A 1,130,455-nucleotide genomic window follows, 5' to 3' on the forward strand; every position below is an offset into this window, starting at 1 on the left:
TTTCACAAGTTTCAAAATTATGATATTCAATATTATTTTTTACCATCTTTTTATCAAAGTATTTGCGAATCCAAAGTAAAAGTTTTACTTGTAACTTTCTCTTTTATCATGTAATAATTATCGTACAGCTTCTTTACAATCTTAAATTCGTCTTTTTACAACTCTTTCGTTATTGTTCGTATAATTTCCAAATTTAGTGAAAGGCTTCAAAGATAATAATATCAGGATAAATGCAAATTCTTTATTTAACAATCGTTTCAATACAGAAAGCACGGAACATCACAGAAAATCGGAACTTCGTCAATATATATGTACACTGGACTAGATCACCTCAGTTATGTGCAATTGTATCTACAATTGCAATAAATTAGCACGATAAACTATGATAATTCTATCAAATTCAACAATTATTTACAGTCAGATTGTCAAGTAACAATAAACATTTGTGTAAATATTTATAAATATATAATAAAATTAACCTATTAACTATGGAATATACTGATAATACTGATCGTATTGTCGCGTTGATTATCTTAATGGAATTAAAACTGTTACGTAACGAAAGATTGGCGTTCGAAAGATACGTGTGATCCTATGAATTATGTACTTTATCTTAAGCATAAAATTTTTGAAATAGAAAGTTAATATCTCTGTGACGATGGTGAACACATGCATTCTTCGTGTAGATGATCATTCACCCATTCCAGATAATTTGTTATTTTTGTATAAACTCCCGGATATTTTGGTCTTCCGCAACCACGACCCCATGAAATAATACCTGAAAAAAATATTAATTAAAAATATCTTCTTACATTAATATCACAAAATAATAATTATCAATAATAACGAAATAGAAAGAATTTAAATAAATGTAATTATAAATTGTAACGAATCCACGAATACCTATTACTTCCATATATCCAAACGTGTTCTTCACATGGAGAGGACCACCACTGTCACCCTAAAAATAATGTAACGTTGTGATTGATTAATTTTTTAATGAAGTAGAATAATAAAATATTTGAATTACAACAATTACAAATTAATATTATTGCAATCAAAAGTTCAAATTCATAATCACATTAAAACAACATTGAGATATTGTTTTATTCTATTAAAAAAAAGATCAAAACATTTATCAAAAAGATAGATATTTTTATACAAGATTGTTCTCTTACGAAGCAAGCATCGAATTCACCCCTCAAATATCCTGCACAGAACATATTTTCGGTGATCATATGTTTGTAGTAACCAGCTTGATCGCACTCCTCCTTGGACAAAATTGGGAGATTGACTATTCTCAATTTATTGCTCACAGGTTCGTATTCCCCCGTTTGACCCCAACCAATTGCTGTAGCTGTCGCTCCAGTATAATCGACAGTTTCTGCAAATTATATTCCATCTTGTACGAATTTTCACGATCCGCTTTTCTTGTTTTAGAACACATGATATTTTTTTAAAGGAAATATTAGGAATTAAATTCGAACAAATAATTCAGAATAAATAATAGAATATTTATAAAATATATAATTTTTATCTGTTATTAAAATTCGAATTATTAAAAAAAAAATTTGATTTAAATAAAGGGAAGAAAGATTAATTATTTTCTATATATTTTTTCTGATTAAAAATTCATTCGTGAATTATGAGATATATTTACTGCACATCATTGACTTATTGCGTTATTTTTCGTAATAACAGCAAAACTGTGTACTCACTGTCTTTGGGCAAACAGGCAGTTCGCACAATCCCATTCACATTCACTGGTCGATCCATTTCGATAATAGCTATATCGTTGTTGTATTTGCTGTATTTATTAAAATTTTCGTGTATAACGACCGACTTGACACGACGAATTATAGCATTCTTGTCTACTTTTGTTCTATCATTGTCCGCTAAGATAAGTTTGATCATTCTTTTGTCGAATCTGAAATTTATCAGAAAACTGTTTTAGAAATATTTTTGTAAAAATCTTTCTGATGAGTTTATATTAAAAACAAATAATTCGTTTAAATGATGTGATTATTTGATTTCAATTTCAGATGGCTTTTATTAAAATTGAAATAATAACAAAAAACGCCATGTAAAGTAATAAACAAAGATAAATAAGCACGTATATTATTTGGATGAATAACTTGTCTAAATTTGTAGATTTATTGTTACAGGCAAAGGAAATTTAAGAAAAGCTTTAAATCTTTTTAGCTTGATTTAATCATAATAAATGGATTAACAAGAATCAAAACGTATGCACAGAACATTGCTCGTTCAGAGCAGAGAAATTAGAAAATTCTTTAAAATTTATGAAAAACAAATAATTATATAATTTGATTATGGAATTGACGAAATTTTATTAAATTTTCTATGAAAAATTTTTATTTCTTCTTTCGAATATTATCAATAACTCACAATAGTTATCATCATTTTCATATGATAAACATGGATCTTCGAGTCGGCATCGAACAATAAATAAAATAAAATGAAAATCGATAAAAGTACGACGAATCATTTATTTCAAAATAATATATTTAATACGTTCAAATTTAAAAAATTCTATTCATTTATACTTTTTATTTTATTACTCGATAAAAAATTGAATAAAGAATTGAATATTCTATTTATAAATAAATAGAATATACGACATTTTATGTGTTGATACTCACCCTTGCAAACAGTGAGCTGCCGTGAGTACATGTTTTCGCGTGATTAAACTGCCAGCGCAATAAAATGCATTTTCCTTAAACATGCTAACAATCCAGGGATACTCGTAAACGCTTGTTACGTTTCCACCTATGATTCTTGTTTTCCGCCCTATGCCACAGACTACAATAGATATGTAAATATTGTTAACACAGATAAAATATTATATTTTTCTCAAAGATTTTTAAAATTTAACTTTCGTTATTTATTATCGTTTATATTTTAAAATAACTTTTTAAGTAAAAATAAATTTTAAGTGATATTTTCTTCGACATAATATGAAAATGAATTGTTTATTACAATTTACGAATATGAATTTAATTTATTGCTGTATATTGCAAAAATTTAAATAATTTTTATAACGATTCCTTTCTATTTTAATTAAATTATGACAAAATTTTATAATAAAAATAAATTTTCATTATATATATTACAATAAATATAGAATTTTTATTAATAATATTGTTTAATTTGTAAATTTGATTAATCAATCTAAAAAAATTCAATCAAAAATTAACAAAAAAATTTATCATTGTATCATTATAATTTATATTATAATTATTATTATTATATATTTCTTATTTAAAAAATTTTCTTATTCATTTTTACTGTTGCACAGTATTATAGTTAATAAAGAGCTTAATGAAAGTAGTTATAGACTCTTTCACTCCTTATTTTCAAGATGACAGTTTTAGAAGAGTGGGAGTAATCATGTTTCATAGTCGATCGTTTTTATTAATTACCACAGTTGTTGCAGACGTTCGGTTTCTTTGATGGAATCGAAGAAATTGGATCGAAATCGATGTAAGAGACTTCATCTATCGATTTCAAATTATCTACCTCGCTGCTCGTAACATTTAACGCTCGTAGATTCTTTTCCTTATCCTTTGATATCTAAATAAAAAGTGAAATAATTATTGTACAATCGAATTGCACAATTGTATTTTATTTAATATTATTGTGATTGTTTCATGTTAAATTCAAGATAAATAGAAAAATTTTAGGTAAATTGTTTCTGAGATATCTAGGAATTAAATCTGGGATAAAAAAGCTATGAATTGAGAATGAACTATTGAAGAGGATGCAGTCATGCGTGTTATAACAAAAATCATAATGTTTTATTATATGCTTAACAAGAAAATTTTTTTTAAATGTTTTTTATATAATAATTTTTGAAATTATTTTTGATTTACTGATACTTATAATTCATTTATTCAATGATTCTTTAATCTATTTCATTTTCAAATATTTATCTATTTTTTTTATTCATATCTAGTTTAAATTTTTTTATCAAAAGTTTATTTTTTATATAGATTGTAAAGAATATTATTTGCTGAAAACAAATATTATGTTGTTGATAAAAATCAGATCAACATAAATATCATTGCAGAAGGCAATCTTAAAAGTCATAAATAGCATGAAAGGAATTTTACCCCTATATTTCGTTCCACCCTTTTATTATAATAATGCCATATAAATTTTATTTCTAATAATATTCTGACCCCAATTTTATGAAACATGTAAATTCAAATAACAATTTTTGGCATTTATTTATCATCGAACATCGATTTAAAATATTAATATCATTACTTTTATCAAAATTCTATTCTCCATTTTTATGTCATCTATAGAGGACATAATTTATCATATTTATGAATAATATAATCAATAAATACTTTTTTGTGCTCAACTTTTAAATATTCAAAAAATATTTAAAATCTGTACGTAACAATAATTGTAATATATTTTTAATATTAATCAAATAATTATTGTATTAACTACGATTTGTATGAATTATAAATAAAATTTCACAAATAACAAAATATTAATATATTAATACGATTCGCTTAGACATCTAATTAATAATTTGAAAAATAAAATCATGAAACTTCGAATATTTACATGCTGAAAATCATTTTTATGAATACGATTAACAAATTAACCGATTATTAATCAATTATAAATTCTAAATATAAAATACTACCTCGACGTTGTTTAAAATTCGTCGTTTAAAATACGCAAAAAAGTAATGTTTATTACTTATACAATCACAACCATTATCCTTAAATAGCTCGTGCACCGTGTTCAGCGATTATTCGAATAATAAATATCGATAATTAACTCCAAATAACTTTATTCTCTCTAACCTAGCTACCTCCGCGTTTCCTACGATCTATTTCACGATCGAAATAAAATTAATTAGACGAGAGAACTCACCACTCGCGGTAACGCGTGGCCGCAACAACTTATCCAGAACAGGATCACGAGTGTTCGTCGCATTGTCACGTGTCAATGCCCGAAATATCGGCGCGTCGTCGATTACAGCCTTGCCGATCCCGATCTCGGATGTCGCACCGTGTATGTATATATAAAGTGTGTACAGGCTACGTCCAGTGCACGTGGCTACGCCAGGCGTGAAAATTCTAAAGGTACCGTGGCCGTTTTGCCGTTTTATAGTAAATTATAACTATTGAAGAAGCCGCGGTTGCCGGTGGGGATCGTCAACCTTGAGTGGTGCGTGTGCATTGGCAGATGTTGCATGTGACAGCTTTTAAATCAGCCCGAGTTGTCCGTGTAAGCGGCACGTTGTCTCACCTGCACAACCGATTCGACACACGGATAAACCACTTGGAAAAAGGTGACAATGTGTCTCATGCGTAACGAGGGATATATAATAGATGTCGTTGAGGCAAGCAACGACCACCAACGACGATCAATGTCAAACAACGGATCCACCACCACTACCTTTCGCTACCTTCGACCTCTCCTCTCCACGTTTCGACCCTTCCTTCCTTCCTTTCTTTCGAACATCCGACGGATTGGATCAATGTCATTCATTTCGTCAGACGGAATTCTTCTTCACGCCTCCTCGCGACCCTCTATTGTATTCGAGAGGAGAGGAGCAATATGGAACGAGTTAATTGGAAGGGTTTCACTTATCGAGTGGAACGAGCTCTTGTAATTGGCTGTGGGCCGTTTCACGAGCGCGGTGATGGGCCGTGGTGGATGGGTTATGGGTGTTGCTGGAATTTTTTAATAAGTTTGAACGAAGTCGTAAGAACGTATTGGGTTTGTTGCAGTTGTTTTTGATGTTGGAATAATTTGTCTTCGATGTCGTAAATTCCTCTCTCTCTCTCTCTCTCTTACGACACGTTCATTAAGTCGTTTACAATTACGCAGAGAGGTAGAGAATAATTTTTCCATTATGTGTGTTCTATTAATGAAAATTTACTTATCCATAATCAAAACAAAAGTTGATCGCAAACAAAGTTTCGAACAGAGATCACGTGTCATATTAAATGCACAATTAGACCATAGATATTCATGCAAATTTTTAATCGACATAACGAGAGCTTCAACTAAATGGAATTTAAATACATATCTATTCCATTTTTTAAACATCAGTGAACAATACATCGTATATTTTTTTCGCCTATTACATATATATATACATACAAACTCAGAATTAACTTTAAGGGCCATGAAACAGTTTCGATAAGTAGTAAAAAAGATTTTACTGGTCGAGATTCTAAGAAGTTTGTGACACTTTAACGATATTACACGGGTTAATGTTGCCGCTCGAAATCGGGTCAATGTAATAGTCGTTTGCCCTTGCCTCCGGATTCGTAAAGCAAACATTTAACGAGCGCGCGCTATCGCCCTGTCTCTCTTTTACACGGGATTCCACCAATGCTCCGCGAGGGTGTTGAAATAATCGTGTTCGGTTAATTGCACGACGCGTGTTAAAATTGGACGCTAAACATCCAGATAATTGCTCGGCTGGAACGCGTTATCTTATGTAAATTTCGGGAAACCGTGTCAGAAATTCGTTTCGTCTCAACGGATGATGGGGTTAAGCTTCGAGTTAATTGCTTCGAGGTAATTATCATTTTTTTTTCGATTATTTATGATTTCTACAGGGTCGTGTTATTTAAACTAGAATTATAATAATAATGGAATATATATTGGGAAAATATGGTATATTTATGTGATATGGTAAGTAAGATTGATATAGATTGAACGTTTATACTTGTGATTTGTTATCGGGAATATTTATAATTGTAACATTATTATGTGAATGTATTTTTTAAATTATTCTGAGTTTGTTTTTTTTAATTATTGAATCCTTGTAAATACGAAATAATTTGCATTCGTTTATTATATTAATTCAAAACAAATTTAATTATTGTTTTTTATCGTATAAATTAACATAAATCGACAAACAGTATATAAATATTTCTAAATAATATTATGTATTCTCATTATTGTTTCAATTTTTTAAATAAAATTTCCCAAGGAGTGGTTGAGAATAATAAAATGTAAATTAAATAGATATCGATAGATATTCTTATCATTAATGTTCTTATCATTGCATTATTGTATTATATGGAATGAAAAACTAGGCCATTGTCATTTCGTATTTTTTTAATGAAACATTTATGAGCATTTAATATTTAGGTAATTTTTAAACTAAACTCTTTTAACTAAAGTTACAACGAGTAATTTTAATTTATAAAAACAACTCAAAGAGAAAGAATAAATTAATTTTTTCCCTCGGGATTTTTTTTTCAAAGAAATTGAATTTGAAAAAGAATTTGTTAGATGAAAATGTAACTGAATCTACCGATTCTCAATTGAATATAAATGGATTATTGATAAAAGGTTTCTCTACATGCGAAAATAAATGAAACAATTTTTAATTTAAATTCTTCTTCTCTAATAATCAGATCCTTGATACTCGATGAATTTTAATAATATTTTTTATAAAAAATATGAAAAAATTGTATCCCATATTTTTTCCTTTTTTCACGTCAAATAACTTTCTATCAATAATTCCAATAACTCCTATCGGAAATTTTCCCGTATCTTTCATCTCTATATGTTTTAACTCGATTTTTTCGAAAACTAAGAGGGAAAGAAAAATTTTCTTTTTCTATATATTTTTCGACACGTGAAATCATCTCTTTAATTTAACTTTCAATTTATTTTTTTTTACTCAAGCTTAAATAAAATTCATCTTAATACAATAAACTTAACGTCTCGATTTTTACATTTCTCTTTGTTTCCACCTCTAAAATCAACCTTCCTAATTCAACACATTTATCATTGTAAACACTTCACGTTATAACATACGTACAGACAAATTATAACGCCAGCAAAGAAATCTAAATCACTTTGAAGTCGCACTTTCTCACTTTCACCTTCGCCAGAAGATGGCTTCAAAAGATGGTGGCTTATCCTTTTGATAATTTACCGATTGATCGCTCGTTCACCGTCACGTTCAATGTCGGACGAGTTTCACCGTGTAACAAGCTTCCTTCGTCCCGACGTTGGAATTCAATTATTCGGGGTAAGAAAACGTCACACGCCCAGTATCCCAGTGGTGTGGGTATAATTCGTGGGACGAATGTGCGACTCGCGGCACAAGGGAGAAAATGTGTACCAAGAGTATCAACGAGACGATCGTCTCGCGTGCATCAAAACCGTGCCCGATAATTTATGCATGCTTCTTTTAATACCACCTTGTCTTGTTCTATCATTCATCGATTAACCTGTCACGTCCCATCGAGCGATATGAACGCGATTATTATCTCGTATCTCGAGCTACGAATGCAGCGAGAATTTTCATATTTCCCAAACTTGTCTCTTTTCATTCGTTATTACGGAAAAGGAGAACGGAATTGGAATTTTTAAACAAATTTTATTTGAACATTATTTTATGCTAACCAAAGATTTTTCTTCTAAATTTTCATTTTTTATATTTTTTTTTTATAACTTGGATGAAATTTAATTATCATCTCTTATTGTAATGGAATTACAATTCGTTTTAATTACAGTTCTAAATATATTTAATGTAAATTATATTTAGTAAAATTTAGTTTCCTTTATAATTAATCGCATAAACAAAATTAACGAGAAATTATGCGATGTATATCATTGAGTTACTATCGATAAGCAAGAGTTAATTCAATCGAAATTATAAGAAAGATAAAATGTATTAATGCATGTCGATAATTATTTCATTCGATTGATCAACTCATATCGAATTATAAAAAAGTTTATCATTATCTCTAATATACGCAAAAGATAAAAATCGAACGTAATCTTGCCCGTGAAAAGTTGAAATCATGGTGACAATCTGACCGTGGCGATAAGTGTAAATAAGGCAAGGCTGGCCGATAAGGTTAGTCATCCAAGAAGACAATGAGGCGATGTCCCACCCGCATGAGGGTGCTGCGACCCATATACCTTGACCCACTGTCCACAGGTGAGCTACAATCCTCCGTCCTACATCATCTTATCTTATTTCTCTCTCGGTCGGCAGACCATTGATAACGGCGAGCATTATATATCACGTGTACGCGAAAATTATTTCGGTACGTTGCGAGTGAAAAACGAGTTGATTACGTGTCGATCATTTCTTCGAGCGTTCTGTGTGCAGTCTCTGGCCAGAAGCCACTTTTTGCAATTTTCAATATTTTTCGTTAAGACGAAACTCAAGAATTTTATTTAATTTATGATAATTCTTGAGAATGTTCTGGAGTTTGTTCAAAAATATTTATATATATATTTGTCGTTATATTACTTTAATGAATAATAAAATTAATAGTTAATAAAAATTACCGTTAAATATGTTGTTTGTTACTATTAAATTTTGATTAAAAATTATTGAAAATTGTTGATAAAATTTTCCACTTAATCGACTTCTTTTACATGAGATTCACGTACGCGATACAAATCGTATTCTTTCATAAAGCAATTTATAAATTACGATTCATGGGCGCACACGCATTATAAGATATTCGATTGTAAAATATTCAAATATTCCGATGCAGCTATATAAAACACATCTACAGCTTTATTTGAAGGATTTGAAGAATGATGGATAGAAGCTAACGAGAACATTATTTGCATGTTATATGCCTTTGAACATTTACAGGATTATCCTGATGATACGCAAATAATTATCTTCAAAATAAATACAATATCTCGTAACGAAGAAAATTTTCCAAAAAAGAGTCCCATATATTACCACCATTTTCATTAACCTCGTCCCTGACAAGTAGCTCAGAAATGCATGCAAACACCAAAAATAAAACCGACGAAAATAAGATTCCACGTCCGCATCTTCGCCGATACCCAATGTCCAATGCCCATTTCGCTCTGGTAAATATGGTCAGCCTAAATTTTCACTTCGACTACCCGCCAGTCCACTATTCCGTATAAATAAAGATGCGACGGCCACGGCTAAGTGTCGTGTGAAAGTGTACGCCGTCCTGGTAGGAAGTGTAGATCCCGAGCAACGATTCAATCGGTTGCTCCCTTTTATTCGACGACCGAGTGCCACGGAATTCACACACCGGTTTCGTGCGCGAGAAAGAAAAGTGCGACGAGGATCATGTGTATCCGCACGGCAATCTGTTTGGCCATCATCGTGGCCGTGGTCGCGTGTACTGTTAATTGCGAGGAAGTAAGTAACGGTGGTGCTCAGATAAGTGATCGGACAATTTCTCTTCGAGTTCGAGAGTTCGACACGGAATGGATGTGGCACGGAAGTGGCAAAACCGATCGATTTCGTTTTTTAAATATTTCCTTTTTTTTTTACTTTGCGATTAGTATTGGTATCGGTTTAGGATGATTTAGGAATTTTTTTTCACGAGATTTTTCTTTATCGATGAAAGAAATACAGGACAAATTATTTGGAATATTTTTTCCCATTGAATATCATTTATTTCTCATTCGCAGAATAAGATTTTGAGATATCAAACAGATTATTCTGTTTGATTTTATTAATGTCTCTAGTAGATATGAAATATATGAAGAAAAAATATTAAATGTAAAATATGTGTATCGATATCCTGTTATGTAAAAATACAATGCAAAAATGTGTATTAAAAAATTAGTATAAATGTATTTGTTGCCTCTGCTCATGAAATAATAAATAATACAAACTTTTATAGGTGCAATCGTCAGTCGTCAAAGAGGGAATAAATTTAAACGCAACGCAATACAATGCAACAATCAACGATGACAAAAATTTTTGGGAATGGATATTGGCCGGGATATTGTCCCCTACTGATTCCTCGACTGAAAACCCGAAACCAGAAACTCCTGAAGAGTGTTTACCTTGCAGTAAGTGATTTTATTGAATACTACCATTCAGAGACAAAAACTATCCTTTCTTATCTTTAAACATTTCTTTAGTGTTTCAAGATATATTTTATAATATTTAAAGTTATATTTTAGAAATTGAGAAAAAGTTTATATTTTAAAAATTGAGAGATAGTTTAATTTATTCGTCCTTTTGTAAAAGGAAAAGATAAAACTTTAAATGTTTCATACTGTTTTATAAACTATAAGTTCTAATCATTCATATTTTATATACGTTTTATTACGAAAATATAACAAATAAAAGCGAGAATATTTATTAAAATTAAATTACCAAAAATGGATACAAAGAAATGATTAAAAATAATCGTGCCAGGATGATTTCTAGTTTTAAGGAATTTCAACTATACATAGAAAGTTAAATTCCGTGGAGAGAGTTCCATACATTTATATACATCTTTAAGTAGATTTTTTCTTAAAGAAAAATGTTAAATATCGTTATTTTTATATTTTCTTTTGATAAAATCGATCGAACACGACACATACATTATATTATATTTCATAGAATGCGGTTTGACGAACGTACAGAGACGTATCGTCGGTGGTGTCGAGACTCAAGTTAATCAATATCCATGGATGGTTTTATTGATGTACAGAGGACGATTCTATTGCGGTGGATCTGTTATAAGCTCTTTTTACGTAGTAACTGCCGCCCATTGTGTCGACAGGTGATTTCGTGCATTAAAATGCATTGCAATAAATAAATTAATTGTCAAAATACGTATAATATATATATACATATTAATATTTTAATTTATTATATCACTTCAATACTTTGTGAAATCGTAGCTCGATATTTTGCTAATGCTTATTACAATGTCTCATCGATTTCAACGATTTTGAAATTTTATGCCTGTAATATTACAATTTTGCGCTTTGCTCTGCTCATAAAAACTAATTTTTAATCGCGCGTATCGTATTCCAACGACAGGTTCGATTCTAACCTCATATCGGTCCGGATATTGGAACACGATCGTAATTCCACTACAGAGGCAAAGACGCAAGAATTTCGTGTCGATAAAGTGATTAAGCATGGCGGTTATTCGACGTATAATTATAACAATGACATCGCGCTCATCAAACTGAAGGACGCCATTCGATTCGAGGGAAAGATGAGACCTGTTTGTCTTCCAGAACGAGGTAAATGTTGCAATATTCGATAGTAATCTATAACATTGTGCAGAATAAATAAATAACGGAATTTTATCAATGATATAAATAATATAAGAATTTTTCTAGAAAATTTGAGTTTAAGCATTAACCTATAATAGATATATTTGAATATATTGATTTTAATCTTTTAGATGAACAATTGACAGGAGATTTCTAAATAAAAATGTAATAAAATTTGTTTATTTAAACTCCTATTCTCAATAAAATCGAGTATGTTTTATTAAATATTGGAACAAATTTCTACATACTTTTCTTTCTCATTTGTTTTCACACAGAACAATCTGTTAATCATCGATGCGCCAATTTTAATTCAATCCATTCATACTAGAAAAATAGAAAGATTCGTATTCAGATTCACGTGTCCTCGAGAAACTTTTTCGAACTTGATTTTTTCAAATCGATTTAATTTTTTTAATCAAAATTATATTTCGAAAAGCTTTGGAAAGAAAAAAAAAGGGAGAAGAAAATGTCTATCGCGTAAAATCACGTAAAAAAACTTTTATTGTTTTTCTCAGCGAAAACTTTTGCCGGATTGAATGGAACAGTGACAGGTTGGGGAGCGACAGCAGAGTCTGGCGCCATATCACAAACTCTACAGGAAGTCACGGTTCCGATTCTCTCGAACGCCGAGTGTCGCGCCTCTAAATATCCATCGCAAAGGATTACAGACAACATGCTGTGCGCCGGTTACCAAGAGGGAAGCAAGGATTCGTGTCAGGTAATTAACAACAAATTCTTCTTGTCCGTTATCGTTACTATTAACACTTCTCCGCTTTTAACAACACGTACAAACGGGAATCGTTACATCTTTGTATGATTTGCATCTACCTTGTGTGTATCATCTGATTTACACGTGATTTACACGTCCGTTTTTCTTTTTTTTATCACTTAATGTATCATGCAGAGAAAAGTGCTATTTAAATTTGTGACTTTTTTTTTTGTTTTTTCTTTTCGTTAGGGAGACAGTGGTGGTCCCCTGCATGTCGTCAACATGGATACATATCAAATAGTCGGTAAGATTTGTGCTATATTGCTTGGCTATAAATAGAATTATCATTGGAAGGGACGTAAAGTCGTGTTTGTCAAAGCGAAAAATGGAAAAATAACGATGTGATCTTGGGAATATATTAAAAAGTTAATACAAAGTTTTCGTAATTATAAAAGAGAACTTCATTTATTCCAAAATTTGACAAAATTTTTAGGACACGTAATAAAAAAAACCTCGTCTAATTTTTCACATTTTTATAATTTGATTAAATTAAATAATAACTGTAACGATCTATCGAGCAGATATTTATCAGAGTTATCTTTTGCTCTTCTAAAAAAAAAAAAAATAATAAAATACTTACTTTAAATATAATATTACAATTTGAATCGAATGCTTCAACGTTTATTTTCTTCTTAAAATAAATAAGCAATAATTAATTGTTTGAAATTAATTCTTATTATCTAAATTCAAATTATCAATATTGAAGACAAGTCTCTTAAAATTCAAAAGACACATTCGAATCGAACCTCCTTTATATCTCATCCAATGACTGCTCTATACTTATATCTACGATCTGTTCTATCTTGTAATTCACAGGAGTTGTATCTTGGGGCGAAGGATGCGCAAGGCCTGGCTACCCCGGTGTTTACACCAGGGTGAATCGTTACCTCTCGTGGATAAGTCGCAACACCGAGGACTCTTGTTACTGTTGATTTAAACGATGAATAATAATTCAAGGTAATCCACGCGTGGATACAACAAGACTCGTGTTTTCGTGATTATTTTTAAATTTATCGCCTTGATCTTAATATCTATGATCTTAAGTAGATTTAAAAAAAAAATTCGAGTAAAATTCATCCTCGTGGAATATCTTTTCTCGGGCATTTTAGAATCTTTGCGAATTTTTTTATTTTATAATTCGGCCACGAAACGACAAGCTCGGTGTGTTTAGTCTTTCATCGTGTGTTCATATAAATTAACCCTCTATAATCGCTCAAAAATCGAACCACCTGTACATATTTATATTTTATAAACGTGTAATTACAGTTTTAATTTATTTTGCTGTTACATCATTGCCTCGTGAGGCGCAATCTGCACGTAACAATTATTAATTTCTATTCTGTACAATTATGGGGGAAGGCAGAATTCCTGGATTTCCTGGAAGTTGATATAAACTTCCAAGGCTTCTAACTTAAAGTGCAGTTATTAAAGTTTTAAAACAATAGTTTGTATAGAATGTTAATATATTCGTGGGACATCTTTGAGGTTAATTCTACATACTAAAAACAAACCAAACAAAAATTGGTATATAAAAGTATCTTGTTTGTTTTGCAATTAGAAGCAATTTAATTTTTTGAATTAGAGCCAAAACGAAACGAAGCATACGATTCTCCCTCCATTTTACTTTATTTAACTTCGATCTTTTATAACGATATTTATGCAAGTTAAAAAGAAAAATTATAAATGCAATTACAGAAATAAAATTGAAGCATCACAGACATTTTATATTTCTTTAGATTTTTCTATATTTGGATTTTTCATAAATGTTCCACGATGTACTTATAATTTCTCTTATAACTATAATATCTTATCTAACATCTTCTACAGCGCTTTTTCGTGAGCACAATCGAAGCAAAATATTCAACTGAACCAGTTACTGCCTTCCTCCACAATTTGACAACAATTTTCCTAATTAAAACGAACGAGCTTCTTACCATTTATTCTTCCTCTCAAAATGAAAAATTTATAGAGGGTTAAAGCGATTTTCTACGTGTTCCACGAGAAGTTAAAAATAATGGGTGGCCACGCGATCCGTTATCCCACATCGATGGAGGCGAGAGACAATTGAAAATTAAGGCACGTATCGCGCGTTCTCCACGCGACTCGTAATATTGAACGTACGAGAAAGAAAGTCACCCGGACTTTCTCTGTTTCTTCGAACTGGAATTTCGGTGAAAACTCACGGGTATGTGTATATATATATATACCCATTGCCCACGGAGCTTTGATTCTTCGTGTATCCGTTTCCATCAATTTCGTGGGCGACAGTGAAACGTCGATTGTCATTGACCTGACAAAATTTTTTGTCGTAGTCGAATTGTTCGAAGAAATTCGAAAGTGTTTAGTTTTAAATATTTATGGTAGCTCGAATATATTTATGTATAAAATACTCAAATGATACTCAAGTTTGTAAGTTAATTTTAATTTTGTAATATTTATATATTAATTTTTTATTTTTTTTTACTATTATTATTGAATTCATTTGTATTAGAATTGCGTGGAATTTTTTATTTTATTATTTTTATAATAAAATAAATGATACAAAGTTAAAAGTGAGTTTTGGAAATCAAATTTTCCAGAAGAATAATAAATTTGTTTATATTTTTCAAAATAATAAATCTTTTTTGTAATTTTAATCGTTACGTTTAATTTCATTGATAAGTTAGAAAAGAATTTTTACAAGGATTTTTCATCGATTTTTCTTTTATAATAAATAAGAGATGATAATAAAAAAAGTTATGTTAGAAAGATAGTTAATATTTTAATAGAAAACCTTTATTTTGTACAACTTTTTCTGACTGATGTTCATCAGAATTTTTTTCAAATACCGAATATTCGACTGGAAAAGAAAAGTCAACATTTTTTTGAATCACTTCCAACTTTCAATAGAGAACAAAAGTTGTTTCCCATAAATGTATTTCAACTTTTAAAGACTAAAATTCATTCAGAGAAAAAAAAATATAAAATAAAGACAAGAATGGAAAAAAAAGGAAATATGTTTCAAGGAAAAAGAAATTTTAATTTCGAAACTCTTGCGGTATATAAAAAATTCATTTGACTGAAACTAATTTTCACAAGCTTAATTTAGAACGTTAAAAACTAGTTTCTTTTTTCAATATTAGTTATACAACTTCAACCTCCATATTATAAATCTTTAAAAATCTTTCTGAACTTTTATTTCTATTATCCTGTTCACAAATTTTCAAATTTTGAATACATATTCAATTATTTAATTGAAATTTGTTTACAATATTTCCACGAATAATTATATTTTTTCATTTTCGTTTATATGCATTGAATCGTAATTAATACTGAAATTACCAAACCAGATTTAAATAAAAAATTAAAGTAAATTAATTTCACAGCTTCTTTGTTTCCCAATTAAAAATTTGTAAACACTTTTAACAAAATTTAATATCGATTTTATGCGTTTATTTCGCCTCTTTAAAAAGCGATATTTTGAAAAAAAGAAAAGAATAGTTTTAAAAAATTTAATAACCAGAAGAACAAGTTACAAAAAAGTTGTATCAGGGATAAAATTGATATACGAACCAAGGAAATAAAAGTGAAAGAGTTATCATAAAGAAAGGATGTGGAGAATTGAAGAAGCTCAACTCGACAAACAGTCTCTAAAACCTGCACAATATACAACGAAACAGCAAAGTAAATAAGAAGGGATAAACGGGGGGAGGAAGTAAGGAAAACGGAAGAGAAATTCATTTACTGTAACTTGCTTCAACCAAGAGCTTTAGTTCCTTTTAGTAATTGTTTTTTGTCAATCGACGTATCATTGTACTCCATACATACATGATCTATCGTTATTTTGTATAAATAATTCGTTAAAATTCTATAAACATTAAAAGAATATTAAATTAAACACATATGTCGATTATTCAACTATGATATGTCTACAACATGGTTTCATCGTAAAAATATAGGTAACTCTCATATAATAACTCTCATAATAACTTACACTTGTATATAGAGTTATTCAATTTCAATAAAATCAATTTTATAATTTCATTAAATATAACTATTTAATAAAAAATTCACTCTTTTGCAATATATAATACGAATATAAATTATACATAAATTTTTTTAAAGATTTTCTCTATATAAAAATGAAGGATCATTATTTTCATCATAATCTCGTCTAGGAAATTTAAAAGAAATTATTCTACAGTAAACGGTACGATTTTATTCATCGAAAAATTCGCTTTGGCATTAAAAATAAAATTTACTTTTATACACAGTTCTTTAAATTTTAACAAACTCTCTGTTTAATTCGATTCGAAATTTTCTTAAACAAAACTGTTTTTCCTTGATACAATAATGGATAATAAAATTGTTCGGACGAAACATTTTACGCGTGTAACGCGAGTCTTGCATAATAATTTTTATGTAACTCAAATACCGTGTCGTACGAGAGTTACCTCGATGAGAGTTACTCCTAATGATAACCTATTTCAATATGTCTAAAATTGTACGTCGAGAGAGCGAATTTTTTTGATCGTTTTTTTAACATCGAAACGAACATCCACAAGACAATCACAAACAAGTAAATTGATTGGTTAAAATTAAAATCGGCAATACTTCATATATATTTTCCGCGTATTAAATATCAGTGACTAGGAGTCCTTCCGGTCTTACGGCTTGTTCCTCCATCAACTTAACGTTTGCTTCTACTTTGTCGGACAACCAATATGTTTCCATGTTACCTTTACCCTGCACGGAAACGGTAAACTAACGAATTACACGACCGGGCGGGGAGGAGAGATAACCTAAATTAAAAACTTTTTGTGTATACGAACCTTGACCCAGACCAAACCGCGTGATTCAACGTGATAGCGATCCAGTGATAACAAGGCTTTGGCATCGGACGAGATGTGCACTCTTCCCGGCTGCATCGTGGAAATTTCGAAAGAAAATTTATTTAAAATTGAAATTATAGTAAAGAAGATGGAAGAATAATGATAACTTGTTGATTAATAATCGGATGAGAATCTGAGAGGCAGTTGATTCGTACATCATAGAACGAATGAAAAGATTTTTTTAAAATAATTTTTAAATATTTTAAAGCGAAATGAAGAGTATTAAAAATGAGTATGAATAAATTTTGTTCCATATGTTATTTTGAGAAAATCAAGTTTGAAAATTTATTCAATTTAGATAAAAAATTCACTGTGCAAACAAAGATATTATTGTATATTTTTAATTCATTTTATATTTTTTAATATTTTTAATTCATTTTTTAAAATCAAAAGTCTTGTTTTCTTTTCCAATATTTCATAATTTTTGAGATATACGTTATATCATAAGGAATTGTGTAAAAAATCTGGAAGAATTTGTGTACAGAACTTAGAAAACAAATCGAGAATATTTTCTTAAGTAAAAATACTTTGATCTCGCAAAAGAAATTAATAGATCCAGATTAATGGAATTTCAAAGTTTAAATTTCAATTTATACTTAAATCTTCAGCAAAGAACAAAGAGTTTCGGTTTTTTTAAAAATTTACTCTCTATCTTTTTTATTTTTTTCCAATCTCTCCATTGAGATTTAACTTGAATAAATCAACTTACCAGACTAGTCGTTTGCATCCTAGAAGCAGTATTCACAGTGTCACCGAAGAAGCAATATCTAGGTACTTTGATGCCAACCACACCTGCCACAGCTGGTCCAGAATGGATTCCTAGTTGAAAGTGGAACACACTTGTATGCTATTGCGTTCATTCTCTGATTATTCTCTCGGGAAAAAAATACAGTTTGTTTTCGATAGAAAGACAAATTTAATCTCGTGAAGACAAAAGAAAGAAGCGATAAAAAAAAATAAAGAACAAAAAGGAAGAAGGAACAAAAGAAATTAGAACAGAATATATAACAGAGCATCGATTACTCAAAAATTGGATAAGTATTATTGTATCTTTTGCATATTACATCTTATGACTGTATCGAAAAACGTTTAATTGACTTTTTGTCGTGTATTTTTTTAATAAATAACAACATCGTTGAAAATTAATTTAATTTTCACTTCAATTTAACTCTTCTCGAAAAATTCGAATTGATATTTAAAAAAAAAAAAATAGAAAACAACTTTTCTTTTGTTCCTTCCAGCTAATATATAAAAATTGTATGTGCATTATTTCAATTTTTGGAAGAAAGACAAAAAAAAAGAACTTTGATTTCTCAATTGCTTTCAATATTTTTCACATGAAAGTTTTGAACAACGCGAACAATCGATCGTTATTTTAAATGAATCTTATCCTAATTTACCTATACGAATTTGTATATCTAAACCGGAGGGTAACTTAAGGGATCGAACGTGTTTTAGCAGCTGCAACGAGACATCTGCGATGTTCTGCGCATGATTTTCCGTTCTATCCGGTGCTCCACTGGCTGCCATATAAATTCGACCGACAGTTTCTACCTGTTGAAAGTCGTAAAGATGCTGGGATTATCTGGAGATATTAATCTCGCATTTCACTCTTATTTTATTCCATTCGATGTTTCCTAACGGTAATTGATAACGTTTGCGTTTTGTTTGCTTACTTTGTACACGTTAAACTCGTCCATCAGCGAGTCGAAACAGGAGAAAACAGCGTTCATCGACGAAACAATATCCATTGCACCCTCGATCGTCGAATAATCGAAGTCGCACAGCTCGCAAAATAACACGGAAATAGACTCGAATGACTAGACGAGAAGAAAAGAATATTAAAACAGACTTATCACTGAAAAGTTTATCACGATCTTTTAAAAGCGTTTTCAATTTTAGAAGAAAAAAGAAAAAATATTCTAACTTTCGTTACGATATTTTTATATATATATATATATGTATTTATATATTCCCTTTCAATTCATTCGACTGTGGCATAAAAGTGAAATCCCAGAGTCGAGATCGATAAATCAAATTTCATATCCATATATGAGTGAATATCAGATTGAAACTCGATATAATATAAAGGGCGTGACGTGGCATAAATTTTGCATATAAAGTTTGAACAAATATATATATTTTCTGATTTTGATACATTCGTTTACAAGTGATAAAAAAATTTATGTCACGTAAAACTTATTATTATAAAAGATGAAACTACATGTTAGCTATAGAACTAATTCGATGCAAAACACAATTTTTTAGGTTAAAGTGTGCGGTCTATTTCTGTAAAATTATTGCTTGTATCTCATATGAGTCACCAGAAAATTAAATGTCAGATATTGCAGTGCAACGTATGCGAAATGAAAATAAGATATTCTTATCGAGAAATAACAGATAATAATGCTTATTCAATATATAATAAGCAAAAATTTGTATGCAAAATGTTTAGTACAACCTATACGAAAAAAAAAAGAAAAATAATAATTTTACTATAAATCGAAGACAAGATAGAATACAGGATATGTATTATTTTATTACATTCATATTGGAGAATTAATCCTCGATGAAGGACGCGCTTTATATTTAGAATAAATTACATAATTCCATTTCTACGATATCTACAATTATTACGAAAAAAGAAAAAATAATAAAATTATATATAATTTAAGAGATTCTCAAATACCTCACAAGTACTTAAAGGACTGGCGCCAGCACGCAATCGATCTGCGACAGTCTGAGGGATCATAGAATACAAAAGCTCGTCGCTCTTGTTTTTCCAACGATCCAATAACGCGTAGCTGTTCTCCAATTCCGTGGATCTTTGTTCCGCTCTCTCGAACATCATCTCCAATCTGTCCAGACATGCATATACATGCACAGTAATAACCTTCCCCCCGTAGAAAATTCTTTGCGTTTTTGAGTGTGTGATAAAATAACTTATCCATACATGTATACGTACAAAATGCAATTTAAAATTTTTTCTTAAAGATGAATGCTTAATAATGAAAAGTTTCAGAATAGTTTATGAATAATAATTTACATGAGTAATAATATATGGTAAAAAATTTTCGTCCAAAATTTCATATTCTTAATTTGCATGTATTTCGTGTGGTTCATATAAACTAGAACTAGATATTGAAGGAATATACTTGGACCAATTTAAAGCCAAATGAACGATAAACCTGTTATATATGACATATTTATAATTACAACTCATGCAACAAGTGACAATCTATATAAATGACGTATTGCCAAAACTTTCCATTCTATTAAAACCTTTCATCTTTAATGTGTTATGAATAATTGAAGCAAAACAGAATATAAATAACAAATCACTTTAAAATTAAATCTATTTATGTACAGTTATTTGTACAATAAAGTGAAATATCCAAATATGAAACGAATAAATCAAAGAAAATGTCAGAATTTCCTTCACGAAAGCTAAAATGGATCAATAAATCTCACTCATAGTTAAAAAATAATATTTTACCTTCCGCAATGCTGCCATCCAGCGAGTACTAACTCACGGCTCAAACCGTGGGGATTCAGATCGTTCAGGTACAGGCCCATGTTAAGCAATTCGTCTAAACTGTTAATTCTGTCAAAGTACGATTTTATTAAATTTATCCCCTTTTCGCTCCCTCTCCTCTATTTTTTTAACGAATACATTTTTATGAAACTTACAAGGGGCTACATAAGAAAATGATCGCTTTGAGATCCTCGATATATCTCATCTGGCCCTTCAGCAATATGCTCCTAGCTCCTTGACTACCTCGTCTATCCAATCCCGTGCTCGTACTCGGAGTATTGACTGTGTTCGACGAAGCATTTTGATCGTTTAATCTGATCATCTCCAATTCGAACATCACCGAATGTAGATATATCACCTGTACATGTACACGTTATTTTATAAAGAATTATATGAATATATTGGTTAAATTATTGATATACTTTGCAAAAAATAAAATAATATTCGTAAATTCATTTCAAATAATTATATCTAATAATTATTAAATTATCATTCTTCGATTAATAATAATCATCTATTCTACAATTTCCAATACTTTTGCTTGAAATACATCCTGAATTTCATTGAATTTCTCTGAACGATGAATTATAAATATAAAAAAGAAAAAAAGGAAAGAAATATAGAAATATTGTAGATAATAAAAAAAAATCTTACTCAAAGTGTATATTTCATACAAATATAAATGTCACTTTAATGCAACATCGTTTTTATATCGGGGAAATAAAAGGAAATGATGCCAGGAAATACGACACTCTCTCACTTATTTTTCACATAAAATGCTCCCTTACATTTCCCCATGTGAAGGATATTCCTTTAGGCCTACGAAGTTTAAAAACATCCGTGACGTGCTTATTCAGGATGGAGGAAGAGCTGCCACCCCATGCTTGCAGCAATTTATCACCAGCCCCTAATATCCTCATATCTTTGTCGATTATCGCTCCAAATGGGAAAAGCCGTAAGAGAAATGAAATTGACACTGGCGCTAATTCACGGCTAAGTGGAGTTTTCATTCTATTGTTCTTCGCGATCTATAATTTTTTTAAATTTTAAATAATTGGATGCAGATATTATATAGAATTATATATATATATATATATATCGTATAATATTTCTATTCATGGTATCCTTTTCCTTTATAAATTTCAATATAAATTTAATATAAAATACATAAAAGTCTTTTTTGAGGAAATTCTTAAAACAATTCTAACAATAATTCTTCATGCTTTGTAAAAAAAATTTTTCGTTGTTTTAATTATTTGTTTTGTTTGTTTTAATCGTTCGATTGTAATTTCATCGATTGAATTATTTATGATTGATTACTTACGTATTCACGATTGTCAAAATCGATTCTAAATTTAACCATCACGCTTCTGGACCCAGGTATATTATTCGAACTTCCTAATACACGTATGACCAAATCTGTCTCGTAAAGTTCTTTCGCTATTTGAAATAATTGACCTACGAAAATTATATTAGGAGTAGAAATGAAACGTTTGATAATTATTTTACAAATGTTAAGATATTATAATTTTCTCTAAATACAAATTTTCAATAATTTTTACTCGAATATTTGAATTAAAATTAATACACCTTACCCATAAGATAATGCGTAAATCCTTTCCTGGTGCTTCGATAGACTAATTCTACGCCTTGTGGGTCGATGTGGGTCGTGTACATCGAGGGACTTTTCATTTTAGGATACGTGAATCTCATCTGCATGTGAATATTGTCGACATTTTGTAGAAAGTCGCAAAAATAACGGCCAGTAGCTTTTATCATACAAGCATATCTGTTACAAAGGCAAATGATTATAATTCGTTGAATTTCGATTGAGAGACATATCAATTTTACTTTCTGGAAATTTAAATTCCAAACGGCACAAACCGCTGAAACAAAATCGCTTTCAGTTGGGAAATATAATTTCACTGGTATTTCCATTTTTACTTTATATTTTTAATTAATCTCTTATGACTTATAACCTTTATCGACAATTCTTTGTTAAAAAATCGATTAATCGTTAATATCTTCAAAATCACATTATTAAAATAATATAAACTTTGTTCATTTTGTATTAATGAAAGATAAAATCTATAATAGTTTCATATTCCGAAGTGATACTAAATTTTCATTTTAATAAGAAGAAACGTTAAAGAAGATAAAGTATTCCCCATAAGAGAAAATGGAATCTGATTTCATTCAACAACAATTTATGAGTTATAACGATCTAACGTTTCAAATTTACAATCGGTATAAAACCACGTCTGCCTCGATAATCATCCCTCTCGAGACACGGAAAATTGATAAGAGGAAATTGATATACGTACAATTGACATAACAGCCTAGCAAATCATTTGCAAATCATTTTGTTCTCAGATTTATTTTTATTTATTAAGCCACGGTGAAAGTATTCAAGTAGTAATTGAAAAAGATAATATGATTTGATTTTCCATTGTTCAATGAACAGTTTGCTAACGATTCCAAGTAGAGTATCGATTCAAATGCAATAAAATATTAATTGAGGCTTTTAATATGACTTCGTCCCCAGGTAATAATTAATTTTCACATCACGTAGTTCTCGATGTATAATGGTAATTGAACCGTTTAATTAGCAGGAACCTAAATCCAATATCAGCATGAGCTCAATCTAATCATGCACGTGTTTAAACTCTTACGATTAAAGGAATACTTTCTTTTTTCTTTTTTTCATATTTAATCGCGATTATGCTCGTTCAATTTTCTTAATTTAAGCGTTTTTCTTGTTCTTGATACGTTGTAATTTTACTTAAGTGTATAATTTGAAATTTTTTTAAAGTTTTTTAATTATACTGTAGCAGATTGCAAAAAAATAAATACAAGTAAAATACGAGGTAAAATAAACAGATTTGAATGTAATGCAAGCCTGTGGCGACATCTGCAATGGCGTCTATATAAGCTCAGTTTTAATTTAACTAATAATTACTGTACCATGAAAAGTTTAATTTTTATTTTCTTATACATGGTATTAATTCATAGAAAATTAGAGGTATTAATTCTTTGAAAAATCGATTCTAATTCTAATTTTAAAACAAATAATAAATATTGATGTACAATAATTTTGATTATTAAAACTTATTTATTAACCTACAAGCAATCAAAGTTTAGATGAAACGAAAATACTGGGCACAAATTTAAATTGCTTATAACTTAATCAACAGTTTTGCATATCAACTTTTGTTTTCTAGAATCGACCCTTCAAAGGATATTCTATGACATTATATCGACATTCTGTAATAATATAAAATTGAAATGCATCATACATATTTATTTATCCGAAAATATAAACAGTCTTATATCTTTTATATCGATTCAAAACTTTTCTTATTTAAAATCTCTACTACTGTATATAACCCAAATATTGTTATAATCCAAAACCGAAATTACGAAAGTTCACTTACCCTAAATTGCTAAAAAATCTAACGAAACACTTTCCAAAGAATTGCATCACATTCTCCACGGATTCGCCATTAAATTCGGCCAATGCAGCAGCTAAATTGGTCATAAGCTCGTCCGGATACGTTTGTCGCGTGTTGAAGACCATATGCTTGCAATCGGCTCTTTCCAGTAGCTGTAGCCACATATCCTCCCCGTATTCTAACTGTAACGAGAATTTTATTGTCCCCTCAATGTTAGTAGTTTTTCCTGCAAAAACTTTTTCATTTCGTGTTTGTCACTTCTCTCGATACTTTTTAAAATTACAGTTTTCTTTTTTTTGAAAGTTTGCATCACGTTCGCGTAATATTATATTGAACGACTTGGTGGTATTTAAGGATCAAATATTTCATTTCTGTAGAATTTTCATGGCTACGAAATGTAATATTGTACTTACTATGGCAAAGGAATAAGAGGTGAAATTCAATCTTGGATATTTGAAATAATTGTTTCGTTTCTGTGATAAGTAAAATTAAATATTTAAATATTTATTTAAATATTCGATTTTATAAATATGTTATCCCGAGTATGCATTTTTTAATATGATCTTGAATTGATTAATTAAAATAAATATTTAAAATATAAATATTTTGACGAAACCTTGTCCACAATAAAATTGCAATTATATTGCAATTATATACATATCGTAAAAGTGAGTGATTGATTGATATTCATTTAAAAGTTTCAATCATTAATCAAACAATACAAGAAATTTATTTTTTATATTTATTTCCATTATTAAATAATAATCACAAAAAAATAATAATTTCAAATAATCAATTCAACTTTAATTATATAAAGTATTATATCAAATAAATATTTTCTATATGTTTATTTATCACTATGATAAGTAAAATTTTCAAATGATATTTTGATAATAATTTTTACGTGAAATTTATCATTTGTGAAATTAAGATTTTATTTTTTCGAAGAAATACTTTTTCAACGAAAATGCTTAAAAGATTTGTTATTTTAAGGGAAAGGATTATTACTCGATTCCATTGATGTTATACTTTATACAGATTTTACTTTCCGCCAAATGATTGATTTCCGATAAAAGTAGCTTAGACACAGTGACAAAAGACGATGTAAAAGAATAGAACGTGTAACCGTTTCTATTATGCTCCGGGGAATATTTCTCCCTTCATATTTCCTATTGTTCCTCCATCACGAAAAACAAAGACAAATGTTTTATATTGTGCAGCTCGTAGCGTCATTCATAAGTTATAATTATGAACCGAAAAAAAAAAATATTCACTGTAAAATTTAATGCCACATAGATTTTTATTGCAAAAAAAAAGAAAATTGCAAGTAAAAATTTCTTGATTCATTTTTAATATTTATTAAATTATATTAATTATATTAGTATTTCTAATTCATTACAATAATGATAGATAAAAATGTATGATGGAATTCTATACTGAAATATAGTTTATTATAACATATTATTTTTTTTTGTATAATGAAAAATATTATTTAAGTTCTAAGCTGTTAAATATTAAATTAATAATTATTTAATAAGATATTTAATTATTTTATATGTAAAAACTAATATCTTTTAATAGATAATAAAATTCTAAATTTGAAATCAATGTCAAATAACGAAAGTTCAATTCAATTTAAAAATGTGTTAAGAAGCGGATAAAAAATCTGTATTATTTTTAGTAGATAAAAAGTCATGTTAAACAAAATAATCTTTAAATATTCAATTATTAATGTAATAGTTAAAAAAAATTTTTTGAAAAAATCTATCGAAATAAATTAAATTATCAAATATACAATTAATTTTTAATTAATTTTTAATCAACAAAATTTGCAGAAAATTTGCAAATATATTTATTTAAATGATTATAACAGTGATTTTTTTTTTTTATAGATAAAAATGATTTCAATTTAATTCCTTTTAAGATAAAACGCGAAGAAACCATAATATTAAATAAATACTTTATCAACTACCATTACCTTTATATTTTTTGAATTATGTTGCATAAAATATAATAAATGATTTTTTAAAATGTCAGCAATAAAATCCTTGAGTTTGAATTTCAAATTATAAAATTAAAAGTAATGAATTTTTCATATTATATCTACATATTTATAAAAAAATTCTAAAATATTATATGTATATTAATAGATGAATTTTAGATGAAATTGTAAAATTTTCAAATTGTAAAATTAAAAGCAAAAAATTCTTTTTGATAATCTAACTTGATATTAATCACATTTACAAAAGTAAAACTTTTTATTATACGTGTATCAATACGAATCATTGATTTACAAAATTAAATTGTTATATCTTCTTATCTTGATTTCGTTTAATTTATTTTTAATCTCTTCCCTTCTTTTCTATGATTAATTTGATGGCCATAAAATGACGATACAATTGATACGTTCGATATTAAAAATTCACGGAACGAATCACTTAATATGATACCAAAGTGAACACAAAACTATTCATTCCACATATTTACAAGGAATTGATTCGCACAATCAAGCCAATTTCTGGTTCCCTATAGAATAATCAATGCTCCTTCCACAATAATGACTCTGGTCACGAAAATTAATAGGAACCCCATTTAATGAAATCCCTTAAGGTTTAATATGTCAAGTGGACACGCACAAATTTCTCGATTCGAACGAATTATCAATTTTTAATAATTCGAATTCTTTCACAATTATTTATTGAATTGTAAAACATAAAAGCGTAGCTCGGATCAAGATACATTGAAATATTACTTCGAATGACATGTCATATCATTTCGTAATTTTTTCAGACACAGATAGACATTTATGAAATGACAAATAAAAAATTTAATTTAATTTATAATTATTTCGTGTAATTATACACATTAATTACTAAAATAATAAAAAAATTAATAAAATAATATTTCATTTTTAAAAATACAAATTTCTAAAATTTCTTACTTCTAACATCTCTAAATTAATTGATATTTCTAAAATGTTAATTAAAGACCTTAATTTATGTTTGTGTATTTGTACAATATTTGCACGATGTAATATTACTTCTTTTTGAATTGATTACATATCTCGCCAAATTTAAAGTAAAAAATAATATTACGATAAGTTTATCATTCGAGATTATTGTCATCTTTAATTTTATCCAACTTGTTGTATCCCTGTTTCGTAAAATTATGAATAAATGATTTTCTGAAAGCAATAATTTTGGTATATACACCTGTACACGATACTTTGCAAGATCTATTCAAAGGAACTAATCAAGACTACGTATAAGTACATACTAATGAACATAACACGGTCACGTTTCCATTCCCATGTAAGAGATTTACATGTTGCATTTAGTTCGCTGGTTTCAGAAACTCTAATCGTATTATTACATTAAACGAAGAGCTGAAAATTTTCTGAATAGATATGAATCTCGCGTGTGTATTCCATTATTATTTCTCTTCATTTGTGAAGATATATATACACAATGAACAGCATGACACAAAATGATCGCTGACGAAACGTCATTGATACATAAAATGTTACATTAGAAAAACAAATTAACGTCCTTTAAATGACGGAATAACGATGCTATTTTTAAAAGGTTCGTACAATTAAGGAGTTGCACCGAAAGGAAGTATGAATCCATCCATATTCAGATACATTCGTTCGTTGCGTACCTTCAGACCATTTCCTTCGTCCACTACGTGATTCTTTTCGCAACGACCGATTATTTTTGGACGATACGATAAATCAACTTGCACACTCGCTTTATATACACATTTATACACGCCAAGTTTTATCTGGTTCCTGTTTTCTACGTATTAAAAGTAAAAGCTTGATGCATTTTTCTATAAAGCAAATTTTCGAATCTCAAAAAGAATTTTATTCTGTTTTTGTTTGTACAAAATGGCAAACAAAATTTGTTTGAACAAAAGTAAAGGGGTTTTGTCTCGTTCCTTATTTTGCGTACACAAAATTCAGAAGAATTTAATATAACTAGAAAAATATTTTGAACGATATTAAAGAATTTCATTTATTATTTTTTGTTCATACGTACAAAATACAAAAAACAAAGATTCGTATAATACGTAGAAAAAAGCTGTTGAATAACGTCAAAGAATTTTATCTTGCTCTTTTTTTTGCACATAAAATTCGATATACGTAGTATATAAGCAAAAAAAAAAAAAAAAAGAATTTTCGAACGAGTCAGCGTTTTCGTGTCAAAGAAATTTATGAGGCAAAGATTTAGTGCATCTAATATGGGGAAAAAAATTTTTCGAATAATATCAAATCAATCTTTACTGGAAGTATGATTTTTACGATCACGTGATCGCTCGAGCAAAAGCGTGGGTGAGTTTGAAAATGCGCGAAAGATGAAGGAAATTTATTTCACTTGTCAATACTTAAACAACTTGGGATACTTAATCAAGAAGATTAAGAACGGACGTGAATCTTTAAAGCTGAGAAATGGAGGATATTGGAGAAAGCTATCACATTGCAGATCGGATCATGTTCTTTTATGGTTTCTATTCGCAGAAAAAAGTTCTTTTCGATTAATTTCTTTTATATTCGTTCAATGCATCTTCTTGGATGATTTTTATTTGTTAATTACGTATTTCATTAAATGTAATTAAAATGGAATTTTTCAAGTAAATACACATTGAATATATAATACTATTAATAGGATAGTATAATGCTATTTTGAATTATATATCATTGTATAGATATTGATAAATTTTATTAAATTAAATTACGCAAATTAGAAATATGAAATGATTTTTAAAAATTTTTCTGCTATAAATTTTTTAAAAAAATATTATACGATTTTAGAATAGTTTTAATATATTTATCGATAATAAATTTTTAAAAATATTTTGTGTAAAAAAAAAGTACATGTTATAATAATTAATATTATATGGATGTTCAAGTAAAATATAATCATTTAACAAAATATTTTATTTTTATCATTATTCAAATTTTTTAAATTTTGTAATATGAACAATTTTTTAGTTAAAAGAAAAAAATTAAAATAAACAAAAAATATTAAATGAATTTTTTAAATTCCTTTTTATAATATACAAAGAATTATAATGGAATTATGTGCATATATGTGTAAGAATGAAATTTGAATCACGTGCAATGTTGGATTTTATGAAATAAAGAATAAAAGAAACTTGAATATTACTGGCATACTATTAAATATTAATGATGTAATTGTTTAATATATTGTTTAACAATAAAGAATAAAATTAATTGATAATCTTTGAATTATAAATTATCGATATTTAAAAGACTAAAGAAATCAAAGATATTATACACACAATAATTATATATATAATATATAATATATATAAAATAATACACTAATTAAATAAATTGTCAGGTAATTGTCTTGAATAAATAATCATATATACAAAAATTACGTTATTCTATTTCTTGAGATTTAATGGATTAAACATAGCAATAAAAAATAATTTATTTTTAATTAAATTCCTAAGCACATTATTCTTGTACTTATTACAGAGATATATTACTTTGAACATTATAAATATTTTTATATTTAATAATGTATTATATAATAATAACAAATTAATAACGTATTAATAGATACATAATATACTAAGTGAAAAAGAACTTATCATATGCATAAAAAACATTACTTATAAAATGAAAAGATGAAAATGCTTTTTCTTTTATAGATAATCAATATAATTTTTCATAGTCCAGATTTATATTATATCATACATATTTTTTAATAACTGTATAAATTATAATAGCTGCAAAAACTTCAAAAATTTATTCACAATCTGCAATAATATTCTTTTATAAGAATAAAATCAAAAAATGTTATGTTTCTTTTGTACGATATATGTACTCGCGTCAAGGAATAATAATACCGCAATAAAAAAAGAAGTAATAAAATTCAACGAGAGAAAATATCAGAGAAATTTTCATTACCAGTTCAATTGATACGAATTAGATCGACGAAGGTCAAGTATACAGGGTGATTCTGAAAATTAACAATAAGACAAGTCACAAATCAAATCATATTAATTTTTAAATGAAAACAAAATGCTTTAAAAGATTTTTATTATCTTCGATTCAAGACATTTTATTCTGTTCGTTTTTTTAATCTTGTCATATATACTTTGTACTCTTTTATCTTTTATGTAGATTGAAATCGTTTTGTATATTTTATACAGATTTAATGGTTATTTTCTCTACAGATACGATTATATTTAATTACATCTTTGCATCTTAAGTTATTCATCAAATCAGGAAATCTATATATACTGAAAATGAACCTATATGTATACAGCATGCGTTATCAAATATTTACATATATATTCATAATAGGAAATCGTATTTAAACAGTAAAATTTTGAGTATGAGCTATTTTTATGATTTAAAAAAAAATTCTACAATTTCATTAATAAAGAAAAATGCAATTTAAATAAAGAAAAATGTAATTTATAATACTTTCATTAATGTATTATATTTGCACCAATATTTTCTTTCATTTAACGAGTTATCAGAATCACCTTGAACACAAGCTGTTTTCAAATATTTTCATCCCTCTTTATTGCTATTTTCTTTTTTCTTCGCCTAAATAATTATCTCGAATCAAAAAACATCCATTTTTGTTCATAAATTGTTCATAAATTCTCTTCGAATTCTATCTATTACTTATATAACAACCTTATCCTAAACGAAACTTGAAATTATAATGGATATCATTTAAAATTATGCAACTTTATGCATACATACTTTACAACATTTTCGAAAAAATTGCTATACACGGATTATTAAAATTTCCTAAAATTCTTTTTCCTACCGAACAAACTATTACTTATTCTCCTTTGCACCACCTTATCGTTATCGTTATCGTTATACCTTTAAACACAATCCTACTAAACCTAAAACCTACGACAGAATATCGTAATAACGGATCAGATTTAGCTTCGAAACGAGCAACAAACAAAAACACTCACTCAACGAGCAATCATGCCTCTTTCCTCCTTCACCCCAATCACGTTTACCTGCACGAAGTGCTGCACACTCTCCAACAGCATGCCGTACATTGTGCTTCCGCGATGTGTTTTTAATTCACTACCAAGTTGCGTACGCATTCATAAAGGGATAGGATCTTTTCGCGGATACGATTTTGTAAACGATAAAAATCGCATCGTCGCGGAGGCCGCATCGCCCCGGTCAAGTGTTTCGCGCCATTCTACCTCGCCTCATGACATCCTCGGCTGTTGCGCTCCTCTCCTCTTCTCGCTTTGCCTTGTGAGAGCGCGGAGAGGACTGTCCGCCTCGGCGGCGCGGTCAACTTTGAGTTTCAAGCCGCGAGGGTTACTCCGGGAAGGGTGGTTGAGAGATACGCGCCGACTGCGTGCGCACCACGCATCTTGCTTCCTAGATCCTTTTCAAACGTGGTTGTTCCAAATACGAAGGGGGGAGAGAGCTCCCCCCTCCCTTTTTTCCGCGAGGAAACCCGCGCGGAATGCGATGAGGAGACTGTATCCAAGCATGCTGGTCCAATTTTTTTCATTCCCACAAAAGAATTTCGATTTTTTTTAAATTTATGAGAGGATATCGTGAAATCATCCCGATAATCTGTTGTATAATATTATTTTCGTGTAAAAATATTGGAATTGAATGTGATTCAGTGTGTGTGTGTATATTTACAGTATACTTGGCATTTTTTTTTAAATAAGAGAGAGAGAGAGAGAGAGAGAGAGAGAGAGAGAGAGAGAGAGAGAGAGAGAGAGAGAGAGAGAGAGAGAGAGAGAGAGAGAGAGAGAGAGAGTTATAATATTTTTGAAATAATTCTTTTGTTCAATTTAACTTGTTTATCATAGAATTTTTATAAAATTCTCCTCTGTTTAAAAGTTATTGAACAATTATCTATATATTTTAGTATATAATTTAGGTAATTAAAAAAATCATAGACATTAAAAATTAAAATAGAGTAATTTAAGTATTATTGTATCAAGTTTATTATACGATATTAATTTATACTAAATTTAAAAGAAAAATCTATGTTCTTATATTATTCTTTTTTCAAATTTTATAGATCATATAATTTAAATGAAAAAACATGAGATGAGAAATTGGGAGAATATATTTCGTATTTTGTATTCCACCGACAAAGTCTATTAAGTAGGAATGGGACTTGGAATCTCAAAACCTTTGAAATTTCAAATATTTCATGTTATGTGAAGTTTAACAGCTTTTAATGTTTTTATGAATTAAAATAAATTCAGATAAACAATAATCTGTATAATTTACAAAATTGTAATGATATGAATTTATTTAATTTTTTTTTTATTTTTATATATACGAATTAATGATAATATTAATAAGTCTGCTTAGATTTCAGACTTATTCTAATTGATGAGCTTTATAATTTCAACAAATTTCAACAATTCATTAAAATGATTTGAATAAAACGATGAAAAAATTATATTTTTAAATCAAAAGAATAGTTATTATTATTATTGTTTAATCTGAATATTTCAGATAAATTAAAATTTGTTATAATTTTAGATTAAGATAAAATAAATATTTCTTAAAAAAGAAAATAAGGGAAGAGAGTAAGAATTGAGATTCGAAAGTTTCACGATCTTATAAAGTTTCAAATTTAAGTTTCACAAATGTAAAAGTCCAATGTCTATCATTAACGATATATTTTACATTTTATATTGCAATTCAAAAACGAATTCGAAAAGTTAAACGATATTTACAATTATGAGTGAAGAATTTTTTAAATAATTTATATAGATACTTAGTTGTAAATAATAATATATTAAAGTTATTAATATGAATTGGCTTGTTTATTAGGCATTTTGTCCTTTGCTCTTTCATGAAACGATTCGTGATATGTATATAAGATCTTCCTATTTCGATAAGTAGAACTTAATTTATGTTTCGTGTAAACGCAACATTACCCTACGATTAAAATTTAATCGAAATTACTGCTTAAAATAATTTGACATGTTAGATAAATAATATTTAACTCATCATACATTGACTAGTATGAATCTATATTAGTTAACTATAAAATGTACAATAAAGAATAAAGGAGATATATATTACATTTATCCAACTTCATTAAGTCAACTTTATTAAAATTAATATTGAATCAAAATCAACATTTTTTTTTTAGTATACTTTAAGCTTTAGCGTATTTTAAAAACTAAATTTATTTTGTACTTTATGTATTAATCTAGATTTATTTTTTTTAATCTAAAAACGCAAATTTATTATGCAGAATTTAAATTTAATGTAATTTAATCTGTTAATCTGATTTAATTATTTAAGAATTAAAAAATTATTTTTTAAAATTACTTAAGTAATAAATTACTTAACTAATTAATTATTTTGATGAAGATTAAGTATGTCAAAATATGAACTTTATCTAAGAACTATTAAGAACTTTATTTAATGTAATTTTTTTCTCATAATCATATATTTTTTTAAACGAATTAGTTATATAAAAAATACGTATGTGCTAGAGAACGAAATCGTGTATATGATAATGTATGTCACAAACAAGATGTACAAGTCATGGAAGATGTACTGTTATCTTTTGCCACACACGCGCCAACACATTTTATCGTAACTGGTTAGTGGAGACGTACATGGCATTACAATTCCTTTTTGAAAGTGGGAATTAAACGTGCTAAGGTGATAATATCTTTTCTTTTCTTTACAAGAAATTACAAATTTAGTACAAACAATATATATATTTTGTATAATATAGTATAATATAAATTGTTATATTGTTAAATATAATTATAATTACTATTATTTTATATTCATAATATATTTATTTTATAAATGTAGTAGAAAATGACTTGGAATTGACATAAATATGACAAATCCTGTATAAAAATTAATATATTCAAAAAATTAATATATTTTATTTGATAGATTTTGTCTAATATTTTTATAAAAAAAGAAATTTAATCAAATTAATCCATAATTATCGTATTTGTAAAGTTAGTTACACTCGTTACCATTTCATTTATATTGTCAATTTATCAATTTTTTTCAACAAGATGATTCATATTTCCCGCATTTTATTGTTTATGTTTCGCCATTGATTATACCATTAACGATCAACAAATAATATTATCATTGAAACGAATATTCTATTCGAAATAAAGATATCAAGTAGTGATGGGATTAATTCAATTAATATTTAAATTTTTTAAGGATACATCAATTTTTTGGAGGAATGTAAAAGATAATAGAATCCTATTGTGAAATAGAGATTAAAATAGAAATATATTTGCAATAAAAATACATACATATATTTATAATACAGTAAAATAAAATAAATATATATTAAATAATATATAACAATAATATATAGCAATAATATATAACAATAATAATGATAAAGAAACACGAAATAAAATACATGATATCATTGATGTTAATAATTTTTTTCACGATACCAAAACAATCAATATTTCCTAAATACAATCCTTTGATGATCGCCATTCATAGAATTTAAAATTTGAAACTTATATTGAAAACGAAAATTAAATATTTTAAATAAATTTTAGTTTTATATTGAAAATTAAACGAAAAATTATAATTTATATTATAATTTAGTTATAATATTATAATATAAATTAATATTAGTAAATATTGACATTTCTAATTCTCATTTCTGTATTTAAAATCGATATTAATATCTATTTATATTTTTATTTATTATACACACATGTATTAGCACACATACTTATATATACACATCGATAATACGAAAATAATACGATAATAAACACAATAACTGATTGTAGTATGACAGGTTAGAATACACAAACCGACGAAATTTCTACGTAATCTCGAGCATCAATTGAACTTAACAAATATGACTATCAACACTATCAATAACACTAACGTTCATATCCAGAACAATAAACTATCTTACAAAACTTGAAAGAGTGTCGTTCCCATCGCTAACTGCGAGCGCACGCGAGAACGCATGAACGCAGGCCAGCCATTCGGTAGCAAGCGCGCGCGCGAGCGTACAGTGAAAACGTAAACATGGCTGCGGAGAGTAGCGAAGGTTTGCCAATATCTCCGTCCGAGAAATCGTTAACCGGTAGCTTAGTGTCCGAGGAGAATGAGAAAAGTGTATCGCGATCGCCGTCGACTTACTCGATACGGGAGGACAAGTGGCCGGATCTAGTGGTATCGAGGCCTAGAAAACTGGACGCTTGGTGGTTACCGAGACGTAAGTACTACATAGCACGATACACAGGTGCATGTTTTCGATCCGCTTTCGGCGCGCGTTTTAAAGTCGGCAGTTTCGGCTACGTCGATGCAAAGTGCGCGTGATTCAACGTCGCTCAACCATGTGTAGAGATATATATATACGTGTATAGCGTAGTATACACGCACATTAGCGCTCACACGCCGGTATTCTCGTTTCTTTATCGAGATACGCCTACTTCACTAGGGTTAACTAGTATGTCACGTGACCGTCAATGGTAACGTTACACGTGTTGAGATATGGCTCGAGAAATGAGAAATTATATTTTTGTTATGATCGTGCAACATTACGGTAATTATTGGTTATATGATTTCGATTGGTGAAATGGTAACGATAAAAAAAATTAATTAAAAATTAATTAGAGAAAAGAAGAAAAGAGATAAATGCTCGTTATTTTAACTCGTCATGGATTTAAGATATTAATTCCAGTTTTCGTGAAAATATATAATATATGAGATTTATTCAAGTTTTATATTTACATTTTGGAAATTTGAGTCAAATAACCTCAGAAAGTGAGATATTAAAATTAAAAATAACATTTAATTTATATATATATAATTTTAGTGTTTTTAATACTACGATAATGATATAAAGTATCGAATATAATGTAAAGAAACGATTAAATGATTTTATTTTTTTCAAAATACATTAATGCAATAGAACATTTACAGATAATACATATTTATCTTGTATTATTATTTGCATGAAATGATCTTTGACATTGAACAAATAAATATTTTAAATCTTGAATTTATATCATAATAAAAAATCTTAAAAATCGTTCATGAAGATAAAATTAACTCCAAATAATCATTATTATATTTAATCACCCTAAATATAATTATATAATTTTTATGAACAAATAATTTGTTCAATTTGATAAAATTAAAAATATCTTTAAAAAGTTATTTTATTTTAATTAAGGTGTACTATATAAAATTTCAATTTAATTTCCGTTATATATTTTTTTTTATCAAATACTGTTTTATCGACACAGTAGAAAACGAAGCAAAATAGATGGCAGCACCTCCCGGCCAGCTGCTCGACTATGCGTATTGATTATCGTAGGTGGAGGTAAAGTCGGCGGGAAAATCAATATTACTTTACGCCGGCGATACACCATTTTCGTCGTAAAAATTTTCGCGAGCAATCGACACACGTCATACGCGATTTTCCTCGACAGTGAATCAGTCTCTTCCACGTTAAACTCTTAAGAAGCCAATTGACACGAAGTTACAACAGCTACAATGTAGCTCTAAAACCGAAACGCGAACGCGATTGTTTTTTCCGCTTCAGCAAAGATTTCTTTTCACCGCTTTTACCGCAGTGTCTATATTTCATTTTCTCCATAACACGGACTTAACACTTAACAATATAACGATACCCGTATCGAACAAACATCGCGAATTCTTCTTAAAACTATCTTCTTAAAACTACTTAAAACCATTGCTATTCGTGTAAATATAATACAGTGATCAATAATTAAATACATAATCACCATTATTCGATACACCAACCAAAATTACCAATGAAACGTCGAGTCAGCTGATTAAAATTCTCAAGAGCAAACCAACAATCTCTAGCAAGAAACGATCGAATTGGGACATCGGAGTGGCAAGAAAGATCATCGAGATAATAGTAAAGTAATCAAACAACTCTGATCACAGAACTCGAATCAAAATAATTATTCCTTCTCGGGAGAAATCGAATATTTTTTGGAAAGTTACATATAAAAAGGAAGAAAAGAAACGTTCGATACTGGGAAGCGATCGATAACGAGAAGAGAGACCAGTTCCAGTTAACCCAAACACAAGTACTCCGTGTGCGGAGCGGCTTAAAGGGATCCATTGTTACGATTTCTTCTATGCGGCAAGAATCCCAGAACGGTCTGAAGATCAGACCAGCGGGTGACCACGGTGTGCATCACGGTGGTGTCATGCTTGAGGAAGACATGGCTGGCGCCCAGGATACTATATACCTGTGCAACTTCCGTGTGTCGGTGGACGGCGAGTGGCTGTGCCTGAAAGAGCTTCAGGATGTCGAGTTCTCGTTGCACGACTCGATCCAACGATCCCCCTCACCACCGCTTGCGCTAAGTGGTATTAACCATCATCATCATCATCATCATCATCATAACGATCATCACCGCCAGCAACAGCTTCCCGAACAGCGAGAGCTTCGCGATATAATGCCGTCAAGCCCACCGCCATTGCAGCACGTTTCCAGCTTGTGTCTGTACTCGATGTTCTTGCACTACTCGCTTCATTTCACTTCTTCCTCGATTATTTTTTTTTTGAAACAACGGTTTATCATTGCACCAGTCTGTGTGTATATCGACACGGACGAGTTTTGAAGCTTTGATCGTTCTCTTTTCTTTTTTTGGTTGTGGTTGGTTTCGTTTCGCACGAGATCAAGTTTTTTCTTTTTCGAGGGAAATTTATTCCGGCTCGATTATTTATCGTATTTAATAAAATGTGGGATTTAATTCAAATTAAATTCAATAATTTCTAAATTATTCGACGTTTTATATGCGCAAAAAGATCATGATTATGGATAGCAGATGTTTATGGATAATAGAAAATTTCTTTTATTCATTCAAGTTCCACTTTTTCCAATTTAATAATCTTCAGTAGAAAGAAATTGTGAGATTGAGAATTTATAGGATACTTATTAAGAAGAGTTTTGTTCTTTAATTTTATTATATTATAAACTGGAATCAATTTCCTTCGATGTAAGATCATTATCTTATCTTATCTATTCTTTTTTCTTTTCTTCTCTTTCACTTCGCGATTTCTAAAATCCATAATTCTAATCTCTAACTAAACTATTTCTATATCTTTTAATGGAAAATCTTTTTTTTTTATTAGCGCAACTTTTTCTTAATTAATATTTTTTCGTTGCGCTTCGCCGATACTCGCATTCATATCATCATCTTCATCAGCTTTCGAGAAGAATAATTTGTTTTATTTATTTATTTTTTTCTCTATTTAAATTTTCATCGACGAAAATACGGATGAAATCAACGATTATTACCAATGAATACGAAGACATATATACATATATACATATTCTTTGCCGATTCGAATTGGAACAAGAACATGTTGTTTTTGCAGCACGAGATCCAGTGATCATCGAGAGGAGTAACCTCGTTAATATCTCGAAATTAATCGTGAAGGAGCTGATCGAAACGTCTTTGAAGTATGGTCGAATGCTCGACTCTGATCATATGCCATTGCAACATTTCTTCATCGTTCTTGAACACGTGCTTAGGCACGGTTTGCGACCAAAGAAGGTAAACATTACCTTCGAATTATAATAAAAATTCATTAGGAGAGGGAAATTGGCGCTAATTGCCTTCGATTTCAGGGTCTCCTTGGACCCAAGAAGGAGCTTTGGGATATACTACAGCTCGTTGAGAAATATTGCCCCGAAGCGCAGGACATTACGTCCAGTATTCGTGATCTACCTACTGTTAGGTATAATACGGTTTCTGTCTTTATTCATTTCTTTCTCTCCATCCAAAAAATTACCAATTTGTGAATGTATCCTTTCCCAACTTAAAAATCTTACCTAAAAACGAAAAATAACGCATCATTTCTTGCAGAGATTTTTCAATGATGGAATAACTTTGAAATTAATTTTCTTCCATGTAAAAGTCTTCTTAAAATAAAATTCTTAATTTTTTTTTTGAAAAGAAGAATAAATCAAGTGCAATTGCACGGGTCTTGTTGACCGAATTGACCGAATTTCCAGGACCGCCATGGGTAGGGCGAGAGCATGGTTGCGTATGGCGTTAATGCAGAAAAAGTTGGCGGATTACTTAAAAGTTTTGATCGATCACAAAGAGGACATACTGTCCGAGTATTTCGAGCCTGATGCTCTGATGATGAGCGAGGAGGCGATCGTTATAATGGGCCTGTTGGTGGGTTTGAACGTGATCGATTGCAATTTCTGCGTAAAGGTCAGTCCTCCAATCCTCTGCAAACTGTTCGTGACAAACAAGAACGGTATAGAATTGAATGTTGCGACAGGAGGAAGACCTCGATTGTCAACAAGGGGTGATCGATTTTTCATTGTATCTGCGGAACAGCAATCATATACCTGGTGAATCCCCAGACGACGAGCTGGAAAATGACAACATGACCACCGTGCTCGATCAGAAAAATTACATCGAGGAGCTGAACCGACATTTGAAGTAACTATATATACACACACATGCACACACACGCGCATACACACACGACATACACGCCGATGATTCGAAGCCTTTGTATCATCATCGATTTCAGCGCGACTGTGACCAACCTTCAAGCTAAAGTGGAATCATTGACAACGACGAACGCTCTTATGAAGGAGGATCTCTCTATCGCTAAAAATAATATACTGTCCCTTCACGAGGAGAATAGACAATTGAAGAAAGAGTTAGGAATCGAGATCAAAGACACGAACGAGGTACGACCGTTTGGTTTTGATCCTCTCTCGTTTCTATCACGTTCTTTTTTTTTTTTGCCTTTTCTTTTCTTTTCTTCTTTTTTTTTTTAATAAACGATCAGATTGACAATTGGTCAAAAGGGTTTCTCTGGTTTCAGAATGGGAAACCACCGATCAAAATCACTGAAACGACCACGGAAATCGAGGAGTTGAGAAGTAGATTAGAGGCTGAAAAGAAAATGCGGCAGGATGTAGAGAAGGAATTAGAGTTGCAGGTGGGATGGGGCCATATCTTTATTTTTACGTAACATAGAAACGGATCCTTGTTATCATCCTTATCATCCCTTATCGTTGGAGATTATTATTAATAATTTTATCAGCGAGGAAGGAAATGACTTAAGGTTTTAATTCTTTTCTGAGCAGATGAGCATGAAGTCGGAAATGGAAGTGGCTATGAAACTGTTGGAGAAAGATATTCACGAGAAACAAGACACGATTATATCGTTGCGACGACAACTCGATGAGATCAAATTAATTAACTTGGAAATGTATAAAAAGCTACAGGTGATCATTAGTATACCTTTTCACCCGTTAATCGCGACGAAGGATGCTTCATAGTGGTATCGACATACCTCTCTTCGTTTCGATTATCACATACGTTCAATGTCTTCTTTTTCTTCTCCCTTACACAAAAGAAGAGCTGTATATTTTGTCGACGATCACGAGGCATGTCCTCGTCGCGATTATTAACTTACATTTTCTAACTTGTGTTTCTTCTAATTTATGTGTTCTTCCAATCGCACTTGGATTTTGCGCTCCTCCCCTTCCACTTGTGCTTTTAATATCCAGCTTTTCAGATTTTAGCCAAGTTTGATATACCACTCAGACAGTTTATGCTTCCCCTTTGTCAAGCTGGGGGTCGGGGGTGGCTTTCGAAATTCCTTGTTTCTGGGAATATTTCCATTATAGGAATGTGAGCACGAACTAACGCAGAAAGGGGAAATGGTGAGCCGGCTCCACGCCAAGACGAATCAAATAGGGAAGATCCTGAATAATCTCGAGAAGTGCAACCACATGAAAAAGGAGGTGGAGAATATTCGTAGCCCGACGACACCGAGCAGTGTATCGAAATCGATTCTAAATAAGACCAGTCCCACCTCGCCCAGGTGTTACACGTCCGCTGACAATGCGGTTGATTATCAACAACATCCCCAGTCCAATAATCAGCAACAATCGGCTAACAATCTGCAAAAGTCGACTAATAACCAGCAGCAAATATCATCCATTAATCATAATCACCAACAGTCCAATAACGTTCAACAAAAGTCTGTCGTTAAGCAGTTAGATTCTCCTAATAATAACAAACAAACGAGGGTAGACGCTACGCAACAAAATGGCGCTAAGTGCAAGGCGAAGCCTGACAAGAGAGAGCAGAGTAACGGCGAGGTTTCCATGGGGGAATCCGGAGAGGAACGATCAACCGCATAAAATAAACATTGTCTTTCTAGAGAAATGGTTTTTATACTACGCATCTTCTATCACTACGTTTAATATTTCGAGCAATCGAAAGCGTAATCGAAAGACGGTTAATTCTTTATACGAAGGGTGTTGCTGATATGACCAATGACATTTTGAAAAATGTCCACGTGTATAAATTTTTCTTTCTAAGATGTTTATCATAATTTTATATTATTAGTTATATATATAGCAGCTTTTTAAACAAGTTGAGTTAACAGAAAGAGCTTAAATGTTATTTAAAGTCGGTGGATATATATATATAACTGTATAGTGTAAATGCAATCGAAGCCTAAATGCATAACTGTTAACATGATGCATGGAGAAAAAAAAATTAACGTTTATGGACTCTATGGTTGTTATCGATTAATCGTTAAAATGTTGTTGGATCATTCAGAAGCACTGCTATTATATACATTTAACACTATATCAAAATACCATTTAGACCTTTCACAGGACAGAACTTTATATATATATATATCTAAAACGCGTAGAATATTTAACGAGGACTTAAAATGAAATATCCGATAATTAATTATTTAGCATTATTCATGCATCAATAGACTTTCAATACAGCATTCATCGTGGTGTGTTTCGATCGAGACACTCTATGGAATTAACTGTGCTCTGTTACGGCATAGTTACGCTGTTTAATAATAAAATTGCTATTATCTGCATGGAACTACTACCAAGGACAATAATATTAATAGACGTGTATTTCTTTTTCCATTATCTTGTCGCAATTGGTTTCCGTTTTACCTTCCATTATATTTTGATTACGATTATTATTACTCATTGTAGAGTGTCTCGCGCATGTGTTTTCAATCTAAAGGGGACGTATATTGATTGAAATTATCTTGTCACATTGGTAGCATTGTATCTTCCTAATAGACAATTTATTCTTGAATATTTGAACAGAAGAGATTTAATTTTTCGAGAGAAACAAAGCAGTGCCCGTTTTAGTATTATCCAAACTTTAACAAATCCCATCTCCACCAATTCTTTGAGGTGTGATCTTGGAGATTTAAATCGTGCCGGATGAAACTTAACTTGGATTCTTCCTCACATTCAATTTCCTTCACTTCCAAATTTCTAAAGCTGGCACTGCTGCGAATGATCTACCACCCGACAAATGATTAATAATATTACGTTCAACGAGATTGAAAATTCATTTTCCAATGCATGATTTTATCGTACGGAATTTCTTTCTTTTTTTTCTTTCTTTTCAAACGAATTCTCTTCTTTCTTTGAATCGCGAGTCTGCAAAATATTTACGTCTCTATAGAATTGTGTGCGAATTTCAGGGTTGTTCCTTTAAGTAGTGAGATAGAACGAAACGATTCTTTTACTGAAACATAGTTTATTTCAGGAGTGCGAAGGCTCGCTTAAGCATAAAACAGAACTGATCACTAAATTGGAGGCTAAGACGCTATCGATGACTGAGACCATCCAGAAAATGGATGAGAAGTATGTTTAATTTTGTCTTTCATTAGTGTTAATTAATTTGTAAGCACTTGACTGATTCGGTATTCTAGATTATAATTCGAGCTAATTTATCAAAGTCAATAATAACGTTCTATCGCGTAGAATTTATGTCGCTTTCCAGTTATACTCGTCAATTTCGCCGCTTCACGTCATCGTTGTAAAATTTTCTTTTTCTCACGTTGAAACGTTCGCGCAGCTTCGAATCATCAGCGCGACTAACTAACGAGAAGGCTTTGGTATTACTGGAATCGATAATTTGATGAAAATTAACCGATTAAAATATCAGACAAATTTGTTCCAAGTGTTGAAACAGATATATTAATATCGTTGAAGTATTAACCCTTAAATACCCTTTTAAATATAATAATTTTTAAATTGCAAATTTATAAAGATACAGAAGATACTAATTCGAAAAGTTCATATTATTTTTGAATTGTTTATTATATATTATATATAATTATATATAATATTATATTATATAATTATATATATAATATTATATTATATATATAATTGTTTATTATATATTATATAAACTTGTACTGTGTTAAAATGATCTCGATATTACTTGTAATATATTATAATATTTAAAGGTTAATATTATAGCGTAGAAAGTTAAAAACTTTTATTGTTTAACAACGGAAAAAAGATTATCGTCTAATATCGAAAAAGAAAAAATTTCTCCACGATCCAGTAAAAACATTTCAAAATACCAAAGTCTTTCTTACATCGTTCCATCTTCTAATGCTTCTAATTTGACAAAAAAATCTCACTGTTCCTCATCTATCCCGGAGGAGAAACATTATTGATAACAAACGACGAAAAAAAAAAAAGAAAAAGAACGAAAGAAATAAAAAAAGAGAAGAGGAACTTAGATATTATCTTTATTATCGTTAATCGTTTTTAACGATTTACGTATAAAAAAAAAAAAAAAGAAACCTAGTCGTTGTGATAACAAATTTTCTATAAGTCGTCGATTTGTTCGACGATTATTGTGTGACAACGTCGAGAAACGATGAATAATATACGCTCGAGGGCTGTAGAGTTAGAGGTGATTTATTTTTTACGTAGGCGTCTCGCGAACGCGATCTGACTTAGAGTAGATTAGCCAAGGCAAACATAGTACAGATTATCGTTAACGGGGATGTTGGCAAACCTTCACTCAAAGGCTACTCGATTTAAGATTATTAATTCTATATATATATATACATATATTATTTATATACAAGGCAATTTCAGAAATGGATAGCCAAACTTTCTGTATTATCATTATTCCTAAGGATTTTACTACAAGATATTACAAAAATTATTCTACTTTTTAGAAGAATAAATATATCTATCTGATCAAGATATTCAAATCTTTGATTCAAGTACGAATTTTCGTACCTTTTTTTCGTATCAAACAAAAATTTGGTTGCTTATTTCTGAAGCAGCCTGTATATAGTACACATTATATATAAATATTAATGTTATACGATTCATGTTTCCCGCAATAATTGGTAGATTTATACCTCGAGTAAAGTAATATCGATAATGCTAATATCGAAGAAAAGATAGTGCATAGAGACGTGTTGATCTTTCGTATCGTTGATCTTGCCTTGCTCGTGCGCGAAGTTAATAACTTCTTTTCTCTTAATTACGCTCGAATATTTGATGAAGTCTGATGGTATCTGGTCAATTAGAGCAACGTGTCAGGATGATAACACCAAAGGATGAATTTACAGGGATACTGGCTTGCGATCATTTTTACTCGTCATCTTTTACTCTAAGCATTCATATCTGCTTATTATTTCTCCTGAACGATTATATTTGCTTTTATATTCGATCAAATTGTTTCTCGATCGTGTATATGTATATAATATATATCCTTCGTCGTTATATACACAGACACGCAATGTATGTACACGTGTTTGTGTCGTGTCGTTCACGTTCATCGAGACACATACGAGAAGCAAACGTGCCATATACCCAACACTAATCTTTATATAAATATAATTATGTATAAGCATCGAGCAATGGTCTTTATAATGCACCGAGACACTTGTGTGCTTGTATCAATTCAGCGGAAAATAAATTCATGACAGAAGATAGTTTTTTCTTACCATTTAATTACCCTCAAGATCATGGTCGGATATAACAAAGCTGTGTACGTAAGGATGCTGAAACATGCGGATGGCTCGACTCGATCGATGGCTTGTATCAATTGCTTGTTATATTTAATATATTCAGTTGGAATACTTTTACAAAAGAAATAATATATAATGTCTTAAATTAATATACTTGAATCATAATTATCGATCTTTTTTTTAATTTCTAGATCTTTCAAAAATGTTTAATTATATATTAATTATATATATATATATATATTTCTTCCACAACGATTGAAATTGTATTTCTCGAATTGATATTAGATTTTTATTGTTAGAATATTATCATTAATAGTTGGATCTCTTGTATGCGATAACGTTCCAATTTAATTTAGAGACTTATTAGTTTAAATCCATCGCTCGAGTCGAAAGTGTAACGTGTTTTCTTTGTGCTCCTAGTTGTAGAAAGTTGGTTGCAAACTTACGAAGGATGTGTATACGTAGATAGTTCAAATTGTTTTTTTTTATTTTCTTTTTTGTTCAATCTCGTTATCGCAAGTTTTGTTGCATAGATACGAAAGAATAGAGATTATTATTATTCTTTTTCGAGATATCGAGAAAAAGGTAAGTCGGATGAAGATTGAATTGGAGGGGAAAAATATATAGTACTAGTAGAATAGTAGCAGTAGAGATCCCGTGCATTTCGTTAAATTTGCTCGGGGATAGCAGCGTAAAGCCGTTAAAAAAACAACCTGCCTGTTTCTTCGGCCGGATGAAGGTATTCGGTCATGAATAATCATGACTTGAAAGTTTCAACGAGAAGACCTCGAACTAAGTTACAGATCTTTGCTTTTGTAACTTCCTTTCCGCCTCGGGGCTTATCATTTCTGTAAACTCGAACCTGTTCACCCCGGTTGGGAACAGTCAAACGAATTTTGTTTAATTTTGTGGATGGTTGCTGACCTGTATCGGTTATTGTAATAATAATTTATCGCATTTTGCATCGATTCCTGTATAATCTCTCGAAATAACATAACGGAGAATTCTGCGAGGCTTTCGTTATTCTCGTAGCCGAATCATATTCCCTTATCGTTTAATTAACAATTGGGTTACGTAAATAATGTCGCCATGTAAATGATCGCAAGGCAGTTCCTTCAATATGGATTCCTTAATAAAAACAGATCGTTTCTTCCATTAAAAATAATTCGTTATTTTACAACCTCTACGTTTCCATTATTTCATCATCGAATCAGATTTATCTCTTAAACATTTCATATCACGTCTATATATATTATTTTTTAATTACACAAACGTCGATCAAATTTAAACTTACTTTCAAAGATCAATATCTTCCTTTTTTTAAACTATCGTTTTAAAACATTTTTCCTTTTATTTTTTTTTGTTCTTTATTAAATCTTTCGAAACGAGATTAATCTGTCTCATTCTGTCGAATAATTTCAAATTTATATCTCGCTCGGTACATTTTTAATTATCACTAAGATAGCAGCATCTCTGAACATCAGCCCTCGTAAATTTTCGCGTTTCTCGAAAATTGTCTTTTGCATCTCGTACGAAGAGAGGGCGAGTGCACGGCACACTGATGTTTTGAGTGTCAGCTATTTGACTTAATCAGGTGCAAGGAAATCGACGACGTGAAATCAGGAGCGGTGGAGAGGGTGAAGATTTTGGGCGCCGAGGCTGCAGAGAGGGAGGCGAGGGCGAATGGGGTCGAGAGGGAATTGCGACTCGAACGTGAATGGCGGACCTCCTTACAGGAAGCATCGATCTCTAACGCGGAGAAGATCTCTCAATTACATCAGGAAATCGATCAGTTGAGGCGGGTGTCCGAGGTACGTTGCATGTATCAACTTCGCCAAATATCGACATTCAAATTTGACGGCCAAAATCGAAAAGAACGTCAATCTCATCCCAAATACATTTTTCAGTTTCCTTTTGTCTGAATTTTCGTCAGAACTGTGAATGTACCAAATTAATATTATATGTGCGTGATTAGAATTAACGTGGTATTACGGAATTACTAGAATTATGAAATTATGAAAGTATGGTTTCTGTTTTGAAATAGAGAAAAATTGATAACAATAACAAGTTTTTGTTTTTTTTTTTTTTTTTGCCAAGGAATTTAAATTTTCTTCGATATCGAGATGAGGTCAACATGAAATATACTCATTTTTAGATTTCTTTTTGATTGATTTGATTTGAAGTTCAATATCTGATGTATCTCAATGTCCAAGTTGAATTAAAATGGGATATAATCACGTTCCTGAAAAAAATCAATATTAGTTTTTTGAAAAGTAGCACAAAATCAGTATATTTTTTGGCAATTGTAGAAATGAAAAAATCTAAAATCAATTAACTTGATTGGTTTGATAGTTTTAGTGTTAAAAAAAATATGAAAAAAATTGATTTCTAATATTAAAAGAATTAAAAGTAATTTTGCAAGTTCTCTCTGATCGATATTTTATCAAGATGAAAACAGAATTATTTTTTTAAAACATTAACGATTAACACAATTGACACAATCTTTTTTATTTTAGAGCAAATGCAATACTGTTGCTAGCTTTTTAAAGGAATTGACTTCTATTTTTTTTTCAATAAAATAACATATAAATGATATAATATTTTATATTGCTACTTTTATCGCGAAAGTAATGTTTTACCATCGAATCATATTTTAATATATTTGAAAGATTATTTATATTAATAAATTTCATATACTTTTCTTTTAAATTCATTGATATATCATTCTCTTTAAAAATCTCAAGTTTTAAATCTCTACATGGAATATGCATGGAACTTCAAATATTGCAAGATATCTTAAGATTATTGGTCATCCATAGAATATTTTCAATTTTCTTCTAAAATGTTACATTATCTAAACATCTTTCTACTTTCAAATTTTTCTTCAAATCCAAAAGAACACACAATATCGCACATAATATAAAACATTCATAAATCTATTATTCTCATTTATAGGAGAATATTTTCAAGCATCTACTTTCCTATTTTTCTACTTAATTAATTTATTTAACATCCAAAAAAAAAAAACAGAGAATATCACAATACAAAATAAAAAACACTCATTATTGTCTTTGGTTCCTCATAAAAATTTTATATTTTAAATATTTTCAAACACATTTTAAGCGTCCATTTTCTTCCAGAATACTACTACATTACTCACCTTTCCCGATCGATTTTTCGCCCCTCTCCCCTCTTCTCCCTTACCTCCCCACGTCTCTATCAATCTCCCCAAACTTCTCCACTCCCTGCAATCGAATCTTTCTCCTAACAGCCGGCGACAGCTCGACTAACAATCGGTGTCCAGGCTCAGAGAGAGGCGTCTGGAGGCAAAGTTTCCAAGAACGCGTGTGTTACAGAAATACCTGGCCCTGCAGGAGGAGCATTACGCGTTGAGGGAGATCTGCACCGAGCAGGAGAGAACTCTGGAGGAACTTGGGGGACAATTGAGCGTCGCGAAATTGGCGGCCGTCGAATTAAGGGAGGCCGCTGACAACGCTCAACAGCATCACCAGCACCACCAGCAGCAGGAGGGCGCGGCGACCTGGGCGAACGATCGGCTGGTCACCCACTGCAAGAGCTGCAACCGTGAGTTCAACATCACTCGTCGCAAGGTAATCAAACTTTTTAATTGGCCGAGGATCCTCTTTCGTTCTTGTCCTCGTTCCTTCCCCCTCCCCTCTCCTGGCGAGGTCACGGATCGCTCGAAAGGGTTAACTTGCTTCCCTTAATCGTTCAATTATCCCGGATTATCGGCAAAGTCACCACGGTTCCAGATTTCCACCACATGTGGATTCCAATGCAAAGCAGCATTTGGCACTAAGCGTTCTGAACGTCTCTGAACCACATTGATGGCCGCTCAGTTTTATGGCTTTATGTATATATATACAGATACGCTTGTTTCTCGAAGATCGGAATCGCGTGCGCCAGGTGGAGAAGTTTGATGCATGACAGTTCTGTTATTAGAGATAACACGGGTTGTATCGGGTCGTGTTAGGGTTTGCAATTACAAGCGGCCCCGATCCTCGTTTGTTGGTAGTCCGTGCCTAGTCCTTCCTTCCTGCTACCCAGCAAGGGTAATTGAAGAGATCTCGACTCGTGGATTTTTGATTAGATCGTATCGTGCCGCGGGGGTGGATATTCACCACCAGTTTTGGTATATTTCTCTTCTCCTCGATGTTTATGCTGCATTTCGAATGCTGAATTCGCCTCGTCGATCGAAGGTCTTGGAAATATATTATTGATTCGCGAGGAGAGTGTTCAGAATTTATGAAATTTGAATTAATCAACGAGCTAATAGGTGAATATATTTATCGATTATTATATATTTTTTGACACTATTCTGCGTTGATCTTGAATCGACCCTATATTGATCGAAGGATATATGTTAGTATTTGCATAAATTTTTCTGCTCCCAATTTTGTTTATCGTTTTTATTATTCGCATAAATAAGTATTAACACTGTAACCCCTCAAAATTGTGCACCATTTTTTACGTTATCTACGGGACAATTCGTTTTATCTGTGAATGGTCCAATGAATATAAACATTTTTTGTCATTTTCCCAGAGATTTGAAAAGATTGAAAATCCGCATTGGCGATAACGGCCAACCACTTTTAATGTTTCCACTCTAACTGTTATTCATTGAATAGGAATAACGTTTTATTTTGCAAATCCATTTAAGTAACAAAACAATTACTTTGGGCCACCGATTTTCAAGATTTTATGTAACGGAATCATTTTATTTTTTATTTCGAAATGGAAATTTATGGCACGTGGAATCTAAACTAATTTTGCATAATAATAGAAATATTCTTTTCATAATGATTTGTTTTACATTTGTCGTACATAAAAATTTTGGGACATTGTATTCTATTTATTCCATGCATTCCATTCGTAAAATGTTAAATGAAAAATGTTTAAAATTCATTTTACTTTTTTTTTTTGCTTTTATATTATTATTCAATTCTATCGAAGTATACGTACAATTAATGAACTGAAAATTAATAAATAGTTTTCTCTTTTATAATATTCGGATTAAATAAGTAGTATAAATTTTAATTTACATCAAATAACACGAATTTTATCTTTTTGCAAGAATAAAAGGACGACTTTGGAGACTTTGGCATTTTTAATGTACCTTCTCTGTACCTTTGCAACATTGGATTCATTTCCTGTTTTAAAATTCGCTTAATAAAAAATTATCTGCGAATAAGAAATAGAGCAACAACAATCGTACATTTGAATATTTCCCGAGATAAAAGTGAATATTGTAACTCTAATGGAATTTGTAAGTAACTAGAAGATATAATAAGAAGCATAAAGTGTAAAATGGAATAACAAGAAGTGGCATCTTTATCGAAATGAGAGACTAGAGAAGATATTTTACTGAGAAAGTTGAATTACCTTCAAGGGATTAATTTCTTTTAAAACATTTATACAACTGGATTCAGCAAGATGACGTGGCTTTTTCAAATTCGTAATATTGATACGTAAAATTGTCATTTAATTTTATCCATTAAAGATTTTCACTCGATTATTCATTGCGTTTATTCATTTTTTACAATCTCAAATGCAAAAACGTTCGCGACGAATAAAAATTCCTTATCAATAATTCCAATAATTCACAAATTATTCGTATTTTCTTCGAGTATTAACATTGCTCGCAAAAAAATAATCGAATTAATTTTCCATTCAAAAAAGAAAACCCCGTTGAAAGATATTCTAACTTGCAACACTTCGAATAGATTTCTTTTTCTCTTTAATAAAATTCAAACTCAGTATCAACTACTTTCTCAATAAAAAAAGATATTCCGTGCACGGGATATTAAAAATAAAAGTACTCACAAATCGATATATCAAATAAATTATATCCAAGATAAAAAAAAATACCCCTTACATATCCATATAATGTATTAACTTTTTAATTCACCATTTTCTCGAATTACACGCGAGTTCAACAATAAAAATCTTATCCAAAACAAGCATCAATCGATAATAGCGAGCGCGAGTAAAAGTAACTCCTTCTCACATTTAAAGTATTCCGTCAGATTGTGATTTCGAGTTGCATGCATCGATAAGGAATGCAATTATCGAAATTTCGTGGTAGAAATTCAGCTTCTCCGAGGATTTCTCGCGCTATGGAGTAGAAAGGGAAAGAGTTGGGATCGTTAAACGTGCGACATTTCTTTGTCCAATCTGAGAGATTCGATTTTTATTTTTGAAAAAAAAAGAAAAGAAAGACTCTGATAATCGTTCATTCGATCGATTTTCTTTCGAAAGGAATTGGAAGAGAGACGTTTCTTCAATCGTAGAAATTAAGAAATTTTTATAAATAAAATATATATCTTTTAATAAAATATATCTTTTATAAATAAAAGATCAAATGAATATGATTGAAAAAAAGGAGTTGTTTCGGGAAGAAATAAAGATTTGCTTTATCTTTCAAATGTATCGTTTGTTTTGGATATTTTTGCATATCGTATGCATCTTGTAGATTTTTCTATATTCAAAGTTTCTATATGTAAAATCATGAAAAATGGGCTAGTTAACGTTTCAGAAGCAGAATTTTAAAATGTAACAAATTAGTTTCAAAGATTGAAATGTGCTTTTGCAAAATAATTTTGTTCGTGTAAAATAATTTAACTATATAATTCCATTGTTTGTACACGTGGATGCTAATTATTGCACACATGATAGCAACATATCATTTAAATAAATAAACACATATTTAATATTCAATTTTTATTAACACAAATATTAATTACAGTTACACAAACATTAATTCAGTTAATTATTTCGATGCTAATGACTCGCATTTGATTACCAAAATTATATTTGAAAAATAATTATGAATTAGAAAACGTTATACTAAAATAACAAACGAAATAACAAACCTCCTCCTATGCACAAACAATCCAACCAACAGTTCTATATAAGTTCTCACCGAAATCAAAACTTTCCAAATAATCATAAACCCCCCGCCCCACCGAAAACATTCACCCTCGCTTATCCTCGGTGCAATCATTTTACTGCACCATCACTTTTGTCTCCACCCATTCATACGCAACCACCCACGCAACCGTCTCGCACGCACGCACCGAATATATGCATATTCAGATATTCGCCTCTCGATAGAGACGTTCGCTTGGCTCCGCCTTTTTTTCTTTCCGCCCTCTTGTACGAAGAGAGACATTCGAAGGGGCATTCGAAGGGGGATGGCTCGCAAGTTATTGCATAATAAACCAGACCAGAGATATCCTCGTTACTCATTTTTAACGGCGCGATAAGTAGCGATGGGATCAAGCTCAACTGTGTATCAACTTTTGTGAATCGAACGCGAATAATCCTTTGTAATATTCACCGAATATTTGAATCCTTATAGGCTGATTTTCAGAATCTCAGAATGAGTAATTATGACGAAAATTTATTTATTCGAGGCTAAGATTCGAGGCATTGGCGAGAAAAAAAAAATCGATTGACAATTCTTCGAAATACAATTCATCGAGAAGCTTATTTTCAGCATTCGTTTAGATAACAAGAGTTTACCCAGAGTTCACACTTGACCGGATATCGATGAAAGTTTCGTTTCAATTAATGGAGTTTTACGCAAAGTTCGGTTTTACTTATTGGAAATTTCGGTTGTTAATGCCTGAACCTATTCGCGATGTATTTAGTCCCATCGCTAGAACACGTGTATTACCATATTGTTACCATACTGTTTAATATAGAATAGAATAGCCGAGCGTGTTGCCGTGTCGGTGGACAAGAGGTGTCGGTCGGTGGCCGATGTGTTTCGTGGCTCGTTCAGAAGAGGGTTTTGCTAGAAAAACCGAAGTGAACGCAAGCAAGCGGCTTGGCACATGCAAACCCCTGCAAAACAATAACCCTCCGCCGCAGATTCGCCCTCGTTGTCGTTAAGATAGCAGAGTATTGTTGCTCGGCCCTGATTCTATTGTTACCTTAAACCGGTTAAGTTGTTCGAGATTGTTGGAAACTTGTAATTTAGGCATCTAAAATATGTATTAATATTTAACGAGTTTTAAGGAATTTTGAGAGTTATAAAGAGGGTGGATGAAGTTTAAAGAAATCTATATTATTATATATATATATTTTATTATTGACGAAAATATAATCGAAATTATTAAATACGAATCACTCGATTAAATAAAGAGCAAAATTGTTTGAATCAATTTGGAGTTTCAAAATTTTATTCCAGAATTAAATATATTTAACGTAAGTTATTTTAAAAACTCGATTAAAATCTATCAAAATTTAAACTGTTATAACTTCAAAAATAATGTTCCGTAGGCAATGGATGAAGGATCATTAGAAATGCGAAACTTTATCCTTTGAGACGCCTTTTCATTTATCTCGATACGACTTCCGGTTTCCGAGATATCGTCGTGTAAAAAGAAAAGTAATTTTTAATCGTTTAGCTTAAATCCGATTAAATCCTATTAAAATTGGGAAAAATTTGAACTGTTACAACTCCGAAGATAATGATTTCGAATCAATGAATGAACGATCATTAGAAGCGCTGAATCTTCCCTTTTGAAACGCTTTTTTATTTATTTCGATACGACTTCCGGTTCCGGAGATATCGTCGTGTAAAGAAAAAGGTAATTTTTAATCGTTTACTATCTTCGTCCTTTTCGGTTATTCGGACCTTTCGCTCGCACCTCGTCTCACTGACCTATCCCAAACTCCAGACAAGCGACAGACGCGATTCCTAGGAAAACGTAGTACGCATTTCCAAGAAAAATATGTAGGCCATTGAGTCGTGGATCCATTCATAAATCGCGCGCTATCTTAAACGCTATGAATACTTTGAATCGTTATATCTCGGCAACCGATCGAGATATCGGGATAAAACAAAAAGGGATTTCTCTATTTTCCCGAGCGTATATTCGATAACAACATTTGTAATCGTTTCTCAAGTTCTTTTGTGCGAAACATCAAAATTTCATTCACGTGACTTTGCACGAATGCAATAATTTATGATTACGAACGTGGATAATAATAATAATAATATATTAATAATATATGTTTTATATGATACGTTTTAATTGTATAAAACTCCGTAGATTAATTAACGAGGAATGCTATACATAAGAGGGCGAGAGAAGGAAAGAATTTGTGTCATGTATTTTCTGTGATGTAAATTCCTTTCTTGGTATATTTTTATTTAGAATATTCTTAGCTAAAACTCGTTTTAATATTGGAATCGAGAATTCACAGGATTTTCACAAAGGAAAAAATTAATATGTTTTTCTATTTAAAAAGAATGAAAAAAAGAGAATTTTTTTTAAGTTTAGAGAATAAATAATTTATAATATTTCGTGCTGTGCATTATAATTTATCATTACTATTAATAAAAGTTTAATTTTCTAAAGTAATTCTTTATACATTTTTAAATATTTTATTTCAATTATATTTTTATTAACATCTTCTTAATTTATATATCAAAACTCAAATATTCTTTTATTTATTAACAAAAAATCTCAAGTAAAAATATTTAATTATTTTTAATCATCATTTTCATCAAATATTAATACCAAAAAATGAAATATTCTTTTTCTTATAAGAAAACTTTCGTGATTAGAAATTTATTATTAATCTTTTTTAAACATTTCGCAAAGTTTTAACTTTTTCACGCGTTTCACGATCTTTATAGAGAAAATTTCATCGTGTAATCCCTACTGATAATCGACTGGGAAATAACCATCGTCGATGCATGCATATGTTGCAGCAACGAAATGTTATAACGCATAAATTGTAAATTGGAATAAGAAGCCAGCATCGTTTCGATACCAAAATGGCGTCATAACGTTGCATAATCGCCGATATCGATCCGTACACAGATGTTAATAAGTGAAACACATTGAACGTCTTACGTATCGTAACAAAATGGTAACGATATCTCTTCCTTTTCTTTTCTTTTTTTAACGCGAATGGATACAGAAATTGCACGATTTTCTTAATCAAGTTTTACCCATAGACGCAGTAAATCATGCAAATTTCTTTTCTCACTGTGGTATCGTTTAAAAAGAATGAAACGAGCTCTTAAAAGATCCAAAGCTTTTCATTCTATAAATATAACTTTAAAATACGATATAAGAAAATTGGAAAAATTGGAAAACACGAATGCGACATGTTACGTTTATGATTTTCTTAACCTAATTTTCTCTTAATTGCTCAATATATCACGCGAATTCCTTTTCTTAAAGGAAAACGACGAGGTGAATTTCATTTCTGAGAGGGTGAAATTAATCCTTTAAAGTTTCCGTATTTTTCTTTTTTCTTCTTTTCTCAACAGTTTCGAAATGTTGCTAATCTAAGAAACACGGAAAACATCGCTGCGGATAATTACACGGACAATAACGCGAAATAAACTTTTCTTTCTCGAATCTGGGAATAAAACACACACACACACAAGCAACTATACCGGCGCCAGGATGATTATTAAGATTTACCATAAACTTCGTAACGAATGCTCGTTCCCTGTTTCTCGATGCACGAATATTTCCGTTTCGAACCTGGAAATGGCTGCAAGCAATAAGATACCTTCAATTAGGTTAACGATCCTCCATGTGAAAAAATCGTTTTGTTCGTTCACGCGATCGCGCGGAAAATGGCTGGAATAGCTTTCGCGGTGGGAAGTTGAAATAACTGGAGAGAGTGGGAGAGGATTGTTTTCACCATTTCGTGTTGCCATTTTGATTCATCCTGTTCCTCCGTTTTAATATTATACAGTGACACCGTGTTGATTCAATTTATAATACCACGAATATATTTAACCTGCATTAGATTGAATAAATCAAAAATTAAAATCGAAAATCTTTCTATTTCTGCTTTATGCGTATAAAAAAAAATAAAGTACGGAAAATATTTTGAAATCGTGGAAGACTTTGCGAATTGGTTAATTTTAAAAAGAACAATTCATTGAATTTGAGATATTTTGAAAAGTGATAGAATATAGAAAGTTAATAAGTTAATTATTAATTGGCATATCTCTTTATTTCTGTTTCTTATTTCTGTATAATAATAATAATAATTATTAGCAATGTATTGTTTTATAAAATTGGAACTCCAAATTTTATTCGACATTGTAAAAAAAAAAAACAATTTATAATCCAAAATCTCTTATTTATTAATTAGGACAGCCATCAAGTTGAATTTCTAGCCCAATGAAATTTATCGATTGTAGAATTGCATTATCACTGTGTGTAGTAACCACGTATGTTCTAAATATTAGAAGCAAATACTCACAGCGCTCATAATCAGCCGGGACGTCTCGCTATTGGAATTGCGGTGATCCCTCTACACTTGCGACTACTGGGACTCGGCACCCGCATAGTATTCTCACGAGTCCTCGCCTAATCATTTCGTTCGCGCAAACATTATCTCTGACTTCTCGTGTTCGAGAAACGATAACCGCTACTATATATTTTCTCCTTAAAAACCGTTTACTCACACGAGCAGTTCATATTTATTCAAAGCTAAAAAAAAAAAAAAATAATTTCAGATCTCTATTCGTGCATTTATCAAAGTAGGACGAGATACGAGATCTTTTTACTCTTCTTATTTTCTCCCTTACTCTTACTTTTTTCTTTAAAAAATCGTGGAAAATTGTTCTCGGCAATTTATGTATTTAAACGAGTGAAAAAGAGAAAACGTTTTCAGATCTCTTGCACTACTCGTTATATTATATTTAATCATTGTTCACGTTTTAAAGCGGGTTGAAATATCATCTTTTCAATTTATTTTTATTGAGGCGAATATTTTAAAATTTCTTCTTACAACATACATCTAGTTATCTATTTCTTTTTTTTTTCCTTTTAACATTTAAGTAGCTGGTTTAACAACTAATTATTTCGAGATTGAATCTTTTACGACTTTTATTTCTATCCTGTATAACAAGTTTTAAATTGAGCTATGGGGGTTACTAATCTCGGAATATCATCAGGTCGTTACATGTTAATATCAACGTTCAGCTGGTTGGAAAGCAGTGTTGAGAATAGGTTAGGACATTTAATTTCAAGCCATTTAATCCTGTTCGTTATTCTCACATTTTAACTCAATAGTTATAAATAACTATTATTAACGATATCGTGGTAAAAATAACGAAAGAATAAATATGGATTATTAAATAAAATTGAACGTTTAAGAGTAAATTTTCTAGGTTAACTATACCAATAACGATACGAATTGATTCGATTATTAATTCAACGCTATTTGTTTAATGAAAATTGCAAATAATTTTGTTTCTTCAAATAATGAACATCCAATATCCAGATTAACTTTTCAACTTTTAAAAAAGAACATTTCGTGTCATATTTCGCCATAAATTTTCACATATAGTGCGTGTTTTGTGATTTATGCGTACTTAAATAGTCATAAGTGAAAAAAAGAAAAAAAATATCCGCGCGCAATTTATTCAAATCTCTTGTGCCGACGTTATGCGATTGCAAGATTTTAATTGCAAAATTTATCTAAAATGTTAATATCCTATTTATAACCCTACTTGACTATTTATTAATTCGACACTAATAAATCCTTTCGAGCAAGGTTTCAACCTCCAACAACTTCACACGTTATAAATACGTCACGTACATCTCGATCATTATATCTTCCACAATTCTATATCTGCAAACCGATTTATTCCTGTTGTAAAAGCGTTCCTATAAGTCTCTATCATCTATCAAGGCTCAAATCAGATGAATCGGTTGCAACGTCGTGGTCCAAGCTGAACGTCCCCCCTCCACCTCCCCCTCCCCTCCCCCCTCGTAAGTCACGATTGATAGGGACGGTTCAATAATTAACCCGGCGTGGAAATCGGTTATCGAGATGATATTATTCGACCTCTTGCCACCTCTCGCCTCGATAATACCCCGAACTCGAACCGAAACGCTCGAACGAACGAGCCGAGCCGCCATTTCGCCTCGGCCGGATTCAATTTAGATGTAAAATTTAGAGTGGTGGTCGCGCCACCCTCCCCTTCGGCCGACGAATTCCGCATTATTATAATAGACCGTTGGTAATGGCTCGAAAATAAAGAGGCAAGGGGTAATGGAGAAACCGGATAGTGGAAGGAGTGGCATACCTTTGGATCGAGGATGTACGTATATAGGGGCCATAAACTTCCCTCCTCGTCGCGTTCCACCCTCGCCCATCCCCCCGTTTAAATCCTCGTGTGTTTCTTATTCCACGATGAGCGTGGTTATAACTTCGAGACGATGTTCGCTCTCCCGCTTGGAAATGAAATTGACGAAGCGACGTTCATTATTCCTCGGCCGAGTTATTACCGTTCTTTTGATGTATTTTATGAGATGTGTAAGACACGGAGGTATTAACATGATTATTTTTGGATTATTAAGATTGGATGTTAATTAATCCTTAAAGGGAATTTTTATATTTATTTCGTTCTGAATGGTTATTATATATAATTCGTATAATCCTACGATTCCTAGGTTTTTAAATTTTATTAGATGTAGAAAAATGTTTGCTTTTATAGATAGATATAAAGTTTGAAAATTTGTTGAATAAATTTGAATACGCTTTGAAATTATTTATAATAAGAAATTTTTATGAAAAAATAATATGCGATATAGAATACTATAAATTAAGAAAGTAATTTTTATACGAATATTGCAATGTTTCAAAATGTTTTAAAAATATTTTGCTTACTACTTAATGTATTTTAAACGAAGAAAAATATTCGATGTTAAATTCGATATAGCTTCGACATTATTTTATTATTTTATTTTAATTTAATTTTTGAAACAAATTTTGCTCTTTTTTTTTTATAAATTAATATCTATATTCAACGAATAATTTATATCTCACGTACTTTAGCAATACTTTTCCTATTTTAAATATCGTTTTCCATTTAAAATTTCCCCGTTATTATTTAACAAAGTTACAATCAAGAGTCAAAATGCAGAAATGTAATTAATTATTCTCAGAAATGTGCGAATATGAACGATAATTTCAATAATAATGATTATTAAATAATACAAAATTGAACATAATTAATATAATATCCTTGGTAATATTAATAATTGTCATTATCATATGGTAATCATTCACTGTGAGAGAAAGAGAGAGGAAGGAAGAAATAAAAACTTTGCAATTATATTAATATAATAATGATTAATAAAATGTATCATATATCGGATTTAAAAAGTGAATTTGGAAAATAAAAATTATACTTAGAAAAATGCATAAGAAACTTCTATCTATAAACAAAAAATTTTTCAATAATTATTGCCGAATAATATTATTAAAAATAAAATAATGTTGAAAAATTTAACTGAATAAATTTCACTTGAATAATTACGTAAATAACAATTAATTTCGACCTCGATCAACTCTATTCTGTCCTAAATAACATAATTACAATAACATTAAATTGTACATTAATACTCTCCTCTCATTATTTATTTTATTCCAACATTTCTCAATTCTAAAAATACGATTCTCCACAATTCTCATACCCAAAGTTATATTCTTCGACTTTATACACTCACACACACATACACACAATAATAATAATAATAATAATCATAAAAAATAGGCAACGAATAACAAAATAAGATTTTCTACAATTTTCTCACCTGTCCTTAACATTCTCCAACACTCCCAACACAATGTAACAGGAAGAATAAAGGGATATTTTACAAGATTAAACGTTCTCTTCCCTGAAATTGACGGAGGGACAATAGAGTCGCCAGGCGAAAAAAGCTCTGTTGTCCGTGTGCCAGCTTCAGGTGCAACCTCGTAAACTTTTTTCGACTTTTGCGAACGTAATCCGCAACCACGAGCCGTATTGCCGCGCCACTTTTGCCTCGACGCGTTAAAAAATTTCCAGCATACTCGTGTACATTGTCGCCGATCTAAGGAACTGGATGGGAGAATCGTGGATACGTTTTGCTTTCATTTTGGTTACATACGAAAGAAACGAACAATTTTTCTACTCTTTTCTTCTTTTATTATTGTTATTATTGTATTATTATTATTGTATTTCTTGAATATTGATTTTGAAATTTCGAGACGACATCTTTGAAACTTCTTCGAAATTTTGGATTAACAAGAAATGATTTATTTTATTCGTTATCGTTAGCCATTTTTGAAGGAATATTCGAAATTTCGGAACGCGATTAAAGTCATTTTGATTTGATGGAGTTTCGATTTGGATTATCATACGCGTCCATTAGGCGCACAATGACATTTCATTCGGTTAATATATTTACGAAAATGTATTTGATCGTAGGGACGCAATGAGCGGCAAAAATGTGATTAAATGGCGTAATTTTATTTCCATGGTGTTTCGACATTTTCGATTTGAACACAAGTTCTTGTGATGTTGCCATTAACTCTGATTATTGCTTTACGAAATGGACGTGTTGTTATACAGCTCGAGTGATGGGATTAAAATTTGTTTCATTTTCTTTTCTTTTTAATATAAATATATGTATTTATATGTAATAACGTTTGCAGGAGAAATTTATTATATAAATGAAAATTAATTGATTTCATTTTGATTTCATTTTTTCTTATACGTATAAATTATATTTAGCGAATAAAACAAAAATGAAGGATTCGTTTAATAAAGGAAATCAGCAATTGTTATCAATTATGAGATATACAATTTTATGGTTTTATTAAATATTTACAACGAATATTTTGTTATAGAAAATTGTAAATCTATTTAATAAAAATTGAAGATACTAGAATCTTTTCTCTTAGAAATAGAAAAAAATGATTTTTTAATTTTTCAATTATAATTTTTTGCTTATTTTAATTTTTTTGAAAGAAACTTTTTAAAGATAGGACAATTTATAAATTATTTTAATGAAAACATATTTTTCGCGATATTTTTGTAAAGAAAATGATAATGTATTAAAATTTGAGATCTGCAAATTTCATTGAAGAAGTTTTATTGGAAAAACATTTTATTTATTTTTTAGCTATTTTATAACTAACAATCAAATTACAAGGCATGAGATATGAGATGTCGATGATGATAAATGATAAAGATGGATGATTGCTTAATATGATTTCATGTAACAATACATGATTCGTTTTTAATCCTTTATTTTTATTTTCATTTTGAAATAATCTTTGTTTTTTGAAACATTGATTTCATAAAATTATATTTTTTCCCATATCTTTTTATCAAGGATATAAAGTAAAAAAAATTACTTTTTAATTCTAATAATCTTTCTAAAACAAAATGAAACATTATAATGAAACATACCCGAAAAGTATTAAATTCTAATAAAAGATATTAATGTTAAAAAAAATAATATGATTTATCAGAGCAGTGTTTTGGAAGAATCGAGATTTTTTTTATTTCTTAGCAAACGAATTAACGAATTTATCTTAATGAGAAATTCGATGATAAACTGGAAGCAGTGGTACATACCGTGCATTAATTGGAACAAACAAATTATACGTAATTTGAAGCATTATTGTATTAAGCAATTAATGCATGAATCTGATTTTCAATTACTTTTGCATGTTCTTTTTCTTTTCCTTCTTTACTTTAATAATTATGTACAATTGGAGGATTGGTATTGATTGGAGAAATTTCCTAGATTTTTCTTTTTTTTACTTTTATCTTTATGCACAATCTAAATATACTATTCGACAGAATATTTATATTCTCCTTTAATCTTACGATACGTTTTAATTAATTAATACTTTTACGAGATTAATTTTCAAATTTAAATCCGGATGGAAAAATGAAATGGTATCAAAATGAAAATTTTTAATATTAATAATATTTTAATTTCAAGTGATTTTTATACTGAATATTTTTTACAATTAATATTAATTTACAATTTAAATTATTTTAAATTATAACCTATTATTCTTTAAATTTAATTTTTAAAGAATTGACATAAGAATTGAGAGAGTCAAAAGTAAAATGAATTTCTCTGAAATAAAATAAATACTTTTTATAAAATGACAACTTTGACTTAAACAAAACGTATATTTTTTCCAATACAATATATAATAATCATCGAGTCAAAATGTTTAACTTTCAAACGAATAATGAACCACAAAGACAAACATAATCACTGTATGCTAAACATATCAAAGAGATAACGAAAGATGATATCGAAATAGAGAAACATAAAAAAAAACCTCTCTTCCTCCACATTCCCTCACCCACATCAGAGACGACATCCAACAACTTTTCTTTATTTTAATTACCACATCAATCACTTCTGTGTTCCAGCACCATTGTAGAAACTGCGGCAAGATCTTCTGCAACGCTTGCAGCGACAACACCACGTCCCTGCCGAATTCATCGAAACCTGTACGCGTGTGCGACGAGTGTTACGTGTTCCTGGTCGGTCGTTACACGTGTGCACGCTAACGTCCCATGACCGGTTGTCCATCGGCTCGACGTGGCCGATTTACCCGAGAACGAGAACGGGCAAACAATGGAAGAAAGAATCTATCCTGCGCATATACTCTCTCTTTCTCTCTCTCTCACACACGCATACACACGTAAACACGTAAGATGTTTCCGCTGTCCTCGAAGATCGCTTCCTTCTTCGACGCCGCTCATTTTCGATTCGGCGCACGAGGTTTGTTGTTCGAAAAGGTGTCGACCGGCGAACCTGCATCGCCTCGAGTCCAATTCCTTTCATCGCAATATCATCGTGCGACGTTTTGTAAAAGATTCGGGAAATATAAAGACGACGAGAGGGATGGCCGGCCGCCATTTTGTCGCGCGACGAAAGCCTCCAGACTTTCCGTCGAGATGGAAAAAGTGTTTGCATTTTATATTTTGACGAGGTAATTTTGGGTATATTCGGTTGGGTGGCCTGTTTTTTCGTGACTGCAGTGTGTATCTTGACGTATAAGGGAGAATGTGATTGGGACGAAAGGAAACGTTTTGGAAAGTGATCGTATTGAGAAAATTGTTGTTATTATTATTATTATTATTATTATTATTATTATTATTATTATATTAAGATTAGAATTTTTGTAAGTAGGGGACATTTGAAGGTCGGAGTTGTTTTTTAAAAGTAGAATTATAATATTCGCTTTTATCGTATTGTTATAAATATTATATATGTTATTTTAATTATAAATATAAATTTTTTAATGCATGAATTAATTTCGTTATATTTCGTGGAAAAGTGAAGATTATATTTTATAAATGGAATGTTAAAAGCAAGAAAAATACTTGACAAAAAGTGTTATCAGATTTACTGAAAAAAAGTATTAAATATATAGTATGTATGAATACGTGGTATCAACATGATGGATGTCCTGCTCGTTGTGCTAGGATATCGAGAGAAACGTCAAATAATAGTTTTCTGTTATCGTTTTACCATTATTATTCTGCAAAGAAATAACGTGTAAGAAAAAGAAATATGTATATTTTAAATAGTTACGTGAGCTGTATTTTTCAATATTTTAATTAATGCATTATTTTTGACGATTTGATAATCGAAAATTAAATAAGTTTGAATTCTTTTGATATGTGTCACTTTTCACCCAATCATCGAATCCGAGAATTGAAATACTTTTCAAAGCAATAGTTTTTCGATTTAAATTAAATTTAGTATTTCATTTTATGAAGAATGATGAACTGAATTGATTCATGTATTGAAAAATGTAAAATTTTATTTAGAAAAAAATTTGACTTTGAAATGTCTTCTATCGAATGTTTATTTATAAAAATTTAACTCTTGTCTGAAACATTTTTATGCAATCAAAATTTTTGATATTTCAAATTTCAATCTTAAGTGTCTTATTCTATAGAGTTCAGAATTAGCTAATTAAAAAAGTTTTATCTGTGATTTTTTATGATAGAAAAATATTCTATGAGTAATTGAAAATAAAATAAAATTATTTTTTTTGTATTAATTAATAAAATATTAAAATAATATAAAGATAAATAAAAATAATGAATATACAGTTCATATGAATTATTAATATTTTAGCAATGAGCAAAGTTGTAGAACATTGAAGATTTTATTTCATCTTTCAAAAATAGTGATTTTTATAAAAGTATTATAATGATACCACTGAGAAGAAGGTATTTTGTGTGTATTGTTAAAAATATTTTTTTTTTATATTTTACTATATTTACTTTCTATCATAAAGAAACAACAGAAATTTTTTAATTATCTGATCGTTTCCGTATTAAAATTGTATTTTATTATATCATTATATGAATTGTTAACAAAACTTATATTATAGCAAAATATTTATAAAGAAAAAAAATAAAAGAAATATTTATAAAGAAAAAGAATTAAAAAATATGTATGATTCAGTCCAACTTCAATTTGGATAAAATTTTGTAAATTTGAAAAACATTTAAAAGTATCCAAGTATGAATTTCTTTTAATTGAAATCGTCTTTCAAATTTCCAAATTTTTAAAATTTTTAAAATCATGTATTATACAATTTTCGTTAAAAGAATTTTTTCATTCCTTCTTACAATTTTTACTTGTTCTTCAAGCCTACAAAATTTTACCGAAAAGCTGGACCGTTTGCGATATCTCCTTGTCAATGTTGACTATCCAATGATTAATAAAGACATTTTTTTATTAAAAACTTAATTAATTCTGGCACAAAGGACAACAAGTTCGATTGTGAATTCCAAAAAAGAAATGTTTTATCAATGAATAAATAAAAGTGCAAATACTTTTCACATCCGCTCCACTGAAAGTAATCTTCATTCCTTTCCGTTCTGAAAGCACGAACGAGAAAAAAATTTCAATCATCGAATTTTCGCTGTTAATCGTATGTAAGCAATATACAAATAATGTAATATATACGTTGCTATATACGTTTTTCCGTTTCTCGAATTTTAGATGTTCGTTAGTTCCTTTTTCGCGGTGGACTGTTATCGAGAGACGCTTTGACAAATGTTAATATAACGAGTATTTTATATTCAGATTATTATACGAGTATCCGCCCTTGGATTGGAGTTGTGAAAGAATTTCGAAATGTGTGCCTGTACAATGATATTTTTCAAATGTTCTGTAGCGTCGTGGAAATATTTTATGCGAATAAAAGGCTGGTTTTATATTTTTCATCTTGTCATTTACTTCCCTGTGTATTCATGTGCAGATTCTTCAGTAGTACAGATCGATGATATTTCAGACTTGAAAAAGAAATCACAAATCGTGAATGAAAATTTGTGTTTAAATTAGAAACGTGCTAATAAACGTGACGTAGATCATGAGCTTTGAATTATGTGAATTTTTAAATAAAATTATTATGAAGAAAAGTTAACATATTAAAAATCGTATTAAATTTTTCTTTAAAAATTTATTTTTTCATTAATTCGTAGTTGTTGTAACAATTATATTAGATTAATAATTAAAATTGTATAAAATTAAGTAACAGTTCTATTCTTATTTACAAAATATATTTTTTTGTTTCATATTTAATCATTTTGAAAAGAGATAATCAAAATTGTTTCGTTTTATATTTCTTTACATTACATTTATTCTGAATAACTCGAATCTCAGAAAAAAAAGGATCAAATCTTTGAATTATGAATGAATTATAGAACTAATATTCATAAATATATCACATTCACCATATTTTTCTAATCAAATGTTAAGAATCACCATGTTCCCTCTAACTTTCAATCTTTTTAAATTCAAATATTTAAAAATACAGATCACAAACACTTTTAACTTCTTAGTTGAAAAGAAGAATTTTTTAAAATGGAATAAAAAATATTATTTATAAAATAAGTTCATATTTTCACGTATAATATCCATTAATAACTACCTTAATAAGTATCTCCCTTAATAATCAAACTACGACAAACTAATTTGATAAATGCGAGATACTTTACCAACGAGTAGGTAGTAAATTTGCTCGATATAATCGATTCTTCCCCGGTCAACACACACAATCCCCTTTGTGCGTCAGATATTGCGTGAAGGCTGGCCAAGAATCATTGTTCTCCAGGTATCGCAACGAGCTTTTTGAAGCGAAGACAATGGTATACGGTACGATTCCTATGATTGAACGTTTGCCCGGAACGAAAGGCACGTTGCAATAGTGTGAAAGGAATAGGTCGAGTCGGATGTCAGGTTATATTAGAAACTTTTCCTCCCTTTCTTTCCCGATTTAGAATTATTTATGGACTTTTTACTCGTTCGTACATCCCATTTGATTTGGTGTCGATATCGTTAAAATATTATTACTTTTTCCTATCATTGTATCATTACAATAATAAAGATAAGGTTAAATTAAATCAGATTTTTATTCGTGGGAATGAAAAATTGTTGAAAAGATAAACGTTTTAAAGGAACATGAGAATTTTTTTAATTAAAATTGCTTATAGATTTTTCGTTAGATCTAAATCTATTCGTTATATAAATTCGTTATATAATCTTGATTTCGAATCTCAGAATAATCATATAATTTAACTAAAAATATATTATTTATACAAACATGTATAAATTTCAATTTTAATTCATTAAAAATCCCCCTTTCAAATTTCCCCAACCCCATCTCTGATCCGAACGAATTCTGCGCACAACAATGATACGTACGAAGAACACGACCGTCATCCAAGCAGATAGAATAGAAATGCGGGAAAATTTAAGAGAGTGCACCAATCGCAGTAATATCTCATTCAACGATATTAAAGAAGAAATCTCGAAATTCGTTCGAGAGGAGTGCCCGTGGAAGGGGACGAGGTTCGAGGAAACCGTGCCCGTAGAAAATGTCGACCGTAATGTGCAATCTACCTGCCGAACGTAAATCTGTTCCTCAGCCGCATAACGCTTCTCTCTAATCTTCGCGGGGGGTGTACAATCGACTCGCCACTCGAAAAGCAGTAAAGCAGTAAACCTGGCCACCTTCCATCGGTGCACTTATTCCTTTCCGTCGCGCCAACAGCGCCCTCCTTCGAGGGATCGTGCACGAGATGTGACGTTATTTATACAGGGTGTCTTACGTTGTCTCATTGTTTAGGAAGCGAAGTTCATACGTGTTAATTGTGGTTAATTGATTTTCAAGAGGACAACGCTTGGCATTGATTCTTCAAGGAGAAAGTGGACATTCTTTCTTCTCATGTGGAATATCTTTCAATTAAAACGCAACTGTTTAGAATTTATAAAATCTTTTTGTAAATTTTCCTTCTATATGTTTAGGTAAATTTTTGCTGGACTAATTTAATGGTCGTTTGATTGAGATAAGTATGACGCGATTATACATGTAGGTTAATTACACGAGTAAAGGAACAAGTAGTATATCTCGGTCATTAATCCGACAAATAAGATATAAGTATATCATATTCTATTTTAAGAATCTTTTGCAATTTATAATATACGACAATGAAATACTTTTTCATAATATCTACAACTAAGATGTAATATATTCAAATAAAAACAAAATGTATAATATATTCTCTAATTTTACATACAAGTTATTTACATAGATGTCTTAAAATATCAAGAAAGAAAGAAGAAATTACATAATCTTTCGACTAAAACTAAAACACACTTCTCCTCAATCTTCGAAAATCTCCTTCAATGCTATTCCCTTCCCACAATTCCCACACCCTGTATACCGATCCACCTATCCGCAGAGATACGCGAGGGGGTGGAGGGAGTTATCGGTGTCGTGTTACACGTGCGCTTGCTGCGGTAAGTTCCGAGGGGTGGTTCCGTGTAGGCCAACTTGTCGGCTATCTACGACTTTCGAAAGCTCGTTAGCCACGAGCGTGCACGCTTAAACGGCCGCTAAATTGAAATCGATCCTCGCAGCTTTTGGCGTCGATCACCTACTACACCTACCACCGTCTCGAGGAACCGCGGCAGCACACGTTCCTTCGTACCGCGCCACGTGCCTTGCACCAATGTGCACGCGACACAATCTTGTTAAACTCGGATCGCAACCTCGTTGTTTTCGGGAAGAGGATCGTTAGAGATTCGAAGTTCGACTAACCAAGTTTTGGACCGGCGCTTTTTAAAATTAATATTCGAGTATGAGTATTTCTTTTTTCATTGAAAACGAAAATGGCACGAGAAAGGGAAGAATTGTTTTAAGGGAAACATGATAAAGAGTGAGCGTTGTTGAATATTATTTGATAAAATGAAACTTAGGCGAAACAGAAATTACGTTGAAAATGAATTCTCATGTGGTGTATGTTGAAATAACGTAGTTTATTTTTTTTTATATAAATGCAAAATTAAAGCATTTCGAGAATATGATATATCATTTATCCGGAAGAATGCCAAAAGCAGAGATTTTTCGCACCACGAGTTCTCTGTAAACGAATTAAGGAGTCTAGAATACCGTGACCGCGATATACATTCATTTTTTCCAATTCGTGCTATTCGAATATTGCTTGCAAATCAATGGGAGGGAATGGATTACGATTTTATGGTCTATCCGTGTCCGGAATGAGGAGTCGGTGTACGTAAGATCATGCAAATAAAATAATGTATAACAACATTAACGATAGTATGGCGTGTTTGGCAACTCGTGGAACACTGTGCCTAGATCATGGATGCAATACCTTATACATCTGCACGACTGACACGCGAAATGTTTAAAATTCACGTTATTATTTCACGAGAGTGTGTTTATAAATATTATAAGAAATGTATGCGAATTGTGTTTAAGTATAAATCATAGACATACTCTGTGAATTATAATAAATAAACTTTGTTTATAAATCATGGACAAGAGAAATATTTTTGGATATGATGATGCACTGTACGCAGGAAATAAATAAAATAAATTTTTTTTCTTTCGCGATTTATTTATTTATTTTTAGTTCGATTTGAATATCTTTAAATGATTGATGCAAAAATTAGTCAAGTATAAGTCGAGTATGTTTGATGAATCTTCAAGTGGAAAAAAATATGTAATTCTTGTAAACAAATATGTTTTCTTGCTGATATGTCGAATAAATTTAAAATGTTAAAAATAAGCGAATATGATTACGAATGATTTAACTCTTATCAAGATTAAAATAATATTGAATGAAGTTTTGATTATAACTTTTTAAACTTTCTCTTAAATAGATATTAAATTAACAAATTTTGTACGTACATTTTTTAAAAATATTGAATATATCATGTTAATAATAATAATAAAAGACAAAGCTCTTAGAATTAAGAAAAATTTATTTGAAAATATGAAAGATTCGTGCATGTATTACTTTAATATTTGTATGCAGAAGTAGTTCCATATGCATTTCCAGTTAGAAAAATAAATATTTTTTACACGTAGTCTGCAATTGTTCCTTATTTAAACAAAAATAACTTTTTAACTCAAATAAATGCGATCCTTACATCAAATAATTCTTCATATATAAACATTCAAATATTCTTCAATCCAAAGATACTTTTTGCAATGAATGAAATGAATTCTGAAATGTTTAAACATCTTGACTCATTAAAAGAAGCATATGAGATTGAAATCTTCTTCAAATAAAACGAATCCTCATTTTGAAATATTTAGATCCTATATATAGAATTTTAGAATGTGTGCCACGATAAAATAATTAAAAATACTGAATTGGCACGTGGAATCGTGGTTTCGAAAACAGGTTACAAGTCAAAAAATATTTACGGCATTTTTCTATTTAAAAGGAAACCATATGCCTGTAATAAGCGAGAGCAATCGAACGTAATAGCATCTGGCCAGAAGCGCGATTTCATCTAGCATACTCGTTGTATGGCATTCGTGGAGAGACTAAATTATCACGCGAACTATATTATTATTATGAACGTTTAAAAATCAACACTAGATCGAACGGTTGACGATATAATACGATCAGAATTATTTACCAAGATCGATCTGATACACCTACACGTTCGTCACTTTAATCACATTAACGTGCAACATGTCTTTATCGATACCTTCTTAAAAATTTCATGCTCTATTCAAATTATTCAACGAGAAACATTTAGACGTTCCATTTAAAAGGATCAAACTGATTTATTATTTCGATAAAACTCGAAACAACTTTTTTTTGGAACTGGTTCTTTTTTTCTTGTGATCAATTATTCGAAATTGATTCGTGTTAACTCTAAATTCTAATTAGTTTAACACAACATGGAACGAATTATTTGCCTGTATGTGATATACAGATCGACGCAACACCTGCAGAACTTCCATTCTTTCATATTTATTCTTCCGAAACAAAGATTTATTTTTAATAATGCATGCATTGTAATAGGGGATATATACACGGTGTTATATCCGTGAGATAGTTTCGAAGTCGCATTAATTATAGTCCATGTACCTTTGTTGTACATATATAATTATAATAAAACATTTATATTTCAATACGTACATTTCGTTTAAATATTATATTTCAGTATATAAGTATAATCGTGTGCCTCAACAATTGTGTATATTAAATATCATATATTAAAAATGTGTATATTAAATATATTATATAATATTAAATAATATCAACAATTGTGTATATTAAATATCATATATTAAAAATGGATTAAAACACAGTGGATTAATTACATACGTACACAACAGTATTCTAATTATTCCTGCTTGCTTATCAAAACAGCTTGGTTACTTTGGTATTTCAACGTTTTCGTAGTATTATTAATTAAACTTATCAATTCATTTCTACGACAAAAAAAAAGAAATCCTCTCCATATAGTTATATGTAATAAAACTTGTTAATTATTAGCGTTTTGACGCTTTTCTGACACTTTTTATTTTCCTTCCCCACGAAAAAGCTCTTCTCGAGAGAGTTTATTCTTCGAGATGCAAAGCGAGTTACAAAACTTTTCGAAGAATCCCTCCATCAAACGCGATCCCTTTCAATAGATGTGAAGCAATTTTTACTTTTACCTCGTTACCCCTTTAAAAACACTAACGAGGCTAATTGTAAGTGAATTTTCCGCGCGGCAGCGTAAATTCGGTTACAAACTGCACGGTTACAAACCAGGTTGTTGCCAACCTCCCGTGTAAAATCTGCATTTTCTGGCAAACTGAAATTCACAACTTGTTTGTTGTTACTCCCGATCCTCGAATCGCGCATTAACGACCCAACGGGTGTAGCAATGACGCATAACATTGGAGAGGTGACGAAAGGAAGATGAGAGAAAAAGGAAAAAAGGAAAAAGAGAATTCGGATTGGAAAAATTTCGCGATGCATCGAAACGCGAAAAGTGATGTGGAACGCGGAGAAAACAAAATAATCGTTTTTCCGTGACAATGCCCACGGCAAGCTGCTACGTGTATTTTATTGTTGAATTCTCACGAATTTCGGGTTTATAGAAACAAATGGATTTACGATCGCTAGGATTCTATGGAAAATGGATTCGCGTCTTCGAGCATAGTCCCATTTGGAAGAATGAGTAATTCATCGCGAAAAATTTGAAACGAATTTTTCTTTTCTTTTTTTGGAAACTGATAATCGATAACTGTTTCGATTGTGCCCGATTTTGGAAATTCGAATATTACAGTTTTTCATATGTTGTTCAATTGTTGTTACATGTAATTTATCGGTCTAATTTGGTTTCGATTGAAGTTGTATGTTCAAGAGAGTTTTTAGTAGGAGGTATTATGAAAAGCAATTATGAAAATCGTTGCAATATTTCTAATGGGGGCAATCATTGAACTTGTTTTTCGGTAATTTTGCTGTAAATTATTCGATACGAGTAAATTGTTTGAATGAATATTAATTCAAGCTTAAAGCACTGAATTTGAAATTAAAAGTAAGATAATAGTCGAAATTGCGATTCTTTGATTAAAATATTGGAAATAAAATTGATTTTATCATATGTATATAAAATCGAAGTAATAAAAGTGTGAATCTTAATCGTGGCTATGTTTGAGTATTCTCAAAAAATTCATCTTTTTTAAAAATCTAAATTAAAAATTTTCTTTTTAAATTTCTAATAAATACGAATCTTTTTCATTTTTCATAATTATTATATATAATAATTTAAGCATTAAGAAATATTTAAATAATATTTCGTACACAAGTAATTATAATTAATAATGAAAATAAATAAAGGTACATATAATTATGGATTTGGTAGCTCTAATGTTAATTTTTACTCCTTAGTGAATGTAAAGTTATCTTTACTGATTAAAGAGTTTGTAAGAATAAATTCCACATTTTATCTTATTGAAAAAAATATAATCTTTCATTTCATATAAAAAAAAAAAAAATACTCAACTTCGAATAATAATACAATATCTGTTGCAATGTAACAGAAATTTTTCATATCAATAGAAAAATAAAAGTATTAAATATAAAATTGAAAGTATTCGTTACAATTATAATAATTTTCAGCCTTTTCAATTTACTTCAAAATTTACTATACAAAAATTCTTTACATTGAAAGTTGCAAAATTTAAAGATGTATTAGATGTGTAATATGATGCTTCCATAAATTAAAAACTTGTTGTCAAATAACTCAGATAATATATAGAATGAAGATGATTTCTCTTTATAAAATCAAATTTTCATGAATATAATTAAAGAGAGATTTCATTATTCATTCTTTAATTTCTAAATTGAATTTAATTATTAAATTCTCTCTCTAAACAGCCAAATATTTCTGCATTATCGTTATTATATCGAAAATAAAAAATCAAATTTTATTATATTTTCTCGTAGACGAAACGAGATAACGAGATAAAAGATGATGAGTCGACGAAACAATTTCGATTATGAAATGACCCAGTTGACGAATTAAGCTGGGAAACTTGGCTTGGACAAAACTATTCGTGCTCACGTTTGGTGTTTCAAATTCTTCGAGATCGACCGTAATAATGATCGCGTGAAAAGCTTCTCTCGTAGTTTGATTAAACTTCTCGATGCACGATGTAATTTATATTCATCAATGCGCGAGAGCAATTCTTAAAGCTTGTTATAATAACTTTTGCCGGTAAAAGTGAGAGAGATGGTGTTGGAAAGTTGAATTCGGGCTATTGCAGTTTTCAACTTGATAATTAATTATTACGAAACGACAAAAAGGTTGATCCTGCAGAAATTGAAGGGATATCTCGTTATCTATGCATGGAAGAATAAAGCAAACGGGAAATTGAATAAAACTTTATATTTTCGTCGAATAGTTTTTGAAAAAGTAAATAAACGATGATAAAAAAAAAGGAAGAAAAAGTGAGAAGAAGCAATAATATTAAAAATTGTGTAAAAAAATTGGAATTTTTATCGTATAAAAGTATTAAATGAGAATTAAGGAAAAGTAAATCGTTGTAATCACGTATTTTAAAATTTATTTCATTCACAGAAATAATTTTAATATTACAGAATTAATAATTTTTTAAAAGTTTAATAAAAAAAATTATAAAAATCGATAAAGGTATATTTCAACTATTCTATTATTTTTAATATATCACTTTATATATTTTTATATCAAAATGTAAGCAAATTTTTCAAAATTTCCCTGCCTCTTTGACATTAATTGAATTAATTAAAAAAATCTCTCGATTCGTGGAAAAATTGTATCGCTCGACATTTACAAAAGGCTCCAAATCAAATCAAATTTTATTCCTTTGATCTAGAAAATCATATATAAAATGCTCGTAAACGCGAAGTTATACCACTCGCGATTAAAGTATTTCAATTCTCGCGTTTCGATCTCGCGGAAAGAAGAATCCGTGACTCTCGATCCGGGTCACCGATGCAATTAACCAGCTTTTAAGACTTCAGAAAGGGCCGATGAGATAGAGAGGGAAATCTTAAAGCAATTAAGATTAATGTAATTAGCGTGAAAAGTGACTCGGGCGAGAGAACGAGAGAAATAGAGAGCCCTCTGTTCACCCGCTGTAGTATTTCTGAAGAGGCACTCGTGTCGGCATGCCTGGTCCCCGATTGTAAACAGATATTTTCGCGTTATTTTCATAGTGGTGGGTCGGTGGTTCTGCGCATGCGCCGTTCCGTTGGCGGCAAAGCCGTATGGTCGACCGGCGTACACCAGTCAGTTGACGTAGCCGCGTCGTCCACGTAACAATATGCTCCCAGTTCTCGCGATCACGGTTCTCTGCATCGCGACATGGGCATCCGCGTTGAACGATCCGCTCTCAGGTAAATCAATCACTTGGCCAATTAAAATACTCTGCATCCGGTCGTTATCATTCCCAGTGAGAACGGTATCTCGAAACATTTTTTTTCTTTTTTTTTTTTTTTTTGGTTATCTTCTTCCATTTTCTTTCGTCGCGTTCTAACCTCGTTAGCCTGACGTTTATAAGGCTGAGTAGCGCAAGTGGTTCACGAACGTTTGCAAATCACTCGAAGCGGTTAACGGAGACGTGCAACTAGGATGAGCGTAAACGCTCGTTTATGTTTGCCAGTGTTCCCGAGAAATGTTGGTATATATATATATATGTATATATATTTACGGAAGATAAACGTCTTTCGTGCACGTTTGTACGAGAAGGCGAAGAAATGTAGGCTTTTGTCTATGGATCAAGGAAGAAATGGTTACAGAAGTCAAGTTCTTTGCTGAAGTTTGGCAAAGATGCTCGATAAAGATCAGGAATGCTTGACAAACATCTTCGAGTGTTTACGTGTAGTTTGATAATACCTCGATTGTACTTGTCGAGTGTATTTGGTAGTTTCTTCAGAAATTTTATTAAAATTGGGACTTTCGAGTGTGAATTTTTGACCATGAATTTTGTTGGAAGACGTAATTCGATGGTTTAGCAGATAAGGATTTAATAACACGTACGTGATAGGATTATTAGATTGTGGATTTTTATGCAATTGTAATCAATATATATATATATATATACTATTTATGGATAATATTTATTAAAGATATTAATGATTTTTAATTTTTCATAATTTTTTCAAAGTTTTTTTCATTTAAAAAATTAATTGATACCGTTTCTTTAAAAAATTCCAAATTAAAAGTTTACGATTCACTTATTTAATAAAAAATACAAAGATCTTTTTCTCACAAATTCTAATTTTTATTATAATATTTATTTACATTATATTTTCACACATAATAATCTATTCATACCAAATTTAACGTCACATATTATCGTTCGAAAGAGCCAAAAATTTACAATTACGAAATTGCGTAATACCAAATCACAAAAGCTTCTTTAAAACTGTCGATTTACATATACGCATCTGCATATTGAATCTAATACAATATGGTTGTATTCACGTTAAAATTTCGAAGATCGTAAAAAGGGATTCATAAATCGTGACAGAATCAGAGTGTTTTAGTGTTTTACGTCAAATTCAACTGTGCAAAGTTTCAGTTTTATGTGTTAAAGTTCTTGGAAAGATATGTGTCAAGTCATTTCACGTTCTCCAAAGAGAACGTATTTCGAACAATTTCAATGTGACAACGATCGTAAACTGACTGTTTGCTGGTCTGATTGCCGCGTAACAGGCGCAACTGTTAAGGTTTCTCTAAACGAAGGATACAGCAAAATATTGGTTATTGCTATACGCCTTGTAGAATATACGTGTGATATAATATTATTATATTTTGCCAATTAATTAATGTTAATTAGTGATAAACGAGAGTGTTATTATATACCGTGTTTATTAAATTAGCGATGGAATTGTAAGGCTTCTCGAAGTTGTGAGAAAGTTTTTGTGATTTAATTAATTGGTTATAATTCTGATTTGTTATTGTCACCACAGTATTGAATGAAATACTGATGAAATTGATAACTGTTATCTGTTAGAGGAGTGAAAGATTTTGCTATTGTTAATTACTCTCTGCTATGTTTGAATTTATTCAAGTTTCGAAATATTTTTGCACATTTGAAGTTTTATACGGTGTTTATTATTGAAGTTAAATTAGAAATTATGTATTCAGTAAAGATTTAAAAATAATTTAATTTATTTGTTTTAATGAAAGTGATGGAAAATGATAGAACTTCAATTTTTTTTCTAATGTTTTAAAATACTAAATATTTTAATTGAAATTTTGTCAAATTTGAATACGAATTTTTGAATTCGACATTTTTTGCAAAAATTGAGTTTCTTTTACTCAAACATGATTTTAAAATATTTCTTTTAAATAAAAATTAATAAAAATTTCTGACAATTTTTTCTTTTATGTTATTTCCTTCAAAACGAATTCGCGTTTATAAACAATTTACAAGTCAGTTGCTTAACGTAAAGTTCAGTTTTAATGAAAAATATTATATCAAATCAGTGCAATAATTTACACTTTAATTGATATTAATATCATCAATATAACAAAATAGAACGTATTATATCGACTTAACAATTTTCAGATAATATAATTCAAGTTTAGAAAAAGTTAAGGAATTAAGAATCTTTAAGAAAACAATTGGAATCGATAAAAAATTTTTTAATTTTACTACAATACAATTTTTATCACTTTTGTAAATGATAATGTAACATTTATTAAGAATCATTAGAAAAATTATAATTAGTAAAAGAACAAAAGAAATTAATAAAATTTCATTCGTGGAAAGTTTGATTCAAAATTAAATAATTTATATCGAACCATGCCATTATGAAATGAAATTATCTTTCAAAATTTCCTGTTTTCTTCTTCTATGCAATTTCTTGGCTTGCCTGCAGTATTTGCGAGCATTTCTCTATCTTCTCACTTCTGCAGATGATTAAACATGGGATTTAATCCTGGTCCCTTCATCTTTGGCGTGTAGTTCGTTACGTTTGCGAATCATCCATTCACGTAGAGAACGACATCTTAGTGTTAGTTGCTAGACTTCATGTCAATTTGTTTAGCATCATTCCATATTTATGCGTCTGGTCAGGCATTCACGTTTTAAAGCATTTCAGTTTATACTTTCCAATTTAATGCCACAAATCCATTTTCAAAAATAATTAAAATAATTAAAGATGCTCTTTTTGAAAATATAATATGATACGATGAAAATAAACTTTTTTTTTACTTATAAATTTAAACTTTCGATAAGATCAATAGATTCACTGTTGATCGAATTCTTGTTGCGTGATTTATTCCAAAAAAATATATATTTCACGTGAAATTTAATTTTTATACATCTGAATTATTATGAAAAATTTTTCGAAATTTTGCAATTGTCAAAATTCAAAATTGATAAAACTGAGATGGGGATAAAATATTGATCCTTTAATAGAATGAAAATGATGAATGTTTTTTACTAAGTTTCATAAGATGATATTATTGTACGTATATATATAATAAAATACATATCAATTTAAACGATAAACATACACAAAAAACTCAATTAATTATAAACCTTAACTATTATATCACGTTTACATTTGCCTTCATTTGTTAGATTATCTTTGTATTATTATTATCTACTATCGCGTTCTTGTTCGTTTTAATGAAACATACACATCATCCACATTTCTCAAAATCGATATTCTGAAGTACTATTACTTATACATCAGGTTTCTGTGTTATTTTAATTTCTTAGTGTGTTCACAGTATATGTTATTTCAAATTTGAATAATTTTGACGCGATGTTGATTCAGATGCAAATAAGAAAATAAAAAAATTACAAAATTTTGAGAAGGAAATGATGTATAATAAAGCAATAGTGCGAAATGAATTAAATTTTGCAATATATGTGATAAAATAGATTTTGTGTGAAAATTTATTCGTAGTATATTTAAATAGATAATAGGAATTCGTTTAAAAACGAATCGAATATTCTATTTAAGGGAATGTTAAAATAGTTGCAAATATATATATATATAAAAAAAAACAATCAATTCTCAGCTAAAAATAATTCTTTCCATTCATTATTATTTTAGTAACAGAAATTTTATTTTTGATAAACTAATTTCACTCTAAAATTAATAGATATATATATATTTTCCAATCTCATATTTGAAGAAATGTTATTACTTTGTTTTTACATGTATTATAATAGAAATTTTATTTATTCCTTAAATTTCAAATTCTATTCCAATTTTTTTTTATAAAAATAATTACTACTAGTTATTTACGAAAAACGATCGCTTCTTCTTCTCATTCAAAAAATTTTAATTCTTCGTTTCATTCCAATTTTTTCCCCCATTAACTATTTCCATCATATTCATTCAAAATAAATACTTTTGACACGTTTAATGTTATCATGTTGAAAAACCTATGTCAAAATAATTTATTCATCTTTAAAAATAAAAAATTCTTAGCTTCTTAGAAATATCGCTATAATTCACACACGATTTCTTCAAATTATCGTTATAATCACGCATTGTTCATCGTTCAAGAAATTAACTAATCGTCTTCGTCTTCCAAATCGGATCCAAACCGCCACCCTCTTAAATACGTAAGGAGGTTTCCAGGAAAAAGAAAGACTCGGCCGTGACACGTGCGATAGAGCAGGAGAGAGGGCGATCGAAATCTTATCACCACGCTGGATCTCTTTAATCACCACCCCCGTTTTACTGCTTCGTGTATAGTTGCATAAAATGCGCGTCAGTGGCTCGCTACGTCAACGCCGTTGGATCGTGTTGTAAATTTAGCCCCTCCATCGATCGTGGAAACGATCGTGCCACGCTCTCTAAATTATCTCTCGTTTTCCATTTTCGTCCCTCGTATTTCATTTAACGACCGGACAATCTAAGGAAATTCGAATGCTTCGGATAAACAATGCCGTTAAACTGGAACGACCTCGTGCTAAAAGATTTCATTGGATTAAATTTTTTGAACGAAATGCTTGGAATTCGGAATTCATCGAATCGTTTGGTCGTTGATGATCGATTTTTGAATATCCGTGGGGATAAATTATGAATTGGTACACGTTGAATGTAGGTTGTTGTAGATGATAAATGTATAGAAATTTTGTTGTCGTTCCCTGACTCAGAAATTTTGAAAGATATCGATATTTTTACTTGGCACTCATAACAGGGTACAATACAGAAGGAATTGGATTAAGAGATCAATATATATATTAATTTCTAAATCAATCTATCATCTAGAATACTCTTATTTGGCAAAGTTTACATTTTTTTCAAAATTGGCAAAAATTATAATGAAATATACATGTAATGATAATAAATATAAAGTAATGTTATTTAATCTGATATTTTGTACGATAAGGATATTAAAAATGATATATACTAGAATATGTAAAAGAAATATATACAGTTTAAAGTTTATAAAGAGAGACTACATATTCAAAAATAAACTATTTAATCAATAAAACATTTCAATCATATTCAAATGTATAATAAAAGAGTTAAATAATAAATTAAGAAAACATATATATATATAAAACGAATAATAAATTATACTTAAAGAAATTCGCGATATTGAATGATATTTGATGATGTATATCTAAATAACAGTTTATTATAATGGATTCTATTGTAAAGAGGGGGATTTGAATACTATTCGTGTACTAATGGCATATTCCACGAAAATATATACATACATATATGATATTCATGTATTGTTTCAATCATGTATTGTTTTCTGACAAGAATCTCTATATCAATACCAGCTTTCTTTGAATTATGGAGATCCTCATAAAATAAACATATTCTCTTTGATTCTATAATATGCATATATATATATATATATATATAATTATTTTAAAATTTATGACATTATGCTTTAAAATAATGCACAATAAATTAATTTGCATACTGTAGAATTAAAATTGCATGTAACCTCGCAAAATAGCCTCCATAACTCGTTGAAATCATTATCATGATTAATGTTGTTCTATATAGGATATACTGACTCACATATTAGAAAATTAATTAATTTTTTAGAAATAAAAAAAAACATAAAGTAATTAAATTATTAATTATAATTTTAAGATTTAAGTCAGATAGAGTTCATAGTGAAGATTTTATTTTATATATTGTTTAATATTTATTTTATTCTTTGATAATTTTTTCAGAAAAAAAGTAATTGACAATCAATTTTTCATAAAGTATATTACGAAAAAACTTGAATTATTCACGAACTTTCAAATCGCTATTAAATATTTATTATTTATTTCTGTGAAAAAGTGAAATAGTAGAATGAATAGTCAGGAATCGAGATAGTAAATCGTATTTGCAAATGGTTTAGACAATAAAGCCAATAAATCTATTTTTTATGCTGTCTAGAGACTAATTTTATTTATTTTATATATAACCATTAATAAGCTTTCTCAAGGATTTTGAATTTTAAAATTATGAAACAAAGACATGGAATTTATTCTTGTAATTCTATTAATTAGTAGATCATTTAACATATTTTCGTTTATATATCAAAGGCTAACGTGTCTATTTCTCACTTCATAAAATAACAAATCAAACAAGATAAATTGCACTATCAACTTTTAATAAGTTAATTTGATTCAAATATATCAGGATATTAATTCTTTTCTTTTTTTAACTATAATAGTATAAATAATATAGTAATTACTAAAAATAGTTTTATTCTTGATCACATTCTTGTTTATCAATTTGGCTAAGGTACATCTGACATAGTCTTTATTTCTTTTATCACAAGAAATTTTAATCTTGATCATATTTTCGTTAATATATAGCACGGAGTATTCACACTATATAGCTGAGAGGCTAGCAATTGGTCATCAAACAAGTTTGTTGTGGTGGAAGGAAGCTCTGATGACTTCCTCGTCTTTATGGATGCACCTCATAGCTGTGTACTATCCTTCAGCTTGCAATTACCAGGGGTGACGAGCTGGATAAATTGCCCCGTCATCTTTTAATCAGTTCATTTAGCTAAAATACGGAAAGCACGATCTTGACATTTCAAGGAGCAAGAAAATTTATTCTCGGACATCCTGTCATCGGTATAGGTTAATGAACAGAATGAGTTCATTGAAAATGTCATTCAATGGTAGAACTCTAGTTGACCACTGCCTTTGAATACTTGAAATGCTTGTAAGCTCAAAGGATTAAAACGTACAATGGAATTCAAAGTGATGAGTTGGATAAATTATTCTCCTATTTTTTAATTTTTATATTTATACTCAAAATTTTTGTTATCATTTAAGTTTTGAATTGAAAAATGTAATTCAAATTAATAATAAATGTATTAAATAATTCAGATAAATTTGAAAATTGGATTTGACATAAAGATAACAAATTTTAATTTTAATTTTAAAAATATCTTCAGAGATATTAATATAAGAGTTAATTAGTTCATTTTACCATCAATCTCATTATATAGGAAATTTGGTTACAAGTAATATAAAAAATTACAATTAAAATTTTGATAAATCTTATATAATTATTTATTTTTTAATTAATTCTATTATATACTAACTGATTATTATTAAATTTATTTTTATAATTACTTAAATTACTTTTATAATATTATATGCAACATTTATTACAATAAAAATTTTATAGATCTTAACTTATTACTTACTTATAAAATGTCAATTTCAATTTTTAAATTAAATACAAACCGCAGAAATAAAAATTGGAAATACAAGAACCGAGTAAATCTTCTTGCTTTCTAACAATTCTAAAAGCATTGCACTTCAGATGCATTAATAAGATGGAGTTAAAGCGACATCCCCTCGCTCGATCTAATAGTTATACTAGACAGAATTGATAATATTAACGAGAATCGAAGTGCTGCTTCGGTCGTAGCAGGTACTATGGATCGGCGTACGGGCCGATCATAGTGATTGATCATGATCGTGGCCATCTAACAGTAATAGAGGATACTAACGGTTGAACTGACGAAGCGTAACAATTTAATTGAAACAAGAAAAACATTTCAGAGAAAGAGAGAAATTTTTCAGTTTTCCTGTTATTAACACTAATGAATTATCATTCTACGTTGAATTATGAATAAAATCATCTCTTTTGAACACATGATCACGATATCCTCGCGAATTTACGTATTGATATTTATTAATAGGATTAAAGTATACGATAAAGCTCGATGTCAATAATATCGAAGCATTTAATACTTGACGTGGACAAATTCATCGTTAACCATCAAGGTTTGTTTCGATTTATCGGTTTATTACGTTCGTTCGCGAGAGTCAATTGTACCACTTGCGCTTTTTCTTTTCCTCCTCGACACTATGCCCCATCATCCTCCACCATCTCACGCTTAACCGCGCTCGCCATGGCAAGTATAAATTATCACGGGCGGAAGTTAGTCCAACGAACTCTTCTTATCCTCTCGCGTGATAATAATTACTCTCTCTTTCTCGGCCGGTCGGGTGGAAATAGGTTCTTTAGTCCTCTGACGGGACACTTCGTAGATCGTGCTAGAGATCCCTCGTTTATTCGCGCCGAAACGATTATTCTTTACGTCCATTGGCCGCAGGGGGGAAGATACACGTGTCTGGTCATGATTTAAACACCAGGTTCGAAGGTGACGATCGGTTCCGTAGGCAAGTGTCGAGAATTTTGAGTTTGAATCGAGATAGATTTCGGTTTTTAACGTGGAAGATTATAATTTGTGTTATGCGATGATCGAATAAAATAAAAGTATTTGTCTCAATATTGGTTTTAATGTGTTAAAAAGTATAATTTTTATTAGGCTATTAGTATAATGGCTATTATTATAACGTAAGTTGAAATAGGAGACGTCTTTTTAATATTATTTTAATTTCAATTTGAATCTTAGATTTTGGTTTTTAATAGAAAGCTTCTTCAAATTTGTTTGAATTTGGCACAATTCAAATTTCTTCTTTCTAATATAGATAAAAAGTGAAGTATTTTAATTATATAATTAAACATAAATTTCTATTTATGACATTATGTTGTAATATAATAAGTGAAATTTTTGCATACAATATTGTAATGTTATAATCTTTTAATATTGTAGTTTTAAATTTTTCATGATATAGATTTTTAGTTTGATTATTAATATTATTATGTTCCATTCAGATTTATATTTAATTTATATATTCATTTTATATAATTTAACAGAATTAATAATCAACGAGATATTTTGTAAATGTAAAATGTAAATTGTCTGTTAAAATAAATATACAAATACAGTCCATCAATTAGTAAAAATGATACACGTTTGAATGTGTATCTCTTTTAATTATTATTATATTACTTTTCCATTTATTCTAATAGTATATAAAAATATTACAAAATTTAAAAGATATTTCAATAAAAAGTCAAAATATTAGAAAATTAAAATTCTCTTGATGATATTTTATTTTACTTCTGACACTTTATTTCTCATATAAATTATAGATGTGTATCTTCTACATTTATATTTTAAAAGAAATCGGTATATTTAATCGGATTTATCGATTATACAAAATTATTATTTATTTGTGTAAAATAATATTATTGCGGTATTATTAAATTTTCCAGCGGCTTTATTTATCCGCGTGGACAATGAAATAAAAAAACTGCAGTGGTTGATTGGAAAATTTTTAAATGAAGACGTATCAGTTTTAGAAAACAAATATAAAATATAATAACAGGATCGAAGCGAAACGTAAATAAAGAACATTGAAAACGGTTCAAATAATTATAAAAGTCATGAAAATTTATTTTCTTATTAACAATTTATTAAAACGTTATGAAATGGACTTCAAAATTATAAAGTATAAAATTATATAATAAAAAGTTTCCAAAGAAAAATGGTGTGCACTACATTTTATAATACTGAATAATAATCTTAATAGCCAAAGAATAATCTCTAAAACATGCCAAATTTTGTCTATTTTTATATCATTGACTCTCTAATATCTCTCTAATTTTAATAATCATTCGATGATTAAAATACTTTTAGAAAAATTATCTAAATTCCAAAAAACAATATTCCCCTAACGAACACACCGAAATGCTCTTTTCACTCGAACCACAAACAACAAAGATTATTCACCAACATTCATAGATTTAAGACCAATAATAACAGCAGAATTCCATGGGAAGATATCAGCATTAAGATTAAACCGAGTCTCGTTAAGCCGGCATCGAGTTGCGAGGAAAGTTTGTTATTCCGGTTTAGAGCATCGTAGACATAAAATTGAAAGGATAATTGGAACAACGGCGGGATGGGCGCTCGCGAATTAGGAGATACGGTGCCGCTATTATGCGCATCTTGCGGTGTAATCGGCCAGGCTAATAACTTAGCGCCGAATTATCGCGCGTCGCTCCACGTCCTCGTAAATCTACCGTCCTCTCTTCTCCCTAATTGCGCGGACGTTATTACCCGGAATTAGTTACGAATTTACCCCCGCGGAAGAAGAAAAAGAAGGAAATACGAATTTAACCCATTTGTGGTGAATGATATATTCGCCGTGTCAGAGATTGTTGGAAACTTTTTGGTTGGACAAGTATAAATATCCGTGGTCGAGTTTTAGAATTTTGTTGAACGTTGATTAGAAAGTTTTCTTGCGTAACCGGGTTCTTTTCACGAACATTTCCTATTTTCCAACCCTTTTTTTTTATTTTAAAGTATATAGCGCGTTATAGGTTGTGTACATAAGTATTAAATGAATAAAATTTCAAAAATTTGAAGTTTAGAAAAATCGAATTCGCTTAGAGATGAAGTTTGTAATTGTAACTTCTCCTTTAAATTATTTTGATTCTTAATATATGATTCTTCATTATGATTGAAGACGCGACACTAGCGCCACGCAACTATTAACTACGAACACTTAATATATACTTATGTAGTTATTCATTAGTCCCTTTTTTAAATTATTCGTTACTTCAAATTATTATATCTTTTTATTAAATGAGATTTATTGTAGACAAAAAAAGTTTCATTAACTTTGGCACAAAAAAATAATTAAATCAAGAACGAATAAGTATCATAAGTGAAAGATACTCTTTTGTACCACGAGATGGCTCCAAACCACGAAGAAAATTATAACTCTTTATCAGCCGATATTACGCCAGAAAATGGCGATGAATCAGATCGATGATTCTTGTTTTTTTCGCGATTTTAAATTAAAAAGAAAAAAAAAAGAGAGACATAAGAAGAACGAATGAAAAAAGGTGAATCACAATGCGAATATTTTTATTAGACAGATATGACGGATAATCCGAACGTAGGATTATGCATTATTCAACCGCCAGATTTCCCTTCGGTGTCTATAATTTACATCCCCGTATCTGTCTCGCGGTCTTTGTAAAATTTAAATCTTCATTTCTCGGCAGCCAAGCCAGTTGTTTTCCTTCATTTCGTCTGATACGGCGCATGATTTGGCTCCAAGCAAATATAACGCGTTTTTGCAGAATAATATCAGGATTCTCCATTCAGACGCCTTTAATCTCGATGTGTAAACAGTTAAACTACACTGTTCGAGTTGGTGCTTGATTTCCTGTTTACACCCCCTCTTCCCACATTTCATAGGTAGCATGTAAATTGTGGATGGAAATAAAGATGATGAGGATACAGTTTTTGTCCGATCTGAGAACGAATAAATAATATTTAATCAATAAATACGATATTGTGATATACCACTATATATATATAAATTTGTTGTTTATTTTAATTTAATAAAGCTGAGTTAAAATGACAATTATAGTGATTATTATTTATTCATATATATATTCTTTGGATAATGAATTATTAATTGAAATTTTCTTTTCTTAATTTCAACCATTCACGAAATTAAATAATTAAAATTTTGCTCTATTTCATTATAATACGGGAATAAATAAAATCGAGATATTCAATTGAATACGGGGATATCATTGCATTTCAACAATTATTTCACACCTAACCACGACGTGTCATCGAATGATAGACGTCGTACGCGTTATCCGTCATGCTTTTCCAATCCTTCAAATGACGCGGGTGAAAGGCAAGGACGAAGCGTTTAAATTAATTGCATCATCAATTTCAACGAGCGTAGGGCACCTGATTTAATTCGTTGATTACACAATCTGACTGATGTTTGATTTACCGCGTTATTTCGAGTTATTAGACAATGGTCGATCGAAATTGAGGCTGCATATTTCATTGGCGAGGTTTTATTACACTTTATCAATTTTTTCTTTTCTCTTTTCTGTCTAAGCTTCATTTTTTCTTAAGTCACGAATACGACGTGTATTCTTCTATTCTTGTTTTTTTTAATGATTCTTTAAATGGAATCGTTTTTTAATAATAAAAAGAATTTTCGTGTAGATTTAATATATGAAAAATATATTTGATATACATATCGCTAGATATCGTTTCTGTTTTTAAACGTATCTTTCGATTTTCTTGTTAGTTTAATATTATTGAATTTATAAGAATTTTAAAACGAACGTACAATTATTTTTATAATATAAACGAATTAACAATGATTTTTAATTCAAATTCTTAAATTTATAAGTAAATATATATAAGTCGTATTTGTTTTTGTTCAAAATTATTTAGTAGATCTATAATGAGAATCATTAAAAATATAACTATTGTTGAGTTTAATAGGACAAATTCCTTTTGTGATTTATTAGTAGATTTTAATGCATTAGATTAATCAAGAATTAATTTTATGGAAGAAGATAATGTTTTTATTTATATCTATCTGCATCAAATTTCCAATAATCATTTGAAACAGAAAAATCTTGATTATTTGGATTTAAATTGGAAATCATATCAATCCAAAATATCGAAATGGATTAAGAATAAGTAGAATATTAATCAATTATTTTATTATTTTCAGCGATTTTACTTCTTCTCTAATTGTAGTTAATTTTTTTGATTTGATATTTTCTCTTTCAATATTATAATGATATTTTAAACATTTTTATTCAATGAATGAAATAATCTGAATTTAGATATTCTATTTTTCGATTTAGATTTCACGATGAAATTTGATTAATAATCTCGAATTAAATTTCTAGTCTATATATATTATTTGATTTTATAAAATAAGACTTATATTATCTTTCAGATAAGATAGAATTTCAAGGAATGTAATATTATTTTTGTAATTTTTGAATTATCATTTTTTCATTGTTCGAAATTGCGAACGAGATCATAATTAATTAATATTTATTAATTAATATTTATACAGTGGCATCATTGTCAATTAGGTTGACGTTTTGGTCTCGCAAAAGTCATTTTATACCAGCAGCTTGTTAAATTTGCAGTGAATTATGCACACGTTATAATTGAAACCACGAATGATATTTCTGTTTCGATAAATTATAATAATAACGATACAGAGGCATTCGAATATTGTTATAAGAAATCCTGTGAATCGTATAACACAATTTCCATTATTATTTTAGTTGAATATATTTATTTTCGAATATACTTGTACAATTATTTGCAAAGTAATATTTTATATTAGATCAGTAAATAATTATGAGTTTCGCATACTCTTTATAAATTATATAATATATTTATTAATTCCATTATAATATTTTTCTTAATTTAAGTAATTTCTGTCAATTCAACAGATTTCCATTAAATATTACTTTAATTAAGGTTGAATCTCATTTATAATTAAAGCAGTTGTTTAATCGGATTTCTCATTTCATTGTGATTCTTGAAACGAACCTTTTGGTTCATGTTGCATTGGAAGAAATAATAATACTCGAAAATGCATTAAAAAGTCAAAAATAAAGTTTTTATTTCAATATTTTTTCAAACAACGTCTTAAGATTTATTTATATAAGGTTGAAAAATATGATTCATAAACACAATTGATCAATTGAAAATCGTAATTAATCGCACAGTATTATCTCTATTAATATTATCTAGATCAAAATTTTTTCTAATACTATATTTTTATATTTAATGAAACATTTTTGTAATATTTCATTTTGTATTATTTCAAGTTTAAGAAGCTATTTATTCCAAACGTAAGAAAAAAAAATATGAAATGATAAATATTTTTAATAAAAATTATTAGATTATTTTAAATATAAATTTATAATTAAATTTCGTTTAATAAAATTTAAATTAAATTTGCGAGTTTGATAGAAATGAACTTCGATGATATAAAATGATCCAAATGAATTGAAAAAAAATGTAATTTTAGAAATATTATATATTTATCCAAGAATTCACGTTATTAATTTCAAGTTTTTTGAATATACGTTTTAATGAGAGATCACGAAGCTCATAGGTAATTTAACAAAATGTAGTTTAATGTAATTAAACAAAACTGGGGCTCATTTAATACGGAGTTTGTAACTGTGAACGTGTTATGTACTCTCTCATAGTTTGCCTGACTTTAGAACTCCAACTGCTTTCCACACTACTACTTGTTTTTGTATGAACAACATAACACGAAATATTATTAATATTGTTATAAAGAAAGAATCAAATTGTCTAATATATTATACATTTCACAGTTTTCTACATTTTAAGATACAATTATTGTACTTTTAAATTTATTTCAATAATTGTAAATATTTTTTGAAATTGTATATTTGAATTTATGAATTTTTAAACACCATGCTATATTATTAAATTTATTATATATTATACAAAGTACAATATTAGTACAATATTTTTGTATTCTATGATTTCCATTTTCCATTTTCAATTAAAAATATTTTGTACATGTTTTATCATTTTGTCTGATCAATTTTCTACATAAATAGATATAAAATATTAATCACGATTAAAATTCTTTTATATTATCAAGAATGGAACAGTTATGTCTATAAAATTTGTCTATAAATTTGCATCAATCTTAAAAAACATTGAAAATTGTATAGTATCTTATTATTTTGTCCAGCAACATAGAATTTATACAATCTAAAATTTGAATTATGAATTTTTGATTTTTCAATTCAATTCTCTCTTTTTAATTTTGACATTTTGAGCATTCTTTTATTAATCTATCTACAAAATGTTACTACGTATTAAAAAATAAAATTTAATCATTTTCCAATAAAAAAGTAAAAGGAAAAAAAAATTGAACAATAATAATAAAAATAAAGAAAAACTTTCCACGAAATTTTTCACCTTCTATCACGCATCTGCACAACTCCATCGCGCCCTCTACGCGATCTATTACTTTCCAACGACATTCTTTCGCCTTTAAACGTTTAACTTCGCTCGTGACAATAATTATCACGTGGCACATCTATGATTGGCAAATAGAGCGATATTTGCCGGTACGATTTTGCGTTTGATTGCATCTAATTCGCAAACAAGGAACCACTGACAGTCGATGCATCCCTATTTGCACGAGCACTCGGTATTAAACCGGCAATTCGCCACTTCGCACCCCCAAAATCTACGCGCGAGAGGATAGTGCGTGGGCAAACACGCATGGTGGTTGTCGACTTTTCACCTCGAAACTTTCACTTTTCGAGTTTGTTTTTTTTTTTTTATGTAATGGAAATCTGATAAGACGTTAAGAAATTATGTACGTATATCAATACTCAACTTCTTACTAATCTCTTGTAAAAAATTTAGTTTCGAAGTCATTAACGACTATACCATTGCACAGTTCGGGAAAGTTTGGTTGAAAAGTTGAAAGTTTCGATTGAGATAACTTTAATTTTAAATAACGAAACGTTTCGTGATTAAAAAAGAGTAATTAAAAAATTACATTTTACTTGTATTTTTAACTTTTAATTATAATTTGCATTATAACAATTTTTCACAATTTTCTATATATAAATTGGTATTGTTTCTTTGTAAATAATTACAGGCTGAAAGAAATCGTTTTCTATCATAATATTTTTTTGTTTATTAACCATACTGAATTTTTTCAACTTTTAATATCTCGTCGATGCTTAAGAATTTTCCTCGGAATACGCTTAAAGTTTGAAATCATAATATTTGATTACGATAGAAAAAAAAAGAAAAATGTGAGAGGAAAAATATTAAACATATTTGTTCATGCAAAAGTTCAAAACATATAAAATATGAAAAATATGTTTATAAAAGTTTGCGTTGCATATTTAAGTAGTAGTAGTACGATAATATTTAATAAAACGATATTTAATATTTAATAAAATGATATTATCACTAAAGACTCGTGAAATGAACAAACGAAATTTGTTTTCCACTAGATCTCTTGGATCTTTTTAATCTTCTTAAAAAAAAAAAAAAAAGCAAAAAGGAAATATTTTGAATTAAATGTGCAACGATATAAAGAGATTTAAATGGAAAATTATATAACGGGAAATTCTTGAAAAATATAATCTTTTTCAATCACGTTAGTTTCTTTAAATTTTCGGTACGTTTAAAGCGAATATAATCTCGTAAAAATTTTTATGTGAACGTTAGAGGAATGAATTACAAAACGGCTAGAACGTTACAACTTCTCAAAGTGTTTAAAATTTCTGAAACCCTTGAAAAAAGAATGGAAATTGACTTTTTTTTCTCTTTTCTCCTAAATTTAATATTTTATCGAGGAGAACAATGCACCTCGATGCAGAAAGAACAATAAATGTACTTTTTAGTGGTGAATGAAATTCGTTCTATGTCAAGTAGACCGGTGACGGAAACAGTGGAAGAGGTGTGTAATTTTCAATGCTATAAAGAGTAACATAGAAAGCTTGAAAGTTTTACAAACAATCCATCAGTACCGTTTTAAATGAAAAAGATACAATTATTAAATCGGAGAAAAAAAAGACAATGAATATAAAAAATAAGGCAAATTCATTTTATAAATATTAAAGAAAATGATTTTTAATTAAAGAAAATAATTACTTGATTGTTAATATATTTACGTGTAAAAAATTCACTCGTAATAACAGTAATAATTATTTTCATCGAAATTTTATGAATATATAAAAAAATTGCGTAGAATTCGAAATATTATTACAAATAAGATATTTATTTTTTTATATTAAAAACTTAATTCAATATTATAAAATTCTTGAATCCACTTCCGATCTATCTTCCTGTTTACATATGCATTTTCATCAAAAAAAAAAAAATTCATTGCTTTTTAATGCACCGAAAAATTTTCGAGAAAAAAGAGAAACGCGAAAGAATAGATATACATGTTGATCGAACAAGTGGAATAACTCGTTTTCCAGGAACCAATATGATGGGCTGAATACAAAGGCTACAAAGAAATCCAAACAGACCACCGAATCATTATACTATAAAAAAAAAAAAACATTTCAGTTTAATATATTTCCCTCCCCCTTTTACTTTCATCGCGGTAAAACTTGTTTCCACGTTTTTTTTTTTTTTTTTCTCTTTCACCCGTCTCAAAGCATCCCGTTCAACGGCAAAACCTTTTCCATTCTGACGAATCAAACCGGTTTTTTTCAATCAACACGAGGATAAACACGTAAATGTGTTTAACTTGTTCGAAAAAAAATGAAATAAAATACCATTACTCCTTTTCCGTTCATTCGACGACAGCAAAGGCGCGCCTCATCCCCAACTAGAAAATGGAAGAAAAATTTCAATTACTTCGTCGAGACTACCAAGGTTTCTTTCCGAGGTTGAGCCTCTATGTCCGAATAATTAAAAGCGGTTTTGCGCTTTCATTCCGCGAAGAAAAGTGCGCACGGTTGATGTCGTGTTACCGAATCGTAGTCTCTCATTTAACTTTCAAACTTCTCCACGGGGAGGGAAAAAATCAGATAAACCAGGCGAAACGGCGAGGGAACCCGATACACTCTCGCGTTTATCGCGAGACATCTCGAACCGTGATTAACAATTACCGGGTAAAACGTGTAAAATGAATTTCCTCTGATCGTTGCAAACCGCGTTCAACCACTTCGAATTTATCGAGAAAGATAGCTTGGAAACTAATTTTAGTTTATAACAATATAGTGGGGTGCAAGATACATGCAACAAGAAGAATGAAGAATGATAATTTTTGATTTGGAATTTTTTTTTTTTTATCAGTGAAAATTTAGTCAACTCCATTTTCGTAAATTATTTTAACTAAATTACTTATTTGTAGAGAAAATGGAGAATGATGATGAATTCAAGAAAAAATATGATAAAAGAGATGTTTTCAAATCTGTAACTCATTAGTAAATTTTAAAAATTTGAGAAGTCTTTTTTCAAACATTTTTTAATTTATTTATTTATTTTTTTTTTAGAAACTTATTAACACGGTCAATTTAAAGTAGAAGGTTCAAGTTTTAACTCGCACTTTTTATCCCTCGTGTTTTCAACGAATAGATGCAAAGTTATGGAATTTCGAAGTTTTTTAACGATTAAAGACTAAAAAGTGTCATCGCATAAAATTCAGTCATCAAAAATTATGTATAAAAATTAATGCAAATATTCTATGCGAGGAGGGAAAATGCAGTGATAGTTGAAATGGTCTATATCCGTGGTTGAATAAATTTTCAAAGCCAAAGTTATACACGTTCCGCCGGATAAAAAGGAATTTACCTCTATCTATTTTTCCTTCTTTATCTTCTCCTGGTTGTTTTGTTTCGTCGGGAAGCTTATCAATCTCAGCTTGGTCCACGACACGTGATCGAGCAATGTCGATGGTTACCGGAAGACGAGTGGCCTCAGTGGTTCTCCGAAAGCCGATCAATGTTCTGTACAACTCACAAGCGTGGAATACGATAGAACTTCCATTATTCGAACTAATGAATAAATTTCCAAACAATGATACACAGATTTTTCTTGAACGAATTATTCTATATTTCAAGGAAAATAATGTATCTATTTACGATATAATTATATGTAATAATACGAGAAAATAGTTTATTGTAAAATTAGAAATTCTATATGTTTTTCAACTATCAAATTGTTATATAAAGAAATATCCAAATAATTTTTCGTGGACTCTTCAATTCTTTTCCATAATATTCTTACTAGCAATTTTTTGAATATTTTCGATATTTAATATCATGTATTTAGTTAATATATGTTAGCACATGTGAAGATCAATTTCACGTTAAATTTCCATTGTTATGGTAAGAAGAGACATTTTTACATCGTTGGGATATATAATACATTTCAAATAACAGGATATCAGGGTATTCGGATACTGGATAATGGAGATTCTACTGTTTGCGAACTTGGTACGATCTTTGGCACGATTTAGTCCAGATGAAAGCTTTCATTTTAATCGGTCCAATCGAATTAAAAGCTTTTATCGTAGCCATGCTAAACGAGTGAGGGACATTAATCCTGGTTAGTTTGGCTAGATCAGAAGAATTTATTCAAGTTTGCTGGATTGAATTACAGACGATCGAAGGATTTTGCATTTTCAGCTGGTTTTTTCGAACGATAATGGCTGCTTTTTTCTCTTAATCTTTTCTTTTTTCTTGATTTGTAATAGCTAATATCGAGTAATATTTTTCTTATTTTATAATTAAGCATTTTTTTCAACGTGTTTTTAACGTTTTATTAATGCTATCAGATTTTTATAATTACATGATCAAATATGAAATTAAAGTTTATTTCAATATACTCTATTCATTATTGATTCGAATCTTGTAAAATAATTTTTAAAGATATACACGAATATACACTTATATGATAGACTTTTTCTATTTTTCTATATTAATGTGTATACAATACTTTTTTAAATATTATATTTATGTTGATTAAAAATCACAATTATTTAATCAAATATTATTATTTCTGTCCGTTATCTTTTTTGCGTAAATATCCGACATATCATATTCATTGCTCATTTTCGAAAATAAAGTTAAATAATAATTTTAAAAATAATAAAATTCGCACAATATAAAGATAAATACATAATTAAAAATAATGTATATATATATATATCACACAAAATTCTAATACTTTCTCGTCCATTTTGTCCATTTTGTCAAATCTTCTTGAATTTATTCCGTCCCTGTCAAAGCGTTCCGTATAATATACACGTGAAACTATCTGACATGCAATCGTTACACTATGACATTTTATGACGGATAATAAAAGCAAGAATACATATTAGCTTTGCGAGACGGATGATTAACCCTTTAAATATTGCACCCGCTCCCAACCGCGAGAACAGAAAGCGTTCGTGATTAAATCTTTCGAGGAGATCTGGTCTCGTGATATCGTGGCACATCGATAAAAATATCCCTAGTCTTTTACTGTTGTCGCGACAATATAATTCACATTTGTCGAAAATTACTCCTTTTGCGTGGTACGACCGATGAATATTTTCCTTGAAAAAGGAACGATTTGCAAACAATCTTTCTTATTTAATAATATTAAATAAAAAAGAAATGCTCAATGCGAAGATCACGAGAACGCATCGTGTATCGATCGTTCCACAATTGTTTTTAATCAACCGATTCGAACGAACACCCTTTCCATACTCTATTTCTAACCTGAGATACAAGCTAACCGGGAGGCGAAAGTCGAAGGGTTCATCGCATTGTGCAAAGTTTCGTGGAAATTTCACTCCAACTCGACGAACCAGTTGGGCGAGCCATTTTCGCGCGGGCGAAACGGAATTGTTAAACTGCGTTTCCGTGGTTGTTGGGGTAGTTGTTGTGTACACGTACACACCCTCGCGTGTCTGGGTGAGTACAGAGTCAGACACCTACCGAAACGATACGATCTCGCGACGGGGTCGAGTAGGACACACGTAGGTAAACGTAAATTATGGCCACGCTTTGACTCTCTCTCCCTCTTTCTCTGCGAAATTCCGCTAACGACCATTTAACCTTTCCTTCTTTCTCGGCGAGCTCCACTCGATTCCTCATCCCCCTCTTCTTCTTTCGAAGTTTGTTCGATCGTGTCGTTAACAGTGGTATCGCTCGATGCCATTGGCTCGAAGGAACAATTGGCTCGTTGTAAGATATAAAATGCGATGGTTTTATTCCTGCGAGAGTACGGTGATTCGTCAGTTTCAGAGATTTGAGAAAAGGGCATTTTTTTGGATGTTTGGCTAACGATTATTCCATTTTTCGATCGTTCGTGTCTTTTATATATTTTTTTTTTTTTGGCTAATCGAGAGGATTTCAGCCAATAATGGTATATTATTGACTGATCAGGAGATTGAGTCTGAGGGGAAATTGGAAATTGAAATTTATGATGATTTTATCTGCTGTTAATATCGCAGATATTCATTTAATTTCAGATTTAGGATTGTATTATATAATTTATTCTAATTTGAATTTAATTATAACATCCTTTGTATATTTGATTAAAGATTTGTTTCGTGTTATTCATATATAACAATTTATGGTACAATGTTAAAAACCTTGATTTTTATCATTCATCGATTTTAGAAACGTGAAACAATGCGTAAAAGTTAGCTCGAAAAATTAAGACTGTATTTATTGTGCTGGAAGTAATTTGAATGGAATGTTAATGGCGTGATGGAATATCTCGATGAATAATCCTGTAACAGTTTGTAGTTTGAATAACTCAAACGATGGGCAATATAAATATTGAGGATATTATTAAGGCTTGTATTTTTCAAGATCGAAAACAATTTACGATAACTTTTCAATGAGAATAATAAATAAAACGAAAGATACTGCAGACGGTGTTCTATTTCGAAGCTATCCTATTACACAATATTCAATAATTGTTCAAATTTATATCAACGTCATATTTCAAAGTGTCAATAAACTGAATTTAATCTCGGTACCGAAATACATTTGTCTAACGGAGACATCATTTAGTATAATATGACACAGCTAGTACGAAACAAGCGAAAATTGTGAAGTAAATTTTTCTTTTTCATTTTACGTTTTGTTTTTTTGAGAAAAAAAATCGAGTTTGAAAATGCATTAATTACGTATGCAGTTGAATGTTTTTCAACTTTATTATCCAAATTTATTATATTCGATAATTGAAAGTAGAATAAAAAAAGAGAACGTTTTAAACAATTTGTTTAATTTATAAATCATTAATGTAAAATTTATAATAAATAGAGATAACATAACATCTTGCACATATGATTTAACAAGTGGAATTAAATTTAATTAATTCTCGGAAATATTTCATTGTGTATGTTTCATTAGCTTTATTTAAATAAAATAAATCCGTTATTGTTAAAATTATTATATAAACGGTACCAGGCATATTGTGATATTAAATGTTATTAAAATTTAAATTTTATTCATCCTTTCATTACGATGACTTGGTTGGATGTCACAATTTTGTTGCAAAAATAGAATTTTATCATATCAGAGAACAAAAAAAAGTTACTGTTCTTATTTCAAAGTGTAAATTCAATTTATTAATCCTTTATATCATGCAATTTTTAAATTATCCCTCTATATTTAAAAAATTTTATTTTATCAATCTGATATTATTATATTGCGATTAGATAATTTATTTATAATATTTATCAGTATCCAAGTCACTGTTGTAAAAAATAAAAAGTGCTCAATATCATTTATCATTTATTATTATTTATCATCATTTATATGAGATATATGAGAATTATTAGAATTTCAAATTTTCAGACTAGAGTCTTAAATCGATAACCATTCTTCTTACAAAAATTTCATTTAATCCTTCATTCGAATAAAATTCTGTTCATAAACTTGTGCATCTAAAATTTTATTTTACTTATCCATCATTCTTTCGAAATCTCCTCCCAACGATGATTCTTGACTCAATCCATTAAATTTATCGAATCAATCAAATATTATAAACACCACGGTCGATGCACAGTTTTTACAACATACAACGTTTCACGCGTCAGTGTCACGCAGCGGAGGGTGCAGCACAAATAAAGGGTGTATTTTGATTTTACCAACGTCGACGAGTGTTGTTTCACACAACGCAACGTCACCGTCGTTGTTCCTCGCAATATTCCATGCCTCGTCCAACGTTAGACGGACGGCTGCTCGTCATGTTTCTCTTTTTTTTTTTCTTTCTTTTTTTTAATTGTCACGAAAGACGAGCGGTCGACGCACGCGTGGAAACACGTGCTTTGTCTCACGGTCGCCTCGTGAAATGAAATTGAATCTTTCTCTCATAAGCGAAAAAATAGCGATGGATATAAGATCAATCTTTCTCACGATTTCCAAGCAATTCTGTACTTATTTAAAAGTTCAGAGAAAGAAGAGAGATTTGAAATTACTACGTAAATCGTATATCGTAAAAAAAAATAATGAAATTATTCGAGTCTTCGATTATTTAGTGGATGCAGATATTGTCACCATAGTTATTTCTTCGATATTTTCTATTATTAGTTCAAATTTCAATATTATATAAATTCTTGTAATTCTGTAATTGCACAAATTTTACGAGTTAATATTTTTCTTTTAAATGTCATATTTTGAAACACTATCAGAATCAATACAAAATTGATATTTTGGATATCATTGAAATAGATGTATTATACAGAGTGTTATATTTGTGAAACATCTTTAAAGGATTCTACAAAGGTATACAGAAAGAAACGGTAGGTATGAATTTGTTAAATTATAAACAATGAAAGTATGCGTTAGACGGAATGGAAAATCGAAAAGAATAAGAAGGAATAGGAGAGAATCGAATCTCAGAACCACAAGTTATATTTACTTTTACCAAATGTAAAAATACTACATCGAAATGGCAACATATACGAATTGCAAATGCACCAATACCAATTTCTTCCGATAGATGTACACAAAGATTCGAAGAACGAGCGATTCATTTACGTTTCGATTCCTTTTGATAGCCAAAGAATCACGTCGCGACTATTTCTCACTAAGAATCGATACTGCTGGAGGGTGACCCATCACAAAACCCAGACCAGACCCAGACGCAACAAAACGCTTATTCCGCGTCGCACCACTTCTTGTTTGCACCACGCACCATCGAAACAAATTACGTTTTATTCCGCGCGAATTTCCGCAGAATATTCTATTTCCAACCCCTCTCGAACAACCCCTGCGACGCTCTTTACGTGACTCGATAATTGCGCGCTGAGTACACCCGGGGTTTATCCGCGACACGCGATTTCTAATCGCCCTTCTGAATGTAAATGACGGGAGGTAAAGTAATCGATCAGTCGGCCAGTGAATGAAGAATTTCTTTGCTACGAATTGGCATTGTTATTAATTTGGTGATTGGATTCAATCGGGAAAGGTCAATCGAGTCAATCGAGGGTGTGAATTTATTGCTTGACGATTCAAATTGTTATTTATTGTCGTTGAAATTATTATTGTGGTTTTTGGTATGTCAAATTTTATTTTTTTTTAAATAGAATATTTTAATTTTAATTATTTTGTGTTATAATGTTAATTGTGATTATTTAACAAAATCTTAACTTCGCTTTGAAATTAAAAAAGGAAATGATATATTCATTAATTATTATATACGTCAGATTTTAAAATCTCTTTCTGATTCTTTGACCTTTTCTGATTAGATATTCTTTTCATTTCATTTAAATTATTCTTAAAGCATCCAGTTATAAATACCCGGATGGAGTACGCCGTTGTCCCAATTATTGAATTGTACTACTGCACAGGTAAAACGATAACTGAAATAATATTGTTGGAGACATCAATTCCAATCGAGTGAATATATAATCGATAATTTATCGAACTTAGAAATTAATATAAAATACTGATAATATACTTGGTGATCGGTTATTATGTTTTTATTTTAACGATAATCAGATTATCAATGTAACTAATTGTAAGATTATACCTCTCTATGCTAATTATGTTATCACACACAAGATTCTCTGTATGAAGCATAGTTTATCTTTATCACTTTACGCTAGAATAGCGAGTTAATCGAATTAATAAGTTTATTTTGTAAATGTAACAATCATGTACATCTATTGTGGGTATTATAATATTAAATAATTGTATTAGATATTAGATTATTTATAGTATTATAAATAATGATAATTTATCATATCAATATTAAAGAATCATCACTATTATTACTAGTTTATATAGTAATTATTCGTTTCATTTATAATGTTAATAATTTATTTCAAATAAGTTGTACAAAATATTATATGTTACGATATATTAATATTCAATACTTTTTTCAATTTTCATTAAAATTTGTGTGTTACGCGATTAAAAATAAATTATTGTATGTTTATTATATGTACATTTTATATAATTAAAAAAAGAAATCATAAATTATCTTGTTATTAAAAGCAGACATTCAACGAATTTCTTTATGAAAAGTATCTCAAATATTTTCTCAAATCGCTGTAAATAATCTGGGAATTTTATGATTCAACGTTTATTCGTACATCATAACTCGAATACTTTCATCATGCATTTATCGAATAATCTTTTCGCTTTTAATCATCCACCATTACAAACTCAGTTTCAACAAGCATAAACGCGCGCATACCGATCTATCAACAAGGCATCCCACTTCAAGTACTTCGAGTACTGTTTCGTTTCGCCGAGATCTTCTTCATGGGCATAATAGCGAATCGACAACCGCATGAAAGCACTGAAAAGCAGGAGAATATTCAAAGCATCATCCCGTGTATTTCTATCGATTTTCTTCGTGCACGCACAGAAACTGTTTATACGTTCAACGGTGGGGCTAATGTGTTCCAGATTTCTTCCTCCCTTACCATTGTAGGGTGCTTCCCCTCTTTTCTTCGTTATTTTTCTTCTCTTCTGTTTTTCACCTTCAATCTCGAGAATTTATATCAAAAAAACGAGCAATTTTTATATTTTCTATTTTCTTTCTTTCTTTTTTTTTTCTAGAAATTTTTCATTTTTCCTCGAGAAAGAGAAATTTTCTTTAATGAAAAATATTTATTGTATATCGTTGTACGAATATTGTTGTAGTTATACCACAGAAGGATTATAATTATTATTTAATCGAATAATTTATGGATCTTAAAATTGAACAAAATTTTTTATAATAAACAATGTGATTTTTTTCCATTTCTTTGAATATGTTAGCAGTTGTCTTCGAGATCCTAAAGCATTCTTAAAGAATGAGTTTCAATATTGAAGATTAATACATGTGTCTTAAACGTAATCAAATATTTTTATTCATTTTAATGTACATACATGTATAAAAAGATTGTGATATAATTGAAAATTACAAATATTATTTACTTTTAATGCCAATAAAAGATTTTATTTTTTGACAAAAGTATATTTATCCTAATTTATTTATTTTCACTCTTAAATATTATTTCCTTTTTACTATGATTATTATTATTATACTTGCATCGTTTAAAACTTCCACAGATAGTTTGTTTACTAAACACACACGTTTCTATGTTTCACTATTCAAATATTTAATTAATCTATGGAATATATTGTATTATCATATTATTTCCAATATATTCCCAATTATGTAAAATATATATACGTGAAATATCAATAATATAATTATACATGTACATATACATTTATCATAATTTGCATTGAAATGTAACATTAATTATTCTTTCCAATAAATTAGTATTATTCATCTGCAAAATCACAATTTTCAATAAAATTCACTCTATTTCCTTTTCACTTTTAATACATTTTCAATATTCAATTACTGTCATGAAACCAACATGTATATGTACATTTTACACAAAAAATCTATCTACTTATCCTCAAACTTGCTATTATTTTCAACTTTCACCATTTTGCGTGAATGATCGAATTTAGGCAAATTGCAACAGTTCCTCTCCGAGGAAAAAATACCGATAGTTCCATCTTCCTCCTCGCGATGCACACGCGTGTGTGCGTGCAAGTTTCACGGTTAATTACCGATGATGAATCGCGCGTTCAACCAAACAACTAACGGGGGAAAAGCAACATTTATCATCGGCCCATTTTCATCGCGCGACTCTTACATTGTGTTCCATTCCTTTCCCACCCACTTTTTCCGATATCAATTTGCTTTTTCTGCCGGCTGACTGCTTAGCATCGCAACCTATTTGCACCGTTTACGTTTCATCGTGGCTCGTTCGAGCGGGACGGGAGCGTGTCGTTGCCTGGAAGAATTTGACGTTGATAAGGAGATTTATAAACTTCTTGTCGATTTTCTGCAGCGGATAAATTTATCATATCCTCCTCGAAAATAAGGAAATGTGACGAGATAAGTATTTTTCTATTAATATCGATGAAGATTATGTACACACGTTGATTACGATAGACAATTAATTAAAAAAGGTCAATTGGGTTACGAAGATTTTATTTCCTAGGATGTTCCGAGAATAGTTATTGATAAATGATTGGAATAGTTAGATTTCATTTTGTTTAAATTATGTATTTAATGAAAAAATGCATATATTTTTTAAATTACGATTATTGCAAGATCGATCATTCATTTAACGAACGAGAGATATTTTAAATGTGAAGGAAAAATATAAAATGTAATACATATGCAAATACGCGTCAGAAACATGAATAAAGTATTAAACAAGATATTAATTATTAATTTATTGTATTGTATTTTATCTCTTTATTTATTCTGCAAAAAAATTACTCTCCTTAACTAATTATACTTCCAAATTTTTGTAATATTTATTTTATTTAACATCACATTCATGATATATTAAAATTCCTTTATGATATATCTTTCAAATTTTCCGCAACTGATAATTATTAAATCGAAAACACGAATAATTCTATTTGTCTCCACCAATGTTACATTAAAATATACATTTTTAAATTCCTTCAATCACAACGAAGCAACGTTCCATCGAAGTTTCATTATTTTACCATTATTTCCCTCTATATATATGCAAAATTGTTATATTCGCATCAACTTCGCAAACACTCTCCTGATAAAATTTTTCAAAACGGGAAGAAAAACGATGATGAAACCTCAAACTGTTGGATTCCTCGCAACGATCAAACTCTCGTCAAATGATCGATTCCCGTCGACGAGTACAAACACCATTACAAAAATTTCCAAAGGCTAGCCAACAAACTAAATGCCGATATCAAATCGAGCGTGCGGTAAACAAATACGTAAATTGTCCGATCGGATCGGCACACATTGGTTTTGTTCTTTCGTCTATGCGGAGGCGGCGGTGATAAATAAAAATTCCCTATTCGACGGTGTTCCTTCGCGGCCTCGATCAATCACTTCATTCCACTAGATTCTCGGATGAAAAATCACCGGTCGCGCAATAAATCACCGAGCTCAACTTATAAAATATCCACACGTGGCTCATTCAGGATGATGCGTGACCGCGATCGCTTTCGAATACGTGCCACCACCTGTGTAATTCGCGACACATTCTTCTGTTCCACGTTTCGAGCGGAATATAATCTGCTATTATCGATCGAGATCTTTTTTTTTCTTTTTTAAAGGATAATTGTATCGAATATGGTAAAAATTGAAAATTTTCGCCTGCTTGATTTAGTTGGGTTAGTTAATTCTTTTCAATTGTAAATTGTGTATTTATTACAAGGGATTGTCTAAACAGATTTTAATTGAAAAACGTTTGTTTCGTAAAGTGATGGAAAGGTTAATTGCTTTGAGCGGGAACTTAATTGGAAAGTGTATAATTAATTAGAAGAGAAATTAATTCCTTTGATTTTTGGCTTTTCAACTTATTTTTTTTTTCATTAGTTAAATTTTCCATAAATATCTTGAACGAAGAGAGGATAAATTAAGAAATCGTATGAAAATTTGTACTAGTCGTTGAATTTTATCGACAATTTGGCACGTGTTATGTCAAAATTAAAGATATAAATTTTTGACGCGTAATCGAATGGATCCAAGTTTTTCCTCAATTTCTAGATTGCTCTCTTGCTTATCAGTTTATCCTTAGTCATCGCTGCAACAACGAAAGGCTTTCAAGACACCTCGAGACTCGGGTGAGAATTTTTAACCTCGTTATCAACGAAAAGGATTGCGACGTGATATAACCGCGTCATAAGTCAGACCTGAATAATGATATCGCGGTTGATTCTTCTGACTTGCTGACGTTGAATTCGAACCATGGTAAATTCCACGAATAGGATACCTATTGATTATACGTTTATCAAGCCTGCTCTCTCGTCACTTTTACACGCCTCCGTGGAATGAATGAGAAGCAAACAAATCTTTGTTCGGTTAAGCAAACAATGTTTCTCGGCGCTTGCGGTTAGTTATTATTCATTCGAATCGTACTCAGCTTTATTATTCCGGTGGATGGAGACAAACATCTTGTAACAGCTGGATTTTTGAACGAGCAATTCCATTGTTTCTTCTCGTCGAGATATATATGACGATGAATTTTTTTTGTTTGGAAACTGGGCAAATTCAACAATTGTTGTTGTTGTTATTTAAGAAAATCGTTGTTACTGAGGAAAAAGGTCGAAGGTATTTCTTCTTTAAAGATATTTACTCTTCGTTGGGAATATAGGTATTTCAAGACACGTAGTTATTGTTATTTTCTTCAGAATTCTTCAAGGAATGAACTCGAAATGATTCGAAAAAGAACATTTAACGATTAAAAAGTATTATTTTAGATCTTTTAACAGAGAATTTTGTAGAATCAAAAATATCTGGTAAATTTAGATAACACAAATTATTAACATCGTTAAGATGACGATTAAACATTTATCATTGAATGAAAAAATGAAATTTTAAGATTTTGAGTTTTTTTAGAAAGAGAAAAATATAATGAGAATAAGATTTTTCGAAATTGTCAAAATGGCTTATTTAATTTCATAAAATAAAATTGGATTCTTATTTTAAAATGTTTAAAAATTTTCTCTATACAATATAAATCTTTCTCATTGAAATATTAATTAATGTTATATTTATAATAAATAATTTTAATTAAAAAAGTTGTACACAAAGATATTCTTCTGACTTATGTTCACAAAGTTCTTGGTGAATTTATCCTTTTCTCTATAATATAATGTTATATTTATTATCAAATTGACGTTTCTATTCATATTATTGGCTTTAATAAATGGAAATATTAATTAATGACTCGATTAATTCGGATATTGTTACAATATATATACTGAGAACTTTTAATCGTTCTCTGTATTAATGGGGATTATATTGGTCAATGATGCATGTCCTGAATGTACGAAATGTGTAATAGTTGTAAAACGTGTTCTGTTAATATACTCAGTGTTATCTGATATTGATATCGATTATCTGATATTGTAGTTCATATATAATGTTATTTATATATTGATACGCAGCAAGATTATTATAAATTATGAGATATACTAAATGAATAATTATTATTATACAAGATTTAATAATAAAAATTGAAAATATTAAATCATAATGGAAAAATTGTTTTAACAGGAATCTAATTTTATTATATTGATGCATATAAAATATGTTTTTCGAATAAAAAAAAACTATATCTATAATTAAAATATAAATATTATAAGAATTGTCTTATATGCTCTTAAAATTTCGTGATTTTCAGATTATTTTCATAATTTATTTCAAATTGAAATAATATGAATATTATTCATGAAACACACACAATGAGACTTTATTATAAATTTTGTTTAATATTTATGTATTGGAAGCACAAAATTTATTATGTTAATATATAACTTATATAATTATATAAATTGCTAAATTTAAAGACATAAATTTAATAGTTAATTTGATAGTAATTACAATGGTTATCTAATAATCGTTAAAATATTTCGTACGATTTATAAATGACAAGTTGTCGTTGTTTAGCACGTTTTATTATCGATTCCGAAAAAAGTTCTAAAAATAAACTTCTTAAATAAATATACTGTGAGATACGCTCATTCAACTTCACAGGTCAATTGACTTATCGAAGTTCATGAATCGATTAAGTGTAATCGTAACAAGACCATACCCTACTTTTATCTTATCGACTTTCTCCTTTCTTGTTTGCAATGAATATTAATGAATTATTCTAGCTAACTAACCTTGCAAATTAGTTGCAAATTTGTCCTCGAATATGCGTTGATTGTTATCGAATTTAATTAAATTTCTTATCTATTATTTCGAATAGAATCGAGTTTGTCTTATTTAATCCTATTTAATTAAAAGATATAATTATATATTCTTATATGCTTTTTTTATCTACGTTATAATATTATTGTTGTTATTATAAGTATTGATCATTCTTCTATCATTTTTGTAATGTTATTATTACAATATTTATGTTGATCTTTCGAAGATGGATTTCTTTTTTAATGCAATGAATGTAATAATAATTTTACATATGATGTGCTTGAATTTGAAAGAAATTAAAATACCTCGAATCGATAATTTCTTGACATCAATAGTCAATAATCAATATTTTTGTAAAAAATAAATAGAAACAAGATAAAGATAACTAAATTTATATTTTTAACTTTATTAATTAACTTTTTTATTCTAATAAAATTATATAAACAATACTTTTTTACGATTTTTGGGAATTGAAAATTATAATGCATCGGATGGAAATTATTTCGAGCAATTGATTTATTTATAAATTTAAAAAAAGATTAGCCTCTTTCGTATATTTTTATTATTCAATATTCGTTTCAATATTGGCTTGGTTTCAATTTGATAATTATAGTACATTGAGATATCAGATAACTTAAAATAATATGAGATCGTAACACAGTTCCATTTTTCATCTTGGACTTAGCCCTCCAATTATACAATCATCTTCCACATAACTCTTTCTACATACTACGTTTCTCATTTCCTTTTATATACGTATTTCTAAAAATAGCAATTGTATGACAACAAACAATTTGTCAAAAAGAAATTTCAACCCTTTCCAAAACCATTGTCCCAATTATCATTATAATAAAAACTATTCTAAACTCCGCTCAACCATCCCCGAATAACCGAACGATCGCCTCCATTCGAAAATTCCCCAACACAAATTGTCTCATCCTGCAAGATGTCAAAGCGACAATTAAACGTAGAAACTCTCGAAACGGAACCACCCTCGGCGGCGTGCATTTCCTCGCTCAACCTGTTCGACCCAGTTTTATTATCCGCGCGCTTTTTGTTCGATGGGATCAGAAATAGACTTAGGTCGGTGACTCGGCACAAATGAATTCTATACCCGAGGCGAATTAACCCATCATCGCCACCTATATCGGTTGACGGCTTGATTCTCAAAAGCTCAGACGTTTTTGGTCCCCCCGTCAACTTTGAATTCCTCTTCTCCCTTCCCTCCTCCCAAAAAAAAGAAAAAAGGAGACAAAAAAAAAAAATTCACGTAAATTTAAAACGAAGCCAATTAACTCGGCGCTTTTTTTTCTCGAGCAAGAATGTTTTAAATTTAAACGAGCGTAGTGGAGAGTGTAGATTCGGTTGAAATACCGAAATCGTGGAGCCTCGATTAACCTCGCGTTTACGTGAAATCAATGAGCGGTGGAGAAAACGGTGGAGTGAACATAAGGGACGAAAGGCTATCGGGAAACAGGAGGACTATATAACCAGCACCATTATCAAGCTCATTAAAGGTGGCTCTCTCTACTCCTTGGCCAACCCTTGCCTCCGTAACCCCTGCTTGAACTCTTAACGGGGTTCTCGATTCTCGAACCGCGTGCCCGCCACCTCGACACGCCAACTATTTTATAGTCGGTTACTTAAGCCCAATTAATTAAAGACCCGAACTCGTGAGGTTCTTTCATCTTCTTTGCATGCGAGGGCAATTTTCTTTTTTCTTTTTTCTTTTGCTATTTCTTTTTTATGAATTCTTTTTGTTTGTTGATCGGATTCTCGTAAATTTTTTTGAAGGCAATTTATCGTGGATTCATTTTGAAATTTAGGTTGATATTAGGTTTATTCTCGAGAGATAAGATTTTTAAAATTTAATTTAGTCTACGATTGAATTGAATATGAATGTAGTTTTGATAGAAATAGGATAGAATAGTTTGCACTTTTTTTGAGAATTGTTTTTGTTAATTGAACTCGTGTAATCAAAATACAATTTATCATTCTATATATAGAGAAACAGTGTGTTTATTTTGTAGATATATTTATATTCAGTCAAATAATTGCTTAAATTATTTTTAAAGTATGCACTTGTAAATGTATATATTATATACACGTGATCCAATTATTGAGTTGTACTACTGAATGCAAGCAAATCAGTAACTGTAAAGATCGATATATAAATTTTTATTTTAATGAATTAATGAATAAGAATTCCTTTATGTTAATTATATCATCATATATCAAAAATTCTTTATACGAAGCACTTTATCTTCATTACTTTATACTAATGAAGAATAATCAATCGAATTATTTTGTAATGAAACTAATAAAACTATTGATTAAATTCTTTTTTCTTTCCTTCAAAATCGTTTCTGCTAATTCTCTTCAAACTTTGTCAAACGATGTTGTATGAAAATCTTTGACAATCTAGGAACTGGTTTCAAGAGGTTTGTAGTAAAGGCTTTAGCCAATAGTTTATTAGCGAAATCAAAGTTATTCTCGCATCAACCAGAATCAACCAACTGGTTGGTTGGTTTAACGAACCGTATTCTGAACAGACACTTGATAGATTATCAAAGTGTTCTAAATATATTCTCTTGGAACGAATGATCCACGTGTCAGGTTAATCTTTCGTGATTGATGGTGACTCAACTGGTGTGATCTGGGATAACAAGGGAATTTTGCTGTAACATGATTACGGATTGTGGAGTTTTTTTTTTTTTGCGCTCTCTGACTGCTTATCAAATTGAAATTCATTGTAATGACGTTTGATTGATCGTGGAGGAATTCGTGCTTTGGCAAGTGGAGTAGAACCTCTAAACTTGTGTTATTCGAATCCATTATCCCGATCCTCTATTATTTGAACAGAGTATTGTGAGGGAAATTGTGCTTTCGTAGTTTGGTGTACCTGTGTAGAACCTCTAAACCATTATTATCCGAATCCATTATTCGAATTATTTGAACCTATACTTATCTGAACGCTTGATTGCCCCATATTCTGCATGTAAACAGTTCTAAGACGATTCGTATATGGTACGTATGTGTTGGACAGATCAATAAAAGATTTTTAATCCATTGTATCGAGAAACAAGAAGTAATTAAGGGAGTGGAAAATTAAAATTATTTCAATAAATTGATAAAATATTTTTAATTTAGTTTTAGATCGTTGTACTAATGTTAGTTGAATAATATATAATTTTTTATAGATATATGGATCATTAATTCTTACAAAAATGTATCAATTTATTTTTATTAAAAATATCGTTGGTTTGGAGAAATGAAAATGGACGAGAAAAATCCTCCTTATACGATGTTTAAGAAAATTAAAGTTACAATATTTCTTTAATTCAAAAGAGTTTTATCGAAGAGTTTTATTTTAACTTTTTTTTCAAAAGACTTTTCTTTATTTTAAATTCTTAACTAAAGTTTAAATTTTGAATCAAAGTATTCGCGTTATAATAAAAACAAGTTAATTTTCTACTTAATGCGAAAACGAAAGAATGAAAATTATCTTCTTTGCTACTCTGCAAATAAATAAAAATAAAACATTAATTACTTCATATCTTTTTTAATTTTCAAATACTTCTTCCTTTTGTAAGATGATAAACGACTAATTGCAAGCAGAAACTTTATTGAAACTTTATTGATATTAACTTTTTCTTAATTTCGTAAATTTGTCCACATTCAATTGTTCAACGATCCAGAGAATATTTATCGCAAATTGTCACGTTAGATCGAAATTCAATCAACGATCGTAAATAAATAAATAAAAAAAATCATCGTCCATAAAAACCTCCTGTAATTTATTTTTCTTGAACAGTATAATAATTTTTCGAAATCGTAACAAATTATAGCGGTCTGCAATTTCGTGTCTCGCGAATGTTAAATCGTCTGCGTAACGATTCCGCCCCGTTTTGATCGTTTTTCTTTCCGCAAATAGTCCAAGCACGATCCCACCACCACCGCTCTAATTAAATTGTCCTCCGTTGCTTTTTTGGAAACTTGCGACTCGTTTCTTACTTATCCACTTTTTTCTCGTCGATTATTAATTTCGGGGAAAAACGGGACGGATATTAACGAGAATTTCGCAAAAGAATTTCGCCCTCGTTTCTTGTCGCCAGAATCCTAGTTTAGAATCGATTTTATCCTTCATTTGACACGTTCGATGTCACTGAAACGTTACAAATCGGTGCAAATTTTTTTTCTTCTACGAATTTTCAACCCTTTTTATTAACTTTGTGCTCCATTGGTCGCAATTAATCCTTAGATTTTTTTATTGGAAATGGAGCTTAATCCTTTATTTATCATCGTCAAATGATGTTTTCGAGACGAGTGATTAATTTTTAAAACGAAAATTTTAAACTAGAAATTAAATAATATTTCTTGCTTAAATTATAAGACGAGTAAAAATTTACAAATATCGTAATTATTTGCTACTGTTATTGCATTGAATTTGAAATAAAAAATACGTTTAAAATAAAAAAAATTGTGAAGAAAATTTTACTTAGGAGATAATTGAGAAGTATCGATAATGATCTTACTTTTATAATGATCCTGATTGAATTAATAAAATGAGAACAATAATAATTTTGATAATAAATAATTATCAGGAATAAATTTATTCCCAAGAATATCTGATCTGTCATTATATTTATAACTGATTTTCAAAACGGACTAATATTTCCATTTCGCAAAAAAAGAATATAAAATGAAATCCAATGAAATAATCCAAATTTATCCTATATGTATTTATAATCGGTAAAATTTAATATATATATATACACATTTTCCCCTTTAATCGTAAATTCAAAGGATGAAATAAGCCTACGTAGATTAAAAATTATTATTTCACGGATGATAAGCTCTGCGTTCATAAATTTCAGAAATATCTCGTGGATGAAGTTTTAAGGGAAACATGAATTACGCAATGATGAGAATCAATTATTATTAATTTCACGAATAATGTGAAAAAAAGATGGACGAAAGAAAGGGGAAGGGTGAAAATATTATTTGAAATCGATGAAAATTCTTATTTCGTGAAAACGTTGCAATTTTTTTTCGTGTGTATATATTTTTTGAATATTGTTTACAATTATCGGTAAATATCGGTGAAGTGGATTAAAATACACTTTATTCGAACGTTTAATAATAAATTAAAACGTAACAATTTTATTACGTGGAAAAATTATTAATAATATACCGCAGTTATTGGATTGTGATTAATTATTATTTTAATATGATCGAATATTTGTTGAATTAAACGTTGCATCAGGTATTATATCGTGTGAAAGAATGTTTTGAAATAATTTCTCAAGATTTTGGAATTTATTTGCAATAGCTTGATAATTTTTTAATGATGAAAAAGTAATAATTTCATTTTTTTAAATGTAATATATATTAAAATTACGTATCTTATGCATATTATAAAACGATTCTTTTGTCAGAAGACACTTGTCTTTCTCATTCTATAACTTAGGTTTACTATATCATTATACATGTATTATTCACTATTCAGTATAATAATAGTTGTAAAGATAACATTAGTATGGAATTAGGATTGACCCAATTGACAGATAATGCAAACAGTATGCAAACAATCTACATTGTCTCAGGTTAATACTATGTTTGTGTATAACACATAAGATTATCAAATTAAACAAAATATTATACATACATCATAAAAAGTAAATTTTTCTTCAAAATCGATGTGGCTATAATAAAAATGAAATAACTGAAAATGAATGAAAAATGAAAACAATAAAGGAAAACAAAGTACTGTAACATATTATTTGTAGCCAATGAGAATAATACTTTTTTAATTTTGGGAGGATATTTTTATGTATTTAAATTTTTTAAATTTTGATATGATGTATCACTATAAAAATATTCTAAAGCTGTTATCTCTACATTATCTATCTAGTACATTAAGTTTTAAATTCGAGCGAATGAATTTTAATTTGTTCAAAAAAAAAAAAAAATAATAATAAATTAAGAAGAATAATTTTAAAAATATGGATTTATATAAAAAAATATTATGTATCAGACTCGTGAATTTTAAATGGAACGGAATGAGAATAGAGAAAGTAGAACGAGAATATTAATGAAATTTTATTAGCGGGAATAACAGCTTTCATTTTACCAAAATGGAAATATACATGTATCACGTATTCTGATTCAAACGATTAATATCCACCGGGCATATTGATGATGATGTGTATTAAATTTACGACTCGGCTTTATTATCAACTTAAATGGCAATCTCGTCAAATGTCACGTATGTATGCACTGTTAGACACTGTAAGTTTCACCGAAATATTGATTCCATTCCCCTCCCTGCCATTTTCGTTAAATAATTCAATTAATCAAATTTAATTGTGTCTCAATGGTATAATTTTCTTGAAATTCGATAATATGACACACGATATTAAATTTGAAAATCAAATAATTACAACGAATAATTTTTCACTTGAATCGATCTATTTAAATTATAGGGAACGATTATAACGATTATTATGAATTAATAAAAATATTATAGTTTTTTGATTATATAACTCAATGTCGTAAATATGGACGATTTAACGATTTAACGATGCCATCATAACCAAAAGATCTCATAAGAATTATTACCAACGACATATTTTATCCTCAACTTTATCAAGAAAACACAGTAAAATATTCAAATTTCTAATTTTTTCCCGTCATTATTTATTTGATTTTTTTCTATATCCATCCCGAAAACATAATTTACAAAACAATCGATATAAGAATTATCGAGTTGACTCAACATTCCGAAATTACTATTAAATGTATATATCATTCTTACAATTGGTACTTTAATGGTATATATTTGCTGGAATACTTTCGAAAGAATTTCAAAGAATAATTTATTTCCTTACAAATATCTTTTCACTTTTTTTTCTGCAACTTTCAAATGAAATGACCCAGACGATGGTATTTTTACCAACAAACAACGATGTTAAACATAATAATTCTTAATCTTAATCGTATCGTATTGTAAAACAAAAAATTATGGAATCTATTTAAAAAAACAATCGATATAAGAATTGTCGAATTGGCTCAATTTCCAACATTCTTCCCGACCTCCTCATAATTCATAAAATATCCTCCTAATGTTGCACCCTCTGTATAAATTCCATCCCTCCCCTCTGTCGTTTAAGAATCACTTCGCAGGGAAGGTTGAAACTCGTTCTCAAGACCACGATCGTTAACAAGGAACTGCAACAAGTTTATGCGGCGAGATTTCTCCCATTTGGTCGGAAAGTAATAAGCATGGAACAGGCAGGGATCTTACATTCGACCGTTACTTTTTATAGAGACCGCATAACTCGACGTAACGTGTCGTGAACGCTCGAGTTATTTCGTATACCAAGATAGACGAAATCGTGGAAAAGAAGAAGATGTCTTGTTTGTGAAGGATCGAGAATATTTATTGTTGGAAAAATACCGATTAAGGATGTTTGCGAAATAATCGAACGAGTAATGTTTTCTTACCAGTTTGTTGATCGTGTATTGTAATTGTAATTTTTTTTAAATTTTAGTTTAAGATGTAGTGTAAGATGTGTATTTTCGTTATGATTGGGTGTTATAGTTGAATAATTATTTTATAATTTTATGATTCATTTTTGGGGAAAGTTTGTGATAATTTGTGAAGATATTTAAGATTATCTTTCTGTTAAAAGAATTCATATTATATTGTTTTTATCACATTGTAATTTTATTAATCGTTATTTTCAAATCAGAAATTGAAAAATGTCAAAAATTTTTTGATTTTTGGAAGATATATTGATGGTTAATATTGATTAATAATTGATTAACAATTAATTATTATATTATAGAAAATATACATATATATTAAATTAATATTATAATATGTATTTAATTTACAATGTATAATATTACATATTATAATTTATTATTAATTTAATAATAATATTAAATGTATATAATTAATCAAATCCATAATGGTTGATATATTGATGCATTTATTCATCAAATTTTTAAAAAAGATATAAAATAAAAATGTACAAAATGATTCATGACATGTTATATCAATAGTATCGGTACAATTAATTTTCTAATTTATTATACATAAATAGTTGTCTTCACGCGAATTTTCACGAATGTCACGATCAAATGAATTAATGTAAATTGCGCGTAAATTTACTAATAATTTCACAAGCATAATAAACGAGATAATAATCGTAAATAAATCATAGATAAAGATTCATATTTTACAGAAAGTTAATAATAATTTTAGTTTTAAGGTATTATTTCATTTTTAAATATTTTAATTATTTTTAGTTTAAAGATGCACAGGTGTACTATTTACCGGATATTTATTATGAATCAGGACTAGAACTTGAATATCTGAAAAGAATTTTCTGAAATGAATTCATTGAATTTTCGTATTGAATTCTCGTACCATTGAATTCTAAGAAGAGAAAGAATCGGGTTATCAGTGAATGCAGATCAAACTAAGATCTTTCGTATAGTGAACGAATTCTTTAATCAATTAAATTATTCAATAAATTTTTTTTCTTTTTAAATTTTATAATTAAAGTGGCTTGTTAACTTAATTTTAAATGCCACTACATTGTATTTTTAGGTATTATAATCTTTTCATAATTTATCTTGATATTTAGAATCATAAGATTTCTTTGTAATTATTTTATTTCTTAAAAAAATTAAGAAATTTTTTTAAAACTTTTCGTCATCTTCAATATATATAAATCGTGATAATTAACTATTTATAAAGAGAATTTATAAAGAGAACAATCTTGTATAATAATATTGAAAAAAAAAAAATATTTTTTATATTAAAATAAATATTTTCTTCATTACGTGCAATAAAATATCATTTCGATGAAACTTTGTTCACCATGTAATTTGCGATTGTATCTTAAAATTCAGTGTTTATACAGTGTCGTGAAGTAAATGATTGATTAACATTCATCTAAAACTTAATTCATTAATCAAAAAATATAAGAAATTTATTCTTCGAATAATAAACTCCTCTTCCTTCCTTATTTATTCCTCTTACTAAATAACAATCGCGAGGAATTACTTTTATTTAAAAAAAAAATTATTAACTCCAATCAACTAATCAACTAAATATTTCATTCCAACACACCATCTACTTCCAATAACTATTCCCAATACTTTCCAAGATACAAACAATTATTCCTATCTCTCCCTAAAAATCGTCAAACGTACGTTAATTAATCAAAACTAACCGAATCTCATCTCGATGTACATCTGTTTTAATGTAAATCTCATTTACACACAAAAAAAGGAGAATCACAGAAACGGGCGACCCAAGAACACCGAGAAGAAGATTCCATTCCAAAATGCCAGGAAGAACCCAAGTCTTCACCCTCCCTTCAAAGGAGCGCAAAAGAATGGTAATGAAGGTTTCTTTAACAATCGGGTTCACCGTTGCGAACGTTTAATATCCCAGCTTAATAATACAGAAGCTCTTTGTTCTTCTTTCACCCCGATTGATCCACCAACGTGGCCCTTTCCCTCGGTGTGGCCCATCGTCCGAACGATAGAAATCCCATTTTCCACTGTCGCAGACCCCTCTCCCTCCCCTTCTCTCGCCCCATCAACCGAGATTTCCGCGAGATGGCGGGAGAAGCGTCGAGGCATTCCTCGTTGTTTCTCGTGATCGTCTAATTTCCCTCTCTCCGAATAAAGTGATAAATTACAGAGGACGGAGAGGAGGCGAATTTCGCGGGTTGTCGTTCCCGTAATTCGAGACGCGACGGATCGTCCAAGTCGGCGTGGGCTGGGAACAGAGAACGGAAAGTTTCGCGAGCCTCCCACCTATCCTGATTAATTCCTGGTAATTAGGCTGACTGCTCCAGATACGAAAATTGTGGACTCCCTCTAGGAGAGACAGAAGGCACGATTTAATGGGAAAAGTTAAATATTTTTGCGAATTTGTTTGAAAATAAGCAGAATGGGAAGGAGTAATGGAGGAAAGGATAAATAGAAAATGTTATTAGATTAGAAGGTTAGATTAGTTCTATAAAAGGCTGAGTAAAGGAGAATGTATACATGTATGAAAAGAGCGAGATTAAATGATTCGTCGTAAATGTTTTGTCATATTTTGCTTCGCAAATTTGGTTAGAAATGTCAAAATTACCGTTCATTCACAGATCCCATTGGTTAATACATTTACTCTTATTATTTATGGTTATATATTAAATAATATTTCGAATATTCCAAATTACCAATAATAATATCCCAAATATATTGCGTCTCTCTTTTCAAAATAACCAGAATAATTTTAATCAAAGTTTCCGCAATTTTGAAAATATATTTCACTAGAAAAATAAAAAAAATGGAATCAGAACATAAGCAATAATATACAGAATATCATTTTACCAAATCAAAATTTCCACAATTTCGTGAAAATGTTTCACCAACGAAAAATTCGCAAAGGAGGGGAAGAAAGAAAAGGGAAGAGCAGAGCAATTATAATCACAATCTGTATTTAAGCAATTATACAGAGTGTCTCAAAAATTGGATACCTTAGTTGTGGGGGACAAACAAAAATATTCGAAAAATTCGTGAAAATATTTTCTCTGCGAGCGGAAAAGGAAACAAAAGAGGAGAGTGGAATGAGACGAACCGGGTAACCAGAACAATTTCGCGCGTTAATTAAATTCGTCATCCATTAAGAGGTCGGGTTGCTCACAGTTTCGTGGGTGACGGCGTAGCGTTTCCCGGGTCGGTTGGTCCGCGATTGAAAAGCCATTTCCTCGTGTCACGGGCCATCCCCCTTCGCGGAGGGAAAGACGAGCGTCGTGAAACATGCGTCGCGGACGCCTTGATGTGCTCGAGAAGTCCGGCCCCCAGGACTCGACACATATACTTGTCACTGATTCGCGTGCGTTCAAAGGGAACTGCGTACCCGTGTCGTCTAATGGGACGCCCTTTGTGCGCCGTCATACACGACTGTCGACCGCAATGCGCGCTCGCCCGTGTTCACCCTCTTGCGAAACTATCTGCGAATTGACACTGTGTTTTCGAAAAGACAATTGAAACTTTATAAATATCACACGTTTACCGAAGATATTTATGAATATATTTTGGAATCGAAAATGAACGATATAATGATAAAAATTAGGTAAATTAACTATCATTAGGATATCTGCAGATTGATGATATTTTAGACTTGAAACTTTATATAAATCATACGTTTATTAAAGATATTTTGGAATCGAAAATAAATGATAAAAATGATAAAAATTAGATGAATTAGTTATCATTAGAATATCTGCAGATTGATGATATTTTAGAATTGAAACTTTATATAAATCGCACTTTTATGAAAATATTTTGGAATATTTTGGAAAATGAACGATATAATGATAAAAATTAGATGAATTAGTTATCATTAGAATATCTGCAGATTGATGATATTTTAGAATTGAAACTTTATGAATCATATTTTTATTGAAGATGTTTATGAATATATTTTTGAATCGAAAATGAGTGACGAGTATACGTTTATTGAAGATATTTATGAAATTTTATGAAATTTTTATGGAATTGATGATAAACGAATATAATGATAGAAATTAGGTGAATTCGTTGCAGATTGATGATATTTTAGAATTGAAACTTTATGAATCATATTTTTATTGAAGATATTTATGAATATATTTTGGAATCGAAAATAAACGATAAAAATGATAAAAATTAGGCGAATTAGTTACCATTAGGATATCTGTAAATTGATGATATTTTAGAGTTGAAACTTTATAAATGTCATACGTTTACCGAAGATGTTTATGAATATATTTTGGAATCGAAAATAAACGAGTATAATGAGTGACGAGTATACGTTTATTGAAGATATTTATGAAATTTTATGAAATTTTTATGGAATTGATGATAAACGAATATAATGATAGAAATTAGGTGAATTCGTTGCAGATTGATGATATTTTAGAATTGAAACTTTATGAATCATATTTTTATTGAAGATGTTTATGAATATATTTTGGAATCGAAAATAAACGATATAATGATAAAAATTAGATGAATTAGTTATCATTAGAATATCTGCAGATTGATGATATTTTAGAATTGAAACTTTATATAAATCATACGTTTAATGAAGATATTTTGGAATCGAAAATGAACGATAAAAATGATAAAAATTAGGCGAATTAGTTACCATTAGGATATCTGTAAATTGATGATATTTTAGAGTTGAAACTTTATATAAATCACACTTTTATTGAAGATATTTTGGAATCGAAAATAAATGATAAAAATGATAAAAATTAGTTGAATTAGTTACCATTAGAATATCTGCAGATTGATGATATTTTAGACTTGAAACTTTATATAAATCATACGTTTATTGAAGATGTTTATGAAAATATTTTGGAATCGAAAATGAACGAGTATGAGTAACGAATATACGTTTATTGAAGATATTTTTGAAGTTTTGAAATTGACGATGAAGGAGTACAATGATAGAAATTAGATGAATTGCTATTATTTGCAGATTGATGATATTTTAGAATTGAAACTTTACGAATCGTACGTTTATTGAAAATATTTATGAAATTTTGGAATTGAAGGAGTATAATGAAATTGGGTGAATTGGTTGCAATTAACCGAAACTATGTGTAGATTAGCGATATTTTAGAAAAGGGCAATTGAAACTTTCTGTACGTTTATGTAATTTTGGAATTGACAATGAAACGAATCGTGGAATAATGGAAATTGGATTAATTCCTTGCTTGGCTATTCAGCCACGAAACTATCTGCAGATTGACCGATGATGTTTTAGAAAGGACGTTTCAAACTTTGCGATATGTTTGTCGAGGATGTGGAAAGTTTAGAATGAACGAAGCGTCGTAACGGTAAGGGAGGTTATTTTGGTATTTATTATTAAAGTAGGAGAAACTATCTGCATCTGAATGAATGTTTTAGAAAAGACACTTGGAACTTTGCCATATATTGTGTGTGTAGACATTTTGAAATGGATGACGATTGTAGAATAAGGCGGGGGCTATCTCGTGATATGTTCCAAAAAGGGAACTTGGAATTTTGAGATATGTTTATCGAGAATGTGAGAAAGAAAATTAGGTCAATTCATTTCTGTTATTAAAATAGACAGAATTATCTGCAGATTGCTTATTTTAATGAACATTATAAAAAAAAAACTTGAAATTGTAGAATAAAGAAAATTATTTTGAAATTGGTGTTGAGAAATTTTTACATTAATAATAATTTTAGAATTGTAGAGATTTCTTTTAATTCGTTTAATAATTTAAACGATACATCTGTACATTCTAAAAAGAGACAGAATTTTAATAATCGTAATAAAAGAAATATCAATAAAATCCAAGAAAATTTATGATATACGCCAAATTTAATAAAGTTATTGATTTAATCTGTACAATAATCTAACATAATTTAATATAACGATTCTCGGTAAGTAAAATTTATTTAATAAAATTATAAAATATCGAGAAGTTGATTCAATTATAAAATAACATGTGATGAAAGATTCTATATATTCAATAACGTATTGTTAATTCGAACGAAAACGGAAATCCATTTAAAAAGATCATATCGCCGAGTTAAAACAAGGATTGAAAAATAAATTCTAATAACTACCGAATCGAAAGAATGTTCCCCTCAATCAAGATAATGCATACTCGCACAATGATCGCTTAAATTAAAATTGGAAATTCTATTTGGTAACGTTCTCCATAAACTTTACTTTTCCGTAATTGCCCGATTCAATTTTCATTCGCGTAAATTTCGCAGAAATGATTTTCAGCGAGGATCATATTGAAAATTCGGATACCGTGAAAATAATATTACAGGAGGTTACATTATCTGAAAATCCGCTTGCATTTCATGAATACGGAAACACACGCGTAATTTTTGTTATTAAAAACGAAAAAGATTGCTCTTTTATTTTTCAATTTGTTTTTTTTTCTTTTAATTCGATTAAGAGAATTTTTTGAAAAATTTTTTTTTAATTTATTAAAATAACCGAAGGATATTTACGTAAATCACGAGTGTTGTGCGATGTGATGCGGGAGATTATATTTAATTTTAATAATTAAAAAGAAAAATATATATATGGATTGAAGAATCATTTGATAAAAGGTCTTTTTGGGAACTCTTTTTTCATAACGAATTCCACATGGCTAGGGATCACTAGAAATTTGCCGGAGCGAAACAAAAAGTTTTTGAAGTGAAAGGGAATTGGATTTTTTCGTAAAAGCTTAAACCCTCAAATGAAATTTCGTTGATTGGAACTGTTTCAGTGCATCTGAAAAGTCTGTGACAAAAAAAAAAAAAGAAAAAAAGGGTGAGAAAGGACAAAACAATCGGATCGCTTTTTTTTGTCGTGAAAGATTTAAACTTTGTACAAGATTAATTAATAGGTCCGATGCTGGGAAAAATAATTGCTTCAATCGTTTGATTTATAAGATTTTAATTGATTTTTTTTTCATTAGATTTGTTGATCCTTTTTTTCATATATTTTATTTTTCACGAAAAGAAATGTGCGAAATATGAAAAAGTGTAATAAAATAATAAAATTTTTTTTATACTAATAAATGTAAAAAATCTATCAGTCTCGAAAAAAGTTAACCAACGATAAAATTAAAACGCTAAATAGTTGAAAATAAGTTATCATTCAATTATATTTTCTCGATATTTTTTCGTCTCTCTCTCAAATAAATATCAGCTTATTAAAAATTACACTTACATATAATATTACGATATATATCTGTACAACATCTATCTATTTTAGAAACGAAAACAAACATAAAAGTCGATATACAAGAATTTCGATTCTTGTCTGACCTTTTTACAAAGAGACTATTTTTACAAATAACTCGAAACTTATATCTTTAATACCAAACTGAGAAATGTCCCAATCATTGAAATCCTCTTGCACGAAACATTTGCATGGATTATCACGACCTCGCCCAATCCATGATTCGACAACGAACGCGCCGTCCAAGTCTCGTTCCCAGACGTAGAGGGTAGCAAGACAAATTTGAACGAAGGAAGAAGGCGGATAGTGTAGGCGGATAAAATAAGCGAAACGTCTGCACGGCGCCAGGCCGATCCACGTGACGGCATCAAGTTTTCATTCGGTGAGAGATCGCGTGTCACAAATTATAGGTATCCATCCCTTCCTTCCCTCGACGACTCGTCAAATCGATTTTCCCTACGATGATGCCCGGATTTTCCTCGCTCGAAACCGCGATTCGTCCCTCGTCCCTCCCCTCTCCTCCCCCGTATAATTGTAACTCAAACAGCGGATGCAACGAGCGATGATACGATAGAAATTTCCTGAGGTTTCGAGCCGAGAAATGTAAATTATAGGCGGATTACGCGGGGGTGCAGTGGGACTGATCATTAGAGACCGGATCAAATTCACGCTCGTGTGCACGTATTAGGTTGCTCGTTTACTTTCCAAACAGAAAACGAGTCGGAGTTCGAAGAATGACGACGGTTCATTTCGTTCATTTCGTCGGTTTTAGGCGTTTCGGTTTTAGACTGGTGTGTCTCGAATGAGAAAAAGTATTATATTTGTATAATTTGGTATTTTATCGATTAATAATTTTATACGTTGCGCAAAATTTTTTGATATTTTTTCTTTTTTATAATTTCTATGAGGAGATTGAATTTTTCTAGTCGATCGTTTTATATTTTGATTTTATATGCAAGTGATCGATACAATAATGGATCTGATCTAATAGTTCAAAGAAATTGTCCCCTATTGACAGTGTTGTCAAATCTTTGTGAGAATTTGTGAAATTGTGTTGAGATTTTTTTATTAAATTTGCTTGCACGTTTAATATTGAAATATTCTTCTCGTACCGTACATGACATGAAAAATGAAATATTTTCGTTCCATATTTTGATTGCGACGCGTATTTGTTACACGATGATAAGAATTTTATTCGAATATTTTCGATATATTATTTTACCTCGATGCGAATCGACGAGTGTGTTGAACGAATTTATTCTATTAATAAAATAAATATTACTTTCCATGTTTATTATCTCAATATCATCCAATACATCCATCTCTCTGCATTCTTAATCGCAAAATTTCGAATATTCAAATTTTTATTTCTCCATGTCTAAATACCATTGTTCGAAAGAATATCTCTTATCTTGGTAATCATTTAAGAGAAGAAGAAAAATGCAGTTCGTAAAGCTTTTTCACCGCCAGAGCGCGCCACACCCTTCGCTCGTTCTTAATCAAAGTTGCATGCACCTGCATCGAAGCTGGCTACTTCCGGTGCGGTACGAGTCGCGGTTTTCTCTGCTCGCCCGTTGAATATTGCACGCACACGTATCGCGTATCGATCAAGCTTTTTGCCAGTCCATTGTTTCGTAAAAACGTCTCCTCCCCTTCGCGGCCAATGATTCCCAATAATTGCTAAAGTGTAACGGAACACCGTGAAAAATCTGCGACATATGGTAAAAATTCGAGTTTCAACGTTTCAATGAACGTTTCAATTGTAAAAGGTAAGAGTAAAAAAGGTTCTACTAAACGTATAAATTTCCATGAATTAGACTCAATTTCAGGCGTTATTAAAATATTTAAAAATTAACGATTACTTATTAAACAGAAGCGATAAATATATTGTTATGTGAACAATTTTAGTAGAAATTATCTTCTCTGTATCTGTGTATTAAAATCTCTGTGAATGATTGTAAATGATTCTCTTTTGGAATATATAACAAGGGTAGTAAAGTAAAAGAATCGTACTCTCAAGAGTATGGATAATATTTCATCATATTTCGTCATAATCCGAGTACGAATCTTCTTTATTCGTATTTAATTTTATATTTTAATAAAAAGTACAACTTGCTTCATTCTTCAATAATAACTTTACTTTTTACTTAACTTATTTTTCGATAAAAAATACACGCTTGATTCAGAGTACAGTGTTTCTGAGATATGAATTATTTCATAAATTTAAGAGAGGATATAATTTTAAGTCAAATATTGATTTTTAAAAACTATATAATATCATATCATAAATCATTTCTCCTGTCCAATTGATGAAGTACTGCAAGCTCTTGAAGTTTCGGTATCAATGAAGTTTCCTATTTCCTAAAAAATGATCTTGAAACGTGAGCACAGAGTTTCATCAATATACCCTTTCATAAATCCAGCCAAATTGTAAACAGCAGCGATACATTATTAATCGAGCCGAAGATCGCCATTCATTCGCGATTCATTAATTTTCAAATGGAAAATTTGTAATAATCCGCAAAAAGGGCGAAATTAGAACTGTTGTTTTAATCAGTTTCACAAAGACGATTCACAAAGGCCTCTTCCCTTTTTAAGGTTAAACACGGACGATGCGGGATATAAATATTAACGAGGCAGGATAAAGGAATAGGGGAACTGTTTCGTGAAAGTGAATCCCCTTGAGAAAAAATGAGAGAACGATTTTCCTTCGAGGCCATCCTTCGTTATCCTATCCGTTCTATCTTACCAACCGAGTGCGAATATAGAAGACACGCTGTTCCTAAATTGTGTTTTAAGCGGGAACTTTACCTTCCTACCTTGTGTCCCGCGGCACTGTTATCCTTGTTAAGCGTCCCACCAGATTGTTCCGTTTCAGAAATTTGAAATATATAGAAATATATAGAACATTTTTTAAATTGTAAAATTGTAAACAATAAAACGAATCTAAACTTTTAAGAGTAAATTATATTTTGTCTCATATTTTTACGAGAGATTTAAGAAAAAGATGATATTAATTATTGTTCATATTTTTTCGCTATCTACAGGGCTTACGGAGATTGTAATATTTAGATGCGAACACGTTGGATTTTCAATGTTCACGTGCGCGCTGATATGATACATTTAAATGTACTTTTTTATTACTCTCTTCTCCATTAGATTCAAGAACCAATTACGGTAATTTATATGCGTATAAAATATGTAAAATATGATAAAGTATCTGAATAACAGGGTGCATTTTCTTATATATATTTTTATTAGAGAAGCTGTGAATAATTATCTTTATCGATATACTTTCTTACTTGTTCGTAATCAATTCATTGTGAAATAATTTTAACGAGCACTTTAGTTATTTAAACGTGATATGTTATAAATTTTTAAAAATCTCAACACTTCGTTATTTTTTTATTCACGTTAAGAATAATTAAAGTCATTGTAGAATAAACTTCATTCTCCATCACTTATTACATGCTCATATAAAATATATAAATTTTCCTCTATTTAAAACAAAAACAATCGTTCGAATTCTGATCCATCTGTTCAAACTAATAATAAAAATTACAACAACCACAGGCGAAACATTAAAAAATCCACCATCAAATCGAATTATAAGCAATATAAATCCTGTAATCGAATAAAATCCACGGAAGCAAGGAACGTAATTACGAAATTTCTTGTTGAAAACTTGCGCATCACGGTTATAACCGTCACGATATGACAGTTCCGTCGCACAACGATAACGTCGTATTCAAATTTAAGTGATACACTCGCTGCGGTCTGAATTGTTGCGAGGCTAAATCCCCTACGACTCCGCGTAATCAGATTCAGGTAGTAATAAACTCTCCATCTACGAACTCACCCTCTCCCCGTCGAAGCGGACAGTTTCGTTGTTCGCGCTTTCCTCTTACCCTCCCTGTCGCGTACTTTTCCTTGCCCAGGACAATTACCACGAATTTTAATTAAAAATTCTATCAATTTGACGCCGTCTCGCGCGAAAGGCTCCCATGGGAGAGACGCCGCCGTTTCGAGGTATTAAACGATAATTTCAGAGACTGTTCTTCTGTGCGATTCACGGAGAAGTGCTCGTTAATCTATTTGATTGTCGAAATGGAACCCTTATTTTTCCTTTGATTTTTTTTTTCTTAATTGTATTTCTTTCCTTTTGTTCGTATTTTTTTTTTTTTTTGGATTCTTTTGGTTGGATTGGATACGATTTGATCTTAGCAAATGAAAAACGAATGATATTTGGAAACGAAGATTGGAAGAAGATATGAGAATTGGAAGAAGAATTTTGATAATATATTTGGAAAAAAACAGTAAATGTTATAATATATATATATATATATGTCAAGGATGATCAATTTTTATTTTTGAGACATGGAAAGTGAATTTACAAATGAAAATGGATCTTGTCTTTAACATTTTGCTGTGTGATTTAAAAATTTAAAATTCAAAATTAAAATAATATCTATTTGTCATAACGTTATATTTTACACAAAACTATAAAAATAAACAAAATTATTGTTTTCTTTCTTTTTTATATGTTAATACATGTTAAAAGTGCAATATCAGCATATTATATAAATAAGTAAAATCTTAAAAAAAGTTAAATTAATATTTATTTTATGTGATAATTTTATGTGAAATACAAAATGAGACAGTTTTATGGAAAAATAAAGAATGACAAGTCAATAATTTAAACACAAATTTTTCAAAAGTGGCATTAAAATTAAATAAATAATTTATATTTTTCGAAAGAGAATTATAACAAAACTTCTAATATTTTTGTTGCGATTTAAAAGAGACACTTTAAACAATATATATATATGGTATATCTATTTAATTTATCAGGAAGTTAAATTAATTAGGAAGCATTTTGTAAACAGGGTCTTTGCCGATCCACCGATTTTCAAAGTGGAAACTTAATTAAAACATTGACCGAACCCTTGCACAATTTGAATGAAGTTTTCAACCAGAATTTCTCACTTTCTCATATTAAATTCTCAGCAATGTTCTTTTTAATCGTCTTGTATTTTTAATTTTTATTTTCGGTTGTGAATTTTTAACGTTTCTTCCCACGAAAACTCGTCGAAGCATGAAATCCACTATAATTAGAGATCAAACGCGAATTAACAAAGTGGCTCTACTATAAAGGGGAATACGCTCAAAGATATCAATTAACAAAGAAAACGTGTTACACGTGAATGTAAAATATTATCGCGTTAATGATATCAGCAAATTGTTTCTTTATAATTTATAATTATAAAAATTAATATTGAAGCTCATGTATCATTCAATTTATACACGGTTAAATGTATGTACATTTTCAATATTCGTTTTAAAATATCATCTATTAATAATAATTGAAAAAAATATATAAATATTTTGGATTTATTTTCTTCGTAGATATTACACATTAAAACGGCAATATGCGGCATATTAAAATTTCAATTTCGCATCGTTATATTGAATAAACGGCAAAAAATAAAACTGCATGCGCAAAAAAATTTACAAAGTAAAAAATAAAAATCCCTACCATTCTTGATAATCGATATTAAGTTTTCTTGTATATTTGTCGAGATTGAAAAAAAATTATTATTTATTGTAAAAGAAGCAGTGTTAAAAAAAAAAAAATTTCTTGAATTTCTGCGAATTTTTTTGAAATAATTTCGTAAGAAATGAATCAGTAAAATATTATTAAAATACATATATATATTATTGTAAAAGGAGATACATTTTATTTTAACGAAAGAAGAATTAATGTAATATTTAAAATATTATCGATTGTCAATTAATTATTAATTATTGATATTAATTCATTATCTTTCGTACGTTTTCTTTTAAATTTCATTATGAAATTCATTATTCTAGATAATTAAATGGATTATTAACCATTGATCTATTTTTATATCTTTAACAAAATTTATTTTAAATAGAATAAGAAAGGAATTTTTTTTTGTTATTAAATTACAAATTTATTTATGAGTTATTATTATTTTATTGACTATTATATTGATAAATATTATGTAATTTGTTTACATGTACTTAGAAAATGTACATATGTACATAGCAATGCAAATGCAATTTGTTTTAATAAATCGTAACTCATTTAATTATATATTACATGATCGACTAATTTTAATGATCGGATACCAATATGATTAATGCAATTTAACATCAAAGTACTTAATGAGAGGAATATTATTATAAATGATCTACCAATTTTGTCAATGTTAAATTTCACAAATTTCGATCCAGTGACGATACACGTCAAACACATCAAACAGAATACATTTATTCAAAACTATAGATTTATACTACTAAATATCTTCCTATCTCTTCAATAATTTAAAAAAACAAAAAAATATGAAATCCATCCAGTTTAACGAGTTTATATATTCGTGAAACTTTAGAGAATCAATTCTAGAATCAGAACAAACAAAAACAATAAACATCGGTTGAGATTTACTTATTAAGTTGCAAACGATAATAACTCAATAAATACATCTAAATATAATATCATGTATCTTGTTGCTCTCAATTCGAGAAACAAAAAAAGTCGAAATTTATTTTTTATATCGAAACAATACAAACATCTGTACTTGTTTCAATCAATTCAAAGCTACTCTCACCATAATATTAACACTCTGTACAACAAAATTAAAAAAATATATATATTCTCTTCTCTCTGCATCTCGTACAAATAAAGAAAAAGAAAGGAGGACCAATTGTCGGAACTAGTGCAGAGGGGGCAAGGATCCAATAATGGGTTGAATCGGTGCAAGGGGAGAAAAGAAACTCAGCCCACAAATCCGTACTATTTTTCGACGTAATAAGATCGGGATAAGCCGTGACTCGGGATTGACCCATCACGATCCCAGGCTTAATTGTTCGTAAAATGAATTAACAGCTCGCATGCGATGCACTTTAACTTATTCGCCGACAGCGTTCACCTATCTTGCTGGCTGCAGACCCGCGTAAAATATGTTGCTTCAGCATGAACGATACAACTTCTCATCAATGCGGTGGCAGCACACCCAGCTTGCTTTTGCCCAGCCCTGTCTCGCGGCTCCGCCTGTTCTTCACCGTGCAATTTACTAATGAATGTCGAACGCGTTCATTGTCGTCTATTTGCGGATCCGACAAATCCGTTTTGGCCGATCGCACCTTGAAATATCATCGCTACGATGATATTTGAACGAATAAAAAAGGATCGTTTCATTTGGTCGAACGTGTCATTTTCTTGAATGAAGAAAAAAGATGGAAACTGGGATGAAAGAATTAGTAAATTCGATTTTGAGAATTGTGTCATTTTGGAAAGCTATGATGATAATAATTACTTTTATTGAGATAATTTTGTCATCATGATTCATTTTTATTTTGAAAATATTAAATAAATTTCGTTAAATAAATAAATAATTATAGTAACTGTTTGACTCGATTATTATAAATTATTATTGAATGTATACGTTATTTTGACAATTGATAATAATTTAAGTAAGTTTTATGAGTTTGTATACACTTGGTGGAATATTTTTGAAAAAATTTCTAATAATAATTTGTTTCACTTTCTCTTTTTGCAATTTTCGAATGAATCTTGTTGATCCAGACGATGGTTTTTTTGGAATCAATAAACAACGATGTTAAATAATTGTTAATTTTAATCATCGTGTTGTTAAAAAAAAAATTATGCGAATTAGAATCTATCAAAATAGTATTTTTTCATATCAATATTTTATTCACGAAAAATTTATTGATTTTTTAAAATAAATTCTTTACTTGTTCACCTCTACTATATATAAAACGAATAATAAAAGTATCACAAAAGTAAAATAAATTCTTAATAACTTCATTTCAACTTTTATCTAAAATTAGAGAGAGTTATTAATAAAGTTATGAGCTCAATTATAGTACAATTAGCAACGTGTAAAAAAGAGTTGATTATAAAGGAAAGATTAGAGTGAAGTATACCACAGTTACTTCTGATGGCAAGAAAATTATGTATTTAATAGATCTGCACGAAACGTTCATAAATGAACCGGATAGTTATCAAATCCTTAAATTACATGAAAGCTCTTATCACATGAAGCTTGCGACCAAAAGTGCTTAGTTATCTCGATCGATTTTTTCCATGATATATGTATCATCGATCTATGAAAGAATGTCTGACCGGTTATTTCATACTCTACTGTAATAACTGTTGATTAATTGTATTTCATTATTCCTTTGATTATTTCATCAAACACAAAAACAATATGTCACTGTTCTTTGTAATACTTCTGTATGTAATATCTCTTTAGAATTATATGCATTATTATTATTATTGTAAAAAAAAAACTTAAAATATAAATGTGTATATTATTTTGGAAAATAATGTATACAAATTATGACATATATATTAAAATATGTTGAAATTTATCGAAGTTCTGCATATTTTTTGAACACTTTGGATCAAGTTAGAAAATTATATTTACTTCATATAATAGAGAATTAATTGTTTTGATTAAAATTGAAAGTAGACTTTATAGAATCTAGTTTATTTGTTTAGTTCTAACAAAATTAATTTAGACAAAGTTTTGTTGAAACTATATATTTTATAACTATATATACTTCCATCATTTGCAAAATTTATTTACCTAATTCAATCTACCCTAACTTAAAATTTCATAATACATCTAACATAATCTCTTTGATGATAAATATTAAATAAACTAGCTGCAAAGATAAAATTTAAAATTTCATTAATTCCTTCTTCTTTTGCAAAAACAAATAAAAATATACTTTTCATTACTCCAATTAATTCCTTTTTAATAATAAATTGTAAAAAAAGAAAAGCACAGATTAAAAAATAAGAAAAAGAAAGCAGAACAAATCATTGTGAAACGATACAATAGAGTCATAAATATTGCGTAAAGAATTTTTTACCACTCTGCGCGTAGATTCTTTTTTCTCAACTCCACAAACACCGATGTATCGACAAGTTGACAAACGGACTAAACGGTATTTTTACTCAAGATCGTTTATATTTTATACAATTAAACGGAAATACAGAATTATCCAACATATTTGAATATCGTTTTTCACTTATCCATATTCCTCTTATATCTTTTTCCTTTTTTTTTTTAATAACCAATTCGAGGTTACGTTCTTCAAACGTGTTATGAAGAGCAAATAAACGTTCATCGCGCGTTCGAAAACATCTCAATTCGTGGAATTTTATCGCAAACATTTATGCCGCGATACAAATTTTTATACACGCGGTTTCTTGAAATTTTACCCTCCTTTCTTTTTTTCCCTGCATTTGCAGCCACGATGGATCTCTTCACACTTGGCATCTCGTAAAACCAGAACGATATTTTATTTACGACTGTTGAAACCGTTTCGTGTGCGACCGATCAAGTTTTTTCGATAAAAGGAGCACAAGACATCAGAATTTAGTTGTAAAATAAATAGGAAAGGAGTTCGATGTCGGTGACGCGAAGACATACCGCGAAGAAAATGGAAAGTTCAATACAACGTGCCGTATTCCAGAACGTGTTGCTGGAAAGAAAGTGAAACGTGTTTCACTGTTTTTTCTTTTCAATTATTTATGTACAATTTTGAAGGAATGATAAATATAATAGATATAAATAATTATATTTGCGATATGTCATTCTATAAAATCTTCTATTTTGGAATTTTAGTTTTAGATGGAAACCTGTCCAATTGTGTCAAATTCATCCCCAAACGAATATTTTATTTTTAATTAAAATTAATCGTACATAACTTCTTTTAACGAAATATGAATTAACATTTATATTAAGACTTTTGACAATTTTAGTTTATATCATCTTCCAGGGTAAGTTTATACGAGAAGGCAGCAGACCAAATTGCTCAACTCCAGTTTACTTTTATGTTTACTTAATTCAAATAGAATTTAGTTTACACGAATAACTCTGAATAATTTATAATCGAATAATTTGCTCGAAAGATCAAAAATTGCTTAATGCAAACGCGATTTCTCAACGTAATATGCTAATGTAACTTGATGCTAATGTGTATTAGAGTACGTACGGTAATGCTAATGTAATGTGCTAATGCAAACAATAGATATTGTATCTAGAGGCCACATACGATAAATAATTTATAGATTGGCCTAAGGCAAAATGGACTCCTCAAATTTTAACGTTTCCTTCGTTTTCTGAAATACGATACGAAACCAATAACACGATCAAAATTAATTTCCAAACAAAATCGAATATTCGAAATACGAAACAAACTTTCGTCCTCTCCAAGATATTTCTTGTTAAAAAAAAAATTGTACTCACCAATTTTCATTGAGATCAAAACTTTCCAAAAATTGAACAAATCTCCGCAAACATTCATTTATTATCGTATTAATTAATTCTAAGCCCAACCTGTCGTCATATCGCATTGAAGACGCGTCGAATCGATCATCCACTCCGACTCATTCCATTCGAGACCCGTCGTAAGACGCGTTGAATCAATCATCCCTTATCGATTGGCGAGTTTTTAAATAAACCTGGACAGTCGGTGGTGGTGATCGGTTACCAGTTATGCGTGCCCATAAGCATCGACGTCCCGTTGCAAATTGACGTTTTTCACACACCGCCCAGTTTTCGATCCCCCATCGATCCACGACATTGTGAACAGGCTGATCGATGAGCCATCTGTCACTGGCCACACATCCACTACCACCACCCCTTCCCCCTGGCTCTGGTGTTGCGTTGGCCCGACCCGGTCGAGGATAGGGAAAACGTTCCTCCTGCGGATAGGTGGTGGCGAAAGACCGCGATAACGCTTATCTGCTTCCTGGATTTATTGCCGGCGCAATGAAAACGCATCCGCTCTTCCCATTCCGATGTTAATTAGACACGGTTCACGGTTTCGATCCGTATTCTTACGATCTTATAGATTGCCGTTACGCCATCTGTCGAGGGCTCGTTCTTTCCACGTTTCCATTGTAATTTTCACCCTCGAATGGCCTCTGTCGAGCGAGGTACGTGGCGGGGATGTCGTCCGGTTTAGTAGGGTAACTGGAAACTTGGTTTTACTGCTGATCCTTATCTCGATGTTTGCAACGATTGGGGTGAATTTTTTTTTGAGAAATGTAGAAGAAGAACGATTTTTCGTTTTAACGTGTATGTTTGTATGAATGATGGAGAATTTAGAAGTGGATCAAGGATTGTTTGAGCGAAGAAGGTTTTTTTAGGAATGAGAATTTTTAATTATTAATGCGGTATGTGAAAGTATCTGTTATATCCAGCTGAATTGAATCAATTAAAAGTTAAAAATTTAATTTATACTTTGACATCGGATGATACAATAAGAGCAGATTGAAATTCGCTCGAGTGCTGTTTGTTTAACTTCTATTGGATCCTGAATATTCATTTTATCTTTTGAAATTTCATCAATTTATGATATAATTTCGAAATTAAAATTTCTGATCAATCTTGCTATTTCATTTTGCCACAATATTATCTTCTATCGTCGAATATTTTTCGATATCGTTTAATAATTCTATTCAATCTGTTAATTATTTCTTTAAGGCATATAAATTTTCTGTATATAAAAATTCTATTTAAAATTTTTTCAAAAATTTTATAGAATGAGAATAATTTAATTTATAATATCGTGATTGAAATTTCCAAAATATTTAATAATATTTTAACAATAATTATATCAAATGTAAATTTTATTTTCTAAAAGAAATGTTATCTAGATTTATGGATAATCATCTACCAGAAAATTTAGAAATTATTGGATACTATTATATTTGGATATCTGAATATGGACATTGTTATATTTTCGAATTTTATTGTTTGAATTGGACTGGTATTTATTTTATATCACGAATTCCTCGAGCTTTTAAGTTAAAGTTAAGTTTAAAAAGCTGATAGCTTTTTAAACTTTCCTTCTGTTCGAGTTTGCAACGAAAAGTTATTACCGAAACTTTTTAATCGGATTTCAAAAAATAAACTACACTCTGAAATGTACTACTCTCATCGACCTGAAAAATATTTCTAATCCTAATGTTCCCATCTAGTCTGTAGATGATAGAAATGTATCATTTCTTTCTAATATAAAATAAATCATTTAGAGAACATTTAAAATATAGATATAAGAAAGAAATAATACGTAATCATATTTCAAATATTGCAAAAGTAAAATATCATTAAATGTTTTATTTCCTTTATAATTTAACAATAATAACATTTATTAATATCATATATTTTTATATATAAAATCTGAATTTCTTTCTAATTAATTCTCTATAATTATTTCTGTTACTTCAATCGTTAATACTTTAATGTCAAATAAAATATTATTAGAATTGAATTTAAGAACATTGTATTCTTCTTTCATCGTTGAATCTCGCTTCTTACATTATCTATAAGCTTACATCAAAGAGATATTATCATTATTCGAAAGAACGAAAGGGACTCTAATGCTTCTTTGATGATTTTCCACGAAGAAGAGCATTTTCATTGCGTGTATTGCTGATATTTCGTTGAAAGAAAAATCGTTAAATTTGTACCTTTTTTTTGCAATAATTAAACTAAGAAATCCTATTGCGTTATTTTTTTTTAAATTTAATTTTGTTTTCAAAGTTTAATTATTTTCTTATTCATTTTCATATCAAAGAATTATTTAAAATTATCGATAGCAAATATTTTTTAAAATTATTATCATATTTATTATACTATAGTGATAAAAATCAAAGTGAAAAAAAAATTAAAAATTAATTAAAAATAAAAAAAATTATTTTCAATTTTTTATGATATTTATGTCACAATAATTCTTTTTTTTTAATTTATTTTATTTTATATTCAAAGAGAGTTTTATAATTTCTATTTTTTCCCTGTCTATTTTGATAGTTCAGAGCTAATAATTGATTTAATTTACCTTTTCACAAAAAATAAGTTCTGATAAAATGCAACTGATTCTCTCAAATTTATAAAATAGAAATAATATTTTACATTATTTGTCTTGCATCCTTTCAAGCATTTCAAATGAAAAAATCTAAAAAATAAAAATATTAACGTTAATCACGCGTAGTGTAGTTTTTACAAAATTAGATCTAGACTTTATTTTTACTATTACCACAACTCAAGCAAAATATTCAAATATTCCAAAATTCATTATTTTCACTAATTTAAATACTGAAAGGAAAAATGTAATTACAAATTTCTCAAAAAACATTCATTTCACCAAAACGAGAGAAAGAACAAATAAAATGATATTAATTTCAAACGTTTCGAAATTTTGGAAGCCATAAATTATAAAACGTAATCACGATCGCAGCGACACGCAGCGGTCATCGATTATCCTACCTCAATCGTTCAAAAATCTATCGATATGAATATCGAGGCGTGGACACGCGAGGAATCCTCTATCGATTGAACTCGATTAGGTCGACGACAGCTTAGAAGTTTCTCTGGATTACGATCAAAGCTTCTACTACCACCACCACCACCAACCCCTCCCCTCTCATGGGCGCGAGCCGGTTAGTTTAATGCCATCAGATTCGTGAATTGTTCGACCTGTCTGGCGTAGCCTTTCCCAACCCCAGTGTCGCAATCATTCAAGGAGCGACACTTAACCTCTCGACACGAGGAGCTTATCAAAGAGGGCCTTCGTGCCCTCGCCTGACGTTCGTCGCATGGCCACGTTATTCCCTAATTAATCTGATTTGCCTGGACGATATACACATTGTCACCGGCCACGCTCACGCATTTCCAGCCTTCTGTCCCTGCCAACTTATGCCCGATCAACCGTTTCTCTGTTATCTCCTCTTCATCCGTCAATCTTCCTCCCCTCTACTCTCCTCCCCTCCCTCTTCCTACCTTCAAGCAACGTGGAGATTAGAATTCGTCAATCTGTAGCGGAGTCGATTTATGCGGATTGTGAGACAATCCGGAATGAGAATTTCGTCGAGTTGTGTATTAGTATCGAGTTGTTGTTTGATGATGTTTGAATTGCAATTTGAATTTCAATGTAATGATAGAGGAGAAATTGCGTGGTGAATTTCTCCTCGATTCTTGGATTTAAGGATTTGAAAGGATTGGAAAGAAATGTTTCAGATAGATGGATTTTTCTTGAATGTTTGTAATTATGATTCTTGCCAATTGTTTAATGAAAAAAGGAAAAGAAGAAACTGTGACGAATATATTCATTATGAAGAATAATTTCTTTATGAGTAGTAGAATTAGATTTTTCAAGTGATTTATTTTATTTTTGTTATAATTTGATCCAATTTTGCAACAATATATATTTTATGTTTGATGATTTGATATTTAGATTTGCAGGTTTGAAAACTTTATAATTTTGGAAATTATTTGTTGAATATACTGCGTTTCGTGGTCCATATAAAAGCACTCTGAATTTTCCATATTTTATGTGACATGGAATTTTATGGAAAAATTCAAATTTTTAACAAGAACTTTCTGAACGATGACAGTATCTATATTTTGTATGGAATTCTAGTGATTATTAAAGTCAAAAAGATACATTAATTTTGATTTTAATGTTTGTAGAAGTCAAATTAAGTATATATTGTATGATTGATGTGCAATTGTAGCATTGTCTTACTATCATCATTGTTTTTCTCCAGAAATTTCTACAAGATTAATGCACTGCCTAAATATTCATCTCTGTTAACAAAAATAACTAATAACAATATATCATTATCACAAAATGCTTTTCAAATTATTAAACTACTGTTATCAAAATTGCTTTTTGAAAAGCAACTCTTGAAAAGAAGAAAAGCCTTTCTTTTTCAAATGCATTCACAGATATTATATTTGATTCAATATAAATTTATTGAAAATTAAAATTTCTTGACTAACTTTATAGTTATGATACGCAGTTTATATAAAGTACAATGACGTTAAAGTAATTTTGTAATTACATTGTAAAATATATAAGATTTTTCCAAACAAATTGTGATAGCACAATTTAAACTAGAGAAACTAAGAAAAAAATGATTATACAAAAGTTTTGTACGAAAATTTATCTTGTATATGTAAATCAAATGTTGTTTCATGGGTAGATTCGATTAGATGATATACTTAGATGCAGTGCAGAGCTTTAATCTACATCTAATAATTATCCTACGCTTCTAATCTAGTCTTAATGATCTAACCTAAACCTGATTTTCTGCTAGCTAATAAGGCCACCATATATGACACAGCTAATGCGAAATTAATTATATATTCTACGTAGATCTAACATCTTACACTTTACTATTTCTTGATTTAATCTTGGAAGGAAACCAATAATTTTCTTTTTCTATTGCGTGAATAAAGAAATAATTAATGCGAATAAATTTCAGATTAAACGTTTGTTGCAGTTGTTTCTCCACTTGCTGTTTCTACAATGTATAACAATCGATTTGTAATAATTAATTACCTAAAAACTACTTTTGACGAATATTTATTAATCCACTATACTTTCAATAACAACATTACAATTAGTAAAAAAGAAATATATTAAAAAATAAAACTAAAAAAGACACCACTGTATATTTCAATAACAAGTTTGAAACTTGTTAATGAATTATCTCACTGTCAAGAATCGAAAAGTATATAAAAGCTTTGTTCACTTCTAAATCTTTTCCGACGAAATTTTTCCAACAAATCAATAATTCCAATTTTCAACCAGACGTCGACTTTCGGTCGACGTTCAATCGAACCCCTCCAAAGTCTCCTACCTTAAAAAAAAAAAAAAAAAAAGGAAAAACCGAAAAGACAGACACATAGAGATCGTAAAACGAAAGGTAAAAAAAAAAAAAAAGAAACGCCACACTCCGATCGTTAGTGTATACCCCATTTTTCAAGACTGGCAGCGCCATCGTACGCGCATTTAATCCCGTGATCATGAGAGGGATCAGAGAGATTCGTCGCCGAGTTTCCGGTTCGTCGTCGTTTACCGGTCTCAGCTGAATTTCGACAACGTTCCTCGAGGGGACAATTTTTCGTAGGAGCCGCGGAATCGAGCCCTCCAAGTAATTGAACCGTTAAAATCCCGGATTCACCATCCGGATGCCCATTGTTATTCCGCGAACGAACTCGATGCTTCTTCCGTTTATCGAGGAATTAAGCGGGGGGAGGGGGAGCGGGGGAGAGCATAGAGAAATTGAACAACAGAATTTGGAGAGGGAGACGGCTATAAAATAATTCGGAAGAATCAGCTTTTGCGGAAGGAGGATCGTGGGGCCAACGATAAACGGCCAATTGTCTTAACTCGGTCGAATGGGACCGTTTCCGGTTTAACGAGGTCGATTGTAGAGTTATAGACTCGATCTTATTCTCATTTGATGATTACGATCACCTTTTTTTTTAAGTGTATATATTATTTCTCTTATTTCTGGAGTGATAATGATAATGATAATGATAATCGTGTGTTGTGTGTGTTTTAAGAACATTTTTATTTGTGAATAATTCAAAGAGTACTTTGATGTATTGTATATTAAAATCAATTGATAATTTGAAAATATAACTGCGAATAGTTTTGGATATTATTTTATATAAAATACAAAAATTTTCTACAAAAAAGAATTTTATCCAATTTATATAGACACGGTTTAGAAATTTTATTTTATATTGTAATTAAAAATAAGTTACAGCTTGAATTTAATTATAATTTAATTTAATTTGTAAATTTGAAACTGGAATAGGGAAAAAAGGAATAATGTAATGAGGAGATAGGAGGTTAATTTAATGGGAAAAATATGATGACAATATAATAAGATAATAATGGCGATTTAATGTTTAAGGATTAATGCGTTTATAAACACAACTAAATCCGTTATGGCAACTATATTTAACAATGTGGTACCAACAGGATGATTATGAATTATGCATAAGTGCATCAGATATTATAAGATAATCCACGAATCGATAAATTGGGTGAATATTTTCATAACCGGCTTATTCTCCAGACTTGACGCTATTGGATTATTTTTCAAATATTTATAAAAGAATAAAGTCTTTCGTCAATATCATTGTCGATATTATTTGAAAATATTTGAACATATATTGATGACACTTCATTCACCAATTATTTGTAATAATTATAGACTTTAAAAATGTTATTTATATAAAGGATATTTAATAATTATTAAATTTTTATTGATTAATTGATAAATTTATATATATGATTTCTACTCGACATTAAATATATTATAGAATAAAAAATGATGTAGCAAAAAGAAACTAGTACATCTTTCTTGATATTATATTATACAATTTTATATAAAAAACTTTTTACAAATAAGCTGATGTGGAGAATAACTTTTAAATATTCATCCTACAAAACTATCATATCTATTGTATCTATAATTAAAATATTTCGACTCATACTATTGACTTCATCACGAACTCTCAAACATTTTCAAACAATTCCACGCTTCCAGCTAAAAAGTTCAAAAAAAAAAAAAAAAATCCAAATGAAAACCAAATTTTTAAATAAACGCCAATAGACCACGAATCATTCATCAATCCAATATCAAAACTCGAGAGTACCGTTTCGAAAATATTCTTCAATCCACGAAGGAAGCGAATAATTCATAATTACTAATATCCGTTCCCAAAATCTCGTTTTAAAATCAACGATTTATTCCACCATCATATGGCATCATCTATCGTTACCACGCGTACATGCAAGTGCAAATATCACGTGTTATTACTGGTCAACAGAATATTAAACGATGGTGCGCAATGTTAGCTCAATTATTTGCACGCAACTTCGTCGCCATGACAGACTCGACCGCTAATTATGGCATCGCTTCGGTGCACGCATTCAACTCGAACGCTTCAGAACTCGAAATTATAATATTCCTTCATCAACGAGGGTAATTATCGACGATTTAAAATTCTAACCGCGGTTATTCCATCTTGTCGGCCCCTGATTCTTCGTATATTTCCCTGGACACCGAATTCGAACCATTCCCCGCACGTAAACCTGACAGGATACTTCATCTTGCTCGACTTCGATCTTGTTGTGACTCCTCGAAGTGACAATGGAACTGAATAGCAAACAGTTCGTAAATTGCGTTTGATCTCTCTAAACTTTTTTTTTAAGTTGGAACGATTTTGTTAAAATTTATTACGATGTGCGAATAAAAATTTTTTAATATTTTTCATTTATAATTTCGTTTTTAATTTTGTGATGTGTAGTATCGAGTTAGTTAAATATAAAAAAAATTATGAGATCTTATCATCAATTGAATGGTATTTTTTATGAGATAATGTTATAATTTTCAAATATTTTTTTTTTAAATTTGAATATTCAATATAATAATATATATAACAATATATATTGGTTTATGTTTTTATAATGAAATTAATTTTGTGTAATTATCTAAATGATTTTTTGTACGTGCATATTTGCAATAGATAAATAAATAAAGTTAAAATATTTACAATAAACTTTTTTCCTAATTTTATATTCTTGACTTAATTAAATTTTCTTCATCGTTCTTTGTCTAGTTCTTTTTTGCGAAAAAAATCCGTGAATTGGAAAATTCATTGAAAATTTCGTCCAGTTTCCATTTTGTCATAATTTGAAAATCTTGTTTCCTTCAAATAGCGTTGCAGAGATTGGAACAGACAATAATCAGAGAATGGCATATCTGATGAATACAGCGGATTTCCTATGCTATTTCATTTTTCTTTGAAAGAAGAAAAATAAGACATCATAAATTTCCTATTGCGTCATATGATTGTAATATGATCTATTTTTTTTTTTTTATTATAAGTTAAATCAAAATATTTTGAAGTATACAGATTTTTTAAATTTATTAATTCTTTAGTAATAGAATTTAATATTCAAAATATAAAAATCATAAATTTATCATAAAATATTATATACTTTAGTCCAAAAAATCATATGATCATCTTCAAAATATATTTCCCTTAGAAATTAACTTAAAAATTATATATACTTTAAAATAATTTTGAAAACAGTTTTGAATAATCTTCACATAAATTTTGATATTAATAATTTTATGAAAATACCTTCCTTCCAATATTTTTTTTGTCTTTAAATACTGAAAAGAGTTATTCCTTGGAAAAGAAATTTCTTTCATGCAATATGCATATACCATACATTATTTATATTTTTCACAATAAAAAAAAGTTTCGCTTTACAGATAATAAATGACCATAGAAAAATAGGGAAGAAAAAAATTTTAATGATTAATATAAAAATTTAATGTCGAAATTTTAATATCGAAATTTGCAATAAAAATTAATAAGCAGAAAAACATTATCTCCAGATGCATCTGATTATTTGCACATATTATACACTTCTTATCTCGAGAACATACTCGATCCATAATGTATATAAAATTTTTTGCTTAGAACGATTTGCCAAAGTTTTTTATTTTCAATGGAAACACTTTATCTTCTGTTCTTCTATAACTATTTCTTATTTCTTGCTTCAAAGTTTAATATTTTCTGATTATTTGCACTGAGATTTATTAAGATTTTTTCAATGACTGACAAAATTATTTTTAAATTATTTTTTAATGTTATTTTATTTTTAAATGTTGCTTTATCTTCGAGTTAACCTATAATCAATTTTGAAGACATAGTTTTCTTTACGCTGATTGAGATTGTTTTTCCATTTAATGGGATATTATTTATATAACTAGCAATAATCGAGATGTTTCTCCTTATGTTTCTACGAATAACATGGATTTCTATTGAATTTCGCCACTCCCGCAAGCTATGATTCAAACATGTTATGTTTCTTCTATTCGAATCGAAGAAATACCAAGTATCTTCATCTTGGTTTTTCATTGTGTAAATTTTTTAACATAATATCGATGATGTTATATTTGAAAATAAAATAAAAAAAATAAGAATTACATAATAAATTGTAATATCGAATTCTATTTTAATTTATAATAAGATCTTATATTGAAGTATAGTTTGATCAAATGAAATATCTGGAAAAAATATTAATAAAAATTCGGATATACATACAGCACTTTAATTTTTAAAGTGTGATATTCAAATACAGTTGAAGGTTAGTGCAGATTTTCACTGTAATCCATGTGTCGTTAAAATTTATTTCCTCGAAGCTCGTCAATCACTTTCTATACATTTGATGGATTATTTTTATTACGTATAATCCGTTTTTGTTTAAAAAAATTAAAAAATAAATAGAATATATACAATTTTTCAACTATGAACGAGCTAAAGAAAAAAATTAAATTAATAAATTAATAAAATAAGGAAATAATTTATCAACATTAACTAATAGTTATCCAATGATTTTGAAATAATTTTCCCTATATTTACATTTATTATTCTCAAAGATCCATTATAGATTTAAAAGAAATTTCTCCATTTTTTTGCCATTTTATATATTATTAATATATCGTTATAAAACAAATAAAGCTTACTCCGAATGAATATATTTCTTTTTTCTTATTTTTCTAAGTCAGCTCAATAGTTTCGAAAATTTGACATATCTAATTGAAATAATAATCGGTTAAATTTTGAGAAGGTTTACAAAATTGTAACTTCAAGAGTTCTGGTGCAATGAAGTACACGAATAGTTCTAAAGTGTGAAAGCACAAGAGCTCAAGAAGTTTGGTCACTAGAGTTCAAAACTCGTCTAACTCTAAGGATAGATCTAAGCAATTTCTAAGTAAGTTCTTTCAAGCTATTGTCAGTTGCCACTTTAAATTTATTTTGTACACATGGTATATTGCAGCAGTTGTGCAAGAAAGGAATTTATCAAGGAATTATAAAATATTTAATTAAGCAAAATAGAATTTTTTTAAAATTTTTTAAAATATACATGAACATTTATAAAAATTTTTAATAATTGTATGAACAAATACACGTAATTTTCAAAAGATAATAAAGTAAAGAAGTATATACAAATTTTTAATTAGAAAGTAAATTGAAAAAGAATTTTTTAATATAAATATTTTCAATTAAAAATATTTTTTAATCGAAAACAAAGTAGTTTGTTTTTTAATCTACTCCTTTGTTAAAAAATGTCTAACATGTTAGAAATGTTTAATCTTAAAGAAAAAATTTAAAAGAATATTTGAAGTAACAAAGTTTCTAACAATAAATTTATAATAACAATAATTATTTTCCCAATTTTATTATTTTATAAGATCTTGTTAAATGATAAATAAAGGAAAGATTTAAATTTAACGAGCAAAATTGAAAATTATTGTGTAATAACGATAATAGCAATGATAAATTTCAATCAAATGCAAATATAATTTATATAACTTAAATATTATATAGCTAAAAATATTCATTGTACATTGTAAATATATCGATTATATCGTTAATATACTCTTCGTTCAAAAATTTGAATTTCTAAGGTAATTTAGGTATCCAACAGTTTGTAATTAATCAAACGTAATGTAATAAAACTCTATAACGTAACAACAAGGAACATTTCATTTCCAATTATTTCGAACATCGACGTAGAAATTAAAAGTGTTATTGATTATATTGACAACAACATCTGGCGTATTACACCCGACAATTTGAAAACTAATTTAAACAGAGAGTAATAGATATTGGAAGATGCATTGAGAAACGCTTGTGACGTGAAATAATGTGTCGCTAGACGAATTTTCAATTACTCCTGACAATCCATTAGTTCAATGTTTTGTCGTTCTTTTAACGTTGTCAAAAAATTCTTGTTATATTAAAAAAAGAGAGAGACAGAGAGAAAGAAAAAAGTGAGAATAAAAATACATTGGAATTTAATAAATATATAACTATTTTTAAAGCCCACAAAAATATGTTGACTTTTTGAAGTTTGATAGATGCTGCAATAAGAGCATGGAAAAAATATTGAGTTTTGAACTTATATATATTAATTCTTTAATCTCTTAAAAAATTCAGAAACTTTAATAATATTTTGAAGAGTATAAATATATAATTTCTTTTCTGTTTAAATTCTTAATTAATTCTTTTTTGAAATTACAGGAAATTTTAATTTTTAAGAAAATTTTGGAGAACATTAAACTTACTTAATGTTATTAAAATTAAAATACAGAAATACATATACAAGAATATATATTCTGATTAATAATCTTTACTGATTAATGACAAATAATAATAAGAACATTTTTTTATTAAAAATTGATTGAAAATCGCTGATCTAAGAAGTTAATCTTTGAAAATATAATTCTATTTTATTTTATAAATCGCAAACTCTGAGAAAAAGAGAAATATATTTTATTACATTTTATGACAAACATCTTCAAAATTTTCTATTACAAATTTTATATATCTGAAATTTTACATCTGAAATAAATATTCGTTTTTCCTCCCTTTTTTTATTAAAATAAATATGATAAGATCGATCGAATATTTTAATCATAAATTTAATTAAATTCAATCATTATTCTCTGTTAAATCACATTAAGTGTTGAAAAGAATTTCAATTTAGCATTTGACGTACACTTGTTCATTTTCTTTCTTTCCCTGACTTGTTTACAACCGTCAGACGAGTCGGTGACAGCTAACAAAGCATTCATATTGGACCCGTCACAGTTTGGACAGCTTGTAACAATATTATTTATTACTAATGTCGAGATATACAATATATTGATTGTATCTGTATCCATCGGTGACACGTTACCATTTTCACGTTATTCGGGTTATTCGTATTTATATTATTCACGCTTTGTAAACAATTTTTAAACTAGACTTCATCTTTAATTTATGGTAACTATATACCAGTAACGTTTTTTACCACAATATAATTATAAATCAATTTCATCAGAATTAAAAAATGTGTTGTCGAAGTAAAAATTGAATATTATATTGAAATATTACATGAAAAAGTACGAATACAATGATTTTTCTTATTACACGCGTAAAATACAAGTTTTTATATCGAGTTAAAAATTAATCTTCGACGCAAATTAAACACTGTGAAGGCAATTCTTTTTAAAATGTTAAGCTTTGAAGATTCGTATAATGGAATTTTCTGTCGTACGAAAATAATTCTTTTCAAAGTTTGAAATTTTCGGAATGTTCGAATTTCTCGTTATATAATTTGGAAATTAAAGCTTTTCAATTAAAAATTCTGCTCTATATTTTAATTTAAGTGAGTTTTCTTTTTGAAAAAAAATATTGCTATTTAAAATTCTTTTATTAAATAAAATACGTGATTATTTCGTTGATATTACATTAGAAAGAATATATTTTATAATAATAATAATTATAATAGTTATATTCAATATTTCTTACAATACTTTTGCTAGATATGATCAGTTGTTGTAGCAAAAAAATTATTCTTGCAATTTGCTGAATATTTGTTTATTAAAGTTGAATAATAAAATCTATTTTAATTTAATTCTTTATTATAAATTGCAATAGTGATAATTTAATTTAAAAAATTTGAATAAAAATTTTACAATTTAAACCTAATTTCTAAAATAATATTAAAATGTGGATTATATATGAATGTATGACTTAATAAGTTAATTAAATTTAATAAAATATTACTACATTATTAATATATGACCATAATTGTCAATATATTAACGTAATTAAATTATAATCACAAAAGCTGTTTCAATCATTAATTTCATCCAAATGATCAAAATACGTCCAACTCGAAAATGAAAATAATTATTTGAAATAATCAAAAATGACGATCAATCGTTACCATTTTTTAAATACTCATAACTATAAGTTCTATAAAGATTCTTTATAAAAAAAACATTATAAAAGTTAAATTTTTCAGTAAAAAGAAGAAATTATTTCTTGACTTTTAAATTATTTAAAAAGTTTGATAAAATATAAATATATATACAATAAAAATATATCACAAAATTTTTACATTTATATTTTAATTAATATTTTATCAGTTCTATAAATAATTATCTATATTTCTCTAATCAATGAAAACAATGATACTTTTCGTTCACGATCAATATTATAAAAATATTACAAATCTCGTGAATTCTTTTATATATTCGACAAAAAAAGAAGAAAAACTGAATTCTTCCTTAAACAATACCGACTTCCAAATCTCTCCTAGTTAGAAAGCATGAAACTAACACTCGAAGTTTGTGTACGCATTTCCTTGAGGTAGTTCGAAGATAAAGCTGCAATTGTCACAGCGCAAAGAACGGTCAGGTAAGCAGGATCGAAACGAAGATCTCGTTAATTCCGATGCTAATACGCGGTGGTCAGATTAGATTCAAACTCGTGGACACCAAAATCCGGTATCCTTTTTGCAGGGAGGGGGAAAGAAAGAGACAGATAACATCAGAGGGTTTAGAGTCACCAGTCGTCCACTTTCTATCACGCGACGATAATTCGTGTGCTGTGACGACAAAAATCGATGAGGAACACGTCTCCTCGAATATTTCGCCATCACCTTCCGTTGGAAAAATGCTGTGGCCAGTATAGCATTTGATCGATTGCGTTGCTCTATTCTATGCTTTCCAAATTCTTTCGTGGAAATGTTTGAAAAGTTATAAAAGTTTAAAAGCTTCCTAGCAATTTCTCAGGATCGAGATATCTTGTGTTCGAGAATTTCCTTTTGTGATATGATGCAATGATGCAAAATACAGATATTTGCAAGAGATATTTATTTTACAAAAGTTTATTAGTTGTTAAAGTGAAACGAAAAAATTAAAATTATATGATTATTTTTTAACTGTGAAAAAGGAAATTTTGATTTTTTAATTCTTCTTATTTTTTTTCGATTGATATTTATTATATTTATATTTCATAATTTATTCCATATTAAATTCATATTTTGTTTGATTATCCATATTTTATTCTGAATTAATGCATATCGCGTCACGAAAGAAACAAATTCGTTAAAGAACCAATTTTATCAAATCAATGATTTATCTACGAAATAGAAAAGAATCTCTATTCTAATATTCCATTTCATATCATATACATTTGCACATTTGACGAACATCCTATCACATTTTTTCCTAAAAAAAAATCAATATCACGTAATCGATGATCTATCCAAAATCAAAAAATCTCTAAGTCCGGTATCGCCATCTGGTCAATCTCTATTCTAATTAATCACAATTCCAACTATCCCTAGCACGTATATTAATACACTAGCAAACATTCTATTCCACATTTTTCCTCAGAGCATAGCGAAAGAAACAAACTCATTTCCCAGAACTTTTTGTCCTTCTCGCCAAATATCGTTCCACCAAAGAAACCAATAATCCGATTACGTATTCTCCGGAAACAGAGTATTATCCCAACGCATCCTCCCCGAAAAAAGAGACACGAACTTCCAAAACAAGCCACGTATCCTTCCCATTTTCAATCTCCCGTTCTTTTCTTTTCTTTTTTTTTTAAATTCGTATTAGAAACTTGCATTGTGCACGGGTATAATTTCAGAAATGGCCAACTCTCTCGCATATAGGATACGTCGTTTCACGATTCGTCGATCTCCCGTGTATGGATCTCCCGATCTTAGATAAAATCGTTACGTTTATTTTCGAAGACTCGGATGCCTTCATCGATGGTAATACGCGGACGTGACGAGACTCGAAAATCCTTTCCATTCTTCCGCGTTTCTGTTATTTTTTTTTCCAATTTCTTTTTTTTTTTTTTCCTTTTCTGTTCACTCTGACCATTCAACCGTCTACACCACTCGGCTGAATTTACATAGAAGCCGAGTCAAGCTGCAGATTACAAATCTAGATATCATCCATTGGATCCGTTTGGCTTACACGCGAGAAATATTCGATTACCGTTTCAACAATGCCTGGCTGATATTAATTTTTTTCGTGTTTCAATTAATAAGAGTTCGAAATTTCACGCTTTCTGGCTTTCACCCCTGTGCTAAAGAATCGTGTATTCTTTCAAAAATTTTACGTTTTTGTTCAATATTTTATACACTTCGACGTAATTTGTTTATGTTATTAATTATTGAAATGTATATAGTTTGGAAAAATTGACAGGAAGAAATTGAAATGATTCGAGTCATGAGATTGAGGAGATTCATAATGCTGTTTTCTTTTGTTTAATCTACTTAAAAAAAGAAAGAAAGCAAGAAGAGAAATTATTCATAATCTTGAAAAATTATAATTCTAAACTATCTTTGATGATAAAATTATTTTTGGTAGTTGAGAATATCATAATAAGAGCCTCGAAGAAATCTTGTTTCTGATCAAGTTTTGTAAAGATATATATATTTTTGAAGCTAAAGACTGTATTTCAAACCCATCTACAGCTAGTTTATCATAGAAATTTATTGTACAAGTTTAATTATAGCATAGTCATTAGTTACATTACTATAATTATAATGATAAAAACTATTATATAATATTTATTTATTATCTGAGCATTAGAAATAAAATTTCTGAACAATCTTTTTTTCTTTATTATTATTCTTTATTAATTAACACAAATATTTCTTTATATTAATTCAACATTACAAAAAATAAAAAATAAAAACAATTTTATAATCATTTCTCTTAGAGAAATTTGTATTTGTATTGTTTTAATATTTGAATATTTTTTTCCATTATAGTATGAGATATGTAAGCAATATTTATTATGATAATTTAAGCAATATTGAAATAGAAATGCCTTTTCTATGTTTTTCTTAAAACATTCAATGTTATCAATACTATCTTTTTATACAGACTATGTGCTCACTATTATTCCCTCTACATTATATCTACCACAGCTTCTATTTAGTTTTCACGAGCTAAAGTAGCACACCTTTGATGCATTATTACATCCTGCTATATCTATCAGAACTTTGGCTGCTTTTCATCGGTTAAAGCCATTATCCTATGACGTATTATGTCTTTTATTATATTCTACGTATCTCGTACCAGGAATAAATTAACACAAAGATCTTTTAATACACGAATCTTTTTATCAATTCATTAATTAGATTTTTTTAATCCATTTCATTGTGAGAACTAATGATACAAGTACTACGCATTTCTTCTATCTTTATAATACCAGTAATAAAAGAAATTAGAAGAGAAACGAACTACTTTTACTGAGATGATAATAATAATAGTAAAGAAAAAAAAATGGAATGTAAAAAGGGATTATTCAAGAAATCTAATTGAAAAGGAATCCCTGCAGCAGTGGTCTATTTAATAAACTGGAGAATTAATTCCACGTTCGTTTCAGTAAAACAATTAACGTTGTTTCAAGTAAGGGGTTGTTATCGATTCGTTTCATCCTTGCGTGCTGATTTTTGTTTCCCATTTTCCCGTTCCTATATCCATCAGATTAGTAGTACTCTTGAAGAACCGTAAAGGAAATGAGTCTTTAATTTTTCACGTTACCTTTTTAAAAACTTCACTGAATTTCTATTTCATGACCGGATATAACTTGTTAAACTTTTATACCATGAATTACTATTCTTGTTGCTATTCTTTTTACTCATCACGATTTTTATTTCAGATACTTCAACATTGATTGTTATAAGATTGTCTTAAGAGTGCATTTATATTAGAAAATATAGTGATAGAAAATATAAAAATAATTATTTTTATCTCATTTGTACAGAAAACTCTAGAAAAATTATAATAACAATAATTTTGAAATTATAAAAATAATTAAATGTATATTATTATATTGTTGATTGAAAGCAGTATTAAAAAAATATGACGTTAATAAATAAATAATATATATGATATTAAAAAATAAAATGTCCAAGTATAATTACCGATCAATTAATTCATCTTCAAAGATAAATTTCGCCAAAAATTATGAACTTTCAGTTGATTGTTTTATAAAAACGATCGTATTTGAGATAATTTCATCCGCATCGATGGATCTTCCCTTTCACGTGAAATATTAAACATTCGTGTTTGCAAAAACATGAGCGTGAATTTCCTCTTCATATGTATGCGTTCGACTGTTTTCCTAACGTCACTTTTCGAATTTGAGATTATCATAACGTGTCATTATCGTATCCGCAAATTGTTGATTAAATATCCTCCTCAAATTCAAACTGAGAGGATAGAAATGTGTATCTAAAAATTTAAAAAAGGATTCATAAAGCATTATAAAATAAAATAGAATGATAAAATATTATTTGTAGTATAGAGTGTGAAATTAAATAAATTTAAATCTCTGTATATACACTTTGTATCGAGCTAACAAATCACTGTATCCATGCAAATGAAATTTCAATATAAAAAATGTAAAAAGAAACAAAAAAATTAAAATCCAATATAAGAAATAGAGGAAATCATGCAATTGAAACCACTTTTTGTTTCATCCCGATATTTTAAAGATTCAAAGTTGTACTTAAAATAGTACAGAGATTATGAATAGATTCGATGACGTATATTTTCTTTGGAAATGTTTATTAGTTTTTTCAGGAATCGCGTTCGTCGCTTTTCTGGAGTTAGATTAGTGAGACGAGGTGCGAGCAAGAGGTCCGAATTAGCAACAAGGACAGAAATGATAAACGATTAAAAAATGATCCTTTTCTTTGTTCGACGATTTAATTTTTTATTAACTTTAATTTTACTTTATACTATTCGTTCATTAGAAAGATACTAATATCAATTGTAATTATAATCAATGCAAAGAATGCACTTTTTAAAGTAAAATTAACCAATTTCTCTTTTTACAATTGAACAAATTTTTTTCAAAATCTTTCTCATTCATATTATACATGAAAAAGAAAATATCCATGAAAAAGTTAATATCCAAAAATATTTGACTTTTTAAATATTACACATATTATTTGTAATTAATTTTTTAATAATTCTTAAAATGATATAAAACGATTAATTCTTTTATTAATAATATAAATTAATCTTAATATAAAATCTTTTTTTTAAATTTCACGTACTTTTATCTTTACACAAATATTGTATTTTTGAGAAAATCGAAATTGAACATGTAATCAAAATGTGGTCAAATATTTATGCACTCGACGAATTTTTCAATTTTTTCGAAAAAGTGTATATAAATGAAAAATTTCGTTCTTCTATCAACAATTCATTCATATTATTCCCTTTTGCATTTCAAAAGTTTTCAAATCTGATTTAAAAACGAAATCTTTAATGAAACGACTGTATTATTTTTTCATTTCGACTCATTTTTGCATGTAGAATCACTGTTCACACATTTCTCGAAATATGTAAAAAGATTAATATGGAATATCGTATAAAGTATTGTTACATAATACGAAATACTATACTTGAACTTAATTAATTAATTAATAATAGCGTGCAAATATTTTTTATTAGCCACTATATGTTTCGCCGTATTATACTTCGTTTGTATATTTTTTTTTTCCACAAATTTTTCAACGATGAGAATCCGGAACACGAAAAGATGAGATAGGAATAGGATCGGTTCTTTGCCACGGATTTACGTTATAAAAAAAAGAAAAAAAACGGCGAAATTACGCGATGAGTTTTACTTTGGACCCCCTGCTGCGACCCCATTAAAATACAATTCATTAAAATCGCGAAAGCGCGGTGACTCCTCTAGTCAGGGAAGTAGGTTAAAAACTAGTTTAAACGTTCCTTTTTTCTCGTTGTAACAGCGGAATCCGATTTTCCGCAATTAAATGCCGCGGGTTCTTTGCATTAAATAACGCTCGGCCCGCTTTCAACCAGCCCTCCCATTCACCTCCAAGGATTTCTCTCGATATTATATCTAAGGGTATCGGGAGGGGGAGAGATCCGTATCCGGCGAATCTCGACGTCCCTTTCATCGGATAAATCATCAAGCTTGCGAGGACATTAATGCATTTTATATTTTTTTCCTTTACGTGCCACTAGGTGGCATCCTCGAATTCAGGCTACGCGAAGAAACGAGAATAACTGCGCTGTTTTCGTCTTACCGTTGAAACATTGATAGCTTTCAAAGAAACGTGGTAAATTTCATCAACTGACTTTAATACAGGATATCTGGTTTTATCTAAATATAGCGAGGTAAGTTTTAAGGAGAGGAAAAATTACGAAAGAAATGTTTGCAAAAGTTGTTTTAATATCGGTATAAGGGGACGGTTAATGGTATTTCTCTACAGAGGTTATGTGAATCTTTTTTCAAAATGGATTAATTTTGATATCAACGCAAGATTAATTTAAAAAATGTTAGAAATTTGAGAAAATTCCAGCACGTGAAAGAATAATAACACTTTGTCAATTATGAGAATATTGTTAATATGAATTCATTTTTATTATTCACAATTATAAGGTATAAGATGTAATATAATATTACATAATGTATATATTAACTTACGACTATACTACAAATTCATCCAAATTTAATGAATTAATTTAATTACAAATTTTTCTAAAGAAACGAATATTTCTTGGAAACTTTAAAAAAATAAATAAACTATAAACGATTGACAGAAAGAAAGGAAATTTTATCTATATTATTTTCATATTTAATTCTTTAACATATTTGCAAGATGTATTATAAGAATACATAACAATATTCATTAGTGAATGTAACTCTTTAGTTTTTTTTTAAATCTTACGCTAATTTCATAATGTTCAAAGACGAGCATTGGACATTATTGAAACATGTTTCCTCGTGTAAATAAATTGAACAGCCACTAGGTATCGAGAAATTAATTCGTATTGGCTTGGCGTCTGAGATCGTCTTGATCTCATCTGCGAAGGAATATTTCCTCAGAATTTGATTAACGTTTAATTATCGTTTATTCGATAAACAATATTACAATTATTATTGAATATAAATTCGACATGTAAATATCTCAGATAAATATAATTTATGTGATATGAAATATTTTGATACGCGATTGTTATTGTATTTATTTCTAATTTCATCGTACCTGCATTGTAAAAAAAAGAAATATATACATCAATCAAATTTGTTGAGAGCTTTTACGTTTTATATCGATTTAAGATCGATTTCGAGATAAAATATAATCATTGTAGCCATATTATGGAAATATTTGTCAGGAAAGATGAATGGCCGAATGTATCGAAATCAATATCTAACGATTTAGAAATTTGTACGAGTGAAAAATTCGGTAAAAAATCGTGAGATAACGGAAGTGCCAGATGTCACAATATAATCAATTTTACATGACACCGTTAGTCACGTTTATTGAAGCTTTCCTAGATTTATCATATCACCTTCGTATTTTTGTTTGGAGATTTTGAAGCAAATTAATTTTTATACTCTTATACTCTTTCAATATCGTATTTTCTTGATATGTTCATAAATGCAGTCGAATAAATATAATTACAATTCTTCTTTCTTATCTTTTATTATATTTCTTTCCTTTTTTTTTTAGATATATTTATTAAATATGACTGAGATTGGAAAACGTTTGAATGAAAATCCGATGAATTATTAACAGAAATTTATACCTTTAGAGAAACTTTATGATATATTGATGGAAATATAACATAGATTTTTAATTATTCTTTTCATATTCAAGAACTTTTAAGTTTTTATTCGAAATGTTCATCTTTAGAGTCTTGCACTTTCCTTCTACTAGCAATGACGATCGATGTGCTATAAATTCTCAACGTGGCATGTGTAACCAATGGTCTTACGAGAATTGAAATTTTCGTGTCCAACGAACTTCCGCATGTTACATCTCTGAATCGTTTACGATATGGATCAAATATATTTCGATGATATATACATATATATACACATATATATATAGTTCCATTTATTTTGAATATATACTAAATTTCTTTCTGGAAATATAATAAATTTCGAAATTACCCATACAATTGTATATATATATAACCATAAAATCGTGCAAATAATTAAAAAAAAAACAATTAAACAAATCTATTTCATTATTATCACTTCACTATTAAAACTATATATAAATTTTCCTATTTCGAACATACACTCTATTTATTATTTTTCAATTATTCGCACAAAAATAAAAATATTTTCATACGTTCAAAACTCGAGTTAAATACTCGTCGTTGCAATTACCATCCCGGTAAACTCTTTTCGAACCTTCAAACAAAAATATATCCGTCCCAGTATTATAACAATAAACCCCCTTCGACATCTCTCTTTCTCTTCCCTTCCCTTTATTTTCATGGGATATTCCCTGGGATTCCCTGCTTCCTGTCCCCACCTTCCCTTCCTTGATCGAACGAACGAGCTTCAGCTGAAATCAGGAGAACGAGAATTTCTCGAAGAGAAATATAAAGAGGCTGGCTTAGGTCCCAGGTTGACCCGCTTACGTTAACTCGCCCCATTCACCGGTCGAGTTTCTCGAGTACTTTGCAAACTTTACCGCGCTCCTCCAAGAGGGGAGGGAGAGGGGGGTTTATAAGTATAAGTAGCAGCGAGTAAGGGAGCGTGTATACCACGGTTATGCAAATCGTTCACCGTTGACGGGATACTTAAGACGAGGATCTTTCGTGTTGCAGATTTACCCAGGTTCGGCACACCGCTCAACAACCTGACGGTATCCGTGGGCCGAGAGGCCGTTTTCACCTGCATCGTGGAAAATCTTGGTCCGTACAAGGTGAGCCACCCCTCTATCCTCCTTCCTCTACACCTGTCTCCGTATTCACGTACCGTTTCAAACGTCTTTGCAATTATTCACGCCATATTATGCGCGAGCATACCGCCTCGAATAAATTAGAGGCGAGCGTTTCTTGAATGGAGCAGATATCTTTCGTCGTTTCGCCAGCTTCCCTTCTCCGTTACGCGTGGCATGAAACGGATGTTGGAAGTACCGGAAGTAGTTGTTGTACCGTCCTTTCTTTGTATGCTTGTTTCTTGGTATAAGGGAAAAAGGAGAGGGATATTTAAAAAGGAAAAAATGATACGTAAAAGTTTGTGCAGCGAAGATTCAGACTGATCTTTGGTTATTTAATATTTAAAGAGGATTATATCGAGTAAATTTCTCTCGTGCTTTTGTGAATTCATTATTTTGAATAAGAGGAAAGAAATTCTCCTCTCAACAGTTTCTCGAATAATTTTTTATCCTTCTTATAAATCGTCGTGTAATTTATGTATCAATCGGTAAATTATATAATCTGAATTTCATACAAAACTAACTGATGCTTTAATACACGGTTAATATATTCGTGAAATACCCCGAAGGCTTGATTCCAAAGTTGCTTATTTACTAACTTAAAATAAGACTTACAATATAAACAAGCATCGAACAATAATTAATTAACATCTTACCGCTTCGATTTCTCGAAACCTATCCTCCTCCTAAAAAAAGAAAAGAAACGAATATAAAGAAAGAACGGGATACTTTCGACCGGGAGGCGAAAGAAATTTTATAAGACTCGTGGAGAAAGGCGGATGTACGATCGAAGCCGAGGATAAAAGAGTCCTTCTTATAAATCGTCGTGTTATTTATGTATCAATCGGTAAATTATATTACGATTAATATTAATTTCCTTTATATAATCTGAATTTCATACAAAACTAACTGATGCTTTAATACACGGTTGATATATTCGTGAAATACCCCGAAGGCTTGATTCCACAGGCCAAAACAAACCCGCAAATTTGCTTATTTACTAACTTAAAATAAGACTTACAATATAAACAAGCATCGAACAATAATTAATCAACATCTTACCGCTTCGATCCTCCTAAAAAAAGAAAAGAAACGAATATAAAGAAAGAACGGGATACTTTCGAGCGGGAGGCGAAAGAAATTTTATAAGACTCGTGGAGAAAGGCGGATGTACGATCGAAGCCGAGGATAAAAGAGTGTCTATAACAAACGGTACAGATAAATTCGTAGCCCGAGATCCGGCAAAGAATCCAATGCGTATCTGGGCGCTCTCCATTTAAGTAGAAATAAAATCCCGCGGGGTGTGAGTTCAGCAGTTTGTTAAGTGGTTCCTCCAACCCCTTCCTCGCTCCATTCACCGTCCGACACTTTTATCCCCTCCCCTCTCACCCTCTACTAACCCTCTTAGCCGACCACCAGCCGCTATATACGAGTTATAAATTCTACTATATGGGCATCCTTCGCGATCGGGGCCGTGTTTCGCCAATAAAAAATGCATGCGGGAGTTGTTTTATGGGGTACGTATGGTGGAATGGGGTCGACGCATTATCTTTGCGGTGGACAAGGACGTCTAGGACGGAAATGAAAATGCCAGGGTTCCTTTTACTCCAGCTGGAATGAAGGAAAGAAGAGAGGTGGCTGAATGATGGAGAGAAAAGGGACGTGGATCGACGAGAAAGAAAGGGGGAAAAATGGGAAGGGATAAATGGGTAAATGGGAGGTGTAATCGATAATGGAAGATGCGCTTCCGGTTAAGTTAACTTTTGTTTCTTCCGTGAATGATTTATCTCGACGAACTTTCTTTGAAATTCGGCGCAACAATTTTATCTTCGAAATCTGTGTTCAATGCAATTATCTATTTATATAATTAAGGAAGTTTAAAGTTGTTGTAAAAGTGGGAGAGATTTTTTTTTTTTTAGAGAGAGATAGTTGAAAAGAATTATTGTATGTTATATTTATTTTTGTAAGTAATGGAATGAATTCAGAGGCTATTTAGTAAATACTTTTATATTAGAACGTTTGTTATTAGTCGATTGATGTTATAAATATCCTGATTTACCGTTGACTTAAGCTAAATTTTTTCTGCTTCGAGCATTAATAATTCTTTTTGATTAATTAGTACAATTAGTACTTCGTTATTCGATATCATGAAGAATATGTTATATTTAGACTGAGATTATCCAATTGCATACACGATACAAGTTGATCTTCCACTTCAAGATAATAATTAGTATGCTCATGAGCAAGGAAGCAAGTTTACAGTGACATTATCAGGTATTCAACGTGTACGTGTCACCGCTAATTCCTTCGAAAATGATGAGGTTATCTTGCTACTTCGTCTATGGCAATTTCTAAAGTAATCAAAATCTGTGATACTTTGGGTGATGTATTATTTGCAATAGGATCTTATCGAGAAAGTAACTATCAATGGTTAATTTTCACGAGAAAATTTTGTTTGTATAAAATATATCTCTTCAATCTTTATAAGTTAGATTATTAGAATGATAAAATTCTTTTTAATTTAAAATAATTTCTATTACTCTTTTTTTCTCTCTATTTTGTTTCCTTTTAAAAAAATTTCTTTTATCTTTATGAAATTCTTTTAGAAACTTATAGAGAAGATTGAGGTGAGACCGGGACTTAAAGATAAAATCTTTTGTAACTTTGAATGTAATAAAGTTGAAAGAAAGAAAACCAAGATTATGATTTATTGGAATAATCTTTCCATTAAAAACGCGTACAACTTCTTTTTATTCAACATTTTAAAAAGAATAACTAATAACCTGTTGAATATACTTCACTCCCGAAACAGTACATTCCACCAATTATATTTAAATAATATCGAATCTCAGAAATTTATCAAGTTATATAAATTAAGTAATTTGATAAAATAATTAAATAATGAAATTATAAATATTATATATATAACAAAACAAAATATCGTAGACATTAAATTAAAAATTCCATTTTCTACGAACAATAATTTTCTTTTTCCGTTTGTAGAAAACGAACTAATATTAATTGAAAGTTTTGATTCCGCCACAGAGGAAAAACGGTTAATATTAACATTCTCTCTGTGCAATCCGGATGAAATTTGCGAAAATTAAAGAACATTGGTCCGCGAGGCGAATACAGTTTGCACATTATCCAAAGTCGGCGGGAAATTTTAAAATTTCATTAAAGAGTCGAAATTACTTCCTGCGGAAACGGCACTGAAGTGGAAGCGACCCTAACCCCCCGTATTTTTACGGTGCTAAACCTAATTGAAGTTGGAACCCTCGAAATTTGTCGGAGTTGGCGAGATTAGCATCAAGAGAATTTCTTTTTCGTCCCGTTAAAATAATCGTTCCTCGAATTACTTGTTTTCCACTGCTCAAAGATTTAATCGGATTGGATTTTTTTTTTTTAATAATTTAATTCACGATGTTGAAACATAGAAACTGAGATGAATGGAATATGGAAAAAATAATTTTTTAGAATTAAAGTGGAAATCGACTTTTTAATCTTCAAAATTTAATAATCCCTCAAAATTTGTTAAATTAGAAAAAATTTTTAGTAAAATTGTATTTGTTTGAAATAAATCTTATTTACTAATATAAGATGCTACTGAAATATACAAGATTAAGCAAACAGTATTTTGAAAATGGTAATAAATATGATTAAATTATTTTAAGAAATTAATTTTTTAATTTCAAAAAGCTATCTTTCAAATTATAATATTTATTTAAAATAAAATCTAGTATTAGAATGATTACGTATAATTATTATAATTATATTATATATAATATATTATTAGATGTACTGTATTATTGCATTTAAGAAAATTGAAGAAAGAAGACACTTCAATAATAACTCATCACTTGATCAATATTTCTTAGTATCAGCAATATTTATAATGATATATAATTGAGAAATATAATATTTTTTATTTTTATATATATTTTATTAAACAGGTATTTATTATTTATATTTTTCTGTTTATCCTATCCCAACTTTGATATTAAGATATTCCGATTATTATTCAATAATTAGATAATATTTGAAAGCTATAAAAGTTATGAACTAATTTAAATACATATTAAATAATTTCATTCGGTGCATGAATGAATTTAAAGGGAGGATAAAATTTGTGTATTTACGCCGTCAGCGAATTTCGGTTCACTTAAAGCGGAATAAATTTCACTCTAATAGAATTGTTACGTGATTTTCGTCCTTGTTGAATGCAATGAGGATCAAGTTCTACTTCGTGGGACAAAGTGATAAATATGTAGTAATGTAAAACGCGGTAAACATAGAAAAATTTCAATGTTAATTTATTAATAGATACATGCAGTTATTAAATTGTTACATATGAAATAGTCGTTTTCACAAATGTGTTCAGAATTTAATGACTAAATATATATCCACTGTTAATTAATTATTTGCACGTTAATTTTAAGCTTGAAATTAGCTGACTATAATTTGAATTATAATTTGAACAATTTTATTAATTTCTTTATTATTAAAGGAAGCAAATTGTGCGTTATAACGAACTATATTTCAACATCCAATTCAAATGCTTTTCTTATCCAACTTTAAAATTCTGTATAAAACATCGTTCTTCTTCTTCTGCGAAAAATTTTGATTGACAAATATATAAAGTTATTAATGATCGAAAAAATATTTTAATTACGAAAATCTTAAAAAATCTTTTTAAAAGACATATGGAATTCGTTCGAATCGATCGAAATCATTTTCAATGAAGATATAAATCAAAAGTCCGCATACGGATTAAAAGTTGAATTAAAAATTTTATTAAAAATTCAACCATTCATCACAACCTAATAATTTATCCGATGGAAAATTTTAGTAGATAGTGGCGTGAGATAAAAATTATAAACGAAAGAAATATTATATGCATCTATATTTTATGCGACAAAATATTGTTATAGTTTATCATTTGTTTAAATTTTTTTGCACTATCTTCAGCATCGGCTACGATATTTTTCCTTTTATTTTATTCTACTGTATCGTTAAATTGAATAAATCGTGTATTTAAATTGTATACTGTTTTACATATACTTTGGCATTTGCGTGAGAAATCTTTTATTTATAGCATCAAGAAAGAAAAGAGCTCTTCTCTTTCCGTTTTGTTTGCCGCATTTCAACGTGTAAATAGCGATATCGAGTTTCGTTTCTTCGTCTCAACCCAATGTTTCAACAAAACATTGTTTACATTGTTTATTCTCATAGTTCCCGAAGCTGAATCGCTTTTCTTATAAAAGTTAACCGACGATTCGAACTCTTGCTTGAATAAAAACTAGAAATGATATTTGAAAATTTGAGATCAGAGTTAGAAAATTGAAGCACAACACAAAACTAAAAAAATAATAGAAAATAACACGATCCATCTTATCCCTTCCTTCGTCTCTTTCACGAAGATTAATTAAAACAAGATCTAAATCCTAATTTCCCCTAAATCCCGATCCATCGTTGCTCTCCATCAAGATGAAATTAAGACTTCGAACACTTGCTCGCCCGCAAACTTTCCCGACGACATTTCATTCGTACTCGTCCATACGTTCCGGCGGATTACCGGTTTGATTTCGCAACCGGAGCCAGCCAAGTTTGCCAAATGGTCGCACGCCATTCCAGCTTGGACGAATATGAGCCCCTCCTAATGCAGTTTTCGCGATCGCAACTTTATCGAACCGTGGATCGGGTGCCAAGTGTATAATATATATATGCCTTCCCTCGCTCGAAGGAGGAACGTAAAAATCAGGGGAGTCAATGGTAGAGATTTCGTCGCGGGTGAATAAAGACGAACTCGGAAACTGCGATTCTCATGCGCGATGTTGCGGCTAATACGTAATATTACGTCGGAGAATGGCGTGCAAGCACGAATACCGGTTACATATTCAATGAGCAACACAATGCGGATGCAACGAACGGCGTGTGAGTTGGTTAGAGAAATACGAATAAATTAATCGGAGAAATAAACGGGGATGGGATTTTCGCGCGCGATTCTTGTGTCCTCGCAGGACTGTAGGGTGATTTGAATTTGGAAATAATTTAAATTAGGATGATTTTTCTTTTTGGATGAGACGAAATTCAAGAGCAATATATTCAAATGTGTACAAATAAAATGTTGATCAAAATGTACAAAATTTTTAAATTAATTAAAGTAATTGAGTTTAGATTAAAATGAAGATTCAATTCATCTTCAAGGTATTGGGTAACTTTAAGTATTATTTAAATTTCTTTTATTTTTTACTTAATGATGGAGTTTTTTTATTTTATATATATATTTTAGGTGAAAAGTTTCATTTGTAAAAATGTCCTAACGTTATTGATAAATCGTGTTATTTTCTGTTCGAAAATTAATTATTCCAATTAATTGGTTTCACTTATTTATAGATAAATAAATAATAAGTAATATAATAAGAAAATGTGATGAATATATGTACAAGATGAAAATGATAGGAAAGAGGAGTAAAGGAAAAAGTTCGGGGAAAGAAAAAGGATAAATCTAAACCGCATTTTATCACAGGGGAGTACGGGAGGTCAGATTCTGGTTATTTTTCTCTAATATCGTACTTTTTCTTTCTTCTAAATTTGGCGCTTACCCTAGATTCTTGAAACTTATACCGCGTGGCGCCACGTATTATTTTCTCTTCCATTTATCTCATTCTCTTGGGCAAAATGATCTCCCAAAATAACTTTTTTTCATCGTATTACGATATTCTAAGTTTACATATCAGTTTACATTTTATAACTCGAGACATCTGTGAATGTTGCAAATTCATTAAAAAGTTCTCGAAGAAAGTTTCGAAGGAAATGAAATTGTTTTTGAACGCATCGTATAAATTGTAAAATATATTCCCTCTTTTAAAAGGTGTGGTTGTATCATATTAAATTATATTTAAATTACATTGTAAATTTGACAATATTCTCGTTATATATCTGTATAAATTTATTTCACGTTTCATCTATGCTTTGTTATATTATTTTGATTAATATTTACATAATAATGAAAATATTTTACTGCTAACAACGCCAATATTATAGACAACGATTGCATTCATACAACTCCTGGTAAAAATAATTAGAATAATTTTTTTAAAATTGGACGAAACAAATTAAAATTTCTGAAAAATTAAAAATAAAAAATTATTAAATGATGCAATTTTGGAAAATTTAAGCAACTAGAATCAGAATCTTAAAAAGAAGGGCTAGATATCGCTCTTTAAAACTTTTTACCTGAGCCTGCAAAAAACAATGAAAGAATAAAACTCTATGCATTTTAAAAATCGAATATTTGCCAGCAATTCTAATACTTAATACAAAAGATATTTCAATTCTCTACGCATAACCATTACAAATATCCAATAAACATAATAAAACAATATTTCAATTCCAATTACTTTCCACAGTACACCATCCATCTTGAAATCACCCTAACTCCACCATCCTAAAAACCACCCGTCAAAGGGCACCCTATTTCATCCCATTTCCTCGAATCTAATAACACCCTTTCGCACTATCCTCCTCCTCCTTTCTTTCTTTCTTTCCTTCTTTTTTTTTTACACCTCTATAATTTGCCCCAAGGGATGGGTCCCCGTGCATCGAGGATCATTTATTAGAGCGCGCTTCCTGCTAAATGGCCGGCCCTATTAAGAATCCGTAATTACGCCAAGATCTCGAGGCAGCTAGACGCACGATTTCCGACGCGTGTCTGCCGTCAGCTCTAATGCGGGGTTATTCCAAAGTAAGGAGGTTAAACCCGGCAGAATGCGAATCCCGCGTCTCGAAGTCAATAGCCGAAGTGGAGGAGCGAGGGAGGGAGGGAGGGGAACTTGTGTGCACGAGCTGCCCTGTGATTGCCCATGCAAACAAACCACCGTATTAATTATTCGTAATGTCGATGGTTACGATGAAGCAGGCATTCAAAGGAACCCCCCATGGGATTGGAAACTATGCGAACGATTCTACGAACCAGGAGGTGTCCAAGTAAAAAGTTTACTTTTGAATTTTTTTCGAATAATTTTATTCCCATATTTAATAATTATCGATAAGGGAAATTTGTAAGTTTTTGGGTGTCGATATTTGACAGGATCGGTTTTTCTTTTTGTATCGATTAAGATTGAACAATTTTATTTGCTGGAATTTCAATCCGTTTCTTTGCTGAATAATTCTCCGCAAATGGATTAGCCGAGAGATGAGAATTTGTAATGTAATTTGTGTTAACGATTTCTAATGTTAAATTTAGATAGAGAGGATATATGTGAGATAAAAGGAAATTTGTATCGATTATGCTATGTAATTTGTATTAATAATTCTTAATGTAAATAATGTTCGTTTGAATCACTTTTCGGTATTAATTTCTAAGGATTCCTTATCCAAATTTCGAGTAATTATATTTGCTGAAATCTCTTACAGAATAATCTAATAATAATGTAGGATTGAGCAAGTCGGGAATTTGTAGCGTAATTTGTGTTAATGATTTCTAACGTTCAACTCAGATATCTTAAGTGCTTCTGAGATATCTAATATTAGCAAATTTGTATAGAGATATAATAAATTGGGAATTTATATTAATATATAACTAGATCTATGATAAGAATTTTTAAACCCAAATTTTGAATTATCTTATTTGCTGAAACAATATAATAATTAATCATTTCCAACGTTCAATCAACGTAAATTTAAATGCTTTTGCAACAAATCTTGTTAATAAAATTTATTGGATATTTTAATTTGAATAAGTTATAAATTAAAAAAAAAATCTATTCGATGTTCTAATTAAGTTTCTAATTTATTTTTAAATTATTTTTTTCGTACGACAGTTCCAATGAAAAAATGGATCCATCCTTAATTGGACTTTGAATAAATTATTTTCGATTCAATCTACTAGTTGTGAAATTTAGCCGCGTCTATTGGATTCGAAATTACGAATTAATTTCGGGATAAAGAAAGTTTTCTGGACGCGGAAAATAGATTTGATCTATTTTGAATCATTTTATTCAGAAAGTATTGAATTTTTCTGATAGAATCTTGAAACATTTCCATTAGATATTTCATTATAAAAAAGTAATTACTCAACATCTTACATAACATCATTGAAAAAGTATTAATTATTAATTTACAATATTTATTATCTGTATATTTAATAAAACAATATATTCATTATTTTATGCAATAACTGCAAATTTTCACGCAACTAAAACATTGAACCAATACCATAAACAAACACATTGTATCCGCAAAATATCAATAATTTTGTTCCATAAATTCTACTACAATCTCTTCCTATTATCAAAACCAAACTTGCCTACTCGAATTCTCTTCTCTTTCTAAGAAAAAGTACACGTGAAGGATATAAACTGCGTTCAAAGTTACGGAACAACAAAAGTGCAAGAAGGAAAGTCTATGGAAACGAAAAAGAAAGAAGACGAGAGCGCGGAAGGAACAAGAAAAAGAACCTGGAATCGCATGTTTCGCACGATTTCCTCGCTCCATCCCGGATCGATATTAATACCGCGATAACGCTAATTGCTTCTTAGGTTAGGAACAATTCAGAGGTGGCTGAGAAGATAGAAGCTTGAGATGCGGCACCCGAGTCCTTTGCAAGGGGCTATTGGATGGGAACAATTATTAGGTCGACCTGTGGCGGTCGTAAAGTGAAGCGCGCGTTACGTTTCTCGAATGGAATTGCGATACCGTTGAATTTGCATACAGTATCCCTTCTCTGTCCTAAAGACTTCCCCGCCTTTGTGCGCGGTTTCCAACTTGCATTCGCTGCTTATTAAATTTACGCAATACCACCGTGAAATCGACGAACGAAAGCCCCCCACGGACTCGCGATAAGCGGTAATAATTCCGGATAATTACGGCGTGTGCTGCCGTATGTGGACGTTTTTCGAAGGAAGAGCGAAAAGTAGGGTAGATTGATTAACCGTAGCAAGGAGATTGCGCCTATTCGAGATAATATTGGAATTTTTTTTTCTTTTTTTTCTCTAAGTGGATACGATGGAAGGACATTTCTTAATTGAATTATATATATATATAAGAGAGGGAGATTTAAATATATCTAAAATTATCCTCTTGTAAAAAGTATTTTTATCGTACTGAGAGATGAGAAGATGAAGGATTTCGAGGATTAATTTTTTCGTGCTCAAAGAGACTTCTCATTAAATGTATAATCCATATTATGTTTTACACAAAAATTTCATCAAAATCGGAATTTCCTTTTTTGTGATTACACTGCGATTAATTTATATTTACTTTTGAATAAATAATTATATTCCCAAAGGAATAGCTTTTTTTAATTTACTCGATCTACGTATTTCTAAATTTTAAAAAATAATATAAATAAGTTGTAAAAATATTCGACAATTTTCCTCGACCTCGCATTTACAAATCTTCGACGATCTTTCGCAAAAATGGAGACGCCAGCTCGTCTAGTCTACGTATGTAATTTGATCGTACGAGGAGCTCCAAACTGGAGATTTATCATCGATACTGTGGAGGATGGCACAAGATGCAGCTCCACTTCCACTTATCGACGCAAAATATTTGCCAGAAGTCGGCGCCCTTTTCCTTCTGGATATACGATAGAATTTCCGCTTGAACCTTCATTCGCTCTCTCACGTGTATTACGAGAGGGGGAGCCGTTGAAATACTCTGGCAACAAGGAAGAGGCACCTTGTAATCTAGCTGCCGAGAACCGTGAGAATCGAAAGGTGAAGATGAAGCTCCAAGTAGTCAAGGAGAGTGAAGTGGCAACGTTTTCAACGATCTATATGTCTATATATATATATGTGCGTTGCTATGCACTTTCGTGAAAAAAAAAAATGAAAGAGAAACGATGAGAAAGCTTTTGTCGGGAAAATAATGCAGGTGACAGTTCGTTTATGCGAATCTGGCAAGCAGGGGACAAGCATGTTGTATGTAGGTGACTAAATTATTCGTGTAATCTCTCAAGTTGATGACTTTTTCAAGGATTTAAAATAACGATATTTTATAATATCATTATATTTTTAATTTATTAATTTATTTCTTGGGATTAAGGATTCTTTAAGTTAATTAATTTTCAAATTTTTAACATTATTATTTAAAAAGTTTTATTTAAGAAAAATAATCGTTGAAGAGACAATATTTGTGTATCAAAACTGAATATTTAATCGATTTAATTTTTCACTATAGTTATATGTAGTTAGAATTAAAAATTACAAATTTAGAAACAATTTTGCATAATAATTGTTTCGTATAAATAGTGTTTTATTATGTATTATGACGGTATTCGAATATTAATGTTTCATTTAATAATTGTGGATTATTTTTGTGATTATCTAAGTAAAATATTAATTTGCAAAAAAACTCTCATCACGTAGCTTAGAAAAACGATCGAGAAAAGATTTTTCAAAGATGAATTAATTTTAAAATCAATTTTATCGTAAGATTAGAAAAATATAACACGTATTAAATATCTAGCCGCAGATTTAAGATTTTATTATCCGAAGATCGGCTATGCAGTACAATCTGGATTATCAGCATTCCGTTTATACGTACCGTTGTAATGCTCAGTTTAAATTATTCATAGCTGAATCTCTATTATCCGAGCCGCGGTCAAACGCGGTCATTAATTATTCCCACAACAGATGCATGACAAAGGAAGAAACGCATTTTTTTAATTTACGAATATTCAAAAACACGTTATAAATTTAATTTGCGACAAATTGCGATAAAACATCGAACGAATAAATAATTCGAGCGCTGTCTTGTTTGAAATTTAAAAATTTAAAAATCTCCAAATTAAGATCCAATAAATGCTCAATGAACAGCTGTACTCGAAGAATGCAATCTTATCCAACTATAAAATCCCAATAGAAGAAAATAAATACCCACTCTTACTCTTAATTCGGATTCCATTTTATCTCTTTCCCAAACGAATCTACCGTAAACCTCGAAATAGCGAAGAACAGAAACTCCGTAGTCTCGAAAACAACGAAGAAATCACGTTCGTCATAATCCAACGTACGTGTCGTTGTTCTCAACAGGTAGCGTGCACAGGAAGTAAGTACGACCAATCGGAATAACATCGAATCATTTCCTTTTCCCTCTCTTATCTCCTTTCCCTCTTCCTTTTTTCCTTCTCCCTTCCCCTCCTCTCTTTCTCCTCTTTTAATCCCCTGTATTTAATCCACTCGAACGCGTTTCGACGTTCCAACGTTACGATATCGCGACGAGGCCTCGTGTTCGTGGCAATTGCCGGGAATTAATTGGACTTTATCACGTCAAACGATTCAGTTCGGTCAAATTACTTCACGGTTGTTTAGTTTCTGTTTGCGTGAATAGCAGGAGAGGGAGAGAGAGAGAGAGAGATGATTTGGAGAACGAGAGGCGGCAACGCGCATTCATGCCACGTTTTTCCTTTATTTTTCCTCTCAACCCTGAACCATAAAACATTTTGGCCTTTTCGTTCTCTCCTTCGCGTGCTATGACAGTGAAAATATTGCGTTGATTTTCCACCCTCTCTTTTTCTCCCTCGCATCTCTTCCTCCTCTTCTCCCATCGTCATCCGTCTGTATCCGTTTATCCCTGTTTCTACGTTGTCTGTTTATGTTGCGTTCATTTATTGAATTTATATCGATATATGTTCCAAGGTGTGATGGTGGCGATGATCGAGACGAGCGATTGAAGAGCGATGAAATACATAAAGGATTTTATGTCAGACGGTGTGAGATGTGCATGAATGGTTATATGGTTTTTTTCTTTATTATTAATATATTTTTGTCGTTTCTTTCTCTCGGGGATCGTGTTTGGGACGGGATAAAAATAAAATGTACGGAATGGATAGATAAATAGGGGATGATTTTATTTAAATTAAAGTTTTTTCATTGGCAAAAAATATTCAATCAAATTTTTAATTGATATAGTTTCTTTTCGAGAAAAGTTATGAGCGTGCTTTCTAAAATAGTTCAAGTTTCGAAAGTTCGCATTGAAGTTTAGGGATTCCTATGTATTTTAGCTTCGAATAAGGTAGATTCTCCTGGATTCTTTTAATCCTTTAATTTTGCAGATGAATTAAAAAGAAGAAAACTCTGAATTCGTACAGAAATTGCTTTGCCTTCGAAGTTTATCTTCGGTTCAAAGCGTGTTTTCGATTAAATTTTTATTGGAAAATTTATTAAATTTGGTAAAAAAAATTGTATACAGATCCGTTTCTATGATAAATATTTTTTCTATGTAAAAAAATACATAAAATATTTTAATTTTACAGCTATTTTCAAGAAAATCGTGTCATCGTGAATCAAAATTTTTAAAATAATAGAAATTTCCTATCAATCTAAACGGGTCAAAGATTTTCAAGATAAATCTATAATAAATTTGATATCGATCCTTTATACCACTCGCATTCATTCTCCCTCTTTTTCTCGCGATCAATTGAATTTCCACAAGTTATTTGCTCAGACAGATAACTGTCTGGATTCGTTTCGTGAAATTTAATATAAAAATTTAATTCGGAGAAAGCAATTATGCATGCATAACGATGGATAATATTTTCAATAATTTCTACATTAATAAATTCTATTTAATTAAGACGTAATTAAATACTTGAAAAATTTTCAAACTTCTCGAAATCAAAGCAAATTGTACCATCAACACAGGAACATCTTATTTATTACGATAATCATGATAAACAATTTTCTATCATCGCGTGAAAAAATAAATTTTCACGCTATAACTCACGTCATTCTAAATATATCACGTCGCAAAAAACTCTTTTCCTATATTTTATAGAATATTTAAAAGATACTCGTTTCTTACTTTTGAATATCCTTAAAGATCCTCCAAAGCTTTCGAGAAAATCGTCCTTGAACATTTCTCGAATGGATACAACGATAACGATTGTTTTAGTTCCAACATTGTTTTCGGGTAATCTCAACATCGTTTAAGAATAGATAAAATTTTTTCACTTAAAAAAAAAAAAAAAAGAAAAACGATGAATCGTGATAACGAAAACGACATTGATCGTGCAGCTTACTAACGTCACTTTTTCTGTTAAAATTGAAAATTTTCAAGCTCGCTCGTGCACAAAAGAAAATGGTGCAGATATTGAGAATGTGGGGCGCGCCACGAACACCCTTCACGGCATGAAGTTTTCTTGCGAGCTCAGACACGGGCGATGCATAAGGATGTTTCGTGTGTGGAACGGCGAGTCAAATGGTAGAACTCTAATGAAATTCCGTTCAGACGCGCTATTTGCGATCGTATGAAAGTCATAAACGAATATCGAAAACTTGGCCAATATTATTAAGTTTGCGGAGTGGAATTGCGTCGTTTTCGTTCGAAAAGCAATGATCTACTCGCGGATAGGAGACACTTAAATTTTTAACGTTCGAACGGAAATAATAACTACATGATTAATATTTCATAGACGCAATATTATTTATGTTAAATGTAATATATTATTTGTTTTCGTTAAATATTGATCGTGACAAACGTTACGAATCGGTTTGAATTTGAAGTGTTATGTATCATAAAAGAAGAAAGTTAAAAATTTTTAGATAGTCTCGATTCTAGAATTTTGTGTGTGGAAAATTTTGAGAAATGTTCAATAACTGAAATATTCTATTTTACAGGATTATTTTAGATGTTGCATTTAGAAATACTATTTCTCAGAAAATGAAACGAAAATTTTTGTAAAATTCTAGAAAAGATTTGTTTCCTAACAAAATGTACTCGCAACGCATTGTTCACGTGGTAAATTTTATATGAACGATAAAATGAAAACGGTTGTTAAGAAAGATATATAACGCACGACTAAAAGAGAAGGAATCTATGTATATATAATATATGCGTAAAAAGAAAAGGAATGGTAAGGAAAAATGCATTCGAGAAACATGTATCGTTACTGCAAAATTGTTGTACATCATTGCGATGCGATATTTTATTTAAACATGAAATTGATATTTCCTCTCGACTTTCTACAATTACTTTTATTAATACTTTTATTAACAATGATATCTATATTTTATTTTATATATATTATATATATATATATAAAATAAGAATTATAATTTAATTCTCAATCTTTGATGCGATATAATTTTAAACATAACACAGTCTTTTAAAATCTCTGACATTTTAATTAATTTTAATTAACCACTCCCTCTTTTAAATTTCAATCGACATTATTTTAAACTTCAAATATTGAAAATTTCTTCCCTTTTTAAAATTTAGATTAAACAATTTTATAAGTAGTTTTTAAAGTATATTAGAATTCATATTTAACATTATTCGAGAAATATTGTAGATTCAATGTAATCGTCCGGAAGATTTTTCCATTAAAATTGTTTCGATTTCAAACGGCGGCGGGAAATTCTTTTGATATTGCTTTTCTCGCGTTCTCGCAAGCAAAAATGACGAGAAATGGAGAATTGATGAGAAACAGAAACACACAGGAGAGGGGATAAGGAATGATCGCGCGGCTATTTCCACGGAAAACGACGTTACAAGGTAAAAGAAAATAGTTTTGGTGTCTCTTCCTTTTAGGATGTGATCATTTATTATAGATGGCATTATATTTGAGAACACAAAAATTTGTTATATTATACAGAATTTAAAATTAATCTCGTTATTTTAAATAAAATAAACTTAATTTTAAATCAATTAATAGAATATATGAGAAATTGACAAATATATTCATTCGGACTATTTTCTTTTAAAAAGTTAATTATATATTAATTATATATATAAAATTAAGAATTTTTTAGAAAGAGATTCAGAACTTGATCTGTTTGAATTTTGAATATGTGATATCATAATATAATAAATCGTTTAATATCATTTCAAACAAAAGATTCGCAGGATTAAATGACTTCTATTATAATTTATTTTTCTTAGGAATAAAAATATTTTGAATTTAAATTTTCTTGATGGAAAATATTATTTGTAGAAATCCTCATTTCACGTGTAATAAATTTAAAATATGTATATATACATAGTTAATGTAATTTATTAATATTTATTTCACCATTAATAATGAATAAATAATATGTTTCTTAATCCTATTTTTAATCCTAAAATAATTTTGAAATGAATTTTCGTAATAAGGATAATCTTTCGAAAGTCAGAAGCATTAAAACATTATCTATTCTCTATGAAACTTAGAAGAAAGAACAGAAACAGTATTCTCTTTGAATACTTTTTGGAATTTATTCAACTCGCGTTGCACGACTGTAACGCCATTGTTTTAATGGAATGGTATATCAAGCTTTACATTCTTACACAGCTTGTTTAAAAATTAAGTTAGATTTATTTGAAATAGCTTGAAATAGCTCCCAGTTATTTTTTTTTTATGATACTTTTTTAATTACACGAAACAACAAAAGTAAATATGGATAATAACTATTGTTTAAAAGAATTACACGTGAATCCATATTGTTTTTATCTAAACAATTAATCTATCTCTTATTGAATATTATTTTTTTTAATGTATTTTTTTTTTAAATTAATTAGATATAAGAATTTCATGGCTCATATAAATGTTAAAATAAAATTTTACCTCTATTTTTCGTGTTAAAAAAAAAATGTCGCATAGTAGGGATGCGACAGGCACGTGATGAAATAAATTATTTTGATGTTGCAGTTTTACGATAGTATACAAGTAGTACAATTCTATCATACATATGTAAAACAGATTTTATGAGCTTATAAGAAACGTTTTGCTACACGAAAAAATTGTTGGAAAATTAAAAATTGTTTAAACAAGACTGTGAAAAAAATGTTACATTTTATAGTATTAATTTAAATGAAATTTGAAATTAATTCTTTTTACCATTTTACAAGCAAAAAAGTGTTTCAGATTTTTATGAAATTTAATTAAATTACTATTAATTTGATTTCATTATTTTTCGCTTATTTTAGTTTTTATTCGTAATTAATATTAATTCTCTTTTGTGCATCCTCTACTGTATTCATCAATTCAATTTTCACGTCATAATTTCTTTTCAATATGCAAATTAATGCTTTTACGTGTAAATTAATATCTTCCGTTTCAACAATATATTTTCTAACAAAAACATCACAATTAAAACCATTCCAATTTCTCGAGATTTTCAAAATTTTAAATAACACACTTTAATCAAATATATATATATATATATATATATATATATATATATATATATATATAATAAAATAAATTATCCTCAAAACAATATAAATTTTCCATTTACAAACAGAATGTATTATTAGCAAATTAACAAAATAAAGAAATAAAGAAAAAATTTCAAAAAATAACGTTTCATACATTATTATTTAAGCAAATGGCCATCTTTCAAGGTATATATGTATATATATATATATCATTATATCCTGGTTCTGCGGGAACATTATTACTGATGTGATACGTATTTTTTTCTCTCAGAACGATTTAAATCCCTATAATTTATTCGACGTTTCCAAAGGAGTGCATTCTCCAATTTCATTTTAAGGAGGATTAACGGTACCATTTGGGATTGCGGCGCGATAATTTACGTTCTATAACGAGGGACGACTTGTCGAGAGGGAGGGGGAGGGGGAGAGGGAGACACTCGATCGATACCACGGAGTAAAATGACAGTGGCGTTCTGTTTACCATTTAAGATGGAAATTGGAATAAAATAACGCTATAGTTTCCTTGGGCATTAAAGTAGTTTCGTCATGAATATGTAAATAACGTCGAATCTTATTTGCGGGGGTGGGTATATCACGTAAAGGGAATGAGGTAATAACGTATTCGTTACGCAAAGGATGCTTATGTAAAAAAGCGTTTGTAAAGAACAATGAATTGGTAATGGGTCGAAATAACGAAGATGGCGGAATGTTTCGTTTATGAATTGGGAAAAAAAAACATGTGGCGTAAAGAACGAGAAAACCAGTGTGTCCCTTTATGAAGAATATTTCTATGCTCAATTTAGTGCTTAGTTTCAGTAGTTATAGTCGATGAATTACGTTATCTGTGGAATGGTGATGAATACGTGGTTCTCTAGTTATGAGCTAGACAGGTATTGAAAAATATTCGAGTAAAAAGGGAAATTCTTTTTTTAAAAAGATATTTATATCTAAGAGCTTAGAATTATATTGATGTTGAAGTAATGATAAATAAATAATCCTCCAATTATAAGTTTGAGAATATCTTGTGTTGATATAACGTGCAGTGATTTATGAAAATTCGAACATTATTTGAAAGAAAAATTTAATCAGATGCGATGATGAGATATATTTGACAGAAATTAATATTGTAAATACTTGTAATAAATTTATTTATTAGTAATTTTATAATGAAATTGTAAACCCTTTCTTTTTAAAAATAAATAGGGTTGGATATAAAATGTATAAGTATGTTATTTATATTATTGTGTTTTTATATTTAATTAATACCTAATTTCATTCTGATTTTAAAGTGACGTGAAAGTTCATTTGCATGTCATGGTATAATGGATTACAAATGAAACAAACTTTTTTCAACAGGAATAATATTTCATATACAATTTCCCTTGGGAAATTGTATTTTTTACAATAGTATGATAAAAAAAGTATTATAACTTAAAATTTTTATCCCACTAACGAATTATATTTTTAAAAAACCAAAATTAAAATTTTAAAGCTTGATATCACTCTATCATGTTATTTTTCTTATATAAAAAATTCATATATACTCTTGATATAATTCTTGATATTCGTGTTTTATAATAATTGCAACTATTCTTTTAATAATTTAATATATATATTTTTTTTATTAACAGTTTTATTTGGAATAAGTATTTGAATAATTTTATGGATCATTCTATGTTATTGTACAAGGTTATTTCAATAAATCGATTCTAAAAATAATGAATTATTAATATCTTGAAATAATATTGGGGCTAAGATGGTTGTTATTTGTCAAAATTGATATCCAATTGATAATCACTGCATAATTTAATATTATTCTAAAATTATTTACATTACTGCGAGGTGTTATTGCAGTATTAATTTGCGAAAATTGATTGCGTATCCATTGAACTCTATTTAGAAAATTTTACGTGAATTATTTATATAATCCAATTGAAAATTCTAATATTATTAATATTTAATGTTCAATTAATTAACATTAATTAATTAATCGTGAACGGAATTGTTTACATATCTATTAATTATAGAAAATTTTACATGAATTATTTATACAGTATAATCCGATTGAAAGTTCTAATATTAATAATATTTTAATGTTTAATTAATTAACATTTATTAAATCGATTTCAAACGAAATTGTTTACGTTATTATATTATTTAAGTTTAATTATTCTCTTTTATTTATTCGGAATTTTCGAAAATAATTCTGACATATTTTCATAATTTTTTTAAAGTTTGTTTTCAACGAAAATAAATTTTTTTCGCAATTTCATAAAAGAATTGCTATAATGTTTAAAAAAAATAAATATTGATTTACTTTTTCTATTATCTCAATTTATTATTTTCTATATATTATATCTCGATCTATTTGTCATCACACATAATACTTCTTTATTTCACTTCTATCATGAATTTCATTCAGGCCAAATATATAATGATCTCAATGACTCGATATCAAGAAATCATAACAACAATAGTAATAATAATAATAGTTGCGTTGAAGAGAGAAATAGCCTAGCCTGTCCTAAGAAATGTGACATTTTGGTGAATTTTTCGCTTGATCGCAACGCGACGTAGCTTGACGGCCATATGAACGACATTTCGCGAGTGAAATGGCAAGATGACAAGCCGCTGGGTAATGCAAAATGTCATTGTTGCGACTCGTTCTCCTATTCCCCTCCGAGAAAACAATCGCGTGTTGTGAAACCAAGAAACTCACGAAGGTTCGTTTTAGATTGATCTTTCAACCGAAACGGTGTTTACTCTTTGAAATTGTAATATTACCGAAAAAATTTTGTACTTTTTCCGTCTTAGAAATCAGAAAAATAACTATAAGCATAAAAAATTATTCTTATTTTATTCATTATTATTATTGTGAAAAAATAAATAAATAAATAAATAAAAAGATATAAGATCATTTTTTTAAATTATTAAATATTAGAAAGTTGAAAAGTTAAATTTATCGAAATCCTTTTTATTTTTGGTTCTGGAGATGATTATTTAGCTTTAAAAAACTCATAAAATTGTGGTGCAAAACTCGAAGATGATTCTTGCAAAATAAATCAAAAATATAGAAATGACAATTTTTTATACAAGCCTTCGTTTTCAAATGAAGTTTTATGAAATATGCGCTTAAAACCAAATTAATTATTTATATTTCTATAAAATAAGAAAGACAATATTGCATACACAAATATTATTATAGTGAAAACATCACTGATGTATCTACAAACCGTAACAAACATAATAAATAATTCTTTTGTATATCAAATAACAAATTCAGAACATAATGTTCAAATATTAATGGAAATACGTACATATTTCATTTCATTATATTCATATTTCACTTATTTCTATTATATTTATATTATTTATGCATAACAAATGGAAAATATTCCATTATTTTTTGATATTATATTTACAAAGATGGAATTGTTATTAAAAGTTAATATTTGCATCATGAAAACAGATATTTAAATTAAACTATTAAAATTTCGAATAATATAAAACCAAAAACTCTTAAAAATCATATAAACGATTAAACAATCAATCATTTCTTCTTTTAATTTTTGTTATTCGAATATTCTTTATGTAAATTCAACTGTATCTGTGAATTTATCTGTTTCATAAAATGGTTCTATCATTTTTTACTTCAGTTTTGAAAGGAATTAACAAAGTCGTACGTTGAATAAAGCTTTAAAATCAACTATTTCAATCGCTTCTGGTATTAATATGTTCATAAATCTGTATAGAAAAATCTGTGTTTCGATGAATAAGATTTGTATGATATTTTTATCCTAATATATATAATTAACGTAAATAATAATTCTATAATTAATAACAGTTCTATCATTAATTATAATATTTTCTAAATAATATTTGTATCAGCATAGAAATTCATTAATTTTTATTTAATTTTATCATATGCCAATTTCACTATAAATGTTTCATATCCAATTCAATCTCTCTATTGCACCTCAATAAACGTTCCCTAAAATTTCTAATGCAAAAAAAAAGAAAAATTAAAAAATTTCCAAAATAAAAGTATTTTTGTTAGAAAAAATACTAAACAATTTAATTTTTACAAAAATATAATGCAAATTTCGTTCGAAAAGAAACAAAAGTCTGTTCAAATATCAATAAATTTTTAAAGTGAAAAGGTTTTCCTCTAAAAACAAAAGACATATATAATTAATCTCATAATCAATATAATAAATATTTTATATAAAAATCTCGGATTCAGTTTCATTTATATCATAATTAATCATGGTTACAACATTTATATCTATCCGTTGATCCAAGATAAATACTGTATGAGGAAGATTAATTATAGAAAATGTTCCTCCTGTTTTGTTTGTCGTGGAAACAGAAACAACAATCGAAATTGCAATGACAAGCGGATATTCTCCGTTCTTTTCGAGGGGACTCGTTTCAATTTCTTAATTGCAACAGCTGGAACGATGGACGTAGCTAGAGATAAATTACTTATGTATAAATGGAACGCAATTTCGTTCTTGAGGGAACGAGAATCCCAACTTATTTAATATCAAATTCGTATGGATACACTACACAATTTTCTTCCCACGAAATTTATTTAATTGCACAAGAAAACCTTCATTATGAGAATTAATAGGAAGATTCAGATTCAATCGAATAAGAAAATTTTCGGGATAATGAAACACAAATTTTCATTGAAGTTGAATTGTTTTATGTGTATCGAGGAAAATATTATTTCTTGTTTACGATAAAATTGAGATAATGAAACGTAAGGAATGAAAATTAGAGATTCTATTTCTTTTTCAATAACCAAATTTCATAAAATATTTCACGTATAATGAAATGCATTTAGTTCAAATAATTTTTTATCTCGTTCCTCTGGTTTTTAACGCCAATGATTGTGCCAATGATTTTCCAATATTACAAGAAAATTTTTCCAATTCCGTAACATTCTCGCTGCTTTTTAATATAATTTCACTTCAATAGTTACAAGTAATGTAACACTGGATACTTGTTTACATTTTGATAATATTACGTAAACTCAAATTTTATATTATAATTTTATAATTTTTGAGATAATATAAAATTGAGAAAAAAATAGCAACGATTGTTAAAGATTTCTTATTCTTGCAAAAAATAATTATATTCAATTTAATAAAAATTTTATACGATTCTTCGAATATTCATTTTAATCATTCGATTCTAATGATTGTTATTCCTTTTCGATTTCCTTTTTGTTATTCCGTTTCCAATCAATCATAGACAAATTTATCTTTTGTAACGAATGATATAAAGATCATGTATAGTCTTAACTTTCCATATTCGCCAATTTAATTACGTATACTCTTATTATATACTATAATTATATTATGTACTATAACATCACTATACACACTATACACCCCATTGATTATACAACAGTAGTTAATAATGAAATTCCTATTTATAAATCAAAATTGAATTACAAACTGTGCAAGTTTCTTGAAGTATAAAACCACAACATAGCATGTATATTATAAAATCTTGTCAAAATAATGTTGATAACAGAGGAACAAAAATACAATATACATACGTTCATTAATCTTTAAATAAAATTAAAATTTAAATTAAATTTAAATTCATAAAACAAAATATATATTGTTATTACCTAATAATATTTTATAATCATAAATAATTGTCAATTATTATAATTAAAACTTAATGGCAAACAGTATTAATTTACCAATTTCAAATTTTATGGAAATAACATATCAACGATAGATCAAATTAAATTCTAAAGCAACGTTGAAATATAAAATAAACGTCTTGATTCTTTGCCTATTTTTTCGAAAATATTTTCTACGTGAAAAAAGAAATTATAAAAAAGAATATGTATCGTTTCATAAAAAATTGATTACTAATAATCGTTAAAATTTAATTAAACTCAATTTAACTTTGATATCGCAGGAGAAAATCGAATTAACACATCATTTGCCATTGAAATTTCTTTTTCTAAAAAGAAGATTTCCAGCAGATTTCGTACCCACGATTAATACAATTTTTATCTTAATCGTAAAATACAGTTTCAATCTTAAACAGAATTGATAAGATCAAGCTAACGAGTTTAATTTCAAAAAAAAAAAAAAAGAAGAACTGAGAAAAATTGTGAAAGATTGTGAAGAAACATTAACTAAATTTGCTATGGCGATGATGAAACGTAGCCCCTTAAAACAACGCGAATGATAATTGCGTTGCTTTGTGGAAATTGCGAGCTACCGTCTTTCTAAGTCCTCTCTTCTCTGCGGTTCAAATTAACAGAGATGAAATTGCGCGAAGGGCGGATATTTTTCTCTTTCTTTTTCTTTTTTCTTTTTTCTTTTTTTTTTTCCCCCCTCTTTTTGCCATTCATACTTCATTAGACGAGAGATAGCTAGAAGATTTCGAGAATATAGACAACACACGCTCAACTTGTTGAAGGATAATTAAACGAGTTTGTTTAACGTTTCGTTGTTCGTTTTTTAATAGTGTATGGGATGAATCGTGCGAGGGAAAACAGTTGTTGAAACATGCATTCTCCAGTTTTCGCATTTGTAGGAAATTAGTTTCCGCTCTTATGCAAGTTTTCACAAATAATAAATAAATAATCGGTGATACAATTATGAAGATGTGTTTTCTTTGTACTAGTTAAAATATTTTTCGTTGGTAAAAATCTTTCACGTTTTTTTTAGCGTGATAGATATTAAGTTTTATATATATGATGTAATATAACATTCAAATTTAAATATAGTTTGATTTTCAATCGGTATATTCGTTGATTTGACTTTTCCAGATTTTGTAATTAATTTAAAAGATCGAAGATTCTTTTTGATAAACTTTCGAATATTAGGTATTCTACTTTTTCAAAATTATAAGTATATTTTATGCAAATTCGTATTTTTATAGGCATAGATAATAAAATGGAACGTCAAGAAGAATGTGTCTTATCTATTAAATATCTATAAATAATTTTTTATATAAATATATGTACATAAAGATGTATTAAAGTCAGATGAAAATCAGAAAATTCCATTTCTTCAAGAAAATGCACGATTAGTCTTATTTTGCATGCAAAAAATAACTAACAATTATTATAGAATAAAATTTTTCTCTTTAAAGCTTTCATTTGTTTGTTGTATCTCATGTATCTGATTAATTATTACACACGTGTTTGATTAATTCTTGATTATTCTGTGTGTTCATTCAATAGCTTCTAGTTTGATAGCTGTCCACTAATTATTCATTCTCCAATCCTATAATTCCCGAAACTAGCCAAGTTTACATGTATCCGATGAATTGTCATGTTTATATTTCATTTTATATTTTTTATTTGTAGACATAAATTTTTTATCGATGCATGCACGCATATTCTATAATAATTCTCGATGGAATTTAAAAAAAATGAAATATATCTGTATTAAAACAGCCACGAAATATGATAGTTTCAAAGGCAGAACTAAACTTCCTCTGATTATATTTCAAAAAGGAAGAGAGGCTATAGGAAAATGAACTCCATTATATCATTAAACTTTTGTCTCTACTATTTTCCCCTATCTCTTGAAACAGAAAGAACCCCTATACCGTTCCAATTATACGATTCATCTTTCGTACAAAGAAATTCCATTTTATTTATACAAATATGAATTAAATATATTTATACGGAGATATGAAAAAATATACTTATTGTAAACTTATCACTTATAATAAGTGATTGAATATACATTTTATTATAATTTTACAATCTTGAAAAGAAATTAATAATACTCTTCGCAATAATAATTTATAAATATTTTAACTTATCAATGAATATTTTTTCAATTTTATCCATCGATTCTAAGGTAGCATAAATCGTACCAATGTTTAACGAGGATGTCGAAGATGAAACATTGTGTTGAAATATGAGGAGACATAAATACACTGATGCTCATCAGGTAATGTTGACAAATTCAATATTTGTAATCCATGAGTCAACAACAACGTATGTATAACGTATTCTTAGATTTCTTACTTATTTCTCCTGTATTTTCTGTATCAGATACAGGATTATCTAGAGAGAGAGAGAGAGAGAGAGGGAGAGAGAGAGAGAGAGGGAGAGAGGGAGAGAGTTTTATTTATCTCAAAACATCTCAGACGTAAAACAATCGTTAACTCACCATGTAATTTGTTCCAGAATATATTTTATCCGTAGATCGTTCTCCGTTTCACAATGTTAATTTTCAACGACGCGTGCCACTTTTCATTCATTCGTGAAATGAAACGATAAACGTATATTCAGGATACATATTTAATAATATTTATTCAATGTTACATTTCTTCTGTTTTAATGATTACAAATCGGCCAAAAAGATTTAAAATTCAATAAATAGATTCCATTTGTAAATATTCATTTGAAAAATTAGCATGTATGTAATATTATTGTAATATATTTCATCAGAACGTTAAAATTTACAATTTTACAATTTTTAATTTCAATAAAAATTTTTGAAAGGTGATCGAAGATTGATCGTTATAATTAACGTTTTCTTTCTTATATTTGTTATTTTTAGTTTTATTTATATAATAAATAAAGCTGCATTTTTTGCACTTGATCTTTTCGCAAGACAATAAAATTATTGGCTAATTTATTATATATACGAAGAGTAACATTTTTTAAAAATTTTAAATAATTTTTTTTAAATAAAATATGTGATAAAAAAATAGAAAGATATAAAAATCTTGGCAATGTATATGTATAGTTAATAAACTACGTATATTTCTTCAATTTCTGATTTCATGAATAGCAATTCCTTTCTCCATTTTGAATAAAAGAGAGATACTCGTGACAGCAATTTCAATGTTTGAAAAAATTGAAACGATGTTTCCTGTGGTTTTTTTTTCTTTTTCTTTCTTCGTTTTCTTTTATATTTTTTTCTTAATTAAATTATTTTTAACAACAAGGAAGAAAATTTCTTGATAAAGGTGTTTCTATTGATGTTAAAAGTTCTAAAATTTCCACTTGTATTCTCGTGATAGTAGGATTATAGTTTTAAGCACGAGTATTCAAAACTCAAACAAAATGAAAATTGCATTTAATTGCAGAGAATTATATTATACAATTATATAAAATGAGCATCGTATGTAGATATAAATTAACAATATCTTTTAGCATCCTTTCTTCTCAATTCTCATTCACTGTTCAAAAAATAATATCAATAATATGTTCCTCAAAAGAGCTTCTTCAAAAGTTTTAAGAAAAATTTTATCATGTGTGCGTTTCATCGTACTTAGTAGTATTTCGAAAGTTTCAAAGCTTTCACAATTCAACACTGCTTTTCTATACCGGCTCTGTCTTTTGCAAGACGTTAGAATGCTTTTATACTTAGACACAATTCGTATCAAAAAAAAAAAGAAAAAAAATGAACAAAGCATAAGAAGAGGAAACATGAAACTTTTAACTTTTATTTTAATATTAAAAGTTATTTTATTATTATTCGTATCTACTTATTATTTTTATAACAATTTCAAATTTTTATCGTTGTTGTTCATCAACTCATCGCAATTAATTATTTATTTCTATATTTTCAAAGATTTAATTTTCGATTCTTGAAAAAATTCAAAACTTTCGACAGTGATAAATGATTTTTGCGTAAATTATATTTTTTAAATATTTTCTTTATTTCCTTTAATTATACATTAATAATATTTATGATAAAATCGCAAAATGGGATAAATTAAATAATGTATCTTATTAAAAAACCAAGATCGAAAGGAAAAATCATAAAATTAAATATAAAACCGTCATTAATGATGAGAATACGAAAGAAAGAAATTATAAATCTTTAAATTATTTAAATTAAATTAAATAACAGTGGATGCAATATTTAATTTCTTTCAACCAAGCTGCAGAAGATTGAATTTGGATGAATTTTATACATGACAGAATCATTATCAATTATTCACCAGTGCTTTCTCATTATACAGCTATAAAATTTCGAAATTTGGGAACAGAAAATACATGTGAAAAGTAATTTTTCGAACGCCATCTTTCATTCCTAAAACAAATAGAATATCAAAGTTCGATTATTATTTTCAAAGCATTCTCTATATTTATTTAAATCTAGATAATAACGAATTAAATTATCGACGAATAATACAAAAGCACGATAGATTTCATCACGATCGAATTTTCTATTCGTATTGATGTTTTCTCGGCAAATTCGCGTTTCCACCATGCTATAAAGCATTGTTCCCATTTCACGATTCGTTCGACGTGGATCGAGTACCTTGAAACATTAGTCACTAAATGTCCCTGATGATGTATTTTCTGGGACTATAATCAAGACTCGGCTCATTGTATACGCCTATACTTTGCCAGTGGATCGACGTTGATGGTAATTGTAGTCTGATATCATGACTGGCATGTTTATTATGATAGCGTATCATGTTCCCTCCCGTTTAAGTGGCGATATTGTAATTGCAAGAAATGATCCTTCCAATATTTTGCAAGTTTTATTTTACTTTATAAATACAATCTTTTTAATATCTTTAGATAATTTTTATTGATTTTACCATTAATGATAACTTGAAATTGTTGAATTTTTTATCTGAAATATCAATATATTTTTAATCAATGTATTTAATTAATATAATTAATGTATTTAAATGAATAATGCAATCGTTGTAAAACTTGGATATGGAATGTGGAAATGGATTCTAAGAAGTTATAAAATCTGTCTGATTTAAGCATGAATTAAGAGATATCTTGAAATTAATAAATAATAAATTATGCTTAAATATAAAGTTTACATCAACCATTCGATATGTACTTTTTTGATAAATATAATAAATATGTGCACGTTTCATAATAAATGTATCTAAAAATTAAGCAAATCAGAAAGCAAATGAGTAAATGTTTTATATATTTGAAAAATATCTAATAGTAAATTCTTTTGTTGAAAATTGTAGTAGCTTACTTTACTGAATGACACGGTACTTGGCGTTTCAGTTTCATCGGATTAAGTGACTTTTAGTCCTCATTCTCGGAAACATTATCGTGAGTGGTTCGTATAAGGTTTATACGAAGATATTTGGGATTACGAGATCCCCAAATCCAAGCATTCAACTGCTGGAACATCTCTCGCGAATTAAAGTGACATGGCCTATCACGCAAATTTTCTTGAAAGCAAAAAATCGTATCGTTTATATATCTTATTTCCTTTATATTTTCTTTTTTATTATCCCAGAATTATTGTATTATTCGAATAATAAAATTCAATTTTTGTACATTCGTATCTTTTCTTTCGCTGTATATTAATATCCTACACGTTCTTGCTTTCCATTTTCTTCCCCTTCGCTTTATTCTTGTTTATTCTTTTATTATTGCGGGAGAGTAAAATTTACTCTTTTATTTACACTCTTAAAATTTTTTATGATTTCTTATTGTTAAAAGAAAAAATAATCCTTTCTTAAAAACACATTTTACACGTTTCATTTAATTTAAAACGTATTGCTTTCAAAAAATCAATACACTTTTATGAATTCATACCTTAACACCCTATATATATATTCTTTATCGTATACAAATGAATATAACTTTTAATCGCTCTTGTGAATTTATGAAAAATTCGAGTAAACGAACAATAATTATTCGTTCAAGTCACGTAAAACTCAATCTTTTTAAACCTAACCTCCTATCCGCATTTGAATTTAGACATACCGACGCCACTGAACGGTGGACTACAAGCGCTTAACAATAATCCCCCGAGCGAAGCTGCAAAGCGTTAGACAGGTCGATAGGTGTTGCGCGAGTGCCTCGTGGAATTACCACTCGTGGAATTTCGTTAAGAATCGAGCCTCGGGCTCGAATCTCTCGAAGAAAGGGTATAACCGATAGCTATAGCGTAGAAAGGGACAGGAACACGCGTGAGACGAAGGAAGGAGAAGGAAGGAGGAGGTGTACATAAACGGAAAGAGAAAGGGGCGGGGTACAGGTTGACGTTCGACGATTCAATCAACGTGGCACATTGTTGACGTCAGACAGGGGTGGAAAATGTCAGCCGTCGTGGAGGAGGCTAGGATATTCCTGGCCTCGAGATATGAAAAATGATGTGTGACGGCGGCACAGGGTGAGTAACACAGCGCCGTCGAGGCACACCTTAGGAGAACGGTTTTTACGGGTTGTCGGATGGGAGGAGGGGGCCAGTATGCTCGACAGATATTCTCGTCTGTATTCGTGTTGGAACGGCCACGATCCCGTGCAAAGCGTGTATAAGCAAGTCTGTATTAGTAGTTGGAAGGGTGTCAGTCGGGGAAGACAGTAGGATACCCACCGTCGAAATCGATCCCGAAACCTTTCCTTTCCTTTCCTTTTGTTTATTCCTTTACTTTGGTTGCTTCCCTTTTGATGCGTCTTGGCGAATTCCCACGTGAATGAAATCGTGACTGATCTAGCTTCGATACGAGTGTTGTTGATCGGGGCTCGGTGGAATTCGTTGAGGATTTGAAAATGGATGATGGATGGGCAGATAGAAATTTTGGATAATATTTTTATTTTAATTGTTTCAATAAATAAATTTTATTGTTTGAATAAATAAATAATTTCGAATATCTGTTTATACTCTTGTGTATCGTGTTTTCGATTTTATATTTTCGATATATTCGATGCTTTATACACATATTGAAATGCATATACGTATAATAGAAAAAATATATATATATATAATTTAACAATTTTGTTAAATTAAACTCTTTTATCTAAAACTCTTTCAAATCATGTGGAAACAAGATAAAAATATCTACATATATATCCATTCGAATACAATATTGAAATTTCAGAGTAAAACTTGTATTAAATTTCTATTGGCCGATACAAATATTTTATTTTATCACGTACTTACAATGAAAAACGTATAAGCTCGAAAAAAATTCGATATAAAAATCGGATTTTTAAAAAATCTTTCTCTCTAAAATGTCAACATTCTACGTATCACCGTGTTTTATATATATATATATAAAAAGAGATATATCAATCAGATGAAACTGATTTAAAAGTAAGAAATTAAATCACTTTAATCTATTTAAAAGATTGAATTTTTTCACAAATAAATGATTACAACGTATTACAAACAAAATATAATAAACAAATAAGATAGTCGATGTTAAAATTGAAAATGTATCGAATATCTGTTTATCTTTAATTCGTAAGGGGGATACAGTTAATAATTTATCATCTTTTTCAATCTTTTAATTACGGCCATTGTCAATGGACAATGTAATTTTATAAAACACGGTTATCGTCACGTTTATAAAATACGCTGCGATGCTTGAATCTTTCTCTTTCATTATTATGCATAATTAAAAAACTTTGCGCCAAATTAACTTTCAATGTATGTATATAATAACATTTAATTTATAAAATTATAAATCTCCACCAGGGATCCACAAAGGATCTCCACCTTATCTTCCACCGCCACGAATTCAATCATTAGGAAATTCGAAAAGCGACTCTGCCCATTCACATCTGGCACGCGTCCACGAAAAAGGATTACCCGTACGTGACATTCGTTACGATGATTACCTTTGTAATTAGCCGGGTCCCGTGCTCACGGGCGATTACAATTAACAGTGTATTCCTTGTTTAGGTAAAAGCGGTTCATTGGTTGTCGCTCGTCGGATCATCGACGTGATAGCCCGTGTTTCGATCGTGGCGGGAATGTTTGCCGGATGTAAAACGTTTCCAGGCACCAGGTTGATGCCAGGAGCGAGCGAGGGGAAAAGAGCGAGTTGGACAGAGACGTACCGCGTACGATAATTATGCGGATTGCTCCACCGAGGCTAATTATCCTCTCCCGTACTTGCCTCCATCCTCCCCTCCTCTCCGCGTCTCGCTCTGCCTCTGGTAAACTTTGACGTTGCGGACAGATGCTTATCTCTCCTCTGTCCTCTGATAACCCATCGAATTAACCCGTAACCTGACCGTCGACCCGGTCACGGCTACCGACTTCCCTCTCTCTCTCGTTTGAAATTCGCGCGCTGAATGGGGTTGGGATGTGCACGGGTCACCGGATGTGTTCATTGTCGGTTTTCATTACATTATCGGGGAATCGTTGTTGCCAATCTTTGCCGTTTTAACTGAATTTTTATGAATAAACGAGATGTGTATAAGGATATAGGAGGGTGTTAAGAGTGTTGCTTACGAGGTTGTGTAATATGAGGAAGTTTTTTAAGATGTGTGGGGGAGGATTAGTTTAGAAGATGTTTTTTAGAAGTAAGATTTATTCTTATCGAATGGAGTATGAACGGACTCTTAATTATCTAATATGGGTCGTAGATATGTTATAATACGTTATATTTCAGCTTGGCTATGCAATAGTGCTAGTTCATAGTTTCATATAGTAAATTTTGCAAAATTTAAAATAAAAATTTTATATTATTGATTTTATATTAAGAAAACAATGTTATTAGAAAAATTGGAAAAAGTGGAAACAAGTAATAGTTCGCTAGGCATATTATGAGAGCAGAATTACACGCATTTGTGGTTTTTTCTTATATTCAGAAGCATCTTTGAAACAATATCGTTTGAAACTGCGTCGAAAGGAAATTAACTCAAGTCTCTAATTTAATTAATAATAATAAATAACAGCAATATTTTCATAAAAAGAATCCTACATATACATATACATTAGTTGTAAAATTTTAATTGCAGAATATTTTAATCCCCCATCGATGCTTAAAATCAAAATCCGCGAGAAACGAGTTTGCTATTCGAAAAACTCTTTCTATCTTCTTTTTTTATTCATAGCTTTTGTCATCGAAAAAAAAGAAGAAAAAGGAAGGAAAGAAAGAAAAGGAAAGAATGAAATATTACTATAATTCCCAAAATACTGAGCGCAAACGACACGTCGACTGTCGAACGTTTCATATTTCGTCGTTCGGCCAATCTCGCCTCTGTGGCCATCAGCTTTTCGTTCGTTTCAATACGGACGGAAATAGAGCTGTTGAAAAAATGAATGACGGCGCGTTCGAGATGTTTCGCTCGTAAACGGTTGTGTGGATACGATTACCAATGTACATCGGTTCGGTATACGACGTTTCCGAAGCCTTGTGTTCATACCGCGCTCTGTTCAGAATTTCCAATATTTACACGCCAGAATATTCAATATTTTGCACAGCTGTGCGCCACGCCACAAGAAAATTTGAATAACCCAATATGCCTGTTTCGTTATTGCTTATATATGTATATACACGTACATTGCCGCGTTCGATGATTTTTTTCGGAATGCCTATAGTGACAACCCCTTTGATGTCTGCCCTGTTTCTGCCTTTCTTTACTCGAGAGAGGTATGACGTTCGCTTCATCAATACGATTCTGAGTCCGATTTTCCTTTTTTTGGATGGAAGAATTAACGAGGAAACGAGTTTTAAAATTATTGTTAGCGTAGATTTTAGGGGGGGGGGGATGCAAAGATATCGGATAAATTATCGGGCAATCACTCTTTGTTACTTGATTTGTGTTAAAACTTTTCATTGCATGCTTGCTTTACTTACTTTGCTTCGTACCTCACTTTTTCACTCGTTATCGAATATTTGATAACGGTGTATGTAATAATTGCTATTTATCGGGCTGAATTGTTCCCCAGCTTGTCCGTTAATCGTTTTATTGTTTTTACTGATTTGCAGGTATTGTTCGTGCAAGTGTATAATTTTACGATCGGTTTGTGAATTGTTTGAGATTTTCCAGAACATCGATGGGATTAAGATAATTATAATTTAGTTAATCAATGCGTGTATTTGTCTTTGTAACGTAAATAATACAAGTAAATAGCCTGGATGTGTATGCGAGTAAAATGATACGATACGGAAAAACGAATTAATACGAAACGTATCTATGAATACTGGAAACAATATCACAATTAAATACGATATTCGAGACACGATAAAATGTTTATTTACATTTAAGAATTTTAATAATAAGATATTATTTATTATAAATTTCAACTTTCTTTTCTCTGCAAACTATTTTAAAAGACGTATCAACGTAAGAAAGGAATTTGTATAAAAAGAATAAAAGATGGAAATAAAGCAATCAATTATTTCTCAATCATAATAATATTATTAATCAATATCTATATAAATATGAAAATTTCTCCTGATATTTTAAACATTTTATATACTTTATACGTAAAATTTGTGGAACTTTTACTGACCATCAATTAAAAGTTGACAAGCTATCTATTGATCAATCATTGATCGTTGATTAACAATTGACCGATTAATTGATTATTTCCCTTAACTGACTGACTATTAATCCTCACCATTGATCCTTCATTGACTACCGATTAACAACTAACTCATCAATTATCCGATTGCTAACTGCTTATTAACGATCACATATCGATCCTTAATTAATCACAGACTGACTATTAACTGATCATTGACTGACCATTCATTAACCGCTGATTGACCACTGAATCGATCAGACAGAGTATAACCACTCCAGTGAGCACTGATTGAATCTTTCAAACATCATTTGCTCCGAAGAGCCAGAATTTCCAATCGAAAAAGCACGCGCAACAAAATTTTCAAATAAAAAAGACAATGAAAAAAAAAAGAAAAGAAAGAAAGAAAAAAATTTCCAATAGCCCACTGCCCATTTTCCACTGTTCTCCTCCCAATTCCTTTCCTTTCTTTTTTTTTTTTTTTTCCTTTTAAACGCGAATAGAAAAGAGTGACCACGACTCGGGACAAACATCGACAGCTTTTCGATCATTCGAAATCGCTGGAAACTCGTGAAACCGACGTTCATTCTCTCGTTGATTATCGGCAAACTTGGTTACGGTGCACGCTAGGGTGAAAAGATAGGTAGGAGGGGAGGGGATGAGCGATCATCGCGAGGATACCGCGGGCTATTCTTCCCGCGTGGAAGCAACTTTTCCCAGTCATTTTTCACGTTGGCCGGAGTCGAGGAGAGGTATCTCGAGGTATCTCGAGGTAAATTAAAGAACTACATCATCAGTATCTGGCCGGGAGAGGAAAGCAACTGGAGGAGAAATGAAATGAAACTGCGGAGAAAGAGGAAGGAGAAGAAATGGTATTGACTATCGAATCGAGGGAAATAAATGTCATCGGCAGGTTAATCTTTCTTAATATCGAAAGATTGATCGATTATTCGAACGATTTTCTATTTATTATATCGTTACTTATTGTTTTATATTATGTTATTTTAAGATAATGAGAAAATTTGATAATATATTGGAACATTAAATAGATCGAGATGATATAAAAATTATAAAAAATATTAATTTTAAACTCGATCCTATAAATAATATCACACTTTTAATAATAAGAATTTGATGTTTAATACATTTCCCTTATTACCTAAGTTTTAAATCGAACAATTTCATAAATTTTGTAGGTTTAAATTCTTTAAATTGAAGAAACGTAATAAAATAAAATAGAAAAATAAGTCAAAAATGTCGATTAAAATTTCTTTTATCATTTAACCTTCTAGGTTTGACTAAAAAATAAAATTCAAAAAACATTCGGTTAGGAATGAATCAGATACATGCGTACGTACTCGATGAATATCGAAATTCGATTTTCTGGAAAACGAACCTTTCAAATGAAAAAGTTTTATTCTACACTTTTTTATATCTATTTTGACATGTAGAATAACTTGCTATCGATTATTCACTCGTATTGAATGAAAAATTAGTCAATTTTCAGGTGTGTTTGACAATTCTTCAAACTCTATTTGCTCGAGAAGGAGATTTTTTTGTACGAAAAATTATAATTATATATATATTCTATATATTCTATATAAATTTGATATTGTATTATTCACAAGTTCTTTTATAATTCTCTGTTCAATTCTCGTCTAAATTTTATATTTTACGTCAATTTTCTTTCCTATAAATTATTATTTTATAAAAAAATGAAATAATATATAAAAATTCATTTATTCTGTAAAATAAATACGATTAAAATAGATTATAATCGGTACATACTTTATTTTATTTTCACTTTTCACACACTATCTATATCTTCGACTCATTTCACCCAGTGGAATATGGTCTAAAAGGATAGCACTTTAAAAATCACGATAAAATGAAAAATTGAATCGACTACTTTAGCTCAAAATGGAATCCAACTCTGAAATAATGGCAATAAATCACTCGAGTTGGTATGTATTATTTCAATAAAGAGAATTAGAAATTACAATTTTAACAAGTATTGCAAAGGCAAAAAATTAATATTTATTCTAATAAATATCGTGAACAGAGTACATAGAATTTAATGAACGATTTGATCTACAAATAAGATTATTTTTTACTTCAAAGTATCATGATATCTGCAAATAAAATATATAAACATATAATAATATCAAAGTGATAAGTTTATTCTTTTTTTCTAATGATAATCATTGAAATATAAAATAATTGTATTAAAAAAAATACTATATGTATTAAATTCTTGTATCTTTTATTCAGTCATATATACAGAAAAATACACAATTCACGAAAAGATATTAAATCAACCAAAGCTTTATTCTCTCATTTTTTTTTTTTTTTTTTACGTTCATTTAAAGAAAAAGTTTATCTTTGTAAAAAGTTCAATAAAAATCTCAGAAATCCGTATTCATTCGATCGAACAATGTTTTTATAAGATTTGAAATAAGGATTTTCAACTCGATGATTCTTGAAGAAAATCATCATAATCTTTATCTTCTCAAATCTCGAAAAATTCAACTATACTTTACGCTGATTATTAGAAATTAATTTTTTTTACAATTTTCTTTTAAAATTTTCTTTATCACTAATAAAATTTCATTTTATTTTGTAAGCAAATTAATATCGAACGAATTTCAATTCGATATACCGGATAATGTTTGTACAATTATTAAAGAATATTTTGCTGCATATTTTATTGAAATTACAAACGAGTACTTTGTTATCAACTTTTGTCATCCAATCACATAATTGAATTCGAAAAATATTATATTTAACTTTAAAAAATTATACATTTATAAAAATTTGTTATAAAAAGAAAAACGAAGAAACAAACGCACACCTATCTTCCTTTATTTAATTTTATCTACTATTTCGTATTACACAACTCAACGATATTATACTTTTAATTGTCACTTTCGTATTCCTCTCACTTCTCCTCTCGCAATATTTAAAATTCAATCATCCTTAAATACACAAAAATAATAAAATTATCGTTAAAAATTAATCATTAAACTCATGGTTTCGGTGACGCAAACGCCATCGTATCCTCGAGCTATATTTTTCATCCGCTAAACAATAGACTCGGTAAACTACGTTGAGCTAACATTGGAGGCGGGGCGATTTGCAAGTTTCCTCCGCCACCCTCCTTTTCTTCCTTTTCTTCTCTTCAACCCTCCTCGGTTGTCTTTGGAAAACGTCTTTCTCGGCGTGGCGGTCCGCTTCGCGCCTCTTCCCCTTGTTCTATTAAAGAACCTCGCGAAACCTTCGGAAAACGTTCCTTTCTCACCCCTTTCCACGGATACGGAGGCGTACTCGCGCGTCACGAGATAAAGGCGGATAAAAATCTATTCACGTGTCTTTGTATATAACATGGTCCACACACACACGGTCCATGTACAGGGTGGTTCGCAAAATATTACCATCTCGATTCACTTTTATAATACAAACATTTTTTTCCCCTCTTTTGATCCTATTGATATTCTTCAGAGAACAGTATTAACTTACTTGTGTCCAAAAAATCATTATTAGTTCACCAGGTATTTTAACTCGAACTTCATGAAACTTATTATATAAAAGACAAGGAGAACACGAACATCGTTTCGAGTATATTTTACGAACTTTATAAAATATCTTAAAAATCTCAAAATTTGAAAAAAAGAATCATCCACATATAAAAAAATTAGTAAGAGCTTTCTCAAGTTTTGCTACCTGTGAAATAATTGCGACGAACCACCCTGTACACGCGTGGATGGAACGTGGTTACATTTATATCGCCCACGGGGCCCACGAGGATGCAATGGATGAAGTGGATGTGTCTTCCCGCGGAAGAAGAAATCAAGCGGGAAACAACAAGGCTCTCCCTTGTTATAATACAGGGAGGAGGGGGCGGAAGCGAGGAAATACGCGCTTTAAAACGGCGACGAGTGTATTACGTGTTTGTACGCCGAAGTTTTTCCTTTTTACGTAACGAGTACAGTTTTGTAACACGGAGCACATTGTCGCAGCGCTTGGACAATGAGTCACTGAGAGACGATGGCGAAAGAAAGAAACAAAAAAAAAAAAGGAGTGGAAACCAGAGTTTGCGGCGGCCGAGACAGAGAGAGAGAGAAAGAGAGAGATGATTGGGAAATGTTCCAGAAGGAATAACGAGGAGGAGGAGGGAGGAAAAAAGGCGGAAGTGGTGGAAGGAGGAGCGTTTGTAAATATATAGCCCCGTACGAGGATTTGTTCCGACGAAATTTCTCGCTCTGCTCCTCGGTCTCGTTTACGAAGAATACGCGGTATACTTTTAACGAAATGTCTTGGCCGCCACGGGACAATGCGTGCCCGAGTATTCCAAAGGAATACACGGAACGAAAGTGGTCGAGATTGAATAAAACGAGGGAGGAGAGGAGAACGTATATATTTCTGTAATGCATACACGCGTAGATTGCAAGCGGTGTTGAAGAGGGCGGACGAGATGACGCGTGCGACGAGCGGCATCTAGGTCAGATAAATTGTTATTTCTTTTGATTTGGATTGCGACAATCGCGTGTTGTCGCCGGCTCTACCGGCTTTGAACAGATCCTCGTTGCCACGCGTTTATTTTTTTCATCCGCGCTTCCCTTTCTCCCCTTTCCGTGGAGAAATTCCGTCTATGAATTATTTTCCAACGAAGAGGATTCCGCTTGTGTCTGGATTGGTTGTCGCTCGTTGATGTATTTATAGAGAGCGACATTTATATATGTATTTGTGGCCGAATGTCCATTGGCAGTCGCCGTTCTTTTTTAATTTTCAATCGGACCGTGAAGACGACTGTCTCGATTTATCGACTGGATTCCACGTGTGAAATTGCGAAAATTGGCTTGTATAATGAATATATTAGCTTCGTTGAATTTGTTATCTTGTTCTCTTGGGGAAAAATTATCTGAATATTTTGTTAGTTATTTTAACGCGCAAGAACACAAATCATTTATTGCAGCTTGTAAGTACGAAGGAGTTTTCATTCGATGGATTTCGGAACAAAGGGATGTTGAATGTTTAAAAAATTTAAATGAAGTTATGAAAGAAAAGAGATACGTTGGAAAATATTAAACCCGTACTTCTTCAATTCTAACGAAGATACGTTTGTTATAATGTTCGACTTCTATCTCTTTTGTATCTGTAAAATATAATTTTCCCATTTATTTATAAATAACACAATTGAAAATAAATAGTTACAAATTTCAAACAACGAATCTCACTCGGATATTCATAAATAAATTGATTTCTCCTTTCTTCGACGTCTAAAACTATATCACGTCACGACGAGTGAAATTCTTCGAAGTTAGTAAAATTAGATAACAACATTGCCGACGAATATAACAAGTTTAATTTTGCCCAAGTTCCATGGCGAAACGCGTTTCAAGTTAAATTACCTTTCAAAGAGAGCCCGCTTCCGTTTGTATCGGAGAATACAATGGTCGATGGTACTTAATGTCGCTCGATGTGTCTCGAATCGAATTGAAAATTGAACGAATAAAAATTTGTTTCTTTTGTTTGGCAGGTGGCGTGGCTACGCGTGGACACACAGACAATTCTTACTATAGCAACGCACGTTATTACGAAGAACCATCGGATCGCCGTGACACATAGCGGTCATCGTAGGTGGTGCCTTCACATTCGAGACACCAAAGAGACGGACAGGGGATGGTACATGTGCCAAGTTAACACCGACCCGATGTCCAGCAACACTGGATTCCTCGAAGTAGTCGGTAATCAACTATTTATTTATTTTTTCTTTAATTTTCAATTACCAATAATAAATAATTTTCCAAGTAATTAAATAATTCAGAAAATAAATATATTTATATCGGCTGTTTGCGTTTCCTGGAAGCATTTTTAGAACTTTCGTGAGTTTTAAAATAAATGTTTCGTGTTAAAGAAAAATTTCGCGAGCCCCCGTTAAAAATTCGGATTTAGAATTTGTTAATATTCCATCAAATATATCCTATTCTGCATGATTAGAATTTATTTCTTTATGAAAATTAATTCATTGATTCTATTGTAATTATTGAATTTCTATGGTATATTTTCGAACATGAATAACGGAAAATGTAATACAACTTTCTATATGAAGTTTACCGAAATATCAGGAAATGGTGTAATCAACTTTTTGAAAAGTTCAACTTTTAGACGTCTACTTTCGTACGAAAGGAGAGATGACATTCAATAAGTGAAGTCAACTATCAGATCGTACAACAAATATCTACTGTAAAAATTCCAAATACTATGGAATCGTGATTTTATACTTACATTTAAATTTTTTTAGCAAATGTTATTTAAAATTGAAGTAAAAAACACATTATTGTTATTGTTTATATTTATTTTAAATTTAATAAAAATAATAATTATCAAACATAAAACAGAGTTTGATATTAAAACTATGTTATTTTTATTAAAACTATGAAATTTCATGATATTTTAAATATTACTTCAAATAATTATCTCGTATTATTATTTGAAATAATTATGAAATAAATAAATTATAAAATATAATTTTAATTTCAAACAATGACTGTTTATTAAATCAAATTAAGATGATATTTTATAAATACCAAATGAAAAAGAATAATAACAAACTATGATTTTAATGAATTGTATTTAAAATTTAAAAATTTATAAGTTAAAATTTAATTTTAATGGTTCTTCAAGAATCTTATTCTATTAAATGACATCTTACTATAATTATTGATATTTTTAAAATGAAAATTTTAATAACTGAGAAAATGTATTAACCAATGTGAAAAAGTTTAGGAATTTTTGGAAGCATTATTCGTATCATTTAGTATCATGGTTAGTTGCCTAACAGGTATGGTCCATTTGTCAATTAATTAAAAGTCCAATACATCTATTGTTACTCACAATACATTACCTGCAGAAATATCCATTGCTCTAAATAAAACTCTATTGTTTGAATTTTGTTTGATTGTAAAAGATTATAAAGATTATACCCAATTCGTAAAAATTTCTTAATAATTAAGATTCTTAATTGTATAAGATTCACACTGATGAAAAATTGATTAAATTATTTTGCAATTTTTAAAATTAATCCTACCTTTCATTCATAACATAATCTTTATCATTTTTTTTTCCAATTTTTTCTACCATGACGAAATGAAATTACACTCCAACATAAACCTTCTCAAGACAACAGTGATTCTCAACCAACTCTCATAAATGGATACCATTAAACTCAAGTTAATCTATAAACAAACCAAAATATAATATAAAAAACTCTATTTCACTTTCGTATAAATAGTAATCTATTTAATAGAAGAATCAACTCTCATCAAAAATTTAAATAACCATAAGCATTATTAAAATTTCTCTTATGAATAGAATCCATGCGAATGTAATTCCATTCTTCTCCATTCGATGATCATTTGAGAACCGTTGCACTGCAATATCCCCCCACAATCAACCGCTATTTTCACCAAATTCACAATCGACAAAAACCAGCGTGGAATCTCCTTGGTATCAGCCAACGAATACTCCACCGTTTTCGCGAAGTTTAATAAGGATCATTCCGCAACGAGGAAGGAATTCGCAGAACTTACGCTCATTGTTATTCAGATTTCGGTAGTATCGGGCGAATCCACGCTTTGTGCTGTTGCTCTCAAGCTGGATGGACGCGCCATTACAGCAAATATTTGCAGCCGAATCTACGAGATTGAACTTGTATTGCGCCCCGCGTGGAAACCTGCACAAATCTTCCGCGCCATCTTTCCTTGATCCTTTCCTTGGGAAACTCGGCTAAGCACGGGGCGGAATCAGCGTTTTCCGTGTGTTCGTAACTCACCCTAGGCCCCGCGGAACACCTTCCTTTGGCGGCATCCCTCTTCCGTGGCCATGCATCAACCGATCCTTCCCCGGCACAACTTTCTTGGCACTTGGTACCACCGTTCCTGTTACCGCCAACTTGTCAAACTTACCCCAACTACGGTCGCCTTAGAATCCGCACTGGTGTCTCTCCGGTCGCGTGATTGCCACCACGTTGCACCGATATTTAATCCCTGATTATTTCGTTGGTAGTTTGTCTCGCTGTTGGGTGACCAGGGGAATGCACAGCAGTGATGAAATATAGCATAAGGGTATCGTAAGGTTGGTGGTGAAAAGAAAGAAGGATGTGGTGATTATTTTGCGAGAGGAATCACTCGAATCGTGAAAGTAAAATTTTCTTTTTTATGATGGAAAATTTTATCGAGTGTTTGAATAATTTAGATCTTTCGATTCTGTATGCACAAGTTTGGTGTTGTTTTTGGACACGTATTATTTTTGACGAAGAGTTTGATTCGGGTTGAAATTTGGTTTGTATTAAGTTTAGGTTATGTTTAGATTAGATAAAGTTTACAACGTGATGGATATTCTAGTTTTACTTATCCTACTCCTTGCATATTTTGCGAAGCGAAGTAGATCTACGTAGGATTATATTTAATTTAAGTTAGATTGTTTACAATCAATGGCTGCGCTTGTTAAACTAGGTTAGATTTTAAATGGATAAGATTTGGGTGATTTCTTATCTTGAAATAAGGAAAACTATTGGAGTTTGATTTCAACTTTTAATTATCTTCTTCACATTATTTTTATAATGATGTAAGAAAAAGTTTCGTTTGTGAAAATATATTGAAATCAATAAGTAATACTTTTATTGATTTTATAATGAGAATATTTTGATATCTGCATTTCGAATTATTTCTTGATACACATAAAAGAAGCTATGGAAAATTTCGAAATTTTATAACGCGACATTAACAAAAATTTTTGAAAATAACAAATCATTCGTCACGTCATCAATAGTAATTTAAAATTGATTAATTTTTCGATCGAATTATAAAGCAAGTGGATTAATTTTAAACGTAATTAATTTTTAACGAGTGAAATTTGTCTAGATAAAAATAATAGAAATTTGACCATTATATTATTATATATCAATTAAATCACACGTACATCTAACGATTAAACTATAAAATTGCACAATACAAAAAATACTTAATGACATTATATTCTAAGAGAATAGAACTAGATTTTAAACTTTAACTCGTTAAATATATAAGTATAAACTCTTACAAAAAAAAAAAAATAAAAATAAAACAAGACCTTTATTCTCTAACACTCCGTACACAAGGATCAATTAACACTAACCACGATCTTAACGAGATTGCAAATGAGTCTCGGGCTATAAATCCACATAATCACAAATCCACCGTACGTACACACACACACACCTTTCCGTACACTCTCTCAAAGCGTAGTAGACCTGTCTTCGAGCCAAACCCAACACCCATCCCTTGCAAATTTCTCCTGGAACTAAAAAAAAGGGGGAAAAAAGAGCAAGAGAAAGAGGACCACCCGCAGGGATGGAACAAAGGGCACAAAGGAAGCCGTTTAGCGTGGAAACGCGAATTCGAGACAGTGTAATCAAGGGGTGGAAAGAGTCCGGTCGGCCAAGATAGAGACACCTGAGGGCTCGCGCCCCTAGATTGATGTCGAATTTGCCGCGGTGGGATGCAAATATATGTAAAGTGCACACCTTGTACCGAAACCTCCTTGCTCGTGATTGTACTCTTGGTGGGCTATTAAACACCTTCCTGGCTCGACTCGCCCTAATAACTGGCCGGTAATCCCCTCCCCCCTCTCTCTCTCCCCGCAACAAGCCCATTTACCAGTCGCTGAGCACGGCAGAACGTGAGCCAGGGAACAACCCAGCTAACCCCTCGTTAAATTTCTTCTTTATCGGTGTTCGACGATCGGTCGACGAAAGCCGCCATTTCGCGAGGCGTCGGAACACAGAGGTGGAAGGTCGCACACAGGAAACGCGCTATCCCTTAAGCTCTTTCGATGATCGATCGAGCGGAATTTTTGCGGAGGAAAAGAGACCTCCCCCTCCTCCTTCACCATGTGTCGTACGTAGTTTGCATAATTCACCGTTTAGCTGGTGAACAGCTGGACGAGCGAGGGGGCGCTGATGAATTCGTAAACGGGGCAAGATTATATTTGCATGGAAGCAGCATGGAGTTGTTGTTAGTGGCTGGCAGGTGGACAAATAAGTTAGGGGGACCGTTTCTGCGAGTAATTAAATGCTTTCCGCGGGAAGGGGGAAACACGCGATTAACTTTCAAATGGAATTCCCGAAATTCCATTAGTCCAGTGGACAAACTGAAGCGTACCCCCTCACACACTTAAGCGTGCAATAATTTCCAGGCTGCCCCCTCTTCGCAAGCTCTTAAGTTTATCGGGTAACCGACTAAGATGTGAAATCTCACTTTCTGTGTTCGATCGGCTCTGGTGTTCGGGAATTTTGGGATTTAATTGTATTAGGGATAGAGTGGATGATACAAGGATCAAACTCTTCTAGTTTTAATCGATTTAATTATTATTATTATATATGGGGATGGAGCGGATTTATATTTTCAAAGTGAACGAAACTTTGGGTTAATAATGATATTTTATATCCCCGTGTCGGGGAATGTTGGCAGTTTGAATTTTCGCACGTGTTGGGAGAGTTATTATGCGAGGCACGAAATGTTTTTCTACGAGCGTTAAAGAAGCGTGGAGGCGAGATGGACGGGGAAAGTACGACGTCCTTTCGTTTATTTCGTACTTTTCTTTCTCTCTTGATTAGTCTTATTTCTCTAACATAAAGTTTTTATAATATATTTCCTCCCTTGCTCGTCCATATTAATTACTCCTCCGTGAAATTTTTTAATATTTTTTGAATGGAATTTTCCTTTTTTCAGATTACAATGAAATTCTCGTTGTTCGCTATTTTCTTCCATTTTATTAGAAAAGCGAATTTTGATGGTATATAGCATACGATATAACAATATATAATATAATTAGTGAAATATACTATTACTTTTTCTTCATAATTAATTAATAACTATTAATTAGTAATTATTTTCTAACATTCATGTTTAAAAAGGAATTTTTTACTTATCGATTCAGTGAAAAATATTGCTAAACATTGCCCGTTTTAAGGAGTTCCTGTTGTCTTAAAGATTTAAAGTAACCCGTTCATTTTGCAAATGGAACGGATGTTTCGTGCAATCTGCGATGAGAAAGGGGAAAAACTTGCGCGAGAAAAAAGAAAGAGAAGAACCGCAGCACGTTGTCAAGCGAAACACGTGCGAAATAATAAATTCGACGCAATTGTTTCGCAGTATCAATAAATATACTATCTGCGGATACGAGGGTTTTTTGTCGCTCCGTTTGCGCCCGACGTAGCCAGAAATGAATTGCGCTACGCATAGCTTGATATTTTTCTCCAGCCCAATTGCTTTTTTGCTTGATGGACCCGCGTTTACTTGATTTTCCACGGAGAATTTGTTATTCGTTTTATTTCCATTATACGATGCTCTATGTACAAGTTATATTTCCCCGTAAATTGTGAATTGCATCGAGAAAAGTTTAATAATTTAGTTCGTGCATCGATGAAATAATAACTCCTCCTCGATTATGTAGTAGTTTCGATGAGATGGTACAAATGGAAATTCGATATCTCTGTAACAAACTGTTTTTGTGTGTTTTATCAATCGGAGTAAAAAACACTGTTGGTCCAATGTTTTTCTATTCGAAGCGAGGAAAAAAAATTGTAATTCTTTTAAGATAGATAATATTTCTTGAATAAAAAAAAAATAAGGATTCTATTTAGAGTCAAAAAATTAATATGTTTAAAGTTGTAGTGCGATTTACGTTATACGATATGGAAATGAATGCAAATTTTGCATACTAGTTTTATCGTGATATTCTGCGTCCTAATTCTAAAAATAAAGAAACTTTTTAAGTGATATTAATCTAATAGATAACTTAGCTTATGTTTGGAATTTTAATTTTGTAAAGGTATTTCGATTTTCTAAAAAAATAAACAAATAATAAATAAATATTTAATACTAAAAATAATTTAATTAATCCATTATAATAAAGTTAATTAATTAATCGTTTCAGTAATATGTAAAAGTTTGAAATTAAATTAAACAAATAGAATTTTCAATATTAGAAAAAAAAATTTTAATTTCTTAATATTCGAATGTCTCAAATATGAAAATGATCCAACCTGTTATTTAATATCTGATAAAGAAATATATTGTAAGTATAAATCATTAGAAATTTTATCTCGTTTCACTAAATTATGATGTAAAGAAGAAATTATGATATAAAGATTAATGAATGACAAAATATATGTTTAATAGCCTTCCACACTATTTCTTTTTTTATAAGGGACTTATTTAAATTCCTGATCTCTCTGATACGAAATCAAAGAGGAGAAATAAATGAGCTCAAGTTCCGATTCTACGAGCTTTAATAAACAGCACCCACGATTTTTAAATGGTCGCATGAAAGTATACACGATCGCTGCATTTGTCAGGATGAATAATTTTTCTATTAGTACGAATGTATAATTGATTTTTTTTACACATTCGTTATAAATATGAAGATTCGATATAACAATAAATATATTAATTTATAAAACATGATAATTTATTCGATATAATATAAAATATTTTGTATAAAATGTAAGATTTATACAATGACGTATTTCAAAATTTGAATCGTTGTCTGATCTGTATTTAGAAACTTAATTAAAATATAATATTTCGTATACATCGAAAGGATTAATTATTAGAATTATCGGTCAATGGTGATAATATATTATAAACTAAAACCTGTATGACATAGAAATCCTACACAATATATACTAAGTGTATTCTGTGTTATGCAGGCGTAATTAGATTTAAAATAGTATTGTGAGAACACATTAATTGTAAATATATTGTTATATCTCTATCTGAACGAAAACCAATATTAATTTTGTCGCTTTCATATTTTAATAATTATATCGAATGATTGGCAAAAATTAATTTGTTGCATAATGAATAACATTATTCATGATATTTTATTAAACTGAATTGTATTAAGTCTCATTAATTTCAGTTTCACAAAAATCTGATTTTTTTTCTTTTTTTTTTTGTTGTTTCGGAGTAATCTTGTCATATTTATAGCTCCGAAGAAGCATTACTCATAAAGTAAACCATCATTTTTAAAAACGAAAATTATTGCTTTGATAATATTATTAATTTTATGATACCAAGGATAAATCTCTTCACACGAAAGAAGATATAAATAAAAATATAAATAATCATCCATGATTTTAAAATAATTGAAAATAATACCTCAACGTTTATTATAAGCAATATAACCTGATTATCATATTAATTCGATATGAAGTAACTTTAAATATTTACTCACTAATACGCGTTTATATTTTTGATTTGACCAAAATTTCTGTTCATTTTTGTCTGCCTACAACACTGCCCATTATTCCAATCAGAATAACAAGTTGATGAATGGATGAAAAGTTCATGATCGAGGATCTTTTCTTGTGAAAAGTTCATTCTCAAACTGTTTCACCTTCTGAACACGTTTTCGAGAACTCAGTGCATAGGAGAGAAGAGAGAGAAAGAGAGCTTTTTAGAAAAGGGTTATCCTTAATGGTGACTTATAAATATTTTCCCTTTAGTATTTTTATCTTTGGAAGACGATTAATAATTAATGATGATCTATTAACTTGAAATATTCCTTATCTTTAAAAATTTGATCGTTTTAATCGATACAAAGATATTCTTGAAGTGTATATTGAGAGATGTATATTTTGATCCATAAATAGTTAAAGACGCTTATTGATTTGATTATTGGCTGAAAATGTCAGCCATAATGCTTTAGAATAAAAGTTTGAAAAATTATTTGTAAGAATTATGCAATAAAAATTAATAATAATATTATTCTATTTTTATTCGTTTAACTATTCAAAGAATTAGAAATATTAATATATTCCGTAAAAATTATAAATTAATTTCTTTAATTAATTAGAATAATTATTTCGTAAAAAATATATCGAAGGAAATTCAATTAATAAAAAAATGATACTATCAAGTAAATCTATAGCACTAATTTAATAAAAATTTGGATATAAAAAGGAAAACAAAAATGATTCTAAATTTTTAATCGATCTCCTTCAAATTACTTATATTATTCAACTCGAAATATTGGATTCTTTCTTTTTCATTTTCAACTAATTAACGGTTCATTAACTTTAAAAGATATAATCTTTCTTTTAGTGCAAACTCGGTGCAGGTTTTTTAAAAAAGTAGCTGCAATAGCATCTGTGTCTGTGGGAAAGTTTTCTCCAGGCTTTGAATCGTTTGTCAAGTATACGGGTTTCTAAAGATCGTTAAAAACTAATTTCTACCTTGTTCTTAAAAAGCTCTTTGGATATGACACGACTAGTCGAGGATGAAAGAAGTAAAAACTTTAAAATCGAAATTCTAAACTTCAAGCGATATAACTTAGTTTCTTTTACAATACTTTCTTCATTATCTTTTATTCTGGTAATAATTTATTATATTTTATCAAATATTTTAAATAGGATTTCTTATAAGTAGGATTTAGAGTATCTCAAAGTATGTTATTATAAATGATAATATTTTATTTCGATATGCAAAAATATCGAAGCTTGTTGAACTTTGAATTTTGAATTTCGTCGGACTTTGAATTTCAAATTTTTAAATTTGGATTTTAAATTTTAAATTTTGAATATTGAATTGTAAAGCTAGCCAGGTTTCTAAGACAGTCAAGATTTCCGATACTTTTGAATATTTTCAAATTTCACGGTTTTAGAAATGTTTTATTTATATGTATATATTTCTATGATGTAATATTGTTACTAAGAATTTGGAATAAAAATAGTTTTTTTATAAAAATTTGAAAACAATTCTATCCAATTTTTCTTTCTAACGATAATTGAAATTGAAATAATTGAAATATTGTTACTTCTATTAAAATAATAAAGCTTGAGTTATATTTTTATAAGGTACTTTTTTTTAAATAAAATCTTATCAATAAAATGCATAATTATTTTATAAACAATGAAGTTTAATTTCAAATATTTTATAGGAAAGATTTTTATTTTAACAAATTTTACCGAATTTTTTTTATTTTTTGTCATATTTAATATACATTCGATGTATTTAATATTCGCTTTAATATATACACAATAGTTTCATTTATTTAAATTAAAAAATTGGGCAATTTAATTTTATTACTTTTTGAAATGATTTTTCGAAGTTTTTAGCATTTTCCCCTTATTTTTTAATTGTTTCGAACGCATAAAAGAAACACAATGCGTAGAATAGTATACATAGAACGCATAAAAAATTATTAAAAACGAACATAACGTTTCAATTTTAATAACAAACTAAAAGTTTTTTGAAATTATCGATAGCATCTAGTTTCACGTTCCAGTGATTGATATCAATGTACAATTAACAAATGTAAATTGCACTTTGCAAAATCGACATATATATTGATATTCATTTATCAAAACAATATCTATAATGCAACAAAACAATTTAATACAAAAAAAAAAGAAAAAAATCTTTTGAAAATAACAGATACAGGCAGTTTTGATTTTTTTAAGTTCACTTATAAATAAATAGATTCTTCGGTTATAAATAGATTATTTTCGATTAAATTTCTAATAAAATACTATTAAATGTAATTCAAAATTTATAATTCATAAATTAAATTAAATTGATACAGAAAGAAATTGCTATTTTTTAATAGAAAACGAATTTCCAAAACCATAAAATACGATTCGAATCATTTAAAATCGTAATTTTTCTGTATAATTAATTTTCTTGGCAAGTGTGTGATACAATTGATCGAATAACTCATCTTTTGCAAAAATAACACGATTCGTTTCATTTCATAATAAAAATCTATAAAAAAGTTTTCCACGAGCAGTAATAAATTTCTATATTTTCCTCGTTGTTCGAAGTTTCAGTAAATGAGTACACGAATGAAACTGTAAGCTCGAAATGCTTTCAGGATTAAAAAGTGAAATTGCAGGTATATATTGCGACATTAATCGATAAAGTCCCTTTCGCCTTTCTCGTTTAAATTGAAATTATAACCTTCGGTAAATTGAAGAGCTGGTTATCATCTCGCGCCACGATACGCCATTTAATTTCCACCGCGCGCGAAACAAAACACTTTTCCCTTTCCCTTCCTACTACGATCGAAATAACGATTGAAGTAGCGGAATTATCGTGGCCAATTATCACGAATCGATGGCAACGAGACAAAGGCATGCCGCTGCCTCTTTCGCTTCTCTCACATTCGAGAAAGAAAGAAACGAAACCAGAGAGAACCGTGATAAGGACCATTCAATTCTCAGCCTTGGAAATTTAAACGTATAAAATCCCTGATCGTATCAAATATTATGAAACTTTTTTCATTTCTTTGAATTTACAACCTTGTGTAATTTATTTCTTTTCCTCTTTCTCAATTTATGGATTTGGGAAAAGTTTTTAATGTACAACCATCCACAAAAGTTTCGTGTAAAAATAAAATTATGTGAAATTGTACGAAGAATTGATTAGTAGTAATCAGAAGATTGATTAATAACACGTGGATATTGTAATTTTTTTTCTTAATTTAAGAAATTTTTATTTTTTTGTTAGAAATAGTTGTTAATTTGATTTCTCGTTTCGTCATCATTCGTGATTTTTCATTGGAATAAATAAGCAGAGATCTGAAGAATAAACTAATATATCAGATTATTCTAATAAAATAATCCTTGAATGTATGCAAATCATTACAAGATTCAGAATTCCTACGTATTCTGATTAACTCTTGTTGTAGATCATTAAAGAATACTTTATTACTTTTATAAATTTCTTTCTTCTTTAATCTAACTCTACTATAATAGTATAAATTAACAAATGAGCAAGAGTCAATCATCCATTTAAACTTTCTAACTTATCTCAGTAACCTATAACTTAATCAGCAATTAAAAAATCGTTGAGATATAATTAAGTAATTAAATCCATTTCTTCGTTTTTATTCCTCTTCACGAGCAAATATAAAACTAACAATAATCGTACAAATAAAACTGAAGAAGTTTTCACCATTTTTTCTTTCTTTTTTTGTAATTCCAACAAAACACGTACAGCCAAAACTTCTATCTATGTTGTTAACATCCTCCGCTACCACCATATATATTTTTTCTCGACAAGACTTACATAACAATTCTACCCTGTCCATTCAAAACATCAGGCATCCAATATTAAATTTCAATCCAATACGATTGAAAAATAAAAAACTCACGAAAGAAAAATTCGTCGCGTAATTTCAAACATTCCAAACGAAACGAATTACACGCAATGATTCCAAGTGATCGACTTAAACGCGTCACCGCACAATGGAGACACAGATTGGCGAATCAGAGCACGTCGTTTCAACTATTCGCTAGTGATGGGATTAAACGTACCTCGAGTAGATTTGAACATTGACAAAAAAGATTCATATATTTTACAATCGAAATGGATACTTTTTGATAGTAGATTCGAAAGAAAAATTCATTTATGAATATTTCCAGAAGAAAAATGTTTCAAAGTAAAATAGTAGTCTCGTTGATATTATTTTTAGAAATATTTTATATTCTTATTTTTTAGTGAAACCATATTATTAGTCAAGTATTATTTTTCAATATGTGAATCTCGCTATTATTTGAATTCTAAATTTTATTTCATTTGTATGAACATCACTACGAAAAAATACTATTTATCTAAACTCTTGAACTCTTATTTGAACGCCAAATTCATATAAATATATTTCCTTATTCCTTTTTTTTTATTTCCTTTTTCTTCACAGTTCATCATCATAACTCATAAAAGATTCAAACTATCGAACGATAATTAACTTTTGAGATTCAAAACATTTCAACAAATACAAAAAAAAAATAAAACAATTATTTAACTAGTAATAATAATATCCACTCCTTAAGCGAACCTTTATACAATAAATTCGATTTATAAGCGCATACTTGAACTAAATCCTATCGCTAGTAGCCCAGTATTCACGATCATCCCGACGATTCCCGGATTTTACGATCGAATTGTCCCCTCGTGGTGTGAAATATTTGCGAATACACAACGAGACATTGGTAGATCGGTGCCGATTTCGACCAGATAGCCATCTATCCAAGCGAACGGCGCAGCGGTCGAGCGTGCCAGTTGTTACACGAGGTTGCGCTCGGTACACGAGGGAGGCGGGCTAGTCGTTGTCGTTGCAATGTGGTCATTGTTTCAGTACCACCGGATATCCTGGACGACTCCACCAGCACGGATATGGAGGTGCGGGAGGGGAGCAACGTGACGTTGCGATGCGCCGCGACCGGCACCCCGAAGCCGAAGGTCATGTGGCGTCGCGAAGTTGGAGGCACCATCACCCAGGCGAACTCGCACGAAGGTATGTTCTGTTGGATTTGGCCGAAAAATCGTACCGATTATTCCATCTCCTTTCGCGTAAATTGTTACACTTTGGTCTCTTTTGTTACCATGTTGGTATTGGTGATATTGATTTTTCGTTATCCTTTGTGATATGGGGATATGCGTTTCTATATTTCATTCGTGATTCTTGATAAAATTTGAACTCTCTGGATTTTTTTTTCGCGATATTTTGTCAAGAGAAATTATAGAATATGGAGATGCATGTTCATACATAATGTTAGGTTAGGTTTGATCGACTCCTGACTGTATCTTTTCGCAAGGAATTATCCTTCATTCTGTATCACGATTTCAAGTCGTGAAGAACAATTTAGAAGAAAAATCAGTTAGGTTTCTAACAATAAATTAAAGGATTATTCAAATCATCATAAAAATAAAAATGGAAAATTGATATTGCATCGAAAATCTTAATAACAATATTTGCTTTTCATTAAATGTATAATTTCGTTTGAATGTTCAAAATGATTAAATCAATGTATCCGTCATCTTTCCAATTATCACAGAGATAAAAATTGCAAATTAAAAACAATCATCAAACGTCACAATAATATTTCATACTTCTTGTATGGTTTTCATTAAATCAAGATATTCAGAAAATTAGGTCAATGGATCATTCGACCCAATTTACCTTCTCCAATCTCGACGTAGCTTCCACTCTGCACTGACTGACCGTATGTTTTTTACCTATCTTCCTCCATTTATATCCGCTCTCCATCTGCAGCCATTGTTACCCGACAATCGTTCTCACCTTGTTCCGCGTATATTACCACTTTCCTCTTGCAGAGGAGCATACTTTGCCCAACCTTCTTGCAAATAAAGCTGCGACACGACCAGCTCGACCGTTTCATCCTCCTCTCTGATTGTACCAGATCTTTATTAGCGAGGATAGATTGGCTACTGCTACGTTTTGATAGCAATCTGAATGAGACCCTCGTGTTTCTTTGAAATTTTTGCATGGTTACCGATCGTGCAGCAGAGAGTTGATAACATGTATGGCTCAGAAAGATATCAATTCTCTAATATTTCAAAGAAATATAGAAAATTATGTTGTATCAATATTTTAAAAAATTTGAGCAGTGCATGAGTGGACAACGAATAAAATGAATTTTATTATGAATCTTAGTATCTAAATATCAATATAAAATGAGAATATACAGATATTTTTTAATAAATTATTAAATATTAAGAATTGGTATATTTTCAATATATAGCGTTAGATGACGTTTTCAAGAGATTAACAATAAAATTTTCAATTTTAATCTTGAAAATAGGTAATTTTCCATGTTAGCATAATTTAAATCAATGAATCTCTTTTTTTTTATCTTTCGATAACAACTAAATAAATACGAGATTACTTTCTGTCTCAGAAGATTTGAACTTTTGTTTCAGATTCATTAAACTTTGATATTACTTTTATATTTTATTAGACTTTAGGGAAAAAGAGAAAAATGAAAATTTATATCGATTGAAATATAGAAACAATAATTCTATATATATATATAATTATTATAATTAATTTAATTAAAAGGAAATTCATTTTGAAAAATTCAATTTTCATCCAGTTTAAATATAAAATTAATGTAATTAGATTATATAAAGATTCGCAATTTAAATGTAACAAAAAGAGATAATCTAAAATTGAGAATCTAATAAATTAATAGAGTTGATAGAATTAGTGAAAATAAGATAAATTAAATAGGATTCAATTTAATTATCAAAAACCATTTGTTCCTAAGATATAAAAATAAAAAATATTATTTTTATGTGAAATATAATTCATAGAATTATTTATTTCAACTGAAAATAAATATATATACAAATTAAATAAATATTTCACATAGAAATAATCTCCATTTGTTAAATATATATTATATACATATATTATATACATATTTACTTTTCCATTATTATATTATATATGTATAATAATTTTATTTTAATAAAATTCAATAAATGATTTCGATTTTGCAAATTAATTTAAAGATAAATATAATTCAATTTTGCTGATTCAATGTAATAATTGTACTTCTATATAATTCAATTTAATTATTTAAAAAAAAAACTTTACTCTGCAAAATGAATAGAAATATATTAAAGTGATCGAATTTAAAATTTAAAACATACGATTTAATTTGATATAAGGAGAGAATTTTAAAAAGGATGGTGTAGAGAATAATTAAAATTTATTTCGTTAATCTCTTTTTCACATTCGTCTGTTTATTATTTTTTAATTAGTTTACCTCGCAATTTATTTATCTCACAATGCTTAAAAAGTTAATGTAAATAAATTACATTAAATATGTAAATATATCTATTTGCTTTTATATCGCATAATAATTTTGGCTCTCTCCATTTCAGACATCTCATACGTTCGTACTTTTAAACGTAATAAAATTTATTTGTATATCTTTTTAATCTTTTTGCGTGAAAATAAAGTCTCCCTTGATTAATTTTATCGAAAGATATTTTGAATACTAAAATTTGAATACTGAGAAGATTTTTATGAGAAAAATTACTTTTATTAAGAATTAAAATCTATATATCTCTATAAAATAAATTTATATTCATTGTTATTTTTAACAATTTCAATTATATTTATTTTAACGAATATCCAAACGAATTCAAAATTCAATATTGAATAACTTGAGAAACATTCTATTTTCTTTGTCATCACTATCAAAGATTAATATAATTGAGCATTATTCGTATGTTCCATTGTTCATAAAATATAATTGATTTTGTAGTAATATATGTTTATAAATGTCGAGCAGTGTTTTCGATCACCGACTCTGTCTTCTCTGTCGCTAATGTAACAAGAATAAAATTATTTAAAAATAGTCTTATTTCATTTCAACGTAACATTTGACACATTATCCGTATAACTTTGCCATTTATTCATTTAAATCGCTTTCTATCTTAATTACGAACATCCGTCAAGAATTCTTAACGATCTGTCCAACGAGAATTATTTAATAATTTACAATGGAACGAAGTCACGAAAGTGTCCGACAAATCTGTTAAAGGTAAAAATTGCTAATAAATTCCTAATAATAATCAGTCTGTGTCAGAACGAACTGATCGAGATTCGATTAATTTTTCGATCTCGTTATCATTTTTAATCTTCAAACTGTCGTTCTTTTTTTCATTTATTAATCTTTACCAAATAACGATGTGACTAAATCTAATTCTTATAAAGGAAAAATATTTTTAATCAATAATTTATACAATTTTATATTATCAGATTGAACTTTTTATTTTCTATTTTCATTAAAAATTTTCAATACTAATTGTTTTCAAGGGAACTAGAACCTAGAAATTATCAATTAATTATCCAAGTATTAAATAGCAATCGATCAACAATCGAGTGTAAATGGAGGACACGTAACATTCAAACACTTTGAACGTTACACATTTGTAACGTCACTCCCATCAAAGTTACCTTCAGCGCGGATAATTTAATCATCAATTTAACTCACTTCTATTCAAAGGATTAATTACCTCCTCAGAAGCGCGCCAATCAATTAACCTTCTATCCCTCGAATCGTGCAAACGAATGGTATCGATAGATCAAACGATTCATATTCGAGAATTCGAAAATCGATACCCGATTCCTTCTTTGTTTCTGAATTCTCTCAAGTAAAATCTTCTCTGAAAAAATTTCCCAACCATCAAGCCGTCATGGCTCGATCGTTTTACCTCTCCCCCCTCAATTACCATCTGCTCGTTCGAATTACTCCTCCTCTTCTTTGTTTCAATACGCCATCCCTCTTGTCCACTTCTCCCTCTTCTCTCCCTCCCTTCTCCCCTCGAGGCATCCTGCACGACTGTTCAACCGTTTCGTGACTAATTGCACACGGAAGTGCAAGGGACGTTTCGAATTGTGCAGGTGCGTAAAGGAGAAGTCTCTATAACCCTTTCTCGCCTCGTCTCGCGCCCTCTTTTCTCGCCTTTCCTCGCCCTCCTCGTCCTTTCCAGACTCCAGCTTAGAGTTGAGGCTGGGAATAGAGGCGACGACAATTGCAGCGCGTTTGTGGTTTCTCTTTTGAAACGAAAGGAGCCGACAATTTTTGAGCCACTCTCAAGCCAGATAAATGGTCAAGGTTCTCGTTAATTAAGACCCTCCGGTGAATGGATCTCGAAGAGAGGGTTGGATTATTTCTTTTTTTCTTTTTCTTTTTTTTTTCAAGAGGACAGATTCGAGGACGGTCTCCAAGATCAAGAGGTATAAGTATTAAGTAAGAATTGAAACTCTTGAGATTTATTTCTAGTGGCTTTTTTTTTTAAGTGAAAAAGAAAGGCTGTAAACTTGAGCCTCTCGAGCTTGATAAGATTTGATAAATCGGTTAAGATTAATTAATTATTATTTGTTAAATTAATAATTTGGAATTGTAGTGATGCATTATAAGTAAGTATACTATTTTCTTTAAAGCAAGAGAACTTATTTGATATTTCTATCTATCTCATTCTATCCATCTCATTTTTAAAAATTCATATTTTAATCGAGGAAAAAAAGAATCTTACGAAGTTTGAATATCCTCCATCATCATCAGATCCGATTCACATTCGACTTCGAATCGAAATCTATCCAATCCTCTTTCGAATTCTTCGCCTAGAATTCCCAAAAATCGAATCAATCGAGCAAAGGATGGAGCAACAGAATGTATCGGATCCATAGGTTTCGACACAAGAGGTGTGATGGCTCGTCGAACGAAAAGGATGAAATTTCTCTGATTTATTCACCGGATGAACCTTTTTATCGTCCGCCAATAGGTTCTAAGGAATCGTTCCGAGAATTTGTCGCGTTTGTTTCGTTTATTTTTTTTTTTATTCTCCTTATCCGATTCTTCCTCGACACCTGTCATTTCCCAACAATGGCGGGATTCGATTCCATTAGGCGATAAATAGAGGGAAAGGTATAAAATATTCCATTGGCCGTATATATACGATTTCTCTTCTCACCTTTTCCTTTTCTTTTTTTCTTTTTTTTTTATCCCTTCAGGCGTTGATTCTACGACTCCGTGGCTTCGTTCGCGCGACCGACACATACACATGCTTGATGAAAAGCAAAATCTTTTCCCTGATGAAACTTCCTGTCGTTAATTTCAGAACAACTGGATGCTGTTCGTTTAATTAGCTCGAGGACAGCAAAGACAGACACGTGAAATGAATTTTCAACGGAACGAATGCTCTTCTCAACAGGTGTTTAAAGGGATGTGCTTCCCTTTTTCATTCCTCCCTTTCTCTCCCACCGATTCCGATCGAATCAATTACCGGAAATAAGTCTTTTCTTTTCAATAGAATTTTTCGCTGTATTGACGAAACTATGGGATGATTTAAGAAGTTTTCTTTTTTTATGTGATTTCACCCTGGATGATAAATCGTTTTTGCTTTCGATATTTGATATTTTGCGTTTAATATCTTCTTCCTTTGCCTTTTTTTGGAGAAATAAACGTATCGCGCGAAAGTAAGAAATTGGAAATTAGAAATTAGTCATTTCATATCTAATTAACTGGAAATGAATAACGTATTAATTGGAAATTGAGAGACTTGTGATGTAACCAGGCCTTGTCCGATTTCATGATTGAAAGGAATATAATTTTAAAAAATATGAATGATAGGAAGAATTGTTTTTAGTGCGTGCATGGATACGATAAAATATAATAAAATTTAATCAGTTAATTATATTATCCATGAAAATACATTACATTGTATGTATATAATATATGTTAAAATAAACTTGAATTTATTTTATTTCAAATTCGCATTTCTAGAAATTCGAAATCTATTAAGTCAATTTGAAGTCATCAAAATAAAAAATAATAATAATTAATTTGAGATTTTTTACATGAATATTAAAATTCTAACGATTTCTTGGCAGAATATTTTGACTGAATTTTCTAATTTTATAAAAGAGAAAAGGAAGTTAAAATGAGAAGTTGTAAACAGTAAGAAAGTTTCTCCGTAAAAAAAAAGAAAGAAAAAGAAAACTTTTAGATTATATTTCTCTTTAAGCTGTTGGTTGCTTCTTACAGAAATTTTTATTTTCTATGTGAAATCCCTTATGTGAAATTTTCTTGGAATTATTAAACTTTTACAATAAAAGTTTAAAACTTTTAACGACTTAATAATTGAAAAGTTCATAACGAAAATGATTCTCATTAATTCTTTTTCCATGAAAAGCAATAATAGTTTAACCCTCTATTAACAATCTGAATTTTTCAAGGCACATTGTTATTCTCTCAAAAGAAATAAACTTACCTATTGTTTAATTTCATCGTTAAAAATACAATATATATTAACAATGAAAAATGCTCATTATAAATTAAAAATAATAAAACATGTTCGATGAACTTACTAGTCCTCGATGCAATTTACATTTTATTCTTTCGTTCTAATTTCATATAATTACATTTTATTAAAGTAATACTACATCGCTGTAATTATATCATATCTTATTTATTTACTTGAGTATATTGCTATACAGTAATCAAAAAATATTATCGTGCTCTATTTATCGATTTCATCAAGAACATCCCTCACAAGATCACAATCAAAGTAATAAGACGAACAAAATTAAATATCTCGATTACTACATTCAACAATACTTTAACACTTTTATCCTGAATATCCTTCTGTCAAAATCCATCTGTAGAGAAAACATTATACCATATTCAGAGTTCGTATTCAGAGACTAGTATAGAAAGAGCCACTTTATTCGTTAAATTAAAAATCAAGATGGGATTAGAGTTACATGCAAATTTTCCATTATTATTCTCCTTTTCATTCATGTATTATTTACGCATTCTGAAAATTATCTTTTTTTCCTTATCATCCTACATATTCCTGGCATACGCAAACTTCAATACCGTTTCAGATCCGCGAATTATATACGCCATTGAAGTTCATAACGTCATAAAATTAGCATCCCCTTTCACGTGTTCCTGCCAGTACACTCGCTTAATAAATCGTAGACTACGTGAAATTTCACGTGGCACAGAGCAGGTTTCCTTGAACGCGGTTACATCACTTACAAACGCCCTTTCAAACGATCTAATTAAATCCTTTAAGCAGGTTTTTTGTGTGTCACGCTTCAACCAAGCCAAGTGTATCGCATCCTCGTGATTCGAATATTTTCTACCGGATCACAACCGTAATCGTATTTAACCGTTTACCAACTTTTTGGTGCGTGGCAACGATATTACACGCAAGCATGGCCACTGATTAGGCAAAATTGGTGAATTTTTTAACGATTAAACGCGTTTCGTGTATCGAGAGTACATTTGAAAAGTGTTTGAACCCACTAATTTTAATGTAAGTTGAAAATAGAAATAAAAATGGGAAGATCATCGATTTTGATGATTGGCCCTGTAATAATTTTTCTCGTGTACTTTACTATAATTTCAAATTATATGAGAAGGTATATAGAATGAAATACAGTTGGGATAGAATAAAAATTTAAAAGGAGAATATTATCCCTTGCATAAATAATAATTTTTCTATGATTTGTTGAAGCATCAAAAAATTGGTTCTAAGAGCTTGAATATTTTTATTTATTTTTAAGATAAGCATTATTCTCTTTTATCATTTACATTATTTTATATTAATCTCGCATATTTTATTCATGAGAAATTTTCCTTTTGACAATAATAATATTTCTTTCAGTCAATATTCCTTTACACGAAAAATCAACTAGCCCTATCCCCCTCCTCCTTTTTCCAAAAAAAACGTCAACAACAGATATACAAAATCGACTACTTAATGCACTCGGTTTTCATGCGGTCGAATCATTCCCCGATATTCCATTCGAGGGTTGCAAACCTGGTCGAGCGAGATAGCGATTTTTCGAAAGTATCTCAGTTTTAAACGAGACCACCCCCGCTTATATAGCTCCAATAAAATGGAACACGCGCCGCCCTCTGTGTATTATACGTTTCCACACGTTTTGTTGCAGTAGGCCAGGGCTCCGTGTTGAAGCTAACGCGTGTCACGCGTGCCCACATGGGACCGTATCTGTGCATAGCGTCAAACGGTGTGCCGCCAGCAGTGAGCAAGCGGATCGTCCTCAACGTTTACTGTACGTACCTTGAATATGCATATGTATTTTCAGTGACGCGTTTGCTTGTCGAGAACAACGTGTATATACGAATTATAAATGAGGAATTCTTTACTTTCTATGCTAACTCATTGAAAAATTTTGATGACATGTGGTTGGATAGTGAAATCTGATATCTCATGCTCTCTTAAAACTTGTTGTTCGAGTGATAAACGGATGTCATATCTTATGTTAGTTAAGGATTTTTTGGACAGAGTGGGTTACTGAAATCAATGATAATTTCACAATGTTTTATGAAATATTATAGTACGTAGATCGTGATGGATCGTACAGTTTTTTTATTAGAATATCGAGAGGATGAAATCAATCTTTAAAGTATTATTTTCAATTTAACGATATTTTAAGGTATAAAGGAATTTGGTGCTCCATCCTTTTGTAAACAATGTTTTTATCAGATTGTGTTATATGATTATATGACTAAAGAATAACCAAATCATTTATACATATGGAAAACTGAGGAGTCATAAGTCACAGGAAAATTATTTTAAAAAATTCGAATTTAAAATCGTAATACTGTCTAATAACTGATATTCTTCTAATTCTTTCTTCCAACAATAAAAGTTGTGAAAATAACAATTTTACCCTCGCATAAGCCTAAATCTAATAAATTCGCTCAAAATAAAGAGGAACGCTCGTATAATTTCAATAAAGAGGGAGAGAATTTAATCGTTTGTAAATCTTCGACTCGAAGAGCAGTTAATGGGTCACGAGCACGGCACAAAGGCAAACAACCGAAAGCGTTAACAATGCATTGTGCACGCACGTTGGAAAATGCAATTTAAGGTCTCGTTGCAACGTGGTCGTGGTCTCTCCTCCGGGAGAGCGGTACCATAATGACGCCACTTGGGAGGCCGTGAATGGCAGATGCGAAGGACTATTGTTTCCGCCGCTCAAGTAACGCCTTAAATATTTTCCGCCACAGGCGAATCTCTGCTGTCACGAGCCGGCTTGTCGACCATCTTACCGGATTGATTAAAATATGAAACGGCCTTTGAAACGTCCGCTTTGAGCTGAAAATATTCCATCAACCGGATCCGTAGTAAAATTCGCGTGCGTTAATTTCTTTTCGTTTTTCTCTTCTCTCTCTTTTTTTTTTTTTTTTTTTTGATATTGATTTTGTAATTTGATTAATTTCTGCTGGATATAGATATAAATTGTAAATTGACCTTTCGGATTTTTTTTAGTAATGTGTGCGTTAAGTGAAATTATACTATATTAAAAGTCTTCTTTGATAATTGTGATTTTACTTCATTTGTGGAATTTATTAGTTGATGTAAATTCTATCAGGAAAAAATTATTGGATCACGATTTATAAAATTTAATTGTAATCTTTGTAGAAAGAAAATTTGAAATTTTTCTCTCAGTTTTACGGGATATTATTTTTAGAGTAATGATTTGTGAATTTTTTTTAAAAGTTTGCACTATCTTTGAAAAAATATACGGGATGACATAGAAAATGATGAATGAAATTAAAATAATCTATGATCGTATAAAATCTGATGATATGATCATGAAATTTTCGTATAAATAAAAATAAATTTTAAAAAAACATAAAATGTTTAATTGAATAATCTCTGTTCAAGAATCTTAACATAGCTCAAAGAATTAAATATTTTATAAAAAGAAAAAAATATAAAAATCTTAACAATCTTATTAAAAATTGTATGCAATTATATTTTGACCTCTATTATTAAAATTTTAATAGAAATTCACGAGGTTTTTGAGTACTTCTACCATATATTTCTATAATTAATTTTCAGTAAATTTGATGCCAATTCAGAATCACTTTGTACGTTATTAATATTTAAGTACAAATCCATCACCATATAAATTCATTAATACAACTCTCTCGAAATCTATTATATTCTCTATCAAGCGTTTAGTCGAATGTAGAAGCGAAAGAAGCAATTAACGGTAGAAAATTTTGATTTCATATGTAGATACAAGGTGCATGAAATATTAATGGAAATTCTGTTCGCAGTTCAGCCAATGGTATGGATTGAAAACCAGTTAGTTGGCGCTTATGAGGGTCAAACGCTCGTCCTAGAATGTCACAGCGAGGCTTATCCAACAGCAATCACTTATTGGACTAGGCCGTCTAACGAAACGATTACGAATGGTATGCAAATATTGAATTTTTCTTCAGAGAAAACATGCTTTTATTTTCTTTTATTCAAACAACATGAGAAATTAAATTTTTAATATAGATATATATTACGTATATTAATGTAATTCATAATTTTTCGTGAATTTTTCCGATGATTCACCATTTTATAAGAACAATCTATTTTTCTAAGATAAAAATTTTTGAATGCAATTTTTTTTTACAACAATTCATTGATACTCTTTAAATTCAAATTATATTTTTGTCATAAATTTCTTTCTCTCTTAAAAGGCTCATAACAGAAATCTAATTTCAATTACGAGATCTACAATATTATAGAATAATTGTATTTACAATACTATTCGCAACAACGAATATTTTAATGAAGAAAATTTAAACCTGATAATTAAAAGTTCCAAATAATCATATATATGAAATACTTACATCTCTAAATATTTTTCATACTTCAATACAGATTCATCAATTTTTTATTCCATTCTCCAAATTTTCCCAATTTTTACCTCAAATATCTCCAAATAACGGGATGCAAACTTTACGTTGTTAAGTAATGCTTAATTATTTCAATCTAACGTAATTGTCTCGCCTTTAAAGCCTAATATCCTTTCGTGATAATTGGACAGGGAGAGAGGAGGGGTGAAGGGGCACGCACGTGAAACAACGAAGCTCGTGCGTGCCGCTTTATACTCTTCGAGTTAATTGTTAACGCGTTGAAAATTAATAACACGTCTCTCTCGCGTGTATCTTAATTTCCGCCTTTTTGTTACCGAATCACGGCCATCTTTAATCGCGCCGCGGACCGCGCATTTATTTTTGAATTAATTGATACGTCGACTGCGGCCCGTGAGAAAATACGCGTTGCGTGACAGGAACTCGTTAAACGTACGGATTGAGCGGAACGAAACAAAGAAAAAAGGGATTAAAAAAAGAAGAGAGAGAGAGAGAGGAAGGATAAGCGACACAGTGGTAAAATTGTCCTGGATCGATGATCGTTTTCCTTGGTTACGGAAAAGCTTTTGCGGAAACGGTTAATCCTTTGTCAGTTCAGGCGTATTTGGAAGTTGATCGCGGTGTCTGGATTACGTGACATGCAGTAAAAATAACAGAGAGAGAGGGAGAGATTTGTTATTGGGACAAAGGACAATATTTAACAGGTCGAAATATGAGTATTTTCTCGCTGTGTTGTATTCTCTTGATGGAAAAATAACGAATTACTATTCGAATAATTTTCTGTGTGTAAATTCTTTATACACAGGGTGGCCAAAAAATGCGGCAGATAAATATGAGGAATACAGCTTAATAAATTCCTACGGTAATTTCAAGCGATATTTTTCTTTGCAAAAACTTTGTTGACAATAAAAAAAAGAGTTCAAATATCAACCAGAGAGCCATACACGAAAAAACATAGACTGTCATAACGTGGAATATTTTGTGTATCGAAAAAGTTAAAATTTGAATCATTTCCTGTGCAGAATCTATATTAGAAATAGATAATTATAAGAACGAAGAGTCGTTAAGAGAAATTTTTAAATCATTATAATATTTAAAAGTTTAACTTAAATTTTTTTTTTTTTCCTCATTCCAACCACGTATCCCTGCAAAGCATAATAAAACTTCATTTACGTTATGTCTTCGCGCGTCACGTCTGACTAGAAAAAAATATTAATATTGTTCCAAAAAAAAATACGGGGACGAATGCTCGAATATACGCGGAAGAAGTTACACATTAGAATATCAAGCAAGGAAAATATGCTGATAAGCAAATACGTATCCGCATTTTCAGAACATTGAACGAATTTTAACGTAGACGTGAAATTTAGGAAATGGCAGTCATGTAAAAGCACGTAATATTGTAACAACGAGAGATAAAAGTTTTTTGTTCTTTCGTATATTTTTGTCTGTTTAGAACATGTGTGTTTCTATAAAATATAAAATTTGAAGAAACAATTAATTAAATCGACTTCGATTATTTCAAATTAAATCTTTCTGCTTAGTTGAATTATAGCGGATTCTTCAAATATAATGGAGAATAAAAAAATAGAAATTAGGTATTTTTTTATCGATTTTTTAAAATTTTAAAAATTTGATCTGGATTTTATGATAGTCCTTGAGATTGGATTTTAAATGTACACTCGATTTTTTTGTTCCTGTATGGAATTATATTATATCTAATAGAAATTACATACTCAATGCATAAGAAAAAAAAATAAAATAACTTCAAAATTACATATAATATCATGATTTATATCGTTGTGATTTGTAATTATTTTATTTGTCAATTAATAAAATTTCATAATCTTTTTTCGCTTACGGAAAAAGGCGCCATATTCAAATAGTGAAATTGATCGATCACATTTACAACATAATTTCTTACAAGCATTTAATATTCAAAGAAAAATCTCACGAATCAGAAAAAATCCTATTTTGCCTACTTTTTTATTACATAACTTATAATCTTTTACTTTTCCACATATTTCTAGCAACTGTTTCCTAGCCAGATGACATTGATTACATCAGGGAATAAAATAACTAAAATTAATCTAGTCCTTTTTATGTCATTCAGCACTCATTGCTCGAAATAGGCGATCACATTCTTATCGTTGTCATCTCGTAGAAATGAAACGAATTAGGTTTTTAACGGACGAGCAATTACACCACCACGGGATTAATAGCGGAACTCGCGAGTGATGAGTCTTATCAAGCACTTTTTCATTGCATTCTTCGTACGAACAACGTGGGTAGAGATTGAACGAGATTTTCAATTACGAAGAACGATTGTTCGTGAGAATACGTTTTTCTTGGGAAAAAAAATGTTATTAGACTAGTGCACTGGTTTTCTCTATAAAATTTTTATAGTTCTAATAATTTTATACAGGATACTCTGAGGTTATAATGATCATCAAACGATAGAAGGTAGATGAAAATTTTATCCTTCTCTTTTATATACAAGTTGATATTTTTTTGAACGAATTGTTTTCAGATAAAAATGTGTCAATTTGTTTTGTATAAAAGAGAATAGAAATACGTATCGATTTCATTTCAAGAGAAGCTTTTCAAACATCTCGATTTTCAGTGTATATAAACACACATCAAATCAAATGTCAATTTCAAATAATTTAATGTTTCCATTTGAAATGTTTATCTATCCTGAATCGTTTCAGATTTATTATTTGAACACGGTTAAACGTGGATCATCTTGTACACGTATATTCTTTTTATCGTGAAAATACTTTTTGGAGAAAACTTTTTGAATCATACACAAATCGTTTTCATTTCTCATTTCTTTATTTAATTATTTTTTAAATAACGATTCAACAATTAAATAAAATCTCTCGTATTTTTGCTTGTAGATAATTATAAGGTTGAGACAATTCCAAAGGGGTACGAGATCACTATGAAGCTTACTATAAAATCCGTACAACCTCAAGATTTTGGATCGTATCGATGCGTTGCGAGAAACTCATTAGGGGAAATGGACGGGAAAATTAAACTGTACAGTAAGTAAATCGAATTCTATTATTTATTATTCAAGATTCGAAATATCCATTGGAAATATTCTTTTTTTCATTTTTATAAAAAATTCTCTGCAATTTTTATAAATTATTGATATTAATCCTTCGATATCGACAACATTGTATCGAAATTATTAATGACTGATATCGATTAAAATTATTTCCATATTTCTGTTAACAAATTTTTAACGCGACTTTCAGTTATACGATCACTCTCCAATTCTGTCAACATCGATCAACCGTTCCATTAAAATTGCAAGCACATCTCATTTGAATAATAGAATTAGGTTAATGGATACAAAAATAGGATAATACAACTTCATTAACCTAATTTAATTCAATTATAGTCAACACTATTATCAAAAATTTCAATTGTCTAAAATGTTACTAAGCACGCATCGTGTTAACATGATAATAATTAAAGCATCAGAACTGAAAAGAATAAAAGAATTTCAAAAAAATCTCGACTACCGATAATAATATATTTTCCATTTTCTTTACATCCTCTCTTCTTCCTAGACTTCCATTCAAAATATCTTCCACATTCGCGTAACGTGATTTAAAAAACCGACCTCAGCAAAGAACAAAAATCTTCTAAAAATTTTCCACGTACTAATTAATGTTTAATTAGTTATACAGTCGTCGGATATGTAACGTGTAACATTTTCATTTCTATGATAATCTTCTTGTTACATTCAGTCGAAGGAAAGGAGAAAATTTAATGCTCAAGAGGATATCTAAAGAAATTATTTTTGTAATACCGTTCATTCAACGGTACCAATTGCACAGCAATTTCATAACTGCGCAACTTTTCTGCTTATCAGTTCGCGAAATCCTCTCGTTATCGTAACTTTCGTTAATTACGGCTGTAACCACTCGATGATATCGAATCGAGGGTGCAAGAGAAAAGGTCGAGAGAGGGTTGAGAAACTAGTATTAAGAGACGTTAAATTTCGTCGATCAATTCAGATTGGCAACGATATTTTCGTGCCAATCAATTAATTCATCTTAATAAACGCCACTCTACTTTTTACTAATTTATTATTTACTTCAAATCCTAAGCTCCGCGATAAAAATTGCATGTAAAAATTGGAATGCTCGTTGCAGGTTAATTCATCTGTCGGAAAGAAGAAATTAAAATCGTTTGAATAATCTATGAGCGTTGATCAATTCGCTCGATCAATTTGTGAAATAATAGAAATATAATAGGATATCGGTCGTATTTTATGGTTAGAAATTTGCAAATTTGATATTTTCAGATTTTTTATTTGTTTAGAGAAATTAATTATATAAGGAATAAGTTTATCCTCCTATTAATATCATAAATATATTATGGATTGCTTATGCTTATATTTTGTAATATGAACTGCAATTAAATCACTAATTTCGTGTGAATAACCGGGTGAAATTAGTTTAACAACTTTCATATTGGAACGCAAAATTTGTTACAACAATAGAACGTGCGTATGAACGTTTTTTTATCGATTTCGCGTGCTAAATCCATTCCAGAAGCCGTCTCCGCATGCCACGATACAGCTTGTACAGCTAACATAATCGAACCATTGGGAGTCGTTATTAGGATTCGCGATATTCAATTAGTACAACTAATGTGGAATTACAGGGATACCTCTGGCACCGTTTTAAAGTTTTCAGAAACCGCCATATTGCGATAGTTAATTGTAATCAGAATTCGCTTATCGTTGTAGACTAAGTTTCATTGCGATAATTAAACATGAAATATGTCGTGTGACTACTTAATATTTCGATTTAAATGGTTTTATCGAAGAATCAGTTGTAAAGAAATGAAAAATAAATTATAGCCACATGTCGTTTTAAATTATATATTGAAATTAAATTTTAATAATAATTATAGTGATTTTCCACTAATAAGAAATTATTTTTTCCTTTGTTTCAGATAAAATGAAACAAAAAAAAATTCTAGAGGAAAATTTTGCATCATTTAACAATATTTAGCGTTCTACAATGTGTTTTCTTTATTCAAATAAAGTTAGAAAATCTTATGTGTTTTATAAAGATCTGGAATCAGATCTAATTTATTTTTCCTCGCAAGAAATTTCAGAAAGAAAATGATAAAAACTTCTATTTTCACGTACATCGGAGATTTTAAATTTTAAACATTTAACTAAAAAGAGTAATATAATATCTATTTAATATTTATAAAATTTATTAAATTAAAATCTATATAAAACATTTTAAAGAAATTTATATAATTAATGTAATCTAATTAGATATACTACTAATTTCCAAATAAAAATCTAATTCAAAAATATTCTAAGATAATAAGATATTGATATAAGATTAAACCAAATTTACTTAATTGATTAATTGTTGGCAAAAAATTGAATATGAATATAAATCGTTTCGTAAATTTCTTAGCATAAGAAAGAATATAAAATAAGACTTTCGTGTTTCTTGCCATTTACCTAATTCCTTCCTCCTCTTCCTTTTTTCCTTTCGCCATGTTATTAACGATTTTCGTTTCCCTACGCGAAAAAACTTCTTCCTTACATGCCAGACGAAAAATTTAATACGCTAAATAACGTTACGTGTTGAAGATAATGGACAAACTTTCCTCTGTTTTGCAACTTGTTAATTATCGTGACGGTTCTTTCAACCCCTTTGAAAAGTAATTTAACCGGTGAGACTTGAATTAATTAAACAAACATACGCGTTCAGTTGAGCTGTTTAAACGTTATTTAACTGGAGAAAACGGTTAAGCTGTATCTTTCTCATGCAAACTTGACGATATACCGTATCAATTAGAAACTTGTATGGTCACAAAGAAAGTGGATCTTGTTCAATTTCTCATCGTTTGATAACCTCAAAATTGTAATTTATATTATTAATATCGTTTAATCCTTTTATTTTTTCTAATTTAATTCTTTTATAGATTTCTCCTTTATTTTATGTTATTTTTAAATTTCTTTATTATAATTTGACACGATAATATATAATATGAAATATATTAATAAGGAAATACTTATTTCAAATTCAATTAATTTTACTAATTAATTTGTCAAAAATATTTCCTTAATACTTCACTATATATGTATATATTTGTAAATTTAAAAAATAAATTCTTTCATATAAATACATACAGATTAAGAACTTTAAATTAAACAATTAAAATAAATCCATGATATTACATTCCTGTTATATGTTTATTTTATTCTTGAAAATATTGCAAAATAAAGATAAATAGAATAAATAATTGTAGCAAGAAAAAGATTTTTATTCTTGATATTCTAATAAAAAAAATTATCAATATTATATATGGATAATATCGAAAATCGAAACAGAAAAAAAAATGGATATGAATCTCTCTACATACCGAAATTCGTTGATTGGTTACATAGTTCTCATCAATTTTTACAAATTGGCAGAATTTCCTAGTGAAATTTTATTTTTGAATGGAAACGAGCAAATCAAACTGAAAATAGAATTCATACGAAACTCGAACTATATAGACAAAAATAAAAATAAAAATTTAAAGTTAATAATAAATGAAATTGAAGAAGAAATTTTGCGGTATATATGAATCGTATCACAATAAAATGAACGTATAATGTAATTTTAGTTATAATCAAACAAAAATACTGTTATACACACATATATATGTATAAACTGATAAAAAAGAAAGATTTATAATTCTTATGATAAATAATATTTGATAAATGAAGATAAAAATATTCTTTATAACAATTATTAATGAAAATATTTTCAAAATTATAAACAATTTTTTATCAAAGCAAAATTTTTAAAGAATTTTTGAATATTTGAATATATAATTCTAACGAAGATTGTCAAACGTAAAGAAATAAAAAGAGGACACGTAAAAAAATCTTTTGTAAACAGAAAAAGAAGAAATAATAAGGCTATTATATTTTTATATGACGTGTCAGTTCTCAAAATCACTCTTTTCAACCAAAACAAAAAAAATTATTTATAACATTGAAAATGTTAATTTTTAAAAATTTAATCAATATTATTTATCCTAAAAATTTTTTTATCCATATATACATATTTTGTAAATATATAAAACTATCATCCTAAATCGCATGAAATTATGAAATTATTTTCCTATATATGCTCATCATTCAAATCATTATACCTTGTCAAGTTTTTAACTTTTTCAACATTTTCAACATTTAAAGTACACCCTTTCGATCATTAGATCGCGTGAAAAATGAAAAATCAATAAAAATGAACTTATCATAGCTTTTCTCCTGTATGTAATACTTTACTTATTAATCCTTTTAAACTTTAATTTTTAATTTTATACATTTTACTCTTATTTCATTCATCCAGCTAATTCTATTCATAATACAAATTAGCTCGTTTTAACAAGAAAGTTGCATCAATATTTTCTTTTTTTTTGTTATTGCAAATATTTACAATTCTTCTCAAAGAAGTTGAGAAGTATCTCGAAGAGAAACATTCTGTTGCAAACTTGTTTCTCGTTAGCTAATGACGTTAGTATCGTAATTTGCAAAGGGAGGGTAAAAAAAAGAGAGAGAGAAAACATACTGCAATCGATGAAGAATTTCAGATAGCTTTAAATTATGACAGGTCGTATAACCCCACGTCATGTCGCATCATATCATGTCAAATTTCCTACATAAACGTCACGTGGCTCTGCAGGGTTGTTCACGCAACTACTGAACTACTCGAATGACTCCGAATATTGATTTTAGGGGAGATGAATAAAGATAGTAATTATTTTTTTAATACTAGTACTATCGAATCAATCAGGTTGATTGGTTTCAGATTTGTTTTTTTATTTTTTTTTTAAAGGCTGCAAATGATTTTGGAAAAATTAATATTGATTTTTATCTAAAGAGAAATATGGTTATATTTAAAATGTGTCATTACGTATGTGAGAAATACAGCGAAGATAAATTCTTAACACGAAAATAAGTCGAAGATGAGTGAATACAATTGGTTCATTCGAATTTGTTCTTTCTTATTTTCGGGAATATCAAATTTGAAAAATATAACTCAAGTATTGATAAATTTTATTGATACGAATGTATGAATGATAGAGTACGTTATTCTATATGCAAAAATGAGTGAAAAAAAAATTTTTTCATTCGAAAATTCATTTTTAAAGTTTTAAATTCGTTCATTATTTTATGTATCTTAACTGAATCTGCAAACTTAATTTTCTTGAACAAAAATTTTCCACTACATTTTTAACTGATTTTCGCGCGTAGAATAAACTCTCATCCATTATTCATTCGCGTCCAAATGGGAAATAATAAAATTCATGTATACTTGATAAATTTTCACACCTCCAAAATAATGATTTAGTCGCTTCGAGTGAACAAAATTTATTATACATTTTTAACTTATCTCTGCGCTTTAAATTCAAAAAAAAAAAAAATACTCGAAATGAAATATTGCAGTTTCAAAGTTTCGCTGTAATCTTTTTAAATACACTTTCATTTTCTTCCATTCCATAAAGAAAAATCTACCAAACACGACTTAATCACCAATACTGCTTATACAAAAAGCTCCATTCATAACACTTTCCCCTATAAAATTACGCCACATAACCATCCATCATTCGAAATTATCGCGCCGCAAACTCTCTCAGCTATACATCGTGAAGATAAATTTGCAACCAATTCCTAATTTCTTCGACAAAATCCATAAAAAAAAAGCATCGAATTACGAAAAAAACAACAATTCTGTTCACAATTTTACAAAAAAATCCTCTCCTCAAAATCGAAATTACTCGACATATTCATTCCCATCCGAAATCGTTCCAATCCCCGGCGAAAATACATCGGCGAAAATCACGACCCCGATGGTTCCCAGTTCCTTCCTCCAGCGAAACCCGTCCTGGAACGTGATTTTCGAATGGCATGCATACGATTAAACCGCGAGGCATCTATTCACGGCTCCGCTCCCGGCTCTGGCTGATAATTAATCGGTCGCCCGATTAGAGAGTATCGGCCGGCAAGGAAAGGCAGGGAAAGAGAGGTCGCGGGGAAAATGAAACGGGAAGACGGAAGAAAGGAGAAATGGGGACGACGACGGATTTAACGGAAACCGCCGTTCAAGAGAAGGAGGGGAAGAGGGAGAGACTCGATTGGCTCGATTCGGGCGCGTACTCAATTATCGATAATTGTAAATAAAACCCGTGCAATCGTCACCTCTCCAGTTCCTCGTCGAGTAAATTGGCTCCGAATAATTGAATAATTCGCGGCCCATTGAAACGCACCGTCGAGTCGTTTTCCCTTGCTTCCTCGGTTTTCTTAAACCCTCCCCCACATCGGTCCCGGCTGATAAAGTTAGCAATAATTATCGGGGAAGGAGGGAGGGTTATATGCCTCATTAAAGTCGATTAATTTCGATGGAAATCTCGTTGGGGCGCGAGGAGAAGGAATTATCGGACAATGGGGTGTAAGGAGGAGGATGGAAGAGTGGTAGAAGTAAGAGGGAATTATAAGGGATGAATGTTTTTCAAGATGGATCCGGGGCCTCTGATTGGCTTTTGCCTGACTGCAATTACGCGGTTCTTAATGGATTTCGGCATTGTGCGGAAAATTAAAATGGCCGAAAAATACGCTTTTTAAATGGGTATGTAGACGAGTGTCACACAGAAGTAGTATGGAAAATTTGAGGAATGATTTTTGAATAAAGAGTAAAGGAAACGTGAAAGTTGTACGTATATTAATTCATTCATCGAGAAGAAAGAAAGAATTAAATTATTTATAATAAACTTTCACGTTCAATTTCCAGAATCATCCCTTATATTTCCTGGCTGCTTCGTGCACGTTGTGTATAATCAGTTTCATTGCAAAAGTTTTCTATCTTGCCTAATTTCTTAGCTAATTTTGTCTCGAAAATACCGATTTTAATATTCTATCTCGCATCGTTACAAAGTTATATTGAAAAATATGTTGAAATTATAAGAATTAATTTCATATTCAGAATCGTTAAAAATAATAATAATAATTGTTTTGCGTCTATCAAAAACAAGATAATACAATTATTAACAAATAATATATTATTTGTTAGATTTAATATTATATCCTCACGTATGTATACACGCATTCTAGATATGTTGGGAATGTTAGAATGAGATATAGATTTCGGGTGAATGATTTGTCAGATAAGATATTGCTAGAGGAAACGTAAATTAAACTGACGAATTATAAGTTAAACCTGAATTTGATTCTAAACAAACGATATTGAATGTTTGATATAAATAAATATCGAAAGAATGCACGAAAATTTTTGGTAAATATTTGTGTGTAAATACTTATTTGATTGATTTAAATTTGTGGCATCAAAAAATAATTGAATAATGAAAATTTCGATAAATTTTATAATTCACGTTTATATTAAATTTTGGTCATTCTTATGCTCTCATTTAGATTTTATTCATCGTCGAATAAAAGAGTAATGTTATATTAATATTAATACGCATATAACCAAATTCGTGTGCACTGTATATGGATTATAATTATGAACAAACATGACTCCGCACTTGTCATCGAAACAAATGCAATTACAGTGGCGAAATGAAATTCAACAACGCGAACCTATATAAACAAAGGGCAAGTTTGATCAACCGAACCTCGTACGATTTAATATTTACCTAGATGAATCTGCGATTCCAGCAGACGCCACGTATGCACATTAAGATTTAGCCTCTGAAATGATTCGAATCTATATTTATTATTTGTTGATGAATCGATGAATTCGACTCTTGGAACAATTTTCGAAAAGTTGGAGAGATCGGTCTATTAAATTTCCCTCCATATTTTCAATTTTCATATCTTGACATCGAGAAGAAAAGAGACTAAAATTGAAGGAAAATGATATTTTACGGTTACGACTCTACGATAATTCACCGAAACGGTGAAAAATGATTGGTTCATATCATTCTTAAATTGTATTATACAGAAATATATGATCCTTTAAAATTGGTTCAACGAAATAAAGAATCCTTTGAATAAAATATAGAATTCCGAACGTCTTATTACAACGCGTATCTTGATGATAAAAATAGGATCGACATTCGTACGTAAAAATGCAATAAATGTAGATATAGAGTGCATCGAAAATCGTACAAATCTTACGAGAATGATTCCATATATTACAATGTAGATCTTTGAAGAATTTATTGAAGAATCCTAATATACGTTTAAAAACCTCACTTTTACCATTGGAATAACGTCACGAATGGAAAGTTATTCTCTCTTGTCTAAAGATAACTCTCCAATATTATCTATATCATCCATTTATTATAATATACAATATTTCATTTTACCATATAATCCGTAAAATATTCTATTCTTGCTTCAAATTAAAAATCAATTATTTGCATTCAAAGCCAATTACTTTTATTCCAACATCCATTTACCAAAAAAGTATCGAATCTTAATTCCACGAAATCACAACTCCAGACAGGAAAGTCTTTCGTTCTCAAAAGTCAATCGTGAATTTCTGTCGGACACTGCGTTAACTACGAGTTAACTAACAACAAACTACCACGCCATCCAATATCATTCTCCTATCCATAATCGCGTCACGTTCCCTTATCAAATTCGTTCCACGATGAAAAAAAAAAAAACACGATGAAAGAAACTTGGTCGTCTGATCCGCAGTCAGTTATTACCGGTTCGACGATTCGCGCACTTTTTTTCGGGAGCTTTGACCACAGAGATGAGCAGATTGTCCGTTACCGGTAGTCCCCTTCCTTTTAAAGGAATAATTGGAAGAAGTGTATTTTCGAATGGATCCACACGCGCACGGGAAAATTAATATCGTCGGTGAACATTTTCGACGAGGCGTGCAAGTGACAAGCGCATTCCCGCTTTTGCGGCATTCGACGTTCCCAATAGGCGAAACGCGGTTGACACAGCCCGATTATTTCTCCCGTTATTACTCGATTTTTCCAGGAAAAGGCCAAACTTTTTCTTGGAGTAATATCCGAGCAGGGCCCGGGAATAGAAGTTTTTAAAATTGTTGCGTCGAAATCCAAGTGTTTGTAAATGTATTTTCAATTTGTATGCAGAGTGTGTTAAGTTGAAAATTAATTTTTCAGTATACTAATGAAACGAATCACTAGACTTATAGATTTAAAGAATAGTGGATTAAACGAATGAAATTATTTAGTTTTTTTAATAAAAGTTTACAGTTATCTTCAATTTCTATCAATTTAAACTTCAATATAACTACGCATCTTTAGTTTACATATTTACGATAATATGATGATAATGAAACTAGTAACGCAGATTCCTAAAATCCTTTTATACTACATTCCAAGTGAAATTAAATTAATAACTCTATCCTTTGAAACATCCAAAGCTTATCAATATCGTAACTTTAATAACAACCAATTTCTAACGTTAAAAATTTACACTTCTCCCTCGTTAAATATGAGATAACGAAAGGAAATCAAAAATGTCACACCAAAGGCGTTATTCGAGCCAGGAGAAGCTATCCTGACCGGTGGCACGTGCTGAAGCGCGCGATTTGACGAGCATTAAATCCTTTGCACCGGACTTTGCGTCGCTGATGAGATTCCGCGCGTTCATCTTTATTAATGGACAGATCGGTGATAACGCGACTATCCGTTACATGGACGATGCGCTGTCCCGTTCGATGGACATCGAGATGCAGATTGGTTTATTGATTGACCGATTGGATCTTTGGCTGCGAGTGATTTAAAGTCACTTAGATGAGCGCGCGTTTGATTCATGCGTGATAGATGGTTGTGCAACTACAACGATGCAAGTTTCATTAGGTGTTATTTGCATTACAAATGCGTACAAAAGGGAGACGTTTGCACGCGTGTTTAATTTGGAGGGACGAACGAGAATTCCACAAGTTTTCCAGTTTTCTAGCTTTTCCACGGTTTATGATACTGTCAGTTGCTGTTGAGAAGTAAGAAGAAACTTTAAAGTCTTCCGAGTCTTAATTAGAATGCCGAGTTTATTACGAGGAACGTACCGCCACAAATCTACCACACTTTTCGAGATTTTCTTTATGATTGATGGATGCAAGATGGATATCGAGTAATAATTGTAATTTCAAGTTTTGAAATTAATTTTGCCGAATAATGTGCAATGTGTCGTTTTAAGTTCGTTAAAAAATTTAATTCTTAATTAGTTGGAAGTTACGGTAATTTATTATTATTTTCTAACGAGGAATAAAATCTGAAGCTATAATAAATTATAAGTCCCTGAACTTAGATTAAAGATACTGAAATATCTCTCGTACGCCATTTAAGAGTAAAATTATGATTACTTCATAATAGCAATTAGATGGCATCTAAGTTTTAACCGCAACATTCTAGAATTAATTAATAAAGGAGATTAAAACTTTGTTTGCCTAAAAAGCAAGTATCGTCACGACTGGATTTTTATAGAGATCCGATTTATTTCCTTAAATGTCACAAATGCAAATCTAATTTCGCGCGAATATTTTCATTCCAATCGTTCAGAACTCGTTCGATCTTATGCTAATTAAATAAAAAATTCCATCACTATTACAATATTATTATCGCTGCAATGCTATGCGATCAAATCAAAAATATCACAGACGGACGAAACAAAGTAAGATTTCAAAGTAGAAAGGAATACTCTTTCCAGAGATTATACTAACGGTATACCGTTTTCCTGTATCGCAATACGCGCGAGTACTAAAGATACGGTTTAATGCTATTACTTTGGTGTATATACTGGCACACCGATGGACCGGATTTCAAACAAGCTTATCAAATCAATGGATACGACGGCAGATTAACGTAGACTGGCTCAATCAAAAGCGCTTATCGATATCCTGTGGTAGTGTAATAGGATTACAATGCTACATTGACATGGAAGCATTCTTCCTTTGCCGACCTCCATGATATCGAACACGTGTGCAGTGTTATTTCTCGAATCAGTGGCTCTTGTCGCGTCGGGACAATAGACTTGTGGGTAATGGATTCGGCAATTCGCACTCTGGAAATCGAAATCTTTCCTTCGTTATTTGTCGCCACGATTTTCTTCGACGAAATTCTTTTATATTTTATACATCACATGAAGTTTCGATTTTAATCGTACTTACACAGGAATATTTTATTGTATTAAAGCTGTCGATGATTTGTCCTATATTTAGAATCGGATTATGCGTGAATTCTTTTTCTGAAATATTTTTTTAATCCGAGCAAAGTTACTTTTATTTCATATTTTTTGAAACGAATTTGAAAAAGAAACATTCTTCTTCGTTTTCTTAATTAGTTTTCTTATAATAGGAACAGAATCAATATTCAATCAAATGCGTTACTAGTTGCGATCGAACAAGTAGGTTACGATTCTGGTACTTCACTAAAGAATTTTATTTTATTCATCAAGCGAGAACGAGCATCGGAGAATTCAATTGCATTTCGTTATACGGGCAAATATTTGTCATGGAATCAAGTCTTTCCGCGAATGAAGATTTCTTCCTTTAAGATAAATTTTATTTCAATTTTATTTAACTTTTTCTTTCATTTAACATCGAAGAATTCCATTGTTAACTGAAAATATCTTGAAATAAATTCCTTTTTATTAATATTTAGTGGAAAACAAAAAATAAAATAACGAAACAACTCTCTATAAATAAAAAAAGAGTCTTTTCCCTGATACCATACTGTGTCTCGTCTGTTCAAGTACCCTAACCAACTGTCATAACAATTCACCCCCTTCCCCTTCCCCCCTCTCCCCACACAAGTTAGAAATACGTCAAACACAGAAATTCGCAATTGCTCAAGTACAAAGCTGTAAATTCTATCTATATGAAGGTATCAAACAATGAACTGTGGATCCAAGTATGAAGCTTGAGCTAAGGTTAAAGCCATAGATGAACTAATGGCGCATTCGACTAATATTGATCGCGTAACAATGTATCGTACATAATGCTGAATTTATGTGAAACAAATAGGGGATACGTCAGTCCATAGATCTGCGTTTACTTCGAGCGAATTCTCGATTTAAATTGTTGAGCATTCTTTTTGATAAATGTAACTTGGATGTATATCAATTAAGAACGAAGATCGATTTATAATACCGAGGAATTTCGAGAAATTTAATATTTTATGAAAATATCGAGAATTTGAATCATTAAACGTTTCAATCTAAATTTGATTAAAGTTATTTTTCATTTAAAATTAAATTATTGATTTTGTTTATAGCAATGTAAGAACTTCTTATTGATCGGCGAAAAAATAATGTTTCAAAAGAATGGAAATGTTAAAAACTTAAAGTAAAAATTTTGAAGAAAGATTTAAAAAATTTATTTTGATTTATAATCTGTCTGTTTAATTAATTGTATAATGTAAAAAGAAGAAAATTATTATGTTTAAACCTCTAAGAGCAAAAAGATATGCGAATAATAAAATACACTTATAAGAAGAATGATTCTAGTTAAATTTAAAATATATGAATTAATAAATATCCGGAATTAATCGATAAAAAAAAGAACAAGAATACTTTGAATCTCGTGTATCACTTGATGAACAGATAAAAAAATATTGAATCTCAGATGGAATATTCATCTATCCTATTCAAAGAATATAATTCCATTGTCGTTTATTTCAATTTTTATCAAATTTTTTAATAAAAAAAAATTAAATATTGGAGAAGCTTATAAAAACTATTAGAAATAGATATTTATTGGTGGAATAATAATATAACTAATAAACATATAACAACAAACTAATAATATATATAATTTTCGATTTGAATAACTATTATATATACCTATACTATAAAAAAATTAATTTTTATTTTTTTAATATAAAATATATCACATATATATGTATTCGTATAGATATAAATATTCTTATACCTCTTACACAGATTGTAAATTAAGTTATAATTATTAATTGCATTTATATTTTCATTATATTTAATACTCTAGCAACCTATTTCCGAAATATTTAATAAAATTTTAATAAACAGCATCTTTTATACAGATACAAATCACGTACCTTACATACATGCTAAACATTTAACTCTATTCCTCAATCTATTTCCAATCTATCTCGAAAATTTCATAAAATTTCGATAAACAACCGATCAACATTCATCTATACGCAAACTAAAGCATCGCAAATTATAATTCGCGATTCGAAAAAAGCACACGTAGATTCTTGATCACCGCGTCGAAGTACAAATCGTTTCCCAATCGCGAAACAAGATCTCCTGATTCGATTCCAAGCGAATTTCGAACCGAAGCGATATTTCTCCCCGAGAGTTGCGGTCATTTGATCGGTTGCGCGGCCGTGGTCGCATCGTAAATTCCGAATCGCGGCCAAGAACGTGCTTTTTAACATGTCAATTTCCTATTTTTTTTCAGGGATCGATAGATCGCCAACGATGCGTAGACCAAGCACCAGACGAGACTCGAAGAAGAGTTGGAAGATGGACCACAATCACGAGAGGAACACGACCGGCATGAAGGACGAGCCGATGACGAAAATGATCGAGAACGAGGACGAGCAGATCGATTTCCAATCCGCCACTGCCTCATCCCTGTTTCACTGCCATCTGCTGGCCAATCTTGGAATCACGACCATCACCGCCATATTGGCCGGTGGTATGTCAACGTAGACCCTTCTGTGATCTCAGTTTTACGTATGAAACTGATCAATTCGCGTCCGGATGAATTTTCAGGGTCGCTAGTCGCGAGAATACCGGTGATTATTACCGGATTGCGACTCTAATGTTAATGGAGGACCAGTCGGTTCCATGTTTCTCTTTACATTCCTGTTCGCGAGAACATACCATGGATTTGAAAAGAAACGTGTTGGGAGATTGAAAGAAAAAAAAGTGTCTTCTGAGAGCAAGATCGCCTAGAACGAAGCGCACGCTCGAGAGAATGCGCGTTCCTCTTATACGAAAGATTCCATTCGTTCTTTAACCCTTTAGCACGAGTATATAGCACGAGGAGAATGTTGCCTATTTATGGAAAGTATAGGTATGATAGATAAAATTCATTTGTGTTTTATAAGATTTTTTTTTTTGTTATGTGTTAATATATGTTTTTTTGAAGATTAGTCTAATATTAATTATTGAATTTTATATTATTGTAATTTAAAGATAAAGTTTTTTGTTACAAATGATATAATTTCGAAATGAAGACATTCGATTTTTTTAAATAAGTTCTTTAATTAAAACTTTTAATTTTTTTGTATGTAATACAATGATTATTTTGTCTATCAGCTGGTAGATATCGAGACAAATTTTGTAAAAATATTAAAATAACATTGGGAATATTTTTAAGAATTTCTTATTTGAATAGAAACTTGGAAAAAATCTAATAAAAATATTTGGAGAAAAAAAATTTGGAAAAATTATAACTAAATTCACATAATTTTAATTTTATTTAAATTTTTAAAAATATTCTATTAGTTGCAAATTTGGCTTTGAATTGGTTTTACAATTGTACTCGTAATACTTTATTATAAATTTAATACGATACCGTATCATATTATAATAATTTTGCAATAGATGACGCGTATATCGCAACTAAAGGGTTGAGAATAGTATTACAGGTAGCTTTTGAACTGACAATGCATTTATTTAGAATAACAGAACTTGCTATGTTTCTTCTTCCATGTAATTAAATTATATTTTATAAATAATTTGAAATAATAATTATAACACGTATTTTCTTCACGTTAAATCCCGTGTATCAAGAAAATAGTATCAAGAATTAACGATAGAGATATATATATATATATAAACAAAGAATATTTATATTTGACATAATTCATATTACAAGTCAAAAGAAAGACCTAATTTAATTTAAAATTAATTAACTTCAAAGTTTTGCAAGAAACATTGTAGAAATTTCTAATTTACGTACACTGTTATTTGTTAATTTGTAAATTCTAGATCGTTCGTAAGGCCTATCATGATATCGAGCAAATATATTTTTTTACATTTCTTTATAATTTATAATAACGCTTAACGATAATATGTGATACAAAATCTGAAGAGCTTCACGGACGATGCGTTCGATTTAATTTATTCGTTATTGAATTTTATGCGACTAATTTGTAAATCTTTTTGTAACATTATTCGTGCAATTATTTATCACGTGATATTTACAAATTTTAAGAAAAATTTATATTTTCTAATTCGCGCAATTTATAATTTTAATATTGTTTATCGATAATCGTTTGATATTGTGATATTTATCAATTTTAAGTCTTAAGAAAGTATCAAGTTTTTAATTCATGTTTCCTTATAGTGAAAAATCTCGACAAGAGTTTTTATTTTTATGTGTGTTACGCTTGTACCTAATCTACATGTAAGTACATATCATTTTCTTCTTCGTGTGGCGACATGCTTTACGACAATAATTGTTTCGATTATTCAATTACGAACAGAACATATGATTTATAACACGCAACAAGATTCGTAACATTGATTCCGAATCACGTTATATATTTATACGAGAATAAAAAGCTTTACTTTAGTTTCAGAGAATGAATCGAAAATCACAAATCGATTCTTTTTTATCGTACAAAGCTTGTAAATTCCATCGATGACTTTTCTGTTTTAATATTATCGTATATTAGAAACTCGTCAAAACGAATACAGATTATTTTCATCTCGTTTCAAAGAGTTGATTCTCAAGTGACACAATCAATGAAACATTCAATCGTATTAAATCACGATTGTAATATAAAGTGATTCTGAAGTAGATAATTTACTTTATTCTATTTATATTAAAAAGATAATCTCATTCTGGCAATTTAAAATAACTAATAATTAAACGACAAATAACATTTTCACGCGTTATAAATATATTTTTTAATTATTATTAATATTAGGAATGTTTAATTTTAATTATATAAAATGTTATAAAAATTAAATATATATTTAAAAAACAATAACGAACGTTTATTTATAGGAATAATTATTTTAAATTATTATTTATTTATGAGATTAAATTATTAATTATATTAGAAGTACTTGATAAATATTGTAATAATCCTTTGTTATATTCTTTTTCAAATTTTAAAAATTATTTTAATTATTAAAAAAAAAGACACAATAAAAATAAATATAAAAAAATTACATTACATTATAAAGATTAAAGCATCATCAGAGTTTCTATGTTTGCATACACAATAAGTTTGTCCACTGAAAAGATAATCAACTATCACAATTCAAAACTTCAATTATCTACTTCAAAAACACTTCATCCTTTATCATCGTTATTTACATTTACATTTCTGTAATCAGGACAAGTGGAAACAATGAGAGAGAAACTGTGACTTCAATTCCTTCCAGCGGTTCCATCGTTTTATAAATGCGTTTGCAAGTTCTGTACCCAATAATTAACAATAATGAATAACCGAAGTAACACGATTAATAAGGATGACGATATGGGTAATATTTTAACGTACCCTAACCAATAAAATCAATCACACGAAAGTCAAATTGATCATCTTTTGTTAATATAAATATCGTTTCATTTTTGAAAAATTAGTAATATTAGTCATATAATAAATATATTATTAGAATAGTGCATATGAAATGTCATTTTCTGGAATAAATTTGTTTTTAATTAATATTATACATTTAATCGAAGTAGTTTTTTTATTTGATTTATAAAAATTCAATAAATCTTTGAATGTTAAATGTATCTAGATTGTTTTATTCAGTAATCTAGATAAATTTTGAAAGAAATTATTTAATCAGATTTTTATTCTAATTCGTTTGTTTTACGTGTAATAGATAAAACATTTTTTCTTTTTCAAAATATTTTATAATAATTCAATGGTTTATAACAAAAAAATATCCAACTATCATAGTAAGTAACTATCATTATAATTTATAATGAATACAATTGATGATAATGGTAAAAAGACAATATTCAACTGCAATGATAAAATTAAAATGTAATTACTTCTCCAATTCCAATAAAAAAAAATTTAGAATTGTAAGTTAATTAAATTGAAAGATTCAGAAGCCAATTAGAAACATTTAAGTTGTTCAAATTACTATAATACTTTTAGTAATGATAAATCAATTGGATCGCTAAACTACCAAAGTAGTCGCTTAATTTTTCAATTAAGAGTTTACTAGAATAGTTACTTAATAGATTTGTCAATTGAAAGTTTACACGACAAAGAAATTCTTGCACTTCGTGAATCACTTTCAGAGAATACAATTTACAATGATTAGCTTTTTGAACATTTTAAATATAAATCTCAATTATAATTAGCGATACAATCAATATAAATAATTAAACAACATGTTAATTAAACAAAAAATTAGGAAATATTTATAACTTTTAAAACATTCAAAGATCACAATAATAATTTAGATTTAATAATTATAAACGACATTTCACATGCGCTTAACTTAATAAAATTTCAAAATTTATAAACAAGAAAATGATCAATATGACTTCTCGATGACTTAAATAGAATCATGCATTCCTTCCACTCTGTTCGAGTCAACGTACGAGAGATCGATAGTGATCAAGACAAGTAGAGCGAACCGAGCCTATAATCCGCCTTTACACATATTCTTAATATTGACATTGCTTGTTGAACACCAGTTTGGCGATCATGTTTCAGCCTTAATCAAGGAGATAAAGAAGAAAAGAAGAACAAAGAAGAAACGAAGCTGTGTGCATTATCGTTCATATAGCCCAGCTTGGCAACGATTCTCGTTGCGTGTAATATAATGGAACGTTGTAATGCCTAAACGTGATCTGTAAAGCGTTACAGATCGTTGCTTTCGACGCATAGGATTATACATTGTAAAATAATAGCGTGTGTATGATAACGTGTAGAATAAGCCTCAGGGACATGTAAATACGTTAAGCTGTAAGATGACGATGTGTTAGTTTTTGCATTTGTGATCACACTGCCACTTCTACCCTCTCTCATCCCGTGTAAATAAAATGTACTCTATCGTGTACTTGGGCAATAAATGTTAGACAATCGTACTACCTATGTATTTCAATTATTTACGTTTTTTTTTCTTTCGATTCTTATATTTTGTAAGAATAACAAAATTTTGTAAAAAGTTTGTTTGTAAATGATTGAATTAATAAATAAGTTATTTAGAAATAAAAATAATAAATTTCACTTCTTGAAAAAATTCTGAATTTTAATATCAAAATGATTGATATTTGAGAATGTTTAGAAATTAAATGATTAAATTTGATTAATTTGGTTTCTGTATGATTAGAATCTTTATGAAATATTTGACGTAAAAATTTTATAATTGTGAAAAAAGAGTATTTGGATTTAGTATTTAATATAAGAAATTATGGACACGAATGAGAATATTGAAATGAGAAATTAAAATTTATAAGAAAAAAGAAATAGTTTAATTAAAATTTAAAATAATTTATAATCTATCTATATAAAAATTAAATAATTTTTCTTCATTTTAATAATTCCTAGTTATCAAAAATTTAATTTACTTGAAGCTAAAAATTTAAGATAAATTTTTAATCAATTTCAATATAACATTAATAAAATCTTATATTTTTCTAAATACAAATATTATATATCTTTCATGTAATTTATTTTAAAACTCAAATAATATTCTGTTTAAATTAAATTTTAATGAGTGGAAAGTTATTGGAAGCGCGAAATTTTCCTTTTTTCATAATAAGATAAAAATAGATACATATAAAATATACATAAGTACTTAATGTATAAAAATTGGATTAAATAAACTTTCTTAAGATTTTTAATCTTAATACCTAAAAAACGAAGTTAATCAGAATCATCTCTTGAAGAATAAAAAAAGCAAACAGTGAAAGAATATAGATAGAATGAAAATCAGTGCCATCTCTAGAATGTAAAATAATCGTAAATAAAACACAATAGAAAAAACACCAAATAACAAAAGAAAGATAGAAATAGAATTGATCACTAATGCCATCTTCCGAAAATTAAAAATATATATCAAAATCAAATAAGATAAAATAAGAATTGATAATTAGCACCATCTCTTAAAAAATTATAGAAGAAAAATATCTTTGGCAATCGAGAGATAGCGCTCAATTCCAATTCTATTTCACTTCTCATGGTAAGATGTTTTTGATACGAGATGGCATTAGACTCAATTCCTATGTCTATCTTAATTCTATTATTTATAGTTTTTATCTACTATTATTATCAGTTTTTATTTTTTCGCGTAATCAAATATTCATAAACAAAGAACACAAACAAAGAATTTTTAACAAAATTTTTATGGAATTTTACGTAAATTGTGAAATATCAATTTCAAAAAAGATCAAAATATTTCTTCTCTAGGATACGACAATTTAAATACATACACAAAATAAATATCTATGCTTGTATATTACCTATTATATATTTTAAAATTAATAAATAATTTAAAATGTTAAAATTTATGAAAAATACAATCACACTTGCAGCCCAGTTAGCTCATATTATTTCTTATAAAATATATTATTAAATATATGTTATATCTTATAAATTATATCATTCATATTAACTATCACGGATTAGATATAGGATTTCTATATCTAATTTGTGATCACATTCAAAACATTTTCTCATCTCACATTTAGAGAAACACAAGCAATACAGGCTAAACCTAAAATTCGATAAAATTGAATTTCATGTTTTAAAACATCGCAAGCACAAAAAATTTAATAACATTTCTTACAGCATTAAGCATACTATATTCTAAGAATATTTAGGATCCCTACAAAAAATGAATACGATTACAAAGAAATCACGAAACAAGTGATTTACAACATAACAAAGTAATAAAAAAGAAAAAAATGCATTAAAACAAATAATACAAAAAGAAACTTAAAATATAAAATTCTATTCGACAAATACATGAAAGAAAAGTAATGTTTTAAGAAAAATAAAATGAATTTTCAAACATGGAATAAAAAAATAAATGAACAAACAAAATAAATAATAACTCAATAAATGAAAGATCTAATAATAGCAACTGTTCTTTAAAACAAATAAGATAAATAAAATACTTAAAGAAATAAAAATATTGAGAAGATTCGAAGAATTATTTTTTAAAAATCGATATCAGGTTAAATTCAATACAATTTTGCAACATTATCCTACAAAATAAAGAAAAAGAGTCCTAAGAAAAACCTGAATAAGCTAAAAAAAAATTAAATAAAATCATAATTTAAATGAAAACAACTTCATATACATTACTATGTACATATATCAATATCTTATATATTCATTATCATGAAAATATAAAAAACTGATATTTAAAATTTAAAAGCAAAATAAAAATGCAAAATGAGTTAACGCATTTTATTGACCACAACCTTTTTTAATCTCAACAGTATTCATAATAATATCACTATTATATTATATTATATTAATTATATTAATAATAGTAATGATATTATTACTATAATAATAGTAATAATATTATTATTATTATTACTATACATGCAATTACATATACATTCTACCCAAACCAGTATTTCTATATAGCAGCAGTTCTACAAGCCATCTACTTATATTCTAAAACATTTACCATTTTTATTTTAAAATTTCACGATTCTTTAAACTTCATTAAACTTAAAAAATATCCTAAATAAAAATAATTTCGATTCTTAAGAAAAAACATCATCCTAATCACCTAATACGATCTTAGAATAATCTTCGCATCTAACCCTACAAGATTTTATAGTTTTTATCCATTAGCTAAATACATTTGCATAATACAATCCAAAGATTTTAGAGAGCCTATTTAGAGAAAAATCTCAATAAAACGAGGGGCTGAAACACAATTTTTATTTACTAGTATTGTACAGTATTGTATACTACTCTTTCAAAGAAAAAGGATTAATAAAAATTGTAGAAAATATACTTACTTTCGAATTGACGATAACCTGGAAAATCATATTTCTTCGAAATATAACTGCTAACTTATACTTGAAACAAACTTATTTAGAAGATTAGTATAATAATTAAAAAAAGTAAAGAGCGATTCAATAAATATGATTATGGAATAGTATAAAAAATAAAATTCTATAACGAACATTCACAAATGTTTCTAAAAAATTTAGACAGAGAAATTTAAATTCGATATTTTATATAATTTGGAAAAGTTCTCAACAATGACAAAGAAAAATATACTTACGTGTTAGAGCAAACGCAAGAATGTGAAAAGAATTGGTGAAAAAGGAAACAATTTAGTAGCCAGAAGGGCTACAAACAAAAATATCTTCCACTCGAAATAAATCCGAACAATAAACCGCGAGTGGAATATTCATCGCGATACTAATAAACTAATAATATTTTTTTAGGAAAATTACTATATCGAGCACGATTGATTTAATACAATTTACAATTGACGAAAAAAACTGAAAAATTCGCGGAAATAATCGATTATTTACGTAATATTACCATTTAAATAACTCGAATTTACTAACAACGAGAAATTCAAGGCAGTCTCTTATGACTGCCACCGTACAATCATCCTCGTTAGCTTGTCTTGGCCAACGTGAGATGATTCAGGAACACACGTTTAAATATTTCCACAATATTAGTGGAAGAAATTTGGGCATTTAACGTTCGTAATATTACTAGAACAAACGCGACTATTTCTCAGACGCAACGCTATTTTTCAAAACGAAATCGATAAAATTATTATTCATGTATGAAATTAAAATCCACTATCAATTAAAAGGAGAAAATGATATAATCTTCGATACTATTTTATAAGAAATTTATAACAATTCGATTAAAAAAAACGCGATATGTTATATTTTCCAACTTTATTAACGATCATTCAAACCGTAATTGTCTTTTCGCAACTCTAATGCAAACGCGATTCTGGTTCCGACGCCACACTAATTCAACCCGTTCGTTAATCGCAACACTAATAAAAAAAATCGCGATGCCCATGACGACTGGATCTGATGGGCCGGCATGCAAATCGGCCAGACGATACAATAACAATTACTACGTATTGCTAAAACGAGCACAGAGACAAAGTAGTAACAATGACTTCCCATTCTTTGAACCCAAAAACAGATTCAAAAAATGAGAAGCCATTCGTTGCAGCCCTCTTCGTGACAGTTTGTCGGGCCTCTTCGGTCTTCTTCCTTCGGGCGCAATGCCCGCTGAAACTTAAATCTAGGCTCGAGACTCACTAATCGCAAATCAAAGAAAAAAAAAAGGAAAAAAAAAGTCTGAATCGCGAAAGCTGAATGCACGTGGACGACCAATGATCGTGACGATCGTCGACCGTACACGTGCAGAATCTCGAGCGCAACGTACGTTTCGAAACAATTTCGCGACCACGATCGCGGGAATTCGAAAAATCGATTCAACGAAGTTAAATACGAGAGGCATTCTCCACTCGTTTTATCCTCGATTTTTCAAATTACATTTCCTGAAACAGATTGCCACGCGAAAACGCGCCTACCCGATCAGAGACTGTGACAATCTGCCCGGCCCTACCTACTTATAATTAACATTCGTACCAGAAAGTATACTACCTATCCTACCTAACCCTATAATTAAAAAAATAGCAAAACGGGCACACCAACACACTCATTCAACGATTCTCACGCATAACACTCGGGCGCAAAAGCCTACACTAGGGAAAACGTCCCGGGACGTTTCCGACACCCGAGCTTGGCATACTACTTGCACACTCTAACTTTACGTACCATTTTCCTGAAATCGATTGACGATGGCTAGCGATCATTGCGTGAAATGTCATGAAAATATGCGTATATCTCAATTTTAATTATTAATATTTGTCAACAAAGAATATGCCTTTTACAGTCATCAAATTTGTTATAATTCGAAAGTAAAGATCTAATATTACGGACAAATTATTGTTGGAAATTATTGTAACGAGATTAATCGTAAATATGTTAAATATTTCGAGTTATATCGTATAGAATAACGTACTAAACGACGCAATTCCACAGCCTAACCACACACACAAAATGTGGAAAATACGTCGTGCACGATACACTAACGCATCGTCAATCGCTAAAAATTTTTATTAACTTATGAACTAAAATCATCATGCCCTTTGCCTTTCTCTCACCCAAGTAACACCTGGGTACGTGAGTGAGATACCTGGCATCGAACACGGAAGGGATTAAATCTGAAAATCCTGAGCTAAAAACAATATTAGAGTATCTAACGGACTAATGTTCGTAATTCAAGATCTGTTAATTTTATTTGAAACTCATAAATTTTGTAACTTTGTAACTTCAAAAAATTTATAATATATATATATATATTAATTCTATGTAACAAGAAAGAAAAAATATGCAAACGATATTCAAAAAAATTTATTTAATACCGTTTTATTTGTGAATTAATAATAAAAAATAATTGAATCTTAATAAAAATATATATATATATATATAATGATAATATATAATCTCAGGCGATCACTTTATCAAAGCATATTTCCGAAAATACAAAACTAGTATACAAAACTTTTTGCTTCGATTCAGAAATCTACCTGTCGCGAAATATCTTCTTGCACATAATATTTCATATATTTTTTTACGAAGAAAATAAAATATTTTTATATTTCAAATCATAAGTTTACATAATAAAAAATCAAATAATTGCCGATGAAACCGAGGAAAATTAAAAATTGTTATTATAACGATAATATGTATTATATTACAATAATAATATTATAATAAAGTCGGAGGATATCCAACTCTTCTCATCACTAAATTGAAATCATTTCGATATTTCTCATTTATTTCAACATTAATTTTTTTTTCAAATGTAAATGTATCCACGTTACTTATTGTCATTATAAACTTTTATTTTACAAATGATTATGACAAAGATATTTTCGATCTAATTATAAGTCATTCATACTAATAACTAGATTTATTATATTACATTAATCTTATATCATCTTAAAAACGCGTTATGCAAGAAGATCTATCCTGATTTAATAAATAAAACACAAGAAAAAAAATGTTACTACTCACGGGTATAATAAATACCCATGGTCACTGTGCTCGTGCAAAAATCTACGTATACAACCAGTCATCCGTGTCGATTTGGACCTTTCGTCCTACGACATGATTGAATGACCAGAGGAACATAAATGCATGCGACTCACCATTAGATGCGAAGAATTTCTATGGCACACTAGGAAGTCATCATCGTGAAGAAGGATGTGGATCTAACAAAAGGAAATATAATTTAAAACATAGTTGAGATAATTTAAAAAAATTAAAAAAAAGAAAACTCTATTAGATTAATATAATAGTAATAAAAATTGAAATGAATTTTAATAATAGTAAAAGCTAAAAATCTAATGATTCTATATCGAAAAAAGAACGAGAAATTTTTATTTTAAATAAAATACAATATTTACCTCTTCGCGCGATGGATGACCACCTTATTTTCTTGACAGAAGCACTGACTCTAATTTCGCGTTATCCATTAAAGGATTTAAGAAAATTATTACGAAGCAAACACTGATTCTAATTTCGCGTTATCCATTAAAGGATTTAAAACACTTTTACGAAACAAAACACTGATTCTACCGATCGCATTGTGCGCGATCTCGCAAAAATAACACTGTATCATTAGAGAGGGGTGAAATAGAAAAAAAAGTAAAATATTTCTTTGATATTTTTCTTCTTCTTTTTTTTTATGAAACATTTGTTTAAGAAAATATTGCTATATAAAATTATTTATTATTAAATTATAAAATAATCTCTAATACTTCAAAATGCTTATGAATTCTATGAATTTAAACTATTAATTTAGAAAAGATACATTATGATTGTTCGTTATCAAAATTTAGATTTAATGAGATATATTGTGAATTATAAATATTCAAAATTATTTGTAAAATAATCAAAATTCTATAATTAAATTAAACATATAATGTAATATAAAAAAAGAATAGAAAAAAATATAATTGAATTAAAAAAACATAGAAACATAGAAAAAGAAATTAGTGTGGTTCTTAACTTACTACCAGTTTCCAAAAATTAATATAAAATCTTTATAATATAAAATTTCTAACATAATATTTTAAATATAATTTTAATAATATAATCCTAATATAATGTATTTTTAATCAAATAATATAAAAAAGAAATCGATGGCAATAAAAAACTAGAAGATGGTCTCACTAACTAAAAGATGACTACGTCAATTACCATCCAATTTATTTATACTATATTATAAAAGAGTGAATATATAAATTTACAAATAACTTAAAAATACAAATAAAAGAATAAATAGGTGAAAGAATAAATAGATCAAAAGAGAAATATTTAAATAAGTGAATAAAAGAGTAAATAAATAAGTAAAAAATTAAACGAATAAATAAATAAATGAATATATAAATTAAAAAATAGATCAAGGAACAAGTGTAAAAATAAATAAATAACTAAAAATATAAATTTAAAAATAAATTAAGAAATAAATATAAGAAAAAAAAAATAAAAGAATAGATAAACAAAAATATAAATCAAAAAATAAATCAAGAAATTAATATAGAAATAAATAACTGAAAGAAAAAATAAATTGAAAAATAAATGTTTAAAAAAAATAATATGTCAACGATTAAATAATTAAAATAAATAAATAAATAAATAATTAAAATAAATGAATAATAAATTAAAAAATAAAATAAATAAATAATATATCATATATAATAGCAATATTATAATATATGATAATTTAAAATATATTTATAAGATAAAAAATCATTTGTTGTGTTAACTAATTTAATTAAAATATTATAATATCGATCTACTTCTCAATTAAGTTCGATAAGAAATAATCGTTCCGTCGCGACCTGTCTTGTATTTATAAGACGCGAAAATTTACGGAAATATACGTACTTTGCCGATCGTTTCAAAATCGAGTTTTCGAATACAACGATCAATAATTTCTCAATTGTTAAATTATTATTGTTAATTTATGCATCTAACAATTTATTATAATGCTAAATATAATAATTAATATATATATAATATGTATATACACACACACATATATATAAGATTGAACATATTTTTTTAATTATTATTTCACACATATTTCTTAAATTATTTATTACCGAAAGAAAAAAATTTTTAATTATTACGAATATCGATAATATAATAACGCGTTCTGTCATTATTTCGATTATCGAATCATGAATTAGAGAAGGGAAAAGTACGCATCCGACAAGTCGAAACATATTGGCCGTCATATGGACTCCCAATTTCTTGGAAAAGCTGTATTATGAAAAAACCGTTATCAGCTTTGAGCATAACAATAAACAAAAAGGAAAAATACGTTAACGATTATCCAATTACGAATTAGAGAAGGGAAAAGTACGCATCCGACAAGTCGAAACATATTGGCCGTCATATGGACTCCCAATTTCTTGGAAAAGCTGTATTATGAAAAAACCGTTATCAGCTTTGAGCATAACAATAAACAAAAAGGAAAAATACGTTAACGATTATCCAATTACGAATTAGAGAAGAAAAGTACGCATCCGACAAGTCGAAACATGTGGGGCGTCATATGGACTCCCAATTTCTTGGAAAAGCTGTATTATGAAAAAACCGTTATCAGCCTTGAGCATAACAATAAACAAAAAGGAAAAATATGTTAACGTTACAATGAGACGCATTTAGAAACGTTATTTAGAAACGCAATACGTATCACTATTATAATTTATTTCGATAAAATAAAATTGATTTTCTACATTCAATAAAATATGTTCAATAAAATTTTATATTTCATTATATTTCAATAAAAATAAGTAAAAAGATTATAGAAATCTATTTTTCCAAATTATTATAAAAAATAACATCAAAATTATCACCTAAAAATTTATCATGAGATATAGTATGCACTAATAAATCATTTTTCGAAGTTATTCCGATAATCAAACGACAATTTTTCTAAATAAAAGTCAAATTCGTAAAAGAAATCTATAAAAAAATCTATATTAAGATGAACCAACAAGGGAATATCGACTCAACGAAGCACGAAATACCGGTAATCTTGAGGAAAACGATTGACGGAAAAAACACAAAAAATTCAAAATATTAATTAATTTCAATATTATTAGTAATAAATAAATTAATAATTAAAGGAAACTGATAGTAATTTATAAATTTTATAACAAAATATGAACAAAATCAATTATTACGCAGTAGAATTCCCGAAGCCAATGACTATCACATGTACTACAAATCATTTTTTGAAATTATCCTGACAATCAAACGACAATTTTTCTAAATAAAAATCAAATTTGTAAAAGATATAAAAGATATAAAAAATCTATATTAAGATGAAGCAATAAGTGAATTCCAATCTCGACTCAACGAAGCACGAAATACCGGTAATCTTGAGGAAAACGATCGACGGGAAAAACACAAAAAAAACTCAAAATATTAATTAATTTCAACATTATTAGTAATAAATAAATTAATAACTAAAGGAAACTGATAGTAATTTATAAATTTTATAAGAAAATATGAACAAAATCACTTACTACGCAGTAGAATCCTCGAAGACAGCGACGATAACACATCCTCTCACTATGACTTTCCACACTAGACTGACATTCGCGCGCCAAAATTCTCTTAGAAGCTCTCTGATTGGCTGACATTGTAAGACAATTCGATAATCGAAATCTCGAGAAAAATTAATATATTGCATAATATTTTTTGCTTATTTTAATTAATAATATTAAAAATAGATTATTAATTTAATTAAATATTATTAAATTTTTTTTATTAATTATTTATTTTACTTTTGTATTTATATATTCTTTTATTAATTTATTTATTTATTAATTTAATTATCGATTTTCGATTTATCGATTATTATCGATATATTTATCTAATTATTTATTTATACATTTTTTTACACAAAAATTATTTATTTATTTCATTTTTATATATTTATTTATTTATTCGTCTAATAAATTTTTATAAATCTTCCTGTTCATTTATTTATTATCCACTTAAATATATAAATATTTATTTATTTATTTATTTATTTCCTTATCTCATTTATTCACATATTTTTCATTTATTTAATTATTTAAACATTAATTCATTCATTTGTCTAGTAATTTATTTTTAGATTTTTTGTTTTGAGTTTTTGTGTTTTGATTTATTTATATATGGATCAATTTATTTATTTATTTATTTATTCTTGGATTTGTTTAATTATTTACATATTTGTATAATAAGTCTATTTATAATTAAAATTATTTATAGATTTCTGATTTTGTTTTTTTATATATAGAGATTTACATTACTTATTCAATTATTTATATGAATTCAATTATTATATTCACTTGTCTAATTATTTATTTCCACACATTTTTGTTTTGTCCATTTATTATGCATTTATCCAACAAATAATTTATTTATTTCTTTATTTATTTAGTTCCTTTATATTTATTTATTCATTTCATTCCTTTGTTCATTCATATGTTTAATAATTTACATACAGGTTTTACTATAGACATATTAATTATAAAATATATTATGCTTATTATACTTATAATATATATTAATATACAAATAAATAATATTAAATAAATGAAGGAATAAATAAATAATTTGATGCATGCATAAATGAATAAAACAAAAATGTAAATAGAAATAAGTCATTAGAACAATGAATTAATAAATGATAATTATTATTATCAATAATATTTATAAATTAAGAAAGAAATGGACAAATAATTTGGTATATATATATAAATAAATTAAACAAAAATATGTAGAAATAAATCTATAAACAAATGCATCAATAAAGGAATGAAATATATAAATAAATACTTAAACAACTGAAAAGATAAATATATAAATAATTTGATTCATAAATGATTCATAAATGAATTGAACATGAATGAAAACAAATCATTAGACCAATTAATAACAAAATATATAAATAATAACAAAAAAATATTATAAAAAAATATTAAACAAATTATAATTAAATGATAATGTAATAAATAAATGAATTGATGCACAAAGAAAAATTTAGAACAAAGAAAACTTCATTAATGTGAATAATAAAATGTATAAATAACTAAATAAAAACAATGATATAAATAAATAATTTGATGAATGCATAAATAATTAAAAAAAAATGTATAGAAATATGTCATTACAATGAGTTAATAAATTTATAAATTAAGAAAGAAATGGGCAAATAATTTGGTATATATATATAAGTAAGTTAAACAAAAATATGTAGAAATAAATCTATAAACATCAATAAAGGAATGCATAAATCTATAAACATCAATAAAGAAATGCATCAATAAAGGAATGAATTGTATAAATGAATACTTAAATAACTGAAAAGATAAATATATAAATAATTTGATTTATCCATAAATGAATTGAACAAAAATGTGTGGAAACAAATCATTAGACCAATAACAAAATATATAAATAACTATAAAAAAATGTCATAAAAAAATATTAAGCAAATTATGTATAATATATTAAAATATTAAAAAATGTATAGAAATAAATCATTAGAACAATGAGTTAATAAATTTATAAATTAAGAAAGAAATAAGTTGGTATATATATAAACAAATTTTTGTCTTATTTATTTATGTATACATTTGTCCATTGATTATTTATTTATTTACATTCAGTAAATTTTTTTTGTTTTATTTTATTATGCATCAATTTATTTATTTATAATATATTTATTTATTTTTTAATTAGTCATTTTGTGATTGTTTATTTGTAATTTATTTTTGCACTTCATTCATTTTTCATTTATTTGTCTAATAATTTATTTCCTCTTATTTTTGTTTAATTAATTTATGTATGTAATAAATTATTTATTTTTTTATTAATTTATTAATTTAATTATTTATGTATTTTTAAATTCATTAGTCTATTTTATTTGATTTATGATTTATTTTACTCATTAGTCAATTGATTACTTTACTCATTGCTCTAATAACTTATTTCTACATATTTCTGTTTTGTTGATTTATTGTTGATATTATTGATTATACATGCAACAAAAAATTTATTTATTTCTTTTTTTATATATTTATTTACATATTTATGCATTCATATCTAGTGACTTTTCTTTAATTTATTTTTTTCTCTGCACCAATTTCTTCATTTAATTTATTATTTAATTATGATATTTTCATTTGGTTATTTAGAATTTTTTAAATATTTAGAATTATTAATTTCATCCCCTTATTCATTCATTTGTTTATATATTCATTCCTACACATTTTTGTTTATTATATATATTATATATATATTATTTATATACATATACATATATTATATATATATTATTATTTATTATACAATTCATTCCTTTATTGATGCATTTGTTTATAGATTTATTTCTACATATTTTTGTTTAATTTATTTATATATATATACCAAATTATTTGTCCATTTCTTTCTTAATTTATAAATATTATTGATAATAATAATTATCATTTATTAATTCATTGTTCTAATGACTTATTTCTATTTACATTTTTGTTTTATTCATTTATGCATGCATCAAATTATTTATTTATTCCTTCATTTATTTAATATTATTTATTTGTATATTAATATATATTATAAGTATAATAAGCATAATATATTTTATAATTAATATGTCTATAGTAAAACCTGTATGTAAATTATTAAACATATGAATGAACAAAGGAATGAAATGAATAAATAAATATAAAGGAACTAAATAAATAAAGAAATAAATAAATTATTTGTTGGATAAATGCATAATAAATGGACAAAACAAAAATGTGTGGAAATAAATAATTAGACAAGTGAATATAATAATTGAATTCATATAAATAATTGAATAAGTAATGTAAATCTCTATATATAAAAAAACAAAATCAGAAATCTATAAATAATTTTAATTATAAATAGACTTATTATACAAATATGTAAATAATTAAACAAATCCAAGAATAAATAAATAAATAAATAAATTGATCCATATATAAATAAATCAAAACACAAAAACTCAAAACAAAAAATCTAAAAATAAATTACTAGACAAATGAATGAATTAATGTTTAAATAATTAAATAAATGAAAAAATATGTGAATAAATGAGATAAGGAAATAAATAAATAAATAAATAAATATTTATATATTTAAGTGGATAATAAATAAATGAACAGGAAGATTTATAAAAAATTTATTAGACGAATAAATAAATAAATATATAAAAATGAAATAAATAAATAATTTTTGTGTAAAAAAATGTATAAATAAATAATTAGATAAATATATCGATAATAATCGATAAATCGAAAATCGATAATTAAATTAATAAATAAATAAATTAATAAAAGAATATATAAATACAAAAGTAAAATAAATAATTAATAAAAAAAATTTAATAATATTTAATTAAATTAATAATCTATTTTTAATATTATTAATTAAAATAAGCAAAAAATATTATGCAATATATTAATTTTTCTCGAGATTTCGATTATCGAATTGTCTTACAATGTCAGCCAATCAGAGAGCTTCTAAGAGAATTTTGGCGCGCGAATGTCAGTCTAGTGTGGAAAGTCATAGTGAGAGGATGTGTTATCGTCGCTGTCTTCGAGGATTCTACTGCGTAGTAAGTGATTTTGTTCATATTTTCTTATAAAATTTATAAATTACTATCAGTTTCCTTTAGTTATTAATTTATTTATTACTAATAATGTTGAAATTAATTAATATTTTGAGTTTTTTTTGTGTTTTTCCCGTCGATCGTTTTCCTCAAGATTACCGGTATTTCGTGCTTCGTTGAGTCGAGATTGGAATTCACTTATTGCTTCATCTTAATATAGATTTTTATAGATATCTTTTACAAATTTGATTTTTATTTAGAAAAATTGTCGTTTGATTGTCAGGATAATTTCAAAAAATGATTTGTAGTACATGTGATAGTCATTGGCTTCGGGAATTCTACTGCGTAATAATTGATTTTGTTCATATTTTGTTATAAAATTTATAAATTACTATCAGTTTCCTTTAATTATTAATTTATTTATTACTAATAATATTGAAATTAATTAATATTTTGAATTTTTTGTGTTTTTTCCGTCAATCGTTTTCCTCAAGATTACCGGTATTTCGTGCTTCGTTGAGTCGATATTCCCTTGTTGGTTCATCTTAATATAGATTTTTTTATAGATTTCTTTTACGAATTTGACTTTTATTTAGAAAAATTGTCGTTTGATTATCGGAATAACTTCGAAAAATGATTTATTAGTGCATACTATATCTCATGATAAATTTTTAGGTGATAATTTTGATGTTATTTTTTATAATAATTTGGAAAAATAGATTTCTATAATCTTTTTACTTATTTTTATTGAAATATAATGAAATATAAAATTTTATTGAACATATTTTATTGAATGTAGAAAATCAATTTTATTTTATCGAAATAAATTATAATAGTGATACGTATTGCGTTTCTAAATAACGTTTCTAAATGCGTCTCATTGTAACGTTAACATATTTTTCCTTTTTGTTTATTGTTATGCTCAAGGCTGATAACGGTTTTTTCATAATACAGCTTTTCCAAGAAATTGGGAGTCCATATGACGCCCCACATGTTTCGACTTGTCGGATGCGTACTTTTCTTCTCTAATTCGTAATTGGATAATCGTTAACGTATTTTTCCTTTTTGTTTATTGTTATGCTCAAAGCTGATAACGGTTTTTTCATAATACAGCTTTTCCAAGAAATTGGGAGTCCATATGACGGCCAATATGTTTCGACTTGTCGGATGCGTACTTTTCCCTTCTCTAATTCGTAATTGGATAATCGTTAACGTATTTTTCCTTTTTGTTTATTGTTATGCTCAAAGCTGATAACGGTTTTTTCATAATACAGCTTTTCCAAGAAATTGGGAGTCCATATGACGGCCAATATGTTTCGACTTGTCGGATGCGTACTTTTCCCTTCTCTAATTCATGATTCGATAATCGAAATAATGACAGAACGCGTTATTATATTATCGATATTCGTAATAATTAAAAATTTTTTTCTTTCGGTAATAAATAATTTAAGAAATATGTGTGAAATAATAATTAAAAAAATATGTTCAATCTTATATATATGTGTGTGTGTATATACATATTATATATATATTAATTATTATATTTAGCATTATAATAAATTGTTAGATGCATAAATTAACAATAATAATTTAACAATTGAGAAATTATTGATCGTTGTATTCGAAAACTCGATTTTGAAACGATCGGCAAAGTACGTATATTTCCGTAAATTTTCGCGTCTTATAAATACAAGACAGGTCGCGACGGAACGATTATTTCTTATCGAACTTAATTGAGAAGTAGATCGATATTATAATATTTTAATTAAATTAGTTAACACAACAAATGATTTTTTATCTTATAAATATATTTTAAATTATCATATATTATAATATTGCTATTATATATGATATATTATTTATTTATTTTATTTTTTAATTTATTATTCATTTATTTTAATTATTTATTTATTTATTTTAATTATTTAATCGTTGACATATTATTTTTTAAACATTTATTTTTCAATTTATTTTTTCTTTCAGTTATTTATTTCTATATTAATTTCTTGATTTATTTTTTGATTTATATTTTTGTTTATCTATTCTTTTATTTTTTTTTTCTTATATTTATTTCTTAATTTATTTTTAAATTTATATTTTTAGTTATTTATTTATTTTTACACTTGTTCCTTGATCTATTTTTTAATTTATATATTCATTTATTTATTTATTCGTTTAATTTTTTACTTATTTATTTACTCTTTTATTCACTTATTTAAATATTTCTCTTTTGATCTATTTATTCTTTCACCTATTTATTCTTTTATTTGTATTTTTAAGTTATTTGTAAATTTATATATTCACTCTTTTATAATATAGTATAAATAAATTGGATGGTAATTGACGTAGTCATCTTTTAGTTAGTGAGACCATCTTCTAGTTTTTTATTGCCATCGATTTCTTTTTTATATTATTTGATTAAAAATACATTATATTAGGATTATATTATTAAAATTATATTTAAAATATTATGTTAGAAATTTTATATTATAAAGATTTTATATTAATTTTGGAAACTGGTAGTAAGTTAAGAACCACACTAATTTCTTTTTCTATGTTTCTATGTTTTTTTAATTCAATTATATTTTTTTCTATTCTTTTTTTATATTACATTATATGTTTAATTTAATTATAGAATTTTGATTATTTTACAAATAATTTTGAATATTTATAATTCACAATATATCTCATTAAATCTAAATTTTGATAACGAACAATCATAATGTATCTTTTCTAAATTAATAGTTTAAATTCATAGAATTCATAAGCATTTTGAAGTATTAGAGATTATTTTATAATTTAATAATAAATAATTTTATATAGCAATATTTTCTTAAACAAATGTTTCATAAAAAAAAAGAAGAAGAAAAATATCAAAGAAATATTTTACTTTTTTTTCTATTTCACCCCTCTCTAATGATACAGTGTTATTTTTGCGAGATCGCGCACAATGCGATCGGTAGAATCAGTGTTTTGTTTCGTAAAAGTGTTTTAAATCCTTTAATGGATAACGCGAAATTAGAATCAGTGTTTGCTTCGTAATAATTTTCTTAAATCCTTTAATGGATAACGCGAAATTAGAGTCAGTGCTTCTGTCAAGAAAATAAGGTGGTCATCCATCGCGCGAAGAGGTAAATATTGTATTTTATTTAAAATAAAAATTTCTCGTTCTTTTTTCGATATAGAATCATTAGATTTTTAGCTTTTACTATTATTAAAATTCATTTCAATTTTTATTACTATTATATTAATCTAATAGAGTTTTCTTTTTTTTAATTTTTTTAAATTATCTCAACTATGTTTTAAATTATATTTCCTTTTTTGTTAGATCCACATCCTTCTTCACGATGATGACTTCCTAGTGTGCCATAGAAATTCTTCGCATCTAATGGTGAGTCGCATGCATTTATGTTCCTCTGGTCATTCAATCATGTCGTAGGACGAAAGGTCCAAATCGACACGGATGACTGGTTGTATACGTAGATTTTTGCACGAGCACAGTGACCATGGGTATTTATTATACCCGTGAGTAGTAACATTTTTTTTCTTGTGTTTTATTTATTAAATCAGGATAGATCTTCTTGCATAACGCGTTTTTAAGATGATATAAGATTAATGTAATATAATAAATCTAGTTATTAGTATGAATGACTTATAATTAGATCGAAAATATCTTTGTCATAATCATTTGTAAAATAAAAGTTTATAATGACAATAAGTAACGTGGATACATTTACATTTGAAAAAAAAATTAATGTTGAAATAAATGAGAAATATCGAAATGATTTCAATTTAGTGATGAGAAGAGTTGGATATCCTCCGACTTTATTATAATATTATTATTGTAATATAATACATATTATCGTTATAATAACAATTTTTAATTTTCCTCGGTTTCATCGGCAATTATTTGATTTTTTATTATGTAAACTTATGATTTGAAATATAAAAATATTTTATTTTCTTCGTAAAAAAATATATGAAATATTATGTGCAAGAAGATATTTCGCGACAGGTAGATTTCTGAATCGAAGCAAAAAGTTTTGTATACTAGTTTTGTATTTTCGGAAATATGCTTTGATAAAGTGATCGCCTGAGATTATATATTATCATTATATATATATATATATATTTTTATTAAGATTCAATTATTTTTTATTATTAATTCACAAATAAAACGGTATTAAATAAATTTTTTTGAATATCGTTTGCATATTTTTTCTTTCTTGTTACATAGAATTAATATATATATATATATTATAAATTTTTTGAAGTTACAAAGTTACAAAATTTATGAGTTTCAAATAAAATTAACAGATCTTGAATTACGAACATTAGTCCGTTAGATACTCTAATATTGTTTTTAGCTCAGGATTTTCAGATTTAATCCCTTCCGTGTTCGATGCCAGGTATCTCACTCACGTACCCAGGTGTTACTTGGGTGAGAGAAAGGCAAAGGGCATGATGATTTTAGTTCATAAGTTAATAAAAATTTTTAGCGATTGACGATGCGTTAGTGTATCGTGCACGACGTATTTTCCACATTTTGTGTGTGTGGTTAGGCTGTGGAATTGCGTCGTTTAGTACGTTATTCTATACGATATAACTCGAAATATTTAACATATTTACGATTAATCTCGTTACAATAATTTCCAACAATAATTTGTCCGTAATATTAGATCTTTACTTTCGAATTATAACAAATTTGATGACTGTAAAAGGCATATTCTTTTGTTGACAAATATTAATAATTAAAATTGAGATATACGCATATTTTCATGACATTTCACGCAATGATCGCTAGCCATCGTCAATCGATTTCAGGAAAATGGTACGTAAAGTTAGAGTGTGCAAGTAGTATGCCAAGCTCGGGTGTCGGAAACGTCCCGGGACGTTTTCCCTAGTGTAGGCTTTTGCGCCCGAGTGTTATGCGTGAGAATCGTTGAATGAGTGTGTTGGTGTGCCCGTTTTGCTATTTTTTTAATTATAGGGTTAGGTAGGATAGGTAGTATACTTTCTGGTACGAATGTTAATTATAAGTAGGTAGGGCCGGGCAGATTGTCACAGTCTCTGATCGGGTAGGCGCGTTTTCGCGTGGCAATCTGTTTCAGGAAATGTAATTTGAAAAATCGAGGATAAAACGAGTGGAGAATGCCTCTCGTATTTAACTTCGTTGAATCGATTTTTCGAATTCCCGCGATCGTGGTCGCGAAATTGTTTCGAAACGTACGTTGCGCTCGAGATTCTGCACGTGTACGGTCGACGATCGTCACGATCATTGGTCGTCCACGTGCATTCAGCTTTCGCGATTCAGACTTTTTTTTTCCTTTCTTTTTCTTTGATTTGCGATTAGTGAGTCTCGAGCCTAGATTTAAGTTTCAGCGGGCATTGCGCCCGAAGGAAGAAGACCGAAGAGGCCCGACAAACTGTCACGAAGAGGGCTGCAACGAATGGCTTCTCATTTTTTGAATCTGTTTTTGGGTTCAAAGAATGGGAAGTCATTGTTACTACTTTGTCTCTGTGCTCGTTTTAGCAATACGTAGTAATTGTTATTGTATCGTCAGGCCGATTTGCATGCCGGCCCATCAGATCCAGTCGTCATGGGCATCGCGATTTTTTTTATTAGTGTTGCGATTAACGAACGGGTTGAATTAGTGTGGCGTCGGAACCAGAATCGCGTTTGCATTAGAGTTGCGAAAAGACAATTACGGTTTGAATGATCGTTAATAAAGTTGGAAAATATAACATATCGCGTTTTTTTTAATCGAATTGTTATAAATTTCTTATAAAATAGTATCGAAGATTATCTCATTTTCTCCTTTTAATTGATAATGGATTTTAATTTCATACATGAATAATAATTTTATCGATTTCGTTTTGAAAAATAGCGTTGCGTCTGAGAAATAGTCGCGTTTGTTCTAGTAATATTACGAACGTTAAATGCCCAAATTTCTTCCACTAATATTGTGGAAATATTTAAACGTGTGTTCCTGAATCATCTCACGTTGGCCAAGACAAGCTAACGAGGATGATTGTACGGTGGCAGTCATAAGAGACTGCCCTGAATTTCTCGTTGTTGGTAAATTCCAGTTATTTAAATGGTAATATTACGTAAATAATCGATTATTTCCGCGAATTTTTCAGTTTTTTTCGTCAATTGTATTAAATCAATCGTGCTCGATATATAGTAATTTTCCTAAAAAAATATTATTAGTTTATTAGTGTCGCGATACCAAATGAATATTCCACTCGCGGTTTATTGTTCGGATTTATTTCGAGTGGAAGATATTTTTGTTTGTAGCCCTTCTGGCTACTAAATTGTTTCCTTTTTCACCAATTCTTTTCACATTCTTGCGTTTGCTCTAACACGTAAGTATATTTTTCTTTGTCATTGTTGAGAACTTTTCCAAATTATATAAAATGTCGAATTTAAATTTCTCTGTCTAAATTTTTTAGAAACATTTGTGAATGTTCGTTATTAGAATTTTATTTTTTATACTATTCCATAATCATATTTATTGAATCGCTCTTTACTTTTTTTAATTATTATACTAATCTTCTAAATAAGTTTGTTTCAAGTATAAGTTAGCAGTTATATTTCGAAGAAATATGATTTTCCAGGTTATCGTCAATTCGAAAGTAAGTATATTTTCTACAATTTTTATTAATCCTTTTTCTTTGAAAGAGTAGTATACAATACTGTACAATACTAGTAAATAAAAATTGTGTTTCAGCCCCTCGTTTTATTGAGATTTTTCTCTAAATAGGCTCTCTAAAATCTTTGGATTGTATTATGCAAATGTATTTAGCTAATGGATAAAAACTATAAAATCTTGTAGGGTTAGATGCGAAGATTATTCTAAGATCGTATTAGGTGATTAGGATGATGTTTTTTCTTAAGAATCGAAATTATTTTTATTTAGGATATTTTTTAAGTTTAATGAAGTTTAAAGAATCGTGAAATTTTAAAATAAAAATGGTAAATGTTTTAGAATATAAGTAGATGGCTTGTAGAACTGCTGCTATATAGAAATACTGGTTTGGGTGGAATGTATATGTGATTGCATGTATAGTAATGATAATAATAATATTATTACTATTATTATAGTAATAATATCATTGCTATTATTAATATAATTAATATAATATAATAGTGATATTATTATGAATACTGTTGAGATTAAAAAAGGTTGTGGTCAATAAAATGCGTTAACTCATTTTGCATTTTTATTTTGCTTTTAAATTTTAAATATCAATTTTTTATATTTTCATGACAATGAATATATAAGATATTGATATATGTATGAAGTATGTGTTGTTTTATATAGTATTGTATAGTTTTTGTTATTTGTAGTTATTTATAATTATAGTAGTTATTTGTTATATAGAATTGTATACAATTAGGTTATGATATAATTTATTTTTCGAGTGTGGTTTATTGCATAACTTTTTCTTGTAACTTCTTTTTTTATTTATTTTGCAAACGTTCAATGATTGACTGTTTTGTGAAGCTAATATTAAAAAGTATTTATGAGGAATATGTGTTTGTGTTTTTAGTTGTTATATAAGAATTAGTAATATTTAAATCAAAATATATTGAAACGTTTATTAAAATTTTTTCTAGTATTCTTTTTATGTTTATAGTATTTTCTTTATATATTCGTTATATTATCGTACCTTATTACTGTATTCTACAGCAAAGGAGGATTTTTTCATATTATATATATATTTTTTATTTATTTTTTTTGATGATAGAATGGTATAGTTACTTTCAATAATACTTTCAATAGTTAATTTCAATAAATCACAGATGGCGTAACAAAGATTGTTTTTTCGTCGATATTTCAGAACGTGAGACGTGGAATTAATATGTGGTCTCTATATACATATGATTTACTACAAAAGATAAATAGTCTCTTAGAATGTCGTTTCTTTTCATAGTTAGTTTTGTTATGTTAAGATGTCACTAGTAGTATAGATACATTTGCGCCATCTAGTAAAGTTTAAAACTAATGATTAAACATATGAGTTTATCTCCGGTGTTGACCGTTTTTGGATATACGGTTAGAGTGCACGAAAAATCGTTGATTTCGATTAATTTTTATAGTAAATAATTTAAAATGTCAGAAGTTTCGATGACAGAAACACCACATTTACAAAAAATAGATTTAACAACTTTAAATCTTCAACAACTTACAATGTTAAAACAGCAATTAGACCAAGAACTCGGTGTTTTCCAAGATTCATTGCAAACGTTAAAAATTGCTCAAAGTAAGTTTCAAGAATCAGGTTCATGTCTTGAAAAAATTAGTCCATCCTTGGAAGGTAAGTTTAATTAATTTTGTATTATATAAATTCTAATGTAAAAATCATATACATTCTAATGTTTAATTTTTTAATATTTTCTTAGAGGTTAGAAAATGTGAGTCTTTAACCTATATTATATTAATAATATTGTTGAATTTCTTTTAAGGAAACGAAATTCTTGTGCCATTGACTGGCTCGATGTACGTAGTTGGAAAACTAGTAGAAACTGATAATGTTCTAATTGATATTGGAACTGGTTATTATGCTCAAAAAAAAGTTATAGATGCAAAGGATTACTTTGATAGAAGAGTAGCTTATGTTACCGAACAAATGGAAAAAATTCAACAATTGGGCCTTGAAAAAAGTAAAGTTAGAGATGCAACTGTGGATGTGATAGAAATGAAACTTCAAAATCAAGTGCCGAAAGAAGATTAAGAATGAAAACACTAATGTTTCTAAATTAAATGCTCTTATGTAATTTGCTCTTTATTTGTACAAATTTGTATTGGTATTGTCATTAAATTACATTGTTCTGTACATTTTTTGTTAGGATAATAATTATTTTGAGAATTTTAAAGGAAGATTAAATTTAATAATAATAAGATGCTTTAAATTTTATTTTATGATATTATCCATTTTTTTATATATACATATATTATTTATTAAATATAACAAATTTTATGCATATACACATTTTTACCAGTAATATATAATTCTATATTTAAAGTACAAACTAATATTGCTTAATAATAATATAATTAAAAATATTTAATAAGGAAAAAATGGAATAGAAATAATTTTAAAGAAGACAAAAACAAAAATAACGAAGGTGAATTATTTATTTGTTTTTCACTTAAGTAAAACTTTATTCACAAACAATAACAGCTTTTACCTATAAACATGAGATGATATATTCTGGCAGCTATATTTTACGGAAGATTCTTTAAATGTATCAAAATCATTGTTAGAGGATAGAAAACATGGTATAATAGTATTGAAATAAATTTTCGAACACTTTGGCGCGACACTTTGTCAATCTAATACATAATATTATGACATGTTATTTAGATTATAAATTTGTCTCGTTGCAATGAGACAGCGCAGGTCGCAATTTCACGTAGATAATTAGCTAATTTTTTTATCCTATTTACACGAATAACATACGGTCGATATTTATATTAACCAAAAAATTTGTCATTCTTTCCTCGTCTCACTTAAGTTTTAAAATTTTACAAACAATTTGCCCTCTCCATTTCAATACAGTCATATGCATATTGGGTGAATAACAGGTTCATTGTTGTTATCTGAAGTGGCGTAGTAACAGAGCAGTTGAGGCAATAAACCATTTTCCAAATGAAGTTTGTGTGAATTGCGTTGATGCATGTCCTGAAATTAAAAAAACAATATATATAAATTTATATATCATGTAACGATATAATAAGGATAATTATAAAGATTTAATTTTGATATAGTATATTCAATATCGTAATTAATAACGCGAACAAATTTTTTTTTGTAATTAATAGTGTTTAAATCGAATAATATTTTATAATATTTTTATTTTTATTTGTATCTACTTGTTTATGAATTTATATTTATTTATTAACAGTTTCAGAGAAATAGAATTATACGATTATTTTGACAAAATATATGATTTATCAAAAATTTGAAATAAATTACATCATAATCTTTTAATTTTTTAAAATCTTATTTTGATATTTTTTCACGCGGAATTTTTTAAAAGAAAAATAGCTTTTTTACCAAAAAAAAAATCATAAAAAAATATTATTCGATATTATTCAATTTCTTTTTTTAGAATTTTTTAGTATTATTTAAAATAAAATTTAACTATGATACTTTTATTTTTACTTTTGCTTACGTTTTCTGAATTCTATCATTATTTTCCTTATGTTAAAATAAAATAGTGTAAAAGTTATCTACAATATTTAATACTGTATACATTTTTCTTTAATAAAACATTTCTTAAAAGTTAATTTCATGATTAATGGAAGATTTAGTTAATTTATTTAATAGATAGAATAGAAAAGGAATCGAATATATTTGTTTAATAATATCGTTTAGTAGTTTAGTTAAATATCGTGATATTTTAACATTTATATTTTAAATAATTAATTTTTTTAATATAGTATAAATATAATATTTTTTTTTCAATATAGTATTTTTTTTACAATATTGTATTTGTTTTGCAAATCATCGAATAAAAATTAATTTCTATTTAAACGGAAAGCAATCATTATTAAATTTAAAAAAAAATAAAACTTATTTATTATAAAATATTATGATAAATAATTAAATTGTTGTTTATCAATAACTATTACTGTTGATGGAAATTTCTTGTTATCGGTAACCAATATTAATAATGGAAATTTTTTTCGACTACCGATAACTATTATCGATGGGGGGAATTTTATTTTGGTTGCCGATATTCATTATCGATAGCGAAAAATCTTTTGATTATCGTCATTTTTATGCAAAATCAAATTTTTATACGAATTTTTAAAAAGTAGGGCTTGAATATAATAGATATTTGTTTCAATTTCAAATATTACAAATGTTAATTAAACAATATAATTTAATAATAATTAGTTATTTTGCGTTTTTTATTATGCTATGCATTTGTGTACTGTACATTTTTGTACTTTAAAATTTTACATAAATGCATGAATACCCAAACTTTACTGATGATTAATATTTATTAATAATATAAAAATAATTATGAAGTTTATAATATATTTTATCGAGAAGAAAAGGAAAAAGTTATCAAACAAAGAATAGAATAAAAGATATATTATAATTTAACATTTATGAAGAAAGAATTTTTTTTAATTGAATACGAATATAGTATTTAAAATTTATCCATCGCTCTTTATATAAGATATAATTTGTATCTTCCAGAATGCATGCATTGCTGAAGTTGAAATTTCATACTTTCTGTTTACCTTTCTCTAAATAAATATGTTAAGTTTCATTTTAATCAGTGTCATTCGAAATTGCAATCAAGCAAAGATATTTTTATATCATGAATTATAAAATTTGTTATAACAATTATAGACATTGATTTCATCATAGAAATAATGCTATTAATTAACACATTGAATATAGGTGATGTGAACGTATATTTTATAAGAATTTTTTGGTCTATGACGTCGGATTATCGCGTCATGTTTTCCCAAATGTAAAAGATGTAAAAGGTTTTCTGCATATCCGGCTTTCCTTCTGCACACGTGTTCAATACAAGTGTTATCATCAATATGCACAACTGTTTTGAATTCCGTTGTATTTTTCGCTTTACAACTGTTTCTTTATTTCTGAAAAATCAATATCCGCCACTGGATATTTCCTTTGATTTTTGTCACATTGAACGTATTAATTCCTCCTTGTCTTTTACTAGCTGTTACAATTTACAATGGTCGTTATTGGCAAAAATAAAAAGAACATATTTTTGTGTATATCTCGAATGTCTGAACAGCACAATGCCTGTTATCAAAAGAGAGTATTGTGCATATTACGAATGGTCAGCTGTAAAGAGATTTAGAAGATGTACCAATATAAGAAGATTCTCGGGTTCCTAATACTGATGCCAGACGTGGCCGTTCCTCGATCAAAATAACATCGGCTTGTTTTTTGTACAAATGAAAGACGTTAGCATTGCAAACAATATGTAATCTTCCGTTGTTAAAGCTATCTTGTATAGTCTCGAAGTCCAATCCTGCGATAGTCATCAATTGCTGATTGTCACCAAACTTGTCCGTAATATTCATCATGAAGCTGGAATTTACCTGAAATATAAAATTCTATTTATAAAATGTGAAATGCAAATAATAAAAAGGAAATATGTATCTTTTTATCGTATTTCACTTCACATTAATGATAAAATCAAATACAAAATTAATTGAGCATTATATATAATACGTTTTAAATGTATGTGTAATTATTCGTAAAATAATTATATGTACATTTAAGTAATTCAATGCATAATACATAATACAATATTAATTCTATCTCATAATTATATTTAACTTTAATAGAAATAATTTAATTTATAAAAATTTAATAATGTTTAGATCCATTTTACATTGAAATAATATTAAATGCAGGTGTAGAATAATTATATCAAAATAATAATTATCGAAAAGACTTAATGTGTGTTTTTTAGATTATTATAAATGTACATAAAATATTTTTCTTATTATCGTATTTTTTTTTATAATAAAATAAAATTTGTAAAATGAAAGATATATAAATATTATGTAGGAAATGTTTTAAATCAGAAAAACATTATTAAAACATGCATATATTATTGCTGGAATGCGAAAGGAAAGAAAAATAAACAGAATTTAATACTATACATAAGTATGTAACAGTACTTCTTGCTTTTCGATTATACCATGACTATGAACAGTTTGTGATATATTCTTTTACAAGTATGATATTTCAATTTTTTCAATAATTTCAAATTGTTCTTTGTATCGAATAAAAATTAGAAAATGATTGAACTAAAAATAATTTCTTCAGTGACTTTCCATACTTATAACGGTATTATTGTATTCGAGAATCGATATGAATCACATTCCATACATTTTCTCGATATTTTTTTTTTTTTTATTATAATTATATCAATGCTTACATACATTTAATTAACCTCGATCGTGTAATAAAAAGTAGGAAATTACACGTGATGATTTTGATTTTTATGCATTTTTTAATTATTTTATTATTTGTGTGTATAGAATGAATATTTATTATAGAAAATAACAATATAAATGCTTTATATTATGAGAGAATAGTGAATTTTTAAGTTTTTAGTTCCATTTAGTTATTCTCTTGATAGAATTATCCGAAATTTGCAGAATTAGCATTGAATATACATTTTATGTAATTTTTAAATAGAACAATAATATTATATTATTTGGTAGAAACAATAATAATCTTTTTCATTTCTCTTTATTATTCAATCGTAATATAATTATTAGAATAAATTTTAGGTATTTAGATTAAAAAAGTTTATGAAAAACATAAGTCTAAATTTATAAATAACATCAATTTTTGATGAACAAATTTTATATGTTATTAACAGTATATACATTTCGAACATTTGTTTGAATTTAATTACAAACAATTAACAATAATTTGTTCACATTTGCGTCCTTTTGTTATTTATAAAACTATATAAGAATTTTTTCGCATTTTTCATCTTGACAATTTTTATTTAGTAATTACAGTTTTATGCGGAAATTTTAAATTAAAATTTGAAACTTATCTCTCATTTTTCAATTATCACTGACGTATCGTAAATTTATGAGAACGGCAAATATCAGACCGGGATTACATGATTGGAGGCCGCTATTTCAAATTAAAGACATATGTGATTTACATTGATACAGGTATAAGTATATCTGTACGCGGGAAGAATATTTGAGATGCGTATAAAATTCAGTTACCTAACAATTATTTATCATTTTTCTTACACGTTCATTTGTATTTATAATATTCCAAAACTTAAAGTTGAAGAATTTACTATGTCATCAAATCATTTGTGAAAAATATAAAAAACATTTGAAAGATTTTCAAGAATCTTAGATTTTATTATTTTAATTATTCATTTCTTCCTTTTACGAATAATTATTTAATTTAAATTTATTAATTTTTTATCTAGTAATTGCTACAACTAGTAGTTTTATTTAATATTATTTGGATTAATAAAATTCGAATAAGATAATAAAATATAGCACAAATTCACAGCAAAAATAACTTATTGATTCAAGTAACAATGGCAGCTTATCAACTCTTAAAAGTTTTTATATTAATAAACCCACCTGTACTCCATTCACAGTCCATGTCACATTCGCCGGAGGATTTCCCGAAGGAACGGTGCAATTTGCACGCACCGTGTCTCCTACCGCGTAGCGTATCTTTTCTGCTCTAATTTGAGGATCCCCTTTTGGTAAATCTGAAATTCATTGAATTATTTAACAACAGAAAAATTTTATTTCGTAATTATCTTCGATGATAATATATCCTCGAACAAAATGTCAAACTGTCACGATCAAGTTACATTCACCTAATTTCCAGCATTCAAGTAAATGCAAAGAATATTATATCGACGGTACGTTTACTTATTTACCCATGTTTATAACACTGCACCGATTATTATCAACAGAACATATGCATATTTGTTGGGATACATCTTTCGATACGTCGTTCGATCCGATTTACTTTTTCCCTTTCTCCTCCCCATCGTACGTTTCAAGAACGGATAGGAAGTCTATTGTTGAACGATACTTTTTCGCCGAAGCTGCGCTACATCGAGGTATTCCGAATACGTAACACGTCATTGTACATCTCGAGGGATCATTATGCCGTCCACAGAAGGCAGTCAATTTCCTGGCACCGGTAGCGAACTGTCAAAGAATTGTCTCACTTCGGCTTGAATGACTTCCGCCTGAGTATCTCCAAGTCCCTCGTCTCTCTCCTCTCGCACACTCTCAAGGACACGATCGGCCGAAGATTACCATTTTGAACTTGTTTGGTAATGTTGTGGATGCGAGACGATCATCCTGTCTCGTGAGAATGGAGAAAAGGAAGAAAAGTGGAAGAGAGAGGGAGAGAGGGAGCAAGGTTTGAGGGATACAAGGCGAGATTCGAAGGCTCGATCCAGTATCGAGCTTTTACGAGCGATCCGTGATCGGAAAGGAGAGGCAATCACCTCGTCTCTTCAAAGAAGAATCGCTACCGTGGTTGTGGCGTCGTTAAGTCGACGTTCAACGAGGATGCGAGACGGTGGGAACGAGGCACGATATTCTATCCTTTTCTCGTATCTTTCTCTCTCCCCCTTCCTCCCTCTTTTCTACGTCTCGTTTCGTCACTCCTCGAATCGTGCGCGGTTTCAATTAGCCGCAGTAGCTCATCGTGCGGAATGATCAGTGTGGAAAAATAATCGGCAAGAGTCGAAGATGACATCGGCGTCGATTCGATGAAAGAAAAAGGGGGAAAAAAGAAAAGGAAGGAAAAAATAATGGGTCACGATCCGGTTCTCTGGACTTGTCCCAGGTATTTGAATGTGCTTCGTGCGTTCCCGTTCAGTGTTTTCTTTTTCTTTTTTCATTGAAAGTTAATAGTGCGTATTAAAGGATCAATTCGCGCGAGGTAGGAAAGTAGGTGAAATGATACTGAAAAGAAGCGAGCGAGGTTATGTTTATTAGAACTGTTAATTAACAGTAACTCGGTTAAGAAGAGAGCCGTGAAAGATGGATGATTAAATGAAAAGAAGCGTATTCGGTGATTTAATGAGACCGATTCGTCGTTCTCGATTTTACTACTTGGACGGTTTTTGTGTTTAAAGTTGTTTTTAATCTCAACGGTTTCATTTTTACAGGAAAAAATTGAAGATAAATAAGTAAAGGGAACAAATGGGTATTTGATAATTGTATTGTGATCATCGTACTATTTATTTTATCGTGATAAAGAGGAATAAGGTTAGGCCGATTTATTTAACTAATGTTGATATGGATTAGGCAAGGATATAAAAATATCAAATGAGCTAGGAAACGCTTAATGGCCTAACCCTTAAGAAGCGATGATTTATATATATAATTCGTATTCCAAGGAGAACTTCATTTTACATATTTTTTAGGAATATTAAACGAGCACTAATGTTGCACTGTTTTACTATTTCTTAATGTTCCTTACGAACAAATTATCCCCCTTGGCTGCATTATTTATATCACGCGTAAGCAGATACCGTGGATATCGGAGGCTGTTAATGCCTTTTCACAGCCTTAGTGTGAATATATTTTTATTTGCTAAATGACTTCATAATTGCGAGTTTGCTTACTAATGAAGAAATAACTCATTATTATATTTTTCATACTTGCTCGAAGAAAAAGCAGAAATTTATCTTAAAACTTTAAATCTATTTATTATTGTAAGTATACGGTATAAAATAATTAGTTTTTTATTTTTTTATTTTTAACTCGAATAGTATTCGAGCAACGAGATAAATAAATTTTAGATAAACGATCGCGTAATTATTACTATAAAATTATTATAAAATTCGATTTAGTCGTTTATTAAACTTTAATGATTTAACAGGATAATAATGACAGTATTAACAGGATAATAAATCTTAAATAATTGATTACTTAATTATAAAATTATTAGAAACCGTATAATTTTTATTATTTCTAACATAAATGAAATATTATGATACTTACTAGCAACATATAAGTAAGCGGCGACCGTTATAGTAGTAAACGATGGAGAATCGCCAGAAACTTCGCAGCGATATTTTCCAGTGTGGCTTGGTTGCAAATCCCTTAAAACTACGCGATGAGCATCACTTTGATTTAACTGTAACGTAATTAAAAATAACATTAACGAAAATTAATTAACTACAAAAACTAGAGAGTATCTATCAATACTAATGGATAATTAAAGAAAGAAAGAAAAGGAAGTGTCACCAACGTTATAAACAAATCACAACGAAATAAAAAATTCCAAAAGAAAAATAAACGTATTTCACAAAATTCTATAACGTCTCTCTCTCTCTCTCTCTCTCTCTCTCTCTCTCTCTCTCTCTCAGAGAGAGACGAGTTATTTTTACATTCGTTACAAATGTCAATATCGGATGCACGTCCGATAAAATGTTCTCGCAAACATGTTCTCACCGCCGTGCAATAACAAATTTAAAAGATTTCCAATTTATTGAATCTGTTTCAATTAAATATAAATCCCGAAACATCGTGTCCATCTACCTACAACGCGAGATAATTGTTTCACGCCGGGCATAACTTATTGGCGCAATTTAAATAAAATTCGACGGGGCGCGATGGCCACGATGATAAAACACGAATATTTTCACCTGCGCGTCGCCGTGAATTGATATCGTGTAATTAAATTAAAATTGAAAAATACGAAGCGATACGAAGCGATCGGTTGCGGCGGCGCGACTCGTCGTCGATAGCAGCGGCCCGATCGGGTCAATTCAAGCGTCGATGATCATAGGAAGGACGGGGGGAGGGGGAGAGGTGGAGGGTGCGTGCCATTTATTGCAAATCGATCGCACTTACTCGCTCCCTTTGACATCCTCGCACATTCGCCCGTTCATGACAAACAATACCTCACAACAACGATTAATTACATGTTGCCAGTGGCAGCGTATAAATCACACAATCAATTTTCATCGAGTGGTGTGTTGCGCTCGCGGTGTGAACATTCTCATGATCCAATCGTCGAACGATTATCCTCGCTTAACCCCTCGTTTCTTTTCTCTCGAAGGAAATGTCAACGGAGAAGAGATATGGAGGGGACATGGAATTTGTTAATTCGTTGATATTCGCTTTTTTTTATATTTTGATTGTGCTTGATGGAGTTTTTTCAACGGTTTCGAATATCGACTTTGGATAAAAATTTTTATGTCGTAGGTTTTTCTTTTGTGGTGTATTGTGATTTGTAATTGAGTCAACTTTTTTTGAATGAAACGAAATGCGACTTTGTGCTTATTAATATCCGGTCGTATTTTGTTTGAAATTAATATTATATTGATAATTAAAAAGTTCAAAAATTTCCATTCTCAATTTTCGCCTTTTTATTTCGTTAATTTATTTTTATTTTCCGTTTAATTTATTTGAATGATAATTATTAGTTTTGTTTCTTATCAATCTAAATTTTCTTTAAAGAATATTCATCATACACTTGTGCACAATTGCCATAGGTGGTTGGAGAGGCACTATATCTAATTAGATCATGAGGTTGGATAGTGAATTAAAATTGAACGAGGGCAATTTTTATGAAATCCTTTTATTTTCTCAGTTTCATAATTCTAGTTTAATATAATTATCGTATATAATTCCATAATTACAATGGCCTTCTTGAAATTGCATTAAAGATGCAATTATAATACTAAATTTAATTTTAATATTTTAGTATTGTTATAATGGTAAATATAAAATTCAAAAAAAAAAAGATAAAAAGTGGCCGGTATATGATTGAATGAAAATTCAATATCAGTTACACCAACAAAATTAAAAAATAAAAATTCCAAGTATAAGAAGAGAGAAATATTTTAAAATCGCATGAAAAATAATAGGAATATTCCGATTGATCTAATTGTATTTTTAAGAATCTTCAAAGTCAAAGTTGTTAATTATGCATAGATGCAACATTGTTTGTTAGAGCCGCGTTTATATTAACTGTACAAGCAAATTGATCGGCCTCAAGTTGATCAAAATCAACTGCGCAAGCTAAATTTTAGTCAGATAAAACAAACTTAAACTTGCATGTTATTCAATGTAAATCCAGCTTAGGCAGCAATTAAACAAAAACGCTTTATTCTTAGTCTTCATCGAAAAAAAATATTTCGAAATCGTGCTCGAATAGAAGAAACTACGAAAGCTACAAAAACTATTTCTATTTTATTCTTATTTTTATCAGATTTCACAATTCATTTTTCACAGTATCAAGTTTCTGTATTCGGATGAAATTTAATACACTTGAATCGAATTAATGCAATATTTATTGCAATACGTTCAATTTTATTTCTTATAACAATATGTACTCGAAATTAGCTAAATTTCAAGTCACTACAACAACGTGACCTAAAACGATCCGCAATGCAATCCAAAAGTAATCTAACATCCTATTTCCATTTTTTCCTTTTTTTTTTTTTACAAATGGAAAGAATGGAAAGAAATAATAATCTCCATCGAAGCAAGCAAGAGCGGCTAGTTTCGCTCGGAGGTTAACTACTCGTAAGAAATCTCTCGAAGATTTTTCATCCCGTACGCACGAATCGACCGTGTAATTTCACACCGTAAGTGGAAAACACAACACCGCCAACTATTGTTCATGCGTTCGAGGAATTACTTCGGATTGGTAGAAAAACGGATTGAACGGAATTGCGGATGAAACGTTTCGCTCGAAAATAAGTGGGATTCGATCGGCGATGGGCGATCGACGTGCAGTCACGCATCGATGCATGGTTGTACATACTATTTCACACCATCGCGCATCTCTCATCGATTCGACAATTCTGCTGCCGGCCACGCTACGCATAAATTCATCCCGGCTCACTGATAATTTTAATAATGTTACCGTTTGTGAAATACGAATCCAACCCAATCCCATGCTATTCCCCTCGTTCGTTGTTTATTTCGCGCGTTCGTCGGGGCCGCACATCATCCCTTAGGCCTCGTGATGTGATACAATGTATGTTCACGTGATGCGCACGAACAAGTATGGAAAAATATCAACGTAATGAGACTTTGAAATGAGAGAATAATTTTTCCGGCCGAGAAAATGATTTTAGTTACTTGAGCAACAGAATAAACGACAGAACTCAGTTATACCTTCATTTACGTTTCCTCTTTGCTTTCACTTAATAAGATGTGCGTACGTAATGTACTCGTACTCGTAGCTTGATGGTAATTTAAACAGTTGGTTTGCTTTCGAGCGTGTGTGTGTGTTTTATAAGGTATTACGGTTTTCAGGTATCAGGCCAATTCTTGCACGATAATTTATTGATTAATGATATCTGATTCTGATATTTAATGTGTAATATATTATTAATTATTGGGTAATACGTTATATTTAATTTATCTGGTGGTGGTATGGTAACGTAAATGATGTGACTGAATTAAAAAATTTGTTAAAAAATTATATTAATAATAATTTATAATGATCATAAATATTCAATTTTTAGATTGTTTCTTGTTTACATGAAGCATATAAATTATTCATATAATTTAATATTGAAATTTCTTAGGAGTTGGTAAATGAATAGGATTCTTACTTTGTTTAATGACACTATTACTTTATTATAGTTACATGTTCTATCGATTATCTATGTTTATTTGAAAATGATAATTAACACGTTAATATATAATATGCAAACGTTGAGTAAAATATAAATTTTTTACGATAAACATAGAAATGTATTTTTAAACAGGTTCTATTTATTTACATTCTTATTAACGTTTATCCGATGATAATATGCAAGAAAGTTGAGTTTTAGACAATTGAACGTATATAAAATCAGTTTTTATTGTATAAATGAAAAATCATATATTCTTGTACCAATATAATTTAATCACAGTGGTGGAATTAATTAAGCAACTTATATTTATTGGTTCAATATATTAGAATTGTAGAATCAATCCGGAGAATTGTTCCCAGATTTCGTTAGATTAATTAAACTGTCTAAAAGAACACGGCTTACACCCGGAAGCTTCGAAGAGTTTCAACTAATCAGGATTTCTTCCAGATCAGCCGGTCGTAGCAACGGTACATTTTGCTTGGTCACCAATGTTTGTGAATGCTTTTAGCAAATTAGAATGCGACTGACGAAAATTTAACGCTCTATCGATCGTATCAGAATGAAATCTATACGATCTGAATTCCCTTAAAAATCTCGATTTAACTTTTTCTTGTTTAAATTCTAAGTTAAATAAAGAGATCGTTCGAGCACTACCAATTTATATTTAGAGATTATTTTTTAAATGTTTTTCTATATTTATATTTTCAAATATATCATAGTTATTTCAACGACAGAGATAGGATATTTTCTTTTGAAGGATTTATAACAAAAATAATGTTGTTTTTTTCTAGTAGAACAGAAGAGCATTCCAATATTTTTAATTTTTTGCTTATAACGAATTAAAAAAAAATTATTTTTTAACAAAATATCCTTTATAGACTATTCGTTTCATAGTTATTATGGATAATTATCCATAAATATATGTACATTTAATGAATGTATCAATTTATTTATTTCGCAATCCTTATATCAATATCATGGACCAAATTTAAAATTATTGTTCTTATTTATTCCCTCGATTATTTTAATAAAAAAGAATATCAAACATGTAATAACAATGAAATTTATCCTATTTTTATCCCAGTACGAAATCTTTAATAAAATAATTAATTTGTTCATTACGCAAAGATTACAATGAAAATTATGCACATATATATGTGCATAATTCATGGCATGAAAAATAGAGAATACATTTAGTTAAAGTTAAACTACGTGCTGTGTATAGTTTGTTAAATATAATTATATAATAAAGTAGGGCATGAATGGTACTAACAAACTTTCATGGTTTGGCGAATTTGGAGAAATATAATTTGAGGAAACTCACTTCCGTTTCCTCGGTTCTCAACGATTGCACGTCAGGTGCGAATGTAAAACGTGATTCGCACAGAGGTCGCCTTCCAACTTTTAATAAGTAAGAAATTCTAAAGGTGTTCTTAGCTCGAAATAACTCGACGACGATAATTCTCTGAGTAGCGTCCACTGGATTACTGTTGTGAAACCGCCTTATTTTAACGAATTTTAACGAAGCAACTAGTTATTCGCGTTTCAAAAAAGATTCAATTTTTTAATTTACACGAATCTTTATATATTTTAATAACGAAGCGACCAGTTATTCGTAAAAACAAAAAATTCTTAATTAAAAGTAACGAAATATATATATTTGTTAATTTATTTATATAACAAAAACATGATATATATAAAATAATCGAAAAGAAAAAAAAGAAATTTAATTGATATTATTTTTTGATCATCAGTTACGTACGAATATACTACTACTTAATGTAATATTTAATGTAAAAGTACGAATAGAAAATTGTAACGAATACTTACGAGAACTTTGTTACCCAATTCTCCAAAAGCACTTGTAGGTGGCATTTCTTTAGGAATGTATCGAAAAAATTCAAAACGTTTGTAGTACCATTTCACTGTGTACAAAGTATCTGATTCTAGATCGTATCCGCAACTCATATTGACGGTGGTGCCATCTGCTACGGCCAATGGAATATCGATGGATACATTCTTAAGTCCTCGCACACCTGGAAATAAAACGGGGAAAATATAATTTTCATGCTAGAATTTCTATTAATACATTGCCAGATATATTTCCAAATGACTTGATAGGAGAACTATAAAAAGAAATATAATGAAAATAACTTGGAATTTCCTTGTAATTTTTTTGTAAAATCGTGTAATTCCAACGATTTAAGGTAAAGAATTGATCCTACATTTGTTTGATTTCATAGTAAGAATATTTATCCTCGAAGCAACAAATTTTTTAAATAATTTTCATTACTATTAAAAATCGTGAGTTTCAGAAAATAGAACGCATAATAGAAAAAAAAATAAAACTTTTTCTATTTGCGAATATCGAATTATTGAAATTTATAAAGTTACATATTTTACCATTTAAATAATCGGATTTATTTAAAATTTTCGTTTTCATTTTTCGGACGAAAGCTCGAAAAGTTTCAAAAAATTTTAATTCAATCATTACATTCCTAAATTGTGCATGATGTAAGCATTAGGTATTATTTACAAATTTGATTCAATTAAAACATTATTACTAACGTTTCAAACGAATATTCCAGACAGATAGAAAGAAATCACGTAGCATAAATCGCGAACATATCTTTCCCAAGATTTACTAAGTTGGGTGACAAGCATTTATCCTGTAATAACTTAAACAGACAAGTACTTACAAAACTTTCTACGTAAGCTTAGCAACGTCAGCGTCAGTGTTAGTCACCCGTGGGATTACGTTCCCAAGAAAAGAATTGCGTGAAAAGGCAGGGAAAACTTTCGACACTGGCGTCGACTTTTAAATATCACCCCGGGGAATTATGCGGTTTATTCTTTTCTAAATATAACGATATGCGCTTTTTTCTTTTTGCCTAATGTTCGTTTTATCCGAATCTCTTCGTTGTGCTACAAATTGTAATCACGGATAACCTCATTTTCGTGAAAGTTTAAGAAGTTAATTTTTAACCGTACGAATTAAAATTAACGTTTATCAGAAATGATGACTTTCACGAGAAATACGAAACATTATTATTCGTTGTGATTGCGGTATTTAATGTTGTGCGAGTCGGTAAAATAAATTTTACTTCAGATTAATGCAAATAAATATAAATAAAGGAAATATGTCAGCAAGAAATTTGTGACTCTTCTTTTAAAAGATAATATATTAAATAATCATTATACAAAATTATATCCATTAGTAATTTGAAGTATTCGTGTCTAGATATCTATAAACAGTTATAAAATTATGTTGTTTGAAATATTATTCTTACAATTAAATGTTATTTCACATCGAAAAGATTTCTTTTGGAAGTTCAAAATAAAAAAATGATAAAATGATTTCACTATTATTTAAAAAAAAGTCAAAGTATATAAAGTACTTCAAGTACAAAAACATATAAATATTACGTAACAATTTTCTTGTAATAATACTACAAATAAAAATATATATATATATATTCGCGATTAAAAGGAAACGGATATGTGATGTCACTGTCTATGGCAATGTTTGTACACTGGAGATAAGACGACGTGTCATATTCCTAGCCCCAGTTATCGCCAACGAGTTGAAAAGTTTGTCCGTTTCGTCGACATTTCGGCTTAAAAAGAGAAGAAAGAGAGAGAGAAAGAGAAAAAAAAATCTGTCGCAAGTTAAACGTCTAGCTCGTGGATTTGCGAGATCAGCACGCGATGTACGTGAGTGGCATTTGCTATACTGGACTAACGCAGCTTCATCATTAATTAAGCGTTTTTCACGGAAACACGAAACTTGTTAATTATTCATGACACAACACACGGCCTGTTGTATCTTTAATATAATTAATTACTAATTGATCTAATTATATACTGTATTAGCATGATATACGGTTTTCTTTTTTTATTCTTCTATGCTTCTTGTGTTCGAGATCTTTCAATACACAAGAAATATACGAAATATTTAATACTATTCTATTATTGGAGAGATAAATGGTTTAAAAATATTCGTAATCGTCAAACAGAGACGCATTAATATTCAGATATTATTGTTTTATCTCATAAATATTTGAATTTTCGTTTTAAATTCTATTGGAATTTTATAGAATATCGAGTAAATGTATATCATAAAATATCAGGCGTGTGTTATTAGGATTAATCAAACTGAAAAAAATGTATATTAAAACGTAATGATATGTAAAGAGAAACTAAATCAAGTACCGTTAAAAAAGAAAATATTGTTAAATATGCATTGACCATTAGATTTGCTTATGATTGACTTGCTAATGTATAGAAAACAGCCAGGTTGCGGTTTAATGAGATGAAATTATGGATAGAAACGGAACATCATTCAACCTGGCCATTTCCTTATCATTATATCCTTCACCACTTCAACACTTGATACGTCGTTTGCTATTCCTGACAAAGCAGTACGTTGATTTCATTCTAGTTATCCAGCAATTACACATATAAATTATTATGTATACAGTATGGTTCAGAAATAGGTAATCAAAATTTTATCGCATTCTTCTTTTTTCAAATACAATTTACATATTCGATTCTATTTTATTTTACATTTCCAAAAAAAAAAATTCATTCAAGATTTTTATGCTTTCCAAATAATATCCTATTTACAGGATCTTTTTACTCGATCATCAAAGTAATTGACACTCACAACTCATACATTGTTTTCCTCAATTTCATTCGAGTAATCAAACGTTAAATTTTCTCATATCCGCCACGAAGCGTTGGAGGAACGAAATTAGATAGCCTTTAATTGGTACACAATCGCAGAATCGTGTATACAGCGTAAATTCCTCGCCAATCAGTTGTTCGAGCGGATGACTGGGCAGAAGGGATGGGCACTCGACAAATCATTTCAAGGAGATTTAAATACCTGCTCCCTCGCTAATCACCTCGCTAATCTTTAATTACTGGACCCAGCCTCCATACCCGATCGTTATTCGCGTCACGCTGCCTCTTGGTACACGCACCTTCCGTTTTTAGAAGATGAGACCTTCCCATAAATAACAGTACCCACCGAGACAATGGCGTTGCATAAACTCGCTATCTATACATCACCCTTCCTCCCCCTTCTCCTCCTCCGGGTTTCCCTTAAATTATCGCTCGAATAATAGGGCGAGCTAGATCCCAAAATCGTTTTCCTTCACGGCCACTTTGCCCCGTTCTTCGTCAAATTGCGCAGCGAAACGTTAAACACAGACCATTGGGATTAAATACACTACTGTTCTGTTATTTGAGTCTCTCGAATCCCTCGTAAAGTTCGTGCTTTTATAATTACGGTATCGCTTTATGGCCGATCGATTTTTCTACGTGATTACAAATCTCTCCTTAGGAAGTGGGAGGGGGGAGAAATTCATGCTGCTCGATATAATAGCTTCTGCATCATCGATTTTTAATTATCGTCAATTTACAATCGATCGCGTGCAATCTATGATTTTTGTAATTGGCGTAATTGATTAAATTCGTTATCGTGAAGAATGGTGGTTTTTTTGTTCGTGTGGGAAGGGATGGGTTTTTGTATGTTTCTTCATCGAAAGTGAAGATTTTTTAGAAAGATTAAACTGAATATAAGTAGATGTTTAATATTTACTTAGCGTAGTTATGAATTTGTGTGGAATGAATGAAGAAATGTATATGAAGGATTGAGAGGGTAATCATATTCTCCTCATAATCATAAAATGAGTTATAATAGTCAAATTCAAACATTTCTTTATTCCTCAAACTTTTAATTGGTAAATTAATTAACTACTTTGATAATTTAATATTGATCTATCATATTAAAAAGTGACGGAATAAGGAGATTTTTAAAATGTTAGAAATCTCATAAATCTTTAAAAATAAAAATATTGATTTAAAAATTTAACGAAAATAATTAAATTAGTCAGAAGGCAATAGTTTTTTTGTTCAAAAATTAATCATGATTTCATATTTTGAAGTGAAATATATTTCAAAAAATGGAGTCAATCATTTTTGGCATCTGAGAAACTCGATACAATTTTTATTCATATTTTATTATTCAATAAAATTTTAATTAAAGAAAATATTTCATTTATACGGTTTTCCATAAAAACTTTTATATTTTGCGTACTATATTATACTACACGTGTAGTTAGATAGCATGAAATTAGTCTCTTATCAATTTCATGAACGTACATTTCCATGAAAATATCACGAGAAGGAAGTTTATGTAAAATAATTCTCAAGCAGAGAAAAATCTCTGTACACGGATCTCTGGGAATTGTTCTCATTCATAAACGTGGGTGTGTCAATTCTATACTTATATTCGCTATAATTAGCGAATGTATCAGATCCTGCAAAAGAAATCAAATGCCATAGCGGATTAATGAGTTTCTATTATACAGATTCTTCATTCAGATAGTTAATTTATACCGAATCGTATAATTGGCGTACAGTTATTCGCGGAAATTTTTCACCGTCATTATTATTAACCTTTCCAACAATACCTAAAGTTTCTTCGACATTGTTCAATTTCTGACTTTACTTATTTTTTCATAATGAATTCTATTTTTGGAAATTAATAATGAAATAACGAAGATCTAATTGGACTCTAAATCTTCTTAAGGGAAGATTCTTGGTTTAATATCTGCATATTTCTTGCATCTAATGGAAATATCAATTTTGGAATATAAATCGAATTAACAATATTCCAAATAACAATGATTCGATAGATTTGAATACCCTTTGAGATCTCTGATTCAATTTTTAATTTCAAAAATTATAGTTCGTAATAAAAGTATAATATTGATAGCAAATATGTCAAATACGAAATGAACTAGATTTGAAAATCTTGTGAAGATTTTTGAATCAAAAAATTCCTTATCAATAAAAATTCCAATATTGGAATATAAATCGAATAACGTTTTATTTAAATTTAAAACTCTTTTGAAAGCAAGATAATGTCTGTGATTCAATTTTCGATTTCATCGTAGAACACAAATCGATATCAAATGTATCAAGTAACGATCAAATTTGAGAATCTCTTGAAGGGAAAATAAACATTTAATTTTACCTAAAGCAAATAAGATATCTTAGTTATTATCATAAGGATTAACCGCATCATATAAAATCTTGATAAATTGTCTTTAAACGTTCTATTCTGAATGTTCCGCGATTTTAAATACCCCAATCAGGAATTAATTACATACATATTTAAGGAGCTTATGGCGAGTATCTCTTCTAAAAAGTCTTCCAAGCATTATGCATATCCTTGGCAACATCCCCTACGGCTCGCAAAGACGGAAAAGCCAAAGGCGTAAAGAGCTTGTACTTTGAAATGAGATCCCTTTCTTTCTTCAGAACTCAACTAAATGAAACCCCATCTCTGATACACAGCCGGTTGCCGAGCCTTTTATTGTTTTCTAAAAGACGGGAGAAAGAGACCAAGTGGAAAAAGTCTTTGAAAATATTTGTTATAAAGAAAATATCATACCGAGCGGTCTATATAAATCTGCTGGAAGATCAAAAGAACGGGGAGGAGACACGGATAACAATATTTGATGACGGTCATTTCTTCAAATGTATGAATATTGTATATTTTTCGGCTCTGATGATTATTTTCAATATGTTTCGAATATTGGCCAAGTAGAGTGGTTTCGATAATTGAAGGTGGACAATATTTGAGAAATAATAATATTCATTAGTTGTCAGTGGATGAATCTCAAGATGAATTAAAATTAACAATAATTGAAAACAACGATATTCGATTGCGATAATTTTTTTTTCAAATTTATGAATATTGGATGCAATATTGGATGTATGTGTTTAGAAGATAGCTTTAAATGTTTCTAATTAATCAGAATAATAATAATGTGAATAGATTATTCTGAAATAAAGAATGTTTATCGTATGGCAAAAGTTTTAATATAACGTATAATAAGATATGAGTGATTAATTAGATTAATAATTTCGTTTTTACTTATATGATTGCAATTTTCCATATAATTAAAAGTAATTAATTTAAAAGCAATTAAAACTCCATTACGTTACTTTTTATCTCGAAATTAACCAAATGGTTAATACTTATTATTTAATTGAAATAAAATATATTAGAGTAGCTTTAAATATTTCGAGAATTATGTAGAAATCACTTTTGAATATTTAATTTTATTTGTATTCGTTATGAGATATTACGATAATTGATACGTTGAACTCTCTTTTATAAAGAGATATTATATAACTTCAAGTTCGTAATTAGATCCTTTCATCTTAAATTTACATTTTATATATGAATTTATTTAAAGTTTGATGAAATAATATTATAAATTCTCATGTTAAAATCTCGATCATATACAAATAATCAAGTATTTCAAGAAAATTCAATTTCAATTTAATCATTTTAAAATATTTTTTAATCTTTCTTACGTATTTTTCCAAACTGAATATTTTTTTATAATTCGACGAACATTTTCCATTCCTATAGTTTTTCTATTTTTCTGAATCAAAATTTTTTTTCGATAACAGATTTTATAAAAATTCGAGCAAATTTAATGATCTGTCCGAACGAAAAACTTTCATTGCAGATTTTTTTTTTTTTATTGTAAACTCGTATAATATCCGATAATTAAAATCATTGTGAAATTCAGTGAATAATTCTTCCAATATTAGTTTTCGTAGACTATATATTTTAATAATTTGTTATTTAAATGTTGTTTTGAGATTTCTTTAAATAAAAAATAATATTTAGATATGCATTTTAATAGTTTACAAAATTATTTAAATCAAAAGTTAGATCAGTATTTTCTGATCAATTTGTCACACGTATCATAAATTCAAATATAAAGGGAGAATTTTATAAAAATTTTAGGAATACGTATATTTATTATTTATAAAATATTCTTTTTAACATTAATAGAATCAAAATTATTCTTTTTCATTATTACAAATATTTCTTCCTTTCGAAACGAACGAATTATAACAAGCATCAAAATGTATTATCACTTCAAATAAAAATTCTCTTCTTAAAAATCTTATTATCTTATTATCTAACGATCAAAAAATTACCGAAATCGAAAAATAAATTTAAATCTTGATATAAATCGAAGAAAAAAAAAACATTCGCTCGCAATCACACAAGAATGACAGACATCAACTTTAACCCTCAATAACATGGAGGGGCAGCCGATATTAACCCATAGAAAAACTAGACATTAATTCTAACGATTGGTATCGATTTGGCCGAGAAAATATCTGCACCAGACGATCTTTTAATCCAACAGATGGAAGTGTTACGATTGACTGGTATCCGCTACGTATCCGGCCGTATTTAATTTCCAATGGAAATCGAGAAATCTATCCGGTGAGGGGAGGGGGGAGGGAGGGGGTTGGCTCGGTTAATATTGCAAGATTCAGAAGCGGTCGTTGAATCTTTAAAGTTTTCGAGTCCGTGCGGGGCGATGGCCAGTAATCGGACGTTGAAAAAGGATTCCACCAGGTCTCTCGAAATGGAACTTGAACTTTTATATGATGCTCGTAAAAAGTTTTATAATAAAATGTATATCTGAACGCGCGCATATATGTATCAGGGATATAGTGGATAAGTATTCTGATGTCGTTTAGTTGTTTATGAGTATTTTTCGAACCGTCTCTATTTTCTGGATCATTTCGTATGACAAGTTTGATATACTACTTTTTGTTTGACAGATTAATATAGCGCATTACAAATGCATAGTATGTTATTTTCTTTTACCGTTTTGATCTTTCAATTAGATCGTCTTTAATTTTATAATTTTTTCGATTTTTTTTTTCAATAAATCAAAATGGACCGTCTAACTTGTTTTTTTAAAATAAATTTTTAAGATCATCTTGAACTTTTTTTATAATGTTTTTATAACGTTATAATTTTTGTTTGTTTGTTATATCAATAGATATCGAGACGAATTTATTATAAAGATGTATAAACAGGTTTAATATTTAATATTAATTCTTTTTATTATTAATAAGAGCTTAACATTGATCTAAAAATATATAAATCTGAACGCAAGAAGAGGATAAATTACATATATATTAAATAAAAAGTGAATTTAAATTATTTAATACAAGATGTATAGAATAACAATGAAACAATAATTTAAATAGAATATATCGGATTAAATAATAAAATGGATAAAATGTAACCCATTTTTCATTTTATATGAATTTTTGTACTCACATCTCTGATAATAATATATTTATAATTCGATTTTCCACTCTATTTTCATGGTAAGCGTATAAAAATGTTTTAAAAAATCAATTTAATACTAATTTTAAATAGATTTAATACACGTTAATTAAATACGAAATTCCAAACAACGCGGAAAAACTTTTGGAAAGTTTTTCATATTATCGATATTTTTCAGTTCAAAACTATCGACAATTTTATGAATTTTGTTCTAATTTTTTATAAAATTTGAACACAGTTATTAAATACAGTTAAAAATTAAAACACACATTGTAGAAATATTTTAAAAGTAATAAAATGATAGAGAATTGAATAAGATAATATCGAATAAAGAGTAAAAAAAAAAATGAATAATTTAGTTATAATTTAAAATGACATTTTAAATATTTATGAATACTTTATTCAATTTATTCAATTTATATATTGTTTCAGTGTTTGTATCTAAATTATATTTTAACTTAAAAATTATTGAAAAGAATATTTAAAATTTTAAATATTTTTACACAGTTTTTAAAGAGTAATTTCGAGTTGCATCAAATTAATTTCAATGTCAAGTTAATTTCAAATTTTAATTATATTTTATAATATAAATTTTTGAATATTTCTTTAGCTCGGAATTTTTATAAAAATTGTTTGTTCATACAATTAATGAATTTCTTCAAATGCAAATACGCAAAATTAATTTCGCGAGAAGAATATTTACTTCGTAAAGAAATTAAACGTAACTTTGTTTATGAAAGCGTTTCTGAATATACATTTTAATACCCATCGCGTAATAGTGACGTCTTATTAAAAGAGATTGCATACGCTAATTGTACAGATTTATTTTCACGCTGTAGATGCATGCTTTCAGATAATAATTTAATCTCTATCACGCTATTGTTCTCCTAACTTCAAAGAGGAAGTTTACTGTTTTAAAATACAAGTTACACGTTAACCACTTGTTACAACATTTTTCTCAAAATAATGTTTCCGTATTACGTAAAAATTTGTAAATGAAAATATAAAAGTGTAATAATTTCTAATTGATAATATAGTATACATGAAAAATTAAGTTCATCTCAAAACTTTTAGTTTATAATAAAATTCGATATGATTTTTATTTAGTTTTAAAATATTACGTTTTCAACAAATATTCCCTTTTTAATTTGAATTTTTTAAAACAAAATTTCGACTTGCTTTCTATGTTTGACTTTTTTTTTCACTTTTTCGTTTCAAAGTAATAAATTCAAGGATAGTAGTCAATATTATACCAGTCGCATAAAAACGATAATATCCTATAGAAAGAGAGAGACTATTTTTTCTATAAAGTTAAACATCAATTATATTGAGAGTAAGAATTTTTCAAAAAGTTGATCAGTTAATGATTTTAACGATTATGGGATAATAAAAAGGGTTTAGTGAATATGAATCAAAAAAATATTCGTTTCAATTAAAGCGAATGTTTCATCGTTTCTTCTTCTGGTTATAAAAAAATTCTCTATAACATATTCTCCTTCCATATTTCCGCACACGTTTAATTTCTCGTTATCAGAAAATTACGTTCTCTTTTAGAAAAACTACAAGAGATTTCAATTTCATTTTGCATTTTTTTGACATGATTCTTTTATATCAAAGAGCATATCATATTTTCAACAGATTTCCAGAAAAAGAAATTCAGAAATTCAGACACGATCGTTCATTAAAAGTCCAAGAAAATAAGCAAATAACTTGAACAATCGAAATGAAAAATACAATTTTGAAGATAATCGATAAAAGTTATTTACGCACAAATTTTAATTCGATTATTAAAACGATCCTCGTTTCAAAAACTATTCCCCCTTTTTTCGTCACGTCGAGAAACAATACGTATTCGAAACAAATATACCGCAGATAGGAAATGCAGCACAATAGAGTTCCCAATTCCTTGTTGTCTTCTCTGGTATCAACTTCCCCGCGTACCCATCATTCTCCGCCTCTAGATTCAGCTGAAACCCTATTCTGAGCGAGCTTAACTTCGGAAGTATGTGCCGCGTGTTTGTACACGGTTGTGATTTACTCCCGGGTTATGTACCTTCCATGACTGGTTGCCATGAAAACGTGAAGGAGTGGAAATGCCAAGAAGAAGGCACACGTTGAAATTTGTCCGTTTTCACTGTGTAGCGTGTGAGATATAGTAAATTCGTCGATATATCACTGGTGGTCTGGTTGAATTGCTTTCGAAGCTTTCAGTAACGCGCTTGCCTTACGGCATCGTAATCCTTGGGGAAGTTCATGCTGGTCACATTGTGCTGATACGGCTGGATCCTCCAAATTGGTGAGATTTCGGAAATTTCTGATTTCTCACCGATCCCGATCACCGATAATTTTTAAAGATTAATGGAATATGAATTGCTGCTTTATTTTTAAGTTAAACAACTTTATTTAACTGTTTGAATGTTAATGGAAATGTGTTTAATAAGTTTAAATAGGTATTTTATTAGGTGGCGTGAGAATTATGGTTTTAATAAGCTGTCATTTATAGAATATTTTGAGAAATTATCGGTAGTATTGTTTGATGGTGTTGAATCAAAAATCAAAATGAAATTCGATCGTGATTATTTTATTATAAGTGAAAACATCTTACTTTTGTTCAAAATTAATTTTTTCTAGATTTTTATGTGATCTTATTTGGATATGCACGTGTCACATCGAAACGTGAGAGGAAAATAAAACTATTCCGTTCTCTCTTGTTTCATTTAAGTTGCAATGCTTGAATAGTTTGTAATTTAAAAAAATAATCGACATTTTATATAACAGTTTTTGTACTTTAGAATCGATCTTTTGAAAATATCCCACAAATGTATTAACAGCCTCTATTCGTGCATATTTTTCAATTAATTATGGAAAATGACATTCAATATAAAATCCATACGAACTTCAAACGAATTTTCGATCATAATAGATGTAAATTAGTTTCTATACCTTTCACAATTATAATCAGTTTATGCGTCGATGCAAAATAGTAAATTTCTACCTATATTTATTATATATTTCATTGTCAATAAAATTTAATTAAGCTAAAGTGTGTCATACCATTCTTCGTTCTTCTCATTGTTTCCACAAATGTTATTTTATCCCACATCATTTTTTTTGTCGATTCCACTTTAATTATTTCTCTCGATTTTTCGTGAAAAAAGATCGGCTGACAGTTAAATCTCGTAAATACAATTGAATTATTAGCTTAATGCCAATGTGTCTTTAGCAATCATGTTTGACAAATAAATATAAAATATTGTCTACAAATTTGAAAATATCTCCAATATGTAGAAATTAAATTTTTTTTAATCATTTTGCGTAAATAAACAATTATTACAATAATAAATATATTAATTCAACTTAAGATTTACTTTTTTTTTATACCATAAGTGATTCAAATTGAGAAAAAATCCTTCATAATTGAGATTCTAGAAAATATGATGAAATTGCGCGTATCGATCGAGAAAAAGTTGAAGAAATGAAATGTTAACGTTGAACCCTAATGTGTTAAAAGCAGGAAAGTCTGGTTCAACAACCACGGAAGGTGGGAATAGTCGTAGAAAACATGAGAATATGAGTTCATTGTTGACTACGAACATTGTAGGCTTGTAAGAGGATTGCACCTTATCCCCTCCAACCCTATTAGTATAATATACAGCTATTGTTGCTGCACTCGCTTCCTTATAACATCGTGTACGCATCAACGAGAATGTATATATTTCTCTTTATTACATTCTTTGTAAAATTGTTGTTGCATCGAAACCGATTTTTTCATTTCACACGATTAATATTAGAAATATAACGCGTATTCGAGTATGAATTCTATTCTACATGGTTAAATTTTTCGCGATTAAAAATTAACGATAAAATATAAATGATGAATCGTGAAAGATGTGTCAATCGTCAAAGAATTGTCATAAAATACATCAGAGAATTTTGTTGTAAATGATAGGACGTCTCGATTGAATCTTTGTATCATCTTTCTATGTATTCTTTGTATCATTTTATTCTATATGAACAAAATCTAATCTAATTTATAGAAGCATAAAAAGATATCAATAAACAATTTTCAAGACACATGTATCTAAATTCATATAAACGCAGATAAATTTAACAAAATTAATATTTCTCGAATCCGCGAGAATAAATTAAATAGAAAAATAATCCAATTTTTATCTAAAAATGATTTTTTCAGCGACAATATCGGATTAAGATATCCAAGAGAATATTTTAATGAACGAATCGATAAACAAAACATCTTGGAATCCCGATAATTCGATGAACGCTATTATTATTTCACAACGCGTAAAAAGAAGCCTAATTCCCCCCTTCGATGCGTCATCACGACGGCCGGATAAACTAAACGCGTGGTGCATTATCGCGAAATTGCGAGGTTTACGACGTATCGGATCGCACGGTCATCGTAAAGCTTGATTACCGATACCGGATGCGGAAATAGAAGTTCCGTCGGTATCACCTGTCGTTCATACGTTACATCGTCGATACGTAATGCCGCTTCCTTCCGTCAAGATGGCACGTGTTAACGCTCATTCCACGCGACATTCGATGTGACGCAATAGCACGCGCCTTGTCGCGAGATAAGCCGATGGAATTTGACGTTTCCTTCGGTCGGTCTATAAATAGGGTGGAGGAGAACGAAGCGAGATGGTTGCAGGCGGTGATCGCCAATGCGCATCCTCGTTGCGCACCGCAATTACTTACGCAGTTCTCGCGCGTTTTTTTCCGTTACGCGAAATTATTTTAACCTATCATTCTCGCGGAAGCGTGCAACGTTTATGGTTCACGTACGGGGAGAGCGCGGTTCGATGATGATTTCGGTTCTTCGGGAACGTAGCAGCCAATTTTCATAGTAGATAATTTCCATTTTGTACGGCGATTCGAGAAAGTATTTACAACAGTTGGCTGGGGCAAATTTTACGGGTATAGCATGTTTGTAATTTTCGTGAAAAATTTTTCACAATTTTATTAGCAAGGTACGCGCATCTAGGAATTATAAAATGTTCGGTAAATATGGAATGTGAGTAATATTTTGAAAAGTTATAATGAAGTTGCAATTATGAGCAAGTAAGGGCGCAATGAGAAAAGTAATAAGTTTTAATAATATTATATATTAGTAATTTTTGATAATAATCGGAGGCGTAGAATATTATAGAGAAAATTATAAACGAAATCTCCTCTAGTTTACGCAATAATTTTAATTTCTGATTTAATTCTTAAATTATTAATAATATCTAAATTTCGTATGATTTTACGTGTTTATGTAATCTGTGTTTATGATTCCGTATTGATCAGATTAATTAAGCGTAACCGAATTATTCAAATATGATTCTAATTTTGTAATAATTTCGAAATCAATCAATAATCGATGCATAAAATCAGAATTACTTAATTATTTATAAACATTTTTTCTTGCACCAGTTGATACAAATACACGAAAAAATAATTTCACAAGAATTTTCCTTAACGTTTTATTTACATATATTTACTTTGCAACTTTGCATTACGGAATCCATTATTCTCATTTCATTAAATTTTTATTCAATAATCGACTTATATAAAATTATAAAAAAAATATTTATTACATCTAGAAACAGTTTAGCTTTTAAAAATAAAATCACAAATTTCTTTAAAAAATCGTATAACTTTTTATACTTTGAAAAGGAATATTCAGCATTATTTTTAATGACTCTTTTTCTCTTTTAACGAGAAGAAACGAAGTCATAAATATTTTTTTTCTTTCAATTCTCATACGTATATATATATATATATATATATATATATATATATATATATATATATCAAATGATGTTAAACTGATTTAAACATTCAAATAAATTCAAACGAAATATTCGCAAAGTAATTCTCACGAAGAATTTCTTTGAGTTCAATAAAAATGATATTTTTTGCAAATGAACTGATAAGTAGTGCAAACTATCTTTTCCTCTCATCAGTTCCTCTCAACATATTCACAGCAGTTTGAATTAATAGTCTGAAGATTGGAACAAGTCCAGTACCCCCTCGCATGTCAAATGATATACATATTTAAATCAGAGTTAATAAATGATTTAATATAAAGCGACTTCTAGATCAACTTCTAGATCAATAGTTCTCAATCTGAATCAAAAGTTTTCCTCTTCCTATCATTTTCATTTTAATGACATCATTTATTTGAATCGCCAAATTTTTAACGAAATATAACAATTCAGACAATTACATTATCCGAATTTACTTCAAAATTCCCTTTGCAAGAGAAAAAGAAGGTCGCTTTAAATTATTCGAATTTAACAAAAAAGAAAAAAATAAATTTCTTGGTGCATTTCTTGCCGACACGGGAATCAAGGAACCAGATGCATCGGAAAAATTACGATAGCCATACGCGTCGGCGCGACGATGTATGCAACTTCTTTCGATCATCACCGAGAGAGTTAATGATTTTGTTCCACGTTCCATCGAGGTGAACGTTGTCCACGTTTTTCTGCCTCTCCTGCTTGATAACTGCACGCGCGAGCCGCCGATATATATACAACGCACAACGCGGTTCCGCATTCGAGAAACGCCTCTTCCTGTTGCCACGTCTCTCTTTCCACGTTTTATTTATCGTTTCACGCAGCGCAGAACCGCTTCTCTACGGTTCTGCCCGAGACTTTCCGGGGCTGTGGTGTAATGAGTCGGGCAGACATCATCGCCCCCGCATTCTTTCGCATTCCGGTACCCACGCTTCTTTCGCGCGGAGTTGTGCCCGCGTCGAAAGTGCAGCTCACCGTAAAACGCGACCTCGCGCTAGATTTTAGATTTCGCGTAAACGCCTTTTCGTTTCCCGTGTTTGTTCCGACAATCTACGTATCTATTCCCATTTTCGTCGGCTAATTCGAACTTGGGATGTCTCGAGCAATTTTTATATCAATTTTTATAAAGCGAGATACGAATGTTTCGCGAAATGTTATTATTCATTTATTAAGATTGATCATTAATTGGTCCAATATGTACTTTTAGAAAATTTTTGATTAAAAGAATAGTTTCTTTTGATTAAAAGAATAGTTTCTTTGAATATTCGTCTTCAGAAGTGTTTTCACGTTTTTAATAGAAGTGAGAAGAACAACTTTTGTTTGGAATTACTTCATCGATTATTTATTTCGTTAAATTTAGAAATTATTCATTATTTGAATTTCAAATCATCATCCTTAGTAATTAATTCTTAACGATATTGTATATAACTGTTAGATTTCATTCTCTAAAATTTCAAATTGGATAATTTTCTCGTATCATTTCGTATTTAAGAGCTAACAAAGTTAACAAATTGCCAAGTTTCGATTTTTAGAATTTAAAAATTTATTAATTATATTGAATAGAGTGCAAATGAAGTTATGCTTTCGAAAATTGAAATCATATCTATATCATTTGATACGAAGAAAAATGTCTTGTGTGTAGAAAATAAATTGCAAGATGGAGGACAGCGCACGGTACAAACTACGAAATGCAATGCAAACACGATACGAATCTGCAAAAGCAATTTGAATTTGCCGAGAGAGAATTTAAATTGCTTTCGAACAGTCTGAATTACAAGGTAGCTTCAAATTGTCTTCTAGCAATTCACATCCGGTTTGCATGATAGAATTCATTTCTAGTACACACAATATTAAAGTGAGAAATTTAACGACGTCGTTTCGAATAATTTGAACGAATCATTGCAGCCACTGTCGTTCAGTTTCAGACGAATATCCTCGATCAACGATTCAAAAATGAAACGTGAAGTCAGCAAATATATATGTATGCAATTTTATTTTTCAACTTTGGAAATGATTAATAAAATTTAATATGAATTTATTAATATTTCAATTTCTCTCGTTTTAAACTTTTATTATAATCGGAAAAATGTAGTTTAATTAAAAATGAATACGAAATAATATTAATGAACGTTATCAGATTTTTATCGCGGGCATTCTATTCCATTTTTATTTCAATCGAATATTTTTATCACGGATTTTCTATTGTATTTTATTTTAATTCATTAATTGAGTTCGATTCTATTAGATTCGAATGAACGTGAGTTTTTGTGATGGAAAAAAAATCAGAAATACACTTATTTAAATTGTCCTATACATCACATAAGCATCACATAATTTTACGAAATCTGTATACATATAATTGTAATATCTGTTTCATTCTATAATTAAAATACTTTATCTTTCGTATCGAACGATTGAATATAAATTAGTTTATTTTAAATTATATATATTATAGAAAAAAATATTGACGGTAAAAGGAAATCAAAGAAATTAATATAATAAATTTATTTAAGTGGAAGTTGAAATATAAATTTCATTTAATCGAGTGACATTTTGAGTCATGATATATAGTCTGCTTGAATGACAATGTAACCTGATAGCGAGAGGAAGGGTGGAAAACTGAGAGGAGATAGAGTGTGCTTCAGGGTGAAATCTGTCAGTCCTTCAACCTTGTTGTGACAACTACATCTATAAACTCTGGACGCTTATGTAGTTGGTGATCTCCAAAGGAAAGTGTTAGCAGCCAACGAACAGGTGCTCCGATTGACAACATTTCCCTACAGATGTGCATTTAATCCTTTCTAAAAACAGGATACCTTATATTTGATAAACTTTGACAAGGATGAAATTAATTTATTAAATCGTTTCCAGGGAATTTAATTTTATCATATTAAGGACTTCAATTAATCTTTTATAATTGAATACCTATGTAAAATTCTCATCTCTGATGATGATTCTCATCATTAACTATTGATTAAATTATTCCAGTATCTTGTTTCTTTGTGATTTATGATTAAAAGATTTTTTTTACTGTAATTATAGGGATTTTATATTGTTTGAAAACATTGAAATATTTTTGAGATTTCTAGGATTAAAATCAATATCGAGACAATTGAAGAATAATAGAGATAGATATATTGAATTATATCATGCTTTAAAAATCAGATTTTTAATTAATTCGAAATTATTAGGTTTTTCTTTTTAAACTTGATGAACATTATTATAAATGACTTTATAAATATGTCAACAAATGTCGTGATAATATATAAAATAATATATTTAGAGATAAGTAAATTATACATGTTATTATATAACATGTAATAAGTGCAAGTGATAGCAAGTTTTTGAAATGTAAAATAAATTAAAAGTGTGTTATCGACATTGAAACGGACATTGATACGTTCAATTAAAATGCACGATATTCGATTTCGTTACAACGAAAAAGAAAAAAAGGGGGGAGAAAAACAAAGAAAAAAAAATTAGAGTGTAAAATTGATGACGAAATTCCGATCGTTCGCGCGCCAATTTTTACTGTATTTTCTTATAAAATCATTGAATCGTGAAAAAGTCGTTAAAAATTAATTTACGTTACTCGTTCACTTGAATCTTGTAAAAAAAGTTTACAGTTCTGAAAATATTATTAGCCATGCCCCTGTGATCAGAATTCAAATAACAGATTTAATTAAATTCCATGCCAATGGATTTTGATTTTCTGTTATCGTGCTCGCGGATGTATTCAAATTGCACCAGTTTCCGGTCCAATTGCCAATATAAGTATTGCAAAAATACAGATAAGCAAAAATGAAAACACCATTTCCGTGATAAAATAATTCTATCTGTATAACATTATATTTGATTAAAAATTAATATTGATACAAAAATATTTTCTACAATTTTTCATTGGGATTAAAGTTTTTCATTCAGATTTAAAAAAAAATGCTTCTGTAATATATTTATATTTTATTTTATCGATTATAGTTTGATAGTTCAAAATAGATAATTGTTTTAAATAATGAAATAAAAAAAATTATAAAATTTTTTTTAAATGAATGTGTTATAGTATATTTTGTAATAGGTTTTTTGTTATTTTTTCTTTCTTTTTTTCACGACAAAAAAATAAATTCGCTTTTATTTTCGTAACATCAAATTTCACGTTTTAGATATCTCTCATTAGGTGAATCGTGTATCTAAATATTTATAATATCTTTAATCTCACTTTTTTACACATATCTTCTAAATCTTTTTTGAAGATTTTCATCTTTTGACGCTTTTATTTTTAATTTCTTTGAAATTTTATCTTTTATATTTTACCTTTATAATTTTTACATACTTTGATTCTTTGAATCTGCGAATAGCTTTGGAATCTTATTGCCAATCTTTTTATCTTTAAATCTTTGATTCTTTCAGTACTGAATCTTTGATTCTTTCAGTACTGAATCTTTGAATCTTTCATTCTTCTTAGGCTCCTATTTTTTTGCTATTACTTTATAGTCCTTCAAGAATTAGCTACATCGTCTATAAAAGAATTTTTAATCATATTATTTAAAATTAAATACAATTTATCATAGTGAATCTCTCTAATTAACTCGTGTATATTTTTACTCTTAATTCGTGAGTATATTACAATGAAGTATAATAATATAAAGAATTTTATTAAATTCATTCAGAATTTTTCTAACTAATGTCTAATAAATTAAATATATGTCTACATATGCATATCTATAATATTTACCAATTAATTCTTTTACATTGAGTAATTTATTAAACATTGGATATTGGATTGCAATTGGAATGAAAAATGAAATTTTGTAATTATCCAATAGACATATCGTATATCATTTCTTCTATAATATTAATTTAATATTCATTAATATTTATAATTAATTTTGAAAAAATACGTTTCGTAAATAAGTAGATAAATGCAATAATAAAAATTTATTATGAATTTTTATATTTAATATTAAGTAGCTTTAAATATTTCTAAAATATATTTTTTTAAATAAACAATAAATCGTAATTTAACTGTATATAATCCATTACCCCCAAAAATTGAAAAATATCGCTTTAATCTAATAAATTTTTATTATAATAAATTGCATTGCACGCATTTTGAATAATAAATATTACATAATTTTTCTCTAATTATATCTTTTCACGAATTAAAATTACAAATGAAATTACATTTTAAATGAATATCACATATCCTTCCTGCATTCGTTTCAAAGAAGAATATATGCATACAATCCCTGGCAAAAAATATTTGATCACATTTTTATTTATTTTTAAAATAAAATAACTTTTTTAAAATTGATACAAACAACAAAAATATTTTTTTAAAAATTAGTATAATTAATTTACTAAATAACTAAATAACTACTAAATACTAATTTATTAATCATATAAAAAGACAATATAAGATACAATAATTGTAATTAATTGAAATCGCGACAGAGAAAAAAAAAGATCAATTTTTACACTTCTTATCTACGCCTGTAATAAAAAGTTAAACAATACGTGTTTCGTACATTTATATCAATCACATACATGCCGAAAATTGCAGAAATTGAATGCAGGAAAAAGCGATAGGTATTGAAAGATCTAAAATTTTGAAGTGGTGATCGAATACTACCTTTTTCACTATGCCAAATAAAAATAGTTTCGCCGAAAAAAACGAATTATCTGGGCGTGCAATAATCTAAAAAGTAACTCGAAATAAACGGAAGGAGAGTCGTGTATTTCTCGTGTTTCGAAAATTAATTGAAACGCTGGATATTCGATTTCATTGCACGCCATATGTCCAAATCCGCAAGTGATTGCGCGGAGGGAGGTGGGGATAAAAAGTAAAGAACAACAATACATACGTGCTCTCTGACTGAGCAATTTTCTCTACGTGTGGCCAACGAATAACGTTTAATTGCCACGCGCGAAATTGGGACAACGGTGGTTGTCAGCTACGTCTCGTAACGCGATTGCTTTCGTTTCTCATTCCTCTTTATTTTATCCCTCTCGTCTAGGCCGTTCGTGTTTTTTAATTAAACGTTGCTTCTCTCTGGACGTTGGTCCAGAGGTAATTTCGTGTGAAAATATAGGAAATACCGTGGCCAATCGTATAATGCAATTCTCCAACTGATTTCACCCTGCTTATTTTCTTTGATCCTAATAACACGGATGGACGAAGGAATAGTTTTAAGAATTTTTCTTAAGAAAAATTAAAAGTAAATATACGTATATTTAGTAATGGAGATAGTTGAACACATCAATGTTCTTTAACGAAATATTCATTTCTCTTCATTGTACAATTATTAAAGGTAGTATTTGTAATTATTATTGATTATTGAAAAATTATATCTAATTAAATCACGAAATTTTCTTTCTTTCTTTTATTGTACAAATAAATTTCACGATGATAAAAAATAAATTAGAGCAGAGGTGTGATAATTGTCCAATATTTTCGAAATACACTTCGTATATAACACCGAACGAACGTTTCAACGATTCGTATGCTTTCTTTTCGACAAGAGTTTAACGATACTCGGATTAAATTCGGAGTGGATGAAAGTTCTACAACAGTGGGGAATTTTCTTCAGGTTCTGACACTTTGGTTCCCAGACCGTTACAACTAATTTCTAATTTACTTCTCAGAAACTTCAGTTTTATGACACGTAATTAAACCACTAGAAATGAGAGAAATAAACTTTCAGAAACTTCGGGAGAGTCTAACTCTATCCGTAAGGATTTACATTACTCTGCCAAACCCATATCAGTAATCTACAAAAATATATCGTATAATAAAAATTGCTTTTCTTCTCATTTTTCACACATTGTAACTTAAGGACGTATTAAGTTTTCAATTATAAAGAAAAGACAATAGAGTCATTGTAGTTAAATATATATTGGAAAAATTTAATTTATACGTAATATATATATATACATGATACTGATACATTATCACAATAATTATACTAGTATGTTTAGGAATCAATTTTTTATTATACCTGCATTATACATACACAAATGAAACTTAGAAGAAATTCTGAATTTTACACGTTAACATTTTCGTTTTCGTCGAATCAAGATCATTTCAGGATCATTTCAAGATCGTTTCAAGTATCACCATTGAGCTTGTTTCGAATCGAATGATCTTGGAAACATCTTGAAGAAAATTCAAAATCAAAAGATTCTTTACCATCGTCAATTATCTTATCTTCAATTCCAACAGAAATATTTAAATTCTGCTATATAGATTCATCTTATCATGTTTCATATTTTTTTAGAATACCTCATACTTTCGTCATGAAATATTTCCCACGCATCACTATTTAACTATTATTTCGGAACAAAAGGTACAAAAGGAATCATTTATTAGAGAATACCTTAAGTGGAAAGACGAGCTTAGAACGAGCAAAGAGCTAAACAATAAACTGATAAATAAATAATAACTAAAGCATATATTATGCTCATGAAACACTGTATATTTTTTTCTCAATGAAATACTTTCCAATCTGCACATCGAGGATCATCATTTTCACTTCAGAGAAACGATCTATTAGTGAATACTTTATGCAGAAAGCTGGAATAACGAGAAGCTAAACAATGCACAAGGGAATAATAACGTCAAGTATTATTCACATCGCTTCGATATTCGAAGAGGAGCGTAATTCCCCGTAATAGTTTATCACGAGCCACTTTTCGCGGTGTTGTTTCACAGCCGCGGCTGATTACCTGTTGTTGACGCGCGATGTATAATGAAGCGTAAACGAAGGTAGAAGGAAAAATGAGCTCTTTCACGGCTGTGAAGTACTTTATTACCACGGCGTGTGTTGTATGTGTGTGTACGATCGTGTATTTCACTCCGTATGCTATATCTGGCAAATAGTAGAAAATTACACGCGATGAACTTATCATATGTCGCTCCCATCATTGCCACGTTCGTTGGCGTTTCAATGTTTTAACCTGGAACACAATCACTCCGGATCCTCGTGCCCCATTTATGAACTGTTACATCGTCTTGGAGCGGATGAATTATCAACCCCTTGAGCGATTATGTCGTTATATACCCGTCATGGCTGAAGTTGTTACACAATGGCGCAGTATGTTATTATATAACGTTATGCACTTCTAAATTGTGAAAATTATTAATTTTTATACCAGTGTTGTATATAATATGATATATCGGAGGAGAGTGAATTATTTTCTGTTCACCAAGACAAATGTTAAAAGTTGATATGCGAAAAGTGTAATTGGCTGAAATTGTATTTATTGAATTAGTAAGTAATTTAATTTCTCATGGAGGTAGAATAAGACAGCTACTCAGGATATCTCGTATTTTTATTTTCTTTAAAAATCAGAAATTAATGTAATATAATTAATGAACAATTTTCTTTCGTGGCATTCTTCATGTTTGATGATGAAGCGCAAACTGTAGCCTGAACATTTACAAATTTCACAGAGTCTGAGCAACAAATTTTCCATCAATGAACAATATTTAAAAATAAATCGAAAGTTACACTCATCTAATGAAGATAAATATTTAGATCTTCGACGATCTTTGTTCGTTTACTTTTGCAATGTTTTGAAGATACAAGATCTTTTTCTCGAGACTTTAGTCATGAAACAAATATCGTTTCGCGATATAGATGAGTACTCGATCGCGATTTATGATTCTGGGTTAAAAGTTAGTATCCTCGACGAACATTTAGCTTAAACTTTCGTCGTTATTATCAAAGGTTCCCCAACTTCGAATGGGTCCATCGAGATATTTAAAATTCGATCTTTCTGAAAAATGGAGAGCATTTGCGGGCGCGGAGTTCATTCTTTATCGTCGGTTGAATGTGCCCTACAAATATTCCGGAATTTAGTTGTACGAATTATTTCTCTGTGTCTACGATATTCGAGTCAAAAAACTTTTGGAATATCGTTGATATACGTTGTCTTATCGATGCAACGATTGCAAAAACAATTTTTTGAAAATTGATTTTCAATGTACGTTCAACAAAGAAACAAAAAATATTTTTATAACATAATAAAACTGTGAATCGTGACGAAGTTTGGAATTCTAAAAGAAGTTGTTAAAAGTTGTTAAGCACAGAAAAAAAATTCTTTAACTCGAAAGAAAAATTGGCTAAGAAGTTGGAAGGAGATTTATAAAAAGTCAAGCGGGATAAATTTGTTTTTCTTTAAAGTCAAGTAAAGAGAGGGGAAAAAAAAAAACATTTATCTTCAAGTTTGTTGTAAAGATTTAATACGAGGAAAAAATTGATCTGCTTTATTAGGGTAGGATACTTTCAAATTATCGCTTCAAAATTTAATCAGATTACTGATTAAATGATTAAAAATTCTACAAGTTTTAATAACTTAAATGTATGATAGGACAAGATCCTATCAAAAAAATAGACTTATGATAACTCTTAATATTCGCTTAATAACAAATAATCATGTTGGAATGATTTTACATTTAATTTAAACTTAAATTCTTAAAGCAAGCAAACACTTCTTTTTTTTTTTTGTATCATTGAATCATTTGTAACTAGATTTTACTTTCCATTTTATTAAAATCCATCAAAGAAAAACAATTCTATTTATGAACAATACAAAGAACTTTTGCCCCCACTTCTCCCTTGATACTTTCCCTTGAAATCCCACCCCTTGGAAAATGGAAACGTCTGGCCGATGTGATTTCGAATCGAATTGGAAATGCATTCAGATGGTGCTCGTTGAAGTTACAGGAATTCGTTTCCTTTCGAATGGCCGTGGAAAATTTCCAGGGAGGCGTTGCAAGTTTAAACGATGTATAGCATAGGCTATGGTTCATTATATAGGGAGGGGGGAGAGGGGGAGTTCCTTTCAATTTTTCAAAGACATTAAAAGTAACGGGCACGAAAAACGTTTTCCAACGAGTTTTTCCGCAAAAACGACGAGTTGGTTGGCCATTGAATGGCCAAGACGTTGAACGTCTCCGCAAAATGCTCCCAAGTCGATTACTCGGAATATAACAAAGAAACGTTTGGGGATGCGCTAGATGGCGCTGCGACGTCCTCTTCGCGTAAGAACCCTCTTTTCGTTTCGCGTTATAGCGGATAATTTCTCATAAAAGTGGTTCATTTTAAATTTCGACGATTACAAAAAGCGACATTGTAATTTAAATAATAAAATATTTTAAGCTGTGCAAAAATTAATTCGTCGCATTTTGTCTCATTTTTTTTAAATACATTTCAACGTACTATTCTTGCTTTTTTGTTACTTCTTCTTAAAAAGAACGTGGATCTCCTTTTTTCTTTGAATACAATTAAATTTATGTTTCAATTCAATATTTTTATTATAGTACATCTTTCATTTATGACAGAATTATTTTTAAAGAAATGGAAGTTTGGTTGAAGATAAACTAGATTTTATTATTAGATTTACGATTCGATAAAATTGATTCATCTTATTAGATTATTAAATATCATATATTGAATCGCAAAATTATATCATTCAAAAAACAATTAAAATTATATTTAATGAATTATAAAATTTAAATTAAATTAAAACAATGTATATAAATTTTGATACACATTTCTTCGATTTAAATTGAAAAAGACAAATGTTGACAAAAAACAAACTCGATGAACAAATAATAATTGATTTAAATATTATTACGACCGGGTTTCCGCCATTTTGAAAGAGTCAAACATCTTTACTTATTCGGCAAACTGATTTCAAATCAATTTAGCAAACCACTCAGATGGAAATAACAGGTTCACCAATGGTCTAGAAGCGACGTTATGAAGTACGAATGCTACTGGGAAAGTTTGTTTCAAGTCAGTTTCATTGAAACGTAACGTAAAATAGTAGGGGCTTGGAGGAGTGGTTAATTGATTTTATCAGGCTTCCAAAGCTTTTGCGCTAACTGACGTGAGAAACGGAAACGTTTATAAGCAATTAACTGAATTCATGAGATCCCAGAGACCTTTTAAATTAATTAACGGCATAAAAATATCACAAATTGTAAAATTGTGTTTGAAAATCGCGATATAACTCGATCAAGATAATTCGATTCTGACTGACGATACATGAAATATATATTTTTAATATGTTCAATGCAAATTTTTTAGTCAGGATCGTTGTTTATTTGATCGAATTAACTTTTATAATATCATTGTAATGCACCAATGTTGACATATGTTATTAACGTTAATAAATTAATTAAGCATTATCGTTAATTTTTAAACATAGCATATAAAAGACAAGTATATTCTTGAAAACTTGAAACGTTTCTGATAACGAATGCAATAATCATAAATTTAAATATTAAAATATTAAAAAACTCATGTGAAACTACAAATAATAATTTTAATTATTAAGTTAACATTAGTTGTCACTGATGTGATACTGATAAATGTTAGAATTGTACAAGATATTTATTACGATCAATATCTTCGAAACTGTAATTTTTCAGAGTTTAAGTTAAAAGAATATTTTACAATTTACAAAAAGAATAAATTTGCTTATTACCCCTGGTACGAAGGGGACGATATTCGATTTCATTCGATGTTTATTTATATTACTCGTATTCTAACGTTTCCAAAGAAAGAATAAAGAAAATATTATTAATATCTAAAACGAGAGAATATCTCATCGAATTCAGTCTACAGAAAATGAATTATAAATAAAAAGAGAGAAAAAGAAACAATCGAATTAATTTTAAACGAGACCTTTGAAAGATCTTTTGCCCGAAGAATGAACGAAACAATTGCTTTCCAAACTCATTCCAATGAAACACCATTTCGATCACCATTTTAATCGGTGACAATTTGTAACGATATGTCGTACATTTACGAATCGGATCGGCGAAAACGTATCGAATTCCGGAGCCCAGTTTACGCAGATTATCCCGGCGGAATCGTCGATCCAAGTCCCGAGTTGAGCCCCAAAATCGCTTGAAACGGAAACGAGGATTTACGTGAGTACACTTGATCGAATTTGCCCAACGTCTTCGATTGCGCTTCCTCCGAGGAACGTTATTTAACAGGTATCGCTTCCATGAAACTCAGCCCGCATCCACGGTGCTTGCTCTCTCCCCCAAGCCATCCCCCCTGGATCAGGCCGACTTTTAGCGAACCACGGCCAGCTATCGATCCTTCTTCCATCTTATATATATATCAGTAGGAGAAGTTTGACACTGTAAACCGGTTTAACGGAAAAATGACTTAACTTGAAGTAGCCTGATCCATGACGCTTCCTCGAGGATCATTATACCATCTTGGCCAGAATTGATTGTGATTTACAGTGACGGAGGAGGCGCGGGCTGTTTGATCCTGTAATTGAGTTACATGGTTGTTCTTTGGGCAGGAAGAGTATGTGTACGTGTATATATGTATATATATATATATGAAGGATCGGTTAAAGGTGATAATTTTTTAATGCTATAGGATGGAAATATTTCAAGTATCGTTACATGTAAAAAATATTAATATAATAGGAATTTTTAAAGTCAAGTTTTTATAAATATAATTTTAAAAAAATGGAGCTTTTATGGTTTGGATATTTTTTTTTTGTATTTTTCTTGTGTGTCGTGTGCTTTCTATTAGATTATTATACAAATTTTTTTGTATTAAATATCAGCAATCAGTCTAAATATTATTCGTGATAAATTTATATATGATTAGCAAATTGTTTTCGGAATACTATTAGCGATGAATATATTTTAAAAGATGTTGAAAATATGTGTTTGAATTAAATAATTATTTCAATTTTATAATTCAAAATAATCTAATTGAGAAAATAGTTTAAATTACTTGATATATAATGAATTGAGATTTTCTTCTTTTTTCGTTGGTAATTAATTTATTAATTTTAATTTTTTATTTTTAATGCGTTATCAAGAAAATAAAAGCATACACACATTAATAAATTTTTATTAGAATTTATTTTCAGAATTTATTTATCATTTTCGTATTTATTAAATAAAAAAAAATGAAAAATATCAAATATTTTTAATGAATGAACAGAAAATACATTTATTTGATTGCATGAGATAAATAATTCATATAATAGAGGTTCAGAAAAATGAAATGCAATTTAAAAAAAAATTGAAGTCGTCTTACGTATTTCGAACATATTTTTCAAATAAATAAATAAAAAAGAAATTAGCCGAAATTCATAGATAGAATTTAATTAAAGTTTTCCTATATTCTCGCACTATTGATTACATTGAAACGGGTTAGAACAATTCAGAAAGTTCTACAGAATATGTGCGTATGCATATAAATGTGCTATTTAAACGAAGCAATATCGAGTTTATAGTTATTCTTCACAATGACACTATTTCAGATATTTTAAAAATATAATAAGTTATATTAGATACAAAAATACAATTGGTTTCAATTTAATATATTTAACGAAAAATTAAATATATTAATTTTTAACACACATATTTACATATATATTTATTATTTTAATTTGCAATGATAAACCTAAAAATTGTTCAAAAAAGAAAGAAAGAATAAAATGTATCGAAATTTCTTTTTATGAAATTAAAAAATTAAATTGATTATTAGTTAATTGCTATCGCAATATCACTAACTCGATTTACAATATCAGATACGCGTATAGATCCTCACAAAAAATTTATGCTTATTCTGCTCTCGAAAACGTTTCTTTTTTTTTTTTAACCCTATCGAAAAGATAAATCGACTTTATACAGGAAATGTTACGTTTCCTTGACGTTTGATGGATACGAATGGCTGTAATTTCAATCTTGAACGCCTCTGCCATGGAAGGTTATCCTGAAATTATTCCATGAAATAAGGGATATCTGCACGATGAAATGTGGTTCAACGTTCAACGACCGGCTTCGATCAATTCACGATATTATATAAATTGCAATTGGGACGAGCTATTCTGATCGGTGTCTAATTAGAAGAAGAAAGAATTCAACGGAGGAAATAACTTATAATTATTCATGTATGCGCATACGTGACGTTGCGAAAAATGTTAATTAAAGGAGTCATTGTCGAAAAAGTGGAACAAGTAAATATAAATGTAATTTAATAAAAGTGTAAGTGAAGAGAAATTTTATATAGAAAGATCGATGTTGATAGTTTTTAAACGTTAAAATATAACTACGATAAAATTTGTAATTAGATAATTAATTTGCATATAAATGAAATTTATGATAAAATTTAAGATATTTATTAGAATGATTCTTATACCAGAGTCTATATCTTATAAATTACCTTAAAAAGAATTACCTTATCGTAACTATATAAATCTTTGTTAAATTCACTCGTTTCGTATGAATAAGTAAATTTAATCTAGGAAATTTATTATCCTATTTTCTGTCTAATGGAATCAATATTTTCGAATACTTTTTATCAGCTATTCTCTCTATATAAGCCAATAAATATTAATCAAATTCCATTATGACAAAGTTACAATAAAATTTAAGATGATAAACTTACTAAAATTATTCTTGACATTTTTCCCATACAAAATTTCTTTCGAAATAAACGGTGGAAGGATTAACTTCTCCACAAAGTAAATATATATATATAAATCTTTGCTATTTACCCTCGTTCCGTACCGTTTCACGCGAGCAACCGAGTAATTAGACGAAAATATCGAATCTCGAGGAAATTAATTACCACGTTTTCCGCCTAATGGAATTCAAAATAATTTTGATTGATGAACGGCTTTGCTCCACGGTGATGAATTTTCCTCTCCTCCTCCTCCTCCTCCTCCGAATCCGCGTCAATCCTTCAAGATGTTACGCAGAAGGTTAGAATCGCGGGGACGAAATTCCGAATATCGATTTGTAATTTGGCACACTGGTCCCAGTGGCAGGTGGATATTTCATCGAAGCGAGATATTAGCTCCGATTATGGTCGATTGTTCTAAACGCGAATTTATACCTTTCTTCGTGTCCTCGTCCATGTTGGATTAACTTGGAAATTACGAATCCGTGGAAAGTTCATCCACGCGGTGTCTCTATTAAAACTAGGGAGACGGGGTACATTTGTATTCGTCGAACTATTGTTACTACTTCTTCTTCTCGGTCCGGCAAATCGATAAGTTCTCGCTCCATTGACTTCATTCAACGGGCACGTACGAAAAAGACGGAAAAAGTACGTTTAACCAGCAATAAATATCGCAGCCCTCGAATTTATCATCTCGGCCAATTGAGTTTTACGAGGTAAAGAAAATCGTCCAACATATAAGAATTAATCGTGTGATTTAATCGTTGGGATTAATCGTTGATTAATCAACCGTTGCCGCGCGAGATTTGTTGGAATTAGGAATTAATCAAATTTGATGGAATGGTAATTTATTCCGATTTTATGATCTCGTAATTGTACGTCGTCTTTTATTTATGATTTTGTTTTTATTATTGTACAACGTATAATTCGTGTAAAGTGTGTTGCAAACTCAGAAACTAATTAAGATATTGAGTTTGCTCTTTTTTTTAATTAAATTATGGAAGACGATTGATTTTTATCCCCCGTAAAGTCAATAATACTTTGTTATAATTCTTCAATTATGCGGAATTAACGTACTTTATATATTTATGCGTAATAAAAATAAATATTGACTTTGATTGAAGAAAAATTTAATCGTTAATTCAATCTTTTTTAAATCGATCTATTATCATTGAAAATTATATTGGTTAAACTGCTTTATTTATCCATTATTGTGCATAATTATTATGAATTTATTATTTGTAGTAATTGGTTATATATTTATTGATGATCGATAATAAAAGGCATCCTTTTTATCCTAATTAATAACCATATAATTAAACAATGTACGTATAATACATAGATAGTATATTATTTAAATAATATTTCAGCGTTTAATTAACAAAGACTTGTCGAGCGTTCGGATATTCAGAGGTACAATTTTTGTGAGATGTAGATTAATTAATATTGTATTCCATATATAATATTGCGGATAATAAGGAAGATAAGATAAGGTTAATTAGCCTTAAAACTTGTTTAAAAGATAGAATGAAGACAAAATTAAGGTGCGAAGAAAAATCTTTACGATAAAATTAAAGGATAATAATATTACTTGTTAAATTAGTTTTAGATATTAACTTTGAAAAATTCATTATTCAGTTAAATACATTAATTTCTCGTCTTGATTCTAACGTAGTACGTATTCATTCTGAGAATTAATTTTTAACAGGTATATGAATAGCGTCGAGAAAAAAATTTACAAGATACGTTAATTAAAAAAGAGCAAGAAATTTTGAAAAAGATAAAAATATTATTTTATTTATATTTATGATATAAGCTAATTTTTAATCTATAGAAAAACCAAATAACACATATTCGAGGAAGTAAAATAAAATAATTTTACCATCCATATGTCGTAATTATCAATATCGCAGCATTGCGTTGATAAAATCTTATTTTTTTTTAATCTCATTTACATATGTAACACTTATCAAGGATCAATATCACATTTATTCTTTTATATTCAACGAAATACGTTCATTCGTTACGCTTTGATTCAAAAGTAAATCCGTATAACTTTTATAAAATTATTTAATTTTCAGATAATAATAACGAACAATAGATATCCCCTTCTCTTTTCAATGAACTTCGCATTATGAAATATTTGTTAGCATCGCGGCTTCCTTCCTGTCCTTCCTCCTCCTCCACACCTCTTCCAAGAGACTTAACTTTATGCGGCAGTGAATCTCGCCATTTCGAAGCTGGGCCGCGTAATTTACATTCTATAAAGTGTAAAATCCAATTTTACGAACGCGTACCACGGACTGGGTTCCCCGTTCAAAAATATATTTTCCAAAGGCTCTAAAGATGTAACGTGGCAGGAGTCGTAATCTCGGTTACTGTCGAGACGTCGCGACGCCCGCCGGGTCAATATCGACTGCACCTTAAGGATCATTACGTATCCGACGGCTATCGTGGTCAGGTATATTACCAAGCGTGGAATTCGACGTATCGATTTGCAATTTAGCAAATTGATAACTGCGCACCAGATGGATAGCCCATTGACTCGATACAATGACATCGATATCAATGCTACCGAGAAAATGCGCCATGATTTTGCGCCGACAGGTATGAATTTCAAATTTTATCATCAGGAGCGAGAATTCTCGTGGAAATTGATTTCATCAGTTTTCATCAGCCGAATAGAGATCTTATTTTTCAGAATGTTTCTTTTCTTTTGAAAATTGATAACATCGGTGTCTATGGTTCTCTTGGATCTCTTTACATGGTGATTATTTTTCTCTTCTTTTATTCTATTTTAGATGAATTTCTTTTTTCATTTGGATTCTATGAAATCCGCCGAACTTTTATTCAATGATGTATTTCTTGCACTTTTGTGATTTGACGTTTTCAATTATATATATATTTCATAAAAATAATTCAATTTCAAAAAAAAATGAAAAATAATATTAAGTAAAATTCACTAGATATAAAAAATACTCGTAAAATGTGGAATATAATTGAAATATTTATCCTTTTCTTTGATTAATTCTAAACAAGTTCCTTTCATCCAAGTTGATAAGTGGGGAAAAAAGCTGTGATAGGTTGGAGATCCAGGAAAACCAGACAGCAGGAAGAACTTCTGAAGAATGGTCGTTTCCTTTTCGCCTTTTTCTTCTTCCTCGAAGACAAACAGCTTCAGCTTGTGTACGACAAGCACTGTGTATTCGTATTCTATACCCTTCCACACATGACACTTCCCTCCATCCTTCCTGGACGAAGATTGTCCCGTAATACGGAACATCCTTTCGTATAATCAAATAAGCGAATAATTCGTCTCATAAATTTTACATAAGGCTTTCTCATTTAATTTCGAATGTTTCTCGTTTTATTCATAGACGTGATCGATTAAGAATTGCCGTTATTCCATTGTTTATTTATTATTCCACATATAAACATTTATTCCCAATGTATTAGTTAGAATATATATTATATATATTCTTATTCTATTCGAAATAAAACAATCGAAATATATACACATTTGTTAAAAATATTATCTCCACGATATATTAATTTCATATTAGATAATTTGTATTATCGTCGTATATTTTAAATTAATAATATTTAATATTAAATATTTTTCTTTTATTCTTCGTAACAAAGTTCAATATATTTTCACTGTTATTTAATTTTACTTTTATTTTTATTCCATGTTTAAAACGGTCACTTTCCCACTATATTTTTATTTACTGATTTATTAAAAACTTTTTATGTAACACTTTTTAAACACTTGCCAACTTCCTTCTAAGTTTTCACTTAAGAATTGGCTTAAAAATTAATTAAAAATAGGCTGTTAAAATATCTTCTTATTGCAATACTAATTCCAGTATCATTTACTACAATCATGATATTTTTTATTATAACGTTTTATTTGCTCCATACTCTGAATCATGGCTTAAACAACAATAATGTAACTTTTCATGCAATAATCTCGAAACACGGATTCTTGACCCCATCCTTGCGAAACGCCAAAATGTCACGAACAACGTATCCAATGCACGGCCTATAAATTTACCCTTTTCCCTCCTTTTGATCTACAACCGTTCTTTTAAATCTTTTCCCCTTCCTTCTCACCCGTTCGTCCTTTCCTCATACGGCGTTCGCCGTGATTTCTTTATCTCTCGCAAGTAGTTTACTGCAAATTGAAATGGATTATTCAGACGGCCGGTTTTCATTTCGTTCTCTATATTTCTCGACCGCTCTTACACAGCGAAGAGCGATATTTCGAAGAAAAAGGATTTCAGATGGATGTAATGATAATCCTAAAGGATTCCCCTTCAAACGTGGCCCAAGTTTCTCAAGAATCAGCAACGGCTTATCGAAGGGTTTATGACACACCTTGCCAACTCTCTCCCTCGAACCACCCTCGCAACTTTTTCTTTATCATGCGAATAGAAAAGTGACTGGATATCTACTTTTCTATGCAGTAACTGTGTCATGCCGAGCTAGTCTTCTCTATCCAAACTACTTATCGGTTTTCCTTTGGGATCTACTTTGATATTTATTCAGAAATCCGAATCCTCTTGTTGCGGGGTACAATGTGAGGGGTCGTATTCAATCTTTCGGATTCGTATTGTCGATATTTAGGTAAATTAACTTTGTATATAGATTATTCTGCATTATTCTTGCCTACCAAGGGAATATATATTGAAATTATTTAAAGTCAAGAAACTAATCGTTTGGCTGATAATTTGTTTCTTCTTTGAATATGAATATGAAAATAAGGAAATAACAGGCATCGTGAACGATAAATCTTTTTCGAGATGAAACAAAAATAAAAATTATAATTTGCGAATGATAGTCGCTTAATTTTTATTAAGTAATTGTCCAGAGAATTTATTAAATTTATTAAATTTGCTCGTGCAGAGTGAAAAAAATATAATTATATGTTCGAGAAATTATTTAAAGTTTTATATTTGCGATAATTTTGCGGCGATGAAAGTAGATATCTTATCACAAATATTCATCAAACTTGGTAATACCCTCTCAATATTGCCCATGTACATTTTTTTCTCTCTTTGCTGAAATCAAAATTTATATTTATCAAAATTTTCCCGTAACATTGAGAAGAACAAAATTTAATTTCTTTTCGCGATTACTTAAATCGCCTCGAACGAGTTGTATTTAATTTCAACTTCGGAAAATTATTAGAATTTTATCTTAATTCCATTATTCTGAGAGGATGGTTCGGCAATGCCCTCGTGAAAAGACAATTGAATTTGCGATGTAAAAACAACACCGTTCTTAACGATTCGTTTGCAAGGTTGGAGGATCCAGTTTGATAGGACGAATCGCTTGTCTCAGTTCCGGAAGTACCATCGTGAGGCATTTTATCAAAAGTTTAATACAAACGGTAACTTTCTTCGTTATTCTCTTCCTTCCGTCAACATTATTCCCGTATAATGAAGGCGGGGGGAGGATATAATTTTACGGAGGATACACTCTTATCACACTCGTACTTGGTACACGCGACGAATCGAGACAAACACAAACATCGCGTAATTTTATGAGAAGTGCACGACTTTATCTATCTATAAATGATAATATCGGTAAATTCGAAACGTGAGAAATTGTTATAACAAAATTACGACAGCTTTTTTGTATTTTCATCTTATATTCTTTTTAAACAATTTAATTTTTCTGTATATTTCAGCAAAAATTTTACTTCGTAATAATTTGTTTTATTGTATAAATTATTAAATTAATATTTATCAATGGCTACGTAATTTTTTGCAATAAATGCGATAAAATTTTTTGAGCAGAAGCTGTGTACATTTAATAATTTTCATTTAATAATTTCATCGAAATAGTTAAAATATTTTCAACGTGACATTTTTTTGTTTAAAAAATAATTATTTGTACGTTGTTTCGAAGAAATTTTCAAAGTATAGTGCTTTATATATTTTCGCATAATGGAATAAATATACAAATATCAGCAAATATTAATGCGAGGAATTCTAAGTATATTTCAAGTTTTATCAATGAACATTTTTTCATATTATTTTTCATATTAAAAGGAAACACATGTTTATTCAATATAAACTGACGATAAATATGTATTTTTATACGAAGGTGTGCCAAAACGTAGATACGTATGCACACGAAAAAAATTTTACATTTAATCACGTTGATCGACACGTACAGTTTTTCAACAGATTTTTATAAACGTCACCTCTACGTAGATAAAAATTTTCTCTTTAGTTTTACAGCAGTAAGGCATCTAAATTAATTTTTAAATCATGGAAAATACCATTTAAGGATAATCAAAATTTAATCGAAAAAAAAATCTCGAACGCCCTTTCATACAAACTCAGAAAACGAATTTTCCATCGCATTGCTCATCGATCATCGTAATTTTCACTGTTCAATAGACTTTCGCGCAGAGAGAGAGAGAAAGAGAGAGAGAGAAATTATACCACACAATAGACGATTTTCATCCTTGGAAGATGAGAAATTTCCCTTCGAATATAAGTGAACCGAACCGTCTCGCCTGTCAGATACATGGGATGGTGTATCCTCGTTCGTGACCAGAGGGAATAGGGATAGGTTTCAACAAGCAACAAATCAGGCTGTTGATGGTAAAACGTCGAACCGCGGTATCGATTCGCGCATTGCTACGAATTACAGGCACAGGTGCGCATTCTTCACAGGAAGCTTGAGATACACCCTATTAAGCAAGTTATGTAATTAGGTTAATAGGATTTTCCAGAATTACCAGTAAGATTAGCCTTTATATAGACGGAAAGCCTCCGAATGTTACTTGCACGATTCACTGAGCTACTTGTTTTCCCAGGCACGAGTCCAAATTCATTTTAATCTAAGGGGAAGAGAATGCAACTAAGACTAAGTTTCTTTTTTTTCTTCTTCTTTTTCAGTTTAAGATTATATTTGACGAAGGAAACAGATATGGATTATATCTATAGTTTTTTGAACGGAGTAGAAACTGTTGTAATTATACGATATTGTAACGAGATGGTTAAATTTTGGGAGAGAAATTAAGAAAAATTCGAAACAATTTGCAATCTTACAAGAGAAATGCATCAGAAGATGCAATTTGTTTCCTTGAATCATTATTTAAACGAAATTGAGATTATTAATCAGGAGAATTTAAAATAACTATTAATAAATGATTTTCATTAATTTCAATTGTTAGTGATTAATATCTTACTCTTAGAACTCTTTAGAACTTTTTCTTGATGTTAAGATGTATGTAGATGAATGTATATTCTTCTTTCAAGAATTGAACACTTCAAGCTTAAACTATAATAATTACACGAATCTTGTACCAAGTAGGAAAAGATCAACCTGTTCACGTGATGAGTTCAAGATAATCGTAACGTTATTTATTGAAAATACGTTGTAATAAAATTATATAAGAATCAAAAACGTCCTATTTCCATCATTCAAACACGTTGATCCAAGTTTCGACGCATCGACGAATAAATATCTTCGATTATTATTTAACGACTCGACAGAAATTACTAAACTCATTAATAAACTGCTTCAAACTCTCGATAAAATGGTGGCAAAATTTAATTACTTATTCCACAAGTTCTTCCCATCCTCTTTTTTCCCCTCCCTCCTTTCCCTTCTGCCCTCCCCCCCTTATACATCTATCTTTCCGCTTCCGTATCTTTTCCTGCGATCCGCTCGGCCAATTCGCATCTTCCCTGATATCTTAATAAAGCCTCGGTCGCTCACGGTGTACTCACGGTCGTGGCAAGCAAGCCGACTCTCCTCGGATCGGAAGACTCGCTCACGGCTGGGGCTCGGATCTCCGCTAGTAAAATACGCGGCTTAATTGCTTAATTTCTCACAAGTAAGCCCTCGCTCAGCGTCAAAGAACAAAGGCGAGCACCCGTTACTTTGGCCTTCTTACTTTTACGCGCTATCAACGTTGCTCGTCGCGTGACACTTTAATTATGCCGGCGTGTAAATCCAACTAAAGCCAACTTCCACGGTGAAAACTCGATTCGATTGGCAATTAACGTATACCGCGATACAATCTTTCCTTTACACCGCCTCCTCCTACGCGGAATCCCCCCCCCACCTTCCTTTCTTCTTTTAATCCGGTTCCACGAAATATCGAATTTCCTCCTTTCTTTCTTGTTTCAAACTGTTTCCGTCCCGCGAGAAATAGAAGAAACGAAGTTTTTTTGTTTCCAATTATTGATTAATTTCTCTTGTATTGAGCACACAGAAAGCGGAATGTGAGGAATATCGGAGTTTTTTTTTTTTTTTTGATTCGCTGTAGACTGAATTTTTGTTGTCTTGCTTTGCTTTTGAATCTTTCGAAAATAAAATTCATTAAGTGTATCGTTCTCTTCGAAATAAATTATTGATCGGAAAATTTAAAAAATTTAAAATGTTCAGTCGTTGTTGTTGCTTATTGTTTGAAATTTTATTAAATCCTAAAAACGTTTCTTTTTTTATAAATTTTGTTTATAATAATTAACAGTAGACATTTGACGAATAGCATTAGGATATCACAAGACCAGAATTCATTTCAATTCGTCCAATATAACGTTAAAATGTTTAATAAAGAAATCTGGGAAATAAAAGATATTACGTGTGTTAAAAATACCATGAAATTATACATTAAGTATTTGGTTTTAAATATTATTCTTTTACGGTGTAATTAACTTCTCCATTAAACAAAATTTATATTAAATTATGTTCTACTTCAATGTATAAATAATTTAATATAATTTTCATTCTCTTATTAAGATTTCACGTTATCTACATATGAAACTGTATTTCATTTCAGTGAGGAAATAAATGAATGAGCTTGGTCTCGTAATGAAGTACAAATGCTAGTACTTGAAAAGCAGTTAGCCACAGACAGTACACGAAGAATCCATTTCCCAAGTCTCGATACTTTCCAATCTTTGCTAAGTGTCTACGTACAGTATTACCATAATGTAGACGGAATTCAGTCTTTCCGCTATTTCTGAGATTAAATTGCTTCTACTTCGATTGAACTTCGTAATGTCTTATCCTCAAATTCTATTGCTTGACCTAATCACTTCTTTTTCTCTAGTTTGAAACACTTTTCTCATCAACGTTCGCGCTTGAATTCGCGCTATAATTATTGCAATCCGTAAATGAATTCGTAAATATTTTCATCCAGTTTAAAAATGTCAATCATTGTAAAAATGTTAAGTGATTCCTTGGAATAAATGAAAATTTATAATTGTAACAAATCGAGATGTTATGAGATAGAATTTTTTAAAAGTTTCAAAAATTTATTATCAATAGAAAGCAGGAAGAAGAAGAGGAAATTTATAATAAAAATGTTAAACTTCTTCGTGAATTTCTAATGAAAAATCATAATATTCATGATTTTTCTATTATAATTAAAAAGTATCTTAATAATTGAAACAGAAATCATTCAAATAAGTGAAATGATCGTGTAATTAATCATTTATTTTAAAGGGAAGTTTAAATGAACAAACAATTCTAAAACTGGCAATTTTTAATAAATTTAAAATAAAACTCTTAAATTGACGAAAAATTATTTTAATTCAATTTATATTATGTTTAAGAAAAATGATATTTTTTCTTCAATGTGTATTAATTCGACACTTTACAAAGAATCATTATAATCAGGTAGTTCTAATTATTTTCACTTCATAATTTCGAAAATATTAATTATAGAAATTTCAATTGTTTTTTTTCCATATAATATATAATAATAAACTTTTATGAAAACATTCTACGTCCGACGGTATATTTTTTTGTCCCGAATAAAAAATATTTTTCCTCGAAAAATATACATTATATTACCGCTCTATGTATAAATAAAATTCCAATTTTAATATTCAAGCATTACAAACAATTCCACAGTTTTCCTTTCTTACGATTTTCTCAGCGATTTTCCTTATTAAAATTCGAATTAGATAAAATGGACGAATAAATTTTTCAAAGATTTTTGATATTAGTTCACAAACGATCCACGATCTCTATATACTACCTTTCCAACTTTTATGAGTTCTTAGAAGAATTCAACTTCACGCTTGTCCGCGTTATTTTACTTTATTTCCCTTCGCCATATCAGGATGTATGCATTGATTCGTCCTGTCATCCGACGATTGCTCTGGGATAGAAATAAAAAAAAAATTATTTCTCGCATTGTTGCTGATTGATTGGCGTGTTAATATTTTTTTTTTATTCGTCTTCTATCGAATCTATCGAAAAAGTTGATTGCATTTCCTTCGAAATGAAAGCTGTGAACCTTTTTGCTTCGGTAAGGAACACTTCTTTGATCTTCTTCTGTCAACACGTTTGAATCGACGTTGTCAAGTTGTATTAATTGCATCGTTTAATATAAATAATTTTAAGCCGGAAAGTAATCGTTACTCTTTATTTATGTATTTTGTATATAACGATTTTTATTTGACGATCGATAGAAAATTGATCGATTGAAGTTGAAGTTAAAATGAATTTTAGAAATTTAGAAATTTATTTTTTCCGAATTTTTGAATCGTTTAATTAAATAAATAGATTCGAATTAAATTAATATGATTTATTTAATAAATATTTATTATAAGTAATATAGTTGTGATATGATATATAATAGTGGTTTATCATTAGATCATACTTCAAATAGCGTATAACGTCATTTTAGAATTTCAGTTTCAATTGTATGAAGAATTATTTATTGTATCAATGCGTTTCAAATCGAGATCAAATTATTCAGCAAAAGTTTACAGTAAAGAATCAAATAAATCATATACAGATTTGATAAATGAATAAATATAGTTAATAAATTATATAAAGAAATTTTAATTCGCTATAGCAATATTTGATTACGGAAAACGATGCTTGGCGCAGAGAATTAAAAAATAAAATAAAAAATGACGATAAAATTAAAAAAATGGAATAAAAACAATTCAATTAGTATGAATGTAACGTATCCATCAAATTTTTTCTGACGCAGTGCTAATGAATTACCAACGATTCTGTTTGTTGCAATATTTTCGAAACTGCAAGCTTTCTCATTTTTAAATTGAAAAGACAAATCATTTTTCGAAAAATATGATTAAAAAATTGCTTCAAAATTGGAAAATTGTTCACGAGGAATAATAAACATTTAAATTTCTTAATGCACATAATTATTACATAAATGTGAATAATGAAGCAGAAACAAGTATTAATTTTGAATACATAATTGTACATATGCCATATATATACAAATATTTGTATATCTGTGCATTGAATTGTTAATAAGTCAATGTTATTATTTAATATACTTGTTACATTAAAATTGCTTTATTTGTTAAAGTAATAAGAAAAAATTTATATTGAATAAATATTTTTATAAATGTCATTCTTACTAAGTAAATATCCAGAAAATATTATATCTACTATATGACATATCTATCTATTGTATGATATATTTAATTATGTACTAAATTGAGTTAGCTGTCTGTTTCACTATTCTCATTCATATAAATAATTATATTTAATATTTGCTCATTTTATTTAAGTACTCGAATTCCTCGAAACAAAACAAATTTGAACTCTTATCATAAAGACACGAAATGTAACGAATAAGAATTTTTATGAATATATTAAAGTTTAGATTCCATCTTGGTTTATGTAAGGGGGGTATCATAATACCGCGTTTAAATATCAAATTTAGAAATAAAAAATAAAAAGGATGTATAAAATAAAATAAAATAAAATAATACTTTTATTTTTTACGGCTGCCGTTTCAAGAAATTCAAGTTTGGATTTATTTAAAAATTAACATCGAAATGTATAGTTTTCAAGTAACTTGTTGAATTGATTCAAAAACTGCCTAATATCAATAATCCAAAAAATTTCGTTAATTATCATCGATATAAAATAATTCCAATAATATAAAAAAAAATTCTTTGACGATATCAAATGCAAACACCACACGATTTCACGAAAAATTAAAGCCCCGATAGAATTTCTATTTTATATTTCCATTGATTTATACTTTGAATAAATTCCTCGCAGTTGTATCGATGCACCACATTATATAACATCCACCAAATAACCATCTTTCAATGATTATGCGACGAAACACTTTTTATTTTCCTCCTTTAACTCGGTAAAAATATCGAGATCTACGAGGAATCGAAATTTTTTTCTCCCCCTCCCCGTCATTCGCGAAATATAAATCATCGTGTACGCATTTTTCCAATCTATCGATGTATCGATAATATCGATAAAAACGTAACGTAAGAAACGAAAAAGAGATTCTCTTCATCGTCGATAATGTATTTTCTATAAAATAATTTCCAACAGGACCAATTCGCTCGATCCTTGAAAAGTATACGAGTACATTTTCTCGATTCATTTTTCTTTTTTTTTTATTTTTTTATTTTTTTTTTTTCATCCTGTAATTACAATCTTCACTCGCTTTCAATATTAATTGCCGGCTGCCACAACAATTTCGAGCGGCAATATTAGCGCTATAACGAGTTAATGGCTTCATCGCGATACAAAGGGTGGAATTCGCAATGGCGTGATTTTCCCCGGATCTGAAGATTAGTTATTGGCGAAATCAAATTTTTAATCGGTCTAGACGCGATCGTAAATTGATTCCGAAGTTGATAAAGAGATCGGTAAATTTCTTACTGAAAATTTTATTAATCGAGCGTAAAAAAAATTGATGAAGGTAAAACCGCCTAAATCTCGAAAGAAGGAAATTATGCAAGTTTCGAGAAAATTGTTTGTTTTAGGTTATTTAATAGATACTTTGGAGAGATGGTTCTCTTCTACTTTGATTAATGTTTTTTACATTAAATTGCACCAGCTCGCAAGTTAAAAAAATCTTCATTTTTAAGCTCGTTTCTCCGAGATATACTCGCTCAATCTGCACTTTAATTTCTTTTTTTTAACTCTATTTTTATTCGATTAAAACGAACGAATGAACATCACGTTATATTAGATAACGGAGGAAAAATAAAATAGGAAATTTCTAATTATTCGTTTCGTTTAAACACGCGTAGAAAGAAGTTTTTCAGCTTCATTAGAAAAAGTATTTGATTCGATTAAAATATCTGTATACCTTTATGTATACATCTAAATAATTAAATAAAAAATTTTCAGCTCTAAACGTGTAATCGAATTAAAATCCGTACGATTTCAAATAACTCGAATTCTTCATTTACATCAGCATTCCAATTGAAGAACAAGATTTTCCTTCATCTTAGAAAAACAAATAATACACGATAAAATCCGTATTTCAATTTTTTTCTATTTTCCTACGTCACGAGAACGAATTAAACACGATCATTTTGAGATTTAAATCTATTAAATATATGCATACGTACACATAACTTTATATATCAATTTTTATCGATCTCTCCCCGAATTTGCATAACCACGTAGAGCACCAATGATTATTTTAACTGAACGGATTGAAACGTAATGCCATTTCGTCGTAAAAACTCGTTCGAATAACGCGCACGAGAGCTATACATATAGCTAGTTCCATCTTCTTCTTCTCCTTCTTCGCCGCGATCAGAAATTTTCAACCATGGGAAAAAACTGTTCCAATCCTACTCGAGCGTGGTTTTTGCCCCGCGCAAAAGAAGGAAAACGTGTAACGTGCCGTCGAAACGGACGTAGAAAGGCCCTTCTTCTCCTGTCTCCGCAAATGGATACCTCGGGAAGATTCACGAGAAGTACGGACATCTAATAAAGGTATCTAATAAAGGTAGTTTGAAATTCTCCGCAAGTGCACTAGCTCTCCCCGAAAAATCGAATAATCCAAGGTGATGTGTGTGTGTGTGTGTACAGGGCGTCTCTCTTTCCTCGTCGTTGCCACGATACTTTATCCACAAAGTTAGGTCGGTGGTTTAAGTCAAAACACGGATACGTTGCACAATCACCGGGGGCGATTTCTCAAGTCTCGAAACCGAGTTTCAAATACTTTCACGAAGACGAATGGGTTTGGAAAAAGGCCGTCGCTTTCAGCTGGGAAAAGCGCGCCAACGAAAACTGATTGAATCTTTAAAAATCACCGACTCTTATGGGGAGGGGAGAGAGAGAAGGTGTTGTATCGGATAGATTTCCACCAGAATGTTGGTGGAAATACGTTTTCCTCCCTGCTGGATTCTTTTCGATTTATTATTTTCGATTTGATTTTAGAAAGAAATTGTTTATTTAAGTAAGGGATTAGAAATTTAATTATTTAGCGAAGATTTATTTATTTGAAGATTATTTGAAGTAGATTCCGTTAAAATGAGTCTTCTTTTCTCCGATCGTTTTTTAAACTCCTCTCGTATTTAATTTCAAAATAAACGAGAGATATTGTTTAACGATAAAGACTTGTGCGTTAGAGAGATATTGTTAAAACAAATAGACTTCATCTTTTTCCTTACGTTTAATCACTTTTTAAACGACGATTAATTTAATTTTAAAATAAGAGAGTGAAATTATTTATTTAAAGTAGATATTTCCTTTTCTCTTCTTCTTCTTCTTCTTCTTCTTTTCCTTTTCCTGTTTTCACTCGATCCTTAATGATGATTTCTAATTTGATTTCGGCAAAGCAAAAGAGGTTATTTATCAACGAGACTTTTTGCATATTTGAAGATATCGATACGAACGATTTCACCTTTTTCCCCCCCTTGGGATATCGAAAAATGCTGATTGTTCTAGGAGGCCAGTTATTTGATTGCGAAAGCTGAAGTAGCGACGTCGAAGAGAGAATTACTATCCGGCGAGGGAGGATGAAAATGTAAAAGTGTGCATGTACATCCAGTAACACGCGATGAATTTCAAATCGATCGCGGGAACCGTCGATCGCTCGTGTTAAAATTTCACCACACTGTCTCGTCCGACTTAATTCGACTCGTGGACAGCAAATCTGGCAAATACAAGTATTTCTTCGTAAAAAGATCCAACAATCTTCAGAATCATAAAAAAAAAAGCACTCGAATTCATCTCGATTCGCGATTCCAACGCGTATATATATATATATATATCTTCAAAAATATTTAAATATTTTTCATCCCTTCCTTCCCTGTGCTTCATTTTTAATAATCTTAACATTTACTCGGATCGATTATCCGAGATCCATGTATGTTATTACAATATCGACGTTGTTACAGCGCGCACATTTTTAACGATCGAAACCAAACAGTAGGAAAGATAAATATCTCGATGGATCACTGTATTTCAACCGTCTGCTCACTAGAGGGGGGAGGGGGGGATCCTTACCGATCACGAAAACGGCGAGGACGACAAAAAGGGACGCGAGAAGAGAAGATCGCGCTTCCCGATATCTTGTGTCACTTCTCATCGTGTCTCCACTCGTATTCTCGGGCAACTCGGTGTTTTATACACACATACGCGGTTCACGGTTCACTGCTCCGTGTTCATATTAACACTTCCTGCTCCCCCCCGCGTGTGTCACACCTATCCACGGCGATTCATTCGATCGGACCGGGGAGGAGGGGGGAGGGCGAAAAGAGAAGAAGGAAACCCAAAAAAAAAAAAAAAAAAAAAAAGTTCACACACACTTCTCCACCAAAATTTACGAAATCCCTTTTGTTTGTCCGTTCGTTCATTCGTTTCCTCTCCTTGTGAAGGAAGAAAAGAGTATCCACCACTCGCAACCCCTTGCAACACCTTTTTTTCACCGTAGAAATGACAATGTCACCGGAGGGTCGGATTCAACCGAGGAGAGGAGAAGAGAGATAGAGAGAGAGAGAGAAAGATAGAGAGAAAGAGAGAGAGAGAGAAAAAAAGAGGAAAGATAGAAAGAGAGAAAGAAAAAGAGAGAAAGAGAGAGAGAGAGAGAAACGAAAAAAATTGGGACCAAGCGACGTCGAGATTCGATTCGTCGATCACTCGGTCGACGATGGCGCGCCGCGCGTCTCGGGACCGACGTAAACGCGAGGAGCTCTTCCGGTCGACGTACAAACGGCTACTGAGGCTCCCGCCGCAAGCACGGAAAGCTTCCAGTGCGTCGACTCGGTCATGCAACCCGAAAGCTCGCCTCCCTCCCTCCCCCTCCACGCACCCTGTCGCCTCGTTCTCTCCTTCGCCCTCCTCCCCCTCCGCCTCGTTCACCCCCTCGGCCATTTTAGCGTCGTCGTCGTCGTCGCGATCAGCCGCGCCAGTGCGGGTTGCGCGCGCGAGGAAAGCTTTCTGAAGCTTTCGGGGAGGGGGGAGGGGGGGAGGAGGAGGGGGTGATTGATTGGCGATGAAACTTCGCGACTGATTGAATCTTTTTTTCTTGTTTTTTTTCTTTCTTTTTTTTTTTTTCTTTTTCCCCCCTCGCCTTTTTTTCCTTTTCACGTTTCAATATCGATATCCCAGCGCGGGATGGTACACGGGAGGGTGTGTGTATCCGCGTGTATGAATCTTGAATCTTTCTTGGAGGATGGTTGAGGAGGAGGGAGGAGGGTGGTGGTTGATTTCGAAGGGGTGATTCTTCGAAGGACAAGTTTTGGCCGCGTGGTGGCCAGCTTTTGATCGATTGCTTTCGATTATTCGTGGAGTGGACAATATGGTCCGTTTCGGTCCTTTGACAAAGGAGATTCCAATGAGAGAATGATTGTCCCTTGTAAGATGGCAGGATCGAGTTTTTAGTTTGGTTTGCTTTTCGTGATGTTGGGAAAAATATAGTTTTTTTCTTTTTTTTTTTCAAATTATTCAGATGAGATTGAAATGTAATGTTTTGTCGAGGTTATAACTGTTAGAAGTGTAAGTTCTTTTTGAGCCTTTCTTGTGAAATGCTTAATTAGATTCTATTTTCTTTTTTTTTTCATAGTCTGTAAATTTCAATTGTCGTAGATTTAAAACTGACGAAGCTACGTTTCGTAATTTAAACTTGCCAATAAATTCTTATTATATCTAAAGAAGAAGAAACTCACAATTGTCGCTAAGTCTCTTCTTCAAGTTACAGTAGTACGATTGTAACTTGTTAATTGGCAAAGATTTAATAGAAATGAATTAGATATTGATGGATTTTGGCTTTTTTTTTTGCATTTCTAAAACAAATAAACATAATTGTGAGATACAATTTGTTAATTATTAAATTTTTATAATCTTCTTTTTCAAAGAAATAATAGTAAATGTAGTATAGTGAATAATTATAAGAGTAATTATTTTTATTGTAATTCATCAATTATTTAACGCCATGAAAGTGTCCTATATTAGATACTCAAAATGCTCTCCATCAACATCCAAACATTTACATCCTCTCTGCTGAACAGATTGTTATGTTGAAGTCAACATGTAGTATAAATTGTATCACAAATTTTGCTCGAATTTTTTCAAGAATTATATAGAAATATCTTGTTGTCTAAATAAAGATCAAGATAAGATTGCAAAAAGGGAAAAAAATAAAGAAACTAGCTAACTTAAAAGATGGATTCATTTTTGACTCGTTATATCTAAAAAACCCTTCACATATCGTTTGAAACAGTTTACATGATTTACTTGATGTTTTTACGAAACCAGAAATACACTTTTCCATCCCATCGCTAGATAGAAAGTAAAACAATTTGTACGTTTACGAAAAAAGTTTATCAAACGGATCATCTGGCTCACTGATTCTTCTTTCGTTGTAAAAACATCAATTTGATAATGTTCGAAAAAAAGATTATGATACCGTTATTCTAAGCTGCACAAGACCATCTTGTAATCTTTTAAAATTTTCATATGAGTCTACTAGAACGTTCTTATTGAATAAGATTGCTAGATATCTAACATCATTCACATCATTCTACACGAAGATAGCCCGTAACGACGACTTGGTTCGCCCACTTTTAAATCTCGTACAGCCAATTGAACGTTTCTATCTTGGATTTATCCATACACCAACCATATTTCTTTTCATCTCGTACGAAGCATTTTATTAATTCAAGTTTATTTTACTATTCATTTTTTGAAAAGGACGTCATAACCACTGTCCTTGAAAAATTTTAAACAATTGGTACAATATTTATTTGAAATAATTTAAAAGAATTTAAATAACTATTATAAACTATGTAAATATTATTTAATTTGATAATCTATTTATGATAATTTTGTGAAAAAAATTTATATGATTTTATGTTTATTATTTTCATCAAATATCAATGTTTTATTTTGATTAGTGTATTCGATATATTTTAAGAATTTTAAATTACATGTATAAAATTATTGAAGTATTATAAAAATAGTTAAATATATAGTATATAAATAATTATATTTCTTTTAAAAATCAATAGTTATATTACAAAAAAAAATTTGTAACCAGTCAATTTGACTTATTTGACATTCAGTAATATATTATTATAATATATAATTTAAAGTAGATTTTATTTTCTTGAAATGATATTATTTCTTTTTCTATATAATAAAAAATAATTTTTATATCATAAAGAAATATATTTTTACATTTCAAAATTTGTTTTATGTGAATTATGAATGATACGAAGATCTCGATAATACATTGAAAATACATCTCGACTTTGATTTTAATACATCTTGACGTTGATTTGACATTGATCCGAAACATGCGTAGTAATCATCTTAAAAGAGTTAGTAATAATTGACTATAATACTACATAAGTGGTATCAAGTTCAAACGTCAAGAAGAGCCAGTATTTCCTGTGCATCAATTTAATAGATAGTTTATCAGTTATATTCTAAACATAGTTATTTTCTTAACTATTATTAAAATATCATTCATCTCAATTTATCATGCATGTATTTATAAGTTAACGACTATCATCGTTGAAAATAAAATATCGAGATAAAATATTTTTTAAAAACTTTCTACAAATATTCGCGAAATAATTTAAACAATATTACGATATAAACTGATTTTTCTACTTAACCATCCAATTTTTTATTAAATGGAATATCGTAAAAAGAAACGTTAAAGAAATTAATATAACGTTATATAGGTGTATATGGGTAATAGTATATATAGATAATAGTGATTTTTTAATAAATGATATGGCAATTTTTTGCTACCTAACATGATGCCACAAAAGTGAAAACGTGTAGCCGATGAAGCGTCGAGAACAGGGACGTGAAATGCGTTCATAATGTGAACGTGACTTCTTCGCTATTTTTATAACCTAGAAATTCTACAAAATTTTTATTTTGACATTTTTAATGTCAACCCTCTTTTACATTGAATAAAATTCTCCGTATCTTCGTCTGAAATATGAAAAGTTTAATTCCACTTTTCAACAAAATTTAATTACAATGTATTTTAATTAAAATTCAAATAAGACGTTATAATAACATTTTACGAATATTATCAAAAATATATATACACATATTTTAGATAGAATAATTACGATCTTTAAATTCCTATTATATCATAAACATATCTAGAAATAACATTTATAGTGTACATTCCATTACGTATAAGCTCAATTATAAATATAAAAATTCAAGCGTAGCAGAAAAAATAATTTCATTCATTGAATTCTAGAAATGGAACAATAGAAAGAAATTATAAAATAACGTAACATAAAAATTGATTTTTTCCTCAGATTAAACGAAAAAAAAATAAGTTATTTTTTCATCGATACGATAATTATCGCGATAGTCGTTCCCCTTCGATTTGATTGATTTGACACGTGTGATTTAAATTGATCCTAAAGGAATCTGGATAATCACGATCGTATCATTTAAGAGAAAACAAGTATATCACGTACAGTTAAGGTGATTAAGACCGGATGGATGAGCCATGTTCCGGTGAGTGACCTGCATTCCAGATACAGTATTAGTCGAATCGAGACGTGATTGATGTATACAGGATAACAGCATTTCACGTGTAGCTATCTACGTTTAATTTCTTAAAGATAATTATTTGGATTTTTTGAAATAGAATTCTTTTAACATTCCAAATGGAGAATAATCATATTTCTCAAATATCAATGACGTCCATTTATATTTCATATCATGAATAAATTGTAAATTTTTGTGCCTTTCCTCAGAATTTAAAGAATAAAAATGCATAAAAAATGTTTAAAGTAAAGTTTTCATCGTCATATCTAATAATTGAAACAAATTTTAATTTTCAGAATCCATTTCTGTTCTTCGAGTTCATTTCATATCTTTAAAAATATTGGGTAATTTGTATAAACTCATATGTAATTGATGTGTTATTTTAATATCAGAATGTCGTTTTTCATATCTATAATTCTTCCTAATTATTCAAACAGCAGTTTTTTCCTTAGGAATTAATGAGTTTTTTATTCGTCCAATTCGTTAATAAATCAGGAATTCATAAAGTTTATTTTCTTTAGAAATAATTAATTTGTAAACATATTTTAAGCAAAACTTGCAAGAAGGAACATAAAGTTTTATATGAATATTATAATGATGAGAAACTTTATGGGCAAAGATTCATATATTTAAAGGATAATATGAGAAAAGTTTTATTGTATGATTATCTACAAACGCTTCTAAATTAAAATAGTTTTCCACACAATCTGAAATAAAAATTTTGATTCATTTCTAGTAGAAAAAAATATTTCATAATTACGTGGATTATAATGATATACAGTCGATATTATTTCTCTTTCAAACGTTTGTTATTAATGCATTGATTTATCAATGCGCAAATACGAATATTTTTTAGCATATACAAATAATTCCGCATAATATTTCATATTTGTTGATACGATTTTTAATAACTTTTTATCGATAATTTTGTGAATTCACTAATATTTTATTGTATTCAAAATATTGGAAATTTTCGATATTTTTCAGAATTATGAGTGGTACATCATATATTCGATGTATTAAATAATAACGAAAGCTTCACTTTGTTATTTAAGTTTTATAAAATATTTATTATATATAAAATATATGATATACATAACGTATATTAAAAATATAATTCTACGTATATTTAATAACATGTGAATAACACGTACTAATTATGATTACATTATTCATCAAGATTTTTTCGAATTACGATATACATCGATGAAATTGTAATATTGTATAATTATACAATTAAACATATATTATTCTTTAAAAAAGATTCTGTAAAAGTAATTAATAAGGAAAAATAAAACAATTCATTTTTGTAATTTTTTTTCTAAAATAATCACTTTTTGATAAAATATTAATATTTATTGTTATACTAATAATTCAAGCTAGAAAAATAAAAGTTTTATATTCCAGCTTAAGGTAAAATTATACGTTAATTAAATTTCTAATAAATCATTGCTTAATGCATAATTCATTTGAAGAATTTCTCATTAGAAAAATAATTACAAAGAATTATAAAAAATAAAAAAAATTAAAAGAGTTGTTATACTTAACAAAGAAATTGTGACAATTATTATCATGGTAGTACGAGTATAATCGTAAAATAAAGGTTATCTAGGCTAATGTTCTAATTAAAATCAAATATTTATTAAAATTAAAAATATTCTGAATTTTAATAATAACAACCAAAAAATAATTTAAAAAATAATGATTTTATTTCTTTTTCAATTCTATTTCGTTCGTAATGGCGATGTGTTTGTATAATTCGTTATTAATTATTGCATAACATGGCTGTGTACTAACATAAATTACCATTTTAAAAAGAATTTAATTATGATTTACGATAATGAATCTGTATGATAATAATACAGAATTTAAAAAAAATTTCAACTCTATAATTAATAATTATTTTTGTTATTTAAAAAAAATGGAATATTTAATAAATTTGGAAATAATTATATTTATAATAATAATTATCTAAATACATTATTGCACATTGATTCATTCATTTAATTCAATTGTTTATTTGAATAAAAATTACTTTAAAATAAATTAATAAATTGAAAAACATGATTGCAAAAAATCAAAACGTATAATAAAATTTTTTAGTGCGATAAATGGTCGTCATATGATACTCTATCGTTTTATTTTTAAAACTCATAATAAATTCATAAGGTCTGAAAGCATGAAATGCAATTTTTATCGTGGACTTTTCAACGGTATTTTCGTGCTGTACCAAACATGATTAAAATAAATAGAACATTCTCTTTATCGCTATACATTTAATAAAATTATAACAATTAATACAATATTTAAAATAGAAATTATTTAATTTTTAATATTTCCAATATAAAACATATCTTTTTATTATAATTCATAAATAATGATATATATATGGTGATAATCATATATATGTTGATACATTAGCAAATATTTGTTTTACATAAATTCCTTTTTCTTTTTTTTTTTTTTTTACAAAATAATAAAAAATATTTTGACTCTTTCTGTATTATAAAAATGTATAAAAATATATAAAAATTTTATATCTGGTATGTATTACATTGCAATAAAATTTTAATGGAGTCAATAAATTTGAAATTGTACGCGTCCTTTTAAATTTGTAACAATCATGACATTATGCATCGAATCGAGACGCTTCATTTTATCTCCATCTTATTTCCTCTCGTTCGAAACTTGAAGAATGACCCTCGAATCGATATTTTTTAATATGAATTTTTATGTTTGCTTCACTGTTTAAAATCGATTTTCCAAGCCGATCCTTCAAAGGTATCCCCATATACATTCGAACTTCTATACATAACTTGAAAACTTTTATGGAACTAGAATTTTATTCATTCTTTTCCTTTCCCATTGAAAAAACTTCTACAAGTTAAAATATAAGTTATATACTCTATATATAACTTAAATTATTTGCCATGTATTTAAATATATTTTATCCTCATATATTTTTACAATTCAAAAGAGAAAATATTCTTACTTTTCTTTATTCGACCCCTGATGATCTGATAATAAATATCTTCGTATAAAATCTCTATAACATCAAATTTTCGTACGTATAAATCCTCTTGTTTGAAAATTTCAATAAGAACTTTCATAAATCAAACATCTTCTCTTAAGATTCAAATCTCTCTCTTCTCGGTTATACAGGATTCAATTATATTCATAATCGAGTTATCCATAGAGTCTATAAAATTTATTACATTCCTGTAATTATATACGATATATTATTGTTCCCAACCAGTGAAGAAAAAAAAAATCAACTAAAATACATTTCCAACGAGGTTGTGCGACGCAGAGTTACGACGCAAGTACAATTTACTTGCTTAGAGAGATCCCGCCGTCAAATCCTGAGAAGAAAATTTTCTGCAAGAACACCCAAAGGCACACGTTCAGTCAAAATATCGACCAAAGGAATTTGTATTTCCGTATGATGGGACGCGAAAGCATTCCCGGCTCACAGAAGCTTATTCTATATCGGCGGACAAACATCGCGCTTAAACTTGTTCTCGAGTTTCTTACCCGGTTGACGACCCACGGAATTTCCGCGCGAATTTTCCGCTAATATTCGCCTGCACCCTTTTATCAGACGAGCTATCCGGATCTCGCGAGCCCCAAAGACGAGTTAACGCGTCACTCTTCTGATTCGTTTATACGATTCCTCTTTGAATCCCTAATCGACGACGAGCGAGTTGGAAACGAGCTACATAGGTTTTGTGCAACAATAAACATGGTGTAGCTTCTTTCTCTGTGTAGAGAGTTGTTGAGTTGAAGTTTATTATTATATATCATAAGACGAGAGAATAATCACGTGAAGAGGAAAAATTGGAGGAGCGTTGTTTTATAAAAGAATTGCGCGAGGAGAAATGGAAATCTTCGTTTCGTTGGAAAATGAGAATTCGCGTGTGAATAATTGTGACGGGTAATGTGTCTTAATTATTCATTGAGAAAATTGATGATAATTATTATTAAAGTAAAATTTGATATTAATTAAATGATAATATCGGAAATAAGATAGGTGAAAATTGAGTTGATCGAGATTAGTCGTTTGATTTCCAGAAATTTTAGATAGGTGTTTGGATTGAAAATTAGATTCAAAAAGAGTATAATTCAATTTGTGAATCTGTTCTAAAAATTTTTTTATTCCGCTATGACTTTAATATATATAAAATTATAATACTTATAACGAAACGATAAAAATTATATATTTTTTTAATATTTTTCAATGAACTTTGTATTATTATCATTATTGATATAAGTTTATCATAAAAACGTATTATTTTTCATCCGAGAAGATGTTGAGGATCGGTGTTTTCCTTGATTTTTAAGATTCAGAATTATGAGACAATGCAAAACTAAATTCAGAACTAACAAGGGGTTCTAATCTTAATTTAAGTCAAATCTAACTCATCATTCTGTACTTTGACTAAGTTCAAGCTGATCTAGATATATACTTTAAAAGCGACTGATTAAACGTATAACTCTATGAGACGTCAAATCTACGGCCAGTAGAGTAGATCAACGACAACTGCGGCCAAAATTAAGCAGACGTTTGAACGTGAAATGGACGTAAATTAAACTTTGCACGCTGTATCTGAGAAACTTCTTAACTTATAATATCGACACATTTTCGTACGTTTATTTTTTCCTTAAACAATTTTTATTCTTTGTCAACATTAATTTCTTCCACCCCTATTTTTTCCCAATTTATTTCACAGAAATTATATTTCGTACACTCTCATCAAAATACCACAAAATATATACATATATCTTTGTTTCCCATCTAATTTATCTCACATGTATAAACTATTCTTTTTTTCACGCCTAATCCGAAAGCAATTTTTCTCATTTTTTTTTCAAATGGTTAAATCTTTATTATTTTTCCAATCGAGAAAACTCTCCCCCCCAAAAAAATATTTATCTATTTTTTCCCGTAAAAACAAATTCACGCCAGCAAACGGGAAAAAAAGGAAAGCTTAAAAAATTTTTCCCCCGGTCGAAAACGTGGGCATTTTTCCGTCGCTTTACAATTGATTACAACGTTTAACCGGTAAACCACGGGGAATCGAACCACGGACCACCGGTATGTACAAGATGCGCACGTGTAACTTTTGCTTGTGTACACATCGGAGTGCGAGGTTTGCGGCCCGGGCGTGTGTGGGCGAGAGAGAAAAATTTCGGTGGCCCCAGATGCGACGGGTCCGCACCGATCGAACTTTAACGTCGTTTGCAAGCGGAATCCTCTCCCCCCCTCTTCCTCTCCCCTCCCCCTCCCACCGTGGCGCCGCATTCTCACGTTCCATTGCGAAACTGTCGAAACTGTCGAATCGCGGACAAAGGGCGTATAATGCGAAAGTTAGAAACAGGGGCGCAGCGCGCATGCGCGGGAGGACGTGCATCGCTCGCGCGATACGGTACAAGCGGAAGTTCTTCGACCGTATAATATTCCACGTACGAGTTGTCACTTCGCGACCGCATTTCAGTGACTAATGAGCGCTTTCGAAAGCACGTTAGGTACTGTCAGATACACGCTCTGTTATACCGTGGACCTCTGTGAAGGGATCTTGATACATGCACATCCACACAGAGGGAAGATAGGGGGAAGGGGAATGGTAGTCTCTCCGCGCGAGGACTTATCATCCTTCCATCGCGAGTATAGGAGCGTGGAAGGGAGATGATGGCACGAAGCGGCATCGTGTTTGCTGAATTTCTGTTCAATTTCTCTGGGATGAAGTTAATTTTAAAACGAGGGAAAAAAGGAAAAAGGAGGGGGGAGATTCTTTTTTTTTTTTTAAAGTTGCACAGATTGGACGTCGAACGCGTGGGGAGAAAGTATTTTAATTTGGGAATCTGTGGAATCTGATGTGTTGTAATTAGTTTTGGATTGTTCGGAGCGAGGGATAAATAGAGCAAATAATTAGTTCGGATGAAATTGATTTGGTCTTGGGTAATGATGTTTTTTTGTTTTTTTTTAAATAAATTTCAGAAGTTTGCAAATACAATTTTTACAGTTTTATTGGAAATAAGGATTGGATATTTTTTATTAATGTGAAATAAAAAAAAAAGAAAAATAAATAGAAAGGGAAATATTTAAATAAAATATTTGAACGAAATGAAAAACAAATATGTGCATAAAATATATTTATTTGTGAATTATTTATTTATCAATTATTTGTTTAATTATTTCAATTAATAAAGGTAAATAAAATTTCATTTCACAGAAATGAGAATTAGAAAAGTACATAAAAAGAATCTAATTTGGCCTGGATAAAAGAAAAGGAAAGAAAGAAAGGATAATAGAGAATAGAAAATAATAGAAATTTTATATAGAAAACATCTTTATTTTTTGAAATAAAATAACAAATAAAATATTAATACAATAAAAACTAGATACAAATGATATTACTCAAGATGAAATAATATAGGAAATAAAAAAAAAATATAAATTTAAAATAAAATTCAAACATTGCAAATAATTATAAGATATAAATAATTTTTATATATTTCTTTCAAATATAAGTATTTTAATACATTTATTACACTTTACAACAAATTGTATAATAAAAATAAAAATCATTCCATGAAAAAGATATTTATTTATATAAATCTGTAATTTTCATTCAATAGCTAGATTATATTAAGACAATTCAAGCAATATTAAAAAAAAGGGGGGGAGGGGAGGAAAAAATAGAAGAAAGGAAAAAAATGACCGTATTTCTTTTGTAAACGTCTTTTATAGCATGGATTTTCAAAGTTTTATAATTTGTAAGAAACACTCCTTTGTTAGAAAACACGAGAACGTCGACTACAAACGATGGTCTATTTTAAATGTTGGTTGCTTATTTTAAAAAGGAGAGAAAGGAAAAAAACAAAAGATAAAGTATGATGGCTTGTCTCTTTAATATGAAAGAACCTTTCATTTCGTGGTAAATCAAAGTTTTCTCCGAGTACAGATGGTGCATTTGGAATTTTTAAAAGGAAGAAGGTATGCGGTACACTCAGATCTTTGCTACTTATCCAGAAACATCTTCGAATAAAAACTCTTTTCGCGAATATTTGTCGTTCATAACAAAGAAATCTTTTTCGCGCTATACGAATACCAAGTTGGGAAAAACTAAAATTCAAGAATGAGGATAGAACATTTTTTTTTAAATCAAATTTTATTATTATAAAATGATTAGATAGTTTAAAAAAAGTGGAAACATTATAATAGTAAAACTTAAAAAAGGATTAAAATACATTTTATCAATTATTAAATTTATTTTAAAATTGTGAGAATTAAAAAAAAAATTGTGTTAAAATTTTTAATTCTTCTTTGATTCTTCAATTCTTCTTCGATAAATAATTTTTGATCAATTTTTTTTAATAAAATATTCATTGCACACTATTACACAAGTGCTAGTGTTATTAAGAAAAAATTACAAAGTTGTAATGATCTTTCTAATATAATTAATGAAATTAAACAAGAATCATTAGAAAATAATTATTATTTTTTTTTGTATATTTCATATATATATATTCTTTTAGTATAATTCTTTTGACAATTTTTGAAGAAAATATTCTTGGAATTTCATTCCAATGTGGATCACAAATGACTAAGATCAATCACATCGTTGTCAATTAATCAACAATCTAAGAATTAATAAATAATTATGTATGGGTTTGATTAAAAATGTGTACCACTTTTTAAAAAATACAAGAAGAAAACGTTTAATATATATATAATATATTGCGAACAGTGTATACAATGTCTCCGCTGAAATAAATGTAAAATGTAAATAGAATAACGGTATAGATTTATGTTTGATTTATATTGTTCATATGACGGGGAAAGAATTATGTAACAAGTTGGACGCAATTTAATTTGCATTAAAGAACAAACTTACATTCAGATTATACTCTACAAACGATATTATAATCCTCATCGGTTTACGTATAATATAAAAAAAAGAAAAAGATATTAATCTATATCGTGGAGCGAAACACAATCGATCTATATATTTTATTAATTCTACTTTTGAGATCAATGAGATGATTAATCGAGTAAACAAGACGAATCACTGTTTATTTAATTATTAAAGGAAATCTCTAAATCCTCAATTGGATAAACCGATGATGTTACAACAATTATATATTGTAATTAATTCTATGCTTGAATACGAGTGATGATTTACAGTTTACAAAACTTAAATGCTAAAAATAATATCATTTAATTATAATATATCGGTTTCCTCTATAATAAAGAAATACTAATCGTAATTATTCAATATGTATATATACCAAAATCCATATGTAACATTTAACTTATCCACAAAACGTATCGTTTTCTTAATGTTGTTAATCATAGGCTTACGCTAAATGATGATCAAAGGACTCTGAGAGGAAAAACGTGCTAAAATGTAGACCACAAGAGTGAAACTTGATGAATCACATTTTCCAATTTTTACATAATAGGATATTTAAAGTTGGACTTATCAAATTATTACATACAGATATGATTTAAATCAGAGATGAATCGAAACCTGATTTTGAGATTCGTAAGATTTTGTGGGATCTCAAAATTCTCGAAAACCTAGGATATTTATTATTATTATTATTATTATTATTATTACTTTCTAAAAAGTATTTACAGCTTCGAAAATTATTTTTATTTTCACTGGATCGTGGAAACGTGGAGAGAGAAAAATATTTTCTACCGAGATAGAAAAGTATTCTTGTCTCTTTTATGATGTCTTAAGTTTTTATATACGCTTTTCAGAGCATCCTTCAGAGATTCCACGACAGTTAATCGGGCACTTTTATTTTATTATTATATTTTTGCTACGTATTTAAATTTTAATAAATATTTAGAATTCTTCAAAATCGTTATCAGCTTAAATGTAAGTTTTATATAATTATTATTATATGGATTTCGAGAATTTCGAATTACAAAAATAGCAAAATATTTCAAAGATTCGAGAAATTCGAATCTTTTTGAATTTCGAAGAGTTTCGAGTGATCCATCCCTAATTCATATCATTCATACCTTGAAATTTATCATTTTTTTGCATTTCTACCATTAAAGCGCACTTTTTTTTAATTATTAAATCGCGTAAAAAAATAGAAAATGGACAAATGGTTGTATTATCAAGTTTCCCTCCTGTTGTCTTCAAATATTTCATACAAAAGCTGATGAAATATAAAACAAGGCCGCAAAGAAATTTATGATCATGATGTATCGTATCGGTGTCTTATGTGCTTGTTGTGTATTCGAATTAACAAAAACACGTATCAAAAATATGAAAAACTATACACGTTGGCATTTTCGCATATTATTGACAAACATTGTCATAAATTTCTATACTTACACTTAGAGCCCTTCGATCTTGGCCCTGTATTCCTAGAAAGCATTCGCTTAACAACTATTGTGCAATATGGCGTTGCAGCCATTTGTTATTAAATTGTGCACAAACTAAGAGGATATAAGTGGATAATATGTAAAATTCAGCACAAATTTTTTTCCCATAGCGAATTATAATAAACGAAAATTATAGAAAATATGACGTATGAGACATTTCACGTGAAATTATACATAAACAATTTCTTTCGAACTCGGTGCAATTTGTATAAAATTTTATTAATCTAAATAGAGCCCTTAATATTTAAAATATAGCCTCTCGTTATACATTTTAATTACTGCATTAAATTCTCATATTTTAGTGAATAATTACTATAAATATCGAAATCGAACACAATCTCTCAATTATTTTTTGGTAAAAATTACATATATCACGATTTCGATCCTACTTATGAAAATATCAATTTTCATGTATTTTTTAATAGGATGAATAAGTTAAAGATATAATAGATTTTAATGTGCTTAAGAATATATTTCAGTGATGAAATTTCGAATTAAATGAGAATTCTTTTATTTCTTTTCTAAAAATCGATGAGGTATATTTTTCAAAGTTATCTTATTAGGTCCACTGTTTTATAACATTTTCTATACCTTGAAGAAAATAGAAAGATTTTTAAAAGAGGATATATAAAATAAAAAAGAAAAGAAAATAAAAAAAACTAAATATATTTAAAAGTAAAAAAAGCAAAAGTATTTTACAGATTTAAAAAATAATTAATGAAAAGTAATTGTTCAGGAATATTTAAGAGATATTTAAAATATTCCTGAAATTGAAATAAATTGTTAGAAAGATAGATTTCGTTTACACTGATTGTATTATTACGTTTTTTATTTTTTTTATTTTTTTTTATTTTTAACGAATGATATTTAACGACCATTCTTTTTTTTTCAATCGTAATCTTATTTTCAAATAAAATTATAATTAGAAATTGTAATATTAAAAATAAGATTTTTTTATTTATTATGATTATTAATATAGTTATAATAGAGAATATTTATTATATCATAAATTTTATATAATGCAAAATAGCAATTGATTGCAATTTTTGAGCAGAATTAAAAATTGGCAGCGCTAATAATAATTGTAAAACTATTAGCTACCAAAAATTAATAATTAAGTTAATATTATATTACTTAATATTAGATTAGTATTAACGTTAACAATATTTTATCTTAGATTATTACTATATTAATATTAATGAGTTTATAATTGAATATTTAAAAAAAAATTATACATTACAATAGGCAGAAAAAAGTGTGATATTTAAAATATAATTTAAACGTATACGATTTTTGAGAAAGAAAATGTGACGTATAATTAAGGATACATTTTAAGGATACAAATATCATAAATATAATTCAAAAATATGAATTTTGAATGTAATTGAAATTCTTATCGTTAAAACACTTAATCGATACAAAACAATCGAAAAATTCAGACTTGACATCGGTTTTCAATAATTGCTATAAGAAGTAACAGGCAATTCCTTGTTTAAAAAAGTGCAATAAATAAAGATCATCGTATCTTTTCGAGATAAATCAAGTGTAATATCAACCAGAATATCAAAAATCTCTGTTTTGGATTATTAAATTTATACTTAAAAAATTGTGAACTGCAATACGTAAAAAGCTCGCAAGATATCAGTCTATTCGCATCAATATTTAATTTTTATTAATAACTTATCTTGAGCTAAAATATTTAAACACTGAACCAGCTATTATTAAATATCACGAGTTCGAAATTTATTAATCGTACGTAATCATATCGTATCGAACGTGAAATGTCCCGTACCACGGATGGGTTAATTGTTCATTTTTTTAAAAAAGAAAAAAAGAAGAGTAAAAAGAAATGTAAAGTCGAGAGAAAGTATATATTATTCGTCACGTAATCGTCGATCAAACTTTGTATAATGCAATTTACTCAGTATCAGTATTAGAACTTTATTGTGCTTCTCCGTTTAAAACGAGTACATCCACTTCCGCCCTATATCAGACTTACGATAAAAACGTTCAAAACTCGCTGACGTTGGAGAACTTCGAGTAGACTCGATTTCACGGTTGCTTCGGCAATTAACAAACTTGTTCTATGGACCGACTCACACAGACAGATTTTTTTTTCTTCTTTTTTCCATTTTCCAGATCGAGATAGCAACATAGAAAACATTGCTCGTGACCCGTGTGATTAATCATCACACCAAGATCGGTTACAGACGAATCAGAATTTTTCGTTCAATAGAACAGTATTTTTCCGTTAGATTCCGTTTTAAAAGTTTCTTCTCGTTTCTTCTCATCGTACAAATCTTTTGTAACACTTACGCACTAATATTACATCGTTTATAAAATTTTATACATTTTATACACAGAATATTCTGGTGTCAGAATTCTATCTATCTTTTTTTTTTTAATATCGAGTTTTTCCAAAACGACTTCGATCTAAAAATAAAATCATTTATGGAGACTCGTATCGAATCATTTGATTATTCTATTTAATATACAGAGTGACTCGCCGTTATTCACTGGGCAAAGAGAAAGTATAAATTTTCTTTTATTAAAAAATTGAATTTTCATAATAAATATTTCATAAAAATAACCTGGTTCACGGTTCATTCTTATTGAAAATTTCTTATCGAATAACGAGATATTCCGTATAATTACAAAACCTGTAATCTAATCGACGTGTAATTTGTTAATTTTCTAATTTAATATCGTTTCTTGATAAATCGCACCGAAAGAATAAACGTTCGAATATCAATGAAAAGTTAGCGTGTCTCTCACGAATAAAAAAAGCTCGCATGCAAACAACGAGAAGAAATTTAAAGACGGTCTCACGAATGAAAAAAAGGTGTCGTCGAGCCAGGTGAGATAGAAAGAAGAAGCAACCGTGTTTTATAGCTTCTCGCGAAAAGTAATCCAACAGGAGCGATCTCGTCTACCGACACAGACGATTGAAACGCGAAAAATAGTCTCTTAGAAGTAAAAGGAGTGTATTCTAGCGAATCTCGAAAAAAGGGATAACTACGATAATCTGTTCGAGAGTGGAACGTGGTTCGAGGAGAGGGTTGTGGGGCGCCGGTATTACCCTAAAAAAGAAAAAGGGGGAGGGGATCTTTACAACCTTGGGGAGGGCAACAATCATCGCAGTTTTATGTACAATAATATCCACCGTGAATTTGTTCATCGCGGTAGCCACGCTTTGTACAACCTCTGGAAATGGTTATTTCTTTACAAACCCGTGCGCCCACAAGGTCTGTCCTTTGTGCTCTCAACCTCTCCTTCTATGGAGCTGCGCGCTACGGTCGGGGATTTTACATTTCTCGATTCGACGAAAGTTCATTCTCGAAACGAAAGAACAAGCTGACCTTCGTTACGCGAAACAATCGTCTATCCTGGGATTGTTTGTCCTGTTAAACATGGTCGCCCCATATTGTCACCGTTTTTGCACGGTCCACAGATGCGAAATAGGTGCCGTGCGGATGCCAAGAAACTGCTGTCACCACAGCTCTGAAAGGTGTAACAGATCAATTAGATTACTCTGTTTCTTTGTTTTCATTGTTCGTTGTATTGTTGTGGCTCGATTTGTCGATTTGCGTTTTGCGAAGAATAAATTTTGAAAAAGAAAAAAAGAAAAAATTGGAAACTCGAAATTCGTCGGTTTGCAAAAACGAATGACTATATAAATCTCGATTTTTAATAAATTCGAATTCAATTTCTGTAGTTAAAGAGGAATAACGTTTAGAATGTTAATTATACACATCAATAAATATACAACTCTGATACTGCATTATTCTGTTACTTAGAACCACAATAATTAATTTTTTGATGTTTAACGTTTTCAAAGATACAATTATAGGATTACAATATAAAAAAGTCAAGTTAAAATAATTACAATTAATTCCCCTACACGATTTATCTCTTCATAACAATCGATAAAATAACATTTAAGTGATATTTAGCTTGATCGAATTATATATATATATATTTTCGTACTTTAAACAAGTCGAATCAAATCGCATCGACAAGAGTATCGAAAACAATGGAGCAGAGGCAATGCAGCGTCGCATAATGCTACGTAATAATATCGTAACAAGCCTCGTTAAATCCTACTGAAAGTTTCGACACGACAAAGAAGGAAAAAAAAAACAGAGAAAAGCAAGATCGACAATGCAAGAGCAAAAGCAAAAGAATCTCAAGCTTTCATTACTTCTGAAAGGCGCTAAATGATCCCCTCCCCCTCAAGTTATTGTAATTCGAGATCAATTATGGAGAGGACGTATTTTCGAATCGTAATGGTCGTTCGAATTAATCGAGTAACTGTTGCAAAAGACCACGAGAGCTTTCCCATGCATCTGCAAGCAAACCCACCACCTCGCATTTCGCCATTTTGTCCGTGAACCCGCGAGAAAGCACGCGAATATGTCGTCGGACGCAGTTGATTCGAGTTGGCCGGTCATACCCGTTTTCCACTGTTTTCCAGTTCCTATTGTTTTTTGCGCGGTAAATACGTGGCGGGGGATTGTCGTGGAAACTCCGTTTCCATCCGACAACTGTGAATCGACATAATGCGATGAAGGACACGGTCTTAATTAGGATGACTGAATATCATTGTTCCTCTACCGCTCTGTCTTGTTGCGAATGACGGAGAAAAATGGAAAAGGGATTGGGAGAGGGGATTTTCACAAGATCCAATATAGGATTTTATTTGTAAAACGCAAAAATGAACTGGTTTAGATGGTAATAATTATCGGATGGATTAAACGAATAACGTGTAATAGAATAATGAGGGAGATTAAATGATTATTTTTAATTGTTTGAACTAGATATGAATAATCGATCTTTGGAATTAGGGTTAAATTATAATTATTATTCTCTATATTGTTTTTTTTATTTTACGTTGGTAGTAATCAGAGATATATATATAATAATAATTGTTCAAACAGAAATTGAATACTCGTCTAATTTCTTTTATGTATTCAAGTGTATATGCAAGTTTAATTTTAGAGTAAATTCGTATTCAGATTTAATATTCGTGTAAAAATTGGAATATTTATATGCAAGATAACTTTATATTTAAACTTTTAAATGTAATTATGTAGATTTTTTTTAATGCCATGTATTTTTTAATCCTTGTTGTAACCCATTTTTAATACTTTATTATGGGTGATAAAATCAATATTAACATTGTTCTTATAACGTTGAAATATAAATTTTTTTTTTAGATTACATATTACATACATTTATTGGAGGAAAATAAAATAGGATTAACCTATTTAAAAATCCGTTTAAAAAATTTATATTTCTTTTTTTTTTTTTCAAAATTTTCGCCAATCTTATCTAAACCAAACAATTCTATATATAATCTCACATCTCAGAATACAACGTGGATCATTTATCACGTCAAAAGCGTGTCTTTCTTATTACACACTTGCAATTTTATATATCCGCCGAAAAAAATTTCTATCATATCGTAAAGAGAAAAAAAGGATATATCAAAAGATATATCCATTTCTCGGAAAAAGAATAAACTTTCACATCTAGATAAATCCTCTATAAAGATGTTATTATCTCTATACATATTCTTCTTTCCTATCTTTTAGGTTAAGAAAATTTTTATTCTTAAAAATAAAAAGCTTTCGAAATTGTTAAAAGCGGCCACAATTGTTTAACGCGCCACCTTGGAACGTGGAAATCTGGGATGGCGCAAACCGCTAAAGATTTCATTTGAATGTGGAAATACACGGTGGCGCGTAATTTTCTGGCCGGAGCGGCTTCGCCCATGCAGCAAAAGGTCTATAAAACCTGAATTCCCAAGGGTGATTCACGGGGCTCCGTGGAATCGTAAAAGGGTGTTTCTATGCGAGGACAAACGTGGTGAAAATGACATACCTTTTGCGTCTCGAGTAAAACTTTGGCGGGGAATCACGCGTCGAGGAACGCATAAAATGTTGTGTATTTTATACTGTAAAGATCAAGTGGAAATGACGCGTTAAAGAGTGTCAAATTTGATTCGTGATTGTAGATTAAAAAAAATTTACATTCCGATTTGGAAATTTATGGAATATTTGTTTATATACGTTCGAATACATTACTTGTATGAACGTGTAAATTTGCTATATTTTTTGATAATTAAATTTTTTTTACAATATTGTGAAGCACATTATTTTTTGACCTCGATATCAGGAGGAAGAAACTTCTGCTCTTTATGATGTAGAATGTAGACTGGAATAAGTGGGGTTTCAATTATCATTTGTTCGACAAATACAGAAATTTTGAGTTCTTTCATTTTTTCGTCGTTCATAAAAGCTATTTTACTTATAAATTTTTATTAAAGAATGAATTTGCTGGGTTGAATTTTTTTTTTCTATTTTTTTTTTTTTTTTTTTAATGTAATATGATTATAGTAGAGGGAATTTTAAAAAGCAAATCAGAGATGCACAAGATGTAACGATATTTTTTAATTTAAGGTCTCGTTTTGAAGTATAAAGAAATTTAAAATTTAAAAATTATTTATATAAATTTGATTAATTCTTGAGTAGATATGAATGAATAATCGAATAACAAAAATGTTCTACGTGTAAGAATATTAAATATTAAATGTGGAATTGAATATATTATTACTAAAATCTTCAAAAAACCAAACTCGATATTTATAAAACAAAATTTCATCCTACATTTTCGATTTATTCTTTTATAATAAATAAAATTATTCTTTTCTTAATTGCATCACGAATATAGGAATGCCTTGTATTTTGATTTAAAAAATTCAAGATGACTTTTCATTTTGTAGGAACATAAATTACTTTTGAAATATTTACGATTTCCTCTCGCTGTGTTTAATTCGTTAACGAATTAAATAAAATTGTGCAATGAACATTTATTTTAATGTCTTAATTATATTAAAATAAAAGAATTCTTTGTAATTTTCTTTCCAAATACTTTCACGTTTATATCTTTTTTTTTTTTATCCTGAACTTATGATTAAGCTGTTAAAAACTCACAAAGTCAAAGTAAAAATTTCGAGTTCAGTTGCTGACAACATTCTGCATACTAAACCAGGTCACTTGCGATATGATGGATTGATGTTGCAACGTAGAAAAACTGACCAACAGAAAAACATTTCGGTACGTTATTTTTTGACGACATCCACACCATTCCTTTTTTGCATATACTTTTATATATTTTATTTATGCATAAATAACAGCTTGCTTGAAAAAAGAGTAAAGAATATTTATCAATTTCAAACACGATTTCAAATATATTTTTCATTAAATAATATCGAATATTATGAATTATTAAAATGTATTCAATAAGGAAATTGTAAATAAATAATTATAAATAGAATTTCGAGTAAAAATTATCGAGCATAGAAATAGAAACAAAAATTAAGAATATTTTTCTTCTCTCCGTTTTTCATTTTAAATAAATCAATATTAATTTGTAATATATATGATTTTTATGTACGTTGTCAGTCGATTTAATACCGTTTGCTATTTTCAATATTTGTATCGTAAATAATAAAAGGAAAAGAATAAAATTAATACGAAAATTATTGGAAATAAATTTCTTTACTCGGAATTTTATTTATTGTTATTTATTATATCGTTTAAACGATCACTTTTAAAAGAATATTATATTATATTTGAAAAACGTGAATAATTTTTTAGGTTATAAAATTTCAATATTATACTAAAGAATTAAACATTATTTAATTAATAAAGCTGAAAAATTAAATGCTTTTCAATTTCAATATCTTTCAACAATCACGAATTAATTCATTGTACAAAAAAATATGTCACGTCGATAACCAATTTAACTTTTTTAAGAAAACTTGTTGAATTTATTATAGTAGATGTTGAAGTTTGGAGGTATTTAATTCAACACGATGGAAGGTTATCACATATTAGAAAACATGTTGAGGAGTTTTTAAGTAACCGATATCTCTGTTGGATCACTGGCTTAAGCTTGGCACCACGTTTTCCAGACTTTTATATTTACAGAGCCAAGTTAAATTTCTTGCGTAAGAAAAACCTGTTTAAAATTAGATAGATCTTAAAATATTTTATTATTTTTTAAAAATCACTTCATTTTTTCGAATAGCTATTCTGGTTTAAAAATTTAGATAGAAGAATCATTTTCAAAATATACAATATACTAATACAATACAATATAATACTAATACAATATACTAATTAAAATTTTATAATTTCTTAACTAATAAAATAGAAAATGTAATTAAAAGAACAAGTTATTAATCAAAATTAATAATCTAACAAACTTGCGATTTATTAAATTCAATTGTTGTAATTCACCTATATAATTTTACATATATAAATGCCATATATTATATTGAGTCTGCAATTGCAATTATTCTTTAAACAAGATTCACAGAAAAAATACTAGAGACATCCATTTTTCTGATTTTACGTATTTCATATATTTTCTTTCATCGCAATCTTTCAAATCTGTTCATTTTCCTTTCCAATTAGAAAATATAATCCCTAATAAAAATATGAAAACATCGTTGATAGCAAGAAGAATCGAAAACGATAAATCATATTTTTTTAAAAAAGAAAATATAGAACCGGTTGTGCACACCCAGGTCGTGATCTGGATCGACGTGCCTACACGGGTACGTAAATTTTGCGTTGCTGACAAAAAGGCAGCCTCTTATAGGATGAAACAACAACTACAGGTTAGAAAAGGAGAAAAAGTGTTGCTCGTGCGTCGCGACGACCGCCCGTCGTGCACAACGATGGCCGTCGCCGCCCGCAGCCAGTGCTACCAACCGCGACAGCTATATTTCTCCAAGTGTCTCGGGCTCCGGGATACCTTTGCGAGTAGGTAGCCACCTATGTGGTGTGTATTGCGAGCGTGATAAAAGGGACCTATCCATTTTTGCCGAAGGAGCGTGGAAATAAGCTTTCTCGAACGACATTTCCAACCGTTACCTCGCCCTCCACGTCCACCCTCCCTTTGTTTCTCTTTTCCTTTCATTGCGCTGCATTTCGGCTCGGTCGCCCTCCCCTCCTCGCGCCACTTCGTGCGGCGAGCGCGATTTAACCGAGAGAAAATGGTGGGGCGAAATGGGAAAAGGGGGGTTGGACTAACCGAATGGAAGGAAACGGGGAAGTAATATCGTGACAATTATCCAATCGCTTCGTTTTAACTGGACCGAGTGTTATTCTATAATTGCCAGTGTTTTCTAGCGAGAAACTGGATCGCGTTGGGATAAATGAAGTATGGAGAAGGGGAGTTTGATTAACTTTTTAGGATTCTTTTTTTTAGAATCACGGGACAAGTTGATTTGTAAAGATTTTTTTTCAGATCCTCTTATCAGATATTAGAAACAAATACAAGCTAAATACGGGACTAAAAATACCGCTTGAAGAGAAAATTCTAATTTTCTTTCTCGCGAAACATCTCCAAAGAGATTATACCATAGATTATCATGTAAAGGTCAACGGACAATGGCGTACTACGAAAACCACTAGCAAACAATTAGAAGGGAACGAGGAAGGGAAATGCAAAGTGAAACGTATCCGCGAGGAGAACCACCCAGGATTTCAGATTTCACCTTGGGGCGATGGATTATGCGGAGCGCAGAACTGCAAGAAATAGGATATCGCTTGAGGAAAGAAAAGCATCGGAAGCATCAACGTCTATTTTTTAACGTAAGTGCGTTTTCGTTCATCCGAGAGAATAATTAACGCAATTGCGAGGAATAACACCAACTGTTTCGTGAATACGAAGATTTAAATTCGATATAGATCAAGAGAGATTTATTAAATATCATAGTAATACGTGATTCTAAAATATTTTTTCTACTTGTTGGTTCCATATTCTTTTTATTCCAATTGTAATTAAAATGTAATACCTGGTAATGCGTAGATCTTTGCGTAATCCTTCTGTCAAATATTTCGTTGCTAAAATAACAAAACACAATATAACGTGCTTGAAATTTCTATCTGCGTGACGAATTTCGATAATCAATAATCCAAAGCACGCAACATTTACCAGTAATAAATTTTAATCACAGAAAAGAATTATTATCGTGAAATTCATATGGGATCGATAATTGTTAAGTTTGTTGATTTACAGGAGGCGGTCGAGACGTGTTATTAAAACGATAGAACGAAAAATACGATTTATTACGTGGAAAGATCGTCGAAACATTGTTTTATAAATAACAGGCGGGAGCTGGTCAATTTACTCTTTGGCAATGCGTCTTTTATCATACTTAGCAGCTCCTTTGTAATATGTCAGTGCAAAATGATGAGCACCACCTGTTGACACAGTCGACGTAGGCGATGCCTCAAGGCGATAAATTTACAGTACGAGCAAAATGAGAATCTTTAACGCAACTAACCGTAAAACGTAATCGTTCATTACATGGGAACATGTTGACATGGAATGTATTCCAAATTTTCATGGAAGAAATCGTGTTTTCTTTTTCTTTTGAGATACATTTTATCATTAATAATATATATATATATATATATAAATAGATAATTAAAATTAATCTTTCAGATTAGTGTCAGATTAAACAAAATAAGATTCAATTTATGAATACATTTGAATATTTTTGTAAGATAAAAGTCAATTTCGTAATTCTTACTCATATTTTTTATATAGATCTAATCTAAATGAACTACATTCGAATGTTAATTTCAGACAATAAGAAAAGCATTAATTTCAAACGTGTTTCTATTAATTCTACTATTATTGCATCAATGTTAGGAACTTTAAATATACGCTTTCCCATATTCCAGTATCTTTAAAACAAAATTTTATATGAATGAGATTTAAACAAGAAATTAAATGAACCTTACCTCTGAAAACCAGATTTTTAATCATTTTCAATTACATATAAAACCATCTTCCACACAATCCAGTAATACAACTAATAATACCAAAATTTAACTATCCACCGTGAAAGAAAGGAAGAAAAAGAAGAAATTTAAATTCACTCTATATATATATTCCTGAAAATATCAACATCAACGCGCAACACTCGTCTCGAGGAATATCTCTTCCTACAATCGTATTAAAATAGCCGTATTATTCTCATCTTCCCTTACATCCAACGCTGAATGAAATACGGCTAAGGAAATCGAGTGGATCCAACGCAGCATTGAATCGAACAAACGAACATCCTCGCGAACACACAGCCCCATAAGTCGCTACGGCCGATTACCCCTCCCTCCCTGTTCAACACGCACGAAAGAAGAAGGAGGATTCATAGACAGCGTAGGAGTAGTCTAGCGGGCGACAATTCCGCGAGGAATTCCGCCTGTTATCGGGACAATCGTGCGTATCACTGCCATCAATCCACGTTGGCCGCGAGCGACGCGTATCTGAATGCTCGCTCGGCCACGAACAGTGGCGCCTAATGGCGCGCTCATTGACGTATACGTGCCTCGGCCGGTGGAACGACAATACGCACGATGATTAGATCGGCGTCGTTCTCACGGCCAAATGACGCGAAACCGCAAAGAAGAAACGTCGCCTCCTCGACACAACGCGACACACGGTTGCACGCAGCCAGCTTTTAATAATAAGTTTCTTTAGTGAAAGGGGAAGGTTGGTTATTATTAGAGATAGGTATAGATTTATATTTCGAGAGATGGCGAATTCTTAGAATCCGGTACACGTGTGCAGCATGTTCCTCGTTGGTATACGCATGCACGTGTGTATATATATATATATGTATTGTTGATAATCAGCGGTATAATACCTTTGAAAGGAAATGGCTCGGGACAGATTTTATTGTTATGTATGAGCGTTGTAACGCGGGATGAATTGGAAACGAGCGTTCGGAAGCTGAATCCACGTATATCTTTGTAACTCTTTTTGTCGCTATGACACGGGTATATATTATATCGTTCTCTTATTAATAGAATTGTGAGAATAGTTTCCAGAAACTGATTAAATTTTTAATAATTATTCGGACGAAAGTTGTTTGTATAAAATCAGGATGAAGGTAATATGTAATTTTTATGTCTTTCGTGAAGATACGAGCGCTACATTCTTCGCGAAGGCAAAGTTTAAGCGAATAATTATCATCCGCAAATATCTCTATAATTCTCATGCATAATTCGAAACGGAGGCCGAATTTCCATTCAAACATAACCGTGTAATTGTGAGTACATACAGTTCCTTACGCCGGGCACGTATTTGTGTGTGTATTTAAGCTGCAGAGAGGCCAAAATCCGAAAGCACAAGGCGAGGTAAACATATTACGTACATAAACGATCAAACGGAACGATCGTGACAATGAATCCCCTCCATAACGCAAACTCCTTTACTTAACCCGGCGCTTATGCTTCCATATTTGATTCGAGTTCACGCCTAGCCGACCGATCTCCCCTCTATATTGAATATTTTCCAATTTTAGTAACGGACGGCAAAATTCCACGCCCCTTTAAAGTTTCGCGCGCCTTGGAATATAACCGTTTCGCTTCACAGGCGACGCAAAGGCGAATTTACACTTTTTGATAATGGTTCATCCAACGAATATGAAAATATTTATACTTGAATTGATTCGAAACGTCAGAATCGTTTCTATTTATATAATATTTAATCAAAGCTACGTCTTTACGCGGTTTTCTATGTTTTCTTATGGACGTTTGTTTTAATTTCAGTAGAAGTAGAAATTGATTCTACACTCGTTCGATTAACTTGGATGAAAATAATCTTCACGTCCTTCGCTGAGGATGAAAATCAACCGGATGCGCGTGTAAATTCGCCTTAAAGTTGTTGGAGGTGCATGAATAGCGTAGATGGTGCAACGTTGAATACTTGTGCGAGATCGATGCGGTGCATACATCCACGTTGCTCCATTATTTCCACGTTAGTTTACCATCCACTAGCGAAACTTTTCGGTTACCTCGTGTTCTTTTTAATTCCTTAACATGCGATACGCCAACGTTTCGGCTTCTGTTTAGCAACCTGTTTCTTTTTCTCTTCCCTTTCTGTTTCTCTTTTTTTGCACGCGAAACGGAGGAAAAATCCCGGATTGAGTTGTGAATGGTGCAGTTTGTTAAGAAATGGTTAAAAAAAAACAAAAAAAAATCCAAATAAAATTCGAATAATGGAGAAACTTTATTCTCGTGAAAAATTGTGCGAAATTGAAATCACGAGATTTAAAACGAAGACGAATTAAAAAAATTTTGTAGAAACGTAATTACCCTCTGTAAAAAAAAAGAAAAAAATTCATCACTCAGATAAAATTCTATACACGATTGATTATGATTACACGGTTTCGTGCGTAAAATTACATTTTATTTCAATTTTGAATACATTTTACTCCCATTACGTTAAATTTCACAGGATAATTACAGATACGAAGTAAACGACGACAAGGACTTCCTTGAATATTATAGTTATTGGATCTCCTTAAGCACGAGAGACGAAACGAATTCAATCATAAGATTTCAGGTAGGGTTAACAGGAAGCGAAGATCTGACGGTTAATAAAACTTCCTACTTGATTATTACGTGTAACGATGTGGATCGAAAGGGGAGATTTATGCTAATCTGATAGGAATATAATATGAGGATATTGTAGAATCGAATATCATAGAAATTAGCCTCATCGCCCGTGATAGAGATAACCATGTAACAGTAGCCTTTTAGCAACTTTTTATTTCGAAAACACCGAAATTATGGTAAATTATAAAGCGAAACAAGAGGGGGGGAAGAGAGAAAGGCCCGTTGGCGTTACTTCGGGTGAAGTAGCCGCGTAACTTTTATCGATTTATAGCAGTTCTAAGTGTCTGCGCGAAAGATAAGAGGCAGATACGAGTATCTATGATACGAATTCACGGTATTCATTAAATATTAATACAGTTTCCTCGGAAGAAATTCCGTGTATGGCAAACAGAGACAACTGTTATCCACCGGAAGAAAAGAGCTCAGTACTTCTTGAACATCTTTCTAATTGATTTGAAGTGCAACAATCGTGAATATAATAACAGCTCGATCATAGAAAGATCACCTTTTCTTTGTTCCAAAACTAGGATTAATTACGATTAAGCTTAACTATTATTCGTTACAAGTTATTTTATAACTGAGAGCCATATTGACGCATTTCATCGATTAATTATACTTTTACAACGAGTATTTTTAAATAAAAGAGAGAAGATAAAAATTAATCTTAATTAATCCGTTTATACACGCGGTATTAAAAATCAAACGTACCATCCAATTGTTCGATTACCTCGTTAAAGGAAAAAGAGGAAAAAGAGATTCGAGTAAGCCAGCAACCGCTAAAAAATAGATAGTCTAACCGGACTAACTGGAGGTTTATATCGAGGGTTGATCATCAATAGGGAAAATATAACGAGCAAAAGGAAAGGGAAGAATGGTTGAGAGGGGGATGGAAATATGAGGCAGCGAGGGTGGAAGGGTCGGGGCTGACGTGTATATCCGTACCAGCTGCCGACTGCCCTGTTCACGAAGAGAGAGAGAGAGAGAGAGAGAGAGGAGGGCAGGGAAATGGGAAAAACAGATAAAGAGCTCGCCGTCTTGCCGGCCTTTCGAAGATACGACGAAGATAAATGACATAATATCGGTGGCTCGGATCCGATCATTGGCCCAGAAAACGAAATCGAGTGTTAGCCGAGAAGGGGGGAGGCAATTGATCTGGCACGATGCTTCGTTACATTGGGGCGACAATGAAATCCGTTTGATACTCATCGAAATGGTTTGTATTTGTACATATGTGTGTAATCTCTTTTTCTCCATCCTGACGTGTTCACCGTTTGTCTTTCCTCCTCGAGGAGGAGGAAGGTGAATTTTCATTACGTCGGTACCGACTAACGGTTGCGTTTAATTCCTTGGTGATATTGATTTCTTACTGTTACTGTCGATAGAGACGAGGGATAAGGTATGCGAAGGGTTGGAGCGGATAAGACGTGTTGTGAAATGGATTGGTGTGATTGTCTTATTGGAGATTGGATTATTGGGAAAGCGGCAACCGAGTTGAGTCCATTTTTGGAAAGAAGTAGGAAAATTGAGGATTTATGTGTTTAATTAAAGATAGTATTGCGTAGTTATTTAATGGTAAGTTGAAGAAATTTAAAAAACAATGAGTAATTTTGTCTCTTGATTTGAAGTAAGAGAGAACTTTGATAAAATATTGTTGGTTTTTTTCTTTTTTAATATTATCTCTGAATCAAATGGAAACTTTTAAATATTTGAACGTAAAAAGGATAATGTCATTTTCTTAATAAACGGTTTAATTAAAAACGGAAAAAAATTGAATGTTGACTTCATGTTTGAAGTTTTCAGCTACTGATTCAAACTTTTTCCCTTTTTTTTTTCGTTTGGATTGAAAACTATGAAACGAAAACTTGATAACCATGAGTATTTCCGACATCTCAACATTTTTTTTATGAAAATCTAAAACGTTTGCTTAATTTAAAAATCAAACAATCCAACATGTTGCGAATTGACCGATAGTACAGTTCTCCACAAACTATTCTAACAATCACTTGAAATAAATGGAAAAGCTTTAAAAGTTTGAACACGTTTTAAGTGATATCAAGAATGTTTCTGTTTGCACTTTGCTCAAATTCGCTCAAAAACGCTTTTTAAAACGTCCACTTTTTAATTTAATTATCACAAAAAAACGAGAAATATCTTTCTCGAATATTTTGAATTCTCTAATTTTTGGGAAAATTATAAATTTATTGGACAATAGGATAAAATGATTGCATATAATCGACGGAAAAGAATTGTATATACATATAAGTACACAGTTTGAGCATTAATGGCGATTCACTGCTGTATTTCATTGGACAATGTAATAATAATCGATCCAAGAAATTTACGAATACATCAAATAATTATTGTTGTTTTACGATTTACGACATCTGTAAATATCTACTCGACAAAGTCGTAAAACATCGCCGTAAATCGTTGACCATTTCGCTACTGTCAGTTTTAGCGTTATCAGCAACACACTTTATTAAAAGGACCTCAGCATTGAATAAGATAGAATAAGAGAGAGTGTTAAAACGATTTTCATACTTTTGTGTTTGATGATACAATACACGTTTGCACAAAGGCAGAAATCTATCCGAGAATCATTCGTTAAAAATATTTTTCCAATATTTTCATGAATAATTTCAAATTTTACTCATATCGATATTGTCAGCAGCGTTTAAATAATTCGAATAATAATTGGCAACAGCCTCTGTGGCCTAATGGATAAGGCATCGGTCTCCTAAACCGGGGATTGTGGGTTCGAGTCCCACCAGAGGTAATCACGAATTATAATTTTTGAAGTTTGAGCATAAAATGTGAAATTTCCATGATACTTCTAAAGTAAATAATTACTCAGAATGAGATAATCGCTTCAAATTACAATTTATCTAAAACAAAGACTTTAACTTTACTTTATTCCTTGCATTTAATCTTCAATTTCATTCGGTTCTGTGTATTTTTCTCTCGCATTGCTTCCAATAATTAATATAACACTTTTCCTTCCTCGTCGTACAATTTAATTTGAAAATCTGTACGAGTGAAAATTTATAACTAATCTGCCACAAGGATGTGGTGTTATTCACATATCGCATACCTTGCATTAACCAATTTTATCATTTTCAGGTTATGCGGCAATTTATGAATACGTGGTAAATATAGAAAACCGTGCCCTGTGGCGATAATAACGGTAGAACTTCGAAGTAAATCGTTGAAAAAAATCAACTTCTTCGCGTCACATTCCAATATGTGTTCCATCTATCGGATGCATTCGAAACATCTCTTCGTTTGATATTAAATGTTGATTTATACATCGAGCATCAGTTATTCATATTTTTCAAATTCCACAATGAAATAGACATTTGTAATTTATGCCCCAACTAGCAAACGTTAACTCTATTCGACAATTCGTTTAATCAATGATAAATATTCCCGTTTCGAGAATTGGCGCGAATTTTGAACAGAAGCCGTGTCCTTCCGTAGCCATCCTTCCTCACACCTGCGATAGAGATCGGCTCGAAGAGAACAACGCAAAAAAGAAAAAAAAAAGACCATGAAACGTACTAATCGAACCACTTCCTTAGGGGTCCAGTTATACCCCTCTAACTATCGCGGTAAGCCATCGAAACTCGTAAAGTGCAAGACAAAATCGCCATAAATGCGTGCGTGACTGAAATATGGCGCAGTAATGTTTATGAGATGCTGTTACTTGTCAGTTACCGCTGAAAAGAATAATAACCCGCGCCTGTTACCACGCCTCGGTACGCACTTATTTATTAATAACAAGTTACACAAATCAAGGTATCGCTAGCCTGGCATGGAATGATAGCTTTTATTCCCCGACTCCTCGAGGATACCCACGTGGGAAAAACCATTGTGCAAAGCAGAACACTTCCTCCCATTTTCCGCATTCTGGTATGCCTACAGTTAATTTATTATTAACTGATTATTATTCCTCGGAATGAGGAATAATACACTTTGCCCGATCGACGGAACAATTTCCTCGACATTTCACCCAGATTAATCTTTCTTATTTTCAATACAAAATTTCAAACGAATTTATTAATTCCTCCCTTCTTTCTTTTCTCTATCAGGAATTTATTTGCACAATTTCCAGCGATCGAAAGAGAAAAAAAGATCGCCTACCTCCTTGCGATTTTTCTACCCCTTCGAAGAAATCCGATTCCGTAAGGGGAAGGATTGCGGCTCGGTAATCTGTTAACTCGCAGTTGCATATCAAACGTGCTCGCTTGCGTGCCACGAATCTGTTCCTCCGCGGATCTCTCGCGTTAATCCGACTTCGATACGTACGTATCAGTGTGCACATCCGCAGTTTCGAGGGGCGCGCCGATTAAATATCGGTATACGTTTCCAACTTGTAACTTGTCGATCGCGAGGGTGTATGTGTACGTGTGTTTGTGTGCGGGGAAAGGGCGAGGCGGTTATTAAGTTAGTCTCGGGGATTCGTTGGGCGGCGCAGCGTATGAATTACACGATCTCCGTATCGTCGAACGATCATGGGAAATATCTTGCTGTGTGTGGGGCAGGATGAGGGGGGTGATGAGGACCGAAGGGTGGAGGAGGTGCTCCCCTTCGACGGGTGAAAGTAATAACAGTGAAACGTGCGCGTACACAACGGCGAAATCACGCACGCCGGCCAGCTTCAGCTTCAGCTTCAGAGGGCTCTCCTCTACGTGACCGGTGCTCGAAGCTATTTTTCGATACGACCGCCACTTAGCTGCACACCGCCCGGCTCTCCTCGAAAGGGGATCCTCCTCCGCCGCGAGTAGGATCCGTCCTTGGGAAAGTCGAGAGGTGGTCAACGACTAGGATAATTGTGGCACGGATGTATCTACCGTGAAATTCGAGTGAAAACGATCGCACCGGTGCGCGCGATGACCGGCGAGGGTGGCTTAGCTACTTTTCGCTCGCCACCCTTCCTTCTTCATTGAGAGAGGGGAGTCTTATTCTCTCGAACTTGATGATGACGACGTTGTCGCGATATTTAGATCGTCCTCCGATTTTCGTTATGAAAATGTTGGTTAATATGTAGGGGACGGAGATGGAACGGTTGGAGGATTTCTTTTTTCTTTTTTTTTATGGCTGGTGAAATATTATGATGACAGGAGAAAAAGAGGGAAAGGGGAGCGATGTTGAACGCGTGTAATATTGTTTCGTCGAGGGAGTGAATCAATTGAACGTTTTTAAGATGAATCGTTTCATAGATGTTAGTATCCTCGAAGAAGATTACGTTCGTTGAGAAATTTCTAAGATTTAAAGACGCTTTCGTCCATTCAATTATGAATAATTTTGTCGATATTAGTAGTATTTTTTACTGAAAAATTTCGAAAATTTTGATAACAAAAAAATTGTAGACGCCAAAATCAAATGCGTTTCAGATACCCGTCTGTACAAATTATATGCCGCAGTAATATTTGATTATACGAGAAATGAATCTTACGCAGCTGGCTTACATTTGCGCCTTAAACGAAACGTTCGATGCGACAGTTTGAATTGCGGTAGCCGACACTGTGGCTCGAAGAAGTTGCTGGCATCCAGACTATCGTATAAATTTGCGATATCGCCATGTATCCCATATACATATATCTGTATATTATATATATATATATATATATATACACATTTATATACATATGCATGTATAAAAATATTATGTGTAGGGGATATAGGCGGGCGTGTCCATGGATATATATATATAAATGGAAAGGTTGGAGGAGGAAATCGGGTCACACCGAAATATTTTTCCGCGCCTTTCCACTTCAGGTTGGGGGATGTGAGCGCACGAATTATAGAACGTATACGATGATGCATGTGTGCAAAACACTCGAAGATGCTTGCTACAATTATGAATCGGTTTGACGCTTTTATGCACAAAGTTTTGTGGTAAATTTTAATGCTTAATATATATATATATGGAATTTGTAAAATTGAAAATATAACTCATCGTATTTCGCGAATTGATTTTGACGACACGCAAAATGTTAAAGGATTTTAATTGTAATGTAATTTATTAATTTATACGTAAGATCATTTTCTTTTTATCGGTGTTAAAGAAGATTCGTTCGTTTGAATGATCTTTTTTTAATTGGTTCCAATTGAATAATTTTAATAAATTATACTTCTTTTGGGATTAAATACAATGACCTAATTTAATAGTAGAATTAATGGCTTATATTGATTTAAATATTTTATATATAAATGGTAATTGGAACATTATAATGAAAACGAATACATGTAAGTAATTACTTTTGTTTTCCTAACAAAATATGTTTTAATCTCTCAACTTTTTCAAAAATATCTACGTATTTTCAATGATTATAAATGGAAGAATATGAAAATCGTAATTTTTATAAATTCTAGTAATTAATAAGGAGAGATACTTACGAATGGTTTTTCAACACAGTCTCAATCGTATTAGTGGCGACAGACCAAATGAAAACGGACCCGTCTGAAGAACCGACCGCTATGTACTGACCATCTGGACTAAAAGTAGCTCGTGTCCAGTCGAAACCGACTTTAAACCCGTCGGCGCTAAAAAAGTGAAAGTAATTTCATTTCAATAATTATTACAAAGTTAATTTTAAATATCTTATCAACGAAACTTTTGAAAGACTAATAATCCTGAACGATTAAAAAATAATTATTTATTAAAATTAATTTCCCTTTTTCTTTTTAATATTTTGTTTTATCGTCATTTATCATGAAAATCAGTAGTACGATGAATATAGAGATTATTTAAAATATAGTAAATTTCGATCATAAATGATCCACAATTGGCTAAAAATAATTTGTCAAGTTGTTACGAGATATAAAATAAAAATCTGTTTTTGCCTTAACATCTATAAGATTTTTCTATAAAAGCCACTTACCTAAATGATCCAATGATCTTCTTCATCCGCAGATCGATGAGTTTCAACGTATCATCTCTGACACAGCTCAAAAGGTAATTTGCATCTACAAACAATCAGATATCGCTACTTAAATCAAGTCAAAGTTTAATTGGTTGTGTTAATGTGATTATACAAGGATGATAAAAGAAAAAAAAAAGAAATTTATAATTTCTTCGTATCACACAATTCGTTTGTCGAAGATTACACTTTCGAGAGATCTCTAAAGAAATTCGAACCATTTTTCATTTAAATCGAAACAAAAAACTTAAATACATTAAACATATTAAAACTTTCTTTCATTATTTATCATTATTTATCGAGTATTATTTTGAAAGTTACGAATTCTCTTTTTTTTATCATACAAAAATTGCGTATAATCAATTTAAATAAATAATCGATTAAATTCAAATTGTGAATTGTGATAAATTTTTCGAGTTCGCGTTACAATGGCAACGAAGAAAGAAATACTTTAGCTTCTCGAAATTTATAAAAAAAAAGATAAGTAAGTAAGTAAGTAAGTAAGTAAGTAAATAAATAACTCTTTTTTCGAGATGTATAAATCTTATAGAGAGACGTTCGAGAAAGGTTTCATTGTGAATCTAGCGGCCATTTCCCAAGGAATGGTATATTATACTTTAATGGAAGTATACATAATGTATTACGGTGAATGATAAAGGAAAAGCATTAGAGTGGCGCAATGTAATCGAGCAGAATTTTACAGTCTTAGCGATATCGTTTCCTTCGAATTTTAGTTTTATGTCGCCGAAATTACTCGAGTGTATCTTTCGAAAAAATTTTTTGGCAAGTTGATCCTTCCAAAGGAAAAATGATCGTTTCAATTGTAATGAAATAGTTTTAAATCGTCGATTTAAATTTGGCCTAGAATTAAATTAATTATAGCAACGGATAGATATGAATAAATTACATCATAAATCTAAACAACGATCTATAGAAAATAAAATTTTTCCACTTGTAAGCTCGTTCTTGAAATTCGAATTTTATAAATTTTCTTATGTCGATCATATAATTCGATCAATCTTTCGTTATTCGTTTAAAATTTGAAACTTTAGTAAATGATCGTAAATTTAATTTTTTAACATTTCACAAGAAAAATACACAAGATTTGGTAATCAATTTTACAGTTTGTTCAAAAACTTAATTATTTTATTTTACCCATTTCTATCGATTAAGATTTTCATTTTTAAGATTTTATCGAACACGATAAACCGTTTAACTACGTGTAACGGTAACGATAATGCTCAGCTTTAATTAATTCCAGATTAACAGAAATATTTTGAAACCTCATAATAGCGTAATTCGAATAATTATTCGAGTTGAATTACAAGTTCCGCGAATTTCGAACAAAAGATATTAAATCTCTCGCGGGATAATATTTTTAAACAGTGATAAAATCTTTCCAATGATAAAACCTTTTAATTATGAAATGTAAAAAAAAAAAAGAAAGAAAAGAAGAATAAGAAAAAACAACAGTTAAAAATTCACGATTTATTTCCCTCTTGGAGAGGGAAAATAAAAAGATCATACAAACTGAATATCAGTTTTAACGCGTGCTTGTTGTATATCTTAACATTCCTACGATACAATTTCTTATAGTGCTTGCAGCCTTTTTTATGTTCATGCTTCAAATGTTTGCATACGATTCCTCGAATTCTACAAGTTGAAACATTTTCATAATTCAACATCTGTCCGTCTCCCCACAAGTTTGAATATTTTCCTTTGATACCTGCTTCGATGCACAAAGTGCATTCAATATGACTGATTAACAATTTCGCGAACTCCGATATATTTTCTCTTTGTCACGAAGATGATGGACCGAGGTATTATTTATTCTTCTCTACGTTTCTCTCTCATCATTGCACTTCTACGTTTCAAATGCTTGGGATTGAAAATCGTAGGAGATTTTATTTTCAAAGTTTTCAATTTCACACGTTTCAAAAGTTTCATTTATTTTTATTATTTGTCGTTTAAAAAATTTTACAACAAATATAAATAAGTGGTAATTCGTTAAATTGAAAGCATATATAAATGTAATCTTCCTGTTATTAGTTTATCATCGCATATACTGGCTATTTTGATCTTGCATATCATCTGATTAATTATTTCCCACAGTTGCAGTCGCCATGATTTAATTTTATGCGTAAAGTTTATGACAAATGATTCTTCTTTGTAACCTTCCAATCTATCATTATTTATTCGGATAATATTTCACTTCGATAAAGTTAATATAAACTTTACAAGATGGAATATTCTGAAAATATAAAAAAACGAAACTTACCACGAGATAAATCCAGCGAAGTGACTTTTCCTTCCAATAAAATGTCATTTGAGCTGGATTCGGCTCTTGTGTCCCAGAATCTAATCCTGTGGTCAAAATGGCCGCTAATTATCGTAGAGCCCGCACCGTCTGAAGTTACAAGATCGTTGCAACTCGAACCCGCAAACTTTGTTTCTATACCTGCAAACAAACAAGATTTAACTCAACACCAACTATCTGAATTTTTACTTATTTATAAACAATCATTTTATCGTTCAACAGTATTACAGTCGTTTTATCCTACTAATGTGCATAAATGTGAACATAAACTCTCGAATAAGATGAATAAAAATTTCTCTTTCCACGAAATAAAAGAAGAGAAGGGAGAACGTTTCAATTTTCTAAACGGGATAATATTATAAATGTACCGTTACATTGGCGCGTGTATCGGCGTGATAAATCTTAAAATTACAAATTTATAGAGCCGTTCCAATTGGGGAGCGGCGTGAAAAGAACGAAATCCCATTTCTCGGTCCTCGGAAATTTCAATCAGATCGCGTCGCGTTCCCCGCGTATTCACATAAAATCTGCTTACGTCGGTACACCTAAGTTGACGGGTATGATGCATTACCACCGAGTAATTGGACCCAGTAATTCCATCTTCATAGGAAGCACGGTTGCCTCAAGCGATATCGATAACCGGCGTATCGTCGCTGTAAGTTCGACAAGCTAATTGATCGCCTAGTAAATCACTTTTGATTTAATGTAGATCATCGGCAACAAAGTAAAACGGACAATCGTATGCGAAATTCGTAATCGGATACAGACAGTTTCGATACGATTTATACCGTGGCAAGAGTGTTTTCAAAATGATCAAAATATCTTTGGTAATTTTCAGTTGCAGCCAATTTTTAACAGTTCTGCATACTTGAAAAATAATTGCACAATTGCAAGTTTTTCTGGAAGAAAAATTTAAGACGATTTTTCGAAATTCTTTTGATCGATCTTTTATATTTGAAAATATATTATTCCAAATCTATTGACGTAGAAACGAATTCATTTGATGACAATTGTAAATTTAATTTTTAATATCTGATTTTAAAAATTTGTTTGAAAATTCAGAAACAGTTGGACAAACTTTTCCAGTAACTGGTTATAATACAAGTTTTAATCTGTGTTTAGTGTCGCGTTTACTTTAAAAGATGAAGATAGCAGTCTTAAGATAAGCAGTAGTAGATTTGTAATTTATCCGATTTGCAATTTCAGTGTCAAAGAGTTTCTATATTGAAGCGCGTTGATTCTCAAGAGTTGCGCGGAAATGCCGGCAGGAACGTCGTTTCCTGAAGTAAATTAAGCTTGAAATCTTGCTTATTACACTGTGGATATCGATGGAAACGACCGTAGTCTGAGAATTACAATTTAAAAGAAGAAACTATTTGTAATTTTAAACACATTTAATCTTTATCTCCTCGGATAAAAACATTTATTGCCAAAAGATTCTCAAATCAAATTAAATTATCCTATTTACCATGAATTTAAATTTAAAAATCGTATTACTAAACAAATTCTGTAATCGAAAGTGGAACGCTATCGAGAATTTTCAAAATATCACAATCCATTTATCTCGATAAATTTGGATTAATAAAATTCTCACTGTCTATTAATCACACCTTCGTTGTCTTTTAGTTTTTCATTCACAACTATTGAATTGCACGTACATATAATATCTAATTTATATAGATTTCCCTTTGAATCCGTTTCCTTCTTTGCACGTTGAATCTAAAGCACCTAAGCGTTTCTCGACGTCGATTCACTTTTCCTGCTGCTACCCGTATTAACCAAGAAAACCTCTCAATGGATTACAGTTAACTATAAGCACAAGCGCTTTCAATCTCGCAAACGTGCTCCCTTTTTTCCCAGTTTTCGAGACTGATCTACATCTTTCCGAACTTCAACTTGCTGTGTAAAAGCATAAACCGTAAAATAAATGAATAAAGAATGCTTCAAATGTGAATGTTTCGTATTCGAAATATCATTTCTCAAATTTATAAATAGATAAAAGTATAAATCGATCTTGCTCCTGATATTAAGAATAACTTCGTATGGATATAAAAATTAACTGTTGCATTACTCACTGATACATTAATTAATACTCTAATTTCTTTTGATCATATATGAGAGACGGAGGAGAGGCAGACAGGATACTTTGAGTCTCAAATCTGACCCAATTGTCGCCAGATTTCCCTCTGTTCATTAAGTATTTACCGTCTATAAACAGAAACAACTGAAATTTGAATGGAATAAGCATTTCGCGGCAGATGTTTCCGTAAGCCGACACAGCTGCGAAACGTTAACAAGATGATAGGGGGACAGAGAGGTGTAGCGGCAAGGAAGGATAATAATAATCCGATAGAAAACAGCTGATCCACTTTAAGCGTAGTTTTTCTTTCTTTTTTTTTTTTTTGTCTTAAACCGTGCCACGCTTTAAACAATAATTCACGGTTAAACGCGCTTTCAGCAACGGCCCCCCCATTGTCCTCTCCTCTTGCGAGATTTATTTGCGCAAAACTTTTGTACACCTCGCCCACCTTCGCCCGCCTTTCCCTGATAGCGAAGCCTCGATTTTCACTATTTTGCGGGTGGAAGGACAAAAGCGTGGGAACGGACGTCAAGTGTGACGTTGCATATCAGTGTGTATCAAACACTTTATCTCGGATCTATGAAATTAATTTTCGAGTTTAGACCCGTGGGAAAAGTGTACTAATTTTTTCGGCACGGAAGTAACGGGTTCGAATTGCGCGCCACGTTGGATTTATTCGAAGCCAGTTTTTTATATTTATATCGTGTAAACAGAGAGGAAGAGAGAAAGAGGAGGAAAGGAGCGCTCTTGTGCCTCGCTGTTGAGAAAGAAAAAGAAAAGAATTGAAGTTTCGCGTCTAGATTTCGTCGAGTGCTCGTATCCGGCTGGGACAAGTTAGCGAAAGGGCTTCACTTTTTGCCTTCAACGAGTACGCGACCCGTTATTGCACGGAATGATTCTGGAATGATTCTAGAATTATCTGCTAAAAGTTTGGATGATACGCGTTTCTTTCGATGCGAGAAAATATTTGAAGATATTTTATGTCGAAAAATTATTGAGAAGTTTCAAAAGATTTCGAATAATCAGAATTAGATAAGAGGTGATTACATTCGAGAAGGATCGAGCTAAACTATCTTTCTTATCGAACTAACATCATTTTTTCTCAAATAATCTCGATGGGACGAATTATACGATATCATCCTTCCAGTCAGATCTTGCGAATTAATACGACCGTTCCACTATCATCCGCGGCAGGCTGCACCGTGTATACTTTGTCAATAGTGCCCCACCCACGTTGGCCACCCACCAAGTTCGATTGTAGCAATGTTGACCATAATGTAAATCGATATCTCGAACGGGTTCTTCGAACGATATGGTTTCACGAGATTAGTGAACCGCCTGATGTAAATTCCGCTCGGCTCGTATCAGTCAGTCGCGTCCTTCAATTTACTTTTCTCACCCCTTAAAGCTACCCCTATTTTCCGAAAGCGATTCACGTCGCCTGTATCCGCGCGGAATGGCCACTTTCGCCGAAAAAATTATCACTTCGCCGCCCTTTTCTTTAAACCGCCGCTTATCACGCGAGGATCGCGGATCGAAAATTGTTGGAAAGGGATATATAAAGGGATATCCGCGCAGATCCACACGAACTACGATCTGTATATTTCATTTTCCTCGGTCCGAATCGGTTGTAAATAATCGGCTTATCCTCCCCTTTTTAAATCATCGATCCGGTAATAAAAATCCTGCTCCACGTAATTTCTTACGTGAATATATATATATATATATATATATGTATATATAAGGTGTTTCCAAAGGTTCTGTGGAAGCAAAATCATTTTTTACGATAAAAGGCAGGGGATAAAAATTGGATGGTTTGCGGAACGTCAATTTCATCGGCCGAAATTCGATTTGAAATTTGATTTCAGATACATTGATTTAAATATTTTTTATTTTTTATTTATTTTATTTTATTTTATTTATTTTTTTTTCTTTTATTTTATATGTATTCATGGAAAATATAATTTATTGTCGCGTATCGTACATTTTGACGGATCCAGGCATTGAAACGTAAAAAATGAAATATATATCTCGAAGCATTTTTTTACGAGAATTATTTAGAAAAGTGTGGAAAAAAAAGTGATTCGCTTGAATTATTATTTAATTATCTTATGGTTCATGTGTATATTAACTAGTTAATATAAAAATTTAATATCTTTGTGCAACATGGAATTTTAAAATGCCTAAAATATAAAAATTTTTATTATTTTATCTTTCATATAAACATGAATTGTCATTTTATATGAGAGATATAAAATGGTGAATTAAAAAATTGAATTTATTACAATAGTTAAAAAGTTTTCTGTGTCACAAGCATCATTTTTGCACAATTTTATTATGAAATCCTATTAAAATTGTATAATTTTTTTTTTAATTTTATATTAAAAATATTATTTCGTTAATTCCACATATGTATATAATAAGATTAATCGCAATTTCATGATAGAAATTTTACGTCAAAAATTGAAATATTTAAAGTTTCATCGAGTCCAAAAAAAAAAAATACCAGATTGTCAAATCTTGAAAATCAGGAAGAAGAATCGCAAGAATTTCTTGTTTTCTCAAATAACCTATTTTAAAAAGTTCTAAAATTACTGCAGTAAAAAAGATATTTTTTCCAAAAGACTCTTTCTTCTGACAATCGTGACTTTTCGCGTACGAAGTAAGAATTTTACAAAATTCTCCTTCGTTTCTTTTTATAATTCCATCTTCCAGCTTCCAGAACGAGTATTCGAAAATTTTAATAATAAAACCTCGCGACGTCTTTTAACTATTATAAAAGAAAAAAAAATACAAAATCCGTAATCGAATACGAATCTTGTCACGAATCATCATCGTGCCTCTTCTTGACTTTTATATCCATAAAAATTGAGAGTTTAATTTGATATTAGAAAAAGTGACGGGCAATTGAATCCCGATCGGAATACGAATAAAAAGTGGAATAGTTCTTTTCAAACTTTGCAACGGAACATATATCAAATGGAAAGATAAGGGATGACATCTAATAAAAGAAATCGTGTATTGAAAGCATTATCGAGCTGAATATTTCTCGCGTAAACGGCTGACAATTTCCGCATCCATACAAATTGATATTGCGCATGATTTTATTTCTATGCGGTGTACGTTCCCAAAATAATTCCCAATATTTGTTCACCGTTCATGTAAATGTTTGAATAGTAAATATACCACGGGTGAATTATTTTCGTCCACGAATATACACGTATAATCGTGATCAGCTCGATGGGAGCGATGCGAGTTTTTCGCTATTCTTATTATCATTATCATCATTTAACATACGCTGGTATCATTACTTTTTCTCCGTGCATGCTTTTCCTAAATACGGATTATTGAAAAAGAAATAAATAAATAACTCGTGCATAAGCCGAAGTAAATCTCTATTTTTAATAAACGAATTATACAAAAATATTCACGTAACTAAGTCCGGTTTAATAACTTTATAAATATTGATTTTACAAAAATTGATACAAATCGAAATATATCGTACAAAAGGCGACATTTGGATTAATACGATTATACGTTTTCAATTTTTCGTTATTTTCAAATTTTCAATTTGTCCATACATTTTAAATCCAATCATTATTTATTTAAAAAAAATAAAAATAATTGATATTGATTATTATATTAAATGTCGATCACATCGTATAAGACGATACAATAGCTATTTAAATAGCATATTATATTATTTTTAAAAAATTAATTTAATGTTAAACGTGTTCCTCGAAAAAGAATAATGTTTGAAAGAAAATTAGCACTCTTATATATTCATTCCAATATAATTTATATATTTATATATTTAATACCGAGAGAATATAAAATAATATAGATATAGGATTAAAATATATTGGAATGAATAGAATTCAATGCAATTGAATATTGTAGAATTATAAACCGCCCAATTCGCGTGAAAAAAGATATTCTTTTTTTAAAGAAATTTCGAAAGTTGCCTCCGGTTTTAAAAAATTAAAAACAATGAATATTAAAAATATCGCGTCGCGCTTCCTTTTAAGCATTACAGTTTGAAAGAAAGGAAAAAAGAAAGGGAGAAGAAGAAAAATCAAATTTCCTTCTCAACGACAACGACGCGTTATTATACGTCTTCGTTAACGGTCTGTACACAAGCAATTTGCATTTCATTAAAATTTTCTTCCAGCAAAATTACACAGTTTAAAGCAGCGAACGGACGATTCGGTTTTTCGGAATTTCAAAAGAGAAAAAAAGAGAAAGAGAGAGAAAGAAAAACTTTGCCAACTTTTGCATTGAGGACAGAATTAACGGGTGTCTCGTTACAACAACCGGAATCTAAATTAAATTTCTTCTGTTCGCAACTTCCGTTTAATCACCGATGCCATCCACCATCAGAATGGGGGAGGGGGAGGGGCATTCATCCCGCATGAATTTACCAATTTCTTATCGGGCCCTTCTCACACCGGCAAACATCATCCGTTAGGGCCGTCAACGATCAGGAACAAAGAGGCCGTGACAAGAAAACTGCACTGTTGGAGCAGAGTTAGAAAAGATTTCGTTAACTACCGATAAGAGCGTTATCGTGTTAATTAATCTCACGAAGTGACGACGCGACGAAAAATCGAACTTTTATTCGATCCGTTTTACCTCGGCACCAAGCTCGTCGATTTGAAACTTTATTATCAACGATCGTCAAAGGCAAAGTTTCATATCGATTCTCTATAGTTCAACCGATGAATTTTAAAATATAGCGCAAGCGATCTTTATCTCATCTTATCGCGCGTTACACCTCGCATTATCAACCTCTTTGACGTTTTTCTTTTTGTACGTTAACTTTTATATCTGTCCGTAAGATTTTGGAAAATCTGTATGACTACGCAAATGTATCGATATCATCTTCTGTGATATTGAAGAAGAAAGAAGAATATCTCGAATCGATCTATGAAATCTATGAAAAAAGGAGGGGGAGGAATGATTCGATGTGAAACAAGTGGCCATTTAGAATTGTTATTTTCGATATTTTTTTTTAAAGATACAGGCCACCTTTGGATGGAGTAATACCTCTTTTATGTACCATATCTTGCAAACTTATCTTACAACTCCGTCGACGCTATTTTAGATTCCTCTGTTATGGCAACGTTATGCCTCCTGATGACTCGAATTAGGCGTGTAATGGTTTTACGAGCGCTCGTAAATAAGGGAAAGCAACGAGACGATGCTGAGAATCGAGTATAAAGGTGCGAGGAAATTGAACTATCTAGTTGCAAAGAATTTTTTACGTTAATAGGCTATTACGTCAATATGAGGCGGCTTTGTAATTTATAACATTAATAAATAGGGAAAGATAGCTATCAAAATATGTTAATCTCAAAATATCCTCGTCATGGTACCATTAATTTCAAATATTATATATATATATGTATTTTTTCAAATTCAAATTAACAATTATAGACGAATAATTGATTTATATGACATTACGATTTCATGTGCCAGGAAAGATATTTAAAACGTATAAATTACATCTTATGTGTCCAAAAATGTAACGAATCTAAGATTGGATGTTGAAAAACTAGAAAGTATCTTTAACACTTTAAAACGCGTATAATTAAAATATTAGACCGTAGAAGAATTTAAAACGAAAATGACTAGATAATAAGTTATACATTTACATGTATTAATTTCACGCTTTAACGTTTAGAAAACGCCTGTAATGTTAATTCCTTGAACTATTTTTTTTTTTATTGAAAACCGAACTATCAGATAATGGTACAATATTTTAATCGCTTAAAAAGAAGAAATTGTGTAAAAAATACAGTGTCCAATTACATTACAAAAAAAAAAGACTATATAAATACAATATTTCTTTTATTTCTTTTTGTTTTAATCGTCTTTTTATAAACCGTATGAAGATTTCTCTTCGATATTCTGAATAATATTTTTGCAACTTTCGCGTAATATTTAAAGATGTTATATTTTTTCTTATTCCTCCATGAAACTTTAAACAAAATCCTTTTTTATAATCTGCTAATAACTCGTATTTTCATTCATGCAAAGCACTTATTGATTATTCAAAAGTACTTTACATGCATAAAAACATATAAAACGCGTACGAATATTCAGATTCATGTTCCTTTTAAATTCCAGTAAATATATATTAGCATTATACACATATATATAGTGCAACAATGATTACGAATAAAATATCAGAGTCTATAACAAACGTTTCCTATTTATTTGGCACTGGTTACTTACACGCTTTGCTACGCAGGTCCCAAATTTTTAGGGTACGATCGTAACTGCCAGTAACTACTTTTGAAGGCTCGCCAAGAAACTTCGCAGCCATCACCTTCCCGCAGTGGCCCGTTAGAGTGTGCTGAAACAGAAATGGAAATGTCGTTTTGGAACATTTACCAACACGTTCTGTGTGATAATAGGATCATTTGTATTGTACGTGACGTATTAAAGAAGATTGTAGTAACAATTGGTACTTGGATTCCACTGGATGCACACACGTTATCGTGGTTACAATGATGGCCAGGATTTTATTCCAATAAAATTTTATCCCTGGCGAATAAAGATTACGAAAATAATAATAATATGTACACATATTGGTCTTTGATATTATCGATAACATTTGGTACAATTTTCAACCGATTTTCATATTAAACAAGCTGTATATAGGAAAGGAAAATTTTCACGAAATTGATATTTCGAATATTAATAGAATATTTTAATTGATAATGTTATAAAATGAAATTTAGTACAAACTTTAAGAATATTATTTTCGATATTCTTCTTCTAAAAGATACATGATTGATTAAAATATTTCATTTAATATGAAACCCAACATGAATTTTTCACTGTCTAAGACATTATAATATATAGAAAATCTTGCGCGTAAAAACATGAAAATGGAAAGATCAGAGTGATATAGTATTGCCGAACAATAAAAGAGCAAGAAATAAAGGACTAACAGAATTATCCGACACACAGCTCTCCTGGATTCGGTATTTAATGGTAAAGAATTCAAGCGCAACGTCGACAAGGGAAACACGAACTCGGGGGCGTTCCTTTCCCTGGGAGAGAGTGGCGTGAAAAAGAAGACTTCGCCAATTTTAAGGTACACGGGCGTTGGGAGCTCTTGAAAAATGTCCTAATGTAAATTAATGGGCCAGAAGTTTAGCCTGAAGGGCTCTAACGCAAAAGAAACACAGATAGGAGGAACCGTAGCCACCCACCTACGTTATACGAGTCAAGAAAAGAACTTTTTCCACTCCCGTGGAGGTGGGTGAAGGAAAAGAGAGAGTGAATCGGGCTATACTATAATCCAACGTCTCGAGAAGTTGGTCTAAAGTGCAGAGGTGAGCTCCCCCCGTTTCTTTACAGGAACATTAAACGATCCACTGGATCCTCTTTCCCGATTGTCCTCCACCCAACGAGATTCAAACTTACGATTGCACGCCCTTTCTCGATTCTTATCAGATTCGACATTCCTTTTTCTTCCCTTCACGAATGGTGTAGATAATACATACGTAAATTTCCAAGTAATATCTAAGTGAATCTAAAGTTATATTTGCTATATCAAGTTGTTTGTTTTAACTTACAATTTTAGATAAATTGGTATGAATATATATATATCATTGATAAATAACTTCGCAAATAATATTAAATGTAAATATCTATAAATTAAAGTCTTACATCGATACCTGAATATTTCACGATCAATAATTCAAAGATCGCAAATATCAACGTTATCATTTAGTTAGAAGCTAGAACAAAGGATTACAAGATCGTTCGATCGATGAAACTGTTTGTCCACGTATTGCTTACTATGCTACATTAATATTCGGCAAGCATCTATTACTGCGAGAATCGATTATCGTTGTACGCATTCTAGCGATGTTTCCAAGAATTAAATTCGGCGGATCAAATAATAGTACGTTATTTAAATTTAATTAGTATTTTTCCATTTTTCCTTGAAATACTCGTTTTAGTTGATATAATATACGATTTTTAATTATATTGGAATTAAACATTTACTCATCAAAATATTTAACAATAATTTTTTAAAATTTTCTGATATATTGATATTTTGTAAACAAAATTATGTATGTTCAGGTAAAACTGAATACAAAAAGAAAGATATTTAACATATTTATTTATGTCATTTATATAAAATATGAGATATATGAGATATGAATGAAAATCGACAATTGAAGATTATAATTTCTATAAAAAGAAATAAATAGCTTTAAAAATTCTATACGAAATATACATGATATAATTGTAAGTTCCATTGTTATTGAGTTAATTAATATCGATTTAACATTTTTATTTTAATTTTAATTTCGCTATATATTCTATGTGTAAAATATAAGAAAAATTATGATAGAAATAAATGTGTCGTTTTTGTGCAGTTCGAAATGAAAATGTAACATCAGATAATGCAACAGTGTTTTGAAATTGGTTATACAGGAGATAAAGAAGAAATATATGAAGGAACATGAAACATGTAAGCTAGGTAATAAGAGTTCGTAGACGGTAAATCTCTGATTAAGATCTTACATAATCATGTACTTTAAAGAAATAGATAAGAATGGATTTGTAAATGTAATAATTATAATAGAAAGATAATTTAAAATTACATTTGAATAAAATTATGATACAACGATTAATAATATGAATTAATAAAATGTTAATGAAGCTTATTACACGTTATATACCTTAAATTATTTCATCTCGTGAATCACATTATACTTTAAAAGTGTTCAAAAGAGTTTAAACATATTCAGAAATTAATAATAAGACAGCATAAACGTAATATCTTATCTCTTTTAATACTATCATATAATTAATCATATAATTTAATTAATATTGTGCATTATTATCAAGAATACTATATCTTGAAAAAGTTTGTCAATGAATTACAAATAAGAATTTCCTCCTTCTTCATAAAACTGCAGTAAAAAACGAAATATATCGCAGATAAATAAACATTGGAAAATAAAAATTGACCATTGATTATTACATTGGATTAAAACAGTTTCAGTAAAAGAAAGAAAAAAACTAATAAAGAATAAAGAATCGGAAGTAATTTCGTTTCAAATCCAAGCTACCACGAAAAGAGGTAAAATAATATGGCGGTTTCACAGTGAAACCAATGGCCCAGTTAACTTACTTAATATATATATATATATAAAAGCGTTACATAGCCTTTTTTTCCAATCGCGGGATTCAACGATCGTGGCCATTTTTCCACCAAAGAAAATCACAGGGCAACGATTCGCCAAGTGCTTTTATCGTCGCAGTTTTTACCGCTCTTCCCTTCGACGTTGGTAAGCAAGAAAAAAAAGAAGAAGGAGGAAAAGGGGTTTTCGAGTGTTTCGCTCGCGTTTCTGTTTCGCCTCTGAACCGTGTTACATTGCCTACAAGAAGCCACCTCTTTCGAATCCATCGCGTTATACATCGTTCCTGGAAGCTGAAGACCAAGATTCACGAAATATAGCTGATATCGTCTTTTTACGAGGAACAGGAGGAGGGAGAGCAAGACGTGTACCAGATGCATCCTTGCAATAAAGGTATAAACTCTTTCGTAGAGTTCCGTGGAGGGTGAACTCGGCGAGATTCGAGGCAGAAGAGAGGAGGAATACCGCGAAAGGGAAATGGATGGATCCTCCGAGCTGTACGAAGGTTCAATTAAAGCCGGTAAAAACGGGGAAAGAAGAAGAACCTGGTAACCTTCCTGGAAGTAACTAGCGACCCCAGCTTTACAACCAGTGCGTTGGCTTCGTTTTTAAAGCCCGCCAATTGTATTCGTATTTTGCCACTGTACACAGTTTTGAACGTATATAATAAATGAGGATGAGATTTTATTAGATTTTTATCGCTATTCAAGTGTGAAATTATTGAATTGAACATGAAACGATGAGCAAAGAAATTGAAATTAGAATTTAGATATCGTGGACGATTTTACATTGTTATATTATCAACTTTATTAACGATCAAAAATTCATTTATGTAATAATAAAATACATTGAATATTACGCGAAATAATAAATCCAATGATGATGCATTATTCGATTAATTGTAATTGCAATCAAACGAGAAAAGAATCGAATAAATAATATATAGTCAACTCGATCCGTCGCGTCGCTAATTAATGTAACACACTTATTTTACCAAATATCCAATCAAGTACACCCGTCCAACCGTGACTCGGCCGGCATCGAGCGCGTTAAGGATGTTACCGTTAATGAAACGATTCCAATTTTCCCGAAGACAGGAATGCGATACAAGCACGGTTCGAGTACAGTTGGATCGCGTCCACGTTACACGCAAATCGGGTGTTGTTAGCCGCAAAACAAACTATCAGCTACTTTCACGGGAAACATCTCAGGTAGGACACGAACGTTATATATGCGTTGCTCTGAGCAAAGTTTACACATACTTGGACGTGCAAAGGGGAGACAGGGGACAGGCGGTTTCCATGCTGTTCTCATCGTTTTTCACTGCCACTTCGTTAGTGTACACGGACACGGGGCACGGGAGTGTTTCCGCGAAGCGGAATTCCGCCGCCTAACGTCCACGGCCATAATTACAACACAGCCGAGCCGATGTTTTCGTTTTGATTGGCCAACGTTCTTCTCGTGTCACTTGGCTCGATACTTGACTCGTGCAACAGCGAGGGAGAGTCGTCGTATTGAATAGAGCGCTCTCTCTCTCCCTCTTTCGAGAGGTAAAAGGAAAAAAGACGCGATACACGCGACCAAAGCGACGAGATATCGGTTTTATCGGTTTTATCCTCCAAGATTATAACATGTTGAACCTATTATGCGGATTTTTGCGGGTGGCAAAAACTCCGCGGAAAGTGACACCGGTTCGCAATGGGACAGGTGAATGGGAGGTGGTACGCACAGTCGATCGGAAAATCAAATTAATTAGATGGCGCTGCGGTAGGGGGGGATCGAATTAATAACACGATCGATAAATTAACGTATGCGCGCGCGGTTCTATACGTAATACGTGGTACGAATTTACGGTACGGATTTAAACCGCTTTGTGTGGGTGAATGTAAGGAGATTGGAGAAGTTAATACGGTGAACGGTTAAATATCCGTTTGATGCTTTATTATATTTAACAGTGGGTATTTCGTGCTGCTTTGTAACGAGGAACGGACGGATTGGAACCGTGGGTAATTCGTTTAATCCCCTGTTCTATTACAAATGTTCCGCTTTTATAATTTTTAACGTAAGTGAAAAAAAGATTGAGACCTTTCGAAAATATATTGTCCCTCGAGAATTGTGATTTAAATTTTGAAAAATTTTTATAAAAGCAACACGATGTAACTCGATGGAAATATTTATTTGGTCTCGTTGGGAGGAAAAATAATGACACGATAAAATATCACACAGTGTATCGACAAATGTACAATCTCAATAGCAAATAATTTACATTGTAAAATTGTCGTGTCACGAAAAGGAAGCCCGATCTCCATTGATGCACACGAAATAGTCGTACGATAAAGGGAAAGAACACCGAACTCTCTTGTATAGGGTGTGAGCCATAGCATAAAGGTACTTGAGGGCTTTTATCGAAGAATACTTGGGCGCGACCCAAGTATTCAACTGTTCCACTACTCCTTCAACTCTTTTAGGTGCAGTCTAGTCAATCTATATTTTCAAGACTGCAATACCAAGAACGCGAAGAAAGCCATTTCTCTATCCCCATTCTTTCTTGCCCCCCTTCTCCCTCTGTTTTCTATCCTCTCTGCCAATTCGATATTGGTCCACTAGCCGCATCTTCGATCGTGATTATCAATGTTATATATTTCGAAATATATATATATGAGAATACCGTGAAAACGCAATAAATTACGGTTGTCGGGTAAACATTCCAGTTTAATTAATCCCATTAACGGACCGCCATTTACCGAAATTGAGACATCCCGTTCGTCCCAATTGGATTATCATAACGGAATTTTAATAAAGGTATTACTGGTATAATTACAGCAGTGAAACGTGGATCCTTGAACTGTGATCATAATAAATAGGTCAGATACGGAATGAGCGGTAATACGAAAAAATAATAAGGGATATTTTTACGATGTTCGATTTTTCTTTTTATCGATCGAGACATGATTATCAATGAAGAACTAGATTTAACGAATTTGTACATCGTTCAATCATTACGATTCGAATTTTATTATTTCATAAGGATCAATTTACGTGCTGTTCGTATAAAAATAAATAAATTTTGAACACGATTTATCGTCCATTTGTCTGAAATATTTTCCGTCGATTTTTCTATCGGGATTCATTCATACACGTTGAGTTCGTCGAATTGAAACGTAAACCAACATTGCATTATTCTACGTCGTCAAGAGTAATTTGTTCCATTAGCACGCGTGAAAAACACAACGCGAAATTACGCGTGATTAAGCCCTAAGTTACGCAATGTGTGCAATTATATTCCCTATTGCATTATTGCATCAGCGAAGCTCAATGGATTCAGAAATAAAATAAGCCTCCCTTCGTAATAGCGTGAATGATTGAAAGGCATCGCCCCAAGCGCAAGAATGTAACAAGATTGTATAATACTAATGTTGTTGCTGGTAGTTTTCTGATTTCGTTAATTGAACCGGGCATTAAATGTTACATTGCGCGTGTCACTGTGAATAATATATTAAAACGATGCAAAAATTTCCCGCGGGACATTAGCGGGATGATTGCGATGAAAGTGTAATTTTATTATACAATAGAATAGAAAAATGGACAAAACCATGCGACTATTTTAGCATTTCAAGGGAAGAAAAATTAATCAGAGTTGAATATATATTATTTTATCACGAATTATTATTGAATTATTGTTCTTCTTATTAATATTTCAAATTTAAACAATAAGTAATTACAATGAATTGAGAGTTGGTAAAATTTAAAAGAAAAAAGTTCTTGAATTATTTATGATATATTAGTACAAAAAAAAGAACGCTCTTCTTATGCTTATCTATAAAATTCTGATAAAATGTTTTACAAGCTTATAACAGCAGATTATATTGTTCTACATATTTTGGTTTTACATTCTATCCACCTTTTCATGTAAATGTATATTTTCTCTCATGAACGATTCTGTTTTATCTCGCATTGTCACACGCATTTATTCATAAATTATCACAGTTATTAAACAGTTATTAAGCGTAAGATAAGAGAGTATTGTTCCATTTTTATTTTATTCGTTTTTATTGTATCTGATTTAAATATTCGTGAGTGTGATTTATGAAAGAAATATATCGTGGCATGTATATTTGAAAAAAGGAAAAAGGAAAAACAATATGAAAATCTAACCGAATTTGAGAATTTATTGTGAATATTATTTTTACAGTAACCTTTCGATCATTGGCATCGAGCCACAGTTACTTGGCTAACACGTCTCTCACGCATCAATGGAAACGAATGCTCACTGTTTCGTAGAAAACTTTGGCGAAGTGCAGAACGTAACGGAATCTTACGTGCTAAATATAGAGATGTCAACTAAACTCAGGGATGTTATGAACAGTTAGAAACAGAATGCACGATCGTAAATACTATTTTATCTAACGTGAACTATAGGTTACGTAAGTTAAGTTTTGTAACAACCTATGCAATAAAAACATTGAAGATGAAGAAGGAGAGACAAATTTATATGGCCGAACAGGTAATCATTGCGCGTATTTATATATTTTATCATATAAATGATTTAAAGTAATATTATTGAATACAAAATTATTAATGTTATTGGATATATATAATAAAATAAAGTATCACTTATAAGAGTGTTACTCTAAATATATGGATGCAAATGATCATGGAAAAATTGAAAATGGATTGATATCTTCGAAAAAATCTTCGTTTAAAGATTGGTGAGTGAAAATTTCTCGTGCATTCAGTTCTCGTTTTCTTGAAGTTTGGATTGTTATATAATCGTAAAATCGTGGATGCTGAAAACTAAAAATAATATCGAAGAAGAGCCTTTCATTTCTCGAAATCGTAACTTTTTATTACATTTTCCTTTTCCACCATAATGGAACGAAAATTTTTCTCGATTTCTACTCGATATTTCTAAGATTTTTTTATTGAATGATTTGTGCTTCGATTTTAAAGAGGATTTTAGTATCGAGGTTAATAGTGTTATGATTTCAAGACTAAAAGCCATCCTAGAACTACATCCTCAACTAGGGAGTGAAATGTCTCGTAAAAGGATGTGAAGTTCGAAATATAGAAAATCTTGTAATCATTCGACAAGAAAAATTTTGAACGATTTTAAAAAATCAAGAAATAAAATTAATCTTTGCGAATGTAACAACTCTTTCCTCTTTTTGTTTAAAAATAAAAATTATTAATTGAAAATCAGATTCAACCTATTTTTAATCAATCTATTATATTTTCTGCTATAATATTGTATTGTTCATTGTCGAAAGAAAAATTCGCCTCGAAAGTTAAACAAGATTTATAATCCATTAAAGATAGCAAGTTCTACTCGAAAAATAATGAACAAATATGTTATATGAATTATAATAGGATATGTTATATTGTTTATTAATTAAAATTATGTTTAAGATCTGCTTTCAAAACAAATACAAGGGGTACAAGATACGAGGAACGCATCATTAAGTAAGATAATACTTAAAATAATGGGTTAAAATAGGTTAAAGCGATTCTCTTTACCAAGAAACATATTTTTCTATTCCTTATAATTTCGATATTGCACAACAGATTCAGAACAGGAAACTGTTATTGCAAGATAAAATTAGAGAATTACAATTAATTTGAAAACACGAAGATACTTGTATCTATTAATTTTCCGACGCTGAAGAAAGAACCTTTGTTATAGAGATAAATTGCCGGTTACGAAAAATATAATTATAGAGGGAAATGTTCATAAAAAAATTTTTTACCGTATTTATCACGGACTTGTATATTTTTAGCGTATGTTCACATTCTCAGGATTCTCGAGTTATTGAAATTCCTCGATCTTGCAATTATTTTCTACATTTTTTTCGTAATCCTCTTTCACTTTGAAACGATATTTACCGAGAAACAGAAGAAGCAAAATTTTAACCTCACATTTCGAAGGATGCAAAATATTCCAAATATTAATCAGACCGTTGCGTTTATTTCTACGAAAGAGAAAAAATACATCAGCAGAGTTGGCTCACGAGTCTAAATCAAATCTCATCATATTATCGTTTCAAGAGAAAAAACGGAAGATGGCGTCTCGCCTAGCGATACGCGTGCAACAGAGCATCGACACTCTCATTTCGTCGGTAGGTTTAAAGTCGGCCGCTCATTGGAAACGCTCACGGCTTCTCTGGCTGTCGATATTTTTCCTAATTATTAGGTCGAACACGCCAAGGACGTCATTTCGATGCGACCGTTATCGAGAAAGCTAGCGGGCCAGGCCATGAACATGACAAAGAAAATAAGAAGATTGTTAGGTAAATCTAAGCACTTGTTATTTAGTAGGAACCTAGACGCCGGTGCTCCAGAAGCGGTGGCTCGCAAAGAAAGAGGAGACCAACTTGAGGAAGAAGGTGGTGAGAAGGTGGTGGAGAATGGAAGAAAGGGAAGTAGGAGGAGGAAGAGGAGGAGGAGGAGAGAAAGAACAGGAGAAGGCAGCACTGTGAGGCACTTTACTAGATGCATATATAGGGTGTTTCCTGTATGTTTATCCAAAAGATATTATAATATTAATAGATATATGAGAAATAAAAAAAAGGAATTGTACAATTCAATTTTTAGTGTTATCTATCAGGTTTATATATATACATTGTGTTCAAGTATATTAAATTTCGTATCATTTAATAATAATTTTATACAATTATTAAAATTTAATATTTGAAAATAATAGGAACAACGTGTTGAAGGATAATTTCATTAGAAAATTATATATATTGACGTAGTTAAAAGAAAAATAGAAAAGATTATATAAATAATGTTTCAACATTTATGCAACACAATTGTTCGAACAACTATTCTTTAAATGAATACACGAATATTGAATATTATAATGATTCCTAGATAAATTAAACATAAAAATACATCGCCCATAACTTGACTTAACTTAACGTCATTTAATATTCATTTCTTTAACTATCCTCTTCTCGTCTACAACCCATTCTTTAATTAAATATAAAATTGTCCATTCACGGTAAACATATTTCACACATATACGAAACTAATACATTTCATTCAATACCCACACACGACTAAAATTCTCCATCAATCTCAAACTACAAGTTCCAAGATCATTCAACAACCGTGATCCACTTAATATCCTCGCAAGAGCATCATCCAGGGTAAACAAACGAAGCCTTTTACGCTTTGTCATCGCGCCGTGCAAAGCATCAATATGTACATCGCATACGAAGAAACACCCAGTAGATGGCGGGCGCCTAGGCAGCGAGAGCAGCGCCGACTGAATGGTAGGCTGGTGCCTCCTATACGTAAGTACTTACGTACGTACGTACATACGTAGATAGCCGTTGCGTTAGTAACATCGCTAATGTATAGATACATAGGTATACATAGGAGTCGAGCATCGAAGGAGGTTCGTTGACCGCTGTGAGACTTCTCTCTTCCTTTATCGCTCTATCTGTCATTCCGTCCCGCTCCATCGTTGTCTACCAACCTTCCTTCCGTCTTCCTTTCTCCGTCAAGACTTCGCCGCGACCTTGGCGATTCAATGCCCGCACCAGATAACTCCCCTTTCCAGATAATAGATTATTTCATACGTGTAACTAGTCGTTGCTAGCCCTCCCCCCTCCCCTTCCCCGCCACCGTCGACTACTCTCTTTCGCTTTCTCCTTTCCCTCCTCTCTCGCTCTTCCTGATAACTCGCTTGGCAAACCGCGCGAACGAGCGAGCGATGCGCGAGCATGTATACCGTACTTACTGTATAACTCGATACTTATACAGAGTGGGTCGAAAGTAATCCTGGAAATGGATCTGTTTCGAGGAAAGGAAAAATAGTATTCTTTTTTTTCTTTTTCTCTTTTTTCTTTTTTTTTTTTTTTAGGAGAATTTTCCTTTTATCTCTTCTATGGCAGTGATCGATTCTTGGTATATTTTGTGAATTTGAAAAATTTCTGAATCATCCGAAAATTTTAATATTATAACGTTTTGCCAATTATTCTACTGCTCGATTATATGTTATCTCTATTCGTATTTCATTGTCACAATAGAATTTGATGATATAAATATTTATATTAATGTAGGTGCAAAATTAACAGAAAAATATTAAGAATAAAGAATTCGGATAATAAATCGTCTTGAAGATAAATTTTATAATAAATTTTCGTTGCAAACATTATAGTTCGGGTAATAATAATGCTCTCGATAGGTGTACTTGTCAAATCCAGAATGAGCTCACCTCGAAATATTATGATACTTGTTAAGCTAACTTCCAATTAAGTGAAACGAGAACTGTTAAACCAAGTACAAGCTGCAGCTAAACAGTATGAACACACTATTAAACTATGTGCTATAATCGAGCTTAATTTCCATTAAAATACGATATAATAATTAAATATAATATGAATATATAATGACTTTTTTTTATTTCGATAATTGTATAATATTTTTAATATTGACAAGTTATAAAAAGAAAGTTTGAGATGTTAGATAAGAATTTCTTCCATTTTATTATTTTATTTTTGAAAATAATAATATGCAATATCAATTGTTTTCTTCGTTTCGTTCATAAAGTATCCAAAAATAGTTTTTAAAAACTTAAAGTTAAAAGTTGGCTAAATTTAACGCATGAGAACTTTGCCAATTATCAAATTAAGTACAATCTCAAGATGATAATCTATATCGGATAATATAAATTACTTACGTGACTGGTTATTAACGAAATAAATGTATTATGCGCGAAATCAGGTTCTGTTTAAAACTTGTGAGCGAGTATGCCGAGCACATTAATATCGTTATCGGATATAATACGATTAAACGGCTGGTTTAAATTTTTTTCAATTCGAACGAGTTCCACGATACTTTTCGCGTATTGTCGAAGCGTGCAATTAAGAAACTGAATGAGAAACGTATTTAACATGAGGATTTTTGCTAGTATCGGAACAGGAATCTTATGACTTGCAGGAATAATACTTCCAGTTTGGAATGCTAATAAGAGAATTGAGTTTTTCTTTTGTATACGAGAAAGAGAAGAGAAATGAAAGAACTGTATTATTTTTCTATGATATTTTTCTATAATACTTTGTTACGATGTAATAAAAATTGTATTCTTGGGAAAGAAATAATACAATGATTGAGAAATTGTATTAAAAAATATAATATAATATCGATATTATGTGAAAAATATTTAATATTATTTCATTTTCTATTTTATTAATCTATTAAAAAGTATCCAAAACATATCTAATTTTTTAATGCAAAAGATCTTAATCCATATATAACCATATCCAATTACGAAAAACTTTTTAGCATTTACAATTTATTTTAATAAAATTTTGTGCTAATGAAAATTTAATTTACCACAATATTGATACTTTTAAATATCTTGATTATATAAGATGTTTCGATTTCATAATCGCAAGCAAAAATATAAAGATATTATATCAAGTTTGTCTGTAAATATTTTAATACAAAAATATATTCAACTTATAGGTTATGTTCGTGCAATTTGGTCAAAAAATGACTGTGACATTGGATCGAGGCAGGTTGTATTAAATTTCTTACGTAAAGGAACCAGTTTAGTTCATAGTCTTTGGTTCTCTTCGACCCAAATGATGAATTATTCCTTATTTGTGTTCGACATTAGTTCCGTTGAAAATATCCACGAGATATCTTCCTTCCACGAATACATTTCGATACATTACGAGGGTAAAGTAAGATGGAATAAGATATCTTACGTCGATTTTATTCAACCCTGTTCGATTCGTGCCGTTTGCATAATGTGAATGGACTGCATTACACGGATACGGCCTTTCCCTCCCTCTCGTTTTATTCGTAAAGATGATCGTTTTGCTTTGACGTTGAATAAGTTGGGACAAATTGCATAAGTCGATAATATTCGTGGAAACAACGTAACAAGTGACGACAATTACCACAAGGTTGCATAAACATGTTGCTTTTATTTACCAAACAATGACCACCACTTTACAGTTATCGCGAACCCCAGCAAACGTTTTACAATCAATTTGTGACCACGAGTAACACATTATGGTTGCACTTCGGTGGACTCCTGAAACCCACGCGTAACTCCATTATCGGATAATTATATTATACTTGGACCAATATATATTTAAAATTCGATAATGATTAATGTCATTTTTCTTTTCTTTCTTCAACGGTTATCGAGAATCTATTCGTTTCTTCTTTGTCAATCAGTTATATAAGATTTAAGAAAATTAAATTTGTTTTTTTATACGATATCAACATGCCATATTTATCACAAAGATTGAAATTATCCTTCATAAAGTGTATAATCAAATGCACTGTCTTAGATAATTTCGTTCGTACTTCTCCACCTAGTAATCTCTATGTTTTCACAATAACTTTGCAAGCAATGCATTCACGGAAGCGTAACAGGGCAAAAGGTGTTGGACGTATACAAAGTTTGCGCAGACGAAACAATTAGAAGCGCCTTTAGCACAGAATCGAGGAATGTTGCGAGTAAGATTTAACTCGTATATGCACTCTCATAAGTTTTCATATATATTGTACAATCACTCCTCTTGATGAAAAATAATATAAATGGATTCAAATTACAAACTTCTTTTTCGATATTTTATAATTTTACGTCAAGCGAAAATAAGCGAACGATTTAATATATAATTTATAATACTTAATATCTAATATGATAATAATGATTATTTTTTATTTTTTATCAGAATTTATTAGTGCCAGAATTAAGTATTTTGCAATTTTAATTAAAAATCCTTTAAAATTATGATACATTCGAAAACAAAGTAGAGTACAAGATTTCAAAAAATATATATATTTATATAAAAATTCACAATAAATCAAAACATTCACATACATAAACCATACAATTCGATCGAAGGAAGCCGTAAACACACGAAACACACAGTGTTGCGAAAGGCCAATATAACGAAACCCGAATTCTTCTTTACACGTGCTTGGAACGATGATGAAAAATTCCTGGTGCAAGCGATTGGCGCCAGCTATTTCCGGTCGGAGGAGGTTAACTTTTGACGCATGGACGTCGACATAATCGAGATTCCAGAACGAGATGGCGCTGCCATCGCACGAAAGGGGGAGGGAAAGTGGAAAGGAGATAAGGCGGGTCCGGATACTTTCGGCTCTGTTTCTTCGGTTGTCACGTAAACGGCTCGCAGCAGACGACGGTCTAAAGGAAACCGCACAACAGCGGCGTGATCGCCCGCGGGGAAAACGTGGCAACGCGGAAAAGCATCGTGCGCAAAGAACCCGTGTGCACCGACCTTAATGCAAATTCACTGGCGGCGCTCTTTCTGCCTTTTTCTTTCCCCGTATAATCCTTCTTTATTTCTTTTGCGCCTCGCGCATCCTCTCGTTAGCCGATAGTAGAGGACGAAACTGATCGCGCGGCAGGAACGAGACTCGAGCGAGGATGAGAACGCGATTGAACGTCCGGAGTCACGGACGTTTCTTTCAACTTCTTCCGCCTCTTCCTCCTTCCGGCTTGGATGCTCCTTGCGAACGTTCGCGCGAACGTCCTTGCCAGCACGAGAGTTTATTCTGGTCGAGCGAGCGTTTTAATTTACGCGCCGTTGGTTTAATGTTAACGTGTTCTTATATTTAACCCTTGTGTTAATATACGTAGATCCTTGAATTTAATACAATGTTAAAAATTTGTTATCTTTAGAGAGGACAAATCCTGCTGCATTGTTGTTATTTGTTTGCTTCTTGGATTTTTATTAGAATTTTATTAGAATTTCAGAAATTTGTGTATAATTATATTTCGAACTCCATAATCGCAATTATTTAAATATTTTAATTATATATATTTGATACATGAATGTATTTATAAATTAACTTATATAATTTTTAAAAAGTGATCACTTTATAATCTCGAAATTTGGAAAAAAACATATTCTCGTTTAATATCCATATCTGAAAATTACGTAAATTATATTATGAATAAAATCATGAATAATAATTTTTAATTATTAAACATAAGAATTACTTAAAATGAATACATTTTTTTTTTAATATAATTCAAATTATAATTTCTATCAAATCAGTAATAAAATATATCTTTTGACTATTACGATATTTTTATGAAATTTTTTAATTCCGAAAAATGAATATTAATATGCGTCCAAATTTCGTATTGAAAATTATCTTTATTACAGTGAATATAAAGGGTTCTTTCCTGGTCATTATTTTTACGAAATTTTTTTAGTTCAAAGAAATAAATTAATATGTGTTCAAATTTCATATTTTCGAAACGTGCTTTAAATTACAGAAGTAAATTTAAATTAACTTTCGAATTTAAAATATCTTAATTACTATCGTGGTTTATTATAAAATTTATCGAGCAATAAATTTAATTATCGGTTCTATAACAACGTATAGGCAAGATTATTTCTGCGGTGTTATAAATGTATTTATGGCAACGTATCTGAATGACTGATCAGACCCGATCCGTATTATTCTGAATTATTAAATTCGTTATAAAGCGATAGTAGAAAAAGAGTTAAATTCAACTTTAATAGAAGAACAAATTTTACTTCATTATTCTTTTCGAAAACAATAATAAATATTTTCATATCCTCGACTTCATAATCTAAATCTTCGTTACGTATTTATATTCTTAGAAAAAAAAAATTCTACACAAATCGTTCTCAAAACAGATTAAATTCTTATAAATGAAATCTATCTTATTTATACGTGTTATTATTTATTTATTTTTTTTCTACATAAAACATTACATCTACCATTTTATCATTACACGAACCACACACAAATATAAAAATACTTCTCTTACACATTACAAAACTGATCGTATCAATTTATACGCCTTCCATTTCCAGCAGATGAGACGTTTTCACCTCTCTCCCCGGTATTATTTTTCCACGTCGATTTCCGCTTACGAACGGTACACATAGGCGGTTCACTGAACAGAGATTTATTTGTTTTCGCGACAGGCTTCGAGGGTACAATAAAAGCAAGCAAGTAAAAATCTCTCGCGTTACGTAAATTAGATTTCGAACGAAGGGAAGAAGAAGGGAAGAGGAGACTTTTCAATCTATCCGCGGAATTATTATCCTCTTCTCTCTCTTTCTCTCTCTCTCTCTCTCTTTCCCTTCACGCTTGTTTCCTCCCATCGTTGAATAAGTTATAAAACTTAAACCGGAGGACCTTGAATAATAATCCTTCCAATTAATTATGCATCGAGTCGTCTCGTGTCCCTCCGTACATACGTGCTCGTACAAATTATTCAACAAATCGCCCGGCCGGCGAACAAATACTTGTCCAACTGGAGTGGAAATTGGCTCGAACCAGTTTTAATGATGAGTGCACACTGTTCTGCTGGTTAATTTAGCATTCATAGAGTGGGAGCGCAGGGACTGGCCGCCCCGGTAAGTCGCGAATATTCGAAAAATAGCTTTCCGCCGTTGGACGGATGCGGGCGTGTTTATAAAAATTCATTCTAGCCGCGACATTGTTTCCGTGTTAAATTGATCCCCCGTTGAATATTTCGCGTCCATCCGCTTGGAAATTTATCTATAACGAAGATTGATTAACGAGAATTTCAAGTATCAAGAATAGAAAACTCACTTTATACGTCGAATATTATAGAGTGAAAAATTTATAATTGTACGCCTCTGAGTGAGTGATAAAATACATGTATAAGAAAGCATTTAAAGATATTCTTCATTTCGAAAGAGATCAAGAGATATTAAACTCTGCTTGTGTATTTATTTTTGTTTATTTATTATTATTGTTATTATGTCGTGTTTTTAATTCATACGTACATTTTAATAAGTATGCATAATCCATCGGGATAAAAAAAACAAAGTGTCTGCTTTCGCTTTTCGAATCCAATCGTTTAGAATCTAGGCGGAAGATAATTAATTGAACGAACGATCGAAGAAGAAGCGTTGTTCGATATTTCACGAGATTTTATGTGAAAATGGTGTAACGTATTGAATTACTTGTACAAGATTATTCTCGTTGCTTTCGACGTTAACAACAAGTGCAGGTGCGTGACGATGCCTATGACTCTTGAAATTAGCTTCCTGATCTTTTCAATTTAATAAAAACTTTCACGAGTTGAGAGATGAGCGTTCAGCTGGATGTCGCGTAAAACACGATTATAACAGAATGAAAAAGACAAAAATAGAATAGCAGTTATAAAACACGGTATAATTTGATACGGTTAAAAAAATAAAGGTTAAAAAATTTTCAATGTGATGCACTCGCTCGAAACGAATTTAACATGTCCATAATATTGCAAATCCTAATCAACGTGCAGAATAACTTTCGATATTTATCACGAAACAGAAACCAATTTTTAGAAAATCGAATTGGCTGAATGGATATTATAATTTTTTTGTCATTTACGTTCATTCTTTTTTACTTTTGAATTCGGAATTAAATTTTCTTTTAATTTCAACTCACCGTAATGTGAAGTGTAACATAGTTGATAAAACGCGTAATAATAATAATTAATCATTTTTAATATTTAATGATTTTTATCTTCGAGTAAGCACGATTTTAATGCTCCCACCTGAAGATAATACTCGATCGTAATTAAATAATCATATGCATTTATTATAATTGAATAAACATGATCTAATAAATTATAAATTGGAGTGTGAAAGGGTAAGAAGAAAAGTCGAATGAAATATTTGACTAATTGTATTTTATGGATATAAGGAAGTAATATTCACGCCTATCTTACGTAATAATAATAGCACGATTCCCCATTGTTCTCACAGGTAATTTAACCAGAATAATTATCAGATGCTATTAAAAGAATTATAACATGCTGTGTGAAGAACCTAGATGGCCTTGATTTCTCCTTGGCGCCTCGTCGTGGAATGAAAATAACTTCATATGGCGCTCCATTAATAAAACGTATAATTTTCAGAAATTATTAGAAAAGTTTTCAAAAATTATTATAAATTATTTGTACACGTGTTATTATATATTTACACGAGTACAATTCCTTTTAAATATTCTTCATCAATTGTTCAACGATTTGGTCTTGATCTTTTTTTCTTTTTTCTTTTAGATAGATGTACAAGTGTGTTTTTGCACCCTCTTCGAAGATTACTTATTGAAATTTTTTAAAAACATTCAATTATCTATCTTCTGCTACATTATTTGCTGATTCATTTCCGATAATATCTACATGTGATAAAACTCTCATGCAAGAAATATCTGGAATGAGGTCGTTTTAAGCACTTTATTTTTCTATTTCTTTGCATCATAAAAGAAATTTTCTTTTGCTGTTGTTTCGTTGCTGTTTCTTTGTATAGGGAACACATTTGTTATTGTTATATAGAAGAAGTTATATTTCTTGTTACATTATATAAAGTAGGATGCACTTCTGCTTGTTAAGCACAATACATGGTATACAATTCATCCGATACTTTATTAAATTTCTTTTTCCATTCAAACATATTTGTATAATCAAAAATGATTCGATTATGATATTCTAGGATTTTATATACAAAGTTAAATGGAAGCATTTCCTCTACAATAATTACCAATACATAACATTTCATCTGATAAGGTATAATAAACTTCTAAAAAAAATTAAAAATATAACTTCAAACTTTTTCACAGTCACTCTAACACTTGAAAATTTATAATTACGTTATTTCACATCCTTCCTCCTCGGAATAATTATCTCACATCTCTCACAGTTTAAGTAGAAAAAATAATACAACATAAAAAAAAATTATTACCCCTCTATCAAAATACTGAAAATTATAATCTCACATTTACTCCTCTAATTTCAATGCCTAATCACTTTAAAATTTATAATTACATTACTTCGCATCCTTCCTCCTCGGTATAATCTCTCACAGTTTTAAGCAGTAGCAAAAAGAGGAAGAAAAATAGAAAGAAAAAAAACACAAGTAAAAACTAAGGGAACCGTAACATATTTTTCATACGAAAATTAAAATAGTTCCCAAGGAAATTATTAAAGCAAATAGCGAATGCAAATACAACACGGTTGAATATGGTTGTTTAAGACAATAACCTGTTCTCTCCGCAAACGGACAAGCTGTTCTCAGCTTCGTGCACAATGGTTTCAGTATCGAGGAGGCATGAAATTCTTGGTGGAAAAAAAAAAGTTTCGTTCCCGTTTGAAGTTTTGTTTCCGTACATGGATGCAAAATACGAGGCACGAGGCGCATAGATATTTCGTTCTACGGGAATGTCTCACTTCGAAGGAGCGGCTAGACAAAGGTGCAAACCGTTTCCAATCCAAGAAACGTTAGAACAAGCTGCTCTGGGGGGAAAAGGAGAACGAGATGCGGCTTGTTTAGAAACATATAGGTAAGGAACGTTTACGTTGAACAGTGTAGCCGAACCGATAACAAGAATGATCGATTCTCTCGGTTTGTTTATATTTCAAGAAATTTTACAATCGTCAATATTGACACTTTTATACGATTTATTTTGCGAGTGTATTGGATCGCTCTAAATTTCTCTTTCTTTCTATCGTAGAGATATTCTTTTTAAAATTGTATTTTTAAAATTGTTGCGATTTTCACTTTTTCCGCTCGATTTTTAAATTTAATCATTTAAACAATTTTATATCGAGTATCAAAGTTCTCGAAACTTTCATTATTCGATTTTTTCAGAGACAATTTTCTCTTTGTTTGTGTTTTTTGATTATTTATTGCACCATTCAGTTATTAAATGACATGACAATTATTTTCAAATTTTTACCACTTGTAATCGCAAATACGAGGAACTTTTGAGACAATTTATTGTGACACTATTTAGAGTAATTTAATGGTAATTTATGAAAAAAATTATTCCGGAATGGGGAATAAAATTTTTCAAAATGACGCTTTTTTCGAGAGAAAACTCGTGCACTTAACTCCTAATAACTTGATGGGTCCTGGTGTATATCTCTCTTAGTGTTCGCGCTTGTATTTATGAGGATGTAGTTAACGCTATAATTTACTACCCATCTATATTGGTTTGTTATCGATATAAGCTATCAATATCTATTGGCTAATCGATTTTGGTACATAGATATCAAAGTTAAGTACACTCGATACATTTTCGAAATCGATTTTCATCAAGATACAAGTTCTATTTAAAGGAGAAAAGAAAGGGGAAAAATCCGCGCTCTATTGTTTTATTTTTTAATCGATATTCAATTGAGAATATAATAAAAACAATTCCTTCGTTTTCAATTTCGATTTTTATCAATCATAAATAAATTCAATACACGGAATACCCGTGTAAAAATTAATTTTCCCAAGAAAAATTAAACTCCTTCAATTTCGCACAAGAAAAAAAGATACGAAACATTTCACTCCACATCGATCTTACTGAGAACCTACCAATAAAGACTATCAATTATCCCAATCACCTAACCTTTCTCATCCCGGAATAACAGGCTAATAACTTCAAGACACCTTCATCCAGAACGATCAATTATAATTTGTATCAGAGTCCAGATTCAGTTACCCCACCTTTTGCTCGATGACGTTTATATTCCTCGACGCACAATGGCGGCGGCGCAGTCGAACGAACCGTCCGCCCAAACCAGGTTGACTCGTATAACTGTTTTGCATCTCTCGAGAATCCTCTCGAGAGCGTTTACTGTCCGCTCGTAAGTTTGCATCGGCATGCGAGCCTCCTCCTTTTCAATGCAGGGAAGAAGATGCGCTCGTGTAACAATTCGGTGGAACAGGGTCAATGGTGTAACAGCAATACGCGTGCCGTTGGCAATGAAAAAAAAAAGAGACCTTTTTCGTCAGTGTTTAAAAAGACGCTCGCAATCTATGACTAAAAAGCTTCGATGGGTCACGAACGCATTTGATTTTTGCTCCCCCTCCTCCTTCCAACCGTCTTTCGCCTCCGCTTCACCGAACGCGGCATCGCGGAATAAAGGCAGCCACTTATGCGGAACGTTTGCGCGGGAAATAATGGCGGCTCGGTGTTAACGGGAGGGAAAATATAATAAGATATTATATCGGGGACACGGGTTTAAATTATGCACGGTTACGGGAATTTTAAGAAGTTCAAGTTTGTCGCGAAGAATTTTAATAAGCTTTAATGGCCCCGCTACGGTGGAACACCGTAGCCTCGATTCTATTTATGTGATCCACGGAGGGAAGAAATTCCTTTTTTCCGGTTGAGTATTTTTTTTTCTTTCTTTCTTTCTTTCTTTCTTTCGATTATCATACTGGAACGCGTTAGGAATGAAGAAACGGTAGAAGGGTAGGAGAAATATTTTTTTAGGATATTGATGGCGTTGAACGGGGAGCGGGGGAGGGGGAAGGAGGGAGGGGGGACGAATTAATCAGAATGTTAATGGATTAGTTGGTAACAGAATAGGATAGGCGTGCGGTTCTTTCGAATGTATATGAATAAGATATATCCTCTGACATCCAGCTTCCACTATCTCAGTGTTTGAGTCACGAACTATGATATGGCACTTAAGAAAGTCTTCCTAGTTTACATTATCGTTAGAATGCTATAAGTTTACTTGTATTTCTTGAAATCGTTTCCAATTTCAATTTGCAATGTGGAAATTATTATTTTATTATGAGAGAATGGCAATTAAATTTTGACGATAATTGAATGAAATTTGAATAATAATTAAATCTTAATTAAAATTTACAGCTTTATACTTCTTTATACATTTGTAAATGTACAAAAAGAAAATACATTTATGAAAATGACTACAAAGCGATGCGAAGAAATTTTTACTCTGTTTTTTTCTTTCATAAGAAAGATATATTTTAAAAATCATACTTATTTATTCAATTCGATAAATCACGCTTTGAAAATAATTGTACAAATAAGGTGTAAACAATGGAACGAATAAACGATACACTTTCGCTTATAAACCAATTAACTAAGCGTATTAGTACTTGGAGACACCACTAGATTGCGCATAATATGATTGGTTCTCGCTGCTAATTACCGCCCTTCTCGATATAATATTGATCAACGATATTGATCTCAATGTAATATCGATCAACGAAATTTCTGTCCTTATTTGTAATCAGAGCTTGTGTAATTTTCTCTAGACCAAGAAAAGTGCACTCGCTCTGAAAATAATTTATAAAAATATTCATTATCAAATATAATATTTGATCGAGTAGATTATTAATAGCATTTGAATTCATTAAATTTAATTTCAATATTGTTATAATTAATTTGTTATGAAATAATATCGAATAATATAAATTATTAAAATAAAAAAAGTGGCTCATCGTTGACGTTATTAAGTAAAAAGATTACGAAATTCGTGCACACTTGTCGATTGACTTTTTTAATTAATTATGGAATTTCCATAGTTTGTTAGCTTAATATAACGACACATTATTTTTAACTTTTAAATACCTCCATTATTCACATATGATTCACGCGTAATCATTAATGTAATGTGCTCGACCGAAACAATTACCACAAATTGCTAGGATACCTGATACCTAACATCATGTTCGATAAAGTCTCACGAGAGTTAGATAGAAGATCGCATTCGTGGGACGGGAACTAGATGAAAATATGAAATTTGCATTCAATGTCGATACTTATACTCATCTATTTTTCTACATTAAACTCGCTTACGACGGGTATAGAAAAATAACGCGACGCTGTTAACAGCGGCACGAAGATTTAAGCAAAACTAACCTATACCCTGGATTGCTTCGAGGAACCTGGAAGCATTATTAAAATCTTGGTACAAGGCCACTATGCCTGACACGCTTTGATTTAATGCCTCTATCGATGAAGAATAGCTCACCTACGCTGCCATGTGTAACGAGACCAGAGTACGTATTCTGATGAAGACAAATAAATTCACCAGGAACGAACTGGAACGATGCCTTGTTAACAGGCTACCTCTATCTTTGAATTTCTAATATCCTCGCCCATGTACCAACCTACGAAAACACGGAAATTGACCCAACTACTTGCAGTGTACCGTGCAAACAATGCATAATAATTTCTTTCCACTTTTTAAATATAAATTTAACAAAATAGAGAGAGAGAGAGAGAGATGCAAAATTAACAAGAGTACCAAGGACACAAACAACGCGTTAAAATACGCGTCAGAGGCGATATTCACTGTCCCTTGTACGCCTTGTTGTCGTTACCTTCGATCTTTGCGTCGCTTCTGCGTTGCAAGAGGCTTGCTTCCACTAGCCAGGAAACGCTTGTCGAGAAATTGATTTGTCATTACTCGGCGTGTAAAGCGGAGCTATTCACCGATGTCACCCAGGTGACGAATTCACGCAATCTGGCATTACATACCAGTGAAACGCTCACGGATTTTTCGAGAGTTATGTCTTCTGTGCATACACGTACGACTGTGTGACGCACACGCGTGTGTTCGATGGTATGCATCGACGTCTATGCGTCTTTTTCTCTCTCTCTCTCTCTTTCTCGTCGTTCGTACGATGTAACACCAGAGGGCCAAGTAGTTCGCCTACGAAGCACGTGATAAATCGATGCCATTGAAGCTTGATGCGGGAACGGAATAAGAATGTACCACGAGGCTCAGATTATTCTCGAGATTCCTTTCACAAGGAGGCAGGGCTCCTTGTACTCGCTCCCAAGGAAACGTAGTTCGGGAAGCGAGGTTTTGCGAGGATTATCGCACACAGGGTTCATTATACTTGGGGGCTTGCGAAGCTTGCTACTTCACCCGCACCCAACTTGTACAAAGCCCGCGCAGAATCTTGCTCTGGGATCGCGTTCATCGCGTGTAACACATTTTGAATCTACCAGCGTTAAGATTTATTATTTCGATAAAAGATTTCTTCTTTTTTTTCTCTTCTTTTCTTTTTCGAGTAAAACGACAGTTTGAAACGCGTAACCGTTCCGAACGAGATTCGGATTTATTATTTGGACAAGGTAATGAACGGAGAGGGGTCATCGAGATATCGCGAAACAAACTATTCCAGTACAAGTTGGCCACGCACGATTTGTATATTAAACTGACCCAATTCCACCAGCCAGAACCTGCTGAGCAATGTGCTCTTGCGACTTGTGCCTCTCGTTTAACTGACAAATGTCTTTTTCAATGGCTTAACTGTGTCCGCCGTTTAGATCGCAACCTGGCTCCAGATGGATATATCGGATAAGAAATTTTCTACGATTCCTTGAGATCGAAATTTAATTGCGCTGACGTGTATAATTGGCTACGTGAAGTTGATGCGAACTTGTTATCCTAAAGTAAGATATTATTTCGCGCTCGATTTAAGTAAACGGGTTTTATAACGTATTCTGAATTTTTTCGCCAACAAACGTTGTCACGATATTCTGTAGCTGCAAAAAAAAAACTTAAACAAAACCATCAATATCGTTCACCTCACTTCGCTGAGTTTTTATACGCGAAGCGATTTAAAAGAAAAAATATCACGAAACCTATGAATATTAATTAATAAACTGACGCGAACAGACGGTGATCGACTTACGGAAATAAAATAACAATCGAGGCAAATAATAATAAATTCGTCAAAAGATTTTTCATCGATGCTATCCTACGAAGATCTTCGAAATAATGGTCTTCGACATGCACGATTATAATTGTACAGTTGTACCATAGCTCAGCCGTTACCTCGAACACAAACCTGTTCTCTGTTTGGCAAGCGTTGTTTCTACAACAATGGAAGTGTGCTCGCTCACTTTTTTTTCCTCGCTGAGTAAATAAGTAACGGAACATTAATCGATCGGCGAATTTAAGTTCGGTTTAAGCCCACGAGAGCTGTATGGAGGGGCTACAAATTATTTTCAAAGAAGGCGGCCGCGCTTTAAGATGACGATAAGCTGGTTTTCGAAAAATATTCCGCATAACTCGGTAACGAATGGTGACAACCGTGAACTCATCGCGAAAAATCAACGCGTTTCTAGCCACGGTGTGCGTGCACGTACGGTTTGCGTGCGCGTTAATAGGCGCGATACTAGTTTCCTCTCTCTCTCCTTCTCCCCCTCCCCCCTCGTGCATACACGTTTCGAGGTGTAAGGGGTTACGTTCTTGATGTTCAGATAAATCTGGCGACATACAGATAAGTATCTGATAGTATATGAGAGAGGATGGACGAAGAAGGGAGTTATGCGGATTTTTTTTCCATGCTCGGATCTCGAATGTCCCCTCCCCCTCCCCTTCTCCCTAGCCCTATTCTATGTCTAGGCAGGCTTATCAAGAGGACACCGTGTTTGCTGGCACCGGAACTGATGAGGTCTTTAGCTGCCGCTCTCGCCTGATGGATGGAGGGGTTTATACCGCGCCTGTAAACCTTCCCTTTCATAAAGATCCATAAGCAGGATTACAAACAGACTCAATTAGGCTGCAACGTCGAGGCGGGACACGGTTGGGGCGAAGGCGAAAACCCTCTCTCTGAGAGATTTACGCGATTTTCTTTATGGGGGGGGATGGAATATCGTTTCTTTTTTTTCTCTCTTCTTCCTCTTTTCCCTCGAGAAAGAAAGGAAGAAAAAATAGGAAGATCGGCTTTGAAAGAGCAACACAGTTTTTCTTGGCTCGCGCCCTACTTTGCCGCGGCAGGGAATCGAACGATCGCGAGGGGGGTGAAGAGAAGAAGAGGAGAGAGGAGGAGGAAGAGGGGAGATGGAACGTTGGAGGAAAAGTTGGATGGGTAAAAAAAAATAAAGGGTCACGAGCAAGCTTTTATAACGTAACACGGTCACTAATCGCTTTTCACCTGTCGTAAAGTTGGGCCAGCGGTGAGGTAATTTATCGAGGATACCGGTGAACGCGTAATTACTCATAAACAGAGGCTTTGTGACGAGTTACGTGGAAGGCTTGCCTTTCTCTTTTAGTTGCATAGCCAGTCACGTTCCCGGCATACCTGCCATCGAGCTATATATTTGACACAAGTGTCGAAAAATATAGAGGGAAGTCGTCGAGGCGACGAATTAAAATAATTTATTCGTTTGAAAAGTGGCGGCTGAAAAGTCGGGTTCTTTGGACCAAACGTAAGTTATTTTATCAATGCTGATTTTTCTTCGAATCGAGTGGTTTTCTTCGTGTAGTCGCACAAATGATAAATTTTATGTTTAACAACATGTTTAATTGTAAATAAGATTATATATTATTTGGAAAAAAGTCTACGAATATTCCAGTTGTAATAAATTCCAGTTGATATATTGGTTACACGTTACAAACAAGTAGGGAACTTCAGGATTTGAATACCCTATCGTTTAGAATCCTATATTTTGTCGCATTTAAAGCGGTCTAAACATGCGTCTGTGTGTCGCTAGCACATTTAGCGTTGGAATAGTTGCCATGGTTTTGAATAGCTGCTATTAAGCTGCGATAGCAAACATTTGTACTGTGTTTTACTGCTTCGTTTCTTTCTTTATAATTGTACCACCATTTTGATTTTTGATCTTTGAAATTATTTAAAAATTACTTTATTATTTTTATTACGTACAATTCACAATCTTAACGAGATTTCATATTGGTTCAATTTTTCGATTATTTTTATTAACAAAAATTACTCAAAGATTTCAAAAGAAGTTTAAACAATTTTTTAAACTAATTTTCGATAAGTTAAGTAAAGTAGAAAGTAGAAAAAAATAATAAAATTTTTTAATTTTAAAAAGCAGAAGCAATCGATACTGAAAAAAATGATTTCACAATTTTTTCAAATACAATACTCGTCCGTTGAAAGATCCCATAAAGAACTCAAATAGAGCGTATACACGCATAAAGCAAATACAGGATTGATGAAATATCCAATATTCGTACAACTAAAATCGACTTCGCCACAAATTTCACTTTTATATATATATATATATACCGTTATAAAAACAAAAAAATAACAATTCAACAAAACTATTCGAAGGATCAAAATCAATATTACAACAATAACAACTTCGCCACCAGACGAAACATTGTTAGATCACAAAAAAAAAAAATTATTTCACGAACGAATCCAAACGCACATGTACCTTGATACCGATTAAAATGCAGCTATCAGCGAAAATACGAAAATGTATTTTTTTCCTCTTTTTCCTTCTTTCTTTTTTTCCCCCTCCCCCCTTTCTTTCCTTCCTTTTTTATCGGTTTTCAACTCGATTTCACGAGATCAATAGATACCAATGTACGTCAAAGCTGGATAAAACTATTACATCGGATTCCCGCCTGCTTTTTGTTGAATTAACGCAGATAGGATGTATCAAGCAGACAGGTATATATAAATGTACATAAAAGTGGGGGAGAAAGGGGGGGAAGGTCGGCCAACGTCAAAAACGCAAAGCGTACGCGCGAAAAGCGAACAGTGTTAGTACCAGCCGACAAATCAATACTACACTCGGACGAAACAATAGAATGGACAAGTGTCACTGCATCGAGTATGTGCCATGTGCCAACAGACTAATGAAAACAGGGCGACCAGGTTGTCGTACAAAAGTTAATGATGTTATAAACACTGCCGTTTCCAAAAGGGCTTCGTTAGCTGATGTTATTTCTTTTTATTTTTTTTTCTCCCCCTTTCCTCTCTCTCTCTCTCCCTCTCCCTCTTTTTTTTCGTTCCTTTATTCGACCGAACAAATTCGATCGCGCGCACGTAAATATTGTGCTTCGTGTCGTTGCGAGAAGGGAGGGGAGGGGAAGGGTCGGGATCGAGGGGGTCACGAATGTAAACTGGCCGAAAAAGAAATTCTATCGTCTTTCGATTTGTTTGGGGAAAAGGGCGGGCCATTGTACCTCTCCCCCTTCTCCCTCTCCTTCGCAATCGAGTGTTGGAAAATAGGGAGGAATAGGGTAAAAATAGGGTGGACGCATTATTCGACGATCTGGGGATGCGCTTGTTTAGAATACGATACGGATTTAATGGAATCAAGAGTGCTTTGATGGCCAATTCTCGAGATAACGCAAATATTTTCGGATGACTTTGATGGTAAAATTTAATGTATTTTTAATAATTGGTGGTGTCCGTTTTAGTTCTTATTCTTTGGGGGAAATAAATGAGGTATGTACGAAAATGAGAAGAAATGGCCTCTTATTCCAATTCGCTGAATTTTTCTTCGAAATATTTTTAAATAGGAATTATCGTTAAAAGTTTTCAACTTTGTACAATATTCATTGATTAAATTGTATTGATAATTATTAACATTTCTGTATTCTTAACTTTAAGGGACGATTTAGAGAAAATTGTAATATCCTCGATTTCATCACTTATTATTTTAAATATCGAGGAAGAAGGTCATACTTGTTAATAATCGGTATTACTGTTCGTTGATGAGTATTATCGAGTGTTCGACCTCTTGTTATATTTATTAGCAGGAAAGAAAGAACATTTACGATATACATCCTGTTAAAACGCATTTTAATGCACTGTATTAAATGCACCGTTTTAATAAAAACCTTCTCTCGTGTGATTTTAAATTCTTTGAAACATTAACGTGTTAATCGCACGATACGTAGTAGATAACGGTACCTTATCAGAGGTCTAAAATATTAAGCGTTGCATCGAGTCATAATCACTCGAAACCAGTTAAATTGCTTGCTTATATTGCGAGTATCTCGTCGAAATAATCGAATTATTTCATAAGAAATTACTTAATGTTGTTTTTATGCACATGCTTTTACGTTAAACTGAAATAAATGCATTGATAATAAGGATTCTCAAGGAGGATGGTGTTATAGCAAGGTTGTAACTCTAGTTGTGAACGAAAGTGAAAATTGCAGAAGAGGATTGAATTCTCATTTTGTAAAATGATTCGTGTACTCTCGTGTTATTTAATGCATCTATACCTTTTATTTGTTTTCTTAAGAGCAACATATCAAGACAACATATGGGAAGATATCTATCAATGATTTATATGAGAAATAATTAGCGGCGTTACCGAAGGAAACGTGAAGAGATATAGGTGTTAATAGTGCAGAATATTAAACCATTAATTTTGAAGTCGTTTTAAATTATTATTATGGATAGAAAAGTGTAAATATGTTTCACAATATTTTAAATGGAAGCTATATTATATATACATGAAAAATCATGGATATTAATTAATGAAACTATTAAAGAAAAATATCAGAATCATTAAGACATCTTTGCTCTTTAAAATATTAAAATATTATATTATAGCAACATGGAAGGAGAAAAGATATAGGATTCATAGAATCCTAGTTGTTAGAATTCCAGTGATAGATATGAAATATAAGCAAAATGAAACAGAACTTAATACAAATATTTCCCAGATAAGCACTTACTTCTAAGTTATACAGAGTGTAAAGGAACATCAACAAAAGTGACATATTTGGAGAATAATTGGTACAAAGTGGAGTATTTAAAACTTTCTTCGAAGATAAAAACTTGTTTAACAAAATTTTACAAAACCTTCAGATTACTTATAATATGTCTTTTTCATCATGAGATTACATAAATTTCAATCACATCATTTTTCACTTTATCAAACAGATGAAAACCACATTCCAATACCTTAGTGTTACAAGCTGGACACTCCCATAATTTACATTGAAATTTATGCAACAACTTTTGTGTCACAGCTGCGGAATGTGGTCAATCTTTCTTCGTGGCATTCATTGTTAATTTCAAACGACTTTCGAACACTTTGCACTTCATGTTAACGACAAATTAACAGTTAGAAACACTTTTCCCATAAACTGATACCCGATATCAAATTAGAGAATATATTTTAAGTAAAATACTTTTTATTTAACGTGATATATCACTCTTAAAGATAGATAACAATAGACATCTATCTCCATGTTACCACGTAGCTGAATGTTTCTTCCAGTCGGTTTCAAAATGAGTCTTTCGGTCGTTAAACCAAATATACGTACATTTGTTACATGCATCCTTAACAGCATGCATTACACGTACTAACTAGCCCTGGTTTAGGCGATTATAGTCATGGCTATTGCGACGATTGGCGAATGGTTTGTGGTATGATTCTACCTATCAGAATATCCTATTAAATATCACGAGGTATTGAATGCAGTTTGTAATATTTGTACAATGCAATTTCTTTGGAAGACAATACTTGTTTCTGTAACTTTATGAAAGTTATTAAAAGTTCACGAGTAGATAGTAAATAATATAAAGCTTGGAAAGGAATTGCTATGATAATACTATAATAATTGTAACTTTATTAATTAATTTAATATCGTCAATAATAAAATTTTGATAATTAGAAAATTGTTTTCTTTAAATAAATATTGATATAATAAATTTTCTAATCATACAACTCATATAAATCTCATCTACAATATGTTTTAAAATAACAGTGAATATGTCTCGATAAAACGCACAGCAATTTCTAAACGAAGCACGAGGCTGTTACTCTTGAACGTGGGTGCATGAAAAGTCAGTGCAATAAGGAAACATCCAATAAAGTCGGCCCACACACACCACCGAGATTTTGCAATTCATGCAAATTATAAATTTTTACACACGCATCCGTCAACGAATATGACGAAACAAAGAAACAAGGAATTCTCAAAAATGAAGAATTTATGGAATGATCGAGCTAAAAACTTTTAATTTTTTTTCAATAATTCCATGTATTCTCCGATGAAGATGAAAGCGATCCTTCGAGGTCGAGAAAAATGTATTTAATTCTACTACCAACTTATCTCATATCTTCCATCTTTTTAAACGTCTCTGATTACCAGATCCTTTGACGCAGGATATACACGTAACTAAATCAATCTTAGATAATTGCATTGCGCAAGAATTGTTTCCTTCCTTCAAGACAAAGCTGAAGAACATTCTGTCATCTTAAACGCTATCTTCGAACGAGGAATAAAAGAAAAAAAAGAGAGAGAGAAAGAATCGTTAATGAAAAGCATCGACTTGTTCACGTTTTCCATTAACTCGTCTATAGGTTATCTAATAAATATCTGCCTGTTCGATATTGGTTGAAATTAGCATATTAACTAGCGCCATCTTAATTCATCGCCACTTAAGTACATTTTGATTTATCATGAATAGCTATAATCATTTTAATAGCATCATTCTAACTTCAATATCAATAGATTCTCAAGTAGATGTAATTTATTTGTAAGAAAATAATTATTTCTATAGATATTATTTTGGTCAATTTTGTCAATTTTGTCATTTCTCAATTATATAATTCCATGCATATTAGATTTGTTCAAATTTCCTGTTACAATTCATTGCAAATTTTTCTCATAAATATATAAAGTTCAAGTAAAATGGGGAAACAATTTGTAACATTTCGAATTATTATTTTTTCCATTGGTCAAACAACTGATCCACTCAATTTAATATCAATTATCGTACAAGACCAATAACCAAATACCCTGATACCTACAAATCCTGACTTAATCACACGTAACTTATTCATCACAAGAGCCACAAAGGATCAAGAGCGTTTCAATCGGCTTAAGCTCGCTCGAAATTAATCGTCCACTCGAAGAAGGGGCCACGCCGCTTAATGGAAACGCCCGTTTCAGTCACGACGCGAAGCGTAACCTTCGAGCGACAACAACAGAATCTAGAGAGCGCCACAAGCTCGTTACAAGCCGAAACTATTACGCGATGGCGCTGTTACTTGACACCGAATCTCATTGAACCACTTATTATCCTCGATCACAAGTTCCCATGGCCTTAAACCTCTAATTTAAGCCGAATGGATTTGCAAGTGGTCAAGAAGAGATCCATGACGATTCGACTTGACGAGTGTGAACAATATATATATATATATATAAAGAAGGAGCAAAGCTTTCGAACAGGTTGCACGGACAAGATCCCAGTTGACGTTTCCACGAGACGAACCGGTAGTGTTGCGCGAACTGGAGCCCCAAGATTTATGGCGTCCGTTTCACTACATTTTAATGCGGCTTATTCGAGAATTGGATCACGTTCACCGGCAATCATTTACGATATTATTTTAACGATAATATCGGTCGGCCTAGGCGAATTCGTTTTTATCAGCCGTGTTTGCGCCATCTTCCGGCCATCCACGGATCGCATCGAGGGGGCATGTAATTACGGAATCGGAAACGTAAGAAGAAGGGACTCTTCTGTGTTTATTATGGCCACGAGCTTCTCTTTGATCGCGATCCTTTGATATGATAAAGTAATGTCGTATGTTCGCCGGAGAATTGGCGCGAGAAGTACGCTCGTGACTAGAATAGCTACTTTACTCGCATGGATTATGCAGCGTTAGGAAGTCCGTGGATACGAATCGCGCTGGAGAAATAGATTAGCTCGTTGTTGCATGAATTTTGAAGTTTATCTTCCGCGATGCTAGATTATTCTCTTTGACGATAGTTTCTTGTTAAATAATTTTCTTCGTTAGTGAATATATTTTAATACAATTTTTAAAATTATTGATTATCTTTGATATGTCTATGTGCATTGTGACGACATAAATTCGATGATATTTACACTTGAAGGATTACTAGTGCGTTAACTTGTTATTTGAATATTCAAATATTATGAAATATCGAGTAAGTAAGAATAATCGAAGCGTGGGAAAAATTGGGAGCGATTAAAATACAGTGATGAATATTCTGGGAAACGCAAAATGCAACCGAAACATAATTGAAACAATTGATGGGACGTAACGTACGTAGTTAGAGTGAAAGTATCGAGGGCGCTTGTGAATCAATATGAATAACAAATAAGTAGAATTGTATAACAGACGTATCCTACTTGGTTATAAAATAGCAAAGTAAGATTGCGATATTGAAAATATGGGATCTCAGCAAAAATAATGCAACTGCATATCCTTTATCCATGAATCATCACGACGAAGAATTACGAATGAAAATGAAAAATAAAATGTATAAATAATACGAGCAAATATGTGAAAATATTATTGTTAAAGAATTTAATATTAATCGAAAGTTAATAAATTCGATAAATTCGAATGAAAGAGGAAGAAAAACTTATGTATTACTAATATTTTTTCTTTTTTTTTTAAAAGAAAGAAGAATTATGATTGAAAATAAAAAGAAATGCAGGATAAATGCGAAAATAGCGTTGAAGTTAGAACATTTTATGAAAATCAGAGTCAACAGGATCAAAAAATTTTCTCACCTGGAATGTTCCACGCATGGCAAGATCGTGGAGATATGGAGAATCTGCAGTTTGAATTTTTAAGTCGTAACGAAACACTTTCAGCAGACACGTACGTTTTCAGAAATTGGAACGTACTTCCAATGGAAGCAAAAACTAGAGGAGAGACGTTCTTCGAATATCAATTGCAAGAATGTGGTTTCATTTCAAGATCTAGTATAATAAAACTTAACAATTGAATCGGTCAGTTTTATCACATTCGAATTTATTTTGAATATAAAATTTATACAATTTAGTAGCTACGATGATGAATTTAAATCATAATGGAATAATAATTTGAAAAATATGTAAGATACGTTATAAATTATTTTGCGCACTTATTAATTTAATTCGAAACAAAAGTGATAATTTTCAGAAAATAATAGATAAGTAGAAAAAGATTGTCGATTATGGAGATAATAATAAAAAAAAGAAATTATGGAGAAGAATATTACGATTGTGCAAAGAGATTGTTAACGTGATAATGGAGAATATTATAACAAAATCAATACGGATTTTACAATATTTTAAACAACGATAAAATAAAAAAGAAAGGGAAAAGGAAAGTTATTTCTGACACGATATTTGAAATTATTAATATAATCTCTTTCGAAGCATAGAAATTACAATCTCTGCGCGTCACGAATACGCTACATTAACTGTAATTAAAGAAACAGCGAGTCGTTTATCACACTTCTCGTGTACGGTATTATCGTGCAATTACTTATTCCGAACTCTATTGAAGTAAAATGTGCAAGAAACTAACGGCAACGAAAGTAAATTTCAAATCCAAGTATAACACTTCGAAGTTTGTAACGTGAGACGTTATCCAGTTACCAACGATCAAGAGAGTAAACTAGAGAAATAAAAAGATATTTAATAAATAACGTATCGTCCATTTTATCGATATCAATTTTTTATCAAATTGCAACAAATTGATCCCACGTTTCATATTTTTGTAAAACGAGCATTTCGAACAAATCATCATTCAGGATCCTAACTCTGGAGAAATTAAAAAAACTTTCTGGAAAATTATTATTATTATTATTATCTCTAATCTTTATATTTTTATAATATATATTTTTCAAATTTCGAGTCAAAATTTTGCACGAAACAGTGCATAATGAGGGATCAAACATCTTTAGAATATAATAAAAAAAAGCTATAAAAAAATTTTCGCTCGTATAAACGCCGTTTCTATCAAACTATCTATTCCTTCAGGAAGCCATAAACCATCTTCAATTACATTGCCAATCAACAACAAGCCGTTCACACCATCGCATTCTTCAATTAACATCTACACGAATCGAGATTCGAACACACACACACACACGTACTCCTCTGAAAAAAAGAAAGAGAAAAAGAAAAGCGTACTCCCCATTCTTCGTTGCGCGTGGAAATGTCAAAGAAAATAATTGAAAGAATAATCAGAGTAAATAAATAAATACGCACGAACGTGTCTCCCACCTCCCCCACCACCAGGAACCGCGAATCTATCCACCATTTACCGTCCAAAGACCTTAATATAGGCGGGAAGGGGGCAAGGCCAGGAGCCCAAAAGGTTCATTCCGCGGAAGCGCGGAAGCGCAGAGCCGGTGAACGTACTTGAAATCACACCGAGCCGTGTTCCGTCCGAATCGCGGGGTCCTTCCACCTTCTCCCCCACCACTCCTCCCCTCCCACCCGCCTAGCTCGAGCACATCCCCTGCCCCCTCCTCCTCCTTTGCACAGAAACGTCCCGTCGCACTAATAATTCGTGAGTACGTTGCGGTGATGTTGAGCATTCCACCTGCCAACAGCAACCGGGCACATCCCCCCACCTGGTGGATACCTGGCAGGAAAAGTGGCCGCACGCCTTGCAATCCCAGCATTTCTGTGTTGGTTGTGGCCGTGAACGGGGCTCAAGTCCAAGGGCACGTGAGGGAGAGAGAGAGAGAGAGTGAGAGAGACTGGGAGAGAGAGGAAGAGAAGAGAGGGAGAGAAAGAGAGAGAGAGAGAAAACATCGAGAGTGCCTACGACAGTCTATCTCGCGTGCGAGATCAACCACGTCCGTTGGTCGCCGTCGAACTCACCCTGTGGTGTTCCATCAACCGAGCTGTGGGCCCTGCGAACGACGCGTGCAGTCCGCTATTGGAGACACAGAGAGAGAGAGCTAGCAGATCTACCCACCACTAGGTACGTAATTTCTCATCCTGCCACCTCGATTCCATTTAAATTCGATACGTTGTTAACAAGCTCGTTATATATATATATATATCGGGCCCAATTTTAATTTCGCTCGAGTCGGGGGTGAGATGATTGGAGATCCGCGGATAGAGGGGGAGAAAATCGGATCCTCTCGAGTGGACTTTCTTTTTTCTTCCTGTTCTTCAATTAAAAAAATTCAGGCCTCGAATTTTTCCATTTCGCCGTTTTCACGTCTCGCCGAATGGTGGACGAGACTGTCTGTATTCTCAATATAAAATCGATAAGACCCATCCGCGACGGTTATACCTATCCACTCTACCGCTATCCAGCGAATAGCGGGAAAACAATTTTCCACCTCGATGATTCCGCCCACTCGAGAGAATTTTCGGCATTTCTGCCCTCCAACGCTGGATTGCGAATAATTGATCGCTAACGGAAAGTGCGTCATATATATATATATGTATGTATGATACACGATAGCGAGACAATGGCCAATAATCCGACAGATCTACTCTTCGGCTTTTTCTGATTTATCGAAAAAACACCGTCATTAGAGGCATCGTTGTGCGACACCCGGGGGGAAGAAAAGACTTTTGTCTTTTCTGGGTGTAGGCCAGGGTTGGTGCAAAAAAAAAAAGAAAAAGGAAAAGTTGTGCAGTGGACGAAGCAGTTTGTTAGGAGACGTCGGTGATTCGTTTCCCCGCACGATTGAAAGGGTGTCCGCTACGATTGTTTTTCTGCAACTGGACGTGCCTCGCCTCCATCATTTTGACGGATGACTCTTCACTCTCTCGTTGTATCTCCTCTGAGCTACGAATATCTCTAGGCGAAAGGGAGGGAAGAAGGGTTGTTGTGGTTGAGAACAAGATAGACTTCGATGGATGGATCACGCTATACATATACATATATATATATATATCCACTGTGTGTGATATTCAATTCTTGGTTACGCCAAGGTATTTGCAAGAAAATCGGTTCCTGTAATTACCTTAATGAATGGTAACAAAGGCAAAGTGGCTTTATATACACCGAGCGGCGATATTATACTCTCTCTCTCTCTCTCTTTCTCTCTCGCCGGTAGTCGATCTTTCTCCCTTCTTGCTCCTTTTTGGTCTATACTGCAAACCTCTTCCTCCTCCTACCCGGCAACTAAGACCGTTTCCTTCCCCATTACATTGTGGCGAACTGTTCGACTAACTTTGAAATAATTAGTCCGGATAATGAAGTTCAGCTGCACAATGGCCTTAGCTGCACAGGGTAATGAGATTCATCCTCAACCCATACCCCGCACCCTGCAACCCTCGTTCTCCTGTGATATTGATTACTTAAAGCCCTTCAATGGTTTTACAAGAGACTTAAGGGACAGGTGGAGGGGGAGAGGGGGCGTATCAATCTTATCATCCTTGAGCGGAGGGCAGCGTCATTTTCGCGCCTCGTGTGCGTGACGTTAATTCGATCGTTAATTAAATATGCAAGAAAGAAGAGATGGCGTTGAACGGGGCGCATCTTCATCGAGAAACTCATCTCTCGAGGGTAATTATCCGGATTCACGATACTCGATCGATAAAATCGGCGATTGAAAAGTTAGTCTTTTGACCGAGGTGTTTCTATATAAAAAAGAAAGTCTTGGAACAGTAGACAATCGTTTTCCCTTTTGTTTCTATCTCTCAAGTTTATCTTCTGTTCGTCATATTTTTGGCAAACTGGTAAAAATGAGAAAATTCTGTGTATCAGGGCGGAATTAAAGGACACAAGGGGGAGAAGAAATTTAAGATACATTTCCTCCGGTATCGTGCAGTTAATTGAGCGAGGGAGAAACCAAGCAAACGTTGTACGTACACACCGTTTCTCAGATAACTTATCGATAATGTTCATCGTTATCGAACGCTCCTCCTTCTCCCCAATGGTGAGCAATTCTTGCGATTCGCAAACGAGGCTATCGTAAACCATAAGGAAGGAATTCTTCCCGTTTCTTGGGTTGCGAACTTGCGAAACGATTAAGCGATAAAACACGGTCTTTATCGTTCGCCAATCCGAAAAATCCTTCTTTGTTTGGCAAGACACTCTTAACGCTCTGATTCCATCGTTAATCACGCGAAGATACGGAAAAGTGTTTCTTGTTTGTCGTCCAGAGATAAAATATTTACAGACTTGTGACCGTTATATATCGTTTTGCGGAAAAAGAGATATCTAATATCGCTATTTATAACATATCTTTGCATAATCATGAAGCTTATTAATTCTTTGAATATAAGCAAATATAAATGAGAATTATCAGATCAATACAATTTTAATTATAGTCTCGTAGAGATGTTCTTTGTGCTTTGTGTTATACAAACTTTACGAATATTCCGGTTGTATAAAAACAATTGTAACTCTCGTTATATCTTCTAATGATACTTTCAATAACCAGGAAGTATTGTTGATAAAGTGAAATCTTATCGTAAATCGAGGATGTCCTTCTATTACCAGTTGCCCGAGAGTATCTTAAGCGCAGGGAAATTTAATGGAATTCAACTTTAACGAAGAGAAAGATCGTTTCGGCCCGGAAACCGTTCCAATTCCACGGCTAATCGAGCGAGGAAGGAAGAATCGAGGCAGGCCGTGTATATCTTGTGGCTTATCGATAAAGTTTATCATTAAACAGAGAAGTTCGCCGAAACAGTTAACAATCCAAGTACAAGTTTATTTGAGTCGATGCTCGGGGAAATTGTCCTCTTATTTCTTTGAAATCTTTTGAAATTTTGATTTTGAAAAACAAGCCAATTCGGCTGTAACCGTGTGAATTAGTTCCCTATGATGGAGAAATGGTGAAATCAATCTTGACCGGATGCGAACCCGCTTTGATCTTGGAACAAAGTCTTATACGGTTAATTTGTTTGGGAATATTTTTGATTTAAATTCAATCTCAAGATATATTTATTTCTTTCGCGAATAAGTTCTGAAAATTCTTATATTTGAGAAATGAATTTTTTTCATTTTATGCATTCGCATAATCTCTTAATAATTACATTAGAAAAAATTTGAAAATTTATTTATTCAGAATTCATTCTTCTTGTTCTGATTATTATTGTTTCATTGATACTTGATTATTACGCTTAATAATTGCACTCGTAATGAAAAGAATAAATGAGAGTCAATTTTATTATCTGTTACAGTATATTAATATTAATTACGAAGTAGATATTTATATCTCAATACAATTAAATTTTCGAAGAGTCAACAAGAATTTTTTTCGAAATTTCGTTCAATTCTGACTTGATTAATCGTTCGAAATTTTCCTTTCAAAATTACTCGGCCAGGTGGGGGAACAAGGGCAATAGGATATATTCCGTTGAAATAAATTTTCGCGATAAATAGAAATGCACACATAAGGGAGGGGAAGAACGAGGCTTTTAATTTGGAAATTGCAAGTTTTACTTTGCCACATTGAAACGAATGCCTAACGAGGACACGCGCCCCCTGCTATCGACACGTTCCATCTGTGTAAAATTATTTTCCCGCACAAAGTAACTGACTTTCGAAATAATTGCGCCTACGAAATTGTAGTAATCCCTTACGCGCGATTTAAAATAATATGCGGATGTTTATGAAGCAAACTGTTATCCCAAAACAAAATTTTCACCCTTTATATAATACTATCGATCAATCTGAAAGAAATTGAAGAGGATTTAAGGATATCGAATTGCCTCAAAAAATTATTTCTACGAAATATAAAGATCTTCCACATCTTCTTACAATTTTTAATTTTTAATTTTCAGAATACCACTTTGAATGCACATTTTTAATCTCATTTAAAAGAACCGGAGAGGATCGTTTCTAATTATTCAATTTAATGGAGAAAGAATATTTCGTTTCAGAAATAGATCACAAGTAAAGCTAAATCGATATTATCGATCGCGTGCAGACATCTTAATAAAGAGCGTGAAACGAAATCTGGAATACGAATGATAGATACTTTGAACATTGTTAAGGTAATCCGTCAGTAAACTTTTGCCGCTCGTAGGGAACGTCGAGAAACTTAGCAGTGACATAATCTGCAATCATGTTGCAGGGATCCTCTTTCGGCACTGTTGAGTAATTGAACTAGTTTCCGGAGATAAGGCATTTGCCTGGAGAGAGCTAGTCGAGTTGCTGCTGGCAAGGATAATGAAACGCTAAAGATATTTTTCACAAAAGTTAAGGGGGGGGCGTTTACCGTGCTGGACCTCCAACAGATTTCAAGACACAAATCATTCTCCGACTACAATAAAATGTATAATTTAAAATTTGTATCGTATCGTTGTTGAATGAGAAATTATTTATTTTTGAGGGGGAGATAATCAAAATTTAGATTAAAATCTATATATCTCAATTATTTAATCAAAAGTTCAATTTTTGATTAAACAAGGCACCCAAGGTATCAAGTTATATTCAAGCTATATATATATATATATAAAAGATATTACATTTTCTGTGATTACGAATTTTTACACGGAAGGCGTCGTATAAACAGTAGGAACAAGTTAATTTTAAACAAAACAGGATGAAATAAATTATGAAAGAGATATTCACACGCTATAAAACAGATTATCATAATGAGATTATCATAAATTTTCAGGATTACAGGATAAAAAGCGAAATTTCTAATTGCTCCTGTATAAAGTAACACCGAATATTATTACCTTTAATCTCGATTAAATTTTTCTCTTTTTTTAAAATAATCCTTCATCCACAACTGGCGTTCTCAATAACGCGTTAAAACTTTTTTACCCTTGTTGAGCGTGGTCTCGAAACGCATTTGCTACACAGTGTACATAGATACATCCATCGGTATGAGACTGACCGTCGTCATAAAATGCCTTCTCTTTTTATCCTTCTTCGATCTCGAGGGACGACGTTAAAATGCTTATCGCATTTCACGGAACATTCCACACTTTAATGTTGACACGATCATCCGGTTTCTTCGGCCTGTGTCATTGATAGTAATTAAACCGATTTTTATTATACATCGTAATTAAGGTTACGATTCACGGGTAGGGAATTAACGTGTCAATTAAAACTTGAACGATGCTTATGCTTGTCAACCCATGGATGGTTCGACTTTCATGAGATATATATATATATATAATACGATGCGGTAAATTGCTTAGTTGCGCGTAACCGTAAAGTTACAAACTCGTTTTTTTCGACCCGATCGAAATTTACCGGTCAATTAGACGAATTGTGTTGATCGAAAAAGCTGTTTTACCCAGCCAGTCGGTTAGGAGATAGTGTTAGCTTTTAATTCAATGTTCATTGGATTTCGCTCGGTTTGTACATTGCCCGTTGATTTACATCGGATTCGGAGTTAATTTCGAAGGTATCCACCCGTGTATCGATTTTCGAATTTTGTTCGCAGAGACAATTGGAGAATCGAAATTCGAAATAATACACGATCGTTTCGATTTCTCGAAAGTATACGGCGTTGCGAGACTTTTCTCCTCTCCGTGCAGCGTTTGTACGATTCGTGCATACTTGATTCCTCGAATGCGCGATTAAATTCCTCCCTCATAACGAGAAAACGAATTGCTGCCAATTATATCATATCTGTCGATACGTAACGATATGTCCCCGTGAATTACAGTGTTTATACCGTCGATAGAGCGGAAAATACGGATTAGAGAGGCTCTCTGAGAAGCAATACGGTGATGGATATCTTTGGTTTCAGAGATGGAAATAAAGGAAGCAACGTTGTACTAATGCTGCCTTTCCTATCAATTAATTTCCCTCGTGTAATCCCTTCGACAAAATTAATAACGCGTGCAATCATTGCAACAAGTTGATAATAAGTGTAAACTTTTTAAATAAAAGAATATAATTAATATTAATATTCGATGTCGCATTTCGTTTCGATCTTTTTGCTCCGTGTACTTTATTTTAACTTGATAACGATTTGCTCGATATTTTCAGTAATAAATAAGAAGGAGATTTATTTTACGATAACGTATAATTTATTTCTCGATATCAATAATATCGCATATCCTTTTTCTTTTATTATTCGAACCGGTTCTCTCCTACTTTTCCCTTCAAATCTGCATCAGAAAATGGTTAATAACCTTGACTTTGACGTAAAAACGAAATAGAGTCAGTCTACGCAATTTGTGTAAGCGAAAAAAAGAAAGAAAGGTTTGATGAATGCGTCGTTTGTTCCTAAATTCGTGATCTTCCGCAAACACAGTTTCCTAGAAAAGATGTTCGATAAAATGTAGAGATATTACTTTACCCTTGGAATCGAGCGTCACGAGCCAGCTGAGAGGATTATAACCGCCTTGCTGTTATAACGGTACAACCATATGCGTGCGTACATATATATATATACACATATACATACATATATACGTACAAGCTTCCGCTATATTCAGCTTCGAGCTGAAATCGAAATAATACTAGCGCTTGTTCCCCGCGAATTTTCTCCACCTCTTCGAACTCGTTTCTGCGGAAGGAAGTGGTCGTGTTCAGTCGGTTACGGACTACTAAGAGGCCGTAAAATTTCTGTGCGAGAAACCCTTTCATTAAGACGTGAGAAACGGATTAACCCGATCGTGATTACCGAGTGGAGGCCATTTTCTTTTTGTTTACCATGTAATAAAATTAGGGGACGAGGAAGTCGTATTTAAGGAACGTATATGGCGTATGTTTTGTATCGAGGTTTAATAAGTTTCATCTTCTTAGAAATTGTAAAAAAGAAACTCGTACATGTATGATTCATTCGTTTGTTGTAAAAATGAAAGACTCTCGATTTAAAAAGAAAGAAAGAAAGAAATTATACCGTCGCGTGAAACGACAGACGAAAAAAGCCTTTGCACATTCTCGAAACTGTCAATTAGCATAAAAAACGAGTTATTTATTACAACTAGTTATTAAAAACGGTATAAAATCCGCATAAATTGGAAGAAGCAGGGAGCACGCTTCTTCGTTTCGCCGATATAATGCTATTACACGCTGAAAAAAAAAGAGAAGAAAAGAAAAAATAAATTACTCCGTTCTTCACGCATCGTCCTTTTTAATTAAACGTTACCTGCTACTTGACGTTTCGGTATTGCTCATTACGAGAAACGATTACAAAGATTCAATTTAACGTGACCATAATTTGATTAAACGCAACGCAACACTTGCATGCACTTCATTCCCTTCCCCTGTTCTTGCGTATATACAGATATACCGATCGTCGGCTCGATTTATGCCCGATCGTGTTAAACGAGGAACGTTTCGTTTACGCGCGACCAATTTTCCTCTCGAACGGGTACTTTATTTCCCATACTTTTTGACATTCCAGACAGATGAGAAGGAAAAAACGCGGCGTTTGAACGTTGCCGCGAGAAACAAGGCGACGTTCGTGCAACTGTCGCTGTCGTTTCGATTTTCACGGAGTTTCGCGGCTAAAACTCGCTTCTTATCCGTCGAAACTGTTATTCTCATCAACCGCGCTCTTTGATTAGCAAACCCATTAAAATTTCTAATTTCCCATCGACGTTGAATAATCATCATTTTTTCTTTTTTTTTTTCCTTTTTGCGCGCGCGCGGATGTATTCCTCGACAACATGCAAGATTGCTGTTAGCGTTAAGTTTAATTTAGAGACAGTCGGTGTACACAGAGCGGGGAAGTTTTGTTTCACTCTTAACCGAGCAATGAATTTATTGACATTGTATCCTTAATAATTGACAAGAGAAGATAGGTTAGTCATTTTTGTCCGGGGATCGTTTTGGATTAGCTTGTTAAATTAATTCTTCCCTTCGTTTGATCTGCGACGTGTATATATATTCTGCCAGAATTAATTTCTTCGAGCTGAATTAATTTGCAATTTAACACAGGATGATACGATAAAATATTGAAAACGAACTCAATGCGCTTAATCAAATTCAAGTCGTAATGGATTTAGATTAGATTAGCTTAGTTGTTACGTATTTCGTTGTCGCTTTCGAATTGGCGTTATAACATAAACGATATTAAGTTTAATTCTTTTCACTTTTAGATATTCGGCCAAGGACACGCTATAATTTTAAAAATCCAACTCTAATAATATACGTTTCCAATTTCCATAAAATATTTCCAATCTGACAATAACAATATTAAACAAAATAAATTATCTCTTCCTCTTAAAAATTTCAACAATTTCCTGAAACATTCCCTTTGAATATCGATTAGCCGTATCACCACGCTCGTGTAACAAGATAATCACGTCCAATTCGCGTCATCCAGAACCGCGGATGCGGCAACTCGTCGTACAAGCCGCTCAATTAGAAGGGCACCTCCTCCTCCCCCTGCGCGGCTGAAATTCTGATAAGACCGCACGTGGGAGGGGAGGAAGAAACGCAGCCACTTCCGTTTCTAGATCATTGTTTGCGAACGGTTAATAGCCCCTTGGGTACACCTACCGACCGAACTCGCTCTCATGGAAGCGCGAATCATCTCCCTCTCTCTCTTTCTTCTCTCCAGTCCATCCTTTTCGTCTAGACGCACGCCAAGCATCTCCTCTTCATTCTTCTCGAAAAGGTTTCTTTTTCTTGCCACCGCGCGCATCAACTTCCTTTCTTACTCGCTTCTTTCCTACCTCCGTTCCTCGTTCCCTCGAAAAATTATGCGCGCCGGGAAGGTGAACATCCGTTTTACACGCCTCACGCATGCCTCGCCTCGCCTCTCCCCTCTCCTCCTCATACGGTAACGCACGCGTACACACCGTTGTTCCTTCCTTCCTTTCCTTTCAGAACCGAGGAAACAGGCGTGCTCACGCGCCAACAAGTCGTAATTGAGAAGAGTTTAGAAGGCATGGAATGGAGGGGGAGAGGAGAGAGAGAGGGGGCAGTGCCACGTGGCGAAATTAATCGCCGTTTTTCACCGTTACCACACCGTTACCGTGGATCGTGGACGGTTTTTCATCGGCATCGGTTTTTCTGTAGGAATAAAGGATTCGTTCAGGCTCCGTTTCCTTCCGCGATATGCGACCCGTGCTGCAGCAGTTTCGGCCGTGTAGATCGAGATGGCAGGGAAGTTATGGAATAAAGAAGGTGTGGTGAGGCAGTCAGTAATTATTGCATTGATTTTTAAAAACGTGGTGGGTTAGGTAAGAAGATTTTCGAAGTTGGCGAGAAAGATGGAGATTAAACAATTGATGCTTAAAGTGTTAAGTTAAAGTACAGACTGTCGAAGGTATTTAAGTCTTTTTTTTGTGAACGTTTGTGAACGTTGAAATTTTGTTAGTGATGTTTGCAAATTATTTTGCCGATATTTGGATATGATCGGTATCACGTTTTAAAATTATTGAGTTAAAGAATGAGTTTAATGTTTATTTAACATAATTTTTGTTAAAAATAATTTATTTATTATCGGCATTGACAATAGCAATTAGTTTACGAGGAATTAGTCTTTTATTATCACCACTTTTCTTTATGGTATGATATGTCATGAAAGTCGTTTCGAGTTTTTTTTTTTTGATGGAATAATTTTTGATTCCAGGTTTTCAAAGAATGTCAAATATACGAAAAACTAGATCAAAAAGCTATCGAGGTGATTCGTATGTAATGTAACTAGGATATAATACCTTCCATTATTTATTCATCATTCACCTTTTAAAATAACATCTTGTAAATATTCCATCGGAACAGAATTAACCTACGTTATTACGATTTAATTTAAGAAGAATAAGATTTTAAAAATAAAATTCAATTATCGTTAATCTGGTAAAGAAACGTGTGATATTATCTGGATAGATTTAATATCAATTATTTTCTTAGATATACATCCCGTTTTATTTACAACAAATAATTACGAAAGAAGATAAAATAAGATGACTAATTAGCGGAATTAATAATAATTCAATAGAATTATACACGTACAAATTAAATTATATTATAAAATTCAAGATTTTAAAGAGATGCTCGATGAATCGATTAACATTACGAGTAAAGAAACCCTAATTTGGCATCGGATATTTTTCATTTTCTCGAATAAGTGAACTCGAATAATGAGACAATTAATTACACGTACGAAATTTTAACCGCATATTAATCTAGTCTCATCTCCATTTAGAGAGAAAGAATTGGTGAGAAAAATTATTATTAAATATAATATATATAAATAATAATTTAAATTCTATCAATGATCGAGAAATATCGAAGGAATTGACTCTAATCTAAACGATAATAGGAAACTACTTGAAACGTACGGTGGTTGGAGCACAAGTCTATAATGACGCTTCTCTACCTTCCTAGAAGTGATAAAAATTAATAACACGGAATGGTGGGAAGTGAAGTAACAATCTATTTGCATAAATTAAGAAAAACACACGAATGTGTGCACGTAGCTTCGTTCAATACACTTTTCGACGAGGTTAACGGTGCAAAGAACGATGCTGGATGTTAGGCGCGTCAGATTAGTTAATTCCATCAGCCATGTGCGTGGGACTCGAGTCTTCAAAAGGATTAACGGTTACGCGTCTCGAAGCAATAGAAAAAAAAAAAAGAAAAATAATAAAAATAAAAATAGAAGAGAGGGAAAAGGAATAAAAGGATTGGACGAGAAGATGAATTTCGATTGTTGATTCGAAACACGCATTGTTTAAGATTAAAGGAACGTAATTTTCTTCTTTATTGCGCAAAAATTGGTATTTAAAATTTTCATTCGAGACTCATTCGAAATTTATGACGTGTATGAGAGAGAGAGAAAGAGGATTTAAATTAAAATACTTCTCGCCCCGTGTCTAGAAATTATTTTCAGATCGTCTCGAGGCTGACCACGCTCGGATATTCCACTTTCCTTAAATACACTACTCAAGGCCGTTTGTCTGCCGCTTCGATTCCTTTTATTTTTAAATCGAATGTTATTAGTAGTCGAACGGATTTAAAAGATCAAAGTAAAGATAAGACGAACGAATTTATTTATTTACTTAACAAAATGAAAATATCATTTGTAACGTACGCACAATTTCGCATCATCTTTCGGACAATTCAATCGACTTGGAACGAATTATTCCAAAAAATCACTACTCCTTTGCTTTGTTTAAAGCTCGTTTAAAAATAATTGGCCAACCCTCGAGGCGGCCATAATTCATCGCTGATATCGTGGAATCGTAATCAAAAAGTGGCTCTAGCGACGTGCTGGAGCCGACTTCCCCGAAATCGGCGATCGAGCATTGGCAAAGGGTGTTCAACCTCGTCGAACGATTATCTCTGATAACCGGTGATTGTTCAAGGAATTGTCACGCTCGCCGTCGTTTTAAGCGATAAAGACTTTTGGGGAATTCCCATTGTTTTGACGAAGTCTTTATCTGGCTTCGTTCCACTTGGTTGCAAACTTGGTCTCAAAGTTGCTCCATCAACCGAAGGGTTTCGAAAAACGCGTTCGTAAACCACTTTTGCCCCGAGCGAGTTGATAAGTAAGAGGAGAGGCAGAAGCTCCTCTACACGTCGGAGGAGAAGGCGAATGCGAAATCGTTTATCACCATTTAGCTTTATACACCTGTAAATTTCGGACTCGGGGCGGGTTCGGCATCGCGGCTCTATTAAAAAAGTTAAATTGCCATTTCTGCATTCCGGGAAGACATTTTGTTTCCCGAGAAGTTTGCTGTTTCGTGAAGGAAACAATCATTTTTATGGGAAACTTTAATAGAACGGGCTATAAGCTCGGCGAAGCTATTATGTGTATTCCACGAAATAAGATGTTTTGAATGTCTTCGCGGATCTTAGAAAATTGTTTATAGTTTTCGAAATAAGCGTGTGTGTAATTGGTGGGACGGGATAGAATATACTATATATATATGTGTGTGTGAGTGTGTACAGAATGTAGAATTATAAATTGATTAAGATATTGTGAGATAATAGATTTGAAAAATTTAATGACCAATAAGTTTAAGAAACTTATTAGAGACACGTATATCCTTCAAAGCGAGGAAAATTTTATAATTTTGAGAAGAATTGTTTGATTATCCGCAAAATGGACTACATTAAAAGCTATATTATATTAATTGGGATAAATGGTGAGAAAGAAATATAATTCGAAGCGAAGCGAATAAATTATAGATCGTTACAAAATCTATATGAAAATATCAATTGGCATATCACGTATATTGGGAGAAAAATTCGATAAATACGTTATCCGATCTTGGAGATGGCTATATTTAAAGAATCACTGGAACATCGTGGTAACTTGAACGTTGGTAATTGGGATAACGTAACGAGGAAGGAGACGGTTCGAATGGAAGAAACAAAGAAAAGAAGAAAAAGAAAAAAACAGGAATTAACGAAGTGATTATACTTTTTGCATTTGTTCTCGGCTTCCTGTATAGCCGAAATCCTGATCTCTCGTTCCTTCTTATTGCGCGACATCTTCGATCGCGATAATCGCGAGAACAATGTCCGGAAGCTCGGTTAATCAGAATCAAAAGTAGCTGGAACGCATTACTGGATAACGGTAGGCATTAATTTAAAAGTCTGACTCGCGTCAGAGTGATCCTTACGTGTGTACGAAAGTAGGCAGGAAGCGAAGATGAAGATAAAGAATCAAAGTCACGAGATATCATGCTACATTTGGTGATACAACTTCTCTAATTGTCTTACATTATTGTCTGCTTACTTCTTTCTCTCGTAGTTTCGATTCGAAATAAAGTTTAGGGAACGAAATTACAACGTAAATTATATTTTCTTCTTACGAAATTACGAAACAATTCTCTTCCAACGATTTGTTGTTTCAATAATTGAATACAAAGGAGTACATATATTTACAAATCTAATGCTTTGAGTTTATTATATAAATTTGTTTGTAAAAAGTTGTGAAATACATTTATCGTAAATTTCGTTGATAATATCCGTCTTAAAATTCTTAATTGAAAAACTAATCTTTCATCTTTTATTCTTTCTCAAGCAATTAGAATTAGAATACGAATGTAGCATGATCGCAAATGTAATTATAAAACAATACTCGGATAATGTTATAAGTATAATTATTACAAATCCTTTCCGGTAATACGAGCAGAAAGAATCGACGTTTTGTATGGACTTTCCTCGAGAGTTCGATGCTCGTACGATTTTACAACTGTACGTACGCGATCTACCGCTAATGAGCAATATTTACATCAGCTGCAATAAACGGAGATTGTTCGCGTAATCCAAGAGTCCCGTAACAACGTGCTTTCATGCTGGCTCTCAAGTGTAGAGGTAATACTATGCGCGTATATTTAAAGAATATTAATTTTAAAAATAAGTTTATTCTATTCTAAGTACCTGTGTGTGATATCTCTCCCCTTTTATTCAATTGCAAATCGTGACTATACATTTTTTTTTTAAATCTGGTGATAATGGACTATCTGTTTTATTCTGAATTTTTTAATGTCTCATTGTTAATTACAAAGTATCGCGATTTTTAAGATTATCAGCTTTTGATCTTATCAATTTTATTTGTGATTACGATGAGAAATAAAAGTTATAAATGTTTTTTCCAGAATTTATGAAATTCATCGATAGAAAAAATAATCCATCTTGTGCGAATTTGCGGTAAAATTTATGATATATAACAAATTACGAAATTGGATCCATAACTTTCGTTCAAGAGTTTCTCATTCGAGTTTGAATAACTGTTTAGTTTTAACTTTTTCAATTTTTTATATCCTCGAAATCTCCCGCCATTTTCACCCACCGTATCAAATAATCTACAATCTACAGTTGTTTCGTTTCGTTTCGAACATGGATTACGCATTAGAAATCCTTAAGAGAATATGTGGCTTTCTTCTGGAGATCGTGAAATCTTTCCTTGTCGAGCTTTATCGTAGAATGAACATCTTTCCGGTATTTTATCATGATTATATACTCGCAGGGGTGTGAGAATTTAATGTTTTACAACTCACGGGATTCGTTGTAAAAGATTGTGATAATGATATATAATATCCTTAGAGGTAAACAACAATCCCATGTCTCATTAAAAAACCATCAATATTTCGCGTGATTGAAACACGTACATTGTGTTTCTTTCTTTTCTTTCTTTTTTTTTATCAATTATTTACAATATTTAAAAATTGAAAATTTAAAAAAAAATTGTACAATTTAATATAAGAGAATACAACATATAAGAAGAATTATTTGAATATTTTTCTTTATATTTTCATAATCGTTGATTTTACGTTAATAGCTATCCCTTTGCATAAAATTAAACAAATTTATCGATATTCGTGCCATCGATTTGTACTGCAAAAGAGAGAAAAATTTATTATCAGAAAATTATTGAAATGAAAAATCGAATAACGTAGAAAACTTTGGCTACTGATGTAATATTTAATACATAAAATTGTAGATAGATATATTTTATACCTGTAACATTAAATGGAATAAAATATCCAGTTCAACACAAGTTCGCAAAGGATTAATCATAGAAATTCATTAGGCTGTGTAATTTTTATAATCCAATCTATTAAGAATATCTTTTAATAAATTTCATAACAAACATCATAATATCCATTCATTCTCAAACCACATCTTTCTCTTTTTTTTCTCTCTCTCTCTCTCTAACGTAGGTGCACAAGTAATATTATAACATGACGTGGCTTTCAATTTGTTTAATGGAAGGATAAAACTTTTCGATGGAAGTCGAATTAAATTTCGTAAGAGATGGGATGGACGATATTTATTTTTGCGCCTGCTATTTGCTTCATTTCTCGTGTTCCAAGGGAGCATGCAAAAGTGACTAACGCAATGAATTTCGATTTTAATATTCGTTTTAATGAGAAATGAAACAGCAATTAAAATCGCAAAACAAATTTCGATAAAACAAAGGTATTCGCGTGTAGTCTTTTTTTTTTAAATCTAGTTTTTTGGCCATCGAAAATGTAACAATAAAAATGATGCAATCGAAATATCGTGAGAAGAATCGAATCAATCCTTAAATTGTCGATTTCAGATTCATTATTCATTTTCTGATAACAAAATTTTAAACTTGGAATATATATAAATCGACGACAAATATATTGAGCTTTGACGATTCTATAAGAAATTACTTATAATAATCAATGTTATTCGTACACAAATTATTAAGAATAAATTTTGGATCCAATTGAATCTAAAAATTGTTGAGTGAATAAAGTAACCGAGTTGTTGAAAGTAATTAACCGTAATCGAAGTGTAATTTAAATTTTTCAAAGGATAGACACGCGGGATTATTTGCGAAGAATTTTATCCGCAGTTTTCACCATAAGCATGGGACACGAGATTAGTTTAAAACCAAGCTCTTCGATGGCGTCGTAAATGTCAGAAAACATTCTTCCTCGAGCCAGCTGCAAGAAACGTAATTCGAACGCTTAGCAGATTGAAAGCTGTTACGCTGATACGATGAAGTACTTCCTTGGAATACGTTTTTGTCCTATACAAAGTTTCCACACTTTTCTCTTAAACGCTTGGAAACTCAAGTATCGGGGAAAAAAGGCTGGATAATACGGAATCAAATGTCTGGAAATACGTGATTTATATTAATATCGTTGCTGAATGCTTTCAAGCGAAGATAGATTGGATGAAGTTTCTTGAAACGGAAATGGCTTTTTTGTCCCTTCAATACATGCGAATCTACGTTTTTCTGCGATGAAATTGGGCTATTTCGCGAAATAAAATTCTATAGTAAGAAATCGCCATCACTCACTTTATTCACTCCAATAATAAATTTTAAGCAATTTTGTCTTAAATATAACAATTTCTTTCAAGATTACCACCCCGTAATATAGATTGATACACTCGAAATGTCCTTTTTATACATCGAATATCGCCAATTATATCGTTACACGTGAATTAAAGAAATTCGTTATGACCGAATCAGATGACAGAAGATTCAAAAGTTTATACTTTTCCGAACAATTTTCAAATTCGATTTATTCAAAAAAAAAAGAAAAAAGAGGAAAATCTCGATCGAAAATCTTGGACAATTTGATAATAAAATAATAAAAATAATCGTGAATGAAGGAATGCCGCATACAAATCGTTTCCCAGAATTTAAAACGACTTAAGAAGAGATTTCTCTTATCGAGCGTATCGGTGGTTTTCTTCTGATCTGTTAAGTGTCGCGAATTGTAAATCACCGGCACGGAAGGACGAATAGGATTGAAATGCCTGAAGGTACTATGGCTCTATGGCTCTTCCGGGAAGCAGCAGCAGCCGAGCGAGGAGGATTACGAACGGTGCTACAGTTTGGTAGCCAGGATAACTTGTAAGATATTTCGTATTCCGCGCGATAGTTGGATAACGTCGAATTTAACGTCCAATTTAATTTATATATACATATATATACACAGAGTCGACAAGTGGACGTTCGAATCTCGGCCATTGGAATTTTTCTTGGATAGGTGGGGCGTATAAATTATTCGGACACGTTAGACGTTTTTAAACTGTGAAATTTCCCTCCAATCAGGCCAGTTGCCAGGTTTCCGGCACGTAATTAAAAGACACTCGAATTGCCACTTGACGATAACGAGCCGGCGAAGAAAAAGAGGCGGCCAACGAGCCGGACAGCTCGTCGAGGACCGTGACTAACAACTTTATAGATTCCATGATGTTCAATTTCAAATTATCCTTCGCAATTAGATACGCGCGTGATAGTAGCATCTCCTTTTTTTTTCTGCCGCACAAATGGTTTCTCGCGCTTGAATGAAAGACATTCGTGGCTCGAACCGAAGATATTGGATTGTTCTTTCTTCAAATCGTGATTAAATAACTATTTTCTCCGTTATCTTTCGACTGCTTTTTCTTTTCCTCTTCATGTATCTTATCTAATTTATGCAGAAATATTTTCAGTAATTCGCCCCAACGTTTAAATAAAATTTTCATAATAGCGACCGAGTCGATATCGAATGATAAATTCAAATCCAATCCATCGCCTTATCCTAATCGCATTACCGTTCGAAACATGCGCCACGTTAATACCGGCCGAGAAGATATCCTCTCTCCGAGAAAGAATAAAATGTCAAATATTTACAAACGAGCGTGCGCGTTTGGCCTGCGAGCAGTTAAGCGAAGCTTGAAAATGAAGTTTCGAGTGGATGTTACTCAGGTGGTCCCGTTACTCCCCCGTAAAGGAGTGGACGAAGCGACAGTTCCACAGGCGGAGAAGGCAGCGCCGTCCATGTGTTAATAATTACACGCGCGTCTCTTTCAACCTTGGCCCCTCCCCCCACGCTCTGCAAATATTCAAATGGCACCGCTAATGGTGCGCCTCTTTTCGACTCGATTCTTCTTGCCGTCAAAGTGGCACAGCCGAGAGAGAGAGAAAGAGAGGAGAATCCATCCTCTCCTGACCCATCCAACGCCGAAAATTACGGGCTAAAGCAAAGTCCAAACAACAACAAGCTCGGTTTCCTTTCTTATTCTTTTCATCTCTCCTCTTTCCCTCCTCGAGAGTCACACTCTTCCCGAGAGTGTTGCTTCTCTCGGTTAGCCCCATTCTTTCGTGGTGGTCGTTGACTTCACCTCAGAATCTGCACGAAATCGGTCGGAGGCCAGTTTTTGCCGACCTTAAATTACGTCGTTAGACCGCAAGACCTTTATGGATACTCGATATACGATATACTTCTTTTTTCCGGGCTACCGTTTCAACATTGTATCGACGAAGCGACTTTAACTTTGTGCAATTGTGTTGGGAAGAAAATTGGTAAACTTGTTCGTGATCATTTTTTTACAATAATTTCGATCCGCTCCGATTACTCTGCTTTTAATTCTGTTTTTCCTTTCGTTCGATTTTTTTTCTTTCCAAGCAAGAGTTTCTTTATCTTGCAACAATTTCAATTTCGATCAAATCGACGGACAAGGTGCGAAAAATATTTGAAAGGAACGCACGGGGAAAGCGAAATTTTGCGAAAGTGCGCGCAGCAGCAACGTTTTCAAACTTGCTCTAGGCAATTTGACGAAGTCGTCGAACTCTCCTTCGGTAGGAGTTCCATCGCCAATGGCATTCCACGAGCGGCAAGTCCTTGGTGTCGTGCGATAAGAATAAGAGTGGAGTCACGTTAGAGAAACGTAAAACGGGAAACCGCCCACGCAAACGAGTCCAAGCCAATCTGGCCGGGTCACTGGAACATTTTTCTTTCTATTCAGGAAAAAAGGAGATAATCGATAACCATTTCTTTTCCGATATTTCTGAAGAGATAATTAATCTGTGTAAATAATTTTCAATGGAGATGGTGGATTTGTGCAATTTATGTAAAGATCAAATATTACGTATGTTACACGTTGGAGAAAAGAAATAAAAATTGGACGACGAGGAACGTATTCACGTTGATCTGATTGAAAAGATAGAAATAATCTAAAATTGAAGTGGAAAATGTATCATTAGGAATATCTGAGGGTTACCAGAGAGAAAAGGAAATTTCTTTTTCAATATTTTTTGGAGAGACAATTAATCTATTTAAATAACTTTCACGATTTGTGCAATTTATATATAAAAGATTATATTAGAGATTGGAAAAGAAATAAGGAATAAATTTAACGTATGCAAAATCGATCTTGAAATTTGAAGTTTTTTTTAATTTATAACACTTCCATTAAAATCGACTTTCCTTACACGTGTTTCCTTCTCAGATCCACGTGCACGCTCGTAAACTCTTGCTCGCCTCATTAAATCGTTCGCGTAATCTTCATTTGCAGACGCATCATTCAGAGATAAAAACTGGTCGATAAAAAGTATTTCGAGCAATTTGCAAGCGAGGATTGGTAACGATGTCTAATCTTGTCTCGAGACTTCTTCCCTTTCTTCTTTATTGCAACTACCTCTTGCGAATGTATCTTGATCGCGCGGATATTTGGTTTCATGAAGACGTAGCTGGGTACAAAAGTTAGAAACGAGTTTTTCTAACTTTTTTTCACGAAGATTATCTTGTCGTGTACACGTGTTAATGCATGAATATTATAGTGCAATAAATGTCGTATAAGAATAAATATGAAATACGTTCAAGTACGAGGGATATTTTATCGTGATAAATAATTATTAATAAGACTTTCAGAAGACGAAGATTCGTTAAATCTATATACGATATTTATAAATGATTTTCTATAAATTCTCACCGATTCGTTTGATCATCGCTCGATTATTATAATCGCTTCGTAAAAATTCAATTTTTACTTTTGCATTAAAATTTCATGGATCGACATTCTAAAGAAAAAACTTAATTTTTATCATCTTGATTTTTTCATACCCAATGGCATCTCGTTTTCTTTTCCTTTTAACTTCAAAAAGTTTCGTCGTCTTCGTGACAAACACCTCCAAAAAAATCTCTCCGTCAAAATTTCGAAAACACTCACGCATTTCGAGACCATTGACCAAAGAGAACAGTTCGTAAACTCCTCCCCCTCATCCACGGAAAACGTACGAAATTCTGCCCGAATTCCAAGATCGAGGGGGGGAAAAAATAAAGGCGAGGAGGGAAACGCCTGCACCTTTCGGTCCCGTTATGCAGTCTCTCGGCTGCGCACCGAAAATGGTTCTGCTTCAGTTCAGCCGCTAAAACGATGGGAATTTTGCGTTACACGCGGGCAACGGGCAGATGAAAGGAGAGGAGAGAGAGAGAGAGAAAGAGAGGGCGAGCTGCTTCTGCGGTAACAGCAGTTACACCGGTAATTTTACTTTACGCCGGCAATAAATGCGCTCCGCTCACGCACGCTTCCGCGATACCGGCCTTTTCTTCCATCCTCGTTCGACCTCGCGCGCCTCTACCTGTTCCCTCAAACAGTCCCCTGCGACGTGGCACGAGCCTCGAAAAAAAGAAGGGAAAGGAAGGGAAAAAATAAGGGGAAGGAAAGAATATCGATGATGTCTCGTCTCGGTAACATCTTTGTTTCCTGCTTCGTTGGCCATTAACTTGGCCATTACTGGTGAGGGGAATTTGAGTTTCATCGAGTGAAGTTTCAATGTATGGTTTGAAGGAGAGGAGAATCTTGTTTTGAGTTTCTTATCGCGTAGATATTTGTGAGTTGATTATGTTCAATTCTTGATCCTGCCCTCTCCTTTTTTAATATTTCAATCAAATTTTTTTTCTCTTTAGTGTGATAAAAGTTTGAGAGAATAACACGTGATTTAGAAGATCAAGATAGAAATAATAATATTTGTAAAGAAATGTGTATGGTTTGTTGTCGAAAGTCTTCTTTTTCAAGGCTTCATTAAAAGGAAGAAAGAATTATAAAATCGTTAAAAAGATAAAAATGTTTTTACAAGTTGCCGTACGTTAATGTTTTCAATGAATGAAATATTTTTAGAATCCGGATTTCCGGATTAAAATTAAGAAAAATCGTTAACGCACTCGAGAAGAGATTGTCTGGTAATGAGGAATACGTTCGTATTGAAAGTGTATATCCTTGAAATTCCTTTCTCCACTTCACGCGTCGAATGACTAGGCAAAAGAAGTTTATTTATTACCTCATACGCGCGAGTTAAGAAGACCCGTAGCCCGAAGCGCATAAAAATCGGATAAGAAAGGAGGAAAGTGTTCCCCATTGAGTCTTTTCAATGTTCCAAGGGAGTGCTTATGCTCAGCTTCCTGCAGTTAAATTAATTTTTTTTTTTTTTTTTTTTGCCTTGGCGGATTTTTATAATGGATCTTCTACGATTTTTAAAAAGAATTAAACAGGAGGGGAGATATTTGTGCATCCTGTTTCTTATTCCGGCCAAATTATTATATTTCGGATAAAATCTTTTGTTGCTATCTTCTTGCTGTATTTTAGAGATTATTCGAATAATTTATTCTTTCTCATTTTTATTCGTAAACTATTACGTATGTAACCTTTCTATCTTTTCTTCATAGGTGGAATTATAATTTGAATATATTTTCAAAATTTTTCTTCAAAGGAGCAAATAATAAATAAAATCATATCTGATCATAGATTTTTATGTTTTTATATTTAGAACGAGTTCTGATAAAAATATAAAAGTATCCTGTTAAATATATTTTATCAGCAAAGAGCGATAAGAGAAAAGATAGTACTTTCAAAATTATAAATAATTCTTTAATTAAACCAAGCGAGATAACTACTTCATCCCGTTTTATGAACGTGATTCTAAATCCCAATTTCGATTCAAACCAAAAATTCAGACCCTTGAAAAGATATATTACATTGCAGTATTAAATATAATCAAAAAAGTAAATTCCCATGATGATTATCGAACTTGACAACGTATCTGAAGATCGATCTATCTTTCTGAAAAGAAAAGAAACAAAAAAATAATTAATATCGAGCGCTAATATCGTTCAACATCAAAATTACCATTCGCAATTAAAATTAGCAATCGGTTATATTTCACGATCAATGTTTCACTGAGAATTGAGAAACGGGTGTTGAGGTATGCCCGCTAGTCCTATCAATGCACAACCGCGAATACCCGATCGCTTGTTGCCACTGGAATTAATTTACACGACTTTCGGTAAACCGAATCGCGTGGATCTCTCGTAATGAGAATCTGGATTGATTTGGCCACTTGAAATGCTTCAACGAGTATATAATTAATCATTCGAACGGGAGACAAAGAGACTGTGTCACGAACCAGTTTTGCGATCGGCGGAAGGGCTCTCTGATGGCAAAGGAAATCTGATAGATAGGTACCGCCATTTTCGAATGATTAAACGAACGATTAAAATAAATTGATCGCTCGCGATCACGATAATATCAACATGAAGTATGATTTTGTAAATACGCGTTAGTTTCCTGATTTAATTATTCTACCTGATTGGGTTATACAATAATATTGGAATATCGTAGAATATGATAGAAATGTTTTGAAGAATAAGAGTGTACATCGATACAATTTCCTAGTCTTTTAGAAATCATATTATTATTAATATTATTATTATTATCATGTAATGAATATTTCAATTATCAGTGTCAGATACAAAATTTTATTATGAATGCGTTCAATTAATTTTACTAATAAAGCTTCGTTGGGTACGTTTCCCAGATGAATTTAGTTAAATATGTGCTAATGACATGATAGATTGCATTATCACTGTTGTAGCAATATCATAGCATCGGATCATTTTCAGTATACGTTCCCTATGACAGTACATAATTGTTGATTGTCTGAATAGTAAACAGATATGTCAATCTTCTCAAGAACAGAAACCCCCAAATCTGATTATTATTGTTTAGCACTATTATTGTTTAGACAGACAAATGGAAACATTATCGATATTTAACGATACGTAGATATTTGTAATTACAACTAATATCTAGATAACACTGTCAATTATAATAATACAATATTATTAATTGTATTATTACATAATTACGTAATTGGTTTAAGATCGATAGTATTTTTAATTGCTCTGGAAATAATTTTCAGGTGTAACATTAATTAATTAAAACATTATTAAAAAAAAGAAGAGTATTAAACTAACATAAATAAAATCTTAAAATCTCGAAAGCATTTTAACGAAATCAACCTTTAAAATTTTTCTTTCTCTCTAAAACACAACTGCATAACGCGCCAAAATTTTCAATTTAATTTTAAATTAAAAAATATCCATCTTATTATATATATAAAAAAAAAAAGGAATCCAAATAACACTCAAACCTCGGCAAAAAGCTAAAACTTCGAGAAATTCGTTCCCGCTAATTCTCACTAATCATACGATAATTACAAAGTGAACGAAAAAATTTTTGATTCTAAAAATTCCACGGAAAAAAGAGCACCACGCACAAAAGAAAACTGTTACCACCGCCACGGATGGGATCGAGACGATGGCGACGCGTAATTGCTTTTGCGGGTAAACAAGCTCGGCAAAGTTTCACCGGGGTCAAAACCGAGCCACACTTAGAGCGAGGAAAGGAAGAGGGATAGGCCGGGCGGGGCGCTGCGTAACTCGGAGCGGCCGCGTATCAAACTTTGTTTTGTCACGAGACGCGATACGCCGCAAAACGGCGGCGCAACTTACCGCTCCGTGTTTACTAAACGCAGTTACGTCGTACTCTCCCCCGTCTCTTTCTTTCCTGCACGCTATTTCTGTTCCCCACTCGTCTGTCTCCCACAATCCTTCCCTCCAGTTGCCCTCCCTTCAGCCGCCCGACACAACCGCCGAGGCAGGCTACCGAGGTGGCGCGCCTTTTCACCGGGGCACTTTATCCAGGGCGCACACGCCATTAATTCCCCTGCCCCTTCCCCCTCGTGCGAGCGTAGAAATTTCAGATGTCTCTTTGTGCAGCGCCAGTGTATCCAGAACCTTCCTCCATTTACTCGGATCCTATCCGCTGGCGCCGCTGTCGACACCGTTGTGGACAAGTGTGCTTGGAAATTGCGCGGGATGTGAAACTCGCGCGGGGGGGAGAGGGGAAGGGTGGGGAAATGGTGGAGCGTAGGTGTAGGGCGCAGAGGGAAGCGGGGACTCTTTTCGAAAGAGAAAATCCTGAAACGTGAAACGTGGGAGAACGATTTTTTCGGGGGCGACTTTAATCTTGTCATTATTCGAAGAGAGAGAGAGAGAGAGAGAGAGTTGGAGAATTGCTCAGGAAGGCGAAAAAGGCGATTTCGATATGCAGGAATGTTTTTTTATATTATTTCTTTTTAATATAATTATTTAAAAATATTCAACGATCCGATCTCTCTGGCATAATCTTTGGCAAATCGTGTTTTTTGCTCACCCAACATCTCATGGATTAATAACGCGGAACGAACGTATGGAGCAATTATTTTATTGGCAGAATGTCACCTCGATTTACGAATTAAAAATAATATAAAATCACTTACTTTGTGATATCATTCTTGTCACGCCAATCTAATCAAAAAAATTTCATTAATTGTGCCAATGGATTATATCAGCAAATTTTATTTAAAAAGAAGAAAATTAGAAAACATAACGAGAGAAGTCAACGTGTTCAAATATTAGTGGCAGAATAATTGCTTTGAAGCCAACCACACAGTTTCTACCGTGTCGTGATAAAACCACTAATTCACTTCTCAAGTAACATTCCATGTGCTAATGCGAAGCGTAATTTATACACTGTCTGTGACACGAGATAATAAATAATTCTACTTTATTCGTCATTGCTTTATTGAATTATAATTGTGGAAAAAAAGAGAGAAAAATTAAATCGAATTCACACGCGCATAGATTAAAGTAGATTCGTTCTCCAAATGAGCATTATCGTATCGTATCGTGGTTTTCTCGCGCAGCTTGATTAAAAAAAAAAAGAAAGAAAGAAAGAAAATTCGGTTCATTCAAAACAGGAAGTCAGTTGCACTTTGTAGCACAGCGTGTACCGTTGGCAAAACCGGCTCGATACCTTCTTTTCTTCTTTCTTCTTCTAAATGATAAATACGAGAGGAAATGATCTAATGCGTGTCTTATGAATCGATGTTTTAGATCCAGTTCACTCACGGGTTCGCGGGTCTCATCACGTTAACGAATGTATTAAAATTCACGGTTACGTGTACGAACACGAGGCTAATGGCGTTATCGCGAAGAGATATCTGATAACGTGAACTTTATACGGTTATTTAATACTTGTCGTTATCGATCTTTGCACGCGTGAACGGAGGGAAAGGCGGTTTTTAGAATTATCCGCGTGTTTGAGAGAAGCGATATGGTGTTTATCGAAATAGTTATGTTTCTAATAGCTTAGTTTCGACGAATAAAGATTTCTTAGATTTCTTATCGAAATCGAACAATTTTGTTAAATACTTTCTGACACAGAAAAATTAATGGTAATTAATTAGTATGAATTAGTATTATATAAAAACGAATTTTATTTCTAAAATTTATTCTTGCTCGTAGAATCACCCTCCACTTACTTGTATCCTGTATAGGCGATATATATATATATATATATTGTAACCGATACATAACCGTTACAAAACCGTTATAAAACCAATATAACATCGGTTCTGTAGAACCAAAACCGATATAAATCAAAATCTTTTCTCGTAACTGTCCAATGGTTATTTCAGTTTCTTTAAAAATGCTTCTGGAATATTCAAACCTACTGATTTCTAATCTTTCGCTGTTATTTTAGTGGCAATTTTAATTACATTCCACGAATTGAATTAATTCTCTCACAATTAACAAAACCATAGAAAAATAAGAATTTGATCAACAAAAGTTAAGTCACGAAATATATATTGCAATTTTATCAAATTTACAAAACAGAAGAACGATCGTTCGAATTACGACTAGTTCAATTCTACGCTACAAAAGCAAAAATCAGAAACCAATCGTTATTCCTCTGCCAAAACCCCTTATTTCTTTATCCCAATCATCGAAACCCTGGTTGATAATTAAATAACCAAGTAGCGTGGAGACGAAAATAGACGCATGCCGATTTTCACGCAAGCGTCGTTACGATGAAATCGGCGTGACATCGTGCTGACGCGATAGCCGCGTTCCGCGTTACGGAATCCTCAACACGCTGAATATGGATGACGATCCGACCTCCTCCTCCTCCTCCTAAGCGAGAGGGCCCTATTTGTGGTACATTGAGCTGTCACACCGGCCACGGAATTACGAGGGCTCCCGATGATAACCCGTTAAGCGTACATACGGACGACTGTGGCCAAAGCTCTCGACTCCAGGATTTGATCACCGCGTTGTACACCCGGTTTGTAATTCGCACGCGATCTTCGCGTGTCGAGGCGATGAATTTACGACGAATTTTCTTGGCAAATCGAATGCTAGCTTTGGTTGGAAAGGAAAGGTGAGGACAAGGTATCGGGCACGAGTGAAATTCTAGATGATGGGGCGAACGTAGGAGGAGGGGAGATTTAGAGTTGGATGGGAATACTGTTACTGAGGAGATCTGGTTACTGTAGAGCTCTTGCCATATTCCAAATAGTTCGAATCCTATTCGATTATGAACGAAATTTTTAAACGGAGCTCGATTGTCGAACGAGCATGTTCATAACGTTCTTGGCAGTTATTTTCAATATTTTTTGGAGCTGTAATAGTAGGGCAGATTTATAAAAAAAATAGTTACGCGTATTTATTCCGTATTTATTAAACAGCTTCACCAAATCAGCCATATAAATTCACGAAAAAAAAAGAACTACTTCATTTGTCGCGAAATGAATAAAACAAAGGATCCAATCACTCGTTCATATTAAAAAAAAAAAACTATTCGAGAACAAAATCGACTATTTCCCCTTTTCTCCTGCACACACGCGCACACATTTATATCTGATACATCAAACGATCCGGGTTGATGTTTCGCATGCACAAAAGGAGGACGAATTTGCCCCGAATGGTGTGAAACAGTTCGACAGAGGCTGTGAATCATCCCGCGAGCAAATAAGGTTGCGTATCCCGGTTCGCGATGGCCCACGCGCGATTCGTCCCACATACACAGAGATTATATATATATATATCGTTTTCCTAGCTATGCGAGGGAAGATCAAAGATTCAAAGCCGTTGGAGCGAGCGCAGTCGTTCTAAACGGGTGAGAAATCGACTTCTGTATCGCTTTATGAAGCTCGATAATTGAGATATTCGAAGATACACACTCGTGCTCGAAATAACAATGGATCCGGCCAGGTGTGTTATTCCCCGATATCGATTTTCTACGCGACGATACCACTCCCACAGTCGAACAGTCCGCCGAACAGATCGATTGATTTAATATCGGATGGAGGGTGGACGTATCGGACGTCGTTTCGTTCCCTCTACGGGCAATTTGACCTTTCAGCCTGGCTAATAATCGCCTTCCAAAGAAGTTTATCGCCGCCTCCCCTCGACTACGCCAAACAGCCTCCGCCTATAACCGACCATGCATCCAGCGAAGCCAGTGAACTTGGACGCGCGTGACCGAGCGCCGGATCACGGCTATCGGCTATCGTATCGGGTTTTTCATACGCGTGACTGCAGTATTTTTCAAAAGACCACCGTGTATATATATATATATATATTATTTATACATTTTAAATAATTAAGAATCGGTGCAGGTTTCGTAAAGATCGTTAAAAATTTGCATCTATTTTTGATGCAGATCCTGTTTTTCAGGCCAATCGGGAAAATAATATGAGATATTAATCTCGAGGTCACGGCTTCTTCCTATATTTTACTCCCAAAGAGTATCCACCACTTTCCACGTTTCCAAAAATTACTTCTGCGGATCGAATACCGTTTTAGGGAGCAAGGTCTCCAAGCGCCTTTAACAAATGCGTATCGGTGGATACCGGTTTCATCGCGTGGCCGTCAACGAAAACCCACAGCACGTTTCGCTGTAACAGAAAACCGTACGCGCCAACTTCATGCGCGCGATATTAAAGACTATAATGGCCGGCCATTAATTACCGGTCTCGAGGCTTGGCCGTTCCGCGGGAACCCTTGCAGTACGGTAGTCGGGCATTCGTCTTGGAGAATTCCTCTATCCTACACGTGAGAACCGAACTCGAGCGAAAGGAGGGGGAGGTGAAAGAGTTTATCGTTCGCCTCAGCGGGGAATACAGTATCCCCGGTGACGCACGACCGGGGTTCCGGGAACAATCGCTTCCCTGCGCATTGCCAACGTTCGCCGGCAATTATCCCCTTGTCATCCCCTTCCAATTAAATATCGCGTACGGAATTCATTATTCCGATATTCCTACTCGAAGTCGGTGCAAGTTCACGCCTCGATTTTATCGTCGTTTACTTTCGAGTGAATTGCAAACGAGGTGTGCAAGTACCAAGTGCATCTATATATAGATTTAATCGCTTGAAATTATCGAAGGAAGCTCTTTAAAATCAATAGAAAAATAATTATCCTTGATAATTCATCCTCCAAGATTCGAACCTCGATTCGAATCTGTCCTATCGATACGAATTGAGGAAAGTGCGATGGAAAAGAAAGAAAAAATCACCCTTAATCCTACCCATTTAAATAATTCACCGCCCTCGATTCCCCCGAAATTAACGGTATCCAGCCAGGGAATAAATTCGAAATCATGGGGACTAGATAACGTTTCGACGAGGGGGGAACGTAGCAGGCTGCACGGGGATGAACCCTCTCTTCCCTCCCCCCGTAAAGCAAATTCGCCTTGACATTCCCGGATTTATGAAGATTTCCAAAGTATCTCGTAAAAAGTGTTTACCACGGCCAAGAATTCCAGCCGGCCGCCGCTTACGAGAAAGTCGTGCACGAGCTTCCCTCTCTTTCCTCCCCGGGTCGTAGGCCCGGGTATCCTTGGTGCGCCTAGGTGTGCGGGAGGTCGTTGCCCCAGGAAAATCTCGTGAGTCGCAAATCCTTCCCTCCGAGAGTCCGCAACAAACCGACGCCCGGAGAGCGTGAAACGTCGTTAATCACGCCAGGATTCGGTATCGAGTTTCGTCTCCCCCTCCGCGTCCTCGTATTCCGCGCTATTCCGCGCGGTTTTCGGAGCGGTAAACCGGCCACGAATACGAGGTGGTGTATACACGAGGCGAGGTATCAAAAGTTGGAACACGCTTTCTCGATGAGTTGGTTCCGCTTTCGAAATAGAGTCTGCGCGTTTAAAGAACGCTCCGACCGATCGCGAGGGAGCATTTTTTCTTTCTTTTCTTTTTCTCCTAGTTTTTTTCAGTTTGCTTCGTCTAATCAGCTGTATATTTTATCGGGTACGTGAAATTATATTTAGATAATTTGCAATATCGTTTTCTTTTTTTCTTCTTGATTAGATAGATTTATGAAAATTACATTTTTGAAATTGTGTATATATATCGTTAGGATAATAGAATTTATTTATCTCGTTGCTAGTACATATTTCTTTTGAACGTTTACTATTTATAGCAGCAAATAGGTATATAAATTCTTACGTGTTCTCAAAGTCTTGATTCTCGTAATTATTAGAATGGAGTTTCATTCAATCGAACAATTTTAGAGTATATTAATCTTTGTATTTTGTATTTTCATGTTATAAATAATGAATTTACAATTGATTCGGGATATATATCGTCCCAATTGTAAATTTTATATCTAACTGCGTTTAAAAATTGATGTGAAATCCTACATTCGCTGTATTTCATATTTCCATAAATGTAATTTCTGCAGAGATACGTTGCAGAAGTATCTCGCTTAAATTCAATTTCTAGAGAGATTTCTTTTTTCTCTTCCTCCCTTAAAATTGCAAAAGTATTATTACTTTTTAAATCCATCATAGAGTTTGAATAATTTTGTGTAACAAAAGTTCAGCTTCACCGAACTATATTAAAAAAAAATCTTGAATAAATATTATGCCGTGGAACAATCTGCTGTGCAAAAAGTAAAAAACAATTTAAAAAATAACTCGCCATTAAATAATTAGAAATTATTACCAATATTACGACTTGATTGAAATGGATATTAATTATCTAACACGTTGATAACACGAATAGTCCCGATAATAATTGACAAAACTAATCACTGATATGACGTCGCATAAATACCATCAATAACGAGGGATTAGTTTAAATACGGTATTTCTCATAATTACATTGCATTTCGTCCCAAAATATGAGATAATACGTAATTTCTATAAACCGAAATCATGGTTGTACAATTCATCGTTGTAATTTATACATTTTCAACGCGAATAAGATGTACATTAACGATTAATTCTTATTATTTTTCTTAACATTTTTCTTAATATATCGTTATAATTATCAGACATGGTTAGATATGCATTACGTTGATAATTTCCGGTATAGCATATCATCTCTCTTTTTTGAAAAAAAAGTATCATGATAATATTATTCACGAACGTTCAATCTTGGACCATGTTTTAAACAGTACGTGAAATTGTTTAATCGATTATATTCGAATTCAACTGATATATAACGTCACTGATATCTCGCTCCATTGATACGATCTCGAAAACTAGAATATTGAATTTATTCTATTCGTTCGTTCGTGTTTAAATAAAGAGATTAATCGATTAACGAATCATAAATTTTTTGTTTAAAATTATCTACTAAATAATATTCACTTTTACTTCACAAAATTTATTTATAGAATATTTTCCTTCACAGATTGGTTTTCGGATCGAACGCCAATTAAATTTTATCTTGCGCTGTAATAAATAATAAAAAATCTAAAGTAAGAATAAGCCACAATCACCTATGATATTTTAAAATTATTTTAAAACAGTCAAATCCATAACAGATGCATTTTTTAGAGAACACCCTCTTTCCTACTCCCCTCCATTCCCTGCATCGTCCACAACAAATTTCACTCGACAAAATTCCTTCCCTCTCAACAATTCCAAAATCATTAACATCCATTTTAATCAAACGCTTTGCGGTTTGATAGAGAACGTCGTTAATATCGCGAGGAACAAGACTCCGGATATCCTGGTGACACGAGAATGACACGCGCAGGAATTAGATTGCACCTATTACGGTATGCCGCCTGAGGGCGCGCGTGTACCATGCATTGCATCAATGTTCACGATATTCCAACGTGTTTCGTTGACATAGACAAGCACACAAGAGTCATATCACAGGAGGAATCCGTGGCAAATCGTAGCGTGTAATAAACTTTCATCCGATAATCGCGCAAAGTTTTACTCGGCTGGCCATCGAGTTTCTCTCTTCCGCGGAGTCAAAGGTCTCGAATAACGTCTAATTGGCCGCACCATTGGGAATGCACCGTCCCAAATAGCGTGGCCGACCTCTCGTCGCCCACTTTCCGCTTCCGTTCGAACGGTCCGCGAAAACAGGAGAGAAACTTTCGTTTATCAATTATTCGAGCGGACAAGAAAGAGACGCATTGTTGGACGAGATCTTGAAGGAAGCCCCCGACGACCGAGCGAATTTCTGACACAGAGGCACCGTTCTCGTGCCGCGAATAAATCTCCCCTCTTTGACGTCCTCTCTCGCGCATTTGCATATGCTTCCTACGTCGTTATATAAACATCTTTATCTAGTGTCGCTTTCGGGACACTTTTACTACGTCCAATATTCTTATCTTTATTACAACAAGGAAGAATATGTGAAATATTTCGCCATAAATATACATCTATCTTGGACGTGGATATACCTTTGCAATAACGTAAAGGTTACATTTTGCTCTCTAAAAGTATCTACATAATTAAATCCCCGTAATTTGTATAATTAAAAATTTCAAATTAAGAAACATTATTCTACGCGGACATAATTTTTATCCCTCGATCTTCATCTCGGTTCCAAACCCTCCATCATCCATAGAATTTTACGCGACCCGTGCATTGTCTCCTCCTTTCGTTATCTCTCGTCAGATGCGTGTGTTGTCGCAAGATTCGGCCCCACAGACTCGGTCTACACCCCGAAGACACTGTCGGGGCAGACAGCCAGTCAGACAGCGGCGTAATAAATTGCTACCGTATTAATGACGCTGCCGCGCAACCGACAGCCGAGGTTAGGTCATGACATCCTTTCGGCCTCTGTGCACACTGTGCACGCCCTGTGCACACCAGCCACGTTGTCTTGCGGCCTCGCTTCCCCAAGATTGACCACCGAGTGATTATCATCACAGCTCGGTTATACCGCGCATTATTGCTATCATTATCGCCTTAATATTCACGGCGCCATTTCACGCTACGATGAATTTATTTTAGAGCCAAGCTTTCCACCTTCATAAACGGGATGACACGTATATAACCCCTGTTTTATATTCACTTCCGCGAGATCGGGTATTGCGAACGAAAGGGCGTTAGAAAAGTTAGAGTCTCTCCTAACTCTGATCGTTCCACGCCGTGAGGAGGCCACGTTAGAAGCGAATCTAGGTGTGCTCGAATCGGGAAGATGATCGGCGCTCAGTCGATAAAAGATCGGGGCGGAATCATTTGATTCTTGGGCGAGGCGAGGCAGGGCGTACGTGATTTGTGTTGGAAGCGGAGGCCGTCCGTCATTGCGGGCACCGTTACGTCCCACGGGCTCTCCCGTGCCTCGAAAAGTCAAAGTTAAATTTAACGAGCTTAACCGATAACTCTTGCAACTCTCTGCCCTCCCTCCCTCCGTGGAAATAGACGCCGACGGCGGAGGCCCGCGTCGAATCGCGCGTATCGAAAGCCGTGTTGTATATGCCGTTGAGATTCGAACAGTGATCCTGTGTGTCAGTCGGCATATCAAATCGGGCGTCCGCATGTGTTCCTATTCCCAGGCGACGTTGCGTCTGTCGCTTCGAGGCGCATTTAGTTTACCGGTCGCGTGTAAACTGAGGCGAAACGAGACAGGAGATACGCGAGAATAGAAGAGAGAGAGAGAGGGAGTTGCGTTCCTCGAATCCCGCGTGCACGCTACCCCTCCGCCCCTTTCAGGAACAATGATATTACGGTTATTTTTCAACCGCCGTTTGCCACCACCGTACTGACCTACGCTATTACTGCGGATGCAATTCATTACGCGGCACTGCGCTAAAGTGTATAGTATTACGGTATGATTGATCGTGCCGCGTGATCCGCGGAACAGCCATGTCCCATCTGTCACCAATAAATATCCAATTTCACGTTTCAGTGATATATAAGACGTTTTAACGCGAAGTTTTTTGCGGTTTTACCGGTGTAATAGGATCATTTATTAAGGAAATTGGTTGTGGGCGATCCCTTTGGTCGATCCCCCTCCCCTCCCTCTGATCTTCCCTCGCCGTCTTTTAGTACTCGTCACGTCCTTGGCTGAGAAAGACGATGAGTTACAAGCGGGACGTGCCTTCACGGTTGAACACGGGTCGCCGAGTTTTCATTTTTTCTTTTTTTTCGTTTTCTCTTCCTTCCTTTTTTCCCTTTCCTTTTCTTTCTCTGTGCATCGGCAGCTTGGATGTACGCCACGTTGTGTGTTGTCTACGGACGACGAAATCGGGATAAAGCACATACCATTTTTCACGGTCTCAGTCAACGCGAAACGAGTGGATTCTTTGGGAGGCGTGCTGCGGTGGCGTGGGTGGTGTCGCGCCGCCACGTGAGCTGTTTGTCGATACGTCACGTCGCCTTGGAATAAAAGCGCCTTGGAAAACTATTTTTCGACTTTGCCGTTCGCTGGCCTATTCGAACGGTATTCGAAATGATCGTTCCTGACCTACGTGAGGGAACATACTCTTATTCGCGGTGCTCTTCGTCTTCTTTTGAGAAAAGCCGCACCTCGAAACTATTGTATTTCCACTTTTTCTCCATTCGTTGGATATGTTAATTATGGGAGGAAGAAATGAATTTTCGTAAAGTGTGTTAATAACAATTTTTTGAATATTTTATATATATATATATATATATTTGTTATTCGTATCTTGTTTTGTTGATACTCGTTTCTTGGGATTCGTTTCTGGGAATGTAATTTGAAGTTGGAATGGAAGTAGCATTGGATTTGTCTCGAAATATCGAACGTTATATTAGATTGAATTTTTTATAACTGGAAAAATAAGACTCATTCCACTTTTTTTTTTTTCATTATCCAGAATCGTTTCGATAAATCATACATTTTCTAACAATATCTTTGTTCAGAAGCTTTAGGATAATTATCTGAAGATTGGAACGAATGAAACAGCCATTAAAATATTCAAAGGAATATCATTCGACTTAACGTGACAGAAATACATCTATCAAAAATGATAAATTTTCTAATTAAAATTTTTTCCAAGTTTACACGACAAATCCGTTTCAATGTAATTTTTACACCGATACATTACATTCGAACGTATTAAAGAGAATTAATTGCCGGTCGTAATATTAACACGACGTGTGAACATTACAACGAACAAATTAAACGCGATACACTCGATGCGTGTAATAATTCATCACATCTAACATGCATGTATACAACAACTTCTGTTCATTTCACCGTGATAATCCATACTAGTTGCAAACTAGTTGGACGACTTAATCCAAGCTTTTCCCACTACTGATCAAAGTAGTGTTACACGTCAAACACAAGCACGCGTAAAATATCGAATAATTCTTATCGATAAAGCGCATTAACAAATGAGATATCTAAGCAAGAAGAAAGGGGGAAAGTAATTCTCGATAATGTTTACATCCTCGATTAAACATTTTTCAACAAGAAGAAGAAACGAACGAAATCTGTCAATAATCAGCGTCAAACTGTTATACGAACTATTGCAATTTTCAACAAACTGTAACGTTTAAGATAGTTTCGATTCTCTGATAAAAAGAAAAAAAGACTGGAGTGTTAAATAATGATTGAGCCAAGGTTTAGGGATCTTTGGATGGAAGATCTGGTTGGGAATTTCGTTTTTGCGACGAAAGGAACAATACTCGAGAGACCGATAACCCGGAAATAACCGAAGATTCGTGTTTCGCTTTTATATACGCGTTGGAGTCGATGAAGGAGTAAAAGTAAAAACTTGCGATTAGCGATCCCTGGCTTGGTTGGATCCGTGGCTCGATGCCTTCCCGCGCTTCGTGAACATTCTAGCAATAGAATGGCCGATGAATATCGAGGAAATATGCGGGTAATTCTCAAGCGGAACATTACAGAAACTCTGTAATCCTTAGACGAATAATTCGAGTAAATGTGGATTCCAAACTGCTTTTTGAAAACGTTTTTACTGAAAATATTTTTCATTTGTACGTGTTCTGTAATCTCGAGGAGGAAAACTCCGAAGGGATAACGACTCGAGATATTTTTAGAGTAAATTTCTTCAAATATTTGATTATTTCTTTTTTTTACGATTGATCGTAAGTTGTATTCATTTTTCTTTGTTCGCGCCATTTTCAAAGCATATTAAGTGTCGTTAACTTTTCTTTGGAGTAAATATTTCTGATGTATCGTTAGACTAAGAATTTTTATTGCCTGTCCAATTTTATTAAGAAATAAGAAAGGTATTTAAATGTTCGGATAGAAAGAAATATAATTTAAAGGAAATAAAAACAGCGAATACCAATAAGCATTGAATCGAACATCCAAATCGGTATTGAAACATAAGCATGGAATAATAATACACATGAAATAGAGATATAATAATAAATGTCGAAGTGGAACAAGACAATTTTCAGAGCTTAAAATGCATTTCGTGTCGGCTGGAATAAAACAGTTTCCGCCATTTCTGTGGCGGGATATACGGCAATAGCGAGATTCGAAAACAAAGGAAAAACGGGAAGGGAAGAAAGAGAATGCTTGTTATTAAACGAATAATGCCGGAAGAATTGAAGTGTAAGAGTAGTGATGCACGATTTTACCGAGTATAATTCTTCGCGATTCCGCTCTTAACTCTCTGCGAGAAGAAACAATTGTTAAAGAGAAGCAAAAAAAGATACACTCTATAAATTTCTTTCTGCAAAAATCCAAATCGATTACTTTTTGTTTTTTTAATCCTTGATTTAAATTTTTTTAGGTTAGGTTCAGAAGTAAATCGATATTTAAATGATTTTTTTACAATCTATATTTGATCTAGATTAAGCGAGGAATAAATTCGTAGTGTTTAATTTAAATTCAAGTTAAGTTTGTAATTAACATCATTGAGTTTGCGTTGCTCGATTTAAAATTTTCCAAAGATCCCTAAATCTTAACTTAATCATTATTTAATTTTTTTTTTTTATCAGAGAAACTGTAAACCAAACTTTGAATATCATCAAAAGTTTCAATATCGTATACACGAAGGATCAGCGCGAAGAAACGTGACAATAATATTATTTCCCCTCCAAACGAATACCAAAGTACAATAACGGAATTATCTATCGATTAGGCGAATAGACTTGGGGAGAATTCGAACAGGAATAGCGTGGAGGGGCGGCGTAGTTTAGAAGCGCGCAGCGTTGAACGCGAGATTCAAAATTATCGCGACGATTCGGAACAGTTAGGTTCGTCTACCGGTCGGGAATGGCGGGCGAGAGAGCGAGAGGGCGCAAAGAAAACGGAACTGCCTCGCCGAGCAAATGTATGCGCACGCTTGGAGATAACGCGAACGCGAGGAGCCCTCCATTCCTCTTTGTCCCGCCAAAAGGGCCTCGTTCGCCCTCTTCCTTCCCGTCGGCATTAACCCGTGCAGATGCGGTCTCGAGCTTAGGTTAAGAGTAGAGGTTAACTCTCGTGTCCATCTTCGCTCTACACGATGGATAATTCAGCGTTGGTTGAAACCGTGGCGTGATCATGACGTTTTGCCAATATTTTTCTTCATTTTCCTTTCGAGATTTCTCCCTTTCCGAGATTTCCCTTTTCGTGTTTGCTTATCACGAAAGATTTATTTCATTTTCCCTGTGATGTCGATTATTGATTATTAATATTGTTAAAGGTGTTTATTCTCTTGAATGATTCTCAAGAGAGTTTGGAGGTTAGGTTAGATTGGTTATTACTGCTTGAAAAATTGTAATTAATAATTATTAGAGACGAAAAAATTAGTTTTATTTGTTAACTTATTTTCAAATTCAGTTAAACAATTTCGTTGTTTCTTTGGTTAAATTGTGTTTCAACGTTGAATGAAATTGAGAAGATATATATGATGAATTTATTAATACCAGTTATGGATATCAAATCGCGGTAGAAATCTTTTGAGATTTTTTATCTTTGAACCGTGTTTATATCGCAAAGTTGGATTAGCTTCTTCCTCGTTGAAATTGTTTATTCATCCTTGGGAACCTTGGGCAGGCGATGGCGCAGTTTACTTACCACTTTATAAGGACTTTTTAAACTTCTGTTTCGGGGATGGGGGCGAAAGAGATGGGGTGAAGGCGAATTTACGCGGGTTCACTTTAGTCGAACAATCCACCGTTGATCCAACAGAATTAAAACAATGAGATTGAAAGGCGAATGTTTACACATTTCACATCTCTTTCTCCTTGCAAGCGGAATATTTAGGTCAAATAAAGGCAACTTCATCGCGGATATTTCCCAATGTGTTACCGTGTTTTTATGCATTCCAATCTTTTGAAGGTATGCTCGCACAGTGAATTAAATAATAAAGTTTGTTCTTTTCCTTTCCCTCATGTATTCCATTTTTCCGATTTTATAAAATTAAATATCGATTAATAATATTTGTAATAAACTAATTGATTTTGGAGTCGTAAATTTCCATCGATCATATTCGTATTTTTACTATTCGACATCTATTCAAGACTCTACAATTTTCTTGTTTGCGCTATTGGACAAATTATTCGTCGTCTCCTATCGATAATAAGTATTTTCCACGCAGTAGTCGTGGCAGAAACACGGCAATTGTTATTCACGAATCGGAAAATTATAATGATCGGTTTCGATGCACGTCCATTGTCTTCCCGAACGTTAGAAATCATACATCGTACAGGCTTTTGTGAATTCGATAACGATCGATATGAACTAGGGACAATGGAATCAAACCGTAAATCCCCCGCGGGGGGATTTATCGAAATGATTACATTCGGATTGAAATTTCATGACGATTGTATCGATCGTGGGCGACAGGGTAAGTAAGAATAAGTAAGAAATAAACGGGTTAGGAATAGTTCATCGATGACTTCCAGCCATTCGTTAGTACGTCGTCTCAGCAAAAAATTATTCGACCCTTCGTGATACTCCATCATGGGTGGTCTACCGATTCCGATAGCGATCTCCTTTAACGGTAATCTATACTTGAAGAAGCTACATTAGTTAGTAGTAGGTAGATGGTTACCTCAGACTCGATGAATATCGTCAATGATAACTTTATGCAATGTCAAACTGTTTCATTAATTCGCTTTCAACGTTAATTAGTGCGAATGATACTCGTAGCGATCCTTTTCTCAATTTACAACACGTTCTATTCAGCATTGCAAATAGAATCGTTTTCGGAATATATTTAACAGATTTATGTTTATTTTACGATACTTTTTAAATATTTGTTGTAACAGAGGATGTTTTTCTTTTTTTTTCTTTTTCGTGGCACGTAAAAAATTTTATTATACACGATACGATGAAATTTTTGTTATTATCTATATTTGAAGATTGTTTATTTCCTATTTGTCAAATAATTACTTTCAAAATTTTATTCTTTGTCATTATTATTAAAGATGCTTAAATATTAATTTAATATTTACAAGAATTTGATAATTGAAAAGTTTTGTGGTTATCAGCGATATAATTTGTTACAATTGAGTTTGTAATAATTGTTAATAATTAGTTCTTTAATTTGTTAACTTGATATTCTTCTTCTATCTGTCAAAGCCATCATCACTTTTCCTTTTTATAATAAAATACGATTCTCGTAATTTTATTTCGTTCAGAAACTCTGTTGCGAATAATTCTTTGCCGCTTACACAATCATTTAATCTTGCGACAGTACCTCTGTCAATGCGATCCTTTTCTTTCCCAGGAAGAAACTAAATGTACGATATTCTTTTTTCTCTCCGAAAGAATTGCTACTCTTCCCTTTGACAGAAAAGATGAATTAGTGTCGTAACGAGGCTAAAAGCTCAGAGAAGAAGGGCAAAGACGGTCGAAACAAAAAAAAAAAAAAACAAAAAGGAAAAAAAAGATAGTGGATCGAAATCCATTTACTGGTATTATCGATCACTGTGATCAATCGATAAAGAAAAATTCTTTTATACACCTTCGATTCTTTCAAGGTCTCGTTTGCCTCCACGGTCCACCAATTTCCAAAGCACACTCTGCATCATCATTATGGCGCGTGTTATCGGCGCCATTCCTCTGGCGGTTTCCTTTATCTCCCGTCCACTTGCTCGCTCCATTCGTATAAATTCACCCTTTTCACCATTTATACTTTCTTCACTCTGGTTATCCATCGTTTTATCTCACTCGTTTCACAGTTGACTTCGAATCAATATTTGACCGCCGAAGCTTTTTGGCGGCCGAGAGTGTTCTTTGATTTTGCTCATGAAAATTGCTCGACTGACCTCTTTGGGAAACATACGCGGATCCTGGGCGCAGCTGCGGCCCAAAGCCCCTTTCCCTCTCCCCATTTGACGTAAATGAGCGTCAATACTGAAACATTAATGCCTGTACCATTCGTCTCTGCGATATCTACTTGAAAAACGGATCCTTTGCCAGATCTATCCATTTAATTTTCTCGCATACGATGTATCAATGTATGGTCAAATTTATTATACGAGATATTTTTTTCATTTATATTTATATAATCTCTCAACGTGTTGTATCTATATTTGTCATTTAATTGCTTACTGATTTTTTCTTCATTACTTTATAAATATAAAATAAATTAGGTTTTTTTTCTATTGAATTGGAACAAAATTATTAAATCTGTTGAAATTATGATACATTTGTTTCCGTGGTTCAAGAAAAAAGAAATAATAATAGGTAAAGAGCAAATTTAATTATGAACGTGTCAAACAAATATAATATTTGAAAGCTTTAATTTTTCTGTATATTTATAACTGACATAATTAGCATATGAAAGGGAGATCATACGCAACAATATCCTTTTATTACGTTATCTATGTAAAATATGAAATTGTTTCAGTCGACTTAAATTTTGTTTAAAGTGCCTTTAGAACTGTCGCTTAATATCGCTTCAAAAGAAGTATATTATACATGTGAAATAATTCAATTTGCTTCGTTGTAATCCCGTCTCGCATTTAAACAACAGTGACTGATGAATTTAATGTTATTTTTATACACGAATAATGTTCATTTTAAAATATATTTACGCAAAAATAAATTGAAAAAATTAAAATTCTGAACTTTTTTTAATTTTGCGAGAGCTTCAAAATTTTTATGAATATATTTTTTAATCAATTTTACCATTTTTATTTAAAATACAACAATTTACAATATATAATAGGAATATAAAAGAATTCTTTTCAAATGGCGTCGTAGATATTTATTTCTAAATATCTTTCAAAATTATTGCTTACACGAATCATTCTTTGAAAATAAGAAGGTAAAGAACGGGGTCGTCAAGTGCCATTTTTCATCCCCGTTTCAAAAAAAAAGAGAAAAAAATCACACGAATGTTAATGAGAATACGAACAATGGCTAATAAAGTGCGAGCTCGCCAAGTGTCGATCGAAACGTTCCGATGAAATATACACTGTTGTACCGTTACCGTCTACGAAACCGTGCCCTATCTTGACGTTTTCTATCATAAATTAGAATATCTCTCTCTCTCTCTCATCCAACGGAAGACAGGATTTCCTTCCAATAGCAAAGCATCTCTGTTCAACGCTCTGAATCGTTTGTTGAAATCGAAAAGAATAATTTCCACGTAGCAAAACGATGGACAACAAAGCGAACCGGAGGGCTAGAGCACGAGAGATACTAATCGAAATGTCGTACAAACGGAATGGAACCGATTTACTGTTATTCGAAGGCCAACGTTGGTTCTATTTCACATGTTAGAATAAGGTTATATCGGGTTTATCTAGACCTCGACATTCTTTGATAAGACCCGCATTAAATCTCTCGCTCTCGTGGATTCGTTCCCCCTCTCCCTCCTCCTCTCTCTCCCCTTCTATACCGTCTTCTAATACCCTCTTAGCGGAGAGGATTCGCGACCCAAAGCGAGGGATCCGCACGAGATCATGATAATTATTACGTTCGAGTTAACCGATGCTCCCCCCCCACGATTGATTGCTTTCTTTGATCCCATTGATAGATCAAAGTGCTTGTAATCATAATCAGAGCGGAACTCTGGCACTCTCTCAGCGTGGTTGCTTACGTCGTAATTGATATTAGAGGGAAAAGAGCATTAAATTAGCAACGTATTACTTAATTGAGAAGGGACGGAGTATTACCGTTGTTATTACCGTATTTATCGGAGGAATATCGAGACTAATGTAATTGGCTAGTAATAGGGAAGTCGTTTGTATCAATTGCGAAGGAGAAATTATCTTTTTTAAAATTTGAACCTATGTGCAACACTTGGGATTTTAAATTGTAGGAATTCATTACGTAAGTCGTATATAATTTTTTAATACAACAAGATTGCATAATTTACAAATGCTTTTCTTTCATGCTTTTTAAGTCTGGGAATATTTAGTTCTATATATATATATATGTGTAATAGAGCATATTGTGTACTCTGAATAGAATAACGGAGCGCGGAGGATAATTATTTTGGTGGCGAGGGTTCATCGTATATAATCGAGAACGTGGGTAAACACTTAAGTGATTTTACTTCAATTTTCCTCCGTCTGTTGTTGCGGTCTACCTCATCACATGTCGTGATCATGTGCCGTTTGACGATGATCATGATATCCGTTGATATCCGTTATTTCGAATTCGTTAACGCGAAACGGCAGCTTTTATTTCATCGCGTCGACGAATAATAATGACAATTGATTATTAAAATAGATTGTATCAGAAACGGTAGATAACCTAATTTTTCGTGTACGTTGAATTCAACAAGAGTTCGAAGGAAGAGTAAGCAATGATAATTTTAATAGGTGCCATTTGATCTTCCTCTGATATAAGTATATATATCCATTGAGACATTGTATCTGGTCGTTTATGCCACTCCATACTTTTACTCCTGTAAATAATGTTGGAGTAATGACTAAAATGACAGCGTCTCGGAAATAATAGCGAAGGGAATTAATCTTTGTCGTGTGGACGATTCTCTACTATTGACCAGTAGAGCCCAATTTAATAAGAGTAATGATCGAGTTCTTGTGAATTTATATATATAATGGCACAAATTGATAAACTATCTTTCAACACTCGCGTGGACGTCTGAAAATGATCAATTACAATCTTCCTCCCATCTGGAATTTATTAATCGTTCCAACGGTTCGATATCCACGAATTGCCACGAATCATAAAAGGTGGCCTCGCTGTTCGAGTATCGTGGCATAACTCGATCAAAACTATCGGCTCATTGTTCACGAGGGGGACCATACAGCTACCCGTAATTGCTATTGGCCCCGTTGTGTACATTCAGGTCGGGTCATAGGCGACGACAACACAAGGAGCGCGAGGAGAATGGAGAGGAGGGCTGGGGAGGAGGGTTGGCACAGGAGTGTGACCACGTATAGATACGACACAACGGTATAGATACGAGGTAACGGGAGGAAATTAGAGGTTGGACACTGATCTCCGGGTCACTGCCATGTGACACTCATGAGAGACTGGCCTCCTCTTCCTACCTATACATCGCGCTCCAAGGTTCTAATTAACCCTCGTATACGTTGGAAGAAGAAAGAAGAAGAAAAGGAAAATGAAAAGATCTGTAACAGCATTCGGCCAACACGTGGAATATTCCAGTTTATCCAGTTAATCTGGTTCCTCCTTCGATCTCTCACATTGGCCTCGCCCGTATCGATTCGAATTACGTATCACGAGATCGTGGCTCTTAGGTTAAGGAGCATCGATTTGCATTTTCCTTATTGCGCCCGATAATCCTGGCCCGCCCACCAGCTTGATCTACGTACGTACGTGCTAATCTGTACCGGTCAACTTGTTTATCGTATCGATAACTTCTCGTGGGATGAGAATGAGCGTAATAACGATGACTCGAGGGACACACCAATCTTGGCCTGGTACCGTTAAACGGCGAGCCAAGTCGCAAAAACGAGACAATCGACTCTCTCGTCGATTCGATGACGAAGAAGAAAGTGGGACGCGTGAAATATCCGCGTTAACGTCGAAATAAGACATACGTCTCGGGGAAGGAAGAAGGCGGAGAAGAATGAAAAGGTCAATGGAAATGGAATAGAAAGAATGTTACGTCGATTGTATAATTATTCGAGTCGCAACTTGGTTCGTTTTCTAGTTTGACCGAGTCTAATAAACCGGCGGATCGGAGAGGTCCTCGACCTTCCTGACCTGTACACTCGAGCAACAGCAACCTTCTACGACCAAACAGCTTTCATCATCGTCATCGAGTACATGTCTGTCTCGTAAAATTCGTGATTCTTTTTTTTTTTGAACAACTAACGTTACAAAAGAACTGCATCGTTTATGATCGATTTATGATCGAAGATTTATTTTATACGATTTGAATTGTTCATTCGAGTCCCGAAATTAATAAATTTGCAGGTTCTTATTTATTTATAAATATTTCGGAATGGACAGGATATGTCAATTCTTGTAGTTTTTATTTCAATAATTTTTAATGAAAGTTAATTTTAAATTTCGATGACGTCTTAAAAACTACAAAGGGTTCATTGGCTAAAGTTCGAAAGTTGAAGCTTATCCACCAGAAACATCCGAAAGAGCAACAGATCGTTCCTCCGAAACTGCTTTCCTATCTTCAGCCCTACAACGCGGTAATTTTCATAAACTACGGCAAAGGATGTTCCGTCATTACGATGCAAAGGTATTTTGCATGTATATGGTCAACCACGAGTGGAACACGCGAGTTAACCTACTCGATAACACCCACAGTTCGAAGCGTCTGTCTAACTTCGGTTTGTCTCGTCTGCCAGTCCTCTAGAGATCTGGTTGAAACTGCTTCTCGTAAACACCGTTACAGGAAGGGCGTACATTGGCACACGAGTGAATCTACACTCAGGATGCACCTGTGCACAAGTTAGTTCCTGGCACATAAGCACGCGAGTCGTTACGCCTCGTATTTCCATTCCTCGTTTCGTATATGTGTAACGAAGTGATTTCTATTAGATCATCCTTTCATACGTTTCGATAAAAAGAGAGTCGCGATTGAATATCGTTGAATATGTTAATCAAATTTCTTAGCGCTACTTTAGCGTCATTTTTGAATAACCTATATATTTGTTTTAAAATTTTCAAATTATGGAAAAGTTGCTTAAAATATTTCATTAAGATAGATGAGAAGATAAGTTTTGTGTAAATTTATTCCAATTCACTTTTTTTTTTGCTTCCTCTTTTCCGCTTGTACACGCACGTCATCGTGCTTGTTCCTTTCCCCTCTTTATTGTTCGAGGTATGCGCTGCTCAGCTGGCAATTTATGTAGGCTACTTATATGCTGACTGCAACTTGTATATATTTGGCGACTAATTAATATTTTTATCGATCGGTCTTGGCCTCTGCGATTTTACCGATCGATGAATCCTACGTTAGAGATTTTGGTTAGGTTAGGTTAAACGCTCCTCATTTTGGCATCAAAATAAGTTTCTTCTTTAGTCGAGCATTAGAGAGTCTATTAAATCACAATAATTTCTTTTTTCGATTCACAACTATCTCCTAAATATCCACTCACTCTTGCATTTTGTAAATTAAACAGATTTTATGAGGCAGATAAAATAATCCTGCTACTAAAATAATCTTAAGTTTAACTTCAGAAATAGAATTAAATAGAATAAAACTGTTACACAATGAATTGATCTGATCCTTTATTAGCTGCAACAAGACAATCCTATCGTTAGTGCAACTCTTCAATGATATTTAAACCGGTAAAGATATTACGTTCAACGAGCTTCGATAATACGAAAAAGCGCACGATAACTGCCATATAATAAGCGTGAATTCTACATAACGTACGTACATTCAAATCACCCGCATCGTTAAACTCTTATTACCATTCTCATTACCCAAGAGCGTACCACTGAAAGAGATTCGAGTTCAAGGTACGTCAAGAGAAACACCTGCGGCAATTGACCTTTTGCCTCTCGGTATGCGTGTTTCGAAGACATTGGGTCGAGGAAGAGGAAGATTTTTGAATTCTGTACGCGTCGTTGCACAACGTTCGTAGGAGGGGGGGAGATGAGGACGCTTCTCTTTCTCTCTCTCTCGCGAATCATCATCGCAGCACAGTTAGAGAGAGTAGCGGGTCGTCCAGGTCGTTAGTTTGGTTCGCGTGGAAATCAGAGCTCGGGCGCGATAAAACGTGAGGAAATTCGGGCGAATATTCGGGGTGGAGAGACGTGGGCTGGAAGGTTAATAGGAACTATGGTGCACGTAGCTCATTCTACGGTTGCGCCAGGTGCATATTATTCACGTCTTGGACGGATAGATCTCGCGCAAATTCATAAAGCAATCCTTTGTACGGATACTTCTACGAGGTTCGGTGCTCTTTATGGAAATTTCTGGGGGGAGTCCAGAGGAAACCAGAGATGGAAAGGAAGAAGGATGGTCGGTAAGACAAAGAGAACCATCCTGAACATTTTCCTGAGAAAGACTTAAAATATTGTCGGGCCACTGGCCGGGGAAAAATTCTTTTTACGGATGAGTTGTCAAAAGCTTCTCGTCAATTTCCATGACCTTGAACTGGATTATTAAAGCTTCCTTTTTTTCTTTCTTTCTTTCTCCACAAGTTGGTTTTAGTTTTCCAATTACATGCAAGAGTGGCGAAACAAAATTTGTATACAGTTTTTATTCATCGAAGCAAAATCAATCATCGATTATAAATTATTCAAAACAATATTTTTCCTTCTTCCAGCAACATTATTAAATCCTTAACGATCCTCCTTCAGAAACATCGATGATTCGAACTTCAATTTTTCAAAGAAGCCTAGTTCCACCAGCAAGAGGAATTTAACTTTAATCGCAAGACAAAACGTCCTCCTAATTTTAAACCACGTATACCAAAGTATACCAAAGCATACACGATAAGTAAAACGCTTCCAAGCGACGTTGATTATCTTTCCACGGCAGTTTTGTATGTGAACGCAATAGGATCCAGGCGCATACTTCGCGCGCCTAAGCGAATTCTTTCCGCGTGTCCGTCAACGTGATATCGTTCGAGCATTCGAGAAATTCCTTCGCTCGAGATCTCGATGCCATTTCGCCCCTTTCTCCTTTCGCCGATTCACCGCGTTTTCTTTCTCGCCATGAATTCGTGCTGAAAAGGGGCAGGGAGCAAGGAGAAATTTTCTTCCTTCTCGATACACGACACAACGAGCCGCTTAAGAGCCCCGTATGCGCATTCCTCTCCCTTTAACGCGAGATAGAGGGGATTACGTGAGCACGGTGTTCGTCTTTAATATGCGACAGGCGAGTTGACCTCGCCCTTTTCGTGTAGGTGTACTTGTTTCAGACTATTATCCAAGTACGTATCTCCCACTTCCCCTAAGCCTGGCCGAGAATTTATAATAAATAAGGAACATATCGTTGCGAACAGGACTCCTCTGTGGTCCCATCTTCGGACATATTCTAACGGAGGAGGGTTGGAGGAGCAAAGGGTGTAAACGAGAAATCGTTGGGTTGGAATTTTATAATATACTTTCTTGTAAGATGAGTTTGAGTTTAATTTGTAAAGTTATTTTTCTTTTCGTGAAGAAAGATTTGTGAAAATGTTATCGACGATATCTCGAATTTGATAAAAAGTTTGATCAAACTTTTAAAATTTCAAAATGTAAATGCTTAGCAATTTTTTTAAAGGAGATAGCAAAGGATAGTTTTCAAGACGAATTGTATGGAAGAAAGAAGACTATAATAATCGAAAGTTTATGGATACGAATGATTGGTCGAAAATTTTCTGAAATATCCCTAATTAAAATCTGCCTATCTCCCAAAAGGCATGTCGAAACTCTCCAAAGTAAAGCAATAAATGGAGTCGTGAAAATAACGAATAACGAATAATTTTCAAGATTTGTGAAAATGTTATCGACGATATCTCGAATTTGATAAAAAGTTTGATCAAACTTTTAAAATTTCAAAATGTAAATGCTTAGCAATTTTTTTAAAGGAGATAGCAAAGGATAGTTTTCAAGACGAATTGTATGGAAGAAAGAAGACTATAATAATCGAAAGTTTATGGATACGAATGATTGGTCGAAAATTTTCTGAAATATCCCTAATTAAAATCTGCCTATCTCCCAAAAGGCATATCGAAACTCTCCAAAGTAAAGCAATAAATGGAGTCGTGAAAATAACGAATAATTTCACGCATATGGAATTTAAATAACATACTTAAAGGCTATTGAAGTATGGAACCGTCGAATGGAATATTGAAAGTAAAATTAATAGAAATACCTGTAAATCATCCCCCTTTACCATTTACCAGAACAAATCACCGTGACGGGACGCGACGCACAACCCGAAGTTTAGAAAACAATTCAATAAAAGTTAACTCGTTTTTTAGCGCATGTTAAACCGGCGAAATTCCGTATAATAAATTGTGCTATCACGCGAACCAGTGATTATACGCAGCCACGGTGGATGAGAATACGATGGGCAACAGGGATTATGGCAAGATCGGATAGCGATTGAGAAAGAAAACGTTAATGCGGACCCGTTGACGGTGCGAAACTACATAACGACGATAATACAAGCCGCTCATAGCTAGATGTCCAGCTGGATTTCTATAAATCCCTCGCCGTTTATTCAACCACCGGTCTTCTATCCTCAAACATATGTCACGAGGCAAAAGACGCCATATAAGTTTCTCAGCTTCACTTTGTGTTATAAACCATTGCTCCTTAATACCTTTTCACCATTCTTCTTCCTTCTTCATTGGATTATCTTCGAGGCTTGCTCGGCTTAACCGAGGCTGGTAGCCGAGGAGCTTTTGTCGTTGCGCTACGAGTCGTTGAATCTCTATTGGATGTACCTTTGTCAAACGCTTTACAAGCACAGAATATTTCTAATTTGTTTTCTCTCTTTTTATACGCTGCTCGACATCTAATCTAATCTATTTCGTAAGTTAGATCATGGAATCGATCTAAAAATAAGATTGCAAAGAGATGGACGTTTATTGCAACATTTTTACTTTATAATTATTCCTTCTCATGAATTATACGCTGCTCGACATCTAATCTAATCTATTTCGTAAGTTAGATCATGGAATCGATCTAAAAATAAGATTGCAAAGAGATGGACGTTTATTGCAACATTTTTACTTTATAATTATTCCTTCTTATGAATTAAAAATTCGCAACGTGCTTCGTTAGTATGGCACATTGATTAAACGTGATAATCGTAGCAGCAGCCTCGCTAAGACGATCGTCAGCCATCTGGCGGTTCAATAATCAAGACAAATGCATATTCGTCGACACAGAAGATCCTATATCCTCTCGAGTGATGCATATCCCCTTAGCGACGCAAATCTGAGGGAAGCCCTTTATGAATTCACGCAGATACGAAGGCCTTGTTCGAAATAAATTTTACCTTCTTATAATTCGAAACAGATCGTTCCACAAATATATATACACATATATATTAACCCTCTCCGCATAGATGTTACGCGCAGACAGGAAACAGTTCCGCGTTATACCAAGCTAGACAAATATGCGGCGCGACTGCGTATCTCCCCGCTCGAAATGCCCCATTATCGGCAGATTAAACGGTACAACAGTTTCAAATCTCGATGGTACCACCACCTCGATTTATGTCGCATCGAACGATCGTTTCCACGATACCACGAGTGAATGAGAGAGAGAGAGAGAGAAAAGGAATCGTTTCGACGGATGAGATGGTGTAAACGCTGCCCGGATGATCCTATCCTCCTCCCCCCTGCGCCCGTATGCAAGGAGAGCGCACGACGAAAAGAAAAAGAGGCGGTAACGCCGGAAGCATAGGTTTTACGACCCCTCTTTTCAGCGGCATTAGTCGCATGACAACGTGTTACACACTGCACACGGCTAATTATTAATGTTACGGTTATTACCGGTACATTCGCCGCGGTTATGACCCATAAAGTAACGCTTTATCGATACGCGGAACGTGTTCCAGTGGAAATAGCTGATTGATTCTCTTGCCGCTTTCGAATCCACCTATTTCCACCTGGTTCGACGATTAAGTTCGAGCAGTTCGGGATGTGTATCGAAATTGGAGGAATAAACAGCGCGGGAAAGGAGCTTTTGCTTTAATTAATTCTTAATTCTTTCCTTGGTTTTAGATAAACGTTAATTTGTAAAGTATAGGAAGACGTATTTTCTTATGAAAATTTCTTGTAAAACTTAATTATCTTTTTTTTTTTTTAGTGGAATTATATGTATTCTATTTCTTTTTTACTTTACGTCGCAACGTAAGTTTTTAAGATTCATTCTCTTAAAAACAAATATTTAAGTGGATATAGTTTTACTAAGATTAAATAATGATATTCTGAAAAGGTAAAAATTTGGAGCGAGCAACTCTCTGGATAATAATTAATACGTGAAATTTAATTTTAGAGCAAGCAATTTCAAAAGTAGTAGCTAAAAGGAATATTATACCATATGCATGGAATAATGAAAGGAATTAATTATTCCATATTTTAAGTTTGCTCGTGAAAGTTCTTATACGAACTTCACTCTAGAACGTAATTCCAAATCATAATTTTAATGAGGACGCTATAACTTAATTGAATTCAAAATTCACGATATATGTACACAATATACAGACAAATTTTCTATAGAGACAATGTATCAGGGCGTATATCATTTTATATTGGCAATATTTTCGTGCGTAACACTTTTGCCACGGTAAGAATAATCAATTTGACACACGGTGAAATACTCGCTAATATTTGATAAGTAATGTTAAAATTAAACTTATCCCGCGAGTAGAATCGTCTATTAAAACACACTATGGCCATTTGAGATAACAGTACCAGTCATAACACCGACTCATAATACCAACGTCCCTCAGAGTTTCCTCATTTAAGAATAAAATTTCATTAAAACTGTTCAAAACTTCACCAAACTTCACCCCTTGCTTTTCAATTACATGATTTATGACACAAGGGAAATAAGACATCCAGTTAACCTTATAAAACCGAATAAGATTAACATTCAAATTATTAATATAAAATTACCCACTTTGATTGAAACGTCCCGACATCGAATCCTTGCAAAAATCCACAAATACGATTATTAAATGTGCAATTTTGAAAAGCGCTCTCGCAATCTTCAATATTCGATGTAATTTCGAAGCGAGTTTCTCGATCGCTTCCATCTCCTCAAAAATGGGTAACACGATCCAATTCTTTTTCGCATATGCCTGGATCGTTCGATTTGAAGGGTATTAGCTCCTCGGCCCCATGTTCATCCATTACAGTTTTCAGACACGGAAATTTATTCTCCCACCTTCTTCACTCGTTCTCCCTCCCCGGGAATATGAGAGCCACGTATAGCCTCGCAGGGAAGGGCGAGAGAGAAAAAAACCTGGAATTAATATTTCTTTCTGCGCTCCTTCCCCCCTTTTTCCCCTCCTCGCTCGTTTTCTAAGCCGGATTCCCCGAGAAAACTGTGAAAAGAATTTAAATTCCGCGGCGCGAGTTCTTATAACGGCCACGCTACGAAGGCTATGTGTCATATTAAAAAGTTCAGGAGCAAAGGAGGTCTTCCGGCCTGACGTTTATTTCTTAGCCCCGGTGATAATACGACGGCAGAATTTTCATGGCTTTTCATCGCCGCGACTTTTGACTTTTTCCCAATTCCAACCTAAGTCATCGTCGAGTTATTTGGGGGAATCGACTTTTCCTCATAACTTTTTTCTTATTTATATGTACCTTTAAAAAGTAAAATATGCCGAAAATGCTACTTTTGGTCTTGCATCACGCGCGAATTTTTCTTACAAATAAACCATGAGATAACCTCTCAAAATATGGCTGTTATAAACGTTTGACACTAGCGACACTAGCGTGAAAAAACGAAATTACTCTCCGAGCAGCCGTCGAACGGATAATTCAAACATTCACTTTTTAAAATCATTACCATTCTCAAATTCTCTTATTGTAAGTTTTGGAAATCCTTGTAAAGAATTTCGAACAATGTTAAAATTACCATAAACGGCAGATCCTCGGATCTTTCTTCGCAAATTCACAAAATACAATTAATTTCATTAATCGGTGGAAAACGGAAGGTGTTCCGTGCCTTTTAATCCGTCGATAAAACGCGTGCGGTACCATCAATTCACAATTCACACCGGTATTTAGTTCTAATGCGGGAAAGATGGAAATGGATGGATGGATCTTGGCCGTTCTTCCCTCGTGTGCAGATAGGAGGACCGGTTAATGCGGCCGCGGAACACACACTTCAAATAGACGTGATCGCTCGAAGGTGGCTGCGATTTCTATGGACGTTTGATGCATCCACTCCACCTCAATATTCACTAACGTTCCGCGTTATATTACTAACCGTATTGCACGTGTCATTACACACAGTGGCGCTAATAACTTATAGTAATGGCGCCATTACGTGTAGCGCAACGGTGTATTGTTCGAGATCTCTTTATGGGCTTTGGTTAACCGCCGTGAAACGAAAGACGTAGTCGGATCACATTCCACGAATAAATTGATCTACAAACAGGAAGAAGATATATATATACATGTATAGAGGGGAATGGAACATTTTACTTTTTATTCGAAAGCATCTCGTGAACTTTTATTTATGGACCCATCCGAAATCAATTGTTTCAAAAGAAGAATGAAAGTTATGCCGGTTGCCGAGGGAGGAGCAATCAATTTTTCTGCAAACTTACCGAGATTTTCTCTGAATTTCGTCGAATCTATTTCCAACATCGTATTTCTTGCGAGATTTCTTATTTCTTAGTTCTCCTTTCCTCCCGTTCGATGGAAATTTAAATTGGTCGTAAATTCATAAATAAGCTTCTTCCTCTTTTTTTCTACATTTTAATGTATTCTTCTTTCTTTTTTTCACAGCCGAGACTCGGGAAGAATCAATCACTGGCACGAGATTGGTAAGTCGATTAATATTATACATTATTTCACCAGAAGAAAATATTTGTAACGACGAGTAATAATATATTCCTTCTCTTCACTCGTCACACTTGAAAAATTTAATATCGGCGCAACGAGGATCGTGCAAGATAAATGATAACGAAGATTCGCAATAAGTAGGTGGCGGTTTCTTCGAGCGACGATTCTTCTTTGTTCGTGTCGACGTGAACTTAAACCTTCTTTTTCTCAAAATAAAGAAAAAAAAAAAGCTCGCTTTATCGCGAGTGTAACTAAAGGGAATTTCCGTCATCCGGCCCGACATTTTGACACACGACTCCTTAAAGTTTACTCGCACAAAAGTGCAGTTTAGATTTCTCTCCTCCTCCGCCAAGTCTCCTGACAGTTGGCGCACTCTTTTCGCTCGAACGGATTCGCGTTACTCATTTTCTCACCCGATGGCTTTATACGTTTGACATCCTATCCGACCAATCGTCGTAAATTATAGGCGATCGGAATCGTCAAGTGGGATAGAACGAAAATATTATTATTATTATTATCTTTGTGACATTCCTTATCGACAATTTTTTTGAGAATTGAGAAGAACGTGAGAATTTTTCAACTTTGTCAATTGCTACTTTTCGATCCAAGTAATTGCCATATTTGATTATTATATATTCCAGTTTTATTATTATTAAAAAAAAAAGCTTTAAAAGATTCGCTTAATTAAAATTAATTTTATATAATTCGAATGTAAAATATTTTTTGTCCCGAATAAAATTAATATTTCCGTTAAATTGAAAGAAAGAAATTACTTTAATTATTAATAATGTTCAATAATTAGATAAATAATTTCTAATATACTTGTCATTAATTTTATTACCGTTTAATATTAATATCTTTTAGAGATAATTTAATAAGAAAAATTTAATAACTCGAATTCCAAGATAATTTTAAGATTTATTAATAAAAATACTACTCGCGTTCGTATAATCGCGTATATATATATATTCTCAATCAAAAGTGATAAACTGTAAAACTAAAATAAAATGAATTACGATGTTCTTTCCTCGAGTAATAACAGAACAAGCATTAATTATTCCATTCATCATGTCTCCTGGAGTGTTAAATCGTTAAACGATGAATGTACTGTTATGTTTATCAAATCATGTTTATGATTGGATTGAACGTAATGGGCGTGTATTATAACCGGCACGTTCACCGGATCTAAGACTATTAGAGTTTTTTCCGTGGCGAAGGCTAAAACAAGATCTTTATCGGCAATAATTTACTATCCTAGAAAAACATAATGAATCAAATAATTAATGCTTATACCGCTATTAACTTTTAATATTTATCGCTGCAACATTAAAATCGCTTCGTAGACGAAGCATCTCTGCCAATGAATCATTTATGACGTTTCAATAAAAATTATATTAAATAAATTTATAAAAAATTGATACTTTACATTAATATTTATATAACACCTAATAGTATATATTATTTTTAATCGTACTCACAATTAACACTTTGTTCGTTACCAGCTTAATGATTCCATTATTTATGACCGATCGTATTATATACTTATTAAAAGTGTTACAAAAAATTCTATCGAAATTATATTGCCAGAGGATCACAACTAACGAGCCCGTTTAAAATACATAAATGCTTGAAACGATTTTAATAATTTCTCCCTCTCTTTATCTCCTTCTAAAAAAAAAAAAAAAGAAAATGTTCAAATCCCGATTACGCAAATATGTATAGAATCGATCGAAATTTTCGACGATCGTAAAGGCAAAGATTTTCAAAAGCCGTGACAAAAGCCGTGGATTCGTTAATGCACGGTTGATATCAAATTGTCAGCAAATTGTAATTATTCCAGAAACTCGATCAACGATCAAATAAATCGATTACATTCGCGTAGCGGTTTCATCCAACGTAATCAAGTTGAATTCTCATTAAAAGGAGCAAATTGACAATTCCTCGCGTATCGACTCGGCCCAATAGAAGCGTATGCGTGTGGCGCGCTTACGCGCCATTTATACGTACCGCGTAACACCGTATAACTCGGTTTATCGGTGAGAAACGTCTGAATTAGTAACCCGTTGCGTGTATCTTGGGATCGAATCAATTTAACTAGCGTCTTCCGTCGCAATCAACAACTTGCACATTCCTCGCCAATTTAATTCGCCAATGAAATATATAGACGTGATGCAAACTATTCGGGCTCTAATAGTGTATATAGGTTCGCGTAATTTTGTGTCGATTAAAATAGATTGGCATCTATTAGAGTAGGAAGATTTCTTGTTTTATTAAGATTTGAAGAGGATTTATAATTTTTAGGGTAATGAACGAGAAAAGAATGATGGAAAATTGTTTATAAAACGTTAATTTCTTCCATCTTCATTTCGTGATATCTTCTGGTTTTTTCAAATTCTCTATAAATTATTATAAATCTCGACGTTCCATTTTATTATTCTGAATATTACACAAAGATTCGTGATTACCTATCGACATTGATTCGAAATAAATTACAATTCACAGAGTTGAAAAAATTTTGCAGATATTTATGCCGATATTAAGAACAGGTGTGGACGAATAAATAACTTCGTAAAACTCGAGTTATGAGCTCGAAATTATTACACCGATACGTGTTCACGCTACTCTCCTTTCCTGTTCCAGTCGAAACGTCGATACGTGCCCGATTACGTTCGTAATAATGCAAGCAATTAAATTATATTTACTTTCAATTTATGTCGTTTACGGTTCAACCGAGTCCTGGCAATCAAACTTGTTCCACACCGCAATTACTCCGCGTTTAGCAGCTGGTGTGCAAGTGCGTTCGTTAAACGATTACCATCGCGGCATATGTTAATAATAAAAGTAAAACATTAATGTGAACGACTGGACGAACGTGTTTATGTTTGTCCATGAGATCGTAAATCAGCAAATAACGACATCGCCAAATAATGTTTCCCTTTCCTCCATGTATTAGCCGATGAGTTATGTGTAACCGCGCGTCGCAAATTTTTTTTAGAAAATTTTATCCACGCAATGCTTTCCCAATGCGAAAAACATGCTCGAGAACAATTTTACAATTTTCTCATCAATTTTTTTTATATTAACTGTCATTTTAAACGGCGAAAATCTTTAAAAGCATGCCTTAATTCCACATCTTCCCCATTATCCAATCTACAAAATCTGCTCAATCTCTAAAAATCAGCTCCCAATTACAATTTCTCAACCAACATCCTCCACCGCGTATCGTCCGAGGAGAAGGATCCTTTGTAAGATCGTAAACCGAGAATTTAACGCGGTTGCGCCGCGTTGAGGCGAGATAAGAGAAAAGAGGGCAGCAGGATCGAACGAGGGAAGGAGAGGGAAAACGAGAGAGAAAGATCGAGGAGAAAGACGTCTGCATCCCGTTTCCACCTGGCTTCGTTCTCTCCCCAGAAGATATCTCTGTGGAGTGGCGGTGTAACGCGGTAGGACGGCACGTAATTAACGCCTCATGTAGATGGTATCGTGTTGTGGACGATCCGCGTGACGACCGGTGATGTACGGCCTCGCCGCTGTAATGGAATATTATTATCGGTCAGCATCGACTCGTCGAGGTTGAATTAGCGGCGTCGCCTCGCGATCCCCTTGCGAAGCCAAGATGCGAGTGTCGATGGACCGTCGCTTGCCGGCCAACGTTCGTTCCTGGAGAGCCGTTGAGAGGCGATCCATCTCGCAACTTTCGCCGTCCATCGGGTGCTCGATCATCGAAACACGCTGCATTCCGGAGATACGTGGAGGAAGACGGGGATGAAGAATCTTAACGGGACACGGGACGAGCGTGCGAGATCCGTTCCCATCCGAGAACGGGATTGGAGTGGATATTGAATTCGACAGGTAGATTGTTTTTTCCCCGATCGTGGAACGGTTCTTGCCGAGCTGGAGCCTCTTCGGGTGGGTTTCGTTCGATAAATTTGGAATTTAAAAAAGAAAGTTTATTTTCAAATGCTACGATTATAAGAGGAAGAATTTGCAGAGGTATTACTTTGGACAAAAAAAAAAGGAGTTTGGGAAGAGGAGTTCTTGATTTAAAAAGAGAAAAAAGAGAAAGGTAGGGAATTATCAAACTTTGCTTTTTCGACCAACTTTATTCCATCGTTTCGATCTGCTTACCTCGTTATGCACTTTTTTAACGAGCCTCCGTAGTTTCACAACTTAATTATCGCCACCCGCGCGACAATAATCTCAAAACAATTTAACGAGCCTTGAAAACTTTATCTAGGGCGATCGGCATAAAGGGCCCCCTTGTAAACGGGCAAAACGACGGGGGATTTTGAAGGCGCGAGGAAGACAATGAGAGATGGAAAGGGGGGAGGGATATCTTCATCGAGGGAGGAGAAGAACGAGAAAGCGGCGAGATCCGAGCGCCATTGTGCGAGAAGAACTCGCTGTCGAACTTGGTCGACTTCTTAAAAAGTAGTAAAAGACTGGGGGAGGGGGAGAGGTTTCTGTCCACAACTGACAGGGATGTCCTTCCCGTCCACGTTGCCTGGAAAATTGACGTAGAGAAACGACGTTTTTCCACGACGGGTTCTCGTTCTTGCCCGAAAGCCGTTTTCAAACCGTTTTCAACCGCTTCCACTTCCGCCATCTTCTTTCATCCAACCTGTCCCCGCCTTTTATTACGATCGCGCCTCGCTCGACCATGATCGATAGTTTCCAGCTATCTAAATCGTGTTTCTTAGACACGAATTGATTACTTGGACGGGATCTTTGTTTTTCTTTCTCTTTCTCGGCGGCGTGTAATCCGCGCCACGAGTTGTACGAGGGATTCAGATATTTTGTTAGGTTAGGTACCGTTTTCTACGTTTTACATTCTTTCCTATTTTCCTTTGCGAAAAATATTTGTCCATCGCAGTTATAGAAATTATTTATAGATATTAATTAAGTAGGTATTCTTGCCTAAAAATTCTATTGGTTTCATCGAGAACTTTTGCTCAATTTCATTTTCGAATCGAGTATCTTTGATGTCTTCGATTATACAGTAGAAAATTTAAAATGTATATGATTAAGTTATATGGAATAGAAAAAAAAAAAATACTTTCCATCGCTGGTAAAAACTTACATTCAAGCGTCGAGCAGTCCGTCGTAACGAGGAACTGATTTATGTATCGCGTCTTCAAGGGATACTCGTTCAATTTTTCAACGCCACTTCACGCATCGCGCTCTACAATTCGTCATCTTATTAAAATGATTCGCAGTCGTATCCCTCTTCATTCGAGGAAACACATGAAAATCGCACGGTCATATATCTGGACGATGAATGCATGCTGAGAATAACTTTTTGTCCACGCAAGAATCTCTCGTGCACAGCACGTATTTCAAACTTGGATGCATTTATTATATGACGTTTCACGTTTAACCGTAACATGCGATTGACTGACGCGATCGAGTTGATATACCTACTATGCATCAATAACAATGTTCCATTTCTAAAGACATCTACCGACACATAAATTTACTTTGAAAACAAAAGTTAATCATCGATAAATATAACATTGTCCAAACTTTCTACGAACACCAACGAATTATCGCAAAATATTATCCTTGCCGATTACTCAACTCAACCTAACCTCTGAACATAGAAATTCATCCAAAATCACAAAGTCCGATTGAGTCCGCCATCTTCCGCTCAAAATTCACCGGAATGACGATTTATACGAAATTGTAGCGCAGAAACGGCATCACGCAAGGACGAAATTACAGAGAGAAGTTCCATTGGCCGCACGTCGAAGAGGAACGAGGCGACGAATCCGATTTTAATGCGATCAGTGCACGGTTGTGTGTACGAGTTTCGAGTACGAACAGTAGACGGCTCTCGCATCGGCAGTGAATGCTGGTTGGATAAGCGTTGCGGTCGCTGTGGATGATCGTTGGAACGCTTTTGATTAGCGCGAACGAAAGTGAAGAAGTTCTAATCTGTGGTCGGCTCACGTCAGCCAATTAGAGTTCGCCGTGGATGGCTCATCGAAGTTAGATTGCCAAGACTGGCGGGCGGACTTAATGAGCAGATTTATATGATTTCCACGTCGAATAATCCTGTTTCGCACGGATCGGACCTTCTCAAAATTGGAATTCCAAAACGGATAGGCCGAAACTACATTGGCTACATTGTTCTCGACGAGCAAGTCGAAGTAATTCCTAGGTTTCTGATCAACCTAGCGTTTCTCTATTTTGCTTATTCCCCTGTCGGATATAATTTTAGTTATTGAAATTTGTTTCAGACACTTTTTGTGATTTTTCATTCAATTTATGAATCAAAGGAATAATTTATTCAGCCCTATTTTGGGAATCTGAGAATCCGACATTGCGATCAGTCTTATCCACTTGTTTATAATTCGGTTATACTTGTTCAATCAGTTACACGTCGGCGAGTATTTATATTTCCCCATACATGCGAAAGACGAAAGACGGATCGAAAGATGGATTCGTTCCTTGTTGCACGGAAATGGAGAGGAATCTTTTAAGGCGAATAGAGCAATCTTTTATTTCCCTTTCGGAGCTCCGCCTGTTTTCCCTCTCGATACGATCAGGATCAAACAGACGGATCCTTTATTGCGAAGAAACGAGAAATTAATCCGAAAGGGTGGGGGGCATAACCGTTTATCTTTTATTGCCCGGCTGGATCGTGAAACGAAGGGGGACGGTAGTCAACGCAATTTTGGGCCGAAATATTACTCCAAGCTCCAAGTTATTTCGTTCTTCAAAGCTCTTTGACTCGGAAGACAATAAAATCTTCTCATTGTTATATCTTCCGTGGAAGCTCGATTAGCTGAATTTTATCTTTATCGATGATTATTATATTCAGAAATTGTACCGATTGAAATTTAGAATCGATGCTTATTTTCGATAAGTTGATTGTCCGTAATTGTACGTGTTATTCGATCACGAAGTAGGTCAATCGAAGTTGCTACGATCTCTTTTAAATTTGTTAGAAAAAAATTATGGATAAAATTACCATTAACACCCGGTGATTAGTTGAAATCTCTGATGGAAATCTGGCCAAAGATGACACGAACCGTGTAATTATACTCTTTCCCCTCAGGGCTGTTCATCCTTTTAAAACCAAGTTTTATCGAATCCACGGGGATACGGTATCTCTCAAGATCGAAGTGAAAAGATTTAACGTGCTCCAGGGGTGAGACCAATGAAACGAGCTTCGCCGAGGCGAGAAGAGGTGCAACAAAGTGATGGTGGAGGAGGAGGAGGAGGAGGGATGAAATAAGAGAAGACGCTTGCATTCCTTCACGCTTATTGGTTTCATCAGATTGCTTTGCTTCTATTAGGTGATGTCTATACAGATACCACGTACCATCGACACGTTCTCTAATACCCGAAGGAACACCAAACAAATGAAACGGCGCGCTTGTACTTCCGCCATTGCCTTTTCATACCATCTCTATCCGTCTTTTTGTCTATATATTAGTTTCATTGATATTTTGCATTGATATTTTTTCGGAAATCCATTTCAATTACACATTTTGTCGAATCATAAACTTGAGAATTGAGAAAAATTAATTTATATTACGTTAAAAACGATCTTATTTTTTTACATTGAGAAATATATTCAAGAAAAGAAAATCTTTATCCGTGTATAGACACACGTATCGTCTCTCCCAATCGTAGCTCAATATTTCCTAACTTTGAATCAAGAGAGAAATCTCGCTGATCCCTTAATATCGTCATGGCTATTGTTTACACGGTACGCCGTCGGTTACTTCGTGGCGGCAAAAGGAGGAGAAAAGATAGGAAAAGAGATCGGACGGATAAAGAGGACGACATTGGATATCGCCAGCGGCCATTGCTAACAAACCTCGAAATGTAATAAAAAGCCAGATTCTCCGTACACAGGGTGTATTGTGTACGTGTGTTTTCCTTACCAATATAATGGAAGCTCGGTCCACGTTGGCCCAGAAATAAGTATCTTATTCGATATATAGAGGAGAGGATTTAAGGAATGAAAAATCTGTCAAAGACACAATGAGGCAACGAGTACACGGGAACCTATGCACCTGCCTGCCACCTATCGGCCGTCTATCTACTTATCTGTTTGTTGTTAGACCAAGTTAGAAACGTTCTCGTTATCGATCATTCCGTTCCATATTCCATCGAGCCGGCCTCGATGCTTTTCGAGAGGGGTACCGCCGACTGATGACGGAGAGGGGGAGGGGAGGGAGTCTATTGTGACGGCGGTCAGCCTTCGGAATATTAGCGGCAAAACTGCCTACTGAGTTTACTCTTTGACTGTGCTGGCCGATCGATACCGACAATCTGCGGTAACCGTTAACGACGAAGGTCAATACTGACAACGAGACCGAGTTACGACAATGACGAGCCGCGAGGACCGCAATGATGACACCCATGAAGTCGACGAGTATAATAATCCGTGAATTTACGTTTAACAGCTCCTCGTTATCGCACTATCCCCCAGGATTTCATGTAGGCGAGCGCTAGTGAATAGGATAATGCGTTTGGATGATTTTGAAAAGTCAAAACGATAAGAAATACAGCAAAAGTTGAAATATATATGAAATTGGATTTGGAAAAGTAAAATGCAGATGAAGAGTTTATTTAATTCTAACGGAATATTAAAAGGAAGTCATTGATATTTTATTGATGATGAAATTGGCGACGATTTTGAAGGATCTTGATAATTTTTTGGATTCCTTTTAAACATATTAAGTTATTATATCAAGAAAATGGTACTCGACATTCTCCTTAGTTGTTGACAAAGCAGAGTGCACGATTAAAGCTTCATTTTGATAAATTTATATAATATTATATCGAAAAACTTAAAAATTAGACCAATATAATCCACTTATTTAATTTCTCAAGCTTGATCCTGCGTTGAGAAACGACGTCCACACACGTGGAAATCATATTATACAGAATTATAACAGATCTGCTTCGATTCACATACGAATCGTAACAATAGAAGCAGCGATAAGAGAGCTTAAAACTTTCCTGAAGTTGCGTTCACTCGAAAATTCGAGATCATAGTCCGGGATATTCGCGGTTGGCGTAGCAGAGAACGATAGAGAGAGAGGAAGCACGAAATTCTACCACGTTTCGAACGTTCTGATTAATTCTTTCTCGCAGGTGTTTCGTGAAATTTAAAATTTCTCCTTTGCAAACCAACATTCGAGGAAGAGAAGAGTTCTTCAAGATCGCAGACTCGCTCCACACTTTTGCCTAAGAACGTCAAACGGACGAACAAGTTTTGAATGGGATGGCGAGCCATTGTCCCTTCCATCGCTCTTGTTATCGCGTTGCAACTCGTGGTTGTAACGCAGCGTACACTATTACCATATAATTATCAGCGGTGGCAAGTTTGCAGAGAGATATGTCATGGTGTTTTCGTTGGATGTGCACGTTCCATAGGAGTTCGCCGCAATAGGGAATTCAGGAGACAGCCCGACGAATTTCGATAGCTTATTAAACCGATTTAATTTATTCCTCACTCGTCAACGATGAATTGTGATAATTCGGATTACAGTTTAACGATTCTCTTGGAAAAAAATATACAAAACTACTCGGAATTTTTGATACTTAATTTCCAACTTTTAATCATTTCATTTTTTTTTTTTTTATAAATAATCAAATTGCCCGATTCGACGTCATTAGACGTTATTAGACACGTTAATAGACGCTTTAATGGGAATTCGCTAAACAAACGTCACTTTATAACGCTAATTACGTCGTTAAAACTGGCAGCCGGTTGTATATATATATATATATATATTACATTAGCACCTTGCCGAGTGTGCATAACGTAAATGCAGAAATAAACTCCTTCCCAAAAGATGTTAATTACACGGGGCCCGGTGTCTAATGAATCACGTTCCACGAGTTATGCATTATGCACCCGGCATAGGCTGGCTACAGGAATTTCAGATATACATTGAACAGTTAAGTTCTTCGACCGACTGAGAACCGGTAGGAAGTCGTTCATATGGATCCGAGCACGTGGTAATTACGAGTCGGGCCAGTAAACATGACGCCTCTATGCATCGATTGTCGAGGAAAGCACTCCTCTTCTATTAAAGAAGAGAAGTGACACGCGAGAAGTGGTAGAAAAAAAAGAAAAAGAAATACAAACGAATCTTTCCAACCAAGATATTTGAACGGAACGGATCTCGTGAAGGATGTAACGATAGCTCGACTATGGACGGTAGCGGAAAAATACCGAAACCTATATCGTTAATCAGGCAAAAATTTCCGCGGTTACGAGCGAAGAGAGAGAGAGGAAGTTTGGACAAGCGCCAATCCAGCACGAAGGCGCTTGCAAGAGAACGAATGCTTTCCACCCCGAAATCGAGCATTTTTATTTATTCGAAATATTTGGCATCCTTTTTCTCTGCCTATCTCATACTCCCTCCTCTCTTCGCCCTTTCGTGTTCCCCATTTGACGACGAGATTTCGATCGAAAGGGTAGCGCACGTGTAGGAAAGAAGCAACGAGCTCGGACGGCGGTGTCGCGATTTTCCGTGTTCGATTAGCAAATTCTCTCGTGCCACTCGAGGCTCGAGAGGAGGTAAACGAGAGGCCTCTCGTGTATCTCTGCATGCATCATCCGTTAGAGGCGAGGAGGTGTAAAGGAGAATAGGATGAAGGTGGTGGGGGAGGGGAAGAGGAAGAGGAAAGTGAAATACGTCGGTCGGGAACCGTCTTGAGCCTTCTCTTCCGCGGACGATACGTCGTCGTGACTGCTCTCAATAATAATAAGGACTCCTCTTTCTCGTGGCGGCGGGTGGAATATAATACAGCGGAGAGAGCTGTGGAACGAGAGAGAGGAGGGGAAACGTTGGATCGCGTCAAGGAATGGGAACGGAGATGGAGGCAGGAAGGAGAGAGACGGGTACAGGAGATGAGACGAAGCTTTCCTCCTCCGGGTACCGTTATTTCGCCAAGGTTCTTATTTACCTTTCTTTCCTCCCCCTCCTTCTCCACACGTCGTATATTTTCGGGGCGGAGGGCTCCGATACCGACCCAACCACTTCGTGATCCACTGATCAACCTCGCGACGAGCCGTGGAACCTTCTCTTCCGGCGAACCGTGGATGGAATATCTCTTCGAGCAATCTCATTAATGAAACGATTTGAAATATTGGCTTCTCTTTTTTTAAAATTGCAAATCCTAACTTTCTTGATTTTTTTATTACAAAGAAAATAATCCTAATCAACTGACTTCGGAATTCGACGAGCGTGTTCGAAGAAGTGCATTCCATTGAAAATTTCCCTGGCGATGATTTTTATTCATCAGTGTATCTTCTATCTATAAAATAGCCCTATCAATCCTCTCAAAAAAAAAAAAAAAGAAGAAAAACTCGACATTACTTTGTCAAACTCTCCAACTCTTGGATCGAAAATTGCCCCGGGGGATAAACCCCTAATAAATTCAAATAAATCAATTAAGAAAAACAATCGATCCTTCGAGCCCGACGAACTTATGTCCCTCTTTAAAGACTCGTCTCGATCGAGCGTGTGTACCTAACGAGTTCCCGACTCGACAGTTTACCGTATCTGTCCGCGCGGTTAACGAGGACGAGCGTCTCATGATTCCTTCGTCCTCCGTCTCACTCCTCCCTCCCGCTCCAGGAATTTATAGTAATTCTGGAAACGGCGCGTCACTCGTTATATAGGAGTGGCGACACGACGTTGTAACGGCTCCAATAGTTTCGGCCATTCGACCGAAGAGAGAGCGAGAGAGAGAGTATTTAGTCGATAAATATATAGTCGGTGTATCCGCGACACGCGAAACGCATAAACAATGGCGGCACGTCACGGCCACCACCAGGAACACGGTGAAATTGATCGTCACTTCGCGTAGCAAAATACGAAACGTAAGCCCGTGTGCATCACGTCAAGATTAATAATGGCGATGATTGAATTTCAAGAACGTTAAGCGACGGCTTACGGTACATGAACAGAGAGATACGGGCGTGTACGTTTGCGGCCTGGCCGACGTTGAGGGATCCGCTGCCTCGAATATTTCGGAGATAAAGCTGCCGGTTTAATTCTCCTCATCGACTCGTTTCGAATAATAATTTGAAGATTGGAAGATTTTGTTTTTCTTTTTTTTTTGTAATATAGGCGAAATATCTTGTTCATAGACAATCGAGAAAAGAATAAATAATAGAAATGGAACTTTATTTTACTGGTTCAAATCTGTTTTTTCTTTATTCCAAAATTGTAGTTCATTTATTATTACTTATTGATATAAGCAAGGATTCAAAGGAATGAATCTAATCACGAAAAGAAAATGGCTAAGTAACAAATTATAAAAATTTAACTGAAATATATCATCTAAAAAAAATCATTCCATCTTGCAAAAATTTTTACACAGCAGAGAGAAATAATTTTCGAATAAGAATATATACTTCGACCAACGTCCAATTTATCGGGGCAGTAAGCGTAAAGCAGCCTCGACTACTTGGCAATGGCGAGCATCACATGGTATATTTAAAACATAGCGGAAATATGTGGGTATCGAGATCAGTGATTCGGCCGTCAAGGGTCCCTGGGATACGCCGAAGGGAAATAATTTCCCCATTCCGAAATAACCTGACCGTGAGCCGAATGGGGGGAGAGGGCGGAGGGCCTCCAGCTTGGCAAGAGCCTCGGCATTGGTTCAAAGTGCCTCTAAACCAGCCTGCCTTCCGAACATACGCGGTAACTTCCGTCGATTCGCGAATATCGTGAATTTGCAAGGCTCGCCAGCTGCGCGCTAGTTACTCGTTGAATCTACGATCCCGCCCCGCCTGGCTCGTGCGCCGAATTCGGTATTATATACGGTTTAACCCCACCACGAGGTGAATCTTGAATCACGAACGACGAAAAGGACTATCTCACGCGGAATCTTTTTCGTTTCTATTATCGTGTTATGTGATAAATTGAAATTTCATGATTGTAAATCTTAATTAACAACAGGTAGGATATTTGTAGACTTTTGAGTCAATATATATTATATAGCGTGTTTTTTTTATTGAAAATGATGGACGTGTTTATCAAGGATGACTTTTGGTAATCAATATTTCAATATACAAGCATCGATATTATTACCGAATATCACAAAGTAAGGTTATGTTTATCAAAAGGATCTTTATCGTGCAACAAGATCTTTACCGTATAATCTTAATTAAACAACAGGATGTAGGATATTTGTAGAAGTTAAGTGACTTTTAGTAATCAATATTTCAATATCCAAGCATCGATATTATTACCGAATATCACAAAGTGAGGTTATGTTTATCAAAAGGATCTTTATCGTGCAACAAGATCTTTGTTGTACAATCTTAATTGAACAACAGGTATAGGATATTTGTAGAGGTTAGGTGACTTTCGGTAATCAATATTTCAATATTCAAGCATAAATATTATTATCGAATATCACAAAGTAAGGTTATGTTTATCAAAAGGATCTTTATCGCGCAACAAGATCTTTGTTGTACAATCTTAATTGAATTTATAGAGATTAGATGACTTTTGATAATCAATATTACTGAATATCACAAAGTAAAGTCATCAAAAGGATTGTATTTGTAGAAGATTAGGTTAAGATTTTTAATCGTTTAGTCAGTTATGAATTATGTTTATCAAAAGAATCTTTACGAAAAACATTCACTAAACCTAACCTTTCCACAAGCTTTAAATAAATAAACAGATAAAAATTATTAAAAAGAATTTAATTCAATCGATACTATATATAATACCCTAAATCTCAATTACGAATGTAAAAACACATTCGAAGATGGAGGATAATAGAAGAATGGATGAAAAATCTAATTTAAGATGCTTGGCTGACGCTGCTCGGCACTTTTACCCACCAGACTACGTGTATGTGTGTGTCTGTGTGTGCCTGGTAATATAATAATATCAAATTACGTCCCGACGCTTTGTACGCTTTAGAAAGTTGCGCTAATATCAGGGTGATTAACGCGCGTGCCATACCCGTAATATGACGTACGAAATTCCGAAGGATATAAAATTCCGTAAAACGTAACACAATCCTGAATCATTTAACCAGGCTATCGTTTCGAATCGCTGGTTACCCTTAACGTATATCCTGGTTATACGCATGTTTCTCTCCCTGCACGGGGCTGGGACCACGCGCTCGAGGGCGAGGCTAGGTTGCAGCAACGTTTTTATTGCTTATTAGGTATATACTTTCGTTACGTTTCTTTCACGATAATAGCGCCATCGCTCGTTAAACTTCATCCCCTTTATCCGAGGCTGGGGTATAAATTTCACTTTGCCCACGAATTCCTGATTTCCTCCTGTCCCGACGATCTTTGGTAATGCTACTATCTCGGCTGATTAATGTCCTCGGCTGATGGACGTTTTACGATGTGTTGGTGTATACCAACGCATTGGGGAGATATCGTAAACGGAGATAAAATTAATTCTAATCGAAAATGGGCGAGGAGGGAGTTTTATCAAAGAGCCACTCACTTGGATCTCCTTTTTCGAGAACGAGAATGCGTGATATATATACAGAGGGGAGTACATGCTCGTTAAATCGGTAATCTTGCTCTGAGACTGAAATATGGAGCATAAATTTCACGGTGTATCGGGCGCGAAAATTTAATTGCTTCGATGAATTAGCATACTAACGAGTGGAAAGAGCAGGGATATCCATCCCCATTTTGACCAGCTCCTTCGAAATGAAGTAACTTTTTCACTGGATGCTCGAAAGATTGGGCCTCCCTCTCTTTCCCTTTCTCTCTTTCTGTACATCCTTCTGGCCACGAACGAGTCGATGCTTTCGTTACTTATGAGGGGAGGACGAGGTAAATGAGACGAAAGAGGGCAGATCGAGGGGAAAGATTAAAAGGGAAGGGGTTAAGAAGCGAGAGGGAGACGATGGGTTTAACGATGGAGGGGGAGGGGAGGTTAGGTTAGGGTTATCCGATTCTATGCCACCACGGTAACCGTGCAGGTATGGGCCAACAACCATGGGCTAAAAGTTAGGAGAAACTTCCCTAATGTATGTGGGAGAGTCGGATGGCTTGCATCCATTCTACGACCGGGCGGTCCAGGTCGTGACCTGCCAACTGACTCTCCCTTCCTTCCTTCCTTCCTAGCTTGGCTTGCCTGCCCCTCCCCCCTCTCCTCGGATCTCTTCTCGACGTCTCTTCCATAACCTTTATCTAATATCCCCTTCCCATTCGGGTTCACGATCGTCTTCTCTCGGTTATCGCGAGGCCAAGCAACGTACGTGTAACCAATTGGCAACCTTCTAACCTCGTTCGACCGTAGTATATTCCTTTATAGGTTGTACAAGGTGGATGTCCCTGATATTGTATTCCAACCCGATATCCGGCTGTATTTGTGACGCGATGAAAATCTTCGCTCGAGGCCGAGATCAGGTGTACGCGTTAACCGTAGGCCCGTTTCTTCCCTGATTGTTCAACGTCAGCGTTATTAAGCTGGTTTAGTTAGAAGTCGAATTCTTTTCTTTCCTTTTTTTTTATCCAATTTTCGCTTTTTAACTCGAGAGATCTGATATGAATCTGAAGCACATCGAGGAAGGGAAGAAACGAGGGATAAAAATGGGGAAAGAGAGAAAAGAAAGAAGCGTAGAGATCGCGTGAGAAAGACTCTCTCGAAGGAATTTCTTCTTGTTATCGATTCTATTCGATCTCCGTGAACGTGTTTCGGTTTTTTCCATTAATTAGCCTAATAACCGAATCTATCTGGCCCTATCGTTTTCGTTTCTTCCCGCTAGGAAATCTATATATGACAGGACACACGTATACGAAGAAAAACGAGGTTCGTGATGGTAGCTATCAAGTCGTGAATAATAGAAGAAGGCCCGTTACTTCTAACGTGTTACCGTCCTCCCGGTGATTTATACACGTGGATATGTACACAGTGTATCTAATATTCTCGGTGACTTGCCGACAAGAGTTGGTATGATAATACCGAACGATTAGATTGTTTGACAAGCAAGTGTTACAAGGCAGCATAGGTCGTGACATGCAATCCTTGTTTCTGGTTTGCCGACTTACTCGAGATCTCCTTTCCTAACATTTCTCCTAAGCCTGTTATCTCCCGTACGCGTGAAAAACTTACTTCGAAGATGAAGTATATTCGAAGGGAGGAAATATGTATATATATACATTTTTTAAAGATTCTCATTGAATAAGAAATTGTACGTATGCAGAATACAAAGAGGGGAATCTAAGATATTTTTGAGAATAAGTCGAAAGTTTTCTCCCGGTTAATAAATTTATTGCGATTTACTTTGCTAACTAAAAATGATGAGAATGCGGAGGGAGGAAGTGGAAAGAAAAACTGGTAAGAAGAGGATCTCTCGGTGGTTTACTTATATCTCCATTCTTCTGGTATGCAAGGATTTTTCCTTTAAGAAGATCCAGTTAAGGAAGAAAAATTCGTGCTCGACGGGGAAATTTTTAGATTTTGCAGTTTCTTTTACGATCCCTTTATTTGTCCCCTTCGTAACGGGTCCAGTTTGCAATTTCGAATGATTATCCAACTTTTTCATCCCTTTAAATCAAATCTTTCGTTCAACGTTCTAATTCAATCAATCGATTCAATTTCTAATACAATATTTCTAATCCTTGCATTTATTCTCATCATTAATCCATCATCTATATTGATCTATATCGCAGTCTAAATCATTGCCGTTGCATAATCGCAATTAATAATCAAATTTAGATATTCTACATAGATATTCAAACGCGTCTACGTTACAATTTTATCAATCTGGTAAAAAAAAAGGAAAAGAAAAAAACCTAGTTTCTCTAGCTTACATAATAAACGAGCACACGAGCATGCTAACCCTCCTCTTTTTGCACAGGAAGCAACCGTACTCCGCTCAATCTAGAAAACTTTTTAGTCGACATCCTGTATTATAGAAATCAATCAACCGAAGTCCTGTTCGCGGCATTGTATCGGGGATCGTTTGACAAAAACCACTTCCCTCGCCGGGCCGCTCATTAATGAATTTATGCGCACAATTTCCCTCGTTACCCCTTTTTTGCGCGCTGGGTAAATCGGATAAAAACGGCATAGTTGGCCGCGGGAGAGATCGGGAAATGCAAATGCGTTTTCGAGAAAGAGAGAGAGAAAAAAAAAAGAAAAACCGAATTTCACATAAATGTTTCGCCATGTTTTTCTCCGCGGAAAGACGGATAAAGGCGAGAAGTGAAACGACCGCGAACTTTCCTTAGCCTTTTATCTCTCCCTCCCCCCGTTTCTTGCACGGCTCTGTCGGCCGCAAAAACTTGTACAGACTGGTATTTCTGTTAAACATGGAAATATCCCCGCCGGTTACATGCTGTTGTACTGGACAAATAGAAAAATTCTTCTTACGTGTTTCCAAGGATGAAGGCGAGTCGGGCCTCCCCTCGTCAAAATAAATGGATCACTTACCTGGAACAAACAAACAAAGAAAAGAAAAGTATAGAGTTTCGAGAGCGGATCGTGCGTGCGCGTTAATCATGCTGCTCGTGTTCGGACAGCTCTCTGTTTCTGAAAATTGGTCGTGAAAGCGAAAATGGTTGTTCAAATTTCGATGAATTATTATTTTTTAATAGATTTTTGCACAGACAAAGAAAAAAAAAATTTATAATTCGATAAACTACATCATTTTCGTGCAATTCTTGTTTATCTTCGTCCTACGAATTGCAATTAATTCAACCGTAATAACACGAAGTATTTTATAATCTGTTTCACAAAAGTAGTTCTTATATACCCCCTAAAAAAAGAGAGAGAAAAAAAGGAGGGAAGATATAATCAGATTCTTCTTACTTAGAATTATTTCATGCACCAAATGGCAGGATGGGCTGTAACGAACTCTTATAACTCGATAAATATATTATAAAATTTTTTAAGCGGATTCCCAACTTTTCCCCGCCATTCTTCCAGTTCTTATGAAAATGTTCACGCAGATACGTCTCGAGCGAGTAATCGAATTTTTCAAAGTAAAACACGGGAAGGCTCTACCTCTTTTGGATAAGAACTTGATGCGCATAAACAAAATAGTTTGTGAGTAACGTAATAAATAGCCTTGGATGTCTCGGAAGGAAGGAAGGGTTAAATGAACCGAGATCGAAAAGGCGCGAGAGGGGCGGACAAATAAAGCAGGCAGAAGTGTTCAAAAGGCTGGAGTTCTGTTTGCCGTGTCAAAAATCAACACAAATTGAAATCACCGGTGACCTGTGTTGACTGGGGAAAATCGACTTGAGCTACCTAGGATTTTTCCATCGTCTATCGCATTTTCCAGATTGGGCACTCGATGAGAAAAAACGGGGAAAGTTCTTCGAAACACGAGAAAGATTTAGAAGAAAATTTCTCGAGCATATGGTGATTCTTTTCTTAAAGAAAAAATAATAATAATAATAAAAGAAGAATAATACAGAGTTAATTTTCTTAGAGAGAGAGAAAGAGAAAGAGAGAGAGAGAGAGAGAAGAATGAAATAAGGTACGAGACGAAGACTTTTTTTTTCTTTTTTAATTGATATTTAAAAATTTCAAGCGAATTTCAAGTCAATTTAATTCAACGCTTTTAATGATTCAATCTCGTCGGTAATGTTATTAAGATTGTGCAACACAGGTACACGAATGAATGCAATTAAACTCTTTTCTAATTTGTAGAGAATTATTTCGATAAGAGGTAATTAAATTTTTTTCTTGGGTTAAAGAAAATTATTTCAAATCAGATGGTTGAAATTTTAATTTATGTTAATAAGATTCCTTCGCTAAATATAATATCGAATTAAGCAACACCTTGAGCTGCACTAACTATTATTCGTTTAATAATTATGTAGGATGTTTGCTATAGAAACAGAGTACAAATTTATTCCAATTATTTTATATTTTTAGAAATTATCTTTATCACACCTCAGAAAATTGTATTAATGTTCGTACATTTATATAAAGAAACAGATTTATTTTCCAAAATAAATAATCAAATGTTATACTTCGTTTATTACGATGTCGAGAAGAACGAAAGTCGTGGTTAACTTTGAAAATTAACTACATACGAAATTGAAGATAAAATTAAACGTCGGATCGAACGAAGTAAACTTGATGTTCTCGAACGAACTGGTTTGAAATCTTTTTACAGAGAAATATTACACTTTCAAGGTTATTATTGATTAAAATAAAATAAAATAAAATAACAAATTGCTTTATCCAATATCCGATATAATATTGCAAATATTGGATCAAGAATTTAATTTTTAAATATTAACTTCGATATTTATAATTCAAATTTAAATATTTAGATAATACCACTGCTCCCAATTTTCAAACTATTTCGATGCAAATTGTGAATTAAAAAATTTGAAAGACATTCAATTAATTAAAAAAAAAAGAAGGAACATAAAAACAAATCACACATTAAACGATAACAAAATTTCAAGAGGATTTCAAGATTAAATTTCTTTTTGACTATCTTTAAATAAATCTCTCGAGTACTCTCCGATTAATTTTTCCTCAATGAACGGTTTTGCCATAACAAGATTTCTTATTCCAGATTCTTCCAAACCTCCTCGACAATTTAATTTCCCTATTCGGTTTCGATAAGGCTTTATCGCAACGTTATTCCGTACGCGATTCGTTCGCTTTTGTTGCGTAATTTTACGAGGCGTCTTTATCCCTCGCTCATTACTCGGCTGGCGTGACGCAACCTTGACTGAAGATTGAAAATCTCGGATCGAGAGTCTAATTGACTCTGCTCACCGAGGAGGAAACGGAAAGCACGAGGGGTGAAACGCTAGGTTTCAGGAATTGCTGCCGGATGACGAGGCAACCTTCTCTCCCCTTTCCTTGAATCAATAACCCCTCCTCCCTCTCTCTCCCTCTCTCTCTTTCTCTCCCTCTCTCCCATCTTCGAGACGATCCCGGCCAGATTACGTTTAACTTGCGCCGGTGATACGCGTAACGTGTACATCGTTCTCATTGCGCTTGCCTCAATTAGAATTTGTTCCACGACGCGCCCCATGATATTGAATTATTCATAGGTGGCGCATCGAAAAACGATACAGAGGAAGTATGGTATGTATGCATGGGAATAAAAATCGGCGGAGGGGAGATAGAATATTTGTTAAGTATGTATTTACGTTTTCGATAGGAAAGTATTTATTGCATTTTCGTCATTGGGAGGAATTAATCTTTGTGCAACCTGATTTTCTAACAGGTTCGATTTTAGATACTTAAGATGGAACGTATGGATGAATGATATTTGATAAGTGATTATTTAGCGTTATTGGGGAAGAAATTTTGTTCAAGTGATTTTTAAATATTTGTATTAAAAGTTATTCCATGTGAGTAATTTTTGAGACAGATGATAACACAAAAAAACTTGAGGATAAATTTTCTTGAAAAAAAATTCAGAGATCAATATTGAAGAGTTAATCAAGTAATTAAAGTATAAATAACCTATTCGATACATCGTTTAATAAATTCATATGAAAGGAATATTTAAAATAAAGGAAATAGTATCAGTATGAAACAAACTATTCTCTTGCGAACAACAAATAACGCAAGATACATAGAATTCCTAAATTCAGTTTAATTGCAACCCTCTGACTCCAAGAAAGTACACCACTTTCCTAAAGTTCAACGTACAGTGGCCAAGATACCTTCGAAACTTACCCCTATCTTTCAACTATGCTCGAGTTCTTGAAGACGTATGTCGCTCGAATGTACGACCACAAGAGCACCTCTAAATCTCTAAACTTTAACTTCAACACGCTTCTTTATTCATTTACGAATTTATATCACTGTTATCAATTTCAACTCCTTTGTCGTTTGGAACGACAACTTAATAATAAGAATTATATTTTTGGAAATTGACAAGCAATCGTTTCTAAAATTTCACAACGTAACCACAGTTCTTAAATATAAAATAGAATAAAATTTAATTGAGATAAAATTGAAGGTTTTCAGATGATACATCACATGATTCATGAAATCGATCGTTTAAGATTACAAAGTCATCTCTAATTTTCTGAATTATATATATATACATTTCTTTCGTCGATCAAAGCATTGTTTTAACGTATTCAATACGATAAATAACACATACAATTAAAATTAAAATAGTCTTTGAAACTAATCAATTTTCAATATAAATATCTTAATATTCTTTTCCTTTTATAAAAAAACTACACATACATATACAAGAAAACTTTCAAACATATATTCCCCTCTCCAATATACATGCATCAGACATAATAATACTCGAAACCATTTAATTTTATCCCATAAAATGTTCTTCCACCTCGTAACATTTTATGTAATTATTATTGGATCCAATTGATACTCTGTACATTTCACGAGTAATAATCAAAACAACCAATAAATGCCTTATTCAATTCCTATTGAATAAATCCTTTTTCACATCGAAATTAACTCTCTACATTTTTGCACGCTAAATCCAAACCAATCACCATTAACGAGGCGGGAGTAAACAATATCGTTACGTATATCGTTCGACGTGTATCCTCATCTTGGCGCGGCCTTGGCGGACAGCTAGAGCCGCCTAGGCGGTAATTAAAAGAGGCAGCGGGAGGTGGCGCGGCTGCATATTGATGGAGGAATTTCCCAGCGTGTAAAGCCGGGCCCCACGACTTCGCCTCTCTACTATCCACTCTCCTTCGATTTCTAATCTGGCCGGCGTAATGTCGCCCGTAATTAATACAAGTTGTAATCCCTGCCAGCATTCCGGTTTTGCGCCGGACAAGATATTAGTTGTGCCGTAGTTGCGCCACCGGGCAACCCTGCACGCAGAGATAGGGATCGGTATTAGAGGTATATAGAGACCTAGACCTCCGACTATCTTACTCGTCCGCTTCCAATCCTTCTTCGGTTCCTGTTACAGTTAATGGAAATTCAACAACGTGCACCGCTTCCTAGTTCGCGCACTTTTCCACCATTCTCGATGTTTTTCTCTCGCTCGAGGAGAAGTTCTGTCACGACGTTGACGTCTTGTTTTAAGAGGATAGCGTGGAACGATATATATATATATATATATATACGTAATTCGATGTCGTTATCGAGAATTTATTCGAGAGAAACACAAAATTTACTGCTGTAGAGGATTATCGATCGTGGGAATTTGTGATTGTTTTTTATGATTTCGAAATGATCGAAGATTTGTTTTTTTTTTTTTGCAGGACTATGAATCGTGGGAATAATTTTCCACGAGTTGGTGTGAACGTGGGTTTTTTTTTCTTTATGATTTTGGAATATTTACAGTTTTGTGGATTATCGATAATTTTGGAATTTTTGTAATTTATGGTGAAAATTTTCTACGTTTGTTTTTTATTTAATCGACGCGAGAATTTTGCATCTATTTTGCATACATATGTATATCGCAGTACGAGTGTACAATGAATAATCGTTACATCTGAAAATAAGTTAACTTGACCAAAATGGATTCGATGATAAATTGGTGTCTGGATTTTTGCAAAAATATATGTATATGTTATTTTGATCGATGATAGTTACAGATCGCGTTGATATGAAATGAAACATGTGAAATATAATACGAATAATAATAGAATAATATAAAAAACATATAATTGATATAAAACAAATTTTATTTGATAAAACAGAATAGATATCGTTAAAAATATAAATCATTTGTCATGACAGTATCGTGTGTTCTCATTGAAAAAATTTTCTATATTTAACAAAATGTATCAAAAAATTGAACGCGAGATAGAAAATACTAGAAATAAATTTTAAATCAATATTCGAGACATAGAGTTATACTTCATTGAGAGATATCGACAAATCGATTAAAAATTTTCAGTGATTTAAATGTTTATATAAATACCATTTTATTAAAATTCTCTCGAAGATGAAATTATATTTTTCTTCTATTTCTTTTTTTTTTTTTTGAAATTCTATTCAAATCGTAGCTCTGTTTCTGAAGTTTTTTGAAATTTCGAACGAAATTAATAATCTAAAAATTTCTCAAATTTTCACTTTCCATTTTCAATTATTATCATTATTATAATATTTTTTTTTAAATTCTGTTCAAATTGTAGCATGCTTTGTTTCTGAAAATTCGAGCGAGGTGAAGAATCTCGAAATTTCTGTCAAACGAGAACGAACGTATGCGTGCACAGGTAGATTAAGTTAAGCGCAGGGATGACGCACGCGATGACATCCCGGTGTTTTCCGTCTGAAATGCACTTCCGGTCTACGTGCCTCGCCATCCCCTAGTTAAGAAAGCTTTATGGAAATATTCGTAATTTTCTCACGTAGCCGAGCATACGTTGCTCGACATAACTAAATCTATTTTCATGCATGAATATGGATGGGCTTTGTTTATGATTCAGTAGAGCCGTTTTCGACCAGGGGATAATGGAATTGTTATTGGTTTTTTTTTCAACGGCTATTTTCACGTAGCATTTAACGACGACCAAACAAAATATTTTGTACTTTTTTTTTTTTGCATTTGCGATTAGTCTCTTGGCTCGATTCATCGATCGAGAAAAAAAACAGGCCTATTACGGGATGTTTAAATTTTCTATGGAAGTACGTGACAATAATAACGATTGTCCGAAGAAAGGGAAAAAAATTTTATACGGATCCATCCGTGAAGTTTCATCTTTCTATCTTGATCAAACTTTATTTAAGAATAAAAACTATTGGATCGAACGATTCGAGGAAAGTTTAAACAAATAGAAAAGTTAAAACCGTTGTTTCCCTAGAAAATATACTTCATATACGAGTAAGGGATCTATTTTTCCGTAGAGATCCGAAGAGGTACTCCTTACGATTTTCGTTGCAACCACGTGATAGCTCGACAAATTGACCGATCCTGTTAGCGCACCGATGATTATTCGACAAACAATCTCTGAAGAAACGAAAAACTGATTTTCCATCTCCGTTTCATTTTCTTTACAATTTAACGTAACGTTGACACGTTCGGCTGATAAAGTTACAAGATAGCCAATTTCAGAGAAAATAACGATCCCAAGTAACGATTCATCCCTGGCCAACCGCATTACGCTCAATTCCCAATCACGAAACAATTCGATCGGATAGATATTAGATGGGGCACCTCGTCTCCTCATGGTGCCTAAAGAAATTGCTCCCCCGCAGTGACTAGCTGCCTGTGGTTTCACGCGTTTAACGCTCGGGGATCATTTTTCTCAGGCCGCACGATAAATTTCTATCGGCGATCCCCGTCCCGAATTCGATACCACGATAATCTCGTTCGCGGTCAGCGATGGCGCGGACCCGATCGCAAAAAAATCGGATCCCGCATCTTGAACCGGCAGAGACCCGCACCACGCTTTTTGCCCGCCGACCAACGTTTTCCCTTCCACACACAAATTGGCCGCCTTGTCTAACAGGTAGAAGACGAACAGCGGCTACCCGGCAAACGTGAGCGGAACTAGATTTATCAAGCGACTTCTTCTTCTTCTTCTTCTTCTACTGCGTATAGAACTGGGCTATCTGGATGGAAGACGTGTGGAGGACGAAAGCGACCTCTATCGTCGTAAAACTGTCAACGAGGCAGAGCTAGCTTTGGTATCGTGACAATCGGTTTATACTAAAAGATAGAGAGCGGCGAGGTTAGATTGGGTTAGGTTAGGTTAGGTTGGGTTGGGTGGATCGCTGTCGAGATTGAAATTTAATTTGCTTCTTCGGGGAGAGAATGATAGGAGAGCACTGGTGTTTTTAATGGAATGCGGGAGAGATTCGAAAATTAAAGAAAATTCGATATTCAGCTTCTCAGAAAAATCAAACGATTTTTCATCCCCTTCCCCATTCGAGTAACAAAGAAAAATAAAAAAACGTAAATACAAATATAAGATTCGTCGTGGAAGATGCGCGCCTGTAATAATCACAATCAACGGACCGTAACCATAAGTAATAAAACTCGAGGCACACAAATTTTTTCACCCTCGGAAAGGAGAAACGTCGGAAATTTATTAAAAAAGAAAAAAGAAAGAGGGAGATAACAACCGAGCAATCATTCCCTTCTTCCAGAAATCCTTCTAAATCCCCCCTCTCCCCTCCCTGATACCCGTATATACACACACACAGACATACACATATATAAAACCTGCCAGTTTTAGTTAGCCCGTTAAAAATATCCGCGATCAAAAATCGAGACAATCTCCTCCACCTCCTCTCCCTCCCTCCCCCAGCCCTGATTGAGGCACGCCACAGGAGGCGGCATTCGCCTCCATCCGGATCTGGTCCACCGATCTATCTAACACCGCCGCATCGTCGTCCGACATTCGCGGTTTTTCACCAGCGAGCCCTCCTCCCCCTCCCACTCGGGATTCCTTTTTATCCAAGCCGGTATATAGCCACGGTCTATCTGGGGCCGTGATCGCCGGGGCTCGGATGTTGTTGGGGGGCCCCCGAGTGCCGCAAACGAGGAAGATGGAAAGGCGAAGGGGGGTCGATAGATAAAAGGAACAGTGGAGGGAGGAGAGAAAGAAAAGAGGAGAGAGAGAGAGAGAGAGAGAGGGAAAAATGGACGGCAAAATAGCGTGGCTGTTATGGCCGCGGCACGAACTGTCACCCGTTTCCGCGTGTTTCTTACTAGCCGCGTTCCACAACTCCTTTATCCTCTGGTGGCGACACGGTCGTACGCCTGTACGTGTGTGCACGTGTATACGTGTGCTCCATGCGATGCACCACTTCTCTCCTCCTCGTAGCGCGCGCGCCGCTTTCTTTCGCCTTTATCTTCCTGCAGTCGTATGATGAACAACAATCGTGGCACGGTCGCACGAATATACGTTGGAAGCGTTGTCCCATTGATCTACGAGCGAGAGCCGTCCCCTCGACCACCGTGGTCAGTTACAATCGTTCGGGCCCGCGCGCAGGTGGGTAAAACAGGAAGAGGACGTGTACGTTTTGCGTTTACGGAAACCTGGCTTATTACAGCGCGTAATTCATTCTCTTTCCGCTGATACTCGTAGCCAAAGGGTACATAGATCCATTTCAGAGCGAGACCGTGTTCCTTTGTCCGGATTCGAGGGATTAAGTTAATTGGTTAGGTTACGATGCGAAAATTATTTTTCTTAAAATTATCGATCGAGCCCGAGTCTAGGGAATTTTAGTATAGTATAGTGAAATATTCCAATTTCAGTGTTCCGTATATAAATAGTTATACGTATAATCCTAGGAAGCTACGCGGACAATTAATTGGAGGATGAATTGTGACGAATTAAACAATGTTTCTTTCTTCCATCGAGATACAATATTCACAAATAATAGAAAATTAAGGCGCTCATAATTTTATCGAGTTCTAGTAAATATTAATACCGTTACATTAAGCCAATAAGAGCGAAATTGTGGATCGGATATAAGGGGGCGTTAGAGCGGAAGCTTGGAACGGATGAAATCAGGTGAAATAACGAGGGAGTAAAAATATTCTCGGATATTCTTTCACAGTTGAACGGTTCTTCGCATCTTCCTCCCTAACGCTGATAGAATAAAACTGATAAGTAAAGAAGGGGGGAGGGGGAGAGGGCAGGCAGAATTCAAACTAGAGGCCCAGAGGCCTTCTTCTATTATCCAGTAAACAACCTTGTTGAAAGAAATGGCTTGCGGCTCGTGAGCTCCGACTGTTCGCCACCCCAACCTAGAAACCATAAGCATGGTCGACCGATTATTATCGGGCTTGGTTATATTCTTCGAGTACACTGTGCATCTTCGAAGACTATCCGTAGCCGGAAGGTAAGGTCCTTAAGTCGAAACGGAGGAGAGGCTTTGCTATCCTTTCGTTTCTACTTCGGTTACAGATTCGATCTATCTCACACGGTCTATCTCTTAGCCTTGTTTCACCGTTCCAACGCGACAAGAACTCGTTCCCTCCGCGCTCGGGGTTTCGCCCTTACGTTATCTGTCTCATTTTCCTCTCGAACGGTTCACGGCCATCTTGGGGGTATCGGTGTGTCTCGAGTTCTCTCGGTGAACTCTCTCGCCACTCGGTGCTTCGGTATCAAAGCGAGTGGAATGCGGATTAATACACGACCAAGGTGTACCAGCCTTGTTTACGTAACTTGATGACGCTTCCGATGAGGACAACGTGATATTAATGTTGGGTTAGGTAAGGAATGTCGTTCTCGTCATATCAAATTTTCATCGGAGCAATTTATTCTTTTAAATGTTTTCTTTCCAAATTGGTTGGCTGGGAAGATATATTTGAACCTTTTTTTCTTCTTAACTTATTAAATATCGTGTATTGTGATTTATTGCGAATTTCTTTTTTTTTTTTAATATAATAAATTCTTCAATCCTCGAGAAAAACGACAATTTAATTCGTTCGAAATTTTTCGTTGATTCGTTAATGGAGTTATTCGGGGGGGAAGGAATGCGATTTTAATTTAAAATATATTTCTCTATCGTGCTCTGACTAGTCTGAAAATAATTAATTTTCGCTCAATTTGAAAAAAAAAAAATTAAAAATTAAAACGATGTGATGTAAATTATCAACCGTTTCCTCTTATTTTACGATGCACAAAATCACGGAAATAATAAAATTTTTCGAAATTTCGTTGAAACGAGAATGAAGAATGATTAAAAAGTATCTAACGAAAGATTTTATTAAACGCGAATATACCAAAGATAATTACATTTCCTCTGCAGAGAAAAGAAGAAAAGAAAATTCTCCTCCAAATCCTTCCCTCGACGCCAACTCGAAAATATTTTCGAGCGAACGCTACATTTGGAAGGCAGATGTAATTTCAAGTATTTAATAACCGCCGATAAATATGACAGCGGCGAGAGATAGCAACGTAACTGGTGTCTCGAGAGTTGGTGAAAAACGGACGAACGAACGAAAGGAACAAAAGCTGTTCCCCTGGATGGGCTTTCGAAGCGGGGGGTGGGAACGATGGCAAGCAGAAGGGCGGTTCTTCCTCTTATTGAAAGAGGAAATAATACTCCGCTACAAGATAACCGCATTACCCCGCTGTTCCTTTGGGCCCTCTCCTTCGTCTCCTACACCTCGATCCACCCCCGCACACAGACGGCGGGCTACGACGAATACTAATTTGAAAGGGGAGACCACGCTAACCGCGTCGCTCCCACGAGGAATCATGTTATCGATTGACAAATAAAATACGTATGACGTTGGCCGGCCGAGAAACGTATCTTTTCGTTTTACGAGGCTCACTTACGTTCTTGGCCCCTTAATGTAACGTGACACTCTTTCTCGAAAGGAGCGATCTCCCTCACGAGGAAAAATTTTCCAGCCTTTTAACGATGTTTGTACACGTTTGCTCGAATAAATATTTGATTTGTTTGCACGCGTAATTTCGTAATTGTTCGAACAATGAGTTAGGAGGAGAGGTATTTTGATCGATCGTCAATTTTTCTTGGATGTGTAATCATGATAATGATAAATAATAGATACTAAATACTTTTAGTTAAAAAATTCTTTTTTTCTTTTCACTATTCATAAAATTTAACGTGAAAATTAAATCGAAATATTGAATTTATATTTTCGTAAAATAACAAATTGTGAGTAATATTAAATAACTGATGATCGATCGGTTTTTTTTTTTTACAAAAATTGAACGAAATTCAAAACGACAAAGTCAAAGCCTTTCGATATTTCTGTAAAGAAATACGGATAACGTCACGTAATCTTTAACGCAACACGTGACATTGGTCGTATTTCGCGTATACGCGAAATCATTATAATCCTCGCGCGAAATCCTTTCTTACGCAAGTCGGAAGGAAATGTGCACGCTATGGAAGTTTCACGGCGCGGCGGCCTTGTTATTTCTCCGATTTCTTTTACAGCGCAACGTGGATCATTCCGTGGAAAAATATGACGGAACAGTTGTATTCTTTTCGAATGAGTATTATCGGATTCTCCTCCCTTCCTTCCGTGAAATAGAAACCTAATGGGATTTGCATTGAACACGGTGACGTAAAATGTGGTGGTCAAGAATAGAATCAAAGTGTGATGTAATAAGGGGGAAGATACAATGGAGGAAAGAGGGAAATTGATTCCATTCCCTCGCGGATTTATCACGTTACTTTTATCGACTCTTTATTAGGGAGGAAAACTGATCGAATATAAAAATTGGCCGACGTGTACAACGAAGTTAAACGCGTTATGCTTCGGGGGAAAAGTGATAAAAAGCAAATAATTTCTAAAGATATATTCTATTAATTATGATAATTTTTAATATCTCTAAGTATTAAAGTATTGAAATTAAATTTATCGAAGGGGGAAAAATTTTGAAAAATTCGAATCTGAATTAAACAAATTAAACATTGGAAGCAATAATTTTGTAAACGGAAGTAATACTCGAAACAATGAAAATCTGTCAAACAGAGGGTTGTTTAAATGAACGTGATGAATTCAGTGAGCAAAATTCATTTTCACGAGATTTTATATAAAATACGTGCATCCCACTTTTTTGATTTATGATGGAATCACTCTCTGTCCGGTTGTAACGTTCATACCGTCTCGCCTTGTAAATTATATCACATATGCGTGTTTCTCTCTCTCGAAAAATTGTCCATATCTATATATGGATTTCTATAAAATGTAGAAATCCATTTTGCCATGGACTAAACAAAAATGATATTATCCAATATTATTTAAAAAAAATCTATATTTAATTTTCATCGATACGGAAAATCTGATTTGCTTGAAAAACATTAAAATATCGTCCAATAATATTTATAAATTACACATTATATGTACACATCCCCCTCGAAAAATAACAATAATAATTAATATACCTTTATTATTTTCATAATAAATTCTCACTGTAATGCAAAATTCGATTCGCCCAAAAATATTCAAAAAAAAAAAAAAGAAATCATCAAAATTAAATAATATCGCTATTTAAACGGAATAAAATGATGAACCCTTTCGAAAAACTAACATCGAAATTACTAGAAACGTAATAAATCCAATAAAACCGATCTCCTCTCATAAAGACATCTTCACTAACTAAATTCGATCAAGCCTTAAAGATATATATATATATATATTTTATTAATTTATTCTATAAAAACATATATTTTAATTTTTAAAATATAGTGATAATGATTAAATTAGTAATAAAAGTATATTTTAAATTTATAAATTATTTAAATATATATAATTTAAAGGAACTCGGCAAAAATGATTATTCGCCTGTTTAACAAAAACATGGCCTATTGAGTTTAATTTTAGGTCGATCTGCTCCATGAAGTAAAATTTAAATAGTTGCAGTATATTGACTGTACGAAGGTAGCATAATAAATAAACATATCATCGCAATTTATTATTAAAATTTCATCGAAGATCACCACGAGTCGTGATAATAATGCAAATTCGCGATTCAGAAACAAGGGTTCCGACACGCAAAATGATCATGTTCCAGTGATCATGATAGAATATTATTATACCTTACTTTCCTTACCCGTGTAATACCGAAGAGCCGTGAGTTTGAACGGGTTAAGGGGCAACAATTTTGCGCATCCACGCGTGATAAAGGTGAATTCGATCGTTACCAAACGTACGCGTAATTTTCTCATCCCCTTGCTTCGTTTCGTTTCTCCCCCTTCTCGAGAAATCGTCAAGCTTAAACTTCAACGCGATGAATCGTTGAATCCTATGCATTTGTTGTTATGGTGGTTACTTTGCGGACGGAAACGACGAAAATGGAAGAGAATGTAATAACGAGAGGAGGAAGAGACGGCGAAGTGAAGGTGAAGGTGAAGGTGAAGTCAAGGACGGGAGGCTCAATCTCCACCGTCTACGAGGAGTCACGATCTGAGAAGACAACTTGTCTCGTGATTCTGCGTATTACTGAATCTCGAAACTGATCGACTTCGAGCAATACGAGTTTTTAATCTTCCCCCTTTCCTTTCCTTTTTTCTTTAATTTCACTCCTCGTCGATAAAGGGGCAGAGAGCGCCCCCTTATTATCAATGTATTAATCAAGAGAGGGGAAGAAGCGAGAACATCGAGAAACGATATTCCGCTCATTAGAGGGGTCAAGTATATATCATAAACACCGTACAGGAGTAAGTTGATCTCTCAGCGCGGCCGGGCCAGCTAGTTGTCGGGATAAACTACTGCGGCTGATCGTGCGATCAGCCTTATCCGAAGGCATCTTACTACGACAAATAATAATAAGCCTGGGTTATTAACGTGCCGCCGTGCACCGTTGAGGAGAAGATCACACGAAAGATGCCGGCGATAAAGATTATTGGCTCTGGTGGAACGTATTATCATATACCCTCGTGAGGAGGAGGAGGAGGAGGAAATATCGTAGGTCGGGGGTTTCGATGAACCGTGTGCAGGATGGAAGGACCTCGTATTGCAAGCAGAGGGGGTGGATGAGAGAGAGAGAGCTCCGTAATGGCCAGGATTGCGGCTGGGGGTGGGTGGAGAGGGACGTGCCTGTTTGGGGGGAAGGCACGAGGTAGAAAGTGTGTAGAGGAGGAGAACAAGGACAGGCGGCGTGCGGGCTGAGGGGGCTGGTTTATGGAGGGGATTTAGATGCGGACGAACGAGCGGTTTCGAGGCTTCGCATTGTTCGATATAAGACACGACTTCATTAAGCATTCAAGTAATGTTCAAACATTGTACATTGAATTGTACTCGCGTCCCTACCCTCTCCCATCTGGACCTCTCCTACGGGTTTTGCCCCGGCGTCTACGAACATTGTCCACCCCGGAGGCCGGCTATGTATTGCTAAGTGGCGGCATACAATGAGAATATCGTACCGATGGAGCATCGTGACGCCGCAATATCGAATAATGTATAACTATATCACTGATGTAGGAGGAAGAGGGGGATGGGAGGCGTGGAGACGCACGGGTTGGGCGGGGATGGGAAGGAATTGGTTCGCGGTTATCGTTCGAGCATAGTAGAGTGTCGGACCTAGATAACCCGGAAGCGAGCACGCGTATAGGGAAAACACGGGTGATTTTTGTGCAGGCTGAAATGAAGTTGTGCCGTCTCTTCTCTTTCCATTTTCTTTTTTTTAATTCGTAGTTGATTTTCCACGATGAAAATTGTAATTTTAAAAGAATCATTCGTTCAATTTGAAATTATGTAAATTGAAAAGGAAAGGAAAGCCACAAGTTATTTGGAATGATACTTCACAGGCTTTATAGGGATGTAAAGCTGGTTCAGAGGCGATGGCTCTCTACGACAGCATTTTATGTTCCACATTCTCGATAAGACGCGTATCTTTTACATTCGGTTACGGTTTCGATCCTACTCCATATAAGGAAATTGTATACGCGGAATTCGTGGCAGAGTAAATACAAATCGACCCTTTAATACCTCTTATCTGTTATAATATTTCATCGCACGTGTTCGAAATTCCTAAGATTCTACCTTAAATTTATCAAGAACACGAAGAATTTTGGATACCGGCCAACGAGATCGAACGTCTTCTCTCAATTCTTCCTCCTCTTCCTTTTTTCCTTTATTTCAAAAATACCGTTCCCGAATTGAATATACGCGCTTCGTCTTCCCTCTCCCACCCGCCTCGGTAATTTAACAAAATTGCAGTCGAAATCCTTTCGCGTTGAAATAATGCAGGATGCCAGCCGCAGGGCCTGTCTTAAACAACGAAGATGTATAACGCTGTTGCCGAGGGAAACAATGACGGTGTGGTTTACCGCGCGGCGTACGTTGAAAATTTTCACGATTCCAGGAAGGAGATCATTTCTGGCTATCAGCCACGGGGAGGGAGAGAAAGGGCTGGACAATGAAGGTGCACGCAACTTAAATGTGAACCGGTTTCATTTTTAGTTTAAATGCATTTTGCGTAATTGAAGGAGCGCGGACACAACGATATGGAAACATTTTTGCCGGGAAGAACGGTAATAATATCTGTCTTGCGAAGAGTTGTGACCGTAATTTTCGAATATTCCATCCCCCTTTTATCTTTTCTACGAGAGAGAGAGAGAGAGAGAGAGCTTTTCTCATCCGAGCGAGATCTTGGAGCGAGAGAAAGAGATGAAAAGAAAAATAAAAAATATTGCGCCTCCCACGTAACACGAGCCTTAATGGCATTGTTAACATAATTCTCGAGCACGAGCTCGCGCATAACTTACCGGGGAAACGCGAAGGGCCACGACGAATTATTTCGGGGGAGGAAATATATCGTGAGATGGATGAAACGTATCACGCGACGGGTTCGAAACGATTTTATTCCCGCCTATATCCTTCCCCTCTTATTAACGCGGGACCTTGATTCGGTGTCAGGAATTGATTTACGACCCCGCGGGATTGATAAATTTTTCCCGCGTGCTTTGAATAAGATTCTGATTTTTCTGACCAACAACCACTCGCGGCTCGAGGGTTAATCGAGTCGCGTTTTATTCGGGCAATTTGGTTGGAAAGTTAATTACTTGTTAAAAATTACTTGTATAAAAAATTTGAGTCTTTCGTGATCCTTTGAATTACGTAAAATTTAACGTCGTAGAACGTGTTACGATAAAATGACTTATGAATCTTTTTTTTTTTAAATTCGACAAGATCATTTTTAATCAAATGCGTTTATTCGGTATACACACGAGTGTAATCGTTTTATTCGTGTTACCATTCAGGAACACATTGTTTGAACGTGTGAAAGTAATTAGGGCAACGCGCCATGCAATTATTGCACATTCTGCGTATATACAGAGCAGACCTTGCAACGCATGACAAGCATTTAGAATATTAACACGTACGGTATAATTATATCCAATTACAACGGATAATTAATTTTTACTATTTTGTTACTTGGACTTACGAAATGGAAAACCACCTTTGGAATTCGTAATATTCTCTTTGTGACTCGTTCCAGCTTAAAAATACACCAATTAATTCAAAGTTACGATTCCATTCATTTCCATGTCGATAAATTGGCTAAATCATACAAATGAAGCGTCGTAAAACGAAATTATTCCTGCTCGATTGGAACAAAATATAAGGCGATTAATCTTCCACTCCCATAATTACATTTCAATCGCTCATTATCGCGCGAAGAGTATTCAAATGTAAAGGGTAGGCGAAAGAAAAACCTGAATCCAAGAACCAGTTCCACGGCGTATCCACCATCTTTGCTCCTCTCCTTATCTATACGTTCAATTTTTCTTCGGCAACAAACGCGGGCCGCTAAATAAAGCATTTTCCTCCATCTTTTTCTTTCTTTTTCTTTTTTTTTTTTTTTTCGTAATAATTCCACGTTAAAGTGTCCATAGAGGCTGTTCCTCGATCGCCTTAGGCGCCACATTGAAGACGCGTTGGAAGGAACTTATAGGTTAGGTTCGACAAAAGATAATCCAGACTTTTTGTAAAAACGAAGTCTTTACTTGTCAGTGGCTAATTCGTACACGGCAGCGCAGCCGTGTCTTTATCTTTATTGCTATCTCGTATGGTTCACAGTCGAACCAACCTCCTGATTATTTTCAGTTAATGAGTTCTGGAAGTAATAATAAATCGAGGCTTGAATAGCCAGTAATATCGCGCTTTTGCCTTCTCATTTAATAAGACGTTTGTTATATATATATATCTCGATTATAATCTTCACGTTTCTCTTTATTCTTAGAATACATTCCTTCTAATAACATCTCGTCGCGAACTATATTCTATCTCGCGGCCTCGTTCGTCGAACTTCGACGTTAACATCCTAGATGTTACCCGCTTCTTAAGTTCATTATCATCTTCCTTTAATTGGATCTGCCTATGATAAACTGGATTTAGACTATCGTCCCCGATAGTTTCGACGTGGAACAACCGTGTAAAATTCAATTAAAATCCTATCTGTTCTTTCTCCCTTCGAGATTCTTCGATTCTTCCTCTGGTAATTGAATTATTTATGTTATTTAATAGATTTATTTCAGCATATTTATACGAGCCATGAAATTATAGTGAGAAGCAATGGAATGGAAAGGAAGAAAAATTTTCAAATTATTGTATTAATTATTACAATATATTTGCAACAAAATCGATACATCTATTTTTTAAAATCATATTTTCTATACCGTTAATCTTTCCGTCGTGACTAATAAATCCTTCCAAATAATTAATCTCGAATACGAAATATAAAACCTTCGTATACGAGACAGACGTTTAAATCCCCATAAAACGTATATTGAATTAACGACAAAATTCCTCGAAATAAATAAGAAACCGGTTAGTTCTATTTATACACGGGGAATAATAGAAATCGTTCTTCAATCAAAGGGATCAGTTGGTTTAAAAATACTTTTACAACCGATTGTTGCGAAAATTATTTTAACAAGACGAGAATAGATTTCTGAATAAATTAAACGTCCTTCTATAATTGAATCTGTGTAATGAAAGGGGGAGGGGGAGGGAGACAAGTGTGTAACACGGCACGAAAAACGGTGAAACGGCATGAAAAAAGTAATTTCGCCGGCGCATGATACGTCGAAAAAGCGTACATGGTATTCGCCTATTATTACCTGCGCTCATTTAAGGCGTCATCAGTTGGCAATAAAAAGATCCTAATGCGGCCGACTAACGTTCGCCGCATCTAGCCGTAGTCTTGGCTATAATTCCATATAAGGTGTTCCCGCGATTAACAGTTCGAGAATGTGGTGTCTACTGCTGTACACATTTATATAGAAATGGAGGTACGTTGTACAAAGGGACGTAATTATCGTTTAAACCGTTCGAATACCTAACAAGAAGACGCGCCCGCCTCGTTTCGTGAATTCCGGGTTTATACTAAAACCGCGCATACCGGATACCGAATAAATTTGTATCTATCCGTTATTGCTTCATGGCGTCAATAATGCACGACACGCGTCTCGTAATCCGATTAAATTACACCACCATAATTCGAAGCCGGTTAATGAAGCAAAGATTCAAGAAACTGTGTTGTACAATTTGATTAATGAACAGGTTAATTTTTATTCAATAAGAATAATTCTAACCTCACTTTTTTCTCAAATTTCTGAACATCTCGATTGAATTCGTATAAATCTTTGATAATTCGAAATAATAAAGCTCTTTCGTTATATCGTTCTCCTCTTTTTGCTAAAATTGTAAAAACTATTTGATATAATGCACGACACTCGTCTCGTAATCCGATTAAATTATACCACCATAATTCGAAGCTGATTAATGATTCAAGAAACTGTGTTGTACAATTTGATTAATGAACAGGTTAATTTTTATTCAATAAGAATAATTGGAATTCTAACCTCACTTTTTTCTCAAATTTCTGAACATCTCGATTGAATTCGTATAAATCTTTGATAATTCGAAACTCGATATAATAAAGTTTTTCCGTTATATCGTTCTCCTTGTATCTTTTTGCCAAAATTGTAAAAACTATTTGATACGCATGCATATAATATAAGAAAAGGTCGCGCACTCAACACGTTAAATACATCGATTAATTAATCTTTCGATTGATTTTTCATTGGCCGAAACAGATCTTGGAATAATTTCACGATATAAATCCATTCCTCGCTCCGTTAATTAATATCCCAACGATTCGTATCGTTAGCATATTTACGCATGACAAACGAGGCGGCCGTTAAAAAGCTTTCTCGAACACGCTACCACGCTATCTCTCTCTCTCTCTCGTCTTCTCGTATCCCTCGTCGGATGGAACTCATTCTGACAGAGAATTGGAGAGGGAGGGAGAATTTCATCGTACGCGTCGTGCATATTAAATTTCAAGCGACGTTGCAGGCCGTGCTGTACACTCCAATACGGAGAATGTCAAACAAATCCCGATTTGATCAGAAACCGATATCGGTCTATCAGAGCGTGGTACGCGAATTTTGCCGCGCGGTGGTCATCCGCTCGGTGTGTGTTGTTCCTATCCTAAATACACGAACGATGGAACAAAAACCAGATAACCATAAGTTGTCGAACAGTTTCCACCGACATGCGGGAATACGAAAATGGGATGAGAGCGTTGTTACCTTATCCTATCGTCGATGTCTCTTCCGATTTTTCCCCGAATAATTAGCAACGATTTTTAACATCTCTCTATGCGCGTGTCTTCGGATAGAAAACGGATGTGCACGTGGAAGATTATGGGTTAAAGGATTATACATTGAGTGAACAGGATAATGAGAGTAAAATATGGATTGACGTTGCGATGAAGATATAACTGAATTTGCCTCGGCGAAATTTATTCGAGAGTTTGCTTTTCGATTAATAATCGAAAAATTTGAATATTTTTCAATCATTGAAATTGGCTCGATTCTTTGATACTGAATACGAGTAAATGATTCGTAGGTAGGAGATAAAATTCTACGTGGAAATCCTAGGCGAGTAAAAGTAGAATAAAATTTGTGAATTAGAAAATTAGACATGAAAATTTCTCCATTGATATGATCTTTTCTTTTTTTTGAGAAATGAGAATTTTAAACGATAAAAATAATGTTTTTTCTTTCTTCATCTTATTTCCGAATATTTGGCCTTATATCATCCATCCTGAAATATTTTTTACTTCTACTTGAATTTGATATTATACTTTTTTAAAATCGCTCAACGAGCGAAACGAGTAAATTTTAGCTCTAACTTTGTTACACGCGATAGCCAAATTATTTCAATAGTTTATGATGAGTTCATAAACAGTAATTAGCATTATTCCGCCAAAAGTTTGTTCCCTTGTTTACCTCGCAGACCCAATGAAAATATAGTACTGTTATATATCAATTTCGTGTTAAATTTACCAAAATAATTAATTACATTCGATTAAACTTATCTTTTCAACGAGCAATAAATTAAAGTAAATTGCGATATATCTTATTATCTCTCTCTTTCTATATATATGTACATAACGCATTCAAAATTACAAGATCAATTACACTTAAAAAATTATTCCGTAAATACAAGAATTCAAGAAATAACCACTCTGAAACATTTTGCTTTCCAGATACATTTATTTTTCGTTTTCTATTATAAAAAAATGTATTTAAATACAGCGATATCTTACTTCTTCCCATCGAATAACACAACACATTACATTCATTATTAAGAGAAGCGAAAAGGAAAAGTTAATTACCAAAATAAAAAAAATTATTAATTATACAACTGCAATCGAATCCCGACATCTTATCCCGAATCGAAACGACGATTCCCTTTGAATATCGAGTAAAACACGTTGCTGGAAACTTAAGAAGTGGATAATTGAATCGGCAGAGAACGGGCACGAGCGCGTTAAAATCGACACGACGGGATTTACACGCTTTCCATGTTTCACCTTTACACGGCATACCCGCTTAATCGAGATCACGTCAAGCTATAATTTCGTTTACGTCTATTCATCCATCATCTTGCCGCCGTGGCTGATCGTGACTTGCCAACGCTGGTTCGGGGTAAACACGAATCGGCAAATATGCGAATGAAGCCTAAGCAATTGATTGAGTTACGTCACGCGTCATTGGCCCCGCGTATTTGCCGAGGAAAGAGCGATGCGTCATTTTGACAGACCACCACCTCCCCTGATACACGGTTTAACACCTCGGCGAGCGAGCGTATCAGAAGAATGCAGGTAGCCTGTTTGTTAGCATGGATCGATGGGTACGATCGATGCGAAGAAATTCGCGGTGGAAAATGAGGGAAGCGTTGATGGAATCGCCATTTTCATCCCGTATTCGTTAGATGGAACGCGATTAATTCAAATGTTTTATATATATATATATTTATTTAGGTCAATCGTTTTGAGTGTATATTTTTCGGTAATGATATTTTTTAAAAATAATTTGCAACGATATTTGCAATTGTGTTTCATTGAGAATTGCAACGGTATTATATCCGATACAATGGACACTTTTCTGAAATACTAATCGAGTGAGATATTCTCCCATTGTCCGTAGATTTACTCGCCTTTATTTGTTATTTCCAACTTTTAGATACTTTCCCGTTTTATGGTTTTTCTAAAGATATCGTAATCGCACACTTGCATGTAAATCTGCTAACATGTAAAAATTAAATATTTACATTTAAAATGATAGCCATAAACGGGAAACTTTATGTTCTTTCGCGTTTGAATTTATAAAAAAAAGTGCAGTTATTAAGAAAAAGATGAGGGGGGAGGAAAAAAATTCAAAAGATTCGTCTTTTTCTCTGTGACTTTATGATACCTTTCAAGTTTTCTCAGCATCTATAATAATTACAAAATAACGGTACAATATTTAATTACACATTTCACTTAAAAGTCTTGGGATACTTTCCATCTCTCATAAAACTTTATTATTCGGTTCATAAATCATAAATTTTAATTTCATACGTTCTTCATAAACTTTTTAATATGTCACCATGTCTCTTGTACTTTCTTTATCTAACTTTTATAAAGCATTATCTATTAATAACACAATAGATGTTTTTTTCTTTTTTCTTCTTCTTCTACCTCTTTTTTTTTTTTTAACTTTTGAATAGTTTTATAATAAATATAATCGCAAGACAATCAACCGAATCAGCATTAACCTAATCTCCTTATTTGCTTCGAGAACAAAAACAAAAAAAAAAAATAACTATCACAAATTCGAAGACTTTAAAAAAGAAATAAAAAAAAAACATATAAACATATAAAAATAGATTATTAAGAGGTTATCTTCGTTCGGCAAAAGCAGATATTTATTTAGCCTCCAAGGTTTGGCAACCCTTCAAAGGAGCTTGATTAATTGAGTAACAGCTCGATTGTACATGACATCGATCTAAGGAAGTTTGCTCTCGCCGTTGATGAAGCTATTGCGCATTGTTGTACATACACAGGAGAGGAATCTTGGAGTAACGCGTGTTAACGAGCCGTGCGGGTGTCGCAATGGGGTTGTGTACCAACTTCTAATGTTCCGTATGAACATATACGTGACTCTACACGCAACTAGGAGAACAAACTTACATTGTACGCTATACACAATGATTAAGTAAGCAAGAGGCGGCAGTTTATGAAGGAAGAGGGTAATAACTCCGTTTCGTTCTTAGTTTATAATTTACGTTTAATTATTTGACAATTTTTCGTTCGATCATCTTTAAAAAATTCAATATTCAAATTGTCCATCGATCGCTTGTAAATTATAATTTGAAAATTTGTAACAGCAATCGGAAATTAAAACGCCATTTTAAAATAATTAAACGAGAAAATTCTACATTCTTATTTAACATGATTTAAAAAATCATCAGGAATCGAATCGACTTTAATTAAATTAATTAAATTAGTAGATAGAAAAGAAAAAGAAGATTTAATAGAAGAAATTATTCAAAGATAGAGTTCGCTCAGCTCCCAAGAATTTTAGCTTCGTTAAGACAGTTCATTTCCTTATCCCAATGTGGGAAGCTAAGAAAGATCCACTATCTTCCCGAAGCTCAAGTTGTATCGTATCCATAATCTGGATACCGAAGCTTCTTATCCAATCACCTATCGTCTGGAATATGCAGGTGTGTTTGCATACAACTTACACGGTCGAGGTACCAAATAACCTCGTTCCGATGTACACATCGTCAGCAGATTATGCTACAGCTATATGAAAGTTTGGCCACGGATAAAAGATTATATCGACTTTCATGAATATGATGTTACCCACTTTTCGCAAGTTTTCATCCTCTCTTTTCTCTCTTTTTCTCTCTCTCTCTATACCAGCTCTTCTTTCCATCAAACCAAGCAATATTTTCGATACACCATCACATATACTTTTAATAATCGATAAAATTATAATTTCTAAACTGTCGAAGATACGTACATTTAACATTTCACTTAAAAAAAAAAAATCCAAAAATGAAGCTACAAACCGATTTCTATCCCCTTTAAACAGAAAGGATCGGTTCTCAGCCAAAGTATCCTGTCCATTAACGTTCCTATCCCGCGGAAAACACGCTCCTCCCGAGGGGGTGCGAAGCGCATCCGCGGATGGAACGCGATTCCGATCGACGACACGGCGGAATGCGCGTCGATAGGATGGCGCGATAACGCACACGGAATTCCACGGGCCAGTTTACACGCGCGGCGCTCGTGGGTAAGAAAAGTTTTATCTTTTAGCCGGAAAGAGCGGCGGAGGAAACGAAGCGTTCGCCGCGCGACACGGCGTGGCGCCATTCCGGCCAACTTTATACCGAGAACTTTGCCGAGAAATTATTTCCCTGATAAAAGTTTCCTTCGGGAAACTCGGGGAATCAAGGCCCGATGTATAACCGGATATCATCCCCCTGAAAAAGCCGCCCGTGAAAACCCGCCCTACTTACCTCGCCCTCGTTCGAAGCTATATTGGCCCAAGTGCTCGTCACTATATGGTGGATATATATATATATAAAATGGGAAGGAAAGAAAAAATTAAGAAATGGGATGACTTTGCGTATACGAGATCTTCGAGATCAAAGAACGACGACGGTTAAAAGCAACGGTGCTATCGATTCAATTACAGAGTTCGACTTCCTGGGAAACATGGTTAAACGCTTTGAGAATCGAGTTTTTTTTTCTGGTTACTCACCTTGTTGCTAGACACATCTAGGATCGGCGGCTCTTCTTATTGTTCATCACCATTCATCAATCTTGACACTCTTGCGGCTTTCATATTCATAAAGGTTTGGGTTTCCTTTCATTCCCAATGCGAGTATCGAAGGTGAAGTGTTGGCTGAAGCTCTCAGCTTTCAGAGGTACAGTTAACGGCCTCTGGACCAACTTCATGCCGAGGGGAAGGGGAGGGGGGAAGTGTGGAAGATTAAAGGCAAATAACGAGAAACAAAGGCGGAAATGGAGGAACAAAATGTTTTAAATAGGGGAGATAAATAAGAGGTTAAAGCTAGTTTTCTTCTCCTCTCCAAGGAGAATTAGAATTTCGACGAAAAATAAGATAAATAAAGGATTTATTATGGGTTTCTGATTAAAAGCAAATTTCCAGCCGAGGAGGATGAAATATACATTGTTTGGCCCGTTCGGTTTCAGCCGATTCTCTTGCGTTTAAATGTCTTGGGCAATTTCTCGAGGCGCTTTTATCCCTTAACAAGTTGCAATGTTGGAAATTGAATTAAATAGTTGGTTAATAGCGATTTAAATAATCCTTTATCAGTGTTGGGCTTCCCTCGTTGAAATGGCTACGTTCCTAATTTGGCGCTTGATAAAAGCACGATCGTGAATGAATCGAGTTGCTTGAAACCGGTATCTACCATCATGGGGAAAAAGGGCCCGCATACACGCATGAAACGTGACTTCGTTGATATCATTAACACCGAGGTCGAATTGGTATGGGTGACTCCGTTCGGTGATCTCAGGCTCATTAAAGATAGAGCTGGATCCAACCGAGTTGAGCGTATCGTTGCAGGTGTTTCGACGATATTTCTTATCGGTACCCCGACAACGGTTGCTATCCTGTTCAACCGTATGTTTATATTAAAGAAAACAGCGAAACGTGTTTATACAGAAGAGCAGGTGAAAAGATAACTTTTTAGTTTCCAGGCAAAGTGGAATAGAAAAATTAACAAGGAATCATCAGTGGCCGCTTTCAAGAATACACGTTATAAACAGATAACGTGGAATAATAATTAAATTGATTTCTAAATTTGTATCTCGTGTTAGAAAATTTACATCTTCCAATACTCTTCCACTCCAAATTTAAGTTTCGATTTTCTAACGCAAATATTTATCGTATTGTACCAAGGAGCAGAGTACTAATTTTAATCCTAAACAGAAACAAAAAATAACGAAGCGATACGTCCGGAAACGGTGTTTGCGGATTCCTTTTTGCCTTCTGTACAAGATATAAATGACCGTCGAAAATTCGTGATAAACGTTCGAGGTCAGTTCGAAACTTCACGAGCAAAACGATAGCAGGTCCTCCCGGCCTACGTTATATACCGGGTCTCGCATAAAGTTGGCGCAATTGTGGAAATGGCTGATGTAATTTATGTGGATACAGGCTCGCGGTTATGCGATATTGTATAAGTACGCAGAAGCCGGCAATATATGTATACACGTACGTTTCACCCATTAATTTTCGTCCAGGCTGGATTCGTAACCCGCGTCAGGAGCAGGGTATGTAGTTGTGAGAACCGCGAAAAAAGTTGCTCGATTAAACCACGGATATTTCCTCTCGACCCGGTTGGATTAACAGTTTTGTTATTATCACTTGGCTGGTCACTAATTTTTTTTTTCTTTTCCTTTCTATTCTTTTTTTCTCTCCTCTACGTTAACAGATCACGCATGGACTTTTTGATTTGCGCAGCAAATAAACGGGAGACGCTTTTATTTTTATTTGACTTCATCACTCTCTGGGAAATCGACCGGGTTTCCGTGGTAAATTTTATCGATCTTAGATTTATTATTAAAATACGACGAGGCAATTGATTCTTAGTGTATATTTTATTTTTATTACGAAGAGAAAAGAATTTGTAAAAGGAATGAAAGTTGGAGAGAAAAAAATAAATCAATGATAAATTACGTTTTTTAATTTTTATACGAGAACAATTTCAAAGATGGATTTTCAAATTATTTTTCTATATTATGTTTTACGGTTGAGAAGTTTATATCTTGGACCAGTTCTTCGTGTTTTTCTCCTTCGTTATCTTTTTCACAAGGTACCATAAATATCCACAAGTTTTTATAGTTTTTAACGCTTTGTACGAAACAGAATTTTAATAAAATTGAGATCTCCCCATCCTAATTAAAGATCCGCGGAGGCGAGAAGTGATAAATAATTCAAGTACGTATAACAACGTGCTTTAGATAAATCACTGTAGATAAATATTCCTGTTATCAGATATATCGCTATATACCTGTTCCTGTAAAAGAAATTAAACACCTGTTATCTTAATCTCCTCGTTGTTCTATCTAGTCAACAATTTAGATATCTATTTGAAAGTGATTAAAAAAACGGGGCAGAGAGTATCGACTCGTTGAGTGTGAAAAGTGGGTGTTAAGCGCCCGAGGGTAATTTTGTAACGCGAATGAAGATTTATATTCCTCCAAGCTGAAGCGCAAAGAAGAAAAAACCCATTGTACACACACATTCTTCTTCATATTCTTCTCACGTTGATCTTTCACAATTGCCAATTCTGACGTGAGAGAACTAACTAATTGCACGAGTCGTCAAGAATTCTAAAAAAAACTACGAATTATCAATTTAACTATCGAGTTCAAAAGATTTCGCAAATTTTCTTGTTTTTATTTCTCACCGTGATTTGAACGTGAACGATCAGTACAATTTGATGCTTTGAATTAATAAAAGAAGCTATTTAATTTCAAAACGTTTGAAAAACAAGAATTTCGATTTTCGTTCGGAAGTTACGCGATATTTGTTGACGCAGAATCGTCGAGTATTATTACACGAATCCCCATCCCAATCCCCTAGACGAGAGTCTACAGACGCGGAGAGGAACTTTCTTCCTAAGGTCAACCCGGCTCGGATGATAAATTTCCCCGAGAAGCTTGCAACGATGTTCGATACACGGAATGAAGTATGCAGCTGGAAGTGCTTCTATATCAACTTAAAAGAAACGAGGATGTCTCGCGCGTTACAGCTCAATACATGGGGCCCGGCACAAGGCCCAAGGGCGTGTACACGTTCCTCGTTTCCCGAAACAAGGGTCCGGTCTGGTATTGAGTTACGTTCGCGGGACCTCCACGCGAGACAATCCAGCGGATACTTTATCGAGCCATCCGAGTATATCACCGGCTCCGTGTACATTTCTATCCCCGTCCGGGATATTTCTAAGGTCGCCACTATTATACGTTGAACGCGGACGTTTACGCGGCTACATCGACCGGAAACCCCGGTGTTCAATGCACGCGTACGGGAACAGGGGGTAGGGAGGGGGGGAGGGTTCTATTGTACTTGACTCGCGCATGCAGATACCGCGTGTACAGGGGGACATGATCTCTGGCGCGAGTCCTCAAGCATCGAAGAGCTCTATCGTAATCCGCGTTTCGGATCAGCCTTTCAAAGACAAAGAGCCAGGAAAAATGTAGGCTGGTCGTGTTCGTGAAGCTTCGCTTCGGATCGGGTCTTCAGAACCGAACGGTTGAATTGCGCGAATTTTCAGCGGGATGATGATGATAATATAATATAATAATTGTTCGATGTTGTAAGATAATTTATAGGCTTGATTTTTTGAGAATAATAAAATATATTGAGAATATAAATTATATACGTGTTACTTATATTTATAATTTGAGGAAATTAATTTGAAATAATGGATATGTAAAATGGGATAGAAAAAAGGATTCAAGATATTTGAATTAAATCCGAACGTAGCTTGAATGTTTGATTATAATCGTGAGTTCGTTGCGAGGATCACGGAAGTAATGATGAAACCTGGTTTGGTACAGATATGGACATGTTAATATGCGGGTGATAGTTTAATAGGTCAAGCGCTTTTTTCTCGCGTTCTTCGTCTTATTCGAAGTTAACTAATGTCGTATTTCCGGTATTCCAATACCGCGATCTACATACCGTAGAGTACCGGTTGGATCTCTGGGAAACCGGTCGATCGTGCGTTTCATTGCCTTTATTATTCTTCTTTTTCTCAGACATTCGCGATATTAACTTTAACCTTGAATTAGTTTAATACATTTCTTTTTTATACTATATCTATATACTAATCTATGTTCATACTCGAAGAAAAATTATAATGTTGCGTATCATATGTGAAGCAAATAAATTTCTGGTATTCGTAATTGTATCTTTTTATTGATAGTTATGAATCATTATGTTTACTTAACATTCTTTGGAAACGATTTATATGAGTTTCTTTTTAAGATTGAGGAACGTTATACAAGATATCATAGAAAAATGTCTAAAGATTTATAGTAAAATTATAAGAAATAAAATTGAAATAGGTTATGAGACGTAATTTAAATTTCTTTCCTTTCAGAATTATTTATAATTAATTTTCAGTAATCAATAAAACATGTTCTAATTAATTATAATAACGTACGGAGAATATACATTGAGTTTCTTTAAGAATAATAGATATTGTTACTTTTATACAAAATAATCTAATCTAATTAAGAATGTATCTATTATTTTACGTTAACATTCCTTATATAACATATATTATAAAGTAAAAGAAAATTATAGTAATTTATATTCAAAAAGAATGCAATCTGACTTATTTATTTGTAATCTATCTCGTTTAAATTCAATACCGTCAATTATTCAAAATTTTATGTATAATTTTTATTGTATCATACTAACCTAGAAATAAAATTTTTCTAAAATTCTTCAAAAAAACATACGCCACTTATCACTAATTAGATTCGGTCCAATAAATATATATGACAAATAACGTGAAACAACACCAGAAATATTTAATCCGTTCGTTAAAGGAAGTTCAGCTAACGTTCTAACAAAACAGTTACGTAGACGTTCTCCGCTCGTTAAAACAAACTGCACAATACCACGCCATTTCACACGTGCCGAACGAAATCGAGGTTTCATCCCTTCCGACGAAATAATACCGACACTTTGGATCTCAGTTGATTCACACTCAAATCATTTAACGAGAAAGTTTATGATAGTAAAAGTTTACGGCAAAATACGTAGATTTTTTCGTAGCGACATGTTTTCCTACTGCGCCGCCACCTATACGAGATCCTAGGTTAACGAGATCGCGAATCGATATCTCGTTCGAGCGTGGCAAACTTTACGACGTTCTCACTTGGTTGCGAACATTCGGCTGAAATTCGAGGAATCGAGAATCGATTTTTGCTTCGTCATGGTCCCATGTTTTAATGCGAACGAACAGTAAATCTTTCTTTCGCGAACGTACGAAACCTGTTTCACATGTGCGCGTCCGGTAACGATGTTGTTCGTGCAAACACAATCATTGATGCAAGAAGAAAGTATCGAATAGATTACACGTAACTTGTGGCAACGTAAATCATTGGTAGTGGGGGAATAAGGCGAGACGATGGATTCTGGAAATGACAATGAGCCCAGACGTTCCGCACGTAAATCAGTAGACGTTTGATTTATCGTGTTCCCGCTGCATCCGCGCTGTTTTAAATCGGGCGTTATGAAAGAAAATTATCATCGGGTATGTGGTTTTCCGGAGGAATTATGCAAATTTACTATCGGTTTAGAGAGTACCGAGCGATATTTCAAGTTAATGGAAAAGGAATAACATCGGGGTATGATCTGCCTTCTCGCCACGATTAACGGTTAATTTAATGGCGGATATTTGGATGTGTGTGTATGTGTGTATGTATGTGTTTTACGTAATGTTTAATTTATAGAAACATTTATTTAATTGTTTTAAAGATTCATTGAAAATTCAGATTTATTGAGAATTTTTAAATTATTAGAAGTATTGTGATACTTATTAAATGAGGAGAGATATATGCTATGGAAAAGAAATTTCATATAATGGTGAGTACATAAATAAAGAAATGCTTACTTTTAACTTTTAACTTAAGTAATTGAATTGATTATTAAAAAATTAGAGGAATTAAAACAAAATTATTTATTATTTGTTTATTATTTCTGAATTTCTGAATTTTTTCTAAATAATTTTAATCAGAAATGAAATGTAGTAATGAGAGAAAAGAATCTAGGTTAGTAAAAAAATAACTCTCAAATTAAATAAAATATTTATACATCCTATGATATAGACATTATATAATGTTATGATTTTGTTTTAGTATTGTAAAAATATTTATTTTAGTTAATTTTTTCCAAACAATATAATAAAATAGTTTTCAGTTTATTTTTTAATTGTGATGTGAAATTGTGTAGCATCGTATTCTAATAAAAATTAAAATTTTCATAGATATACAAGAATTATTGATTATAGTTGATTTTAAAAGGTAATAAAAAAATTTTATTGTCTTTTTTTCTTTCTAAAAGTATAAAATAAGCTTTTTTTTGTATAAAAAATATCTTTTAATGTGTATGATATGATTTTTCTCCTGTTTATTTTTAATCCATTATTTTCCTTCTTTATTTCAACATTTTATGTTTCTTATAAATTTGAGATTAATATTACAAGCATTGAAATCTGTTAAGAAATATAATATTTTTTTATTCATTTATATAATATTTTTCAAAATTATGTATACAATATATATCCTTGTTATTAAACAGAAAACACTTTTAAATTATTGAATATTTGAGAAATAAAGTATCAAAGATAATGTGAAACGTTTATTGGACAAGGACGATTCCAAGAAATTTTCTTCAAGAATTTCAAGAATGCTTTTATTGTAACTGTTAAGGCATCTGAACTATTTCAATTGAAACTTACTATTCAACAGAAGTTGCAAAGTCAAATAACACAAATGTTCATTCTACATGAGAAAAGTTTTATATTTAAAAAGATAAGACTTTTCTCGATAGAAGTCTAAATCTTTAAGATTTGAAATATTTATTCGAAGGATATAATTATAGGCAATTAATAGACTTTGATATTTTGCTATTTAATATATCTTTTATTTAACTAGAAAATATGTTTAAATAATTGTGCTTTAGAGTTTATTTTCGACAAATAAACAATTTTTCTTTGAATTATTCTATCATTTAACTATAAAAAATCCAAAACTCTTTTATTTACATAACTGTTTTCTATAAAATAATTTTCTACACACATATTATTTTATTATTTCAATCTATTTTTCTTAAAGATTTCCTCAGAACGTTTTTTATTCATATATGTATATATATATGTATGTATATCATTTTATTTCTAAAATATTGTTAATTACTATCTTTTAATCCTTATTTGCATCAATTTCCTTATCAATATAACCATAAGAGATATTAATAATATTATCTGTTATTTTATTTTAAGGAATTAAATTATCTTTAATTGAAAATGTATCCAAGCATGGAAAGTAAATTAATTACTTTATCAATAAGCGTATACGAGAAATAGGGGCAAAATTTATACTTTTCCACTTTGAAATCCCGTTTCTCTTTTCCAATTGAACCGTTCCACTTTGAAAATATGATTAAAACGTTAACTTCACGCACGGCTGATGCAACTTTTCCTTTTTACACGAGCAAGTTACCAGCAGATCGACACCACGGACGATCAAGCCAGGATTTAAGAGCGGATCACCATGGTTTTTCATGCAAACGATAGCTCGCGCACGTTCACCCGCCACGCGAGCCATGATTTCTTTGGCCAACGCATTCGTCAACGTCGCACGGCCGAGTCGCAGAAATTTAACCCGCTAGAGAAATGGACGGCTTTGTGGCATGCTATTCACGGCTTGGCTATATCCATGGCATAAAACGTGACACTATGGGAATCTTCGATTTGTATATTATGATCCTTACTTGAATTTCGGAGAAAAATTCAAAGCTCGATGACTTATCATAAACATATATTACAAACATGAAAGATATATTATAGTCGAAGTTTTTTAACTTTCTGTAAGATTAAAATTTCCATCATTCTCTTCTGTAAAATTCTTTGCAAGAAACGTGAAGTTTCTATAATTTGAATTATTTGCCATTGTAGTTAGGTAAATTATTATATTTTTATGAATGCTCATTGTAAGTCCAAAAAACTTCTATGACACTCTATCATTTTGAAGTATCATAAACATATCAAACTTCTTTTTTCTCAAATTCTAGAATTGCTTCTAAAATGATTAAAAATGAAAGATACTTAAGAATTTTTCTCTTTTTTTGAGATCTCAATAATAATACAAAAAAAAATTAACTCTTGTCTGCCTGATCTAATTTTTATTATCTTTTATTAATTTTTATAATTTATTATAGATATCTTGAGATATACATAAAATTTTTCAAAAATTTAGAAATCAATTATTTCTCTCATTCTTATAATATTTGTAAAGCGATACAGTAAATTCAACAGTGTAACGAATATGCGCTAAATTAAATTGTTAACATTTCTACGAGTAAAAATTTACTCTACGGTTGACGCAAGTCGTTTAAAAACGTTTTCCGAGAATAATGTTTAAAAATGATGTAACGTGAAACTGAATTTTAAACGTGGTAGTTATATGAGGTAACATTAGAGCTTATGAAAATGCGTGGTCTTACGCGTGCCACGAACTCGGTAAATCAACTCCTGTGGTAAAGATTCGTGTGTATTCATTAAATAAATTACCACGGCTTTATGCATGAATATTTAATCGCCACAATCATTTATTCCGCCGCCCAGAATCCGCTACGCTAGAAAAAAAAGTTCCGTTAAACTCGATAAATTAACCAAACTCGCCGACTAAACGTTGATATCCTGACCCTCGCCAAACTTTCAACATCATTTTCAACATAAATTTTCGCACGCGTATCGGTAAAAGAGTAAATTTCTTGTTTGAGTCGCGTTTGTATCGTAACTTCATTTAACCAATACATTTGACAGAATTTTAAATCTTTATACTTATATATTTTATTATTTCTATTTGAACATATTGTATTATATTTGTATTATATCGATTGCTTTAAAATATTTCTAAAATTAATGTTGAAATATCAAAAATAGTCTTTTATAGAAAATGATCACTATGGTGCATTATCTTGAAATTTCATAATAAAGAGATGTTTTACTCCTATATTTTCCTATTACAAATTTTATAACATCAAGACTTATTTAAAGGAAATCACGTCGTCGAAATCGTTTTTTGTCTTATTATAATATCTCAATTAGTTGTCAATTTAAGATATAAAGTGTCCACAGCGATTGATGTAGAGATTACGAATGGACCTATGACCCAGTGACCTATTTTTTTTTTTTGAAAATGCGTATTAAGTTTTTTCAAGGATCGCTTATCTGGTTTGGATCAGTGTAATCCGAGTTAATGATAAGGATGGAGATAATAAATGATTAAAAATTAACTTTTTCTTTACACGACGATATCTCGAGAACCAGAAGTCGTACGAAGATGAATGAAAAAACGTTTTAAAGAACAAGATTCCGCGCTTCTAATGATCGTTCATTCGTTGACCGGAAATCATTATCCTCGGAGTTAGCAATTTAAATTTTTTTTCTAATTTTAATAGGATTTAATTACGTTTAAGTAAAACGATTAAAAATAATCTTTTTCTCACACGACGATGTCTCGAGAACCGGAAATCGTGTCGAGACAAACAAGAAAGCGTTTTAAAGAGCGAGGTTTTGCGCTTCCAATGATTATTCATCCATTCGTGCTATTTTCAAAATTATAACGGTTTAATTCTTCTCTAACGAAGTTTAATCAAAGAAATTACGTTTATTTCGGAATAATATTGTGATCTTATTAATGATATACATTGGAGATTCTAAATTAATCCTTTAGTTGAAGATAAAATAATTTTTGAACACCAGTAGTCGAACGTTCCTTACATCATTTACATAATATATGCGAACCAGCTATAATTTGCATACATATGATCAATAATCAATTAAAATACTATAACTCATAAAATATTATACGTCAAGCATGAACTGAAATTTAATTAAAAAAAAAAAAAATCAAATTTAAAAAATTCGCAATGCAATTTACAAGAAGTGTAGTATACCATTCAAAGGCATTTTAACCTGACGACTTAAGACTGCGATGAAAAGTGTACGAGAAATAAGACAGAGAGAGAGAGAGAAAAAAAAGATAAAGCTCTCATATGTGCGCAGACACATTAGTCCCCGCCTAAACCCTCGGGAGCCGGTCTAGTGGTCGTTCCTTGCGTCGGGTTTAATTTTATTCCGTCGAGCGAGAAAAGCGTCGCTCAGACGGGCGAAAAAAAGAAAGAAAAACAGAGGAAACGAGGGGTGGCCGGCCTCGTTCTCGGTGGTTTCGTTCCTTCCCGCTGCCGCTGCCTCTAAAGGACGAATTAGATTACCTCCGACTCGATTAAACCGGCGTCATTCGAGCCCGGTCCAAGATAATCTCGGACGTTGCCTCGCCGAGGTTCGTGTTGTCGACACGTTCCAGAGAAATCCCGTGATTTCGTGCAGGATATTAGCGAGAATTTTTTTAAAAGACCTTTAACACCAACGAGGCCATTCGTAACGTGATAATTATCCGCGAATAATTATCGAGAAATAAATCGGCGGGGAGAAAATATAAAATATAATGGAAAAATAGTTTCGCGAGGGAGATTTCGGCAAATTTTATGGTTTATGGTGTTCTTGCGATTGAATTTTCGTAATACGTTTGGTGCGTTTCTATTTTCGATCGAGGAAATTTCGTTGAAATTTATTACGATCGAATAATGAAATTTTATATATAAACGAAAAAATGGATGTAAGATGAAATCATTCTATTATAATTCTAATTAAATTAGAGTGTTTGAATTATACATGTTTTTTCTAATTATCATTTTTGTCCCGAATATAACTATATTACATTTCCACAAGCGTTTCTTGTAATAACGAGAGAAAAACGGTATCTTAATGGAACGATTCCTTTCACTCCTATCACTCTCGATTTCTATTCCTCTCTCCTTTCTCCCTTTCGCTACATGCAAAACTAGTAATAATACGAAAGTCCGTTGAACTACATTCCTACAAATTTCTTACTTTTGTTCTCATGCTTAATTCGAGTCAAAAAATAACAACAAATCTTTCATCTTGCAATTCGTATCGATAAAATTCTTTAAACATAACCTCAATGTTACAATGATTTATACCACAAATAAGAAAAAAGAATGGTATAAATACTTGCACCATTCCTCAAAATACAACAAAAATCCATCCCTCGAATAATGCGCAATCGTTACAATGGTTTATCGCCTTGCCACTGCAACTAGTATCGAAGAGGAAAAGGGAAAAGAAAAAGGAAAGGAGAAAAAAATTCGTACAAGAGGGTCATAGTAACGGTAAACCGGAATATAGCAATAGCGATCGAGATTCGACGTTGGAATCACGCGATGCCATAATTCAGCTGCCTCGCGTACATGTACACCTCGATTCTTAAATCGTGGTCGCTCCCCTTCCTTAAAATCCGCCGTCTCTCTCTTCCGAAAAACTATCACGGTATTATATTACATCCGCGCCAAATTGCACACCTCCGTGCGTCGGGGAAATCCCATGAAATAGGCGCCTCCCCTTCTCATTGGAGCACGGTGTTGTAGATGGCGCGCGTTGCAGCGCGCGGCAGTAAACGTTAATTGAATGCGCTAATTCACTCTCTAATCTTGTGTAACCGTATTTACGCGTAATTGCAAAATACACGGCCGCGATATTGCCTCGCGGGGGCGTGGTGCGCTTCTGCGAGAGCTCGGCGCGAAGGTCGGCCGCATACAGAACCAGGATTTTCAGCCACCTACGGGAATATTAATTTGCAGAGAGTTCGCATGGCGCCAAATACCTATAGCCGAATATCAAGCACGTAACGCGCGACGTATCCGCGTGGTGCTGTCGTTCGGGGCCGCGGTTGAACGTTCCCGTAATTATGTTCGCCTGGCGGAGGAGTTGCCGGCGGAAAATGGGCCGTTGTACCGTTTGCAAAAACATTATTTACTGTTTGTTAGGCGTAATTCGCTAAGTAAACCGACGTTCTCTGTTATTGTTTTCGTAATATCAACGGTTCGCTTCGTGAGTTTTACTTGAAGGAAATGTCTTCTTTTTTTGTTGTGTATATTTCTTTCTCTTTCTAATGGGTCGTGAGAAAGCGCAATTTCTCTTTCTTTCTCCTCCACCAGATTCCACACGTTTTCTGCGTGTAATTGTTCTCAGCTAACGATTAATCGTTTGCTTAACGATGGTCGTTGACATTAGAAGATTTCGTTTAATTTTCTATCGATCTAAACTTGAAGTCTATGCATATATAAATTGATAGCGAATTATTAAGGATTTGGGCGGAAAATATTCCAATCCTTTTTATTTATATGTAAATATTATTTTATTTAATAAGCGATTAAATAGATTCCACATGAATCGTTGGCGACTTAATTACGTTGTATTAATTGCAATAAGAATTCTTCGATATTCGTCCGCTACTTTTACAATATTCAAATTTGAATTTGATATAAATTTAAACTCTGTTTAAAAGAAAAATTTTAGTTCTCAGTGTGGATTCAAATAGCTAACTTCTAAGTTATCTAACAAGCGGGCACTAGTATCATTCACGGTAGTAGATGAAACGGAAACGGGGTAAAAAGCGAAACGTGACTCTTGTATGTCGATAACGAGAGCAAACCTTGCTCTCCAACCGAAACTATTCTCATTGTCTGCTCGCAGCGCAACTCGTTTACATCTCTATGCCGGCGATTTTAAACATTTAAATTGGTCTCCAGGTGAAAATGGGAAATTTTTCAAAAACGGAAACTATTAATCAATTTCTCGCGTGAAACAAAGTACATCGGTCAAAGAGGGCGAGCGGGAATTTCGAGGAACATTTTTTCATTCATCAGTCTATTTGTGTCCAACCCATCAAGAAGGTACAAACCTGAATACATTGTCATGCCGAGGTGCATTGATTTTCTTCCATTCCTGATTACCTGCCTTAAATCTCCGGATAGAGAACACGAGCCAAGAGAGAGAGAGGAGAGAAACTTGAGCTTTTTCTCTCTGAAAAGCCCTTGGAAGGCGAGATCTTTTTGACTTAATTACGGGCGAACAAAGGCGAGGAGACGAAAAAAAAAAGGAAAAAAAAAAGAAATTCTTTCGAATCGCAATCGCCATTCGTAACGAAATTACGAGCAGTCGTTTGCATTCGCACGAGGGCTGATGGGTGTCCCACTGTGAGTTACGTAATTTCCTAATACGGTCGGCAGAGTGGTAACAAAGAGCGATCATGGACCGAAATGGAATAGAATAGGAGAGAAACGAAATGGAATAGAATAGAATAGGGCCCGGAATACAATGAATGTATAAAGTAGATCCGCGTATACGTCGCGTTATCCACAGTACTAAAAGCTGCCTCCTCCTCCTCAAGGTGAATCGTTATCCACGTGTACGCGAAATTTTTCTTTTCTTTTTTTCTTTTTTCCTCCTCGATGGAGGATACGTTGCGTGTCATTAGCGCGACACATCGCACCGATCCTCGTTTTTTTTTTTTTTTTTAAGCACGAGTGTGCAAAGTAGGACGTTTTTCTTTTACGATTCCATAATGGGTGGAAGATTCGTGAGGCGTGAGAGGGAGATGAACCGTGGAGAAATTGATTTTACGATTTCGTTAGAAACCGCTGATGAGGAATCTCGAATCTCGGTGTAATGCCGAATTGAACTCTGAAGAGAGATTAAAAATATTGTCAGGTTGTAGGAAAAGAAAAGGAGAAGGAGGAGGGAAGTAATTGATCGGCATCCAGATGGCGGATCGGTTTTATTACGAATCGAAGGGCGAGAAACGATGAACTCTCGACAAATACGCTATTTGCTCGGCGTAAATATCTGGTCGATGAATTTCATGAAATACGTGATTCTTCTTATGGGAGAGGAATTAATAGGGTTTAATGTCCTTGGTAAACATCTACGATTATCGATGCAAATCGAATCTTCCCCGCGAATCCAAGATTAATTTAATCAGATAATTTTCGAAATTTATGATAGAATCTTTGATTACTCCCAGAATGTTTAACATTTTCCAAAGTTTCAACAATTAATCGTAAGTTTGAATACAAGTGGTCGTAATTATTCTCGGATAATTATTTCAAATATATCCGAATCTTGTATAATACTGTCTTTCTTTTTACCGCGTCAACCATCCAAGCAATCTACAATTTCCACACACCGGTAAAGCTTCCAAAGTTCGAGAGCATAGAAGAAAGCAAGTATTCAGCATCGTTGCACGGTAAGTGGCCGCCTCTTTCGAATACGCAAATAGCGTGGCTGCCGTGTCGTCACGTAATGTTGACGGACGTTCGAATAAGATACTCATCTCGTTTCTATGCCGGGGCAACGAAAGTAACAGCGCGCACGAAAGTAAGCGTGGTACAAGCAACGATCTGTCTCCGCGGTAGGCGCAATAAAACTTTCGAGAATGATACATCGGCGTTTCAACGGCAATGAGAATTATTCGCACGTGAGCGTGTGAACGTGCATCTGGTGGAACACGTGCATAGACGGGCTCGTTGTTGGCCGACGTGAAAATATAATTTCCGCTCTGAGAAACTCTCCGGGATCTGTCTCTATTACTCGTAGCAGGATACATTGAACGGCTCGCGTACCTACGTTCCATCATACGCAGGTGTCTGCGCGTGCATACGAGGCGGATCACACGCGTAGCCATTTAAATTACCCGCGCTATCCCTCATGCCTCGACCTTTTACCGTATATTACCGGCGGATGTTAATCGAGGACATTGAATTAAACAGCAAGACACATTTCTTTCTTCGTTTTTGATCGCGTTTCTAAAAATATTATCGTTCCGCGTCTTGTTTGATGCATATGCAAATTAGATAAGAAATAAATTATTTATTAATAATCTCCTCCCTGGTACCGTACACCGTAGCAGATGATCGAAATTCTCTAAGGTACGATTTCACAAGGCTGTTTTCGACTATAATTCGCCGGCCTTAAATTTTTAGCCGAAACGAGATCCGCATTAGGCCAATGAACTTATTCGCCGAATATTGCGTGCCATCATAATTTCTCTCTCTTTCTTTCTTTCCTTTTTTTTTTTTTCGTAACCGTGTCGGCTCCGTCTCGTGGGATATTATCGATTTAACGACGGCGAATCTGCCCGACTTCCTTATTACAGGTGGTTTCGAGATTCTCGAGCGCGCCTCCGCGTCTCTTCGTATTCGTGGAAACTATGATTGTATGCGAGCGATTTCTCTCTCTCTTTTCTCCTTTTTTTTATAGTGAAACCAATGATATCGCGAGTCGCTTAATAACAGCGTGAAACCCGTTGTACACGAAATGGATTTCTTCCATGGTTTCTCTGGATACAGTACACTTATCACCGCGATAATACACGTCCAATTTGTATCGTATAAAACGCGTGGAAACACATCACGTCACATGCTAAGCTCATGTAAATGCGACAAGAGTGTTTTATTGTATCGTTAAGGTGTAACGTGAGTATTTTTTTCGACATGATTCTTTCAGGAGGAAGGGAAGGATTATATGGCACAGTTGTTTATACATATAAGCGTTTAAGAGCTATAAGGTATCGAGAAAATTGATATTACACGATTTTATTGGGTTTATAAGAATGTTCAGCGTTTGAAAATATACCTGTTCTATAAATACATATTACAAGTACATCTTAAAATTTGTAAAGTATTCCAGTTGTTTGGTCTTGTTTTATAAAGTTATACATATATATATATATTAGAGTAACTATCTCGATTATGTAGTTTTAGTGGATCATAAAGTTTTTTTTTATTATAAGTGATACAACTTTAAAAGATCCTTATCGAGATACTTGATTTTCTCTATATTTATTCTCCTCGAAATTCCTTTGTATTCCTTGTCGATAATCTTGTATATTTTTCGATACATTTTCATTGTTTTTCTTAGTTCATCAGTTCAAGCATAAATAAATCATATATACACGCTTGATCTTAAAAAATTCTGCCTCCCCCTCTCCGTTTCCATTGTGAACGTATCATGGAACGGCGCTTGTATATTTGCACGAACAACTTCCTTTCTTTTTCTCGTACAGTTTTTAACGATTACTGACCGCCTAACTAGTCCTTCCAATATCCTGTATTATTAGAAATTTGCATATTTATGCGCACGTAAAGCGGCCGCTTCCAGCATGTGATTTCATTCGTCCTTTAATATAAACTTCAATGGCGGTTTCGCGTGATACGTCGGTTTCTCGAGCGGAAAGTAACGGGCAAAGGGGACGGGTTGCCTTGTTTACTATTATCATAAATACGATCTAGTAACTTCTTCCTGTCTTCTACATCCGTGCGTTGCGAATCGATTTCCTCGGCGAAATCTTTAAAACGCGGCCTGAAACAAAAGCTCACCCTCGACCCCCTTCGTTCGAACGGATTCCGTGATCTCTGGCGAGCAAAACAGGGAACAGAGTTGGCTCGAGAATAGGATTGAGGATGATATTCTTCGCAACTTGTACAGGGCGAGTATATCGAGATTGAAGTGAAATTTTCTGAATTTTTAGAAGTTACAAGTTTTTAAAATTAAAGCTAAAGTCGTTGAGAAAAATTAAGCAGCGAGAGTAAATTTTGGAATTAAAAATTTTGTGGAAAGTTTGATTAGCTCTTTATTTAAATAGATACGTCTACTTTTATTACTCGAATATTTGTTATTTGTTATAGAAATTGCATTTATTGAAAATAATTTCCTTTTATATTTTAAGATGGAGGATAAAAATTAGAGTCGCTTTTTCGTTTAAAAAAATCAATTGGAAATAATGTAAATATAGAGAAGAGAGAAAATTGTGACTTTTGCGTAATCGTTTCGCTTTTTCTAACAATAAGAGGGAAATTAAACAAAACGGAATGCAATTAATTACGAGCTCGAACTTAATTTTAGCAGTAATATGTTTGCGTACGAATAGAACTTTGCCAAACTATTGCAACAATGTAACTTTCGAACCATATGTATCCCATAACTAGAAACCTGCAACAATTTTAACTTTTTCAAAAAGGATAAATTGTTCACGTTCAACTGAAATTCTATTTCCGAAAATATTATCGTGTAGTAATAATTAATTTTACTCATTCTATAAAATAAAAAATTATTTTTATTTCATAATTCATTGTTTATATTCTATTAATTGCTCAATTGTTTTTCATCGCAAATAATAAATTTGGTAGAAAAATAGATACAAATTGTTATTTTATATCTAAAAAATATTGATAAAGTGGTATCAATTTTATATATTCGAACAAATATATTTCTCTTAAGAATAGCGACTTTTATAACTTTTCTAAATTCACTTTGTTCAACCATCACGACGTCTAAATTAACTTGTAACTTCAGCGCAAGAGTATAATATACTTTACTAATAAAACATTTTTTAATTAATTTTAATAGACGTTTGGAATTACTCGCCTATCTTGTCTTAAAAATCGATATTACTTGAAAGAAAAACGCGATATTATACGCGATTTCATTTTATCAATTCCACAATCTCCCCGGTAAATGAAACAAATTCGAAATGGCCATCCATAAAAAACGCATCTTTGACGTTCTAATGCCTTTTGTTTCGTGCCATCAGGGAAAAACTTCACATGGCACGACTCGCCGCAAATATATCGCGCGTAACACCGTTGCTTTATACACGAGCGTAATTAGCCACTCTTACAGCGGTACTGTCGCTAATGAAGGGTACCCGCACGCATTTACCGACGCTACCGCGTACCCAACGATGACTAATCCCCGGCCTGTGTCTCGTTGACTGATCGTTATGACTCTGCTAACGACAGCCGATGTTTTCTTTCTTTTTTCCTCTTTCTCTGACCAACGAGGGATCCTCGTGCAACGAAGAAGGAAGAAGACAAACAAGCAAAGGAAGGCCAAGAAACCGACGAAGGCTCGCCCCTGGGAAACGTTTAACCCCCGTGACGACCTAACCTAACCTAATCTAACCATAGAATCGATCGTGTCCGCATACCAGGGACGAATTGACGGGTCAGGGGACGCGATGATAGACGATCGATCGTCCGAGGTTTAATCACCACAGGCGAATCTGCTCGCGCCACGAATCGGTCTCATGACCGTGAAGAAAGGGAGAGCCGAATACCAGATGTATCTCTGCGCACGCAAAGAAGATCGACGACCGTCCGCCATGGTGTGTTTCGCTTATCTATCTACCCGTTGCACCGTATCGAAATTACCCACGGACCCTATGTGCATCCCGCTGATGAAATTTGAATTATGATAATGGATCGGCGTATCTTAGAACGTGAACACGATAAAAATGTGCTAAAGTGCGGGCTATACGCGTGCCTCGAATACCGTGACGTTGCTGCCTCGAGTTCTGCGATTCACCACACCTGATCCTTTCGTGTTCTATCTCGTTCGTTTAATCGGCTGGTGTCCGTAAATTGGATTAACGCGAATTCTACGATGGGTTATCGTCTCGTGACCACTCGTGAACACACGATTGTCCGCACGAGCCACGTTGTCGCGCAGGAAGAAGAAGAATTCTCGAACGGTTTCGTGACTCGTTCGTGGAAACATCCTTAAAAAGTATCCTAATTTTTTTCTCTTCGAAGAAAAACGATTCTTTCGCTTTCGTTATTTCATAAACGATATAATTTTTATTAATTTCACGAACTTTGCTTATTCTTTTCGTACCGTGATATGAGAATAATAATAATTCGGAATTATAAATGTGAATTATGTTATTTTTTAAAGATGTTATATAACGTTCCAGTCAAATCGACAAATTTCATGAAAAATTGAACGCGATAGGAGCGCGAGAAGGGCAAGAGAAATTCTTATTTCTTTCCAATCTTCAATTATTGTAAATGATAATGGGCACACCCGTGGGAATTTCACCGTGAACGAAGATGTACGATTTCCACCCGGTTTGGATAAATCTCCGTGGTATGTTCACAGAAATAGGAAATAACAACGCAACGGAAAACGACAGTAAACTCTAGATTTGCAGGCTGCAATCCGAGTTCTATCGTAACAAGTAATTGCATTTTCTTGGAAATTCGACGTTTCTCTGGGAGAAACCAAGAGAAATATTTTCTTCCAAAATCCGATATAAGAGGTTGAAATCTTTTTAAGTAGAATCATAAAATTTTCCTTACTCCTTATAGAATATTTTAATTCGAATTTTAATAACATTTTACTGACATTTGATTCAAACGAACAACGTCAAGTTTATTTCTCAATTGCTCCAATAAATCCCTATATAGATCCAATCAACTTGTTACTCCAGACGAGAAATTTCTTTAAAAAAAGAAAAAGAAAAAAGAGTGTCAACGAGATAAAACTTAAAAGCCATCCGTCAAAAGGGAAGAAAGCGGCGTTGCTTCTAGAAATTTATTTGGAAGGGAGCAGGATTGCTGTTTGCGGTTTATGCAGATGAGCAAACACGGCCAGATTTACTTCCGCGTGACATCGTCGAGACGACTATCATCACGCAAAATTACACGGGGATATTTATATGGCAAATAGCTGCTTCGTCAATGTACTTCCTCTGCCGAGGGAAAGCTGCCGAGGAGGAAAAAGCAAGATTGCACGCCCCCATTGGCAAAAGAGCCTTGCAGAGTACTATTTCCCCTCTGTATCCAGGGTGAGGAGATATTCCGTTCGTGCTTATCGGGTAAAATTGAGTCGACGGAGAGCCAGGGTTGGAAAAAGGGAAAAATTAATAAATTATTCAGTCCTCGGCGCGTTTTCGAACGTCTCCTCCTCTCTCTCTCTCTCGAATATCTGGAGACGACATCAGAACGAAGGTGAACGAACGAGAGATAATAATTTCGTCTCGTCTCCATTAAGAATGTAATATTTGGCGAATAATATTTGATTGATTTAATTGATTTAAACGAGAAAGGATCGAACGTGGTTCGAGCAATTGAAAGATTCGTCATAACATTTTATTTATTTATTTCTCTTTTTTCGATCGATTCGAGAAAACAAACAGAGGGATTTAATTTTAGAATAAGTGAAAGAGTAAGTCTGAAATTAAAAATTACGACATTTTCAAAAAATATTTAATAATTTTACGATCGAAAATAGGAAGTCTTTAAGATTGAATTATTTCTCCAGTCAGCTGAAATTAAAGATCTATATTAAAAGTATATAGAGACAATAGTACACGTATCAACACTTGCAATCGCATCCCGTAAATGTTTAACTCTATACAACTACGGAAACTGACAATTTCTATTGAAATCTGCGAGTCCATAATATTAAAGCCAACAATTTTCCATTACGCTGGGCGTATGAATGTTGCACGATCAAAGAGATTCTACATACTGTATACCATAATGCATTAACAACGCTAATAGAGCTTTTCACAGTACGGATGCATTATTATTTAGTCATTAGCAGTATGCCAATTTGATCTATAGCTATATAATGCCCGTGTATTATTCGTTCAATCGTGTGCTCGGAATTACTCGTGCATCGTCCATTTTTAAAAACTGTGTAACGTGATCGATGCTTGTTTATTAAGATAATTCGCTCGCAATTGTGAAGAGAATCGAATTTTCGTTTTGTTTTTTCTTTTTATTTTTTGTTGTTCATTCGTGTTAATTTAAAAAAAAAAGAGAAGGAAATTATTCAATATGATTTTTATTCCAGATTATAATTCACATTGCCACGTGTGATATGCATACGAACGAAGTTTGATGCCGCGTAATAATAGGATGCGCAACACTGTTATTAACTATCCATAACAATTTTTTAATAAATATTCAAAAATTCGAGGTGGGCGTCGAGTTATTCGTGTCATCGTTAGAGCATAAATCATATTTTAACACAGCCATCCGTTTAATAGGGAAATATCTGCGTGTATATTTTAATGAAAAATGGATTATGAACAGCGTTCAAGATTAGTATGCAAATAGGATAAATTACTGTTTTCGAATTTATCGCGGTGGCTTGTATTATTTATTAGTATTCAATGCTATACATACCGGTGTCATTAACGCTGTGTAAGTACAGGACATCAACGTCGAAACGTCACAGAAGATGCAATTTAATCGTCAAAATGATATTAGTGATTAATGGGCACGATGAATATTGTTTCATTTTCAAACGGCGAAGGTTAATTTCCAATATTTTGCGATCTAACCCTTTACATACATAATTTAAATATATACGTGGAAATCTATTTACAAAATCTACTTCAAATAATCCAAAATTAAATCCAAAGTATACCGCAATCAAATCAAAATAATCCGCAACGCCCGAAATATCGATGATTTTCTTTTAAATATATCTCGAGAAACGAAAGAATCATCTTCCTTAAATTTCAATCACGAGACCCATAATATTTTGGAATGGCTCACGGTTTTAATTGTGCAATAATTGGGCCGCAAATTCTCCTTATTATCAGAAATTAAAGACGCCCGAACTTTTAATTAAAAAAGAGCGGAATCGTGAAACCATAGTGCAGCTATCATCCCGTAATCCAGAGTCGACGAGCTTAAACAACCCCTTTAACGCCAGGATCTTAAAGCAATAAGGTCGAACCAGAGCTCGCGACTGTTACTCTCATCCCCCTCTCCCCCCGTCGTCGCGTAAAAGTTTCCAAAGAGACACAACTCTGGGGGAAGGATCGATTCTCTCCCGAGGAGATCTCTCGGAAGCCAAAACCACCACTGCTTAACTTAAAACGATGGTAGGAGTGGTGTGACCGAGAAGCGGTTCCTCCTTCGGCTAAATCGAGCGTTGGTTCTGCACGATCGAGAAAGTGGAGCTGGTTGTAGTAACACTGGGGGTTGGCTGTCGCCGTCTCCACCTCACCCAAAGAGATTTACCGTACCCGGTAAGTGCTCGCCGAGGTTATCGATTGTACGCAACGTGAGTTAATTGCCGTTAAACCCTCCCCACCCTTCCCTCCTCGACGGTTTCTGTCCGTCTTTAACGTTTAATTACGCTGTTGCCGCGAAATCGGGAATCGGGGATCCCTAGTGGGTGTCTAGGAGATAGTGGGAGATCTAGGGATCCCTAGACAACGAAGAAACGCGATCAACCGGGTTTGGCCCGGTTCTTTTCTTAATTCATCACGAGTTTACGCGAAAAATTTCGTAATAGGAGTGAACAGGAATAAATTTAACTGTATTGCCGATAATCTAATCGATATATATAATCGTAGATTTCGTATCTAAACGCTTCGTGTCGCCACGACAAAATCCCCATCATTTGAATAAAAGATTCGATACGTGTACGAGAGTGTTGTCCCCTCGGTTAGCCGAGTGTGGACAGATACCATAGAGTGGAGAAAACTTATCCGATACATGATCCACATATCGGATCGAAAGCGTCGCCAACAGCGACGAGAAAGGGGGGAGGAGACGAAAGAAGTTATGAGAAGCTAGCTAGTAGGATCGGTGGTTATACGTGGCTCTAACCTTTATGCAAATAAAGCGCGGCCGATAGAGACTCGAGCTTACGACTTTCGCAATGCCGTTGCCTGGCCCGTGACAAGATCTTTTATCGCGATTAAACGCACGAGTCGCGACACGCCACCTCTCCTGCAGCGTGATAACAGCGATAACAGCCTTCTTCTTCTTCCCAACAAAGAGAAAGAGACAGAGGGACAGAGACACACACACAGAGGGGACAGTAAAACCAGAAAAGCCACGACAGCCCACATAGTGTGGGAGAACGCGAGAATGGCAAGGTGGATCCATGGAAGCTGCGGCCACTATCAATCTCGCCACGACATTCTCGTAAGGGAGGAGGACGCGTAAGGGGTTCGGCTGTAATACGACCAAAGTTTAATTACCACATTACTTTGGCTCGCTTTATCCATCCTATCCTCCCCCCTGCCTCCCTTCTTCCCTTTCTTCCACCGAATCCATCAACAACGGGGACGGGTGATTGCGAGATACACAGGGATCGTGGTAGAGAAGCAAATAGCCTCTTCTCGAAATTCTATACGCTATTTCCCTTGAACTTCATCCTCCTCGGGCTCAATCATCCCACCACCTTGACGCGTTCGTGATCGCGGGCTACGTGCACGCCAAGGTAACCGCTTCCTTTCCTTCCCCACCCCTCCCCACGTAACCCGCCACCGTTCCAGCACCGTCTAATGGCTCGGGCAGGAGAGCCCGAGCTTTATTTCGTTCCAGCCAATCCCCTCCTCAACGGTGTCTCTCTCTCTAACAGTATCCGTGAACGTGTACCTAGTACGTCTATAGATGGTAGTGGGTAGCCACTTAGAGGCGCGGAGCGTAACCACGCATAAACCAGTTTCCTGGTTATCCGACTCCTCGCATTTTCCTGGTCGACGCACAGCGCGTCGAACCCGTGCACGGAACGTACCATTAACGGAGGCTCCGCTCGATTCCGCTCCGCGATCGACGATCACCGGCACCGCCAACCTGGAAACCGGTGGTGGTGGTGGTGCGCGGCCCCGCCGCCCATGCTTAAAGGCCTCTGGTATCGTTTTAAAACGACCACTTCCACGACCAGGGTACTGATACCGAACCATCGAATAATTACGTAACGAGCCAGCTAACCCTCTCTTCCTCCCCTCCCCCTGTTGCGCACACGTACGTCGCTTGTGCCTGCGCGTTTGACGGTGGGAGAAGAAGAAGGAGACGTTTACCAGACGCGCTTCGATCCAGGGGAGGGGAGCGTCCGATTGTCGAATCGGCGATGATAAATAGAAAGGATAGGAATGAAAAGGAAGAAAAAAATTAATCGCCTCGAAATTGTTTCCGTTATTCTTGTCGAAGGGGAATTTTTTAAACAGTTTAAACAGTTAACAATAGAGAAACTCTAATGAGGGCCCCATTCAACGAAACAAAAGCTCCTGATTCTTTCCCAAACTCCATACTCGACCATAAATTTCCAGGTCGTCGATTCCGGTCATCCTCGAATTTGCATAAAAATCACGAAACTCATAATCCCTTCCCTACACCCTCCACGCCCCCGAGAGAGAGAATTAACCCGAGATTTTCACGGCTCGCTACATATTTTTCGAGGACGGCGTCGAATTGACCTTAAGACCCGCCGCTTCTCTAGTAAAAGGAGGACGGGGCGAGCAAGTGGTCGCAGGAACGTTGTTAAACGAGAATAAAAGTTTGAGAAGGGATCGGCAAGGAGAAGTCACGAGGTAACTTTGTTTCTCAAGCCGTCTTAGACCGGATTGGATGATAACGTTTAGCAATTTAACGTCGACTTAGAGGCTCCCTCTCTCTCTCTCTCTCTCCCCCTCTCTCTCCCTCCTTCGCGCGATAAAGTGGTACGAATTAAATCAGCATGGAAGACTTTCTTTACGACACGGGTAACATCCATAAATTTCGTCAGATCGGAGAAAAGAGAGAGAGAAAGAGAGAGACATCGAAGCGTGTATCGCGGACAAGAGTACACTCTTATAACCTTCTGCATAACTTTGAGAATCCGCTTGACCGAGAACCAGTATCGAGAACGGCCTTACGCCGTTATGCGATAAGTCGCGTGCCCGTTAAACGTTCGCACCGGTCGAGGAGAGATTCGTACCTTTTCGTTTGTTGCACGCTCGCTTGTTTGCGAATCACGGTTTACAGGCCGGGACGGTAAATTAAACCGCGCGAACTAGTAAATTAAAACACCCGGCTCGGGTTACATAACGCGATTCATGACGCAGAGGAACGATTCCCCTCGCCGTTAATATTAACACTGTTAAGCTTTTTTGAAAAATCGTGCGCCGATTTTACGATCGGAAAAAATAAATAAACAAAACGTGATACGTGTTATCTTTGATGACGGTGTTGCGCCCGAGGTGGTTATGATCCAGTTACGGGACGAATGTAGGCTATTCGCGGCTGATTCGTGGTGTGCCCCTGACTTACATTTTCGCGCGACGAGTTGGGATGATGATGTAGGCGGAAAGAGTGGAGAATAATCGATTTTTCTTCTTCTTCTTCTTTTGTAGATCTTATCGATATTTTCGTTTTCTTGGAGATTATTAGAAAAGAAATTGTTAATTCCGTGAAATAAATATTCGAGGGAGGGAGGGCAATAATTTACATTCGAACCAAGACGAGCTTTGATGAAGCAGGTGTCAAGCTTCTAATTAGAAGAGAAGAATTTAAGGAAAGTTGATACTCTGGTTGGAATCTTGTGTCGGACGCTTTGTCATCGTTCGTCTTGGAGGAGAATGCATCATTCGTGATAAATAACGAAACTCCATAAATCATTGCACGATGTACGATTCACAAATATTGCAACTTTTGATGTAAAATTTAATGAAGATTCATGAAATATAAGCCGTATATTATTCTCTGCTTTCATTCCATTGAACGAGGAGAAAGATAATAAATTAATTAGTGTAAGCTTAATGAAATTTTGTTCTTGTGCACGAAAGTATATAACAAGTACATATATATATATATATATATATATATATATATACATATATATATATATAGGACAATCCATACAATAGAGTCGGTCAGGATTTTTAATTAGCTTATTTCGAAGAAGAGCTAACAGTACAATTTCCATTCCAGAATTACGTTGTCGTCTATTCCATTCAGTTTGCGTTATCACACTATATATTGGTCGATACGATACGAGTCTGTTTTGTGGCTACTAAAATAATCCGATCGTATTAGCGACTCGTGCTTTATACACGTGTAACCTCTTTGCATGGCTAAGTATTATTACGGTATTTTATTTACTTCGTTGGATTGCATCGAAGAAACCTTAAATGAATAGAAATAAATGTAATATTCGCTTTTAAAGAAACCAATCTATCTATCCAACATTGAAAAATTATCTTCATGATTAATCGACACTGTTCTTTCTTAACAAGATTAAAGTTTTTTCAACGTAAAAAATTTTACAACTATAAATGTATAATAATTGAAACGAAGCTATCTGTGCACGGATTCCTGAAAAAAAGATAATATTACCGGTTTATTAAATACTCGAGGCAAGAATTCTATACCATTCACTTTCTATAATATTCAAAACTTTAATAATTCAAATATTTAAGTTAGTAATAGCATGATATTCTCGTTCAACTAGTCGAACAACTTCTCGATCGGACTAGTCGCTCTAATTATATACAATAAATATATTTAGATATACGATTATATTAACCTTTTTTTTTCTTTTAACGCTCCTTTATAATTAATACGTGATCGTAACGTTTTCCAACCAATCAACGACTCAAATTTCATTTCCAAAATTTGTCTCGCTCTACAACGACGAAACACAGAACACGAGAACACGGAACGGAGCGGAACACTTTCGCCCGAGACGAGAGAGAGAAAATAAAGAAGAAAGAAAAATATCAAAAGAGACAATTAAACTTTTATTTTGTAATACACGCATCAAATGACACGGGCAGGGGGCCATTGGGTCGATGGGCACTCAAGGGCGGACGAATGGCGGCCGCTCGTAAATCGAGGAGGACGAGTAAGACGACAAAACGGCCGTTTCCTTGCGAAATTCCGCGGCGGAAGATCGCCGATTGCGATTGAACCCGATGAGACATCCAGGCACCGTTATTCCGGCATGGTGACGCGATGGTATAGGCACCTGGTACGAGCTCCACACTGCACGTCTCTCTCTCTCTTCCTCTCGTCCCACCGCTCTCTTCCTTCCCTTTCTTTCTTTCTTTCTTTCTTTCTTTCTTTCTTTCTTTCTCGGCGGCGGCGGCGGTGGCGGCCAATGCTCGTTTCGCTTCTTCCACGTCGAAGAGGCAGAGTCTAAGCAGTGAATCGGCCAGGTATATACGCTCGTAGAGGGACACCGACGCCCGCTCAGGTCGCACTGTTCACACGTGCGCCCGCCGATTTTGCTCTCTTTGGGATCCTCTTGCTTTTCCTGTTCCCCACCTTTCCCCGCATTCCTCCATCCTGGCGTCCCCCACCTCCGCCCGAGATGATAATTATCATTTATTTTAACACGCGATCCCCGATCTGGGTTACACGTACGGGGCCACCTTTATCACATTCGCGGCCATATTTCTCGTTACGCGTGGATACATTTCGGCCGAGAAATCACCTCGTCCACGGATCGACGCGTAATTCGGCATACTCGGGAGCAGGTTTAATTATATTTCCCGTTAGCGAGGTTCTTTTTTTTTTTTTTTTACGACTGGCTGAATTTTACCACTCGACATTTCATTAATATATTTGAACAAATATGGAAGGATGATTTTTACGAGAGGACAAGCTCACGTATTCTAGTAACAAAAGTAAATAATTTATCCCTGCCCCCGTTTACGTCCGTCGCATGTATTAACGGTCGAATAAGGGTTAATACGATTCAATAAGCAAACGATAATTTCACAAAAGACGCATGGACACAAAACAACCGCGCTTGTAATTATTCCATAGGGGAAAGGGGGGAATATATATATATATATACGGATTATTATGTATCGCGAAACTATGCGTAGAATGCAACGACCGGGGGCACCGTACACGACGCAGAAATTTCAATAAATTTTCCACACTCGCGATCCCCCCTCCACACACACACACACGTCACGTCGCGTATCGTAACATTCTCACGAGCGTACCCCTCCCCCGGCGTCAACTCCACCTGGATCCGCGAATGCTCATTAGCGTCAATTCGCGATCCCTTCCTCGAGGAGAAGAGGGGGGCAGGCGAGTGCTCGGTAAAGTGAATTCGTGCGCGAAATATATCTTATTATTATTATTAAATCGAAATTATCACGTCGATCGAATTACGATTCCTTGCAACCTACCTTTAAATAAAACCACTAATGAAAAAGGGGCGGCCGAAAACCGTTGCTCCCGGCCAAGAATAGAATTTCATCGGGTTCGAAAAGCCGTGAAAACACGTACGTGAACGAAATCGAGGTCTATCGGGTACGTGGAGCGAGGGGAGGAGAAGGGTACGGGAGAGGAGGAGGAGGGCAGCGTGTGCACCAGATAGAGGAATACGAGGAAGTGGGGGGAGGGGGAAGAATTCGGGTGGAGGCAATGGACACGGTGGCGAGAAAGGGAGGGGAGAGGAGAGGAGAGGTTGGCTTGTTTTCAATGGTGTCGAAGCCGCGATCGAATTGTGCGTACCGTTCTGTCCTCCTTAGTCGGCAGCGGTCCCACTGCCCCCTCCCCCTTCTCAGGTGAGCTCGAGGAAGAGTCGTGCGCCGCGGCTCAGCCAGGTGTACCCAGTGCCTAAGAGCCAGCCGGTCGACGTCGTTATACCCTGCAGCGCGGGTACTCGCGAGGTATTCCATCGTATTATCATTGCAAATCGTCGTTTAATCCCGGCGACGTGGTAACGCGCGCGGGCTCATCGAACTCTCTGTGAAATCTATATATCCTCGAGTTGGTGGGCACGTCCCGCTTCGTTCACGTTATTGTGCGCGCGGCAATCGTATTATTTCTCTGTCAAGTGTTCCTGCCTCGTTCTCGGCCGATTCTCGGGCAGTGAGATATTCACGATTCGGTAGGATATTGTCGGTGGAATATATCCTGTATCTCCAGTAGCGAGACCTTTCCAGAGAGCTTTATTTAACGCAATTTTGACAGGTAGGTGGAGGGAAGAATTTTTGGTGATTTATTCACATGAGTGACTTTCGATCGCGTTTCCTCCTCCACGGGATTCCTCGCTCCATTCCTTGCTTCTTTTCTTCTTTTCGTGTCGAGTTGCAAACCCGCCAATTTTCGCGTGGACGCGCGCGTAAAAGAATACGTGGAAGGTAGAACGATTGTTTAATTTCGCGCGATGGGAATGGAGAGGTATGCGAGAATACGATGTTACTCGCGAGTTCCCCCCTTCTTTTTTTTCGAAACGATGGAACTACGTGTTTTTACAGGGAAGGGAATAGCTTGGAGCATGTGGACACGGGAGATGGGAATATTCGCGGAAGGAACAATTTGTTCGATCGATTTTCAATGGCTACGGGGGGATCAAAATTGAATAGGAAGGATAGAACGGTTGATTAAATCGTGAAACGCGTCTCTCTTATTATAACCTCGAAACATTAAAATTTCGAGGATATTTGATTCGTGCTAATTTTTGCGTAATCATTTCTCCAGTTCATTTTTCAAAATGATGTAATGATGTGTCGAATCGAGGAAAGGAAAAAAATAAGTGTGAAAATAAGTTGTTGGAAGGAAACAAGTTTTTTGTCGAGAAAATTGTAATTCAGAAATGTTACAGAAATGATCACTTTCACGTAACCAAGTACCTAATGATTAACGGCACTTGGCCAAGAATCAAAAGTCTCCAACAACTTCCCGTCTTCGAACCATAATGTTTGCGTATATATATATATATCTATTTATAACCTGGCTAGTATGCAAATAAATTGTATAACAGCGAAAAAAGAATAATCGTTAATTTTACGTTATACGATCTGCCACGTTGCAAGGATGATTCAGAGAACAGGTTGAACGGGTTGAAAAAGGGACACGAGTGTCGGGACAAATCGATCTTACTTATCATAGATCCTGATGATAAATAATATTCAGATCCGCATCGAGAAATATTTGAATTTCTAATTAATGTAAAAATAAATTCCAAGTAATAATTCGAATTACAAGAGGGAGAATAAAATCGACTTATAACTCATAAAGCTTGGAGTTTTATTTCGAAAAATTTACCAAAATCTCAGGAAAAAAGAAAAAATAAAAAATATTTCCACGTAAAGGAATCCACGCAAAATAACCATTGCCCCTTTTTTCCTTTTTTTCTTTGCAGTTGAAGATCGAGTAACAGGTGGAACGGCATGATGACAAGACTCATCACGGCATTGCTGCTGCTGCAGGCTATCGCGAGGTTCGGTCGCGTGGCAGCCGCAGATTCCACGCACGCGGCTGACCAGCCGGCCCCATCTGCGGTCCCATCGGGGCTTTCTGGGCCAGATTACACCGGGCCATCGGCCGGTTCCGACGAGTGCGACCCAGAAATGGTCGGGTTCGAGCTGGTGACCGGCTACGTGTTCACCGCGCCCACGAACATGCTCGAGTCCATACCGGGAACCCTGATGCTCACCGATTGCTTGGAGACCTGTCAAGCGAACGATTCCTGCCAGGCGGTCAACTACGAGACGGGCCTCTGCGTTCTCTTCAGCTCGAACGCCGACAGCAATCCAGGTAAGATTGAATCGTTATCGTACGTACTCTCGCGCGTGGATACCGTCCGATCCGTGGCTCATACAGGGTGATATTTCATTTCGAGTATTCATCGAAACTGTACACGAATCTGTATATCGAAAACACGCGTGTTAATTTCTCTCTTTTTAAATATGAATTTTCTATCATAATTACATCATAACTAAATCATAATTACGATTCAAATAATGTTTCCCCACGAGCAGTTTAAAAAACGAACTATCGAAAACGACGAATTTTATCTCTCGAAAAATGAATTTCTTCCAATTCGTGACAAACGCGTCTTCCAAATTATCAATTATCCGCGGATATTTCCTGCGGACACCCTGTAGACCAAGTCTTTCTCCCGTTTCGTCGACGGGATTGAACGGTGCCGCGCATCCCTGCATATATGTATGCCCGTTGACGGATAAGGAAATTCCACGAAGCGTACCGCGGAATGATTAAATGCCTGCGGTGGATGGATAAAATAGACGTGTGTGTCGTTCGGTCATCGAGCCGCTTTTATGCGGCACGTGAGCCGCCTCTCTGAAGGCGTAACGGGTTCGATATACGATATTCGGACGGGTTGGCTGTGTGTGTCGATCGCGAGGAAAGTATGCGTGGAGAAGGTCGGGCAAGAGGAGATTCAGGTCAACGTGGCAACGTACCACATTCGGCGTGTGCGTGTGTTATCGATGTGCGTGCGCGCGCGCGTTCCATTTACCTTTAATTTCCGCGAAGGTTGTCTTTGTCCCGCGCTCCTTAATCGTAACAAGGGGTAGGCACGTTCGATTCGCTTCGAAATATGGGTCGAGCAGAAGGAAAAGCACTTATTTGTAATTGGCTCGTCGGGGGAAGAGATGGGTCGAGGAGGAAACCTAGGCAGTTTCGGGCTGTGGGGGACTGTTGCCGTGCGAGGTTATAAATTTTAATCCGTCGAAATTTGCTTTTCGAGGAACAAGAGGAGGGTCGTTGTAGAATCATTATAGATCATTATATTTATTCTTGGTAATTCTGAAATTGGGAGAACTTGGCGGGATTCGGGAAATTTTGTCAACTGAAAATAGAAAATTTATATAACAACGAGGATAATAATTCGTTTAAAGGGGAAGATAGAATTGGAATAGGAAAACGAGTAATTCGTATGGGGAAATTTTTGGCAAAATGCATTTTTAACCATTTCACGAATTTCACGAATAGAATTTCCTGATTCGTATTTCATTTTTCCAACGTATATTCGATTGTTATTAATCGCCTATTTCGCGGATTATACGTCCAGGTATATATCGTAATCCTTGTTTGCCGATAGAATCGCAATATCCCGCCCATATCGATTTTGTTCGTGTCGAAAAATCCGCAACTTTTTGAGCCCCGGCTAATACCTGCAAACATCCTTGTTCTCTAAAATATTGTTGACACTACGAATCAAACGCGTTCTTCCCCGTAATTTCGAAATTAGTTTTTTTCCATCCATCCACGAAAAACATATTTTCATCCTTGCGAAATAATTTCGATCATAATTCTTCAAAAATAATTTTAAATTAAGTGACTTCGATTGCCGATTAATCCCTTAATATTGATGTACGAAAACAAAGAATCAAAGCGTAAAATTTATAAAAATTATTCGAATTATAACGAAAAAACTCTCGAACGATTTTATATTAATTAAAGGGAACAGAAAAAGGAAAGAAGAAGAAATTTCGAATGAAATTTTGCATTAAACGTTTTTACTGTTGTAACGGATTAAAAGAACAACTCAGTTATACGAAATCTACTTATCTGCTTCACGTACACACTCCTCTACTGTACACAGAGACACTCCAAGAAGAGGATCCTCCGATTTAAACCGTTTGATTGAGCCACGTCGATTCAAAATCACCTTACGTTCTATCTGTCTTCGATTCTGCCCCTTGCCCCCCCTTCCTCTCCTCTTCGATCTTATTTAAATTCTTGCAAAGTACGAAGCAACGTTCGCACTCGCGGCGCAGTTGATTTTTCTACAAAACGTTCCTCGAGAGCGAAATATCGAGAGCCGGTCGAAGGGGATTTGTCAAGCACCCCTCGACCTACTCCAACAATCGCGTCGCCCTCTCCAAGGCGTCGAATCGAAGACAGTTTTAAGCCATTCCGGGGAAGGGCGTCGCACGGATTACGTGTTAAAGTTTTACCGGTGCAAGTCGCTCATTTTTATGTCCCTTCCCTCCTTCTCCTTTTTCTTCTCCATCCATCTCGTTTGGACGGATTTTTCGCGTGAAAAAGAAAAAAAAGAAAAACTCTAGAAATTCCGCGCGTTGTGCGTGTTTTAAAAAAAAAAAGCGAAAGAAAACAGACGAGTTCGAAAAAAAAGAACGAAGAAAAAATATCAAGAGAGAATATCATTTTTTTTTTTTTGCTCTCGAACGGATGAAACTGGAATATGCTTTAAAGTATCCTGGCAAAAGTGGGGGCAAAAATTCGTTGCGAGAAAACGAATTATTGGATTATCATCGAGGGAAAGGGGGGGATGGAAAAAATTTATCCCAGTGACTGGTGTAAATACCTGGGAGTTTAAAGTTTGGGGGAACTTGTTCGAATTTGATTGAAGAGATTAATTGTTTTCGCAAAAAGTTTTAGAGGAAAGTCGATCCAAGTTAGTTGTATTAAAAATATAATTTGGTTTTGTGGCTTGTGGTGTTGATATGTACCGTGTCATTGGTGTAATTAGAGATGTCCAGTTAGAAAGTAGAGTAGCGTGCAAAGAATGTGTTACAGTATCTAATGTTTCAAGAAAAGAAGAGATCAAAAAATTTGGAATTGATATATGTCTCGATATTCTGTCGATGAATGTTCATGTTAGTGGAAGATTAATAATTTTCCACTATTATTATCGTTTTATATACAATCTGCAATTTTATTAGCAAAAATGAAGAAAAAAAAAAGGAAGCAAGATTTTTCTTTATCCTCTTATGCAATTATACTATGATTATACGTTTTGTTCCGATATAATTCAATGAATTTTAATTCGATGATAATTTAACAATTTAATAATTTCACCAATTTCAAATAAATTAATTAAATTTCACGTTAAGAGTTATTATTACAGATAAAATATATAGAAGATAAAACGAATGAGATGAAATGTATGTTACCAGATACTGCAGCATACTATATGATTCATTCTCAAGTACCGTATAACTTTACTTCAATTAATCCCGTAAATTAATAATTTAACGATTTTATTATAAGGAATAATAAATCATACGAGGAGACACGAAACGTAGCAAAGGATTTCCTTATTAAAATAATTTAAAATAGATAACGAATAACATCAGCTAACACAATATTAAATAATGTAGCAATAAGTCTGTATATATATCATTACGAAGTAAAGAATACATTATATAAAAATTGGCTTATGAATATATGTAACAGTCGAATACCGGCTTCCAACTTGTCTTATCTCGAATGCAGTATATCTTTTGAAGAAAGTCGTGCACTTACTTAATACCAATATACGGAATAACATAAATTTCACGAGAGATTCTAATCGATAAAAAGAATAATAATAATAATATAAATATTTCCCAAACTCAAAATAATATCCTCTCTCTTCAAATCTTCCGATTTTCATACATAAAAATCTTATTTCTATTTAAAAATAACTCAAAGTTTCATCTCGATATATATATATATATATATATATATATATATATATATATATATATATATATCACAGAAGAATACAAAATTTTCAGACACATGAGAAATTGTAATCTCAAAAGATGAATTCTCTCGCAACATTCTCCTGCACCAAAAATTTGCTAAGCTAAAGTTATATTCGAATTCAATTAATACACTAATTATACTTGGCAGAGTTTCCTTTAACAATAAGAAAATAGATTTCGCGTAAGTATAGCAGAACGGATAAAACATTTTAAACGCTTAATGGGTTAACGATTACTTACGTCGTAGTAACAAGCAAAATTCCCGGTAACGCTAACAATGAACCCCCGTTGAACACGAGGGGGGGGTTTCATTAACGAAGCAATCTCACCTGAGCCGAGCGTGTGTTCGGATTGCATTTTCATCGAATGTCATGGAGGAAGAAAAAAAAAAATAGTTGCAACAATACCCGTGTAACGATCGCATGCATTGTCAAGGCGGCTTCACCGCGCCGGTTCCTCATGAATAATGGATACACGGCTATAAGTAAGTGTAATGAGAAATGCGCTAATTGAATCTTCCGGGGTGTAATTAATATAAACCACGCGTCCGTGGCTGGCCGACCTGTAAGCATTAATTAAATAGCAAATGAGTTTGGCGCACCAAACAGAAAAACGATGTGTTATTCCACCGTTGCTCCGAGTGAGTTTATCCGAATTTCTTTTTTTCTTTTTTTTAACGCGACGTTTCTCCATCTTTCGAAAATTTTTAAATAATCGAGATGAAGGGGAAGGAGGAATCGAATTCAACGCAAGAAAGGGGGGAGGAGAATCGAATTTCGAACAATCGTCGGAAAGGGGGGAAACGCTTTTACAACAATGAAAACCAATTTCCCAACAGTCGTTTCTGTTGCGCGAAATTCACCTTGAAACGTGAGAATTCGAGAATTCGATGGATTTCGCGAAAGGAGGAGTAGGAATTATTCAGAAGGAGGGTTGAGATGCGTAAATTTGCAGGGGAGTGTGGTGAACGCTTGTGTGGAAAAAATGGATATGGCGGATATCGGACTCGAACGAATGATTCGCTCGTTTTATTCATTTCCAATCGGGAAACAGGAAGGGAGGGCGGAGGAAGGGGGCTGAAAACAACGTTTGCGAACTGGAACAAATTCGATCAAAAAAAAAAAAAAATACGATAAACTATTTCTATTACTCCATTCCCGAGAGCGATAATAACGTAATACAGAGAAATTATAGCGTTTGCCCCCGTTAACTGGAAATATTTTTCCATTTAAATTTTTTAATTTTATTTTTAATTTTATCGAGAGGAAAAAAAATGTTATTAGAACAATGGAAGATGGATTCATTCATAATAATATATACATTACATCCTTCTAATTAACCTACCTAACCTACGCGCAGTATATACACGTGTCCCCCTACACGAACCAATAAATCACACGTGTTGGGCGATAAATAACGCGAGGCAGGTTTTATCGGTCAATTACATTGTGACCGATATTGCGATCACGAAATCAATTATTGCGTGTTATTTATGCAGAGATTGGTCGATCACTATAATTGAGGAAACGTAAGGGAACATCCGTATATTTTTTCCTCCCTCACCTCTGCATCGGAAAAATTGAATCTCTCGTAATGATGATGACCAAGAAAGAAAGGAGCACGGTTGATATTACGACGAGGTTAAAGAAGTGGAAGGAGAAGGAGATCGAGAAGGAGCGTATCGCCGATCATTTGCAAACTTTCACGACCTTCTCCCGAGTTGACGTACAGAGATACTGGTTGTGACGGTTTGACAGTCTACAAAGTACCCTTTTCCTCCTTTTAATCATATCCTCGCCTTCGTTCACCCATCTCCTTGTTCCCCTATCCTTTTTTTATTTCCTCTCTTCTCTTTTTTCGTTTCGACACCCGGTTAAAACTTTGACGTTATGTGTCACGAATTTAGAGAGCTAATTGCGCCACCACTTTGACCGAGCACCGTAAAATCGGTCGTGTCAAGCGTTGTTGCTTCCGTGGTATTTTTCCACGGAGAAGGAAATAAAAGTAAGGGAAAAAAGAAGGGAAAAAATGGCGAGTGGAAGACCAAAGATCGATCGATCGTGCGCCTCGAATTTCTTGGAGGATGCGATTGACATGGTTACGCCTTGATGACTTCCTGACACGAGCTTCCTGTAACAATCATCCAGAAATAATGTGTCTCTTAGCGGTATTGAGCCTTTTTAATTTTCACGGTCGTTGCCTCCATTGTTGGCCGATACGGTTCGAAGATTTACACCGGATTTACACGAGATCTTTAATTACTTTTTTCTATCTACATATATATATATATATTTAATCAAATTAGTGAACTTTGATGGTAACCTATGATCACTCGCGATATTAAGAAAATTAGCTCGAGTCTTCATCGATCTTTCATCCTCCTTTAAAAATTCCCCATCGAATCAAGAGAGCGAGAGAAAGAGAGAGAGATATATAAAAGAATAAATACATTATCCACGATGAATAAGAAAAGGAAATACGGCGCGTAGCCAAAGAGGAACCCGGGGCTAGAGGTTCAATAAAAGGCTTCGCATAATTCTTCCTTCCCCCCTCTCTCTACCCCGTTTAAACAGCGTTAGATCTAAAGTTACAAGCATTATTCATACCCGTGATACAAGCTAACCTAAGATGTATGCACATTGATAAGAAACTGCGGTTAGGTAACCCTCCCCCCTCGTATCACCCATGGAAATTCCTTCGTTTTCGCCCACGGCGAAGGAATCTTCGCCGGTTTTGCACGTTTGGGATATTTTTGTTTCTCCGTGAAACGGGACCAGAGATAGGTTCGCATGATCCCGTGTAACCGTGGGGCCCCGTGATCGACGATGGGACAATGACGACACAGCAGCGCCCTCTCCCCGTCACGATCACGAAATTTCTGTTCACCCGGGCCCCGTTACTCGATGATAGGATCGTCTAACCGACCGACTCTTCCCCCCCGACGTCCCCCTATCCCTATATTCCCCTCGTTCGTCTGGAACCCGTCTCCGCAACATCCTCGAAAGATCCTCTTGTATACACAGGTATTGAGCACCGGTGGTAATTAGTCGGCGGATAATCTATTCTAAGAGTAGCATGCGAGTAGCAGGTCAGGTCAGAATGATCCTTCCTCTCTCTTCTTTTGCTTTTTTTTTCCTTCCAAGCGGATACTTGACGGATTTATTCGCGGAATTAATAATCTCTCTCTCTCTCTTTCTCTTGGGAGAGATACATTTTTGTGCATTTTCTTTCTTTTTTTTCTTTTTTTTGAAGTATGTTGATGAAATTTATTATATTTATCATCGGTATTTTCTCTAGTGAGGTAATTTATCTTGGATTGTAAATTAGAGGGAGGGGGATATTTTTGGAGATTTGAGTAAGATTTTGGAGAAAATGAAGTAAGATAGAATAGATTTTTTAAATTAATATTTCTTCTCGCTCTTTTTCTCTGTTTCTTTTTTTTAATATCTGTATCCTCTTGCTTTTATTTGATAATTTTTAGCATAGAATGGTTTCACGAGTTTCGCTTCAAAAAAATTCTCATTTCTTTCAGCAGCGAATTCCTCCGACTAATTTTTGCCGGCATCCACAGTATTTAGTTTCTCGCCATTAAAAGATTTGCACAAAAACCGGAATAAATGATATCGTGTTATATCCATGTTAAATGAAACGAATAAAATAACATTCCAAAGGTTTTTTTTCCCCCTGGAATCGAATATTTCTTATCCTTCATCGAATACATGCCACGTTTTTATCAATGCCCAATGTAGCCTCGTTGAAAAAGTGTATCATTAACCACTTCCGCGTGTTCTTTGATCATTGTAATTAATCCTGAAATGTGGAATTTGCCCGAATTTAGCACTTCACGTTCCAATTGTGCTAAATACACATAACAAAATTTTATATTTCGATTTTCAAAGACGAAATGAAGCGAAAAATTGTGGAAAATAGAGAAATAGAGAAAATAATTGAAATTCAATTGAAAAAAATTATCATGTTTTGCGGTATATTTGTATATTTATTAATGTTTTCTACGTTTAAATAAAATATGAATAAAAGTATGTGTTTAAAACAGGCTATGGTAAAAAATAATATAAAAGTATACATAGTTATTTACATTAATATCAAGACATATTTGGCTATTTGTCAATTTATAATTTATTAATATACGCCGATTATTGATATTGAAAGGAACAATAATGTGTCAACAGTAAAACAATTAAATAAAACAATGTTATACAATTAGCACGATATTCATTTATGATCATTTATCATGCAAAAATATTTAATTTATAAAATTTATAAAATCCAATCCATCCAGATTTTCAAAATTTAAAAAAAAAATAATATTTTAATATCTTATAATCCGTATCAATATTTTAACAACAATTAATTCCAAATAATTATTGATTCTTCCTCAAATGGACAAGAAGAACGCGCAAAGCACGTGTTACATTTCCGATTTCTAACATTTTCCCACCCTGTCCACGCTCGATCATTATATTCCTCGATTTTCTCTGTGGTTGATTCTCTTCACTGAGCCTCGACAAAGGAGACACAAAAGCAGGGGGCGAGCTCTTTCGAGGCAAAGACTCGCTCGAACTGTTGAGCATGCCAGCCTCATTTTTCACTCTTATCGTTCCTTTATTTAAACTCGAATCGAAACAGTATGCAGCAGTAAGAGAAACCTTCGATTCTGTGTATGTACACACAGGAGGAGGGGGGCCAAGCTTGACTCTGCCTCCTCTGATAAAGGAAATATCCCGTTGAAAAACTTTTGCAACGATACAGGTGGATAAGCGAACCCCTCCTCCCTGAATAAAGACAGGGTTCGAGATAAAACTTGGCGCGACCGGACTCGATACCAAGTTAGCGGTGTCCAGGAGATTTAAACTTCCAAGTCGCAATAAGGAAGTGGGGGGATACAAAGAGGTTACGTCCGTTGCGTCGAAGCAAAACGAGAGCCCCCTCCCCCCTGGGAAATTGTTTATTAAACGTCGTGCACGAGCACACGGCTGTCTGAATAAATAAAACTCGATTGGAGGTACACCCCTTTCCGCATGTAAAGTTAATTTTCACGATTTAACGGGCAACTGCGAGCTTCAAGTCACAGAGAATCCCCCCCCGCTCCTAATTTACGATCGTTATTCGGCAAATTGAAACCGGCGATCTCAATTTCCGGCAACACCACATGCATAAAATATTCCCGGCCGGGTTGGCTTGGTTTCAGCTTTTACCCATTACCAGCTTTCGAAACGTATGCGCCACCGTTAAATTCTAACTGCTGATCAAAGAGGATTATAAGCTTAAGTCGGTTTCCCCTTGCGACAAACGAGGTTGACAACACCGGTAAAAGGTCGGCGGATACGGAATCCGATAGAATTCAGGCAAAGTTGTGCGGTATTAAGGAGCAGCAGGGTGGAGTGTCGAGAAATATTAGATTAGTCGGTTAAATTCCTTTTGTTCTTGCCTTCTCTTTTTTCATGTATTTGGATCGTTAACATATCTCGCGATTGTATCAAAAATTGAAAATTTTTCTTTTATCCTTGAAAAAATGGCACGATCAGTCGATAGAAATAGGGAAATCTTGTTACTCGAGATTCTTTTTTAAAATTGAGAATAATAATAATAATAATAATAATATTGTTTTATAAGAAAGGCAATTTTTTCGAATTGATCGAATAAGGATACGGAAGAAAAAGCAGGGAATAGCAGAGATGAAAAACTACAGAGAGAGAGAGAAAATGTAGTAGTACGGGAAATGATAAAGTAATATCAAGCTGGAGCATACCTAAGAAATTTCTCTCATATTGCGAGGATCGTTTTATATTTCCCATCTTCGTTCCATATATTCAGAAATGGAAATTAAACATTCGTGAAGTTTAACTTTAATTAAATGAAATTTGAAATTTGAATCTAAACTTCCTTTATTGAGCAAGATCTTAATTCGAAGAAATATTCCTCCTAAATCGGATAAACCGCGTTAAAGGCAACAAATTGTTTCGTTCTGGACACGGGATATCATCGGGCGAATTCCATGATCGCAACCATACAGAACGAAAGCTCAAGGAAGGAATCACAGGAGCGTTAACGAAAGATCAAGGAAATGATTTCACGATCTGATTGTCCGGTTATTTACTGTCACTCGCCACGTTACGTCGGGTTATTCACCATCGAACCATCGTTGTATAACGGGGCCTGGCCGCATACCAGCCAGTCGCGGCGTTGCAACACCATAAAGCCGCACGTGCATAACGCCATGGGGAGGGGAGATCCCGATGAATAATAACGATTTTCGTATCGAGACGAGGAATGGACTCGACCATTTCTTCTTTGATAAGGATGAGTCTAGGAAAGTAACGACGGCCATGGATTATCCCGGGATTGCTCCTCGTGGGTCTGAAGGGAAATTGAAAATGAAAGGGAGTTTCATCTACTAATGTTGCTAATGGAACTAATCGCTCGAACTTATGGGAATATGTATAATTGCATAGTTGGAATTCCAAGTATTATGATTTTTTAAATTCGTATTGACATTTGTTGTTTTCTCCAAATTGTCAAATAAATCATTTGAAATAATTTTCGATAATTGCAAAATGAATATCAATGGAATGTTTGATCGTAAAAGAAGTCGTTTCATTTTATTTTCTATTGTCATTTGCTCTTCAAAAAATAATTTATCATTTGGAGTAAGATAAGAGTAAAAGTTTAATTATTTTATGTGTTATTTTCAATGGATCTTAATAAATTACACGTAAGAAGACTGGATCGTTTATTCGAGTGAAGTATCACCAATTACTTGATCCGATTGCCGTGATGAACACGTAATCCGAATTCTTGTCGTATATGTCGCCTAAGGTTTATTGCAAGGATTGGAAGGGCGAGCTTCACGCGAGGCGACATGCATGCAGGATCGTTTACGTTGGGCGCAGCCATCGGTATAACCGCGAAGTCGAGGCTCGGCGCCGCCAGCAGACTACTGTGACAAATTACACATAATTCACGAGTCAATTTCACACACGGTTCTCCCGCCAGAGGGAGACACCGTTGTCGAGCGTGCTGGGTTAATTTGAGGAACGAACGACTTGGACCGTGAACGGAAGTAAACACGCCAGCAACGATGATAGCGCCACGAATGATCGGTTGGTAACCGGACTAGTAACGGTTAGGTTAGAAACTGCTCTTAATTCTTCTTGGAGAACGGGTGCCCTTGAATCGGTGAATTTTTTGTGAACAGTTTATTATTTCGTTGAAAAGGGAACGTGAATCGAGCTAATGATGTGAATAATATTAGTGAATTAACAAGATACGTGTAAATTTAGATAGATTTGTAAGAACGCTTTATTTCGAGATGATGGAAATTGTAATAAAGAAAAAATCGATGGAATTATACCGTTAAAAGTGTAGGAAGATCCCGTTACTCATCACCTAAATTTACACGTGATTAATCCGTATACTGGATTCAAGCATCGTTTTACTTATTATAGACGGATAGATTGCAAAAGCATTACGAGCTAACGGATACATTCCTCTCCTTCCTGGAAACGTCACGTGGAACGATAATCTATGCAGATCGGTATAAAAGAGAAAAGGCGTGCTCTATATACAAAATCACGGTGACTCGATAAATTACCAATGCTCGTTTCATCTTATCTATTAGGTTAGACACTCTGTAAACATATTCACGTTAACGTTTATCGATAAGGCGTATATAGATATAAATCGAAGCTTCATCATTCTTCTTCGTTTATGCTCATCATAACGGATGAAGAGACGTAAGATTGAGTTCAGTTTAACTCATCGATATGTATACACGCATATTTCAACCAAAGTTTCCTTTTTTGAATTCTCCGCGCGAGAAATGTTTATATAAAACGTAATGTTCTTTCCGTGATATCTCGACTGGCTATGTTATTATAGCCTTACATGGCTCATCACGTGTCACCATTATCACATACCATGGATTACGTACGAGAATAATACGAGAGAGTGCATTAAGCACAGTACACTGTATACTTTATTTAAATACCACTTCTTAATGAATAATAAATTTCACCACCGTTACCGTTACTTAAATCGTACGAGGGCAACGTATCAGTCGATGACCATTTATTAGTTTACCCAACTGTAAACCGTAGTTACCCGAAACATTCGCATTTTAACCATCAATTGTGGTAAACGAGCCGTGACAGTCCGAGTCGTTAAATTGTTTAATTTTTACCGTATCCAAAGTACTTTAATTTCGTAATTTCTCTACTTCAAACAGGAAAATCTTACCTATTATTATAACATTTTCGTCGGATGGATCGATCGAGATATCATTCCTTCGTTATTATTCAAAATTTATACCATTATGAAACTGTATACGTATTCCACCCTCGAAGAACGAGTTCAAAAACCTCATATTTCGTGTCTCCACATTGTGGCTACCCACTGAATACCGAAGGACAGTGTGTACCCCGAGCGGATTCCAAATAGCCGTGGGAAGTAGCCGTGGTCCCGATCATGCCTTTCGAATACTAAATACCCTGCACGCGGTTGGCACTTCGTAAGATGGCTGCTCGATGCACGCGTTAATGCGTTCGTTGTCGCGATACGGGCGCCCGCGCCACTTCGTCGACGTGCGTGCGGGTCCAGGTAAGTAAGGTAAGCGAATACCTTCGTGTATATATATATATATGTGTATGTTGTGTATATTGGTGTCGTCAAACCAACCAGGGGGACCAGAACGTAAACAGATAGAGAGAGGTGGGATCATTCGTGTCGGAGGGAATTTATGGGGTCCGTTCGAACAGCACCGCTACAGCTTGCTGCTGAATTTGCATAGAGCGGAGCGCTAATAGTCGGAGATAACCGAGAGGCAGGAAGAGACACCTCCGACTTCTTCGTGCCACGCGAATTTCGTGTCTTGGAGAAGGATCGATTTGGTGGAAGGAGATTTGTCTCTTTCTTCGATGATGGGTATTATTGTTTTGGGTAATGAGTTTTGGTTCCTTTTTCTTTTATCACTTTTTTTGTTTTTTAGTGGAAGATTTAGTAGAAGGGAAATATTATTATTAGAGAGAAGTATGTTTTTCCTTGAAAAACCGTTCAAATAAAAACAACACACGTACACAATATTCACATACGTATGTTATTTCACTTGGATATATTGAAATACAATTTCTTGTTAAACAAGGCATAACTGCGAAACTATCCTATCGTTAAAAAATAATCAATGGCGAAACAATAGCGTTGAAACGCTATTAATAGGAATAGGAATCACCTGTTCACAATACCGCGTCGAATTACGAGACGAACTATAAAACGTGGCACAATCCTACGCCAATTACGTGTTTTATTCGCCGTTTAGAATTTACAAGCGACATCCATGAGAAGACGTTTAGTCATCGTGCTCGGAGCAAATCTTTTGAAAGCTTCCGAATCGATTATTGGCAAAGCTGCATAGTCATTCGCGGTGGTCAGAGGTTACTGCCGGTCGTGAAGATGTAACCGGTAGTCATTGACTTCGTCATACCTGACCAGCCGGCTATTTATCTCATCTCTCCTGCACCACACAGCCACGGAGAGCATCCAATTGTACTCGATAAAGCGCATTAAAGTAACCGGCGTTGGGATCGGACAAATGCCACGTGTGCATGGAGATCGTCCGGCAAAGGATTTTGCTAACACACCGTTAAACACGGGGATATACACAATCGTGTATGCACACGTGTATGAGATCGTCGTACACGTTTAGAAGAACCGCGGACGGAGAGTCGAGAGGCTCTTTCAATACCGGATTATCGTACACGCATTTCCACGTACAGCCTGATGAAGATCTAATGGGTGAATTATTACACGTTCGTTACTCCTTTTAAGAAGAAGGATCATCTCGAAGGGTTATTTAATCAATGTGCTTTCTATTCTTATAATACTAATTTAAAAATACGGGGAGGTTTTAATTTTTATCCAAAGCTGGAATTGTAGATTCCTTCAATTTTATCGCGATTAAATAATACGCTAAATTTCGAAGATTTAATATTTGAAATTCCTTTCGAACGAACGAGACAAAAATTGGAAACGCTTGGACGAAAGTAATCGCATTATTATATCGAGTCGTGCAGAGATCTGGTGCTCGTGACTCGGCTCGGTTGCGTCGTGGCCAAACGACACCGTTTGCATGTAGGCTCCCATAGGCGTGGTTTCGCGTATTAAATTCTTGCTGCGCTCGATGGGGGTGCACGGTGCATGCACGCAAATTAGAAACGTACCACACGAGACGCACGGCTCTGCGTTCCATCACGTTATGGATGGGAAGTAATGAATAATTTTCGGAAGGATCTCGGTTCTTTAGCTTCACGGTGACGTAAATTTGTTATTTGATCATCGCGGCTGGTTTAAGAAGAAGATGTTGCATAATTGTTTCAACAAGAAGATAATTAGAAGAGAGAATAGATAATTGGAAATGGAAATCTCTGCGTTCAACCGAATTTAAATTTCTATTAAAATAACGTATATTATGTATTTTGCGATATCGAATTAAGGAAATATTATAACATAATTGTGTATGAGAGAAGAATACCATTCCAAATGTCCCGTTAAAACGATTTAATGAATTTCGAACTTCGAGTGTCGCGGCATTTTTGAAAGTAAAATTTCAAAGACACGTGGCTGTGGATCGTATCCGAGCTTGTGATAAAGAAAAAAAGAAGAAAGGAAGGAGGAAAGAAAGAATGAAGGAAAAGAGGAAAAAAGAAAAGTGATCGTGACGAGGAGAACAAGCACGACAGTCGAGAGATGTTAAAAGTACGAATGCATTCAATTCCTCGAATTGCATCACTGTCTGCCGAGCAGACAAGAAGGCGGAGAAAAAGAGAGCCTCTGTCGAGTGCAAAGGGCGATTGAAAATGTTGGCGCCGATTCAACGAGGAGATTTTTCTTATTCAGACTTCGTATACATGCTAAACCATCATCCCTAACCTGATCGTATTAGCTCTATGGTCAAATTTGATCAGAAATATTCGAACAGAGAATTTATTTGTCGGAAGGGGAAGAAGATAAATTTTGGGATCGATATTTTAATAATTTGAAAAAATGATTACTAAAAATTTATGTCGGTTAAAAATTTTCGTCCTTCACAAGTTTTATGTTACAGCGAAATTCTTGCGAGAATCTTTCATTTCGAAACAACTTTTGAAACACAATGAAACTAAAATTAATTATTATTACGAAAAATATTATTTACTTATAGAAATTTTCCCTTTTAATTTTTCCAGATATTCTTGATTTACAATAAAATATAAACTCTCACAATCGGTTCAATTATATCCACGAATTTAGCATCAACTTCCTTAAATTGAATTCGCAGAAATGAACGATAGAGAAAAATCGAATCAAATGCGTGTGAAACAAAAATCCTCTTCTTCGTAAGAAGAAAAAGAAGAAGAAGAGAAGCACGATTATTGCCAAACTTTATCTCAAATTTTTCTCTTTTCGCGGAATCTACGTCAACTCGTGAAACCAAGCACAATCGTACAACTTCCGGTTGGTGGCTATTTGAAAAACGGTGAGTTTACACGGCGCGTTAAGCTGGTGTAATGACCGGCCGCAATTATGCTCTGTGAAACAAACGTGCAAATGCAAAGGTCCGATTTTATTACAGCGAGGATTGTTGCATAAAAAGAATGTTTAATTCATAAAAAATGAAAGTTGAAAACAACGACAATTTCGAAAAAGTTTAACGTCGGTTAACGTTACGAGAAGGAGGGGAAAGAAAGGAATTTTTTCACGCGAGTATAGTGACAAATGTGTATATTCTGCAATTCAACTCCATTTGACGATTGAACGGGATATTTTTAATTTTATATATTTTTTTAAACAGATAATAATAATTGCATTAAATGTAATTGGAAGCTTGGAAACATTTTAATCGATCAAACGTGTAACCATTAATAAATTTTCAATATTTCTTAAAATTCGTTGAACAGCAAATTGATGCATAATTTCTATTAACAAAATTCCATTTATTTACTAATTAATTTACGCATATTTCGAAATATATGTATAGATGGACGCGATCGTTGAAACCAAAAAGTCAAACTAGGAGGAATTAGTTTACAGCGCCGAATCTCTCGAGACTTACGGCCATAAATCTCGGTAACGGAAACCGTTAAGACACCCTAAGGACACACGAGCCGAAACCTGAAAGCGCCTCCCCTATCTTGCCAACTCGAGGATATAATAAGACTTAATTATCCAATTACTCTCCTTCCTAAAATTCCTATTCTGATCGAGAGAGAAAAATATATACAATTTCCGGGCGCTTATCCGGAAAATTCAACTCGGAGAATTCTCTCGTGCAACGAGAACGCCCTCGAGTCTCGGGCAATTTTAATAATATCCCGAGCGAGCGCCGCGAGACCACCCCGTATCGGAATGCGCAGCGCGAGAACGGAGCGCGGAAAGTCCACGTAAGGAAGGAATTTCATTGCCTTTGTTCGCGAATGGAAGTCGAGCGCCTGGGCAGACAGGGAGAAATAACACGGCGATCCGTCGGAGGGACGAGGAGGGCAAGTTGCCGGGAGATAAAGAAAACCGAGATTATACATCAAGTCGCCGCGAGAGAGAGGGAGAGAGAGGCAGAGAGAGAGGGGCTCACGGTGGAACGCGATCCCGATCCCGGTTGAATCGTATCTAAATGCGCCTCGTATATATCAGAAATCGAACCGTTGGAGAGGTTAAACCCATGTGCTCTGCCGGGCGGGGCTTTCGCTTGCATCATTTTGCGCGATCGCCTCGGTTCCGTAATACCATCGGCGGCCGTTCCACATTTCCCCTCGTCGTGACAACCCGCGATGGAGGTGGAAGTTTCCTTTCTCCGCTTCCTCCTCGTGTTTGCGAAACGGTCCACGATCCCGGGGAAACCGGTGGCGCATCCGTCGATAAATCTCCGCCAGATTTATGACGATACGAACCCATTTCGTTCGGTTAAATAGGGGGAGGAGGTTCTCGGAAGAATCTTTCCCAAGTGCTAGGGATAAGCAGACAGAAATGAACTCGATACGAACTGTACGTTGGAGGAGTAGGAGGCTTCGAAGAGAGCACGTTGATCTCTCTTCCCCTCGTATCGGGGCAGAAATTAAAAGATTTATGAGTGCGCGCAATCTTGCCTGGAATCTGCATCCCCGGAACGGAGGAAGAAACGTGGATGTAAGGGGTGGTTTGGAATAGCGCCAGAGTGTCGTGCTTGCAGAGAGATTGGCAGTTTCGATTCGAGGGGGTTATTGTTTTATTTCATACTCTCAACGAGCAATTTGTATTCCTCCAGTGTGATAAATTGCGCCAGTTTTCTGCAACCAGGTTGCAAGATTTTTCTTTATCGTATCGCGCAATGCGTGGAGGAAGAGGACTCGAATCGCCCGTTCCAAAGCTGTGTTAATATTTTTAAAAGATGCGGTATACGTCAAATCCGAACACTCAAAATTATGTATCGAGAAATCCGCGTATCGAACGTGATTCCTCGAGATTAATAGGTGGGGGTTTCGTGATAAAGTTAAACTCCCCTTCGAGAATTAGTCTTAGGCCGGCGCGCTTAACGATCGGTATTTATCACGCATTTGGGGGGGGTTCAGGTATTCGAACAGTAGTTTGCGCCGCGGTAGGATAGGGGAGTGATATTTTTCATCGGCGAGAATGGAGCGGAAAGTGGGGCTGGTTAAACGAACCGGTGAAAAATACGATATCGTAGTATCGGTCAATAGCACGGCCTACGTGTGACGCTTCTTTCCAAGTGTAAAAGTGTCCTTTTTTTTCTTTTTTTAACACGTTTCGGATCGATCGAACCGCTGATTACTTGCCAGGACCGTTAATTGATAAATCGTGTTTTGTTTCGAACGGAATAATAAGCTCCAACGAATTTTTAATTAACCGTCGGTCGGTCGTGTTGTGAATCCGTAAGAAAAAGATCGCGATAACGAAAAATAATTAAGGAGACCGTATTCTTCTCTAAAAATCCTTCCTTCCTTCCTTCCTTCCTTCCTTCCTCGTTCGCGAATTTTTGCCGTAATTTTCTCCAGTCCGTGGAAAGAACGAAGATGAAAATTTTTTGCTGTAAACCGTGGTTAAACCGTCCTTTGAGGAAGAAAATTCGTTATGATGTATTATATTTAGAAATTTAATACGAGGGTGGGGAGGCGAGGTTCGTTTAAGGGGCATTCTGAGAAGAGAGAAACGTTTAATATCGACGGTTTTCGATTAAAATTTCCTATACAAAATTATCTAGATCAAAATTGCAAGTGTTTAGCTTTCTTTAATTAATTACCTCCATTACGATTTTTATTCTTGGAAATAAAATTCTAAAAGGAGAAAGAAAAAATATCTTCCAATTTAAATTTCTCTTGCATCGTGTAACTCGATGATAAAAATATAACGAAGCGTAATTTTCAAATATCTAGATACGAAGAGCAACAAATTACGATTTTTAATCTCTTCTTCTTCCTCCCTTCCCCTCTTCTCTAAATTAATCACTACTCGGCAGACCCTCGGACGGAGGATTCCATTTCTCAAGCACCGATATAGAAACAGACCGATATAACGGGGAACAATATAATGCGAGGGAGCAAGAAATGTGAAAATCCGCCCGATAAAATTCCTCCCCCTTTAAAATATTTACGATCCGACGATGCTCCATTATCTCGTAATGCTACCGCATTACAACGAGAGTAAAATGCTACCCTGTCCCCTGGCTACCCCGGAAGTGCCCGTTGATTACTGTAATGCGGCTCACCCCGCAAACAACGTCTTTCCCTCCTATCCACCCCCATTGTACCATCGAAGCCGAAGGAAACGTTGCGGTTATCATTAAAATTGGCTGCAGCCATTAACTAGCCTGTGCCCTTTTTAACGCGTAACCGGGTAATTGAATATCCCTCGGCACTCCCCCTCTCCTGCCAGGAAGATCGATGCGGTGTTTCGGCCTTACACCCCGCGTGAAAAGTTTTTCAACGAATCAGGACGCTCCCTCCACGCGTCAATCCGTCGAGATTAATTATGATTTTCGAAAAGGGGGATGACACGAGGAGGGAGGGGAGAAATTATTCCGCCACTTAACGCGTCTCCACTCGGAGTCACGGATCGACAGGGAAAGAATAACGAGCCACCCTCGATCGAGATAGTTCGGGTCGGGTGAAGAGGATCGGCATCAATTTCAAATTGGGAAGTTCGGGAGGATCGGGTGTAGTTTCGTCTCTGTGGGATTTATGAGTTTTAGGGGATAAGAGTGAGAGTGAGAGAGAGAAAAGACGAAAGTAATTTTTCTTCCCTTCTTTTTTCTTCAGTATTCTTTTCGCATTCGAGGATATTTTAATCGAAAGAAAAAACTGAGAGTATAACTTGAATTCTTAACAGAACAAACACCGCATTAATCGTCGATATTATATAAACGTTTTTCAAAATCCAACAAATGATTAAGAAGGCTCGAAAGCATCCGGATTTATCCGCCGTTTGTTTCCAGGTGCCCTCTCGCAATCCCAATTCCCGGTGTTCACGATTTACGCCCAGAAGAGCTGCCTGGCTGTGAAGCCGTGCGAACGCGCCTGGTGCATCGACAGGGTCCAGGGGCATCGTCTTCAGGGCCACACACGTAGAACCATGAACGCCTCCTCGCGACAACACTGTCTCGAGCTCTGTTTAGGCGAGAGAGATTTCCTCTGCCGGTGAGTATGAGAGCAACGGCTATTTTTCCGTTTGCCGCGTCGCGAATCCTATTCAACGAGGGGAAGGGAGAGAGGAGGAGGAGAAGGCGCTCGTTTTCCGCCGACCTGGTTCCTTTTTCCCCTTGGCCGCGGCCGGGCAAGATATCCGCCCGAGGAGAAAAGGAGCTGAGGAAGAGGGGGGGTGGACGCACTCGAGATTCGACGCGAATCGACACAATCTCTCTCTCTCTCTTCTCCTCCTCTCCTTTTCGTCCTCTCCGAGAATCGAAGGCTGCACGCTCCGCTGCGTTTTCCAGTTATTGGGTTCCTCGAACTTGAGAGAAGGGGGGAAGAGGACGGTTACATCACGCTCCTACAGAGTCTCGAGTGTTTCTTGGTCATGAGGCGGCCGATGTTTCGTGCGAGGGGAGAGAGGGGAGAGAGAGAGAAATAGTAGAAGGCCCGGCCAGAGATTTCGATCGACCGTTGGGCTATTTACGGGACTTTTCTCCCGCTCGCTATGTTATTTTATTTAAAATATTCTCTCCTTTCCTTTTTTCCCCTCCCCCTCCACGAGTTGAGTTCGATCGAGTGTTTTTCACGTCGCTCGTTCCGCGCTCGACGTTTCGAAGGCATTAGAGGAACGCTTTTGATCGTGGCCAGACTAATTATGCCCGCGTCACTGCGCCTCTCTGTGGAGAGAAAGAGAAAGAGAGAGGAAAAATAGAAACGAGTATCGAGCATCGAGTATCACAATTGAAATTATATCGATGGGGGAAAATTCCTTGGAAAGTTATTCCAATTTGCGAGATCATTGCGCGAACGGGATTTTCTTCCGCATTCATTTCAGAATGGAGGTTAAAATATATCGTATTTGGTATGGAGTTTTTATTATTTTTCAGAGATTAGTTGCATTATCATAAATGTGAGCAGTCAGTGAAATCATTACACGCGCGATAATCATCGCGACGAATCTGGAAGAATCTTGAAAATTCGGAAGAAACTTTAAATTTCTAGAAAGTAGATAGGATTTTTACTTGAGGATTAAATGATAAAAATATTTCAATTTTTAAGGAAGAGGAAATTTTAACCAAAAGGGGATAGTACAGATGCTCGTAGAATAGAGGTAAATCAGACACCTTTGCATTCAGATAAGAATTCATAATTTTGAAGATCGTTTTATCTCCATACCATTACGAACGATATACGCTCCTATATTAGAATTCTCAGGATTTTACGATTTCACTAAATTTTACGTATATACGTAATATTTACTATATTATGTATTTCATATCCTTTCTATTTTTTTTTTTACTATTCTTTTTTAAATTTTTCATATCGACAAAGAGTGATTCATAATTCATAATTGGCGTACGAAAAATTATCGTTTAAAAAAAAGTTTTTATTCGCTGTCAAAAAAGCATAGTTTTCCACAAATAACAACTCTTCTCTAAAGACTTCGTCTCCTCTTTTTTAACCGTGCCAACTTTTATACCACTATACACCCTCTATATAGTTGATCGCTTTATTCATTCATTCGCGTTGGAATTTCCACACTTAGGGCACAAAGGGACGCATTTGTTTAATCAAAAATTTGCAACGCGTGCAAACTTAAACGAAGATAAAAATATTTAAGCCAAGAAGATGGATCGAATGATGAGACAAAGAGAATATCCTAGCGTTTCAATTATACACTATCGACTCATTTTACTAATCGGATTTTTCAACTCGTGAAAGCATGCAAATTTTCTTTGACGAAAAACGATCGCATCTTTGATTCCCTTTTTCCTTTCTCCGGCGTAAATATTTGAAGACAAAGAGTCAGAATTTTTGAAGCTTAGTTATTTCAAACAACGATGTGTGTTATCGATAATTCAACCGTGATGAATATAATTTTCAGTGAAGATAGTTCTTCTTCTGAATAATTTCAAGAACAAAAGTATTAAATGAAAAGTTTTTCTCTTTTCTTTTCTAAACGATGATTTAAAATAATTTCCCTTAAATAGAGATCACCGTTAAAAAGAGCATAGCGTTAAAAATGTTTATCATCCCATTCCAAGTCGACACGGAAGAGAAATATTCTAAAAAAAGCACACACATGCTAGACTCAGTGTAATAAAAAACAAAGTATCCCACGTCACGGCACTCGAATGAACCGGTAGCAGCCTCGTGACAAACACTAGCGCGTTATAATAAAAGTTAATTAATAAATAACCGCGTCGTGACAGATAACAACGCCTCGAGGTTAACGATTCACTTTATGAAACGTAAAGACGCATTTATACTCGTGCTGAACCCGATTGTACACGATGAAAGAAACGAGTAATTCCATCAAAATTTAAAAAATAAATAATCCAATCCTGTTATTAATAACATCTCTTAATATACTTAATATACCCGACCATAACGAAAACACATTTACATATTTTATCGAATATCAACGAGCACACCAAGTTTCTCGAAATATCTTCCACGTGTCTCCTATTTCCCTCGTAATTACCACGAGAAAGACATCGATCCAAGGGAATTTCAATCCATTAGCCGGTTGAAACGTCGATGTCTGGTAAGCACGCGGAAGAGGGAGACAGAGAGAGAGATAGAATTCTTCCGATTTCGATAGGAACGCGGCGCCGCGTTTATGCGATATCACGCGTCAAGCTTCGCATTCGTGAGCACGTGCACGTGCACACCTTGAAAGCCAGCTAAGAGGGAAAAGGTTCCTGCCAGCTGGTCGCATCACGACGACCCCCAGGGCCCCCTCCAGCAGCCAAGGCAGGGTCGAGAGGTCCTTGCCCAGGCGGAACCGTATCAAAAGTGGCATGGCTATGCATCCGTATCCGCGAGAGAGAGAGATTCTCCTTCCTCTCCTCTACTATTCGGGAATTCCGGTTTATTCGCTTGCGTGTATCCATTGCTCTTCCTCGGGAAATTCTTCCTCCAAGCGTTCATCGCGCTTCTTTTATCACTGCTTGGAATTTAAATTATTCTTATTTAAAAGCTGCGTTGTTATAAGACTATTCCAAGTCGAAGCACGCTACGAGAATCGAGTCTAAAAAAAAAAGGAAAGAAAAATAAAATTCAATCAGCAAGAGACTTCGAATCCTTTTGTTTGGAAGAAATCCGGAGAAACGCGGAAGAAATGAGCGGGGGAGGGACGGAGGTCTCCTTTGGAGCCATCCTGGAGTCCAGAAGAGTGTTGCGCAGCCGGTGGTTGCGGATAATCGAGGAGCGGAACGGTGGTTATTGCGCAACGATACGTGCGTGCACACGGGGAGGGCCCGAAGTGGGTCGTCTTTTGCCTCCTCCCCTCCCTCGAAGGGAGCCCTTGCGGTTTCCTAAGGATGGTAGATCGCATTAACATTCCACGGGAGCCGGGAGTATTTCCTTGGGCGCAATCGGCTGATTAGGCGTCCGCGGTTCTGATCCCGCGTTCCGGCTTCTGCCGCATGATTGCCTCGATTTTCGAAGGCATCGCTACATTTTGCCAAGCGAGGGAAACACTGACCGCTGTAATTTCAACCGCATCCCACGGAAGAAGAGGAGGGAAAGACAACACGATCCATCTCCCCCGTTTCGATTAAACGTGGACGGAAAGTGTTGTAAATATCCTGTTAGAAATGTATTGGAAACTATTCCGAGCGTAAAAATTCCCGTCTCCGTATCCGATTTTCCCCCCTCCCATAAAAGTTTTAACGATGATGGTAATTTCCAATCGTGACACGTATCGAGAATGTGGAGCGCGCAGAACTGGTATATCCTGTTTATGATTCTTTTTTTCTTTCTCTCCAAGATTTTATCTCCCACAATTTTTCGAAAGTGCATACTTTCCGTTAATTCCAACCAATTTGTTATCGAGAAGAAGAGATCGAAGGATCTCCGTGTTTCGTATTTTTTTCGTAACATCGTCACAAAAGAAACCATACCACCGGTAGTTTCGATCCCCCGACTAAGAGGAAACGATATTAATTGTCGCGTGCTCATCGCGATTTATCATCGACACCGCTTCAAAGGGGGACGGTAACAAAGAAAACGAATCGGTTTAATCATTCAATCCCGCGTGACGAGATCCCGCGGTAAATTCTGTAAATCTATACATCTATATCTATATATATATACACACACGTTCGAAGTGTACAAATAACGCAACGAAGCGTGGAACTCGCGCAGGCAGATTCAACACGGTTCTCCGCTCTCGAAATGTCGGCGATTTGTTACGAGCAAATGGTAAAGATCGGATGAATTCCGAGCGGTGGCGGTTCTCCCGAGTTGTTTCAGCCGCGGGAGGAATCGGGGCGGGGATGGAAAGATCGATGGAAAGAGAGAGGAGAAACGGATAGAGCGGTGCACCGGTCGAGGGATCGATCAAAAGCGAATCTGGCCGATCGAATCGGTCGCACGTATCCTCTCCACACCCGGAGGAGGAGAGATACGTTATTATACGCCGGCGGCTCCTTGTTAACGGGTAATGAGTTTATTGTTTAAGAATCACGCCGCAGTTGAACATGTGCCGCGATCAATTACAATAATGTAATGTAATCGTGGCAACCTCGTGAGCTCCCTTCCTTCTAATGAGAGGAAATCGAGGCGGATCGCTCGTTGAAATTCTAGGAGCAACGTGACGTAACGTGCGTCTGCTTAGGGTTCAGGTTCAAAGAGATAGGTGGCGTTATATCCTCCCCGTATATCAACGTCGCAAGGGGAGGGGGAAGGGAGAAGAAGGAGCGAGCGGTGGAAAGTTGAATTCAGTTTCGGAGAGGTACGTCGCGACGAGATAAAAAGTTGCAAGTTCGTTGCCAGCCGAAATTTCCAGAGGAGAGGAGATACATTCAGCTCGGAAAAGAGGGGGAGAAGGGGCGCAAAAACCCATTAACTTGTAGCGCGAAAGAGTTTTACACCGAAAATTCGCCGAGCCGCGAAAATTCTACTTATCCCTGTCCCAGATATCCCACAGCGTACGTAGTTTCGAGGAGCGGCGAGTAAGTAGTTTGAAGAGAGATAGAGATAGAGAGAGAGGGAAGGTTTAATCGAGAATCTGGTCGTTTAATCGACGACGATCGAATTTTTCTCTAAACAGGAAAAAAAAGAAGAAGAGAGAAAGGAGATTGAAACGAAAGTGTGCTCAGAGTAAATGTAAATATAAACCGAAGTGGAAGAGGCTTTCGTGGAGGAGAATCGTGGGTTGAAAGGGAGAATGCGAGAATGTTCCACCTCGTGAAAAAAACTGCGATACCTTCTATCTCCTCGACTGTGGCATATTCAGGAAGAACGACGCCGACGAATTATACGGGAGCTGCGCTTCCGGAACTCGCTTGGAAATTCGCGCTATATCGTCGGCTGGGGATGCACACGCTTCCGGTTGAATTTCCAGGGAAAGGAAGTCGAATGCTCGATGGAGGAAAACTTCATGGTAAACCCGGAGACGCGTTTTCAGTGGACTTGTTCCACCCTGGAAAGTTTTCACTGGATATATTTTTCGAGTGACAATTCGAGATACGATTCTATCGTTTCTTTCTTTCATAAAGTCATCGATACTTTGCGAACGATAAATAGCGAGCGCCATCTTGGAAACGAAGACGGGGCGTAGAGGGCGCTGCACGCAACAGTCAAAGAAACAAAGCGGAGTCTAGCCATCGATCAGGGAATGAGTTTGAATTGGTGTTAATAGCTGGTTCCAGTTCGATGTTTGCCGAAACACGTGTTCGACGCATTAAGCAGTAACAGCACGTTCCCCGTGACAGTTATTGCGCTCTAGTTGGATTACAATTTTCCCCAAAGGAAAGTAGGTTACTCCTCTCCTCCTTACGGCACTTACCATTAAAAGCGGTGGCCGTAACAGCGACACATCCAATTATAAGTGCGAAATTCATTGTTCGGGCACCGGTTCAGCGGCTGATCTCGTGCTCGCGCGCTTGAACGAATGCCAACTTGGGCGAGATACCTCTCGGTTGAGTGCTAGCTCCCGGTGAACTGCTAAGAGGCGCCAACAATCCCGGAGTCAAGGAGTCCGTCCCTTGAGAAATCTTGTGTAGATGTGTGAGGAGAAGAAAGGAGCTCGAGGAAGGTGGGACGGGGTGGATTGAAAAGTATGAAAGCGAAGTGCGCCGTGAAGAAGAAGAAGAAGAAAGAAAGGGTCCCTTGACGATACACACAGGGTCCATCGATGGACCCAAGGATTAATTCATTTACTTTCATCGTACGATGTATTCCAGCCTTTGTACTTTGCCTGTGAAACAGGGACAGTTGCACAACTGTCTCTGCATCTTATTTAATATAAATTTGATCAACGTGCAAGAGAAGGGTAGAGAAGAGAGAATTTATATACTTTAGACATTTTTAAGTCGTGTCAGTTTGCGAGACAACCGAGGCAAGATTCTCCAGAAACTTTTGAACGAGGATGTACGTCGTGTCCGTTATAACTGTCCGCGACGTTAGATCTCGGGAATAAGAAATTCTTTCGTGCACGATAGCGTTACACGGATCTTGATCGATAATTGGAACGCTGCTCGTTCCAAGAGTGAAATTTTGATTAATTTCCAGATTGGGGACAAAGAGGGATTCGATAATAATCTCGATAATTCGACGATAATGACATTTGGGTACAAAGCTTATCATCGCGATGTATAATTCCATTTGTTCGAAAGCTGACTCGGATTCGTGAAGCACACTTTGCACAAACCACTTGGACGGTTATATATCGGCCCTAATTTCACTTCACCATTGAACCATAGCGATCCAATGTTCGCAACAATTTCCATATATAAAGTTGTCCCGTCGATAGATTGTCCTACGAGTACCAGATATTAAGAAACCGATTTAATTTATATAAAAATTCGAACGTTTTATCCGCGGGTACATATATATTATATCGCGCGCGTGTATATATATCCGAGTAAATAAGTATAGCGGTTAAAGAGACCATTTTGCTCTCCAGTCTCTCCAGTCTAGCCACTTTTTCCTCGTCGGCCGAGTGGCTGCGTGACCGGACGCCGCAGATAGCTGTCGATTGAAAACAAAGCCGTGAACTCTGTCGACCGAGCCGAAACCCGATCCTTTTCTTAAAACGCGAACATCCGCTATCAGTAATTCGAATCGAGCTCTTTCAATGGTGTATGCGTACAGAGAAGAGATGAAAAGGATTCGATGAATCGTGGAAAAAGGAAGAAGAGAGGAAAGTTCGTTCGTGTGCATAGAACGAAAGGAAGGGGGGAGGGGTGGATTTAGCGTTCGAGTATGAAGAAATAAACGGCATTTCTGGAATGGCGTGCAATGAGCAATTATTGCAAGCTGGCCTCCGTGCCTCTACCATTTTCCCCGGTGGTTTATAGGGACGGGCAAAAGTGTTGGCCCATCTTGATTGCATAAATCTTGGCTTCGAATCACGTATTAGCTTCGTGGATAATCCTCTTATGCAATCGGTGTTTCCACGATAATGCGACTCACTGATTCGTATACTTTGAGAAAATGTTAGATTTGAGAGCCGGATACATCGAGATTTATATATCCAAAAATTGTGTATAGTTAAATTAGAAGAGAGGAAAATTTTTATTTGGAAAATTAAGAGTTATTCACACATATCGTTAAAATTAAAATAATTTGTATATTCAAGAATGTTAATATTAAATTTAGAGAATATAAAAATATAATTTGAGATAAACTCGAGTACAACAAAATTGCAACCAGATATCTAATAACCAAATCATTCCTTTCCATTTGTCCCAAGGAGATCTTTCTAAGACCTTATAAGCGGATATATAAATGGGGAGGGAAGAATCGGAAGAAAGTTGCGAAAAAGTCGACGCTGTAATTATCGAGGCTTTAAAAAGGACAGATTATCCGCAAAGTGGTTAACCTGTCGAGGATTTTAATGAGTTAAGGATTACTCGAGAAACGTTGATAGTATAGTAATTTGATCAGCGAGAGGACTGACGTTTTAATTGCAGGATGTGATCCAAAGAATAGGACGTATATCGAAAGGGGGAGGAGGGGGAGGAGTCTCTCTCGATGGGGCAGACAGAGACGTGGCAATCGTTTGCGTGTAATAATTAACCACGTGTTTGAAACAGGTGTTCTCCTTCTCGGGGAGAAAAAGAAGGAAAGAAAGAAAAAAGGAAAAAAAAGGGATGGAATAAAGAAGAGCGAAACAAGGCGTGATAGAAGGCTCGAATTAATTACACCTACAATTTGTTACGTTCGTTGAAAACGAATCTGGCGTTAGTTATATTAGGGGTTTAACGAATGAAACGGTTACGAAATACGGATAATTACGCGGGGAGAATTGATTAGCGCCGATGCCTAGGGGGAGGGATAAAGATGGGACGGAATAGATAAGGATCAAGGGTGCTACGTGGGTGGCGCGTACTTGGCGCGAGAAAGTTTTAACACCATAAAGCAATCAATCATCCGGCAAAGTTGTTTAATTCCTTCGGTAACTTGGATGGCGTGTGTGTAAGAACTCAAGCCTCTGGATTATATACGTTCGTCGTATATGGAAACTATATCGATTACTACCAAATGAACCTTATTAAAATACCTGCACGACAAAGTTGACGAGTGTCAAAAATTCCCCTACGTTGCGAGGAAATTTTAATTTTAAACGAACAGAACCTCGAAAACTGGCTTTTCCAAAATAAAATTTTATATAATTATTGGGGAGGAAACAGATTACTCTTTAAACAGATTGTGTACAAAAATTCTCTAATCGATGATGAGGCGTGATACGTTATGCACACGCGTCATTAAATTGTCGATTAGATTTTTTTCTTTTTTCTTTTTTTTTTTTTTTTTCCATTTTGATTAGATCGGAAAACGTTTTCCGTTATAGACATTATATTCAGGCCATTATCGCGAAATTGTTTCGAATGCCTGGCAATTGCGTGCAATCTACGCTCGAGAATCGATTCCAGCGACTATAGCCCCTCTTGTAAATCGAAGCACGTGATACGCTTCGTTTTCCTGTCGAAAAACCCGGGACAAAAGACTTCGGAATCGACAATGTGTCACTGAAAAACAATCAGTACGGCGGATAGGGAGAGGGAGGGAGAGAGAAAGAGAAAAAATTTTGTCGAGAAATTTGTACTATCGTTTCACTTTGCGTGGTTTCGAGGTTTAACGAATGACTCTTGGAACGTCATAACGTCGGGCTTGAGCAGAATTGATTTTTCGAACGGCAGAATTGTAAATGACTGCGATACAATTACGTTACGGAATATTCGATTCAATAATAATATTGAAATTGACAAACAACGTTGAAATAATATAAACAGATATTTAACAATGATTTTCAAAATATTGTCCAGGATGAAAATTCGGATCAAATTTGTAAAACAAATTATCCATAAGATGATTAATATAATATATGTCGAACAACAAATCTAAAAATTATATGGTTAAAAATAATTTTAAAGTATCACGAGACTGTTCTCAAGGTATATATTTTAAAAATAAAATATTAAAATTGGAAATCAATTGATTAATAAGGGAAGATGAAATAGGATGTTCCTGAATTAAAGCAAAAAAGAAATAACAGTACATGGCGTAATAATAAAAGGATGTTGTAATAATGGCTATATTATTTCTCAAATATGTTCCATTTCAACCGATCGAAGAAAATAGTTCTATATCTAGGAATCGTTTTCTTTCTTTTCATTCCCTCATTGCTCCACGTTTCTCTCGTACCCTTCGATCTATCTTACATCGTTCCCCGATCCATCGCTGCCGGACACACAATTCTCTGCTTCGTTCGATAGCTATTACCGCGAAACCACAGGCGTATCTTTCTTATTGACGGGTTACACAGCTGTGCCGCTGTAAAAATCTCGCGTACAGTACGAAGCTGAAAACGTTGCCGGAGAGCTCTTCCTATTACCGGTTGTATTACATCACAACCATTTCATTCCGTATATATATATATATATAACCGATCTCAACCTCGAGAATTTATTTATCTCGTTGACTTTTTAAATTTTATACCAAGCTTAATATTCTTTTTATCCTTCCTTACTATTAAAAATTTGCGACAAAAAGAATCGATTGAAATTCAGATACAAAAACCAAGCTCCAACGATATCTCTAACGAGCAAAGCCCGAGTTTAACGGACGGCAAGGCATTCGTTTTGGAGGAAGCTGTTCGTGCTCACTCTTTGTCTTGCGTGCAGCGTATCCACACGATCGACACCCCGCGAGCGCAGCAAACGAAAGGGTGGAAACCGGTCGAGTGAAAGAGGGCCAGAGAGAAAGAGAAGAACGACAGGCAGACAATTCTCGCGAGGTTGGATAATCGTGAGGACGTTGCGATCCGGTATTACTCAGGCCCCCGGGGTTAAATTGCGATCAAGGGCTTAGCGGTGATTCTCGAAGGCCGATCGAAGTACGTGACTGATTTCTACGATTTATTCGCGTGCGCACACATTGACGGGGGGGAGGGGAGGCTGCCTCCGGCCGTAATCGATTCCATTCGTCCCATCGAATATCCACCCCCTCCCTTGTGGATCCCGCCATTAGAAAGGAAGCCAACCACCACCCTCGAATCGGCCACTCCAACTTCCACAAAACGTGTCCGGTCACACTTTCCATCCGGAATCTCTCTCTCTCTCTCGGCCGTTGACATCGACCCGTTTCAAAAAGGTGTATCCGAGCGTAATTGAACGAGGGGGAGGGGGATTAACTTCGAAAGAAGGGTTTATCGAGTCGATATCGGTTTCGCCGGAACAATCCTCGGTGAAAAGCTATGCTTTAATCCCCTCTACCTTTCCCGCGAATATGTAACGCTAACGTTACTTCCTTTCTTAGAAGTAATTCGTCAAATTTATTGGAACTGGAGATTTGTTTCCCCCCTCTCGTAAACCTTTACGTTCAATCTCCTCCTCGACGCGTCAAAATTAATTTAAAATTCTGCCAAATTTTTCCCTCTGGAAAACTGTGAATTGTAGGCACTCTGAGATCCTTCGATAAATCATGATCGGATACATCGTGGAGGTCAAGGTCAGGGCACGCGTCCCCCTTCTTCCTCCTCCTTCTTCTTCTTCTTCGAGGGGGAGTCTCCACTTACGAAACGCGCGTATCTAATTGCATTACGGAGTCCCGAGGCGGTCCAACGTCACGAAATAATTACATCAATTTCGCGTGGGGGCCGAATATGTCATTAAAAAGGGATACACAGGCCTTGGCAATTACGTAGCCGTGCACGTGTTCCGCTCGATCTCATCCTTAAAACGGTTGCGCTCAAGTCAGCGCACGAAATTAACGGCACTGGGTGTTCGCATAATCCGAGCGAGCGAGTAACGGCGCTCCCGTTGCAATTAGCTCGCGGCCAACACACCATTGCAAACGAATATTCCGTGGAGAAGCGGGCAGGGAGAAGGAGAGGGATCGGCTTACACCCTCGACAACGACGCCCGTTACAGCGCCACCTACCTACCTGCATTCGGACACGTCGTGTACGTGAATCGTACACGCGCAATCGAGCTCGTTTCGAATCTCTGCTACGTAAATAAACCATCCTGGAAAATACCAGAAGACCAGAAGAAGCGACAATTCCGCCGAATTATGTAATCGGTATTATCGATCCTGAGAGCATACATCCTGGGAGAGAGATCCCACTACTACAGGCTACTTTAAATCCTCCACTTTACCTGTCCCACTTTCGATGACGCGTTCCTTGTACGTCTCGTTAGACAGCCCACCCACGTGGCTCCAAAATAACCCGTGCTTGGTGTTGGTAACCGAGAGAGAGAGAGAGAGAGGAGGGTAGAGCAAGCGTGCTGCATCGAGGAGTAGGTATGAACAACAGGAGGAGTTGGGTAAATGGATGGATACGTGGACACGGAGCGGAGAGAAAGAGGAAGGGAGAGAGAGAGGGTAGATATCGTGGTAAGCGATGAGCACACGCCTGTCGGATCCGACATAGCCGCCGAGAACAAGGTGGCATTGGGGGATACAGCCAGTCTCTCGATCGCAGTCGGCCGATAGCCGCCGCATGACAAGCCCAAGGGGTGTACGTAAACGGGTGAATCCACCTAGGCAGCCTCTCTCCACTTGGCGCGATGCAAGAAGACCCTTGTCCACGTGTGCACGTGTGTGTGCGCGTGTCTCTCTCTCTTTCTCTCTTTGGAGCGTGTTGCAGTAGGTCGGCTCCGTTGACTGGATTTGGTCGATAGCCTACATTCCAGCTTCGCCTCCCCGAAGATACCTGTTACCATTTCGATAATTGTGTACGCGGTGTCGTGGTATGGATAGAATGACGACGCCGACTCTTGGGAGTTTCTGAGGGAGAAAGAGAGAGATGGAGGCGGTGCTCGAAAATGGACGAGCAGCAGGGATAGCCGTGAAGGGGCTACCAGGCCGGTTGCTCGTACACAGGCGTACAGACGATACCGTTTACAGAGGGCTGTGGAGTGGCTGATTAGCGATGCGCCGCGGACTCGAACGTCTCACGGACACGAAGAAGGAAAGGGGCAAGTGTATATACCCGATCGGAAGAATGCCACCGTCGTAAATACGCCACGGATCGTCCTATCGGCCAGGATCCCCGATCCAACGTCCCTGGGAAACCGTACACCGTTTTCGTTCCTGCTCTTACTTTCTATTTCTCTCGTGGTGGTCGTTTACCGGCAATCGTTATTTGAACACGAACGCCGCTGAATCTCACGGGGCAATCGGCCAAGGAAACACAAATCGAGGAAGGGAAGGGAAGGGAGCATTTGCATCGATGGAAGGAGAAGGATATGTTTGCAAAAATTTACACGTTTCTGAACCTTGTTCCCAAACGATTCGTAAATTAAGACTCAATATATATGATGTATGTGAAACGTCAAAGGGAGCTTGTTTGCAAGATGAAAGACAAAGAAATGATATAAAAGGCTGACTTCGAAGAATAGTACGACTCGCCTCTTGTTCTGTCTCTAAAATATACGTGGTCACTTACAAACGTTTATGAATGGTTTCGCAATTCAAGACAGGGAGCGAGCAAAGAGTAACTGGCCCTCCTCGTCGTTTCATCCTTTGAAATATTCCGACTGACACATATTTATGCATCAATATATCATATATGTATATACACATAACAACAGAAGATTTAATAACCACGAGTCGAAGCGGAAAGTGTGTTTTTGTACACAAGTCGTCTCGATTTAAGCGCCTGGCAATCCTCGTTTCGCATATGCCTGATGAAATATGTTATATCAAACGTCTTCCAAATAATCTTCGAAAACGTTGGTAATCCTTGCTTCAACACTAAGAAACGAATCGGAAAGGACGAAAAGGAGGGGAGAGCTCGCCTCTTCCTCCATTCGTTTTCGACTTCCGGCCGGCGATACGTATGAGTAACAAGAATTAATATCCGACGGGCTGTAAGGGAGCATTCACTTTTGCCTTGTCCGCTCGCCATCGTCCCACGATAAATTCTTCTCTCTTTCTTTCCTATCCCTGCCGGTCGGAAGGGTGGACTCGCCGTGCGAGTGGTCGTGCACGTACGTGCACGGGCCCCTAACGACACTAAAGGAAATTTGTAATGAAACGTACAAGACATAATGGCGGCGGAGGCCGAGGGAGCCACCGAAGCGATTTATCACGAACGCGATGTGATCGAGGCTCGCCTCTAGCGCACGGACGTTAATAACGCTTGCCGCGAATCACGAGCTCCATCCACCGCCACCTTCTCCTCTCCCCTCCCTCTCTCTCTCTCTCTCTAGCGCTCGATGCATACCTAATAAAGGAGCGCGACTCGAGCATCGCCTTTTCCGTGAAAGCCGGGGGTAAAAAGGCGCGAAAGTAGACGGAGTTGACGTTGATAATGGTTCTAAGTCTCGATGACGCGCCCCGAGCCGACTAATAAACCGTGAGGGAAAAGTGAAAATTGGGGAAGGGAGATTGTTTAGCTTCCCGATCGACAGGAATTTAATCAAGGGGACGGACGGATTATTCTTACTCGAGAATAAGGGATTGTTGTTGTCGAAGATGCATGCAGAATGGAAGATTCGATTGTTTAACTTACCAAACGGAGGGTGTACCACGGCGTGGAAACTCACCTGAAAATTGAAATTACACTTTGAGTAAGTCTATATATCGTATCGAAGACATTTATTAAATTGCAATTGGAGGAGCAGAAGTATAATTAATCACATTTTACAAATACGAGATAAACTCGATTCGATCTGCGAAGAATCGCGATTCCTCTCCATGTTTCTCGGCAAATACCCGCTTTGAAGCGAAAATGGGGCGAGGCCCCGATTCATCCCCTGCGGTCAGCAGAAAATGCGGCTCATTCCCGCTCGTTCGTACGAACTGTATCGGCCCATCGTATCCGGATCGTTGTCGTTTTCCACGAACGACCGTTTCCTCTCTTTCCTTCGAAACGACCCACCCACCGCTTTTTCCATCCTTGAAAACGGAAAGGAAAGGAAAGAAGAGAGGGGAGAATGTAGAGAAAACGCGGTTGGTACTGAAAGTTCGTGGCCGGTATTCGTAGTAGCGCCGTTGTAACGTGATCGTACGGAACGGGGGCTACGTGTACAGCGATTGAGTTAGTTGATTGTGGTGGTCCGGAACTGGTACGGACGGATGTATCCTGCCAACTAGATAGGTTCGGTTGTACGGGTTGGCTTGCTCGAAGATGAGAAGAAGAAGAGGATGGGGAGACGCTGGCGAACGAGACACCGGTATGTGTAACAATCCGTGATTGCTGTACTGCCGGGTTCGACGTTCACCTTCAGGCCTCCATACATCCTCCTCTCTCTATCCTCCTCCTCCTTCTTTCCTTCTGCCCGCGTTTTATTTCTTGCCGAGCCTTTCCCTCCTTCGTCTCCTCTCCTCTCCTCCCCTATCCTATCCGTGGAACAGATCGAGGAGGTCGAAGAAGGAAAAGGAGAGGGAAGGCGAAAAGGGAAGGAAAAGGTTTGGATAGGTGTGCGTCTATCGTCCGTGGAGATGCAAAAGTGCAAAAACGAAGGAGTAGGAATCGACGGAGCGAGGAGAAAGAAGCGAAACGTGCCGGTGGATCGGGGCGGAGAGGCGGATAGGTAGGCAAGTAGCAGCCGACTATCGAGTTCGACTCTCATTCAACGAGTTGGCAAACTGTTCCAACTGCTGCTCCGTTCCCCGCTGGATTTCTCCGCGGGTATTACCACTCGAGAGAAGCGTGGGACGAGGGGGAGGGGAGAGGCTGGAACGCGTTTCCTCCGCTACCCTCTTGTAACTTTTATGATCCGCGTAAAGCAGCGATTTTCATCGGTTTCCTTCTCCACTCTTTCGCGAGTAGTCGTCGTCACTGAGCCGCCGCTCTAATTAATTCGCGTTTCTCCTCGAATCTCTCTGTTTCTCTCTCTCTCTCGCGCGTTTGTTTCGCGTTCTCTATACCATGAACGTAATACCGAAACACGAGTGGATAGTGGAGCGGGTGTAATGAAGAAAGTATGAACCTCTGGGTCTTTGGATTCATCTGTTCGTTTTTATTTTTTTTTTTTTCGTGATGATCCGACTTCGATATACACGTGTACGTTGGAAAGGAGGGAATTTTAAGGAGGAGTCTAGGATTAGATGAGAGGAAATTGAGTTATTTATAATATAGTTTTCGACTACTTCTGCTACCTGTTTTATGCATATACGTTCACGAAGAACATTAAGAAATACAGAGGAATATCGATTCTTTGATTTCGTGGTTATTAATTTTTGTTAAACGGAAGGAGGATAGGGGAAAATTAGGGGAAGATGTTGTAGTCATCGATGCGAGAGAGATAGATTTTTTAGCAGGTGTACCACGAGGGGACGAGGAAAAATAATAGCGTCGTGTTTGCGTAGCGAGTGTCATAGAGAAGCTTTATCGTGCAAAGCTGACAGACGGCTCAACGTTTCGAGCTTATGCACCGGCAAGATGGGAACGAATACATCCGGATATACGTCACTGCGTAAACGTGATATACATGTACAGTTTAGCAACAGCTTGATTTCCCCCTCAAGTTAAAACCACCGATCCCCTTGTCTTTTTTCTCTTTTGCAACGGGAGAAAAAGGGAACAATAAACAATCGATTGGATAAACTGTTGAAATTGATGAGAAAGTTTTTGCCCAAAACTCGATGTTATCGCGAGGAACCGATTATAAATATTTTTATTGCTCGTTTCATCGAGGGAGGAGGATACTAATTACCCGAAATAGCTGTTTCCTTTTTTTCCAGCCTTTTCAGTCGAGCTCCCTTCACCCTGAAATTAAATTTAATTCACGGGTTCCTTTCGAATTAGATGACGGTACGCGATAACAAAGTCTCGTTTATAAGGTGATCTTGGATGGATCCTGTTTATAAATGATTAAAAAGTTGAAGGAAAATAAAAGAAGGAGAAGAAAAGAGGAGATACTCAAATTTTCTTAAGTTGATATTTTAACTTTAAGGTCGTTGAATGGAACGTATAAATAAATAGATTTATTTCATCCTCTTTAGAATAATTCTATTGTGCAGGAGATACGTAATTACGAATTATAATTCCGACTTTTTAATTAATCTTATTCATCACGCAAAGTTAACAAGTCGGATTATCATTAATATTTTCAGAGATGGGCGCATTTATGCCAGCAGTTTTCAGATCGTTCGTTCGTTCAATCAGATCTGCTCTTAATTGAATCTCATTTTAAAAAATTGTTCCTTCCTTTTGTTTATCCTTGTTTTTAATCGGTCGGATGAAAAATTATTCGCAAGAAGATAAAGGCTTACTTGTTATTATATTCCGCCCAGAATATGTTTGTCCAAAGGAAACGAAGTTTCCGATTTTAATATTTTGCGGTTAAATGTTATCGATGGCGGGACGATAGAGGATGATGAAATGATATTAAACATTACGACGTTCCTTTGATTTTCCCTCGTTGATTTTCTGGCTTCCTTTTTTTTTTCTCTTTACATCGATTCGACGAGACAAGACAATTGAACGGAGCGGGACAAAGAGAAAGAGCAGACATGATTCTGATTTACAGATTAGATGCGCGTCGAAGAATTATCTACATTGAAAAATATTCCTATGAAAATGTTTCCCCATCTTCGAGAGAATCGTTCGATCGAAACAGAAATCGTAGACCGGACAATCAAGTCACGATAGAATTTCCGTGGAAAAAAAATTTTATTTTTGCAGTGCGAAGAACGAGAACGAGTTTGACGAGAATTTTTCCCTCGAGGTTCGAGTCGTGTAGCGAATCCTTTTTACAAAACCTGGGAAATTACACATTCGGAGCGCGCTCATTATCGAAAACTTGGCCAAATTTTTCCTGCTGCAACTTCCCGAAAAAAATTCTCAATCTCTCGATAAAAAGAGAGATGTTCGATATTTACGACTTTGTTGGAAATAATATTGACTTCTTTAAAATTGATAAATAATAATCGATTTGATTAATTTACTCGATCGTTGTTAATGATTCCTTCGTTTGCTTTCCTATCATTTTTCAATTATTTCAAATTTGACGTATATATTCGTCTACTTTCGAACGGTTCTATCGACTGAGATCAACTACGACGCCCTAAAGGCCCATCATAATTTATAAAATTAATAGGATCACTTTCAAGATAAATGGCTCCACTCTCCCGATTATAATTATAAAAATCACGATAGAAGAATGACATTCTCAAATAATTTTCCACCGTGGAGCCGGATCACGTGGATAAAATCCTGGATATTAAGACCCAGCATTTTTCCTCGAGTCCCCCTTTTCCTCCCTCAGCATCGTTCCACTTAGACTAACGACCGACACACGAAGGTGAAAGCCAGGAGTCGAATCTGGAGTCACCTATCGTGGCTGAAAATCTGGAATGGGCTGCCGTTTCAGCTTTCCTCGATATCCCAATATTTATTTCGCACTGTCTCTGCCCTTACCTTCGCGTTTCTTTCCTCCAGCAGCTGCATGCATTGCAACAACGTCAAAGATGCGAATTTCTCTGCGCGGATCAAGGTGGGTTGAGTCGGGTAAAACAACGGCGGGAATAATGCCGTAGATTGGGCGGGCGAGTTAGCGCGGGCATTGCGAGAAATGGACGATATATAGCCGGGTCGGCCATTACGGGGGGCCATTAGATAGTCGACACGTCGAGATAACGAGCATTAGCCGCGCAACGGCCACGTTAGGTAGGTGGCGGCACGTACGGAGTCGCAAGATCCATAGACGCATCTCCCCCCCCGTTTCGAGCGAGCTTTCTCTCCTCTCGATGCCTTTTTATTTCTGGCTCTTCATTGGATAGCACGAGATGTCGAAGATCGTCGCCTCTATCGCGCGTTCTTGCTCGTTGAGCAGGTCGAAATTCAGCCCGATGCTCGGGTTAAATGATGATTCGATTTGGATAGATGACTACTCGCGCACTCGCGCGTGTCTAGTGAGCCTCTTAAACTGGATTGAACGATTTTGGGATGAATACGAAGATACAGTCTCTCTGAAGCAAATTAATTTTCGTTTTTGAATTAATTCGTATAATAATAACGCGTTTCTTTTAACGCTGGCCGACCAGTGACGCGACACTAGCGCCACACGACCATTATCTACACCGATATACTTATTTCTTTCGTCTGTCAACAAACAAATTTTTAAAACAAATAAATGAATCCTTCGAGACGATTTTGGGATGGATACGAAGATACAGTCTTTCTGAAGCAAATTAATTTTCGTTTTTGAATTAATTCGTATAATAATAACGCGTTTCTTTTAACGCTGGCCGACCAGTGACGCGACACTAGCGCCACACGACCATTATCTACACCGATATACTTATTTCTTTCGTCTGTCAACAAACAAATTTTTAAAACAAATAAATGAATCCTTCGAGACGATTTTGGGATGGATACGAAGATACAGTCTTTCTGAAGCAAATTAATTTTCGTTTTTGAATTAATTCGTATAATAATAACGCGTTTCTTTTAACGCTGGCCGATCAGTGACGCGACACTAGCGCCACACGACCATTATCTACACCGATATACTTATTTCTTTGGTCTGCCAACAAACTTACTGGAAACAAATTTTTAAAACAAATAAATGAATCCTTCGAGACAAAAGTCGTTGAATAATTTAATGAGAAAAAGAAATTATATTATTTCCACGGTTAAAACTAATCTTCGGTCAGCAGATAAGACCAGTAACACAGTAAGCCTATAAATTTCATAGAGCGTTCACCGATAATCAATTATCCACGGGGACAATGAATTAACTCGATGCTCTCTCACCTTCGTTAAACGTAGCTCGAGATCGAGATCACGAGGAGCTTGGATCTCGATCGTAATTTTATCGAGCCAAGGCAGGTAGCTTATAAAAGTGTTATTTAAAATCGTGCGGAGAGAGGGGGATGGTTGTGATACGGAGGAGAGAAGGCATTCAAAGCCTTAAGGTACCCACGCTAGATCTCGTGTAAAGAGCAGCAGTCCTCGCCGATGCAAGACGTTTCCTTTTCCGGCGAGCTAGATGTCGAGATCGACTACAGCCTGTATCCCTCCCTCTCTCTCCCTTTCTTTCTCCGTTTCTCTCCACGTTCGTTCGCCACTCGTTTCTTCTCGTCCCCCTTCTCATCACTAACGAAGAACAGAAACTGTTATTTCTCTCTCTCGCGCTCCATCGCGTCGCTCGAAAGAGGGATGGAAACGAAGCCACGACGCTGTGCGTAATTTCCTTTGTTTCTGCCGCGTCGTTAGTCTCCACGTGATTTCGAGAAACGGTTCGATCGAACCTTTGACGATTCTCGTCGAGTCTCGACGAGCGCCTATCTTTGTTTCTCGCAAGGTTGGATGTAATGTAATCGAGGACGGCTGGAAGGAAAACCCATCTCGGTAGGGAGGGAGAAGTAATTTTGACGTCCTCGAGAGAGAGGCCCTCTTTTTTCGCAATGATTCGTCCAAATACCGGGGATTTCCCTTTCCTTATCCTTAGATGGAGGAAAGGCGACGCGTAAGCTCGTCGAAACTTAATTCTCTATGAAACGAGGGACGGGTGTTTAAGAGGGACAAAAGAAATTTTCTTCGTGATGTGGGAGGATCGATATTTCGAAGGGATGCGATTACGTGAATGATTAGATTCTTTATAACCAAAGATAATAGTTGGAATAATTTGTAGCTTCGTTCAAAAAATACTTATCGAACGAACTGTGAAAAATTTTTTTCCCACACGTAAAGATTAAAGCGACAAGCGAGACAGATTTTATTTTACCTTTCCTTTTCCTTCTCTTAAGAAGCTTAACCCTTTGAATTAAAAATTCCATCTCGCACGTTTAATCACGGTACACCGATTATTCCAAGAAGTAACCTTATCCCCGTGAAACGTTTCAAACGTTTCTCGCTCTCGAATCTTTATTAAATTAAACGTGTATCACGGATAAAATAATCACGTAACGAAATCTTCACGATTATAATATACGCGTCATTCCAACTCCCTGCACCTCTTCAACTTGTACCCGAGCAAAATTTAATTAAACCGCCTCTTTTCCTTCCCCCTTCCCCCAACCGTGAACGATTACTTCCGCTCCGATCTTATCTCTCACGAGCCGCGTCTCCCAATCGAAGAGGAGGATCATCGTCCAACAACGTCGTAATTTCTCGCGCCAAAAGAAAATCGTGAAAGAACCCTTTTCGCGCGCAAGGGTCAGAGGAGAAGATTTATCCAGGGGATGGATAACACGTTCGTATTATCCACGGTGGCCCCCATAATTTGCTGTTAATTAATGCTAAAAGCCGCGCCGCGATTTGTCTCAGCCGCTCGCCTATTCACGATAATGATATCGTCGCAGCCGAGTAACTATTAAGCAAGTTTAGTCACGTCCCAGGAGGGGAAGGGAAATACACGAATTCGATCGATCACGCAAGGAGAATATCATTTCGTTAATTTCTAATCGGTCAGCCTCTTATCTCCATGTGTGGCGCGTCACAAAGGGACTGCCTACTCGCAGGAGGATTAAGAAGATTTCGAAATCGCGCCCCAAGAGCTCGAAGAGGAAGAGCCGAAAGGGATAGGAATCGGAACAAGCTCTCGTTATCGAGGAGAAGAGAGGGGAGTGGAGAGACAGAGCTGGTCGAACGATCGATAACGATCGATCCGTCCATCCGGGCGACGTGGGATGGGTTATAACAGCGCGTCCGAACCGCACCGAGCTATTAAAATGTAAATTGATCGGCGTACGTTTGACTAAACAGCCACCGGGGGGCTCCCGGACATCGCAGGGACATTGGTCCGGGTTTTGGATCCGCGATCCCCATCCCTATTGTGCCTGCGCATGCGATTAAATTCGAGAGGAGGAGGGCAAGTTTCTAACGGCTGCATTCGTGACACGATTGATCAAAAATATTAATAGCAATAATAAGAAATGAGAGAGTAATTTGAAGACAATTTTTCTTGTCTGAGAAAATCTTTTCTTTTCGTCGCAAAAAAAAGAAGCGACGATACCTTATAATCACCCTAATAGAGGGGGATAATAGGTAACCGCAGTATCCCCATTAGAGACGTGTAATCGAGGCGGGTGAACGCGTCAACGGGAACATATACGAGAGAGCGTGGAATGAGAAATGGCCGAGTCGTACGTACGATCTCGACGAGGGGGGGGCGAGTTAGAGATAGCCTACGAATTACGACAATTCAACGAGAGTAATGTTTTTCCATCACGTTCCACAGAGTGGATACACGACTTGGACAATCGTGGCCTCGCGGATCGGGCATTCATGCAACATTCATCCACGGCTCGCTTCCGCGTCTATTGTCAACTCGCGGCTCGAATCTTTCCCCTCCCCCTCTCCCCTCCCTCCCACTCTATCTCCTTCGAACGAGACAAGAGCGACGCGCGATGCTTATCATACCGATGTGTCAAAGGGATTAAGTCGTTGTCGCGTTCGCGCCTCATTTATCATGCGATAAACGTCCGCGCCAGAAAATCGTTAGCCGGCCGTAGACGTGGGCGTAACGCCAGATCATCGTTCGCGCCGCAACAACCTTCTTAGATAAATCATCTTGCGTGTTTTATTGGATCCGTGCGTCAAGGGAAATCGTTCATCCGATTCGATTTTACCCTCTCGTCGAGGGACGGAAATTTTCTTAAGAGCGCTGATGAAAATTAACTGATTCTTCGACTGGTCTGGTAAGAAAAGTTATAATTATTTAATTTTCTCTCGGAAAGAGAGAAAGTAAAGATTCGTTGTTTCGAGCTGAAAGATTGCCGTTTCGAATTCCTTAGAATTAACGAAGAAGGAAAGATGGCGCGAAAGATCGCAGCGCCGCCTGGCGACGCCGATCCGAAACCGCTTCCCAGTTTCTTGGGCGTATCTTACTTGGCGAGCCCGTTCGGAATGGTACGCTCGCCGTAAGCCCGTTAATTAGCCGCGACATCGTTATTGTTTCTTTACATACAAGACTTTCAATTACCGAGGCGAATCGAGGCAATCGGTGGATGTTTAAAAAGATTCGCATTCGCCGCGTATTATTCCGCCTCTCCCGATAATCGTATCGGCTCAACATTCATACCGTCTTTAATTAGTTGAGTCCCCGCTCCCCCCCACCGATTTCCAATAATCCCAAGGAACTAACGAAGCTATTTATTGTTACTCGGGGATCCGAAACGTTAAAAGTTCGTCCGGAGCGGGGTCGAAGAGGAGGAAAGGGGGGGGCAATAACGGAAACGGTTAGCCAATTATCGAGCGTGTCCCTCCGGGCCATTTCCAACGGAAACTTGGTCGAAAATTTCTTCGTTAAATCTCCGCAGATCTTCCTATCCGGGTAAAACGGTTGTACAACGGGATGGGAGGATACATAAACATGCTGAGGAACTCTGAATTCGCGTTTTCAGGCTCCAAGGGGATAAAGAGACGGGGAGAGGGGGGGTGGAAGAGAGGGATTTCCTGCGACATTTAAGCGTACATTAGCCTGTGTCGTTGCGCGCTATTTCTTAAGAATTCATGAAGGAGGAAATTTACCGGGAAGTAAATGACAACGTGTATTTACGGCGTAACGACGCGGATCAAGGGAGGGGAGGGGAGCAAGGAAAAAGGGAGCTCGAGAGTGAAATGAAATCGTTGGAGATTTGTTTCTTCTTTGCGGAACGGCGAAATAAAATCTGGATTGAATCGTTTGATCCTTTATTTCGTTCGTTGATTAATCGATTCTTTCGAATTTTTGCAAATTATAATTCATCACGTGAGATTAGACGTTGAAGGAAAAGAAGTCGAATTTTATATCTCTTCTTTAATTAGCGAAAGATATACTACTCATTATATATTCAAGACCGAACGATTTTTACTTGAAAGTATAAAACCGCGAAACGATATTCAAAGTTGTCCAAGATCTGCGTAACTTTTTTATTTCCAACATCCACGTTACGTTTCAAGGAAGCCTTCGAAGCCTCGTTCGAGACGAGCTCGGCTCGATAAAAAGCTCGAGCTTAATATATACGCGCATAGCTGCAATCAATTAGTCACCATATAAGGATCACTCGTGCACGCCGATATATCTGGTGCGCAGCCGGGTATATACGCGTTGAATGCGGTATGTGCAGTAGGTGTACCACGGCTGGTCAACCAGTAGTCCCGCAATCGTCGCTACTCATCTCGACGGGTAAGAAACCCCGCTGGGGCCCTGCCTGCCAGCCGTCCTACCGCCCCCACCGTGTGGGCCCCGCACCTCGTGCACCTTGTACAACGGCTTGACGGCAGTGACAGCGCCACGAGATGCGCGGTGGCACGCGAAGGCCTATCCTTTCTCCCTTCTCCCCTTCCACCGCCGTTTCTTTCGAACCAAACGATGGCCGAATCCGAGTAAATCATTCAAGCCGTCGGGGGGAAGGTTAGGCTGTCAGTTAGATCTCTAATACGCGCGTCGCTTGCTTTTTCTCGATCTCTTCCTGCGCTTATCCTCAAACTGTCCTTTCGTACGCTTGGACCGAGGGAAGACAGAGAGAGGATAGGAAGAAATAATTTGATTTCATTCCGTTCAAGGGGAGACGTTTTGGAATTCGAAATTTTTTGTATACAAAGAAACGTGATTTTTTCTTTCAAAGTATCGAATTATAATCACTTTACCACTCGCTCTAGCGGAGCGTGAAGCAATCCAACGAGGAAACTGTTAACATAATAATGCAAAATTGCGGAGGGAGCAAAGAAAGACAAGAAGTTTGCAAGAACTGTGCGAACTATACAATACCATTTCCCCACCTTCCTTCCTTCCTTCCTTCCTTCTTCTTCTTCCCCATACCCTCGCTCCTCGGAGTGGAGAGGAGTTACATCTATGGACGGAAGAGCCCTGTATACCTTTTACGCCGTCATGCATAAAAGTATGCAAAAGGGTGCGTGATACCGGACCTCCCTCCCGTTTTCATTTACATAATTCGTTACGGCGGCGTAGCGCGATCGGCCGAGCCTCTCCGATCCGTTTTCTCTCGGGCCAGGAAACCAGAGGATCGACGAACCAGGAGTGGCGAAAATTTAATCTCCCTACTTGAGAGATGGAATATACTCTCTCGCCTAGCTCAACCCCGTTCTCTTTCGGCCGTTTGCACGACTGTTCCGCGGGGTTGAAAGAAAGATGGGAAGGAAGGCGCATGCGCAGAAACCCGACCATTAAAATATATCCCGTCAGTACGCGGACACACTGCGCACAGATCTCGCGACAGTGTGTACGTACAAACGGGGGGGCGAGGGAGAGAGAATGTTGGCTCCTGTCGTCGTGGCTCGCTGACCGTACGTACCATTCTCGCGTGCTCGTCCCTATACCGACTTGGGGAGAATTACGGCCAAGATAGCAATAAGAAAGATACGACTTTATCGCGGCTCTGTTTCTATCTACCGTACACCTCTGCCTTCCGCCAGCTACACACGTATGCGTGTGTATATATATATATAGAGGGAAGGACGATCGACCCCCTTTTCTGAGCAATGGACCCTCGTTCCATTTTCCTTTTATATCTTCGCGTTATCAGATCATAGCCCGCTCGCGTTACGCACTCCGTGAGCCGATGGCAGATTTTAACTTTGACGATGTCGGGCTCGGATACATGTTGTTGCCGTTCATTAGAGTTCGGCACGATCTGGTGTGACGTGAGTGAAGGATTCCACCGAATAAAAGGTAATAAATATATAATCGAGGCGCAAATATAACTTTCACTGATCTTTCACTGATTCGAAAATTTATTTAAATATATATTGTTATGAATCTTCTTTGAAATTGGTAATTGAAATTGGTTAGTTTTGAAGGATGAAAAGGAAAATTTTGTATAAAATGAAATAGATCTCGATAGGGAGTGACATTAATTTCTGCGACGTCGATTTATTACTGTCGCTCTTTATTTATTTATTTTTTTTTCATTAAACCTTTAGCAGAAAATAAAATTCGTCGAAATTATGCACTGTGCTCCGTTCATTAACAAATTCTCCCCGCGATAAATTTCAATGGTGTAGAGATTTTACGACGTAAGTATCGTAATTTCAATGATCGTAGCTCCGTAGGTTACACGAAATCGGGGGGATTAAAGGAAGTTAATCGGAGGTAAAAGGGTAAAAAATGATCTCCCTTCGAAGAAGTATTAAACGATTAGAGACAAACGTGTACATAATGCCCATGAACGAGGCTATCGAGCGTCGTTAACATGAACTGTTACAAGAGCCCCTAGATAGAAACGAATTCCACGATAAGTGGAAGCTCCTCGCCCCTCCCCTCTTTATCGCTTTATCGCTTTCGCCTATACGGGCGGTTACACAGGCGATGATAGCAGCGAGCAAGCTTCTTGCCTCGATCGACCCTCTTTTCCCTCACCGTTTCCATTTCTCTATCTGGCCACACCACCTTCTGTTTCCTCCACGACTTTGTTCCCCGATTTGCATATGCAAACGAACCGATATAAGTAATTAATTCGCAATCAGGAGCCGAGCCCCCCACGGTCAGAAACCGGCACAATTCATTAGCCAACGTGATATTTATTAATTAGTAACGCATACGTGGGTCTTCAATCCTCGTCATTAATTATATTTTCCTTTTGCTCATACTCCCCCCTTCATTTCTGAGAAACTTGTACTCTCTGAGAAGCTTGTAGAAGCTAGTCTATATTTCAGGATGACTATATCCGGAAAATTTTAGCTCGCGATTGCGTTTACGTGTAAAAATATTGGAAAATTATATCGAATAAATTGTATACTTTACCGATTTCGGAATATCGAAAATACATTTCGAAAGGTATTCGTATATACGTAACGAAGGAGGTGAAAAGCGTAGCCGAATGCGGGCTTTATTTAATTCTCATCGATTTTCGATAAAGGGGAGGCAATCTTGGAAGATTCGCGACGTAAAAATTCCCTCCCCCGTCGAGTTTGCAAACTTTTCACGCCATCCTATTTCTAAGACACAGCTGGGCCCATATCTTAACTGCTCGTCCGAGAAAAGCTTTATACGCGATGTTCTGAAACTCACGAGGTAGCACCTGTTACACCCAGAAACCTCGTCGATCGAGCGTAGAGCCAGCTGGGCCACCCGACACCCTTACATTAACTTTATCGTAATTACATCGAGCGGTTCCACCTATAAACGCTAATACGGGTGAACGTGTGGTGTTACGTGCGTGTATTCCTCGAGATGCTTTACTTTCACGTAGCCAATTCGTGATTTCTCCCGAACAAGCGAAAGTAAACGGACTTTTCCTTCGAATTAATCTTTCGTGATTCGTATCTTCGAGATTGTAAGATGAAATTTCAAATTAGAGAGAAATAAAGATATCTATCCGGTCCCCAAACTTTTCCCTCGTTTTTCTCGAGACGAGGAGGAAAGAGAGGGAAGGAAAGAGAAAGACGCGGTATCGAAACATCGGGAAACGTGCTGTACTTTGTTCGATGGAAGGAGGGTTGAGGAGGAGGGTGGGTTATATATTGGCACGTGTACGTAATTGTAGCTATTTGTCGGGGGAGGAAGCGAGAGAACGACGGGGAAAGGGTGGTGAGAGCTGGGGAAAAGTACAGGGGGTGTGAGAGGGTGTCTCGTCCGCGGGTGAACGCGCAATGCATCACGGGATTGCGTGGAGGACGTATATCTCCGAGTAATAGCACATGGATACCCGAGATCCTGACCACTGAGACGCTTCGCAACCATCGAAGTGTCCTCCCCTTTCTTCATCCCTTTCGATCCTCACCTCTCCTTTTTCCTCTATCATTTAACAAGACGAAAGCTGTGCGTGGAATGAAAATGGATCCTCGATTGAATATCACGATCGAATTCTTCTTTCCTCTGATTTTATTATTAACTATAACACAAATATCAAAGGAAATTTTTCTCCTTCTGCGCACATACACGATACACGTGCATGCGTTTAAACGCAGCGTTTCCTTTTGAAAATTAAAATTCGCGACGAGCAGCCGCGATTCGCTCGAACAACTAACCGAATTTCGTACAAAAGCCAGTTAAATTTAATACTCGCTACACGCTCCAAGTGAAAAACACCCTCCCCAAATGATATATATATATCGCTATGATACAACGTACGCATAAAGGATGTACAATTCGAGGTTGATCAGTTTTTATCCGAGAAGGAGGGAAAAAAATGGTTTCTGGTTTCTACGAACAGGAGAAAGAGCAAGAGAGAGAGAGACCTTTTTGCGGGGCGATCATTAATACAGCTTATCCCGCTGGATTATTCTCCAACGTCGAGTCGTAAAAAGGGGTGGGACAAGCGTGTAAAAGAGCGATGCAAATTAGCGTTTTTCGGTGCTGCCCCATTGGATACCGGTGGCCCATAAACTTTGGCCGCGTACGTGACGCGAAACAACGGATGGCACGCGTGCTGCCGGTTATCGGATCCGGTTCTTTCTTTTTCTTTTTTTTTTTTTAAACGATCCCCTCGTTTCGTTCCCTTTCACGAGGCCGCGATTGTTAACGGGTCAATTCAAGTTGTACGCGGTTTATTTCCTGCCCAACTCTCGCAGGACAAACGTGTCATATCGTTTTACGGGTCCCGCGGGTTTTCGTGGCGAAATTTTCCTTCCAGCGTCCCAGGATGCCGGGGTTGTAACTGGATGAAGTTACCGATATCCAAGGAATCTGGGAGAGAAAGGCTCGGTTTATTCGGTGGGATTTACAGGATAATATAAAATAAATATTATCAATATAAATCACGAACTCGTTTCAAGTATTAAATATTAATGAAACGTGGAAAGACCAAACATATAAAGTCGCATAAAGTCGAACGAAATCCGCGCAATATTTAATTTCGACCGCAAACAACGGCCGAAATTACGCGTCCATTTCTTCGAAAAAATTGCGTCGCGTCAAAGCGGCTTAAACACCGGCAGAAACTCAATTACGGGCGAAAAGCCGCAAGGGGTTGTGTACGCCGTTAAACGGTGCTCGTTGCGTACCGTTGTGAAATTATTATACGAAGGAAAGGAGTCGGCGCTTGAAGAGAAAGAAGAAAAAATAAATAAATAAATGAAAGAAAGAAAAAAAAATTCTCTCCCCTCGCTTCGAATTCACTTATTCGATTTATTTATTTGAGCCCAGCCCAGCCTTTCCCCGTTTCCATCCCCACGGCCGTTCCATGGAAATTTAATGCAAGTTAGATGCGTCGAACACGGTCGATTCGTATTGAAACGGCGCGCTGCGAATAATTTGAGATTCATCGAGATGCACCGGGCCGAGTCACTTGTAATTCTTTTTCCGCCGTTCCCTCCGCCGTTTTCCTCGAAGACTCGTCTTACTCGAGTCGACCCCCTCTCCCCTCCCTCCCCTTGATCGGCGTTGTCCTTTTTGTCTCTCCATTTGCTCGAAATGGGGCGGCGAGGAAAGATGGTAGGTAGGTGGAATTACGATTGGCGAACGGAGCGACCGAGCAATTGTCCCGAAGTTGGAGTGGAAAAAGGTTGGGGTGGAAGGGAAAGAAAAAGAAAAAGAAAGAAGGAGGGATGCGGTTAAGGGCGAAACGGCGCGTCCCGGACATCGCTCCGTCGAAGTTAACTTTGCGTTTAACATCTGCCACGAAGGTTAAAATTTCCCTCGAGATTTACTCTAAGTTGTACTCCATTTGAGGAGAGAGAGAAAGAGAACAACTCTGATGGATTTAGCGTGAAGAATGGAGAAAGACGGGGCATTCGATAGAGACCGAGTCCTTGTTTACGCGAGAAAGTATTTTAGAAAGAACGATTATGGAAAAGGAGGACCACGGTTTGAACATTTTTTTCCAAAAGGAAAATTTCGATTAATTAAGCTTGAAATCGATTGAAGAATTAAGATACGTTCTAGCAAAGCAAAAAACTTGAGACAATTGTTGACTCAATTCGTATTTAACGTATTAGTGAGATTGTAACGAGAAATGAACATTTATCACGTAACTTCTTAATACTCGGCTAATAAACGCTATTAAAATTAGGAAAACTTTGAACCGCTACAACTCCGAAGATAGTGACTTTTTATCGACGAATGAACGATCGTTGGAACCGTGGAATCTTCCCCTTTAAAATGCTTTTTGATTTATCTCGATACGACTTCCGGTTACCGAGATATCGTCGTGTAAAGAAAAGGGTAATTTTTAATCGTTTACCATCTCCGTCCTTGTCGTTTATTCGGACCTCTCGCTCGCGCCTCGTCTCACTGACCTATTCCAAACTCCAGACAAGCGACAGACGCGATTCCTGGAAAAACGTAGTAAACATTTCCAAGAAAAATATACAGGTCATTGACTCGCGAGTCCATTCGTAATCTTTGCACCGTTTTTAAACGCTATGGACACTTTGAATCTTTATATCTCTTGAGTAAGTTTGACGACGAAATTTTTTGTTACGTTTTTTTACATGAAAGTGAAAGTTCTACTCGTGATGGAAGCGGTTTGTTCTCGTTTTAAAATTAGCTGTTTTGTAAACTTTGTAAGAAAAATATAAATTTTCAATTTTGCAACAACTCTTTTAATAATATTCCTTCAAACATTCGAGATATTTCGCAGAAATATTTTTCTTCCGATTCGTACATGCCTGATGGAATTTCGGCGGAGAGCAATCTAAAGAATCCAAGTATTATGGATAATCTATAACATCTATTGTTATTAAATTCTCCCCATAATAACATCGTAGAAAACTCGAAGCTACAACTTAATTCTACCTAGAATCATTGTCCCTATCTGTCTGTCTATTTACGCATATTTTTTAAAAAGAATTCTACGATCCCACCCCATAAATATCCTAACTATTTAAAAAATTATAAATTCGATAAACAGAGATTAAACAAGAAATAATAAAAATTAATCGAAAAGTTGATTTACGCAGGTCGAGAATGAGATGCGCGACAATTTGAGGAAAGTATCGTTTCTATTAGATTGCGTAAATCTTGTCGCGTTCACGATCAGAGGTCGGGTCAGCGAATCGGATAAAAGTTAAATTCGCGATAAAAGCTCGATCGGCGCGCGCGCGCCCCATTCGTGAAATGAATAATAAACGCAGGGGGAAGGGAGGGGCCGCGCATCGCGGGCCAATTATTCGGATAGCGAACAATTCTGTTGAAACTTGTTGATTTAACGAACGAATAGTCAACTAGATACGTTCGATTACGGAAACCCTTCATTTCTATTTGTGCTGTTTCATCAAACGATATCGTTTGAATTTGATCAGCTCGATGTTGTCGCCCGATCGATAAAAACGGCCCGGACGAGAGTTACCACACACGGTAACTCGACCGATACGTTCCCAGATCTTGTCGCGGAAATTATCGTCCTACTCGACGTGATATATGATATTATGCGAATCGGAATTTCACGTGATTAGCTTCTTCACAATCATCGACGATAAGAATACATTCGTTATCGTTAAAATTTTTATTTTCAAGTGAAGATAAATAACATCCGATTCTCGAGGAGGATAACGATTCTTCCGCGAAATATCGATTACCGACCCGATAATACACTTGTCCCCTTCGTTGGGAAATATTCGATGGGAATGGGAATATTTCGATAATCGCGGGACCCGCAGACGATTCGATTATACGTTCGATTCAATGGCGGCGTTTATCGCGACGAACCGCATAAGGGCGCGGTGATTTTTCGACTTGAATTCCCACGGACCTGAGAATATTGAAATCATAACGTACCGGCCATGAATATCATTCAGGTCTTAAGGCAATATAATCCAAAATCGATCGAGCGGCGTAGAATAAATTTGCCACCTCTCCTCCCATCGCTTTGAGCTTGATGCTCAAACGGATGAGTGGAAGAGAGAGAGAGAGAGAGAGAGAGGGAGGGAGCCATCAAGTTTGGTTAGATCACGACGATTCGATATTCCAATTTTTCACCGAATCGAAGCTTTCGTTTCGATGGATGGATAGAAATTTTATTTAACGTGGTCGCTAATAATGGGGAGATGCGGGTATGGCATAGGAAATGGGAAAAATTATAATATGAACGGACGTAAAAGATTAATTAACCGGTCTGACAGATCGGGATGAAATGGAATAGAATAAAAAAAAGGGGGAAGGGGGGTAATTTTAAACGGTCAAAAATTTAATTTAATATTTAAATCGGGATGTTGTATGGAAATTTCGTATATTTAAAATGTGTAATCACGGGTAAATTCTTATTAATTAATATTTTTCGACGATTAATCGTTATAATGTGTAATGAAAGAATTAAGCAAATTACACATTGAACAAATTTCTCGTTACGAGGAATTGCAATGAAATCAATATTCACCTACATCAAAATACGATCAATATTTAAACATATTTTGACGTGTATATAACCATGGTAAACATTTATTTAATCGCATTTCCTTTCATTGTAATACAAGCTTCAAATACAACCAAAACCAATAATAAATTTGAGTGAAATCAAAATAAAACTCTGTTTGTACATACTTGAATACCTTTTTCATTGCTTATTTAAATGAATTTACCATATTCTTGAAAAAAAAATTAAAATCGAAATTCATAGAACAAATTAACCGTGAAATAATAAATTTAAAACCAAAAAACTTAAACTTACATGATCAAAAAAAATAAAACTTTCATGCAAAAATTTTATATTACAATTTATTACCATTCCGAATAAGTACTTGCAACGCGTAATTCCTATCGTATTTAAGCCTAGAACGGGCAAAAAGGGGAACAAGGATGAGCAATCAGAAACGTAACGTCCCTATTTTCGGTCCAAGTCGTCGGTATCACGTTCATCCCATGCGGGCATTAACGAACACGGGCAAAAAACGAGGGAAAGGGACGGGAAACTGTCCGGTTGACTCCTCTGTGAACGCTGGTAAATTAGTGTTTTCGCGGTTCAACTATGGTGGAACTATTATGGCGCAATAATCCACGTAATAATTGCCTCGGCCAACGGCGACCGATCGTTCCTTTCGAAAATAGAAGAGAAACCGAAGCAATAATACCCTCGTGTTTATTTTGAACTGCTGTAAAGGAGATCGAGCCGTAAACTTTTCTAAACGCAAGCGTTTCTGTTTCACGCCATTGAAGAGGCGCGGAACAATTTCATCTTGTTTCGTAGATCGTCGTAAGGAAATATCAACAAGAGATAGAGATTCGAGACGCATCGATTGCGTGCGATTCGTCCCGGTGTTGCTTGTGTTTATCGAAGACAAATACAAAGCGAGAGAAAGATTGGACGAGCGTGACGAAAATCGAGACTGGATGGAGCACGCTTATGGAGCAGTTGAAATTTAATCCCAAACATCCAAGTTTTTCTTTCGAAGAGAGAGAGAGAAATAAATATCGATTTTCGTGATATGTCAATCCTTTCTTCTTCTAACAGGAGGGAAATTTGTAGCTCGTTTCAGAAACTTTTTCAATCTTTGATTTACTGCGTTTGGTATATTTTAATACGATTTTAAAGTGTAAAATTTCCATTAAGTTATTGATAGAATTCGTGTAATCGTGAGATAACGACTTTTTCAACTTGTGCATTTGGTATGCAAAGAGAAGTAAAAATTATTGCTTCAACGAGTAAAATTTTTTTTCCACTTTTTGTTATTATTTCTCGTTAATAATGCATAGTGCATTGTGTAACTTATGCGTGTTATAATCAATACTTAAAACGTTTCACGTGTAACGAGACTACTTTTCGATCATTTAAATCGGAATAACGTTTATTGTCAAAAAGTTTTCACATTATACACATTCGACTTCATGCTCGACAAAAATATTTTAAACGGACATTACAATACGTTGCATTTCCAATTAATTATCACAAATAATATGCCAATCAAATAAATCAAATTTTAAATGATTTATTAATCGTCGATATTATTACATCCATCAACTTGTTTCTTTTATTACTAATATCATCATAATACCATCGTATTAAAAAAAAATCACAAAAATCCTTAACCATTTTTGCTTCAGATCTGCCAATTATGCAAACGCGACGAAACAATGCGAATTATCGGACATGGACCGGCTGACCGTCGCCGGATCGAATGCTTTCCAATCGTCCAAGGGATTCGACTATCTCGAGAACCACTGCGTGGACGAACCGGTGAAGCTTTGCGAATTCAAGAAACTGTCCGGCCGTATTTTGAAAACCGTGGATTCCGTTTACCAAGATGTTGGCAGCACCGAAGAGTGCCGGGAGCTTTGCTTGAATTCCCCGTTCCGTTGCCATTCCTACGATTATGGCGACACAGGTGACATGGTATGCCGTCTCAGCCATCACTCCAGAGCCACTCTTTCGGACATTCAGGTGAGCGATTTTATAACGCGAGATATCCCTTTGACTTCGTAATTATTCCTTTATTTCCGAGTGAAATAGTGATCAAGTTTTTTTCTTCTTGCAAAAAGTGAAATATTATTGGAAATATATTCTCCAGATCTTGTTTTCGCTTCGTGAAATAATGACCGACAATGATTTGTGATCGTTGCGATCAAGATGAAGGATGAGAAGACGAGAGAAATTGATGCAAATAATTTCATACAGTTATACACTCTTTTTTAAACTTAATAATAGAGCTACCTCGATTCTATCTCTATTTTCCGTGTATCATGCTCAATGAATACGTTTGAACGTTTGAAAAATTGAGAAATCCTTCGAGATGATCGTAAGCAGATCGCATTCAGGTCGGAGATTGACTTTTTTGCATAAATGATCACCTGCGCGTTAACAGCGTGCATTAACGGGTTATAATTCAAAAAAAAAAAAAATAGGTCAGACGGAATACACGTCTGTACGAAGTGAATTTATTCCATCTGTACCCTCCATCTGTCATTAGCATCGATTCTACGCGGAAAAAAAAATCTTCTCGATAAACGATTAGTTTCGCTTCACATTTCGCAATTAAAATAAAAATTTAATATTCGAAATTTCACTCGTACATTTTCCAATCGACGAAAAATAACAACGATCCTTTATTAATCCCCTCTTTAAATTTAATCTTTGTCCAAATTTATGATATTTCCTATTATTATTCGTCGACAAAATGGCAGATGTACATCCGGATATATCTACCTGATATTTTCAACAACCCCTCTCCGACAAATTTCCGTTCTTTCCGTTCTACACGTTTAATAAAATTGTTCCTTCAACGATTGTCCCCCCCGTCATGCGAAATTTCGTTGCGTCAACTTACTTTAATTTATTTGGCGGGGATGGTAAAACAATTCGACGTCAATTTCGTGGGGATAGAATTCGGTTGGAAATCGTGGACCGCACATTTCCACACCGCCACCTCCGTACCTCCTCGTGAAAGGGCCGGCAGGGATTTTCTGTAAACGTGATTACATTGCACACGTGGAAACCGGGTCGAACAATTCTCTGTGAGAACGCGTTTCGTGGAAAATCGAGTTTCCATCGCAGATGCTTACCCTGTGACTGGGGCCTGTGACTGGTCGGGCTCTTCAGCTTACGTGCATACGGCGCGCCCTGAGAAACTCGAGACAAAGACTTTTCTTCTCGCCAACCTGTTGAAGAATCGGCTCACTCTATTTCCACTACCGTTCGAATTGAATCACTGCCGCTTCTTTTTTTTTTTTCATATATCGTACGGATTCTTTTTTCCCTTTTTTTACCGGATCTTTATCTCACAGCGATTCGATATACGAGATATACGGTTCCTTGGAAAGGAGAAACGAAAGTGGATCTTTCATTTATTTCAATAATGTCGAAAATTGTAGAACGAGTTGAAACACTTGGCGGTTTCTCGTATAAAATATTTTAATTATTGGGATATATATATTTTTCTTTTTGCTAGAAATCGATTGTCTTCTGATTGGACGCGAATTGGATGGTTGCATATTCTATGAATTTTGAAATTTAATTCGATTCTATATTTTTATTTTATTTTTTCATAACAGCTTTTTCGAAACTTTATCGTTAAAAATCAGAGTGACAAACTCGTTTTCTACGTTGTTATTAAATAAGTATAATCTAAATAACACGTTATAATAATTATGTGTAAACAGATAATATCACATGATTTTCGTGAATGAACGAGTTCCATCGATTTGATACATTTGGCAATTTGTTCGAGGTTGTTACGATAAATAAGGGCGCATTTATGACAATTTTAGTTCTATAAATAGCGGATAATTATAACACTGGTTAGCTATTTTAATAGAAATATGCAAATTGTTATTACTCAGGCGACCCAGATTATCGTATTATCGAGAAGAATTATCGAATTAGCATAACCGATCGATACACGTACGTACCTAATAGTATCGAATGACAGTTTGTTTACGATATGCAAATTACAGTCCATATTTCATAAGACATTTTTTTACTTTTCTTTCTCTTTCTTTACCACAGCATGCATTTATATACATATAAATACCCCAGTTTATAATCCAGTATATCAATCATTTTGCCTAATAGGCCGAGGCAATAATCGCGAAATTATGCGCGTCGCGTATGATACAACGTCGAGATAAGATTCATTTAATAGAATAATATTTGTAAAGTCGCGAGAGTAATTTAATCATCCAATTTTTGTGTCTGAATCCGAGGAGCACGCATACTTCTGAGTGTAATAAAAAAGAATTTTGGCGTCTCTCCACGAAATTAATATACGGTATCTCCTAAATTCTAAAAAACAATAATTACAAACGTTTCCAGGAACCTTATCTGGACGTGCCGGAGGGATCGACGTACGAGTTGAGCTCTTGCTACAACGTGACCATCGATTGCCGGGCAGGTGACATGGTGACGAGAATCCAAACGAGCAAATTGTTTTACGGAAAGGTGTACGTGAAGGGGTCGCCGAATTCTTGCGTGCAGGACGTGAAGGGGGCGCTGGAGTTCGAGCTGAAAATGGCTTACGACGATTTGGAGTGCAACATAAGGCAGCAGGGGCTCGGCCGTTACCTGAACGACGTCGTGATCCAACACCACGACACCATTGTCACGAGCTCCGATCTCGGCCTGGCCGTCACCTGTCAATACGATCTCACCAACAAAACCGTATCGAACGAGGTCGATCTCGGTGTACACGGTGATATAACGCCCGCCCTGTCCGAGGAAGTGATCGTCGACTCGCCCAACGTTGCCATGAAGATCACCGATCGTAGTGGAAACGAGGCAATCCCGTCGGCCGAAGTCGGCGATCCGTTGGCCCTCAAGTTCGAGATACTCGACCCGAACAGCCCGTACGAGATCTTCGTACGCGAGCTGGTCGCCATGGACGGCGTCGACTCCAGCGAGATAGTCTTAATTGACTCGGATGGCTGCCCCACCGATCACGTCATCATGGGCCCCCTCTACAAGTCGGCCACCACGGGCAAGGTAAGCTCTCCAGGCTAATGCTTATCATTTATCCTCGCGCCATAACTGCTACCACTCTCGGTGATGAAGAGAGAGAGATACATCACGAGGACCTTCTCTCTTTTCCTCTCCAAACAGGGAGAAGGAACGTGTCAACAACTCGTTCGCACTCGGCTATCATTTTTGCGAAACAAAGTAACTAAAATACAGACGTATGATTATTATATACTGGTCGATCCTAGTAATAATTTTCTTCGAGTTTCTTCGAGTCGATGGTAAAAAAAAGAGGAAGAAAGAGCGATTCTAATTTGACTGATAGAGCTAATAGAGGTGCTCGATCGAGATAACGTCGATACAGGCGACCGTTATGGGACCGTTTGGGTTCTCTCTCTCTGTCTGAGACGCGGAGTAGCGGAGCTGGAAGAAGCTGCGAGTCAACAAGTCGGTCCAACCGTGTGCTAATCAATCACTCGGTCGGATTTTACGACGGGAAGCAATTTGCTCGAGCCATAACTGGTCGCAACGTTGTCTTGCCCGCTTCGTTGATGCGTTGATAGCAGCTTCGGGGGATCGTTATTATTTTCACCGTGTAAATGCCGGCTGTCGCTCGAAAATTTGGAAGGTAAACAGCTCTTCGTCACCGAAGTGGTGATATATATATATATAGGAATATTATGCGAGCTAAAAGTCAAGTGTTGGATAATTGGACAGCTGTTGCAAATTCATCGATGGATATTTATCCGTACGTGTATATTCTTTCGAATGTACGAGAATCGAAGAGATAATATGTGATGATAAAAAAGGAAAGAAAGAAAGAATTAATTCAAGCATTCGCAGTTTCTGTGACGCTAGCAATATCGGTGATGTAACTTAAAGAAGCATTTGATTACTATCAGGAAAAGAGGACAAAGGGAAGAGGAAGGCAGAGTAAATAAAACTCCCTCCCAGGAGGGTAACCTGGACCGATGTATTTCACTTACCCCTTAATGCAATATCACTTACCATGTGCCCCAGAGATATTTCCATTTTGATCATCTGTTCGCAAAGAGAGGAGTAAGGGAACGAGAACTATGAAAATCAACGATACAACGATATATTCACTGCTTCCATTAAATTCCTCCACCTGTACACTATGCATTCATGCAAGAAAAAAATTCTATCGAAGAAATTTCCACTTATAACGTATCGATAACGATAAAGAAATCGATTTAATTCGCTTCTTTTATATTTATATTTATATCTCGTGTAAGGAAAAGTAGTCGATATGCTTTCATTGGTCAAATACACGTCGAGACGTTGATCAATGATCGAAGCGGCCACCCGCAATCAGACGACACGAGATCGATGGATCGACGATTCGAACGATTCGCGTCGAAGTGTCGAAACACAGCTGAGTCATCAACGAAACGTAATTCCAAAGGTACACGCGCGTGTGGTTTGACGCGTGTGCGACAAATAACAAAATAATGTAAATTAATATCATAAACAAGAGATAGAGGTATCCCCCCATTTATCCACTTCAAAGGTTCTGGAAAATATATATTCCAGACTTATCCACCATAAATATTAACGCTTCGTTAAACGTTATTTATCGTTCCCGTCAATTGTTTCCCCCCCTTCCTCCGTACCTGTTCAAAGAGATGCATTAATCATCGAAACACACACGGTGTCGTTTAAAATTCGGTTTAATGGAATTAGAAAGTCGGGCGGCGGAATGAACTTTACGACGCATCAAGACGAGCGGCCGATTATTAATTATAGCGATCAATTACGCGTGGAATTTCTTCGTGTGATTCGCCGAGAATAAGGTAAAGGATGTAATGAATCTCGCGGTGAAATTGCGAAATTTCAATTACAGTGATCGACTCCTTGTTATGATTTTACCGTGGACGGTAAGGTGGAAGCTTGTTGAAAATAAAACGTCAAAAGGGTTGATACGCCTTTAATCATCAAGAATGATGATGGCGCATGACTGTCCCAACACGATGCGAGAGATCTTTCTCGCGGTAATGATCATTCCTTTCGCATCAGGAAGCGTAAAATTAGCTCCCGGGATCGCGTTGACGAAGGAAGGATACAATTTGTTCGACAGAGGATTGGATTATTCCGGGGAATAGGTTGGAACCTGACCATATTGGTTAAATCGTAAGGATTATATAAAATCATTTTAAACGATTAGAAATATCAGACACTTTAGATAAATTGAGAATGAAGCAGGATTAGGTACTTATCTGCACGATAAATCTATTAAAGCTAGATTGAAACTTTTTTCGTTTATCGGGTATCAATATCTGGAAGAGATTCAATATAACGTAATAATTTGACGTATATAACGCGTGCAATTTTTTTTACTTGTTTCGATCGTGCTGAAGTTTCATTAAATTCTAGAATCTCTTTCGTTTCGTGAAAATGTATATATCGTGAGCGTCAAATTTAAAAAAAAAAAAAATAGATTTTCAAAGTATCGAAATCCTAGCTTCCCTTTTCATTAAATTCTCGAATTTTAATGGTACGCGTTTTCGCTTTATTTCCTTTCAACCGGTGCTTTCGGTGTAATTGAAAATCAATTAAAATACCTGGAGATTATATTCCCAGCAATAAGAAGCCATTGATTTTAACCACGGTAAATCTCGGCTCATTAACTTTTTTTTCCCGTTATTGAGCTCGAGACAAGTTAAAAATAAAGCACTAGGCCAATTTCAATCGCCAAGCCACATCGACGAATAATGACATACGACTATCCTAACGACGTGAAAGATTATTTCAGTCCAATAATGATCGTTCCTTCCGCGTATGCCGCATAAGGAAGCACAAAATTAGCTCCAAGACTGTATTAGCACGTGGGGAGAGGAGGGGGAGGAGGGAAGGAAGGGCTGGAACATCATTAATTCTTGCAAATTTTATCGGCACGAGATCGTCGCCCGAGATAAGGAAACTTCACACGTCGTATGATTTAAGAGGTAGCTGTCACGATCACGAATGATTTCGAGTTTTCTAGCCACGATATAATTATGCTCCTTAAGTGAACTTCTCGTGTACAAGATCCATCCGCGCGATAAGCTCTTGAACCTTTGGCCATTTTTTCCCAATCGGCTCGAGTTCCTCATCAACCGGCTGGAATCTAAAGATCGTTACCGATAATATAACAGTATTCCATAGTTAACAACGTTATGCAATCGAAATTTTTCACCGAGCGACCCCTGCCTTCCTTGGGGAACCTATTGTCCATTTAAACCTTGACCCAACCGATTTCTGATCGAATCGTGTACCGATGATCCGTCGGTAGAGGAGTCAAAACAAACCGATAATATAACGGTACTCTGACGACGATTGTGCAATTCTTAACAAGAAACAACTTCCTCTCTACAAGAAACTATTATCCGCCTAAAATCTCTATCTAAAGATTACAAGAACGCGAGTTTATCTTAATTTGCGCGTTATTCAACAACAAATCCATGATTTTTCAACGAAACGAGAGACTCATTGTCCACCTAAGCGTCGAGCTGACTTGATTTCTAAGAGCAAGCCCATCCCGTTGAACGCGATTAATGGAAATTAAACCGATCGTTTAACAGTGTTCCATAGTCGGCAGTGCTTTGCCATCGAAATTTTTCACCAAACGATCTCCGTTTCCCTTAAGGAGGCTATTGTCCGTGTGAACCTTGACCCGACCGATTTCTAAGAACGCGTCCATCGTCTGGGATCGATCGATACTGCGTATTACGTGCGATTGATGGTTTGCCTGTCCGAGGGGGTAAAACAAACGGATCGTTACGACATAGTGGGAGCTATAGAAAGAAGAATGCGCCGGGTGGGGAGGAGGGAAGGGACAACAAGGGGCATACCGCCTCGTTAACTCGCCGTTCCACATCATTTGCTCGCGCGGGTGGGGGCGAGGCACGGAGCGATATCGCTTTATTAGAAAGTAATAACAGTCCCCCCCGGTCGAAAGAAAGAGAAAATTTATATCCGTTAATCCAGGAAAGATGCGGCGCATCGAGATATATCACCGAGTCGTGTACACCCTGACACCCAGCCTAGGAGACGAGAGAAGGAGGAGAGAGAACCCGTTCCACGATCTCGTCCAGCCGATTCTACAGATCACGCGAGCTAACCTCATTTCCTCTCGAGACTTGTCCAAGTAACGAGGCCTGGATCTACGAATGGCCGCTGATACGTGCCCCCTCGTACACAGGAAATTACAATTCGTGGAACAAGAATCTGGGCATAAGAAGAAGCGCGTGGACACCCTTAACCGGTGTACCTTTCACGTGTAACGTTTTGAAATGTTAAACGGTAAAGAAACCGGGAGCATGACGTTTTAATTATTGCGATATAATACATAAGCAATTCACAAGCATTTCCATTTCTTCCTAAATAACCAAGCTAATAATTGTGAGAACGGAGCAACAGATATGGATGCATACGGAAGATAGATACGACTGAATTGATAGATGTAACGATTCATTCGTAGTACAAAAAGATCAAACGCGTCTCGTTTCCAAGAATGGAGAAACAATGAAAGAGACTAAGCTTAACACGCGTCATCAATCATCTTATCGATGATTTATATATTTATATTATTCGACGATACGATAAGATGAATAACAGTCACGTTTCCTTTTTAAGGATAATCAACTTTGCTGCATTGTTGCCGCGAAGGACTTTAAGAAATCCTTATAAAATGGCGGATGTAGCTCGTTCCTGGGGGACCGTTGCGGCTGATTCTCATTGCGCGGAACAAAGAAACGTATATTTATCGTGTATAACTATGGAACTGGGTTTTCCCAGGCTACAAATGAGTCCGATTTTTTCTTTCTTTCTTTTTTCTTTCTCTCTCTCTCTCTTTCTTCTTCTTCGCTGGTAACGTTATTCGTTAATAATTTCCGTTGTTTTTAACTCGAGCACGGGGAATTGAACGAAGGAAATGGTGGATTATTAACGCATAGAATGGTTGATTAAAACTAAAAAAGAAAGAGACGGAATCGGGTGCTCGAGGATCGGTGAGAGTCGTCGAGATTAACGCGTGTGTAAGGTTCATTACGGAAGCGTGTGGCGTTAAAAGTGGAACAAACGGACGGATTATTTGGTGAGAAATTCAACGGAGGAGAGGGGGGGAAGGATAGCAAAAATTAACAGAGCTCTCTTCTTTCCGGGAGGACCAGGAAATGGCTGCCGGTGAAGAAATTTCTTGGAGCAGAGGAGAATACTTTTCTCCTTTAAATAAACATGTTGAATTGAGACAAAAAAACGGGAAGGAGGAGACGAAAAAGACGAAAATTCTTACGAAAATAATCCTTCTTTCGGTTGATCTTCCTTTTTTCTTTATATATGCTCTGTGAAACGTGGCGCAGTGAGTACGTGGCTAATTAGAAAAGAGAAACGGTGAAAAATAAAATTTTAAGATTTCTTTATATTCTTCTTAAGTGTTATATTCTTCTTGAAGTTAAAGAAAATTAACTTTTTCCTTATCGCGAAAATAATTTAATTTTACATCTTCGCAGGGCGTTCTCAATTTTTTCAGATAAATTGCGAGCGAAGTGAAAATAAAGGAAAAATATTGCACAAAGTTCCACTTCTCTAAATCTTTATTATTTGTTTGAAATGAATTATTTTCAAATAATTTCGATCATTTCGAACGAATAACAGAAGGTAAACAAACAACAAAGCTCTTTACACAAGAATCTCAAAGTTATTTGTGGAAAATTAATTTTGAAAAAAATTTATAAAATAACAAGTTTATACAATATCCTTATCTTTCACTTAAAAATAACAAAATTAGAAAGATACTCTTCATACATAAATAATGGCAAAATCAAATGTACGGGATTACCGATATTTTACCTTCATTTGTAACCGTCGTGTAATTTTATTAACCTTGGATAGGGAGAAAAACGAGGATGCAAGGAACACTCGGTTGGGCCTGAAAGGGCTGGCAAAAGGATTCGCCCTCATCTAACCAGGAATTTGGCAAAAGTCGGGTTTTCCGGTATGTCTGTCACGTAGCCAAGCCACGGTACGAGAGCTCTTCCATTTCACAACCGGTTTGAATGAAATTGGAAGCATTTCTCAGCCGCCACATTCGCTCCTCTGTGTAGACACCGGTATAACCGTACAATATACAAGGTATTCCGTGACATACGAGCTATACTTTGACCCGTCCGTTTACGAATCGGTAGCAAAATTTTTCGAATTTTACCCAATTTTACGACAGGTTATCTACTCGATCCTTCTTCCCTGAAATTAGAGATTAGAAACGGGAAATGCCGTTCCATCAAAATTTCCTCGAGTAGAAACTCGACTCTTCGCAACAATATTCACAATATTTCTGAAACATTCGACGAAACAAATTATAATATAAACAAAAAATAGGAGGAACCCACTTTTTCCAAATTAAATCCCCAAGATAAAAGCGGCTCCATTGCCCATTGGTCCATTTTTACCATTTTCTCCAGTTACCCTCCGAGAGATCAAGCCGGAAGCCAGACCCGATTCAGTTCACGACAATTCAGTCCGTCCACGTTCCATCATCGCTCTCGAGAACACAGTCTCGAAGAACACGTCGCATATATATATATATACACGCACACATATGTACACACCTATCCCGGTTAAGGTACGTTAAGCAGAGAAAGAGCGGAGGAGCAGATGCCACGGCGGATACAAGGCGCGCGTTTCTTTCCCTCGCGCGTTTTACTGACCTTCGCTCCCTCTCCCTTGACACGGAGTTAATAAAGTTCCGCTCGTTCCGAGCGGGACGCCAAAGAAAGAACGCTTTTAAATGAAGCTGTACGCGGGATGAAGCATATTTTAATGTCTTACTTCGCCTGCCCCTCCCCCTCGGCCACCACCACCCCGATAATGTACGTGCCCGGTGTGCAAATACGAGGATGAACTTGGGTAACGCGCCACCACATTGGAAAACCAGTTCCTATGGCGGAGCACACGCGCGTGCCGCCTCGAAGCTTGGCCGATCCCTCCTCGATGGTGGAGGCGAGGGGGCCGAGGAGATTGGAGGTGTCCATTGGAGGTCGGTGGCCATTTCGACGGGAATTAATTCACCTCCGTGGCATAGGTTAATCCCTTGTAATTGGAATATTTTTGCATTTCGAGGGGGGAGGGATTGTAATTGATGATAATTCCTTCGAGAGGCGAGAGGCAATAAGGAGAGAGAGTTATAAAACTTGGTGGGTCTGTGGGGTGAGGCTCGTATGGATTCTTGTGGTGTTAATCTTCTATCAAGTATTGTAATAACAGCGTGTAAAACGATAAGGAATTTTTAATGGGCGAGAAGTTTCGAGCGCTTTTCGGAAATATAATTCGTAATTATAAATTGCTCGTATAGAGTGCGTGTAATGGATGTGATTACGAACCACGAGGTTCATCGAAAAATATGGGAAACCATATGTGTGTACGAGGGAACCATCGTATCCTGTGTAATTTATTGTTACTTTAATCAAAGTAGGGAAGGAAAATGTGAATAATTATAATGGACAGGCTCGTATTATCGAAGTTGTTCGACACGAGGGGATGGAGAGAGAGAGAGGCAATGGTTAAAGGAGAGAAGGAAAAACGAAAATAGGAGTGTGTTATTTATCGAAATACTTCGCTATGGGAACGACAAAACAGCGTTTACCAATGGCTGTTTCTCATGCCATAATTCCGTGTAATTGCCGTATGTACGAGTTTACTTAATAAAGAATAAAAAGGGGGAAAGGAGAGAGAGAGACAGAGACAGAGAGAGCGAGAGAGAGAAAGGAAGAAAAGAGGCAAGAAAAAAAATTAGAGTGCAGCTGTTGTAAGACGCGAGAACCAGTTTCAAGCGATCTTCTATTACGCATATTGCATGCGACGGGCAAACGTTCCACGTGTTATGCGATACTACTTGTGTTCTGTGTAACATTCTGCGGCTTTTTTTATCAACACGCGAGCCGTTCGATCGAAGGCAATTTCATAGAATGCCACGTAATTTACGGGACACTTTGTCCAGAGACGCATCGAGGATAAATTTACGTTTCATTCGAAGGATAGATGCCTCGAAAGTTGTTTCTTTTTAAACACGAGAACAATAAGAATTATACAAATTCCCTTATTACAGGTGTCATTGATCTATTTAACGACACGTCGAGATTCCTTTTCTAGCTACTTTATCGTTAATAAATATTGAAAATTGTGTCTTCTTAAAAACACAATTGTACTATCTTTTGTATTTAATTGAAAGCAATGGAGAACGAAGTAATAAAACTGATGGCCGCCCGGTCTGATAGCAGCCAATTCGTTTCTACGAATAATAAATCAAAATCTTGGTTGCTACCGAAGAAGCAATTTGACACAGCTGTTGACGTATTATCTTAATGATGAATAACGGGACAGAGATTCCTCGTGTGACTTGCAAATCTTCCGGAAGTACAGAATTTTTGTTCGATCGTTTCCCTTTCTTAAACTCTCGTTGCACTTCATCGGTATCCTGAAATTCCTTCGCCATTTCAAACTAATCGAAAAAATCTATCCACACATGTAACCATATAAAATCCATTCTATTTCTTTCAGATTCTTCTTTCGCACTTCGACGCCTTCAAATTCCCTAGCTCGGAGGTGGTACAGTTCCGCGCTCTGGTCACACCTTGCATGCCCACCTGCGAGCCGGTGCAGTGCGATCAAGAGGAGGCGACCGGCGAGCTGCGCTCCGTCATTTCGTACGGGAAGCGTCGTCGCCGTCGCTCGGCCGGCTCCCAGACCCGCGAGGACCTGCTTCTCGTCCAATCGATCCAGATCACGGACAAGTTCGGATTCGAGCACGACAGCAAGGCGTCGAACGCTAGCTCGGCTAGCAGGGACACGGTGTTCGTCGAGAGCGAGGACATATCGTCCACCATGGGCATGTGCATCAACCTGGGCGAGGCGATCGTCGCAGGGACCGTGTTCCTCGTAGCACAGATCGCCATCATCGCCGCGTGGACGTTCACCTGGCAGAGACGCCGGCAGATGCTCAAGCACCAAGAGGCGCTCTCGGTCTCGGTCTCGGTGCCGGGGATGCATTCCGTCCCCGGACGCACCGACAGCCTCTGTAAGTTGTACGACACAGGATATTCAGCGCGCCGTTTTTGAGCACCGTTCCCGTCCCCCCTTCCTCCGGATCTCGAGCATCTCTTTTGAAAGCTGTCCCCCTCGAAATATCGTTTCCTTGAGCTTGTTTCTTCAGAGAAGTCCAACTCTCTCGTATTCGAACATCTTCATCCCGAATTATAACGGAAATGGCCGCGTTGTTCGGAGGAATCGATCAATTCGAGGAAAGAACGGAGGAATTTTTTCGCACGGCATCGTTGTATTATTAAAAATACCTTTCTTCGTCTTTTTTTATAACAATCATCCGCGTGCACCTCTTTCTCTTCATTTACAGAGGGGAGGAGGGGGATAAACGATCGATCCTCCAGCGCGAGGAGGCGAATGGCTCCTAGCTAATAAATTGGTTTAATTGGGTTCGCGGCTCGTCGGGACATTTGTTGAAAAAAGAAGGGCAAAATCTTTCGATAACACCTGCAATTTCAATTAACGAACACTGGCGGTAAAAAGGGAGAAAAAAGGGAGGGGGAGCGAAGCCATCCTGACGATCGAGCTTATTTCTTCTCCCCGGATTCGCGAAATGATGCATCGTTCGCCAACACCTTTCTTGCAGTTCCACACCCTTTCTTCCACCGTGCATCAATTGGCCAACCTAACAGTGAAACTGAACGCCGTGGAAACGCATATCGCAGGCTAGGATCAAATATTACCGCCACAACAAGACCACCGTTACTTCCTCCCCGACTGCATTTGTATTTGTATTGCAACGAACTTGTCGCAAACCAATCGACTCGAGATCGAGAGTCATCGAATTAAACCCTAAAGGATCCGTTCGCAGAAACCCTTTTCCAATCAGATCTCAAAGAGGTCAGGCTCTCGATCGATATTATCCCCTCATCCCCCTTCGCTCATAAACCAAACTCTCGTCGTTAATCTCTCTCAATTTTTCTTGCGACTTCTTCGTCATCCTTCTCCCCTTTCGATTCCCCTGTGCTAGATCGTGCGAGACAGGAGGGATAAAAAGGAGGGGGGTGAAATAAGCCGAAGCGGGACGAGGCGTGGTTCCGGACCGCGTGATGGAGGTCGACGTGTACTTGCTAGAGTCGGATACGGACTCTAATTAGCATTGGGAATCGAGCATGATTATGCAGATGCTCCGAGTGGGGATATCAACAGGAGGGAGGGTGGAGTGGAACGACTGGAAACAGTGGGAGGTGGCGGGAACCAGGGTGATGAGGGGAGGGGAGGAGGGTTGCAATGGGCGTCAAGGGGTTGGCGGAAGGTTAATTGCCTCTTGCGGCGTCTCGGGGTTAAGCTAAGCTTCGCGCTGGGGGAGGATGAGGGGGGAGGGGGTTTAGACGGGAATTCGGGGTGGGGAGAAGGGTCGTGGAAACGAGAACGGCGCTGGGATCGCGTCAAGGTTAGATACCTAGGGATCGTATAACCTAACATCCCCTTCTCCCCCTCCCCCGACTTAACCTTAGCCAGATTTCCTCGGCCCTCGGTGGTGGCGTTAGGTTAATTTACATCGCGACACGTGAGCTTATCAATCTGAGACGACTCGCTCTGGTTGCTGCGAGTTCGTGGCTAATCAACGGGATAAACTCTTTGAAGTCGTGGATAGAAGTAGACGCGTGTAAACAGGGATTATTAATATCGTGATGAGAGAGAGAGAGAAGGGGGTGAACGAACTCGAGCAACGATGGTTTGAAGTGATAGAAAAATATATATATTGTTGATTAATATTATCAGGTTGAAAATTATTCGATCTTCAAAAGTTGTTTCAAAAGTGCATAAATACATTGGGTAGTATAGATATGTAGTTAATAGTCGCGTGGCGCTAGTGTCGCTTCATTGGTTAAGAATAATCGAAAAAGTTCCTTAAGTATTTTACAAATAAGTCAGAATCATTTTGAAATCTTTTGGTGCAATGAAATAATCCAAATTATCTATATTAAACGAATACTTTTTTCCAAATTTCCAAATTACGAAAATTCGATAACTGCTCATCACGGTCGAGAATGAAACGTTGGGAGATTGTGTATTTCGAAATTTTCATAATTCGAGATTCAAACATATATCCGGAAAGTTATAATTGGATCATAACTTCGAAACATAGATCCACAATGTTGTCGACACAATATGGAGGGGAAAGATATAACGTTCGATTACATTTCACGGAGTATTGCTGTTCAACAAACCTTATTTGGCAAAATTAAGCAATTTTTACGCGAGCCTAAGTGAAACCGCAACCGAACAATAGACAGATGGATCCATGGAAAGGATTGGATAAATTTAAATCGGTTAGGGTCGCGTTCCTGCGGGACTCTATCGATTCGAGGGAGGAGGGTTAATTGAGAAACTTGAAAATTTGAATACGCTCGCCAAGACAAATGGTGAGGGGCGAGCGAAAGAGGAAGATAAAGACGGGGCAAAGTGTGAGTCCTCGATTAGCATGGGGACGTTTGCGTTTCAGTTAAACTTCTGTGGATCTCCCCTCTGTTCGACATTTGTCTATCGTCGGCAAACACGCCGCAGACTATCCGGTTTCTCTCTCTCTTACGATTATCACGATATACCGTCGTTCTTTTTTTTTTTTTTTTTTTTACCACTAACAAAGCCATCGATTTTGTCATTTTCCCTTTCAAACTTTATCGTCAAAAAGTCTCGAAATTGAATCTTGTACTTCCCTCTAAACAAGAAGAATCGGAATCGTCTGGTTGCACGTTTGTAACAATAGACTCTTCCAATCGTCGCTTGATTCTGCGGGTATAATTTTCTATAACGGGAAAGGACAACGCGTCGCGTCCCTCTGTTCTCCATCGGTAATTCGACGACTGACAACTCGAGTTACTGACAAGCCGCGCGCGCGCAAAAAAAAAAAAGAAAAAAGGAAAAAGAGAAGGAAGAACGACAATGAAACCGGTGAAAAAAATGTCACCAGCCGAGAAGATATCGAGCTAAACGTTGAAAGGACGCGCGCTTTAATTATTGGTACTAATTGCCGTGGAGATTGCTAGGCTTTCTCTCACTTCGCACAATGGGAACGCGAGGCTAAATGGGATTTCTCTTTTGAGCCGAATGGCATTGATTGAAAACTATAGGATACTACGTGTGACGTAGTTTCCCCTCTCCAAAACCATTAGAGCACGTTAACCGGAGCCCTATTGTCGGAGAACACGCGCTCCTCTCCTCCCGCTTCGCCGACTATATATACATATATACTATGCTTACTATTTTACTACCTAAAAGAAAAAAAAAAAAAAAAGGAACAATCAATAATAACAATGTATACAACGAACGAAGATAAGATCGCCAACAACGGTGCCTGAACACGCGTTTATCAGTAAGCGACGCGATTTATTCTATTCTCTCTCTCTCTCTTTTTTTTTTCATTTTACACTTACGCTAAGGATTTTTTTTTTCGCTAAACGCTGACGTAGTATATCCAATTTGCTTGTGGTGAGAGGGTAGAGCCAATTTTTTTTTTTTTTTTTCCACTCAAACTCCGTTCGAACGACTTGGACTCCGTACGAACGGATAGGAATTGCGGGACGCGAACGCGCATGCGCGCGCCGTGCGTGCGTGACTCGCCGCTCGCGATGTTTTTAGAGGTATCATCCTCTAACACGCATACACGCATACATACATATACATATATGTACGAGAGCATACGAGATGGCGCATGAAGAATTTCGTTCTCTCTCGCCCGACGGCGGAAAAAGGATTCGAGACAATTGCAATTCGTGATGCTCGCAGTTGCGGTACAGTCATCGTCGTGTTTTTCGTGGACAAAGTCGAGGGGGTTTGAGATTTTCTCGCGCCATCTTGTAGAAGAAGCAGCATTATTTTCTTTTTTTTTTTTTTTTATTCATTCTAGCTCTATATAACGATAGAACGACGATCGAACACTTTTCATCGACTTGATCGAACCGAATTATTTTTACCGATAATTTTTTTCCTTTCTTTTTTTTTTTTTGTCGAATTACTCGGTCGAATCCAAGTTTGATCCAAGTCAATGGAAATTGTTTCCACAGTGAACAATGTAACGTCGATTTAAGCTCCCTTAAACGAGTAATCGTCCATATTTTTTTTTTTTTATTTTATTTTATTATATACGCGTATACGATGGAAGTAAAAATCGTGCAGATATATGACAAACACATATGTATCGTCATTTGATTATTATTTTACGTAATTAAGATTAAGATTAACACGCGGCCTGCTTGCGAGCAAGGTGCAGAAGCCGGTGTGAAACGAATAATATTAGGCTCGAGGACGACCCCTCTCTCGATAAAATGGCGCCAAGAGAATCACTTGCGCGTAAACACTGACGCCTTGGACTCGGCGCTTTCGTGAGTTAAGAAGTTTGTTTTCCCTCCTCCTTTTTCTTTCTTTTCCCCCCTCCCTCCTTTCTTACCTCGCCTTGTCCTTCTTAATGAGCCTTATAATATCCTCCTGCCCTCTTCTTATCGGCGAGTGTTTACAAGTGTGCAGAGACGTCGGTGCTTGTCCTCGAGCCTGAGGTGCGCGCCTATTCCGTCGTAAGCTTGAAAAAGCTCGAGTCTGTTCTGTACCCTGACAAGCGTGCATGTTTCTTCCATCATCCCTCCTCCTTCTCTCTTTCCTTTTTCCATTCATTTTCGCCCTCTTTCCCCGCTGACCGACTAATAATAATTTCGATTACGCGATCACGTACAGAGCTTACCCGGCTAAATCGAGCGATATTCTCACTTTATTTTTTTTTTTTTTTTTTTTTTTAAATAACAACGCGCACCAATCATGATGGCTTATTTATTTTTTACGTTTAACGTATAACGCTCTTCAAGAATACTCGTATCTTGTCACGTTTATCATTTTTTTATTATTATTATTATTATTATTATTATTATTATAATTATTATCTTTTCTCCATTCCTCTTCCTCCTCTTCCTCTTCCCCTAGATTTCTATCATTTCGCCTTATGCGTATCTGGCAATACGATCTAGTTTTTTAACAATGTCCCTCTTTATTCGGACGCGGTGGCAACGAGCGCACACTTGTATACGACGAAAGAATCGTAATAATGTCGAGACGAGCATGCGAATAATTTCCTGTATCCGTCCAAGAGAGAAAAGAATTCGAATTTTGCGTACGCGCGTCCGAATAACTCTGCGAATATAATTTTTTTTTATTCATTTTTTTTTCCTTTTTTTTTTATACATATATATATATATATATACATATACAAGATATCAAGACGTCACACTTTGGCTAATAAACTTCGTATATGTCAGTACCGTAATACACACGATGTACATAGCATATATGGTACGGAGAAAATAAACTCATTTTATAAGGAACCAAGTTTTTTTCACTTATCCAGCATTTCCAGCATCGACAATCTCAAAGTCGAAGCTGCAACTCCTTTCCCCTTCCTTTTCTTCGATCATTTTTATGCAATAAACGTAAACGTATTTATGAATCCATTGCATCGTTTAAAACATCATTTTTTTTTTTTTTTTACGAAAACTAATACTTATTTTCAAATATTGACGGTAAGAGGGGAATTAATCACGGATAGAAATGCATTTTAATGACAACAGTTCCTCGTAGAATTCTTCCTAGACTTAATATAGTAACGTAATATCATTATGTAGTTATGAGAAACAAATGGCCCGATCTTACGCGTTGGCAATGACCAGGTTAATCTGCTGGGAGCAGTCTAAGTAGGTCTCCTGGTAGGTTGGGGGGAGACAGTTACAAACCATTTGGAATCACTAGAAACGTTACATCGAGGATAAGCGGCCATTCACAAACGAGGCCTGTGAAACGAATCGTGCATCCCTAACGACAGTAGTTTGGCTCACGTACGTATCAATCAACGTATTATTATGCTAAATATAACCGTGGCCCGCTTGTAAACGTGCTGAATTTTCGAGCGGGATGCAAAGTTCATCGATTCGAAAATGCCGGTTCTCAGACGAGACGTTACTCGGATCGAGTGAATATTTTTGCCCTTATCGGTTTCTCGAACGATAGCTGCGATGGATATATATAGGAAAGGGTGTTTAGATCTATTGATAAACAATTAAATAAATTTTCCTAATAATCGATAGAAGATTATATTAAGATTGAAAAAGAAAAGATTGAGATCGGAAACTTAACACTCTAAAACAAGATGGTGGTAACAGGTGATTCCCAAATGACGCGCATGCGCTTTCAAAATTTCACGCTCGTCAAACATTACAAATCAAGCGTTATTTCAACGACAATGGACACTGCTTCATCAATGAACAATCATTATATTAGCCGCGAATGCTTTGAACCAACAAGTTGCCCTCAATTATGTGACTTGAAATTGGAATTTGCGCCTACCTAAGCAAAGCAAATTACATTGAGCGTTCGTCGACGAGTTGTACGTGTGTGTACGTTAGATCGATGCTTTTGCATTATACATCGATCGAGCAACGAACCACCTTCGTGTCGAGAGTGGAATAGCCGTGGCCAGTCAATCGTGGGGAGGGGGGGGCCAATTAAAATCATAGTTCGAGCGCTTCCAACGTGTTTCTGAAAAAATAAACGATCAGTCACGGTGTTCGTCGTTGCACAGAGAGAACGAAAAGTGAACCATCACGTAAGTAAATCCAAGATCACGGATTTCCAGCATCCGTTAGCCGCAGTTACGTTCAATCAGCGTGGGAATCGTGACCCTGAGAGAACAATTTATGAGCTGGATACCGTGGCAAAGTCACCTTTGCTCGACGTGAAAAATCAAGGAATGCTAATGGACCTGCCTTATCCTTTGATACCTAACCTCTTTCAGACACTGCTGGCGATCGGTTCGTTTAACGAAGCATTAAACGATCAAGAAGAGGTCTGCGGTCAAACAAGAGAGAGCTTATATTCTCTTTAGAAATGTTAGAAAATATTCAGGAATATCCAAAATCTATTTTATCGACGTCACACTTGAGCATATTCCATTAATTATTTGCTCACATCCATTACGTTTGAACAACTTTTCCCATAATAATAAGGAAGAATAATACATAGCTCCATAACTTGTCGACCTTTACTCTCCTCGACAATAATAATATCCCCAATAATATTCTCTAATCTGGACGATATATTGAACGAGGAACATTGTTACGTTTCCTGTGGCGACGCATAGGTTATTTCCTTCTTTGAAAATAGGATCGCCTGTTATCTTAGACCGAATAAAGTGGAGGATTATCGCGTGGAGGCATTCAGATCGAAGGGCTGGCGGGCGCAACTTATCGTGCATTAAACAAGAGCCCCCAACTCGGTTGGGAACGATTCGGCGAGTCCATTCGACGGGTTGGCTATGTTAATGAACTGGATCGAGATAATGGCGTGCAGTGTTCCTAGTTTACGGCTACGGTAACGCGGCAGGAAGTGCCAGACGATGGCTACTGGTGACAGAACATGGTCTCGCGATATCGACCCGTGAACCGAGATTTCTCTATTCGTTCCGCGAGAAACGTTTCCAGATAGGGAATACCGAGGGCGATATCGTTTCGCGTGTGTTCAGATGTGTATATATATATATATATATACGTACAAATGGAGTTTTAGAGATGCGCGTTTTAAGAAGGAGAATTTTGCGATAAGAGAGAAGATAAAAGGAAACTCTGTCGTCTTTGATAAATTTATTCGACGATAGTTTCAGATAATATGGAAGTTTAGAAATTTGTGATTAAATTGTGAAAGTTTTAATTTTTTCGTTCAGACGAATGTGAATATTCGTCGTGGTGAAGAGATGAACGTTTGATAAAATGGAGTATTTCTTCGTTGTTTGCGATAATTAACAATGCGGCAAGTGCTTGGAAACCGTGGAAATAAAAGTTTCGAAAACAAAAGCGTTTCGAGACTTTGTTGTTTTTTCACATTTGGAAATATAACACCTCTCTCGACACCGTTTAAATATACATTGGACAAACAAACATGTTGAATTTTTGTTTGCATTAATGAAAACTCCGGAGGGACATCCGGAAGAAGAGTAATTATAAAAAAAAGAAAATACAATTGCACAAACATTTTACATAAACCGATATGAACGCATCGTCGAAACATCAAATAAGAAATAGAAAACTGTAGTAAAAAACTATCTTCCTTGTCTCGTATCGTCTTCCACTCGACCTGTTATAAACAAAACACGTTTCGTAATTCGATCACGAACGCTCGTTTCATTCGTCAAACGTTCGTCAAACGCGATCGATCCCCAAGGAACGAAACAACGGCACGCATGATATATATATAAATCGAGCAAGAAACTGGAGGGCAGTTTCTATTAGAAGAAGAATAATATCTCGAGGGAGTGTAAGCGAGCGATGGATCATCAGTCATCGTACGCATTATCCCCTGTAAGGAAGCCACCTATAAGATATCAACTTCCATTTGTCAAAACTGGAAAACGGTCGAGATCGGGATGTCTCGATGCCGGAATTATCCGGCCGGATCCAGGCAAATTCCGGCCAATCTGTCGAATTATCCGACATTAACCACTCCCAGGTTATCGATCCCACCCCCTCGATTTCGATGCTCACGTTCGTTACCTCGAGTCCAGGCTTCCTGCCCCATCTTGAAATTATTTTCAACGACCGATCCCTCCTCCTTCTCCCCCCCTTCGATGAAAGGACGGCAACGTTTCACGGATTAAAGTAGACAGTAATGACATAGGACTCTCCTCCATTACTCTTTCCTTCGGCGCAATCCATTTTCCCGGCTGAGAATAAAATCAAAAGGAGCAGGGGAATAATCGTATGCGATGAACGGATTCGAGTAGAATCGGTTCACGGGTAAAGAAGACTTGGTTAACCGAAGAGGAGCATTATTTATTGTTATTATTTTTATTTAGTTCTCGCTGTGATCTTCGGCTCCTTTTCTTGTATTTGCACTTCAGATGAAGCTGTATTATTTCGTATTTTTCATTCTTCCGATTTACGAATGATTAGAAGCGACAGAGATAATTTTATTCGACGATAAGGAATAACGTTTGCTGGGCTCTGAACACGAAATATATCAAGTTAGAAAATTAATTCGGTATATCTTATGAAAAATTGTACATGTCAAACGGATAAAAATTTGAACAAATATAGACACTTGAGAATCATCTTATTGAAAGAAGAAAAGAAAAACGAGCAATAAAAAATTGTGTAATTTACATTGTTTGTTTCCCCCACTGGATAAAATTCAATGATCGATTTAATTTTATTCCCCATTGTTTACGAAGTGACTGTAAACTGTAATTTCGTCTGACAGTAAATTCGATCCAATCATGGCTAGATTGAATTACTGCGTCCTCGCTGTCGCATCATTTTGCAACCAGCCTCGAAATATACAATACACAACTCCTCAAATGAATGTTGGAAAATTGGATTTCGCGTTCATCGTATCATAAAGTTTCCAAACTGTATGAATGAACAATAATAAATCAGGATATCAGAGAAGCGATCGTAAAATTGAATGCCGAGCATACACGATTAATACGCAAAAGTATCTACAATTACACCTTGTTAACGATTGAACTGAATATCATAAATTTGTTCGACGATAGTTTTTTGAATCTCGTCTATTCCACATTACCTAACAAATTAAACATTCGTTTTATCGCCTTATAGCACAATCGTGAGGCAGCAAAAAAACAAAAGATATTTCCAGTAGCCCCGTGTTCCTCTCAAGTATCATCCTCCCCCCTCCTGCCTTCTTTATAAACCATATTCGCATAAGCATTGGAAAACTAGAAGCCCGTAAGATAACAAAGCTAAAGATAACAAGGTAACTCATCATCGATAATCATAATATTTCCCTTCCATTATTATCGAGGGGAAAAGAGTCAGCAGAGAGAGGAAGAGGACCAAAGACCAAGAATAAATCTACATTTTATCCCAATAAAACCAATGATATAACCGCTCAAGATATTTCCTACGCTCGATCACACCGCCCCACCCTCGAATATCTCCAGAACATGCTGATTCAGCCACCCTCCCTATCGAATTATTACCAACCGATGCCGTCTATACGAGATACTTAATCCAATTTTCGAAGACGACAAAGCGTATACGCGCGTGTGCATCAACCCTTGGACCCGGTGTAAGATTCGACCAGCAGCGTGGAAAGGGTAGGTAAGGTAAAGGGGTCGAGTGGATGACTGACTGGAATGACAGGGTTGGCTGTTTCGCCCGGGTGGGGTTAGGTCGGGTGTCGCCTGTGACTGGAGCACAGGCCAAGAGGCTGTGTATAAGGAGGGGAGGGGAGAAAGGCGAGAGAAAAGGAAAGGGACGGCTGGATCGATGGAGGAAAAAGGAAGAGTCTCTGTGGTACATGAAAGACGGCTGGAAGAGGAAAATAAAGCGAGCAGGAGGGAGGGAGAGAGAGAGATAGTCTGTTGCGAAGACGGAAGAAGCCCACATTCCCGGGGGGCGGCCGAGCATACCGCAGGATAGGAGCAACTTTCCGCTTCGATCTGCTCGGTTATATCGGGGCGAACGCGTGGTGTCACGTAAACCCAAAAGAAAACACCTCCTCGCCTTTCTTCTTTTCGGGCTTTCGAGCTCCCGTTCAGCCAGTTACACTGGCTATCCATCCAGTATTTTCCACTTGCATTCTTCCGTGGCCAATAGCTGGCATCGTTCACGCCATCGCTATGTGTGTGTGTGTATATATATAGTTGGACGAGCAGGGAGAATATGTGAGAATAAAAAGGGATCGGCGGTGGAGAATCCTTCTCGCGACATCGAGAAAATTCTTGGTCCCTTTGAGGCGAGATCGAGGTTTAAATATTCGTTATGATGCGCTACGAATGTGAAATTACATACGTAAGATTCGTTTTCGAAGACGGATCGAACGGAATTTTAATCTTGGAGAGGAGGATGGATGGCTCGAAATGATTCACCCACGTGTAAATATTTCCCGTTGTTTGCAACCAACTTATTAGGTTTTCTTCTTTAATTAGAGGCTCGAGAAAACATAACGCTGAAACGGAAGGTTGAAATCCAAACGGTTTTCTCATTTCAAGGTTCGTGAATCTCCAGGAATAGCAGATTCTCCTCCTTCTCTACTTATATCCTCTCTCTTCGTCCTTCGTCTCTCTCTCTCTCCCTCTTCTTCGTTCATCCTCCACATCCAAACGTCTGCTTTCGTCGTTCGCCCAGGCGTCGTTCCAACAGCCAATCCGTCCGACTTCTCGCTACACTGGCGAGCTTCAAGTATCCTCCGAGTTTCAACCATGCGATCCTTATTCAAAAAGGTTTCCCGCGTGTTCACTGGCTGGGAACAGTTCCGTCGGATTTCGTGCATCCTCTTGGATTACCACGATGGAATAATATCCGAAAGCACTTTTCTAACTAAACGACCTTCGCTTTATCCGGAATCCTGTTTGCCTACCTCGTTCTCGATCGAACAAGATTAATTTTATCGATGAATAAGGGATCAGATCCGATTGGATATTCGTATTTTCGCTCGTTACTTCACTTTTGTTTCGATATTAATATAATTAGATACTGGAAATATGTTTAAAAACCGTAGTTTCTACGGTTCTGATTTTTCTAAAATTTACGATAATGTATTAAGAGAAATATAGTCTCAGACGCTTATCTTCAACCATTATCGATGCAATAATCTTTGCAATAATTAAAAGTATCGTAATCAGCATCACGAAATAACACGTATTTATATTTACATTCCATAATCCATTCGAGGAATGCGCCGCATATATTTATAAATACTTAAAAATATTCCACGACAAAAATTCATCAATTCCCGGAAAAGGATTCGTTCGAATTTCTTGCAACACAGGAAACGCCCAATCAATTTCTCTATAAGGAACGAGAAGAAACTTCTCTATAAAGCCGGTCTTGTCTATGTGTGATGGAAATAATAACGTTATTAAAAGCCAGTTTCCCCCTCACGCGATCATGCGTACGGGTCAAGATCCAATTATCCTAATGGGTTGGAGAAATTGGCGAAATTATATTACCTTTACCGAAACGGGTCGGCCGTATATGTACTTCTGGCCGGCCAACTTTCAACAAAATATACTTCCCCCCTGCCCTCAACGGGGCGCAATTTCTGTTATCGATAACGAAGCCGCGTCAATTATGAACGCATCGTCCACCTCGCGGGGCGGAGGAGGAAACTCGTAAAAAGGGTTTCCGGCATGATTACGAGATACAGTCGGTTCGATTAAAATGGCCGATTGCCGCGAATTACCGCCGCTTAAACCATTTTTCTCCACCCCCGCTTCTCCTCCCTGTTATCTATCCGTATATATATATGTATACAGTGGTGTTCACCAATGTGTGTTGGTTTTTTTACCACCAATATCCAACCTGGTTGGCTGATAAAACGCGAGCTAACGAGCTACTACGAAACTTTTGTTTCTCGCGCCGGTGGGCGCCGCAATTTAAAGTTAAACTTCCCAATTATTTGTACGCGGCACGTGCGCACCACTTGACCGTTTGTTCTCAACGTTGCATTATTATATCGGCGCGGTATCACGAAAACGGAAGACAATTAATTACTTCAAGCTTTTTCGGTCGGGGAATTTTTCTGAGGCGAAACCTTGCTCCTCCCCCATCCCCTCGATGATTTCCCACGGGATGCTAATCCTATTGTGGACGGCTAACTTTTTGCCGGATATCTTCAACTAACTTAATACACTTCTGACTGGTTGGTCGCGTTGAAAAATATCCATGGGAATCATTTGGATTTTCATTGTCGAAGAACGAATGTTATTAAGAAGAAGAAGAAGAAGAAAAGAAAGAAACAGGAAAAGTGGCAATTTTTGTAATTTTTTGTAATTTTTAATTTTTAGAATTAATAAAAAAGAGATTATACAGATGTTGGAAAAAGTAATGATCTTTAAGTATAAAACGGAAGGGGATAATTTCATATTCTGTTGGAAGTAATGAGATACATATCTCCATTTGTCCATCCTCTCTTTGCCTTTATTGTATGGGACGAGTAGTGAATAATGGTGAAACGTTAGCTTCGTTTAGAATATTCGTTTCTCTTTACTCTGTTTGTAGTGAATTATTATTTTCGATGAAAAGAAAAAGAAAAAAAAAGAAAGGAAAAGTTATTCGAATCAATAACAAAGCAAATAACACATTTGAACGAATATATATTTAACATTGGCTTTTGATAATTTATTAGATAAAATTTAACGTCAACAGTTTGGCATTTTCCCACACAAACCCACGGTGTCTGTGAACGATAATGGAATGGAGGATGGGGGTTAACCAGATATAATCCTTCGAATTGCTTGTAAAACTCAATTTAACAACGTAAACGTGATTCTGTTAGACGACGAGCGTGTCGCTTTAAACGAGTTGCGAGTTATGATCGTAGCAAGTTCACGCTTCTTCGCGACGTGGTCCTTCCCTCGAACAGCGAATTATGCAAATACGGGAACAGTCAACTGTCTACCGCGACAGCCATTTCTCTTTTCCTATTTTTCAACCGGATTGTTTGCAGCCGGAAGCTTCTCTACTTGTTTACGATGTTCATGAAACAGAGGAACGCTTTCGAGCCATGATAGGGAAAACAAGATCTTCAAAATATATATGTATATATATATAGAGAAATAGTGGACAACTTTGGTTTCCTGTTTATGCACCTGTTTAAAAGTTAACAAGATACTTGGTATGTTTATAAAAATTGGGAAAAAATTTTTTAATTTAACATTAACAAGTAATATTTTCTTTTACATTTTTGTATATTTTAATTTCAGCTTAACAACTTTGAACAAGAGTTTTATGTACATTTTGAGATATCGAATTAGTCATTTTGAAATATTAAAACATCCTGTATAAATTTACTATTATAAAATATTCATATAATCTAATAATGTAAAAGTAATTAAAGTTGAAATATGCATTGATTTATCATAATGCTATTTCGGATATCATATCATTACGTATACGTACTTATATTTAATTATCATTCGTTTAATTCGATATTTTAACTAATTGTACGATAAGCAAATAATTTTGAATAATTGCTATTTATTTTACTTAATTTGTCATCACGCGCTAAATAATTAATACATTTAATTATTCATAACATAATCGAATTAATATGTAAATTAAAATATATCCTGATTATAATTATCATAATATATAATAACGTTTAATAATATTTTATTATAATATCAATTTTAAAATTCAAGTTAAAAAACGTAACAATTTATCATCGAATAATTTAGAATTAATTGTCCCTCATTTATCCACTTTTCCACTTCAAAATTAAGATCTTTGCAATATGTGAAAACCTCGATAAACAAAGAAACTAAAAATAACAAATCCAATACAACTAACCAGTGAATCGAATTAAAGAACGCAACACAAAGAATTTAATTACAAATCATTCCAAATTTAACATCCAATTTCCCCGACATTAACACATTGAGCGACATTCGAACGAAACAATCGGAAATACAACTTAATTTATCGACACTCCTTTAACGATCAAAATAAAAAAAAATCCAATTACCCAACCCAAAGCATATACGTATCTACCTCGATTCCCCGCGACAACCACCATAAAACGAATTAATTCAACATTCATCCCCCCAATTTGCAAAGAACAACTAAGAAATCGACTAAGAATCAATCGAGGAACAAGAATACACGAAAGGAAAAATTATATCCTTCCTTCCCTTCGTCAACCGCGATTTTTAATAAACGATTTTATCATCGACGCGAAAGAATAATGCAATTTCCAACCTCGTCGAAGCGCAACAATAATATATCGGCGAACGATAACATTCCGATTCACGGATGAGGGGGTGTTGTATCTGGCGTATCATCCAGAAAGGGTCACGTGGCGGAGGAGGGAATAGGGGAGGGGGCGGTTGAAAACTGGGGAGCTCCCCGGTAAACGTGGCAAGCGGCAATGCAGCATAACGACACAGCCAAATGGTTCGACCATTACCGCGCCAATATTACCTGCTCAACTGAATTATTGTGTCGAGCGGCCGCGCGAAATATCTGGCATCGATATTGAATCGGTGGCGGTCGCCGCGAGACTCATGGAGGCTGGAGGGGGAGGAATTCGGGTGAACGACGAGGATGAGAACACGTTTGACGGAGGGAAAAAAAAGAAAAAAAGATAGGGAATTTTTTTACAAGAATGATCTCCGGCACAAAGGCTCGATATTTAATAATAATTTTCTATAAATTCGAACGGTTGATACGATTATTATCATCCCTTTAACGTTCGATTTTCTAATTAAAATATCGTAATTCCAAAGATTGAAATTTGGATGAATATTTTATATAATTGCTCTTTCTAATTTAAAGTTGACCATCTCTTTGAAAATTAGTTATATGTAATAGTGAAAATTGACAATATTCTTTCCTCTTCTTCTCACTGGAACGAAACTCACTGGAAAAACAAATTCATTTTCTCCGAAAGCAAGAGAAAATATTTTTGTATCAGCTATACGTATGAACTCATTATATTGTAACTTTCAAAAAATCGAGAAATTGGCAGAAATTCTTCACTTTCGAAAGAAAAAAGAAAAAAATTCACTTTCCCACATTGCACAACAAATGGCAAAGTCAGCTGACTGGGAGAATAGTTGAACAAACACGTGCCACGGAGAAACGGGTGGTTCTCGGTCGAGTGTGGATCGAAATTGAATCGAGAGGATCAATTTGGTAAGTTAATTACGCGTTTTGTTCCAGACCAGACGAGACCTACCGTGTCTCAATTATCCGATTTCGTTCAGGCTTCTCTTCTGCCTGAGCCAGTTCTCGATACGTTCAGTGGCCGCATGTCGCAGAGCGGGTCGGTGGCCGGCAAACCGAATGAAAATCAGATTATTTTGGCGCGTAATCATTTTCCACGGGACACAGGGTTAAAGTTATTTGCGAGCCATTCGCGATTCGCGAAATCGCAGTTTATGGTTTATCAAGCTAACTGTTAATCGTCGTTCAATCATCGAATTCATTTTGTTCGCCTCGATTAATTATGGCGCAAAGGGTCGCGAACACTTCCTCTCGCGGATATATTATTAACCGTTTCGCGTTTTCGATCGTCCAGCTGCGAGATGGTAATTTATTCACAAGATTGCGCAGAGAGGATGGATACTTTTCGCCGGTGAATCATCGCGATGCTTCCTGCACTCTACAGCTTTTAAAAGCTTTTCCAAGCTGCTTCGAGGAATTAAATATAAATTTACACATTTAGAGAAGATTTTTAGCTTTTTGATCGATTCGAATTCTGTATATGTTACACATCTTGGAGTATATTATTGTTTATGGAAGGGAATGATAAAAAATAAAATTTAGGATTTTTTTTTTTTAGTCTTACTATTCTGTAAAATTCCCGGTGTAACAAAACTGTAAATTTCATATTAAAATATAATTAAAGATACTTTGACGACTTTATGAATTTATTACAATATACTTTTAAATACTTTTTGCCGGACAAGATACAAGTTATTTATATCTATGAATCCATGTACATTTTTAGTAGTACATAACTAAGATTGTTATTAATAGCCTATAAACTTAGAAATTTTATTAGAGACGTAAAACATGTTGTATGTACTTTGAACGTAATTAAGAATAATTTGAGTTTAATTGCAATTTCACAGACTAAATTTTTTTTTTTGATAGCAATAATTTTCTAATAACTTCTGATGACGAATTTAAAAATAAATTTCTAATAAAGATAACATACATCCTGCATATAATTGAACAATTCGTTCCATTGAAATTAATTATATAATTATGTAGTAAAAGTAATATTATACGCTATTACCATCTAATATTTAGTAGATATTTTAAGAAAACATAAATTATCATTATCAATAAATTAATATGCGATTAAAATTCAATTTTTTATTAACTATTGCTATTGCTATAACTTGGTAACTATTGCCTCTTTATAAAGAATTAAAATCCCACTAATTTAATTTTCTATAGTATAACCAAAATATTTAAAATCACATTTAGATCAACATTCAACCATTTTAACCAATATTTTTCAATATCAATTTAACATAAACTATAATTAAATTGAGATGAAGATTACAGAGTTACTTTTCTTGATTAATCACTCTATCAATGGATTACACGATTGTTAACTCTTAAAACAGAGTACATAATAATTCTAAATATTTTGAGTGTACAGAACATCCCCAAATTAAAAAAATCACTTTTGATTCACACATTCCATCCTCCCATCCTCATCCTTCACGCAGAGTCCTCACTCACCGATACGAGACGTTTGCAAATCTCCGATCCAGAGGTTTCCCTCTGAATTTAAACGTTCGAACCACCTAAATTCCGCCTAAAGCCACCTCCCTTTCCTTCTCCCCCCAATCCCAGGGATTTCTGAACCGAACCTGTCAACTAGCATCAAACTAGCGAAAGAGCAACCGGCACGTACACCATGATCCATGGGTTCATAAGTAAAACCAGATCCCCTGCAGCCTTCGGGCCGGCTGTTGGCCGGCTAATGCGATTGTTATTACACGTATTATCTGTTCGTGAGTAATCATGTTTCACATTACCGTGGCTCGTTCCTCGATCAAGCTGGAACCTCTGGCCTGGTGGATCAGGGGCGCCCTCGTGGGGGCAACGTGGCCGGTAACGCCCACTCGTACGCAAATCACCGTTCGCAAACATGTGTGCACTCTTTCGACATGTCGGAAACCGAGAGTGATCCGGCACGGTGTAATACACGTGAGCGTGGATCTCGCCACGGGGCCAACTCGGCTTCGCCCTCGTACGAGCAGTTCCTGATCGCTCCGCGAATAGTTTACATGGCACGGAGGCGTGGTACAGATGTACAACCGGGGGATCGGAGGAATAACACGATAGGGAATTCATGAAGGAAAGCAGCGCCACCGCTGATAGAGTGGTTTCGCGCTGCGTTACGCGCCGCTAGAGGGCTAGAGGAATAGTTTCCAACGAACGTTCCAATATGGAGGTGTAATCGTTTTCGTAGGAATAAACGCTGGTCACATTTCTTGGCCGACGATTACGCGAGGTATTAATTCTGCGCGAGATTCTCTGATTAACGAACTATCTGCCACCTTGTTGGGAGGAGGTTGCGAGTAATGCGTAGGTAGGTGCGTTTTATTGCTGTGAAATGTTAGGTTAGTTCGTTGGGCAATCGATGTTACGGAACGTTGTGATCATGAAAAGTAATAAATATGAGTGTTTATCGAAGGAGGGGTAAAAGAAATGATATTTTTCGTGAACAATTATTGTCAATTAGCACTGGATATCGACGAAAGTACTTAATAAGAATTTATTTGGATTTTCTGGTCGCAAAGTTGTCAATAAAGAAAGTAATAAAAATTAAATAAAAACATTATTTTTATTCCCCATTTATAGTACGTACAATAAAGTTCAATAATTTTGCTTGTCACATCTCGAATGGCTTTGTTTTTATATATTAAAATATATGATTATATTTGATTCATTTAACTAGAAAATTTTTTAATTATTTTGTATCGATTTATATGATAATTGTGAATTATACATCTTTTTAAAAATTCATTCAAATGCTTCGAAATAGATATAAAAACGAATGGAATTGCAACAATTTGATTTTAATTAAATTCGATACGATTGAATTATATTTAATAAAAAATACATAAATTCGTAAATTCAGCAAAGTTATTATACCGAAATAACCGGAATATTCGTGAAAATGATATTAAATACAACTATTTTTTTTCAATAAAAATACATTCTCCACGATTTCGTTTCATTTTAAATAAATTAGAGTAGAGCACTTTTTAAGAAAATATTCTACCACAAAATGAACAAAGTTTAATACTGGTAAAATTTATAGAAACAATATACGAATGTAATTCAATTATTATCTGTTCCGACAACAAAATCCAAATTAAATATCGATAAAACCCCCTCTAATATAATAAAAAATAAAATAATATTAACTCAAGATTATACGCAATATATAATTTATTCAGATATTTTAATTTCCCATTAGAATAGGCAACAAGCCTGAGCAACACGCATTCCGAAACAACAACAAATTAACATAACTCACTCACGGTCGATGCATTCTTATAGAGATAGAAGGTATTTACGGTGATGTTTCATAATAGAACGATACCTAGATTGTTTTCGATCGCAAAGAAAAAAAAAAAAACGAGAACTGAATGTATGCAGCACGAGTACATTCGCCTCTTCCCATAGGCGAATACGTGCTTGGAACGTAACGATCTATCGAACATGATATTTTCAATATTCTATCCCCTCGTAACTATTATTCATAAAGTAAAAACTTTTGGCCGGCGCGAAAATGCGAAAATGAATAAATTCAGAAGCTGATATATCCCCTAAAAGTTTTTAAATTTAAAACCAAACGAGAATTTTATTTTTCTCGCCACTCTCTCTCACTCTCTCTCTTCCTCTCTGTCTGTTACATTGCATGAAACGAAACAGGAGTAAGGATTAAGCTAATTCGAATGGAAATGATTAATATTGTTACACGGAATTAATATCTTAATCGTTCAAATAATAGAGAAACGTGAATCGTAGAATGCACGAGAGCGTGTATGAATAAATTAAATCAAAAATATTGAACTATTTCGAATGAAATCGATTTCGAGATCTGTTGTATTAATATATATATTGCAAGTCGGATTATGTAAATTTTAATATCATAATGATATTAAGGTTTATCCCGTGCAATTGATATATATATATACAAGTAAGATACAGGTTCGTTGGAGTACATTATAATTCCTAATGCATTTGTATATGCAATATGCGCAAGAAGAAAGTTTGAATATGCAAGAAGTAGTTAAACGTTATATTAAGAGTTAGATTCAATTATAATCTGTTAGTTAACAAAGTTGGTAAATTTCCAATTCGAATTGAGAAAGTGTCGTGAAGACTATATTAAGAACAGCAAAGAAAATTTGAACCATAAATTTAATTTTTTAAACGATATAGCTCGTACTTTTTTCACGAAATCGAATAGAATTATCATTCTATAAAACGGTGAAATTAACACACATATGTTGCATAATATATCGTTACAACAATTAACAAGATAGGGGAAAAAGTCGATGGAGCGGGATTAAATATTTCGAGATAATATTTTCAAACCACTTGGTGCATGCACGTATGCTGAAAGAGACTGGAGACTATTTCAAAGACTTAAAAGTTACTTTTACCTCCGTATAAATGGAACTTCCATCTTTGGAAGTATATACATGTATGCATATTCAAAACTCATTCAATTTACTTTGATATATAATCTTTTCCCCTCAGATTCCTCTGATTCGTCTTAACGAGTTAAGATAAAATATTCTCGGAATAAATTACACTACTCCTACCTCGTGCATTTAATCCTTACGTCAATACTCGAGTGAGTTGAAGTGCCCTTGCTCTTATTCCAAGATAGAATTTTCAATTCTGTCGAAACCCACTGTAAATCCGTTAAATCCAACGACACAATTTTATTGGCGGGAAATCAAACGACATCCAAATTATCTTTCCCTTTTTTCCTTTTCTTTTGGCCACAACGCATACGCAGTTACATCAATAATAATCCACAAAGATTCGTTTCAAGATTCCAAGCCCGCGTACGTCATATCTGGGGCAAAGTAAATTAGGGAAGGAGTCGAGGACCAAGTTGGTCGCGCGAGGTCGGCCTTAACTCGAATTCGAGAACGCGCATCTACTTATCCACTCCCCCTGGAAAGGGGTCACTAACGAAGGACTTCTCATAATTAGACGTTTCGGCTTAATTATTCGTGCGAGGAGTGTCTCGCTAACAAGTGCACCCTCTCTCTTTTGCCGCGAAAGTCGAAAAGAAGAAGAAGAAAAAAGAACTTCCTCTCCCCCTCCCTTTTTTCCAAATCCACTTGGACCGTGTCGCGGCTCGAATTCGTTCCTTCTCAAGCCGGTCTGAATCTTGTTACGACCACCACTCCATTACCTTCCCTACCTTCTATCCCCTGCTCCTTCCGGCATAGTAATGGGATGTAACGGGGAGAAAATACGATCCCCGATCCTCCATCTCTCTCTCTCTCTCTCGCTTCTCGATAACTTGGCATAGATAATTAAGCTGCCACACTGACGTGCAAATATAGATTCCGCCAGGCGCCGCTTCCCCCCGCGTTTTTTCCTCCTTCTTTGCTCCGAGAGAAAAGCTCCCCCTCTCTCTCTCTCCCTTCCTCGCGAGATATGATACCGAGAGAGAAAGGGAAGAGAGAGAGAGAAACGGATGATAGATCGTTCCCGGCGGATAAAATGAAAATTCACTTGATCCCGGCTATGCTTTCCACCTTTCCTTTCCTCGACGAGGGAGGGGGGCGTGGATCGGTTTTTTCCTTCTGGAGATGGGAGAAACACGCGCGATTCAAATTTGACTGCAACGCCGCCCCCTATAGGCGGATTTGCATCCGCACGATGAATCGCGCGCGTGGTTTCATATCCACACGACGACGTCGACGTCCGTGTTGAAATGGAAGGCAGAAACGCATATCGTTACCCGCGGTATGATCTATCGGCCGGCTAATGACATACGAGGGAAAGAAGAAAAAAGAAAAAAAGAGAAAAGGAAGAAGGAAAAAAAAAAGGAACGAGACTGAATGATTAATCTACCTAATAGCACTCCACGGTCAAACAAATTACACAGTTCGCTGTATAGGGTAATCTTTTCTCGTTATGCACTCGGCCCACTCGCTCCACGCTTGAATCGGACAGTTCGCGTTATTATGCGTTACTTTCATGCGTACCGGGATGCTTCCTTCTTCCTTTTTTTTTTTTACTTTCCCTTTTTTCTTCTTCTTCTTCTTCTTCTTCTTCTTCGTTTTTCGAGACGGCGATAAAAATTCGGGATTGTTGAGTATTTGGGAAAATATTCGTAGTTCCTATTACTTCTTGAATGAAGTCGGATTCTATATCGAATCCTTTTCTAAAGAAAAATGGGTAAATGAATTACACATTACGTGTAAATACAAATTATATCAATTTTATTGTAATAGGAAGAATTAGAAATATTTCTATAATAAATTGGAACAACTATTCAATAAACTAATCAAACAAAGATATAACAGATATTCGACCGATTCAATAACCCAAGCATATTCGACCGACTACAATTTCATACTAAATTAACGAGGACAAGGAACGTACCCTGAGGAAGAAGAAAGAAAAGAAAAGGACAAAGAGGTGGAAAAACGTTTGCTAAAAGGACAGTGGTGGTGGTGGTTCCCCCCTTAATCTCGAAGGAGGAAGTTGGCGCGTACAAAGCGGGAACGTTGTTGCGCCGAACTCGTCGTACACGTAACACGATTCGTATTTCGTCGTCGCAACGAGGTGTGCTTGCTCGATCGGAATGAATTCCATTCGACCAGGACCGGTAAAGGCGACGACATTTCCGACATATACGAAGTCGTAGCCGGGCTACTTGTGCCCTCCTGCGCGGCGATAGCTGTGCCCGAGAAATTCCGACAAGAGGGCTCGTTAAAGATTCACCTACCCCACGTTCGTCGACCGTATTAAGGTCGGACGAACCCACTTTACGAATAGTGATTTTCCAAATGCATGTATACGTCACATTCGCGAACGATGTACGAGAGCGTTTCTGAGACTCTGGGTGTCTCAGAAATGTCGGTGATTTTTGAAAATGGATCGAAAGGATTTTAAGTTTCTGTGTGTATCTTTTTCTTTTTTTTTTTTTTTTTTTTGGAACTTGGTTAAAGTCCTTATTCGAGATATTTTAACCGTAATTGCACTACAGTGGAGTGCATATTCGAGGAAAATAGGGTGAGGTCGAAGAAAGAAGTGCATGCTCGAGAGTCGTCGGATCCAAGGACAAGCGTTTCCCCGCATTTTTTCTTGTCACTAACGTGTTAACCTAATTACATATGCATATGGATGAAAGGTTGTGATTAAGCGACAAAGAGGAAGCGTTTATTAAACGTGCACATTAGTCTTTTTCTCTCTGGCGGAAAAATATTAATAGGAGTAAAGAGAATTTTCAATATAAATCGAATTATAATTTGGCACAATTTGAATGATAATTTTACCGAAAGACGTATTAAAATTCGTAAATCAAAGAAATGATGTATAGTTTCTTTAATACGTTCGTGCATGTAAACGAGCAAAATCATTTATATCGGTCTCAGTGATGTCGAGTATTTAAAATATTACCCGAACAAAATTTCCCACGGAATGGATTGAAAATATGATTTCGAGGGATAAAATAAATCAAACGATGTATTTGTTTATCTTCTTTGCACAAGTAGTATCCAATTAGTGAGATTAATATCGATTTATGTATAATGAAGTGACATTCGCGCACTAATTGCAAACAAGTTGATCATTAATCTTGCACAACACGCTTGGTGCCATTTTTATTAAATCTACTTTATAAGAAATTTAAAAAATTGACTAAATAAAATTTAATATTATCAATTACTAATAAATACTAAATCGTAATTATTATTTAAGAATAATTATATTAAAACTCTTCTTCTGCCTCTTCTTCTTCATAGAGATGTTGCCATTTGAAATTTGTGAGTTAAAGGAAACTAATTCTCCCATTTCGAGAGCACCCAGTAGATACACCGTGCAGATTCAGTGATGGCCGAGAACGCGTCGATAAATTTCTTATGCGCCTAGCACCCTAGCACGGGCATACAAGCGACGACCCGTTTATCCATCGATTTATTTACCGCTTTGCAGGCGTCTCGAGCTTCCCTTCTCTCCCCCCCTTTTTTTCTCCATCTTCTTTTTAGTCACCGAAACGAATGGCCGAAGACAGGGACGAAACGAAGCGAAGGGGGAGCGAATTTTTAGCGGACGCGTCCACCACACGGATTGCGCACACACGTTCGACCCGATGAAATATCGGGTTAAGAGCAAAGTCGTATGGAAAAGTAATAATCGTACGTTTCGCGTTCGGTAAAAGAGGCAGTGAGATTTCTGCAAAAGCATCCCATTGTCTTGGATGGACACGAGGAGGAATACGAAGAAAAGTAAAGGAATGAAAATTATTACGAGTGACCGTGACTTTTGAATTATTGGGATTGTCGTCTTAAGAAATATTAAAGAGTGAGGATGACAAAAGCGATTTGTTCTCGCTATCTGTCGTCGATTTGATTGGACGAGGGGCATTTCGTGCAATTGTGTTTCTATTAAGAAAAGAAAAGGGAATCGGTCACGGTTCGGCCAAGGGAAATGGTTTTCACGATGAAAAGTCGCCGCATCTTGGACGGCAGTTGCGCGCGATGTCTGCCATCCGAACAAAGTTCGACGAATTCTGTCTAATTGACCCCCGTACAAAGACAAAGTTTCGCCAACCGGGGGATAGAGGAGGAGGAGGAGGACGAAGTTTCAGAACACTGTCTTCTATTTGACCTCCTCCCACGTCTCATCGTTCCTGTGCACGGGAACTGTACAGACAGAATTGGATTCTTTGACTTCGAAGGGAAAGCATGGCTTCTTTGTTAAAACGACACCTGACGACAGCGTATGTAAGTTCTGACGAAAGGCGAAATTAATTAAATTATCTTAACGTTGGATTCCTTTTAATTAAAACAATTTCCAAATGGTTCCACGCCTCCGTTCTTCTTCCCTCCCTCCCCATTTCAGCTTCTCCTTCTTTCTCGATAAACAAGCATTTGATTTTAATAACAAATAGAGAAATGATTATTTGAATTGTATTTTTTATATAAAAAAAATAATTCTTTATGAATCTCAATAATAATTAATATAGCGATTTAATCGATCTTGGTGTAAAGTTAGTTTAATCCTCTATAGATCTGTACAGGTATTTATCTAATTTTTTGGTAAAATTTTACGTCGAATCTTTACCATTTTGATCTAATATATAAATTAAAAATCAATTTTATAATCATTATAGAATAGAATTAATAAAATTTACAAATATTTAAAAATTGTTGTTAGAAAATTAGTATCACCCTTTAATAAAATTTATTAAAAATTTATTAAAAATTCTTTAAATTTTTGTAATAAAAGTCACTTTGTATTCAAGATGTTGCAAATAATATTATCCCTCGATGAAATATTAAGATCTAATCTGTACAAAGAATTCTGAATTAACTTTAAATAAAAAATAAATTGCATTATGAAGTTATTATTATTTATAATAAAGAGAGAGAGAGAGAGAGCTTCTAAAATAAATTTTAAATTCATTCATGGCACGAGAGGAGGCATTCAAAAGTGGCAAATTAGAATGTAATTTATTTAATTTATTTATTCAGCGAAATTAAAGAGAGATCAAAGAAATCTCTCGCGTTGAATCACGCAAGGGACCTTGAAATGAGCACGAGAACATGAAACCATGGTAAAAAGAGAAAACCACCACATCCTTCTGAAATTACCGTTAAGACCGCAATGAGCGCATTTAAAAGGAGACAATGTTCTTTGTAAAGAAGCTCGTACATCGCTTTAATTAATCAAGTTAAGATTAATTCTTCCAGAACGAAGTGAAACCGGGAAAATAAATTTGACGTTTCAATTACAAATCCATTCAAGGATTTTTATTTATCAAATAATTTTAGAATGACTTTCGGAAAAATCGTAATGAAACAAGTATGAAAATAAACTTGTCGTTTCTTTCCAATACGATCAAATAATTTTTATCACACTGCACGAACTAACGAAACGTTTAATTTTGTATTTAGATATCACCAAGTTACATATCGGAAACTGTATATATCGGGAGTGAAATTTATTTCAAGTGCACACCCCTAGGATTTTCTCCTATTGCTTTATTCGAGATATTACAGCAGAGACAAACTGTTAATCGATTTAATAGTTTCGACCTGAAATTTAGTCTAGATTGAGACGCTGCCGGCAACTGGCAATAATTAAATCTCGTGCAATTCCCGAAAGGCTGAAATTGACATTTCATTACCTAGGAAACATTTCTCGATCGCTCAAATACAAATTGCAATAATATCAATGGCGTTGTTTGTCTCATCACAATGCACTTACGACGCATAGACAACAATAATCATCGATACGACGAGCTAACGCATCATCAAGATGCGTATGATATAAATTTATCTGAAATACTACAAAGTATTTCGTACATTCTTTATATACAGAAACATTGAATCCTTAGGAAGAAAAAGAAGAAAAGGAGATCTTTAAGAACAAAATCATCGTCCAAAGTGGAGGATTATTAACTAGAATTTCTTCGATAATAAGGCGCCTCGAAAGCACTATTGAGGTTTAAAAAAAATGTATCGTGTCGAGTGGACAAAGGGGAAATCTAGGAATCGTATCTAAAAACTTTCCAATTTCAAAGGAAGATTTCGCCATAAACAGCCAGTTTTGCCGCAAAATTCCGTTGAACATCCATTTATTCCGTTTCTGCAAGAGAGTTCAGATACCCGGAGATTTGTAACCGCAATCACTTCTGTCCTTGGATTACCTTGGGCCTCGTGGCAGTTTATAATTTTCTCCCGCAATGGAAACGAAACGTTTTCTTCCTCTGCCTCTTTCACCGACCTCCCCTCCCATTCTTTCACCATTTTCGCTTTTAGCTTATAACCGGTGTGCGCTGAGCACATTGTTATCGAGATCAACAAGAACGATGTAAACACCATTCTTCTGGCAAGAAAATTCGTCGTAACGTTCAGCAATGGTGTCCAATTCCTGGTTTCCCAATGTTAAGAACGATTGTTTCACCGTAGTTGAAATCATTCTTGACGTTCAACACAACAAATATTTGTCAAGGATTTAATAAGATCTATCTTGGACCATTATTAAACCAGTTTATTAAGATTTCTATCATATTTGATAAAAGCTTAGAAGATTAAGGGAAGAAGAGAGTCCATAAAACCTTCCTGCATCCGTGTATTTCTTCCACATCTTGCTGCTCGGTGACGATCGATGCGTGATAAAGACAATACGGTTTCTGCTACGATTGTAAAGCAAGACCAGTCTCCGACAATATTCCATGCAGCAAATCTACATAGTCACAGTTGCGGCGTGGAGAACGACCAGTTACAACGTGGAAGTAGAAACATGCAAGTCGCTGACTTCTTACTTGGACGTAAAACGATCCGTTTCCCAGATTTCTACACTCGATAAACCCTATTCTAACGTAGAATATAACAGTTACGAACTAATTTTTATGCAATTAATTATATATCTAAATATACAATTAAAGATTGGCGAAATATTTATGTACCTTTCCTTGGACCATTTCATTGGACAAACATTTCAATAAATATATATCAAGAATTATAATAAATAAAAAACTTCTTTATACTCGATATTTCACTCAATGCATGACTGCTAAAAATAAGAAAAAAAAAAAAAAGGAAAAAGAAGATGCGAGTCTTCTCGTGCGCAAGAGAATATTATTACGTAAGAAAAGGTGAAATGATCAGAAATGCGTATAAAGGATGAATATCCTTTAGAGGATCGATTAGATCGAGGCGCTGTCTTATTTATATACGCCCACATGGTCGAATACCGATCCGTGGCCGCCTCTATCGATAGCGGTTTGAATTATGGTACCACCCACCAGCAGCTTTCGATCGCATAAATTATTCAATAGCGGCCGCTCACCTGTAATGGAGCGAATCAGTTTCGCGTAAAAGTGACGGTCACGGTTGCAATTATTTCACACGGATCTTGCTGCGAACGAAATTCCACGAAACAACTCACGGCGAGTCGGCTGCAATTAATAATAAACCTTTCCTTTTTTTCTGTTTTCCTTTTTTTTTTTATTTTTTTCCCCCCCATTCTCGTTTTATCGCAATCACGTTAATGCGTCCACGTACGCTCGACGGAAAATCGAATCGCGTTTATCTTCCACTCCAACGTTCACGCTTGTGCGTTTGCATTATTGCATGTTTGCTTCAAATTGGCATTTTATAACTGTCCGTATTTTTTATTTTTATCTCTCTCTTTTTCCCCCTCCCTCGTCTTGTACTGGACGCAGTTCGAAAATTGAGTTATTGGAAAAGTTATTAAAGGGAAACGTCTGTGTAATCGTACACTCCTTCTTAAGCGAGAGTATTAATTTTTTTTCAGTGCAAAATAGTGACAATAGTTGTAAAATTTGCGTATGTAATTTTTTCTCTTTTTGGAATATTTGATTTTTTAAGTAATTAGATATTTCTTTTTATGCGATTTAAAGAAAAATTAAGGAGAATTAATATTAATTTTAAAAAAGTATTTTTAACGATATTGAGTTTACGTAAAATTTTTATTCGAATAATATCATATATGGGCAAGAAATTGATAAAGTATTGCGGTACGAAAAAAGAATCGGAGCAAAAATATTGGAATAAATTAATCGATTAATTACAAATATACGATATTTGATATCTTAGTTTTTATAATTTGTCGTAATAAAATTGTATTACGTATATTGAATATGCACAAAATTTTCCATCAACGATCAAATTTATTTTCATTAAACAGAGAAATTAATTAGAGTATTTCATTACAACAATTTTGGTACCATATTATACCGATATTAAATCCTTTAAATTATTTAAAATGTTTTAAACGTTTGAACACAGATGGAGATTCATCCGTATTATAAAATTACCCGATTCGATATTGCATTATCACAAAATTACTTCACGATTACAGAAATTTTAACGTTATATTTGATTAAAAAACCTACAGAAATGGGCAGTTTTAATATTCTCCTTTAAAGTATAACCAAATTACAATTCACCCTTAATTCCTTAATACATCGAGAACACTCATCTCGCAATCCTTTAAAAAATATAAATGCACGCGCATGACGTATTAACTCGTTTCATACTTTTAACGCTGTAATAGAGCAATATTTATCAAAATCCTGGTAAAAAAACAACTTGGAATTTCATTTCCCTTGATAACTTCGAACGACGTAATACGTAACGTCACAACGTTCGAAAAAAATTCTTACTCCCAACCTATTACAACCCATTAAATACATCACTATTTAATTTCCCTTCCTCCAATCGTATAATTACAACAACCATATATGACACCTCTACCTAGTAATTGCACCTCCAATTACAAAACCTTACACCATCTCTCCCTCCCATCTAATAACTACCCGTCACACTGTCAAACGTAGCCATAATTCCATCACCTTTCCTCCAACGTCTCACACTCACCCATACACACACACACACACGCGCGCGCTTCCCAAATATATAATAATCCCAAAAACAAAATCATCCCCCGAAAATAGAAGGGAAAAAGGTAGAGGGTGGGAGAATGATCGAAAACCGCAGAGGAAAGTTACCGCGGTCGAAAATTGCGACGTGTTACGTTCGGTCAACTCGGAAACACGAATTAATAGCAATCCACCGTGGCACATTTATTTTTGCCAACCGGGCGAAACGCAGCCCTGGAAAACAATTCCGCGTCCGTCGGTTTGCTCTCGCCGGGTAGCGGTAATTTTTTTTTTCCCCTTTTTTTTCCCCTCCTCTACCTCTGCTACAGGTAAAACGGCGATCGACCGCGAAAGCGCGTGTAATCGGTGACAGCCGTCTCGCGCGGTGTTTTGCCCGCAGAAGCGGAGAGGCTGTCACGACGTTAAGGGCCGGTCAGTTTCGAGCCGCTCGTTCGAACGAACGGATCGGTGAAAATTAATCGAACTTTGGGTTCAACCGAGTATATATTTTAATCGTTATTTTTTAATTTAATTTGATTCGTCGATGAAATTTAACTTGTCGGAAATTAATTATTGTAGTTTCAATATATATATAGATTTTATACATCGTTTCGGGGAAGATTGAAGGGGTAAAATAGTTTCGAATTATTTACGAACGGGATATTTCAGTCTTCTGTTAACTTCTTTCCAAAAAATAAATAATATAATATGAATATACAATTAGTTTAGAAAAGTACAAAAGTAAATAATCACTTGTGGAAGGTAACGCAGCTTTTCAATTTTCAATCGAAACAAATAAAAGCAACGATTAAACGAGCCAGTTCCAAGTGGACTGGAGAGGGTGTAAACGAGAGAATCCGCAGACCCGTGTCCCAGCAACAACGACGGCCGAGGCAAGAAGTGACCGCAACTTCAATCCCAATCCGACTTCATTTCCATCCCACTTGAACCCGCGGTCCATGCCTCCTCTTCACGGACACGCCCTTCCTGCTCCACGGCACGACGTACCCTGCGGTGGTGAGAGACGCCAAGGTTGAGTTTATTATGATTATAAAGAGAACGGAGGTGAGACTCACGACTCTCACGAGAGTGTCGGCTTCCCCTTCAATCCTTCCTTTTTCCCCCCGGTCAACCGTCTCTCCGACCAAAGTCTTTTACCATCTTTTGCTCTCATCACCGTTTCGAACACACCGTCTCATTGCTTTGGTATCGGCGCCGATCTTCTTCCTTCAGCCTCGCGGAAGGGGAGAAGAAAGAGAGAGTATTTCTTTTTTCACGAGAGGAGCTAGTGGTATCTCGGTTCGTTTGCCTCTTCCTCCTCCTCCTCCTCCTCCTCTTCTTCTTCTTCTTCTTCTTCTCTCTTTTATCCGCTAATCGTGAGAGACGGCGCGAGAATCAAGGGGTGGAGAGGATGCGCCCCGCGACCGCAGCTACTTCTTTCAATGAACCGCTGCTGCGGGCCGCTGCCGCCGTCTCTGAGCTTCCGCTTTCAATGAGAGCGGCCCCCTCCGGTAAAAAACTTTTAAGTACTCCTCCCACTGGAGTTGCCCGGAGGGGGAGAGGGAAGGAGAGAGTCAGCGGTGAGACGGACTTTACCTTTTAGGAAAGACGGTTGGGCAGTTAGCAGACTCAAAGGGTGAACCTCAATCGAAAGGTGGGTGGCTGAACTGAACCCCAGAAACTGGCTTCAAGTTCTTACTGTCTGCTTTCACTTACTTTTCGGTTTCGTGCGAGGGACTATCCGCCCGTGTACTTTAATTAAATCGTTGGGGAAGGGTCAGGAGCCACGCCGTGCATTTCGTAGACGGTCTTGTTTCCGACTTGGCGAACTTCCTCGAGGCGAATAATTGTGCGCGGAATTAAACGGGGTTTCTCGTGAAAGAAAATCTTGAAAGAATATGCGTAGCTAATGTGTAATCGGGGGAAAAGAAATTGGAAGAATAATTCGAGAGTGAGAGATTTTATTACGTAAGCAAATCCAATCTTTCTGCCTTCATCGAGTCCACGAGAAAGATCCCAAACGACGCAAAGGACGGGATAATCCACGATCCTTTGTGAACCGTAACGTAACGATTCGATCTGTCAGGACGAATTCAACTCGCCTCTTTGTCGAGAGGGTAGTTCTAATCCAGACAGGCGTGCGTTTTCTCCGATGAAAAACCACGATTGTGCTCGACCTTGCCGATCTCCTCCTCTCTGAATAGGAGGAGATGATCGTCGTCGTCGTCGTCGTCGTCACTTTCCATATCGGAATCGTCCGCGCAAACAGTTCGCGAAGGACGTCGAAGGACGGCGAACTTGGTGGGCTGGACACTGGTAATAAGACGAAGAGTGATCGAGAGATCGAAGATGACGTTGCGGTTACACGTGAGAAAAATGGCGGACAGAGGAGCAGCAGCGGTAACAGCCGAGGAATTCGTTTTTCTTCCGTTTTGTTTGCAAACTCATCGTTGTAACGAGACAGCGGTATTTACGTGCCGATAGATGAAATATCTAATCAATGGAATCGAAGCACGCGATCCAATGTACATATTATCGTATGGGGGGATGGTTTTGTTGCCCCTTGCAGGAAACAATCTCTGCGTGGATAATTGTTTCGTCGTATATCAGATGGTATCGAATACCGGACCAGTCGATGATTACATCGATTTAAATATAGGAAAGGTAGGAAGTAATAAAATGGATTAGAAGAGATGGTTTCTACGAATACCTATACCAACGTGTATTTAATCCAGATGTTAACTGCAATGATTCTTACGTTAAATAGATCAAAAAAAATCTTTTTAAACGAAATCTGATCTCGACAAAAATATTTCCAATGTATACGATAAAAATTTCCATTCCCACAATCTACTTCCTCGAAGAAAAAGAAGAAAAAAAGAAATCTCATTATCCAACCTTTCAACCCTACCCACAAAAAGACCCCACAAAACAGATTACATTCGTTTTCATCTAGCTTCAGCCTTCAATTTCCGGTCAGGACGAATCTGCGGCTTGCAACGGACACCTGCGGGATTTTGACAAACGTGTATCACGGCCAGAAGCAGTTTATCGATCCCGTCCTAATAAGGCGAATCCCGTATGAGCGACAGCGCGAACAGAAGAAGGGGGGGAGAGGAGCAAAAAAGGAAAAAAGAAGAGCTGATTAACGCGCCCGTCTTGTGTCGAGGGCTTGATTGGGGGGCGATAAGCAGTTTATGAAGCAACTAGCAAGAATAATAGATTAGCAAAAGACCGGGGCGGTGGAGGGATGTGGACGAGGGCGTTCAAGGGCCAAGTGGAGGGGGACGCAGTAAACAATGATGGGTAGCCTTCCGCGTCCGGTAACTACACCAGATACTCTAACATGGGAGCTCATTACGGGGCCTCGCGTGAGTGCATCCACCTATACCTGATTGCATTATAATATGGCCTGATCCCTCCCTGGTCGTCAAGTGGTCTATTGCTAGAAGCAACGCGGACGGCCTCGTATGATCTCTTCATATGTAGGTATTTGTACGATACCATGTTACCCGTGCGCAACCCCCTCAACCTCTCATTGAATTTTCATGACTTGGCTAATGCGGAATGGGCATTTAGGCGTACACGAAAGCGTACGTCAGGTGTACTGGCAGATTTGCGGATATTGGAACGACGGAGCTTGGTCTTCTTATACACATAAATTTATTTTTCAAATATCAGAGTCAGAGTCTATAATCAATTTCGATTATATCTATTTTCGTAAGGGAATTTTTTGATATAAGCGTCCGAAGTAAACTAGATTTGCCCACTTGAATGACAAATAGTAAATGGAGTTTTTCTTTTGTCCAGCAATGCCGAGATTCTTCTTATTGTTTTAGATACTCGATTACTCCGGTACAGATTAAGTTCTGAAAATTTCCCAAGATTACGACCCGTTATTACGGTATAAGAAGCTGCTTAATGTTACTTTATACGTCAAAAATACGTATTAGAGGAGATGATTGCTTCCTGCGAGAATGTGTTGATTCCTAAGACTTTGATGATGAGATATAAGGAAAAGGAATAAATTGCGTAAATAGAGAAAAATTACATAACTGGCTCCACCCAGTAATAAGAAACACGTCCGAATATATGCGCTCACGAAATAACAAGGATATTAATTAACATATTAAAGTATTAGCGTATATAAGCTTTCGATTATTTCATTATACCATTTTCAAGAAGTAGGGACACGATCGAAAAATTTCACGTGATATAAATTCTTGCCCTGAAAATTTATATTCCTCCAAGAAACACGATTAAAAGCGAATTTCACGAGCGAAACGATGTAACAGAACGTATAATGTTGCAACCGCCACAATTCGCGGTGCAAAATAGTAGCTCTTCTTAACGTACTTACTGCTCACCCTTAACAAACAACAGTCTGAAATTGACAAATTGCAGCACCATCAGAAGAACAACATCAAACAATCTCACCGTGCATAATAATGTAATTACTCTAATGTATTTTGTTGTCCGAGGCTGGCAAAGACTAAAGTGTCGTTTAACATTCGTCCGCCAGAGGGCGAAGGTAGTTAAGGCAGTGCCTGGCGAGCTAGGCACAAATTATACCAGTAATAACAGCGCGATTGAATGCTGGCGCAAGCGTACTTTACCTACCCGCTGATCCCAAAAAGAATCGGGATCCATGGTTAGATTCAGGGGGGAAGTTCGCAAACTTTACAAAATGCCAGATTGCAGACACACTTCTTTTTGTTCAGAATTGTCGGTGAACAACGAGATAAGAAAGGGAGGGTGAGCGTGATGAGGAAAAGAGCCAATGTACAAGCGGCCTCGATGCGTCTTCGTGCATGTGTATGCGTGTGTGTACTCCTTCCTCGGGACGGCAGAAGAGGACGAGAGGGGAGGGGAAAAAGAGGAGCACAAGAAAAGAAGAAACGAGTGGGATCGAAGTGGGAGAAAAGGAGCCTACCAGCGTGCTTTTCTTGTCGCCTCCATTCACGTGTCATCAGTCACGCGAGTAATGAGTGTCGGAAATACAAGGTTTCTCGAGTCAAACGGGGCTTTGCCCTTCTCTCTCTCTCTCTCTCTCTCCCCCTCCCGGCCGCTGCTCTCCTTCTCCCCTCCTATTTATCTCTCCTCCTTCTCACACTTCCCATTCTCTCGCTCCGCCAGGCAAACTTCTCCATGCTATTTATTATGGCCTGTACGTGCATACGTGCACGGAAAGTAAAGCGCGCGTCTTCGCTACGACATCACCATGGATATATACATATACATATATATATATGTATACATACGTACTTACGTACATAGGGGAGAGATGTTCGTCATATCTCGCGTAAGGATCTACTCCGGGATGACTTCACCCGCTGCGTACTCATTCGTGCTTGACATAGCGACGCCTACTGAAAGACAAATGGCTAGATGAACGAACGGATACGAATAGTCACACTGTAGACTATTTTCGCGACAGCCGAGGCCACGGGCTTTCGAGATAAATGACGAGACAGTTTCGAGAATCGAGAGGCCCTGAATCCTATACGTATCCACCGTGCGTTGGCTGGAATACATTCATAACGTTAACGATACTCGAACACCGTCCCGTGTCGCGACGCATCGCGGTGATCCCGGCCGTCGTGCACTTTCCAAGGATGAAAGTATTTCCCCAGTGACTAATGAGCCTCTTCACCGGCAATGGAATTTCATTCCTTATGACAAATGCCATGGAAGAATTTTTATCGCTGTCATCGCGTCGAAAGTAAGAGGATGCACGGTTTCTATATGTATTGAAATAAAATTATATAATTTATAACGTTGGTGAAATTTCGTCTCGGGCAGGAAATTAAATCAAATTCTTGTTCTTACGGTATTGAATAATTCGATTGAAAGATTAGAAAATTATTTATAGTGCGAGGAAAAAAAAAAGGATGGAAAAAGTTCTCGATACTTCTCGTTCCTGTCGGATTGATTAATCGTATACTAAACAACTTTGTCATGATGGCTTCGCTAAATCCTAGATAGTTGATAGATATGTGGAGATATTAATTTTGCATTACGAATTAACATGTTCGTTCGTAGAACGAGTATTTTTCTTTCCGTGCAAATTTTTATAATATAAATTGACAATTTAATATATTACACAGGATGATTCACCTAATTATTAGAGTTTGGAAAAAGAGAAAGAGAAGAAAAGGCGAAATTTTTTGCGTGAATCATCCCTATACATCCTGTTACATCCCATACATAAATTTAAGAAATTTATCTCGTTTCTTTTTTTTGAGGGGGGAGAAAGAATTTTTGTTGCTACTATTTGTTATGCATTCAAAGGATTTTTTGTTATAGTATCATAAATCTGACGATAAGACGTTACTTGACTACCATTGAGAAATGTGAACAGGAAATAATTCTGTGGCGTAATTGCTTCGCTTATTTCACTGAATCTTCATCCCTCATCATTTAAACAGTTTATATTTGGATTCGTGCGTTAAATAAATACAGGGCAATAATTTACGAGCTGAAAAGATGAAACCCTTCCCTAATGATACACCTTGAAAATTCTTGGAGGAATCGGGTGATTGATAACATCAAGTGTTACAGGAGATTGAGTACAAAAAAGTTGTACGTTTCGAAATTCGAGAACAATTTATATAACCTTTGATACGATGATTGATAAACATTTTGCGAGAAACAGTAGTTCATCATTTGTCCATTTAAGTGTAAACACGATCGTTCCTTGACGTTGATTGAGAATCGATTTCGACCAAAACCAAATTAATGCCTGCGTGACATTTATCATTTATGATTAGTTGCGTGATTTGCGTGTTACGTGTATAAATTCATTATTCGGAACGTATATGCGCTATGTACATGTGGAACGTATTATAGAAAAAGGAAAAGTTGGAATATTTAATGTAAATATTAACGAAAATTAAATATTAAGGGATTTTAAATGTTTCAGAAAGAAAAATAAAGTTATTCGATTCGCTACTTCTTTTATCATCTCCATATATAATAAAAGGAAATGAATAAAATAAATATCGAATACTTTTAATATTTAGTTAGAAAGAAGTGAAATAAAATTCAATTCGATCGCAAAATACATGCCTGAATAAAAATTACAAAAGTTCTCGAGGAAAGGGTAATAATAAGAAAGAAAAAAAAGAATACTTTATTTTAAAGGAATACCCTTTTACGATCCTCCCATTCTCTCACGCGAAAGCTTGGGAATAACCCCAGAGAGTTGGAAAGCAAAGGGAAAGATTATGTTTCGCAACGTTATTGAAATCACATCATACGTGAATTTCCTTTATTCATTATGAATTGAAAGATGCAAAGTTCCCCCCTCTGAATACACCTGCTCGAATTTTAAAGAAAGCCTTGTATAAAGAGGGGGAGGGATGATATCGAGGAGGAATATTTTAAAGCCGTGAAAGTGGGCCCGGGAAATATTTAGAAGATATTGAATTATTCAGTCGGTATCCGTGAACAGATTGACGGGAGGGAGAGAAGTCGTCGAGATCCAAGGTATTAATATGCCCGTTGCGTTTAACATTGAAATTCATTTTTCACGGGACTTCAATTACACGTATAATTAATCTAGTCCTCGTGTCAACCGTGAATACTAAATTTTGTCGATCGGGTAATAATATACCGTCGATAATAAATAGCCGTGGCGGGCGCGTGCCGATAAATTCGAGCCGCAACGTGCCAGTCGACACGATCGTTTCATATTAATAACAAAATTAATAACGAAATGTTGTCAACTGGATGACCATTTATAAAGATATAAGCTCAATTTCCAACCAGTATTCTTCCTTTTTTTCTATTTTGCTTCTGCTTAACGTATTCGAAGCACGATTTCGACATTTCTTTGCGAAAAAAAAGAATCGACGAGGGATGAAAGGCTTTGTCGATCATCATCTCTTATCAAATATCGTATCTTCGTAGATAAAGAGTCTTACTACTCAAAAAATAAGAGAATAAGAGAACGAGAATTCTCTTCTCCTGGAATTGTAAACAAAAAAAAAACAAATCTAATCAATTAGTTTCGATTCAAAGTAACCTTCCTTAGATTCGAATAAATAAATCAACATTCAAAATTCATTTTAATTGATCCAAATTGATCGTTTTTCCTGCCGAAAAGAAAAAGAAAGTGAGCCGGAAGCACGGTAATCGATCAGGACGATCCACCCCCGACCGATTTCTTTCTTCCCTCCTTCCACGGGAACATATCTTTCATCACGGGTGGCAAGCAGACTGCGACGAGCAGCACCGGGAGATATATAAAGTGGTACTTTGCCTCGAAGAGAATCCTCGATTCTCTCGACTCGATATGACACTCGAGGACCGTCCTTTCGCTCCTGATGGGAGGCCCCCCTCCTCGTCGTTTCTCGCAAGAAGGTAATTTAAAGCGAAGAGTCTCGCGGCAATTTTAACACCGTCGCGCCGAAAAGGATATAATAGAGGGGAAATTGCTTACCGGGGTAAAGGAACGGGGCGCGTAATGAAACATCGTTACAAAAGTACTCTTTATTAACGAACGAGGGAGGGGGTGGTGCATCCCTTCTCCCTTCTCTCTTTTTCGGCCGAATAGAATTCCGGGCAAGGAGGGGAGGAAGCTGATCCTCGAACCGGCGCACGGAATGTCCGCTCGATGAAATTTTATTCCGTAACAATGAAGCACGTACTGGGTTGAGCCGATACTAGCCGGATATAGCCGCCGTCTCCTCCTCGGAAGATAACAAAGACCGTCTTCCTCTCCTCCAGTTTTTCCCTCCTCTTGTCGTTCGATGTTATTAACGGACGAAAGATTTAATATCGAACCACCAGGTAGACGCGTTACATTCGATACACCGCGAGCCTGCACTGTGAACCTCTCTTTTCACCAAAAAAAAAAAAAAAAAGGAAATGAAATAACCGGTCGTTTATACCTTCGTTGAAATATCGATGATGGGAGGATTTAGAAAAAATAGAATTTGGGTTAGGGGTGTTGTAATTATATCAGTTGGATTCTTTCATTTTTGCTACGTTTGCTTTTGAAATAGTTTTTATCCGAAATCGAACCACGTTTCTGGATTATTTTTTGTGGTGAATTCGATGAACGAAGCGTCAACGAGTGAAATATTATATTTTCAGGGAAATGTGTTATACAAATAGTTATTATAAAAATTTATCACGGTATAATTGTAAAATTGTGAAGTCTCTATATTGTAGAAAATTCGTTTCTCATCCAATTTTTCTTATTATTATGGAAGAACAATGTAGAATGCACACACGCGTAATCTGGAAAGAAAATCTTAATGACTGGCTACAGGGTTATGCTTTGGAATAATAATGTGAACCGTCCCGAAGAGATAGATGCTATTCGAGGCACTTGAACAACAAGCCCCTTCGAAAACTGAAAAATACAAGAAATTTCGAATATCTATTTTTCATACAGATCGATTAACGATCAATGATAATAACGTTCCACAAGTTATGCTCTTTTTTTCTCTTTTTCAAGAATTTTCAGCGGGGCAAATAACTCGATATTTTTGAATAAAATATAATAAAGGTTCAATATAGTTGTACCCTAGATCGTATCGATTTATTACCGAAAATAACCCTATTTGACCACGTTTCACGAAGGCTTGACGTTCTATAAAATCAATATTCCGTATTATCTCGATTTTTTGATGAATATTATTCCATCTTGCAATAATTTCAACCGTGTGCATATAATAACTCTTACGAGTACAAGAAATTTTATTTATCCCCAATTTCTTTTACTCAAAATTTTGTTAAAAGGATAAGATCGAAATCATTTTTTGTAAATACAATTCCTTTCATTTTCGACTCGGTAAAATACGAACGAGAGGAAGAGGGGAGAGAAAAAAAATCTCATCTCGAAAACATTTAATTTAACATTAAAAAATATCTTTAAAAATATCAACGTTATCTTACGTGGCCTCGTTGCATTCATGCGTTTCTACTCCAGTTACTCATCATCGTTTCCAAGACCTCGCTACATCACTCGTTTCGCAAGTTTTTTTCCCTCCTTGACACGCGAGGCAAGGGAGAAAAGGAAAGAAAAAGAAAAAAGAAAAAAGAAGAAGACAAATAAAAACATAATTTTCCAAGATAATCACGGTACAAGGAAGTAATAAAGAGGCAAAGAAAGAGGAGGAAAAATATCACGGGATGGGATAAAGGAACGCGGTGACACACGAAACGCGATCTTTTTACACATAGCCGAGCGGATTTCTGCGGGCTGCGTTTAAGATGGCCGCCAAGGTTACTTTGCCAAGGTGACTTTGAGCCGAGGCCGCGTCAACCGAATCCTTGCCACCGATTTAACGAGGTCGGATTAATTATCGGGGACGCATTATTGAACGCCCTGCTGGCGCTGTTGAAAACGTCGCTCGTTGCACCGTGACAAATGGCTGATATATATATAATAAAACGAATAATTAACAGTGGTAGAAAAAGAAAAAAGAAAAAAACGAAAAAAGCCTCCCCGAATCGAGAGAATGAACTAGCCGCGATTCCGAATTATGATAACTGCAACAACGATGTCCAATCGTATCTGCCCAACTAATCTGCCCACCAAGACCAAAAAGTGTAACGCGCTTAATTAGCAGGCTGGTTATCGGAATCGGCCACCTAACGTCAAACTGGTAACGAGCCACCGAACGGGGTTACCCGTTTAAATCGACTTGCATAACCGCCGCATTTGCCAGAGAGAGAGAGAGATAGAGGGTGTTGAAGTGGAACGAGGAAAAAGAGGGAGAGGAGAAGAGAAACGCCTCCGCCCTCGGTGGAGTCCTGGTGGAAAGCCAGTAAAAACACGCATCTATTTCCATATAACAAGTTTATATATTACGCCGTCACCGGCAGCACGTAGTTACATTTGAATACGATGTCCTAAAGCCGAGAGCAAGCGGCGGCTTGGATACATCGAGCCGGAGGGGTACACGAATTAGGGGAGGGGGCCACCAATTGCAAAATGCAAGTTGGCACGGTGCGAGTTGTGGGTTAACTTTGGGTAATTAGCGAGGGGGCGCTCCTCCTTCGCTGGAATTTAAATTTCTTCGGACATGGTTCGATTTACGATTTACGAGGGCTTTTACGAGGTGCAATGAATCCCGAGACGGAAGCGTCGGTATTTTTTTTCGGAGGGAGAAAGCACAAATTTGCGTTTTATAATAAAGTATAACGTGTTTTGCACGTTTTAAATATCCTAAACATCGAATAAAAGTTTATGTGTAAGGGAGCTTGAAATTAGAGTAATTTCAACCGCGAAACGTGATTTCGTGCAGCACGCTGTTGCAAATGATCTACTTTGCTCTTGTTTACCATTTATTTTAAGAAAAAAAGAATTTAGTTAACAACGTTGAAACCTCTCGCGTTTCTATCTCTATCCCATTTTTATTTTTAAAACAAACGCACGCCTCCGTTTCTTTGACACAATTCTTCACCATTCCCGAAAGAAAGCGCGATCAATTCGAGTTTTCTAAATTCAAATACAAAGAAAAAAAATACGAATCGTTAATTCGAATTGTTTTAAACTTATCCTAAAAATAACCTTTCCTTCCTCGCGCGTAACGATGTACACTCCTACGCGAAAAATTGCGTGAACTGCAATTTACAGAGTTCATCATGCTAGCCAACCTGTCCGTAATCAGTGTCGAAGCGCGATGAATCGAGAAAGGAGGGGGGAGCGATTGGCCCCCCCTCGTTTCAATTACAAACAACACGAACGGGTCAAAGAACGTATCCGCGTTACACGCGGATATTTAATATACGCGCGGGCGAATTAATTATTATCAGGAAATTCCAACGCCGCCTTATCGGTGATCGGCGAAATTATCGGCGGCGCTTGATTAAATATCCTCTTCTGTACAACGAATATACACGTATACATATATATATATGCACAGGAGGGAGGCGAAAAGCGGGTGGGGCCCGAAAGAGTGGATTCACGAGGGTGGGGGAGGAGTGGCCGCCCTGCAGCTCGAGGGTCACGGGTTGTTATTAGCGTTAAAACAAACGGCCGCAACGTAATTATCGGCCCCGTGTGCCGCGCCAGGTAACAAACGAGGGCGTCGCGATGGCGTAAATATTCGAAAAACGAAAAAGCCGGGCGAGGAGTCGGTGGTCGGCGCGGACGACCGACCAAGAAGAGGAGGAGGAGGGTGTGTGCGCGCGGATAATCGGGAAATAGATGACGGAGAGCAAGGGGGAGGGGGTCGCTTTTGTCGTCACGGTGCACCGACCACCGTGGACAAAGAAGTATTTTCACCGTGGTTACCGTGGTGCCGTTGTTTGCCGAATATTTTACCCCATAAGTGTATCGAGTGCGCGGGAGAGAAAATGAATTTGCCAGGGAAAAATGGGAACTGGCTCGCGGTTAATGGCATCATCGCGCCAATTTCAAGGAATGGAGAAGTGGAGGAGGGGCAGATTCGATGTATTGCTATGTGTTTTCATATAGAGAGAGGGGATAAAAGCGGTTTGTTACAACGGCGAGGAGGAAATAATCTGGGCGGTGTGCAACGATTTTGTCGTTAGTCGAAACGAAATGGAGCGCGAATTGTAAAGAGCGCGAAATGTTTAATCGTATTGTTTCGATGGTATTGAAAACGGTTCAATGGCTCGTTGAGTTGGAAAATATGTTATGGTGGATGGATCTCTTTCCTTATTTTTCCATCTGTAAATTATTACAGAAATCTGATGGAGTTGGATGATCATAATTGGGAGGATTACGTATATAATATACGTGAAGAATAGTTGCGCAGATTTTTTGAATATCTGTTCTCACTGCTCGTTTCTCTTTTTTCGCAAAATGCAATTTATTATTGTTGAGGAGGAAAATATTTTTTTAAGTTTCTTTAAAAACACGTCACGCGTGAAATATGTTGTTCCCCCTTTTAACAAAACAAAATAACATTTAGTTTTAGATTAGAACGCAGGATAATCTTCAGAGTCCAATATGCAAATAAACGATTTCACACATTCATCAAGTATTTGATCGACTTTAAAAATCCCTCCACGCAAAATCCCACAAACGTCGATATTTCAAGATTAACGCACGCTGAATCACCACAGACTAATTTCGTCGTTTAATAAAGAATCGTTATTACGAACAAAATTAAAACATCTTTAAATTTCCCTTTGAAAAAACAATTCGATAATACACGAATCACTCCCTCAAATGCGGATTAATTCCACTATTCCAATTTTCAAATCGAGCCAAAACCGTCAAAACTCGTTCAAACAGGTAGGAAAATCGGAATCGCAGCTCGTTAACAAAGTTAAATTATCGTCACTCGATAATAATAAACTTCACCTTTCCCGTATCAATCGTAAACCTCCCCCGCCGTAGGATTAAATCCCCGCTGATAGCGAACAAGCTTCGACGAATCGGTTCGTGACCATCCTCCGATTTCTCGTAATGAATTACAACGCGAGACGGCGGCGACACACCCACTCGAGCGACGAATATCCATCCAGCTATCGATTCACGGATCCCCACGCCCGTGTGATCATCACGGAAACCATAGTTAACATACCCTGTGCGCGCACCTGTTAGAGTCCTGCCACGTCTCTCCACCGATCATAATGAGGATTTTCAAATTATCTCGGGACATCGTTATGATGTTGGGGAGAATTAACGAAGGAGGAATCCTCGTGTAAGAACAGTTCCCTCGCCTCGGCGTGTATCGGGTTTGGGCGAGCGCAGAGTTAAAAGGAGAGGGGAAAAAAGGAGAGAGAGAGATTGAGGGGAAAGAAGGAAGGAGAGGGAGAGGTCCAAGTCTCTCTGTACGATCAACGCTGCGGGAGTAGAGTAGATAGGTGCATCCTCCTGTTCCGAGCGAGAGTCGATAGATTGGACTTACTTCGTCTCTGCCTGTTTATGCCTGCTCTTTCTTTTATTTTCGCCCCCCCTCTCTTTCGATCCCTCTCCTACGTGGCCTACGTTTGGCCTCTTCAAATGAATGGTATAACATTAAGCGTATCGAGGGGAGAAGGGGGATGCAAAGAGGAAATTCTGCGGAGATACGATGAATCGGCGGAGAAGAGGTTCCCAGGTTGAAAAGTTGTACGTAGCTTTATATGCCGATCCATACGGATGATGATTTACCGCGAGAATGTGGTATGAATAATTTGAATTGCGAATGGTTAATAAGCGTATCTTTTCTTCGTGGTTTTATATTTACGATAAAAACGTATTTTTCGAAAAGTTATTTATTAAGGCAAGTTAAATAAGAAATAGAATAAAGTTTCGATATCGGCGATACATGGACAAGCGTTTCGCGGTGGGAAAACTTGAAATATTGGATTAATTACATGGAATTATATACCAATCTAAACTGAAAGAGGTAAAAAGAGCAAGTAAATTGAGGATGAAACGAGCGATCATGAACTGACACGGGTCTACCGCAAGCAGTATCGATACTCCTGTGTCTCGATATAAAAATAATATCAATTTCTTTGACCGAATTCTTAGTTCCACCAAGAAAATATATTGAGATACCGTTAGAGGCTCCAATTCAAGATCGAACGAAAACGTAGTAAATTAAGCTCTTATTATTTGAACCGCCTCTTAAATTTTACCTTCCATACTACTCCTCTTCGAAGAAACAAATAACAGTACTTTTTGATCCAAACTTGCAAAACCTTGGATCAAAAAAATATTAAATTTCATTTCAAAAAAGAAAGATTGACTCCTCCCCGAAAGAGATATCGATGCTTCCGCTTCTCCTGGCCTCGAAAGTGAGATCTTGTCCGGCCACGTGACCGAAATGGCCGATGTCGAATTAGTTACGTAACGCGAAAGAGGCGAGTGATTTACGGATCCACCACCAGGCCACAGCGCTGCTTCCAACCGCGAGTTTCTCTCCCAACCCTCTCTCTTTCTCCCTCCTTGCATCTCTCTCCTTGTATCGTTCCACTCACACTCCGCGCCACTTCCTCTTCTCCACGGCCGGTTTCTCGCGGTTGCGGCCTTGCAATGCTGCAGGAAGGCCCAACTCCCCTCGACCCTCTCCCCTCTCTTCGCCCTGCCCTTCGAGTCCGCGTTGGGACCGTTGCAGCTGCAACCATAGGGGACGTTCAGTGGCAACGGGAGGAGAGCAAGGAGGAGGAGGAGGAGGAGAAGGAGGAGGTGGCTGTTGCAGCAGCGCTGGTTCACCTCGTACTACGAGGACGAGACATTGGCCTACCACGCTCGACCTTGCCAGTTCGTTACTCTTTCCCGCTTCTCTTATGCATTATACACGGCTATCCGGCTTACGTCCGTGTACATCTCCCCCCTCCCCCACCGTACCTTCTCTTCCTTCTTCCAGCCTCGTCGCTCTTCCCCATTGCACCGACTCTCCCTCCTTTCCACTTTATTTCGATCGTACCAGTCCCTTCTGCTCGCCACTTCTGTACCCATCTTCCCGATCCGGCTTTCTTTTTATATATATATATAGTATATATAAAAGTAACATACGTACATCTTCCTCCATCCATCTCTTTCCTCTTCCCTACATCTGTCCCTCCTCGCCTTCCAAACGTTGGAAGAAAAGCACGCGTAAGCCGCTTCGTCATCGCGCGGACTCATTTATCGCCGCTGCGTTTCCCTCGAGCGACTATGCTGCAGAGAAGGGAGAGAGAGAGAGAGAGAGAGAGAGTGAAGGGGGAATACTCTTGGCGAATTATAATTAATTAAACAACAGTCGCGCATGGGCTGTGATAATATGTCGGGGTCCATCGAGCTTCGTTAACGCGGCCGAATCGACGAGCCTCCGCGGGGCTATAAATTTTCGCAAATTGCTAACGATCGAGGATTAAAAAGCCAGTTCTCGGGAGGGGAAATCGGTTTCTTCTGGTCGATGATTTGATTAAAAAGAGAGGAGGAGGAGGAGCGATTTAATTTCGCATTATGCCTGCACATATTGTATTAATCCATATATTCTGGTTTTAAATTTGATCTGCTCAAAGAAGCTTTAGTTAACCATTAACCATTCCCTTTGCAAGATTATAACTTGTTGTAACATAGTTTGGAACGTGTACTGCTCCTTTGTACAATCGGATATGATTGAGTTAAAGTTATTAATAGATTCTCTTGCATAACGAACTCGGTTATAAAATGTGTAAACTAATTCGACCGAATTTCCTCGACATCATAAATCCTTCGTTAGTCTTAAGACGATCTTAAGATGATTAAGAATAAATTCTAACAACCAACAAACAAAAGTATCGATTCCAACAACATCCCTCCCTCAATAATACCGCGAAATTTCCCAACCTGGTTTGCCACCTGCGACACGCCGCGTTTAATGCAAATTAAACACGATTGAACGTAAGAAGCAGCGATCGAAGAACAGAGAGAGAGAGGATTCGAGAACGATTACTGCTTCTCGCGCGATCGGCTACGATCTGCACGTACGACAGCCGAGGATAATCGGGACGAATGTTTCGTTTAGTCGATCGAATTCCTGTGGCTCGAGGAAAAGAGGGAAGGGCGATACGTCGAAATTTTTCTCCCTGATCGCACTCCTCGTCAAATTGCGAGTCGATATCCGGTCGGCTCTCTGCGCCTATTTCAGATATATCCGAGGCGAAGCTCGCTTGGTACGTTGAACCCAACCGCCTTCGTGGCGCGCAACGTCGAACGCATCCTATGCTTATAAACCGTAACGACACGTGGAACTAACTGGACCTCGCCTCGAGCTCATCTACACCCGCCGACATCCGCGTGTCTTTTATACCCACCGCTTCCGCCAACTTCGGACATTGCGGTGTTTCGCAGTGTGAAAGTGATTAAAAGTCGATGCGTTATTGCGGGAAGAAGCAGAAGGGAATGGGTTGGTCTTGATTGGTGGTAGGAGCTCGATTTAGGGGGTTGGTGAACTGGTTTGTATGAGCTTCCTGCTTCGAGCCTGCTAGGGATAATAAAATTATGTTCGACGAGGTTGAGAAGAAGTGTTTAAACTTGGCAGAATTTATTCGTTATAATGTTTTTCTTTGATGTGATTTCTGGATTTTTTTGTAGTGGCTTTTGATATGGATGATGTAAAGAGAAGGATGGGAAATGTAGAGAATCTTGATGAAAGATGTGCGTCGAAAGATGTAAATATTGTTATTACTAATTAACTTTTAAAGTTTTTTTTTTTGTTTCGGTTAAAGCGAATGACTTGCTCGTTTGAAGTTAATATGCATAAACAGGAAGGATTATCTTTATATTTTTTTTTCTTTTTCTGGTTATAAAAGCTGCGCGTTCCCTTTCATTTCCTGAAATGAGCAAATTTTTCTCGCTTCAAAGGAAACAAGAAGAAGTAGTTTATAACTTTGAAAATGTTAATTTTTTAACGTAAATTTATTTTTTCTCTTCGTTTTATTTAGAGAGTAATTCTGAATGTTATGACTACTCTCTTTCATTCTCATTCTGAACTAGTATCACGATACTAATTTTAATTAATAATAAAATTTCGTTTCTACATATTTTTCGTATATCGATCACGGAAAAATATTTATTAAGTTATCGAACAAAGGCAGGTAAAAATGATTTAACAAAAAAAATTTCTTTAATTCATCAGAGCAACAAGAAGAAAAAATCCAAAAGAAGGAGAAACATCGAAATCATCCTCTTCCAAATATTAAAAATGATAATAAAATAATATATATTCATCCAAAAAAAAAAAAAGAAATCACAGATGAAAATATACCTATTATTATCTATATTCGAAATTTCAAAATAATTGAAAGAGAGAAAAAAAAAACTAGATATTCATCTGTATTTAAATGTAATGTAAAATCTTATATTTTCATGTAAGAATAATTGATAATCAAGGCCATGTATCTTCTCCGATGTTCCGAGCGTCAAAAATAGTCGAAGCCGATTTTAATTAAAACTTTTCCAACGAGAACGTAAATCTACGTTGTACATTCGGGAAATTAAAACGACTGTAAATAACCGGTGTACAGATTTATTATTCCTCTTGGAAGCCAGGAATCCTTGTATCAGCAAGCTGGCTAATCGCCCCGTTCAATATCAGCTATTTTCTAATCAACATTTCCTAATCAAAAAATTAACACGATCCATCCCTTCCATCCGTCTCCACCAATTTCCTTATTCGTGAGAAATTTACATTTTTCAAAAAAAAAAAAAAAAAGAAAAAGAAAGAAAGAAGAGTTCCGAAAAAATTAGAAAAAAATGGAACGAATCTGAAATATCTGGAAAAAAGAGAGAAAAAAAAAAAGAAAGAAAGAGCGGGAATAAAGCAGCCCCGATCATTTGAGTGGAAAAGTTTTGCAGAATGAAAATTTGATCGATTACTACTAAGCAAATACAGCGAAGCAATGCATCATCGTTTCGAAGTGAACACTTTGATCAATCGTGGTGCAGTCGAGTGTTTCCATACTGCATCCCCGGTATCCTCCTCGCTCGGTGTTCCCGATGCACAACAAGTTCAAAGTACTTTTGAAGCGCTATCTGCAATTCGAATTTCAATTTAAAATCGAAACCCTGCAGCTAGATGCACGGGACTATTGTTAGTCGGCGTAACAAGCCTCTGTGATCCAAGCCAAAAGCTACTTTCTTACAACCGAATCATTCGTGCATCCAGATTATACTTCCCTATTCATCCTTATTTAACCCCCTCTCAAATGTTGCATGCATTTCGAAAGTGTGTCATCAAACTCTATGGCTATGGTAAATAAAATACCTCGGAGAAATCGACTTTCTGCGTAACTTTTCATTTTCCAAGCTAAAATTACAGACAAAGTACCTTTCTCTTTTAACCAAGGCGGTAAGATTCTTCTTAAATCTTGTCAAATTATCCGACTTTGATTTCGTCCATTTTCCTTAAGTGAAAATTAGAAACTCGATTTAAGGGATGATTTTTGATAATGCGATCTAATAGATATAATACGCTTGAAAAATAATTAAATATAATTTACGAGAGCAATGATTTTCCTCGTTGATAAATCCGCTATTATTTAACACAGGATGAAAAGATGATAAAATAAAGTAATCTCGGATGCAAACTTGTTCGTAGTTGGTTCAATTTCAGTAAGAAGATATCGGTTTCACAATCGTATAACGATCTTAAAGTTCAGGTTTTAAAGGGTTAATCAAACTCGAGTCGATCGTATTTTAGCAATTAGACTTAATAAGTGCTTTAAATAAAAGTACGCGTTATTCAAATGCGTTATCAAATACACTGTGTTGAAATACACCGTGTACAAGTGAGGTTTCACGTATCATTAAACCCATTTCAGTCCGAGATATACTTTCAAACTTGATTCATTCTTGCCCCGTAATGGGAGATTTATGCACGGCAGATAGCAAGTCTGATATTACAGGGATGTTCACAACCGAGACGGAGAAACGCGAAACATTAGGAATACGGTCTAATTAGAGAGATATTTCAATTACACCGTTGTCTGCTGCGATATATAATTGTGTTATGGGTTCTAGGGACTTTTCTTTGAGAAAACCGATGTGGCGAGCAACATTCGATATTAATTATATTATAAATAGAATCACACTAAACCAGCCAACCATCGGAAAATTAATATAATAAACGCCAGTATGCCTGTTAAGCAAATTTCTTTTTTTTCTTTTTGATGAGAATTATTAAAAGAATTATTAAAAGTTTTCTAAAGTTGAACAATATTAGGAATTAATATCGCAATTTAATCAATTATTATTCGTCTTAGATACGTTATCGAGAGCGTAGTATAACTAATAACGAATCGATTTAGTTCAAGTTTTCAATGAAGTTTTCTAGATATTGAGAGGGGGGAGGAAGAATAGGGAGAGATCAAGATAATCGTAAGAAATTGGATGAAATATGAGGACGCTGGATTAATGAAACGATTTCTTGGGACACGAAATGCGCAGCCATCACTGGCCAAGCGGAATGAAGAGATTCTCAAAGAAATAACGAAGATATTGGCTTCTCCTCCTTTTGTCTTAAAGGCAAAAATATGAAGGAGATTTATAGGCGCGTCGGAAAACAAGTTTGATGTTTAACTCGCGGAATTTCAGCTATGAGATGACTTTGAAACGTTATAATCAAACGGGTAACAAATTAGAAAAATTAAATTCTTCGAAGAGTGAACAATGTTATATAAACGACATTTAACGATGATAACTATAAAAAAAAAACAAAAATATAATATTACATTGTTATAATTATTTTCCACATCTCAAATCAAAAATGTAATCAAAAAAAAAAGAATTGAAAATTATCTTTTATTCGAAAGAAAATCTTGCTTACATCTCTCTCCCTTTAATTTCCTCTTCCCCGTTTGAACCGCGCAGTAACCTGGCCCTTTATGCACTCTTACGAAGATGGATCACCGTTTCAAGGGGATATTAATGTATGAACAGCAGTCGTACCGTGGGACGCGATGAGGGATTGTTTATAGAGGCTACCATAACGTCGAAACAGCTTTGACACGATGATTATTCCCTTGCTCAGCGTTCCAGTCATGAACCACAATGGATTACCGATAAAAGGTAATCGTTGGAGAGTGACAATTGGTCGAATGAAATGGAGCCGTCTAGTTAGTCAAGATCAAATCTTGTGATCATTCGTTATATTCCCAGTTATATCTGTTGTTCGATCGAGTTGGATATATACGTTATAGTAGTAAAAATTATGATTATCGATACTTTGGAGTAAATTTAAACAGAATATGAATATTTTAATATATATATATATAGGGAAACGTTGATTACAATTATATCGATAAATTTAAGTCTGATAAATCAGTGGTCGATTAGCGGTTATCGATTATCCAACCGTAGGTTGTAATTAAAATAAAACGTGAATAAGGTATTAAACTCGATAGATTTTAACAGGAATTGAATAATAAATATGTGTACAACTTTCAACGGGAATTTCGATGATCGGATTATCGGAAAACTTGATGAATCTGAAACAAATCAATCTTATCCAAATAATCCATGCATGCGTTTCTGTATTTAAATTTTGCAATAGTCGAAACAGTGTTATTTGCTAGTTATTTATCCGATATTTTCGTGCCTTTCCTCTTTTTCTCATAATTAAACATTCGAAACACGCTACTTAATTACTATCCAATTACACTCCAATTATTTTCGTTAATTACACGCCAACTACGAAATTCTTTTTCTCGCATCAATTCAATAGAATAACAAAATGCTCTCGAGCCATAATTATTTTAAGGATCATCGTTCTCTCTTCGAATTTTATTATCAATTCCCTTTCATAAAAAAAAAATAAATAATCGCGTCGAATTAATCGAAGCCAATTAAAAATTTTCCTCGATCAATAAAACGCGAATCGCGTTTCTATCCACGAGTAGGGCATAAACTCGAAAACCGAGCAGCAGAGCACTCGCCTATTTTTCCGGATCGTAACAATAGCCACGATCTGCGCCCGACGATAATTTTCAAGCGGCACGCTCGATATCATCTCACCGCGCGCTTTCAGTCACGAACCACCTCCTTCTGTGATCCTTCTGCACAGAAGGAGAGAAAGAAACCGATCTTTCTTTCGCCGTGTACCGATTGATTCCTCTATGGGAAGAGTTAGCCGCTGCCACTTAACGAGCACCTACACACCACCATCACCACCACGCTTTCCACGAGGATCACCGCACAGCCGCGATGACTTATCAAATATATTCGATCGGCCCGTCCATTCCCGGACGTTTACCCCTGTATTTTCATATACGTGACTCGTCTCGACCGCATGATACACCATATTTTGCATATTTCTCCTCGATCCTCCGTCCGCCCGATCCTCCCGTTTCGACGCAATGGAAATGGAATATCCACGGCGGGTCCTTCAACTCAAAATTACAGATATTAATTATTATTTTTTAAGATAGGATATTGTAACAAAGGAGGAGAGATGGTGCGATAATTTATAACTTATTCGATTTTCATTTTATCCGCGAATAGATGGTGGAAAGCGATCGAATATGCAGGGAATTAATTCAGGTTTTCCGCGTGCACGTAGGGCGAGGATTACTATGACATATTACATTCCAGGGTCGCAATTATTAAATGCCCCTGAATAGAGGACATTTTCACGGGTAGTTGTGCGCATCGAATTCACTTTGTCGATCGAGCTGGCGAATTTCTCCCCTCCCCTTCTCTCTGCCCTTCGTGGATTGTACAGTGTGCGCCACATCCAAGTCCCGCAGAGAATGCCGACGTATACCGCTTATTAATGATGGAACGTCGCGTCCCGAATATTTACTTTCGACCACAATGTGAACAGATCAAAACGTCGTAATGCGTTCGACCGTGCGATTATTGTTTATCCAGGATATTACGTTTAATTTCTGTTGCCATACACGCGTCGAAATAAATTAAGTTCAGGTTCGTTCACCGCGATTTGCGGCCATTCGATAATTCCTAGCTATTTATTGTTAACGGCCGATGAATTATAATTTCACGAGATTAAAATAAATTGTATGAAAAAGAAAGGAAGAGCGGAATGTTCGAAAAAAATTTTTAATTGAGGTTTAACCAGGGTTGTTGATATTGGGAGACGAAAATTTTGCGAGGAGAATTTAGTTTTATGTGTTTTCTGGTGAATTGAATTGAATAAATTTTGTTTAAGTCAGAGATGTAACAAGAAGATCGTTAAATAGGTATTAAAGCTTATTATTACGAAAGCTTATGAATAGATGAAAAATTCTTCTTTTGTAACAGGATATTTTATTTGAGAAAGATTGCACAAGTTTAATATCCGCATTTATTTATCACAGGAAGAATAATAACGACGATATTTTTGTCTCTTAATCTCTAAATCTCTTATCAATCTTTCCCTGTGACAAAGATTATATTAAAATAGACGTTTCTCTGTTAAAAATATCGTTATTAAATATCTTTCTCCATATTGCATTCAGAAATCTAAGAAATTATACAAAACACGTGTTAATTAAGAAGATTGCAATGAAATCAGATTTCAAATTTCATTCGACATTATATTAAAATCCCTTTAAAATAGTATTAAGAGCTTAAATACAATATGCACTCTACAACATAATTATCAGTAATTTGTATGCACGTTTAAAATTTAATATTCAGTTTAATTATCTAGATACATACCGTGTATATTGTTTAAAATTTAATCACAAAGCAAACGTCAATTATTTAATTAATTAAAAACAGGTTTAATTATTGTATTGATGTAACTACGAGAACATCAACCCCAGATATATTATTCCTAATAGACTAGATATACATAATCAAGCGTAACATGCTTGTCGCTGTATAATAACACACTTGAACTTAACTCGCAATAACAATGTCAAGTCCACTTGATGTAACTCGACCCCAATATATCTGTACATTAATTAATCTATAATTAATTTGAAGATGCTTGTTATACATGGATAATTACAGTTTGAATTTCTTAAGCAAGTAATACGTTTGAAAATTTCTACATTTACCATTGTATATCTAAATATATCCTCTTATATTTGAAATACAATTACAATTACAATCTGAACATTTACAGTTTTCCTTCCTTAAATTATCACAAAAGTTGCAATGTTACGAAAAGTATTGAATTTTCAAGAATTCGTTACACATTTTCGCACGGATAACCATAAAAATAATTAACATCAATCTCGATAATACTCGTCTAATAATATTAATCGCGTTAGACATTATCTTAACATTTGTATCATTTGCAATCGATTTTATCCACAAAGATACGAACACACCCTCCGTATTCCTCCACTCCATTGTAAATCAGCATTGAAACGCTCCTCTACATCGTCCTCTACATGGAAACAGCGCATTTATTACTTCACTTTCCCCGCCGATACATTGAATGAAACACCCGGCGGAAGTCGTGGAAAAAAAGGGGAAAAGAACCCAGTCGTCTTACATTTGCCACGAGCCATTTCCTCCCATCTTTACGTTTACCTTGGACTCGTATCGGTACGCGGATTAACGATGATCTTCCTCAACGTTCAAGTGTACAACGGCTATTATCATATCGCACGCCGATGCACGGAACGTTAAACATACAAATGATTTTATTTCCGGTTACTACTATTTCTCAGTAACAGGTAATAAACGTTACCCTTTATCGTTACTCCCCTCCCCCCTGGCTTTAAACACCCCACGGCCACTCATGGCCAGAATGCAAATGACACTTTGCATGCACCGTTCGACTCACTATCGGTATATATTACGCGCAATAAAACTGTTATCACGGCCGGCAAATCTTGGATTCTGTTGGAAAAATTTTAAGGGGGCATTATTCACGAGAAGAAATGATACGTGGGGGATACACCATACGTGCACCGGCTGTTATTATTCAATACCTTGGTATCTGAACGTTCTGTTAATCGGATCGTTCCAAACGAGTTCATACATCCATTTCTCTGATACGTAAGATTCTTCGATGAGAATGTTGTATGATCGAAATTTTTTCAAATAATTAGAAAAATAGTGTAAAGAAGCAGTACGAGAATAATAAATTTTTACTCGCAGAATCGATGGAATTGAAACGGATATGTGAAGTTATTTCTACTTCTTCCCTGTTCGATAAACTTTTTTTAAGTTTTAAAGTTTAAGCTTGGAAAATGTAAAAAAGTTTTGTAACGAAATTGATCAGAAATACACGAAAAAATAGGAATTTCGGATATTCTGCTAATTCGATTAGAAATATTTTTGGAATGGCCTATCTAAAGTATACAAGGGCGAAGAATTTTCTAATATATGGAATAATTATATCAATAATAGATATATTAATAATTTTGATATATTTCAAATTGATTAAATCATTAGTCATCCATCGAAATGATTGACATCGCTAAGAATATTTATCAGAATATCGATTATGGTTCATATTGAATTTCTATTTCATGCACCATAAATTATACATCCATCTTTTGAGTATCAGTCAATCTCGATGTAACTTCATTCTGGTAATCATGCAAATATCGATGCAAATATACTCGATTCTAAATTATGAATAGCACATAGAATCATATTGAAATAACAATATTCGTTCTGATAAATATTTTCTAATAAACATAACTATTATTGAAAATCGAGTTTAAATATATTCAATCAAGAGCCAAGTATAAAATAATATACTTTGTATTTTCGTGTTATTCTTCTCATTAATTGAAAATTGGAATTTTGATAAAGTATGTTTTTTTTTAATTTCCTATTATAGAATATTCTTAAATACTTTTCTTAAATAAATATATCAACTTTTAAAATGAAAAACAAAACTGGTTCCATCAAATTTTCTTTTTTACATAATCTTCAACCATAATAATTACATCTTGTCGATCTTATTAACATTTATTCTAAAATATGAAATAATCATCAAAAATTCAACGAGTCTTCTTATATATTAATTCATGTATCAATATCGCGTACACGTACGAGCTTTCAACGTATCATTAATATTTTACCGCATACAGATATCCCTCGCCATTTGTCAACTCGAAATAAATGAAAATATTCACGCAACGCTCATAGCCATAGATCAACTTCAAAACGCATCGTTTCGTTATAAACTAACTCGGGCGATAGATCTACTGAATTTAGAAAGCGTTTGTACGGTACATTTATTTGTGGAGCTGAGCCAATCAAATCCTACGTATCACCTCAACACGCGTCGGGTTTTAACAAGTGTCGATTCATCGACGAGTGGGACACGTACACGATAGGTAAATACGGAATCATGCGCGACGAATTCTATATGAGGGGGCGTTATTTAGCCTTGTATTAGCTGCGTGATTGTACGAATGTTCAAATATAACCCACGTGTCATTACTGTCCTCCTCGGTGAGTGGAATACTGGAGAGGAAAGGAAAATACTGATTGAAACAAATTATTTAAGCAAAATGCGTGTATATATGCGTGATTATTTATAATTAACATCACGATAAAGACAAATATGGATACGAGTAGAAAATTTTTTGGATGGTTTCGTTAATAAAAAAGATGCTTTGTTTATTTATGATAAAATTTCTTCGGTAAAAATTTGAGAATACGTTTCCAGGAATTGAATGAAATTTATTTTCGTATCAGGACATTGTTCATCTTATTGATAGTTATTAAAAAAAAAAAAAGAAGGAGAAGAAATTTAATATTAGGAAAAAATATCGAGGAAAGTTTTGAAATTATATAATTATGTTTATTAAGTGAAAAAATAAAAAAAAGTTTTGAATGTTACTTTGATATATATAAGGGCTTTAATGAGTTAACTTTTATGAATTAAAGTTGCGCATAAAAGTTTTTCTTTTCCAAGTTTGTCATTAAATTTTGCGCTACTGTTGTTTATTAGAAAAAGTAACTATAATGAAGTGGAAATTACTTTTTTTATAAAAAAAAAAAAAAATGTAATGTTTCCAGGAAATTTCATTTCGAGAAAATATTTTATACCAACCTGTAGAACATTTTATACGAAAATTTTAATCTAAGTAATCTCGGATCACTATAATATAGAATAATTAATTACTCTACAAATTCCCTTTCTGCTCTGCCACCTTCCTTAGAGAAACTATCCCTGTTTACCTATTACAATAACATCGGTCATAGATGACCCAGGATCACCCATCCATGTCGGTGTTAATCGGTTGGCTATCCAAGGATTAACTGAACTCTAGCTGAACTCCCAGTTATCTGACAATTAAACCAGATAAATTATTATTACACGATCTATTATATCATTCATTATTCAACAATAAAATATACACTTTGTTCCAGACTTGTCTCATCCTCACAATAACTCTCGCATCGATGAATCAAACAATTTTTATCAACCAATTTCATTTAACAATTTCCCAGCTCCAAGTTCCAAGTGTGAAAATAATGACACTCTGTTAAACATGCATAGCCTGAGATAAAATCCCCCGTGATTCGAATTCATCGAACCAAGAATCGAAACTTATGTAACGACGCCGAAGGAAAAAGGAGGGGAAAAAAGCTGAGTGGCCTCGCATTAGCGTCCCAAACTCGAGGGGGGAGGAGGAGGAGGATAATCGAAAATATTTTCCAGCGCGTCCTTATCCGCACGTGCGCCGCATTCGATCCACGTTTTTGCACATTCCTCCCCCTCGACACTTTGCAGTTGGCCGTTGCAACGCGAAAGAAGCCAATGATCCAAGACCAGGGAGGGGGGAGGGGGAGAAACGAAACGGGTGAGGAGCACGTGTCGACCGGTGGAGGACGTGGAGGAGGAAGAAGAAGAAGAAGAAGAAGAAGCATGGTAGATCAGTCACGATCGAAGAACATCGTAACCCGCTCGAGGAAATAATATCGCGAGGCTAACGGCGTAAGAAAGGTTATTACGCCTTGGTGAAAAAAAAAAAAGAAAAAACCGAGGCGGCATTAAATTTAATTTCTCGCCTCGGAGGAACTTTATGTACGTGTACGTTCCCTCGCTCTTGGTATAAAGGTGTTTCTTTGTCATTAGTGGCCGACGAATCTTCTCGTCGTCGAGCTTTACGTTGTCGAGGAAGGAATTCCTCTTCTTCCTCTTCTTCCTTTCGTGCGAAATCTTATTGCTTGTTACGTAAAATGTCTCGATTGAAAGTTGCATCAATTTTCAGGCGAATTTTCCAGCTGGGAATAATCCAGTTCGTTGCGGGTAATTTTGTAATTAATATAGCTTATCGATGCCTTTTCTTGGGATTAAGTATGTTCGATCGTGAAATAATGGAATTAGATCATCGATGATTTATTCTCCTTTGCGATTGCAATGGATGAAATTTCTGTAGATCAATCGTTTTAATTATATTAATTAAAAAAATCAATTCTATTTCTGCTACGAATGAAACATAATAATTTAAATAAAAATTACAATAATAACCTCTATTATTTAAAAAAAATTGGCTAGTACCGTTAGTAACCGATACCCGTGCCATTGCATCTTGTCGACTTCGAATACTAAATAATCCTCGAATAATATATATCATATCCTCCAGGCGAAAAATTAATTTTTACGCATTATTTCAATTTTGATAACGAGCTATGAAAAATATCCATATATATCTCCATACGGTATATTCTCAATATGAAATATGGAAATTGATAATATCCTCCCCCCAAAATTGACCAACAGTTATACCGTATTCACAAACTTGTAACCAAGTAATAAATCAGAAGCCACTTTGCGCGCTTATAACAAAGTAATGGCTGTTGTATAACGGGTCTGTAATGCCGATCGCACCTGATCGTATACGATAGCTCTCCAACAAGCAATAAATTCAAATACGAAACAGTTAAATTATCTTAAAACACTCTTCCACATTGCTGATATATTATACTTTAGATGACAAATAAAAAGAATAGAAGAGATAAGAAAAAATTTATCACGTTTCAATTTTGAAAATATTCATCCAAATTTATTACTGTTTGCAGCAAAAGGATCTTTTTTTCCTTTTCACCAAATTGTACCTTCCATTTATGTTCTATCTGTTTTCCATTTGTTTTAATAACAATAATCACATTATCGCACGCTCAAAGAGGCAATAGCTCTTGGATCAGAACAGCGATCGTTACATTCGCTTTAAAACGTTTGCATTAGTGCAACGCTTTGTTGCAGTTGCACACACTTGAAGCCCTTGAGAAGGGTCGATTTTAATGGAACAACGTGTGCATGAAGGAAGCCAACGTGTGGTGAGCTCGGGTTTACCGAGCACTGTCAAGGGGAATGTGAACTTGCACACGGTTGAAAGCAAATAAAGACGTGTTTCCATGTCACGTGTCTGTTCGTAAAGAAGTATGCGTATAAAATGTGCTTGCTTCCTCTGTAGAGATTATAAATTTCCTCTTCCTCACGCGACAATACGTATTTACTTCTATACACGATGTACCTACATGTTTATTGCGCTTTACACCACCCTTATTGCAACTGATGTTCAACACATCTTTTGAACGTTTATTTTCAATCCTTGTAATTTTTCGTTTCAATTTTCTAACTTTTTTTTCTCATAGAACGAAACAATATTCGCGTAATTAAAGAATCGTAAAAAATTATAAATTGAGAAAATCTAACGGTATATCTGATTTTGAGAAAAATAATTCACGAATATCTTTAGATATTACCTAAGTTATTCCAAGCGTGTTTAGAAATGTTTCTCCAACGTGTTTACTAACATACTGGTTATCCTGAATATCTTACCATACTATTAGTTCGATGGAAAGGTAACTGCTAGTATTCTATGAACGAGATGATATTATCATAAGCCCACGTTCGACTTATCTCCTTAATCCTTCTAGGAATTCTACTTACGTACGTTTCACAACCGAACACAAAATTATAATAACACCGCCAAAAATGATAGAAACGAAAGAACTACATCAAATCAATAATCCTTTACGTAAAATTCGATTCCAATTCGATGGGACGCGATATTTTATAAAGAAAGTCATATTGTCGAGCGAGATATAAGAGAATAAGGAAAATGTTTTAAAAATCCTCATTAACAAACGAGATCTAAAAAATATTTCCACGAGCCAATAGGAAAAAAGAAAAAACGAGAATATCCCTCGTTTATCCATACCATATTATCTAATCGAGTTTACGGTGTTGGCTGCTTATAACTTATGACTTAATCCAGCGTTACGTGGCAAAGCAAAGGGTCGTAATGATCCCTGTGCCGGTATACACACCCACCTCCATTGGACGGAGCACGCAGCACATAATGCATGAGAATCGAGCGTGTAAAGGGTATGCGTTACGTAAAGTGCGCGGTGGTCAACGATATCGATCTTTGTTTCGATCGAATCTCACGGTTTCTCAACAAGCCTTCTCAAACTCGCCTCCAACAGACGCGGGTATCTTTGGTTAAGATAGGGGCATGTCGAAACCCTCGATGCTCGCGTGCCCTGTGGCTAGGCAACTCGCTAAACCTCTCTTCGTAATTCGACGATTGACGATAAGGAATCGAGAGGGAGCGAAAAGGAGAGAGAGAGAGAGAGAGAGAAGCAGACACGGATGTAAAACCGATCCTCTGTCTACGAGTATCCCATCCGAAACTCCTTATTGCACGATACCAACGAGATCCGAGTAAAAGGGAAGAAAAATGCGTTCTTAAGGTGGGATTTCTTCTATAAGTGCTCGTATCTTGAGAAACAACGGAGAAGCGTGCTTCTGGTTTCCTATAAGCGTTTTTCAACTGTTGCATTCGATACATTGTACAGAAGGAAGGAAAGGAATGCTATTTTATGGTCTAATGCTGCTTCTTCTTACGTCTTTCTATTAAAGGATATTTAATGAGAAAGTAATTGTCGGAAAATATCGTGGAATTTTTATCATTCGATTTTTATCCTTCCTTCGGAGAGTATTAATTGTATACTCTGTGCGTACAATGATTTTTAATTCCAGTTAAATTGCTAAGTCGAGCTTGCTACGATGATTCACCTTTGAATTTCTCTTGCTCGGAATATTTTTTTCCATTTCTGATTAATACACGTATTCTTCCCTCAATTAATAAATCAAGTATATAATATTTGAGCAAAAATAGCACGATTTAAAATACCGGCTAACGTGTACAAAACATATTTATCATCATGTTGCATCACGACGATTTGTCATTTTTCTTTAAATATCAATTCTCGAATACTTTTTCTACACCCTCGAAATTCAATATATATCTCTATAAAACACGCACGAACCGCACGCTCTCCCATTACTGTTAAATCAATCCTTACCATCGCTTAATCCTTTAATTTACGACCTCAACCATTCCGATTCCATCAACCGTATCTAACAAGAGTAAAAGAAACTCTTAAGAGATTTTCAGCTGATAATCAGCCAATTATATCCCCGGTCATTATATCATCGTAGTTAAAGAGACGATTATCCTCCGCATCCTCCAAGATGTGCATTAGCACTATCACTCGATCAGACTACATACCCGCTATCCCCGCAATCGTAAGTACTGGTATTTCCAACCAACAAGCCTCCTCCAGATTTGTCAAGATCAAAATACGCAGTGCGTGCAATCGCGCCAGGATGCCAAGAATAAATACACGCGCGCGCAAAAAGGAAGAAAACTCGGATCAACTTTATAACGAGAAAATCGCGTGCAGTTTGAGGTAGTTGGTAGCGATACTGGTGGTGGTAATAGCGATAGTGGTAGTGAGTCTAATTAATTCGTCCATCCATCACTCAATTAACAATCTTTTCGCCATCTCGGCACGGGTTGGCCGACGTCCTTCCGCTCGAGAATTCGAGACGCGGCGTCTGTCGAGAGGAATAAATCAATTCCGTCGAGCACCTGTTACCCGCGCGACACGGGTTACACAGCCGCAAAGAAAATCCAGGGAGAGGGATTTCGAAGATTATTAGTATCGATAATGAGAATCCAGCCTCGAGGCCGGATCAAGGGCGCGTAATATAGTCGGTGGTATTTACGGTGTCACAAATGCGTCCGAGTGACAGGCAGAATGCCCGCAGAGACCGCACGCAGTCGTAAACATTCGGAAACAATTTAACCGAGGCTGATAGCCGCTCTCGAGGCGCTTGGGTAGAGCGCGAAGGTGGTACGTGTCGGACACGCAGCGCCATGGGGTGTGAGGGAACGAGAACCATGGTCATTACGCCACCTAGCGGCGATTTATACGCCTCTGTCCTCTCCAATTTTTCTTCTTTCGCGGTGCTACCAGTGGAAAAGCATTCGTTTCTAAATCGTCGAACACCAGAATCGAATAATTATGCAGAAGGTTGATGGTAATACGTTGATTGGAAATTAGGGTAATTGGGAAGAGACTTGGATCCTCGGATCTTTTTGCTTGGTGTTCGACGCAATGTGTCATTCTTTTCTCCCGGAATAAATTTCTTATAGAAATTGAAGAATTTGTAATCTACGTGGTAAAGGTAATAGGATACGAGTATTATCGTGGGTATATAATTTTTAAAGATAATAATTCGTAGAACGAGAATATTATTTTACCAAGTTTGTGTAGATACGAAAATCTACGTAATATTCCAGGCAAGGTACATGTATAAATATTTACGTATCTATGTTTAACCATTAATTTAATTAAAACATGGAATTTAATACGAGAGTGGGATTATATATATATATACGCTCGTGTGTATTTAAATAACAGAAATTGGAGAAAGGAGTCGGAAGATAAAGATATCAGAGGGATTTGATAAATATGAAGCTCAGAGAGAGACGCGTAGAAGAAAATCCACATCAGCCGGAAAAAAAGAATGAGGAATACCTAATTTTAACCTTGAAAACATCTTCATCGTTAACGATGAACGTCATCCTTTACGTTTTTCGTTTCATTCCTTTCCAAGGATCCATTCATCCACGGCTTAGGACAAGAGCGACTTGCGCGGTATCACAGCCTCTTCACTCCCTTGAACGTGTCACGAGAGAAAAACTGTTGCCTACCCAGTGAGCTATCGGTAAGTAATCACCACTCCAACAGATATCCAACGACGTTACTATCAATATCCCACAGCCTATTGACGTATGCGGCGTTATATATCTAGCATATACATCACGGGGGTGTAATGAATGCGGCCTCTTTAAAGGCCTCATATTTCCCCTGAAGATGGATTAGAATATTGCGTATTGATCGAACGATGCAATTTAATCAACTATCGAGTGTTTCGTTCCATCATAAGATCATTGTCTAATTTCGAGGATTTGACAATCAGATTTTCAATCATCACAGGATGATTATACAGCACAGAATATATAAAAATACGAAGGTATCTTGCTCGAAAAGTTTGAAGAAATTTTAGAGGAATATGAGATGCACAATATGATAGGAAGAAAGATAAATCGTAATGTGTTTCTTTTTTGAAGAAGATCTCTGGCAAGAGATCTACAATTTATTCACGTTGATGAATGTATATTCCTGGAATTTAAATCTAGCTAATTAGAATCAAGATAAATCAAGACGTTCTTTCAGCTTTTTAAACTCGATCTGTCTGACTTCTTTCGCGTGAATTATAATGCTCTGTACATCCTGTTCTATTATATCGATCGATATAGCATTGAATTTAAGTTAACCCTAACGAAGAATACAAGGAATAATATATGTTGAAATCCCTTTGCAAATTAAACGGGGTGATTGTTTTCATTCGAAATGCAATTAATTTCGTAATATAGTTTCGTATAATTAAACAAGTTTTCTCGTTTTTTCATTTCTCACAGTTTCGTGGAACTCTGGTCAATTTTCGTATGTACACATTTGGCGAACCTCTGCTCTTTCACCCTCATTGTTTCACCGCTTTCTCCAAGTTTTCCTGGTTCCAACTTTCCCGTCATGTTTTCTTCTCTTACTTTAATTATCCCTTCCCCTTTCTTTCTCTCGTTTTTCGGAACCCTGGCATTTTCGACCTCGACCTCTTGTTCCGAAAAAGAAAAAAAAAGTTCGCCACTGTAAATCATTATTTTCTTATTTCTTATTTCTATTTTCTACAAACGAATAAATAACTCGGAAATGTTACGTTTTGAAATAATTATATTCATAATTATATTCCAAGAAGAATATGTATCTAGACTAAAAGTATATTCTTGGAAAAATATATTAAATAATTTACTTACAAATTGAATTTTTTAAAAACTTTCCTCTCCGCGGAATGGAAAATGTATTTGTAGCTGAGGAAGCGAGATTGTAACAAAGCGAAATTTTACTAATCATTCTTCAAAATAAAGTAGCACGATTACGCAGCGCGCAGAAGAAATCGAAGCGCACGGTCGATTAACACAAGAAGATAGCAGGAGGAATTTTAACGGCTTGCTTCCTGAGACCATCAAACCATCTAGCAATCTCGTTTGCCTAGACGCAAAGTAAGTGAAAATCTCGTTTCCACCATAACAAAAAAAAAGTCCGACTGACAGCCGTTCCCATCGTTGATCATTAGGAACAGCCATTAAAGTCGATTTGCGTTACGCTGGTAAAACACTGAACAGGCTCGAAGATAACGTGTCATCTTCCTCCTCCTCCGGAGAATTGTACAAAATGCATGCATGACGAAAAAAAAAAAACAAGAAAAGAAAGAAGAAAGAAAGGAAGGAAGAAGAATGTTGATGACAGACGTGGTATTTTTACAACCGAATCCAAATTGCGAAACGTTAAGGTTTCTGCGTATGAAAACTGTGAAGTGGCGGTGCAATTTTGCGCGAATGCACTTTGAAGACGTGCAAGAAAGTGATTTGGTTGAAGTGGTTGAAACGCTTAAGAGTAATTATAACAATGAATATAATATTTTAAATAGAGAGGCAACATCGTTCTTCGAATAACAAGTTGCCACCAACTTTGTTTTGAAGATAAATACGAATGCCTCTAAATTTAAAGTACCAAATAAAACTTTCTCCTATTATCCAACAAATTCCACTGTTTCTACTCTACGTAATTCCTAGATATAATCTAGGACGCGATTTACGAATGTAAACAAATTCCATACGCATTATATTATTCGTCGTCGACGCTGTTTTCACCTGCTTTTTCCTGAATTTTCGCGTGGTCCATTTTTTCCTTCTTCTTCTTCTTCTTTCAACCGTCGCTCCCCCCGAGTTATACACGTAGACCATAAATTTTCACGAGCCGGAGCCGGAGCCAAGTAACGAACGATCGAGAGCACTTAGCGAAATAAATAACGGGGGGAGAAGGGGGTCGCGACCTCTTTGTCGCCAATTGTCGAACTTGCCGATGGAAAGTAAATGTTGGGGGCAACCACTTCTCTGCCACCAGGGAGGGGAATGTCTTCGATCCGATGTCACGCGCTAAAGTGCACCACCCCCTCTCCCCCTTCTTTCACCAAATTCTCGAAATCTCCCCTCGTTAACCGATGTGACCGTTTCCTTAAATGGCCTCGAGAGCCAATTCATCAAAATGGAGCGAAATTTAATCGCGATGCTCGGAGAGATTTCCCCGAATGTTGTTCTCCGAGTCAAAAAACTTATATTTCGCCGAGGATTTGAGAATTGTTTGCCATGTGCGCGTGGTGGACCAATTTTTCCAGGTCAGTTTTGATCATTAAAAATTAAAGTGGTTCTTCAAAGATGTTTTTACGAATGTATCGAAGGTAGAGATGACGTTATCTCTATAAAAATTGAAGTATTATTTTTACAAAGCTTTTTCAGAAATATATTCTGGAAAGTTTGTGCAAAGGGGAAAGCCATTTCGAAATACGGGGAATTATATGTAACGTTGTTGAAATTTCCGATTTATGGGTAATTAAAAAGGAAATGAAAAGATTAATCTTGCAATTTCTGGAAAATACGATGAGCTTTTATTATATCGTTCGAAATGTATTAAAAGGTATTAAAAGTAAAAGGAATAAATTTCAATGAAAAATATTGTTTTCTTAAATTTTTTTCATCGAATACATCAATTAATTAACGTATAATAGATATAATAGATAGTGATAGCAAGAGATAAATCGTTTTCATCAATATTAATTTTGATTAATCAATTCTCAGACTTTACAGCACATGCTATAAGAAAATCGAAACATTGAAAATATAATAATTTGGACGAAATATAAATTTTAAGCTTCTTTTTTTAATTGTCAACTATATTTGATTCTTTCTTGAATCAATAAACAGAAATTATAATGAAATAAATCAAATCTCGACAATTCAAGGGAATCATTAATATTATTTGAGAGATGATTTGACACGAGATATGATTTTACACATTGGATAATAAATTTTTCAATTTTTTATTACATATATAATAATAGGAAAATAAAACGAAGATAAAAATATATTGATCATTTTCTAAATAAAATAAAATGTTTTTATATGACAAAAGATAATTGCGCGTATAAAATTAGAAAACAATATTTACAATGCATATTTTAAATTTTGGCTATAAATACAGAAACTTGTATCAAAATACGATCTTCAATTGAGCAGAATATAAATTACGGGCATTTGAATGGTCGAAATTCTATTATGTTTTCTGTACAGGATATATAACTCAATTGTACGTGTATTACCATCATTGTTACCGCACATAAATTATTATAACAACAGAATTTACAATTTATACCCAAGAAGTTTATCCTTCGTAAAATCCTTTTATAATCAATAATAGATATTTAATTTTATTTTATTTTTCGCGAGAAGATGTTTCATTAATATCCTTTATACGAAATATTACCTGCAATGTGATATTTAATAGATAATAATAATAACAATAATGATAACATAATTATGTAATAAAGATAAATCAATTATTTACGTATATTGCCTTATAGATATTATATTTGAAATAACATTTACTTTTATGAAATTATTTTATTTATTTTATAATTGATCATAAAGAAAATTATAATCGCGTGAAATGTACATTTTAATTACAAGTTACATAATACGATTATTTCATGGCTAAATTATCATATATAATTAAGATAATTAATAATTAAAAATAACGAAACATGAAATTATTATCATCCGAATGTATTCAAAAGTTTTATAGAATATAAAACACAATCGCAATTAATTTATTCGCATTATGTTACTTTTTGTTGATAAATGGAGAAATTTGTCATTACATGCATAATGATATAATCAAATTTTGTCATCGTCCCAATGTGACAATATCAAACTGATACTTAAAATAATATTAATTCACTCGCTTTACATTTAATGATATTAATCCAACTGAAAATGTTACTCTACTTTTAAACTTTTTTGCTAGGAAGAATATGTGTATAAATTAATGTCATCAAAGACTTTTATCTTATAAAATTAATCTTATATATATATAATACGAATACATTAATCCATTAACAATATATTTTCCACCGCGAGGAAATGAATTCAAGAAATGATTCTGAATATGAAATACGCGTGTATCATGTAATTATGTAGTCATTACTAGTTAGAGAAACGTATTATCAATCAAAATACCCGTATGTACGCTACCCACTATTAAATCACACAGAAAAAGCCATTTACCCGTCTATTAAATGGAGGAACGTCAGAGAAATGTAATTTTACCCTACAGCATTTTAATGTGTCAAAGTATCCATTAACAAACTATTACTATAACAATTTTCATACGCCTTCGATACGAACAGTTTATCACTTCTCTCGTGAAGGCGTGAGCATAAAGTACCAATTATCACAATTTTCCATCTCGTATCTCCTTTTGTCTTGATCATTGTTATTACACGTACTGTCTTTAACACCTGCATGTCGGTAGGTTTTTCAAAGCAGTCAAGCCTTGTTTTATCATTTTAACTGTGTATGTGTGTGTGTGTGAAATGTGGTTGCCTGTTATGTATCATCTTGTCATATCATTTGAGCGTGATACGATACAATGCAATGATATATAATTTTATCCCGTATTATCACCGCGTATCAAAGAGGAGAACACGCCTTGAGACGAGAAAAAGATACGAGGATTTGATAAAACGAAGAAATACATTTCTTAAAATAACGATGATAATATCTTTTTACTATAAATAAGCTAGTTTTAATTTATTCTCCTTTCTTTAATTATTATAAGAGAGCAAAAGTATCTCGAGTGATACAAATGAATCGAAAAATGTGAAGTTATTTAAACAATTTTTCTACCAATTAAAATATCTTGGAATAATTCTTCTCTATTAGAAAAATCAAGTAAGAGATACAATAAAAAACAAACCTCCTTAAAAATACAAGTAACACAAAAATTCTCTCTTTTCATGTTACATTTTAACGTTTAACAATTTCTACTCTATCTAACTTCAAAAAAAAATATATATATATATTCACAAATTCTTTATCATACTCCGCTTCGAAGACACGGCTCTAAAAATCTCGGCGGCGCATACATAATCGCGCGCCAACGATAAATATCGGAATAACTGTTCGCATCGGGGATGCGGAAGCCGCGATTCGAAAACTGATATCCATACACGTGTATACACATATATATATATACGAGTGTAAATACGGGTAGCCGGCAACGAGAGAATTCTATTAAACGGACCGAAAATTGGATCGCCCCGGGAACGGAAAATATTACAGGATACCATTACGTAGTTTTCGACTACGTGCTCGAATCCCTGTATCCTTCCCCCGAACCGCTAGCGGATCATAAAAGCCAGCGATCACGCATATCAAATTTAATGGGCATTTTTCACGTGTCCAGATATCAACGATCTTAACGAGAATATCGTAAGCCGTTGGCGCCCAAACTCTCTAATCTAGCTTCCCTTCCTGTTCGAGATGAATTCGAAGGCTCACTCCTTGTATTTGCCTCTCAATTTTTGATCTATCTATATTGATGAATTCGAGAATGATTTGTAGAGGTTCGATTATTTTGGGCGTGCGTTCAGTATCATTTCTGGATTGTACGATTTTGTATAATTTGTTGGCTCGATGAAAGAGAGAATTAAAAGAGAGAAATATTTAATCTGGTATTAAGCTGATGATGGTATTTTTAAATGGTCGGAATTTTTAGTTGTTTTTTTAGTTTTTTTTTTTTTCAACGGTTATTTCAGATTGAAATATTTTCCATTTTAGATGACGATTTGAGAGAGAGAGAGAAATGTTATTTATATTTATATCATTTCGCGTGATTTATATAATTTCTTACTTCAAGGGATGAATTGGAACGCGGAAGATCGTATAGAAGGAAAAGGAATGAAAAAGGGTGATTTTGCTTCACGACATTGGCACGGCTTTGTGTCGTAAAGATTACAAAGGAAACAATTTTTAATCTTGGTTGGGAAATTCTGACACAAACCAGAATATTGTAAATCCAAGCGAATTCCTTTCTGTAAAATTATTCACGTGATAAATAGTTTGAAACGATCAAATTTACGTATTTTGTTAAAAAAAATAAATTAGTTATTCGTTTTTTTTTATTTTATTGACTAAAAATATTACGATTCGTTATATTGGCAATTTGCAGCGCAAAAAAAGTCAAAGATGTAAAACTTACTGATGCAATATTTTTTTTTAAAAAGAAATAACAAATCTCCCTTGTTGTGATTCGATTTGAGAAATATTCGATTCAATAATTTTTATTTAATTCGATAATATTTAATTGCATAAAATATCATTATTTCATTCATAATTTTGTATTTATGAATACATTTCAATCTCTTCGGCTTGTTATTTCGTCGAAATGAAAACTTTTATATCATTCCCTTTCAATGCAGATTTTAAAAGATTCGTCGTAAAGAAGATCGATCCATATCGGTTATTTTACGACGTCATTCGATAGTATTACAAATATACCATTTATTTTTGAAACGATGATTTCCTTTTTCTTTTTTTAATTTTTCACAAAATCATCTTCATTAAAATTTATTATTTATTCAAGAAAGTATCATATTATTTTTATTTCCCTCCAAAAATAATCTTCTTAAATAATTTGTATAACAAAGAAATTACTTGTTCATTTTCAAAAAAAAAACAACAATAAACTCCTATAATTAATAGAATTAACGATTGTAACAAAATTACGTTCGAACAACATGTTGCACCGATAAATTAAATCAATCAATAATGAATTAACAGCGAACCGACGAATTCTCGAAAACTCGAGTTTAATAAAATCCTCCTCCCTTCATCTGTCCTTTACAATTTCCAAAAATCATCAACTCTGTTTCTCGTTCATCGTTCGCCAATTGAAACCCATAATAACTCTCGCGTGAGATCAAATTGGTAGAAAAAAAAAAAAAAAATCGGTGCTCATCACTGCGAAAACAAACGAAGGGCTTCGACGAAGCTCGATAATTATGACCGTTCGTTAAATTTCCGCGCTCCACGCACGTCTATCGTTTCACGTGTTATACTTATTCAACCGTGTCGAGTGTGTTTGCGAAACAGCGAAAAACAAAAGGGGAGGGAAAAAATGCACGACTTAACAGTTAGAAGTCGCGAGCGTTTATTGTAGAAGCGAACAACACACCGCATCCGGCGATATTTTTTTTTTTCCTCCTCCCCCTTCGCGCCTGTAATTTAAACCACTTGCAAGTCTGACCCCGGTATCCATTCATCTTCCAGTTCCGAGATTTGCGGCCCGTGGATGCATCGCGCGCGATAAATTTCAACCACTAAAATATCTGTTCAATTCTAGTTACGGTCAACGCAGAAATTAAACGCTTTGGAAAGAGGGGGAGAGAAGAGGGGGAGAAAAAAAAGAAGGATGGAGGAAGAAGATGGAGGTGGCATCGCGGAGATAAATGATCGATACAATGCATCCGTGATAATGTATTACGATTTATGCCCAACAATATCCATAAGTATGTTGAAAAATATGGTATTATTATATAACTAATGAATTATATTTTGATTTTCTCTTTATTTCAATAAATGCGTTCTTGAAATGCAGACGAAAAATCATTATTTTTCAACCGAATTGTATTTATGTAATTTTATATATAAATTCATTATGAATATTGTTGTTTTTCAAAATATTAATATAATTAAACGAGAATTTTTATTTCTATATATTATTTCGAAATAAAATACATATGCACTATGAAAGCTTTCTTTATTATTTTAATTTATGTAATAGAAAAACAGAAATCTGTTTCCAGAAACATATTAAATATTAAATTTTAAAGCATAAAATTTTTATACAAATTCTGCAAATTATTATGTTTTTAAATATTCCGGTTTAGCCTCTGAAAGAAAAGATATATTACTTGATTTAAACAATACGTTCCTCGCGTATTGTGCTGTGTATACCGAGAATGTAACCAATGGCAGAATTATTATCCCCCCGTTCGAATAGTAATTTTCGATTTTTGACGGGTAACCTCTCGATCGACAAATTTGTTTTATGCAAAAGTTCGGAGAATTAAATATCAATCATTCGGAGATTAAAATAATTTGAACTTAATTTTGAAACTGAAACACTTATATCTTAAAAAATTCGTTCCTGAAACGAATCTATTAAGTTCTCCCCAAGATTAGTTTAAATAATAACACGCACGAGGAGCATATCGGGGAATTTAATGCACCATTATTCGTAGTGATTTTCCAAGATGCAGCGAGACGCATCTTGGTATTAATCTGCGTTAATTAATCCACAGTTGCGAGCCGCAAGTAATGGGCCGCGGTATTTCACGCGGCTCCAACCCAGACGCCTCGCAGAGTGGAGCAACGTGGCCTCGTATGAGGCATGGACCAATTTGTAACGCGTGGCCCTCTGTACCCAGAGGGAGAAAAAACGAGCGCCAACTGCAACGGATGGGGAGAAATCTGGGAACTGGAAGGCTGCGGTCCAATCGTGGTCGTACGTAGAAACTTTTCCCCCGAAAATTCGTCCAACTAGAATCTTGCCGGTCGTTAGTCCTGCGCTTGTGCATTTTTTCCCCCTTTTTCCCCTCTCCTATTTCCTCGTTTCATGGCTCGAGGGGAGAAGATATTCGAAAGATAGTTTGGGAGATTTTGAAAATCGAGGAATTTTTCAAAATCGAGGAAGGAAGGATTTCCTTCTTTCTTTTCTTGATCTCCTTGCTACGAGTCTACGTTGTAGGTGCTAGTTTCGAAGAAAAGGTTTAGGGAGGGATGTTTATTGTATATTATTAAAACTTTATATTTCAAAATATTTTTCAAATTTAATAATACACTCTCACGAAAACAAATTGTTTTATTAAATTTTCATCTTTCCTTCGAACTATAATTTTCTCCGTTATTATTTTCCTGTAAGCCTTCCAATTACATCCGAGTAAAAATTTTGCAAAGGTAAATGCGGCCTTTCTCTCTCGATAAATTAATTTAAATAAAGTTCTACTGCACGTATGCACAAAGACACTTTCATATCTCGCGTGCAAGTAGCTAGTGCGGAAATGTTAAGCTCAAATAAATGCAAATAAGGGGAATCCTTTATCAGACTCTAGTATTCACCCACTCACTTTTCAACCAAATCATAATATTGCATAAATTTACGTGGCGTATAGTTGGAGTCATCTCGACAAATTTTATCGCATTACGGATGAAAAAGCGTAACAACAATGCGGTTCAAACGAATTAAGTCGATTTCAATCCTTTGACGTGTATCGTGGAACGAAGTGATTGCGTTTACGAGAGAATTTCAGAAGAATAAATTTTTCAAAACACGACGAGAATAAAATAGATTGGAAAAAGCGGAAAAATACTTAAAATATTTATATATTTATATAAAATATGAAGTAAAGAGTTTCACAAGAAACTCGTTGCCATGAAAGTATAAAATATAAAAATCATTTTTCTTTGATTCAAAAATATATTCCCGTATCATCTGATATACAAATGCATTTTTAAATATTCAATTTAATTAAATCACATGATATTATGTAATTCTCTCAAACTTTCAAATTTGACTGATTATTCATTAAAAATAGACAAAAAGATGGAAAAAAGAGTCTCGTCTCGTTCAACCGACATCTATCTTCGTTCTATCTTTCGATAGAACGTTTTATAATAAAATCAGCTCCGAGGAAGGGAATGCAAACAATTTTACCGATTTCGACCCCAGTTTGCCAATCACAGTTCGTTCTTTCCAGAGATATAATGCTTCACGAAATCCTTTCAGTCTGATCTATAATTAAACGCATTATCAAGATCAATCGAATAATAATAAATTCCCTCCTCGTATCCCGTACAAACGCGATGTTTAAAAATCTCCGTTCCAAGGATCGACGTTTCCTTTCCACCCGTCGAGTTCGTTTCCTCGATCCTTGCGATCCTGGCCCAAGATTTCTCCACTGCTTTTCCCGAGAGGGGTTCGTGACCTTTATTCGCCCTCGCCACGGGCGGAAATCCGTGGCCGTCGAAAGATCTCGCGTAAAGAGGAGAAATCCGGAGAGGAAGGGAGGGGGACGAAAGGATTCCCAATATTATTTCCGTGCAAGCGGGGTTTATAGGTTCTTGTTGATGGGACACGTTGTCGGTGGCGCATCTTACCCACGGATCTGACTCTACCCCTATGAGATTCTCCTCTGAGGAGCAGGAGGAGGAGGTATCGACATCTGTCGCAATCTCGAACGAGCATAGAAATTCGCTACCGGTGACCGAAAAACTGCCCTCGGTTACACCCCTCTTTCACCAGGGGTGGATTCGTGTTGCATGCCAAATCGCGAGCTATATGCTCGACTATGAGATAAGAGCATCATCGTAAGAGCATCTCTGAGGGGAGTTATGAGAGAATGATTGTTTGAACGTAGACTGTGTGTCTATCACGCACGTGATATTAATATAGGAGAGATATGGTTGGGATGATTGTCAAAGGGACGGTAAAGGATACTTTGGAAAATTCGATATTTCGAGAATCGAAGGAAGCATCGATATCTGGTCCTGATTTAGAAATAAAAGGCAAGGTATCGAAATGGATGAAGTATCAAACGGATATTGATTGCCTTCGGTATCGAATGGTTCTCCATTCGATACGGTATTAGTTTAGTAGTAGGTTTAACGAGTATCGATGATACTACAAGTATCTGAAAACATTGACACTGGATTGAATTTTCTCCATTTCCATGTTCCGTCGATCGCTCTATATTCGAGAAAAATTCGATCGATTTCGAATAAGCCGTTCGATTAAGATCTGTAGATTTTCTTTCTACGCGAATTTTAGCTGAACTTAGGAAAGTACTCGCGTCAATTGTTATAAAAATCGTAATGATTCGAAATGTAAAAGTGGAGTTGGGAACTGGCACTGGTTTAAAGACGTCGTCTTTAAGTGTCAGAGAAGAGAGGATGCGATATATTTGCATTATGCAGCCAGGAAGTTCTCGACCTGTGAGACACACTGGATCGTGTGTGGGCCAGCGTAAACGACACACATACTTGGGATAATTAAAGGAGGAATTTGTAATCACGATGCTGAATGAATAATCCTGGCAATGGTCGCTAAAATATTATCCCACGGTGGACGGTTTGGTATGTAAGGCTTGGCCGGTGTTGTGTTAGACGAATATTTAGCCTGGTGAGCATCGGAGAATGCGGAATGAAGTTTCTTTTTTTCGCTTTATCGAGAGATTTCGATGAAACGATTTCAGATTACGAGTATCTTCGTCTCGCATATTTTGGAATTAATGCATCACGCCATTTTTTTGATTCTCCAATATATCGTATTCATGAAAATTTGAATTTAAATTTCACGTTTTATAAAGTATCGAATTAATATTTATTTATGATCATCGGGTATTTCTTCGAATACGTATGAATATCCTGAGATATTCTTTTGTTTCTTGAAAAAAAAAATACTGAAAATGATTAATTCTACTTAATTGTCACGCAATTAACCGATATATTTAAAAAAACCAATCGGTAGTTGAACAGTTCCGGCGAGTTATTACTCTAAACATCGACAGCTTGTTACCGTGTTGCATTAAGGTATAAGTAATTGAAAACGTGAAGAGAACGTTCTCGAGTTGCGCATATATACATATCCCTCCCCTCCTCACGCATATACATGATAAATCGAGCGTTGAAAATCGTTGAAAATTGCACGAGAGGAAATATTTAGAATCATTCATTTCACCCCCCGATAAAAAATTCACGAACCGCTATGCAGTGAAAGCTCGTATTACGTTTCCGCGTAATACGTTCCTCACACGAAATATTTACTATCGTTTTATTCGACTCCAGGAGAGCCGGATATATTTGTCCAAACGTTTTTTCTTTAAATATCACTATTTTGAAGTGATTTTATTCGAGCAATGGAGGAGGTGTTTGAAGATGGACAGGGAAATTGATCGAATTTTAATCGATATTTTTAAAGGAAACAAAAGAAGAAAGTACTATAATTGGACGAGTGGAAATAAAATAATGTAATATAAATAATAATAATAATATTACGGAGATCAGCGAGTTTTATAAGCGTAATATCTTCTCTCGAGAGAAAAATTTTATGTTCCATTCTTTAAATTAAAATAGGAAAACGGAGGATAATTTATGGACTGGAAAGTTATACTTTTTTTCGTTGGTCGTCCAATTGCAAAGTGTTGGAGATCTAATTTATTACAAGGCACATTTGTATACTTTATCGTGTATACGCATATACACTTGGATATATAGTGCAGAATTATTAAATGAAGCGTCATTTTGCAAGAAGAAATACGGTGTTTATGGAAACGAATGTAATTCAATGATTAATCCGGGAAAATGCGCACAGTTTTGCGAGGCGAGAGTCGTTGGTCGATTAATCAAACCGTATTATAAAAAATTATAGAGAAAAACATTGAAAGAAGTGTATATATGTTTGCTATTCAAACATTTTTTCAAACATTTCTCAAAATTTAATGAAAATTTATAGATAAGTATAAATAATTACAATACTCGTTATATATATATTCCCGCAATTTGACAAGAAAAAATCACTGTAGACGTAAAAAAAAAGAGCAACTCTTCTTCAAATAACACAGTATAAGCTTCTTATAGCGTCTTACTTCAAATTCAATTGCTTTCCCACGATAAAATTAGTAATAAAACGAGGGCTAGGAGTAAATTCTGGGACGTTTCCCTTAAAATTCCCCCGCAGTAGCCATAAACTAACCGTGAAACGATTCCTTGCCGTTGTAATCCCAACGACAATGGCTCTAACGACCGGCTAAATTTAACGTTATATCCGAGACCGCCACGTTTCCGTTCCAAAGATCACTTAACGATAAATAGATAAATTTATTCATCGAATCATTAACAGATTCACTCGTTAACCGGTTGTCTGGCTAGATTTTTAAATTCTTCTGTTCCTCTTCTCCATTCCTGCTCTCCGTAATATCGCAAATTGTCGCATTATTGCATAATAAATTTTGACAGATCACAAAAATAAAAGAAACTTAAAATTTGGATACAAGTTTTCTGGATTCAGAATATGATTATTTTCGACGGTCGGTTCAACGCGCTTGTTCACATTTCACGCGAGCTTAGGGGAGAGTTGGGAGGTTCTGAAAAAAAGAACCATTCCCAAAGAAATTGCATCAAGATAGTCGTAAAGGTATCGTTATAGTCTGGGGTAAGCAGCCTCCATTCTTGAAATGCCTCGTGGATCAACGTCGGTGTTTCTTTGTTCCGAACAAAGAGGGGAAGAAGCGGTAATCTTGTTGATAACGCGATAAGAATCTTGTCCTTGTTTTAATACCGAATAAGAGTATTTAAACTCATCAACAGAGTAGATTTAAGATCGTATAAAATGACAAATTAAATTAAAAAGATATATCCAATAAACGATTAATTTGCTGAGATATTGTTTAATATTGATCTAAGAATATTATTTTTGACATTACTTTAATCCCTGATTTGCTCTCAAAAACTCTTGAATTTTTTCCAATCTATTTCTAATCTCGTTTCTTTTTTTTTTTGAATGCGTTTGACCGAAATAGCCAAACGTTTATCCTCCATGCACTTTACGAGACCCGTTGCATTTATCTAAGTTGTTTGGACGGGAATCGTAAAGCACAGTGACTAAACGATAAACGTGGCCGAATGTATGACCGCCTTTAACAAACATTAAACGATTCACTTGGTTTTTCTTATAGAACTGACTGCGGACTGGGTAAACACTTCTATCACGAGTACGAGATTTGAATTGCAATCGAGAAGTTGCCCGAGTGCCCGCCGTTCTTCCATCGGTATTCCATCACGATGCGTGTTTGACAATGTTTGTCGGAAAATCCTGCACGATTAATCGAGTGGGATTATTTCTCGCTCGAAATAATTCCCTTTTGTATTTCAGAATTTCGAAGAAGAAAGAGATTAAAAGACGAGTTGAATTTATTCTCACGACGAACAATTGCATTAAAAATTTTATTATTGGCAAACCTCTGGAAAAATATGTTTCGATCAATCCTCCGTTCAACCAGCATCTTAGTTAAGCCAACTTTCGTCTAATCTTCCCCCTCCTCCCCATCCTAAATTCAACACGCTAACCTGTATCTAAAGTATATCCTTTGTGGAAGCTTTGGCCAAAGCCTGGAGCGTCCCATTATCGTTCTGATACAGGGATCGAAAATGCAAGCGTAACGAGGGTTGCCGAGGTGTGTGTGTGTCATGAGGTGAAAACGTTCGTCGTTGTGCTCGCAATCCCGCCAATTATGGAAGGATGCTCGTAACCAAGTTTGCCCCGCATTTCGATCTTTGGGAAAACGCTCGCCTAACGTCGCTCCCCCAACCAGTTTATGTTGTAACGATCCTTGCTAAAGTTCGGTTACATTTGCGGTTAAGCGGCGGTTTCTTAATGCGTACACCATCTATTCACCCAACTAGCAGCCAAGTTTCACACGCCTTGCCTGCGATTAACACTTTGAACGATGAATGAAAATGATTCCGAGTCAAACGCTCGATTCGTCTCGTGATAATTATGTCTTCTGTGTAATTTCCAGAATTTTCGAACGATTCACCATGGGTGTGTTTAATAATAAATTGAAAGTGGTTTATTTGGAATGATGAAAGAAAGCATTTTTTGATTAATCGAAACGATTCTTTCTGAAATTACGTTAACCTCTGCGTTCCAACAAAATTTTCCAGAACGTATTTCGGAATATATCGCCTCTCTCCACCCTACAGGGTTTGCTACGTGACCTCCACTTAAACTATGATTTAATATTTTCCTTTTTTTTCATAACTTTTTTCTGGCCAATAAATTCTACCTTTCGTCCAGTCAACCACCGATACACCGAAACTTGGGAAAACACGATCATAAAAGGTCGAGCATCTCGTAAAACAACTATTTTCCCTTGGACTCGTTTGTATTATGAATAACCACTGATATATTTTCGTCCAAAAGAAAGTTATATCGGGGGGGAAAAATGTGGAGTGACATGGAGGTAAAATAAAATCTTAGTAAAATCATTCAATCAACTCGATTCTCTCTCTCACTTCTTTCTCTGTCTTTGTAAACATTTGTTCTATCGTGTTCCCCCATATCCAGTCATGAATTCCCGCTTAATACGCCTCACGTGCACGAGAATTCTTCGTTTAAATTCACAAACGAGCAACGTAAACGTGTTTAAGTGTCCTCGAAATTTGTATTTTTCCGCTAAAACAAGCAAATTCCGTTGCTTGATAATTTTTTAACAAATACCGCTGTTTCAACAGCTTTCGACGGGTTGTTTTCTTATAAACAATATGGAAAGCGTATTGTTGATTAATTAATTAAACAGCGAAAGTGAAAATGGAAAGAAATGTTTGCCGAATTTTGATAAATCTTTAAATACAACGAATATTCTTCATCGTGTATCTATAAAAAAATCTATATCAATTTCTGAATAAAAATAAGCACGAAAATTCGTAATCATTACTTACATAATCCATGGTTACACGAATAAAAAACTCGCAGCAAACTTTAACTGACCTGAAAAACACAAATATGGACACGAATTAAAAAAGTCACTTTGTAAAAAAAAAAAAAAAAAAGAGCAAACAGGAAAGATTTGACCTTGGTTAAACCAGTTTACAAAACATTTCACAAATATATTATAAAACTAAGTAACACAATAGGATTCCACGAAATCGAAATTTTCGTGTGTATTGGAATTGATTTGCAATCCCGAGTACACATCGAAACCGAAATCTATCTCTGATCAAATTCACTTAACGGTCCATCCGCATCCATCCACGTACTGATCGATAAATCTTTGATAAAAAAAAATAAAAAAATAAAAAAAAGGTAAAAAATATAATTCGCATAAATTTGCGTTCTTACGGTACATTTTACAATATTTCTACGTAAACACTTTAAACGAATCGATTACACGGTTTTGTCTGCGAATTGATACGAAAGGGAAATTGCCCATAACTTTCGCGATAGAAATATATACACCGATAGAAATAAACCGTCGAAACCGCTGAATCACGACTGTGATAAATACCGCGCGGCAAGAGTCAATGTTTAAACGTAAACAGAGAGAATAACGAGAGGGAATAGCATGGAAAAAGCGGCGAAAGAGAGAAGATAACACGAAAAGATAACACGACAGCAAAATTATAGATCTCCATCGATTTTTCGAAAACTGTACCAAATATAAATTTCCAAATTTCCTGGAACCGAACTCGAGGAATCCGAAATGCGTGCACGCGTCCGAGGGTTAATAAATGGGGAAGGCACGGGATGAGGGGGATGAGGAGGGGGGTGAAAGCCGCGAGAAAATTATGCGGTCTGCCTGATATATATCCCCGTTCACCTTGAATTAATGTATCGCCGATATTACAACGATGCATCAAAAGCAACCGAGGGAGCACACCCTCCTCCTCGTTTCCCCCCTAAAAATTGGCGGCGTTGATGCACGAGTTCGCGGATAAAATTGTACCGTTTGTATTGGCGACCCATTGATGCGTGCTCTCTTTCTTTTTTTCTTTTTTTTTCCATACCAGGTCATGCAAATTCGAGGCAGAAAAATCTCGTGATCGACATAGGCTAATAAAACATCGATGGGGCACGATTGATTTCCCCACCACACGATTATTATTAACGCTGATCGTTGCTCGACTTCGTTTCGCTTTCAACGCGACTCTGCCCAGACTTGTCGGGATTTCGAGTTTGATGAAAGAGAGAATTCGAATGAACGGGTGAAATAAATCTTGTGGAGGGGTTAAGGATGTGGAACGATTCTGAGAAGTTTGAAAGGATGAATTTTGGATTTTAAAGTTATTATTATTATTTCAGATACGTAATTTGTTCAATATTTATTTAGATGGTATTGTTATTATCGAAGCATCTCTGCTTTATTGTGAAATTCATTAATTTTTTTTTTTTGATAGAAAAACCTAAGACACGAATTTCTGAGAGTTAAGAATCGTCTGAGTGAAATAATAGATTTCATAATTCACTTATTTTCCAATTATAATACTATGAACTCGATATAGGAACGTTAATTAGAAACGAGATGTAAAAGTCTCTGCACAGGATGAGATGGATAAATAAGTAAAATTATTATCCCCTTTAGAGGAGTAATAATTGAATAATAAATCTAAAATTAGCCTTTAAAGTCGCGATGATGAATATACGTGGAAGGGTAGATATGTGTACGCCCCGCACACACGTTCACAAGCCAACATATTTTTTGAAACGGTGCCAATGATAGTCCGAAGAACAATTGCGACCCTGTTATTACACCGGTACCAATGCAATTTCTTTTTCACGGGTTCTGAAGTTGGCATGAAATAGAAAATTCCAGTCAAAATTTCTGGCCAGGATTAAAAAAGTAATTTGATCGAGAGCCCACGATTTTATAGCTTATTGTTGGTCGGGATCATAAATTTCTTCTCAACGAGAATCGAGAGCATAGAACGTTCACACATAGATTTATATACTTTTTTTCTTCTTCTTCCATTGTCTGTGAGTTATCTTGAATACAAGATGTCGTTCACACTGCTTTATTTCATTACGATATTCATTACATTCAATGTGCTCGTAAAAATTTTATTCGATTCCTTTTTTTTCCCTCTTTTTCAGACGAAAACGAAGAAATACTTTCATTCATTCGTCAATGTCTCAAAAAAAAGATCACTTGTGATGACGAAATATGAATCTAATTGTAATATAAAGTTATAATTACTGATAAATATTTACAATAAAATATAAATATAAACTTTAAAAAAATATCCAAATATATTCAAAAGAATATAAAATAGTAATCTCGTTGTTCACTTTATTATTTATTATTTGACATATGAATCAATACTTATCCTCTTCGATTATTCTATAACAAATTAATTCGCAAAATTCAATGAAATCCACGACAAAAAGAAATATATATATATATTTAATTCTTACTTCTAAACGTCGAACAGAAAACATCAAAGAACAGTCAAATTTCACTTTAGAAAGAACTCCAATGAATGGGTAAATCTAGCTCAGGATCGTTTGTACCAGTCATGGAACGAATTTGTAGACGCTTGTCCATATTTTTTTTTATCCTCCCTCCCTCTCTCTCTCTCTCTCTCTGTCTCTCACTTTTTTCCCCCTCGTGGAACGTTGCCAATGGAATTCTACAAGACAATTCCGTTATTGGTATCGCAGCAGACGTACAAACCGATTCGTCGATGAATTCGCGATTCCTTTGATCCACCACCACTTGGTTTGCAATACCGAGCCGATTCAAAGCGTAGAGCTCTTTTGGGCGTAAAACCATGAAAAACTCGAAAAATATTACTGTCGAACGCATCTAGGAGCATGGACAGTTGCCATAGTCTCTTTAACAGTCCGGCAAAAACTGTATTTGCTCTTTCCATCGTTGCTGTGTGCACGTGTGCGTGTGTATCGATCTTATTCCTTTTCGATCTATTTTCCAGGAATGCATATTTATCAGGCTTGCAAGTAGTTTCGAATGCGGATCTTAAAGCGAGTGGAATTTTAAGAATGCACCTTCCCTCCAATGGTGGAATTTTTTAACGAAACTTTTTCGAATCTTTCTCTCTTTTATACTTATCGATTCTTACTTATCCGACAAGGAGAAGTAATTGTAGAAATTGGATTGGATCGATACAAATAATTGTGAAACGGGTATTTTACGTACATTTGATGTAAATGAATAATATTTTATTTAAATTTTCGATATTGTAGATCATCTATATTGTACGTTCTGACATCTCTCTTATCGTTCTATATTTTATATTAAAAAGTATATTATAGTAAAAAAATTTATTTACTTTCAATTCATTTGTGTATTTCATTTAATAATAATACTTGATATCACATCAATTACAAATAATAAGCTTACTTTGCATAGGGAATTATTTTAAAAAATAAAATACAAAACAAACACTTTTGCAATTCTATTCACATACAACTTTTCATACGTTTACTCGAGTTTGTCCACTTACCAGTAGAAAGTATTTTCATTGCACGTGGACTCTCCCATAACCGACACATGTGCTGAGCATTCACTGAGTTTTCATTAAAACTTTATGAGGTCGACATTCGCAAAAAATTCTCATATTACTTCTCTATACATAAATAATAAAGTTGTTCTCGCGAGTTTCTTATTTCTTTTGTGCTGGCTTCAAGACAAACGTAACGGAACGAAAAGTGTGATGCATTGCGCGCGTAATTTTAAACTTGTTATTCTTAATTCACCCCCTGTGGTGCCCCCTGTCTAGTAAATTAAGTTACTAGACTTTCTCTAAAAAAGATAAAGAAACGTTACAAATTTGTAGAAATGAACGATTGATTTTAATTTGTAAACTAAGTTTTCAAAAATTAAAAATTGTGATTAAAGTAAACAAAAAAAGAACAAAACGTGAAATTAATATTATTTAATACAATTAACACTTGTTACAGTATTCTAAAATTTCACAAAAAAATCACAAATTATTATTTCGATTAATAACCATATTTGTTATATTCTGAATAAAAAGATTCCATACACTCCCTTCCCCTTACAATTCCGTGTACTTTTAATCCTAAAATCATAATTAAAACCAACACACCTCGCGTTGCCAAAAAATTTAATTCCTCCAATTTAAAAAAAAACCATAACGCAATATATTTCTTATAATCACATTTGAACGGTGAAAAAATAAAATAAAACTAAAAACATGGGTGTACATCGTGCACGTCGAACGTCGATTAGCCCGATTTTCGAGCTCGATCGTAAACCGCCAACAATGCGAAAGGGATGACCGGCAAAATCCGGTAATAACATCGCGTGTCACACGCACATATTGAATTATAACTGGGCATGGATCAAATGGCGAGACACATGCGCCGTTGTCCGCCATTTGCATGGATATCGAGTAGGATTGTGGATACTGACTGGATATCGGATATCGAACGAAGGGTGGAAAGTTGAACGAAAACGGAGCAGAGGAGTGTGAAGGTGGGGGGTAAGGGGATAAAGAGTGAGAAAACAAAGGGTGGATCCGAAACAGGTAGTTGCGGGGAATAATCACCAACTCGCGAAATACAAACAATGACGAAACCTCCACCGATCGATTATAGGACGACCACGACGTGCTAATGTTGGCGGTGATGCTTGTAGACCTGGATATTCCCGTGTTATCATTGTCAGACAATGGGAAGGGTTACAATCATTACCCCGACATTCGCGTGGATTCTCCCCTCTGAGGAAATTAGAGGGATTTTACGGAATTAATTCGAACGAATTAGCGTGAGATCCTTTGTGATCCTTTCTTTGGCGACTAATTTCTTTTTTTTTTTTCATTGGATCCGGGATGAATTGAATTCCGGAGGATGAATGGTTAAATTGGCCGATCGTAGATACCCTCTGCGGCTAATTTCTTGATCGGATCGGGGACAGATCGTGTCTTTTAATCGTGAATCACCTAATCTCAAGGAAATTGATTCGAAGGAATTAGAATCCTTTTGTCGGAAAGATTGACTTTCCCAATATGCGATACAAATTGGAATTTTTATACATGATCTTTAATTTGAAGAAGGTTATAAATCGAATAAAAATATCGGGGATTTTTCTTTAATTATGAACTATATTTTAATGAGAATGTAATAAAGAGGAGGAATGATGAAATCAAATATTATATGGAGCGTAAAAAGTAGATACGTTATTTTAGTATCTATTTTCTTATTGAATAAAAGATATAAATTGTAATTAATATAAATTGAAATTATAATTATCACATTATTGTGATAATTTGTACCGAAACTGTGAATTGCAATAATTTGTTTAAATTACTTGAAATTCGTTTAATATACATATTTCAACGTTTATATCGACCAATTTTAACATATTTCTCCGAATCTTCGTGGATATATGATATTACCTTGTGTAAATTCCTAATAATTTATGTGCGAAATCAGCATGATAATCATGGTAAAACAGAATCGAGCAGATTTATCCGAATTAATTGTTAATCACTCGTTATTTGCATTGTTCGTGCTATTCGTGCTATTCATTGTTTGCTATGTAGAGAGAAAGCAAACCAGATATATGTAGATTAACGTTTAATTTTTAAGTATTTCAAAATCAACTAATAGATAAGGATTACTTCGAAGAAAATATCGAAAAATATCCAAGTTTGTTCTTTTATTTCTTCGCGTATTCTTCAAATCAATTCGATCAAGTTGCATTTCATAATGATTTTATTTGATTTCCGCAATTTTAAGTCTCGAGCACGAAAGTATAGTAATTTTAGTGTGTAGATTAAATTGTTCGAATAACACCAAAAGTAATCGTTTATTTAAAACGTTCCATTTGTAAAAAAAAGTCTGTTTGTAAAAACCAGTGACGCAATCTTCTGCCAGGTTTAGTTTTGTTGATTCAGTCAGCGCGAAATAGAATTGATATGATGGATACAATGAAAAACAAACACGAACAAATATTTTCAATTACCATCAGAGAAACCATGGGTAAAAAAAAAAAGTTTCCTCCGAAAGAGAAAGACATGCTGATTTGACGCATTGGTTTTCCACCGATTTTAATTTTAAGTTTTAAAGTACCTACCTCGATGCGTTCGAGGAGACATTGATCTTCTTTAAACAGAAGTTGAAAATCAACCTTGGATGTTGGATTAAATCTTCAAACTTTCGAACGAAATACGAAATTACTTTAATAAATGCCGAGAGAAAACTTTTTAATGATAAAACAATAAGCGGAATGTTCGACGAAGAAATCATTAGCTTTTCAAAACAAATCAATATATCGTGAATATTTTTTAAGCAAAACAAAATATCTTTTTAAAATATCTTTAAATATATCGGAGAGATTTAAATTGTGCAATACGAGATCTCTACATCGTTGTAATTACGAAAATTCGCAAATGAAACTTTGAGTTTTCATGTAAAAAAGTGTGAGAAAAGATGAAAAATTTCGTCACCAAATTTATTCAGAAGATAGAGAAAATCGTGCGATTGAAGTTACTTTTCGATTCATCCCGATATCTCGATCCATTGCTGAGATATAAAGGTTCAAAGTATCCATAGAGCCATCTAGGGATCTACATATTTTTCCTGGAAATACGTGTTTCCAGGAATTGTGTCTGCCACTTGTCTGGAGTTTGGGGTAGATCAGTGACGCGAGATGCGAATAAGCAACGAAGATGGTAAACGATTAAAAATTACCGTTTTCTTTACACGATGATATCTCGGGAACCGGAAGTCGTATCGGGATGAATAAAAAAGCATTCCAAAGGGCAAAGTTCAGCGATTCTAACGATCTTTCATTTATTAGCAGGAAATTGCTATGTTCGGAGTTACAGCGGTTTAAACTTTTTCTATCTTTAATAGGATTTAATTAGGCTTAAGGTAATTGATTAAAAATTATACTCTTCTTTGAACGATGATATCTCAGGAATGAGAAGTCGTACGAAGATAAATAAAAAGACGTTTTAAAGAGCAAAGTTTCACGCTTCTAATGATCTCTCATTCATTGACCGGAAATCATTATCTCCGGAATTATAAAACTTTCTTTAATCGTACTTTTGAAACGTAAATTACGTGATATTTATTTCTATGACCGCTTGGATTATTCTACATTCATTCACGAAGAAAGATTTTTTCCTACGAATATTTTCACTAATTAATATGTAATCTTTTATTATTATTAATATGTTATCTTTTAAATTACAATCAATATAATTTACGAGTAAATATGAATTAAACTTTACATTAACATTTTTCTCCAATTCTTCCCTCATCTCTGAATTTTATCTTTGAAATTCAAATATCGCCCCATTTATGCACGAAACGAATTTAAAAATAATTTCACAATTGCCCAATTGATAAATTAACAAATGCGAGGGGAACAAATTTAAAAAAGGAATTCGCCCGAATCCACCCCCTCCCCTTCAAAAATACAGAGTACAATGAACGTATACATCATATAATCGGCTCATTTCGCGATATCCGGGCCATGAATTATTTAAAATATCAGATATTCGCGATAGAAGCGTGGATAGCCGGGGGTACGCCCCCAAATCTAATTCTCATTCGCGCAACGTATCCCCCTGATCCCCCTTTAATCGGGCCGATGAACGAGAAATTTAGGATTTTTCGAGCCTTTTGCTAGCATTCGCTACACACCGGGTTGCCAGCCGCATTTGAACGAATTGCGAATTACTCTGGTATTCCAGCAGAGTAGTTTCTCCGGCCGATGGGACGGCAATTTTCAACGTTGTCGGGGAGCGCCGTTTCGTTCGGTCCGTCGCCCATTTGTTCTCCCTCCCCTTCCTTCGTTCCACCTTCCAAGGAAAGGAATTAGAGATTCAAAAATAAGGGGAGGGGAGGGTTTCCTCGTTAGCGAGTTTGGGAAAACGAGGAGTCGAGAGGTAAAGGATAGGGTCCCTTGGAGGGAAGGGGACTGTGAAATGGAAACGAACTTGCGCCGGAATTCAGGCATTCCAGTAGTTTATTCCCGTACTTTAATTACCTAGTTATCCCACCGATTTACATAATGTACCTTGGCCATCGTATCGGGCGTCGACTCCGTGAGCGAGAGTTTCCAATCGGTTCAACTCCCTCGTGGATACCTAATCGAGAGGGGGTTGGGAGGGGTGGTGTTCGGAAGGGTATTAATTCCTTTAGGCTCCCTATCGTTATAACCCATTATTCTCTACGGTCCTCGCGTCGAGAGAACGCCTCTTTAACTGTAATTTAAAACACTTGCCGATCTCTACTCGATCTTCGAAACAAAAATTTGGATGATCCCTCGTCAAATTTATGTCGTAAGAATCAGTTGAAGAATATTTCGTTTGTTTTCAATAATCCATTTTCGTGAATCGATCGTATGTGTGAAAAGAAACAAAAATCTAAGGGATCGGTAATTCAAGTTAAAAGAAATGGACGGCGAGAAATTTTTTCGACGCTGCATACACGGGCGGATAAAGTAGGTCGAGATGGGAGGAAATAGAATTCCAGACTTTCATGGCCCAGATTCACGTCGTTGTCATAATTTAGAGCTTGCGGGGCGTGAGGTGCGTACGGCCTCGGCTTTTACAGAAGTGGAACGTAGGATTATTTACTCATATCTGTGCTTATATATTTCTCGGAATTTAAGTACGGCCAAGATAAATATGCGCGTGTTAGACGAATCATCAGAAATCTCGTGCCAGAAATCCAAATGTATAATTCATTAATTCATATTTATACTCGACACGTTTTCGAATATCGTCCACTCTTCGATCTCTCTAGAAAATACCGTATTTTATTATCGTTCCGGCTTGAAGATGAGGATAAAAACAATTACGTTGATTCGCGCCTCTCAGGATCACGAAGATGCTATCGAGGTTTATTCGACGCTTCGTAAAGAAACAAAACACATAAAATCGTACACTTTATCTTATTTGTTTCGCGATGTAAGTAACGAGAGACGAGAGATTCTCCGACAGAAAAATCTATAGGAAAATCGATAACTCCTTTCACTATTGTCTCCCGAGCGAAAGAATCATCATGCACGATTGGACTCTTTTCCAAGCATCGATTCACTCGCGTGGGATGGAAAAGAGGATTTGGGGAGGGGGCCAAGAGGGTATCCTTGCGGATTATCCCACGCTGGTCGAAGGAGTCGTGACTGGGCGATCATAACTCCAAAGTGGTCGTCGGTACAACCCGCGGAGCGGGTTAACGAGGCCTGGTAGGGTTAATGGGTTAACAGGACAGCGAGGCTGGTGTAACGTCGCCCTTAATTCACCGCTCGTGGGACCGAGAAAAGCGGGGATATATATGTCGATACAGGGGTGCATAACGAATATTTCTCTAAATACTTTATCAAATATAATTTTCTTAATATTTTTCCCCCTTGGTAAATCTTTACACTTCCCGTGCATTCAACTAACTTCATTCGTTCGCTGAATAGCTCAAAAAACGAAGAAAGGGTTCCGATCGGATGATCCTCTCGAAATCTCGGATCCTGGAATAGGGAGGGAAAGATGCCGCGATCCCCCTCGTCTAAATACGAAACACGTGCTGGCGTATCCAAGTCTTGGAGCGAATCGAGTCGACAGAAGGTGGCGTAAGAGGTGACACAACTGACACCTCGTAATACCGGAGAACTTGGGCCGGCGCCAGTTTGCATAAGAACTGCACATCCGGTGTTGCACGCAGACGACGCCCCTCCTCCACCGTAACCATGTAGCAACCACCGTTTCCTACGTCCCGCTATCTATTCGATAGTCAATATTACGTGACACAACACGGTTGCTACGTGCGCGCTCCCGGCTGTGACGGAGCCAGAGGCGTCGGTGTGCACGGAGCCCGTGGGTAATGGAATATTGTCGTGTTGAATCTACGACGGATATCGCCTATGACTTCCCCGCGCGAGACTTCCCCGCAGGCGGTGTTGGTAAACGTTGGGGAAATCGGAGCTATGCCAAAGGAGAATAGAGTTTCCAAGGAGAGGGGGGATAATGTTTCGTGTCAGCTCGATGTTTCTCCCTTGATCGAAAAGAAATTTGCCGAAATTTTCCCGTTTTTATTTTCGTAATCAGAAATTGGCATTTTCGAAACGCTTTATTAATTATTTGTAAGGGAAATTAAGATGGGGTTTAAATTCAATGGGATTATTGTTCACTTTCCTCGAAAAGAGAAACATCGAGACGTAATAGGAGACGAAATATTCCGGAAATCCCGTGAAAAAATATATATTACGAGGCTGAATCTATCCATCCGGACGAGTCTATACGCTTTTTTCGAGGAGAATAAATATCGATGGGGGAGGGGAGGGGTGTCTGGTTTCAACTCGGCAACCGAACTCCTGAGCGGAAAGTGATTTTCGCCTGGGTTCGCGCGGGATGGGGATGTGGGGCGCGAGGGAGATCGTATTTATCCGGTGCTCGTAAGAGGAGCGCCGACTTGAGGCGGTACTCAGTGTACAAAGTACCGATTACAGAATTCACGGACCGTGTTATTTATCGACTATTGAATTTCAGATCGTAGATTTTGCTCTCTAATTCATATCTAACCGGCGAATGCTTATAGCAGAAACAAATCCTTGCAATCACGGGGGAGCCCTCCTCCTCCCCCCTCCTCGTCCCTCGATTATCATAAGGGCCCGGCTCGAGTTATGCTTGCCGGGTAACGGAAGGATCGATCTTATCTTCCCTCCGCTGTTACTCGTCCTGCCGGCCATTCGTTATCCCTGTCAATTGCCACTGTCAGTTGGAATTCTATAGCGTTTTCGTTCTCTTCCGTGAGTCTGATGCCGCGACGCGGATCGGTCGTTCAGGTTTCTGCGGGTGAATACTTTTTTCTTTTTCCTTTTTCTACGAGAAACGTCGTAATTACGCGCGTATTCTTGTCTTGCGTTAAATTATTGATCGAATCGATTTCTTATAAGCGGATTTTTAATGGAAATTTTATTACGCGTGGTACTTTTGTGCGAGATCGATGTAATTTATATGGAATTATTGCTTCGAATCAATTAACGTGGATCTTTTTTTAATTCGAAATTACAAAATTCCTATCGATCTTATTTATTCGAAATAATTTTTCTCTGAAACAGAACCACTGACCGGAAGCGGTGCTCCGAGCTTTTCTCGCTAATTGTTTTCCAATTAAAAATTTCATACGTCTCGTTCCGTGATTTCGATCGCGATAACGAGAAGGGGTCTGTGGTCGTTTCACAACCGCTTGGAAAAATTTCAATCGTAAACTTAGATCGAGTCAAGGATTAAGTTTCCAGCCAACCCCTATATAGCTCAGCTTCTCGAATTAATGCTCCACGAAATGAAGGACGCGAACTTAAACGAACTCTTACGGAGGTGTGTGAAATTTACGTATGAAAATCCGAATGAAAATATTTTCGTTTCTCTGAAAATTATATACAGGGTTTGCATTTCCACGATATATCTGATAGCTCAATGAGAGATAATAAATAATAACATTGAAAATAAAGTAATTAAAAACATGATTCGACGAAATGGAATTTAATACCGCACAACAACTTATCCCCTAATGCAATAATATTCACAGATAAAAATCAGCTCGATGAAATTTATTTATCATCATCCATTAAAAAGACAATAAATACTACTCTAAATACGATAAATACAAACTTTCGTAATCCTAGTTGTAAGATTTCAATCGATATCGTCGAATTGGAAGTCCTTTCACGGCCAAAGGATCGCAACCGAAGCGCCTGTCTGAACATCAATATCGCCGAAATTTTTACGCCGTATTATCGACAGGGCGTCAAATATATAGCGCCGATAAAATGATAACATACGCGCGACGATATAATAATAAACCGCACCGACGTTTATCGATGCTTCGAGGATCGCATTACAAGGAATATTTAACGCGTCATTAAACAGGAATTGCACGTCTATAGATTTACGGCAGATCAATGGCCACCAAGGATCTATATAGCTACGAAGGGGGCCGTTGCGCTTAAGGCGTGGTGATCTCTCGTGTAAAACCATTATACGAATCCTCCCTTCGATCGGTGCGTTGTTCCATTCCCCTCCAAGATCTGATTTCCAGAGGTGAGTCCAATTGTGAGTCCAATGTGGGATTTGTGTTTACTTATGAAATCGTAATATCGTATTTTAACCGGCGATCCGTTGGCTAAATGTTGATAAGACCACATATTCCACGTGGATAATATTAATATTAACACGTAGATGATAATTATCCCTTTATGGGGTTGTTCGTTTATCTGCAATGAGAACTTTGTGCCTCGTCATTATCCTCGTCGAGATATCCGTCGCGAAATATCTTAATTTGAAATCGGTACAGGGCGAACTTCATTAATCGTTCGACTCGGCCGGTATCGTCGGGATCTTTGCTACTTTTTCTCGCCAAGAAGACTCGAAGGACTTCCATCCGTGTTGCTCGAAGGAAAAAGTTAATTACAGGGATTTGGAATTTTCCGGATGATCTCTCTAGGAGAAACGTTTCCTATCGAACAGCCAAGTTTTTTGATATTACAATCCGTCTGTGTAATAGAAAGAAATATTGCACTGCCGAATTTTCATCGATTGATTTGAATCTATCTGTCTCAGGCACGAAATTTAGAGTCAATTTCGAGATAATAAAAGTAGAGGTTGAATGTGATTCTTGTGGATGAACTTATTTTATTATTCATCAAAACAAGAAATATTTAATTCGTAAAAAAGTAAAACGAGATTCTTCGAGAATCAAAAATAAATAATTAATTTTCTAAAAACCCCCTCCTACCAATCCTAGCCAGTGATCAACGATCGATTATTAAATTTATTTCATTACCTTAAACTTAAACTTCTTCTTCAAAACATCAATAACTAATTATATCACCGTCCATTATATTACAAAAGCGATTTCCACGGAAACAGAATGCTCGGTGAATGCAGATCCTCTCAGGAAAACGCAGAGGAAAAGAACAAAGAGGGGGTTGCGGTGGTATAATTAATTACAACCGATCCTCCGCGATTCAAGTTATTCTGGTTGCTGTTTTATTAAAATCCTATTAAGCTGGATGAATTCGTGGAAATCAACTGTACTTTTTCTCATAGAAACGCAGCAGAAGAGAAAGGTAGCGACAGGAAGGAAGAAAGGAAAGAAAGAAGGAAGGAAGGAAGGAAGGAAGGAAGGAAACGATCTCCCCTCGGTAAGTAATGGCGCAACGTCTCGAGGAAGACAAGGAAATTCCAGCAGGCGTCTGTCGCAACGTTTCTCTCTGCGTTCTCTCCGCGGAAATTTTATTACGCTTCCGTGAAGGAGCCCCTCCTCTTCGAAGAGGAGAGGGAAGAAGAAACGATGGAAAAACCTCTCGAGTTTCTTTTCCACTTGCCGACAACATGCTACAGCATTAAACTCAGTATGCAGAAACGCATCGATGTTCCCGGTATCGATGCCTCGATCCAATAAACGAGAGACCCGCCCGATGATGCGGTTAGCAAGAGAAATATCTATGTCGCCATTCTCGAATTCCACGGAGCCGATCGTGCATAAAAGAATGAGAGTTTTGAATTTCGCGCGGAAAATAAGCTGGGACGAGAAAGACGAGGGGGAGTCGATTCTGAAGAGGAAATGATTTGAAAAATGACATTTGCCTTGTCCTCTCCTTCTTCCCTTCCCGAACGATATATTTCGACGGGGATATCCAATGCATATATTCCATCGGATCTGATGAATAATAAATTCCAATCTGGGACAATTGTTTTCGAGAAATTTTTTTTAATTTAAACGGATAGAAAAATTTTTTTTCTAACGTGTGATGAAGCAAAGATAGGAAAAATACGCGTTAAATCGGGTCGAAAATACATTTTATCCGAGATAAATATTCAATTTTCTTCGTGGGAAGAAAAAAAAATAAATAAATAAAGACGAACTCGAACGGTAAATGGGCGTTACACAGATCGTTGGCACGCTTCCCAACCGTGATATCCCAGAAACTTTTGAAGTTGTCTCGTTTTCTTAGGATGAGGGAAGGGGGGGCGATTTTCCAGCTTTCGCGTAAGTAGTGACGAGCATTCGATCCCTTACTTTCGCGAGTTTTCAAGTAATTTCAATCGTGTAAGAGATCGAATCGGTTTAAATATTACCAGAGCCTCGGGGAACGTTCGAAAAATCTAAAGGAACTTAACAGTTTCAATGAATTTAAAGGACTTGAGAGTAGCGGCAGCCTTTTTTTTAAATTTCCCGAAACTTTCGAGACTTTGATCTTAGACGGAAACGTAGAATATAACCTCGAAATATCCAATCCATATTTTAACATAAATTTTTCTATTCGCGGGAAACTATTACTTCAAAGCGAAAGATTTCTCTCAACTTTCGAAATAGTTAAAATTCGTAAACGTCAATTTATTTTTCTCGTTCAATCAATCTCCTTAAACAAAATCTTCCATGAAATTATAAAATAAATTATAAAACAAAAAAGAAATCGAACTTATTCGAAAATATATCAATCTTCCGAGATAGACAAAAGTCTGAAAAATTATTGAATCGCGAAAGAAAAGGACTTGAATTAACCGAAACGCCAAAAATAATCAACCAATTATCGAAGTATCCCTCGTTTCGAACGTAAAATATATCGATTCCTCCTCAACTTTCGATCACGATCTTACCTTTCTCCTCCTAGATTTCTATGAAAACCCTCGGTTTCCACCCGGACATTCCACTCTTCGTTGCCTGTCCTTCTTTCTTTCCCGTCCACATGGACGGATCCAAACATATTTCCCCCTTTTTTTATCACTCTTCGTCGAGAACGAGTGCTTCCTCCCTTTTTTTTTACATTTTTTCTCCCCGCCGAAAAGGAAAAAACCGCATTCAGAGATGTATACCTAATTCAATGTCGTTCACCTCCGGATGCTTTCTCTCTTTTGGCACAATCGAGCCGCCCCCGGAGAGAGAAGCCGCGTTTACAGAAATCTCGAGCCGAGCCGCGATATTCATGAACCGCGTTTCCCCTACAATGGATACGTCAGATCGACGCTCCGCTCCTGGTAATATACTTTTCACCCAAACATGTAAACGTGTACACACTTATAGGCTGTTTGACGCGGAGGGAGCGAACTATTCAGCGGTTGAACCGTCGAGGGAGTTGAATCGTCGAAGAAAGTTTGAAGAGAGAGAGAGAGGGAGAGAGAAAGAGAGGCTCGGCGAAGGAAGAAACAATACGCGGATATATGCGATGTTTGTTTTCCTCGATGATCAGGTTTTTTTCTCCCCCCCTTTGCGTTTTATTCTATATCCCGCTTTTTGATCTCAGACGTTGTTTGTTTTTTGTTCGCACTTTTGCGCGGGGACAATAGTTTATAAAAGCTTTGACAGCGCGAGGAAGAAAAAAGAGAAAAGAGAAAAGAAAAAAAGAGAAAAGAAGGAAGAGACGGTAGAAATAGAAAAATAGATGGTGCAGGTGTTCAAAATAAAAGCTGTGAATGAAGTGTGGAAAATAAAAGAATTCGTGCTGGAGAAAGATGCGTTTTGCATGCTTTGAAGCGATTTTTTTTTTTTCTGAATTACGATCGTAATTTTTTTCTCTAGAATTTTTGAAATATTTTCAGGACGGTTTATTTTGAAACGAATTTTGTTTTTATCCTTTTTTCTCGTTTGGAAAAGGAAATTATTATTATTATTATTATTATTAACGATGAAATGAAATCGAATTTAATGCTTGTTGCGAAATGTTATCTTTTTTTTTTTTTTGCCAATGATTACAAACATCGCATCGTGTTATGAAAATCAATGAATTATATTAATCCTGAATAATCGTTAAAGGGAAAATGTTTGTTGAAATTGTTTATCAAATATTTAGCATAACGAAAATAAAAAAAATCGGGAACCAAAATTACGACAAATATTTTCACAAAGAGCTGATCAATATGTTTATTCAAAATGTATATCGATTCTTTAGTAACTTCATCGCTGGATCAATTTTATGTTTTATACAAATATATTTAAATTAATAATAAAAACGCAAATCAACAGGAAGAAGTAATAATTGAAAATATTCTAGAAGTGAATTTTTAAAATTTCGAAAAAAAAAATAATAGTAATCCGTATCTAAATATTTTTACTTGTAAATAAAATTATACAATTTAAAAATTCGTTTTATCACAATTGATATTATTATTAATGCTTCTGTGTGTATTCTAAGCATATTAATAATAATCTATCGATTAAAAAATTAGAAAATACAAGAAAAAATGTTTATATTGATTTTATTGGAGGAAGTAAATAAAAAAAACAAGATCAGGAAATATCTTCGCAAATCATTGAAATTTGATTAACCGAGAGTGCATCTTTTTACATTGGAGGAAGTGAAAAGTTGACTTAAGAAACTTGGGATATAAGAAGCACTTTATGGATCAATTATTAGTTGAACGAGCTTCCAAGTTGCATAGACTTTGGTAACTTACCATCTTTTAAGCCATGCCCGCGTTGTGTAACAAGGGATAATACTTATTTTACTGTTTCAATATCGATATGGATCGAATTAATAATTCTTCAACAAATGAATAGTATAGTATTGTCCTATATTTTTAATAAATTATAACAATATAAGACAATCATAAAATAATATAAAAAAAAGGTGCTCTCCTATAATTTCAAACATCGATCGTTAAATCTGCAAATAACGATTTATATTCTACCAAGTTCGATGATAATACGATTCTAGAGTTTCAATAATAATACGATTATTCATTCTAGTAGAAAAGTTTTGTAAGATATAAGAAAGTTTAAAAAAAAATTCTAAGTTCTTTTGAAGCAAAAGTTCAGCATATAAAATTCTCACATTAAAATACCAAAGTTCTTAGATTATTAAGAAGTCTATGAAAAGAATTTCAACTAGCTCAAAATAAAATTCTTCTGTTTCCTAATTGGCTGTTCTTTTATACTTAATCAGATCTTGCAGAAAGTTTGATAAGTGTTTCATGGTACTGTTCAATCGAAGAAAAAAATCTTAAATTTTAATTCAATCAAACATGTTCCTGCATTTTCGTTAATCATTTTACATACAACAATTAATCTTAGAATGATTAATGATTCTTAAAAATAATAGATTTGCAATTTAATTAAACGTATGCATCAAGAAAGACCAACCTATCACTAACGTTTCAAATTATTGATAAAATTAAATGCTTTCGTCTCGCCATCTCCTCTTTCCACCCTTCAAAAAAAACAAACTAAATCCATAGAATCGCAAAAATAGGTGAAGAATAATCTTAATAAAGATAATAAAGGGGGGAAACGGTTCAGTGAATATTAAAGCAAAAGCAAAAGCACGACAGAGAAATGAAGGAGAGAAATGATCAGTCAATATTATCGATACGAAAGGAAAGGGGACAAAGAAGGCAGGAGGAGGAGAGGCGAAGGAAGAAAAACGGGACAGGAACGTGCGATTTCGAATAAGATTGAGAAAAGTGGAAGTCCTCTTCCTACCATTAAAGATCGTAGGAACACATATACCACACATATTTATTCCCCATCCAACCCTCGAATGGCCAACGGAAGCGTGAAATTCCCAATTTCTTTTCCCGACCAACGAGAATATCCAACCTTCCCCTCTCCTGTCTCTACCACTCTTTCGCACATCCACGATCACACACAAACACGTTCCGTTCTCGATCCAGGGGACACACGGTGCAAGGATGTGTCCTTTGGATCTCTCGTCTTCCGATACGAATCACGAATCTCGAATTGGACAGGCAGCGGTAAAAGGAACAACGAGGAAGAGGAGGAGGAGGAGGCAAGGAGGAGACGATGGCACCAAGGAGGAAATTTCACCCGTAATTTCTGCTATCCGTCCCTAACTCCCTCGACGATCCTTGTACAAGGCCCGTGGAGACACCTGTTTCTCGAATCTGTTCGGATTCCTGACATAAGGCTATCTTGTTACGCGAATCGATACATCCAGGAATCGCGCACGTTTCTTGTTCGAGATGATTCGATGGATTATGTATTTAAGCGAATGTTTACTGCTCTCGATGAATTTCGAATCGGACAAATTGAAATCTTTAAAATTTCGTGCACGCTTCTTCTTCTGAAAAATTCGTCGCCAAGTGACGTGAAATGGAATTTTTGACTCGCGAGATGACGCATCTTGTTATCGGGTGCAACGATTGAGATGGATAACATCGATTCGAGAGAAACAGTTTATAAGCACTTATAAAACAATCTGAAGGAACGATAACAATTCGAAACTTTGCTTTATCGCGTCTTCGATGGTATCTCCTCTCGTCAGAGGATCGTTGCAAAATAGTAGCAATAAGGATAAGGACTGCAAAGACGATTTTCAAGTAAACTTCCGTTTACAATTAAGACAATATTATTCACTCGTATAACAATTTTGGCCACGCAGGATGCAATGCAATAATTCAAAGAATTCCCAGACAACTATAATTACGGTGGAAACTTTCGATTACCATGTTCGTAACTACTCCCCAGAGTTGGCAACAACCGAGACCAAGAGATTTCAACTTCGCCAACTTGGAATATCGATTTAGATCACGCTCGATTCACCTTGGAGATTCTTGGCCTCGCCTCGATTGAAACGTTCAACCGTCGGTGAGCAACCCGACGAGGCCACCATCAACATTGCGGCCATCCTTCGCCCTATTCTCTTTCTACACGCACTTTTCTACCTCGCTCGATCGAGCCTGCTACGAGATGCAATCTCGAAAAGAGTTATGTTTCTCGGTACGCACGATCCATGCCTCGCAATTGTACACTCGCGAGGAGCGACTGTGCACAGAGGAGGAGTGGTATTAATGCTTTCGCGGAACAGCTTTGGAAAATAGATTCCGAGAAGGTGAACGCGAAAACGTTGGAACGCGAGAATCGTTGCTCGAATGCTTGTCACTTAACTTCCCCCCAATGCATGTGATTGGCAACGATTTAAATTCAGAGAAAAAAAATCCTAACCTTTTTCTTAATTCAATGATAGTTTCAAGATCAAACGAAATTCCACGAAACGTACATTAACGCTCCGCGACAACTGCGGGGGAAAAGGGAGGAGGGACGAATGCAACGAAGCACGAAGCTGGAGGCGTGTACACGGCTGGAAGAGAAACTGAATGCGGTGGCAGGGACCGAAGGTGAAAGAAAACAGGTGATCACGGGAGAAATACACGTATACGGGATAGAAGAGGAGAGGTTGATAGGAGGAGATAGGGTCATTGGGGCCATGGGACATCTTCACGGTGCTGTGAATAAAGGGATGCGGGTGTACTTAATACCTTTCCCCATCCCCCTGCCGAGTCAAGATGTTATCTGTCTCGTGCAAACACGCGAGGAGGGAGAAACGTGAGCCCTTGAGCGTGTCCACCACGCTCGTTGTCAGTTCTCGTGACGTATTAATTTGTCTAATCGTTTCCACCGAGAATCGAGCGATGGATTCGACAATGGTTTGATGAATGGAAAAAAACGCGCGAAAAACTGATATAAAACGTGGATACAGGGAGGGTGGAGGATAGGTGTGACAGGAATCGAATAATGGGGGAAAAAAGGGAGGGAAAATATTGCTGTTATCTGTTGTTTACGCTCGGTGATTTTTTAATCGAATCAATTTTCTGCAGGACGTGCATGGGGATCCCGGATATCGCGTGTGAATGGTATCTAATGTCGGGGTGGCGTTTAAAAAATAGGAGTGTCCTGAGTCGGTGGGACTTAGGAGGAAGGCAAACAACGGTTCGGTTGACATAGGTCCGCGTCAATATTGACCGGGATAAAGATGAGCCTTTGTTTCAAGTTAAACTGTTTCGAGGTGAAATTATCGGATAGATGTTCCATCTTGTTGATGGATGTCAATATAGGGTTTGAACTCGAAGGATTTCAATTATGGGTTTTTTTTATTAATTATTTCGTTCATTTAGATGTATTATTATTGTTAAAAATTAAGTTTTATTAAAATGAAAATTCGATACTGATATTATTGGTGTGACGAAAAAAATTTATGGATATTTTAATACTCGTGTTAAGTGATATTTTTCCAGAGATTATAAAATTATTTTACATGTACAATACATGTACAAGTCGGATTATTAAATTATATCTGAATTACATTTGAAGCAAGTTTAAATTACAGAGATAGAAACTATTAAATTATGACAATTAATAATATTCTGTATGTTTGGTAAAATTAAATGTATTAAGTTCGGATTGTATTTGAAATATTTAACGTGCACGTTATAGCACAAATTTAATATATTCGTGAATTAAATTCTAGATTAATATTAGATATTAATATTTTAAAAATTGGAAAATTCGAAAATTAGAAATTTATATAAGATACGCTGGAAATTAATCTACTATCACAGTTTTCGAGTTTTTATCTTTCCCTTTCGATAAACGAAAAGTTTTTTAATATCTTCGCTAAAACTTTAGCGTGAAATTGAAACGAGAAATCAAATGTATCGATAACGACACTTTCATATTTCCTTCGCGCTTAAGAAATATTTTAAGGACACGAAACGAAGAACGTAAAATAAAAGTTGTAAAATATAATTAACATTATCGCAAAGGAACGCGATAGAATAGAAAAGAATTTTTCGAGAAATTCAATTTTCATTGCGGTCTCAATTTTCTCGATTTCTATACTCATTTCCTGGGTTTCGATATTAGGCTATATCGAGAAATTGGATCAAACCACGTGCTTTACTAATAGAATTTTAAATGTTCAATCTTACAGAAATATTTAGTTTCTCGCGTAGATTTTAAGTTAGTTTAAAACTATTTTTTATTTGATCAAAGAATTTACTTTCTCGACACTGTTTATTAATCTTTATACAGATTTCTGTACAAAGATCTTATTTAAATTACTTAATTGAGCACAATAGCTTTTTTTCTTCTTTGTATAAACACCGAGAACTTTGAGGAACAGAAAGAGAAGGAAATAAACAGATGAATTGAACTCACCCAGGAAAAAAACTTACTTCTAAAAAGAAACCGCAGTGGTCGAATTCAAACAACATTTTTGTTGGTGAATCTGGAACGAAAATAAACAGAGGAATATCCAAGTAATTTTACGAATGTACACCCTTTGATTATACATACGGGTTCGAAGTAGGTAGCGTGCTACATTCCAGATTTGAAATTTATTCAATGCGTGCAATTTTTACCAACAGAATAAAAAAAAAAAGAAAAAGAAAAAGGATCGAAAAAGATCCGATCGAAAAATACGCTTCAAGTAGCGTCATCACTTTTTCCCCCCGTTTCCTAAATATTAACCACCGACAAGAAACGTATTAACCACTTTCAATATCGATCGAGATAGCCTCTTTACCAGTGATCGATAAAACGAAAAAAAAAAAAAAAGAAATCGTGTCTCGTATCTGGTTTCCTAAGACCTGCACGTCACGTTGAATCAATGTAAAAGAAAGAACGAAAGGAAGAAGACAAGGTCTTCTTTATTACGGAGACCACCATCAAAGTATTACAACCACGCTCCTTAGCAGAGCGTTTACTACTTACTTTACGCGGTATGATAGCCGAGACGTGGTTCACAAGGCAGACGTAATTAAGCATAACGTCATAGTCAAGTGCACGTGGTGGAACACCCTTGTTCCTTTATCACCGTATCGATCAAAGATTATCGTTTTTGTGCCGGCGTAACCGCCAGCGGATTATATGAAGCGTGTTATGTATCGAATTAGCGGTCAGACATCGTCAATCGCGTTCCTCGGTTGTTATTCGAAAGAAACTGACCGAGGAAAAGTTGAAATTTTACTTGGTATTAGAGGTCGGGGACCTCGAAATGATTCGCTTCGTTGCACTATCTTGGATTCCATAAATTCGTGCCGATTTTTTAATTGGTATTTTAATCCAAGGATATTAAATTACCATGCATTGAATTAACTTCAGCTGAAAAATCTTCACTTTTTATTAATTGTAATATTATCTTTAATATACGAAAAATAACATCGAACGATTGTAGATATCATCATTGATATATATATTCAATTTTAATATCAAATGTTGAATGGATCAATTTAAAATAAAAATTAGGATAACTATAATTTAATTTTTTTAATAATTGGACATCCAATGTTGAACAACTATGATGACGTGACAAAAGTTGAGATGACTACAATTTGATATTTGATATACGTGCATTTTAATTTTGAATAAGTATTTAACGGATAGATCTCATGACTTTATTGTTGATTAAGATGTACATCTGTAATGGATGTCCAAAGTTTAAAATTAAATGATTATTTAGTAAAACTTAAGAAAGTTATTTGTCTCATTTATCAGTGAAACAATTGAAAGATGTTGGACAAAATCGATGAGTTATATAATCGATATCCGAGAAAAATACGATTTCGGATTGACTGCAATCGCAAAGTGTCGCAGGAAGAAGTGTCGTTTAAACTTTCTTGGAGAATCATCCAGAGCCCAGCTGTTACAGAACTAATTTAAAAACAGATAAACTGAAGAAGTAAGTTAATTGGAGGATTGTTTAAACTGCTTCCATTTCGAAACTGATCCTTGTTAATTACCAATTGTTCAACTAACCACCTTCAATGCGAAACAATAACCGGCTAATTAATCGAAAGTAATTGAGAACAAAGTTTTAAAAGTCCTGATCCTGTTATCTGTCTCATATTGTTGGATTTAATCAAAAGTAGATGAAAGAGAATCTTAAGAATTCAGGATAAACTTAAGTCGCTTTGGCCAATTGTACTTTACAACTGAAGCTATGTCACTTCTCGTCAAGAACTATTGGTCTTGCCAAGAAGACTGAAAGTATATATAAATAAAATCTTAAAATCTTGTGTAAATATAGAATAAAGTGCATATAGAATATAGGGTTCAATTGAAAAACTCCAATGTATAATCTCTTTTTTCAAAAGCTGAATAAATTTAAAAAAAATAAAAATAGAAATTGTTCAAGTTTTATATATATTTTTAATAATGGAGTTGCAAAAGTACAAGAAGAAAAAAGATGAACTACATACTTTTATCGCATAAAGTTATTTTTGTTTTAAAAATTACATTGTAGATTGTAGATTGTAGAAATCTAAATCTTATCAAAATATGTTGAAATTTATGTTAAAAATTTATACATGAATTATTTAAAAAGAGAAGGAAAAATTAACATTGCACGATTAAAATTCTATTCTAAAAATAATGCTATGTTAAAATATACCCAATTGATGAAATTCAAGCTAAAATATAAACGTTTGAAATTCACTCACGACAAAATCATGTTTCGAGTGCTTTTAAATCGTTATTTGTTCGATTTGAAACGTAATATTTATAGAAAATGAAATGCAGCGACATAGAAAGTTATCAAAATGACCAGCTCTTCTACTTCTATGCATTCAGCAATACGTCGGTCCATTGAATCCTTTCTAGGGGGAAACGGAAAAATAAGATTTCCGAATTCACGAATATCTCTTGTATATGGATGTACCATTGATTCCTCCTCACGAATCGAGTTTCTGCATCTGATAAATGTGATTTTTTAACCATAAACAAAAAATATTGTTACTCTATAAAATAATCTCTATAAATGTATTAATTAGATCATTAATTAATCAGATTAGAAAATATATTCGTAACCGCGAAAGCAGAAACTTCTTTCGGTTATTTGTTTCTTGAAAATATTTTAAGCTAAGTTTAAAAAAAAAAAAACGAGACAATCGATACAGAAAAATATAATTTCGATGATGCCGTCGGAATCGTATTTTATCTGTAGGAATGCATCGATCGCGATGTTTGATTACAGAACGACTGAAAAATAAAATATGAATCCGAATGACAATAGTTTAAACCTTCGAGTACGATCGAGCCATTTATTTCCCATCAACCTAACGCCCCCTACGACAATAATTCGTCACGTAAAACATGATCGTATATTCATTTGACGTAAACAGAATTTACGCTTTCATGGGAATGAAAACGAACGGCGATACACGCATCGAAACACTGGTTTTCCTCCTATATTCACCATTGAATCACATACCATCAATTTGCAACGTGACAAGAGAACACTTCGCGTTACGTACCTTGTAAAGGATATCGACAATAGGAATACTACAATTTTCTCGTAATCATCGCGACACGATATAATATACCGTATCCGACTCGCGAATGCGTACGCACATTATCAGTCGAAAGCGAGAAGCGGAACAGAAATTGAAAAAAATAATCATAATCGATTTTCGAGTAAATCCAAGATGAATAAAAACAAAAAAGTTGATTGATCGCGAATGAAACAGAAATTAAAACGAGAACGAGAGGAAGAAGACAGATTCAAAAATCAAAATCAGATTGAAAAAAAAATATTCTCAGATTTTCGAATAAAGGAATGAAACAAGGAAGAAGACGACTGTGTACAACAATATAAAAAGATATCCATATTTTCGAAAGACAGAGGGCGACACTCTCCTAAAGAAAGGAAGAAGACGCTCACAAAACGATTCGCCTATGCATACACGATAATAACAATCGACATAATCAAAGAGAAACATTGCAGAAGAAACATTAAAGAAAATATACCCAGCTCTGAACAAAGAAAGTAAGCGAAACAAGGACAGAGGGCGACAGAGTGGAACGACAGAGAAGACAGACGTGGAGACAAGCGCGGAGGGGGGAGGGGCAGAATTTAGAAGCATTGCGAACTATGCGGTGGCGGGCAAACCACCACGGCTGGTCCATGGCTCGGAACTAGGATAACTCGATACACACTGGCGGCCGCATATACGTAGCAACGGCCCTAGCGCGTACATTGGGATATGCAATTTACCAACCGCCGGGCCCGGGTGCGGTTGGTAAATACACGCATGTCAAAAGTTCCGTGCCCGGCTCGAAACCCGAGCGAAGTCGGATACACCCGATACTACACTGCTCCACAGAGGCGAGCCGTACGGCTCTTGGCACGCGAATGCGTTAATATAGCGTAAAAACGTGGGGAGGGAGGGGAGAGCGAGAGTTCCGTGTTTCCACTCGGCCTCGCCGGGGCGTCTTTGTGAATTTATCGCGACACAGCCCGTGATAATGACCGTAATTATTTGCGTGCATTAATACGGGCGAAGGTGGAAAGATGAAGAATGAAAAAGCAGAGGCGACGATACGGTTCACGCCCCCGTTTTCTTCACCCGTCCTCGGCTAATTCTGGCTTGATGAGATTATTCGGTCTCGTGAATATTTAAATTTATGGATTTTGGAGGGGGGAATGGGCGCGTGATAGGTAATAGGTTGAAGCGAGGTTAAACGAAAGATTGGGAATTTACGTTTTGATGAAAAATTAATAATGCTTTTTATAGAGAAAGAATAACCTTCGGATATGAAAAATACCAAAATATATTTTACAGTATTAATTATGAAAGTACCTTTACTTTTCGAGGATATTCAAAAAATATTCCAGATGTCATAAAATATTTTATTCCGTCAGTGAATACGTAAATAATAGGATATAATTTCTTGCAGATATGTATTACTTTAATAATTATAATTACTGAATGATTTGCAATATACTTAAGGATAAATATAAATTTGAAGGGACAACTAGCATACATATATATATATATATATATAATTTCCGGAATTCGATTTAAATTCAAATTACTCTAATTACGAGCAAATATGTACGGCGCACATAGAATGTACGTACGTTTTGCCTGCAATTTTGCATAATTTTTTCCCGTATTTTGCATATCGAAGAAATCGCAAGAGCAAAAATTGTGTATACATACGATATGCACATTCGGAGGCTCATCGTACTTTTTAATGTATGGCACTTTACATACGGAAAGAGATTTATTTGCATATCGCGAACAGAGCTGGCCAGTCAGTGTCAGTGTCGCGTACTTCTAAATAACAATAATAATATCTTTCCTCGAAAATATTTTCACAATACGCAAACGAAAAGAGATAATTAAAAAGGACAAAAGAACATGAAGAACAGTTTGGAAGAAAATTGAGAAGAATTCGAATTAATTTTATAACAAGATTTTCGATCAGTGATATAAACAAGATATAAATTATAATTAATAAAGAGGCGCTAGTGAGCACGACCTGCATTCATAGAGGGGAGAGCGTTAAGTTTAATCGTGCAAAGACCGCGAAAATGCATGCATTGTGCTAAAAGCAGCAAGATGAGGTCGAGGAATAACAGAGAGGTCGTATATGACCTAACGCTAATTTCCTCAGCCAGCAGTATTCGAATAACCACGTAAATCCGCCGGGTCAGATTTTCTCCAGGCTTGCTAAGTCGTGGATGGGTACATTAATTCTCCTTAAGCTCGGTGTTTATATTAATGCCGGGCAATTAATAACGGTTAAAAGGTATTCGTTCACGTGGATTGCTTTTGGTAAAACAGGATTTCGTAGTAAAATTACCATGGTTACACGACCTAAATAAAAAACGTATTAAGCGAGAAAAATCGAATTGAACGTTCTAATAGTACCTCGTACTAAAAAATAAACGTGATTTTTATTGTGTTTTTTCTTTCATTGGGTTAGAAATTAGAAAATAAAAGATATATCACGATCTTTCTATAAAAAAAAAAAGATAAAGAAGAAGTATAAACTATCCTATAAACTCGAGAAACAAGTATAACAAGGAGAAACAGAAAAAAAGGAAAAGAATAGAAAACACGACGAAATAAAAATAGAGAAAGAGGACTTACCGCAAAGATAAGCATTGTCAAACTCATCGAACCCATTTTTCCCCTATTATTTCCTGATAATATTACGGTATTATTACGATAGCCCGTGGCAATCGCACGACCGCCCTCTTCTACGCTAGTTCCACCACTAACAAAATAAAAAAAAAAGAAAGAGAATACCAAAACCACGGAATTATTACAGGAAAGATGGAGACAAAAATTTGAAATGCGAGTTAACGTTGCTATATGTATATATATATACACGTACACACTGTACAAATGGGCCTGCGGATACCGATGTAAGATTAAGTGCACGATACCGACCTCATAATCCAGTCTGTATCTGATAGCCGGGTTACCGGTATAAACAGACGTTCGAGATCGTCTTTGATAGCCATGGCCACTTCAGTCCCTGTGCATCTATGGGCCCGTGCAAATAGACGAATGAATCGTGTTGCACCACTTACCCGGTGCCAGCCCAAAGCTGCTTAGGAAGCGTATAGTTTTGAATCGGGCAGATATCGACCAACCTCTGAATTGGATAAATAATAGCGGACGCCGCGGAAGTTAAAACGTTTACATCCATATCGAGTTACAGCCCGGGGCCGAAACACCTTGTTGATATTGCGGCCGATTTGTCGTTCCCATCTCTACGCGTACTATATATATTATCCATACTGTATCACTTATGCCTCTGTGAGCGTGCAACGTGAAAAATATCTATACCTTCCGCTCGCTTCGATCGCTTTTGCGCACATAGGTGGGTTGATAGATTAAAGGATTTAAATTATCTGAATTAATTGGAAGATACGAGGGAAAAAGATACGCAGAGGCATCGATGTATCCGGCCTCTATTGGATTGGATCCTTCTTTGATGCAGGTTATACGGATCGGTATATGGATTGGTCAATTTGTAAGTTGGGGAGAAAGCGTGCGGATAATTTTTATCCTGAAAAGAGTTTTAATATTTTATGGAGATGACGTTGCGTTTCTTTGAACATTCTAGTCCAATTTTATGCACTATTCTTTAATAATTGTGATTTGTTTTTATGCGAAAAATATTTTTTCGTGTATTGTAATTTATTAAATTATTATATCAATTTGAACAATTGTTTTAAAATTCCAAGTATTTTTGATCAAAATTTCTCCTCATTGTTTTTTCAAATTTGTTAAAATGAAATAATTGTAAAAGGTTCTAATTTGTAGGGGAAAATTTATTTTTATATAAATTAATTTATGTTATGACAAAATATTACGCCTGTAATATTTTTACATTTAATCCTAACGATGGGCAAAATTAGTAGTAAAAAAATTTTGATAAACAAATATAAAAAGAGAGCATAACGAACAGCACACGGACATGATTAACATCTCTTTATCCTTTTCTTTTCTGATCAATAATTAAAAGAATTTACGACGATTTATCTTAATAAACTCTTCATTTTGATGTTGATGAGAATAATTACCATTATTTTATTTCGAGCAACAAATAGCGTTAATTGAAAAATTTTAATTGAAAGGTACAGGCGATAGATCTAATAAATCAATAAACGTCTCATTTCTGTTTCGGAACAATTTTTTCGTATTGATATACTCGTTTAACGCGGTACACGCGAACCAACAGTTTTGCTATGCGGAAACATCGCTGAAAAATTGGATCCATGTATTACAAATCCGTTAGGGCCATCAAGCGCGCGTGCCGTGTCATGGGTTTACGATACGTCAATCGTAATTGACGAAGATGAAGGAAGAACGATGATTCCGTGTACGCAAATCGTTGAAAAATTGTTCAATGACAAATCAATTTTTCGCTCAATTTATAGAACAATTGTTTCCCCCTTTGCGTAAAAATATCTTTTCAAGAAATCTTAATATTTTGGAAAAAATATGAGAGAAACCGTGGCACGAAGCATCTAAATCATTAAACTACAAATTAATGTAATTGTTATTTCAAAGAAAGAAATTGCATAATATCAAAGATAACAATTAATTTTTTTATCGAAACGTGAATGTTACTATAATATTTATGAATATAAAGTATAATAGCAATACACGTGGATGATAGAATTTTTTTCTTTCAACTTTGTATACGAATGTAATTTTATAGTATAATATTCTATCATTGAGTATGAGTTCCTTACAATTATAAAAAATTGTTAAGAAGTATCTACACCAATTAAAACACGATTCATAATTCTGTATCGATTTTTAACTTGCATATTTTACAAAAAGGCATCTACTACTGTAACCAATATTGAAAGCAGTATAATTTAAAAAAAAATAATACTCACTTAAAAGATAGCCAGATATTTTAATTTTACCAAAAACGGATCAGCATTTGCATCTTACCTTACAGAAAAGAAGATAAATACATCATCGATACATTCTCGAAATCACCGACGTTGCGAATACCTTGGAGACGCGATCGCAAATATCGAAGGTTTTCCGATCATGGGATTGAGCTCGATCCTATCAACCCCCCTCGTTCTCGAGGACACGATAGAATCGGTGAAATCGGTTGGCTCCAAAGAAAGTTCACCGAATTCGATTTCTCGTAATCATTCTATTGAGCCCATGGTGCCCCTCTCCCCAACCAAGTTTCGAGCTGACCACGGTGGAAAGAGGGAAACTTTTCGAAATAAAAATTGATCTCGTTACCACCGATCCCCGCGCTGGTCCAGAGGTGATGAGAGGAGGGCCGTTCCATTGGCCGGCCGGCCGCGGGTCATCTTCCCAGCCTGGGCCACGAGAAGGGAAAAGAACAAAACGAATTTCACAAGTCCAACGTTTCCATGGACCAACTTTCAAAATTCTTCCACCATCCTCCGGGCAAAGTTGCAAAGAACAGATTTCTCCCGCATCACCGGCCCTCGACACGGCCGGGCCACACGTTTCTGTTTACTTTATTTCCGCCCGTTCCGGAATTTCCCCAATTCCGTGAGTCGTTCGTGGCTAAGAAGTATCGAGATAGAACTAGTTGGGAAATAAGGTGAAGTCCTTTCTCAAATGGGATCAGAAAAACGACGTTTGTTTATTGTAGGATCGAAATATTGAATTCCTCGATAATTAATCGAAGCAGGGGAGATTCATTCATCAAACACTGTTTGAACAAAACTTTGCAACGAAACAAAACGGTTTCAAATTCTTGCGAAACTTGACAAATTGTTCAATCACGTGCCAAAATCACCGTAAATCCCTCGAAATTGTTGAAAATCATCGAATCATCGAATTTCGCTATCTCCGCTGTCACGCGTGGAGAGAAATCAGAGAAATATTGGTCGCGCTCTTCCGGATGCCGCGATCCGATCGAAAACGCATTCGAATAACTCTCGATCGGAGTCGAAGCTTCTTCTCACGCCGTCCACCGATGGTCGAGCGTCCCTCGTTTCCTTGGAATTTGCGAATACCCGTGGTTTATCGATGCACAACGAGCTTCGTGCATATTCGTTGTCCAGAAATACACGCGTAGTGGTATTCTACGGTTTTACACCGATTACTCGGCGATCACACAAGTCAACCTTTCGCGACCGCTATCCGGTAATAGACGCGACTTGCGTGCCCCGAGACTTTAACGACGAGGGCAAACGATGCGTCGCCTCATTACGCGCAGAATTCACGTCCCCGACAATGTACGCTTGTGACGAATCTAATGTCTGCCGACGTATCCTCGTTCTCGTGATACGTGCTCGCCTAAGGTATGAACGATCGTTGTGAATCGTCGAGTTATTGGAAATATTATCCGACGCGACGAGTTTCCTTTATTTTTCTTACCTCGCTAACTGTAATATTTTTCTTTATTTAATTTAGAAGGATACAGTTAAGCATGAAAAAAGAAATTAAGAATTCTTAGCCAGTTTAGCGTAAAATTAGCGGAAGATTGCCGTAGAGGAAAACTTTATTGGACGAAAATTTATTGCCATCTATTAATTACTTGTTCCTTTTCTTTTCTAACGATATATTTTCCATTATCTATTAACCGATCATTATCCTAAATCATCTTTCATCCTCCGTGCCCTTGTAAACTTGACAACTTAGAATTTCTATTCCAACTCTTGATTTTTTTTTAAAAAAGACTTTAACAACCGCGACATAAGCAGAATTCCTCCTTTCGAATCCAGTTATAATCCATTAACGCGTAACGTTTGAACAGCTATTTTCTCGTAGCCCTATTACATTTTCATAGATAAATTTTTCAACCGGTGTCTCCAAACGGCCTGGAACTAGTCAAACCAGCGAGCAAATTCCAATAAACCGATCGAGAGAGAGAAAGAGAAAGAGAGAGAGAAAAGTTAATTATCACAGTGTCAACACGGAAATTTACAATCCAACCGAGTCAAGTAGAATATAACGTTCCGCAATTTGTACATCGCGACATCGATGCCTGACGAATAACTCGTCAAACAAACGCAAACGAGGCGCCATCAACAGTTGGCTCGTTGCTTTATAATGAGGTTCTCTCTCGGCCTGTGGAAAATTTCGTGGCCATTTCTTGCCCGACACTCGGTGAAAGAAGGCAGATGGTATCGTTGGGAATCGTGTGGCGAACGCTCTACGTTCCCGTGGCTTTTATTAATCGCGGCCCGTGCATACCGCGCGATGCTGAACACGTATACCCGTGGAGAAATGCGAATCATGCGAACATGTTACGAGTTCATCGACGAATATCTATTATAATCGCACGATCGCTTTTTTCTCTTCTTCTCTTCATACTCTCTCTCTCTCTCTCTCTCTCTTTGTCTCACTCAAGGTTATCTCGTTCGGTATATCTCGCTTTTTTTTTATAAATAGCGAGATACAGAGACGTGAATTATGGTGGAAAACGTTTGAACACGTATAGAAGAGGATAATTATATTCTTGCGATGGAATTATTAAACGGTGATACATCAACGTGCCTGCATCGATCTGTCGCAACGTTGAAACGAATTAAACGGTTCTGGGAGGAGATCTTCGGGGGCGTTGCGCCATTTTAATTAACCGAACTTTGTAAAGGGCGTGGGAAAATTCGTTCTCGAAATAGAAAGGAGGCAAGAAAGGAGAGAATTTATTCGAAACCGTTATTATATAATGCGGTCATAATGAGTTGAAATAAAAATTTATTTTTATTATATGCGTCGTTATCGTTGCTGCAGAAATTTATAAAATATTTAATAGAATAGATAAGAGATTTATAATATAATAAAGTATACGGAGTAAAGTATAGAGCAGAGTGATTAATATGATTATAAACTTTATAATAATAATCTTCGATGGAATTAATTAAGTTATAATACGTGAAATTGTAATATATTCGTGTGACACGTAATGAATAATAAGTATATCAATTAATTATGTATGGGATTAATAATTAGAAGATATAAATATGTAAATGCGAAAATTAAACATGCAGATTTAAAATTATTTGGTACATAAGAGAAGAAAGAACGATCTGCTATAATATTGTGAAATAATAATCTTGAATTCAACAATTTTTAATCAGAACACGAATTGATAAAGTGATAATTGATAATGTAAACGAGTCTGTTTAATAATTCAAAAATCTCTGTTGCAAAGAAATTTAATTGCTCTTCTATATATATATATAATATAATATACAAGTTACAAATCTTTACCCGATATATTTCGATATTTTTTTCACCAACTTCATAAAATTACAACGGTCTCGCGATTGTATGAAACTGTTACAATTGTTTCATAACTTTATCGAATTGCTCGAACAGTGAAACAAGAGAAAAAAGGAAAGAGAGAGAACCATTTCGATATTTCACGTTCATCTGGCATTAAAGTTCCCGGAATCTTTTTCAAATTGCACTCAACACGCGTACACCTGTCGATACGCTTGTCCAATCGAAGGCAATAATTTTCCGATATTCTCTGCTTGGGAACTTCCTGTTTCCACTATAATCATTAATTATCGAGGCTTTCGTCCTGGTTTCGAACTTCACCGGACAAATACGTTCGGAAGTGCGTGTCCATCGCGTGTGTATGTACGCAAAATTAACCAAATAATACAGGAATTATAATCATAGTGCAAAGGGATCTATAATATACGAAAATATAAATATAATAATACATGTTACGTTATATCAAGATGAAAGCAAATAATAATTAAGATAATTAACGAAATTGTTGTATTTATGGGGAATTAAAATAGAAAAGATTGATGATTATCACAAATGTATTTATGAAATTCTTATAAATTTATGCATTTTTTAAAAAATACTTCATTGATCATCAACTAATAAATCATCACAATTTCATAGATATAACGATGTTCTCTCCTCTTCTGACACTCATAGGAATCACAATAGTGTTTTATCAAGAGAAATTCGTGGAATAAGAATATTCTTTTTCCATTTTTCTAAAAAATTAAACTTCTTTTATCTTGAAATTTATTCATATCGATCATGAATAAAAATAAAATTTCTTGTTAAAGTATATTTGTCCGAGAAAGGATTCAACAATGAGAATCGATCACTTCCTAAGCTCTAGCTTAACTTTCAAATATATATACGGTCACTAGTTCGGCCATCTCGAAAAGACAGCACCCTTATTCGTCGGACAAATCCTTTCCAGTGGATATGCTTTGATTTATTTCGTCCAAGACTAGCTATCAACCCTTTAAATACGAGGATTGCGAAGAAGAGTAAAGAGTCTCCTTCAGATACAATTAGGATTACCTAGAAATCGGTCTGTGCTACATCTTGAATACAAGAGGATACGACGTCGAGATTATCCATTCTATTTGGAACGAATGAGAAATCACGAATAACGCTCTCACGAAGATAATCGAAATAAAATTGGAAAAAATAATTGTGAATTATATCACGTATCCATTTTATAAATAATATAAGAAAAGTAACTTCGTTTCGTGCGAAGTAGAGATCAATTACTTTCAAATAAATTAATAAATTTTAAATTAAATTAAACATATTAAGAAATAATTCGATTTATGAGGTTATAATAAGATTATCTTGTTTCCATTATTGTAAATTATTAACCACGTTTACTACGTTTAATTACATTCCATTCTCTAAATTATTGCTTCAAATAACTCGTCAGAGATACACCCCCATATTTCATTAATTCTACACCATATTATATTTCCCATTTAAAATATTTTCTCGGGGCCATAAAGATATCAAAAACTGTTATTCAAAAATTTTACCTCACCTATTCCCAAAACCTCCTTCCCCCTGAAGAAAAAGAAAAAGAACCCTGGCCAAAGAGGAAAATTGTCAGCGGATCTCAGGAAGGAAGAGTCGGGTCGAGATCAAAAAGAGACAGAGAAGCGTTAACAGAGAAAGGGGAAGAAGAGAATTAGGGGAGGGGTGAATGTGTGGTCCAGTAAGCGGCAGTCTTCAATTCCGTTCTGTGGCGCGCCACTGTAGCCCGCCATTTGCATATGAATCAGGATCAGAGAAGCGCGCCGAGCGTCCCGGAGCGTGTACGTAGCCATGATACGGGGGAGGGGGAGGAGGGGGGGACAAACAATCGCTCGCAATTATGCAAATCCCAGTTGCAGTTGCGGGATGTCTTGAAAAAAAGAGAAAAAGAAAAAGCAAGGGAAGAAGGATAGAAGAGAGAACGAAGTTCGTTCGTTTTACAGTGGATGAGGGCAGAATACGCAAGGTCACGGGGAGAGAAGTCGAAGATTACGTGATCGACAATGCAATCGAATTATATGGACAGGTATCGATTATCGATTCTAATACATACGTGCATACGTACATACGCACATATATACAGCATTGCGCGTTCATCCCGGGTCCGTATCGACCCATCCCAGTTGGAAACTGCCCGTTACTCTGCGTTACCTCTCCGTTAAAAACCATCCCGAAATCTCACAAGCACACCCGCACCACCACTCCCTCTTCCTCTCTTCTCCTCCCCCATTTGCATATGAATCCGAATTGGGCGTGAGGGATGGTCGTGGTGGTTGGCCGGGAGGGATGATAGCGGTGGACGAAGAGGAGGAGAGACCTATAGAGAAATAGGTATACGTGTCGCGTATACGCCAACTACAAATTAGCGTCACGAGCAACTTCTTTATTTTTCATATTACGGGACGATTCTGGGATTGTTGAAAAGTTTCTCTCTCCCTCTCTTCTTCTTTTTAATTCTTCTTTCTTTCTTTATTTATTTATTTTTGTTCGTTTGTTCGTTCGTTCGTTTTTTTCCCCCTCCTTCTTTTTGCTGTGGAGAGAGAGAGACTTCCCTTGAGCGCGAGACAATCGCTGCATGTGACACGGGAGAAGGACTTTCGTAGTAATTTACTACTCGTGCAATCTCGAAACAGTAGGGCCTGGATTAACGCACTCTGTGTACCATTGTGGCTGGAGTGCGTGTACCAAGTGATGTTCGTTTATCTCGCAACAATTTCTTATACGATGAATGAACAAGCTGTGCGCGCAACCTTCGGGGATGATTAATTGTCGTGGAGGTAAGAATGATACATTGTTGCGAGATTTTGTTTGCCACTGGATACGTGGTGTTGTTCCCGGAATTGCGCGGATTAACTGGTGGGATATTTAAATTAGGAAGTTTGGTTTTTCGTGGTAAAGAAAAGTGATAAGTGAATTGGAAAATTAAAATTTTAATTAATTCTTTCAGTAGAATATTAAACAATTGATTTCTTGCTCAGATAAAAAAAATTACGTTATGTCTTCCGATATATCATCCGTCGAGAAAGTTTGGCAATTATCAATTTCATTCGGACTGAACAGGAGCGTGAAAGTGCATTACAACAGAATTCAGTAGTAAGAGCCAATGATTGAGGCGTACGCAGATGGGTGTTCAGTGATGGACTTCGGACCATTTCTCGTTCTGTACAACCAAAGTTCTGAATCGTTCTGAGTACCACTGAAAATCACAAGTTCTCGAGAGTTTCAAAAGACTTAATAGGTTTAACGAAGTCAAATATCGCGGAAACCTCGAAGGCCACAAACCACTTAGATGTGATTCTTTTCCCCTTTCAATTTGCATAATTAATCAAACGTTAAAATATTTCAAAGGTGAACAAATAATCATACAGGGCGAATCAACGAAATCTATTATTTTAAATTTCACTTAAACAGTTTCTTACGTGCAAAACAATTTTTCACGAAGCGTAAAATATAATAATTAGATTTTCTTATTTAAATACATACTTTTGTGTAAAAACCACTATCTTATTTGATTTTACTCATTAACAATATCGATGCATCATCGAAAACACTTTGAAAATAAAAACTGATAAATAAATAATTTAACATTTATCGAGCATGGCAAAAACACGAACAACAAATTCAATTCCAGATAAAATATGTATAACACCACTTTCGATATCAATTTATAATGAATTTCACGAACATTCAACGTTCTCTTGCATAATTTTTTCACCTCACAAAAAAAAACATAGCAACTCTCCAATTAGGAGAATAGTCACGTAACGAGACACGCGAGGAGTACACGATAACGAAAACTCCTCTCTTTTCGGTTCATATCGATAATACATTATTACACAGAGCTTTATCACCGCGTTCGTTAGGCCTGCTTTCGATACCTCGCAATCTGCACGTTAAAAAAAAAAAAGAACGTGACTTAACAAGATTATTATGCGTGGGGTGTGCATTGGAGAAACGTAGTCGAGATATCGGCACGATTGGAAATGTCAACGTGCATTATCCGTAAAATCTTGCAGGCTGAAAATTATTCTTTCGCGGGTGACGACAAATTGCCATCTTTATTGCCATTATCGAGGCTCTGCTTATCGTAGGTGGTAAAATCGTGAGTGAAATCCCGGTAAATTTAACCGCGTTTAAATGCAAATGAAAGTCCCCTTCGTCCTCGCACGATACGTGAATCCGGAGGAGTGATGACGTTTGAATAAAATCCTCCGGGCTCTTTGCTCGAAACGTGCTACGTGACCTTCGTGATGGATCTCATTTGGATGGCCAACAAAGGGAATTATTATTAGAGATGGCCGCTGCTGAATTTCAAATGTTGGGCAAGCGCACGCAATTTTTCCAGATATTCAATAAATATTCCTTATGCTTTCAATAATTTTAAATAAATTAATATTGCAACGATCGATATTGGTAGAATAATTTTAAAGAAAAAGATGAAAGTAATTGGATAATTATGAGATTAAAGTTAAAAGAAAGATTTATCAAGTTATTATGGTATTAATATATAATTAAATATTGTGTTCTAGAAATATAGTTTTTTGCAATAATTAAAGATATATCTGTTAAACTTTGTATAAAACATAGTGAATTTGGTCAATGTATGGTCGGTCAATGGTCAGTCAGTAGTCATCCAATTATCGATCAGTTAATAGTTAGTTGCAGTTAGCATTATCAAAAGGTTAGTTACTGGTTATTCAAGGATCAGTTAGTGGTCAGCTTTTGGAAAATCAATGATCAATGAGTAGTCAAATGCTAGTCATTAGTGTGTCGGAGGTCAATTAGTGATCAGTCTTTGGAAAATCAATGGTCAACTTGTTCAGGCACCAATAATCAACTATCGTGATTATCAAAATTAATAATTTATTAATTGATGCATTAATTTAAATAAGTAAAAAAAAAAAGACTATTAGTCAAAAAATCGTATTATGTCTTTTAAAAATTTCTTTCTACAAAGATAAACGATCTTCATTGGTGATTTATTGAGACAGATATTGATTGCACTATCCTATATTTGATTCAAACTTTGAATACGCTAACAAGGAAACTTTTATGATGGGAAAAGCCCAATTTCTTTTTTTAAAATATTGCAAATTTGTGATTGGGCTTAATAAAAATGTCAGATAATTTTTTTCTTTTTCTTCTATCTTTCATTTTTTAACGATAAAAACAGCCTTTGAAGATTAATGTGTAGCTTTTCATTTTCTTAAAAACTGGGTAGAAGTAAAAGTATATATATTTGAATGGAAATTTAATGGTTTTTCGAATTATTCAAAATCATATAAATAAATTTTAATTTTCTTCTTTCAAGTCAAAAATTATGCAAAATTTTATTACAATAAATATAAGAATATATATTATAAATCTTATCTTACAGTACAAAATATTGAAGAAAGCATGATCGATTTGGAGCACAAAATTCTAAAATGAAATCTGCAATACAAAAAATATGACTTACGTCGAAATATTCAAAATTCACTTTAGTAAAATTAAGATTATGAAAAAATAATATTGTTAAAATACATCTTTTAATCTATTAAGATAAAAACTTTTCAAAATAATAATATACATTTTATTTTGTGTAAAAACTAAATTTAAAAAATATAAACGATAAAATATACACTTTTATTTAAACGATAAATCCTTAACAATTTTATTGTACGATTTTATAAAGTATAAATATCTATGAAATATACATTTTAAAAATTTTGTTTCATTTGTTAGTTAGACTGTATAGAAGTACATACAGTAAAAAAAGCATTAATCTTTAAAAATTGTTTTTAACTTCAAAAAACGAAAAATTGTATCCTCGTTGAAAAATTGTATCCCTATAAATCTTCAAAGTTTAAAAAAATCGAAATTTTTTAGTTTATAAATGATTATATAATGAAAAACTTCAATACTGCAATCAAAAATATACCAAAATATATTTGATTTTTTATATTTGCAAATTTTAATGATATTCGATAATCTCGATACACTGTGATGAAAATATCCCATATTATGCATGTCGTTTACGTGATATATCAACTGTATAATTTTATATAATAGTTTGAATAACAAGAATATCAAACGTTTATTTGCTGATCAATCACGATGAATTCTCGAATTTACACGAGATGATGTTATTCTATATTTATTTCTGAAGAATATTATGTCTTTTGAAGAGATAATTAAATTTTCTTAATTCTTGTATTTTACATATAGTAATATATATTTAATATTTTGTTTAAATTAATTTTAATATAATTAAATTAATTTGAAAAAATTATTTATGCAAATATGAGTTCCTCAAAATTATAAGATATAATATATTATTAATTTAATTACTAAAATTTAACATAGTAAATAATAAATTGATACAAATATAACATTAATTTAACAAATATGAAATTATTATAAATTCATATTATTTTATTAGAACTCATTAAGATATAAATTCTATAATTTCCCTATAATTATAAAAATTATATTTTAGGAACATAAAAATTTATTGAATAATACAATATCGCTATTTTCTTTTAAAATTCTATAATTAATTCTATATTTTTATGTCTTTACTTATTCGCGATATACTATTATCAAATTTAAATATTATTTCGAATTTAAAATGTGTAATTATTTAAAATAACAAAATTATCTAAAGCATAATGTTTTTAATGTGATTTTCAAATATCGATTTTACAAGATTTTACAAGCTATCAAGATTAGCATTAAAATACCTGTTTCGTATCTTTATAATTACGTTCATGTGAAATAATGTCATTTATTTCATGAAGAATATTTCTTGGAAAATCTGAACCTGATTTGTTAACCAAATAACGAGCCTGTTGGATATGAAGCACAAAACATTGAAGCATAAATTATCGTGTTAAATCGAAATATAAATATATTATTTCGAAATATAAAGTAAATTTTGTCAAATATATGTCCGTCTATATCTCTGAAATTAATTAAACACTCGTATAATTTTATATTTAATAAGTATCATTATTAACATCATCATCAAATTAAATTTTACTCTTAAGATCCAAAGTATTTTAAGAACGGTGTTAAGAAAGGATAATACTTATAAGTATAAAACTAACGAAGAAGTCTTAACGAAACTCTTGCTTTTCAAATATATAACTGCTTTCAACTTCAGTAATCTTATGTACAAGATGCTCCACTTAAGGCATTAGAAGTTTTTAGTTTTTTAATGTAGTAAAAGTAACATTTTCAATTTATTTCTAATTTGAGAATCATTATAATTTCTACACGAAAAGGAAAAAATTAAATAAAAATTTAGTCAGTAATAATTATTAAAAGTGAAAAGAATAACGATAAAAAATCATTTCCATTTTAAGGAAATGAAATAAAAATTAAAATTAAAGATCTTTCATTAATAGAGAAAATATAAATAAATATTATAGATTTAACTAATATTCAAAATTATATAATCTAAGTGAATATTACCTTCCTTTATGATAATTCAATTAATATTTAATTTTATCTTATTATTATAAATTGTATACATGAACAACAGAGTTAAAATTTTAATAAAAAATCATTTAAATTTTTCAAATTTTATATTTTTAATTAGGAAACACTTATTTCAATTTTGCCTAAATAGTAATTGAATTTCTTGAAAAAATAATCACTCGAATCAAGTATTTTAAGAATATCTCATTTTCAAAAATTCTACAAATCCTAATATTCAAGTTTAGTCAATATCTTATTTACAATTCCACGAGCATAACTCTATATAATATATAAAACGATATATCTGTAAATACGATAAACAATAATGGCAGCCTGTCAATCGCTGTCAACGGCTGTCTACTAGATTTCATAAAGCTGACGTATGTTTTTCCCCTCTGATTCTCGAGAAATTACTAACATAAACGAGAGGAATACGACAATGGATTGATATTTCATGGAAAAAGATTTCTTTTTTTATTTCTTTCCATTATTATGAAAACTCTGTTTATTTTTACCAGATGTTTCTTGACTTAAAAAATTAATCAGCAAAAAAAAAAAAAAGGAAAAGAGAAATATAAAATGAGAGATTCCATTTCGAATTAAACGCTAGAGAATAAGCGAAAAGAAAATTTTGTTAAAATTTGTGTAACAGTTGCATACTATCCGTCATTATGCAAAATTAACCGTACCTACTTGTTGCAGGAAATATAAATCTTATGCGATTATTTTTTTATATTATTTATCATTGAAATTTATGTTGTTTCTCAGTAAATTTCACATTAATTCAATGCGTGTGAATTTTAAAATATCGGGATTCAATTTATATTATTACTATCACGTATATTTGAATAATATAAAGTCACGATATATAAGAGAAATAGTTTAGAAATTATGTCCTTAAAAAATTGATTATTAATGATTTTGATGGGAATAAAATTTACATGAATATTGCAAACGAAGTGACCCTGTTTGATTTGCTCGAAACTTGCTCACGATAATTTCTTAGATATATTTTATATGACACAAATATTTGTAATTTCTACATCGTCCACTTCCCAGGGATATTTTCCCAGGAACAACTTCTGACTTTACCATCTTATTCCTTTTTCCACAGTTACAAGTTATCAGTATACAAATATATCCTGTTGCACAAACGACATTACACTTCGAATTTTATCTTTCATAACAAGGATATTATATATCACACGTCTCGTTTACAAGTCTTAGGCAATTACATTTGCTTGAAAATTAGAAAATTAAAAATTTGATTAATCAAGTCTAATTTGATCATACAGAACGTAGAAAATATATCATATTACACGGGTCACAAATGATTCAATTAAACAGATGCAAATAGAAGATACATGCGAATCCTGTTAAGATTTTAATGCTTCTATTCTTTTGAAATTTTATCAACATTCGCATTGATCTACGATAAATTTCTTCATCTATAACGTACAATTAAAAATATAGATCAAAAAATTGATAAAAGGCATTGAACAAGGCATTACATAATATCCATTTAAATCGAATATCATAAAAATAAAACGTCTCGAAGTTTTTTGGCAACCAATTCCATATATAATTATTTTTTTTCTATAAAATCTCTATTTCTAAGGCGAGCAATTATCCCGAGATATGTAAAAATTTTCCACGGGACGAGACGTAATAATGTGATTACATCGGAGATTACGATACCCGTGTGTGAATTTAAATTTGACTTTGCAATCCGTTTCCCATGGATTCTTTCGATCCTTGTTACCTGTAAAGCAATCACATCGCTTTTGTCGGGCCGAAGTAAATTTCTACCGTCCTGCGACACGGATTCTGGCTGTGTCACGTGATTTCCCAGGGGTACGGAGTACCGACATTTTGCAAAACGACCGTATAACAACTATGACCAAATATGTACACACGTTCGTGGGCCGCAATAAAAATAAATGTAAGAAGCGGTGAGACACGGGCGAGACACGAAAAATCTGAATCCGTGCCGTGACAAATTAATCCTACGTTTCTCGCTATGCGTCTTGTAATTTTCATCGTTTTTTCATCTTTCGAAAGATTTTTTTATATATATATTTTAAATGTCTTGTATCGATTAATGTTAGATGCATTTTAATGGTAATTTTGATTCAAATGTATTATCATATTCATAAATCGTTTGATCATTCTTCACTTTATTTTTAGCTTTTATTGCTGGAGAGATTTTAAAGTGAACTAAGGTAGGATTAATTTTATTGTCTCCTATTTGTTCGAAAAATTGTTGATTGGCTTTTTTTTTTTGAATGTTTTTTCACGGTACGTATTTTTAAAAAGTTATTTGTTTTTAATTAAATTTTATAGAGAAATGGAGGAATTTTAAAATGAATTATTTTTACAAATAATATTTTTATATATCGTCTTCTATTTCTATTTTTTTTTAAATATTTAATTTTATACATGTTACTTTTATTATATCACTACATTTTTTGATCTATTTGCCGTCAACATGTAAATTACACCCTTCCTATACTGCTCCTATTTTTCATTCAAAACGTATTTTTCGTTTAATTTCGGCAAACTACAGACAGAAAAATACCACGCACTAAAAAAAGACTTCTACCAAAAATATTTTTGTAGTTCAATAAACCAGTTAAAAACTTTCAATATATATATATATATATATACATATGAATTTCCGAAGCATAAAAATATTGCAAATAGAGAGTAAATCGAAATTTTGATCAAAGACGAAAAAAAAAAGGAAAAAAAAAAATATTCGAGTTACATAAAATTTTAACATACTTTGAAAATCGCATTTCTTTGCTCGCAATAATTAAACAAACATATACACGAATCATAAATTAAAAATATTCACCATATAAATAGACTACTACACGTGAATTACACGTGGCTAAAAACCATCCAATCAACGTAGAAAATTACAGGAATCGGAATAGGACTAATACGTCATATTATTACGCGCATCCTTTTGAAATGAAGCAAGGTGTGCATTAAGCTCACGGCAAATGTGTATCAGCCAGCGCATACACAGCGTATTTTTATGGCGAAGGGAGAAGAGGAGTTCGTGGTAGCAGAAGAAAAGAAAAGAAAGAAAACGAGAAGAAGCAAAGGTAGGGACAGAGAGGTTTCGAAGAAACGAAATGGCCTGTTGCGAGAGGAAGACGAGGAAAGGAGCGCAAGAACCTGCGTAAGAAAAAGGGAACTGGTCGGAAATCGCGAGGCTACGCGACATTACGCGTAATTATAGTGGCAGCCAGAAGCGAACACGAGAGTTAAAAGTTATGATAATACGGTACACAGTGGGTAGCTTCTATAAATGTGCGCCGAGAGTGTATATAACGTCAAGTGTCCTGCTGTCTGTATCGTGTCTTGCGCTCACTTGTGTGGCCAGGCCGACCCTCTTCCCTTTTGCAGTTCCCAACAGAATCTCCTTACAGCGGCTCCTTTCCTTTTCTTCTTCTTCTTCTTCTTCTTCTTCTTTTTTTTTCTCTTTCGGTATTCTACATCTAGGACAGGGCCTTTAATGCTTCTCAGAGACAGGACGTAAGACATCTATATCACGTAATACATCGACTTCGCTGTATACACGTAGCAGAAACTTCGCTATAAATCCTTGGAGAGACGTTCTTCTTGGGATGGGCAAAGGCTAATAGAGGCTCTTCAAATTGGCTGTTGCGGTTATCCACGTGGAAGAGTTTATGAGTACAATTGTTGGATTAATTAATATCGATTTTGTTAAAGGTTTCGACGAATTGAATAATAATTCGATAATAGGTTGAGCAATATCGGATTTCTGATGATCGATAGAGTCTATTCCTGTGTAACTTGATAGATCAGAGATATTCCTATCTCATCTCGTATATATATATAAAACTTTTCCTTTCTTTCGAGGATTTCGAGATTCAATTCAAAATTCAATTTTCCAAATACATTGGGTACAATTATTATTCACTCGGTCTTCCGAATCAACAAGAAACAAACACTTTCCTCGTATCATTTTCTCGCGCCATCCATCATCCTCCACAACCAAGCGTCCATGAAATTTTCAATGCTCCACACGAAGCTTCAACCTTCAACCTCGTACACGATCATGCACGGTTCTCCACCCGTGGTAACGAGGCACCGTCACTCGTTAGACTTTGAACGGAGACAGTGCAATTAGATCATTTATGTCAGAGTTACGTCTCCCTGTCTCGACGATCCTCTCCAGACAAAGGGTCCTCTCCACTTGTGGACATGTCGCTTTCACTCTCTCTCTCTCTCTCTCGCCCTGTTATTTTTGCACTCCCCCTCCCGTGTCGTAAACATATATATACACACACGGATCTGCGAAAGCGTTTTCACGCGTTAAAAGGCCGGACTCGGTTGGACACTTTTCAGGGGGCCGTAAAACGAGTTGGAACGCGTGTTAAGAGCACTAAACCGGCCGCCTCTCTCGAGAGGGCAGCTGGCAAGAATTGATAGCTACGCGACTGCCGTTGATGGCGATCGATGGCCGCCTCGTTATCGTAAGATTTGTTGGCCGGCCCCGTGCACTACGTCGCACTTGTTCGCACCTTCGCCCAACGTGTCCGCCACCTTTTACGACCGGACACGGAGGTAATAAGACACGCTTTATCGGCGAATCACCGCCTCGCGCTCTATAGATCGATCCCGCACGGATGAAAGGCGAATTAATTGGGTGCTCGTTATGAAATGACCGAGTGGATACCGCGTTACACCCTTGACATTCGTGGACAATAGCCGCCACTGTTCGATCCACTAACTAGCTCGAGTTATACGAGCTTCGTCGCGGTTTGCCGAATCGGTATCCGTGGATGGTGATCGGATACCGAGATTGCGGGATATTGGTTTGAAAAAAAAAAAAAAAGATCCAATTTCGTAATATTAATAGAGGAATAGAGAATTATGGATGTGTATGTAAGAGCATATATGAAATAAAATTCGAAATTTATATGTGTATATTGAAGTATTGGATTAATATAAAATATTACGTATATAAATAGCGAATCGGAGAAATTTACTTCAGCATCGATAGTCGTAAGAATTTTCGTTTGCGACAGTATCTTCTGAGCGTTTAAAACCCGAATGTCTCGGATTCTTCTCCATTCGACAATGCACAATCCCAATAATTTTCCCTCGGCTCCCTTTATCGGGACCGAAATGCATCATTATTACTGCAACCATCCACCGTTTACAATTTAAATAACCACCGTCGATCCAATTAGCGAATACCTTTACGCAACCATCGAAACGTTTTACCTACGATTCCTCCTCTGGAAATACGTGTCCTTGAAATTGTTGCATCCTTCGTACCCGCGTACAGAAAAAGAGAAAAAGAGAAAGAGAAACGCAATCAAATTAAGGATACCACTGCCGTCTTACCAAGAACGATACATGTAGAACGATACACATTTGCTTTTCCATTGTCTCATTTTTTTCATTTCTCATCGAATTTCCATTTAATCAAACTGACTCGAATGTTCTACGAACAAATATTCTTTAATCTTGTATTTTTTGTCAGAGTTGCAAATTTTTTCTATCTCCTCAACGCTTCTCTTCCGAGGAATTTAAAGTGTAGGGAGGGAATGCGGAAAGGTTCCGATTTCGAAATTGATGGCCGATCTTCGGAACGGGGGGCCGGAAGTCAAGTTGATGGACCGAGCGACGATAAGGTTACAGAAGGGTGATCCAGGACGGTTGAACGGAATACAAATTTTCCTCCAGATGAGTGATGTCGAGAAGTTTCCACTTCGTTATTCACTCCGCCGGGTTATCCACCATCACACACACACACATCCCCCCTCCATCGCGGTATCGATATCCGCGTCTCGAGACTCTCTAAAATTGGAATCCGTGCAACAAATTTGTTTGGTTTTCCGCCACGGCGTTGAGAGAGGTGCAAAGTAAATCGATATCGAAGGGATGATAAAAAAAAAAGGGAAAATAGAGGGAAAAAAAATCATAGAGGTTTTCGTTCGAGTGACGAGCCATTGGCCTTGATAAAGGCCAGCGAAATAAATCGTGAGCAGACAGGAATTTGTTTTTTTTTTATTTTAAAATGTATTTATTTTAAAAGAGAGTTGAATCTTTGAACGAGACGTGAATGAAAATTTCGTGGTAATATTCGGTTTGGAAATTAAAGGAGAGGAAGTTTCAATCAAATACGTGAAAATGTGGGGGTAGTTCTTTGGGATGATATTTTAATAACCCACTTGTTGCCTTGGTAGATGTGTATTTAGAATGATGGATTCTATTTCACTTTAAGAAATAAATATTGGAACGATATTTAATCTCTTTATCCACTTTTTCTGTGATAATCCTGTAGATGATCCGAGTAATAAGATGGATTATTATTTTCAATCAGAAAATTATAAATCAAATAAGTTTTATTCCGTTTGTAAATAAAATTTTTCTGTATACTTTTAAATACGGAACGAAATGTTTGAATATAAATATATTATATAATTATAAAAATTAAAGATAAATTCAATTTTAGAAGTAAAAGAATCACAACAGAAAAGGCTCACAACGTTAACTTTATTTTTATAAGAAAATTTTGAAAGCTATTTATTTTCTTTTTTTTTTTTTTTTATTATTTTTCTCTAAAACGCTACAACTATTCAAATCAAATTTCAATATTAATTTTCACGTTCCTTTCTTTGTTCTATTTATTTAGAACCCATTTTTTTAAATCCAAATCTATTTATTTAGATTCAAATTTTTACAAATGGTATAAAAATGGTTTTATCGAAATTGTTTTTCCGGAATTTTAAAAAATGGATAACGAAGAGGATATTTATATTGAATGTAATCATTGAAATTGTAATCATCCGTAATCAAATGATATCAAATTAAGAATTGAATAAGAAAAAACATTTACATTTATTATATGATATTATGATATAATATAGTTTCAGCCAAGATTTCATATAATTAATTTTTAATTGAATAAAAAAATTATATAACATTTTTCTTCTATATGAATACTTCAAACTAATGAAGCTAAGATTCAATGGTTAAGAATAGCATTTCATTTTCCATGGCTGCAAGAAGACTCATTAGGAATGCAGTGACGTCGTAATGAAAGATGCATTGTTACTCCAACATTTAATGCTTCATGGATTAATAATCACGCGTTTCGTCATTTAACCAATAAATTACAGATATGATTCATAGCGAACCACAGTATGACTTAATGAAGATCCATGGAACAGAAAACCACAGCATGATACGTATACATACATTTCGATGGAGCAATATTGCCTTGTAATTGAATTCAACATTGCGTAATTACACGCCTCGGTCATTTGAAAATTTTCCAGCCTATCGAAAATAAGATTTATTACATAAATATTAAGTTGAACGTGTATAAAATTGGAAATTGATGAACAATAAAAGAAAAAAATAAATAAATAAATTATAAAGCATCGATGCATGAAATACTTTATACGTAATTTCTTTTATTAAAATTTATCAATATCAATTCTCCATTTTTATATAACAAAATCTAAAAACAATTGAATAAAATCATTAATACATCAATATCCTATAACAGTTATTTAATTTTTAAATATACCTCTCAATTTTTGTTTCATTGATAAAATATACCTTATATAATTTAATGAAATATAGATAAAAATGATGAGATTCTTTATATTTAATTTTGCCAATTTGAAATAAATAAAAAAAACGTTCATACCATTTTGAATATATCCTTAAAGACAAGTTTACGAATGCAAATATTAAATTATTATTATATTATAATATTAAATTAAATGACACGTAAAATAAATTGGACGAGAATATACGCTAATATTTACACCTTCTTCGAGATAAAATTGCCGAAAATAAAACGCAGGCGGGTGAAGGAAATAAGAAGAGAAGTGCGGCCAATAACTTGCAAGTTGCGTTGTTCGGAACCATGGGTACAATTCACGAGGGAGGATACCGGAGCGAATAAAAAAAGTACTCCAAGTCCTACTAAGTCTTCCGGTAATAAAAAGAACAACCCTTCGTTCGTTCTTTAGTCCCGAATCCTCGACTATTAACCGACACGTCTCCAGCTTCCTTAATAGCCTAAAGTCCAGTGGCCAAAGAGGACGGAGGATATTCGTGCCAAGGAAGTTACTTTTTCCGTATACTTTATTCCATTCAACGTCCAGCTTTTGTCGCGTCTCTCGTTAATTGTTTCCCCAAATCCGTGAACTTTGGTCAATTTTACGCGATAGTTAGAAAAACCATGATAAATATTCATGCCGCAACTCATGCTCTGTGACGTGAATTTTTATTTCGATGGAATTAAAAAATAACGGGACGAAATATATTTATTTATGCAAATGGTATTTAATCGCGATGAAAGTATCGGTGATTACCGTAGTTGTATATCACCTTCTACATTTTTTTAATAATAAAATATAATCAACTCTGAAAACTGGTTTCTTTCAAATTATAAAAATGATAAATCTGTTGTGTTTTGCATGTTTGGTGTACGAGATAAATTCTGAAAAATTTTTAAGAAACTAATTTAATTAAACTCAAATAGGATTCGAATAGAAATTATACAAATTTGTATTTAGAATAATTTTGAGACAAAATAACAAATGGATATTCAACTGGGGTGATAATAAAGGATGATATGTCGTTTCATGATTTATTTTATTAGATTTTATTATTTATAGAATGAATTTAAAAAAAATTATGTATTCATGCCAATTAAAAGTTAAATAACAATAATAAATACTATATAAATAAATAAAAATAAATTTTATATGAAAATGATTAGCGTGCATTTAGCATAGATGAAGGAAATCCGATCAGCACAATGAACGCTTCGATCGGTTAAGCACCATTCACAAGCACTTATAATCATTTCCACTGCTTCGATAATATGATATCAAATAAAATTTAATATGGAAATGGATGACAAAAATAACTGGACAAAAATGGCAATTATTTGTTTTCAATCATAATGAAAATTCGTTAAAGAAAATTTGTTATTGTACGCAATTATTATTTTATTAATTCAAAAATCATCCCCCTCGATAGCAACTTTGAAAAAGAACCAAAGTATGCAATAACATTAAATCTTTATGGACTGTTATTAAATTTATTATATATCCTTTACTCTGATATTCTTCTTCCTCGAAAAATTCTCTTAATTATCTTAGAGAAATGTCATCTTTAATACATATATTTTGATTACAACCATATTCGCCAATAGTGTCAAGTTTCGTTTTAATTTTGCGCTCGAAACATTTATAGCAATCAGTGAACGCGGCCATGTATATTCATAAATTGTCTCTGAAACATCGATTAATTATTAAGGAAGAAAATCTTGTTTATTATCATTGCTCGAGTTTCCTGGAAGAAACGCGACGAAGCTGGACGTTATCCGGCTCGAGAAGAGATAGAGTTTCGTTATTTATAGAATTCAAGTTTGCCGAGACTGTAAGAGAGCGCGATATATTTTAAAAGTTGGGCCAACTCTCAAAAAGTGCAAGACACGATGCAACTTATAACTGTACTTCTCGAGGAAAGGCATTAAACGCTTTACACCTCTATTTTATTCCCCTTCGCCCCACTTTAGGTGTATTAAGTCAGGATTAGGGGGTGGGCCTTTCAAAATGACAATTTACGTAACTTCCTTGTATCTTTCTTTATTTTCAGCCATGCTATAAATCCATGACAAAGGAAGATAATATGCAAAAATATCCGATATTAAACTGACGGTTGTAAAATTTTAGAGGACAAATTTGAAGAATATTCACAGTATCGTGTTAATTCATTACACGCTATTAAGCATATGAAACTCAGCTATTCCACAAAATATTTATACTGTATTTATCGATGTTTTCCTTCGATTCGATATCCGCCACGACCTGATCCAGTAAAAGGATCTCTTATCAAATATGAAAGCAGTTTAGAAACAAGCGCAACTTCACTTCACTGGAATGAGAATTTCACAAACAGTAAATATACTTTCTATATTGCTATTTTAGAGCGCATTATCTCATGAAATGGATAAGCTGTAAATTTATTCTTGTGGTTCAGGTTCAATGAAACGATGTTAATACTTGTACATCATTCTTGAAAATTAATCGAGTTACATTCATACTTATGAATGATAATACCAACGAATTTATCCATCAAAAATTTAATCTCATTTGATTTCTAATTTTAATCCCTTCTTATTCTAATTCTTTTCCCCTATTATTTGGAATATATTTCAAAAGACAATTTAAACAATTTTTTTTCAACTACTTATATTTGAAGTTTTAAGAATATCTGTGAATGGAATTGGTATATAATCGATGAATAAATTCGAGAAATCATATCGAAAAATCAAAAAACAATGATACATCACAGTTTAAAATAAGAAATTTCACAGATCCATACAACAAATCTCAGAATATGATATCGATCTAATCCCAATTAGATTGCTGACATATTCGAAATCTTGAGCATTTTGATCTTTTTGGAAGAGTTTAAACGATTCGAGAAGAAATTCGCTCAACAATAAAATTCATCTGAATATAAACAGAAGAAGATAAGAACGCGCGAATGAAAATTTCGCAATTTATCTCAGAAATAGGAGATAAATCGCGCCCGTATCATAAACCATGTCGCACAATAATTATTCTCAACGAACAATTTGGCGAGCTTCTAGGGTAATAAAATCAGGAGATTTTCAACGTAGAAATTCGTTAAAAGGACAGAACACTTGTATAACTAGCGACATCAATTTTCTTCTCTCGTAACAAGAATTCCATCGATGAAAAAGGATGCCACTTAATTCATGCGGCTATTAGATTGTTCAAGGCTCGAATATCTTCTCGTGCATTTGTATTACTCGTGTTACGTTGTAAATTATTTTCCCGCGTATATCGGTAGACCCCATGAAATGTAGAATGTGTTTAACGCACAGGAGGTAATTATATATGTGCCTATTACGCTTTTTAATTATGTACACGAATCATCATTCTCTTCTCTTCTCTGCGATTCCACTTTGAATATGGCGATAACGTATAATTTGTGAATTGTTGTTATTTCAATTGAAGTATAATAAATGATGAAATTTTAGATATAAAATTATAAATATAGAAAACGAATATTTTCGATTAAAATAAAAAATATTAATTTAAATTAATTTGCATTTTTGAAGACATTTTTTAAAATATATTTAGTTGTAAGAATTTTTGCGGTATTTTTCTGAGTTATGAACGTTGTAAATTTGATTATTTTATTACAAAAGTTGAAAATTTGATAATAATATTATCACTTTTATTTAAATATTTTATAAAGTACAGTATGAACGGAAAGCAATGAGTATGGTTAATCAAAAAAAAACTCATTTAGACAGATAAATCGAGGGGCTGTGATTAATCGAAAATGTTTAAATGAGATTTAAATATTTAAAATTATCTGTGAAAATTATCCTCAAAACATTGTTTCACTTTCACGAAATAGGCAGCTGTTAATTTAAGTACTTATCATAGTTTTTCAAATCGAAAGATAATGAAATCAATTCGTAAAATTTATATTCTCTTAAAATATCAAAAAATATACCAAATTCTTTTTATGGGATATAAAATTGCGTTCTGAAATTTCGACCAATAAAATGTTCTATACGAATAAATAATAGTCATCGAAAATATGTAAAAAACAGAATGTAGGTAACAAAGAAAATAAACCAATAAATATAAACTAAAAAATTAATAATACGAGAATAATAGATAGAAAATTAATTAATAATTAATTAATCAAACTTTGGAAATATTAATCTTTCAATTCGAAATTTCTTTTCAATATTTTACCTAATAATCTTACAATTCCTTTTTTACCAATTTTTACCCAATTATACGTAAGATAATAACAAAAAAATATTTATAATTCTTCGATCCACAATAATCAAAATCCTTTTACTCAAAATAACCAATTATGAATCGTTCTTCTTTACCACCGTTCTTCTTTACCTGCGTATGCTATGCGCACATACAAAAAAAAAAAAAACGATCGAAATAATTTCCAATCGATGAAAACACGCGTCCTTGAGGTTTGCCTCGTCAAACGTTAGATTTATTTCTCGTCGGAGAGAAAAAAGTGGCGCGCACCCCGTACGAAATTTATGAGCGTTTTGATATAAGCCCTAGCGAGTATCGGCCGATGGAAAACTGTATCCAATGTCGAACAAAATTGCGGAAACAATATATATTCGAGGGACGACTGGATGAATAAACGGGCTTGTCTATCGATTTTCGGATCGATGGGTAGGTACTGTTTCGTTTGCCTTCAATCCTCGCAAGAGGTCCAGCCGCGCCACCACCCTCTACGCGGACCGCCCCTGCTCGTTTATTGGTTTCAGTCTAAAAACAATGCCCTTACGCAGCCGTCGTCCCGCTCCACGATGGATGTAACGTACACTTGGCAAAATTGTGGTTCGAGCGCGCGACCTAACGCAGTATTTCATCCCCCTCGATGACAGCAATATTTGCCCAATGCAAATTCATAAAACGGATATAGAGTGAGCCCGTAATTCGTGCCGCCGCCTACTACGAGTGAGAGTGAGAGAGAGAGGGAGAAAAACGAACGAGTCTTTTTCTCCTTTTTTTTTTTTTAAATAAAATTAAAACGAAGGCAACCGATATTTTCTTTGAATTTTCGAGACGAATTTTCGACGAGGAAAAAAATTATCGAGTGGTGGAAATATTTATATGAATGTTTGTTAGGCGAATTTAATTTTTATATTTATTTCTGGAGTGGAGTGAAAAAGTTGCTGTTAGAATTTAAGAATGATACACGATAACAAGTTATCTTGAAAGATAATTGAATATATTATATATAAAAATCATTTCAAATTGAACTTTTGCTTCTACGATTATTGAATGATTCTTATATATTCTTTTATGAACTTAAAGAACATATATCCTAAAGTTGAATAAAAATTTAAATGTGGAATAAGAATAGATCAATATAATCTCTATGATAATAATAAAAAATTGAATTGATTTTTCAACAAAGTCATTCAACATATTGTTTCATTCAATCAATCAATTATCTATTCTATCCTATCATCACATGCACTAATTCTTTTATGGTATATTTTTATGATATATTTAAAAATTCTCCAAACATGAAAATCTATCTTCGTATTCTCCATAATCTATAAAAGTATTGTGCAATTACAATATGAAATTTGATATTCGACCGATTGTGAAAGAGAAAAACAGTAGGTATTGATCAGTTGGGTGAATCAGTAAAATATTTACGTCAAACACAGGCACGGCCAACAAATATTCAAAGATCGTTTTTGTGAAAAATAAATATTGTGGAGGAAAAATTTATAGTCCAGTTTCGACTCATTTTCGAAAAAGGAATCGCCTAGCACAATAAATTACGTTTTCTCTTTGTATGTAGATTTCAAAAAGCGATATAGAAAAAATTATTCAATCGATAATTTTACTCCAATGCTAAAAATAAATTCCAATAAAATGTAAAATTAATAATTGAATTGTATTTGTTGCATGACAATTGTTAAATAATAATTAATTAATTCCAAATATATCAAATTAGATTATAGCCACTATGCTAATAGGACTATAAGGAAAATATAAGCATATTCTGATTAAATATCACGAATGAAATATAACTCTTTTCACTTAAAAACAATGGACGCAATTTTGGATAAAATTTAAAAGAAAAAGAAAAAATGAACGAATACTTTGTATAAAAAAACTTTTCCATAAATCGATCTTATGAAGCGTTGATTAAACATCGAGCAGAAACATTATTCGCTTTTCAATCAAATTCATTTCTTACTTTTCATCGCAACCATTGATTTCGATGTAACTATATGCAATTACTCAGTTCGTCAAACTTATCTAGTTTACCAAACGTAAACCGAAATATCTCGATTGGGAGAGTGTCGACAAACTGTCGAAAGTAATTTAACAAACAGCCACGGTTGGAAAGCAATTTCAAAAATTTCAAAATACGCGCGTGAATTTGTTTGCCACGGTAATCGAAAGAATCTCGTAGAGAAGTCGAAAAAAAATCCCAAAGAGATCGTGTTCTCTCTCTCTCTCTCTCTGAATATTTACATGAGTAGCTAATAGATGGCGCAGTGAAGAGAGGAAATCAGCGGCGAAACGACAAGGTTAGAGCCACAAAGAAGGAAAAAAAATATTCCTATCCATTGTAAACCTCCCTCAAGTATCCTTTTGGAACGACTAAAGCACGACTAAAGAAGGAAAGTTTACGACATGGATTCTCGTGACTACGCTCAAGAATTGTATCGCAGCCAAAAAATATCGCTGCAAAAAAACAATAAATCCGGCAAATAGCAAATTTGAATGTTCGAAACTCTGCATGGTACGTTTGCAATATCGATTTGTTATTCAAATTGTACAATTTTGACTGATTTGAATGAATAAGCGATGCTTTGATTGTTTTGTTATTTGGAAAAATAATTTGAAGTAAATGATAATAATTTTAATACTCTTTTTTCGATTTCAATTTTGGATTTTTTTTAGAAAATTTTATTTTTCAGAAAATTTGTGAAATTTTTTTTCCACTCGTTGAGTGAATGAATGAGTGAATGAGAAAGAGAAAGAGAGAGAGAGAGAAAATATTTCTAGAACGAGATTGTAAAAAGATAACATCTATTCTGATTTAGTTGATTAATTGATTCAGATCGATTTCGAAATTTGTTATATGAATTGAATAAATTGAAAAAGATTAACAAAGATTTATTTAATAATTATTTGCTAAACTAAATAATTAAAACAATCTTGCGATAAAAAGATTATAAATATTTCTTTTTTACTTTACATTGTTATTTAATATATTTCTATACTATTATTAAATTCCACGCTAATGTTAATAAATTTCACTATATTCTATGCAAATTTACGTTAATATTAAAAATCTCATCAACTCACTTAGTAATAATTTACGAGTATCTTCATTGGAACAATTTCCCTAAAAAGATAAAGAAATGAACAATTATAAAAAGTAAATATAACAATAGTTTAATATTATTGTTTTTTAATATTATCAAATTAATTAAATTGTAGGAGGTTTTCATTTTTAACGAATATTGTATCCGAAAGAAAAGAAATATTTTTATAAAACTTGAAACTTTTAAATCCATTAAGCTTAACGTCATAATCTTCATTTGGAGAAAAGTAATCTTGCTCTGAATGCCTAATGCTTTTATCTTACTTGAACAGGAAGGCAAGAAATATCCTTGTTTACTAAAACTACTGTTATCTTGTATCTTCCAATGATCATAATGGGCATTAAATTTATACCTATAATAATGTTGGATTTAATCATAAATTCAACCATATAATTGAAATCGCACGAAATTAAACAATAATAAATTAAAGATGGATTAAAGATGTTAATCGTTTAATTTTAATTCCAATTTCATAAAGAATTACAAAAAATGAAGAAAACCAACTCCTCTTTCAAAAGATTAATATTGAAAAAAGTAATAAAACACAGTATATCTTAACAAAGCACTATCTTTCAACAAACTACCCTCTTTCTCATATTTCTCTCTCAATTTTCTACTTTATTCCTATTAATTCTTTTAAATTCTCCACTTTCCATAACTCACTCAAAGAAACTTAAAAATTCGACAACTCTGTCCAACCATTGACGTCATCTCAACGATCATATCCCTTTGAATTTTTTACCAAACACCACCATTTCCTTCCCCATAAAGATATCGAAAACAGGCATCTCCCTCTAATTGAAATCTCTCGAGCCATAGGAGCGACTTGTTCGACCATCGGGGAACTTATTACGCCGAAACAATTTGGGGAAGCGATATTGTTGCGGCGGCGAGGGAGTGGAGGGACGAGACGAAGGGACAGGCGAGGCGACTATTCGAAATGGAACGCAGAAATGCGAAGTTGGGCGCAGATACCGAGAAAGAGGAGGAGGAAGCGGAGGAAGATAGAAAGGGTAGATCGTTGGTTGGCAATATGTCGCTTCTGGACTCCTTAGGGATGGTTGGGAGACGATATACCACTTCATTGTTCATCACTGGGCTACCCTAGTTCTAGTTTGAGCGCGAAGCTCAAAAGCAATGCTTTTCTTACGGCTCCCTAATCTAGCTTAGAGCGAACCAGGCGATACCCTTGCTCGCTTTCATCGCTTCGATCTTCGCCGACAAGAAACCGCATGGCTCTACGGGTAACGTGGCGTAATAATTTGTGTAAGGTAGCTGGGAGAATTGATAATGCGTAGTGGTAATAATGGAATGGTTGGTAAAGAATTTTCAATGATGCGAGGAATTATCTTGATAATTAATGGACAATCGAAAGAAGTGGCTTTAATCGATGTCCACGATGAATTATTTTCTACGAGTATTGCAAAGTATTCAATGCAGGAGAATTGTTTAATAATGATCTTTATGCAGTTCTAAATGATACATCATACTGCATTGTATATATTTGTTATAAGAGCATGTGTTCGCGTAATTGAAACTCCATTCGACTATGGTTGGAATAATAGCAATTATTAACTGTATATATATATATATATATCTGAAGCTAAACTTGTTCATGCAAACAAAGTATGGATAAACAAAGTGCTATTGTATTGTATTAGGGCAAGTGGAGAATTTCTGACAGAGGGCTGGCAAGTGTTTAGAAGGCTTATTATATAATTTATCTACTGTTCGGTGGAATCTATGTACACATATTACTATTAATATAATATATTTTAATCAAGTTTCGATATATTTTGATTATGTTGTTTTGCATGAATGATATTGCGAATTTTTATTGCGAATAAAGAAATATTTTCACAGATATGAAAAATGTTTGATTTCAAATAAATTTTTTGATGAAAGTGTTCTACCAAATTTTAATTAATAATTTCCAGGACTTATTCTCTATGAAAGTTATTTATATGTTTCAGAACAAATATTTTTCATTCATCTATATTTTACAAACAACAATAGATACTTATCGATAAAGGAAATTGTTGTAATTAAGAAATTTAATTAAAATATATAATTATAATATTAATACACGCTCTTTATTTTGAAAATTAATAATTAATAATCATCTTTATCAACTATTAATATTCCTTGGTGAGCAAATTGTGTGTCCAATATTTTTCAATTCTCTATATGTTTTATAAAAACTGATTCCTTATATTAAAACTGTACTTCTTGTTAATTGCAAAAATGGAAAAATGAATATTAAACATCATGGAACGAATGCGATAGAAACACGGTTGAAATGAAGCCAACTAAGCGTGATATGATTCGAGGGAGTGAAAAATTTGGCAAAATCGACGATCGCATCAATTATTAGACCGAGCAAAAAAATATTCACAAAGGAAAATGGCGAGGTCTCATCATCCGCAATCGCGTTTATACCGGAAAAATTGCGGGGAATCCATTTTACTTGAACCGAACCGCACTTTGATGCGGTGAAAATTGCTTGAAATCCGTTTTGCTTGAACCGTGGCGCGTCTACAACCATGATATAATTCCGAGGAAAAAATTCTGCTGCACCGATTAAACTCTATGTTACGTCAAAGGAACATTTTTCTATACCGAAGCGCGTCAATCTGCCGAAAGGGGTGAGAAAAGGGAAGGTCTTTTTCGCAGATTTTCCTTTCTATCAAACCAGACCACATAAATTATCAACAAAATTTGAATCATCATCCGAAAGAAATGGATCTAATTTTGATAAATTTATTGTTTGAAATTGGATATTTCTAATGAAGTTAATTAAAAATAATTAGTAAATTTAATTAAAGGTAAATTAATAAATAATTAATTATTTTCAATTGTTATCTTTTGTTCATTTAGTTAAGGCAAGATTCTACTGTCGAAAGATTTTCAAATTTAATGTTATTACGTGATGTGATTGATAGAATTATATTATCAATCCAAGATTAGAAGAATCAAAACTATACAATAGAGGTGATAAAATTAGAAACAGAAATTTATGAATAACAAATATAATTAAAATGATTGACTCTTGAACAACAATCGACTCTGAATTACAAATAAACGACGAAATATTATATTATTACATGCTACTTAAGAAATAAATCCTCAATCATAATTACATCGTTTGACAGATTTTATTATGAACAAAATCAAAACGAATTACACGCTCAAACAAAAATTAAAAAAAAAACGATATCGCGATAAAAAGCAAACAAATAAAGGAAGAAAAGGCAAAAGCTTAAATTAAAATAGCTTCACTCCGAATTTCCGTTATATTTCATCCGCATCTCAATATTTGCAATTGTATCCGGCTAAAATTCGCCAACATTTAATTTCGTACAACATTCGAGACAACCGGCGCGTCTAAAAACCCACTCCCCCGTTCGCAAATAAAGGGCGCGAATACAAGGGATGAAAATATTTTTCTAATCGATCCCCCGGCTTCGCTTCCCTCCCCTCCCCTCTTCTTCCCAACAGATCCCAACAAACAAACGATCAACACCGCCGACGTCGATCCGACGTCATTCACGATTAAAATAAAATGACTTTAATTAACACGATTTAATCCACGCATGGCATGAGAGAAAGAGAGGGAAAGGGAGCAGCAGAAAGGCAGAACGGATCTGCTGCGTGTCCGATCGTAATGATTACACGCCTACCGGATACAACGACACGCTGGTGACGACACGTTAAACCATCATTCGAATCCGGTGGTTGCCTCTTTGTTGCGCGCGTGCGAGTTTAATTACACGCACCACGCACAGATATTACACAGCGGCCAACGAGGAAAGTACGGCGCGCCGATGTACTCTGACCGTTTGCGACCAGGTGCGCGCGGTTGTACCTGCTGATGAGAAAATCGGGCTTGTCTTTTTTTGGGGAGGGGGTTTAGAAAACTATTCCTGCGGTTTTTCTTTTTTTTAAGGGTAAGCGAATTTGGGTATTAGTGGAGCGAATGTGTCCGTGCAAAATGGAAATTTTTGTAAATTAGAAAAATAGAATTTTAAATAGAAATTTATATCATCTTTGTATATCGTGTACGTTTTGTAACGTTTTTATTATTATATTTAAATTTTATGTGTCTATTATAAGCGTTTATTATTGTTTTTCAAGATATATTGATATGTGCTTCCAAATTGAGTTTCAAATCATAAATGATTGTTATTAATTAAAGTTCGATATTCGATTATTTATGTATCGAATATTATGATATTCGATATTCAAAAATAAAGTGTATAATATTCAAGAAGTTAAAGTTGGAGATACAAATTTTAAAGTATTACAATATAAGGAATGATAGTGTTTATGGAATATCTGCACGATAATACAAATTTATCACTGACAAGATGAAGAAAGTATGATAAATGGTTCAAAGTTTATTGTTTTCTCTATTTTTTAGTACTCTTCACAGCACTTTGAGCAAACTTTGTAACTTTTTAAAAAAGGAAAGTAGAATGAAAAGTTTAAAACGCACCTTTTCTTTTTTTTTTTCCAGTAAAGTCTTTCATAACTGATAACCACTTGCTTTAACCGTTTAAGCTTCCTTTCAGAAAATCCAAGTTTTCCTAACAAACTCTACTCCATTACACGCTCTGATTTTATCATCGAATTCATCTTCATCCTCTAGTTAATCGCGCAAACGAAATATTCCATGATTGATTCGTATAATCTCAGCTTAGCTGAAAAATCTTCGTATAAATACAACTTATTTTAAAATCTAATTGAAAACATTTTATAATTCTGATCGGGCAATCTAAAACGAGAATATATTATCAATATTTCGTACGAGATTGAATATTTATTCAAACTTTTACAATACCAAATTTCTCGTTTAAAAATTTATAATTATTATCGAAGACTTATCATAAAAAAAAACTATCATTGCAAATAATTTTTCTCTTCCTATGCGTATATATTCCTATAAATCACGATCGGGCCGAGCCTGCCTCGATAAAGTTCCTTTAGATCTGATATTAATTAATGTAACTTGCCAAGTTATCCCAAGTTACGTACCAATGGCACAACATCAACGAGTCGCTCACATCGTCGTTCAGGTCTTTGTGACGACTTTGACACTCCGTAACTTCAATTTCCTACCCCTAGGAGAACTGGTAAGAAACTTTACGCAAATTTTAAGCGAGTCGCGTACCACGAATGGATTCGCACGATCGATTGTACAAAACGTGTAACGAAATTTTGACACGATATAAAGACGGAACATTATTTCCTTGGCAAAGTAGATTCAGAGAGTAAATTTTTCAAACAAATTTTTATTTTCAAGGAAATCGAGTTTGGAGGCCGCCGTGTAAATACAGAGTTGCAACGCGGCTTCTCATTTTAAAAGCTACTCCACTATTTATGTCCGTGACACGGTTTTGCGGTGTAATTTGATGAGATGTTTAAGTACACGGGAATATTATATGCAATGATATTCACGATTCTCTGATTTTTGTAGAATTTTCACCTTTTGATGAATTATATTTATTATTTTTCGTATGTGGAAATACGTTGAGAGAGAAAATAACGGAATAGTTACATCAGAATGTTACAAGAATCGATGGTGTTTTTTGAATTAATCGAATAGTCAATTATATCATGTACTTGATTGTTACTCGATTTCTTCGATTTGAATTCGATTCAAAAAAGATATAAACAGATATAATTTTAAAAATATATACATGGGACGAATATTTAATAATAATAATTTAAAATCGTTAAACGCGTTAATTGATTCTCTAACTAATCAACACAGAATATTATGGAAAACTTCAGGAATAACAAAATAAGCAAATGAACGAAAAAGTATTTTAGAAAAGAATCTTCGTAATTATTTTTTGAAATAATACACAAATATCGACCAAATCGTATAGTAGAACTATTGTAATTTCTCAAAAAAAAAAAAATTTCCCGCAAAAGCCACAACCAAAGCCACGAAGAAAACATCTTCACTTTAAACTTTCATTAAACATCCAGCAACGTTCATCGAATGGAAAGAAAAATAGACAAGGGGATGCAAGAAAGGAAGACAAGAGAAAGCACAAGCGAGGAGGGAGGATATAGGAAAATAGTTTACTTTTTTCATGCACGAGAGCATCTTCCGCTTTTTTTTCTTCCTCCCCCAGGTTTCCATCCCTTTCATCAACCAGCCAGCGAATAGAAAGGGGACGCTGGTGGCCAGCAATAGGGAGGAACCGAGGTATCCGTCTGTTTCACTTGAAAAAGCCACTTTCCCGTGGCAGCACAATAACCAGGACTAGTTATGTACGTGCCTGAAATAAAACGGGACCTTCGTTCTTAAAGTGTTCTATCGCGCGCGTTGGAACGCGAAGCGAGACGCCATGTTTGGATAACAAAATCGATGGACCATAACGTGCAGAGGGATAGAGAAAAAGAGAGAGAGAGAGAGAGAGATCCCTTCGCAGATTGGATATTTTGCTGTATTTCTCTTCTCTCGCCCCTCTGATTTCAGTCTGGTAGCCGAGACTGTGCCTTCACCGATGTTTATTTCATACCTGCCAATATCAGTGTTCGTCAAACGCGTTTGAAAACGGTACGGATAGAACCATCTTCCCCTTTGTATCGGTTCGCCGTCATAAGACAACGTGTATGAAATTGAATATTTGCAGCAATCTTTCATTTTCCCGTTCCGAAAAGGAATCGAGCAAGATGGCGCGCTCGATACGTCGATGAATTTTTTCCTTTTCGCCCTTTTCGTGTAACGAGGGGAACACGGGGTGTGAGTTAGAAAGTTATATTAAGCGGAACAATACCGATTTGATGAGGAATGCAATTTTGTGATGTGGTATTTTATTGGCTGAACATTTTTTTGCGGAGATCTATCCTAGGAAAAGAAACGAAAGGAAAAGGAAATTGTGTCCGTGTAAAGTTGAAAATTGATATGCAAAGGAAATTTGATAATTGTAATAATTGCAAAATGATAGAAATAGTGATAGTGAAGGATTTAAAAAAATAGGAAAATAAAAACCTATTATTTTTAATCTTAAAGTAATGAATAATCACAAAGAGATATATATATATAAAACGATGAAATTTTATAGAATTAATACATTATTAAACAACATACAATTATTGAAACAACTAATTTTGATTCTCGAAATATAATATTTCTTTTAAACATCGGAACGTTAACAAACAGTGACGCGATACATTGTTTTTAATTATCATTAGCATATCGACTGGGTTTATTATTAATACAAATTGATATTTAGTTTGAAATCGTTACAATGCATTCGATATCCGTAAAATATTTAAGTTGAAATATCGTCTATTATGAACGACGATAATTTTATTCACTTTTAATTAATAATGATTTCACGGTAATACTCTGTCAATGACATATAATCCTCGAAAACAATATCATTATGGTGATTACGAAGAATTACAATATGAATTACAAATACTGCCCGTTTCCAAATAAAACCGGATTAACGATCGATAATGGACGTGTTTTAGAAACTCGAAAGGGATCTATTAATTTATCAAAATTTAAAGCGCTCTCTGTCGCGTGGAATTAATTATGAGGAATACTTTACAGATGCGTATTTTTCATTCCACTTGCTCGCCTTCCACTTTATGAACGAACGAACAAAATGCTCATCCATGTAAATTGAATCAGTAGAATATATCGAAAATCGATACGAGTGAAAAATATAGAATAATAATATTTTATTACGTGTTTTCGCTTTTTTTCGAGAAAATTTAAAAAACTTGTCGAGTGTAAATTAATTAAATAATTGATAAGTGGTTATTCTTAAAAAAAAATATATATTAAAAATATAGAATTAAATTTTCCTATTTAGGAGTTCGTTTTTGAAAAAATTAAATTTAAAGTTTTCAGTCAAGTGCGCGTAATTGTAAATTTTCAAACTCGATTTTCTCGAAAACGAAGCCTCTAGTATAAAAAAAAGTATCATTCTTGTATTACTTCTTGTATATAGCTCACCATGATATGCTCAAATGCCATAATGAGACTAAAATCGCTGACAAATTGTGGCTACAGTGAGATTATGATAAATCGAATTCATGGTCGGATTAAAAAGGAACTCATTCTAATTGTCCATTAGAATGAGACAGAAGAATTCATCGAGTGATAATCTTAGACAATCAAGATTCATTCTATTAGGCTCTTCGTTTCTCGAATTGAATTGAATCGTACCTACAAACGAATTAATTTCCAGCAACCAAGGAGCGAAAGATAGGTAATGGAATAAAAAGGATAAAAGGTTTTCCCCGCATAAAAGCGGGGCGATCGGGTGTGAATCATTCCTTGTACCTGATACATGGAATTTCAAATAAGAACCACGTCCAATTCCGAATTCCGTGTAATACATTTTTCACTGTCAACCAACTCTAGTTTTTCCCTGCAATCGTTTGTCAATTCCAACGGTGAAATTTTTTTGAACGAATGGAAGACCGAAAATAAATTGATAAAGTTACGCGCACAAAGTAAACAAATATAAATGTAAAGGAAATAAAAATAAAAGTATAAAATATAAAGTGAATAGAACGTAAAGGAATTATTATGGAATGATATCGTCATTAAATATAAATAATTATAATTATAGTAGAGTGACGTTGAAATTGTTATTATTGGATTGATCTTTTTTTTTATAATAAATTATCTTTGAGATAGTAATTTTTGTCCAATTATTTTTTTATGTGTTGTACTTATAAATCCTTCTTAAATTTTAATATATCGTCATAAAAGTCTTTCGAAGTAGTATCATCCTTTGGGAAACAAAAATTTCGATTAGCTCATTAATAAAAAAAAAAAAAAAAGAGAAAAAAATGATTGAAATTATGATACTTACATTACATTATAAATATTAATAAATTTGAATCGTTGAACACTAAGTATTCCCATATTCGTCCCAATTAATATATATTGTTAAGAAAATTGAAAAAAAATGAAAAATTCTTTTTATTTTTTCGAAGGTAAAAATTTAACTCTCAAAATACAAGCATGGAGATCAAAATTGTTTCGTTTCCTTCTTTTTTTTCGATACACGTGGGATTAAAAAAAAAAAAAAAAAGGAGAGAGAAACACACGACACCCCATAGGATCATTTATTTGCTTTCGAAGACAGGAGAGGGAGCCGTTTCGCGTACGCACATTCCGAACGGAAAGGAAACAAAACATTTTTTTTACTTTTACGTAATTTACTTTCACGCGTGGAACGTGAAGCAACCCCGAGGGGATCGATATTTCACGGTTGGAGCAAGGTTGGTGGAAAGAACGGCGGCAATAGTCTCGGTCAGATGACGAAATAAATTACGCTCGGAGAGAATTATACTTTCTAAGGTTGGTTTCGCCCCAGAGAGAACGAAACGAGAGGCGAGTGTAACGACAGTCGATAGAAAATGGATCATAAACGCAAGCTCATTCGGAACGATCACGGTGCAAACGACTGCGTTGATGTTACCCATCAAACGGTATTAATTAATTTTGATTTAATAAAAAAAGTAATTAATATTGAATCATTCAATAACCAATTTCATTTCTCCCAATGTCAAAAAAGTTTCTTAGCTTTAATATGTACGATTTCTAAGATTAATTTTCATCGTTACAATAATTAGAAATATAAAATTGTTATAATTTTTCACTTTAAACATATTATACATCTAAATTTAAATATCTGTAATAACAAAAGATCAAATTTTAAGAACCTTCCCTCTCGCAATTGTGCATATTCCTCTTTTCCTCGATTGTCCTCAATTTCAATATTCGAAATGGCGTACCTAAAAATTAAACAACCCATGAAATCTAATCCAAACATTTGAAACTCTAAAAATTCTTAAAACGTGTCTCGTTCAAAATATCTCGGTTCCTCGACACGATCGGTTCCACACTCGAAATCCTTCGCAGAAAGAAAGCGGAAAGGGAGGAGGCGGCTATCTCAGGAAAAAAAGGGGAAAAAATCACCGTTTGGATGAAAACAGCTCGAGATAAACTCGTAGGTAAAAAGGCATCCGCCTAGGCGAGGATCCGGTCGAATTACAATGGAGGCGCGAGAGCAACCTCGGCCAGGAGGAGGGGAGATTATTTTCGCACGATGTACTCCCGCGATCGCGATGCGGCAGCATCAGTCCGTAGAAGTGGTTTAAAGGTCGGCACAGAGTTTCAAAAGTGGCGCATGGTGGAGAGAGAAAAATAAGGAGGGGAAGCTCTGGTTTGGAAACCGATTTTCGAGTGTGCCGGGTCGTCCGTGTGGGGGAGAGCCTCGTGTATTATCGTGCACCCACGAAAGAAACCCTTCCGCGAACAACTCCGGAAGATTCCTCGAGTCACCGCATTTCGCTCGTTCAGGAACTCGACGAAGAAGATTTGAACCTTCCTACGGACAATTTTCCTTTAAATACAGCCGGCAAGAATGGCCGTCCTTTGGTAACGATCCGTCCACTTCTCTTTCTCTACCTCTCTCTCTATCTATCTCACTGTCTTTCTTCGATCCTAATGGACTCTTTCGAGAGAGTATGACGAGAGAGTCCGATCTTAAAACGAGACGAGGGTTTTCCATCTCGCTACGAGATTATATTTTTTCCATTTTGTGCTATTTGGAGGAGGACGATGGTTCGAATATCTTTTTGTCGCTTAAACTTTAGTTTTATTTTATTGATATTTTGAATTCGATCGTCGAAGTCGAAAATCATATTTTTCATAGGAAAAATTTGAAATAAAGCATAAAGTGTAATTAACGATGCGTAGACAAGGTTCAAGGTTTTTTAAAAATCGTTCATTTTCAAGAAATAATAACAATTTTCGAATATCCAAAAAATCTTCAAATTTGAACGAGAATTTTGAGCGATACTAATACTAGTACATTCTTAATTTTCAGTTGATTCTTCCTCTTTTCGTCTTTCAGACGCTACGCTTTGACCATTCTTCACCCTCATCATCCCCTCTTCCTTTTTCGAGGCCGAAAAAGCCAGCGCACGGAGCGAACCTGTGTCCCAAATGATAAACTTTCCCCGCAGGGCTCAACCGCGAAAACTTCCCTTATAAAACGTCCACCGATAGGGAAAACATTTCAAAACTTCAACTTCTATACGCTCGATACTTTCCACCTTCTATCGGTTTTTCATTTTTATCCTTATATCCCGCGATCCTCTCGTCCAATTTCTAAAAATAAATTAACCGTATCATGATAAATACGTCACGATTATCCATCGAAATCCTGCCGAGATCAAGATTAAGGATAAAAGAGAACGAATGAAAGAAGAAAAGAAAAGAAAAGAAAGATAAAATTGAAGCCGTGTATCGATGAAACGAGAAATTTTCCTAACGTTTCGGATCGTTAATGCAAATGAAACTCGCGGTAGGAGTTCTTCTGTGCAAACAGGATTATACCGCGTTCATTAAAGGGTAACAAATTGCATGGTTATAAGAAAAAATCTCCCACGGGGACGGAGGAGGTATAAAGAACAATTTTAACCCGCAGCGGGTTCCTCTTTGAACGATGACGTGGTTGAACTTCGTCGCAAACTTATGTAATCCAAACTGATGATATTTTACATTTCTCGCAAATTAAAGGACAACAGCGGGAAAGAAAAATCTGACTCTAATTCCGCGACGAGATGGAATGAAAATAGATCTTTATCGAGCTCTCAGTATACGTTTTCTTAATTGAGAATACGGAACGGATATATATATTCGTTTCAATATCACAAACGTTTGAAAAGATGCTAAAGATATGAGAAAATGCTCGAGTAATAAGTTAAATTGTACAACAATAAGGGAAACCTTTTTATTACACATTATAATTAGTCATCAAGACTCGAAATATTTTATCCAATCTTCCAAAAAGAACGATTTCATATGTAAAAGCAATCCAAAATTTTCATTTGATCATATTTAACCCTTAAATCTTTTCTCTATTTCACTCGCAACACTTCCAAAATCTCAAAGACACCTCCCTTTTCCTCGAGACGAGGAAAAAGTCTCCGACAAGCGTCCAAATCCGTGCCAAAATTCATCCAAAGATTTTTGAACAAGGGTATACTCGAGGCGCGCGCGATATAACACGCTCCCCTAATTTCCAGGCAGCGCTCGACAGTCTTCAGTAGGGCGCGAAATAAAAAAGAGGGAGTGTGGAAGTAGACCGAATTAGCAGCGGCGCTCCGAGTAGGCGTAAATTGCTCGACGCACATCCGCGCACGTCACGGTGCATAAAGGAGGGAGGAAGCTCGAGGATACACACACTTACGTGTGTGTACAACGCGGGCCCAGGTTAGAATACTCTTTAAACTTCTCTGCCCGTATCCGCGAGCGGGGAGAGAGCAAATCAATATGGGTGCGGATAGCATGCGCGTTGCAACGCCGGACTTTAGCCAACTGCCGCGCATGGAATTTATATTCCGTGCCTCTTTTTTTCTTCCTTTCTTTTTTTCTCCCTTTTTTTCTAAGGGAAAACACGTAACCGATTTCCGCGTTACCTGCAAACGTTTATCGTCGCGACCCCTTGTATTCAAAGAGAGAGAGAGAGAGAGGAGGAGGAGGAGGATGGGGAGGAGGCCCTTTTCGAAGCGGGCGCAACTCGGCCACGTGGCAGCTCGACACAGCTCGACACCGGCTGGTAAGAGGTTTAGAACAAAGAGTTTGGATGGATTTCGAGCCTCGATCGCCGATTTCCTCTGTTTGTTACGATGATGGGTGAAAAGCATGGAAGTTTTAGTTTGCTATGGGACTATGGTTTACCGTGAAACGGGCTTGAAAAATGGTGTACAATGGCGAGGGGCTCGCTCGTGGTCAATCGGTGTCTCGACATTGTTGCGATTAGTCGAGGATATATCGAGTTATCGTTTGAATTATTTGAGAAAATAATAACGAAGATCATGGGAGGAATAATTGAACGATTCATTCGTTCGATACAATTACTTGGGATTTTAACAAAGATATTTTCTTTTTTTTTTTTTTTTGTAATTAATACGATTTGACCAGCCAGTCGATGAACTCTCGTTACAAAATAATTGAGTGCAAACGCGGAGAGAGTTTCCGGTTATCCTTCAAATTTAAATCAATTAAAAAATTATACGGGTTTAACACAATTGGCGACCAAGTTCGATTGAAGTTCACGCCAGCCAGATTCGCATTCGCCTCCCCGGACTCATTTGGCGGACGCAATTAAAATTGGGAAACGCATCAAATCAGCGAACCGTTGAATACTGTTTGGAAAGTAATGACGGAATCTGTAATTTTGGCCGCTGTGTAATATATCGACGGTATAAACGATTACAGAAAATTTTAGACGACAGGGTCGATTCGAGGGTGTGGAATTTTTCATTCGCCAAATGGAAATAAAAAACGACCGATTCGCAAAAAATGATTATTCGTTGAATTTTCACCCATTTTCACTTCTCCGCGCTTCTCTTTGTTGCGTAACGAATAAACAATATACTATTGGTGAAATAGAGTTTTTAAAAAAAGTAGAATTTTTTTTTTCTCGTGACGATAACTCGATACGAATTTTATATTTATCGCATTAAAACGTTGCTTCGCATTTTGTCTTGATATATTTAAAAATATTCTTCATTTCATACAATCGATAAAAACGAAGTTTATACACAAGTATATATATATATAAATAAATAATTAAATAATAATTTCGCTTTTTTCCTATTTTTATCAGTTTGCTTTTAACGTTACAACCATTAAAAGCAGAGGATATTAAATAGAAAAGTGATCGTTTTGAAGTAGAACGGTTTCAGCGTGACTTCCATTCTCGAGATAGCAGTGAAACGATGTTAAGTTCATATGGAAAGAGGAAATGCACCGCATATGTAATGAACCGAGAAAAAAGACTTGAAAACGCTTTAATTATTCTTTGAAATTTATCCTTCTTACGACGTGAATTATACCTTTCACAGATATAATCTCTTTATTCACGAAAGTATCCGCGTAAAAATCTTAATTATAGAAATTATTTCTAGATTTGTTGAACCGTGATAAAGCAATTTACTTAATATATTCCTTAGAATATAATAAATTTTTACTCTTCTCTTCTCTTTTTTAACGATTTAATAATTTTTCATACGTGATTATTCTCTCAAAGTACCGTTATGAACAATTACACGAACAAAAAATCTGTTAATCCCAAAACCACGACGATAGAATTAATAACATATCAAATTTTAAACCAATATATATATTATTTAAATCAGTTAAAAAAAAAAAAAAGATGAAAACGAAAGAGGCGAAGAAACAAAATTCGTTCATAAATATTCGCCTCTCGTAACAAATCTCCGAAGGAACAAAAACGGAATGGACGTGTGTTGTTTCCACGTCCACCGTAATCAGCAAAGAAAACGTTCGAAGATAAAAATCCCATTTTCCGAGTTGATTGCATCTAACAAAATTATTCGCCACTTTCCTCCTCCTCGCCCCCTATAGAACCGCCTCACCCCGTATCAATCGTTTGTTAGTCGAAACGCGGGGAAGGCGAAACAAAAGGACGTAACGAGCGAAACGAATAAGCAATAACCACGAGGAAAAATAAAATTCAACGGTTCAAAAATCTAATTTCGCATCACTAATGGAAATAAGATTGAATTAAGTTCATTGGAGGAACGAGTTTAATGCGAAGAGTAAAAACTACCACCGCCAACCACCGCCGCCGCCACCACGGTAGGCGAATTTAATTGAAAAAAATATCGGTTCCCCGCCCATTGGAAAACGAGCAAACGTGTTTGTACATCCGCCGCGAGAAACCGAGGGAAAGGGGAAATCGATCGAGGAAGCTTTCTAGAGCTTTGCTTTTCCTTCTTCCACGGTTAAGTGTCCAACGTATCGCTCTCATCCCCGCCACGAATTTTGCGGAAGGCTCGCCGTCCGAGCTTTAATTGAATCGGCTGAAATTAATTTCAGCTGTCGTGGCCGCCGGAAGGTCGGCCAGCACGGGGAGAAAGCGAGAGCTTCCGGTCCAGAACGCGCAAATTGCTACCAGGATGAATATCGTCCCTTAAACTTTAACACTCCATCGAATGCGAGGCTGCACAACTTCCACGTGTACGTATAATATATACACGGGAGTGTATATACAGGGTGTCTTATTTCGACATCTTCACTCTTGCTATACGTTATTTTTATCGACGCATCAATCGATGCAGTTTCACATTTTTCGTGTCGAGAGAAGTATTAATTCATTTCTATTGAAAAAAGTTAGTTTGAAAAGTATTTTCAAATTGAAATAATCTGTATTAAAAAAAATAATTCTTAATATTTATTTATATTCGATTTAAAGAAAATAAAGTTTGTGCAGCAGTAATACAAATGCATCTCAACATATTAACTTTTTAAAACATTTCTCACTAATAATACTGAGAAGATGTCAAAATTAAATGAGACACCCTGTACACACGTTGTGGATAATTTGGATGGGTATGGCTGGTTCCAGACCCACCAAGTCGCCCGCCACGAATCACTCGGATGGAACTAAATGTTCGAAACACGGAGACGGTGAATATCCGCCGACTTATAATTCGAATATCAATATTCAACGCCACTTCCAACGCGTCGTCATAATTTACTTGCCCATGAAACGTTCTTTCCCACTGTTCACCGTTTAATTGAGTTATCTGGAAATTCTCATCTTTGGGGGAGAAAAAAAAAATCTTTTTCGATACGGTCGATTCGGTGACACGATCACGAGCGACTACGATCGACTTTTAACGATGATGGATACGAAATAAAAAATTCACGCTCGTTTCATGCCGTGGTTAGAAGAGGTTCACGGGTTTGTATGAATGAGATTAAATCGTGTTTTATCGATTTGATCGATGTTTTTACAGTTTCGCGGTTCGAATTTATTGTTAAGCTTCGCGCGATATTCGTTTAATGTTTTATTTCGCTCGTGCTACTTAATTTATTCATAGCGACTCGATTACGCGCTTTGTATATGATTTCGAGCGAAAATTAATTCGTTGTTATATACGTTGAATAGTCATTCTGAAAATTATTGGATTATTTCTTCGTAAAGAAAAAAGAAAATTATAGTGAATTCATCATTACGATTAAAGTTCCACATTGATTTAAAGCGAGCGAATATTTTGCTTAGGGAAGAAATTTTTAAGTGAAAATGATTGTTGATATTGATAATAATTAAGAAATTAAATGTTCAGAATTTGTAATGAAACATTTCTATCGTATGTATGCTATAAATAAAAAGTTTTTTTTTATTAAAAATATATGAAAGATTATTTTACGAGATTCTATTGCGTTCTTATTTATTTTATATTTCAAATTTATATTACATTCTATTTATCCTAGTATATTTAATATCTAATTTATTCTGTATGTCGTCTCAATGCATATAAAATACGAGACATGAAATTAATCAAAGAACTAAATTAGAACGTACTTTTTATCACGTAAAAATTATTCCAATTAAATAAAAAAGATGTTTTATTTATTATTATTTTCAAATCTCGTCAATCAATACTTATTTAATACAAATCGATGCAAGTTTAAAAAATTTAAAAAACATTAAATTCAATACAATTAAGATATTAACAAACACATTGGTGGTGAAACACAAAAAGAAGGAAAGAAGAAGAAGAAACATCGAGGAAAAACTATCTTGAAATAGAAGAAAGAATGTGGGTTTAGCAGGTTGATTCTAATAAAAGAGGTCAGAATGACAATTCCTGGTCGAAAAGGATGGTATGTGAAGAACGGGCCGTTTCGTTTTCCGATCGACAGACCGGAAGTTGTCGATGGTCACGAATCGATTCGGCTTGAACCTCATCCCTTCTACCATTGCTCCATCCCCGCCGCCGTTATCCACAGCGCGTGCGGGATTATGGTACAAAGGATTTTCAGCATTTACGTGGTTCGAATGTAAATCCTCATCCATCGACGTGTTTTGGAAAGGTTCAATGTTTTTTCTTTCTTCTTTTTTTTTTTTTTTATTTTATTCCCTTGTCTATTTATTTATCAAGGTAGAATAATTCCCTTTATGCAAACGGAAAAAAGATATTAGAGAGCTAGATCGTTTACGAGTGAAGCTCGATAATATTTAGAATGGAAAATGGAAGTATATTCGAGTGTAATTTGTAGAAGAAACGAGATAGGGGAAAATAAATATTGGATGAAAAATTATACTCTGAATGATTGAAATTCAATTTAAATGATAATTTACAATGAACTGTTTTATAACAAATTAAGTCATAATAATTTAATAAAAAAATATTTAATGATATTTAGATTTATTATAATTGAAAAATTATACTCTATTCATTTCGTTTTTGAATATACTTTTTTTACTGTACTCTTAAAAAATAATAGCGTTATCTGATTAAAAATAAATAAATTATTACGAGATACACGAAAGAGTTTTAAAATATATAAAAAAAAGAGAAGAAGAGAATAATATATAAAATATATTTATTTAAAGCCTTCATGGTATTTTAGAATCTTTTTGATCTAAAATAATACTTCATTGAGATTTTTTCTCAATGAGTCTCTTTAATTTTTTATAAATTTGCTATGAAGAGTAAGTTAGGATTATTAATCACAAATCAAATAACTACTTTTACTTCATTTTCATTCTAAAATTACTAGACACGAAATGAAATTCGATAATGAAATTCCATGTCATGGATGTACGTATGATTATCCTATGACTTTCATAATCTGACGGTCATTCGCTATTCTGCAATTTATGATGATCTTCATTTCGAAAGATTCACGGTTTTTGCTCGTGATAGAGCAAACCTTGAAAAGAATCTGCGTTCAATGCAATGCTGTTTTAAAGAAAATTCCAATACCGTAAAGGTTCGTTTAGCGATTCAAAATGACGTGGCTTTTCCTATTTATCCCCTATTTATGTGCATCAGCATAAAGAAACATTTTCCAAAAAGAAAAAAAAAAAAAAGAAAGAAAGAAAAGGGGGAGAAAAGGAAAAAGTTGCATAATTCAATGAAAGCATCAACTTTTCCTTCATCGTTTTCTTCTCATTTCCTTGTCTTTTTTTTCTCTCTATCTCTCTTTTCCTTTTTACTCTTCTACGTTGGCGAAAGCAGTGCACGCCACCATTAATACGTTAAATGAAAAATGGCAGACTGGAGATCGCGTGTTTCGCTATATAGTCAACGTCTGAGCAATAAACCAGTGATGTACAAGGTGTCTTCTTGTGCTAATTTGCCGATTATACGAAGGATTGCACGAAAGAGTTGCAATTTTTGAAAGGAAGCAATAAAACCGAATAAGTTCGAATAACACGATGATGATTTTTAATTAGAAATTTCGTTTCGAATAAATAATATTCATTAGCTAGTATTTATTTACTTATAAAATGACACATTATACGTGATATGTAACCTTGGTAAAAATTTTAGAATTTCTCTACAAAATCAAAGAGCGTATTTTTTAATAAAATTACATGATTTCAAAAAAAATATAGTAAAAATAAACAAATAATATAAAATTTATTATAATCGAAATATTACTTTGACTAATATTTGGAATTAAATTGTTTGCTAACATTTTATTAATTCTAACAAGGAAATTTTACACAAAGAGTTAAAATGGAAACAAAGTAGCTTTAAACATCCTTTACAGGCACTCTTTCCTCGAACTAATAGAATTAAAAAACTTTGCTTAGCACTTATATCAAAGGAAACAGAATCCTATTCATAAATTCGCTCAAAACGTTACAAAGTCGAAACGGTCATTAAATGCACTTTGATGCAACTCCACTTTGAAAAATAATTTCCATCCTGCTATGTAAATACGACGCTTATCCCATTGCCAGAAATAGAAAACCACTGAAACATATTTACTCGAGAATCTGCATATTCATCTGGATTTTCAAACTCACCTACGAGAAAAAAAAAATATGTGTCTATTCTACGCGTAGTTTTGGCTTACTTTTTGTCGAAAAAATTATCATCCCTTCAAAAACGAAATACAATCAGTTATAAAAGTTTTCACACGCGTGAATTTAAATAATAAGCAAAACATCAACCCTTAAATTTCTCTTTTATTTTCTAAAATATAATTTTGTAACAAAGCGAGACAAAGAAAAATTTGAAATAATATCCCAATTTCAAAGTTTTATCATCATGTTGTGAAAAAATAATTTCATATAAAATTATATTCGAAAATGCTGAAATTTCCTCGCAAATACCTACACCTTTATCCTTCTCAAAATAGATTTTCTCCCAAATAATATATATATATATTATCTCATTTATCTAATCTTTCTTGATTATTATTTTAAAAATATTATTATTAAATTACTTTCAATTGAACAAAACTTATCGTCCCTCCTTTCTAAAAGCAAAATATACGTAATACAATTCACACGACGACGTATCTCTCTTTTCTATCCAGTTCCAGTCGCAATGGAATTGGAAGATCGAAACGAGACACCCCATACACGAGAGGAGGGTGCACAGTTCCGCGTTTGTCGACACAGTCGTCTGCCTACAGTTTAAAGGTTTAAAGGGCCGAAAAGACCTCGTTGGATCCGAGGGCAAAGCGAGGAGAACGCGACAGTCAAGAATTTCGCATGATGCCCGTGATTTTCCTCCGCGTTTTTTTTTCCCCCTCCGTTCTTTTGCCCCGATGCGGCAGACGTTCCCTTTCGCTTTTATCCTCGCCCGCCATTTCCTCTTTCGCAACAGAAGGAAACCGTGCACAGTCACAGACGACAAACAGCGAATAGCGAGAGATTTTCAGGCCGCGCCTAGATCGCTGAAAGTTAAGGCGACACTGTGAAAAAAAATTTTTTCGAATAGCTCTCGCACCGCGCCTGCCGAATTCGTCTAACTTCGTTCCGCGGATAATGCTTCTCTGGTGAATACAGGCTGGATTTTTCTCTCTCTTTTTCTCTCTTATATCTCTGGTTTTGTGCTCGTCGGCCCGCGAAATGCGGTTGTAAATGCACAGCAGATGGCAAATTGCTTTAACCAGACCCGTTTTCGGTTATAGTGAAATTCCATGGCTGGAATGCGTCACGTCGTGATGATGGGTACGATCAAGATGAAAGTGTTCGGGTCTAAAACTTAATAAGGAATTAAATTGGAGGAGAGTATTTTCGTGGTATTTTAAAAAAATGAATTTTGAAAAGTGGGTAAGAATGTGAGTTGAAATTTTTTATTAATCTGAAAGAGAGGTTTCTTAATCTTTCCTATTCCCTTCCTTTATTCGTCGAGATTTGCAAGGATTTAATTATTGGAATATTACAATCTTCACGTGTGTGAAAATTAATAAAAGTTACTAATAAAAGTTTGCTTCCTCAATTTACAAAAACTAAATTGCCACATGGAATTTTGCATCATAAGCTGTACCCTAATTTTAATTTCCTTTCGGGTCAATGAATAATATACAAAATTTATTCGTTCATTGCTAATACATTACAATTATCCCTTGTTTCCTCTAGGAAATTCAAATAACACGAATTCACATTCATCGAGATTAGCAAACGTATAATCCAGCTTTCGAACGAGAGCAAGAAAAGAGGATACAGAGTAGGAGGGAATGCTAATTAACGAGAACGATTGATAGTTCCCTTTATTCGCCACATACGTTAGATAGTTCGGATTACAACAGAACACTCGATCGCTCTAGATTCAGAGGGGAGAGACAACAATGATGACAGTGGTGGTGGCGAGGTGCTTTCTTTCATTCTTTCTTTTCGAACGTGCCTCGCATTCCACGAACCGGCGCTTTCACTTCTAATTGGACAAAAGAACGAGATACCCTTTGCTCAAGCGAGATGGATTTTCTTAGTGGGGACATTCCGCCGCTAATACTCGCGCCATGCGCTCCTTTTGCATTCCTAGGAATCCCCGTTTGGCAAAAAATCGTGGGATGGTATTCGTGAAAAAAGAAGAAAGAAGGACGTTGAGGAAAAAAGCAGAGAGAAAAAAATTTGATGGGTGATCGATAGTGGTGAAAAAAATTTTCAAATTAATTATTTAATTTTTAATTTTTCATAAAATTTTAAAGTTTATAATTTATATAATATTTGTTTCGTCACATGCTATTCGTTGCAAATTTGATTTACACGATGATTCTCAATTTTGTAGAAACTATTCTTCAAAGAAGAAGGAATAAAAAATTTCTCTCTTTGATTTTAAAATTCAAGCAATTCTTTTGATATTTATAATATTTATAATTTAATCCCATTAAATTAATAATAATAATAATACTCGAATAATTAAATACACTCTTAACGTTCTAATAGAGAGAAACGTATTTTTTTTTCGTGGCCAAATAGTTGTTTTTTTTTTCCCCCATCTTTTTACACCCTGACTTAAATTACGGCGCACCCGTTTTCCTTTGATTCCGCGAACACACGGCCCGTTCGCACGGGGCCGAAGGATTAAGCTGATTTATCGCGGTAATAACGATAAGTGTTCGAAGACAACGCTCTTCCTTTCCCTCGACCCCTGTTAGAAACGCCAACGTAATTACCCATGAACAGCTGTACGGATCGCGGTAAGTTTTCAAACTGTGCGCCACCACTGTCGTCAATTCCTTCTCCCATGAGAGTGTCACGCGAAATTGGCATCATTATCACAAGTTTATCGTTATCGGTGTTGCATGGGCGCGACGAAAGCGAAATCGTCCGTAGCAAAATTTAAAGGGGTGAGTTCGATTCGCGCTCATTGGATTTTCGGCGTGAAACGGTGAATCAGTGGTTTTTTAAGTTAATTTTTTAAGTTGGTTTTTAATAAGTGATAATAATTTAAAATTTTATCGAAGAAGAAAAATTAAGATAAGAATTTAGGATATATAATGTATAAGAATAAATAAATAAAAATATATCCAACGATGTTTTATAAATAATTCTGAGAAATAGAAGAATCAAACAACATATGTGCAAATATATATTATATTCTGCATGTTTTATTTAATTTATTAATTTCATATACGATGTAATAATTTCATAGTCGGATTCAATTATTTTGAAAATAATACTCAATAAATTTTAATCTATTTTAAAAACTAATTTAGTAACGAAAGAATAGATGTATAAAAAAACGACTCGAATTTTTTTTTTTAAAATAATAAGATGCATGAGATATTTTTATAATCTACCAGACGCTACTTTTATAAAAATTTTATACGCTGCCATTCCCATGCAAAACTTACCAACTAAACTATGCAAAGCTTTTATATGCAAAAAAAATTTTTTCATCTATACATAAATATTTCTGAATTGTTCGCGTTTAATAATTTTGCAAACTTCATATTTTTTATTTAATGTATATAGATGAATATTGTGTTGTCAATGATTGTAATAAAAAAAAATATAGACCTTCGTTTAAAAATCACGTAATATTTTCATTTAATATATTATATGATTGTACTTTTATATCCTAAGATGCAATATATTGGATTTTAAATATCATGTATTACGATAAAATCTCCATTAAGCCGTTTATCGATATTTCATTTGGTTTAAGAGATATTGACACATCAGCTACTCTGTATTTCTAAAAAATCGATACAAAATATATCTTTAATAAATAAGATAAATTTTCCGCGTAATCTTATCAAAATATAATAAATATAATAATATTTATACGATGTATTTTTAAAAATTCCAATTTATCAATTTTATTATTTCGGAAAATCTAAACGAGAAATTATTATTTTTATTTTGATATATCTTTTTTCGTAGAAATACAATATCATTCTCGCACTTTTAAAGGAAAACTGAATATCGTGTTGTGTTTCAAGAATGATTAATCTATATTTTGTTAATCTGAAATTTAATCTTACTGTTATAAATATTTAACATTTCGTGACAAATATTAATACTTACGAAATAAATAAATAAATGAAAAAAACAATTGCATTTTCTTTTCGAATAATTTTTGTACTATAATACAAAATTAACACAAATTTCAAAAATCTTTAATGCCTTTTATCGAAATTCAAATTCGCAGCGCACTTTGCACAATGCTAATTAGAATAAAAGTTAATATTGATGAGTAAAGAAAGGATAGCAATAATGAACTAATAATTGGACATGATAATAACACAGATTAAGAATTTCTAATATACTGTGCTAACAAAACTTAAAATCTCATCTCACATTGTAAATATCCAACGAAAAGTTTCTTCTCGCTCAAGAGATTAATCTCAAAAGATCAATAGTTAGAGTATTGATGTATTGGCTCTATTACTACTAAGTACATTATCGTTTCAAAGTTTTATAAAATTTATAATTTCGTGGAAAATTGAAAGAAATTAGTTGATTATCATCAATATGTATTAATTTTGATACTTGAAGATATTACATAAGATATTAAAATATTAAAAAAATATATATACATTTGATTATCATAAAATCATAAAATTTATAATTTATGCTAAATTCCAGCAATTTTTTTTTTTTTAGTATAAAATTGAAAATGTGAAATCAACTTTATAAATAAATAATTTGAATTTAAATTATACATATCGCTATTGCTAAATCGAAATTATTAATAAAATATTTAGATTCACAATTGATAAAATGTATATACTAAACCTCGACATATTTCAAACGCGGTTAAAAGTTTTCCACATATTCAATTAACATGTAGAACAACTTGTTCCATATCACTGCTAACACCATTTTCGAAATGATTGTCCAAAAAGAAAAATATTTACAAATAACTAACTAATATTTTAAACTTATTATTCTATTATTGTTGAACTCGGTAAAATGTTATTCATATTTTCAATTATAACTCAATCCTGTGTAACTACTGCTTTGCCAATTTTTATACAGCAATTATATTATTTAAATTAAATACCAAAAAAAGAAAAATAATTATCAATATCAATTTAACTTGTTGGAAGTTCATTGGTGTAAATAATAGCTTGAAAATTAAGTTCTTTTATCAAAGAAAAACCCCTTTCGCTAGGAAATCTAATAAATGCAGGAATAAATTGAACTGGGAAGGAAAGATAATGAAATGTCGAAAGTGCGGGACCTAGCTCTCTGCCCTCTGAGATGAGTTATACTACGAAATCTCACGAGGATTATTCATTTCACCTGAACAACCCTTAAGGGAGTTTGTTGAACGGCGAAGGAGTTGGGGTAAGGTGTAGTTGGTACAAACCACAGATCCCTTGATGACTATTTCAACCTACACATTTTCACGCCGCTAATTCTAATCCAAGTAACCAGGAAACCATTGACGCGCTAAAACGATTTCGAACAGAACATTATTAATTAATACGTGTAAATAGATCGTCGTGTTTTGTACAGCGATTTATAATTTATAACATATTTTTTTTAATTTCACTACAATATTATTAACCATGTAAATATTTGTATAATTATTACTGCTGGTAACATATAAATATAAAAGCACCATGAAATGAAACTCCAATTTTTTACATTAATAGACATAAAAGAAAATCAATTTTTCATCAAAATATATTCAAGAGATGGAGAAAATTATGCTATTGAAGTTATCTCTTATTCTGATATTTCAATTAATTGCCAAGATATAAAACTCCAAGTGCGCTAATATAGCGATTATGAATAGAGTTGACCTATATTATTCCTGGAAATATATACTACATTTTTCCAGGAATCTCGTCTGTCACTTGTCTGCAATTTGAGCTAGATTAGTGAGATGAAGTGCTAATGAGAAGTTCGAATGAGCGACAGAGATAGTAAACGATTAAAAATTACCCTTATCTTTACACGAGGATATCTCGGAAGTCGTATCAGGACGAATGAAAAAGCGTTTTAAAGAGCAAGATTCCACGTTTTCAATGATCGTTCATCCATTGCCCAAAAATAATTATCTTCGAAGTTATAACGGTTTAAACTTTTCCTAATAAATTTCAATATTTCAAATACACTCGTGTTCGCGATAAACGATTCAATTCCAATTTACTAGAAATCAAAAACACCATTTAAATTAACAAATTTCACTCGTCGTTAATTTGTCGAAAATTCACTAAATTGTCCAATACAAAAAGAAAGAAAGAAAGAAAGAAAAAATACAGGAGAAAAAAACGCGAGAGGCGAGCTATCATGTCCAATATCCTCTTTTTGTTTGTTCGTGCAAGAATTGAAACGTTGACGGCGCGCGACCGCCCGTTCTGTATCGAATGGCCCTGCATACTCGTCGAGAGGCCCATTCAAACACCATAAACGTCTATCACGATTGTTTCCCGCGGAAAGTAAAATAACTGAGCCACGAGAAAGAGGATTCCTCCTCCGTCACGTGGCATATTTTGTAAAATACAGTGTATCTCTGCGCGCAGACGGCGAGAGGCTTTTGGAACTTGAGGAAGCCTCGCAGCTAGATACAGCCATATCGCTTTCAACGATATCTCATGCGTTCACTGTGCACCTGGTTTCGAGATAGCGACACAGAGTACTACCCTCCTCTCCCATTCCTTCCCCAAATGCATTTCTCTCCCTCGCGTCACCACCTTTCCACTCCTCTCTGTCACCTTCCCGATTTATCTCCCGTGTTCCCCCTTCCCGTTTCAACACGGACCCTCACTCCTCCTCCGGTGGCAAAGCAGATTGCCAAATATCCACAGGTTGTTGATTTTAGAGAGACTATGTGTTGCGAATAGCATATCACCCCGTCGTGTCAAGACGAATACAGACAAAGCCGAATGGAGTGCGAATGGAGTGTGTGCTGAGGTGAACAGTAGAGATTTCGATGGGTCCTTAGGGTGATATTGTGCAGATTTAGAAGCTGAGCAACCACCGTGATGCTGGCCGAATTTCGCTTTTTGTTTTGCGCGGTGGAGCTCAATATCAATGGAGATGGAGATTGTTCGAAGATGTACATTGAAAGAAATATATTTCTTCTTTTTTTTCGAGAAATATGAATCATAAATACTGGAATGAAGTTTTTTCAAATTTAGAATCTTATACATATCGCTCCTCTCTAAAATTGAAAAAAAAACGAAACAATAATTGAGAAACACGAAACACAAAATCAAGTGTTCATCATTTACAAAAGAATCTCTCTGAAACTCATTTTCTTTTTTTTTCTTTCACAACAAAGCCTTTCTAAAATTCTCTTTCCCTATCATCTCACATATGAACATCTCGCATAAAGAAACATAAACTCGATGCATCCGTTACCCTTCGATCCATCATCTCCCCACGTGATATTCTAAACACGTACTTGCATTCATCTTGTTTCCCGAATCGATTCAACGCGAATCCACCGACAGATTAAAATAGATCACCGTGTACAGGAGAGACACGGCGATCAAAGCCGTTGAAAGAACACATTACCGAGAGCTCTAGATGGAATTTGACGAGCGAAAAGAGTACACGGGAGAGTAATGAAAAAGAGAGAAAAAAAGAAAAAGAAACCGGTGGAAAAAAAATTGATCGTCGATCTGAATGACACGCTCCAATAACGGAGGCTCTCGATTCCGCTCGTTAATTGGCGTACGCGAGAGCAGGATTGCGTACGCTCGAGCGTGATAAGCTTTCCCGGATCCCCAAACACGATCACGCTCGATGCGTCCAAGATCATCGACGAAAATTCAATCACTCTGATATCACGATTTCGATGAATTCGGGCGGAGGAAGTAGGAAGTTGGAGGTGGGTTACACCCTCTCGTATATATATATATATAGCCTGGATCAGCCGCATCTGCTCTCAATGCAGCTCATATCTGGAACCTTACGACGTCGAAGCTTGAGAAGGCGATAAGCGGTCGAGAGGGAGTTTCCCGGGGATTCCATCGTGGATTCGAGTGATGTTCGGCTTGTCGTGTTAACCAAGAGAGCGCGGAACTACCAGTCGAGCGGTTTTCGAGGAAACCGGGGCGGGGAAGGAAGGTTAGGGGGTTACGGAAGTAGGTACTTGGATATGGAAATGGGATGGCCCGGCGCAAATGCAAAGCTCGAATCTATCAATTTCACTCTGCAGATAACCGCGATTCTGGCCGATGGTGGAAAAGCCAGAACCCTCGGTAATCCAATGATTCGAAGAGTAAACACAAAGACCACTCAGAATTTGCGCGATCCTAATCTCGGAAGGGTTGAATATGGAGAGAGAAAGGGGGAGAGAGAGGGAGGATAGAGGCGGAATATAAAGTTGCGATATTTTGGAAATATTTGCAGTAATGGGAAACTGGTTGAAATGAAGTGAGAGATAGTTTTTAGTGTTAACGATCGAAGTATCTCTTTTTTTTTTATTAAAATTATCTGTGATTCATTAAAAATTGAGATAATGTTATGAGAATGATTAGACAGATATATTGTTACATTTTTAAATAAGCATTGATATTAATTTTGTGAAGAGCAATTTTAGAAAATTCATGAATAGTCAGTTTGATTTGATAATTTTAATATTAAATTTAAATGTTTTTTAAATTGTGGAAATTTGGAAGAAACGTTGTCAGTTTGGAAAATTGGAGAATGGAGAATTATATCATAATGAGTAATTTAATATCACAATGATATTTTTTTTTAAAACGGAAATTTAATTTAGGAATTTGAAAGATTTCATTTTTAATGTATTTTAATTTACGAGGAAGAGTCTGAAAAAGATTTAATTATATCTCAGTAAGCATATTTCTCCTAACCAGCAATTTAGTAACAAATTTCCTCTGTAACAGAGGAGAGGTATAAGACGAAGGTCGAAGATAAATTGCTACACCCTGCCAACAACAAGCATAAGAAGAAATTGAGTACATGTAAGATGTGTATCGTGACGGCTTAACATGATTTTTAACATATTTGCGATACCGCAACGAGCCGGTAATGTAGATAAAAGTTTATGTATCTACATTGAACAGGAGTTTATGATGGCAAAAATATAGAAATTCAAGTCTTAAAATATACCGTGTCGTGTAATCGTATACACCGTAATACAGTGCATTATATAATCATAATTCGATTCACATTTCCTGGGCCCAGTTATTTCTATAACTGAAGAATTAAAATTATAGATATGAAAGTCTGATATAGAGATACACCCAGGTGCACAATATTGTAAAATTGATCGTGTAAAATATCTTATTATCAGAATAAATGGTAGCCATATTTCCAATGAAACCTTAAAATTACGATAATAAATCACGTTAATATCTATGATGCACAATGCATCATAGAATGAAATTATTAAATCAGTTTAGTGAAAATATACTCGTTGAATATAATATTGAAAGTTATTGAGAATTTTTTTTTCTAAATTCGCAATAAACCACTAATTTATAATAATAACTAACAAAATAACTACAAAAATAATCTATAATATCACAAATAGGATCAAAAAGATTCCAAAACTCAAGAATAAAATTAAATCAAAATTATCATTTCCAAGAAAATCCATCGAAATTTAGCTTATTTTACCATGAATTACGAGACGTTCTCTACATCTATATTTTTACTTCCTCTTTCTTTTCAAATTCTATTCAATCGCCTATCCTCGTTCAACTCAATTTATCTTGTTATCCAATTCCAACTTCTCTCACCAGAATTATTCAATAATATAACTCTTTTGTTGATGAAAATATCAGTTTCTTCTCTTTCTCTCAATTCATTCGGATCGCAACGCCCGACCATTACACAAGCTACCGTCAAATACACGTAGTGAGTACGTTGCATCGTGCCTTAGACCGATAACAGGGTTAACGTTGTCCCTTGACAATTATTCGTACACGAGTCCACATAACAGCGTGCATTATACGAACGCTTTGATATCTGTCATTGGTAACGCGACGCGCAAACGTCGTGTTGTTGTGCCGTGTATAAGTCTGTTCCTCCGCAGCCACACGAATGATAACGAGCTTGTCGCGTGTGTTTGATTCACCGCGTTGGCGGATACGAGTCTAGTGAATTTGGCCAGACCTATGTCACTCGATACACAAAAGCATTTGCTCAATTTACGAGCTTGCATGGAAGCTTCCTGCGAGTTAATCGTTGATAAATAGCCGGTGAAAGAAGAGAGTACAAACGACTGTTTGATTGATTATTTGCAAAGTGTAGACACGTAGGATAACTTAATTTCCAGCAATGGATTATACGAATTGGATAATTACAGCGATTGATAATTACTTTGCCAATCTTTTTTCACAACTCTTTTGCAAAATTGTTTTTGCAAATTCGTAGATTGTGTATTTTTTTTTTTTTTTCGTTTATTTACGTCAAATGATATTATGTAGATCTCTTTTTCCATCTCGATTTAACAATCTTACTCGCAATAAGCAATCTCGCAGCACTATTTTCACGTTATTGGTATTTTTAATGCAAGCTTTATCCTCTTGACGTAAAATCGATAATGTTAACCCTGAAATGGTATACCCAAGTTTTTTATCGTGTCAAGATACGAATTTTTCAAGGTAAATCCAAATATAAGTTTATTTAATTTTGTATTTTTAAATTAAATATTTAAAAGAATATATTTTTTTAATTTTTTCAGAAACTGTAATTATACGTATCATGTCGATATGTATCTTGATAATCAAAAATCATCGTTTATTTATTAAAATAATGAAAATTGATATAATATTAAAGATAAATCAATAATCAAAATAATAGAGGAAGATATAGATATTTATAAATGTTAATATTTATCTCGAAGTTACTCCATTTTACTTAGTTCCAGCAATATCCTTTCATGAGGGAGATCTAAGCACAAGGCTATGCTATGCACGTAATCAGCAATACGTATATGCCGTGATTGATTATGGAACGCATAGGTAATGCAAATGTTAAATAGAATCAGATTCAGGACCCCTAACAGGACACATGCTAATGCTTAATGCATTAAGGAACCTATTCATCGTATAATTATTTGTCTATTAAGAAATATTAAGTGAATCTTCTTTCCAGAGAAAGGATAAATAAAAGTATCTGCACTGAAAATATACCAAATATAAAATCATTATTTAAGTATGAACTATGAACTATTCCACTAAATTGAAAAATAATGTAACATTATCTTTTGAAACCAAATAAAATATTGTTATTTAAAAATTTCAATATTCTTCTTTTAAAGCGTCAATGAAGAGAGTCTAACTAATTCAAATTACCAATTATAACCAGTCATATCAATTTTTGTTATTGTATCATAAACTGAAATGAAATAAAATAATATTAATTGCAATAATATCTTTTATTTCACGAATCAGAAACTTTTCTATAATTTTCATTCATTTTTATATCAATAATGATGAATGAATTATTACTAGTTGAGATTTTTTTTTTTTTTAATTAAGATGTTAACTTACGTATCGTAATCGGATGCTTTATTATTACGGAGTTTCCTGATTATTCCTGATACCTCTGCGAGAAAGTTAGTTTAGTAGGGTTGGCTGGCTGGATTGTGAGGGAAATGCTCATTAAGGAACTCGTAGATGGTTACGTTAATTTGTACGATGAAGAAAGGGTTACCGAAAGCCGAGATTTATATTGTATAAGTTGGCACGATGCAAATATTCTAACTTCGTCCTTTTCAACTTGGGTGGTGGAATTATTACATTCAAGTAGAGCAGTCGATTTTTAAGCTCGAAGAATTTAGTCAGTTCTGTCGAAAGTTATTATTTTCGTTTTTCATTAAAGCAAAAATTTTAATCCTATTGCGAATTGAATATTACCTCAATTAGCTTGGTGAGAAAATTAATTTAAATTGTCTTCTTTTGTGAATTTTGTGAATTTTTGACATTCATTGGACTTTTTATGTAAAACGATAGAGAAATGGGTAAAGAAAATATAAGTATATAATAATAATAAGGATAATGTATATTTTGAATCGATTTGAAACACCTGCTACGATTATTGATCTGTTTTACATATATAGGTAATTTCAGCAAATCGTACTTTTATTCTAAATGAAATTAATAAAAAATTATACAAGGAAATACTTTTTTTATGAATTAGCAATCATCTCAAAAAAAAAATATATTTTAATCTTTAAATAGTCTCCATAAATTGATTCTTTACGAATAGTAAATAATTTATGAAATATTTTTTTCAATATTATTTATCTATTCTATTTATTCTAAATTTAAAATTTTTTATTAAAATAAAAAAACAAAAAGTTTAAAATTTACAAAAATATAATTTAAAATAAGAATAAACATTTCTGAATTAAAAGTCTAGAAAAAAAAGGAAAGAATATACAAAAATTTGGTAAAATTCAAAATAATATCAGAAAACTAGGTGAAATGTCGGAACACTGAGACACTTATATTCATCGTTATTTTTCTTTTTATGGTGAAACCGGATGCAGCAAACGATTCCCTTTGCTTGTTTCGATGAAAGTAAATGAATTTTGATTCTTGAAACAATAACTGACTTTTATACAGTGTTCGTGATTTGCAACGCGAATCCTGTATCCCTGATGAGCATCGTACATTTGATTACTGTCGCGTACAGATCTGTTGTACACGTGAGCACCGTTAGGAACATTGATCCTAAACAAAGTTTATCTATTTCATCTAACCTATGATGGTTAATTCGTTTGTACAACAAGTGAGCATAATGTTTGATAGCGAACATAATATAGGTAATGTTACAAACTGTGTCAACTTTGAAATTGTTCGACGATTCGTGCAAAATATTATAGAAGAATAACACGATATTACGCCATCTCTTAAATAATGCATTTTTTTTTTTTTTTTTGAGAAACTGGTTTAAAATAATGGAATTCGTTATGATAGAAGATTTATACGAATATCATTTTCATAGAAGAATTTAAAAAAAAAGTAAAATATTATTTCACGTAAAAAAAAAAATATAGGAATATTTATGAAAGGAAAGGAATTTGTTATGTGGATATTGACATGAATGGAATTTGAAAAATAAAATATTTTTCTAAAAAATATAGAGATATGAAAATATTAGTTGAAAAGAAGGAAATATGAAAAAAGTAAGAGAAATATTTATAACGATGTATTATCATAAAATTTAAAATAAAATATTTATAGAATATTTAAAAATAAGATTTAAAAAAAATATATTAAAATAACACTTTGATATATTGATAATTATCAATATATAGGAAAAATATTTATAAAATATTATTATTGGTATAAAATTGGTTTCAGTATCCATATATTGTTAACTAACTATTGTTAACTGTTCTGAAACGCAACTTTTGTATGGCGTTTTACTCTGTCATGTTTTGATTGAATGTACAAAAAAACTTTATATTTTAATTAACAAGCGAGAGAACTATTTTCGAGGGGTGTAATAAAATTTCAAACACAAATCTCGCTATATGTATATAGATTCATAAAACATTTGATTTGTGTATTGCTTTTTGTGTAAATGTCCAATAATCTATGAAATACTTAGCAACAAAAGGCACGTTTTACGTACTGACAGCTGTCATGTATGCTTTTTTAAGGAAAACAATAATCTAGAAGCTTTATAATCAAGTGACACCAGTATTCTCTACCCTTATTGAGATACGTATTTCTTTTTTGTTCAATTACTTTCATTTAATAATTATATTTTATTTTGTTTTGAAAATAAAATTCTTGTCGAAAATTTGAGAATGTATATAAAGAATTAAGTTTAATCCCAATAATTCATAATAGTCATAAAATTAATACGTATTATTTTTCGAAAAAATACGTATGCAATATTTGAGATTAAACTTTGAAACTGGAAAAGACGTTCATGTTCTATTATTTTTTTTTTTTTAACAATAAATTTTTTCCTTCGTTTTTACACAATTTATACTTCACAAAATTAATTTTAAAAATTCGTTCATGTTTCCACTACATCCAATTGTATGCAATTTTATAAACTATTTTCTAAATATGTCGACTTTCTGCTTTACTATTTCATACAAAACGCGAAATGTAGAATATAATGTATAGAAAATATTGTAACCGTATGATGTTTCGCCATTTCGAATTTAAAACCAATAATGGTCATCGATGAGCGCAATTTGGTAATGGCTGTAAAGCGGCCAACTAAAGAGAGTTCTGGCAATAAAGCTGATTTAACCGATGAAACAGAAGTTATGTATATTGGAAATGGGGAGAAAAAAGACATGAACAGCGAATATTTTTAGAAGTACACTATTTTTTAAGAAATTATAAAAGATTTGAAGATAGATAAAAATCAATTTCATTGAACTGAAAAATTGTTATAATTACAATCACTATAATACTATCTAAAATTGCTATCTAATTGCATTATTTAGCGTTGAATATCATTGTAGGAGAAATAATATTTATATAATTTAAAAAATGATATTACTGAAATAGTAATAATTTATCAAAATTTAGATTTTAAATGTAACGATTATTTCATTCATTCATAAGTATTGTACGAATGAATAATGAATGAATAAATACATTAATAATTTTGAAATAAAATTAATGATAAATTTTAAAATATAATAAGTTTTTTAGCTATTATTTTTACTCCAATTTTTTTGAATCAAAATAAAACTTTTATTACATCAATTATATTTATTATCAAATATTATAAGTCACGGATATTTTCAACTTTTATTAATAAAACAAAGTTAAATTTTGAATAATAAAATAATGTTAAATCGTTTTTTTAAATTATAAACGTTTGATCAATTTTTATCCTATATATAAAAATAAATGGTTTAATAATTGACGCAATATTATCAATGCGATGAATGAATTTATAAAATGCTAATAAAATTATACTGCCGCATTAATAAACAGAAACATGTCAATCTTGTTACGTGATATTGAATAAAATGGTTGTATAATGCATAAAGAGCTTCCTGCAAAAAGCAAATCAACTCTCTGTATATTGCACAAAAGGATCCATAATTTACGAAAAATAAATCGATTTTTCAATCCATATTGTACAAAAAGTATTATAAAAAAAAAAGATCAATTTTCAAATATTACCATATTTTTTATATCCGATTTTTCACCTGTTAGCTATCAATTCTTTGTTTAAAATTTTTTTGTCAACGTTTGAATAATTTTCTTCACTAATAATCTTTTAAAAAAATCATTAAAATTTGAATTTTATTTCTTAATGTATCTATGTCACTATTTATATTTAAAAAGAGATAGAACCTTTTTCAATATTTTAATAATTAACGCGTTATAAAATCACAAGAAACACATCAAATGGAGATGAAAATTCTAAAGAAGCCACAAAAAATTTTAAAAAACTTATTGACTTCTTCACACTTTTTTTAATTTCTTTTCAAAGTTTAGTTTTAGTACATCAAAAATTCATTTTAAAAAATTTGCAAAAATATAATATTATCGTATTAACGTAAAAATTATTCAAATGACTAATTGAATTCCTTTGTATTTCTTTTTTTTTTAAAAAATAATTTTAATTATCGAAATTAATTGTAATCAATTGTAAAGGACTTATAAATGGACTATTCGAGTATAACAAAGAATTGGCCGGATCGGGTGCTTCTTCGATCGCAATGTAAACCCATTATCATTCATCCGAGGAAGAGAATTGAATTTCTGTTGTTACAGTTTCAAATTGACTCTCTCTTTTATTTCCACCAACTTTGGAATAGAAGATTGATACGATAAATTAAAATAGCGCGAATTAATTGGAAAAGTTGCATTCGGAATCTAGGTCATTCGTCAAATTCTACGTTCGATCTGTTGCCTTTGATTTTATAAAACCTACGTAAAATTCTGAAAAATTTTAATTTTGGTAAAAAAAAAAAAATTGTAAACTTTTACTTGTCGAATATAACGTAACGTTTCAATACTCTTAATATGAAATTATTATGAAGATTGAATAAAACATCAAATCTTAAATATTAATATAAATTTTCAAGCGTAAATTATCATACATAAACGAAATAAAAATAAAAATATAAACATATGGATTACCTGTCGATATTCCTATCTTTATTTTTTCAAACAATAACACTAATTTAATCTTTAATCGAATTTATTTCGATTAAATGATTTGAAAAGAAACAAAACGATAAAAGCTATGCAATACTTTTAGATTAACAAACTAGAAACAAAATTTACAAATTTTGTACACAATAGAAAAACCTAAAAATTAATTTTACCACAAAATCAATTACTCTTATTTATTATTTTTTTAAATCAAATTTGCATATTAATAATAAAAAAAAATTATGCCAATTAAATCATTCAAATTCTTCACATAACGAATCTATAAATGGTCGAAATTTTCGTTACTATCTCACATTAAAATTCGGCCACATTGTACCATTTTCCATTCATGCTGGAATGCAGGAATGCGTGATTACTGTTATTGCAATCATTACCGTGGCCATTATGCACGTTAAACAATGGGTAAAAATATTTTACACGATCGTAAAAATTTTAGCCACCCCTTAATAGTGAAAAAGCAGGAAATTTTTAGGAATATTAAGGAAATAATTGCATAAATGATCCGTGAACGCGTGGGTTGATGATAAAAAATTTTCAAAGGAAACTGTTCAACGTTTCAGCCACGAAAAAATTTATTTTCCATTCATGCATCATCTTTTCAAGCTTCCAGGATTTTTTCGCTGTGTAATGAATTAAACCTCTATTCAGTTTACTTAGAAAGAGTTAAGGTTATGAAGATTAATGTACGCCAAGGTAGAGTTATTCTAGTCCTACCGTGGCTACCAATGTGCTAAAAAGGCAAAACGAGTAGAAAAACACGTTTCTATTCACACATAAACTAGAGTAGTAAGAATGAATGAATCCTTGTAATCATTTTAATTATAATTAAATTGTGGATGGAAGGACACTTTCAAATATTAATAACCCTACGAATAATAATTCGCTTTTACGAATTACACATAATTAATGCTTCGTCTTAGAATTAATAATTAACAACCATTGTTAAATTCAAAATAATAATTCAACTTGAAATTATAATTCCATTCTCTTCATAGATTGATTTCATATTATTTATGAATTATATAAAATAATCATGTAGTTAAAGAAGAAAACGATTTGCCCTAACAATAAGCCGAGAAACAAATTTTGCTCAAAAAGGAAACGTATAATCTAACGAATTTTCAAATTCAATTTTCTCCAAATATAAAAGAGTTGTGCTTTAAAAATTACAATACGATTTCAAACATATCCTGCACGATTTGGTCGACGATATAAGACCCAGTATCGCGAATCCAAGGTTCGAGTGCAATATCTGTTCCGTGTGAACGAGATAGAAACAGCGGAGCTCGTTAAACAAGAACAAAGGAACGTGGAGCATGGAATGGAAGTCGCGTACTCGCAATTTCTATTATTAATCATTCATACTAACCGTTGAAACGCGTTTAACGCGCGAAGAAATTAACAAGTCGCGATGAAACAAGGGTCAGATGGGAAGAACAACGTGTAACGTCGTGTTTCATCATACGTGCTTCTTCGAAAGGTTTCGTATACCGAGTACACTCTGCAAACGAACACGTGCATACGCACGCACACACAAAAACACGCGTATCGAGATACAGTGCGCGCGTTAATTAGTACTCCATAAATCATGCGAACAGTACTGGCTTCCACGAGCTTGATCAACCAAGAGCATTTACCTGTGTTAATTTCGTCTAGACTTTAGAGAAGGATAATTCGAGCTACATCCGAGAAAGCAAAAGATATCTCGCGTGTCGATAGGGAAAGTAATTATAAAATAATCCGACCACTATTCGATCTTGTTAAATTCTCGAAACATTAGTAGAAATTATTTTATATTAATCGAACGATGGAAATATTCGAGTACGAAAATTTTTTGCACTTTATTTTATTTCATTATTCATTATTGTTTTCTTGTATTTCGTTAATTTTTATATTTTATATTTAAAAAATATACTATAGCGTTAATAAGATTTTTAATTAAAATCTTAAACTATAATTGGATTATTTGTGACACTTTCTTATATAGATTGAAACTTGAAAAAAGTGTAGTTTTGAAAAGTTATGATTATTCGATTAATTGAGTTAATTAATGGATCGAACAAGCCTACGAAATAAAGTGAAATATACTTAATATTTAATAATTAACTCAATATTTTATTTCATTATTATATTCACTTATACACAAATGCTGTTTAATATAAATAAGATAATACTTTTCAACATGAATAATTCTATAAAGGATACAAATCTAACTTAATTACCAATCTCAATGAAACTAAAAATATAATATCAGAAAATAACCAGCAGATATTCTCTCTTGCTTCAGAATAACCTCATAAATCGATTTCATAGTCTAAGAATATCAATATCATGAAAAACTTTATGGAATGGTAACTACCAGTCATTAAAACTTAACTTTTTAATTTCAATTCACTCCGAGTCCACTTATTTAAGAATTTAGTATCGCAAATTTATAACTTGTCTCTAAAAATAATCCCCAACGAAAAGATTCATCTATATAAGAGACGATAGAGCAATCGGAATGTATTGCGAAATAAAGCAAGAGGACGTGAAAAAATACGAAATCGCCGATTTATCACTCATCTTTCTCCTTCCATACCTTGAAACCTGATATTCAACACCGAATGCGAGATAATCGATCTTTGATAATTACCACCCCATAGAAAACACCTCGAGGAATTAAACGTGATCGTGTTGTTTATCCGTTTGATAAATAACGAGTAATGAGAATTTTAGGAAGCAAATCGTCGTCGTTAGAGACATAGCTTCGGGTATTTCGTAACTAACAGCGATTCGTGTTATTATATTTCAAGTATTAAAACGAAGGTGAGCGTACAAACGGATCTAGGTAACGTACAGTGAGACCCAAAAGTCATATAAAGAGAGACTAACTAATGAGTTATGTTATTGAAATTAACTCAAAATTGTAAATTTTGTGTGTATATAGAGGATTTTTACTTTGAAAATCCTTACAATTTCGGTTTGAATTACAATTTTGAAGGGAAAATTTAAATGTTCCAAAAAATATTGAAACCTGAAGTGTTGATTTCGAGTAATAAATTATCTCGTCTATGATCAATTACACTCTCCATAGATTTAAACGAAATTTGAAATTTAAAAACAATTATTTGAATTATTTGTTAATAATGGCCAATTATTATTGATAATTAATGTATCAATTGATGCTTCATTTCTGTTTCGTCAAATTAAAAAAATTCGGGACAAATATTTAAAACTATAAAGAAGAATAATGAATTAAAAAGATTCGTTCGTGAATCAACCAATAACAAATAAATTTACTTACCTGAATATATTCTAAAAATCATTGTAAAAATAGATTTATTGAAAAAAAAAATCCCAAAATAACATAATTCAAAAATTCTTTTAAATACCCACGTCCACGTTCGTTAATGAATAAAAATTTTCGAGTCGAGTGAACATCTCTTCGCAAAGTAGTGTACGAATACTTTTGTCCCTCACTGTATATGCATATATCTCACAGAGATCACAGATGTATATCTCATAGAGATATAGCGAGGATATTCGTTCCTCCCCCGTGATTTCTTGCCTCACGGCATCACGTGAAATAGAGCCGATGTCGTCATCAGGAGGAGAGGAGAAGGTTCAGCTCGTACGTTCACGCTCTCATTTAGAACGTCCCCGCAATTAGAATTCCAATTAAAGCGTTATCAAAGCTTTCGTTCTAATTATGCGTACCTTGACGAGCATTAATAATCCTCGTCGTGGCTTGGTATCACGGGCAACACACAATTTTCTCCAACGTCTTATTAAATCTCGGCTTTTCGAATCATTGCCAATGTGGGCAGGCTCCTAAGCGCTTTTATATAAGGTATTTAAGATCCTGGCTTTAATTAAGATCGGATACGGAATTTTTGTTTCCGTGTCCAATTTTCGCTACGTGGCGGTGTTAAACTGGAAGGACAGGTATTAAGGAATATATTATAATTAAATTGTACCGGAAAGCCGTATTCTTTTGATTAAATTTTTATAAAAAAAAAAAAAAGAAGAAAAATAAAGCATATTAGACGATCTTGAGAAGAAGAAATTTGATTAGAATTATATTCAATAAATAAAACGTTAGAATATTTTACTAAAATTAATTTCGAATTAATGAAAAATAATTTAGAATGATTTAGAAACTATTAAATCAATAAATTGATAGTTTATCTTAGATATGATATTACCTTTGAATTAATAGCTTAATAGTTTAGAATACCTTAGAAATGAAGACTTCTGAACTGAATATATTAATAGCTCGCAATCTCGGATATGAAATTTCCTTTGAACGAACAGATTAATCAGCTTAGCACAATTTGCTAAATAAATACCTCTGAATTAACAAAACAACAGCTTATAATATCTGAAAAATGAGTATCTTTGAATTAAGAAATTAATAATACAAAACGTACCATTATTAAATTAACAGCTCTATTAGTAAATTAATGTATTATTGAAACGAATGATATTTAAATAAGAAGGAAATTTAATCAGTGGGTGTATAATCAAATAAGTTTCGATCCTCTGCGCCGCATTGATTTCTCTCAGGAAAGTTTTAAAGGTAAACTCGTGACAAGTAACAACTACCGGCATTAAGTCACGTATATATATCCAATAGAAAATACAGTTGCGGTGAGAAGAACGCGGAAATGCTTTCTCGACTCTCTGTCAAAGGAACCTTAACAGAAATCGTGGAATTATTCATGAGCACCAGCGAAAATCGTTATTTGTTTATTAGTATTGGTCAGATCACGGTTCGAGTGAGTCATTTTCATAATAAACGCGATTCTGTTTAAAAAAGAGGGGAGGGAAAGAAAAAAAAAGGAAAAGGGGAAAGGGAGTAACTACGTAATTCAACGGATAGAGTGATTGCTATGCAACTCATACCATTTAAGGGAGAATAGATAGATACTAGATAGAAACTGGAACCGGTTACAAAGACGAATTATCATCTGTCGTAAATGCAAATATGACAATTTTCGGATTGTGAGGTAATAGATTACCGTCTTGCGGGTACAACTTGTTTAAAAGTATCGTGTTACCTGTCGTTAACGTGACAGGAGACGTAGGTGTGGAGAATTCAAGCTGGTGATTTCAAACGTTACACAAGAAAAATGCTGGTGTATATAGAATTAAATGATAATCTGACAAACTAATAACATTCTGCAAATTGACGAGTTACAAAGTAAATTACAGATAGATTACAGATAAACACATGTTAAATCGTGTATGCTTTTATTTTATTATCAATTATTATATATTTATGAATGATCCGACTAACAATTTGTAGAAAATTAAAAAGAGAAACGATAAAGCCTTTCTCATCCTGAAAATTATTACGTATCTTTTTCTAAATTATATATAATTTTAATTGTTGCATTATAAATCATACAACTATGATAGTTATTATGAAAAAAATTTCACAAATTACTATTCGACCACATTAATATCGCGTTATCAACAATAATCAATTAACAAAAGTGATTATAAATATCACTTTTGCTTCTATTTCTTTTAATAATCGTATGTACATCGATCAATTTTCAACAATCGTATTCAGTACTTTCATACGATAATCATTTATTAAAGTGCAAATGCATAAACGACACATCAATTGAACCGGTGGAGACGAACCGAAATGAGTTCATTGCGAATGGATGTGGCACGCAACCGATCGTTTTTCACGTTGCATATACGGCCCTGTGCACATTCACATCCAACATTCCATTTTTGCAGGCTCTAGGCAACGCTGGTTCAGGTTATGGAAATAAGATGACTAACGATTCGCTTCCTCAGCAACTATGTAGAAAACTATCTACACATCGGCAATAGCAACATTAGAAATCCGGGAAAAATTGCGAATGTTAAAATATCAATTTTATTAGGATTTTTAGGAAAAATATCAAAAATTTATCTATATGTTTAATCCTATCCTTTGCATATTTATTTCTGATATTATTTAAGATTATAAGATTATAATTATAAGATTGAATTTAATAATATTTCGTTTTATAATACCAATAAGTACCATAATAAAGCCTACAAGCTATAATAACTATCACTGTTGATATTAATCAAAGTAAAATAATAATTTACATATCAAAATTCATTTTAATCAACGTAATACAAAATGATTATAAAAGATTAGACAAATTTTAATGATCGTATTAAAATTTCTATGATTCGAATAAAATTTCAAAATTTTATATTATTCTTCACTGAATAAATTTCTTCATCTGAAATTATTTTATAGATACTTTAAGGCATTATGAAGAAGGTGAAATTAATAACAGAAATATAAAAAATAGAATGGTATTGATTATTACATATTATAACATGTCGATCATAACTGTTAATAAATTATATTTCACGTCGGTTTTTATTTGCTGTCAATATGATTGATCGTCTAAATGAATATCTAGTTGGTTAGTTGATTGGTTGTTTAACTGGTTAGTTAATTAGTTGGTTCGCCGATTATTCGATTAATCCCGTAGGAAACCAGTCGGTTAATTAGCACTGTGATTCACAGGAATGGATCAAAACAAATGGCTATCGGTGAATGTAATCAGATGAGTCTAGGAGATTCGAATCCGAGTGTCAAGATGATGCTGATCTAATTGAAATGAGTCATACTATAAAATAATAGGAAATTCTCTTATAGATAACTTTGTGTATCGATTTATAAATTAAAATAATGAAAATGACACCTTTTTCGATTCTCAATGCTTCGAATTGTCAATTGAGACGCATGTATGACTCTTAAGAATTAAAATTGTTAAATGTCTTAATTATGCGAATAATGATTATGGATAATTAAAAAGATTGGAATTTTTTCAAGCATTTAATTCAAAAAAATTTTTTAATATCTTTTAATATATAAATCTATTGGAAGATAAAAAGATCACTAATTCCCCGCACACTAATGAATTTCCATTGAAATAATAATAGTTCAAATGAATGAGATTCAATCGACAGGAATTCAGTTAATTTAACTACAATTTCATTCCGATAAATGAAGTTTAGATAAATGAAGTTCTATCATACGCTTGAACCGGTTAAAGGATTATAGTAAACCAAGGTTATGCAATATAGATTATCTCGTAATGGTTTTCCATTTGTGTATAACATGGAATTGTCAACTATAATATAGATAAGAAAAAGTTTAATTTATTCTGCAATAAAAGGATTATTGGATTAATTTAGTAAATCGAAGTTATATTTTACGAAGCATTTCCTATATAATTTTTCCTGATAATTTTTCTTTCTGTGTGCATTTATATTGTACACATGTATATTTCGAGATTGATTGAATAAAAAAAATTGAAAATTGATTAAATTCATCTTCAATAAATAAGTTTAACAGGAAGAGTTCAATAACACTTTATCAGGATTCAAATGAATACATAGAAAAATTAAAATTTATCAAATGTTGTCAAAATTATTTTTCTTTTTTTTCTATTATTTCTTTATGTATATATATATTTTATATTCAAACTAATTACTATAATTCCACCAGAAAAATCTTAGAAACAGAGTTTATCTAGATCACTCTTGCTATTTCTGAAGTTTATTTACAGGTAAAAAATAACAAACATTTTAATCCATGAATCTCGGAATTACTTCTGAAAAGAAAAATAAATACTTGTATCATATAACAATAAAAAAAAACGTACATAACAAATTCACACGAGGATTTAATCGGATAATACAAGATTAAAAGGACATTTTATTAAGAAACAAGCACAAGGATTTGTTGCAAAGAAAAACAAACAAAGATTGTCGTTTTTCTAGCGATTTGGGAGTAAGAATCACAAGAAAGAGACACGAAAATGGATATGAAAGTGATTCTTGTTTTCAAAAACGATGAAAGCGACGTCATCAAAACTTGGTGGAAGAAAATGAATTCTGGCAGAGGGAGACGACTTAATAACGCTCGTGTTAGTGTACTCGACAGAGGAAGGAGAAGAAATGTTTCAGCTTGTTGATTGCTCAATGTTTTTTAGTATTAAATATTAAGAAAGTAAAATAACTCGATACAGTTTGAATGTTGGTTTGTATTTCTTAATTGGATATATAATCGAATTGATAACATCATCAGTTTATTTGAATACGTCAAATTTTAATGATAATAATTATTGACATTAAATGTCTTAAGCTGGTTGATTAGCATCATTAAATTATTAATAAAGTCCAATTGAGTTTATTGTTGGAACAAAACTAAATGAGCTAACAAAATCTTTAATTTTTTTAAAAATTTCATTACATTCAAATTATATTTTCAACTTTTCTTTATTTTTTTTTAGAATAACGATCCTATTTTATAAATAAGAAATGTAAAAAGATTTATTTAAGAAATTGCTCGTTTCTGCAAAAAAAAATTCTGAATAATGTAGAAAGAGAAGAAAAATTTGAATAAAACAGTATTGCATATAATTTATAAGTGAAATTGGACTACTCTGCAATATATCCTATGATATAATATTTTTAAAGAATTCGTATTTCATAGTTGATTTTCATAGTTTCGCGTATTTGCTCGACAATTTCAACATTTATTAAGCTTTATTTTTGATGAAATGTATCAATGAACAAAGAAAATAAGAAATTGTACTTGTTTCTTTTATAACTTTATAGCGGGACGAATGCAACGACGTCAAGAACGACGGATCATGAAAAATGATGAGCGAAAAGAAAAAAAAAACTCGTCTTTCTTCCGAGTCGTGAAGACTTTGTAGAAAAAAATATAGAGCAATATCAAAAGAAATTTACATAAAAATACGTTAATATTTTAAAAATTTAATAAATAATAACAATACTGAAAGATTTTTTTTAAACTTAATTCAACCAATGAATGCATAAATTAATTTTCTAAAAATATTTCAGAATTAAAACCTTAATTTTATAAACTCATATATCTAATAATACCTTAATAGGACAAATAATACAAGAGAGAATTAAATAAAGAATAAAATAACGTTACGAATTCTTACATTTTAAACTAATATTTTGCAGTCTCATGTTCAATGAGATACAGCAAGAACATGATTATACCTGATGATACAATTCTAAGAAGAAAGAAAACTTTTAGAATTCTATTCAGAATCGGCTACGTAACGGAAACTTGGCGATGAAAATTGTTTCAGACAAATATTGCATGATTCAAAAGAGACTTTACAATGTTCTGGTGAACTTTCATTTCGATATTACTTTTCAAGATTCTAAAAACTGTCGTCAATTCATTCTCATCATGAATCATGTTCATCATTTTTCTGCAACTTGGAATTATTCTTAAAAAAATATGTAAGAACAAAAAACAAAATCTTAAAAAATTTATCTATTATTAAATAATATTAATACCTATTATTAAATAAAAATTTATCTATTATTAAATAATAGGTAATGATAATCCCTTATCGTTAAACAAGATAAAAAATTGTTTAATTTTAATTCTAATTCCATACTCTTTTAAAAGTATGAAAGTTATGAAAAGTTAAAAAGTAATTAAATTCCTCTTGCATATAAACATATTACGAGTAAAATAAATTTATAAATTTCCTCCTTATTAAGAATGTTAATTGAATCTAATTTTTGTATTAATGATATTAATTAAAGTTTTTTTGATAAAAATTTCAATGTGAAGTTATTCGATACAATTTCCCGGTTCATAGTAAGGCAAACAAAGCTTCAAATGAGCTGGTGAATCGTTAAAGTAAACCTGCTCCTTTGAATTTTCAAGTTTCAAGAAAACGGTGAGAACCCGTTTACGGTTATTGAAGGAACAAAAACTTCTTCTAATTTTTATACAAGTAGAGAAGAAGTAGAAGATAGTGGTCGTAATCTAAAAAGTGGAATTTCTTCGTATCCACGGTTCGACTATAAATGGATGACATTTTCAAAGAACTTTCTAGCTAATTAATTTCTGATCAATAATTTTATTGTAATATCGTTTGCAGTTTGAGAGAAGAAAATTTCCTCGTGAAAGAACTAAAAAGTACTTATCGAGTCTTCTTAAATCTTTGTGAAAAGTTACGATATAATACTTTTTGCTAATGATAGATAATGTTGACGTTTTAATCTACCCTTAAATATATATTAGTGATGTATTAGAAGAAAATTAATAATTTAAAATAATAATATAAATAAAGATAAGAATTTGTAGTGATTATAAATGAAGAAATTAAAAAAATACAATATCATCGTAGTAAAAGTGAAAAGGAAATAAACTGGCTCTTTGAACTGGTCGTCATTTTAGTTGACAAGTTTAATAAAAAGTCTGAATCAACTCTCGTAAAAATCAATACTTGAAGGATATAGTTCCACTATACGGCAGGAAATTGATGTCGATCGTTAATACATGCCACTATTCTGCAATTTTACTAGAAGAAAAATATTAAATATTGAAATACATATTTTAGAATATGCATGATTCATTTGTCGTCCGTATATATTTTTATAAACTCATATTCCAATGATTATATAAAATTTTTAAACATAAATAATATAATATATGTATCCTTTAATTCAACTTAAAAAAATATATATATATGTACACGAATATCCATAAATATTTTTAAAAATATTTACATTTATATTATCTTGTTCTTGGCAATAATACCAATACTATATTTTTATAGATATATACTTTTCATATTTGATTTTTAATACAAAAAGCAAAAAACTATTTTCAGATTTAATTTACACGATCTAATTTACTCTATCTAGTTATATAAAAAACGATCCACATTTTAATATCACAAAACTTCTTCACGTAAAAATATTGAAAATAACTGGGCTCGAATCAAGTTTTCTCCCTGAATAAAATTTCATTTTTCTCAAATACAATATAAATATATTTTATGACGGAACGACATCGACTCGGCGCGCATAAACAACCAAAACGAAACATGTTCCATTTATCCGGCAGAATCCCTATCCTCCCCCCTCGCCAACAAAGCCATTCCACACTCCGTATATATACGGAGGACACCTTAATACGATCGAGAGCCTAGCCGTCGTCATGACACGCGCGTCCAAGGCTCCAAGGCCGACAATTTTATAGTCAGCATTTCATTGGATCGCGTGTTTCATCCACCATGGACGGTATATCCTCAATTCGAGGCGATCAATCGGCGATCAACCGGATACCCGTGTAACAAGAAAGGCGGAGGGGTGTACGTGGTGGCATTAAAGAAAATCGCTCGGCTCCGCTCGGCCGATAAATCAGCGGCGCGAGCAACAGATCGTTCTTTTCTTTCTGGTGGACACAAGATACCGACAGATCTACCCATATAAAGCGCGGTTTACACGTAGTCAACTGCCTACGGTTACATCGCGATCGCGCGACCGGAAAGTGGGTGATTCCGGTGATCGGTAGAGGGAAGAAAGAAAGAAAGAAGACACATTTTCGCGGGAGGAAAGAAAGAAGTTTGAAGAGAAGGGGGGAAGAATGAAAAAGCGCCGCGGGTTTATCGTAGCTGGGGTCCGCCATAAGAGCGGCGGATCGTCGAAGTAGTTTTCAACGATAATGCCGCCTCGACGCAAGAAAATATCGTGGGCGAGTCGATCCATTTCCTTCTAACCAACATCGATTTTCGAGTCGCGGCTGCATAACGATACGCTTCGTTCGCGGAACAGGAGAATATGTATTAGCGAATCTTCTGGATTCCAGATATGTCATTCTTCTTCCCTTGCTGGTAGCTAAGCCTTGATTAAACTTTGAGATGTCGGAAGGGGGAAGAAAGAGTGGAGATTCGAAATATCCTTCTTTATTTTTTAATCTAATTTTGGATAGTTTTGGAAAATTCAAGGGGAAAATTGGAAAATGTTAATTTCGAGTATGAAGATAAATAGCGTTTTGATTCAAGAAATAAACTAACACTTTTCTAATATATATTACAGTGAAAATTAACTATTAATTAATAGGTATAATAATATAGTAGATAAAGCAAAAGGATGCTGCTTTGTGATTGTCGCGGTTTTAGAATTTTATGAAACGGAGAAATACGAAAAAATCGGTGCGCTTTGATATATTATAGGGAGAAGGGGGTTAATCTTTCTGGTTTCAGATAAAAAGCAAATAGACTTTTGTTCCACTAAAATGTAAAGGATATGAAAGACAAAAGTTACTTAAAAGCCTTTTTGGAATAGATCGTTTTTAATCGTTTCAATGAGATCAAGTTTAGCTTAATTACGAGATTAAAAAAAAAAATCTATATTACATTCCTGCTATTTCATAATAATATAACATTGATAATATAATAAATAATATAATATAATGATATACTTAAGATTTAAATACAATTTGAATGTTTCATTTATAAATAAAATATTTCATGAAGAAGTTTTAGTTATTGATCGAAATATGATATTTATTTAAAAAGAAAAGATAGGAAAAATCATAATTGATTTAAATTTCATTATTATTATCTTTTCATTTTATTATTTTAAAAATATATTTGATATTTAGAGTATTATCACATTAGATTTTACATTCTATTAGATTTTTTCAATATTTTCCCAAATATTATCGATTAAAATAGCAGAAATATAATAATAGATTATAGCATGCATATAAAACTAATAAAGCTAATTATTAAATTATCTGAAACAAATTATTGTAAACATATTTAATCCATTTCTTCCAAATTTGATTATATTATAACCCTAATTACGTTTTCTTTTTATTTCCACGATTTCAATCAAATAAGAGAATTATTCTTGTCGCCTAAATTCATTTCTTGTTATCTCTATTAGAAAGTGGATATTTATGCAAATAGATATCTATTTCAAATATCGTAATATACACATTACTTTGAATATTTAAATTTTTAAATAAATACAAAGCAAACTATTATCCAAATCATCGAGAAAAATTCATGCTGATTAAACCAAAAAAAAAAAAAAAAAAAAACATCACGAAGTTCGATTTTCTAAATTGCAAACACGATCAAATTACACTCCTATCTAACTAACAGGCCCATCGTTCCTCTGCCGAACAAAAACGCATCAGCAATTAATTTATTTATCGAAACAGGGAACAATGCGCTCGAAGCGCGCAAAACAGAGGGGACGAAAGCAAAGAATTAGTTGTTAACGCATTTGAAATTGCAATTACCACCCGAGGGGAAACAAGGAATCGAAACGCTCGGGGGGTTTGCTTTCTCCGCTCGGACGTCCAAAGCTTCGAAGCTCGGTGCCGATTTTTCCGATAGCCACCATGAATATTTACGCCGTGCCGCGCTGGTAAATCAATATACGCGTAGCTGGCGGCCGATTCGATTGGCGGGACATATTTAAGAAGCAGGTTCCCATTTCGAAGTGCCGTGAATAAGATATTTGCCATTTCTTCTTCTTTTCTTTTATTTTTTCTTTTTTTGGTCTTTCCCGAGGATCAAGGAGATTGGTCCGTGCATCTTTCCTGGTTAATCCCAGAAGAAAGCGCGAATAAGAATAAGAAAGGAAAGGGAATCGTGGTGAAACGCTTGTTTCTTCGCATTATACCACCTGGGTAACACGAGATCGTAATCCGGAGGAAATAATTCCTTGTTGTTTCTTGGAATTCGCGTTACCGAATCGTCGTGCCTGTGGCCATTTTTGTGAAGAATAAACGAGGAAATTCGTTAGATTTCTGGCGATAATTTCGAGAGGAAAATGTGATACAGAATTTAAGTTAGAAAGAATGAATGATTGAAGAAACGACTAGATGAAAATTACAAGGAAAATTCAAAGTTTTGCTTTGTTGAGAAATATTGGACTTGAAAAGAAATTGGAAGAGTAGAATATAATGTACGTAAAAAAATAAATAGAAAAATTGTGAGAGAAGAAAAATATTTTCGTTATAAAATGATTGAATAAAAAATTGTTAAACGATTTTCTGAAAAATTTATCTTTTTTAATTGTCACTTTTCTATAAAAACGATATTCCTGGTTAAATAATAAAATATTGTGAAACTATATAATTGTTGTAAAAATAATATTGGCATGATATGTTATAAATTATAAATAATAGTATAAACATTTTCCTCCATAAATAAAAACATATAATTGTAATAAGTTTTAATGAGTCCAACGATTCATAATAGTCGCCAATTTTATCATTATTTTTGTTATATCGAAATAAAAAAATACTTTACAACGAACGATAATAATACAAATAAAAAAAATTGTCATAATAAATAATTTCTACTTATTTTATTTCAACAGATAATTTATTTTAATAATTGTAGAATATTTTATATTATTTTTAGACTAATATAATAAAATATTTACAATTAATTATTAATAGATAAATTACCAATACCGAATAAAAATAAAGCAAGAAAACTATAAAAAATATATATACGTTAAATATATAAGAGAGAAAGTTAAAAATAAATACAATTTAAAATCAAATGCAACATCTTATCGATAACTCCCTTTGCACGTTTCATTAACACGAAAATGTAATTCTATTAAAATAATACGCGATATATTTTAAAATCATATTAAAATAAATTCATATTAAAATAACGCTTGAAATAACAGTATTTATCTTCATGAATACACTACTATTCTCTACCCGTTTGATAAAATTCAATTTACGAATACATCGAGAGTATTCAGAAAGTAAATTGAAATCATGATACAGCCAAATTGATCGAATATCCATTGTCAGAGAAATTTAAAGGTGAAGTAGTTATTCAACGTTCGCTTAAAATTTAGAGGGCAGAGTTACGCGTAAATTTAATTTGATTTATCGATAAACCTTTTTCCATTTACCTGCTCTCGCCTGTATATTTTATGAAGGTATAGATACTGAGCACCAACGACAGGCATGATGACGATATACGATGACGTGGAAGAAAAGTGTTCCAAGCGAATTCTATCGATCCCGCATAATAAATTTTTCCTCCATTACCTTCCCTCGTCGATAAATACCGATCAACTATTTTTTAATATATGAACTAGTTAACTAGTTAACTATATAACAAGTATTACGTGATAGTCATTTGAAAAAAAAAACAAAAATAATAATATTAAGAAAATAATCCACTAGCAAATAGATCGCGATAAACGTGGATATGGAATGGTCTCTTCAACTTTATCACTTATAGTGTCTACATAGATCATTAAAATACGGTAACTCAGTATCTCAGTGAAATTATTCACTTCGAATCACTTTATTGGATATATATCTTTCCATTTTCCAAGATATATTCGAAAATGATACTTTCAAGCCTGTATTATTATAATAAAAAAAGCTGGAAACGAATATTCTTACAACGAATACATTCTACAATGTTATATATCTTGGCCATTGCAATATATTTAAAAACATTCTTTTGAAAGAAAGAATTTTGATTGAAATTTTATGGAGATATCCTTCCAAAAGTTTTTTAAAATTGAAATAAAAATGAAAAATCGATTGTAAAAGCACCTATGCGCTAACTTTAATATCGATATGCCGAAATCGATAAACCAATAAATACTTATAGTTTATATCGACAAACTCACGGGACGGTATGTAGCAGTGTTATTCATATTTATGAATGTACGGGCATATAACTATACGAAATAAAAATTATTCCAAAAGAATGCAAGATGGTGTTACATAACATACGAAAATATATAACAATATTCCATCATTAACAAAATCATTCGCAATATTCGTTCAAAAAATTCACTCTAAGGCTCAAACTGAAATTTTTTCTCAAGAACTAACCCCCACGGATTCTCAGCTTAACCCGTACAGCCACGAAAAGAACAGGGAATGAACTCTTAAATATTTCATGGCGGTCGAAAGATGTGAATTACATCATACCGTGAAGGAAGATGGCGTTATATCCGCCGGTAGTGAAACGTTGGTCGAGGGATTGACGTAGAAAAGTGAGGGAGAAGAGAATCATAAGGCAGGATATGCTGGATGTGGATGTGTTAAGAGTGGTGGCGTGGAATATTATGCCGTTAATACAGTGCATGTCGGGACACTGACAGCTGGAGAGAAAATCACAATCACCGTTTAACCTCTTCCCTTTATCCCTTGAACACCGGGGAACCCCTTTTCGCCAACAACGAATCTGTACACACAACTTGGCCCTTATTAATACGTGCCGGCCCTCGGCACAAGTGTCGCTATTTTAGAATTACAGGGACTGAAAATTGTTCGGGCATGAACAGAGAGAACCCTTTTCTCACTCATCTCTCTCTCTCTTTCCCTCTTTGAGCGGTGACCGCAGCTGACGTCTCCCTAGATTTGAAACACGATGAATACTGTTCAGTGAGCGTTACCGATAGACGAGCAAAATGACGTACAGATACGTTCACGCCTCACCTTTGGCCGTGTAATTTTGGCCAAAGGTGACCTAAACAGGGGGAAAATTGATCCTTGTTTCGTGTGGTTCGTGTGGTGGTATTTAATTTAAGTTTCGTGGGATGGAAAACTAGACTAGTGGCGTTTATTCTGGTGTTAAAAATAGGGTTTGATATTGGTTTTGGTTTTTTGTTATTTTTTGATAGAATTGCGTATTTGAATTGAGTATTTTCTTTTTTTTTTCTTCCTTTCTTTTTTTGAATATTTATTTGTTAAAGGAAAATATAGATACTGAAAATGAAAAAATGTAAATTCTTTTTTATAAATTCTTCTTCGTGTTTCTGTTTTTTTATTTCTACGATAATGAAAAATATCTAACTAACATATTAAAAATAATATGCAATTTACATTGAAGTAAAAAGTCTAATTTTCCAAATATTTTAAAAAATATTTGGATTTCGATGCTTAAGCTATTTTTAAAGCTGGTTTTAATTCCTCAATATAATATGTGATTGTCTATGTAAAAATATAGATAATTTTTCGAATATTATCTATAATATAAATATTATCAAAATGATCGTGTAGTTCGATATAACACCTTATTAATCTTGTTTAATAAAAAGATAAGTTATCAATCATTATTATCGAGAAATATTGATGAATCAATATAACTCTGTACAACAATAATAAATTAATATTATACATTAATAATATTGTTACATTAATAACAATTATTATATTAATATTCCATTTTGAAAATTATAAAGATACCATTATCTTCTACGAAAAAAAATTATATTAAAATCTTCAAACAATCCATTATTTTTGTTAACGAAACTAAAGTATGCCATAAATTTGGCAAACACTTCTTTTATACATATTTATATTCTCCATTTATATTCCTCCATTTATATTAATTATTAACTTCAAATCATAACCGATACATTGAAACAAAAAAGATAATTCAAAATAATGGCATCACATCACAATTCCATTTTCTATCTCTCCAACTTGCCCATCCATTCGAATCTCCAATCTTCTATCCTTCTTTAATGCCGGATATGTAAGAAACCATAACTACAATCGTACAGAAAATCATACGACCCCCTTTCATTCGTACTTGTTGAATTTAAGACGATTGGAAACTAAGCTCTTCAATTTCTTCAAATGGAGCGAACTGGTTCACGGATATCTCTCTTCCAGGGAAGAGAAAAGAAGTCTCCCCAGGTCTAGATAATGCATTATGTAGAGAAACGAGATTTCGGCGCACGACTTCAAGCGTGAAACCAATTATCGGCGGATACCATTCGAGTCTCGTTTACATCAACGTAGCATGCGATCGTTCACCGAGAATATCGGAAATAATTGGTGATGTGCGAACGTTGGAATGGTTGGCACGGTTAATACAGATTCTTTTTTTCGATATTTTTGCAGATACGTGATTCGCGGGAAAACATTTATATTCGATTTTTTTTTTGAAACCACATGCAGCTTTGAACCTCGAGAAAAATATTGTGATTCACAAAGAAACTTTAGAAATTTTGTCTTCCGAAACTTTGTAGATTTTATAGAGAACCGGTAATACTTTTTTTTTTTGTATTCAAGTTCTCGAGGGAACTTTAATATCCCCGAAATTCTGACTTCGCAATTTTGAATTTAACCTGTAAAGTTTTAAGAAAATCGAAATTTCTAAAGTTCCCACGGGAACTTGGATGCAAGAAAAGTATTATAGATTCCGTATAAACCTGCAAAGTTCCAAAAGAATCGAAATTTTCAAGGTACTTATATCTTCCTGTGAATCGTTTTCCTAAAGTCTCCAATATCCAAATCGTAATTTTCGATTTATCGAAATTTTCTTGTGAAATTTGTGAGATTCGAAGAATTCAAAGAAAAAAAAAAAGTTAGAATCTTCAACTTTTCTTCGATCGAACGATAAAATCGATGGTAAACGATAAATTCTACGACAAAAACGAAAGAGGAGCGGAAATATCTGTGGTTAAAGTTCGAATAAGCTGTACCTGCTGTCCTGAGTTTCGTAAAGCCGATATCCAACAATAAACCGTCAACGAGAGAGCCAAGTTTTCCCATTATCCATTAACCTAATTAGGCCAAATTTTGCATTATTGACTGTTTGCTAAAGCACGCTTCAGGTAAAATACGCCCGTTCGTTTATTAACCGTGTGTCACGTACTTTTATTTGCTCGATCAAACTTATTCCACGTTATATTGAGTTCCGCATAATGATCCGTCGAGCTATTTATCGGCCCGCTTAAATTATTGGTTAATTAACGCTAAATTGTTGCCACACTGAGTTGCAACTCGATGCCCTGCGTTTGGAATTAATTTTTAAGACAGTCAACAACGTTGTTGCACTTTTTAAACGATGTAGCGGCATGTTATGCGGTTATATTGTGGCAAAAAAGAGAATGACCTAACCATTCTAAAAAATCCCTAGAAAATTACGTAGAAAGGATCAGTTAATATAACTATTTTTATTATCGATAAAAATATCGTAATGATGAATCGATCATCGAATTTTTATATTACGTAATAAATATTTGAATTATTTTCGCTATTTTCGAAATGTACAATGATAGAAAAGGACGTATTGAAAATTAAATTGATGAATACAAGAGAATATTAGAAAATACACTTTTTAAAATACATGACGTAAGATTCGTAACAATCGAAGTTAGATCTGATTAAATTAAATTTTATTCGTCTAAATATAGAAATTACAAATTAAAGATTTAAAATACTATCGATGATAAAATTCCCAAAAAAGAAGAAGTATCTCATTAATTTAAAATTATTCTTTCCTGAATTTGAATACAGTTACTATAATCAATACGTATCCATTGCATACATATTGCACATTAATTCTTTGCATAAAGTATATTACTTTACATACAGTTATATTGTTTACAAGAACGTTAACTTATTAAAAGTCGCAATTTAAAACTCGTAAAGTTTGTGTCGAAAACCTCATTTAATTTCCTTTCTTCCAGAATAAACTGCAACAAGACTCATAAACCAAACTCGTCCAACTGCTTATCCACTCCACAAATCTTAACTTACACATTTAACGTACCTCTTCGCGAAAAGCCAGATTTATTTCAACTGTATTAGCTCGTTAGTGTACCGGGCATAACTTGGGTCTTATGTACAAGGTGATCGTCTTAAGTGCTTAATCCAGTACATACTCCTCGGAGTACTCGATAACTTTCAAAAGTATAAATATATGAAGATATCGGTATTGCGTTTCAGGCGAATCGCATGCAAGATGTAATACACGCACGAAATATGTCTATATCTTTATGATATATACGATGTAAAGTAATCGAGTATTGCAATACGAGTGCAATAATTTCGAATTTTTTCAAAATTGCGTCGCGTCACGCTCTTATGATGAGTTACCAACCCGATGGAAATCACTGGATTGAAACTTCATTTTGTGTTTCGTGTTTTAATTAATTCGTGATATAAAACTATGCGTTTTAGTTTAAGTTATTTATGCGAATTTTTTACTGAATTTTTTTTTTTTTGCAACTCGTACTTTTGAAATTCTATTCTGACGATATTATAAGATAAAATTATAAGAAATTCAAAATAGGTTATTTTTAGAGAATATATATTTTCAATCCTTCGTAATCAATAAATTTTAATAATTACACTATTCATAATAAAAATTAAATAATAATAAAAAAAGAATTAATAGCTAATCTTTTACGAAATTCTATAATTTAATTTTATTTATTATGTTTCTACTATTAATGTAACCTTTATAGAAATAATTATTGATTTTGTTTTCACAATACTTTATTATTGCAAATTTTATTAAATGTCTACTACGTGTTTAAATCTTGAATTAATCACGTTAAAAAAAATATGGTGACCAAAATTATTCAATTATTGGGCTATAATAGATTAAATTCTATCCAGAAGATAAAAATTATCATATCCAATATGACAATAATTAAAATTATTCAACTTGGATCGATTTATTGAATTCTAAATAAAATTAACTAAAACATCTCAGAAGACAAAAATAGTCTTATGGAGATATTGTTATATACGTTCAATATGGTAACCAAAATTATTCAAATTAGTTCAAGTTACTGCGATAGATTGGTAGAACACTCAATAGCCAGAAGGCAAAGATCACAGCGAAACGAATATGAATACGCGTTTACATCGAAATAGAGAGATATCTCTGGAACGAACGCGATATATATTTGGAGAATATCGTGGGATCATTGTTTCCTCGATTTTTTAATTAACAGCTTCCAAAAAATGATGAAATAACTCAGTGTTCGAGAGCGAGATCGAGAGAGGGAACGTTTCCCCGAATCTCTGTCTGTGGATAAAGCTAATTAAATTCTAGCACCGACCTTTGATTGTACCAGCTACCAAAGCGAACGTGACGAAAGCACGAAGAGGCATTCACGTTTAAACGCAATTTGCATTTCATTAATTCGCCACGATCCCGGAGATTTCGCCCGTCCGTCTTTGCAAGGGTCGCCTGTCCCTTACAGGGACGTTTCGCATTTCTGCTTCCTGTTTCTTCCTTCCATCCCTTCTCGATATCTTTATCAAACATTGCCTGTCAACTAGAATTACCTGCTCTGATATAATGCTCGTTGAGAAAACAATCGTACATTTGATTTTATTGTTCAAGAAATTGGATAGATTGAGTTATTCTACTAGATAAGTTTCGATTATTAAAAATACGTTGTTTTAATCGAAGATTGCAGCTCTCGTATCATTTTCGAAATTTCATCATTTAAGCAATTGAACAGCTTGCATTATATTGGCAGTTATATTTTAATAATATAAATTAGATGTTATAAATTCATGTAATTTTCAGAACATGGATATTTATTGGTATAATTTTGAAGTCGTACGTAAAACGCAATATCCATATTTTGAAAATTATACGAATTAACATGTGAATTAATAACAATGCACGTAAATACACGTAAAATTGAGACCTCTGATACGAAGCAAAGAAAGTAATATCGAAATATTGAACGAATATTATTAATTCGAAAAAAAAAAATCACACTTCCACCTCAAACAATGTCCTCGACGTAACGAAAAATATTACGAGCAAACAAAAAGGTGCAAATATAAATGTAAAAACAATTATTTCAGCATTACAACTCCTCGCGCATCCACATAAATGTTTGTCATCGACCAAGATTAAAAACGCGAAGCACACTGGGATAATGGGCAGAGATGACCAAGGGAGTTCACGTCGCGATTCGCATAATATTACAAGTCCAAAATCCAGGCGGCTGGCACTCTTATCTCTTCTGCCCTCTCACCATCCAACCGCGAAATTTACATCCACCGAGCCGACTGACCCCATGTCCCATTAGTATTTTTCATGGAGCCGGTTAACTATGTTCCCGGGGAAGCGGGCTGCTATTATGCTCAATCCCTTATCGTTACCGACCGCGCCATATATCGTCGGGAACCGCTTCCTTTCCCCATCGGTTTTACCGACCAGGTTAGAATCGGACGTTGCCTACGTACTCCGAAAATATGGAGGAACTTATGTATGTTGTACCGCGGCGATCGTCTCTTTTGCCATCCTCTATTCTTCGTGGTTGACCACAGCGCCGTGGGCGATCCTTGTTCCACGATAAACTTTTCTTACGTGGAGGCATACTAGATAGGGGTTTACGACTCGTTCCCGAGGCATGATCGATGATAAGTCGAAGACGAAATTCGCGGACCCCGGCTCCCCGCCTTTTATTTTCTACTTTATCGATGGATACGGCACACATGTCAAGGACATAATGATATATCCGAGGGGACAAAAAATTGTCTTTCAAGTCGCGGCGGGCATACACGAGCAACTAGGCATCATCTTTTGATCAAATAACGCGGAGGAATGAGGATTACGCTCGTTGATTTTTTTCTATATGTCAATATTATAGGCTCGATAAATGTTTATCGAAGCTTTCGGTCACGGGGTACGTCGTAATGGCCGACTATTCCGTGTGCTGGCGTCCATCTTGGAAAATGGAACGACAATGTTATTAATATACATCCGAATATCAAGAGTTCACGATGGTCTCACGTTTCGAGAGATATGGCTAATGGAATTACGTTCGTTCGAGGAGAGAGAAGGTGCGATGGGATTGAGAAAATTGGCTTTGTAAAGTTATTAATGCAACTTGATTGCGTTCAATATTTGATTACTAGTTTTGTAAATGGCGGAAGGAAAAAATGGGAATTTTGAAAAGATGCTATTAATATTAGAAATTGAAAATTTTTTATTATTATGGATATTCTTCGAGACGTACGTTTCAAAATGTAGAGATGGATAGGAAGCATCTGACAGTTTTGAAATAGGAATTTTTCGCGTTATGGATTGACGCAACATTGTCACATGGTGCCATGTGGTAATCTGCATTTTTGAATTTTGTTTATCATGCGATCTGTATATGGTCGCTGTCGTTGATTTTTGAAATTTTTTCTCGAATAGACACAATACATAATAATTTTCAATTATCTAGCATAAGCAAAAGGATATTTAATTATAAACATCCATATAATATGAACCAGTAATTCGTAAATGCATTAAACAATTTATTTGAAAAGAAAATATACCATATCGATAACATTATTTCAAGCACGTTAAAAAGTTTAAACAAAGTTATCAAACAAAAGTGATGCTCTAAAGTATCACAAAATATTTCCTTTTCATAAACTGTCCTAATATTACTAGTATATGGAAACGTAACATCCTTTGTTTGTATCTTATTATAGTAAGTAATCATCCATCGGTATATACGTATATTCATACTATAAATACCACGATAAACCAATAAACCAATGAGCAATAATAAGTAAAGAAACAGCAATATATATCTTTTTATTTAATCTAATTTTTAAATTCTGAACGTTCTCGAACTAAATTCTAGCAGAAATACGCTTTAACATATTTCAATCGTGGAAACTAAAAAGCACCATTTCTCATCGAAATTCGATCGTCAAGCTTGATGTTAAATCGTAGCAAAGATAGAGACGAGAACTATAGCGATAGGTACGTCCTACTCGTCGTGTATGTTCTATTAGTAAAGATGGGGGCACTTCTTTCAAACGTCAAGAGTTGAAGCTCGTTTCAAACAAACGGGGCACGTAGATAAGTTCTAAGGAAGATCGCACCTCGTCCAAACACCTGCTACGACGATTTGTCATCCATAACAGAGCTTTCGGATCCAGTGTGTTCCGGGTACGCGTCGGAACAGCTTTCAGCGAGCGCTTTAAACTACAATTTGTCATTCTTGCCGGACACTGGCTCTTCTTTCATGCATCCCCAACATCCTTTTCTAACAACATTATGTCCACCCTCGAGAAATCGATCTGCGAAATTTTTAATAATGCCTTTGATCTAACGTTGAAACTCCAACTTGCCGATGTATGACGGCTTGAAAGCTTCGTTAGAGCTTGAAATTGTCATCAAAATTAACGATGTTCTTTGCGAGTGAACTGATTACGAGGCGACGGTCGTTTATAAATAATATTGCAGGGAAAAAATGAATAATATAACGTTATCAGATCAACGAAATAACGTTCGAATAATACACGGAGCAGTCGCATAAAAGGTACACGGAAAATCGAAATCCTGTTATCAACGAACACGCATATATCATTATGGAATCAAAGAAAGCAGTTCGAAAATCTGCACATTAAATCTCAAAAGCCATTACGTATCGAATAACACGATCTACTTATTCAATATTGCATTTGCATCATTCGAGAGCCTATACCTGTCCAACAATGGAACAACAATACCCAATATTCCCAATATTTTCAAACAAAGCATCGGCCCCCGAATATTCCCCATTGTAAATGAAATTTCAGGGTTGGTCGGTCACAAAACTGAGCGACAAATCTCCAGAAACACCCGATTAAATGTATTAATCGAATTTCGGGTAACGTAATCGCGTATTTATCGTGTCGTTAGGCGTTCCCTATTTTATTTAACACGCAGAAAATAGCTATTAAATTTCAATCAAACCCATTCGCACGTGGATAAACTTGGCGAATGGATATCCGGAATTTCGATATTCTCTTCCTAAATATTCATTTCAGCCGGTTCGAAACAAAGTTTAATGGCGGTGCGCGGTATAATATAAAGAGGGCGCGTGAAAAAATTTCATTTCGCGGTGGCGGAACGCCTCTGGAATATAGCGAAACGCGTGGAATCCTGACAGGGACAATGAATGCAAACAGATGTCACGGGCAAACGTGGGCTGCGTTAAGAGTGGCTTCCACGATGGAGAAAAAGGAACACACGAGGGAGAGAAAACTCTCTCTCTCTCTCTCCCTCTCGGGGGTATAAAGGGAGTCTCGCTAGTTTGCTGATATTGTCGCAAGAACCACTCGGTTCTTGGTTTGAGAGGATGTAAAAGGGAGAAGAGGCATTCGCAGGTGGCTTTCTTTGTGTTAATTCAACACACGTTTGAAGGAAAGTTATTAGCGAGACACTTCCAGTTGGTGGATCGTTAATGCGTTAAAGAAAGTAGAGAAAGCGGAAAGTGGAGATAATTTATATGAAGGTGAAATGATGGAAAATATTATTTTCTTTAAATGATTAAGAATATAAGAGAGATATTTTATTTTTATTTTTTTTTTTGTGATTTTTGGAAGAAGTGAAGAGATATTCGATGAGATTCAAATTTGATTGAGAAGTTTGAGATTCTAATTTCTCCTTATTTTTCTTACTTTTAATTTAATAGATGTGAAATAATTGTATAATATTTTATTTTATTACTGTGTACTAAATATTTTTCTTAATTAATTACCAACAAATTGGATAAATTGACCCTCATCACTCGCCTAATTAAATTCGAACCGATTAATTATGCAAATACGATAATGCTTTATACCCATTTTCGGTCCGTTCACTATATTTAATTACAAATTCGTTCAAGATTATAATAATGCTCGTGTTTAAACACAGTAGAGCTCCATTTACACGAACCTGTCATTTATCTAATATGATTTGCATCACATTATAAAGTTATCTTACGATTCTTCCAATCTATTCCTTATCCAAAACGACAAAAGCCTATCTAAAGCTCACTGAATCGAAAACCACTAAAATTTCATTTCGTAAAACAGTTCCCTTCTTCCACTCCAGAAATTTATCACGTGGAAAACAGACGTAGAGACACAATTTTCCCATAAACGATACGCAGAAACATAGATCTAACTCCAGATATGGACGTATGCACGGCTGCCAAAAAAAAAGGAAGAAAAAAGAAGCAAATGATGAAGTTGGAAATCCCGCGAGTTTTCTCCACCCAGCATTTCCTTCAACCAGTGATTCTCTCGCCTTTTGGTGTTTCGCATTCGCGAGGCAATGCTGTCAAATCTTTCGTTCGGATGAGAAACGAAGCGAAAGAGAGGCCTTTCCCTTCTCTCCTCCACTCTCTATTTTTCTCTCTTTCTTTCCTCTTTCGTGAAAAGTTAGCGCACGATGCAAAGTTTCGCGATTTTATTGATCGCAAAGTTTCGCCGGTTCCGTCCGTTTCGTAGAATTTTCAAAAAAATTGCACTCCCTGCTAAACCACACGGTTTATGCAGACGTGAAATTCGTTCTATACATTTCGTACGCGAGCTGCCAGCGAAAGGGATGTAAAACTTCGAAAATATACTTCTAATTTTTCGATACCAACCTCTTTTATAATTTCAGCTATCCATTCATCAGACCACCCGTTATTTCGGAGCGCCCGTGGCTTCGAACTCTGGAAATATTTAATTGTTTGCTGGTGTCGCGACGGGTGAATTTTTGAAAGCCTTGTTACCGACGATTCAATCATATTGTTTTCTTCTTCTTCTTTTTTTTTTTTTAATATTCGCTTAAAAAATACATTATGCATATTGATTATGCGTGTCAAATAAAAATTAGGTTTTGATTATTAAGAAATATTTTTTTGAGTGTTGCAAATGATGAATCAATTTTTCGCTCGTTCACTTTATTAATTAATCCACGAACCGTTGAATTTATTAAGATTTATAAAATTGAAAACGTGTCCAAAACTAGCAATTTCTATTTTAAATTTAATTTATCGTCTTCGTTTAAAAGCAAAATGAATTCTAACTGAAAATGACAAATACTTTTCAGATTCGAAACGGAATATCCCACGTTAAAACGATATTTCATACCACGAACAACGAGATATTTCAAATGATCGTTACGCAAAACACAAATTAACAAACTCGTGCATATTTTTACCATTTAAAATTTTAATATATTTCCGAGTTGGTATAATATTCGCATTCTTTCGGTTGTCTCGACTGGGAGATTGAAAACGGGCTCTTCACGCCCGCGGCGTCATAAATAATAAACGCGCGCAACAATCTCCATTCCCTTCTATATAAACTTGTATATAACTCGATAGTTGGACTCGGAGATCAGTTTCTTTTATTTCCTATAATTAAAACAGCAATTGAAATTTAATATCGTACCAAGAAGTTTTTCAACCGAAGCAGGCTAACCGAAAAGTTCTGGTTATGGAATGAAGGGGTTTGCTCATTTGAATGGTTTTATTATTACGGGCTTCAATTCACTTGTTCTTCGCGATGATTTACTTTTCCATATTCAAAGATTCTCGTGTAATGAAATGGTATTTGATCAATACTCTACGTGAAAAATATAAAACGTGATTGATTATCTGATGAAAATTGTTTAATCGTTATTGCTACTGCCATTGATTATTTAATCTTGTGTAAATACGTTTCCTTATAGCTGAACCGTATGATATTTTCATGCAAATGTATATATTAATATTATATCGTACGAAAGGATAATTCATCAAAATTAATATTTAAAATTTACTTGTAATATATATATTATATAATTTTTATTTTTTCAAATGATGAATCTATCGCAGTTTCAATTCAAGCGCAAAAAAATCGCTATTCAAAAAATATTCCATCAATTTGAAATTTATGATTTCATACTTCAGACAGTACAATCGGAATCCGTGCAGTGAAAAGCTAAAAAAAAAAAAAAAACGCACATACGTATCCCTCGATGCGAATATCAAGTTGAATAGAAAAAGTGAAACGCTTCGTTAAATTGAGATTATTTATTTCGAGCTGTACAGACAACTTCAAGCTGCGCAGAAAAACTTCAAAATGATGAGCCAGAACGTTTGCAATCCGCAAACAAGATTGCTTACCGAGATCGAGAATTCGTCGTCGACATTTTATCTTTACCACGATTAAAATGATCTTCGTATTTATATCGTAACGTGAAGTTGCTTGAATACTGTAAAGATTGCATCCTTATAAAATATCTATGTAATCTTTCCTCGGTTGCACTCTCGTTTAGGAACAAATATTTTCGTCTACGAAACAATATAGTTTAATATTATAGAATGATAAATTATTAAAAAAATTTTATATTATTTTCTCTTGAAAAATTAAAAATTACATAATTTTCATTTAATTTGACAATCCTTAATTTTCTTCCATGATAATTTCCATGTTCAACTCTTTCTTATTTATATATAAATATATGTACCTTTTTTAAAATAATTAAACTTGAACGATATTCTAATGATAAAATCTCTTGGAATATGGAAATATATCTATATCACGTACTAACAGTCCAGTTAGATTCGAAAATTACAGATTTTCTAACGGCATATAACAAATCATTAAGTCTTACCTTACAATTAGAAAAAGAAGAATTTGACTGTGAATCAAGCATTGACACAGATATTAAATGTTAAATAATTAAACTATTGAACTTATATAATGTTTGACAGTTACATCGTCAAATTATGACTAATACCGGGAAAAATAAAGAGATAACAGCCAATAAGGAAGTTAAAATGCTTCTTGTTGAATGACGTTTAAATTTTTCTAATGAAGTTTCATAAATTGGCTAATAAATCAGGTAGTAACGTTATCTTCACACGCGCAATAATTTTGCTAAATTATTTCTAATATTAGTCATGCGCACTCCATTTACGTAGAAGCTTTAACTCCTGTTAGAATAACATAATGTTAAGATATAAATTTAAAATGAGCATTAAACATAATTTAATTCTAATTGATGCGCTATTTTCGGTTATTGAAATATGAAAATATAAAAATCATAATGATAATTTTTAATACTTGAAATATTTCTAATAACAATTGGAACACACCAAGTATAATAATGAAAATTATTTAAAAAATTTGAATAATATAACATCGTTATGCAAAGAATTTTTATAGACCATTTATTAACTCCTTTTTTAAATATAATAATAAAATATAAATTTATAATAGCTATATTACTTGACTGAAAATCTTTCATTTAAAAATAATGTAATCAAAAAATTTTAAAACTTCATATTTTTCGTTTCTCCCACAACGTTAATGTACTAATATCATTTCTCTAAAAAATTTAATATGCAAAGAAAAATGTAGAAAAAAGATACACCTTTGTCTTTGCATCAATAAAACAATATAACTAATATCAAGAAAAACGAATGAACATATCGCATCATAAATATCAAGTAAATACGTTCCATCTTAATTTCGATAATTCAATTGTTGCAGAAATCGCGTGATGCAAAATTAAATGAAAAATCCTGGACGAGGGGTATAGTACCCGCGACACGAAGATCAACAGGTTATAAATAAAACCACTTGACCATAAAAACTGATGAGATTTGTTTTCCTTAACGTTGTTTCGCTGTATTTGCACTTGGCAACCGTATCTAACGGTACGTTTTGTTGCCGTTTATTTGCATTTATGAATGTTACCGGTCCGTGGCAATAATGGCCAGTCATTTATCTGCATATATGGCAATCTTATATACCATGGCGAATCTTATTCTCGATCATGTTCAGTCTTTACAGGGGGAGACGACTGTTTCCGCGTGCATTAAGGAATCTGAATTCCAAGTTTCATGCAAATAACGTCAGCCAGTAAAGAAGATGAATACGTGGGTATATCGAATAGAAAGCGGTCGGGCTTATTACGAAGATGTATTCGAACGTGGTATGATTTATGCAATCAAATCGTATCGTGGAAATTTCCGTGTGCACAATGTACATTTTCTATGCTTCTACGATTTTGACAATCCGATTCGATTATTAATTACTTCGATCGCGCGATTCGCGTTAATTTGCTTGGAAAATCTTAGGGCAATTTTCTGATAATAAAAGTTACGTAGAAATTCTTCATACATTGATATCGATTCCATAAGATATCGAATAAATATTTATTAACCCTTATCTAATTGTTTGGGCAAATATATGAATAAATGTTATATACATCATTCTGGGAAATTAAAATCATTATTTTAGGAAGTGAAGCAAGTAGAAAATTTGGAAAAAATTTGGATTTTTGAGGAAATGTAGTTCAAGTGAAGCTAAGAGAGCAACGATTTTTTGTACGAGAAAATATATGTTTATTGGAACGAATCTACCTCTAAAAATAATTGTGAATATTTACGAAAATATATAAAATGCGAAATAAAAAATTAAATTCGAAATTTGAAAAAAATCGAAGTAATAAATTTTAGTGAATTTTTTAATCAACGGTAGAGTTAAGCAATGGATAGTAGGATAGTAGGATTTAAGTTATGGTAACTGTGGAGTAATCTCTATTCGCTGCCTTTAATCCTAACCCAAACCTAACCCTCCACTTAGCCTCTTAGTTGACCTTAAGCCCTCAGTTATCTAAGGTCAGCTTATAATAATCATACGGAATCACGTCTAGAAAATGTAAATTCAAGATATAATAATAACATCATCGGCTCTTCCATTTTATCCATTCCATTTTATCCATAAAATTTTTTTTTTTTTTTAATTTCAATATATACGATGAAATCTCAAACATCGTATCGACAGATGAAATAGGATACATGAACACGTTTCAAGTTATTCTCCTTCTTCAATATCAATCAAACACAATTATTCTTTTTAAAAATCTGTTCTTCGCGGAACTATGCAGATTTTATACATCGAAAATTGCGAATCGATTAATAAAATCCTTGAAACCGGTAAATAACAAGAAACTTTTTTCGATATAATTCTACTGCAATGTAAAAATAATATTTCATTAGAAATCTATTAATACTTATCGTATATATTTATTATTTATAATCCATTTCCTTCTCATTTCTCAATTTCTTATTTTCTCTAAAACAGTTCTAATGTTATTTATTTTAAAAATATTATAATAAATAAAACTAATAATAATAAACAATTCCCTTCAAAATTATATTCCTTTCCAAGAAAAAAATAATGTCTTCGCGTATTATATTCTTATAAGATTCCATTAACACAGAGGAATTTTCGTTAATTCGACAAGCTTACTTCCACGATATCACTCAAGTCCCAATTCTATCCCTCCAAACAAATCTCCTCAACGATCGGTAAAAGCAACTTATCAACGATAATTGATTAATATTCATTAACAGATTAGCAAGGAGTCTCTCGCTCAGAGGAGGGTTCGAGCATCTGGTTCATCGCCAGGACCGAGTATAACGGTCGTTATTACTCCACCAGGAGCGACGCATTAATTTGCCGAGCGTCCCTTATCAGTGACGTTTCATTTGTCACCAGGTTGTACCATAAATGTCACCGAGGGCGTCTGCCAGAGGCCTCGCATTCTGGTGCACAAACTTGCGTCTTGTGCAAAATGTTGACTAGGTGGATGACAGTAAGTCTACGCACAGGAGTAGTTTACATGCAAGATATGAGAGAGAAAGGGGAAAAGGAGAAGGAGAGAGAGAGAGGGAGAATGGCACCCTTGTCTTCGTGGCAGACGCCTTAAAGCCGACACGATGCTTAAATGCAACTCGAGATTCCTCTTTTTAGACTCACTATACGCCGGATGTCTCTCTCTCTCTCTTTCTCTCTCTCTTCCATCAGCCCTCGTCTCGAGAAATTTCCAAGTGTTTGGACATGCGAACGTTAGTTAGACTCGCCAGACGAATTGTCTGTGGAATCTGGCTGAGAATTCGTCGAGAGAAGAGAACATACGTTTTAATCTTTCGATTCTTTTTAATGAGCTCTTTTTAATATACGAACGAATAATGAATTAAAATGATTGAACGTATCATAAGACGTTTAAATTTTGTTTTGAAAATTTTTAAAAATATGCGGTACTTATTATAAAAAATCTTCTTAAGAGGAGATATTTAATTTTTGATTCTATTCAGATACTTATATTTATATAATATAATTCCATATTCCAAGTCCTTTATTCCAATTTAAATTATTCACGACTTGCAACTATACACAATTAAATTTTTTCTACTCTTGAAAACAAAAGAAACACGTAAAGACAGACAGTAATCTATATTTACCTTACCCTCGTACCAATACTCTCTTCCTATACAAAATGCATACACGATATAAATATTTCTTAAAATATTTCCAATAAAAATACCATCATAAAATTCAACAATAATAAAAAAAAAAAAATAAGCTCGCATGCCACCCGAACAACACTATCATTAGAATTCTATAAGCGAACATAAACAGAAGTTCGCAATACTTCGAAGCAGAGGAATTTACTATGCCGTTTCACGTAACTATTTCAGCAATGCAAACATACGTACTGTCTATCCCTCTTCTCGTTGCTTATCCAAGTGGTTGAAGTAATCTGAACTACGTGTTGCACGCCGCTCCACGCTCATCTCTCTTCCAGGCAAATACCATTAACCGCTACCTACCTCTACCGGCGTACGGTGGATCAAGATTTTCTATTTCCGAAACGAAACGTGCAATAATGTTCACCGTTACACCGTAATCCACCTGGCGGCCTCTACCACCCCGGCAAAAACTATGAGTAAATGCCGCTTATAGATTTTGCAGTTACGTCGGGGCCGGATAATTAACCGATACCCCGATTCGTGGAACCGGACCCCGGAAACCACCGCCGTTCGTGGCCGGAATCCAAACGCAATTAGTTACACGCGCGGTGGGTTACCTTCAAGACCCGAGCTCTCCTATCCGTGTACAGTGGGTGATCAAATTATTATGAACAATTCGGAATTCTGTCCGATGTTTGAGAATCGATTTGACAAGGAATGAAATTGAACCGTACGATACCATGATTTTTGGGGTAAATAGAGTCTGATACTAACAACGAAAGTGCCGAAATTATTAATTAGGAATTTAATATCTAGCATCAAAGTTATTAATTAAAAATTTGATCAAGAATTGAATTTAATTGATGATTCTTAGTGTAATATTTAAAAAAGGATTACTATTTATTATTTAAATAATGGAATTGAATTGTGCTAATATCTAATATCTAAAATTATAACATTTACGATATTTATTTGCATAATATAGCGTAAATTAGAAAATCGCATTCTTGATCAACTTTCAAATAAGAGATAGTTTCAAAGTGTTCATAAATAATTCGATCACCTATCGTGCATTCTCTCGTTACACGCACACACACACCTAGATCGTCGACGAACTACGCATAGTTCGATAGTTCGAGATGCCAGGCATCTGGAAGCGGATCTTTTCGTATTTCCTCCTTTACGGTGTCTCGACCTTCCAACCATCCCTTCAACCCTTCTGATACCTATACCAGTTAGGTAATACCGTCACGACGCTTTAAACATCGCGTGGAAGACCGTACGCGATCCGTTAATAGCGTAATGATGTTTCCCCTTTAATTTATTTGTACTCCTAAACGGTGAAACGTCGGCAAATAATAACGTTACAATGAGAAAATCTCTTCTGATTACAATATTTATTTATTAATACAGAACTTTGAAATCGATTTCACTCCTGAGATATATACATTGACGTACTGAAATTGATCCAAGGCACGCGATTCCTGGTACGACTCATTCGTTCAATTTTCATGAGACTTGACACGAACCCAGATTGAAATATTTCGAAGTTAAATATCTCGGGATTGCATGGCACTAAGAGCTTATTTGATAATATTTTTCATCGATTAGCTTGATATACGATGACGACAAGATTTGACTAAGATTTGATTAAGATTTCGAAGAATGATTATCATAATTTGATAATCTTAATGTAGTACTATTCTTGAAATCGAAAAGCTATTATAAAGAGAAAATACGTGCACATAAATTCTGTGTGTATTCAATTCCATTTCTGATTTGCAGGAACAGAAAAAAAGTTATGGAAAGATTCAAACTAGAAATTTTTGATCAGCAGTTGAAGATTCTACACCACTTTCTTTTATCTGTTTCCTTGCCTTGCTCTCATATCGTCTATAATGTAATCCTGACCTAAATTCGCTTTCGAATATTAATAAAATTCAGTATAAAGCATACTTTGAAAGTACCATAAATCATGAATATATATAAACGTGTACCGATTCCGGCTCTGAATTTTAGCAATGGAAAAATATGAAGGAGACCTACTTGGAACTTATAACGAGAAATCCAGGATTCTCCATTCACACTTCTCTTTTTCCATTTCCTCATCATCTCCATCACTTCTTTATCACTATACTCCTACATTATCCATAACTCGATCGTTCCGACTTAACAGGCATCCTCGAATATTAATAAATTTAACGTAAAGTGCACTTTTCGCTGCAAATTATCATAAATCATAAGTGCAAATAAACGCCCTCTACTTGCGCGCCAATTCCACTTCTGACTCATAGAAATGAGAAAAAAATATGGGAAGACCTACTTAGAACACTTCCACGCAAGACGTTCATATCCAATATCCTCCTATTTTTCTATTTTCTCATCTCTTCTCTATTTCCTTATCACTTTACCGCCCTATATCGCCTATATGAGAATGCAAATAACGCGGTGGATCGACGTTTCAGACCTCAGCAGTCTCACGACCGAAATTACTTTTCGTTTAGACGCACCATCCCTTAGTCGTCCATTCCATTCCTGGAATTCGTGAACTTCTGTTGCTGTAAGCGATGTCAACCTCGCCTCCACCCTTCCCCCTCCCAAATGTTCCGGAGACCGGCAGCCACGGTTAAGTGAATGCATAAATTTCTCAGCGTTTGTTTTAGGGTTGTACGCAACCACGACGGAACGCAATAACCAGCCGTGTTTCTTTGAGCTTTATGGCCCCGACTCGACGTCTACCGTAAATGGGCTAATAAACAGGCTGGGCTCCAATACCGACACGGGCTTTCACTTTTCTCTTCCGTTGAAATTAAAGGTGGCACTAACTCGGTATATAAAAGTACGCTCGTTTGTTGGCGAGCTACAATACGACCTCTTCGTATAAATATTATTTATTAATGACGAGGAATCGTTGAAACTTGGTAGAAGTGGAAGATCTTAAGAAAAGATCGAATTGTACGTTTCTCCGTTGATAATTGATCGAGCAATGGGTTTTCTTATGTTATAAAAAAATATGGAAATAAATCGTGCAAGATATTCTGAAAATTAAAAAATGTTGACTTACGTTTACTGTATAAACTTTCTAACAGACCTAACAATTTGATGTATACGCTTTCGAACGTATTTCAAGATAAAATCGAATTTAGCAGAAGCCTATGTTTATTGTACAAACAAGATATATTTAATAAACGTTGAAAATTTATTTTACTCAAAAAAAATAAATCATCATTTAACTAACAATAACTAATAATTAATGACAAAGAGTTGAATTATGGATTTAATTTAATCAATATCTTCAATCGTCAAAATAAGGAATAATAAAAAAAATTACATCCCCAATATATCAACCGATCGTCCTTTATCGCTCAAAATAATGATAACTACATTTTCATTTTATCAAACGAGGAAATAAATCTAAATTATCTCCATGTTATTCGTTCATGTACAACTTCAGAAATCAATATCTCCTAAACGAAGCACTTACGAGCACAGCTTTCAGAGATGGAAAATTCTTTCCATCCTCGAGTCTTAAATTCATATTTCAAATACGGCCACTTAACTCGGAAGCATCGTGTACATTTTCACGCGATAAAAACGTAATTCACATCTTTATCTCGTTTACAAACTACCATCACAACATTTCTCCCCTTAGCAAGCGTTAAAAATCATTTTTATCTCATATCCCGTACTAGGAAGTTCGTGATCAGTTATGCCGTTGCACTTAACTCCTGCTAAGCTACCGGTGGTGGGCAAACCAATCCGAGAAACCGTGTGATGTACGAGGCGAATTAATAACACCCACTCGCTCCTGGGAACCGTCCCCCTATATATACATATATGCATGGCCGATATATATGCACGCCGCGGAGTGTTTGAATTTATGTACGACGTAGGCGCGAATAATATCAAACTTGGCAGAGATCGAAAAATGGCTTGGGCGAGAGAAGTTGTGCTGGCATGGAAAGCGGCGGTTAACCGACAAACCCCACCCGTATTGGGAACTTTTCTTCCCGACTTTGTTATCCGAACTTTCCCCCATTATTATCGGGAGAACCGTGAATTTATGTATGCGGTGTTTAACAAAATGTCCTTTATGTAGAGTGTTTCCCTCAATTATTCAACGACTCGCGACACAGTTGCCAGGTTTATGCTCTTATGGCCAACTTTTCCCATCGAAGAGAAAACTAAGGGATAGGATAAATATGCGAGGAGAGAGGAACGGATTTTTTTCCCCTTTTTTATTTTTTAGGTAAATTGGATGTGTTTGCGTGGAATAAAGTATTCTAATGGTCTGTAAACAGTGAATTTTCATCGAGGTGAGAGTTCATAGGGGCGGGTATATGATAATTGTGTGAGGGGAAAATAATTTTTGCATGCGATGTGGTGATGTCCGTTTGCTGATTGCTAATTACAAAACATTTTATTCGCCGAATATATTTAAAAGAATTTTGAAAAAAATACACTATAATCAAAAATATACCATCAATCAAACGTAATAAATATTTTCGAATATCATTTCATCATTTCATCTTGTTTTATAAGATTCTCTCTACTAAGTCACGAGTTACTCGTTATAATTTAACTACCAATCTATAATATCTAAATATACATGTAAAATTAACGTAACATTATAAAAATAATTAAAACTCATCATTATATAAAATCATTAAAAATTCTCCTTAACCTCAAATTCAAGATTTCACTTTTTCCAAATTTATCTATTTACGAAATCTACTGAAGAATTTACGCAGAAGAATTTCTTTTCCTTACATCTCGTAGCACATTCTATTAATCCAACAGACCCACGAGGGAACGAGGGTGGCATTTAAAAGGGGGAGGAGGCGACATCGTACCATCGATAGGAAAACTATTCCGATGGAAACGTGACTTAGCAGGGCCCTTAGTCCGTATGCATCTAGCAACACGAAGAATTCATTTACGCGGTGCCAGCTAAGTGTACGATGAAGATTGAGAGTGTCTGGTTGAAAATCGGTCGCGATCGGACCAGGTATTTTCAACGGGAGACGAGCCGTGCCGCGGCAGATCTCAAGAGGATTCCATCCTCGAAAGACAATTTGCATTTCCCTGCCCGATGATGGCATACGACAATCCCCGGCGATCGCTAAATTACTTACTGTCCCACGTTCTATCACGATTGCTAATCTATCCGGGACGAAACAAGTGAATTGTTGAAATTTAATAACGAATAAGTAAAATGAACATCGTGGAAATTAAAAAAAAAGAGGGACTAACAGATTCTTGAAAATTTTTGTGAGAGAGAAAAGAGACTGTAAACAAGTGTCCTAAAATTTGTATTATTTAATAACTATAGTATTTATAAATATATCTAACTGTTTAAATATTAAGATATTTAATTAAAAGACTAATATACCTTCTGAATTATGTTTTTATTATAAATTCAGAATGTTTTGAATATTTTATCGTTTATTTTTAAAGAAAAATTTAATATTTTTTAATAATATTTTTTGTAAAAAGAAAACGGTGCGAATATTATGTACGCGAGTTATTGAATGTTAAATTTCATTAGATAAAATTGTTAGACAAAGTTGGGGAGTAATATATGTTCCGCACACATAAAGAAGTTTTCAACTTAACCGTACGTTTTGTCGCATTTGTCCGCAATAATCCCTAAATTTCGTCCACGGTCATGTACGAGTTTAAAGTAAACTCTCAGAGTTTAACTTTCAGATTAATATGAACTATACCCACTTCAAGTACTTTGCTCAAGTAGATTTTTAGACCAGAAATTGTTCCTATTTAATCTGGAAATTAAATTTACTCCAAGTAAGAAGTAACTCTTTTAAAAACGGGAATTAAGCTGTTGATCGATATCAAAGCATAATTAAAATAATGTTGAAATATCTGTTGGAAAAAAAAATCTTTCGTTACAAAAGAGGAAGAAAAGAATTAAAAATCTATTAGAATGAAATATTTAAACGTTCTATTATTCGAATCTTCTATTATCCTCGCAACGTTTCGTTCATTTTAGCATGAAATTAGCATTACAGAAGAAGTCCATTTATCCGAATCCATTAAGGGACAAACAGTTAATATAACTGGAGTTCATGTAATAGAAGTCCATGATTCTCTAGCCTACGATTTCTCGTTCAAATAATAGGAGTTCACGTTTAGGTAAGTGGATTCAATCGACAGAAGTTCGATTAACTGCGCAGTAATTAAAATTTCGTACCTATAAATGAGTTCTATTGTACACGTACGCCCCGAATTTAAAATTATTTTATTAAAGTTCGCAGAGCTGGCAATTTGTTCCTAAATATTAAAATTAAAAATAAAATTGAAGTAAAATATACAATATAAAAAGCCTATAGAAATCAAACTCTATCGACTCTAATTATTACTGATATCCGAACAAAATCGAGCACCAATCATCCATTTTTAACGTTGAAAAATTTAAAATTCTTAAAATGATCAAGAGATAAGATACAAATCGATATTTCCATATAAAATATTCAGAAATTCATCTGAATTCGTCAAATATCTTTCAGAATTAACATGTTTTAAATAATTTACGCATCGCGGTTATACGAAAGGAACTTTAACCGTTACTCAACCGCTTCCTGAATTCTTCCTACGAAAGCAGCTCCTAGTGATCCCGTGTTCCAAGGAAAATCCACCAAAGTTTTATACCCGCGTAGAAACGCCATAAATCACCTATTGAGTTTACACAACGAGAACGCGTATGGATCGATCGAAATTTATCCAATAGATCCGGCCGATTCTCTCGCGGTCTCGCGCATTAGATTCGTGCGATTCCAGTAATTCCAGTGATTCGCGCAATTCGAGCACGCGAGATGCAAGCACGTTATGCAGTTTCCACGACGCCGAACGAGCGAGCGATGCAAGCCTGCCCTCTTGGAACAATGCACACGGAATATAAAATTCAAATAGAAAGAGCGCTCGGTATATGCGTGGAAAGCTCGTGAAATTGCAATTACTGTCGCTGTGAGGGGAAATTGTGCACGTGGTATATCTATATCTGAGATTTATTCGTTCGAGCTTGGTATTTTCTATGATAAATAGAATAATGATTTCGATGAGCACGATTGGCAAAAGAGTGAATAAATGTCAAACATTGAACGTAACAAAATTATGCATGGATGTAAATGAAGTTGTAACATATGGATGTTATTGCTTTTGAAAATAAAAAGTAAATTTGTTTTATTTTTATTTTTTTTTTATGGGATCAGTTTTAATATTGTACGATATCGTTGTTTTTAGAAATAAAAAATAAATTCATATTATTCGGTTAACTTAATGTCAAATATTCTTTTCACGTATTTTATATTACTATTGAAAAATTGGCATCATTTTTTAATACTCAAAATACAGTTGATCATTTAAAATGTATTTATAATGTATTAGAAAACGTGAAAAATTTTGTTTCGTTTCACGATTCTATCTTTTTATACTGCGAAATAAAATATAAAAATATAATCAAACGTACATTCCAACTAAAATATTCATAAGAATGTTTTTAAAAAAAGCTGTTTAAAATTACATAAAAAGCTTAAACACTTACATAATTTCAAAATTACGTAAATAATTCAATCTAAAAAAATAAAGTGCAGGAAAAATAATCAAACGTATTTCAATTAAAATATTAACTAGACGCGGACGCTTTCACAAAACTCAATTTAAAATTATACAAATAATCGCAAAGTGGACGTTTAACCAACTCTATCCGATTTACGTCCAAAACTCCATCAGGAATATCGAAACTTTCTGATTTGAACAAATTGTACAGTCCGAGCGCGTTGTTGACGCCCCAGGCAATCGCAAAACTTCGATCGATGCAGCACGGCTATCGACGTTCCTCAAGTTTGAAATTTTCAACTTACGACCAACGTTGCAAAGGAGAAACGTTGGAGGAAGGATGACCGCACAACAGGGAAGGAGAGAAGAAGAAAATTCGACGTGAGAAATGGGAACGAGATAGAGGAGGAGAGAAAACGAGCAAAAGGAGAAGTTGATTACTTGAGAACAGACCGTGTCGCGAAAAAGGAAAGCAATTCTTCTTTCAGATATGATAGACAGGATACAACGAGTGGCAGCTCAATTTACCTCTTGTTGTATTGTTTGATCGGCAGATACTATCGTCGGTTACATACATCGTTATCGATCGAGCCGGTGAACTTTCGTTTTCGTTCGTCATCGCTCATGAGTGATTCGACTTCACCGATTTAGTTAAGGTTAAGATTCGTGCTTCAGGAGCATTAAAAATCAATCGTGACTCGTCAGCTGAGAGGAGCAGACGAGAATGCTGAGCAATTCTTGCGTCATTTCAAGGATGAGACGTAGAAGAACGGATAGAAAGAGATTGGAAGTGATAGGGAAATTGAAAGAATCAGAAATTGAATTTTCACCTTGGAATCAATCTCATAAATTTTTTTCAAATTTTATGAAAAAAGAAATCAGAGTTCTAAAAATTCATGCTTTCATTTTTCTAAAAGTAAAATTATGTAATAGATATTATTGTTTTTGGAAATAAGAAATGAGGATTTGGACTTGAATTGGATATCGTTTGACTCGTGCAATAAGAACGATATCTTATATTGTTGGATAGTTTGAAATAAGTATTATAAAAGAGCGATAGTATAAATCCAAATATCAATATTCCACTTGATTCGAAATAAAATATAAACTGAATGTTATTGTTTGTTAACTCAGAATTTAATACCTATCTCCCAAAAGTGTGAAAAATTTTAGACAGAAAATACGTAAAATATTACATTTTAAGAATAATGGACATTATGTTCTGAAATTTAATCATCTACGTATAGTTATTTATTTATGATATTTATTTATTCGAGAAAATAAAATATTTTTATTCATATTTTAATTTTTTATTTTTGATATAAAATAACTTTCATGTGAAATAAATAATTTATATATAATCAAATGAATATGATCACGCGTTATTAAAACAATTATTCCTCTATTATTGAAATTATTCAATTGCTAAATTACATATATTATATGTAATTATAAGTTGTTGTAAACTGTGATTATTGTTTATTATTCTGCTAAAGTCAGATTTATTTAATACCGGATTTGAATTAACGACTATTGAAAATATGGAATATATCAAATGAATATGTATTAAATATTATGTTTGTATCGTATTATATTGGAATTCTAATTATTTCATAAATATTTTATGAGAAAATTATATACGAATATATATTAGTGATTAAAAAAAGAAATATTATAAAAATTATAATCGAATTCTTATCTTCTTTTCATCTTTAATTATAATATTCTATATTAATCAAATATAAAATTAAAATAAAATTTTCAAGAGGAATTCATTGCATAGCACAATTCTCGCCAGTAAAATCTTTAAAGAATAAACATTACTCGAATTTTATTACTACATATAATATTTTTTCAAATATTTTTATAATACTTTAGTATTTTCTGTCTAAAATTTTTTGAAGTTTAAAAGAAGTTTACTTTAAATCTAAATCTAAATATAATTTTATTATTACAATATAGTTTATTTATATCAAATATTTCAAAAAAAATTATATTGCCCAACATACCAAAGATATTTTAAAAATACAAATAAGCGATTATAATCCTTTATTTATCCTTCACGTATCCACCTATTTCTTACATTAAATTCCAAAAATCCCCAATTAAAATTTCCACAATATTTCGAACAATATTTCAAAAGATAATTATCTATTAAAATATATCATCCTGTACACGTAAATAGAAAATCTTAAAACTAGCAATAAAATGACCTGCCGCAAATCAATCTTCGTCCACGCCTTTGATAGAGCTCTAACTCGCGTTTCCTTTTCTCGTTTGCAATGATTTCCTGTCGGAGTCCACATCCCCCGATTTTATATATTACGTGTACCAGGACGGAAGTGCTTACGCCGATGTGAATTTCCACTGCACACGAGGCGAAGGGAAGCCACTAAGATGCACCTATGTCAAAGGAGCATGCCTATTTGGAAATCTAACTGACGCTTTGCCCGTACCGTGCACACGCGTGCATACGTCCGCATACATGCTCTGCCACTGGTGGATAGATGGATGCATGCATAATTGATGCGTCTATGTGGTAAGCGCGCGCGCGCGTGTGTGTGTGTGTACATATGCGTGTATACGCGTCCGTCACGTTGCATGCTAGATTGCTTGAAAGCCGAACTTGCTCGGATTTTCATTGGCCATTTAAGAAGATTCTTCGAGAGTGAAGCTATTAATTTATTTGAGATAGGAGTTAGTGATTACACGGATAAACGGTTGTTCTTAGGAATCTCCATTAATTTCTTAAAACTGTTTACTCTAATCTTGTTCCACAATCAAATTTTTATTTTTCAAGATTCGAAGAGAATTTTCGCTCATTTTCTTTTATCATACTGTGAAAGTATCTATGGATAAGATACAAATTTATTCAAATTATTTGTTATTGATTCGTTATAATAATGATATAATTTAAAAGTTTATATTCAGGGCAGTGTATTATTATATACCTACAATTCGAAATAATTATGTCACAATCTAACTAACATTCAATATTTTGCTTGACAAGAAAATAAGTTAACTTCCCTTTCTAAAAATTTAAGTTTTCTATCTATTTTTTCTTTGACTTACTATATTGCTACACTATTATACTAGAATAATATTATATTGCAATTGTATGAAATAAGAAAGAAAAGAAACATTTTAATTCGTTAAAAAGAATAATTGTTAAGTAAAATTATTTAATTATGCGACTAATTGATACTATCAATTAGTTACTACTGCCAATGTTCCTCTAATTTACGGTATCTTCTGTGTGAAAGTACATGGTAATAAAACAGCACGCGAAGCCATTACTGTTAGGTGAAGTTCTAAGCAAAATATGGGAATGGATAAATATGTGATGTGATAAATCAATTTGTGAATTACTGTGAATCATTTAGTTGAGATATATGCAATTAATTTTTTCTCGAATGTTCGAGGATAAATCTAGTCGTAAATAGATCCAATCAGCCCTATTGAGATGTACATCAATGTTGGAAGAAAACAAATAACTCGTGTATCAGTCAGATAAATGATTAATTATGTAAGCAAAACCATGGATGGGAAATACGTTTCTATTCGTTCATTTATCTTGACGTCAAAACAAAATTCTTTATCGAATTTGTTAATCACGGAAGGATAAACGATAAAAACGACGAGTGAATGGAGGACAATTTTCTCGGATAAATTCATTGTGAATCTGCTTTTCTTTCTTTAAATTTTTAAATCTGAGCAACAGATTTTTATCTTTTACGAACAGCGAACAATTGAACAAAGAGAGAAAGAAGTTCAAACAGCGTCTGCAAAAAGCGATATCTTAATTAAATCCTAATTAATTTTTGTTTTATTTAAATAACACGATTGGAGTTCTAAGATTTTATCAGTAATCGCGATGGCATACGTTCATTTATATCGTTGGAATTTTTAACCTTTTAAAATTAAACGAACCAATTATGAAAGACAAGTATAAAACACAAAAGATTTAATTAATAAATGATTCTTACGAATATTTAAATTTTTGATAAATTATTTGTGAAAATTTATTTTACGTATATAAGAAATATAAGTATGAGATTTAATCTGATAGCAAAATTTAAATAACAGCAAAATAAATGTAAACATATTATACTTTGTGCTCTATCCAAATATTGACTTTCGAATAATATATTGAAATCGCCTAGGCATATGATTAATATATCACTAGAGAATTATCAAAGCGTTGAATTGTTAATAATTTAATATCAATATAATTGCGTAATGTTTACATACTATGATATGTAATTTACGAAAATGATTTAAATAATGATGACGAAATCATTTGTATTTAACACTTGTATTCGCAATTTATCCCTTAATACTTCTCTAATTCTCTAAACTATTTTCTATTTTCTGGCGCAACGAAAAGCTTTTGAGATCACAGACAATGAACAAAGAACAAAGATCTCCCTTGCTATTTATTAATTCTTTATTGTTTCTCTCTACATATGTGTACTCCCATACATGTACATCATAGAGCTTTAAGAGCCAAGGAAACCAAAGGGATGTGTATGGTTTGCGAATCACGTGCAGTAAAACTGATACGGGAACCACTTCATTGCACTTTGAAGTTCACTCCCTTAAGAATTCTTATCATAAACTACAATGTTCCCCCTTCTGGCACAAATATAAACCCGCGCAATGTCACGCACCTAGTTTAAAGACTGAAGCAACAATGTCGTAGTTACTGGAATTTATTGTATAGTGCAAAAACATTGAAGAGTTAAAACTCTTGAGAATTGGGTTATCTTTTCTGAGAGTTATCTTTCGTAAGTTTATTCTTAACGTTCGTTTATGAGAAAAAGAGAAATTTTAATTTATAGCAATTCTTTAATTTGTAAAAAAAATTCTTTGATTCTTTGATAATAAGTAACGATAAACGAATGAAATAGTGATAAGCAAATAAAATAAAAATAAAAATCTATATTTTAAAAATATAGATATACGTAGAAAGTTGTGACTCAAAAATACTATTTGTATTTTAAAAATATAAAAAAATAATTAGCTGTGCAATAATTGAAAAAAAAAATATCAAGATATATTTTTAGACCAAAACTCTCAGATATTTTAGATATGGATACTTTCGACAATATTAATATTACATTATTTGTAATTTATAATATATTAAGGGACGCGTTACTGATCGATTATCATACATTCATACACTATAAAAAATCTAAAATTAAAATAAACATCTTGCATACACAGGATTGTTACGAACAATCAACACTACGAAATTATCTTTATCATGCGTTGTATAATAATAATTTGTACCATAAATTTAAGACTAGAAATGTCGAGACACCGTGTAGACTGCAATAACTTACATGTCATGCGCCAAGTTAATCTTACGTGATTAACGAGTATAATATCTGCCTACAGTGAAGTGTTGATGACGTTAGATAACGCAATTATTATTGATGCAACTACTCGTGACTTGTGTCAACGGTCAATCTCATAAAGACAATTGTCTACTTTGTATTTTCTTTATGAAATGTTATAAATAAATACACAAATAAATTGCATTAAAAAAAAGATACGCAAAAGATTATTCTTAAATCATTTAAACAAACATCGTTATTAATTAATAATAAAAATGATAATTGCACGATGCAATTATTTATAATTAATACTTTGAATATTTATTTCTTCTCTCTATTCGATATACAAAATATAAAAAAATAGAACGATAGAAGAAATAATTACACACACAAAATTTACTTGAATCAAATATTTCATTCATATTTTTATCGTATAAAAATTAAAATTCAAGATTATGCACAGCCAAATTCAAAATATTTTGAGTTATAACGCTTCACGTTTATTTCAATATCAAACATTCATTCGTCGTAAATCTTTATACACGAAAATATATAAAGCTTCAAGTCTAAAAGGAAAATCAATCAGCATAAACATGTTTCTTCTGTCTTCGTAAAAATTCTTTGCGAACAGACGATCAAGAAGATTTAACGGAGGAAAATCATTGGAAATATTGCCGGCGGAGACGCATAAATTGCTCGTCACGATGCTGTAGGTAGTTACAGTGAAATGGGTCGAACTTTATTACAAATAACAAAAATGGTAGCTAAAACTTTTGAAATAGGTCTCGAAGAGAGAAAATGCTTCGAATGCGTGAGCAAAGCCCAAGTACATGATTATTAAGCCGAGTGGATAATTACTATCGACAAACCGCCATTAATTACATGGGGAATAATTGTTCCTGAATAAATGAAAGCGATTAAGATGAGGCTATTCACAGAAAGATATTTCCATCGTTGAATGTATTCATAATTTCCAGAATATTATCGAATACACAATGTGAATTGTAGAAATTGATAAAGATTTTTCAAAAATTATTAATTTAATATCAGCACGAACTTGCTGTCAATCAAATCAAAAAGAAAATTTTTACAATTTTATTTATACAAAAATCATGCATCAACTATTTTTCTTTGAATATTTCCAAATATTAAATTTTATTATCTTTTCAAAACAACTATAGCGTACAGTTATACTCGAAGGCTTATTTCTACCCCTCGCAAGAAACGAAAAAAAAAAGAGAAAGAAGAAGAAAACGAAGATTCGAAGATCTAACCACAACACAACGAACGATGTACGAGAGAATTCACTTTCACGCGTTAATTCAGTTACAAGTTATCACATCTGGCGCACACGCTCGCGAGGGAGAACGTGATTTCAACGCGTAATATTCAACCGAGTTCAACCCATTCATCACGACGAATTGTGTTAAGCCCCGCGTGTTCAACAGCGCGAAAATACATAAAGTCCTTATAATGCCCGGGCCCCCCGGCCCCGCAATTTATCATTTGCATATTTCTCGAAGGAAACACAAGCGCTCCGCTATCCCGCGCTTTCCCGCAATTTCCAATCCGGCAATCCAAGTCGAAAAGTTCGCGACAGTCATCGAAATCTCGGCGGAGAAGGGGAGCTAGTAGCTTTTCTCTAATTTGAACTCTGATAAGGCTAGGTATTACAGCCGATTTCGAGGATTGCGGAGGGACGAAAACGCGGCTATTCCCGCGGAGATCAACGCGGAATCTCCACTTAATTATACTTCAGCGAATCAACTAATTATCTTTTTCTCCCTTCCGACCATCCCCTCGCAACATCGCAGCCCCCTTTTCTTCCCCCTTTTCTTTATTCCTTAACTTGCTCGAACTTAACCGAGCGAATCGAGTGCGTCCGTCTAGTGCAGTTTCTCGGTCGATATTCCCTGTCCGCTTTCATCGTAACTATAGCAACGGCGATCCACGAGAAGACCTCCCGAACTGTGCTCTATCCCGAATAAAGATTCGTCTTTAATTATAATCTTTGACCTAGCGTGGAGGGAGGGAGGGGAATCCCTTTGCCAGTCAACGGTTACCGACCGTTGAGGGACACGGACACGTCTACTTTCCTAGCAGTAATGATTCCTTTGTGTCTTGTAATCAGACGTCCTCCTTTATAGCCGAGTATGTTCGCTCTTTCGTAAGAGGGAGTCCTAATTTGAAACGTCAATTTTTAACGAGTCGTTAGATCTTTATAGTCGGGGAGGTCTTCGTTAATAGATTGCGAGTTGAACGATCATCTTGCGCAGCGTAAGATTTGTGCATATTGCGAATTGGATAATATTTTGAAAGGAAGAGCAAATACAATGCGAGAAATAAATTGTTTCTTTTCTTTTTTCTTTCTCTCTTTTTTTTTTTTAAGTTTCATTGTTAAATGATGAAAGAATTTTGTATTGTATCGTGTATTGGTGATAAGAAAAATTATTAAAGAAGAAAGGAATGTATGAAATTCTTTTTCAATTTTCAATTACGTTCACAATCAAAGTATTGAACAGAAATAAATTTGACTATCTAACTAAATTAGAAAAAGAATTCTGTGATATTGAAAGTGAATTGGAAATAAATTTTTTCTATTTCTTTAAACTGCACTTGATTGACTCTCTAAAATTGACTCGATATATTCGAGTTTTGCCTTGAGCTACATATGAATATTTAAATTGTTCTACTACAAACAAGAAAAGAAAGAATGAAGGAGCTGAAGCATCGAAGGAGTTATAACTGTGAAGAAACAACTATATGAGATAGAAGTGTTTGCACTTCGTTGAAAAATTAATCTCGTCTTCGTAATACAAAGAGTTCCACTTGTCGTCTTTTAATTGTTAGTAAACTGAGAGGATGACTAGAGTGCACTAGGTGTTGTAATCGTCATCTGTTATGTAAATCATTTGCTTGTAACTAATTTCGTGGAATTTGAAGAGGAAGGGAAGATGAATAAGAACATGCTGTATATTTAAACGAATCCAAAGAATGATTTGAACTCAAATATCAATGAAATACAGTACCAACTAGTAATTTCTTCATGCATAAATTTATTCTGATAACAGATATTCAATCTGTCATTATACTTTTGATGTAATCGACTTTGAAGAAATATGAAACAAAAAAAATATGCTAAAAATGACAATAAATAATAAAATAGACATTTTAATTGAACTATGGTATTAATTGAGATAATTTTATCAAATATCAGTTTTTATTTAAATTTTCCTAATATTTAATATTAATTAGTTAGTTTAATCGCGACATGAATTTTGAAATCTTTGTCTTGAAAATTCTATAAATAAAGATAATCCTATAGCCATCTCTTTACTTATTCCAATTTTTTATAAAATAACTTTTTCTCAACAAACTTTCATTACAATTGTTTCAAACAATCGTATAATATCTTAACAACAATTTTATTAAAATAATATGAATCAAAAAAATATACGATTCTAAACATATCCAATATGTATAAACACGCGTAACGAAATAACAATTTCCATCTGAACACTGAAAACCATTTTTATTCATCATTTAATCGCGAAACAACACGATTGATGATATATCAACATTTATTTATACCAGTATAAAGGTAGCTAGATCTCGTCTAATTGAACCATCAGTGGTTCGTAGATAAGACTTCCGCAGACTCTATTTGAGGATACAATGGGGCTAGAACACTGCGTGCGAAATTATCTGACATTGTGCCATTATAGTCGTCTCTCGATCTCACGACCCAACAAGGGAACATCACGGGTCTGGGATGAAGGGTGGGGGCACGAGGGGACAATCAGTGGAATAGGAGAGGCACGGGCGAGACGCACGAGTTGAAAGGGCGGTAGCTGTGCGAGAGAAAGAGGAAATGAAGGATTTGAAAGGGAAAACGAAGATTTTATATTTATCTTTGGCAAATATCCATAAACTAATTTCATTAACTTAAGGCTTTGGATTAAGGGAATAACACGCCGGATATATGCGCGATGAGGGTCTGGTAAGAACGGTAATTAAATATCCTACTTCCTAGAGAGAGAGATCTCGTCGCGTGGAATAGATTCAAAGTTTTGGAAACTTTATGAAATGTGATGCGAGATATTCAATCGCGTTTGTAATTGTGAATTAATTTCAAACTGCTGAACTTGTACGTATTTGAAAATTGTGCAATATCGATATCTTCTGATAGGGAGATTTGTTCTTAATCCAACTCTAAAACGTACGATTTCTCTAAATATAAAGTTATCTATTTATAAGGTATAAAAAACTGTACAGAACAAATTTCAAAATGACATATAAAAATACAGAAGATTATTCGTAGACTAATTAAAAAATGCGATAAATTATACGATTTTTATTAAGTCTCGTTCGCGCATTTGAAGATTCATCCTTATCCGATCTTTCAAAACAATTCGCTCAATCCCAATTCATACCCCGATTCAAATCCCCAAAATATTAATTAAACTTTTGAAATGTTCGAACGCGCGTATAACATATTTCGATCGATCTTGCATCTCGTAGAAATTAAAATTCCAACCGACAATAATGAAAAGTCACCAACAACAATTATCGGGTATTATCATCACCGTTCCCATAATTATCGCACGGCAATCAAACTGTTCGGAGTACAATAGCAAAACGAGCAATAAGCCGGGCTCCAGATTTAATTAGCTCAGAATTCAGAAGGTTGGTCGGATTGGAATCTTTCCCACCCCTTCGGTTAAAAGTTCTCGACACTTTTAATTTAAATCCAGTTCATATTTGGAGCAAGGGTTGAGAGAAAGATTCCGTGGAAGGTAGTAGAATAGCTTTGGATGGGAGGGGCAGGCCTGCGAATAACATCATATAAACCGTGTCCCATTAATTAAATTCCTTCCAAGGAGTTTTGCAACCCTGTCAGGATGGATACCGCGAACGAGCGTGGCTGGTTCATTAGATTCGAAGCAGGATGCGATATCGAAAATAGTTTCGTGCTCAATTTGCGTTTAAACCGTGCCGTGGAACGTTGGCTTTGTGTCATCCGTGGAACATCGTCCATAGAAATTGAAGAAAGATATAGAAAGAGGGAGAAGGGAAGTGGAAAGCGCGAGATGAGAACAGGACCGGACCGAAATTACCCTGTTCGTATGCATGGTATGCATAATTTTCTCTATATGAAAAAAATCAGAGAGCCATGGCGCATTTGATTCGCGGCAAATAACGCACGATAATATTCTGATCGATGAAAATTCATTGGAACGAATATTTCCACTTTTATAGATATATTTCCGAGATTTTCAAAAATTAAACGAATAATTTTCTATAGAAATATTACGAACAGAATGTACGTTGAAAGAAAATGATATAGCGATCGAACAAATGAATTTGTTTTCGCGAAACCTTATTTTATATTAAAAAAAAAAAAAAAAAAAAAAAAAGAAAAAATAGTTTACATAGAGATCGAATTTCTGGAAAAAAGATAAATTAAATTATTTGTTTCTATAAAATTACTATTTTTTTTTTCATTGTACAAACGAAAATTGAAAACTTGAATATCGTTATTGATAACCATTCTTTAAAACCAATTCTTTAAAATTGATTTAAAAATTTTAAATATCATTCCAATTCGATTTTGAAAAATTCAAAAAAATAACTTTCTAATTAATTAAACAAACCAACTATTATATAAAGAAAAACGAAAACTAAAACAACACAAATTAAATTGTATGTGAATATATTTCTATTCAAAAATCTTTGACCACTTTATACTTCTAAGAAGCACGAAATTCAACTGAATTTGCAATTTCATTTTTAATCAAATTAATGATATACGACCACAAGTTAATATTCATTTTCCTAATTATTCAAACAATGAATAAACATTCCGAGATATCTAAACTTTTTATAGAGATTACTTCCTTGAAAGAAAAAGCTCGCACATTCCTTCTTCGAATTTCATTCTGGACGAAAAAGCAATTCCTCAGCGGGATATCTCAAGTAATGTCGTTATGCGAAAAAATGTTCGCACGGTGTGTTATTTCGCGATTAATCTCACGCCAATCAAGAAGACGCCCGCAATCACGAGGAAGGGAACAAAAGGGTCACGTTGCATGGGAAACAATGGCGTTGTAACGAGAAATGTCAAAGAACGTTCACCTCTTATTCTCTCTGTCTCTCTCTTTCTCGTTCCTTTCTGATAATTTCGCAAGAAAAGAGGCAACAGGAGGACTTCCACATTGTCACGCGATGCGTAATAGCACGCATACGCGGTTCGAGAATAATAGATACAATAAATACATAGTGGCGGAGCTAAAAAGAGGGACGAGGCCGACGTGGCTGAAAGTCAAAAAGTGTAAAAGCGTGCGCTTTCCAACCGATTTCACCCTTTCGCTTTTTAGCTTGGAAACGAAGACCTACATACACGGTTCAGGGGACGTTTTAACTTGCAACTCGAGCGCCGCGTACGTGGTCAGAGCACACGAGTACCAGTTCGAAGAATGGAGACTTGAATTGAAGCTAAATCCGATTTAGATCAGAGGTAGTCATTGTGCTATATCTATAATCTCTTCTAAAGCCCTGAACACCGTAATTGGAGCGTGTCTAAGAAACTCCCCTTTCTTCTTCCTTCTCCTCCCTTTTTTCTTTTCTATCCTCCTTTCTATCTTCCCCATCCTGTCAACCGTTCTTTCAATTCTTTTCTGTATGCTCACGCTCCGACAGAAATGGATAGAATTAAATGACGAGAAAGGTTCGATCGTTGAACGATCCTTTAACAAAGTGCCAGGCAGATCTAATTAAATTATTAAACGATCTCGATAGAGGATAAAGGAAGATAGCTTCTGTTAGCGCGTCTCAATGGAATTATATTTTGGTTTCTAATTGGTAATTATGGAATAGCGTAACCAACGTTCCATTATCTGATTAAGAAAAAGAGAATATTCTACTTTTGATTCTCCTTGCTTATTTTTACGTTCTTAAAGTTGATCTACGGAATATATATGTTAAATTATTCAACGATTTGTTTGTTGAAGAAGAAAAAGAAGAAGAAAGGAAAAAAAAAAGAAAGAAAAAAAAAAGAATGTATTAAAAATTATTATTTACGCTTTAAATAAAAATAAATCATAATTTCAAGGCAACGATTTCAAACGATGTCAAATTTCTCAGCTTTTCAATTGGGATTAATTTACTTTCAGCTTAACTCGACTCGACGCAACTTTGAAGAAACAGCATACTCACTTAATATTTCATTATCTCAAACAGGGAAAAACAGAGTTGAACCTCGTCACGGTTAACACGCAGCGACACTTGAAATTCTAACCGTGCATACCTCGCAAAACACGTAAGTGGTAATCACGAAGAGCAAATTGCAAGCGTTCACAGTTCTCCATTAATGCTATTCAAGACATGACTGGAGAAAGGCATTAATTTCCAATTAACGACTAATTGATACAGGATACTCCGTTGCATCACGCGTTCGTGCGTGTGAGAGGACTATATCCTCTCCTTCGAAGCGACACGCACAAGTGTTACTACTTGACCGGCAATTTTTGTGAATCTTCCAACCAAGTTCATAATTCTCTGCATTAAAACATACTTTCCTGCGTTAAAACACGATGAAAGAAAGGAAGACACTGGTGCCGCTTTTCAAAGTGGCGTACTAAATACTAATTACTTTCGCAGTTATACATATACGTTTTCGCGCCGAGGACACAGAGAAGAGAAAAAGGCGAAACGGACGTGAAAAGAACTGGCGGGCTTCTACCTTTTCACGCAATAATATACAATGTGTGTATGTATGTACGTGGAATGGATCTACATAGATAAGGTGCATGTATATATATTTTTTTTTCTCAGCTGAAAGAGCAAGAGCTCTTAAAACGATACGTATCTCACCGCCTAATGATTCTTATAGAAACTTAACACCCTGGCCCATAAATCCCGGGGTTGACTCCCCACTAGCGAAATGGTAGTTAGCTAGCCAAATATCTACAGGTTGTCCATTGTCCCGCGTGTGTTGTTCGATACAAACGTGGTGATTTCGTTAGGCGTGTCCCTGGCTAAAAGCCAGGACATTTACACCGTTCCCGGATAGGGAATCTGCAAAAGTTTCCGATTCCGACGCTTCCAAGGATTCTTCAACTCGAATTGGATATTTACTTTCGATGAGAAATCTTGGGATACTTCTCTGATGAAACTTTGGCAAATAGAAATTTAATTGCGTATAATTTTTAACAAAATTATTGATGGTACTTTATACCTTTTTTTTTTATAAAATACGAAATTGATTATTTGTAGTTTAATTTTTGGAATATTTCGAAACAAGTTTTGATGGGGGAGTGTATGTGACCGATTTGATAATTTAAATGAAATGCATTTTAATAAGTAAAAATTGTATAAATATTGTATAAATTAAAAATAAGTAAAAGTGGACAAAAAATTCTACAATTGAAGAGATCGATTTGATACAACTTTATAATTTTGTTAAATATATGATATAACCATAAAATAAATTTATGGAAGAATCATATGAATTCATCATTTAATGCCTATAATTCATATTATCAACTGATATTATATCCTATAATTTCTTTACCATTAAGTGCAATTATTAAATACTTCTGCTTAATTTATGATCGCGTGCACAGTTAATTTAATTCGTTGATTAAAAATTAAAGAAATAATTATAGATATCTGTTACATGTATTATAAATTTTGAATTCGTTTTGAAAAAATTCGTTCTTGAAACTTGAATATTTGAATAATTAAAAATTTATGTATGGATACTTTTTTCCTATGCAAAAAGATAAAAGTTGAAAAAAGTACTTTTTATTATGAATTTTCCAATAATATAATATCCGAGAAATGAAATTATTTCAATAATAACGTTGAAATGTCTATGATTTACTGTCACTAAAAAAAATTCAGCCACGTACAAATTTTACAAGAAAAATAATTCTAATTCCTGCGTGACCAAACGAAAGTAACTAAGAGAAATAATAAAAGAAAATATTTGCAATAAACAAAAAACATATATTTATTATATTTTGAAACATTAAAAATTACGCATAAAACGAGGAGAATCTTGAAATGTATTAATTGGAGCAAGAAAAAAAAGAAAGAAAATTAACAACAACTAAATATTTAACGAGATATTAAAAAAATTTGGCGAAAATTTACGTTAATTAGAACAAAAATATAATATGTAAAATTTAAATCTCTTCCTCGTTAAAAACACGATGTTCTAAAATTTTACGAGCTGTGTTGAATATAATCCAAAACATACTCGTGTTTCGTCTTGCATGAACTAAATGTGATGTCATCCTCTAAATAAAGGAACAAAGAAAAAAGGATTAAAAAAAAAAAACAGAGAAAAAAAATGGAAAATAATGTAGCACACAAAATTACAATGGAAAAAATGATATAATATATCGAATCTTAAATATGCAAATGCTATCGAACATTTTACCAGATTCTCATAAATGAAATTGCTGAATAGAAATCAAACGATAATTCTGTTAGAAATTCTCGATGGAAAATTAGAAATAAATCGATAAAAAGGGGATAACGTCTCGCCATATTCTCCACCATTGGGATTTAATAGGTATTACATGCGATCCAGATTTTTAATTCGATAAAACTGATCATGAAACCGTTTCTTGCATCCCTGTCGATGAGCAAGGGAAATAAAAATTCGAGGGAAGAAACAATGAGGAACGATTTTGTCTCCACGCAAGGACACAAGCGAACTCTGTATTTAGATTAATTCCCTGTTTCTTTCATTTTTTTTTTCCTTTCCCCTTCGTGATATTCTCGCAGCGTACCTGACATTCCTATCTATATCCACCTATTTCTATTAGGGATGTAAATGCGGTAATTTCGCGAGGTAATTACTGAGCAGAGCTTGAAAGTAATGCCTTTGAACGAAGGGGACTACTATGGTACCCATCGCGTTACCCTGAAATTACTGGATGACGCCTGAGAGCACCTTCGTTTCTGTTTCCTGAATTAACGTTTCAGCTTTAGTCGAACCGGTTTATTCATTTTTTTTTATTCTTTTTCTATTTTTTTTTTCCTAGAATACGAATATTTTTCTAATTTTTATCTCTTCTTTTCAAATTACTTTTTGATCATTTTTTTTCTTTTTTTATATAAAAAATGCAATGGAATCTTCACAGTCTTTAAAGAGTATTATTCAATATTACTAGCCCAATCATGTTTTATTAGTCAAATGATAAATTTTTCTACTTCTGTTCTCAATACACGACATATAAATATAAATCTTAGATATAAAGTTAAGAGAATCAGTTTTTTCTACATAAATATCAATTTTATATCACTTCCTATATAATGATATACATCCCACTATCTCATCAAATTTTATCATATATTTATCAAAGTCATTTCGAGATCATCTTCATTTATATTTGATATTACATCATATCTGTTTTGTTCCTCGTATAATAACTGGAGTTAGATAGACTCAAAGATACAATGTCAGATCATTAAATCTTAAAAATAAGATGAGATAATATCCTTGTATCATTATGTACATTCAAAGTAATTATAAACTCATCATGTCAAAAAATGTCGAATAGCAAATCATTGGAGCATACTATGATCAGTCCATCATATTCCTCTATGTAACATAGCATTGGCGGAGATGACGTTACTTTTAGCATGTCTTCCAATATAAAGATCAGTATATTATTCCCCTTTTTTTTTTTTTGATACCTAATGATCCTCCACCTATAATTTGTTGAAATTTTCTAAATACATACCAGTCACTTCACATTGACAGAAGAGTAAAAAGATAATGGCACATGTTATTTAGAAGAAAATGCAGATAATGTCTTTGAATTTGTCGAAAAAAATTTGTTAATGGCACATTGTAATTCTCCTGATGCTATGAAATTTCTAAAATGAATGCTTCTTTCTCGTGTGTCTAAAAATAGCAATGATATTTTATGTGAATAACGCCCTGGCTTCACCTTGTATAAGAATACATTATTTTATATCGAAAATCAGAGGTTTCAACGATCGACCAGTCAATTATTCTAATCAAAAAGAATATCGAGATAGAAAGTAGTAATCAACGATTCATCGTCAACTAATCACGGAAGTGACGAATAATTTTTTCGATTCTTGTTAAACACGTATTTTACGTATCAATATGAAACCAAAAACAGGATATAACGTATTATAATAATACATCTTGGACAATTAAGAATGATTTAAGAGAGCAGATTCATTGTTACGAGAAATATCACGTGAATTGTAATTATATCATTGCATTTTATGTGCCTTCAGAGAAAAAATACAATGGCGAACTTATATAAATACTTTCTTTTTTTGATTAAAATAAAAAAATAATTTTCAACAAATAAATTCCTTTAAATAAATGTTAAGCTACTTTACCACAAATAAAAAGTATTTATATTTTAAGAAAGAAGAGCTTTCGAATCTAAAAGAGCTTTTCTCCAATTCTTAGAATATCTACTAGAGTTTTGAAAGTAAAAGAGTCGCGAATTGCTTTCAAGAATTATTTCTCATAATTTGGATAATAATTTCTCTTAACGTAGTATGTCTCTATTTGCGAAAATAATCTCGAAATAATTTTAGGGAAAGTAGAATGCGACATTAAAATATAACTATCTACTTCTTATATAAATATTCTAGATATAACCTAAAGAATTTTCACTTTCGTTCATTTAAAAGTTTGATTCTTAGAGAGGTACACGAGAAAATATTCACATTTATCGCTTAAGCACGATTTAAATACAAATGTCTACTTTCACGATTAATCGCGATTAAAAGATATTCGTGTCATTCTTATTTACACAATCGAGGACAAAGAGGATAACCGAGGATGAACGAAAAAAAAAAATGCGAAAAAGCTTGCACCAACTATCGGAGAAGAATGTAAAAAGGTACGTGCAATTTCACAATGGTGAACGAGGAGGAAATCACTGAGGGTTTCACCGAGGGAATCGATATTGTGCCGGGACGTGAGAAATCCAAACGACTGGCGCCCTACTGCCGCGAAATTGAGTCCATTATCGCTCTGGCCAGGTACCCTCCAATACCATCGATATTCGTTTAACGCATCGTTTCCCTGCCAGGAAGGGTGACAAACAAGGGTCCTACCGAGAAATATAAAATTTAAGAAGCGAGGTCACCAGGCGAAAAAACGAGAAAGAGACCCGTCGAAACCGCCATGAAGAATCGTGGAATAGAGAGGGAAGAAGGAAATGGATGACAGCCCATGGCTTTCAATTCTACCACATCTGTAAGAAACTCTTTTTCCACCTTTATTCTCTCTTTCTCTTTCTCCCTCCCTCCATCTCTCCTTCGTTAAAAAAAAAACGAGTGGAGAAAAAAAAGCAGAGAAGTAAAGGTACTTCTATGATTAAGGGAAAAACTTTATTCATGAATTCCATCGCATCTATTATACCCGCTCGAATAAAATCTATCCGCGAACGATTCCGCGTTCTACGGGGCGAACGATTCGTTTCCAGTGAAAATATTGAAATTCCAGTAATTGCGCCAGCTTTTCCACCAGCGTACGGACTTTGAATAATCGAAGGGAGGAAAATGTTACGTATTTTCTCGATCGTCACCATAATAAGAAGGTATCGAATAAAAGGAGCTATAATTTACGAACGAGGGGACGGTAACCGCTTGCATATTCGACGCGAGTGGAGCATCCTCGAGCGGACGGGGGACAAGAAACTGGCTCGCCGCGTAAAGAAATTAATCAAGAGTTCCTGAGCAGGGGGATAACTGTGCGCGAGAAACATTGTAGATTGGCGAGACGAGGAGCAGCAAAGGCGAATAAACATCGGGTGCGGCCAAGTTCTCGCACCTTTCATCGTGAATAACCGAGAGTGGCCGGCTACGCCTCGAATCCTTCAACAGTTCGCGTGTTTTCTCGTAAGTTTACGCACCATTGGCCGCCAATCTTTAGAATGAAACTGCCGCCTCTGAGTGGATTCTCAACGCGACTTGTTTCGAGAACAAGACGGGAAGAAAAAAATGTTCCGTGAAAAAAAAAGAAGAAGAAGAAGAGGAAAGAAAGAGGAAGAAATAGAAGCTTCTCGAAGGGAAGAGAAACGAGAGAAAGACCTCTGAGAGGATGAAATACCCGTATATAACAGTCACGATCCGAGGGCGACGAATAATCACATTTAACATGTCCAACGATACGCGAACAATACACCGACCGTCCTTCATACGGATATATTACACATTGTATTCCATTGGCAACGGCCATGCTATAAACGGCGATATTACCGCATAGCAAGCAACCTGAAACCTTACAATGCAACTTAGAAACGTGGTATCAAGTATGTCATGGAATTGTAAAGTCACGTTATCGCCCAATCTAACTTTGCTAGGATACACTCGTGTGCTTTGTTACACGCGTACATATTGGTGATGAGTAAGTACACTCGTGTGATTGCGAATTTTGTGTTAGATCGATAACTAAATTCTATGCACACCGTTCTACGGAATATTTACTTTGATTTCTAATTTTCGTTTAATTTAAACGATTCCTATCAATTTTGATTAACTTTTTCTTATTATTTTTGTATTGTATTAAGATAAGTAATAATTGATTGAAAATCCTAACTAATAAATGAAACTTAAAGATTCAAGATTATTATATTTATACATGGAATGTAAGAATGTAAAAAAGATAACACTAACAATAATTTTTCCTCCCCACTTAAAACCACCTTATAAACTTCGAATAGTTATCAGAAGCTATTCTATACCACAATACATCATCGATATAAATATTGACGATATGGCCAAAATAATAAAATATAACTGCTACAATACAATCAGTGCTCGAGATTGAACGCAATTGATATTCAAATAAAAACCACATACCACGCAATCTTTCATCCGAATAGAAGAAACGTATTCCGTACGTGTGAGAAAAAAAGATCATTCTACTGATGACTTTTCTTCCCCTTTCAACGAGATCTCACGAGAGAGGTCTCAAAGAGCAGAAAAGAAGACAGTATCACGAAGAAGATAACCGCGAAACTTACAGTTCCTTCCCAATATAAAGAATTGACGTCGAACAAAACTAGGACAAACTTTAGATGAGGGGGAAAATATCGACATCATGGACAGAGAGGGGACAATATTATTCTCTCGTGAAAGATTATAGAAGGTATTCGCCAAGAAGGTATTCCAACGCGACAGGAATGACAATTGAAGGTCCTCGAATGATTTCATGGAACAATTTTGTCGAAATGGTTTTTGCGAATCGTCATCAACTTTACGATTCCCCGCCAACAGATTTACGCGGATTATAGCGTAATAGGTCATTTGGGAAGAGTGATAAATTTCATATTCTAGTGCTTCATTTCTGCAGATTCACTAGCCAGACCGTCTCATTTTGGAATAACCCTGTAATTTAATGGACAATCTCTTAGACGTCTCTTTATGCACTTTTTAGGACACGAAGCTAATCATATTTTCATAGAGTGATTCTCATTATTACGCTTTCTTGCTCCTTTCTAATATCACCTTCTTTTTTGTCTCTTCTAGATTTTCAGCGTGATATGATGATACGACGACAAATATTTATAATTGATATACTGTCGTTTCATTGTAAATTTAATGTGATACGATATAACCTGATAATGATACCATTGTTAATGTAATGATTTTAAGTTTCTTCGAATGGAACATCGTACTCCCGTATTTATGGATGCGAATGATGCTACTGGAATTAATTAATATTTGAATTCAAAGATATTCGACATTAATATACGAATAATGGTTTATGATACATCCATCGAATTAGAATTATATTAAATTCTCAATATTTTTCCATTTCTTTAATGAAATTGATAGAACATCAAATAAATTAACTTTAAATAAATTAAATAAATTTTTTTAATTAATAATATATTATACTTTGGTTATTTTTTAATAACAAAAAATTCTAATACATATAATAAAATATTCATCAACTAAATAAGAATTAATGAAAGTAATAAAATAATTTAATCGCAACATTGTTGATATATAATTTTACGATTCTAATTCGATAGATGAAAAAAATATTTGAATAAAGAAATCCCTCTATTTTATATTCCATTACTTTTGTACGGCGATCTACTTTCTTTCAAGATCAACTACGCGCAAAGTAAGTTTTCCACTTACCTTTAGTCGGAAGTCACTGACAGTCCATACTCGGCTGGCGTAGTCATTCGATGCTCCAAGTATCAATGTTCCTGTAGAATCGAAATCGACGCACATCACTCCAGCATTGCTACCAACGAGAATACCTTTGCTCTCTGAAGCGCCTGAAACATAATAAATTTAAATTTGTTAGCAAAAAAATAATCGATTTATCCCGTTACTTATTCACATTAATTTATCCTTATCTGTATCATTTACATTCCTTTTTCTATTATTCTTAAAATAATCTCTAATTTTGCAATCAATTTCTTTAAACTACATTTTAAAATCAACTAAATTACGTATTTATATTAATTTAATTTGGATTACAATGCAAAAGTATGACAATCGTTTAAAAAAAGAGATAGTCAAGATCACGAAACAATTATAATTAAAACAATTAAAAATGAAATAACGTTTAAAAGTATCAAGAGAAATCGAAGACCAGAGAAAATCCACGAATGAGACGAGTTAAGCGGATATAATCTGAATAATAAAGATAGATGTTTCATCCAATTTGCAACATAGCGCGGAGATTACATTCAAGCACCATAAAGCATGTGTGGGTCATCGACTATAGCAAGGAAAACAGAACTTTAATAAACTTGTCGGTGTTAGTCAGCTGTATACATTGCAAGAAACCTGTTGATTCGTTAACATACTTCATTCACCAGAAAGAAAAGAGGTGTTCAAGAGCACATCGCGATATATTTTATCTGACGCATCATTTTTCTATTTCTATTCATCTCTCTATTCTTCCAACGTTCTAGGCGTCGAATGATCTTAATACATCTTTCACAGAAGATAAAAAAGCATAAAGTATCGATAAACCTGGTAATAAAATTTGATAAAATTCTCTTTAAAATGAATTTCAATTTCCTAATGAAATTGCTTATCGTAATAGCAGACTATTCGATATATCCCTCCAGTTCCCTTTTCACGATCTTCACGAAAAGGAAGTCTTTGAAGCACGTATTCATGAACAAAAGATGGTAACAAAGTTTTAATTGCTCCATTATAGCAAGTTTTAATGAAATTTTAAAGTAACTGTGTATCGCTTGATTGGCCTACGTAGTCTCGTTCAATTAAGAAAATTTTGTATTTGATATTGGATTAACTTTAAGCATTGCACAATAGGTCGCAAGGCGTTATACAATCAATTATTTAAATTTTAAATTTCACATTAGCTTCGATGCGATAAAATATTTCTGCTATTTAACATTATACGTTTAATCCTTGAACTCTCTTATGACATTGAACGAATAAACTCCTGTGAGACCCGTGTGACTGAAACGAGAGTGGTGTAATAATTTACGCGATCTATTGGAGGCTCGTTACAAATTTGAATAATGGCAAGACCGGTAAATAGATTATACACATGGGGATATCTCGATGCTTGCGCGTAATATTTCCGTACCAGAGACCGTTCGAGGAATCGTTTATTTTGATTAATCACTCGTATATGTATCACACGAGATTCGTGACGAATATTTAAATTGTAGGCGAAAATGTTTTCGATAATAATACGATTTTGTTTCGTTTAATCACCTTTTGAGATATTCCAAAGCTTCACCTTCCTGTCAGCACCACCGGTGGCAAGCATCCTCTCGACGGGAGACCATTTTACGGCATAAACTTCTCCGTCGTGTGCAGTCTGCAAGGGTTATTAAACACTTGACGTATAAATTTTGAAAAGTTTATGGGCATGCATGAGGCAGTAATTAATATAACAAGAGTATCGAAGTAAAATTATATTGTTCGTTCGAATTATAACGAAGTGATCGAATATAGAATAGTTTGATGGAAATTTCTTGAAATTTTTTTATATTAAACATTTTAAAATAAATTTAAAAAAAAAAATTTTTTAAATTTACGTACTACATAAAAAACATAAAATATAATTCGAAAATGCTGAAAAATCAGAAAAAATATTTCAAAATTAAAAAAATTAATAAAATATTGTGATATAACGTTGATTTTCATTAAAAAAAAATTAGTATCTGTATTATATGCTACTCTTATTAAAAGCTTCAAAAATTAAACTTAATAAAAATTATATAAAAAATTAATACAAAATATATGATATAAATAAAATATATCGTAAATAATGAATAAAAAGATGTTGTAATATGAAAAATGATTATACTGATATTACGTAATATTTTGAATATTGAAATGAATTTATATATACTTTGCAATTTTCATGCATAAAACGCGCATTCTATGTTGTGCATGATCATGATAATATATTCGACGTAAAATGGTTTAATGCTGTAAATATATTGCTAAATACAGGACATTAAATTTCGATGCTATGTGCAATAGATAAATTATACTAAGCTAAAACTAAATGCGAAATGGTTTAAAAATTCATATGATTTTTATTAGAATAAATTTATATTAATATACTATCACTTGCGTTATACACTACAAGGCCTCATTTAAAATCGTAATATAAATGGTATTAAATTAGAGCATATAGGTACATGGTATGTCTATACAAAATATTTTTAATATCCATATAATTATCCCGTTTTAAACAATATAATAATATTTAAATAATATTTTCCAATAATATTTAATATATTATCTAATCTATTGACATATTTGTAAACACAGAAGAAATATACTTAACTTAAATAACGTGATATTGTATTACTATATTTAACTTGATATACTATAAATAATACGTTTTTCTTACATATGTATATACTCAATTAGAATATAATAAAGAATAGACTTTATGTGATCGTAAAATATCGCTACTATATAAGTAAATAATAGTACAATAACATTAATATTCTAGTAACATAACATGCATAAGTGAGAAATACAAGAACTATAAATAGTAATAATATAGTATTCAACGATTATATATATTATGTATATATATTCCCATTAAACAATTTATTGTTATAAACACAACGAACTAACTTAAACCAAACGATGTTACCTGATACCTTTAGTTAGTTTAACGAATTATATTCTTTCTACAAAATTACACTATATATATAGAGAAAACTTACACTTATTTGTGTAAAAAATTTATATAAATACATACTATATAATTCCTACACTTGAAAAATAAACTCTTTTACAGTTAATTTGTCACTTCATCTTGAAAATATTTATGTCTATATTTATAAAAAGTATTAAAAATAGTATATTTATTCTTCGTTAATCTCTAGATACATAATATGTGGAGAAATTGATACTGTATAAGTTATGTGAATATATTACATTAAACGAAAACGAATGTTGCATATGCATATTGACATGTCCATGTGTCAATATTCCATTAATAAAATTTATAATATCAATTTAGCTATCGTTAAAATAAAAAAATAATCTTCTTAAAATGAATTTTAAATCTTCCAAAAAAATAAATTTAAATCACATCTGTAAATAACAACTTTTTTTTTAATAAAATATATATATATATATTTCATTATATATCTTTTAAAAATAATTTTGTAAATATTCAATTTATAACTAATACGTATTAAAATAACTTTTGACATATCACATAAATCTAATTCTATTTGATATTCGAAGATCGTTAAAAATCGGATATTTTAAATCATTGCATGAAATTAATAATATTAATGCTGAAGTGAGAAATAAAATGTTCGTGTAATTGTTCGTGATACAAATTTCCAAATATCAAGCGTCGAGATTGCATTCAACAATTTCTTATTTTCGTCATACAAAACATGCATTTTCGTGTTACAACGAATTAATAAACATTTTGTACTAAAATTTCCACAGTAATATATAGCGTAATATAAATTATTTTATAAATTAAAGTTTTGTCAACGTACAAACGTGACGGATACTTTCGTCGGTACCGCAGTAGGAAGACCAGCAATTCCTTCTTTTAAACTCGATCTATCAGGACTAACTGGTCGTGTGTCACGTGCAGCATCTTCTAATTCTTTTTGGACCTTTGCTTGCCTTTTTCTGAAAAATGTCACATAAACATATCCACAATTTGATAAAAATCAAATAACCATCAGAGAGAACAATATGCTGTATATAAATACCCAAAAATATCGGAATGCCCTTTCTCTTTCATCATCACATGTTATGTTTCATGCACAAAACAAAACAATTAGTAATAGTTTTAATCAGTGTTTCGATGATGTTATTCTTTTGTATTAGTTATTATTCTAAACATTTATTATATCTTATCTGTTCACATTAGTTCAATTATATTTATAATCATTATGTTTACTTATTTGTTCCGTAAAGTAAACATTTTTAAGCAATTATCATTTAATTTCTTTTTTTATTATTTTTAAATTCACTCATTTACTTTATTTTCTTATATTAATTCGTTATATGATAATACATTATTTTTAATACTCATGGACACAAAAGCACAAACAAAATGAAGGATATGATCATATGGTACGATCAGCTTCCTTTAACAAATGACCCAAAGCTGTAATTGAGCAGTAAGCATAATTTCTGTCACGTCACTTGCACAAACTTACCCAAATTTTGATATGGTATGCATCAAAAAGGCTGTCGGACTGGAAAAACTCTCACTGAAAATAAAATGTCAAGCATTGTGAAGTGCTAATGTAAAGTGCTACGATGATGACATCTTGTTCTGCGAAAAGCTCAATATTTTGCATATAATTTCATTAAATGAAAATGATTTGTAAATCTTTATACTTAACTTAAATATTATTTTTAATAATTTCCCGTAATTTTAAAAAATCTTGAATTACCATTTATTATGATAAATGAAAAAACACAGAACACTATATTATAGAAAAAATTATACCAATAAAGTATAAAATAATTTACATTTTGGCATGTTATATATATTTTAAATATTAAATAATTAATTTTATCATAAATAATTTTTTCAATTGCATAAATATAATTTGTTAAGATTTTTGTTCCTAAAATGAAGAAATTTAATAATCGTAAATTATAAAAATTGTGACATATTAAATTTTAAAAATAAAATCTTAAATATTAAGAAAAATTATATTGATATATATAATTTTTTTTTAAATCTTTTTTTTAAATCCTTTGCAATAATATAAATTTTATTGTATTTATAATTTTATATAATTTTAATTTCATTAGAAAAAATTCTCTTATATCTAATAAATAACGATGTAAAAAAATAAAATTTTTAGTAAAAGTAAATGTATATACCCTTGAAAAGTGATAAAAAATAAAATATTAAAGAGATATGTGCATGATAATGGAATATGAATTATCAAATTGTTATATATTATTCAATAATATATAACAACTAAACAACTAAATATTTTTAAATTAGTATACAATATCATGCGAAACAAAATTAATATCTAAAATTTCGTGCATGTAGCATTTGTAAAATATAAGTTATCAAGCATAATTACTAAAAAAAGAAAAAAAAATTTAATATCTATTTAAATTATTATTATTATTTTTTAATAAATCACAATGTATTATATGTGTAAATTTAATATAAATTTGTTACTAATATCAATCAATATGCATTATTATATTATAACTTAAATTTATTATTATTACTATATTAACTATAATAAAAACAATTTATTTATACATATAAATAAAAATAAAATATGAAAGAATTGTTTTCATATTTTGATCGATATATTAATTGTAAAAATGTAAAAATTATGCAAAAATTAATATTAAATTGCAATTGTAATTGTGATTAATTGTTACAAAAGCATTGAAATTATTATTTTATATAATATATGATAATTGTGAGAGTTTTTGCCGACAGATGGTATAGAAGCATAACTAGTGATCTGCGATCGATATAGATATATATTACTATAACTATTACTAAAAAATATGAAAATAAATCTTAAAAATGTAATGAAAATTCTTAATATAAATTCAATTAATTTATATTTCTCTATATGACAAGAATTTTGTTTTAAAAGTGAAAATATAATAAACAAAACAAACATAACAAATATATTTTAACTAATTTCATTTTTTTATGATATAATCTATTATATAATATTAAAGAACATTTATATTATGAGAAATTTAAAATCCAAATGGAATGAAAATTACTTAAATGCATAAAAATTAAAAAAATTAATCAAGCATGTGAAAATAAATTATAATATCAAAACAAATTATAAAATAAGATAAAGCATTAAGACAGAATAAAAACCTAATTTACAAAGAATACATAGCAAAAGATAAAGAATAAAATAGAAACTTATTTGGTAAGATACTACTTTTGCATGAAAGCACAAAGAAAAGAAATTCATTTTTTAAGAAGAAAAATACTGAGAAAAGCTATTTACAACAATATATGTTACAATTATATTACATTTAAATAAAAACCATTTTTTTCTATTTTCTATACTATAAAATAAATAAGAAAATAAATATAAATCTTTATATGAGATATTTTTTTAATAACTTAATAAGAAATTAATAAATGGAAAAATAATAATTAATATAAACAAAAAGCTAATAAAATAAAAATAATTATTGTACTCACTTCAAAAAGTTGTCATTTTCTTCATTCACTTTCTCTGCATCTCGAGTTTTATATTTAATCAAACGTTCTATTAATTGACGATTTTCTTCCTATTAAATATTAGAAAAGTATTAATATTTATAAATTTAAATATATATTATAATAAATATAAAATGCATAATTTATTACATTATTAAAAGATATAGTAATATTATAGTAGTATATATACATATAATTATAATAAATACCTGTGTTTTTCTAAGCTTTTCTTCTAAAGATGCAAAAGCAAGTTGCAAAGCTTGATGCTCATCTTTTAACATTTGATTAATGCTTTCCAATTCCTTTTCTTTGTTAAGACATTTAGTTATTTCTAAACGTAAATTTGTATTAAGCTCTATACTTTCTGCAAGACTGTAAATTTATTAAATATAATTATATTATATAATTTATTTTTAATTATAATTTATAAATTAAAAAAATATTCAATTCTATAATAATAGTGTAATAAATACCATACCTTGTTTCTTTAACTTGAAGTTCTTTCATCATTTCTTGTAATTTATTATTGAGATCTACTATTTGTTGTGTATGTTCTCCTTTTCTTTTATGTAATGTTGCTAATTCTTCTGCTTGCTTTAGAAGACGAGCTTCAAGATCAGCATTTACACTTAAACCAGGAGTCCCACTTGCTGCTTCACGACGGAGAGTTTCATTTGCTATAGTTAGCTGAATATTTTCTCCACGTAATGTATTTGCACTTTCAAACAATCTATTATCTATGAATACAAAATAGTTTTAAATATATTTTTCTTCATAAAATAACTTATTTATATTTCACCTTACATTATAAACATATTAGGACATAAGTTAAAATATAAATAATAACAATAACTTACTGTTATATCACTTAAATTAATAGTACTAATTATATTGATAACAATAACAAAAGAAATCTTACGTAAACTAATAAGATCTGCAAAACAATATGTTTGTCTCTTGTTCCTTTCTTGTAATTGAAAAATTAAATCTTTTCTCCACTTATTATCTTCTCTAGAAAGTAATGATACACTTGGTTCACTCGCGGCCATTTTCAATGCATGAAATATCGTTAATATTGTTGCAATTTAAATTATTTATCTTTTTTTATCAAAGTCGTATAAAAATCATTTGACAGAAGAACAGTTGATAGATATTTTGACAACCTTCGACATATACTGTATCACCACAAAAAATATATTTTAGATCAATGAACTTTCATTCGAATATTAATCACTATTAATATCGAAAAATATCGTACTAATCACATGACATTCAGATTTACCACGAATATTTTTAATTATGAAAATAGCTATTCTAACCTAAATATACCAAACACTACACTGCTACCCTGAAATTGCCGGTTATTCAAAATGTCGATTTATTCTGTTTGCGAGAGTTCAATATATAAATACAAGTTCAGTTAAGTCGATAACAGATGATAAAATTCTTTTAAATAACCTTTCTTTGATGATTAATTACGTCATAGATAAATATCATAGATAAATTAATACAAAATTGAATTTTTTACCCATAAATTAAAATGAAATGTATTCAAATGTGAGAAAAATAAATTACTGTGCAGCAGATGATGAAACAGTTTTCTATAATATTTTGATCAACCGATAACTACGAAATATTTATCCAAATTTTATATATGTATGTATTCTACAAGTTTTTATTAAAAATATAAGAAATTTAATTTCTAAAAAATAATTATTTTATTAAAAAATTATAAATATTTATATTAAAAAAATTATAAGACTATATTTAAATATGTAAATTATATTTTTTCTTATATTAGCTATAAATAATGTATATTTGAGATAATGTTATCTGCTTTAAGCATGATATAAAATTCATTTTTAAATTTTAAATAACTCACTATTTTCGTGCATTTTTCACTTTAACGATTATTTATTTGCACATATACAATGCATATATTTTAATAGGTGATGACAATAATTAAAAATGAAATAAAGAAGTAAATATTTTTTCGTTTATATTTTCCACGTTCAAGAAATTCTTTTATAATGAAATACGAAAAGAAAAAGAAACGAAGATGTTACAAAAAGAAAATGAATAAAAATTTAGTTAATCCATTGAAAATAACTAATAGGTTTAAATTTTTTCTTGAATTACATTTTTATAATAAAAACAAATTGATTGATTTTTAAGCACAGAAAATAATTGAGAAACAAAGCAAAAATATATATATATATAATTGAATTTTATATTATTTAATTTTAGAAGTCAAATAAATAAAAATAATCAAATAAACAAAAAACAGAAAAACACTCATGTCAGTATTCGACGTCAACCATTCCTAAAGCAATATGTATTTTATGCTATAATTAATACTGATTTGCACATGAATCGAGGAGCAGCAGCGGCAAATGTAATATATATTCTTAATAAATAATACATATTCTTTATTTAATATCATTATTTGATATATTTTGAAGAATATCTAAAACACTCTCTTTAAGAATAATTATATAATTATAAATTATAATAATTTTATAATATATTTTGAATTATATTTAAATTATATTTAATATACCATTATATTCTTAACTATTTAATTTTAGATCGCAAAAAGTTTGATGTTTCTTCATAATATATTGGACTCTGATCAAGTGAAAAGCCAATATGTTGATTCTTGGATGAAAACTGGGTATAGCATATATTATTTAATTTTAATTATTTTTAATTTAATTATACTATAGCATTTTTTGTTTAATTCTGTATACATTTAGAAAATAAAAAATTAAAAAAATTAAACAACAAAAATTAATATAAATTAAATATAACTCATTTAATCAATTATGTGGAAACAGACAAAGAATAGTAATACTAAAAGGATACGATCATAAACATTTGAAATACCTCGAAGATGAATTAAAATTCATAGCAATTCAAACATATGCGGTTCGTCACTTTTGGAATCGCAACCAAGCAATCATTGCATTAGCAGTTTTTGGACTAAAAGAAGATATAGAAGAAATTTTTGAAGGAATGTCATATTTACGATAATAAAAATATACAATACTTTTAAAACTAATAAATTTATTAAATAATTATATTGAAAATTTATAACTCAGTAAAAAAAAAAAGCTTTCGTAAAAATAAAAAATTTAATACGTTATCATATATCATTATATTATATTAAGAAATTATAAAACCAAAAATCTATTAATAAAATATTAAAAATTATAATTCTCTATCTTTCATTTTAATTTTTTGATATCTCTAATTAAATGTCATACATAAAAACAAATGATGAAAGAATGACTGCAATTTATCGAGAAAAAGAAATAAATACACAAAATTAGCACCACAAATAAATAATATAATAAGATCAACATTAATCAAAATAAGAATATAGGTTCGAATTGATAACTATTGCCATCTAAGAACATCATTTTAAAAGTAGGATAATGTAACATAATAAGTGAAGTACAACGCCATCTTCTGAACAATTCTAAAAGAATATTTCTAATATTCAATGTACGATGATAACTAACAACATCACATCCAAATAACATGAACTTAAACAAATATAGTCGATAAGACAATTCCAACGCTAATTCAATATCCTCTCTCCTTTCTTCTAATTCACCCTAACGATATTACTTAGTTTTCTTATAGATATTAGTCGAAACAATGGTACTCAACAAGCATGAATTTAAAATTTCCTTCAAAAATTCTCAAAATCCACCTAAAGATTTCTTAAACCAACAGAAAAATTTCAATAAAATCAAAGAAAAATATAAATATATTTTAATTCTGTTCCATTAATTTCTATATCAATTTAAGAATTAAAATAAAATAAAATCAATCAAACATATCCCATTAACATTAAGTTTGCAAAACATTCAATCATTGATCGCTTTACAAACCAAATAACAAAAGAAGTTTTAAGAAAAATTTATGCGAAAAACTTTAGCCTACAAAAACCTAAATAGTAGATTCAAAATTGATTAGCAGTGCCATCTTTCGAATACATCTTCTTAAAAGCAGGACAAAGTAAAGTAAGAATCGCACTGCAGTGCCATCTGTTGAAGGATTTCAAATGAATCTTTTTAAAAGTAGGATAAAGTAGAGTAGGAAACGAACTGCAGCGCCATCTATTAACTGATTCCAAACGAATATCTTTAACAGCCAATAAGTGGCAGTTATCTTCAACCGGTAAGTTAATCTTTTTTTGAAAAGATGTAGCGAGTTCTCGACAGATGGCGACGTACATCAATTCTTATATTATCTCTATCTCCTCTCCATTATTCGTGTTCCTTGTCTATATTCAGTTACAACTACATCCTACAGATGGCACTGATCTTCAAATTTTCTTCAAAAGATTACTTTTTCAAAAAATTTTTTAAAGATTCGTGAAATCCACCTATCGAAAAGTTTCAAATCACGGGAAAATATAAATATCTTTTTTATTCCATTCCTACTGAATTTATATTAATTTAGGAAATGAATAAAACGAAGGATTAGCAAAACTATAAAATAAAAATAAAAATTAGTGTACCACGCGACTAGATTTTTGTTCAAGATAAAACAAACGATAATTATATCCTAATAAATACTTTACACGTAATATTTCTTTCCAAAAGAAAAATATAGTTTCTTTTTTCGTTTATCACGATAAATGGCAGAAGACAGAATACAAAAATATTCTGCCATAGATTAAATTTATTTGATCTATGCACATATCTAATCGGTGATTTGTATCTTATGTTTCAAAGTAATTCGAAAAAATAATGACCATAACTGCAATTTACTAAGGCCAAAATAGAAATTGCATTATTTATATTACCGAAAAAGAAAAATAAAAGATTCTCGTATGTTCCACAGTTTCAAAAAGAAATTTCATGCAACGTGCTATTCGTCAATAACCTACTAGGAAAATTTGCTACATGTATCAAACGAATCTAACAGACATCACAATTAATGTTCCAGTACATATATACTCTGATTTAAATGTTACTATTTATCTAAATACACGAATAAATTTCTCACCAATATTTCTTAACATCAGATTTGCAAAACAAATTCAATCATTGATCGTTTTGCAAAACGAACAACGAAAGAAATCTTAAGGAAAATCTATGCGACCTATGCTAAACTTGAAAGTAAAAATTAAATGAGACACAGAAACAATACTTTCTACATGTATCAATATTTTGTACAATCATTGTCATGAAAATATAAAATATTGATAATTATAAAGTTCGAAGACAAACAAAAATAAAACATCTTCCACTACTACTGTTACACTACATGATATTACTATACATATACACAAATTCTATTATTACTATTATATTATATTACGTATATTATATATACGTATTATATTATAATACGTAATAACATTTCCATTATTATTTATTACACATGCATTTACAAATAAATTCTATTCCAAGCACTATTTCTACAACAGCAATTCTAAAAACCATTTGTTTATATTTAAAATTTTTTATTATTCACATACTAACAATTTTATAAATTTTTGAATGTAATTTAACTTAAAAATATCCTAATCGTAAATGTAACTTATCTAACACGATCCTTAAGAAACGAGAAATAATTTCATCTAAATCTATGATTCTTCGTAAATGTCTACCTATTTTTACCATTAATTAAATCCCATCCTTGTTACTACAATTCTATACAAGTTCTATAAAATATCTATATACAAGTTCTATAAAAGTTCAATGTATAACGATGCGAAGACTTATTTAAAAAGTTTACCTACAGAAGAATCTCAATAAAATGAGAAGAAAAAGATGAATTATATTATATAAATTTATATATATAATTCATATTATATAAATTTATATTTTAATATATAATTTAAGAATCTAACTATTCTTTGTTTGTTTCCCACTAGTCTCTAGAAATAAGATTAGTATTAGTAAAAATTGTGTAAAACATACTTACTTTCGAATTGCTGATATTTTCTAAAAATACATGATCGATACTATCCGAGAATTAATATCTGAAACAAACTTATTTAGAAAATTAGTATAACATTTAAAAAAAAGAGAGGAAGAATAACTATAAAATAATATGATATGGAATAATAGAAAAAAGTAAGTTTTATAATGAACATTCACGATTATTGATTCTAAAAAATTTTAGCGAAACGGATTTAAATTTTATATTTTTAAGGATTTTGTAAAATCCTTGCACAGCGATAAAGTCAAACATACATATTATTATAGCAATATTTTCTGAAAAAAATGTGATAAAGGCTGCTGAAGAAGAACTGAAAAAGAAAAAAAAATATCTTCCACTCGATATAAACCCGAGCAACAAATCGCGAGTGGAATATTCATTTTCGCAACACTAATATTTTTTTTTTTTGTAAAATAGAAAATTTTCTAAAATCAATCGCGATGAGTGCTTTGTATTTGCGATATTAATTAATTTAAAATAAAAAAAAATGAAAAATTCCCGGAAATAATCAATTATTAACGTAACATTATTACATGCACTCAAATTTAAATAACGCATAACGATATTAAAAATCGAAATCTGGCGAAAAATCCTCTTCTTAATGATTGCTGTTGTACAATCACCCTTGTTAGCTTTTTTAGCTTTTTTAAGGTGATTCAGGAACGTGAATGTTACCACGATTTCAGTGGAAAAAATTTGGGCATTTCATATTCGCAACACTACTTGAGCAAACGCGATTATCTGTAACGCAACGCTAATTTTTAAAACGAAATCAATAAAAATTATTATTTCTGTACGATTAGAAAACAACCGTATCAATTAAAAATAAAACATTCAACGATGAATTTCGATATTGCTTTATGAGAAACTTAATAATTTATAAGAAAGAAACCACGATATTTTATAATTACAACGCTAATGCAAACGAGATTTTGATTCTAACGCAACTCTAATAAAAAATCGCAATGCCCTTGATGACTGGATTTGATGGGTCGGCATGCAATCGACCAGACGACACAACATTTACTACATATTACTAAAACGAGCACAGAGACAAAGTAGTAACAATGACTTCCCATTCTTTGGACCCAACAAGATCCAAAAAATGAGAAACCATTCGTTGCAGCCCTCTTCGTGACAGTTTGTCGGGCCTCTTCGGTCTTCCTCCTTCGGGCGCAATGCCCGCTGAAACTTAAATCTAGGCTCGAGATTCACTAATCGTAAATAAAAAAAGAAAAAAAAAAGTCTAAATCGCGGAAACTGAATGCACATGGACGACTAACGATCGCAGTGACCATTGTCCATTGTACATGTGCAGAATCTCGAGCGCAACGTTCGTTTCGAAACCAAATCGCGACCGCGACCGCGGAATTCGAAAAATCGAAAGCAAAGCCAGAAACGAGTGATCATTTGATGATCACTCGTCTCAGCCTTACACTCGATCTCTCAAATTTAATTTCCTGAAACAGGTTGTCACGCGAAAACGCGCCTACCCGACCAGAGACTGTGACAACCTGCCCGGCCCTACCTACTTATAATTAACATTCGCACCAGAAAGTATGCTACCTATCCTACCTAGCCCTATATTTAAAAAAATGGCAAAACAGGCACACCAACACATTCATTCCACGATTCTCACGCATAATGCTCGGGCGCAAAAGCCTACACTAGGGAAAGCGTCCCGGGACACCTCCGACACCCGAGCTTGGCACACTACTTTCACACTCTAACTTTACGTACCTTTTCCTGAAATCGACTGACGATGGCTAGCGACCATTGCGTGGAACGTCATAAAAACGTATGTGTATTTCATAATTTTATTTATGAATATTTATTAATAAAAAAATATGCTTTTAAGGCCAGTAAATTACAAAAATGATGAATAAAATTCGATACCACTGTTATAATTTGAAAATAAGAATCATAGTATTGTTGGAAATCGAGATTAATCGCCAATATTTTACACATCTCGAATTACTCTGTGAAACGACGCAATTCCACAGCCTAACCATGCACGCACAATGTGGAAAATACGTCGCGCACGATACACTAACGCATCGTCAGTCGCTGAAAAATTATTATAAACTTAACAACTACAATCGTCATACCCATCGCCTTTCTCTCACCCAAGTAGCGCCTGAGCACGTGAGTGAGATCCTGACAATGGATACGGAAAGGGTTAAATCTGAAAATCCTGAGCTAAAAAGAATATTAGTGTGTCTAACGAGCTAATATTGTAATTCAGGATCTGTTCATTTTATTTTAAACTTTACTAAATTTACTTTACGAATTTGAGAATTATTAATTTTAAAAAAAACATATACAAATGATAAGTAAAAAATTTGACAATTATTAATAAATTTATACATGATAGTCAATAATAAAAAATAATTGATTTTAAATGGAAATATAGATATAATGAAAATAACCTCAAGCGATCTCTTCATCAAAGCATGTTTTCGAAAAACATATAAAACTAACGTTTAAAATTTCTTGCTCTGATTCAGAAATCTACTTGTCGCGAAACATCTTCTTGCACGTATTTCAAACATTTTTTTACGGAGAAAATAATTTTACATTTAAAATCATAAGTTTGTGACAAAAAATCAAATAATTAAATATTACAATAAAATCAAAGATAAAATTAAAAATTATTCATTATCATATTGATAAAATGAATTATCAATAATATCGAAATAGTATTGTAACGAAGTCGGAGGATATCAGACTTCTTCACCAAAAGATTGAAATTGTTTTATTATCTCATTTATAGGAAAATTAATTTATATATATATATTATTCATATGATTATTTAACTTTCATTTTATAAATAATTATGTTTTTATATATTTACGAAAATCATTTTCAAACTAATTTATATCATTCGTATCAATATTACATTAATATATTACTTGATGTAGAATTAACCATTGATATCTTAAAAACGCGACGTGCAAGAAGATCTATCCTATTCTAATAAATAAAATACAAGAAAAAGAATCGTTACTACTCACGGGTGGTAAATACCCGCGGTCACTGTGCTCGTGCAAATATCTACGTATACAACCAGTCACCCGTGTCGATTCGGACCTTTCATCCTACGACATGATCGAGTGACCAGAGGAACATAAATGCATGCGACTCACCAATAGATGCGAAGAATCTACCATGGCTTACAGGATGTCCAGTAGTCATCGAGTGTGAGTAAGTAAAAACTGTAAGAAACCATGGAATACCATTGAAATACAATACTGATTGATTGAAAAAGATGAAATAAATAAAAAATATATAAAAATAATTACCTCTTCGCGTGATGGATGACCGCCTTATTCTCTTGAGCACTGACTCTATCTTATACCGAAAACGAATATTATTTTAAAAAAAGGAAAATAAAACAAATAAAAAACTATTAACGCGTTCGTTTAATTTACAATCGGCGAACAAGCACTGACTCTAATTTCGCGATTATCATAAGTAAATTTAATTAGAACTATTGTGTTTTAAAATATTAAGAAAACTATTACGAAGCAAACACTGAATCTATCAACCGCATTGCGCGCGGTCATAAAAATTCTCTGGAAATAAAGTTGTATCAATAATGAAAGCTCTATAGAAAAAGAAGTAAATTGATCTCTTTAGATTTTCCTTCTTTTTCTTATCAAACATTTGTTTCAGAAAATATTACCCTCTTTAAGTCTAGTTATTAATTTTTCACAATAAAAAAATTTCTTATATGTATAAAAAGATTGTATATATATTTTTAAATTACTGTACAAACATAAGTATTGATATTTTGTCGTGAATGTTCATTATAAAACTATAAATATACGTTGAAATAATATAGTATAAATCATATAAATATGATCGAATAAAAATAGAATAAATACATACAGTACAAAAGCGAAAAATCAAACTTCTCTTTGAAAAAATATTAATGTCCATATTGGAATTCTTCCCGTCTTTGAAATTGAACTATTAATCTGAAAATAACTTGTACAAAAGAAAATAATAATTTTCAAATTAACGTATAAAATGTTTAAAATTAACCGACCTCGTGAAAATAAAATAATAATCAATCATAAATTCCATTTTAGAAAGTCGTAATACCAGTTAAATGAAATTGTAATCAATGAAATTGTGTCAAATAAATCATGCTAAAGAAAAGAGAAAAAAATACTACCGAAAAATTGCCAATTATAATAATGAATCCGTATTGATTGAATAGTGATATACGAACGATAAATAATATATAATTATGGAAGAAAATATGCGCCTATTACATAACAAATAAATCGCATACTATAAAAAAGAAATTTTCTAATCACCGCGAATATCGACAGTAACGCATTGTGTCTCTATTTCGATTATCGAATTATGAATTAGGGAAAGGGGCGTTCGACAAATCGAAAAATGTCGAAAAATGTCGAAAAATGTCGAAACGTGTCGGAACAAGGGGTGGGTGTCACTTGAACGCGACTCCCAATTTCTTGGAAGAGATATGTTATGAAAAAATGTCATCAATCTCGAGCATAACAACAAACGAAAAGGAAAGAAAAATACGTAAATATTACAATGAAACGCATTTAGAAACGCAATACATATTTAATCAATACACTATTGTGATTTATTTCGACAAAATAAAATTGATTTTCACTTCAATAAAAATAGATAAAAAGTATATATTATAGAAATTTATTCTAAAATCTTTGTTCGTAAAGAAACAAAACATTATCAGAAAAACCACCAAAATTACTAGAAATTTATCGTGACATGTACGTATTATAAATTATTTTTCAAAGTTATCTCGACAATCAAACAACAATTTTAACGAACGAAAATCAAAACTATAAAACAAATGTATGAAAAAAATATATTAAGATGAAGCAACAAGTGAATATCGGCTGAACAAAACAAGAACCAATAGCACGAATAACTTCAACAATGGAATACATGATCGACGAAAAAAACACAAAACACTAATTAATTTCTTCGTTACAATAATAAATGGATTAGAAAATAAACAAAACTGATAGTAATTTTCAAATTTGAGAAGAAAATATTAAGAGAATTACTTACTGCTTAGTTATTTACTTGCTTAGTTGAATTAGCGAGACCGGTTGCGATCGCACGTCCTATCATGATGATTTTCCACAGGAAACTGACGCCATCTGTTATAACTCAAATTGGCGTTTTCTGATTGGCTGATTATTCTAAGCCAATTCGATAATCGAAATCGCGTGAAAAATTAAAGTATTTTACATTATATTTTTATTATTCTAATTAAAAATATATTAATTTATTTGTATATTACTAATTTTTAATATTTTTAACATTTATTGTTCTATATATCTGATTTTTATATTTATGATTCTTTTATTAATTCAATTATGTATTGATTTATTTATCGATTATCGATTCAGCGATTATTTATTTATTTGTCTAGTTATGTATATATATACATTTATTCATTTATTATCATCTAAGCTTTTTTCGCTTTAAATTACAAAATTTATTTTGATACGGAATACGCTTACAATGAACTTAATTAATTAATATAATTAACCTGATTAATATAATTTATTAATTATTCTATTAATACCTACAATCCAGTCTATCCAATTAATTAAAATAATCAAAAGAAATTATGCAGAATTTAGACTGGACTGCAGGTGTGCGTAGTTCTTGGCTTGCCATCGTTTTCCGAAGCACTATTATTGATAACATAGATATTTCAAAAAATTTCTAATAAAATACTGTAATGTAATTTTGCATAATTTTGAAAAAAAGAATTTTTAGAAAACGATGCCAATTACCAGGTCTCACCCAACGAGGAGGTGACTACGCATCGAGACCCACCTAAAACTAAAAAAAAAAATATATTACAATGAATTTAAAATTAATAATTAAGTTAAAAAAACATAACTAGACAAATAAATGAGAAATAAATTTATGACAAAAGGATATATAAAATATAAAAAATAAGTCTTATAAAAATAATTTAAAATATAAATTATATATTTATATACATATAAATTACAAGGATCTTTACATTGTTCTTTACAAAAGTTTTTTACATTCTTCGCAATTCTTCTCGCAATTAATCTCACGTCATCCAACGATGAGGCTTAAATCTAACTTAATCTAGATCTTAATACTAAGTCTTAAATCTACGATTTATATGTCCTCCTGGCATCATCCATATCAAAGATACGCTCCTATTTAAAACGAAATAAAAAAAAAAAGAATTGTTAGATATTCAATCGAAATACAAATGCCTTCAATCATTGCAAAAAAGAAGGAAAAAAAGAACAGAAAAACAAGCGCAAGGAGAAATGTAAAAATCCAAAAAAGAAAAATGAAAGAAAAATTAAGAAGAAATTAAAAAATTTGAATCATAGGCTTTATCACAACTTATGTCAATGGATTTACGAGAATCACCAGACAGATATTTATTGATCTAGTAGAAGAACGACTTACATTTTGACGACACAAAAACAAAAAATAAATCCACAACCATCAGAGTCGATTTACAAGAACGACATTCGATCACAAGACCTTATTCTTATCCAATGCCAAAAAATCATAAGAGCCATACCTAGCCATAAAAAGAAGAAGAAATCGAAAGAAGAATAAGAACAATTTGATTTTATTCGAGAAGAAAAGAAACAAAGATATATTGAAAATACTTTAATTTATCCTATGTTAGGAGTGTATCTTCATATGGAATATGCTCACAATAAATACATAATTTAAATATCTATCTTATATTCTATTTAAAATTAAAATTTAAATCTAACTTTAAGCTAAAACATATATATCTCCGTCATGTCCCGTGAGTTTGAAAAATGAAGTAAATCTAAAAAAAAATCTGAAATATATATAAAAAAAAATCAATTAAATGAAATATAAATGAATTCTGAAAATCTGAAATCTGAAAAAAAAATAAAAATTGAATTATGATATTTCACATAGAAATTTCGAATATTTATACAAGTAGTTTAAAAATAAACAATTAAAAAATAAAAAATACTAGATATATAGACAAAGTTAATTAAATTTTAGCATAGAAAAAAATTTAATTTTAATTTTGACAACGAATAATTATTGTAATTCAAAGAAATGCACTGAATTCATATTAATATATCATAGTAAAAATATTAAATAAATTAATATTTTTACTATAATCATAATGATTTTAAATAATATTACAAAAATTAAAAAAATTTATACGAATAAATTTTTAGCAATATTTTATAAACAAATGCTTCAATACTTACTTAGGGACGCTGAAAAAAATAGCCAAAAGAGGCTATAAAGTAATTTCGTGATCCAAAAAAGGGACCACACTTTTGCAGTTTTTGTAACTGCATTTTATGATCCATAAATAGGACCATTTCCACATTTTATTAGTGGAAGAATTATGGGCATTTTATATACGCAACGCTATTTTCAAAAACGCGAAAATTTTTTAACGCAACACTATTTTTAAAAACACGATCATTTTTTAACGCAACACTACTTTCAAAAACGCGATCATTTTTTAACGCAACGCTACTAATTTTAAAAATAAATTTAATATAAACAATATTAATAAGAATACAAATAAATTGGAAACTATACTATACTAATATATTATACTATAATTAAACAAAAAAAATTAAAACAAAAAAACATACAAATTTTTAATATTAATTTAAAAAAAAAATTACAAAATTAATTTATATCAAGATTATCAAAAAAAATCGCGATATATTTTAAAACGCAACACTAAAGCAAACGCGATTATTATTTATTCGCAACACTAATGCAAACCGTAATTTATTTATCGCAACACTAATTCAAAAATCGCGATTGCCCATTTGTCCATGATGATTGTACGTTGGGCCGGAATGCACATCGGCCAAATAAATACAACTACTACAACACAACACAACTACTACTACTACTACTACTACTACTGCTACTATTACTGGACTCTAAACGAGCATAGTGACAAAATAGTAACAATGACTTCCCATTCTTTGGACCCAAACAAGATCCAAAAAATGAGAAACCATTCGTTGCAGCCCTCTTCGTGACAGTTTGTCGGGCCTCTTCGGTCTTCCTCCTTCGGGCGCAATGCCCGCTGAAACTTAAATCTAGGCTCGAGATTCACTAATCGTAAATAAAAAAAAAAAAGAAAAAAAAAAGTCTAAATCGCGGAAACTGAATGCACATGGACGACTAACGATCGCAGTGACCATTGTCCGTACATGTGCAGAATCTCGAGCGCAACGTTCGTTTCGAAACCAAATCGCGACCGCGACCGCGGAATTCGAAAAATCGAAAGCAAAGCCAGAAAAGAGTGATCATTTGATGATCACTCGTCTCAGCCTTACACTCGATTTCTCAAATTTAATTTCCTGAAACAGGTTGTCACGCGAAAACGCGCCTACCCGACCAGAGACTGTGACAACCTGCCCGGCCCTACCTACTTATAATTAACATTCGCACCAGAAAGTATGCTACCTATCCTACCTAGCCCTATATTTAAAAAAATGGCAAAACAGGCACACCAACACATTCATTCCACGATTCTCACGCATAATGCTCGGGCGCAAAAGCCTACACTAGGGAAAGCGTCCCGGGACACCTCCGACACCCGAGCTTGGCACACTACTTTCACACTCTAACTTTACGTACCTTTTCCTGAAATCAACTGACGATAGCTAGCGACCATTGCGTAAATCGCGATAAAAATATTTTAATTGTACTTGTAATTCTATTTATGATTGAAAGAATACGTGTAACTTAAAAAAAAGATGATATTACTGGATTAAGTAATACAAAATTTGATAAACAATATAATTATAATTTGCAATTAATTTCATAGATATATATAATATAATTTCATAGAAGATGTAATAACAAATGCGATAGTTTGAATTTTTATGAAAATTAGTAATAATGAATGAAATAATAATCATAACCGACGCAATTCCACAGCCTAACCACACACACATAATGTGGAAAATACGTCGTGCACGATCACTAACTCATCGTCAGTCGCTGAAAAATTTGTATAAACTTATCAACTAATCGTCATACCCATCGCCTTTCTCTCACTCAAGTAGCACCTGAGCACGTGAGTGAGATCCTGGCAATGGATACGGAAAGGGTTAAACCTGAAAATCCTGAGCTAAAAAAATATATTAGTATAATATTTTGTATCTAACGGGCTAATACTCTTTAATTCATTTGAATTATTTCAAACTTTATTTTTCTAATTTAATGAAATATTAATTTTAATATTTACTAGGCAATTTTTGATTTTTAATTTTAATTACTAGGCAAAATTTGAAAAAGAAATTTATTAATGAAAATAACCTCAGACGATTTCTTCATCAAAACATATTTAAAATGAAAGCAATATTCAAAACGTGTTGCTTTGATTCCAAAATCTATCTGTCGCGAATTGTCTTTTTGCACATATAATTTAATATATTTTCGTAAACAAGAGAAAATAAAATAAATAATAATTATATTTTATTTTAAAATTGAAAATTTTGATTTGAAATTTACTAAAAATTTATTATTACGTGAATGAAATAAAAAATAAAAACATTTTGTTTTCAATATTATTGTTTTTAATATTCAAAAACGCGATGTGCAAGAAGACCTAGCCTAAATTGATAAATAAAACATACAAAATGTTACTACTCACGAGTATAATAAAATACCCGTGGTCACTATGCTCGTGCAAAAATCTACGTATACAACTAGTCACTCGTGTCGATTTGGACCTTTCGTCCTACGACATGATTGAGTGGACCAGAGGAATTAAAAAGCATGCGACTCACCATTAGATGCGAAGAATTTCTATGGCACACTGGGAAGTCATCATCGTGTAGAAGGATGTAGCACATCTAATAAAAAACGAAATATAATTTAAAATATAATTGAGATAATTTAAAAAAATTAAAATAAAAAAAAGGAAATTTTATTAGATTAATGTAATAGTAATAAAAATTGAAATGTTAATGAATATTAATAATGATAAAAATTAAAAATTAAAAATGATTCTATATTGTAATAAAGAGTAAGAAATTTTTTATTTTAAATAAAATAAGATATTTACCTCTTCGCGTGATGGATGACCGCCTTATTTTCTTGAAAGAAGCACTGGCTCTAATTTCGCGTTATCCATTAAAGGATTTAAAAAAACTATTTCGAAGCAAACACTGATTCTAATTTCGCGTTATCCATTAAAGGATTTAAAAAAACTATTTCGAAGCAAACACTGATTCTAATTTCGCGTTATCCATTAAAGGATTTAAAAAAACTTTTACGAAACAAAGCACTGATTCTACTGATCGCATTGCGCGCGATCACAAAAATAACACTATCATTAGAGGGGTAGATTAGAAAAAGAAGTAAAATATTTCTTTAATATTTTTCCTTCTTTTTTTTTATGAAGCATTTGTTTAAGAAAATATTGCTATATAAAATATTATTTGTTATAATTATATCTAATATTTTAAAATATTTATGAATTTTATAAATTTAAACTATTAATTTAGAAAAATTACATTGTTATAAAAGTTATAATTGTTCGTTGTCAAAATTTAGATTATAAATTTATTAAGATATATTGCTATAAATATGCTATAAATATTCGAAATTATTTGTAAAATAATCAAAATACTATAATTAAATTAAATATAATACAATGTAATATATAACAAAATATATATATATATATATATATATATAATTGAATTAAAAAAAATCTGAAACATACAAAAAAGAAATTAATGTAGTTCTTAGCTTACCATCAGTTTCCAAAAACTAATGTAAAATCTTTATAATATAAAGCTACTAACATAATATTTCAAATATAATTTTAATAATATAATCTTTCTAATATATTTATAATCAAATAATATAAAAAGGAAACCGATGCCAATTACCAGGTCTCACCAACTAGGAGGTGACTACGTCGAGACCCAGATATTATTAAAATTTATTTATTTATACTATATTATTATAAAATTAAAAAATAAATATAAAAAAATAAATAAGTAAATAAATAAAAGAATATGCGAATAGAATATAAATAAATAACTGAAAGAGTAAATGAAAGAGTAATGAAAAAATAAATTGAAAAATAAATATTTAAAAAAAATAATATGTAAACGAATAAATAATTAAAGCAATAAATAAAAAAAGCAATAAATAAAAAATAAATTGAAATAATTAAAAAATAAAATGAAAAAATAATATATTATATATAATAGCAATATTATAAATATTAATATAAAAATAAATTTTATAATATTAAAAATTATTTGTTATGTTAACAAATTTAATTAAAATGTTATAATATCGATCTACTCCTCAATTAAGTTCGATAAGAAATGATCGTCCCGTCGCGACCTGTCTTGTATTTATAGGACGCGAAAATTTACGGAATTATACGTACTTTGCCGATCGTTTCAAAATCAAGTTTTCGAATATAGCGATTAATAATTTCTCAATTATTAAATTATTATTGTTAATTTATGCATCTAACAATTTATTATAACTTATTACGATGCTAAATGTAATAATTTATATATATATATGTCATTTTTCGAAATTATCCCGACGATAAAACGATAATTTTTATAAATAAAAATCAAATTCGTAAAAGAAATTTATAAAAAAACCTATATTAAGAAGCAACAAGTGAATTCGAATTCGAATCTCGATTCAACGAAGCACGAAATGGCGGTAATCTTGACGAAAACGATTAACGGAAAAAACACGAAAAAATTCGAAATATTAATTAATTTCAACATTATTAGTAATAAATAAATTAATAACTAAACGAAAATAATAATAATTTATAAATTTTATAACGAAATATGAACAAAATCACTTATTGCGCAGTAGAATTATCGAAATCAACGACGATCACATATACGCGTTATAAATCATTTTTCGAAATTATTCCGACGATCAAACGACAATTTTTATAAATAAAAGTTAAATTCGTAAAAGAAATTTATTAAAAAAAATCTATATTAGGATGAACGAACAAATGAATTCGAATCGACGAACCACGAAATGCCGGCAATCTTGACGAAAACGATTAACGGAAAAAACACGAAAAAACTCGAAATATTAATTAATTTCAACATTATTAGTAATAAATAAATTAATAACTAAACGAAAATAATAATAATTTATAAATTTTATAACGAAATATGAACAAAATCACTTATTGCGCAGTAAAATTATCGAAATCGACGAAGGTCACATATACGCGTTATAAATCATTTTTTGAAATTATTCCGACGATCAAACGACAATTTTTATAAAAAAAAATTAAATTCGTAAAAGAAATTTATAAAAAAAAACCTATATTAGGATGAACGAACAAGTGAATTCGAATCTCGATTCAACGAAGCACGAAATGGCGGTTATCTCGACGAAAACGATTAACACGGAAAAAACACGAAAAAACTCGAAATATTAATTAATTTCAACATTATTAGTAATAAATAAATTAATAACTAAACGAAAATAATAATAATTTATAAATTTTATAACGAAATATGAACAAAATCACTTATTGCGCAGTAGAATTATCGAAATCAACGAAGGTCACATATACGTGTTATAAATCATTTTTCGAAATTATTCCGACAATCAAACGACAATTTTTATAAATAAAAATTAAATTCATAAAAGAAATTTACAAAAAAATCTATATTAAGATGAAGCAACAAGTGAATTCGAATCTCGATTCAACGAAGCACGAAATGGCGGTTATCTCGACGAAAACGATTAACGGAAAAAACACGAAAAAACACGAAAAAACTCGAAATATTAATTAATTTCAACATTATTAATAATAAATAATTAATAATTAAACGAAAATAATAATAATTTATAAATTTTGTAATAAAATATGAAAAAAATCACTTACTGCGCAGTAGAATCCTCGAAGCCAGCGACGATCACACATCCACTCACTATGACTTTCCGCACTAGACTGACATTCGCGCGCCAAAATTCTATTAGATGCCCTCTGATTGGCTGACATTGTAATTATTTCGATAATCGAAATCGATAATCGAGGAAAATTATGTATTGCATAATATATTTTACTTATTTAAATTAACAATTAAAAATAGATTATTAATTTAATTTAATATTAATAAATTTTAATTTATTAACTATACATTTTACTTTTATATTTATATATTTTCTTATTAATTCATTTATTTATTGATTTATTTATCGATTTTCGATTTATCGATTATCGATATATTTATCTATAATTATTTATTTATGCATTTTTTTTACACAAAATTATTTATTTATTTTATTTTTATATATTTATTTATATATTTGTCTAATAAATTTTTCATAAATAAATTTTTTGTCCATTTATTCCTATCCATTTAAATATATATATATATTTACTTGTTTTATTTATTTTTATCTCATTTATTCACATATTTTTCCATTTATTTAATTATTTAAACATTAATTCATTTATTCATTTAATAATTTATTTTTAGACTTTTTTGTATTATTCACAATCTCTATTTGTATCAAATTATATATTCACATATATTATATATTTATATATTTATTATTTACTATATGCATGAATCAATTTATTTATTTATTTACTTTTTCATTTGTTTAATTATTTATATATTTTTATAATAAACTCACTTATAATGAAAAATATTTATAGACTTCTGATTTTGTTTACTTATATACAGATTTACATTATTTATTCAATTACTTATTCATCCATTTGTCTAATGATTTATATTCCACATATTTTCGTTTTATCCATTTATGCATGCAATAAATAATTTATTAATCTCTTTATTTATTTAGTTTCTTATTATTTATCTATATATTTCACTTCTTTATACATTCCTATGTTTAGTAATTTACATGTAGACATATTACTACATTACTATTGATATATTAATTATAAAAAATATTATGCAATTCTTATATTTATATTATATTTATACATTTATATATATTAATATAATAAATAACTAAATAAATTAAGGTATAAACAAATAATTTGATGCATGTATAAATTAATTAAACAAAAATATGTAAAAATAAATGAATACACACATGAATGAAAAAAAATGAAATGCATCAGTAAATAACTAAATAAAAATACCATAATTAAATAATAATGTAAATAATGTAAATTGATGCATAAAGAAAAAAATAAAACAAAGAAAACTCACCAAATATGAATGAAAATACATACAAATAAATAAACAAAGAAAAAAATTAATAAATAATTTGATGCATGCATAAATGATTAAGTAAGAAATGTGTAAAAATAAATTATTGGTCAAATAAAAGAATAAATAATAAAATACACAAAGAAATAAAGAAATAATTTGATACATTTACAAATTAATTAAATAAAAATATGAATTTGTTTTAATTTTTTTCTTTATGCATCAGTTTACATTGTTTACATTATTAAGTAAAAAATGTGTAAAAATAAACTATTGGTCAAATAAAATAATAAATAATAAAATACACAAAGAAATAAAGAAATAATTTGAAACATTTACAAATTAATTAAATAAAAATATGAATTTGTTTTAATTTTTTTCTTTATGCATCAGTTTACATTGTTTACATTATTAAGTAAAAAATGTGTAAAAATAAATTATTGGTCAAATAAAAGAATAAATAATCAAATAAACAAAGAAATAAAGAAATAATTTGATACATTCACAAATTAATTAAATAAAAATATGAATTTGTTTTAATTTTTTTCTTTATGCATCAGTTTACATTGTTTACATCATTACTTAATTATAGTAATTTTATTTGATTATTTGATACATGCATAAATGATTAAGTAAGAAATGTGTAAAAATAAATTATTGGTCAAATAAAAGAATAAATAATCAAATAAGCAAAGAAATAAAGAAATAATTTGATACATTCACAAATTAATTAAATAAAAACATGAATTTGTTTTAATTTTTTTCTTTATGCATCAGTTTACATTGTTTACATTATTAAGTAAAAAATGTGTAAAAATAAACTATTGGTCAAATAAAATAATAAATAATAAAATACACAAAGAAATAAAGAAATAATTTGAAACATTTACAAATTAATTAAATAAAAATATGAATTTGTTTTAATTTTTTTCTTTATGCATCAGTTTACATTGTTTACATCATTACTTAATTATAGTAATTTTATTTGATTATTTGATACATGCATAAATGATTAAGTAAGAAATGTGTAAAAATAAATTATTGGTCAAATAAAAGAATAAATAATCAAATAAACAAAGAAATAAAGAAATAATTTGATACATTCACAAATTAATTAAATAAAAACATGAATTTGTTTTAATTTTTTTCTTTATGCATCAGTTTACATTGTTTACATTATTAAGTAAAAAATGTGTAAAAATAAACTATTGGTCAAATAAAAGAATAAATAATAAAATACACAAAGAAATAAAGAAATAATTTGAAACATTTACAAATTAATTAAATAAAAATATGAATTTGTTTTAATTTTTTTCTTTATGCATCAGTTTACATTGTTTACATTATTAAGTAAAAAATGTGTAAAAATAAATTATTGGTCAAATAAAAGAATAAATAATAAAATACACAAAAAAATAAAGAAATAATTTGATACATTTACAAATTAATTAAATAAAAATATGAATTTACTAAATAAAAATAAAAATATGAATTTGTTTTAATTTTTTTCTTTATGCATCAGTTTACATTATTACTTAATTTTCAGTTTACATCATTACTTAATTATAGTAATTTTATTTGATTATTTGATACATACATAAATGATTAAATAAGAAATGTGTAAAAATAAATTATTGGTCAAATAAAAGAATAAATAATAAAATACACAAAAAAATAAAGAAATAATTTGATTCATCCACAAATTAATTAAATAACAATATGTATTTTTTTTAAATTTTTAATTTTTAATTTTATTTTAATATTTATTCTATTTATTTTATAATTTTTTTTCACATTTAATCATCTATGCATGCATCAAATTTTTTATTCATTTTTTTCATTGTTTTTTTCATTCATATTTTTATTTAATTAATTTGTGAATGTATCAAATTATTTCTTTATTTCTTTGTGTATTTTATTATTTATTCTTTTATTTGACCAATAGTTTATTTTTACACATTTTTTACTTAATAATGTAAACAATGTAAACTGATGCATAAAGAAAAAAATTAAAACAAATTCATATTTTTATTTAATTAATTTGTGAATGTATCAAATTATTTCTTTATTTCTTTGTTTATTTGATTATTTATTCTTTTATTTGACCAATAATTTATTTTTACACATTTCTTACTTAATCATTTATGCATGTATCAAATAATCAAATAAAATTACTATAATTAAGTAATGATGTAAACAATGTAAACTGATGCATAAAGAAAAAAATTAAAACAAATTCATATTTTTATTTAATTAATTTGTAAATGTTTCAAATTATTTCTTTATTTCTTTGTGTATTTTATTATTTATTATTTTATTTGACCAATAGTTTATTTTTACACATTTTTTACTTAATAATGTAAACAATGTAAACTGATGCATAAAGAAAAAAATTAAAACAAATTCATGTTTTTATTTAATTAATTTGTGAATGTATCAAATTATTTCTTTATTTCTTTGTTTATTTGATTATTTATTCTTTTATTTGACCAATAATTTATTTTTACACATTTCTTATTTAATCATTTATGTATGTATCAAATAATCAAATAAAATTACTATAATTAAGTAATGATGTAAACAATGTAAACTGATGCATAAAGAAAAAAATTAAAACAAATTCATATTTTTATTTAATTAATTTGTGAATGTATCAAATTATTTCTTTATTTCTTTGTTTATTTGATTATTTATTCTTTTATTTGACCAATAATTTATTTTTACACATTTTTTACTTAATAATGTAAACAATGTAAACTGATGCATAAAGAAAAAAATTAAAACAAATTCATATTTTTATTTAATTAATTTGTAAATGTTTCAAATTATTTCTTTATTTCTTTGTGTATTTTATTATTTATTATTTTATTTGACCAATAGTTTATTTTTACACATTTTTACTTAATAATGTAAACAATGTAAACTGATGCATAAAGAAAAATTAAAACAAATTCATATTTTTATTTAATTAATTTGTAAATGTATCAAATTATTTCTTTATTTCTTTGTGTATTTTATTATTTATTCTTTTATTTGACCAATAATTTATTTTTACACATTTCTTACTTAATCATTTATGCATGCATCAAATTATTTATTAATTTTTTTCTTTGTTTATTTATTTGTATGTATTTTCATTCATATTTGGTGAGTTTTCTTTGTTTTATTTTTTTCTTTATGCATCAATTTACATTATTTACATTATTATTTAATTATGGTATTTTTATTTAGTTATTTACTGATGCATTTCATTTTTTTTCATTCATGTGTGTATTCATTTATTTTTACATATTTTTGTTTAATTAATTTATACATGCATCAAATTATTTGTTTATACCTTAATTTATTTAGTTATTTATTATATTAATATATATAAATGTATAAATATAATATAAATATAAGAATTGCATAATATTTTTTATAATTAATATATCAATAGTAATGTAGTAATATGTCTACATGTAAATTACTAAACATAGGAATGTATAAAGAAGTGAAATATATAGATAAATAATAAGAAACTAAATAAATAAAGAGATTAATAAATTATTTATTGCATGCATAAATGGATAAAACAAAAATATGTGGAATATAAATCATTAGACAAATGGATGAATAAGTAATTGAATAAGTAATGTAAATCTGTATATAAGTAAACAAAATCAGAAGTCTATAAATATTTTTCATTATAAGTGAGTTTATTATAAAAATATATAAATAATTAAACAAATGAAAAAGTAAATAAATAAATAAATTGATTCATGCATATAGTAAATAATAAATATATAAATATATAATATATGTGAATATATAATTTGATACAAATAGAGATTGTGAATAATACAAAAAAGTCTAAAAATAAATTATTAAATGAATAAATGAATTAATGTTTAAATAATTAAATAAATGGAAAAATATGTGAATAAATGAGATAAAAAAATAAATAAAATAAGTAAATATATATATATATTTAAATGGATAGGAATAAATGGACAAAAAATTTATTTATGAAAAATTTATTAGACAAATATATAAATAAATATATAAAAATAAAATAAATAAATAATTTTGTGTAAAAAAAATGCATAAATAAATAATTATAGATAAATATATCGATAATCGATAAATCGAAAATCGATAAATAAATCAATAAATAAATGAATTAATAAGAAAATATATAAATATAAAAGTAAAATGTATAGTTAATAAATTAAAATTTATTAATATTAAATTAAATTAATAATCTATTTTTAATTGTTAATTTAAATAAGTAAAATATATTATGCAATACATAATTTTCCTCGATTATCGATTTCGATTATCGAAATAATTACAATGTCAGCCAATCAGAGGGCATCTAATAGAATTTTGGCGCGCGAATGTCAGTCTAGTGCGGAAAGTCATAGTGAGTGGATGTGTGATCGTCGCTGGCTTCGAGGATTCTACTGCGCAGTAAGTGATTTTTTTCATATTTTATTACAAAATTTATAAATTATTATTATTTTCGTTTAATTATTAATTATTTATTATTAATAATGTTGAAATTAATTAATATTTCGAGTTTTTTCGTGTTTTTTCGTGTTTTTTCCGTTAATCGTTTTCGTCGAGATAACCGCCATTTCGTGCTTCGTTGAATCGAGATTCGAATTCACTTGTTGCTTCATCTTAATATAGATTTTTGTAAATTTCTTTTATGAATTTAATTTTTATTTATAAAAATTGTCGTTTGATCGTCGGAATAATTTCGAAAAATGATTTATAACACGTATATGTGACCTTCGTTGATTTCGATAATTCTACTGCGCAATAAGTGATTTTGTTCATATTTCGTTATAAAATTTATAAATTATTATTATTTTCGTTTAGTTATTAATTTATTTATTACTAATAATGTTGAAATTAATTAATATTTCGAGTTTTTCGTGTTTTTTCCGTGTTAATCGTTTTCGTCGAGATAACCGCCATTTCGTGCTTCGTTGAATCGAGATTCGAATTCACTTGTTCGTTCATCCTAATATAGGTTTTTTTTTATAAATTTCTTTTACGAATTTAATTTTTTTTTATAAAAATTGTCGTTTGATCGTCGGAATAATTTCAAAAAATGATTTATAACGCGTATATGTGACCTTCGTCGATTTCGATAATTTTACTGCGCAATAAGTGATTTTGTTCATATTTCGTTATAAAATTTATAAATTATTATTATTTTCGTTTAGTTATTAATTTATTTATTACTAATAATGTTGAAATTAATTAATATTTCGAGTTTTTCGTGTTTTTCCGTTAATCGTTTTCGTCAAGATTGCCGGCATTTCGTGGTTCGTCGATTCGAATTCATTTGTTCGTTCATCCTAATATAGATTTTTTAATAAATTTCTTTTACGAATTTAACTTTTATTTATAAAAATTGTCGTTTGATCGTCGGAATAATTTCGAAAAATGATTTATAACGCGTATATGTGATCGTCGTTGATTTCGATAATTCTACTGCGCAATAAGTGATTTTGTTCATATTTCGTTATAAAATTTATAAATTATTATTATTTTCGTTTAGTTATTAATTTATTTATTACTAATAATGTTGAAATTAATTAATATTTCGAATTTTTTCGTGTTTTTTCCGTTAATCGTTTTCGTCAAGATTACCGCCATTTCGTGCTTCGTTGAATCGAGATTCGAATTCGAATTCACTTGTTGCTTCTTAATATAGGTTTTTATAAATTTCTTTTACGAATTTGATTTTTATTTATAAAAATTATCGTTTTATCGTCGGGATAATTTCGAAAAATGACATATATATATATAAATTATTACATTTAGCATCGTAATAAGTTATAATAAATTGTTAGATGCATAAATTAACAATAATAATTTAATAATTGAGAAATTATTAATCGCTATATTCGAAAACTTGATTTTGAAACGATCGGCAAAGTACGTATAATTCCGTAAATTTTCGCGTCCTATAAATACAAGACAGGTCGCGACGGGACGATCATTTCTTATCGAACTTAATTGAGGAGTAGATCGATATTATAACATTTTAATTAAATTTGTTAACATAACAAATAATTTTTAATATTATAAAATTTATTTTTATATTAATATTTATAATATTGCTATTATATATAATATATTATTTTTTCATTTTATTTTTTAATTATTTCAATTTATTTTTTATTTATTGCTTTTTTTATTTATTGCTTTAATTATTTATTCGTTTACATATTATTTTTTTTAAATATTTATTTTTCAATTTATTTTTTCATTACTCTTTCATTTACTCTTTCAGTTATTTATTTATATTCTATTCGCATATTCTTTTATTTATTTACTTATTTATTTTTTTATATTTATTTTTTAATTTTATAATAATATAGTATAAATAAATAAATTTTAATAATATCTGGGTCTCGACGTAGTCACCTCCTAGTTGGTGAGACCTGGTAATTGGCATCGGTTTCCTTTTTATATTATTTGATTATAAATATATTAGAAAGATTATATTATTAAAATTATATTTGAAATATTATGTTAGTAGCTTTATATTATAAAGATTTTACATTAGTTTTTGGAAACTGATGGTAAGCTAAGAACTACATTAATTTCTTTTTTGTATGTTTCAGATTTTTTTTAATTCAATTATATATATATATTTTGTTATATATTACATTGTATTATATTTAATTTAATTATAGTATTTTGATTATTTTACAAATAATTTCGAATATTTATAGCATATTTATAGCAATATATCTTAATAAATTTATAATCTAAATTTTGACAACGAACAATTATAACTTTTATAACAATGTAATTTTTCTAAATTAATAGTTTAAATTTATAAAATTCATAAATATTTTAAAATATTAGATATAATTATAACAAATAATATTTTATATAGCAATATTTTCTTAAACAAATGCTTCATAAAAAAAAAGAAGGAAAAATATTAAAGAAATATTTTACTTCTTTTTCTAATCTACCCCTCTAATGATAGTGTTATTTTTGTGATCGCGCGCAATGCGATCAGTAGAATCAGTGCTTTGTTTCGTAAAAGTTTTTTTAAATCCTTTAATGGATAACGCGAAATTAGAATCAGTGTTTGCTTCGAAATAGTTTTTTTAAATCCTTTAATGGATAACGCGAAATTAGAATCAGTGTTTGCTTCGAAATAGTTTTTTTAAATCCTTTAATGGATAACGCGAAATTAGAGCCAGTGCTTCTTTCAAGAAAATAAGGCGGTCATCCATCACGCGAAGAGGTAAATATCTTATTTTATTTAAAATAAAAAATTTCTTACTCTTTATTACAATATAGAATCATTTTTAATTTTTAATTTTTATCATTATTAATATTCATTAACATTTCAATTTTTATTACTATTACATTAATCTAATAAAATTTCCTTTTTTTTATTTTAATTTTTTTAAATTATCTCAATTATATTTTAAATTATATTTCGTTTTTTATTAGATGTGCTACATCCTTCTACACGATGATGACTTCCCAGTGTGCCATAGAAATTCTTCGCATCTAATGGTGAGTCGCATGCTTTTTAATTCCTCTGGTCCACTCAATCATGTCGTAGGACGAAAGGTCCAAATCGACACGAGTGACTAGTTGTATACGTAGATTTTTGCACGAGCATAGTGACCACGGGTATTTTATTATACTCGTGAGTAGTAACATTTTGTATGTTTTATTTATCAATTTAGGCTAGGTCTTCTTGCACATCGCGTTTTTGAATATTAAAAACAATAATATTGAAAACAAAATGTTTTTATTTTTTATTTCATTCACGTAATAATAAATTTTTAGTAAATTTCAAATCAAAATTTTCAATTTTAAAATAAAATATAATTATTATTTATTTTATTTTCTCTTGTTTACGAAAATATATTAAATTATATGTGCAAAAAGACAATTCGCGACAGATAGATTTTGGAATCAAAGCAACACGTTTTGAATATTGCTTTCATTTTAAATATGTTTTGATGAAGAAATCGTCTGAGGTTATTTTCATTAATAAATTTCTTTTTCAAATTTTGCCTAGTAATTAAAATTAAAAATCAAAAATTGCCTAGTAAATATTAAAATTAATATTTCATTAAATTAGAAAAATAAAGTTTGAAATAATTCAAATGAATTAAAGAGTATTAGCCCGTTAGATACAAAATATTATACTAATATATCTTTTTTTAGCTCAGGATTTTCAGGTTTAACCCTTTCCGTATCCATTGCCAGGATCTCACTCACGTGCTCAGGTGCTACTTGAGTGAGAGAAAGGCGATGGGTATGACGATTAGTTGATAAGTTTATACAAATTTTTCAGCGACTGACGATGAGTTAGTGATCGTGCACGACGTATTTTCCACATTATGTGTGTGTGGTTAGGCTGTGGAATTGCGTCGGTTATGATTATTATTTCATTCATTATTACTAATTTTCATAAAAATTCAAACTATCGCATTTGTTATTACATCTTCTATGAAATTATATTATATATATCTATGAAATTAATTGCAAATTATAATTATATTGTTTATCAAATTTTGTATTACTTAATCCAGTAATATCATCTTTTTTTTAAGTTACACGTATTCTTTCAATCATAAATAGAATTACAAGTACAATTAAAATATTTTTATCGCGATTTACGCAATGGTCGCTAGCTATCGTCAGTTGATTTCAGGAAAAGGTACGTAAAGTTAGAGTGTGAAAGTAGTGTGCCAAGCTCGGGTGTCGGAGGTGTCCCGGGACGCTTTCCCTAGTGTAGGCTTTTGCGCCCGAGCATTATGCGTGAGAATCGTGGAATGAATGTGTTGGTGTGCCTGTTTTGCCATTTTTTTAAATATAGGGCTAGGTAGGATAGGTAGCATACTTTCTGGTGCGAATGTTAATTATAAGTAGGTAGGGCCGGGCAGGTTGTCACAGTCTCTGGTCGGGTAGGCGCGTTTTCGCGTGACAACCTGTTTCAGGAAATTAAATTTGAGAAATCGAGTGTAAGGCTGAGACGAGTGATCATCAAATGATCACTCTTTTCTGGCTTTGCTTTCGATTTTTCGAATTCCGCGGTCGCGGTCGCGATTTGGTTTCGAAACGAACGTTGCGCTCGAGATTCTGCACATGTACGGACAATGGTCACTGCGATCGTTAGTCGTCCATGTGCATTCAGTTTCCGCGATTTAGACTTTTTTCTTTTTTTTTTTTATTTACGATTAGTGAATCTCGAGCCTAGATTTAAGTTTCAGCGGGCATTGCGCCCGAAGGAGGAAGACCGAAGAGGCCCGACAAACTGTCACGAAGAGGGCTGCAACGAATGGTTTCTCATTTTTTGGATCTTGTTTGGGTCCAAAGAATGGGAAGTCATTGTTACTATTTTGTCACTATGCTCGTTTAGAGTCCAGTAATAGTAGCAGTAGTAGTAGTAGTAGTAGTAGTAGTTGTGTTGTGTTGTAGTAGTTGTATTTATTTGGCCGATGTGCATTCCGGCCCAACGTACAATCATCATGGACAAATGGGCAATCGCGATTTTTGAATTAGTGTTGCGATAAATAAATTACGGTTTGCATTAGTGTTGCGAATAAATAATAATCGCGTTTGCTTTAGTGTTGCGTTTTAAAATATATCGCGATTTTTTTTGATAATCTTGATATAAATTAATTTTGTAATTTTTTTTTTAAATTAATATTAAAAATTTGTATGTTTTTTTGTTTTAATTTTTTTTGTTTAATTATAGTATAATATATTAGTATAGTATAGTTTCCAATTTATTTGTATTCTTATTAATATTGTTTATATTAAATTTATTTTTAAAATTAGTAGCGTTGCGTTAAAAAATGATCGCGTTTTTGAAAGTAGTGTTGCGTTAAAAAATGATCGTGTTTTTAAAAATAGTGTTGCGTTAAAAAATTTTCGCGTTTTTGAAAATAGCGTTGCGTATATAAAATGCCCATAATTCTTCCACTAATAAAATGTGGAAATGGTCCTATTTATGGATCATAAAATGCAGTTACAAAAACTGCAAAAGTGTGGTCCCTTTTTTGGATCACGAAATTACTTTATAGCCTCTTTTGGCTATTTTTTTCAGCGTCCCTAAGTAAGTATTGAAGCATTTGTTTATAAAAATATTGCTAAAAAATTTATTCGTATAAATTTTTTTAATTTTTGTAATATTATTTAAAATCATTATGATTATAGTAAAAATATTAATTTATTTAATATTTTTACTATGATATATTAATATGAATTCAGTGCATTTCTTTGAATTACAATAATTATTCGTTGTCAAAATTAAAATTAAATTTTTTTCTATGCTAAAATTTAATTAACTTTGTCTATATATCTAGTATTTTTTATTTTTTAATTGTTTATTTTTAAACTACTTGTATAAATATTCGAAATTTCTATGTGAAATATCATAATTCAATTTTTATTTTTTTTTCAGATTTCAGATTTTCAGAATTCATTTATATTTCATTTAATTGATTTTTTTTTATATATATTTCAGATTTTTTTTTAGATTTACTTCATTTTTCAAACTCACGGGACATGACGGAGATATATATGTTTTAGCTTAAAGTTAGATTTAAATTTTAATTTTAAATAGAATATAAGATAGATATTTAAATTATGTATTTATTGTGAGCATATTCCATATGAAGATACACTCCTAACATAGGATAAATTAAAGTATTTTCAATATATCTTTGTTTCTTTTCTTCTCGAATAAAATCAAATTGTTCTTATTCTTCTTTCGATTTCTTCTTCTTTTTATGGCTAGGCTCTTATGATTTTTTGGCATTGGATAAGAATAAGGTCTTGTGATCGAATGTCGTTCTTGTAAATCGACTCTGATGGTTGTGGATTTATTTTTTGTTTTTGTGTCGTCAAAATGTAAGTCGTTCTTCTACTAGATCAATAAATATCTGTCTGGTGATTCTCGTAAATCCATTGACATAAGTTGTGATAAAGCCTATGATTCAAATTTTTTAATTTCTTCTTAATTTTTCTTTCATTTTTCTTTTTTGGATTTTTACATTTCTCCTTGCGCTTGTTTTTCTGTTCTTTTTTTCCTTCTTTTTTGCAATGATTGAAGGCATTTGTATTTCGATTGAATATCTAACAATTCTTTTTTTTTTTATTTCGTTTTAAATAGGAGCGTATCTTTGATATGGATGATGCCAGGAGGACATATAAATCGTAGATTTAAGACTTAGTATTAAGATCTAGATTAAGTTAGATTTAAGCCTCATCGTTGGATGACGTGAGATTAATTGCGAGAAGAATTGCGAAGAATGTAAAAAACTTTTGTAAAGAACAATGTAAAGATCCTTGTAATTTATATGTATATAAATATATAATTTATATTTTAAATTATTTTTATAAGACTTATTTTTTATATTTTATATATCCTTTTGTCATAAATTTATTTCTCATTTATTTGTCTAGTTATGTTTTTTTAACTTAATTATTAATTTTAAATTCATTGTAATATATTTTTTTTTTTAGTTTTAGGTGGGTCTCGATGCGTAGTCACCTCCTCGTTGGGTGAGACCTGGTAATTGGCATCGTTTTCTAAAAATTCTTCTTTTTTTCAAAATTATGCAAAATTACATTACAGTATTTTATTAGAAATTTTTTGAAATATCTATGTTATCAATAATAGTGCTTCGGAAAACGATGGCAAGCCAAGAACTACGCACACCTGCAGTCCAGTCTAAATTCTGCATAATTTCTTTTGATTATTTTAATTAATTGGATAGACTGGATTGTAGGTATTAATAGAATAATTAATAAATTATATTAATCAGGTTAATTATATTAATTAAGTAAGTTCATTGTAAGCGTATTCCGTATCAAAATAAATTTTGTAATTTAAAGCGAAAAAAGCTTAGATGATAATAAATGAATAAATGTATATATATACATAACTAGACAAATAAATAAATAATCGCTGAATCGATAATCGATAAATAAATCAATACATAATTGAATTAATAAAAGAATCATAAATATAAAAATCAGATATATAGAACAATAAATGTTAAAAATATTAAAAATTAGTAATATACAAATAAATTAATATATTTTTAATTAGAATAATAAAAATATAATGTAAAATACTTTAATTTTTCACGCGATTTCGATTATCGAATTGGCTTAGAATAATCAGCCAATCAGAAAACGCCAATTTGAGTTATAACAGATGGCGTCAGTTTCCTGTGGAAAATCATCATGATAGGACGTGCGATCGCAACCGGTCTCGCTAATTCAACTAAGTAAGTAAATAACTAAGCAGTAAGTAATTCTCTTAATATTTTCTTCTCAAATTTGAAAATTACTATCAGTTTTGTTTATTTTCTAATCCATTTATTATTGTAACGAAGAAATTAATTAGTGTTTTGTGTTTTTTTCGTCGATCATGTATTCCATTGTTGAAGTTATTCGTGCTATTGGTAGTTCTTGTTTTGTTCAGCCGATATTCACTTGTTGCTTCATCTTAATATATTTTTTTCATACATTTGTTTTATAGTTTTGATTTTCGTTCGTTAAAATTGTTGTTTGATTGTCGAGATAACTTTGAAAAATAATTTATAATACGTACATGTCACGATAAATTTCTAGTAATTTTTGTGGTTTTTCTGATAATGTTTTGTTTCTTTACGAACAAAGATTTTAGAATAAATTTCTATAATATATACTTTTTATCTATTTTTATTGAAGTGAAAATCAATTTTATTTTGTCGAAATAAATCACAATAGTGTATTGATTAAATATGTATTGCGTTCCTAAATGCGTTTCATTGTAATATTTACGTATTTTTCTTTCCTTTTCGTTTGTTGTTATGCTCGAGATTGATGACATTTTTTTCATAACATATCTCTTCCAAGAAATTGGGAGTCGCGTTCATGTGACACCCACCCCTTGTTCCGACACGTTTCGACATTTTTCGACATTTTTCGACATTTTTCGATTTGTCGAACGCCCCTTTCCCTAATTCATAATTCGATAATCGAAATAGAGACACAAAGCGTTACTGTCGATATTCGTGGTGACTAGAAAATTTCCTTTTTATAGTATGCGATCTATTTGTTATGTAATAGGCGCATATTTTCTTCCATAATTATATATTATTTATCGTTCGTATATCAGTATTCAATCAATACGGATTCATTATTATAATTGGCAATTTTTCGGTAGTATTTTTTTCTCTTTTCTTTAGCATGATTTATTTGACACAATTTCATTGATTACAATTTCATTTAACTGGTATTACGAGTTTCTAAAATGGAATTTATGATTGATTATTATTTTATTTTCACGAGGTCGGTTAATTTTAAACATTTTATACGTTAATTTGAAAATTATTATTTTCTTTTGTACAAGTTATTTTCAGATTAATAGTTCAACTTCAAAGACGGGAAGAATTCCAATATGGACATTAATATTTTTTCAAAGAGAAGTTTGATTTTTCGCTTTTGTACTGTATGTATTTATTCTATTTTTATTCGATCATATTTATGTGATTTATACTATATTATTTCAACGTATATTTATAGTTTTATAATGAACATTCACGACAAAATATCAATACTTATGTTTGTACAGTAATTTAAAAATATATGTACAATCTTTTTATACATATAAGAAATTTTTTTATTGTGAAAAATTAATAACTAGACTTAAAGAGGGTAATATTTTCTGAAACAAATGTTTGATAAGAAAAAGAAGGAAAATCTAAAGAGATCAATTTACTTCTTTTTCTATAGAGCTTTCATTATTGATACAACTTTATTTCCAGAGAATTTTTATGACCGCGTGCAATGCGGTTGATAGATTCAGTGTTTGCTTCGTAATAGTTTTCTTAATATTTTAAAACACAATAGTTCTAATTAAATTTACTTATGATAATCGCGAAATTAGAGTCAGTGCTTGTTCGCCGATTGTAAATTAAACGAACGCGTTAATAGTTTTTTATTTGTTTTATTTTCCTTTTTTTAAAATAATATTCGTTTTCGGTATAAGATAGAGTCAGTGCTCAAGAGAATAAGGCGGTCATCCATCACGCGAAGAGGTAATTATTTTTATATATTTTTTATTTATTTCATCTTTTTCAATCAATCAGTATTGTATTTCAATGGTATTCCATGGTTTCTTACAGTTTTTACTTACTCACACTCGATGACTACTGGACATCCTGTAAGCCATGGTAGATTCTTCGCATCTATTGGTGAGTCGCATGCATTTATGTTCCTCTGGTCACTCGATCATGTCGTAGGATGAAAGGTCCGAATCGACACAGGTGACTGGTTGTATACGTAGATATTTGCACGAGCACAGTGACCGCGGGTATTTACCACCCGTGAGTAGTAACGATTCTTTTTCTTGTATTTTATTTATTAGAATAGGATAGATCTTCTTGCACGTCGCGTTTTTACCAAGATATCAATGGTTAATTCTACATGAAGTAATATATTAATGTAATATTGATACGAATGATATAAATTAGTTTGAAAATGATTTTCGTCATAATTATTTATAAAATGAAAGTTAAATAATCATATGAATAATATATATATATAAATTAATGTTCCCATAAATGAGATAGTAAAACAATTTCAATCTTTTGGTGAAGAAGTCCGATATCCTCCGACTTCGTTACAATACTATTTCGATATTATTGATAATTCATTTTATCAATATGATAACGAATAATTTTTAATTTTATCTTTGATTTTATTGTAATATTTAATTATTTGATTTTTTGTCACAAACTTATGATTTTAAATGTAAAATTATTTTCTCCGTAAAAAAATGTTTGAAATGCGTGCAAGAAGATGCTTCGCGACAAGTAGATTTCTGAATCAGAGCAAGAAATTTTAAACGTTAGTTTTATATGTTTTTCGAAAACATGCTTTGATGAAGAGATCGCTTGAGGTTATTTTCATTTTATCTATATTTCCATTTAAAATCAATTATTTTTTATTATTGACTATCATGTATAAATTTATTAATAATTGTCAAATTTTTTACTTATCATTTGTATATGTTTTTTTTAAAATTAATAATTCTCAAATTCGTAAAGTAAATTTAGTAAAGTTTAAAATAAAATGAACAGATCCTGAATTACAATATTAGCTCGTTAGACACACTAATATTCTTTTTAGCTCAGGATTTTCAGATTTAACCCCTTCCGTATCCATTGTCAGGATCTCACTCACGTGCTCAGGCGCTACTTGGGTGAGAGAAAGGCGATGGATATGACGATTGTAGTTGTTAAGTTTATAATAATTTTTCAGCGACTGACGATGCGTTAGTGTATCGTGCGCGATGTATTTTCCACATTGTGCGTGCATGGTTAGGCTGTGGAATTGCGTCGTTTCACAGAGTAATTCGAGATGTGTAAAATAATCGATTAATCTCGATTTCCAACAATACTATAATTCTTATTTTCAAATTATAACAGTGGTATCGAATTTTATTCATCATTTTTGTAATTTACTGGCCTTAAAAGCATATTTTTTTATTAATAAATATTCATAAATAAAATTATGAAATACACATACGTTTTTATGACGTTCCACGCAATGGTCGCTAGCCATCGTCAGTCGATTTCAGGAAAAGGTACGTAAAGTTAGAGTGTGAAAGTAGTGTGCCAAGCTCGGGTGTCGGAGGTGTCCCGGGACGCTTTCCCTAGTGTAGGCTTTTGCGCCCGAGCATTATGCGTGAGAATCGTGGAATGAATGTGTTGGTATGCCTGTTTTGCCATTTTTTTAAATATAGGGCTAGGTAGGATAGGTAGCATACTTTCTGGTGCGAATGTTAATTATAAGTAGGTAGGGCCGGGCAGGTTGTCACAGTCTCTGGTCGGGTAGGCGCGTTTTCGCGTGACAACCTGTTTCAGGAAATTAAATTTGAGAGATCGAGTGTAAGGCTGAGACGAGTGATCATCAAATGATCACTCGTTTCTGGCTTTGCTTTCGATTTTTCGAATTCCGCGGTCGCGGTCGCGATTTGGTTTCGAAACGAACGTTGCGCTCGAGATTCTGCACATGTACGGACAACGGTCACTGCGATCGTTAGTCGTCCATGTGCGTTCAGTTTCCGCGATTTAGACTTTTTTTTTTCTTTTTTTTTTTTATTTACGATTAGTGAATCTCGAGCCTAGATTTAAGTTTCAGCGGGCATTGCGCCCGAAGGAGGAAGACCGAAGAGGCCCGACAAACTGTCACGAAGAGGGCTGCAACGAATGGTTTCTCATTTTTTGGATCTTGTTTGGGTCCAAAGAATGGGAAGTCATTGTTACTACTTTGTCTCTGTGCTCGTTTTAGTAATATGTAGTAAATGTTGTGTCGTCTGGTCGATTGCATGCCGACCCATCAAATCCAGTCATCAAGGGCATCGCGATTTTTTATTAGAGTTGCGTTAGAATCAAAATCTCGTTTGCATTAGCGTTGTAATTATAAAATATCGTGGTTTCTTTCTTATAAATTATTAAGTTTCTCATAAAGCAATATCAAAATTCATCGTTGAATGTTTTATTTTTAATTGATACGGTTGTTTTCTAATCGTACAGAAATAATAATTTTTATTGATTTCGTTTTAAAAATTAGCGTTGCGTTACAGATAATCGCGTTTGCTCAAGTAGTGTTGCGAATATGAAATGCCCAAATTTTTTCCACTGAAATCGTGGTAACATTCACGTTCCTGAATCACCTTAAAAAAGCTAAAAAAGCTAACAAGGGTGATTGTACAACAGCAATCATTAAGAAGAGGATTTTTCGCCAGATTTCGATTTTTAATATCGTTATGCGTTATTTAAATTTGAGTGCATGTGATAATGTTACGTTAATAATTGATTATTTCCGGGAATTTTTCATTTTTTTTATTTTAAATTAATTAATGTCGCAAATAGAAAGCACTCATCGCGATTGATTTTAGAAAATTTTTTATTTTACAAAAAAAAAAAATATTTATTAGTGTTGCGAAAATGAATATTCCACTCGCGGTTTGTTGCTCGGGTTTATATCGAATGGAAGATATTTTTTTTTCTTTTTCAGTTCTTCTTCAGCAGCCTTTATCACATTTTTTTCAGAAAATATTGCTATAATAATATGTATGTTTGACTTTATCGCTGTGTGTTTTACAAAATCCTTAAAAATATAAAATTTAAATCCGTTTCGCTAAAATTTTTTAGAATCAATAATCGTGAATGTTCATTATAAAACTTACTTTTTTCTATTATTCCATATCATATTATTTTATAGTTATTCTTCCTCTCTTTTTTTTAAATGTTATACTAATTTTCTAAATAAGTTTGTTTCAGATATTAATTCTCGGATAGTATCGATCATGTATTTTTAGAAAATATCAGCAATTCGAAAGTAAGTATGTTTTACACAATTTTTACTAATGCTAATCTTATTTGTTTCTAGAGACTAGTGGGAAACAAACAAAGAATAGTTAGATTTTTAAATTATAATTCATCTTTTTCTTTCTTCTCATTTTATTGAGATTCTTTTGTAGGTAAACTTTTTAAATAAATCTTCGCATCGTTGTACATTGAACTTTTATAGAACTTGTATAGAATTGTAGTAACAAGGATGGGATTTAATTAATGGTAAAAATAGGTAGACATTTACGAAGAATCATAGATTTCTTAAGGATCGTGTTAGATTAGTTACATTTACGATTAGGATATTTTTAAGTTAAATTACATTCAAAAATTCATAAAATTGTTAGTATGTGAATAATAAAAAATTTTAAATATAAACAAATGGTTTTTAGAATTGCTGTTGTAGAAATAGTGCTTGGAATAGAATTTATTTGTAATAAATAATAATGGAAATGTTATTACGTATTATAATATAATACGTATATATAATATACGTAATATAATATAATAGTAATAATAGAATTTGTGTATATGTGTAGTAATATCATGTAGTGTAACAGTAGTAATGGAAGATGTTTTATTTTTGTTTGTCTTCGAACTTTATAATTATCAATATTTTATATTTTCATGACAATGATTGTACAAAATATTGATACATGTAGAAAGTATTGTTTCTGTGTCTCATTTAATTTTTACTTTCAAGTTTAGCATAGGTCGCATAGATTTTCCTTAAGATTTCTTTCGTTGTTCGTTTTGCAAAACGATCAATGATTGAATTTGTTTTGCAAATCTGATGTTAAGAAATATTGGTGAGAAATTTATTCGTATATTTAGATAAATAGTAACATTTAAATCAGAGTATATATATAGACATTAATTGTGATGTCTGTTAGATTCGTTTGATACATGTAGCAAATTTTCCTAGTAGGTTATTGACGAATAGCACGTTGCATGAAATTTCTTTTTGAAACTGTGGAACATACGAGAATCTTTTATTTTTCTTTTTCGGTAATATAAATAATGCAATTTCTATTTTGGCCTCAGTAAATTGCAGTTATGGTCATTATTTTTTCGAAGTACTTTGAAACATAAGATACAAATCACCGATTAGATATGTGCATAGATCAATTAAATTTAATCTATGGCAGAATATTTTTGTATTCTGTCTTCTGCAATTTGTCGTGATAAACGAAAAAAGAAACTATATTTTTCTTTTGGAAAGAAATATTACGTGTAAAGTATTTATTAGGATATAATTATCGTTTGTTTTATCTTGAACAAAAATCTAGTCGCGTGGTACACTAATTTTTATTTTTACTTTATAGTTTTGTTAATCCTTCGTTTTATTCATTTCCTAAGTTAATATAAATTCAGTAGGAATGGAATAAAAAAGATATTTATATTTTCCCGTGATTTGAAACTTTTCGATAGGTGGATTTCACGAATCTTTAAAAAATTTTTTGAAAGAGTAATCTTTTGAAGAAAATTTGAAGATCAGTGCCATCTGTAGGATGTAGTTGTAACTGAATATAGACAAGGAACACGAATAATGGAGAGGAGATAGAGATAATATAAGAATTGATGTACGTCGTCATCTGTCGAGAACTCGCTACATCTTTTCAAAAGAAGATTAACTTACCGGTTGAAGATAACTGCCACTTATTGGGTGTTAAAGATATTCGTTTGGAATTAGTTAATAGATGGCGCTGCAGTTCGTTTCCTACTTTACTTTATCCTGCTTTTAAAAAGATTTATTTAAAATCGTTCAACAGATGGCACTGCAGTGCGATTCTTATTTTATTTTGTCCTGCTTTTAAGAAGATGTATTCGAAAGATGGCACTGCTAATCAATTTTGAATCTACTATTTAGATTTTTGTAGGATAAAGTTTTTCGCATAAATTTTTCTTAAAACTTCTTTTGTTATTTGGTTTGTAAAGCGATCAATGATTGAATGTTTTGCAAAACCTAATATTAATGAAAAATATTTTTGTATGTATAGTAATTGAATTCTAATAGCAATATTTTTTTTTAAATTAGAATGGCTTGGTATATTTATTATTATAAGCAATTGTTATTAGATTCATTTTTTTATAGTAAGTTGTCTTTATAGCTTTATTACTTTTTCTTGCATGAAGATTTTTTCCGAATTTTGAGGATTTTTAAGATTTTTTATATGACATAAATATATTTCTTTTTGTTTTATACATTTTTTTTTATATATCTTTCATATCGTTTCTTTTTATAAATTATAGTCATTATAAACACTGTTTTATCGATTTGAAATCGGTATTTTATAGTGAGGAACGAAGCATATCTAAATAAAAATTATTCTTTTACCTAATTTGTTATTTAGTTATGTCTGGTTTTTTTCGAAGTCGATATTTCAGATTGTGTATGACGAAGTCTCATTTATCACGTCTGTTCTTAATAGATTTTGATTATTCGTATAGTTTATATAAATTTATTTTTCCGTATCTTATAATTATATATTTTATGTAAATTCTATTATTGGTATTTAGATTTCATTATAAGTTCAATATATATTGCTCCGTTGATAACTTGTATTATTTATCATAGGAGCTATCATGAACGTATTCCGTCTCTTACGTGTAGAATTTGAATATCATCGAATATTATAATATCATTGTAGGTATGTTCCATAGTTGCGTTCTCATACGATTTGCAAATATTGTTGAGAGAACAAGTAAAAGACAGAATGTTTTAAAGCACTAAAAGTTGCACGCGAAGCGGCGCCACGCCCGCCCCGCCATATGGAGCAGAATTGGAGGAATTAGAGGGGAGATAGTCAGTTGGCGCAGTCGCTCGCCGCGTTTTATGCAACCAGTCTTGCTTCGGAGCGAGTGAAACTACTGCTCCAGCCTTTGACAGACGAGGAAAGTGTGTGTAGTGACATCAGTGTCTGTCTGGCCGCTTCTCACTGATCGGTCTTGTTAATTGTACGACCGACTGCTCCGTAGAAGCAACCGATTCGGCCAGATCCGGTTTTCTTCGTGCTTGAGTCAGGATACGACCGTGTAATCGTCTGTATTACGTATTGTCGTTAGTTGTGTATACTGTCTTTGCCGGCGATAGTAAAGTAAGGCTTAAAGGCGGTGTCGATTGTGTCTTGGGCACCCTTGCCATCGTGAAAAATATTACATACGGTTTAATAATATAACTCAGCTATACGGTTGCAGACTCGCGTGTACTGATCGGAGTGCCAGTGCAACGATAATCGGGCGTGCTATACGGGTGTATTATCCATGGTTGTGTACATATATATGTGTGTATGTGCGTAACGTGCGCGTAGAGGAAAACGAATACGTTGCTGTCGGTGGAAGAGAGAGATAGGAGTGAAGAGGGTGGGAGAACGAAGGCGGCCGTGAATCCACGATACGCGGCTACGTTCACGCCGCCGCGTATTCCACACGGCACGACACGAAACACAACAGCTCCGTCGGCTTAGGCTACGAGAGGAGAAAGACGTATATCTGCACACCTTACGAATTATTACGAATTCGCATAGCTTTGACGCGCCTTTTGGCGCGTATATCATCCTCGTTCGGTCGACTTCTTCGACCTCCTCGTCGCTATTATGGCGGACGACGAGGTTCTCTTCGACGAGGTTTACGAGCTCTGCGAGATTATCGGCAAGTGAGTAACGAATCCGTGAGAAAGAATAAGACAGCTGCGTTATACGAGTGTGAGTCATACTGAATGAAAGGGAGGGGGGCAAGTGTCAAAATGCGAATCAGCTTGAAAGGAGGGGTGAAAGGGATGTAAGATACTGTACAACGGTGAGAGGAATATAGTACTTTGACAGTTAAACGATACGTGAATGCTTGTATGCGTGGCTATTTGATATGCGTAGCGTGAGTATAGCTTAGGTTATGCGTGCACGTATTGAATCCGGGGTTGGTTGCGCGCGCGTAAGCATGCACCGCGTGTACGAACGATGACGTATATTTGTTGACTAGGGGCGAATGGGTAAGTAACAATGCAAAAGCAAGAAAAAGATGCGTGTTGAATAAGAAAACTGCTCTACGTGCAATCCATGCAAGTTTTATTTCAAGTTTTCATAGGTTGTTTAGCAATGTAATCCATCCTTTTAATACAAATATAAATTTCTTTTTTACTTATAATCATATGCAAAATATAAAACGGTATTATTATATTTATTTTATGTCATTTTCACGTAATTATAATAATTGATTATTCATATGATTATTTATATTTAAATATATTTTAGGATATCTAACTGACTTAGATAATATATTGTCACGAAATTAATTTTAAATTACATAAAATGATATAAAATAAAAATATTTATCTATTTTTAAAAGTTTACAAATAGAAACTAACTAATGACGAGATATTATCTATTATTTCTACACAAAAAATATTGATAAAGATATCAATAATAATGATAAAACTATTACATAAACGTGACATCATTAACATGCTTTATAGCCTTCATTTAGAAAAATATATATAAAATAAAAAGTTTGATCATGAAACATTATTTTAAACTCAATAAGTCATACAAAATTACGAAATTTCTACAAAATAAAATCATGAAAAAATAACTTTTTAAATTTTTTTTAATTTTTTCATTCTCTTAAAATACAAACTTTTTTTTATTGCTTTTTTAGTACTTTATATTAAAGTTATGTATGTATAGACTTTATATATACTACAAAAGTAAAAGTTCAAAATTCATGGAATAGTTTGTCTTTGTATTTTATTTTGTATAATGTATAATCTCTATTTTTTATATTTGAATATTGTTAAACGCGATAATTTAAAAAATGATTTTTGTTTATTTGTTTATTAAGTTATGTAACTATATAAACAATAAGCAAAACATCGTATGATTTTTTTTTTAATATGTAAACAGAGATGTAGCTAAAGATTAACTTTATTTAAGAAGAATTTTTATGATTTTTTATATTTTTATTTCAAAAAAAAAATTAGTATTTTAAAAAAAAGAGATTGTATGTTTCAAATATTCTTAAATATTCTTTGTTAAGAATAAAATATTAAATAAAAAAATATAAAATTTTTATTTGTCATCCGTAAAATTGAAAAAAAATTAAAATATATACGAAAAAAATAGAAGAACACGATTTTAGAATAAAATCCTTTAGTTATTTAATATCAATTTAAATCAATATTTTATTTTATGTTCAACTTTTTATTTAAATTTTCGAAATCACGAAAACCTCGATCAAATGCAATAAAAATAGTAATGCATGAAACGAGCTCGATAATAAAATACTTGAAAATCTAGATCGCCCTGAAACTTTATATTATATTTCAAATACGATATAACAAATTATTACAGTCTATTCTACGTCATTTCATGTTTATAGATAATATGATCAATGGTAAATTCACTCTCATTCGATAAAATACTTCAAGAGTTTCTATTCGCGCGAAATTCTGTGACGAACGTGCTACTTCACACCTTAAAAAACCCTAACCAATCCTTTCTATCCCCTGTTATTGTTTCATTCTTTCTTTCGTAGATCTCACTATCCATAAATTTAAATACTAATTAAAAAATCCAATCTATCGAGTGATCACATCGACGAGAAGAAATGGAAATTCGGAACGTGAGAGGATGAAAAAAGCGTTGCGGCACATACGTTTCCCTCGATTCGATCGAGCGACTGAATAAAGGAGAGGAGTTTCCAATAAATACACGAAATTGCAGTAGCGAGCCTTAACGCTGGCAGATAGCAGGTGAAATGCAACTTGGCCGCCACTTCTTTTACGATGGCTCGCCCTACTTTTCATCCCCCTCGTAACTCACTGCCGTGGAGGGTCGTGTATACAGCGGCTGTGTGCACATGTTTTCTGAAAAGTTAGAGTAAATTCTTGATGATGGAATTCGCCCTTGAACTTAATTGCGAACCAGTCGGTCGCTGGTGTGGACCTGTTGTAGATAATAAAGAAAGCTTATCACATCGATTTCCCCGTCTCGATGATCACTTAGATGTCACGTGTGTTTTTCTTCGATGGATTTGTTGACCGTGCAAATATTAAACTCATACGATCAAGTTCAAAGTAATAAGATACTGCAAAATCTCAAGAATATTCGGAAAAGATCGAAATCGAATCGATATGAGATGTATGTATAGAGTTCTTGAAGTGATTGATATTTAGAAATTGTTTAATTTCTATTTTAAGGTGTAATAAAATAGTGAAAATGTAATGAAAAATTTTCGTATTTTTATTTTGAAAAGTAAAAGAATATAAGTGCATTTTATGTGTTTTTAGTAATGTGTAATGAGAGAATATTACATTATTATATTTTTGTGATAATATGATAATAGATAGATTGCATTAGAATATTTTTTAGATATGAAGTACTTTACATATATGCATTTATCATAGAACGTATTTTCGAGTGCTCTATAAATATAAAGTCCTTTTAATGGATTTTCCTTCCAAAAGATTATTTGTATCAAGTAGTTTCTTCCTCAAAGAGAAAATTTTGCTCTAAAATTTCTCTCAATTAGGATTATTCGAATAGGTACTCTTTATAAGTTTTATAATTACATCTAAAATGGAATAAAAAGATTATAGAACTTAATATGAAAATATTATCAATTTTAGCTTTTCTATTTTATGTAATGAAAAGTGTTATTATCATATAAACTATCTCTCTCTCAAAAAATAGTTTTAAAGGTAAAAATTTATTATATTTTTTTTATTCGTTTCAATTTAAAATAAGACAATATAGATTATAGGATAAACATTATTCTAGGTTTTTTTTTCTAAAATCTATAGGCAAAAAAAATACATCATATTTATACTTTATTAAAAAAAATTGAAGCTGATGAATAAAAAAAGTTAAATCATAATGGACTAGTTTTTCGCTCGATAAAATGTAAGAATACTTTACTTAAGCTACATAGGTGCCATTAGTTAACTTTATCGAGGTTAATTGTTTTCTGAAAACTTAAACATTAAATCTTGATCATAAAATTAAAAATTTTTTAGAAAATGGATAATAGGTTTGATTTCTGAGCGATTTATTTATATTACATGATATTTTTTTCTTGTTTTCATAGAATATATATATTTTTATATAAAATATGATTGCAGTGTTCTGTGAAAAATGTATACAAAACGTTATGCAAAATTAATTATGGATTAAATGTAATTTTATAAGAAATCTGTTTATTGTTTTTGCTCTTCGCTTTTATAAACGTTATAACTTAGTTATTACCGAAGCAATAGATGCGCCATTTGTTTCTTATATCTTCTCTTTGGCATGATGCCAATTGTTACCGATGATATGAAGTTGGATTCTATTTCATAGGAAAGGTGCCATCGATCCTAATGAATCGTTACGTTTTAAATGGAACGATACAGAGTCGCTAATAGCTGAAAATTCGTGGAATGTTTCTGATGTAATATTTTGTCCTTCGAATTTTAAATAATAAAGTTTACCAATAATTGCACACACACATATATATTTTTATTCGATATATAATTAAATATGAAAGCAATATCGTATGATTTTATTTCTAAACAATAATACAGTAGATAAACAATAATAGAGTAGAAAGAGGTAAAGCAAAATTTAATGTAATAATAATAAGAGAAATAAAATCATAAATCATTTCTTACATAATAAAATGGCGACAAAATTAAATTTATTTAGCATTATGTAAATTATACATAATTATAATATAATATATATTATAATTAAATATATTATATATATATTAAGTAATAAAATTCAGTTTTATTATTTTTCATTACAAGATTACTTTAATAAATCTCGAATTTCCTTTAATAAGTTTCATTAAAATGGAATAGAATTTCATCGGCGTTCATATTACTCATTACAATGAAAAAAATTCCAAATTTTTTCATTTATTAGTTTTTAATATTCATTATTATTCATTATTACTAAAGTATTATTATAAAAGTTATTATATAATAAATAAGACAGGAAAAATTATTTAGAATTTTAGTATCAGTACATTTATAGTTTTGTACAAAAATCACAAGCGATTTATCAGGAATTTTTTCTCGTCAAATACGTCAAGTATTTCTCTTTTAACCACTCATACCCTTCCTGTTGACATATCGTAAAATCCAATATAGTTCTATTAAAATATCGACCACATTCGACTTTGATATTCTCGGAATCGATGCTCGAAGATTATAACAGACTTGATTGAGATTTCCCAAATGGTCTCACGTTAATATCATTTCTGTCAATCTTCTTTTGGATTCATATTTTCAAATAAATATATATGGCTAACGATACAGAATAATAATTCAATTTCATAAATTTTTCGAATATGATTTCTAAAGGATTTTCTGTCGATCGATTTTTTTAAAATTTATATTTTAACGTGAATAAATAATTTCAGTAGTAATTGATGAATATAAAGATGGTTTACTTTCATTTCCTAAACATAAGTTTTAAAGTATATAGTCTTACAAAGAGTTTAAGAAGAATTAGTTTATTTACCCTTTGCCCTTATCATCTTTGAACAGGATATTGATTGTGTGGTTCTCTATTATCCGCCATGGTCATTAGCCCATGAATGACTGTATAAACTTCGATATCCTAAGAATAGTTTAGAACGAAACTTGTTCATCATTCTAGCTCCATTGATGACATTCTCCATTGAGGAATAGCATTTAGGTATGAGAAGATAACATTGTATTGGGCACATGTTTTATTAACATGATTTATAAAAAAAAATCCATTTCTATAATAACATGATATCTTATTATTTACTATATATATAAATTTTTTAATTTTTATGAAGTTTAACTTTTTGTAATCGTGGTATTATTATATCATTTTATTTTACAATGAACATTTTTTGTATAGTGATAAAAATAATAATCGTGTATAAATTAAAAATAATTCAATCGAGTTACAAATTTTTGCAATTATATTTCTTTTTCGATTATCGATTATCGATTATATTTTTTAAATAATGTTTTTGAAAGATTAGATTATTTTTTATATTAATTTTAGTAGTTACAAATTTTTTCAATAAATAAAAATAATTAATTATATGAAATAAAAATAATTGAATTATTATTAAATTACTAAAATTTCTATGAATCTTTTTCATCATTTATATCTTTTTTTAGTAATCTAATTAGAAGCTTTAGAAAGATTTTTTATCAGATTAATTAATATCGTTTTACAAAATCTTGTTTTAATAGTATTTTAAAAGTATTTTATTCAGAAAATTTCAATCTATTATTTTCTGTGCCAGTTTGATAAATATACTTCTAAAGCAACTACGTTCTAGTTCTTTTAAAGCGCAACATGCAGAAATGCGGTTTTCAGACCGTTTTTCTTTACGAATTTAGCAAAGCTATTTCGAAAGAGCAAAAACCAGACAGGTACAAGATTGAAATCGACAAAACCATTCAATCATGAAAAACTTTTTGCTTCGATCGAAAATTTTTGTTTTGAACTATACAATCTATATTTAGTAACATCTATTATATTTATTTCGAGATGAAATTTATGCAGCAATCTAATACAATTGGAAAAGTCGATATAGATACAGATATCGATATAATTTTTTATTTTAATTAAAAGTTTTCATTTCGAAATATATTGCATCGTTTGTTTCGAGAGATCGTTTATTATTCTAATAAATTTATTTCAAACGAAATTGGATTTTATTTTCTTTTTGGTCCAAAACGGGTGATTTAAACGGGTATAGAAATTATAGTAGTTTATATCCGTCCCAGTTTTCCGTAGAACAATGTATTAATGAGAACTATTAATGAAATATTTTGTGCATTCGAAACGATTGTCCACAAGCGAAACGTTGAAAATGATTTTCTTTCTTTTGATATATCATATATTAAAAGAGATAATAGATTTGCGGAAAGTAATCTTCGTGGATCTTATATATCAATTTCACGAGGATATTTTTACTTTAAAATATTAGCCTGGTGGATAGTGAACAACCGATCGGTGTTCGTATTTTCTGTTGATGGCCGACTGTTATGATTGGCCCATTTTAGAGCCAAGATGTGAATGCATTATCATTTATTACATAAAGTATATTTTTATATCTAAAATAGAAAAAATTCTTTCAGTTCAAAGCTGTATAATATTTTTTTATATTTTCATAATTTCTTGCATTCTCTCTTTCTATACTTTTGGCATTTTATAGTTTCATAGTTTTATTAAAGATTCAATAGTGATTCGAAGCTATAATTTAATTATCGTAATTTTACAATGAAATTATTTAAAAAAAAGAGAGAAACAATGATACAAATCTAATCTAGTAATAGTTTGGAAATTACGAGCCACAATTCATTGATCCAGGAAACCATTGTTTAATCGATGAAGGTTAAATCATTGTGGTATATATATATATTATAACAATGAATCCATTTATAAAACGATAAATAAACATTGTAGCATTAATCACAGAAATGTGATAAGTTTTTAAAACGAATATAATTTTGAGTATAGTTTTTGAAAATAAATTAAACATAAAAAAATTTGATAAATATTAATGTTCGAAATTTATAATGGAATATAAGTTATACAATTATTCACTTTTGAAATCGTTAAATTTATCAGAATATATCAATATATATTATATAGGTACACAAAAATAGATAAATTGTCTGCAAATACTATCGGTGAATATTTATTATTATTAAATTTATATTAATGAATTTTGTAAACTTAAAATTCTCTGAAATAAAAATTAACAGGTCAGATTTTATTTTGAAACATGTTTGCCGAATTCGTGTAATTTTTTTAAATAAACTACAAACAAAATAAATTATATTCGTTACGTTGCAAAAAAATGCTCGTAATATTCTTGAAAATAAATATTAGTATAGAATTTATACGTATAATTAAATGTTGCATCAGGTATTTCGTTGAGTAATCAATATGTTTAATGTGTTTTTTGAAGATTCATTGTACTATAAATAATTTTTTCCGTGGTTTTATCAGCATTGCTTTGTTTTTGCTTGAATTGGTTTTTTAATTCGTTCTTCTACTCTGTAATGTATCAGTATTCCGTTCGCTTCACGGTCGAATTCATTCCTATTCTCAACAATTCAAAAATAACTACAAAGATATGCGTGTGCAGCATTTTTGAATGATTAAAAATTGTACTTTTTATTTAACATTAATATTTTTATGAAAAATATAAATTAAATTATGTAATTATTTGGGCAAAAATTTAAACAAATCAAAAGGATACAGTATAAGTAATAGGATGTAATAGTTTAAAAATTTTTTTAAATTTTATACATAAATCTAATTTAATCTGTAATAAATTTTAAAGCACATTAATCATTTATTACAATATTCATTACTAATTCTAGGATATTTTTTTATATTTTGAATATCCTAAATTCATATCTGTATTCTATAGCTATTTATTAAATCATAGGGATTATAGATATACAATTTAACTATTCGCTACATTATCACGTTACGTTCATTAGCATATATTTCAACGTTATCAATATTATCCACGATCAATTCTTGTCCATATTTGTAATAAATTTCACTATTGAAATCATATATTAGTTGAGCATTAATGTGGAATATAGGAATAATAATTTTATCTTTCATTACGCTATCATTACAATATCATTACAATATCAATACAATAATATTCATTTAATCGAAAATTTACATTAATTATTAATTATTTGACACTTGCCCGACAACAATTTACATAATTACAAAATGATAAAGATATCGATGGACTGGAGGTGTTAACGACGATGCGACGATACAATGCTTTATTTAATATATGTCAGTTATTTAATGTATATCAAGGGCAAAATGTATTTTTGTCCTATATGCACAGGATGATGTGTAGACTTTAGAGCTAGGTCGAGGCGAGGTTGGTAGTAGTCGAGTATATTTGAAGTGAGAAAGTTCGATCCTCTCCAACTCAGAAGTGGCGTGAAGATTGAATCGTTGAAATCTTCTTGGCATCGCTATGGATGCAAACTGACACCTCATTGTTTCCAAGATGCAGATGTACCAAATAAACTTTCGAATTTTAAACTTTCTATATTGGACGTTAAAGTTCATTGAATTGTCGAAATCGACGAAAAATTTGCCGGTTTTATAAAGATATACACGTGTATCTGGTTTAATGTGAAGGTGATTATAAGTAGATGTAGAAAACTTGTTTATGGATGTATTCTTTGAAAGGTAATTTTATGTTAGCATTTTATGAAAGAAGGTATTTCTATATTGATTTATTTTTACATTATCTATTATATTTAACGGATAAATAATGTCATATATACAGGATGATGATATTCATGGGATAATTTTGGAGGATCGAAATAAAATCGAAATAAGATGATATGCAAAAATTTCCATTTGGACTTTGTTTTTTGAGTCGAGCAATTGAATTTTGTAAGTAAATATTGTGAGATATTTTTTGAAGAGTGGTAAAATTAAAAAGATACGAAATAGATCTGTGTATAATATAATGTCTCTAAATAAATAGTTTAGGATTAATATTTCAGTATCGAGTTAAATCTCTTTTATATCTTTCTATAATCATATATTAATACAAATGTAGATTTCTCTCTAGAGAATTAAATTCTAGATTTAAAGTAATATGATTTCCATCAAGATTTAATTTAATAGATTGGAAAAGGATTTCTTCAAATAGTATTTCGATTGTTTAACATTCATTGCGTATGCTTGGATCCAAGTTGGCACGTATTTTCATCTATAGCTATAAACTGCCAACCAGATATTTGAAATCATTTCTGTATTAAATTCTACATTAAATATATTGCTTAATATTAGTTCGAAATGTTATAAATATAACTAGTAGTTTTATTTTTATAAATTTTTAATTAGAGAATTTTTTAAGATAATAGAATTTTAAGTTAATTTTTTTTGTTTAGTTTTTGAAGTGTTGCAATAAACAATAAATCAATTTAAGGTATAGATAGATAGATAGATAAATAGATTTTTTATTTTTTGTTGGATCATAGCTAATACCAAAATCCAATTAGTAATAAATGTGTCAAGTGGTATCAACAAAGTTCTACGAACTTGTATTGAAAAAGCTTTTTACGTCAAAGTTTCTCTAATATCTTCTCTAATACTTCGCTAAATGCAATTCTCCATCCTCTTTATTTCTCAATTATAGCCAGCTACTGCGTAATCTCTATGAGTCCAATAATGCGGAAACAACCGAACTATAGGGCTAGAATATCATTGTCGATGCTGCACTACTTCAACGATGAGCTTTAACATCGAGCACTGTTTCCGTCTTCGGATCTTGTTCAATTATATTGGAATCATATTGGAACGTTTCATTGGTTTGTAATTTCGTGTATTTTAGTTTATAAATATCATATTTCATATACAGCTGAATCTCTATATTTGTCCATTCTTATATTCATCAAATCCAATATTCACCATATTTTTTTGATAAGATAATTCGAAGATATAATAGGCATTAACAATAGTTTTTAAAATTTTGATCGAAATATTCAGCATGAAAATCATGCTTTGAATACTTTATATTCGCATGGTGCTCGACAACTGTGATAAATGTCGAAAATAAAAGCCTTGAACAAGTCGATTTGAACTGTAGAATGCTTCTAAATCATATTCAAAGTTATAGCTTTTATTTTTAATTTTAAATATAATAATTTCGATAATTTTTACATTATGTATATATTTTCAATTTTTCTATTTGATGCATATTATATTTTTAATAAATTGGTGGGAAAAATTTAGTAGATTTAAAAAAATCCACGAAGATTTTTATGGCCGTAACAAGAGCATATATATGCCAATCCATTTGAAAAACTGGCGTTCCAAGTGAGCTATTATCTTTTTTTGAACATAAGATTGTACATCGTCTGTTGCAATCATATTTTTCTTCTAATTTCAAGTGATATATCCTTCAAATAGGAAAGCAAGATAATATTTTCTGTGAAATATAATAACTCTGCTCATTTTTTGTGATATATGGTCCAAAGTCAAGACATGGATTTATCATTCTATATTTCACTGAAAATTGATGTTAAAAATTATTTTTAACTCCAGCATTGAAATTTTCACTAGTTGAGTAATAAGACTCATTGTCGTTATTGTTATTAATTACATGTACAATATTATCGTTAATCTGTTAATAAAAAAAATATAAATGAGTAGAAAGTAAATTGAGATATCAAAATAGAATAAATCAGATACCAAACCTTTTTTCTAATAATAGAAAATTAAAAGACAAAGAAAAATATCTTTATAATTTAATACATTGAAAAATTTTCATCACAGCTTCGTCAAATCAAGATTATCATTTAAATGATACTTTAAATTTGTGAAAAATTTGCTAGACATTTCCTATTTCACTAGGATTCTAAAGCAAGGAAATGTTTTCTCTTCTTCGGGACATTTACAAATAGAGAAAAAGCAAAAGGAACTCAATTTATCTCTATCGGTTCTTTGAACACAAATCAGACGAATCAGCGAGTCGTGCTACCTATTGGAAATATAGTTCTGTATTTGAAAACAGCCTCTTGATAGTTATCCAACATTCGGAATATAAGTCTTTTGAGAATAGTCGTATAAAGCAATCGAGCAGAGTCCATTGGGACAACAAGGCTAATATTCGCAACAAGCCTTCGATATTCGCAACGAAGCATAGAATCGATCATAATCCATTTGTATATTTCTAACTATTACCTAATTCATTTGACAATTATCAAAGGATTTTGAATCGAAAAGATTATTTTGAGATTTATCGAATTAAGGAAAAATAATGATAACTAATTTCATTTCATCACAGATTTAAGAATTTGATAGGAATTGTTAGTTATAAAATCATTATAATAAAAATTGCGTGAACTTAGAATGTTAACTTAAATTAAGAAATACAAGAAACGAATATAAACTTATAAATAATGAATAATGAATAATTAGAAATAAAATTGAAATGCAAGTAATCTTTATTTATAAAAATTTTTATTTTTTTAAATATTATCATTATTTAGGTGATATGATATGACTTTGACATCGTATTTTATAATACATTTTTATTTTTGCTTTTCATCATATCATATTTTTTATTTTTTTTTTAATTATATTATATTTAAAATATGATATATAGATGGGAAGTAATTTTTTATTAATAAAAAAACAATAACAAAAACGAGATAGATTTAGGGACTGAAACTATTACAATATATTTTATATTAATTATTATTTCACTAGTATAACTTTGTGTCATTAAAGATTTTAGAAATTATCTTAATTTAGAAATTTTAAGATTTTAGGAATTTTCTTGAATGACGAAGCTTTTGAAAATGATAATATTCTCATTACGAAACTCTGAAAACTCTAATTTGTAAAAATGTCTTATAAAATATTAAATAGAAATTATATATTAAAAGCAAAGATATATTTCAAATATATATTCAAAAATATATTGTATTTTGTTTTCTGTAAATCTCAATTATCATTAAGATTATTATCGTGGTCTGAGATTTAATTTAAAAATGATAGTGAGATTAAATATTAGATAACTTTTAGGACGAATATTTCATTTAAAATTTCTTTTCTTGAAATAATTTGATCAACGAAGTATAATTTAATTTTATAATAATAGTAGTTTATATTATTATTTTATAAAATTTTATTCGTACATTTATAAAATTATTCCTCTAATATTTTACATTCTTTTTGTTATACATAAAATCACAGAAGCTATAATCGTCTATTAAAATAGCTTCTATAATTGTGAGACGAAGTTTACTCTGTGAAATAATGAGATGGATAAAGCTTTTGGGATTTCAATGTTCTCGAAACCAAACTTTGACTAATATCGTATTCATTCGTTAAGTCGTGTTGAAGTAGTGAATACCTATATTACAACATTTTGTATTAATGTCCCTAGGGTTATATTTAATACACATGATTTTATAGAAAGTTTTGTAGGTTGTTCATGAAGATTATTAGAAACTTTGTTTGTTCAATGAATCATATTTTTCTTTAATATTTTTTTTCTTTAATATTGTTCTTATAGGATATTTCCTATGATAATATACATTTTCGTAATCAGTGAATTTTTATCATTTATAATATGCTTTTTTATTGTAACAAATAATATTTCAATTTTCTCTTTTCTTAATCAAGCATGCAGCGAATATATAAATCGTACGTATTAGGTTGTTATGCATAAATTTTCATATTTATTTTTAGCTTCAACTTTTAATATCTTATTTATTTTTATCAGATTATATTTTGTTTCAATTAAAAATAGAAAAAAAACAAAAAATATTGTTATTTAAATTATTACATATATAAATATATTATAATTGTGAAAGATATATTATTTTTTTAGTAAATAATAATAAATCTAAATTTACACGAAAGAAAATTAATTTTTATTTTTTTAATTTTATCATTCTTTTTTTTTATTCGTCTTTATTATTTTTTGTACCTATCTACAATATTTTAAAATAATTATGATTAATAATTTTTAATTTCCATTATTTTAAATTGTAAAGTGTAATGAATATGTATAATGTTTTAATCATTGTACGTAGGTTAATAAATGTAACACACAGTAACTGTAATTAAAATTTTCGATGAATGTTCCATATTTTCTTCAAATTTAAACATTTTATTTATGTACATACATTATACAAGAAATAATTTAGGAAACACATATTATCATGCACATTACTCGAAGAATTAATTCTTCTTATCTCGTAATTTCCTCTCTAATAAAAGTCATATCCGTTCTAATAAATGAATAATTTTAACCATTCAAATATCGTTCTATTTTATACAAATGAATTTTGCTCAATTAATGCATCTATTTATTTTAGTCGTGTCCATCTTATGAACGTGTCCATACCTTTAAATATCTTTTCAGATAATTTATAATCAAATAAATCATATATTTAATTTTCAGATTAGCTTTCTTGTACTTTAAATAAATCGTGAACAGAAATATAACTTAGTTCTGCGGAAGTTTTATGTTAAAACTTCCTTTTAGAACTCGATGTTTACTAAATAAACCCGTAGTATTAATTTGTCATATAACGGGGAGTAGCGAGAGATATTATCTAGTTTCTGAATTTCACGGAGAAATTCACTTGTATCTCTGGATATTACATGTATCTCTGAAAATATTGTATGCCTACGTATATGTGCTACAAAATTTTATCCGTTCTTGCGTAAATTTTTTTTTAAATATTTGATCATCGATTAGTGAATTTTATATTGGATATGAAAATAAAAACATTGTATATAAGAAGAATAGTTTTTAAATTAGTACAATGAATGAATCAGTCTTCTACGTAAACTCAATTGTCCGATTGATCTAAAATTTTTGCTTTATTTAAATTAATGATTTCAATGATGCTATTGTTTTTATTATAAAAGGGAAATATTTTATTAAATCAATTGTATCTTTATAAATAATAAGTAATTCTTTGTTTTCCCTTTATTGCTTGTTACTTAAGTAATTTATTACTTCTATTTGTCTTAACAATTCAGTTTTAATGAGCGATTATTATTATATTTCCCTTATTAAAAATTTTTTCATTCTTATTTTTGAAATATTAAAATTATTATCATCATTGAATAATGATAATTTTATATTTTGATAAATTAATTATATTTCTCACGATATAATTAATTTTTTCAATTGAATTTTCATGATTTACTCTCTTTGTTGAACAAATTATTAAATTAATTTTCAAATTAAAAAAAATGTAATTATAAATAATTATTTTATATCAAGAAATCAAAATTCCAAAAGAAGTATTTATATAAGCACGATATTCCCAATGTAGAAAAAATAAAAAGAGAGATGTTCATTCGTACAATACAATGCTTTAACTCTCAATAGGACAATTGACGTTTAATAAATTCCGAGGTAAACAAACTTTTGATTAGACCTTTTAATGGACCACTCTAAAGCCGTTCTCGATGTTTTCTTCTTTTCGATTACCTCTGTCTATATATTTCCAGAACAAAGAAGCCGCTGAATCAGGCAGTTACATGCAACAGAATGAGCGAAATTTAAAAATTCGAGATCATTTCATGAATTCGCGCATCAACTTTTGATTGGCGTTTTAATTATCACCACTTAAACTTCATTTCTCGTGGCAAGTCTCATAAAAAAAAACCTAGTTTTTTCTTCCATCGTCAAGTCGATAGTTGGTCATGTTCTAGAAAATCGTTCATAAATTTCTTCATAAACTGTTCTAATCGATTGATGTTATATTTTTCATATTGTTCAATAATGTTTTTAATTCTTTTTTACTTATAATTAATTGATTAAGTTGTGATTATTGAAATTTTTCGAAATTTTTTAAAATTCATAATATTTGCATACATTTTATTTTAAAAAACAAAATTTCGAAATGTAAATACATTATCTTTTTTTCTTTTATACTCTGTTAGGTACATTAAATGTTCAAGCTTAATTTTCTTGCTGTTAGACTTTTAACAAATTTTAACTTAATAAATTAGAAAAATTAGATTTCAAAAATGGAATATTTATCAATGTTATTATTATATTATTTACATTAGAAACTTTTAATTATTTATAGTCATTTTTAGTTATCATTAATGAATAGTAAAAAACAAGAAGGAATTAGTACGTGTAATTTGTGTTGTTATGTTTAAATATCATATATTAATATTTAAAAGTATATTTTCTATGTGAAAATTTAAAAAGAAAAAATAAGAAAAAAAGAATGAAGTTAATGTTGGATTGTTAACAACCTAGTTTGTACATAAAGGTTTAAAATAAATAAAAATGTGTTATATTCTTCCAAGCTTAAAGCAAAGAAAAAAAAATGGATGCGTTCATTCCCATCAATCTATATAGTATCGGCCTATAGTCTCATGTAATATTTTTGCTTAGAACGGTTTCCTTTGATTTCCCTCATTGACCTAATTGACTGCGATCCCAGAGGTTTCACTTTATGATTGGCCGATTGTCGGTTGAAAATATCTTACAAATATTTTTATTTCTTATCTTTTTTTCATACAAACTCCATTTAAAAATTTTTGTTCGTTAATATTATACAAATATATCTCAAGTGAAAACTTATAAACGATTTTTTAATTTTACTCATTTCTCAGAATGGATATTTTTTAGAATGAGCAAGTCTGCAAAAAATAATTGGTAAATATAGCAATTTTTTATGAGAACAATGAAAATATATACGTGTAATTTATATTGTATTTTTTTTTTAATTTTTTTTTTTTTTTCATAATGAAATAATCAATGGCATACGTTTACAATTTTTACGAAGTAAGATATCCTTATCTCTAAGGTACATAAAATTATGACAATAATGTTAAATTATACTTTCAAATTACGTGTTATTTGAGATAAAAATATTGTGGAAATTACCTGTTCGAAATAATAAATTTCAAGGTACGAAAAGCATAATTTTACCTTCGACAACAAAATTGTTCATATCGTAGAGAAATTATGATGTTTGAAAGTTAATTCAAAAGGTAATATTTACCGATTTACATTAATCGATCGCCATTAGGTAACAACGAAGTGTCGATAATTTCTTGTAAAAAGTGGGACATGGGCGAACAAACCTTCGTATTGCTTTTTTATGCGGTTAAAAATTGTCGAATTATCGAGTTTTTGTCAACAAAAATTAGAAAATGTCAATTTGTGTAATCCATTTAGTATCAGATGACGGGAAAACGAGAAAAAAATTCTTCGAGATTTATATCTTCGAACATTGATGAAAATATACACGTTTGATGATTTTCATTTCGTATCGTTGTATATATTTGTTATCTACTTATATAATATGATACATCGTTAGAATTTAAGATTATTTATGGGAATGAGAAGAAGACAATTCTAGAATTTCAATATAATGCATACTTTCGTTTTGAATACATTTGAATATAAAGATTGTTCCTGTTGATGGTATCACGAGATATGTGAAGTCAGGTTTTGCTCAGTTATCGTCTTTTTAGTTCTTGACACGAATCTTCGAGTATCTAGGTATGAGCTTTTTCACGATAGTGCGAATACTTGTTGCTCAACACTTTATAATCCATTTTAATGAGATGAATTTTGATCTTCTGTAAATGGAAAATTTCGATTCATTCGATTTATTTTGCTTGATCATTTATGATCTTGATTATGATGTGAAGATGTATTCTTGTCAATTCTTTGAATGCTTTAGAAATATTTTTAGATTAGATATTTTGACAATTCTTTTTTATAGAACTTAGGTATTCTTTTTTATAGAACTTCGTGAATTTTCGATTCTTTTCTTTTACTATTTATAATATTAATTTTTTATGAGAATGAAATTTTTTATGACTGAAATCATCATTAAAAGTTTCATTTTTTATCTAAAGTTAAATAATAATCATAACAATAAAAATTAACTTATTACGTTTCCTTTGTTCGTTATTATTATTAATTATCGTTTGTGATTGAAAAATTTTCTGAGAAAATATAACTATATTATAATTTATCGCGAGAAGTAATATGATACTTGTTATGTCGGTTATAGGATCTGCCTGGATAATATAGCTCACTGATCGCCTTAACAATTTATTATTTATCGCTTCTCTAGAGACGTGTTCCAGAGCACTATGAATTATTAGCTATTGATATACATATATTGTGTATGTTTATACTGTGTCTTCATCTCGGATAAATACATATACAGAATCTCACAGTTAAAATAGACTACCTAAATACATGTGAGGAATAAAATAATAAATAAATTACAGTTTTTTTCTTATAAAAGAGAAGAATAAATGAAATTTGCATCTGATTCGATATAATTTATAAGATACGAAATGAAACAAAAATAAATATAATAAAAATAGTTTCCTTAAAATTCAATGGTTTACATAAAGTAATAATTATTAAAAAAATTTTATTATTTTTTAATATCCTTTACATTATAACATTTATTACATTTTTTACAATTGTCTTGATACGAATGAGAGCATATATCTTCTTCAACTTAATCAATGCATGAAAATCAGTTTAATTTATATATTTATAGTTTAGATTATAAGTTGGATATTCCACTTTACGCAACAATTTTTATATTATAGTAATGGAATATGGTCTGGCATTATCATAAAGTAATACTGCTTTTCTCGGTTTTCCGGGTCGTTTGTTTCTTATAGCTGTTTCATAAACATTTTAACATTTCATAGTAAGTGCACATGTAAAATCAATTGCGTAATTAATATCCGTTTTCAAATGTTTTGCTTTAATTAAATGATCGTAAATATGTATTGATTTTTATTTTTTGTAAATTATAATCTGTAATTTTTGTTTATAAAAATTAGATAATAGAATATTTTGAAGTTTTTGTTACTTTTGCTTGGATATTCAATGTTAGTATTATGATATACGATTCATTGATCGAAATAAGTTGGAACATATAATCTTCGTAATAACTTTGTACATATATTATGTACATGTATCTTCTAGAATGAAACTTTGTATATTTTTTAGCTATAAAGGTATGAAGAATGTTTCGTATTGCAACTTCTATTAAAAAATATATAACTTTTAATAGAAATTATAGGGATATAAATTATTGAAAAGTAAAATAAAAATTATTTAATAAATTTTTTTATTATTTAAAAAATAATAATAATACACAATTTTAATCATGCCACATATATTTGTAATTAAATTAAATCGTACTACATTTACACGTTCTTCCAATATATCTCAAAAGATTAATTTCAACTGCAAGAAAGAAAGCTATATATAATGATCCTAAAATTAATAATTAATTAAAAAAATATGAAATCCGAATAAAAATATCTTTAGCAATTCGTATTCATAATTTAACGCGCGCGAAATTTACTTTTTCAACCACGAAGAAACATTTACATAGCTTGTTTCATACAAAAAAAAAACCTTATTTCTTTTATTACACATGTGTAAACGGCACACGACACGTTAAATTTAATCAAATCAAAATCGGTGACCCAGATATTTCTCTCGCAAATGCACATATTTTGGACGAATCGATTACGTAACTCGATTACTTATCGTATTTGTAGAGATGGCGTGCTCGAGACAGATCGAATCGCAATAACGCGTGGGCGGCTCGATCGACGGGCAGAGATCGTTTGGTGCATTATGGTTTTCGCGAATTCGATGAATGCGCGCGTGGTTAACATACGGCAAATTAGCCAAACCGATATCGGCATGAATACACCTTAGTTGGCCGCGGTCAATGCTGATCCAGTCATTGCGTTTATGCTCGCATAATGGGAACGAGGGATGGGTCGTAGATGAAGTTCCATGGCTGTGATTACGATTATGTTTGCGGATCGTAGCTTTAACTTCTTCGGGTGATATGGCTGAACAGTGGAACATTCATGATCGTTCATTGATGCCATGAATGAGCTATTAGAGAAGTTGAAGGGATTCAAAAAGAGATATCTCCCCACCAATAAGATTTTCTTAATAGGGTGATGAAGCAGTGCTTCTCAATCGATTGTAGATTGATAAGAAGATTATGAAATGTTTTTTTTTTAGAGAATATATTTGGTTATTTTTAATAATAAGTTAAAATTAAATATAATTGTTGCTTTAGAGTAATGGTTTTCAACTTATCTGTTGTAAAAAGTGTTGCAAGAGAGCCTTTTTATAGTTAGAATAAGAGTTAGAATAATAATTATTGTTTGAAGCAATAGTTATCGATCTATGGATTGTAAATCAGAATTTTTTACTTGTTTTTATTGTTGTTTTAATTAAAATAATTACATTTTTATATTTTAGGAGAGTATCGATAATACTTTTGCTAGTTAAATTGAAATTACTCATTCTATAAAGAAAGAATTATTTTAATTTTCCTTATCTTGGGTAAAGGAAAGTTATTTGAATATTACAAAAAGAGGTCAGAATTAAAAAAAAATTGCGAAATATTTGTTTAGAGATATAACGAGATTGTAAAATTTATGTAGTAATAAAATATAAAAATTCTGATTGTAAATACCGATAATTCTAATTATCGCAACATAATTCAAGCTCATTGTTTAAATACGAAAAGATTTAAAAAGATATAAATTCCACAAATTTTTAGTTACTTTAAGGAAGATCTATAAAGTTCAAAAATTTACCGAGTTCAAAGTTGTTTGAATATGTTAGTGATATATGTAAGTTATATTCATCCATGAAAATAGTTCTTGAGAATAGGTGGCGCGGTGGAGTTCTTAGAATATAAAATGAAGTACTTTCTAAAACTATTCTTTACAAAGTATCATTATCAGAACATTTTTGCACGATAATTCACTAGTTAATAATTGACTTAACAAGTTGTAAATTATAGGTTATAGGCTCGAGAAAAAGAAACCTCTAATTTGATGAAAAATTAAAGACTTAAATATTTTTGTCGATAGAAACACATTTCCCACTAGTCTTTTACAACAATCTATCAACATAACATTGTTTCAATGTCTATTATTGATAATTTATTAAATTTATATTTTCTTTAACTGCAATCCACTGCAATAAGCTGCTTAAGCTTATTAACACACATTAAAATTGAAAAAGGATTGTTTTTTATAATCGTTTGAAACAATGAAAAACGAGTCTAAAAGAGGAATTTTCGGTGAAATATTCCTGTAACTTTTTTTTTTCTTAGTTTACACGTGTTTAACCCATTATTTTCTTTTTCAGGGGACCATTCAGCGTTGTAAGGAAATGCATTCACAGGCAGACAGGACAGACATTCGCGGTAAAAATCGTGGACGTGGCAAAATTCACATCCAGCCCCGGTCTAAGCACGAACGGTGAGTCCTCGAGGGAATTGGGAATCTCGCGCATACGCCTCTCTGTTCCGCCATTAATTTCCGCCACGGCTGTTCGAAACAAACGTATTCTCTCTGCTCGATTTCATGTTTACGTATTCTCTTTTACGGCACCACCATACGAAGCCCATGAATCCGCACAATCCATTGTGCGATTCGAATGAAATTGCATTCGTCTCTCCTAAATGTGAATTTTAATGTGGAACACGTGCGGCGGATTTCAGAAATGAACCGTAAATCCTACTGCGATCATTACTGCCAAGTTTCCGGTTTCTGATCAATGAGAAAATAAGATTCCATTGCGTAAGGGTGTGTAATGCACGAATGTTTTATTTATATATTTAAATTAATTTCTTTTGCGAAATTTAAGCTGCTTGTGGACAAGAAATATTTGTATTATAATTGTATTTTTATAAAAATTATATTTGTAGTTTCAATTAATATGAAATATCGAAATTTACGATTACTGGAATTAAGAGAATTACTGGAATTTATTTACGTAAATTAATGAAAGCAAGAGCACAAAGTGTAAATAGTTTCGTGATTGAAATAATAAATACGTAAAAGAAGATTAATCTATTTTTCATATTGTTATATAAATATATTAAATCATGAAACGAATATTCATTCTTGTCAGAAAGTTTTTTTGTATGATATGTCTACAAATTTGTTATCAAAACAAGTTTATGTCTCTATTAGATAATCTTTCACGTTTCATACGTATCGAAATATTGACAATATTATTGATCGTATAATTAGGATTCTTCACAATATTTAAAGTTTATTCTTTCGACATTAATATTATTAACCATGAAAGTTAAATATAAAACATTCAAAGTGGTGGGTTTCCCTTTATATAGCTATTTCGAAATATCATTTTCTTATATTTTTAGAAAGAAATAAGATGAAGTGAAATAGTTAAAGATTTAGAGTTTAGATTAAAGAGTCTATTTTCATTTTTTAAAAGAAAAATTTAATATCTGTTTATAAAAAAATATAATTGTCAGAGATCTACGTAGGCGTGGCACTTCTTACAGTATATATTTGTTACGTGTCTAATAATAAAAATTATCTTTTTTACATACGTTCATCTAAGAGATACATAGGTCTAATAATAGGTAAAAAGGAGATGCATCGCTTTAAAGGTTAATAATATTATAAAAATGCGTCATAGTTAGAACATGATTTCAAGAGACCTCTTGAACGTCATAGTTCTGATAAAAATCAATTTAATAAGATCCGGTTTCTAACGTGATTATTGTCCAATATTTTTCCAATATTTTTTTATCATCTTTATATTTCAATCACGAGAAGCTATAAAAGTATTCTGTATAATAATTTTTTTAATTGTAAAATAATTTTTTATCGACTTCTTAATTTCATTAAAATAGTTGTACAATTTTCGTTAACTTTTTAAAAATCTTAAAATCTTAAAAGTAGTATTTCATTCAAGTAATATCATTAATTCAAATATTTTATCGTAATTTTTTTATCATAATTTATATAAAAAAAATCTAATTTCAAAAATACGATTGTTGCAGATTTGAAACGAGAGGCCACGATATGCCACATGTTAAAACATCCCCATATAGTAGAGTTATTAGAAACATACAGCTCGGAGGGTATGCTCTATATGGTGTTCGAATAGTAAGTATTATTTACATTTTAATTTATTTTAATTTATTCCTTCTTCTTTCTTTGAAGACCAAAACTTTGTATTCAATTCACAGAGTTCTGTTCGATTTTAATAATTCATCAATAAAAATGAGAATAGATTTCCAAAAATTAATCTTAAATTTTCAAAGAAATTTTATGTAACGTTTTAGAGTGTTTTAAGTATCGAGAGGAAAAATAAAATGAAATTAAAAAAGACGTCTTGATTTTGAATTTAATAGAATTTGTTTATAATTTTTTAAAAGATCATCTTTTGAATATGTTCTTGATACATCAACTACGTCAGTTTCATTAAATTTTTTTCAACGAATTTTAGAATACATATTTTTTTAAATAGAAAATATTATTTTTTCAAATGAAAAGCATGATAAAAAGATTTGTTTTAAGTTCATTTTTATATTTTATATCCATTTTATATTTTTGATATAATAAAAGGGCATGTTTTAATATTTTAAAGTTAAAAAGCTGAAAAATATAACTTGATGAAATTAATAATATAAAGTTTATAAAATAATAATTTATAAAGAATCAAAATTTCAAGAAAAACTTTATTTTAAACCGTAAAGAGAGAGAGAGAGAGAGAGAGAGAGAGAGAGAGAGAGAGAGAGAGATTGTGCATTTAATATAATATTAAAATGCATTAAAATGTAGTACAGCGTTAATATTTACAAAATTAATATTACTAAAATATTCGAAATGTGGGATTCATATATAATTTTGTTTTATTTCATAATATAAAAGTTTAAATTTTATTTTACGTAACGCACACGTTCCTGACATATACGAGTATAACCGATACACCCACCGCTTAGCAGTTTGCTTATTTTAGCTACGGATTCAAGCTACAATAACTTATGTACTGAAATATATAATATACCTTATAAAAGATATTATATCACACTCATCTTCACTGTCTCTCCCTTTTATCATAAAATTATTTAATCGTGTCGTACTGGATTGATAAATTGAAGCCAAAATTATATATTAAAGATTCTTTTCTCTTTTTTTTATGCACTCTTTTTTTTATTGAAATTAATTCGCGATTGAATAATATATAATTATTGAAGATACAATTCATGTTTCATGATATATGAATTACTAGAAATTTCTTTTTTCGTTGCATTATAATTGTTATAATTTGCGTTTATGCAATATCACGGTCTGCAGTTAGTTACATTTCTGTCAGCTGCCGCTATTAATTAATTAATAATATAATCTCTCCAAATTTATCAATATTTTCAATTGCAATTTAGTTGAATATTATTTCGATAAGCTTCATTATTTCATTATTTTATTTGAAGTTGAATTCTTTATATAATTAAAGATAAATAAAAAAAAATTGATAAATTTGTCATATTCATGTGATATTTAACATAATAATATATTGATATTAAAATGAAACATATAAAACGAAGTGTTCTAAAATTGAATGGTAAAATCATGCCATGGAATGGTTGTATTAATGGATTAAATCGTTTGCAGTTAGTTTTAAATAGTTACACTTTGTTTTGCGTCGAGTACCGCGTTTGATTTTTATATCTTTCCATTTATTATTTTTCTAAATGAAAAATTTGCTTGTTATTTGTTTCAATTTTTCATTCAAAAAATAATTTAAAAAAGAATTCAACGAACCAGATAAATCATTTTAAATAACGAAATCATAATCCAGCATTAGATAGTATGGATATATTATTAATAATCATAATAATTCAAATTTGAAGTTTGATAATGATAAAGACATGAATTTTAGTAATAGATAATGGAAGATGATTCAATGATTATTATTAACGAATTATATATATCCTAAGTAAATAAAATAAAATAAAATTTAAAATTACATAAAAAAATATCGTGACAAATAAAACTCAAATACTTATTCACTTCACTGGAAATAATCCTATATGATCGTTCTATCGTCACTGCGGAAAGAAACAAGCTTCTGTCAGCAGTTGTTCTAATTGGATGTCTAGTATCTGTGAAGCAGTGTCACACGTTGTATGAATTAGCCACGCGTTCTAATATACATATATCAAGAAGCACGCAAAGTTCTTAAATGGTAAATTCACGTGTTACAGTCTTTTATTGTCTTCACTATTTATTGTACATATACATATTTAAACGTTGTTTCTTCAGATTTCGATCGATAAGATAATATTATCTAATTAATTACATTTTATTATCAATAAAAATTTACAATAAAAATATTAGAATAATTAGAATAATCTTAATATTTTTTTATATAAGCTTAAAGTTCAAAAAAAAAAAAATAATTGAAGATATAAGTTTAGTATTTAGGGATTATAGCAATTTCTATTTTGTTTGTATAATTTAATATCTATAAATCGTTTTAAATAAAAATACAGGAGCTAAATGTTGTTAGTGATTATTTTATAAAAATATTAAATTTTATTATTGCGATTAATTTGAAATGAAAAATTATGACTTCAAAATTTCTTATAATTAAATGAACATCTTTGTGCCATACAAAATTTTACAATTACAGTTTCCCATTTCGTTCTATACTATACTTCTTTCGTAAAAATTGTACATCATTACGAATCGACCTAATTAGCTTCGAATGAATCCACAATAATTAGGACACACGGTACAATGTGGCAAGAAACCTCGTTACGATTGTTAACATAATCAATTCAGACAACACAGCCGATTTATTGATCATCAATGTGGTTTGTTAATTTAAATCATGTTTATTTTATGTATAATCAATACTTGTATATTTTGTCTTCGCTTTCGAAACTGAATACACAATGCACAGAAACTAATTCCAACTATATATAGATATTTATGCCATAAATATCATAATTATGAAACAGTTTATAATCTTCAGAAACGTGAAATGGCAGAATGTATTTAGATATTTATGTACATATTGCTAATATTTCGTAACAATTCAAAATTTGCAAAAGGTCATTATTGCTCATAATTATTGAGAGAATTGTAAATTTTCAATTTACATTTGTTAGTGTTATCTTGATATGATATTCTTACGCAATCTTAGTTATTCAGAATATTGAAAATCATTAATTCTAATTTTAATTTTAATTATGACAATATCATATGATACGTGCATATATTTCAATTTACATATTTCAATTCATTGCATATATTTCAATTTGTGAAAGAAAAATTATATCATATTTTTACGTATTGATGATTTTACATATGGCAGATCTTTTATTTTATTTTTTTTATCTCTTGAAATAAAAATAAATAAAATAAAACAACACGTGATGCTATGTATGCATTTAGTTCAGAGATCATTTTTCATTATGCAAGTCCTTCGAAACACATGCACACGTTGGAAGTGTAGCAAAATACCAGAGCTTTTTTCTACCGATGCGCTCATAAATTGTTGTATACCTTGTAAATTATGCATTAATGTCGTGTTTCTGTTTCAGTATGGATGGCTCTGATTTATGCTTCGAGGTCGTCCGGAGAGCAACTGCTGGATTCGTGTACAGTGAAGCTGTGGCCAGGTAAGAAGATCTTTGCATTGTTCACGCACAAGTATTTCAAGCATTAAAGATGTCTCTTTTGTTGCGGATGTATCTTTGAACAGAGTCGAGATAAAAAGAACATTGTCTTTTATAGTCTTAGCAAAGGATAAATATTTACCGTAGACTTCATCTGAATTGCAATAGCTTTTTATCGTGTGTATCAACGATGGAGTGATATAATTTCACGTAAATAATTTCCATAGAATTTTATATAATATCGTTCAAAAAACAATTACATTTATTCTTAATTAATTTTACCATCTCTTTTATATTTCTTCCTTGATCCAATCGAATTTCATTTCCCTGATATCTCTTCTTATTTTTCCTCTTTTAAAGGAAATACGAGAAATTATTGTTGAGGCACGTTTCTAGTAATACCTTTTATATTAATTTTATTCTTTTTAAAAATCAAATTAGATTTTTATAAAACAAAAATATTGATATAGATCTGAGAACTATAGAAATCTCGTGGAATATCGTGTTTCATTTTTGTTGATTTTGAAAAATTATTCACTTTATAAAATTCGTAAAGTTTTGCAAATTATTTAAGAAATGTTAAATTTAGAAAAGAAGAATAGAAATTTCGAAATATTTTCATTTCCAAATTATATTTTTGAGACAAGAAAATAATTAAAATTAAAATAATAATAAATAAAATGAATTTATCTCAATATTTCAGGATTCTGATCTAAATCATACGATAATATTTTCTATTTATCGATGTTTGATCACATAGTATTATTATTATGCTTTCGTAAGTGATGTTTACTCATGAAAGTTTTGGTTATCTGTTTGCTGAATCTACCTGCATTTAGTGGAGCTAGATTAACCAGGAGTATGATGGACAGTGTAGGCACATGTCACGTCCAAAACTGTCTCTGAAATGCGTTTGCTCTCTTCATAGTCGTTTGCAAGCTCGCATCATACTCATAGCTATCACTTTGAATGTCTGTAGCAAAGACTTTCAATTATCCTCTATTTTAAATTTTTTAAATTAGTGTTTGATGTAATTTTAACTAAAGAATATATTGGCATAATTTTAAACTTTAAATTCAAAATTTGAATGAAAATTTATAAATTAGAATATGAATTATATTCAATTATCAGTTTCTAATATTATTCACAGGTAATATTCATGCAATATTTTTTTATAAATATTTAATCTTATATTTATAATATATTTTAGTGTAAAGGATGTATATAAAAATAAATTGCATAAAATTGCAATATAAAACTTAATCTACTCTAAAAATAAGATCAAAGAAAATAGAATAAATAGATCAAGGATTTCTTTATTATTAAAATTTTCAATTAATTATTTTGTTTTTACTGTTTATTGATTTATATTGATTGGCTTTTGAATCATTTTGCATATATTAGATTTAAATTTTTAAATTAAAAGAATGTATTTAAAATTTTTTTTATTTCTCTATATTGATGTTCAAGTTGAAAGTTTTTCTTCGTGTCTTTAATATTGAATATTAAGTTCAATTTATAATCGTACAAGTTTAGAAAATTGTTAGGGAAAAAAACTTTTTAATATTTTTTCCTCACGTATAAAATTGTCTTTCATAAAGGTTTGCATGGACATAATGCTTGCGAAAAGTTAATAATTTCAAGTTAGGTACAGATACTTAATAAATATTTGAAATTAATTTTCTTAAAAAGCTACGCCATAAAAAAATTTTAATCCTCTATTTTTCATCCAACTTTTCTATCATTATTATAAATGTAACAATATATCGTACAATCATATTCATTCATAAATTAATTTTGAATAGAAAATCAAGGATTTAAAAGTTATTTTGTTGTAGCATAATATTCAAAATTTCTGTGATATAAATACTATCTAGTATTCCTTTAGGTTTAGTCAATGACAGAATATTTAGATACGATATTTACATATTATAATCGTTGAAATATTTCACATCATAACTTTCATCTAATGATATTTTTCGATTCGGCAGTAAAAATGTATAAAAAAATTTCAGTACAGCACAAAACATAAATCTTTAATAAAGGAGGCGGTTTACACGAGTTATAAGTGCAACCTTCCCGCAACAGAAGTTAGAAGTTGCAGATACATTAGACACGCGAGATGCATTAAACCTAGTTACAAAGTTATTATTCGACACCATTGAGAATTCACTTTACTTGGGGAACAATCGTACAAGTCATCCTCCATTTTGATATCAATAAATTATTTGTGACGTTTATACGATATTCTGAAAGCAACAAGAGTAATCATATTTAATGCTGAAAATTTTGTACTTCATAAATTATAATTTTCGATATTTTTTGCTGTAATAATAATTTAGGATAAATCATTTTGCAAAAAACATTACAAATTTTTATGGATCAATAATTTAAATTAGCTGAAAGTTTATATATATTAACGAAAACAATGTTTTGAACTTAATTTATCAATATAATTAAAAGGTCGTTTCCTAACCATATTATATTCCTATAAAATACATTATATTTATATATTGTATATTCATATATTTCATATTTATAAAATTTATTCATATATTTCATATATTTCTGAAATATTTTCGGATACATGAAATTTTAAACATTTCATCCTCCTGTTAATCGATATGTAAATTCCTCATATATATATATACTCTATTGCATATTATGAAAGTGTAATTATTTAACATTTCTCGTTTTATTTCAATTTTATGTCTTCTCCAACGTTCAATTCGACTTTATATCGCATCGAACACTCGATATTCGATAACTCGATTGAAATGTTTACGTGTTAATCAAGCCGACAGTGTCTTCCAAATGTATATGAAAGGGGGTGAATAGTTGTATTAACGAATTGTATCCGCTTACCATTTTACCCTTAACAGAAAGTCGATTGAACCGACGTTATCTAGACAGTTTAACGAATATGCAATAAATACACGAGAACGAAGCGCTTTAACTATCGTTTTTTATATCTCGGTCAACCTTCAATAACCGGTGTCTCTCATTCCTTTAACATTTTCCTTAATCGACTGACCTATACGGTTAAGAAGTATAGACATTTTTACACCATTTTAACCCCGAGTTAATTTTACTTTCACCGTTTCTATCTGCATTAGTTTTTGTTTCCATAAAACAAAATAAATTAGTAATTTTCGTTTCGAATATTAGGTTGGTGAAATATCGTTTTTTTTAATAAAAAAAAAATTATGAATTTTTTATGAAAATGTAATAATTAAATTAAATATAAAAAAAATTCATTTCTATTTGCATTTTTATAAGTAGTCATAAGTGAAAAAATCTTTTTATACGATTAATAATTATATAAAAAGATAAAATTTAATTTTGTGACACTAATTTATCAATTTCAAACTCTGGAACGGCATTTTATATTCGTGAATTTAATGGAATAAACAATCAATAAATTTTAAGTGAAGATAATTTAATCCGAATTTAAATGAACTGACAATAGCGTATTTATTCGTGTTTTTTGATATATATTATGAATTGTGTTTTCCACAATTGTTAATCTTCGATTCATTGAGTATATATTATCAATCAAAAATTTATAATCATATATTTGCATTAATATCGATTTTCTTATTAGTTTTTCTGTCGATTTATGTTGTAAATATTAATAACAATTTTTAATTTTTATGTTTTTTCGAAACCATTTTCTAAATTCTTAACAATATGAATATGATTTTAAAAAGTAATAAATATTTTTTATAATTCAATTCTTTAAAATGTTTAAAAATTTATATTTTTGTTAGCTTATAATAAAAATTTGTTATGTAATCAATAATACAATATTTTAGATATTTTTTTAGGCATTTGTAAACGATGAAATTATTTTTTCATTTTTTCTATTTCATTTTTTCATTTTTTCTCTCTCTTGAATTCTTTCTCAATATGCCAACCACAGTATACCTATATATATATAGGCATTCCTATTTTAATATAAAACGAGTTCTATTCTTCTCATTGTTCCTATTCAATTACCTACAAAAATTAAATTATTTTTTGAATATTGTCATATTTATTGTCGTAAAATAGAAATTTGAAAATAACAATTTACAGAATATTTGATAAAATTTTAACTTTAGACATACATATAAATGTACAAAACTATCTGACCTGGTTTCAAAGTTGTTGTGTTTCACTTTTATTATTTGTTCACTCGTCTTGATATAAAATAACGTCCACTTTAGAAACTTTCGATATATATTTACAGCTTTTATCCAGATATCATACAGGGAATAATTTCATAACTTATTAAGGAAGTATATGACAGCAATTAGTATTAGGAATTAGAATACGAGAATGAAACGTTTGGGTATTAATTATATTGGGTATAATTACATAAATTAATTAGGGAAAATTTCATTGCAACTGTTATTCTAATACATTATGATAATAAATATTCATATATTCGAGATATAATTTAAATAGAAATCATGAATTATCTTCTTACGCACAATTTAACTTGTATCGATGTTGTATACACATAAAAATTTTCAATATTCTTTTCTCCACTATATTAAACGTCCTCCTCTATATAAACCTGTGATCAACCTCAACCGACATATCGCTTCAGTATCGTGCCAGGTCGCGATGGGGCAGAAAATTTTCATCCATCTATTCTGAATAGACAACGCGTGGCCATATACATATATTTTTTGCCTCATCTCCCGCAGGATACCGATATAACAAGAGCTTTCGTTTTTCCAGCCATTACATGCGACAGATCCTGGAGGCGTTGCGCTACTGCCACGAGAACGACATAATTCATCGTGATCTAAAGCCCCAGTGCGCCCTCTTAGCGGGCAAGGAAAATTCCGCACCGGTAAAGCTACGCGGTTTCAGCGTCGCCGTGCAACTCCAGTCGTCCCAGGCGAACGGCGTCGGTATGTTTTAACACTTTCTTTTCTCCTTACCTCTCTCTCCACGTTTCTATATCTGCGTGCATACACGTTCCAAGGGAACGTACTCTTTCCTGCGTACATCTCGAGGGAATCGACCGCTACGGCGTTAGCTCTCTTCGCCAAATACTCGCGCTCCTTTTCACTCGTCCTTTCTACATTTCACGTGTATGTACCATTTTGAAATCAATGATTATACATTGATCGAACTGAATTGAATCGATTTTTTTTTTTAGAATTATTGTAATTTGGAAAAATTCTGATGTGTAATGAACGAGCAGTATGGAGGGGAATGAAGCGTTGTTATTATAATAGTATCTACTATGCACAGGGCGAATCTTAAGTTAGAGTATGATTGTCTGGATATACTTTCGTCATTAGTGAAGCGTTTATTTTTTTATTTCTTATCGTGGTGATTTCGAAGCAGTTTCAAAATAATTCGATAATTTATCATGCTTTTTTTAAAATCATATCATATGATGAAATTGAATGGATGTAGTAAGACATAGTAAGAGTGTAATTGTTCATCCTGTTTATAAATATATCGATGTATTGCATGATTTATCAACATGAAGTAATATTTTTAAATTAGGGATTTGATAAAGATGAAGATTGAATAGTGTTAAGGGGATCGGAGAGGACAGATCAATAATATGAAATGCGTTGAAGATAGATAACAAGTTAATTTACTTTTAATTTTTTCTAGGAAGTATTATTCTAATATTCGTATTCATATTTCTAAAATATTAATATATAAAATACTATTAATTTATGCAATTAATTTATTTATAGAATAATTATAGGCAGAGTTATATACGAAATTAAATTATATCATAAGAATATAAATCTACAAATCTTTTAACAAATATTTTTTTAACATATTGTATTTAGAGAAATATTTAATGTTTTTTTCATTATTTTTCACACATTTAGAAAAACATGCAATCTTACTATTATCGATTAATGAACCGAAATTAAACATCAAAAAGCAATCAGCATCAAACTTAGCCAAGCAATTAAAATTTCACGAATCGGTTGATCAAGTTATTTCGAAATCGAATGTTGCTTGCTCAACGATTAATATGAAATGAATGATGGTGCGGTTCTCTTTGTCGAATACCGCCACAAAGGATCTAGTTATCAAACCAGTTATGTATGTAAATAATATGCCACGATAGTGAAAAGGTTAGTCGCTATAGGCGTTCGCGACGTGTGAATGATAATAAATTACCAATTCCTCTGTATACAAAGTAAGCAAACTCGGTTATCTAGAGAAGTGTGGCAAAGGTGAAAGGGCACTTTAACGTTTCTTATGTTTCTTGTTAGTTCTAGAAGAGAGCTAACATCGTTCGGATCTAACATGGCCGCCGCCAACTTGACTTTAACACGATACTTATAATTTTACTACTAGATTTTACTACGCGTTAATATCGTGACACATATGCGCTTCTAATTATTTGCAAACATTGGAGAGGCAGCATTCGATATAATTTGCAAATTATTGTGATAATTTTTTTTAAATATATATATATTTTTTTTAATCTTGTAGTAAAAAAAGATGTTAGTATCGATTAATTTCAATTCAATTTTAGTAGAATTTGTTAGTTATATAATTTTAGCACGTTATTAGTGAATAATTATTTATCATATTTCGAAAGAAAATTGATGTTTCATTTTGTTATCATTTTTATTTTCGATTTATTCTCAAAACTATTATCGAAAGGTTACTTTTTTAAATCAAAAATCTAGATTTTCAATATATCATGGAAAAACTTTTACTTCGCTTTAAAAATACAAAGTGTACGGTAATTAAAAACGAATTCGAATGAGAGTTTAAAACATATAAAGTTTCTTAATAGAGAACTTTTACTCGTACCCGATAAATGGCCGAGTTTCAGCGTTTTTCAGTCAGTGAAAATATATTCCAGTGAAAGATGTTTCCTGAAGAAAAATCATTTCACAAAAAGTAAAAGGGAGAGAGAGAGAGAAAAAAAAAGAAGTCGAATTTTAAGTAGTCAAATGCTTTTAAATAGAACGTTAATTAAATATTTTTCATGAATTACTCGTGTATCCTTGCCTTCGAATTCGCTCATCTTCTCATCTTTGTAATATTAAGTAAGATTTACACGGAATATTACGAATGTTGTTAATTTTTTTTCACGAATAACCAGTAGAAAAGGACAGTGTTTGAATATGTGTTGGTTGGGATCCATTATTTACGAGACGATCTTAACGAATGTCGTTGAGCTACGCGACCTCCTTTTCACTAGACAGTGTTATAGAAGCTGCCTTAAAAGATTCAGAGGCAAGGAGATGAGCTTACCCTCAGAGTTAGGACATTATTGCTGCCAGCAGAGTGACATATTTGTAGACAAAGCTGATTAACGTCTTTGCAAATGAAAAGAGCCACTTAATTACACGAAAAGACGATTATTGGAGGATGAATCGACAAGAAAGCTTCCTTGTTATAGCTTTAGTATCACAAAAAGTTCGATTAGAAGATGAATTGGATCGAATGCTGCCTTTTCAGAGTGTATAAAAAGATAGTATACATGTATATATTACTGTTCAAAAATATCTGAATGCTGTATTCATTTTTTGATAAGATATATTTCAATTTTTCGAAGATATATAAGTGTAGAAAAATTTACAATGATTTTTTTTTATATAAATTAATTATTAGATTCTTTTAAAAAACTGATAAGATTTTCTTAAATTTTACCAATATCTATTCTTATTTTAAAAAGTATATCAAGTTACATATCAAGTTCTATTAAATAATACAAAATATATTTACATCTAATTAAGCTATATAAATAATAATAAATGCAATACAAATGTAAAAATAGCTATTCTAATAAATAATTTTAATTCCATATTAATTTCAAAGATAGTAAATATTGCTTTGAATTATTAATTTATTCTCAGTTTGATAAAATTTAAATAGATACTTATTACTAGTATGCAAATCCACATCAATATCCAAATATTTATGAACAGTAGTATATATCATGTACATTTATTTTTTCTTTCCTATATACATCCATGAAACAAAACGTGTTAACGAACGTTCGTTAAGAATAATTTTTCAAAGACACTTGGTGTTTTTGTATCGTGTCTCTGTCTCTCTTTCTCTCTGCTGAATGCCCTATTCTTCATTATTGGCTGGCTTGGTCGATGATTGGCAGTCGTATTCGAAATTTCTCGATGTTCAATGTGCAGAATGCAACGGCTTTTATCGGTTATTTTTCGTCCAAAAAATTTCTCCTCGTTACTTTTTTAACGATTATCTTCGTTGATGTCCATTTTAATTATGATCATTTTTCTTCTGTTGCTTCGATATCGCATGATACCACGGTAAGTAGAGTTTATATTTGATCAAGATTTCAAAAGTACGATATTGAGATTTATATCGAATTAAACTTTTTGGTTTACACGATTGCAATTTCTCGTTACTTTTTACTTGCGATGGAGCCTCGATTATTCGTTGTACATACATTTTTATGCGAAAAAAGCTAACGCAAATTACGTGATAATTAATCATATTGTACTGTTTTTTTCATTACTTTATTTTTTTTTTTTAATTTTTCTCGTTTCTTGACTTTCAATATTACTTGCGATGGAAGAATTTAATTTCAAAATAAATTTTTTTTACAAATCAATTCATTCAATTTATCTGCTTTTTTTTTCATATGTACATTCACGTTTTTTGAAAAGGACGATACAAATATTTTGACAGTAAATGTTTTGAAATATGTGAAAATGATATTATTGAATTAATATTTTTCGTGTTTAATCAATTCCGTTTGTTTGACCTGAATTTTATAATTCAATTATGTGAATGTATGGATCAAAAAGATGATCTATTATAAAGTTACGTATGAAAAATATTGTATTGTATATATAAAATGTAGGTAATTGATAATTTTATTTTATTTTTCAAATGATCATTTGTAGTTGAATAAATTTTGCTATTTTAATGACAAGATTTGATAAATATTTATCATAAATTTTATTGGAGCTTTTTTATATTTTTTTTATTAAAGTCAAGATGTTTTTTCTTTTTTTAATAATTATTCTTTGCATATTCTTCAAATAAATAATTTAAATTAATTAATTTAAAATTTATTCGTATACTGATTTAATCAAATTTAAATTCAAGAAAAAGAAAAAGAAACGCTCTTGATCCGTAATTAATGATTCATTTATTCAACGATAAATATATATATATATCTCTTTGTCATATTTTAATGATAATGACTTTAATTTTATTCCAAAATTTCACTATATTTTCACGCTATATTTCCTTCTGGTCGAGTTTTATTTTTTTTTTCCGAGATAAACGTGTTTACGACATGGTGGCCAACAAAAATTTTATTGAAATAAAAACCATAAACCGTGAACGCGATAAAGAGAAGACATTTCTACGTTTCGATGGTATTTTAGAAAAGTTAACGGAATATCATAATTTACGATTTTTATTAAACGAAAATAAAAATATTTTTACTTAATCATTCTTGATTGAAAAAAAATGCAATTAGAGGGATATTCACTTTCTTTTTAAATACGTATTCTTATTAATAGCGAGAAAGTAAGGTCTAATCAGTCTTCCGTAGACAGTTCTATTTCTGAGAGAAGGAAGTAGCGACTAATGAAGAAAAATACACCTTGATGAGACCGGGTCTTGGATTACACGCTTACGAACTTACGAACCACAATTATCCAGTTATTATCTTTCTCAAAAGATGTGTGGAAGATCTTAAGGGTGTATTTACATAGTGCACGAAACTCAATTTCTATTATTAAATATTCCATAAATATGATGAGTATCTATACAAGTAGTAAATAAAAAAAATCCTTGATAAAATTTTCATCAATTCCAGTTTATATTTTTTTTAAGAAAAAATGAAAAAGTCAATTATGAATTATATATTTAATCATTATAAATAGAAATATGAATTAAATGTTAAAAAAATTAATGTTAATTTATTATATCAATACCTTTAATTATTGCAAGATTTGAAAACACATGTGTCTACCGAAAGCCATAAAAAATAAATGATCTGGAAAATCTTGTTGAAAAGTAATCTTATTCGGAACAATGCTCGACCACATTTTGTGATTGTGATATAGGAGTTACTGCTTGAAATTCAGATGGAATAATAGGAATATCTGCCTTATCATCACGACCTTTCACTATGTGAATTTCATGTTTGGTCATATGGAAAAGGAGGGTTGAAAATTTCATTTTAATGTGAATGATAAAGGAAACAACCTCAAAATTGTAATTCTAATTAATCTCAGGCATTAAAATTTCTTAAATTAACAATACATAAATAGATTTCTTTATATAATGTTTACAAATAATCACAATCATTGGCTATTTCAAAAAATAGTTACAGTTAAAAAAAAAAAGATTTTTTTAGAATTTTTTTAAAAATTACATTTCAATGTATTTATATTTTATCTTATTTTATTCATTTATTATTGTGTTATTATACTTATCAGTACATTGATTTCGAGTAATTTACTTATCAAAATTCCTAATTATAATGTTAGATTTCAATTTTTAATAACAATATAATCAAATAAAAGTTACATAAAAAGATAAGAATTTTTAAAAAGTGAACGTGTATATCAGATTGCATGATTGATCAGTTCGCAAAAATGTCAAAGATTTTAATATTCTCGCACTTATTTTCTAAGCTTTTGAAGTTTTTTTGAGTTTTCAGAACTTTTCTTTATTTTCTTTGGAAAAACATTCGTTTCGAAGTATTGAAGCTAGCTTCATCAGGATTTCATCAGACACGCCAATGTCAATTTACACATTTGAACACTATGCGAAAAAGACGGAACTTTGGTTTTCAGATAAAACCCTGAGGCAGCCTGTGAACGTGTCAAAGGTTTCAATATTCATGTAGATTAAGGAGTTTTTACGCGTCGTAAATAAACAGCCTTAATTCACTAGCAATTGCTCTACATCGATTCTGTATGTTTTAATGAAAATTTTTACTAATCTATTTGAGCAACAAAATAAACACGGTTTTGTATTCCATAAAGTTAACTTTGTATCTCTATTTTTATAGAATGATACAGAAATAGTTAGTTTAGAAAAATAATCTATACAAATTTTTTAAGTAGAAAGGGATCTCTATATTAAGATTTTAAAAAGATTTCAAAATTATCAATAGAAATAGAAAAAATAATTTATAAATTTATTAAGGAATATTTTTTTTTAATTTTGAAAAGCCAATTTTTTTTGTAAAATTTTAAAAAGACAAAATTTTTAACGAAGAAAATTATCCATTCATTTTAAAATTTTTAATATCCACAATTTATATATATTTTCATTCAACAAATATTCAGCAAATATTTTCATTGTATCGTGTAAATTTACAGAGAAAATGCGCTTCGTAATTCCAGTTAATCTCAGCCATCGAGATTATTTGGTAATTGAACTCATGGATAATCGAGAATACGTGAATAATCGAGGTTCAATCGTAGTACAATAATTAATTTCAGCTTCTTTATCGTAATCAGTGCACAACGTAGACAAAACTCTTTCATTCATAAAGAAAAGAAGAAAAAAAATCCCCGATATTTCCAACCACCGTTGTACCCTTGTTTTATTATTATAAATCCGTTTTAGTGATAATCGTAGGAGGAATTGTCGCGCCACATTTGATCGTATCGCCGTTAAGAGCCGTTGATAAAATGCACTTTGTTATAGCAATCGATCCACTTCACTCGGTGCTCATGCGTAAGTGGTCAGACTTTCATTCATGCTCCGTGATTCGTATAAAATCAATGAATCATGCCGTAAAATCAATGATTTCGTCCCCTCGTTCCCCTATTCCTGTCTGAATAGTGGCGGCTAAATTTATTTTCCATGCACCCGTGTTCTTTCCTAGTTTTTCCGCGTTGAGAACTGACTGAAACGCGGAAACAGATACCACGATACATTTTTCGTAGGAGATGTGGAGTATTGATCCGAGTTGTTTGCGAAAGAATGTTACGGAGGATCTAAAACAAGTATGTGCTGCGCCTCGTTGTAATTTTAAGCTGGGCGCGTTTCAATTCGAGGATCGAGTAGATGAGATTATCATTGAGGAAAGATTTTCTTCATAGGGCGTTGTGAATGAACAAATATTTAATATTCGAATAAAAGTTTTTTTCACTTTCTAAATTTTCTTTCTTTTAGATGATACTTTTGGGATTATTTAGAAAATGTTTAAGTTCTTTTTTCTAGTATATAAATATTGCAATAGTTGCGAGATAAAATTGTAGAATTAGGACAAAAGACTCAATTACTGTCACTTTAGGAACTTTGACTTTATTGCACATTTTTTTGTATTTACTTTCATAGCTGAGAGACAGAATAACAGAAGATAATAGAACAGATAGTTGTTACTTCTTGTGTAAAAATATATTAATATATTAATTTTATGATTTGGAAATAGAAGATTAATAAATGTTTGAATTTCGAAAAAAATAAAATTGGATCTTCTCACATTGTGAAGATTTGTTTTTTATTATTATTAAATATTATATATTTTAATTTAATTTAATTTAAAATATAACCATAATTTAATTAATTTAAAATATTGTCGTATTTAAATTATATTGAATTAAATATATTATTCAGTATAATTTATTTCATGGTATTTATAAAAAGTCACATTTTAACATCATGATTATATATTTTTATATAGTAATTAAAAAAAGATTATTTTTTTTATTATATAAATTATATTTTTATTTTTAATATTAATTGTACATATGAAATCACAAGTTTATTTATTTAAGATGTTGGTAATTTACTCTTTTATCGATTAAAATTAAAATTAACATTTCAAATTTTTTAAATAAATGTTTATTTTGAATTTCTAATAATTAGTCTAATTTTCTCACAGTTTTATTCGATAAATAGCAATAATTGAAAATCTAAAGGGAAGAATTCTTGGATTATTTATTATCGGAGAAAGTTGTCATGATTAAAGCAGATGTTAAATTTGTCGAAAGCTATATTTATTATGTAACTTTCCAACTTTCGGAACTAATTTAAGGTATCGAACAATAAGAAAAACACAAATATCAAAGAGAAAAGTAGCCTTAAAAGTGGAGCAGCAAACTTCGTATCTTCGAAAACTGGATCTTCTTGGATTCATGAGTTTCTAGATGAACTGCTTAACGAATTTGAGAAAGACGAAAGATGTTCCTTTTTTTCTTTCTTTTTTTTTTTTGGACAATAGTAGCCTACTTTTCTAACGCTAAAATTAATCTTCTTTCTAATTTCTATATTTATTATGCATTGTTTCAAATGGTATCAAAGCGAGTATGTTATTGAAATTTTTATTATCATATTATCGATTCAATATTAAAAAGGTTTTCTTATCTCTTTTTTTCGCTTTTCGTACACGAAACACGAGGCTTTGGTATTTTTCGCAATTAATTTTAGTTCCTTTGCAATTTTTATATTAGAAAATATGATGAAAGAATGTGTTAGTAGCATTCAAGAATTTTTATCGTATCATGTACCTCGTAATAATTATAACTATAAAACAGAACATGTTTATTTTATAAGCATAAAACGAATAGCAATGAAAAAACTAAAATATTTAACAAAAATAATTATCCAACGAAATCGATCGAAACAAAATTATATTCAATTCCAGTAATGAAAATTTCACATGGTGTACATTACAAATTTTCATCGCTTCGCTGTAGTAATGAAGCTTGAGAAACATTTTGCGCTATTATAGAATTTGCGTGTCAAAGTATTGTCCGCAATTTTGCTTGAAAACATTCCAAAATTTTATTATAGAAAATTTTGAATAGCTACGCGAGGAAAGAGCATCGTTTAAAATGATAAAATTTGATAATTTGAAATTTGGTTTGAATGAATACAGAGTATTACAACGAGTATCGGCAGTGTCTGAGCCCAAAGGGGCAGCTCTACTTGAAGGCCGACAACGAGGGTAAGCCTGACCTAACCTTTAATCATCACTTCCGCAGGAGCCTTGTATCATCATGCCATATGTATCACACACTCACATATACAAACACATATACCACACATGAACCACACATTATGCTACTATCTTAACCCGATCCGTGTGTCCCTCTCACATTACTGTACTTCTAGAAGCTGCTACTGCTTGCTTGCTTGCTTATTCGCGTCCAGATTTCGACCACGAGTCTGAAACTTCGATCTGAGAACAGTCTGAAAAACTGTCACCTTGTCATCGTGTGTTTTATCGAACCTTAACCCGACACGAATTCGAAATAAAGGAAAAATCCTTCGATCAGAGGATTTGTCACATTTGAAAAACATGATTACTCCCTTTCTTTCACTATTATTCGATGTGATTTTCGATGTAAATAATTATACAAATAATGTTACGTGGTTTTATACGAATAGACTCTAACGTGAGTTTTTTTTTTTTCAATACGAAGCTTTGTTTTTTGGAAAATTGGAAATTTTTGGAAAATTCTGTTCAAAAGTTTGGAATTAAATTAACATGTATGTGAGAGAAATGTAGAAGAATTAGAATTTCGGAAAAAGAAAATCATTTCAAGGAATTAGAATATCATTAGCCTAGAAAATTTTTTCGTTAAAAATCAAAGAAAATGAAAAATAAAAAATTAGCTAAATATTTAACACAAAAGGGAAAGGAGGATTCGATTCACATTTTTTAAAAACTAAGTTTCGTATCTAAAAATTATATTCTATATTCTATATTTTCAATTTCTTTGTTACAGTGCACTTGAGTTTAACTTGATTCCATTTCAATGTTCTCAATGTATCATAGATTCCATCTCTGTACCATTTATACATCCATATTTTTATTCAAATTTCGCGATAAATTTTTTAGTAGCAATTAATACAGTGACCCAATTTACCACTTTATTTATATATATATATATATATACATATAAATGTATATGTATACAAAATATGTATACATATAACAAGACACCACAGTATCCAAAGAAAGTCGTTCGAAAGCAAACGAGGAATGGCAAATTTATAGCCAATAATAACTAACTAAAGAAAGCATCCCTTTTTATCTCCAACGACCAAACGAGTCAACGAGGTTAACATTCAATTGGCCGGATAAAGACGCAACTATGTCAAAAAAAGGAATCGTTTAGAAAAATCCGTTTTCCACGACTCGATGCTCTGACCCGTACCAAACTCGATTCTTCGATACAATGACACAAACACAGGTCTGTCTTCCTCTACGAATAACGGCGATGACGATAAGGTCCTCCTCTTATCGTCGATGATGGCGGACGCCACCCAACCCGAAAATTACTCCGACGATAACGATCCTTGTCCTATTTGTCTGTGTTCTTTCGATAGGGCTGACGTCTCCGAGCTGCAATTTCCCTTTCGAGGACCTGACCGACGCCGAGGATTCGCTAGTGAGCGATACGGAGGAGAATATCGGTACTCGTATGCCTGCCACATCCGCATAATAACGAGAACCGGGGGTAGAAACGACGAGAAACGAATGAAAAAGAAAAAAAAAAGAAAAGTCTTTCGACTCTCCTTCGAAATATTCTCGAATCGTTCGTTCGAATACTAACACGTGCGCACAACCCTGATGGGTTTTAAAAGACTGTGTTCGATTTCTCTTGTGACGACGTCATATCGTTACAACTAACAGGGGATCGATTATAATCGTTCCTGGTTTTCGATGGTACGCATATTCGTTCTACCCCCGTCGTTCGATTATGTCAGCTTCAGAACAACACGTAGTGTCTGCGTAGACACTCCATTTGACCTACGTGCGGTAGTTTGTTCCTGTAAAGTCGTTGTGCAGGCCCGCGTAGTGACAAATACACTGTTGTGTCGTCGAGCTGCCTAATATCTCGAGAACAAGACAGAAAGACCTATTTTTATTTTTATTTTTATTTTTTTTTATTTTTTTCTTGTTTCTGTTCTCGTTACCTTGATTTGTTCCCCTACGTCGACGTGCCCCGTTTTGTAGAGTGTACGAATGAGTCAACTTCTGCTTCATCGTTATAGGGATTCTATGATTGAAGGGTTCATTACGATTTTCCTTGTCCATTTTTTATAATTAGAAATAGTATCAATAATCAGTAAGTTTTTATTTTTGACGATTAAAGAAGAGAAGAAGATTATTTATCAAATTAATGTATACGTATAAAACTCTTTTTCGTTCGTTATGAGTAAGTATTGTATTGGCACGTATTCATAAAAAGATAAATAAATTTTGATGATTTTTATATTTTTAATCGTCATTCCTTTTAGTACGTAATAAACTCTTCAATGTTTTTCTTGTTTAGTCTGATTGCGTTCAGAAATTGCCCGATTGTTGGGCTTGTTTGTGTCGTCATTGTTCGTAGCGGTAGACTAGCCTGTCTCTATGTGTCTGCCTATATATGTATGCCTTTGTGTTTGTCTTATCGTTTGTTATCTGTGGTGTCGTGTACATCATCAATATTTTTCCATCTGTTTAAAAAAAAAATAATATCATGCAAGTGAACAGTCGAACGTAAGTGTTTAAACATGAATGTGTGTTTTACACATACATACATCATTGCAATTATATATCATCATGATAATGATTTTTCATTTGAAGATTATTGAAAATATTATTTCTATAGGTATCATATATTTTAAAATGTAATCTTCTTTTATATCATATGATCATTAAATTATACGTAAATGAGGAAAAATAAATTTTATAAAAAATAAATTCGTATTCGCAGAAAATATTTCTCTTCGAAATCGACGTGCATATCTAGATTTATTCCACTCGATTCGAACGGGCAAAAGCAAATTTTAATTAACTTCTCTCGAAATCGATGATAAATTAAATTAAAAAAAAATGAAAAAAATTAAAAAGAGGAGGGGAAAAAAGAAATGAGTAAGCAATGTCAAGTACGTGACAGTATAGTTTTTTCAAGATTTCAATCGGTGAGAATCGGATTGAGCGAACATAGCAATGCGTTAAAATGATTGGTGCGTATCAGCTTTCGTTCGTGATCAAAATTTTAAACAGCAGATCGGAAGAGAGGATTAAAGATGAGATTTGCGAATGTCATAAAATCACGATCCTATAAATTATACATCAGATTTGAATTTTGATGTCAATTTAAATCAAAATAAAATTATCTATATTGTTTATTCGATCCGTTATCCCTCAGCGTGGATTAAAATAAAATATTGCTCTATCTTTTTTTTTTTTTTATTATTATATTTCCATGAAAAAGCAATGGTAAAAAATTCACGTTCAACTACTGCACAGTTTTATGATCGCGTAATTTTGTAATCCATTTTGCTCGCATTTATTACGTATATTCGCTAAAGTTTAATGCACCAACATCGACCACGTGGAAATGGTTTATGGTGAGTGGTCATATTTGTTACGTACATCCACGAAGCGACTTATGTTATGCATAATGCAATTTATAAATTAAGAAGGCAAGATGCATTTATTGAACAATTATTGTTAATAGATTTAATTCACTATTAATGATAATTATTTCTTTCCATAAATATTCACAGAATTCATAAAAAAAGAAACACTATTATTTGTTATTGTATATATACACGCATTATATTTTACGATATTATTAACAATTCGCATAATTTTTTCATTCATGTTTGATATCGACAGCTTCGTATTGCGAATATTATTATATTTTTTTCAGCATCATTTTTTTGAAATTTTATATTCTGTCTTATTATCTCCATCTCATTGCACAGATTCATCTTTGTAATCTTGTTAATGTATGTAGTTTGATGTATTCCCCTTATACGTCTTTTTTTTCATGTTTTACGCTATATGTATTTCACACTCTCTCTATGTATTATAATTTTGACCTAGTTTCATGCATTTTCGTATATAATTCCGGTTGGTGCAAATTCGAGAGAGATGGACGGAATCTTCTTTATCTAATATATATGCTAATTTGCTACTTATTTTACTCCCTTACGTAAACAACATTTATCTTTCACTAAAGGAGTTTTGTAAGTAGTATATTATGATTTGTTCATTCATTCGATATTGTCAAATTTATATAATATCCGAAACATTGCAATTAAACAAATATTTTTGTACAGTTTATACAAATAAAAATTAAATGTTTAATTATATATATATATTTCGCTTATGTAAAAATTAATTGTATTTATTTTCATGTTTTTATATTTAAATGAATGTGTTATATTTATACAGGTACATCTATTGCTATTTTTCAAAGGATTTTTCATCATGAAACAGAAACCTAATTATCTAGATATTAAAATTACTAAAAATATAATTGTATTTGTTGCAAGAAAGTTATTGCATATATTTTTGAAAAATTTTAGAAATTTGTGGATCGTATTACATCTTATTTACATTAAATTTTGAATCATTTTTTTTAACTATAATTAAAAAAATGAATTTTATCAACTAATTAAATAGCTCATTTTCACTATAAATTAAATTAGGCAGAGATATTTAAATGATATTATTACAAAGCATTAATAAAATCAAGAATTTATTAATAATATTATGAAAATTTTTTTAAAATTCTTGCTTTTATTTATATACTCAAATTCTGCCATTAGCTGGAAAATTTTCATACTTATAAAATCTTAAAATCTTTAAGTTTCAATAGAAAAGATGATTGGGTATTCTGTTTCACTCGTTGAACGTATGTAAAACATTATGACAATTAAACAAACTTTTGCAATAAATAAATTCCGCGTGTATCTACTATTTCCGCTTTGTTTGCTTTGACAATCGCGTACGCTATCGTTCACGTTTCTCTAAATTCATTTGTTCAATATCCTTTCTTTATCCAGCTTTTCTGCCTCGTTTTTGCAACCTCCAGCTAGATGTTATTTATACATTTGATTAGCACGCTACAATTTGCAAAACATTGCATACTGTGCTCGTACAAGTGTGCCTAGATGCGGCAATGCGTTATTCTCTTCTCACCGAATGTTTCATTTGTTTCGCATTTGAATATAATACATATTCGTCTGTTGGTATTACGTACATATCCAGTTGGTCCAGTCGATCTAGCATTCACGAGATAACGAGCGGTTCTATCTCTTTCTTTACGAGTTTTCGATCGTTAACGCGATGAGATTCATCGGAAGATTTTAAATTATTCGGAATACAGATTACCCGCATTTTATTCCCTTACTTCCGCCCCATGACCGCGTTAGTTTTATCAAAAAATTATTTTTTACAATAAAAATCCACGATCAATGTTGATCGTTTAAGATGTATATGTTGAAGATACTAGAAATACGATGGCTGGATCGAAACTCATATTCATAAATCCAAACTATTTAAATCTTTGTCTTTATTTATGTATATATGTTCATTTTTATTATCCGATTTGAATTGCTAAGAATAGAAAGAGAATTCTATTGTTAAATTCTTCGTTGAAAAAGCTTTAAATCTTCTAAATCTTTATCTAATCCTTTGTATAGAGTCCGATTTGCTCAAGGATCAAGAAAAAATTTCGTTGTTAAATTTCTTTCTGAAGCAAGTCCGCGTTGAAGAATTTTAAATTAAAATTAACCTTCGAATTTTTTTCAAAGGTTTTTAGGAGAAAAATTAATCCGGAACAAAGTTGCCACCCGAAGGATTAATTAATAAAGTCTACCCGAATCAAAAATGACCCAGCCATCGATCCTTGCCTTGATCGATCGCGAAAAAAAAAATTTCATCGGGAACGCGATAGAAAAACTTATTAGAGTACTTGTGTTTACCCGCGTGATCGTAAATAGCATCGAGGCGAGAATTTTGCTTATATGGATCAAACTTTCAATTTGGAACTTAACGACGAAGTTTCGACCCGGGTATGAAAGTTTTCACGAAACGTGTAACGATCGACTGCGAACTTTCGAAGCAATCACTGCCCCAGCTCGCTTCCATCATGCCGAATAAACCGTGTTTTACATGATTCTAAAGATGTTCTCGGTCGTGCAGGTCGTGTTGGGTGTCCACACTTCATGGCGCCGGAAGTGATCCAACGGAGACAGTACGGGAAGCCTGGTGACGTCTGGTCAGCCGGAGTACTACTTCATGTCCTATTAACTGGTACACTTCCATTCGTCGGCTCTCGAGATAGACTGCGAGAAGCAATTTGCAGAGGACGAGTACAGGTAGAAATTGATTAAACGTAATACTTTCTCTTATTTTAGAGAGAAGAAAGATGACGATATATCTTTGCATACTTTAATATAACGTTTACACGACATTGTGCACCAACAATGAAACTATTCATGAGATAATCGTAAAACTTGCAGATGGAGACACCATTGTGGGACAATATTAGTGAACCGGCCAAGGATCTCATACAAAGAATGCTCACAACGGATGTAAATCATAGGATTACCATACAAGAAGTGCTGAATCACAAGTGGCTTAGAGTAAGTTAGGTTTGATTGAATCAGAAGCAATGGGAGGATTTTTTTTTTTAGTCATGTTCAAAAGATTATGTTGATTGTTAAATGACCTTTTTTAATACTTGAAAAATACGTGTAAAGTTTTCGAGCATGAGCTTGAAAATGAAATCATCGATATGGACGAGTTTTATAGATGGAGCTTTTCATCTAGATTCATTTTTACGAAAGAAAGAAAGAAAAACATTGTAACGTGAAAAGTTGATAATTGTTTTTAAGGAGAGGAAATAATCTTCGTGTATAAAAAAATATAAAAAATGATTGAAATAATGGAACTTTTATTTCGCGAAAGTGTAACGAAGTACAAACGATTATTCCCGACAACACGTGTATTCGTGTTTAACAATTTCTATTTAATAGATGCTCGGAGCGTATCTGCCTTCTTTTTATATCGTATCAGCTTTTCGATAAACGGCCTCATTTTCTGTTATTATATCCGGTGAATGTACGTTGCGCATGTGCACGGCATATGGTGTAATAAAGTAAGAATATACCTATATGACACGACAGTTAGCCAGTGACCTAAGGTAGCGAAGCTTGGAGTCACCCCATATATCGATGCAATACACGTGCAACTGGGCTATCGATCGCTATAGCAGGGGCAAAGTTCCACCGGTTAATGAAAATAACTGTAGCAGTGTATATTTTTCTCTGTGCCAGTTACAGTTTTTTGAACGTGACTGCACACTCGCTCAAGTTCTAAGAACTTCATAGAAAACGAGCGTAATTATCGTCCCTTTTTCTTTTAATAAGAAATTTCCCGATAGGTTTTTTCGAAACAAATATTGGACACTCCTTGTTCGAACGTGTAGATCGCTTGGCTGTCGGTATACAAATCCATTTGTTCGTATTATCCGTTTATTTCATTTCAGACAAAGAATATTAATTTCTTTTTAAATAGACGTATTTGTTAATTAAATTTTTTCAGAATATTATAATTTATAATCATTGAAGTTAATGAAAAATCACTGTATTTTATTTTAATTAAACGAATATTAATCTCTTTTTATTTGATATATATATATGTTAACTAAGTAGAGAATATTGTATGATATGATAGTTTATTGCTGAACACGAGAATTTCATACGTTTATGGGGTCTGAAATTAATGAGAAATAATTAATATCAGATGTACGTTCGATGCTCTAATTTCAGTAGTTATTTTCTCTGGATGATTTATCACATATGGGGATATATTTATAATATTACTGTTCGTATTTTAATGATTATATTAATGTTACATAATTCTTAAATAAATTATATTTGTAGGATCGTGATAAGGGTGTGGCCAGAATACATTTAGCTGAAACTATAGAAGAGCTTAAGAAATTTAATGCTAGACGAAAATTGAAAGATGCTGTGAAAGCGGCGATTTCGTCTTCCAAATGGCACATCCCGTATTCGGAAATTAACGGTGACAGCTTTTTCGATATAGGAGATGATGAAGTCATAACCACAGGTATAATTATTTGTAATATCTATGTATATTGTATAGCCATAATTATAAACAAAGGATAAAATGCAATTTAGAATTTGATTTTCAAATAAAATTATATAAATCAAAAAAGTAAGTGCTATTATATAAGTTTTTTAGCATTTTAAATATTATTCTGTATTTTATTCATATTTTTACCATATTTTATTACTATTTTATATTACTTTTAATTTATTTAAAATTATAAACAATTTATGGTTAATTATCAGTTAATTATTAAGTCATGATTATTTCCAATAATAATTAAACGATTGATTAATTGCAAATTTGATTATTTTTTTAATTATATTTATTATTATAGTATACATTCTAAAATTGTAATTATTTTTCAGGTGCTCTAGCTGAAATTATAGACTCTCTCGATGATATTGAAGTACTTCAAGAGAGTGGAAGACTGACGCGTGCCGAGATACTTAATGCAGTTGATGATTATCGTCTTCGAGCTATTTTAGAGGTACGATTACATTTAAGATATCGTAAAACAGTTTTAAATCTCATATCAATAAATTTCATATTTCGTAATTCTAAAATACAGTTTCCAGTTCTTTAAATATGTTATTAATATAAATTCAAATATATGTATAGCATCAAGAATTTGTAAAATAATTATAATTACAAAATTTAGACAAGTTTCTAAAAAAAATATATCTTCGTCATATAGATCTCTATCTTATCTGCTTACTTACTGTATATCGATAATATAACGAAGATAATAATAATTCGTTTGAAATCGATTATTAAGATTAGATATTAACGTTATTTAATTTGTGCACACTAACGATATATAATTTTTGTTAATTTTTTTTTATAATTATTTTAATTTTTATTATACTTATCATTAACCCTTTTACTTTACTAGCATACGGTAATAGTTCTTATTCGTGGCGCCACTGTTGATTTCTATTGATTTCAAGGTCATTCCATGCTCCACTGTTTCGTTCCACAGTTTCAACCCTTTATCGTGTTTATATCCCGAGGGAAGAGGTACGCGCCCTCATTTTATTCGGGAATAGGGCGCAAGCGCTTGATCCTTGATTATCAAGATGGCTGACGTGCTGGTCTGATAAACAAAATGCTATACAGGATCGCAAAATCGTCACAATTCATTTTCCAATAGATAAATGTGTATGTGTATCTCGTTATATAAAGACATATGAGATCAATAATTTATTTGTTAGAATTAGGAATATCGTAAACAAAAAGATGCGGCTTTGTCAATTAATGTTCATCGGTGAAGTCGAATTGGCCGGTGATCTCCTCGAAATTGCCTATCTCTTGGTAAGTAAATCGATTTCGAAACAAAATGTGGGTAATTATCTCGGCGTTGATTTTGTCTTTTTCTTTCGTCGGTAATGTAAACAATACCATCGTTCCATTCGTCACACATGATCTTTCGCTGCACCGCGACGTGATAGGACATCTGAAGGCTTCATGATGAACTAACCTGTTTTCCCGCGAATACGATTAGTACATGGCTGGTAGGCTTAATAAACGGATGTGTGGAAATTAATACGTGATTTATTTCAAGTTTATTCAACCATTTGGATGAAACTGGATTTCGAATTTGTTTTAGTATTATTGTGTTTAAGTTATCTATGTAAGTATTTTAACCTATTAATAACTCTATTGACTATTATAATTTATATATGAATATGGAAACTGTATTGCAAATATACGAAATGAAGTTATCACATATATTTTTCACACACAATATACAAAAGAGTATATTGACATGAGTACATAACCAAAGCTATTGGATTTAATGAATTTGAAATATCTTTATAGTTTTAGTCGTGGAAATATTCAATACAAGGATTAACGTAGTTGTTCTTATTCAGCTTTACGATAGGATTTCGACTCGAGTTCCAACGCCATGTCGAGCGCCACAGACAGACGCTGTTCAGCGTGCGCGAGAGGTCGAAGAACTTCTTCGAGAAATAGAGCATTCAGCGATACGAAACATCGATAGGGCGGATCTTCGGGAACTCCATGAACTTTTGGTCCAGCCACACATGAGGGTAAGTCTTCGAATAATTCATTCAAATGCTATCGATACGATTCTGGCGCGAAATGGATAATGAATATAACATATACGTATAAAACCATATATAATAGTGTGGTTATGAACCGAAGATTAATATTTGAAACTTTATATAATCAAAATTTTATTTTAGCAACATATATGTATATATTAATAATATAGTAAAATAATATAGCATAAGTAATATTATATAAAATTATGTAATATTATATTATATAATTATTACTATATAGTTAGTATATACTATATTGCTAAGTAATACTATTATTCTATAATTAATATAGTTATTATATAAGTTATAAATAATGAAATAAGGATACAAAGGAAATTTGAAGGAATGTATTACAAGTATATATTAGAAATTACGGAGTAATTAAATTAAATCAAATAAAAGATTTTAGAACAGGAAAGATATAATTTAAAAAATTAATTTTAAAACTGTAATTCTAATAACTAAAAAGTAAAAAGTATTTGAAGATTATGTATAATGTAAATTTCACTGATATATTTTTTATTAAATTACAAATTGAACTTTATAGAAAAAATATTACTAATTAATATTAATATCAAAAAGTTCTCTTTTTTTTTTATAGAAATTCTATTTCGCATTAATTATATAAAAAAAAATTTTGACTATTCCAAATTCTTTCTTTGGAAACATTGAGGATATAAAGATATGAATTAACTTCAAACATTCAGAATTACTCATTATTTAATATTGTATAAAATTTCATTATAATAAAATATTTACTATAACATAAAATTATTCAAGTTAATTCAACCATGTAATACAACAAATATAACATTCAGTTATGAGATTTTTTAACACGTCGATTAAAACTATCATCGCCATGGAATCAATTCGTACTTACAATATATCCTCTCCTCGAAATTTGCCTAACTACTTAATAAAATATCTTTCACATGATCACAATCTTCGAGCATCTGTATTTCCATTTCAAAATTCAAACAAAATACGCTATACAATTTATTACAAAGACAGAATTAAAATCGCTTTACGAATGAACCAAGAAATTAATACATTCCTTCGAAAATTGACAAATTGCACATTGTTCTCGTAATCTTCAGACACATATTTTCATTTCGAAATTGAAACAAAGCACACTGGCACAAAAAGATCGTATGATTGCGAAAAATAGGTCGACGAATTGGTAATCGTTACAATACCGTTCCCTTTCTTCCCTAGTCTCGCGTTTTTGAAGGTGTCAATGCGAAGGGGTCTCGCGACGTACTCGCAATTACATCGTTCCCTCTTTTCCGCCGTGGCACTCGTCGCTGGTGGTAGTGTATTTGCCGCGGTGTTTGACATTGCCTGCGATACACCGTAAATAGGGCACAGAAATGTAGGTCGATCGTTAAAATTCTCATTTAAAAATCCCGTAGCTGTAGCGTGAGGAACACGTAAAGAGGGGAGAAAGATTGCAGGAAAGAGCAGGACAAATATGGAGAAAGAAGGAAGAAAAGACAAATAGGGCCGGACTAAAAGAACGATAGGATGATGTTACCGTGAAAAGGACGGGTTCTGATGCGCGAATGGATTTGCGTGCCCATCCTGAGTGCTGACTTATTAATTTTTTCCATTCAGCCTGATTGCTAGACATTCATTGTTCCACGTCTTGTTTTTTTTTTGATAAATTACGTTGTCTGATTCTGGCTTGATTAGAGTTATAAAAACGTATCATTCGCCTTTCATGTTGGCATTTCAATTTGTTGGAGAAAGATTCATTATTTTTATTTTGATGATATTAATTGATTTTAAGATTTAATTTATAATTAGATAAAAAATTTATTCTCTTTTCAAAAATGTATAAATGAAAAAAAAAATTAAAATATACATCTATATCGTTTAAAGTAAAAATTTTAATATTTTTATAAAAAAGATTATATCAAAATTAATTATTCTTAGGTATAGAATATCATATAAAATGCAAATTTTACGTAAATTATCTTAATACAATATAATATGCAAAAGAAACTGAAGATTTTTCTGGCTTATGTGTATTTTTCTATAATTTTAATTCAAAATTTAAATAACTTAAATAACTTTTATTTTATATAAAATAGTTTTGAAATTTTAATTAATACAATATCATACAAAGTGAAAAAAATTTTCTTTAAATTTTATTATACCTAGAAATGAGACTAAGCGAAGTTTGTAGTTTAAAAAATATTCAACATGTTTGGACTCAAGATTTTTGAGAAGTGCTCGTACGAGGGAAGTGCATGTTAAAAGATACGAATAATGGACCTTTGCCAGAGTCGTATTAACGCTCTCTGTTAGTTTCAAAATGTCCAGAGTGAAACTACAGTTCTAGAAATGATAAAGTACAACTAGCGTTCAAGCGTTCAAGAGTCACGATACGAGTTTCAATGTGATTTCGCTAACATGGAAACGAACCGAGTTTCATATATCTGTCGTAGTAAAAAAAGGATTCACTTTATGCGAGAGTTTGTTGGTCGTTTTCATATCATCAAATTTTTTTTTATTATACTCTCTCAGTTTTACTATTTTAGAGTTTTTCATTTATATTGAATATATTATTTATTTTTAAAAATCATTTTTTATCTCTATATTTGAGTATCTATATTTTGCTTTTCAATTCGAAATAATTATTTTTCCCCTGTAAAATGTAAAAATTAAGGGAAGGGAAAATATTGAAATAAATTTTCATAGTGAAAACGATCTATAACAAATTTTAATTATGTTGAGTCTAAAGTTGTGATTTCATTTAATTTAGATATAATTGGTCATAAAAGTATTTAATTTATATTCGATTTATCTCATAGAAAATTATATTTCAATAAAAGAATACAATTCTTTTGTATATACATGTATATGCATGTATACATATAGTACATGACATTTTAATTACAAATACTTCAATTTTTATATTCTTTTTATTGACATACGAAAAATAGGCATTGAAAAACATAATGATATCTAATATCAAATGTATTGATTTCCAACACAATTTTTTTGAAAGATTAAAATTCTATACATTAATTTATATTTGGCTGATATAAAAGAATTATCGAAATTATGCTAAAATATATTATATTTTTAAAATAAAATTTCTTTTACTTTAATAATTGAAATAACAATTTGGTTAAAAATTTTCAAAAGTATACATGAAATGTATACTTTTCGTTGAAAAAGTAAAAGATACATAAATTATAAATTATATAAAAAATATCCAATACATACAAAGGATTATCAATATATATGTAATATATTTTTAATATATCATAAACAAATATTCCAAATATTATATTTCTAAAATAAAATTTTTTTCCTTTGATACAAAATATAAGATGCATCCAAAAGTAATATAGCATCCAGTTGACAATTTTGAAAAAAGGATACACGAGATAGCGTCTTTCAAAGCGTCATGTGAACTATACGTACATATGTATACACATACATAAAGAATCTTCAGAAATATCGTCAGAATAGGTATTTGCACGCGAGATATCTCATTCTTGGATAAAGAGGAGTTAATGTTGCATCATCGAATAGGTTCACCGACTCACTGGCATAGGTCTCGTTTTAGAAGCAATACTTCAAAGAAAATGTTTGTCAACAGCTTTCTAAACTGTTGCATCAGACGTGATCTGAATGTTCAATAGTGTTTACAATCGATCAATCGCATCCAAGACTATTCAGACAGAGAATGGTAGAGAAGTTTGGTAAGAAATCTAAATCCTGGTTTCTTGTTTGCTGGCTGTTCGTTCGAAGAAAACGAACATTGCGGATTCAAAGCGTATATTTCGGTAAACAGTGGCGTATAAATATTCGCGTTTTTAATATTAAATCGAGTTCGAGATGGTATGGAGTGACAGGATAACAGAAATAGAACAGGTGGTTAGTTATTCCGATCTTTCGGTTGTCTAGCCATCGAAATAACTACGAATGCGACATGCAGTTTATTACCGTAACGAACATATAGCTTGTTGGTTAGGTAAATATTTATAGATGTATCGATTAAATAATTAAGATTGTTAAAATAGTTTTTAGTGGGTCATATCCATTGTGGTTGAAATATTTGTGAATTGATTTTGTTTTTTTTGGTTAATATTTTTAAATACATTTAAATAAGTTATATTTAAATGTACAACTATATTATAATAAATTGTAATGAAATTGTATAGAAATTGTATATACTGTTAGTTAAAAAATTATCGAACTACATGAGATATATTTTATGAAAGAATTTATTATTTTTTGTTTAATTGTTTGTAAGGATACATGATAAAAACAATCTTTAATTTCAATTATTAGATATAAATAGTTTTTCTTTTTAAATATAACAATTATAATGAAATATCTCCTTAAAAAAATACATTTATTGAAAAAAATTTAATATTAAATATTTTTTTACTACTAGAATAATTTAATATAGTCTACGATAATAAACTTTCCCTTTTATTATTCTCGTTTTTATCATCAATTTAATTTTTAAAATTTTTGTTAAAATGAAACAATACGATCCTTTTAAAAACATCGTGATATATCAAAGCAATTTGTTGCTCTTTTATTTAGTAGGATAACTGTGATTGGCTATTTCGGACTTGTGTACACGTACTATCTATTCAAATGGTTTATACATAGATAAAGATTCAAAAAGCTCGAGGATTGATCAATTAGCTCCTGTTATATTTTCCCTTGTACGTTTTGATTCCTACTATTTTTTAACGTTCAATGCATTAGTTCGTTAGTATGCATCCAGGTCAACTACAAACTTCAATCAAAGTAGAAAAGATCAATCACGTTCGATTTCATGCTAACGCAGTTAATCTATTATACATTTATTAGACGGAATAAATTTTATTAATACAATTCTTCGAGTTATTTATATACAAAAATTATGTAATATTATGTAAATATGTAAATATATTAGTAAAAAAAGATGAAGATTGAAAGTATCGTGCTTCATCTTTGATATTTCAAAATATAAAGTAAAATTGTTTCATTTTTTATTTCTGAAATTCTTAATATTCAAGTTTTTCTATTAATTTAAAAAAAAAAAGAAAATTTAATTCCAAAATACATTTTAAATAGAATTTATATTTCATCAGTGTCAAGTGTAGATATATTTCCTATGCAAGGAATTTCCAATCTCCCTTTAAGTGTAGAATCTTATATCACTTTTAATGAAGAAAAGTATTATATTGTATTCATGCCTATCCAAATGATAATATAATATTGATTATTTTAATCTTCTTTCAAAAATCAAATTTTTTAATTAGAGGCAAAAGCCTCTAATTCTTAACTAAAGATCAATATTTGAAATAGAATAGCATATTTTTCAATTTATCATTGTCATTATTGTCTATTTTATATTATCTCATTTTCTGTCATGTATATGTATATATCAACTCAACCAATAATAAAAATAGCTGTGAGCAGAAGTGTCTTACACTATAGTTCATGATGATTTTGCCTAACCTTTTCTCATCTCTATACAATATCCATGCACAATACATACATTTCCAATATGATACTTGAAGTATAATGTCGAAACGTGGGCGTAAAAAGTACTCTTAAAGTTGGGTCACGATTGATTCATGTTACATCTTTCAGTAGCACGAGAACGATGGTCCAGACTCTCCAAACCAATTCACAATTGTTGGCAGAGGTTGCTACTTTTTCTATTCTATTTTTGGAACAAAGAACTGGAAAATTTCCTTTCCAAAATACATTCTATACATTTCTCTTCTACAAATACAAATATTTTTTTTTTTACAAAATTTGTATTTTTTAGACTCAAGTTTAGATCCATGCACATTATAATGCATTTCTTATATTTCATCAATTATACAAAAACCTTATACATTACACTTCCATTATGTTCTCAAGATCATCATAACAATTCCATCCTCTTTCTCTCACGTATCTATCAATGATGTTCCATTCCACGACTACACATCCAACACGATACCAGGTAAAAAAGCATCCTTAAACTCCACGAGCCACGATTGATTCACGTTACATGTTTCAGTACCGCGAAGAGAACGATAAACTGGTCCTCTAAGCCAATCGGCAGCTGGTGCTGCGAAAACGTCGGTTCCTCGAACGCGGGGGTTGCTGGTCGTGTCGCGCCGTTAGTAGACCAGGGTTGGACGGAGGGTGAGACGGAGCTAGGGCAAGAGCTGAGGTGAGGGTGGGGGTTGCTCGTGGGGAGGAAGGGGAGGGTTGCCGGCCGAGGGTGGTGGGCGTTCAAGCTACGAAAGCTAGTATGTCGCAGAACGTAGATCGCGAGCGACGCGTTCCGCTTCCCCTTTCGTTCACGGCTTTCGTCCACGACCAAGCGTCCCCTGGGGGTCGATCGCGTTGCCGAAAACACGTGGAGATGATCACGGTTCGGTGACAGTTCGCGTGCGACCAGTTCGGTGCACAGTCGTACCTCCACCCGGCGAAACGTGCCGCGAAACATCCATAACCGTTCGTGGACCGATCGTTTTACGACAACGTTTTCTCGGGATGTGCCTGTAAACAGCCGGCAGTTCCATACTGGAGCTCGACACGACCTCTCGCGAGCGTGACGTATTTCCACCTGCCGTTCCAATATTGTGCTTTATCGGTTGGTGATCGAGACACGGCGTGTCTCACAGATGGAAGTGTGTTGTTCGGCCGGAGTTTCGTGATTCCGGTATGCTTTTACCTGCGACACGACACGGGAGAGGATCCATCTGCCACGGGGGAGGGATATGTCCCATTGACCCACGTTACCTTTCCATTATCCGCTTTTCCCGGTCATTCACGAGTTGTCCATCTCGAGCTCGAACCGCTGGGTTGCAGGCTGGTGGCCTGTTTCAGCTCGATGATGCTACTCGTCGACTGTGCTTGTTATTCTTGTTCGTGTAAATTGTTTCCTTGGGCTAAGTATTTTCTTAATTAGTAGAAAACAAATTTGAGAAGCGAGGAATTATACATGGAATTTATTTAGATTCGTTTAGATATTTCGATGGAGAATTTTTTTTTTTTAATTTAAAAAACATAAATAGGAGAACATAGAAGGAATTTATTTAGAAGACTTTTTTAGAGAAATTTGAATTGTACGTGTTTGCGATTTGTTATTTTTACAAGTATAATTACGTAAATAAGGGATTGGGAATTCATTTTTAGAGATTTTGCTATTTGCATTGGTCATATATCTATTTCACGTGGGTATATCTAATTTCGAGAAGTATCTGCAAATATCTCTTTTCGCGGGGTATCTGTCTGTTTCAATCTGGTCTGGGATAAAATAGAGGGAAGCATTCGACGTATCGGTCAGATCTTTCGAGTCTATGAAAAGCTGGATCGCGTTTCGTGCGCGTGTGAAAGAATCTCGTGTGGTGTTGGAGGGCGTTGATCTCGCGGGCGGTCACCGCGTGGAAAAAGCCGTCGAATGTCTTCGCCGTGAATAGAGTATACGCTTCTTATGTAAGCTTAACCAATGGATACAAAAGAGTGATGTTGGACTGTAATATTCTCGAGTATCGCTTTGCACAGTAGGATGACGTAAATATTGGCTGGTCCGGATGAAAACAGAAGCGGATGATTAGGCAGGGGACACGTTAATGCACCACCGGTGGTATTTTAGGATCTCGACAGAGTTTTCGAAAGACCTTTATCCCGACGAAGTCTACTAATTTCTCTTTTAGATCGCCTCGAGAAACTTTGTAATTTTTTTTTTTTTATTATTATTTTATATTCTTCGATTCTTCAAAATAAAAATCTTCCCTATTTATCTATTTTAAAAGATATATCGCAACATACGAAGTTCTTTTTAATTAAAATTGTAAAACGTGTATATTTCGTTTGGTAGAAAGTTTAATTTATTTGTTCCAAAAATTAGAAAACGAAATTTTAATCGATAGGAACGGTATTATAAATACGAGGCTGTACATTATAACGATTCATTCTTTCAGAGAATATTCGATTCGTTAACGAGATTGCACGAATATAATCTGTCCCAGAATAAAATTACCTACTCGCATCCTGCCACGAAATAAACCTATCGATATTTCGTTAAGCGGCGCGCTGTGAGCGCTAATGAATTTAGTCTTGATTGACCGAAAACCAATAATTTCGCGGGTTCCCCCCCCCCGATAACTTAACCACCGTTCTCCGATCGGTGCGGTAGATTCCTCCGATTGCAACCGTATTTCACTTCGTATCCCATTCCATCGTCATAATCGGTTCATCTTGCCAGCCCAGAAGTGGCTCTCCCTCCCTATCACACGATCTTTGCCCCCGGCCGACCCTTACACGTCTCCGTTCAACGACGTTGAATCTCGTATCGTGGACAGGTTGTCTGACTCAGCTGTTAAGAAAACAGGCCTCGATGAAAACTCGGTATCCGTGATCCGAGAGGATAGATATACGTATTTATAAAAATATGGAGCACCTTTGGAACGATAGATTCCAGAGACATCAAAACGATGAAAAAGTAGAATAGAATAGAGAATAGAATTTGTCTCGCTTTGTCTAATAGAATTTATTAAAATTCTTCATAACTCAATCAAATTTTATGAGACTTGCGTGTAATATAAATTTTTTTCGTTTCGTTTCGAATTCATTCTTCAAAGATCTAAACATTCAGTATACGTGTATTCTTGGAACACTTGGCTCAATCGCCTGGCATCTTAAAATTCCTTCGCTCCAATGTCTTAGCTCCATCCTATCGGCTTTTGCTATCGGTATAATCGATAATCCTTTGGGGGTTGCTCGAACAGTTGCAAAGAATGCTCGGGGAATTTGTGTGTTTCCCCTTGAATCGTTTCGATTTAAACGCCTACGCTCTTCACCCTCCGGAAACCGTCCGATGTTTCATCGATGCGCGACTCGATGAAATATCCTTTTTTATCGAAAAGCCTCCCTGCCAACAATTTGTTACGCCGTGTATTGGATGTCCTTATATTGGTTCGAAAAAAAAAAAATAAAGGAAAAATATTTCAAGCTTCGGTATGCACGTCATTTTTTCCGTTACACGGTTCCGTGCATCCTCTGTGCAGGTTCATTTTTTTTTCGAGGGAAATGTAGAATTGTTCTTTAAATGTAGCGTTTTTTTTCATTGTTTATAATCTAATTATAAAAAAATATTTCTGGCGAAAGAGTCGTTTTCATTTCCATAGCTCGTTAAAAATTTTCACGCGCTACGATTTCAAATATATCGTGACAGTGTTACTATTTATTTCTGATCCTAAAATAAATTATATCGAGTGTGGTGCTGTGCATCAGGATATAAATTTATATTATGCGAGATGATAGAAAAATGAATTGATCGTATTAAACGTTTTTCCTCTGCAATCTCTTGTATGCATCGTATAGTGATGTATATAGACGTAGTAGCATGGATCTTCTTATGGGAATCGAATTCGTTGAACGAATTAACAGTAATGATAAAATAAAATTTAATTGCATCAGATTCAACAACGTATACTTATTTTTAATAATATTTAAATCTTATAGATTGTATATATTTATGAATGTATAATCAATTTGAATTTAATTTGTTTTTTTGATTTGAAATTGTAACTTCGTTCCAAAAAAATTTAAGAGACAAGTGTTATGTCTTTTTCAAATTTTTAGTAATAAAAGATAGATTAGTAAATTTAAAAAGGAATACTTAAATTTATGATTATTAAATTTTAATTTCGTCTATGTTACTTCCTTTTAAAATTTTTTAAATATAATGCCTTTTTAAATAGTTTTTCAATTTTTATAAGAAACAAGTTATATTATTATTTATAAGAATAAGAGGCGTTAAATTTTGTTTAGAATGTACGAAGATTAAGATAAATTTTCTTTTTTCATCATGATAAATTTCGTTTAGAGCAAAGTCAGTTGTTTTATGAAGTTTCCAATTTGAAAGTTCATTCTTCTCTATCCTTTTCTCATTGAGTATGCCGGTCACGCGAAAATTTGTCTCGCTTGAAGTTGGGTGACTCTGTCTTGAAAATTCCTTGAATACTTTAATAATAAGGTTTTAGTTTCATCCCAGAAATTCCGTGCATAGTCTAGCTAGTTTTAAAAGCGCAAGTGTAGTTTGTACATATTCTTACTTTATGTAGTATCGATGTTGTAAAACAGTGTGTTCGGGTGAATGTTCGAGAAATAGTGAAATTGATAATGCAGGTTAGATAATTTACATATTTATAAATTTCATACTTATTATATTATTTATAAAAAATGATTATTATATATATATTTTTTAATACGTTTAACATTTTATTTGCATAAAATTATGAAAAATTTATTTCCTTCTATCCCTATTCGATATCTGTTTTGTTTTTTAAATTTAAAAAAAAATTTAAATGTCACTTCGATTTCTTTGTATTATCACTAAATCCTCCATTTCCGGATAACAAAATTCTGACGGAACAAATTCAGACAAAACTACTACTATAAAAAAAATAATCCACAAATCCAAATGTTTCAGTTATATTGAAAAAGGTTTCCATTATTGTATATATATATATATTTCTCGTATATTTTGCAAGAATTTCAACGATAAAAGATTATCGATACTGTACAAAAAATAAGATATATATAATATGAAACGTAATGCTCTGTTATATAAATTATTTTATACATATGAATGTAATTTTGTTTTATATAGATATATCGTTCTTCATATATTCAAATTCAAATCATTCGCGTATACGTATAGTAAATATCCATTTATCAATGTAAAACGAAATTACATTCATACGCATATTAAAATATTGTATGTAGCAGAGTATTACATTTCATTCTGATTTTCAACGTTTCGAAACTATTTTCGTGGAAATTATCGCATCGTCAATCGATTTTATTATTAATTTGGCACAAGTTTCGATGCTTAACAAGGTCTAAATTATCGGACCAATCTCGATTATAATTTTTGTAAAATGTGTATGTATGTATATATATATATATATACATATATAAAATCTCTGGCGTTTCACTGTGTATATGATCGTGGTTGTCTCGATACATTCTACAATAGTGCATACATATATCTGGCAAGCCTCTGATTTTTTACTTGTTGCGAAATTAATGAGTGGTCGATAGCGATTTGGCACGGTACGGTCTCCAATTTTGATCGTAATTCAATGGAAATGAATTTTTCGTAATTCGTTAGCGGTATAATTTTCGAGGATATTCGTTCTTTTAAATTCGCTTGATCCATATTTCGATGTGGATTTCGATGTATCGAGGTGGATAATTATCGGACTGAAATTTCATGAATTATTTTTGGCAATATTTTATCCAGTAAAATGCTAAAATTTAATAAAAACAATTTATGGTTTTTATTTTTCTTTCTCTTTTTACAAGTTCAATTTTTGATTTCTTCGTTACGTTCTATTTAAATAAGATTTTCTTTTTATTTTTGCAAAGGATGTGAATTATAAATTATTCTCACTATATTTTAGTATTCCAGTTTTACTTCGTATAATATTGGGTGTTCTAATATTAAAAAAAGATTTACTTAATTTTGGATTTTTTTTTCTTTGTCTATTATTATTTTTCTATTTATTTTATTGTGCGTCAAATAGTTTATTCACTGTAAATAATCTTGTAAAAAATAAACAATTGTAATTTCATAAGCCGACAAAATTTTCTATAATTCTATGCATAGAACGATCAATTCCAGAATTCTAAAAATCTTCGAATACATCTTTTATTATTTCCTTCAAAAGAATCCGTCTAGATTAAAAAAATTATCTGAATGGAATAGAATATAATTATCTCTTCAAATGCTAAAATGTTTCCAGCAACTTTTGTTGAAATTTTATCAAGTTCAGAAATATTTTAATCGTTTTAAATAGCTCTATTACAAGTCTTTAAGTTAATTTTTTAATAAATTCCTTCTTCTTTCATATACTTAACTCTTTCGTGCTCAATAAACAGCAATTTAATTAACAATTTAATAAGTATTTAATAAACACATTTTATTTTTATAAATCAAATTCTATTCTAATATAAAATTCCATCGATATTATTAATCACGAAATTGCGGATTGAATTTTAACAACTATCTAAAAAATTCTATATCACAAACATCAATTTACTAAACCTATCTCCATAACCGTATCAATTTCATTCACCAAATAGGTGCGAATGAACGGTATGGACGAGGCAGAATATCAAACTACCGCGTCCGTTTCAAAAATTCTTTAAAAATAAATCACATGTTCCTCCACACAAACTATCCCTTTCCCTTTCCACCTCAAATCTTCGCGCCTTCTAAGCACACCCTCTAAGTTTCGCCCTCTCCGCGAAACCGAGGAGAACCGATAATAAGAGACAAAGGGAAAAAGAAATAGAGAGAGAGAGATACAGAAAAGTAGAAAAGTAGAAAGAAAAGAGATACGAAACGGGGAAGTCTGCACAGTCGTAGGAGACCTGCGCGTTAGCGCATTGATTGAATTTTGTACGGGCACGCTGATGGAAGAGAGGGAAACCGTGGAACGACAGAGGGATGGGCTGGCGGAGGGTTGCTAGATTTTTGAGAGTGGGGAAGGATCGAGCGGGGATTCGAAGCGACGGGTCGTCGGGTCGGCGAAATTGTCGGGGGCGAAGGGATGAAGCTAACAGCGCGTACCGTCTTGCCGAATCTCTTCACTATCCTCTTCCTCAAACCGAAGTTGCGGGTGTGCTGCTTCCACTTTTCTTATATCCTCCTTCCCCTCTTCGCCTCGATTCACTTCGTTCTTCTTTCCCGCCTCGTTCCACTTGTCATTTCGTTTCGAGAGAAAGAGGGAGCCACCACCGGCCGCCATGGGGCTTTCGCTGTTCTGACACTGTCAACAGACCGCGAAACTATTCGCCAAGATCGTTGGAAGTTTCAGATACGATTCGTCAACTTTAACATTACAGGGGATTTGCGACACGCTCGCGCTCCGTGGGAACGAGTTTGAGGAAGTGGATTGGGTCCAGGGGTTGAAAAGTTACTACTTGAGTACGGATTCTGTTTGTAGGATTAATTTCTTTTTTTTTTTCCTTTTTTTATTTTGTAGATAAATCTTAAAAATGGACTTACTCGTGCCCTATGATGTAGGTAATTATTGGAAGGGGAAATATTTTATAGGGGTAGTTTTTAGTGTGGAATTTTTCCTTTAATGCTTCATTTAATTCTCGAATTTGAATCCAAATTGGATTTTTAAATTGAAATTACATGTAGAATAATACTTAATATAAGTATTAATGTGCATGTGTATTTTTAATCGAAATTTAATCGCTTTCTTTCGCAATAATTAATATTCAAATTCGATGCAGCAAATAACTTATTTTTGTTCTTCTTTCTTCTGACGGAGGTATACGATAATAACGGTTGTAGAAAAGAATTTTTATTCCAAGTAAGGGAAAAAGCATAGAGGAAAGCTTAGAAGAGCTAAAGAGCGGGCTTAAAGAAAAATAGTGATCTCGGCTATTCACCATCCGTTTTAAAATTAGTATCAACGTGATGGAAAGTAAAAAACATCGCTGTCGGTTAGGAATTTATCATTGTGGGAGAGAATAGACGAGAATGTTACATAAGAATGTTTTTTTCGTCGCTGCTCAGCCCTTCTGAAACTTGGAAATTGTCTTGGCAGAACGAGAGACCATTTTTTCGAGTTAACCTTATTGGAAAAACAGCTTCAGATTAAACTGTTATAAGTAGCATAGTATTCTGTGTATAGCCAAACGTGTTTTCAGTAAGATAGAGAAAGTTCAGAGGAAATTAAATGATGAAGAATTTTTATTTTAAAATAAAATAAATTATCACTTCGATTTTTAAACGTTATATTTTATTTTATATATGTGTATATGTGTGTTACGTTTTTTAATCAAAGAAAGAGAGATTTCCATAAACAAACTATATTTGGATCGCAGTTTTGAATTATATTTGTTTTATCGAATGTTGTTGAAAACGAACGATATCACAAACTTTTATCAAATTTCAATTGGACAAAATCTAATCCTTTCACACCTGTTAGTTGCTTTTTCACTTTTATAGTTTTCTATTTTTAATTTTTTTTAATTGAACAAATATAAAATATTTATACGATAGATAGATATCGAATTATCTATTCCTGAAATTTATAAAATTATTGTTATGTAATTAAAGAGTATAAATAAAGAATATAAGCAAAGAAAGAAATGATATCTGAGTTTTAATTCATTAATGGTTATATTATGTTAATACAATATATGTTAAATTTATATCAAATGAAATAATTCGATACTTCGATAATGGGGTTAAAAATCATTTTGTGGAAGATTCTATGGAATAATAATTTATTTATAATATTGATAGAAACTAGCAAAAAGTAGTCTAAAAAAAAAAAATAGTTGATCGTTCGAATCAAACGCTCATATATCATTTTCGTTCATGTAATTCGTCCACAATTTCTCAGTTACAGCGGCTTGTAAAAATCAATTAGCAGAGTTAGTTCTTGCAGTAAAGAAGAAGAATGAAACTGCTTAGCTAGAAAATTACGGGTCTGAATACATAATGGGGGCAGTATTTCTCTTCACCTGAACCGCTGTTCGACCGAATTTTCAAGGGTTCTTGATATACATACCTGTGTTTTGCTTGCATTCGTAAAAAAGAAAAAAAAGGAAGAGAAAGGGAGAAAAACACACACACATACACACATATATATAGAAACTCACAAAATTATTCGAACATACAGGAAAATATATCTAAACCGAAATATACTGATTTTAATGGAAGTTCGCGTGTATGTACAATGGATTACACATGGAGCAATTTTTTTTTCCAAGCGAAAAATCTCTTCGAAGAAATAAAATTTCTCATTCTCAGCATTCTTTCTTATTTTGAATACAATTTCACTTGGAAATCTCTTCTGTAAGATAAAGAGATCCGAACATTTTAAATATTTAAACTTTTGCTCTATCTCCAAATACTTCAAAGTTATTTCTTTTTTTTTTTTTTAAAAACGAAGAGAAGATTGAAGTTTTTAAAGTTTTTCCCTCATCGTCTGATTGATGACTTTAAAGGAGAAAATTCATATGCATAACCTCGATAATATATACATAATCCCTTACGCTAATTATAATAGTACTTTCAAAATCTAAATTCATCTTGCACATTTTTATCGTTCATAATTTTATTCACAGTAAATATATACTTTCACGATTCGCTGTATGCACCTTGCCAATTAATTCGACACAAATCTCTGACAAATCGCGCGTCTAGTAGGGAATTTAAGATTCCTTCGAATCACGTGATCAGTGGCCTGAGGGAATTCGGCGATATTACTAGTTCTTGTGTTTCCTGGCAGGCAAGCATTCAGGTTATGCAGGTTTTGTCATCGAGCCTCTTTGTTTGCGTTCGAGCATGAAAACGCGCTCATTCCACGCTCATCACCCCTAACTTCCACACCGTGATACTGTTTTTTGATTTAGTACACTCTTCCAATGTGTGTATGCTACGTGCATATTTTTTCTTCATCGTCGTATCTCGCACCGTTGACAATACCGAATGAGGATTTTTTTCTTCTCTTCTTTCATGGGTTCCTGTATTGTGTTTGTGAGAGAGGACTTTGTCTCTGTGCACTGAGGCCGCTCGTTACACCCAATATTCTCGGAATAATATTCAAATTAGAAACAAAGGGTGTGTTTGATTTTTGTCACATATGTAGCTTGAAGTTAATTACGTATATGCAAAGGAGAAATATATTTGATTTCATTTGTTTCAATTTTTTTTTGTGGATATCGATAATAGAAAAACACACTCGTGAAATCTTTTATTAATATATGTGATTATATTACGTTATGATTGATGTTATAGAAAGTTTTATCGATTAATAATTCATACTGTGATATCATGAATTATTATTTAAATTTATTAATCTTTTGCAGTATAATTAGGCGATTATTAATTAATTAATTTTTTCAATCAATTTTTATATAAATATTAGAAATATCAGCAATAATGTTTGTAATTTTTCATATATATCGAAATATGTATTTCCTTTCTAGAATCTTATGTTCCATCTTTATGAAAAAAGTTGCGTAAAATTTATATTAAGATTTCAAACAAAACATAATATTTGGGTTAAAACGTAGCATAAAATTTAATTAAATTTAATTTAATTTAATTTAATCATGTGGATTGTCATTTTTTTATTTAAAAATAAATTCATAGAGTATTACTTTCAATATATATCTATCAGGTTAATGTACCATTTGATTTTATTTTATATAAATATCGCTTAATTTACTGTTTCGATTAATTAGTTTATGGTGTTAGCAGCATTGTTTGATAATTTTTTCCTTATTTAAGAAAGATATATCAAATAATCGAATAAAAATGTCAAGCAAACGTAGGACGAATTTTCTAATGCACAAAGAACTATCTTTTTCTTTTTTATAACAAAAATATATTTGAACGCTGCGATTCGATCCTCAAACATATTTTTATCCATCTTCTTACGACTAATACGATCAGTTAGAGACCTCATCTGGATCAGGCTTGGATTAAAATTGTTTTTGAACGAACGCCAAGATATTCTTCTAGCAGCGAATATTTTATCATGTCAGACATCGAACATCTATCCAAAGAATAAGTTCGTACGATTTTACGACATTTTGTTCATTTATTTCCAACGCCTGCAATAAATTAAGATTGATACACATTTGGAAAATTGAGATATTTATGCTAGGAGGATTAATATTAAGATATAACAAGAGAAAAACTTATCGATTTAACACTTTAAATTAAATAGCTTTATTTCGTATATTATATAAATATATATAATATACATAATATGAAAACAGATAGATTTTTATAAGTAAGAATTATTTAGATCACAATTAATACTTATAATAATTTCAAAAATTTTACAAAAAGTTACGAAATATAATTTTTTCTTTAATTAAGTATCTAATAATTTATTATATTATATTAGAATTCAATTATTTATAAATAATCAAGTAAAGAAAAGAAAAATATCGATATCGTAATATAAAAGATATGTATTTCATTCATACGAAGTTTTTATAATATATAAGTATATATATAATAATAATAATAATAATAATAAAACCTGAAAAGAAATGAAGAAAAATTTATTTAAAATTATTAAAAACTAATAAAAATATCGAAGTATTTTCGTATATAATAACATTTTGATACAATTCTCATTCAATTTTGATAAATTGATTAAGAAACATCGTTCTAAAGATAACTAACTTAAATAAAATTCTTATATGCTAGCAAAATTAAATAAAATTGTACATATACTATTCTTAACCGAATTTTAACTTATTGAACGTAAAAAGTACATTAATAGACATTGCCAGCACGAAAGAATAAAAGTCGACCAATATCGGACGAGACGTCACTTTATATAAAAGGGGAGGTCTAACCGTTGTCTGGACACAAGTGCATTAGCCCTGTACCATTATTTGTACAATTATTTCCGAGTCTCTCTGGTTATCTCGGTGCAGTCAGTCGTTCGCACTCGCACAAAGACGAAGACGGAAGGGAAAAGCGAACGCTTTTGAAATAGTGCCAATTCTCTCCCAGGAGGCCGCGGATCGAAGTTACACCCCTGTCTGACTTCTCCGGGGCGGAAACGCCGCCGTAGGAATAAGAGTTTAAGGAAATGGAAATGCGGAAGGAAGGAACGTACGTGTGCGATAGGGGAGCGTGTTGGTGGAGGCTAAGAAAATGTGCGCAGTTGTGTGTAGTTTCAGGACAGAGGAGTATTAAAGAGGGAAAGGGAGACTTCGAGACGAAAACGCTTAGCGCTTGTTTCTCGTTTTATGGCGTGCTGCCTGAAGATTCAGAGATCCGATGTCGGCCAATCAAACAGCTTACGCAAACGAGAATACTCCTTTCGAGATCAGAACACATTTTCGACTGTATTAGACACATTTGTAATCCGTGGTGCCAGACCACGAGGCGTCCATTGATTTACGTTTAACTACGTTTTCCTGCGCCCTCGTTTTCAGAACGATTGTGTATCATTCTGAAATGTTGGGGTAAAGAGATTTTTACAATTATTATTATTATTTTTTTTTTTTAGCAGAGATGTGTTTAATTTTTTGGATCAAGTTTGGAAAAGTTAATTGCGGATTTTTGATTAAGTTTGAAGTGTTATTTTTATCATAAATTATATTTTGGTAATTTATATTTAGTATTTAGAATGATATATACATTTAATCAATATATAGTTAGCTTTACTTTTTCTTCCAAGTTCTATTTTTGTATCAGAAACTCATAGAAAGCTGCACAGATTGTAAAAACCAGATTTTCTCTTGTAGATAGTTCTAGTCGATCGAGTTAGATTTACTGGTTGATTTATTTTCGAAGAAAGCTTTGAAGGATAGTGATTCTTTGAAGTTTTCAAATTTTTGAATGTAAGATAGTGCATTTTAAGATAGGGTATTGCTCATTTTATCATCTTATTTTATATTCAGGATCACGTATCGCTTCTTTTCTCGTGCTTAACCTTCTTTTTTATCTGCAAAAAAATTTCAATCACAATCTTGTAGGTTATAAAAAAACTTTGGATTTGTCTATTATAATAAAATTGAATGTACAAGTAGTAATTTATATACTAGTATATACCTAGTAACAAGTAGTAATTTATATATATTGAAATATAATTTGGATATTATAAATATATAAGATAAATTAATATAATTTTTAATATGAAATTAATAAAAAATATAAATATATATCAAATAAGCAAAAATTCTCGTCTAAAAATTTTTAAATTCATTATATTATTTTCAGAACGATGTTAAGTTATTCTTAACGATGAAATTTTATTCCTAGTAACAAGTAAGAATTCTAGTAATAAGTTATTAGTGAAAATGAGTTTTCTCTTGGTTCTACGAAAATGAACGTGTGAATAGATTTCTTTGTGCTTTTATCTTTATTTCATATCTTTATTTTATATTTTTATCTCCTTTTATCTTCTTTTATCTTATTCTTTTATCTTAAACGATAATGCCATATTTTTTATATAGTTTATATTTTGAGTATAATTTCTATGATAGTTTTATTTCGAATTAATTACGTATATTTTTCATTATTATTTTTATTAGTATTTTTATTGTTTATTGCTTTATAAAATTTTGAAAATCATATTTGAAGTTAGTTTTTCTTCAAATTCTTTTTAAAATAATAATTTTTAAAAATAAATTTTATATTTCGAAAATAATTAAAAATTTCTTTTGATTTTAATAATCATTTTAATTAAAAGCATTTGATTTGTATTTGTCTATATATTACATGATTATTTGAATAAACAGAATTAAAATAGCGAATAAACTTAATTTAGTACGTTGTGTTTAGATGATATTTACTTAGATAAAGTTTATAATCATATGTACATATAAATTAGATGAAGAAATAAATACAAAATAAAAAATTCTTTTAATAAAATAATGTCTATAATTTTAAAATTTATAAAATTAATATACAAAAAATCAATTCCTAATAATCATAAAATTGATCATTTAATCATTTTTTATTTTCAATTTTGAGAAACGAGCGATATTCGCAAGTATTTTTTTCTTTTCGTATAAAAAACAATATCTCATTTTGAAACATAATATAATTAAAAAAAAGTAATTACTTTTGAATATCCCTTTATTCATGTCGATACGCTTGTCCATACCGTCTTTCTTTAGTAAAAAGGAACTGGTTCTCTGCATAAGTTTTATATTACAATGCAGGAAATTCTTGAATACTTCTCGTTCCTTATCGTTTCTTTTTGCCTGCATCCTTTGTGTCTTTGATTGTTCTTTTTGGATTTTCTTATATCGTTTGTAAAAAAATATATAGTATTACTTCATAAGATCATTTAATTCGATTTTCTTTGATATTATTGGAATATATTTTTCGAAAATGTTATTTAAACAAAAGAATGAAGTCAAAGTATAGTTTCATAGATTATTTCATAGATTCAATAAATATTAAATATGAAAAAAATTATTGTTTTATGACAAGTTATATTCGATATTTACGTTAATTCGTTAAAAGAAAGTGGAAAAAAAGAGAATTATGAAAAAGAAATTATTTATTGCTTCGTGATATACTTTTCTTTGTAAATGATTTTTTTTTCTTCCATTTTATATGCAAATTATACGATTCGATAAAGTTATTGAAAATTCAATATTTTATTAGATACTTAATTTTTTTCGACGAATATATCTAACAAATTATTCAACAGTACGTAGTACAATAACACCATAGAAAATACAAAAGAATTCCATTCTATCCTTAACTTTAATTGTTTTTTGAAAACTGCATTTATCTCCCGTGTCAAATATTAATCATGCTTACAATTTCTCAGAATCATTCTCTTTGTACCGTTCTCATTCACACGAGCTTCAAATCTTTTTTTTTCCATCGAGTTGACACAAGCTCCTCCACTCCCGTTAGAAATTTCTGTCTAAGTGCACACGTGTGAGGAATATTAGAAGTCTGCCACCTGGTGCTCATTTTATTAACGCTAACTTGAAACTTGTGGTGTTCAGACCGAAACAAACGTTCCGATAAAACCACGGATACGTCCTTTATTTCAATTTCGCTTCCGAGAGACTTCTTTTTAAATAAAGGATCGAATTTACATACGTTCCAAGCTCAGAGGCTCAGATACAAAGGCTCAGCATTCATTTAGTCCAGTGTTTCTCAATCATTTGTTCTTTTTTATAAATCAAAATATAATTAAAATATTTAATTGCATCGTTTAACTTTTCATAAAGTTAGAAAATTTTATGTGATTCTTTGTAGGAATCTATTAAATTATGAATTTAATATTAATCATTTCTTTACATTTTGAATATTTGAATTATTATAATTTTCTACAAATATAACAAAAGCATATTTTTAACGTGAAAATTGGAGTCTAGCCGATTATTGGATCATAGTTAAGATATTTAATCTTAAAAATCAATTTATACGAGATATCGCCTAATAAATAAAAATAGCACATAACGCTGATTTAGCCCAAGACAATCCGCCTAACTTCGCCACCTACCTCCAAACCGCCATCCAAAATTCTGTTTATCAAACCAGAGGTAACCATCCGTAGTCCGAATAAAAGCCAATCTTCCACCGGGATCTTGGTCCAATTCGTGCGCGCCATGCGAGTGAATCCCCCACACACGAAGAAATACACGATATTGCGAGCCGCGCGTGTGAATATTGTGCGTTGAAAATGATGTAGCCGCGAGTGTGAATAGGCGAATAGGTGGTGAACAAAGTGGTGGTGGTCACCGGAAGAGGAAAGGCCAGGAAAGGTCCTTGATGCAATGTGAAGTCCGTCATGAACCACCCTGCGACCAGGGATCCGCTTGGCTCCAGGTCGCCGGGATGCTGCTACCACTCGTGGAACCCGCAGGTGTACCCACCGTGCAGGGTGTGTCAGAGGCCGGTGTTGACGCTGCAGCAGTGCACGGTGAGGCACACCCCGCCCTACGTGCGCCCATCTTACCCAGAAGCAGGCCAGCAAGAGGAACGGCCGCGGCGTCAACGTTCGGCCGAGACACCGTCGCCACGAAGGCACGTCGACATAATCGACAGGCGGCCACCCTCTAACCCCTATTACCACACGCATCCACCGCCCAGCTCCTCGTCTGGTCATCATCTGAGCAAATCGGTGAGCGCGGCGCGGCTCGGCTCGCCCGGTGGTTCCCTCGGTCAACGTTCCCCGGGTACCAGGGGGCAGAAACCACCGGCACTCGAAACGCCGCACAGATGGATCGGCGAGGAGACCAAGAGGTCATTGCCATCCCACGTTTATAAGTACTACCTCGCTCATACCAAGGAATACCGTCGTCAGAATATCAAGGTAAATTCTTTTTTTTTTTCTTGGAAGAGAGATTTAGTGCGAGAATCCACTTTATTGATCTTTCTTGAAGAATCTTCTTGAAGATTTTGAACACCTGTTTCGATTTCTTTGATGGAAAGCTCTCGATGTCAAGTGTCATTGGTGTTTGGGTACGTGTTTGGGGGTTAAGAGTTAAGTTTTTCGTGAGATTTTTGCAAGATGTCCACTTTTCGTGTAGTGGAAAAAGTTTGTTTGGGAAGAACAAGTGTTGAAGTGATTCGCAATTTTACGAATTTTTCGACAGGATAATTATTAATTCTTTGGAATTTCCTTTTATGATTATGATTTTTAAAAAGTGTGATTACAATCGTGTGTATAAATTGATGAAAAATGACAAATAAAAAGTTAGCATTTGAAAGATATGAAAATTAGAAATGAATTGCTATTGATATATCGTATAACCGCCAAAGGCTATTCTATGTAATTAAAAAAGAATTGAAATTTTCGCATGCAATACCGTTTCGATAGTTACGGAATTCCAATAGACGAGATAGATACGATTCGACTTGGATGGTGTCATTTTATAAATTGGACGTGCTTTTATAGATAGTTCGAATTTATTTTCGTAGACTTGATCCGTTGCATTCGAAGTGTCGATAAGGGTGGGTTCTCAGGATTTACGAGTTCGAGTTGAAGCGTTAATCGATTTCGTTTGAAGTATTTACGCAATTTTGATTAAGCGTTGGATAAAATAAAGTTGTGGTAATTTGGACGAAGATCAAAAATTTGCAAGGATAATGTAGAGTGTTCAAAATTGATGATTTCCATTCTTATAATAATAAACAACGAGGAATCGATCAATTTTGATAATTATTCATACACAATGTTACAAAAGATTTGATAATTTTCAAATTTATTCATTAAAGCAAAATATTTTCAACTTATTAAATTCATGCAATAAATTATAAGAATGTAATTTTATTTATTACTATGCATTTTGATTACAGCCTCTAAATTTATATTAATAAGGGAAACCATTTATTGTGAAAGACAACAAGTTAGTCTGAATTAATATATCTTAACCAGAGACAAAATTAGTGGCATAATATTTGCATGCATACATTACTCATGATTAAGACTATGTATAAATATGCTATCATATGGCTATTATATATAGTTGCATTAATAAACATATTTCACAGTGGTTTATGTAAGAAGTCAAAGGATCATAAAGTAAATATACGTGTACATCATTAATGAAAATAAAGATATGTAAAACTTCCCTCTAATTGCAAAAAAGAAATAATTATGAAACATATTTCAGATATATTTATGAATATAAATTATAATGGATAATTTTTATTGTCACGAGATAAAAAGTTTTCATCGAAATTGCATAAAAATAAAAATATAACAGGAATTTATTACTTTATTAAAGTTTTGATTCGATTTTTCTAAATTATTGATAAATTATTTCAAAAAATCGAATATGAGAATTAATAATCATTGATCGAAAATGCATCAGTGTGTGTATTTCGATTTGGATAAATTAATCCGTCTGATGGTTTCAGCTATAAAAACGTAATTTGAATTGCATCTGAGAGAGTACACGCTGCAGCTGCAGCTGCGATTGATTACCGATAGTTGGCGGTAGATGGCAGCATCTCTCTTTATTTATGATCAGTATACTTACATATGCAAATAGATATTTTTTATATAGAATTTTTATGTCTTATTTTTATTTTATTTTTTAAAATATAAAATGTACAGTACAATATAAAATAAAATAAATGAAATAAAATAATAAAAAAGCAAGGATAAATATAAATTTCAAAGATATATATTTATAATGAAATATGAAACATTATGCATTTAACCATATATAAATTAATTTAATATTAAATTATAAATAGTTAAATTTGTGTAAATTATTCTTTTTTAATAATTTTTATCTCAAAAAAAAAAAGAAAAAGAAAAAGAAAAATAAACTTTTTCACATATAGTTTTCGAAATATATTAAATCCAAAGCATTTTAATGCTTTATATATTTATTAATTATAATTCCAATTTAAATGAAACAACTGTGTACATCAATAAAAAAAAATCTTGTATGATTCGTGCATCGTTATCATTTGAATTAGTATTATATATTTATCTATCCATGACATTATACTCAGTTAAATTTTTTTAAAACTTTTCATATAAACACATTTATTCATATAAACGGCAAAAAATTAAACTCGTATGTACAAATTGACCTAATAAATGCAATTCCGATAAAACATCTCTTCGATCTGAATAGTGTCTCGATAATTAATCCAATTTCGTTAAAACGCCTCTTGACTATAAAATAGTTCAACGATGTTCCTAACGAAAAAATATTCATCAAAATAAATAATCTTAGAATACATGATATATAACATATATATATATATTTTTCTTCTTTTTTATAAATCTTTTGAAAATAAAATTCTATTAATTTTCTATAATTTTAATAATCTCGCTTTTCTCTTCTATATTTTTTATCCAAGTGACAACGTAAAAACTAGGTCAGTTAACCTGATTCGCGCCATTATGCGAGAACAACCACTGAAAACAACCCTTCCGTATCGCAATTATTATTCGCATTTTGCTTACTTTCGAGAAAAACTCGATTACATTTATAGAAGCGATAACGATGTGACCGTTAAAAAGCAAATAAAATGCAATTTCCGCGGAATCGATTAGATCGTAGTTAAATTATTCCCGCCGTTTTATCGCACCACCCACGTTCATATTCGCGTCTCCTCTCAGCCAGATAGTCCGTGTAAAAATACAAGACTAATTACGCATGCAACCATCCGTTTGTTGTTATGAATTCACGTAAGTAATTACCGCGAGAGGTAAAAATTAATTAAAGAGGTCACGCGAAGTGGTGACAAGAGGTGCCAGCATCGAGCCTCTATTGTAAATGTAAAATGTCCGAACCGGGTTGGGTTACGAATGCCGTTTCGAATCAATATTGACGCACAATTTTCCATGTGTAACATGAATTGGCCATAATGTTCGTCATGCACACAAAACTGCTATTTTCAATTATTGATCTGTGTGATATTCCACGATTATATTGTACCGATTGTTGACGTGAAAAATGATATAATTGGAATGACGGAAAAATAAGAAAAAATTTATTTGCAGGATGAGATTATTTGTTTTTTAAAATGGAAAATTTGGAAAATTATATGGTATGAAGAATATTCTAAATTTTTGTTCTTTGATATTTCATCTGAAATGATTATTTTAATATACATGAGGAACTGTGTGAAGGAATTTTTCGTTAAAAGATGAATGAGGATAAGAAAAATTTTTCTTTCGCGTAGAATTGCTCTTTGGAATTAAATAAATATATATTTTTTTATAAAATCATGTAATACATCTAAATTTCATGTGGACATCTTTTTTTTATAATGTACAGTTTAAAAAGTAATGTGGGTGTAAAAATTGTCTTCTTTATCCTTTTATTTTTATCTGAAAAAATGATATCCAATAGATAAATGATACTCAATAAAAATTCTACATAAAAAAATGAATGGGAATACAAAAAAATTGTATAATAGTATATTTAACACATTTAACAATATATTACTTATTACACGATATTAAAAATAATATATTTTAAAAATTACAGTATGGATAAAATAAATGACAATGCAATTCAATTTTTTTTATCCATGACAATCTTTGTTTTCGATTGATACAAAATTTCAAAATTTATTTGATAAATGAACATACAAAATTTTTATTGCGGGATATTTTGTATCTATTTTTCAATACTAAAAAAAATGTAACACTTTACTCTTTATCGATTCTGTTATTTTATTATGCAATGAAATAAAATGGAATAAAATTTTTAATTTTTTTTTTTTTTTTTTTTTTTTTATGATGAAAGTATGCATGAAAATACATCCAGTTGTGTTTTCGAATTGTTTTCTTTTCTTCATGCTGGATTGTAACTCGTCTACCTGGTTGCAACACCTGTTTTAGTATAACGCGTGATACAACATAATGTGCATTGACCAATGTTTTTTTTTTTTGTTTTCAACTATGTAACTGCAGAAGGTGAATATGTAGATACGCTCTTAAAATATATTTGTCAGAAATATTAGAGATATTAACAATTGTGACAGAATTATATCAATTTAAAAAAAAGGAAATTAGAATAAATCAGTGTTTCTCAATGTGTGTGAAATTTCATTAAAGGAAAAATTAATATTTCTTACTATTTAAGAATAATTTTTTAAGAACTGATTCATGAAGATTTATATTTCTATATTTAAATAATTCAGAAGATCAATTAATCACATTACATCTTATTATTTTCAATTGACAAATTATTTACATAAACTAGTATATATATCAATTCTTTTTTTGTTATAAAAACAAAAAATTATTACAAATAATTGCATGTTATAACATCATATAGCATAAAGATAAAAACAAACGAAAAAAAAAATTGTTTATCGTAAATATTTTTTTTCTCTTTAATACATTTTTGACAAGTTTCATGCATGAATATCAAAGAAACATTTTTGACAATAGTCAGATTTAAAAATATCTAGGGTAGAAATAGAAATTGGCGCCTTTGATAAAACAACCATTAAAATCAATGTACGATCTGTCATTGTATAACAGAATTTTTAGTACAATTTTTTCTTTTGTTGAAATTTTATATTAATTTTATTTCGTCATATTTGCAAATTTCATATTTGAATATTTATATTTAGTATAATATTCAAAATAAAATTAATATTTTTAAAAGCATATTAGTTTTATATCTTTTAATAATATATATTTGCATAAATATTTGCAAATACTTATTTTTTTTCTTTTTTTTTCCATTCAGGATAATTAATCATTCTTCAGAATGACATAGTTCGCGAATTTTATTTTATTGGCTATATATAATGTTTAACATAATCCAATTTCCACAGTCATGAGTTTTAGTTTAATGCATTAAAAAGCAGTTTTAATATTTTAAAACTGCAAAATCTTAAATTTAGAGATTCGTTTAATATATTAATACAACAAAAATGTTGTGTTAATCCATTGGTAATATATTAAATGTATTCTCATGTAAGTTCATGAGTTATGTATGAGTTTATGGTAAAGAAAATTATTTAATCATGGATTTTATTCATTACTTTCTTCGTTACAATATATAAAGTGTAATGTTTCTCTATAGTTCTTTCTCTCTCTGAATTATTAAATGTAATTTTATTGAATAAAATATGATTATATCTCAGAGATATAACGTATATCATTAAGAGTTTGAGATTTTATTATAATGTCCTACCAATTTTCATACGAGGTATTTCATATTTTATTAATAAAATTTTAATGTACGAAATAATTTATGAATGAAATTAAATTTGAGTTTTTTAAATATTATATCTTATTTAATTATTCATATTATTTTACTTTGTATAACAAATTATTTTATTTATTACTTAATATAATTTGGAAAGTTCACAATTTTATAAAATCAATAATAAAATAATTTATAAAAAAAGGAAAAGATATTACTTTTTAAAAAAAACTATTATATTTTTTATTTATATATTTTATTACCAAAGAAAAACAATTTTTTTTCAAATCGTCTATCTACCACTTATTTATACACCCTTCAACTTTAAAATAAAATTATAAAACTTCAATCATCAGGTTTAATTTATTTTTTTTAACGAAATCACGAAGAAAATAATAAAAACTTTAATTTTTACATATATCTCAAAATACTAAGAGATTTTAACCACAAATGACACAACAGTTTTATCTTTCGGAAGGATACCAATTTAACTTAAATATTTTCATCTCGCACATTAACGAAATAAAAAAAAAATCGTTTATCTTAAAAATAATTCAAGAGACAAAGGCCTCATTGTAAATTCAAAATAGCATGAATTAACGCGTGAATCATTATCTTTTAAATACAGTTATAACAGGAATGAATGTGCTCATAATAGTGACATTTAGATGCTCGTTGAATTTCTAGGGAAGCGCAGGTCGCGTTTACGCAATATGTTGTGAATGGCTTATGCGCCAGTCGCCGAAACGATATAATGCCATATCTGAGTATATTTCACGTAACGAATATCAAAACGCGGGCAGGTCTGTCCTTGAATATCAAATAGTCCTTAAGTCCTTTCGAACGAACAGGGTCGGTTGTGTCGTATCGTTATCCGGCTTTCTACTCCACAAAATTAGCTTCGTTCGAAATATTGGATCCCTTTGTGAGCATACGATAGCTTTCACTGGATTGGAGAGCATTAAAACAAGGATGGTTGTAGAGGATCGCATTGTTTATTCCTTCTACTCTATTATACGATATGATGTTCCTTTAAAATACATTAATGAGGAAATATATTATAATTATATAACGACTTATGGATTTATTTCAGATTTATTATATTGTGCTGGTAGTATGGTATTGTATAACAATTTTAAAATTGAAATTTTAAAAATAAATGGAGCAAATAAGAAAGAATGATGGGGATATATATAGGTATCAAACGTTTTGGTATCAATAAGTTATCAATAATGTGAAATGTAATATAAATTATTTTGTATCGTGTATATTATTGTTTGAGTATTTACATATGTTATATTAATAATAATAATAATAATAATAAAAAAGAAGTTCAAAGATTATTCTGTTCATATGAAATTAATAGGAATAGAATAATATATATTATATTTATGAATGAAATTTTTATTAAATATTTATTAAATATAATTATTTTGAATGTAAGCATGTTAGAATCATTAATTATTTCATAATTACACAATTGTAAAGAATAATATGAATATGAAATTAGTGCTTTTATACAAAAATTATATTTATTTAATATAATATACACTTAATTCAATAGAATAAATATATAATTAGAACAGTTTTAAAACGTTTTCTCTGTTTTTATGTTTCAGGTAAGTGATTTCAATAATTGTTATCCAGTTTCTCTTATCCGGTAATTAACATTTCTCGAGGAGGTAAGTCTCTATGTATATAATTTTTATTAAAGAATCAATATTTAAAAGCAATTGAAAAGAAAGTATATTTTTCATTAGATCGTTATTTTTAGTTAGGAAGTAATAAACAAATAATTATTATTACAATTCAGACATTTGTAAAATTCAATTTCTCTTGTGAAATGAAATGCTTTTAAATTATTTAGATATAATGAAATAATTGAATATCAGTAGTCTATGATCGTAATTCAATATATTATAATCGTATTGACTGGATTAATCTTATTCGATAAACAGAGAATGAGGTAAAAACATACGAATTTTTTAAATTTTTATTCTGAGAGCTATGTCAAGATGTTCATTTATAGCATTCACGTAATACATTTACTGCAAATTCTTCTCCATTTTATTTTCTGTGCAGAAAAATTTAAAATAAGCTCAGAATTTACGAAAATAATTTTAATCATAAATTATACATTGTAAGATTTCTAGCAATCTTTATTTTATTCTTTCAGGAAAAATATCTATAATTTAGAAAAGAATCGATAAATTATTCAGGATATTTATTACTTTAAAAAATACTTTAACAAGTATTCTTATAAAGTGAATAATTACAATCAATATAAACGTAAACTTAAATTTAATCGACGAAGTCCCGAGTTCTCTTCTTCAACAGAAATTTCTATCCTACAAATTTTCCTTTCTCTTTTGCATACATTAACATATCATTATCATTCTTTCTCTAGCATCTGTACAACATTTCCATATCTTGAATTTAATTTTAAATTCTCTTACATTAGCATTTGAATCTTATGATTGTAGATACATTCGTAGAATCAAAGATTAAAACTAAAATTTTTGGTGAAAATTAGGAAAATTAATTCAATAACAGATATAGTTATTATCCATTTCAACCACGTTAGAAAAAGTTTGTGCTAATTACTTATAATATAAAATTCAGGGAAACAGAACTTTTTTTAAATATTTTTTTATCAAAAAATTAAATTAATTCATGATTTCTTATCTCCTTGATTTACTTATTTATAGGAAAGTTTAATAATGTATAAAAATAAATGATAATTATCTCTATAAATATTGTTTTATTATTAATTTTAAATTCATAAATCATGAATTAATGTATTCTCAATTTTTTGCTGATAGATTCTCTTTTATATAGGTAATGAAACATATAATTTTATTTAAAAATACCAGTGATGAAAAAAATCTTCTAATTTATTAAAATTCATCAAAGAAATTAAAATAATTGACAAAATAATGTAAATATATACTACGATATTAAATAATGAAATATTTAATGCAATATTAATTCCAGATTAAAAAAAAATTGAAACAAATATAAAAAGTTTATGTCAATTAAGTATAAAAGAATTTTTGAGAAAATTTCAAACAGCAATTTTTTTATAAATTAAATGGGAGTTTTTTCTAACAAAAAAACGATAAAATCTCATGATTCTTCAAAAAAATAATTTGTATTATATTATATCAGTGTTAATATATCAATATAAAAGAGATTGTCTAAGAAATAGTCTATCAGGTTTTATAAAATATTTAATAGCATTCAATAATAATAATAATAACAACGATAACAACAACAACAACAATAATAATAATAAAGAAAAACAAAATTACAATTGCTATCATCGATTCGTATGACAATACATTTTGATAAACGCGAATGATTTGTAACGTGAATATGCAATAAATATCGCACGATTATACATATTCCCACAATTTATATACCCTCTTCGATTCAATATTCACGTGTACTCTCATTTCAGTGAGCTATCGTAATCGCACGATTAACGCCTACACGCCAATCGCATTGATTTTTAGCAACAAACTGCATATGCATGAAAAGCAAATCTTTTAACACGCGTATCGTTAAAATTTCGATGTTTTCAAAAGCATGACAAATGAGGTATCAATTTCATGAGCATATCGCGATTATCCCTTAGCATTGTCGATTTCCAGTTTTCACAGATATCTATTAACGGGGAAACAATTTTCATCCGCGCGATTCATTGCGTGAAATAGCTGCGTCAATACGTTTCGTCTAAATTGAAATTTCAATTTACGCAAAAAGTCTTTCGAATTCGCTAGTGTGGATTGACAACGGAACGGTTAGAAAAATTGAAATAGCTCGGTACGCTATTTTTAACGTGTTACTCGAATTTTCTGTCCATTTAAGGTTAGCGGAAATTTTTTTATCGATGAATCGTAGAGATCTAGAAAAAGTATTTTTAAAAATTTAAAAAAGATATCTATAGAAATGCATTCAGTAGTGTAATTTTCAATTTCATCAATTATATAATACATTTGAGATTAATATCAATAAAAAAATCGTGGAATTTATAATTTGGAATTTTTATCTTAGATGAAATTAAAGGGAATAGAATATTAGAAATTGGAATGTTAATTTTTTAAAATAAAAAATTCTAAAATAAAAATTTTCTTACCTTTATATGTTAAAAATATTTCTTATATTTGTATCAAAAGCGCATTTTAATTAAAAAAAATTTTTTAATCAATATCATTCCTTTTGCTTGATGCATAAAAAAGCTAACAATTTTATAAAGGCGCTAATTAGAAAGAAGTTTTCATGAAATTTTCATTTCTACGTAGGTTCTATATCACACGAGATAATGAAAATTAACTTGGAAAAAGAGAGAACATCCGTCCTCTTGATAACAAAGATCTTCTTTCCTAAGAAAACTTCTTTCTTCTGAGATTGCTTACAAAGTTAACTTGCTTCTTACACTCCTCCTCTTAACATACCCTGTAAATCCTCTTTGAGAGATAGTGTTTTATTCGATTCTCAAGAGACGACACATATCATACATAACCTTACCACATGTTTATATTGACATTTTCAGTTTGCAAAGATTGCCTCGTTGCCTTGTAAAACATATGATAAAATTGCATTTCTTTTGTAGACTATCTTTTAATTCCTTCCATATATATATATATATATATATAATATATATATAGATTATTTTTTTATATTAAAAAAAAACAAAAAATAAAACATCCAAGAGGATACTATATTCAAAATGCCATTTCTCATTTAAACGCATAGAGTAAATTGACAAAGTTTGGCATCTTAAACCAGATTGGGTTTACCACATCAATATTCTCAGTTTGCACATTGGACGACATTTTCTGCATTTCTGCTTCTGTTTCTCGCGCTATCGTTTTCTTTTAACCGAACAATTTCCGCCATTGACACGGGATCGTATAAATTTATTTCTATTCCTATATTTTGCGTATAGTGCACGACCTGTTTCGGAACGAGAGATAATGGATTCGTCGATTTGAATGAGAACTATTACTTTCAACGCTCTTTTGTATTGCTTTCTATCGTGTGTGTAGGATTAAAAGGAATTTGCATATTTAGAGGCGATCGCGATACAATATGGGAAGTTGTATGGAAATTTCAGTAATGAAAGTTTTAAAACGTAGATGGATCAAAGAGGGGTGAGATAATTGATGGAAAGACTAATTAGTGATTTTGATGAAGGATTTATTAAAATATATACATATGTAGATATTTTAGACGTATTTATAATTGTTCTTAATCCTTTTTTTATCTGTGGAATAGGTAATCCATGAATTTCAGAAACCACTTGTTAATGATTTGAATATATAAAGAATTTAATAAAGAAATAGGTGGCTTCATTTTTATTTTTATTTTGTAATCAGGAATGCATCTATGTTGATATATATATATACTCGTTGAATTTACATCACACAAAAAGAAATACGAAATATGATGTTTAAAATATTGTAGAAAGTTAAAATTAATTAAAAAGCGATCTCTTCCTTTACAATTTCTCGATATGCTTATATCTGTTCTGTATTATATTTTAAATAAAGATAAAGAATAGAAAGTATTATAGCTTTGTACTTTCTCTATAAAACGAACTATGGAATAGGAGTAAAACATAGAATAAAAAGAAAGATAGAGTAATAGTCTGGCTAAACGACGTGGTGGGATTCATTTCTTAATGGCCTTGAGCGACCAATTGATTTTAAACGAACTACAATATATTTATAGTGGATTCAGTTCACTGACTTGAATTTTAAAGAAACATTTGGTCGTATAAAAGTCACGATCAAGTTTAATTGATCGAAACGGATATTATTTCTTATCCTATATAAAATATATTAATATTAATTTTATATACTTGGATTAAAATACTAAAAAATATAATAAAATATAAAAATTATAGAGAAGAAAAATAATTTTATCATAATATTTAACGAATTAAAGTTTCAATGTAGAATATACATGTGGCAATGTTTGTTAACAGTGTAATAAAATAGGATTGCATGTTATATTACAGATATTAAGATCATCGAAAATTCAAATACCTAGTTAAGTTAGGTAATTGCTAACTAAATACATACCTGTTTGCTTGCTAGCTTCTTGTTTTTAAACTTAAGCAATTAAGAAAGCATGACTAAGATAAAAAGTAACGACGATTTACATTATATTTTAAATACAATTGTAATTTCTATTACCATAATTTCGATTTCCAAAAAAGATTTAAATAATCTATTTGATTTTGTATTCCATTTCATTTTGAAATCAATAGATATATCTTTCTTATACATATACATATAACTCACGATTTGCATAAAGAGAAAATATCGTATTATGAAACGGAAGTACTTACCTTTTCTTGATCCTTGAAGATTTTCAAAACGAAACATTCTTCGTTTCATCGGTTCTCTTTCGTTGATTGAAATCGTGTTTTCGAGAATTTAATATTCTCCCAAACGATCTCGACACGGAAAAAAGAGAAAGAAAACGCTCGTAACCGACGCGATATAGCGTAAACGAGAATTGAAAAGAATCGTTTAGGATGTGGGGCCAATTCGCTCTTTCAAAAATCTGGATTTATGTTTTCTACGTGTGCTGTGCACGAAACTTCTCTCGTTAGTACATAGGAAAGAACATCTGAAATTTATCGTTTTTAAAGGTTTTTCCAATCATTACACCATTTTAAATTATATTATCCTTATTTATTTTTAGTAACAAGATAATTACATATTTTTGTTATTAGTTTTAGTTCATTACTCAACAAATTCAGTTTAATAGTGTATTGCTTTAAAATAACTTTATAAAAATTATTTCTTGTGATGAAGGATTTACATTGTATAATTTGTATTGTTATATTATAGTTTCTTCTAGAAAATAATTAGTAAAATATATGTATAAAATTTGTGCATTTTATGAACATGATTGGCATATAATTTACGTCATGATAGTCGATTTCTTGGAAAGTATTGAATCAAATCTTAATAAAACGTGACCTTTTGCAACAGCTTCTGCCATTTCCGCATTTACGTTTAAAGAGTATCGTTACAAATCGTTTAAGGTTGTTCTCAAATGACCTTAACGACGGTGAAAGTGTGTTTACCGTGACATAAATAGTGGATCTTTATAATGCTCATGATACAGCATCGAGAATGATGTTAATGTCTCCGTAAATATTGTATCTTCTTCCAACAAGTATAGATGGGCGTAAATGGCTTTGCACTAAAGTTCCACGTTACCCTTTCGATAACAGTGCGAGAAAAGTTAGCGTCGTAATAATCGTAAAAAGTCGATTTTTATGGTTACGATAACTATAAGAGCCAACGTTATAATTATGAAAAATTAGTCGCAATAATGAAAACGATAATGATAAATCGAACAAATTATTCTATTATTATATTATTTTACGCTCTTTTTAGCACGAATATATATCTTCGAAATTTCTCTGAAAAGAAAAAAAAAGTAAATCGATGCAAACGCGCTTGAAATTAATAAATCTGGATACATTAGCCATGAAATATAAGCCAGTTGTAACCAGAGATATGCACGCATAAAAAAATGCGCATATATCTTTTGAAAAAAAGAAAAAAACGCGTACAACGAGGTACAGAAAAAAAAGTCCACCCATTAATCTGCGAACGTGAGAACGGATGAGAAAGAATTTGTCGTCTCTGAGGTTGAACAACTTAATCAAACAAGCCGCTAATGAATCCTGCAAAGAAATAATTTTAAATGTAAATACGCATAGTAAATTGAACAACAAACCGAACAATAATTTTGAAAACAACGGAGGCTACCACTACAATTCATACATTCAAACTTGGTGCTATTAAGTCTACCGTAGATATCGATTTATGCGCAGATCTAACCTCACGATAGAACTATTCGCACATCCATGCATAGATATCACTGTGCGATATCCCTCTTCGAAAAAAGTAGAGGAAAAAGAAAAAAAAGAATAACAGGAAAATAGTCTATCTTCGTTTCGTATCTTCTACGGGGATCGAAGGAAACAACTAGAAGAATACCAAAGTGCACTTTAAAATGAAAATACACGGGTGGAAAGGGGTGTTTAGTTTCTCGCGGCCGAAAACATCAACAATGGTGACATTTTTAAAGATCCGTCGGCAACAATGGAACCGGCATCTCGTCTCGAAACGCGCACAATGTTCCTTTGTGACTGTGAACACAATACTCGTTCGATCGTCCTTTAAGGGTGCTCGAATCTCGAAGACCATCCATACCCTCAAGTGTCGAAACCTAGTGAAACGACGAGGATGCCAATTTTTCCCTCCTTTTTTCCCCACAACACGTTGGACACGTGTAACCACCAGAGAAACTGGTCCAAGGTGAATCCGTTGAGAATTGTTTCACGCGTTTCAGCAACGAAACCAAGGAACACGGATTGTACACAGTCCTGGGAAAGCTGTTTGGTTACGAGCGTGAAACTAGGAGCCGTGTCCTGGAAATGTTGAGAATAATGTAGGTCAACATTCACTCCTAAACTTTACGAGCGGAACACGTCGAACGAACGAGAGACATACACCGACGACGATGATGAAAAATAGATATACCGATGGTAATATCGTGTGTCTGATTAAGGGAAATTAGATCCCATCGTACAGTTGCCCATCGGTTCGACGTTGACTGATAACGTGTTATATAACCCAACATTGAAGTTATGACGAACGAAAACCTTTTTCGTATTAGACACAGCTTCCATTTTGAGTTGACTGTAACGCGATCGAGCGGATAGATTAAAGCGATCCGTATCTTAACGGATCGTGCTTTATCTGTCTCGCAGCTGATCGAATTGCGAAAGCGATTAAAGATGGATTGATGAAGATAGGCAACAAGTGTTGAGAAATCTTAACGACCAAACGATCCGTTAATAAATAGAATATATGTGTGTGTGTGTGTGTGGGTTGAAAAAGATGGAGTGGAAGTAGGATTATTCTTCGATCTGACTTGGCACAATTTATGATCGATGACGTTTGTTTAACCGATTCCCTTTAGAAATTTATCTTTTGAGAAGTGCGTCCGGGTTACTTTTTGAAAAGAACTCTCGATAAAGTAAAATCTAAAGAAGGAACAATGAAGAGGAAGAAGAAGAAGAAGACGTTCGTAATTTTGTATAGAATTTCGAAAATTCAACTTATTTCTTCTCTAAATTATTACATTTCGTGTCGTGAAATTTTATTGAAGATATTCCATCTTGGAAAAGTTCAAGTGAACCGTGAGCATTAAGAAAACGAAAGATGCAAAACAGTATGGAATAATTTGTAAAGCGAATTTCGCGGTTCATCAAGAGGGATCACGCGATTTTTTTTATTAATTATTTAAAAAAATTCTATTATGTCGACGGTGTAGCATTTGTCGGATGTATCAATGCATACGTTATATCGGTGTACACGTAGCAATGATAACTTTTGCAAAATTGATTATGATCCACAAACTTCGGTCGGTTCACACTTCAGGGAAAGGAATACAAACTATGGAAACAATCTGTATCCATTAGCACAGTAGGTGTAAGCACGGCCTATTTGTCCTTTACCGAGGGAAACAATGGCAATGCGCTTGTTCTTCCTGGAACACAGCAATACACGGATGCTATAATCGAATTCAAACACTTGAACATAATCAGCCCGCTTTAGAGATATCGGGCCAATTCTGAATGTAACCGAGAGAAACGAGGTTACTATATGCACAATGATGATGCTGTATCACGAGAGCCACCCAGCGTGGAGAAATCGATTGTGTTTTTCATTCACGCGGTTTCAACACAACTCCAATTTTCGTCTCCTCCCTCTACCCACTTCTACCCGCTTTCCGGATAGAACCTGGACGAGTGGAGAAACTCTGCCAAACCAAACCTGTGACTCCCCTTCTTCAACTCGAAGCACGAGTGAAGTTAATCTTGCTCGAAATGAGCGTCGAATTATTTTGTTGGGAAGGAAAAATCTTGCACGATCCGCGGGAAAGAAACAAAAGAGAGGGGAAAAAGGGAAAAAGGAAGAAGAAACATTCGTCCGTGAAAAGAGCGTACTACTATAAATAGGAAAGGGACAAGGAGAGAGAAGCCGAATGAGAAAAAGTGTGCGAATCCGAGGATGGAGCCGGAGATTGTCCGTGGAGGAAAGGAAGAAGGAAAAGGACGAGAGTATAGCGATTGAGTGGGGATGAGGGGTAGTAGTAGACGAAGGGAGAGGGGCAGAGGAAGAGGGGATGTGGGCGAACGTTGCGGTCCAGAGGGATGAAGGAGAGGCATTGAGGGGTAGCGATACTGGTGGCGTACGGGGACGACTGGGGATGGACGAGGCAGCAGGAGTGGAAGGGTGGTTAGTGAGGTGGTGGGTGGATGGAGGGTCGGTTGGTTGGTTTGCGTGGAGGAACTGCGCGGCAGTCGAGGCCGCGAGGCTCAGTGCTAGGGAGCGCAGCATCGCGATGCGTCGCCTTCTGATTGCTGCCGCACTCGCATACGGCTTTTTTCCTCGTTCAAACGTCTCTTCCCTTCTTCCATTCCTCACCTTCGAGTGACAACGCGTTCCCCCCTTTTTTTTTATTTCCCTCTCCCGTACTCGTTTCGTTTCTCGTTTCCTCTCCCCGTCCTCCCCCCGCGCCGTATTACGTACATATATCCCCGGTAATTTTATACCGTAGCATCGTGTAAATTAGATCGCGTGTATCCCGCGAGTGCGGTTCCTCTTCTTCCTCTTCTTCGCGTAGTGTGCACAAGTGCGCGTTGTCGCGACGTTGTCAGTGGCGTGCGTCGGCCAGCATGAACGCGAGAATGTACTCACCGGTACTCAGAACCATGTGGCGAGATAGATCCTAATAAGGAGGCGAGAGGACAGAGGCTGTACACCCAGCTCTGTTCCCCGCGAGATGGAAATGGATCCGTACGCGGTCGGTTGGCCGGCTCAAGGTCATGGTGTCGGCAGTGCTAGCGGAGCCAGTGTGGCTGCCAGTGGGAATGGAGGAAATATGAGCGACGGCGCGAACACCATACCGCGATGCTGGAGCAGACCGTGCAGATCGACCGATCCGTCGCCGATGCGGCCGATCGAGCACAGCATGCGTTCGACCGAGACGATGAGGTCGATGGAGTCGATGAGATCAATCGATTCGGTGATAAGGCAACCGTCGGCCGATCCGATGCGGGCTTCCGTCGATCACCATCAATCGAGCAGGTCGCTCGAGGGGATGGCAAGGCCTATGGAACAGCAGATACGCACGGAACAGCCGCGATCGAGCGTCGAGCACCCAGCCTCGTCCTCTTCCATGTCTTCCACGCCGATGAGGGCCGGGATCGAGCATCACGCGTTGCGCGCGATAGAGCACCCGTGCAGGCTCAAGGATCACGCGAGTTACATTCACGATCATCACTTTGGCCGGATGCACGATCACGGGTGTAGATCCGTGGAGCACGTATCGCGGATGCTGGAGCATCGCTTTCACGAGCAGCATCCCGGTAGACCGATTGACCAGCCACCTTGTCGGCCAATCGAGCATCCGCCTGTGCGCCCGCCACCCGTCAACTATTCCTGCCGGCCTCTCGATCACGCACCCGGAAGACCTATGCCGATGGACTGTGTCATCTATGGTCCGCATTCCCATCCACCGCCAAGGTTACCGAGCGAAAGCCCCTTTCGCGTCAACTGCCCCGTGCACAGCCCTTTCCGATATAGATTTCCCAATGGTGCTGTGGATTATCATTCGCAACACCAGGTAAGTTCGCAATTTCCTTTAGTGGCGATGGATGCATTCATCTGTGTCTATCGTTGAAGATAGCAATCTTGGAATCGTCGTTCTTTCAATGGCTTACGAAATGTTCGTTAGAATTCTTTTTGTAGATATTTATTTATTTATCGTTGACAATAGATTTCTTGAGAGTGATGAATACGTATGTGTTAAAGACGAAATACTTGGAAACGTTGTTCTTTGAATAGTTTAAGGAATGTTTCAAATGTTTTCTTCTTCGAAATTTTCTTGGTACGATGATAGGTTTGATTTGAAGTCTTGAAGGAAGCGTTGTCTTTTGATTGGCTTAAAAAATGTTTGAGCACTTTCTTTATCAGACTTTCTTTGGTATGATAATGGGGTTCTGTCGATCTGTCGTTAGAAAGAAATCTTGGAAGTATTGTCTTTCGAGCTTAAGAAATGCTTGTGTACCTTTTCCATCAGATTTTCTTTGATATGATAATAGATACATGTGTAAATCTGTTGATTTTTCCTTAAAGATAGAAATTTTGGATGTATTCTCTTTCGAATGATTTCGAATACCTCAATTTTTCTTATGATAAACAATCAGAGATGTTTATTGTATTATTGTATTACAAATAATTTTATTAACAATAACGAAATGTGTTTTATTTTGGAGACAGATGGAAGAAAAAATAGTTTAATGGAATAATTTTTTACATTTCAATGTGTAGATTTTACCTATATCATGCGTGAAATTCATACATGTAAAAAATTTTATGCATTTTCGAAATTTATGTAACTAGTGGAACAGAGAATATGTATTCAACAAGAAAGCAAACGGAGAGACATATTTCCATCTAGTCGTGAATTTCAGCACGACTGTCCTGCTGAAAACCATTTTTCGAAATACATAAAAGTTACTTCATTATGCATTCCGTTCGCTGGTTCGTAAATTTAGTCTCGTCATGACGATATCATCGATATCTATTCAGAAACTTGTAAATGGTACACGGATATATACGGTTACGAAATATCTCCTATAAAAAAGAAAACCAAGAAAATCTTTTCGTTTTTGCACTATATATATATATATATTTATATTCAACATAAAATATTCAACATAAAAAGGTTTAATTCTAATTTTTTTTCTTCTGTAATAGTTTAATTAAATACAGCAAAGATAATTCGCAACAAAATTATCATTATAATTTTTCTAATGTATAAAGGAAATAAATTTTTCCATTTCTTCTTATACAAAAAAAAAAAAAATTTTACCAACGATGAAAATAATTTTTAGTTCGAAAATAATTGTCCAGCCAAAGAAATCTTTTCTTGTTTTAGTCAACAATCACCTTGAAAATGGGACAATACCGCAACCGTGGATTCGTTGCTTCTTTATGAATGTTTTCAATGTTTAGCGTCAGATTCATGTTGCCCAGACATAATTAGTTTCTTTTATATGTCTCATTTCCTTTGAGGTATTCTTAAATAAGATTACCAAGACATTTGCAGTGGTACCGTCTGCGACACTGGCTGCGAAGAAGAGAATTGGTTAAACGGATCTATCTATCAGGATACTAGATAGTATGCATTTACCACGTTGGAAATGGTGCGGAGAGTGATGCTGAGATTGGCTACTTGAGAATTACGTGTAGAGGTTTAATTAAACGGTTCAACGGAATTAGAATACTTAAGAGATAGCATTCGAAATAGCTTTTGTGTCGCAAGAATCTAATGGAATGTAATTTTTCGTTTCTATTTGTTTTAGAATTTAGGATAATTTTAGGGGAGATGAAATATTTTCTTTTTAGGATCTGTTTGCGATTAATTGAGAAAATGCAAAGATTTTTGCTTGGGATATCATTGTTTCTTTTAAAGATATTTTAATCGTGGAATATTGAATGATCATACTTTTTTTCATATCTAATTCTTTTTTTTTTATTTCGATGTATTCAATAATCAAAAGAATTTACTTCATATTTATAACGATATCAAACGTTATTCTAACACGCTTTTTCATTTGTTAAAAATAGAAAAATATTGGTATTGAAATATTTTCAATAATAACAAATTGTATTTTGTTCAATTTTAGTTTTCCTTTGTTTGTTTTACAGGGATGAATTTCATAAAATTCGAGCGAAAATTCCGTGTTTTCACGTTTTATTTCATTTTCAATCCGTATTTTATCCGTGTGTCGTCGTCGGTAATTGATGTCACGCGATAACACATTTATCAAAAGTATGCGCAATAATCTTAAATCTACTGAGAATTAAGTTTTACGAAAATATCGTTTTATCTTTCTTACAACTTAACTTATCGATGGTTGGAAGCAAACAAATCTATCGATGTTCCGTCACATATAATATCGATCAAACTCGAGTAACTTTTATAGGCATGTTCATTAAGAAATAAAGCCGAGATTACGTTTTACTTGCAAGTCCACGAATTATTAAAAAAGTTTTTCTTATTTAAACCGACACGAAATTGCTCTTATCGTTTTTCCTTTCGCTCGACCTTTCAAAAATTGAAGTTTAACTTTTTCTTTCGAGCTATGTGCTCGATCGAACGAACGATCGAAAAAATTGTAATAATAAGCATTAGCAGAAAACAATAAAAAAAAAAATCTCTCGTACAAAAATTAGTTTTAAACGAGCAGAAAAGATCGAGATGAAAATATGAAATATCATGATCATAAATCCAATTTCCCGTATCATCTTATCAAATTCAATATAAAAAACATATCGGATATCTTACCAATACCTTACGATATATATATATATAAGAATCATACAATAGATCGATATAAAAAGAAGATTATAAAAATTCAGTCTATTTTCTCATATTTCCTACATTGTGCAGATGCCTATTCAATCTTCCTAAAAAATAACATTATCCCTCCCTCCCGTGGAACATATATTTCCATCAAAAAAATCACCCCCCTCTAAGTCCTCGACTTAGTTTCACAAGAGGAATCACTTCGTTCCCCCTTCCTTCCCAACGATGGCCGGATTTTAACTCTATCGAAGACGTTCTATCTATCAAGAGTTTTACCAAGTAACGTCTGAATTTGCTCCCATTCGTGTCCTTCCTATTTCTTCGGTCGATCCTGAAAAAGAACGCAGTGGCGCGCTTACGTCCCCCTTCGTGTCGCCCACGCTTACGTGCCCGACATACAAAACGCAGCCGGAGTGGAGAGAGAGGGGGAGAAAGGGAGGGGAGGGATGGTGTACTGATTTCACGAGTTTCGCCGATTTTCGGGGCGGATGGATATCATATGCGCTGTTCAGGTAGCATCTCGTCGTAGGGGGATTCACTCTGACATGCAAATACCATGTGTGTATGTGCAGAACAGGACGTGGACGTAGCGATCGATATCGAGCGCCGATTTAAGCCGCTGATCTCCCCAAAATATCTTTCCCTACAGCGAAACGCGATAACGTTTCGCGTTCCAATTCCAACCGATACCCCTTGCTTCAACCCCTTCTGTGCATCGCGCTACGTCATTGATGCGTATCCAACAATATATCAACGGGAGGATGGTACGTCAATGAAGGGTTAATAATATAGGGGAAATGATTGGGACGCGTGCTTGATCTCGGGCTTCACTGCGACGATAATGGTTTGCGGTGCGCCATTTGCTTACAGGATGGATCGCTTTATCGCGTGCGATATCGGGATTGGATGAATGCTACTTTCGATATTTCACGTGTATGTACACAGGGTGATTGAAAATTCGAGATTGACTTTAAGCGAAGTAGGAGTTATATGGCGTTATGGATTATGTAAGCGAAATTGGAGTTTGAGAAACAACTAGGCGAGAATTGAGGAATTATTTATTGGGTAAAGAGTTATGGGGATTAATAATTTTTGAAATATTTATTTTTGCAACGACGGGTTTATGAACGAGAGAGAAAAGGTTTCGATAGTTGAGAACAATTTTTCGATTGATACATTGTAATACGTAGATGTAATAAGAAAATTTCGATGGAAAATAATTAGTTACCGTTGTGTAATTATTTATAATGGGAACATATATATATTCTGTCGTTATTTCTTGTTGATTTTATTAATATATATAGTATATTAGTATATATATAGATTCAAAGGATTTATGCGATATTAGTGATATTAGTAATTATAGTATTAGTGTACTATATACTAGTAATGATTGTATATATATATGGAAAAAATATTTTGTAATGATATCGATATAATACAAAATATAGATTATTTTTAATTTAATTTTTAATAATATATATTTTTGATTTTTTCAAATTTTAAATTTTATTTTTTGTATTATTATTTCATTATATATAATGTAATCGATTAATTTAATCCGATTGAAATTATAATTTTAAATATCCAAATATGTACATATATGTGTAATGTCAAAACTATTCGAAACTATCTTTATCTGAACAGGAGAATATTCGTATTTCCATATAGAACCAAAATCACGAAACATTATATGCATTATACGATCAGAAGTTTGGACATAATGTCTAAAACAAATTCTATCTTTATTTTATGAAAATTAAGATCGATAAACGAAATAGAAACAGTATGATATTCTAAAGAGAGGAAAGATTTTATCTAAAATATCGTTTTTACACGATATTTACAAACAATCAGGGAATCTAAGGAATAAAAGTCTGATAATATTTCTTTTCAAAGTAAACTTCGAATCATCCAAGATTACGAGTAATTGAGCACATCTCTATAACTAAGTGCTTTTAAGATCCTAAGCGGATTTCATTCATCGGTTTATTCGCAATTGAAAGATAAATGTATATTTTCTGAAACGATTTATTTTAGGGAAATGCGAATAAGAATGACAAACACGTTATTAATTAGACATTTGCACATTGAATAGAGGTTATGTTATGAGTTAATATTGCATTAAGTATTCATTGCATTGCAAATGATGTAATTTATGTATGTAAAAATTTAATTAAAAAAGAACGATTCGTTGATTAATTAAAAAATAATCTTAACATGTTATAAACTAAAGTATAAAGAATACATTAAATGTGAAATTATATATATTAGATATTAAATTTTATATTACTTATAAATACAAGGAGTATAAACCAAAGGAATTGATGCTTTTAATATTTATAAAAAAATTTATGATGAAATAATATCACGATGTAAAAAAATTACATTGTCATTCATAAAAAAATCACTACATGGAAGCTAATTAATTAAAATATAAGACAAAATTCTATGAATATTTTTATGCTTGATTATATTCTTAAAAGTTTTTCAAACAAAAAAGGATTTTATACAAAGATGATAATTAAAATTTTTAAATTTTGAATATTAGAATTATTCAGAAATTAAAATGTTTTTATTTTATTTTATTTTATTTTATTAAAACATAAATGCAAAATCTAGTTTAATTTAAAAGATGTATTTATATGTGCAGAAATTTATTACAAATATATGATATTTATAAAAATCGAGATTTAATAAATATAAACGTAAACTGCAAAAAGGGTAGAACGAAAAAATTTAGAAACTAAAAGGGTGGAAAATTTCGGCACACACGCGGGATATTAGTAAGTCAAAGAAACCGTAACACATTACGGCGGAGCAATGAAACTGTAGCAAGTTTAATTTCGAGCGTAATCTCGATTTAAGGTTTCGTTTGAAATATTTCGTTTTTATTCTGGTAAAATTTTTATAAAAATTTACATTCTTTAATTACCTTTTTTTAACGAGACCATTATAGTTTAATTAAATAATGTCTTATTTTTATGTTGTTTTGATTTAAGCTAAAATATATATGTAATATATTTGAAATAATAAAAATGTATAGGTTGATTTTCTGTTGATAAATCTATAAGATAAATCTTTTAAAAATTTTAGATTACTTTAATTTTAGAATCTCGGTGATTTTAATCGGTATAAAAGTTATTAATTTTCTATTATCTCGCTGTTATTACATACAGTTTTTGAAATGACGTTCATTCAAAGTAATTGTATTATCATAAATTTCCATTTAGAATAATAATTGATTTTAAGATATATAAATAAATAACAATTTCATTTTGAAATTTGGTATTAATATATAATTATCTTCTTTTATAATCCATTAATAGCGGTAGATTTATAATGGTAATCGAGTTTTTTAAAATGTTTAATCTAATATTTTTTATTCTAAAAATTTTTTTAAATTCAACGAGATAAAATAAAATGAAAGAAATAAATAATTTTATCATTATTCTTCAATTTATATATTGAAAATTTATTGTTATTAAAAATATATAAAAAGAAACATAGATATTAGACAAAAATATTTTTCCATTATACAAATCGTCCAAATTCGCATTTTATCCTTATTTCACTTTTAACATATTTATATTAAAATTCTAATTATTATCAGCATCATGTAGAAATAAAATATTTAGATATCTCCATAAAAGAAAATGTATAAAACACGGTCGATACGTTCCAGTGACTTACATCGCTCTTTATTTTGAACTCAAGCTACGTGATCTTATTAAGAATGTAACAAGCGCCTACAGACAAAAGTTGCAACGAGATAACATCGAGATAAAAGGACTTTTCATCTGAAATAGAGAAGAATGGAGATAACCATGTTAGTTTATACCAGGAAAACATCTAATACACGTCAGATGTAGTTTAGTCTTGCTCGTTTGCACTCCTTTCATCGTTGTTTTTTTTCTCTCTCTCTTTTCTTTCACAAAAAGGTTTAATCGATGGCCGACTTCCATGCACCGAACAGCTTGCTAAAGGATATACTTTATAGGTATTGTGTAAGAAGTATGGTTCGTTGCTTGTGCACCTTTTGGTTCATAGTATCTACGAAATTCAGTTCGATGTATATTGACTTTAAGGGATGAAGTGAAAAGTTCATTTTCAAGAGTATTAAAGGATGAATTTTCTTCATTTTATTGATATATTTATCCAATTTTAATTAGAGTTGTACATTTCGATTGCAATTATTTTTCAATTAAAATTTTATTTGTTTTTTCTAATAATACTTTAGTGTTCTGAATTTCTTCAGGCTAATTCAACTACTTACCTATTTTCAAAAATTAATTATTAGAATAAAAATTATTTTTTAGCATTTTCTTCAAATTTAAACTTATATATTTTTGTAAATATATAATATTTGGAGTATTGTAATAGTTTTATTATAAATTTTTATCAAAGTATTCGTGATATACAGTTATACATAGTATATAGCAAATTGCTTTTTCCTTAATGTTATTTTAAGAATTCAAAATGAGATAAAATTTAATAGATGATATTAGAAATTAAATACTAATTTCACATAAAGTGGATGTAATAAAACATTTCAAAGCTAATAAATGCTAATAGGGATAAGATATTTTCCCTATAAAAATTAACATAAAATAACAATTTACACTAAAAGGAATTATACAATAAAAACTTTTCATATAGTTTTTAGTACGTGTAGTCATTTTTATTTCACATGCAATTACTCTTTAGCAATTTTTTTTTTTTTTTACTTTATTTCTTTTTCGTTCATTTAATCTTATCTCTTCATTTTAAATAAAAAATAAGAATAATGTTACACGTATTACAATTAGTAACAAAATATTTACCATATTTGTTGTCTACTTATTTATTCCATATGTACATTATATCAACGACGAGTTGATAAAGACAAAGGAAGTTAAATTAAAAAGAAGTAAATATTTCGTAATACTGATAAATTAAGGATTCAACAAACAAATAATAGAACCATAGAGAAATGTGTGTCACTCGTTCGTTCAATTTTGCTCTCGGTTGAATACTTCATTTGTAGAAGGTATAATTCTGTTTAGAGAGACGAACTGGCAGTCCGCTCGTCGAATATAAAATTCCATTTTATTAGTAAACTTAATTGATAAAAAAAAAAGGGAAAGGAAATGTCTATTGTTCTTGCTGGCTTTGTTCTTTCGTTCGAGCCGATTTCGAGGCAGGAAAAGGCATCTGCTTTATCGAGTTCGCGCGGTGAAAAACGTGGAAAACCGTGGAACTTGTTCGCGAAGAAAAATTAAGCGGCAGGGAAAAAATTTTCCCTCCTTTGGTAACGTCGTTCACTCGTGTTAACGCTCTTCTTTTCGTTTTAACTGCTCGTGTAATAAGTAACTCTGCCGTGCCACTATAATACACGTATATCCATCGCACAAAAGGTGATGAGACGCCTTTGACAATGAGAGGAAAAAAGAAAGAGCCATGGAGTCATGGAATAGATTCGCGGGAGAATGGAAAAGCGACATTAAGCTTCCTGAATTGATGACTTTTTATACTCGAGTTATTCTTTTTCTTTCTTTTTTTTTTTTTTTTTCACCTTTATCACGAGCAACAGAAGGTTCACGGATCGTGAATGAATGATTGGGAATTATTGGGAATTCCTTTGAAGTTGCTTAACTCATGAGCTTAACTTAGGTAATTTATAATCTTCATCTTTAAGCCCACGAAGAATTATATATCGTAAGTCTTCATCGTGCTTTACCAATCATTTAAGATTACATTATATCTTCGAAGACAAAATAAATTGCGCATCTAGAGGGAAAATTTATCAGATAGATCATCTGGTAATGGATGTCAGAGGTTTTCGATCATTCTTAATGAGATTTATTAACTTAACGATCACGAAGTCTTGAATAAATTTATTTTAGTAGTCCTCCAGTTTGGAGATGTGATACTCCCACAAGAGAGAAGACATGGTTTATCAATAATCCAGAGAGAATTCTATAGAATTTTAATACGCGTTGATACTTTTTCTTCAGATTTTAATTTTTTGATTGAAAGAAATACAATATCTTTGCGAATACAAGTAGAAACGAAGGATTATTATTATTTTTTAATTGAATATAGGAAATTTAGGAAAAAGAAATGTTATATTTCACTTTAATTAAAATTTGTTTAATCGATATATTTATAGGAATTCTATGCCTCTGAGTGATTAATTAAATACTCTTGTTGAATATAATGGAATATAGGAATAAATTAGTCTTTTTTTTTTTTAAATTGAATATAGGAATATTTATAAGGGAAAGAAAATGTTCTATTTCATTCTAATCAAAATGATAATTTATTATCAAATTATCAATTTATATTAATATTGATTTACTACCATCGATCATCATAACCTTCAAACTTCAATCATAATTACGTTAATATATTTGCTCAATCGTCACAAATATACAAATCGAATTTAATCAATTTTGGAAATAGATAGTCAAATTATTAGACAAATTAATCACTTATATATAATCTAAAAGAACTTTAATCCCTCTAATATCGATCGAGAACTGTTAAAATATAATAACTTAACATAATTTAATTCAAGTCTTGATATTAGATTAGAGATTGATAACATTTCTCTATTAAAATATAACTAATATTTATTATTGGATAATTAAGTAAGCACAAACCTCTTTTTCTTATTTCTTATTCCCTATTTATTTCTATCCAATTTTATATATCTGAACAAAGATTTTTGAAAATTTAATCGTACCTGTTCCACCTGATAGAATATCCGCCTCGTCAAGTGGTTCCTTTGCAATTGACAAACTCGTAACAAGACACGTGAATCCTTCTCCAACCCCGTCCCTCGTGTGACGTTCCTCTTCGCGCTTAAAATTTCACAGGCGGCCAAGCATGCCGATGAAACTAAATACGATATTAGAGGAATTCATCGTGGTTATATATAAATAACAACGTTACAATCGAGGGGCCGGATAACGGTCTACGGGAAACGATGTTATTACGCCAGTAGGAGGGATTACAGCCGCTATATAATCCAGAAATTACTTGTGCCGCATTGACCCCGATAGCAGCGCGACTGATCTTCAATATGTCCCCTTGAAACGATGATTTCGGCTTACTGGCTGTTTAATCTCTTGTCCCTCGAGGTAAAAGTTACCCGGGCAGACGACCGTTTTCACGATTCCCCGCTGACTTCTATGCCATCTCTCTCCTCTCTTTCTGATTAATTCCCTAACCTATTTTTGAAAATGCAATCTCGGGAAATCCAGGACAATGCGGACGTTTGCCTCGTCTTCTTCTTCTTCTTCTTCTTTCGATCGTCTAACGAAAATTTTTAACATTTTTTTTCTTTTTTTTTTCCTTTCATCACCGCGCGTTTAACGATCGTTGGAGACCTAGCAGGAGGATTTCACGCAGGGGGATACGTTCCTTTCTCGAGTTCTATTCCGTTCCATCTTATTCGAAGTATTCGAGGATGGGTTAATTATCTTGCGAGGTACGAGCGTAGTCGGCAATTTTTAATCAAATATTTTCTGCTGAAGTCGGGAAATACGAATGATTCTGGAATTACGAGACTTGGAAGGTGTAGAATCTATTTTGCTCCGGGTTTTGGACTCAATCAACCTGCTGTTATTAAATATTGTACAATAATTGTAAACCGGAATTGTTTGAAATTTATGGAGTACAATATTTGGTTGAGTTGTTCCACTTTAATATAAAGTTGTTTAACTACAAGACGATCTTAAATTTGTTTGCATTTCAAAATATTTTTGTCGATTTTGAATTTTCGATAATTAAAAAACGAAGTAATTAAGAAAACACAACTTGTTTATCTCTTTCCAGAAGAGAATTTATTTTCTTTAAAATGTTCATATTGTTGTTGTGTGTTGTTACCTGTAATCATATCGCGTGTTTAATTAACTTGTGAATTAATTGACTTGGTAATTCAGCTTATCAAATATATTACACACAGCATATAAATTTATTTAAGTCATTCTTCATTTCATATACTCACTATTTAATCCCTGTAACTACATAAATTAATCTTCATCAACAATATCAATTTACATTTGTTCGATTACCTACGCAAATTCAATTGCCTTTAAATAAATCGATATTCAAAAATGCGAATAAACCAATACAACAATGTAATTTTTACAACTTTTCGTAAATATTTCTAATATTCCCCCAACTTTTCATAATCCGTGTCATAATCTCCAATTAATTCTTTCACTATTCCATTCAATTTAATTATTATAATTGGCTTTTCAACCTTTCCAACAATGATTCCTACACTTTTTCAATATTTCCTCTTTCTCTTCTTTTTTTTCTCCTAACAAAACTTTGTCATTCGTGGAAATTTTTTATCCCGGTTCGCAATAATACCGAATCGAGGGAATGATTCGCACGAATAAACTCGTGGAGTTCGAAGTGGCAAAGTTTAGTGGCTCATTCTCTATCAGTTCTCATTTTCTCGTTAGCGCGGTGCCGGGAACACCAATTTCAGAAACAGTCTACGAGGTCAGCAATTAAGCACTTCCCGTCGTTCATCGTTTTCCCTCGAGAGCTAATTATTGTCCACGCGAACTAACTGTTTCGATATACAGCTTTCGAGGATCCATCCCACCATACAATTTCGTTAGTCTGTCAATAAGTTGGAAGTAAAGAAATGCGGCGTTACAATCGTTTTCATCGCGACAAATTTAATTTCTCTACAGTTTTTGGTTATATAAATTTTTGAATTATTGCAATCATGTCGAATTAATGGGATAGAAAATTGCCCGCAATTGTTAAATTATATAGTCTGGTATTTTGGCTATATTCGTGATATAGTAATGAATTAGAGAAAATAGGTTTTAAATGGCCAAGGATGTTCTTTATTGCCGAGAAGAATGAGTTTTAGGTGCGAAAGGCATAAAATATTCTGGACTTAATACTCGTTCTGTCTCGATCTTTATAGGAGACGAAAAGATATTATAATGGCTCGAGCTTTCGCAATAACTTCGTGTAGGTCTTATATCTTATATATTATAGAGGATATTCGTTTTAATGTCCGCCATTTTTCAAGCTCTTTCAATAGTACGAGAAAAGAATGTTTCAAAGAAAAATCATAATCAACTTTCAATAAGCTTTTACACATTTACATATTAAAAATTTCCCAAACAAGGGTTTCATTTTAAACTAAACGAAAATAATTGTTTGGAATTTTTTAATATCGAAATATCTAATAAATTTTCCACCGTGAAAAATAATTAACTTTCGTTCAAAATATTTTTCATCTTATATATCATTTTTTCTGGGAAAAAATTATCGTTACTTATAATATTCTGTATAATTAATCACGTTTCTTAAAAAATAATAAAAAAATATTCCATATACTTTTTTGATTGAAACCTTAAAAACTTTCAAGCTTTTAATTTAAAAAATTTTAATATTTCAAATGCTTTATCTATACCGAAAAAAACCAGTTAATCCATTCACATCCGCAAAAAATCTTCATTCACAAAGTTCAGGATTCCATAAATTTCTATCACAATTAAAAGTTTACACACAATGTCTTCTATATATCTCCAATATAGCGGAAGGCGAAATCCCTTTATACGCGCGTAATGACTTCAAGATGATCATCGAGATATCTTGCATACTGCTCATAGTATCACTATCTCTCCGGCGCCTAGAAACCCTAACGTTCAATCAATACCCCTACAATTAACGTTGATTATCATCATGGGTATTATGCTTCTCGAAAGGGACGAGAAAGAACTCGTTTTAGTTAATGCGTCTCGTCGAGCCTCCACGTGAATTGGATTGTCGGCAAGCGGAAACTTACATTTCCATAATCAATACAAGCTCTTTAAGTGGTTCGGATATTTCAGTTGCAATTAGAAAACAGTGCACGAGAAACCGCCTTGATCGCCATTTTTTAAATGGGTCGGTTACTAAGAAGTCGAGATACCTCTGATGATAGACCGATAATGTAGGATGAAAAATTATCAGGGAAATTTCGACGACGTTGAGTAGAACATAGTGTTGCATAACGTTTTTCAATCGTGCAGTATGTTCTGTAATAAAAGAAGGAATGATTAAAAATTAGAATTATTAGAGAGTAATAAGTTTTATTAAAAAGTTTTAACTTATATAGAAAATTATGTGTATTGTTATATCGGTTATTATTCAGGATGTTTTATGGATGGAATATTTTTTTGATAAGAGAGAAAAATTTTTTAAGAGCAGATTGAGATATTTTACCTGTGCGATTTGATTTTATTGAATATTCATGAGATTCGAAAGGAATTAGAACATGCATGATTGTATGAAATTATCGAATGAAGTGTAAACACATGTGATAAAATAAATTATAAATGGTGATCGTTAATGAACACTGAACAAACTATAATACCATTAATCAAAGTTAATTAAACTTATATATTTTTCTATCTTATATTGGAATAATTAAAGCTTTGTTAGTAATCTGGAATGGAGGAAATTATAATTTCCTTTGTAATGCAGGATTATGTATAAATAATGCTTCTACTAATTAAAATTTTCAGTGGTGGTAAATATATATGTTTGTGTGTATGTTTTCTCGAATTTCCATTCTATGATTGTAATCAGAATATCATATCAATTATGTTTATTATTTGGATATATACATTGTTTAAGCTGATTTAATTCGTTTAAAGGAATTTAAATAAGGGGAATTCTGAGAAGAATGATTAATTATAATTTAGTTTTCCACGAATTTAATCAATTATATTTTTTAAATTATTTAACATTAGAATTGTCGAATGATTTTTATTAATCTAAATATCAATTCTATTGAGTTTTTAATTAATTATTTCATTTTCATTATATCATTCATTTCTTCATCATATTTACTTTTTAAGCAAATTTCAATTTATGTAAAACATACCTTTTATCTTTATCTATTTTTATTTTTTTTCTTTAGTCTTTAGTCTTTAATAAATTTAAACTTTCATTATATATTATTATGCAAATGGTGCAAGTATTATCTATAATGATCTTACATAAAATCTTCTTACATTTAATCAAATTATGAAGTTATAATGGATCTTATGTGAATCTTGTAATCCTTCAATTGTATTTCAAGTTTACTTAATTCAATTATAGCAATCAGTCTCTAATAAATTCTTTATAATGGAACACCTCTATGAAAAGCATGATTTCGAGATCGCATTGTTTGAAATAAATTTTAACTCTTTGATGATCTGATGCATTGTTACGTATCTCTCTATTCGTAAAACGACGTATAGCCGTAAACTGTTACCTTTAAAACACACCACGACAGTCGTTACTGTCAATTTCTGAAATTGGACAACGTTCGTGTCTTCATCGTGATTGAGATACAACCATCCGGTTCACGAAAACTAATCAATAGTTTTTCTATAGAATTTCCATTTTTGGGAGGCGTATAGATTGGAAATTAGTTGAAAATTTTAATGAATAAATTTTTAACGGTGTATATTCGATATATTCTGTCGGTCAGTTTTATTGAAGTTTTTAATAATGATTTCCATATCCAATTTTCATTTTTCCTTGGTTATTGCAGATATATGATGTATATTATGATGTGAAATGTTTATAATGAAAATGGATCGAAAAAAATGAAGATTTCAATTTTTTTTCTTTTTGCTTTTACGAATCGTTATAATTATTTTCTTGATAATAATTCATTGAACTTCATATACACATAGAGATTATACTAATTTGAATTTTTTTATAATTTTAATAATAAGATGAAAGTAGATGTGTTGGATTAATAAATTTGATTTAATATAGGTAAGTTTTGTCATTAAATTTTTTACGTTGATAATTATTTATGTGATTAATATTCATTTTCAAGATATTGCAAAATATAAATATAAATTGAACGAATATGAATATTTTAAAAATATTAATTTTTTAATAATCTTACTACTCATTCGTAAGTACTGCTTCTCTTTTGAAAAATGATAATTTCCTCTGATCTTGACATCTTTAATTGTGGAAATGGATGGAAATTTATCGAACGTCGGAAATGCGAGTTATGAACCTATCATGTTGCCAATTATGAACGCTCGTCCATAGATTTATAATGCATCAACTGCTATTGAGAACGTGCAAGATTAGAAGTGCCATTAATTGACAGAAATGTATGCTTTCGACAATAGTTCATACTTTAACAATTTAACTTTTTGTTTAATCGTAAAGCAATCTATAAAGTAATGCAAAATAGTTTCAATATCGACATATGAAGATAATGGATATCTCAATCCATGTTATTAAATATTTAAATTTTATTATTAGAATAATTTTTTGAATAAAAATTATTTTCAAATATATTTAAATAATTTAAATCATCTATCTTCATCAGGTTTATCTTCAGCAACCAAAGTGTCATATTTTTGACACAGAAATGAATCAAACCGTGCAGCTCTTATTACTCAAGCTCCTCGTAATTTCAAGCTGCAAGTTTGCTCTCTCCACAAAGCAGCATGACATTTCAGAATACAAAATCTTTGAATAGGAATATCTGGTATTTGCACCTCACTGAAAAGATGGAGGGATTTCGTTTTTCTCGCGAGAAGAACGACGTCCTCGTTTACCTAGGACGGTTGAGTAAATAGCGCTAAATCAAATCTCTCTTTCTCTCTCTCTTTCTCTCTCTCTCTTCCTCTTTTTGTTTTTTCTTTTCAAACTTTTTAAAGAATAACGGTCGAGAGAAATCTTTCGATAATCGTTACACTTTCTTCGTTTATTAACGAGATAAAAAGATTAAGAAGAAAATATCTCGTTTCAAGCTTTCTTTCGACACTTCATCGAACAAATTATTATTATTATAGATCGATGTTCGCAAGAAAATTCAATGTTCATTCTATTCAATATAGAAAAATTAGAGTGGAAAATATTTCATATTTTCTAAATCTCTCACGGTTTCATCGTTGTCATTGTCCACTTTTCCAGAATTAATATACTTTTTTTTATCAGAAGGAAAATGTATCTAACAATGGAATAGAAACAATTAATAAAACGTTAGAATAATTTCACATTAAAGAGATTAAAGAGATTAAAACGACGCGCATTTGTGAAAATTGTTGGAAACTATCATAAAATGATTTTAATAATTTACAACAATAAATTTCTAAAATATACGTCAAAATCTCGCCCAAAATTACGTTTCAACCACGATATATAATCCATAAAACAATTTGCATGCACACACACACACCCTCCTCTTCCCTCCCCCTCCCATATTTAAATATCCACGAAACTCTTAATCGTTTGGACAGGTCAGGTATCTTCAGAATTCTAAGTGGTACAATCCAAGTAATTTGGCACGAGGGGAAATAGCCGCCACCCACATGGGCACCGGCCATTATTTAAAACACAGGGCTGGTTGTTGGGTTACTAGCTCTGGTCAGCCTCAATAGAATACATTACCGTTATGCAAAGCGGAAGAGAATTTCGCAGAACCCGGTTCACGGTAGCTCGTCGTGTATCACGCTTCGTGTAATCTCTTCGTGTGTGTCTCTCTCTCTTTCTTTCTCTCTCTCTCTCTCTGTTCCCTTTTGCCGGTTTCTCCAGCTTCTTCTTCCGTGCCGGCTGGCTTACCTAGCTAACTGGTGCGAGCAACGAATGGTGTGTTTATGTGTGTGTGTGTGCATGCACGTAGTCATCCACCTGCTGCAAGAAGTTACATGCTGGGTCCAGACCGCCAAGCGTTTCCGTCCTTTTCAACGCTGCGGTTCACGGCTATTCCACAATCTCGGGCACGATAAGTGGGTGGCTCGTTACTTTTTGATCAATATTTAACGGCCACAGCAGGCTGAAATTGCGTCCCTCGCGTTTCTTGACCTCTAACGATCGCTTTGGTGGATTGTTTAAGATGAATTTTTTTGGTTTGTGACAATTTTTCTTTTTCTTTTTTTTTTGGTAGCTGGGTTAGTTGTAGTTAAATTGGATGTTGTTTCGGATGGATTTTGTAGATGCTTGCTCCGATAGTAAAGATTCTAATCAATATGAATTGGCCAAGGTGAACTTTGTAGATTTTGTGATTTTTTTATTTAAAATAATTTAAAAGGACATTAAAGAATTATTAATCAGAATATTTTAAAATTGATCATTTATGAAACCCTACTTTTCCAATTTTATTTTTTATAATTAAAATTAACATCCTGTAATATAACTTTAAGTTATATATGAATTTTCAAAGTAATTCAACTATTTTAATAATTTTACACAAAGATCACCAGTATTCGATTATAAGCTTATGATTACAAATTGAAGATGTTCAAATATCAATTTCTTTAATGAAAGTTCTCGTAAATTGAAAGTAATTCAAGGAGAGATGTTTAAAATTTTCATTTCAAATCCATTAAACTATTCGTATCGTATCCACGCATCTTAATTGATAGTTACAAGTTCAGAAGTCGTGGTTTCCGTGAAAATAGGGCACATAGAACGCGTCGTGTAATCGACAGTTGAACTGCGCGATTTGTTTTTTAATCAATGGACTTTTTTAACAGTACTTTTACACTTCTATATTGTACACTGTTGCGAAGCAAATATTGTTTTCTCTTTGTTATCCTGTCTTTTTGCTTTTTCCATTCTTTTCAACTTTTCTCCCCTTTTTTTATTTTACGACTGAAATATATCAAACGGTTAAAACTTTTTTTATATCCATGAAAAAATTAAATCATCACTATATTTTGTATATTGAAATATAAATTCCGAGAAAATTTTAAGTTGTTAATGATGATTTCAGTTCACTACCGTTTATTGAAATACAATTTAAAATTCGGTGAAATTTCTTGGAAATTAACATTATTCGATAATCGATCCTTTCATATTTCATATGTGGCACGTGAAAGAGGCTTGTTAGCAGACGTTAAGATATAATAATTGGGAATTGATCATACAATGGAGAGTGAGTGATGTATTGCGAATCATACAATGATGCTACGTTGCATCGAGCAAAATACAAGTTCGTGAAATCGTGTATCTGTATTCAGATTACGACTCTGCTCAGTGTAAAACTATCGCAGACGAGATATATAGAGGTAAGATACGAACTTTACAATGCGCCTCGATATAGTTATGTATTTTCCCGCGAAACTGGTGCTCGTAGTTTCCTTCGTGAATAGATAAAAAAAAAAAAAGGGAATCGCAATATTCACAAGAATTTTTAATCAATAATTTGCTATTGAGACGAAAGAATAATATAATTATTAATTGTGATTAAAAGTTTTTGATTTCTGTAATCGAGATAATCTTGCAATATAACGATTATTATTTCTATATTCTATTTTTTATCAATGTAATATTTTCGAAAGATATTACAAACATTTATTGTGAAAAATCCTGAGCCCTTAATATCGATTGTTTTTGCTCAATTGCACTCAGAGATCTATCGAGGCCCTCTTGCCAGTGACATTCATTTTTTCTCGAATTTACTCGGATGAACGAACAAGATTGTTTGTTATTTCGTGACCATTAAACATTTTTGGTCGTCGAAGACACGATCTTTTAACTTTCGGCCAAAGCCAAATCGCTAATCGATACGAGAAAAATCGACGGAGAATCCTTAATCGAACTCTCGATATCGAATATGGATTATGCACCACTCTGTGCCAAGAAGTCGCGTTGACTCAGGATGAACGATATTTTGCAGCCGTGAATACCGTAGTACCTTATTATCTAATACTATGGAAAAATTTTAATACCTGAAAGATACACCGATCGTCTCTGTTATGATACGAATTAATTTCGTATATTTTCGAGAGCGAATGAAAAGAGAATATTATGAAGAAGATATGCTGGAAGAGGGTAATGGACCGTGATTATCTCATAACAATGATATCGTTCTATAAATGATAAATGAGAATTAAGAATAAATTTATATTATAATTATCTGCGATAATATTATGACTATATTATTAATTTAATAATGATAAACTATTGGAATGGATTTATAAATTTATTATGATTTTGTATGAGAGATTTAATTTAATTAAAGTAAGTATATATAATATGTAGAATATATTCTTTGAAAATTAAATTAATGTATTATATCATGTGTCGTATAATCTAGGTATTATGTGAAATTTGAGTTATAGATTTTATTTATAGGTATTCGAAAACACATTCAGAGTATAATCTTTCACATCACGTGTCGAGTATCGATTTATTTTTTCAAGTTGAACAGAAGTATCTAATTATGGTTTTCGAGAAATATAATTATTTAACGAAATTTTGAATTGTAGAAATAGGAGAATTATTAATAATTTATTTTTATTTTTATTTATTTGAATTAATAATAATAATACAATAGTATTATCAAATAAATTTCACTTCAGATTATTTTTTTATTTTAATCATGAAACAATATATTAAATAAGATATTTAAATATTTTTTATTAATATTTAACTATTGATTATTTTTTTTCTTAAAGTAAGTTTTCTTTTTAAAATGTTAAAGTATCATTTATAATAGGTATCAAATAAGAAAAAGATGCATGATATAGAAGATATCTCTTGTAAATCTATAATCTATTTTTATATTTATATTTATATTTATTAAAATAATTTTTCTAAAAAATCGTATAAATAATCAAATATTTTTGTAGATATCTTATTCCTTTTTTATTTTTTCAATTGTACGTTTTCTATGAATCATGAATCTTTTATATATCAGTGAAATAATTATTAATACAGTTTTAAAAAAATTATTTCTAAAACATCAATTTTAATGAGAAGAAAATGAAAAAAAACATAAAATACATCCAAAGCAAACTCGATTTGGATTAAAGTCAAAACATGCTGTTTATTTTTATCGTGAATTTCATTTTTCGAGAGTGTGCAGGAACTCTTCAAGCTACTTACATTTGCATTTTGTATTTCTTAAAAGTCGAGCATTCATGTGATATTACGTTTCACAGACAAGTGACACTTTTCATGAAAAGGCTAAATATCAAATACATTTGCATGAAACCGGCTCTTCAATCTCATTTTTTTATGATTATCCATCATTTTAAAATAAATGTTTTTTTCTTGATTTCGCTTAAAGATGTAAATAATAATGGAATTTCAAGTTTGCATCATCTTTGAATATGTTGTTATTCCAAAATTTCTGAGATATTCATTTCATTATAGATTCCATTTCATTCAAAATATTTTAATTGTCTGGATATTGACACAAATTCAAGAAATTGAATATTTCCATGATTTAACGATATCTACTTTTATTTTATTATGTCAAAATAAATTTCAAATTTAAACAATTTTAAACATTATTAATCTTAAATCAAATTGTAGAAATCTAAATTTAATTTACAAATATTACTATACTTTATTATACTTAAAATTTTATACATTATCTTATTTTGCATCAATAATTTAACACTCCATACATAAACTTAAAATGGTAGCGCGCCAACGTTGCATGAAATTCACTTGGATCCTCGTAATCTGACTAAGTAATTAGCTCTGTGTCGTTGTTTTAGAACACAATTAGAACACAATTATTTACTTTTCAAAGTAAGCACATCATGTGTTTAAGTTCATTTGATTAATTTGGGAAATCGTTAACAGCACTCGATTCATTCGTAAAGTGTTCTTTCAGATTATCTGTCTATCCAAGAATTAAGAAAGTTCGACAACTGTCTCTCTGTTACTCCACATTAGCCTAAATATGTCGAGCGATGATGACGTATAATAGATGTATTACGCGATATGCATATGTACTTTCAAGTAACGTTATAGATGATATTATTATCTAAGTTTAATGCACGAGTGAAAATTGAGTTTTGATTTAATTGTTGAATAAAGTGAAATATCATGTTTCATCTAATTTTTAATATTTTATTGAGTTATATTTGTTGATCGAGTGAAATTAATATCATGGGATACTTATTTCATCTCAGCATGTTAATTAAAAAATCAAGAGGACGTTTATAGAAATAGATATTAATTATTAGATTCTTTCAATTGAATCAAAATTACTTCTTATCTGTTTAATATATATTTTTTTAATTACATCGCAATGTGATATAATATAATAGAAATAATAGAAGATAATGAGAAGAAATATTCATGTTAAAGAGAAATATACAGATGACTCGGTATTTTTAATTTTAATTTTTCTTTTTTTTTTAATTCTTAATCTTTTTAATCAAGATAAATAAAAATTACTAATACTAAGTTTGTGTATAAGGTTCAAAATTATGTATAGGTTGAAGGAAGTAAAACATAAATCTTTTAAGAAAATCGAAACAATAGAATGAAGCTTTTTGTACAGATACATACCAATTCAATTGCTGAATACTTCATGATTTTAAAAAGTCTGAAACAAGATCTCATTGGAAAGTAACATTTATTATGCAACAATCTAATGGATAAAAACATGTTGAAAACTATTAGAGAAGAAGATATTAGAAGAAAAGTCTCTTTTATCTGGAAAATGAAAGGAAATGTCTTACTACTTTTCCGACATTTTCGACTTCTTCCTCTCAGACAGGTTAGTTGATTAGATAGGGTCAAGACTATTTAATCAAGAAGTCTATCGAACCATGGTCTTTGGAACGAAAGAGGAAATTTATTTTGGTTAGAGATTTCCTCGTGATCCGTATTTTATTAAATCTTTAGAAATCTGGCTCAAATTAATTTCGTACAGTTCATATATTAGTTTTATATTTTCATTGTTAGGAGAGGAATTCTTTTATTCAATTTAATTATTTAATCATACGCTCAATTTCAAATTATGCAAATAACAAATGCGTTTCTTCATTTTACATATGATAATTATGATATTGATTCTTCATTTCAATAACTTCATTGAGATTACATGAGTCGAGCATTCCATAATCTCATTTCAGATTCGTTAATCACATTAATTAAATTGTATGAAAGTGATAATATTTTTATCTCTGCTTTCTAATAAGCATTTTAATTTATGTCACAAATATTATTCCATCTATATTTTAGTTTTAAATTTTAATGATGTATAAATTTCTGGTCTTTTGTAATTTTGATCATCAAGAAAAAAAGAAAAGGAAAAGACAAGAATAGAATTTTTTATTTTTCTGTAGTCTGTATATTATCTTATAAAAATTATATTTGCAATCTTTAAATTTATCATCAAAATCTATGAATAAATGTTTAACAAATTTTTAGTAATGTTTGATCCAATTCTGAAAAGATTTGATTGTCTTCTCTGCGACATATATGAATTTATACTTTAGTCACAATAATAAATCGTATATTATTCACTTGTAATAAAATTATTGAACTGAAATGATATTGCGGAATATCAATCATGACGTAATTCCGAATTGTAGCAGTTTTAAATGTACAATTGATTTTGGACATTCTCTCCATGGAGCATGTTTATAATTATTACCAGGAAGTGGTCCAGCGATGAGCATTCGCTCCAGAGTCAAGGGATCCATTCAATCCAACTGCATCCCAACCCAAACATAACTAACTAATCCAAAATTGGTCAATTTAACTAAGTCAAGGCCTAACTAGACCTTAACATCAAGGTGTGTCCAACTTGCATTTCGATTAAATTATATCATTAACATAATTTAATCCAATGTAATATGTTAAATATTTCTAATATAATCAACACGTCTACCTGGAATATCGAATTTAGTTCATGATTATCGCATTGATATGTACAGGAATGAGATCTAATATGAATATTTTATTAATCTCTTCTGGATTAAATTATTTTATAAATAATATAGTTATTTCCTCTAGATTTGACAAAAATATCTATCATGATTATTTTTACTTCAAGCATATTTACAACATTCTTAAAATATCGCTCGATATTCTATTGTTCGTTCTACAAAATTTAAAATTGATAAATTTAATATTTTCTTTTCAAAAAATTTATATTAATAAGATCGTTGTTATTCTTTTAGAAATAAATTTATTAATCCTAATACTCTCAGATTGAAACTTATTAAAATTAGAAAAAATTTAAAGCGCTATAACTCCAAAGATAATAACTTCCGGTCAACGAGTGAATAATCGTTAGAAACGCGAAATCTTACTCTTTCAAATGCTTCCTCATTTATCTTAATATAACGTTTGATTCCTGAAATATCATCGTATTGGGGAAAAATAATTTTTCATCATTTAAACCTGATTAAACTTTATTAAAATTATGAAAACTTTTAATCGTTATAACTCCAAAAATAATAATTCCATGTTAACGAGTAAAAGCTCATTAGAAGCGCGGAATCGTTCTCTTTGAAACGCTTTTTCATTTTTCTCGATACGAATTTCGGTTCTTGAGATATCTCCGTGTAAAGGAAAGGATAATTTTTGATCTTGCTATCTCTGTCCTTGTCGCTTACTTAGATCTCTCGCTTGCACGTAGGTCTTACTGACCTAACCCAAGTTCCAAACAAGTGATAGACGAAATTCTTGGAAAAACGTAGTACGCGTTCCTAGGAAAAAATGTAGGTCGCGAACCCATTCATAATCTCTGCACTATGCGGTACTTTGAATTCTTATATCTCTGCAATCGATTGAGATATCATGATAAAACAAAAAGAGACTTCAATGGTATGATCTTCACTACTTTCTGAATGGATTTCGATGACAAAATTTTTAATTTTTCCTCGCTTTTTTATATTAAAAGTTCATTTTATACTTTCTACGTATCTAATTAATAAAGGTAAAAAAATTTAAATTGAAAAATTTGAGAATATTTTTTAATTTTTCTCTATTATATATTACTGCAACATTTTAAATTTCCTATTTCCCGTAATGAGTTATATTATTTTAACGTTATTTCTCTGAAAGATCGTATTATTTATGAGATCGGTTAAAATTTATTCGATTCGACAAATACACGTGACCCAAATCTTTGCATCCTTCTGATCCCAATTTGATAACGGGATTTTCAGGTATTTCCAAGCATCCATAACTACTAACCTAAACTGAGCATGGAACCAACACTGGCCCGGATGCAACGTGTTTTGCGGACACACTTTTGTTATTTATGCAACCAGCCGGCCTCATTATGCGATTCGCCGGCAAATGTATTCATGAACGAGGCGCGTTAAGGTACGTGAGATGGCCGCGTGTTGCAAGTACGAGGTCTCGTTCAGGAAAATCGCATGCGTCGTAACGTATCGTGGTTGTCAGTCATATTAATAGGGCCGTTAATGAAGCCGGCAGCATGATGGAACTATGCTAAATAACGCCGTTCGTAGCGCATGAAACCGCCAATATGTAAAACATGACGTATCATTTGATTTGAAGTATCGAATAATAAATTCATATTTGTGAAATTCGAAGATCCAACGTTATCCAAATTAAATGGTAAATTCTTTCAATTATTCGAGATACTTCAGGTTTATTTTATTCCAATGTAAAGTCCATTTTGTGGTATTAATTGTGTAATATCATGATTTCCTCAACTTTCTTTTCATAAACTTGCCATATTTTATCAATAGAAATTGAAATATTTTTTTCAAATACATTGTTAATCGTGAATATAGGTTTTTAAGAAAAGGAGGTAAACGGAATCATCATTATTTTTAATTTAAAAGCGTAGCATATAATGTGGATTATATTTTTGGATTATTTTAAGATATTATCTCAGTATTTTTCAATTCTGAATGCTAGGAATTTTATAACATATGGATCTAAGATTTTTATTCTCTCATTTTAATATTTCATTTATTATTGTTATTGGCACGGTTGGATGGATTTAATTGAAATATCTAAATTCATGGTTATTATAATGAGATTCTATTATTTCTATTATAAATCTTATTACTATTCAATATTATATGTAAATTTAATGATTTGTATTGAACCGTGAAATTCAAATCCTGAAAATGACATTTCATAGAATATTAATTTAATGAAATAGAATAGTAATATATATATTTTCAAAAATATATTTCTAATTGATATTCTATATATAATAATAAATTGGAAATGTAACGAATAGAAACTATTTTTATTAATCCTCATTAATTCTTTGAACGTTATGTTTCATTAATGAAGATGGATTCCATATTATGTATTTTCATAATAAAAATATATCTTTTATTTCTATTATGCAATGATACAGATTTTATCTTTAATACGACAAAAAACGATTTAACTAAAATTATGCAATCTTATCAATTCAACATATAAATATATCTCGTAAAATCATTCTTTAATAACACATAAATAATTCATATGATAAATAATTATTAATTAATTCAACAAAATTGATTATTCCAAACGAGGAAACAACAGAGGAAGAAAATTTAATTAATCCAATTTTATGTCTCACCCTTGAATTTCATTTTGAGATTTCCATGTAACCATGACTAAAGATGAACTTTCTAATTAAAAGAGTCACGAATGGTATATATATATATATGGTTATACCGTGTTGTCACTACAGTGTGCTTGCCTATTGTCGAATTTCAAGCTAACTAAGCTCCGGGTGACACGATAGCTTGTTACCAGGCATCAAACTTTTAAATTGAAATAAAATCAGCGTTCGTAACTATGATCGTCACGTGAATAGGATCCTCTTTAAAATGGCGTTGTTTACATGTTTTGAATGTTTAAACTTTTATGAAAATTATTTTGTACAAAATTATTTTAATACCTTTCGATACTGTTGTGGAAATTTTTATCGTTATCGATTACGAACGTCACTTTTGGAATAAACAAACATGTAAAAACGCAATAAAATCAATCAAGATCTCTTAAAATTTTGTTTGTGACGGAATTTTATATTTTGACTGATATATATCTAGATTTATGTATAATTTTGTTCGAACTAATTGTTTCGAATTATTTGCAATTTCTAACATTAAATAAGAATATCTTAAATTTAATGTATATTTATATATCATTATATGATTTAAAGTTTAGTTATTATTTATTTTTTCTTCTCTTTTAGATGATTTTAAAAACATATCTGTAAAATATGTATGATATGAAAATTTATTTAAAATCATACGATTAAAGCGAAAATATTTAATTTACAGTTACGGTGCAAGCAATTTACTTATTCTATAAAAATTTTACATTTCTTGTTGCTCTTTCTAGGTAATTTTAAAGCAACAAAAATGCCAACTATAAAAGTTTGCGATTTAAATAACAAAATTTTCTTCATTTTATATTAATTTTACATATATAAAAGACATTGAAAGAAAAAAAATATATAGCCAATCTTAGTAATTTAACTTTACATCGACAGGAACCATTTATTTACAAGATCGATTAAATAGGAATAAGAAAATAACCAACTTAAGCAATTTAAATGAGATACACGCCTCGGGTTTTTCTCTTCTTAGCAAAGCTTAGAAGCACCGTTTCTCCCAGCTTACTTCGTGACACCTGACTTCCGTTATTACATGCAAAACACGCGTCTTTATTCCTTGAGATTCCCTCCGCTTTAAAATAGTTCCCCCCTGTGACGTGAAATCACAGAATATCTCCGGAAATAGTGATTCCGAGACTTCTCTGTTTACCTTCTATCTCGCGTGTATGTTGCCCCATCTATAATTCCACAACTCTGGATATTACGCGCGAGTTCTTGTGGAAAGTCGAGTTCGAAACGAATTCGTGTCCCTGGGGGTGAAGAACTTAGATATTTCAATGAAAATGTAATCTGTAATCTGAACTACACACTTATCAAATGGAACGTTTTCCTTGTGGAGGATTCTGTCACCTCGACAACTTCCACAACACGATCCTTGGAATTGAACGTTCTGTAGATATATACAAGGTATCGATTATATATGTGTCACGTGTAAGAAAGAAAATATACAGTTTCCATTTTTTCAAACGGAATATTTTTTCATGAATGAACAATTTTTTATTTCTATCGTATTTAGAGTGTTCCTAAAATTATGAAAATAAAATTGACTTTAGATACGTATGATATCTTTCATTCACGATGGAGTTACATTTGTATTTTTTAAGATGTAACTTATTGGTTTTTCTGTCAAAGTAAGAAAACGTATTACTAGCGCAATGTGTGTTAAAATATAGAAGAAGAATTCCTTGAACAAAAAAGATATTTTGATTTTTGTATAATAACTTCAAAAAATTCTTAAATCATTTTTGTTATATTATTTTTTAAATTGTTTGATTATATTTTCGACTCTAAAATACATTTTTAAATACTCTTTTTCCATTACATTGAACTTTAAATTTTTTTTAAGGAAGAGAAAGGAATATAATAATAACATATAAAATTTGTTTTCACGAATTCATGAAAATTTGAAAAAAATTAACACTAACACATATTCATTACACGTATAAATCACAAATAACCCAGTATTCGATCACACATTAAACATTACAATAGAAATTACAATAGAATTTCAGTTCAGAGTATTATTTCTTCATTACGAGTGATTCTCGAGTTTATAGGAATGCACCACATATTCAACTGGATGAATTGCATAGAACTAAGGGGGCAAATGGAAGAAATGGCGCAGGAGGCAGGGATAAATACAGTAGTATTGCCATAGAGGGCTTAAGGTCCTGGCTGTGACCCAACGTGTATGTCTTCATAATCTCTCCAGACTTAGCCGGAAAGAGAACGATGGTCGATATCGAGGCGTGTACGAGTTGGATCCAAAACTTGTCAGCCCCCTTATTCCCATCTGCGACTGACTTATGGTGTCAAACGCGTTTCCACCTTCGAATATCGATCAACTCGATCGAAGGTGGTGCACATGGCCCCGTTAGTTTGATGAACTTACGAAATACTTGGTGTTGTGACAGAATGGGAACCGACTGGTGGAAACTTACAATAGTTGCATAAGTGCTTCGCATTTAGCAAGCGTCAAACCATCTCGAACTGTGGTGAAGTTCGACGCGGGAACTGGCATCCGAGGGTAATTTCTTACTCCCGTGATTCCGGGAACTTCTCTTCTGATCGCGAAATTGTTATGTCAAAATGAGTCGAAAATTGTATATGATAATGATAATAAATGGATAAATTGGAGTAGATGATTAACATTATTTTTTAACGTTCTTGGTCCTCGAGGTACACCAATGAATTTCTTCGGAATTTAGAAAGACTTGAGAGTTTTGAAAGATTTTCATTGTGACTAATGATATTATATAAAAATTCGTAGTTAGAAAAAAAGAAAGGAAGAAAGAAATGGAATATTAAGGCAGACGAAAATCTGACAATGTGAAAAGTATTCTGAGGATTGTCTCATCTTTCATATTTTATCATTATTCATACGGATAAATAACATATGAATAATTAATAGATTTAATTATTATTAACTAATCATTAATACATAGATTATTAGATATTTAATTGAATGTAATTTAACATTCTATAACATATATATTTATTTATATATTATTATCCATATAGGTAATACATGATTAATATAGTGTCCGGTAAATTAGAAGCTCATTTAATACCCACAGATAATTATCGTGATATCCAGTTAGGTATGCGATTCAACGAATTCCTTAATATTTCATTCCACGGAAAATTAAATTATTCGAATTGTCAGCAATCGAACAAACCATTGTAATGGTCCTTCACACATGAGCATATAGATTCGTTCATTAGTAGGAGTTGAAGGGGTGTACGAAGTCAGGTGTTAAAACAGAGGTACTAGCGAAGACGACAAAGTTTAATTGGAACTTTAATTGGAATATTTGTTACGTAACTTTTCTACTATGAAGTTTACGTTTATAATACGTGGAACATATCGTTGGATGTTATAATATCCCGATGAAATGTAATTATATTTGTACTAATTAAATTTATTGAAACATTACGAAAGAAGAAACTATATATAAAGTATTTTAGCAGATAATCGTATTTTATTGGAATTTTTCGCAGTAAAGTTTTCGAAACGAAGATAGTAAGGGATGACCGCAATTTATGAAGTTATAATTTATTAATAATTTTCAGTATCGAAACTCGGAGTAGTAAATTGTTAAATTTAGAACAACGGGATATATGAACGGTTATTATATATATGAACGTTCCTGAGATGTTTTAAATATAATTATAACATTGTATTTTTATTAATTTATAAAATATCTCTGTTTGGATAAAACAATTTTAAACTTTTAAACTTTTCAATTTTACAAAATCTCTTCGAAGATAATCAAGTCAATGATTACAGTAACGGAGCATTTTTTATTATCAAAAGCTTCATTCTTCATTCACTATCTCTCGAAAATAGGAAAATTTTATAAATTAATGATTGATCTTAAAAATATCTTAACAATCATATTGATACAATAATATCCTAATTATCAAAAAATAATAAGAATTTGTAAAAGAACAATTTCAAGAGAAAATTAAATATTCATTCTTCAGCGTTCTAACATTTCTTTTCCAATTTATCCAATAATCTAGATTCTCAATCAATCGACGAATCATTTCCAATACCACAAATTACACACGAAATATCTATATATACGTACATACTTATCTTCACAATGTTACTATTACAATAGCAACGAGGCATTAAATAACGACGAGGAGATTTCATTAGCATGCCGCCGGATAATCGTGGAACATGGGACAGTGTTACGATCTAACGCACATTAAATTGTATGCGGAAATCTTTATGTGGCCAATCTTGGAATTAAGCCTGGGCCTCGTTTCTGGTTAAATGACCTTTGAGAGAGAGAGAGAGAGAGAGAGAGAGAGAGAGAGAGAGAGAGAGAGAGAGACCTTCGATCAGGTTTGCGGTTACTGTAACATTGTTTGCAGATGGTCGGACTATCGACTAGACCGCCAAACCCATTGCGGCTATGCAGGAAGGTTCACCTGCTATGTACACACGTCACGGCCATGAAATGATTTAATTCATTACACCTACGAAAATTGTAACATTCGTTGATTAGTATATGAAACATAAGGTTGAAAAAAAATTGCTCTTACATTTTTATTTTAGCATTTTGTTCAGTAATGAAAAATACACGCGACATACTTCTGCATTGGATTTATTATGAGTTTGAAAATGATATAATTGGATTGGTATATTTAATAGTTTATTTTGTTAAGATGTTAGATGAATATAATTAGATAGATTTTTTCGCTTTAATTTAGGATTAAATTTGACTGGATTAGGTAGGAGATTATTTTGTATACGGAAATATGTATAAAAGTCTTTCTTTTCTCGATATTAATTTTTAAGGGAATTAAATTTGAATAAAAAAGAAACTTCATTCTACATTTATTATTTATCTCAAGTTTAACATTTTCCCGATAAATATTGTTATACAATGTTCTAAATTTATTTAAAACATCAATTTTCGATCTAAATTAACTACCGATAATAAATGATTTACCATCGATTTTTTTTAACAAAAATTAAGACTTCTGTAATTTTCCATTAACGCTTAATTTATATTCCTCTCATTCATTCGGCTTCAAGTCTTTTTCTTCCAACAGCTGCCAATCACGCGTAATTAACCTTCTCGTGAAAGGATCCGTGTAACGTTTAATCTTTTAATTTCTTTTGCGCGGGATGAACGAGATTCCTGCGCGCGCAAAAAAAAAAAAAAAAAATTCTCCGTAAAAAGAGGCTCCATGAACCGGGTAAATGGATGAATCGAAGCCGTCTACTCGACACGGTGGTGGATCCATCGCACGCTCGTGCGTGAAGCGGAATCGAGCCGTAGCCGATGCGTTTCGCGTGTGTCTGGTTTAATCACTCGCGATTAAAATAAATTCCAAGGGAATAGAGGGTTGCACGAACGAGATGAGAATGGGATTTAAATGTAAATCCACTCCGTTAGCCCGCAACACTTTCTGAAATCATCCCCGTGGCGCGCGTATGTCGGTGTCCCATTTATCTGTCCAATCCCCCGCATCAGCTCTTTCCATCATTTTCCACCTCCAAACAAATTTCAAACATTTACATTTCTTCCTGCTTTCTTCCTTTCTTCTTCTTCTTCTTTGTTTTTTGAAATATTGCTCGTTGCACGAGATCTGCATTTGCGTGTAAAGAGTACGTTTGATGGATGATACATTGAAAGTATGATATGATACTGGTTGAAAATATCAGATGTAATTTAATTATTAAGAATTATTAAGAATGGTTAGAATGGTTGGATGATTTTGTCTTTATTATCAGGGAGTTGCAAGATATTTATGGAAATTAAAGTGGAATTAAAATAAGTTTTTAATCTCTTTTTTTATTTTAAAATTATTTTATGTTTTATATCAAATAAAAGAATCTCTTAATCTGAATACTATTAGTAATCTTATATAAATAAATTATTAAAATTTAGAATTTGCATAGTATTCTGTTTTGAAGAATTAGAAAAGAGGAAAAGTTATATTAGATTTGCTGATCTCTTTTTGATGTCTCTTTTTTTCTGTATAAGGGAGGAAGATAAAATCTCACAAAGGGAGATTCCATCTGCATGTAGAACTGTTTTATGGAGCAAAACTATCTATGGTATACAAATGAGGGTTGTAAATTCTAGAAAACTTATAACCAAAGGAGATTTTGAATTTGTTGTAAGATACGATTAATCCCTTTCGTTATTATCAAAATTTGTGCAACTAAATGTGAATTATTCTAAAAATGATTATATTCTCTTTCTAAAATCATTACTTTATCATTATTAAATCTATGTAATTATAATTCTGATAATAATATATAGGAGATTAAAACATTATTCACTATCTTATAAAATTTTTTGTTGTGTGACAAGTATATTTGAACATAGACTTTTTCCTTCTCCTATTTACTCGTTTTTTAAGAATAATCTACATTAAAAATTATAATGATCGATCGAATTTTAATTTGGAATATTACTTACATTTAAATTTGTTGAATTCTTTAAATACAAGTATCCCAAAGATTAGATAAATAAATCCATACAAAGTACATGGAGACCAGTCTCTTTAATAAAATAAAATTTGTCTTCGATAAATTTCACGTAACAAGATAAAAGTGAAACGCAAAGAAGATCAATACACTCGTTTGAAGATCAAACTAACCCCCAAAAGTTTTAGTTATCGTGTGCACAACTATCTCGAAAGCGCAGTAGCGCGTTAAGTATCACCAGATTCCACAAGCACTTAAGTGGCCGCGTTTGAACTCCATTTTCGAGGAGGAAGCTGTATAAACATTGCAGAGCGACCAAGGGGGTTGAATTCACCACATCCACATGAAGAAGCAGCAGAAAGGAGGTAAAACGTGAGACAGTAACGAGAATGTAAAAATAGAAAAAGGATGGATTGGGCGAAGAAGAGATATTTGAGAACACCGAAACGGAGATGGAAAAAATATGTATAAAATGGACGGAAGGACGAGGATAAGGAAGCTGATGAGATGCAGGGTCCATCACGAGGAAGATAGAATATTTAGTTTTCTTTTAGGATACGATATTATTTAGTTTGAAATGAGATAACTTTTTTTTTTGGTTTCTATAGTTTCATTTTCGTTTCTACCATCGAATTTATTCTTTCATGTTCTCCTCTATTCTAGTAAATCTCGTTATTCTGCGCTAGATTGTGAAAAGATGGACATGTTAATTTTTTTGAGAAAAATTTCAGCTTTATACTCGTGTTTTCGAATTATTATTCTTCTCGAGTGGTATTCGAGTATCGTGAGTTTTATTGTCATTATCATCTCATGGATAATCAATTAAAATGTTTTATTTCTCGAGTTTAAAATTATATGTGTAATATTATATTATATATTCGGAATTTTTTATCATCATTCTATAAAAATAAAACTGGATAGAGAGCATTTTAGCATTTTATTTTGATCATTTTGAAAAGTTTCGAAATTAATAAATAAATAAATAATCAATTAAAAAAATTCCTACACAAAATGCTAGGTTTGTTGATATTTAAAGATCATTTTAATATGTGCACATATATATGCATTTTATTAAGTTAAAAAAATAAATTACTAAAATTTTAACAAATTTCCTTATTTTTTTTATTTTTTTATTTTTAGAATTAGATGTATATGCATCAGTAATATTTGCTATTTTAAAATATACTATTTCAACAATTTTATAAATTTACATATTATTGTTAGATATCGTGAATAAAAAGAATTATTTTTGCAATGAAATATAATAAAGATAAGGGAGCTTTAATTTTATTTTTTATTCTATTAGCATTAAGAGGTGCTAGTGTCATTTTAATTAAACTTATACAATTACAATGATGTGGATAGTTGATAGAAATATAATAGACTTTTACATCAAATGCATACATTAGTAACGTAAAGATTTCACATAATTTGGCTTTAAATTTAGAAATCATAATAGAACAAATATTCCCTCAACCATTTTCTCCTTCTCCACAATTTTTCAAAGCTTTCAAAAATCTTTTTCTCCTTTTCTCTTTCTTAAGATTCTCCCAAAATTTTGCAAAATTTTTACAAACCCGTCTGTAAAAATATCTTCTAATTTATCCCCTTTAATCATCCCCTAGCATCACAAATCTTCAACAACGATTTAAACTTATCTCACGAAAGGATGCTTTCCTCGAGAATCGACCTCGATCTCGACGAAAATATCATCCAAGATGTACGGTCCACCGAGAAGGAAGAGCTCGCTCTTCTCTGGGTGTTTATCATTCCCAACTATCACCCAGCTTCTCCCTTAAAACGTAACGCCATTTCGGAAGGGAGATAAACAGCCATTCGTGCCACTCGCGCTACATATTAATTATACTCGCAACGAACACTCTAGCTCCCCCTCTCTCTCTCTCTCTCTCTCTCTCTCTCTCTCTCTTTCCGGTTTCTACGAGTTTTTAATTACAGAGGGTGGTATAGAAAACGGCATATATACATAGAAAGAGAGAGAGAGAGAGAGAGAGAGAGAGAGCAGATAACAGCCACTTTTCATCTGGTCACGACTCTTAACTAACTCCACTTCAAATTCGTTCTTTGATGTGCACTGTGGGACACATTTCCTTATCATCAAGCGCACGACCTTCAGTCCCGCGTCAATTACGACTTTTATCGCGAGAGACTTAATGAGGAAGCTCGACGAAATCAGGAGGAATAAGAAGATTGAAGGGTGGAATCTCTGAAAGGGGAGATTGAATTGCTTTAAGGCTTAATGTAGTCGGATTAGCTGATTGACGTTCTTTGGAAAATAAGATCTTTAAGGAATTTAATGTTTCTTTTTGTTATTATGCATATTAAGATGTTATATTTGGGATAATATTTGAATTGGATTTAATGGGAAGTTGCTTCGAAAGTTAGAATTTTATATGAATGTTATAATATCTAACTTTATTATTTTGATATTTGTACGATTTTTGGAAATATAGCAATTGTTTGTACAGTTTATAATCGATCCCAAAAATTTCTAAGTATTTCGTACATAATTTATATTATGCATTATATATTTTTCATGGCTAATTAAGCAGTCGTTTATAAAATGATTAGATTCACGAGTATTTTAATTAATATTAATCTAGTTATCTCTTTAACTCAAAATCTACTATACCTTTAATCTTAGCAGTTCCAGCTTATTGTCAGTCATCGTAATTTGCATCAAATTTACCTAATCTTTCATATCCCTTACGAAACTTATTTAATTCGGTCGACTAATCCGTTTACTTCATTTATCCCTGCAGTACTTTCGTAACACGTCTAATCCAACTCTAATCATTATACCTACACCGTGAAACGTACCGATACATCCAGTCTGATTAACACGCATCCAACACATCCAACCCACATAACTCGGTTCAACCTATCTATCTAACCAACGTATATCCCATGCCAAATCAACTTAAGCTGTTAACCTATATCGAGCAGCGACTCAGACACGTCGGTTACTTAATTTAATTTAACCCATCTAATTGGGTTTATAGAATGACTAACCCAAATCCAACCTATACTGTATACAGACTTCCATAAGATAAATCCATTTCCAACGATAAAACTGATCTAACGATGATCGAATCTTGCAACTTGAGACTGTTTTTCATCGAAACGAGCTAGGACATCGTTTAATAGCCCGAGAACCTTGTGAATTCACGATCTACAGTCATTCACAAAAGTCTTGGTATACTTTATATGAATTTAATTAACATGTTGAAGACAAAAATAATTTTATTAAAATATTATGAGTGTTTAGGATGTGTAATAAATTATTATATGAAGCAATTTTTCTTCTTAGATAGTTATCAGTTTTAAAGAGGTGAAATCGATTCATAGAGTTTCAGATTTATTTCCATTTTCTTTTTAAATATAATTTTATAATGAAAGCAAAATTTTAAACCATAAAATATTCACTTCGTAAATATTTTATTATGTTAAATTCTAATAAATAAAAATTCGAGAGTTAAGTTCTCGGATTCAAATAGATTTTCCATCGAATAAATTACTCCATATATGACTCCGTTATACTTGCATAAAAATTTTCATTAAAATCAATTCATTGTAGAAAATTTCTTTATATCACGCGAAGACTTTTACGAGTGACTGTATAAGTCGATTACGTGTCCTTCGATAAATTGAATTAAAGTCGAGCTCTCCCGAACTTTCCGATATACCGAGTGATGAGGCCACGAGAATTGGCTATCTTTCGCTCCTTAATTTCCAACGTTATCCAGGAAATGATAGGAATGAAAAACTGGCCGAGGAGAACGTGGCGTAGAACTGTGTGTGAAAACGTTGAAAGATTTATAACTATGCGGGAATTTTTGTTCCCGTTTCTAGGGATATTGATTTGTCCCGTGGATGGCGGATATGGATTGCGTTGAACGATAAAAGAACGAGTTGCTTCCGAATATTTCTCGATCCGACGCTTCCTGAATTGAATTGTTTACGAAGGTTTAATTGGAACGTTGAGAATAATGGGATCCACGATTGGAATGGATGAATAAGTGACAAAGTGATGTTGCTTTTGGAAACAGCGTGGGCAGAATATTCTCTTGCGTAATGTTATTTTGCAGGAGATTCAAGTGTTAAGTTCATTACTGTTAAATGATATAAAATAAACGTCTCTTTTTGATGGATTGATTAGAAGTTGCAATAATAACTGTGATGATAAACGATATTTTATTCTGAATCAATAATTCAGAGTTGTGATTTATGAATCTTTGAGAAAAGTTTTGATCAAGTTTATCGCACTTTTTTATGATTAAAAAAGAAAGCTGTAGTGTTTCCAAATTCTGATTTATGGATCTTTGCGAAATAAACTTTGATTTTTTTGCGAATCCAACATTCAGAACTGCAGTTCCATTATTGAATATTGAACATTGTTATCGTTCTTTCGAATTTGATAATTGTAATTTCTTAACACAATTCAAGAGTTTTGCAAAATGCAAAAATTTTGATTTTTTATGAATATAACTGAAAAGTTACATAAATTTAACTATGGAAATCTGTCATTACTCTTTCGAACAGAATATTTATGAGCACATTTGAATATGGGTACCAGCATAAATGAGATAAGAATCAGTGTGTGTATGTATGTGTATGTGTTCCCTTCCAATTGACAGTTCCCTTCCAATTGACGATCGTTAATCGTTATTGATGGAATAAATGAAGCGTTAACACCACTTCAGATCATGAAATACATCACATTAGAGAATACTTTGTATATTCGGATATCAAATTTTCAAATCTCCGATTCTCACGCTCCAATTTGTTGATTTTCATGGTTGGAAAGTTGGCAAGTGAAAGAAATACGGGTCTACTAAATTATAATGTAAGATCCTTTTCCATGACACGATTATATTATTGGTCGAATCGGATCATGTAGCATCGCATAAACAGGACACGCCGAGAGTAAGTGAGACAGAATTTTGAATTGTTGACGTAGACATAGATATGGGTTAATAGATTAATGAGATAACATGAGATAAAAATTATCGATTATACTATATTTAATTGATTCATTTCGTTTTGAAATTCACTGATCAAATGTTTAGAAAAATATCGAAAAATAAGAATAGATGTGTGTTATAAACGATACTTATATCAATTTCTATTTTAAAATTTCAATCATGAATCTCAGTTATTATGAAGTAAGAAAATTAAATAAATGTCTTGATCAAAACTAATTTACGTAAAATACTAAATACTAAGAGTTAAATAGAAATAAAATAAAATATCTCAAATATTGTGAAAATAAAACTACAAATTTAAAAAGAAAAACGAGAACATTTTGTCAATCTGATTTTAGTATTGTTCCATTATAAATAAGTTGTGTTTATATGAAAAAAACAAAGCTAGATTTGTAATTTTATGATTATTAATTTTTTATTATTTTTTTAATAAATCTTCACTAGGAATAATAAAGATCTACACGATCCTTTAGAGATGGAGTCATTTTAGTAATTTCGTAAAACTGAATAGCGGCAGCTTGTTATGGAAAATATGACTACCAAAAATTCTCAAAAAGTATGCTTCCACCGACTTCCACTTCTCGTGAAGTCAACGATCTTTGAAAATTCGCTTTGTTGTCGAGTCTCACGTTCACCTTAGATTCTTCAAAACTTTTTAGGTCTTGCTACAAAAGGTAGTTAATTAAGGGCAACTTCTCCAGTATTTATTATGTATATTCTAAGGTGAGAGAAGTTTAGCTTGGAGAATTTCAAAGGAGGAAAGTCAGTCTAACAATCTAACTGTCCAAGTTGAATGAAATAATTGTAGAATGAGAGTTAGTCGAAGAATATTATGGTATAATGCTCTAAACTAATAAGATATAATTATTTATATCTCTTTTTCTTAATTTCTTCTTCTTAATTTCTTCATCTTTAACCCTTTATGATTATATGTTCACTGTAACTGCAAATAATAGTATGCATATAAATAACAGTTTTATTCCAATTTGTTAGAATAATTTTCAACAATTGCAGTAATTATTTCATCATTATTTTTTCGCATTATATTCTATCGCAAAGTATTTCATATTTATCCATATAAAATAATTACAAAAAAAAGATTAATTTTTCTTGATTCTCAACAAACATTCAATTTTTCAATTCAATTATGGCTTTTTCACAAATCCAAATCATAAAATACAAAATTACAAAAATAATCTCATAATAAGAACATAAAATTCCTGAAAAACAGGTCACATAGAAATCATCCGTTAAAGCTCTTGAAGATGATGCGGCTGGACAATCTTCGAATCTTTTGATGCGCAGATATTCGATAAGGAGAAGACTACTGCAAAATATCTTTCTCTTTTCCTCTCTGCCTTCTATATTTAGTCCATAGATTAAATCCACTTCGGCCAATATCTTTCTCAATTGACACACGGTCCAAGGGATGTGACAAATACCCGATGATAAAGTTTCGAAGAAAGGTGAAAAGTAGTCCTCTCTTTGTCGGGTGCAATGAAGGGTAAGATCCTTTTACGTCCCTGTAGCAGTCTGTAGCAATCTCGAGCATCATTTATGATTATATTTATGCCATATTTTGGCTATTACCCTTCTTTTCGGCTCCACCGATAAAGCAGCCACCACTATTAATCCTTTTCCACGGTGGATCAGCGTCAGAATTATTGATGCCAAGACTACGACCTCCGTTTGTTTTATGGTCTCATGTGTATTGGGGCTTTCTCGTTGTTTACACGACGTGTTCCAGTCTCGAAGAACGCTCGAAATCATCGATGTCAGCGTGTAATTTTACGTTCTCGTCGCCAAGTAAAGTTGGCTTATACGCAAGATGAACAATCTTCATCATTGATCCCTCTCGTAGAACGTGTACAATGCTTTCGGGTATCTTCGAATCGATCTTGGCACGATTTGATTGGTGACTTGGCTTGATTGGTAATTTATTTGGTGACATGTTGAATTAGATTAAATTTCAATACTTTTTTGTTTCAGGAATATTTGATATTTGATAAAAATGAAATAAGAATTTGATGAAATATCGTTTTTTGGGGGGGAAAAAAGAGGTACGATTGTGCAAATTTGAATAGGAACGTTGCTTTTTTATTTTTAAATTGAGGAAATGATATTTTTTTGTATTTTATATATAACGATATTTATTATAAATAAACGGTATCTTGAATTTTAATATTTTCTCCCCAAGATATTTGACACTTGGAAATCAATTTATTTAATTATCTTATGATTTCATATGATTAGGTATAATTTATTTATTGCAATTTGTATATTTTATGACTTTTATATCTTATATAATTTCATTTTGATCATATGAAATTATATTATGGTATCAAAGTGTTATTAAATATTAATAATACGATATCGATTATAGGAAGAATCTGTAATGAATTATAATTTCTCATCAGTAAGTTTTGATTATACAAGAATGAATTTGATTAATTTTATTGAAATTCTTATTTTTATTTTATTTATCAATGATAAATATTTCATTTATTATTTCTTAATGAATAAAATTGTGCATCGATACGTAATTAATGTATATTCTATTTATATCTCAAAATAAATTGAACTATTATATTGCGTATCGAGATATACGTACAATCGATATTTGCAAATTATATGGATAATATTAATGGTACGCATTTCCGTTTATTTATTTTCTTTTCTCTTTTTACACAAGACGATTTGAATGAATTCAAAAAGATTTCATATTAACTTAAAATTTCCGATTTAAAGCCATTATATTTTTATAAAAATATCCATTCTTTTTTTTTCGTTTTCAATTATTTATTATTTTAGTTAAAATATACATTGTATACGACATGCATACAAAAACTATATCGATTCTACGAATGTACATTTACATTTAATTACGCATTAACTGCATTAACGCGAGGACGAGAAGAACACTCGTTTTTTAATGCTTGAATTTTACGTCGAATAATTTGTTTTGTACTTTCGAATACGCATGTTGAATCGATATAATACGGATGGAACGTGTATTTGCAAAATGGTAACAAACATGCCAGGACTGTTAATAAGCACATATTATGAATCAAAAATAAATTGTACAAGATGCGAAATGAATTTCGAATTATATTGAACGCAATTTTTATCATCAATCAAAAAAAATGAAAATATTTGAAATGTTTGTGTTCTTATTTGTTCTTGGAAATTTTTATCTCAATGTACTTAATAAATTTGTTTTCCCAAGAACAATTTATTCTGTAAAAATTACATTAATTTAAAATATATAATTTATTTAAATTTAAATTACAATACAATGTATTAATTATAGTATGTCTCTATTTTTACTATCCTAAAAAAAATATATATATATATTTTGTATTTTTATATCTATTTCTTTACTTACAATTAATAAAATGCTGTATATCTCCTCTCATCCCTTTACATAGATATTGAAATTGAAAATTCTTTTTTCTACTTATACTCTATGGCATCGTTGTATAAAAGTTACATTTCAAAAAAAAAAAAAAAGAAAGAAAGAAAGAAAAAAAGAAAAGAAAAGACAGAAATATTGAGCCGTCATAGTTTAAAAAATTAATCTTTCATAGAGTGGAAGTGGTTGGAGTGCGGGGAACCACCCGGTATGTGGCCGGTCTGCGAATTCACCCCCGATAGTCCGCAATGCGGAATTTCTGGTTCGAACGTGCACGCGCGAAAGAAGCGAGGGAAGTTCCGCGAAAATTCACGTGTCTGTCCCTTGAAATCGCATTAAATCTCTCCATGCTCCATGCTGTCGACTTCTCCTAACCGAATCGAATTAACACCCCCGGCTAACGACAACTTCTTCTCCCCCTCCCGTCGTGTTTCTTGCACGCCATTTTAACGCTTTAACTAATCTAAGTTTTTTTTCTTTTTGTTGCAGGTAAGTTCACGAAGTTGTATCTGTGTCCATTATCTGCTATTCTAATCGAATCAGGTAAAGAAAAATTTTAACATTTCTTGTTTTTTTATTCGTTAATCTTTGGAAGGGTGAAATAGAATGGAAATAGGGTTGTTAATACTTAAGGGATGAGCAAATGGCACAAAACGAACGATGATACGTATATGTTATAATTTGATTAATTATTGGTTTGCAGAGTTTAATTTATTATTATGCTATTATTATGAGAGAATTTGTATATTTTTGTTTATTTATATTATAGTATTGAATTTTTTTCTATTCGATTGGAATTTTGCTTCACTGTAAGAATTTTTACACAATTCAGAGTGTAACTTTAAGTCGAATTATTGTCACATCTTAAGTACTTTGATTTATCTCTGTAAGTTGAATTTAATCTACAGAATTTAATTTTAAAAGTTTTATCAACCAACTGATATAAACTCTGTAAACTTTGATAATTTTCGTAATCCCTTTTTTTAAAATTCGAACAATTGAAGTTTTACGGTATTATAATTTTTTGAAAACTAGTGTATGATAAAAAAAATTGTATCCACAGATTTTGTAGAATATTTTAGTTTTAAAAATTTGTGCATCTTTCAAAAAAAGTTTCATATTTTTCTTTCAATTACAAAAAATATTTAATGAAATAATAACATAATACTTAATAATGACTTAATAATATACATTCTAATCTCATTCTATATGGACAAATCAATGCTATAGCTACATGCTATAGCGTTCTACTCAATTAATTCGTTAATGTATCTTATACTGTATATACACGCTAGGTAATGTTACTTCTCTTCAAACTGTCTAATGAGTATAATGTTATACTCAAACAACAAGTATGCTTAATAGTTCCTCTTGATTAATTCCAACTGTTTGTAATGTAATATTGAAACGTAGGCAGATAATTTTATTCGCATGGTATGATATAATAATCAAAAAAAGATGATAATAAAATTATTTAAAATCATTATTATTATATACTTTAAACAAAATTAATATATAATAAGTTCAAATAGAAATTTATTTTATTCCTCATAAATTTCTTTGTATCTTTCTACACGTCGTGTGCATTTTATAGATATTTTGTACATTTTGCATTATATCAAGCTCATTAATATTCACGTTATCGCTTTAAATAAATTAATATAATCTATACTTTCAAACATGACAACATCGAAAACAATAACGCGGAATAAATTATTTCAAACATTCATTTTTTATTTCAATCTCAAATAAAATTTTCAGTTCACTTTGATGGAATTGTTAACATTGGAACGGTATCAAAGTTCGTGCTGAATTTGTAAACGAAATAAGTTAACGAATACTTTTATTTTCAATGCTTCATCGACACGCGTTTTGGTAACAACACACGAGCGTCACTGTTTATAGAGTGCTAGTGTAGAAAATTGACCAGGGACAAAGGCATCAGGATAATCGCTGTCATTCCGCTTTCCATTTGCACAAAGCCTCGACCGCGTGGCCAATTGCCTCGTTGATAGATACTCTGCAACCTGTATAGGGTCTTTAACGACCCTACTCACTCGCCACTTCTGATGTTTCATCAAGGATTCATTAAAACCCTTTCTACTTTAATCTGATTCGTTGTTGTTCGCGAATTTGCTTGAAAACTGCCTAGATAATGTTCTTATTTCGATTAAATTGGTCTTATGTTGAGATAACAGTGTGAAAAGATACAAAGGAAAATTTGATGGCAAGGAAAAAGAAAGAAAAGAAAATAAATTAAGGTTCCATATAATGGAAAATTTCTTTATTGAGAGATAATTTTTTAGTCAAGTATCCGTGTGAAAAATAGTACAGGTTTAATTAAATATAAAATCTACGTTTGAATTTTTTTTTTAAAATTATATAAGTACTGTATACGTTATCATCGTATCGAGAAATGAAAGATATTTTTCATGTGAAAATAGGAAACGAAGGGCGCTTAATATTATTATTCTCAAACATGAAAAATATTTTCATCGCCATTTTATTCTTAATTTTTTTAATTTGTCACTTCAAACAAATATTTGAAATTTTAGTTTAAGGTGAAAATGATTGAAATTTCTAATATTCGCTCAAAGGGAGAGCGAATTTATGTTTGAAATTATCCATCACGGTAACTATTCAATTAATTAACTGTTGTATATAGGTTATCGCATCATGGCCTATTTAGTTCGCGGAAATTACGAGATATTTTCAATTTATTCAAAATAGATGGTATATTTTTTTACTTCTTATCAATATTTTTATAGATGGATATGACTTCTGAATGATTGACCGATAATTAAATAATCGTTTTCCAGATACCAAATTGATCCATATACAAAATAACGGTTATAGATTTTTGCTTCGAGTCTTATTATTGAATTTAATCTTGCATATAATTGTTAAAGTTTGAAATTAAAATATAAATTGAGGGATATTTAAATTTTGTCGAATTTTCAAACGTTTAAATCGATATTAAAAAGAACCGAAATTCCTTACTTTCTATTCATTAATAAAATATCGTACTTCTTCAAACATATTCACGTATGTACAATCAGAAACGCACGTCTGCATACGAAAGGCATGAAATCGCTGTCTCAAAGCAAATCTGCAGAATTGCACATAATATATTTATGCAGAACATGAGCAAAATCCAGCATACCAAACATTCTCATTGGCATTCTCACAAGACTACTTCTTTTCCGCAACTCTTCAGAAACATCTTAACAAGAAGAAGTTTCAGTTCCAAAAATAACTTTAGATGAATCTTTTCGTGGCCTAATTTCTCGATCTCTTTCGTTTTCGAACATCTTCGATTCAATTTGATTGAAAAGTTTCAGAATTTACAGATTTAAAACTTTTTGTTTATAGGAATTTCGCCTTCAGAACTGAAGTTATTATTTTGGTGCACAAAATATTGGAGAATGTGTTTTTGAGATATGAAAGAAATATACTTTTTGTCTTTTAGATAAAATCTCCTGTTTGAGACTCAACCATGTACAAAATATATATTTGGACGAATATAGGATATATTTGTTCCCCCAAGCAAAAAATAAGTAAAAGAAGTATATTATTTTATACTTCTCAATAATATTTTTAATCGAAACACTTTCCTTTTTGAATTAATCATTACGATTATAATCAAAGATTATAAATTCTTTTGCGTCTTCCACTTTTGCTTAATAAAAAGTTTAACAAACCCTTACATTAATTTCAATAGCATTATGTTAATCATTCGCGTAAATAGAATTCGATTTATTTTCCAAACTTTCTGATTAACAGATTAAAATTATCGCTATTTGTAAAGTAGAACGGATATCGGAAGTATGCTCTATTATTCGATATATATATAGATTTATCTTGGGCGGAGTCTAAGGGCTTAAATTGCTATTAATCGAAAATTTCATCGCAATTAACGGTGTTGCACAGGCTTGATAGACGGAGATATGCCGGCTTGATAAGTTCATTAGCGAGCTATTCTATGAAGAGAGCATGGTATCTCGAGTGATCTTTTCATCGAACACTTCGTTTAAATGAATGACACCGTTGTCTATCTCCAAGAGGAATCGTTTTTCTTAAAAAAAAATTTAGGAAACGAGTATTTTAATATAAAATCATTGAATTTCGATTTCATTCTCATTCATTCTTAAGTAGAAATTAAGTATATTACTAATAATGCGGTAGGAAATTTTATATTTGTGATTCTTGCATAGATCTTTGATTTAATTAATTATTTAGGATTAAATATTCGATGTTATTAATTTTATTTATAATAAATTTTATCATAGAGAATATAAAGCGATTTATTTATATTCGATAGTTTTAGTGAAATTATTTTCGTTAATTCTTTTTATTTTTGTCCAATATGTTAACTCGCTTTCAAACGATATTTCATAGTTTGTCAACACGTGAATTGTTTTCAATAATATCTTTCGAAATATTATTGTCCCGATAATATTTCCCGGCCTTCCATTCATTTTGTAATGAAAAGTCAACATTATCAGAACCACATTGATCTATCACACTAACTGATAATCATACTGACCTAACATTTACATAATCTTTTGCAATTTTTTGGTCTATTTTTGCAATATCTATCTCTTTTTGAATTCGAGGTATTTTTTAATTTTCGTTTTATTTTTCTTTCCCTCCCCCCCTTTTTTTCTAAATTTTAACTCACACGTGAAAATCAAACGAATTTTTTTTTTTATTATTCATAACAATACAACCTAGCCCATAATATTTTTATTGAACGCGGTTAACAATAAAACAACATTCAGTTTTCCAATTGTAACGAAGTATTTATTAAAACAATTTATTGAAAAATTGTTGAACAACAATTAAAAAGAATTATTTTTTCAAAAAAGTTAAAATAAGAATGATATAGAATATTATCAACGACAGAATTCTCAATATAATTTATTTATATTCCATAACAAAACATTTGAGTGTCAGTATTATCAATTTACATTAACCTTTTATCATTTCAAATGATATATAACTACAGATCCACTCTTCCACAAATATATTCAACACTTTTAGAGAATCGATTTAAACCAAAAACCAAGAAAATTTTTATACCAACTTTCGCGTTTATTTCAATCTCTCTCCTCCTTCAAAAATGTCCTTATATATATATATATCCATCAGATGTATCCAATGTAACACTCTCCGTATAAAAACGCGCGTTCGATTCGTAGATACCAATATAGAGATTGAACCTAGCAATAAGAATGAATCGGGATTTAGCGGTACACGCAAATTACCTATGCCAGTTGTCGCCGCTTCAGGCGTAAAGTTCAATTTCCTGTGGACGTTCAATAGCCCGGCTTCTACCCCACTTTTACGGTCGGATGGCCGTAAACCTGCGAGTTTTTCCTTATCGCGGCCAATCACAATATCTCCTCGAGGCGGTGCTTTGAGTGGTTTCTTATACTTCTCTTATTTCTATTTGTACACTTTGCGTGGAACAAGAATCCGTGATGCGAAATCCGGTCGGTTTCCATTGGGGAGGAGGGTAGATATAAAGAGACGAGAACGTAAAACGTTAATGCCTCCTATATATATAACGCGAATTTTATCGAAGATCGGTTTTCCTTTTAATCTGCTTCCCTTCTTTCAAGCTTCCTCGCTCTCCCCCTCGTGATTAAACCTCGGTTGTTCACGTTTGCTTTAATACCATTAATCGGCCGCGTGTTAGTCCTTCGGACTATCCACCTTTGAGATTGTATTTGCTCCGGAGTTGCGCTTTTAATGCTGGATCTAATGCTGTTTAATGGTTGTTTGAGACAGTTGAATTTTTTTCAATTTTCTTTTTTTATCGATGTAGAAGTGGAAACGATCAGGACTTTATTGGATGGATTTACCAATTATTTTGGTTTTTACAATGATGTGAAGATACGAGACTTTGTAGAAATTGCGTTCGTCGAGCAGTCAAAAAAATCTCAGCCATTTCATTCAATTCTCACGCATAAAAAATTCCTTTCCTATTAAAAATCTTGCATCACGTTGTAGCTCGTCCCTCGTAACTGGCTGTTCGTAATTGTTAAAAGTTTAAAAGAAAGTCATTTACCGGCTCGACTCCATTCTTCTCACGATCCATTAAAGTTCGTAATTAGTTCTCGAGCTTCTTCTCCAGGATACTCGCGAGACTTCTTTCGTCGAAAGTCTTTTAGAAAGGGTCTCCTTCCCCCTCGATATTCGCGTATTGTTTTATTAACGAAACTCGGTCTATATCCTTTCTGGAGCCTCGTTGAATCGCTACGTTTCCATGATTTATCGCCTCGCGTTAATTGGAAGGGGGCGCAAGGGTTGCGACACGGAAACCCTTTTTCCCCCGACCCTGTGAATAGGAATCCCAATGCGTCGTAGCCTTCCGCGTGGATGACCGTCGACGATGGGAGAGGAACATCCTTGGAAAACTGGGGCGACGATATAACGCGACGATTCGCTCGAGCTGATAAGACGTTTGTGAAATCGTGCTTAAATTTCTCGATGCGCTCAACGAAAAATCCGATTAGTCGGATGTATGCATGTTTATCGGGGGGGTAGAACGCGTTGTAAAGAATAGGAAATGAAGTCGTGGTGTAAACACGTCGTATTTCGGTCCATTTTTTTGAACTTATCGAGTTCTTTACGTATAATAATAATATACAATTATCAGAAATTAGGATGGATAATTTTTTTTTGTGTATCTGTAGAATCTGCGAGAGTGATGTAGTAAATATTCGTGTGCGATTTATTTTAAAAGGATGTAAATATCGAACTATAAAATTTTTATGCAACAAGCAATTTTTCATGTTCATTTTCATCGTATTATTAATATTTTAAAATTCCCTTCGATAAGCAATATTTCTTTCGCCTTATATTTTATAATTAAATAAAAAAAATCATTATTATATAGATATTCAAAAATTTGATATCAGGTGAATGGAACAATATTCGGAAAATAATTCTGCATTCTTTTTTTTCAATTTATCGCATTATAAAGTTATTATAAAACTATAGTGGATGGTTTGAAAGTTAGGAAATTTTCAATAAAACGTAATCTATGTTAGTGATCCCAAATACACGAACAACGACGTGTGTGCGTAACCGAATAACGGGGTCAGTAAAGGAATAATTTATCCACCTTCTGGGACACGTATTTCATCATAACTCTAGAGAATAACACGCATTCGATTATCAGAGAATTTTCGAATAATATCCCGTTTGAATTTCTGAAATATATAATATAAATACAACTATACATTGGATATTTATAATGGAATAAATTGCTAAATCACTTTTCGCTTAAAATTGTGTTACTTCCGTTTAATCACGTGCCCCAATCTCGTTGTCCCTCAAACGTTCGAATAATCACACATATTGCACCCTCTAATATCTATCAATCAATTGCAAATTTAGTCATATGTTTCGCATCAATATTCTGTCATTCCTCGTTGATATATAAATAAATTTTATAGCTTTATATTTTATAATTTACAAATAAATTTTATAATCTTTAAATTGTATATAAATTTTAGTGAAATGGGGTAGAATTATTTGTCATATGAGATGATCTTTCGGTACGTTGCACGTTGAAATTAATGACGTGACGAAGAAAAAGTATGAAAACGTTTTGGAGTGGAAAAATAATCGAAGAATAATCTAGAAGATAATTTAAATGGAATACTTTTTTTTAGAAAATCCTCTAAAAAATAATTTAAAAAAGAAAAGTCTTTAATCATTAATAATTTCCAAGAATAACTTTAGATTCTAAAAATAATTTTAAAAATTATTAGAATAACCCAAGTCATTTTCAATGAAAATTTGAATTTTTACAATCATTGAACTCTTCGATTGATGAATTTTGAAAATTATCTACGTAGACATATTTTAAAGATTTTCAATCAGAGAAATCATTATTGATTTACAAAATTACCCAACAATTTTGCCAACCCAGTCACAAAGATATTATTTCACAGCCTTGATGAAATGTCTCCAAGTGTTCTTAAGATCAGAATGTTGGTAATATTGCTCTGTTTGGACCCTCCATTCCTTTCGTCATTTTTCTTCTCAATGAATTGTGACCCTGCCTCGATAATAAATGGTTACTTACTCAAGGAATATTTCCCTTCAAGTCTCGTGTCGCAGAAATTTCTTCGGTAATTCGTGGTTCGTTGCTTGTCCAACGATAAATTTATCTGGAAGAACCGTGAGATTTAATGTTCGGAAAATTTCACGTCCAATAATGTAGGTTTTAAAGGAAGAGCCTATCTTGAAATTAATTGAATTTTATCAGCTAGATAGCAATGATTCTTGAAGATATGTCAATTTTTAAATGAGTTAATGTTATTTAAATATTAGTAGATTAATTTATCTCAGTCCTTTTATTTTTTGATAATATTATGCGATGATTTATGATACTTTTCTTTTAAATCATTCCAGATTTACCATCGACATTCAGTTATATATCTGATATGATTAAATATAAATTATGGAAATTAATAGTTGCTCTCAATTTTTATCCATTGATGTATATCGAGAGAAATTTATTAATATAATGATGATAAATTTTTTAAATAATATGAATATTAGAAATTTTTTCGGATTCTTTTTGTTGTAAAAATATAATTTATTTTATTATAATGTATCAAATAAAAGTTTTTTGGAATATATTTTATATTTCATAAAATAATGATATATAAATTTTATATGTAATTCGTAACTGTATATCGATCTCAGAGAACACATAAAATATTATATTAACCCTCTATATTAGTCATCATGGTCAATTAAAATATTTTATGACTACTTTCCTCAAGATCCAGATATTAAATTTCTCTTTTTAATCGAAGGAAGAATTTTCGTAATAAAAATATTAATATTTTGATGTTCGAAAATGAATTGTGAAATTTTTATTTTAATTCCCTCTTCAGAGGGATGTTTTACATCCATGATCGAGAAATATATACAACATCAATAAAAAATAAACGAGTTCAACAAAAATTGAGACAGAATCAGCAAATTTCAATAATAATTCTAGCGTATATAACATCGAATACACATTCATCTCGTTAATTTTTTAAATATAACTTCATGAAAATTATGTCGAGTCATCAGTTATTCGTATCCAGTTTCAACTAGACTTTAATATAAATTAGTTTTACGTAAATCAACGAAATTCGAGAATGATGAATTACTATAAATTAGAAGTTACGATAAATTAATGTGAATTTTTAATTAAAAAGATGAATAATCAAAAAAAACTTGGTAATAATTTCTATTTAATTCTGTTATTATAATTGTTATATATTAATATTTCTAATATTTCTTTATACATCTTTCAGATTTAATTTATATTTATTTTCTGATATTATAAGAATAAAATCTTGAACCAATACATATATGTATAAATATCTATAATGTATCAGTGTATCGATATTAATCATTAATAATCAGAGATGAATCTTCTGAAATCGTGTATTTTAATAAAACACTGCGATTATAAATTTCGATAAATCTCTTTAATGAATTCCAGTTGTAAATATTTGCCAAAACAAGCTCGCGTATACATATTCCAAATTAATTCACGCGTAATTTCACAAATTCTCCTTATCGCATCATCAAACTTGGGAATAATTTAACACGATTTACACAACTATGACGATCTCCGCTACTTCCTCGGTAAATAACATAAGCACTAACTAACGAAACCGTCTCTAATAGAGCACCTAGCAACCACGTTTTCAAAATGGATAATAATATTTAACGAAACATCGAAGAAACTTTTGACCCGTTCGTCAATAACGATGCCCCAATTCCCTTCGAGACACAAAAATAAGATACACTTAAATGCCGAGCTTTCGTAATGGACACCGATTGTAACGCCCTCTATCGATATTCGATACGACATAGGGTCGCAAAATGGAAGGAAAGAGGGGAGGGAAAGGGGCGAGAGCAACGAGAACGAGACCCAGATCGAGAATCTCAAACAAATCTCATCGTGCTCATCGTCACCTTTGCCACCTGGTCGTCATTTGTATTGATCAACTTGAAACATATGGTCGAAAAGCTCCAGCACCAAACTATCGATCGTTTTGGATTTATACGACAGCAATTAATCCGGTGGAGAAGCAAGGAAGAAGCAAGCACGTCGATAGCCTGTTCGGCCATCGATAGAGAAAGGGAGGGGGAAGAGAAATTCGATGCTGGAACTCGCGAGACTTGCGGACCAAACATTCCAGAGACGTTCAAACATACTGCAACGCCTGCTAGAGCCAATTGGTCGGAGTTGGTTGGACCTCGGCCAACTCTCTCCCTATCCTGTCTGCAGACGCATATCTCTGGACGAGAGACGGAGATATAACCGAGGATGGATAGATAAAGGTAGATCGAAAGTGGAGGAGGAAAGTAGGAGGCCAGAAGGATGCTTGCTCCACGGTCCATCATCGGAAATGGGAATAAGCAGGGGCCACCAACTTTACTCGTTACTTTGCCCCAACCAAAAGGAGGATACATGCATCTCGCCTTAATGAATTGCCATGAGCATCTTCTTGCCCAAAAACTCTTCGAAACTTCACGTTCGAAACAACTATCTTTTCGGTTTCTCTCTTCTCCATCGAGGTTAGGGATTTGAGAACAACTTCGTATTATTAAACGACTCTCTTACGCATTAACAACCGCCAACTCGTTTCCTCTGCTCTTCTTTGCACGTTTCCCCCCTTTTCTTTTCTTTTTTTTTCCTATTTCAGAATCTATTTTCTTTTCGTTTTTGCACAAGATTCAATCCCTCTATCCTCGATATCGAAGAATTCTTTCGATCGATCGATACTCGCTATCGTAAGAGATATTGGATATTGTGTTCTTCTATAGTTCCCGTCTTTCACAGGATCGTAACGTTTCAGTTAGGTGCGCAGCTCGCACAATGCACCACCAGTCGCGCCTTACTACTTTTCTTCCTCGTACACATTTTCGCGAACGATCATCGAACCTTCTGTATCATCAGCACCACTCCCCAACGCTTTTTTCGCACAATGGACCGTTTCTTTCATATATGAGATAGCTTCTGGCGATATTTCGTTTCGAAAATATTCAGTCAGAGACAAGAAAGAGAGAGAGAGAGAGAGAGAGTAAGAAAAAGGAGGAACGAAAGGAAAACACAGTTGCCAAGACTTAGTGGCATTTTTCCATGGGGAAATTCGAATGTTACTGTCGAATATACCGCATACCTCCATTATATCCTTTTACAATTCGATCTATCCTATTCTCAGCTTTGTCTCGTGGGAGAAAAAGTAGACATGGCCTGACATTCTCAAAGCGAGAAACGCCAGATTGTTCAACCGATTCGCGCCATTTTTCTTTCCATGCTTCCTCTTATTTTTATTCCACTGTTGTCGCCACGAGAAATATCGCTATTGATGTATCGGCGAAGGAACTGGGGAGGCGATGCTTTTCTTCGGCAATTTATCACGCGTGCAGGAAGTTGGAATCTCTTCGAGCACCTCATATATCATAGTTGGAACGTTAACTGGTATTTGAAAATGCTATACCACGACTATTTCTGGCTAAAACGCAATGGGTAAATTATGTCGTTTTGCTTAATTGGAATTTTTGTTCATCTTTCGTTCCAAATCCGCTGCAATTTGTCTTTAATTACTATTGCGTTTGTGCATATTTGTTTTCTTTCTCGTTATTCTTGTAATTGTTTCATCTGCGATTAGATTTGTATTTCGATTTTGTTGAATTGGAATAAAGTGTAAAGTTTGTTTTAATTATAATTTTGGGAAATTATGCGATGTAATGCGATGATTCAAAACTTTTGTGATTGAAAATATGTGCATTTATTTCTTTTTTTTAGCATTTTTTTTAATATTGAATATTTTTTTTAATTATATTGTGCAATATAAGTTTTTTCCTTTAAATTTAAAAAAAATATTAACTTAAAAAATTTTTCCGATATTTTGTATAGAATGATAGTTTTCAATTGTTCAATAGTTTCTTATATACAATAAAAACAATTTTTAAAAATATGCAAATTATCAACTTAAATTTTATTTGTAATATAATTTATTTTAACACATTTTGTTCAGAAATTGGTGAATGCAAATCGTTCAAATTAATGCTAATTCAACGCACTACAATAAAAAAAATCATTAATTGCACTACATATACGAGAAATAGAATTTACTCGATACAGGATTTCTCGTAGTTAAATGAATGAAATTATTTCGAAATTTACGCCATCGAATTGATTAGTTTGCCAGTCGTTACATCATGTGCAAGGTACATCCTATTTCTACGTGTCTACTATTTCGTTTTGGTCGAATGGTGAATTGAATATGAATTACCTTATATCAGGATTAATGCATCCTTCCAATGGATTGCTATCATAAAATAACAATGATACATCGAAGAGTAATTCAATGACAATTCATGTTAATTATGAAACATATATTTCGATGAATGAATATAGAATGGATAAATTTTATTTATGTTTTATATATGTATTTGTTAAATTATTTTTAGCTATTCAAAAGTCGAAAATTCAGCGTAATTCATATTTTTTAAAAAGGAATTACACTAAATTACTAGCTCAAGAATCTCTTCAGTGTCTAAACTTTCAATTGGCAGATCAATTAACTTCAACCATGTACTTTAGTAGTTTAGCAAAGACTTAATTAATTTATCAACTGAAAATTTATACTGTAATGGAGTTGTTGAAACATAATTATGTTATTTATTTATTTTTAAACGTAAATAACGTAAATTACATTATTTTTAGAAAATGATTTTTGAACACTCCTGTATTAATTTATTTTTGGTCTAAAAACCTTTAATCAATTATAATATTTGACAATATTGGTTAATTTATTAGTGGAATTCGTTTGATGGTATATCAATCTTCTATAACATCCTCAGTGACAACGCTCTCTTAATAAACGGATGTTGCAATGCTTGTCTTGTCTTTGATAGATGAAACTTTAATAATAACAAGAAATTTCCTGTAGTTCCTGATTCCTCAGGCTGTGATGTTGATCCCTTTGGATTTTTAGATCGTTACAAATAATTTCTAATTTGTCATTTGTTGATTAAGTATATAATATTTTTCATATTTTGGAAAATTCTTTTATTTTATTTTACTACAAGATTTCAATAATTTTAACAAATTTTGAAAACGAATTATTTAAATTTTGAAATAATATTGGACTTATAAAGATGAAAATTATGAAAATATAATACAAAAATATTGCGAACAATAGTATGGGTAATGAATATATAAGTATATTATATTTCAATATTTGTATTTTTGATAATTTTGATAAATTGTTGCAAATTATGAAAAAGAGGTTATTTTATATGTGAAATTAAGTGAAAAATGTAAAATAAAACTTTTCTCATTTAAAAGCTAATTTTCGAGTAAAATTTACCGAGTTCGCAAGATTGAATCAATTTTCCTAAAAATAAATAAACGAGTAAATTTTATTCTACGTTTTTTTTACTTGTTTTCATGCGTAGAATAATCTTTTGTCGATGTTTCACTAGTATCTAAAATATTCACTAGTATCTAGAAAATTCATTTGCACTTGAAAAGTATTTTTAATTTAATAAATGAAACTTTAAATAACAAAATTTTATTCTTTATTCTTTATACGTGTAATAGATGTAATGACATTAACCATTCAATCATTGCATAATTACATTTAACGCCAATATCGTATCTTTTTAACCTTATTTTAACTGAACCACGTAATACATCCCATATTTCACTTAAAAAGAATTAAAACGAAAAAGATTTTGTTTTACTTTCATTCAATGAACTAAGTTGTATAATAAATTATGCATATTCATTCAAATTAATGAATTTAAAAAAAAATCGATATTGTATTACAATGGATAAGAAATGCAAGAAAGAAGGATAGTATGATCTCAAGTATTTCACACGAAGATTATCAATCAAGGTTCCATCGAACTGATAGGAAGCAATTTTAGAGCGATGCTGGCAGCTGACACCAGCATTATCCGTAACTTCTTTAGATATATCGTTGGATACTTAGCAAGAAGATACTATATCATATTTCCTTGTAAAGGTTGCCGAGGTGGTAAACATCATGAAGGGGGTTTAATAGTCACAACGATTCACTCGAAAGCCCCGATTTAATGCGGCCTTTCCCTTACTTAATTAGAAGATAATTAAGTATGCCCTTCTCTAATGACCTTTTACTTTCCTTCTTGCACTTAATCGATCGCACGTGTGATCGATGTCGTTACAGAATTCCACTCACCCTTTTTTGACAAAGCTTTTTATGTAAAATTCAATTCACGTTGTGTTAGACATTTCGATAGTGTTGCAAGTAATTTGATTTTGATCAAAGATAACTTATCACATTGAATAAATAAATTTATAATTTTCGTTTTTTTAATTTATAAAATAGTATTTGCACTTAAAACGAAATCATATAATAGATTTTTTGAAATATATTATTTCATTTTAAAGATACGAAACTGAATTTGAACAATCCTGTACAATAATATAACCAACAAATATCATTACTACTTCTGTTTAATCCATTTTTTTTTACTTATCCAAATTAATTCTTCGCGCAGCCGAATATATCCGAGCTTGCTCGAAATCGTTGTTCAATATAACACGAGTCGATCGCTCGTTCAATGGGAAATAATTGTGCACGCAATTCAATACGTTCAATCTAAAATTCAATCAACACTGCTCGCCTCCGCCATTTCAGTTGCCTAGAAAAAATTACACCAGATTACAGACAAAGGAAATCCGTCGAGTCTTTGTCAACGGCAAGTTCCAATAATGACTGTTTTTCAATAGGCAATAATCGTGGGAGGGGAGGGGAGGGGAGGGTATTGGGCCCCATTCAAAGCCTCCTAGGCCAAGTCTAGACGCTCGTGTTCCAAATAACCGACATTAAGCTGATTTACGCGACCGGAAATCGAAAAAGGAAACGAGTCTGGCCGATTTTAATCGGATTAATGGCCGACCGAAATCCATTCTCGGGGATCCATTCCGGTCGAAGGTATGGCTATGCGCGCACACGCTCGTGATCCGAGTTTCACGGAACCGTTATAATCACGCATCGGTTGCTCCATTGCCATTGGAGATGGACAATCAGGCGTGCATGATTCCGCGCGTTGTTACGTTCCCTTGATTTCTGTCAAAAACAACGTATCTATCTGCGCGCACTATTATTCGCTGATAATCCGCGATGAATGCTGTCCGAACGTTTTTATTTATGAGAGTGCAACAGCCTCTTTCCGTTACTCTGTACACAGTTTTGAAAACTGGGAAGTAGCAGAAGATTCAATATCGTTATATAATATTAAGTTTTGTATAGTTAAAAATATAAGATTATGGAGAAAATTATTTATATATATATATAGAATCAAAGCTCGTTGAAACAATTGTTACAAATGTGAGAAGATTATTTGTTAAATGTTTAAAATTATTTGCAAATTATATTTTTATTTTCCATATTCTAAACTTTATATTCATATCGTTATATGAAAACACTAAATAATATGAATTATATTAATTAATTGATATTTAAATGCTATATAATAAATGTAGGTGTAAATATTCTTGTATTTATATAATATTTGAATATCAGTTTTTGGAATTGAAAAGTATTTTTCTAAAGGAGAGAAGTGATTTATTTATTAATTAACTCTAGATTTAGCTTAAATTAGAAGCTTTAGATTTTCTTCAGGCGATTGAATCGCGTTAACTTAGAAAATTGGAAAATAAAAAATAGAATTATTCGAGAAGAATTTATATACAATTTATTTATAAATAAGAATCTCTTTCTGTCTCTTTTTTAAATATATATATGCACGATGAACGAATCGCATAACTGTAATATTCGCAAATGTTTCAATTTATTGGATTGCGTATCCGAATAAAATACAAAAGTAACGAGTCGATTTGTTTTTCTCTGGCTATTGAAAATTTAATCTGTTTCGAGAGAGAAAGGATTTTTTTTAATTGGAATTAGATACGATATATTTAGTTATCATGCAGGGATCAATTTCATCAATTTTAAAAATGAATGCGATACAGAAATGGAATGTTTATATGTATATATAATTTTAATAAAAGAAAATGTTGTTGAATATATAATTTATTATATATAAGTAAAACACGTGTCTAATTATAAGTGAATAAAAATTTCAATATATATAATAAAAGTTTATATTTTCAATATTGATAAAACAATAAATTTAATTTGTATTCGTGCAAGCAAGAATACATATTTACAATTTGTTTAAATAAACGGTACTTATGAAATAAATAAGTCATTAAATAAAAAATTTCACAAGATGCAAAAATGTTAAATTATATTTTAAATTATATTTTAATGATATATATATTCTAATATTTCATCTGTATATACTGTTTTATCCATATAATTTCAGTCTTACTTTGCAATAGGAAATAGGTATTATTCGTAGATACATATATTGATGCTTTCAACGATGATGGATCGTACGTCATCATTCTTCTTGAGAATAATGTCAATCTTTGATATCTAAATTAATATCCCCTGTTGTTTGGAAATAAATGAATCACTTGTAATTGAAATTGTTTCGTTTTATTCCTGTCACATGAATCACTTAAAAAAATCGTCAACTTTCATTTCTATGAGATATTAGAAAGATGCTAAACATGTATCTATTCATATCTATTCATAAATCATATAATCGTGAAAATTGAACTGAGAATGCTATCAATAATAATAATAATTGTAATAATAATAATTATTTAAAGAATAGCTATTAATAATATCTATTTTGAATTTTTAATATGGATTTTTCTTTTTTTTTAATTCTTATAGCATTTTTATTACTTAGACTTCCAATTAAGAGATCAAATATAAGGGTAAAAAATATCAAATTAACTTTCTTATTATTCTTGAGAACGGATGAAAAAATCAGGGTAGACAGTTTAATTTTATTTTTCATCGTTACGTTGCATCGAACAGTCTGTATTAATTGCTTCCATATCAATCAATATGCTCGTCTAATAGTACGGATTTTCCTGAAAATCAATTTTAGAAATAGTGCCCTGATTCGCATGAACGAGAATTGATGTATAATCGCTTGCAAAATATTGTTTTGATTGGTGAACACGATATTTTTTTATAAAATAAAAAAAAGGAAATAAATATTTAATGACAGATTCAAATTATTGATATTGATTTTATTGTTAATTTATATTTATTTGCATTCGAAAAATAATTCTGTTGAATAACATAATGTAACAGATATTTTATTAATGCATTTGCATAGAATGAATGTTTCACCAAATTTATTACAAATGGATTAATTTTAAGAATGTAATATCGCTATTGTTACAGCGAATGACCTATTTCGTTTCGTATAAAAATTTTATAATTCTATTTCTTCAACGGACAATCAAAACTATGCCACATTAAAAATTTACAAAACTAGAAATAAGTACACTTCAGGGAAATGTGTTCACCCAATTTGTAACTTTCTTCCACGTTATTAACCATCCGAACGAATCGTTAAAATTTTTACGTGTAATCCCATATATCCAATAATGTACCAACTCTGTTCACATTGTAATTTTTTGTGCAATATTTAATCATGAAAACTTTTCAGCAACTTTTATATGATATTAACAGCATGCAATTTTTCATTGTGAATTAAACGTAATGCAAAAAGAAATTAATTCTGTGAAAAATAACTGTAATAATATACTTTACTTTGGTTACTTAGTTAACAAAGTAAAAAATTGTTTTAGAGCTTAAATTTAAAAGATAAACGTATGTTTGCATTTTTTAAATATATTTCTTTCTCTGTAAAAAAATATGTTACAGTTGGTGCATAACATAATATATTAACGTAGGTGTATAAGCACATATTTCTTCAATATTTAATTTTAGTCAGTGTTATGGAACATTCCCAGTTTTATGGAAGATCTTTATGGATCTTAAATAAATTGAATTTACACTCTCTCTGAACAATAGGAATTTATAAATTTATTAATTAATATGAAAAAAAATCACTCGTATAAAATAACAAAGTCTCGTTCTGCAATTTTAACAATTTTATTATTTATCCAGTAAAAAATTTCTCTCTCTTTCTCTCTCTTTCTCTCTATCGTTTCAAGGAAACTAATCGAGCACAGTATACCCCGGGTCATATCCTCTGCACAGTTTTGCCGAAGTAATTTCGCGAGCTGCTGAATAAGCGAACCTTGATACAATTTTACCGTGGCCAGTGTTTCCATGAATTTCTGAAATAATTCTGACTATCCTTCACAGCCTACTTAGCCGCGATATATCTTCCTGTCCCATATTTACGAATCTCATTGCTCCTTTTACATATTCACGTGAAAATCTGAGAACGAATAAACTTTCACAAATAATTTAACATAACTTAATTTTACATAATATTTTTATTAAGATATTGATTTTATTCAAAGAAATAAAGATATTGATTTTATTACGTCCCTTATACTTAAGAATCATTTTTTAGCAGAGTCTATGTTATATGAATTAATTGGATGAAAATCCAAAAAATAGCAATAGAATATTTAATATTTCCAATTTCATTTAATACAATATAAATAACTTGTATAATTGAAAAAATATTTATAAACAATAAGAGCTATCTTTAATATTACCTCAATTTCCTTATTATTGCCAACATCCAATCCTATTTAAAATACATTCTCACTTTTCAATCCCAACAATTAAATCCTTCAAAATAATTTTCACCTCAAAAATTTCGCCTCGCATCTATTAGATTTCCTTGCACATATAACCAAATCGAAAAGTACCTCGTCTCCTTTTTCCTCTTCCGAGTCGCCTCCTCGAAGATCCAGTGTGTACAGCCGAGGAGTGGAATCGGGATAACGATCGGGCAATTGCTCGAGGGGAATCATTGAACATAGAAACGCGTCAATAGGGCGGAAACGGATTCCTAACGTTGCGGAAACATCGACGTCGATGCCTGTGCAGGGGTGGAGGGAGTTGGAAGACAGTGCAGGCATTGGCAGGAATCGTGCCGTGAGAAATATTCAGATGGCGCGCGAAGCAGGGTGAGAAAGAGAGAGAGAGAGGGGGCGTTTTCGATAAAAGGTAATTCAATTCAGTGGTTCGGCTTAACCTGAGCCTAACCCGCCGTGAATTCTGCGCCACCGTTGCCGGGGCAATCACAGAGAGCTGCGAAAAGTCAACGGTCACAATTCAGCGCGCGGATCTGCGTCATCCCTTTTTTCCTCTCTCTCTCTCTTTCTCTCTCTCCTCTCGCTCCCTTCGTCCTTTTACATCCCGATTCCCGGTTTATCGGCGGCATGTGACGAGCGGACAGGGTTGGAAGGGTGGGCGAGGGGTGACGCATTTATCGATTACGTCTATCGTTTTAATTTCACGTCACTTCGAGCCTTCCTCTGACAAGAAGGCAAAGGTACAGGTGTATATATGTATATGTACTGGTTGTCGAGATCCATCGTGTCAAATTTGTTTGATAAATATGTGTGTATATAGGACGGGAAGAATAGTAGCTCTTTTAAAGTTTTTGGGTTAAGAAATTTATATAAATAATTGATAAATCGATTTAGTATTGGTGAGCTGATGATGACTTACGAATTAGATAGAATGATATTTTAATTTTGTAAGTTGAATTTTTGTTAATGATATTTAGTTTTATTGTGATTTGGTTAAAGGATGAAAGTAGTTTGTTGACAAATTACGAGTTATAGGATAATATTAAAATAAATAATATTTTAATGTAATAATTAATTGAATCATCATGGTGAGTTATTGAAACAAATGAATCTCATTCTTTCAAGATTTTTTACCTCATAAAAATCGATCGATATTTTAATTTGGAATTGTTTAAATAACGAAAAGATATTTATCAATTTAAAGTATAACTTTGATATTTCTAGCGTTGTACTGTTTATTTTTATTTTGTTAAATTCTCCAATACATAAATACATCTACAATCTATCCATTGCTCAGAATGAATATACGTCGAACTTAACTTGGATCGAAGTGTGCGTTTGACGTGTCGGTTAACGTGTCATCGAGATGCTTTGTTGCAATCGTAAGGAGGGGAGGGGGGTGGAATCTTTCATTCGTCAACTTCGTTGGATTTTATTTCAGAAACTGGTCCATTATGGCTGGCAACTCTCTCCGTGCTTTGTTTCGTAGTTGTCGGTGAATTCTGCCGGGAAACTCCCGGAAATGTGTCCTAGGAAAAAGCGAATCTCCAACTTTCTCGCGGAGCGACCGCGTGAAACAGGAAGTGTTCTTCTATTTTTCCGCGACCAATTCCAGAAATGGGAACTGCCCCTCGTTTTTCCTGGCAAATTTTTCAAAGCTTCTTTCGCGGATCTGCGCATGGCCATGTTATTTCGTGGGGAAATTTTTTCCACTTTTCATCATTTATATGTATGATATTCAGTGGATTTTTTTAAATAATAACTTGAGCTTTTTTTTTTACATTAGATACTTTATTAATTAATTTTTTAAGAAATTGATTTTATGAAATAAAAAAGTTTTTTTGTGAAGCTAAATACCTTAGACGTTCATATCATGTTTGAAACTTGTTTACAAAAAAAAAAAAAAATTTAAGTGATATTAGAAATCTTGAAAAAGATTTTAATTAAATGAGTTTTTGGGAAAATCGAAGAATTAATATTTTAAAGAAATTATTAAAGAATTACAATATTTGTATAAATTCGTGTTTGTTAATAATTAAAAATGTTCATTTTTATTTTAAAAGGATACGTTTCATAATTGATTCGACAATTTTATACTCGTACGAGAACGGAGAATATATTTTTACAAATGAATTAAATAAATTATAATTGATTATACATTTCGAACAATATAATGGTAATGTATTTATTCAGTGTTGGAATGCAAAGTTAATGAAACAATTTAATATTCTATATTTATTTTTATCAGATACTAATCTGCGTTTTAAATACTTTATCTGAAGTATTTATTCTTTTATTAAGAAATAAGCAACAGGAAATAACTTATTACAAACATCTCACGATTAATGCTACGCTTAAGTAGATAATAGATATAATAAAAGTAAATTGTTCTTTATCCGGAATTTTCTTCACGAAACATTTGTAATCCCTCGTGTAATTTCTTTTCTCCCTTTAATAGATATTATCCTCTCAACTTTTTCACGATTTTTTTATTTAAAATATTTATATAAAGAACTCGTTATTTCATACTTTGAAACACTCTATTTTGTAATATTGTATTTGTTTTATTATTGCTCAGCTTGTATTTATAATTAAATCACTCAAAAGTCAAACTAATCCATTCCAAACTTTTCTAAATTAATATAAATTTCTGAATATAAACGCGAAATTATCCTTTCTCGTTTTTTATGTAGTATCTCAAGAAAAGAAAACGAAATAAATTTGTAAATTTGTCCAATATAGACATTACATAATAAATCGTAGACACATAAATCGAGATAAATATAGGGTGTTACTTCTCGTTTTGCAGAAATGTACGATGAAACTTTATGTAGGGTGTTTACGTTGGCTACACACCCCCGTATATCACGTGTCTCCATAATGACATATAATGACACGGAGCGTCAATGAAACGCCCTTAACACTGTCCAGTAACGAGGATGGTAAAAGAATAGAGTTACTATGTACACGTGAATGAAGTGTGAAGAGCTAAAATTATCCCCTACGAAACGAGGCGTGCAGGTAGAATAACGTGAAGTGAAAAGCCTCGTAGCACCCTTTCTTCGTTTGCCTGATGACATTCTTGAAGATATTTTTCTCCCGCAAATAATTCACTGTATTTCATTATTTTCACATGTATTGCATTTTTTTTTCTTATATATATATTCTAGAATATCTGTGTGATCAAACTTTGCCAGTATATGTTATACAGGATGGCTTTAACTGGGTCAGGATATAACTTTGTTGTAAAGTGAAATTAGAAAAAGAATATAAAGTAAAATTTTGTATCGGCAAGTAATCTTTATATATGGTGCAATTTTTTATATAAATGCATCTGTGTTTTACAATTTATCTTTCTTTTTTTTATTTTGTATATGTGTACGTAAATTTTTGTTATTTTATGTATAATGTTTTAGATTGGAATATGATGTAAAAAGAAAATGTTTCGAGAGTATATTTAAAAATTGCAAAAATCTTGGAATATTTATAAGTCTAATACTTTTAACAAGATTTCTGAATATATCGTGCAATTTTTATATAAAGTTGTTAAAACATCAGCTCCTCGCATAATCATCAAATTCATATCAATTGATGATCAATTATTTTTTCCAATTTTTAAAAAAATATAATTTGAAGATTCATATTGGCAATGTAAATTAAATGTCCTCCAAATATACTTTGAAGCTTCTTTTACAAAATTTACTTTGATTTTTTACTTTACTCTTGCATTCTTTTCTTCTATCTCACACTTCCACCAATCGTAACAATAAGAATTGAACGAAAAAACTTGATTGACGCACGTAATATAATTTCACCGATTCGATAAACGAAACGTTCAGTTTGACGAACCGTAGGACAATGGAAGAACAGGCAAGAGCCGAAAACTTGATAGCACAAGTTTTATCGATTCGGTCAGGAAGGAAGGAGCACGTTTTCCCTTCGTTCTCTTATCAATAGAATTTTCATTGAGCCCTGTGTAACCCTACAGAGAGTTCCTCATCCTACTCTCTTCCAGTTCTCTTATCGGGAACATTTCAGCCAGGTGTCCCGATCGATGAAAAACGAAGTTGGCTACCACTTAAGGGCACTCCAGCGTCCGAAATCGATTCGTTTCTCCCTGAAATATGTTGTCAAGCATCAGGAATCTGATAAACTGCTTTTATTATGTTAATATCAGTGAAATGAGTAAAATCTTATGGTTGAGACAGAACGTTTAAATACATTTTTCTATTAAGAAAACTACGATTCATATATTAATTAGAAATAAGAAGAAATAGTTGTGGAAATTACGTGAATTTTAGAAATTAGATTTCAATTATTCTGGGAAAAATAATTAAAAATGATCGAAATTGAAAGAATGAATACATAATAATTTCAAATTCAAAAAATTCTAAACAAGTATTCCGAAGAAAATAATTGAAAATAATCGAAATTGAAAGATAAATATTTCATCGTCGGAATTTTTTAATTATACGCGACAGTTGGTACTCAATCTTCATTTTTGAAATTGAATAACTGTACCGTGATGAGAGTCTTTATAGTTTCCCTCGAAAGTTTAGCGTTCCTAGATGGCGTGAAGGTAAGAGTGACAATGATTAATCGCTCGTACAATTTGGACTCTGAAAGGTAACATTTATTAGCGTGTATCATTCTTTTTCTCAGGAATATTATTATGTTCTTCCATTTACCAAGATTCTGTTCCAATTTTCTTTCTTATTAAATTTTCATGGTATTCGCTTCCACATTAAAGTAATATCTAATGTGTCGACGAGCGTACTAGAATAATTTTACAGATTCACGATGTCATCGGCAGACGTAAGCTAACCTGGTTTTTTTTTTTTCTTATTTAAATTTCCGGTCTCGTTCACAACGACATTTCTCTGGTTTTATCGATGCGACCAAATATAGATCCTCGCTCTCTTTATGCTGCTCTCTTCAGCCAAAGGAAACTTCTCTTAGAGCCTCGTCCATTTTTTTTTTTTTAAAGAGAAGTTATGAATTTATGAAACAAGTTATGCAGCTCTTTTTTTTTCCTGAATAATATTTCGTAGTTTTATACGTCTTTCATATCTTTTTCGTAAGATTATGTAAAGTGTTCATTTTAAAAAAAAGTGTTTAGTATTTGTAGAATTTTTTTAATCTTTTAGAAGAATGTAATATAAGAAATTCTTAATTAAAATTTATTTACGAGGAGGAGAATATTTTAAAAATCCTTTTCTTTTTTATTTTGAAGATTAATTCTTAAAATTGAACGATTTCTTTTATTAATATCAGAACAATTAATATATAGTTATAAATTTAATATAGAAATGATTACGATCAAAGTAATATTATAGAAATAATTAAATACGTGTAATTATATTTTTGAATAGAATCAATATTGATTTTGGAAATTTTTAAATTTTGTTTTAAAAATTTAGTTATTATTTAGTTATATATTATAGTTATTCAGAAAAATATTTGTAACTTAAAAAAATAATTTATACATAGTATATATAATAATTCAAAGGAGCAGTAAAATTGGTAGTATAACGTTCATATATTCGTACATCCAATAGAGTAGAGAATTTTATATATTTTCATATTACAGGTTTACATGAAAATTTATGTTGTTGAATTTAATATAAGGAAAATTCATGAGGTCACTGTATATGTATATGCTATGTATTCGTTATTTGTTCGTAACTGGTATCAACTTGAAGTTACCAGTTAGAAACCTATGGTTTTAAGTGGAATTTCGAATTACCATTGGTAACTGCGCAGAGCCCTTAAGACAATTAGCTATTTTAGTGCCAATCCTGCTCACGCAACTTCGCTTCACCCAACAAAACCAAAACTAATGCTTTGTGCATAGTGAATAACATGCTTTGTAAATTATTCATTCTAGTAAAATTAATTACATTTGTCTCTACTTGTACTCGACGAATAATTTTTTATCTATTTGAAAGTAAAGAATTTATTTTTTCTCTTGATTTATTCTTCTGTCCTAATTTTTACCAATTTTAATTTCAAAAAATTAATTGAAATTAAATTTTAAAGAAATTTTTAAGAGATCCAAGATTATTAAAATTTAGTCAAAGATTAATAAGTAAATTATTTTGAATTTTATCTTACAACAATGAAAATTAATTTTTCGATAATATACTAATAAATTTTATTTTTCACCATTTTTCCTTCATGGAAATTCTTATAATTTTTCGTAAATTCAATCTAACTTTATCCATTCTCGAGTCGTAAACGAAAAATAAGGTTTCTGTATATTAATAATAACTTTTAGTTCTAAGTATTAAACGAATATTAAATTTTTATGATGAAGTATAAACTTAAATGTATACAGCTAACGAAAGTATGAGAAGTTTGAAAACTACTTAATAAAGTTCAAAGTTTCAAAGTGTCAACATGAATTATAAATACTGAAATTTACAATTTTTATTGTTTAGAGCAAATTTTTATTGTAAATTATTAAAATCTACTTTCAATATTATTTTTAAAGTTCTCGTACAAATATAGACAAGAAGTATTAAAATATAAAATAATTTTGAACTTAATTATAAATATTGAACAAACTGAATTGACGAAAAAAATACAGATTTTTGATCTCAAAATCTCAATCCTGTTACGAATTCATTTTGTACAATCAAATATTGTGGTTTTGCTTTAATCTATCTAGATATAAACTGATCTAGATATATTTTCAATAAAACGTGAAATATTTATTTGACTTACTTTCGTCGTAAACATTGCAAATTATAAGAATCTGTTTATACATTTATACACGAATATTCTTTTTATTCTCGTATCACTACTTTTCATTAAAATATAAATCAATATTTAACAATTTAACATAACATATATTTTCTTAACATATTTTACTCATTTACATTTTATTATTTTCATTCCATCTTGTTTTTCATATTTTAATTTATCTATGATGCAAAACATAATATAGATAATATTTTATACATATCACGTAAACAATTTATCGCATTGATATTCATTCTTCATGCTTCGAATATTCCTTCAAAACAAGTAGATTTTTTTTTCTCCTTCCATCAAAAAATTTTCCCTTTTTCCCCCCTATAATTATTCCAAAAGAACTTGAAATGTTATACGTTCATCCTGAAGAGATAGTTACACGAAACTCGTCCAAAAAATGATTCGAAATGAAAATTTCATTCATTGTGAGATGGCTTAAAAAAATGGGTCACGTTTTATCCACGTATTTGCATCTAATGTACACGGTAACGAATTTTTGCACGGTAGTCCTTGTAAGTCGATCGCCCGAGGCTTCGCTTTGCCGTGGTGATCAAGAGGTTTCAATCTCACGTCACCCCGGATGTCATTATGCTTTATTTACGGGTTGGTAACAATATGTGGATACGGAAACTGGATGCAATAGGTATGCACATTCTCATCTCCTGATGATCTCGTTTTAATTAGACGAATCGCTCGTCATAGTTCAACGCATAGCTCCTGATTCCACGAATTAATTATAATTCCTGATAACGAGTGATTCAAATTTCGAGAATTCTATTTGTAATAAAACTAGAAATTAGATATTTAATTATTAAAGGCGCGTGTAAGTAAAAATTCTATTGTATGAATATTATGAATGAAAATTTGTAGTTTTTAGAAAAAATATAATATCCAGATATTGCAATAAGAAATGGTTAATTAACATTTTTGTTTAATTACCAAAATTCATAAGGATATATATAATAATAAATATCATCGAGTTTCTTTAAATTAAATCAAATATTTATTATTATTCGATAAAGTTGAAAGTTTTAAATAAAATAAATGAATTTACAATAAAATACTTTCTTATAATTATTATATGATAAAATCACTTCGTATAAAGGACTTCATTGCTAATCTCGATATCGATGTGGCATTAAATCTTCGAATAAAAAGTAAGTAGATTACTTTATGAAAGATAAAATTTTTCATGAATAAAAGAATTTTCCTTTATCGGTGATGAAAGGATCGATGGTTGAAAATCTACTTCCATTTTTCGTGATAAGTTTCGCGAAAAGATACGTAGCCGTGGTTCTCTGCAGAGGAAATAAACACTGAAGAATTGCTGAGAGATAGTAAATTGCTTTCGAAGGGTTCCGTAAACTCATCCTGCTCGTCTGTCTGTAACTCCTTTGAAGTTCAAGAAAAATAGCAGAAAGTTCAAACTCCATTTTCTATTTAATCTAACTCAAAATTGGGAATTATTTTGTCGAAAATTTGTATTATATATTCCGTTATTAAAATTGTATTTTTGTGCATTTTGCAAATGAAGAAATATATAATTAAATTTTTAAAAGGAATTAGTTACTGATTTTAAATTCACTATCTAGTTTGCAATTCTTTATATAACATGTTATAAGCAGGTAAAAATACTATAATTTAAAGTTTATTGTTATTATTTTATCGTATTACAAGTATGTAAGAAGTATTTCTGTGTGAAATTTCGAATCTCTCTCTCCTCGTCTGAGAAGAGAATGATCTTGACCCAGTGGTCGCAGAGGGATCGATGTCTCAGGGTCGATCCCCACTTTTCACTGTAGTATTTGGTCTTCACAAAAGAAGATTTAAGTCGGAATAGGCTTCTCTTTTCCAGAATATTTTATAAAGAGGTTGTGAGACTTTTAGGAATGGGAATATCTTCATTATTCTTTTATAATTTATAAATTTAATGTCGATTTCATGTTCCTCAAATATATCCCTTATATAAACATAATTTTTACTTAAATAATTTGTCGTCACTAGAATTTTCGATGAATTTCATTTCATTATATCATTCAGCTTTATTATAGGTTCGTTCATAATCTTGCACAAAGCTATGAATTAACTGCTCATAATAATTATTTCTTAATCTATAAAGATGACTAAGTGAATTTTAGAAATTCCTTTTCAAATAATGTAGCTTAAATATCGTCAGTCATGATTCATGATCGAGGTAATATCGTCGAGTTGAAACTCTTCGTCAGTAATTTCACTTTTCAAACTTGTCTCATAACATCCATGCCTTATGTGCCGACACATTGGAGCTAGTTACACAAATCTGCACTCTCGATTTTTGACACTCTGGTAAGATCAATTTTTTGGCAGGTTCGATTTTTATTTGAAATAAAAGATTATTTCTGTTCCCAATATATTCATGATATATCTATCATTAATTTCTATCATTAATTTTTAGTATAAAGTTTTGAAACATAAATTGTTTACAGTAAATTTTAGGAAATGAGAGTAAATAATAATTTGTTGAGATAAAATTTCAATTTCAAAAGAATTTTATATAACAAAATTTTCATATTAATAAAAGTTTTAATATAATTTTTTAAAATCAATGTTCAAATTTTTTATTCATATCTTTATTAAATTCATATATAAACATGAACAAAAACAATATTTTTAAATTGAAAAGAAAATAAAAATCCTTAAGTGCCAATTTTTATCACAAATTAGAAAATTCACTTAAAATAAGTGAATAATTCTCATAATTTCAAAACCACATAGAACTTTTATTATACTTATTATAAGAATATGTCGTTGAACATGGTCAATTATAATTATACTCTCCAATTTTGCAAATTCTCATAGCATACAAATAATTGGTGAATTTGCTTAACGAAAATAAAAATAATTATCCAGTATTATATTGTATCCTCCATTTAATCTCGTGTTTTAATTTCTTAAATTCATTTAATAAATAAATTTTGTAAACATCTCTAAATAGTTTATAAAATCGAGATAAGAAATTATTCTTTCTATCTTCTTTCTATTAAAGAATATTTTAATAATGAAAGAATGCAATTGGGTTAAAAACGATTCTAAGGATGTAACAAGATTAAATCCCCTTCACTTGTGTTTCACATTCCATTTCAGTATCTTCTCGTTAATACCCTCTCTTAAAATCAAGGGACTTATATACGTCTGGACACCTCGAAGAAAAAGTGGAATCAATTTTCCGGGCAGTGAAAACGATAACTTTTCACCGACACTTACGAATTCGAGGTTCTGAGAGCTTTCCAATCTAGACACAAGTGTTTTTCCAACAGTCGCAGTTTAACTGAAAGACCGAGTGAATAATTTATGAATAATTTATTGTATAATATATCCTCTTAATAATTGTCCGAAATACTCGAGCAAATGAACGATCAGGTCCTCTGAAATTTTCCTTGAAAATTTATCACGGTTTAAGTTGAAATCTGTAACTGTCGGAACCGATATTTCTTTGATATACGATGGCATAATTAAACACGTTTATTAAGCATATGCAGTAACGTCAGAGCAAGTATGATGAAGGTATTTTAAAATTTGCATTTCGAAATATGAAGCTTTTGTGAAATTACAGGAATTTAATTTATTTCATTTGTAATTTTAAGGTATTTGTTTTTTTTTAAATTTTTGTTAATGATATAATTATATCGTTAATTTATAATTTTGTTATATTGATGATTTAGATAATGAATACATAAATAAATAGAAATAAATGATTTTCAACATTTTTTTCAGTTTCATTATTTACAAATACGACTGAGGAAATGGAATTTAAATATTTAAGACGTTTCATTTTTCAAATATATCATAATGGCATAATATACTTTAAATATCTTTTTGCATATTACATGCATTATGTAGATTTTCGTTCATTCAAATTTTGCATAAACGCATAAGTATGTATAGTTTGTCTCCTTCAACAAAGTTGAAACATTATTTTGTTTAGTGAATAACATTGTGATACATGAATTAATTTCTAATATTACATCTATCTTTTGATTATATAGTTAATCACTTATCTTGAATTAAATTTAAACAAATCCTTTGATCAAATAAATTAAATAACACTTAACACAATAATCATCATATATATCTCCTCTCTCTATATATATATCTATCTCTCTCTAATATATATCATATATATCTCCTCTCTTCGTCTAAAAAATTAAACAAATTAAAAAATTTCGCTATATAACGTCGCTACGAGAACTACGAGTGAATTTAATTTAAATGTTATTTCAAAGCTATACGCCAAACATGAAAAGCTAGAGCTAAAATATTAGATCGGGGATGCTCTAAAATCTCATTACGCTCGCGCGAATTCCTACAGATTCTCTAAAGTGGTATCCAGCCTGGAAAACCGCGAATGTTTCCTAGATCGTGAAATACACGAAAAGTTGAGAGGAGATGTTTGAACCGGGATCGAGGGGTTGGCGGAGGTCAAAGGGAGGAGGAAATGGCGATCGAGGACGGAGGGGGATGGAAGGGAAACCCGCATCCAAGTTTTGGGGGGGAGAGGAACAACTAGCGTTCCCTGTGCATTTTCTGGCACAAAGCCGAACTTACTTCTCGCCGCAAGTGGTGGAGATCAAGCCTGGTTCACGGTGCTTTTAACGGATTAATCTTACGGCCGAATTTTATATCTTTCCCGGAAAGTTTTTCGCCGTTCTTCAATTATCCCGCTCACTTTGTCCGCCCTACTTTCAACCGGAATTCATGTCATCAATTATCAATCTGCCAGCACCCTACAACGTCGAGTGAATTGCAAATGTAACCGCGATCTTTTTGGGAAAAAAAAAAAGAAGAAAGGAAAAGGGGAGAGGAGAGGTGGAGATGATGGTCGAGATGCGATCTCGTGAAGTGTAAATAACAGTGGCTGGGACGTTATTTGGTATAAATTATGCACCGTTTGCGCTTTGCATCCTCCCTTAAGGGGGTAATTACGACGATTTTTTGAAACGAATGAATGGAATGAAAGGAGTTTATAATGGGATAATTAAGGAGTTTATCTGAGAGTAGCAGTTTTATTAAGCGAAAAGTGTAGTAAATTTGTTTCGTAAATTATATATGAAGTTCGTTCACTGTTTATGTATCGAAGGTTAATTGTTAATTGATCGTAGTTTTTGATAATGATAATTTTCGAAACAAAGGAAATGGGATGATTAAGAAATTTTATCTGGAAAATTTTTATTCGCAAGAATAAAATAATTTTGTTTTCATTCACTTAAATAAGTGGAATTTATTCAGTTTATTGTATACAGAATAATATCCACGAATTTTTAATTATTTTAGATGATTTATTATGGATAATATTTATTTTTTATTCTCATAAATTATAGTAGAAGTAGAAAGATTTTCAAAATATTTTCTAAAAAAATGATTTCTTATTTCCATATTTAGCTACATACATAGAGCTGTATACTTTTTAATACAATAATATGATACAGCTTTTAAAAAAATTTAATGTTCAATTTTGATAAAATATCGAGTAAAGAACATGTGTGTAGTATATGTGTTACATTATTTATTTCATTGTTATGCATATGCATGTTAAGAACATAAAAAGTTCGAAATTGTATGGAAGGGATTAAATTGTAACTAGTACGGTCTATCCAAAATCGATTGGCTGGCCAAGGCTATTTCTCTGATTATGAAACAACGTCACAACCCTTTCATCTTAACAACATAGCTCGATCTCTTTATTATTAAAAATATATTTCAAAATTTCAAATTTGATAAATTAAATTTTTAAAAATTAAAATTATAAATTGTAAAAGAAAATTAAATGTTTCCTAACTTTCTAAGTTTATTAATATAAGAATTAATAGAAAATGTTGCTATTAATGATAATATTTATATGTTGGCATTTTTGTCGATTCTTAATTTATATCTTATCGAAAAAGAAATTCTTTATTAAGAAAATTTAACTTTCGAATTTTATAACTTTTTTTTCTAATTCCCGAGTAAAACAATGAAAGCTCGGAATAAATTTCTCGAAGTTATAAGTCGAATCGCGGATTAGCTCAAGAGTATGAAATGCGTATCTGATTTCTGTACGGAAATTGAAGAGAGCTTGGAACGTCTTTATTCGCAGTTCGTATAAAATTTTCACGGAACAATAGATTTGAAAATCGTTGAGAAGTATGATGCAATTATGAGATAAATTTGAAAATTAGAAAGGATTAGAATCTGTGCTAATTTGTATGAGATAATGAAGATTTGAAATTTTTATAATCACATAAATTTTTAATTAATTCTTGAAATCTATTATAAACATTTATATTTACATATATCGTTACAATTGATTACAATTAATATATCCCTTTTATACGTTGTATTATTATATTGTGATTTTCAGGCAAGTTAGAGATTATAAATTCAATATCCATAATAACGATATTAAATAATATGCTGTGCATAATTTCATTGAAATGAATTCATTAAAATATTTGATGAATATTTATGAAATCACGAAAGTATTAAAAGTATTATAACAAATAATTTTAAATTTTATGTATAGATGTTATATTAAAAAATTATGATTTTATCGATTATCAATTTAAATTCCATTAATTATTATACACACATGTTTTGTAAATACTAAATCGATTTCTTTAGATAGATTTCGTTGATAAATTAATTACTGGTATGGTACAATTAAAATTTTTTTATATAAAATAATAAGATATATAAATTTTTTAAATTTTTAAATTTAAAGTATTAATTATAATAAGATATTAAATAGAAATCTGTTTTATTAAATTGTATTTAAATAAAATTTAGAATCATTTAGAAACTTAAAACTATTTTTCACGAGCTATCATCTTCAGAAAATCAATTGTCAAATTTTGAGAATTAATTTATAAAATAAGATGAAACAAATAATTGATGACAAAATTTGTTGTACCGTATATTTGTTTTACACAAATATAAAACCTTACAAATATTTAATTTATTTTCTTCAAAATTTGCAATTCTAATCAAGATACGATACAAACGCATTCCTTGTAATTTAATTTCTTTTCTTTTCTTTTTTTCTACAAATTATTGTTTTCGAACATAACCATCGTGCAAGAATAAAACAAAAGACGAGCAAATCAAAGTTTGCGATTCTAATAGGAATTCGTTAGCGTTCGATCACAAAGAGGATGCCTCTGCACCTCTATTGGCAACGTAACGAGAGAGGAAAAAAAAAAAAAAGAAAAAGAAAAAAAGGTTAAAGCAAAGACGAGGCAGGAGGAAAGAGAGGGAGAGAGAATCGGTTAACGAGAATGCGTTCGTAAACGTTTGCACAGAACTCGCCACGAAACGACAGAAATCACACTGGTCGCTATGCCTTTGTTAGCCGGATGGCAAGACCAGAGCCAGCTGACCTATTTCATCGCAACGCTATATCAAAGAGCCTACGAATTGACTCGGTAGCCCGTTTCGGTCCTGTGACCTCGAAAGGACCAATTAAATATTTCATGTTGGCCGAGCGTCACTTCGCCGGCACCGAATGCTTTACGACACGGTTAATGGCACGTTAACAATGCTTCCTTAACCCTTTCCTGCCTAATGGAATCCACGTGTCGCGCTTCGATTCTGGCCTAAAACTTTTCGTGCTATGCTGTGACGTAACGTCGGATTTTCCCTTTTCGAATACTTTGCAAGTTTCAAGTTTGTGAAGTTTTCTAATAGTAACTCTAATCTCTAACCAATGTTATTTTATTAATTTAAAATTAATTAATATAGAATGTTTTCTTTTGAATGGAACTGTTCAATGATAAAATTTTGGATTTAATTCGTATTGTTTTAAATTGGTTAATTTTTATGACAATTATTATATGATCTACTCTACTATTACAATTGTAAATAAAATTATATAGAAGATATTACTGTCGATGAGCAATATTTTTTCAAACTTAAAAGAATAATTATTAAAATTTTTATACATGGTTAAATATTTCGATTTGATTAAATGGTGTCTGAACATTGCGTGTTAGTTCTACTTACTTTGGCGTAGCAAATATTGGTTAATAGTATATTTTTCAACGAGATTTCCAATCTTCCAATTTCTATATTCCAGTTATCAGTTCGTTTATACATATATTATTCAAATTGTATTATATTTGACAGTAAATTTTTAATAATTCCAAATGCTCACAAGTATCATTAATAATTTAATATAGAAATTATATTATTTAATTTTTTGATTAATGTACTAATTGATATTATTATATAATATTTTTACAAGTATAGAAATTATTCCATATACATTAAAAAATTATTAGATAAATCATCACGTTTTATTCTAATTTTACTTTTCCAACAAAAATATCATTTTATACCATACTTGTACCATCATTGATTAATCTGCCTGCCATTGTTGATCAATCTCTTATTGTTATCAAATATCAATGTTTCTTCACGATCGTAATTTCCTGTGTTGAAGTGCTGTTATTCAGTGAAATTTACAAGGCATTATTTATCCTCTGTGAATTGTTCTTTTCAACGTTTCGATAACAACTTCGCTTTATTTTTATTCCCTAGCAATAGCAATGATGTGAAACGATAAAAACAAAATATACTCTGCACGTGAATGCACTACGGGGAATGTTCTTTTGGTTTTTATATGGCACTTTACATGAAAGGGATCGTGTAAAAAATAAAGAAATTTTCTGAAAAAAAGGTACAAAGAATCCTTACACGTAATTGTAATCTATTATAGTGCTGGTTTTAACTTTTATTTTATTTTATTATGTTTAATTTTTGATATTTTCTATTTATTTTAATAATTCTAAATAAAAGAAGTGTCGATTCGCAAAAAGAATCAAAGGATAGTTAAAAAGTCTTGATTCTAAATACTATTGATTCTAAGTATCATTGTAGAATATTAATTCCTAGGGATTTTAAATTAATAAATTTTAATTAATAAGAAATGTAAATATATCGAGGGAATACTTATTTAGAAAAGATTATAACGAATACCATTTATATTTATTTATCATTTTAATTATTGTAATTGAAAAAAGAATGAAAGTGAAAGAAACGAAAAGAAAAATGCATTTCGCTCAACACTAATGGTGAGCTCATCAGTAAAGCTTCATCAGCAGGACTGGTTTTACGATTAAATGGCCTATAGGGACAGTGAAGCTCAAAGGACACATTTATATGAAAGCGGTGGTTAGGTGAGGATTTCCTAGAATTGTATTTTAGTATGCATCTCTCTGGAGACGAGTATAAGGTCGTCATATAATTCTTGTGTTGAAGGATATCAATCACGAAACGAATAATTCATTGAATTTACTTTACTTTGTAAATTTTAAAATCGTTTAAAATATATTTAATTGGATTAAATAATCAAATGTTATGAGCAATGAATAAACACATATTGTGAATATATTTAAAAGATAGATACCAATTTTAATTTTAAAATGTTTGGAACTTTTAATACATTAATAATTGAACAATTTGAATAAAAATTTTTTAGTGATATGCAAAAATTCTTATAATTATTAGCATTTTTTGTGAAATCAATTAATAAAAATTAATAAATAATTTAAACGGATAAAGAAACATCTTTAATGAATCACATCGATTTTTTATACATATTTAATTAGCTTCTAATTACAAATTCATATTAATATCTTATGTAACAATATTACGAATGTACTAACTTTTAATTAGAGCATGGTTAATGGCACGATGTAGATAGGTAATCCTATCTATATCTGATTGTTTCGCGTACTTGTGCCAAGTCAAATATGCTCGTTCGCCGTTTCTGCACAATTACATCATAGCTATCCTAAAATCGGTAATGAAAATTCAGTGATTAATTACATTTGTGCTGTGGTGATGAGCTAATCCATTTTCCCTGACTTACATTTACATAGGTACATTGATACAATGCGGATTAATATGAAATTGCCATTTGTAAATCATACTGTTGAATGTGAAGTACACGGATGTATTGATTAGTGAGCATCTTTGTCATTTGATCGAATTAGCAAGCGTTTATTATTTAAGCATTGTTACTTGGAATTCTTCGAATGCAGAATTAGAAGTGATTTAAGTATAAAATTGTACAAAAATATGTCTAGATCAAAATTTAAAAAGAAAAATAAAGTTTGCGTAGTAGCAATAATCATTTAAAAATATTATTAATAATATTAAATAAATAATTATTAGATAGAATATTAATAAATTGAAAATTTATTATAAATTTTTCTAGGAGAATAATAAAATAAAATGCTAATTCTGCTTAAAAAATTCAAACCTCTTCGACTCAGGATCGTCTATTTTTTGGAATCTTAAAGAACTATGATAAAGTGAGCTCGTTGAAAGAAACGCATGATTATGCCAATGACAATTTCTCGCAATATCTTGGAAATGCGTTCTCAGAGGAGGAAGTTGTAAAAGCCAGCCATGTGCTGAAGTTCTTTCAAGTTAATCGTTAAAGTAATGCACGTACAAAGGCAAAATGTTAATTTAATTAATTCAGAAATTCAAGTATAGTGTTCGTTCGAGTGGCAAGTTGGTAGATAATCATTCCCATTGGAATAATCAGAATGAACATTCACTTCTCCCTTGCGGAAATTTGCGTGTTACACCATCTGTAATTAGAAATAAAAGATTTGAATACATAATAGTGATTTTTTTTTTAATATTACAAAGTTTACAATAAAATAGAAAGAATATAATTGTATTTTATACTAATTCTAAATATGAATTGATCTCTGTTTCTCATAAATTATACACACATCTTCAAAAATATTAAGAGCCTATTTAATAATTATAATAATAATATTAATTATTGCAGGAAATAGTTGTAATTCGTAGATTTTTTTTAGATACAAATAAAAGTTAAATTAATATTTAAAATTGAATATTCCATTAAATTAATTGATTTAAAATTATAAAAGTAACATATATATTTCGAGGAAGAAATATTTTTTGCAGTATTTATAATTTACATTGGTAAAATTGGTAAAAAAAAAAAAAATTTCTTCATTCGTCAGTTTGGTTTTTATGAATTTATATTAATAAAGCTTCGTTACGATTAATTTTCGCCGTTTCTCCGTTGCGAGCAAATGAGTACCGAGGGAAAATGTCACGAATCGCTGACACGGCACTTAATTTACGGACACAATTTTATTTAAATGTGCACGTAGCCGAAGGTATGAGATTTTGAGGAAATGAAGAGCTTCAAATTACATGCACCGAGTCGTGTGCATCTAGAAGATATCCTCGACCTTCGTACTTTTCTAATTTCTTTAATTACAGTAATTTCTTTAATTACACTTACGTATTAACATCTCCCGTTTCAAACAGTGCACGTTTCTCGTTACACTAAATAACATGTATGCTAAAAAATTTTCTTTCGAAGAATTCAGGATTCGTTGATGTCTTAATATTTTGAATTTAATCAATAGCTAAATTATATATATATATTTTTTAAATTAAAATTAATAATTTATATAATTTCAATCGTAAAATCCATACGTTCATTGGTTAATTTTTCCATTGGTTGTAATATAATTGTTCGAATTCGTTCGAATAAGTGCTTTTTCTTTTGAGAATAAAAAATTAATACTTCAAAATGGAAATATTATCAGATACATTAATTTCAATATATATATATGTATAAATTTTGCTATGATAGAAAAATCCAGGTAACAATTTACAATAAATTTTTCAAACAAACAAATCGAATATTCTTTCGAAAAGTTCTTACAATCATATTTGTCACATTATAATACTTTATCTTGATTAGGAGCATTATCAAATCATCACGCAATTCCATCTCTTATAAAGTTTCCCCAAACCTGGAAACAAATCGAATATTCTCTCAAAGTTTAACCGATTCTTATCAAACTTTGGCGTTGTATAATGGTTGCTCTCAATTAACGTTACAAATTGAGCATACAATATTGGCTCTTTGATGAAAGCATTCCCGTGTTTTCGATATGTCTGTGTGTGTTTAAATTCGAGAGAGGATACTCTTGGTATCCATTCGAGGCCGTGTCAAGGTTTCACTTACAACGGGTACAGTTATGGTGACACGCTGAGAAAAGCAAATTAGGTCACAGTGTACGAAGGAATTTCGCGACAGCCGGAGCTTGTAATTTCGCAATTTAGAAAATTGTTGAATCATACGGTTCCTTCGAAAATTGTAGCAAAAATTATTGTAGAAGTACGCTTTGTTTCTTAAATCTGCGTCTTATTGAATATCACTGGAATTTTTTACTGCCTTTTTTGAATTAAATTCACACGCGCTATTATTTAAGATAATATTATTAACTTTATATATTTTATCGTTTATTTTTTTATAGATTCAAAAATTATACAAAGTAATAAAGAAAAAGTCAAAAGTATTTTATTTCGATTTAATGAATCACTTGTATTTTTACACCTAGAGATTCATGAAAAACTGAATCAGTATAAATCAGTGATTCTTAATTGATAAACTTATTATTATAAGTACTTCTATACGAAAAAAAAAAAAAGGAAATTGACATATAAATTAAAATTTTGATTTTATAACGTGTTCCATTACATTGAGAAACACAAGAACGAACTCATTAAATAAATATTTTCAACATGAGCACAATCTCATCATTACGTCTCTCGAGCATACGTACGCCATTTCTAGCTTTGTATTTTTGTTCAACCTATTTATCTTAAGAAACTAACGACCCGTTGGCATTTTAATTTGTACTCGCGATTTCGTGTAACGAATAAAGTTAACTGAATGGTCCGTTGACGAGAGGGAGAACAGCATCTCAGAGAAATTGTGCGTCGTCAACCTCGTTTCGTTCTCACCGCCCTAGGAATGGAAATAAACGTCGCATTATAAAACGCGAGGAATCGTGTTGTCCCTACCGTGCTTACACCCTTCTCGTATTTAGTTTGTCAAGCCTTCCTCTGATTGTCGTCGTTCCACATAATCGTTCCTGCGCTTCCTTTAAACCGCTGGTTCTCAACTTGCTGCTGGCAATTGTTCTTTTCTATGGTCCAAGATTGCATTATATTTGAAATGTTTTGCGATTAAAATGGAAATTGAAGTTTATATTGTGAGAGATATTCGTAGAAGTATTATAATATGATGTAAGAAGTAACAAAAAAAAGTTATAAGTAAAATATATTTAAATGTACTAAATATAGATTCTTTTGGAAAAGTGGAAAAATATAACGTGAAAAAAATATAAAGTGAAATTTCACAAATCAGAAGTTTCATAAATAAATTCTCCTGAATAATACTGTCTAACAAATTTAATAATGAAAGTTTTTTAAAAGTGAATTTTGTGAATATGACAAGTCAGTTGATAATTATATTTGACTAAAAATTATGAAAGTGTAAAAATTATGAAACAGAAATCTGTATTTTATATTTTATCTGTGTTCAAAAGAATTCTGTAAAATTTAGCGGAAAAAGTTCGTCAATTTGGATTAAATTTCTCTTGTATTTTCCAAAATAAAAATTAGATTTAAAAAAAATCAATTACTAAAATATCTTAAAATACAATAATAAAAATTTTTAAATGATTATGAAAACAAGTCATTTCAAAGCTATATTGTTATCTTTTGTCTCTTTAAATGAAATTTCACTTTGTTACTTTAAAATGAGGTAAAAATGTACATCAAATCGAATAATTTGTTAAATGTTTTCCTAACTAACTTTACGTTTAAACTTTATAAAACTGGTCCTTCGAATTCTCGTTTTTATAAACTTTCGTAGAAACTTTCATACATATGAAAAGTCACACTCAGTCGCACTTTCGTGCAAGTTTATTAAAAATAAAGTCCTCTCTAAAGTAGTTCACACTAAATTAAATTCGACGAGCAATTTCTAATTATTAGAAGTAATAATATTTTTACGTTTATTATATAATTTAAAATAATTTTTGAAAAATTAACAGTTCTCTCAACAATTATATTTTTATAAATTTTTAATATTTTTTTAAAAGAAAAAGTATAATTTTAAAAAATAGTAAAAATGTTTCATTACTTTGAGATAAATTGAAAGATGAGATAAACTTTTTTTAGACCATTTCGAAAATGAAAAAGATCTCTTCTTAAAGAGTTAAATCTAGAAAATTTTTGTCTTTAAAGAAATGAAAAAAATTTTGTATAAAAGTTATAAATTCTAACTTTGCTTCGTTATTTTATTTTTCTTTCTTTCTTTTTTTTTTTATTTTTCTATGGTTTATAATATTGACAATTTTGTATATTTATTGTAAAATATTTAACATTTCATGAAACATTCATAAAAAATATAATTTTAATTAAAACTGAATGTTTTACGAGATAAAAATCACATTATTATTTTGCTTTTTTGATTTATAATTAAATAATTCGAATAAATTCCATTTGCAGCAGTTTTAACGCTTAATTATCTTAGAATTTTTCATTTTTTTACTATTAACTTTGTTACTAGATAATAGGTACCAATTCAATTAACATAAATAACTAAATATCATGATAATAATGTCATTGCATATTCAATCATGAAAAACATAATTTACAAAAAATTTTAGTATCAATCTTCTAAGAACCATGAATAAATAACTATTTCTAATATATAACTAGATGGTGCTAGGAGAAAACTCGATGGTAAAGAGATTCTAGGGAATTTCTATTAGTCACCGCGCCATCAGCCGGTAAACAGTGGAAGCTCTATTCTGCTACCCTACAGAAAAGAGAAATGAACGCCCTCCGCGAAAATACGTGGTTCACGATTACCCGTTTGATATCAAGGGTGTACGTTTACCGACCAAACCTTTGCACCGATATGGATTCGATATTGACACTACTTACCTATTCATTGCAGTTAAATTGCAATGCAAATATGTAACTAGAACAGTTAATATCGTATTATCGATATGAAAAATAATAAAAAATAATTATTTTATGTGATTTGCATTGAGAACATGATAACTGAAGCAATATCTTTGAAAATGAAATTAGAAAGTTATTATCATTGGGAATGATTTTATGGAATTAAATAAATCTTTTAACAAATTGAAAATTAATTGCAATTTTTAGTTAAATTTTATTTTATTTATATTTCAACGATGTATTGATATATTTTTGTAGTTTAGAATCAATTATGATCATTAGGAAATATATTGTATACACAATTATGGATTTTTATTTAAACAACATTAAAAAATAAAGAATAATGTAAATTATAATTATAAATATTATTAAAAATTGAAATATATTTCAACTCAATAAATACAAAGATATAATAATTGTTTAAAGAATTATTATTCTTTGCATATTAAACATTTCTTCATTCTCTTCTCACATATGAATTACACTTCTTTTCTATTCTTTTCTATTATTTAGCAGTCGCATATCATTCATTGTATTTTAACAAAGCATATTATTGAATATTACTTTAGAGTCAAAACTTTCTCACTTTATTATTAAAGATATTCAACATTCATTTTGCTTTTTCACTTTGTGGTATTGTCTTTTCCATTGCTTTTCATCTCCATTTTAAAGGCATAATTTGTCTCAGTTCTATGAAAACCATATAACTATTCTTACAATATTATTGTTCTTCCCGAAATAACAAAGTAATCTTAAAATACATATTGTATAAACCTCTTGTAAGTTTCAAATATTTTTTTCACTTTCAAATAAAAATATGGAAACAACAAACTTTTATTAGATACAATATTCTCATATTGAATTTTTAAACTTTATCATTTTTATTGAATCACAGCAACTTGCATATTCGACATATCGATTCAATAAGACGATAAATTGATAAATTTCAATTTTGAAGGAAATCAACTAGATTCAATCGAGGAAGGTCGACGCAAAAGCATGGCAGTGACGTTTCGCTAAATATTGAACACGGTAGGTACTCGTAGGTAATAGGTATGCATAAAAACTTGAAGAATATTCCGCATCTTACTTAAAATTTTAAATGACGAGACAAATTCGAGGTGATCTGCGCTTCCAATACCACCCTAATAATTTTATATATCATTCCTCTCAATAACCATGTTTTATATATATATATATATCGAATATGAATTATTTTTTAAATTTATATAATATATAAATCTGCGTCGAAATGAATTTATATTGATGACATATATAAATCACGATACATATTTATCGATAAAAATTGCGGTAATCATATATTCATGCGTGTATAATTAAAAAATAAGAGAAAGAGAGAAAGAGAGGGAAAAAAGGAACGTCGCGTATATATTGTTTCATGTCAGAATTGAATTTTAAAGTGAGCTAAATTTCACGTTACCGGGATTCGGATGCATATAAAAATACCAACTATTAATCTCAAATGCAAATGAGCGAAGGAATAATAAAACAAATGAAGAGAGTTGAAAAATTCAGGAACTCGCGTGAATACTTTTATTGCGTGAAACAAAATTGAACAAATTATGTCGAGATGTTATTGAAAATACAAACTATTGCAAATAGAATTATTTTTTAAAATTATAAAATTAGTTGGATTTTTCATAAATTGTAAAATTTATTATTTCATAGCTAGCAAAATTTGTTGATGACACTCTTTGATCGTTTTTAAATACAAATGAGTATTTTATATTATATTATATTAAATGAATATTAAATATATAAGAAATTATATTCTGTTAAAAATTTTTTTTTTTGTTTTATTCATTCAATCGAGTTTTCGTACTAAATATAAATACGAAAACTCATAAATTATTTATTCATATAAATATAATTACATGTAATATAATTATATTATTAAAGATTCGTCTATTTTAAAATCCTAACGCTATTATCTAATTATTTTTAAGTGGAATTAATTTTACAGAAAATTATATTCTATAAAAGATCTTTAATTTTTTCTTCAGTTCAGCGAAATTATCTTTTTATGCAAATATAAAAAGAAATATTCATAGATTATTTGACCATATACTTGTAAAAAAAATTAATTATTCCATAAATATTCAGAAAGATTGGTGTAAAATATTTCTCTAACGTGTGAAATTATAAAAATAATTTATGTTATCTCGAAAAGTAATTAACTCACGCAAACGACATAGCCTTTCGAAGAACCAAGAAATATATTTTCCTTCTAAGTATTTGGTTTTATGTATATCGTATATTATTAGTATTCAGGATGTATTCTCCATATATTTTTTATCGTTGCTAAATTAAACGTGGAAGATTTCTCGAGAAATTCTAATGAACTCCGTGCTCAACTTTATAAATTGTATAATGATAGAAGTTCGTGAATACGAATATTTCATAAAAAAAGAGAGAGAGAGAGAGACGAACTATGAGGGACCATTTTTGGGATAAATGATTAACATGATATCCCGGAAGAAAATCAAGATTTAACGATTCCAATCTGTATGATGAATTCCATAATCTTATGCACGACGTTAATTTTAAAGGTATAATTAAAGTTTCTTGCATGACCGCTTAAAGATTTATGATGCGACATAAAAAATGGTATTTTGTGGGGATAAGATATTGCATATTGTGTAGCCATTATGTTCGGTTATTTTAGAACGGAGATAATTGAGAAATAAATCTATCTTGTTAATGATTTATTCAAAGTTTACTTATATAAGAAAAGAGTATTAAGCTGATTAATCGAACGAAAAATATGAATTTTGAAATGTTATAATTGCAGAATCGAAGTATTTATTTTTATTGTAATAGAATTTAGAAATTTAATAATGTTTTTTTTTTAAACATTTAAAAGGAAATAAAGGAAAATATTCAACAGTAAAATTTAAGTATTAATATAAAATTTGAACATTAAGATGATATTTTGAATAATAATAACATTTTAAATAAATTACTCCATCGAAAATATGTTTCATAATTTTATGTTTCCAGAAGTTCGCATTAAATTGGTATTAAAATTATTTAACTTATCTTAATTAGCAATTTATTTCAAACTTTATTTATTTCAAATTGTTGTAATATATTACATTACAACATTATTGTTATTTTCAAAAAATCTACCTTCCCTCGTTCGTTTTAATTTTTTTCACATTCATTTATAATCAATATTAGTTCACTTTAAAACATATCCATACAGAATTTTCAAATTTCCACTTCGTCACTTTCAAAATTTCAACGATAACAAACCACTCTTAAAACTATTATTACCAAAATTTTCTATTGGAGTAACGATTCATTCATTTATCCATTATCTCTACATTCTACAAGTGCGTCTATCAACAAAGCGACATTTAACATTTTGCGCAGTGTAACGACGCTTAAGAGCAGACGGTGATTGTAAGTGGAAAAACTCACGTATAGTCGGCCTCCGGTGCACGGTCAAGTGTAGTAGCGATGCGTAAAGGGGCAAACTCGTCGTGGAGAGACTCTCTTTAGCAAAACATATTTGATTCATGGCCGATTAACTTCTGCACGTACGCGTGCACACGGGCGTGGCGTGGCTCTGTGAAAATATGGAACTCGGTTTCAGCAACGTGAAATTCGTGCATGAAACGACAACGACCGTGGGTGCAAGCTATCGAGCCTGCAAATAGCTCGTGGTGAATTTACTGCGACAAACGAGGAATTTCGAACGTTACGTTGGATGGAAGAAAAGAAAAAAAAAGGGAGAAAGAGGAGGAGAGGAAAAAGAAAGGAAAAAGCTTGTAATAACGCAAAATTCTAGACATCATTTACGTCCTTGCGAAGAGAGTAACGTAATTGTTTGAATTTAGTGGCATTCGTGAAAAGGAAGTTTTTGTAGCTATGCAAATATTCTTTTTTTTTTCTATCTTTTTTTTTTTTTAATCATTGTGTTATTCGTTTCGTTCGAAATTTGTAGATATAAAATATTCTTATTACAATTAATGATTTTAAATCAATTTCATATTTATGATAATGGTTAATTCATATATTAGAAAAATATTATGGAATTGTTAAATTTATAAAAATCGTGATTTTACAAAAATATTTAAAAGATATTTAAATATTTAAAATTTTGAAGTATTGAAATACTATCTGAATTAAAATATAATTAAGAATTGAAGATTAATTTAATTTATTTTACAGTTTATAGGAAAATAATTATTTAAAAATGAATCATACAATTCCATCCATCGTGTTAATTACTTTAGTATAGATTCAAAAAATGAAATCTATAAATATTTTCAATAACTACTTTAGCATATATTTCTAAATTTTTTAAAACCTCTCAACAATTATTTCAATCTCAATTCTTGTTTTTCAATTTCATCGTGCAATTATTAAACAATGGCGATTAGAATAAAAAATAAAAAGTCATAATACATCTTGCATAATACAAACGGAATATCTAAACGAAAGATCAGTGACACGCTACTCTACGTATAATTAAACGCAAGAAACAAACTTGTTAAAAGTCAGTGTTTCATTGCATGATGGAAAATATTTAACTCTTGGTCGATCAACGTACGTAAATGCACGCACATGAGGAAATCGCACGAAAGGAAATACAATTGGAGTGTACAAGTTCGACGAAGCACGTAGCTGCATACGTATACACGTGGAATAGACGTGAACCGGGGGGTGAAGGAAGGAACTGGAAATATACGAGCTCGCATGATGTGGAGGAACATACACAAACAGTGGAATAAGCTAACAAATTTCGTGGTGGCACGAAACGTGAATTATCATTATTATTTCATTGCATTGCGCAAAGTAGAAGAAGAAAAAAAAAAAAAAAGAAACAAAACTTTGTGAAATAAGTCGAACCACCCTCAATTGTGGGATGAAATATTACGAGAAAATTTTTTTATCACAATTTTTTATCACAAAGATCTGATGGATTGATATTTGAGTTGCAGTCGATAATGTAAATATTATATTATAATTATAATTAACTAAAAAGGGGATGAAACAAAATTGCAATTCGAGTTTTTTAATGGATAATGAATTTTGTTACTTTATATTATATTACAAATATTATATATTTATCTATAATAAATAATTTGAACTTGATAATTTCTATTAATTATTATAGCTACTTTTGTTTATCAATAATAATTACTGGAAGTATTATTAATTTTGTATAATTAATTAAATATATTTAAATTTGTTATTGTATAGGTATCCAGTGAATTAGAGAATTCTAAAGTTTCAAATTTATATACAATCATGTAATATTGATTAATAATGTAATTCATCCATCATATTCAATCAATAATTGTTATTAGTTTTCAAGTAGAATACGCTTATGGTAATATATTTTATAAGTTTTCCAAAACATTCTTCATTATAAAATCATAAATAAATATTGAAATTTAGATGTTTATAGTTTTTAAATCTGTAGATATATTTATATAAGTTTAACACCATTATTATTCATTTTGCGAAATCTATTCAAGAGATTGAATATTTAAATCCTCAAATATTTTTATATTATTCAATTTTTAATTTCAATTCGGATCATTTTGCGCATGATTCTGTCGTATAATAGTATTTGCACATATAATAATTAAACAAACGAAATTCCCAGAGCAAATTTTGTTTAATAAATTTAATAAACAAATAGTATACTGCAAATGAATTGATAAATATATAAATACCAAAATTCATGAAATATGGTCTCCCTTTTATACGTTCCTCCGAATTTTGCTATGAATTTTCCAAACAACTTCATATATTTTACTTCGAAAGTAATCGAACTACATAAAAGCCAGATTGATCAACTCCATCGACATTTAGCTTTTGAAAAATTAAAAACTAATCATGCATTTTCATTATAAAAAAAGTAAACTTACTTAATTAGATTTCCAAGCGACTTAATCAATTTTCTTTTCTTTCCATATTATTTAAAACATTTTATTATTTTCTCTATATTCAGTGTCCACAAAATCTTATAGATCTTACTTTTCATCACTCTCTCCATTAATTTTCTACACAAGAAATAAATCTTCAAGAATCATTATGTTTCCTTTATGACAAATAATAGACATTGCGCAACTCTTTAACCCTCATATTTCGTGACAAATAAAAGCCGTGGAATATCTTTCGCGATTTTCCAGTTCTCCACAATAGTAATAGAACTTCCACGAAGAAGTAAATTTTCTCTTTAGCAAGTTGTACCGGTCAGAGAGCCGAGCCAGAGGCGACATCGTAATGCCGTGTCCATATCTCGCAGTTTCGAATGCTAGAAAATAGTACATCCAAGCGTCATCCAAGCTTCGAGGCATTCTCATACCTTGCAGTAAAAGTGAAGAGTGTATCGGACTTGAAAAGTGCTTCGCCAAGCTGATGGAAATTCTCTCACTTAAAACCATTTAAAACGGTTAAAGAGACTGCACCCTTGTAATTTTCGTCACGAATCTTTTAAAAGTCGAGATAAAGAATCCAATCCCAAGGAAATTAAATAATTAAAATAATTAAAACTCTACTTTCGCCAAATTTACCGCATTGTTCTTTAAATATTTGTCGAGATACGACGAGTTAACTCTCATTTATTATTTCAATTTTCCCCTGCTTCTTCTTTCCCGTTTTCTTTTTCTTCTTAAACGGTTGTGCATTTTAAAAACTTTTCAAGTTATCTCTTAATCTTTACTTGCTGTAAATATAACAAACATCTCAGTGGAGGATAGTGGAAAGAGAAGAGGAAATGGTTTGAAAGGATGTTATTATAGTTTACACGTTTTCGTAGGCGCGGTATGAAAAGGGTAAGTTCAACTTTTGGACACTATCTTCCAAAGTTTCCTTTCTTAGTCGGGCAAAAGTTTCGCTCTGAATTTCGGTACGTCGCAACAATAATCCCTGTCCCAGTTTCCACGCGGGAAAATGTGATTTGTTTTTCCCCGGTTTCCGAAATATTAGCGGAAACCGGAAAACAGACGTTAATATTCGAGGTATATAACGCCATCCTTAGAAACTAGAAATAGAATAGATTGTTTCGAAAACGTTTACCGAGAAGCGGTAAAAACCGCTTGTTATTCGTGTCAAGTTTTATAGTGTATCGTGGAAAAATTTTTAAATTTTTTTAGAAATTTTCGTTGAATTCCTTTAATCTTTGATTAAAGAAACGTAAAACGTTCATCGTTGATTAATTCATTTCGCTATGCGATTTAAAATTTTTATAGTCGATTCGTGTTTATTCTTTTAACGAATGCACGAGTAAGAATTAGAGATGAGTTGAAATTTGATTTTTAAAATCAAAAATACTTACTCTCTTTTCTAAGGTCATAGATTAAGATTATAAAAAATTTCGATTTTTTGAAATTATTACATAAACAATAATTATCTTTTTGATTTGATAAGTCAGAAATCATAAAAGTAACAAAATGTTTTAAGCTCTATTAAGGACAATCGAATTTTTCGTATAATTAAACGTATAAAACTCTAATTACATTTTATATGAATCATTGATTTGTTACATATTATTACATAACACTGATAAAACAAAAAAAATAATTATTTAAAAGAAATATAATACATGTTTCCAATTCTCGTAAAAAAATTATGATATTAAAATATTTGAAAATATTTGAAAATTTACACATAAAATATTATCAGTCAAAAATACCGACAATTAAAATTCTCAATTTCAGATAAACAATATACATATTTTAATCGCTTCTTCTTTCATTGTTTTCTTAATTTTTCTTCAGTGAGAGAAAAACAAAATTATTTATACGCATAATACACAATGGACTTGAAAAGAAAAGAAAAATTAAGATGTAGACATATAAAATATATTTTAAGAGGAAAGCAAAGATGACATAAACAACTATATTCAGAACATTTGTTATCTTTTGATCAAGTCCGATGTTCTTCGGATAATTAAATGTTCATTCAATTAAATGGTTTATTCAGATCAAAGAAAAAGTCTTGCTATAACATTCTTCTTTCTACCAGTGGATTCGCTTTGTAAACTTGTTTCTATTTTTCCACATTTACGGTTATAATTTTTGCTATTTATTTATTTATAAGTTGAACTGCTTTAGATCACACGTCGAATTAATCTGTCTAATCCAACCGATCTCCGTTTTTAGTGCTCGATCTTGTTAAAAATCATGGATAATTGTTCAATTATCGATTCATATCCACGTAATTTTTTATCGCGTTATTTTTAACAAGCAAGCGTTCACTCAGAAACTCGCGAAATAGATCATAAATGATTCACATTGAGCTGCGAGAATTTTTTAAAGCTTTCGCGCGGTATTTATTATTCTCGCGCCACTATAGCTTTTCATGTGATTTTGATAAATAATCAAAATACTGTGAGCGATAAAGGGAATGAAAAATAGAACGCGGATATAATGAATCATATAAAAAAGATAGAAAGAAAAAAGAGAGAAAAAAGAAATATGATCAAAAAAGAATGTCTATGATATTGTAGGATTGAAAGTAATGTGATATCGTAGTATTGAGTAAATAATGTAGTAAGTTTTCTTAGATAACATCTTTGAAAATGTTATTTCAATATTTATTTCGAAACAAATGGTGTAGTAAAATGGATATTTTATATTTTAATATTATTCGTATTTATTTTTTTATACAGATTGATACAACTGAAATTTTATTTTTTAAAATATTTAAATATTTTTTTTTAGAATAAAATTTTAACTGTTTGATTTTTTCTCGAATATAAATTATATATTTCATAATTAATAATTTCTATATGCACTTTTTTATAGTATACATTTTCAAATATTTACTTGTTTCTTTTAAAATAATTTATTAAGAACGACGTAACATGCTAAATTTATGTATTTAATTAAACAAATATAATATCCAACGTGATTTGCATATCCAAATTTAATTTTCTTTAACATAATTGAAAATGACTGTTAATAGAATTAAAAAAATTTCATGTGTATTATATTAATTTATATCATCGATTTTACAATATATGCAAATCATTTTAATATATTCAAATCTTTCACATTATTTTTTTTAATCATATCTTTATGAATTTCGAAAAATGTAATGCAACAGATAATAAAGTTTTATTTTGAGAACTCTGGAAGTAATTGCAGCATAATTAACTCTCAATATGTAACGATGATTCTTAACTATATTTTATTAAGGTACAATGAAAAGACCTCTATAAGTCACGTGTTCGATACTCAAATGTATTTGTTAAGTGGCGACTGCTGGTGGTTTATAATGCTTGGCTGAGATTGCCAGTCTGGTTGAATAAACTCGATGAACTCTGAACGAGATATTAAAAGTTCGACAAGAAGTGGCGTTAAAAGAGAGATCGTGTTTTCAGTTGGTCGGTAAACTCATTACTCTTTTGAAATAGTAACTGCATGATCCTGAACAGACGTATCACGTTTTTCTCATAAATAACCAAGATTCAGTTAATTTAATTTGTTTCATACGTATCTTGTTAGATTAAACAAGGAAATTAATTAAACTCTTTGTTACATTAGAAAATAAAATATTGATATATTTCATTTGTTTCTTTATCAAATAAATAATTTCTCTATTTATTCATATATTTTGTATTTCGTATGAAAATTTATAATGATTTTTGTAGATAACATTTTCGTGCAAATATTGAATGAATATAATTCAATATAATTATATTAATTTAATTATAATAATTATTGTGATTTTTTGCTCATTAAAATGAAATTTTTTTACAAATATTTGTAAATGCGTATGAAAATATATATATCATTTAATATTTCAAAGCATATTCATTCTTTTGATTAGATTTATATATCGATTCTCGATTCATTTTGAATATTTTTGTCATCTATAATTTTTACTTTTTTCTCCACTTTCATAACTTTTTTTCAAAACAAGGTTTCAATCTTTCGAAAATACAACATACGAGAAAAATCATTTTTTGACTATTTTCCTTCCCTAAATATAATTTTGGTTTTCATGCATTGGTTTTGATTAAAAAAAAAAAAAAAAAACTGTAGTAAAAAAAGTTGCACCATGGTACAAGTGTATTGATTCTGCATGTTTCCATGTTTGATTAACACTGAAACTACTAAAATCCATCAGTTTGGCGAGATTTTTTATTTTTGCAGTTACTAAGCGTTTACACCTGCGTTAGACAAAATTAGTAATGCATTTTAATTAAAATATATACACACTATCAAAAGATTCAACGTGTTTCGTAAAACATCAACTATTTAAAAAATAGTTAAATTAAAGTTCCGTTACGATGAAAAATCTTTTATAATAATAAAATTATTATTTTAATATGTAATTTCGAATCAATAACAAAATAAAAAAAAAAGATTGCAATATAAAAGAAAAGAGAAGAAAAATATATCAATCTATTTATCCATCATTCTAAAATTATAAAATTATTCCTATCAAAACCTTTTGTCTCGAAAACTTACCCATACACTTTATCAGAATAACGTCTAAAGCCTCTTAAATTAAAGATTGTATCATCCGTCTCTCCTCCTTAATTAACTATAATGTATCCAAGCCATCTTCTTTACCACAAAAACAAAATCTAAATTTTCAAATCAAACAAACGAAGCAACGAAGTATAATCGTCCAATATCTCTCAATCCAAATATCTGGAATTACAAGGATCGAGAATTTAATCCGGCGATCAGAAATTCAAGAGAATATCTCATGCTCGATCAAAATATCAACATTGAAAGTTCCCCAGAATGGACGATTCTTCGTTCCACTTATTCCAAATCTACTTGTCCGATAAGTATCCCTAATAAGTTTTCCATCTCGTGTCCATATCGCCTTCTTAATCACGTTCGACGTAATTCGATTCAAGGTTGACCCCCTTTTTTTTACGAAGAGATGATTCGGTTGAAAAGGTCGAAGTAGCGACGAGTAACAGGGGGATTGGCGGGAAGTCGAACTCTAAAGCGTCGACAGCAGAGCGCGCACAGTCAGTGTTCGGCCAACCGTCTTCACGTACACTCGTCGCGTAAACGTTTCACGGTTTTCGAATCGTGCGAGTACACCGGTTCGAATTGAATGCAATCCAGATAAGGAAGTGATAGAGATCGTATTAAAGCGACGACGATCTGTCCATGTGAATCGACACTTGTTTTTCGAAACCCTTCGTTGTTTATCTTCGTATCAGGATGCTGTGTTATGTGAGTCCTCCTGTTGATTTTATTCCAATTTTGTTTATATTCCTTCAGTAGAAACAATGGAAATTTGGTCGAGATTTCGCGGGATTCGGTTCGAGTTCGAGTTTTACAAATTTTACAAATTTTGTTTATTTTCTTTGACGATTTTTCGTGGAGAGAGTATAAAATATAGAAATTGGAAATTCAGCGAAGATTTTGTGAGATTTGGAATGAGAAAAATATTTTAAATATCGAATTTTTTTTTTTTGATGATTTATTTTAGAATTGTAGATTTTTCTGAAATTGTAGATTTAGATTTATATGTAAATTCGTGTGTCAGATGAAAATAATAACGGAACGAATATGATATAAAAGATTTGATCAAAGATAAGAATTCTTTTATAAATCATAATAAATAAATTTACGTTTAATTCTTTTTTAAATTATATAAATAATAGAATATAAAACAAGTGTTCATTTTCCTATTTTGCGAAATAAATTTGTTTTATTTTTAATTATAATTGCAATTATAAGTTTCAATTCGTAATATAAATTTTTTTAAAACAGTTTAATAAAAATTTGCTACGAATATGAAAATGTTGTTCATTCAATATTATACCTGAGTCAGGTTAAAAGTTTCTAAATTATGTTGCGGTTTGAAGTGGTACTTTAGTTAGAACTTCGTATTCGATTTTAAGATATAAAATACTTTTGCTTACAGACTTCTTTGAAAGCATTTCAAAACATTTCTATCAAAAACAATTTCATATTACATCATAAAATTTATTTTACAGTTTTTCTCCTCGAATAAAGGAATACACATTTATTCTTTGGTGTTTAATTATTAACTATTTGTAATGATAATTTTAGAAATTCAAGGATATTTAATTTTTTTTCATAAAATAATTATTTCAATATTTTACAAATGCTGCTATTCTTTAATTTTTCATTGCTATTTAACATATTGTCGCAATAATCTTTTATCAAATAATTGCTTTATTGAAAAATCATGAAAAGATATCATTCAAGTCACGTGTTCCAATCAGTAATTCTATGGTTTCTTCGATGAATTTGGGAATCAATCAATAATTTGTATTATCGTTCCATTTCTCATTATTAAGAACATTAAGTCGTTGCTAAAAATGTTATTTAATTATACATTAAAGAATAAATCGTTATTCATATGTTGAATCGTAGATTTAAGTATAATTTCATGTATCTGTAAATTTTGAAATGAACATCAATTAATTATTAAATCTAATATTTCTCAAATTGAAATTATTTTTATTTAAAAAAATATATTTAATCATTTTGTATATTTTTGTATATTCTTGAAATGATTAATTGAAATGATTAATTCTTCAAATTTTGCAATTAATTTTAGCATTATTTATCTTTTTACTATAACCTATACCTTTCTCGATATAAATAATATTAAATACATTAATCATGAAATTAAAAACGCATTGTGTTTTGTTCATTTGATAAACTTTTTGATGAACTTTTTTTTGCTTCGTTAAAAAATCAATTTAAATTTAAATTTTCTGTTTATCAAACAGATATGATTGATTAATCTCCAAATAATAATTATTATGAAATTATAAAATATACACATTTGTGCAATTTATTATTTAATATTTCATATGTTACGAAATTCGTAAATACGTAAATAAATTTCTTCTTCTAAATGTTATCTCTATATTTTTTTTTTGTCTTCGTTGCAAACACATTATTAACAAAATTATTTCACGAGTTTCAAATTTCCATGAAATTACGTACATTTAAAATGACCTAATTAAACGGTAGGTTTCTTCATTTACTTCTCTGGACATATTAAATCATCCTCTCAACATGAATGCATTAAAGTTTTCCTGTATCTTTTTGAACAAAAATTTAAGTCTAAGGCAAATCCACCGGCTCGTATCATATGTACAATTAATTTAGACATCGTCTGCTTGCCCTTAACTTTCACGAAAATGATGCTCTGTCAAAGTTTCTCTGTCAAAGTGAATTCGTATAGTTACATTAATTAGATCTTTTCAATTTATTTTTATCCGTTGTATCCTTGAACTTTATATCTGGATGTCGATTTCTTCATTATTCTTCCACGAGAGAACACAAATTGTAATTTAAAGATGTACAATTTCATCAAAAAATTATTGAACAAGAAAAATTTTCAAACTTCAAAATTTTTAACACTTTATTAAATGAAACTATTATAAAAATATTGATTGGAAATATTCTTGACATTTTTAACGTTTACATTTTGTTCTTGTATTTCTTCAATACCATTATGGATGTGTATGTGAAAGAAGATTATTTATTATAATATAATAAAGCGTTTAGTGTATCGGTAAATATTTATTGGATAAATTGAATGCAACGATTAAAGAGAAACACTCTGTATTGTAATTAGTAGACCGTAATTCCTTTGCAAAACAAGGATAAATTTGGTGTATCGATGAATTAAAGACGACAAAAATTAAATATCGATCGTGATTACCTTATCATTCGTTTTATTCACCGAATATGCCACTCTATTATCGTCATTTATACCGATTTTCACGAAACTTTTTTAATAACGAGAAATTGGTTACATTAGTGTCTCGTAAAATTTATTTATGAGAATTCATAGCCGAGAGAAGACAAAGAGTTCTTTGAAAAAGGAATCATGGACTCACACACATGGCGAAAAATCGCAAGGTGTGCATACATTATTCAATGGAATGCTAATTTTATGCAAATATTATCGCCTTTAGACTTTCCTTAAATTTCATTACCAACTTCCTGAACTAAGTTCAATATTATTAAATTTTCAATAAATTATGGAATTATTAATTAGTTTCTTTATTTATCCAACGAGGTATAATATTTTTTTAATTAGAGAGATCGAGGTTTTTCAAAATACGCAGAAAAATTGCAACGCAAAACAGAAAAATTTATTATTCCAAACAATTACTGGGGGACAAATTAAAAAATACGATATTGAAAATTAAAACGATTAAAATAAAAAAAAAAATAAAGAGGTAACTTTCGTTCAATTTCATTCTATAGCAATTTCAATAGAATTTTTTTTACAATATAATTACAGACATTTATTTATTTTATTTATATCTATAATTTGTTTCGCAGAATCTGGGTATATTTCAATATTTCGAAAAAAATTAATAAGCATAGAATCACATAATACACACTCTTCTATCATTAACTAAGAAATCTGAAATCTAAAATTCTTGTCGCGTTGGAGATTCGAGAAACGAGTTTCAAAAATAGAAATATCTAAGAAGCGTACGTAAAGAAAATCCTGAGGAGAAAAAGGACGATAAAGTAAAAGAGAATGGAGGAAAAGTGTTACGAACAATATTCGATATTGCGAAAATACAAATTTGTTTGCGCGGCCACCTCATCTTCGTCGAATCAACGGACCTGAAAATTACAAAACCGGTTCAAGGTCGATGAATCAATTTCATTAGAGTACGTACCGGTTGTGCACAAGTTGAACTTGGAACTGGCAGGGATATTTGGTCTTTTTGCGAGGGAGGGAATCTAATTTAAAAGATAAGCGGCGGTGATGTACCCGGATGCCCAAGTGGTTTAGCGCATACTTATCGCGAGATCTGCTCTGGATACTAATGCCAATTTCGAATGCTCGAGCCTTTTCACAGATGCGAACACGCGTGTAATGGAATTCAATTTGTGATATGATAGGAAACGAAGGTAGAAATTATTCAATTGAGACAAAAATTTTTGGAGCGTGATATTGTTATTGGAGTTGGTACGAATTATTTTCGTAAACGTAGGTTAATTTTATGTATAATTTATCCAGAAAGTTTGAAATGCTAATAACGAGAGAGAAATTTTGATTATTTGATTATGAGGTAAAATTAAATAGCTTGTAATTAATTTGAATATTTTTATGAATCGTTTTTTTATATAATATTGTTCTTGTCCATATTTTCGTATGGATTCTCTGAAAAAAGAATTAATGGAGAGATGAAATTATCCTGATGTATGTGAAAACTGATTTTTAGTATCATGAACATTTATTTCGACGTTTTAATTATGTAGTACATTTGGGAAAGTAACGTATTCATGTATACCTTAATAAATCGTAAATATGATTTGAATTAATCTATCTTGATTTAACAGCAAAACAAAATCCTATTCTTATTGTAACTAATCATTACAAGTAATGAAGGTTTAAGAAGAATTATGGAATGCCATATATATAATTACGAATGAATGATATAAATTGAAGACGGAATCTAGCTCGAATCTAATTTAAATATAATATTATAACATATCTAAACTGATCTGACATGTTTAAGCTTATAATATATCTAACCTAAGTTTAACTTAGTTAATCAGACGTAATTTATGTGATGTTGAATTGACCACACTGCACCACGAACACAACGTACCAAAGCATCAAATATACCCAACAAGATAGTTCTAATTCGAATTTAAACTACGCTAGATTCCCTGATTTAAATAATCCAAGGTTTAATGCATATCTGGTATTACATTTATTTGAAACGAAAGATATTTAGTCAGCTAACAGTGAATTGTAATACAGATTTGTCAATTGTATTTTCAATTATCTTCCTGACAACAATTTTTTAAATTAATTTAATTAAAAAATCGTAAAATATTTATAAAGTTGTATCGTTCGTAAATGTACATTTTATTGTTACAATATATTTTAATTATTTTCTGTTTTACTTTATGCTTATTATATGTATAAATATATTGTCAGCACAAATACAAATTGTTAAATAATAAGTAACAATATAAACAATTGTTACATTGTTTAAAATTTAGTGACATATACGACGAATTTCGATAATTAATTATTATGCATGAGTGAAATGCAATTATGGATAATGATTTTAATTAAAACATGCATTTTATAATTTTATCTTCTTAATCAGATTTTCACAACTTTCCATTCTGGTTTCTGCAATTCATATTTTCTGTAACAAATTTCTTCACGCTTAAGTATCAACTTTGTCAAATTTCGTTATGTATATTTAGCATCATTTAAACGAAAGATTTACCAATTTAACTTTTAATGAAGAGATAATTGAAATGAAGTATTAATTGAAATGACTAAATTTTATTATTAAATTTTATTGAATGAATAAATATTTTCAGAAACAAATATTATTATTTTATACCAACGTGTTATTTTTAATGTTACTTGTTCAAAGAAGCATAAGACATTGAATAATTGTTAAATTACAGATGTTTAAATTTTTATTTTTGTGTGAACATAATTCAAGAAATGGAAGTTAAACAGAGATTTGTTTTGTTTATTGTACATTTTTATTATACATTTCATGCATCTTTAAAAGAGGTCTTTAAATTAATGTTTCAAGCAAGATCTACTATAAAATTAAAATGAGAAATCATTGTAAATATTCATTATTTTTAATTCCACTTCTTCATTTCGTAAAATTAAAATTTAAAGACATATAGATGAATTTTTTCAGGAATTTCTAATTCAAGAGAAATCAGAATTCTTTCATCGCGATTTCATTTCATATCGAATAAAGTACAAAGAAACTTAAATCTCCAAATGAAATTGAAATTCGTAATATCTATAATATAGGCTGAAAATTTTCGTTTCCAATTCTAATTCGTGGGGAAAATAATATCAAGAAACATTGATAGGCCGTCACTTTACTGCAATTTTGTTATTTCAATTTCATTGTGAACGTGATAACCAAGTAAATTATCGGCCGATAAATGATTTCTGTACAAATTTACATGTAGTTTAAATTACGGATACAATGGAAACGGTAAACACCGAAAATTTGAAATTGATTTTAATGCAGAATTGATTGAACACGTTGATTAGATACGGGCGTATTAAACGGGCGGATGGATAATCTAACGTTCTACACGACGAAATTACAGAAGGTACATCCCAACAAACAGTGAAGCGATAGAATGATGGCTTAGAGCGTGCGTTTCTGGTTGTCGATGTTGCGTCCACGATTCATATATCCCGCGACATGAGAGCAACTCGAAAGTGGAGCCTAGAGGAGACTTTCGATGGCAACCTAACCTAACTTTCTCCTCAATAAATATAATATTTCGCGGTATTATGATTTATTGTGCACGCAGTAATTTATGAAAATAAATTTTTCATTTGTGTAGTTTTTGTTATTGTAAAACGAATAATTTAATAACTTGAAAACTAATTTTATTACTTTTGTTAATACTTGTTATTACTAGATTGTGCGAAAAATAGAAAATTAAAGATGCGAATTAATTTATTCTTAGATATTCAATTATAAATGTTTTAATAATATACTTTAAATTTCTTTTTTTTTTGAAAATTAATATATTAGCTACTTTATTCGAGCGAATTCTTTTTATTATGTAGATGTTTATAATCTTTCTGTACATGACATGTTTATATGCGGTGTTTCTGTGTATGTCAGATGTTACTGAAAAAGAATTAATGATAAAAACAGATTTTCCCGATATTTTCAGAGTATCTATACGACTTCAAAAATGTTTGAAGGAAATATAAAAGAGAATACCGCAGGCGAATATGCAACGTTTAACAAAAACTATACGCCAAAAGACATATTTATCCATTCAAAATGAACGTGCATTTGCTATGGCTTAATGGCAGATATGCACGCTCACCAAAACTGTAACTGCTGCATGAATTCGCATTTATTCGGTCAGAAATATATATTTACTGTGGCCTAATGGTGGATATACGCAGTATATGCAATTATCGTTTCGATTTAAAAATTTCTCTGCAATTTTGACAATTTAAACAGCCGGAGGAATTTTATGTGGTGTAAAAAGTAGAAGATCAAACTCGTAATCTTTTGAAAATATTAAATCTTATATTTCCCCCTTCCCTTCTATTTCTCTCAACATTTTCCTCTCGACAAACCAACCAAACGCAAAGTAAGTGAACATTGAACGGACGCGTCGAGTTTCGTTCTCCTCGGATTTCGCGCAAATTACATATTAGAAGACACGAAAGCAAAGAAATAATTTCACCTTCTCAGCTCGCTGAAGAGGATAACATTAGCATAAAAACCACGCATCGGCGATCTGAGAAAATGAGGCTGGATGTCAATGAAACGTAATGTGGTAGAAAAGCTAGTAGAAACTAGAACGCATTGCAATTAATTGAAACTTACCTGTACCCCTATTGTTAACCGATTGATCGTTGAACGCCAACAATGATCTTGGCCACTCGACTATTTATAGTTTCGTAATTCTAGAACGTGGGTGCATACACGGTTTATTTAACACGCTTACTTCAATATGCTTCGTTGTTCGCTACCTAGTGATAGCCAGCATTAAGCAGGCTTGAAGAATTAGAGGGACTTGGGGAGTAAAGTAAGTGGAAGGAAAGAGAATCGATTAGTAGCGACTTATGACTCGTTGATAATATTATTGTTTAATAATTAGAATTGGAAAAAGATTAATTAGTCAAAATTTAATAACTTTATTTATAATCCTTGAATAACATTTATTTGTAGCTACTATAAATAATCGCTCTTCGTACAATCTACTTGGTTTGATTGGTTTTATTTATTCGATGCTTTGAACAATTATTGAAGTAACTTTGTTCTTTCAAAAAGTGTTAAAATTTTGCCTATCTCTGCGCTAGATGTAGGTGGCATGGGTATTAACGATGGGACTATCAAGTTGGTAAAGGAAAGGGCAAGAATTTCTTGTTGAGGGATCTCTCCCTTGTGTGTGATAAAGCAAACTTTACGCGGCACAAAGAATATTTGCTGGATCTGAATTTATTAAATGGAATGTATTTTGAGTTATTGGAAATAGATTATAAAATTGTACGAGAGAACGGAAATAGACGGCACACAGAGAGCGGAGCTCGGGAAGAAAAAAGCAATGCAGCAAAATGAAAATTGAGAAAAAACCTTCTTCGCATGTTTCTTAATAACACTATTCGTAGATGAAGCTTGAAATCAATGAAAAAAAAAAAAAAAAAAATTGGTAATATCACGAGGTAAGGGGGATACATCCGCTAGATATTGGTTAGAAAATGGAGGATGGATGTGATATATCGACGTACGGTAATGTGGAATATAATATAGTGGATTTTCGAGCGTGTAGCACGTAAAACGGATAAAATATCCTCGCGGGAAAATGGCGATTATTATGGCGGAATTGTAGGTAATATCTTATTCCGTATATAAAAATACTTGAATTATATATCGTGGATACGTTTCAGATTTATGCTCTACTTACGTTTAAATAGGCTATGCGGCGGTTGATGCGGGATTAATGTGGTATTTCTTTTTGAATTCCGATAATTTATCGGGAAATAAGATTAACATATAGCGTTGAATTAAACAGCTATTAAATTCTTTCTGAAATATCGTTAAATAATGATACAGGAATTTTGAGAATATATTAAGTAGAGATGTGGAATCTTGGAAAATTGATTTTTTATTATTTGGAACGAAGTTTAAATTAAATTGGAAAAATCAATGATATAATATCCTATGAATATATAATACTTATTGCAAATCTGTTCGTTATTTCAATAAATCCTGCTTACTGTTGAAAGTTAAGACTTTAAATAAATCCGTGTTATCATCGTTAAAAAAATCTTTTTATAAGTGTAACATCAAAAATTCTAATATTAAACATTTGTTATTATTAAAGTATTCGTGATCCCAATTCTATCTGAATCTAAATAATAATTCCTCAAAGTTGCAACAATGCAACACCTGGGAGTAAAATTAATCATCTTAATGCATTCAAGAGCAGCATGTGATAAGTATCGGTTGAAAGCACGTTTCGTCAACGTTGTGTATCTATATATCAATGAAAACCTCAACATATCAACGGCCGACAAAGGAACTAAGTCATTTGCATATGAAAGCTCAACCAAATTACCAAACATAAACTAATGCTTATTTCTTGAAAGCGTTTGTAACGCTTTGCATGATAAAACGCTCATTGTTTCTAACTGGGCCAGTACTTAACAAAATTCCAAGAGCTTATTACTCCGAACGAAGCAAATCTCGTGGCGAGACAGGAGAAGAAAACGAACAAGAGAAAAAAATCTGTTTTCGGTTCGTGTTTTGTCCCATGCATTACATCCTGAAGGAGTGAAATTATAATCTGGAGTATCTTGAGTCGCGTTTGAGGTTTTCCACCTATCTGGGAGGAAATTGTGTCAGCGCGCGAATGAATAAAGGCGTTCCATTAAGAGAAACAGTGAAGCGTGGAGCTGAAAGAAATACGTTGAAAAGAGAGAGAAAGAGAGAGAAGGGGGGGAAAGAAGGAGAAGAAAATTGAGTCGGTGGACCCAGTCGTGCAAATTACGAAAATAAAAGGAACTTCGAGTAGTGTCCGTTTCATTTACCTTATTTGCTTAACGTTCCTCCTATATCAAAATTCTAAATTAAGTAAATTCTAATTATATTAAACTCATATCACGTTGTTATCTTTTTGAAACCTTGTTAAATTATACATTAAATTATATATTAGTAGGAATTCGTACAAAGTGGGGGAAAAAATTGCGATAATTATCTTTTTATCTTGGATAAATTTTAACAAATTTCCAAGATTTTTGCATCGAGATGAAAATTCCATTGATTCCAAGAAAAATAATTTCATATTATGATCCATATTGGAGATACAATTGATCCAACGGATTATTACAATCTCAAATCAAAACTCGAGGTGGATTCAAAAACTAAAATTGCCATAGTGCTCCATTATTCAACATCTATTCATTGCCGCATATATAAATTCCAACAAATTGTCTTTTTAATATCAGCCGTACAGAACAAATCGATAAATTTCGTCTCTATTATTCGAAAATTACACGAACTTTCTGAATGAACCATAACATGTTTCGTGCAACCTCGTATTTCTCCCATTGTACAATGAAATCTTCTGTATTTATTTATTGAATTATTATTTTCCACCGTATCCAGCCAATCCACCGTACAGATCTCGAATGAAATATTTTACCTTTAAAAAATATCACCTAATATCGCGATGTCAACTATTAACGTTCTCCATCTCTATAATACAACAGAGAGAGAGTGAGAAAGAGAAATTTCTCTCGACTAGTGCGAACATCGAAACGAAGAAAATTTCATTTGCACCGTTGAAACTGGTAAACTCCAATTGCTAAACCGGTTCTCTTCAGCGTCAGCTGAAACCGCGAAAAAAGAATACAATGAGCATTCAGAACCACGGTCCGGCATGTTCCTAGGCGGCTTTGTTTCCCATTGCTTCCTATCCTGTCTATTCTTTCGCCGTGGCTCGCCTTTATAATTGTTCCCCGTTAAGCAAACCCATGGTTGGTGGAAAGTGGATATGAAGCAACGAGGATCAACTCTCGTAACTTGATTCCCTCTGTACACCGTGCCCCTTTACACTTTATACCTCCCTCCTTCCGCCTTTCCTAGTTATTATATGCATAATTTCGCCATTGGCCGTGTTTGCACAATCGCCGTTCATTGGAAGTTGTTCCATCCTTGGCTTTGGAGATGATGAGATAGGAATACAGGAAAATCGTCGATACGGAAAATTGATTATATATTCACCAGAGGAAAGTGTAAGGGTGTTAGGAGATATGGGTGAAAAGGAGAATATCTTTGATGATAAAGAATGGATGGGATTGAACGAGGAAATGTTTAATTTTTGAAAAGATTTTAAAGGTGTAAGAGAAATTTTGTATTCGAAAAAATTATTAATATTGTTATTCATTATACCAAAGAATATATTAAAATTATTGCATAGGATAATATATATTTCTGAAATTTAAATTCTTTGTAACTGGATTAAGAGACAAAGATTTAGTAGATCATGTAATAGCATTATATATATATGAAGCAACAACACGACAATCTGTTACTGAATTTCTTTTCTTGTAATTCCAAGAGGAGAGAATCTTTCTCGATAAAACGTAATCATGAAGACGAGAGAAAAAGCAATTCATGTTGACGAAGTGGCAATTATATAGATCCTGCGCTTTCTCTTTACCAGTGGCGCATTGAATTACGTTTGATTATCCCGTTTCTGTCGAGAAAGGAAAAAATTAGTATCGAGAAAATGCAATTACACCTCGACATCAAAGGGCGATCTTCGACATTTCCCAATAAACAAGTTGTTTTCGACTGGCTTGAAAATAGAAAGTTTCTTTGAAATTCGAAAACTTGCCGAGAACATGGAACAGTTTTCAATGGCTTCTGTGTGTTGTTATAAATAAGAGAAGAAAGAGAAAAATATGTGAAAAAATTTCGTACGGACGTAATGGCAAATATCTTTTCTAACGGATTCAGTAGTTAGGGTCGAGCGCAAAACCGACCGGTGTAATCGACGTAAAATAGGCGATTATGTAAAACGAGTCGTAGTTATATAACGACTCTGCGCTAATTTGTGCATACATTAATTCCGACTTCTGTAACGAATGATCTTTCGTTCCTGAATTGCGAATGTTTTGTCGGGTTTATTGTACTCTAATGATGTTTTGATGAAGTTAGATGGAAGAAATATTGTGTGTATATTAATTGTTTAGATTTTATTTCTTGAAATTTAATATATAACAGGTAATTCGATTATCTTCGATCATTTAAAAAAAAAAAATAAGAAGAATCGTAAATTTAAATTTGAGAATTAAAATAATAATATCTATAATGAACAAATATTTAAATTTTAATAATATATATTTGGAATTTAACTTGTTGTTAATTAAAATTAAATACACTATTTCCTTTTTTTAGATTCTGGATTCATGTTTCAACAAATATTGATATACAATTAACGATGAAATAAAACTATAAATATGCAAATATATTTGTTTCTCGTTGATTGTTTGTTCAATTATTTTATTTTGTTACAATTATAAATCAAAATTTTCAACATCATTTGTTATCGATTAATGCGTAATATTTTAACATATCATTTAAATATATTTAAATAATAATAAAATTTTAATCGAAATAATAGAAATGATATTTCACGATCATAAAGATTAAAATTTTCTTTCAGTTATAAAGAGGGAGGAAAAAATCTCCTTTTCACTTTATCTCTTCAAAGGAAACGCCTTCCGCGCCAAGAACTTCTTTTCATCTCTACAATTTCTCAATGCTCCTTGCATTCTGAAATATTTTAACAATTTTAATTCTCCAGGATAGATTTTTCGATCATGCTGCAACGATGATACTATCTATAGTCATTTATTAAAGATAGCTAATATGACATGAAATATATGAAGTACTATCTCTGCTTGGTTCCTCTTCAATAGACTCCTCGATAAAGTTATCGAAAATCGGAAGTCGAAGATTTAGGTCTATTTTTCACATTACTCCTCCGCATTATTTTGTTTAGAATATATGGCTTATTGAAAATCGATGAAGATTTTACAAAATATTTTGCATAAATATAAATTTTGTTTATTAATTTTGATTTGGAATTAAGATTTTTACGATATAATTAATTACTTTAGATATCAATGAACAATATAAAATGGAAAATTGTAATTATCCAATTAAAATTTATTTCATTATTGATATTCTGAATTCTACTATTCTTTTAGCATATTGAATTGATCTTCTTATGATTCTTTGGTAGTAACAATGGAAAGGATACTTGATTCAATAAGAGATTCGTATTTAATCGACTTTCCATTGTAACTTTATCTTGCTAACTGTTACACTTGTTATCGATAAAATAATGAAGATAAATAAAGATAAAATAATGAAAGTGAAATATCGGAAATGGATTTTATCAATGTATCAAATATTATATGTACAAAATTTATCTTATTCAATCTTTTTTAAAAAAAAAATTACATAAGATAAATTATTATATATTTATTATATATAAATGAATTACATCAAGAACTTCGTGAAAAAAAGAAGAAATATTTTTGTTCTAATTTAATTTATAAATTAGAACAAATATATATTTTATTCACAAAGTCATTATCACTTATATTATATTAATTGTATCTACATTGAAAATTCTGATTGTCTCTTAAGCGAAAATACGCTGGTATCTTTTAGATTTAACAATAATATAATAAAATAAGATAAAATTACATAGATAGTATTCAACGATTGTTCCTTATCACAGCAGTTTGCACGAAATTTTTTCTGATTTCCACTTACGAGAGTATAGTGACACAGTTCGGGTGAAAAATTTTGGCCATTCTATGCTATCTTCAGAATCTGGAACTTTTCCCCCATTCATGGTTGTGTAACTGTGTCACATACAGGTATTCACTATCTATAGCGCGTGTACATTGGTTTTTCCACGCCATCCAAAGACGCCATTCCTTTTACTACTTCTACCCCCTCCCCGTCTTTGAACGAAACTTCACCTCAAGGCAGAAATTCCTCCACATCTTTTCTTCGCGTCTTCACGTATCTATATCTCGAACATCCTTTTCTTCATCTTTCCATCGAGTGTTCAAATTATAAGAAAATCTTTAACTAGAAACTTTTTAAATTTCTTGTGTGCATTTTATAGGTATTACAAATATTCATGGGTAAAATTAATAGCAATGAAAATGAATATAGATAATATTACTTTTTTGAATGATAATTTGCAAATTTGATAATTTGCAAATATATATTAAAGTAATAAAATTAAAAAATTCAAAAGCAGCAATATTAAATATTCAATTTTGTGAATTTTAATATTAAATTATTGTAAATATTTTTTGCTAGGACTTGTAAAAAAAATTACATGCTAGTGCGAATGACGTAATGATTAATTATTTTTTTAAATAGTTTTTTTCATGTAATATGTATACGTGTAATTATTAATTCAATTCGTTTAATCAAAATTTATTCCAATGAAAATTCATTCAAAACGTAACCTGAAAATTTAATGAAATATGTCATTACACTATACCCATATTTCATTATTTTATCTGATGTCAATATACTTTGCATTCATTATTTTCCCTCTATCAGTTGAATCAGTTTCGCGTTTCGTCCTGGAAATGCATTCTATCAAACGAATAGTATTTGGACAAATATATAGTATTTACTTGCATTACGTGTAAAATACATGGAATAAATTTAAATTGTAAACATAGAAACAATAAATAGGATGGTGAAACGATAATTCGATTTGGATTTGTGAATTTTACTTTAGGAAGATCGATAGAAATCAATGATCAATTGTGAATTGTATCCATTCGTCATGTGGAATGCAAGTGTCATTTTCACACGCATAGTGACACCATTCCATCATCTAGTTTCTATTTCAAACCTCCTCCTAACAACAATTATTTAACTCCTCTCGTTGTTCATTTTTCCTGTTATAAATTCAATCCATGAACAACGAAGAATTTAATTTGATATTTTTTTTTATTATTATTAAAAATAAAATTAAGATTTTAAAAAGTTTTATTACTTCCAAATAATTGAACGTATAATTGAATACTTTTTTTTTTTAGAATCAACGTAATTACTTATTTCCAGTCTAATTATTTCTAATATAATATATTCGCAAATTGATACGATTGATTTCTTTCTTCAAATTGATTCAATGAAATAATACATCAGTATTTAAATTGTAAATTTGAAGCACAATACTGGGTTAAGTAATAAAGTAATTAATTTAATCACTTAATAAAGATCGAGATATAAAACAAAAACAAGTTAATCCAAGGATCCAATAAGCAGGATCATTCCGATAGGTTTCCTGGATAGTAGCACGCTAGATACACCGTAGCAAAATTTGCATGGGGCAATATTATTTTACCCTCGAAACCGCTAACTGGCTCATTGACGTGCAAACGCAGCCACAAACGGTTACAGTTTAGCTGGTCATAATACCTTTTAACGTTCGCTAGAATTAAGATAATTTATACCTTTAATGCCATCTAAATTGCACTTGGTAACCAGCATGGACATGGACTATTCGCTTCTCGTGCATTTTTTTCTACAAATATAATAATAATGTACGGATATTTCATTTATCCTTTTAAAGTATTGTGTTATGCTTTTACAATATTATTATTGAATTTTACGCGAATGAATTGAAATAAATGAATTAGAATTGATTCTAATTTCATGTTACAACAAAGTTTATATTAAAAGAAATTAAATATATATTCATAGTTCTCCTATAAGTGTTTACCTGATATTGTACATTTTCAAAATAATTATTGTCTTCACATATTTTATCTGGAAATACTAATATTATTGCAGTTCTGAATAAATTTGAAATAATGAAGACACATAAAAAATGCGGAGTCATGTAAATTTTAAAAAATATAATCTGGATGATAAAATGTACATTATTTATATAAACGTGCAATTATTAATTTTAAACATTTATTCATTCTGTTTTATTATTTTACATTTTACATTTTTTTTCACACATGCTTTATATTAATTATTCATTGAAGAATAAAAGATTTCAATTCTTAATTAAACTCAATTTCATATTTTTCGTAAAAATCCTGCTATATATTATGCTGCATATGTTGTCCCTAGTATCCTAAAATTAAATCGATAATTATAATGGTATTCATACGACGAAGCAGCTAATTCTTTGAAGCAAGACTTTAAATTTTAAAAAACCCGTTGACACACTTCTCTAGCAATTGCCCCAGCTTCGTTTCGGATATTCCGCTTCAACTGGAGCGGACTAGTTGAGTTTCCGTAAGCAGGGTGTTTAAAGAAGTTGCATAAGCAAAAGTCAAGTGGAGCAAAGTTGAGATCTCTTGCAAGTCAGTCAGTGTCACCACATCTTGAAATTAATATTTCAGAAAAAAAATTCTCTGGTAATTTCTAGAATTATATCTTCAGCGTCATGAAACATGTGTTATTCAAATAATAAAAAAAAATATGTATAATTTAAATGTGTACTTAATATTTATAATAATAATATAATTATGGTTTCTTTGAAATACACCAATTTAACGATCAAAATTATTTTACATAAGAATATTCTTTCTCATGAATACTTCACATTAATGTTATAATTAATATACAAGTATTTGTCGAACCGAAAATAAATTTCACTATCGTTATAATGATAAAATAATTGAATCGTAACCGTATTTCATCGAAAAAGTTTAATAATTTTATAGAATTTATAATGTATGATTAACTGCAGAAGTATATAAATTATCATTTCTATTGAACACGTGAAAAATATTATTTCAGAATGCAATTTTTAGCAACTTTTTCATTAGATTTCATATTATGTAAATATTTATCATTTTGAGATATATCTTCTTTTGATAAAATTTACAAGTTACTTTCCTATATTCGTTTCACGTTTACTATTTTATTTATATCACAGGAAGTTAGGAAAAAAAAAGTTAGAAAACTGAAACTTATTTCAGAGATAGAAAGAAATTTTAATTTTCAGAAAAATTGATAAAAGTTTCGTTTTCAATTTGATCGAATCGAGTTGTGATTTATTTTATAGCTTTCATTTTGTTATTTATCAAGCTTGCGAAACGTACATAATAAACTTTACTTTCCTAACGATTAGGTGAATACTAATTAATGAATAGCGGATAGAGATAACGTGATTAATGGCATTAATATCACAGCAAATAAGCATTATCGAAATCGACAATACGAAAATTCCTATTTTCTGTTCTATCTCTGATTTCAATTATTAAATAAAAACGTTGCACGAAGAAATAAAAATATAAATATAAAAGAATACAATTGCATTTTTCACACGAATATTTTACTGGCAGTATCTTGGGAAATTTCGTTTTGAATATTTGGTATCGTTCTTACGAAAATGGCTATTCCGAGACAATGTAGATGCATATATTGAAAAAATAATATTTTTCAAATTTAAACTGTGATTTTTTTTTCAAGATTTATTTAATAAAAATGATTTTATTTATTTATAAACAAATAGCATTCAAATTTAATGCTAAATAAATATTATAAATTAAAATTTTTATGTTAATTTTCCATCTGAATTTAAATTGATATAATGATTTTTAAAAATTCTTATTTTAATATTTTCTATGTTTGTTTAAAATTATACTTCTCTTCTAATCTGATCTATTGTTTTTTTTTTATTTATGAAATTTTTGACAAGAAATCTTATTGGTAAATTCACTGATAAAACCCGAGTGAGACACAATTTCCTTTATTTTTCCCTTTTTCCTCTTTTATTTCAGCATCACTGTCGAATTTACTTTGTCTTTACCATCCTGTGACATAATATTCTTTTTATAAAGCTGATTTGTATATTTTTTATATAACAGTATCCAATTTTACTTAACATCATTTCAAAATAGAGTTTTTAACACAAAGCTTTGTGAGAAGATTTTATTTCACATTTTTCATATATTTACCTTTTTTTTCCCTCCCATTTGAAAATTTAGTGAAAATATATCAATAATATTTATATAATAGAATATTGTTGGAAAAAGACTCTATCAATCACTCTTTATCTATCATTCTCTCACAATTGAAAATACTTCTAATTGTAATATTGATAGAGAAAAATTATATAAAGGCAAACTAAAAATTTTTATTTTCTTTTATTCTATCCTGAAGAAAAAATAATTTAAAATAAATAAAGAGATTATATAAAATAATATTAAAATAAGAAAAATCTTTCTGTTTTTGTTAATCATTAAATCAAATTTTCAATATAGTTATACGAAAAAATTCTTTTTTTTTAAATATTTTATTCTTTGGTAATCTTGAACATTAAACTATCGAACAAAAAAGTTCATAAATTATAATTAAATTTGCACAATAGAATATCCCAGGATCACATTTCATTCATTAACTTTGATATAAGAAATTCAAACAAGTAATTAATATGCAAATCAAACTTTTTACTTCAATGACAACAATAAATATAATACTTTACATCAATAAATTATAATGTACAAAAACTCTGATATTAAGTTTATAACAATCTATTATAACTCTAAAATTATCTCAAAAAAAAAAAAAAAATGAAAAAACTATAGAAATTAAAAAAAAAAACTATCGAGCTACTCTTCAATTTTAATAACTCACGAAAAAAAAAAATTTCCATGCAAACATGGAGAAATAAAATCCGCGTTGTCCACGAGATATCGAATTACCCTCCCGCGCTATTATTTTCGCGATAAACACATGACAACATTCGCGAGCAAGATATTCGATAAAGGGAAAGTTTCCATCCGAGCGCGCCCTCGTCCATTTTCTCGCCAGTATCTGGCGAGTCCGGTCGCTTCCGAAAATTATGGTTAAAATTGTACCGATATCCGTACACTTTCGCGCGTTACACACACGTACACACACCCTCGTACCGAGGATTTACATATAGATTAGACGGATGTACACGGCTTGAGAGGGAAATAGAAACGTGGCGTGGCTATCAATGGGGGGAATCGTGTGACGATTTTGGCCCGATTTCAAGCAAAACCGGTTCCAGACGCACATACGTGCCTCGTATTCCATCTACATCCGTGCCATTTCCTTCGACGCGTTCGTTGTCAAGAAAATATTAGGTTAGACTCTTAGTCTTAGTTAATCTCGATATTATGTTACAGTATTATTTTTACTGTCACTGTTGTCGCATAATTCGTGTTATCCATCGTCAATGGTTCGATGATGACAGCAAACATGTCGAAGAGTAATATCATAGTATAAATTTTTGCTTTAGTTAGTGGTGAACGCGGGAATTTCAAACGCGGTTATTTTGAAGATCGATCTCTTCAGACACTGGCACTATTCCAACGAATTATTCCAATATAGAATCTGGTATTCCGCGTGATATATCGTATTGCAGCGTCGAGAATCAAACCTTTACTTTATTTCTCTTTTTTTCTTATTCTTCCTCCACTTTTCGAACCTACCGACGTGACTCTTCTCTCATTACGTAGTTTGAAAAGGAAGCGGAGAGGCTATTGAACGTGTCGATGGAAATCGATGATAGAAAAATCATATTCTATACATGCTTCCTATTTATCTATCTATTTTCAATGCTGGTCGGTCTTCCAAAGAGTTAATTTCTGTATGAATTTCGCGTGAGGATGGTATATTCAGCATTTTGGATTGATTAAACTTGCGAATAATGTTGTATTTACTTATAGATAATTCCTTGATTAGTTTCTGATTGATTTTTATTTATGTAAATATTGTGAATTGAATGCTCTCTATCAAGTAACGTTATGTGTATAATAGATTTAAAGTTTATCGTATTATTTATAGATTTTGATTATTGCTCGGCAAATTTATAATATTCTTGCCTGTGCAATTTTTAATAGTTTGATATAAGGTAAAAGATATTAAATGAAATATCGATTATTTCTATTGACGTTATTTTCACAATTCTAAGTATCTTTCAATGAAAATAAAATATATTGACAATTACGATTTCATCTCACTCGCTTTCTTTGTAATTACTTTTTTTCATGTGAAAAGCGATTTATTTTTCGATATTATAACGCGTAACATCATTTGGAAATATTAATCGCATTTCATGGCGCGAAATTATATACATGCTGGTGAACTTGTTTCTTGATCGTTTCATACGCCACGTGTTGCATAAATTGTGATTCCAAACAGTTTCGCGTTATAAATTCAACGAATGTTCTATGCACCGTAAAAAATTGCACGTGTTTTCAACGTTCAGTTCGTGAAGTATGTAAAAGTGATCGTAACACAATGTTTCAACGCTTCGTTGCACAACTATTTACGTACTTCAATTATTCCATCTGTATGGCTCTAACTGCTGCCGTTAAATATGAGACTGTAAATTTTTAACAAATTTGCTTAATGTTTTTTCATGTCGAAGTCACCACTTCGTGTTCTTTACACGTGTCAAAATCATACAATGTGCGATTTCTATGCAATTTTCAATTCACTCGACCAAATAAAGCGTTAAATATTGTTTTCTATGAAATCACTGCAGATGGCGACTGCATTTGTTTTTTTTTTTTTTTAATTAAATGGGACAAGAGGCTTTCATTTTGTAAGAAATAAATTTTTCCATAAAAGTTTTTTATAAAGATTTCTAAGTAAACAAAAGAACATTTATTCCTTCATTATGTACTAACATCCCTCAAAGGCTATTACGAATGAAATTTCTAAGGAAATGTTGTTTTAACACAATTTCTTCTGATGATGGCTTTTGTAGTTAGTGTCGAAACAAAAGAATAATATAGTGGATAACGAATATAAAAAATTTTTCGAGAACTATATCATACGTAAGTTTCATAAGAATCAATTTACATTTGAAAATTGTTTCTTTTCAAAATAAAAATATAATAAGAAAAATTCTTTAAAATATAAGAGTATATCAAATAATTAATTTCATAGATTTACAATTTGATTTTTCTAATAATCTTGAATATATGATTTTCAAATAATATAATTCTTAAATTTTAAGTAAAATTTGAAATCTTTCTTTTTGTTCGAAAGTATTTATTATTTCTTTTTTTTTAAACGCGATTTATAAAAATATACTGCTCTTATCGGCTTCGGTAAAAAAAGAAAAAAAAAAGAAAAAGTGACGGCAGACAGCAATATCCTGAAATTCTGTGAACGAAAAAACAAAAGTGTTGGCGTATTTACGGATAGTAGCTGCTATTCAAGCGACACGCAATATTGCATCCATGATAGCAAAACATCGTGACGGTTTGTTGTTTTATTCCTGCTCCATGCCAGCTGGTGTTTGACTGGTATTTAATTTCTTTCGTTTGATCTTCTGTTCCAGGCGCTTTTGCAAGCACATGACGTAGCGGGACATGAAGTTTATGGCGAAGAAGCCACCAGAGTTACGCCACCTCCTCTTCTCCCCTATCTGAACGGAGGCGACGATCTCGAGGGACAAAACGGTGATTTGGACCTCGAAAATGTAACGCGCGTCAGGCTGGTCCAATTCCAAAAGAATACGGATGAGCCAATGGTAAGAAAATAATATGTATCATATATATATAGTATAATTTTTATAGTATAATTGCATAAATTAAATGTATAACGTGTCAGGTAAGTCAGATAATTAAAGATTAAATTTTATAAATAATTTTTTTAAAGATGTATGAAATTTATGGAAAAAATTATCCGAAAATGTTCTTTGGAAATTTATTATTATAAGCTATGAAAAATTAAATTTTCTGTAAATTATTTCAATAAATATGATATAATGTAAATTCGAAAATACGAAAATATTAATATCATTAAATTTGAGAAGTGAGATTATCAAATTTTTTAAATTTATTATCTTTTGTATAAATAAAATTTGTCTTCGATAAGAAGAAAACATGTTGAAGGAAAGATAAAAAGATAGCATTACTTGTTTGGTTGCAGGGAATCACTTTAAAAATGAACGAAGATGGAAAATGTGTGGTAGCACGAATTATGCACGGTGGTATGATACACAGACAAGCGACCCTTCACGTGGGTGACGAGATTAGAGAAATTAATGGGATACCGGTGGCCAATCAATCTGTCAATGCCTTGCAAAAGATACTCGTGAGTACAATTAGATCAAATCATAGATATTGTGAAATATTATTGATTGATGTGCGATACGTACGTATTTGAATAACTTCGCATGATTTACATTGTTTCAATTGTTTGCTTTTGTTTTCTTGTTTCCTTTTTCTGAAGAATATATAAATATATAATGAATCTCGTAACTGAGACAAATAATATCTTATTTTGTCGAATGATATAAAATGAAATTATATAAAAAAGAATACAATAATAGATAAAATTCATTTTTTTTAATTTATTCAAAATTGGTGTATTATTTTTTTATTCTGCAATATTTAAAATAATAAGTAGTTTATAAAATAATAGAATTCTTTTATAAGCTATATTCTTCAATCATTTATTTTGTGATTTTAATATTAAAATAATTATATTTATATTTATATCATTCATATTGAAAATAATCTTTTAAGATAAATGCAAATATACATATACATGCAAATATAAACGGAGAAAATTTTACGAATATATAAAATTCTACGATCAGATCGATATCACAGAAAATCTGCCCTGATTTTCCGATTCTGTTATATAACCAATAAAATCTTCAGTCATTTTGATATATACGTCGAGTTTATCGCTAGTTTCGGAGATTTGACATCAAATCTGACATTAATCCATCGTAATTCTTTGCTTCATACTAAATACTAAATACTCAGTGACTCCTACAAAAGCATGATATTTATACAGTGATATTTATACTAATGATTAATTAAAAATCATTATCTTCGATGTTGTAATTAAATTTATTTTTTTCTTATTTTTAATACAATTTAATCGAGTTTCTTTTTTGGAGAATTATTCTGTTTGAATTGACCTATATATTTATTCAAATAATTAGTAGAAAATTATATTTAAAATTTTTCTTCCACTTTGAAAAAATCATTCTTTTGAATATCTGTATGATACTTCTTTAAACTTGACTACTTGTCCTCAAATATTAACAATTCGATTTTTTGTTTCAGCGGGAAGCACGAGGTTCGGTGACGTTCAAAATCGTGCCATCGTACAGGAGCGCGCCACCCCCCTGTGAGGTACAAGTAAGCCCTAAAACCCAAACCCAGTCCCAGAATCCAAGTACAACTAATAAATCCGTGGCCACGGCAGTGTCGAGCACCAGCTCGGCCACTGCCGCGATCAAATCCGGGAAATCAGTGAAAACCTCTACGGCTAGCAACACAAAAGAGAAAAGTAAATCCAAGTCTTCTAAAAATAAAAGTGGCTCTTCTTCGACCGACAGTACACCTAGACGACGACTTAATCCCTTATCAGCTCTCAGATCGCGAAAATCTTAAACTCGAAGAATCTTTGATAGATAATACGATATATTGATTCGATAGATTGATTCGATAGTTCTTCTGATGTTCTTTCTAATAGGAATAGATTTTGTGTTTTGTGTTTCATTGAGTAATTTTTCCGTAGTGATCTTTTTTCTGGTTTTAAATTACAATCGTTGGGAAAATATTAGAATATTTTCTGATAGAACACTAGTTAAAATTAGATAATATCTTATAATCTTGAAGATATAGTCTTACTTGAAAATAAATAAAATATTCTTTATCATATTTTATTATTATATTCGTGTTTTTCTTTTTCTTTTTCGTTTTATATATATATATAAATTTTTTCATCAAATTCTTCTATTTTGATTGATTTTTTTAATATAATATTTCATTTCATTCATATCAAAATATACAATTTTGCGTCAAGAATTGTTATCAATATTAAGATTAAATTCTTGTAAAGTTTTTTAATTTTCAAATGGTATTTATTTTGATTATTGGGAATATGGAAATTCAAACGAAATTAAGTAGTAATATTCATGAAAATGTTATTTAACTTTATCGTTCATCAAAAGATTTGCAAGAAAATTTATAAATTTTTCATTAGCAATCTCGATAAAGATTTATTAATGGAATACTACTTATAACAGATGCATAATTACTATTACATTATTTATTTCAAAAATATATCAGAAAGTTTATATCTGAAAGTTCAGAATATTCAATTATTGAAATTTTTTTGTATATGATAATAATTATAATCATCGAACATGTGAATATGTTTCAGTTTTTGTTACGAATCCACAAAAAATTATAATCTTTTTATTTGTTTATGGAAAATTATATTATTGATGGAGTGCCAACATTAGATTTTGATTATTAAATTTAAGTATTTTTCTTAATATTAAAGTGTAAAATAGTATATTAGAATTCATTTGATCGTTATGAAAAAATATAGAATTTTATAATGTGATATTACAAAACACAAAGATTAATTTAATTAATTTTCAAATAAAACTTTGAAAACTTGAGAAAATTTAATCGTATAAAATTTCTTCTTTGTCTAATATCGATTTTACTATATAATTAGAAATATAAAAATTAATAACATAGTTCAATCAGTAAGTTCTTTAATTAGAAGAAAGCTACTTATAGTTTGTATAGATAGACTTGTCACTTTATAAACAATATTAGAATATTAGAACACCTATTTCGTGTCACTGTGATGATAGAAATTAATTCCTTGGTATTCAGTTAGTCAGTTGTTTGATAGTCTGCTGCTCGCCTATATAGGATGAGCTTAAATAACAGAATGCCATCTAACTTGAGATTAAATAAGGAATTTTATTTTAAATAAGTGATTTCCGATAAATAAACGTGCTTTTTAGAAATTTATTACTGAGAAAGTACGTACAAATTAATTCTAGCCAATTTATATTCCTATTTTTTCTTTATCCTGTGAATTGTATAATATTAGGTTGAGTAATCAGTTGTCTCTTTTTTAAAATGTTATTAATATCAACTACTGTGAATAAAAGTACAAATCAGATTATATATTTATATTAGATATGATAAAAATTATTACAAAATTGTTAAAATTATTATTAATTTTTTTTACTTATTTAAAACAAAAAATAAATGAATTAATTATCTAATATACTAATAATTTACACAAAAAAATAATTAATTAAATAAATTTTATATAACACTTTCAAATTTTTAAGGAAATGCAGACAAACTTATTACTTGATCTAATATCTGAATAGAGAGAAGAAATATATATATATTAAATATTTTAGTATTGAAATTTTCTAGTCTTTATTCATCGACAAAATGAAGGTTTCATTTCGGTATTTAGTCTTGTACTACGCGTCTAGTCTTTTGTACAATAGTCGAGAATGATTTGGACTGGAATCGCATTGGAACTTGAGAAGTTCCATGGATAGTCGGTAGTTTATACGTAGTTAAACATCGAGTTTCATGAATGGATAAACGTGGAAAGAGACAGTTCGTATAATAGATTACAGTATACCTTGTGTACTCGAATCTGGCGTGTTTTGATTTGTTAGATCTTGGTATTTATATATATATTTGGTGTTACACTGTTTAGAGAATTTCTATGAAGCTTTAATAGTTAAATTTATAGGTGTTAAGTCTCGAATCTAAATTGGAATTTCAGTTTCTCGAATTATTTATATATTTATATTTTGAGTGGATATTAATTTTTTTATTGATATTAAGAAATAAATTATTATTAAGTGATCAAGTTAAATACTAGATAAAAAAAAAGTATAATTAATATCATTTTATTTTTATTTAATAAAGCTTGTTGATATTATTATATTAATTTGAAAACTGTGAGATTTTATTATGTACTATTAAAAACTATTTTATATTTATTTTTAAAATTGTATTTCAAGATTTTCTTTCAATTTTATAATACATATTATATTTTAAACAATTTACATATATACTTTATATAAATATTTTTATTTCATTTCTAGAATGAAATCTATAAAATAATTAAATTCATAAAAATTTATATGCTTCACATATAAAGTAATTAAATATAAATTATTGGAATCTATTTCCTATTTTATTTAGAGATTTTTGCATACATTATAATATTATATGTTGTATAAAACAAAGAAGTTAATTATTAGAAGTCAACGATAGATTATGTTTAATAATAGAATTTAGTAATGTGAATATTTAATTGCTTAATAAATTTCCTAAATTACAGGAAATTGAATCGATTAGAGAAATTTAAATATTTCAAATATAGAATTAGATTTTGAAACATAAAAAAAATATATATATATATAAACTTATGATATTACATCCTATTATAATAATATATATATTCGTACCTGAACATTACAATCCCGTAATAATTGTCTTCAATTTGAGAATTCGTAGTTAATTTTTCTTTCTAATGCTTTTTAGATTGTAATCAACTATTAAGCTTTGTACCTTTGGAATTGGGTGAGCTAAGAAGTAATTTCCAATTTTTCTCTAAATGTATTTTTCGAATATTTTCTAATATTTATTAAATTTTTTTTTATGTAGACATAATAAATGTTTAAGATAAGCAAATATAGTCGTTTCTCTTAAAAATTCTGCAACCAGGGTAATATATCTTTCTTAATAATATTTCAAGAGGATAAAAAGTCGAACCTTTCTAAAAAGAATCCTCCGTCCAATAGTTTTAAAAAAAAACTTAATGTAAATAATAATTATTAGTTGATGCCTAGAATATAAAAAAAATTAATGTTCTACAAAAATTTTTATCATGTTTGAAAATTATCATTTTTTTTTTTACTTATAAAATAGTAAATTTGTTTTCTTCATCATTTTTTGAGTAATCATTTTTATAGTAGTATATGTATAGTGCATAAACGTATAATTTATATAAATTTTTAAATTACAAATAAGAATTATTGGAAATTACTTGTAGTTTTGCCTAATACTTTCAATTGATATTAGATAATTTTTATGCTCTAGGAATAAAGTTCTAACTAATAAATATGAATTTCATGAACCAATGGTTACTAAGAAATGAATTTAAAGGAATTACATCGAATTTCAATGTACTTGAATTGCTGAAAGAATCGAAACTGGGTCAAACACTGGATAGTTAATGCAAAAGATCGTTGTTCAATTTTGATATCTTCAAAATTTCTACGAAAGTGTTCATTCATGAATCATTCATTAATCAGATTATGAAATTTGATTTCTTAAAATAATATCAGATACTTTCGTGCACTAAGTCCTTTTATCCCGTAATAATATTCAATTATAAAAAATATTCTCTGCGAAAATATCATTATTAAAAAATAATTTTATCAAAGTTTCGTACATTGGTAAAAATACATTCACAAATTACGTTCATTTTACATTAACTTTTTTATAAATATATCTTTTTAAATATAAATTTAGATTAAACGAAATAGTTTTTAAATCATTTCTTTAATGACTCAAAATAAAACATCATCTATTAATTTTATTTAAAATTAATCACTATCAAACGAAAATTATCAAAAATTATGTTGCGTTTTTAATAAATTAAAAAGATATTAGAGCAATTACATATATTAAGAAATAATATTTTTTTAAATCAATAATAAACGCAGAGGATATAAAGAGTGAAATTAACTGTAAAATGAGGTATCTAACACGAAGTAACGTTATAAATTCATTAGAGAAAGTACGTGCGGAACGTGAAGCAAGATGCAGATTTTTTGAAATTAAGCCAACCAGGATTTAATTGAGCCATTTCTACCCCTACAAATGAGGTTTTCAGTTACCTGCTAACGAACTCTGAAAAGAACGTAGCTGAATACAATGTTTTTTCTACTTTTTTTTTCAATGTTTTTACGAAGTCTTGACCTCGCTATAAGATACCATTTTTGTCCATCTTGGTAAAAAAGTTTTTCCAGGATAATTATTTTTAATAATAATCGTATGATTTATTAAACGGAGCCGATAATTAAAGGTTTTCACTGATTTCTTTGCCTACATATATACAATACATACACACAGATATATAATCAAAAATTATTATACACTTAATACACTTAAACACAAAGACACTTAAGTCATATAACCAATTTCTTATACCTATATTGAAGCTTAATTTACTGTTTCACGTATCGGAGAGAGAAATTTTGCTTAAAAATAATTATGATAGTTTTTTTCGTTTTTTTTTTTTGCATTGTCCGGATATAATTTTAATTTTAAAAATTATTTATTATATTTCGTTTCTTTCTCTGTATTTGAACAGTATATGTATAAATACAAAAAATATTCATTTTTCAGCTTAATATAGATATTATTTCAATATCCAATGAACTCTCGACAAGAGAGCTTTGTTTTTATCATTTAATTATCAAGGAATAATCCGTTTCTTTATTTGCAATTAGATAAATGCAAAGTGAAACATACTTTGCAATTACAAATTTTACATAATGCTTTCACTTAATAATATAAATATTAATCTGCAAATTACCATTGTTTTAATTTATATTGGAACAACCAGATCGTGAATTTGCCACTTAATTAAATATTCCGTGAAATTGAAAGTAGTTTTTCAAAAAAAAAAAAAAAAAAAAGATGCTATTTAATGCTGATTATTTAATTATCATATTTTTATGCTTTTTTCTTTTTGCATATATATATACATATATATAGATATTAGATACATTTAATTGAATAAATAACATATATATAGTATAGAATTTTAAACACACATATATACACACACATATACATATAGAACATAAACACGATTTATCCCTTCTCCTCTTTTGCTTCAAATATACATATGCTCACATATGTATATATTTATACGTAGAATATATATATTCGTCATTTAATATGTTCGTTTCGAACAGTACGGATGAAAGTAATTTTGCGATGACGAAATATGTGAGGGAAGAAAGTAATTTCTTTTTTAAAAATTTCATCACAACAATGTCGATTCTGGGTAAATTGATGTTTACATTAATACAAACAATATTAAATATTAATTATAATTTGAATAATTATTGAAATTATTAAATTATACAAAGCACGTAATAATTTTTAATATTAAATGTTTTTGATTATTTAAAATAATTGTTTGATCATATGTAATATTTATTTCGATTATATGCTAATATGCTATTCTTGGTATTAAATATAAATTTATATATAAATATATAATTTTAATGCACGATTACGTTTCGAAAAAAATTTGAAATTTTTTTTCTTTTTAAGTCTTTCATTAATTTTTAAATAGGTGTAACATTTGTTTCTCCCACATATGTAGATGTAATCAAATTTTTGATAGATATTATATAAAATAGTGAAAAAAAAGTGAAATTAATAGAAATAATACCCAGCATCGCATGATATACATTATTTTAAAAATTATTCTATGTTAAATCACTAAGTTAAAATGCTTCATAGTCTTCCTAGATTTATCTCACAATTTGTAGCATTTGTCGATAATTTCGACAACATATAGATTATACAAGAATTCAGTCAATTTTTATAAGAAATTTTAAAAAAAAATTTAAGAATTTTCAATTATTGTTTATAATTATTAGAATTATTAATATTATTGTATATAAAAGAATATGTTACATAATATTATTATTAATAATAATTAGATTACTTGTTAATAATAATATTTTAACAAGGAAAATTGATTAATCATTTAATTTGTGTGATATAAAGAGACTCTAAAATTAAATTTAATTAATTAAAAATTTTTTTAATTTACGGATAAATGCTGCAAACTCAAAGGATATTAAAGAAGCTATGATGCCAATTAACGTGTGATTTATCGTAGAATAACATGCAAACAGGGAGCGACGTGATTCATAGTATATATCCATAAAGAGTGATTTTCTCAAAAATAAGTAGAAAGTGTAAAATACTTTTTATCCGCACAAAATTTCCTTTTCAAAAAAAAAAAAAAAAAATCTCCACAATTTTCCCTACAAAAACCATCGTCATATTTCGTTCTGAAAAACGAGCCATATATCACATTTAATAAAGTAATTTGACACGCTGACTAATGGTTCCAAGCTTGATTAAGTAATAAATAATCCTATACTTTTTTCTCCTTGATAAATATTTATTGCTCAACAAAGCAAATCTATTTCCAATTTAGGAAACAGTGATAAATTATTGATTTAAACAAAACCAGAATCTTCAATCAGAACAATAGTTTACACGAGAACTTATCTAGAATTTATTGTTAGCCAAGATTGATCTTCAAAGTGTGTCGTTTATCTGGGAAAAAAAAAAAAAGGAAAATAATATTTTATATTTTCGACTTATTTTATGGGGAAAAATCACTTTCTCTTCTTAATATCACAGAATACGTCTCGCCTTGTTATAAACAAAACGCATAGAAGTGCAAACAAGAAATTCGCGAACGTGGAGTTTATTAATTTTTAACTCGTTAACTATATCTTGATTGGCTGTGAATCGAAGATTCACGGATGTTTAACATCAAGACAGTCGACAAGAAAATATATTCGGATACAAAATTTTGTATTACGACGAATTTCGAAATTTGCGCCTTGTTTCATATCATTTGCAAAGCAACGAAACGACTAAACAGGGACGACCCCCGTTTGCTAGAAGATAATTAAGTGCGATCCCATAGTTTGTACTTGTGATATTTGACAAACAGAAAAAAATACAAGGAAGAGGAAGAATAAGAAAAAAAAAAAAAATCAAAGAAATGGCGAAAAGAAGGCAAAGTTCAGTAGTCGAGCGGTGTAACAAAACGCTTTGGTCGGCGCTTTCGAGTCCACGGCGCGTTTGCATGTCTCTTCTTTCGAATCCTTCTATATATTTCTCTCATTCTCTCTGTTCTTTCTTTACGTATTTAAGGATGCGTCCCATTTCACTTGACCATTTTGAGAATTATATCAAAATGAAATCGTTGGGAAGAATATTCAATAGAACAGAAGATTCCTCTTAAAAGTTTTCAATTTTCATGAGAATTATTAAGGATTATTCAATTTCGTCTCCGTGACGCGTTATAAAATAAAAAAAAATTATTCAAATAATCATTCTTTCGATTATTATTTCTCTATGAGAGTCAATGAGTTAAGTAAAGTGGGACAATCTGTCTACATCTCTCTCACTCTGTCGTCCCCTTAAATATTCTTATACTATATTTCTCTCTGTTTCTTTTATCTCCTCATCTCTGTCTCTATCTCTATCGCTGTCTCTATCTGTTTTATTTTTCATTTATCCTTTAACGGCGGGTTGATCACTTCGTTCTGGTAGACAGTAATATATTATTGCGAACGAGTTTCGTAAGGAATGCACCTTTCGTTACAACATGTGTTGGAATGTTGTTTGTTGTTTTTTGTCGTAAAGAAGCTTTTGTTACACCCCTCATTATACCCTCACCTGCATGAAGGATATCTTTGCAAACGTTAAAGCTTTCCTTTCTGACCGGTATATATTATATATATAAATATATATTATATTTATAATTTTATTGCATCGTGATTTTAATTAATGCATACACTGTGCAATCTCTCTCGATCTTGATCGTTCGATCGATTGAAATAACGGGAATTATCTTCGACTTTCCCGATCATATTAATTTCCTGCACGACATGATGCATAATCGAATTGGTGATTGAATCTTTCTTTATATATATATATAGAAGAATATTTTTTAGTTCACTGATATAGTCACTTTTTATTTTAAACAGTTATATTATAACAGATTATATTATATAATGATGTTTAATTTAAATATAATTAATTTATTTTGAAATTTTAAATAAATTAGAATAATTGTAATATTTTGAAGAGTGTCATATATATAATTTTGAAAAACATTTTAATGTAAAGAAAAAAGTGAAGAAAATTGATTAAAATATATTAAAAATCATTGTAATAAGAATATAAATTCTTGAACGAAAACTTAGATTCTAGTAAATTAAACTTATTTATCTTGTAATAAATCGAATTTATTCTATTTTTAAAGAAAAATTTTTCCATATGTATAAAAATAGATTAAAAATCAAAATTACAATCACCGATTCGGAAAAGTAGTGCAATTTTATTTATTTATTTATTTATTTATTTTGGCATAAACACTCGAGTAAAGTAGAAATATCTCTGTTCTATCTGAAATCATGCAACACGCGTCTAATCATCATGATCATCTCGCATCCTCATCACGAGCGGATTCTCCTTGCTCAGAAGTTTGCACAACGAAGTTGTCACCGAATCTGCAAATATCTCTGAACATGCAGCTGAGGGTAGCCGAATACGATGAATCTTACGTTCTCTCTTCACATCGATTATGTTTCGTATATTCGTATATTAATCTCAGGGAATTCGATCAATGCGGATGCAACAACAACGATTCCTGTAAACAGAATAATTGTAATTGTAAAAGCTCTATGTTTCTCGTATCTCAAGAAATAATAGGTAATCGTTAATTGTCAAGCAATATCCGATAATCTTGAAAATAGTTTCTTGATCGATTGAATTAACGTTTCTTTTGATCTCATTTTGATCTCTTATTTGTACATGCATGGAATTTGTACAAGAGAACTTCGATAATTTTTTTATTGGTACGCGATGGAATTCGATGGGTCGAATATTAGGCAAATTTTCCTTTTTTGAATTGTCATTTTAAAAATTGATTAAGATGAATTTAATATTATTTTAAGCATAGATAAGTTCCTCTTTTTAAATTTACAAATAGTATAAATGTATTATTATATATTTTTCAGAAACAATATATACAATATATATCAATAGAAAATCATTTTCATTTATGTCACTTACTATTTTATTTCAAAATATTATATTTATAAATACATATACACAGTTTATGATTTAAAATTAAAAAAACAATATTTAAACAATATTTTTCATATCTTGTTCATATGATTTTTATTTTCTTAATTATAAATTCATATATATAAAATACAATTGCATTGTACTTTATAATCAGAACAATTACTTTTTTAAAGATTTGTGCCTTTAGTTTTAGTTTCCCATAGTTTTGAAATTTATTTCCTATAGTTTTCCTGCTTGATATTGTTACACATCCTTTTTGAAAAGAAAAGAATCCAGTGTAGATTAAAACCAGTGATTGTCCAATATTTACCGAATTCCATTACGAACTAGAACGGCCTTCAAAAAGAATGAAGATTGGAATTTTTTTATTTATCGATGTTCCCTTGTGGCAGAAAGTACGATTAAAATCCTAATTTCGCGTTTACGTTTTACGTCTCGATTTTTGTACATAGTTTGTACATGTATATATGCCTCTATATGTCGTTTCGATGTTTGATCCAGCGGTTTCATTATCCAATACGAAGAGATTGAAATCACCACGAGATGAGGCCGTGTCACTTGCCATGTGTACAGACGGCTTAATTGACAGGTTTTGTAAAGTATTGTAAATTGTGCCGAGTACATAGATACTTACATATACATATATATATATATATACTATATACATATAAATGTTAACACGAAAGTTTATCGATTATTACATATGTAAGTAAGTAAACGTGCTAATGTAATGGATTCTCTATTATGTACGATTATTATATCGTTCCGATATATTATACAAATCAGCACAAAACAGGTATTAACTATTCGCCAATCTAATTAATACAATCTGAAATTTTAATATTTGTAAAATTTCTGAAATTAAAACATCGATAGATTTGAATCAAAAAAATAGACAATTATAAAATTCTTGTTTGATGGTGTTTGGATACTTTCACACCCAACGACAATACAATCGACGTTCTTTATTATAAAACTTCTTAAACAAAACTGACCAGGCAAATTGCAAAATTATTATTATCAATAAGAAAGAAAATCTAAAAAGTATCCAATCGTATTTTGCAAGTACATGACATCCAATCGTTCCTGTTTTGTGCAAATTATTTATTTCCATATTAATTCGATCCAAGCAATTCTTAAGCAACCGCGCTTACAGTGCCGATCTGTATTTTTACGAGTCCTGTGCATATATATATATATTCACACCCGCTTGTGATACGCTTAAGACTATCTCTGTGAGCATCAATGGTGGGCCTTCTCCCCCTCCTCAGCTGGCATAGCGCAAAGTAACGTAAGTGTCTCCCGGTCGATCGCACCTGCCGTGGACACCTGTGTGTAACGATAAGAATTGTACCACCACGTTGTATATCTGGGAAGTGATATTTCTCTGTTACGTATAGTGTTGCACGCGAAACCAGTACCCATCAACGGCGGCGAGCAAAACGAGCAGCGGTATTATTGCGGCGGTGCATTGTACGAAGATATAATAAAGCACGAACTGCTGGAACATCATGATTCGTCGCACGTCACCTCCAAACGTGATTTCTCTTCTCTCTGTCCGTCGTAGATAACAATATAGCCGGCGACCGGACACCGATCTCTCGGTTTTAAGCACGTACACGTACCTTAAATTAATCGATTACTCGTGTTGTTTCACCCTTTGCACCGACTTACATACCCATTATGATTATTAAAGGTTTACGGCAGTTTCCCTTCCGTTAATCGATCGAGTCTTGATTGATTTTATTTCCAATCGAGGGATAGATTAAGCGTAAAGAAGAAAAATCTTTAGTGAGATTGTTTGTTTATAATTTTTAGAGTATCGTTACTCTTAAGTGGAAGAATTATGTGGCTTAATTTGAGCTAAAGTTAACTCGAGTGACAGTTGCATCGTTCTAGAATATTAAGGATGTTCTATTTACGTTTTCTTTTATCGGATCGGTATTTTACCGGAAATCTGTGCCGTAAACTCGTCGAAAATTCATTGTCCTGATACCACGACGATCCTTTGTAAAGTGCCAATCCCATACAAGTTATTGCAGTATGCGTGGACCAATTAGGTAACATTTATCTGTGTCTTTAACCCATTTCTCTGGCCATATTACATTATATGTACACCTTGAACCTTGGAATTGTGAATGAACAGTACCAATCGAAGGGACAGTACCGGAAAAAAGAACAGTGAACGATATTGCGAAACGTTGGATCTCAAAGAAATATTTACCATAGAAATATTTCACGATTATTCATCGATCTATTCATCGATCAGATCTGGCCTGGAAATGAAAGAAATCCACCTTAATCGTCTCCCACATCGAATGAAACCTCAGATCTCACTCTATATAAACACTCTCGAGAGATTCGCCATTTCCACGCCATTCACTGATAGAATCCCTCGTGAAATCGAGATGCAATAAATTTCGTATCAATCACGATATCTTCACGCAGTTCGATGTTTCTTTGCTTGATGGTACGCGTCCTTTTTTTTTTTTTCTTTTTTCTTTGCATATTCCCATAACGTTGCAACGAGACACGGGGCACAGAACCCTGCCGTTTTAATCCTCTAACAAGGAACCCTCTCTGGTCCGACACTCGATGGTAGAGCGCAGTTCCAATGGAAATCGAGCAGAGAATTCAGCAGCGTCAGCAGCAGTCAGTCCACCAGACGAGTTGTCGATAGTGCAGTACCTGCTATGTCACTGTGTAGAAGTTGTTGTATCCCCTTTTACTCCCTCGATTCCCATTATTTACCTATCATTCGTCAAACCATTCTTTCCCGATCCACTTTTTAGCTCTCTTTAAAGTAGAACGTAGCTTCCAATGCACGCCGGCAGCCATTCGACCATCAATATTATTATATCATACGAGAACGTTGTTGAGAGATCGGGTGAGGCAATTCTCGCGGTGACTTTTCTGGAACAGTGCGGCTTGAAACTCATGGAGAATCCTTCTCTTCCTCTATGGCTCCTCGTAAGATCAGTTTCATACATCTTAACCGTTCATGTGAGATACAAAAAAAAAAAAAACGGTCCATAGTCGAAGATATCGACCATAAAGGGCTCGTAAAGGAAGGTAGATTTTTCTATGAAACTGGTCTTTAGAATGCCTTCATTGTCTGTCTATTTTTATGCTTCACCGTCTCACATATACATACGTACACCTGCCCTTTAATGTTTCTTTTTTCTTCTATAGAAATATATATATATATGTGGATGGTAGACATTTTCATGTTTTTTTTCATTTTTTTTCCTTTTTTTTCTTTTCTTCTTTTTTTTTCTTTTATTATTAAAAATCTGATAAATCGTATATCTACAAGTGATCGTTCAACAGGCCGCATTGTAACTGTAAAGTCTTTGCGGAAATGAGCCACAAAAACGCGATTTAATAACGTAATATAACTTAATGTCGAACGTGAGTAAACTGTGGCGTTGCTCGACGCTTGTGAAAACGGGACATTGCTCGATCGTTCCTGGAAAATCGATTCTGTGTACCTCTCCCCATTTCTATATACTCTATTCCTCAAGATTTTCCATTTATTTGTACGCATTACACCGTTGACCTGTTTATTGAACTCGAGTTTTCGTGTAATAAGAAAGCATCACTTGATAAATACGTGCAAGCAGAAATCGATTCTTCCTGCGAAACGACGAAAAAGGTACCGTGATCTTTGGTTCTCCAAAGCTCGCACCTTGGTGACGCTTTTGGCTGTCGCGAAGCTACGAGCTCGATCGTTTTTCCTACGATCGATATGGATCGATGGTTCCAAGACTCGACTAGGTCGAGAGAGGAGAGCTAGAAAGGAAACTGCATGTGTCACAGCAATGCGTACCGTGAATCTCGGAAGCGTTGACGTAGCGCGACATTCCAACGTAGGTGTTCTTCTTTCTTTTTTTTTCCTTTTTTTTTCTTGTCTTTCAATTGTGTACATCGGGAAGAGAGAGAGAGAGAGAGAGAGAGAGAGAAAGCGCAAGAGTAAAGAAAATGACAAGAGAGAGAGAGAGAAAAAATAGAGAAATCGAGAAAATTCGACCGAGATCAAGTTTTGATGAACATGTTAATTAATCGATCTTCCTTTTTTCTGTTTCTTCAACGCTCTAGTTGTTCAGGATTAAGCCTCTGCCAGTGTTAGTAAGTACCGCCACTTGATCTGGTGTGATTGGACTGCTGTAGTTAGAAGGCTATGCGTTTATTCATACATACATATATTATCCACATTACATTTTGAACACACGCATATTGTGTACCGTGTGCGGTGTGAGTCTGAGTAAATAATGTTACGAACAATTACGCGCAAGCTAACGCTCAGATATCAAGGCAATGCTCGTGATTTATCGCTCGTGTGATGTTTGATCTTTTCTTTTTTTTTTTTTTATCCTTGCCAATGGTTTGTTTTTTGTTTCTTTTTTAGTTTTTGTATTTTAACGTGTCATTTAACAACTAATCAACGTTGGCATTACATTCATTAATGTCGTTAACTGTGCATTCGATGAAGATAATGTCAAATATTGTAATGTAACTTCGAACAGACAAGTTTATTGGTAAATTTTTCTTTTGAAAGTAAATATTCATTGGGAAAAATTTTATCAAATATTATCTGCAGCGAATATACATAATAGGATCCATTTAGATTTCTCTTAGAAAGTCTGAAATTTACCCAGACCCAAGCTGCACGATTATTATTCGATCACTATATCATACGCCATCGCAAGAAAGTAGGCTTCCATTTACTTCATTCCATCATGTTTCCTGCATTTTTTAGTTTTTCTTCGTTTTTTTTTCTTTTTTCTTTTACTCCAACATTTTGCTAGGTGAATATGATTTAAATGATAAAAACGTGTCAAGATGTGTTAAGTTTCGTAAAATAAAACGTTTATCCCTTTCTTCTCTCCTTTTCACCTTCCTTCACCTTCTCTTTTTATCTCATCTAGTACACCTGAACACAAGAGTTCTCCTTTTACTGCTAATGTTATGGCGTGCCTCGTAGTCACTGAGAGGCGTAGATGATTGCGCGACCATTGAACCATCACGTTAGATTTAGCCGTAGAGATTAGGCTTGTACGAATATACCAATTTTTCCCAATTTTTAATTTTCATTTTCTCTTACGTATTTTACACACAGTTTCTTTTCAGTTCTCGAAACGTTTGTCGAAACGATCTCACGAATCTGTCAGTTGTGCAAGAAAATCTTTGCAATTTTTAATATAACTTTGAGGAATGATGAAATATCCTTTAATAAGAAGGAACGGATATAAGTTTCTCTATTGAAACTTTTCAAATTTTTTCGCGTATTTATTTTCACATAAAATAGGATATCGTTGGGATGATAAATTGTTTCGTAAATCGAGTTTTTAGCTTGCAGAATTCAGATATAATTGATAATAACTTTTCAAGAATCAATCTTTGACGTACATTTTGTATTTTATCGAATATATCATGTAATCTTCTTAGTGCTAGCCAGCTTTTGTTGTTGTAACATTGTTATATTATTTATTATTTATTATTTTGAATACGAAAATTTAAAAATTACAGTAATTAATTCTAAAACTATACAAATGAATTTTCATTCATTGATACATATAAACATATTTATCTAAAACATCAAAAACACCATAGAAATATCTTTAAATTTCTATAAAACGTGCATGATAAAATGATAATAAAAGTTCCATGTTCAATGATAAAACCATTCGTACGTAAAAACGAGTGAAAAGCTCGTATTTTTCATCAAACCATCATTCTTTTCAAACAATGCTTTCACTGAAAAGACTTTCTCGTTAATCGAATACTAATCCAATCTACTCGAACCTTTTAAATTTCTTTTCATCTCGAGAAGGATGCAAATTAAAATGAAGTATACCAAAAATTACTTACAAAGATTAATTCTCAACAAGTTTATAATTATCTACCCAAGATGACCCCCCTCAAAAGAAAAGAAATCAAATTTTTGGAATATTCGTGCAAGACCGGCTCTCACTAAACACGAATTTCATTACTCACTACACTCCACGTTCCCTTTTTGAATTCATAATGAATCATCGTCGATATATAATCGATTTTCGAATGATACGCAAAATGGCATTTTTATTGTCACTCAGCATCATTATTATTATTCTATTCCTTCGTATGCCGTATTTCTTATTCGCACATTTACGTAGAGAGCCCGAATGCATACTCTGCATATCGCGCATTTTCAAGCGTGTATACGTGTGCGTATGTGGCGTGCGTGCGTGTGTCGGTGTGCTGTGTACGTACTACTGTGCAGCATCTAGTGCTTCAGCTTATTGTTGGAGAAAAAAAAAGAAAAAAAGAAAAAAAAAAGAGAATGAATGTACAGAATAAAAAAAAAAAAAAAAAGAGGCGTGTCACTTTGTCCATGTATATGCATCGCTAGATGAACGATCGTTGCACTGGTTTTTAATACGATTTGATAATGACAACGAGATCGTATAATTGTCGTTCTAGTGTCGTTCAACTTTTTTCATACGAATCGTTGTTACGAATGTACGTGTAAATATAAAACGATTATAAGTCGTGTGATGATGGACTTTTCGAAAACCAGCGATTCAATATTTTTCTTCTTTTTTTTTTCTTTTTTTTGTTTTTCTCTAATGGATTGTCAATGATTGCGAATTAATATCGTGCATCGTATCGTGAACGCTTTACGAAATGAGATTTATGCTTGTTGTTTTAATCGAGTTTGTGGAGAAGATATAAATCATTTGGTTTCTCGAGTATTTTTTGAAAAATGAAAATAACTTTTTCGTTTTGATGTGGATCGAGAGAGTGAAATTTGTCGAAGTTCATTGATTATTAAAAGTTATTAATTATTTTATTTTATTAATTGTATGTAACTATCAATTGTTTAACGGAGAAAATTGAATGTAGTTTGATAATTTTCATTTAACAAGAGTGAAAATAAAAAACTTTTTCACGTGCTCACATTGAATTAAAACATTTTCATGGAATGGTTGATACGAAAGTTAAACAAATATTAATTTTATATTGCATTTTTCAATGTGAATCTTGTTAATTGAAATTCAAAAATCGTTATATCAGGAAAATTTATATCGAACAAATTTAATGAAATTTAAGTTCACATGAAATTTCAATATTTTATTAATCAAAAGTAAATTAATTTTCCTGCTGCGCCAATTCAGAAATAAATTAATCTAACAAAGATTGAAATTTGGAAAAAAAAATCTTATTTGCTATCATTTTATTATTTTCATTTTATTTTCACGGTAAATTGCATTATCAAAATTGGAAAAAAAGAAATTTATTACGAAAATATATTTCAATTATTTCATATTGTATATATACGAATAATCCAAAGGTGAACATTTTAAAGATTATATAATACATTAAAACTACAATCATGATGAGATTAACAATGAAACAAATTGATTCTCGTTCGTAAAGTGTTTTTCGATGCTTGAAACGGTGACTGATTCGTACTACGCATCGATCGCTATTGAAGTTGAATACAAAATTCCATTGTAAATGCCTATTCCGCGTTGCGCTTACACGCTCCAACGATAATCATCGGATGCTATTAAAATAGAACGGAGAAAGATATGGAATGTATTCTCCGGGGTAAATGTTCCCGGCAAAAATAGCCATTGAAAGGAAAGTGTACACGCTGTTTGCAATAACTGTCGCCAGCGAGCTTACGTTTGTCGCATTCTCCGCTTCTTTTTCGCAGCGATTTAATTAATTTGCAATAGCAATAGCCTAAGCCAACGTAAGCAGCATCGGCACAGCGATCGATAACGTCGTAGAACGAACGTTTCGCCAACGCGTTTTAGGCCAACAAGTAATTTACCCTCGATGTGATTTTCTATTAACCTAAATGGTTTCGGTGATCTGAGTGCGAAAATTGTAAAGTATCGCTCTCCTCCCCTCCCCTTCACCTGAAATTTTAACGATACCATGTCACGATACCGATTTTCTGCACCGTTTAAACGTTCTTGTTTCTTCTTCTTCTTTTTTTTTTATTATCTTATTTTTCTTTGTGTCTTCCCACATCACGTTATTAAAGGTGTGCAGGATTGTCCCGTGTAATTCGAGAAATCGAATTTCGAGAAAATTCGGATAAGGACCTCGATAATTGTCGGCAATTTTCGGGATTTCGAAAGTCTCGATTCAGGGACGATTCAGAAAAGTGCAATTTCCGACTTCAATTCGACTGTAATCGGATGTGATCGGTTGAAGGCTTTAATAGTCTCGTTTCAACCCCTTTCCAACCGATTGTGTTCGATCATTGTCGATTTCACGTCATTCGATTCGTCCAGAATCAAAAGTTTCGCGATCTCAAGTAATTAACGAGATCTAATCCTAATTTTTCCAATTTGATTCGATCCCGCACATCTCTTACACATTACATTTCAACAATATTCAAAAACTCTCGATGTCATTTCACCGATCTCATATAGGATCACCGATACAGCAACCAATCGAAACGAATTGTCCCGGAATGCGTTGAAAAATATTAATATTACGATCTTTCTGCACCGACAGATATTCGTTCGAGCACAATTTGATTATGATCCGTTGGAGGACGAGCTGATACCGTGCGCTCAAGCCGGGATCGCGTTCAAAACCGGCGACATCCTGCAGATCATCAGCAAGGACGATCATTATTGGTGGCAAGCGCAGAAGGATAACGCGGCCGGTTCCGCGGGGTTGATACCTTCGCCTGAACTTCAGGAACGACGTATCGCTTACATGGCAATGGAAAAGAACAAGCAAGAACAAGGTAACATTCGAATGAAGTATAATAAGTGGTCAAGTGTGTCGTGGTAGATGAGCGCATACGCGTTCAATTTATTAAATTGTTGTAGCTATTATAGCATAGAGAAATATTCGTGAGAGAAAGAAATAAGGTAGTCGAGTTTTGAGTAAATGTTTTATGTTTAAAATTAATCCTCAGTGGCTGTGATTTAATGTTAATTTCATTTTTTTGGCATTATAAATTATATATGGAATTACAACTTTATAATGCAGAAATTTATAATATATTCATTATTAGTTATTAATTATAAATTTATTATATAATGTATTTCATGTTTTTTTTTTAGAGAAAAATTAATTTTATTAGTCCCTTTCACTTTTTACTATAAAAATAATTAAAAATAGCTACTGAGGGTTTAAAATAAATCTAGTTGTGTATAACACAATGTTTCCTGATAATAGTTTAATTCGTTAATTAGTAAATATAGCTTCATTAATATCACTACATCACGAAGAAATAATTCAAAAGTATTCATTTTGTAAGTAATATAAATCCTAATTTAAAAAATTGATTTTTTTTCCTTCTAAGGAAGAAAAGATAGAATTCTCAAACATAAATCTTATAATAATGTCCTCTTTGAGAATATATATCTTGCATATATATTTTTGTGCCTCGTCTAAAAGTGCGAAACTTAAATTAACTTATACATATATTATTATAATAAGAAAAATTTATCTTCTATCATTTAACCAGGTCCAAATTAATAATCTCAACAATAATTTCACTTCGTTAACATAAGGCTTAATCCAAGATTTTATTAAAATATTCACACTTTCAATATTTTCCTTCGATTATTACAATCGAGATCAAATTTAGATATCAAGAGGATTTTTGATCAAGGAATCGAACATCGAACAGCAAATGTAATTAAATCGTTACATCAGATATCGTTGCATCAGAAAGGGAAAGAAACGTTCGCTTCTTTTTTTTTTTTTTTTTCATCTGTAGCTTAATATCAATACGAGTTTCAGGATAATTATAGGTTCCAGCAGATCGCATTCTGTCTGAATATATCCAGAAAACGGAAAACGAAATTTTTTCGCCGCGTTTTCCCATTGCCTTACCGATCCATTATCAACCCTGTCACGTTTGATTCTCCGATTAATCTCCACTACTCTCGCTGCTGCCATAAAACGAATGTGCTGGTGAATATGATGTCATGTATGTGTTGTTAGATGTGCGCAGGTTTTCAATGGAGCATGTAGTATCGTTCGATGTCAGTCATGTCTATCGTGCGATACGAGAAGTCTACCAAGTTCATCTATATGTGTTTTTTTTTCTTTTTTTTTCTCTCTGTCTCTCTCTCTTTGTCTCTCTATCTCTTACGCTCTTTCTCTCTCCAATGTGCAACGAGTGATTACGAAAGTTGAGTGTTTCAATGATTGATCGTGATTACGGGTAATAAAATTGCGATTTTCTATTCAAACGATTACAAACTTCTGAATTTTTTTTAAAGCGTATACGGATTAATTTTTTTCTTTTTTTTTTTGACCTACTTCTTTTGATCGTTTTATTTCACAAAATTGCATATAAATGGCCCATCTTCTCGAGCTGATTATATTCGCGATAATATACTATGGTTATAATAATTTATCGAATAATTTACGCGGGGAGATTATAAAGGATAAAGAGAAGGAACAACGAATGCCATAAAATTTTTTTCAATCTAGACATTAGACTACTGTAGATTACAAAAAATTGTGCACTTGTAATTAATATATATACATATAAAAAAAGGAGTATTGATATTATTTGATATGCACGAGATTTTTTTTTTATTAATCTCTTATATTAAATCGATATATCAAATCTTAAATCACTTAAATATGAATAATTTTGTTTCATAATTATTCAGCAATTCTATATTCTACCAACAAATTACATTACATATCATAAAATCACCAAAAATGAACATTTCCTGTTTTCCCCTTTACCCTTCATATAAATGTATATAGTTTTATCACCTGATACTATAAACTGATAACAATAAAAGAGATTACAGAAATAATTAAGAGGATATTTAATTGAGAGGGGAAAAAATGATCGCAGAATCGTGAATCGTGATAAACGAGACAGAATGATAGATTAAAAAGAAATAATTAGCTTCAGTGATACAGTTATTATTTTGTGTTGTGCGGGGCTAGATGCTGAAGGAGAAGGAGGATGTTCTTCTCACACCGAAGGCTGCGACGGTTCGACAGGTATGACTCTGCCTTCAGGTAGACAACGCGTAGAGTCACGTAGAACCGTGTAGTCCGCATGTAATACAAAATATATACTCGTTCCGTGCTTTCAACACACGCATCAACTTGAGAATGAAGAGAAACACTTTTTCACCGAGGTGAAAATACCATTCAGAATTAACTTGAAAGCTTGAAAGGAGAATGGCTTCGATTTTCTTGGCGAACGAACGAATTCAAGATAATAATAATAACACTAAAATTCTAAATATATATTTCGTATGTATCGAATTATTCACTGAATGCATTTCATTCGTCACGAATTATATGGACAAATTAGTATTAAATTTATATATACGTTTCAGAACTACATATTAATGACACAAAGTATTATAGGAAGAATAATGGAAAAAAATATTTTCTGTTCAATAAATATAGGATAACGTATAAGGACACACTTTGTTCTATGTGAAATTTTGTAAAAGGCTAGTAGATCTTTCTTTTCTATTTTCATATTTTATTTTAGTATTATATTTTATATACATCGAGTTATATTAGGTAATACAGAACATGCTTTCATGCAGCGTGCTTCAATGCATGCTTTCGCTAATCATTTCACGCACCTACGCTTGTTTCGCACGACACCACTCGCAAGCACATCGTCGCAGCATTGTTATGTTGAGATTTTCAACATAAATTTCCATTACACAATTTTTATTTTAACCATTAAAAAATTATGAAATATTAAAAAAAATTTATTCATAAATAAATTTATCACATGTTACATTAATTTTATTACATTATTATGTTACATGTCACTATTAAAATTAATATTAATATACCCAATTCAGTTTTGTGATTTTATATTCTATTTCTAAAAAATTTGTGTAAAACAAAAAAATATATATTGCATATATAAAAAAAGAATAGAATAATGGTACCAAACGTGAAAACCTGATAACAATAGTTTCTCTGAAACAAAACATAAAAAGCTTCATTTAATTTTTATTTGTTTTAAATATTTTTTCAATTTTCAAAAAAATAAGGACAACTGAAACAATAGAATGTACAGTGATTTCAAACCTCACATTTATATAACAATTTATATGCTTCGTACATTGTATTATTGGATAAATTATGATCTTAAAATCGCAAAAGTAAATAAATTTAAATCCCTATATATTTTATATTGTGAGAATTGCGATCACAAATAAAATTTAAATCTTTTCATGTAAAAATTTTGAGGAAGAATCAAAAAGTTTATCGTTGAAACCTATTCAGAAGATAGAGAAAACCATGCCATTGAAGTTACTTTTTGGTTCATCTTGATATCTCAATCCGTTGCCGAGATATAAGGACTCAAAGTGTCCATAATGTTTAAAGCGATGCTGCAGTTATTAATGGGGCCACGAACCACTGACCTATATTTTTTCTTGGAAATGCGTACTATATCTTTCCAAGAATCGCGTCCTACGTTTTTCTAGGAATCGCGTCTGCCGCTTGTCTGGAGTTTGGAATAGGTCAGTGACGCGAGGTGCGAGCAAGAAATCCGAATAAACAACAAGGACGGAAATACTAAACCATCAAAAATTACCCTTTCCTTTACACGATGATATCTCGGGAACCGGAAGTCGTATCGAGATAAATAAAAAAGCATTTTAAAGGGCAAGGTTCTGCGCTTCTAATGAGCTTTCATTCGTTAACCGGAAGTTATTATCTTCGGAATTATAATGATTCAAAGTTTTTTTAATTTTTAGTAAGGTTCAATCGAGTTTCAAGGCGAATTACATGGTAGATATATTTCTTTTTGAAGAATTCTTATTAAAAAAAAGAATTGTCTTATATTTACTGCAAAGATATTTTTTTGATTGATCATTAAAAATTATCTTTAATTGTTGGCACCAAATAAACAAAATAGAAAATTTTTTTATTCTTGATTTTCATCTTATTTTTTAGAGAATTTATTAGATATGTAAAGTCAAACATTCTTTATATTATCTTTAGAATTTTCAGATAAGAATTTAAGAGTTTAAGCTTTACTAAAGTTAATTCGAATCATATAAGAACAGAATTGGGCTTATTTTCTGATTTTTCAAAAATATTCACGTAATTATTGAAACAAAATTTTATCTATTGATTCAATTAGGAAAAATTAAATACTTAAATAAAATTATATCATTATTAATATAATTCCACTGTCTATTATTCAATCTCATAATCATGCTTCAATCATGACTCCGATTTTCAAAATATCAAACACACATACACACACAAATACATACAAAAATATACACGAACTATTCAATGAACTACAACCTTAACTTTTCATTTTGTGACCTGCTGGAACACTCATCTCAGTGGGAATCCCACGCCCTCCTTTATGGTTATGGCTTATCTATGTAAACTGGCTGATTGAATGAGATCTCTTTACCATTAGAGAGAATATGCTTACACAATGATTGATATTTACTTGAAGTAGTTCTTCACTTCTATTACGCGTAAAATGCTGTTTCGAGTATTTGAGGAAGATGCTGATTAGCAATATACATATATATAGATACATATATAGATTTGCTAAATGTTTCAATTACAGCCTCTACCACACGTTACACTTTTAACGAATTTCAAGGAACGTACGTTATATGAATGGCATAATAATTGATACGAATTTCTTCTTCTATTTTTTATTTTCGTATCAGAACGTTTATCAAGTAATTTTTTGTCATCGATATTGTGTACTTATTGGGAATATTATTTTGATTATATAGGTTGTTTTATAATATGAGAAAATAACATGGATAAATAAAATATACAAATTTTAGATGTAATAATATTATTTTTAAATTATTTTAATTTAAAATAAAGAAGATCTAATCGAATTATACACAATATTTTTATTCATTTTTTTTTCTTAATATGTATAATTTCATATTATGAAACAGCCTTCAATTTTCTTTATAGTTAAATAGTATATAATTTTTCGTGGAAAAGTTGTTACTTAATCGCTAGACAAATATCTGGATTGAATCAATTTTATAGAAATCTTGTACGTTCGATCAATTATTTTATTTGACTCATTTTTCGTGAATTTATTAAAATTAAAGAACCAATTTATTAAATAAAATTGATAACATCTCGTTTTATCAATACATATACTTAGATATTCGAATATTTATATTTCATTGTTATTTCAATTCATAAGAATAATCATTTTTATCATTTAAAATTTAGTGAATATAATTTTTCCATAGATGAATTAAACGTAAGCTTGATAAATTGAAATACATTCGTTCTTTCTTGTTTTTTCATCATGAAATATAAGCTCTGAATTCTACAGAGAATTGATTGAATGTACAAGAATAAAAAAATCACTCTTTTACAGGATTTTCAAATGATTGATGCTCAGTTTAATTTAATTAAACATTCGATTAACTAATTTTTTACATTTCCAGTGAATTGCTCAATATTTGGCCGGAAAAAGAAACAGTACAAGGATAAGTATCTCGCAAAACACAACGCAGTATTTGACCAGCTGGATCTGGTCACCTACGAAGAAGTCGTTAAGCTTCCCTGTAAGTATCTAACATCATTTATTAAAATTATTATAATAATTAAATTATTATTAGTTATTTATTTATATTTGATTAATGTTGCTAATGAAATAACATAAATTATGAATAAAATAAAAATATGTACTTTATTAACTTTTTTATTAATATTTTTGTAATAATTTTTCCTACAGATCCTGCATTCCAACGGAAAACATTAGTATTACTGGGAGCACATGGTGTTGGTCGTCGTCAGATAAAAAATACCATTATCGCAAAGCATCCTGATAAATATGCCTATCCTATTCCACGTAAATAGAAACAATTTTATTATTATATTTTCAAAGACTATTTGGAATATAATATTGCATTCATTAACTTTATTTATTCATTCAATTTTTCATTTTCAGAACTACTTATCTTTTTCCTTAAGAATCATTTCAGTAATTTATTTCTTTGTTTTCACCACATTTCTCTTAATTTAAAACCATCTTTAAAATCCGAAACAAAATTAATATTTGATCAAATCTCTAACCAAGAACACGTACTAAAATTATCTTGATTTTCAGATACAACGAGGCCTCCACGGAACGACGAAGAGAATGGTCGCAATTATTACTTTATATCGCACGATGAAATGATGAACGATATCCATTCCAATGAATACCTCGAATATGGTAAATATTCATATCATATTACTTCAATCGTTGCATGCACGAGCTTCATCATTTTTTAAATCACAGGTACGCACGAGAACGCAATGTACGGAACGAAGCTCGAGACGATCCGGAAAATTCACGAAGAAGGGAAGGTGGCGATATTGGACGTCGAGCCCCAAGCCTTGAAAGTGTTACGTACAGCAGAGTTCGCGCCTTATGTAGTTTTCATCGCTGCTCCAGTGTTCGAAAATATCACCGATGTAAGTAACGAGTATCGATCGTTAACATCTTCCCCGGGGAATCGGGTTAATTATCGTCATAAGGTCACCTAATTGGACGATTAATCGACTTTTGACGAGATTACGAAACTTCAACGCTTCCATTTAATTCGATTATTTAAATTTTCTTGCCAACACTCGGGTGACTGGGTGAAAATATGAACGAGATACATTTAGAAGATACATTTGTAATTCTTGAATTGGCAAGAATAAATAGGAAAGAGGAAAGATGAAGAATAAAATTATAAATTAAAAATAGATCAGAATAATACTATAATACTAGTTTATAATAACTAGTATTACGTATAATAATACAATTAATACTAAATAGAATATTTTTAACGGATACGTCATGAAAGAAACATAAAGAATATAATTGAATATTTGGATATTCAAAAATCTTCCTACAAAATAAATGTTCTTGAGTTTTTCAGATTTCTCCTTTTTCTCACTCAACTAGATATTTAGCCATTTTACAATATCTCCTTCGATATCTCCACGAATCTTTACAAAATTGTTAATTTTCCATCAATAACGTTCAACAATTTTCTCAAATAAATATATCGTATCAAATATAACGATACACAAATAACGTAAAAACAACGAACATTTGAACGAATGTTCCAGTGCGACGGAAGCCTGGCAAGACTGGCGAAAGAGTCTGACTCGCTGAAGCAAGCGTACGGCCACTTTTTCGACCTGACCATCGTGAACAACGAGATAGACGAGACGATCGCGCAGCTGGAGGCGGCCATCGAACGGGTACACACGACACCCCAATGGGTACCCGTGTCCTGGGTCTACTGACAGCGAACCTCGCCAATTCGGCAGATCACTAACTGCAATGGCTCGTCGAACGTGAAACAGTGATCATCGAATCGCGATCCACCGAACGACCGGTCCGTTTGCGATCGTTTTAATGCGGAAACGATAATCTTCACGACGTCGTGCGCCTTTAACAATTCACGGTGTTCGTGGGGGATTAGTATCGTGGCTGTTTCGAGGCGGGCAGCCGCGTATAAACACGTCGGACCAATCGAACGAACGAATTTACCGTCAATTCTTCGATCGATCAACAGCACGATATCGACTGGAACGCGTGACTTTGGCCGTGTGTTCATCGACTTTTTTCATTACTATTCAATTATTCTAATTATTATTCGATCGTCGTTATTGTTATCAAGCGGAGAGTGGCGAAGAGACGAAACTGTTAATACCACCGAGGCGTATAAATACGACAATCAAAAAAAAAAAAAAGGGAAAAAAAATAATAAAAGGAAGAAAGGCAGAGAGAGAACAGGCATTTCGATTTAATTAATAAGCTCCATAGGACTGTAACGTTGCTGCTTCCTCGAGCATAAATAAATATAAGCAATACGATTTCCACGTGTAATCTATCGTCTCGGTTAAATACGTTCAACGAGTTGTAAATTAAAATTAAAAAACCGAGTTCATTTCCCCGCGAATTATACTTATACACTCTCGATCGCGCAGTTTTCTCTCTCACCCTCTTCGCGCGTTCTTCCGCTTCTCTATTTCATTTTCCTCTCCATTCCGTACTTGTCTCTCTTTTTCTCTCTCTATCTCTCTTTCTCTCTCTCTTTTTCTCTCTCCCTCTCTCTCTCTCTCTCTCTCTCCATTCCGTAATCTTGTTTCTTGCATTTTTCCTCCAATACATTCCTCGCGCCACGTTTTTTAGCGCGCGTACACGAATTTATCGCTAGTTTCGTCAGTCTGTACGGTCTGTACGCAAGCGATAAGAATGGTAAACGATATGGAAAAAAGAAAAAAAGAAAAAAAGGAAAATAAAGGATGAATCGAAAAGCAGCAACACTTCACAGTTTGCTTTTTTTCGAGGATCAAACTGTCGATAAGGATCATGATGAGGAACGGTCGTTCGAATGTTGACCGAGTGGACACGCTTGTACCGTTCTTGAAAAAAAAAAAGAAAAAAAAAGGGAAAAAAGAAAAAAAACGATAAAAATCTATCGATCGACTATCCGTAACCTAATAATTGCCCCCTATCGTATTCTCTTATAACTATTTACACGAAATGAAAAGAAAAAAAAGAAAAAAAAAAAAGGAAAACACTAGGACCGCGCTGTTCGATAGTCCGCCGTCTCCGTATCCCACCGTAAATAGTCAATCTTTGTTCGAGTTGAAGGAAATATACGGACTATCGTAACGGCTAGTCGTTTACCTGTAACTTTTAAGCAGTAGAGAGACTTCGCCGATTTCGTCTAGTACTTCCAACATCTAAGGGAAGGTTCATCTATGGATCGTGAGACTCGAGATGAACCTTCGTACGTAACATGTATATGCGCGAGCGCTGTTCTTCCTTAATCATATTTTCTTTTACTTTTCTCTTCTCTCTCTCCTTCTCTTTCCCCTCTTTCTATCTCTTTCTCTCTCTCTCTCTCTTTCTCGACTCGAGGATTTTCGGTTTTCTCCAGAAACTTTCCCGTGTTGCTGTTTTTATTTCTTTCTCTCGCCGAATCTAGGACGTCGAATCTCGTGCGATCTCGTCGTTGTATCGTTTCTCATTCTCCGTTCTCGAGCGAAATCAAAGAGCATCGACTTGAATATCGTATAATAATAACAATGAATCTCGTTGTTGCTTTTTGACTCGGGAGTTTCGGCGCGACGAACGAGCACGTCTTAGACACGGCGTTAGATCCAGGAAAAATCAAAGGAAAAAAAGAAAAAACGTGATGATTTTTACGTTCGACACAAACGACAAAACACATGTACACACATCAAACTGTAATATCACTCGGTTCGCATTGCACCCTCGTACAAAGCGCATAATCGAATGACGAAGTAAGAGAAACGCGGTTTACTATACGATATTTATAACACGTAAACTCAAGTAAATAGATAGTCTACCAAATCTATATGAAATAATAACTAAACACCGTCTCGCATTAAAGGGAAATAATTTAAAAAAAAGTAAAGATAAAAATAAAGTTACAAAAGTCTAATACACGTACACACACACAGACACACACGTATACATACAGTGACAAAACATGAATACACGCGTAGACGCTTACATGAAAACATAACGCAAATACACGCAACATATAATATACATATATATATATATATATTTACATATATATAAATTATACAAAAGTTACACTTTACAACGTATGGACGAACATTAATATACATACACGGACAAGTAACGCGGATTCACGAGAAACAGATTTAACGACTAGATAATTAATTACAAGCGAATTAAATAAATTAATTGTGTAACTAATTAATACTAAATTACTAGAAGACTAATAGGAGAAATTTGCAAATATGCAGCCCGTAGAGCGAAGAAGGAGTGAATGCGTGTACGTACGGGTATGGTGTGAATCTCTAATTGCATTTCGGCGATCTGCGTTTTGATCGACCCTTCACGCGGCTTTGTTCAGAACTTGTTCAATTACAGCTCAACTACTTATATTTGAGGAGAAAAAAATAAATGAAAAATAAAAAAATTAAAAAAGGACCTCGAGAGGAACATACGCACACACGTACACATGGCACATACGTACATGCATACCGACATACGTAAACACGTGCATACATTACAATTTGCAAACACGCGTACACATATAGGTTTTACTACGTTCTTCCTACTATTCGACACACGATATTAGTCATCGAGCGTGTAATTATCCTTTAATAAATACGCGAATACTTCGATGGTGAAGTTAAATACAAATGAAAATAAAAAAGGAAATAAAAAGAATCAACAAATAAAGAGGAATCGAGGAGATGCCATCGAGCGCGTTATATATTATACTTGGCGAGGAACGGCTGCGAGAACGTCGACGAGCAGCAGGCCCACCACAAATACGAAGACAAGTCTGAAGTCATTTAAAAAAAAGGGGGGAAGGGGGGGAGGAAGGAAGGAAAAAAAAAATGAAAAAGAACGTCGCGTGAAACTACGTGAAGGAAAGCTCGTGTCGGTATGATCGTTTTGTGTGAGTGAGAAAACTTATCGAGACGCAAGAAGAACGAATCTTCAGTGATTTTGTAATATTTCTTATAAGTTGTAGCTGCCATATCCAATAAAATTAAGTACTAGGTGCGCTGGGTGATTATCTGACGACGACTGTTGACGATAACGATTCTAATGGTGATGATGGTGGTGTTGATGATGACATATAATGATGATGATGATGATGATGATGATGATGATGATGATAATGATCAAAATGATCCTACGTGCTCCTGCAAGTGTGTGTCCGCGACTTTGGATGAATTACGCTAAGATGTTGAAAGACGACGGGTCTAAAGAAAACAATAACAAGTTCATTACAATTATGTAATTATAAGTAAGAGAAAGAGACGAAGAGTATTATAACACGTTGTTAATTGAATTAATAAAACTAGCCCAAAGTGTCTAAGTAGCTTTTGTTTCATCACCCTTCTTGTTGATCTCTTAGCCTTTCGCTGCGAAAAACAGTATACAGGATGTTTGGATACATGTTGGATCTCATTGAAGGATTGATAAATAGATTGACAATTGATTAATCAATTAATTTTCAATTAATCTTTGATTGATTGGTCGATCGACGAATAATATCTAACTGAATTTTGTTTGAAAATTAACTGGCAATTGATTACTTTTTAACAAACTATTGATTGTCCACTGATTATTCATTACTCAGTTACCATTTATTGATTGATCACTGATGGACCATTTAGTAACTACTCAATAACAATTCACTGGCCACTTCAACACTCAAACATTAAGTAATCAACATGTATCAAAAAAGAAAAAAACTATTTCAACCTGTATACCAGAAACATTTATTATCCTGAGAGACATTAATTGTAAAATGAAAATTTAATGCGTGGAATTTTTTAATAATATGTATTACATTTTTAGATTTAACAATAAAACTTGTATCACTCCAAATATTTGATATAGTAAAATAATAAATTAAATTATTAGGTATGCGGGAAGTATGTGGAATGTTTTTATAAAATACAACTTAAAATTACAATAGTTTAAAATAATACTTATTGTTTTAGATTATTTTAGATAATAAAGCTTTACTTTAAACATATAATCAAATTTCGGATTAACTATTTTAAGAATAGGAAAATATAATGTGGGATAAAATTTATAATAAAATTGTTTTAAAAAAATAGTTAAATAATAATTATTCATTGACTTCTATAGGCAAATATTTTAAAACATCTGTGTTATTTTACGTATTGCGTAGTATTATATTATAAATAGTTATATAATTGTAAATATTTATAGTTTAAAACGCAATATTCTTAATATAAGAATTAGAAAAAATGTTATTATTAACCATAAAACTATAGTTTTTATTAATATTAAAAATCTTTATATAATTATTATTAACAGTATTTCAAGCAACGAAAATTTAATTAATTAAATTAAAATTATAACGATCTTTATTTGTATATTACAAATATATAAAATTTTAATAAAATTGTTACAAAAAGAAAAATAAAAACCTATGAAAATATAATCATTTACGTTAAATAATAGTAAACAACGGTTATATTGTCTATTTGTAATATTGAAAACATAACATAAAATATTTTTTTCTAATATAATATTATAATATTTAATATTCTTAATAATTTAATGATACAAATATTCTTTTAATGTATATACATATTTTATTCCTATATACAATTGTCGTGATATTGCATAATATAAGAAAAAATTGTATGTCATCGATAATTTCTTCAATATAAGTGAAAAAAATGTATAATTTTCAATAATGAAAATTGTCAAATCAACAATTAAATTTTATTACAAAATTATAATTTCAATAATTTAATTTTTTTACAATTTCATTCATAAATGTATATTATTGTCGTTACCACTTATATTACAAAAATTTATCAGATGTTTAAGTACTTAAATCGATCACATAATTTAATCATAATCTATCTAAATCTACTTGAAATCAATCTTAAATTTAAAATATAGTATAATAATATTTTAATAGACTAGTACTGTGATCATCCTTAAAAGTATGACACTCGCTGAATATTACAATATTTGCGCATAATTTTTTTATATCACGCCAATTTTAATACAATTTTTCATAATTACTTCGTATATTATTACAACAAGTTTTTAATTAATAAAGAAAATTTACTGAAGGATTTATATAAATCTTGAATATTTCAAAAATGATTATGTATTAATACGAGAAAATGTGTATTTATTAATAGATACAATATTGCAACACATATGAAAATAAAATTAATACTTTTTATTATTGTATTTTAAACAACATAGAATGAATTAATAATCCTAAAGGAAAATATAATACATTTATTGCCAAGTATAGTTATTAAAACTAAATATATATAAGATCGTACCTATTTAAACAAATAGTGCATAATAAATTTAAACACGTCGATGCTTCCGTTTCAGAGGGTGTTTCCGTGCAGCATTGTTTCTTCTGGCTATTACTGATGGTGGAATCAACATATCCATTTCGGAAATTTCTGTTTTGTTACACTGATTCTGATCCATGGGGAACATGTACTCCAGATCGATGTCATATCTTCAAATAAAAAAAGGATCAAAAACAGTTGGTGGTAATGTAACAATTTATTTATAGTATTTGGAATTAATTTTACATACTCATTGAAATTAATTACTAATTAAAACTGATTAACAATAATTGATAGTATTTCCGGTAAGTAACATCACACAGAGAATCGCACTGAGTAAATATTATAGATTATATATAGAAATTGAAAAAATCTTTTCATCTTATCTCTTCTATTATTATATCCCCATATAAAATTAAAAATTTGAAAAGAAATTTTAAACAATTGTTTTTCTTAAAAATTTTCTTTTTTCTATAGGATATATAGGAGAACATAATTTGATAAGAAGAAAAACGTGAAATTTTTCGAGAAATTGATTATTTGAATGACATCGAGAAAAGTCACAATTTATAGTACAGTTAAGTATATTAAAACAAAAATTTAATGTTAATTTTATTTAAACAATTCATATATGTATAACAAGTTTCAACATTTCCTGAGAAGATGGCACCACCAATCAAACTGTTCTATTTTACTGTCGATAAAAAGTACGAGAAGTTTGAGCACTTTTCAGAGAGATGGCACAACTAGTCAAAGACTAGAAAAAAAATTATTTTTATTTTTATTATAATTTATATTTAATTTATTTTTTTTTTATTTTTTTTACACTTTTTGAAAATATAACAAATTAAAAAAATAAATAAAAAAGTTAGTACATTAAATTCCAAAATATTTTACATTCTATTTCTTTCTTTAATTATATTCTCCTATCACAAAATTGTAAGCTTGAACAAAAATTTGTTCTGCTAGAAATTTCAATTTTGTATTAAGAGATATGATTCAAAAAAACGCGAAATATTTCTTACACCTGATAATGTTTCATAAATAAATATTTCATGAATTCTAAAAATAAATGTTCCAAAATATTCATTCCTTCATTCTTTCTAGAATTTCTTAATTAGAATTTCTAAAATATTTCGAAGATCATAGAAAATTAATTAAAAAATGACAAATTTATTAATCGATTAAATTTATTAAGTTTACTTGCTAAAACAACGAAGTAAACCTGTCAGAATCTTTCAAGCTTTCGTACACTTGGAATATTCTGTATTCTATTCTGGAATGAATATTTCATGAGCCTACATGTGTGGTGTTAGATATCCATCGTATTAATTCAATTCTCGCACAGGTTCAATCGTCAGTTATTCACGTTTACGAGAAATAGGATCGTATTGTTACTCACCTGGGCAACTTCTCGCGTAGATAAGAAATAACGTTAGTTCCAAGACTCGGCTCTCGGCTCATGATGAAGCTCGATAAGTATCGAGGAGTTTTGCTTTGTTCCGCACAATGCATCAACAATGCCCAAGATTTATAATCCGAATCTAGTACATACGTATTGTACACTCCTTCATCTGTAAAATGTGAGAATTCAGAATTTTTTTATATTTTGACTGATTTATTTGTTTTTGTTTTATGTGAGAATTTATGATTCTTCCGAAAGACTCGTTAAATGTTAGATATAAAATCTGAATATGAAGCATTTCTAATATCTCTGATTATGAATATACATCATAATATAATATAAATTTGACAATTTGGTAATTTTATTGATAAATAAAAATTTTTATTTTTATGTGTTTGATATAGATATCATGCATATCTTTTATATAAAATATAACATATAATTTTTTCCCACTACATTCGAGTAATAATATTAGTTATATATTATTCTATCGGAATAAAATATCTCAAAAGAGATAAATCAAATATAATTCCTCTTAAATCGATTGAATAGAAAATGTAATAGTAAATGTAAATGTGAAAATCGGAATAAAATATCTCAAAAGAGATAAATCAAATATAATTCCTCTTAAATCGATTGAATAGAAAATGTACATGTTACTATAGAATAGAAAAAGAAGAGAAGTGGGTGAACCAGATAAGTATAGTGTATAGAAATGAAAATATAACATCATATTGGACAGCATAAAAATAATTTATATTGCTATCTGTAGTTTCCGGCTGTCAGTCGTATCTTTCTAAAAGAAGATTTCGTCTACGTTACAGCTTATATTTGCATTCATAAAATATGCATTATGTATTATAGAATCATTCTTTTTCCATATTTTCTTAACCAAGAACAAAGGACTATCTACATCTACATATATTTATTCTTCTAAAAAAATATATCTTACTTAACAACAATTATTTTCCATTGAAAAATAAATATAAATAAATAATTATATGTGAAATTTCAAGTAATATTTCTTAATCATTTAAAATATCTGATATATTGATATACTTGTACTATAAATGATCAAGTTGATTTCTTATCTCTCAAAAAAGTAAATTATATTAAGTATAATTGACGTATATTTCTTTTTTTGAAAGATATCACTTTACTATTTTCCTCTTAAAAAAAGGAGTAATCTAAAACCCTACTTTTGGGTTGGTTATCAGCATCAGCTTTCTGTATCCTTAATATAATTGGATGAGATATGTAAGGCTATTTTTAACTGACTAAATGCTCCACTATATTTTATTTTTTTTATCCCAAATAATATGAAATACTCATTTTAATAAAATTAATAATATTTTCTATATATTAATCATCTACATCGAAACAATAAAAATGACAATTTCCATCAATATTCTTCCATTAATAATAAAATTTTATTAATATTAACATTGACCAATCACACGTAAGATTCAAAATCATTATTATTATTTTTTAATTTTCCTTACCTTATACGGAGTAGATGGGATCCTAAATTATCCAAAAGTTTATGCAAAATTTAATAATTTAATTAAAATGTTATAAAATACATGTTACGATATATCTTTAATTTCCAATTTGCACAGGTATTAAAAAAGAAAAAAAAAATTCGATAAACACTGATTTGAGAATCGAATTCAAATTTCTACTTACACGGATACTCAGCGTGCACCCAATGTGCAGGCAGTTCAGGGGATGGTATCTTCCAGGTGATATTGCCAACGAGTTGCTCATTGATAGGATCGTCTGTGAAGCTATAAGTGAAATTCATTGTAACCTCGGTGCTTTCCGGGGAAATCGACAATTCGGCTCGCATGCATCTGTAAGCGAGGGCCTCCTCGGAGCTTGCATAGTACTGCACTATATACCACGACCCGAGGAACTGCAAGAAAACGCGTGCCCTTTATTACTGCATGAGGAAACGTGTCTTCACGGTTAATCCGCCAACTTATCCACGCCTTGTACACTCTTTTTGTTGTTCGCGCTGCAATGTTAATCGAAACGCCTAGTGCTCTAATGGACTTCTGCTTGTAGCGCAGAGAGTAGGTTCTCGAGGAAAATATGTATGTAGACGCGGGAGACGGTTACTAAATGCATTCCACGGAGAGATGTAATTAAATTAATCGTGTTAATGGCAAGAGATGCCATTAATGTGTTTAACATTGTTGTTTCATTACAGAGACGTCTTTTGAATTATTTATATATTATTTATTTATTTATTATTATTTTTAGAAGGATATTTTTTAGGTGCTTGTTAGGCAACCATCTACGTAGATTTTAAATTTATCACTTCAAATGCATATATATCCTATTTTTATTCTAAAAGTAGATATATTCGATAAATCGTTATTAAAGTTTCGTTTATTAAAGTTTTACACATGAACTGCGAGAAAGATAAATGTGATTGCAAAAGTTTCTTTAGAAAAGAGGGTTTTTCTTTCTCTATTAAGCATTTAAGGCTTCATGCGAAGTTCAGACTATGTATAGACGAAGCTACATGAGCGAAATAGGGTACGATTTGCAGATATGTGTACAGTGTAAAAAAGAATCTGAAGATCAGTTTTATTTTCTTGTATGAAAAAAATCTATATCTATTTTTCATATTTGTATTTTTGGTAAAAATACAATTTTGGCAAAAATAATTTTCCAATTTTGATACAATTTTATTATTGTGTTATCAAATCGAATATTTAACTCTTAATCTTCTCTATTCAAAAATAACTTTTATATTTCGAACGATAGCGATAGATGGTCTATTGTACGAGTGATTTATGCGAGAGTGGAAAATTCGGTATCCCAGTCCAGTGTAAATGCTGCAGAGAGGTTCATCGGTGTTTACGTGAGGCAGGTCATGCAATCGTTGCCGCGGACTGTCATTTAGTTTGGCATGCAATGCAAAACTATCTCCCTTTCTACCTCTCGTGTATTCATCCTCTTGCACGACCATCCATCTCTGTCTTGATTATCATTATTTCAGCTCCATGTCGATATTAACACGTCGTGAACGAAGGATGAAAATTCACAATTCATTCGTTGTTGATTTTTTCCAAGCATCAAATATTCAAAGCGCGTTTTCTACTTTTTCTTTCTTTTCTTTTCTTTTCTTTTTCTTTAATAATTTTGATTAATGCAAAAATTAGATAATTTTTCGAATCCTCCTTTAATCTTTGATGCTAGAGAATGTTGTGTCGTTGAATAGAGGAATTTAAATATAACAATTATTTCAGAATTTATTTGACGTGAATTCTATGAGATTAGTTTTGTCAGGAAACGTTTTGATGAGATAGTACGTATCTAGAGTTTGAAAATTGACTAAGAATAAGTATCGCGTCAATGGTTTTTGGGTTATCAATGAAGCTGAACGATTCAGTTCATTGCCTATCTGAAAAGAGAATTCCAAGGTTAGAATAAGAAAAAATAATTATCTCGTATATTATCAATCAACAATAGTTTGCTATTGTAAATAAGAATCTAAGTTTGCGAAAAGTTCCTCTTATATTTCGAAAACTAATAAGAAATTATTAAAATAATCATTTAAATGAAAAGAGAAAAGAGTAATGAAACTTTTTCCTAATCATATTTCATTTATCCTTCTATTATCTCTGTTAAAAGTTGATCTCTTCCATATAATTATTATTATTGTGAATCTATCATTAATCTAATGAAAAAAATCAACAAACTCGTAAAAATAAATAAAATCAAAGATCAGTTCGCAATAATATAATTCCTATATTTAATGCAAATAAGATACATTAATTTCAAGATACAATTAGATCATCTAAACTCAAATATAATTTGTAAAACAATGAGAAACAACGAGATCAGGTAAATCATATGATAAAGTTGCCAAAATTAAAAAAAGAGAGAGAGAGAGATAAGATTCAATCTAAAATAATAAATACAACGAAAATATACAGAAAGGTGTTCAATGGAAGCGAGCAGTTTTATATGCACACAAAGTATGTCCGAAATAGCCTTCCTTTAAACACGCATAAAGTTCCAAAAATAAATTGCCTGGAGTCTTCCTTTGAAAGAAACTCGCGATATTTTACGCGAGGTCCTTGTCTTCCCCATAACTGCAATCCTATACAATAAAATTCCTCGAAATATGGATTCTCAAAATTGTTCCGAGTCAATTGTTTGTCGATTTATTTATTTAAAAACGTTTAAAAGAATAATATAAAAATATCAATAAAAGACTACTCACACTTGTAACTAATAATAATTTTCGATACTCATGTTGATCAACTCGTCATTAATTATTAAAATCACAAATATTAATAAATATCAAGAATTTTATCTATTTTTACATCGATGACATGATACGTAAGTTGAGAAACACTGCTGGAAACGCAAAAATTACAATGAAGTTTACGTACGACAAAATTTCTCTCGATTAAATATCGGAGAATTTCGTTTAAATGAATCGTAGACGTTAAACATCTTTTGTGATGTTAAAATCATACCGCAATGCCACGAGGAAATTGTAATTCCTGTTATTCTCATTCCAATCGGGAGAATTCAACAAACGCGTTCCAATTGCGTTCCCTGCAATTATTATTATATATTCATCGTGCATATTGATCGGATATCCGTCGTGATCGTCTATTTGTGAAATCAGAATATCAACGAGATACACGTAACTCGATGTTCAATGATTCTGTCGAAGCAATTAGGGAAAATTCAGCAGTTGATTATCTACATTAACATGTCGCTAACTTGCTTTATATTTGATCACAATGAAGCTTCTCGCTGTGCAAGGAGATATCAAGAATCATTATGGTATTTTTTTATCAATTTATTACACTTTGAATCTATACGTCACATATTTTTTCTGATTCATTTTTATTCTCATTATTCTCTGAATAATTAAAAAAACTAAATCGATTTTAGAAAATTGATCTTCATATTTTAATACTTATTTGTAACAATAGAATCATAAAAACATCTAATGATCATATTGATTATTTTTTTTGTTATATATAATCATACTTTTCATCGTTACACTATTTAAACAAAAAAACGAATATATAAATCTCGAAAATTCTTCAAAATTATTAATAAAATAAGGAAAATAAAACGAAAAACATCATATACATTACCATTTCCATTTCATTTTCAGTTATCTATTTACAACAAGCACGTTGCAGACCACATTGATCCTAATTCAACCAAACAAACTTAAAGAAAATCACAAATAAACAAAAACCAACACCCGCACTGCAAATATATAAATTCCACAAAGAATTCATCGCCGAATTACCATCGACCAAACAATAATAAACGAAACAATGACCATGTCATCACGAGAACGTACCTCGGATATGTCAAAATTTCTGATTCCCTTTACTTTAGGACACTTGGTCTTGTCCTCCCGCCTCTTCCACGTAGCGTCCACGTTATAGCCTATGAGGAACAGTAGCGCTATTATCGTGGAACAGAATCTCGCACGCTTCGTTCCGGGCTGCATTTCTCTCGGTCACATTCAACCTCGCCTCTATCCGGTTGGCACACACGCGGTGCTTCTCTTACTTCTTCGCTCGATAGGTTCGCCTGGTCGACTAAAGGCCACCGAGCCGGACAGAATGAAGAGCGGACGCGCTCATGGCTACCACTATCTTGACAAAACCGAGAGGGGGTGGCCACTATCACGTTCCTCCCTTTGCATTCTTCCACTCTTTCCGTTTTCAATCGGCAACTTGTTCCGTACGTCGCGCGTACGTACGATCCTCGTGACTGGCGCCAGCCTAGGCTCCACCAGGACTTTGTTGATCGTAGGCGTGATCGCCGTCACGGCTAAAGAAGGGCATCGACTGTTAGACCACCTCGTCCCGCTTACTATCCTATATACGAGCCTCTTCGCGGTTTTTTATTACGACGCTCCGTGTGTTCAAGGTAAACCGCGAACAATGTTCGCCGAAGCTTTATATCCGGTCCGGTGAGCAATGGTGATCGATATATGCGTGCATTTCGTAACCGAGATAGTTTTATTGGGTTTTCTTTCTGGACGAGAGAAGAAAAAAGGAGAGGAAATTTTTTATTCGTTAAAATACGCGTAATTTCGTATCTATAAATGTAGTGATTTAAGAAAAGGTATTGTAATAAGTATAAAATCTTTTGTAGAATAATGTCATTTTGAGATTGAAATTAAATGTTAGTAAAAAAAAAAAAACGAAACAAAATTATTTAAGTATGTATATATATATATATATATAGATATATGATATTGGAATAAATTATATTCCATTTTAGTAAATTTTCAAAATTTGAAGTATTTGAATATTGCAGTATGATTTATAAAGGCATGTTGAGTTCTATATAGTAAAAAATAATATTAAATTTAAAGAATTAAAATTCAGTAGTTTTCATATTATAAATATTTCATCTAACATCGTTTTCAGTATCGACAATATCTTTCACTGTTTTGGATGATTAGATATTAATACAAATTAATATTATATTTATAAAAAAATAAGATATGAACAAAAAATAATTATGTTAATAAAATAATATGTTCAATAAGCGCAATTCATTGCATGAAAACAGTCTTAAAAGAATTTATTAAACGCATCAATTCATTAATCGCAATATTTTTTCATTGTGATAAATGTATCTTAATTGCCATATAAATTGACGTACATTTAATTAATATGCATTTTTAGACTTGTATATTATGTTCTTCTCTTTCACGTTCACTATTCAAGAATCGTTGTCAATAAATAATTCAGTGACAACAGTAACAGTTCACTTCGACATACCATCTCGTCGCACGAAAACGTGTTTGAAATAAATCATGTTTCATTTATATGATTCATGAAATACGTGATGTAATATTACAAGTATTCTTTCAAATAGTTTGTACAATTGTTCAAGCTAAATTCCCATATCTGTTTCTCATATTCCAAAATTGGTTTACTTTTTTATCAAGGATAACTATGAATCATAATATAGAAAGATTGAAAAGCATTATCTTTGTTCAAACAATTTTAAACTTTCGTATATCTTTATTTTCATGACTAGTATTTCCAAAGATTGGCAATAACTTTTAGAATAGTGAATAGTCCAGAATGGTCATAACGAATGTTATCAAAGATAAACATTTTGTCGATATATTTATCGATAATTCGTATTATATTTTATTGTAAATTTATAAAAAATAATTTTTTATTCAAATATAATAAAATAGTACAAGATATAATAGAAACTAAAATGATTTTAACGAGTATATATAACACTGATTTGACGAGAAAGATACGCGACTTATCATTTAAGTTTTTTTATCGAACATCCTTTTCCTTTGAATGTAGTCGGAATAAAATAATTAATGTTATAATTATATAAGTGTAAAAAAAAGAAAAAATTATCATATATGAAAATATTATATAAGGACGCAATAGCATAATTAAAAATGAAAAATATATTTCATTTGAATAAAAAATATTTGTTACATCTTAAATATGTTTAATTAAATGCACTGTATAATCACGATTTTAACATGGTCCACTTTATGAATGATCTACAATACGGCATTGTACATGTACAAATCATTTCCATGGAGGTTTAACTTTTTGTTGCTCTCCTTTTATGGATATCTTTTGTGAAATTGGAATGAATTCACTAGTTTCCTAAATTTATAATATATAAGAAAAATAAAATATAATATTAATTAATTGCTTTAAAAAAACAAAAATTTACTCACTTTTGATACAGATTGCCATTCAATATGATTTTCATCTCTAATATCACATTCCTTTCTCAAATAATGTTTTCTTGGTACTTCTCTACATGTTAAAGATGGACTAGAAATACTTCCCGTAATTTTTGAAAATTCTTCGTTGGCTTTCTGCATTTCAGCAATCTATAAAATATCAAATCATAAATTATTTATATATGTGTTAAAATCAAATAAAACTAACCATTTTCACATATTTTCGGAGATCATCTTTTGATTCTTTTCTACTACTTAATGGAGTTTCATCAATTGATGTATTCATACATTCATTTTGATCACAAAACTTTCTCATATCTGATACGTGCGAAGTTAATTTTATTGGTTCTTGAGTAATCTTTGTATAACAATTTGGCATCGATTCAGACTTTTTTGGACTTCTTAATTCGAATAATTTTTCAGCATGAATTTTTTGAAGTGGTGTCAAATTTTCCATATTTCCACCTATAAATATATATTAAGCAAAATTAATGATGATATTATATAAATAATGAATTTCAGTGATTTTACCTGATATAATTTGTAAAGCTTGTTGCCATTGATTTTGCATTACTGAGTGAAGCTGTTCTGCAAGCTGAGATTTAGTAGCACGTTGAGAATTAAGTTGCGATTCTAAGAACGACGACTTCTGTAACGCTTCTGCTAATTGAAGCTCACATAGTCTTTTTTCTTCTTTATGTTTTTCTTCCAATAAATTTATTTCTAATTTATGCCTAAATATAATTGATATGAATTAATTTATGAAATGTTTTATTTTTTTTTAAATTAGCATGAGAATATAGAAAACATACTTATCTATAATATCTTTAATTTTTCTAGCTGCACATTCAGCAATAACTTGTTGTCTAGTTTTTAATTCCTCAAGAAATTCTGATTCAGCAACATCAAGTTGAGTTTGAAACTCTTGCAATTTAACTTTTACTACTTCATCAACTTGTTTTTGATAAATTTCTTGTAATTCACATCTAATTTTTTCTTTTTGCTCTGCAAGAAATCTTGTTTCGTCCCTAGCTAATTTCTATAAAAATTATCACAAATTAATACTTGTAAATTCCAAAAAATATTATTTGTTTTATTACCTCAGCTTTTTTGACATCATCAAGAGTTGAAAGTAACGCCGCATTTTTTTGTTCTAAAATTGAATTTCTACCATTTTCTTCTCTTACTTTCAATTGTAAGTTTTCTTTTTCTTGTCTAAGTACAATCAATTCAGCTTCACAAGTATCTAATGCTTTATGAATAACATCCATTTCATTTCTAACTTCTCCACCTTTTAATCGTTCCTTTCCTAATTCTTGTTGAAGAGTCTTTAATGTTTCTTCAGATTGTTGATTTTTTTCTATTAATTTATCATATTCCATTTTCAATTTTTCATATCTATTTTCCGCTTCTTGTACAAATGATTTATAATTTTCCAATTCGTCGGCATGATTTTTTAATAATTCTACTTTTTCTTTCATTGCAATATCATTTTTTTCCTTATATCCAGCTGCAAGATCTAAAGCTTTTGATAATTCGCCTTCACATCGTTTGATTTGTAATTGAAATTCAGAAATCTCTAATTGATGTTTTTCCGTTACATTTTTAAAATTTGTCTGTAAAGCACTGTATTCATTTTCTAATATATGCACTCTTTGCTTTAATTTAGACCATGCATTATGAAATTGTGCTATTAACTCATTTTTTTCATTATCTACTCTAAGCGCTACTGCAACTTTCTCTTGTTGCTCTAACAATCGTTTTTGGAGTTCTTGAATTAAATGTTCACAATGCTATAAAAAATATTATAATGAAATATCTTATAATTAAACATATTTATTAATAATAAACTTTCATATACCTCTCGTCGAAATTTTTCTTCTTCTAACTTGATTCTATGTATTTCTTCTTGTGTTTTGTTACCATTATTTTCCCAAAAATCTGATAGTGACAAAAGTCTGGGATTTGCTAATGTTCTTCTATAAGGATAAAAATAAAACCATATTATTAATTATGATACTAAATTTTTCACATTAATTATATATAAACATTTATAATAAATAAAATTATTATAATAAAAAATACCTTGATAAAAAATCTGTATTTGTTGAGGCATGAGCAATATTTTTAACAAGTTTGTTTGTCACATCACATGTTTGTTTTATATGTTCTAAATTTCCATTTTGTTGTTGTAAACTTTTGTAAGGTTCTGGCAAATGCAATACATTATATTCTGTACTTTTTGTTGATGTTGCAGTATTGCATTGTGTTGATTCATCATGCAATGAAGTATCTATCTTTTTATGCACATTACATATTTCTGTATTATGCAGATTCATTGAATTCATATTATTTACATTATCTATACTTAAAGGGATTTGTTGAGTAATTTCTTTATTTTGTACATCATTTGCTTTTGCAATTGATTTATCAATACTGCTTAAATTTGTATCTGTGTGCTCTACTTCTCCAATCTTTGAAACTTGACTTTGCTCCCATGTTTTAAATTCTGAGATCATTTTATCAGTCTCATTTATATGGAATGAATCACAGTATGGTAAGGATATATCGGCAAAGATTTCAGATTTTTTATTAGATTTTACTGATAAAACATCATGAGATTCATTTGAATCTTGTGATTTAAATTCCAATCGTCGATTTACAGAATTTTTATATATATTGCTATATCCTTTTTTAAAATTGTCATTACTATCATTAGTTAATACATTATTTTGTTCCTTAAGACAATGGTGCATAGAAACCCTGTTTATCCTTTTTGACAATTCTAATTCAGTAGCCTCCATCTCTTGAAGTAATTCATCAACTTCAGAGAGTTCCATTTCTGGTATGTTAGTTTTAGAACTTGACTGTGGTTGTTCTGTTGTGCTAGGTAAAGTTGAGGTAGATGGTATTGAACGCAATTGATTGACAGAAGGCTTAACATATATATTATCTGTATTTCTACAATTAACTGGATGAGAATAAGTTTTCCCTCCAGAAGATGTAACATTAACATGCGGAAAACCCACATTGCAAGCAGAAGAAACCACCACAGAGGATTGGGATATTAAAGTACCATGCTTATTTTCATCATGTTTATTAGCATTAGTTACGTTAGTAGCCGTAGACACAAAAAAATGATTGCCCAAGTTTATATCATTTTGACAAAAATTAATATGGTTTGGCAATGAATTACCATTAGGGGTTGATGGAACAGATAAGGATTGACGAGGTTTTATAGGTGTGTTTTGTAAGCTACAGTTCTCACTTACAGAAAGTTTAGTTTTAGGTAATGTCTGCCTAAATTTGGCAATTGAATTATTTTCAATTTGTGAATCCAATGAATTATTTAGAAAAGTAACATCTAAACTAGTGTCTTTGGATTCAATAGCAAAAATTCTGCTTTCTAATGATTGCATATGCTCCACAAGTTCTGATATTACTCCAGTTTTTTTACTACTATAATTTGTTTTCATTCGATCAGAACTAACATCAGATTCTGAAGATGACGGTACAAGGAATAGGTCAGGTGGAATTAAGAGCAAAACATCTGTATCATCAGAATCACTCATCATCCATTTAAATTTCCTTTCACCAAAGCAAATCAAATCCAATTATTGTGTGCTCCCAACAAATTTATATGTATACAGTATTTACACAATATTTTATACATCCCTCCACAACAATAAGCAGTGTAAACAAAAAATTGAATTCACTACCTTATTCATTTAATACTAAAAGAAGAATATAAACTTCAATGATACAAATAATTTAGCGTTCTTAAGCGATTGTCACTCATTTTTTAACTTTCATTTTTCTATCAATTTTTATTATATTAAATAAATACACTTTAAAAACTCGTAAACTAACCAAATAAATGTTCGAAGAATGTAAATAACTATCTCCACTGTATTTAAAATAAAAATACGTTAATTCATTACTAGATGGCAGCACAATGAACTTTAGAAGTTCTTTTTAAAATTAGAAATACATAAATTCATTAATAGATGGCAGCACAATGAACTTTATAAGTTGATCTCTAAATTAAAAATACATAAATTCATTACTAGATGGCAGCACAATGAACTTTAGAAGTTCATCTCTAACTTTGGAATACATAAATTGTAGATTACTAGATGGCAGCACAATGAACTTTAGAAGTTCATCTCTAAATTAGAAATACGTAAACTTATTACTAGATGGCAGCACAATGAACTTTAAAGATTCATTTATTTATTTATTATTATTATTAAAGCTTTATTTATTTATTGTAAACATTAAAAATAAAAAAATTAATAAATTTATAAAAATTAATAATTTATATATTTTATCAAAAATGTATAAATTGAAATAAAGTATGTGTTTTATAATTATTTTATAACTGAATAATTCTAATTAAATATTTAATCTTTCTATTTATAAAGCTTTATTTTTTCCATTTTACATTTTCCACTTTCTAAATTATGAAAGATAAAAAAAGTATCATAAATTTACATTAGATATAAAAGAAAATAATATTGAAAGTATTAATAATATTAAAAATTATTCATCCTTAAATATTTTTAGTTGAGAAAAAAAATTTAGTTGGGTAAAATTAAATTATATCTTTTTTATATCAAAAAAGACTATAATAACGTTATTTAATTAATTTCATTTCACAATAAAATAAAGATGTTTCGATTCAATTATTACAATTAACATATCAAGAATGTTACAAAAGAGATTAAATAATTTTAAAAACGTTTAAAAATTGTTTAAAAACATACGGAAAATACATTATAAAATCCTCGAGATTGTAATAATAATTAATTACTCATTATTAACTCATATTAAAAAAAACTAAAATACAATAATTCCACGCATTTTCTCGTTCTCATATCCCTTGTCGAATTACGATTCTATTAAAACAAACAAAAATTAAAAAAAGAAAGGAATAATTCTGAACTCTCTTTTCCAAACGAATTTTTTTTTTTTCACCTTTCTGAATAAAATAAATTCACTCCATCCAATGTACAAACGTATAAACGTGCACGGAATCCGTTCATGCACGGAAACAACAGCCAATGGATCGTTCGAGGAATCGTCGACGTTCAATTTGTTTGCGATTAGGGAACGATAATAATCATCGTGTTCCGTGCACGTTGTGGAAAACGGGGCGATATTGTGGGAACATGGGGGATAATCCCTTGGAAAAATGCAGATTGCGCGATTCCCGATGTTCGAGAACGAGCTTCGAATCCATTTGGGGAAGTTCAGTATGTGGGGCAGGATTCCGAAGCTGCGTGGAATATTACTTCGCGATTAGGTATCGAATTCAGGATAGCAGGATTCGATTCGCATTGATTCCTGTTCTATAGAACAGTTTCGTCGCGGTTTTTGTCGAGGCGTACAACACCCATTAACCTCGTTCCTTCGACAAAGCTATAGCGAATAATAAAGTGGTAATCGTTTCTTTTTCTTAGTTTCTTCTCCAAGTTGTGGATTAAGGGGCGAGAGAGAGAGAGAGCACGAACGACATTGTTATGGTTAGAGTTTGGGAACGATCGATTTACAGCTAACGAGTTTCGTATCGAATTATCTTGCAATTAACTTTTTGATTAATCAATTGATTTGATTTATACCTCGATTCTTTTATTCAATCCTTTCAGGAGGAATTTTTATAAGAGGAAGGAAAAAAATAGCTTTCTTTTCTGCATAGTTAATTGCAAAAAACGTTATATTTTGCAAATTTTTGAATGAAGGAAAGTAGAACGTGTTAACATATAAATTATTATTCTGTACACCTACGTTGTTTATTATTTATTATTTTAAAAGGGAAGAAATAATACATTTGAACTATCTCTACTGTATAATAATATATATAACAATATAATTCGTATTATTGACTCAAATAAAGAAAAATGATAAATAGTTAAAACAAGTAGCACAAATGCAACATTCTGTAATTACTAATTATTCTTATTTTCCTATTAAATGGATTCTAATAGAACAACAAGATTGATATCTAAATTATTATATTACAGTACCTGTATAACGATGGACCCTCTTGATTCTACGTTTTTTTCTTCTCATTATTCCCTCCATACGAGCCACATTAGAATGAATAAAACCAGAGACTCGGTACTATATTTACGAGGTTATCGTTAACCTCGTGGGTCTAATACACGTGTTAAATATAATTGGCGCGCACTATTATGTGTCTATGAAGCACAAGCGATTCCTTTCTATAACCCCTGACATCGTTTTTCTCAGCAGAATGTATAATCATCAATAGTTTCTTTTTCCCCCCTCAGCGAGAAGAACGATATGCGGGTCGATCGATCCGATCAACTAGTTCAACTTTTGTTATACGTTAATGTTTCTCCAAGTTTCTGAAGTTGTCTGTCGTCTTGTCTATCGGAGGATGAATCATTGATTCATCCTCGATTGCGAGATGGAGGCTGGAAACGGAGACAATTTCAGTCCAAGTGTTTCTTTTGATAAAATATTTTTAAAACTATCGACAGACAACGCTTAGAATAGCTAGTTAAATATCATCGTTCGGAGTATACTTATTCGATGAAAAATGTATCGATGTAAATTGTCGAATAATCTATTAAATCCAAAGAAATATGTACCTCACTTTTCTAAAATAAATTAAACAATCTGTTCTATCGTGGAGGATTTCAAATATCTTTAAATCTTTAAACTTAGGCCGTTTAATTCTTATTATTGGTCGAACAGTGAACAATTAATTCTTCGATTAATGGACTCGAAGCTCCGTCTTTATCACTTTATTTTGCCTAACCTTTACTTCCACATCTCTCGGTTCACAGATTTATTTTAAAGAACAAAGGATAGTTATCCAAAGCGGATACAAAGAGAATAATCAGTGGCTTTCACGCGAAACGAGCACGCCTAAAGTCTAAGCACGATCTTCTACGCCCACCGGTTGACCAAGATTCGATGGATCAACATTTCGCCGTGTTTACCGGAGCGGAAGATGACCATTTCGAACGCGTTCGAGTATGACTCGTGTACACTTAACTCGAACGGGCGGACTTATTCGTGGTTCGAGGGTTTCCATCGCGGTCGATGCTCCAAATCTCGAATTCACGTCAACGGTGACGTTAATGTATGCCGATTATCCCACGAGATCCAACCTATCGTGATAAAATTACCACTTACTTGTTTTCCCGTTGACCGCGGTCAGCTTTAGAGCACATCTCTTGGGAAACTACAAACACCAAACTATTGTGTTCCACTGGATTCCACTCGGTTTTACAACAATTAGAATATCCCTTCTTAAACATCTGAACCCTCGATGATTCTTTTCCGTTCTGAAAACAGAATAATTTATTAATAATTGATTAATTTCAGGAATAACGATATGATCAGATTATTTCTCGCTACGATTACTCGAAATACTTGTATTATCCATACAAGGAAAAGGGGGGCGGACAAAGAGAGGACGAGTGTCTGTTGGGCAGACACGACGAGATTTGACGAGGATCGGTGGGCCTTGGAGTACCTTTGATCCGGTGTGCAATAGTCAGCAGACGCCTACCGAGTTGAGAAAGTACAATCGATAAGTTCGTTGGCCGATCTTCTTTTCCGGGGATAACTACCACTCCGTTTCCTGCTGGACGAGCAGTCTAACAGAAATGACCCACGGTGCCAGGAATCTTCCGAACGGCCGATCAATAATCCACGGGATGAGAGGGAACATTGACAACGCCGTGGGAAACGGCTGATAACTAATAACTCGAGGACCCTAACGGGGTCGATGCCTTTGAATCGGTTGGAAAGGAGACCGCGCCGAAGAAAGCAAATTTAACCCCCTTTGCACTCTGACGTTCCGCACTGTCCATTCATTCGTAATGGCAGGCTATCGGATACCTTCTTCAGGTTCAGCCACTGTTCCAGCCGAATGTTCGATACGTTTTTTATCGTCTGCGATTGTTACGTACGAACGATGTCAATCGTTGTGTTCTTCTTTTTGATTCTGCACATGCCAGAATCTTGGGTAAGGGTTTAAATTTTATTTTATTTGTAACGATGGGTTATGGGTTTGGAATTGAAAAAGAGAGTTTGGACAATTTAAATATTATACAGCAATAAAACCTCGTGTTGTGTTTACTCTTCTCTTCCAAGAAATTTTCGAATACGATTCCAAATATATTCTTCTCGTTGTTGTACTGCTTTGAACGCGATAACAGAAGGCAAACGTAAATATACAAGTCTAAAATTTGTCTATCTGTGAATACAAAAGTTCAAAGTAATACAAAGAACGTGTATTCAACTTCAAAAATAGATAATTTCTTCTTTCTTCCTGCAACTTCATTGTTGGAGAATTTGTTAATTAATTCTTCTCAAAAAAATTCTCGAAACGAATCAACACAGTTCACTCTGATCTCTAATCCTCAAACAAGAATAAATCCTTCTTCGCACACTCAAACACACCCCCCAATATCAATCGATTAATTTATCCTTAATCAGATCTTCTGAAATTCACGTAGCCGAATCTTCGCCTCGATAACGAACTATGTACTTGTAGCATACTCATCCCTCCCCCCCTGCTCAACGTACAAGTTCAATAACGTGCTCGCACACGAACATTATGCACGAGTACAAAGTAGGTTTTTGGTAACGTGATAGATTGTCGTGTAACTACGCGAAAAGGGCGTTATCGAGGGCCGCGCTGGGCGCAAGACTCTTGACACCACTGAAAGATAACCAACAGCCGAATAGCCCCGAGTCCTGACGGGCCGGATGAAACTTAGATCGCTTGCCTGCCGTTCGTGAAGATAAACTCCCCGAGATAAACTCGAGGATCTTGGAAAACCGCGGCAAGACCGATGGTTTACGCTGTCTCCGCAGTGCATCGAGACTCGATTCTCCGTTTCGCTCGCTTCCAATTCCCCGGCTGGCTTCTCGCTGCTGCACCCCGGATGTCCTCTTCTGTTCTCTCCTCGAGATCGGCATCCGTGTCTCTTCAAGATGCACCCACTTCGCTGTATATTCGTTCTGTATCAGCTTTACCCATCCGTGAAAACTGTCTCGCATCGACCCTCTCGATTATTTTATTTATCGCCGCGACGTTCCTTGCCAAACGTGCCATCACAGCAGCGAGAAAATATATTTTTTTCGCGTTTATTGGTTTTGATAAAAAGTTTAGCGGTTAGGTATGAATAAGAAAGGTAAAGATAAAAGATGCTTTGCTAAGATGCTTTTACTTAATTGGGTAAAAATGAATTACAGAGTTGTAGTCAAAACATCTTTTTTTGGAAAAGTTAATATAGAATAGCGAAGTGTTGGGAATAATTTAAAATGGAAGGAAGCACGAGTAAATTTCCAATGTTAATAAATTGGAGCAGTGGTAAATTTGATTCAGTAATTCTTGATTCATATTTAAAGATATATATATATACACCATACAAATATCTTGAAATGATTTTTATTTAAATTTAAGAACGATGGTTCATCCTCGGGGTAATTTTTCTTGGACATCAAAGACCCAATGAAATTCGTCTTTGTAATATCGCAAATAGAATCGGAGTAAATCGTACGGACGCTCAGTCGGCAGTAAACTCGAAATGGCTCCCGTCGCAAAGTACGCCATAAGCCCGATCGATCTTTGCATTTACCGTGACGTTTTACCTCGTTCCTCAGAATTATTTATTCCTTCTGACGACGTCTCGTCGAAACGTTGGTTCCTTAGCAAAGTAGCTAGTCACGCGTAAACTTACGTATTTTAGAAAGATAAAGAATCAAATATACATTGAGCAAGAGTGTACGAGCTGTTCTAATATGAAAAAGAATAATAAAATATTACGGGAAATTCTACTTTTTCGAAATTTGACGAAGGAAAAAGCTAGTTAGACTGGTCACACAGTCTGATGAATATAAATGGTAGAATTATTCCAACCTCATCAACGAAAAATTTTCTCTGTGTAATCTTATTTTCATCTCGTTTATACCTAATTTCTATTTAACTCCATTGATTAAATGGATATATTACTTATGTAGATTAATGCTTCGTAGAAATCTTCATTGTGCGCGCTCGCGCGTGTTTTTTATTATTAATGAATTAATAAGCAAATGGAAACCAAAACCTTTCGTGTTGCTTAATGCGTTTTTTATACGATTAAACACCACTAATGAGAATTAGTTTGAAGCTCTCGACTCTGGAAGAACTATTTTCTTCGATAGACAATATTTAAAATTAGACGATTTAAATTAATTATTCAATTTTTATAGAAAAGAAATTCAAGATAAATAATACTCGAAACGAATCTCTCTCTCTCTCTCATTATATCCATAAATAAATTCGCATCCATTATATTCATAGTTCCGAATTGTTTTTCGTTTCCATTGGACGAAGCGAGACAGAAATAGAACGAGACTTCTTCTATCCTCCTTGCACTCTGTTCCTACCTCGCTTCATCTACCGCGAAATACTTAAAATACTTCCACCTCCTTAACCAACCCCTTGACAGACATATGTGTATATAAACCTTTTCCATCTTCCTTTTTTTGATATTCAGAATCCATCCTTCGCGAATGTTCCACATTTTTACGAACAACGTAAAACTATTCTCAAAATTCGTCATCCTGGCTGATCTTGACCAAATATTCGTGATTCCGTTTATGGACATCAAAAGTCGTATACACACAGTTCGACAATAAACGTTAAACATCGATTACGGTAATTGGGGGGAGGGAAGGAGGGGGAGGAGATTTGAAAGGGAGGGGGTCACGTTCGTTGCGGTTATAATACGTACGGGGACCGCAGCCGCATAAGCGGGCAAATTCATGGCTGTATATACGTTAAATAATCCGTTTAACGATCGACGTGGTTCGGGGGCTTACGTACGATATAAAACAATCCTGGTTTTATCAAGCCACGCGACACCGATTTACCTGTATTTCTCTTCTAGCCGGCTCTCCAACGTAACGTATTTCCTCTCGTTATTAATTATTCGATGTGCGACAATGGGATAGAAACGGTCGTTGTAGTCGTTGGTCGAGTGATTCGATACGTTTCCGGCACGGTTTTTACGGAGTATTAATCGCAGTGTCGCGAAAAGGAAGAGAGAGAAAGAGAGAGAGAGAGAGAGAAAAGGATGTACGGAAACGGAAGAAGTGGAGCGGATAAAACTGATGACGGATGTACGTGTATTAACAAGAGTGAAAAAAAAAAAGGAGACGATTAATAGCATCCTTTTATAAGGATGTTTGTTCAAGGAATTATCTATCTGTGAGATTGATTTTCTGTTTATTGTACCGTGTTCGAGGTAAAAAAGTGTGTCTTATTGTTGTGTATTTTTAAAAGTTTTTAGGAGTCGGTATCTTCAGAATTATTTCTTTAAGTCTTACGTTCTTTCTAAAAAAAACTTTCTGAAAGAAGCTTAGAGGAGAAAACTTTTCTACTTTTATAAATTTACGAGATATTAAATTATCAAATAGAAGAAAGTTTTGTACAATAAATTATTAAAATTTATTTGATTTAAAATTTTATTTCATTAGAGAGAAAAATAATAATATATCGTATTGATATAATTTGAAAATAATAATATTTTACACAGTTTCGTAACAATTGTGATTTTCAAAAATAATCTATCGGTCGGTTTCACGTACAACGTTATCCGCTAATAATAGCTTAGCTTTAAAACGATAGATAGCGATAGAACCAATATCACGATAACGGAAATCTGGTTTTAACCATTGAATGCTTTTCATCGATATTGTTTCTTCCTCCATTTATACGAGTTCAATTTTACGATATATTAAAGTATCTGAAACGACGGACAACAGATAATTAGAGAATTATAATTATGAAAATTTTATGAAATAGCTCTTTGATGAATATAATTATTATTATTATATTGATAAGTATTCGCTCGAATACGCGCAAGGGAAAGATAGAGTAATTGTGTTCTATTGTTATTGATCAAAGATGAAAGGTTTTGTTTCACGAAGAATAAACACTTGCAAGATATTAAAGATATTTTCATGTAGAAAATATGTATGCACTGTATTTGCAACTTTAAAGATAAAGATAAAATCAGGTTGTAAATTCATATATTAACTTAATTATAATTTTATTCTCCAAAAGACAAGGAGAAACGAATCAAAAAAAAAACTTGATTAATATATTTATAAACCAATTATTGAAACAATATCATTATGAAATAAAATATGATATTAAAACGAAAGATTTGTATTGTTTTTTAATTGATCAGACATTTTTATCTTTATTTCTTATTTCTTTTCCACAATTTCGATGCACTTTATTTAAAATAAATCACATGTATTATTAAATTATCAAGCGGCACGAAACTAATTATTTTATTAAAGCAGCATTGAAACTCCTTAATTAACGAAAAACTCACGTTTCATAATATTTTTAATTCCTAATTTCTTTTTTCTACACGTTTCACTCATTTATTCCGTAAAGAGGCGGAAAGAAGAAAACACTAAAGAAAGAGGTTAAATGACGGAGAAATTAAATCAACAATTAGCAAGGGAAATAACTTCATTTCACAGAATTGAACTTCTAATAAACTAAATTAATTTCCATCTTCCTATCCACTTCTTTTCCTCTTCTCTCCCATCCCCTCTATCCTTTACTCCTTAATACAACATCAACAAATCCACATAAAACGAACGTGATTCGTCGTATTAAAATTAATTTGACACATTCTTAGAGGCGAGTGCACGAGACACAAATCGATCGTATCGCGATTCGAAAATTTAATTTATACGACGCGGCAACACGCGAAGCTTTGAGCACGAACGCGGCGTGAAACGAATTACGCACGGCAAGTACATAACATCGGCAAACAGAGCTGAATTTCCAATATTGTGAATCGGTGAACGGGCCAGTAAGAGAAAATCGAGTGGGAATTCTTGAGCGTATTCCTTTTTTTTTTCATTCTAATTCTGATTCATACGCGAATTTCTCCACGAGTTACGTGCTTTCGTTCGGGAAATTTTTTCCCCTAGAACGCGTTCACCTTGATTCCCTAGAATTTTGACGCATGCCCATAATTTCCAGTTTTCCAGATTAATTTATACGCTCGAATATAATACATCTACGCGTGATAGAGTTTTTGGACGAAGGATAATTTGATTAATGTGGAAATAAAAAAGGAATAAACAAGTTTTCTTCGTCAATGTAAGTTTGTTGTATAAACTAGAATATAGAGACTTGTATTAATGGTTCATACGTATCTCGTGCAAATCGTAGAAAAGAGGACTACGATATTGAAGATTTTTGTAAACTGCTGTTCGTTCGGATTTGAAGATTACTGCTTGAACTACGGAAAATCGAAATAGATTTCTTTGATATTTTCAGAATAATAATTCTTCAAAGTATATAGATATTTTTTTTTCAATGCTAGTATTGTATTTTTAAATTCGTAATAATAAATTATTAGGAATATTGATAGTTCTATTATATTTTAAAGTGTTGAAAATCCAATACTAAAACTATTAAACTGATTCAAATAATAGATTTCATATTTTTCGTTTTTATAATTATTTTTATGTATATTTTCATTAATTTTTTATTCGATCTTTGTCAAATATTAATTCGTTAAATAAAACATAACATTTTTATCCTAATATATTCATAAATTAAATTTGCATTAAAGTTTCTGATATTAGCATGCAAGGATAATTTTAATATGGCATTAAAAGCCGTTGCCGTTAAAATTTATCGTATTCGTTGAGAACTGGCGTTTGCCGTAACTTTATTCGTTCTTTTTCAACAAAAAGAGTGGAACAAATGGAATTTCATTTTGAAACGTTTCATCAGAAACTTTGTTGCCTACCGTTAACGAGATAAAACGATTCGAGGATAAGCGGCGAACTATTACATTCTTCATTTTTGAGGACATTAATCATTTTCAGGGAGCATTCGTTGAAACCGATTTCGAGATTCATCCCGGATATCACGGTAAAAAACCATATACTTTTACATGGGCAAGCAGTTTCGTAAATAGCATATCGCGCTATGTTTGGTTTATCTTGCTCGAAAGTTTCTCGAATAACTTCGCAGAGCGAATCATTGAATGAATTGAATTCATTTCAAACAAAAAACAATAATATAATCGTTGAATGATGTTAATTCGAAAGGAAGCGATAAGAAGTTCAAAGTGATCATGATGAAGTAACATTTGTTAAGAAAAAAAATATAATCTTAATATAGGAAACTATGAAACGTTAAAATATTTTATTTGATTTATAATCGTGAATATCAATTAATTAATTTGATATTATTAAACTTAAAGTATGTATTAAAATTTTTCGAATAATTTATATATTTATATATAATTTATTGGTTGGAAAGTATAAGTGATTATAAATTTTACTAATTGCGATTATATATATATAATAAATATATATATATGAAAGCACTAATGAATCAAAAGATAGATTAGTCTGTATATGAAAATTATTACACAATTTAATTTATTATAAAGAAGATTTAATTAACGAGAAATTATATAATAATACAAAATGAAATCAACAATATTTAAGGGTAGAGCATGTGAAAATGATTTATTTAATATTTTATATGAATAATTGCTAGTTTATAATTAAAATGGAAAACAAAATAATTATTACGTTGACATTAATTTCACTTTTACAAATGAATATTATTGTGTTTAATTATAAATACTTTTCAAGTAATATTATTATATTTATTAATATGTTATAATTTCTCAAAATTAAAATAATTCAAAATTAAATCAATTAAATATGACAAATTTCCAACGTTATTATTTATAAAAATATTATTTATATTGTCCAATTTCACAAATATTTATCCACATCATTATCCAAATTTTACTTTTGCAAGAAAAATTAAATTTTTTTTCTATTTTAAAGGATTTGGTCTCCAAGTTACACTTTTGGCATATCCTGTATGTAGCATCAATGGTACATACATTAAATCTTCCAATATTTATTGGTGGTAAACTTGAGGCTTTACTGAATTTGAATTTTCCGAAAAAAAAAAAAAAAAAGAAAATACAATATTTCAAGTGTAACGACACGATAAAATGGATGCTCATATCGTTTGAACCTTTGACCCGATGAGGCTAGCTTTTCAATCGTGGATATAACAGTGTGCCCCACCCATTTCCATACATACGTTATGTACGTTTTTTTTATCGACACAAACTATTTGAAAAAAAAAGTTAGGTCATTTATTCAGCGAACCTGTTGCCTGGCAGCAATCCACTTTTACAATTCTCTGATCACTAGAAAGTATGAAATAAAACTATCGTTCTAGCTTTTTGATTCGTTAGAAACGGATCTACATTTTTTTTTTTTTTTTTTGAACGTACACTGCAAAGAATTTCAGAAATAGGGACGGTTCCGAGATTCTATTTCATTCATTTATTTTCAAACGATGCACAAACTATTTTATTGGGAACGCTTCAATTTTTTTCAAAACTTTGTGCCGACGATTTTTTAGAGATAGTTCAGTTATTAATATTTCTGACAAATATGAATGCAAATATATATGTCGATCGGATTTGTTTTAAGCCTTATGGCAAATTAAATACTTTTTTATGAATCTGTAAAATATTAAAACTTATATATAGAATACAATCAATAACTGAGGCACATATTGCAGATAAAATTAAACAAGAAATTATTACGAAAGAATTTTGTAATATTCGACGAGCAATTTTTTCCTCTCAAATACATCAATGATTGAATTGATTTTTTTATATACAATTTTTTACATGGATTAATTGCTCGTGTCATTTTGTAAAAGATAATAACATTTTTAAAACGATTTAACATTCACTGATTGCACTTCACATCTACATGCAATACACCCAAGAAAAAGAACGCATCACAGAATAATAAACGTTTGTTTAGAAAGCATACGATCTTCCTTTACAATCTTTCTCTAATTTCGCTCAAAAACAAATCTGTATCGTTCCAATTAAAACTCACCATATTCAATTTCAAGATCTAAAATGATACGTATACCTCGTTCGAGGCTCCACACAGGTCAAAGCGTCTCCCCCTTTAAAGCAGAAACGCGTGCACATGCTTAAAATGATGTCGCGTTTACGCTTTGCACTGGATCTGAGCGCCTTTTCCACGGCACGCTCCATTAAGAGGCCGTTTCCTCTCGCGAGCATCGAGGGCGTCGGGCGCCAGAAGGAAGAGGAGGCGATTGGAGGCGGCGAACATCAGTCAGCATCACTTGTCATCGTTTGAGCGATGAGCAACGCGCCGGTTTACACGCCCTCACTTCCGACAGATATTATGCGAAACGAGGGGAGGTGTTCCTCCCGCTCCCCTTCCCCGGTGCGCCTTTTGCGCGGCTATAAATTTATGCTTCACCCCCTCGAGAGAAAGATGCGCGAGGAAATAGTGAATATCGTGGAAAGAAGGGAGCCGAAGACGCAACGGAACTCGCTGAGTAATTTACCGCATTAATAATATCCGAGAACCGACTCTTCTTCTGAATATAGCACTTAATCCAAGAGTGAAGTAAGACGGGTATATAAGTACTCGTCGCTACACCAACTTCTTGCGGACACTTCTGATCGGGAGTATTATCCACTTGTAGTATTAATTTATGTGTCGTTTGAAATTCAATGTTGTTCTTTCTTTCAATATTGGAGATTATAAATATTTCATTATTTTTATTTATTTTTTTTTTTATTCTTTTCTTTATTGTTCATTGTAAAGTTTGTCTTAAGTTTTAAAAGCGTGATTTTCAATGAATTCTCATATCTGATTCTTATATCGATATGTTGGAAATTTAAAATTTTGTATTTGCATTTTAGAAAAAGTAATTGTGTTAATTAATAGTATTAATTATTTCTGGTGTATGTGCTTATGAAAATAGATTTTCTTTCTACAATTATTATTCGTAATTTTATGCTATACTGTTTGTTGGAAATATGTATAGAATGGTTGATTATTCATTCTGCACATTTTCATAATAATAATTGATTATAAAATGAACAATAATTTTGAAATGTGGAATTAAATTTCTTGATACTTCGCGTAAATACATACTCTCCTTTCATAAAATTTATAACTCTCAACACGGAAAACACGAAAATACATATTCCCTCATTAAAGATAACAATCGTTAGTCATTTCGAAATAAATAATGCAAAGAAATCTTATCCAGAGGAAAAATGAGGGAGAAAAGCGTATAATGACGAATGATGCTGCAAAATAAAATCATAATACTGAATCCTTACTTTTTTTTTCGTGCGCTCACTTGTTTATTCGACGTTCCATTATCTATCCCAATAGTGGAATGGCATATCCATATATTGTTGACCTGGATGCTACAATGTGATTCTGCACCGACATTTCCCGATTCGTTCTTTTTCTTCCTTTTTCGCTTCTTCTCTTCCTTCCTGCAGCCTCGTTTCTCTTACCTCATATTCGAGAATCAGGACAGAGGGAGGACCCCAACTATTATTCCGGGGAATCACTTTATTCCGATTATTTCCAATCTGCCGACGATAGGTGGCGTTTTATGTGGTCATGGAGCCAGCTGACTCGATTGCTAGGATGGTTACTGGCTCTGCTCACTGGTTGGCTGAAATGTTAGGCAAGGAAAGGGTTCATATTGGCAGAACTAAGAAATCGTAGATTTAGTGGTGGTGAAATTTTTTATGTTCTTGAAATTTATGGCGAAATGGAATTTGGGAATCTTTGATGAATTATTATATGAAGTGTAAATGATGTAGAAAATTAATATTAATATTTGCAAACAACGAGATTTAAAATTTTTTAGAATTTGGAATTTTAAAAAGTATTTTTGTCATGGACAAAATAAAATTTTCGATTAATATAATAAAATAGAAAAGATAGATATGTGAATTCAACAAATTGCGTGTTATCTCTAATATTGGAGACTTCAAATTGTGATTATTTTTAAAACTGTCAGGGAGGGATTTATTCACTTTGGTTACTTCTTTATGTACAAGTATACAAAGTATTCTGCTTGGAGTATAATTGATAATATCGATTGAATTTTTTTTATATTATAAAATCTTTTAAAATAAAATTTATTCTGCAATGCTTTAGAAATATTCAATTCTTCAAATTCTCGATAAAAATTTTATCGGAAGTGATTTTATTTAATGATTAGAAATGTTAGATTTTTTTGAAAATAAGATTAGTTTGCAAACGAACGCAATCATTTGTATGCTTTTACGTTGACAGTAACTGGGCTTCAACATCCTCGCAAATATTGATTTTCGCGAAAATTGATTTGGACAAGTGTTGCGCGATTCAAAATGAGCTATTCAACATTTTTTATCATCCGTTATTTGTACAATCTACGTTTAATCGAAAACCAGTTTCTCTCTATAATAAAAATTAAACAGTTTTGCGGTAAAAATCTACACACGTGTCATAATATATGACAATCGATATGACTTTTAAACGTTTAATTTATTTTCTCTAGTGTTTCAATTTATTTTGCTTCTAAATGAGTTATCAATTTCAATATTTTCTCATTTTATAATCAAATATATTTAATTTTATGGATATAACGTCGATTTCTTTAAAATTCATTTGCAATCTTTATTAAAAGATATTGGACAAACACAAAAATTTTATTCAAAGTATCATATATTCTTTGATGGCTCAGGTCAGATCTATTTTAGCACTCGCCAAAGTGCTCGAGAAAGTTTGTAAATGTGTGTTGCGATAAAGCTATTTACGAAACGTACTCCACGTCGATACTTTCAATCGGAATCCAACAGCTATCCCGGTACAACCGAAATCGATATATCTTTTTTTGTCGAATCATCGCGCTGTGATGGCGGTTCCCGGTTTTATGTACTTTATTCAACGGCGGAATTCTCAGAATCGCGAGAGATTCGATGTTGGGAAAGAATCAGCGAACATTGGAACATCTTCCGGCCGAGGGCTGATTCAGTGGTAAAGTTCGAAGCCACAGTCGTGAAAGAAATATACAAGGAACGATCCCCTTTCCATCGATGGAGCCGACCAGTCTGATCCATGAAAAGGGCCAACTCCTCGTTGAAACGAGGCTTCTTACGAACTATCGTTATGTACCTTCCACCGTTTCCCGGCTTCTTTTATGGCCAGTGAAAAACAATTCGTCTCGTATAAAACGACCGACAATTTCTAAAAGTAGTTGACCACCAGCGATAGAAACTCAGGCCTGTCTCTTTTTCTGAAATTAGTATGATTTTTGCACGTGTGGGGCTAAGGGTACGATTGTTTAACTTATGGGAATAGATTTGATGATTCATAGATGTCTATTTTGTATCAATTTTTAATATCAATTATTTACGATTTGAAAAATAAAATGAAAGTTGTAAATAAATATTTTTGATCGTATAAAAATTTCAGGAACAGTTAATTTTAATATTGAATAAAGTTACGTACATAATATAAAAGTAAGTATTTTCTTCAGAATTTTATTAAAGGGAATTATTTTCTTCTTCAAGAGATTAAAACTATTTGATATAAAACTTAACTCTTAAGATATACAATTATTAATACATAGTTATATTAAGATAATTATATGCAAGATAAATTTGCAAAAGTTACAGGAAAATAATGAATTGTCCGTTGCAATCTTTTGATTTAAACTCTATTAAAAATGTTTAAGAATTTAATTAAATTTCAACTTCATTATAATTTAATTCCAACTGACAAAAGAATTATTAATAATTAAAAAGAAATTAATAAATATAAACTTATTTAATTTATTCTACAAACAGTAACAATTATAAATATAATCATATAAATACTTACTCATTCACATTGCAAAAAAACAGATCATCTATATTGATCGTCCCTCCGTATATTTGAAAAAAAATCGATGAATCCTATGATCTGGTTTCGAATATTTAAACCGTAATCTTTCCTCGTTCCAAATCTACGCCGCTACTTTCGATTCTTTTTCTCAAAGTGCATCCCCGTCACAGATCGGCATCTCTGGCTTCCATTAACCGTACCTTTGATCCATGGCTAATTAAAGCTTCAGAAGTGCTCACACGCAGCAATCGCTTCTTCAATGTATCTTTCTTCCTCTTTTGCTCTTGTCTCTCTTATCATATCTTCTCTTTTCCTCTTGTCCCTCACTCGTCTGTTCGTGCTCGAATCATATTAGCAGAGATATTTAGATCTATTGTATACGATGTTTCGTAATATGGATGAGACCCAGTTTCCAAGAAAAATTCTAACGATGGAGCGGAAAGAGTTGGAAGTATCATCGAAATACGACAGAGTATTCTAGGTCAATAAAGGCACTTTAAATAGTAGAAACGTTATTGGCAAGTTAGAATTTAATAAAATATATTGGAAATAGATAGTGGAAGTTTCGAATATGTAACTCATCGTTGATTCGTAATCATTTGTACATATACACGACACGAAATAAAATTGAGGTTCACGTTTTCTCTTCGTATCGATTATTGATCACTATAATTCAATAAATTCAACTCAATCAAAATAAAACAAATATGTTGAAAATCAATATTTTTATCCATGATATATACAAGAAATATATAGTCTTCATAATATTTTCGTTGTTTTTCAAATTATATATAACGAAGTAAAAAACAATTATAAAATTATAAAAAATATAAGTCGAAGAAAATATATTAAAATATATCACTCTTTTATGAAAAGAAATGATATAATTTCTTATTTAAGCTTTCTTATATTATATTATATTAGTATCGAAGAAAATGACGTACAAAATTTATAAACTCATCAATTTTGTCATATAATTTTCTCTTGAATTAAAAATCGTATGTTAAAGACTGACAAGGCGAGCAACAACCAACTCCAATTCCACTCCTTTTTAGATACTCGCGTATATCACACGCTCGCCTCTTTACCTTGCAAAAACGAGTTTTCGGAGCACTTTACGCGTAACACAGTATATACGTTCGAACGTGCATCTCCGTTCGATTAGCGAGAGGAATTTGAAGGCAGAATATCAGTGCGGCGAGGTTTCCGGTGGGCAAGAGACACGGCACGATTTATACCGTGGCTTGACGGCGGAGCGTGGGAGCCATTGAGGAAAGCTTTCGAGGTGATCGAAGCTCGTTGTAGCGACGATATATCCTAGCCAGTTCGATGCCTCTCCCATCTCGATTCCTCGCAGTCAGCATCGTCGAAATACGAGCGTTACGATCCGGAATCGAGGGTGAAAACCGACTTCGGGAATACTTGCTGCGCTGTAAAATGTATAGGGGATCGTACGCGCGAACATGCTCCCGTGTGTATACAGGGTGTCTCGTTATAATCTAATCGGATGTCATTATCGTGAGATTTATTTATATCTGAAAGAAGGAAAAAAATGTATGAGAGGTGATATAATAAATATATCAAAAAGAGAATATTTAATGAAAATATTCATTTAGAATTGATAAATTTTATTCTTTTACAGATTTCGAGTTTTAATATTAAAATTTATTTTGATTATTGTTCTATTATTGATTTATAAATAGAAATTATTAAGATTGGACACAGTCTCGAGTTTTCTTTGAATTCTTGATTTTTTCATTCTTATAATTTATATTAATTTTTTTAAAATAAATCATATATACATATATGTTCAGTTTGTTATTATTATTTTTAATTATTAGTACTAATTTTATTTAATAATTTAAATAAATATAATTTAATAAACATAATTCATGTATTTAATTGCATTCTATTCACTTCTATTCATTTTAGAAAAATTGAAAATTCTAAAGAACAATCAGCAAAGGATTAAATAACATTGAATGATCTTGGAAAACGAACTTATATAGATCATTGAATTTGTCACGAAATAAAGTTAGTCTTACTAAATGAAGATATATAGTTCCATTAAAAAAGAAGTTAGTTTGAAGTCCATAATTTTACAGTTATAATCTAATTTATGATGATCGTAAAATATAGTTTTTGAAATAGAGTTAAGTTCTATTTGAAACATTCTTTTTAATAATGTTCATGTGAAGATTACATAAATAGATAAAAATGGGACACCCCGTATATCATCGAGCCGGTCGAACTCTGAAAAGGACACTTCTCCACGAGTTGCGTGATTTTACGAAACTGATTATCACCGTGACAATTCCAGCCCGAAGATACACTTCTGTGGAGAAAATAGAATCGATTTAAGAGCTGGAACATGCGCTGACTCGCTAGCTATAATTTATATTGTGCACGAATGGTTGAAAGTTAGAGAGCAATGGCCACTCACGAACGATTGAAATTGCTCGAATAATTGAATTTGAATATGGAGAGCTTTTGCACATTGTTTCAGTGCTTAAATTTTGTCGATTTTTTTTTTTATATGAATCGATTAACAATTTAGAAATTCGTCGATGTTTCATGAGATTGTGATCGATTCGTGGAATGTTGATAAAAATTATATTGACAAGGAACGATATTAAAAATTATCGAATATTCCAATTTAATCCGTACAAAATAATTTATTCTCGCGGGCAAATCATGTTCGAACAACACACGTTTCTTTGAAAGATTTTCCTGAAAATAGTTTTAATCAAATGTGAATTATATTTCTATTTATTTCCGTAATTGATGTATTCATTCTCTTTGCTGATTATCGGATGCATTTTACTTTAAATTTTAATTTCATTTAAAAAATAAATTTGAAAATTATTTATTAATATAAATATTTGTATGGAAAAAAGAAAGGAAGCGATAAAATTGTAATAAATAATTTCTTTCATTATATTATATTATAAATTATAATACAAATTATAAAATATAATTTTCATGTATAAAATGTTTACGTAGATAAAAATTAATTATTATTTGTTATAAAAATAATAATATTAATAGATGTGAAAATAATTAACGCAACTTTTAGAATTTTTTCTAAAAAATAATTTTTATTTTATGGATAAATAATTAATTTTAAGTGAATTATTAAAAGGTTATTTAGGATTATTTATTGAGTAAAATTGTTAAAAGTAATAATATCACATAATATCTGAAAAATTTAAATTTATTGAAATTGAATAACTGTAAAATTATAATTTGACAAAATTCTAATAACAAAAATTTCTTCATCCATTGTTCATTCTTCTGCAGATTTATCAGAAATAATTCTAAACATATACTTGATTACAATATTTATTTTCTTTATTATCCTTTTTTTATCCGTAGCATATGTAAAATGTACTTCGTAAGCAATCCTCTTATATAAATCGTAAAACAGTTTTCTTTTATCGAAACAATACACATTTGTACATTATACATTCAAAATATTACATAAATTATTGTACATTTACAAAGTACAGTATTTCAATTAATCATGCACTTATAATAAAATTTCGTACATATGTATATGTAACAAATATAAATGGAAAAGAAGCAAATATATATTTTCATATATGTTTCTATTTCTTCTACGCATACTAACATAAAATAAAGCCTATGTATCTTTATAGAATTATTATCGAAAAATAAATGAAACTTATCTATTATATTTCTAACTCGGTGTAAACTATACATTTGTCTTACATGTACTCGTGTATATACATATAATTGCACCGGAAAAACGAACTCTTTGCACTCCAAATATATATACATATTTTATATGTAAATAAATATATATATATATATTTTTTTTTATTACTTTCTCATAAAATGACTATCGTTCTACTTCCGTGATGTCCGACAAATTGTGTACATCGCGATTTAAAAAAGTAATAAGACACGTTTCGGTGTTGAACAGAGTAGAAGTAAAACGATGTCAAACGTGTTATAAAAAGTGTTATAAAATTGAAAATATTAGCAAATATATAAAAAAATTATAAAAATTATAAAATATACTTAAATATTTCGATATTAATTTTGTCAATTAATAATTATTACATTTCACTATAAATTCACTATACTAATATACAAAATTCTAAACAAGCAAAAATTGTTCATCAACAAATTTTAGATGAAACGATCGAGTACATTTTATGTAGAAATTGATTTAAAGTTGTAACAAATTGACTGAATGTTATAAACACGTGTGATTCTGATAGTAAATTTGAATATTTATCGTTTAAAACGTGCAGTATCACTTGGATTCGGAGTGCAAAGCGTAGTGAAATATACTTCTCGACTACAAATATAATATCAAGCGTGTATCGGTACAAGTATACATACGTGTTCACGTGCTATTCACAATAAAACGATTGGAGTCTCGATTGGATCGCGGAGACCGCGTGATCGACAGATTTGCGCGGGAAAATCAAATTCGGTCGCCGCTAGTCTCTACGAAATCCAATGAAACGCAATGAGTTCTTTTTGTCCAACGCGATTCGTTATTCGACAAAGACGATCGAACGCGAAAACTTGACGCGAGATGGAATGGTTTTTCCATCCTGTGAGAAAATTTGGAATTTGACGTTTTATGATTGAAACTGCAACGCCGTAGGATATTTGTTACCATGTTCCTTAACTTGACTTTCGGAATTTTTATTGAAATAAACATCTATATCTATTTTTCAATATATTCAATGTTTTTCAATGTCTTTGATTCAATGTTTTTCTTATCGATACAATTCTTTTTTTTTTCAAACGAAATGTTATATACATAAAAAAGGAATGAGTAAAATATTAAATTTAAATTAACTATAATCTAAACATATCTATATAAAAATCGAATCATTTTTTTGAAATGAAGATAAAAAATAAATAAATGTCTCACATTTTTTAATTGCAATAAATAAATTAAAATTTAAGAAAAAATTGATTATCTTCAGTTTGATATTGTCAAAATTCACGCGAAAAAATAATTTAAAAGCGCAATAACAGTTACAAATACCCTAATGGTATTCATTGGGGACATTTTTCCCAGAATTCGACGTGAAGAAACGGACACGCGAAACCGCGTGGCCGCTTTCTTGCGAGTGTATACGTGTAGACGCGTGGACCATCGCCGGATAACTGCGAGAGCATGTGCAAATTTACATTGAGAACCCGAAGGAAGACCTATTACGCTCTTTTCCGTGTGGCTTGAACGTTTTGGTGGTATGGTGTATACATGAGCACACAACGCCGCGGGATGCGCAAAGAAACGAATCTACGTGTAAACTCAATGTGGCTTGCTCGCTGGAAAAACGCGATGGATAGAAAAATAAGGGGAAAAATGATGAAAGGAGAGCGATACAAAGAGTGGCTGAAATTCGATTGCCTGGAGACCGTTGGGAGCGTGTATTGTTACACTGAAAACGATTCGAGTGTGTGGCCGGTAGAGACTTTGAATTATTTGGAATGCACTGATATCCATATACCATTGAGAGTTAAAGAATTAGATTGTCGGAATCTCTCGTTGTAAAGAAAGAAGGATTATTGAATCGTGGAATTTTTCGTGATGCGAGTTGAAAGAGTATTTTTAGTTGTTTCTAATTTTTAAAGTGCAGTTTGAAATTTATTCAAGTTATTTTAGTAACTATTTTATTAAATTGTAGAATTGCACGAGTAGATTTTTAATTTTGGTGTGTAAATTTAAAGAATTGTATATAATGTTCAACATTAATGTTAAGAATTGTTAATATATTGACATTTGTTAAAGTAAATACTTTGAGTATAGTTAAATTGAATACGTTGTAATTTCAAGAATCCTCCTTATGTAATATTTGATATATGTATATTATTCTACGTATTGTTTTTAAAAATAATTAAAAAATTACATATATATAGAATTTCCGAGAAGATTGAGATTGAAAAATATATCGAGTAAGATTAAAATGTAAAATTAATTAACTTTTATGCGATTAAAATTGACAATAGTAATAACATCAGTTATTATCACTTATGCCAATTAATTAGCGAATTGTTGAAATTGCCATTCTCGTAGTTGCGCATCACGAGAGTTTCATTCGCTATTCAGATGCAACCGTCATCACTGCAACTTCTCTATGTGGAAATAACGTGTTACTATATTTATAGTCGCTATATTGTAATATCGTACGTATTGAAGCTTTGTTATAACATCAATGATTTAAATTAATGTTAACTAAGATATCAGAATCTATAAAACAATAGTAATATTGTTGCTTGCAAGTACATGCAAAGTATATGCAAAAATGATTCTTTATATTCTAAAAAGACTTATTAAAAAGAAATAAAATAAAGCTGTAAATTCTATTCCATTTGGATAATGCAATTTTATAAATTACAGAAAATTTATAAAATTTTTATTGACTAATTGATTTTTATTATTTATGTCAATTTGAACATTTATATCGCTCACTGTTAAACATAATAATCTTTAATACTAATCAAATTCTTCTATTATTTCAAGTGACGCAAAAGCATTTTAACTCATTTCAAATTATTCCCAAATTCGCTCAACTCAGAAACGAAGTTTCATAAGAGCCAAAAGAGAGACCTTCATTCCGCATTTAACGTTCCATCATTATCCTTGACACAGATTTCATAGCTCAGTGTTAGCCAAAAAGGAAGCATATTTTTCCACATAACGAAGCACAACACAAAGGAATTCAAGACTTAAGACTCTTAACCTATTTTATCCACCGGTAGTTGTCGATTCCTGGTGGAACGTTATCATGATAAAATTGTTTGAAAAATAGAGAGTCGAAGGTAAACGGCACTTTGTGGCGCGAACCAGTTAGTTAAGAGGAAAAGGAAAGACGTATAAGGATGGAAGAAAAAGAAAAAGAAAAAGAAACGTGGTGGAGATGGTTTACGATCGATATAAATTCATTCTATTATATACGATTTTAGAGATGTCTGTAACACGCGATTACTCGAAGAATTACAAATGTAACAGGCGGCCAAAGTGTGACATTAAATTTCCATAGCTAGCCATTTAACTCTGGCTTCGGCTGACTGGTTGGCTGACTCGTTCTACTACGCTATTTCGTGTATAGTTACGTGTTTTCGTTGCTGTGAGGCGACGCTCGATTTACGATTGCGAAAGGGAATCGACCGAACAAGCGAATAGGCTGAAACTTTCGTAAAACTGTTCGAGTCGGAGCCATCGACGAGCTAACTGTGACAGTATAGTTTGCAAAACAATTGAGAGGGTTTGTGCGTTTGAACAATGAGCAGGAAGACCAGAATTGTGGAATATACAGAGTGTTCTCGTTGAATCGTACTATTGGTATATATAAAATGATGAATGTATTACGTGTTTTTCTTTTCAAAGATACAATTATTTCAAATATTTCATAAAGCTATTTTGAATATCTATTAATTAATGTATCCTTTTATTTATTTGTAGATATCAGATATAATAATAATCATAGTTAATTATTAACTAATTCGAATGGAACGTGATCTATCTGAATGAAGAATAATTTTATTGAATAAATGTAGAATTAATAAAAGTATTTTGAGATATATTTGAAATTATATTGTTTTTTAATTATCGAAAAAAATTTTAAATAGTTAAAATATTTCTAATTTGAGTGATTTTCACGCGTTAACAATATTCGGCAACTCATTAGTAATCCAAGTAAATTAGCTCAGTAATATACGTTGAATTACGTTAATAGACGGCATGTAATATACATTCCAGAGAAACATAATTGTGGTTTATATATAGCATTATTGTGGTTTATCTGGTATATGCACATACCTAACAGATTTTCCAAATCAAGTTTCATGAAGAGAAGATATTTTAATATAAATAAAATATATCCTAGTATTTCAATTTATCCTTTTTCATTGAAAGTTACTTTATTAACATAATTAAACAAAACAATGAACTAATAAACGTATCTTCTGGATGTACCCATTATCTCAATAAAAAAGTATAAACCTAAAAATTTAATTATCAAATTTCATTGAGCAACAAATAATTACATACATCAATTTGATCACTCGATAATTTCCTGCCAAAAAACACTATTTTTTAATCAACTCAAACTATCAGTTAAAAGGATCAATTGTGACGCTTGAAAGGATTAACGAGAACCTTCGGACCCGGTGTTCCAACCTACTAAATGGGTTTAAATCGCGATGTTACCTAGTGTCCACACACACATGAACACACATGCAATCTTCCATTACTGGGGGCACAGCGCGCTCCTAATCGAGAGAAGCTTTTCCAGTACGATCTTTCTCTCGTCCAAACAGCTTGAGCAAATGTTCGTAGTATCAATTCACAGCCGGGTTAGTCGTTGCGCCCGCGACGGAAGGGGATCGTTTCCGAGAGGATCGGTCGTTGAGAACGGAGCATAAAGTAGCCAGAGTCCATTACTATGTCTCGGTGAATCGGCATCCGGAGCAAAGATCGCGAGGCGACCTAATACCGATCGTCTTTCTTCCGGCTAATGCGGTGCTTTGCGCGAAATAATGTTCATGCCACGCGTCCTTGAACAGGGGAAACAATTCCAACTGTCGTATAAAACTTCGCGGTGGAATGCGTTTCTGATGTTTTCGTCCTCGTGAGACCGGAACTCGAGGATCCGTTTCCCGCGTTTACGTCGTGCTTCATCGCAGCGGACGGAAGACTGTATTAAATTCTCGGGGAATTATTCTCACGGAAAGGGATGTTTCGATCGTTCTAATTTGTTTGCTGAAAGTTTATGAATCGATCGATCATCTTTGTTCTCTTTGTTCATTTTTAATCTTCGAATGCTCTTTGCGATTCCATTGTTGCGCGACATTTTTATTATGAAGATATTAAATGGTTTTATCTTTTTGTGGATTTTTTTTTTTTAATATCACGTTTCTTCTATTGCTAAGAATGATTTATGAAAATATAATGCAGTTTACCGTTTCTTTATTGTGAAAGATTTATTAAAGATTGTTTTTATTGTATTTTCGTGTCCGTCTTTTATTTCGAAACTGTACCGGCTTCAATGCCATCTTTTTTATTTATTCATTTCAAGCACGGATTATAGGATTTTCCTTCTATTATTCCTTCGTATTATTCGTAATTTTTAGATATCTCTATCATGGAATAATCTTCAAGATAACAAATATCTTCTCACTTTTTAAATAAATGTATACAGTGAATAATGAAATACAGTAAAAATTTTACATCCGTGAATATTCCAACATCTTCCAATATCTAGAATCGCAATCAATAATAAATCTCATTGTTGTATATATATAATGAAATGTACATGAAAAATATAACAATTATTGTTATACTTTCAAAAGATTCATATTATGTATTTAATAATTTTGTATTTACTTTCTTCATAAGGTCTACAATTGCTGATACAGGGGCCATATAAAAGAATTCAATTATCTCTCAATACTCGAAAAATCCAAGATTCTTTCTCGTCAAATAAATGGCTCGAACAATATCGTCAACAATGAATCCGCTCATAGTAACGAAATTCTCCAATTGGGAACCGATAAACCAATTACCCAAACCCAAGTAATTCTCGCAATAAAGAATTCGCGTGTCGATCACCTCTCGAATGTCCGTATTTTCCGTAAGTATCGTTACCGTGGCACGTGGAGCCTCCATTTTCTACTTATTGTTTCGGATAAAAGGTTGTTCGCCTCTGTTTGCCCGTTGTAGCACGCGATTTCGAGGTTAACAACCGGAAAACTGGTATCCTCGGCGAACAAAAATCCCACTTTCGAAGCGAGACGAGAAAGGGAGACGAAACGCGCGACAGTTATTGCGCGGAAAGTTCTTCCGTTCAGTTAAAACGCAGCGGTGCATGCGCCCTCTGGCGCATCTAATACACGCAAACGTATCAGACGATTCCATTGAAGAAGATGTTCTCGTAACGAGAATTGAAACGTAGGGGTTCACGGTTTTCCTCCCCGTCGAAATGGCGGACAAAGAAGAGAATTTCCGGGTGTACGCGTGCGAGTTGCCGTGTTTGACGGTTGGAAGGATATTAGGCGAAGCCAGGAACAAAGTTTATTTTGCACCAGTCATCCGAACGACACGAAGTCGCTTCACGCGGTTAACTACTGGTGCCACTTTCGATAGTGGCGCCATCTGTGTCGCTCTCCACATTTGCGGAAGAATAGAAAGGGGGAGAGAGAGAGAGAGAGAGAGAGAGAAAGAGACACGAGAATAAAGTAACAAAAAGAAATCAAATGGAATGTGGAGAGACAGATGGTTAAAGGAATGGAGAAACACGATGTGCAGAAGAGAGAGAGGGGAGGGGAGAGAGGAGAGGACGAGTAAAGAGGATGTGGAAATGCGGTGAGGTAGAGGACAACAGAGAGGCAGCAGTGGTAATTGTTACGGCGACGACGTTTCAGGTAACTGAAAGGTCGTTTCCTTTGTCGCGTTTGTGTGCGAGATGGGAGCCATTCCAGCTCGTAGAAACAGGCACACGTATATCTACCGACTAATAGTGGTATACGTACAATTGTGGAGGATACACAATCATCGAGCCAGCTTGGAGTGTACACAATATCCCGAAGGGGTGGCGTACCTGCACACGGTATTCGTCTTGCAAACTTTGAACTTGGAGACGTCG

At 32.2% G+C, this 1,130,455-nt stretch overlaps 11 protein-coding genes, 5 long non-coding RNA genes and 1 other non-coding gene across 58 annotated transcripts; 12 read left to right on the forward strand and 5 right to left on the reverse strand.

Annotated features, from left to right (window-relative positions):
* Positions 1-221: 221 nt before the first annotated feature.
* Positions 222-35,733, reverse strand: LOC107995495 (soluble guanylate cyclase 89Db-like). Of its 3 annotated transcripts, none has more exons than XM_028665599.2 (18): positions 35,601-35,733; positions 24,649-24,848; positions 22,810-23,003; positions 22,539-22,672; positions 22,003-22,242; positions 21,370-21,572; positions 21,176-21,283; positions 20,369-20,537; positions 19,356-19,499; positions 19,080-19,233; positions 18,389-18,498; positions 17,620-17,709; positions 3,441-3,591; positions 2,661-2,820; positions 1,719-1,927; positions 1,179-1,384; positions 904-961; positions 222-778 (listed from the first exon to the last, which is right to left on the reverse strand). In XM_028665599.2, exons 2-18 carry the CDS (start codon positions 24,828-24,830, stop codon positions 642-644), a joined length of 2,649 nt encoding a protein of 882 aa, XP_028521400.1. In that variant the 5' UTR covers positions 24,831-24,848; positions 35,601-35,733; the 3' UTR covers positions 222-641. The 3 variants fall into 3 exon arrangements, with proteins under 3 accessions (XP_028521400.1, XP_016908538.1, XP_028521403.1); XM_017053049.3 differs by lacking the exon at positions 35,601-35,733 and adding an exon at positions 31,690-32,337; XM_028665602.2 differs by lacking the exon at positions 35,601-35,733 and having other exon boundaries at positions 22,810-22,927; positions 24,649-24,786.
* LOC107995509 (trypsin-1-like) lies at positions 9,933-16,687 on the forward strand. Its single transcript, XM_017053067.3, has 7 exons — positions 9,933-10,168; positions 10,659-10,830; positions 11,372-11,534; positions 11,798-12,006; positions 12,555-12,757; positions 12,998-13,052; positions 13,625-16,687. Exons 1-7 carry the CDS (start codon positions 10,097-10,099, stop codon positions 13,738-13,740), a joined length of 990 nt encoding a protein of 329 aa, XP_016908556.1. The 5' UTR covers positions 9,933-10,096; the 3' UTR covers positions 13,741-16,687.
* Positions 35,717-65,567, forward strand: LOC107995475 (protein RUFY3). Of its 6 annotated transcripts, none has more exons than XM_017053031.3 (12): positions 35,717-35,906; positions 39,059-39,237; positions 39,312-39,421; positions 39,699-39,906; positions 39,977-40,140; positions 40,235-40,397; positions 40,535-40,651; positions 40,800-40,940; positions 43,261-43,358; positions 47,097-47,313; positions 48,859-49,113; positions 62,748-65,567. In XM_017053031.3, exons 1-12 carry the CDS (start codon positions 35,717-35,719, stop codon positions 62,886-62,888), a joined length of 1,983 nt encoding a protein of 660 aa, XP_016908520.1. In that variant the 3' UTR covers positions 62,889-65,567. The 6 variants fall into 6 exon arrangements, with proteins under 6 accessions (XP_016908520.1, XP_061935956.1, XP_016908503.1 ...); XM_017053014.3 differs by lacking the exon at positions 35,717-35,906 and adding an exon at positions 36,152-38,176; XM_017053023.3 differs by lacking the exon at positions 35,717-35,906 and adding an exon at positions 36,152-38,044.
* An 8,370-nt stretch (positions 65,568-73,937) lies between these two features.
* On the forward strand, positions 73,938-235,737 carry LOC107994049 (lachesin-like). Of its 3 annotated transcripts, none has more exons than XM_062079095.1 (8): positions 73,938-74,546; positions 152,169-152,266; positions 191,168-191,375; positions 203,812-203,970; positions 211,963-212,082; positions 214,103-214,240; positions 217,594-217,740; positions 231,118-235,737. In XM_062079095.1, the coding sequence occupies exons 1-8, from the start codon at positions 74,474-74,476 to the stop codon at positions 231,369-231,371; spliced, it is 1,197 nt and encodes a 398-aa protein (XP_061935079.1). In that variant the 5' UTR covers positions 73,938-74,473; the 3' UTR covers positions 231,372-235,737. The 3 variants fall into 3 exon arrangements, with proteins under 3 accessions (XP_061935079.1, XP_061935078.1, XP_061935080.1); XM_062079094.1 differs by having other exon boundaries at positions 73,940-74,546; positions 211,960-212,082; XM_062079096.1 differs by lacking the exon at positions 231,118-235,737 and adding an exon at positions 219,671-219,771 and having other exon boundaries at positions 73,941-74,546; positions 211,960-212,082.
* A 21,639-nt stretch (positions 235,738-257,376) lies between these two features.
* On the forward strand, positions 257,377-258,285 carry LOC107999024 (prefoldin subunit 5). Its single transcript, XM_017058654.3, has 2 exons — positions 257,377-257,701; positions 257,850-258,285. Exons 1-2 carry the CDS (start codon positions 257,497-257,499, stop codon positions 258,116-258,118), a joined length of 474 nt encoding a protein of 157 aa, XP_016914143.1. The 5' UTR covers positions 257,377-257,496; the 3' UTR covers positions 258,119-258,285.
* LOC107999022 (uncharacterized) lies at positions 258,283-316,071 on the reverse strand. Of its 3 annotated transcripts, none has more exons than XM_062079980.1 (7): positions 315,810-316,071; positions 313,318-315,619; positions 271,347-271,552; positions 265,918-266,053; positions 263,521-263,654; positions 261,249-261,483; positions 258,283-259,069 (listed from the first exon to the last, which is right to left on the reverse strand). In XM_062079980.1, exons 2-7 carry the CDS (start codon positions 313,319-313,321, stop codon positions 258,984-258,986), a joined length of 801 nt encoding a protein of 266 aa, XP_061935964.1. In that variant the 5' UTR covers positions 313,322-315,619; positions 315,810-316,071; the 3' UTR covers positions 258,283-258,983. The 3 variants fall into 3 exon arrangements, with proteins under 3 accessions (XP_061935964.1, XP_061935963.1, XP_061935962.1); XM_062079979.1 differs by having other exon boundaries at positions 315,209-315,619; positions 315,810-316,066; XM_062079978.1 differs by having other exon boundaries at positions 315,209-316,066.
* Positions 316,072-327,424: 11,353 nt separating this feature from the next.
* Positions 327,425-817,692, reverse strand: LOC108003939 (autophagy-related protein 16-1). 4 transcript variants are annotated; one of them, XM_062079974.1, is made up of 14 exons: positions 817,083-817,692; positions 816,642-816,900; positions 816,373-816,535; positions 816,146-816,234; positions 814,143-814,196; positions 813,468-813,606; positions 811,195-811,300; positions 809,629-809,771; positions 463,991-464,050; positions 360,183-360,303; positions 351,827-352,006; positions 349,510-349,594; positions 349,025-349,171; positions 327,425-332,639 (listed from the first exon to the last, which is right to left on the reverse strand). In XM_062079974.1, the coding sequence occupies exons 1-14, from the start codon at positions 817,210-817,212 to the stop codon at positions 332,543-332,545; spliced, it is 1,773 nt and encodes a 590-aa protein (XP_061935958.1). In that variant the 5' UTR covers positions 817,213-817,692; the 3' UTR covers positions 327,425-332,542. The 4 variants fall into 4 exon arrangements, with proteins under 4 accessions (XP_061935958.1, XP_061935960.1, XP_061935959.1 ...); XM_062079976.1 differs by lacking the exon at positions 463,991-464,050 and having other exon boundaries at positions 817,083-817,672; XM_062079975.1 differs by lacking the exon at positions 814,143-814,196 and having other exon boundaries at positions 817,083-817,665.
* On the forward strand, positions 345,329-345,401 carry Trnar-ccu (transfer RNA arginine (anticodon CCU)). Its single transcript has one exon. It is a non-coding gene; the product is annotated as a tRNA-Arg (tRNA).
* On the forward strand, positions 367,290-369,696 carry LOC133666735 (uncharacterized). Its single transcript, XR_009831268.1, has 2 exons — positions 367,290-367,619; positions 369,425-369,696. It is a non-coding gene; the product is annotated as an uncharacterized LOC133666735 (long non-coding RNA).
* LOC108003938 (uncharacterized) lies at positions 394,534-588,451 on the forward strand. 2 transcript variants are annotated; one of them, XM_028669762.2, is made up of 7 exons: positions 394,534-395,338; positions 446,583-446,620; positions 517,656-518,050; positions 537,227-537,428; positions 570,698-571,034; positions 573,402-574,067; positions 582,597-588,451. In XM_028669762.2, exons 3-7 carry the CDS (start codon positions 517,684-517,686, stop codon positions 583,152-583,154), a joined length of 2,130 nt encoding a protein of 709 aa, XP_028525563.2. In that variant the 5' UTR covers positions 394,534-395,338; positions 446,583-446,620; positions 517,656-517,683; the 3' UTR covers positions 583,155-588,451. The 2 variants fall into 2 exon arrangements, with proteins under 2 accessions (XP_028525563.2, XP_016922016.2); XM_017066527.3 differs by lacking the exons at positions 394,534-395,338; positions 446,583-446,620 and adding an exon at positions 516,096-516,481.
* Positions 743,617-745,173, forward strand: LOC133666686 (uncharacterized). Its single transcript, XR_009831169.1, has 2 exons — positions 743,617-744,406; positions 744,487-745,173. It is a non-coding gene; the product is annotated as an uncharacterized LOC133666686 (long non-coding RNA).
* A 25,098-nt stretch (positions 817,693-842,790) lies between the features above and the next one.
* Positions 842,791-847,764, forward strand: LOC133666650 (uncharacterized). The gene is made up of 2 exons (XR_009831061.1): positions 842,791-843,646; positions 843,859-847,764. It is a non-coding gene; the product is annotated as an uncharacterized LOC133666650 (long non-coding RNA).
* A 5,943-nt stretch (positions 847,765-853,707) lies between these two features.
* On the forward strand, positions 853,708-1,088,906 carry LOC108000913 (peripheral plasma membrane protein CASK). 27 transcript variants are annotated; one of them, XM_062079503.1, is made up of 22 exons: positions 853,708-853,773; positions 877,482-877,594; positions 879,154-879,259; positions 882,706-882,783; positions 887,509-887,684; positions 898,066-898,152; positions 902,669-902,844; positions 902,989-903,111; positions 904,414-904,603; positions 904,972-905,093; positions 906,478-906,657; positions 1,057,650-1,057,841; positions 1,058,243-1,058,407; positions 1,059,394-1,059,468; positions 1,073,143-1,073,172; positions 1,077,562-1,077,799; positions 1,079,980-1,080,036; positions 1,083,468-1,083,587; positions 1,083,758-1,083,874; positions 1,084,133-1,084,240; positions 1,084,307-1,084,482; positions 1,085,128-1,088,906. In XM_062079503.1, exons 3-22 carry the CDS (start codon positions 879,183-879,185, stop codon positions 1,085,305-1,085,307), a joined length of 2,667 nt encoding a protein of 888 aa, XP_061935487.1. In that variant the 5' UTR covers positions 853,708-853,773; positions 877,482-877,594; positions 879,154-879,182; the 3' UTR covers positions 1,085,308-1,088,906. The 27 variants fall into 27 exon arrangements, with proteins under 27 accessions (XP_061935487.1, XP_061935474.1, XP_028524021.2 ...); XM_062079490.1 differs by lacking the exons at positions 853,708-853,773; positions 898,066-898,152 and adding exons at positions 856,595-857,439; positions 896,609-896,677; XM_028668220.2 differs by lacking the exons at positions 853,708-853,773; positions 898,066-898,152 and adding exons at positions 856,595-857,439; positions 896,609-896,677 and having other exon boundaries at positions 1,059,394-1,059,462.
* Positions 865,164-867,851, forward strand: LOC133666684 (uncharacterized). Its single transcript, XR_009831166.1, has 3 exons — positions 865,164-865,990; positions 866,091-866,200; positions 866,952-867,851. It is a non-coding gene; the product is annotated as an uncharacterized LOC133666684 (long non-coding RNA).
* LOC133666685 (uncharacterized) lies at positions 1,060,202-1,070,551 on the forward strand. The gene is made up of 2 exons (XR_009831167.1): positions 1,060,202-1,070,335; positions 1,070,445-1,070,551. It is a non-coding gene; the product is annotated as an uncharacterized LOC133666685 (long non-coding RNA).
* A 1,781-nt stretch (positions 1,088,907-1,090,687) lies between the features above and the next one.
* Positions 1,090,688-1,099,758, reverse strand: LOC108000916 (apolipoprotein D). The gene is made up of 4 exons (XM_017061620.3): positions 1,097,649-1,099,758; positions 1,093,985-1,094,213; positions 1,092,296-1,092,467; positions 1,090,688-1,091,063 (listed from the first exon to the last, which is right to left on the reverse strand). The coding sequence occupies exons 1-4, from the start codon at positions 1,097,799-1,097,801 to the stop codon at positions 1,090,904-1,090,906; spliced, it is 714 nt and encodes a 237-aa protein (XP_016917109.1). The 5' UTR covers positions 1,097,802-1,099,758; the 3' UTR covers positions 1,090,688-1,090,903.
* On the reverse strand, positions 1,099,734-1,103,976 carry LOC108000917 (paramyosin). The gene is made up of 8 exons (XM_017061621.3): positions 1,102,125-1,103,976; positions 1,101,901-1,102,018; positions 1,101,140-1,101,832; positions 1,100,852-1,101,078; positions 1,100,571-1,100,773; positions 1,100,248-1,100,504; positions 1,100,031-1,100,189; positions 1,099,734-1,099,956 (listed from the first exon to the last, which is right to left on the reverse strand). The coding sequence occupies exons 1-8, from the start codon at positions 1,103,612-1,103,614 to the stop codon at positions 1,099,876-1,099,878; spliced, it is 3,228 nt and encodes a 1,075-aa protein (XP_016917110.1). The 5' UTR covers positions 1,103,615-1,103,976; the 3' UTR covers positions 1,099,734-1,099,875.
* Positions 1,103,977-1,130,455: the final 26,479 nt, after the last annotated feature.

The sequence above is a fragment of the Apis cerana genome, linkage group LG9 (assembly GCF_029169275.1).
Source record: "Apis cerana isolate GH-2021 linkage group LG9, AcerK_1.0, whole genome shotgun sequence".
Lineage (NCBI taxonomy): Eukaryota > Metazoa > Arthropoda > Insecta > Hymenoptera > Apidae > Apis > Apis cerana.

Excerpts from the sequence above, each read along its gene's own strand:
- LOC108003938 (XM_028669762.2), top strand. The coding sequence starts at position 517,684 with ATGATGACAAGACTCATCACGGCATTGCTGCTGCTGCAGGCTATCGCG. Across the intron at positions 537,429-570,697 it reads GAGAGAGATTTCCTCTGCCG|ATCTGCCAATTATGCAAACG; the intron begins GTGAGTATGAGA and ends TTTTTGCTTCAG. Across the intron at positions 571,035-573,401 it reads CCACTCTTTCGGACATTCAG|GAACCTTATCTGGACGTGCC; the intron begins GTGAGCGATTTT and ends AAACGTTTCCAG.
- LOC107994049 (XM_062079094.1), top strand. The coding sequence starts at position 74,474 with ATGCTCCCAGTTCTCGCGATCACGGTTCTCTGCATCGCGACATGGGCA. Across the intron at positions 74,547-152,168 it reads GTTGAACGATCCGCTCTCAG|ATTTACCCAGGTTCGGCACA; the intron begins GTAAATCAATCA and ends TTCGTGTTGCAG. Across the intron at positions 217,741-231,117 it reads CGGGAAAATTAAACTGTACA|GGATCGATAGATCGCCAACG; the intron begins GTAAGTAAATCG and ends ATTTTTTTTCAG.
- LOC107999022 (XM_062079979.1), bottom strand. The coding sequence starts at position 315,290 with ATGAGAAGTGACACAAGATATCGGGAAGCGCGATCTTCTCTTCTCGCG. Across the intron at positions 263,655-265,917 it reads CGCTTACTTATATGTTGCTA|ATTTACCAAAAGGGGATCCT; the intron begins GTAAGTATCATA and ends AATGAATTTCAG. Across the intron at positions 261,484-263,520 it reads GGACTGTGAATGGAGTACAG|GTAAATTCCAGCTTCATGAT; the intron begins GTGGGTTTATTA and ends TTTATATTTCAG.
- LOC108000917 (XM_017061621.3), bottom strand. The coding sequence starts at position 1,103,614 with ATGATGAGTGATTCTGATGATACAGATGTTTTGCTCTTAATTCCACCT. Across the intron at positions 1,102,019-1,102,124 it reads AATACAGATTTTTTATCAAG|AAGAACATTAGCAAATCCCA; the intron begins GTATTTTTTATT and ends TTATCCTTATAG. Across the intron at positions 1,101,833-1,101,900 it reads AAGAAAAATTTCGACGAGAG|CATTGTGAACATTTAATTCA; the intron begins GTATATGAAAGT and ends TATTTTTTATAG.
- LOC108003939 (XM_062079974.1), bottom strand. The coding sequence starts at position 817,212 with ATGGCCGCGAGTGAACCAAGTGTATCATTACTTTCTAGAGAAGATAAT. Across the intron at positions 816,901-817,082 it reads TGCAGATCTTATTAGTTTAC|ATAATAGATTGTTTGAAAGT; the intron begins GTAAGATTTCTT and ends TTGTATTCATAG. Across the intron at positions 816,536-816,641 it reads CTTCAAGTTAAAGAAACAAG|TCTTGCAGAAAGTATAGAGC; the intron begins GTATGGTATTTA and ends ATAAATTTACAG.
- LOC107995509 (XM_017053067.3), top strand. The coding sequence starts at position 10,097 with ATGTGTATCCGCACGGCAATCTGTTTGGCCATCATCGTGGCCGTGGTC. Across the intron at positions 10,169-10,658 it reads GTACTGTTAATTGCGAGGAA|GTGCAATCGTCAGTCGTCAA; the intron begins GTAAGTAACGGT and ends AAACTTTTATAG. Across the intron at positions 13,053-13,624 it reads GGATACATATCAAATAGTCG|GAGTTGTATCTTGGGGCGAA; the intron begins GTAAGATTTGTG and ends TGTAATTCACAG.
- LOC107999024 (XM_017058654.3), top strand. The coding sequence starts at position 257,497 with ATGTCAGAAGTTTCGATGACAGAAACACCACATTTACAAAAAATAGAT. Across the intron at positions 257,702-257,849 it reads AATTAGTCCATCCTTGGAAG|GAAACGAAATTCTTGTGCCA; the intron begins GTAAGTTTAATT and ends ATTTCTTTTAAG.
- LOC108000916 (XM_017061620.3), bottom strand. The coding sequence starts at position 1,097,801 with ATGCAGCCCGGAACGAAGCGTGCGAGATTCTGTTCCACGATAATAGCG. Across the intron at positions 1,094,214-1,097,648 it reads GAAATTTTGACATATCCGAG|TTCCTCGGGTCGTGGTATAT; the intron begins GTACGTTCTCGT and ends GTTTTCTTGCAG. Across the intron at positions 1,091,064-1,092,295 it reads CTACGCGAGAAGTTGCCCAG|ATATGACATCGATCTGGAGT; the intron begins GTGAGTAACAAT and ends TTTTATTTGAAG.
- LOC107995495 (XM_017053049.3), bottom strand. The coding sequence starts at position 31,779 with ATGCGTACGCAACTTGGTAGTGAATTAAAAACACATCGCGGAAGCACA. Across the intron at positions 22,673-22,809 it reads ATTTACGCATTATCTTATGG|GTCAATTATTTCAAATAGCG; the intron begins GTAAGGTGTATT and ends TAATTTTCGTAG. Across the intron at positions 20,538-21,175 it reads GGATGGCAGCATTGCGGAAG|ATTGGAGATGATGTTCGAGA; the intron begins GTAAAATATTAT and ends ATGTCTGGACAG.
- LOC108000913 (XM_062079488.1), top strand. The coding sequence starts at position 857,381 with ATGGCGGACGACGAGGTTCTCTTCGACGAGGTTTACGAGCTCTGCGAG. Across the intron at positions 1,057,842-1,058,242 it reads AGAATACGGATGAGCCAATG|GGAATCACTTTAAAAATGAA; the intron begins GTAAGAAAATAA and ends GTTTGGTTGCAG. Across the intron at positions 1,073,173-1,077,561 it reads TTAAGCCTCTGCCAGTGTTA|ATATTCGTTCGAGCACAATT; the intron begins GTAAGTACCGCC and ends CTGCACCGACAG.
- LOC107995475 (XM_017053014.3), top strand. The coding sequence starts at position 37,810 with ATGCGGCAAGAATCCCAGAACGGTCTGAAGATCAGACCAGCGGGTGAC. Across the intron at positions 39,422-39,698 it reads CGTGATCTACCTACTGTTAG|GACCGCCATGGGTAGGGCGA; the intron begins GTATAATACGGT and ends CCGAATTTCCAG. Across the intron at positions 39,907-39,976 it reads ATTGCAATTTCTGCGTAAAG|GAGGAAGACCTCGATTGTCA; the intron begins GTCAGTCCTCCA and ends ATGTTGCGACAG.